This window comes from Rana temporaria, chromosome 5, assembly GCF_905171775.1.
Source record: "Rana temporaria chromosome 5, aRanTem1.1, whole genome shotgun sequence".
NCBI lineage: Eukaryota > Metazoa > Chordata > Amphibia > Anura > Ranidae > Rana > Rana temporaria.
Window position 1 is genome coordinate 21,027,949 of NC_053493.1, and position 935,000 is coordinate 21,962,948.

The 935,000-nt window shown below is 44.5% G+C and overlaps 4 protein-coding genes across 5 annotated transcripts in view; all 4 read left to right on the forward strand.

Moving 5' to 3' along the window:
• Nucleotides 1-34,374, forward strand: part of AGMO (alkylglycerol monooxygenase) — a 291,800-nt gene extending 257,426 nt beyond the window's left edge. Inside the window, exon 13 of the mRNA XM_040352254.1 lies at nt 34,033-34,374. Coding sequence (XP_040208188.1) covers nt 34,033-34,113 — 81 coding nt within the window. The 3' untranslated portion in view covers nt 34,114-34,374. The remainder of the gene's footprint in view (nt 1-34,032) is intronic.
• Nucleotides 34,375-36,817: 2,443 nt separating this feature from the next.
• LOC120941042 (putative nuclease HARBI1) lies at nt 36,818-39,840 on the forward strand. The gene is made up of 3 exons (XM_040354283.1): nt 36,818-36,922; nt 37,901-38,125; nt 39,032-39,840. The coding sequence occupies exons 1-3, from the start codon at nt 36,818-36,820 to the stop codon at nt 39,794-39,796; spliced, it is 1,095 nt and encodes a 364-aa protein (XP_040210217.1). The 3' UTR covers nt 39,797-39,840.
• Nucleotides 39,841-145,083: 105,243 nt separating this feature from the next.
• Nucleotides 145,084-809,342, forward strand: DGKB (diacylglycerol kinase beta). Its single transcript, XM_040352255.1, has 26 exons — nt 145,084-145,310; nt 145,439-145,514; nt 292,852-293,086; nt 332,126-332,202; nt 338,938-338,958; nt 341,054-341,207; nt 353,020-353,163; nt 363,850-363,899; nt 367,270-367,344; nt 377,991-378,110; nt 392,696-392,813; nt 419,107-419,195; nt 420,916-421,032; nt 447,440-447,538; nt 470,495-470,611; nt 487,694-487,767; nt 493,314-493,388; nt 498,218-498,303; nt 501,847-501,936; nt 505,413-505,573; nt 560,045-560,109; nt 661,697-661,787; nt 681,380-681,575; nt 766,451-766,571; nt 769,083-769,143; nt 808,746-809,342. Exons 3-26 carry the CDS (start codon nt 293,008-293,010, stop codon nt 808,851-808,853), a joined length of 2,388 nt encoding a protein of 795 aa, XP_040208189.1. The 5' UTR covers nt 145,084-145,310; nt 145,439-145,514; nt 292,852-293,007; the 3' UTR covers nt 808,854-809,342.
• Nucleotides 809,343-916,466: 107,124 nt separating this feature from the next.
• The window catches only part of LOC120939857 (ETS translocation variant 1-like), a 69,189-nt gene continuing 50,655 nt past the window's right edge, over nt 916,467-935,000 (forward strand). The window contains exons 1-4 of one of the 2 annotated variants that reach the window (XM_040352256.1): nt 916,467-916,698; nt 917,200-917,356; nt 917,888-917,975; nt 920,668-920,715. In XM_040352256.1, the coding sequence (XP_040208190.1) occupies nt 917,312-917,356; nt 917,888-917,975; nt 920,668-920,715 (181 nt within the window). In that variant the 5' untranslated portion in view covers nt 916,467-916,698; nt 917,200-917,311. Of the gene's footprint in view, nt 916,699-917,199; nt 917,357-917,887; nt 917,976-920,667; nt 920,716-921,159; nt 921,361-935,000 lie in introns of those variants that run through there. The other variant, XM_040352257.1, reaches the window with a different exon arrangement.

Genomic DNA, 935,000 nt, shown 5'->3' on the forward strand with positions numbered 1-935,000 from the left:
GTCCAAGGTTGCCACCACTCCATGCTTAGTTTTCTTCTTCAGCCTGCCTAGATCCACTGAAAGCCTTGGGCGTACTCCTTCTTGCATAGGGGCCTTAGGGGCTACCTTCATCAATGTCCTAGGTTGCCACCACTACATGCTTGGTGTTCTTCATCAGCCTGCCCAGACCAGGTAAAAGCCAATGGGTATCCTCCTTTTTACACAGGGGCCTTAGTGACTACCTTGAATAATGTCCAAGGTTACCACCACTCCAGGCTTAGTTTCTTTCATATATTCAACCTTCACAAATGATGAAATAAAAAAGAAAAACACTGGCCCAGATTCAAGAAGCAATTGCGCCCGTGTAACCATAGGTTACACGGCGCAATTGCTTACTTGCTCCGGTGTAAAGAGTGCTCCTGATTCAGGAACCTCGTTACACCGACTGCAGCCTAAAATCTGCGCGGCATAAGGCTCTTATGCCTCGCAGATTTTTGGGCGGCATTCTTGCGTGTGCCGCTAGGGGGAGCTCCCATTGTGATCAGCATGTAGTATGCAAATTGCATACTACCAACTGATTCACAAACTTGCGCGGGCCCCGCGCAAGACAGGTACGGAGTTTCCGTACGGCAACTTTAGCGCAAGGCTGCCCCTTCTAATAGTAGGGGCAGCCAATGCTAAAGTATAGCCGCCGCTCCCGCGACGTGAAATTTGAATTTCACGTCGTTTGCGTAAGTGATTCGTGAATGGCGCTGGACGCCATTCACGTTCACTTTGAAGCAAATGACGTCCTTGCGACGTCATTTGCCGCAATGCACGTCGGGAAAGTTTCCCGACGGAGCATGCGCTGTACGCTCGGCGCGGGAGCGCGCCTAATTTAAATGATTCCCGCCCCCGGCGGGATCATTTACATTGCGCGCGCTTACGCCGGGCAATTTTGCCGGCGCGCCCTCGCAATTTATGGAGCTACTGCTCCGTGAATCGAGGGCAGCGCAAAATATTTGCGGGGGCGCAGGGCAAAATCGTTGCCCTGCTCCCCCCGCAAATATCGCGCAAATGTACCTGAATCTGGGCCACTGTATATAGCCAAGATAATATGGGTGTTTTAAAATGATCTCCTGGGAGTCCCACTTTTGGTTATTGTGTTGGTTCTTCAACTCACCTAAACCCACTGACGGCCTCCTGTTCATCTATTCATCTATACAGTGCAACCTCGGTTTACGAGTAACGCGGTTAACGAGCATTAACGAGCATTTTGAAAGGCGAGAAACTTTTTTTTAAAAAAGACTTGGTTTGCGAGTGTTGTCTCGCAAAGCAAGCAGAATTCAAGATAATGGGGCCTGCAGTACCGTATTTGGCCTGAGGTGGGGGCATATGCCGGAGCCGCGCAGAGCCGATCGGAGCTGTTCGGAAATACTCCGTTCCAGGGTGTTTCCAAACCTTTTTAAAGGGTTTCAAGGTCAGCTGAGCTGTCCTCGGGCCTTTCTGACCGTTTCCAAGGCTCTCTGGCACCCCTCACCTCTGGCCACATGTGGTATTGCATGCCATCGAAGTCAATGCAGAACAAATAATTTTCGTTTCCATTGACTTCTATGGGGAAATTCGATTTGATATGCGAGTGCTTTGGATTAAGAGAATTCTCCTGGAACGGATTATGCTTGTAATCCAAGTTTCCACTGTATATCTAAAAAATTGTTTTTGCTTGGGGCCCTATTGACTACCTTGATAAATGTTCAAGGAAGAATTGAAAGCCAACAGATAGAGGTGGTTCCCTGTACAGAGGAGTCAAAGTAGGGTGGGCAAGCACTGGTAGGCTCAGAGCAGCTTGCCAGTGCTAAAACAGTCTGGCCTAGATTCAAGAAGCAATTGAGTCTGCGTAACCATAGTTACGCAGCACAATTGCTTACTTGCGCCGGCGTTATGAATGCTCCTGATTCAGGAACCTCGTTACGCCGACGGCAGCCTAAGATATGACTAGCATAAGGCTCTTATGCCAGTCATATCGTAGGATGCATTCTTACGTTGGCCGCTAGGGGGCGTTCCCGTTGTGGTCAGCGTATAGTATGCAAATTGCATACTAACGCCGATTCACAACCCTACGCGAGCCCTGCGTACGCAGTTTACGTCGTTTGCGTACGTCGGGTTTCGCGTAAGGCTGCTCCTGCTAATAGCAGGGGCAGCCAATGCTACGTATACCCGTCGTTCCCGCGTTGCGAAATTAGAAATTTACGTCGTTTGCGTAAGCGAATCGTGAATGGCGCTGGACGCCATTCACGTTCACTTTGAAGCAAATGACGTCCTTGCGACGTCATTTGCCGCAATGCACTTCGGGAAAGTTTCCCGACGGAGCATGCACACTACGCTCGGCGCGGGAACGCGCCTAATTTAAATGATTCCCGCCCCCTACGGGATCATTTACATTAGGCGCCCTTACGCCGGGCATTTTTGAGGAGCGCCCACGCAAATTACGTGGCTACTGCTTCGTGAATGAAGCGTAGCGCAGTTAATTTGCGGGGGCGCAGGGCAAAAACGGGACGTAAGGAGTGCGCAGCGGTACCTGAATCTACCCCTCTATTGGTAAGGGTCCCGCAAAGGGCATCCCTATGGATTAGCAGTTGGGTGCCAGTGTGCAGATTTTCCACTTTCTCACTGCAGGTGGAAAACCTCTATAACTGGCTTGAGTTATGCGATTGTAAAATATGGTTGACTGACTATATATTTTGTTCTTGCTGGCATGTTTTTTTCCTTGGCCACGACTGGTCTTCCTGTGCCGGAAAGTTAGGGTGGAAATGCGCACTCTCTATACTCTTCAGAGGATCTAAAAGCATGAAAAGATTTTCTAGCGTGATGAAAAAAAAAAGAAAAAATCCATTTGCTGAACTCCGAGGATTGACGATTTCCCCCGCCGTCTTCCTTGGAAACTCACTGAACCAAAGTTGCAGAACGCCAACCAAAAAAAAGAATATTCATTGCCGGCGTTTTCTTCAGTGAGCTATAAAATCGGGAAATTCTTCCTGTAGCTCTGTGTCTGCGGAATCCAGGAATCGCCTCTGTACACACGCACAGCACACATAATACTGAATAACAATAATATCTAATATAAAATACTACTATATTCTCGCATAATAGACAGTTTTGTGTTTTAAGTTGTAAGCCTTACATTGGTAAGGGGGCCTGTGATTGGAACTCTGATGTAAAGGGGGGGGGGGGGGACTCTGATGGGGACCCTGATGTAAGGAGGGACTCTGGTGTAAGAGAAACTTTGATGCAGGATGAACTCTGATGGGGACATTGATGTAAGAGGAACTCTGATGTCAGTCTTATGTAAGGCTCACTATCATGGGGATCCTGATGTAAGGGGCACTCTGATGGGGACCCTGCTGTGGGGGGGGGGGGGCTCTGATTTATGGGAACTCTGATGGAGACCCCAATGTAAAAGAGGGGCACTCTGATGTGGACCCAGATGTAAGGGGGACTCTGATGGGAACCCTGCTGTGGGGGGGGGGGCTCTGATTTATGGGAACTCTGATGGAGACCCTGATGTAAGGGGGACGCTGATGTGGACCCAGATGTAAGGGGGACTCTGATGTGACTCTTATGTAAGGCTCACTATCATGGGGATCCTGATGTAAGGGGCACTCTGATGGGGACCCTGCTGTAGGGGGCTCTGATTTATGAGAACTTTGATGGAGACCCTGATATAAAAGAGGGGCACTCTGGTGTGGACCCAGATGTAAGGGGCACTCTGATGGGGACCCTGCTGTGGGGGGGGGGGGGGCTCTGATTTATGAGAACTCTGATGGAGACCCTGATATAAAAGAGGGGCACTCTGGTGTGGACCCAGATGTAAGGGGGACTCTGATGGGGACCATGATGTAAGGAGGACCCTGATGTAAAGGGGAACTCTGATGGGGTAAGTGATGTAAGGGAGACTCTCATAGGAACATAGATATTAGGAGGGATTCTGATGTAATGGGGGGCTCTAACAGGGACCCTGATATAACAGGGGCTCTGATGGGGATTCTGACGTAAGGGGGGACTCTGATGGGGACCCTGATGTAAGGGGGGCTCTGATGGGGACCCTGATGTAAAAAGGAACTCTGATTGGGACCCTGATTTAAAGAGGACTCTGATGACTTACTCTAAAGTAAGGGGGAACTCTGATGGGGACTCCGATGTACTGTAAGGGGGAACTCTAATGGGGACCCTGGTGTAAAGGGGAACTCTGATTGGGACTGTGATGTAAGGGGGGCTCTCACAGGAACATTGATATAAGGGGGACTCTGCTGTAATGGGGGCTCCAACAGGGACCCTAATATAAGGGCAGCTTTGATTGGGACCCTGGTGTAGGGGGTAACTGATGAGGACCCCATCCCACCAAGGCATGTAAGAGGCATGGACCCTGATGTAAGGGGGGGGGGGCGGTGATGGAGACAATGATGTAAGGGGGGATGGTGATGGAGACCCTGATGTAGGGGGGACAGTGATGGAGACTCTGATGTAGGGGGGACGGTGATGGAGACCATGATGTAAGGGGGGACGGTGATGGAGACTCTGATGTAAGGGAGGACAGTGATGGAGACTGATGTAAGGGGGGGTGATGGAGACTCTGCTGTAAAGGGGGGTGTTGATGGAGACCCTGATGTAGGGGGGGCGATGATGGAGACCCTGATGTAAGGGGGGCGGTGATGGAGACCCTGATGTAGGGGGATGGTGATGAGACTCTGATATAGGGGGGGATGGTGATGGAGACCCTGATGTAGGGGGGATGGTGATGGAGACCTTGATGTAGGGGGATGGTGATGGGGATCCTGATGTAAGGGGGATGGTGATGAGACTCTGATATAAGGGGGGATGGTGATGAGACCCTGATGTAGGGGGATGGTGATGGAGACCCTGATGTAGGGGGGGATGGTGATGGAGACCCTGATGTAGGGGGATGGTGATGGAGATCCTGATGTAAGGGGGATGGTGATGAGACTCTGATATAGGGGGGGATGGTGATGAGACCCTGATATGGGGGGGTGGTGATGGAGACCCTGATGTAAGGGGGGCGCTGATGAGACTCTGATATAGGGGGGATGGTGATGGAGACCCTGATGTAGGGGGGGATGGTGATGGAGACCCTGATGTAGGGGGATGGTGATGGAGATCCTGATGTAAGGGGGATGGTGATGAGACTCTGATATAGGGGGGGATGGTGATGAGACCCTGATATGGGGGGGGGGTGGTGATGGAGACCCTGATGTAAGGGGGGCACTGATGTGACCCTGATATAGGGGGGGTGGTGAAAGAGACCCTGATGTAAGGGGGGGACGGGGATGGAGACCCAATGCTGTATCCTGGCCTAGGCCAACAAGGCCCAGGCCTAGGGCAGCACTTTGCAGGGGGGCACCACAGACAGTGTCCCCGCTGGCTTGCACTACACTGTTAGGCAAATTAGTTTAGCGCCCCCATAAATCGGCCGCACTGCTTCCAGTATGTGGGCAGTTGGCATTCTGCAACTGTGGGGGGGGGGGGGGGGTCGCTTCTAATATTTTACCATCCCTGACCCATTGCAGAGATTTTCCTTCACTTCCTGTCCCATAGTCAAACAGGAAGTGAGAGGGAATCTATGCAAATTAGGGGAATCCATTGCCCCCCCCCCCCCAGGCCATCAGAACTAGTGTCCCCACTTGAAAATTTCAGGGAGGGTCTTAAACCACAAGGGGTGTGGCCTTGACAGGAAGGGGTGGGTCATATTTAAATTAGGGGGTGCACAAGTTTAGTCAGGCCTAGGGCAGCACAAAACCTAAATACACCCCTGTGGAGACCCTGATGTAAGGGGGGGCCGTAATGGAGACCATGGTGTAAGGGGGGATGGTGATGGAGATCCTGATGTAGGGGAATGGTGATGGAGACCCTGATGTAGGGGGGGATGGTGATGAGACTCTGATGTAGGGGGGGATGGTGATGGAGACCCTGATGTAGGGGGGATGGTGATGGAGACCCTGATGTAGGGGGGGATGGTGATGGAGAGCCTGATGTAGGGGGGATGGTGATGGAGAGCCTGATGTAGGGGGGGATGGTGATGAGACCCTGATGTAAGGGGGGGGGGGTGGTGATGGAGACCCTGATGTAAGGGGGATGGTGATGGAGACCCTGATGTAAGGGGGGATGGTGATGGAGACCCTGATGTAGGGGGGGATGGTGATGGAGACCCTGATGTAAGGGGGGATGGTGATGGAGACCCTGATGTAGGGGGGGGGGGTGGTGATGGAGACCCTGATGTAAGGGGGATGGTGATGGAGACCCTGATGTAAGGGGGGATGGTGATGGAGACCCTGATGTAGGGGGGGATGGTGATGGAGACCCTGATGTAAGGGGGGGTGGTGATGGAGACCCTGATGTAGGGGGGGTGGTGATGGAGACCCTGATGTAAGGGGGATGGTGATGGAGACCCTGATGTAAGGGGGGATGGTGATGGAGACCCTGATGTAGGGGGGGATGGTGATGGAGACCCTGATGTAGGGGGGATGGTGATGGAGACCCTGATGTAGGGGGGGATGGTGATGGAGAGCCTGATGTAGGGGGGATGGTGATGGAGAGCCTGATGTAGGGGGGGATGGTGATGAGACCCTGATGTAAGGGGGGGGGTGGTGATGGAGACCCTGATGTAAGGGGGATGGTGATGGAGACCCTGATGTAAGGGGGGATGGTGATGGAGACCCTGATGTAGGGGGGGATGGTGATGGAGACCCTGATGTAAGGGGGGATGGTGATGGAGACCCTGATGTAGGGGGGGGTGGTGATGGAGACCCTGATGTAAGGGGGATGGTGATGGAGACCCTGATGTAAGGGGGGATGGTGATGGAGACCCTGATGTAGGGGGGGATGGTGATGGAGACCCTGATGTAAGGGGGGGTGGTGATGGAGACCCTGATGTAGGGGGGGGTGGTGATGGAGACCCTGATGTAAGGGGGATGGTGATGGAGACCCTGATGTAAGGGGGGATGGTGATGGAGACCCTGATGTAGGGGGGGATGGTGATGGAGACCCTGATGTAAGGGGGGGTGGTGATGGAGACCCTGATGTAAGGGGGATGGTGATGGAGACCCTGATGTAGGGGGGGATGGTGATGGAGACCCTGATGTAAGGGGGATGGTGATGGAGACCCTGATGTAAGGGGGGATGGTGATGGAGACCCTGATGTAGGGGGGGATGGTGATGGAGACCCTGATGTAGGGGGGGATGGTGATGGAGACCCTGATGTAAGGGGGGATGGTGATGGAGACCCTGATGTAGGGGGGGGGTGGTGATGGAGACCCTGATGTAAGGGGGGATGGTGATGGAGACCCTGATGTAAGGGGGGATGGTGATGGAGACCCTGATGTAGGGGGGGATGGTGATGGAGACCCTGATGTAAGAAGAACTCTATTGGGGACCACATGGCACCAAGTCATGTAAGATGCATGGCAGTAATGTGTGCGGTGCCACAACATGATAATGTGATTGGCCCTTATACACAGATTAGTGTATTATATATCCACCATCCAATTCCTTTATTCTTACGTTGGTTTCTGGTTTGCGTCCGATCACACCGATCACACCGATCACACCGATCACACCACCATCATCGTCTCGTTGTTCTTCTTAGGAAGTTTCTCGCTCATCCGCCACACTTTTTATATGAGCTGATAAATTTGGCGCGGCCTCTCGGCGGAGCGGTGAGCTGACACGGAGCCGGCACGGTTCCTCCACACATTGTGATGTCCAAGGAGAGGGAATTATCGCTCGGAGCCGACGACAATGAGTGATAAAAGCAGCAACAGGGCCCAGACTCCGTCATTCAGGAATAATAAACTCAGGATCTGCTGCTAACAGACGCAGGGATGGATTTCTTTACATTTTTTTTATTTTTATTATCCTCTAAAATAATAATAACGGCTTTGTTTTTTTTTCCAGCTCATTCTGCCCAATATTAATAATGGAAAAATAATCGAAATCAGACCTCCGGCTTTCCCTTCAGTCTCGCACAGTTGTACCGACTCCTCTCCTGGAATGAAATGGCTTACTCCGATTTCACTGCAGACTGTGAGCTTCTCACAATGTGCATTAGAAGCTACAGCAAGTCAGATAGACCCCCGCCCCATTTCCTGGCTGGAGGACGCCCAGCATCATCTAGTGCTTTGCTCCCCAGCCTGGCTGTCCCTCACCCACCCCTTTCATTTTTTGATCTCAGCCACTGGCCTGTGGATGTTACCTAAGGCAGTCTGCATGCAAATACTATTAGGTAGATTCAAGTAGCTGTGCCTAAACTTGCGGCGGCGTAGTTTAGCGTGTTTAGGCTACGCCGCCGTAAGTTAGCTAGGCAAGTACATGATTCTCAATGTACTTGCCTGCTAATATACGGCGGCGTAGCCTAAAGCGAGCGCGCGTAAGGGCGCCGAATTCAAATGTCTTGAAGGGGGGCGTGTTTGATGGTAATGAGGCTTGACCTCACGTTTTTTACGTTTTTTTTAACTGCGCATGCGCCAGGCGCCTACATAACCCAGTGTGCATTGCGGCTACGTACACCGCACGGGCCTATTGATTTTGACGTGGACGTAAACAACGTAAATCCCGATTCGCGGACGACTTACGCAAACGACGTAAAAAATTTGAATCTCGTGGCGGGAACGGCGGCCATACTTTAACATTGTTATTCCACCTAATAGATGGAATAACTTTAGGCCTGCTAATGCCTTACGGAAACTGCGTAAATCGACTGCGGCGGCCGGGCGTACGTTCGTGAATCGGCGTATTAACTCATTTACATATTTTACGCCGACCGCAATGGAAGCACCACCTAACGGCCATCCAAAATATTGCAATCTAAGATAGGACGGCGCAAGCCGTCGTATCATAGATATGTTTAAGCGTATCTCTGTTTGAGCATACGCTTAAACATAAGTCGGCGTAGATTCTGAGTTACGTCGACTTATCTACTGATAAATCGGCCTAACTCTACCTGAGTGTGCCTAGGAACGCCACTGCTTGCATTAGGACTGAAGGCTCTTGAGATGAGTACTGAAGCAGGGTGCTGTGATGGTTGTACAGCTCCCCAGCTAGCCCCTCCCACCAAGCTATGTACAGCCCTGCCTGCCCCTCCCACCAAGCAATGCACAGCGCCCTGCCAGCCCCTCCAACCATGCTATGTACAGCCCCCTACAAGCCCCTCCAACCAAGCTATGTACAGCCCCCTGCCAGCCCCTCCCCACCAAGCTATGTACAGCCCCCTGCCAGCTCCTCCCACCAAGCTATGTACAGCCCCCTGCCAGCCCCTCCCACCAAGCTATGTACAGCCCCGCCAGCTCCTCCCACCAAGCTATGTACAGCCCCCTGCCAGCTCCTCCCACCAAGCTATGTACAGCCCCCACCAGCTCCTCCCACCAAGCTATGTACAGCCCCCTGCTAGCCCCCCCCCCCCACCAAGCTATGTACAGCCCACGCCAGCTCCTCCCACCAAGCTATGTACAGCCCCCCACCATTTCCTCCCACCAAGCTATGTACAGCCCCCACCAGCCCCTCTCCACCAAGCTATGTACAGCCCCCTGCCAGCCCCTCCCCACCAAGCTATGTACAGCCCCCTGCCAGCCCCTCCCACCAAGCTATGTACAGCCCCGCCAGCTCCTCCCACCAAGCTATGTACAGCCCCCTGCCAGCTCCTCCCACCAAGCTATGTACAGCCCCCACCAGCTCCTCCCACCAAGCTATGTACAGCCCCCTGCTAGCCCCCCCCCCCACCAAGCTATGTACAGCCCACGCCAGCTCCTCCCACCAAGCTATGTACAGCCCCCCACCATTTCCTCCCACCAAGCTATGTACAGCCCCCGCCAGTTCCTCCCACCAAGCTATGTACACCCCCCCGCCAGCCCCTCCCACCAAGCTATGTACGGCCCCCCGCCAGCCCCTCCCACCAAGCTATGTACAGCCCCCCGCCATTTTCTCCCACCAAGCTATGTACAGCCCCCGCCAGCTCCTCCAACCAAGCTATGCACAGCCCCTCCCACCAAGCTATGTACAGCCCCCATCAGCTCCTCCCACCAAGCTATGTACAGCCCCTACCACCAAGCTAATTAATAAATACATAAATAATAATAAATAAATAATACATTTTTTATAATATAATAAATAAATAAATAATAAGCAATATAATAAAAGATAAAAAACAAAGGGGCTTTTGGGACTTTAAATAAAAAAATTATAAATAAATAATCAATATAATATATAATAAATAAGCTATATAATAAATAATAAATATTATAAGCAATATGATAAATAAAAAAAATAAAAAAAATAATAAGCAATATAATAAATGTTTGCTTTTGGATTTAATACCACTTTATTGAATTCAAAAGTGTCCGTGGCTTTGTGAAGGACACATGCCCTTAGTGACTTGCTAAGATCGCACATATCGCCTCTTCACTGCCTGTCAAATACCTCTGAAAAGCGATCCAACCACAGATCGCTTTTAAAAGGCGTGGAAGCCACAGCCACAAGTGTAACAGAGGCCATCTCTTAGGCAGCCACTTTTACTTTAAATCTTTAAAAAGGAGCAGCGGTTCACTTTATCTTGTTGGCCACCATGCGGTATTTCGGACACGTCCAGGAGACCACCTCTGCACTCATATTTATTATTGGGGGGGGGGGGGCATGAGAAATGAGACACTGAACAACTGCGGCCCACCTTCCTCCGATTACCGCAGGGACTGTCTGTGTGTGAGGACATCCTCACTGCTTGGTTGGGGGAATTGCTGCTGGAAGGGTCGGTGTGGGAAAGCCGTAGGAAGAAGACGGAGCTCCTTAGTCATACATGGACAAGGATCGAGACTTTAACTCTTTCCATCTATTATTATAATAATAAGAAGAGAGACTTCCAGATGAGCAAGAACTCTGGGCCATATTCACATACTTTCTGCGGCGGCATCGCGTAAGCTATTTACACTACGCCGCCGCAACTTACTGGAGCAAGTGCCGTATTCCTCAAGCACTTGCTCCGTAGTTTGCGGCGGCGTAGTGTAAAAAGCCCGGCGTATCCCTGTGTATTTCAAAGGGGGCGGCTTATATTTAAATTAAGCGCGCCCCCGTTTCGAACGAACTGCGCATGCGCCGGGCTAAAAATAGCCCAGTGCGCATGCTCCAGTTCTCGGCGGAAAACGTCAATGACGCCGACGTGTGCGTCATTGACGTAAAGTCGTATTCAAGAACGACTTAGGAAAATGACGGGAAAAGACGACGCGGACCCGACGCCATACTTAACATAGCATACGTGGGACTGGCGTAAGGTTACCCCTCATATAGCAGGGGTAACCTTGCGCTTACGCAAACGACGTAAGCGACGGTTACGCGACGCGATTTTGTTCGGGAATCGGCGTATCAGGCTCATTTGCATAAACAAATGAGACCTGAACGTAAACGCCACCTAGCGGCCGGCTGGGAAATTACATTTAAGATCCGACAGTGTAAGTGACTTACACATGTCGGATCTTCAGCGTATCTATGCGAAAATGATTCTAGGAATCACTCGCATAGATACGCGGGTCAAAAAAGAGAGATACGACGGTGTTTCCTGAGATACTCCGTCGTAACTCTTCTGAGAATATGGCCCTCTGTTCAGCTCCATGCGATTGTCGCGTTACTCACAGACGTCACATCAGCATTAGACGAGAAGTGATTTCTGTGCGACTTGTGTTGGTGGGAGGGATCTACTGTTAAGGGGGGGATCTGTTGTTTCTGGGGGGTCTATTGTTCTTAGCTGCTGGTCGATCTATTGTTGTTGGCGGGGTTCTATTGTTTCTGTGGTGGATCTATTGTTGATATGGGTTATTTTGTTGCAGGGGGAAATTCTTGCTGGGAGCAATCTATTGTTAAAATAGGGGATTGTTGTTCCTGGCCATTGGGCGATCTATTGTTGCTGGTGGGGTTCTAGTGTTCTTGGGGTGGATCTATTATTGTTGTAGGGGTTTTTGTTCCTGGGGGGGGCAAATTCTTGTGGTGGATCTTTTGATGCTGTTTTTTTTGTTGCAGGGGGGTTATTGTTGCTGGAAGGGATCTACTGTTAAGGGAGGGATTTATTGTTCCTGTCTGCTGGGGGATCTATTGTTTCTGGTGGGGTTCTTTAGTTCCTGAGGTGGATCTATTGCTGCTGTGGGGGTTTTGTTGCGGGGGGCGGGGTTTGTTGCTGGGAGGGATCTGTTGTTAAGGAGGTGGTATTATTGTTCCTGGCTGTTGGGTGATCTATTGTTACTGGTGGGGTTCTAATATTCTTGGGGTTAATCTTGTTGCTGTCTTTTTTTGTTGTTGTTGCAGGGGGTCTGTTGTTGCTGTGGGGGCAATTATTGCTGGGAGGGGTTTATTGTTCCTGGCTGCTGGGTGATTTTTTTGTTGCTGGCAGGGGCATATAGGGCCAAATCCACAAAAGAGATACGCAGGCGGAACTGCTGTTCAGCCTGCGTATCTCTGTGCCTAACTTTGGGAGCGATCCTCAAAAGGATTTTTCCCAAGTTAGGCAGAAGATCTGACATCCGTAATTTAGTTACGCTGTTGAATCTTCGGATGCAGTACCGCATCCGCCGCTGGGGGCATTTCGAGTCGAAATCCCTCCTTGCGTATGCAAATTAGTACTTACGGAGATCCACAAAGCTTTAGGCATTGTGTGATTTGCGTAAGTTACGAATTTGCTTGCGCAAAACTAAGGTTGGTTTTATATGGACTAACTTTAGTAGACCATGCAAAACGATACCTTTTTTTCGATCGCCGCGTTTTTTTTTTAAATTTTGATTTTTCTTCCCCTTTGCGTAACTTTTTTTTTTCCCGTCGCAACTTTACGAACCCGTCGCTATCCACAAAGCCCGACGTAAACTACGTATGCGCGATGCATGTCGGGAAAAATGACGTCACACGCATGCGCAGTCCGTCCGGCGCGGGAGCGTGCCCTAATTTAAATGGGAATCGCCCATTTTAATTAGGGATCGCTTAAGATGCAAGGAGATCAGCTACACTGGCGCAATTTTAGAGGTAAGTGCTCTGTGGATCGCTACCTAAAATACTAAAATTGCGCCAGTGTAACTTTTCTGCCTAAAACTAAGATCCGCAATTTCTTTGTGGATTTGGCCCATAGTTCCTGAGGTGGATCTATTGTTTCAGTTGGTGTTTTTTGTTGCAGGAAGTCTATTGTTTTTGTGAGAGAATCTACAGATAAGGGAGGTATCTATTGTTCCTGGCTTCTATTGTTGTTGTGGGTTTTTTCATTGCAGAGGCTCCATTGTTACTGTGGAGGAGTTGGTGCTGGGAGAGATCTACTGTTAAGGGGAGGGATCCATTGTTCCTGGCTTCTGGGTGATCTATTGTCGCTGGCAGATTTCTGATGTTGCTGGGGTGGATCTGCTGTAGCTGTTGGGGAATTTAGTTGCAGGGATCTATTGTTGTTGGCTGCAGGGGATCGATTTTACTGCTTTTCTTGTTATCATTAACATATTTCATACAAATTACTTAACACCACAAAATGATACTTGGTTCTGTTTTCTCTAAAAGAGGTGGTACAGGGATGTGGGTAGGGGGTGGAGCCAAGGGACGGTGCTCAGAGGTTGGTAGGGGGTGGAATAAGGGACGTGCTCAGAGTTAGAACCAAGGGACGGTGCTCAGAGGTGGGTAGGGGATGTAAACAAGGGGAGGAGTTTAGAGGTGGGGAGATGGTGGAACCAAGGGAAGGTGCTCAGAGGTGGGTAGGGGGTGGAACCATGGGAAGGTCTTCAGAGGTGGAACCAAGGGATGGTGCTCATAGGTGGGTAGGGGGTGGAACCAAGGTACAGTGCTCAGAGGTGGATAGGGGGTGAAACCAAGAAACTTTGCTCAGAGGTGGGTAGGGGGTAGAACCAAGGGACGGTGCTCAGAGGTGGGTAGGGGTTGTAACCAAGGGAAGGAGTTTAGAGGTGGGTAGGGGGTGGAACCAAAGGAAGGTGCTCAGAGGTGGGAAGGGGGTGGAATCAAGGGATGGTGCTCAGAGATGGGTAGGGGGTGGAACCATGGGAAGGTGCTTAGAGCTGGGTAAGGGGTGAAACCAAGGGATGCTGCTCAGAGGTGGGTAGGGGTGGAATCAAGGGATGGTCTTCAGAGGTGGAACCAAGGGATGGTGCTCAGAAGTGGGTAGGGGGTATAACCAAGGATCTTTGCTCAGAGGTGGGTAGGGGGTGAAACCAAGGGACGTTGCTCAGAGGTGGGTAGGGGGTGAAACCAAGGAATGGTGCTCAGAGGTGGGTAGGGGGTGGAACCAAAGTACATTGCTCAGAGGTGGATAGAGGGTGGAAACAAGGAACGTTGCTCAGAGGTGGGTAGGGGGTAGAATCAAGGGATGGTGCTCAGAGGTGGGTAGGGGGTAGAATCAAGGGATGGTGCTCAGAGTTGGGTAGGTGGTGGAACCAAGGGATGGTGCTCAGAGGTGGGTAGGTGGTGGAACCAAGGGATGGTGCTCAGAGGTGGGTAGGTGGTGGAAACAAGGGATGGTGCTCAGAGGTGGGTAGGGTTGAAGCCAAGGGACAGTGCTCAGATGTGGATATGGGGTGGAGACAAGAGACGGTGCTCAGTGGTGGGTAGGGTGCAGCGACCAACTTTTTTCACCTACTTTCTGAAAAAAAAAAAAAACTGCCGCTACATACATATATATATATATATTATATGGGGGGCTTTGGGGAGGATTGGGGTCAGGAAGGAGAAAAGGTGCAGTCAGGCTTTTCATACCCTCAGTGGTTCCCATCTACACGCTGAACATGAACATGGTAAACGTTTTTTGCGGGGTTTTTTTTGCTCTGTATTAAACTTTGTTACGGTTAGGAATACAATATTGTCAGAGAACGCGGATTTACGGCATCGCTGCGAGTCAGAAAGATTAATTATCGGAAAAGTCAGGCTCGCAACTTGTGAGGTAAACAGGGAACGCGGAGTAATGATCACATTAATAATCCTGCCAATTACCCGACCACGACAAGGAGGCACAAGAGACGTGAAATTAGTATAATAGCGAATGAACAATAGAACAATGTGAGGGCGGCGAATATGACAAATGGCGGCCGGTCACATGGGAGTCTTATAAGTGTTCTTCTACAAGATATTTATGTAATCATTAGAATACAGAATAATACGTCTTATTATTTTGTATTCTAATGATTGCATAAATATATTGTAGAAGAACTCTTATAAGACTCCCGTGTGACCGGCCGCCATTTGTCATATAACCCCAAGAGATGTGTCGTCAATAATGTGGCCCTTTCAACAAGCTGCCATATGTGATCTTCGATGGTAAAAATGGCGTACTGAGCGATAGTGTGACACGGGACCACAATGGCGTTTATACCGTATATATGACATGCGGGAGGATTCATTTTTGAACGGCCCCGATACATCAAACTTAATTTTAGTAATGATCATCAAATGAAAGCTAAACTCCTGGCAGATGTAAAAGTCATATACATATATATATAATTATATATATATATATATATATATATATATATATATATATATATATATATATATATATATATATATATATGCACACACACACATATATATATACACACACATATATACTGTATATATATATATGATGTTGCTGTAATTCTTCTCTGTTCTGGACACTTCCTGGTTGTCTGTTTCCTTTGGACCACAGTACTGGGAGCTTCTAGTTCCGTTTTCCAAACCCTCACTTCTCTATAGCTCTATACAGCACAGAGGTAGCATAACATGCAAAAACGAAACTGAAACCTTCATTCCAGCACAATACAGTCACCTCCCCCCCCCTCCAGGCCAATCTGATGCCCCCAAAAAAGGCTGCCACATCACACACTTTTAGCAGTATGACACACTGCTGGGCTGTTTTGCACAACTCCTGGTTGCGCCACATTTCCTGGGGAGAACAAACCACCACACACTCACTTCTCCTCCGTATAGCTGGATCAATTACTCACCCAGTCCTAGAATGGTTGGGCTTCCTCCCAAGAAATTCCCTTCCGGCTCTGTTCAGGCTATGGCCAACCTCTCTTTGGTAGGCCCCCCAGCTAAGACCTCGATGTCTTCAAAAGCCTCCTCTAGTTTCCTCTCTGCCAGAGGAACTCTACACCCTGCCCCAGGAAGGCTCCTCTCTCTCTGGACCCAAGAGCTCTCCACCCTGCCCCAGGAAGGCTCCTCTCTCTGGACCCAGGAACTCTCCACCCTGCCCCAGGAAGGCTCTTCTCTCTGCACCCAGGAACTCTCCACCCTGCCCCAGGAAGGCTCCTCTCTCTGGACCCAGAAACTTTCCACCCTGCCCCAGGAAGGCTCTTCTCTCTGGACCCAGGAACTCTCCACCCTGCCCCAGGAAGGCTCCTCTCTCTGGACCCAGGAACTCTCCACCCTGCCCCAGGAAGACTCCTCTCTCTCTGGACCCAGGAACTCTCCACCATGCCCCAGGAAGGCTCCTTTCTCTGGACCCAGGAGCTCTCCACCCTGTCCCAGGAAGGCTCCTCTCTCTGGACCCAGGAACTCTCCACCCTGCCCCAGGAAGGCTTCTCTCTCTCTGGACCCAGGAGGAACTCTCCACCATGCCCCAGGAAGGATCCTCTCTCTGGACCCAGGAACTCTCCACCCTGGCTGCCAGGCAGGCCCGGACTGGCCATAGGGCATACCGGGCATATGCCCGGTGGGCCGCGACGGCCCGCGGGCCGGTAGTGGCCCGCGAATGGCCCTTGGCGGCCCGCGAATGGCCCTCGGCGGCCCGCATGTCACTTCTACCCAGAGGTGTACCAAGGCCCTTGGGGCGGACTGGGCTGGGTTGCAAGAATGCATTTGCCCCCTGGGCTGCTCTAATGTCCTGCAAAAAGGCCACTGAGCTGGCCGAGTGCGCCACCTGCCACAAGTTGTGGATTGTCCACTGGCCACGTCACCTGCCATGTCACCTGGCCACGTCACCTGCCACAAGTTGTGGATTGTCCACTTGCCATGTCACCTGGCCACGTCACCTGCCACGTCACCTGGCCACATCACCTGCCACGTCACCTGGCCACATCACCTGCCACAAGTTGTGGATTGTCCACTGGCCACGTCACCTGCCACGTCAACTGGCCACGTCACCTGCCACAAGTTGTGGATTGTCCACTTGCCACGTCACCTGACCACGACACCTGCCACAAGTTGTGGATTGTCCATTTGCCACGTCACCTGCCACAAGTGGATTATGCACTTGCCAAATCACCTGGCCACGTCACCTGCCACAAGTTGTGGATTGTCCACTGGCCACGTCACCTGCCATGTCACCTGGCCACGTTACCTGCCACAAGTTGTGGATTGTCCACTTGCCATGTCACCTGGCCACGTCACCTGCCACGTCACCTGGCCACATCACCTGCCACATCACCTGGCCACGTCACCTGCCACAAGTTGTGGATTATCCACTGGCCACATCACCTGCCACGTCAACTGGCCACATCAATTTTCCACAAGTTGTGGATTGTCCACTGGCCACGTGACCTGGCCACGTCACCTGCCACATCACCTGGCCACGTCACCTACCACAAGTTGTGGATTTTCCACTTGCCACGTCACCTGCTTCAAGTTGTGTATTGTCCACTTGCCATGTCATCTGCCATGTCACCTGGCCATGCCACCTGCCACAAGTTGTGGGTTGTCCACTGGCCACGTCACCTGCCACAAGTTGTGGATTGTCCACTTGCCATGTCACCTGCCACGTCACCTGGCCACGTCACCTGCCACATCACCTGGCCACGTCACCTGCCACAAGTTGTGGAATGTCCACTGGCCACGTCACCTGCCACGTCAACTGGCCACGTCACCTGCCACAAGTTGTGGATTGTCCACTTGAAACATCACCTGCCTCAAGTTGTGTATTGTCCACTTGCCACGTCATCTGCCATGTCACCTGGCCACGCCACCTGCCACAAGTTGTGGATTGTCCACTGGCCACGTCACCTGCCACAAGTTGTGGATTGTCCACTTGCCACATCACCTGCCACGTCAACTGGCCACGTCACCTGCCACAAGTTGTGGATTGTCCACTTGAAACGTCACCTGCCTCAAGTTGTGTATTGTCCACTTGCCACGTCATCTGCCATGTCACCTGGCCACGCCACCTGCCACAAGTTGTGGATTGTCCACTGGCCACGTCACCTGGCCACGTCACCTGCCACAAGTTGTGGATTGTCCACTTGCCACGTCACCTGGCCACGTCACCTGCCACAAGTTGTGGATTGTCCACTTGTCACGTCACCTGCCACAAGTGGATTATGCACTTGCCAAATCACCTGGCCACGTCACCTGCCACAAGTTGTGGATTGTCCACTGGCCACGTCACCTGGCCACGTCACCTGCCATGTCACCTGGCCACGTTACCTGCCACAAGTTGTGGATTGTCCACTTGCCATGTCACCTGGCCACGTCACCTGCCACGTCACCTGGCCACATCACCTGCCACGTCACCTGGCCACATCACCTGCCACAAGTTGTGGATTATCCACTGGCCACGTCACCTGCCACGTCAACTGGCCACGTCAATTGCCACAAGTTGTGGATTGTCCACTGGCCACGTGACCTGGCCACGTCACCTGCCACATCACCTGGCCACGTCACCTACCACAAGTTGTGGATTTTCCACTTGCCACGTCACCTGCTTCAAGTTGTGTATTGTCCACTTGCCATGTCATCTGCCATGTCACCTGGCCACGCCACCTGCCACAAGTTGTGGGTTGTCCACTGGCCACGTCACCTGGCCACGTCACCTGCCACAAGTTGTGGATTGTCCACTTGCCATGTCACCTGGCCACGTCACCTGCCACGTCACCTGGCCACATCACCTGCCACATCACCTGGCCACGTCACCTGCCACAAGTTGTGGATTGTCCACTTGCCACGTCACCTGCCTCAAGTTGTGTATTGTCCACTTGCCATGTCACCTGGCCACGTCACCTGGCCATGTCACCTGCCACATCACCTGGCCACGTCACCTGCCACAAGTTGTGGAATGTCCACTGGCCACGTCACCTGCCACGTCAACTGGCCACGTCACCTGCCACAAGTTGTGGATTGTCCACTTGCCACGTCACCTGCCTCAAGTTGTGTATTGTCCACTTGCCACGTCATCTGCCACATCAACTGGTCATGTCACCTGCCACAAGTTGTGGATTGTCCACTTGCCACGTCACCTGACCACGACACCTGCCACAAGTTGTGGATTGTCCACTTGTCACGTCACCTGCCACAAGTGGATTATCCACTTGCCAAATCACCTGGCCACGTCACCTGCCACAAGTTGTGGATTGTCCACTGGCCACGTCCCCCTCTCTGCATATTAAGTGTTATATTACAGCAGCCTGTGACAGTTTCTTGCCCTCCTAGATGTTATGATGTGGGTTCACACTGGCAAGCTGCAGTTTAGCTGCAGTTCTGGCATGTTACCCTCCAGTCCCATAGACTTCTATTAGGTTGTACATTTTTGCTGCATGTCCTGAAAGTGCACAAAAAGTCCTGCATCTGTGGTGCAATTCCAAAAAATGCAGCAAAAACGCACAATTTCTAATTAGAAGTCTGAGGGACTGGGGCTATGGAAAACCTCCACAGTGGCGGCCTGTCCATTAAGGGCACACAGGCACTGCCCCCTCCATTATGCCACCCCCATATGTAAAATGGATAGATTCATGCCTGACCGGCCACTAAGATGGGGTAAGTGTCGGTCAGACAGCGAGTGGGTGGAGGGTGTGTCACAGTGGCTGCATTTGATGGGACAAAGTGGCTGCATTTGATGGGACAAAGTGGCTGCATTTGATGGGGCACAGTGGCTGCATTTGATGGGGCACAGTGGCTGCATTTGATGGGACAAAGTGGCTGCATTTGATGGGACAAAGTGGCTGCATTTGATGGGGCACAGTGGCTGCATTTGATGGGGCACAGTGGCTGCATTTGATGGGACACAGTGGCTGCATTTGATGGGACACAGTGGCTGCATTTGATGGGGCACAGTGGCTGCATTTGATGGGGCACAGTGGCTGCATTTGATGGGGCACAGTGGCTGCATTTGATGGGACAAAGTGGCTGCATTTGATGGGGCACAGTGGCTGCATTTGATGGGACAAAGTGGCTGCATTTGATGGGACAAAGTGGCTGCATTTGATGGGGCACAGTGGCTGCATTTGATGGGGCACAGTGGCTGCATTTGATGGGGCACAGTGGCTGCATTTGATGGGGCACAGTGGCTGCATTTGATGGGGCACAGTGGCTGCATTTGATGGGACAAAGTGGCTGCATTTGATGGGGCACAGTGGCTGCATTTGATGGGACAAAGTGGCTGCATTTGATGGGACACAGTGACTGCATTTGATGGGGCACAGTGGCCGCATTTGATGGGACAAAGTGGCTGCATTTGATGGGGCACAGTGGCTGCATTTGATGGGACACAGTGGCTGCATTTGATGGGGCACAGTGGCTGCATTTGATGGGGCACAGTGGCTGCATTTGATGGGGCACAGTGGCTGCATTTGATGGGGCACAGTGGCTGCATTTGATGGGGCACAGTGGCTGCATTTGATGGGGCACAGTGGCTGCATTTGATGGGACAAAGTGGCTGCATTTGATGGGACAAAGTGACTGCATTTGATGGGGCACAGTGGCTGCATTTGATGGGACAAAGTGGCTACATTTGATGGGGCACAGTGGCTACATTTGATGGGGCACAGTGGCTGCATTTGATGGGGCACAGTGGCTGCATTTGATGGGACAAAGTGGCTGCATTTGATGGGGCACAGTGGCTGCATTTGATGGGGCACAGTGGCTGCATTTGATGGGGCACAGTGGCTGCATTTGATGTAGCACAGTGGCTGCATTTGATGGGGCACAGTGGCTGCATTTGATGGGGCACAACAGCTGCATTTGATGGGCACAGTGGCTGCATTTAATGGGGCACAGTGGCTGCATATAATGGGGCACAGTGGCTGCATTTGATGGGGCACAATGGCTGCATTTGATGGGGCACAGTGGCTGCATATAATGGGGCACAGTGGCTGCATTTGATGTTTTTGTTCAGTTTGATTGCTTCCCCCCAAAAAAATGTTGAGCACCAGTGTGAGCCAAAAGGCTTGCACTCACAGATACTCCACTGAAAAGTTATCAATTCTCATGTCACTTTTCAGAGGCATTTGACAGACAGTAAGGAGGTGATGCCTAATTTCCTCCCTGCCTGTTTTAACCTCAGCCAGTCCCTCCAGATATTTCACTTTGTACTCCACCTTATTTTCATTACTCTTTATAGGTATTAGATGTTCTCTCACCTTATTCTTTGCACATCTAATACATAATGAGAGTTCTGGAAATAAGGTGGAGTTCAAAGTGAATTTCTAAACCTAAGTTGAGAACCCCTTTCAGAAGATTTGAGGATATTATTAAACTCAGAGACTGGTGGACTTAGGCCATCATAGATTGAAAATCTGCCAGTTCAGCAGAAATTTCAACCTTTCAATGTGCAGACTGGTTATACAGACTCCGATCTATCAACTGACTTCAGTACAACAATGGGAAATGTCCAACGATTTCTCTCTATTCCAGCAATGTGGAGTGATTTCTCTCTCTGTGCCACAAATGTGGAGCAGTCTCTCTCTCTGTGCGGGCATCCCATCATTAACCCCCGCCGCGTATACCCCCCCCCCCCCCCCCCCGGGCTGCTCAGTCTAAAATGCCCGGGCCTATTTTTTGTCCCAGTCCGGGCCTGCTGCCAGGCCTCCGAATATGTATGGGCTCTCCCTCCACCTTCTGGACACACCTCCACAAAGATTGGCTGGAGTTCAATAAATAATCAGGCTGGCTCTCCCTCCCACTATCCTTCTAGAAGTCTCTAGAAGACAAGAGGAGTAGCAGAACTGCAGTCTGTGAGACACTGAACAACCCTAAGTAATCAACCCCTGCTACACTGATTGCAGAGGAGCTAACTATATTTAACTAGCAACCTACTCTGAACTAGGACTTGCAACAGTTTAAAAACTTACCATATATTTTAAATAATTATGTCAGGCCATTTCCGACAGAAAAAGTCAGATGGGAGCTTTTCGTCGGATATTCCGACCGTGTGTATGCCCCATCGGACTTTTTCTGTTCTGAATTTCCGATGGACTAAGATAGAGAGCAGGTTCTCTATTTTTCCATCTGAGATTCCGACGGAGGTTTGCCCGTTGAAAAGTCCGACCGTGTGTATGCTGCATTAGGGTCAGTCTACAAAAGTCTACTGTCTACATTTTCCATTTATTTTAGCCATAGGGTTGACTAATGTTTCTAAAGACTGATATCTTCGATCCATGACTAACCTTAGCCACCATACTGTATATTTCATGTCTCTTAATCTAAAAAACATGACCTAATGGGGTTATTTGAGGAAACATGTGAGACATTCTTCTCTAGATCAAGAATAGTGCATCTGTTGATCTTTCACCTTTACGTTTTATATATGTACATCATCTTTTATTAATAACGACTTTCCCAAAGTACTCAAAATCCCTTCTTTTCTCTTTGACCATCAAGGCCACTTTTTTTTTTTCTTCGGCACACCTGTTTGTCAGTGTACGTTTCCCATCTTTTCAACCTTGAAATAAATCATGTTTGTGCCGAATTCTCTTATTTGGAAGGATGTTGCAAATATAGTGTTACATTCCTCCCCCTTTTCGAAATGTTCAAGAGGAACTACAAAAAAGAAACAAAGAAAATGTCATCATGATGTCGGCTCTCTCTGACTTTGAAAAATCTGCTGAATCATTATATGAGACAGCAACAAGATTTAAACAAATGGTAAGGCCTGCACCGAGAGGTCCAGTGAGGGTTTTGTGGCCTATTTGATGATTAGAATCTCCTGTTCTGCCCTTGATTTATCATGTTCATATGAATATGAACGATGAGAAGAGGGATTGGAGTTGAATCTCTTCCATACTTTTATCACTCAGGGTCTGAAGAGGGCTAAATTATTACACGAAACTTGGAACACATAGACGTTACTTGTCAATGAGGTGGTTTTGATTCCTCTTGAATTTTTTTTTTTTTTTTGGGGGGGGGGGGGGGGGGGCAGAAAAAGAATAGACAAGGGTTGAAGTTGCGATTGATGGGTCTGTGGGACCAAGCTGGGTTTTGTCATTGACTGGCCATATACATGGATGCCCTGAGATAAGCACTGATAGGAGAAATGGATACTTGATCAATGTGATGGACCACCTGGCACTCCACCTGAGTGTAGGGTGACCATGTGTCCCGGATTGCCCGGGACAGTCCCGCATTTTGCAGGTCTGTCCCGGGCACCTTCATTCCAGGACAATACAGTGTCCCGGAATGAAAATGACACAGACACCCCCCCCCCCCCCCGGGCCAATCTCATGCCCCCAAAAAAGGCCACCAGATCACCGCTTTACTCACTTGCCCTGGCCGGGAATGCCTGGAGGAGCACAATCCCCGCCCCCTGCTTGTGAATGGAGAAATCATAAATCCCGCCTCTTGTGTCCAATCACTGTGCTGTCATTCCTTACAGCACAAGCTGATTTTTGGGAATGGGGGTGTCCCTGAATGGTAGTTTGGAAATGTGGTCACCCTACCTGGGTGCCTCCACCGAACGGTGCCTCCTGCCCTCCAAACCCTTACAGTAGACCGATGGCTAATACCAGCCCTTTACCCCATGTTGCACATATGCTGAAAGTATGGCCAATAATTCCAATGTGCGAAAGGAGCGGGCCGGTGAAACCAGAAGTGTTTTTATTAAAACGTTTCTGCAATGAAACAAGAACCTTCAGACTGATAGACTGGGTAGCAACAGCTATTGTGTTCATACCAAATAATACACATCTATATCTATAATAATAACATTCACATATACAGGAATAACGTCCTCATAGAAAATAATAAACAATTGCGCATGTGCTGATATGTTAATTAATCACACAGCAGCCTTTACTGATCACAGGGATGTAAATTAAATCACTTTCACCCTGTTTATAGCCTTAAATATATTCCCTCTTACCTGCAATGACACAAACATATGACCTTCAGACTAATAGACTGGGTAGCAACAGCTATTGTGTCCCAAACCAGAAACAAAGGCCAGTCTTTTGGTTCCCCTGCTATTAGCAATGGTTCCATTAGAATGTGCTTTCTGTCAAATAGGCTTTTTATGTTGAGATCTACTGGTGTTTTATTAGAAATGCCATGAGTTTTACTTTCTCCATTAGCAGAACTATAATCTTTTTTTTTTTAAGGGGTACCTGATTTTGACCTTACATACATATACAAGATGTAGAGGTAAAAACCAAAGGAATGACTTTATTGAACAGAAATACAGTTTTTTTTTACACTTCAAAACTAGGGGCAGCAACCACATGAACAATAAAAACAAATATTACGTAACCATTGTGGGGTGGTTACCCCAATGTGTAATTAGGTAAAGTTGACACAAAACGAATCACATCTCCAGGAGGATTAGCAAACAGACACAAAACAATAGGTTACTGAATTAATAAGGAGAATTCACACCTAAGAGGAACACAATGGAGAAATTACACAATGGGAGAAAGACACTTAACAGTAAACACATAACACCTTTATGAACAGATTACACAAAAAAAAAAAAAAGATTTGACTGTATACCACCAAATAATCCAGCATGAATTTATTGGTACATGAAAGTCATAATGACTGCCACCACGACAAGGATACGGAAGAGGTGACGCGTTTCACACTTGACTAGTGCTTCTTCAAAACCTTGAAGAAGCACTAGTCAAATGTGAAATGCGTCACCTCCTCTATTACTACCTCTACTGGGCTCTACTCCACTGTAAGGGGGCTCTTCAGTACTGACTACCAATGTTTAGAGGTTTATGTGTGTCTGTGAGACACTTATGGGACAAAGTTAAAGGTTGGTACAATGACTGTGGCATATGTGTGTAGTGCCCAAATGCACCCCTGGTGTGGACCCTGGAACTCTAGTGCATAGATCTCATAAACAGTTTGCCTAGGTCAGTGGTCTCCAAACTGTGGCCTGGGGGGGCAGGTGCTGCCCTTTGCCTCTATCCAGCCCTTGGGACACTATTCCTCCCACTGACACCAATAATGGGGCATAATTCCTGCAACTGACAACAACAACAACAACAACAACAGGGCACTATTCCTCCCACTGACACCAACGATGAGGTTACATAGTTACATAGTAGGCAAGGTTGAAAAAAGACACAAGTCCATCAAGTCCAACCTATGTGTGTGATTATATGTCAGTATTACATTGTATATCCCTGTATGTTGTGGTCATTCAGGTTCTTATCTAATAGTTTTTCAAAACTATCGATGCTCCCCACTGAGACCACCAGCCGTGGAAGGGAATTCCACATCCTTGCCGCTCTTACAATAAAGAACCCTCTACGTAGTTTAACCACTTCCCGACCGCCGCATGTAAATGTACGTCCACAGAATGGCACGTACAGGCAAATTGGCGTACATGTACATCCTTGCCTTCTAGCGGGTGGGGGCTCCGATCGGGGAGTCGGATACATGCGGCGGTCGGATTCCCGCGGGGAGCGATCCGGGACGACGGCGCGGCTATTCGTTTATAGCCGCTCCGTCGCGATCGCTCCCCGGAGCTGAAGAACGGGGAGAGCCGTATGTAAACACGGCTTCCCCGTGCTTCACTATGGCGCTGCATCGATCGAGTGATCCCTTATATAAGGGAGACTCGATCGATGACGTCAGTCCTACAGCCACACCCCCCCTACAGTTGTAAACACACACTAGGTGAACCCTAACTCCTACAGCGCCCCCTGTGGTTAACTCCCAAACTGCAACTGTCATTTTCACAATAAACAATGCAATTTAAATGCATTTTTTGCTGTGAAAATGACAGTGGTCCCAAAAATGTGTCAAAATTGTCCGAAGTGTCTGCCATAATGTCGCAGTCACGAAAAAAATCGCTGATCGCCGCCATTAGTAGTAAAAAAAAAAATTATTAATAAAAATGCAATAAAACGATCCCCTATTTTGTAAACGCTATAAATTTTGCGCAAACTAATCGATAAACGCCTATTGCGATTTTTTTTACCAAAAATAGGTAGAAGAATACGTATCGGCCTAAACTGAGGAAAAAAAAAACATTTTTATATATGTTTTTGGGGGATATTTATTATAGCAAAAAGTAAAAAATATTGAATTTTTTTCAAAATTGTCGCTCTATTTTTGTTTATAGCGCAAAAAATAAAAACCGCAGAGGTGATCAAATACCACCAAAAGAAAGCTCTATTTGTGGGGAAAAAAGGACGCCAATTTTGTTTGGGAGCCACGTCGCACGACCGCGCAATTGTCTGTTAAAGCGACACAGTGCCGAATCGCAAAACCTGGCCTGGGCATTTAGCTGCCTAAAGGTCCGGGGCTTAAGTGGTTAAGGTTAAACCTCTTTTCTTCTAATTTTAATGAGTGGCCACCTGTCTTGTTAAACTCCCTTCTGCAAAAAAAGTGTTATCCCTATTGTGGGGTCATCAGGATGGTATTTGTAAATTGAAATCATATCCCCTCTCAAGCATCTCTTCTCCAGAGAGAATAAATTCAGGGCTCGCAACCTTTCCTCATAACTAAGGTCTTCCAGACCCTTTACTAGATTTGTTGCCCTTCTTTGTTCTCGCTCCATTTTCAGTACATCCTTTCTGAGGACTGGTGCCCAGAACTGGACAGCATACTTCAGGTGTGACCGGACCAGAGTCTTATAGAGCGGGAGGATTATCATTTTATCTCTGAAGTTGATCCCCTTTTTAATGCATGCCAATACTCTGTTTGCTTTGTTAGCAGAATCTTGGCATTGCATGCCATTACTGAGCCTATCATCTACTAGGACCCCAAGGTCCTTTTCCATCCTAGATTTCCCCAGAGTTTCTCCCCCCAGTGTATAGATTGCATTCATATTTTTGCCACATGTACTAAGGGCAGGGGATGTTTGAATTGTTTAATCCCACTGATGCCAGGACAGTTTCTACTCCCGATGGCCACAGTCCAGCCCTCCCAAAAGTCTGAAGGACTGGCCCATTGTTTAGAACATTTGTAGACCCCCTGCCCTAGGTCATAATAAAAAACTGGCAGGTGGTTTTACTCCCGGCATCTACCAAAATCTAAAATATCACTTTTGAGTGGGCTGACCCTTGAAGGCCTATGTGCACAAGCCTACAGAGGTACTGGTAAATGTTTTCTGTCATCTAAGGCCTCGTACACACGACCGAACATGTCTGCTGAAACTGGTCCGCGGACCAGTTTCAGCAGACATGTTCGGTCGTGTGTACGGCCGAGCGGACAAATGTCCGGCGAATCGGACAGGTTTCCAGCGGACAAATGTTTCTTAGCATGCTAAGAAACATGTCCGCTGGAAGCCTGTCTGTCCGACATGTTTGGTCGTCTGTACGACTCACCGGACATGTCCGCTCGGCCGAAAGCCCTTGCATGCGTCGAAGTGATTCGACGCATGCGTGGAAGCATTGACCTTCCAGGGTCGTGCACGTCGCCGCTTCATCGTCGCGGCCACGTCGCGACACGTCACTGCGTTTGTTTTTCTCTGGGATTTTGGTCTGATGGTGTGTACAGCCATCAGACCAAAATCCGGCAGCGGACATGTCCGATGAAAACGGTCCGCGGACCGTTTTCATCGGACAGATCCGCAGGTGTGTACGGGGCCTAAGACATTGAAGTCACACTTCCCCTTTGTAGAACGATGCTTTATGTGCACAGTTGTTGATCACTGACCCAGAAATCGAGATAATAATACTTCAGAAATCCACCTTTTTCGAGTTTCCCCCTAAGAATACTGATCAGAAATAAATGCAGATATTAATGACTTTTTTTTTTTCCTGAAGTCCAAAAAAAAACCTTTTTTGCAGCTGTGCTACATATCACTTTTCTAAACTGTTTTCCACTTAAACAATTTTATTTCCATCCCGACTCCTGCTTTTCTGTAGCAGCACAATAGATGTGGTTATTTAGTCCGATACGCAGACTTCCTGGAGACCCTAAAAAAAAAAAAAGAAAAAAAAAAATCACTTTTAGAAGTATTTTCTTTCAACTTGGGCCGTATGAACGTGTAATTCCAACACTTATTTAAAACAGCTGGATATTAATGTCCGTTGTTAGGGCTTGCCTGTATTGTTGAGAGCCAGAACAGGTAGTCAAAAGTGGCAAGTGGGAAAATTATCAGCATCTGTGCTTCCTGTGTATTATCTCAAAAAAACAAGGCCCCCAGTGGGACGGACTAATACCGCTTGCATTAGCCAACTTTTGAAAACCTTTGGGGGATGGATCTGGAGCATAAACCCTGGTAGGATACGGTTTATGGCTCAGAGGTTTGGAAAGAATCAATTGGGGAGGTCCACTTCCTGGCAGAACACCGACAGAAATTCCCCAACCTTTAAGCAAACATGCGGAATTTTGACTTTTTTTTTTTTGCAATAGTGCTTGAGATAGAAGGTTACTTCTTGAATAAGGAGCCAAAACCCTGTTCTGTAGTGCATTAATGGCGGAAATATGGACTTTGGCAGGCTGATTTATTAAGGCTGGAGCGAAGAAAGCTGCGGTGAGAGCAGAGCTGGTTCTGCTTTCATTAGAAACAAGGGATTGGTTGCTTAAGGCAACAAATGCACTCTGGCTACAAATTTTTGGTACTTATTAGTCGGCTCCTTGGGGACTTGCTTGTTGCTGTCATTACCGGTAGTATTGTTATTTGAACACTAGGGATAAGCAAGGTGATTTCGGCAAAATTGCGCCAATGTGGAAACTGCATTTCAGTTCGCTTCTTAGACAAAGTTTACTTTTACAAATACAGTTGAACCTCGGATTACGCACAGAGGGCCAGATTCACGTAGATCAGCGGATCTTTAGATCCGCGTGATCTATCTGATTTAAGATACCCTGCCACAAGTTTGAGAGGCAAGTGGGTAATTCACAAACCACTTACCTCCAAACTTGCGGCGGCGTATCGCAAATCCCCCGGCGGAATTCAAATTCCGCGGCTAGGGGGAGTGTACTATTTAAATCAGGCACGTCCCCGTGCCGATTTAAATGAGCATGTGCAGGCCGTGAATTTACCCGGCGTGCATTGCTCCCACTGACGTCACTAGGACGTCAGTGGTTTTGACGCTTATTTAAACGACGTCCATCCGTATTACAGAACGATTTACGCAAACAACGTAAAAAAATTCAAAAGCGACGCAGGAACGACGGCTATACTTAACATTGGCTGCGCCTCATAGAAGCAGGGGTAAGTATACGCCGGGAAAGCCGCTACGGAAACGTCGTAACAACACTGCGTCGGGTCCGCGTACGTTCGTGAATTCGCGTATCTCGCTGATTTACATATTATTCAACGCAAATCAGCGGGGGAACGCCCCCCGCGCCATTTTTAAATTACAAATAAGATCCGATGGTGTAACACAGTTACACCTGTCGGATCTTAGCCATATCTATACGTAACTGATTCTATGAATCAGGCGCATAGATACGACCAGTTTAAGTCAGAGATACGACGGCGTATCAGGAGATACACCGTCGTATCTCTTTGTGAATCTGGCCCATAATCCGTTCCAGGAGTATGCTCATAATCCAAAGTACTCGCATATCAAAGTGAGTTTTCCCATTGAAGTCAATGGAAACGAAAATAATTTGTTCCGCATTGACTTCAATGGCATGCAATACCGAATGCGGCCAGAGGTGGGGGGCGCCAGAGAGCGCCGAAAACAGCCGATAAGGCACGAGGACACTTCAGCTCGTTTCCTGCACCCCCATACCTCAGGCTAAATGAGGTACTGCAGGCCAATATTCGGCTTTTCTCGCCTCCTGTACCCCCGTACCTCAGGCCAAATGAGGTACTGCAGGCCTATTTTCGGCTCTGCTTGGCTTCTGCGCCCCCGTACCTCAGGCTAAATGAGGTACTGCAGGTCTATTTAGCTTGAATTCTGCTCGCCTTGCGAGTCAACACTCGCAAACCGAGTCAGATTTTTTTTTTAAAAGTTGCTCGCAAATAAAAACGCTCTCAAACCAAGTTACTCTTAAATCGAGGTTCCACTGTAAAATAAAAAATAAAAAATTAATGCAGGAATGTGGTTAACAACAACCAGGGTGACTGTAACATTTGGCCAGTGGAACAAAAATTGTTCATTTTTTTAGTACTCCCAGACCAGCGACGTACCCGTACATCACTGGATTTTGGATGGTTATACCGGGATGATCACCCGAGAACCGTTTTTTAGAGCTGGCGATCAGCTCTCTTGTAAAAGCAATTCTAGCGGTTAACTATGATATGGAAATTTGGCTGTGCGCTGTGTGTAAACCATATATCCTGTGCTAATAAGCACACATTCTGTCTAATGATATAGTGCATCTTACCTATCACTCTATTTCCCGTAAATCCCCAAGTAAACAGACATCAGCACAGCTTTCATTCTCAGCATCATGCTCTTCTGGGCCCCTCCCCAGCACCGCACTTGGTTTCTATTCAAACACAACAAAAGCAATGACCAACAGGAAGTGATGGCTCCAACAGCCAATCGCTTCCTCCATGGAAAATGACATCACAGGAAATGACCTCCACACAGGAAATTACCTCACAGGAAATCCTTCCAAAAGGATGAGTTTATACAAACAACCAATGATTAGTGGCTAGGGGAGTCTTATGGGCGTGTCTGGGCAGGGACAGCATGTATGCTTTACCTGGAAGCCATGTTCTTCAACTAAGCAAAGGAAGCCGCATGGCTAACAAACATGAACTCTGTTCCTGACCATAACAACTCAAAGACTCCCGTATTACCGCTGGTATGAATCCTTATTGTGCGTTGTCTCTCTTTCTCACCTCCCCCCCCCCCCCTCTTGCATTGGCTGAAGATGTCTGATGGGTGAGGAGGGTGCCCTGGAAGTGGTGCTGATCACCTGTGTGCTAGATCCGTGCATTTTCTGCAGCCATTTTTCTTGCTTGAATGCTTGAATTATTTTTCCCATTATGGGGGTGAGTGGGGCCTCATGTCTAAGTTTTGCCTAAGGCTCCATTCACACCTAGGCAGACAAATTCGTAGCGTTTTGTCGCCGCAAATCGCGGTACAAATAGCAGCGTTTTGTACCGCGATTTGCGGCGACAAAACGCCGGTATTGTCCGCCTAGGTGTGCCCCAGATTGACCCCCTCTATGGAGATGGTTCCCATCTCCTAGCCGAACGCCGAAAGCCGCCTGAAAAAAAGGTCCGGGACCTTTTTTCAGGCGGCAGGCGTCCGGCGTTCAGCGTGGAGATGTGAACCATCTCCATAGAGGGACATGTGTTTTCATCCCTCTGGCGGCAGCGGCGTAGCACTACAGGCGTTAAAAACGCCTAGATGTGAATGGGGGCTAAGTCCTCACAAAGCCTAGAGCCGCCTCTAATGGAAGGTTATCTGCAGGTGTACGCTACACGTCCTGCCATGTGCTGATCAGACACACAGAAAGATCCCCCCCATAACCGATAATGTCCTTGCAGAGTGAACATATCCCCCCAGACGATCGTTCTGTGCATCGCACAGGGGCCCTTCGCTGGCGGACATATCCTCACTCTGCAAACACCTCTCTCCAACCTCAGTAAGTTTTCCACTACTAGGCAGGACTCAACCAGCGTAAGGCCTCGTATACACGATAGGATAGCCAGAGGACAACGGTCTGAAGGACCGTTTTCATCGGTCAACACCGATCGTTTGTGGGCCCCATAGGTTATTTAACCTTTGTTTAAAAAAATAGGAACTTGCTTTAAAATTTAACCGATGGACGCCTAACCGATAGGTCAAAACCGATCGTTAGTAGGCACGACCATCGGTTAAAAATCCACCCATGCTCAGAATCAAGTCAACGCATGCTTGGAAGCATTGAACTTAGTTTTTTTATGCACGTCGTTGTGTTTTACGTCACCGCGTTCTGACACAATCGTTTTTTTAACTGATGGTGTGTAGGCACGACGGACCATCAGTTAGCTTCATCGGTTAACTTATGACAACGGTCCTTCAGACCGTTGTCCTCTGGTTAACCTATTGTGTGTACGAGGCCTTAGTCTGCCCCAGTCAGCTCTTTAGAGCGGGCTGCGGGAGTACTAACACTGGGAGACACTCTGATAATACATATTAAATACATCTTCATAAAATTTCCACAACAACTAGTGGCTGGATTGTATAATGGAGATTTGTGAGATTTTTTGGGTGCATATTAAATCAGTAGAAAAAATGTATTAAAAAGTTTACATTTTATTAATACATAAAAACAGCACAGTTGCATTAGAAAAGACTCATACAGTACAGTCCTTAAAGGTACAGCACCAGGGTGGGTTTTCTGACATGTTTTGCCCTAAAATGGGGCTTCCTCAGGGGACAATGTCCAAATTAATATCAGCGCCTTCCCAAAATATATTGCAGTTGATGATGGTTCAGGGGGTCAAGCAGACACCATAAGACCAAAGATTGAACTGCAGACAATCACAGGAGGCAAGAATAGACCAGAGAGTCTAGTTTGCAAAAAAAACGTTTTCAGCTGGAAACCACGAGGAGAGACATACAGGACCTCCGATCATGTGCTGAGTGTCCCCAAATAGGAGTTTCTCATCCTCCATGTTTTTTTTCAAACTAGACTCTGGTACTTTCACTTCCTGATTCCCTTACTGAAGATGCCGGCGCCTCCACCCGGAGTCGAGGGACAGATTGGCTTCAGGAGAGGTCACCGTGAGCGCCCTGGACAGGTAAGTGTCCTAGTATTAAAAGTCAGCAGCTGCAGTATTTGTAGCTGCTGACTTTTAATTTAAATTTTTATTTTCGGCGGAACTCTTTAACCACTTAAGCCCCGGACCAATATGCTGCTAAATGCCCAAAGGCGTTTTTACAATTCGGCACTGCGTCGCTTTAACAGACAATTGCGCGGTCGTGCGACGTGGCTCCCAAACAAAATTGATGTCCTTTTTTCCCCACAAATAGAGCTTTCTTTTGGTGGTATTTGATCACCTCTGCGGTTTTTATTTATTGTGCTATAAACAAAAATAGAGCGACAATTTTGAAAAAAATTCAATATTTTTTACTTTTTGTTATAATAAATATCCCCCAAAAACATATATAAAAAATGTTTTTCCTCAGTTTAGGCCAATACGTATTCTTCTATCTATTTTTGGTAAAAAAAATCGCAATAAGCGTTTATCGATTGGTTTGCGCAAAATTTATAGCGTTTACAAAATAGGGGATAGTTTTTTTTTTTTTTTTTTTTACTACTAATGGCGGCGATCAGCGATTTTTTCGTGACTGCGGCATTATGGCGGACACTTCGGACAATTTTGACACATTTTTGGGACCATTGTAATTTTCACAGCAAAAAATGCATTTAAATTGCATTGTTTATTGTGAAAATGACAGTTGCAGTTTGGGAGTTAACCTCAGGGGGCGCTGTAGGAGTTATGTTTCACCTAGTGTGTGTTTACAACTGTAGGGGGGTGTGGCTGTAGGTGTGACGTCATAGATCGAGTCTCCCTATAAAAGGGATCACTCGATCGATACGCCGCCATAGTGAAGCATACGGCTCTCCCCGTTCTTCAGCTCCGGGGAGCGATCGCGACGGAGCGGCTATAAACGAATAGCCGCGCCGTCGTCCCGGATCGCTCCCCGAGGGAATCCGACCGCCGCATGTAGCGGAAGGGGTCCCGATCGGACCCCCGACCCGCGGAAAGGCGGGGACGTACCTGTACGCCCATTTGCCTGTACGTGCCATTCTGTGGACGTACATATACATGCGGCGGTCGGGAAGTGGTTAAAATGTGGGATTTTCTTTTACTTTCACTTTTGGTGATAATGGTAAACAGGATAAATAGAGAGGGTGAATCTCCCTAACAGGGGGCACAGACGCCAATAAAAACCTGACAGGTGTTCTAATCCCTCTCTACTCTATACAAAAATGTTTTTGCCTTTGGCTAGACCTTAAAATATATGTTTTTTTTAAATATAGTTATATTTTTTTTTATTTACTAAATTTCAGGTAATATTTTCCATCTCTGCGGCTTCATGGGGCCTGAAAGCTATCAGCCAGAGAATGTTCAAGATGAAGAAAGAGGACTGAGACTTCACAGAGTGTCAACACGACTAGAGACTGCTACTCCATGCTCTAAAAGAGCCATAGATGGTCTTGTGAAACAAATAATGATGGTACAGCATCAGCACTTCACCTCGCGACATCTCTGCACTGTCATCACAGGGTTATCCGGTGAAATTCCATGTTAATAATTGACAAATTGTGCCCAATGAGCATTTTAATTTTTGGTACCGAGAATTGCATTTAATATTTTTAACTGTATATAGAATTGATACTTCAATAAAAAAAAAAAAAAAAAAAAAATTCTTTTTTTCTATAACTCAAAAAAGTATTTTGCTACTGTACAGAGGTAAATTGAGAAGGCAAAGTAGAATATGAATAGATCTTTAATATATGAATTTCATTGGTAATGCAAGCTTCCCCTTTGGGGAGACGTCCAGGTGAGTGTGCAGGCTGTGTGTACCTAATAAAAGCACCCACCTCTGGGCCCAGGGGTCTCCAAACTGTGGCCCGAGGGCCAGATGTGGCCCTTTGCTAGTCTTTATGCGGCCCTTGGGGCACTATTCCTCCAACTGATATGAGGCACTATTCCTTCCGCTGACACCAACAAGGGGGCACTATTTCTTCTACTGATACCAATGATGGGATACTATTCATCCTACTCAGGGGCGGACTGACCATTCGGGCACTCAGGCCCGGATTTCCCACAAGGCCACTGAAGCCAGGCCTTGGGGCGGCAGGGCGCCAAGGGGCGGCAGTGGCATGGTGTCCCCCGACGTACAGTAACATACAGTTAAGGGCGGTAAGTTATGGGGGAATACGCTCGCTCGTTAACAAGTGATTGCGGCGATGTCGCCGAAATCACTTGTAAAATGTGTGCTCTCGTCCGTCCTCCCCTCTCCCCCACCCCACATATCTCTCTTTGCTGGCTCTGTCTTCGGGACTCCCCCCTCCCCCCGGCCATTGAGTCTGTCTCCTGTCCCTGCTGCCGATGTACACAGAGAGAGGGGAGAGCTGTGCTCTTCCCATCTCAGCTGTGACAGGAGTTCTAGCACAGTGCTAGGACTCCTGTTTTGGAGGTGACAGGGTCAATAAAGAGAACATGTCAAGTGAAAAAAATTGATAAAAAATAAATAAATAATAAGAAATAATAATTAAATTAATAAAATAAAAATGTAATGAATAAGGAAAATAATAAGAAAATTATACAAAAATTAATAGAAGTAACCGACAAGCTACAAAAAAAGTGGTAAAAAATAAATAAAAAATATTTGAACTAACCGTGCCGCCCATTCTCCGTTGATTTAGGGGAGGGGGTTCGGTTGGCAGAGAGGGGGTGCATTGCGGAACCTGGCCTTGGGGCAGCAGGGAGAGCAAATCCGGCCCTGCGGGCACTCGGGCACTGCCCGATGGCCCCATGCCACTAGGGGGCCCCATCAAGGTTGCCAGCCTCAGTAAAACCAGGGACAGTATGTAAAAATCTGTGTTTTTAAAAAAAATCCCAAGATTATAGCTGCCCCGCCTCTCCAGTACCTTTTCAGTGTGTGTCTGTGTATTCTGTGTGTATGTATACTGTGTATATTGTGTGTCAGTGTGTATACTGTGTATGTATACTGTATGTGTGAGTGTGTATACTGTGTGGCCCCATAATCTATTGCCTGGGGGCCCCATAATCTCCTATTGCCCGGGGGCCCCATAATCTCCTATTGCCCAGGGGCCCCATAGTCTCCTATTTCCTGAGGGCCCCATGAGTTGTCAGTCTGTCCCTGCTCCTACTGATAGGGTCCCTACTCCTCCTCCTACTGACCCCCAACCCTGAGGCTGCATTTATTCTCACTGGTGCTGGGCCCGGGACATTTTCTGCACCCACTAGCCACAATCTGGCCTTTCCTAAAGTCTGAAGGACAATAAAGTGGGTGGCCCTTTGTTTGAAAAGTTTGGAGACCCCTGGCCTAGAGGGTTTGACCTTCTTGCAAGCTATGGGCTAGATTCAGGTACAGTTACGCCGGCGTATCAGTAGATACGCCGTCGTAACTCTTAATCTACGCTGTCGTAAATTTAAGCGTATTCTGGAAACCAGATATGCTTAAATTAGGCTAAGATACGAGCGGCGTAAGTCTCCTACGTCGTCGTATCTTAGGATGCATATTTACGCTGGCCGCTAGGTGGCGCTTCCGTTGAGTTCGGCGTAGAATATGCAAATGAGCTAGATACGCCGATTTAGAAACGTACGTGCGCCCGGCGCATTTTTTTTACGTCGTTTACGTAAGGCTTTTTCCGGCGTAAAGTTAGTCGAACAAATAGCTGGCCTAGCCAATGTTAAGTATGGCCGTCGTTCTCGCGTCGAAATTTGAACATTTTACGTTGTTTGCGTAAGTCGTCCGTGAATGGGGCTGGACGTAACCAATACGTCCTTGCGATGTACTTTGGAGCAATGCACACTGGGATATGTCCATGCGCCGTTCGTGAAAAACGTCAATCACGTCGGGTCACGAGTCATTTACATAAAACACGCCCCCCTGTTCCACATTTGAATTAGGCGCGCTTAGGCCGGCCCATTTACGATACGCCGCCGTAATTTAGGAGGCAAGTGCTTTGTGAATACAGCACTTGCCTCTCTGACTTACGGCGGTGTAGCGTATATGCGACATACGCCGACATACCTGAATCTAGCCCTATGTGTTTGGAGGCCATGTGCCTGAAGTAGTCCTATTCCAGAGTCAGAGTTGGAATGGAGATACAGAAGAACCTCCTGTTTTGTGACTGCATTCCTCCAGTGGAAGCTGTAAGCTTCTGGATGCTGAGATCCACCCAGAAACCGCTAGCCAAAAATTCAGTAATAGCCTTGGATAAAGTTGGGTTTCCTGTTTTCTCCTGTCCTCTACTTTGACGTTCCAATTAAAAAGTTTGGATATAAAATCAAGGGTTGGGCATGCTTTTATTACATACTACAAGAGAACTGCTCGGGAACAAGGTATTGTTAGGATGGGGTCAAGACCAAGTCCTTTCAAAGTGACACGCTGTAGAAAAGAATCATTATTAGGTCCCGAATCTCCAGCTTAGGGGAGGCTTAGGAATCCTAGTCGCTGCAAGAGTTAGGCCTCGTACACACGACCGAGAAACTCGACGGGCGAAACACATCGAGTTCCTCGTCGAGTTCCTTGTTGGACTTGTTCCGAGGCTCGACGGGCTTGCTGTGCGTACACACGTAATAGACAACAATTTACTCGTTCTCCAGCGTGGTGACGCTCACCACGTACGACGGCACTATAAATGGGAGGTTTGAATTCTTTGGCGCCACCCTTGGGGCTGCTTTTGCTGATATCGTGTTTCCGCGTGTTAGTAAAAGTTTGGTGAGTGACGATTCGCGTTTTCATTCGTCGTGCTTTCATATCGTTTTCTGCCGTTCAGTTTGTGCTTGTGGGATCGTAGCTTGTTTATCGGGACGTGCGGTCAGGTCGTATTGTTTTACATTGCGGTTCTGTGCGCTCGTTTTAGATTTTCAGTGCGTTCTTCCTAGCACTTGCTGTTCTTCAGTGCGGTCTGATTGTGCGGTCTGATTACACGGTCGTTTCTAGCCATGTTGCAGGCACCTGATCGTCGTAGGCGACTTCGTGCTATGCAAATGTATGGTTCAGGTCTTGTTGCTTTAGACCTAGACCCAGCCATGAACAGGGTGAGGAGGAGTTCATGGACCAAGAATTGGTTGCTCCGTAGGAACCAATTCTGTCATATGCCTCTGCTGCGGGAGATCCAGGAAAATAATCCTGTAGATTACAGGAATTTTCTGAGGATGTCTGATCCTGTCTTTCAGCAGCTGTTGGCTTTGGTGTCGCCTTATATTACCAGGCAGGACACTGTTATGCGGGAAGCCATCAGCGCTGAACAGAGGCTAGTTGCCACCTTACGGTATCTGGCAACTGGGAGAAGCTTGCAGGACTTAAAGTTCTCGACGGGCATCTCCCCCCAGGCTCTGGGCCTCATAATCCCAGATACCTGTTCTGCCATCATCCAGGTTCTGCAGGATGACTATATGAGGGTAAGTTTTCTCCTTTAAGATCACATGTAATGTTTTTAATGTATGCTAATGTATTGTAATTATTCCCTTCCTCCCTACTTACCATGCTTGTAATGTACTGTGAATGTCCCCTTTGCCCCCATGCATGCTCTAAGCTCTTATTGATGTCCCTTTTTAAGGCCCACCTGCCTATTTCCCTTCACTTACCTCCCCAGCATGCTATCCTGGGCCCTAACACACCTAGCCTAGTCACTTTACAATGTATTGTGTTATATCCATTGTAATGTTCCCCCCCCACCTCCAAAATGTGTATTAAAGTGTAGGTTCACCCAGAAAAAGTTGAACAAATATTGGTGAACCTAGACTTTAATAGTCATTTTGGAGAGGGCTAGATGAGTTTGGGAGTTTCATGGCTGAAAAAAAAAAAGGAACTCCCAAACTCATCTAGCCCTCTCCAAAATGTGTATTAAAGTGTAGGTTCACCCAGAAAAAGTTGAACAAATATTGGTGAACCTAGACTTTAATAGTCATTTTGGAGAGGGCTAGATGAGTTTGGGAGTTTCATGTGTAAAAAAAAAAAAGGAACTCCCAAACTCATCTAGCCCTCTCCAAAATGTGTATTAAAGTGTAGGTTCACCCAGAAAAAGTTGAACAAATATTGGTGAACCTAGACTTTAATAGTCATTTTGGAGAGGGCTAGATGAGTTTGGGAGTTTATGAATAATTTTTTTTTTTTTTTTTTTTATCTCCCAAATTTGATCATTGATCCATCAGAGGGGGTGATGTAAGTGCTAATTGTGCGTTATATTTTAGTTGTAAAAAGCTCATTTAATTTAAAAGTTAGAATAATTATGATGTCTTTGTCTAACGTGCTTGCAATGTTATGTTCCAAATATTTTAAAAATATTTTATTTTTCTATTACACAGCTTCCGTCCACGCCACAGGAATGGCAGACTGTGGCAGCGGAGTTTGAGACGCGTTGGAACTTCCCCAACTGCGGGGGAGCCATCGACGGAAAGCACGTCCGCATCGTGCCTCCACCCCGTTCTGGTTCTGAGTTCTACAATTATAAGGGGTTCAACAGTATTGTGCTGATGGCGGTGGTGTCAGCACAGTACGAATTTCTGTACGTTGATGTGGGCAAGAACGGCCGGATGTCGGATGGGGGAGCTTTCAGGCAGACTGAGTTCGGGGAACGACTCCAAGACGAAGATCTTGCATTGCCACCGGATGCGGACAACGTGGAAGGACTCCCCTTCGTCTTCTTGGCTGATGAAGCTTTTGGCCTGGGACCCCATCTAATGAGGCCATTCCCCCAGCGCACCCTCACCCCAGAGAGGAGTGTTTTTAATTACCGGCTGGCCAGAGCCCGGAGGGTGGTGGAGAATGCCTTCGGGATAATGGCCAGCCGGTTCCGCCTGTTCCTAACCTCGATCCATATGGCGGAGTACAAATGGAACTATATCGTATTTGCATGCTGCATTTTACATAATTTTTTGAGACGAAATTCCACAAACTATATGGCCATGGTTGGGCCTGAGGCTGGACTTAACAATCCCGAGCAAATGTTGCCGGGCCTGGAACCTGCCCGTACTGGCTTGCCCCCCCAAAGTGGCCGTGCAGTCCGTGACCAATATATGGAGTATTTTATGGGTAGGGGGGCCATTCCCTCACAAGCCAATTTGGCTTAGCTTTGTTTTATCACATTATAAATCAGTGTACCCAAAAATTTAAATTTGGTCGCTTGTGTTTTTTGAAGCTGCCTCATCATTTTACATAATGTACTACATGTAGTGTCAAGTGTATTTTCCTTGCCAACTCGCAACCATTTCCCAGGTAACACACAAAGTAAACACATGTAAAGTTACAGGTTCTTTAATCAAAACACCACACACTTTATTTTTTACGATTATTTTATTTATTTTAACAATCTTCTTACCAATTTGTGATTTGTACATTTTTTAAAACAATTTTTGAAGATATCAAAATCTCTTTATTTATTTTTTTTGGTTTTTTTTGATTCACAACAATCACTTTATATATATTTTTTTGTTTTTTTTTTTATTCATAACAAGCTAAAAATCTCTTTTATATATTTTTTTGGGTTTTTTTGATTCACAACAAGATAAAAATCACTTTTTTTTTTTTTTTGTTTTTTTTTGATTCATAACAAGATAAAAATCTCTTTATATATTTTTTTTGGTTTTTTTGATTCACAACAATCACTTTATATATATTTTTTTGTTTTTTTTTGATTCATAACAAGATAAAAATCTCTTTATATATTTTTTTGGTTTTTTTTGATTCACAACAAGATAAAAATCACTTTTTTTTTTTTGGGGTTTTTTTTTTGATTCATAACAAGATAAAAATCTCTTTATATATTTTTTTTTGTTTTTTTGATTCACAACAATCACTTTATATATTTTTTTTTGTTTTTTTTTGATTCATAACAAGATAAAAATCTCTTTATATATTTTTTTGTTTTTTTTTGATTCACAACAAGATAAAAATCTCTTTATATATTTTTTTGGTTTTTTTTTGATTCATAACAAGATAAAAATCTCTTTTATATATTTTTTTTGGTTTTTTTGATTCACAACAATCACTTTATATATATTTTTTTTTTCTTTTGGGATTATCAAAAATAACCAAATCACTTTGTACTTTTTTTTGACCATCCTAACTCCAAAAATCATTTACACTCTCCCCAAAATGTCCAACAAATTTTTAAGTTTATTTTCAACCCTCCTGGTCCGATTTTTTATTTCCCGGTTGGCAAGATGGATCTCCTCAACTTCCTCTCTGCATGCCCATATTTCACTGATAACCATCTGTGTCGTCTGCCTGTCCAAGCCACCACCTGCCCGTGAAATGGGGGACAAAACCATTTAGTACAATTACGCAGGCCTACATCTAGCTAAACAAATTTAGATGATACTTTACCAGATGTGGTTGCAGCCTCATCCTGATCCCGCGGGGGTTGTCCTTCATTTGCCTCCTGGCTTGCTGCTTCCTGTCGCCCTACAAGAATGAAGAAAAGGTGTTTCAAACATTATTGAAAAATATTGAAGTCCTGAAAGAGGAATATGAATAATTGTTACAATAAATTATGGGACTATTGTTGGTTTTTAACAACCCTCTAAGCAGGACACAGGATTGTAGGCATTGCCAAAGATTAGGCAAAATCTGTGTACCTTTTCTTGTCTTTTTAAACATGGAAGCCAAACAAGTATCCACTGGATGACCTCACCTTTGTGTTCGCCACTAAAAAATTTCTTTTGGATGGCCAACAATTGTGCTACTGACCGCATGTGTCCCCAACTGATGAGCACACTATCCTTTTCCTGTATATTCACTTAATTTGGATTACTAAAAACACATCTAAATTAAATCCTCATTGGATCTCACCAGGGCCGCTGAGCAAAATCATGTGGCCCTGTACAGCCTACCTGACGGGACCCCCTTAAGCTGCCCCCCTGGCCCCGCATTGAAACTGTCTCTGCAGCACGTTACGGGATTGGCGGCATTGGTAGGCACCTGGATCAGAAAAAAGGGGGGGGCTGCCGTCTGAAATCAAAATTACAAAGCGGAGGGGGGCCCTTTACAAATTAATAATAAAAATAAAAAATGAAAAACTTAAAAAAGTAGTTTTCAGAAATAAATAACTAAACATTTATTTAAACATGAAAAAGGGGGGGCTTGGTTTGCCATTCAGGGCCCTGGGGACCTCTGGGCCCTTTAATTTGAATTTTGTAATTGTTTTTTTAATAAAAATAAAATGGGGGTTTGCCACATGGAGACCTCATGAGCCCTTTAATCTCTCTCTCTGTATCTATCTATCTATCTATCTATCTATCTATCTATCTATCTATCTATCTATCTATCTATCTATCTATCTCTATATATATATATATATATATATATATATATATATATATATATATATATATATATATATATATATCTCAGGACTAAAAACTAAAAAATTAATAAAAATATCTGGAAAAAGTTAAAAAATGTTGATGGGCACAATCTTTGGTCGTACGAGTCGTCGTTCTGTGAATTAACGACGACTTTCACGACAAATATTTGGGCCCACTAACATGAAATACATAATACAGTACAACCTTCAATAAAAATCACATGGCGAGAATTACAAACACAAGACAGGATTACCCCGAAAAATTACTTACTTTTTCTAATTTCTCTCCGGATTTTCTGAAGGGTCTCTTGTTCCCTCAACTTAAGGTCCGACCAGCGCTTTCTCAGCTGCTCCCGAGACCTTCGGATCCCAAATTTCCTGAAGATCCTCCTTTCAACTTTTGACATGATCAGGGCCTTGAGTTTATTAGGGTGGAGATATGGCCCGTGTTTCCCGTCATAATCCTCCTCCCGGAGGATCTGGACCATCTCCACCATCTCCTGGAATGTCATGTTGGTTGCTTTATATCGGCGAGATGTGCCAGTGTCTCTGTGGGCTGGGGCAGGCATGTTGGGGTGCTCGGGTGCTGCTGCCATCTTGTTGATGCGGGGTCAAGGAGAGAGAAGGGGCGGGGAAAAGACTAAAAAGAACGTCAGGGGTGTGGAGACGGGCGGAGCGTCACGCATGCGCGTGTATAAAGGGATACCACGTGAATGAAGGCGGCGTTCACAATCTGTAGAAGGAGACGGAACTATCGACCGTGTCATACGACGGTACGTAACGTTTTATTGAAACTTTGAGTTTGGCGGCTAGCTAGATATGTTGTTAACCGAGCAGAAAGCAAGAAAATAAAGAAATTTCGATGTCAGTCAGCCAAGATCTGACATGGAAATGGCCATTTATAGTGCCGTCGTACGGGCTGTACGTAACCGCGCTTTGCTGTAACATTTCTCAAAATCTGCTGTGTGGGCAATGTCGTTATTTTTGCATGAAAGGTGTATTTTTTTGCATGATGAACCTCGTCGTTTTTAGCATGAACCTAGTCGTTTTTGGCCTGAATCTCGTCGTTTTAGGCATGAATCTCGTCGTTTTAGGCATGAATCTCACAACCTGCTCACATAATTACTTCTTGTCGATTGGGCGACGAAAGCTAAGGGGCGTGATAACATACACACGTGTCGTACGTACGTTGGGGGGTGCGGAGGAAGACGGTTGACCGACGAGAGTGTAGCTATACTTTGATTTTGTGTCGTCATTGGCCTATACTCAGGGCCGCTGATAAGCCAGTACAGCTGGCCCTGTTGTAGGGGGCCCAGGGCCAGCAGGGGCCCGGATGGCAACCCCCTTTAAAGAAATAAATATATCTAATTTTCATATTGTTTTAGAGTTTTAGTGGTCCTGAGATCCCCAGGGCCTGGGATGAAAACACAACATTTTAAAAAAAAACACCAAAAAAAAAATGACCATTTTATTTTTAGGAACTATATATATATATATATATATATATATATATATTTATTTTTTTCTATTAAAGGTCCCCAGGGCCACGGATGGCAATCCACCTTGTTTTATTTATTTTCTAGAAATTATTATAATTTATTTAGTTTCTTCTTCTTCCATATATACTAAAGGGCTCATGAGGTCTAGATGTGGCAAACCCCCTTTTCTTACATTTTTCAGAAAAATGATTTATTTGTATTTTAATTAAAGGGCCCAGAGGTCCCCAGGGCCCTGAATGGCAAACCCCCCCCCCCCCCCCTTTAAAAAAAAAAAAAAAAAAAAATTATTTTATATATTTTAATTTTTTTTTTCGGTTTTAATATTAATTTGTAAAGGGCCCCACTCCGCTACTCAATTTGCGGCAGCCCCCCCCTCCCCCGGTTGTCTGCTCCAGGTGCCTAACAATGACGCCAATCCCGTAAATACAGTTTCAAGGCAGGGCCAGGGGGGGAGCTGAAGGGGGCCCCGTCAGGTAGGCTGTACGGGGCCCCATGATTTCTATCAGCGGCCCTGCCTATACTGCAAAGACATTTAAAGGCTATATGGGGATAAAGATTACTACCGTTTCTAGACTGATTGTGTGTTTTGCATATTTTTTGTCTTGCAGAAAAATGAATAAGTTCAATGACCCAGATTTTCTTGCCATTTTTATTGACAAATTAAGAGAGCTGCCCGTTCTTTGGGCCACAAAAGACCCAAGGTCAAAAAATAAAGAACGAAGAAAGGCAGCACTCAATAGTCTGCTACCATTTGTACAAAGACAGGTGGGGACCCATGTTACAACTGACATGCTGGATACTCGGATTGGGACCTTGAGAGGCTCATACAGAAAGCAACGGAACATGGTCCTGGCTTCTCAGAGGTCTGGAGCAGGAGCAGAGCAGGTCTATGTCCCATCGCTGTGGTACTACAGCAGACTGTCATTTCTGGATGAGCACCTGGAAGTTAGGGAGTCACTTTCTAGCCTTCCCCCCAGACAGAGAAGATCTAGCTCCAGCCTTCCTCCCAGACGGGGAAGAGCAAGGTCCAGCCTTCCCTCCAGCCTTCCCTGCAGCCAACCTGATCCTCCTGAAGGGGAGCCCTCTCACAATCAAGAGGAGCGTTCCACCCTGGAGGAACAGCCTGATTTGCCTGCCTGGAGCCCGGTATAGTACTTTAAATGTGTTATTTGGTGGTGTTGAATTGCTGACAAAGAGATGTTAAAGCGGATGTTACATTTCTAAAAAGTAAAATTGACAAGTATGAAAATCATAAACACTGTAGCTGATGACTTTCAAATTATCTCTAAAATATTCCAATTGCACACCTTCCGGCAAAATGGCCAAGTAGTAAAAGGGTGCTGAAACGATCACCGGCTGGGAACCGGAAAGCAAATCATATATATATATATCTTCGCCAGCACACCAGGGATCATAACGTCCAAAGATTTAATGCATATCTATTATTTCAAAAAGAGCAACGTTTGGAGGCCACGCAGGACCTCTTCGTCAGGGAAAAAGATGCCTGACGAAGAGGTCCTGCGTGGCCTCGAAACGTTGCTCTTTTTGAAATAATAGATATGCATTAAATCTTTGGACGTTATGATCCCTGGTGTGCTTGCGAATATATATATATATGACTTTAAAATTATGACACGTAACTTTCCAAGCCGCCAGCGATGTCAGCCCCCGCCGAGGCCCATACTCAATCCTAGCAGCTCCAAGCGCAACCATCCATAGTTAAGGGAAACAGGCAGTGATGCCAAACGGATTCACTGCCCGTTTCATAATGCGCATATGCAAACAGCGTGGCGCTTTGTGAATGGGCCGGCTGCTTTTGGGGACACACACAGTTCCCAGAATGCAGCGCGTCCCATTCACAAGTTGACACCCAGTGTAGGAGGAGGAACATAATACACCACGGCGGATGAAGAGGCAGATTTTTTATGTCCACATAGCAACAGCTAGTTAGGGGGAGTAAAACTTCAACATTCTTTTAATGTAATTTTTTGAGTAAAATGTTTTATTTGTAATTTAGGGTTATGGTGGAACCTCCTCTTTAATATGTTAAAAAAAAAAAATTGGGCGAAATGTGGTTTCCATATCATTAGTCAGTAGTTGCCACAAAAGTATTTGTAAAAATAATGCTAACTCCTGGTGTCAGAATTATTAGCTTTTCAAAATATTGCCTAAAATATATCAATAGTCAGGAGCTGTAAATTGTGTGTGAATTTTAAAAACCACTTTAAAACTGACCCTTTTTGATACACAGGAGGACACCAGCCAGGAGGTTCAGGAAAGTGCCAGGCAGGAGGAGGCCAGGCCTAGTGCCACAGAGGAGGTGGCAAGGCCTAGTGCCACAAAGGAGGTGGCAGGGCCTAGTGCCACAGAGGAGGTGGCAGGGCCCAGCAGCAGCACAAGGTGCCAGGTGCCTCCCATCCGCATACCTAATCGAAGGGAAAGGAGGGATATGAGGGTCAGTGAAGCAGCACTGGCCCTGATACGTGATGCACAGGCCGCCCTCCAGCAGCCTACCACCACCGAGGAGAGTTATGGCAGCCTGGTCATGTCAAAAATGGGGCAAATGACTGAGGAGCAGCGCCTCAGATTTGAGCCCCTCCTCATAAGCCTGCTCAATCAGGGGGTGAGGGGCCTAATCACTGACGAAACAGTGATTTGGACCCCCGGCCGTAGTCACCCACCATATAATTATCCTCCTCCTCCTGCTCCTGCAAATCTTCAGACTTCTTCTCCTCCTGATACTCTTCTAACTTTTCTAACTCCTTCTCCTCATCCTCCTCCTGCTCATGAAACTCATCACACTTCTTCTTCTCCTCCTGATCCTCTTATAAATTTAACAACTCCTTCTCCTCATCCTCCTCCTGCTCAGGAAACTTCAGAAACTCCTTCTTCTTCTCCTCCTGCTGCTCACGAAACTCTTCTAACTTTTCAAACTCCTTCTCCTCATCCTCCTCCTGCTCACGAAACTTCCGCAAATCAGAATTCTTCTCCTCGTCCTGCTCCAGAAACTTTGCCTCCTACACCTTCTCCTCCTCCTGGCACAAGTACTACTCCACTGGCACCACCTCCAGCCAAGCAGAGAAGGAAGGCTGCAGAGAAGGCTGCAGAGAAGGCTGCAGATCAGGCTGCAGTGAAGGCTGCAAGGAAGAAGGCTGTCCGGAAGACCAAGAAGTGACTCCCTTGCTTCCAGGTGGTGTGACAGAAGGCAGTCTGCTGTGGGATCACTTCCTTGGGACATCTGCCTGACCTGCTCCTGTTCCAGACCTCTGGGAGTCCAAGACCAGATTGTGCTCCTTCCTGGATGAGCCACTCAATGTCCCAATTCGAGGATCCAGCTGCTCATGATGTAACATTGTGCCCCACCTGGCTTTGCACAAATGCCAGCAGGGTATTGAGTGCTGTCTTTCATTTATTATATATATATTTATTTTATTTGTTCTGTTCATGACCGAAATAAATGGTCTTTTTTGGATTTGAAATTCATACTTGTCTATGTGTTTTTCATCAGCAAAAATATGTCCCTTGTGAGAAGGAAGGTTAACTTTACAAATAATGTCAAAAGGTAATATTATTAAGGGACAGATCACATAAGACAAAACAAGAAGGTTACAATGGTGGTTACTTTCCAGAAAAAGAAAAAAAAAATGATTACAATAAACTCATAATATAAATTATCTTAAATGAAAAACTTGTTTGCTAAAAAAAAATAAAATAAACAGCAGAGAGAAAAGATTTGTCAATATTCATGATATCAGCATTAAAAAGGTGAAACAAATTTGACAATAATCTGTGTGAAGATAAGCAGCAAAAGAATTCATTTAATGTACATTTTTTTACATTCTAAAGATGGTTGAAATGCGCGGCATTTAAACGATGCTATAGAATGTTGGCAGCGTGACGAATGTGCTATCTCCATGACAAACGATACTTTTACTGAAGTTGCGCTCCCGTCTACTACTTTAATCTGAGCATGCGCGGGTTTGTTAGCATACAGACGTCCGAGTTGCTCGTCGTAAACCAGCCCGTCGAGAACCTCAGCGAGCCAAATTTTGACTCCCGACGAGGAAATAGAGAACTTGCTCTCTTTTTGGCTCGACGAGGTTCTCGTCAGTTTCCTCGACGAAAATGTACACACGACCGGTTTCCTCGACCAAAAAATATCTCCCAACAAGGTTCTTGCTGGTTTTTGCCGAGGAAACTGGTCGTGTGTACGAGGCCTTAGTGGATGCAAGTGCTCCCAGGAGAGGGTCGCTTCACATGAACCTCCTTTAACCACTTAGGCCCCCGGACAGTTATGCAGACTAGGCCACTTTTTGTGATTCGGCACTGCGTCGCTTTAACTGACAATTGCGCCGTCGTGAGACGTGGTTCCCAAACCAAATTGGCATCTTTTTTTCCCCCACAAATAGAGCTTTATTTTGGTGGTATTTGATCACCTCTGCGGTTTTTATTTTTTTCGCTATAAACAAAAATAGAGCGTCAATTTAGAAAAAAAAACAATATTTTTTACTTTTTGCTATAATAAATATCCCCCCCCAAAAAAAAAAAAACGTTTTTTTCCCCTCAGTTTAGGCCGATACGTATTCTTCTACATATTTTTGGTAAAAAAAAAATCTCAATAAGCGTTTTTTGATTGGTTTGCGCAAAATTTATAGCGTCTACCCAATAGGGGATAGTTTTATTGCATTTTTATTAATAATTATTTTGTTCTAGTAATGGAGCGATTTTTATCATGACTGCGACATTATGGCGGACACATCGGACACTTTTGACACAATTTTGGGTCCATAGTCATTTTTACAGCGAAGAGTGCTATAAAAATGCACTGGTTACTGTAAAAGTGACACTGGCAGTGAAGGGGTTAACCAGTAGGGGGGCGCTGAAGGGGTTAAGTGTGCCCTAAGGGAAGATTTTAATCGCCAGACGAGTGAGTACTGTGTTTCCCCGAAAATAAGCCCGGGTCTTATATTAATTTTGGCAACAAAAGACACAGTAGGGCTTATTTTTGGGGTAGGTCTTGCCATGTAATGTGCAGTCTTCTCTTCCCCTCTCTTGACCTGCCTGTTAGGAATCCCCAGTGTGAACTTAGTTAAAATGCTTGTAAAATCTTGTAATCCACTCTATTACTGTAGTATATAATGTACAATGTGTGTATTTCTGTAATATAATTGTGCCAAATACCTTCATTATAGCACGGCTCTGCACTTTTGTGACCTGCCGGAGCTCTCTCCCCTGTATTTATGTTACAGAAACACACACATTGTACATTGTGTACTACTGTAATAGAGTGGGTTATAGGATTTTAAACTAGGGCTTATTTTCGGGGTAGGGCTTATATTGCAGTCCTCCTGGAAAATTACGCTAGGTCTTATTTTAGGGGTAGGTTTTATTTTTGGGGAAACAGGGTAGTAAATTGTTATATGAAACCACATTGAATGGGCTTAAAAAAAAAAACGGACCAACGGAACCCCCGCTTTAAATGGACGTTTAGCTCTCCCACTTAGCAGGTTAATAATTCTGCCTAATGCCCCGTACACACGATCATTTTTCGCCCATTAAAGAAAACGTTGTTTTTAAAAACGTCGATTAAAATGATGGTGTGTGGGCTGCACATCGTTTTTCAGTTTCTGAAAAACTTAAAAAAAAAAATTCGAACATGCTGCATTTTTTAACGTCATTTTAAAACATTTTGTTTTTCGGGTTGTAAAAAATGACCGTGTGTGGGCTAAAACGACGTTTTAAACCCGCGCATGCTCAGAAGGGAGCGCTCGTTCTGGTAAAACTACCGTTCATAATGGAGTAAGCACATTCATCACGCTGTAACAGACAGAAAAGCGCAAATCGTCTTTTACTAACACGGAATCAGCTAAAGCAGCCCCAAGGCGAATAGAACTTCCCCTTTATAGTGCCGTCGTACATGTTGTAGGCAACATCGTTTTAGTTATTGGTTGGGAAAACTTCGTTTTTTCGACATGCTGAAAAATGATTGTGTGTACGCAGCATAAGTTCTGATGCTCATGGAGCTTATTCAGGGTTAGGACCCATGCTAATAACAGATGGATGGAGTAGATGAGAGCACAACGAAGTTGGGGCCTTTTCTCAAGAAAATAAAAGACATAAAGAAAATATATAAATTAAAAACATCCCATTTAATGCAAGTCCAATTAAAAAGGTTAGAGTAGACTGAACTGTAAACACCTGCATTTTGTAAAACTTCCTTCCTGTCCACCTCCGGTGGAGAGCTTTCAGCTGAATAACTGAAGACAACGGGTTCCAGGGACCCGACTTCATCCAGGAAAGCCGTCCACGCCTTGACTTGGAGGAGCATTACATCCAGCGTTAGAGCACGGGGCTCAGCCAAATAAGTCCCTGAAGCCAAAATACAAAGAGACTGACTGACTGCTGGAAACTGGATATGGATATTGAGTGCACTTTAATAACAGCAGCAAAGGAACATTTTAGAAGTGTTTAATAATAGTTACATTTTACACAGACAGAACATTGTTCAAACTCCAAAGAAGAAATGAGCATTTTTTTCCCCTCCTTTTTGTACCTGTTTCCATGATCTAATGCATACATAGATGAGAAGAGTAGCTCTATTCTGATTCTCAATATATCAGACAGTGCAATCGGCATCCTTACTGAACAGCTTGTGGGTGGGGCTTCCCTGCGCCCAAGTGTGGAGACCAGTCAGGTGGCATGAGCAGTGCACTAGATTTAAAACCGAGACTTCTCCAGGAAAAAAAGAGTGGTTGACGCTTTTGTAATCTGTGGCCAAACTCTTATGCCGCGTACACACGGCCATTTTTCGGGTTCTAAAAAATGAAGGGCCAGATTCACAGAAAAAGTACGCCGGAGTATCTGCTGATACTCCGGCGTACTTTCAAATTTGCCGCGTCGTATCTTTATTTGGAATTCTCAAACAAAGATACAACGGCATTTGGCTAAGATCCGACAGGCGTACGGCTTCGGATCTTAGGATGCAATACTTCGGCGCCCGCTGGGTGGAGTTTGCGTCGTTTTCCGCATCAGGTATGCTAATTAGCTGTTTACGGTGATCCACGAAGGTACGCGCGTTCGTCGCATTCTCTTACATCGTCACTAGTCGGCTTTTTCCGTCGTAAAGTTGCGATTGCTATTTAGGTGGAGTAAAATTAGACAGCCCATGTTAAAGTATGGTCGTCGTTCCCGCGTCGAATTTCAAATTATTATTTTTTTGCGTAAGTCGTCCAGGAATACGAAAGTACGTAACGCACGTCGCCGTTCAAAATATTACGTCGGGGCGACGTCATTTCGTGCAAAGCATGGCGGGAAATTTCAAAACGGAGCATGCGCAGTACGTTCGGCGCGGGAACGCGCCTAATTTAAATGATACACGCCCCATTTGAATTAGGCGGGCTTGCGCCGGACGGCTTTACGCTACGCCGCCGCAAGTTTACAGGCAAGTGCTTTGTGAATCAAGCACTTATGCTGAAAACTTGCGGCGGATTTCTACATGAATCTGGCCCGAAATTTTTAAGTTTTTTTTTTTAACCCAATCATTAAAACGGCCTTGCCTACACACGATCGTGAAAAAAAAAATGCTCTAGCAATTAGCGCGGTGATGTACAACACGTACGACGGCACTATAAAGAGGAAGTTCCATGCAGGTGGCGTCACCCTTTGGGCTGCTTTAGCTGATTTTGTGTTAGTAAAAGAAGATTTGCGCTTTTCTGTCTGTTACAGCGTGATGAATGTGCCTTCTCCATTACGAACAGTAGTTTTACCAGAACGAGCGCTCCCGTCTCATAACTTGCTTCTGAGCATGCACATTTTTTTCACGTCGTTAAAGCCCACACACGACCATTTTTTACAACCTTAAAAACGACAACGTTAAAAACTTTGTGAAAAAATAGAGCATGTTCGGAAAAAAATGTGGCCATTTTTTAGATCGTGAAAAATGCTCTGAAGCCCACACACAATCGTTTTTAATGACATAAACAAAAACGTAATTTTTTAGAACTCGGAAAACGGTCGTGTGTACGCGGCATTAGATTCTTGACACCTATGCACTACGGACACACTTCTGTTAGGTGTGCAGCATTTCTGAGTCGCAAAGTTTGTACCAGTCTCCACAAAGCCAGCAGACCTGTCACCTCACTTCCACAATCCGTATGTCGCTTTTGGATACAGGAAGCACACTCCTCATTAACTTATGCTTGTTCTCCCCCTGAGGCCTCATAACAACTCTTGTGACACCCAGACTAGGTCCTTAGGTACTCTGTGCCGCAAGACTGCTCCCAGTATGTGGGGAACGAGTCGCTTGCCAGTAAAGGGGCTAAGCATCAAACGCCTTCACTACCAGAGTATCCGGCTCCCTGAACATGTCACCCATTTCCTGGCTGGTTGGTTGCTTTAGCACTGGACACAAGTATGGTAGTCATTAAAGCGGAGTTCGACCCAAAAGTGGAACTTCCGCTTAAACCACTCCTCGCCCCCTTACATGCCACATTTGGCATGTCATTTTTTTGGGGGGGCTTCAAGAGGAGTGGGGCTTCCTGTCCCACTTCCTCCTTCCACCCAGGGACCGTTTGGCGATACGTCATATCACCTATGGCGGCCCTTCCCTGTAGGCGCCTGGGACACGTGACAGGTCCCAGGCGATCGCCTGTCCAATCAGGTAGCGCAGCGCCGCTCGCGCATGCGCAGTTAGTGCCCGGCCGTGAAGCCGAAAGCTGTCACGGCCAGGTGCCCACAGTTAGGATGGAGGCACCAGCGGAGAGGGCGGGGAGAGGAGCGGAGCTCTGGGCGTCGCGTCGCTGGACAGTGGAGCAGGTAAGTGCCAGCAGCTATGCTATTTGTAACCATAAAAAAGGCTGGAACTCTGCTTTAACAACAGCAATATTGCCTCCTTAGGACAGCTTCCCACTTGTTAGATCTCTGTACTGTATCTTCTCTAACTTCCCTTGTCCCTTTGAATAAGCCCTGTTCTTTGATATGCCATGCATGCACCCCTAGTGACTTCAGACCAGGCAGATTGGCTTAATAATAAAGTTATTTTACTAAAGTAGTTTGAAGGTCGTTTGTCCACACACATTCTCTTAGGCCCCGTACACACGACCAAACATGTATGCTGAAACTGGTCCGCGGGCCTGTTTCAGCATACATGTTTGGTCGTGTGTAGGCGCGAGCGGGCCGAATTCCAGCAAACATTTGCCCGCCGGGCCTTTTCCCAGCGGGCAAATATTCCTGGACGTGTTTTAAAACCGTCCGCTGGAATCCTGCCCGCTCGGACATGTACGGTCGTCAGTACAGACCTACCGTACATGTCCAGGCGCCCGCCGTCCCTCGAATGCGTCGAATGACTTTGACGCATGCGTGGAAGCCTTTAAATGGCAGGCCCGCCCACGTCTCCGCGTCATCGCCGCGTCATCGTCGCGGCGATGACGCGGACACGCCCCGCGTATTGTTTACGCGCGGACTTCTGTACGATGGTGTGTACAACCATCGTACAGAAGCCCTCTGGCAGGCATGTACGGTGAAAACGGTCCGACGGACCGCTTTCATCGTACATGTTTGGTCGTGGATCCTCCTAGTCGTCAAATGGGCCAATACATGCAAAATAAAGGGAAACCTCTTCCACTGACTCACCCGGTATGCCCAGAGCTTAATCTCAGAGGAACTTGACTACTAGTATACTCCACAAAAAGGAGCCCAGTATCATGTATTAGAGGAGATGAAAAAAATACGCTCATTGCGCAGACATCCAAAAACAAACCAAAATTTTCATGTAAAAGCTATAAGTAAACTCACATGTTATATAAATATACAGGCAAAATGAAAGCGTCCAGCGCTTCCTACCAACAAGATGGTGGCCGCGTCTACGTCCCCACCAGTACGTCACATGTCCCTTACTCCACCTGACGTTTCACCACAAACGTGTGTCTTCAGGGGCGTCAATCTGTAGTAGATCTATAACCGAAGCCATACATCCATATAAATCCCAAACCCTTATAGGAACCCTGACATAAGAGGCACTGAGCAGCAGAATCAATGCTACATCCTGACCAATCACTCTGGCAATGGCTCTGTCTCTTCTTTTCAAAGGCCTCCGCCCGCGTGCATATGTAGGCCCCAGCTGCGGCCTACTCCCCGTGGAGACACTCCTGTCAGTGTCCTCCTGGGTTGGAGAAACGGTCCCGAGAGAGAGAGCCAAGGATGTCCTCTTCCTTAAATTACCTCCCCCAGAAGGCTGTGCGAGGAGCAAAGCATTCTGGGATTGTACAGTTGCTCTCTGGGAAACGTAGTCTGTTTCTCCCTGTACTCAATGCATAAGTAAAAAAAAACAGGTGGCTATAATACAACTTGACCACCGGAAGGACCCGAGATCCTTCTGAATCAGCAGATGATAGTCTTTTATATCACATTAAAGGGTGATATCCCGCTACACATGCATTAAGGCTGCATTCACACCTAGGCGACAAGTAACACAATGCAAATTCGCCCCTCCAGCGTATCGAGCGTCGGGCGTTTTGTCGCCAAGGTGTGAATGGAGCCTTAAGGAAACCTGTCATGTTGGCATTACAGGCAAGTCAGGCAAATGTAAAGGTGGTGGACAACTGACCATCATACCTATATGAGCATGTTGGACATCCCATTCCATGGGCATTAAAAAAAGAGTCCGTCCTCTTTGGAGCTATAACAATTTCCAGTCTTTTCTGAAGGCTTTCCACAAATTTTGGAGCATGTCAGTGGAAATTAGTGCTCATTCAATCTAAAGAACATTTGTAAGGTCAGGTATTGATGTTGGGTGGGAAGACCAGGTTTACAGTTGGCATTCCAATTTATCTTAGAGGCCTTCAGTAGGGTTGAGGTCAGAGCTCTATGGAGACCACTTGAGGTCCTCCACACCAAACTCCTCATGCCATTTCTTCATGGAGCTGGTTTTATACACAGGGACACAGTTATGCTAAACGGAAAATAGGCTTCACCAAACTGATATCACAAGTTGGGAAATGAACAATTGTCTTTATATGCTGGAGCATAAATAATACCATTCACTGGAAACACCTGAACTCAGTAGTTTGGAGCGGAGTCCACATACTTTTGGCTCTATAATATATCAGCTGTGCTTGATTACGTGAGGAATGCACTTTACATAACATCCTACCAAAATGTACATAATCTTTATTGAAAGTCATGTCTTCACTTTACATCTCCAAGTATGATCAGTCCAAAACTTAGTCATTCATCTTTCACAACATGTTGTAATTACATTGTACTGGAAAAAAACTTTTAGATTTCTTATGAGTGTCTATTAGCTAGATTCACAAAGAGTTAGGCCGGCGTATCAGTAGATATGCCGACCTAACTCGGAATCTGCGGCGTCCTAAGTTTAAGTGTATTCTCAAACAGAGATACACTTAAACCTATCTAAGATACGACGGCTTGCGCCGTCGTATCTTAGGGTGCAATATTTAGGCTGGCCGTTAGGTGGCGCTGCCATTGTGTTCGGCGTAGAATATGTAAATCACTAGATACGCCTATTCACGAACGTACGTGCGCCCGTCGCAGTAAAGATACGCCGTTTACGTAAGGTATTTTCAGGCGTAAAGTTATTCCATCAAATAGCTGGACTAGTAATGTTAAGTATGGCCGTCGTTCCCGGGTCGAAATTTGAAAATTTTACGTTGTTTGCGTAAGTCGTCCGAGAATACAGTAGGTGCTGGACGTAATTTACGTCCACGTCCGTTACGTCGACGTCCACGTCGAAACCAATGCGGCGTACTTTGCCACAATGCACACTGGGATTTTTACACGGACGCGCATGCGCCGTTCGTAAAAAACGTCAATCACGTCGGGTCACAGTTAATCTACATAAAACACGCCCCCCACATCCTCATTTGAATTCTACGCCGGCCTATTCACGCTACGCCGCCGTAACTTAGCAGGCAAGTACTTTGTGAATACAGTACTTGCCTAGCTAACTTACGGCGGCGTAGTGTAGCTACTTGAATCTAGCTATATATTTGTAAGACCAACTGATAGATTAATGCCAACTGATACTTTCATACATACCATCGTACATACATATAGATATGTGGAAACCCCTACAAATGATTGAGTTCAGGTGTTTTCAGTGAAGAGTACTGTGATTGTAAAAGTTAATTTGCATTCAAAATATAGGTGGTATGCCTTTTTTACCACTGCACGGGTCCTGTGGTGGTATCCCTGTCCTGTGGATAGGGTTGCCACCTGTCCAGGACTCACCTGGACAGTCCGGGTTTTGAATCATGTGTCCGGGTTTCAGGTGGAATGAAACACAGACACATTATTCAGACTGGGTTGTGGCTTCCCAAGTAACCAAGATAGTCACCCACATCTGTTGCCTTCTGGGAGCTGCGTGGTGGCTGTCTGGGGCAGGTTCAGCATCACTGGGGGCAGGGCGATGATGTCAGCAAGAGGAATTAGGCCACACCCACATTTCACTGTTGAACGTTATGCACATCACATTAACTACTGTCCTTGGGGCACCCAAAGGTGTGCCAGGCTGCTAAAGTGTTCGGGTTTGTCTTGAAGAAAAGGTGGGAACCCTACCTGGGGACTTGTGAGCAGCAAACCTGAGTTCATCCTTGAGACCCTGTGTTGGAAATCTGTACTGGGAACAGATCACAGGCTTTGCACCAGGTAACCAGACATCCAAAGACTTGCCCCGTGGCCTTCAGCTGTGGGGCTTTAGACTGTTCAGTATTCAACATGTACTAAGGAGGAGAAGTTATGTCACATAAAGTTGCCTCATGGTCTCCAGCTGTGAGACTCTATCTAGCCTGTCTAGGAATCACCTCATGGTATTCAGCTTTGAGACTCTATCTAGCCTGTCTAGGAATCACCTCATGGTATTCAGCTGTGAGACTCTATCTAGCCTTTCTAGGAATCACCTCATGGTCCCCAGCTTTAAGACTCTATCTAGCCTGTCTAGGAATCACCTCATGGTCCCCAGCTGTGAGACTCTATCTAGCCTGTCTAGGAATCACCTCATGGTCTTCAGCTGTGAGACTCTATCTAACCTGTCTAGGAATCACCTCATGGTACCCAGCTGTGAGACTCTATCTAGCCTGTCTAGGAATCACCTCATGGTCCCCAGCTGTGAGACTCTATCTAGCCTCATGGTCCCCAGCTGTAAGACTCTATCTAGCCTGTCTAGGAATCACCTCATGGTCTTCAGCTGTGAGACTCTATCTAGCCTGTCTAGGAATCACCTCATGGTCCCCAGCTGTGAGACTCTATCTAGCCTGTCTAGGAATCACCTCATAGTCCCCAGCTGTGAGACTCTATCTAGCCTGTCTAGGAATCACCTCATGGTCCCCAGCTGTGAGACTCTATCTAGCCTGTCTGGGAATCACCTCATGGTCTTCAGCTGTGAGACTCTATCTAGCCTGTCTAGGAATCACCTCATGGTCTTCAGCTGCGAGGGCTCAGACTGTGCTATATTCACCATTGCTCAGTGAGGAGATTGTATGCCAAAGACCTTTGCTTCATTGCCTCATTGAGAGCAAATTTAACCTCTCCACAAATGTAGCAGAAGTTATCTGCGTTGTTTACACAGTTTCGAAGCATCTTGGCTTCTGAGGGAAAATATCACGCAACTGTTCCTTGGAAACGTTAGGCAATGACACTTTCACAAGCCACCAGATGTCACTGTATGATGTGCAGATCTGACCAAGACAAATGAACTTTGCAATAAAAGAACAATAAATTACAGTTAGGTAATAATCTTTAGTCTCAAAGTGAAGATAAATGTATACACCTCCATGTGGTACAATTTTTATTGTTCTACCGTACTTTGTCAAGAAGTTACGAGGCATCATGATCACCAGACACCTCCCTCCCTTATAGGGAAATATACTCGCCGGTGTATAAATCTTTATTGTGAAATACGGTATCTTGAAAACTTTAGTCAACCAGAACCTTTATTACCTGTTTTCTAATTCGTCTCATCAAAATATGTACAAATTAGCACATTTTGGGGGTTATCCACAAAGCCTTGGCGCAACGTAACTTTTCTGATTTAAGTTACTCCGCCGCAAAATTCCAAAGTTAGGTGCCGATCCACAAAGCACTTACCTGGAATTTTGCGGCGCTGTAACTTAAATCCGTCCGGCGCAAGGCGTTCCTATTCAAATGGGCGAGTCCCATTTAAATTAGGCGCGCTCCCGCGCCGGACGTACTGCGCATGCTCCGTCGGGTAAATTACCCGACGTGCATTGCGCTAACTGACGTCGCTCCGACGTCATTTGCTTAGACGTTACCGTAAATGGCGTCCAGCGCCATTCACGGACGTCTTACGCAAACGACGTAGAATTTAAAATTCGACGCGGGAACGACGGCCATACTTAACATGGCTTAGGACAACTAGGGCTTAGCCCTAGTTTTACGCGGCGGAACTCGACGTAAACGACGTAGATTTAGAGCGTCGGGCCCGTCGGAGCGTTCGTGGATCGCCGTAACTGGTCATTTGCATATTCTACGCCGGCCTCAATGGCCTCGCCACCTAGCGGCCGGCCTAGAATTGCATCCTTAAGATCCGACAGTGTAATTCAATTACACATGTCGGATCTTCGTCCTAACTATGGGAAACTGAGTCTGTGGATCAGTTCCATAGTTAGGACCAGGGATACGACGGCGTAACAGCAGTTACGCCGCCGTATCTCTTTTGAGGATCTGGCCCTTTATCTTGGAGGATCACAAAATCAAAAATCATTCAGGCTAATAGATATTCGTTAGCAGTGTGGGCACAATAGGAGACAGACAGTACTAGCATTGTATGGCCACAATAGAACTGGAACACTGTAATATAAAGGATACTGCACTGTAAAGGGGCACTGTAATCATTGCAGTGCCCCTTTACAGTGCTGCTCATTCGTAATCCCGTTGTTTTCGTATTTTGGTGCTTTAATTTTTTTGTATGTACACATTATTCCGCAGGTACGAAAATGAACATTTTCGTACGAAAATAACATTTGTACGAACAGGAATGCACATATCTACTCTGAAGCTCCTGCTGGATTTTGCTTCTAATCCCCTTGTGTAGGCTTCCATTTGTGGATGGACATTTTATGGTTACACAACCAATCACATCGCTATAATCTTTTTATATGGACTATAAACTTAAGGACCTATGAATAAATGGTTGTGGAACGAATCATCTGAGTTTCCATTATTTCTTATGGGGAAATTTGCTTTGATATACAAGTGCTTTGGATTACAAGCATGTTTCTGGAACGAATTATGCTCGCAGTTCAAGGTTTTACTATACTGATTTTTTTTTTAACCACTTACCCCCCGGACCATATTGCTGCCCAAAGACCAGAGTACTTTTTGCGATTCGGGACTGTGTCGCTTTAACAGACAATTGCGCGGTCGTGCGACGTGGCTCCCAAACAAAATTGGCGTCCTTTTTTTCCCACAAATAGAGCTTTCTTTTGGTGGTATTTGATCACCTCTGCGTTTTTTATTTTTTGCGCTATAAACAAAAATAGAACGACAATTTTGAAAAAAATGAATATTTTTTACTTTTTGCTGTAATAAATATCCCCCAAAAATATATAGAAAAACATTTTTTTTCCTCAGTTTAGGCCGATACGTATTCTTCTACATATTTTTCGTAAAAAAAAATCGCAATAAGCGTTTATTGATTGGTTTGCGCAAAAGTTATAGCGTTTACAAAATAGGGGGTATTTTTATGGCATTTTTATTAATATTTTTTTTACTAGTAATGGCGGCGATCAGCGATTTTTTTTTCGGTATTGCGACATTATGGCGGACACTTCGGACATTTTTGACACATTTTTGGGACCATTGGCATTTTTATAGCGATCAGTGCTATAAAAATGCATTAGATTACTATAAAAATGCCACTGGCAGTGAAGGGGTTAACACTAGGGGGCGGGGAAGGGGTTAAGTATGCCTGGGTGTGTTCTTACTGTGGGGGGGGGGTGGCCTCACTAGGGGAAACACTGATTTTCTGTTCATACATTGTATGAACAGAAAATCAGCATTTCCCCTGCTGACAGGAACGAGAGCTGTGTGTTTACACACACAGCTCCCGTTCCCCGCTCTGTACCGAGCGATCGCGTGTGCCCGGCGGCGATCGCGCCCGCCGGGCACACGCACGGGAGTCGGGGGCGAGCGGGGGGCGCGCGCGCGCGCCTCCGGCGGCGCCCGTGCGCCCCTAGTGGCGGCTAATAGGCAGGACGTCCATTTACGTGGTCTCGCCTAGGAGAGCCACCTTGTGGACGTATTTCGGCGGTGCAGCGACGGCAAGTGGTTAAATCAACACCATTGGCAACTGAGTAAACTGGAAGTGATGTTGTGACATTGCTTCCGGGATTTGACATTGGAGACCCGATCAAAGCCGAATCCAGCTTTGTTCGGGTCTTGGCCTAGGCAGCTGATGCTGGCTCTACACTGGCATACCGCTGGTGGCTGCACCAGGACACCCTCTAAGTCAGTGGTTCTCAACCTTCCTAGTGCCGTGACCCCTTGATAAAACTTCCCAAGTTGTGGGGACCCCTAACAATAAAATCATTTTTGTAGCGTGGGTTCTCAGCACCCAAGCCAAGACAAGTAATTTGCACCCCTAACCCACGGACATTTAGCACTCCTTGAGTCCCTTCCACTCATACAGTATTAAAACCCCTTATGGTAGATTTTAGGATGTACCACTCTCTCTTTGTTTTCCTTTTCTTTCCCTTTTATCTCTCTCTATCCTAATTTCTTGTTTTTTCCCCCATCCCTCTCTCTAGCCGCATTTCTTGTTCTTTCTCTTATTCTTTCTCTCCCTCTTTCTTTGTTTCTCCACCTCTTTTCTTCTCCCGACCATGTATTCTCTATTTTTATTCCTTCTCTTGCTCCTTGGTGGGCTGGTGGGGGAATGGGATGAGTGGCAGTGCTGTGGGGGGGAATGGGATGAGTGGCAGTGCTGGTGGGGGGAATGGGATCAGTGGCTGTGCTGGTGGGGGGAATGGGATCAGTGACAGTGCTGGTGGGGGAACAGGGTGAGTGGCAGTACTGGTGGGGAGTTCTGATCAGCCAACTTAGGTGCTCTTGATCAAGGTCATCTGCTGATCTGAGAACTGTAGTGGGGACTTTTAATGGCATCTATAATCACAGGTAGTGTTACTCACTGTGTCTCTGGCTTCACTGTCACCTATGCTAAAATTAGGAGATAGGGTCTCCTCCAGCCCCTCCCACTTCACATTCCTCACCAGTCAGCTGACCTCTAGTCTCTGCCCCCCAGCCATGCTGTGAACTGAATGGGCGGCCACGGGGTCCAGGAACAGCCTTGCTGGGCGGCTGCAAAAAGGCTGTGAGAGCGGTACGGGCTTCAGGAACAGCCCAGGATTTGGTGACCCCTGGCAAATCATAATTTGACCCCCGAGGGGGTCCCGACCCCCAGGTTGAGAACCACTGCTCTAAGCGGTGGTACCCAACATGGACTACCCGCAACCCCTACAGGAACATCAGTGCCTTAGCTGTCAGAGGTGAATCCTAGCAGTCCCAATGCCGAAATCACAGGGCGCCGGGACGGCGGCGCCGAAAACAACCGATCCGTAACACAGACGCCGCCATCGGCTCTTTTTCGGCTCAATGGCTTGGCACATTACACATGCAGACTACAAGTGTGTGCTTTACTTCACACAATTCTGCAACCCCTGGTGTGAAAATTGCTGGACCCTTCCATAAGAAGCAGTAATTAGGATTGAATTATAAACACCCCGAGTGTTCGTGTTATTTATCAAGTCGACGTTAAATAATATGACACATTATACGAGCATTGTCCAGGCTATTTGTTTAGGTTTGAGGCTTTCTTCTGGCACGTCCTCCAGCATTCTTGGGCTGATATTGCTGTAACGCCAAGGGAATGGAGAGCGGTTCTTTGTCAGCCCAGAGATGGGAGTGGAGGACTGGGATGGGATGTTTCCCACAGCTAACTCTGAAATGTGACCTCCGACCTACTCCACAACTACGAGGATTGCAACTGCATTGCCTAACACACCATCACCCTTTAAAGGAGAGCTCTGGGTTTATGATTAACGTACATGCAAAATCTACCGGAAAGACCTTTTTTTGCTGAAGTAACGAGTATCATAAACAGTAATCTATGTCAACTACTTGCCGACCAGCCGGCGTCATTCTACGGCGGCAGGTCGGCTCTCCTGGGCGAGAGCCCGTAGCTCTACGTCGGCTCTCTTAGCGGCCACTAGGGGCGCGCGCCCCCTGCTCGTCCGTGACTCCTGTGCGGGTGCCCGGCGGGCGCGATCGCCGCCGGGCACCCGCGATTGCTCGTTACAGAGCGGGGACCGAGAGCTGTGTGTGTAAACACACAGCTCCTGGTCCTGTCAGGGGGGAAATGCTGATCCTCTGTTCATACAATGTATGAACAGAAGATCAGTGTTTCCCCTAGTGAGGCCACCCCCCCTACAGTAAGAACACACCCAGGGAACATACTTAACCCCTTCCCCGCCCCCTAGTGTTAACCCCTTCACTGCCAGTGGCATTTTTATAGTAATCCAATGCATTTTTATAGCACTGATCGCTATAAAAATGCCAATGGTCCCAAAAATGTGTCAAAAGTGTCCGAAGTGTCCGCCATAATGTCGCAGTACCGAAAAAAATCGCTGATCGCCGCCATTACTAGTAAAAAAAATATATTAATAAAAATGCCATAAAAATACCCCCTATTTTGTAAACGCTATAACTTTTGCGTAAACCAATCAATAAACGCTTATTGCGATTTTTTTTACGAAAAATAGGTAGAAGAATACGTATCAGCCTAAACTAAGGAAAAAAAATGTTTTGTTATATATCTTTGGGGGATATTTATTACAGCAAAAATTGTCGCTCTATTTTTGTTTATAGCGCCAAAAATAAAACCCGCAGAGGTGATCAAATACCACCAAAAGAAATCTCTATTTGTGGGAAAAAAAATGACATCAATTTTGTTTGGGAGCCACGTCGCACGACCGCGCAATTGTCAGTTAAAGCGACGCAGTCCCGAATCGCAAAAAGTGCTCTGGTCTTTGGGCAGCAATATGGTCCGGGGGTTAAGTGATTAAATAAAATAACATTTGCAACTTTTTAATCCTTTGTTGCATCTCAGTGCTGCTGATCTTCTACTGTACATCCACTTCTTGCCTACATGCACAGCAATGGCATTTCCCAAGGTAAGTTTCCTGATGGTGAAGCAGTGGAGGTGCGTCCATAAAGGGCGTGTGGGCGCCGCCCCCTCTCTTCTACCAACTCTCTCTCACCAATAGATAGAGTCATGCATTGCATAAATCTATCTATGGTCGCTGCTGCCACCCCCTATTCATGTGCCTGGCCCCCTTTCAGGCGCCGGGCATATGAATTACAGTGGGGGGGTATTTTTTGGAAGCACCTGATTAGAGCCGTGCTGTGCGTTCGATGTTCACTCAGCATTGTGTTAGGAAAGCGAATGAATCGCTTTCATAACACTGAACCGCCTCTCACCCAATCAGGTGCTTCAGTCTGTTACCTGTCACCTGATTGGCTGAAAAAACAGGTGCTGTGATTGGACACCGCCTATCAAGACGGGAGAAGACATCAAGGAGCGTGGAGGACCGTGACCAACATATTTATACTTACCCTAGATGAAAAAGAGTCTGCATGCGTTCCTGAAGAAGCCTGAACAGGTGAAACAAGTAGAACAGCAAGCTTGTGACTCATACGTGAAAAAGGGCATTGTGTTGTATCTTTTTCTTGTTTTATAGCTATAAGCATAATAAAACGTATGAACTTTTACCCAAACATTTTATTGACTTGACTCAAAATCAGCACCCAGTGTGAGACTTTCCCTCTGTGCAGGAGATTCCTGTAATAAAGACCAATCACTGCTGCTCTCTCTCCTTGTGCAGGGTGACTGGTCTTGTCTCCGCCCCCTCCTGTAGTCTTCTGCAGGCAGCCTGTAGTGGGTGGAGCCTGCATTATTTGTCATTAATGTAAATGACAATTAAACAAATAAATAAATAAATAAAACATGAAAAAGTAGGTTAACTAACCACTTGCTTACGAAGCACTTTTACCCCCTGCACGGTCATGCCACGCTGTACCCAAATGATATTTTTACTACTATTATTTTTCACACAAATAGAGCTTTCGTTTGGTGCTATTTAATCATCAATGTTTTTTTTTTCTTTTTTGCTAAACCAACAAAAAAGACAGAAAATGTTGAAATAACAAAAAACTTTTTTTTTTTTATTAATAATTTGTTATAAAATGTTGCAAATAGGTAATTTTTCTCCTTCAAAGATGGGCACTGATAGGTGGCACAGGTGGGCACTGATCAGGTGGCATTGATGTGGCTATACTGATAGGATAGGTGGCACAGGTGGGCACTGATCAGGAGGCATTGATGTGGCTATACTGATAGGATAGGTGGCACTGGTGGGCACTGATAGGCGACACAGGGAGGTGCCACTAATAGGTGGTACTAATGGCAACTGATAGGCAGGACTGATAAGTGACACTGAAGAGGCAGTGATGGGCACTGCTTGGCAGCACTGATGGACACTGATAGGTGGCACTGGCAGGCACTGATAGGAGGCACTGGTGGGCACTTATTAGCAGTACTGATGGATACTGATAGGTGGCACTGGTGGGCACTGATTAGCAGTACTGATGGGCACTGATAGATAACACTGGTGGGCACTGGTTAGCAGTACTGATGGGCTCTGATAGGTATTACTGATGGGCACTGATTAGCAGTACTGATGGGCACTGATAGGTGGGACTGATGGGTACTGATTAGCAGTACTGATGGGCACTGATAGGTGGCACAGGTGGGCACTGATCAGGAGGCATTGATGAGACTACACTGATAGGATAGGTGGCACTGGTGGGCACTAATAGGCGACACAGAGAGGTGCCACTAATAGGTGGTACTAATGGGAACTGATAGGCAGGACTGATAAGTGACACTGATGATGAGGCAGTGATGGGCACTGATGGACACTGATAGGTGGCACTGGCAGGCACTGATAGGAGGCACTGGTGGGCACTTATTAGCAGTACTGATGGATACTGATAGGTGGCACTGGTGGGCACTGATTAGCAGTACTGATGGGCACTGATAGATGACACTGGTGGGCACTGGTTAGCAGTACTGATGGGCACTGATAGGTATGACTGGTGGGCACTGATTAGCAGTACTGATGGGCACAGATAGGTGGGACTGATGGGTACTGATTAGCAGTACTGATGGGCACTGATTGGTGGCACTGGTGGGCACTGATTAGCAGTACTGATAGGCACTTATAGATGACACTGATGGGCATTGATTAGCAGCACTGGTGGGCACTAAGAGGACCGATGTCCCTCTAACAGAAGCCAGTTAACGGCTTTCTTTTTTTCTTCAGGATCAGCTGTCATTGGCTGACAGCTGATCACGTGGTAAAGGGCCCTCTGTGATTGGCCCTTTACCTCGATCAGTGATCAGCCGAGTCCTAAGTCCATAGACGTACCCAGGGAGTGCGCCGGCAGCGCGAGAATGGGAGGACGCACATGGACGCCCTCCTGGCATTTTAAGCCTGTGCTGTAGCCATTTTTCGGGCTATTGCGTGGGCACCTATTGGTTAACTGGCTTCTGTCTAAATTGGCCTAAAAGGCCCATACACACCATACCAAAATCGGAAGTAAAATTTTGTCCGAAGAACGATCTGCCGATTTTCGGATCGTTAGTACGGTGCTTTTCAACAACCGATTTCGTTTTTTTTTTTTCGTCCGACAAAAGCTGGATGCGCAGACTATAACATTTTTGGCGGATGTGAACTCAGCGTCCGTTTTTCGTTTGATTGTTTTATGGTTTTCGTCCCCAAAAAATCATAAGAGCGAGACTACGCATGCTCAGAAACAAAAGAATACATACAAAACTATTCATCACGTTGAATTCTCTTGTACGAGAATTTTTTGTATGGTGAGTAACCTCTTCACTTTCGACATGAGACTAGCATGGGACAAGAAAACGGACAAACGGTTGTCCGAAAATCTGATTGTGTGTACGAGGCGTATGTGTGAATGTGAGTTAGGGACCTTAGATTGTAAACTCCATGAGGGCAAGGACTGACGTGAATGTACAATGTATATGTAAAACGCTGAATAAATTGTAGTTGCTATATTGGGGCCAGATTCACATAGAACTGCGGCGGCGTAACGTATCGTAGATACGTTACACCGCCGCAAGTTTTCATCGCAAGTGCCTGATTCACAAAGCACTTGCGATGAAAACTACGCAGGCGGCGTCCGGGCAAGGCGGGCCAATTCAAATGGGCGTGTGCCATTTAAATTAGGCGCGCTCTCGCGCCGGACCTACTGCGCATGCTCCGTTTCCTTCGGCGACGTGCGTAGCATACTTCCTTATTCCCGGACGTGTTACACAAACGACGTTAAATTTTAAATTTCGACGCGGGAACGACGGCCATACTTTAGACAGCAATACGATTGCTGACTAAAGTTAGGGCACCCAAAACGACGACTAAATTTGCGACGGGAAACTAGACTAGCGGCGACGTAGCGAACGCGAAAATCCGTCGGGGATCCGCCGTAACTGCTAATTTGCATACCCGACGCTGGTTTACGACGCGAACTCCACCCAGCGGCGGCCGCGGTACTGCATCCTAAGATCCGACAGTGTAAAACAATTACACCTGTCGGATCTTATGGATATCTATGCGGAACTGATTCTATGAATCCGTCGCATAGATAGAAACAGGGATACGACGGCGTATCAGGAGAAACGCCGTCGTATCTCTTTGGTGAATCTGGCTCTAAGTACCTATAATAAAATAAATAAAAAAGCAATACCTTTTTTTGATATTGACTTCTTGTGCGTCTGCTTTGTTACAGTGACATCTAGAGGATATTTTAGGTATTACATCGATCATTGAGAGGCGCGTGTAGCGTGGACCTATAGGCATACTAATTGGCTTAGATTGGAAAACTGTGTGAATCTGATTCCTGGGTGAAAGTTGCTTGAATCTCGTGTGAAAATATTTGTAAATCGGGCTCTAAGCAAAACATAAACATCAGTATAAATGGATATAGGGGTAGATTTCACATAGATTTTGGCGTGGACGTATCCCAGTGCGCATGCTCCAAATGACGTGGGCAAATCGGCATGCTTTCGACGTTGAACGTAAATTACGGCCAGCCCCATTCACGGACGAGTTACGCAAACGACGTAAAAATTTGAAAAATTTGACGCGGTTCCGACGTCCATACTTAACATTGGCTGCGCCATGTTTTTGTTGGTTTATCTTTACGCCGGAAAAAGCTTAACGTAGACGGCGTATCTGTACTGCGACGGCCGGGCGTATGTTCGTGAATAGGCGTATCTAGCTGATTTACATGTTCTAGGCGTAAATCAGCGTACACGCCCCTAGCGGCCAGCGTAAATATGCAGTTAAGATACAACGGCGTAGAAGACTTACGCCGGTCGTATCTTAGCAATATTTAAGCGTATCTCAGTTTGAGAATACGCTTAAATATACGACGGCGGGGATTCGGACATACGACGGCGTATCTACTGATACGTCCGTCATAAGTCTTAGTGAATCTACCCCATAGTGATTAATTGTGTCTGTTTTCTCCTTTTCTTATTGCATAGCTCCCAACTATCCCTGATTTCGAGGGACTGTCCCTGATTTGGAGCAATGTCCCCCTGTCCCTCTTCCCTCCTCATTTGTCCCTCATTTTGGTCTGATCTATATAGTTTTATATAAAATCACCTTTTATATATCAAAAAGTGTTTCCCAGCGCTAAAACATTCATCTGATTTCTAAATTGCTGCATTTGTAAATTCCAAAAGCCAATATAAAGGAATAGTAGTGGCAAAAAAAAGCACTTGTGGGTTTAACTAAGCTTGTTTTTTTTTTGTATAATTCCCCTTTAAGGGGGCGTGGCAAGGGGAGTGTCCTATGCCTGCATACTTTTTCTGATAGGTGTCCCTCATTCCCATCTCAAAAAGTTGGGAGGTATGTTATTGTACTATTACTATTATAACTTGGTCTATTTTTATCAAGTTATATACACATCAGGCAGATCATTTGTGGCTTCTTTCCCCATCCCATTGATTGGGGCCAGACGCACACTGCTCTGACACGGAAGTCGGACGATTTCCGATCACACTTCGCCATGCGACTTCATGTCTGACTTCCATGCGACTTCAATGAACAGGATCTGACTTTGATCTGCCGTACCAGGCCCTTTGAGCCTGGTATGAATCTCGAGGAGAAACCCCATGCCAAATAAAAAAAATTAAAAACAGAAAACGGTGTGGGGTCCCCCCCCCCATGACCATACCAGACTGGTATTGATTTTAAGGGGAAACCCCAAGCCAAAACAAAGGTTGTGGGGTCCCCTCAAGACCATATCAGACCTTTTTCCGAGTATGCAGCCCGGCATGTCAGGAAAGGGGGGACGAGCGAGCACTGCCCCCCCCCTCCTGGACCATACCAGGCCACATGCCCTCAACATGGGTGAGTGGGTGCTTTGGGGCAGGGGGGGGGCTTTGCACCCCCCCACCCCGAAGCACCTTGTCCAATTGTTGATGGCAACAAGGGCCTCTTCCCGACAACTCTGGGTGGTGGTTGTGGGGGTCTGCGGGCAGGGTGCTTATTGTAATTCGGAAACCCCTTTTAACAAGAGATTGCCCCACCCCTAATGAGAACAAACTTAACCACTTCAGGACCCGCTCACGTACATATACGTCATCACTTTAAAAATGATCATCTCGGTAACGGCAGCAGCTGCTGCCACAACCGAGATATCCATCTTTTAACATGGCCTGTCCTGTAAACGATAATGGTGGTCTCCTCAGTGGATTTGCAGCGAGATCACCGTTATCGACAGTGGGAGAGGTGCCCCCCTCCCGCCGCTCTCCCGTGCCCTCTGCCGCTTACCGGAGCCGTCAGCAGCAGCGGAGCGATCGGGTCCTTCCTGCTGCTTGCCTGGGATAAGAGTGAGGGGAAGATGGCCCCCACCTGTCTCCATAGCAGGGCGGAAGCGACGTCAAAACGCAAATTTTTTTGTTGTAATTTTTTCAAATGACAAATGTATTTATTTATTTTTTTTATTGCATTTTAGTGTAAATATGTGATGTGAGGTCTTTTTTCCGAGACAACACTCGCAAACCGAGTCAGGATTTAAAAAAAAAAATGCACGTATTGTGAAACGCTCGTTAACCGCATTACTCGCAATCCGAGGTTTCACCGCACTTTTTTTCCTGACTTCGGTGCAACTTGTTCGCCTGTGGTTCTCACCAGTCGCATGACATCAAAAAACGCATTGTAAATTGTGCGAATTTGGGGTCGCAATAGTGGAAACTTAGCCTGAAGACTATTCTGTGTGTTACAAAACGCAGGAGCTTCTGTTGAGTTAAAAAATGCTTAATTATTTATTTTTGTTTTAATTTATAATTTGATAGCCTGTTTTTGAGAGCTAAAAATAATTTCTCTTTAGACGTGTGGAGGAAAGCTTGTAAGATGTAAAATTCCGCCTGTTAAAGCTAATCACATTCCGAGCTCCCGGGGAAGATATAAATATTAAAGAGTTGCCCTTTTCTTTTGTTTTAGTTTCTAATAAAATCAAAGCAGCTAATGAATTCACATTTCAGCGGCTTTTTTTGGCTGGTGAAATAAAATAAAGAGAAATGTAATGTATGCGCCGGTGTCTGGAGGAATTAATGCCTGGCACGGATTTTAGACATCGATGACAACCCAAATGATGCGGTAAACACGGCGTTTGCTGAAAAACAATTTTTTTGGAGTTTACTCTTTTTAGGGATTTACCGTATATACCCGAATATAAGCCGAGGCACCTAATTTTACCACAAAAAAATGGGAAAACTTACTGACTCAAGTATAAGCCTAGGGGCCCGGATTCACAAAGCACTTGCGCCGTCGTATCTCCAGATACGCCGCGTAAGTGCAAATATGCGCCGTTGTATCTGTGCGCCGGACCCATAAAGTAAGATACGCCTAAAAATAGGCTTCATCCAGCCGGCGTAACTTGCCTACGCCAGCGTAGAGTTGGCGCATATTTACGCTGGACGCATGTGGCGCTCGCATTGATTTTGTATTTAAATATGCAAATGAGGAAAATATGGCAATTCACAAATGTAAGTGCGCCCGACGCAGGCTACGACTGGTGCGCGTAAGTTGTACGTCCGGCGTAAAGTTAAGCCCCATAAAGGAGGTGTAACTCAGTAGCAGACATGCAAAGGTCTGCACCAGAGAACACAAGCCGTTGTATTTTACGTAGTTTACGTTGGACATGAATATGACTAGGCGTAGGTTGTGTTCACGCCGTAGGCAGTGATCCGGCGTATCTTAGGCAGTTGTTTTCCGACGTGATTGTGAGCAATGCGCACTGAGATGCGTCCACGGGATAGCGCATGCGCCGTTCATTATACGTATCTGTCTGGCGCTCGGCCCATCATTTGCATGGGGTCACGCCTCATTTGCATGGCTCATGCCCACTTCCACTTACGCCAACTTACGCCTTGGAAACCCAGCGCAGTTTTGGGAGCATTAGCTTTGTGAATTCAATGCTTGCCTCGGCGTAGCGTACAGGAGATACGCTACGGTGGCATAAATATGCGCCAATGTCTGTGAATCTGGGCCAGGGTGTCCATCTGCATGCCTCACTGTGTTCATGTGCCCATGCCTCCCTGTGCCCATGCCTCACGGTGTCCAACTGCATGCCTCACTGTACTTCACTGTGCCTTACTTTTCCTCACTGTGTCTATGCCTCACTATGCCCATGCCTCACTGTATCCATGACTAGACTGACGTTTAACATGGGAGTCTATGGAAGGGGTGCCCAGATTTGAAAAATCGGTGCTCCCCAGCTGTAGATCCCCCAGACTACAAACTTTGCACACTTGTAAAAGAGAAATTGGGCTACATGTGTGCCAAGATCCAGGTCCAGGGGACCTATGAACGGACAGTACCGGGTCCCCAAATTCACAGGAGAAATGACCGTTTAACATGGGAGTCTATGGAAGGGGTGCCGGCTTTGAAAAATCGGTGCTCCCCGGCCGTAGGTCCCCCGGACAACAAACTTTGCACACTTATAGAGGAAGAGGGGGGTCTACATGTGTGCCAAGTTTGGCCTGGCCGGTAGCGGGTCCCCAAAGTCCAGGAGATCAGGCGCAAAAAGGTGACTCGAGTATAAGCCGAGGGGGGCATTTTCAGCACACAAAAATGTGCTGAAAAAACTTGGCTTATACTCGAGTATTACGGTATACGAAAGTAATAATATATAATCAAGGTTTGTTCAAATAGATGTTAAAGAGGAGCGGCACCCAAAAAGTGAAGTCCTGGTGGTTCCTCCCCCCTCCTGTCTGTAACTGAGTTAAAGGTTTTTTGGGGGGTAAGGAAGCAGGAACGTAGGGGAACGCCATTCTGTCACCCAGGGCCGCTGATAGGGGGGACCACCAGTCCTCCTGTAGGGGGCCCGGGCTCACAGGGGGGCCCAAACAGCAGGGGGAATTAGTGCGAAGGGGCAATTACAGAAGGATGCCCTGTGCAGCTCTCTGCAACAGCTGAAAGCCAGTTTCTCCCCTTCTTGCTGGCTTTCAGCTAATGCAGGGAGAGACACAGACACAGGGCATCATTCCTGTAATTGCCTCCACGACACCGATCCCACTCCCTGCCCTGCCTGCTTCTGATCCCCCCCCCCCATGTCACTGTTCTGCCCCCCCCTACAGCGTTGTAGGCTTCCCTGTCCTGTAAAAAAATAACTAATTGTAAAAAAATAATAGTTAAACATTGTTATAAATAATTTAAAACAATTGTAAAAAAAAACTGCCATATTTAATCGGCGTATAACACACACCGTAATTATAAGAGGGAAGTTTCAGGAAAATAACGTTCGACAGCCCCCTGCGTATAACACGCAGGCACAGTTTACCCTCTATTTTCAGGGTAAAAAAGTGAGTGTTAGGCCCCGTACACACGACCAAACATGTATGCTGAAACTGGTCCGCGGGCCAGTTTCAGCATACATGTTCGGTCGTGTGTGGGCGTGAGCGGGCCGAATTCCAGCAAACATTTGCCCGCCGGGCCTTTTCCCAGCAGACAAATATTCCTGGACGTGTTTTAAAACCGTCCGCTGGAATCCTGCCCGCTCGGACATGTACGGTCGTCAGTACAGACCTACCGTACATGTCCAGGCGCCCGCCGTCCCTCGCATGCGTTGAATGACTTCGACGCATGCGTGGAAGCCTTTAAATGGCAGGCCCGCCCACGTCTCCGCGTCATCGCCGCGTCATCGTCGCGGCGACGACGCGGACACGCCCCGCGTATTGTTTACGCGCGGACTTCTGTACGATGGTGTGTACAACCATCGTACAGAAGCCCTCTGGCCACTGGCGTAACAACCGGGGGGGCAGCAGGTGCGTCTGCCCCGGGCGCTGAGCTAAGGGGGGGGCACCGGCGTTACCCGGCTCGTTAAAGTCGCCTATCCATGGCCAGTCAATATAAGCCCTCACAGCCGTAAACGTCGCCCGATGGCCGTCGGCCCTGCAATGGCTGTGAGAGCGAGCGGGATCGATACGCAGCCTCTTCACTTCTCCCAATCTCTCAGCTCAGATGGCTGCCAATTGGCCGCCGCCAACTAGTCCCCCTGCGCCATTGGCCGGCTCGCCTCCATTGTCCTGACCAGCGGCTGACGCCCATTGGGCAACGTTGGAGTGACGTCAGGCAAGAGCAAACAGCGCGCAAATACAAACTGTCTGCCATCGGCGGCAAATCAGCGTGCGGCCCCCGGAAATGGGGGCGGAGGAAGCAGCTGCAGGCTGAGAGTTGAGCGATCTGCAGACGGAGTGCAGGCAGAGCGGCAGCTATAGAGTCCAGGGCCCCTTCTGTGTGCAATCCAGGGGCCCCTGTGACAGGTCATGGCTTCCAGGCTGTCCCAGTCCCACCTGAAGCTGGAGGCAGAGATAGAGCGCTGCAGGGCAGAGTGTCAGTGGGAGAAGATCCTAAGCCTGAGCAAGCAGCTGGCCCCCAGGGGCCCTGAAAGTACCGGTAGGTGACCCCCCTCCCTGCAATCCCTGCACTGAGCACACCCCATCAGTATCAGGCAGCTGAGGGCTGGGCTCAAGGTGAGCTGCACACTCAGGCAGGTGACTCAGCACTGATAACACAGCACTGTGTACTGATCTGGAGGGCAGGAAGTGGCAGGGTGAGGGGCCCCGGGGCCCTGAGATCACAGGACTTCCTGAAAATGATTGGTGGCGGTTGTCTGGGTGTACTGAGGCTTCACATGGATTTCCTGCAGTAATATCTTCTGACACCCGACCCTTCATATGTGTACATGTTATGGGGGAACCCGGGTGGATATGTAACACACAGAGGAGGCGGGGCCCCAGGAACATGCATACAACGCATCAAAGTCCCGTCCCCGTCACATCAGTTGTCCCACTATCACATCAGAGGTCCCCCTTACATCAGAGCCCTCCACACAACCCAGCTATTCACACCTTGTACCCGCCGCTCTCCGCACTATAGCCGGCCTCTCATGAACGTGCACAATGATCAGCCTAGGCGGGGGGGGGGGGCGGAAAAATAATTTCTGCCCCGGGCGCCCATAACTCTGGTTACGCCACTGCCTCTGGCAGACATGTACGGTGAAAACGGTCCGACGGACCGCTTTCACCGTACATGTTTGTTCGTGTGTACCCGGCCTTATAGTTTTTTTTTGCACTCTCTCCTGGTCAGTCAGTCAGTGCTAGCTAGTAGGTGGAGTAGGACGCTTCCCGACGAGTCTGCTCTCACCCAGGGCCAGTCAGACAGGCAGACAGGCAGGCAGGTCCCTCCTAGCCCCCTGCGGCAGCAAGGACAGCAAGGACCTGCCATTTGCTCCCAGGACAAACCGATCCTCCATCCCCTTCTGACCTCCTTCTTCTGCCGCCCATAGGCAGCTCCTCACAAGGTAAGGCCCGGCACCATCTGGCCTCCGGTCTATCCTCCGACCCGAGATCGGATGCGGCCGTCCTTTTCAGGAAAAGCCACGGCTTGATCCCGGGAAACGGACGACCGATACCCCCCCATCACATCCCAAGCATCGCCCCGCCATTACCCCGCTACCGCCCCTGGCATCCTTTATCATCTGAAGCCCAGACAATCCTGCTGCTGGGTCGCGGCGGCCGCATCCAGGAAAGTCCGCGGCTTCAGCGATTTATCCAGCCAAAGCCTCCCCGCTATTACCATACATCTAAAATCCCCCAGCCCCCCTAGGTTTCTCCCCGGGGTGCCCCTGTATATCCACCTCCCCCCCCCTCGCTGTCCCTGTACCCCAGCTCCCGGCTCGGGCCTACACCCGGTCAGCGGCCATCTTACTACTCCCATACAATTTTAAAACACCACTTTCACTCACCCCCACTTTTCCCTCCACAGACTGGTTTTGCCTGAAACTAGCTCCCATCGGTAACACAGGGTTACGTATCCCCTACGTCCCCACCCATAAAGCAATTGATCCAGGGTTTCACCGATCGCCAGTGAGGGATCAGGAAGGAATTCTTTCCCCGGTCGTTACAGATTGGCTCAGCACACCTGGGGTTTTTCGCCTTCTTCTTTTCGTCCGATGTTGCATTACGCCAGGTGTGCGATGATTTATATAGGCCTCTTATGACGTCACAGTCCCAACATGCTCCGGGTGGTGACGGCAAGAAGATAGCGGCGGCCAGCCCCCAAGAAGGCACCGGAGAGCGGGATAAGAACCGGGGGGGAGAGCGGAGAAGACCCCTGAAGTCAGAAGAAGACCCCTGGAGAGCGGAGAAGACGCCGGGAGCTGGCTAGTGAATTATTTTAAAAACCTGTTTTGTGTGTTTATTTTATTGACACTTTTCCTCCCAGGGAATGGGTAGGGGTACGATGTGCCCCATACTCATTTACGTAGGGGGGGGGGCGGGATCTGGGGGCCCCCTTATTAAAGGGGGCTCCCAGATTCCGATAAGCCCCCTGCCCGCAGACCCCGACAACCAACGGCCAGGGTTGTCGGGAAGAGGCCCTTGTCCCCATCAACATGGGGACCAGGTGCTTTGGGGTGGACCCACCCCCCTATGTTGAGGGCATGCGGTCTGGTACGGCTCAGGAGGGGGGCGCTCGCTCGTCCCCACCCCCATTCCTGACCGGTCGGGCGGTGTGCTGGGATAAGGTTCTGGTATGGATTTTGGGGGAACCCCCACGCCGTTTTTTTGGCGTAGGTGTTCCCCTTAAAATCCATACCATACCAAAGTGTCTGGTATCTTCCTGGGGGGAACCTCACGCAATTTTTTTTTTAGTTTGCGCGGGGTTCCCCTTCAAAATGCTCCGCACACGAGTCGCCCCGCAAGTCGGATCATCTTGATCCGACCTCTGGTGCGACCTCGATTCAAATCAATGGGCTCCCATATGGAACCATTGATTTTGAATAGAGAAAGAAAAACATGGCTGAAAACTAGCACGGCAAAACGTGCATTGAATTCAATGCAAAACGCAGAAATAATCGCGTTAAAAACACTGCTTTTTTTCCTGGCGTCTGTACTAGCTTTACAGCCCGTTTTTTTAAAACGTCAGTGGGCATAAGGCCTAACACTTACCTATCCTGTAACCATAACACAAACCTTCCCTATAATCTTAACACCTACCCCTCCTGTAACCCTGATGCCACGTACACACCATCACTTTATGTGATGAAAAAAAACGACATTTTTAAAAACGTCAATTTAAATGACCGTGTGGAGGGAAAAACGTTGTTTTATGTCTTGTGAAAAACGACAAAAAAAAATTTAAGCAAACGTCGTTTTTTGTTTCACAGAAATTAACCGTGTGTAGCAAAAAACGACGTTTAAAACAACGTTTTTAAACCCGCGCATGCCCAGAAGCTACTTATGAAGCGAGCTTCAATGGAAAAAAGTGGTGAGAACGTAACCTCGCTTTGCTAGAGCATTGTGAAAAAACGATGGTGTGTAGGCAACGTCGTTTTTGGAAAATTGAAGTTTCAAAAACGTCGTTTTTTACTTCACAGAAAATTACGTTTTTTTTCATCAGATAAAGTGATGGTGTGTATGCGGCATAACACTAACCACCATAACCCTAATGCCGCGTACACACCATCACTTTATGTGATGGAAAAAAAAGACATTTTCTGTGAAGTAAAAAACAACATTTTTGAAACTTCAATTTTCAAAGACAAAGTTGCCTACACACCATTGTTTTTTCACAATGCTCTAGCAAAGCGAGGTTACGTTCACCACTTTTTTCCATTGAAGCTCGCTTCATAACTAGCTTCTGGGCATGCGCGGGTTTAAAAACGTCGTTTTTTGCTACACACGGTCAATTTCTGTGAAACAAAAAACGACACATAAAATTGAAGCATGCTTCAATTTTTTTTTGTCGTTTTTCACAAGACATAAAACTGCGTTTTCCCCCACACACGGTCATTTAAATTGACGTTTTTAAAAATGTCGTTTTTTTTCATCACATAAAGTGATGGTGTGTACGCGGCATTATACTTACCCCTCCTGTAACCCTAAGGCCCTGTACACACGACCAAACATGTCGTGTGTGCCAGTTTCAGCAGACATGTTTGGTCGTGTGTGGGCGCGAGCGGGCCGAATTCCAGCAAACATTTGTCCGCCGGGCCTTTTCCCAGCGGACAAATATTCCTGGACGTGTTTTAAAACCGTCCGCTGGAATCCTGCCCGCTCGGACATGTACGGTCCTCAGTACAGACCTACCGTACATGTCCAGGCGCCCGCCGTCCCTCGCATGCGTCGAATGACTTCGACGCATGCGTGGAAGCCTTTAAATGGCAGGCCCGCCCACGTCTCCGCGTCATCGTCGCGGCGACGACGCGGACATGCCCCGCGTATTGTTTACGCGCGGACTTCTGTACGATGGTGTGTACAACCATCGTACAGAAGCCCTCTGGCAGACATGTACGGTGAAAACGGTCCGACGGACCGCTTTCACCGTACATGTTTGTTCGTGAGTACCTTGCACTAAACCTTCGTGAGGCCTTACACTAAACCTCCCATAACTATCATTTACCCCACCTGTAACTATAACACTAAGCCCCCCATAACTCTAACACTTAGCCCTCCTATAATCCTAACACTAACCCCCAACAACTCTAATGCTAACCCTCCCCATAATCCCAACACTAACCCTCCTTGTAACCCTAACACTAACCCCTATAACACTAACACTTGCCCCTCTGGTATCCCTATCACTAACCCTCCCATAACCATAACACTTACCCCTCCTGTAGCTGTAACACTTACCTCTGCTGTAGCCCTAACACCCCCCCCCCATATCCCCAACACTAACCCTCTCTGTAAACCTTACACTGGCCATCCCTGTAACCCCAAAACTAATCGTCGCTGTAATCCTAACACTAACCACCATAACCCTAATGCCGCGTACACACCATCACTTTATGTGATGAAAAAAAACGACGTTTTTAAAAACGTCAATTTAAATGACTGTGTGTGGGGGAAAACGCTGTGTGTAGCAAAAAACAACGTTTAAAACGACGTTTTTAAACCCGCGCATGCCCAGAAGCTAGTTATGAAGCGAGCTTCAATGGAAAAAAGTGGTGAACGTAACCTCGCTTTGCTAGAGCATTGTGAAAAAACGATGGTGTGTAGGCAACGTCGTTTTTGAAAATTGAAGTTTCAAAAACGTCGTTTTTTACTTCACATAAAATGTCGTTTTTTTCCATCGCATAAAGTGATGGTGTGTACGCGGTGACGTAAAACACAACGACGTGCTGAAAAAAACGAAGTTCAATGCTTCCAAGCATGCGTCGACTTGATTCTGAGCATGCACGGATTTTTAACCGATGGTCGTGCCTACTAACGATCGGTTTTGACCTATCGGTTAGGAATCCATCAGTTAAAATTTAAAGCAGGTTGGCTTTTTTTTAACCAATGGGGCCCACACACGATCGGTTTTGACCAATGAAAACGGTCCATCAGACGGTTGTCCTCTGTTTAACCTATCGTGTGTACGAGGCCTAACCCTCCCTGTACCTCCAACCCTAATCCTTTATGTAAGCCTCGCCTGTTGTTTGTATGTTCACCTGTCCTGTGCTCAGATCCTCTGCATCGAAGGCAAGGCTTACTACTCCCCAAAGATACCAGTGCCAAAGTCTCGACACCACAACTTCCTGCCTCCAAATAACAACCGTGTTGTTCATCTGTTGCCCATTTTAAAGTTTTAAAATCCTTTGATGTCTATGTATGTCACCTAACATTTTATTTTCAATCATTTTGCAGGTGTTTTGCTATTTTCAATGGTGTTTTGTTTGCCAAGTTTATAAGAAATGGCAAACAGGAAAAACAACAGCTGTGATGAAAGCTATGGATATGGTAGGAACTGTTTTGCATCAAGTTAAAAATATGTGAAAAAGGAGGAACCATGCTGTGAAGATGAAAAAAAAGCCAATTTTGTAATCTTATAATAAAATAATAATATAATAAATGTGGCGCTAACTCAAAAGAAGTGCTGATAAACAAACAATAATCACATAATCAATAAATCAATCAGGTGCATAACTAAAGTCCATTTAGTGAAATAGCAATCCAAAGTGCAAAAAAGTGCAAGTGCAAAAAACAAGTAAAATCCTTGATTGTATTACTCAAAAACAGTTATATACTTGGTATGAGAGGAACTTGGTTTGAGAGCGTTTTGCAAGACAAGCAAAATGTTTTAATACATTTTGCTTAATACATTTTGCCTTGATATACAAGCGATGTCTTGATATAAGAGTAGCGTCATGTCACAACTGAGTATGAGAGGAGCCTCTGAGGCCGCGTACACACGGTCGTTCCAAACCAATGAGAATGGACCGAAGTTCAGTTTCACCGGTCCAAACCGATGCCGGGAGTTATCCTGGTTCCTGGTTAGTTACATAGTTAGTCAGGTTGAAAAAAGACACAAGTCCATCCAGTTCAACCACAAAAAACAAAATAAAAAAACACAGTAAAATCCTATACACCCAACTTCATACCCACAGTTGATCCAGAGGAAGGCAAAAAACCCCAGCGGAGCATGATCCAATTTGCTACAGCAGGGGAAAAAATTCCTTCCTGATCCCCCGAGAGGCAATCGGATTTACCCTGGATCAACTTTACCTACAAATCTTAGTACTCAGTTATATTCTGTACATTTAGGAAAGAATCCAGACCTTTCTTAAAGCAATCTACTGATCTGGCCAGAACCACCTCTGGAGGGAGTCTGTTCCACATTTTCACAGCTCTTACTGTGAAAAAACCTTTCCGTATTTGGAGGTGAAATCTCTTTTCCTCTAGACGTAAAGAGTGCCCCCTTGTCCTCAGTGATGACCGTAAAGTGAATAACTCAACACCAAGTTCACTGTATGGACCTCTTATATATTTGTACATGTTGATCATATCCCCCCTTATTCTCCTCTTCTCAAGAGTGAATAAATCTAGTTCCTCTAATCTTTCCTCATAGCTGAGCTCCTCCATGCCTCTTATCAGTTTGGTTGCTCTTCTCTGCACTTTCTCCAGTTCTCCGATATCCTTTTTGAGAACTGGTGCCCAAAACTGAACTGCATATTCCAGATGAGGTCTTACTAATGATTTGTACAGGGGCAAAATTATATCTCTGTCTCTGGAGTCCATACCTCTCTTAATACAAGAAAGGACTTTGCTCGCTTTGGAAACCGCAGCTTGGCATTGCATGCCATTATTGAGCTTATGATCAACTAAAACCCCCAGATCTTTCTCCACTACAGACCCCCCCAGTTGTACTCCCCCTAGTATGTATGATGCATGCATATTCTTAGCCCCCAAGTGCATAACTTTACATTTATCTACATTAAACCTCATCTGCCACTTAGTCGCCCAATCAGACAGAGCATTGAGGTCGGCTTGTAAATTGGAGACATCCTGTAAGGACGTTATTCCACTGCATAGCTTGGTGTCATCTGCAAAGACAGAAATGTTACTTTTGATCTCAGACCCAATATCATTTATAAATATATTGAAAAGTAAGGGTCCCAGCACTGAACCTTGGGGTACACCACTGATAACATTGGACCATTCAGAGTAAGAATCATTAACCACGACTCTCTGAATTCTGGCTTTCAGCCAGTTTTCTATCCATTTACAAACTGATATATCCAATCCTGTAGACCTTACCTTACACATGAGCTGTGTGTGCGGAAGTTGTCCTGGTCGATTGATAGAGATCTATTGATTTCTCCCTAAGTTTGGCCTTGTTGCATGTTTCTCTTCTACCACTAGGTGGCCGGGTACTTGGTGGTACTACTTATGAGAAGGATAACCCAAGGTCAGGTTATGGGTATGTGGGGTGTCTCAGCCAATGGGTAGGGGTTTTCTTGGAGCCCTTGGCCCGCTGGGAGAGCCTGTAAATTTGGGTGGAGTCAGAAGTTTTCCTGCTTCTCCTCCCGGCCAATCAGGAAGCTGGTCTTAAGACCTGCCCGAGAGGAAAAGCGATCGTATTGGCCTATAACGCAGTACCCGATGTACAAGGGCGATCAGGGAGATGACCATCCTCATCGGAGCGATCTCTCTGCTCTGCATCGCTGCCAAGAGCCCGACCGCATGAGTACCAACCACTGGAAGGGGGTCAGGTGGTTTGTTTGCCGCCCCCCCCCCCCCCCAACTGGAGCACCAACCGCCACTGCTGTAGACCCTTTAATTTTAGATTGGCAGTCATGGACTTCACTGCCTTTTGTGGATTTTCACCAAATCATGGACCCTAAGGGACTATTGCCACTCCTTGTGGATGAGGTTATGCCAAGTAAATACCCAACTTGTCAAGCTTTAAAATTGCATGCACCCACAAAATGGCACCAAACTTCAGTACCCTAAATTTTCCATAGGTGACACTTTAAAATCCCTCTACAGATAGAGGCCCAGATTCACAAAGACTTACAACGGCGTATCTCCAGATACGGCGTCGTAAGTCCAAATGGCCCCCGTCGTATCTATGCGCCTGATTCATAGAATCAGTTACGCATAGATTTGGCCAAGATACGAGCGGCGTAAGTCTCCTACGCCATTGTATCTTGGGGTGCATATTTACGCCAGCCGCTAGGTGGCGCTTCCGTTGATTTCCGCGTCTAATATGTAAATGAGCAAGATACGCCGATTCGCAAACGTACGTACGCCTGTCGCAATTAGTTACGCCGTTAACGTAAAACATACGCCGGCGTAAAGATAAAGCAGGTCTCTAGGTGGCGCAGCCCATGCAAAGTTTGGACGTCGGAACAAGCGTATCTTTTTACGTTGTTTGCGTAAGTCGTACGCGAATAGGGCTGTGCGTAAGTTACGTTCACGTCGTAGGCAGTGTTCGACGTATCTTAGGCATTCTATCCGACGCATGCGCACTGGGATACGTCCACAGACGGCGCATGCGCCGTTCGTTCAAAACGTCATTTACGTGGGGTCATGCTTTATTTACATAAAACACGCCCAGTCTCTTTATTAGCTTTGTTTCCCTTCTCTGCACTATCTCGTTTCAGCACATCCTTCCTGAGGACTGGTGCCCCAAACTGGATGGCATCCTCAAGATGCGGCTGGACCAGAGTCCTGTAGAGTGGCGAATTTTTGTTTTATCTCTGGAGTAAATCCCCTTTTTAATACATGCCAATATTCTGATTGCTTTGCTTGCAGCAGCTTGGCATTGCATGCCATTGCTGAACCTGTCATCTACTAAGACCCCCAGACCTTTTTCCATCCTGTATCTCCAGGTGGTTCTCCCCCTAGCGAGTAACTTGCATTCGTATTTTTAGCACCTAAGTGCATTACTTTGGGGGAGATTCAGATAGAGATACGATGGTGTATCTCCTGATACGCCGTCGTATCTCTGAGATCCGACGGTCGGATCTATGCGACTGATTCATAAGAATCAGTTACGCATAGATGTCCCTCAGATCCGACAGGTGTAAGTGACTTACACCGTCGGATCTTAGGCTGCAATCTCCCGCCGGCCGCTAGGTGGCGCTTCGGTTTTTTTACACAACGAATATGCAAATTCCGATTTCCGCCAATTCAGAAACGAACGCCCGCCCGTCGCTTTTTTTTTTTACGTCATTTGCGTTCGGCTTTTTCCGGTGGATAGTTACCCCTGCTATATGCGGCGTATCCTATGTTAAGTATGGCCGTCGTTCCCGCGCCAAGTTTTGAAATTTTACGTCGTTTGTGTAAGTCGGTCGCGAATACGGATGGACGTAATTTATGTTCACGACAAAACCAATGACGTCCTAGCGACGTCATTGGGAGCAATGCACGCTGGGAAAATTCGCAGACGGCGCGTGCGCAGTTAAATCGGCGCGGGGGCGCGCCTGATTTAAATACTACACTCCCCCTAGCCGCGGAATTTGAATTCCGCCGGGGGATTTACGATCCGCCGGCGCAAGTTTCGAGGTAAGTGCTTTCTGAATACTGCAGTAGCATCTCAAATTTGCGCCGGTGGATCGTAAATCAGATGGATTACGCGGATCTAAAGATCCGCTAATCTATCTGAATCTACCCCTTTACATTTTTCAACATTAAACCTCATTTGCCATGTAGTTGTCCAACCCAATATTTTATTTAGGTCTTCATGTAAGGTTTCCACGTCTTGCTGTGAAGTTATTGCCCTGCTTAGCTTTGTATTGGCAGCAAACACTGAGATTGAGCTGTTTATACCAAACTCTATATAATTTATGAATAAATTAAACAGAATTGGTCCCAGGACAGGTCCTTGTGGGACCCCACTTACCACAGCAGACCATTCAGAATACTCACTATTTATCACCACCCTTTGAACACCCCTTGTAACCAGTTTTGTCTGTCGGCATGGTCCATGCAGACAGACATCAGCTTGTAAAGTAAACGTTTATGAGGAACGGTATCACATACCTTTGAAAGATCCAGATACTGTATGCCACATGCACAGTTCTGCCTTTATCTAGATGGCAGCTCATTTACACATAGAATGTTAACAGATTGGTCTGGCAAGAACAATCCTTCATGAATCCATGCTGATTACTACTAATGATACTGTTTTCATCAGCAAATTCTTGGATATAGTCCCTTATCATCCCCTCCAAAAGTTTACAAACTATTCATTATGGAGCATTCTTCTGCCAAGTGTTGTTATCACATATCTCAACGGGGAGCACCTTAGGCCGCGTACACACGGTCATTCCAAACCGATAAGAATGGTCCGATTTCCATTGGTGGACCGCTGAAGTGGCCTGATGGTCTGATGTGCGTACACACCATCGTTCCAAAAACCGATTGGGTCAGAACGCGGTGACGTCAAACACACGACGTGCTGAATAAAAAGAAGTTCAAGGCTTCCAAGCATGCGTCGACTTGAATCTGAGCATGCGCGGGTTTTGAACCGATGCTTTCTGTACTAACCATCGGTTTGGACCGATCGGGCAGCGGGCCATCGGTTCGATTTTAAAGCATGTTTTAAAATTTTGGACCGAAGGACAACAGACCGATGGGCTATACACACGGTCGGTTTAGACCGATGAAACTGAACCTCGGTCCATTCTCATCGGTTTTGTCCGACCGTGTGTACGTGGCCTCAGTCCTCCACTGCACCATTCCGATAGATGCTCCTTAATGAATAATGATTGAAGGTTTTACTAATTAAATTGTGAACACGTTTGTTATTGCCTTATGGTTGGAAGTCGTCAAGAGATAAAAGAAGCCAACAAGTAATTTAACCAAAACTGTTATTAGGGTTGGGTAGATTTAGCCTTTAGTGCCACTTTATGTCTTCTTATTAAATGGGGGATGGATTGTCAATGGCTACTCCAAAGCTATGCCCTATGATGCCAATGGTGTTTGAGGACTATCTCAGTACCCAGAAAATGTAGAAAGCTTCTTAAAATATATAAACATTTATTGAAAAATAACATAAAAGACATTATCAACAACAGAACAATAGTAAAGTTGTTGTAGATTCCATGCGTTAGGAATTAGAAAATAGAAAGCCCCATTGGTGTGTGGGGACACGAAGATGCGGGTTCAGACATGGTCCTCAACATGTTTCGTGTCAAATGTCGCTTCTTCAGGAAGTGTCAACCGTAAGCATCCATAGTAAGTGTCACAGTATGGTAGCAAAGCTACCTATATAACAATAATAAGAGGAGTATGGGTAGACCAGCGCAACTTTACCAATACTTCTCTAATTATTGTTATATGGGTAGCTTTGCTACCATACTGTTTTTACCAATATTCTTTGACACTATAACTATGAGCACTATCTCTCTTATAGATGCTTACGGTTGACTCCTCCTGAAGAAGCGACATTTGTCGCAAAACACGTTGAGGACCATGTCTGAACCCGCATCTTCGTGTCCCTACACACCAATGGGGCTTTCTATTTTCTGATTGCTAACGCATGGAATCTACAACAACTCTACTATTGTTCTGTTGTTGATAATGTCGTTTATGTAATTTTTCAATAAATGGATATTTACATTGTATGTATATATTTTAAGCTTTCTACATTTTCTTGGTACTGAGATATTCCTCAAACACCATTGGCGTCATAGGGCATAGCTTTGAGTAGCCCTTGACAATCCATCCCTCCTTCCTCACTGTATATTTATAGAATGATGGTACCTACCCCATCCCTACTTGTTAACCTTTGCATGAGGCAATACCTTCTTCCTATTAAATGACAAACCTAGGCATTTGGTCACATGACATCTGTGAGCCACAAATTAAGTCACTCATGGAATCTCAACAGGTAGCAAGTAGCTATATAATAATCACCACATGCCACTTACTAGAGGTCCTGCGCGAATCCATGTTTTAATCAGCCTTTCTCAACCTTTTTAACATAGAGGAACTCTTGATAGAACTTTCCGGTCTCAGGCAACCACTGATAAAAATTACTATATCTATAATTCATGATACATTAGTGTATGGTCAGTAGGAAGAATGCCCCTTACATTTGTGGTCATTGGGATGCAATACCCCCTTACAAATAACTAAAAAGATCAATGGTGTCAGTGGGAACTTATCTGAGGCAGAAATTGCAAATAGCTCAAGGACCCCCTAGCAACCTCTGGAGGAACCCTAAGGTTACATGGAACACTGCTCTAAATGATTCTGGGCCAGATTCTCGTAGAATCGGCGTTGGCGTAGTGTAAGCCATTTACACTACGCCACCGCAACTTACTGGAGCAAGTGCCGTATTCCTCAAGCACTTGCTCCGTAATTTGCGGCGGCGTAGTGTAAATGGCCCGGCGTATGGCTGCGTAATTCAAAGGGGGCGGCTTGTATTCAAATAAATGCGCCCCCGCGCCGATTGAACTGCGCATGCTCCAGCTCGCGACGGAAAACGTCAATGACGCCGACGTGAGCGTCATTGACGTAAAGTCGTATTCCAGAACGACTTAGGAAAACGACGTAACAGACGGAAAAAGCCGACGCGGACCCGACGCCATACTTAACATGGCATACGGCGGACTGGCGTAAGGTTACCCCTCATATAGCAGGGGTAACCTTATGCCTACGGAAACGACGTACGCGACGACTACGCAACGTAAATTCGTTCGGGAATCAGCGTATCAGGCTCATTTGCATAGTCAAATGAGACCTGAACGTAAACGCCACCTAGCGGCCGGCGTCGCATTACATCTAAGAACCGACAGTGTAAGTGACTTACACCTGTCGGATCTTGGCCGTATCTATGTGAAAATGATTCTAGGAATCACTCGCATAGATACCCGGGGCCAAAAAGAGAGATACGACGGTGTTTCCTGAGATACACCGTCGTAACTCTTCTGAGAATCTGGCCCTAAGTAACTCTACTCAAGGACACCAACCCAACATAACATATGCCCCCTACCATTTTCCTACACTGCACCATTCTGATGAATGATCCATAATGAATAATAAATGAAGGTTTAATGAATTTAGCTGTGAACACATTTGTTATTACCTCGAGGATGGGGATCGTCAAGAGATAAATGAAGCCAACAAGTAATTCAACCAAAACTGTTATTGGAGTTGGATAGATTTTATATTCTACTATTAAATGACAGACAAACTTGAAATATTGAGTATTATGGTCATATCTGACATTTCAGCAATGTGTCTCTAACTTGAAGTCAAGGGTCGCAAAAGTACAACATGTGCATGCACATAATTTGATGAGACGTTCCTATATATAGAAAAATAACCTTTTTAGCCAAAGGCAAAAAAACACACACAAACGAGGGATCAGAGAGTCAAGTTACAAACTGCAGCAAAATTGATATGATCTCATTTTATCTCAGACACTGTGCCTTTTTATAGCTGGGGAAATCAGTAAAACAGGTTTAAATTGATTGCCAGAAGCTGTTGTGTTTAATCAGAAGAAAAGGACTGAGAGAGGCTGCTTAAAGTTTCCTTTTGACAAAATTGCAGAGAGACGAGGTCCCAAGTTGCAGTTTGGAGGACAAAGCCAAAGTAGACTTTCTGAAAACATCAAAGATGGGAATAAAATTGGAGGAACCAAGCGGAACTTGCATGCTGCAAAGTCTATTATTTTTCATTTGTAGCGCTGCCCTCTTGAGGCTCGCAAATCAGTACCCCTCTGGTTGCCCTGAACCTGTGAGTAGTCTGCCACCTCTGACACCCTGGGTTCAAAAGAAGATTTCCTTAAATAACAGCAACAATAAGGAAATACACCAAAATTGGCTAAATCAGAAATAGTTTACACAATGAGATGAATAGAAAATAAATCAGAGTCAACTTCAGCTTACACCATAAAATGTTGTCTCACCACTCAATGGCCTTCTATTCATTCTCTAATGAGTGACACTGGCCACTTTCGACAGTTGTTTTGGGAGTCAATACGTTTGCACCACCTCCTGCACTCGATAGCCAACCCGGCACAATTTAACCGCACCCTTACGACCTTCGAGGACTACTACAGTAATTGCTCATGATTATGCGGCTCTAGGGCTCCTCAATATGTAGTATTATTTAAGAGGGGAGAAGGGGGTAGAAGGTGGGAGGGTAAGGAAAGAAGAGGGAGAGGTTAGGAACAGCTAGAACCTAGTACAAGAAGAAAAGAGATCGAAGAACAAAGTGGACCATGTTCTCAGATCATGAAAGATCATCTGCCCCAGGGGAGGCAGCGATGCACGGGGGGGGCGGCGCCCGTGCACCCTTAATGGACAGGCCGCACATGTTTAAAGGGGGAATTCTTCCCAATGACCACAAGTGTAAGGAGCATTCTTCTCACTGACCACTAATGTATCATGAGTTGTAAATATTGTCATTTTTAGCATGGGATCCCTAAGACTGCAAAGGTATTTTAAGGGTACCTCCATGTTGAAAAGGTTGAGAAAGGTTTCTCTAGTAGAAGCCAAGGGAATGGACAGCACTGAGCTATCATAAGGAATGTCCCAGTCCAGGCAAGCATTACTTCTGAAGTAGCAACAGTAAACAGGACCCTGCACTCAGGCCTGCACTTACAATGTCCCTGGATACTTGGATATCTCCTTCCAATATCAACCAGACATTTCTTCAGTGAGCTCTCCAGACTGGATCCTCAGTGAAATCCCTTGATTGATTCCTGAGACTTTCCGAAAGCAGGCCCCCCAACTATAACATAGCTAGGACCTCAATAAACATAAGTAGGGTTTAAACTGGGATGCCAAGAAGGGCAGCAGCCCTTTAGGCTGGAAATATCTTCTCCTGAACAAAAACCAACAGCTCCAGATCCCAGATTATTTATGAACTCTCTAGCCACCCTCCCCCAGGGATTGGCTAAGAAATCATAAATATGTAGCCCACTACATTCTGGAATCCTATAGAAGGCAAGGGGAACCAATCAAACCTGCAACCAGTGGAGCCTAGAACAGCTCAAAGCAATCACAAGCTGCTTCACTGATTCTAGGGGAGCCAACCATAACTAAATTCAAAAAGCTTTCATAGCAACCTATCTAGGATGGTGCTACATCAATATGTTGGCATTTGAGCTGCTGTATTTTCTACATGTCAGCCTATGAAAGAACTCTTGTGTGAAGGTCAGCCTGTCTCTGTAAGCATCCTGGATTAAAAAATAAACCAATTAGCAATACCACCCTACCCAATTGATCCAGCACCATGGCGACCACTAAGACATTGAGTTATTAACTTGTTTAAAACTGAAACCGAGAGAGTGCTTGGCACATATCCAAAACACAGAGTCACTTTGATGTTTGAAATGTAGGCAAGCCTAATGCAAAGAGCAAATTAATTCTTCGGGTGGATAACAGGTTTCAGACATTTCAGGACCATGAAAATAAAGCATGTGACAAAGCTGACATTGACAAGATCTAAGGAAGAGCAACATCAACGTTCATTAGGAGTAGGGAGGAATGTTGAGGGTATTAACAGAGAAACATAAGCAAGGAAGGGTTCACAACTGAAACACAAATGGCTTTTGAAGCAGATGAAATTTAAAGATAAAGTTGAAGTCTGCCAGACTATAAGAAAAGCTGAAATAGTAGTTTAGTGATGCACAATACATTGTGAAGAAATGCTGAAGATAAACAGATAAGAATAATGAGCAACGCCGCTAAAAGGTGAGACCAAAACTGGCCCGGAACATACCAAGCTGCCACCAAAACACCTCATTCTTGGTTGTGGGTAGTCTGATCTCCAAAAAGTCTGATCATCCATGAAGATGGAGAAATCTAAAAAATCTGACATAGGATAGCTCAGAGACCTTTTGCATCAAGTTTAGACACCTTTTGGGGTTATGTGAATCTTCCTGAATTGCTACTGGTAGTCCCCCGAAATATACACATATGTGGTGATTTTCATGTTACATAGAATTTTACCAAAGGAGGCATCATCCCTATTAACGTGAACCAAAAAACTAAAAACCAAGACAATGGGACTTGTGTATGCCTCCAAAAGTAAATACAAGAAATACAATCCATTTTTATTAATTCAATATTAAAGTCAATTGTGACACACAAGTAAATATTAAAAACAGTTCATTGATGAGCATTTGAGGTCATGATTGCACAAACCATCTATCCCAGTTAGAATGTCAGTATGGTAACTGTGATAGGGCCAACACGTTTCACCGGAACCCTCACTTCTTTCCCCATATTATCACAGCGCCACATAAGAGACTGAAAATAAACAAAATATCAACAAATATGACAGCCGACAACAACTATATTTTACAAAAATCTATCCTCTCATGAAAACAAAGAACCAGAAAGAAAAAAAAATATATATATATGATAGATTGAATTAATAAATTACATAAATCTATATCACCTACAATCGCCTTTTTGGTCTCCTTTCTCCCCCACCCAAGGCTTGATTTAGACTCCAAGACCTGTCTTTTCTTATGTGGATAATATGTTTTAAGATATATTTGAGGTGATACAGATTTATGTCATATATTAATTCAATCTATATACATCAATTTCATCAATGATCTATATATATATATATATATATATATATATATATATATATATATACCGTATTTTTTTTCCCTGGTTCTATGTTTTCTCAAAAGGATAAATGTTTGTAACATCAACTTGTTGCCGGCTGTCATATTTGTTTGATGTTTTGTACTGAAGAAAGGGGGAATTCCCGTGAAACACGTTGACCCTATCACAGCGACCATACTGACATTCTAACTGGGATATGTTAATTAATGTACTGTTTTTAATCTTTACTTGTATGTGTCACAATTGCTTTTAATATATGAATTAATAAAAATGGACTGTATTTCTTTTAACTAAGTTGTATTTACTATTGAAGAAATACGTAAAGTCCCATTGTCTTGTTTGCCCACTGCAATTTAAATATTTTGTAACATATGCGAACAGGGTGGTTATGGTTGGTATAACAGTAAAGATTGGGCCAACTGTGGCTACATACTTTATCAGCCTTATTGTTGTAGCGCTACCCCCGAAGGAGCCGCTGGTAATTGATTGGGCCTGTACTCTGCTTTAACACCCCCCAATAATTTGGTCTCACTCCCCTTGACACAGCTGTGGTGCAGTGCTGATGTAAAGCTCAATAATAAAAGACAGGTACATAGACACAGATTATATTCACTTTACCTGTGTTGTCACCCGGGCATACACTGTTACACCTGCTTGGAGAATTAACAAGCCTCACAACATATTATGTTAAGAATAAAAAAGAAAACTGAGGAACACCAACCATAGGATGGACTATGGGTGTCCTAAAATACTGCAGTGCCACGTCCTAGCATAAGTAGAAAAATGTATTGTTTGGAGGAAATAATGGACTTTCTAGGCACTAATGGTTGACACAGAATATATCTTTTATTGATGCAAACCCAGAGGTCTGGGTAATTGAATCAACGTAGAATTTGATAGGCGTATTTGTACGGAGCTCATGTACAAATACGCCTATCAAATTCTACGTTTGTTCATCAACTTCTGTTGCTGTCCCTAGTGGACCTATTGTGGTTTCAGTACAACCCCCCCTGTGTTGTTAGCATTATAGAGTCATTCTGTGCTTATTAATGTTTTCAATGTAATTTTTATATTTTTTGTACTGTAAACGTTGACATATTATGTTAAAGCAAAAAGTAACTTTACTAGAACAGGTTTTATCGTTAACATGGAATCACAATTGGTATACAACAATGAGACAAGAGGTTGTAAATGGCAATTGCCTGAGAGCCACCTGTATTGCTTCAGCAGGGGTGTCTCCAAGTGGGACTAATGTTCAGGCAACAACCTCAGCACTGAGCACCTTCCCACTTCCAGCACACCATGCAGACACTATAAAAACCACTATGCGGCACACAGTATTTGGCAAGAATGATATATCACAGTATAATGAACTCAATATTCCCCCCTTACAGTCTATAGTAAGTGGTAACTGCACTGCAAGGCCTTGTGATAAGAATACAGCACAGTCTCTGGTCTTCTTTCTTCTGCTAGCTATCGTGAGGCAAAGATTGTAATCCAAAAGGCTTTCTGATCAATAAGCAATGTAGAACAACATGGAACTGTAGTTTAAATTGTGAAAAGTATCTGTGCACTCCTTCCCAGAAGCGCACCTTCAGCAGCAGTCACCAAACTATCAATTCAGGCTTGAGGCCTATGCACATGTGGCTCTATTGAACTGAACTGTTCCGTGGGACTACCGGTCCCAGCAACACTATGCGGTAAGTCTAGGTGTGTGAAAAGCAGTACAAAGTTCTGGGCATCAGCCCTCTCACCACACGATGTCCAAGCAGATGGATGCCTCCGCTCCACAGGATCTCAGTCTGTTTGCTGCAACCACACTGTCACGCTGTTCTGCTTCACAGATGACCAGGAGTTCTCGGTTACCTCCTTCAGGAGTCACTGGTTTGATTACACTGCTGCGTTGTTCTCTTTCACAGACGACCGGGAGTTCTCAGTTACCTCCTCCAAAAGTCGCTGGTTTGATCAACAAAATGTAGGCCAGAGCTCTGTGGAACACACACACACAGAGCTCTGCTGGAGGCCATGCGTCCCAGGAACAAGAGACCTAAGATGGCCGCTCCAAGGCTTTTTATCTCCTTCCCAGCATGCACTTTAGCCCCAAGTGTTCATGGGTAGGTGATTTGCATAATTCACTGTGCTCTTGAAAAACAAAAATGAATGAAGTCCATTTCACATTTTAACCACTAGATGGTGCCAAATACCAATTTATAGAATTTATAACATTAGTCATGAAACAATACTGCACAACATTAACATTGCATTAAAAGGCAAAAATGCCCCCGCTACATTGTTTTTATGGAAGAATTTGTATGTAATTACTAATAAAATGTAATTGTTTTATCATATTGTGGTTGGCTTACCTGGTGTCAGGGGAATAACTACAGAAGTCGCCACTGCGACCAGGCCGCATAATCCAGGGGGCCCATGCAGCTCCCCTGTACACCTGGATAGGAGGAGCAGCATATAAAGGAACCAATGCCCTCAATGTTTCTCCTGGCAGTTGCTGAATGCCTGCTTCTCCTCCTCTCCCTTCCGCAGATATTCAGAGGTTGCAGGAGGAACATGGACGGCATTGGTTCCTCTATATGCTGCCCCTCTTGTTCAGCTTGCTTCTGCTCCCATGAGCCCCTCTGCTCTCTCTCTAGACCCCCTAGTGAACTTCACAGGAAACTCTAGTGCTCTCTCTCGACCATCCCCCCCACTTCACTGGTCCCCTTGCTCTTCTCCAGTCCCTGAGCTGTTGCCTGGTCCCCTTGCACTTTTCTCTGGTCCCTGTGCTCTCTCTGGTCCCCTGGCTCTTCTTTGATCCCCTGGTTTACTTCCATTCGAATGTCTGTCGGTAGAGCGTTCCATAGCCGCGGTCCTTGGACTGCAAATATTAGTTCTCCGTTAGATTTGCAGAGGGACTTGGGGATGTGGAGGAGGTTCTGATTAGTTGATCGTAGGGCCCAAATGGGGTGTAGTGTTTAATTTTCTTGCATAAGAATTGCGGCGTGATTCCTTGTGTGCATTTGTGGGTGAGGCAGAGGATATTGAATGTCACCCGATCCTTTACGGCTAGCCAGTGGAGGGACCTCAAGTCCGGGGAGATTGGTTCCCATGTTTTTTTACCTGTTACCAGTCTGGCTGCAATGTTCTGGAAAACGTGTAGATGAGACATCTGGTATTTGGGTAGTCCTAAGTAGAGGGAATTTGCGTAGTCGAGTCTGGAGTTGATGAGTGTTCCCACTACTACTGCTGTGTCTTCTTCCGGGATGAAGGGGATGAGTCTACACAGCAAGCGGAGGAGATAGTGAGATCCGCTAACCACTGATCCTATTTGGGCATCCATAGACATGTCTGAGTCAAAGATAACTCTTTTTACCACTGACACTAGTGGCAGAACTACCAGGATCGCAAAGGTGGCACTTATGACCGGGCACTGGAGTTCCACCACTGGGCCCCCGAGGTAAGGGCCCAGGCCAGTGGTCAGGTTGCTCTTTCGAGGTTTCTTGCCCCGGGACCCTGAAGGTTCCAGTTTTGCCTCTGACTGGTGATTTCAAAATCCTATTGTGTCTATTTTTCTTTTTTTTCCTGTAATTAATACCATGCATTTTAGGGTCACTGTCCTTGAATAGGACCTTAAATTGAAAGGTTTCAAATAAATGACAGCCTTTTTTGAAACCAACCAGTATTGATCAAGTATGGAGGCTGCCATTTTTTACCTCATCTTTGGAAAATGCTAGTCTTTTGATCCAGCACTTTCAGTACTTTCTGAAGCTTTGTCCTGGAACAAGTATACAAACCAAAGGTTCTGACTTCACTCTGACTTTTTTAATTTGTGTACTTGACTCAGAAAGTATTATATATGGCTATCGCTCAACTTGATGTGCCAGCAAGGCATGAAAACTATTTTTAACAACCACAACAGAAAGGAAGGAATCCTAAAACATATTTCCACTAGTACAGTACAGGTTTCCTTTAAGAAAAACATAGGCACTTGGTTATCAATCTCTCTTACCCTCAAGGGCCACCGACAGACTCTCCTCAGCACTGCATCTCCATCTTCCACCTGACTCCACTGCTGGCATGGCTCATGTCTATTTAAGGGCTCATTTAGCTCCCTGCCAGGCCCACTCCTGGGGATTGGCTAAAGGCCCCTAAATATTCAAGGCAACCCCTCTTAGCTTCCGCCCACTACTTTATAGCATTCTACAGGGGAGGCACCAGAGAGCTGCCAGGATGAGTCATCCAGCCCTGGCCTCTAATAACCTTGACCCAGATTTATTGACTTCCCATGGGCCAGAATATAATTTACCTACTCTCACTTCTAGAAGCACACACTAGAGGGTGCTACACCAGTAAAGGGTACCATTAAACTACAGCATGCAAAGGCAAATATTTGCTTCAAACCTTGTGGAAGCTATTTGGTGAAGGCCATGTTCTGCTCCAGCACGACTTTGCCTTGTGTATAAAACTAGTTCTACAAATCCATAGTTTGACCAGTTTGGGGTGGAGGAACTCGAGTGTCCTGCAAAGAGCCCTGACCTCAACCCTGCTGAACACCATTGGGATGAACTGGAATGTTGACTGTGATCCAGGTCTTCTTCTCCAATATCAGTGCCTGACCTCATAAATATATTTATTAATTACAGGTACTTATATAGCGCCGTCAATTTATTACAAGCTTTTTTTGCTGAATGGGTACATGTTCCCACATTCACGCTCCAAAATGGTGTTGAAGGCCTTCTCAGAAAATTGGAGGCTGTTATAGAAACGAAGGTAGCCAACTCCATATTAATGCCCATGGTTTTTGAAAGAGTCATGTCCAACAATCTCAAATAAGTGTAACATGGAGGTGTCCATAAACATATGCCTAAATATTGTATTTTTGTGACTTCTGTTTTATACTATGTATACTTTGCAAAAGTAACAGAGACAAGGGTTAATCAAGTCTCTGATGCTAAAATAAGCACCAGAATTAACCTTTGAGCTGCTAATGATTTATGTATGAAGTGATGTTCCAAGACAACGTGATGTCATGTCTGCAAGCGCAATCCCTTTTAAACTAGTGGCTTGGAGCTCTGCATATTTCTCAGTGACTCACTGACAATAAAAAAAAATAAAAAACTGTGTATTTCCTGTGCCAAGGAAAGTGCTAAAATAATATAAATTTAGACCACAGCTTGCTGTTGTATTCTAGGTGCGTATTATACTGCCATTTAGTTAGGGTACCTGGATTTTATAAAGTAAACAGCCTTATGGAAAATTGTGCACCAGACAATATTTTTGAATAAGTAAACAAAAATAAATAAAAATAATAAAAACATAAATACATATTCAACCAATTGCAAACGTGTCCGTGTGATCTTTGTTAGTAAAATAATTTGTGGCATATACAGTCCTTGTTCCAAACACAGGTAGTGCAATCCTTATCAAAAAGAAAGTATATGGTCCTCCAGTACTGTGACAAGTCTTCTTTGTGCACTGGGCTGAAAATACCAAACATCAAAGTGCTCTCAATCGTGCTTGTGTCACATACCCTCTACACACCATACACTCACCGGAACCTGTGGACCATAGAATGAACAGGGTTGTTCTCACTTGTATAATAGATATCAGCCTCTGCCAACCTTCCTCCAAGAAGTACCAGCCCCCTTGCCTCCACTCCAATCTCCAAACCCAAAGGTCACTCAATAGTACAGACCTCAAAATTTACACTCGCCTGTTCGCATTTCGCGAGTAAATTTTGAGGGCTGCCGAGTGTGGGCTGCCTGAGAGCAGGGGGGGGCGAGCAAGGAGAGGAGAGGAGAGTCGTCGCTGCTGTCGCCGCCGCCTGGTTGTTCAGAGTGCGGGGAACATAACAGCTTTAAATTTAATAGCTGTGTTCCCCGCCACGCGCCGTCATATTCAGCCCCTCCCCCTTGTCCGGGCACCAGGATTGGATGGGTGATCTGTCTATCAAAGTTTCCCGGACGGGGGGGGGTGGGGCTGTATATGAAGGCTCACGGCGGGGAACACAGCTATTGAATTGAAAGCTGTTATGTTCCCCGCGCTTTGAACAACCAGGCGGCGGAGGCGGCAGAGGCGGCTCCTCCTCTCCTCTCTCTTACCCAGCGCAGGTAGGCTGCAATATGGGGACTCTGGCTGCAATGGGGACATTTTGCTGCAATGGGGACATTTTGCTGCATTGGGGACACTGGCTGCAATGGGGACATTTTGCTGCATTGGGGACACTGGCTGGAATGGGGACACTGGCTGCAAATGGGGGAAACTGGCTCCACTGGGGACATTTTGCTGCATTGGGGACATTTTGCTGCACTGGGGACACGTGGCTTCACTGGGGACATGTGCTGCATTTGTAGACATGGGCAGGCTGAATTTTTGGGCACGGATAAAGTTGTTGTTAATATTTATTTTTATAATTGAATTCTGCATAAAACATTTAAGTGTAATTTCATGAGATAATTTATGAGGGTGTCTTTAGGGGCTGGATTAGGGGGCAGGACATGGTAGGGTTTGGTCAAGGCAACTGGTGGCGAGTACACCTTGAGGCCTGGCCAGTAGCTAAGGACTTGAAATGTTGAGCCCTGCAATAGTATATGCAGGGAAACCACAAAAAAATGGATTGGGCACCAAACCTTTACAATTCATATTCCCTTTATGCCATGTCCCCCACAATTGTACACTCACATTCTGCCGTGCCCCAAATCAACAATCAGTATTTCCAGCAATTCCAGTCAATTATGTGTGATGGCTGCTGTTCTGGCCCAACAGAACCAACATGTGCTCCACTACCTGGAAGTGATGTCACTGGATGTGATGTCGGTGTCCATGTACCCGAATAGAGGACAGCTAGCACCTGAACTATTTCTACACCACAGGGGCCCGAGGTCCCTGCCTGCAAAAAGCAGTTCACTTAAGCCTGACTGAAGTTGTGTCAGACCTAACCATGAGGTGCTGGATAGTCTGGACGAGTAATGGTGTGCAGCAAGTGAAGTGCTGGACGAGCGAAGAGTTTGTGCTGGAGAGAAGACTGGAGTATATATATTGGACTGTATATAGAAGTCCCAAGCAAGTTGCACTATATTTCCTGGGCATCCCATAATTTCCTATTTCCCACCCAAATTCAATCCCATCAATAAAAAAACAATGTCTTATGGGCTGTTCTGTATCTCTGAGTGTCTGCGAGATGGATATCTGGCTGGGCAGGGTAACAGGGGAACCACTACATTCAGCAACCCCTATGGGGGCTTGGAAACAAATATAAATATTTGAAAGCACCCCTGTACACACCCCATATAAAATGTATATGTACACCCCTGTACACACCCCATATAAAATGTGTAGTATTGTAGCGAACATTGGAGTGAGAGCAATTCTAGAGCCATAACTCATGGTTAACTCTAATGCTGCGTACACACGATCGGTTTTCCCATCGGAAACACCTTGGATGGTTTTTCCGACGGAATTCTGCTCAAGCTTGTCTTCCATACACACGGTCACACCAAATTCCACCCGTCAAGAACGCGTTGACGTACAACACGTACGACGAGCCGAGATTAGTGAAGTTCAATAGGCAGTTTGGCTCTTCTGCTTGAATTTGAGCATGAGTGTTTTTTTGCACGTCGGAATTCCATAAAGACGAATGGTTTATCCGCTAGGAATTTTTTCCATCGGGAAAATAGAGAACCTGCTCTCAAACTTTTTCTGGCCAAAATTCCGACAGAAAAAGTCAGATGGAACACACACATGGTGGGAATTCCCGTCCAAAAGCTCACATCTGACTTTTTCGAACGGGAGAACCGATTGTGTGTACGCGGCATAAGATGATAACCTGTAAAGGTTTTTAAAGCATCGCCTATAAAGGATTTTGGGTACGCTAGGTTTTTGCGACTCACTGGGCGTGCACAATTTTAGGACTTGACATGTTTGGTATCTATATACTTGATGAAACCCCATCTTTTATATTTCACAAAAATGTGGTATTATATTATGTTTGTTTGCATTAAAATTGATGCAAGTGTATTTTTCATAAAAATGTGCATGTAATAAATATCTGTGCAAATATTGTGCAATGTTAAAACATTTGCAACTTCTAGACATGTGCAGAATGGAAAAATGCATTTAGTTATGTTTCGATTCGTTATTAACATAGATTTGTTTAGTTAAATTTGCTTCATTCGTTTAATTTGTTTTCGGGATTTGTTTTGTTTATTCGTTTTTGAATCGATTCAAAACGTTTTTGAAACGATTTCAAATCGTTTTCAAAGCTATTCGAAAAGTTTTCAAATGTAAACATTTTTCAAATTTAAAAAGTTTTCCAATTTCTAAAAAGAATAAAATAGAATAGAAAATAAAGGAATAGAATATATATATATTATATTCCTTTATTTTCTATTCTATTTTATTCTCTTTAAAAATTGGAATATGATTTGAATTTGAAAACTATTAGAAAAATATTCGAAAACGATTTGAATTTGAATTTCGTCCAAAATCGAATTTCGTCATTTCGGATTCGTTTTAATTCGGTACTATTCTATGAAATAGATTTTTGGCCTCTTCGATAAACTAAATAATATTAAATTTTAAAACAGTACCATCATCCAAAATCTAATTAGATAGCAGAAGGACTCAAGGGACCCCAAGGACCCAAAATAACCACAAAAAAAGGAAATGGGCAGGGAGGACAATTTCGGTACAGAATGAGTAGGTAAACTCAGAAGAGAGCAGATATATCAAAAAATATATAAATGTATTAATACAATATCAGAAAAATAATAAAAACATCAAACATTAAGGACAATTAAAACAGTACACATATCGTGACATGGAATTGGAGGGTAGGGGGTGCTAAATAAGCTAAATATAATAATGTTAAATCATACATAGAAAATGAATAACCATACATGTGACAAATTATTGATGACCATATATAATACTCATATATTAGTGAAATTAAAGTCCATGCATAAACTCATTCAGAGTGTGAAAATGCAAATAAATGTGCAAAGTTCCAGCGATTACACCGCTCCTTATTCAAAAGATCCTCAGTGGTAAAATTAAATTAGATGTTGCGTGATGAGAAAAGATCATCAGTGTAAAGAATCCACCTTCACCCACCATAGACAACAATTCACCCCACGTGTTCAAGTAAAGCAGGGGTGCCCAACCTTTTGAAGAGCAAGGGCCACTTAAGCAACTTGGTAACCAGTCGCGGGCCATAATGAGCGGAGCGGGCAGATGACAGGTCAAGGCTACTCTATAGGCTCTCCGATCCACCCAGATGGAAGGGGACAAATTCCCTTCTGTTTTTTGGATAGGAGGTAGGTGGGCGTAAACAGACATCTGTAGCCCTATAGAGGTGACTTGAAGGTCCCATTTGGTCGGGCTGATGAAAAGGGCCCAAGAATGCTTTCATACTGATGTGCTGTGGTTTACCCACACTGCGGGTGCATTGTAGTGCACCTGTGTCTATCCTGCGGGTTAGCTGAACTTTGCCATAGACTCCGCCTGTGGCAAAAGCCAGCACTGTAGAGGAAGCATCCGTTAATGGGGCTTTGCTCCGCAGCCACTTTCTTCCCCTACCACCGGCTTCATTTACAACACTGATGCTGTGGTATGGCACGTTGACAACCTGCGATCTGGGCTTGCCAAACCGCCATTCCAGAGCAAGAGGTCGTGGGCCACATCAGAGGGCTCCGCAGGCCACATGTGGCCCCTGGGCCACTGGTTGGCCACCCCTGAAGTAAAGGATGGCACCTTTCCAACAGTAGTTGACCCTTTGGTTAGAAAGAGGTCAAATAAGCTTGTATACACAAAGTATATTGCTCCTTGCAAAACCAGGGATTCTCAATCAAGCGACCGTTTTCCAATAGCATGACCATGGGATATAGGAAAAAGAGAACCACAATGGTATAATACTGTTTATTTTAAAATTGGATTAAAAACAAAAAGCTGCCAAATGGCTCCTTACTATGTGCGGTGCCTGAATCCCGGCACTGAGGCTGCTGAGCGTGTATCCGTAAGGAGAGAAAGGCCTCTGTCGCTGAGAGATCTGGCGTGCGTTCCACCACCAGAAACCAGCTGAACCGGATGTACCGTGACTGTGCGTGACCAGGTTGCGCCTCGACGTACGTTTCGTAAATTATGTCATCAGGATGATGAAACGAACCGCACATGTCTAGCAACGTCCACCATTCAATTTTCCAAGGCTTCTGCTTTCAGAAAATATATACTTTTTAGAGCAGGGATAGGCAATTAGCGGACCTCCAGCTGTTGCAAAACTAAGTCCCATCATTCCTCTGCCTCTGGGTGTCATGTTTGTGGCTGTCAGAGTCTCGCTATGACTCATGGGACTTGTAGTTCTGCAACAGCTGGAGGTCCGCTAATTGCATATCAGTGTTTTAGAGGATTCACAGTAATTTTTTTGCAAAAAATGCAAGTTTTAAGGTGTACAAAAAAATGCCCTGGAAGGCAAGTGGTTAATCAAGGATGATAATGATTATTATTATTATTATCAAAATTGTTATTATTTTTTATTATTTTAATCTTTATTATTTAAGATATTTTTTAATCCCCATTTACCGTTTCGCCCATACACTGGCTGAATAGTTCAGGAGGGTACAGAAAATTAATTTCATTGTGTCACAAAGGTCCTTGTCGTGTACACGATGAACTAAACAATTCTTTCAGCAGCCTACATACCAAAAATTGTTATAGAGAAGGATAAGTGCTCTTATTACATGTGTTGTCATTGACGACCAGGGAAGGCAGGAAGAATATATTCTTTGTTTTCCATTACAGCTCTTCGTTGAAGTATGTGAGTTTTTTTTTTCTTTTTCTTTTGTATCGGTTGGTGTACCATAACATTTTGTGACTGCGGCAACTAAAAATAGTCCTTGAATTTTACGGCCATGATGTATGTAAAGCTCCGCTATACTTTTTCTATTGGAACATTTTTCCAAGGTTAGACCAAAAGCAAAGAAAAACAACACGGAAGAAAGAATGTATGTATTTCATTTCATATCCTGTAGATGTAAATAAAGGGGAACGGTTATGATTGAGCCTAATGCTGCGTACACACGATCATTTTTCGGGTTGTAAAAACAAAGGCCCAGATTCTCAAAGGGCTTACGACGGCGCAACGCAATGTATGCCGTCGTAAGTCCTAATCTGGGCCGTCGTATCTATGCGACTGATTCTTAGAATCAGTTACGCATAGATATCCATTAATCCAACAGGCGTAAGGCTCTTACGCTGTCGGATCTTAAATGCAATTTTTTTTGCCGCTAGGTGTCGCCTCAATAATGTGTCAAAATTGTCTGAAGTGTTCGCCATAATGTCGCAGTCACGAAAAAAATCGCTGATCGCCGCCATTAGTAGTAAAAAAAAAAAATTAATAAAAATGCAATAAAACTATCCCCTATTTTGTAAACGCCATAAATTTTGCGCAAACCAATCGATAAACGCTCATTGCGATTTTTTTTTTTACCAAAAATAGGTAGAATACGTATCGGCCTAAACTGAGGAAAAAAACATTTTTATAGATTTTTTTGGGGATATTTATTATAGCAAAAAGTAAAAAATATTATTTTTTTTTCTAAATTGTCGCTCTATTTTTGTTCATAGCACAAAAAAATACAAACTGCAGAGGTGATCAAATACCACCAAAAGAAAGCTCTATTTGTGGGAAAAAAAGGACACCAATTTTGTTTGGGAGCCACGTCGTACGACCGCGCAATCGTCATTATCGTTAAAGTGACGCAGTGCCGAATCGCAAAAAGTGCTCTGGTACGGAAGGGGGTAAATTCTTCCGAGGCTGAAGAGGTTAGGGACTGGTAAGTTGCAATATATTGACTTTTAGTTATTGAGTTTAGATACATTTTAATAAGTGTTCATAATTTTGTGACGGTCCTAGAGTTTACAATATTTTATTCTTTAATAATACAATTTAAGCACGTTAGAAAAAAAAAAAAAGAATTTAAAATTTAATACCTCTAATTTATTTTTAGATTTTTTTTTTCTTTCAGTCTTGTCTTCAGAACTTAATAAAACTTAATAAAACTTCATTCTTCAATAAGAGAAAATTTGAACATTTTACTCAAATTACTTATGATAGAAAATTATTTTTAGCTGCCTAAGGTTATTATATGGATATGCAATTTAACATCTTTCAATTTTAATCATGACAGACCTTAGTTTCCTTTTTAATACGCCGTTAAATTCAATATTTTTTTCTTTCTCAAAAGTGGAACTAAACTCTCTCAAGCAACATGAACTATTTTAAAACCTTACACTGCTAGGATTAGCGAATAGATAGGAAGGTATATTATATTTACTCGATTTAAACTTTTTTTTTACATTTCTTCAGCTGCTTCCTGGTTTCTGGCCGAGGGCCAAAATGTTGTCATATATCCCAATTCATGGCATTGTTTTTTTCTTTCATCTAAAGCAGGGGTGCTCAACCAGTGGCCCGGGCGCCACATGTGTCCCACGGAGCCCTCTGATGTGGCCCACGACCTGCTCTGGGATGGAATAGAATAGAATACTGTTATTAAAGGTCAGTTTTATTACTAAAATCACAGGGCCAGATCCACAGCCAGCCGCCGTAACTTAAATATTCCCATTTAAGTTACACCGCTGGAAAATTTCTACCTAAGTGCCCGATCCACAAAGCACTTACCTAGAAATTTTCGGCTGTGTAACTTAAATCCGGCCGGCGCAAGGCGTTCCTATTCAAATGGGGCGAGTCCCATTTAAATTAGGCGCGCTCCCGCGCCGGACGTGCTGCGCATGCTCACGACGTCATTTTCCCGACGTGCTTTGCGCGGTTTTACAATGTGCCGGGTTTTGAGAATCGCGACAGGCGTAAAAAAAAAATACGAGTTGCCGAGGGGAAAAAAAAAATTTGAAAAAAAAAAGACGGCGACGCGGGATAGAAGGGTCTACTTTTACAAGGTGTAAACAGTTTAGGCCTTGTAAAAGCAGCCCTAATTTTGCGTTTGCAAACTAATACTTACGGAGAAAAAACGAAGCCTAAAAGCTTTGTGGATCTCCGTAAGTGCTAATTTGCATACCCGAAGCGGCATTTCGACGAGAAATGCCCCCAGCGGCGGCCGAGGTACTGCATCCTAAGATCCGGCAGTGTAAGTCCCTTACACATGCCAGATCTTCTGCCTAACAATTGGAAACTGATTCTGTGGATCAGTTCCAAAGATAGAAACAGGGATACGACGGCGTATCCCTTTTGTGGATCTGGCCCACAGTGTATATATGGGCATATCTGTTCTGCAGTGGTTATTGGGCTGCTTTCAAACTGCACCTGCGGGTTACCTGCACTGAGCCATAGAATTCTGCGAGTTTGGGGAGGGTAAACTGCAGCGCATGTGTGTGAAAGCAGCCTTGAGCCCCTTTCACACGGTCAGTCTGACCCAATTGGACCCTCCATTCACCTCTAAGGAGTGGCAGATGTAAACCGACTTTTGTCCTACCTCCAATGTGATCCAATGTGCCAAAAAAGCATAGTGGGCTGTGTCTGTGTCCGCTCTGCATATACAGAGGAGACACTGACCTGCCATCCGCCCGCTCCGCTCATTGTGGCCCGCGACCGGTTACCAAGTAGCTTAAGTGGCCCTCTCTCTTCAAAAGGTTGGGCACCCCTGATCTAAAGGAAGGAAGGGGGAGCTTTCTCAGCTAAGCATACCCTCCTGCCTACATACTTGAGCAAAGGGCAGATGGATTCCAGGAAGTAAATGCTACATAAACTATCTGCCCAGCCCATCTGCAGCTAGAAATGCTAGGGGGTGGTGTTTTTCTTAGTCATTGCAAAACAAAATAAAGCATGGAGACCTGGATGGATGGGGGAGTTTGCTTGGAATATTTAAAAATTAATTACATAGCGTTTTTCAGTTGGTGGCACTGTGATACAGTCAGGGGCGGACTGACCATTTGAGCACTCGGCACTGCCTGAGGGCCCCATGCCACTAGGGGGCCCCATCAGGGTTGCCAGCCTCATTAAAACCAGGGACAGTATGTAAAAATCTGTGTTTTTTTACATCTGTCCCTGAACTGTCCCTTACCGACATTCTTTTGGTCTAAAAATCCCAAGATTATAGCTGCCTCGCCTCTCCAGTACATTCTTGGTGTGTGTATACTGTGTGTGTGTATATATACTGTACTGTGTGGCCCCATAATCTCATATTGCCCAGGGGCCCCATAATCTCCTGTTGCCTGGGGGCCCCATAATCCCCTGTTGCCCAGAGGCCCCATAATCTCCTGTTGCCCCATGAGTTGTCAGTCCGCCCCTGGATACAGTTTAGTTCCACTTTAATTATTTAGATTGTATCTCTAGAAATAAATTTCCATCATACAGCATCAAGCATCCCTTTATAATATGCAGTAAAGAAACTGCACTTGTGGACAAATGTAAAATCAAAGAATTCATGACAAAACACGTCGGGCGGAGCTCCATGCCGCAATGTCATCACGTTCCCATAAGTGTCCCTGGAAGCGCATTCTAGCCACTTGGAATAGGTTTACTTACAGCGCTGTTCCATTTTGCAAATCTGTAAGTGCGTACAATTTTCTTTAACCACTTGCCGACCGCCGCATGACTATTTACTTCGACAACATGGCACGGGCAGGCAGATTGGCGTACAGGTACGTCCCTTTAAATCTCCCGCCCAGTGGGCATGCGCCCTCCGTGTGCCTCGCGAGTGCGGCCGCGGGTCCCGGGAACTCGATGTTCCCGGGAGTCCCGCGATTGCGGTCGGCAGGGGCAGAACAAGGGAATGCATTTGTAAACAAGGCATTCCCCTATTCTGCCTAGTGACACTGTCACTGATGACTGTTCCCTGTGATCAGGAACAGTCACTAGTGATGTGTCACATGTAGCCACGCCCCCTAGGAAACACTAGGGAACACTTAACCCCTGAAGCGCCACCTAGTGGTTAACCACTTCACTGCCAGTGCCATTTTTTACAGTAATCAGTGCATTTTTATAGCACTGATCGCTGTAAAAATGACAATGGTCCCAAAATGGTGTCAAAAGTGTCCGATGTGTCCGCCATAATGTCGCAGTCATGATAAAAATCACTCATCGCCATAACTAGTAAAAACAAAAATTATTAATAAAAATGCCATAAAACTATCCCCTATTTTGTATAACTTTTGCGCAAACCAATCAATAAACGCTTATTGCGATATTTTTTTTTTACCAAAAATATGTAGAAAAATACGTATCGGCCTAAACTGTGGAAATTTTTTTTTATAAATATATATTTTTTGGGGATATTTATTATAGCAAAAAGTAAAAAATATTGAATGTTTTTCAAAATTGTCGCTTTTTTTTTGTTTAACCACTTGAGATCCGCGCTATAGACGAAATACGTCCGCAGCGCGGCTCTCAAGTGCCAAGTGGCCGTTTAAAAACGGCCTTTATGTGCATTACCCGCGCGCGCCACTGGGTGGCGCGCGGCGGGTAAAAACTGTCCCGACGCATCGCCGAAGACCCGATGCGTGTACCTGGCGGCCGCGATGTCCGCTGGGTACACGCGATCGTCGGTGACACGGCAGGTGACAGCAGGGACGTGGAGCTCTGTGTGTAAACACAGAGCTCCACGTGCTGTCAGAGGAGAGGAGACCGATCTGTGTCTCTTGTACATAGAGACACAGCATCGGTCACCTCCCCCAGTCACCCCCCTCCCCCCACACAGTTATAACACACCCAGGATACACATTTAACCCCTTCCTCACCCCCTAGTGTTAACCCCTTCACTGCCAGTCACATTTATACAGTAATTAGTGCATTTTTATAGCACTGATCGCCGTATAAATGTGAATGGCGCCAAATTTGTGTCAAAAGTGTCCGATACGTCCGCCGCAATATCCCAGTCCCAATAAAAATCGCAGATCGCCGCCATTACTAGTAAAAAAAAAAATAATAAAAAAAATCATAATTCTGTTCCCCATTTTGTAGGCGCTATAACTTTTGCGCAAACCAGTCGCTTATTGTGATTTTTTTTTTTTTTTTTTACAAAAATACGTCGAAAAATACGTATCGGCCTTAACTGAGAAAAAAAATTGTTTTTTAAAAAAAAATTGGGATATTTATTATAGCAACAAGTAAAAAAAATATATATTTTTTTTAAATTGTTGCTCTTTTTTTGTTTATAGCGCAAAAAATAAAAACCGCAGAGGTGATCAAATACCACCAAAAGAAAGCTCTATTTGTGGGGAAAAAAGGACGCCAATTTTGTTTGGGAGCCACGTCGCACGACCGCGCAATTGTCAGTTAAAGCGACGCAGTGCCGGACACTGAGATTTCGCCTGGGAACGAAGGGGGTTTATGTGCCCAGTAAGCAAGTGGTTAAAGCGCAAATAATAAAAACCACAGAAGTGATCAAATACCACCAAAAGAAAGCTCTATTTGTGGGAAAAAAAGGACGCCAGTATTGTTTGGGAGCCACGTCGCACGACCGCGCAATTGTCAGTTAAAGCGACGCAATGCCGAATCGCAAAAAGTGGGCTGGTCTTTGACCACCAAAATGGTCCGGGGCTGAAGCAGTTAATAACATAGTATATCCGGTTTTACACTATGTGGAGTGCTTGGTCTCCTCTTTTTTCTGACATGCATGCACGCATCAAGTGATTGGCTGATTAGCAATTTGTGTTACCAAGCCATTGAACGGGTGTACCTAATAAAGTGGCCGATGAGCGTATATTGAGAATCACCGTATTTCTCAGCGTATAACACGCACTCAAATTTAAAAGGGAAGTTTCAGGAAAAAAAAAACATTTTTTCAAATAAACCACTTTGAAGCAAAATAATGGTCAGTGCCAATCAATGTAGCCTGATTAGTGCCCATCTGCAGCCTCAATGCAGCCTGATGCCCATCTGCAGCCTCAATGCAGCCTGATGCCCATCTGCAGCCTCAATGCAGCCTGATGCCCATCTGCAGCCTCAATGCAGCCTCTATGCCCATCTGCAGCCTGATCTGCCCCCATCCAATGCAGCCTGATGCCCATCTGCAGCCTCAATGCAGCCTCTATGCCCATCTGCAGCCTGATCTGCTCCCATCCAATGCAGCCTGATGCCTATCTGCAGCCTCACCATCTCTCATGCAGTGCAGGAAATCAGGAGGAGGACAAGCACTGCCGGAATCACCGAGTCGTCATCTTCTGTCTACAGTACTTGGCTCTCAGTCGGCAATCACATACACAGTCCCGCCTTCGCCATCGCCATTAGACCAGCTCCTGTGATTGACAAAACAAAAACAAAGAAAGGGTTGCGCTAAAAATGCAACATAGTGAATATGTATAAATAAATGTCAATAATTATATATGAAATATAAATAAACAAATACATTGGGCTAGATTCAGAGACAGTTACGCCAGCGTATCAGTAGATACGCCGTCGTAACTCTGAATCTACGCCGTCGTAGATACGCTTAAATTAGGCTAAGATACGAGCGGAGTAAGTCTCCTACGCCGTCGTATCTTAGGGTGCATATTTACGCTGGCCGCTAGGTGGCGCTTCCGTCAATTTCAGCGTAGAATATGCAAATGAGCTGGATACGCCGATTCAGAAACGTACGTGCGCCCGCCCGGCGGATTTTTTTACGTCGTTTGCTTAAGGCTTTTTCCGGCGTAACGTTACTCCTGCTATATGAGGCATAGCCAATGTTAAGTATGGACGTCGTTCCCGCGTCGAATTTTGTAAATTTTACGCTGTTTGTGTAAGTCGTTCGCAAATAGGGCTTTGCATAAATTACGCTCACGTCGAAAGCATTGACTATTTGCGACGTGATTAGGAGCATGCGCACTGGTATACGTTCACGGCCGGCGCATGCGCCATTCGTGAGAAACGTCATTTACCTGGGGTCATGTTTTATTTACATAAAACACGCCCACCTCTTGACAATTTGAATTCAGCGCGCTTATGCCGGCAGATTTACGCTGCGCCGCCGCAACTTACGGAGCAAGTGCTTTGTGAATACTGCACTTGCCTCTCTAAATTGCGGCGGCGTAGCATAAATAACATACGCTACGCCCGCACAAATTTACGTCCCCCCTACCTGAATCTAGCCCTAAGTAAATTAAGTGAATACTGGATTAATCAATGGCAGTCCTTAATAAACTCAGAATATTAACTCCCCAAGGGCATCATACCGTGTGTTAATGCAAATAAATTGATGAATCAGAACAATCCCTAGAGGGTAGAATTGATACCTAGGGATATGTATTAGTCCCCAAAAAAAGACATAAATTGAATATTGTCCAAATCCGAAGAAAAACATCCAAGAGTAAAAAAGTTGGGAAGTTGGGAAGATGAAGGAAAATCCACCACCGATTAAAGTTGGTTAGGAAGAGGAGAATCTTGAAATCACACCGGGAGAGGGTTAAGTGTGTACTCTTTGGCCCCGTACACACGACCGAACATGTCTGCTGAAACTGGTCCGCGGACCAGTTTCAGCAGACATGTTCGGTCGTGTGTACGGCCGACGGAACAGGTTTCCAGCGGACATTTGTCCAGCCGACCGTTTTCCGGCGGACAAATGTTTCTTAGCATGCTAAGAAACATGTCCGCTAGAAGCCTGTCCGTCGGACATGTTCGGTCGTCTGTACAGACTCACCGTACATGTCCGATCGGCCACCATCCCTCGCATGCGTTAAAGTGAAGCATTGACCTTCCAGGGCCGCGCACGTCGCCGTGTAATCGTCGCGGCGACGGCGCGGCCACGTCACCGCGGATCGTGTACGCGCGGATTTCTGTCTGATGGTGTGTACAACCATCAGACAGAAATCTCCGGGCGGACATGTCCTCTGAAAACGGTCCGGCGGACCGTTTTCAGCAAACAGTCCGTCCGTCTGTACGAGGCCTTTCCAGATGAATGATCAAAACAGGCATATCGGTCCACTCAATCCAGGGATGAAGGAACCCAGAGGTAGCGAACTCCACTGCTTCCAGCTAGTCCTCACAAGGTAAGTGCAGGTAGCGATCTCCACTTAGGGCACTCTGCTCCGCTTTAGGCTCACACTGAAGCAACGAATCACGTTGTCACGTGACACACACATGTATATCACGTGTATGTAGGTGTTGCAGCTTGAGTTATCTATTTAACACTTTGTTTTCATTATTTATATATATATCAATTACAATTTTCACTTTCTCTTAGCGCAATATTTACTCCTTTTTTACCTACTCCTGTGATTGACAGAACTCTGGTCCAATGCTGGTGGTGGAGGCGGGACATTTGTTTGACAGGAGTAAACAGGACATGACGGCTTGGTGATTCCGGCCGCGCTCGTCCTCCGCCTTCTCCTCCAAGGTACGCTATCGGCGTGTAACACGCACCCGTGATTTTCCCCCTATTTTCCGGGGGGGGAAAGTGCATGTTATACGTTGATAAATACGGTATATGACTTCTTTATAACATGAGAGTCGTAGTCCTCTGGTACGCTTGGTGGCGGAGATCCATCTGGTGTAGGATTCACAATATCACATTTTGGATTTGATATTTTGGAATGTAATTTCACGTATCACGGCACAAGTGCAACCTTTTTTTTTTTTATAACAATTATTATTGGGGTGGATTCAGTAAGCAATTGCGTCTGCGTAACCATAGTTACGCAGCGCAATTGCTTAGTTGCGCCGGCGTAACGACTTTTCTGTATTCAGAAAGCTTGTTACGCCGACTGCAGCCTAAGATATGACTGGCATAAGGCTCTTATGCCGTCGTATCGTAGGCTGCATTCTTACGATGGCCGCTAGGTGGCGTTCCCGTATTGGTCAGCTTAGAGTATGCAAATTGCATACTAACGCCGATTCACAACCCTACGCGCGCCCTACATACGCATTTTACGTCGTTTGCGTTCGTCGGGTTCCGCATAAGGCTGCTCCTGCTATTAGCAGGGGCAGCCAATGCTAAGTATACCCGCCGTTCCCGCGTCGCGATGTTTGAAAATGACGTTGTTTGCGTAAGTGAATCGTGAATGGCGCTGGACGCCATTTACGTTCACGTTCCGACGGAGCATGCGCACTACGTTCGGCGCGGGAACGCTCCTAATTTAAATGATCCACGCCCCCTACAGGATCATTTAAATTACGCGCGCTTACGCCGGCCATTTTTAAGGAGCGTCCACGCAAATTACGTAGCTACTGCTTCATGAATGATGCGTAGCGCAGGTAATTTACGGAGGCACATCATTAAAACGGTACGCTGCGCCTCCGTAAGAGGGCGCAAGTCGTACCTGAATCCACACCATTGTGTTTATTGTATTGTGTGGTGGACTGAACTTCCTTTAAAGCGGATCTCCCACGTAAAATCTTTTTTTTTTAAATGGTCTTTTTAAATGTGTAATAGCACTGCTGTGCTAAACTCACGTTACCGGTGTCCCCCCGCGGCTCCGCTGTAATGTTGTCCCCAATAAATAGTTATATTCTGTCTTTTCCTGCCGTTGCCATCTTAGCTATGGGCATTCCCATAGGCAGGCACTTCCTAGTTGCCGTGGATGCTGTCCCAGCATCCATCGCTCGATCTCGCGTATGCGCACTGGCTATCTTGACCAGCGGCATGAGCGTCTCTGTTGTCATCGCAACGGCAGGCGTATGACTCAAAAGTTCCCGCCCCGTTGTAAGTCGCGCGATGTTCTCTAACAGAGCCGAATATTATAATTAGGGAGCTCTGAGACAGGCTCCCAGCAGACACAGGGCGTCACAGGAAACAGGAGAAAACCTGTCGGAAACCCGAGGGGGGGGGCAGACCGGAAGCCTGCCTGATTAATAAGGTAGACGAATACCAAATTTAAGTAAAATCATTGTTTAGGAGCAGTATGAATATGGAGCTGCAGTGGAATTGAGGGTGGAGATCCGCTTTAAATTGTTTTTTCTTCTCCATCGTATTGCCTCTTGTTGTAGAACCTCCTGTATGTAGAAGCACGCGCAGCCACTTTACATTAAAGGGTTATTTGTACAAGCAGATGGAAAGAAAGACGATGATGCATCGGCGGAGGTTCGCGGCCCTGCGCGGGTCTAATAACAAGTAACACTTACAAACTTTTCAAACAAAGGTCAATAAATCTATTTTGGACCAGGTTGTATTAACAATTCGCTGCGCAGTAGTGGGAGTGACATTTTCCAGACCTTCCGTCTCAAATACATCTCATTTGTTGCGCAGTAATTTTATTCTGAAGATTATCAAGGACACTTGGGCTACCGCGATCGTTTGAACATGTTCGAGTGCGCCAAACAGAACCGCACTCGAGAGCGCCGCGTCTCTCTTGTCAAACCCCCTCCGTGTCCCTGTGGAAGTCCCTCAATGACCCCCACTCATCTCTTAAGTCCGTGAATTAATTTTCTCTGTGTGTTCGTTCTCTGCTTCTCATGGTAATTTGGACGCCGTTGTGGGTTCTTCCGGTAATTTCCATCATCATTTGTTTGCTTTGTTGCAGAAACGTTGTGAGGATTTTAAAAATAAGGTGAAGAGAGAAGTTCTGTGGTCCCACGCTTCTGTTTTAAAGCTGAACTCCAGCCCTGCCTTCAATCTCATACCGGCTCCTCTCCTGGACTATAATAGCTTACACTGATTTCACTGCACACTGTGAGCTTCATGCCAGATACAGTTGTGCTCATAAGTTTGCATACCCTGGCAGAATTGATCATTTCTTGGCCACTTTTCAAAGAATATGAATGATAACACAAAAACGTTTCTTTCACTCATGGTTAGTGTTTGGCTGAAGCCCATTTATTATCAATCAACTGTGTTTCCTCTTTTTAAATCATAATGACAACAGAAACTACCCAAATGACCCTGATCAAAAGTTTTCATACCCTGGTGATTTTGGCCTGATAACATGTGCACAAGTTGACACAAAGGGGTTTGAATGGCTATTAAAGGTAACCATCCTCACCTGTGATCTGTTTGCTTGTAATTAGACCCCTTTTTCACACTGAGGAGATTTTCAGGCAGTACAGCGCTAAAAATAGCGCCTAAATACCGCCTGAAAAACTCCTGCCCAGCCCGAGGGCTTTCACACTGAGGCGATGCGCTGGCAGGAGAGAAAAAAATCTCCTGCAAGCAGCATCTTTGGAGCGGTGAGAGGAGCGGCATGTATACCGCTCCTTCACTGCTCCTTCCCATTAAAAACAATGGGAAACCGCGGTAATACTGCCCGCAATGCGCCTCCGCAGAGGCGCATTGCGGGCGGTCTTGACCCTTTATCGGCCGCTAGCGGGGGTTAAAGCGGGAGTTCACCCATAAAAAATGTTTAACCCTTAGATTGATGCTCATTTTGTCTAGGGGAATCGGCTAGTTGTTTTAAAATCGAAGCAGTACTTACCGTTTTAGAGATGCATCTTCTCCGCCGCTTCCGGGTATGGTCTTCGGGACTGGGCATTCCTATTTTGATTGACAGTCTTCCGACAGGCTTCCGACGGTCGCATCCATCGCGTCACGAGTAGCCGAAAGAAGCCGAACGTCGGTGCGGCTCTATACTGCGCCTGCGCACCGACGTTCGGCTACTTTCGGAAAATCGTGACGCGATGGATGCGACCGTCGGAAGCCTGTCGGAAGACTGTCAATCAAAATAGGAACGCCCAGTCCCGAAGTGCTGCACTGACATTTCTGGATTCTGAGTCATGGGGAAAGCAAAAGAATTGTCAAAAGGATTTGCAGGAAAAGGTAGTGGAACTGTATAAAACAGGAAAGGGATGTAAAAAGATATCCAAGGAATTAAGAATGCCAGACTCTAATCAAGAAGTGGAAAATGAGGGGTTCTGTTGAAACCAAACCACGGTCAGGTAGACCAACTAAATTTCAGCCACAACTGCCAGGAAAATTGTTTTTGTGTTAAAAAATGGCCAAGAAATCATAAATTCTGCCAGGGTATGTAAACTTATAAGCACAACTGTACCTCCCAACTTTTTGAGATGGGAATGAGGGACACCTGTTAGCAAAAGTATGTTGGCATAGGACACACCCCCTGCCACATGACATAAATATACGGCATGTTTTTGACGTTGAATACTGGGGTTCAGTGCCAGCTGGTGTTTTTTTTTGTTGAGGGGGGACAGCAAACAACCACCCCCACCCCCGGGCAGCCGGCAGGGGCACAAACCCCCAACCTGCTATTTCCCCCGCCTGCCTTCTGCCAGTCGGTCTGGCACTTACCCCATCTAGGTAATTCACATCTAGCAGCACCGGTGTCCTCTGCTCCAGCACGGCAGACCCAGTGCTGGGTCAGGGTCATCTGAAGCCCAGGGTGAACATGCCAAATTGCTCTTCCACAAAAAAATCCCATTTTCTAGCACAAATCTGTAACGGTCACCACCGTTTACGACCTTCCATCAACCACGACAGCTTATCTGACACTCCAACCAACAGGACCCGATCCATCCCATTTCCCAGAATAACCGAGACACACAGCTCTGGGTTCTGGTTTCAAATGAAAGACATCTTTAATGGTAACTTAGCTTTCTTATATACAGTACAACAGGTTACAATAATCAAAGGAACAAAGAACTATGCACCCCCATCATCACACACTGGGGGGGGGGGGCTTCAATACACCTTCAGATGGACTAATTGCTAAACATTCCAGACATTTCGGCGGCGGTCTATAATTAACATGACCTAATCACTACACCTGAGAAGTCACATTCCTTTATTAATAGAATTCAAATAAAACACCATCACACAATGATTTCCCCTCAATCCACATCTTTAGACAGACGGTCTGTCTCCGACAGAAAGGTATTCACACCTGATCATCAATAGGCTTTAAACAGTGTTATCACACAATGAAAGGCCTTTCAGGAGCCAGCCCTATTTAACAACTCAATAGCCTGGGCTACGCATTGAAAGAGTCATTCTATTGACTGGTAGGCCTCGTACACACGGACGGACTGTCCGAAGAAAACGGTCCGCCGGACCGTTTTCATCGGACATGTCTGCTGCCGGATTTTGGTCTGATGGTTGTACACACCATCAAACCAAAATCCCCGCAGACAGGATACGCGGTGACGTGGCCGCGCCGTCACCGCGTCGATGACACGGCGACGTGCGCGACCCTGGAAGGTCAATGCTTCCACGCATGCGTCGAATCACTTCAACGCATGCGAGGCCTTTCGGCCGAGCGGACATGTCCGGTGAGTCTGTACAAACGACCGAACATGTCCGGCGGACAGGCTTCCAGCGGACATGTTTCTTAGCATGCTAAGAAACATTTGTCTGCTGGAAACTGTCCGATCCGCTGGAAAATTGTCCGGTCGGACGTACAGAGGACCGAACATGTCCGCTGGAACTGGTCTGCGGACCAGTTTCAGCAGACATGTTCGGTCGTGTGTACGGGGCCGTAGGGTCAGAATAAACCAACACTTTGCAATATCTCAAGATCCTGTAATATGAGCTATCAGTAATGTCCCCTGTCCTGTAATTTAGGATATAATTTCTCAGTCACCCTATGGCCCTATTGGACATAAGGTGACCCTAGACATAAGACTCCTTGGTGATGCTGGTACAGGAGTACCCCTCATCCTTCCAAAGTCTCTGTTTGTCACGGGTCATTCCGTTACAAAATCCTCTACCCCTCAAATTTCCCCTCGATCAGAAATCCCTCCCCCCCACTCCAAATCCCCCCCCCAGCACAAATTCCCCTCCCTCTTCCTAGCGCAATTCCAAATGTCCCCTCCTAGCATAAATGCCCCCCAATCATTCCTACTAGCATAAATCCCCCTCCCCAAAAAATGTCTCCTTCTAGAACAAATCCTTTCCCATGCCCCATATTACCTTTTTTAGCACAAACCCCTAAATCCCCCATCCTAGCACAAATCCTCTTTCCCCATCTCCTCGTAGCACACCTCCCCAAATTTCTCCTCTTAGAACAATTCTTACCTCCTGCGGCCCCCCAAATCCCTCCTCCCAACACAAATCCTCTCCCCTCAATCTCCTTGTGGTGCCCCTGAACCTCACATGATATCACAATGCCCAGGGAAGCTGATCCTCCTGCCCACCCCTTGTCCCGTCCCTAAGCAGACCCGATCTAGGTGGCTGACCGCGATTTACGTGTCCTTATCTCCAGCATGAAGGCTTTCGCTGTGCGTCTCCTCTCTCCTCCTCCTAGGCGCAAGGTGTCCAAAAGGATCGACGGGGAGGAGATTTAGTGTGAAAATAGTGAATATTCATTCTCTATTTTCACACAATTGGGTGGGATCGGGGTGCAGGGAGCCCACCCTTTTTTGAAGCCTATTAGAGCCTCTGGCTCCAATCACACGCTTCAAAAAAAACTACCCCATTGGAATCCACAGTCCGGCGCCCTTTTTGTAGATCAGGGGGCCGAACGCATAGATGGGGTGGGGGGGTGGCACCCATGCGCCCTTAATGGATGGGCTGTCACTGCTGGGGTTATGGCTGCAGCTAGATGCCATAACCCTGGTTTATTTTTTTTGTTAGGTTAATAGTTGTTAGGAGGGATCTAATGTTGAGGGAGGGATCTATTGTTGCTGACTGCTGCGGGGTCTATTGATACTGGCTGATGTATTGTTGCTGGGGGAGGGGGATCCAATGTTACTGGCTGTAGGAGGTCTATTTTTCTGCTTTTCTTGTTATCATTAACAAACTCCATACATATTAATTAACACCACAAAATTATACTTAGTTCTGTATTATCTATACTGGGGGGGGGGGGGTAGGGGATGGGACCAAGGCACAGTGCTCAGAGGTGCATAGGGGATGGAGCCAATGGGTGACTCAGAAGGGGGGAGTACCTGCACCTTTTCTCTGACTTAAATTTTTTTTTTTTTTAAGGATATATTGACATGTTTTTGGCGCAAAGCTTTGAAAGTCCCATGGGCTATGTGCGTTTTTTGAGAGTCCTCATATATTTATCACCTCTCCTTCTGTGGGTGATCAGACTGACGGTTTTTGTTTGCTTTTCACTCAGGGGTTTGGGGTGATATCTTTTCCCACATTGGATCTGACAGACTGACAACCTACCTACAGGTTTCCACACAGAGTGGAGTCATCTTTCTCCCATCCCCCTACATCCTCCACAGCTCCCGGTGAGAGAATAGCCGACCGTCTGGCCACTGCATTCTGGTCTCTGGTGCCATATACATTTGGATTATTTGATTCTAACTTATTTACTGGCCACACCACTATTGAGGTGGAAGCTGTCAATTCATTTTTGACAAATTATACTTTCATAGTTACATAGTTAGTCAGGTTGAAAAAAGACACAAGTCCATCTAGTTCAACCATAAAAAAATAAAATAATAATTGTACAATCCCATATACCCAATTCTATACACCCAGTTGATCCTGAGGCTACAGCAGGGAAAAAAATTATTTCCTAATCCCACGAGAGGCAATCGGAATTTCCCTGGATCAACTTTACCTATGAATCTTAGTACCCAGTTATATTATGTACATTTAGGAAAGTATCCAGGCCTTTCTTAAAGCAATCTACTGAGCTGGCCAGAACCACGTCTGGAGGGAGTCTGTTCCACATTTTCACAGCTCTTACTGTGAAGAAACCTTTCCGTATTTGGAGATGAAATCTCTTTTCCTTTAGATGTAAAGAGTGCCCCCTTGTCCTCAGTGTTGACCGTAAAGTGAATAACTCCACACTCCACACCTCCACATATGGACCTCTTATATATTTGTACATGTTGATCATATCCCCCCTTAATCTCCTCTTCTCAAGAGTGAATAAATTCAGTCATGAGATTTGGAAACACCTTGTTAGGATGAGTTCACACCTACAAGTGCATCAGAGCGCACATTTTTTTTTCATACGCTCCCAATCGTCACATGTAGGGCAGCCCATTGAGTTAACAGGGCTACCCTACACAAGAAACACAAAAGAAGTTCCTGGCTGCAGCACGATGTGGTTTGACGCGTGCAATGTGTTGATCATATTCCCCCTTATTTTCCTCTTCAAGAGTGAATAAATTCAGTTCCTCTAATCTTTCCTCATAGCTGAGCTCCTCCATGCCTCTTATCAGTTTGGTTGCCCTTCTCTGCACTTTCTCCAGTTCCCCGATATCCTTTTTGAGAACTGGTGCCCACAACCTAACTGCATATTCCAGATGAGGTCTTACTAATGATTTCCTGTGCCTCTCCTGAAGAAGCGGTGTCTCCCTCGCGAAACGTGCGAAAAGTTAGTTTTTATCAGGTCTTTTTGTTGATTGACATTGAGTATTACATATGTATTTGGGTTTAACAATTCATGCATTGTGTGTTGTTTTAAAAACAAATTAATAACATTTCTTATATACATGTTTGAGGTGTGACTAATTAAAAGTCCAGTGGGGCCAATATTGTTGTTCTATGTATACTAATTGGGACTGAGGCATCACCTCCACCCACTTTATACCAGCTCCTTCTCTTTCTGTTGATCTCATATATTTAGAGACTGGACTGCACCCATATCCATGGTAATGTTGGCCTTCTGTATTTTGTGTATAGGATTAGTGAGTCCACGGCCAGCCGCGGTGTGTCCATAAAGGGCACAGGAGCGCCGCCCCCCCTCTCCTGCGCCTCTCTCAATCTGTCTATGGTCGCTGCTGACACCCCCTATTCAGGTGTCTGGCCCCTTTTCAGGCGCCAGGCACCTGAATTACAGCGGTGGGGGTGTTATTTGGAAGCACCTGATTAGAGCCGTGGGCTCTAATAGGTGTCCAAAAATGTGAGAAGCGGGCGGAAGCTGTGCATTCGCTTCTCACTCAGCTGTATGTTAGCAAAACAAAGGAATTTGCTTTGCTAACATTGAACCACCTTTCAGCCAATCAGGTGTGACGGTTCTGTGTTACCTGTCACCTTATTGGCTGGATCAGGTGTCCAATCAAAGCAGAGGACGAGAGGAGGAGCGGGCGGGAGAAGACATCGGGTCGGGGAAGAAATGGAGGACACCGCTCGCCACCTGCCACCATCACCCGCTGCCCACCCAAGACAAGGTGAGTGCCGGGCAGACAGGGGGCACAGTGACAACACCTGGGGCACAGTGGCAATATTTGGGGCACAGTGGCAATATTTGGGGCACAGTGGCAGCGTTTGATGGGCACAGTGGCAGCGTTTGATGGGCACAGTGGCAGCATTTGGGCACAGTGGCAATGTTTAATTGGCAAAGTGGCTGCGTTTGGTGGGCAAAGTGGCTGCGTTTGATGGCACAGTGAGGCTGCAATTGATGGGTATTTTTTTTCAGTTTGCGGCCCCCCCCAAAAAATGTAACACCAACTGCCACTGTCCAGGGCTCTCAATGACATTGGTTGACAGTCACAACTTCATCTACAGTTAGGTCCATATATATTTGGACACAGGCACAATTTTAGATTTTTTCAGGTATTTACCAAAATATATTCAAGCTATAGTTATATAATGGATATGGGCTGAAAGTGCACACTCTCAGGTTTAATTTGAGGGTATGTACATCCAAATCAAAGGATTGGTTTAGGAATTACAGCGCTTAAGAATAGCCACCCTTCCTTTTTCAAGTGGTCAAAAGTAATAGGAGAATTTATCCTTTGTTATTTTTTAATTAATTAAGCAGGTAAAAGGTCTGGAGTTGATTCTAAGTGTGGTGTTTGCATTTGGAATCTATTGCTGTGAACCTACATCATGCATTCAAAGGAGCTGTCCATGCAAGTGAAACAGGCCATTGTAAGGCATAAGACACAAAACAAATCCATCAGAGAGATAGCAGCAGCATTAGGAGTGGTCAAATCAACAGTTTGGTACATTATGAGGAAATAAGAATGCACTGGTGAGCTCAGCAACATAAAAAGGCCTGGACCCCCACAGAAGACAACAGTGGTGGATGATTGCAGGTTCCTCTCTATGGTAAAGAAAAGCCCATTTACAACATCCAGACAAGTGAAGGACACTCTCCAGGAGGTGGGTGTATCATTGCCAACGTCTACAATCAAGAGAAGACTTCGCAAATACAGAGGGTTCACCACAAGGTGCAAACCATTCATAAGCCTGAAGAATGGAAAAACCAGATTAGACTTTGCCAAAAAAAAAATCTAAAAAAGCCAGACCAGTTCTGGAAATGCATTCTTCGCACGGATGAAACTATGATTCATGTGCACCAGAATGAAGGGAAGAAAAAAGTGTGGAGAAGGCTTGGAACAGCTCATGATCCAAAGCACACAGCATCATCTGTGGTCACATGGTGGAGGCAGTGTGATGGCATGGGCATGCATGGCTTCCAGTGGCGTTTATTGATGATGTGACAGATGACAGAAGCAGCCAGGTGAATTCTGCAGTGTTTAGAGATATACCGTCAGCCCAGATTCAGTCAACTGCAGCAAAGTTGATTGGACGACGCTTCACAGTACAGAGGGACAATGATCCAAAACATACTGCAAAAGCAACCTAGGAGCTTTTGAAGGAAAATAAGTGGAATATTCTGCAATGGCCGAGTCAATCCCCTGATCTCAACCCAATTGAGCATTTCACATGCTGAAGGCAAAACTAAAGACAGAAAGACCCACAGACAAAGAACAACGGAAGACAGCTGCATTTAGAGCCTGGCAAAGCATCAGAAAGGAGGAAACCCAGTCTTTGGTAAAGTCCATGGGTTCCAGACTTCAGGCAGTCATTGCCAGTAAAGGATTCTCAACAAAATTTTAAAAATGAACATTTTATTTATGATAATATTCATTTGTCCGAATTACATTTGAGCCCCAGAAAAGGGGAGACTGTGTAAAAAAAAGGGTTGCAGTTCCTAAAATTTGTATTTGATGTTTATGTTCAACCCCTTAAATTAAAGCTGAAAGTCTGCACTTCAAATTCATTTGGATTGTTTTGTTTTAATTTTATTCTGGTGGCATACGGAGCCAAAAGTATGCAAATTGTGCCTGTGTCCAAAAATATATGGGCCTAACTGTAAATCCATACAAATATTTCCCGGCTCTTCTGTTAGGATGACAAAGTGATGCACACTGAGACGGTGCCCTTGCCAGTACTGTTGCCTCATGCAGAGTGTGTGCCGTTCTCCCCTCCATTATGGCGCCATTATATATGATTGTACCTCTTCATCATAGAAGGTCGGGTCACCTGGGCTCATTGTATTAACCTCCGGTGATTCGGTACAGGTCTTCTGAAGGCAGTGAGTCACCGGAGAAGACGGAGATGAAGAACATCCTTCCTGTTTAGTATTGTCCTCCCTTCACAATCAACCGAATGAGTCAGCCCCCCCCCCCTCACCCAATTACTCTCAGTGCGAATCGTGCATTCGGGAAGAAGGGGATATGAGCAGAATGTAAATTATTCTAGAAAGTACACCACTTCATGAGGATAGAATCGAAAAATATGAAATCACTTCCAAATTTATACTGTATAGAAAACATATGGTTACGGTTTTGCGCTACAGTTTTTCATTATCTGGGCAGTCAGTGTCTGGCTGCGGGGAGGGGGGGGGTTTAACTAGAACCTTCAGGGCACTGGTGCAAGAAACCACAAAGGGACCCCCTGCCCTTCTCACCAACTTGTGACAAAGGACTGACCAATCCCACACAGCACTGTCACCAGGGCCAGCCCTATGATGGGACCGGGTGGTACCATGGGTACCAGGCAGCACTTTTAGGGGGGCAGCATACTGATGCCCGCCAGCCTGTACCGCCAGCTCCGCTACCCAAATAAAATTGGCGTCCTTTTTTCCCCACAAATAGAGCTTTCTTTTGGTAATATTTGATCACCTTTGCGTTTTTTATTTTTTGTGCTATAAATATATATATTTTTTAACTTTTTGCTATAATAAATATCCCCAAAATTTAGAAAAATAAACGATTTTCTTCAGTTTAGGCCAATATGTATTCTTCTACATATTTTTGGTAACGAAAAAAAAAACACAATTAGCGTACATTGATTAGTTTGCGCAAAAGACATTGTGGCCGCCGGCAATTCACAGGTCCCTTTATACTCCTGGATACATGTATAGAGCCATGGCAGGTTCTTTTATACGCCTATATGCATGTATAGAGCCATGACAGGCCCTCTTTATACATCTATAGAGCCATGACAGGCCCTCGTTATACTCCTTTATACATGTATAGAGCCATGACAGGTCCTCTTTATACTCCTATATACATTTATAGAGCCATGGCAGGTCCTCTTTATATTCCTTTACATGTAAAGAGTCTCGACAGGTCCTCTATATACATGTATAGAGCCATGACAGGCCCTCGTTATACTCCTTTATACATGTATAGAGCCATGACAGGTACTCTTTATAGTCCTATATACATTTATAGAGCCATGACAGGTCCTCTTGATATCCCTTTACATGTATAGAGCAATGACAGGTCCTCTTTATACTCCTTTATACATGTAAAGAGCAATGACAGGTCCTCTTGATATCCCTTTACATGTAAAGAGCCATGACGGGTCCCCTTTAGTTATCATGATATAACATAATGAATGTGGGGGCTTTTTGGTTGGCGTGATTTTTTTTCTGGGGGGGGGGGGCAGCATTTCATTCTTGGTCCCAGGCAACACAATGTCTTGGGCCGGCACTGACTGTCACTTATGTAACAATGCCACTCTCAGCTGCACCCTGGTAGCTTGTACCCCCCCCCCCCCCTATCCTGTCCTCCAGTCTGCATGCTGGGATAAGGGCCTGGTATGGAGTTTCGGGGGACCCTACACAGTTATTTTAGAAAAAAATGGCGTGGAGTTCCCCTTAATATCCATACCAGAACCGCCAATTTTTTCCTTGATTTTTATTTATATTGCCGGGGGCCGGCAATACATTACAACTGCAAGGAATTTTAAATTAGACAGATGCGCTACTTTACAAGCAGACTAAGGGGACCCCCCCCCCCCCCAGGCACGATATTTAAAGGAATATTTCATTTTTATTGTTTCACTTTAAAGTGGTTGTAAACCTATTACAACCACTTAAACCTACATGTAAGCCTAGATTAAGGCTTACCTGTAGGTGCAATAAATATCTCCCAAACCTAAAAGGTCTAGGAGATATTTGCAGAAATAGCAGCACCGATGTCTACGGCGCATGCGCATTGTCATCTGGCACAGGCGCACTGGGTGTGCCATTTCTAACGGCGATCATGCTGTTAGTGGCGGCACCCGTTTGCATGAGCAGGAGTGATGTCATCGTGGCCCCCGGCCAGTCACACCCCCGGAGCTGTGATACCTGGAAGTCACTCCGGGAGAGATGGCGGAGTTGGAGGAGGCAAACCAGGACCGCTGAGGGGGCTTCGATCTCAGGTAAGTAATTCATAATGAGATACTATGCATACTAGCTCAGTATGCCTTTGTCTTGCAGGGTGTATTTATTTTTATTTTTTTACCGAGAGGGTTTACTTTCTCTTTAAGCATTATTAAAATCACTGCTCCTGAAAACCGGTTGTTTTAAAAACGTTTTTTGCATTGATCCATGTCCCCTGGGGCAGTACCTAGGTCCCCAAACACTTTTTATAGCACTAACTTGCATATTAGTCTTTAAAATTTAATTTTGATTTTTCATGTTTGTGTCCCATAGACATTAACTACTTCAGCCCCGGAAGAATTGGCTGCCCAATGAACAGGGCCATTTTTTGTGATTCGGCACTGCGCTGCTTTAACTGACAATTGCACGGTCGCGCAACGCTGTACCCAAACAAAATTGATGTCCTTTTTTCCCACAAATAGAGCTTTCTTGCAGTGGTATTTGATCACCTCAGTGTTTTTTATTTTTTGCACTACAAACAAAGAAACAGCATTAATTAAAAAAAAAAAAAATGCTATAATACATATAAAAAAAATAAAAAATGTTTAAATCAATATTTTTTTATCAGTTTAGGCCAGGGGACTGAAACTTGCGGCCCTCCAGCTGTTGCAAAATGACAAGTCCCATGAGGCATTACAAGTCTGAAAGTTACATGCGTGACTCCCACACGCAGAGGGACTGGTGGGCCACCAGTTTGAGACCACTGGTTTAGGCCAATATGTGTTCTGCTACATATTTTTGGTAAAAAAAATCCCAATAAGCGTAATATTGATTGGTTTGCACAAAACTTATAGGGCCGGATTCAGAAAGAAGATACGACGGCGTATCTCCTGAAACGCCGTCGTATCTCTGAGTCCGGCCGTCGTATCTATGCGCCTGATTCATAGAATCAGGTTACGCATAGATATGCCTAAGATCCGACAGGTGTAAGTTACTTACACTGTCGGATCTTAGGCTGCAATTCCAGGCCGGCCGCTAGGTGCATTTACGCCGATTCAGAAACGAACGACCGCCCGGGGCTTTTTTTTTACGTCGTTTGCGTTCGGCTTTTTCCGGCGGAAAGTTACCCCTGCTATAGGAGGGGTAAGTGCGGCGTATCCTATGTTAAGTATGGTCGTCGTTCCCGCGCCGAGTTTAGAATTTTTTACGTCGTTTGCATAAGTCGTTTTTGCGAATACGGCCGGACGTAATTTACGTTAACGTCGAAACCAATGACGTCCTTGCTACGTCATTTGGAGCAATGTGGGCTGGGAAAATTGGCGGACGGCGCATGCTCTGTTCGATCGGCGCGGGGACGCTTCTGATTTCAATTGTACACGCCCCCTAGCCGCGGAATTTGAATTTTACACACAGCTCTCCCCGTTCTTCAGCTCCGGGGACCGATCGTGGGACTCCAGCGGCGATCGGGTCCACGAGTCCTGCGGCCGTGGTCACGGAGCTTCAGACTGGGTCGTGTGCACGCACCCGCGACCCCATCGCTGGTCTTCAAGGGCAACGTACATATATACGTTGATGTGCCCAGCCGTGCCACGTAAATCGGCGTGAAGGGGTCCTTCAGTGGTTAAAAACTTGACAGGTTTCAGATGCCTTGTTCCCCTAGGAGCTGAATTGGGCTGGTTCTGCTCCCAGTACTCATAGGGCATTGGTGTTTGGGCTCAAAACACTATAAACTGATGGCGGTAAATATGTCTATATTCTGGCTGTTCAATTATTATTCCATGCGTTATGAAACATGCTGAAGTTTCAGAGTTATAACTGCTAACCCTTCTGCAGAGATGTGTATCAGCCATCGCCTTCAACTGAGATATTTACGTCTGGTATCTGTTAGCACTCTGAATTGCTCAGCACTAGAGTTTTATTAGGGTTTCTAGACTTAAAGCGGAGGTTCACCCTTTAAAACATTTTTTGACACTACACAAAGTCGCGCCATCCTACCGACACAAGGCCGGTGTTTTTTTTTTTTTTTGTCAGCGCATACCTGTTAATCCCGATTTTCACCTCACGGCGATCCCGCGGGAGTGGGCGTTCCCAAGCACTGCCTGTGATTGACAGGCTTCCGAACGGCGCATACTGCGCGTCACAGGTTGCCAACAGAACCCGAACGTCGGTGCGCAGGAGCCGTATAGAGCCGCACCGACGTTCGGGTTTTTCTGTCAACCTGTGACCAGTGACCTTTTGGCTTCATTGGTAGAGTAAATTGGATACATACTCATCCTTTGGAACATATAAAGTATACTTTTTTGCTACATTTTATATAATGACTTTTTTAGGCTATTAGATCGCCCTAAACTCTGAAGGGGATTCATTAGTTGCTCCCTCTGTTGTGATTGTTCTTGTAGCCTTTATTCAATGCTGGCAAATTAAACTAATCAGGTTTGTTAAAATAACACAAGCAGGGGATTTTCTGCGGGTAATAGAATTGATTGAGCCCTCTCAGGAGCAGGCAATTAGAGGCACACACTTTACAGAATGTACATTACATTTTCTACTCCACTCATTTCTTGCTCGGCCTGCTCCTTTTATCAGCGGGAACAATGCCTCCAGATAGTACAAAAGGAGCCGCTGTATACAGACACTGACACTTAGATGGGAAAATCAGCCAGCACAATATAAGGTGATATGTTTACGATGGTGATGTGGAATTTTCTTTTATGTTCTATTTGTAGAACACAATTATTACCGTATATACTCAAGTATAAGCCAACCCGAATATAAGTCGAGGCACCTAATTTTACCACAAAAAACTGGGAAAACGTATTGACTCGAGTATTTATGTGCATGCCTCACTGTGCCCATGCCTCACTGTGTCCATGACTCACTGTGCCTCACTGTGCCCATGCCTCACTGTGTCCATGACTCACTGTGCCTCACTGTGTCCATGCCTCACTGTGCCCATGCCTCACTGTGTCCATGACTAGACTTACGTGTAACATGGGAGTATATAAAAGGGGTGCCCGGCTTTGAAAAATTGGTGCTCCCTGAGACAGCAACCTGTGCACACTTGTAGAGGAGAACTGGGACTACATGTGTGCCAAATTTCGGGTCCAGGGGACTTACGGCCGGCCAGTACCGGGTCCCCAAATTTACCAGAGAAATTACTGTTTAACATGGGAGTCTATAGAAGGGGTGCCTGACTTTGAAAAATCAGTGCTCCCCAGCCGTAGGTCCCCTGGACAACAAAGTTTGCACACTTGTAGAGGAAGAGTGGGGCTATATGTGTGCCAAGTTCTGGGTCCAGGAAACCTACGGCTGGCCAGTACCAGCTCCCCAAATTCCGAGAGATCAGGCGCAAAAAGGTGACTCAAATATAAGCCGAGGGGGGCATTTTCAGCACCAAAAAATGTGCTGAAAAACGTATGCACTTGAGACCATCTTCCATCACTTCTGCTCCATCATTTTACTTCTGTCTTTTTAATGGCCTTGGTAATTTGATTGCTTGCTGTGCAGGTCTAAAAACACACAGCTGAATGAGTCAAAGGAGCTCCCCCCACCAATCTGATACCCCAAGGACAAGATGACACCTCTGTGGCTATAGACATGCACACGGTTGAAAAACTTGTTTTGGTTCGTTTTTGTTTTATTTTATTTACAGTATTTTTTTTTTTCCTTTTTTCGGATCATTTCTTATGGTAGAAATTTGTTATTTCGAATCAATTTGGAAATTCTGAAAAATGTTTAATTCAGTATGTTCCATTCGTATATATGCTGTATTTGTTATTTCGGTCATTTGGAATTTTTTTTCATTTGGTACGCTCCATTCGTATAGATGTGGTATTCGTTATATTGGTAATTCGTGAATTCGGAAAATTTTTAATTTAGTACGTTCAATCGACATAGATGCAGTATTCGTTATTTAAAAAATTCGGATAAATTCGTATTCGTTACGTTCACTAAGAGGCAGACAGATTTTAACCGCTTAACGACCGCCGCATGTACATATACGTCCACAGAATGGCACGTACAGGCAGATGGGCGTACATGTACGTCCCTGCCTTTCCGTGGGTTGGGGGTCCGATCGGGACCCCCCCCGGTACATGCGGCAGTCGGAAATTGTCTGGGAGCGATCCGGGGTGAGGGGGCGGCTATTCGTTTCTAGCCGCCCCCTCGCGATCGCTCCCCAGAGCTGAAGAACGAGGAGAGCCGTATGTAAACACGGCTTCCCCGTGCTTCACTGTGGTGGCTGCATCGATCGAGTGATCCCTTTTATAGGGGGACACAATCGATGACGTCAGACCTACAGCCACACCCCCCTACAGTTGTAAACACACACTAGGTGAACCCTAACTCCTTCAGCGCCCCCTTGTGGTTAACTCCCAAACTGCAACTGTCATTTTCACAATAAACAATGCAATTTAAATGCATTTTTTGCTGTGAAAATGACAATGGTCCCAAAAATGTGTCATAATTGTCCGAAGAGTCCGCCATAATGTCGCAGTCACGAAAAAAATTGCTGATCGCCGCCATTAGTAGTAAAAAAAAAAAAATTTATAAAAATGCAATAAAACTATCCCCTATTTTGTACACGCTATAAATTTTGCGCAAACCAACCGATAAACGCTTATTGCGATTTTTTTTACCAAAAATATGTAGAAGAATACGTATCGGCCTAAACTGAGGAAAAAAAAAGTTTTTTTATATATTTTTGGGGGTTATTAATTATGGAAAAAAGTAAAAAAATTGTTTTTTTTTTCAAAACTGTCGCTCTATTTTTGTTTATAGCACAAACAATAAAAACCGCAGAGGTGATCAAATACCACCAAAAGAAAGCTCTATTTGTGGGGAAAAAAGGACGTAATTTTTTTTTGGGAGCCACGTCGCACGACCACGCAATTGTCTGTTAAAGCGACGCAGTGCCGAATCGCAAAACCTGGCCTGGGCGTTTAGCTGCATTTTGGTCCGGGGCTTAAGTGGTTAAAGGAAATTCCAATACCTATAATTTATTAGTTTATAACTATTATTATAGTTGTATTATTATTATTTATCATTAATAAGTAATAAAAAAAAAAAAATAACTATAATAATGGTTAATAATTTGTTACGTTCACTAACAGTCAAATTTGAAAGGAAATTCTAATACCTATAATTTAATAGTTTTTATCTAGTATTATAGTTTTTATTATTATTATTATTATTATTATTAATAATTAATAATAGTCATAAAAAAACTATAGTAATGGTTAATAAACGTAATATTTAATTATAATAGAAATTATCCGAATGTTTTTTGTTCTTTTGGATTTTCGGATTTTCATTCTTATTTTGTTTTTATTTTCGGATGTTCGGATGTTGGATTCAATCTATGGCTAAAAAGGGGGGACTTAAAAAGGATATTGGGCGCCAGTCACTTTTGCCTTTTTCAAGTTTTATTGCAGAATGGTTAAGGAGGTGAGGGTTAGGGTACCATAGTTGATCACTTACAGACTCTCCAGCTTCACAGTGTCAGAACCAGCCACATTGTAAGCACGTTCCCAAATTTCAGTGCGTTCTTCAAGGGAGTCACCAGGCCCCCTTTGAGAGAGCAGCCTTCTTCGTGACTCTCTCCAGTAAGGGGCCTCTCCTGGGTCTCCTCCTTGGCATAGCTTCCTTCAGACCAAGCAGAACAGCTTCAGGGCCACTTCAACACACGTTAGGCCCCAAAACAGGCTATTGGGCCTCCATCCAGCAGCAGCTTCTTAGGCCTCAGCCAATGGGAAGAGAGCGAGCACATGGCATGTCCCAAATATTTATATCATCCCCCAGCATGCACTTGTGACATACACCTCTTACTGAAGGCTGAAGAAAATGTAAATATTTATAACTTAGATTTGTTTGTGAAATCTCATACAGGTGAATCAGGAAGATAACATTCTAACCGGACGTGCACTTTTTAAACCGTGTATAAAGCTGAAGACAGCCGATATACATGTAAAACTTATGTAGGGAGATTTGTTTCATCTCTGTGTATCATCTGAGGCTGTTGACTTCACTGGGTATACGTGAGGGTTTACATCCACTTTAATCTTAGGGAAAAACCAGATGAAAAGACATTGGCCCGGATTCACATACATCGGCGCATATTTCTGCCGGCGTAGCGCATCTCATATGCTCTACGCCAACGTAACACAGAGAGGCAAGCACAGTATTCACAAAGCACTTGCTCCCAACGTTGCGCCGGCGTAACGTAAAATCGTAGGCGTAAGCCGGCCTAATTCAAAGTAGGTGGAAGTGGGCGTGATGCATTTAAATGAAGCGTGACCCCATGCAAATGATGTGCCGAACGAACGACGCATGCGCCGTCCTGTGGACGTATCCCAGTGTGCATGCTCAGAATCACGTTGAATATACTCCCTAAGATACGACGGCTCAATGCCTACGACTTGAACGCAACCTACGCCCAGCCCTATTCACGTACTACTACGTAAACGACGTAAAATACGACGGCTGTTCCCTGGTCCATACTTTTGCATGAGTTGCGCCTCATAGATGGGGAATAACTATACGCCGGACGTAAGCCTTACGCAAACCGCGCATAGCATGCGCCAGGCGCAACTGCGTTCGTGAATCGCCGTATCTCCCTCATTTGCATATTTGCAATGAGGCGGCCAGCGTAAATATGTGCCCAAGATACGGCGGCGTAGGAAAGTTATGTCGGTCGGAGGAAGCCTATTTTCAGGCGTATCTAGTTCTATGGGCACGACGCATAGATACGACGGCGCACATTTACACTTACGTGGCGTATCTCGAGATACGTTGGCATAAGTGCTACGTGAATCCGGGCCTATATGTACAGCCAGTCAGAGCTAACTACAGCCCAGCCAAAAACGAAATTGACTTGCTCGTGTTTAGGACAAGGGGGCTACATATATCATACACGCTAATATACATTTCATTTTGTGAAAGGACAGTCAAAGAGTGAATAGGCAGTTTTGGGCTGTCTCAAATAGACAATTAAATTACTAATGAAATAAAAAAATATATAAATGAAACCTTCACTATTAAATCTGTATTTGTAAATTAAGATATTATGCAAGTTATCAAAAAAAAAATCATAAAAAAAATATAAATTTTTACACTTAAATACATAAAAAATTAATATAAATGAGCAAAACATCTCCTCTAGTGCTCTGCTGTATTTGTAAATTAAGAAATTATGCAAATTATCAAAAAAATAATAATATTAGGCAATCCAAATTCTACCCTGGGTTTAATGAGACTATACTCTGCCAACAAATATAATATGTCTCTTTTCTGCCGAGACTCCCAATGGCCGATGATCTCACTTCTGTCCTCCCTTCCAAATACCGTTTCGGAGCGCACTTCATATCCAACGCTTTTTCTCCACTTTTCCCCCAACGATAGACTTCAATGCCAATTAACAAACCTTCAAAAAACTATGGTCTTAAGACATTCCCTCTCACTTTTTTTCCACGCCAATCCAACATTAGAGGGCTGCCCTCCCTTCATCACATATTGGGAACATGACCCATCCACAACATTCTTGACTGAGCAAATCCAAAAATGATACCTTCTCACAATGAAATAATCTATCTGCTACAGAATGCAGGAACGCAATGATAGGATGCTCACAAGCTGGTACAGGACTCCAGGCCCTGATCCATAAAATACTACAGTCTTTTTCATCCATACAGACTTTGGAGATGGGGACAGGATTGGGGCACAATATTCCACATCTTCTGGTCTTGCCCCTAAGCTCAGTGGCATTGCTAGGGGGTGGCTAATGGGGCTATAGCCCCAAATCTGGGGCCCATAGCCCAGAGTCTCTTACCTAGGGTTGGCTCCGGGCTCCATCTGCTGATCTGATGGTCAGGGAAGGAACATGACTAGTTAATGTTATCAGACACAAGTTCTTATCTATATTCAGCAGTTATGACAATGTGACCATTGTCCCGATGTCCACTTCTATAACAATCTGTCTGGAAATGTAATTGTCGGGAACCGCAGCCCCCCTCCTGATGTAAAGGGGAGGCTCTCTGGGGACCCTGATGTAATAAAGGGGCTCTCTGGGGATCCTGATGTAAGGGGGGCTCTCTGGGAACCCTTATGTAAGGAAGGGGTTCTCTGGAGATCCTGATGTAAAGGGGGGCTCTCTGAGAACCCTGATGTAAGGGGGGCTCTCTGGGGACCCTGATGTAATGCGGGGGGCTCTGGGGACCCTCATGTAAGTGGGGGCTCTCTGGGGACCCTGATGTAGGGAGGGCTCTCTGGGAACCCTGATTTAAGGAAGGGGTTCTCTGGAGATCCTGATGTAAAGGGGGGCTCTCTGAGAACCCTGATGTAAGGGGGGCTCTCTGGGGACCCTGATGTAATGCAGGGGGCTCTGGGGACCCTCATGTAAGTGGGGACTCTCTGGGGACCCTGATGTAAGTGGGGGTTCTCTGGGGATCCTGATGTAAGGGGGGCTCTCTGGGAACCCTGATGTAAGGAAGGGGCTTGCTGGAGATCCTGATGTAAGGAGGGCTCTCTGGGAACCCTGATGTAAGGAAGGGGCTCTCTGGAGATCCTGATGTAAATGGGGGCTCTTTGAGAACCCTCATGTAAGGGGGGGGGGCTCTCTGGGAACCCTGATGTAAGCAGGAGGCTCTGGGGACCCTCATGTAAGTGGGGTCTCTCTGGGAACCCTGATGTAAGCGGGAGGCTCTCTGGGGACCCTAATGTAATGAGGGGGGCTCTGATGTAAGTGGGGAGGCTCTCTGGGGGCCCTGATGTAAGGGGGGATCCGCACTCCGATATGTACGAATATTTTTCTTATATATATATATATCACACACACACGCATATTATATACATGTGTATGCCCATCCAAGCGTAAAACTTTCTTTACTTCGCTGCTGTGGGCTCTTGTTGTGATCATGTTTTGTCTTTGTTCAGTTCAGGCTATATCACAATAATTTCCGTTTGGGGTTAATAAAGTATTCTGTATCTGTATTCAGAGGTCCTGATATGTACTTCGTTACGACTGAATGCTTGTAAAAATAAAGAATTAAAAAAATAATAATAATAATTAAGCAAAACATAAGTGGCTCTTTAAAACATTTGACAAGATATTACCAGGAACTGAATCAGCTTCCAAAAATCTTAACCGAATGAACAAGGCTGGATAGGTAAGAGCGCTCATGGATGAATCTCAAGAGTGTATTCCATGTAAAATGCATGAGATATAAATAAAATATGGAAATGACCCACCATGTAACGTTGGCGCTGTACAGCATAAAAGGAACAAACAGAAATGTGCGTCACTTAGGAAGTCATACTTTCAAACACTCTTAACCTCCTGAGACCTGCGCTATAGTCAAATGACGGCTACAGCGCGGATCCCAAAATCCAACAGGACGTCAATTGACGTCCGCCCCTTTAGGCGTTCCCCGCGCGCGCTCCAGAGCGCGCAGCAGGGAAACTCTGTGTTGGCCGTGTCCCTTGGACACAGCCAATTACAGATCGCCGCGAACGGCCAATCAGAGTGGCCGTTTGCGATGCGATCTGTGCGGCCAATGAGAGATGATCTCATATGTAAACATAGGAGATCATCTCTCATTGCCGTTTTACACAGAGACAGCGGTGCTGTCTCTGGAGAGGAGACCGATCTGTGTCCCTTGTACATAGGGACATAGATTGGTCACCCCCCCTCCACCTACAGTTAGAACACAATGCAGGGATACATTTAACCCCTTCCTCACTCCCTAGTGTTAACCCCTTCAATGCCAGTCACATTTATACTGTAATTAGTGCATATTTATAGCACTGATCGCAGTATAAATGTGAATGGCGCCAAAAATGTGTCAAAAGTGTCCGATGTGTCCGCCGTAATGTCGCAGTCCCAATAAAAATCGCAGATCGCCGTCATTTCCAGTAAAAAAAAAAAATAATAAAAAATAATAATTCTGTCCCCTATTTTGTAGGCGCTATAACTTTTGTGCAAACCAGTTGCTTATTGCGATTTTTTTTTTTTTTACCAAAAATATGTAGAATATGTATCGACCTAGACTGAGAAAAGAAAATGTGTTTTTTTTTTTTTAAATTGGGATATTTATTATAGCAACAAGTAAAAAATATTGTATTTTTTTCAAAATTGTCGCTCTTTTTTGTTTATAGTGCAAAAAATAAAAACCGCACAGGCAATCAAATACCACCAAAAGAAAGCTCTATTTGTGGGGAAAAAAGGACGTCAATTTTGTTTGGGAGCCACGTCGCACGACCGCGCAATTGTTAGTTAAAGCGACGCAGTGCCGGAAGCTGAAATTTCACCTGGGCCGGAGGGGGGTATATGTGCCCAGTAAGCAAGTGGTTAATTTAGGTAAGTTTGGATTTTGGAAAGGATTGAAAAACTTCTGACATAAAAAATAAATTATGGGAAAACTCTCGCCAAAAAATGACTAAGGGGCGATACATGCATATGTTTTTTATTTTTTTTATTTTTTTAAGTTTCCAAAATGTCCTAAGACATGGCCTCCTTTTATCATCTAGTGAATACTGAGAGTGAGATGGAAATTAAATCAGACCTTCACTCTCTGTTACATTTTATTAAATTACTCCTTCTCTCCTTCCCTTTGCACATTTGCAGATCTTTTTTTTAACTGATAACTTTTTTTTTTTTAAATACTATCCCAATCTTCTGCCTTCTTTGCCGACAGCTTCCTAAGAAACCCAAGTCATGCATTTTAGGAGGTTTTGAGGCAATCAACAATGAATGTACATGAACCGTGGGCCGTGGCATGTCACCAGGAACCGGGAAAAAACAACCAGCTCCCTGATGATGTACAATAGGAAACAGTGGCGTCACTAGGGTTGGTGTCACCTGGTGCGGTAAAATATGGTGTCACCCCCCCCCCCCCCAAATCACCATTTCCAAATATTTTTTACCCTACTGTTTGCTCTCTGTTCTCTTTTTCTTCCCCTTTTCTCTCTCTCCCTATCCATCTTTCTTGTTCATCTATCCCTTCCTCTTTCTCTCCATTTTTCTTTGTCCCCTCCCCCCACCTCTCTTCCTCCAGGATCGGAATTCACATCTCAGGAGCCTATAGGCCAGGGGCGTACCTAGAGCATTTGGCAGCCGGGGCGGATCCAATATCTGGCACCCCCGCGTTAAAATGTAAAAACACCCCACTGTGCCCCCTGCATACCTCTGCATCCTTCAATATCTCTTTTTTACTAGTGTGTACCCCTCTCCACAACTGCACCTATGGACCCCTTTACATTACACAGCCGCCTGCACCTCTGCACCTCTGCACCTCTTTACATTACACAGCCTCCTGCACCACTGGACCCCTTTACATTACATAGCCCCCTGCACCTCTGGACCCTTTTACACTACACAGCCCTCTGCACCCCTTTACATTACACAGCACCCTGCATCACTAGACCCCTTTACATTACACAGCCCCATGCACCTCTGGACCCCTTTACATTACAGAGCACCCTGCATCACTAGACCCCTTTACATTACACAGCCCCCTGCACCACTGGACCCCTTTACATCACATAGCCCCCTGCACCTCTGGACCCCTTTACATCACATAGCCCCCTGCACCTCTGGACCCCTTTACATTACACAGCACCCTGCACCTCTGGAGTCTGGACCTCTTTACATTACACAGCCCCCTGCACCACTGGACCCCTTTACATCACATAGCCCCCTGCACCTCTGGACCCCTTTACATTACACAGCACCCTGCACCTCTGGACCTCTTTACATTACACAGCACCCTGCATCACTGGACCACTTTAAAATTACACAGTACCCTGCATCACTGCTCCCCTTTACATTACACAACACCCTGCATCACTGTACCGCTTTACATGTCATAGGCCCCTGCACCTCTGGACCCTTTTACATTACACAGCACCCTGCATCACTGCACCCCTTTTACATTACACAGCCGCCTGCACCTCTGCACCTCTTTACATTACACAGCACCCTGCATCACTAGACCCCTTTACATTACACAGCCCCCTGCACCACTGGACCCCTTTACATCACATAGCCCCCTCCACCACTGGACCCCTTTACATCACATAGACCCCTGCATCTCTGGACCCCTTTACATCACACAACACCCTGCATCACTAGACCCCTTTATATTACACAGTCCCCTGCACCACTGGACCCCTTTACATCACATAGCCCCCTGCACCTCTGGGCCCCTTTACATTACACAGCACCCTGCACCTCTGCACCTCTTTACATTACACAGCACCCTGCATCACTGGACCCCTTTAAAATTACACAGTACCCTGCATTAGACATGTGCACAGCAAAAATTTTCGTTTATTTCTGTTTCGTTTCTGTTCGTTTATCGTGATTCGTAACGAGTCGTAATTTCGTAAGACGTTAGTTATCGTATTCGTACTCTTTAGTATTTTCGTAACACTCTTTTTTCCGTTTTCTGTTTTTTTCTGTTAGTTTATTTTTCGTTGAATCGAGATTCGTATTTTCGTTATATTTTGTATTCTGCCGCGTTCGTATTTTTAAAATGATTTTATTTGTTCCTTCGTTTTTACGTTAGTTTAATTTTCGTTGTTTTGTTATTCGTATTTATATTATATTTTCCATCATGCCGCATTCGTATTTTCGTAAAGAAATATATTTTCGTTGCTTTATGATCATTCGTATTTTCATGTCTAATTTCCTTTGATTGTAAAAACGTACTTTTGTAGATTTTATTGCATTCGTAATTCTGTTAGAATACATTTTACGTTTATTCGACACACTACTCGTCGTAATTTTGTAATTCGGATTTTACTGTGATTGACTTGACTGTCTTAGTTAGCACACACACGCTGTCTAGAATGAAGTCTGACGTAGAAGAAAACTAAAATATGTCAGATATTACAAATACAAATCTAGAAATGAGATGCACTGCAGTCTAACACAGAAAAAGACACAAGGAGCCAGGAGGTAATGAGAAAGAAGCTCATTGGGGGAAGGAACAAACCTCTTCAGAGGAAAGGGACAGCGCTCAGTGGCTATTGGTCAGAAATATTTCAGTACTAACGAAAGCTAATTTACATTATTTTGTATTTTCGTTGTTTTCATTTCAGTTTTCCGAAGATCCGTAATTTATTTTTCGTTAGTTTTGATTTTCGTTTTTTAGTCTTTGTTCGGCATTTCGTTTTCTTTTCGGTCTTCGAATATTAGTAAGTTTGCATTTTCGTTCATTTTGTTTTTCGTAATTATTTTTTTTTTTTGGGTTCGGTATTTTCGTTGTTTCTATGTTTTCGTTTCTTTCTTCTTTCGTATCTTCGTTGTTTTCCATATTCGTTATTTTGAAAATATCGTTATTCGTTATTAATTGCGCTAAACCATTCGTTCATTCGTATGTTAACGAATCAACTAAAATAACGAAAAATGACGGAAAACGTATTCGTAACTTAAAAAATTGCACATGCCTACCCTGCATCACTGGACCCCTTTACATTACACAGCACCCTGCATCACTGCACCCCTTTTACATTACACAGCCGCCTGCACCTCTGTACCCCTGCATGTTACACAGACCCCCTTCAGTTCACACCCCCTTCAGTGCAGACACCCCCTCAGTGCAGACACCCCCCAGTGCAGACACCCCCCCTTAGTGAAACCCCCCCTCAGTGCAACCCCCCTCAGTGCAACCCCCCCCTTAGTGAAAACCCCCTCAGTGCAACCCCCCAGTGCAAACACCCCATTAGTACAAACCCCCCCTCAGTGTAAACAACCCTCCCCTTCAGTGAAATACCCCCCAGGTGCAGAAACCCCCCCAGGTGCAAACACCCCCCCTCCCCATTCAGTACCTCAGATCATCGCAGCGACGCCGACGGTCACAGCACATGGACAGAAGGTTCCCTCGGCCCCTCCCCCTCTGTACAGACAAACAGAAGAGTGGCAACAAAAAAGACATTGTTGAAGAAAAGCCATAAGAAGTTTGCGAGAAGCCATGTGGGGGACACAGCAACAGAGGCGTTGCTAGGGGGTGCGGGGGGTGCGGACCGCACCCGGTTGACACCCGCTAGAGGTTTTTTTTTATTTTTATTTTTTTATTGTTTTTTCTTTCTTTTTTGCTGACAAGCCCAGCAGGTGACATCCGCCAGAGGGGTGGCACCGGGGCCGCCGCGACGCTAAACACCATGCTGTATTGATTGCAGCGGTGCGAGCAGGGCATCTAGCCATGCGGGGAGGCTGCCTGTAACATTCCTCAGTCAGGCTATCCCCGTGTGAGCCGGAGTTGGTGGGCGGAGATGTGGGTGTGGCTGCCTCCTCTTCTCCTCCCACAGACTCCTTCACCATCGATGATGCTGCAGCTCAAGCAGCTAGAGGTGAGGACACAGCAGCCCCGCCCACAAGCCCGGGTCTTCATCTGCATTCATGCTATGTAAGTAAGTTACTCTGCAGTGTCACTACATAGAGTTCCAAGATGCACTGTGCCACCAAATCCTACGTTGTACCACCCAGCCTGCCCTGTACCACCCCAGCCTACCCTGTACCACCCAGCCTGCCCTGTGCAATGCCAGCCTACCCTGTACCACCCAGCCTGCCCTATGCAATCCCAGCCTGCCCTGTACCACCCCAGCCTGCCCTGTGCCACCCAGCCTGCCCTGTACCACCCCAGCCTACCCTGTACCACCCAGTCTGCCCTGTGCAATCCCAGCCTGCCCTGTACCACTCCAGCCTACCCTGTACCACCCCAGCCTGCCCTGTGCAATCCCAGCCTGCCCTGTACCACCCCAGCCTGCTCTGTGCCACCCCAGGCTGCCCTGTATCACCCAACCTGCCCTGTACCACCCCAGCCTGCCCTGTACCACCCCAAACAGCCCTATACCACCCCAGCCTGCCCTGTACCCCCAAACAGCCCTGTACCACCCCAGCCTGCCCTGTCCCACCCAGCATGCCCTGTGCCACCACAGCCTGCCCTGTACCACCCCAGCCTGCCCAGTACCACCCCAAACTTTCCAATGCCACCTAAATTGCCCTGTGCCACCCTAACTTGCCCTGTACCACCCCAATCTGCCCTATGCCACCATAACTTGCCCTATACCACCCCAACCTGCCCAATGCCACCCTAACTTGCCCTGTACCACCCCAACCTTTCCCATGCCATCCCAACTTGCCCTATGCCACCCTAACTTGCACTATACCACCCCAACCTGCCCTGTGCCACCCTAACTTGTCCTATACCACCCCAACCTGCCCTATGCAACCCTAACTTGCCCTATACCACCCCAAACTACCCTATATCACCCCAACATGCCCTATACCACCTTAACCTGTCCTATACCACCCCACTACACCAACCTGCCACTATACCACTCTATACTACCCTAACCTGCCACTATATTGCCCTATACTATCATTTACAGGGGCTGGTTTGGGGTGCGCCTCGTGCCCGTGCGCTGCCTGCTTGGTGCTGGGCAGCCTAGACAGAGGGGGGGTGACACCATGTTTTACCGCACCGGGTGACACCAACCCTAGTGACGCCACTGCACAGCAAACATGTGGAAGAAGGTGATCTGGTCATATGAGACCAAAACTGAACTTTTTGGCCTAAAAGCAAAATGCGATGTGTGGGGGAAAACGAACACTGCACATCACCCTGAACACACCATCCCCACCGTGAAACATGGTGAGGACAGAATCATGTTGTTGGGATGCTTTTCTTCTGCATGGACAGGGAAGCTGGTTAGAGTTGATGGGAAGATGGATGGAGCCAAATACAGGGAAATCTTAGAAGAAAACCTGTTATGCCTTGTACACACGATCACTTTTTGTGATGAAAAAAAATGTCATTTTTTATCATGAAAAAAAATGACATTTTTGCAACTTCATCATTAAAAATGATGTTGCCCACACACCATCATTTTTGGAAAATGATGAACAAAACAATGGCATTCTAAAGGGGAAGTTATATTTGCCTTGAGGCTGCTTTTAGCTGATTCCGTGTTAGTAAAAGACGATTCGTGCTTTTTTGTCTGTTACAGCGTGTGCTTACTCCATTATGAATGATAGTTTTACCTCCAGTCTCCTAACTTGTTTCTGGGCATGTGCGGGTTTAAAACGTCATTTTTGCCCACACACGATTATTTTTTATGACACAAAAAATTACATTTTAAAAAATGACATAAAAAATTCAAGCATGTTCGAATTTTTTTTTGGTCGTTTTTCAGAAGACATAAAATGACATTTTACCCACACACGATCATTTTAAATGACATTTTTTCATCACAAAAAGTGATCGTGTGTACGTGGCATTATGCCCCGTACACACCATCACTTAATGTGATGAAAAAAAACGACATTTTCTGTGAAGTAAAAAATTACCTTTTTGAAACTTCAATTTTCAAAGACGAAGTTGCCTACACACCATCGTTTTTCTCACAATGTTCTAGCAATGTTCTAGTTACGTTCCACCACGTTTTTCCATTGAAGCTCGCTTCATAACTAGCTTCTGGGCATGCGCGGGTGTAAAAACGTCTTTTTAAACGACGTTTTTTGCTACACACGGTCAATTTCTGTGAAGTAAAAAACGACGTTTTGAAAACCGACACATAAAATTGAAGCATGCTTCAATTTTTTTTGGTCGTTTTTTACAAGACATAAAACAATGTTTTCCCCCACACACGGTCAATTAAAGTGACGTTTTTAAAAACGTCGTTTTTTTTCATCACATAAAGTGATGGTGTGTACGCGGCATTAGAGTCTGCAAAAGACTTGAGACTGGGGCGGAGGTTCACCTTCCAGCAGGACAACAACCCTAAACATACAACTATGGAATGGTTTAGATCAAAGCTTATTTGTGTGTGATGCCGCGTACACACTGGCCCAGATTCAAAGAGCAATTGCGCCTGCGTAACCATAGTTACGCAGCGCAATTGCTTACTTGCCCCGGCGTAACAAGTTCTCCTGATTCAGAGAGCTTGTTACGCCGACTGCAGCCTAAGATATGCGTGGCATAAGGCTCTTATGCCCTCATATCTTAGGCTGCATTCTTACGTTGGCCGCTAGGTGGCGTTCCCGTTGTGGTCAGCGTATAGTATGCAAATTGCATACTAACGCCGATTCACAACGTTACGCGAGCCCTGCGTACGCAGTTTACGTCGTTTGCGTACGTCGGGTTTCGCGTAAGGCTGCACATGCTAAAAGCAGGGGAAGCCAATGCTAAGGATACCCGTCGTTCAAGCGTCGCGAGGTTTGAAATTTACGTTGTTTGCGTAAGTGAATCGTGAATGGTGCTGGACGCCATTCACGTTCACTTTGAAGCAAATGACGTCCTAGCGAAGTCATTTACCGCAATGCACGTCGGGAAAGTTTCCAGACGGAGCATGCGCTCTACGCTCGCCGCGGGAACGCGCCTAATTTAAATGATTCCCGCCCCCTACGGGATCATTTACATTAGACGCCCTTACGCAGGGCATTTTTGAAGAGCGCCCACGCAAATTACGTGGCTACTGCTTCATGAATGAAGCGTAGCGCAAATAATTTGCATAGGCGCAGGGTAAAAAGGGTACACTGCGCCTCCGTAAGGAGCGCGCAGCTGTACCTGAATCTACCCCACTGTCGTTTTTCGTCATGAAAAAAAAAGGCATTTTTCAGCATGTTCAAAAAACAAAGTTTTTCCAACTTCATTAATAAAAACGACGTTGCCCACACACCATCATTTTTGAAAAATGATGAACAAAGCGCGGTGACAAACAACACGTACGACGGCACTCTAAAGGGGAAGTTCTATTCGCCTTTGGGCTGCTTTAGCTGATTCCTTGTTAGTAAAAGACGATTTGCGCTTTTTTTGTCTGTTACAGCGTGATGAATGTGCTTACTCCATTATGAACAGTAGTTTTACCAGAACGAGCGCTCCCGTCTCATAACTTGCTCATAACTTGCTTCTGGGCATGCGCGGGTTTAAAATGTAGTTTTTGCCCACACACGATCATTTTGTAAAACACGAAAAACGTCATTTTGAAAAACGACATGAAAAAATGCAGCATGTTCGAATTTTTTTTTTTGTCGTTTTTCAGAAGCCAAAAAATCTGAAGCCCACACACCATCATTTTAAATGACGTTTTAAAAAAATTCTTTTTTTTTCATGCCGAAAAACGACCGTGTGTACGCGGCACGACCTAAATCCAATTGAGAATCTGTGGCAAGACTTGAAAATTGCTGTTCTACAAAGTATTGACTCAGGGGGGCATACCCAAGATAAGTAATGGATAATTGTGGAGAGCAATGTGCTGAGAAATGCCCTGAAAAAGGGGAATGGCAGGGAGGGTATCGTGTACCGGAACCGACAAAGACCACAGCTGAGATGTCTGCTTAAAGCGGGGGTCCACCCGAATTTTTTTTTTTAACATTAGATTGAGGCTAATTACGGGAAGCACAATCGGGTGTTTTTTTTTTTAAATCAATGCAGTACTTACCGTTTTAGAGATAGATGTTCTCCGCCGCTTCCGGGTATGGGCTGCGGGACTGGGCGTTCCTATTTGATTGACAGCCTTCCGACGGTCGCATACAGCGCGTCACGAGTTGCCGAACGTCGGTGCGGCTCTATACGGCGCCTGCGCACCGACGTTCGGCTACTTTCGGAAACTCGTGACGCGCTGTATGCGACGGTCGGAAGGCTGTCAATCAAATAGGAACGCCCAGTCCCGCAGCCCATACCCGGAAGCCGCGAAGAACATCTATCTCTAAAACGGTAAGTACTGCATTGATTTTAAAAAAAAACACCCGATTGTGCTTCCCGTAATTAGCCTCAATCTAATGTTAAAATTCGATTTTTTGGGTGAACCTCCACTTTAAATACCCTCCGGGCTCCTCCCATAAATTAGGCCACTATACTAGCCTTATTATTTATGGTCAAAGCCCTGCGACCAGGACAGATGTGAACCACATAAACACGCCACAAGACTTACAACATAATATAGGCCTGAGGTGTGCCCTGATCTGCTTACTGGGAAGGCCAAAAAGGGGGGAAAAAATATTCGGATAGGGAAGTAACTCTTTATTGGTCCTGTGACATTAACTGGTTGCCGACCACTCGCCGCAGTTCTACGGCGGCAGGTCGGCTCTCCTGAGCGGGAGCCCGTAGCTCTACGTCGGCGTGCCCTGACTCCCGCGCGCGTGCCCTGCGGTCACGATCACCGCCGGGCACCCGCGATTGCTCGTTAAAGAGCGGGGAACGGGAGCTGTGTGTGTAAACACACAGCTCCCGGTCCTGTCAGGGGTGAAATGCCTGACCGTCTGTTCATACAATGTATGAACAGCGATCAGTCATTTCCCCTAGTGAGTCCACCCCCCCTACAGTTAGAACACACCCAGGGAACATACTTAACCCCTTCCCCACCCCCTAGTGTTAACCCCTTCCCTGCCAGTGGCATTTTTATAGTAATCAATGCATTTTTATATCATTGATCGCTATAAAAATGCCAATGGTCCCAAAAATGTGTCAAAAGTGTCCGAAGTGTCCGCCATAATGTCGCAGTACCGAAAAAAAATCGCTGATCGCCACTATAACTTTTGCGCAAACCAATCAATAGACGCTTATTGCGATGTTTTTTTTACGAAAAATATGTAGAAGAATACGTATCGGCCTAAACTGAGGAAAAAAAATAGTTTTTTTATATATTTTTGGGGGATATTTATTATGGTAAAAAGTAAAAAATATTATTTTTTTTCAAAATTGTCACTCTATTTTTGTTTATAGCGCATAAACTAAAAAACGCAGAGGTAATCAAATACCACCAAAAGAAAGCTCTATTTATGGGGAAAAAAGGACGCCAATTTTGTTTGGGAGCCACGTCGCACGATTGCGCAATTGTCAGTTAAAGCGACGCAGTGCCGAATCGCAAAAAGTGGCCTGGTCTTTGGCCAGCCAAATGGTTCGGGGGCTGAAGTGGTTAACTGGTGACGTCACACTCATTAACACATTAAGTGCTCTGGTCTTTGACCAGCAATATGGTCCGGGGGTTAAGTGGTTAACTGAGCAAGTTTGTGGAAGGCTTGGGACATTGCAAGGGTTCGGAATGTACCGGGTGAAGCAAGTGGATTTCCCCCTGCCCAACTTCTTGGTGACATGGTATCGCACCCCGTGCTGAGATGCGGTTGAGGCCGCTCTGATCCAAAAGCAGTGTCCGGAGCACCGGATCAAGACCTAGGTTAACCAGGAAAATCCTAACGTGCCTGATAAACTGGCTGACACTCAGGGGGTTGGTCGGAAAAGGTAGCAACCAGCTGGAGTTTGACATGGCTGGTTGAGACAGTAACTGGTCGAGTATCGCTACTGGGCATCAGACGTTGTTGGTCTGGAAAAGCTTGACGTTGACCTGGGGCCGGTTTGTTGGGTTTTAGACACTACGAGGTGTAGGATGAAATGATCTTGAAAGCGAGTCAGGTGGCGTCAGTATCTGGGGCCACTAAAGGTAATCTCGTTAGGCCGCAAAAATCCTTAGAAGGCTAGGTAAATGGCCCCTTGGATGACCAGGCTGGGTAGAAACCCAAATGGGGAACGTGAAAGGATGGTTGACATGCCCCTAAAGATGGCATTTGTGATGTGTAAGTGCTTGCAGTTGGTTACAGGCTGATGCTTCTGGATGCCGCTAAGGATGGATTTGACTGTATGGGCTGCGAACATGGATGGCTTACCGGGGTCCTGTAAGGACAAGAAATGCTGGATGTCGGCTAAGTACAGCCTGATGATACAATACGATATCAAGGTTAGGACATGCTTGATGTCCCCTGACACTGCTCTGGGGCATGAGGCTAGAAACCTGCAGTAGGCTTTCCAAGCGGTGTGATAGGCCTTCAGTGTTTTGTGGGACAATGACTGATTAATGAGATGGGTCGCATTGTGAAGGTGTGCCTTTAATTCAGCTGTGACAATGTTGGGATAGAAGATGTGGTCGGGTTGGGTTTTGGGTTTCTGCTGAAAGAATGAAGTAAAGTTTAAGTGGGACAGTGTGTCTGCTGCAACGTTGCACTTGCCTGGGATATAAATGCAGTGAACATTAAATTGATGCTTCAGGGACAACTGCACCAGTCTACGCAGGAAGGACATGATGGCGAGCAACTTGGATCTGCCTTTGTTTATGATCTCGGCCGTGGCCTGGTTGTATGTGGCAAAGACCACCATTTGTCCTGTCCAGGTATGGCCCCCAGAGTAGCTGCCACAATGGGATACAGTTCGAAAAGTGAGGATAACTGACCGAAACCGGAGATTAGAAGGATTTCTGGTGGCCATGGCCCTGCAAACCAGTGATAGGCAAAAATTGCAACGATGCCTATGGAGGCTGCGGCATCCATGACTACCTGAGGGGATGAAGCTCATGCTGACGGAATAAACACCCAGTTCCAGTTTGCAAGGAATTTATCCCACATTGACATTGACTATAGCTGCTGGGTCCAGCCTTGATCGGGGTCCTGTACCTGAGAGAGGAACACCAAGAGACGTGAAATGAAGAACCTCATGGGATAATCCTCATGGCAAAATTAAGCATCCCTAACAGGGATTGTAGCTGTCTTTTAGTACACCTTTGCGAAAGGGTACAGTCATGAATAACCGACTTGATTCGGGCCAATTTGTCGGGAGGTAGGCTGGCCTGCATGGAGCGAGTGTCAAGAGTGATACCTAGGAAGGTGATGGACTGTGCTGGGCCCTCCATATTGTGCTCTGCTATGGGCACGTTGGCATTGCCAAATATCACTCATCTGCCTAGGTCTACCGGGCCACGCCAAGCCGTTCGATGAGCAGAAAGTCAGACAGATAGTAAATGACCTTCTGGCACTGCGCTTGGTGCAACAGGACCCAGGTAAGGGACTGGGCGAAAGTATCAAACAGCCACAGGCTGATTTTAGAGCCGAAAGTCAACAAAAACAGTCAGCAGCTACAAAAAGTGTAGCTGCTCACTTTTATTAATTAGACACTCACCTGTCCCAGGTTCCAGCGATGCGGGCGTATGAAGCACCCGCTCGTCTCCCCCTCCTCTCCGCCGGGATTGTCTCTGTGGGCGCCCGACTGTGGCTTCACAGCTAGGCACGCACTGAGCATGCGTGAGCTGCGCTGCGTACTGTGTCTGGGACCTGTGACTTGTCCCAGATGATTGCAGAGAGGGAGGGAGGAGAAGTAAACTTTCTTCCGGGGCACTGCGGCCGCAGTGCCCCGGGAGAAATTGGGAGCTGGAACCCTCTAGGGTATCTGCCCCCCCCCCAAATGTGGCATGTCAGGGGGTCACCGTCACTTAAAGCGTAAGTTCAGTTTTTGGGTGGAAATCCGCTTTAAGATAAAAAAAACCTTCTAACTTTACAAGTGGTTTAACAAGTATGATAATGTTATTTTATATATTACCTATACATACATTTTTTACATAGCGTATATACTCGAGTATAAGCCGAGTTTTTCAGCACATTTTTTGTGTGCTGAAAATGCCCCCCTCGGCTTATACTTGAGTCACCTTTTTGCGCCTGATCTCCCGGATTTGGGGACCCGGTATCGGCCGGCCGTAGGTCTCCTGTACCCCAATCTTGGCACAAGTTTAGCCTCACTCTTCCTCTAGAAGTGAGCAAAGTTAGTTGTCTGGGGGACCTACGGCCGGGGAGCACCAATTTTTCAAAGCCGGGCACCCCTTCCATAGACTTCCATGTTAAACTGTAATTTCTCTGGTGACTTCGGGGACCTGGTACCGACCGGTCGTAGGTCCCCTGGACCGGGAACACATGTAGTAACATTTCTTCTCTACAAGTGCGCAAAGTTTGTTGTCTGGGGGACCTACGGCTGGGGAGCACCGATTTTTCAAAGCAGGGCACCCCTTCCATAGACTCCCATGTTAAACGTCAGTCTAGTCATGGACACAGTGAGGCAGGGGGCACAGTGAGGCATGGGCACAGTGAGGCATGGGCACAGTGTGGCATGGGCACAGTGAGGCATGGACACAGTGAGGCATGGACACAGTGAGGCCCCGTACACACGACCAAGTTTCTCGGCAGAATTCAGCCAGAAACTCGATCGGAGCCGTATTCTGCCGAGAAACCCGGTCGTGTGTACACTTTTGGCCGAGGAAACCAACGAGGAACTCGTCGAGCCAAATAGAGAACATGTTCTCTATTTCCTCGTTAGTCAATGGGGAAACTTGGCTCGCCGAGATCCTTGGCGGCTTCACAAGGAACTCGACGAGCAAAACGATGTGTTTTGCTCGTCGAGTTTCTCGGACGTGTGTACGGGGCCTCAGGCATGCACATGGACACAGTGAGGCATGGACACAGTGAGGCATGCACATGGACACAGTGAGGCATGGGCACAGTGAGGCATGAACACAGTGAGGCATGGACACAGTGAGGTATGGACACAGTGAGGCATGGGCACAGTGAGGCATGGGCACAGTGAGGCATGAACACAGTGAGGCATGGACACAGTGAGGCATGGGCACAGTGAGGCATGGGCACAGTGAGGCATGCAGATGGACACCCTAGGCTTATACTCGAGTCAATACGTTTTTAATTTTTTTGGTGGTAAAATTAAGTGCCTCTGCTTTTATTCGGGTCGGCTTATACTCCAGTATATACGGTGTATATATGTGTGTGCATATAGATGCTGTCTATACATATAAAAATTATAAATATATATATATATTGTATATAATAAAAATATACATATATACGCTGCTAAGGAATGCCACCTACTGCATAATTTAAGGCGAGGGGAATCCCCCGGGGCGTACAGACACACACACAGCTCGGGCTCTGTGACATCACATCAGTGTTGCTGAAGCTGCGAAAGGCTGCAGGATCTCACATAGGGAGGGCAGCCCAATGACTCCCCCCCCCCCCCCCCTCACTCCCTCCTCCTCCTCCTCCCCTGGACCACCGCTTCCATCCACTCCATACAGAAAACACAGCCATGGAAAGGAGCTGCTGGAGGATGGGGGGAGATAAACAAGGCAATCAATTGTAATGAATGCTCAATTAAATCCGCTAGATGGAGCAAGCTGCAATCCAGTTTGATTTCATTAGTGTGCCAAGCTAGGAAGAGAGAAGGAGAGAGAGAGAGAGAGAGAAAAAAAAATAATAATAAAAAGGATGCTCGCGTCTAATTAGCAGCGAAAAGAAAATTGCGAGAGGTAAAAAAAAAAAAAAAAAAATCAGTCTGTGGTTGTCTGCCTCCTTGCCGCCGAGCCTGACATCTCAATGTAAGCTGTCTCTTTTATTTTTTCTTTCCCTTGGAAACTGGTCGTCGGTCCGGGGGAAGGCACCCGAGGCGAGCGTCTTTGCGCTTTTAATGAGATCCAACGCCACAGTCGGAACCTGGTCGCTGACAGCTACAGGTAAGTGGCTTTGCGCCTACCAGCACATTACAGTATTTGGCGTTTTGCAGAGATGTGGACTGTGTTTTATTTAAACGTCTCGTCTAGTCGCGAAGCCTCCTACAGCATGGTACAGTTTGGATGGCAGACGTGCAGTCAGTGCCATTTTTTATTTTTTTTTAATGATTATTATGTATCAATTATTATTATTTTGTATATTTTTTTTTTGTATTTTTTTTTTTAATGCAAATACTGCAGCTATGGCTTTGCAGCCTTCCTACAGCAGATTTCGTACAGCAAGGGTTAAGTCAAGCCCTAGGCAAATCCGGCAGGAAGATCATATGTAAAAGTATTTAATTGACAGCGGGTAGCGACTAGGCGCTATCCATCACGCAATATTGACGAGGACGTTGTGCTTTTTAGCAGTGCAGCTGTGCCCGAGCCGCTGGACGCTGCGATACTTTTACGTACATTAGAGGAGACTCCGTTACCTTCATTATTATTATTTTTTTTCCCCCCTCATTTTTTTTTTTTTTTTTTCATTCTTTTAAGCCGCTGTGGTCTGTCGCTGCTCATTTCACAGCTTGTCAGGCTGGGATGGAGATAAGACGCAGGAACAGAGCCGGTAGTCATGGTGGTTTGAAAACAAACAGCGTCCATGGGATTTGTCTTCAGCTAAATTGGTCCGAGTGAAAGCATGGGATTTCTGTCTTAAGGAAAACACGAGATAAAAATAATAAGAGAAAAAAAAAGTAGGACGGGGAACCCTGTCATTTTCTTTTCTTTTTTTTTTTTCCGTTGGTGCGTGTTTGTGTTGATACATGGCGACGAGTTTTGCAGGTGTTTTGGAGGATCTGGTCTCCGGCTGCTCTCTAACTGACATGCACATGTTATGGAAATGAGCGACGGCTTGGAGGTAATCAAATTTATACGGATGAACACAGACATGGTCGATATAAAGATATGGGCTCATTTAGCAATATCATTATTTTTTTAATCTAAGGACTGTATAAAAGACAGGGGAACATCAATTACGTATTAGGAAAAGATGTTTTTACAGGAAAGGAAAGGATTCTTTACAGTCAGAGGCCCGGATTCTCAGTGGAGATACGACGGCGTATCTCCAGATACGCCGTTGTATCTCTGCGTTGCGCCGTCGTATCTATGCGCCTGATTCTTACAATAAGTTACGCATAGATACCTGTTAGATCCGACAGGCGTAAGTCTCTTACGCCGTCGGATCGTAACTGCATTTTTACGCTGGCCGCTAGGTGGCGCTTCCGTCGAATTCCGCGTCGAGTATGCAAATTAGCTAGATACGCGAATTCCCGAACGTATGCCCGGCCGACGCAGTAAAGTTACGCCGTTTACGTTAGGCTTTTCCTGGCGTATAGTTGCCCCTGCTATATGGTGGCGTAAGTGCGGCGTAACAATGTTAAGTATGGCCGTCGTTCCCGCTTCGAAATTTGAAAAAGTTACGTCGTTTGCGTAAGTCGTCCGTGAATGGGGCTGGACGTCATTTACGTTCACGTCGAAACCAATGACGTCCTTACGGCGTACTTTGGAGCAATGCACACTGGGAAATTCCACGGAGGCCGTTTGGGAAAAATGTCAATCACGTCGGGTCACAGTGCATTTACATAAAACACGCCCCCCTGATCCAAATTTTATTAGGCGGGCTTACGCCGGCCGATTTACGCTACGCCGCCGCAACTTACGGAGCAAGTGCTTTGAGAATAAAGCACTTGCCCGTCTAAGTTGCGGCGGCGTAACGTAAATCGGATACGTTATGCCGCTGCAGAATCTGGGCCAGAGTGGTAAAAAAAACTTGCTCCCTTAAAGTGGATGTAAACCCCAACATTTTTTTTTTTTATATCACAATGTAGAGTATAAGATTTCCTATCATCTGTGCCCAGTCTTGCCATACAGAGTTAATCCAGCTCTGAGCAATCCTCTTTTATTGTTCAGTGGAAATTAACAGACTTCCAGATAAAACCCTGTCTAAATACAAAGGCCTTTCCTCTCTCCTTGCTTTGAGTGACAGGTTATTTACATATCTAGCTTGGACATGTTTATCTAGCTTGTACAAACTCCCATAGGAGCTGGCTCCCAGTTGATGGTGGCTTCACATGTGGACTCTCTGACCAGAAGTGCATTCTTTGAACAAAAGTGCCTGAGTTAAAAACCAGGAGTTTAAAACAGGAGGTAAGACAGGAGTCTTCATTATTTTTTTCAATCACTGATCCAGAACAAGCTTGCAGCTAGTAAAGTTGGAACTCTTGATATATAGATTCAGCGGTGCAGCAGACGCTCTCACCTTAGTCTGCTCACCCCAGGGATAGTGAGAGCAGGACGCTCTCAAACGAGTCGGCTCTCCCCAGGGATAGTGCGGCCAGGCAGGGTCCTCCCAGCTCTCGGCTGCTGCAGACACAGCACAAAAAAACAGGACTCCCATAGTTTAACACAGGGGTACATATCCCCCCCCCCCTAGGCAATTGATCCAGGGTTGCACCGATCGCCCATTGAGGGGTCAGGAAGGATTTTTTTTCCCCGGTCGCTGCAGATTGGCACAGCACGCCTGGGGTTTTTCGCCTTCCTCTGGACCAATCGGGGAGAGAAGACTCAATGAGTGACGGCTCACTTGGACAGTCTTCCACCCATCACCATATAAGACCCCCCCCAATCAACATTACTTCCCTCCTTTTTTTTTTCTGCGACCATGGGTTACCTAAAATACTCTGCAGAAACCATCCGGGAACTAAAACCATTTGCCTCTATACTCCCAGTTGTCACCAAAAAAGCTCTAAGGAATGAGCGACTGTTGAGAATCAATCGACGATCAACAGTCAAAAACTACACGCAGGTACCCCAGCCCAAGCGCATATCATGCGCTTTGGTCAACACAAGATCGGCAGTAAAACACCGACAAGAAATCTATGATTTCATCCTTCAACACGATCTAGACTGCCTCTTCATCACAGAAAGCTGGCTGACAGCCGACTGCAACACCATTCTAACAGAATTGGTGCCAGCAAATTATCGCATTCAAATGCAAAACAGAGTGGGGCAAAGAGGGGGGGGGGCCTGGCGGTGATCCACAAGACTCACCTCTCGATCACCAAACCAGTCCTTCAAAACTCGCTTCCATTCATGGAAACCCTCACTCTGCAGCTGCAAACAAATCCCCAAGATACGGTCCATATGCTACTTTGCTATAGACCACCAGGCCCAAAAACGCACCTTCTCACGTCGTTGACGGAATTCATCTCCACATATACCCTAAACATCAAACACCTTTTGGTGCTTGGGGATTTCAACCTCTGGGCCAACTCCTCGATGGACCCCGTAGCCGACGCCTGCATCGACCATCTGGAAGGATTAGGTCTGCAGCAACTAATACAAGGCCCCACTAATGCCTCAGGCCATAAGCTCAATCTCATTTTCAAACAAAATTTGGAAATTGACGTCCTGGGAAATGAGCCGCAACCATGGACCGATCACCATGCCATCAAATTCACAATCACCAAAAATGCCAGCCCAAAAAAAACGACAAAACCGTTGACAACTCACTGGACTAGATCTCAGAAGAAGCTCCACTCAGAACTCTTCAAAACAACACTTGGGAACAAAATAAAAACAACCCAACAAAAACAAACATCCACAGAAACACTTGACACCTTCAACAAGGCGCTACTACAGTCAGCTGACTTAGTAGCACCAAAACTTGCATCCGGAAAAACAACTCCAGCTGGTTTAATGACCAGCTGACGTTGCTAAAACAAGAGCGTGGAAGAGCAGAGGCTGCATGGAAAAGGTGCTCATCAGATAAAAACCACACCATTTACAAGATAATAACAAAGAAATATCACAAAGAAATCTTCACGGCCAAAAAAAATCATTTCTCCAACATCATCGCAAATGCCCTTAACCGCCCCCGAGAACACTCTTCAAGCTGGTCACTCAGACTATGAATCCAGCTTGTTTAGAGGCCCCCAATTCTGATTCACAAGAATTTTGCAACGAATTATCGGATTATTTCATTAATAAAATTGAAAAAATCCATGAAAGTATTCAGCAAAATGGAACCGTCACCCACATAATTCAGCCGCAATCACCAAAATTCACTCTAAAACCCATTTCCATCAATGCCACTAAAAACATCATCGGGACTCTGCGTAATAGCACAGCACCCAATGATATCATCCCCACTAAACTGCTGAAAGAAAGTGCCGATATACTGGCACCAGCTATCACGCAGCTCATAAACCAATCATTCAAGGAGGGCATGGTGCCCACCTTGCTGAAACAAGGTACAATAAAACCAATTCTAAAAAAAACTACCCTCGACCCCAAAGACCCAAACAACCGGAGGCCCATAACAGCTCTAAATGTCTTCTCCAAGGTAATGAAGAAAGTAGTTGTACAACAGCTGCAACTGCATTTAGACACCCATAAATTACTCGACCCGTTTCAATCAGGCTTCCGTCCGGGTCACGGAACAGAAACGGCGCTGCTCAAAATATGGGATGACGCTTTAGAGGCCACAGACGAAGGAGAATCTTGTCTCCTGATACTGCTGGACCTAAGCGCGGCTTTTCACACTGTAGACCATGGACTACTACTGGCTGGGCTAGCTGAAGTAGCCGGAGTCGCTGAAGGTGTTTTACCCTGGTTCTCCTCCTTCTTGAAAAACCGATCACAAATAGTGAAACTGGGGTCTTTCACTTCTGAAAAACGTACGGTGTCATGCGAAGTCCCTCAGGGATCTCCCTTATCGCCCGTATTGTTTAATATCTATCTTCGCCCTCTCTTTGAAATCATCAGTCACCAGAAGTTACTTTACCACTCCTATGCAGACGACACATAACTGTATTTCCGCATCTGCAACAAAAAGGATCATTCTCTTGGACTAGAGAAATGCCTCTCTCTAATAGATAACTGGATAACATCCAGTTATCTTAAACTCAATGGTTCGAAAACAGAACTTCTCCTGTTTCACGCTAACCGGAAAAATCACCCTGCGTCAACATGGACTCCCCCACCCATTCTGGGTAAAACTATCACCCCTAGCACCAAAGTACCAAATCACTCCCCAAATACCCAAATACCAAATCACTCGTCTGCAAGTCGTTCAAAATACGGCCGCTCGACTAGTGACTGGGAAAAAACCATGGGAATCAATCTCACCTTCACTGAGATCCCTTCATTGGTTGCCAGTAAAAGACATAATCACTTTCAAGGCACTCTGCCTACCGTAATACATAAGTGTATTCAAGGAAACGCCCCCCAATATCTATGCGAAAAAATAAAAGCCCATAACCCCAATCGCATTCTGCCATCCACCAATCAAAACCTCCTCCAGATACCCAAAGCCAGATACAAGTCCAAAGGAGATCGAAGATTTGCAGTCCAAGGACCCCGCCTGTGGAATGCACTACCAACCACCATCCGACTGGAGTCAGACCACTTGGCCTTCAGAAGAAAGATTAAAACACATCTCTTCTGAGGTCAAGGGGTTCCTTACCCATGAAATGGATACAGCGCCCAGAGGTGATTCAGTTCGCATGTGTTGCACTTTACAAGTCTCTCTCTCTCTCTCTCTACCAGGATGTGTTATGTGGGGGAGGGGTGGATTTCTCACTTTTTATACTGTGGATCACCTCATATTATGATAAACATAACATAACATATGATAAACATGTCCAAGCTAGATATGTAAATAACCTGTCACTCAAAGCAAGGAGAGAGGAAAGGACTTTGTATTTAGACAGGTTTTATCTGGAAGTCTGTTAATTTTCATTGAACAATAAAAGGAGATTGCTCAGAGCTGGATTAACTCTGTGTGGCAAGACTGGGCACAGATGATAGGGAATCTTATACTCTACATTGTGACATCAAATTTTGGAGGTTTACATCCACTTTAATCTCCCCCTTACCTTGTTGGCAAGATTGATAATAAACATTCTCACCTGCCCAGCGAAACAGTATTGCCCAGTGGCACCATCTTTTTTGATGGTATACAAAAAAGGGGTAGAGAAAGGAAGCGCCACCTAAGTGCAGTATTAAAGAGGTTCTTTTAATGACACATTGTAAAAAACACACTTACAAGAAGGTAAGGAAAGAAGGCTCATCTGTAACATCCTGTAGTCCTCGTCCCGGATCCATGGGCTGCTTTAGAAGTGAAGAAAGCAGATTGTGTGGAGTCTTCAGGCCTGTCCTGTGGCCTTCAGGATGTAGTCTGTTCCAGCCTCACAGGTCACGTGACAGGTCACGTGATTACTTCCCAGGAACACTTCCGGGAGGAGGGTCAAACAGGGAGAACAAAGGCTGATTGGGCTACGCGCTCGGAGCCACTGCTCCTTCTATTGGCCTGATGGTGAGCTATAGAGGCTGGTGCTTTTATGCTTAAGCAAAAAAAAAAACAGACTACATCCTGAAGGCCACAGGACAGGCCTGAAGACTCCACACAATCTGCTTTCTTCACTTCTAAAGCAGCCCATGGATCCGGGATTACTATATGATAGCAAGGGGGGCTCTACCCTTTTGGCAGGAAATTTCTGGAGCACTTGAGCAGTTACTACATTGCTTTGTGTGGGGCATTATGGTATGGACCTGGATCTTGCAGCATATATCTATCTTAAGCCTGCATTCACACCTAGGCGACAAGTAACGCCGCGATTCGTTTAACTTTTTTTTTTAACAAATAATTTCCATTGCTGTCTATGGCCAAACGCCAATGCCGCCTGAAAAAAAGTGTCCGGGACTTGTTTTCAGGCAGCAGGCATACAGTGTTTTGGCGTTCGGCGTGAGATGTGAACCATCTCATAGACAGCAATGGAAATTCGCCCCTCCAGCGTATCGGGCGTAGGGCGTTTTGTCGCCAAGGTGTGAATGGAGCCTTAGGCTGCATTCACACCTAGGCGACAAAACGCCTGAAGCGCAATGCTACAATACGCTGGAGGGGAGAAATAACATGATTCTCTATGGAGATGGTTCACATCTCCACGCCGAAATGCAGAACGCCTGAAGCTCAAACAAGTCCCGGACCCTTTTTTGTCGCGGCATATCGGGCGGCTTTGGCGTTCTCCATACCCGACAATGACCTATACAAAACCGCGGTTAAAAACGCTGCGTTTTGTCGTGGCAAATTGCGGTAAAAAACGCCGCAATTTGTCGTGGCAAATCGCGGTAAAAACCGCCGCAAATCGCCTACGCCTAGGTGTGAATACAGCCTTAGAGTTAAAAAGTTCACAGATAATCTAAGACCCGGTTCACATTTGTGAATATTAAATAACTTCAGAAGACTTATTGGAGCTCTATATGAGATGGGTATCCAAGAACCACCTTGTGTGCATAGCCATGTTCATCAGCTTGGTATATCGAGATCTTAGTGAATATTATTTAAGCTCAGCAGACATATTGAAGCGCTCAATGAGATTGATTTCCAAGAAGAATTTTATGTCTATGGCCAAGGCCATCAGCTTGGTATATCAAGATCTTGGTGAATATAATATAAGCTTAACAGACTTTGTGAAGCCCTGTATGGGATTGGAACACCATTTATATCCATGGCTACCAACTTGGTGTATCAAGGTCTTTGGTAATAAATATATAAGCTTGGCAGACTTTTTAAAGAATTATATAAGATGGGCATCCAAGAATCCCACCAACATGCTTAAATAAGCTCAGCAGATTTATTGAAGCCCTATATGAGATTGATGCCACTGAAAACTTTTATGTCCATGGTCAAGGCCATCAGCTTGGTATATCAAGATCTTGGTGAATATATTATAAGCTTAACAGACATGGTGAAGCCCTGTATGGAATTGGAACACCATTTATGTCCATGGCCATGGCCACCAACTTGGTGTATCAAGGTCTTCGGTGATAAATATATGAGCTTGGCAGACTTTTTAAAGAATTATATAAGATGGGCATCCAAGAATCCCAACATGCTCTAGCAAGATCTTGGTAAATATTATATAAGCTCAGCATATTTATTGAAGCCCTATATGAGATTGATGTCACCGAAGACTTTTATGTCCATTGTCAAGGCCATCAGCTTGGTATATTAAGATCCTCGTGAATATACTATAAGCTTAACAGACATGGTGAAGCCCTGTTTGGGATTGGAAAACCATTTATATCCATGGCCACCAACTTGGTTTATCAAGGTCTTTGGTAATAAATATTTAAGATTGGCAGACTTTTTAAAGAATTATTTAAGATGGGCATCCAATAATCCCACCAACATGCTTATATAAGCTCAGCAGATTTATTGAAGCCCTATACTTTTATGTCCATGGTCAAGGCCATCAGCTTGGTATATCAAGATCTTAGTGAATATATTATAAGCTTAACAGACATGGTGAAGCCCTGTATGGGATTGGAACACCATTTATGTCCATGGCCATGGCCACCAACTTGGTGTATCAAGGACTTCGGTAAGAAATATATGAGCTTGGCAGACTTTTTAAAGAACTATATAAGATGGGCATCCAAGAATCCCTTTGTGTCTATTGTTATTGCCACCAACATGCTCTAGAAAGATCTTGGTAAATATTATATAAGCTCAGCAGATTTATTAAAGCCCTATATGATATTGATGCCACTGAAGACTTTTATGTCCATGGTCAAGGCTATCAGCTTGGTATATCAAGATCTTGGTGGATTTTACATAAGCTTAGCAGACGTACTGACATCCTTAATGAGATTGGTATCCCAGAACACCATTTATGTCCATGGCCACGGCCACCAACTTGGTATATCAAGGTTTTTGGTGATTAATATATAAGATTGGCAGACTTTTTGAAGACCTGTATGAGATGGGCATCCAAGAATCCTTTTGTGTCCAGGGCAACCAACTTGTGTCCACTGACTTGCTCTAGCAAGATCTTGGTGATTAGTATATAAGCTTAGCAGATCTTTTTGAAGCCCTATATAAGAGAAAGTCATTCAAGAACCCCTTTGTGCCCATGGCCACCAACTTGGTATATCAAAATCTTGGCGATTAATATATAAGCGTGGCAGACTTTTTGAAGCCCTATATGAGATGGGCATCCAAGAACCCCTTTGTGTCCATGGCCACCAACTTGCTCTATCAAGATCTTGGGTGATTATTATATAAGTGTAGCGCTCACCCCCGAAGGATCCGCTGATTAATTTGGGATCGGCAAATTAAGTTACCCTGACATGGCTCGAGGGGTGCAGTGGTGGAACAAATAGCGAGCGAAGGTCCAGACAGTGACTGAACGGTTTTCAATGCTTTATTTCTAGGCCAACACGGCCAACATCAACATCATTTTGGAAGGACAAGGTTGATGAAAGGATAGAAGAAGAGAACTTTGCAGTATCAGGCCTAGATATCAATGGAGTAGTCAACACTACTCTGTATAGCACCAACTTCTGTAACTCGTCGCCACTCTACTTGGAGTGGGTAAAGTGCCCCCGGACAGACCCCTATTATGGGCCTGGCAGCCGAAGTGTCACTCTGAACTGTCTGGGAGGAGCAGGTTTGTCTCACAGACCCGGCTCCAGGGCTTCGACCACAGGCCAATTTCAATAAAGGACTTAGGTGAATAAAGAGCAACTCCTCCCAGTAGACTTTTCCTTAAACAGGTCCCCCGGATGACAGCAAGCATACCTGTCAGTGGTCCGGACACCCGATCCCAGACTGGGATTTTCTCAATAGGTCCTGGAACCCAGCGAAACACTGGGGTCCCCTCTCACATCCGGATGAGGTTCAATGCAGCCTTGAGCTTTGGCCAGGTGGGCCGCGCTGGCGGGGTCCATGGATGCGCGTACCCTGAAGGTGGGTACCGCACCTGGAATGGGGACCCCGCAAAGATTTTTGAACACATGACACCTGTCCCAGATATACTCTCCCCCAGCATGCCCCGTGAGGGAAAAACTCCCCCAATTGGCTGCTGGGAAAGCTTTCTCTGCCAGAACCCCTCTAGCGCCAACTGCTGGCCAGGGATGGCACTGCATCCCTGGACCACAGACTGACCTAGTGGACAATTCTGGAATGACAGAGGTCCCGAAATTTGAACAAATCATGAGTGGGAGCAAAGTAACTCTCCCACTCCCCATTAACTTTAGCGTAGTGCCCTTGCTGAAAGCAAGGGGGTGCTACATAAGCTTAGCACACATATTGAAGCCTTATAAGAGACTGATATCCCAAAACCTCTTCTGTGTAAATATCCACGGTGACCAACTTGGTATCTCAAGATCTTTGTTTTTTTGTCTTTTTGTTTTTTACATTACTTTTTGAATTCTTATATGAGACTATCATCCCAGGACCCCCTTTGTGTCCTCTGGAGTATCCCTCTGGATGGGAGTGAGCCCCTGGTTTATTGCATGACTGGTTGGATGTTTTTTACCACATATATCATGAAGGAAAGCTATGATCCGGGAAATACTGTGAGCGTTATTATCTTTTATCTCACTGCGGGAATAAGCTTCAATTGAATGGAAATAACCTGCTTTGCATAGAAGGTAGGATATCTTAGCTTGTTGATCAGTGCTTGCTGGAGGTTATATGTATAAATGTGGTACATTGTAACATTTGATATATGCAATTGTATGAACCTTTTATGAGCTTTTAATATTTATAAGCAATAAAATATCCTTTTAGTATATTAAACTCCATGATATATACAGTATGTGTTGACTTGGTATCTAAAAAGTTCCTCATACATGTAGGAAATGTCTATGGAATGCTAAAGATGGTATCTCAGTATAGATGCAAGGGGTTAAAGAGACAAAATGAGCTGAATGTGACGCTGTGTGAACATAAATAGGTAGGGGATACTGAGATTACCACTAGGCAAACTAGGCAGCCTCCTAGGGCGCACTGCAGCCTAGGCCGCCCAGCCACTGGTCTTCTTACTCTCTTCTCTCTGCAGCAAGCAACTACGTCTCAGCATGAGACTTTGTGTCAGAGGCGCAGCGGCACTGTGCCTGTGTCCTGACTCCCGTATGAATGGAAGCAAGAAAACATTAATTGATGGGCGCTGGTGAGGCTGCATTTAATGGGCGCTGGTGAGGCTACATTGATGGGCGCTGGTAAGGCTTTATTTTATGGGCGCTGGTGAGGCTGCATTTGATGGGCGCTGGTGAGGCTGCTTTTGATGGGCGCTGGTGAGGCTGCATTTGATGGGCGCTGGTAAGGCTGCATTTGATGGGCGCTGGTGAGGCTGCATTTGATGGGCCCTGGTGAGGCTGCATTTGATGGGCGCTGGTGAGGCTTCATTTAATGGGCGCTGGTGAGGCTGCATTTGATGGGCCCTGGTGAGGCTGCATTTGGTGTTCACTGGTGAGGCTGCATTTGATGGGCGCTGGTGAGGCTGCATTTGATGGGCGCTGGTGAGGCTGCATTTGATGGGCGCTGGTGAGGCTGCCTTTGATGGGCGCTGGTGAGACTGCATTGATGGGCGCTAGTGAAGCTGCATTGATGGGCGCTAGTGAGGCTGCATTTGATGGGCGCTGGTGAGGCTGCATTTGATGGGCGCTGGTGAGGCTGAATTTGATGGGCGCTGGTGAGGCTGAATTTGATGGGCGCTGGTGAGGCTGAATTTGATGGGCGCTGGTGAGGCTGAATTTGATGGGCGCTGGTGAGGCTGAATTTGATGGGCGCTGGTGGGGCTGCATTTGATAGGCGCTGGTGAGGCTGCATTTGATGGGCGCTGGTGAGGCTGCATTTGATGGGCGCTGGTGAGGCTGAATTTGATGGGCGCTGGTGACACTGTATTTGATGGGCACTTTATTAAAAAGGTGGGGTATACATGGGCAGGGCAAAGGGGGCGGAGTCAGGGGGGCAAAATAAGGTTTCGCCTTGGGTGTCAAAAATCCTTGCACCAGCCCTGACTGAAAGCGGGCATTTCGGTGTCCCCTTCCTATTTCTGGCCTCATCATTGGCCAGAGAGGTACACTATCATAGCTATTGGCCAATGTAAGACTTGTTAAAGGGGTTGTAAAGGTTCGTTTTTTATTTTCTAAATAGGTTCCTTTAAGCTAGTGCATTGTTGTGTCACTTACCTTTTCCTTCCATTTCCCTTGTAAATGTTTTTTTTCTTTGTCTGAATTTCTCACTTCCTGTTCCTCCTCAGTAAGCTTGCCCCCATCATCCGAGCCGTTCTGGCTGGGGGTTAGTCAGCATGCTCGCCCCCTCCCTTGGGACTACACTACTGGGATGGATATAAAGGGATGGACATGGTCAGCAACAATACTCAGGGAGGCCGTGGTGGTTAAATGATGCTCAGTTGGTACTAAGGGGCCCAAAGTGTGCCAAGAAAATATCCCCCCCCCCCCCACCACCAGCCTGAACCGGTGATACAAGACAGGATGGATCCATGCTTTCATCTTGTTTAGGCAAAGTTCTGACCCGTCCATCTGAATGTTGCAGCTGAAATCGAGACTCATCAGATCGGCAACGTTTTTCCAATCTTCTATTGTCCAATGTTGGTGATCCTGTGCGAATTGTAGCCTCAGTTTCCTGTTCTTAGCTGACAGGAGGGGCCCCCGGAGTGGTCTTCTGCTGCTGTAGCCCATCTGCTTCAAGGTTCGATTTGTTGTGCGTTCACAGATGGTATTCTGCATAACTTGGGTGTAACGAGGGGTTATTTGAGTTACTGTTGCCTTACTATCATCTAGAACCAGTCTTCCCATTCTCCTCTGACCTCTGACATACCCACTTACCGGAGCCATCGGTAGCAGAGGAGACGATCGGTTCTTTTCCCCTCTGGGGCTTGAAGTCGAGTGAGGAAATGATGGCCGCCACTCGACTTCATACCATTGGAAGACAGAAGCGACATCAAACATCACTTCCGCTCAATGGGCCAGATTCACAAAAGAGATACGCCGTCGTATCTCTGTTTTAGGGCCGTTCTAACTATGCGACTGATTCATAGAATCAGTTACGCATAGCTAGCCCTAAGATCCGACAGGTGTAATTGAATTACACCGTCGGATCCTAGGATGCAATACTTCGGCCGCCGCTGGGGGGAGTTTGCGTCGTAAACCAGCGTCGGGTATGCAAATTAGCAGTTACGGCGATCCACAACGTTTTTTCCCGTCGTTACGTCGTGCAAGTCTTAGTTTCCCATCGCAAAGTTAGGAGTACTTTAACATGGTGTAAAATTACTCCACCATGTTAAAGTATGCCCGTCTTTCCCGCGACGCTTTTGAATTTTTTTGTTTTCCCGGCGTAAGTACGTTACGCACGTCTTGATTCTCAACACGTCGGCGCGTCGTAATTTCGCGCAAAGCACGTCGGGAAATTTGCGAACGGAGCATGCGCAGTACGTCCGGCGCGGGAGCGCGCCTAATTTAAATGGTACCCGCCCCATTTGAATTAGGCCGCCTTGCGCCGGACGTGTTTACGATACACCGCCGCAAGTTTACAGGTAAGTGCTTTGTGGATCGGGCACCTAGACTGAAAACTTGCGGCGGTGTAACGTAAACGGGTTACGTTACGCTGCGCCGCAGGTACGAGAATCTGGCCCAGTGGTCTTAAAGTGGAATTTTGTTTTTATTTAGAGAAAAAATCTTTTTTGACCCCGGATCTCATATTTAAGAGGTCATGTTTTTTTTATATTACAAGGGATGCTTACATTTCTTGTAATAGGAATAAAAGTGACACTTTTTTTTTTAAAGGGACAGTGTAAAAAAAAAAAGGAAAAAGAAAATATATAAGAAAAAATTAAATAAATTGAAAGCGCCCCATCCCGCCGAGCTCGCACGCAGAAGCAATTGCATACCTAAGTCGCACCCGCATATGAAAACGGTGTGAGGTATCACCGCGATCGTCAGAGCGAGAGCAATAATTCTAGTCCTAGACCTCCTCTGTAACTCTGATGCCGCGTACACACGATCATTTTTCAGCATGAAAGAAAATGTTGTTTTTCAGCATGTCCAAAAAACGAAGTTTTCCCAACTTCATCATTAAAACGATGTTGCCTACACACCATCGTTTAAAAAAAATTATCTAGCAAAACACATACAACGGCACTATAAAGGGGAAGTTCCATTCGGATGGCGCCACCCTTTGGGCTGCTTTTGCTGATTCTGTGTTCGTAAAAGACGATTTGCCCTTTTCAGTCTGTTACAGCGTGATGAATGTGCTATCTCCATTATGAACGGTAGTTTTACCAGAACGAGCGCTCCCGTCTCATAACTTGCTTCTGAGCATGCGCGGGTTTTTAACATCGTTTTAGCCCACACACGATCATTTTTTACAACCCGAAAAACGACAAAAAATTGAAGTTTTTCAGAACCTGAAAAGCCCACACACGATCATTTTAAATGACGTTTTTTAAAAACAACGTTTTTTTCATGCTGAAAAATGATCGAGTGTACGCGGCATGAATGGGCAACCTGTAGAAATTTTTAAACTTCGCCTATGGAGATTTTTAAGGGTCAAAGTTTGTCGCCATTCCACGAGCGGGCGCAATTTTCAAGCGTGACGTGTTGGGTGTCAATTTACTCGGTGAAACATTATCTTTCACAATATAAAAAAAAATGGGCCAATTATTTTTTAATTAATTTTAATTAATACATTTTTTACTTAAAAATGCGCTTGTAAGACCGCTGCGCAAATACAGTGTGACATAAAGTATTGCAATGACTGCCATATTATTCTCTAGGGTGTCTGAAAAAAAAAATATATATATATAAAATGTTTCGGGGGTAATTGTCTAGCAAAAAAAAGTTTTTAACTTTTAAACACCTAGGGGCTAGATTCAGATAGCCCTGCGTAATTTAGTGCGGGCGTAACGCATCTCCGATATGTTACGCCGCCGTAAATTAGGGCGCAAGTTCCGTATTCATAAAGAACTTGCGCCCTAAGTTACGGCGGCGTAACGTATGTGGGCCGGCGTAAGCCCGCCTTATTCAAATGGGGATGATGTGGGCGTGTTTTATTGAAATTATTGTTGACCCCGCGTAGTTTACGTTTTTTACGAACGGCGCATGCGCCGTTCATGACAGAATCCCAGTGCACATGCTCGAAATTCCGCCGCAAATCGTCATTGCTTTCGACGTGAATGTAAATTACGTCCAGCCCTATTCGCGAACGACTTACGCAAACGACGTAAAAAATTCAAAATTCGCCGCGGGAATGACGTCTATACTTACTAACATTGCATACGCCTTATAGAAGCAGGAGCAACGTGATGCCGGAAAAAGCCTTATGCAAACTAAGTAAAAAATTCCGCTGGGCGCGCGTACGTTTATGAATCTGCGTATCTAGGTCATTTGTATATTCTACGCCGAAAATTACGGAAGCGCCACCTAGCGGCCAGCGTAAATATGCACCCTAAGATACGACGGCGTAAGAGACTTACGCCAGTCGCACCTTAGGCTGATGTTGGCGTATCTTGCTTTCTGAATACAGAAAGAAGATACGCCGGCGCAGCTTTGAATTTACGCGGCGTATCTATAGATACGCCGGCGTAAATTCTTGCTGAATCTAGCCCCAAATGTAAATAATAGGCCCGGTCCTTAAGTGTTTTTTTTTTATTATTATTATTACATTTTTATTAGTATTTAACACATCCATTAAAATCAACATCATATCACATTAATTCCTATTTATAAAAAAATGGAAACATCCTTATCAACTGAGCATATCTCCCCCTCCCTAAACTAAAAAAAAGAAATAAAAAAATGGTTAATACCGCTCGAAGGACTCGGATTGGTGAGTTTTTGAATTCCTCAGCAAGTGTATCCGGAGGACGCTGGAGAGTGGAAATATCAATTAATATTTCATAGCAAAATCTGTTGGTAAACAGGCGCGGAAAATAAAAATAATCTGTGTCGAGCTGTAATGATCAGTGTTACTGTCTGCTTTAGGCACACTGGTACTTTGGGGCCTGCGTTTTTTGCGCTATAAACAAAAATAGAGCGTCAATTTTGAAAAAAATTCTATATTTTTTACTTTTTGCTATAATAAATATCCCCCAAAAATATATAAAATAAAATGTCCTCAGTTTAGGCCGATACGTATTCTTCTACATATTTTTGGTAAAAAAATCGCAATAAGCGTTTATTGATTGGTTTGCGCAAAAGTTATAGCGTCTACAAAATAGGGTATCGTTTTATGGCATTTTTATTAATAATTTTTTTTTTTTACTAGTAATGGCGGCGATCAGCGATTTTTTTCATGACTGCGACATTATGGCGGACACATCGGACACTTTTGACACATTTTTGGGACCACTGTCATTTTCACAGCGAAAAGTGCTATAAAAATGCACTGATTACTGTGAAAATGACAATGGCAGTGTGGGGGTGCTAAGGGGTTAAGTGTGCCCTAAGGGAGTGATTCTTATTGTAGGGGGCGTGGCTGTAGGTGTGACGTCACTGATCGTTGTTCCCTATATCAGGGAACAGGCGATCAGTGACAAGCCACAGAGAAGAACGGGAAGGTTTGTTTACACACACCTCTGCCCGTTCTTCAACTCCTGTGACCGATCGCGGGACACCGGTGGTGATCGGGTCCTGCGGGCGCGGTCACGGAGCTTTGGACCGGGTCACGAGCGACCCATGGCTGGGCTCTTAAAGGCGACGTACCTGTACGTGCCCAGGGCTGGACTGAGACAAAAATTTGGCCCTGGAGTTCATCCAGACCGGCCCACTTTGATTTTGCAAACAAGCACAAAAACAGTATATAAACTAAACGCAATTGTGCAAAAAAACATAAGTAACATAAGGAGTCCTCACTCACCTCTTTTATTATTTTACTTATTCTCCTCTGTATTTTTCTCATCCTTCCCACATTACTGCATGAAGTGGAGGGCGAGCCGCGCAGCCATTACTTTGACAGGCTGTCACTGAAACCGGCCCACTGAGCCATCGGCCCACCGGGAAACTCCCTGTAGTCCCAATGGCCAGTACATGCCTGTACGTGCCTGTGCCCAGCTGTGCCATTCTGCCAACGTATATAGGCGTTAGGCGGTCCTTAACCACTTAAGCCCCGGACCATTTTGTTGCTAAATGCGCAGGCCAGGTTTTGCGATTCGGCACTGCGTCGCTTTAACAGACAATTGCGCGGTCGTGCGACGTGGCTCCCAAACAAAATTGACGTCCTTTTTTTCCCACTAATAGAGCTTTCTTTTGGTGGTATTTGATCACCTCTGCGGTTTTTATTTTTTGCGCTATAAACAAAAATAGAGCGACAATTTTGAAAAAAATGCAATATTTTTTACTTTTTGCTATAATAAATATCCCCCAAAAACATATATAAAATTTTTTTTTTTCCTCAGTTTAGGCCGATACGTATTCTTCTACATATTTTTGGTAAAAAAAATCGCAATAAGCGTTTATCGAATGGTTTGCGCAAAATGTATAGTGTTTACAAAATAGGGGATAGTTTTATTGCATTTTTATTAATTTTTTTTTTTTTACTACTAATGGCGGCGATCAGCGATTTTTTTTGTGACTGCGACATTATGGCGGACACTTCGGATAATTTTGACACATTTTTGGGACCATTGTCATTTTCACAGCAAAAAATGCATTTAAATTGCATTGTTTATTGTGAAAATGACAGTTGCAGTTTGGGAGTTAACCACAGGGGGCGCTGTAGGAGTTAGGGTTCACCTAGTGTGTGTTTACAACTGTAGGGGGGTGTGGCTGTAGGACTGACGTCATCGATCGAGTCTCCCTATAAAACGGATCACACGATCGATACGCCGCCACAGTGAAGCACGGGGAAGCCGTGTTTGCATACGGCTCTCCCCGTTCTTCAGCTCCGGGGACCGATCGCGACGGAGCGGCTATAAACAAATAGCCGCGCCGTCGTCCCGGATCGCTCCCCGCGGGAATACGACCGCCGCATGTAGCGGGGGGGTCCCGATCGGACCCCCGACCCGCGGAAAGGCAGGGACGTACCTGTACGCCCATATGCCTGTACATGCCATTCTGTGGATGTACATATACATGTGGCGGTCGGGAAGTGGTTAAGTGGTTAACGTTCATGCGCGTGTAAAGGCAGGTGTCCCAATACTTTTGGTAATATAGTGGAAAGGCTCCAAATGGAATTTGCTGAGGGCTGCCCAACACTTTATTGATGAACCCGGAATATCAGTCATCCTAAGACAGAGAAATATCTCCTGATCAATGAATGTAATGGGGGGAAACGTGTAACTAGGGCAGGCAAGGGTAAGATATTGATTACCTGCGCTAAATGCATAATAATAAATATTCATTGCACCCCAGTGTGTGTGCAATCACCGGGAGGGGGGGGGGGGGGGTAGGTTGTACACGGGGGGTCACTGCGGGGATACATGCGTTGGCTAGAATACTGAACTGGAGCAATGAGCAGCATAGCAGAGAAAAGTGAAAGGTCGGGTGCTAAAGGAAATACTACCACTGCTGACTTCCTTCTAAAAATACTAGTCTCCTGGCTGTCTCTGGCTTCACTACTTTCTGAATTAATGACTCAGAACAGGAATGCAGATCTGAATTATTTTTTCCCCATTCAAAATCGAAGCTGAACTCCACATAGCTATAATATATATATACAGTACAGACCAAAAGTTTGGACACCCCTTCTCATTCAAAGAGTTTTCTTTATTTTCAGGACTATGAAAATTGTAGATTCGCACTGAAGGCATCAAAACTATGAAGTAACACATGTGGAATTATACATAACAAAAAAGTGTGAAACAACTGAAAATATATTTCATATTCTAGGTTCTTCAAAGTCGCCACCTTTTGCTTTGATTACTGCTTGGCACACTCTTGGCATTCTCTTGATGAGCTTCAAGAGGTAGTCACCTGGCGCAGCACCCCATCACTCTCCTTCTTGGTCAAATAGCCCTTCCCCCGCCTGGAGGTGTGTTTGGGGTCATTGTCCTGTTGAAAAATAAATGATGGTCCAACTAAACGCAAACCGGATGGAATAGCATGCCGCTGCAAGATGCTGTGGTAGCCATGCTGGTTCAGTATGCCTTCAATTTTGAATAAATCCCCAACAGTGTCACCAGCAAAGCACCCCCACACCATCACACCTCCTCCTCCATGCTTCACAGTGGGAACCAGGCATGTAGAGTCCATCCGTTCACCTTTTCTGCGTCGCACAAAGACACGGGGGTTGGAACCAAAGATCTCAAGTTTGGACTCATCAGACCAAAGCACAGATTTCCACTGGTCTAATGTCCATCCCTTGTGTTCTTTATCCCAAACAAGTCTCTTCTGCTTGTTGCCTTTCTTTAGCAGTGGTTTCCTAGCAGATATTCTACCATGAAGGCCTGATTCACACAGTCTCCTCTTACCAGTTCTAGAGATGCGTCTGCTGCAAAAGGTGGAAGAACCTAGAATATGAAATATATTTTCAGTTGTTTCACACTTTTTTGTTATGTATAATTCCACATGTGTTACTTCATAGTTTTGATGCCTTCAGTGCGAATCTACAATTTTCATAGTCATGAAAATAAAGAAAACTCTTTGAATGAGAAGGTGTGTCCAAACTTTTGGTCTGTACTGTATATATATATATATATATATAATCGCCTATGTAATCATTTTAAATGTTTTATTTAATTTTTATTTTTTTTGTATGTATTTAATATTGCATTTTACTGAATTTACTATTCATTTTAATATTACATTCATTTCACTTTTAAATGTATTTAAATTAAAATAATTAAATTCATTTTTACATATTTTTTTTATTATTATTTGAATTTAATTTAACAATAAATGCAATATTAATTTTAATATTAAATTACATTCATTTCATTTACATTTTTTTTTATTAATTTCAACATAAATATTTAAATGCATCATTAAATGTGAATTTTTAAATAAATGTAATGTAAGTACCTGAATCTGAGTTTAAACGTAATCATTCTAAATGTTTTGTTTAAAAAAAAAAAAAATGTATTTAATATTACATTTTACTGAATTTAATATTGATTTTAATATTACATTCATTTCACTTTTAAATGTATTTAAATTTAAATAATTAAATATGTTTTTAATTATTTGAATTTAATTTAACATTAAATGCAATATTCATTTTAATATTAAATTACATTCATTTAATTTACATTTTTTTTATTAATTTCAACATAAATATTTAAATGCATCATTAAATGTGCATTTTTAAATAAATGTAATGTAAGTACCTGAATCTGAGTTTAAACGTAATCATTCTAAATGTTTTGTTTAAAAAAAAAATATGTATTTAATATTAAATTTTACTGAATTTAATATTGATTTTAATATTACATTCATTTCACTTTTAAATGTATTTAAATTTAAATAATTAAATATTTTTTAAATTATTTGAATTTAATTTAACATTAAATGCAATATACATTTTAATACTGAATTATGTTCATTTCATTTAATATTTGTTTTTATTAATTTCAATATAAATATTTAAATGCAATATTAAATGTGCATTTTTAAATACATGTAATGTAAGTACCTGAATCTGAGTTTAAATGAGCCCCTTGTAGTCTCTGTACAGCACAGTGGTAGAGAGGAAAGGAAACAGTCAGTCAGTTGTTTTGCAGCACAAAGGGGCATGCTGATAGGAGGAGAGAGTGGAGTGGCAGAGAGCGGCATTATTCTAAATGTTTTATATACTTAAATTGAATTTAATATTACATTTTATTGAATTTAATATTAAAGTATAACTAAAGGCAAAACTTTTGTTCTTAGTTTTGGATAGAGTACAGAGTGATTAGAACACTTGTCAGTTCATATTGCTTTCTGTTACCCCATTAAGGAGATACAACCCTTCCTATTTGTCCTGTTTACCATCATCATTGAAAGGGAAAGTGAAAAAAATTCCCAAATTTTGGGTTGTCCCCTTTAAAGTAATGGAAGGTAAATCTTCCAATGGGGCACTCTAGTTCTGGTGATCTGGGGGTCCCCAAGGAATTCTCTTTTGCAGAGATTTTCTCCCACTTCCTGTTTGGCTATGGGACAGGAAGTGAAGGGAAAGGTCCGCAATAGGACCAAAAAAATCTGACGGGGGTTATAACCCTCCCTTGCTCTATTCAAAAATGACCCATAGTTCTACTTTAAGTCTAATATTAAATGTATTTAAATTTAAATATGTTTTTTAACTAATTCAATTTAATTTAATATTAAATTGAATGTAAGATGAATTTAATTATTAAATTACATTAATTATTATTTTTTAAATTAATTTCAATATAAATATTTAAATACATCATTAAATATGTATTTTTAATATTACATTTTACTGAATTTAATATTAATTTTAATATTACAGTCATTTCACTTTTACATTTATTTAAATTTAAATAATTAAATATATATATTTTTAATTATTTGAATTTATTTTAACATTAAATGCAATATTATTTGAATATTAAATTACATTCACATTTTTTTATTAATTTCAACATAAATATTTAAATGCATCATTAAATGTGTATTTTGAAATACATGTAGTGTAAGTACCTGAAACTGAGTTGGAATGAGCCCCTTGTAGTCTCTGCACAGCACAGTGTTAGAGAGGAAAGTTGTTTTGCAGCACACGGGGCATGCTGATAGGAGGAGAGAGTCGAATGGTAGAAAGATGAGCTCGTCAGTCTGCTCCTTCTCTTTTCATGGTCCAATCCAGGGGTCTCCAAAGTGCAGCCCTTTCCTTGACTTTATCCGGGCCTTGGGGTACTATTCCTCCAACTGACACCAAATATTGGGAATTATTTCTCCCACTGACACCATCGATGAGGCACTGTTTCCCCTCACTAAAAACCATAATGGGGTATTTTCTACTCTGGCCACAGTCTGGCCCACCCCCACCCCCCAAATCCTGAAGACAGTAATCTAGCCTTCTGTATAGAAAGTTTGGAGACCCCTGATCTAATCGAATCGAGGGATGCCCACCTGACACGTTTCGTCCTTACTGGACTTTCTCAAAGCCTCTTAAGAAAGTCCAGTAAGGACACAGTAAGGACACAACGCGTCAGTCCTTCACGTTAGACAGTGACTAGGCACCATCTTAAACTTCATCTTCATCTGAAACATTATACACTATGAGACTTTCCTTGTGCTTCCACCTTATGAGTGCATGTTGTGCCAGAAAGAGGATCTAACTGCTGGGGAATTTTTTTTTCTGCTTAACCGCTTGCCGACCACTGACCAGCCGCCACGGTAGCGGCTGCCTAGTTTGCCTGGTGGTAGCGCTGGCCCTGACTGCGCACCAGTGCACAAAGCAAGGTCAATAAAGTGAGTTTGGGGTGGAGGAACTTGATTGGCCTGCACAGAATCCTGACCTCAACCTGATAGAACACCTTTGGGATGAATTAGAGCGGAGACTGTGAGCCAGGCCTTCTCATTCAACATCAGTGCCTGACCTCACAAATGCGCTTCTGGAAGAATGGTCAAACATTCCCATAGACACACTCCTAAACCTTGTGGACGGCCTTCCCAGAAGAGTTGAAGCTGTTATAACTGAAAAGGGTGAGCCAACTCAATATTGAACCCTATGGACTAAGACTGGGATGCCATTAAATCTCAAATGCGTGTAAAAGCAGGTGTCCCAATACTTTTGGTAATATAGTGTATCTTGGTTTGCAGGGGAGATCACTTACCTTAGACGCTTTGCTGTGCTCCACCAAGTAACTATAGTTTCAGAGAACAGAATCCAGGCACTTTAGGCACATACAAGCATCCAGTTGCATTTTTGAATGTTTCTTTAATTCACCGAGTTCTGGACTCAAACGGGCAGACGATTGTAACTATATCCTGCTATTGTAACAAGGATAATATACCGTATATACTTGAGTATAAGCTGAGTTTTTCAGCACATTTTTTTTGTGCTGAAAATGCCCCCCTCAGCTTATACTCTTATAGCTGGATTCACGTAGGGCGGCGTATGTTTGAGCCGGAGTAGCGTACTGTATTTACGCTACGCCGCCGTAAGTCAGAGAGGCAAGTGCAGTATTCAAAAAGCACTTGCCTCCTAAGTTACGGTGGCATAGCGTAAATGGGCCGGCGTAAGCGCGCCTAATTCAAATTGTGAAGAGGTGGGCGTGTTTTATGTAAAAAAACCACGACCAGACGTGATTGACGTTTTTAACGAACGGCGCATGCGCCGTCCGTGGACATATCCCAGTGTGCATTGCTCCAAAGTACGCCCCAAGGACTTATTGGTTTCTACGTGAACGTAAATTACGTCCAGCCCCATTCACGGACGACTTACGCAAACAACGTCAAATTTTCAAAATTCGACACGGGAACGACGTCCATACTTAACATTGGCTAGGCCAGCTTTTTGGTGGAATAACTTTACGCCTGAAAACGCCTTACGTAAATGGCGTATCTTTACTGCGACGCGCAAGCGTACGTTCGTGAATAGGCGTATCTCGCTGATTTACGCATTCCAGGCGTAAATCAGCGTTCACGCCCCTAGCGGCCGGCGGAACTAGACAGCTAAGATACGACGGCGCAGGCTGTCGTATCTTAGCTAGATTTAAGTGTATCTCAATTTAAGAATACACTTAAATGTACGACGGCGCAGATTCAGAGTTACGACGGCGTATCAACTGATACGCCGGCTTAACTCTTTCTGAATCTAGCTATTATACTATACCTTTTTGCGCCTGATCTCCCGAACTTTGGGGACCCGGTACCGGCCAAACTTGGCACACATGTAGCCCCACTCTTCCTCTACCTACGGCCGGGGAGCACCGATTTTTCAAAGTCGGGCACCCCTTCCATAGACTCCCATGTTAAACGGTAATTTTTCCAGTAACTTTGGGGTCCTGGTACCGGCCGGCCATAAGTCCCTTGGACCCGGCCATAGGTCCCCTGGACACATGCAGCCCAAGTTCTCCTCTACAAGTGTGCACAGTTTGCTGTCTGAGGGACCTACGGCCGGGGAGCACCAATTTTTCAAAACCGGGCACCCCTTCCATAGACTTCCATGTTAAACGTAAGTCTAGTCATGGACACAGTGAGGCATGGGCACAGTGAGGCATGGGCACAGTGAGGCATGGGCACAGTGAGGCATGGACACAATGGGCTAGATTCAGATAGGTGAGCGGATCTTTAGATCCGCGTAACCTATCTGATTTACGTTACGCCGCCGCAAGTTTTTTAGGCAAGTGCTTTATTCACAAAGCACTTGCCTGTAAAGTTGCGGCGGCGTAGCGTAAATCCACCCGGCGGAATTCAAATTCGGCGGGTAGGGGGCGTGTATCATTTAAATGATGCACGTCCCCGCGCCGAATGAACTGCGCGCTCGCCGGCAGCGACTGAATCCCAGTGCGCATGCTCCAAATGACGTCGGCAACTCGTCAAGCTTTCGTCGTGAAAGTAAATTACGTCCAGCCGTATTCGCGAACGACTTACGCAAACGACGTAAAAAATTCAAAACTCGGCGCGGGAACAACGGCCATACTTAACATAGGATACGCCGCACATACCCCTCATATAGCAGGGGTAACTATACGCCGGAAAAAGCCGAATGCAAACGACGTAAAAAACAAAGCGCCGGGCGGTCGTTCGTTTCTGAATCAGCATAACTCCTCATTTGCATATTCCTTGCGTATACAAACGGAAGCGCCACCTAGCGGCCAGCGTGAGATTGCAGCCTAAGATCCAACGGTGTAAGTCACTTACACCTGTCGGATCTTAGGGATATCTATGCGGAACCTGATTCTATGAATCAGGCGCATAGATACGACGGCCGGACTCAGAGATACAACGGCGTATCAGGAGATACGCCGGCGTATCTCTTTTCTGAATCCGGCCCAGTGAGGCAAAGTGAGGCATGCAGATGGTCACCCTAGGCTTATACTCGAGTCAATACGTTTTCCCATGTTTTGTGGTAAAATTAGGTGCCTCGGCTTATACTCGAGTATATACGGTATAAAGATGTTCTATCGGTTGAAAAATTTGCGAGTGAACTTGTCCATATCCAAGCCTTTCCCTCTACATTGGTACTTGACTAGCTGAACGTATTCCCACCAGGGAAGGGCCATTATGTGTTTTATGTGTGAAATCGTTCGTTACATCCACTGTTGCAATTCTGAACTTTGAAAATGTCCGTATCACTCGTCATGCTCAGACAGGAATGTTACTGCTAGAAGATTACACTATGGTAAAAACTGGCTGTCAGCCAGAGGTCTGGGGAGCGCAGCCCAAAGATAGAAAGATATTCATAATATGTAAAGGGATTTGTAAGGTGCCAGACGGATACATTCTACTACATCATATTTAAAAATCCATATCCACTTTATAAGGTATATACCAACATTTTAAAACCATCATTAAAAAAAGATTTTAGTAATAAGTCACATCCAGATATACAGTACAGTAGTTACCACTCAACAGGTTTCACCATGAAATGGCTTCTTCAGGAGAATTTTTGTTTTTCAACAGTTTTTTTTAAGTTTTTAAAAAGTAAAGATAGAGGGCCATATTCTCAAAGAATTTACGCCGGCGTATCAGCAGATACGCCGACGTAAGTCCGATTCTAAGGCCGTCATATGTTTAAGTGTATTCTCAAACTGAGATACACTTAAACATGCCTAAGATACGACGGCCTGCGCCGTTGTATCTTAGGCTGCAATATCTACGCTGACCGCTAGGTGCCGTTTCCTTTGCGGTCAGCGTAGGATATGCAAATGACTAGTCACGCCGATTCTCTAACGTACGCTTGCCCGTCGTAGTGATTTTACGTCGTTTCCGTAAGCGTTACGCGGCGTAAAGATAAACCTGCCCCCTAGGTGGCATACTCAATGTTAAGTATGGCCGTCGTTCCCGCGTCGAAATTTGTAAATTTAACGTCGTTTGCGTAAGTCGTCCGTGAATGGCGATGGACGCCATTTACGTTACCGTCAAAACAAATGACGTCCGTGAGACGTCATTTAGTGCAATGCACGTCGGGTAATTTACCCGACGGAGCATGCGCATTACGATCGGCGCGGGAGCGCGCCTAATTTAAATGATCCACGCCCCCTACCAGGATCATTTGAATTAGGAGTGCTTGCGCGGGTGGACTTTACGATACGCCGCCGCAAGTTTACAGGTAAGTGGTTTGGGAATCAGGCACTTGCCAGTTAAACTTGCGGCGGCGTAACGTAAAGGACATACGTTACGCCGCCGGAGATCTATAAGAATATGGCCCAGAAACATTGGTACATTTTGTTACAAGATGTATCCATGAATCCACAGCCAGGTTGAATTACTGTACAAAGTATCACAATAAATAGAAAAAAATGTAATTTAGAAAAATATAAATGTTACTCAAGACAGTGCAACCATATAGAACTGCATTCACATATCATATAACTACTGTACTGTATATCTGGACCACATGTGACTTATTATAAAGTCCTTTTTTAATGATAATTTTAAAATGTTGAAATATATAGATTTTAAATTAAATGGATATGGATTTTAAAATATGATGTAGTACATTGGTATCTGTTTGGCACCTTAAAAATCCTTTGATTTCCTATGAATATTACACTATGTGGCAGGGCTGGACTGGGACAGAAATTTGGCCCTGGAGTTCATCCAGACTGGCCCACTTTGACAGGTCTCTCCCATGGCGGCCGGACAACTCCCGCACCCCCCCCGGCCACCCAAGCCCCCTCTCCCCCTTCACTAGCCATTCTACTTTATTAGAGTAGAGCGGCTGGTACTGATAGGCAGTACCAGTGGGGAAGCTAGACATAAATTCACCCGGGCAAAGAATCAGTTCAGTGCCCCCCCTTATGGGACAAGATTAGGCAGAAGTGAGAAACTCCCAGGCCATAGCTGTTGGGTCAGTTGTCTGTCCCCTCCCCCCCCATGCTCCTCTGTCGTCCCCCCTGCTCCTCTGGTCCTCCCTCTGCTTCTTTGTTCCCCCCCAGGTGAGCGCTGCGGGTAGGGAGAGACAGAGGAGCGGAGGGGGGCGGCAGTCCGCTGTCACTGAAGCCGGCCCCACTGAGCCATCGGCCCACCGGGAAACTCCCTGTAGTCCCAATGGCCAGTCCATCCCTGCTATGCGGCCCGGGGGGCGGTTGTGGCACTTTGCTTGCCTTTATCTGGCCCTTGGAGCACAATTCCTCCCACTGACACCAACAATGGGGCACTATTCCTACCACTGACACTGACAATGGGGCACTGTTCTTCCCACAGATACCAATGATGGGCCACTACCCATGAATACCAATAATGAAACACTATTCTTCCCACTAACACCAGTGATGGGCCGCTATTCCTTCTGCTGACATCAATGATGGGGCACCATTAATTATACTGACACCAATGATGGGGAACTATTCTTCTAAATTATACCTATGATGGGGCACTATTCTTACCAATGACACCCATGATTGGGGCACTATTCCTTCCACTGACACCAATGATGGGGCACTATTCCTTCCACTGCAATTGTAGGGGCACTATTTTTTTCTGCTTAACCACTTCCCGACCGCCGCATGTATATGTACGTCCACAGAATGGCACGTACAGGCAAATGGGCGTACATGTACGTCCTTGCCTTTCCGCGGGTCGGGGGTCCGATCGGGACCCCCCCCGCTACATGCGGAGGTCGGAAACCCGCGGGGAGCGATCCGGGACGACGGCGCGGCTATTCGTTTATAGCCGCTCCGTCGCGATCGCTCCCTGGAGCTGAAGAACGGGGAGAGCCGTATGTAAACACGGCTTCCCCGTGCTTCACTGTGGCGGCGTATCGATCGAGTGATCCCTTTTATAGGGAGACTCGATCGATGATGTCAGTCCTACAGCCACACCCCCCTACAGTTGTAAACACACACTGGGTGAACCCTAACTCCTACAGCGCCCCCTGTGGTTAACTCCCAAACTGCAACTGTCATTTTCACAATAAACAATGCAATTTAAATGCATTTTTTGCTGTGAAAATGACAATGTCCCCAAAAATGTGTCAAAATTATCCGAAGTGTCCGCCATAATGTCGCAGTCACAAAAAAAAATCGCTGATCGCCGCCATTAGTAGTAAAAAAAAAACAAAAAATCTATCCCCTTGTTTGTAAACGCTATAAATTTTGCGCAAACCAATCGATAAACGCTTATTGCGGTTTTTTTTACCAAAAATAGGTAGAAGAATACGTATCGGCCTAAACTGAGGAAAAAATTTGTATATATATTTTTGGGCGATATTTATTATAGCAAAAAGTAATAAATATTGAATTTTTTTAAAAATTGTCGCTCTATTTTTGTTTATAGCGCAAAAAATAAAAACCGCAGAGGTGATCAAATACCACCAAAAGAAAGCTCTATTTGTGGGGAAAAAAGGACGCCAATTTTGTTTGGGAGCCACGTCGCACGACCGCGCAATTGTCTGTTAAAGCGACGCAGTGCCGAATCGCAAAACCTGGCCTGGGCATTTAGCTGCCTAAAGGTCCGGGGCTTAAGTGGTTAATTCCACTGACACCAATGATGGGGCACTATTCTTCCCAATGATACCCATGATTGGGGCACTATTCTTCCAATTGACACCAATGATGGGGCACTATTCATTCCACTGCAATTGTAGGGGCACTATTTTTTTTCTGCTTAACCGCTTGCCGACCAGCCGCCATGGATCTGCATACATATATACATTTGGTGACCAGCTTCTGAAGTTAGAGGATAACCATGAGGTCAAGGCCACTGTCTTTTCCAGAAGCTCAACAAGGGCATCATCTTGATTTCTTTCTTGACAAGTCCCCTAATAAATGACCCAGCAGTGGCCGCTTTAAATAACGTCCTCAATGCACAGCGTAAATCATGGGGGAGGAAGCAGAATAAATGCGACATAAATCTGGAGTTTATGGTCAGACTAACACGGCATATTTACAGCGTCTCACTTAGGTATTGTGGAAGCCGAGATTACGGTATAAAACATTCTACAAGTGAAGCTTATCCATTACACATTTATTATTACTAAACGTCCTTTGCAAGCGTTTTCTTTTGAAGTATAAATTACGGATTTTAACCACTTCAGCCTGGACCATTTGGCTGGCCGAAGACCATAGCACTTTTTGCGATTCGGCACTTTAACTGACAATTGCGCGGTCGTGCGACGTGACACCCAAACAAAATTGGCGTCCTTTTTTTCCCACAAAAAGAGCTTTCTTTTGGTGGTATTTGATCACCTCTGCGGTTTTTATTTTTTGCGCTATAAACAAAAACAGAGCGTCGATTTTGGAAAAAAAAGCAATATTTTTTACTTTTTGCTATAATAAACATCCCCCCAAAAATATATATATAAAAAAATAATATTTTCCTCAGTTTAGGCCGATACGTATTCTTCTACATATTTTTGTTTGGTAAAAAAAAAAAAAACGCAATAAGCGTTTATTGATTGTTTTGCGCAAAAGTTATGGGGCCAGATTCAGGTACAAATCCGGTGGCGTAACGTATGGTCTTTACGTTACACCGCCGCAAGTTTTCAGCGCAAGTGCCTGATTCACCAAGCACTTGCATGTAAACTTACGGTGGTGTAACGTAAAGCCGTCCGGCGCAAGCCCGCCTAATTCAAATGGGGCGTGTACCATTTAAATTAGGCGCGCTCCCGCGCCGGACGTACTGCGCATGCTCCGTTTTGAAATTCCCGCCATGCTTTGCGCGAAGTGACGTCATTTTTTTGAACGGCGACGTGCGTAACGTTCTTTCGTATTCCCGGACGTCTTATGCCAAAAAAAAATATTTAAAATTCGACGCGGGAACGACGGCCATACTTTAACATGGCTCGTCTAAATTTAAGCCATGTAAAAGCAGGCTTAACTTTGCGACGGGAAAAAACGACTAGCGACGACGTAACGAACGCGCGTACCTTCGTGGATCGCCATAAAAGCTAATTTGCATACCCGACGCTGGAAAACGACGCGAATTCCACCCAGCGGCGGCCGAAGTATTGCATCCTAAGATCCGAAGGCGTACGAAGCCGTAAGCCTGTCGGATCTTAGCCAAATGCAGTCGTATCTTGTTTGTGAATCACAAATTAAGATAAGACGCGGCAAATTTGAAAATACGCCGGAGTATCTCGTCTGTGAATCTGGCCCATAGTGTCTACAAAATAGGGGATAGTTTTTTGGCATTTTTATGTCTTTTTTTTTTTTACTAGTAATGGCGGCGATCAGCGATTTTTATCGTGACTGTGACATTATGGCGGAACACATTGGACACTTTTGGCGCAATTTTGGGACCATTGTCATTTATACAGCGAACAATGCTATAAAAATGTACTGATTACTGTGTAAATGTGACTGGCAGTGAAGGGGTTAACCACTAGGGGGTGGGGATGGGGTTAAGTGTGTCCTAGGGATGTGTTCTAACTGTAGGGGGGGTGGGCTACGTGTGACATGACACTGATCACCTCTCCCGATCACAGGGAGCTGTGATCAGTGTCCTGTCACTAGGCAAAACGGGGAAATGCTTGTTTACATTAGCATTTCCAGGTTCTCTCTCTCCGCGAGACGATCGCGGGACCCGTGGTCAGATTTACGGAGCTCGCAGCGTGCCCACAATCCCGGGCCTTAAAGGCGACGTATAACGTATTTATTTAGGTATATATGTCGATCTGCCCAGCCGTGCCATTCTGCCGATGTATATAGTCGTGCAGCGGTCGGTAAGGGGTTAAAGTGGAGGTCCACCCTAAAAAAAAAAAAATTAACATTAAAAGACTCCTTGAATTTTTTTTTAAAAAAACATTTGAAAAAAAAAAATACTTACCAGAATTGGCTGTTGCTAGACAGTCTTCTTAATCTGCTACTTCCTTCTCTGCGGTGCTCCCCGGTCTCGTCCTTGTCCTCGCGTTGCCTCCTGGGAAATGGAGCTCACTGTCTTCTGGGACATGTGTGTGTCCCAGAAGAGAGCCGCCAATTCACAAAGCGCCACGCGACTCGCGAATGCGCAGTAGGAAACGGGCAGTGAAGCCGCAAGGCCCCACTGCCTGTTTCCCTACGTTAGGATGGCAGGGCTGCCACTTGATCCGATGGGCGAGCTCCCTGGACAGTGTCCTTATTAAAAGTCAGCAGCTACAGTGTTTGTAGTTGCTGACTTTAACAAAAAAAAATAAAAATTGCGTCTGGAACACCGCTTTAAGTGATTGAACAGTACTGAGTCGCATATTCAAGGCTTTGGAAATCTTTTTATATCCGTTTCCATCTTTCTAATTATAAAGTTCTTTTACCTTGTTATTCAAGTCTTTTGACAGTTCTTTTCAGCTCCCTATGGCTCAGTATCTAGCCTGCTCACTGAATCCATGGGAGAGCTAACAAACCCATTGGCCCAGATTCAAGAAGCACTTGCGCCCGCGCAACCATAGTTGCGCGGCGCAAGTGCTTACTTGCTCCGGTGTAACGAGTGCTCCTGATTCAGGAACCTCGTTACACCGAATGCAGCCTAGGATGTGACAAACATAAGCCTCCTTATGCCTTCACATCCCAGGCTGCATTCTTGCGTTGGCCGCTAGGGGGCGCGGCCTTTGTGATCGGCGTGTAGTATGCAAATTGCATACTACCACCGATTCACAAAAGTTGCGCGGGCCCTGCGTACTCAAGGTACGGAGTTTCCGTACGGCGCCTTTAGCATAAGGTTGCTCCTGCTAATAGCAGGCGCAGCCAATGCTAAAGTATAGCTGCGCCTCCCGCTCGCGACGTTCAAATTTCACGTCGTTTACGTAAGTGAACCGTGAATGGCGCTGGACGCCATTCACGTTCACTTACAAGCAAATGACGTCCTTGCGACGTCATTTGCCGCAATGCACGTCGGGAAAGTTTCCCGACGGAGCATGCGCTGTTCACTCGGCGCGGGAGCGCGCCTAATTTAAATGATTCCCGCCCCCGGCGGGATCATTTACATTAGGCAGCCTTGCGCCCGGCTGCTTAGCATATTGCCCGCGCAATTTACGGAGCAACTGCTCCGTGAATCGCGGGCAAAGCGCAATATTTGCGTGGGCGCAGAGAAAAAAATTTGCTCTTTGCCCACGCAAATATTGCGCGATTCTACTTGAATCTGGGCCATTGACTATTTATACACAGACACTAATTGCAATTTAAAAAGTCACAGATGTGGGAAATTTACCTTTAACCACTTAAGACCCGGACCATTATGCAGGTAAAGGACCCGGACAGTTTTTGCAATTCGGCACTGCGTCGCGTTAACTGACAATTGCGCCGTCGTGCGAAGTGGCTCCCAAACAAAATTGGCGTCCTTTTTTCCCCACAAATAGAGCTTTCTTTTGGTGGTATTTGATCACCTCTATGGTTTTTATTTTTTGCGCTATAAACAAAAATAGAGCGACAATTTTAAAAAAAAAACAATATTTTTCACTTTTTGCTATAATAAATATCCCCCAAAAATATATATATAAAAAAAAAATTCCTCAGTTTAGGCCGATACGTATTCTTCTGCCTATTTTTGGTAAAAAAAATCCCAATACGCGTTTATCGATTGGTTTGCGCTAAATTTATAGCGTTTACAAAATAGGGGATATTTTTTTTTTTTTTTTTTACTACTAATGGCGGCGATCAGCGATTTTTTTCGTGACTGCGACATTATGGCGGACAATTTTGACACATTTTTGGGACCATTGTCATTTTCACAGCAAAAAATGCATTTAAATTGCATTGTTTATTGTGAAAATGACAGTTGCAGTTTGGGAATTAACCACAGGGGGCGCTGTAGGAGTTAGGGTTCATCTAGTGTGTGTTTCTAACTGTAGGGGGGTGTGGCTGTAGGACTGACATCATCGATCGAGTCTCCCTATAAAAGGGATCACTCGATCGATGCAGCGGCACAGTGAAACACGGGGAAGCTGTGTTTACATACGGCTCTCCCCGTTCTTCAGCTCCGGGGAGCGATCGCAATGGGGCGGCTATAAATGAATAGCCGCTCCGTTGTCCCGGATCGCTCCCCGCGGGAATCCGACCGCCGCATGTAGCAGGGGGGGGGGGGCCCGATCGGACCCCCGACCCACGTCTAGGCAGGGACGTACAGGTACGCCAATGTGCCTGTCCGTGCCATTCTGCCGACGTACATATACATGCGGCGGTCGGGAAGTGGTTAAGTGATTGAACAGTACTGAGTGGCATATTGAAGGCTTTTGATATCTTTTTATATCCTTTTTCATCTTTATAATTATAAAGTTCTATTACCTTGTTACTCAAGTCTTTTGACAGTTCTTTTCAGCTCCCTTTGGCTCAGTATCTAGTCTGCTCACTGAATCCATGTGAGAGCTAACAAACCCATTGACTATTTATACACAGACACTAATTGCAATTTAAAAAGCCACAGCGCCCAGGGGCGATTCAGTTCCGCATGTGTTGCACTACATAAGTTTCTCACTCACTCACTCACAGATGTGGGAAATTGATCTTTAATTGCCATTTCATCCTGTGTGTGTCACCTTCTGTATCTGTACCAGGGCCAAACATTCCAGGGGATGAAAACTTTTTATCAGGGCCATTTGGGGGATTTCTGTTATTATTATTATGATTTAAAAAGGAGCCAAACAACTATGCGATAATAAATGGCTTCATGTGATCACTATCCTTAAAGGATCACTAAAGGAATTTTTTTTTTAGCTAAATAGCTTCCTTTACCTTACTGCAGTACTGGTTTCATGTCCTTATTGTTCGTTTTTGCTTTGAAGTTGCTGTAATTCTGCTGTGATCTCCACACTTCCTGGTTGTCTGTTTCCTTATAACCATCATACTGGGAGCTTTTCACTGTGGTCTAAGCTGTCATTACTGTGTGTCTAAAACTTAACAGAACCAATCAAATTCATTTTAAAAACAAAACACTGCTCTGGATTTGTTTGTTTTTGTTCTGTGTGTCTCTCTAGTTCACAGGAACATGAAAACAGTTTAAAAGTGAAACTAACCTGCAGGCACATTATATGATTGAATTGAATTTAATCTATTTGAATCATTTTTAAAAGGAATCAGTTAACTTTTATGTCTCTATACCCTGTAAACAGTCATTTCAGCAAAAAACATTTTTTCCTTTAGTGACCCTTTAACCACTAGCCGACCGCGCACCGTCATTATACGGCGGCAGGTCGGCTCTCCTGGGCGAGAGCCCGTAGCTATACGTCCTATCGTATAGCCGCCACTAGGGGGCGCGTGCGCGCCGCCGGAGGCGCGCGCGCGCGCTCCCCGCTCGCCCCCGACTCCCGTGCGTGTGCCCGGCGGGCGCGATCGCCGCCGGGCACACCCGATCGCTCGGTACAGAGCGGGGACCGGGAGCTGTGTGTGTAAACACACAGCTCTCGGTCCTGTCAGCGGGGGAAATGCTGATTTTCTGTTCATACAATGTATGAACAGAAGATCAGTGTTTCCCCTAGTGAGGCCACCCCCCCCCCCCCCCCACAGTAAGAACACACCCAGGCATACTTAACCCCTTCCCCGCCCCCTAGTGTTAACCCCTTCACTGCCAGTGGCATTTTTATAGTAATCTAATGCATTTGTATAGCACTGATCGCTATAAAAATGCCAATGGTCCCAAAAATTTGTCAAAAGTGTCCGAAGTGTCCGCCATAATGTCGCAGTAATGAAAAAAAATCGCTGATCACCGCCATTACTAGTAAAAAAAATATATTAATAAAAATGCCATAAAAATACCCCCTATTTTGTAAACGCTATAACTTTTGCGCAGACCAATCAATAAACGCTTATTGCGATTTTTTTTACGAAAAATATGTAGAAGAATACGTATCGGCCTAAACTAAGGAAAAAAAAATTTTTTTTATATATTTTTGGGGGATATTTATTACAGCAAAATGTAAAAAATATTATTTTTTTTCAAAATTGTCGCTCTATTTTTGTTTATGGCGCAAAAAATAAAAACCGCAGAGGTGATCAAATGCCACCAAAAGAAAGCTCTATTTGTGGGAAAAAAAGGACGCCAATTTTGTTTGGGAGCCACGTCGCACGACCGCGCAATTGTCAGTTAAAGCGTCGCAGTCCCGAATCGCAAAAAGTGCTCTGGTCTTTGACCAGCAATATGGTCCCGGGGGTTAAGTAGTTAACCAGTTCCCGACCGCCGCATGTATATATGTACGTCCACAGAATGGCACGTACAGGCAGATTGGCGTACATGTACGTCCCGCTTTTCCGCGGGTCGGGGGTCCGATCGGGACCCCCCCCCCCGCTACATGCGGCAGTCGGATTCCCGCGGGGAATGATCCGGGACGACGTCGCGGCTATTCGTTTCTAGCCGCTCCGTCGCGATCGCTCCCCGGAGCTAAAGAACGGGGAGAGCCGTATGTAAACACGGCTTCCCCATGCTTCACTGTGGCGGCTGCATCGATCGTGTGATCCCTTTTATAGAGAGACTCGATCGATGACGTCAGACCTACAGCCACACCCCCCTACAGTTGTAAACACACACTAGGTGAAACATAACCCCTTCAGCGCCCCCTGTGGTTAACTCCCAAACTGCAACTGTCATTTTCACAATAAACAATGCAATTTAAATGCATTTTTTGCTGTGAAAATGACAATGGTCCCAAAAATGTGTCAAAATTGTCCGAAGTGTCCGCCATAATGTCGCAGTCATGAAAAAAATCGCTGATCGCTGCCATTAGTAGTAAAAAAAATTAAAAAAAATAAAACTATCCCCTATTTTGTAAACGCTATAAATTTTGCGCAAACCAATCGATAAACGCTAATTGCGATTTTTTTACCAAAAATAGGTATAAGAATACGTATCGGCCTAAACTGAGGAAATTTTTTTTTTTTATATATATATATATGTTTTTGGGGGATATTTATTACAGCAAAAAAGTAAAAAATATTGCATTTTTTTCAAAATTGTCGCTCTATTTTTGTTTATGGCGCAAAAAATAAAAACCGCAGAGGTGATCAAATACCACCAAAAGAAAGTTCTATTTGTGGGGAAAAAAGGGCGCCAATTTTGTTTGGGAGCCACGTCGCACGACCGCGCAATTGTCTGTTAAAGCGACGCAGTGCCGAATTGTAAAAACGCCTTTGGGCATTTAGCAGCATATTGGTCCGGGGCTTAAGTGGTTAAATAAAATAATTAAAATACATTTTTTTGGCATGATCCGTCATATTTTCAATATAAATGCCAACATCCCATGATTTCTGCCAGGGGATGCAAACTTTTGTGCACAACTGTAATGTTATTAAAAAATATCTATCCTTTTCAATCTGTAGCAGCTGTAGTTTTCTGTAAAATTAATTGCAATACGGAAACACAGATGGTGTACGGAACGCCCCCAGAAATTTCATTTTCTGCTTGTGTGATTGGCTCACTGTGTTTCCCAGCAGTCTGCACTAAGATACAAGTCGCATTTTAAGCTTCCTCTGCAAAAGAAATTTCAGTTGCGGCGAGATACTCCCCAAGGATTAAATACTTCTAAAGGGATGCAGACACGGCAACTTTTATCATCAGAACACTGAAAGTGCACCAGGTGATTACAGTGAACCAGACCCTTCTGTTAACCACTTAACGACCACCGCATGTATATATACGTCGGCAGAATGGCACGGACAGGCAGAACGACGTGCCCGTACGTCCCTGCCTAGACGTGGGTCGGGGGTCCGATCGGGACCCCCCCCCCCTGGTACATACGGCGGTCGTTAATCGTGTGGGAGCGATCCGGGATGAGGGGGCGGCTATTCGTTTCTAGCCGCCCCCTCGCGATCGCTCCCCGGAGCTGAAGAACGGGGAGAGCCGTATGTAAACACGGCTTCCCCGTGCTTCACTGTGGCTCCGTCATCGATCGAGTGATCCCTTTTATAGGGAGACACAATCGATGACGTCACACCTACAGCCACACCCCCCTACAGTTGTAAACACACACTAGGTAAAAAATTAACTCCTACAGCGCCCCCTGTGTTTAACTCCCAAACTGCAACTGTCATTTTCACAATAAACAATGCAATTTAAATGCATTTCTTGCTGTGAAAATGACAATGGTCCCAAAAATGTGTCAAAATTGTCCGAAGTGTACGCCATAATGTCGCAGTCACGAAAAAAAATCGATGATTAGTAGTAAAAAAATTGAAATGCAATAAAACTCTCCCCTTTTTTGTAAACGCTATAAATGTTGTGCAAACCAACCGATATACGCTTATTGCGATTTATTTTACCAAGAATGGGGTAGATTCAAGAAGCACTTGCGCCCGCGCAACCATAGGTTGCGCGGCGTAAGTGCTTACTTGCTCCGGTGTAACGAGTGCTCCTGATTCAGGAACCTCGTTACACCGACTGCAGCCTAGGATATGACAGACATAAGCCTCCTTATGCCTTCATATCTCAGGCTGCATTCTTGCGTTGGCCGCTAGGGGGCGCGGCCATTGTGATCGGCGTATAGTATGCAAATTGCATACTACCACCGATTCACAAAAGTTGCGCGGGCCCTGGGCACGCAAGGTACGGAGTTTCCGTACGGCAACTTTAGCGCAAGGTTGCTCCTGCTAATAGCAGGGGCAGCCAATGCTAAAGTATAGCCGCCCTTCCCGCTCGTGAAATTTAAATTTCACGTCGTTTACGTAAGTGATTCGTAAATGGCGCTGGACGCCATTCACGTTCACTTAGAAGCAAATGACGTCCTTGCGACGTCATTTCCCGCAATGCACGTCGGGAAAGTTTCCCGACGGAGCATGCGCTATTCGCTCGGCGCGGGAGCGCGCATAATTTAAATGATTCCCGCCCCCGGCGGGATCATTTACATTAGGCGCCCTTACGCAGGGCTAATTAGCATAGCGCCCGCGCAATTTACGGAGCTACTGCTCCGTGAATCGCGGGCAAATCGAAATATTTGCGTGGGCGCAGAGAAAAATCTTTGCTCTTTGCCCACGCAAATATTGCACGGATCTACCTGAATCTGGGCCACTATGTAGAAGAATACGTATCGGCCTAAACTGAGGAAAAAATATTTTTTTATATATGTTTTTGGGGGATATTTATTATAGCAAAAAGTAAAAAATATTGAATTTTTTTCAAAACTGTCGCTCTATTTTTGTTTATAGCGCAAAAAATAAAAACCGCAGAGGTGATCAAATACCACCAAAAGAAAGCTCTATTTGTGGAAAAGAAAGGACGTCAATTTTGTTTGGGAGCCACGTCGCAGGACCGCGCAATTGTCTGTTTAAGTGACGCAGTGCCGAATCGCAAAACCTGGCCTGGGCCTTTAGCTGCATTTTGGTCTGGGGCTGAAGTGGTAAAGCCCCGTACACACGAGCGGTTTTCCCGTCGGAAAAGGTCAGATGAGAGCTTTTGGTGGGCCGTGTATATGCTCCATCTGACTTTTTCCAACAGAAAAACTGCCAATAAATGAAAGGGAGCAGGTTCTCTGTTTTTTCAACGGGAAAAATTCCTAGCGGAAAAAAAACATTCGTCTGTATGCAATTTCAACGCGCAAAAAAGCATGCATGCTCGGAATCAAGTCGACGCTTGCTCGGAAGCATTGAACTTCATTTTTCTCGGCTCGTCGTATGTGTTGTACATCACTGCGTTCTTGATGGTCGGAATTTGGTGTGACCGTGTGTATGCAAGACAAGCTTGAGTGGAATTCCTTCGGGAAAACCATCGTTTTTTTTCCGACGGTTAAAACTGCTCATGTGTACGGGGCATTATGGCACGTACACACGGTCATTTTTCGGGTTGTAAAAAACGACGGTTTTCAGGCTGTAGAATAAAAAACGTTTTTTTCAACTTCATCATTAAAACGGCCTTGCCTACACACAATCATGAAAAAAAATGCTCTAGCAAAGCGCAGTGACGTACAACACGTACGACGGCACTATAAAGGGGAAGTTCCATTCGGATGATGCCACCCTTTGGGCTGCTTTAGCTGATTTCGCGTTAGTAAAAGACAATTCGCGCTTTTCTGTCTGTTACAGCGTGATGAATGTGCTTACGCCATTACGAACAGTAGTTTTATCAGAACGAGCGCTCCCGTCTCATAACTTGCTTCTGAGCATGCGCGGATTTTTTACGTCATTAAAGCCCACACACGATAATTTTTTACAACTCGAAAAACGACAACGTTTAAAACGTCGTGAAAAAATAGAGCATGTTTGAATTTTTTTTGGGCCATTTTTCACAACATGTCAACGGACATGGTAAAACAAACAACTATTTCTTCAAAAGGTAGGAATCTGCTACAAATCTTCGGGGTAGGGCTCTGGGGATGCAGGTTTTTAATTTACCCTTTGTTCTTCTTTTTGGTTGAATTTGATGGACATGTGTCTTTTTTCAGCCTAATGGTCGGAATTTCCGACAACAAATGTTCGATGTGAGCTTTTGGTCGGATATTCCAATCGTGTGTAGGCTCCATCGAACATTTGTTGTCGGAATTTCCGACAACAAATGTTTGAGAGCTGGTTCTCAATTTTTCCGACAACAAAAGTTCTTGTCGGAAATTTCGATCGTCTGTATGCAATTGACGCACAAAAATCCTACGCATGCTCAGAATCAATTTAACGCATGCTCAGAATCATTGAACGTCACTTTTCTGGGCTTGTCGTAGTGTTGTACGTCACCGCGTTCTTGACGTTCGGAATTTCAGACAACATTTGTGTGACCGTGTGTATGCAAGACAAGTTTGAGCCAACAATCCGTCGGATTTTTTTTGTCGGAATGTTCGATTGTCTGTACGTGGCAAAAATTAAATAAATAATAATAAAAAAAATTGTATATAAAAAAGGGGGGTTGTCATCCGGGGCCCTGGGGATCTCCGGGCCCCTGGGGACCTCCGGACCCCTAAAAAAAAAAAAATTGTCCCTTTAATAAAAAATAAAATAAAAATATATAAAAAAAATATATTTTTTTTATAAAAAAATAAAATAAAATAAAAGGGGGTTTCCATCCGGGCGGGGCCATGGGGGCCTCTGGGCTCCTGGGAACCTCTGAACCTCTAAAAAAAAAAAAAAAAATTGGCCCTTTAATAAAAAAATTAAAAAAATATATAAATAAAAAATAAATAAAAACAAGAGGGGTTGCCATCTGGGGCCCTGGGGGCCTCCGGACCCCTTACAGGTGTACTGCCTGTACCCCCCTGATGGCAGCCCTGATAATATGAGTTATGAGTCACCCAAGAAAAAACAGCGGGTCCCATCAAACTAAAGCGACAGGGGTCTCCCGTCATTCTCAACACATCAAGAAACGAGCCAGGACACCAAACAAGTCCCAGCTCATGAGACTTGACTTGAGAAAATGGACTGCTTCCTCGAAACTTTGCTTTCCAATTATGTTTTTTTTCCCTGCATTTTATGGTACCGTGCTGAAAGTCTCTCCAATGCTTCTCATGTGCTTTAAGAAATAGTTGACTGTTTATGCATAGATCAGTGGGGTGTTTCTGAACTTTTTTCAGTAACAGCATCCTTTAAAAGTATGCAAAATCCTGAGCCACTCGAGTCTAAAATTTTAAAGTTTTTACTTATCAATGAAAAACCTGATCCTGGGACATGACACACAACTGCCCTGATGAAATCAACATCAAGAGCCCCCCTTCTCATCCATGCCTCATCCATGCCTCCAAACGTTTTGAGATGGGAATGAGGGGACACCTATCAGCAAAAGTATGCAGGCATAGGACACACCCCTTGCCACGCCCCTTGAAGGAGAATTGCTTTTTTTTACCACTACTATTCCTATATATTGGCTCTTGGAATTTACAAATGCAGCAATTTAGAAATGAGATGAAAGGGTTAGCACCGGGAAACACTTTTTGATAGATAAAAAGTGCATTTTATATACAATTTATATACAACTATATAGATCAGACCAAAATGAGGGACATACTGAAATACTGGGCAGGGTTATATTGTATGTATGGATTGCTTCTTGCCATCTGACATTATAATACATTACTTTTGAAACCTCTAAAAGTTGGGTGTGCTGGCTCATTTCTTGACATGTTGCTAATCAGTGGCTGCTGGTGCCCAAAGTTTTTTTTGGGGGGGGGGCACAAACAAAAAAACAAAACAAAAAAAAAAAAACAATTGCAGCCTCACTGTGCCCATCAAATGCAGCCACTGGGCCCATCAAATGCAGCCACTTGGCCCATCAATTGTCACCACTGTGCCATGCCATCAAACGCAGTCACTGTGCCATCAATTGTCACCACTGTGCCATGCCATCAAACGCAGCCACTGTGCCATGCCATCAAACGCAGCCACTGTGCCCATACATGTCGCCACTGTGCCCATCAATTGTTGCCACTGTGCCCTTTAACCACTTCCCGACCCCCGCATGTACATATACGTCCACAATATGGCACGTACAGGCACATGGGCGTACACGTACGTCCTCGCCTATTAGCGGGTGGGGGGTCCGATCGGGACCCCCCCCCGCTACATGCGGAGGTCGGGTCCGCTCGGGGAGCGATCCGGGACCACGGCGCGGCTATTTGTTTATAGCCGCTCCGTCGCGATCGCTCCCCGGAGCTGAAGAACGAGGAGAGCCGTGTGTAAACACGGCTTCCCCGTCCTTCACTATGGCGGCGCATCGATCGCGTCATTCCCTTTATAGGGAAGACACGATCGATGACGTCATTCCTACAGCCACACCCCCAAACAGTTGTAAACACACACTAGGTGCACCCTAACTCCTACAGCGCCACCTGTGGTTAACTCCCAAACTGCAACTGTCATTTTCACAATAAAGAATGCAATTTAAATGCATTTTTTGCTGTGAAAATGACAATGGTCCCAAAAATGTGTCAAAATTGTCCGAAGTGTCCGCCATAATGTCGCAGTCACGAAAAAAATTGCTGATCGCCGCCATTAGTAGTAAAAAAAAAATAAAAAATAAAAATGCAATAAAACTATCCCCTATTTTGTAAACACTATAAATTTTGCGCAAACCAATCGATAAACGCTTATTGCGATTTTTTTTACTAAAAATAGGTAGAAGAATACGTATCGGCCTAAACTGAGGAAAAAAAATGTTTTTATATATGTTTTTGGGGGATATTTATTACAGCAAAAAGTAAAAAATATTGCTTTTTTTTCAAAATTGTCGCTCTATTTTTGTTTATAGCGCAAAAACTAAAAACCGCAGATGTGATCAAATACCACCAAAAGAAAGCTCTATTTGTGGGGAAAAAAGGACGCCAATTTTGTTTGGGAGCCACGTCGCACGACCGCGCAATTGTCTGTTAAAGCGACGCAGTCCCGAACTGTAAAAACCCCTTGGGTCTTTAGGCTGCATATTGGTCCGGGGCTTAAGTGGTTAATTGTCGCCACTGTGCCCTTTAATTGTCGTCACTGTGCCAATGGATGCCACTGTGCCCTTTCATTGTCGCCACTGTGCCCATTGTCGCCACTGTGCCAATTGATGCCACTGTCACTGTGCCCATTGTCGCCACTGTGCCAATTGATGCCACTGACACTGTGCCCATTGTCGCCACTGTGCCCATTGTCCCCACTTTCACTGTGCCAATTGTCGCCGCTGTGCCCTGTAAAATGCCCCTCCCCCCGCCCGTCACTTACCTTTCTGGGGTCAGCCATCCTCCTTCCACGTCCCTTGATGTCTTCTCCCGCCCTCGATGACGCTTCAGCCAATCAGGTTACCGGTAACCAGAACCGGTGAACCTGACTGGCTGAGACGCCTGTCAGTCTTATCCAAGGAACGCACCCCCCCCCCCGTACGTCCCTTGGATAAGTATCTGGAAGCTGAATACAGCCTGAGGGCTCTGATAGGCACTTCCACACAGCCAACCAGCTGCCGTTATTCAGATGGCCGGCGCTCACCATCCGGCCATCTAAATAGTCGGCGGCAGCGGCAACAATACATAGATTCATGCAATGCATGAATCTATGAATTGTAATCAGTGGCGGTGCGAGAGCAAGAGGGGGCGGCGCTCCGGTGCCCTCTATGGACGCACCGCCACTGTTGCTAATCCTATAGACCAGATTCTCCAAACTTTGGAAACAAAGGGCCAGTTTACTGCCCTCCAAACTTTAGGGGGGGGGGGGGACCAACAGTGGCTAGTGGAAGTATAAAATTACCTGGCATCGGTGGGAGTAAACAATGACAGGGGCTTGGTGGTTGGTGGGATTAAAAAATTGACATAATTGGTGTCAGTGGGAAAAATAGAGCCCCGTCAATGGTGTCAGTAGGAGAATTTGTTTTCCATCTTTGGTGTCAGTGGAATAGTATCCCATTGTTGGTGTCAGTGTAAGGAATAGTACTCTATTGTTGGTGTCAGTGTAAGGAATAGTACTCTATTGTTGGTATTAGTGGGAGGAATAGTACCCCATTGTTGGTGTCAGTGTAAGGAATAGTACCCCATTGTTGGTGTCAGTGGGAGGAATAGTACCCCACTGTTGGAGTCAGTGTAGGGAATATAAACCCATTGTTGGTGTCAGTGGGAGGAATAGTACCCCATTGTTGGTGTCAGTGTAAGGAATAGTACCCTATTGTTGGTGTCAGTGTAAGGAATAGTACCCCATTGTTGGTGTCAGTGTAAGGAATAGTACCCCATTCTTGGTGTCAGTGTAAGGAATAGTACCCCATTCTTGGTGTCAGTGTAAGGAATAGTGCCTCAAGGGCCGGATAAGGGCAAGCAAAAGGCCACATCCGGCCCATGGGCCACAGTTTGGAGACCCCAGCTCTAGACCGAGGAAGTCTCCTTACTGTACCTACATTTTATGTGTTGCCTATATTCTGATATAGATTTATCTAGTGTTTGCAGACTTTATTCGATATATTAATTGCCCCATGTCATTCTCTGCAGAATTTGTGACAGAAGTGAAAAAATATGGAGGAATTATGCTATGAAAAGAACAGATGTAAGAGTTTGAGGCTGCATGATAAATGAAGGCAACAAAGTGTCCCGGGAAAAACAAACAAATTTAGCTGCCAGAGAGGGACGCTATTATTCACTTAGGCGGTTAGGAGATCAAGGATTGTGTCACCGAAATCTAAAATTCCAATTCATTCTGCTCTCAGACCCGCTGTATATGTAGCAGAGACCTGGGTGCTAAGAATAGCAGAGGTGGACAGGAAGACAAGGCTTATGGAGGGAAACTCATAAATTCAGAATGAAGACAAATATAGAGTTATTCAACAGTTTTAAAGAGACCCTGGGGCAGATTCATCAAGGGGAATACGACGGCGGATCTCCTGATCCGCCGTCGTATCTCTGAGATCCCACGGTCGGATCTATGCGACTGATTCATAAGAATCAGTTCCGCATAGATCTCCCTTAGATCCGACTGGTGTAAGTGCCTTACACCAGTCGGATCTTAGGCTGCAATCTACCGCCGGCCGCTAGGTGTCAAATGAGGAGAACCGCCGATTCAAGACCGAACGCCTACCCGTCGTTTTTTTTTTACGTCGTTTGCATTTGGCCTTTTTTCGGCGGATAATTACCCCTGCTATATGAGGGGTAGCTAATGTTAAGTATGGCCGTTGTTCCTGCGCCGAGATTCAAATTTTTACGTCTTTTGCGTAAGTCGATCGGGAATACGGATGGCCGCAATTGACGTAGCCGCCGAAAACATTGACGTCCAAGTGACGTCATTTGGAGCATGCGCACTGGCAAATTTCGCCGGCGACGCATGCGCAGTTAAATCGGCGCGGGAACGCGCCTGATTTGAAATTGTACACTCCCCACTCCGCCGGGGGGAGATACGATCCGACGGTGCAATTTTCGAGGTAAGTGCTTGGTGAATCATGCACTAGCCTCGCAAAATTGGACCGGCGGATCGAAAAACAGATAGATTACGCGGATCTAAAGATCCACTAATCTATCTGAGTCTGGCCCCCTGTCACCTTACCCATCCTCCCGACCTGGTTATAATTACCTTCAAAGTGCTTCACCTGCCGCTCCTTCCTCTGTGATAGTGACAGGTGTATGGATGATTTTTGAAGGATATTGTAGGGGGGGGGGGGGTTGTCGCCAGCCAACCAGGGGGATGGTTGTTTTCTGCCCCCCCACTAAAAAAAAAAATGACAGCCACCACTAGTGTCCCAATACGGTGTTTTCTTTTTCCTCTCTGTCTCCTCTGGGTATTGTTCCTCTCCGGAGGAAGCAATGGTGGATCAATGTGTTGTGTATGTAGCACTACCCCCGAAGGAGCTCCTGGTTTAGATTTGGGCCTGCACTCTGCCTGTCAACTCCCCCTTAATTTGGCTCGATCCCCTATTGGCACAAATGGACAATAATATAATTGTGGATCCTGAATGGTTATAGGAATCCACAATGATACCACACAATAATGGATGCAGTCAAATATTATTACCTTGATGTTGTTCACCTGCCACACAGCTGCTACAGACAGAGTCCCACACAAGATATGGCTTAAAGGGTAAAGAAAAAAAATAGTTTTCTTTAAAATAACAAACATGTTATACTTACTGTAACGGTCAGGGGTTAACGCCGTTTACGATATTCCATTCCACCACCCCAAGACAGCTTATCCGACACTCCTCAATCCAGCAGACACGATCCATATGGATTTTCCCAGAATAACGAGACACAAGCTCTGTTCTCTGGTTCCAAACGAATGAACATTTTAATGGTAAACTCAGCTTGTTATATACAGTTAGAAACCAAATATGGACAATGACTCAACTTCACCCACAACATGACACAAGGAACTTCAATACACATTCCGTTAGATAATGACATTCAGATGAGCTAATTACTAATCATTACCCAGACGTTCTGACTCCGCGACAAGCTGTTCTCACCTGATACACAATACACAGACGTCTGACCTTTAGAGGGTGTTAAGTCACATTCCACATCTTATCATCAATAGACTTCACACAATGAAAGGTTCTTGAGAGGCAGACTTAATTAGCACAATAGACAATAGAATGCAATCACAGCAAGCTTTCCTCACTACAGCCAGGTAGCTGGAGGCGGTCAGGGGTTAACGCCGTTTACGATATTCCATTCCACCACCCCAAGACAGCTTAGCCGACACTACCCAATACAGCATACACGATCCGTATGGATTTTCCCAGAATAACGAGACACAAGCTCTGTTCTCTGGTTGCAAACGAATGAACATTTTAATGGTAAACTCAGCTTGTTATATACAGTTAGAAACCAAATATGGACAATGATTCAACTTCACCCACAACATGACACAAGGAACTTTAATACACATTCCGTTAGATAATGACATTCACATGAGCTAATTACTAATCATTACCCAGACGTTCTGACTCCGCGACAAGCTGTTCTCACCTGATACACAATACACAGACGTCTGACCTTTAGAGGGTGTTAAGTCACATTCCACATCTTATCATCAATAGACTTCACACAATGAAAGGTTCTTGAGAGGCAGACTTAATTAGCACAATAGACAATAGAATGCAATCACAGCAAGCTTTCCTCACTACAGCCAGGTAGCTGGAGGCGGTCAGGGGTTAACGCCGTTTACGATATTCCATTCCACCAACCCAAGACAGCTTATCCGACACTCCACAATCCAGCAGACCCGATCCATATGGATTTTCCCAGAATAACGTGACACAAGCTCTGTTCTCTGGTTCCAAACGAATGAACATTTTAATGGTAAATTCAGCTTGTTATATACAGTTAGAAACCAAATATGGACAATGACTCAACTCCACCCACAACATGACACAAGGAACTTCAATACACATTCCATTACACTTACCTCCATTGTGCAGTTAGTTTTGCACAGAGTGGCCCCGATCCTCGTCTTCTGGGGTCCCTCAGCGGCTGTCTATGGTCCTCCCCGCAAGAACTCACCACATTCATGCGAGAGAGCTCGCATGGTGATGAGTCCTTGTGGGCGCGCTCCCGTGATACAGCGAGCGGCCATAGCGGCTCACTGTATCACTCGGCCCCGCCACTCGCCAGCCGAAGGCTGTGCTGCTCTCAATCCATCCGCTCTAGCCAATCAGCGGCCAGGCTGAGCGGCGAAGAGGACCGAGCGCGGGACTTTCGATGGGTCAGGTAAGTAAAATGGGGGCTCGAGGGCATCATCAGATGTTTTTTCACCTCAATGCATAGATTGCATTAAGGTGAAAAAAAAAATTCCTTTACAACTCCTTTAACCAGTGCTAAGATGTTTACTTGGCAAAGAGATAGACCAATGGTTATGCAAAGAACATCAAATACATACAGCTCCCTGCAATTGTCACGGGAATACAGCTGAATATCCCTGCAATCAAACCCAAATGATCTGGCCTGAGGGAGAGTATGGTGGAGAAATCTCTCAATGCAATGACGTCAGCACTGGGACACCTCTCCACCAGGTCTTGCATAAAACAGCGAAAAATCGCAATGCAATACAAGTGCAATGCAATACAATACAACTGTATGGCTCCCCCTAGTGGACAGTTCAACTGATGTGTGTCCTGACTCCTGTAGTAAACAACTTGTAGGAAAAGAGGAAACGGGTGGCTGTTCCTTTAACCTCCCTGGCGGTATGATTATGTCTGGAATTTTGTACCAAAAGCGGTACAATTTTTTGCATGGAAATTTGAAAGAACAGTTTTTATAATATAAAACTGCATGCAGAACACTGGGCAGACCACTAGGGACAAAGGGGGTGTGTAATTATTTCATACAGTACTGTAATCTGTAAGATTACAGTATACTGTATGTGTATTTGTGTTTTTCACTTTTTGAATTTGGCGCCGAACTCCGTCCACGTGCGTCGTAACATCGCAGGGAACGGAGCTCGGCGGCACTGTGAATCGAGCGAGGAGACACAGCGGAGGAGCCCGCACACACAGCGGGGACACATCGCAGGATCCAGGGACAAGGTAAGTAACTACCCCCTGTATCCTTCAATGCAATCCCGAGTCTGGCTGAAGGATACCGCTTTTGGTATAAAAAATTCACCCCGAGCCAGACTCGGGAATACCGCTAAGGAGGTTAAGAGTCAGTTAATCTTCCAATAGCTTTGTTGGTGCACTTATTTATTTGTATTCCAATAACTCCTCCCATCAGGCTGTGAGTGGCGTATTGCGACTTGGTAGTACATTGGCCTTGTGGGTGATGTAGTCTCAATTCTGCCCACATCAATAGGGTCCCTGCCTTTGGTACCACAATTCCCATAATGCTTTGTTCATGAATAACTGGACCAAGCTAACTTTAAGGCCGCGTACACACGGACGATCCATCCGATGAGAATGGTCCGACGGACCGTTTTCATCGGTTCACCGCTGAAGCAGACTGATGGCCTGATGTGCGTACACACCATTGTTCCAAAAAACGATCGGGTCAGAACGTGGTGACGTAAAACACACGACGTGCTGAAAAAAACGAAGTTCATTACTTCCAAGCATGCGTCGACTTGATTCTGAGCATGCGCGGGTTTTGAACCGATGCTTTTGTGTACTATCCATCGGTTTGGACCTATCAGTTTGGACCTATCGGTCAGCAGTCCAAGTCCATCGGTTTGATTTTAAAGCAAGTTCTCTAACTTTTGTCCGAAGGACAACAGACCGATGGGGCGTACACGCGGACGGTTTGGACCGATGAAACTGAACTTCGGTCCATTTTTATCGGTTTGGACCGATGGTGTGTGCGCGGTCTAATAATCTTAGCATGTAACAAACACAAGAGGGAGCCAACTTCTATTAAACACAAATTGTAGTCCGTTAGTACTGTATGCTTGCAATGGTAATACCTTGCTACATGTATATGATGTGTATTGTCAGGTATTGGAGGAGTTTTCAATACGGCAGAGGTGATGCGCTTCGCAACCCACACATTTTACAGACAGGACAACAAAATGTAACTTTTATTATATATTAGAAATGTTTCTCTCCCGTTATACTGACACATCACTTTATACTACTTTCTAAAAACACCATTCCTCTGAATATAGATCCAAATCTCAGCATGTGTTGCTCTAATCTATTGCCCCTTCTCATCTAGCATAGACTTTTCTCTTATCAAACTTCTCAAAGTTGCTGACAAACTAGAAGTAGACATCAGAGTAAGACGTGAAAATAATATCAGATGATAGACTATGAGGACGGGAAGAATGAGACGTAGATAGGAATGTAGATGTACAGCAATGGCAGGAGATCAGATCTCAACCGGAGAGAGGAAGGCTGACTGTGAAGATATTCCGTATAGAGAAGAATGTAGAGATCAGTCCAGATAGATGAAGTGTAAGAATTTAGGATTGAGGCAGAAAGATTGAGAAATAATAATTTGTAAGACAATGTGAAATGTGATAAGAGAAGTCTTTGAGGGGGAATGACAGAGCATCACATACACGGGATTAGAGACATAATTAGGGAATTTCCATTTGCAGTACGAAGCACACAATGGTGTGGAATTTTAACGGGTACGAGAAACTTTTGCAATATATAATAATGGAAAATTGTAATAATTTAATAATAGGGCAGTTCTTCTTGGATTTTTTCTTTCGTAAATAACCCCCAATGTGTACGTTATCGGATAGTGGAGGAGGAAGCAGTGCTGGATAGTAAATTGTATACATTATAAGGTGCAGGGGCTGTCCGCCTATTAAGAGCACACAGGCGCTGCCCCTCCCTGTCCATCGCCGCCTCCCCTATCCATACGTCCCCTATTCCCCTAGTAAAAACACCTCCCCCACAGTACAAAAACACTGGCTAGGCACACAGTTAAACCTTTGATCGCCCCCACACCCCTTCCCAGCCAGTGTAATTTATTACAGTGACAGTGCATATTTTTTAGCACTGATCACTGTAATAGTGTCACTGGTCCCCAAAAAAGTGTCAAAAGTGTCAGTTAGTGTCCAATTTGTCTGCCGCAATATCACAGTCCCACTATAAGTCGCTGATCGCCGCCATTACTAGTAAAAAAAAATTGTAAATAAATAAAAATTCCCATTTGTAGACGCTATAACATTGGCGCAAACCAATCAATATACACTTATTGGGATTTTTTTTTTCCAAAATTATGTAGCAGAATACACATTGGCCTAAATTTATGAAGAAATTAGATATTTTTTTCTATTTTTTTTATTGCATGTGTTTTATAGCATAAAGTAAAAAATAAAGTTTTTTATTCAAAATTGTCAGTGGCCTAGATTCAGGTAGGGCTGCGCACTCTTACGGAGGCGCAGCGTACCGTTTTAACGCTACGCCTCCGTAAATTACCTGCGCTACGCTTCATTCACGAAGCAGTAGCTCCGTAATTTGCGCGGGCGCTCCGTAAAAATGGGCGTCGTAAGCGCGCGTAATTTAAATGATCCCGTAGGGGGCGTGGATCATATAAATGACGTAGCAAGGACGTCATTTGCTTCAACGTGAACGTAAATGGCGTCCAGCGTCATTCACGATTCACTTACGCAAACAACGTAATTTTTAAAAATTGCGACGCGGGAACGACGGGTATACTTAGCATTGGCTGTCCCTGCTAATAGCAGGAGCAGCCTTACGCAGAAACCGACGAACGCAAACAACGTAAAATGCGAACGCAGCGCGCGCGTACGGTTGTGAATCGGCGTGAGTATGCAATTTGCATACTCTACGCTGACCACTACAGGAACGCCACCTAGCGGCCATTGTAAGAATGCAGCCTACGATACGACGGCATAAGAGCCTTATGCCAGTCATATCTTAGGCTGCAGTCGGCGTAACAAGCTTTCTGAATACAGAAAAGTCGTTACGCCGGCGCAACTAAGCAATTGCGCTGCGTATCTATGGATACGCAGACGCAATTGCTTTCTGAATCCACCCCAGTGTTTTTTTGATTATAGTGCAAAAAATAAAAACCGCAGAAGTGATCAAATACCACCAAAATAAAGCTCTATTTGCGTACAGCATCACACGACCATGCAATTGTCAAGGTAACGCAGTGGCATATTGCAAAAAAATGGCCTGTCATGAAGTGGGTAAATCTTCCAGAGGGCAAGTGGTTATTGTATCACAATTTATAGATATAGGCCCGGATTCACAAAGCACTTGCACCGATGTATCTCCAGATACGCCGCGTAAGTGCAAGTATGCGCCGTCGTATCTGTGCGCCAGACCCACAAACTAAGATACGCCTAAAAATAGGCTTCATCCAGCCGGCGTAACTTGCCTACGCCGGCGTAGAGTGGGCGCATATTTACGCTGTGCTGTGCGCTGTCAGTGTGCGCTGTGCTATGGTGTCAATGGCTGTGCAGTTGTGTGGATCTCAGCGCTGGATTGTACTCCCTCCCGCTGTGCTGCAGCTCCTCTCCTCTCTGCCAGCCTGAATAAAAGGGGGAAGTGGGGACATGCAAGCGTGGAGCCGCACACACAGGCTCCTGATGATGAGATGAATGGGAGAGAGAGAGAGGATGGATGGGAGTTGCAGAGGAGACAGCAAGAGAATGGGGAAGAGACCCAGTTCTAGTGCCCTGTCCCTCTGGTCTGCCCCCAGTGCCCTGTCCCTCTGGTCTGCCCCCAGTGCCCTGTCCCTCTGGTCTGCCCCCAGTGCCCTGTCCCTCTGGTCTGACCCCAGTGCCCTGTCCCTCTGGTCTGCCCCCAGTGCCCTGTCCCTCTGGTCTGCCCCCAGTGCCCTGTCCCATTTTGTTAAAGTTGTTGTTGGTAATATTAAATTTTGTAACTTGATTCTGCATAAAACATTTAACAGTGTCATTCCATGAGATAATCTACGAGGGCGATTTTACAGGTGCAATTAGGCGCAGGGCAGTGTATGAATTAGGTGGGGCAACTGGTGGCGAGTAACTCTTGAGGCCTGGCTAGTAGCTCAGGACTTGAAATTTTGAGCCCTGTCTTAGGCAGTTGTTCCGACGTGATTGTGAGCATGCGCACTGGGATGCGTCCACGGGACGGAGCACGCGTCGTTCGTTATACATATCTGTCTGGCGTTTGACCCATCATTTGCATGGGGTCACGCCTCATTTGCATGGCTCACTCCCACTTCCACCTACGCCGACCTACGCCTTGGAAACCCAGCACAGTTTTGGGAGCATTGGCTTTGTGAATTCAATGCTTGCCTCTCTGCGCTGCGTCGGCGTAGCGTACAGGAGATACGCTACGGCGGCATAAATGTGCGCCAATGTCTGTGAATCCGGGCCATAGTCATTTTTAGCAGGGGTTCCCTGAGACCAGAACGTTCTTTCAAGAGTTCCATTAAGCTGAAAAAGTTGCTTTCGATGCAAAAATTCAGATTTTCGGACGTTCACCAATTTTCTTTTTAACTCAACTACAACTAATGGAACTTGGCCGAAGTTCTCTCCTCTCCGCTCTCCATGTTCCTGGGACACTCAAACCAGCCCAGAGGTATGAAATGTGAGTTTTTCCACTGGTGATTGCAGTGTGACAGCACACATAAACACACGTGTTCTTTCCAATGTCTTACAATAGTAAAAACAGCCGCCATGCCAAGAGGTGCTCCTTGACAGCCTCACGGAACGCTCACATTGATTGTTTTGCCCCGATAATCTAAATAGCTTTTACAGGGGTGACACAAAGCAGAAGCTGGAATATCTGCTTGTATACACTTTATAAATAGTCTATGGCCGGATTGGCAAGTTGCTGTTTTCTAGCATCCATCATATTCCAAAATATATTTTTAAATGATAGATATACTCAGTAACAACCTAAAATCGAACCCCAGAGAGACATAAAAAGCACAATTTAATCCAGATAAGAATTTATACTGAAGCATGGTCCGGCTGAATTCAACAGCCACCATTCAGCGTCAGAGCTGAGCTCCAGGCCAACAGCTAAATACACATAAAATACATACATTGGAACCGGTGTACCTGCCAAAGAATTTGTATTCCTGTCCGTTCATTTCACAGACACAGAACAGTCCTGTGGTGCAGTTTACTTTTATATTGGACTTTATATGCTTATCACATTTCTTCTGCTGCCTTGACGCATATATATTTAGAAAGTTTTTTGACAAGCGCAGTTTTTTCTCCCTACAGAACAGTCCTGTCTGGCAGGGCAAGAGACCTGATTATTGCCTTCTGCAGTTAGAATCCAGGCAGCCCCCAAATTGTTTCATTCCCTGACTTGGTTCATACCCCGACTTAGTAGGCGGGGCACTTTAGTGGGGGTGAGCCACACCTCCTGAACTTTGGGGGACACACCTTCTGACCTTTGGGGGACACACACCCTGACCTTTGGGGGAGGTCCCTAGTCCAATCCCTAAGGCCCCCTTCACACTGGGGCGGGAGGTGCGCTGACGGTATAGCGGCGCTATTTTTAGCGTCGCTATACCATCGGAATTGCAGCGGTTTTAACCCCCGCTAGCGGCCGAAAAAGGGTTAATACCGCGGGCAGTGCGCCCCTGCAGAGGTGCATTGCCGGCGGTATTACCACGGTGTCCCATTGTTTTCAATGGGAAGGAGCGGTGGAGGAGCGGTAAACACATCGCTACTTCACCGCTCCAAAGATGCAGCTAGCAGGACTTTTGGGGCGGTCCTGCTAGCGCACCGCTTCAGTGTGAAAGCCTTCGAGCTTTCACACTGAAGACTGCAGGGCGCTATTTAGGCGCTATTTTTAGTGCTAAACCGCCTGAAAAATGCCTTGGTGTAAAGGGGCCTAAGTCCTGGCCTTGTTCTTCAAAGGAAACCCCTAAACCTAACCCCTAACCCCCTACCACTAACTAGACATGTGCACTGTTTTGTTTTTTCGAAAATTCAGAATTTGGAAATTCAAAAATTCCAAAATCCGGTAATTCTAAAAAAAAATAAAAAATTATGCTAGGGGGCTAACAAGCACCCTATGTGATAGCATGGGCAAGTGACAGGTACTCTTTATGGAGACATTGGCTGTCTATTAGATTCCCAATGTCTCCCCTGCCCTCCAATGTAGTGGTACCCCAAATTTTACCATAGGCCACTTTTCTTGAGCTTTTACAGGTTATCAGTTTAGAATTAACTGGGAATTATGGCTCTAGAATTATTGTTCTAACTGACAAATTGTGACCATACCTGCACTTTTATACAGGGTATGCACAGGGGTGCTTTAAACATTTTTTAAAATTATTTTCATACATTTTACATCAATCTTTTTTTTTTTTTTTACACTTTATTTATTTTTAACTTTTTTTACAAGGGGGAGGCTAACAAGCCCCCTATGTTTTTTTATGGAAAAATTGGGGGTCTAGTAGGCCCCTAATGTCTCTCTTGTCCTCCAATACAGCTGCTCAAGCACAGATCATGCTTGAATAGCTGAATTATTCAGCTAGCTGAGGAAGGACATCTGTGACTCCGGAAGTAACATAATATACATCGCTTCATCATTAGTCACAGGAGGGATAAAAGAACGAATGTTCCCTGAGTTCCTCTTGTTCTCATTGTACAGTCAGTTTACTTTGGTCCGAGGCTCCCCAGAAGAGCAAGAGAGCCATGGTGCCATTGTGGGTGCCATCAGTGGGGGGGGGGGGGGGCACTTAAATTGCGAAGGGCTTTGCCAGCTGTTAAAGCCTGTACCAAGCTGACCATTCCAGAGGTGAGCTTGATGTAACCACTTATCTACAATGTTATTTATAAATGTACCTTGGAAGACAAGTGAGTAAACAAATTACGGTCAAATGGGTTGTAAAGGTTCGATTTTATTTATTTTTTATTTATTTTTTAAATAACAAACATATACCTCCACTGTGCAGCTCGTTTTGCACAGAGTGGCCCTGATCCTCCTATTCTGGGGTCCCTCTGCGGCTCTCTCCACTCCTCCAAGGGGGTTACCTTGCAGGCGCGCTCCCGAGTCCTGCATTTGGCGTCCATAGCCGCCGACTACAGGACTTGGCCCCACCCTCCCATTGGATTTGATTGACAGCAGCGGGAGCCAATGGCTGCGCTGCTATCAATCTATCCAATGAAGAGCCAAGAATCCCGGGCAACGATCGAGCACGTTTGCAACGCGGGACTTTCCAGGGCTCAGGTAAGTAATATAGGGGGGTCGGTAATCATCGGTACCACTCCTTTAAGCATGCTTGCACATCTTTAGCCATATAAACCCAAAAACGAAGTTGTAATACATTGTATCTGTTTTCTTTTTCAATACTTTTTTCTTTCCTTAGTTTCTTTCTTGTGATCCTGCCATAAACACACTTTCACTCATAGGGTGACAACACTCAATCCACTGTATCTATGGAGGAAGCCATGGTTGCCACCATGATCTACACTTCTTCCTTTCCTCATCTGCATTCTATGGGAGGGGGAAATCGCTAGTGTTGGGGGGGGGGGGGGGTATTCTTAGCTTAAATAAGTAAATTGAATGCAGCCACCACATCTAAGAACTGGTAAGCTGCACTATCTTACATAGATATATGAATATAGATATTTAAAGGGGTTGTAAAGGTAGATGTTTTTTCACCTTAATGCATTCTATGGATTAAGGTGAAAAAACATCCGAGCATTAGCGCCCCCCCCCCCCCGAGCCCCCATTTACTTACCTGACCCCTCGAAAGCCCCGCGCCGTGAACGCGCAGGTTTCTGGGACGGCTTCTCGGCTCATTCATTGGTTCATTGAAAGCAGCGCAGCCATTGGCTGTCAATCACATCCAATGACGCAGCGCGCCGGGGCCGAGGGATACAGTGAGCGGCTATGGCCGCCGGCTGTATCACAGGAGCACGCCCGCAAGGACTTTCCACCATGCGAGCTCCCTCGCATGAAGGTGGAATGTTCTTGCGGGGGGGAGCCGAGACAGCCCCCGAGGGATCCCAGAAGACCAGGTTCGGGGCCACTGTGTGCAAAACGAGCTGCACAGTGGAGGTAAAAAACAAAGCTTTAGTGTTCCTTTAAAAACAAAGCCTGTATAGTGGCCTTGCCAGATCCAGTTTCTGAAAAGCACTTACTTTTACCCGCCTCATAAAATAATTAATTCAATTTTCTATTCCATTGTCAGCTTGTACACTTTTCAGTGTTGAATGGGTTGTCATGGATACTATGAAAGAGGGATACATAGTGATCATATGACCCACAAGTGGAGGATAGAAAGACGAGAAAAACACCTTTGTGCCGGATCTGCCCTTCTCTCTTCATCTGCCCACATCATTTGTTCCCGACGATGTAGACAGTCACGTAAAAAGTCTTAAACAGAGTGGAAAGTATCGTGGTCTTTGACATGGGACTGATGGCAAATGTGGAAGGGACTGTCTTGTTGTGCAATTTTTTTTTTTTTTCCCCAATAATTAGGAAGAGGACTAGATTTAGTCCCACATATCTTTGCAACAGAAAAACATGCATGTACTTCAAATTCAGGCATTCTTAACTAGGCTTCCATGGAACCCGACTGTTCCTTCAGAAGCTTCTAGGGGTCTCTTGATCTGTGGCTAGTTACAGTGGGTGAGCTGGCTTGCCGCGATGGAGGCAAAGCCGTCATAGAAGCGACAGGAGATCCGACTTGGATTCCCGCCAATTCTAGCTGCGGCGTTTGGTATGCATCCTGAGAGGGAACTCCACGCCAAATTTTAAATAAAAAACGGGCATGGGTTCCCCCCCCAGGAGCATACCAGTCCCTTAGGTCTGGTCTGGGTTGTAGGGAGACCCCCTGACGTGGGGGGGTCGTCCCACAATCCATACCAGACCCGTATCCAAAGCACGCTGCCCGGCCGGTCAGGAATGGGGGTGGGAACGAGCAAGCGCCCCCCCCCTCCTGAGCCGTACCAGGCCGCATGCCCTCAACATGAGGGGGTTGGGTGCTCTGGGGCAGGGGGGCACACTGCGGCCCCCCCACCCCAGAGCACCCTGTCCCCATGTTGATAAGGACAGGGCCTCTTCCCGACAACCCTGGCCGTCAGGGGTCTGCGGGCGGAAGGCTTATCGGAATCTGGGAGCCCCCTTAAATAAGAGGGCCCCCAGATACCGGCCCCCCACCCTAAGTGAATGAATATGGGGTACATCGTACCCCTACCCATTCACCTGGAGGCAAAGTGTAAAAGTAAATAAACACACGACACGGGGTTTTTAAAATAATTTATTAGTCTGCTCCGGGGGCCCCCCCTGTCTTCTTTAGCTCTTTTAGCAGGGGGGGGGCTTCTTCTTCACCGCCGTCTGGTTCTCTTCCGCTCTCCGGGGGGTCTTCTCCACTCTCCGGGGGTCCGGGGCTCTCTTGTGTATCAAGGTATTTTGATATTTGCACTCCTCCAAAAAGCAACCAACTTCTATCACAGTTGAGGGACCTTGAGAGAAGGTACTACTGAGGCAGGGTGCTTTGATGTTTTCAGGAAGCTAGATACAGCACCTTGCTGGCCCCTCCAACCAGCCATGATCTGCCTGGATTGCATACAAGAACACAAGGAACTAGTGATGATGTCATTGGGTATAAAGTAAGGTATGTAATGAAAGCGGAACGGCTTTATTAAAACATTTATTTAGCATGTTGATGAGTGGAGAAGAGTGTATACAAGGAAGGCAGATAAAATCTAAGCTTTATATATGTTATAATCCTTCCACATTCTATCCAAAACACAAAAAGTAATACATATTTATACAAATATATAATACACTTTGTTTTCATCTAAAGAAGGTTCAACAGTTCAGAAAGGATTTTGCTGCAGAGGATTCGACTTTTTCTTTTAACTGAAAAGAGTGACCTTGTATCCCCTCCACTGCTCTTCGTGATAATATCCCCGGTGAGTTCTCTCTATCGACCTCGCCTGCGCATAGCCACAGTTACACTTTCCTGGGATTTATTCCGAATTACGAATTACTCTGTTGAAGAAGGGCTCCCGGTTCAGCCAAAAGTGCAAATATAACGTTGTTTAAAATTTATATTTCTTCATATGTAATCGTCAATGGCTTCTTGGGCCCCATGCACACGAGAAGCAAATGCAAACACATGTAAACTCAAGTTTTCAAAGGCAAAAAACGGCGTTTAAAACGCCCGTTTTTGCCAAGAATTTTGCGGCGTTTTGCCGCGTTTAGCAGGGTTTTAATGCGTTTGCGGCTATCAGCGTTCATAACAAAGACATTGTAGACCCTCCCAAAGCTTTGAAACGCAAAAACTTTTGCGTCTGAACCCAAAATTTTGCGTCTGAAAAAACGAGCCTAAACCCAACTGCTTTAAAACGCCAAAAAACGCGAATGTGTGCATGGACACATAGGATAACATTAAATGTGTTCAGGGGCAGTTGAAAAAAATGCCCAAATGCCTCTGAACTCGAGTTTACCAGCGTCTCTTGTGCATGGGGCCTTAGCGTACTCGAAACCTAAATTATTATTTTTATTATTAATAATAATAATAATAATAATAATAATCATAATAAATAGTAGGGTTGTCACTGATCAAAATTTTTGTGTTCGATTAATCTTTTTTTTTTTTTTTTCGATTAATCGACTAATTTCGATTAATTATAACGCACATACAGATCCAACTACGTTTAGCTGATCTCCTTGCAGGCTGATTCCCAGTGCAGCTACCAACCACTGGAAAAATTGAGAGCAGGATACAAAAAACACACAAAGGCAGCGCTCGATGGGAAAAGCATTAAAACTTTTATAGTCTTCAAGTAGGTAACAAAATAAATATTGTACCGTCAAGAACGCGGTGAGGTGCAACACTACGACAAGCCAAGAAAATTAAGTTCCATGCGTCCGAGCATGTGACCAATTGTTCCCGAGAATGCATCGGAATTTAGCTCGTCGGAATTGCTACAGACGATCAGAATTTCCGATTGAAATTTGTTTCCGTCTGAAAATTTGAGAACCAGATCTCAATCTTTTGTTGGCGGAAATTCCGACAGCAAAAGTCCAATGGAGCCTACACACGGTCAGAATTTCCAACCAAAGGCTCACATCGGACTTTTCTTGTCGGAATTTCCGACCGTGTGTACGCGGCATTAAAGGGGTTGTAAAGGAAACATTTTTTCCATAAATAGCTTCCTTTCCCTTAGTGCAGTCCTCCTTCACTTACCTCATCCTTCCATTTTGCTTTTAAATGTCCTTATTTCTTCTGAGAAATCCTCACTTCCTGTTCTTCTGTCTGTAACTCCACACAGTAATGTGAGGCTTTCTCCCTGGTGTGGGGAAAGACTCCTGAGGGGGAAGGGGGCGAGCAGGAGTGTCAGGACGCCCACTAACACTCAGCTCCTTTCTCTATCTGCAAAGTAGAGAGTGTCCTGACTTGCCTGCTTTAACCAATTAAGGACCGCCTCCTGCACATATACGTCGGCAGAATGGCACGGCTGGGCACAAGCACATATATATACGTCCTGTACTTGTACCCAGCCGTGGGTCGCGGGCGCGCTCCCGCGACCCGGTCCGAAGCTCCGGGACCGCGGGTCCCGCTGACCCGATCGCCGCTCGAGTGCGGCGATCGGTCCCCGGAGCTGAAGAACGGGGAGAGCCGTGTGTAAACACGGCTTCCCCGTGCTTCACTGTGGCGGCGTATCGATCGCGTCATTCCCTTTATAGGGGAGACACGATCGATGACGTCACACCTACAGCCACACCCCCCAACAGTTGTAAACACTCACACAGTGAACCCTAACTCCTACAGCACCCCCGGTGGTTAACTCCCAAACTGCAACTGTCATTTTCACAATAAAGAATGCAATTTAAATGCATTTTTTGCTGTGAAAATGACAATGGTCCCAAAAATGTGTCAAAATTGTCCGAAGTGTCCGCCATAATGTTGCAGTCACGAAAAAAATCGCTGATCGCCGCCATTAGTAGTAAAAAAAAAAAAAAAAATGCAATAAAACTATCCCCTATTTTGTAAACGCTATAAATTTTGCGCAAACCAACCGATAAACGATTATTGCGATTTTTTTTACCAAAAATAGGTAGAAGAATACGTATCGGCCTAAACTGAGGAAAAAAAAAATTATATGTTTTTGGGGGATATTTATTATAGCAAAAAGTAAAAAATATTGCATTTTTTTCAAAATTGTCGCTCTATTTTTGTTTATAGCGCAAAAAATAAAAACCGCCGAGGTGATCAAATACCACCAAAAGAAAGCTCTATTTGTGGGGAAAAAAAGAACGCCAATTTTGTTTGGGAGCCACGTCGCACGACCGCGCAATTGTCTGTTAAAGCGACGCAGTCCCGAACTGTAAAAACACCAGCATATTGGTCCGGGGCTTAAGTGGTTAAAGGAAGCTATTTAGGTAAAAATTGTACCTTTACAACCCCTTTAAGCCTCATACACACGATCAGACTTCCATCCAAATTTTGCATGGATTTTGGTTTGAAGGGGCATTGGCCGTGAACTCGGTATGCATACACACGGCAGAACTTTTTACGCCAACGTTCACCAAATCACATGGTTTTTCAGCTCTTTACCGCCCCCCTTTGGGCAACTTCTGCTATTGTTGTCTGATCTTTAGCATTGGTTCGGTGAATGCGTGTTTGTACTTTGGATTTTTAGTCCGATGGACTTGTGTACACACGATCGGATGGTCCTCCATCGGAAATTTGTTGTCGGAAAGTTTGAGAGCGTGCACAGCGAACGTTTGTGAATTTTTTTTTTTTTACCTTTACAACCCCTTTAAGACGTCAGCATACCAAGACATTTTGGACAATTTAATGCTCTCAACTTGGTGGAAACAGTTTGGGGATGGAACCTTCCTGTTTCCGACATGACTGCGCACCAGTGCACAAAGCAAGATCCATAAAGACATGGGGCCGGATTCAGATAGGAGTTACGACAGCGTATCTCCGGATACGCCGTCGTATCTCTGAGTTCCGGGGTCGTATCTATGCGCCTGATTCTTAGAATCAGTTCCGCATAGATTTCCTTAAGATTGTAAGTGTCTTACACCATCGTATCTTAGGGTGCATATTTACGCTGGCCGCTAGGTGGCGCTTCCGTAGATTTACGCAAGGAATATGCAAATTAGGTATATACGCCGATTCAGAAACGTACGTCCGCCCGGCGTATACGTTAGGCTTTTTCCGGCATAAAGTTACCCCTGCTATATGAGGCGTATCCTATGTTAAGTATGGACATCGGGCCAGCATCAAATTTTCAGTCGATTACGTCGTTTGCGTAAGTCGTTCGCGAATAGGGCTGGGCGTAATTTACGTTCGCGTCGAAAGCATTGGCTTTTTGCGGGTTAATTTGGAGCACGCGCACTGGGATACGTTCACGGACGGCTCTTGCGCCGTTAGTCAAAAACGTCATTTACGTGGGGTCAGCCTTCATTTCCATACAACACGCCTACTGTATGGAGAATTTGAATTACGCCCAGGGCTGGACTGGGACAATAAGTTGGCCCTGGACTTCATCCAGACTGGCCCACTTTGACAGGTCTCTCTCATGGCGGTCGGACAACTCCTGCACCCCCCCGGCCACCCATGCCCCCTCTCCCCCTTCACTAGCCACTAGCTATTCTACTTTATTACAGTAGAACGGCTGGCACTGGTACTCTTATAGGCAGTACCAGTGGGGAAGCTAGACATTAATTCATCCGGGGCAAGGAATCAGTTCAGTGCCCCCCCCCCTTATGGGACAAGATTAGGCAGAAGTGAGAAACTCCCAGGCCATAGCTGTTAAGTCAGCTGTCTGTCCCCTCCCCCATGCTCCTCTGTCGTCCCCCCTGCTCCTCTGCTCCTCCCCCTGCGTCTCTGTTCTCCCCAGGTGAGTGCTGCGGGAAGGGAGAGACAGAGGAGCGGAGGGGGGCGGCGGTCCGCTGTCACTGAAGCCGGCCCACTGAGCCATCGGCCCACCGGGAAACTCCTTGTAGTCCCAATGGCCAGTCCATCCCTGCTTATGCCGGACCACATACGCTACGCCGCCTTAACTAAGGGCGCAAGTTCTTTCTGAATACGGAACTTGCGCCCTAAGTTACGGCGGCGTAACGTTACGCCCGCCGATAGATACGCAATTGTATCTGAATCCGGGCCATGGATTAGCAAGTTTGGGGTGGAGGAACTTGACTGGCCTGCACAGAGTCCTGACCTTAATATCATAACCAAGAGATAATCAAGAGAGGAGAATCAACAGTTATGCATATGAAATGATATCATAATATTTAAATACAGAATTGCAAGCATATAAAAATGTAAAAGTCACCCAACAAATTACTTTGGACTAAACATTACGTGAAAAGCTCAGAAAACAGACATCTCATAAAACTGACAGACTAACATCCTAATAAAGCCCCGTCTCCTTTCCATGGGTACCTCCGATACTGGAGCCAGCTACCGTCCAGACCGAGGCAACAAATCGCCATAATGTCACACTTGCCACATTGACTATCAACAGCAATTAATACCGAGTTGCAGAATGATTTCCAGGAAGAGGCTCTCTATTATTCTGTAATTAGCCCGCTCCACGCCGAACATGACACCTGTTTAATCTAACCGCATGGCGTAGGGTTGGGAGGGGGTTGTCAAGAAGCACTGCCAGTGCCAGTTAATAATGCGGCTTGGGCAACACTTGCTAATAATAATTCAGTAAGACGGGAATGATGAATATATCTGCCAGAAATACGTAGAATTATCAAAACACAGGAGGTACTGCGGAGAAAGCTACACGACCGTTCAGTTACCGGACATGAAATCTAAGGGTTCTAGACGAGCATTTAACCAGTTCAAGACCAGGCCCAGTTCTGACATTTGTTGCTTACCAGTTAAACTCACAGGGCCAGATTCACGAACAATTACGGCGGCGTAACGTATGTCCTTTACGTTACTCCGCTGCAAGTTTTCATCATAAGTGCTTGATTCACAAAGCACTTGCGTGTAAACTTGCGGCGGCGTAGCGTAAAGCCGGTCGGCGCAAGCACGCCTAATTCAAATGGGGCGGGGACCATTTAAATTAGGCGCGTTCCCGCGCCGGACGTACTGCGCATGCTCCGTTTTGAAATTTCCCGCTGTGCTTTGCGCAAAATGACGTCGCCCGACGTAATGTTTTGAACGGCGACGTGCGTTACGTACTTTCGTATTCCCGGACGACTTACGCAAAAAAAAAAAAAAATTGAAATTCGACGCGGGAACGACGGCCATACTTTAACATGGGCTGTCTATTGTTACACCACCTAAATAGCAGCCGTAACTTTGCGACGGGAAAAGCCGACTAGCGCCGACGTAAGAGAATGCGACGCAAACTCCACCCAGCGGGCGCCGAAGTATTGCATCCTAAGATCCGAAGGCGTACCAAGCCGTACGCCTGTCGGATCTTAGCCAAATGCCGTCATATCTTTGTTTGTGAATTACAAATAAAGATACGTCGCGGCAAATTTAAAAGTACGCCGGAGTATCAGCAGATTTTTTTGCTAGAAAACTATTTAGAACCCCCAAACATTTAATCAAAACCATTGAAACAGAACCCCAAAACATTAAATATATTTTTTTTTAGCAGAGACCCTAGAGAATAAAATTGCAGCCGTTGCAATATTTTATGCCACACTGTCAGGGCTGGTGCAAGGATTTTTGACATCCTAGGCGAAACCTCATTTTGCCGCCCCCTTAGCTCCGCCCCTGACTCCACCCCCTTTGTCCTGCCCATGTATACCGCACCTTCTTTTAATGAAGCGCCCATCAAATGCAGCCCACCAGCTCCCATCAATGCAGCCTCACCAGTGCCCATCAATGCAGCCTCATCAGCGTCTATCAATGCAGCCTCACCAGCACCCATCAGTTAGGGTGACCTTGTGTCCTGAATTGCCCGGGACAGTCCCGCATTTTGCAGGTCTGTCCCGGGCACCTTCATTCCAGGACAATACAGTGTCCCGGAATGAAACTGACACAGCCACCCCTCGGGCCAATCTGATGCCCCCAAAAAAGGCCGCCAGATCACCGCTTTACTCACTGACAGTACTTGTCCTGGCCGGGAATGCCTGGAGGAGCACAATCCCCGCCCCCTGCTTGTGATTGGAGAAATCGTAAATCCCGCCTCTTGTGTCCAATCACTGTGCTGTGATTCGTTACAGCACAAGCTGATTTTTGGAAAGGGAGGGTGTCCCTGAATGGTAGTTTGGAAATATGGTCACCTTACCATCAATGCAGCCTCACCAGCGCCCATCAAGGCAGCCTCACCAGCACCCATCAATGCAGCCTCACCAGCACCCATCAATGCAGCCTCACCAGCGCCTATCAATGCAGCCTCACCAGCACCCATCAAGGCAGCCTCACCAGCACCCATCAATGCAGCCTCACCAGCGCCCATCAAGGCAGCCTCACCAGCGCCCATCAATGAATATTTGCTTGCTTCCATTCATTCAGGAGTTGGGACACAGACACAGTCCTCCACCGCTATATATGAACGGAGCAGTGGCTGCCTGCTGATGCTGAGACTTGGTTGCTTGTTGCAGAGAGAAGAGAGTAGGAAAACCAGTGGCCGGGCGTCCCTAGGCAGCAGTGTGCCCTAGGTGGCTGCTTAGTTTGCCTAGTGGTAGCACCGGCCCTGCACACTGTATTTGAACAGCGGTCTTTCAAACACATTTTTTTTTAACCACTTAAGGACCGAGCCTCTTTCTGAAATTTGGTGTTTACAAGTTAAAAACTATAATTTTTTTGCTAGAAAATTACTTAGAACCCCCAAACATTATATATTTTTTTCTAACACCCTAGAGAATAAAATGGAGGTCGTTGCAATACTTTTTGTCACACCGTATTTGCACAGCGGTCTTAAAAACGCACTTTATTTGGGGAAAAAAAAACACTTTTTTTTAATTAAAGAATTAAACACAACAGTAAAGTTAGCCCAATTTTTTTTTATGTTGTGAAAGATAATGTTACGCCGAGTAAACTGATACCCAACATGTCACGCTTCAATGTTACGTCCGCTTGTGGAATGGCGACAAACTTTTACCCTTAAAAATCTCCATAGACGACGTTTAGAAAAATTCTATAGGTTGCATTTGTTTTGAGTAACAGAGGAGGTCTAGGGCTAGAATTATTGCTCTCTCTCTCTCTGACGATCGTGACGATACCTCACATGTGTGGTTTGAACACCGTTTTCATATGCGGGCGCTGCTCACGTATGCATTCGATTCTGCACGCGAGGTCGGCGGGACGGGGCGCATTTAAAAAAAAAATCTTATTTATTTTACCTTTTAATTTACATTTTTACACTGCTTTTTTTTTTAAAATACTTTATTTTATTTATTTTGACACAGTTTTTAAAAAAATATATATTTTTGGGTCACTTTTATTACTATTACAAGGAATGTAAACATCCCTTGTAATAGAAAAAAGCATGACAGGTCCTCTTAAATATGAGATCTGGGGGCCAAAAAGGTCTCAGATCTCATATTTACACTAAAATGCAATAAAAAAAATAATAATAATTAAATGCCATTTGAAAAAAAAGTGGAAGTGACGTTTTGGCGTCGCTCGTGCCCGGCAATGATATGGAGACAGTGGGGGCAATCTTCCCCTCACTCATCTCCATGCCATGCCAGGGAAAGGACGCGATCGCCTCCGCCGCTGCCGACAGCCCCGGTAAGCAGCGAAGGTCACCGGAGAGTGGCGGCCCTCTCCCACCTCTAATAAAATTGATCTTGCGGCGAATCCACCACAGAGACCACTTTTATCAGAAACCGGACCCTTCACTGAACAAGAGGGTACCAGGGTTATGGTAACTAGCTGCTGCCATAACAAAGATATCCCTCTTCAAACAGCCGCTGTATAATGACGCCCGGCGGTCCGTAAGTGGTTATACGCTATGCAAGACTCAGCTGAGTGTGTACACATACAGTATGTCCAAAATTTTTTTTTATAGACTGCAAAAAAAAACACATATATATATATATATATATATTTTTAATTCTTTATGGTTGGAGTGACTGGGATGTTCCTAAGTGAGACTTTAATAGCCGGATTCAGGTATACTTACGACGGCATATCAGTAGATACGCCGCTGTAAGTCCGAATCCACGCCGTCGTATCTTTAATCGTATTGTCAAACTGAGATACGCTTAACTGTTGCTAAGATACGACCGGCGTAAGTCTCCTACGCCGTCGTATCTTAGCTGCATATTTACGCTGGCCGCTAGGGGCGTGTACGTGGATTTACGCAGAGAATATGTAAATGAGCTAGATACGCCTATTCACGAACGTACGTATGCCCGTCGCAGTAAGATACGACGTTTACGTAAGGCGTTTTTCAGGCGTAAAGATAAAACAACCTAAAAGATGGCGCAGCCAATGTTAAAGCGGTTGTAAACCCGCCTAAAAAATAAATAAATGTTTCTGCTGCAAGGCAAAAGTCATAATGAGCTAATATGCACCCCATATTAGCTCATTACGAAATACTTACCTCGGAACGAGGTTTGTAGCACTTACCTGGTCCACGCCGAGCGAGATGTCCTCTTGCCTGGCGTGTCTTCCGGGTATTGCCGCTCCAGCGCTGTGATTGGCTGGAGCGGCGATGACGTCACTCCCGCGCGTGCGCGCGGGAGATTTAAATTCGGCAAGGTCCGGCGGCTGCCGGTCCTTTCGCCGTAGATCTCTCCTGCGCATGCGCCGCGGCGCATTGCGAGGGGAATATCTCCTAAACCGTGCAGGTTTAGGAGATATTCTCCTTACCTACAGGTAAGCCTTATTATAGGCTTACCTGTAGGTAAAAGTACAAAAAAAGGGTTTACAACCACTTTAAGTATGAACGTCGGAACAGCCGTCGAATTTCACGTCGTTTACGTCGTTTGCATACGTGAATGGGGCTGGGCGTGGGTTACGTTCAAGTCGAAAGCATTGACTATTTGCGACGTGATTTTGAGCATGCGCACTGGGATACATCCACGGACGGCGCATGCGCCGTTCGTTAGGCGCGTCATTTACATGGGGTCACGATTTATTACCATACAACACGCCCACTACCAGCCTACTTTGAATTAGGTGGGCTTACGCCGGCCCATTTACGCTACGCCGACGTAACTTAGGGAGCGAGTGCTTTGTGAATACAGTACTTGCCTCACTATGTTACGAGGATATAGTGCAAATGGAATGCGCTACGCCGAACTAAAGAAGCGCGGCTCTACCTGAATCCGGCTATAAGTATTTCTCTGGAGACCGTTCAGAGAAAAGTCTTTTTATTCTTCCGCTGTTCTCGTATCGTGATGACTTGTTCCAATTTTCCTTTATGTTATATTTCCTTTACTATGTGTGCCATTGTTCCAACTAATTCCATTTCCCAGCTGAGACTTTCAGTAAATAATTCCATTATGCCTGCGAGGTTTGAGAAATCTTTTGTGATGCTCCTGGGCACTGATTAAACACACATTACTCTGCACAAAGTGGACATTTCACAAGATGGAGAAGTGTCTGTATTGGCAAAGTGCATTAGGGTGAGTAAGACGCAGAAGATCTTTCTTGCCGTTATTGAAAAGCGTTTGCTTTGGAGCTCCCTCACATGGCCTAAAGCCTAGGCCTCTGGTGCCCGACTTGCCAGCAGGGGCCGCAAAGTGCCCTTTTTCACTTTTTGTGTGGTCCTCGGGGGGCCCCTTCACACACCTATCTGTGTTTCCCTAATAGAAGTGATTTCTAGCAGCCTCATGATAGTCTCCTAAAGCAGTTTCTGACCATCTCTTGAATTATGACCTCAGTCTCTGACAATCTCGGGCCAGATTCACGTATCTGGGCGCATCTTTGTGCGGGCGTAGCGTATCCTATTTACGCTACGCCGCCGCAACTTAGACAGGCAAGTGCAGTATCCACAAAGCACTTGCTCCGTAAGTTGCGGCGGCGTAGCGTAAATTGGCCGGCGTAAGCCCGCATAATTCAAAGTAGGCTGGTAGGGGGCTGGTAGTCCATATCGCCGGGGCCCTTGATGTGCGCACACCCTGAAGGTGGGTGCCGCACCCGGAACCAGCAAGAGACGACCGAAAAAAAGATGGTGTCCCCCTAGAAGTACCCTCCCCAGCATGCCCCGCGAGGGAGAAACGCCTCTGATTGGCTGCTGGCAGAAAGGTGCCTCAAACTGAACTCCTCTGCTGCCACCTGTCGCCCAGAGATGGAAAGGCATCTCGGGAACACAGAATGAACTGACAGCACAGCCCAGCTCAGCAGAAACCCAATTTACACAGATCAACCGGATAAGAGCAAAGTAACTCTCTCATCCCCCTTCTAAATTTAACATAGAACCTGGACTGAAAGTACACAGGCGCTACATATGCATTGACATACCTCCTTAGACCCAGTCTGTTTAGACCAGAGGTCTCCAAACTGCGACCCGGGAGGCCAGATGTGACCCTTTGCTTGCTTTTTTCAGGCCCTTGGGGCACCATTCCTTCCACTGATGTGAGACACTATTCTGCCCCGACACCAACAATAGGGCATATTTCCTGCGACTGACATCAAAGGTGGGGTGCTATTTCTCCCACTGACACTAACAATGGGGCCCTGTTCCCCCCCCGGTACCAAAAATAGGGCACTGTTTTCTCCCATTGATGCTAGACAAAAAATGATATTCCCACTGGCCACCCTAAAGTCTGAAGGACAGTTAACTGGTCTAGACAGTATCGTCACCTGCTGACTTGGCCAGGGCCGATCCTAGGGTCACAGGCGCCCGGGTGCAGAAATATTTCTAGCGCCCCCACATGGGCGTCGTCATTTTACTAACTCCTTCCCTTTACAAATGTTTCTATGGCAATGACTCAACCACAGAGATGCTCCCCCCACAAAGTCTTCAGTACTCTGGGATCCTTACATGATCTCTTAACAATAAACAAAATACAGGAAGAGGATAGAGTACTTTATTGGGACCTGGAGGGGGGCCTCTCTGATGGACACAGAGAGGGCTTCTGTTAGAGAGTCTGTTAGATGTTTGGCGCCCCCACCTCTGCAGGCGCCTGGGTGCAATGCACCCTGTGCACCCTGCCTAGGATCGGCCCTGGACTTGGCACCATCTATAGGCAGCTTAACTCCAAAAAAAGACACCGCAGTTGAATCCAGCACAATTTTACTTCAGGTAATTGAAGCTCGAAGGATGTTTTTCCAGTCAGTGTAAGTCAAGGTTCATAAAAGGATAAAATATGGGGAACAAGTTCATGATTTCAAAGATGTACTGGATTTCTTTTTCTTAATTTTTTTGCCCTGACATGCTCTTTAGGAACTGAACCATTAAGTTTTTTTTGTCCTTTAAGATAAAAACTGGAAGGCGAAAGTCAAAAATCCATAGCAGCTCGATCAGTACGCGGCGGGATAATGAATGTCACAGCACTGCAATTATTCCTTTAACATCCCGTCTTGGACCCCGAACGCGATACTACATCGCCTCACCGGAACACACTGAGGAGTTACATCGACGACATTTCGCTTTGCGAGAAATCTTCCCTGACTCACGCTTTGTTGAGGCAAACCAGACAACCTGAATGAAAATAAAAAAAAAGGACCGTGTTGCTGACATTTGCAATGCAATTATTCCCCTATAGCTTTTCTTATGGAAATTTAAATGAAAGTATTGTGTTCCTAAAGGGCATTTTATTTTAAATGTTATGCTTTTTACAAGTTCACAAACTGATTTTTATTCTTAAAATCTTTGTTTAAAAAAAAAAGCATCTTTATCAGAGGGCACATTCATGACACTCAATTTGTAACCCATATTAGATTTTCTAACAGGAAGCCCCGGTTCACATTAAAGCTACTTTGAAATCGCGCTGACCTTGCTACTTTGAAATCGCGCTAGCGCGAATTCAAAGTAGCAAGTTCAGCGCGATTTCAGGTGCTACTTGATAGACATCTGTGTGGCTTCATGCACAGATTTCTATTGAAGGCACACCTGAAAAGTGGTGCAGGAACTACTTTTGCGCCGCAAGATCGGTGTCGCACCGTTTGGAACAGTGCTCCAATGAGAACCTATAGGCAAAAGGTCAGCAATGTCTGCAAGCTTGCCAGAGGCCTCTCTATAACTGACAGACCCTTCTCTACTCAGTGTCTTTCTGATTGGTGTCTGCATGATGTAGTACCATGGTTGGAGCAGCTGAAAGCGGAGTTCCACCCAAAAGTGGAACTTCCGCTTTAAACTCTCCTCGCTCCCTTACATGCCACATTTTTCATGTCATTTTTTTGGGGAGGGGAGTGTGTAACATCTTTTTAGTCGGACTTCCTGTCCCACTTCCTCCTTCCGATCTTTGGCCACCTAGGCGACTCCTCCTCTCGCCAGCAATCTTCTGGGACACAACTCAGGTCCAAGAAGATCGGCTGGCCATTAGGAGAGCGCAGCGCGACCTGCGCATGAGCAGTGAGTGCCTGGCCGCGAAGCCGTATGCTGTTACGGCTGGGTGCCCACAGTTAGGATGACGGCGCCGAGGAGAGGAGGGGGAGAGGACCGAGCCTCCTGGCAGCCGCATCGCTGGACCGTGGGGCAGATAAGTGTCGGTTTATACTTTTAGTAGCTGCTGACTTTTAATAAACTAAAACATGGGGGAACTCCGCTTTAAGGGCTTGTTCACACTAGCGGTTAAAGGGCAGTAAACTCAGTGGTTGAGCCACATTTTTAAACTGCCTCACAACCACTCCCCGTTTAGCTGCAGATGCAATAGCTAGGGGTTTACACATGCCGCAACCAAGGCTGGAATTATACTCCCTGTTGCTGTTAGCAGGCGCAGCACCTGCCTATCGCAACCCATTCAAGTGAATGGGGCCACTGTGCAAACACCCTAAAGCTGAAAAGCCTGTGGCACCATGCGGTTCGGTGGGGTTTGAAAAAGGGTCAGGGGCTTCTTTTACATGTTTCTTGCATGTAGGGTAGCCAATTAAAATGACATTTAGGCAGGTGCAGTCTGTTTTCTCCACTGCAGGTGGTGCTGATCCGCAACGGCAGTGCAGAGAGATAGGAAGTCAAGAGGTACATGGTACCTCTATGGTTCCCTGAGTCACTGGGACAATGGCCATCTGGTGGCCACCTTAGGCATGGCAGAGTCTATTTAAGACCCTGGCTCCTGGGTTTGGCGCGCATTCAGCGTGTGAGTAGTGTAGGGATAGGTCAACTGTTTGTCAGGGTCAGTAGTAGCGGTAGGGAAAGGTTCCAGACAAGTAGGGAAAGCTTAGGGCTTTGCTACTTTCCTTGGACACCTTCCCAGTTGGGCTTGGACTGGCCGGGGTGCATTCAGCCCTTACAGACAGACAAAACCTACTCCGCTAAACGCTGTTGGCATCCGTGAGCATTCCCGTTTGGGCCTTCTCCCACGGGCTTGTTTTCAACTGTTTTTCCTTTACTTCAATACAAATTCCATTATCTGCATCTGGACTGAGTGTGTGTTATTGCCACAGCATTACGCTGCACCGACCCACATGCAGGAATGCACAGTAATGCATACGCATTCCATCACACCTGTATGGATGCCTCTATAGTACCAGTCAGACATTACTTCCGGGTCATGACTCATGGTATAGAAGTGTGCTGGATGAACAAGCAAATACTGGTTCCCTGCATTATTACCATTATGCCCTCTGAATTTTTTAAACTGCACCCCCAGGTCAGATAGGCTTGATCTGGCCCTGGTGGCCTCTTGCACAATTACCATCTTAGCATCCCTGGAATTTGAGACATGGACTGCTAGGGCAAATGGAAGGGTGCAGGTGCCAGGAAGCTAGAACCACAGACTTGAACTTGGGGGAGCTGGTGTCAAGTAAGAAAAAGCACAGTGATGAGGACTCCCTGACTTTACCCAGACCAGTAAAGCCAGACCAAAGCCTGGTCCTGTCTGGACAAAGGACGACCCTTCATGTCTATGGCCACCCTATCAGTACACACCTACCTACAAGTCTGCTCGCTACTGTTCCCTGCCATAAGTGATAAGGACTGCCTGCCCATGTTTCCTTACTTCTACCCTTATTTGAATGCTTGGGCAAGCCTAATGGTTAGGGAACTGTGGACCAATAGACATCCTTCCAAGTTCCTGGACATTGGACCACCCTTCATTTTTATGGCCCCCTTATGGTGGTGCACAGCTTCCTACCTGGGCAAGCTTAATGTACATGGTTAGGGGACTGTAGGTCAAAAGACATATCGCTAAGTGCTTAGATCCTGCCTGGACAATGGACCACCCTCCATGTCTATGGCCACCTTATTGGTACGCATCTATAAACTTGGGCAAATTTAATGTACTGTACATGGTTAGGGTACTGTGGGCCAATAGACATATTGCTAAGTTCTAAGATACTCCTTGGACATTGGACCAAACTTCATGTCTTTGGCCACTTATCGGTACTCACTTATCTACATGTCTGCTCACTACTGTTCCCTGCCATACATGATAAGAATGACTGCCTGCCTATGTTTCCTTTCTCTTACCCTAATTTGTATGCTTGGGCAAGTAACATTTTTTTTGGAGACCATGGGTCAATAGACATCTTGCTAAATGCTGAAATCCTTCCTGGAAATTGAAACACAATTTCTTTCTATGGCCCCCTAATGGTGCACAGCTACCAACCTGGGCAAGCTTAATATACATGGTTAGGGGACCGTGGGCCAAAATACATATTGCTAAGTGCTTAGATCCTGCCTGGACAATGGACCATGTCTATGGCCACCTAATTGGTACACACCTATCTACTTGGGCGAACTTAAAAGGGGTTGTAAAGGTTCGTGTTTTTTCACCTTGATTGATTGATTGATTGATTGATTTTTGAGCTTAATTAGGCGCCAAGTGCCCACTGTGAAGTGAGCGTCTAAGCGCCGCTGGTGAGATGTAACTTTGAATCAATCCGTGGTGAAGAAGAGAGAGAAAAGAGAGGGCGGTGCCTATGCATTAAAGTGAAAAAACACCTGGCAATGACGGCCCCCCTGAAACTCCGCCGTTTTACTTACCTGAGCCCGTTCACCTGCTGTGCGCGTCCCCCAACATCCTCTTCTCCACGGAGTCTGGCCGTTGATTGGCTAGATTGGATAGATTGATAGCAGCGCAGCCATTGGCTCACGCTGCTGTCAATCACATCCAATGACACGGCACACCCGGGGGGCGGGGGCGAGTGATACAGTCGGCGGTTATTGGAGCGCGCCCACAACTAAACCCCCTTGGGAGAGAGCTTCCCATGAAGGGGATTAGCTCTTGCGGGGAGGAGCCGAGACAGGCCCCGAGGGACCCCAGAAGACGAGGATCTGTGGGGCAACTGTGTGCAAAACGAACTGCACAGTGGAGGTAAGTATGACATTATTATTATTATTATTATTTAAAAAAAAACAAAGCCATACAACCAATTTAATGTATTGTACATTGTTAGGGGACCGTGGGCCAAAATACATATTGCTAATGGCTTAGATCCTGCCTGGACAATGGACCATGTCTATGGCCACCTTATTGGTACACAACTATCTACTTGGGCGAACTTAATGTACTGTACATGGTTAGGGGACCGTGAGCCAATAGACATGTTGCTAAGCGCTGAGATCCTTCCTGGAAAAAGGACCACCCTTCATGTCTATGACTCCCTAATGGTACACACCAACCTACCTGGACAAGTTTGATTGAACATGATTAGGGGGCTGTGGGCCAATAGACGTATTGCTAAGTGCTTAGATTATTCCTGGACATTGGGGCACCTTTCATGTCTATGGCCGCCATATTCATACCCAGGGCTGGACTGGGACAGAAATTTGGCCCTGGACTTCATCCAGACTGGCCCACTTTGACAGGTCTCTCCCATGGTGGCTGGACAACTCCCGCACCCCGCCGGCCACCCAAGCCCCCTCTCTACCTTCACTAGCCACTAGCCGTTCTACTTTATTAGAGTAGAACGGCTGGTACTGGTACTCTTTTAGGCAGTACCAGTGGGGAAGCTAGACATTATTTCACCCGGGGCAAAGAATCAGTTCGGTGCCCCCCTTATGGGACAAGATTAGGCAGAAGTGAGAAACTCCCAGGCCATAGCTGTTGAGTCAGCTGTCTGTCCCCTCCCCCATGCTCCTCTGTCGTCCCCCATGCTCCTCTGTCGTCCCCCCTGCTTCTTTGTTCCCCCCAGGTGAGCGCTGCGGGGAGGGAGAGACAGAGGAGCAGAGGGGGGCGGCAGTCCGCTGTCACTGAAGCCAGCCCACTGAGCCATCGGCCCACCGGGAAACTCCCTGTAGTCCCAATGGCCAGTCCATCCCTGTTCATACCCATATACCTACAAGATTTGGCAATCGTTGAAAGTCTTCCAGCTACCGGGAATAATCTTCTTTTATATTGTCATAACAACAAAGATGTAAATGTCATTGTACGGTATTTATTTGTGTAGGTGTTAGCGCATTTATTTTTCTGTACACGTGAGCAGAGCCGGAGAGGGAGCAGCATTCTAAATGAAATAAACAGCAAAAGAAGAGGATATAATGGAAGACATTAACCTATATGTGCACTTTAGGCTATATATATGAAGCCATGGTTACAGCATGCGTCAAATTGTCACAAGTGCAAAAAGGTCTTTGTTGGAAATTGTTATTGCAGTAAAAGGTTGGCTGTTCAATGACTGTATTTTTCTGAATTTATCCCAAATCAGTCTTCTTATTATCCTAAATCATATGCCAATGTGTTAAAAGGAAGATTCTATGTTTAGCCGTGCTCCTCACCCACCTTTGAGGTAACGAGAGTTATAACATGAACACTCTCAGTCTATATTAGCTAAGACTAGGTTTACATCTTTGCATGTCAGGAACGTACGCAAAACCGCACACATTCCCGATGCACACAGAAATGAACTGCCCTTTAGCAGATGTGCGGCTGCACCTCAATGCATCTGCTAACATGCATGTTTAGCATGCGCCAAACCACATGGTGCTACGGGACCTTGCTGTTTGGTGCGGCGCCTTTTTGGAAGAGAGTCATGGACTTATTTTCCGCATTTCTCACGCATAGGGCAGCCCATTAAAATGATATGATATATGCTGCGCACAGGAACGCTGGAAAATGCACAGAAACACAAGGTGTAGGTGTAAACCTAGCCTGATTGTTAATGGTACCCCCACGCATCTGCTAACGTGCGCATTTTTTTTGCACGCATCCAACCACATCGTGCTGCAGCCAGGAACTTATTTTGTGTATCTTGTGTAGGGTAGCCCTGTTAACTCAATGGGCTGCCCTACATGTGACGCTCAGGAGCGTGTAGAAAACGCGCGCGCTCTGACGCACTTGTAGGTGTGAACTCACCCTAACAAGGTGTTTCCAAAACTCATGACCTCAGCTTGTAGTGGTCCACTAAATTTGTTTTATTATATTAATACATATATATTATACATACATACATTATATTACCAACAGTATTGGGACTGCCTTTACACACATGGGGCCGGATTCAGAAAGATGAGCGCATCTTTCTGCGGGCGTAACGTATCTCCGTAATTCTGTAACGTAACTTTGGGCGCAAGTTCTGTATGCAGAAAGAACTTGCGCCCTTAGTTACGGCGGCGTAACGTATGTGTGGCGGCGTAAGCCCGCCTAATTCAAATGGGGATGTTGTGGGCGTGTTTTATTTAAATTTGACTTGACCCCGCGTATCTGAGTTTTTTGGTGAACGGCGGCGGCGCATGCGCCGTTCTTTAAAAAAGCATGTGACAAGGTGACAACGCATGAGCACAAGGCACCAAACAAGGTCCTTCATGGTAGAATCACCACGGTTCTTTTTTTAAATGAAGTATACAGTTTCAAAAAGATTGCCAACACCTTTTGAAATGATGATACCATGTTACAGGTTATAAGAGATTTTAAGAATTGTGTTTGGACCCAATTTAAAGGAGTTGTAAAGAAAGAAATCCTTCTGTGTGTAGCACCCCCCCCCCCCAGCACCCCCCAATTACCTACCTGAGCTCCTTCTCTCTCCAGCAATGTCCACAATCCCCTCTGCCATACAGAACACTCCTCCTGATCGGCTGAGACAGAGCAGCGGCGCTATTGGCTCCCGCAGCTGTCAAATAAAGTCAGTGAGCCAATCAGGGGAGAGAGTTGACGCCTTTGCGGGGGGCCAGGTCGGAGCTCCGTGTCTGAATGGATACATGGAGCTCTGACTCGGCTTGGGTTTCAAACTGTAGGAAGCTTCTGGCTGAGGAGCACTCAAAGGAGGGAGGGACTAGGAGCAGCAAAGAGGGACCCGAGAAGAGGAGGATCCGGGCTGCTTTGTGCAAAACTAACTGCAAAGAGGAGGTAAGTGAAACATATTTGTCATTTAAAAAAAAAGCAAGCCTTTACAATCACTTTAATAAGCGAGATGCTGAATGTCACTTCTAGGTGCCCATTGCTTTTAAAAGAAAGTGAAAGGTTTTGAACAAAGTCCATCCATTCATTTCTCCCCCCCAAAAAATGTATCCATTCTTCTCTCTAAAAATCCTTCACCGTTCATTTCCCTGGAAAGTGCAGTGGCGGTTTGGCTGGCAGTTACTTACAGGCTTTTGTCTGGTTGTCATTCTGCCAGCTCCATTCTCATGTAAGTGAGCCGTCATCCGGCAGGACAGGCAATCCTTCCAATCCCGGCCTGTCAGAATCTGCAATTCAATTTTAGATCTTCCGCATATTAATGGCCGGCCCTTGCTCTGTGCACACATTTATATCGTTTTGTTTTTAAAGGGTGTTAAGTGCCAAGACTCAGGAAATGTCATTCAAAATAAAATCAATATACTGGTGACACTTTTAATTTGACAAGCACGATGAAACAGTAGTCAACAATAAAAAAATAAAACATATACAGTAAGGGGCAGATTCACGTACAATTGCATGGGCGCAGCGTATGTGAGATACGCTACGCCGCTGTAACTTACTTTGCAAATCTTTAAATCTAGAAAGAATTTGCGCCATAAGTTACGGCGGCGTAGTGTATCTCTCGCGGCATAATGGCGCGGAATTCAAATGGCTGTAATGGGGGCGTGTTTCATTTAAATGAAGAGCGTCCCCGCGCCGAACAAACAGCGCATGCGCCGTCCCTAAAATTTCCCGCTGTGCATTGCGCTAAATGACGTCGCAAGGACGTCATTGGTTTGACGTGAACGTAAATGGCGTCCAGCCCCATTCACGGACGACTTACGCAAACGAAATAAAATTTAGAAAATTCGACGCGGGAACGACGGCCATACTTAACATTGCGTACGCCACCAGATAGCAGCTTTAACTATACGCCGAAAAAAGCCGAACGGAAACGACGTAAAAGAATGCGACGGCCGCTCGTACGTTCGTGGATCGTCGGAAATAGCTAATTTGCATACTCGACGCGGAATACGACGGGAACGCCACCAGCGGACGCCGAAGAATTGCATCTAAGATCCGAAGGCGTACAAAGACGTACGCCTGTCGGATCTAACCCAGATGCCGTTGTATCTTGTTTTGAGGATTCAATACAAAGATACGACGCGGGAAATTTGAAAGTACGCCGGCGTATCAGTAGATACGCCGGCGTACTTTCTTTGTGGATCTGCCCCTATATATATATATATATATATACACACACACACACAGTATATATTTTTTTTTAACTGCTTGCCGACCAGCAGCCGCAGTTATACGGCGGCAGGTCGGCTCTGCTGGGCGATAGCACGTAGCTATACGTCGCCGAGCAGCCAATAGGGGTGCGCCCCTGACGCAGACGCGCGTGCCCGGCGGTCGCGATCACCGCCAGGCACCCGCGATCGCTCGTTACAGAGCGAGAAGCGGGAGCTGTCAGGGGGGGAAATGACCTATCGTCTGTTCATACAATGTATGAACAGCGATTTGTCATTTCCCCATGTCAGTCCCACCCCCCCTTCACTTAGAACACACCCAGGGAACATGATTAACCCCTTCCTCGCCCCCTAGTGTTAACCCCTTCACTGCCAGTGGCATTTTTGTAGTAATCTATAGCACTGATCACATATGTCACATATTTGGTATTAGTGGATACAAATAGTTCCCCAAGGGCCTGATAAAAGCAAAAGGCCTCTCTCTGGCTCCTGGGCCACAGTTTGGAGATTACTGGCTTAAGGATCCCCTAGCAACCTTCGGAGGAACCCTGGTTGAGAATAGCTGATCCAGAGGAAGGTGAAAAAAAAAAAACTCTATAAAGCACGATCCAGAAAAAAAAAAGAATTCCTTCTTGATCCCCCAGAGGGCAAAGGGATATTCCCTGAATCAACAATAACTGGTGTTATTACCTACAAATCTTACTATCCAGTTTTTTTTTTGTGCATGTGTATACGTGAGGGCCACTTGATTCTTGGGCTTCCAAGGGCCATGTCACACCTACAACTTGGTAGCACAGACTTGTAGAAGCTCTTTTATGCGCAAGTCTGTAGTTGGCTACAATGCTTGTCTCTGGAGCTACAAATAGCTAATGCGCCATTATTGTCACCAGCTGCTTTGGATAACATGGGTAGCTATTGAAGCTGAAAATTCTGCTACCATCTTTAAACTCTGAAAAAAAAAGACGTCAATGGCTCAGCAACTGAGCTAAAAATCACTGGAATCACAGATTTTTCGTTGATTAAAATTACATTTTCCCAGCGACACAAGTGATAAGTAGAGGGATTCTGCAGCTGCTGCAAAACCACTTATTTGATGTGACCTTTTAGAAAATACTGGCCAAAAATACATGCAAGCACCTGTGGTAGCACAAGCAATTGGAATGACATCAGAACTTAGGGCCAGATTCTCAGTGGAGATACGCCGTCATATCTCTGCGTTGCGCCGTCGTATCTATGCGCCTGATTCTTAGAATCAGTTTCGCATAGATATCTGTTAGATCCGACAGGCGTAAGTCTCTTACGCCGTCGGATCGTAACTGCATTTTTACGCTGGCCGCTAGATGGCGCTTCCGTCGAATTCCGCGTTGAGTATGCAAATTAGCTATATACGCGAATTCCCGAACGTACGCCCGGCCGACGCAGTAAAGTTACGCCGTTTACGTTAGGCTTTTCCCGGCGTAGAGTTACCCCTGCTATATGGTGGCATAAGTGCGGCGTAACAATGTTAAGTATGGCCGTCGTTCCCGCGTCGAAATTTGAAAAAGTTACGTAATTTGCGTAAGTCGTCCGTGAATGGGGCTGGACGTCATTTACGTTCACGTCAAAACCAATGACGTCCTTGCGGTGTACTTTGGAGCAATGCACACTGGGAAATTCCACGGATGGCGCATGCAGAGATGCAAACCTCATTGCAGAACAGGCAGAAGAGCAGGAAGAGGACAGTGAGGATGAGGAAACTGCCCAGCCCACTCTTGCTGAGATCCTGAGAGCTGTTAAATGTACTAAAAAGAAAAAATGTATCTTGCACCAAATGTGCAATTAAACAAATAATTAAACTAAATAGGAGAGGCACCACAAAAAAACAGTAGATACCACTGCTGCAAAGTGGAATAAAAAAACAGGTGAGTGCGCTAACGTCTTCCTGAAGACGTGTCAAACGAAACGGACGTAGAGGCGTCACCTGGTCACGTACCGAGGTCACCTCCGGTTCCCTTTAGCGCAGAGCGGTGCAGGGTGGAACGCACGCCAGCGCACACGAGTCAGGACCATCTCCACCAATTTGTTTCTATGCCATCCAGCCTCAGTGCCGAGCCTTGGGCACTCCTAAAGTAAGCAGCCATTTGGCTTTTTATTTGAACATTTTTAAGTTTAAAAATGTATCTTCTTATTTGCATATGCCGTCCTGAGTCTCCATGGGTTAAGAGGCTGTTCCATCATCTGCTTAATTCATCTGTTAATAGCAAAGGCCAACTTGCTATGAAGCACATTTGACCACTTTTTCCAGTACAAGGGTCAACTACTTGTGGTAAGCTGCCACCTTTTGAGCACTTTTGTGGGTGTCCTTATTAGAGTCGGTGAAGGCGGACCATTAACAGCTTTTATCACTGGATATTATTTCACTGGATGTTCGTGGCAATTGTTGTGGATCTTGCAGTACACTACAGTTCTATGGATTCATAGCAGCACATGAATCTATTGAATGTATGATATTGTGATTATTTATGGAATATTGTATATTCATTTATTTTTCACTTAATGATCACTAATTATCAAGTTTGTCTATTAGGCACCTGTCACGATGGGGACTAGATGTTAACGTGTTTTTTTTTTTATATTTAGGTTATATTAGGTAGGCTGGTGTTTCACTTGCTGTTCATTTATTTATTAATTTATTTTTGATTATAGTTATTATTTTTATTTAATAGCTATTAGCGCACTAACCCGTTTTTTTAATGCACTGTTAAATGTACTGCCTTGGTTAACACGAGAACGCTTTGGGGGTCTGAAGGAGAAAGTTTCTTTGCTAAAGCAAGACATACAAAAGATTAGAGAGAGAACCACGGCTGCAGAAAGCAAGATCAGTGACTCACAGCATAACACTAGAATGGTTGCAGTTATAGATCAACGCGCTGATGACCTTGAGAACAGAATGAGACATAATAATGTACGAATAGTTGGTCTCCCTGAGAAAACGGAGGGTAGAGACCCCACTGATTTCATTGAGAAATGGCTGCTGGAGTTATTTTGGAAGGTGGTGTTTACATCCCTCTTTGCTGTAGAGAGGGCCATTTGTTTTTGCCAGTTCGAATTGATATAGATGAAGAATGAAGGATCCAATCAGGTCCACCTGAAAATTGGACAGACGGACGTGATTGGACCAATCTTGTGAAAGGGGGCACTTTTCTGTGGCGTCACCCATAGAATACCTTGCAACGAAGGTTGCAAGCATTGCTAATTAATGTGGACTTGTATATTGATCATTTGCTGCTGTCATCACAGAGGAGTTTATAGGGTTCAATAGGAAGATTAGCACAGTGACAGTAACAAATATATACATTGTAGGTCTTTCAGATGAACTTCAGAATGCCCCATACACAAACCAAAAACCATAAAGTACTACACGATATATGATGTACACATGCACAAGATGTGATGGTCCAAAAGGGGGCTTCTGCATAGTGGAAAGCAACATATGGTACAGCAAAAAGTGAGCACTCTACTTCAGTACAGAGGGGCAAAGCCTTACATGGCAAAGGATTAGACACGCGTGTTTCGTTCTGATTTGTTTTTCAGATGATAATGTTGTTTTATAGATTCGGATGTATCCAAATTTCCAAATCACAATAGTAACAAATTTCAACAAATACAGAAGAAAATATAACAAATTAGAATTTTGAGAATTAAAAAATTATTCAAAACATTTGAAAACAAATAGAATAGAATAGCATACAGTGCCTTGCAAAAGTATTCACCCCCTTGGCATTTTTCGTGCTTTGTTGCCTCACAACCTGGGATTGTTTGAGGATATGCATCATTTAATTTACAGAACATGCCCACAAGATTTTTTTTATTGTGAAGCAAACAACAAATAACAGAAAAAGTCAATGTGCATAACTATTCACCCCCCCAAAGTCAATACTTTGTAGAGCCACCTTTTGCGGCTATCACAGCTCCAAGACACTTTGGATAAGTCTCTATGAGCTTGCCACATCTTACCACTAGGATTTTTGCCCATTCCTCCTTGCAAAACTGCTCCAGCTACTTCAAGTTGGATACTGCTGAAAAACATCCCCACAGCATGATGCTGCCACCACCATGTTTCACGGTGGGGATGGTGTTCTTTGGGTGATGTGATGTGTTGGGTTTGCGCCAGACATAGCATTTTTTTTGATGGCCAAAAAGTTAAATTTTAGTCTCATCAGTCTCATCAGACCAGAGCACCTTCCTCCATACATTTTGGGAGTCTCCCACATGCCTTTTTTGAAAACTCAAAATGTGCCATTTTTTTTTTTTTTTAAAGTAATGTCTTTCTTCTGGCCACTCTGCCATAAAACCCAACTCTATGGAGCGTACGGCTTATTGTCGTCCTATGTACAGATCCTCCAGTCTCTGCTGTGGAACTCTGCAACTCCTCCAGGCTTACCTTAGGTCTCTGTGCTCCTCTCTGATTAATGCCCTCCTTGCCCGGTCCGTGAGTTTTGGTGTGCGGCCGTCTCTTGGCAGGTTTGCTGTTGTGCCGTGTTCTTTACATTTGGTTATGATAGATTTGATGGGGCTCCTAGGGATCATCAAAGATTTGGATATTTTTTTATAACAAAACCCTGACTTGTATTTCTCAACAACATTGTCCCTTACTTGTTTGAAGAGTTCCTTGGTCTTCATGCCAGTGTTTGGTTAGTGGTGGCTCTTGCTTAGGTGTTGAAGCCACTGGGGCCTTTCATAAAGGTGTGTCTATGTAATGACAGATCATGTGACACTTAGATTGCACACAGGTGGACATCATTTCACTAAGTATGTGACTTCTGAAGGTAATTGGTGGCACCAGAGCTTTTTATGGGCTTCATAACAAAGGGGGTGAATACATACGCACATGCCAATTATCAGTTTTTATTTCTGAGAAATAGTTTTATGTATTTATTTTTCTAATTTTACTTCACCAAGTTAGGCTATTGTGTTCTGATCCATCACATATAATTCAGATTAACTGCTTGCCGACCAGCCGCCGCAGTTGGCAGGTCGGCGGCAGGTCGGCTCTGCTGGGCGAGATCACGTAGCTATACGTCATCTCGCCGAGCAGCCAATAGGGGCCCCCCGCTCGCCCCTAAATACCGCGTGTGTGCCCGGCGGGATGCATGAATCTATCTATGGTGATTAGAGCGGTGTAGGAGAGGGGGGACGGCGCTCCTGCGCCCTTATGGACGCACTGCCACTGTGACAAGGGGTAGTTGGTGAGAAGACACTTTAAAAGTTGGTACCTAAATAACCTTTCTGGTTAGAGGATGCACCCAGTGTCATTTCAAAGAAGTCTTCTGTAAGTCTTGGCAGCGATTCTACGAGTCCTGGCAGGGATTCTGAGAGTAGGAGTTCTGGAAGCCCTGCCAAGGATACTGAGAGTACCATAACATCTACTCTTTGTTTCCTTTATATGTATGGTTACATCTTGGAGTGGGAGCTCACATTTTGCTGTACTGCATTCTATTGTGCACAGTTTACATTTATCTCTGAAGTTAGCATTTTATCCTGCCCTTTCCCATTGGTCAACTAGAGCTATGGATAACCTCAACCACAAATAGTGAGGCACAGGAGGGCATTGGAGATGGACCAGGGACAAGACTAATGAAGATTAAACCAGTCATTTATAACAGAGCCCCCCCCCCCCCAACAGCAAAAGTGGCAGTTAGTGGGTTGGGTCATACCATTTACCACTGATGGTTAGGCATGTACAATTTTTTAAGTTACGAATACGTTTTCCGTCAATTTTCGTTATTTTAGTTGATTCGTTAACATACGAATGAACGAACGGTTTAGCGCAATTAATAACGAATAACGATATTTTCAAAATAACGAATATGAAAAACAACGAAGATACGAAAGATGAAAGAAACGAAAACATATAAACAACGAAAATACCGAACCCAAAAAAAATAATAATTACGAAAAACAAAATGAACGAAAATGCGAACTTACTAATATTCGAAGACCGAAATGAAAACAACCGAAATGCCGAACAAAGACTAAAAAACGAAAATCAAAACTAACGGAAAATCAATTATGAATTTTCGGAAAACTGAAATGAAAACAACGAAAATACAAAATAATGTAAATTAGCTTTCGTTAGTACTGAAATATTTCTGGACATTGACCAATAGCCACTGAGCGCTGTCCCTTTCCTCTGAAGAGGTTTGTTCCTTCCCCCAATGAGCTTCTTTCTCATTACCTCCTGGCTCCTTGTGTCTTTTTCTGTGTTAGACTGCAGTGCATCTAATTTCTAGATTTGTATTTGTAATATCTGACATATTTTAGTTTTCTTCTACGTCAGACTTCATTCTAGACAGGGTGTGTGTGCTAACTAAGACAGTCAAGTCAATTGCAGTAAAGTACGAATTACAAAATTACGACGAGTAGTGTGTCGAATAAACGTAAAATGTATTCTAACAGAATTACGAATGCAATAAAATCTACAAAAGTACGTTTTTACAATCAAAGGAAATTAGACACGAAACTACGAATGATCATAAAGCAACAAAAATATATTTCTTACGAAAATACGAACGCGGCATGATGGAAAATATAATGTAAATACGAATAGCAAAACAACGAAAATTAAACTAACGTAAAAACGAAGGAACGAATAAAATCAACTAACAGAAAAAAACGGAAACGGAAAAAAGAGTGTTACGAAAATACTAAAGAGTACGAATACGATAACTAACGTCTTACGAAATTACGACTCGTTACGAATCACGATAAACGAACAGAAACGAAACAGAAATAAACGAAAATTTTTGCTGTGCACATGTCTACTGATGGTGTGCTTACAATGACCAGCTTTTATTTATTTATGAACCTTTATTCCAAAAAGTAAAACTGCTGCTGTAACTGCTAAAAGTTTTAGCTGCAGTTCAGCTTAAAATGTTAGGTGGGGTGCAACGTAATGCAGTGGCAAAAACACACACAGTCCCAGTGCGATGAAAGAACTTGCATTTTATTAATGCAAAGATAATTCACAATAAACCTGGTAGGAGGACAAGCCAACTGGGAACACTCACAGGTAGAAAGCAGGTTTCAGCCTGTTGGGAGGGGCAGAGTGCAGTCTGGCAATCCTGTGCCCAACTGGGAATATGTCCAGAAAAGTTATGAACCCTACGCTTTTCCTCATCATCAGGAACCTTTCTCTGCCGCTTGCCCTGTCCCTTCCAGACGAGGTGCCTGTCCCTACTCTACCCACTCACAAAATACTCCCTAAGCCCAGGAGCCAGGGCCTTTAAAAGGTTCTGCCTGACCCAAAATGGCTGCTAGAGTCACAGGGGGCGGCATAATCCAACTGGATCGCTTACCTTGTGACCCAGGAAACCATAGATTAGCCATGTTTGCCTCCAACTGAAGAGCGCCACCTGCAGAGGAAAAAGTAGACTGCAGCTGCCTACATGCTAAGCTAATTCTACCCTACCCAGACTGCTAAAGCTGCTGTCCAATGATGGCTCCATTGCTCCTCCAGCCAGAGTGGAGACACCCAAGGACAGGAAGCGTGTTTCTGTCAGGATCACCAGGTAAAAATAAAGGGGAAAAGTCTACAAAAAGAAACAAATGCAGCCACAAAATCTAATGCCGCGTACAGACGGTCGTTTTTTGCGATGGAAAAAAAACGACGCTTTATGTGATGTAAAAAACGACGTTTTTGAAACTTCATTTTCAAAAACGACGTAGCATACAGACCATCGTTTTTTCACAATGCTCTAGCAAAGCGAGGTTACGTTTAACCACTTTTTTCCATTGAAGCTCACTTCATAACTAACTTCTGGGCATGCGCGGGTTTAAAAACGTCGTTTTATACGTCGTTTTTTGCTACACACGGTCAATTTCTGTGAAACAAAAACGACGTTTTGAAAAACGACACAAAAAATTCGAGCATGTTCGAATTTTTTTTTGGTCGTTTTTTTGAAGACATAAAACGACGTTTTGCCCACACACGATCATTTTAAATGACGTTTTTTAAAACGTTGTTTCTTTTCATCACAAAAAACGACCGTCTGTACGCGGCATAAGGAACGGTAAGCTGCTATATATATAAAAAAAAAATGGGGGTGGGGGTTAATACCGCTTTAAGTTTTGGAGTCAAATTGATTACTTTCCATCCAGGCCTCTAATGCCGCGTACACACGATCATTTTTCAGCATGAAAAAAAAACGTTGTTTTTCAGCATGTTGAAAAAACTGTGTTTTTCCAACTTCATCATTAAAACGACGTTGCCTAAACACCATCGTTTAAAAAAAAAATGAAAATTATGAACAAAGCGCGGTGACGTACAACACGTACGACGGCACTATAAAGGGGAAGTTCCATTCGCCTTTGGGCTGCTTTAGCAGATTCCTTGTTAGTAAAAGACGATTCGCGCTTTTCTGTCTGTTACAGCGTGATGAATGTGCTTACTCCATTATGAACGGTAGTTTTACCAGAACGAGCGCTCCCGTCTCATAACTTGCTTCTGAGCATGCGCAGGTTTAAAACGTCGTTTTAGCCCACACACGATCATTTTTTACTACCCGAAAAACGTTAAAAAATGCAGCATGTTCGAATATTTTTTTTGTCGTTTTTCAGAACCTGAAAAACGATGTGCAGCCCACACACAATCATTTTAAATGACGTTTTTAAAAACATCTTTTTTTCATGCCGAAAAATGATCGTGTGTACGCGGCATAAGAGTCCCGTAGGTTAGCAGAAACAGCTGCAGACATTTAGCGTTGCAGGCAGCTGTTGCATACATTGCTAAGTAGACCTGTGCGAGCAGCCGCAGCACTAACGGCATTATCGCCCCCTGAGCATCAGCCGGGACACACGTCTCCGAATTTACTTCTTAGCGCCACACTTCCATCGTCAATATCAAAGCGCCGTCCTCGGGGCTGACAGGTAGCTCCCAAGCTGACTCCTGACACACCACCCAAAATTAATTTGTTTTCACTGCCAGGGCTGCACAGGCGGAAAACTCCGGCCCTTATGGATGCCATTCCTCCGGAAATAAATGGTAGTGGCTTTTCAATAATGACAGGTGGTAAAAAGCGAGATCGGTTTTCTGCTGTGTTTAACATTGTCACAGGATAGGAGTTTGATGGAAACGCACCAGGCGCCAGCAGATCTTTATTTTGATTTCAGATGGTAAAGATACAGGCTGGGCAGAATATAAATTGCCCATGTATTATATACAGTGGGGCATATTCTTATAGATCTGAGGCGGCGGAACGTATGTCCTTTACGTTACGCCGCCGCAAGTTTAAGTGGCAAGTGCCTGATTCCCAAACCACTTACCTGTAAACTTGCGGCGGCGTCGCGTAAAGTCCACCCGCGCAAGCCCTCCTAATTCAAATGATCCTGGTAGGGGGCGTGGATCATTTAAATTAGGCGCGCTCCCGCGCCGATCGTAATGCGCATGCTCCGTCGGGTAAATTACCCGACGTGCATTGCGCTAAATGACGTCTCACGGACGTCATTTGTTTTGACTGTAACGTAAATGGCGTCCAGCGCCATTCACGGACGACTTACGCAAACGACGTTAAATTTTCAAATTTCGACGCGGGATCGACGGCCATACTTAACATTGAGTACGCCACCTAGGGGGCATCTTTATCTTTACGCCGCGTATCGCTTACGGAAACGACGTTAAAACACTACGGCGGGCAAGCGTAGGTTAGAGAATCGGCGTGACTAGTCATTTGCATATTCTACGCTGACCGCCACCTAGCGGTCAGCGTAAATATTGCAGCCTAAGATACAACGGCGCAGGCCGTCGTATCTCAGGCATGTTTAAGTGTATCTCATTTTGAGAATACACTTAAACATAGGATCGGACTTACGTGGGCGTATCTGCTGATACGCTGGCGTAAATTATTTGATAATATGGCCCAGTGATGTCAGTTAACCACTTCAGCCCCAGAAGGATTTTCCCCCTTAATCACTTGCTGACCGCTGCACGCCGATATACGTCGGCAGAATGGCAGCGGTAGGCAAATGGGCGTACCTGTACGACCCCTCGTACCTGTACGACCCATGACCCTGCCCGCGGGATCGGCGGGCTCGATGTCCGCCAGTGTCCCACGATCAGGTCACAGAGAGGCAGAATGGGGGGATGCAGTGGCGGTACATCCATAGAGGGCGCAGGAGCGCCGCCCCCTCTCTCTCCTGCACCGCCGCTGAAATACAATACATAGATTCATGCATTGCATGAATCCATGTATTGTCCCCCTGGCGAGCGCCGGCAATCTGAATAACGGCAGCTGGTTGGCTTTGGAAGTGCCTATTAGAGCCAGCGTCTCTGATAGGCTTTCCAATTACAGCCTGAGGGCTGTAATCAGCTTCCAAATAGTTATCCAGGGGACGCACAGGGGGGTGCGTACCATGGTTAACACTGACAGGCGTCTCAGCCAATCAGGTTCACCGGTTCTGGTTACCGGTAACCTGATTAGCTGAAGCGTCATTGAGGGCGGGAGAAGACATCGAGGGACAGTGGAAGGAGGACCCCAGAAAGGTAAGTGCCGGGCGGGGGGGCAATCGGGCAGCATTTTACAGGGCACAGTGGTGACAATTGATGGGCACTGTGGCAACAATTGATGGCACAGTGGCTGTGTTTGGCATGGCACAGTGGTGACAATTGATGGGCACAGTGGTGACAATTGATGGCACAGTGACTGCGTTTTGCATGGCACAGTGGTGAAAATTGATGGGCACAGTAGCGACAATTGATGGCACAGTGGTGACAATTGATGGCACAGTGGTGACAATTAATGGCATGGCACAGTGGTGATAATTAATGGGCACAGTGGCTGCGTTTGATGGCATGGCACAGTGGTGACAATTGATGGGCACAGTGGTGACAATTGATGGGCACAGTGGCGATAAATGATGGCACAGTGGCTACATTTGATGGCATGGCAATGTTGCGACAATTGATAGCACAGTGGCAACAATTGATGGCACAGTGGCTGCATTTGATGACACAGTGGCTGCGTTTGATGGGCACAGTGGCTGCATTTGATGGATACAGTGGCTGCAATTGATGGGCACAGTGAGGCTGCAATTGTTTTTGTTTTTTTTCCGTTTGTCTGCGCCCCCCCCAAAATTCTGAGCACCAGCCGCCACTGGGGGGATGACTATGTAAACAAGACATCTCCCTGTTCTGCCTAGTGACAGGACACTGATCGTCTACTCCCTGTCATTGGGAGCAGTGATCAGTGTTGTGTCACAGAAAGCCACGCCCCCACAGTTAGAATCACTTTCTAGGACACACTTAACCCCTTCCTCGCCCCCTGGTGGTTAACCCCTTCCCGGCCAGTGTCATTTACACAGTAATCAGTGCATTTTTATAGCACTGAACGCTGTACAAATGTGAATGGTCCCAAAATAGCGTCAAAAAGGTCCGATGTGTCCGCCATAATGCCGCAGTCACAATAAAAATCGCTGATAGCCGCCATTACTAATAAAAAAAATATTAATAAAAATGCCATAAAACTATCCCCTATTTTGTAGACGCTATAACTTTTGCGCAAACCAATCAATAAATGCTTATTGCATTTATATTTTACCAACAATAGGTAGAAGAATTCGTATCGATCTAAACTGAGGAAAAAAATATGTTTTTTTATATATTTTTTGGGGATATTTATTATACCAAAAATAAAAAATATTGCTTTTTTTTTCAAAATTGGCGCTTTATTTTTGAATATAGCGCAAAAAATTAAAACCGCAGAGGTGATCAAATACCACCAAAAGAAAGCTCTATTTGTGGGAAAAAAGGACATCAATTTTGTTTGGGAGCCACGTCGCACGACCGCACAATTGTCATTTGAAGCGACGCAGTGCCAAAACGCAAAAAATGATCCGGTCATTTGGCAGCCAAATCCTCTGGGGCTGAAGTGGTTAATGACCAGGCCATTTTTTGCGATGCAGCACTGCGTCGATTTAACTGACAATTGCGCTGCCGTGCGACGTTGTACCCAAACAAAATTGATGTACTTAATTTCCCAAGTGGGATTTATGATTTCTCCAATCACAAGCAGGGGGCGGGGATTGTGCCTTTCCAGACATTCCCGACCAGGATAAGCGCTGTCAGTGAGTAAAGCGGCGATGTGGCAGCCTTTTTTGGGGGCAACAGATAGAGGGGAGGGGGGGTGGCTGTGTCAGCTTTATTACCGGGACAATGTATTGTCCCGGAATGAAGGTGCCCGGGACCTGGGACAGACCTGCAAAATGCGGGACTGTCCCAGGCAATCCGGCACACGTGGTCACTAGGGTGACCACGTGTCCCGGATTGCTCGGGACAGTCCCGCATTTTGCAGGTCTGTCCCGGGCACCTTCATTCCAGGACAATACAATGTCCCGGAATGAAACTGACACAGCCACCCCCCAAGCCAATCTAATCCCCCCCAAAAAAGGATGCCACATCACCGCTTTACTCACTGACAGTACTTGTCCTGGTCGGGAATGCCTGGAGGAGCACAATCCCCACCCCCTGCTTGTGATTGGAGAAATCATAAATCCTGCCTCTTGTGTCCAATCACTGTGCTGTGATTTGTTACACCACAAGCTTATTTTTGAGAAGGGAGGGTGTCCCTGAATGGTAGTTTGGAAATGTGGTCACCCTAGCCTGGGCACACCCTAATCACCCCATGTGCATTATCACTGTGTGTGCTGGTAGGAAGATGGGAAAGATCTCTCTCTCACTGGCTCTGCCATAAGAGTTGTTTACGCACCGGGGTCATATATATGTAGACTAGACACACACTAGGTAGATTCAGGTACAATGGCTTATAGTTACGGCGGCGTAGCTTAGCCTGTTTAGGCTACGCCGCCGTAAATTAGCTAGGCTAGTAATGATTCTCTATATACTTGCCTGCTAATATACTGCGGCGTAGCCTAAAACGAGCGGGCGTAAGGGCGCCTAATTCAAATGGGTTGGGGGGGGGGGCGTGTTTAATGGTAATGAGGCTTGACCTCACGTTTTTGACGTTTTTTTGTCACTGCGCATGCCCCGGGCGACTACATTTCCCAGTGGGCATTGCGGTTAAGTAATAGTGACATTACTATTCCACTAGAGCCTAGCTCTAACTTTACGCGGCCTATCTCTTACGTAAATGGCGCAAAAGTACTGCGTCGGCCTGGCGTACGTTCGTGAATTGGCGTATCCCCTCATTTACATATTCTACGCCGACCGCAATGGAAGCGCCACCTAGCGGCCATCCAAAATATTGCAATCTAAGACAGAATGGCGCAAGCCGTCCTATCTTAGATAAGTTTAAGCGTATCTCTGTTTGAGCATACGCTTAAACTTAGGTCGGCGTAGATTCTGAGTTAGGTCGACTTATCTACTGATAAGCCGGCCTAACTCTTTGTGAATCTACCTAACACGTGTGTTTGAGCTTTAGGGTGCACACCTTGGGCCAGATTCACAAAGAGATACGACGGTGTATCTACAGATACACCATCGTATCTCTGACTTACACTGGTCCTATCTATGCGCCTGATTCATAGAATCAGTTACGCATAGATAGGACTAAGATCTGACAGTGTTACAATGTGTTACACTGTCGGATCTTTTTTTCAATTTAAAAATGGCGCCGGGGGCGTTCCCGCTGATTTACGATAAATAATATGTAAATCAGCGAGATACGCAAATTCACGAACGTACGCGGACCCGTCGCAGTGTTCTTACGTAGTTTCCGTAGCGGTTTTCCCGTCGTATACTTACCCCTGTTTTAAGCAGGCGCAGCCAATGTTAAGTATAGCTGGCGTTCCCGCGTCGAATTTGAATTTTCCAACGTCGTTTGCGTACGCCGATTAACGAACACGCGCATCGCAAGTCCCGCTCTCGTCGAAACCACTGACGTCCTAGTGAAATCAGTGGGACCAATGCACGCCGGGAAATTCCCCGGACGGCGCATGCGCATTTAAATCGGCGCAGGAACGCCCCTGATTTAAATAGTACACTCCCCTAGACGCGGAATTAGAATTCCGCCGGGGGATTTAGGATCCGCCGTCGCAAGTTTGGAGGTAAGTGGTTTGTGAATTAGCCACTTGCCTCCTAAACTTGCGGGAGCGGATCTTAATTCACGTAGATCGAGCGGATCTATAGATCCGCTGAGCTACGTGAATCTGGCCCCACAATTCAATAGGCTGCGCACACCTATGTCTATAAGCTCGGACTTCTCCTAGTAATTCCACACTGAATGAAGATCATTTTGAAACATATTATACGTGTCACCGCCTGGAAATCTGGAGCCGGCCTCGTTACCGCCATGTGAACCGCGCCGTGTAACCTGCCATGAGGAACATTTGCTGGGACTGCTTTGCCAATAGTGATCCTTGTCAGTCTGCATGACGGGAGATTTAATAAGATTCTGGATGTGAGAGGAGAATCTGTCATTGTCTGCCGGCTGACACTTCATCTTCAATGTGACAATCAAAAGCCCATAAAAACTGACGCCGTCTTTTGTTTTGTTTTTTAACCGCTTAACCCCCGGACCCTATTGCTGGTCAAAGACCAGAGCACTTTTTGCGATTCGGCACTGCGTCGCTTTAACTGACAATTGCGCGGTCGTGCGACGTGGCTCCCAAACAAAATTGACGTCCTTTTTTTCCCCACAAATAGAGCTTTCTTTTGGTGGCATTTGATCACCTCTGCGGTTTTTAGTTTTTGCGACAATTTTTAAAAAAAATCATATTTTTTACCTTTTGCTATAATAAATATCCCCCAAAAATATATAAAAAAAAATGTTTTTCCTCAGTTTAGGCCGATACGTATTCTTCTACATATTTTTCGTTAAAAAAAAAACGCAATAAGCGTTTATTGATTGGTTTGCGCAAAAGTTATAGCGTTTACAAAATAGGGGGTATTTTTATGGCATTTTTATTAATATATTTTTTTACTAGTAATGGCGGCGATCAGCGTTTTTTTCCGGTACTGCGACATTATGGCGGACACTTCGGACACTTTTGACACATTTTTGGGACCATTGGCATTTTTATGCTATAAAAATGCATTGGATTACTATAAAATTGCCACTGGCAGGGAAGGGGTTAACACTAGGGGGCGGGGAAGGGGTTAAGTATGTTCCCTGGGTGTGTTCTAACCAGGGATGGACTGGCCATTGGGACTACAGGGAGTTTCCCGGTGGGCCGATGGCTCAGTGGGCCGGCTTCAGTGACAGCGGCCTGGGAGTTTCTCACTAATGCCTAATCTTGTCCAATAAGGGGGGGGCACCAAACTGATTCTTTGCCCCGGGTGAAATAATGTCTAGCTTCCCCACTGGTACTGCCTATAAGAGTACCAGTACCAGCCGTTCTACTCTAATAAAGTAAAATGGCTCATGGCTAGTGAAGGGGGAGAGGGGGGCTTGGGTGGCCGGGGGGGGGGGGGGTGCGGGAGTTGTCCGGCTGCTGTGGGAGTGTGGGAGAGACCTGTCAAAGTGGGCCAGTCTGGATGAAGTCCAGGGCCAAATTTTTGTCCCAGTCCAGCCCTGGTTCTAACTGTAGGGGTGTGGCCTCACTAGGGGAAATGACTGATCTTCTGTTTATACATTGTATGAACAGAAGATCCGCATTTCTCTCCCTGACAGGACCGGGAGCTGTATGTTTACACACACAGCTCCCGGTCCCCGCTCTGTAACGAGCTATCGCGTGTGCCCGGCGGCGATCGCGCCCGCCGGGCACGAGCACGCGAGTCGGGGGCGCGCGGAGGGCGCGCACGCGCCCCTAGTGGCCTGCACGAGAGCCGAAGTATAGCTACGGGCTCTCGCGCAGGGGAGCCGATCTGCCGCTGTAAAACGACGGCGGCTGGTCGGCAACTAGTTAAAGAATTTAGAAAATTGCTAAATTGTTAAAATGTGTATAATAAATACAAATAAATAAATACGCCTGTTCAGCCAGATGTGTGATCCTGATTCCCCTGCCAGACTGCACAGCCAGGTGCTGGCCTCAAGCGCAGGTAAGGGCAAATTCCAGGAAAGCTCCACTAAACTCTGGCTGAAAAAATGTAATAAAAAAAATTGTATATATATATATCAATATCTATCTATCTCAGGGGTTGACAAATTTGCTTGGAATCTAGGAGACAGCTAAAAAAGTTAGGAGCCAGAAAACGCGTCCCGTCCCGACGAGCTTGCGCGCAGAAGCGAACACATACGCGAGTAGCGCCCGCATATGAAAACGGTGTTCAAATCACACAAGTGAGGTATCGCCGCGATCGTTAGAGCGAGAGCAATAATTATAGCCCTAGACCTACTCTGTAGCTCAAAAAATGCAATCTCTAGAATTTTTTAAACATCGCCTATCGAGATTTTTAAGGGTAAAAGTTTGACGCCATGCCACGAGCGGGCGCAATTTTTAAGCGTGACATGTTGGGTATCATTTTACTCGGCGTAACATTATCTTTCACAATATATAAAAAAATTGGGCTAAATTTATTGTTGTCTTATTTTTTAATTAAAAAAAGTGAATTTTTTCTAAAAAAAGTGCGCTTGTAAGACCGCTGCGCAAATACGGTGTGACAAAAAGTATTGGAATGACCACTATTTTATTCTCTAGGGTGTTAGAAAAAAATATATATAATGTTTGGGGGTTTTAAGTAATTTTCTAGCAGAAAAAACAGTTTTAGTCTTGCAAACACCAAATCTGAAAAACTAAGGTCTGGAAGTGGTTAAATAACAAACATATCATACTTACCTCCACTGTGCAGCTCATTTTGCACAGAGGGGCCCTGATCCTGGTCTTTTGGTGTCCCTTGGCGGCTCTCACGGCTCCTCCCCGCTTCTGATAACCCCCTCTGGGAAGTGCTCTCCCAAGGGGGTTACCTTGTGGGCACGCTCCCGAGACCTGTATTCAACGTCCATAGTCACCGACTACAGGTCTCAGCCCCACCCCCCTCATCATTGGAGTTGATTGACAGCAGTGCGAGCCAATGGCTGCGCTGCTATCAATCTATCCAATGAAGAGCCGAGAAGAGCGCGTTCGTGGCCCGGGACTTTTGAGGGCTCAGGTAAGTAAACAAGGGGGCTGGGGGGCCGGTAATCATCAGATGTTTTTTCACCTTAATGGATAGGATCCATTAAGGTGAAAAAACATGAACCTTTACAACCCCTTTAATAAATGACACTTTGCTACAATGTTGTGTAGTGAGTGTACAGCTTGTATAACAGTGTAAATTTTCTGTCCCCTCAAAATAACTCAACACACAGCCATTAATGTCTAAACCGCTGGCAACAAAAGTGAGTACACCCCTAAGTGAAAAAATGTCCCAATTGAGCCCAATTAGCCATCTTCCCTCCCCGGTGTCATGTGACTCGTTAGTGTTACAAGGTCTCGGTGTGAATGGGGAGCAGGTGTGATAAATTTGGTGTTATCGCTCTCACTCTCTCATACTGGTCACTGGAAGTTCAACATGGCACCTCATGGCAAAGAACTCTCTGAGGATCTGAAAAAAAGAATTGTTGCTCTACATAAAGATGGCCTAGGCTATAAGAAGATTGCCAAGACCCTGAAACTGAGCTGCAGGACGATGGCCAAGACCATACAGCGACAGGTTCCACTCAGAACAGGCCTCGCTATGGTCGACCAAAGAAGTTGAGGTCACGTGCTCAGCGTCATATCCAGAGGTTGTCTTTGGGAAATAGACGTATGAGTGCTGCCAGCATTGCTGCAGAGGTTGAAGGGGTGGGGGGTCAGCCTGTCAGTGTTCAGACCATACGCCGCACACTGCATCAAATTGGTCTGCATGGCTGTTGTCCCAGAAGGAAGTCTCTTCTAAAGATGATGCACAAGAAAGCCTGCAAACAGTTTGCTGAAGACAAGCAGGCTAAGGACATGGATTACTGGAACCGTGTCCTGTGGTCTGATGAGACCAAGATAAACATATTTGGTGTCAGATGGTGTCAGGCGTGTGTGGCGGCAACCAGGTGAGGAGGACAAAGACAAGTGTGTCAGGCATGGCGGTGGGAGTGTCATGGTCTGGGGCTGCATGAGTGCTGCCGGCAGTGGGGAGCTACAGATCATTGAGGGAACCATGAATGGCGACATGTACTGTGACATACTGAGGCAGAGCATGATCCCCTCCCTTCAGAGACTGGGCCGCAGGGTAGTATTCCAACATGATAACGACCCCAAACACACCTCTAAGATGACCACTGCCTTGCTAAAGAAGCTGAGGGTAAAGGTGATGGACTGGCCAAGCATGTCTCCAGACCTAAACCCTATTGAGCTTCTGTGGGGGACATCCTCAAACGGAAGGTGGAGGAGTGCAAGGTCTCTAACAACCACCAGCTCTGTGATATCATCTGCACTCATGGCGTGCGCGCGGGAGACTTCAATTCGGCAAGGTCTGGCGGCTGCCGGTCCTTTAGCCGAGGATCCCCGCTGCGCATGCGCCGCTGCAATGAGCGGCGCACATTGCGGGGGGAATATCTCCTAAACCGTACAGGTTTAGGAGATATTCTTTATACCTACAGGTAAGCCTTATTATAGACTTACCTGTAGGTAAAAGTCAAAAAGTGGGGGGCCAGATTCACATAGAATCTGGCTACGCTGCGGCGTTGTAACGTATCCCATTTACGTTACACCGCCGCAAGTTTACAGCGTAAGTGCTTGATTCACAAAGCACTTGCCTGTAAACTTGCGGCGGCGTAGCGTAAATCCGCCCGGCGCAAGCCCGCCTAATTCAAATGGGGCGGGGACCATTTAAATTAGGCGCGTTCCCGCGCCGAACGTACTGCGCATGCTCCGTCCCTAAAATTACCCGACGTGCATTGCGCTAAATGACGTCGCAAGGACGTCATTGGTTTCGACGTTAACGTAAATGGCGTCCAGCGCCATTCACGGACGACTTACGCAAACGACGTGAAATTTCAAATTTTGACGCGGGAACGACGCCCATACTTAACATTGGCTAGACCACCTAGAGGGCAGCCTTAGTTTTACGCGGCGTATCTCTACGGAAACAACGTAAATTTACAGCGACGGGCAAAGTGTGCGTTCATGAATCGGCGTAACTAGTCATTTGCATATTCTACGCCGACCGCAATGGAATCGCCACCTAGCGGCCGGCCTAGAATTGCATCCTAAGATCCGACGGTGTAAGTCACTTACACCTGTCGGATCTTTGTGAGATCTATGCGTAACCTGATTCTATGAATCAGGCGCATAGTTACGACGGGCAGGTCTCAGAGATACGACGGTGTATCAGGAGATACGCCGTCGTATCTCTTTTGTGAATCTGGCCCAGTGTTTACAACCACTTTAAGAATTCATGGATTTTTTTGAACACATAAACAATAATTGCGGCCTGGTCCCCCAGTCACCTATTATAGCTGCGCAGGCAGTCACGTAGGAATTCTACTGGGAATATATAGGGCCAGATTCACGTAGCTCAGCGGATCTATAGATCTGCTCGATCTACGTGAATTAAGATCCGCTCCCGCAAGTTTAGGAGGCAAGTGGCTAATTCACAAACCACTTACCTCCAAACTTGCGACGGCGGATCCTAAATACCCCGGCGGAATTCTAATTCCGCGTTTACGGGAGTACTATTTAAATCAGGCGGGTTCCCGCGCCGATTTAAATGCGCATGCGCGGTCCGCGAAATTTCCTGGCGTGCATTGCTCCCGCTGACGTCGCTAGGACGTCAGTGGTTTCGACGCTTACGTAAACGACGTCCGTCCGTATTCGAGAACGACTTACGCAAACGACGTTAAAAAATTCAAATTCAACGCGGGAACGCTGGCTATACTTAACATTGGCTGCGCCTGATAAAAGAAGGGGTAAGTATACGACGGGTACGCCGCTACGGAAACGTCGTAAGAAGACTGCGTCGGGTCCGCGTACGTTCGTGAATTTGCGTATCTCGCTGATTTACATATTATTTATCGTAAATCAGCGGGAACGCCCCTGGCGCCATTTTTAAATTGAAAAAAAGATCCCACAGTGTAACACTGTCAGATCTTAGCCCTATCTATGCGTAACTGATTCTATGAATCAGGCGCATAGATAGGACCAGTGTAAGTCAGAGATACGATGGTGTATCTGTAGATACACCGTCGTATCTCTTTGTGAATCTGGCCCCATATACTTTGCAGGTAATACAATCATTGATCGTGTCTAAAAAAATAAATATTTTCAGCGTGATAGGACACTGCGTAAGGCAGAACGGAATACACTTGTATGATGTAGAACAGTATATACAGCGGCCGGCTACTCCAGGCACTTCTGCTGGTAAATAGATTTGAAATAATTTCCTGTCCGGGGGAAACGGCCCTTCTTCCACACATTTATCAAAAATCGCATTAAACGTCTCCCCCGTGTGTGCGTGAGCGAAAAAGAAAAATCACTGGAAGAAAACACAAGGGAAGCAGACGAGTCTGCGGAACGGAGGAGGAGAAATGCAATTGTATATAGTCTATAGACAGGAAGGAAGGCAGAGACGGAGAAAAGAAGAGATAATTGAAGTAATAAATGATAAAATGCAACATAATGAGCAAACACACCTTTAGCAGCTGCAAAACAAAATTGATATTCTGCTAATGAATAGATTCATAATCATTTTTTATTTATTTTTTTCTCAATTAAATACTTATTAAGACAAGTGAAAGTTACATTAAAATAAACCTGTCGACGAGTAAGGATGAGCGCAGCGGCTTTGGGGAAATTGACTTTGCCGAGAGGCGTCGGCAACATTTTTGCTGAAAGGAAAACTCACAATATCACCCATTAAGCTGCTTAGTTTTAATCGGCTTGAAAAATAAACTCTATGGGCCAGATCCACGTACCTCGGCGCATTTTTAAGTCCGGCGTAGCGTATCTCAGATACACTACGCCGCCGTAACTTACAGCGTATTTTCCGTATCCACAAAGAATTTGCGCCGTAAGTTACGGCGGCGTAGTGTAAATGTGTCGGCGTAAGGGCGCGCAATTCAAATGACTAAGTTGTGGGCGTGTTTTATGTTAATACGTCTTGACCCCGTGTAAATTACGTTTTTTTAACGGCGCATGCGCCGTCCGTGAGGGTGTCCCAGTGCGCATGCTCCAAATTAACCCGCAACAAGCCATTGCTTTCGACGTGAACGTAATTCTATGCAAATCCCTATTCGCGAACATTTTACGCAAACGACGGAAAATTTGACGCTGGCCTGACGTCCATACTTAACATTGCGTACGCCTCATAGACCCAGGGGTAACGTTACGCCGAAAAAAGCCTTACAGAAACTACGTAAAAAAAAGCGCCGGCCGGACGTACGTTTGTGGATTCACGTATCTAGCTAATTTGCATACTCAACGCGGAAATCAACGGAAGCGCCACCTAGCGGCCAGCATAAATATGCACCTTAGATCCGACGGCGTACTAAGACGTACGTCAGTCGGATCTAGCCCAGCTTCAGGCGTATCTTGTTTTGTGGATACAAAACAAAGATACGACGGCGCATCCTAGAAGTTACGCGGCTTATCAATAGATACACCGACGTTACTTCTTCGTGGATCTGGCCCTATGCTTATTTTTATTTCTTTATTTGGCCAGTGTTTTTTTTTGGTGGGGGGCGTAATGCCTCGTACACGCGATCGGATTTTTGCTCAAGTTTGGCTTGCATACACACGGTCACACGAAAGTTCTCTGAACTTTCGACCGCCAAGAACGCGGTGATGTACAACACTACAACGAGCCGAGAAAATCAAATTCAATGCTTCCGAGCATGCGTCGGATTGTTCCCGAGCATGTGTCGAATTGTTTCCGAGCATGCGTCAGAATTTTGCGCGTCGGCACTGCTACAGACAATCGGAATTTTTCTCGTCTGAAAAATTGAGAACCTGCTCTTAATCTTTTGCTGGCGGATATTCCGACAGCAAAAGTCCGATGGCGCATATACACACGGTCGGAATTTCCAACCAAAAGCTCACATCGGATAGGCATGTGCAAAAGGGAAAAATTTGTTTCGTTTTAATTCGGTATTTAATTAATTTTGTTAAGTTAGATTGGTTACATATGTTAAATTCGTTTTCCGAATTCGTTCGTTTTCGACCGAATTTCGAAAAATCCGGTCGAAATATTTCGACAGGATCCGAAAACAAATAGTCTCTTTTCGAATAGAATTTGTTTTCAAATTCCGATCGAATTTCGTCCGCGGGTTTTCGATTCGGAATCGAAAACGTTCGTACGAATTCGGTAAATTCATTAATATTGCAATTCGGGAATTTGTATGCATCTGAATGTCCGAATAATGAAAATTTTGTCCGAATTTCAATTCGGAACGAAACTAAATGCACATGCCTAACATCGGACTTTTGCTGGCGGAAATTTCCAACCATGTGTAAGAGGCATTAGGATAGTTCAGTGTATTTATTTTAGTGTCTTTTTTTATTTATTTTTTTATTTTATTTTTATTGATCTTTATTTGTGTACTGTCACTTCAGTTTTTTTTTCTCCCTCCACTATTAAAATAAATATTTGCGAATGTTACAATAAAATAATTCTAGAGTGATGATTTTGGCAAAATTAATTTTACAGTCAGGTGTCTATTAAAATTTGGCTGAAACAAATAAATGCAAATTGTATCTACTCATTATACTTCCTGATTTGGATTTTTTTTTTTTGGGGGGGGGGGGGTATACGGTAGTTCAGTGCATATCATTTATTTATCTGTCAATTTTTTATTTATTTTTTATCAAAGCACTTCAGGTTTTTTTCCCCAACTATGAAAAAATATTTATTTAACAAGTGAAAATGACACTAAAATAAATGTGTTGTTGAGCGGAGTGCTTTTGGCAAAATAGATTTTGCTGTCAGGAGTTTTTCTGAAACAAAAACTTTACATTTTATGACATTTTTTTTTTTATATAGGGTAGTTCAGTGTATTTAATTTAGTGTTATTTGTAATTATTTTTTTTTTCTATTTTTTTTATTTTTTTTTATCTTTATTCGTGTACTATCACTTTCGTTTTTTTTTTTTCCCCACTATGAAAAAATACTTATTTAAGTGAAAGTTACACGAAAATAAATGTGTTGACAAGTGTGGATGAGCCGAGCGCTTTTGGCAAAATTGATTTTGCTGCCAGTTGTCAGCAAAATTTTGCTGAAGCAAAAAGGTGCAAATAATATATACTCCTTATCATACTTCCTTATTCTGATTTTTTTATTTTTTTAGTGGGGGGGGGAGGGGTATAGGGTAGTTCAGTGCATTTAATTTATTGTTCTTTGTTTCTTGTTTATTGATCTTTATTTATATACTGTCACTTCAGGTCCCCCCCCCCCCAACTATGAAAAAAATACTTAGACAAGTGAAAGTTACACTAAAATAAATCTGTCGACGAGTAAGGATGGGCAGCGTGAGTTTGGAAAATAAATTTTGCTGTCAGGCGTCAGCAAAAATTTTGCGGATACAAAAAGGTGTAAATAATGGGGCAGATCCACAGAGATCTGCACCCGCGCAGCGTATCAGATATACGCTACGCCGCCGTACCTTACATGGCTTTAGTTCGAATCCTTAAAGATTTTGCGCCGTAAGTTACGGCGGCATAGTCTATCTCTGGCGGCGTAACGGTGCGTAATTCAAATCGGCGATTAGGGGGCGTGTTTCATTTAAATGAAGCGCGTCCCCGCGCCGAATAAACTGCGCATGCGCCGTCCCTAAATTTCCCGCCGTGCATTGCGCTAAATGACGTCGCAAGGACATAATTTTTTTTAACATAGACGTGAATTACGTCCATCCCGAATTCACGGACGATTTACGCAAAAAAAAATTCAAAATAAACGCGGGAACGACGGCCATACTTAACATGGCAAGTCTAACTATACGCCTGCAAAACACCAGCTTTAACTATACGCTGGGAAAAGCCGACTAGAGACGACGTAAGAGAATGCGACGGGCGCGCGTACGTTCGTGGATCGTCGGAAAGCTAATTTGCATACTCGACGCGGAAAACGACGAGAACTCCACCCAGCGGACGCCGAAGTATTACATCTAAGATCCGAAGGCGTACGAAGCCGTACACCTGTCGGATCTAACCCAGATGCCGTCGTATCTTGGTTTGAGGATTCAAACCAAAGATACGACGCAGGAAATTTGAAAGTACGTCGGCGTATCAGTAGATACGCCGGCGTACTCGCTCTATGGATCTGCCCCAATATCTACTCCTTAGTATATTTCCTTATTCTGATTTTTTTTTTTTTTGGTAGTTAAAGCGGGGGGTCACCCAAAAAAATAATTGTTAACATTACATTCAGGCGAGTTTTTAGAATGACAATCGGGTGTTTTTTTTTAAATCGTTGCCGTACATACCGTTTTATAGATATATGTTCTCCGCGGCTTCCGGGTATAATCTGCGGGACTGGGCGTTCCTAATTGATTGACATGCTTCCGACCGTCGCATACAGCGCGTCACAAGTTGCCGAAAGAAGCCAGACTGCGAGTCGGCTCTATAAGGCGCCTGCGCACCGACGTTCCGCTTCTTTCGGCAACTCGTGACGCGCTATATGCGACGGTCGGAAAGCCTGTCAATCAATTAGGAACGCCCAGTGCAGCAGATTACATACCCGGAAGCCGCGGTGAACATATATCTATAAAACGGTATGTACGGCAACGATTTTAAAAAAAACACCCGATTGTCATTCTAAAAACTCGCCTGAATGTAATGTTAAATTTTTTTTTTGGTTGAACCCCCACTTTAAGTGCATTTTATGTTTCCTTATTTGGATGCTGAATGGAAATGAAACCTTTCAATATTTCAATATTTTGCTTGAAAAATAAGACCTAGGCCTAGATTCACGTAGGGCGGCTTTACGCTGTGCGGGCGTAGCGTATCTTATTTACGCTACGTCGCCGCTACTTAGAGAGGCAAGTGCTGTGTTCACAAAGCACTTGTGTCCTAAGTTACGGCGGCGTAGCGTAAATCGGCCGGCGTAAGCGCGTGTAATTAAAAGTAGGCAGGTCGTGGGCGTGTTGTATTTCAATTAAGCGTGACCCCATGTAGATGCATGGCCCGAACGAACGGCGCATGCGCGCGCATGCTCAGTATCACGTCGTATTAATGCCCAAAGATACGCCGGCTCAATGCCTGTGACGCGAACGTAACCTACGCACAGCCCCATTCACGTACGACTTATGTAAACTATGTAAAAAGATACGCTTGTTCTGACGTCCATACCTTGCATGGGCTGCGCCACCTAGAGACCTGCTTTATCTTTACACCGGAGTATGTCTTACGTAAACGGCGTAACTAATTGCGACGGGCGTACGTACGTTCGTGAATCGGCGTATCTTGCTCATTTACACATTCGACGCGGAAATCAACGGAAGCGCCACCTAGCGGCCAGCGTAAATATGCACCCCAAGATACGACGGCGTAGGAGACTTACGCCGCTCGTATCTTGGCCAAATCTATGTGTAACTGATTCTATGAATCAGGCGCATAGATACGACGGCGGCCATTCGGACTTACGACTTTGAGAATCTGGGCCCTATTCTTTATTTTATTTTATTTGGAGAGAGAGTTTTTTTTTTTTTGGGGGGGGGGGTATTTATGATAGTTCAGTGTATTTTATTTAGTGTTCTTTGTATTTTTTTTTATTTTTTTTATTGATCTTTATTCGTGTACTGTCAGTTCAGTTTTTTTTTTCCAACTATGATAAAATACTCATTAGAAAAGTGAACGGTACGCAAAAATAAACCTGTCGGCGAATAAGGATGAACAGAGTGATTTTGGTAAAATAGATTTTTCTGTCAGGTGTCAGCAAAATTCTGGTGAAATAAGAACTCGAAATATCACTCACTGAGCTGCTGTATTTCTTTATGTGAAGAGTGTGTTTTCTTGGAGGGGTATTTAGGGTAGTTTGGTGTATTCAATTTAGGGTTCTTATTTATAATTTTTTTTATCTATATATGTGAAAATTGTCACTTCAGCGGTTTTCCCACTATGGCGGTTAGTTACGAAAGGCAAATCCACTTTGCACTAAAAGTTCAAAGTGCACTTGGAAGTGCAGTCGCTGAAAAATCTGAGGGGTGGATCTAAAATAAGGGGGAAGCTCTGCTGATTTTATTATCCAATCTTGTGCAAGCTAAAATGCTGTTTTTTTTAATTTTCCTTGCATGTCCCCCTCGGATCTACAGCGACTGCACTTCCAAGTGCACTTTCAGTGCGATTTCAAGTGCACTTTGAACTTTTAGTGCAAAGTGGATTTGCCTTTCGTAAAAATAACCCCATAGACTGCTAGGGCAATGGAGGGGTGGAAACAGGGCTGTCTTAATGCATGGGCACCCCTGGGCAGAAGTGCATGATTACGATTACATCATACTTGTGAATGAGGGGTTAAAAAACCCAGAACCAGCGCAAAGTGGAGAGATAATGAGTAACAACAACTAGAGTAATTAAAGTAATTATACAGGTGAATATTGATAAGGAGCAGCACGTTGTATAAGAAAAAATAAATGAATGGAATTCAATACTAAAAATCACCACTTTAAAACGGAAGGAGCGCGGTTTAATCAAATTAGTATTGATTTCTATTCATTACATCATACTTGCCAACTGTCCTGGATTTCCTGGGACAGTTACACTTTTTTCTAAGCTGTCCCGGGATGGCTGTTTCCCAGACTGGTCCTAGAACCTGTACTGTGCCCTCCTGCCTCCCCCATACTGGGTTCTTTGCGTTGTCCTGTCTTTGATTTATGCCATTTGTTTTTTTATTGTTTAAAATCGATTTTATTGAAAGCACAAATAAATGCAGTGGAACCTCGGATTACGAGCATAATCCATTCCAGGAGAATGCTCGTAATCCAAAGTACTCGCATATCAAAGCGAGTTTCCCCATTGAAGTCAATGAGAGAGAGAGAGAGACTTGTAAAGTGCAACACATGCGAACTGAATCGCCTCTGGGCGCTGTATCCATTTCATGGGTAAGGAACCCCTTGACCTCAGAAGAGATGGGTTTTAATCTTTCTCCTGAAGGCCAAGTGGTCCGACTCCAGTCGGATGGTGGTTGGTAGTGCATTCCACAGGCGAGGTCCCTGGACTGCAAATCTTCGATCTCCTTTGGACTTGTATCTGGCTTTGGGTATCTGGAGGAGGTTTTGATTGGTGGATCGCAGAATGCGATTGGGGTTATGGGCTTTTATTTTTTCGCATAGATATTGGGGGGCGTTGCCTTGAATACACTTATGTATTAGACAGAGTGCCTTGAAAGTGATTCCGTCAATAGAAACTAAAATAGTTTGTTCCACATTGACTTCTATGGCATGCAATACCGTCTGTGGCCAGATGTGGGGGGCGCTGGAGAGCCTCGGAAACACACTCGGAAAGGCCCGAGGTCAGCTCTGTTCGGCTCCGGCGCCTCCCCACCTCAGGCCAAACGCGGTACTGCACACCGCTGTGGTTCTATCCTGCTCGTTTTGCGAGACAACACTCGCAAACCGAGTCAGGATTTTTAAAAATACAGCGCTCGTATTGTGAACCGCTGGTTAACTGCGTTACTCACAATCCGAGGTTCCACTGTATATGCTTAATTCCATTAACTGTTTATACTTTGGTGTGTAAATTGGGGCAAACTGGTAGGGGACCCCAGAGCATTACTTTACCCAGGGGCCCATGATGCTATTAAGACGGCCCTAGGTGGAGATATCAGGAAGCTGGAATGGCAGACTTGGAATTGGTGTCAGGTCAGCCGAATCACAGTAATGAAGACACCCCAACCTCACCTAGACCAGTAGAGAGCAGAGCTGGGTCATAAGCTGAGTTCGGCAACAGCCAACCAAGAAGGCACCAAATCACGAGCAACATCAAGGTCACCATCAGAGATGAGCAGAGGTCGGGTGATCCAGAGGCAAGTCAGACAAAAGCCGGGTCAATAACGGAGTCAAGTAGATTCAGGATCAGGCATAACAGATAACAAGCTGAAAGACCATCCAGCAATGATCCCATGCAGGGCTCAGATTTAAGTAGGTCACTAGGTGCCAGAAGTGTCCCCGGTGATTGTGCATAGACATTGATCTCCTATAGACAGTGATGGGATGGTTAATTATGAAGAAAAGCCTAATGTGTTATAAAACCACAAAACAGACCCATGAGAGGTGTAAATCTTGGGCAGTAGAAGTGCGGAGGGAAGGCACAAAAATGCTTTTATCTAAAGTGATCCACACATTAGACGATGTATAGCAGAATCTCTAACCTCTACCAGTCTAATGAGAAGCTTTGAGGCCACAGTTGTCGAACAGAGCTGTGTTTCCGAGGCTCTCCAGCGCCCCCCGCATCTGGCCACAGGCGGTATTGCATGCCATTGAAGTCAATGCGGAACAAATTATTTTAGTTTCTATTGACTTCAATGGGGAAACTCGCTTTGATATGCGAGTACTTTGGATTACGAGCATTCTCCTGGAATGGATTATGCTCGTAATCCGAGGTTCCACTGCATTTATTAGTACTTTCAATAAAATCGATTTTAAACAATAAAAAAAACAAATGGCATAAATCAAAGACAAGACAACGCAAAGAACCCAGTATGGGGGAGGCAGGAGGGCACAGTACAGGTTCTAGGACCAGTCTGGGACACAGCCATCCCGGGACAGCTTAGAAAAAAGTGTAACTGTCCCAGGAAATCCAGGACAGTTGGCAAGTATGATGTAATGAATAGAAATCAATACAATGGGGCAGATCCACAAAGCGAGTACGCCGGCGTATCTACTGATACGCCGGCGTACTTTCAAATTTCCCACGTCGTATCTTTGTTTTGAATTATCAAAACAAGATACGACGGCATCTGGGTTAGATCCGACAGGCATACGTCTTTGTACGCCTTCGGATCTAAGATGCAATTCTTCGGCGTCCGCTGGGTGGGGTTCCCCTCGTTTTCCGCATTGAGTATGCAAATTAACTATTTCCGACGATCCACGAATGTACGAGCGGCCGTCGCATTCTTATACGTCGTCTCTAGTCGGCTTTTTTCGGCGTATAGTTACAGCTGCTGTTTGGTGGCGTACTCAATGTTAACTATGGCCGTCGTTCCCACGTATAATTTAAAAAAGAAAATTTGTTTGCGTAAGTCGTCCGTGAATCAGGCTGGACGTAATTTACGCCCACGTCAAAACAATGACGTCCTTGCAAAGTCATTTAGCGCAATGCACGGCGGGAAATTTAGGGACGGCGCATGCGCAGTTCGTTCGGCGCGGGGACACGCTTCATTTAAATGAAATACGCCCCCCTACTCGCCAATTTGAATTAGGCGCGGTAACGCCACGAGAGATACACTACGCCGCCGTAACTTATGGCGCAATTTTTCCAGGATACAAACCAAAAAAAGTAAGTTACGGCGGCGTAGCGTATCTCAGATACACTGCGCCGGGGCAGATCTTTGTGGATCTGCCCCTAAATTGATTAAACTGCACTCCTTCCGTTTTAAAGTGGTGATTTTTAGTATTGAATTCCATTCATTTATTTTTTCTTATACAACGTGCTGCTCCTTATCAATATTCACCTGTTTAATTACTTTAATTACTCTAGTTGTAGAGTATACCTTGCTACTTTGTAAGTATCATCTCTGCGTTTTTTCCTTCCATGTTTTTGCTCTGTTTGCAATAAGCCTATCTGTGCCTGCAATGCGACTGCAGGCAAGCAAAAGTAAGGCATCTGCCCCCTCCGCATTGCTTTTTTATTCATTGCTTGAGCCTTAGCTGATGATTCCTACACTGCACTGCACTCGTTTAATCACTGGAGACCACAAACTGCCTAAATGTTAACAGTTTTTAAATGAATTCCTTCATAGTAACCTGTTCTCCAGCGTGTAATACACTACATGTGTGGACACTTATTTATATTTCTTACTGCATGCCGCCTCCGGCTACACAATACTTTATATATTGCTCGCAAACAGATTGCGCATAACTGGGATCCAAACTATTCCTCCGACCCAGTAATCATGGATACTTCAAGTCAGCGCTGTTCTAAATTTATACTTGCCCATAGGGGCTACCCTTATACATTTCAAAAGTCATAGGCTGAATGGAGAGCTCTGTTGGGTATTGCATTTTTTCATCTACACGACTATATTTTATTTAGGGGCAAGACCTTGATCCCCTGATGCCTCAACTGTCTATTATAGATTATAGTAGCTGACATATTTTTTTAATACAGTAAAACCTTAGTTTGCGAGCATAATTCGTTCCAGAAACATGCTTGTAATCCAAAGCACGTGTATATCAAAGCATTTTTTTTTACAGGGTATAGAGAAAATTGAGTACTGTCCGTGATACTTTTTTTATTTTCACTAACATACAATTTTCAGGACAAGCTTTTGGGTGTTTAACCACTTCAATACCAGCCACCGTCATATGATGTCCACAAAGTGGCTCTACCATCCAGAGTGGACGTCATATGACGTCCTGGACTTTGAAGGGGGATATCTGAATGATGCCTGCAGCTAGAGGCATCATCCAGATATCTATCTCTTGTGTCGGCGATTCTGCACAACATAAGAACGATCATAGCGGCGGTTCCGCCACTAGATCGTTCTTACAGGCGGCGGGAGGGGACATCCCCCCCCTCCCGCCGCCATCCGGTGCTTCTCCGGGCTCTCCCGTGCCATCGGGGGGCCCGGAGAAAGAATCGTCCGGCGCTGGCAGGAAGTATAGAGATGACTGGTGACCAAATGGTCACCAGTCATCTCTATGACCGTCGGAGGACCCGGGCGCGATGTGATGACATCACGCCCGGGTCCCGTAAGTAAACAAAGCCGCGATTGCGGCTGTAAGCCACATTATTCATGAGATCAGTGAATTTTTTTCACCGATCTCATGGTTTCCAGCCTGGAGGAGAGATGTGGGGTCTTATTGACCCCGCATCTCTCCATAAAGAGGACCTGTCACACACATTCCTATTACAAGGGATGTTTACATTCCTTGTAATAGGAATAAAAGTAATAAAAAAATAAAAAATAAATAAATAAAGTGTAAAAAAATAAATAAATATGTAAAATAAATAAATAATAATAATAAAAAAAAAAAAAAACGCCCTGTCCCCGGTAGCTCGCGCGCAGAAGCGAATGCACACGCAAGTCCCGCCGACATATGTAAACGCCGTTTAAACCACATATGTGAGGTATTGCCGCGTGCGTTAGAGTGGCAGCAACAATTCTAGCACTAGATCTCCTCTGTAAATCTAAACTGGTAACCTGTAAAAAATTTCAAAGCGTTGCCTATGGAGATTTTTAAGTACCGAAGTTTGGCGCCATTCCATGAGTGTGCGCAATTTTAAAGCGTGACATGTTAGGTATCTATTTACTCGGTGTAACCTAATCTTTCATATTTTACAAAAAAATTGGGCTACCTTTACTGTTTTGTTATCTTTTTAATTCATGAAACAATTTTTTTCCCCAAAAAAGGCGTTTGAAAAATAATTGCGCAAATACCGTACAAGATAAAACGTTGAAATGACCGTCGTTTTATTCCCTAGGGTGTCTGCTAAAAAAACATATATAATGTTTGGGGGTACTGCGTAATTTTCTAGCAAAAAAATTATGATTTGTACATGTAGGAGAGAAGTGCCAGAATAGGCCTGGTATGGAGGTGTGTATAACAGCCCTGTATGGATTAATCACGTCAAGTATCATGGTTTTTACAGAGTATAAAAGAGAAGAGAGGCGCCTAAGTGTAGCAATAAGTTTCTAAATGTTGTACCTTTATTAAATGGAACCATATTGCTACACTTAGAGGCGCTTCTCTTCTTTTTTATACTCAGTTGTGACATGACGCTACTCTTATATCAAGACATCGCTTGTATATCAAGGCAAAATGTATTACAACATTTTGCTTGTCTTGCAAAACGCTCTCAAACCAAGTTACTCTCAAACCAAGGTTTTACTGTACTTGAAATTCTAGGTCGCCCACACTGCCATACAATTACATTGATAATACATTGTGCTATTACAATTTTTTTCACTATGTGAAGCTTATCTGTCAAATGGGGCACTTTGGGTTTGTTGCTTGTAATCTCCCCCCCCCCTCACTACATATTAGTTTTTCCTATACCCCTCCGTTTTCTTTTACCCTTAAAGTGGAGTTCCACCCATAAATATAACATTACATCAGTAGTTTTAAAAAAATGTCATTACTCCTTTACGAAAATTTTTTTTTTTTAGATGCCTTCAAAGTGTTGTTGCTAGGCAGAATAGTTAATCTTCCCACTTCCTGCACCTAGGTGCTTAATGCTTCCTAACCTACACCGCAGAGACTCCTGGGAATGTAGTGGGTGTAACTTTCCAGGAGTCTGTGCACTCCCCAGTCTCAAAGAATCATGTGACTTGGACAGCACAGGTGCTGAAACCTGATCTGACACTGCTTGTGCAGCACTGAGCATGTGCAAGATTTGCAAGGCTGAAATCCAGGAAGTCATATAGTCTGGCTTCATGATGCCCACACTTAAGATGGCCACGGTCAATTTCTATTTTATAAAGTGTCTAAATGCTGTAACAACCTAACAAAACGGACCTTAGTTTACAGACTAACTTCACTAGAATACATTAAGCTTGTGTATTACAGGGGTATTTATATTTAAAAAGTGCAATTGTGGCCGGAACTCCGCTTTATGTCCCTCAATACTTCTTTTGAATGTAAAAATTTGTACCTTAGAGATACAAGCACTAGAACTGTCACCCACGTGCTGGTTTTAGTGCCTAGCGAGTTACTGACCTGGAACAAGAATGCAATCAAAGCAGACTGAAAAGTCTTAATTCCCATCCTGTATCCTTGTTACAGATCAGAGACTCCCCTATGACAGGCATGACAGTAATACAAATAAAAGTACTGGGCCAGATTCACAGACAAATACGTTGCGCTGCGGCGGCGTAACGTATCCCATTTACGTTACACCGCCGCAAGTTTACAGCCTGATTCACAAAGCACTTACCTGTAAACTTGCAGCGGTGTAACGTAAATCCGCTCGGCGCAAGCCCGCCTAATTCAAATGGGGCGGGCACCATTTAAATTAGGCGCGTTCCCGCGCCGAACGTACTGCGCATGCTCCGTCCGTCAAATTACCCGACGTGCATTGCGCTAAATGACGTCGCAGGGACGTCATTGGTTTCTACGTTAACGTAAATGGCGTCCAGCGCCATTCACGGACGACTTACGCAAACGACGTGATTTTTCAAATTTCGACGCAGGAACGACGGCCATACTTAACATTGGCTAGGCCACCTAGGGGGCAGCTTTAGTTTTACGCGGCGTATCTCGACGGAAACAACGTAAAGTTAGAGCGACGAGTAAAGCGTACATTCGTGAATCGCCGTAACTAGTCATTTGCATATTCTACGCCGACCGCAATGGAATCGCCACCTAGCGGCCGGCCTAGAATTGCATCCTAAGATCCGACGGTGTAAGTCAATTACACCTGTCGGATCTTAGGGCTATCTATGCGTAACTGATTCTATGAATCAGTCGCATAGATACGACAAGCGTATCTCAGAGATACGACGGCGTATCAGGAGATGCGCCGTCGTATCTCTTCTGTGAATCTGGCCCACTATTTCTCCAACTGATACAAGACAGTATTCCTCCCACTGATAACAAAAATAGGACACTATTCCTCCCACCGACACCAATGTTAGGGCACTATTCCTCCCACTAATACCAATGATGGGGTACGATACCGGCTTCCATCATTACCAATGATGGAGCATTATTCCTTCCAATAATACCAAAAATGGGGCATTATTCCAGCCACTGAAACCAATGATGGGGCATTATTCCTCACACTAATTCCAATGATGGGGCGTTATTCCTTCCACTGATACCAAAAATGGAGCACTGTTCTTCCCACTGACACCAATGTTGGGGTACAATACCTTCCACCATTACCAATGATGGGGCACTATTCCTCCCACCAATACCAAAAATGGGGCATTATTCCATCCACCGAAACCAATGATGGGACACTGTTCCTCCCACTAATAATACCAACGATGGGGCATTATTCCTTCCACTGGCCCAGATTCAAGAAGCAATTGCGCCTGTGTAACCATAGGTTACACAGCGCAATTGCTTACTTGCCCCGGCGTAACGAGTGCTCCTGATTCAGGAACATCGTAACGCCGACTGCAGCCTAAAATCTGCGTGGCATAAGGCTCTTATTCCACGCATATCTTAGGCTGCATTCTTGCGATGACCGCTAGGGGGCGCTCCCATTGTGCTCAGTGTAAAGTATGCAAATTGCATACTAACACCGATTCACAATGTTGCGCGAGCCCTGCGTACGCAATTTACGTCGTTTCCGTACGGCGTGTTTAGCGTAAGGCTGCCCCTTCTAATAGCAGGGGCAGCCAATGCTAAAGTATACCCGTCGTTCCCACGTCGGGAAATTTGAATTTCACGGCGTTTGCGTAAGTGATTCGTGAATGGCGCTGGACGCCATTCACGTTCACTTGGAAGCAAATGACATCCTTGCGACGTCATTTGCCGCAATGCACGTCGGGAAAGTTTCCCGACAGAGCATGCGCTCTATGCTCGGCGCGGGAGCGCGCCTAATTTAAATGATTCCCGCCCCCTACGGGATCATTTACATTAGGCGCCCTTACGCAGGGCAAGTTTACACAGCGCACACCCAATTTACGGAGCTACTGCTCCGTGAATCGAGGGTAGCGCAGATAATTTGCAAATCTTACTGAATCTACCCCAGTGTGTTTTTATTTTTTTCAAAATTGTCGGCCTTTTTTTGTTTATGGCACAAAAAATAAAAACCGCAGAGGTGATCAAATACCACCAAAAGAAAGCTCTATTTGTGGGAAAAAAAGGGACGTCAATTTTATTTGGGTACAACGTCGCACGACCGCGCAATTGTCAGTTAAAGCGGAGTTCCGCCCATTTTTTTTTTTTTTTTTAAAAGTCAGCAGCTACAAATACTTCAGCTTAAAATAAGGACACTTACCTGTCCGGTCCGCCCGCGATGTTGGCACCCAAAGCCGATCTGTCCCTCGGCTCTCGGGTGCTGCCGCCGCCATCTTCGGTAAGGGAATCAGGAAGTGAAGCCTTGCGGCTTCACTGCCTGGTTCCCTACTGTGCATGCCCGACTCCCACTGGTCCCTGCTGTTTTCTGGGACCTGTGTGTCTCCCAGAAGACAACGGGGGGCGGAGAAGGCGCGGGAAGTGGCGTAGGTACCCGCGGGTGGCTCAGCTATCTATGCCCAGAAGTGGGAGAAGAATACCTGTGTTATACAGGTATCTGCTCCCCCCTCCCCCCTGAAAGGTGCCAAATGTGACACCAGAAGGGGGAGGAATCCGAAAAGCGGAAGTTCAATTTTTTGGGTGGAACTCTGCTTTAACAACTTCAGCCCCAGAAGAATTAACCCCTTCCTGACCAGAGCACTTTTTTGCGTTTCGGCACTGCGTTACTTTAACTGACAATTGCGCAGTCATGCGACGTTGTACCCGAACAAAATTGACGTCCTTTTTTTCTCACAAATAGAGTTTTCTTTTGGTGGTATTTGATCACCTCTCCGGTTATTTTTTGCGCTATAAACAAAAAAACTGCGATAATTTTGAAAAAAAAAAGCAATATTTTTTACTTTTTGCTACAATAAATATCGCCCCAAACAAATATAAAAAAACAAATTTCTTCATCTTCAGTTTAGGCCGATACGTATTCTTCTACGTATTTTTGGTTAATAAAAAACATGCAATAAGCATATATTGATTGGTTTGCGCAAAAGTTATAGGAGCAGATCCACATAGATCTGCATCGGCGCAGCGTATGTCAGATACGCTACGCCGCTGTAACTTACCTAGGCTTAGTTTGAATCCACAACGAATTTGCGCCGTAAGTTACGGCGGCGTAGTGTATCTCTCGCGGCGTAAGGGCGCGTAATTCAAATGCGGCGAGTAGGGGGCGTGTTTCATTTAAATGAGGCGCGTCCCCGCGCCGAAGGAACTGCGCATGCCCCGTCCGTCAAAACTCCCAGGGTGCATTACTCCAAATGACGGCGCAAGGACGTCAGTGTTATCGACGTGAACGTAAATGGCGTCCAGCCCCATTCACGAACGACTTACGCAAACGACGTAGAATATTCAAAATTATACGCGGGAACGACGGCCATACTTAACATTGAGTACGCCACCAAATAGCAGCTTTAACTATACGCCGGAAAAAGCCGAACAGAAACGATGTAACAAAATGCGACGGCCGCTCGTACGTTCGTGGATCGTCGGAAATAGCTAATTTGCATACTCGACGCGGATTACGACGGGAACGCCACCTAGCGGATGCCGAAAAATCGCATCTAAGATCCGAAGGCGCACGAAGACGTCGTATCTTGGTTTGAGGATTCAAAACAAAGATACGACGCGGGAAATTTAAAATTACGCCGGCGTAATCCTTTTGTGGATCTGCCCCATAGTGTCTACAAAATAGAGGATAGTTTTATGGCATTTTTATTAATAATTTTTTTCTTTATTAGTAATGGCGGCGATCAGCGATTTTTTTTATCGGGACTGCGACATTATGGCGGACACATCGGACACTTTTGACACATTTTCGGGACCATTGTCATTTTCACAGCGATCAGTGCTATAAAAATGCATTGATTACTGTGTAAATGACACTGGCAGGGAAGGGGTTAAACACTTCTCATCCACTCTGAAGTGAAGCACGGATGTGTCCCTCTATTGGAGGAATTGTTTGACGCTGTTTATTCATCTTCACTTGTGAATGTATCGATTTTATTCTTTTATATCCAATAAAAAGACGTTATTGCACCATGAGCCTGTGCGCTCGTATTCCCTTTTGTTTTCACAGCTATTAATTTCCCGTTGATCACTGAGCTGCAAGGAGCAGGATGCTGGCCAGACCAAGCATTCTCATTAACCACTTCACCCCCAAGCCTCTTTTTTACACTCGTTGTTTACAAGTTAAAATCATTTATTTTTTTGCTAGAAAATGACTTGGAACCCCCAAACATTATATATATTTGTTTTCTAACACCCTAGAGAATAAAATGATGGTTGTTGCAATACTTTCTGTCACACCGTATTTGCGCAGCGGTCTTACAAGCGCAAATTTTGGGGAAAAAATATACTTTTTTAACCACTTAAGCCCCGGACCAAAATGCAGCTAAAGGCCCAGGCCAGGTTTTGCGATTCGGCACTGCGTCGCTTTAACAGACAATTGCGCGGTCGTGCGACGTGACTCCCAAACAAAATTGGCGTCCTTTTTTTCCTACAAATAGAGATTTCTTTTGGTGGTTTTTTATCACCTCTGCGGTTTTTATTTTTTGCGCTATAAACAAAAATAGAGCGACAATTTTGAAAAAAATGCAATATTTTTTACATTTTGCTATAATAAATATCCCCCAAAAACATATCAAATTTTTTTTTTTCCTCAGTTTAGGCCGATACGTATTCTTCTACCTATTTTTGGTAAAAAAAATCGCAATAAGCGTTTATCGATTGGTTTGCGCAAAATTTATAGCGTTTACAAAATAGGGGATAGTTTTATTGCATTTTTATTATTTTTTTTTTACTACTAATGGCGGCGATCAGCAATTTTATTCGTGACTGCGACATTATGGCGGACACTTCGGACAATTTTGACACATTTTTGGGACCATTGTCATTTTCACTGCAAAAAATGCATTTAAATTGCATTGTTTATTGTGAAAATGACAGTTGCAGTTTGGGAGTTAACCACAGGGGGCACTGAAGGAGTTATGTTTCACCTAGTGTGTGTTTACAACTGTAGGGGGGTGTGGCTGTAGGACTGACGTCATCGATCGTGTCTCCCTATAAAAGGGATGGCTCGATCGATGCAGCTGCCACAGTGAAGCACGGGGAAGCCGTGTTTACATACGGCTCTCCCCATTCTTCAGCTCCGGGGAGCGATCGCGAGGGGGCGGCTAGAAACGAATAGCCGCGCCCTCATCCCGGATCGCTCCCACACGATTTCCGACCACCGCATGTACCCGATCGGACGCCCGACCCGCGGAAAGGCAAGGACGTACACGTACATGCCATTCTGTGGACGTATATTTACATGCGGCGGTCGTTAAGTGGTTAATAAAAAAATAAGACAACAATAAAGTTAGCACAATGTTTGTTTTTTATAATGTAAAAGATAATGTTACGCCGAGTAAATTGATACCCAACATGTCACGCTACAAAATTGCACCCGCCAGTGGAATGGCGATAAACTTTTACCCTTAAAAATCTCCATAGGCGATGTTTAAATATTTCTACAGGTTATCAGTTTTGAGTTACGGAGGATGTTTAGGGCTAGAATTATTGCTCTCGCTCTAACGATCGCAGCGACACCTCACATGTGTGGTTTGAACACCGTTTTCATAGGCGGGCACTACTCACGTATGCGTTGGCTTCTGCACACGAACACGGCGGGACAAGGCGCTTTAAAAAAAAAATCGTATTTATTTTACTTTCAATTTTTTATTTTGACATTGTTTTCTTATTTATTTTACTTTTATTTATTTTTCTTTTTTATTTTGTTTATTAAAAAAAAAAATGTAAACATCCCTTGTAATAGAAAAAAAGCATGACAGGTCCTCTTTAATGTGAGATCTGGGAGTCAAAAAAAACTCACATCTCATATTTACACAAAAATGAAAATAAATAAATAAAAAAAGTCACGTAAAAAAAAAAAAAAAAAAGAGCTATGGGTGAAAGTGACGTCGCTTCCGCCCTCCCATGCTATGGAGCCGAGCGGGGGGCCATCTTCCCCTCAGTCTGCAGAGGAGAGAGAGGAGGAGAGGACGGGAGAGGGATTGTCTCCGCCGCTACTGGCGGGTGCGGTAAGCGGCGGAGACAACTGGAGCTCGGCGGGAGGGGGGGTGGGCACCTCTCCGGTAGGGTTCCCACATGTCCCGGTTTGCCCGGGACTGTCCCGCAATTGACATGTTTGCCTTGGGTCCCGGGCACCTTCATTCCGAGACAATATAATGTCCCGGAATGAAATAGAGGACACAGCCACCCCCTACTAACTACATTTTCAGAACTGGTTGCTAGGGCCGGCTCTGCCTGGCATCTTGCAACCAGTGACAATTTACTCTCAGACAGTGAAGCCAGGTGCGAGGCCTGCGCCTAGTGCAGCACTGCTGTCCCCACCCACCTGGGCACCTCCTCCTTCCCCGGCACCAAGCGGCAAGCAGCAGGGACTATTGTGATCTTCACTCTCCAGATAGCGACTCCACTCCTTTCCTCACAGAGGGAGTGACAGCAGCACTGCATCTGGTGGCAGGCTATGGGCGGCAAGTGGCACTGCATCTGGTGGCAGGCTATGGGGGGCAAGTGGCACTGCATCTGGTGGCAGGCTATGGGTGGCAAGTGGCACTGCATCTGGTGGCAGGCTATGGGTGGCAAGTGGCACTGCATCTGGTGGCAGGCTATGGGCGGCAAGTGGCACTGCATCTGGTGGCAAGTGGCACATTCACCTGACAAATAACCTGCCGCCAAATTCCCCATCAACCCCGAGACTACATTACCCCCCCCATCTTTTTTGGGGGGAAGGTGATAGAGGGGGTGTGTCCCTGAATGGCACTTTGGAAATGTGGCCACCCTACTCTCCGGCCACTGACAAAAGTGATCTTGCGGCGAATCCGCTGTGGAGACCACTTTTATCCTAAAGAGAAACGCACACCAAAAATACCAGGGTTATGGCAGCCAGCTGCTTCCATAACCGCAGTATTTAGCGTCAAAGTACTGACGTACGGGTATGTCGTTTTGCGTGCAGTGGTTAAGGGCAGTGGCGGCTGGTGCTCAAAATTTTCTTTTGGGGGGGGGGGGCGGAAACGGAAAAAAAAAAATTGAAGCCTCACTGTGCCCATCAAATGCAGCCACTGTGCCATCAATTCGCACCACTGTGCCATGCCATCAAACGCAGCCACTGTGCCATCAATTCGCACCACTGTGCCATGCCATTAAACTAAGGATGAGCTCCGGCGTGTTCGCATAGAACACGTGCAGAGCCCGCCAGGAAGTGTGCACGGCGCTGTGCTAATCACAGCCAGGGAGACATTTCACGATCTCTGCAGCCGAGCATCGTGAAATGTCTCCCTGGCTGTGATTAGCACAGCGCCGTGCTCACTTCCTGGCGGGCTCTGCACGTGTTCTATGCGAACACGCCGGAGCTCATCCTTACATTAAACGCAGCCACTGTGCCATGCCATCAAACGCAGCCACTGTGCCATCAATTGTCACCACTGTGCCATGCTATCAAACACAGCCACTGTGCCCTTTAATTGTCACCACTGTGCCCTTTAATTGTCGCCGCTGTGCCCATTGTGGCCACTGTGCCCTTCGTCGCCGCTGTGCCCTGTAAAGTGACCCTTCCCCCCCCCCCCGCCCGGCACTTACGTTTACTGGAGTCAGCCATCCACGTCCCTCAATGTCTTCTACCACCCTCTCAGCCAATCAGGTTACCGGTAGCCAGAATCGGCCAACCTGATTGGCTGAGACGCCTGTCAGTCTTATCCAAGGAGCGCATCCCTAGTGCGTTCCTTGTATAAGCTTCCGGGACCCGAGGGCTGTACTCGGAAAAGCCTATCAGAGCCGTTGGCTGATAGGCACTTCTGTACAGCCAACCAGCTGCCGTTATTCAGATGGCCGGACATGAGCGCCGACCATCGGAATAGAACAGCGGCAGATAATAACATAGATTTGTGCAATGCATGAATCTATGTTATTAGACTCAGTGGCGGTGAGAGCCAGAGGGGATGGCGCTCCAGCGCCCTCTATGGACGAACCGCCACTTTGTTTAAGGGATTCCTTGGTCAGTGTTTTATCACTTTGAATTGGAAATTTTTAGCGCAAAGACTATTTTTGTTGGATTTTCGGTTAAAGTAACGCAGTGGCGTATCGCAAAAAAATAAAATAAAAATGGCCTAATCATGAAGGGGGTAAAACCTTTCCGGAGCTGAAGTGATTAAGAAGCTTGACCCTTATCTGAGTCTCCCATCGCGTCTTCAGATGTATGGCGGAATCCAGCTTGCTATTGTCACTCTTGTTGTGTTTTTTAAAGTCTGCATTAGAATATAATCATTTCTGTGACATTCAGCCGTATCACCAAGCAACAGGAAATTTCATGTTATTTTCTTTTTGTGTTATTATATAGTCTCTCCTTCAGCTTCTTTGTCTCCTTGTAGCTCCGCTCTACCGTGTGTTGGGAAAATTGCTTTAATGATATTAAATAGGAGAGTTTAGTTTTGTATTTCGGTGGAGGTGTCTGCTGAATGCGTGATTGGTTTGCTAGATACACGGGCTTCAAAGCAAAGGGGTTGTAAAGGTACAATTTTTTTTTCCCTTAGTGCCGTCCTCCTTCACTTACCTCATCCTTCCATTTTGCTTTTAAATGTCCTTATTTCTTCTGAGACAGGGTTCGACAAAACTTGGGCGCCCGGTCGCACTAGAATTAGCGACCTGGCACCCGGGGAAGAAAGCTTAGACCTGCAGAAGGACGCAAAGCCGCGGCCTCAATTACCTGTGTCTCCGTGCCTCCGTGAGCCCCCACCTCCCCCGCCGCGTGATCGCGGCGGGCCGCCCTGGCCGGTAAATAAGGCCTGCAGCTTTGCGGCCTTCTGCAGGCCTAAGCCTCCTTCTGTGATCTGGAGCCATCTTGTGGTGGCCGTAGGCATGACAAGTAAACCAGCAATTCTAATAGAGCTTCCCCAGTGTTTTCCCTGCCATCTCCTTCCCTCTAATTATAACCCCCAAACATTATATATATTTTTTATTCTAACACCCTAGAGCAGTGATGGTGAACCTTGGCACCCCAGATGTTTTGGAACTACATTTCCCATGATGCTCAACTACACTGCAGAGTGCCTGAGTGTAACGGAATGGCCTGTGACACCCAGAGACTTTTGAAGGATGTGGGGTACTCCTGTGCCAGCTTCACTAATGACTCTTGGGTCTAGGGTCGTCCTATGTCCAATAGGGGCATAGGATGACTGAGAAATGATATCTCGGATTACATGAGATGGGACATTAATGATAATTCATGTACTGTAGGAGATCTTGACATATTACAGGTGGTTTATTCTGACCTCAACACGTCAATAAGAGCGTCTCATTCAATGTGTAACAGACTGTTGAGATGCTAATTAAGTCTGCTACTGTGGTGATGTGAATTGAAGCTTGGTAGCCAGTCTGACTGTCTATTATGGGATGTTTAAATGTATTGCTGTGATTGCATTTAATTTTCCATTTGTCTTAATTAGGTTTGCTTCTACAGACCTTTTCATTGTGTGATGCTAATGACACTGTTTTGTGTGAAAAGTCTATTGATAAAACATCTGGGGTGCCAAGGTTCGCCATCACTGTCCTAGAGAATAAAATGGCGATCATTGCAATACTTTGTCACACCGTATTTGAGCAGCGGTCTTACAAGCGCACTTTTTTAATTAAAAAATAAGACAACAGTAAAGTTAGCCCAATTTTTTTTTATATTGTGAAAGATAATGTTACGCCGAGTATATTGATACCCAACATGTCAAGCTTCAAAATTGCGTCCGCTCATGGAATGGCGACAAACTTTTACCCTTAAAAATCTCCATAGGCGACGTTTAAAAAATTCTACAGGTTGCATTTTTTGAGTTACAGAGGAGGTCTAGGGCTAGAATTATTGCTCTCGCTCTACTAATCGCGGCGATACCTCACATGTGTGGTTTGAATACCGTTTACATATACGGGCGCTACTTGCGTATGCGTTCGCTTCTACGCGCGAGCTCGGCGGAACGGGGCGAGTTTTCTGGCTCCTAACTTTTTTTAGCTGGCTCCTAGATTCCAAGGAAATTTGGCAAACCCTGTTCTGAGAAATCCTCACTTCCTGTTCTTTTGTCTGTAACTCCACACAGTAATGCAAGGCTTTCTCCCTGGTGTTGAGTGGCGTGCTCGCCCCCTCCCTTGGAGTCAGGACGCCCACTAACACACAGCTCCTTTCTCTATCTGCAACGTAGAGAGCGTCCTGACCCTCCTGTAGTCCAAGGGAGGGGACGAGCACAACACTCCACACCAGGGAGAAAGCCTTGCATTACTGTGTGGAGTTACAGACAGAAGAACAGGAAGTGAGGATTTCTCAGAAGAAATAAGGACATTTAAAAGCAAAATGGAAGGAGGAGGTAAGTGAAGGAGGACTGCACTAAGGTAAAGGAAGCTATTTAGGGAAAAAAAATTAATTCCTTTACAAACCCTTTAAGTGGTTTAATGCAGTGTCGCATCGTAAAAAGTGGCCTGGTCATGAAGGGGGGGGGGGGTAAAATTTCAGGAGCTGAAGTGGTTATTAAAAAAATAAAAATAGTAAAAAATTATAAAAAAAAAAATACAAATAAAAAACGACTGATGCCTTCCGCTGCATTGCTGGTATACACACGTGTGTTTGCGCTCTGCGGTGCACACCCTATTCCAATAGGCTGCGCACACCAATGGTTCTGTTATAACAGCAGAGGAAGTATGAGCGGAGCCGTAAATGTTCCCTTTTAGGTTTATTTGACAAGAGCTTCTACCTTGACAAATGGAAAATTCCTCCTTAGGCCTTGTACACACGACCAGACATGTCCGATGAAAACGGTCCGCGGACCGTTTTCATCGGACATGTCTGCTGGGGGATTTTGGTCTGATGTGTGTACACACCATCAGACCAAATTCCCCGCAGACAGAATACGCGGTGACGTGGCGGCGACGATGACGCGGCGACGTGCGCGACCCAGGAAGTTCAATGCTTCCACGCATGCGTCGAATCACTTCGACGCATGCGAGGGATTTCGGCCCAGCGGACACGTCCGATGAGTCGTACTGATCATCGGACATGTCCGACGGACAGGCTTCCAGCGGACATGTTTCTTAGCATGCTAAGAAACTTTTGTCCACTGGAAACCTGTCCGCTAGGCCGGAAAACTGTCCAGTCGGCCGTACACACGGTCGGACATGTCCGCGGAAACTGGTCAGTGGACATTTCCGGTCTTGTGTACGAGGCCTTAGACATCCTGAAAAAAAGCTTCTACAGATCGCTTATGCCCTGTACACACGATCGGTTCATCTGATGAAAACGGTCTGATGGATTTTTTCATCAGATATCCGATGAAGCTGACTTTCATCAGTCTTGCCTACACACCATCAGTTAAAAAAAACGATCGTGTCCAACGCGGTGACGTACAACACTACAACGTGCTGAGAAAAATAAAGTTTAATGCTTCCGAGCATGCGTCGACTTGATTCTGAGCATGCGTGGATTTTTAACTGATGGATAATTTTAAAACAAGTTCCTAGTTTTTTAACCGATGGATAAAAAAAAAACGATGGGGCTTACACACGATCGGTTTATCTGATGAAAACGGTCCATCAGACAAACCGATCGTGTGTACGCGGCATAAGGATAAAATACGTCACTGGCTATTTTAGTTAATTTGAATGTGTGTTAAACAAGAGAATTGGAGTAAATGACTGGAAAATGGTTATTGTACTATTTGGCAGGCTAAAGAAAAAAAAAAAAAAAAAGCGCGGAGCAGCTGTCACCGTCAGCGAGGAAAATGCATGTGTCGATGTAACGGCGTATACATAACTGTGTGTGTGATCTGTTATGTGGCTGGGGAGACGCATGATCAGGGCGCACAATATGCAAACAGCACCATTTTTATGTAAAGAAACACAGGGGGCTAGATTCAGGTAGCAGATACGGCGGCGTATCTCCAGATACGCCGCCGTAAATTCAAATCTGCGCCGTCGTATCTGTACGGCGATTCTCAAAGGCAGATACGTTCAAAAAATAGGCTTCCTCCGCCGACGTAACTTGAATACGGCGGCGTATAATTGTGTGCAATCTTACGCTGACCGCTAGGGGCGCTTCCGTTGTTTTCGGCGTAGAATATGCAAATGATCTAGATACGCCGATTCACAAACGTACGTACGGCCAGCGCAATTTATTTACGTAGTTTACGTTAGGCTTTTTCGACGTAAGGTTGCTCCTGCTATTAGGTGGCGCAGCCAATGTTAAGTATGGACGTTGTTCCTGCTTCGAAATTTGAATATGAAGATTTGCGTCGGAATTTCAAGCATGCGCACTGGGATTCTTTCACGAATGGCGCATGCGCCGTTCGTAAAAAACATAAAGTACGCGGGGTCAACCTTAATTTAAATAAAACACGCCCCCCTCATCATCATTTGAATGACGCGCGCTTTCGCCGGCCCCATTTACCCTACGCTGCCGTAAGTTAGGAGGCAAGTGCTTTGTGAATACAGCACTTGCCTCTCAAACTTACGGCGGCGCAGCGTAAATACGATACGCTGCGCCGCCGTAATAGTGGGCGCATCTACATGAATCTAGCCCAGGGACTATTTATTTTAGCGTAATTCTTTATATACCGACAAATTCAACTATTTATATCAGTCCCGGCTCCGAATAAGCTTACAAATGAAAGAGCTCATTTACACTTGTGGTTATCATTGCTGCCCCTCTGAAAAGCAGGCCATGGTGGATCATTTTCAGAGGGCAATTGTCACGCGGCTGGAAGTAGATAAATTAAAACTCGGACGAATCAGAATTTTCCGAATTAGAATACAGTGGAACCTCGGAATACGAGCATAATTCGTTCCAGGAGAATGCTTCTAATCTAAAGTAATTCAAATCCCTCAATAAAACATTAAAACGAGCACAGGGACTGTTTTTCTGTCTTGGAGTGTCTGAGAGGTGAACACTGGGCCTAGAAGGGTGACAGGTGGACCACAGCACTTAGCAGCCCTTATGGGGGTACCGCTACATATATATTTATATATAATACAGTGGAGCGTATATAGTGCAGTCTGTGTAATATATATATTACAGTTTACAGTATATAGTGCAGTCCTTATAGTATGTATATATATATATATATATATATATATATATATATATAGTTCAGAGTATATAGTGCAGTCCCTGTAGCATATATATAATAAAGTCCAGAGTATATAGTGTAGTCCTTAAAGTATATATAATACAGTTCAGCGTATATACGGTAGTAAAGTCAGTGTAATATATATAAATACAGTTCAGAGTATATAGTGCAGTCCCTGTAGTATATATATAATACAGTCTAGAGTACAGTATATAGTGTAGTCCTTAAAGTATATACCGTATTTATCGGCGTATACGCGCACTTTTTTGCCCTGAAAATCAGGGCAAAATCGTATGTGCGCGATATACGCCAATACCCGCTTCACGCGCTGTGTTTGAAGCATTGCGCCGGCATATACCAAGCGCAGTACACTCAGGTATAGTCGGGCAGGCTCCTCTCGCGGTCACGTCCTGTGCGTCCCGTACGTCCTTTACGCAAGAGGAGCCGAGCCTGCCCAACTATACCCGAGTGTACTGCGCTCGGTATATGTCGGCGCAGTGGTTCAAACACAGCGCGGGAAGCGGGGATCGAGCGGGGCAGGACACCACGATGGCCGCAGAAGGACGCCGGACCGGACGAGGCCGCCGATGGACGCGATGGACGACGAGCAGGACGCGATGGACGACGGACAAGACACCGACGAGGGGCATCCAAACTGTAAGTATTTTTTTTTTCCAGGAATTTTCCTTGAAGTTCGGGGGTGTGCGCTATACACCGGGGCGCGTTATAGCCAGATAAATACGGTATAATACAGTTCAGCGTATATACAGTAGTAAAGTCAGTGTAATATATATAATACAGTTCAGAGTATATAGTGCAATCCTTATAGTTTATATCAGGGATCCTCAAACTACGGGCCTCCAGCTGTTGCGGGACTACACATCCCATGAGGCATTGTAAAACTCTGACATTCACAGACATGACTAGGCATGATAGGAATTGTAGTTCCTGAACAACTGGAGGGCCGTAGTATGAAGAGTATATATTGACGTCCTTATAGTATATATAATACAGTTCAGAGTATATAGTGCAGTCCTTATAGTTTATATAATACAGTTCAGAGTATATAGTGACGTCCTTATAGTATATATAATACAGTTCAGAGTATATACAGTAGTAAAGTCAGTGTAATATATATATAATACAGTTCAGAGTATATAGTGTAGTCCTTAAAGTATATATAATACAGATCAGAGTATATAGTGCATAGATCTTAAGGGGAACTCCATGCCAAAGTTGAAAAAAGGGGGGGCTATTGTGTGGTGGGTCTAATGTTGCTAGAGGGGGTCTACTGTTGCTGGGGTGGGGTTAAATTACAAACAAAATACATAGTCGCACAAAATGATACTTTGTTCTGTATTCTCTAAAAGGGGTAGTACTGGGAATTGGGCATTTAGTGAAATCAAGGAATGGTGCTCGGAGGTGGGTAGGGGGCACAGAAGAAGGGTGACTCAGAAGGGGGGAGTTCCTGCACCTCTCCTGTTGAACGCTCTGTCCCGTTCGATAGTCATCTGTTCCGTGGTTTCCTGGACTGCTATTTCCCCATTTCTCTATGATATCAGGCTCACCTCAAACCATGAGACCCAACCAAGTTTTATTTAGCAAGAAGCAAGATATAAAAAGGCACAAATTGCCTCTCTGCATAATTAATTATTATTAGATTGTTTTTCGGATGCAACAAAACTGCAGCCATTTTGTGGATGACTGACAAAATTATTATCACCTGAGAATGGGAGAGCGTTTTTTTCCGTAAGTGCCAGTCTATACGAATCTCTCATAATACGTAATATTTAATGTGACATCTTGCTTTCAGACAGAGGAAGTGAGGAATGCAATTTCTGATGTCCACTAATGTCATTATTTATATGCATGGGATCCTGACAATCTCCGTCTGGATACTGATTAGCATAACATAATCAACAGGCCCGGTTCACCGGCGCCATCCTATTAATATGGCCAGTGACTTCTAATTCAGTCATTTACGAAACGATCATTTTCTGCATCTTTTATGCTCAGCGCCGTGTCAGCGACAAACATGTCTTGTGAGAATGAGAGAGAAAATAACCTTTGTGTTAACCGTTTCCAGCACAGCATAACCAAGCTATGATGGTGGCCAGATAGCGTGTAATAATAAGGTGTTCAGTAGCAGAATGAGACGCAAGAGACACTTTGCAGCAGAATTAAGGTAAAGTTTACTGAAGCTTATGATTCAGAACAAAGACTAGGCACAAAAAGCTTGGCTGTTACAATATGGCGAAACGGTTCAATTTGGCACCGGTGCAGTGTTCAGTGGAGGACCGCGAGGATTCGGTGCTGATGAGTCTGGAATTACACTATATTGCAAAAACGATTGGGACGCCTGCCTTTACACACACATGAACTTTAGAGGCATCCCAGTCTTAGGCCTAGATTCACGTACCCCAGCGTAAGTGTGGGCGGGCGTAGCGTACCATATTTACGCTATGCCGCCGCAACTTAGAGAGGCAAGTGCTGTATTCACAAAGCACTTGCGTCCTAAGTTACGGAGGCGTAGCATAAATGTGCCGGCGTAAGCGCGCCTAATTCAAATTGGGAAGAGGTGGGCGTGTTTTATGCAAATAAAGCATGACCCCACGTAAATGAAGTTTTGAACGTACGGCGCATGCGCCGTCCGTGGACGTATCCCAGTGCGCATGCGTCGGATAGAATGCCTAAGATACGATGAACACTGCCTACGACGTGAACGTAACTTACGCACAGCCCTATTCGCGTACGACTTACGCAAACGACGTAAAAAGATACGCTTGTTCCGACGTCCATACTTTGCATGGGCTACGCCACCTAGAGACCTGCTTTATCTTTATGCCGGCGTATGTCTTACGTAAACGGCGTAACTAATTGCGACGGGCGTACGTATGTTCATGAATTGGCGTATCTTGCTCATTTGCATATTTGACGCGGAAAACAACGGAAGCGCCAACTAGCGGCCAGCGTAAATATGCACCCTAAGATACGACGGCGTAGGAGACTTACGCCGCTCGTATCTTAGCCAAATTTAAGCGTATCTGGTTTCGAGAATACGCTTAAATATACGACGCGCAGATTCGGACTTACGACGGCGTATCTACTGATACGCCAACGTAAGTCTCTGAGAATCTGGCCCTTAGTCCGTAGGGTTCAATATTGAGTTGGCCCACCCTTCGCAGCTATAACAGCTTCAACTCTTCTGGGAAGGCTGTCCACAAGGTTTAGGAGTGTGTCTATGGGAATGTTTGACCATTCTTCCAGAAGCGCATTTGTGAGGTCAGGCACTGATGTTGGATGAGAAGACCTGGCTCACAGTCTCCGCTCTAATTCATCCCAAAGGTGTTCTATCGGGTTGAGGTCAGCACTCTGTGTAGGCCAGTGAAGTTCCTTCACCCCAAACTTGCTCATCCACACTGTATTGCCAAATCTCTATTGGGCCACCCCTCCAAATCATTTGGTGGAGGGGGGGGGCTTGACGCGGAATTCGACAGAAACGCCACCTAGCGGCCGGCGGAAAAAATGCACCTAAGATCCGACGGCGTACTAAGACGTATGCCTGTCGGATCGATCCGAGATGCAGTCGTATCTTGTTTTGTAGATACAAAACAAAGATACGACGCGGGAAATTTAAAATTACGCGGCGTATCAATAGATACTCCGGCGTAATTCTTTTGTGGATCTGCCCCTGTGTGTGTATATTGTGTGTCTGTGTGTGTATACTGTGTATGTATACTGTATGTGTGTGTGTGTGTGTATACTGTGTGGCCCCATAATCTATTGCCTAGGGGCCCCATAATCTCCAATTGCCTGGGGGCCCTATAGTCTCCTATTGCCTGGGGGCCCCATAATCTCCTATTGCCTGGGGGCCCCATGAGTTGTCAGTCCGTCCCTGTGTACTCATACTGTCCTCCTTGTTTAGTGCTGCTTCTTAGTACATCAATCGTGGAGGACAGCACTCTGGGGAGAGACATTTCAGAACTCCTCTTGGAATACTTCCTTTTAAACGCAAACGGCAACACCTTCCCAACCATGGTGTGGTAGGCACATAAGTGCTTCATAAGGGGGCAGTTCATCTCCATCATCTCCATAGCCACAACACTTGAGAATGCGCTAGGTGGGTATGCATCTACTACTTCCATGAACATATCAATAAATTGGAATTACAACATAAGGAAAATGTAGCCATTAAAACTCTGAAAGAACTAAAAGAAACAGACTATTAACAGCCATAAACCATAAAATGCAGAGAACAATTTAAACTGAAAACTACTACGAGGAAGGGAATACGTGTGACAGAATATTTTGTCATGTTCATAACCAAAAACGTAAATGTATTTATATCCCAAGCTTTGAACATCTCACAGAGCTCTGTTCAATCCATCATCCGAAATCGGAATAAGGGAAGGGCACAACTGCAAACCTACCATGACATGGCCGTCCACCTAAACTGACCGGGCCGGGCAAGGAGAGCATTTATCAGAGAAGCAGCCAAGAGGCCCATGGTAACTCTGGAGGGGCTGCAGAGATCCACAGCTCAGGTGGGAGAATCTGTCCACAGGACAACTATTAGTCGTGCTCTCCACAAATCTGCCCTTTATGGAAGAGTGACAAGAAGAAAGACATTGGTGATAGAAAGCCATAAAAAGTGCTCTTTGCAGTTTGTGAGAAGCCATGTGGGGGACACAGCAAACATGTGGAAGAAGGTGCTCTGTTCAGATGAGACCAAAATTTTACTTTTTGGCCTAAAAGCAAAACGCTATGTGTGGGGAAAAACTGACACTGCACATCACCCTGAACACCATCCCCACCGTGAAACATGGTGGTGGCAGCTTCATGTTGTGGGGATGCTTTTCTTCAGCAGGGACGGGGAAGCTGATCAGAGTTGATGGGAAGATGGATGGAGTCAAATACAGGGTAATCTTAGAAGAAAACCTGTTAGAGTCTGCAAAAGACTTGAGACTGGGGGGGGGGGGGGGGAGACCCTAAACATACAGCCAGAGCTACAATGGAATGGTTTATATAAAAGCATATTCATGTGTTGAAATGGCCCAGTCACAGTCCAGACCTAAATCCAATTGAGAATCTGTGGCAAGACTTGAAAATTGCTGATCACAGATGCTCTCCATCCAATCTGACAGAGCTTGAGATATTTTACAAAGAAGAATGGGCAGAAATTTCACTTGCTAGATGTGCAAAGCTGGTAGAGACACCCCCAAAAAGACTTACAGCTGTAATTGCAGTGAAAGGCGGTTCTACAAAGTATTGACTCCGGGGGGGGGGGGGGGGGCATACAAATGCACACCACTATTTTTAGATATTTATTTAAAAAAAAAAAAACATTTATCATTTTCCTTCCACTTCACAATTCGGTGTCACTTTGTGTTGGTCTCTCACATAAAATCCCAATAAAATACATTTAGGTTTTTGGTTGTAACATGACAAAATGTGGAGAATTGCAAGGGGTGTGAATACTTTTTCAAGGCACTGTATGTCATATGCAATTTTCCCATCAATTGCTTGAGACTTTATTTTTCAAGTACTTAAGCTTATAGGTTTACAAGGACGAATGCTCAGTTGGAATATTCTTGTCCCTCAGCGAAGGTGAGAACCAATGACCTCTGATAAATTGTATTCCAGATTTCCAATGGGAGGCTTCAAGGATGTCCCCTATCACCGACCATCTCTATTGTATTTTTAGAACCATTTCTACGACTTGTGCAAGTGGATAACAATATCCATGGTGTCACATGAAGTAACCAGGAGAAAAAAAATTGCTGCTTTTGCAGAAGATATGATTTTCTTACTAACTAAACTCAATTATTCCTTTAGGGATGCACCCAGAGCCAGACTTACCATTGGGCTTGACTGGGCTCAAGCCCATGGGCCCCACCCAATAGGGGGCCCCCTTTAAAAAAAAAAAAAAAAAAAACTTTTTTTTTTTTTTTTTTTAGGGGTCCGGAGGTCCCCAGGGGCCCAGAGGCCCCCCGGGCCCCGGACGGCAACCCCCCTTTTTTATTTATTTTTTATTAAAAAAAAAAGTTATTAACCACTTACCCCCCGGACCATATTGCTGCCCAAAGACCAGAGTACTTTTTGCGATTCGGGACTGCGTCGCTTTAACAGACAATTGCGCGGTCGTGCGACGTGGCTCCCAAACAAAATTGGCGTCCTTTTTTTCCCACAAATAGAGCTTTCTTTTGGTGGTATTTGATCACCTCTGTTTTTTTTTATTTTTTGCGCTATAAACAAAAATAGAACGACAATTTTGAAAAAAATGAATATTTTTTACTTTTTGCTGTAATAAATATCCCCCAAAAATATATAAAAAAAAAAATTTTTTCCTCAGTTTAGGCCGATACGTATTCTTCTACATATTTTTCGTAAATAAAATCGCAATAAGCGTTTATTGATTGGTTTGCGCAAAAGTTATAGCGTTTACAAAATAGGGGGTATTTTTATGGCATTTTTATTAATATTTTTTTTACTAGTAATGGCGGCGATCAGCGATTTTTTTTTCGGTATTGCGACATTATGGCGGACACTTCGGACATTTTTGACACATTTTTGGGACCATTGGCATTTTTATAGCGATCAGTGCTATAAAAATGCATTAGATTACTATAAAAATGCCACTGGCAGTGAAGGGGTTAACACTAGGGGGCGGGGAAGGGGTTAAGTATGCCTGGGTGTGTTCTTACTGTGGGGGGGGGGGTGGCCTCACTAGGGGAAACACTGATCTTCTGTTCATACATTGTATGAACAGAAAATCAGCATTTCCCCTGCTGACAGGAACGAGAGCTGTTTGTTTACACACACAGCTCCCGTTCCCCGCTCTGTACCGAGCGATCGCGTGTGCCCGGCGGCGATCGCACCCTAGTGGCGGCTAAAAGGTAGGACGTCCATTTACGTGGTCTCGCCTAGGAGAGCCACCTTGTGGACGTATAATGACGGTGCGGCGACGGCAAGTGGTTAAAGGGCCCAGAGGTCTCCAGGGCCCCTGGATGGCAACCCCCCTTTTTTTATTTTTTTTAATTTAAAAAAAAATGTTTATATATTTTTTATATATATATAAAATTCCAAAATTCCTGATGGCGGCCCTACGCATACCTCCCAACACGCACGGATTCCGCGGGACTTTACCGCACAGACAGCTTCTTCCTGTAGTCCCGCGAAAGGGTTAATTTTCCCGCACTGCAAGAGGAGGCAGCACGGAAGCAGGAGGAACCAGAGCGGTGTGTGGAGGACTGTGGCTGCTGAAGGGAAGAAAGTCGACAGCCGGGCTAATGACAGTCTGTGGTCCCGGCTGTCGGCACATGTGAGAGGCACTCCCCCCCCGCTCAACAACTGCAAAACCCCCCCAGGAGGAACTGGAGAGGTGTGTGGATGTTTGCTTAAGGGAAGAGAGCCGATACATTCCGTGCACAGGTGAGAGGCACCCCCCGCTCAACAAATTTAATGCGCCCCCCCCCCCGCTCAACAACTTCAATTCGCCCCCCCCGCTCAACAATTTTAATGCGCCCCCCCCCTGCTCAACAACTATGATCCCCCCCCTCGCTCAACATCTTCGACCCCCCCCCCAATTCTCGGCTCCAGGGGGCCCCTTCAACACTCAAGCCCAGGGGCCCCCACCACCCTAAGTCCTGCCCTGGATGCACCGATATATCGGAGACCGATACATATCGGCCGAAAATAGCTCTTTTGTGGAAATGCCGAAACAACTAAAAATTTGCCGATAATGACCCACCTCCCCTGCCCGCCCACCAGTGGCGGGCTTGCCAGGGGGAAGAAGTGGATATTTCCCCCCAGGCCGGCTACCTTATATTCAAAACGGCCGCGCTGCCTGTCTGCTATATTTTTTCCTTTAGATCGTAAAAGTCGGCCGCCGATTGGCTGGCTGGCTGCTGCATTGTGGGAGTTCTAGTCTGCACTGCTGCACCGTTCCGTTGGCTTCGTTATGCACATTAATACAAATTTTTACCTGGGGTGCCCAAACTTTAAATCCCCACTGTATTATAGCAGAAAGTAAAAAATATATTTAAAAAAAAAAAATTGTCGGCCTTTTTTTTTTTATTGCGCAAAAAATAAAAACCGCAGAGGTGATCAAATACCATTAAAAGAAAGCTCTATTTGTGGGAAAAAAGGACATCAATTTTGTTTGGGTACAGCATCGCACGACCGCGCAATTGTCAGTTAAAGCGACGCAATGCTTTATCGCAAAAAAAAATAAAATGGCCTGTTCATTAAGGGGGCAAATCCTTCCGGGGCTGAAGTGGTTAAGGCAAAAATTACAGCTCTTATCTATGCAATACAGTATGTCCTGCCGATTTTGTATATCCAGCGCGATTGGATTGCACTGGATATCGCCGCTGTGAAGCTGTGCTTCTCGCGTTTTCCGCTCCCACGAGATGCAACGCATCCATTGGAATGTATTGCGGGTGGCGAGCGGGAGGAGCGATAGAGCTCGGTGCTGGCTACCGCAACGGGGGTCGCGGGGCGGCCAATGTCATGCTGCCTAACCGCGATTATGGTCAATATCAAGGTCAGGTACTGTAAGTGTGTTTTTACACTGAAAGCACCCTGGCGTCTGCAGTAAATTGCCAATATTTTTAGCGGCACTTTGCCGTTGCTTTCCTGCGGGGCGGGAGGAGCGACAGAGCTCGGTGCTGGCTACCGCGACGGGGGTCGCGGGGCGGCCAATGTCATGCTGCCTGACCGCGATTATGTACAATTTCAAGGTCAGGTACTGTAAGTGTGTTTTCACACTAAAAGCACCCTGGCGTCTGCGGTAAAACGCCAATATTTTTAGCGGCACTTTGCCATCGCTTTTCCGCGGGGCGGGAGGAGCGACAGAGCTTGGCGCTGGCTCCTGTGACAGGGGTCGCGGGGTGGCCAATGTCACGCTGCCTGACCGCGATTATGTACAATATCGCGGTCAGGTACTTTAAGGCCTCGTACAGATGACCGGATCTATCCGCTGGGATTGATCCTCGGATCATTTCCAGCAGATAGATCCGGTCGTGTGTACGTCCGAGCGGTCATTTCCCGGCGGATAAAAATCCAGCTGACGGATTCCCAGCGGATAAAAATTTTGTAGCATGCTAAGAAATCTATCCGCTGGAATCCAGTCCAACGGACTGATCCGATCGTCTGTACAGACTCACCGGATCAGTCCGTCCGCTCCCCTCCCTCGCATGCGTCGTAATGATTCGACGCATGCGCGGAAGTATTTACCTTCCAGCGTCGCGCACGTCGCCGCGTCATCGTCGTGGTGACGGCGCCACACGTCACCGCGGATGTATTTCATATGGATTTCGATCTGATGGTGTGTACAGCCATCAGATCCAAATTCGCCAGAGGATTTATCCTCTCGTGTGTATGGGGCCTAAGTGTGTTTTCACACTGAAAGCACCCTGACGTCTGCCGTAAAACGCCAATGTTTTTAGTGGCACTTTACCGTCGCTTTTCGGCCGCTAGCGGGGCGCTTTTAACGGCCCCCTAAAGTGCCACTACAGCAGCGCTTTGCCGTCAGTTCGGCGACGCTGCCCATTGATTTCAATGGGAAGGGGTGCTTTAGGAGTGGTGTATTCACCGCTCCTAAAGCGCTGCAAAGAAGCTGCTGGCAGGACTTTTTTTGACACTCTGCCAGAGCAGCGCCCCAGTGTGAGAGCACTCAAGCTTTCACACTGGGATTGCAGATGAGGCTTCTTTCAGGCGCTTTACAGGCGCTATGTTTAGCGCTAAAGCGCCTGAAAAACGCCTCCAGTGTGAAAGGTGTCTTATCTCTTTGAATGGAGTTCATCTTTAACAACGTAGGGCCCTGTATCACTGTCATGACAGGTTCTCTTTAAGAAGATTTTGCGGCAGGATTCAGCGCTCACGATTCACACGCGTAGAAGTCTGCATTATGCTGTTTGTGCTTTCAGCTTCTTTCTGATAGATTGGATGGCATCTTCCAAAGGACACAAATCTTTTTCATGTGATTTGTTTGCGTGGCTTTAAGTATAGCGTAGCTGTGCTGTAAACACGACCGGCCCCGCAGAGCTTTTAAATGCTGCACATCAAAGCCTTGAATCAAGGAGAATTGCAATCAAGCTTTCAGCCTTGACAAAGGCAGCCGCCATGAACCGAGACTGCTGCTCTCCACGGCTTCTAAATGGATAATGAACTGACGCTTTTCAGCAAGACATTTTGTGCAGTTGGGAACTACGTCTCTCTTAGTACCTAATTTCAGAGGAGTTATTTTTCCCACTTCGCCGGCTGCCCTGAACGCCACGCACTTTACAATGTGCTGTAAATGTTAAAGTGGTTCTAATGGAGGGCAAAAAACAAAGTTGGATTGAATTTTTTTCTTCTTTTAATTTTAAGGCAGGGCAAAAGGGGAAGCTGCCCTGGGCCCTGTCTTTATTGTGGGGCCCAAAGCAGCTTCTCCATACTTGCCAACTATCCCAGTTTAAATTCTCTCATCCCCTGTGGTTTTAGTCCAGGTCTGTGTCCTGATATCTCAGGGTGAAGTTATGTTACTAATGCTGACTAGCTCTGCCCTTTTGTTGTGTACCGATGACTCACCTGCAGACTCTGGGCCAGATTCTCGTAGAATCCGTGGCGGCGTAGCGTAAGCCATTTACACCACGCCGCCGCAATTTACTGAAGCAAGTGCCGTATTCTCAAAGCACTTGCTCCGTAATTTGCGGCGGCGTAGTGTAAATGGCCCGGCGTAAGGCCGCGTAATTCAAAGGGGGCGGCTTGTATTTAAATTAAGCGCGCCCCCGCGCCGATCGAACTGCGCATGCGCCAGCCGTAAAAATAGCCCAGTGCGCATGCTCCAGCTCACGACGGAAAACGTCAATGAAGCCGACGTGAGCGTCATTTACGTAAAGCCCGATTTGCGAACGACTTAGTAAAACGGCGGAAAAAGACGACGCTGTCCCGACGCCATACTTAACATGGCATACGACGGGCCTTCGTAAACTTACCCCTCATATAGCAGGGGTAAGTTTACGCTTACGGAAACGACGTAAACGACGACGAGGCCAGCATGGAATTACATCTAAGATCCGCCGTATCTATGCGTAAATGATTCTAAGAATCACTCGCATAGATACCCGGGCTCAGAAACAGAGATACGACGGTGTATCTGGAGATACACCGTCGTATCTCTTTTGAGAATCTGGCCCTCTGTGTTTACATGTAAATACCAGCACTGATATGTAAATAGTGGCTGCATTCATATGTAAATAGTGGCGGACCGTCAGCATTCTTATGTAAATAGAGGCAGTATTCATATGTAAATAGTGGTGGACCGGCAGCATTCATATGTAAATAGAGGCAGTATTCATATGTATATCATTCCCCCCTGAGGTCATATCCACCATCACCTATACGGAATGCTGCCCACTGGCGAGATAAAAGGGCATGCTGGAAATTGATCACACCCTCCCCTCCCCCCAGCACTGCCACAGAACCCAGGAGTCCTAGGATCCCTAGGAGTTTTCTGTCTTTTAATGGGTCCCCTCACCTCCTCAGTCCATGTTGTATAGGCAGTGAGGAGATGATGTGCTGTAACCTCTAGCAACCAATCAATACACAGTAATGATGAGCAGTAACCTCTAGCAACCAATCAGTGAACAGTATTGATGTACAGTAATCTCTAGCAACCAATCAACAAGCATACATCATGTGCTGTAACCTCTAGCAACTAATCAGTGAGCTGTAATGTGTGATGTAACCTCTAGCAACCAGTCAGTGAGTGGTAATGATACACTGTAACCTCTAGCAACCAGTCAGTGAGTGGTAATGATACACTGTAACCTCTAGCAACCAGTCAGTGAGTGGTAATGATACACTGTAGCCTCTGGCAACCAATCACAATTGCTTCCTGATCTTATTCAGTAAACGGATTTTGCATCTAGCTGCTATTCATTGTATGACTCAAAGCAGATGGAGAGCGAAACTGCATGGGGTGTGGGGGGGGGGGGGGGTAGGGTGACCACATTTCCAAACTGCCATTCAGGGACACCCTCCCTCTCTCACCTTCCCCAAAAAAAGTTGAGGGGGGACGGGGAAAACGTAGTCTCTGAGTTGATGGAGAATTTGGCGGCGGGTTATTTGTCGGGTGAATGTGCCACTTGCCACCAGATGCAGTGCCGCTTGCCACCCATACCCCGCCACCAGATGCAGTGCCGCTTGCCACCCATAGCCTGCCACCAGATGCAGTGCCGCTTGCCACCCATACCCCGCCACCAGATGCAGTGCCGCTTGCCACCCATAGCCTGCCACCAGATGCAGTGCCGCTTGCCACCCATACCCCGCCACCAGATGCAGTGCCGCTTGCCACCCATAGCCTGCCACCAGATGCAGTGCCGCTTGCCACCCATAGCCTGCCACCAGATGCAGTGCTGCTGAGCCACATGCGTAGAAGGAAAGGAGAGGCGTTACTATCTGGAGAGTGAAGATCACACCAGTCCCTGCTGCTTGCCGCTTGGTGCCGGAGAAGGAGGAGGTGCCGGGGCGGGTGGGGACAGCAGTGCTGCACTAGGCGCAGGCCTCGCTCCCAGCCTCACTGTCTGAGAGTAAATTTTCACTGGTTGCAAGATTCCAGGCAGCACCGGCCCTAGCAACCAGTTCCGGAAATGTAGTTATTAGTAGGGGGGTGGCTGTGTCCTCTATTTCATTCAGGGACATTATATTGTCCCTGAATGAAGGTGCACGGGACCCAGGACAGACATGTCAATTGCGGGACAGTCCCGGGCAATACAGGACACGTGGGCACCCTAGGGGGGGGGGGGGGGGCAAGATTTGTTTTGCCCAGGATCCAATCAATATTAAAGACGGCCCTGAAGAGATCGATGAACGGCAGAGTGTAGTGAAGGAAGGAGTCACAGGCAATCAGAGAGGTGAGTATTACACCCCTTCTATTGCAGATACCTCTTTTTGATTGTTATATCCTGTCAAGGTTGCTTTAATAACATAAGAAATCTCTCTTAAAAAATCAAAAAATGTTTTTGGAACAACGCGCGCCCCGTCCTTCTGATGCAACCCAAAAACACTGGAACAATTTTGTGTAGTCAGGCGGTAAAAAGACGATTCCTCATTGGTCTCCGCAGGCTTCCCTTATTGTTCTTTTTCTGATATTAAGTAAAGGTTTATGGTTCTTTTCAGCGGCTTGACGTATGAGAACTTTATATAATAGGGGCTTTTATAATCTCACAGAGTTGTGGGAGGTTTTCCTGCTGTGTGACTTAATAGCAATAAGAGGGTGTAATGCAAAAAGAAATCTATTCCTTCTCCATCATGGTATTATTGGAGAGATTTGAATGTATTCCCTTTTATTTTTTTGCAAATGCTCGCTCATATTATCAGGAGTATTCAAATAATATCACTGGTACTTATCCCTTAAAAGAATTTGAAGATTATAGTACAAAAAAGGGATAAGAGGAAAAGCTGTAAGTAATGTGATGGCGCGCGCGCGTGCGTAATAGCGGTGGTCAGCTTGCAGAGGGCAGCCCCTAACATATTGAGATGATATTAGGAACTAGCTTTCGAGCTTTTTGGATGTATTACATCGAGTAACTTCGTCCATTTAAAATAAATGCCCTAAAATGTTAATGCTGAATTTTTGGGAAATTGGGAGTAAACCCATTGACAGTACGGCTAATCTAATTTCCCCATGTTGAGTTACACTATTTAACCCCCCCCCCCCCCCCCAACACACACATTGGTGAAATTGACCGCCCCCCGCCCCATCAGGAGTATGTAATATCATACCTCCCAACGTTCTGAGATGGGAATGAGGGACACCTATCAGCAAAAGTATGCAGGCATAGGACACACCCCTTGTCACGCCCCCCTTAAAGGAGAATTGTATAAGAAAATACGATTGGTTAAACCCACAAGTGCTTTTTTTTTACCACTACTATTCCTTTATATTGGCTTCTGTCATTTACAAATGCAGCAATTTAGAATTCGGGTGAAATGTTTAGCACTGGGAAACACTTTTTGATAGATAAAAAGTGCATTTTATATACAACTATATATATCAGACCAAAATGAGGGACAAATTAGGAAAATGAGGGACAGAGGGACAAATCAGGGACAGTCCCTGGAAATCAGGGACAGTTGGGAGGTATGTGTAATACTCCTGTTCCATGGCAGCTGCTAGTGTCATTCCAGCCCCCTGATTTAGGTTGAGCTGCACTTGCAGTGGTGTAGACCATGGATGTTCAAACTGTGGCCCTTCAGCTGTTGCGGATCTAAAAGTCCCAACATGTCTCTACCTTTGGGAGTCATGCTTGTAACTGTCAGTCTTGCAATGCCTCATGGGACTTGTAGTTCCGCAACAGCTGGAGGGCCATAGGTAGAGCACCCATGATATAGACCAGGGGTAGGTAACCTGGGGCACTCCAGCTGTTGCAGAACGACATGTCCCATCATGCCTCTGGGAGTAATTGTAAATGCCAGCCTTGCAATGCCTCATGGGAAATGTAGTTCCACAACAGCTGGAGGGCCCCAGGTTGCCTACTCCTGGTGTAGACACAGTCACTAGGTGGAGAACAAACCTGATTCAAGCCAGCCAAGCCCTTTGTGTCATCCTCGTGATAGTGTTTGCTTTAAGCTTTCTGTTTGTCTGCCTTGTACCCAAGCTGTAGCCTTTACCGGTGCTCAATCCCTGCCCTACTAGCTAGTTTAGATTCCTTGTTATCTCTGATTGGACTTTAGACTACTCTATAAACTCTACCTGCCTTACAGATTTGACCCTAACTACTCTCTAAACCAATGGTTCTCAAGTCCTGTCCTCAGGTCCCACTTACAGGCCAGGTTTTCAACCACTGGCAGCTGGTGCTCAATATTTTTAGGGGTGGCAAACAAACCTGCCCCCTCTCTTGCACAGCCACCGACCCCCCCCCCCCTCCCAACGCGGGAGATGGATGGGAAGGCGGCGATCAGTCTGGCCTTACCTTAGAAGAATGCTCCTCGCTCCAGGCCGAACAGACGGTGCTTCTCCTGAACAGGAAGTGGGTCCCGAGACCCGATGGGCCAGGAGTCCTAGGACTCCCTGGCCAATTGGGTCTAAGGACCGCTTCCTGATTGGTCTGGAGGAGAAGCAGGAAGACATTAGCAAATATTAATTTGCTAATGTCACACAACTGGGTGGGCTTAGGGTGCAGTGCTCTGCGCCCCAAGCCCACCTTTTTTTAAGCTTATTAGAGCCTCAGGCTCTAATCAAGTGCTTAAAAAAACATTGAAATCCATGCATGTACATTAGGGGCCGAGCGCATGGATTAGGGGGTCTAATCAGCCAATCGACATGTGAGTTACCTTTTGCGAACGTCACAGGGAGAGCAATAATTCTAGCACTAGACCTCCTCTGTAACTCTAACCTGGTATCCGTAAAAAAAAAATTTAAAGCGTCGCCTATGGAGATTTTTAGGTACCATAGTTTTTCACCATTCCACGAGTGCGTGCAATTATAAAGCGTACAGTAACATGTTTGGTATCTATTTGCTCGGCGTAACATCTTTCACATTATACAAAAAAATTGGGCTAATTTTACCTTTTAATTTTTTTTAGAATTCATGAAAGTAAATTTTTTCCCAAAAAGTTGTGTTTAAAACACCACTGCACAAATACCGTGCGACATAAAATGTTGCAACAATCGCTATTTTATTCTCTAGATTCTCTGATAAAAAAATATATATAATGTTTGGGGGTTCTAAGTAATTTTCTAGCAAAAAATATACGGATTTTAACTTGTAAACACCAAATGTCAGAAATAGGCTTAGTTATTAAAGGGTTAAGGGGCTAATGGGTATATGGATAACATGCGTGGAAACAATAGAGTGAATTACTATCTGTAGCGCTCACCCCCGAAGGAGCCGCTGATTAGTTTTGGGACCGGCTTTCTAAGTTACCTTTTTGACTTGGTCTAGAGGTGACTTCTGTGAGTGTAAGTAAAGAGCAAGTGTCCAGACACCAATTCAGTTTTAAATGCTTTATTCCAAGGCCCAACCTGGCCAACATCAACATGACACACGACAGAGAAGGTTGATGAGCGTAGAGGAACTTTTAGTATCAGGCCTTGGATATTCAAAGAGAGCAAGCCTGCTCTCAGCAATGGTGTAGCTCAATTAGTCGCCACCCCAATCAGGGTGGGTAAAGTGCCCCCGGACAGGCAGTTATCTCAGGCCTGGCAGCCGGAGCGTCACTTGCGGATCACTGGGAGGAAACAGACCTCTGCCACAGGCCTGGCTCAAGGCCTCTGCCACAGGCTGGACAATTTAGGATTTGTGATAAAACAGTTTGAGCAAATCCTCCCAGTCAGTTCAATCAATGTCACCCACTGACAGCTTGAGCATACCTGTCATACGGTGTGGTGACCAGATCCCCGATGGTTCGTCTGAGCCTCCTGGACAACCTCTAGTTCTAGGTTCTCCCGGGCCAATCCCCCATCGCACAGCTCCGAGCCTAGGATCCTCTCAGCAGAAGGCAGGGACCCAGCAAGTCGCTGGGGCCCCTTTCTATAGTAGGAAAAGGCTCTGCATGGTACACGGCCTCGGCAAGGCAGGACACGGTGGCGGGGCCCATGGATGCGAGTACCCTGAAGGTGGGTACCACACCTGGAACTCGGGCCCCGCAAGCAGAACCCGCCAAAAACGGCTGCCCCAGATATACCCCCCCCCCCAGCATGCCCAACGAGGGAAAACCTCCTCTGATTGGCTGCTGGGAGCAGGTGGGTCTGCCAGAATCCCTCTAGCGCCAACTGCGGCCCAGGGGTGTCGACGTACCCCTGGAGCGCAGACTGACCTACAGGACAAATTCTGTAATTGACAGCAGCTTGAATTTCCATAATTTGTGAATGGGAGTAAAACTAAGCCTCCCATTCCCCACTAACTTTTGTGTAGCGCCCGTACGGGGAGTAGGGGGGCGCTACATATCAAAATGGACAAATAAAGGTCACTAAATGTACACATAATACTTAAAAATATGGTCTAGAGAGGAAATATGACTTTTTTTTTGGCCATGAACCACGGATCTGTAATTTTGTATCCGGTGACGGAGAGAGGGATGTGTTTTGATTGATGCTTTCCATCAGTAAACATCTGGGGGTTTAATACTTGCTGGATTAAAGATTTATATTTTAAGTCCGTATACGCGAGCGAGCTTATCCTTTTATTTCTTTGCATGCATTAAAAATTGAGTTCCACTTTATGAAATAGTTTAAAGTGGTGGGATTGTGGAACTAAGCCATGTCAGATCTGTATCAGCAAATGGATGACTTTGCCTTCACAGCCGGCTGATCTAAGAAAATCTCTTGATGGGTTTTCATTGTTTGGCTCTTATTGGGTATGAAAGCTGATATGAAGAGGCACCAAACCTGAAACACAAAGATGACATTTGCATATGTTTATGCCAGACTCTCAGCATCTTGTTTGATCTTCAGATAGTGAAGATAAGGTGGTGATGCCGGAGAAATATTCCTTCCTGTGCTCATACAATTCCGATCATGTTCATAACTGTACAGAGTAACAAGTATTAGGCTATAGCTTAAAGGATATCTAGATATCAAGAGCAAAAATGTAATATTTTGCAGCTTAGCAGTTCTTAGATTCAGAGTCTACATTTGTTTTTAGTTTCAAGCTAAGGAGAGTACAGCAAATAGCCAAGTACAGAAAAATAACCTCCAGACATATCATGGAAAGCACCGCTCTATAGCCACTATCTGATTATCCCGCTCAGATTACTGCTACCAGGTGCCAATCCTCCAGCAGAGCACATCTAGCCAAGTAACTGAACTACATGTCAGGACATGGTTCACCTGCTGAGGCACTATGGTTCCCTGGGCGGAGGGTTTTAGTTCCAGTATCCACCAGCAGGTGTCTCCTAGTAGCCAGCAGTTTCTAGTAATCAGTCTCCACCTGATGCTGGTTGCTGGGTGGGTATTTAGTCTCTCCTCTGTTATGATGCTTGTTGCTGAGAGGGTATTTAGTCTCTCCTCTGATATAATGCTTGTTACTGGGAGGGTATTTAGTCTCTCCTCTGTTATGATGCTTGTTGCTGAGAGGGTATTTAGTGTCTCCTCTGCTATGATGCTTGTTGCTGGGAGGGTATTTGGTCTCTCCTCTGTTATGATGCTTGTTGCTGAGAGGGTATTTAGTCTCTCCTCTGCTATGATGCTTGTTGCTGAGAGGGTATTTAGTGTCTCCTCTGCTATGATGCTTGTTGCTGGGAGGGTATTTGGTCTCTCCTCTGTTATGATGCTTGTTGCTGAGAGGGTATTTAGTCTCTCCTCTGCTATGATGCTTGTTGCTGAGAGGGTATTTAGTGTCTCCTCTGCTATGATGCTTGTTGCTGGGAGGGTATTTGGTCTCTCCTCTGTTATGATGCTTGTTGTTGAGAGGGTATTTAGTCTCTCCTCTGCTAAAACACTTTGCGTCAGTGCTAAGTCAGATGCTGCTTTCCATTTCTCTTGTTCCTGATCTTGCTCTTGCCATGCATCCTGTACCATGCACCCTGCTGCCTTATACCCTATATTTGCTCCCTTTGTTCCTGATCCCAGTCCTGTTTTGGCCCCTTCCTTGGTCAGAGACAACGGACGCCTTTTTTTTCCAAGAATCAACTACACTTTGGGTAAAATAATGCATTTTAAGTTTAGTTTTGAACTTTCCTCCTGCTAGTTTGAGGTGTTGTCCCCATGTTCTTGAGCTTAGCTTCATATCGAAAAATGATGCTCCATTATTGGTGTCAGTGGGAGGAATAGTGCCCCATCTTTGGTGTCAGTGAGATAAATAGTGCCCATTGTTGATGACAGTGGGAGGAATAGTGCCACATAATTGGTATTAATGAAGGAATAGTGCCCATAGTTGGAATCAGGGGGAAGAATAGTGCCATATTGTTGGTGCCAGTGAGAGAAATAGTGCCCATTGTTGATGTCAGTGAGAGGAATAGTGCCCTATTGTTGGTGTCAGTGGGAAGAATAATGCCCTATCATTGGTATTAGTGGGAGGAATAGTGGTTCATCCTTGGTATTAGAGGGAGGAATAGTGACCCATTATTGGTGTCAGTGGGAAGAATAGGGGTCCATCATTGGTATTAGAGGGAGGAATAGTGGTCCATCATTGGTATTAGGGGGAGGAATAGTGACCCATCATTGGTGTCAGTGGGAAGAATAGTGGTCCATCATTGGTATTAGAGGAAGGAATAGTGATCCATCATTGGTATTAGTGGGAGGAATAGTGACCCATCAGTGGTGTCACTTGGAAGAATAGTGGTCCAACATTGGTATTAGTGGGAGGAATAGTGACCCATCACTGGTGTCAGTGGGAAGAATAGTTGTACATTATTGGTATTAGAGGAGGAATCGTGACCCATCATTGGTGTCACTGGGAAGAAAAGTGGTCCACTATTGGTATTAGTGGGAGGAAAAGAGACCCATCATTGGTTTCAGTGGAAAGAATAGTGGTCCACCATTGGTATAAGAGGGAGAAATAGTGTCCCACTATTGGTATCACTGGGAGGAATAGTGCCCCATTGCTGGTGTCAGTGGGAGGAATTGTGGTTTCTCATTGGTGTCATTGGGAGGAATATTGCCCTATCATTGGTGTCAGTGTTAGGAACTCAAGGGCCAGATAAAGGTAAACAAAGGGCCACATCCAGCCCACCAGCCACAGTTTGGAGGCCACTGGATTTGATAATACTCGTGCTGGTCTAAATACAAAATACCAAAAGCTGATTGGAAAACAGTTTTTACACCATTTGTTTTTCTGAATAAATCTGAACACATGTATACAAGCTACACAATGTTATTTTTTTTTTCTTATATAAAAACATAACGTTTTTGGCTTCATGCAATATTCAGATGCACTGGAATATCTAAATAGTGTCCCAGGGACATAGAAATTCAGCAGCATTGGTGATCCTCGCATGTGGACTGATTGCAGGCCGACAGGGAAAGTAGCACTTGAAATGGAATGCGGCATGACACATTTTACAAGCAGAAAACACACAGAATATTTATGATTGCTCGTGGCCTTCTGCGTCAGAACGCCTGGCTTCGGCTTCCAGTGGAAACACGCTTCGAGACGCAGCGCCTGTTTGTGGTTGGCTGATATACATAACCTCACAGATAGTTTAAATTGCGGGCCTGACATAAAGCCGACCTTTCAGTAAACAGACATTCTGCATGAATAAATAATTTCCTGACACGCTACAATATACTGCAATTGTATCATTTCTTTGTAATCATTTTTTTCTTTTCATCATTAAAGTGATTCTGAAGGTTCTAATTTGCTTTCCACAGAGCAGCCCCGATCCTCTTCTTTTTGGGTCCGCCGACAGTCCTTGGTCGTTCCCCTCCGAGTGCCCCCATTAGCAAGATAGGGGCACATGGCAGGCTCTTTCCCGAGCTGGACATGGATACACACAGAGCATGGCTCGTTTCCGCTCTTGCTCTCTCCTCATTGGCTCACTGGCTGTGACTGAACGCAGCAGGAACCAATGGCTTCCGCTGGTGTGTGAGCCAATGATGAAAGAGAGACTAGGGTTGCCACCTGTTCTTCAAGTCAACCCCGAACACTTTAGCGGCGCACAGCATTTTTTTTTTATAGTATAAACTATACATATATTTTGCAATTAAATAACATTTCTAATCATATAAATAAGTTAATAACAAGAGTCCCCCTTTACAACAGAGTTCCCCTTTTACATCTGAACTTGCAGAGTTCCCTTGCACTGTAAGGGGGGACTCTGATGTGAGGCAGAACTCTGGGAACCCAGAATTAAGGAGGAACACTGAGAACTCTGATGTACAGAGAAGACTCTGATATAAGGGGAAACACTGTGGCCTCTGGTCTAAAGGGTAACTCTTATGTAAGGGGTGCTCTGAGAACCCTGTTTTTCTTTAGTGTACCAGGAATTGGAGTGTATTGGAATGTGGGCAGACACAGAGGGGTAGGGGTGTTTTGGGGGGGATTGTTAGTGCTGGCTTTGGGCAGTGTGAAAGAGTGTAACAGACACTCTCAGCTTAGACAATTAACTGCAACCAGAAACCTGATGGGAAGCCATAGTCCAGTCTAAATAATGTGTCTGGGATTCAGGCAGTCTGAAACCCGGACGCCTGATTCCAAACCTGAACTGTCCGGGTAAATCCTGGACAATCGGCAACCCTAAGAGAGACCCTGAAGATCCGCTGCTCTCATGCACATCGCTGGATGCAGATGGGGCTCAGGTAAGTATAACGGGGCTGGAGAGGGGGGGAAAGCTGCACCCAGAATTTTTTTGTTTTGTTTTGTTTTTTTACCATAGAATGCATTAAAGTGGTTCTAAAGTTAGAAGTTTTTTTTTTTATCTTAATGCATTCTATGTATTAAGATTTAAAAAAAACTTCAGTGTGCAGCAGCCCCCCTCAGCCCCCCTAATACTCATCTGAGATCCCGATCCAGCGATGTGCATGAGAGCAGAGGCTGCCCTCTCCATCCTGATTGGCTGAGACAGCAGCAAAGAGCCATTGGCTCCCGCTAACGTCAATCAAAGTCAGCGGGCATTCAGTATCACTTTAACCACTTAACCCCCGGACCATATTGCTGGTCAAAGACCAGAGTACTTTTTGCGATTCGGGACTACGTCGCTTTAACTGACAATTGCGCGGTCGTGCGACGTGGCTCCCAAACAAAATTGGCGTCCTTTTTTTCCCACAAATAGAGATTTCTTTTGGTGGTATTTGATCACCTCTGCGGTTTTTTAGTTTTTGTGCTATAAACAAAAATAGAGTGCCAATTTTGAAAAAAATATATATTTTTTACTTTTTGCTGTAATAAATATCCCCCAAAAATATATAAAACAACAATTTTTTTCCTCAGTTTAGGCCGATACGTATTCTTCTACATATTTTTCGTAAAAAAAAATCGCAATAAGGGTTTATTGATTGGTTTGCGCAAAAGTTATAGCGTTTACAAAATAGGGGGTATTTTTATGGCATTTTTATTAATATATTTTTTTTACTAGTAATGGCAGCGATCAGCGATTTTTTTTTCGGTACTGCGACATTATGGCAGACACTTCGGACACTTTTAACACATTTTTGGGACCATTGACATTTTTATAGCGATCAGTGCTATAAAAATGCATTGGATTACTATAAAAATGCCACTGGCAGTGAAGGGGTTAACATATAGGGGGCGGGGAAGGGGTTAAGTATGTCTCTGGGTGTGTTCTTACTGTGGGGGGGTGGCCTCACTAGGGGAAATGACAGATCTTCTGTTCATACATTGTATGAACAGAGGATTAGCATTTCTCCCCCTGACAGGACCAGGAGTTGTGTGTTTACACACACAGCTCCCGGTCCCCGCTCTGTAACGAGTGATCGCGTGTGCCCCGCAGCGATCGCGCCCACCGGGCACGGGCACGGGAGTCGGGGGCGAGCGTTGCCTGCGAGAGAGCCGATGTAGAGCTACAGCCTCTCGCGCAGGAGAGCCAACCTGCCTCCGTAGAATGACGGCGGCAGGTCGGCAAGTAGTTAAGGTAAAAAATCTTCTGCCTTTAGAACCACTTTACCAATTCCAGCCAGTTCTGGCATTACTCTCCTACATCATATAAAATAAAAATCATATAGCAAAACCAAACCTTCCTACATAGGTTTTATATGTATATCTGCTGTCTTCACATTAAAAAAACTGTTTAGAAAGTTCAGATTTTGTTAGGAGATTTTCTCTTCCTAGAAAACACAGAGTGTGATGTCTGGGCATACAGCCAAGATAGCTAAAATTGCTAATTGAAGAAAAGGCACACACCCCCTCTCATCATAGGCAGATACCCTCAGAGGTGTTTTGTAATAGGACCTGCTCTCTGCTAATCTATTTGAGCAACCTCCCCAGACAAAAGATTCAGGCTGCTTTTGTCTAAAAAGTCTGAGAATTTGTCAGGAGTTATCAGGCTTATAACAGAGGAACGCTCAGGAGAGAGCTATGAGACTTACCGGTAGCTCATTGAAAAGAGATAATGAAATACTGCAGATATATGTGCCCAGCTCAAATTTCATGAATCAGGTTTACATCCACATTAACTTTCAAATTAGGCTATATAATTTATTTATATATATATATATATATATATATATATATATATATATATATATATATATATATATATATATATATATATATATATGTTTGTTATTATAAGAAGACACACATGAGGAGTATTTATAAATTATATATATATATAACTATAAATACACCTCATACGTGTCTTCTTATAATAACAAACTTTTTTTTTTTCTAGTTCTCAACCTAAAATTGAAAGCCATTGGTTCCAGTACTAGAAAATAATTTTTAGATATATAAATATATACACACACATACACACACACACACACACATATATATATATATATATATATATATATATATATATATATATATATATATAAATAAATAGATAAAAAAAATCTATTGTATATATTTTTTAAATGTCTTCTTATAATTATAAAACAAATATATATATTATATATATTTATTATTATAAGAAGACACGTTTAAAAAAAATATTTACAATAGATTTTTTATCTATTTATTAAATATATATATATATATATATATATATATATATATATATATATATATATATATATATATATATATATATATATATATATATTTATATATTTATATATTATATATAAAATAAATAGATAAAAAAATCTATTGTATATATTTTTTTTAAATGTGTCTTCTTATAGATATATATAGATAAAAAAAATCTATTGTATACATGTTTTTAAATGTGTCTTCTTCTTCTTATTATTATTATTATAAGAAGACACATTTAAAAAAAAATATATACAATAGATTTTTTTATCTATTTATTTTATATATATATATGTATATGTATATATATATATATATATATATATATATATATATATATATATATATATATATATATATATATATATATATATATATAATAAATAGATAAAACAAATCTATTGTATATATTTTTTTAAATGTGTCTTCTTCTTATAATAATAATAAAAAATTATATATATATATATATATATATATATATATATATATATATATATATATATATATATATATATATATATATATATATAATAAATAGATAAAAAAACAATATCTATTTCCTATAATGATGAGGAAACTGTGGTTGGCGTCCATAGTCTTTGCTATGGATACTGTTCTGTATTTAATCTAAATTGAAATACGTTGGTCATTAAATATTGTCTTCTTAGAAAAAAATATTTTTTTATGATTAGTGGGATTTGCTGAGTCCTCTCATAGCAGCCCCCCCCCCCCCAGGGGGGAATATGACTGGACAGATAACACAGATAAAAAATCCTCCAATATTTAATTGTATTTCTTTGTCTTTTCAGAGTTTTAAACGCACAATGACTTCATAGAGGATTTCATCGCTATAATTATCCCTTCACCGCGGACTGAAGACTCTCGGGGGGGATTGGGAGAAAATTATATCAATTATTGCTTCCTTCCGACTGTCACACTCATCCGCTCGGCAGCCTGGAGCCTGTATGACCATAATGACGAACCAGGAAAAGTGGGTCAATCTCAGCCCTGCAGAATTCGCTCAACTTCAAAAGTATGCAGAATGTAAGTATCGTTGGCTTTTGAATATTTTAATCTTCACACTTAATTTCCAAGGAGCAGCGGGGGGAGGGGGGGGGGCATCGGCAAACATCTGTAGAAAGTGAAGTGGCACCTCCGGGGTTATTCATGGAATCTTTAGACTTCTATCCTTATCTGGTATTCGAAGAGTTGGTTCCAATTCCCCCCCCCCGCATCTCCTCCCGAGTCCCGGCGGTCGCTTCTCCTCCCAGCCAATCAGGACGTAGGACTCACAGCCAAACAGGTCTTAGGGCTCCCGGCCAATCAGGTCTTAGGACCCGCTTCCTGAATGCCCGAGAAGAGAAACAGGAAGACATTAGCGAATATTAGACATGTGCAAAACGAAAACATTTGTTTTGTTTCGATTCGTTATTTACATAAATTAGTTTAGTTAAATTTGTTTCATTCGTTTAATTTGTTTTCGGAATTTGCTTCATTTATTCGTTTTCAAATCGATTCGAATTTTTCAAATTCGGATCGATTCGAAAAGTTTTCGAATCAATTTGGAAAAGTTTTTGAATTCAAATAGTTTTCCAATTTCCAAAGAGAATAAAATAGAATAGAAAATAAAGGAATAGAATAGAAAAATAATTATTCTATTCCTTTATTTTCTATTCTATTTTATTCTCTTTGGAAATTGGAAAACTATTCGAATTCAAAAACATTTCAAATAATTTTCAAATTTGAATTAGAAAACTTTTTGAATTTGAATAGTTTTTCAATTTCCAAAGAGAATAAAATAGAATAGAAAATAAGGAATATAATATAATTTTTTTCTATTCTATTCCTTTATTTTCTATTCTATTTTATTCTCTTTTCGGATTCTAAAAGTTTTCTAATTCAAATTTGAAAATTATTCGAATTTGAAAAGTTTTTGAATTCGAATAGTTTTCCAATTTCCAAAGAACATGAAATAGAATAGAAAATAAAGGAATAGAATAAAATGTATTTTTATTTTTTTATTTAAATTTGAAAATTAGGAGCAAATTCAGAAGTGGGGGGGGGGCCTTTACAAAAAAAATGAAGAAATGAAGAAAAATATATATAAAAAAAGGGGGGTAGCCATCCGGGGCCCTGGGGACCTCAGAGCCCTTTAATAAATAAAAAAAATATATATATATTTTTTTTAAAAAGGGCAACCCTTCTTTTTAAAAAAGGGCCCTGGGGACCTCTAACAATATATATATAAATGTAGGTAGGTATATATATATATATATATATATATATATATATATATATATATATATATATATATATTATATATTATATATAAAAAGAAATTACAAAAAAAGGGGGGTTGCCATATGGGGCCCTGGGGGGCTCCGGGCCCCTGGGGACCTCCGGACCCTAAAAAAAAGGGGGTTGCCATCCGGGCCCCTTACAGGTGTACTGCCTGTACCCCCCTGATGTAGGCCCTGGAGACATCTGTGGAGACCTTCCCAGAAGAGATGAAGCTGTTATAGCTGCAAAGGGCGGGCCAACTCAATATTGAACCCTACGGACTAAGACTGGGATGCCATTAAAGTTCATGTGCGTGTAAAGGCAGACGTCACAATACTTTTGGTAATATAGTTTATAATCAGCAATGTCGGAGATCACAATTTTCTATTGCTGAAACGGGGAAGACTTTTATGACAGAATTAATGATATAGAAGTCATCATTTGAACGAGAAGACGGCGTTTTATCCCCGAGCTAAACATGAAATCAGAAGAGATCTTGAAATAGACTTAGGGAAAAGTCCTGCAGGGTTTGAAGCCGTACTTCTGAAAAGTGAAACAAATCCTGAAAATAAACGTGTTCGGAAATAAACCCCAAATTGGGGAAATTCTCAACTTTGCCCCTCGGGGGTTACAGAAGTCTCACCGTGACTACTAAAGTGGTGTCTTCATAAAGGGGCTGCCTCACTCCACTTACTAATGAATCTTTATAAGCTTTATAAGCTGCAGCAAGTCAGACAGAGCCCGTCTCCCTTTTGTAAATCAGACTATTTCAATTTTTATATACCGTATATACTCGAGTATAAGCCGAGTTTTTCAGCACTTTTTTTGTGTGCTGAAAATGCCCCCCTCGGCTTATACTCAAGTCACCTTTTTTCGCCTGATCTCCCGGACTTTGGGGACCCGGTACCCCCTGGATCCCAAAATTGGCACACATGTAGCCCCACTCTTCCTCTACAAGTGTGCAAAGTTTGTTGTCCGGGGGACCTACGGCTGGGCGCAGCGTATGTAAGATACGCTACGCTGCTGTAACTTACTTTGCTTTGGTTTGAATCCTCAACGAATTTGCGCCGTAAGTTACGGCGGCGTAGTGTATCTCTCGCTGCGTAAGGGCGCGGAATTCAAACGGATCTAATGGGGGCGTGTTTTATGTTAATACGCCGTCCCTGGGGGTATCCCAGTGCGCATGCTCGAAATTAAACCGGAACCCGCCAATGCTTACGACGGTGACGTCATTCTACGCAAATTCCTATTCGCGAACGACTTACGCAAACGACGTAAAAAATTCAAAATTGTACGCGGGAAGGACGGCCATACTTAACATTGAGTACGCCTCAGTATAGCAGCTTTAACTATACGCCGGAAAAAGCCGAACGCAAACGACGGTAAAAAAAGCGACGGGCCGACGTACGTTCGTGGATCGCCGTAAATAGCTCATTTGCATACTCAACGCAGATTACGACGGGAACGCCACCTAGCGGCCGCCGAAAAATTGCATCTTAGATCCGACGGCGTACGAAGACGTACGCCTGTCGGATCTAGCCGAGATGCCGTAGTATCTTGTTTTGAGGATACGACGGAATTTTGAAATTACGCCGGCGTATCAATAGATACGCTGGCATAATTTCTTTGTGGATCATTCGACATGAACAACGAAGATTCGACGAAGCAGCGAAAAACATACAAATGTCGAATCTGTCATTGAAGGCTTATGGTATCTGTCGAATGTTCAAAGAATATTTGACGGAGCAGCTAAACTGTACGACGCCGCGATCGTACACTTCCGGTCAAATGCTCCGCCCATAGACTATAGAAGAATTTGAATGTTGGTTGACTAGTAATAATAATTTATAAATATAATTATTTCTAGTGTCATACAACATTAGAATTCTACTATAGCTTGTGGGCGGAGAATTTGACCAGAAATGTACGATTGCGGCGTCGTACAGTTTAGATGCTCCGTCGAATCTTCTTAGAACATTCGACAGACACCATGAGCCTTCAATGACAGATTCGACCTTAATTCATTCGGATCTTCGGACTAATGCATTTTTTAACGAAAAAAAAAGAAATAAAAACAAAGGGCCAGATTCACGTAGCCCGGGCGCAGCGTAACGTAACCGATTTAGGTTACACCGCCGCAAATTTTCTGTCTAAGTGCCCGATCCACAAAGCACTTACCTGGAAATTTGCGGCGGTGTATCCTAAATGCGTCCGGCGCAAGGCGGGCCAATTCAAATGGGGCGGGTACCATTTAAATTGGGCGCGCTCCCGCGCCGGACGTACTGCACATGCTCCTGATGCAAATTTCCCGACGTGCTTCGCGCGAAATTACGACGCGCCGACGTTTTGTGAATCGCGACGTGAAAAAAAGACTTGCGCCAGGAAAAAAATATTTTTTTTAAAAAATTCAAAAGCGACGCGGGAAAGACGGGTATACTTTTACATGGTGTAGTAATTTTACACTTTGTAAAAGGTGCCCTATCTTTGCGACAGCAAACTAACACTTGCGGCGACGTAACAACGGGAAAAAGTTTTGTGGATCGCCGTAACTGCTAATTTGCATACCCGACGCTGGTTTACGACGCAAACTCCCCCCAGCGGCGGCCGCGGTACTGCATCCTAAGATCCGACAGTGTAAAACTATTACACCTGTCGGATCTTAGGGATATCTATGCGTAACTGATTCTATGAATCAGTCGCATAGACAGAAACAGAGATACGACGGCGTATCAGCAGATACGCCGTCGTACCCCTTTTGTGAATCTGGCCCAAATTTCTGGAGTAACTAAATAAATGTATTTTTTTGGACGAAAATTAAATGAAATGAAAATGAAATTCCGAAACGAAATAGTTCAGTGTGCACATGTCTAGGTTTAATAAAAAACCCAGATCAAAAAAAAAAAAAAAAGAAACAAAAACAGTGTCCACATTAAAACAACTGCAAGGGTTTCACTGCGATCAAGGAGACAGGTGCAGACTCTTCATCAAATGCTTCCACAGGGCAGACGAGATAAATATACAAAGTGGCCGCTTACCGTATCTGTGGGATCTCTATCACGGAGATCATATGAGCGCAACAGAGAAGGGATCACTCAGGTAGCAACAGCCGGTCCTGCATTCATCCCACTCCCGTTACTACCTGAGTGATCCCTTCTCTGTTGAGCTCATATGATCTCCGTGATAGAGATCCCACAGATCCGGTAAGCGGCCACTTTGTATATTTATCTCGTCTGCCCTGTGGAAGCATTTGATGAAGAGTCTGCACCTGTCTCCTTGATCGCAGTGAAACCCTTGCAGTTGTTTTAATGTGGACACTGTTTTTGTTCATTATTGTTTTTTTTTTATTTATGTTTTTTATCAAACCTAACCACAGGTCACCAACGGCACATATATATTTGCACTTTGGTTTGAGAGTAACTTGGTTTGAGAGCGTTTTGCAAGACAAGCAAAATGTTTTAATACATTTTGCCTTGATATACAAGCGATGTCTTGATATAAAAGTAGCGTCATGTCACAACTGAGTATAAAAAAGAAGAGAGGCGCCTCTAAGTGTAGCAATATGGTTACATTTAATGAAGGTACAACATTTAGCAGCTTATTGCTACACTAAGGCCTCGTACACACGACCGAACATGTCTGCTGAAACTGGTCCGCTGACCAGTTTCAGCAGACATGTTCGGTCGTGTGTACGGCCGACCGGACAGGTTTCCAGCGTACATTTGTCCAGCCGACCGTTTTCCAGTGGACAAATGTTTCTTAGCATGCTAAGAAACATGTCCGCTGGAAGCCTGTCCGTCGGACATGTTCGGTCGTCTGTACAGACTCACCGGACATGTCCGATCGGCCGCCATCCCTCGCATGCGTCGAAGTGATTCGACGCATGCGTGGAAGCATTGACCTTCCAGGGCTGCGCACGTCGCCGCGTCATCGATGCGGCGACGGCGCGGCACGTCACCGCATATCGTGTCCGGCCGGATTTCTGTATGATGGTGTGTACAACCATCATACAGAAATCTCCGAGCGGACATGTCCGCTAAAAACGGTCCGGCGGACCGTTTTCAGCGGACTGTCCGGTCGTCTGTACGCCGCCTTAGAGGCGCCTCTCTTCTCTTTTATACCCTGTAAAAAAAATGCTTTGATAGACAAGTGCTTTGGATTACAAGCATGTTTCTGGAACGAATTATGCTCGCAAACCAAGATTTTACTGTACTGGGGAAGCATTGGATGAAGAGTCTACACCTGCCTCTTTGATCGCAGTGAAGTCCTTGCAGTTGCAATATGGACATTGTTTTTGTGTTTTGTTTTTTATTTATTTATTGGTTTCTCTTGATTTGTGTTTTTAAGGTTATTAACAGCAAAATATATATTTGCACTTTGTTTGCATAACCATTTCTATTTTAACCGCTTAAGGACCGCCTCCTGCACATATACGTCGGCAGAATGGCACGGCTGGGCACAAGCACGTACAGGTACGTCCTCTTTAAGTGCCCAGCCGTGGGTCGCGGGCTCGCGCCCGCGACCTGGTCCGAAGCTCAGTGGCCGCGGGACCCGCGGACCTGATCGCCGCTGGAGTCCCGCGATCGGTCCCCGGAGCTGAAGAACGGGGAGAGCTGTGTGTAAACACAGCTTCCCCATTCTTCACTGTGGCGCCGTCATCGATCGTGTGTTCCCTTTTATAGGGAAACACAATCAATGATGTCACACCTACAGCCACACCCCCCCTACAGTTAGAAACACAAATGAGGTCACACTTAACCCCTTCAGCGCCCCCTTGTGGTTAACTCCCAAACTGCAATTGTCATTTTCACAGTAAACAATGCATTTTTAATGCATTTTTTGCTGTGAAAATGACAATGGTCCCAAAAATGTGTCAAAATTGTCTGAAGTGTCCGCCATAATGTCGCAGTCACAAAAAAAATTGCTGATTGCTGCCATTAGTAGTAAAAAAAAAAAAATGCAATAAAACTATCCCCTATTTTGTAAACGCTATGGCCCGGATTCACATACCTCGGCGCATATTTATGTCGGCGTAGCGTATCTAATATGCGCTACGCCGCACAGATGCAAGCACTGGATTCACAAAGCACTCGCTCCCACTCGCTCTTAAAGATACGCTGGGTTTCCTCGGCGTAAGTCAGCGTAGGTGGAAGTGGACGTGAACCATGCTAATGAGGCGTGACCCCAAGTAAATGATGGACTGAGCGTCATAAAGATACGATTAACGTTCGGCGCATGCGCCGTCCCGTGGACGTATCCCAGTGCGCATGCTCAGAATCACATCGAAACAACTGCCTACGACATGAACGTAACCTACGCCCAGCCCTATTCACGTACTACGTAAACGACGTAAAATACGACGGCTGTGTTCCCTGGTCCATACCTTTGCATGACTTGCGCCTCCTATATGGGGAATAACTTTACGCCAGACGTAAGTCTTACGCAAACCGCGTATATTATGCGCCGGGCGCAACTATGTACGTGAATCGGCGTATCTCCCGCATTAGCATATGTGAATAGGAAATCAATGGGAGCGCCACTTGCGCCCAGCATAAATATGCGCCCAAGATACGCCGGCGTAGGAAAGTTACGTCGAACGGATGAAGCCTAATTTCAGGCGTATCTTGGTTTCAGAGTCTGGCACATAGATACGACGGCGCATATTTACACTTACGCGGCGTATCTCGAGATACGTCGGCATAAGTGTTTTGTGAATCCGGGCCTATAAATTTTGCGCAAACCAATTGATAAACGCTTACTGCGATTTTTCTTTACCAAAAATAGGTAGAAGAATACGTATCGGCCTTAAACTGAGGAAATTTTTTTTTTTATATATATATTTTTGGAGGATATTTATTATAGCAAAAAGTAAAAAATATTGCATTTTTTTCAAAATTGACGCTCTATTTTTGTTTATAGCGCAAAAAATAAAAACCGCAGATCAAATACCACCAAAAGAAAGCTCTATTTGTGGGGAAAAAAGGACGCCAATTTTGTTTGGGAGCCACGTCGCATGACTGCGCAATTGTCAGTTAAATCGACGCAGTGCCGAATCGCAAAAACTGGCCAGGTCCTTTAGCTGCCTAAAGGTCCGGGTCTTAAGTGGTTAATTTTAACACATTATCACTAGCTGAGTATTCAAGCTATTTTAGTAGCACCGTTAATCTTTACTTATCTTTAGAGTTAATTAACTTTTTAACTTTTTATTCAGTTTTGCAATATTGCACTTTGCACTTTGGGGGTAGCGCGGATTGCCCACGCTATACATAAAGTAAAGTAACATGGCCGCAGAATGTGTACATACCCCAACCACTGCCTCTGCAACTAAAGGGGGAATGAATGGGAGGGCGATAAAACCGTGGGCTCAGCCGCAGGGATTTACTGCCCCCCAGCCACTAGCATGAACGGGCCCTTAAGTGAAAAAAATGCCTAGCATTTAATACCAATTTACATGAGTTGTTTGCAGGTTTATTAGATATAGACGTCTTTCGAAGCTTCTTTCTTTTTAATTGTGGCAAATTGAAATACAGCGTGTTCTAATTGAGCACATAATTAATTAAATACGGAGTGTAAAGTACATTTCCTTTCAGAACAAAATGAGTCTGACAGAGGAAGGCAGATACAAATCATCTCTGACCTTCCAGGCAAAGCCAATACATTTTGTTCTAGAGCGACTTGCAGGGGTATAAAAGGAAGGTACATTTAAAAATTCAGTACACAAAAATTACATGAATTAATAAAAATATATTATTTTAACTTGTAAACACCAAATCTGAGAAAGAGGCTCGGGGGTGCCGAGCCTCTTTCTCCGATTTGGTGTTTACAAGTTAAAATAATTTATTTTGCTAGAAAATTACTTAGAACCCCCAAACATTATTATTATTTTTCTCTAACACCCTAGGCCCAGATTCTCAAAGGAGATATGACGGCGTATCTCCAGATACGCAGTCGTAACTCTGAGTCCGAGCCGTCGTATCTATGCGCCTGATTATTAGAATCAGTTACGCATAGATTTGTATTCGATCCGACCGGCGTAAGTCTGTTACGCCGTCGGATCTTAACTGCATATGGGGAAGCTGTGTTTACCGCTAGGGCCGTGTACGCTGATTTACGCCTAGAAATATGTAAATCAGCTAGATATGCCAATTCAAGAACATACGCCCGGCCGACGCAGTACATATACGCCGTTTACGTCAGGCTTTTCCCAGCGTAAAGTTACCCCTGCTATATGAGGCGTACCAATGTTAAGTATGGACGTCGGCCAGCAACAAATTTTTCACGTTTTACGTCGTTTGCGTAAGTCGTTCGCGAATAGGGCTGGGCGTCATTTACGTTCACGTCGAAAGCATTGGCTTCTTGCGGGTTCATTTGGAGCATGCGCACTGGGATACTTTCACAGACGGCGCATGCGCCGTTCGTAAAAAGCGTCATTTACGTGGGGTCACATTAAATTTACATAACACACGCCCACATCTACCACATTTGAATTAGGCGGGCTTACGCCGGCCTATTTACGCTACGCCGCCGCAACTTTGGTTTGAGAATACGGCACTTGCCTGTCAAAGTTGCGGAGGCGTAACGTAAATAGGATTCTACGTGAATCCGGGCCCTAGAGAATAAAATAGCCGTTGTTGCAATACTTTCTGTCACACTGTGTTTGTGCAGCGGTCTTACAAGCACACTTTTTTTGGAAAAAAATAAACCTTTTTGAATGAAAAAATAAGACAACAGTAAAGTTAGCCCAATGTTTTTTTTTATATTGTGAAAGATAAGGTTACACCGAGTAAACTGATACCCAACATGTCACGCTTCAAAGTTGCGCCCGCTCATGGAATGGCGACAAACTTCTATCCTTAAAAAATCTCCATAGGCGACGTTTAAAAAATTCTACAGGTTGCATGATTTGAGTTACAGAGGAGGTCTAGGGCTAGAATTATTGCTCTCGCGCTAACGATCGCGGCGACACCTCAGATGTGTGGTTTGAACACCGTTTTTTTACATGAGTTCGCTTCTGCACGGGAGCACGGCGGGGTTAAGGAGCACTTAAAAAAATATTATTTTACCTTTTTTTTTTTATTATTATTATTCTTTAAAAAAAAAATTGTGTCACTTTTATTCCTATTACAAGGAATGTAAAACATCCCTTGTAATAGAAACAAAGCATGACAGGACCTCTTAAATATCAGATCTGGGGTCAAAAAGATGACATATTTACACTAATATGCAATAAAAAACAAAACAAAAACACCGTTTTCATATGCGGTTGCTGTTCACGTATGCGCTCGCTTCTGCACGCGAGCTCGGTGGGGACGGGGGCACGTTTAAAAAAAAAATCTTATTTATTTTACTTTTTTATTTTATTTTTTTACACTGTTCTTTTAAAAAAAAGTTTTTATTTTACTTTTTTTTTTTTACACTGTTCTTTTGAAAAAGAAGATTGTGTCACTTTTATTACTATTACAAGGAATGTAAACATCCTTTGTAATAGAATAAAAGCATGACAGGTCCTCTTAAAGCGGTGGTTCACCCTCCTTAACATCATTATACCATTACATTCGGCATCGTAGCGCGAGCTACGGTATGCCGGTCTTAAATTTTTAATCCCCGTACTCACTGTGCTATCGATCATTGAAGTTTCCGACTCCCGCGGGGAATGGGCGTGCCTATGGAGAGGGAGGATGATTGACGGCCGGCTCTGGCACGTCACGCTCCCCGAAGACAGCCGGAGTAGGTCTCGGCTCTTCACGGCGCCTGCGCACAGGCTATGCGCAGGCGCCGTGAATAGCCAAGCCTATTTCGGCTATTTCCGGAGGAGCGTGACGTGCCAGGGCCGGCCGTCAATCACCTTCTCTCACCATAGGAACGCCCATTCCCCGGAATCTTCAATGATCCATAGCACGGTGAGTACGGGGATAAAAAATGTAAGACTGGCATACTGTAGCTCGCGCTACGATGCCGAATGTAATGGTATAATAAAAAAAAAATTTTTTTTTTTTTAATAGGGTGAACCCCCGCTTTAAATCTGAGATCTGGGGTCAAAAAGACCTCACATCTCATATTTACACTAAAATGCACTAAATCTCACCAAAACGGAACTTCCTATTGCAGGGGGTGCCTAAAAATCTGACTTCTTAGTGCAGACTTCCGGGAAAATCATTGAGCCAATCACACAGGCAGGACATTACATTTCTGGGGGGGTGGGGGGGGTGTACAGAACACCTCCAGGTTACAATATTGTGTTGATTTAACAGAAAATAACAGCTGATTGAAAAGTAAAAAAAAAATTATTACCATTAACCACTTGACCTCCGTAAGATTTACCCCCCCCCCCCCTTCTTGACCAGGCCGTTTTTTTGGGATATAGCACTTGCGTTCCTTTAACTGACAATTGTGCGGTGATGCAACGTTGTATACAAATGAAATGTATGTCCTTTCCCACAAATAGAGCTTTCTTTTGATGACATTTGCTTTTTTATTTTTTTGCGCTACATATAAAAAGATCGTCAAATTTGAAAAATATATATATATTTTGTTACTTTCTGCTATAAAACATATCCAATAAAAAAAATGTTTTAAATCAAATGTCTTTATAATTGGTGCCTGTCTGTACCATGTGATCACTGTGACAAATCATAGAGATCATGCATCTAATTTCTTTATAATTGGCCCTGTCTGTACCATGTGTTCACTGTTCACTGTGACAAATCATAGAGATCATGGGCCAGATCCACAAACGAATTACGCCGGCGTATCTATTGATACGCCGCATAATTTCAAAGTTCCCGCGTTGTATCTTTGTTTTGTATCCACAAAACAAGATACGACGGAATGAGGGATCAATCCAACAGGCGTACGTCTTAATAACGCCGTCGGATTGTAGGTGTATATTTACTCTGGCCGCTAGGTGGCGTTTCCGTCGAATTCCGCGTTGAGTATGCAAATTAGCTAGATACGCCGATCCACGAACGTACGTCCGGCCGGCGCATTTATTTACATCGTTTGCGTTCGGCTTTTTCCGGCGTATAGTTATAGCTGCTATATGGGGCGTACTCAATGTTAAGTATGGCCGTCGTTCCCGCGTCGAAATTTGAATTTTTTACGTTGTTTGCGTAAGTCGTTCGCGAATAGGGATTTACGTAGAATGACGTCACCGTCGTAAACATTGGCTTGTTCCGGTTTAATTTCGAGCATGCGCACTGGGATACCCCCACGGACGGCGCATGCGCCATAAAAAAAAACGTAGTTTACGTCGGGTCACAACGTATTTACATAAAACACACCCCAATCACATTACGCTGCCAAAGATATACTACGCCGCCGTAACTTACGGCGCGCATTCTTTGAGGATTAAAAAAAAAGTAAGTTACGGCGGCGTAGTGTATCTTAGATACGCTACGCCCGACGGAAATATGCGCTGATGTACGTGGATCTGCCCCCATGCATCTAATTTCTTTATAATTGGTCCTGTCTGTACCATGTGATCACTGTGACAAATCATAGAGATCATGCATGGAAGCCTTTCATTGTGAACAATTGTCATGTGATCTGCTGTGATTGGTCACAGAGATCACATGGTACCAGCAGTGGGCCAGTATACAGATCTGTCATCTGCTGTGTCCAGGGGACACAGCAGGTAACAGTTTGCACCACAGTGTGGCCATCAGGGTGCGCAGCAGCGCAATCCATAGAAGACATCATATGAGGTCCACCTGGATCTAGAGCGATCCCGTCCGGTTGTAATTTGACTGGAGGCCAGGTGGGATCGCTCTAGATCCAGGTGGACCTCATATGATGTCTTCCTCGGATTGCGATGTGCACGCCCCGATGGCCGCACTGCGGGGCAATCCCCTGGACACAGCAGATATCAGATCTGTACACTGGCCCACTGCTGGTACCATGTGATCACTGTGACCAATCACAGCAGATCACATGACAATTGTTCACAATGAAAGGCTTCCATTCATGGCGTTTATTGTGTACTGGTATTATAATCTCTGTGATTGGTCACAGTGATCACATGGTACAGACAGGGCCAATCACAGCTAATCACAATAGTAAACACTAAATGAATCCATTTCATTCAATAAAAATTGTTATAAGTAATCATAGTGTGCAAAAAAAATAAAAAATAAATAAACCTAGAGTAGTACAGTGTTACTATGGTAACAGTGTATTGCACTAGTCACTGTATGCAAAAAAATATATAATTGTAAGAAAATACAAATAAAATGTAATAAAAAGAAAACAAATATTTAATACGAAAATGAAAAAAATAAAACACACGGTCGGGCTTTTGACCGGCCAAAATCACATCGGAATTCCGACGGAATTCCATTGGAGTGAAAGAGAACATGTTCTCTATCTAAACTCCGACGGAATTCCTCGGAAATTTCCGATGAAAAAAGTCCGATGGGGCATACACACGTTTGGAATTTCCGATGAAAAAAATCAGATCGTGTACGCGGGGCATTAGGCGTTTCGTTTTTGGACACAAAAAAAGAAAAAAGGTCACCAGAAGTTACAGCATCTAATCCAGTGTTTCTCAACCCCAGTCCTCAAGGCACCCCCAACAGGTCATGTTTTCAGGATTTTCCTCAGATGACACAGCTGTGGTAACTACTAATGCCGCATACTCACGCTCGGAATTTCCGGCAACATTTTTTCGATGTGAGCTTTTGGTCGGAAATTCCGACCGTGTGTAGGCCTCATCGGACATTTGCTGTCGGAATTTCCGACAACAAAAATTTGAGAGCTGGTTCTCAAATTTTCCGACAACAAAAGCCGTTCTCGTGTGGACAATTCCGACGCACAAAATTCCACGCATGCTCTGAATCAAGTACGAGACGGAAGCGTTCGGTCTGGTAAAACTAGCGTTCGTAATGGAGATAGCACATTCATCACGCTTTAACGGACTGAAAAGCAGAGCTGTGGTAATTACTAATGCCGCGTACACACGTTGGGAACTTCTGGCAACAAATGTTTGATGTGTGCTTTTTGTCGGAAATTCCGACCGTCGTAATGGAGATAGCACATTCGTCACGCTGTAACGGACTGAAAAGCACAAATCTTCTCTCACCAAACTTCTACTAACACGACTGGTATTGAACTTCCCTTTAATAGTGCAGTTGTACGTCTTGTACGTCACCGTGTTCTTGGCGTTCGGAATTTCCAACAACATTTGTGCGACCGTGTGTATGCAAGACAAATTTGAGCCAACATCCGTAGAAAAAAAAATCCACGGTTATGTTGTCGGAATTTTCGGCATAAGGCAGTGAAACTGATCAAATCACCTGTGCAAAATATGGAAAGCCTGAAAACATGACCTGTTGGGGCTAGGGTGACCACGTGTCCCGGGTTGCCTGGGACAGTCCCGCATTTTGCAGGTCTGTCCCAGGTCCCAGGCACCTTCATTCCAGGACAATACAGTGTCCCGGAATGAAGCTGACACAGCCACCCCCCCTCCCCTCTATCCGTTGCCCCCAAAAAAGGCCGCCACATCACCGATTTACTCACTGACAACACTTATCCTGGTCAGGAATGTCTGGAGAGGCACAATCCCCGCCCCCTGCTTGTGATTGGAGAAATCATAAATCCCACCTCTTGGGCCAGATTCTCAAAAGAGATACGACGGCGTATCTCTAAATCTGGGTGGTCGTATCTATGCGCCTGATTCTTAGAATCAGTTACGCATAGATTTCTATTAGATCCGACCGGCGTAAGTCTGTTACGCCGTCGGATCTTAACTGCATATTTACGCTGGCCTCTAGGGGCGTGTATGCTGATTTACGCCTAGAAATATGTAAATCAGCTAGATGCGCGAATTCAGGAACGTACGCCCGGCCGACGCAGTACAGATACGCCGTTTACGTTAGGCTTTTCCCGGCGTAAAGTTACCCCTGCTATATGAGGCGTACCAATGTTAAGTATGGACGTCGGGCCAGCGTCGAATTTTGAATATTTTACGTCGTTTGCGTAAGTCGTCCGTGAATGGGGCTGGACGTCATTTACGTTCACGTCGAAACCAATACGTCCTTGCGGCGTACTTTGGAGCAATGCACACTGGGATATTCCATGGACGGCGCATGCGCCATTTGTGAAAAACGTCAATCACGTCGGGTCACAAGTTATTTACATAAAACACGCCCCCCTGTTCCAAATTTGAATTAGGCGGGCTTACGCCGGCCTATTTAAGCTACGCCGCCGCAACTTACGGAGCAAGTGCTTTGAGAATACAGCACTTGCCCGTCTAAGTTGCAGAGGCGTAACGTAAATCGGATACGTTACGCCCGCGCAAAGATACGCCGATCTACGAGAATCTGGCCCCTTGTGTCTAATCACAGCAGGGCAGTGTAAAGCCAGCGTTGGAACAAGGTAAAATAGGTCATGGCCAGTCAGGACAAGTGCTGTCAATGAGTAAAGTGGTGATACGGCTGCCTTTTTTTGGGGGCGTGATCAGTTCTTCTGGGAGGAGCGTGCATCCTCTGCACCAGCTGTGCTGTGATTCATTGCAGCACAAGCTGATTTTTGTGGAAGGGGGTCCCTGAATGGGCGTTTGGGAATGTGGTCACCATAAAGTTGGGGCGCCTTGAGGACTGGAGTTGAGAAACACCGGTCTAATCAGTCAACTGGTACCTCAATGACACAAACGGAGTCCAGGAGGGGACAATTCTTTCTATAAAGTCCACTCCTGCTGTACAAATGTCACAGCGCCACCTACTGGTTGGAGGGAAATCTTCACCTGCCTACATATTCCTTATGGCACACGTGTCCTTCTCTGCTCTCCCCAGTATAGAGACGAAGGTCACCAGAAATGACATTCATAGGACTTTAGCTGCATTCATCATCCTCTGTTTTTCTCCAAGGAAACAAGCATGATTGAAAAAAATAAAACAGTATAGATTATACAATTTGTTCCGAGCCATTATCAAACAATCACATCTGCTTAAAGAAGGAGAAATGACACCCACATCAATAGGAATATCTGCTTCTCGTGTGCCTGACACAACTCATAGGAGGGTTATGCGGCGTCTCTTATATTCTGCCGAGCAATCTACCAATCGCCATAGCAACTGGAATTCGTAAAAAAAGATTAAATAGTTATCAAAAGACATTAAATACGGCAAACTTTCCTTAAAGTCACCTTGTATCGGAAGGTGGAAGGGCTTTTCGGTATGTACTGTAGCCTTTTCTAGCGCTAAATAACCAACACTGGTAATTCTCAGCTCACAGTGTGCATTAGAAGCTGCAGAGGGTCATATAGAAGAGGAACACACAGGGGGTGCCAGCTAAGTGCAGTTTCAATGGGTTTATTATGATTAAATGGAAGCGCCCATCAGAAGTGCAGCTTTTGACAGCAAACAGCGTGTTGTCAGTGAGGAAAACCAAGTCCAATAATCCAGGAGGTGAGGAGAGCCACTGTGGGACACAAGGCAGGATGCAATGTCGCAGCTGGAGCGGGCTGGTTGCTATGGTAACGCATTTCAGAACTCCTATTACCGGGCAGGCAAAAGAGCAGAGAGATGACATCATCTCTCACCGCCCCCACACTGCAACACCGCTGTTCCGCTCTCACTGTGTAGCAGTGTGCAGCAGAGAGATGACATCATCTCTCAATTCCTGCTCTCTCTCTGGTGACCCTGATGTAAGGATTGGCTCAATGGGGACTCTGAGGTAAGGATTGGCTCTCTCGGGACTCTGAGGTAAGTTTTGGCTCTCTGAGGTAAGTTTTGGCTCTCTCAGGACTCTGAGGTAAGTTTTGGCTCTCTGGGGACTCTGGGGTAAGGATTGGCTCTCTGGGGACTCTGAGGTAAGTTTTGGCTCTCTCGGGACTCTGAGGTAAGTTTTGGCTCTCTGGGGTAAGGATTGGCTCTCTGGGGACTCTGAGGTAAGTTTTGTCTCTCTGGGGACTCTGAGGTAAGGATTGGCTCTCTGGGGATCCTGGTGTAAGTTGGGGGGCTCTCTGGGGATCCTGATGTAATGATAATTTATATAATATATCAAGTTTTATATATATATATATATATATATATATATATATATATATATATATATATATATATATATATACTGTATATACACACACGTATATTATATACATGTGTATGCCCGCCCAAGCGTATGACTTTCTTTACTTCTTTACTTCACCGCTATGGGCTCTAGCCCCAGATCTTTTGCAGACCTAGCAACGCCCCTGATCTAAACCATTCCATTGTAGCTCTGGCTGTATGTTTAGGGTCGTTGTCCTGCTAGAAGGTGAACCTCTGCCCCAGTCTCAAGTCTTTTGCAGACTCCAACAGGTTTTCTTTTAAGATTGCCCTGTATTTGGCCCCATCCATCTTCCCATCAACTCTGACCAGCTTCCCTGTCCCTGCTGAAGAAAAAGCATCCCCACAACATGAAGCTGCCACCACCATGTTTCACAGTGGCGATGGAGTGTTCAGAGTGATGTGCAGTGTTAGTTTTCTGTCACACATAGCGTTTTGCTTTTAGGCCAAAAACTTCAATTTTGGTCTCATCTGACCAGAGCACCTTCTTCCACATGTTTGCTGTGTCCCACACGTGGCTTCTCACAAACTGCAAACAGGACTTCTTATGGCTTTCTTTCACCAATGTCTTTCTTCTTGTCACTCTTCCATTTGTGGAGAGCACGACTAATAGTTGTCCTGTGGACAGATTCTCCCCCCTGAGCTGTGGATCTCTGCAGCTCCTTCAGAGTTACCATGGGCCTCTTGGCTGCTTCTCTGATGAATGCTCTCCTTGCCCGGCCTGGTCAGTTTAGGTGGACGGCCATGTCTTGGTAGGTTTGCAGTTGTGCCATATTCTTCGATTTTCGGATGATGGATGGAACAGAGCTCCGTGAGATGTTCAAAGCTTGGGATATTTTTTATAACCTAACCCCGCTTTATACTTCTCCACAACGTTATCCCTGACCTGTCTGGTGTGTTCCTTGGTCTTCATGATGCTGTTTGTTCATTAAGGTTCTCTAACAAACCTATGAGGGCTTCACAGAACAGCTGTATTTATACTGAGATTAAATTACACACAGGTGGACTCTATTTACTAATTTGGTGACTTCTGAAGGCGATTGGTTCCACTAGATGTTAGTTAGGGGTATCAGAGTAAAGGGGACTGAATACAAATGCACGTCACACATCACATATTTATTTGTAAACAATTTTGAAAACCATTTATCATTTTCCTTTCACTTCACAATTATGTGCCCCTTTGTGTTGGTCTATCACATAAAATCAATTTACATTTTTGGTTGTAACATGACAAAATGTGGAAAATTTCCCAAAATGTGAAGACCTCCTGCTCTCTTGCTCCCTCATCACCTCCTCCTTTGCTCGCCTCCAGGACTTCTCCAGAGCCTCTCCAATCCTATGGAATGCCTTACCCCAATCTGTCCGGTTATCTCCTACTCTATTAGCTTTTAGACAATCCCTGAAAACACTTCTCTTCACAGAAGCCTATCCTACCCCCACCTAACAACTGTATTTATATTTTCTTCATCACCTAATCCCCCCACAGTTATTACCTTTTGTTCCACTTGACCCTTTCTTCTAGATTGTAAGCTCTAACGAGCCGGGCCCTCTGATTCCTCCTGTATTGATTTGTATTGATTTGTATTGTAACTGTACTGTCTTGCCCCTGTGTTGTAAAGTGCTGCGTAAACTGTTGCCGCTATATAAATTGATCTTCTCTGCAGTTTTTATTTTTTGCGCTATAAACAAAAAAAGGCTGACAATTTTGAAAACAAAAAAATAATGGCCCAGACTCACGTACATCGGCGTAAAACTCGGCGGGCGTAACGTATCTCATTTACGTTACGCCGCCGTAAGTTTTACAGGCAAGTGCTTTATTCACAAAGAACTTGCCTGTAAAGTTGCGGCGGCGTAGCGTAAATCACCCGGCGCAAGCCCGCCTAATTCAAATTAGCCGGGTAGGGGGCGTGGAGCATTTAAATTAAGCGCGTTCCCGCGCCGAACGTACTGCGCATGCGCCGTCCGAAAAATATCCCAGGGTGCATTGCTCCAAATGACGTCGCAAGGACGTCATTGGTTTCGACGTGAATGTAAATGGCGTCCAGCCCCATTCACGGACGACTTACGCAAACAACGTACATTTTTAAATTTCGACGCGGGAACGAGGGCCATACTTAACATCATATAGCAGGGGGAACTTTACGCCGCGCAAACCTAACGTAAACGTCGTAACTTCACTGCGTCGGCCGCGCGTACGTTCGGGAATTCGCGTATCTAGCTAATTTGTATACTCGACGGAGAAAACGACAGAGGCGACACCTAGCGGCGAAAAAAAAAATTGCATTTAAGATCCGACAGCGTAAGAGCCTTACGCCTGTCGGATCTAATGGATATCTATGCGTAACTGATTCTAAGAATCAGTCGCATAGCTACGGCGGCCCAGATTAGGACTTACGACGGCGCACATGACGTTGCTCCGTCGTAAGCCCTTTGAGAATCTGGGCCAATATTTTTTACTTTCTGCTATAAAAAATATCTAATAAAAAAAGTGTAAAAAAATCAAAATTCTTCATCAATTTAGGCCAATATGTATTCTGCTGGTTAAAAAGAAAATCCCAATAAGCGTTTATTGATTGGTTTGCGCAAAAGTTATATGGGATATTTTTATGGAATCTTTTTTTATTATTATTATTACTAGTAATGGCGGCAATCAGCGATTTTTAGCGGGACTGCGTCATTGTGGCGGACACATCTGATACTAACTGACCCTTTTTGGGGACCAGTGACACCAATACAGTAATCAGTGCTAAAAAACAATGCACTGTCACTGTACTAATGACACTGGCAGGGAAGGGGTTAACATGAGGGGCGATCAAAGGGTTAACTGTGTTCCCTGGGAGTGTTTTCTCACTGTTTGGGGGAGGTGCTTAACAGAAGAAAGACAGAGATCCGTGTTCCTGCATGGCAGAAACAAAGATCTCTGCCTTTCTTACTAGCAGACCAGTGATCTGCCTTGTTTGCATAGGTAGACTGCTGTTCTGCCTCTCCCCAAAGGATCGATGGGTCCTTCAGAACCGCTGATTGGCTCCCGCTTTGATTGGACACAGCGATGGTTCGGAGAGAGGCAGCAAGGCGGGGCTCCAGCGGTGCCTGGGGAACAAGGGAAAGAAAGGAAGAAGAAGAAAGGAATCACGTACAGGTACGTGATTTTGCGCTAAAGGGCCGCCCTGCCGCAGTATACAGTATTTACGTGGGGCGCTCCTTAACCACTTGCCGACCACTGAACGCCGATATACGTCGGCAGAATGGCAGCGGTGGGCAAATGGGTGTACAGGTACATCCCCTTTAAGAAAATGCGTGCCCGCCACACTCTCCGTGACTGTGCCCACGGGACCCGCAGACTCGATGTTCGCCGGCGGCCCGCGATCGTGTCACGGAGAGGCAGAACGGGGAGATGCCTGTGTAAACAAGGCATTTACCTGTTCTGCCTAGTCACTGGACAGTTATCTACTGCTCCCTGTCATCGGGAGAAGTGATCACTGCTAGCCCATCCCCCCCCACAGTTAGAATCACTCCCTAGGACACACTTAACACCTTTATCTCCCCCTAGTGGTTAACCTCTTCCCTGCCAATGTCATTTACACAGTCATCAGTGCATTTTTATAGCACTGATGCATGTATAAATGACAATGGTCCCAAAATAGCGTCAAAAGTGTCCGATGTGTCCACCATAATGTCGCAGGCACGATAAAAATTGTAGATTGCCGCCATTACTAGTAAAAAAATAATAATATTAATAAAAATGGCATACATCTATCCCCTATTTTTTAGACGCTATGGGCTAGATTCAGATAGCCCGCCGTAAGTTTGTGCGGGCGTAGCGTATCTCAGATACGCTACGCCGCCGTAACTTAGTGAGGCTGGGGCTGGATTCACAAAGAACCTGCGCCCTAAGTTACGGCGCGTAGCGTAAATCTGCCGGCGTAAGCGTGCCGAATTAAAATTTTGAAGAGGTGGGCGTGTTTTATGTAACTAAAACATGACCCCACGTAAATGACGTCTCTAACGAACGGCGCATGCGCCGTCCGTGAACGTATCCCAGTGCGCATGCTCCTAATCAGGTCGCAAATAGTCAATGCTTTCGACGTGAACGTAATTTACGCAAAGCCCTATTCGCGAACGACTTACGCAAACAACGTAAACGACGCAAAATTTGACGCTGTCCCGACGTCCATACTTAACATTGGATACGCCTCATATAGCAGGAGTAACCTTACGCCGGAAAAAGCCTTACGTAAACGACGTAAAAAAATCCGCCGGGCGCACGTACGTTTCTGAATCGGCGTATCTTGCTCATTTGCATATTCTACGCCAAAATCAACGGAAATGCCACCTAGCGGTTGGGTGACCACATTTTCAAACTACCATTCAGGGACACCCCCTTCCCAAAAATCATCTTGTGATGTAACGAATCACAGCACAGTGATTAAACACAAGAGGCGGGATTTATGATTTCTCCAATCATAAGCAGGGGGCGGGACTGTGCTCCTCCAGGCATTCCCAGCCAGGACAAGTACTGTCAGTGAGTAAAGCGGTGATGTGGCGTCCTTTTTTGGGGGCATCAGATTGGCCCGGGGGGGGGGGGGGTGGCTGTTTTATTCCGGGACACTGTATTGTCCTGAAATAAAGGTGCCCGGGACAGACCTGCAAAATGCGGGACTGTCCCGGGACACGTGGTCACCCTACCTAGCGGCCAGTGTAAATATGCACCCTAGGATACGACGGCGTAAGAGACTTACGTTGGTCGTATCTTAGCAAAATTCCGGCGTATCTTGCTTTCTGAATACAGAAAAAAGATACGCCGGCGCATCCTAGGAGTTACGAGGCGTATCAACAGATACGCCGACGTAACTTCTTACTAAATCTAGCCCTATAACTTTTGCGCAAACCAATCAATAAACGCCTATTGCAATTTTTTTTTTACCAAAAATATGCAGAAGAATATGTATCGGCCTAAACTGAGGAAAAAAATAGTTTTTTTTATATATTTTGGGGGATAGTTATTATAGCAAAAAGTAAAATATATAGCTTTTTTTCTGAATTGTCGCACTTCTTTTGTTTTTAGGCAACAAATTTAAATCGCAGAGGTGATCAAATACCACCAAAAGAAAGCTCTATTTGTGGGAAAAAAGGATGTGAATTTTGTTTGGGTGTCACGTCGCACGACCGCGCAATTGTCAGTTAAAGCGACGCAGCGCCGAATTGCAAAAAGTGCTCTGGTCAGGAAGGGGGTAAACTCTTCCGGGGCTGAAGTGGTTAAGCGGTTAATGTCCGCGCTCTACCATTGTGCCACCTTACATTTTAAAACTCCACCAATCATGTCCTGTTACAGAGCCCCACCCTTTCCTGTATAGTCCACACCCCTTTCCCTGCCTTGGCAGACCCAGTCTCAGTCAGCTGCACCAACAAGCATAAGATCTCAGGCACACCGTAAGTTTATTTACTATCTCTTCTAGACACCATTCCTTCTGGTAGGAGTGTTTTGGCAACTTGTAAAGCGTTTAGGCACGTCAAGCGCTTGGGCGTTGGTTAATTTCATTGGCCGGAAAATAATTAAAGACATAAATTGTTTGGGTTTTTTTTTTTTTTTTTTTATTGCATTTTAGTGCGGATATGAGGTGTGAGGTCTTTTTGACCCCAGATCTCATATTTAAGAGAACCTGTCATGCTTTTTTCTATTACAAGGGATGTTTACATTCCTTGTAATAGGAATAAAAGGGACACAGTTTTTTGTTTTTTTTAAACTGTGTAAAAAAAAAAAAGTAAAATAAATAAGAAAAACTTTTTTTTTTTTTATAAAGCGTCCTGTCCTGATGAGCTCACGCGCAGAAGTGAACTCATACGTGAGTAGCGCCCGCATATGAAAACATTGGCCCGGATTCAGAGAGCAATTGCGCCTGCGTAACCATAGATACGCAGCGCAATTGCTTACTTGCGCCGGCGTAACGACTTCTCCTGATTCAGGAACCTCGTTACGCCGACTGCAGCGTAAGATATGCGTGGCATAAGGCTCTTATGCCCGCATATCTTAGGCTGCATTCTTGCGATGGCCGCTAGGTGGCGTTCCCGTTGTGCTCTGCGTATAGTATGCAAATTGCATACTAACGCCGATTCACAACGTTACGCGAGCCCTGCGTACGCAGTTTACGTCGTTTGTGTACGACGGTTTTCGCGTAAGGCTGCCCCTTCTATAGCAGGGGCAGCCAATGTTACGTATACCCGTCGTTCCCGCATCACGAAATGTAAAATTTACGTCGTTTGCGTAAGTGTTTTGTGAATGGCGCTGGACGCCATTCACGTTCACTTTGAAGCAAATGACGTCCTTGCGACGTCATTTACCGCAATGCACGTCGGGAAAGTTTCCAGACGGAGCATGCGCTCTACGCTCGGCGCGGGAACGCGCCTAATTTAAATGATTCCCGCCCCCTACAGGATCATTTAAATTGCGCGCGCTTACGCCGGGCATTTTGCCGGCGCGCATGCGCAATTTACGGAGCTACTGCTCCGTGAATCGCAGAAAATTTGCGGGGGCGCAGGGCAAAAACGTTGCCCTGCGCCTCCGTAAAAAAAGCGCAGAAGGTACCTGAATCTAGCCCATTGTTCAAACCACACATGTGAGGTATCTCCGTGACCGTTAGAGCGAGAGCAATAATTCTAGCCCTAGACCTCCTTTTTAACTCAAAACATACAACCTGTAAAAAAAAATTAACGTCGCCTATGGAGATTTTTAAGGGTAAAAGTTTGTCGCCATTCCACACGAGCGGGCGCAACTTTGAAGCGTGACATGTTGGGTATCAATTTACGTGGCGTAACATTATTTTTCACAATATATTGGGATAACTTTACTGTTGTCTTATTTATTTATTCAAAAAAAGTTTTTTGTTTTTTTAAAGTGCATTTGTAAGACCGCTGCGCAAATATGGTGTAACAAAAAGTATTGCAACGACCACCATTTTATTCTTTAGGGTGTTAGAAAAAAATATATATAATGTTTGGGGGTTCTATGTACCGTATATACTCGAGTATAGGCCGACCCAAATATAAGCCGAGGCACCTAATTTTACCACAAAAAAATGGGAAAACATATTTTGACTCGAGTATAAGCCTAGGGTGTCCATCTGCATGCCTCACTGTGCCCATGTGCATGCCTCACTGTGCCTCACTGTGTCCATGCATCACTGTGTCCATGCCTCACTGTGTCCATGCCTCACTTTGTCCATGCCTCACTGTGTCCATGCCTCACTTTGTCCATGCCTCACTGTCACTGTTCCCATGCCTCACTCTGTCCATGCCTCACTGTGCCCATGCCTCACTGTCACTGTTCCCATGCCTCACTCTGTCCATGCCTCACTGTGCCCATGCCTCACTCTGTCCATGCCTCACTCTGCCCATGCCTCACTGTGCCCATGACTAGACTGACATTTAACATGGGAGTCTAAGGAAGGGGTGCCCGGATTTGAAAAATCGGTGCTCCCCAGCCGTAGGTCCCACACACAACAAACTTTGAACACTTGTAGAGGAGCAATGGGGCTACATGTGTGCCAAGTTCCGGGTCCAGGGGGCCTACGACCAGCCGGTACCAGGTCCCCAAATTCACTGGAGAAATTACAGTTTAACATGGGAGTCTATGGAAGGGGTGCCCGGGTTTGAAAAATTGGTGCTCCCCGGCCGTAGGTCCTCCGGACAACAAACTTTGCACACTTGTAGAGGAAGACTGGGGCTACATGTGTGCCAAGTTGGGGTCCAGAGGATTCACAGCTAGCCGGTAACGGGTCCGGGAGATCAGGCACAAAAAGGTGACTCGAGTATAAGCTGAGGGGGGGCATTTTCAGCACAAAAAAATGCTGAAAAACTCGGCTTATACTCGACTATATACGGTAATTTTTTAGTAAAAAAAAACAGTTTTTAACTTGTAAACACCAAATCTCAGAAAGAGGCTCGGGGCTTAAAGGGGTTGTAAAGGTTTGTTTTTGATTTTCTAAATAGGTTCCTTTAAGCCAGTGCATTGTTGGTTCACTTACCTTTTCCTTCAATTCCCCTTCTAAATGTTTTTTTTTCTTTGTCTGAATTTCTCACTTCCTGTTTCTCTTCAGTAAGCTGTTATTGCTGACTTATCCCCATGGATGATGGGGGCAAGCTTACTGAGGAGAAAAAGGAAGTGAGAAATTCAGACAAAGAAAAAAAACATTTAGAAGGGAAATGGTAGGAAAAGGTAAGTGAACCAACAATGCACGAGCTTAAAGGAACCTATTTAGAAAATAAAAAACGAACCTTTACAACACCTTTAAGTGGTTAAGTACTAAACATACCTAGCTTTTAACACCCTTTTTTACATGTTTACAGGCAGGGGTCAAGTCCTGGGAAAAAATGATACGCTCATATGCATAATTACTAAACCGCATGTGTTTTTAAGCAAGTTCTTTCTAAATCCCGCGATAACTCACGACAGACCTCCGCAATGTCTCCTGGGAACAATGACAAAAGCTCCCAGGAGACATTGCGGCATCGAGGAAGTGACGGAATACCCGCACACTACCCGATGAATCCATATACAGGAAGCGGCCAGTAACATAAAGGATTACTAAGGTTCGCCTGCCCCTGGCAGTGACTCGAGCTGGGCATCGCCACTTAGTGAAGGATTGGCTCGGGCGGCTCGGCTGCTCTCGGCTGCTCTGATCCTGCAAAGGGAACTGCGTTCCTGCTGTGAAAAAAGTGCAGGAACTCCGGGCCAGATTCACAGAGCAGATACGACGGCGTATCTCCTGAAACGCCGTCGTATCTGTTGTTCTATCTCTGCGACGGATTCATAGAATCAGTTACGCATAGATAGCCATAAGATCCGACAGGTGTAATTGTTTTACACTGTCGGATCTTAGGATGCAATATTGCGGCCGCCGCTTGGGGGAGTTTGCGTCGTAATACAGCGTTGGGTATGCAAATTAGGAGTTACGGCGATCCACGAAGATTTTTCCCGTCGTTACGTCGTCGCGAGTGTTAGATTTCCGTCGCAAAGATAGGGTAAAGTAAAAGTACTCCACCATGTTAAAGTATGCCCATCTTTCCCGCGTCGCTTTTGAATTATTTTTACATTTTTTCTTTTTCCCGGCGTAAGTGTTTTGTTGACGTCGCGATTCACAGCGCAAAGCACGTTGGGAAATTTGCGACGGGAGCATGCGCAGTACGTCCGGTGCGGGAGCGCGCCTAATTTAAATGGTACCCGCCCCATTTGAATTGGACCGCCTTGCGCCGGACGTGTTTACGATACACCGCCGCAAATTTCCAGGTAAGTGCTTTGTGGATCGGGCACTAAATCTGAAAAATTGCGGCGGTGTAACGTAAACGGGTTACGTTACGCTGCGCCGCGGCTACGTGAATCTGGCCCTCTGTTCCCACGCGTTACCGCAGGACTAGAGCCCTGTTTACAGGCATTTACAAGCGTCAAGCGTTTTTTATGCCAAAATGCCGCTGATCCTGGAAGTTCTGGCAGTGCAGGTTTTTTTCTTCCTCTAAATGTCTCTAAATGCCTGTGTGTTGTGTGTGTGTGTGTTGTGTGTTCTGTGTGTGTGTTTTCTGTGTGTGTGTTGTGTGTTCTGTGTGTGGTTTCTGTGTGTGTGTGTGTGTGTGTGTGTTGTGTGTTCTGTGTGTGTGTGTTTTCTGTGTGTGTGTGTGTTGTGTGTTCTGTGTGTGTGTTTTCTGTGTGTGTGTGTGTTGTGTGTTGTGTGTTCTGTGTGTGTTGTGTGTTCTGTGTGTGTGTTTTCTGTGTGTGTGTGTGTGTGTGTGTTGTGTGTTCTGTGTGTGTGTATGTTGTGTGTTCTGTGTGTGTGTTGTGTGTTCTGTGTGTGTGTTGTGTGTTCTGTGTGGGCGTTTAGAGGCAGAAAAAAAATGCCCCTAGGAACAGCTTTGTGTTCTGTACTTCAAAGTTTGTTCCTCCCAAAATATAAAATCTTTTTTTTATTTTTTATAAAGCTCTAAAAATCCTTGAAATAGTTCATTCTTGGCCGCCCTGAATTATTTACTGCATTTTACCTCTCGGTTATTGTTCCTATTATTATTGTACACTTCAGCAAAATTAAATACGCAATATCCTCCGTTTCTTTCAAAGTTCATAAAAAATTCAGTCTGTCAGCTTAAGAACTGCCCACCAGCCGCGATAAAACAATTATAAATATTTTATATTTGTTGCTGTTGTTTGGCAACAGTTGAATATTCCGTATTGTTATATTGTATTGTTATATTGTTATTGCGACGCTGTATTGTGTGATTATTATTATTAGATAGTAGACCAAAGGTAATAAAACCGTAAATCATAGCTCCCCACTGCCCCCAATTTCAAGGAACTGTCCCTGACTTGGAACACAGTCCCTCTTTCCTCCTCATTCGTCCCTCATTTTGGTCTGATCTATATAGTTGTATATTTAAAATGCACTTTTTATCTTACGTAAAGTGTTTCCCAGCGCTAAACCTTTCACCCAAATTCTAAATTGCTGCATTTGTAAATTTCAAAAGCCAGTATAAAGGAATAGTAGTAAAAAAACACTTGTGGGTTTAACTAATGTGTGTCCTATGCCTACATACATTTTGCTAATGTGTCCCTCGTTCCCATCTCAGAAAGTTGGGAGGTATGCCACAAAGCAAGGTCCATAAAGACATGGATGAGCGAGTTTGGGGTGGAGGAATTTGACTGGCCTGCACAGAGTCCTAACTCCAACCCAAAACAACACATTTGGGATGAATTAGGCCTCGTACACACGATAGGATAGCCAGAGGACAACGGTCTGAAGAACTGTTGTCTAAGGCCCCGTACACACGAGGGGATCCAAATCCGGAGGAGGAATCTCCGCTGGAAACGGTCCGCCGGACCGTTTCCAGCGGAGATTCCTCCTCCGGATTTGGATCCGATGGCTTGTACTCACCATCGGATGAAAATCCGCGCGGAATTCATCCGCGGTGACGTGTCGCGCCGTCGCCGCGATGATGAGGCGGTGACGTGCGCGACGCTGGAAGGTAAGTACTTCCACGCATGCGTCGAATCATTACGACGCATGCGAGGGAGGGGAGCGGACGGATTGATCCGGTGAGTCTGTACAGACCACCGGATCAATCCGCTGGACCCGATTCAAGCGGATACATTTCTTAGCATGCTAAGAAATTTATATCCGCTTGAAATGGATCGGGCCGAGGAATCTCTGCGGATAAATATCCGCTAGGCCGTACAGACGACCGGATTTGTCCGCTGGAACTGATCCGCGGATAGATCCGGTGGTGTGTACGAGGCCTTAGGTTAACCGATGAGGCTGACTGATGGTCCGTCACGCCTACACACCATCAGTTAAAAAAACGATTGTGTCAGATTGCGGTGACGTAAAACACACAACGTGCTGAAAAAAACGAAGTTCAATGCTTTTAAGCATGCGTCGCCTTAAATCTGAGCATGCGCAGGTTTTGAACCGATGCTTTTGTGTACTAACCATCGGTTTGGACCGATGGCCAGCCGTCCATCGGTTCGATTTTAAAGCAAGTTCTCTAATTTTTGTCCTAAGGACAACAGACCGATGGGCCGTACACACGGTCGGTTTGGACCGATGAAACTGGACTTCAGGCCGTTTTCATCGGTTTGGACCGACCGTGTGTACGCGGCCTTAGAGTGGAGACTGTGAGCCAGGCCTTCCTGTCCAACATCAGTGCCTGACCTCACAAATGCTCTTCTGGAAGAATAGTCAAACATTCCCATAGACACACTCCTAAACCTTGTGGACAGCCTTCCCAGAAGAGTTGAAGCTGTTATAGCTGCAAAGGGCGGGGCCAACTCAATATTGAACCCTACGGACTAAGACTGGCATACCTCCCAACTTTTCCAAATTCAATTGCGGGACATTCTTTCAATTTTTTTTTTAACTGACAGCAAAGGGGTGGTTTTACCGCTGGACGATCGGCCGAGGTTACAGTTGACAGGGGGGGTCGTCGTCCGCCGGACATTGCAGGGTAAGGGGGGGGGGGGTGACATATTCTTACCTCCTTGGGTCCTCTTCCTGTGCGGGGAAATTTCCTGTATCGCGGGACTGCGAGAAATAAGTGTCTATGCGGGAAAGTCCCGCAGAATCCGTGCATGTTGGGAGGTATGCGACTAGAATGCCGGTAAAGTTCATGTGCGTGTAAAGGCAGGTGTCCCAATACTTTTGGCAATATAGTGTATTTCCTGGAGCTTCTAAGACTGATCCCTCCCCTAATGCAACTACCAGCATAATGTAGTTACATTTGCCATTACACCAGTAAGATTTTTGAATGGAAATTCCAAAACTGTGCTTTTCAGAGAGTTCAAACTTGCCATCATTGCGTCAACAAATTCTGTTCGAAAGCCCTCAAAATGTCATACAGACCTATTAGCTAAATGGAATCCAACGCGTATTAACTGCTTGCCGACCAGCGCACGACTATATATGTCAGCGGCATGACACGGACAGACAGAAGGACGTATATATATATATATATATATATATATATATACGTCCCCTTTAAGAGCTCGGGATTGTGGACACGCAAGCCCTCCGCGAGCCCAACCGTGGGTCCCGCAGACTCGATCGCTGCGGGGATACCCGTGATCATCTCACGGTAAGGAAGAACAGGGAGATGCTGATGTAAACAAGCATCTCCCCGCTCGCCTAGTGACAATGACAGTGACAGTGATCACCGCTTTCTGTAATCGGAAGCGGTGATCACTGTCTTGTCACGTGTAGCCCATCCCCCCTACAGTAAGAATCACTCACTAGGGCACACTTAACCCCTACAGCGCCACCTAGTGGTTAACCCCTTCCCTGCCAGTGTCATTTTCACAGTAATGAGTGCATTTTTATAGCACTGATCGCTGTAAAAATGACAATGGTCCCAAAAATGTATCAAAAGTGTCCTATGAAAATGTATCAAAAGTGTCCGATGGGTCCGCCAAAATGTCGCAGTCACGATAAAAATCGCTGATCGCCGCCATTACTAGTAAAAAAGAAAATATAAATAAAAATGCCATAAATCTATCCCCTATTTTGTAGACGCTATAACTTTTGCGCAGACCGATCAATAAATGCTTATTGCGATTTTTTTTTTACCAGAAATATGTAGAAGAATACGTATCGGCCTAAACTGAGGAAAAACATTTTTTATATATATATTTTTTGGGAATATTTATTATAGCAAAAGGTAAAAAATATAGATTTTTTTTCAAATCTGTTGCTCTATTTTTGTTTATAGCGCAAAAAATAAAAACCGCAGAGGTGATCAAATACCACCAAAAGAAAGCTCTATTTGTGGGGGGAAAAAGAACGTAAATTTTGTTTGGGAGCCACGTCGCACGACTGCGCAATTGTCAGTTAAAGCGACGCAGTGCCGAATCGCAAAAAGTGGCCCGGTCATTTGGCTGCATAATGGCCTAGATCATGAATATATACGTTTTTTCCTGAACGAAAAAAAAAAAACTGCTAGAATTCTGTTTGAGAAATTTCCAGTGCTCATTTGAACCCGTTAACCATTTAAAAAGTCGAACAAATTGTAAAAATTTCAAAAAATTTCTCGAAAAATCCTATTGTGCCAAACTTTAAGCTGGTCACACACTTGTCGATTTTTGAATGAACGTTGATATGAACATTTTTACAAAAATTCTCAGTACATTCATTGACTTGATACAGTATATTGGTCAAGACAATGTGATGAACATCACAACTTGGTTATCAGTAATAAGTTCCCGCTTAATTGTCAGTGATCAGTGGAATGCACGCTCCTATTACATTGGTGCATAGTGGTGATTGATTGTGCCCCACATTACATTGCTTTTCAATATGTCCAATTACATTGGTGTTTAGTGGTGTATGTCCCCCATCACATTGGAGTGCAGTGGTAATTGGTTCCCAGTAACATTGGTGCACAGTGGTGCCCCCATAGACATGTGCACACTGAAATATGTTGTTTCGGAATTTCGGTTTCGTCCGAAAAATTAATTTATTTCGTTACTCCCGAAATTAGTTTTTATTTATTTTGTTTCGTTAAAAAAATGCATTCGTCCGAAAATCCGAATTAAGGTCGAATCTATCATTGAAGGCTTATGTTGTCTGTCGGATTTTCTAAGAAGATTCGACGAAGCAGCTTAACTGTACGACGCTGCAATCGTACATTTCCGGTCAAATGCTCCGCCCACAAGCTATAGTATAATTCGAATGTTGTATGACTAGTAATAATTATATTTATTAATTATTATTACTAATCAACCAACATTAGAATTCTTCTATAGCATATGGGCGGAGAATTTGACTATAAATGTCCGCTCGCGGCGATCGTATGGTTTTTAACTGCTTCGTCGAATCTTCATGTCTCTATAATGTCGAATCTTTTCTCTCTATGTCGAATATTTTCTCTCTATGTCGAATATTTTCTCTCTATGTCGAATATTTTCTCTCTATAATGTCGAATCTTCGTGTCTCTATAATGTCTAATATTTTCTTTCTATGTCGAATCTTTTCTCTCTATAATGTCAAATATTTTCTCTCTATAATGTCGAATCTTTTCTCTCTATGTCGAATCTTTTCTCTCTATGTCGAATCTTTTCTCTGGATAATGTCGAATCTTCGTGAATCTATAATGTCGAATCTTTTCTCTCTATGTCGAATATTTTCTCTCTATGTCGAATATTTTCTCTCTATAATGTCGAATCTTCGTGTCTCTATAATGTCGAATATTTTCTTTCTATGTCGAATCTTTTCTCTCTATAATGTCAAATCTTTTCTCTCTATGTCGAATCTTTTCTCTCTATGTTGAATCTTTTCTCTCTATGTCGAATCTTTTCTCTCTATGTCGAATCTTTTCTCTCTATAATGTAAAATCTTTTCTTTCTATGTCGAATCTTTTCTCTCTATGTCGAATCTTTTCTCTCTATGTCGAATCTTTTCTCTCTATAATGTCAAATCTTTTCTTTCTATGTCGAATCTTTTCTCTCTATAATGTCAAATCTTTTCTCTCTATAATGTCAAATCTTTTCTTTCTATGTCGAATCTTTTCTCTCTATAATGTCAAATCTTTTCTCTCTATAATGTCAAATCTTTTCTCTCTATGTCGAATCTTTTCTCTCTATGTCGAATCTTTTCTCTCTATAATGTCAAATCTTTTCTCTCTATAATGTCGAATCTTTTCTCTCTATGTCGAATCTTTTCTCTCTATGTCGACTCTTTTCTCTCTATAATGTCGAATCTTCATGTCTCTATAATGTCGAATCTTCATGTCTCTCTATGTCGAATCTTTCCTCTCTATGTAGAATAATCTTGGACTAAAAGAGTTAGGTTAGGCACATTCGACCGCAGATTCGATAGACACAGATCGCTATTGTCACTGTCATGTCGAATCTTCTATCTACAGTAGGTGTTTGTGATATTGTGCTTTTAGCACGACAGCGTCGCGCTGATTCTCGGCGACAGGGTGCCGAGATCTCGCCGACACCTCGCACTCACTGGAATAGTGACAGCACATCCCAGCAAGCGCGTCATAGAAGCGACGGGAGATCCGACTTGGATTCCCGCCAATTCTACACGTGTGCGGCGTGTTATGAATCCTGAGGGGGAAGTCCCCGCCGGATTTTAAATAAAAATCCGGCATGGGTCCCCCCTCAGGAGCATACCGGACCCTTAGGTCTGTTATGGGTTGTAAGGAGAGCCCCCCTACGCCGAAAAAAACGGCGTAGGGGGTCCCCCTACAATCCATACCAGACCCGTATCCAAAGCACGCTACCCGGCCAGCCAGGAAGGGAGTGGGGACGAGCGAGCGCCCCCCCCCCCTCCTGAGCCGTACCAGGCTGCATGCCCTCAACATGGGGGGGTTGGGTGCTCTGGGGCAGGGGGGCGCACTGCGGCCCCCCCCCCCACCTCAGAGCACCCTGTCCCCATGTTGATGAGGACAGGGCCCCTTCCCGACAACCCTGGCCGTTGGTTGTCGGGGTATGCGGGCGGGAGGCTTATCGGAATCTGGGAGCCCCCTTTAATAAGGGGGCCCCCAGATACCGGCCCCCCACCCTAAGTGAATGAGTATGGGGTACATCGTACCCCTACCCATTCACCTGCAAGAAAAGTGGTAAAAACACAAATAAACCACACAGTGTATTAAAATATTTTATTTTTCTGCTCCGGAGGCCGCCCCCTGTCTTCTTTATTAGCTCTTTTACCAGGGGGAGCTTCTTCTTTGACGTCTTCGGGTGGGTGGGGGCCGCCGTCTGGTTCTCTTCCACCGCCGGGGGGGGATGGCTTTTAAAAAAGCCCCCACCCCCCCCGGCGGGTTTCCTCCGGCGTCTTCGGCGGGGCTCTTCTTCTTCCGCTATCCCGACGGGTCTTCTCAACTCTCCGGGGTTCTCCTTCTGTCTTCGCCGCTCTCCGTTGTTGACTCGTCGCACCCCGGTTCTTCGTCTCGCAGTCCGGTCCCTTCTTCCGTGCTGTACGTCTTCTTCTGTGCTGTGAGTTCTTCTTCCGCGCTGTGACGTCATGTTCTTCACTTCTCTTCTTCTCCCCATGTTGACTCGCCGGTCCTCCTCGCTGAAATGACGGATGCGCGCCTTGCATCGGACCTATATAGGCCTCGCAATCCCATCATGCTCTGGTACCTACCCATGTGATACCTACCCACGTGGGTAGGTATCACATGGGTAGGTACCAGAGCATGATGGGATTGCGAGGCCTATATAGGTCCGATGCAAGGCGCGCATCCGTCATTTCAGCGAGGAGGACCGGCGAGTCAACATGGGGAGAAGAAGAGAAGTGAAGAACATGACGTCACAGCGCGGAAGAAGAACTCACAGCACAGAAGAAGACGTACAGCACGGAAGAAGGGACCGGACTGCGAGACGAAGAACCGGGGTGCGACGAGTCAACAACGGAGAGCGGCGAAGACAGAAGGAGAACCCCGGAGAGTTGAGAAGACCCGTCGGGATAGCGGAAGAAGAAGAGCCCCGCCGAAGACGCCGGAGGAAACCCGCCGGGGGGGTGGGGGCTTTTTTAAAAGCCATCCCCCCCCGGCGGTGGAAGAGAACCAGACGGCGGCCCCCACCCACCCGAAGACGTCAAAGAAGAAGCTCCCCCTGGTAAAAGAGCTAATAAAGAAGACAGGGGGCGGCCTCCGGAGCAGAAAAATAAAATATTTTAATACACTGTGTGGTTTATTTGTGTTTTTACCACTTTTCTTGCAGGTGAATGGGTAGGGGTACGATGTACCCCATACTCATTCACTTAGGGTGGGGGGCCGGTATCTGGGGGCCCCCTTATTAAAGGGGGCTCCCAGATTCCGATAAGCCTCCCGCCCGCATACCCCGACAACCAACGGCCAGGGTTGTCGGGAAGGGGCCCTGTCCTCATCAACATGGGGACAGGGTGCTCTGAGGTGGGGGGGCCGCAGTGCGCCCCCCTGCCCCAGAGCACCCAACCCCCCCATGTTGAGGGCATGCAGCCTGGTACGGCTCAGGAGGGGGGGGGGCGCTCGCTCGTCCCCACTCCCTTCCTGGCTGGCCGGGTAGCGTGCTTTGGATACGGGTCTGGTATGGATTGTAGGGGGACCCCCTACGCCGTTTTTTTCGGCGTAGGGGGGCTCTCCTTACAACCCATAACAGACCTAAGGGACCGGTATGCTCCTGAGGGGGGGGGACCCATGCCGGATTTTTATTTAAAATCCGGCGGGGACTTCCCCCTCAGGATTCATAACAAACGCCGCACACGTGTAGAATTGGCGGGAATCCAAGTCGGATCTCCCGTCGCTTCTATGACGGCTCTGTCTCCATCGCGGCAAGCCAGCTCGGCGCTGGCTCCCGCGATGGGGCTCGTAGGTGCTCAATCTCGCTGAGAAAGAGAGCGAGATTGACACAAAATCGGCTTCACCTACTGTATATCGAACTGTTGTCGCAATGAAATTAAAATAAAGCATTTTTTATGTCAGATCTTTCAGATTATTGATTCTGCATGTTCGTTATCGTTTGTTAAAACGAACACAAAAATCCCAGATATTTGGGCAAAAATGCATTCAGAGGAAAACAAATGCACATGTTTAGCCCCCATTACATTGGTGTGTTAAATGGAATGCCCCCCCCTCCATTACAATTGTGTTCAGTAGTGATTGTGCCCCATTACATTGGTCTTCAATGGAGTGCGTCCCTCCAATTTCATTGCAAGAAATTGTCACAAGCACACCATGGATCTCCAGAATGTGTCCAAAGCTTTGTTCAGCGATCACATCCTTACAGAAAATAGTAACGCTTCGGAGCCTCGCAGGACCCCTTTATCATGCATGTGACAATGCCTGATGAAGGGGTCCTGCGAGTCTCTGAAACTTTGCTGTAACGATGTGATCGCTGAATAAAGCTTTGGACACATTCTGGAGATCCATGGTGCTGCTGATGACCTTTTCTTGCTCTATTTACGGTTACAGCAGTCGGTCGCTTCAGCACCCACTTATATGCACCGCTATTTCTACAGGAACTGTGAGGGTTGGGAATAGTGCCTTGGAAACTCCAATTACGTTGGTGTTTAGTGGTGTATGTTCCCCATCACATTGCTGTTCAGTAGTGTTTGGGCCCCATTCACATTGGTGTACAGTGGTGTTTGGGCCCCATTCACATTGGTGTACAGACTGTGTTTTGGCCCCATTCACGTTGGTGTACAGTGGTGCTGGGGCCCCATTCACATTGGTGTACAGTGGTGTTTGGGCCTCATTCACATTGGTGTACAGTGCTGTTTGGGCCCCATTCATGTTGGTGTACAGTGGTGTTTGGGCCCCATTCACGTTGGTGTACAGTGGTGCTGGGGCCCCATTCACATTGGTGTACAGTGGTGCTGGGGCCCCATTTACATTGGTGTACAGTGGTTTTTGGGCCTCATTCACATTGGTGTACAGTGCTGTTTGGGCCCCATTCACGTTGGTGTACAGTGGTTCTGGGGCCCTATTCACATTGGTGTACAGTGGTGTTTGGGCCTCATTTACATTGGTGTACAGTGGTGTTTGGGCCCCATTCACGTTGGTGTAAAGTGGTGTTTGGGCCCCATTCACATTGCTGTACAGTGGTGTTTTGGCCCCATTCACATTGCTGTACAGTGGTGTTTGGGCCCTATTCACATTTGTGTACAGTGGTGCTTGCGTCCCATTCACATTTGTGTACAGTGGTGCTTGCGTCCCATTCACATTGGTGTACAGTGGCGTTTGGGCCCTATTCACATTTGTGTACAGTGGTGCTTGCGTCCCATTCACATTGGTGTACAGTGGTGTTTGGGCCCCATTCACATTGGTGTACAGTGGTGCTTGGGCCCCATTCACATTGGTGTACAGTGGTGCTTGGGCCCCATTCACATTGGTGTACAGTGGTGCTTGGGCCCCATTCACATTGGTGTACAGTGGTGTTTGGGCCCCATTCACATAGATGTTCAGTGGAATTCTCCCCCCATTTCATTGATGGTCAGTAAGTGTGTGCCCCTGTAGCATTGGTGTGTAGTGGCCCCGGTCACTGGTAGTCTTGGATGGCTTTGGTGGTTGCATACCCAAAACCGGTTTTGTGGCACTCCCTCCCAACTCTCAAGTATCTGTACAATGACTTTGCATTATAAATATAGAGGCAGTGACTTCATTCAGACTAAAGCAACAGATTTGCTTAACACACCCCCCCCCCCCCCCAATTCTACTATACAGCAACACATGCTGATATTTCTTTCGCTCCCTTGATACTCCGTTCAGTGGCAGGAGCCAAAGGACATAACCAGCACTTCTGGGTATGGAAGAGCATGTGACAGTACTGGGCCAAACAATATTGAGTGTTTGCTACTCACAACTGTCAGGACAGACATACTATACATCTCAGTACTACTCTGATTCCATCTATATAGGCATTGAGTTACACTGCCCAAGTGCTGTATACAAGGCTTGGGCTTCAAATGTCCTTGGCTGGTTCTCCAGATGACCATTGGAGGTACTGTATGCCTTCTGGGCACTTGAGTATATAACCCAAAAGAGCTCAAGGAGAACACCTGCTGATGATGGGTAGTACTAGTGGAAAATGATGTCACAAGCACTAGAACATACTACCACTAGCTGGTGACACATGAGACTGCAAGAACTTTACATCCCATTTCCCTTGTATTTAACCACTTAAGCCCCGGACCATTTGGCTGGCCAAAGACCAGAGCACTTTTTGCGATTGGGCACTGCGTCACTTTAACTGACAATTGCGCGGTGGTGCGACGTGGTTCCCAAACAAAATTGATGTTTTTTTTTTTCCCACAAATAGAGCTTTCTTTTGGTGGTATTTGATCACCTCTGTGGTTTTTATTTTTTGCGCTATAAACAAAAATAGAGCGACGTATGTAAAACAGTGAGATCTGATTATTGAGATGTCATTGGCTGCTTGAAACTAATAAATGTCAAACTTATAGGTCAGAAGGGACAAGGGAGTTTTTAGAGCGACAATTTTGAAAAAAAAAAGCAAGATTTTTTACTTTTTGCTATAATAAATATCCCCCCAAAAATATTTATATAAAAAATGTCCTCAGTTTAGGCCGATACGTATTCTTCTACCTATTTTTGGTAAAAAAAAATTACAATAAGCGTTTATTGATTGATTTGCGCAAAAGTTATAGCATCTACAAAATAGGGGATAGTTTATGGCATTTTTATTAATAATTTTTTTTTTTACTAGTAATGGCGGCGATCAGTGATTTTTATTGTGGCTGTGACATTATGGCGGACATATCGGACACTTGTGATGCCATTTTGGGACCATTGTCATTGATACAGCGATCAGTGCTATAAAAATAACCTGATTAATGTAAAAATTGCACTGGCAGTGAAGGGGTTAAACAGTAGGGGGCGCTGAAGGGGTTAAGTGTGTCCTAGGGATGTGTTCTAACTGTGGGGGGGATGGGCTACATATGACTCAACACTGATCACTGCTCCTGATTACAGGAAGCTGTGATCAGTGTCCTGTCACTAGGAAGAATGGAGAAATGCATAACCGCGATCTTCTCCGCGAGACGATCGCGGTTATGCCCGCGGACATCGAGTCCACGGGACCCACTAGATGGAGAAAATTCCTGGACTGCCGCACTCCTTGAAACAATGTCTTTATTCAGCAAAAAAAAATCAAAAATACAAAACAGCTAAAAACAGTGCAGTCAAAAAGGAGAGGTGGACAAAAGGGAAAGGGGTGGCTGACATGTTTCACATCTTTCGATGCTTAGTCATAGCCACGGGACCACGGGACCCGCGGTCGTACACACACAGCTGCCCACAATGCCGCATCTTAAAGGGGACATACAGGTACATCCATCTGCCCAGCCATTTTGTCGACATATATCATTGTGCGCTGGTCCTTAAGCGGTTAAAGCGGAAGTAAACCCATCCATAAAAAAGTTTAATTTCCGGCACGTGCCGAAAATGAAACACTCCTATTGGTTGTGCTCTCAACCAAACTGTCAAATCATCCAATGGCTGGTGTCATAACTGATCACATGTGCAACATCACGGCAGTTGTAGAAAAAAAAAAGGCAAGCCAAAGATGGCAGCCTCCTTGGGTGAAAACGATAGGGGGGGTTTACTTACACTTTAACTGAGAAGGAGGGTGAGGGGTTTCACAACATACAATGTTTGCACGCTGAAGAAATTAATATTAAAATGACTCATATGGCAGAGCAGTATTGCTCGTTGTATGTATTCCCCAACTGTCAAGGTTTAGTCACACATAAATATTTGATCTGTTTGTTCTCCACCTTGGCAGCGAGAATGAAGCTCATTGAAGGCCATTTTACGCTGTAAAATAAAAAGTTAAGATACACAGAAGTGGCTTTAATTTATGACTGTAGTTTGAAGAGACACGAGGCCCTCACTTCAAGAGTTTACAATGCGGCACACAGCCAACATTCGTCAAATGTCACTATTGGCCCAGATTCAGGTACATTTGCGCTATATTTGCGGAGGCACAGGCCAACGATTTTGCCCTGCGCCCACGCAAATGTTTTGCGCTGCCCTCGATTCACGGAGCAGTAGCTCCGTAAATTGCGAGGGCGCGCCGGCAAAATTGCCCGGCGTAAGCGCGCGCAATGTAAATGATCCCGCCAGGGGCGGGAATCATTTAAATTAGGCGCGTTCCCGCGCCGATCGTAAAACGCATTGCTCCTTCGGGAAACTTTCCCGACGTGCATTGCGGCAAATGACGTCGCAAGGACGTCATTTGCTTCAAAGTGAACGTGAATGGCGTCCAGCGCCATTCACGATTCACTTACGCAAACAACATAGATTTTAAATCTCGCGACGCGGGAACGTCGGTATCCTATAGCATTGGCTGCGCCTGCTATTAGGATGTGTAACGTTACGCGAAACCCGACGTACGCAAACTACGTAATTTGCGTACGCAGGGCTCGCGCAACGTTGTGAATCGGTGTTAGTATGCAATTTGCATACTATACGCAGATCACAATGGGAGCGCCCCCTAGCGGTCATCGCTAGAATGCAGCCTAAAATCTGCGTGGCATAAGAGCCTTATGCCACGCAGATTTTAGGCTGCAGTCGGCGTTACGATGTTCCTGAATCAGGAGCATTCGTAACGCCGGAGCAAGTAAGCAATTGCGCTGCGTAACCTATGGTTACACAGGCGCAATTGCTTCTTGAATCTGGGCCATTGTCTGTAATCACCCGTGTTTCAGAACCCGTCTCTCCACTCCTTGTGCCGTTTGGTGATAATTGACTGTTGTTTTTACCTCTTTTGTCTTTTTTCAAGATTCCACGAAGAAGCTGAAGGACGTCTTGGAAGAATTTCATGGCAATGGGGTGCTGGCAAAATATAATCCGGAAGAGGTACTCTTTTTTTCCCTTTTAATTCTACTAAACGGTTATTTCCATTACAGGCGGAGCTTGGTGGATGGAATCACCCCAGGCTCTTTATACCTTTAGTAGTTTAGTTCAGGGGCGGATCCAGGGATGGACTGGCCATTGGGACTACAGGGAGTTTCCCGGTGGGCCGATGGCTCAGTGGGCCGGCTTCAGTGACAGTGGACCGTCGCCCCCCTCCGCTCATCTGTCTCTCCCTTCCCGCAGCGCTCACCCCCTCTCCCTCCCCGCAGCGCTTACCTGGGGGGAACAAAGAATCAGGGGGAGGACCAGAGGAGCAGGGGGGATGACAGAGGAGCATGGGGGAGGGGACAGACAGCTGACTCAACAGCTATGGCCTGGGAGTTTCTCACTTCTGCCTAATCTTGTCCCAAAAGGGGGGGGCACCGAACTGATTCTTTGCCCCGGGTGAAAAAAAGTCTAGCTTCCCCACTGGTACTGCCTATAAGAGTACCAGTACCAGCCGTTCTACTCTAATAAAGTAGAACAGCTAGTGGCTAGTAAAGCGGGAGAGGGGGCTTGGGTGGCCGGGGGGGGGGGTTTGCGGGAGTTGTCCGGCCCCCATGGGAGAGACCTGTCAAAGTGGGCCAGTCTGGATGAAGTCCAGGGCCAAATTTCTGTCCCAGTCCAGCCCTGGGCGGATCCAGAGTCTAGTCTTGGGAGGGGCACTGCCAGAAAATATGTTTTTTTTTGGGGGGCAATTTTTCAGGGAAATGGCTGGTGTTGGCACTTCAATCATCACGGCACCAAGGTTGTTATGGTGTCAAGATGATTGTATCGCATTATTTTTATTATTGCATTGTAATATAAAATGAAATAGTTCAACTCACCAATAATGCAGAATCAGTGGGAGCCCTGAGCGTGTCACTTGCCACGGGGGACTCTAATGGGGGACACTGATACAAGGGGGGGCTTTGATTGTGGATACTCTGATGGGGGACACTCTGATACAAGGGGGACTCTCTGATGCTAGGGTGGCTCTGATGAGGGACACTGATGTAAGGGGGGCACGGATGCAAGGGGGACTCTGATGCAAGGAGGACACTCAAAATTAAAGTGAGCCGGTCTGGGTGAAGTCCAGGGCCAAATTTTTGTCCCAGTTCAGCCCTGACCATTATATGAAGTATACATTTTAGGAGTGATATAATTATCAGCCTTTGAATTCCCTGACTTCTTAGCACAACAGGGTGTCAATTAAGAGCTACTGTCTCTCCTTTATGGCACATTGATACCTCAACGGCGGGCCTTGAGGGTCCTTTGCAACCTTGATCACGTTTGGGTGACATTGTATAAAGGGCCTACAAAAGCTCCAGAAGAAGCCATGATTATGGCGAAACATGTAGAGGCAACCAACTTTTGTATTGTGACTGCATTACTTTTCATGTTCCGGTTTTAAACTTTATTCATTTTTTAACCATGTTTGTTCAAACAAAATTATGAAATTCTTAATATCAATTTGATTTGATTTTTTTGCACCACAAAACTCCCAATTTTGTTTCTTGGTAATTTTCTCAATATATTTAGGGGAGGTGGTGCTTGTAGAGAACTCTCCGGTCTCTGGTACCAAATATATATTTTCCTAATTTTCAACCAGGATTCCCTGGAACCCCAGGGTTCTTCAAGAGGTTGCTAGGGGTTCCTTTGGCTGTGGCTGAATAACCCCCATGTATGGTACCGGCATGGTTCCCGGGCCAAACCCACTTGGCAAAGCCAGTAAGGGTGGCTTTCTGACCACCGCTGTGATGGTTTCATTCTTCCCCACTGATTACCAATGTATAAGGCATTTTCCCCATTGCCCCCAATGGAAATGATTTCAGTAGGGTTTCCCTGAGACATTGGGGCTGTTTTAGTGGTTCCTCTAGGGTGAAAAATTTGAATAAGGCTGACATTTCCTGTTTTTCTGGCCCCACAAGCAAATGTATACCACCTTCTCTTGCCCCAAATGCATACCTACTTGAATCTGACAGCTGGGACAAACTCTTCCTTGGCCCCCGGTGATGCCTGAATAGTGGGTCCGCTGAGTCTCTTTAACCCCTTCTATACAGGGCATTTTCACCCCTTCCTGCCCAGACCAATTTTTAGTTTTCAGCGCTGTTGCACTTTGAATGACAATTGCGTGGTCATGCAACACTGTACCCAAATTAAATCTTTATGTTTCCCCCCCCACAAATAGAGCTTTCTTTTGGTGGTATTTGATCATCTCTGCGGTTTTTATTTTTTGCGCTGTAAACAAAAGAAGAGCGACAATTAAAAAAAAAAAACACAATATTTTTTACTTTTTTATTTAATAAATATCACAATTTTTTTTTTAAAAACTTTTTTTTTTTCCTCAGTTTAGGCGATACATATTCTTCTACATATTTTTGGTAGAAAAAAATCGCAATAATCGCATATTGATTGGTTTGCGCAAAAGCTATAGCGTCTACAAAATAGGTGAGAGATTTATGGCATTTTTATTTTATACATTTTTTTACTAGTATTGGCGGCGATTTGCGATTTTTTTACTGTGACCGTGACATTGCGGCGAACACATCTGACACGTTTTTGGGACCATTCACATTTATACAGCGATTAATGCTATAAATATGCATTGATTACTGTGTAAATGTGACTGGCAGGGAAGGGGTTAACCACTAGGGGGCGTTGAAGGGGTTAATATGTTCCCAAAGGTGTGTTCTAACTGTAGGGGGGAGGGGACTCTCAAGGGGAGGAGACCGATGTGTGTTCCTCTGTACTGGGAACACACATCGGTCTCCTCACCGCTGACAGGACATGGATCTGGGTGTTTACACCCCATCATTACACACACAGATCCACACTCCTGCCGTGATTACCGGGAATCGCGGGCACGCGCGCGCCCTAGATCGCCGGGAACACAGGACGTCATATGACATCCACACGGATCGGCGAGGGGTTCCTGCCGCCGTCATTTCCCTATGGTGCAGTATGGAAGTGGTTAACCACTGCAATACCAGGCACTTTAGCCCCTTCATGCTCAGGCCAATTTTCAGCTCTCAGCACTGTTGCAATTTGAATGACAATTGCGCGGTCATGCAAAACTGTTCCCAAGCTAATTTTTATCATTTTCTTCCCACAAATAGAGCTTTCTTTTGGTGGTATTTGATCACCTCTGCGGTTTTTATTTTTTGCTAAACAAACTAAAAAATACAACATTTTGGGGGGGAAAAACGTTTTTCTTCGGTTATAAAACGTTTGTTTCTCCTTCACCAACAGGCACTGATGAGGCGGCACTGATGAGGCGGCACTGATGGGCACTGATAAGGTGGCACTGATGGGCACTGATGAGGAGGCACTATTATATAGAATTGATGGGCACTGATAGGCGGCACTGACAGGCTGCACTGATGGGCAATGACAGGCGGCTGTGATGGGCACTGACAGGCGGCACAGATTGGCACTGATAGCGTTACTGATTGGCACTGGCAGGTGGCACTGATGGGCAGCACTGATGATGAGGTACTGATGAGGTTTTGACAGGTGTTACTGTAGGGCTCTGATTGGCAATGTGATGGCCACTGACTGGCACTGTGGGCACTAATTGGCACTTTATTGGGCACTGATAGGCGATCCTGACTGGGTACCTTTTTGGCACATCTGATGGGTCTGTGCTGATAATAAATGTGTTGATTATCAGCACAGACCCCCCTCTGACAGGGAGAGCCGCCGATCGGCTCTGATCAGCTCACCCTGTCAGCGCGAACCCGAGGAATGCCGTTTACCAGCACTTCCTGGTTCAAATGATGATCAGCTGTAATTGGTCACAGCTGATCACGTGGTAAGAATAGGGTGACCACATTTCCAAACTACCATTCAGGGACACCCACCCTTCCCAAAAATCAGCTTGTGCTGTAACGAATCACAGCACAGTGATTGGACACAAGAGGCGGGATTTATGATTTATGATTTCACAAGCAGGGGGCGGGCATTGTGCTCCTCCAGGCATTCCCGGCCAGGACAAGTACTGTCAGTGAGTAAAGCGGTGATGTGGCAGGCTTTTTTTTTGGGCATCAGATTGGCCCGAGGGTGGCTGTGGCAGTTCCATTTCAGGACACTGTATTGTCTTGGAATCAAGGTGCCCGGGACAGAGCTGCAAAATGCGGGACTGTTCCGGGCAATCCGGGACACGTGGTCACACTAGGTAAGAAGCCTCTGTCAGAGGCTTCTTATCACAATCAGAGATGCGGCGTGTCAGACTGACACGCCACACCCACGATCGCTGCGCTGTGCGCCCTCGCGGGTGCGCGCCGGCATTTTATCCTGCTGGACGTCATATGACACCCAGTCAGGATAACAGAACTACTTCCCGGCCGTCATTCTGTTATTGGCCGGGCGGGAAGTGGTTAAGAGCCAGCCAAGAAACTTTTTTTATTTTTCTTCAGATAAACTTTCGAAATAATTTCATTTTGTGTTATGAAGCTAAAATGACAATGAGACAAAAGAACAAAGTCATGTCATCTTATATTCATAGACTGCGCCAATCGGCGAGATAAGGAGATTGCTCTAACCATGAAGAATATAAATCATACTTTATGTCCGGCCCAGTGACTTCGTTTTCCAGTAAAACAATAGGAGATTCAGCACATTACAGTCCAGTTGATGAAATACAATATAGTAGGCAAGAAACTTCTAAAACCCACAATTGTATTATCTGGTCCCTTTTCAGTGGAAAAAACCCTTAAAGGTGTTGTAAACATAATTTTTTTCCCTAAATAGCTTCCTTTCCCTTAGTGCAGTCCTCCTTCACTTACCTCATCCTTCCATTTTGCTTTTAAATGTCCTTATTTCTTCTGAGAAATCCTCACTTCCTGTTCTTCTGTCTGTAACCCCACACAGTAATGCAAGGCTTTCTCCCTGGTGTGGAGTGTCGTGCTCGCCCCCTCCCTTGGACTACAAGAGAGTCAGGACGCTCTCTACGTTGCAGATAGAGAAAGGAGCTGTGTGTTAGTAGGCATCCTGACTCTCCTGTAGTCCAAGGGAGGGGGCGAGCACGACACTCCACACCAGGGAGAAAGCCTCGCATTACTGTGTGGAGTTACAGACAGAAGAACAGGAAGTGAGGATTTCTCAGAAGAAATAAGGACATTTAAAAGCAAAATGGAAGGATGAGGTAAGTGAAGGAGGACTGCACTAAGGTAAGGGAAGAAATTTAGGAAAAAAAATTGTACCTTTACAACCCCTTTGACCACTTAATCACCGCCTATAGCCGAATTACGGCTACAAGGCAGTTCCTTAACTCTGGGAGGACGTCCTCCCCGAGAATCGTTCCCGTGCGCCCGAGCGGGCGTGCACACGCGATCATCAGTGCTCGTCGGGTCCACGGGACCCACAGCAACAAGGATCGTGGTAAAGGGCCAATGAAAGCGGCTCTTTACCACGTGATAGCGCCTTTCAATGACGGCGCGATCACAAATGTAAACAAACAATACACATGGGTCATTTTCGGGTCATCTCTCTCCTCTCCTCACACCGATGCAGCGTGAGAGAAGAGGAGAGAGATAAGAGATAAACGTAAGTGCTTTTGAGTGCCAAGCAGTGCCCAATAGTGCCCCATTTGTCACATCTCTGCCCCATCTGTGCCCCACCAGTGCCATCTGTGCCCCACCAGTGCCACATCAGTGCCGCCTGTGCCCATCAGTGCCACCTGTGCCCATCAGAGCCACCTGTGCCCATCAGTGCCAATCAGTGCTCATCTGCGCCACATCAGTGCCGCCTGCGCCCCACCAGTGCCATCCGTGCCCACCAGTGCCATTTACAGGGCTCAGTTTGGGAATATTTACTAACCCGACAGCTTATTATTCTAAATAGGAAACCTTTGTTTGCAAATATTACTAACTACCAGCAAGACTGAGTCCTTACATTTAAAGAGCACCTGTCATTTCAGACCCATCATGACAGTGCCTGTTACCGGGCATCCACTCACCTTCTACCGCCACGTCCCTCCCCTTGTTGTGTCACTGCCGCATCACCAGCCGCCCCATTAAAGTTAATGGGACTGTCGGTGAGTCAACAGCGGGTCAGAGGAGGAGGAGGCAGCAGCGGGTCAGAGGAGGAGGCAGCAGTGGGTCAGAAGAGGAGGCAGCAGCGGGTCAGAGGAGGGAGGAGGAGCAAGCAGCGGGTCAGAGGTGGAGCAAGCAGCGGGTCAGAGGAGGAGCAAGCAGCGGGTCAGAGGAGGAGCAAGCAGCGGGTCAGAGGAGGAGCAAGCAGCGGGTCAGAGAAGGAGCCAGCAGCGGGTCAGAAGAGGAGGCAGCAGCGGGTCAGAAGAGGAGGCAGCAGCGGGTCAGAAGAGGAGGCAGCAGCAGGTCAGAGGAGGAGCCAGCAGCGGGTCAGAGGAGGAGCCAGCAGCGGGTAAGAGGAGGAGCCAGCAGCGGGTCAGAGGAGGAGCCAGCAGCGGGTTAGAGGAGGAGCCGCTGCGGGACAGAGATGACAGTTGCTCTTTAAAAATTATTTCAAGACTTTTTACTAGTGATTTAAATCAAATTTACCCTGTTGCAATGCTCAGCTATTTTCAGAACATTCCTATTATGGCCCATAAACCCTCTCTATATATATATATAATCTCTTCAAATAGGTAGCTGCTTATTTCTGAAATATTGATGTAAACGGCAAGAAGTAAAAGATCGCTTGGTGAGAATTTTATAACTGAATTAACAGAATTTTTTTTTTTTTTTTCATGTGATACAGAAGCAAGACATCCTGAAACAAGTGAGTACCAATTACATTAACCACTTAAGGACCTGAAAGATTTGCCCTCTTAATGACCAGGCTATTTTTTGCAATATGGCACTGCGTCGCTTTAACTGAAAATTGTGCGGTCGTGCGACGTTGTACCCAAACAAAATTTACGTTCTTTTTTTCCCTTTGGTGGTACTTGATCACCTCTACGGTTTTTATTTTTTGCGCTATAAACAAAAAAAAGCGACAGTTTTGAAAAAAATATATATATATTTTTTACCTTTTCTATAATATCCCCCCCAAAGAAAAAAAAATGTATTCTTTAGTTTAGGTCGATATGTATTCTTCTACATATTTCTGGTAAAAAAAAAATCTATCGATTGGTTTGCGCAAAAGTTATGGGGCCGGATTCAGATACATTGGTGTATCTTTCCGCGGGGCGTAACGTATCTCAGATACGTTACGCCGCCGTAAATTAGGGCGCAAGTTCTGTATTCAGAAAGAACTTGCGCCCTTAGTTACGGTGGCATAACGTCTGTGGTCCGGCGTAAGCCCGCCTAATTCAAATGTGGATGATGTGGGCGTGTTTAATTTAAATTCACTGTGACCCCGCGTATTTGACGTATTTTACGAACGGCGTGGGAACGACGTCCATACTTAACATAGGATACCCCTCATTTAGCAGGGGTAACTTTACGGCGGAAAAAGCCTAACGTAAACGACGTAACAAAATGCGCCGGGCGGACGTACGTTTCTGAATCGTCGTAACTACCTAATTTGCATATTCCTTGCGGAAATATATGGAATCGCCAGCGTAAATATGCAGCCTAAGATACGACGGTGTAAGACACTTACGCCAGTCGGATCTCAGGGAAATTCTGGCGTATCTAGCTTTCTGAATAAAGAACGAAGATACGCCGGCGCTTCGTAGCACTTACGCCGCGTATCAATAGATACGCCGGCGTAAAGGCTATCTGAATCCGGCCCATAGTGTCTACAAAATAGGGGGATAGATTAATGTTATTTTTATTATTTATTTATTTTTTTACTAGTAATAGCGGCAATCTGCCATTTTTAGCGGGACTGCGACATTGCGGTGGACAGATAGGACACTTTTGACAATTTTTTGGGACCACTGACATTTATACAGCAATCGGAGCTAAAATAAAAAATTAAAAAAAAGATTACTGTATAAATGCCACTAGCAGGGAAGGGGTAAACACCAGGGGGCAATCAAGGGGTTAAGTGTTCCCTAGGAAGGTGTTTCTAACTGTGGAGGGAAGGGGACTGACTTGGAGTAGAGAGAGATCACTGTTCCTGATCAGTAGGAACAGACAATCTCTCTCTACTTCCCTATCAGAACGGGGATCGGTCTGTTTACATTGACAGATCCTTGTTCGTGGGTCGTTGGCGGACATCGCGGCCGATGGCCACACGCATCCTGTGCCCCCTATCGCTCTTAAAGCGGCCAACATACACCTACAGCGAATCGCACAGCTGTGCCAACCTGCCACAGTATAATGACGGCAGCTGGTCGGCAAGCAGTTAATACTTGGCCAAGTAAAACAGCTCCCTTATACAAAGTGGAACCTTGGATTACAGGCATAATCCTTTCCTGGAGGATGCGTGTAATCCAAAGCACTCGCATATCAAAGCGAGTTTCCCCATAGAAGTCAATGGAAATGAAAATAATTTAATCCACATTGACGTCTATGGCATGCAATACCGCATGTGGCCAGAGGTGGGGGGCACCGGAGGGACTCGAAAACCCCCGGAAAGGCTTGGAAACACTCGGGAACGGAGTATTTCCAAACGCCCCCACACCTCTGGCCAAATGCGGTACTGCACACCGCAGAGGCTTGAATCCTACTCATCTTGTGAGATAACACTTGCAAACCGAGTCGGGATTTAAAAAAAAAAAAATGCTCGTACTGCGAAGCGCTCGTTAACCGCGTTACTCGCAATCCGAGGTTCCCTTATGTGTATTTTGTTCTTATATTTTGCTGTGTCTGGAGTTCTGAAAAAAAAGTTATTTTTGCACTAAATACAATTCGTAATAAAATACGTCCAAAAATATATATTTTTCGCTTGTATTAATATTGTTTTTTTTTGGTTTTTTTTCCAGACGATTGACTTTGAAGGTTTCCAGTTGTTCATGAAGACTTTTCTGGAAGTTGAGCTGCCGGATGAATTCTGCAAACATCTCTTCATGTCATTTGGAAACAGATTCCAGACTCCCAGCCCTTCAATGCAGAGCAAGTCCCAGCTTCTCTCCGGGGGTAAGGCTTCCAACCAACTGAGGGGCTGCCATGCTGGTTGACTTTAAGAATCCATTTGGAAAGATTATGGGCCAGATCCACGTACAGCAGCGCATCTCTCCGCCGGGCGCAGCGTATCTAAGATACACTACGCCGCCGTAACTTTTTTTTTTTTCGAGTCCTTAAAGAATTCGCACCCTAAGTTACGGCGGCGTAGTGTATCTTTGGCGGCGTGATGATTCAAATCTCTGTGATGGGGGCGTGTTTTATGTAAATACGTCGTGACCCGGCGTAAACAAAGTTTTTTTTTAACTGCGCATGCGCCGTCCGTGGGGGTATCCCAGTGCGCATGCTCGAAATTAACCCGGAACAAGCCAATGCTCACGACGGTGACGTCATTCTACGCAAATCCCTATTCGCGAACGACTTACGCAAACGACGTAAAAAATTCAAAATGCGAGGCGGGAACGACGGCCATACTTAACATTGAGTACGCCACCATATAACAGGTTTAACTACCGTAAATATCGCGGTATAACGCGCTCCCGCGTATACCGCGCACCCCTAAAGTGACCCCCAATCATGTGGAAAAAAAAATATTTTTGTACTTACAGTTTTGGTGTCTTGCGCGGCGTCCATCGGCGGCCTCGTCGGGTCCGGCGTCCTTCTGGGCTTCGGGTGTCCTTCTGCGGCTTCGGTGTCCTTTTGCGGCGGGTCCGGTGTCCTCTTCGGCGGGTCCGGTGTCCTCTTCGGCGGGTCCGGCGTCCTTCTGCGGCGTCCTCGCGTCCTCCCCGCTCGTTTCCCACGCCGAGTTTTGAATACTGCGCCAGCATATACCGAGCGCAGTACACTCGGGCAGGTTCGGCAACTGTCGCGCTCACGTCCTGTACGTCCAGGACGTGACCGCGGAAGAAGCCGAGACTGGCCGAATATACCCGAGTGTACTGCGCTCGGTATATATCGGCGCAGTATGCAAAACTCGGCGCAGGAAAGCGGGTATCGGCGTATATCGCGCACCCACAATTTTGCCCTGGGCAAAAAAGTGCGCGATATACGCCGATAAATAAGGTATACGCCGGAAAAAGCCGAACGCAAACGACGTAAAAAAATGCGCGGACCGGACGTACGTTCGTGGATCGCCGTAACTAGCTAATTTGCATACTAAACGCAGAATTCGACAGAAACGCCACCTAGCACCCGCTGAAAAATTGCATCTAAGATCCGACGGCGTACTAAGACGTACGCCTGTCGGATCGATCCGAGATGCCGTCGTATCTTGTTTTGTAGATACAAAACAAAGATACGACGCGCAAAATTTGAAATTACGCGGCGTATCAAGAGATAAGCTGGCGTAATTCTTTTGTGGATCTGCCCCTATGCGTCCATATAAGTCCAATTAGAACTCTTGATATTGATGCTTGTTTTGGAGAATTTGAAGCCAGGGGATGACCATGACAAGCAGCAAACTGACATTTTCTGTCAACATTGGCAGCCTATGGCCTTAATAAATCAAGCTGCAGTAACTTTTATTAAAGTCCAGCACCAGTTAAAACGATACAAAAAAATGCTCAGCATTAGAAAATATTTTTAAAGTGTAGCTTACAATTGCAGCCTTCACCTCTCTGATATATTCTTAGCCACAGACAAACCACTAATTTAAGTTATAGCGTTTACAAAATAGGGGGTAGTTTTATGGCATTTAAAAAAAAAAATGTTTTACTAGTAATGACGGCGATCATTGATTTTTTTTCGGTACTGCGACATTATGGCAGACACTTCGGACACTTTTGACACATTTTTGGGACCATTGGCATTTTTATAGCGATCAGTGCTATAAAAATGTATATAATTAGTATAAAAATGCCACGGGCAGTGAAGGGGTTAACACTAGGGGGCGGGGAAGGGGTTAAGTATGTTCCCTGGGTGTGTTCTAATTTTAGGTGTTTTGCCAAGGCATTCATGAAGAACCTAAAAGGGGCCCAAGGGTGCCACTCTAACCTGGTTGAAAGAGGCTGATGTAGGACATCATTAAAGTTATGTCTTCTGTGCCCAAGGTGCCATTGACACATCCCATGAGGGTGCATCATCAATTCCACTCTGGGCTCAAATTATGGTACTGTAGGGCAGTGGCCCCCAAACTTTTTGGCATTGGGGACCGGCATTGTTGAAGAAAATTGTGCCAAGTCCCGGGGGGCTTTTCGCGGGCAATTTATCGGGGCAATGGCTGGTGTTGGCGCTTCAATCATCCTGGCACATCATTGATATGATGTCAGGGTAATTGAAGATCATTATTTATATTGTTACATTGTAAAATATAATGAAATAGTTATGAAAACTCACCATAATGCAGAATATGCCAGAGTGTCACATGCCACGTCACGATGCGGATTGTCACTTGCCACGTCGCCTGCCATCAGACGCAGCTTGTCATTTAGTGCAAACCTCAGACAGAAACCCCCCAGTAGTGCAGACCTCAGACAGTAACCCCCCAGTAGTGCAGACCTCAGACAGTAACCCCCCAGTAGTGCAGACCTCAGACAGTAACCCCCCAGTAGTGCAGACCTCAGACAGTAACCCCCCAGTAGTGCAGACCTCAGACAGTAACCCCTCAGTAGTGCAGACCTCAGACAGTAACATTTGCAACTCCTTAATCATATACTCTCCTTGCCCATTCAGTGTGTGTATAAAGGGGTATCCCCATCCCACTAATGGTTCCCTCCCTACTCTGGTGAATCAGAATCCCTATTGTTGCCTGGTGTCAGATTCTAAGGGTAAATCACACATTCAGTCACGTGACAGTGCTCAGGACCAGGGATTGGTTGCTAGACCTGAGCAATGTCACATGGCAGGAGGTAGGGTGACCACATTTCCAAAAACTGCCATTCAGGGACACCCCCCTTCCTAAAAATCAGCTGGCGCCGGGGGGGCCTTTGTGCCCTTTACCCAGAAGTATTGATCAGGCCCCCCACCAAAAAAGTCTTCCGCATCGCCACTTTACCCACTGACAGTACTTGTCCTGGCCAGTGCGTAAAGTGGTCAGGGCTGGACTGGGACAAAAATTTGGCCCTGGACTTCATCAAGACTGGCCCACGTTGACATGTCTCTCCTATGGCGGCCAGACAACTCCCGCCCCCGGCCACCCAAGCCCCCTCTACCCCATCACTAGCCACTAGCCGTTCTACTTTATTAGAGTAGAACGGCTGGTACTGGTACTCTTATAGGCAGTACCGGTGGGGAAGATAGACATTATTTCACCCGGGGCAAAGAATCAGTTCGGTGCCCCCCCCCCCCCCTTATGGAACAAGATTAGGCAGAAGTGAGAAAATCTCAGGCCATAGCTGTTGAGTCAGCTGTCTGTCCCCTCCCCCATGCTCCTCTGTCGTCCCCCCTGCTCCTCTGGTCCTCCCCCTGATTCTCTGTTCCCCCCAGGTGATCGCTGCAGGGAGAGAGAGGAGGTGAGCTCTGCGGGGAGGGAGAGATAGAGAAGCGGAGGGAGGGCGGCGGTCCGCTGTCACTGAAGCCGGCCCACTGAGCCATCGGCCCACCGGGAAACTCCCTGTAGTCCCAATGGTCAGTCCATCCCTGAAAGTGGTGATTAGACACACGAGGCGGGATTTATGATTTCTCCAATCACAAGCAGGGGGGGCGGGGATTGTGCCTCTTCCCGGCCAGGACAAGTACTTACAGTGACTAAAGTGGCAATGTGGCGCCCTTTTTTGGAGGCATCAGATCAGCTCTGGGGGGTGGCTATGTCAGTTTTATTTCGGGACACTATATTGTCCTGGTATGAAGGTGCCCGGGACAGACCTGCAAAATGCGGAACTGTCCCGGGCAATCCGGGACACTTGGTCACCCTAGCAGGAGGTCACATGCTGCTGATACCTGAGAAGCATCGGGTATAGTATTTTCTTCAGTTGGGGCAGAGGAAGGAGCAGCAGGCAAGATGCATATGGACTTAATGGTTTGCAATCACTTTTGTCTACGTCATCAATTGAGGACTGTTTTTTGCTTATGAACTATAATTTAGATTCAATTAATTTTATTGGCGCGGTTTTCTTCTTTTTGCCTAATCAAAGATAATGGGCCAGATTCACAGTGGACTTACGACGGCGTATCTCCACGTACGCCGTCGTAAGTCCGAATGTGAGCCTGATTCCTACAATCAGTTACGCATAGATTTGGCCAAAATACGAGCGGCGTAAGTCTCCTACGCCGTCGTATCTTGGGTGCATATTTACGCTGGCCGCAAGGGGCGCTTCCGTAGATTTACGTGTCAAATATGTAAATTAGGTAGATACGCCGATTCACAAACGTACTTGCGCCCGCTACGCCGTTTACGTTAGGCTTACGTCCGGTGTAAAGTTACCCCTGCTATATGAGGCGCAGCCAATGCAAAGTATGGACGTCGGCAAGCGTATCTTTTTACGTCGTTTACATAAGTCATACGAGAATGGGGATGTGCGTAGGTTACGTTCACGTCACAGGCATCGGGCCTGGCGTATCTTCCCACCTCTTCCACATTTGAATTTGGCGAGCTTACGCCGGCCGATTTACGCTACGCCGCCGCAACTTACGGAGCAAGTGCTTTGTGAATACTGCACTTGCCTGTCTAAGTTGCGGCAGCGTAGCGTAAATAGGATACGCTACGTCAAACTAAAGATACGCTCTCCTACGTGAATCTGGCCCAATATGTCTCACCCCTTCTTCCAGGATAGCAACTTAATAAAGTCCCCTTGACTCTCATGACAGCTTCACTTTAAAAAAAGTTTACCTTGCCCTGTTAGACACACATGTCAAAGAGAACCGATGAGGATGCAGTCGGTTTACGTTTGCAAAACATGTAGTCAGGGTGATGAATCAGCGGTCTGTTTCTTTCATTTGTCATTGTGGCGACAATTATCCCATCCCGACCCCGCAGTTATGACTCCTCCCGATAGACAGATTGTCATCGACAGTTTTCATCCATGCGCTGTGAAATTGTAATTACACATTCGTGTTCTTTCAATCCTGCAAGGAGACAAAAGATGTCTTGGCGCTGTCAGGTGATAAACGCCAAGATAATTTGCTGTATACGTCTTGTTGTACCACAGCGTGCTCGCCGCATTATGTGACAGCGGAATCTTAAGTGGTATTATCATTTCTTCTACTGACTGTCGTCGTTTGGCATGTTTGATTTGTTGGTTTGAGGAAGGAAGGACAAAATAAAGTGTTGTTTTTTTTTTTAGGTGCTTCGTGGCCCCTTTTCCCTTGTGGCCCTTACAGATTACCGTATTTATCGGCGTATAACGCGAGCCGGCGTATAACGAGCACCCCCAATTTAAGAGAGAAATTTCAGGATTTAAAAATACATAAATAAACCACTTAGGCCTCATACAGACGAGCGGATTTCCGATGAAAACGATCCGCCGGACCGTTTCCATCGGATATGTCCGCTGGCAGATTTTGATCTGATGGCTGTACACACCATCAGATCAAAATCCCAGCGGAAAACATCCGCTGTGACGTGGCCGCGCCGTCGCCGCGACAATGACTCGGCGACGTGCGCGACCCTGGAAGGTAAATACTTCCACGCATGCGTCGAATCACTTCGACGCATGCGAGGGATGGGGATCGGGCGGACTTATCCGGTGAGTCTGTACAGACGACCGGATAAATCCGAAGGACAGGATTCCAGCGGATAGATTTCTTAGCATGCTAAGAAATTTTTATCCGCTGAAAATCCGTCGGCTGGATTTTTATCTGCTGGAAAATGTCCGCTCGGGCCTACACATGACCGGATCTGTCCGCTGGAACTGATCCGCGGATAAATCCCAGCGGACAGATCCGGTCGTGTGTACAAGGCCTTAGAAGCAAAATAATGGTCAGTGTCCCTCTGCAGCCTGGGTGTCCCTCTGCAGCCTGGGTGTCCCTCTGCAGCCTGGGTGTCCCTCTGCAGCCTGGGTGTCCCTCTGCAGCCTGGGTGTCCCTCTGCAGCCTGGGTGTCCCTCTGCAGCCTGGGTGTCCCTCTGCAGCCTGTGTGTCCCTCTGCAGCCTCACTTCATCTCCTCATGCAGCCGCCAGTCATCTCGTACAGCCGTCATCTCAGTCACATACAGTCCCGCCTAGTGTCCCTCTGCAGCCTCACCTCATCTCTTCACACAGCCGCCCGCCATCTCGTACAGCCGTCATCTCAGTCACATACAGTCCCACCTCGTGTCCCTCTGCAGCCTGTGTGTACCTCTGCAGCCTCACCTCATCTTTTCACACAGCCGCCCGCCATCTCGTACAGCCGTCATCTCAGTCACATACAGTCCGGCCTCGTGTCCCTCTGCAGCCTGTGTGTACCTCTGCAGACACACCATCTCTTCACGCAGCCGCCCGCCATCTCGTACAGCCGTCATCTCAGTCACATACAGTCCGGCCTCGTGTCCCTCTGCAGCCTGTGTGTACCTCTGCAGACACACCATCTCTTCACGCAGCCGCCCGCCATCTCGTACAGCCGTCATCACTCTGCGTCTGCAGTCACATACATAGTCCCGTGTATGACGTCAAAGCCGAGTAAAGGGAAGATGACGGCTCGGTGAATTCCGGCGGCACTCGTTCCCCTCCGAGTCCGAGGTTCGCTATCGGCGTATAACGCGCACCCCTGCTTTGTCCCCGATTTTCAGGGGAAAAAAGTGCGCGTTATACGCCGATAAATATGGTATATCATTCAAACCTTAAAAAATGGGGATGTTTTTTAATGTGCACAAACAAATCAATATATATATTTTTGCATATAAAGAAAGATGGAAAGCATTGGCAGCCCAATGACCAGAGCACTTTTTTGCGATTTTGCACTGCATCGCTTTAACTGACAATTGCGCGGTTGCGCGACGTGGTTCCCAAATAAAATTGACGTCCTTTTTTACCCCCACAAATAGAGCTTTCTGTTGGTGGTCAACTGTTTGGTTTTTATTGCGCTATAAAAAAAAAAATAGAGCGCAAATGTTGAAAAAAAAAACAATATTTTTAACTTTTTGCTATAATAAATATCCCCCCCAAAAAAAAATATATATATATATATATATAAAATAAAAAAAAATGTTCTTCCTCAGTTTAGGCCGATACGTATGTATTCTTCTACTTATTTTTGGTTAAAAAAAACGCAATAAGTGTTTTTTTGATCAGTTTGCACAAAGGTTAAACCACACGAAAACAACTCATTACAATCTCATAGTTACATCCCAAGCATCATAGATTATCTCGGATTGGTTTTTATCCAACACGTAAAGTCCGCTTTTTCAAGCATGCACTGTAAATGCATTTTAGGCCTCATGCACGCCGGACGTTAAAATTACGTTATAAAAAACGGCAGTCGCTTTGCAGTGAGTTTTTCAACTTTTTCAACGTTTTTTGCAATAGCGTTTATTAGAGGTTTTGACGTTCGTGTTTTTTTTCAATGGATCAAAAACGTTAAATGCCGGTGTTTTTGAGCATCAACGTTTATCAGTGTTTATCAGCATTAGTGCGTTTTTACAGATGAGTTTTGAGGTTATTTTACTACTCAAAAACGCCACTGCCCAAAACTGCTGATAACAGCCTGTGTGTGCGATTTGGCACTGCGTCGCTTTAACTGACAATTGCGCGGTAAAAAATAAAAAAAAACGCAATAAGCATTTATTGATTGGTTTGCTCAAAAGTTATAGCTTCTACAAAATAGGGGATAGATTTATGCCATTTTTTTTTTCTTACTAGTAATGTCGGCGATTTTTATCGTGACTGCAACATTATGGCGGACACATCGGACACCTTTGACGCTATTTTGGGATCATTGTCATTTATACAGTGATCAGTGCTATAAAAATGCCCTGATTTCTGTGTAAATGACACTGGCAGGGAAGGGGTTAACTACTAGGGGGTGAGGAAGGGGTTAAGTGTGTCCTAGGGAGTGATTCTAACTGTGTGGGGGCTGGGCTTACTGTGAAACGACACTGATCGCTGCTCCCGATGACAGGGAGCAGTAGATCAGTGAAAAAAGGCAAGGAGAGAGGTGCCTCTGGGTGTAGTAGCTTTAAAACAGTTTAATAATTAAAATCAGACACATGTGGTTATAGCACTCACATTTGAGCAGTATAGAGCAGGCATGTAAGGGTTTCTTTAGGCAAGGTGAGCTGTCATCCGAGGAGGGGAGTTCCTTTTCCAGTCAGAGGGAGCGCTGTGCGGGGAGGTCACTGCTTCATCAGAAGGAGGGCATCCATGGGGATGGAGATGGTTCTCAACCCGAGGTCTGGAGCGCACGTGGAGGGCTGGCGAGGGCGGATGACGTCACTAGTATGCGACGCGTTTCAGAGTCTTAAAGCAGCTGGTGGATTGGCTGCTTACACTCCTTTCTCAAGGAGAAACCGGAACATGGTCTCTGTTCCCCCCTGATGGCAGCCCTGGAAGTGTGTACCCATTTTATTCTTACCACAGACTTTTGATCAGTTTTACCCTAAACTGTCATCTCCTGACTTTTGTCCCCATCTCCCGCTGCTTTGATATTCATGCTGTATCTGACACTAGAAGTTTTTGTGTATTCATGCGCATTATTTACTTGTCTCCCAGCAGTAGATCAGTGTCCTGTCACTAGGCAGAACAGGGAGATGACTTGTTAACATAGGCATCCCCCCGTTCTGCAGCTCAGTGACACGATCACGGGACACTGGTGGACATCAAGTACGACACGGTCGGACACGGTCACGGAGCTCGCGGCAGGGGCGCGTGCCCACACTGCACAAAATTGAAAGTGACATATATATATATACGTTACTTTGCGCAGCTGTGTTATTCTGCCAACGTATATGTACAGGCGGTGGTCGGCAAGTGGTTAATGACTATAGAAAAAAACTTCTACAGCCAAAAACAGCTGCTGTAAAAATGTCAAAACGCGTCCAGTATGCATGAGGCCTCCGAGATAACATATAATAGATCACAAACACATCCTAAACATTGGCGAACTATCCAACAATCTTTGTCAAAACCTCTGAAGATCCTCCAGGGAGGACACATCAGGATAGAGGACCTATGTCCCATATGAGGAAGGAAAAACTCATAAGCGGGGGTCTAGGGATGAGCCGAACACCTGCCTGTTCGGTTCGCACCAGAACCTGCGAACACACCAAACGTTCGTGTGAACTTTAGAACCCTATTAAAGTCTATGGGACTCGAACATTTGAAATCTAAAGTGCTAATTTTAAAGGCTAATATGCAATTTATTGTCCTAAAAAGTGTTTGGGGACCTGGGTCCTGTCCCAGGAAACATGTATCAATGCAAAAAAAAGTTTTAAAAACGGCTGTTTTTTCGGGAGCAGTGAATTTAATAATGCTAAAAGTGAAACAATAAAAGTGAAATATTCCTTTAAATTTCATACCTGGGGGGGTGTAAAGTTAGCATGTGAAATAGCGCTTGTTTCCCGTACTTAGAACTGTCCCTGCACAAAGTGTCATTTCTGAAAGAAAAAAAGACATTTAAAACTGACTTGCGGCTATAATGAATTGTCGGCGCTGGCAATTCAGAGCGAATTCATTCATAAAAATAAAAAAAAATAGCGTGGGGGTCCCCCCAAATTCAATTACCAGGCCCTTCAGGTCTGGAATGGATATTAAGGGGAACCCCCGCCGCTAATTTAAAAAAAAAATGACGTGGGTTTCCCCCCAAATATCCATTCCAGACCCTTCAGGTCTGGTGTGAATTTTAAGGGGAACTTCACCCCAAATAAAAAAAAAATGGCATGGAGTTCCCCCAAAAATCCACACCAGACCCCTCGAGCACGTTAAACTGGCCAGCCGCAGAAAAGAGGGGGGGACAGAGTGCGGCCCCCCCTCTCCTGAACCGTACCAGGCCACGTGCCCTCAACATGTTGATGGGGACAAGGGCCTCATCCCCACAACCCTTGCCCGGTGGTTGTGGGGATCTGCAGGCGGGGGGCTTATCAGAATCTGGAAGACCCCTTTAAGAAAGGGGACCCCCAGATCCTGGCCCCCCCTATGTGAATTGGTAAACATTATTTAGGGTAATAGCATTGATCTCTACTAGCCTCATGTACCATGTTCCCAGTTTCGTATTGTCTTCTGCAGCATATCCCCAGCCAAATTTGTAGAATGACCACACTCTCTGACCCTCATTTACTCTATTAGGTCTGCAGTTTCTGACAGTCCTCTCAAGTATTACATATACAGTGGAACCTCGGTTTGTAAAACAAATTATTTTTGTTGTCTTGCAAAACAAGCAGAATTCAAGCTAATGGGGTGTGCAGTACCGCATTTGGCCTGAGGTGCGGGGGCACTGGAGCCGAGCAGAGTGGAGCCGATCGGAGCCGTTCTGAGCTGTTCGGAAATACTCTATTCCCGGGGGTTTCCGAGCCTTTCCGGTCACCGAGCTGTCCCCAGGCCTTTCCGCGTGTTTCTGAGGCTCTCCGGAGCCCCCCACCTCTGGCCACATGTGGTATTGCACGCCATAGAAGTCAATGTGGAACAAATTATTTTCGTTTCCATTGACTTCTATGGGGAAACTCGCTTTGATATGCGAGTGCTTTGGATTACGAGAATTCTCCTGGAACGGATTATGCTCGTATTCCAAGGTTCCACTGTATTGGCCATTGTAACGGAATGGCCCGTGATACCCAGAGACTTTTGAAGGATGCGGGGTACTCCTGTGCCAGCTTCACTAATGACTCCTGGGTCTAGGGTCATCCTATGTCCAGTAGGGGCATAGGATAACTGAGAAATGATATCATGAATTACATGAGATGGGACAATAATGATAATTCATGTATTACAGGATATCTTGGAATATTACAGGTGGTTAATTCTGTCCACAACAGGTCAATAGCAGAGTGACTCATTCATGTGGGGACACACATATTGTTGAGGTGTTAATTGAGTCTGGCTCCTAAGATATTTCATTGTACTATGCTAACTAGCCCTGTATTGTGTGAAAGTTCTATTGATACTAATATGTGTTGTGAGTTAACAGACTCTAAAAGTCATGTTCGCCATGTCAGCTATAGTAATTGATTCATGTAGATTCGGTGCCAGAATGTCTGTCTGGGATGTGGATTGAGGGGGACTCGTTAAGCACCCATTGTGTATTGTTTTGGGTGGAGTGTTTCATTGTCCCTGTGATTACTGCAGCATGCTCTCTAACTGTATAAACAGCTGAGAGTTTACCATTAAAGCACTCATTCGTTTGGAACCAGAGACAGAGCTGTGTGTGTCTCGTCCTTCTGGGGAATTCTAATGGATCGTGTCTGCTGGATTGTTGGAGTGTCGGATAAGCTGTCTTGGGTTGGTGGAATGGAATATCGTAAACGGTGTTAACCCCTGACCGTTACAGCCATTGTGTGTGGCCATTTGGTAAAGTCAGGGGCTGCATTTGAGGTCCCCTTTATCTCATAAGTTGACAACCACTGTCCTAAGGGCTTCTTTGGATTTCCTAGTACCTTGTCCTAGCCAGTTTGCAATCACCAAGTTCACTTAACCTCATGTTAGGAGAGGTATACGCTGTGGCTTTAGCATATTGGTTCTCTCATCTTAGTTCAAATTTAAGGTGACATCGTTTTAAGGCATAAGGTTTTCAAAGGCCATAAAATTATGCGGTCAATCTACTACCTTATCCTGTCTGCCGTAACAGCTAATACAGTGCGATAAGTAGTACAAAAAAGCTTACAAAATATCACATCTTCAATATGAATGCTTTTATCTTTTATTTATTTTTTTAAAACTACAGGTCAATCTTTGATCTTCTGTTTCCAAACCTTCTAGGAGAATTCATGACTGCTGTCGATGCTTTCTACATTTTCGAGCTGTTAAACTGGGTTGTTTCTCTTTCTAGGTCTTCGAATGAATTACAGAAGTAACAGTTCATCCCGATCTTCATCCCCGGTGTCTCTGCGTCCACCTGACATGATTCAGCTGAAAGACATCGTTTGTTACTTATCACTGCTGGAGAGAGGAAGGCCGGAGGACAAGCTTGAGTGTCAGTATATGAAGCTCAGTGCACATAAAACACATTTTTCATTAATGAGATTAGAGGCGGCATTGTCACTTTACTACTTTACCGCACCAAGCACTGCACTTAATTATGATAGTATCACATGTTACGTGTGGCGTATCTTCGCCGTGACCAGGCTGTTACTACCAGACGTTTTACTTATTTATTTTTTACGCTTCTGAATGCAGCTCTAGAATAGCCAATGTACCCATGGCAGCCTTTTGGTCCATATTCTAGAGCAGGGATCCCCAAACTTTCTAAACAAAGGGCCAGTTTATTGTCCTTCAAGGGGGTCAGGGTGTGGCCAGCGGGAGTGGAAATTTTCCTGGAATCAGTAAACATCGCCACATTTGGTATCATTGGGAGGAATAGTGTCCCATCATTGGTATCATTGGGAGGAATAGTGTCCCATCATTGGTATCATTGGGAGGAATAGTGTCCTATCACTGGTATCATTGGGAGGAATGGTGTCCCATTGCTGGTATCATTGGGAGGAATAGTGTCCTATCGCTGGTATCATTGGGAGGAATAGTGTCCCATTGTTGGTATCATTGGGAGGAATAGTGTCCCATTGTTGGTATCATTGGGGTGAATAGTGTCCCATTGTTGGTATCATTGGGAGGAATAGTTTCCCATTATTGGGAGAAATAGTGTCCCATTGTTGGTATCATTGGGAGGAATAGTGTCCTATCGCTGGTGTCATTGGGAGGAATAGTGTAATATCGCTGGTGTCATTGGGAGGAATAGTGTAATATCGCTGGTATCATTGGGAGGAATAGTGTCCCATTGTTGGTATCATTGGGAGGAATAGTGTCCCATCGTTGGTATCATTGGGAGGAATAGTGTCCCATTGTTGGTATCATTGGGAGGAATAGTGTTGTATCATTGGGAGGAATAGTGTCCCATCATTGGTATCATTGGGAGGAATAGTGTCCCATTGTTGGTATCATTGGGAGGAATAGTGTCCCATCATTGGTATCATTGGGAGGAATAGTGTCCCATTGTTGGTGTCATTGGGAGGAATAGCGTCCCGCCATTGGTATCATTGGGAGGAATAGTGTCCTATCGCTGGTATCATTGGGAGGAATAGTGTCCCATTGTTGGTATCATTGGGAGGAATAGTGTCCCATTGTTGGTATCATTGGGAGGAATAGTGTCCCATTGTTTGGTATCATTGGGAGGAATAGTGTCCCATTGTTGGTATCATTGGGAGGAATAGTGTCCCATCATTGGTATCATTGGGATGAATAGTGTCCTATCGCTGGTATCATTGGAAGGAATAGTGTCCTATCGCTGGGAGAAATAGTGTCCCATTGCTGGTATCATTGGGAGGAATAGTGTCCCATTGTTGGTATCATTGGGAGAAATAGTGTCCCATTTTTGGTATCATTGGGAGGAATAGTGTCCCATTGTTGGAATAATTGGGAGGAATAGTGTCCCATTGTTGGTATCATTGGGAGGAATAGTGTCCTATCGCTGGTATCATTGGGAGGAATAGTGTCCCATTGTTGGTATCATTGGGATGAATAGTGTCCCATTGTTGGTATCATTGGGAGGAATAGTGTCCCATTGTTGGTGTCATTGGGATGAATAGTGTCCCATCATTGGGAGAAATAGTGTCTCATCATTGGTATGATTGGGAAGAATAGTGTCCCATCATTGGTATCATTGGGAGGAATAGTGTCCCATTATTGGTATCATTGGGAAGAATAGTGTCCCATCATTGGTATCATTGGGAAGAATATTGTCCCATCATTGGTATCATTGGGAGGAATAGTGTCTCATCATTGGTATCACATTGGGAGGAATAGCGTCCCACCATTGGTATCATTGGGAGGAATAGTGTCCCATCATTGGTATCATTGGGAGGAATAGTGTCCCATCATTGGTATCATTGGGAGGAATAGTGTCCTATCACTGGTATCATTGGGAGGAATGGTGTCCCATTGCTGGTATCATTGGGAGGAATAGTGTCCTATCGCTGGTATCATTGGGAGGAATAGTGTCCTATCGCTGGTATCATTGGGAGGAATAGTGTCCCATTGTTGGTATCATTGGGAGGAATAGTGTCCCATTGTTGGTATCATTGGGAGGAATAGTGTCCTATCGCTGGTGTCATTGGGAGGAATAGTGTAATATCGCTGGTGTCATTGGGAGGAATAGTGTAATATCGCTGGTATTATTGGGAGGAATAGTGTCCCATTGTTGGTATCATTGGGAGGAATAGTGTCCCATCGTTGGTATCATTGGGAGGAATAGTGTCCCATTGTTGGTATCATTGGGAGGAATAGTGTTGTATCATTGGGAGGAATAGTGTCCCATCATTGGTATCATTGGGAGGAATAGTGTCCCATTGTTGGTATCATTGGGAGGAATAGTGTCCCATCATTGGTATCATTGGGAGGAATAGTGTCCCATTGTTGGTATCATTGGGAGGAATAGCGTCCCGCCATTGGTATCATTGGGAGGAATAGTGTCCTATCGCTGGTATCATTGGGAGGAATAGTGTCCTATCGCTGGTATCATAGTGAGGAATAGTGTCCTATCGCTGGTATCATTGGGAGGAATAGTGTCCCATTGTTGGTATCATTGGGAGGAATAGTGTCCCATTGTTGGTATCATTGGGAGGAATAGTGTCCCATTGTTTGGTATCATTGGGAGGAATAGTGTCCCATTGTTGGTATCATTGGGAGGAATAGTGTCCCATCATTGGTATCATTGGGATGAATAGTGTCCTATCGCTGGTATCATTGGAAGGAATAGTGTCCTATCGCTGGGAGAAATAGTGTCCCATTGCTGGTATCATTGGGAGGAATAGTGTCCCATTGTTGGTATCATTGGGAGAAATAGTGTCCCATTTTTGGTATCATTGGGAGGAATAGTGTCCCATTGTTGGTATAATTGGGAGGAATAGTGTCCCATTGTTGGTATCTGTGACGGTATCGGTATGATATCCCTGTCAGGCCTTCCCTCCTCTCCATACAAGAACATCACAGGATTCCCACACATGAGTCAAGACTGGATGCTGGAACCAAGACTCTTTATTGACACAAAAACTCAGCTTATATGTGGTTACAGCCTGTTAGGAGCGCCCCCCTCACACAGTGGGGTTTCCCATACAGATTATAGGAGACAAGTCGGAGCCGACCATGCAGACACGTTTCTTTAGATAAAGACATCACTGGAGTTAATTACTACACTGAAGCAATCAGAATAATTAACATACTACTTCTCTAATCATTTAGCCTGATGATACAATACACATCTTTTAAGGGTAAACACAGATCTTCTTTACACAACACAATAGATCAATTAACCTTTAGAATAGTGAGGGGACATTAGCACGTCAATAACCGGTCAGAGCAATGAATCACACATGAAATTCCTTTCTACCTCTAACCCATATGGCTAGCAGGGAGCAGTACACTGAGACATATAGGCAAATGTATCACAATGGCCCCCCTTTTGCTCCCTGCTCCGGCAAATCCGGTTGGACCTTCCCTGGTCCAGTAGGGTTGACGGGTTCAGAGCTTTTAGTCCGAGGTTAACTCCGTTTGGCATGACTGACCTCCCTTGGCAACTGCTTCAGACTCAGGTATGTCACCGGGTCGTCAGATCACACGCCGGTCAGTCCCCAAGTCTTTGTGCGATCTGCAGAGTCACCAGAACTCGGTGTGAAGCCAGCGAATGGGTCTGTGCGCCGCCGTCTAGGTGTCCCGCTATGGGAGGGGGCAGGTTATGGCTCTGAAGTGACAATCACAGGAGATTCATAAAAAGGAAAAGTTATATTTGTTGTAGCACTGGTGCTCAGAGTCCGGGGGGGGGGGGGAGAGGGGACTCAGAGCCCCATAAGGTCAGCCACCCCCTGCTCCCTCCGCAGCCGCCGGTTCTCCTCTTGGAGCTTCTCCAGCTCCATCTCCAGTTCATGGAGCCTGGGGGGGTCAGCCTGCTGTGACCTCAGGTGGTTGTTCTCCTCCTCCATGCGGCTTATGCACTCCTCCAGCTCTATGTACTCACGGATCAGCTCCTGCTTGCTCATGTCCTGCAGGCTCTCCACGTGGTCCTTCATCATCAGGAACTGGGTGGTGGTGTAAGGGGCCACCGGTGGGCCCTTGGCGAACATCTCGGCCCGCATCTGGGACGCCCGCTGCGACTCCCTCTCCTCCAGTCGCTTCTTCTCCTCCCAGGTCCGCTGGTTATATGACTTCCAGGACCTCTTCTTCTTGAAGGGTGGCCGGCGGTGCCTCTTTCTGCCCAGCTCCCTCCAGGGCCCCTCCGGCTCAGGGCTGGAGCCCATGACCAGCTGACAATGGTGTTCCCTGTTGTCCGTAATAGCAGATTGTACCATGAGGGCTTCGTAAGGGGTGCCCAATGGTTCTTCCCGACCCCGCTCCTGGGGATCCCAAGCCGAGTCTACACAATGGGCTGCTGCTGGTGGGCGGTACCCAGGTTGAGACCAATTTGACCTGGTGTTGTCATTCATGGGGCAATTCTGCTTGAAGTGACCCAACTGTTTGCACCGGAAGCAGCGTTGTTCGTTGTCCTCCTGGCGTGGATAGCGAGGGCTAGATGTCACCGGTCTGTTAGGAGGTTGGTATCTAGCGGCTGGTGGGTGTGAGGGCGCCGTTGGTCGTGGAGGTTGTACCCGTGGTGTGACCTGGTTTGTCTTGCGAGTATCCGCATATTCATCCGCCAACTTCGCGGCCTCTGGTAGAGTCATGGGCCTGCGATCTCTCACCCAGTCTTTGACGTCCGTCTGGATGTGATTGTAAAATTGCTCCAGGAGCATTAGTTGCAAAATGTCCTCTGCGGTGGTGGCCTGGCTGCTGTTAACCCAGTTAGAGGCCGACAGGGACAGCTGGCATGCCCATTCTGCGTAAGAGTCTTTCGTGGTTTTGCGTGAGTCCCTGAACTTCTGTCGGTGGGACTCTGGGGTTACTGCATAACGAGCCAGGAGCACTTCTTTAACCCGGGCGTAGCTATGGATATCCTGATCTGGCACGGTCCGGAAAGCATCAGAAGCTTTGCCTGACAGTTTGCCTGACAATATTGCAACCCACTCTCTTCTAGCTATTCGGTGCAGGTTACATTGTCGCTCAAAATCCGCCAGGTAGTTATCAATTTCACAGTCCTTTTCATCAAAAGCTTTAAAAGCGCTAAACAGAATCTTCCTTGCGTCTGCTGTGCTGTACTCACTGTTCGGAGAAGGTGCGGCTGCTTGTTGGACTGCTGCCAGTTTTAACTGTAGTTCTGCGTCCCTTATTTGTTTATCCTTCTGTAGTTCTGCGTCCCTTATTTCTTTAGCCTTCTGTAGTTCTGCGTCTCTTATTTGTTTAGCCTCCTCCGCTAACAGGTCCATCACTTTCAGCACCACATCCGGCGTTGGGTTCGGGCCGAACCACGCTAGCTTCTCTCTCATTAGCTTGTTGGCTGGCGATTCCTCCTCCTGAATCACTGGTGTATCCATCTCTTGTACTGCTGGCGTTGCTGCAATCCCGTCCTCCTGGTCTATCTCCATTGATTCCGCTATGATGACCCACTTGGTTTTGTTGCTAGCAATCCTTCCACGAACTTCCAGTAGTTCTTCCAGTGTCTGCTTGGAATCCGGGTGTGAAGGAGAGTAGAAGGGAAGATCCCGCTGCTGCCAACCAATTTGTGACGGTATCGGTATGATATCCCCGTCAGGCCTTCCCTCCTCTCCATACAAGAACATCACAGGATTCCCACACATGAGTCAAGACTGGATGCTGGAACCAAGACTCTTTATTGACACAAAAACTCAGCTTATATGTGGTTACAGCCTGTTAGGAACGCCCCCCTCACACAGTGGGGTTTCCCATACAGATTATAGGAGACAAGTCGGAGCCGACCATGCAGACACGTTTCTTTAGATAAAGACATCACTGGAGTTAATTACTACACTGAAGCAATCAGAATAATTAACATACTACTTCTCTAATCATTTAGCCTGATGATACAATACACATCTTTTAAGGGTAAACACAGATCTTCTTTACACAACACAATAGATCAATTAACCTTTAGAATAGTGAGGGGACATTAGCACGTCAATAACCGGTCAGAGCAATGAATCACACATGAAATTCCTTTCTACCTCTAACCCATATGGCTAGCAGGGAGCAGTACACTGAGACATATAGGCAAATGTATCACAGTATCATTGGGAGGAATAGTGTCCTATCGCTGGTATCATTGGGAGGAATAGTGTCCCATTGTTGGTATCATTGGGATGAATAGTGTCCCATTGTTGGTATCATTGGGAGGAATAGTGTCCCATTGTTGGTGTCATTGGGATGAATAGTGTCCCATCATTGGGAGAAATAGTGTCTCATCATTGGTATGATTGTGAAGAATAGTGTCCCATCATTGGTATCATTGGGAGGAATAGTGTCCCATTATTGGTATCATTGGGAAGAATAGTGTCCCATCATTGGTATCATTGGGAAGAATATTGTCCCATCATTGGTATCATTGGGAGGAATAGTGTCTCATCATTGGTATCACATTGGGAGGAATAGCGTCCCACCATTGGTATCATTGGGAGGAATAGTGTCCCATCGTTGGTATAATTGGGAGGAATAGTGTCCCATTGTTGGTATAATTGGGAGGAATAGTGTCCCATCATTGATATCATTGGGAGGAATAGAGTCCCATCATTGGTATCATTGGAAGGAATAGTGTCCCATCGTTGGTGTCATTGGGAGAAATAGTACCCCAATGTTGTTGTCAGCAGCAGTGGCAGCTGGTGTTTTTTTTGGGGGGGGGGGGGCGGCAAACAACCACCCATCCCCCCTGAGGGGCACCCACCCCCTGCTGTTTTCCGGTCAGTCCAGGACTTACCCCATCATGGCGGGTGGCAGGTAGCGTGGTGCAGTGGCTCGGCTCCGAGTCCTCTGCTTCCAGCTCATCCCCTTCTGCTCCTAGGCTTCCAATAGGATCACCTGTCCTTTCAGCCAATCGGGTGACCGGTGTCAAAAAACGCTTTCTGATTGGACGGGAGGAGGATCAGGTGTTACCACAGCGAATATTAATTTGCTGGAAGAATGGCCAAACGAGGCTTGTGGACGGCCTTCCCAGAAGAGGTGAAGCTGTTATACCTGCAAAGGGCGGGGCCAACTCAATATTGAACCCTACGGACTAAGACTGGGAGGCCATTAAAGTTCATGTGCGTGTAAAGGCAGGCGTCCCAATACTTTTGGTATTATAGTGTTTATTTCAATGGTTTAAATGTTAGTATGAGATGTCAAGAATACTTTGATGGGAGAACAGTGCACTCTAGTGGTTGAATTTGATAATTACATCAGCTTTGTCATTAGAATATATTTTGTCATCAGTATTCAGCATCTGCATTCAGATTGCGGGAAACGTCTGACATCTTTTTCTCCAAAACACAGTCACTCACCTTCTTTTTATGTCATGGGTTTCATGATAACCCCCTGACATCCCAGAAGGTTAATAAGCTGTGCAATTCTGTAATTCCCAGCAACACTTGACACAAGGGAGTTTAATTAGATCACCATTGAAGCTGCTTTTCTAAACAGTTTAGGATGACAATGCTAAGGCCTTGTAGAACTTTCAGCTAAATATATTCTGGGGTGATCAAAGCAAAAAGTGGCCTAACAATTCATTTTATTTGGAAAGCAGCCCTAGTAGAAAAGCCTGCCAGCATGTTGCAGAACGGGACCCTTGCTCTGTGTTGTGGGGAAGCAGTGGTCTCTCTACAGAGGTCTGACATGCCCCCTTCTGAGTCAGACCTATAGTTCTGCTCTGTGTAAAGTTCATGCTTCCTACTCATTGGATAGCTCTAGCCCCGAGGCCAGCTAAAATTAATATTGACATTAAAAATTCAGATTTCCTTTAACTACTTAAGCCCCGAACCATTTTGTAGCTAAATGACCAGGCCCCCTTTTTGCGATTCGGCACTGCGTTGCTTTAACTGGCAATTGCGCGGTCGTGCGACGTGGCTCCCAAACAAAATTGACGTCCTTTTTTCCCCCCACAAATAGAGATTTCTTTTGGTGGTATTTGATCACCTCTGCGGTTTTTATTTTTTCAGCTATAAACAAAAATAGAGCGACAATTTAAAAAAAAAAATATGCAATATTTTTTACTTTTTGCTATAATAAATATCCCCAAAAAATATATAAAAAAGGCAATTTTTTTCCTCAGTTTAGGCCGATACGTATTCTTTTACATATTTTTGGTAAAAAAAAAAAATCGCAATAAGCGTTTATTGATTGGTTTGCGCAAAAGTTATAGCCTCTACAAAATAGGGGATAGTTTTATGGCATTTTTATTAATGATTTTTTTTTTTACTAGTTATGGCGGCGATCAGCGATTTTTATTGTGACTGCGACATTATGGCGGACACAACGGACACTTTTGACACTATTTTGGGGCCATTGTCATTTTTACAGTGATCAGTGCTATAAAAAATGCACTGATTACTGTGAATATGACACTGGCCGGGAAGGGGTTAACCCGTGGGGGCGCTGAAGGGGTTAAGTGTTTCCTAGGGAGTGATTACTACTGTGTGGGGGCGGGGCTTGGCGTGTGACGTCACTGATCGTCGTTTCCCTATGACAGGGAACAGACGATCAGTGGCAGTGACACTAGGAAAAACGGGGAAAGGTTTGTTTACCTTTACCTCTCCCTGTTCTTCAGCTCTGTGACCATGTTCGCGGGACACCGGCGGCGATCGGGTCTGCGGGTCCCGCGGGTGCGGTCACAGGACCAGGTCGCGAGCACACCGCGCTTGCGACCCATGGCTGGGCTCTTAAAGGCGACGTACAGGTACGTGCTTGGGGGTGGATGAGAGACCCCCTAGCCCTGCCTGCAGTCCCTACTGTCCCAGCCCCTGTCTGTGTGGGTAGGCGTGTGGGATCCACCTACCTCCCACCTGTCCTCGGTCAGCCTGTTTTCTTCCTGTTCCAGTCACAGCGAGCTGGGAGAGGACATTGGTGGAGTGAAGGCTCTGGGAGGCGCCGGGGATGCTGCTCAGGGTGGCGGTGAGGCCTCATCTTCTCTCTCTCACTCCCCCCTGGGCTCTTCCCGGCTGCCCAGGCCTCCCTCTCCCTGTTTGATGCCTCTGCTCTTTACCCCACGCTGCCACCAGACCAGCGGCGGGATGCTCCAGTGCAGGAGTCCCAAGACCTTTACTCTTTAGGCCCCACAAGTGCTAGCGCGGAGGAGGAGGGAGTGGAATTCTCCTCTGCTTTGAATGGAAGGGAGTTGTGGCCGTGACGTCACTGGTTGCTAGACACTAGGCGGCTCTAGAAACCAGTGACCAAGAGTAGCCATGCACTAACATGGCTCAGTCCGCCCCTGTTCCCTGCATTCCAGACTGGGACATACTGCACCTACCCAGTAAGCGACTCGGGGCTATGGGCCCCAGACTCCTAGCCACCCCTTAGCGACGCCATTGACCGGCAGTACTGGTCCCTCTAGTTCAACAAATATGGTCTCACTTTTCTCTCTATATATAGCAGTTGCCTGCATTACCACTCCAGGCCTTCAGAAGGAGCAGAGAGCTCCGAGCGTGTAGCCTGTTCTTTCCCAGCCACTTCTTCCTTTCCTAGAGACGTTGGGCCAGATTCACAAAGAGATACGATGGTATATCTCCTGATACACCATCGTATCTCTGACTTACACTGGTCGTATCTATGCGCCTGATTCATAGAATCAGTTACGCATAGATATGGCTAAGATCCGACAGTGTTACACCGTCGTATCTTATTTTCAATTTGAAAATGGCACGGGGGGCGTTCCCGCTGATTTACGTTGAATAATATGTAAATCAGCGAGATACGCAAATTCAACGTACGCGGACCCGACGCAGTGTTGTTACGACGTTTCCGTAACGGCTTTCCCGGCGTATACTTACCCCTGCTTCTATGAGGCGCAGCCAATGTTAAGTATAGCCGTCGTTCCCGCGTCGCTTTTGAATTTTTTTTACGTCGTTTGCGTAAATCGTTCTGTAATACGGATGGACGTCGTTTACGTAAGCGTCGAAACCACTGACGTCCTAGTGACGTCAGTGGGAACAATGCACGCCGGGTAAATTCACGGCCTGCGCATGCTCATTTAAATCGGCGCGGGGACGCGCCTGATTTAAATAGTACACTCCCCCTAGCCGCGGAATTTGAATTCCGCTGGGGGATTTGCGATACGCCGCCGCAAGTTTGGAGGTAAGTGGTTTGTGAATTACCCACTTGCCTCTCAAACTTGCGGCAGGGTATCTTAAATCAGATAGATCACGCGGATCTAAAGATCCGCTGATCTACGTGAATCTGGCCCGTTATGTCCGTCGGAGCATTCCACGCTGGTTGGCATGGACTTCCTGTGCATCACAAGAACGTCCATTCATCTTTCAGCGCCCAAGATGGCTGTCAGAGTCACACGGGGCAATAGCATCCAACCAGATCAATTCTGCGGAGACCCAGGAAACCATAGACTAGGAAACATATTTCTCCCGACTTCCTGTCCAGCTGCAGTTGAGCGCCACCTGCAGTGGAAAAAATAAACTGCGCCTGCGTTTCAGAATGTTTAAACCACAATTAATCAATCAAGCATTGAGACAAACAGTTAGTGAACAAATTATATATATTTGTAAGGTAACATTTTGTAACTTATTGTCATTATTTTTTTTAGTTATGTTTCGACTTTATGACACAGATGGGAATGGCTTTCTCGACAGCACGGTAAGTTTGATTTCATGTTTTAAAATATTACCAAAAACTATTTTTTCTGGACCTACTTGCAAAACCAGCATCATTGCTGCTGATCTAAGGCTTCGTACAGACAGGCGGACTGTTCGCTGAAAACGGTCCGCCGGACCGTTTTCAGCAGACATGTCCGCCCGGAGATTTCTATCTGATGGTTGTACACACCATCAGACAGAAATCCGCGCGTACACCATCCGCGGTGACGTGGCCGCGCCGTCGCCGCGACGATGACGCGGCAACGTGCGCGGCCCTGGAAGTTCAATGCTTCCACGCATGCGTCAAAGTGATTCGACGCATGCAAGGGATGGCGGCCGCTCGGACATGTACGGTGAGTCTGTACAGACGACCGAACATGTCAGACGGACAGGATTCCAGCGGACATGTTTCTTAGCATGCTAAGAAACATTTGTCCACCGCAAAACGGTCGGCTGGACAAATGTCCGCTGGAAACCTGTCCGCTCGGCCGTACAGACGACCGAACATGTCTGCTGAAACTGGTCCGCGGACCAGTTTCAGCAGACATGTTCGGTCGTCTGTACGAGCCCTAATGTGAAGCATCTAAATAGCCTACTGATCACAAAAATTGGACAAAAAGTTAGCCACTGCCCCCACCTATAACTGGCCTTTGCAGCAAGGAGCATTGGAGGGCAACATATGCCCAAAAAAGCCAAGGAAAATTACAAGCTCTACTTACCGACCCCAAAAAATTGATGATGATGATTGATGGTGAAAAAATTGGAAGTATGGCCAAAAAAAAGGACATATATGATGACAAAAAAAAAGAAGCCATAAGAATTCCAGTCAGCTCTCCCTAGAGAGGGAATAACATACTCAAAGTGGTGCTGGGAACTTTTATGCCGTGTACACACGTTCGGAAAATCCAAAAAAGATAACCGTGTTTTTTTTTTTCGACAGAATGTTGGCTCAAACTTGTGTTGCATACACGCGGTCACACAAAATTCCTACCGTCGAGAACGCGGTGACATACAACACTACAACGAGCGGAGGAAAATGAAGTTCAATGATTCCGAGCATGCGTCAAATTGATTCCGAGCATGCATGGTTTTTGGTGCGATCGGAATTTCCAACAAGAACTTTTCTTGTCGGAAAATTTGAGAACCAGAAAAAGGTTACACACGGTCGGAATTTCCGACCATAAGCTCACATCGAACTTTTCTTGTCGGAATTTCCGATCGTGTGTATAAGGCCGAGTACTCACGAGCAGACATGTCCGATGAAACCGGTCCGCGAAGTCATTCGACGCATGCGAGGGATGGCGGGCGGCAGGACATGTACAGTAGGTCTGTACAGACGACCGTACATGTCGGGGGGGAAAGGTTTCCAGCGGACTGTTTTAAAGCAAGTCCAGGAAACAGTTGTCCGCTGGAAACCTGTCCGATCCGCCCGAAAATGGTCCGCTCGGGCCTACACACGGCCAAACATGTCTGCTGAAACTGGTCTGCGGACCAGTTTCAGCAGACATGTTTGGTCATGAGTACGGGGCCTTAGACTTGTGTAGTGAGATTAGGGAAAACTGATTTTTCTGTTTTTAATTTTAGCAATTGTGGCCCATCGATACCGGGCCATACCCCCCTCTACCCATGCATCCAGCCCCCTAATCTACATGCAGTGCACCAGATGCATGGATTCCAATCAGGGTTTTTTTTCTTAACCACTTAAGACCCGGACCTTTAGGCAGCTAAAGGACCCGCCCAGGTTTTGCGATTCGGCACTGCGTCGCTTTAACTGACAATTGCGCAGTCGTGCGACGTGGCTCCCAAACAAAATTGGTGTCCTTTTTTTCCCACAAATAGAGCTTTCTTTTGGTGGTATTTGATCACCTCTGCGGTTTTTATTTTTTGCGCTATAAACAAAAATATAGCAACAATTTTGAAAACAAATCAATATTTTTAACTTTTTGCTATAATAAATATCCCCTAAAAATATACAAAACAAATTTGTTTTTCCTCAGTTTAGGCCGATACGTATTCTTCTACATATTTTTGGTAAAAAAAATTGCAATAAGCGTCTATCGGTTGGTTTGCGCAAAATTTATAGCGTTTACAAAATAGGGGATAGTTTTATTGCATTTTTTATTTTTATTTTTTTACTACTAATGGCGGCGATCAGCGATTTTTTTCGTGACTGCGACATTATGGCGGACACTTCAGACAATTTTAACACATTTTTGGGACCATTGTCATTTTCACAGCAAAAAATGCATTTAAAATGCATTGTTTATTGTGAAAATGACAATTGCAGTTTGGGAGTTAACCACAAGGGGGCGCTGAAGGGGTTATGTATGACCTAATATGTGTTTCTAACTGTAGGGGGGTGTGGCTGTAGGTGTGACGTCATCGATTGTGTATCCCTATAAAAGGGATCACACGATCGATGCTGCCGCCACAGTGAAGAACGGGGAAGCCGTGTTTACACACACCTCTCCCCGTTCTTCAGCTCCAGGGACCGAACGCGGGACTCCAGCGGCGATCGGGTCCACGGGTCCCGCGTTCCCGGTCACGGAGCTTCGGACCGGGTCACGGGCGCGCGCCCGCGACCCACGGCTGGGCACTAGCACAGGAAGTACCTGTACGTGCATGTGCCCAGCCGTGCCATTCTGCCGACGTAAATGTGCAGGAGGCGGTCCTTAAGTGGTTAAGCACGTGATTAAAGCCAAAGACTCCAATAGGCTTCAAAAAAGGGTGGGCTCGGGGCACAGAGCATTGTGCCCCAAGCACACTCAGTTGTGTTAGAATAGCGAATGAATATTCGCTATTGTCACACTGATTCTTCTCTCGGCCAATCAGGAAGATGGTCGTGAGGCATTCCAATTGGCCTAGAAGGAGGAGACACTGTGATGCAGAGGAGAAAAAGCAAGGGGAAGCTGTCGTCCGCAACATAGAGGAGGTAAGTGCCGGGCTGGGAACCGTCCGACCGATCAGACGAGGGGTGTTGTGGTTGACCACCAGCCACCACTGAATTTTAGATAACGTTAACTTATGGAAATAGGTTTCCATAGTCAACCCAACGGTCACAATAATCAGTTGTCAGTATATAGATCACCACCACTGGGAGGCTAGAGAATGAAGAGAATTATGTTAAGCTGGGTATCTACAGCACCTCTGTTATTGGGGTTCCTTCTATTGGGTCTGGATGCAGTTTTATGTTTTCTTATTAGTTGTTTTCATTGCATTTTAGAGCACGCTTTGGCATTTGAAACTCTTCGATCCATTTAAGTTATTATTTTTATGAACACAATAAAGATATATATGTTGTAGCAATATTTTATAGTAGTAGCAATATTTTAATTTCTATTTTTCTTTTCTTTTTGTTGTTTGTTTTGCAGGAGTTGGAATGTATTATCTCCCAGATGATGCATGTAGCTGAATATTTAGAATGGGACATCACCGAGCTTAGCCCTGTAAGTGATGAAAACTTTTTTTCTAGACATGTGCAATTAGTTTTGTTTCTCCAAATTCGTTTCTTTTAACAAATTTCGACAAATTTGTTAATTCAGAAATATCTGAATTAACGAAAACCCGTTCAACAAATTTTTCATAATATTCCTAAATTAGAATGTTCAAAAATTCGTAAATTTGAAGATTTGGAAATTCTGCAATTTAAAATTCGAAAACCCCAAAATTCAAAAATCTGAATAATAACTAACTTTTTTTTCTTTTTTTTTTTAAGTGTATTTTTGTGCATGTACTCGAGAGAGGAGCTGGACTGCAGGAGTTGGGAGTAGGCAGGCCTCCCCCAGAGGCAACCTGCCACCTTTCTCCATGCCCCGGGTGGCAATGGCGGGGTCCTCCCACACAGCCCGCCCTACCTGCTCCGCTTTGAAGCCCAACGGGGCAGAGGGACTCCCTATAAGAGAGTGAGAGGATCTAGCCCGCTCAACCAGCCCCATTAGTCCTTCGCCTCTCTTTTTAGAGACCGCGTGGTCAAAGTGCGTGCATGTTAACCCAATTTAGAGTTCGTGTAAGTGTGGTGGTTTTTGTGGGAGGGGGGTGGGCTTACCTCACATAGCACACCCACCGGGAGCCGGGCTGAGACCACCAAACTCAATTCACATGTAGCTGAGACCGGGATCCGAACCCCTAGCTGCAGAGGTGAATGGCTTGTCAGCGCAGTGCCAATCGCATTGAGCCACCGCAGCTCCTTACTAATAATAACTTGACGATTACTAACTATTAAATTATAGATATTGGAATTTCCTTTCAAATTTGGCTGTTAGTGAACGTAACGAATTTATCCAAAGTTACGAATTATCCAAGATAACGAATGCCGTTGATCTGACGATCTGGTTCAGGCTAACGAGCTAGTTCCTTTAACCACTTAAGACCCGGACCAAAATGCAGCTAAAGGACCTTGCCCCTTTTTGCGATTCGGGACTGCATCGCTTTAACTGACAATTGCACAGTAGTGCAACGTGGCTCCCAAACAAAATTGCCGTGCTTTTTTCCCCACAAATAGAGCTTTCTTTTGGTGGTATTTGATCACCTCTGCGGTTTTTATTTTTTGCGCTATAAACAAAAATAGAGCGACAATTTAAAAAAAAAATGCTAATTTTTTTACTTTTTGCTATAATAAATATCCCCCAAAAATATATATAAAAAAAATATTTTTTCCTCAGTTTAGGCCGATACATATTCTTCTACATATTTTTGGTAAAAAAAATTGCAATAAGCATTTATCGATTGGTTTGCGCAAAATGTATAGCGTTTACAAAATAGGGGATAGTTTTATTGCATTTTTATATAAAAAAATTTTATTTTTTCGTGACTGCGACATTATGGCGGACACTTTGGACAATTTTGACACATTTTTGGGACCATTGTCATTTTCACAGCAAAAAATGCATTTAAAATGCATTGTTTATTGTGAAAATGACAATTGCGCTGATGGGGTTATGTGTGACCTGAAGTGTGTTTACAACTGTAGGGGGGTGTGGCTGTAGGTGTGACGTCATTGATTGTGTCCCCCTATAAAGGGGATGACGCGATCGATGCTGCCGCCACAGTGAAGAACGGGGAAGCTGTGTTTACACACGGCTCTCCCCGTTCTTCAGCTCCGGGGACCGATCGCGGGACTCCAGCGGCGATCGGGTCCGCGAGTCCCGCGGTCCCAGTCACGGAGCTTCGGACCGGGTCGCAGGCGCGCGCCCGCGACCCACGTCTGGGTACAGGACGTACCTGTATGTACATGTGCCCAGCCGTGCCATTCTGCCGACGTATATGTGCAGGAGGCGGTCCTTAAGTGGTTGAGGACTGCACAGGCGCAATCCTTGCCGACGGAAAGCTCCGAACCTCGGCCGGCATCCAGGGCGACGTGTAATTTGAGGAAAGTGGCCAGTCGGCCTCACGTCCTCGCTTCGCTCGGACGGCTCGCTCGGCCTCCTGGCTCTTTTTTTAACATCCTCCAATCCACGGGGATGTTAAAGAATGAGCCTGGATGCCGGCCGATGTTCGGAGATTTCCGTCGGCAAGGATTGCGCCTGCGCAGTCCTTAAAGGAACCAGCTCGTTAGGGGAACCTTAACGACAAGTCATCGTATCTAAAAGAATGGAATGTAACAAATTAATAATAATGAATAACAATAATAATAATAGCTTTTATTATTATTATTTATTATCAATTTGTTCTGTTTGGATAAATAAGTATTCGTTATGTTCACTAACAGCCAAATTTGAAAGGAAATTCCAATACCTAGAATTTAATAGTTAGTTATTTAGTCAGTTGTTCTTTGGAAATCTCTTTCTTATTTTTGGATTTACGAATTTCCAAATTTATGAATTTACGAATTGCTATCATAACGAATGATCCGAATAACTGAAAAAAAAAAAACAATGAAACGAAAGCGAGAACTAACACGTTTTTCGGCAGTGCACATGTCTATTTTTTTCCATTATGTACTCCTATATTTGTTCTTTTTCTGTTTTCTATACTAATTGCTGAGCTTGTGGGTGTGAGTACTGTCGTCTACTAAGGAGAACTTTACATTTTTAGTTAGAATATATTCAACCCCTTAATGGCTGAAAATAAAATAAATCTTAACGTCTGAGCGGAAAAAATTTTTTGGGCAATTTTGTCAGTAACAATTAACATATCATTGCAACTACTTGGTGTATTTAAGTGAATTATACTTTTTGTTTTTTTTTCTGAAAATTGGGCCTTCATTTGGTGGTAAATAGTAATAGATATCTCCTCTAAAAAAAAATGTTTTAATGTTTAATAAATTCTAAAGATTTTTTTTTTTTTTAAATAACAAATGTTTTTATACTTACCTGTTCCTTGTAATGGTTTTGCACAGAGCAGCCCCAATACTCCTCTTTTCAGGTCCCCCGCTGGCACTCCCCCGCTTGCTATGGGGGCTCTGTGTATACATTGACACACACAGCGCGGCCCCCGCCCCCAGATCCCTCCTAACTGACTGTGATTGACAGCGGTGGGAGTCAATGATCTGTGTCTAAGCCAATAGGGAGGGAAAGAGCAGAGAGACACTCTGCATTCATGCACATTGCTGGATCGAGATCAGGCTCAGGTAAGTATAAAGGGGGGGGGGGGAAACTGCATGCAGAAGGTTTGTTTTACCTTAATACAGAGAATGCATTAAGGTAAAATACCTTCTGCTTTTAGGACCACTTTAACTTTATATTTCTTGCCTTTGCAATAACCCACTACCAAAAAAAAAAAAAAATCCCCAAATAAATATTCCTACTCCTGACGTTCATGGCGATTCTATATATGCACTTATTATTTGTTGTTTGTACTTGTAGTAGGGCAAAGAAACAATAGTGTGTATTTTAGTTACTTTTCTTTTATATCCTACCCAAACACACTGGACCCCAACCCAAACCTTTGACCTTGGCCCTGACACTAAGCTATAGCAAGCCCTGATCTAGCTATTCTTTATTATATCTTCTTATAAATGATTATTTCTTTTTACACACATAGGCCCGGATTCACAAAGCACTTACGCCGACGTATCTTGAGATACGCCGCGTAAGTGTAACTATGCGCCATCGTATCTGTGCACCGTGCCCACAATCTGAGATACGCCTAAAAATAGTCTTCCTACGACCGACGTAACTTGCCTACGCCGTCGTATCGTGGGCGCATATTTACGATGGGTGCATTTCCCGCTCCCATTGATTTTCTATGCACATATGCAAATGAGGGAGATACGCCGATTCACGAACGTACTTGCGCCCGGCGCATAATATACGCGGTTTGCGTAAGTCGTACGTCCAGCGTAAAGTTATTCCCCATATATGAGGCGCAACTCATGCTAAGGTATGGACCAGGGAACACAGCCGTCGTATTTTACATTGTTTACGTAGTACGTGAATAGGGCTGGGCGTAGGTTACGTTCACGTCGTAGGCAGTGATCCGTCGTATCTTAGGGAGTAGTTCTGACGTGATTCTGAGCATGCGCACTGGGATGCGTCCACGGGACGGCGCATGCGCCGTTCGTTTTAAGTACTTCTATGACGCTTGGCCCATCATTTGCATGGGGTTTACGCCTGATTAGCATGGCTCACGCCCACTTCCACCTACGCCGGCTTACGCCGAGGAAACCCAGCGTATCTTTAAGAGCGAGTGGGAACAATTGCTTTGTGAATCCAGTGCTTGCCTCTCTGCACTGTGTCGGCGTAGCGTATATTAGATACGCTACGCCGACATAAGTATGCGCCGATGTATGTGAATCCGGGACTCAGTTTTTTTTTTAAGTTTAACTCCGTGTAGGAGAAATTGAATTTTGGGCTTCCCCCCACTCCCCACCCACACACACAGCCAGGAAGAGGGAATTGTTCACACTCTCTCCAGAGGCTTAATAATCAGTCCAGGGGATTTGGTTTTGGTATTATTTATTTTAAAGGGTTGAACTTGGATGGAGAATAGGTTTAGATGAGATGCCTGAACTGAAGAACTTCAAACAAACAGTTAAGGACCTGCTAATGTCGGTGGCTGCTTTGAACTACCGTATATATTCGAGTATAAGCCAAATTTTTCAGCACATTTTATTGTGCTGATAATGCCCCCCTTGGCTTATACTCGAGTTACCTTTTTTGCGCCTGATCTCCCGGAATTTGGGGACCCGGTACAGGCCGGCTGTAGGTCCCCTGGACCCAAAACTTGGCACGCATATAGCCCCACTCCTCTACAAGTGTGCAAAGTTTTTTGTCCGGGGGACCGACGGCCGGGGAGCACCGATTTTTCAAATTCAGGCACCCCTTCCATAGACTCCCACATTAAACTGTAATTTCTTCAGTAAATTTGGGGACCCGGTACCGGCAGTACAGTAGGTGTTTGTGATATTGTGTTTTTAGCACGACAGCATCGCGCTGATTCTCGCCGACATCTCGCACTCACTGGAATAGTGACAGCACATCCCAGCAAGCGCGTCATAGAAGCGACGGGAGATCCGACTTGGATTCCCGCCAATTCTACACGTGTGCGGCGTTTGTTATGAATCCTGAGGGGGAAGTCCCCGCCGGATTTTAAATAAAAATCCGGCATGGGTTCCCCCCTCAGGAGCATACCGGGCCCTTAGGTCTGTTATGGGTTGTAAGGAGAGCCCCCTACGCCGAAAAAAACGGCGTAGGGGGTCCCCCTACAATCCATACCAGACCCGTATCCAAAGCACGCTACCCGGCCGGCCAAGAAGAGAGTGGGGACGAGCGAGCGCCCCCCCCCCCTCCTGAGCCGTACCAGGCTGCATGCCCTCAACATGGGGGGGTTGGGTGCTCTGGGACAGGGGGGCGCACTGCGGCCCCCCCACCTCAGAGCACCCTGTCCCCATGTTGATGAGGACAGGGCCCCTTCCCGACAACCCTGGCCGTTGGTTGTCGGGGTATGCGGGCGGGAGGCTTATCGGAATCTGGGAGCCCCCTTTAATAAGGGGGCCCCCAGATACCGGCCCCCCACCCTAAGTGAATGGATATGGGGTACATACCCATTCACCTGCAAGAAAAGTGGTAAAAACACAAATAAACCACACAGGGTATTAAAATATTTTATTAGTCTGCTCCGGAGGCCCCCCTGTCTTCTTTATTAGCTCTGTTTACCAGGGGGGGCTTCTTCTGTGACGTCTTCGGGTGGATGGGGGCCGCCGTCTGGTTCTCTTCCACCGCCGGGGGGGGTCGCTTTTAAAAAAGCCCCCACCCCCCCAGCGGGTTTCCTCCGGCGTCTTCGGCGGGGGGGGGGGCTTCTTCTTCCGCTATCCCGACGGGTCTTCTCCGCTATCTGGGGGGTCTTCTCAACTCTCCGGGGGTCTCCTTCTATGTTCGCCGCTCTCCGCTGTTGACTCGGCACACCCCGGTTCTTCCTCCAGCTGTCCGGTGCCTTCTCCTTCAGCGCTGAACGTCTATCTTCTTCTTCCGTGCTGTGAAGTATTCTTCTTCTTCCGGGCTGTGACGTCATCTTCTTCACTTCTCCAGATGTTGACACGCCGGCTCTTCTCACTGAAATGACGGATGCGCGCCTTGCATCGGACCTATATAGGCCTCACAGTCCCATCATGCTCTGTACCTACCCATGTGATACCTACCACGTGGGTAGGTACCGGAGTATGATGGGACTGTGAGGCCTATATAGGTCCGATGCAAGGCGCGCATCCGTCATTTCAGTGAGAAGAGCCGGCGTGTCAACATCTGGAGAAGTGAAGAAGATGACGTCACAGCCCAGAAGAAGAAGAATACTTCACAGCACGGAAGAAGAAGATAGACGTTCAGCGCTGAAGGAGAAGGCACCGGACAGCTGGAGGAAGAACCGGGGTGCGCCGAGTCAACAGCGGAGAGCGGCGAACATAGAAGGAGACCCCCGTCGCTTCTATGACGGCTCTGTCTCCATCGCGGCAAGCCAGCTCGGCGCTGGCTCCCGCGATGGGGCTCGTAGGTGCTCAATCTCGCCGAGAAAGAGAGCGAGATTGACACAATATCGAGTTCACCTACTGTAGGTCCTCTGGACCCGAAAATTGGCACACATGTAGTCCCAGATCTCCTATACAAGTGTGCAAAGTTTGCTGTCTGGGATTTTTCAAAGCCATATACTCCCATGTTAAACGTAAGTCTAGTCATGGGCACAGTGAGGCATGGGCACAGTGAGGCATGGGCACATGGACACAGTGAGGCATGCAGATGGACACCCTAGGCTTATACTAGAGTCAATACGTTTTCCCAGTATTTTGTGGTAAAATTAGGTGCCTCAGCCTATATTCGGGTCAGCTTATACTCTAGTATATACGGTTACTTCAACTGTGATGCCCACCCTTGGGAGTAATTGTACATCTAAAGCAGGGGACTCCAAACTGCGGCCCGAGGGCCAGATGTGACCCTTTACTAGCCTTTATCCGGCCCTTGGGGCACTATTCCTCCCACTGACACCAACAATGGGGCACTATGTTTTCCTCTGATACCAATGATGGGATACTACTCCTCTTACTAATACCAATAATGGGGCACTAATTCTCCTACTGACCACCAACACCAAAGCCATATTTATTCTCACTGATGCTGGGCTTGGCACATTTTCTACCCCTGCTGGGCCCTTCTAAAGTCTGAAGGACAGTAGACTGGCCCTTTGTTTGAAAAGTTTAGAGACCCCCTGATCTAAAGAAACAACATACACTCTATAAACTTACTTAGTTTTGTATGTACACGTGATTTATAAATGCCAGTATTTCTTTTGTAAATAAATCTGCCATGTGTTCTACCAAAAACATAATTTTTTTACATTAGCCCCCAGGTTGATTTTGGAATGACATTTTTACTACAGGGAAGCTCATGCAAAATTTGATGTCTTGCTTGTTGGCAGTTCCATGATGTTTGAGGGGAATTGTTTAGGCTCCCACCTGCTGCTTTTTAGGTTGTGTTCGGCCTTTAAGTAGCACTTCTGATTGGACAAGGTGAAGAGGTAATGGCACGCTCTCCACCTTGTCCAATCAAAGAACACTTTGCACTCATTGAGAAAGTGTAAAGAGTTCTCTGAATGGTATCCATTCCAAGTGGTCAATTTCTTGTGTTCAGAATGTAGCAGCAGGGCCGATCCTAGGCAGGGTGCGCAGGGTGCTTTGCACCAAGGCGCCTGCAGAGGTGGGGGCGCCAATGTGTATACACACATGAAAGTGCCTCAAAGAAGCTACTTGCAGGAAATTTTTAGATGTCCTGCAAGCGCATTGCTCCAGTGTGAAAGCACCCGGGCTCTCACACTGGGATTGCAGATGAGGCGTTTTTCAGGTGCTATTTTTAACGCTAAAGCGCCTGAAAAACCCCTCCAGTGTGAAAGGGGTCTAATGGACCATCTTCTGTACTATTGTCTGCAGTCTCTGAACATCTCCTATATCATGTCTGCAGTCTCTGACCATCTCCTGTATCATGTCTGCAGTCTCTGACCATCTAACAGACTCTCTAAAAGAATCCCTCTCTGTGTCCATCAGAGAAGCCCCCTTCCAGGTCCCAATAAAAACTCTGCTTCTCTTCCTGTATTTTGTTTATTGTTAAGAGATCATGTAAGGATCCCAGGACTTTGTGGGGGAGCATATCTGTGTTTGAGTCGTTGCCATAGAAACATTTGTAAAGGGGAGGAGTTAGTAAAATGACCACATCCATGTGGGGGCGCCAGAAATATTTCTGCACCCAGGCGCCTGTGACCCTAGGATCGGCCCTGTGTAGCAGGGAAACAATTTGGCACCAGACTCAGAAGCTATTGGAGATCACTGAATTAGTGATCTGGTTAACGCAGGCCCCTATACAGCCATCTGATAAACCTCATCACATAGCCTTATGTTAACATGAGTCCAGTTTACTTTCTTGTTTAGAGTAAACCTGTACTATGTCCAGATAAAGTAACACCGTGGCTGTATAGTGGGTGCCCTAAAGGAGCCAAGCCCTACCTATAGTGCAGGCTACTCTCCTATACACCGGTGGTGCCCCATGAAGATCCTATACAAGTACCAAATTCCGTAAAGTTATTTGCAGAAGATCAGGCAAGCCTCCCCCTCATGACCACCTGTCATGTACCTGTATGAGAGAGGTGCTCAACCTGTGGCCCACGGGGGCACATGTGGCCCCGCAGAGCCCTCTGATGTGGCCTGTGACCTCAAACCAGGGAAACGCATGCCCATGCTCTGGGATGGTGGGTTTGCAAGTTTAGATTGCTATCAACGGGTTGACGACCAGCTATTCCAGAGCATCAAAGTGCATGGAGCCGGTGTCAGCAGCGGAGAAAGCAGGAGGAAGCAGAAGGCAGCAGAAGGCATCAGAAGAAGCAGGAGGCAGCGGAGGAAGCAGGAGGCAGCGGAGGAAGCAGGAGGCAGCGGAGGAAGCAGAAGGCAGCAGAGGAAGCAGAAGGCATCGGAGGAAGCAGAAGGCAGCGGAGGAAGCAGAAGGCAGCAGAGGAAGCAGGAGGCAGCGGAGGAAGCAGAAGGTAACAGAGGAAGCAGGAGGCAGCGGAGGAAGCAGGAGGCAGCGGAGGAAGCAGGAGGCAGCGGAGGAAGCAGAAGGCAGCGGAGGAAGCAGAAGGCAGCGGAGGAAGCAGCAGGAGGCAGCGGAGGAAGCAGGAGGCAGCGGAGGAAGCAGGAGGCAGCGAAGGAAGCAGGAGGCAGCGGAGGAAGCAGGAGGCAGCAGAGGAAGCAGGAGGCAGCGAAGGAAGCAGAAAGCAGCGGAGGAAGCAGGAGGCAGCGTAGGAAGCAGAAAGCAGCGGAGGAAGCAGGAGCCGCATAAGCTGATGCTTTTTCAGTAGTTCCAGCTCCTGTCTCAGGTGAAGTGATATCTAGTGCACTTCACCTGGGAACTTTCTAGCAGCCTGGAAAGCAATGCCAGCAGAAACTGGAAGAGGAAAAGGTCAGTAAACATTACATACACTGCTAGTTTGAAATCGGCATATTAACACTTATAAAAAAAGGGTTATGAAGATGCTTTCATACAGATCTGCAGGTGCAGCGCAGCACACCTATGGCTTTCCTGCAGGTTACCTGCACTGAGCTTTAAACTTCTATTATATCCTGAGGGTGTGGTGCACTTTCTGAAAGTGTATCATACCTGCAAGATGTAATAGAAGTCAATGGCAAAGCGCAGCTAACCCTCAGGAAAGACACGGATGCACTGCTCTGCACACCCGATGCGGGTAAACCGCAGCACATAAGTGTGAAAGCAGCCTTTTTAGGGGCTCAGGACAGGAATGGCTCATTTTCATTTGCAGTTTGGGGGGCCATAAAACCCCATAGTACTTGGTGGCCCATGACCAGTTACCAAATCATTAAGTGACCCTCTCTCTTCAAAGGGTTGAGCACCCTTGCTGTATGAGAGCTTGAGATGATGAGAGTGGCCTCTACAATTCCTGTCCGAGCACCCCTAAAATATGGGACAAAGGAAAGACGAAGGTGTCAGGAAGCTGGAACCAAAGACTTGGGAGTGCCGGTGTCAAGGAAGCAGAAGTATAGTGGTGAATACACCCAAAATATACCAAGCCCAGTAGAGATCAGAGCCGGGGTCACAGGCCGAGTTTGGTAGCAGTCGAACAGAAAGGCACCAAACCATGAGCAGCATTAAGGTCAGGGATGAGCAAAGGGTGGCATTGTACAGGCAGAGAGGTACAGAATCAATAGGCAAATGCTTGATCAAGCATGCAAGCTGAGGTCGGTAACAAAGGTAAGCAGAAAACTTACTGTAGATAGGCAAAGATTATCCAGAAGCAGGTCAGACAAAAGCTGAGTCAATAACAGGGTCAACCAGGTGCAGGTAACAGGAACTCAAGCTGAAGACCATTCAGAAATGATCCCATACAGTACCCAAGTTTAAATCGCCCAGTAGGTGACATCATTTGGTCCTGGCGATAGGCCCCTAGGCACTGAGCACCGCACTATGGGAAACATGGGGTAATCTGGATATTTGCCCTATATCCTGACATTGCGGGGGGGGGGGGGTTTATGGGGGTTCCAGCAGCACTTTAGAAAGGTGGGTTGGCCCTGTGATATATGGTGCCTTCTATACATTCCAATTGTTTCCGCTAAATTTGTTACAGACTAACGTACACTTTATTTATATGAATTTCCTTTATGTTGCAGATTCTCCATGAAATGATGGAGGAGATTGATTATGACCACGACGGTACGGTATCCCTGGAAGAGTGGATTCAAGGAGGAATGACCACCATTCCTCTTCTCGTTCTACTTGGCTTAGAAAATGTAAGTAGTTGCCTCTTTTTTGTTACAGTAATTAATGGACTTTGTGGGGTTGATTTACTAAAGACAAAGGGCCAGATTCACATAGAACTGCGGCGGCGTAACGTATCGTAGATACGTTACACCGCCGCAAGTTTTCATTGCAAGTGCCTGATTCACAAAGCACTTGCGATGAAAACTACGCCGGCGGCCTCCGGCGGAAGGCGGGCCAATTCAAATGGGCATGCTCCGTTTCCTAACTCCCGCCGTGCTTTGCGCGCCGTGACGTAATTCTTTCGAACGGCGACGCGCGTAGCGTACTTCCGTATTCCTGGCCGTGTTACGCAAACGACGTTAAATTTTAAATTTCGACGCGGGAACGACGGCCATACTTTAGACAGCAATACGATTGCTGACTAAAGTTAGGGCAGGTCAAACGACGACTAACTTTGCGACGGGAAACTAGACTAGCAGCGACGTATCGAACGCGAAAATCCGTCGAGGATCCTCCGTAACTGCTAATTTGCATACCCGACGCTGGTTTACGACGCGAACTCCACCCAGCGGCGGCCGCGGTATTGCATCCTAAGATCCGACAGTGTAAAACAATTACACCTGTCGGATCTTATGGATATCTATGCGTAACTGATTCTATGAATCAGTCGCATAGATAGAAACAGAGATACGACGGCGTATCAGGAGATACGCCGTCGTATCTCTTTGGTGAATCTGTCCAAAAAAGACTATGCACTCCGCAGTTGCTCCAGACTTTATTAAATGATGTGAAGCTTTACTTTGTAAAGAATACCCAATCACACGAAAGGAAAAAACAGCATAATTGCTTGCACATGTAGCAGTACCCATGTGGGGGCTGCTGGAAGTTGTGGCCCCCCTGTCACCCTGCCCAGCCCGGCATTCACTTCCCAGTCACTTTGGAGATAATGTGTATGTGTATAATCTATTTTTTGTAATAAATTGATATAACTTTTTATATATTTTGAAACTTTTTCGTGTGTTGCCCACATAATCCCACTTCATGAGGTTTATTCGAATATTTTCAAGTATTATGGGATGATGGCAACCACATGCCGTCATATATGAGTTGGTCTTTTTTTTCACTTTGGAGATAATGAACAGTCCATGTGGTTGTTTTTTTATTGAGGAATTTGAACTTGGATAGGGATGGAAATATATTGGATGCCCAGTAGTACAAGAAATTGGTTGATTGTATATCAATTAGATGGGACAACTATATACACTTGACTTACTCCAGTCTCCTCCAGCACATCACTTGCTTGCGGACTGTTATACTCTCTCTCTCTCTCTCTTTTTCCAGCACATCACTTAACTCCAGGCAAAGCTAGCATGTGGTTAGGCCCAACTCTCACTCAGTCAGGCCTCAACAACTGCTTTTTGCAGGCAGTGACCGTGGGTCCCTTTGATATAGAAAAATAGAAATAGGAAGCTGCAGCTGCCCGACTCCACTGCCCATGATATCACAGTCCTTACTGCTGGCTCTGCACCCATCCCATACTGCACACTCCCAGTCCTCTGAGGCGTGCCTCCCCAGTCCTCCCGACTGTACCTGTCACTCACCGACCCTCCTGGCCACACATATACACTAGTGGTTCCCTCCTGAAGACCAAGCAGCACTAGCTCCCGCTGTCTTCTCTGACTACTCTCTGTGCCTCCTGTCCAGATCCTTCATGCGTTCTTGAAGGGATCCTTCCTGCACCAGAGTTCCAGGCCCAAGGCCACCCCCAGACTGGGGAGCGCCCTCAAAGGCCCTGACAGCCTAGCACTCCATCCTCAGTTTTTCCACCGACATCTCCCTTCTGCTGGGCTGACCCTGGGTATATCAAGGAGGCCTGCCCCCTGCCAATCCTAAATAGGAATTGGTCAGGGCTCCCTGCGACACCTCAGACAGATCCACCTCTCTTCCCCTCCTCTCTTCTAGATTCCTCTAAGACAGAGGGAGGTAACCAAGAAGTGATGCTATCTTGGAGTCACCAGCCTACTCTGAGCCACACTCAGCCCACACAGATCAAAACAAGCAAGGCCTAGCTTCTTGGTAGGCCTGCCTAAATTTACCTGTACTCACAAAAAAACTATCTCTAGCACCTATCTAGGTGATACACACATGCTTGGATGATGGAAGTCAGCAGAGCGTCGCCTCATTTACTAAGCTCTCTAGCAACTGCACTTGCAAAGTTCACAGTCTATTTGCCTTTAGTAAATCAACCCCTATGTGACAACTTCAGGCACACAGTACAATAGAAAATATTTAAATTCTGAAGTTGAATGTGCCCCTTCTTCATCAAATCCCATCTACTGGGCCCAGATGTCTTTATGGTTGACACCACAAAAACATGGTGGTGGTTGTTGGCTTTTGGTGTAACAGCCCCATTAGTGGACACCAGAAAAAGAAAGCTCTATTTGTGGGGAAAAAAGAACATACATTTTGTTTGGGTACAACGTCGCACGACCGCACAATTGTCAGTTAAATTAACCCAGTGCTGAATCGCAAAAAAATGGTCTGGCGATAAAGAGGGGTAAACCTTCTGAAGCTGAAGTGATTACCATGGTTTCCTATTGATCTAGTTCACATCTCTGCGTTTTGAGCCGGTATTTTTTTTTGAAAGAGCCCTTAGGCACTTTTTTCCCACAGCAGTAGATTGTGTTTTGCATGTAATAGGCTTCAATGGACTTGAAACAAAAGGGCGAGTGTTGATAACCCTAATCCTAACATTTAGACCTCTTTCACACTGAAGGTGCTTTACAGGCATTTTAGCACTAAAAATAGCACCTGTAAACTTTTTCCCATGCCCCCCATCCCCCCAGTGTGAAAGCCCAAGTGCTATAGGGCGGTGCGCTTGCAGGACAAAAAAAAAAGTCCTGCAAACAGCGTCCTTGTGGCAGTGTATACACCGCTCCTAAACCACCCCTGCCATTGAAATCATTGGGCAGTGCTGCCGGGCGCTTTTAACCCCTTGTTAACCCTCTACTTTGGAGTAAAAAAGTGCCCCGCTCCCGCCTGCACAGCGCCAGTAAAGCGCAGCTAAAACAAATGGCGCTTCACCGCTAGGGCGGTGTGAAAGGGGTCCTAGCCCCAACCCTTAACCTCTAACAGGCGGGGTTAAAGCGGTTGTATAGTCCAGTAAAGGTTTAGGAGATATTTTTTTTACCTACAGGTAAGCCTTATTATAGGCTTACCTGTAGGTAAAAGTTCCAAAAATGACTATACAACCACTTTAAGGGCTAGGGTTAGACACATAAAGGTTCCTGCATGACTTTGATGCTACTTAAGTGTCAGAGTGTAAAGTCGCATTAAAGTTGCATCAAAGTCGCACTCTATTAATAAAACTGACATACTTTCCTATTACCCCCCAAAAACTGAAAAACTTGTCAAAAGCCTTTTTCAAAAAATGCAAAGCGCGCTAGCAAAAAGCATTAATCACAATCTGCATAGATGTGAACGTAGCCTTAGTAGTTATAGGGCCAGATTCTCGTAGATCCGGCGTATCTCTGCGGCGGCGTAACGTATGTCATTTACGTTACGCCGCCGCAAGTTTTACAGGCAAGTGCTTTATTCACAAAGCACATGCCTGTAAAGTTGCAGCTGCGTAGCGTAAATCACCCGGCGCAAGCCCGCCTAATTCAAATTAGTCGGGTAGGGGGCGTGGAGCATTTAAATTAAGCGCGTTCCTGCGCCGAACATACTGCGCATGCGCCGTCTGGAAAATATCCCAGGGTGCATTGCCTCAAATGACGTCGCAAGGACGTCATTGGTTTCGACGTGAACGTAAATGGCGTCCAGCCCCATTCACAGACGACTTACGTAAATTTTTAAATTTCGACGCGGGAACGACGGCCATACTTAACAGCTAATTTGCATACTCGACGGGGAAAACGACGGAGGGGACACCTAGCGGCAAAAAAAGAAAAAAAAAATGCATTTCAGATACGACAGCGTAAGAGCCTTACGCCTGTCGGATCTAATGGATATCTATGCGTAACTGATTCTAAGAATCAGTCGCATAGATACGACGGCCCAGATTAGGATTTACAGTTGTGTTTAAAATTATTCAACCCCCCAATGCTGTAAAGGGTTTTAGGGAATTTAGTGTACATTTGTAATTGTATTCAGAATGAAATCCTACAAGGACTTCTTAAAGAACCATATGCAACTAAAATGACATCAATTGGTTTTGTAATACAGTAGTAAATGTTTATTTTGTGAATTCTTCATTTACACAATTATTCAACCCCTTAGGCTCCATTCACACCTAGGCGTAGGGCGTACAGGCGTTTTTACAGGCGATTTTTACCGACGTTTTTGTCGCGCGTATATGCGCGTTTGCGCGCGTATGCGCGCGTTTTCGCACAGTGGCGTTCGACGTTTTTGTACTTTGTCTTTTTCCATATTAGCCAATAAGAAAAATGATCATCCCTGACATCACTTGTTGCTCTCCTAGGAATTTTTTATTCCTCTTCCTGGGTGAATATACCTCTTCCGGATTTCAGCAACACAGGCGTCAAAACGCTTGTACAAGCGCGTGTTTACGCGCAATACGCGCGTATCAGGCGTTTTACATTGACTTCAATGTAAAAAAAAAAACGCTCGAATACGCGCATATCGCGCGCTAGGAGCGACAAAAAAGGGTCCGGAACTTTTTTGAGCTACAGGCTACAGGCTACAGGCGTTTAGGCGTTCAGATGTGAACCATCCCCATTGCCTTTCATTACTTTTCGTCCCTCTGGCGTTTGTGCACGTCGCGCTACAGGCGTAAAAACGCCTAGGTGTGAATGGAGCCTTAAAGACTACCACTCTGAATACACTTCAATGAACCTCTGTTCTTTAATCAGGTATTGAAAACACCTGTGGATGTCAGGGAGCAGCAATAAAGCCTAATAAGCACCAATTAGGCAGCTTTAAAATGACTGTGATACTCAGCTCCTTCTAGACATTTACTGGTGTGGTTACAAACATGGTGAAGTCAAGAGAATGGTCCGGGAAGACAAGAGAAGAGGTGATTACTCTTCACAGGAAGGGCAATGGCTATAAGAAGATTGCAAAGATGTTAAACATACCAAGAGACACCATAGGAAGCATCATTTGCAAATTCAAGCCAAAGGGCACTGTTGAAACGCTACCTGGTCGTGGCAGAAAGAAGATGCTGACTTCGACTGCTGAGCTCTACCTGAAGCGTAGAGTGGAGAAAAGTCCCCTTGTGACTGCTGAGGAACGGACAAAAGATTTGTCAGATGTGGGTACTGAAGTTTCTGCTCAGACAATATGGCGCACACTGCGTAATGAAGGCCTCCATGCCAGAATTCCCAGGCGCACCCCCTTGCTGTCTCCAAAGAATAAGAAGAGTCGACTGCAGTATGCAAAAATCATGTGGACAAACCACAGAAGTTTTGGGATTGTGTTCTGTGGACTGATGAAACAAAATTAGAAGTGTTTGGGCCCATGGATCAACGCTATGTTTGGAGGAGGAAGAACAAGGCCTATGATGAAAAGAACACCTTGCCTACTGTGAAGCATGGCGGGGGGTCAATCATGCTTTGGGGTTGTTTTGCTTCTGCAGGTACAGGGAAGCTTCAGCGTGTGCAAGGTACCATGAATTCTCTTCAGTACCAGGAGATATTGGATGACAATGTGATGCAGTCCGTCACAAACCTGAGGCTTGGGAGACGTTGGACCTTTCAACAGGACAATGATCCCAAGCATACCTCCAAGTGCACTAGAGCATGGTTGCAGATTAAAGGCTGGAACATTTTGGAGTGGCCATCGCAGTCACCAGACTTAAATCCGATTGAGAACCTCTGGTGGGAATTAAAGAAAGCAGTTGCTGTGCGCAAGCCTAAGAATGTGACTGAACTGGAGGCTTTTGCCCATGACGAATGGGCGAAGTTACCCGTAGATCGCTGCAAGACACTTGTGTCAAGCTATGCTTCAAGTTTAAAAGCTGTTATAACTGTAAAAGGATGTTGTACTAAGTACTAAGATTGAATGTCAATTGGGGGTTGAATAAAACTGATAATGATGTGAGCACAGAAAAGACATTTGTGGTTATTTCATTATAAATGTTATGTTATATTTGTCTGACCTACACATGCCTCTTTGATTTAATTGTAAGCAGGATGACAGGATGATCAAAATCAATGTCAAACTGGCCAAAACAATCAATTTCAGTGGGGGTTGAATAATTTTGAATACAACTGTACGACGGCGTACATGGCAATGCGCCGTCGTAAGCCCTTTGAGAATCTGGGCCATAGTATATGAGGTTTGCCCTAACTGTTTTATACTTTATGTCCACTAGATGGCATATACAGATCAAGAAATTCTTCAACTGCACTAATGGCCATTTTTTTGTACATGATCTCTATATAGAATTTAATAAATTTAAATTGTACATAACATTGTTTTAAAGGGTCTGCTCTTCAAGCTCCTATTTCAGTTTTTAGTAGATATCAGTGAGTTTACTAAAACACAGGTTTTTATACTGTATCTTCAGTGGTGATTTCCTTGGGCTGCACTTTATGGCTTTGACTCCCTTGGAGACTTGTGCTTCCTGCTGCAACATAGGGAGTCTAAAGCTGCGTACACACAACCATTTTTAATGTCCTAGAAAAAACAACGTTTTTTTTCGACGTGATTCTTGTCAAGCCTGCCTTGCCTACACACGATCGTGGGAAAAAATGCTCTAGCAAAGCGCGGTGATGTACAACACGTACGACGGCACTATAAAGGGGAAGTTCCATTCGGATGGCGCCACCCTTTGGGCTGCTTCTGCTGATTTCGTGTTAGTAAGAGTTTGGTGAGAGACGATTCACGCTTTTCAGTCTGTTACAGCGTGGCGAATGTGCCATCTCCATTACGAACGCTAGTTTTACCAGAATGAGCGCTCCCGTCTCATAACTTGCTTCTGAGAATGCGCGTTTTTTCCCGTCGTTAAAGCCTACACACGACCGTTTTTCATAACGTGAAAAACGACGAGAAAAATTAGAGCAGGTTCTTAATTTTAAAATGCCCATTTTTCATGTCGAGAAACCCACACACGATCGTTTTTAATGACCATTATTCCTCCTGTTGCCTTTTTTAGACTTGTGCCGACAAATTTGTTCATTTTTGTTTTCATTTCATTCAGTTTTTTTTTTGGGGTCATTCATTATGATTACAATTCTTAAATTTGTAAATTCGAAAATTTGAAAAGAATATCTACCGTATTTATCGGCGTATACCGTGCACTTTTTTCCCCTTAAAATAAGGGGGAAATCGTGGGTGCGTGATATACGCCGATCCGCGCTGTGTTTGAATGCCGCCGCCGACATATACCGAGCGCAGTAAACTGGGGTACACTCGGCCAGGCTCGGCTCTCCTCGCGGTCACGCCCTGTGCCGCCTCCTAGCCTTTATGCGAGAGGAGCCGAGCAAGCCCGAGTGTACTGCGCTCGGTATATGTCGGCGGCGGCTTTCAAACACAGTGCGGGGATCGACTCAGAAACATCGCGGGAGAAGCGGGGAGGACACCACCAGGGCCGCAGACGGACGCCGGACCGGACAAGGCCGCCGCTGGACGCCGGGCAAGACACCGACGAGGGGCATTCAAACTGTAAGTATTTTTCTTTTTTTCAGGAAATTTCCCTTCCAGGTTGGGGGTGCGCGCTATACTCCGGGGCGCGCTATACGAAGATAAATACGGTAACTAATAATAACTAACTATTAAATTATAGGTATTGGATTTTCCTTTGAAATTTGGCTGTTGGTGAACGTAACGGATATGAATTTATCCGAAGTTACACAGTTAAACAAATGCCGCATCTAAACGAATGGAACAGAACAAATTAATAATACATAATAATAAAAAAAAAATGTTATTATTATTGTTATTTAATATTAGTAATTTTGTTACGTTCTATTCGTTTAGATGCGGCATTCGTTTTTTCGGAAAATTTGTAACTTCGGATAAATTTGTTACGTTGACTAACAGCCAAATTTGAAAGGAAATTCCAATACCTATAATTTAATAGTTAGTTATTATTATTAGATGGTTATTATTTCAGATTTTCGAATTTTCCGGTTTTCAGATTTTTAAATTTCCAGAATTTCTGAATTTTTGAATCTACTAATTTATGAAAATTCAAATTTACAGGTTTTCGTTAATTCGGATATTTCCAAATTAACTAATTTGTTGAAATTAGTTAAAAAACTAATTCGGAATTAAACTAATTGCACATATCTAGCCATTTTCTTGATGTAAAATATGAAAATATGTGCCTGGACTGTCCCATGTAAGGCTTGATTCACACCTATGCATGTTGCGTTTGAGCATTTTTGCAGTACAGTGCTTGCTGCGTTTTTTGACACACGTTTTTACCGCGATTTTACGGCGATTTGCGTTTTTTTTATACATTTTTTTTTTTTTTAGCCGGTAATTTTTTTTTATTTTTATATATATATATTTCCTTTAGTAACCAGCTAAAAACAGGTAAACAAAATTAATAAAAATAAACGCAAACCACAAATCGTGGCAAAATCGCGGCAACAACGCAGTACTTGCGTTTTGGATGCAGGTCCATTGAATTCTATTACATGCAAAACGCTGGAAAAAAATTCCCCGACCCTTTCCAAAAACGCAGAGACACAAAAAAGCATTGATGTGAACATGTTCCATAGGAAACCATGTTAAAAAATGTCCCTGCATTTCTGGAAAATGCTAAATGCATCAAAAAATGCATTAGTGTAAATGGAGCCTTAGGCCGCGTACACACGATCGGTCCATCTGATGAGAACGGTCTGATGGACCGTTGTCATCGGTTAACCGATGAAGCTGACTGATGGTCCATTGCGCGTACACACCATCAGTTAAAAACCCGATCGTGTCAGAACGCGGTGACGTAAAACACAACGACGTGCTGAAAAAAAACGAAGTTCAATGCTTCCAAGCATCCGTCGACTTGATTCTGAGCATGCGCGGGCTTTTAACCGATGGTTTTCCATACTAACGAGCGGTTTTGACCTATTGGTTACCAGTCCATCGGTTCAATTTTAAAGCAAGTTCTCATTTTTTTGACCGAAGGTTAACTGACCGATGGGGCCCACACACGATCGGTTTGGACCGATCACCGTTTTCATCGGTTTTGACCGATCGTGTGTACGCGGCCTTAGAGTGGACATCCTTCCATTGTGGTCCCCAGGAGATTGTAGAAGGAAACAAATAGGTGGATTCAAAAAGACGTGCCTAACGTTAGGCAGGCGTAGCGTATCTCATATACGCTACACCGCCGTAAGTTAGAGAGGCAAGTGCTGTATTCACAAAGCACTTGCGTCCTAAGTTACGGCAGCGTAGCGTAAATGGGCCGGCGTAAGCGCGCCTAATTCAAATTGTGATGAGGTGGGTGTGTTTTATGCTAATGAATCGTGACCCGACGTGATTGATGTTTTGAACGAACGGCGCATGCGCCGTCCGTGGACGTATCCCAGTGCGCATGCTCCGAATTACGCCACAAAGACTCATTGGTTTCGACGTGAACGTAACCTACGCCCAGCCCTATTCTGAATCGACATACACAAACGACGTGAAATTCGACGGCGGGTCCGACGTCCATACTTAACATTGGCTGCGCCATCTTTTTGGTGGAATATCTTTCGTGAATAGGCGTATCTCGCTGATTTACGCATTCTAGGCGTAAATCAGCGTACACGCCCCTAGAGTCCGGCGGAAATAGACAGCTGAGATATGACGGCGCCGGCGGTCGTATCTTAGCTAGATTTAAGTGTATCTCAATTTGAGAATACACTTAGGCTGCATTCACACCTTTGCGTAGGTGATTTGCGGCGTATTGCGGCGACATAAAATAGGCGTTTTGTCCCGCGATTTGCGGCGACAAAACGCGTCGTTTTTAGCCTCGTTTTTTGCTGGAGGGGTGATTTTAACATTGTCGGCTATGCCCGAACGCCGAAGCCGCCCGAAAAAAAGGGTCTGGGACTTGTTTTGAGCTTCAGACGTTTCGGTTTTCTGCGTTCGGCGTGGAGATGTGAACCATCTCCATAACCGACAATGTAAAATCACCCCTCCAGCGTATTAGGGGCTGCTGCGGCGTCGCGCTTCAGGCGTATATACGCCTAGGTGTGAATAGGCTCTTAAATATAGGATACGGCGCAGATTCGGAGTTACAACGGCATATCTCTCCCTGAATCTACCTATATCTCTCTAGCTCCTCCCAAACCCTGACATAGCACTTCTGTTTGGTCGGTTCCTTGAAGCCATTTCTGAATTTGTAGCTTTGTAGATGTCTTTTATCTGTATTCATTGTATTTATTTATTTTTGATGATGGTGTACTGTAACATATAACACAGTAAAATGTACTGATGGCAGAAGCTCAATCCTGACTGGTTCATGCAACTTAGGGGTGTATTTATAATTTTTTTTTTGCATAGCAGTTCGCCCAGTGAAAGTGCATGTACATTCATTCTGAACGAATGGGGCAAAAAAATGAATATTATTATGCCGCGTACAGACGGTCGTTTTTTGTGATGAAACAAAACGACGTTTTATGTGATGAAAAAAAACGACGTTTTTGAAACTTCATTTTCAAAAACGACGTTGCCTACACACCATCGTTTTTCAAAATGCTCTAGCAAAGCGCGGTTACGTTCAGCACGTACGACGGCACTCCATTGAAGCTCGCTTCATAACTTGCTTCTGAGCATGCGCGGGTTTAAAAATGTTGTTTTCAACGTCGTTTTGCCCACACACTATCATTTTAATTGACACAAAAAACGACGTTTTGAAAAACGACACAAAAAATTCGAGCATGTTCGAATTTTTTTTTTGTCGTTTTTCAGAAGACATAAAACAACGTTTTCCCACACACGGTCATTTTAAATGACGTTTTCAAAAATGTCATTTTTTTTTCATCACAAAAAACGACCGTCTGTATGCGGCATTAGGCTATTTCCTGTGGCAGTTGAATTTTTGTATTTTTTTATTGAAAATGGAAAATGCTGCATTTGGGATAAGTATCATAGTAAAAGGTAAACTGAAACATAGCATTGAAAAAGTATTCATATCCCTTTTCCACATTGTGTCATGTTACAACCAAAAACGTAAATGTATTTTATTGGGATTTTATGTGATAGACCAACACAAAGTGACACATAATTGTGAAGTGGAAGGAAAATGATAAATGGATTTAAAAATGTTATACAAATAAATAAATGAAAAGTGTGACATGCTTTTGTATTCAGCCCCCTTTACTCCGATACTCCTAACTAAACTCCATTTTTGCGATGCGGCACTGCGTAACTTAACTTAACAATTGCGCGAGCGTGCAAAGCTGTACCCAAATCAAATTGACGTCCTTTTTTCCCCAAAAATAGAGCTTTCTTTTGGTGGTATTTGATCACCTCTGCGGTTTTTATTGTTTGCGCTATAAACAAAAAATGACTGAAAATTTTGGGAAAAAATATATATTTTTTTACTTTCTGCTATAAAACATATACAATAAAAAAATGTATAAAATTAAGGGCCAGATTCACAAAAGAGATACGACGGCGTATCTCCTGATACGCCGTCGTATCTCTGAGATACGATTGTCGTATCTATGCGCCTGATTCATAGAATCAGGTTACGCATAGATAGCCCTAAGATCCGACAGGTGTAACTGTGTTACACCGTCGGATCTTAGGCTGCAATTCTAGGCCGGCCGCTAGGTGGCAATTCCATTGCGGTCGGCGTAGAATATGCAAATGAGTCGTTACGCCGATTCACGAACGTCCGCTTTGCCCGTCGATCTAAATTTACGTTGTTTCCGTAGAGATGCGTCGCGTAAAACTAAGCATGCCCTCTAGGTGGTCTAACCAATGTTAAGTATGGCCGTCGTTCCCGTGTCAAATTTTTAAATTTCACGTCGTTTGCGTAAGTTGTCCGTGAATGGCGCTGGACGCCATTTACGTTAACGTCGAAACCAATGATGTCCTTGCGACGTCATTTAGCGCAATGCACGTCGGGAAATTTTAGGGACGGAGCATGCGCAGTACATTCGGCGCGGGAACGCGCCTAATTTAAATGGTCCCCGCCCCATTTGAATTAGGAGGGCTTGCGACTGGGCGGATTTACGCTAAGCCGCCGCAAGTTTACTGGTAAGTGCTTTGTAAATCAAGCACTTACGCTGTAAATGGGATACGTTACACCGCCGCAGCGTAACGCACTTGTAAATGTATTCATCTATTTGGGCAAGATGTATTTTACTACATATTTTCGTTAAAAAAAATCCAATAAGTGTATATATTAATCGTATTGCGCAAAAGTTATAGCGCCTACAAACTATGGGATATTTTTTTTTTTTTTTTTTACTAGTAATGGTGGCGATCAGTAACTTATAGTGGGACTGCAATATTGCTGCAGACAAATTGGACACCTAACTGACACTTTTGACACTTTTTGGGGACCAGTGACACAAATACAGTAATCAGTGCTAAAAAAACGCACTGTCACTGTACTAATGACACTGGCAGGGAATGGGTTAACATCATGGGGCAATCAAAGGGTTAACTGTGTGCCTAGCCAGTGTTTTTGTACTGTGTGGAAGGTGCTTTGACTAGGGGAAGGCAGATATCTGTGTTCTTGCTTAGCAGAAACACAAGATCAATGCCTTCTGTACTGACAGAACGGTGATCTGCCTTGTTTACATAGGCAGGTTGTCATTCTGCCTGTGTCCTGTGTAATCGGCGGGTGCCAGCGGACATCAAGTCTGCGGTACCTGCCACTGGGCTCCAGCTGTGATTAGAGCAGGTCGCTGGCGGTGTGCACGCGCGCCTCAGACCCGGAAATGTCAGATCATGTACTAAGTATGTGTATGTGATCTGGCGCAGAACAGCAGTATATCTATGGTGGGTCCGCAAGTGGTTAACATTTTTTTTTATAAGATAATTTATTTAAAATAAAGTGTACGTTGCTTATTATACACAGGAATTTAGACAATCAGATTACGGAAATAAAGAAAGGGGCGCCAGTACAAAAACAGATGAAAGCATCCAAGATCATTTTAAAGAGGAGCTGCAGTCTGCTCACAAAAATTTGTAATAAAAACATTTTTGCCATTCTGAAGCTTCCCTCCAACCACTTTGCATATTATTTTATATATACTGCGATTCTGTACTTGCCAAATAGGCTGCAGAAATCTCCCTCCACTGAGTCTGGCTGCAGCCATTTTAACTGTGGGCAGCTGAAGCTGCTGCCTGTTCACTTCCTGGATTTACACAGACACACAGAGGCACACCTCCAGCTCTGCAGCTCTCATTGGCCCTCTTATGACTCCCCCCTCCCTTCCTGGCAAACTCTCACGAGAGGGAGAGCTGTGCATGATGTCATAAGCCTAGAAATGGGCTATATAAGGTATTTACTGGCAGAAAAAAAAGATACCATCCAAAGTTAAAACAACAACAAGGGCAGAAGATTTAATAGATGGAAAGTTGAAAAAAATGACCAAAAGTCTGCTTTAACCACTTAAGGACCGCCTCCTGCACATATACGTCGGCAGAATGGCACGGCTTGGCACAAGCACGTACCTGTACGTCCTCTTTAAGTGCCCAGCCGTGGGTCCGAAGCTCCGGGATCCGCGGACCCGATCGCCGCTGGAGCCCCGCGATCGGTCCCCGGAGCTGAAGAACGGGGAGAGCTGTGTGTAAACACACCTTCCCTGTTCTTCACTGTGGCGCTGTCATTGATCGTGTGTTCCCTGATATAGGGAAACACGATCAATGATGTCACACATCCAGCCCCACCCCCCTACAGTTAGAAACACATATGAGGTCACACTTAACCCCTTCAGCGCCCCCTAGTGGTTAACTCCCAAACTGCAATTGTCATTTTCACAGTAAACAATGCATTTTTATAGCATTTTTTGCTGTGAAAATGACAATGGTCCCAAAAATGTGTCAAAATTGTTCTATGTGTCCGCCATTATGTCGCAGTCATGAAAAAAATCGCTGATCGCCGCCATTAGTAAATAGTTTTAATAAAAATGAAATAAAACTATCCCCTATTTTGTAAACACTATAAATTTTGCGCAAACCAATCGATAAACGCTTATTGCGATTTTTTTTACCAAAAATAGGTAAAAGAATACGTATCGGCCTAAATTGAGGAAAAAAAAAGTTTTTTTATATATTTTTGGGGGATATTTATTATAGCAAAAAGGAAAAAATATTGCATTTTTTTCAAACTGGTTGCTCTATTTTTGTTTATAGCGCAAAAAATAAAAAGTTGTGATCAAATACCACCAAAAGAAAGCTCCATTTGTGGGAAAAAAAGGACGCCAATTTTGTTTGGGAGCCACGTCGCACGACGGTTAAAGCGACGCAGTGCCGAATCGCAAAAACTGGCCGGGTCCTTTACCTGCATTTTGGTCCGGGTCTTAAGTGGTTAATTGGTTAAAAAAAGTCATATAAAATAAGAGCCAACGCGTTTCCGGTGCAACACCAATGTCTTCATGGGGTAACAATGTAACCACTGCTGAGCAGCAATAGAGGATCTATTAGGAAACGAAATGTCATTTAGTAAGGGGGATTTACATCTACTGTGTTTGTTTTGTAGAATGTAAAGGATGACGGACAGCATGTGTGGAGGCTGAAGCACTTTAACAAACCTGCTTACTGCAATCTCTGCCTGAATATGTTGATCGGTCTGGGAAAGCAAGGGCTCTGCTGTTCATGTAAGTATGAGGACCGCTGGTATCTCTGAGTGTACTCGGTGCTCAGTTTATTATATACACATTTATACACATTATTATTATATACACATTGATAGTGCCGTGTTGGGTCTCCTTTTTGCTTTAAGAATAGGATGAGTTCTATGTGGTGTGCATTTAGCAATGTTCCTATGTACAGTGGGCCATATTCTCAGTAGAGTTACGACGGTGTATCTCAGGATACTCCATCGTATCTCTCTTTTTTGGCCCGGGTATCTATGCGAGTGATTCCTAGAATCATTTTCGCATAGATACGCTGAAGATCCGACATGTGTAAGTCACTTACACTGTCGGATCTTAAATGTAATTCGCCGCCGGCCGCTAGGTGGCGTTTACGTTCAGGTCTCATTTGTTTATGCAAATGAGCCTGATACGCCAATTCACTAACGAAATTGCGTCGCGTAACCGTCGCTTACGTCGTTTGCGTAAGCGTAACCTTACGCCAGTCCCACGTATGCCATGTTAAGTATGGCGTCGGGTCCGCGTCGTCTTTTCCCGTCGGGTACGTCGTTTTCCTAAGTCGTTCTTGAATACGGCTTTACGTCAATGACGCACACGTCGGCGTCATTGACGTTTTCCGCCGAGAACTGGAGCATGCGCACTGGGCTATTTTTAGCCCGGTGCATGCGCAGTTCGATCGAAACGGGGGCACGATTAATTTAAATATAAGCCGCCCCCTTTGAAATACACGGGGATACGCCGGGCCTTATACACTACGCCTCCGCAAACTACGGAGCAAGTGCTTGAGGAATACGGCACTTGCTCCAGTAAGTTGCGGCGGCGTAGTGTAAATAGCTTACGCGATGCCGCCGCAGAAAGTACGAGAATATGGCCCAGTATCTTCAGAGGCTATTTAGCTGCTAGGATTGCTTTTACATTTAAGACCATTGCCAGCAGATACTAGGATGATTGCCTGTAGCTGCAACTGTTACTACTATTTAAAGTGGAGGTTCACCCTAAAACAATTATCTAACATTACATCCAGCATACTAACGACATGTACAGTATGCAGATATTTATTTTTTCGCTGTACATACCGTTATATTGTTATTTCCCCCCCGGCTTCCGGGTTCTGATTCCCGCGGGAGTGGGTGTTCCTATTGAGAGGTTAGATAATTGACGTCTGGTGAAAAACTTCCCATGGCGCACAAGGCGCAGTTTTCCGTAAATAGCTGACCTGCGAGTCGGCTCTATGTGGCGCCTGCGCAGTCAGCTCTACACGGCGGGCGCAGGCGCGTATAGCGCCGACTCGCAGGTCGGTTATTTACGGAAAACTGGTGACACGCCTTATGCGCCATGGGAAGTTTTTCACCAGACGTCAATCGTCTAACCTCTCAATTGGAACGCCCAGTCCCGCATGAATCAGAACCCGGAAGCCGGGGGGAAAATAGCAATATAACGGTATGTACGGCGGAAAAAAAAATACCTGCATACTGTACATGTCGTTAGTATGCTGGATGTAATGTTATATAATTGTTTTAGGGGTAAACCTCCACTTTAATTACTGTTACATAAGTATCTCACAAAAGTGAGTACACCCTTCACAAATTTTTCAAATATTTATTTCTATCTTTTCATGCGATAACACTGAGGAAATGACACTTTGCTACAATGTTGTGTAGTGAGTGTACAGCTTGTATATCAGTGTACATTTGCTGTCCCCTCAAAACAACTCAACACACAGCCAATAATGTTTAAACCACTGGCAACACAAGTGAGTACACCCCTAAGTGAAAATGTCCAAAATTAGGCACAATTAGCCTTTTTTCCTCTCCGGTGTCATGTGACTCATTATTACAAGGTCTTAGGTGTGAATGGGGAGCAGGTGTGTTAAATTTGGTGTAAAACAAAAGAAAGAAGACACCACAAGGTCAGGAACAATGTGATTTTAATTTTACAATAGGTGCATTATCCACTTACATTTAAAATGAGAGCATTCAGCATTCACTATTCAGCATACAAGTCCTTGCTGGCCCATAGGTAGCGATCATCCACTGCAGATGTAGGCTGTGATGTTAAAAATATCCCCTGGGATCTTCGTCAGCTGGGAAACCAGGAAGTCCAGGCAATGTGTGCACCAAGAGTAATGCCGCATACACACCATCACTTTATGTGATGAAAAAAAATGACGTTTTTAAAAACGTCACTTTAATTGACCGTGTGTGGGGGAAAACGTCGTTTTATGTCTTGTAAAAAACGACCAAAAAAAATTGAAGCATGCTTCAATTTTATGTGTCGTTTTTCAAAAGTGCACTTTTTACTTCACAGAAATTGACCGTGTGTAGCAAAAAACGTCGTTTTCTAAGACGTTTTTTCATCCACGCATGCCCAGAACCAAGCTTCAATGGAAAAACGTGGTGGAACGTAACCTCACTTTGCAAGATCATTGTGAGAAAACGATGGTGTGTAGGCAACTTCGTCTTTGAAAATTGAAGTTTCAAAAACGTCGTTTTTTACTTCACAGAAAGTGTCGTTTTTTTTCATCACATAAAGTGATGGTGTGTACGCGGCATAAGGCTTGAGACACAGACACAAACAGCATGGGAGCGCGATGATGTCACGGGCAGCGACAGAGCGACGACGTTTCGGAAGAATGCACCATAGGCTGCTAGGCGCGCTCCTTTTTCAAGCATTTCGAGATGTCTCCATCAAAGTCCCCCTTACATCAAATTCCACTCTTACAACAGGGTCCCCATCAAGTTCCCCCATACATCAGGGTCCACTCTTACAACAGGGTCCCCATCAAGTTCCCCCATACATCAGGGTCCACTCTTACAACAGGGTCCCCATCAAGTTCACCCATACATCAGGGTCCACTCTTACAAAGGGTCCCCATCATGTTCCCCCATACATCAGGGTCCACTCTTACAACAGGGTCCCCATCAAGTTCCCCCATACATCAGGGTCCACTCTTACAAAGGGTCCCCATCAAGTTCCCCCATACATCAGGGTCCACTCTTACATCAGGGTCCCCATCAGAATTCCCCCCCCCTCCTTATATCAGAGTCCACCTTTACACACTTACAGCGTGGCTGGGAGTCATCCTCCTGTGAGTGGTTTTTGCCCACGGTCCTAGCAACCAATGACAGCACAATGACAATGCAGTTGAGGGAACGTATGCTGGAGACCGGAAGGGGTTAGGTGGGGGGGTGCTGTGGAACTAAAGACTATAGGCTGACCAGAAGACCTCTGTCAGACCTGTATGGGAGGCCACTGACCCTAGGTGTGTGCCACCTAAAAAAATCATTGGGCCATGGGCCATAGTTTGGAGACCTCTGTATCACGCAATTCATATGAATTTGTTGGCTGATATTTATAAGTACAGTAAAACCTTGGTTTGAGAGTAACTTGGTTTAAGGGCATTTTGCAAGACAAGCCAATTTTTTTTTATTTTTTGATATACAAGCAATGTCTTGATATACAAGTAGCATCATGTCACAACTAAGTATAAAAGGCGCATCTAAGTGTAGCAATATGGTTACATTTAATGAATATTGCTACACTTATGCCCTGTACACACGATCAGACTTTTGTCCGACCAAATTCACATCGGAATTCTGACAGAATTCCATCGGAGTAAAATAGAACATGTTCTCTGTAAACTCCGATGGAATTCATCAGAATTTCTGATGGAATTACTCCAATGGGGCATACACACGGTCGGAATTTCCGATGGAAAAAGTCAGTCTGACTTTTTCCATTGGAAATCCTGATCGTATGTACGGGACTTAAGAGGCGTCTCTCTTCTCTTTTATACTCTGTAGCTACTGCTGGATTTTGCTTCTAATCCCATTGTGGAGGCTTCCATTTGTGGATGGACATTTTATGGTTACACAATTTTTATATGGACTATAAACTGAAGGACCTATGAAAAAAAATGGTTGTGGAACAAACCATTTGAGTTTCCATTATTTCTTATGGGGAAATTTGCTTTGATATACAAGTGCTTTTGATTACAAGCATGTTTCTGGAACGAATTATGCTTGCAGTCCAAGGGAGGCAAGGGGCACTAGTCTCTACCAGCTGGTTAGAAGACAGGCTGTCATCATAGATCCAGGGTTCCCAGAGCACCACCATGCCACTGATGATGTGGATGGACTTGTGCTACTTGCATCCCTACATAGTGAACGACATGATGACCTCACTGGCAGGTAGGGAGTGGTAAACACTGGGTTAATCTGGAGAGTAGTCCAGAAGTCCTAAAACCAGAGTGAGGTCCCAGGGAGAAAGAGGGAGAGTAGTCGGTAAATAAATCTGCAGTCAGGTCGGGCAGCACAGTGGCAGAGGTTGAGGGTCAGGATGAGTTAGAAATCTAAAGAGTTACTCATACACAAAGGCTCTCTAAATGTAAGCACACAAGAGAATGGGTACAAACTCAAAACTAGATGGTATAAGACCCCACAGTTGCTCCACAGGATCTTTCCGACGGTGCCAGATCACTGCTGGCGTTGTGAACGGGAAGTGGGCACCTTTCTCCACATTTGGTGGACATGCCCAGTAATTCAGTCATTCTGGCGTAAGGTACATGAGGTGATGACTGCTATCTCTTCGCTCCCCCTGGAATTTACACCAGCACAGTATCTCCTGCACCGCTCCAAAATTCCCCAAAGTATTTTAAGTCAATAGCGATGCACCTGATAAACGATGCTAGGTTATGCATACCGGTACATTGGAGGTCCACACGGTCGCCCTCCATGAAAGAGTGGGCGGCACGTGTTGAGTGAGTGAGTGAGAAACTTATATAGCGCAACACATGCAAACTGAATCGCCTCTGGGCGCTTGGTATCCATTCCCTGGCCCCTTTAGAAGAGATAGGTCTTGATCTCTCTCCTGAAGGCCAAGTGTTGACCGTATAGCAACAATGGAGGAGCTGATACTCGCTTCACAGGACAAGATCTCAAGCTTTTCGGCAATTTGGGAGGCATGGATCACGTTTAAAAGCTCCCAATCATACCAGGATCTTATACAACATAACATGTAATTCATTGTCAAGATACAAGGTGATCTCAGATAGTTCATTCCGGAATTCCAGAGGACCCTGTTATGTAAACAGCAAACAGTAGTCGGAGGGGGTAGCAAGTGGGACCCCCGCCCCCCCTCTTGTCAATCCCTTTTTTTTCTCTTTATTTCACTTCCCCTCCTTCTTCCCCCTCTTACTTTTTCTGTTCTCTTCTCCCTTGTTTGAGCCCTTTATGGTCGGGGATCTGGGGGTTGGTGCAGACTATTTGGGTCGGTCCTGACCTCCAGGTTGCCGCTCCAAGAAGCCAGAATTGGGTAATACAGGGCTGCTACGAATAGGCCCCCTCAGGTGGTTTGGATAGTCTCCGAGAGTGTTAGTAAGTTCATTTGAGCCGAGACACATGACCAAAGAGAGAAGCCGCTACACGCTAGGCATGTGCAAAAGGGAAAAATGTGTTTAGTTTAGTTTAGTTTTAATTAGTTATCTAATTAATGTTGTTAAGTTAGATTCGTTACATCTGTTACATTCGTTTTCGGAGTTCGTTTGTTTTCGACCGAAATTCGAAAAATACGGTCGAATTCGAAAATATTTCGATCGGATTCGATAATATTTCAATCGGATTCGAAAACAAATTCTATTCGAATCGAATTCAAAAACAATTTGATTTGAAAACAAATTTGAATGAAAATTGAAAGCAAATTTGAATCAAAATCTAAAAAATATAAATCGATTTCTAAAAAAGAATACAATAAAATAGAATATAAAATAATAAAACAATAGAATGAAAATCAAAGAATAGTAAAGAACAGAATGGAATTTAATAGAATGTAATCAAATACAATAGAATATGACCTGGCTTCTTCTATCTATCTTCTACTATCTATCTATCTTCCACTTTCTTAAATTCGAAATTCATATAGAATGAACTCAAATTCGAATAGAAAAATATTAGAAGAGTAGAATAATAAAAAAAAAAAATACATATATATATATATATATATGTATGTATGTGTATATATATATATATATATATATATATATATATATATATATATATATATATATATATATATATATATATATATATATATATATATATATATATATATATATATATATATATATATATATATATATATATATATATATATAAATATATTTTATTCTACTTTATTCTAATATTTTTCTATTCGAATTTGAGTTTATTCTATATGAATTTCGAATTTTAGAAAATGAAAGATAGATAGATAAAAGATAGATAGAAGAAGCCAGGTCATATTCTATTGTATTTGATTACATTCTATTAAATTCCATTCTGTTCTTTACTATTCTTTGATTTTCATTCTATTGTTTTATTATTTTATATTCTATTTTATTGCATTCTTTTTTAGAAATCGATTTATATTTTTTAGATTTTGATTCAAATTTGCTTTCAATTTTCATTCAAATTTGTTTTCGAATCAAATGGTCTCCTACACAGCATTGAAGTGGCTATTGATGTTTGAGTTGAACAAGTCCGGCCAATCTCCCATGACCTCTGTCACTACAAGATGTTTTCATAGAACTGCTACTCACTGGATCATCTTTCTTTTTGAGCCATCTTTTGTCATTTCTAGAGTAGTCTTTCTCAAACCTTTGTAAAAGAAAAAGATGAGAATGGCGCGCTTATTCGATAATGTGCCATAAAATAATATACTCCAAGAATAAATATGATGAGTATCCAAACATACAAATAAATAAATAAATGTGAATAAAAGTCCAACTAAAGCCCAATGGTAGGAGTTCGTTCATATAAAGCTAAAAATCTCAGGCCTCGTACACACGACCGAGGAACTCGTCGGAAAAGAAACATTGTTTTCCTCGATGAGTTCCTTGTTAGGCTTGTCGAGAAACTTGACAAGATTTCTTTGCCTACACACTGTCAAGACCAAAACTCGTCGTTCAGGGGAAGTTCGATTCCACTGGCACACAACCCTTGGAGCTTCTTTTGCTAATCTCATGTTACTGTGCGTTAAGTGAAAGTTTGGTGAGAGATGATTTGCACTTTTCCAGTCTGTTACAGCGTGACAAATGTGCTATCTCCATTACAAACGCTACTTTTACCGAAGATGCGCTCCCGTCTCATACTTTATTCTGAGCATGTGCGGGTTTCTTAGCATACACACGATCAGGTTTCTCTTCGAAACCAGCCCAACCTAGGAACACGACGAGGAAATTGAGACTCCCGTCTTTTTTCCTCGTCGAGTTCCTTGACAGGTTTCTCGATGAAAAGCATACACACGACCGTTTTCCTCAGCAAAAAAGCTCTGCCACCAAGTTTCTTGATGGATTCTGTCGAGGAAAACGGTCGTGAGTACGAGGCTTCATAGGGATAACTTGATAGAAGAAATAACTGATAAAACATCTATCCAAACATCGACTGTTAAATTTATGAATTGACCTCCAACAATGACCCAAGGGGTAAATTAACCCCACAGTGCTGAATAGCAAAACAAATGCCTTGGTCATGAAGGGGGTAAAATATTCCAGAGGTAAAGTGGTCAAAATGCCTCACGTACAGTATTTTTACATTATTTTTTCATTGATGTACAAATGAGGAAAAGCCAGTTTCATGATATTGAGTTCTGTATTAGAAGCTTCAGTTCTTCATTTCCCTGCAGTTTGTTCTCAACTATGGGCCAGATTCAGGTAGACTTACGACGGGCGTATCAGTAGATACGCCGTCTTAAGTCCGAATCCGCGCCGTCGCAACTTTAAGCGTATGCTCAAACTGAGATACGCTTAAATGTTGCTAAGATACGGCCGGCGTAAGTCTCCTACGCCATTGTATCTTAACTGCATATTTACGCTGGCCGCTAGGGGCGTGTACGCTGATTTACGCCTAGAATATGTAAATCAGCAAGATACGCTTATTCACGAACGTACACCCGACAGACGCAGTAAAGATACGCCGTTTACATAAGGGGTTTTCAAGCGTAAAGATAAACCACCAAAAACATTGCGCAGCCAATGTTAAGTATGGACGTCGGAACCGCGTTGAGTTTTTAAAATTTCACGTCGTTTGCGTAGCTCGTCCGTGAATGGGGCTGGCCGTAATTTACGTTCATGTCGAAAGCATTGACGATTTGCCAACGTCATTTGGAGCATGCGCACTGGGATACGTCCACGGACGGCTCATGGACCGTTCGATCGAAACGTCATTTACGTGGGGTCACACTTAATATACATAAAACACGCCCACAGCTTCAACATTTGAATTAGGCGGGCTTACGTCGGCCCTAATACGCTACGTCGCCGTAACTTGGGCGGCAAAATTTTTGAGAATACCATACTCGCCTCTCCAAGTTACGGCGACGTAGCGTATAGGAGATACGCTACGCCCGACTAAAGGTATGTGAATCTACCCCTATATATTTAAAATGCAATCATGTTAGCTGAATTCCTGGAGCAAGGCGTTGAGCTAACGTTGGAATTTGCTACAAAACATTCAGTAATATATCTGCTTGTGTTTATATAGCGAATAATGTTCCATGAGGAATTGGATGGAAAAATTATCATTTTCATTTAATTTATATGAAGAGTTTCCTAATGAACAGTAAATAAAAAATAGGTTATTTTACAACATGTTTAAAAAAAAAATAAAAGCTTGTAACAGGTGTTAATAACATGTTGTAAAATAACCTATTTTTTAGGTTTTGCCTTTAACCTCCCTGGCGGTATGATTCTGTCTGGAATTACGTACCAAAAGCGGTACAATTATTTGCAAGGAAATTTGGCGTTTTATACTGTAGGCCTGTAATTTTTAGGAATAACTCACTTAAATCTGACCAAACAAGAGTCTAATAGGCATCCCGAGTATGACATTTTTTTAAAAACAAAATTATAAATTATAATATAATAAATAATTATAAATAATTATAACAAATAATATAATTCTAATAAAAATTATTCAATAATGTAATCAAATCAAAATCACTGAAATTTTCTCAGTTGCAAAATTGTCGCTGTCATTATTTTTTTTTTATGACGAATTTCCCCACAAATTGCTATCGCACAATTCTGCAAGTGATTATAATTTATTATCGCTGTTTTTTAGCTGATCTAAAACCATTTTTGACATAAAGGGACACTTTTGGTTGCTATGGACAATCTCCAGTTTGCAGGCAGAAAGAAAGGTTTTTATTATATAAAATGACATGTAGGGCACTGGGCAGACCACTAGGGACAAGGGGGGAGTGTTTTTTTTACATACAGTACTGTAATCTATAAGATTACAGTATACTGTATGTAATGTGTTTGTTTACGTTTTTGAATTTGGCGCCGATCTCCGCTCCCGTGCGTCGTAACGTCGCAGGGAACGGAGATCGGCGGCACAGAAGGACGCTGTGTGAATCGAGCGAGGACCCGCTCGCTCACACAGCGCGGTGGCATCGCTGGATCCAGGGACAAGGTAAGCCAGCGCACGCTGCAGGCTCTGCATAGCTTACCCCGAGCGTGACTCGGGGGTTACCGATTTCAGCATAAAAAACCCACCCCGAGTCACGCTCGGGGATACCGCCAGGAGGGTTAAATAAACTAACTAATATCAGAAATTAGTAATTAGAGAGTTTATTGATATCATGGATTAGTGTGTTATATAATTACTCAATGACATATTTATATCTGTTAATATGATTCTATAGGTGTGACTCCAATATATATATATATATATATATATATATATATATATATCTCACAAAATGAGTACACCCCTCACATGTATGTAAATGACTTTGCTACAATGTAAATTAGTGAGTGTACTGCTTGTATAATAGTGTAAAGTGTAAACACACAGCCATTAATGTCTAAAACCGTTGGCAACATAAAGTGAGTACACTCCTAAGTGAAAGTGTCCAAATTGGGCCCAATTAGACATTTTTCCCTCCCCGGTGTCAAGTGACTCGTTAGTATTACAAGGTCTCGGTGTGAATGGGGAGCAGGTGTGTTAAATTTGGTGTTATCGCTCTCACTCTCTCATACTGGTCACTGGAAGTTCAACATGGCACTTAATGGCACAGAACTCTCTGAGGATCTGAAAAAAAGAATTGTTGCTCTACATAAAGATGGCCTAGGCTATAAGAAGATTGCCAAGACCCTGACACTGAGCTGCAGCAGGGTGGCCAAGACCACACAGCGGTCTAACAGGACAGGTTCCTCTCAGAACAGGCCTCACCATGGACGACCAAAGAAGTTGAGGTCACGTGCTCAGCATCATATACAGAGGTTGTCTTTGGGAAATTGATGTATGAATGCTGTCAGCATTGCTGCAAAGGTTGAAGGGGTGGGGGGTCAGCCTGTCAGTGCTCAGACCATACGCCGCACACTGCATCAAATTGGTCTACATGGCCGTCGTCCCAGAAGGAAGCCTCTTCTAAAGATGATGCACAAGAAATTTCGCAAACAGTTTGCTGAAGACAAGCAGACTAAGGACATGGATTATTACTGGAACCATGTCCTGTGGTCTGATGAGACCGAGATAAAATTATTTAAATCAGACAGTGTGAAGCGTGTGCGGCGGCAACCAGGTGAGGAGGACAAAGACAAGTGTGTCTTGTCTACAGTCAAGCATGGTGGTGGGAGTGTCATGGTCTGGGGCTGCATGAGTGCTGCCGGCACTGGGGAGCTACAGATCATTGAGGGAACCATGAATGCCAACATGTACTGTGACATACTGAAGCAGAGCATGATCCCCTCCCTTCAGAGACTGGGCCGCAGGGTAGTATTCCAACATGATAACAACCCAAAGCACACCTCCAAGATGATCACTGCCTTGCTAAAGAAGCTGAGGGTAAAGATGATGGACTGGCCAAGCATGTCTCCAGACCTAAACCCTATTGATCATCTGTGGGACATCCTCAAATGGAAGGTGGAGGAGCGCAAGGTCTCCAACATCCACCAGCTCTGTGATGTCGTCATGGAGGAGGGGAAGAGACTCCAGTGCCAACCTGTGAAGCTCTGGTGATCTCCATGTCCAAGAGGGTTAAGGCAGTGCTGGAAAATAATGGTGGCCACACATATTGACACTTTGCACCCAATTTGGGCATTTTCACTTAGGGGTGTACTCACTTTTGTTGCCAGTGGTTTAGACATTAATGGCTGTGTGTTGAGTTATTTTGAAGGGACAGCAAATGTACACTGTTATACAAGCTGTACACTCACTACACAACATTGTAGCAAAGTGTCATTTCTTCTTCAGTGTTGTCACATAAAATATTTACAAAAATGTGAGGGGTGTACTAACTTTTGTCAGGCGCCGTATATATACTATTACATACTAAAAACAGTCTTAACTAAGAATCAAAATCCATCTCCCTGTGTGTGTCATATTGGCTGAAGGGGATTGATTATTACCATCAGGAGTGATCCATCAGTAAACGGGGCCGCCATCAGGAATTATGGGGCCTCTTACACAGCTTAAAGCCAGCAGCTACAAATACTGCAGCTGCTGACTTTTAATATTAGGACACTTACCTGTCCTGGAGTCCAGCGGCGTCCGCAGCAGAGGACGAGCGAGCGCTCGTCACCCTGCTGCTCCCCCCTCCATCCACGCTGAGGGAACCAGGAAGTGAACCCTTCCGTCTTCACTGCCCGGTTCCCTACGGCGCATGCGCGAGTCGCGCTACGCCTGCCGATTGGCTCCCGCTGTGTGCTGGGAGCCGAGTGTTCCCAGCACACAACGGGGGGGCGACGGGATGTGACGCAATGCCCGTCTTTTCCCTGTGAATGCCGGGCCGGAAGTGGGTGCAAATACCTGTCTTTAGACAGGTATCTGCACCCCCCTCCCCCCTGAAAGGTGTCAAATGTGACACCGGAGGGGGGGAGGGTGCCGATCAGCGCGACTTCACTATAGGGTGGAGAACCGCTGTAAGGCATGGGCTCCCTGGAGCAGAGAACTGGGGGGGGGGGGGTGCTGCCACAAATTGAGAGGCCAGGGGGGCCTTTACAAAAAAGAAAGAAAGAAAAAAGAAATATATATATATATATATATACAAATTATTATTATTTTTAGGAAATTACAAAAAAGGAGGTTGCCTTCCGGGACCTCTGGGCCCTTTAATAAAAAATAAATAGAAAGAATATATAAAAAAAAATAAACATTTCTAAAAAAAAAAAGGGGGGGTTGCCATCCAGGGCCCTGGGGACCTCTGGGCCCTTTAATAAAAAATAAATATATAAAAAAATAAACATTTATAAAAAAAAGGGGGGGGTTTGCCACATGGGGCCCTGGGGACCTCTGAGCCCTTTAATTAAAAAATATATATATATATATATATATATATATATATATATATATAAAAGAAAAAGAAAAAAAAATTATATAAAAAAAAATGTGTTTTATAAAAAAAAGGGGGGGTTGCCATCCGGGGCCCTGGGGACCTCTGGGCCCTTTAATAAAAAATAAATAAAATATAAAAAAATAAACATTTATAAAAAAAAGGGGGGTTTGCCACATGGGGCGCTGGGGACCTCTGAGCCCTTTAATAAATATATATATATATATATATATATATATATATATATATATATATATATATATATATATATATATAAAAATAAAAATAAATAAATAAATAAAATAATATAAAAAAAATGTGTTTTATAAAAAAAAGGGGGGTTGCCATCCGGGGCCCTGGGGACCTCTGGGGCCTTTAATAATAATAATAATAATTATATATATATATATATATATATATATATATATATATATATATATATATATATATAATAAAAAATATATAAAAACATTTTTTTTCTTTTATAAAAAAAGGGGGGTTGTCATCCAGGGCCCTGGGGATCTCCGGGCCCCTGGGGACCCCCGTACCCCTAAAAAAAAATTGTCCCTTTAATAAAAAATAAAATAAAAATATATTAGAAAAAATATATTTTTTTTATAAAAAATAAATAAAAAAAAGGGGGCTTGCCATCCGGGGCCCTGGGGGCCTTCGGGGACCTCCGGACCTCTAAAAAAAAAAAAAAAAAAAAAAAAAATGGCCCTTTAATAAAAAAAGAAATATATATATATAAAAACATATATATATATTTTTTAGAAAAAAAAAGGGCCAGTTGCCATCTGGGGTCCTGTGAACCTCCGGGCCCCTGGGGACCTCCGGACCCCTTACAGGTGTACTGCCTGTACCCCCCTGATGGCGGCCCTGTCAGTAAATAAATCGATCATTTATCAAAGCTTGCATGGCTATGGCAAGTCTCTGTCCTGTAATTCGAAATGCCTGGTAAGAGCTTTCTTGACAATACTCCCCTTTTTAGCGAGTTAAAAGGGTTAAAAGGCACATCTGCAGGTTCTTATTTTAAGTAATGTAACCCAGAGATGATGAAAACTCATGGGCCTGCGTTTCAAGTACATCCCATAACTCACTTATCACCACCAGCAGCAGATATGCAGTAAAGACTTGACTTGATGTTTGCAGAAACTGTGCCAAAGCCACAAACCTTTACCGCAAAAAAAAAACTTTGAAGAGAGAAAATAAAATAACCAGAGAGCCTTAAGTAATGCGATGATAGTATTCATTTGTGAAGGAGGAATTTACAGGGTGTTGCATCTTAACCACTTAAGCCCCGGACCATTATGCAGCTAAAGGACCTGGCCCCTTTTTGCGATTCGGCACTGCGTCGCTTTAAACTGACAATTGCGCGGTCGTGCGACGTGGCTCCCAAACAAAATTGGCGTCCTTTTTTCCCCACAAATAGAGCTTTCTTTTGGTGGTATTTGATCACCTCTGCGGTTTTTAGTTTTTGCGCTATAAACAAAAATAGAGCGTCAATTTTGAAAAAAAAAACAATATTTTTTACTTTTTGCTATAATAAATATCCCCCAAAAAAGATATAAAAAAAAGTTTTTTCCCCTCAGTTTAGGCCGATACGTATTCTTCTACATATTTTTGGTAAAAAGAAATCGCAATAAGCGTTTATTGATTGGTTTGCGCAAAATTTATAGCGTCTACTGAATAGGGAATAGATTTATTGCATTTTTATTAATAATTTTTTTTCTAGTAATGGCGGCGATCAGTGATTTTTATCGTGACTGCGACATAATGGCGGACACATCGGACACTTTTGACACTATTTTGGGACCATTGTCATTTTTACAGTGAACAGTGCTATAAAAATGCACTGGTTACTGTAAAAATGATACTGGCAGTGAAGGGGTTAACCAAGAGAGGGCGCTGTAGGGGTTAAGTGTGCCCTAATGTGTGATTCTTACTGTAGGGGGGTGTGGCTGTGTGTGTGTGACGTCACTGATTGTCGTTCCCTATGACAGGGAACAGACGATCAGTGACAGCCACACTAGAAAGCACAGGGAAAGGTTTGCTTACACTTACCTCTCCCTGTTCTTCCTCTCTGTGACCTGATCGCGGTACACCGGCGGCGATCGGGTCCTGTCACGGAGAAGAGGAATGGGTCGCGAGGGCGCCGGCGCACTCGAAACCTACGGCTGGGACCTTAAAGGGGACGTACATGTAAGCCCCTGTGCCCAGCCTTGCCATTTTGTCGACCTATATCGTCAAGTGGCGGTCCTCAAGTAAAACTTTTGTTTTAAGAGGAAAAAGCAAAAGATTTTATATATATATATTTATACAGAGATAAATACACCAAAAATTAGTACATCCCTTTTGAAAAGTACGATTTTAACCACTTAAGGACCACCTCCTGCACATTTACGTCGGCAGAATGGCACGGCTGGGCACAGGCACGTACCTGTACGTCCCCTTTAAGTGCCCAGCCGTGGGTCGCCCGCGACCCGGTCCAAAGTTTCGCGGCCGCGGGACCCGCAGACCCGATCGTCGCCGGTGTCCCACGACCGGTTACAGGAGCTTAAGAACGGGGAGAGTTGAGTGTAAACACACCTTCCCCGTTCTTCACAGTGGCAATGTCACTGATCATCTGTTCCCTGATATAGGGAAAGGCAATCAGTGACGTCACACGTCCAGCCCCGCCCCCCCTTCAGTTAGAAACACATGTGAGGTCACACATAACCCCTACAGCACCCTCTACTGGTTAACTCCTACACTGCAATTGTCATGTTCACAGTAAACAATGCATTTTTATAGCAATTTTTGCTGTGAAAATGACAATGGTCCCAAAAATGTGTCAAAATTGTCCGATGTGTCCGCAATAATGCCGCAGTCACGAAAAAAATCGCTGATCGACGCCATTAGTAGTAAAAAAAATATTAATAAAAATGCCATAAAACTATCCCCTATTTTGGAAACGCTATAAATTTTTCGCAAACCAAAAATATGTACAAGAATACGTATCGGCCTGAACTGAGAAAAAAAAAGTTTTTTTTAAATCTTTTTTGGGGATATTTATTATAACAAAAGTAAAAAAATATATATATTTTTTTTCAAAATTGTCGCTCTATTTTTGTTTATAGCGCAAAAAATAAAAACTGCAGAGGTTATCAAATACCACCAAAAGAAAGCTCTGTTGTTTGGGAGCCACGTCGCACGACCGCAAAATTGTCAGTTAAAGCGACGCAGTGCCGAATCGCAAAAAGGGGCCAGGTCCTTTACCTGCGTAATGGTCCGGGTCTTAAAGTGGTTGTAAACCCCACTTTATGACTTTTACCTACAGGTAAGCCTATAATAAGGCTTACCTGTAGGTATAAATAGGTAGATTCAGTAAGAGTTAGGCCGACTTATCAGTAGATAAGTCGACCTAACTCAGAATCTACGCCGACCTATGTTTAAGCATATGCTCAAACAGAGATACGCTTAAACATATCTAAGATACGACGGCTTGCGCCGTCGTATCTTAGATTGCAATATTTTGGATGACCGCTAGGTGGCGCTTCCATTGCGGCCGGCGTAGAACATGTAAATGAGTTTATACGCCGATTCACGGACGTACGCCCGGCCGCCGCAGTAGATTTACGCCGTTTCCGTAGCGCATTACAGGCCTAAAGTTATTCCATCTATTAGGTGGAATAACAATGTTAAAGTATGGCCGCCGTTTCCGCCGCGAGATTCAAATTTTTAACGTCGTTTGCGTAAGTCGTCCGCGAATCGGGATTTACCTTGTTTACGTCCACATCGAAATCAATAGGCCCGTGTGGCGTACGTAACCGCAATGCACACTGGGAAATGTAGTCGCCCGGCGCATGAGCAGTGAAAAAAAACATAAAAAACGTGAGGTCAAGCCTCATTACCATCAAACACGCCCCCCTCCAAGTCATTTGAATTCGGCGCCCTTACGCCCGTCCGCTTTAGGCTACGCCGCCGTATATTAGCAGGCAAGTATATTGAGAATCATTACTAGCCTAGCTAATTTACGGCGGCGTAGCCTAAACAGGCTAAGCTACGCCGCCGTAACTTTGCACTATTGTACCTGAATCTACCTAAAAGAATATCTCCTAAACCTGTACGGTTTAGGAGAAACCCCCCCCCTGCGTAGCGGGGATCCTCGGCTAAAGGACTGGCAGCCGCCGGACCTTGCCGAATTGAAGTCTCCCGCGCGCATGTGCGGGAGTGACGTCATCGCCGCTCCAGCCAATCACATCGCTGGAGCGTCGATACCCGGAAGACACGCCGAGTCAAGATGATATTGCGGGTTATCGCGGGTTTACAACCGCTTTAAGTGGTTAATCAATATCACAACATTTTGACAAAACTGAGTGTTATAGAACATTTGTTTAGCTCATTACATTGAAGTAATGTTAATAATATAACTTAAATTACAAAATCTTCAGTTTTACTCAAATTTAGTTGATGCAAAAATGAATACACCCCGCAAGAAAAACTACTCCATCTAGTATTTTGTATGACCTCCATGATTTGTAAGGACGGCACCAAGTCTTCTAGGCATGGAATGAACAAGTTGGGGAAATATTGCATCATCAATCTTTTTCCATTTTTCAAGAACGACCTCTTTTGGTTTCAATGGTGTTTATTAAAGAATTTTCAAGTTTACAAGATTATACGTTACATTCACAAAATTAAGAACGACCTCTTTTACAGTCTGGATGCTGGATGGGGAGTGATGCTCAACTTGTCTCTTCAGAATTCCCCAGAGGTGTTCCCTGATTGGGTTCAGTTCAGGAGACCTACTTGGCCACTAAATCACTTTCCCCCTGTTCTTCTTCAGAAATACAATGGTGGCCTTAGATGTGGATGATTGTCATGTTGGAAAAGTGCACAACGACCAAGAGCACGGAGTGATGGTAGCATCTTCTCTTTCAATGTAGAGCAGAACATCTGTGAATTCATGATACCATCAATGAAATGCAGCTCCCCGAAAACAGCAGCACTCATGTAGCCCCATAGAAGGACACGGCCACCACCATGTTTCATTGTAGGCACCATGATGCATTTTGCTTTGTACTCCTTACCTTTGCAACGCCATACAGTTTTGTAGCCATCAGTTCAAAAAAGAAAAACACTTATCTTGGTCTCATCACTCCAGAGTACAGAGTCCCAGTAGTCTTCTTCTTTTTCAGAATGGGCCCTAGCAAATTCTAGGTGGACTTTTATGTGCATGGTCTTTAGGAGAGGATTCCTTCGTGGACGATACATACATACATGCCATTCCTCTGCAGTGTACACCGTATTGTGTCACGGGAAACAATCACCCCAGTTTGTTTTTTTACTTCTTTAGCTAACTGCAGTAAACCCACATGGCGTTTCTATTCAACCCAGAAGACGCTCCTGTCGAGGTGATAACTTCAATGGATGGCCCGGACGTCTCTGTGAGATGGTTGCAGTTCCATCTTTGTTACATTTTTGTATCACTTTTGCTCCAGTATTCTGACTGATAAGTAAAGCTTTGCTGATTTTCTTGTAGCCTTCACCTTTCTTGTGTAAAGAAATTATTTTCTGTATCAGGGCTTGTGACATTTCTCTTCCATGTGGTGCCATTGCTGACATCATGAAATGGGAGGGGTTTTCTTTGTTAAGTAACGTCCTTTTATAATCACCTGTCTGCCAGACATCTGTTTAATGAATAATTAGACTCATCTGTAGGTGAATTCTTGTTAATTAGGAGTTTGTTGTGCAAAATTTAGCTTTGCTCCGAAGACTTTCATTGGGGTGTATTCATTTTTGAAACTGGAGGGGATATTTATATAAATGGAAAATCCACTTTGCACTACAAGGGCAAACTACAAGTGCAAAGTGCATTTCGGAAGTGCAGTCGCTGTAAATCTGAGGGGTAGATCTGAAATGAGGGGAAGCTCTGCTGATTTTATTACTTTATCACCAATGTAAGGAACATTCTTCCCACTGATCACCAATGTAAGGAACATTCTTGCCACTGATCACCAATGTAAGGGACATTCTTCCCACTGATCACCCATGTAAGGAACATTCTTCCCACTGATCACCAATGTAAGGAACATTCTTCTCACTGATCACCAATGTAAGGAACATTCTTGCCACTGATCACCAATGTAAGGGACATTATTCTCACTGATCACCAATGTAAGGAACATTCTTCTCACTGATCACCAATGTAAGCGACATTCTTCCCACTGATCACCAATGTAAGGGACATTCTTCCCACTGATCACCAATGTAAGGAAAATTCTTCCCACTGAATATCAATGTAAGGAACATTCTTCTCACTGATCACCAATGTAAGGAACAATCTCCTCACTGATCACCAATGTAAGGAACATTCTTCCCACTGATTATCAATGTAAGGAACATTCTTCCCACTGATCACCAATGTAAGGGACATTCTTCTCACTGATCACCAATGTAAGGAGCATTCTTCTCACTGATTACCAATGTAAGGAACATTCTTCTCACTGATCACCAATGTAAGGAGCATTCTTTCCAATGATCACCAATGTAAGAAACATTCTTCCCACTGATCACCAATGTAAGGAACATTCTTCCCACTGATCAGAAATGTAAGGGGCATTCTTCCCACTGATCACCAATGTAAGGAACATTTTTCCCACTGATCACCAATGTAAGGAACATTCTCCCCACTGATCACCAATGTAAGGAACATTCTCCCCACTGATCACCAATGTAAGGGACATTCTTCCCACTGATCACCAATGTAAGGAACATTCTTCTCACTGATCACCAATGTAAGGAAAATTCTTCTCACTGATCATCAATTTAAGGAACATTCTTCTCACTGATCACCAATGTAAGGAACAATCTCCTCACTGACCACCAATGTAAGGGACATTCTTCCCACTGATCACCAATGTAAGGAACATTCTTCTCTCTGATAACCAATGTAAGGAACATTCTTCTCACTGATCACCAATGTAAGGAGCATTCTTCTCACTGATCACCAATGTAAGGAACATTCTTTCCAATGACCATCAATGTAAGGAGCAATGTCCCACTGACCAACCCAGTAATGTACAGTGAGCTATAGATATAATTATTGGAAGGGGTTCCTTGAGACTGGAAAGTTAATTTAAAGGTTCCTCCATGTTAAGAAAGGCTGATCTAATCTGTAAAAGGGAAACAAGTACAACTGTCTGAAATGAAAAAAATGCTGTTATAACTTTAGTAAAAACCTCCACAACTGCCTTTTTTAACCAAAGAATCATCTAATGGACATAACTTCCTATTATGTACATTTAGTGGCATGTTTTTTTTTGTCTTAACCAAATTTTTATTCTTATGACAATAATCAACAGTCCTTAGTTTTTGTTTTCTTTGTTTAAATATTTTCACTTAGCAAATTTGCTTTCATTACAATTTTCTGATTCCCTTAAAACCGATGGCTCCACTGACTCAGTGTCAAGCCCTGTACACACGGGCCAGAATCTCATCAGGAAAAAACTTAATTTTTCCTGACGAGATTCTTGGCAAGAATCGCTTGCCGGCCGAGTGTATACACACTCAATCCAAAAGAACCGCCGTTCTTTTAAATGGCAAGAACGTGGTGACGTAATTCGATGCCGTCACCGCCATCTTGCTTCACCCTACCTATTCCTTGGAAGCTACCGTGAATGCGTCAAAGTCATTTCGAATATGCGCGGGTTTCCACGGCGACAGGTAAGTATACAGACGCTCAGGTTTCTCGGCAGGAAAACACTGCCGAGCAGTGCTGGGACAAGGCCATTTGGTGCCCAGGGCGAAGATGGCAAACTGCGCCCCCCCCCCCCGTTTTTAAGAAAGAATCAATGTTGTTTCAAAACAAGAATATACTTAAAGCAATAGAACAATGTACTGTCCCCCCTTGAGTGGGACTTTGAAAGCCACTGGCCAGTGGCTGCGTGTGATGGGCACAGTGGCTGCGTTTGATGGGCACAGTGGCTGCAGTTGATGGGCACAGTGGCTGCAGTTGATGGGCACACTGGCAGCACACTGGCGGCAATTGATGGGGCAAACTGGCAACAATTGATGGTTACAATCTGTAACCATCAATTGTTGCGAGTTTGCCCCGTCAATTGCCGTCAGTGTGCTGCCAGTTTTCCCCATCAATTGCCGCCAGTGTGCCCATCACACGCAGCCACTGTGCCCATCAAACGCAGCCACTGTGCCCATCAAACGCAGCCATGGTACCCATCAAACGCAGCCACTGTGCCATCAAACACAGTCACTCAGTGGCTGTGTTTGATGGCACAGTGGCTGCTTTTTATGGGAACAGCTGAGTAGCTGCGTTTAATGGGCACAGTGGCTGTGTTTGATGGGCACAGTGGATGCGTTGATTGCAATTGATGGGCACACTGGTGGCAATTGATGGGCACACTGGCAGCATACTGGCGACAATTGATGGGCACACTAGTGGCAATTGATGGGCACACTGGCGGCAATTGATGGGGCAAACTGGCAGCACACTGGTGGCAATTGATGGAGCAAACTGGCAGCACACTGGTGACAATTGATGGGGCAAACTGGCAGCACACTGGCAGCAATTGATGGGCACACTGGCGGCAATTGATGGGGAAAACTGGCAACAATTGATGGTTACAGTGGCTGCGTTTGATGGGAACAGTGGCTGCGTGTGATGGGCACAGTGGCTGCGTTTGATGGGCACAGTGGTGACAACTGATGTTCTTTTTTTTTGATAGTCAGAGAAGGCAAGCATGGTTCAAAATAACAAACACTTTTTTTTTTATCTGCCATTTTTTATTAACTAAGTGCTGGTCACCTCAGTCAGCCTCCTCCACCAGCACACTGGTGGCAATTGATCGGGCAAACTGGCAGCACGCTGGCGGCAATTGATGGGCACAGTGGGGCAAACTGGCAACAATTGATGGTTACAGTGGCTGCGTTTGATGGCACAGTGGCTGCATGATGATGGGCACAGTGGCTGCGTGTTATGGGCACAGTGGCTGCGTGTGTTGGCACAGTGGCTGCATGTGATGGGCACAGTGGCTGCGTTTGATGGGCACAGTGGCTGCGTTTGATGGGCACAGTGGCTGCGTGTGATTGGCACAGTGGTTGCGTTTGATGGGCACAGTGGCGACAATTGATGGCACAGTGGCTGTGTGTGATGGGCACAGAGGCAACAATTGATGGCACAGTGGCTGCGTGTGTTGGCACAGTGGCTGCATGTGATGGCACAGTGGCTGCATTTGATGGGCACAGTGGCTGCGTGTGATTGGCACAGTGGCTGCGTTTGATGGGCACAGTGGCGACAATTGATGGCACAGTGGCTGCGTTTGATGGGCACAATGGCTGCATGTGATGGCACAGTGGCTGCGTTTGGTGGCACAGTGAGGCTGCAATTAATGGTTTTTTTTTAGTCAGAGAACGCAAGTGTGGCTCAAAATAACACAAAAACTTTTTTTTAAAACTGCCATTTTTTATTAAAAAAATGACGGTCACCTCAGTCCACCCCCCCCCCCTCCCCAATACAGTAATTTAATTATTTACTTATTGTTTTCTTACTTTTTACAGTCTGACTACTTCAGTATCAGTATTGTTCTTCGGTTGCTTGCAGTAGCACTAGCCTAGTAGGCACTGGCAGGCTGAGGCTCCTCGTGACTTGTCCTTCCTTGCAGAAAGCGCCGACAGACACAGCTTCCTGCACAGAGACGAGTCCTCCCTCTCTCACCTCCCCTCCGGCGTGACGTCACGCGGCGCACGCCGCTGGAATGGAATCCACCAACTGAATCCTCGATAGGGGGGGGGAGCGACCAGCGGAGCGAGTAAACACACAGTGACAGGAGGAAAGGGAGCCCGGAGCTAGGAGCGCACTCGGCAGCCAGGCAGTCGGCACACAATTTGTAAAGTGCCACTGCCGCTGCCCGCGCTGTCTATATGACAGTGTCAGTGATTGCGCCCCCCTCCTGCACAAAATGGTAGCGCCCTAGGCACTCGCCCCTCCCGCCCCTGCCTTGTACCGGCCCTGCTGCCGAGAATGAGGAGAAAATAGAGAGCAGGTTCTCTATTTTTCTCGTCGAGATTCTGGGCAGTTTTCTTGACGAGAAACCTCAAAGCCTCGTACACACGCACGGTATACTCGGCAGCAGTTTTCTTGCTGGTTCTTTTCCGGAGAAAATCGTGCATTTGTATGAGGCTTAAGGAGTATAAATAAACTTTTTAAATAACATCAAACTCCCACAACTGCCATTTTTCTGTTTCAATGGTTTTTATTCGTTTTTCAAGTAAAGAATATATGCGCCAACACAGAGAGCAGCGAACAATCCTCGCATGCTCTGCACATATTAAGTCTTAAAAAACAAAATGGGAAAAGAAAATAAAACAAAAAGGGGGAAAACAAGCAGAGTATTTTTTTAAAAATAATCAAACATAACAGACAAAAGTAAGAGGGGAAATGATACTGGTTAACATAGGAGCAGGCATCCAAGCATAGAGACAATACCACAGTGCAACAAATGATTGCTATACTAAATATAGAACCATTATGGACCCAAATTGTGGGATGGATCCTGAATTGCGGCCCCTCTACATAACATATCTAATACTGAAAGCCAATCTATGACCTATATTGAGATATTGAAGTCCCTCAGAGCCCAAATTCTCCATCAGGCAACACATTTTGCAGATAGTTAAGATAGCTGAGTCACTTCGTAGGATTCAGGTTCGAGCAAACTCACAACGAGAGGATCTGGGCAGCTCAAAATCATAACAAGTAAGATACTTTCAGCATATATTAAACCCTAAATGTCCCCGATAGGGGAGCCCTTAGTCCCCAACACTACAGAAAAGGTCTAGGTTAACAAAAAATAAAATAAAAGAGGGGGGGGGGAATTCAGAGAATCCACGAGGGCAAGGCACTAGATATAAAAGAAAGAAGAAACAGGAGAAGAAAGAAGAGAGAAGGGTGTGTCCATCCGGGAATCTTTGATCAATCAACTGAAAAGGCATCTCTATGTCGCAGGGGCCTGCAAGTAGGTGAGCCAGGGAGACCACGTCTTTTAAAAAAGGGGTTGTTTGTCATTTAAAACGCTCACTATTTTCTCATTTAAACAACTGCCATTTTTAAATAAAGAATCTTACAATGGACATATTATGTCCATTTAGTGGCATTTTTTATCTTAACAAGGACAATACCCAATACTAATAGTCATTCGTTTTTTTATGTTTTCTTTCCTTAAATTTTTTCACTTACCAAATTTGCTTACAACCCAATTTTCGGATTTCCTTAAAAGCAATGACCCCATTCACCCAGTTTTGTTAAAAGTTTATATAAACTTTCTAAGTAGCATCAAACTCGCTCTTCCCACTTACAATCAGCACAACATGTCTTGTTTTCGAAGTAATGACATTGATACTACAATGTCATATTTTTTTTTTTTCCTTAATGTGCCTGGAAAATCAAATGTTCGAAGCAGATGGTGTATTCCGGAAAGCAACAAATTGGCGCAATGAAGACATAGTGGTGTTGTTGTAGGTTACAAATGAACTTGTACCGAGTACATGGCATCTATGACAACACTTGCTATCTGGAAATGGACTAATCAGCTATTTAAGGATCAGATAAACCAATAGACGAAGGATCATAAACTCATATGGCTTTTACTTTCTTGCTTGCCAGCTGCTCATAAGCATATATTTTGGAAAATGTAGATATTTTATTAACAAATGACACCAGTCCATTTGGCTGCCATCAATTTGTCTTCAAAGTGCTCATCATTCGGGGGGTCATTTTTTAAAAATTTTACTTGGGAACTAATTGAGTTACACATTTCCTGCCATGCTCTGATAAGGTTTTCTCGTTTTATATGCATAATGTTTCCTGTAATTATCGACCTTCTGAAGCCTACTGAAACAACAGTCCAAGCTGAGATATATTGGTTCTAGTGTGTTGTGTTGTCTGGAAACACTCTTGTGTTCTGTTTGAATTGAAGACCTTTCATCAGTATTTCGTATTTTTAGATTTTAAGCTAATATATGAAAAGCAGCTTTTTAGTTTACCTTTGTTTTACTTTGAAAGTCGAATAATTTTACAAAATAACAAACAAATGGTCAATCTCAACTAATTAGCTCAGCTATTCAGTAGTTTGGTGACCGATTATTCACTCAGGCCCTTTTTTTGTTCACGTGTAGACCCCATGTTCTGTAGCCAAGTACAGACTGCCCACCCACTTGCCCTCTAGCCGGTTATGAACAGGAACCAATGGGCATCCGGATTTTATGGACTGGCAGTGACACAAGGAATCATGGCATAAGACCTTCTGTGTGCCATCATTCTTTTGTAGGAAAATCCCTCATGGCCAATGGATGGCATCATAGGAGGCAAGAGATCACCATTGGGTCATGCTTCCTGCTGAGCAGTAGGCTCGTAAAAATTGCACCATGTGGTATAATAGCAATTGCTCCCAAGGACCCCTTTTCCAGTTCACAAGTAAGCACATTTTTGCAATCAGGATGGTTCGTAATCCTTGGAAAAATATTAATGGACCCCATGTTTTGTGGACAAGTGCAGACTACCCACCCACTTGCTGTTGCCTTCCAACTGGTCATGAACAAGAACCAATGGACATCCTCCTGAATTTGTTGATTGGCAGTGGCACTAGGAATCATGGGTGCCATCATTCTTTTATAGGAAAGTCCCTAATGGCCAATAAATACCATCACATGAGGCAGGGGGTCACCATTGGGTCAGGCTTCCTGTTGAGTTCAAGGCTCGTAAATGTCACCATATGATATCCTGGCAATTATACCCAAGGGCCCCTTTTCCCATTCATGAGTAAGCAAGTTTCTGCAATCAGGCTGGTCCGTAATGTTTGGCAAATATTCATGGATCAGCCTTATGCCCTGTACACACGATCGGTCCATCCGATGAGAACGGTCTGATGGACCGTTTTCATCGGTTAACTGATGAAGCTGACTGATGGTCAGTTGTGCCTACACACCATCGGTTAAAAAAACGATCGTGTCAGAACGCTGTGACGTAAAACACAACGACGTGCTGAAAAAAACGAAGTTCAATGCTTCCAAGCATGCGTCGACTTGATTCTGAGTATGCATGGATTTTTAACCGATGGTTGTGCCTACTAACTATTGTTTTTTTTCTATCGGTTAGGTATCCATCGGTTAAATTTAAAACAGGATTGCCTTTTTTAACCTATGGATAAATAACCGATGGGGCCCACACACGATCGGTTTGGTCCGATGAAAACCGTTCATATTGGTTTGACCGATCGTGTGTACACGGCATTAGTGTAAATCTTAACTGATTCACTCATTTCCACAGGGGACGAGACCTTCTGAGTGACATCATTCCTTTATTGGAAAGCCCCTATTGGCCAATGAATGGCATCATAAGAGGCAAGGGATCACCATTGGATGAGGCTTCCTGTTGAGCAGAAAGGCTTGTAAATTGCACCATGTGGTATACTGGCAATTGCTCCTAGTGAATCAGCCTAAGTATGAATCCTAACTGATTCACTAATTTCCACATGGGATGAGACCTTCTGTGTGACATCATTCCTTTATAGGAAAGCCCCTAATGGCCAACAAATAGCATCATAGGAGGCAAGGGATCACCATTGAATGAGGCTTCCTGTTGAGCGGAAAGGCTTGTAAATTGCACCATGTGGTATACTGGCAATTGTTCCCAAGGAACTGAAATTAAGCTTGCATGGTAAACTAAAGGGGGGAATAATTAAGTATGTAGGTGAGATTACAGGAGAAAGGACCTCGGGGTAGACAACAGAAGCATGGCGATGATGTGAATTGATGGTATGAATGTGGGGCAATTGTACAGAGATTTACTTATTTTTTTTCCACCTTATGCTATGCAACAGCAATGAGCACCATTAGGGGATAGAGTGTGCATTACTTTACAATTGTATATTTTTATTATTAATATTATTATTATTATACATATGATTTTTTTTATATTTTTCTGCAGTTTGCAAATATACTGTCCATGAACGTTGTGTTTCCAGAGCACCCCCATCTTGCATTAAAACCTACGTAAAGTCATTAAAGGACACAAATGTAAGTATCAGCTTTAGCTCCTGAGGGCTTCGTAACCAGCCATTTTTTTTACTTTTTGGCACTGTGTAGCTTTAACTGACAATTGTGCGTTCATGCAATGTTGTCCCCAAACAAAATTTATATAATTTTTTTGCACACAAATCGAGCTTTCTTTTGGTGGTATTTGATCACCTCATTTTTTCTTTGCTTTTTTATTATATAAATGAAAAAAGACCAACTAGTTTGAAAAAAAAAAATATATATATATGTGTTACTTTCTACTATAAAACATATCCCATAAAAAAAAAATCTCTTAATAATTTTGGCCAAAATGTATTCTGTTACATGTCTTTGGTTAAAAACAAACAACAACTAAAAAACAATAAGTGTATATTGATTGGTTTGTGTGAAAGTTATAAGCCCTGTACGCACGATCGGATATCTGATGGAATCTAATCCGTTGGATTTTTTCATCAGATATCCGATGAAGCTGACTTTCATCAGTCTTTAGACATGTGCGTTCCTGTTCGTAACAAATGGATTTTCATACAAATTTGTTAGTATTCGTACATTCGTATCAATTCGAACATCCGAAAAGCTGAAAGAACCAAAATACGAAAATTACTGAATTACGAATAAACAAACGTCAAAATGAGCGTACACACGATCGGACTTCAAACAAACTTTTCCGTGGATTTTTGTCTGAAGGGAGTTGGCCGGACTTTTGAAACCGAAAAAGTTTGCCCGATGGAGCGTACACACGGTCGGATTTTTTGGAAACCGCTCATTTTGACGTTTGTTGGCAAAAAGTCTGACCGTGTGTACGGGGCTTAAGAGAAAGTCTTAATATGGATTAGCCGCGTGTTGCGATGTATTTACAAAAGTACAAAATTCCGAATCCATTAAACGAAAATTATTATCTAACAAAATTACAAATTTTGAATCAACAAAAATAAATTAGACAGAATTACTAATCATTCAGTATAAACGAAAATAAAACTGTTACGAAAATACGAACGGGTCTGAATAGGAAAACTTGCGTCTTACGAAATTACGAATGTTTACGAATCTACGGAATGAGACGAAACGGAACAAAAAAATATGAACATTTTTGTTGTGCACATGTCTATCAGTCTTGCCTACACACCATCGGTTAAAAATCCGATCGTGTCCAACACGGTGACGTAAAACACTACGACCTGCTGAGAAAAATTAAGTTCAATGCTTCCGAGCATACGTCGACTTGATTCTGAACATGCATGGATTTTTGACAGATAGACTTCTCCACAGACGATCGTTTTTTTTCTATGGTTTTTTTATCCATAGGAAAAAATGTAAAACAGGTTCTATTTTTTTTCACCGATGGAAAAAAAAAACGATGGGGCCCACACGCGATCGGTTCGTCCGATGAAAACGGTCCATCGGTCCATTTTCAAAAGACAAATCGAACGTGTGTACAGGGCTTTAGTGTCTACAAACTATGGGATATATACTCTAATTTTTTATATATTTTTGTATACTAGTAATGTTGGTGATCAGACTGGGATGCCATTAAAGTTAATGTGCGTGTAAAGGCAGGTGTCCCAATACTTTTGGTAATATGGTGTACCGTAGATGCGTGATTCTGCACAGCCACCCCCCACTGTAGCAGTAAATCTACGGGTATATATGACAAAATTACTTTTCACGGATGAATAAGAAAGATGCTTTTTTACAAATTCTCTGCTCTTCCCCCCCACAGATCATGCACCATTTTTGGGTGGAAGGAAACTGCCCGACAAGATGTGAAAAGTGTCACAAAGCCATTAAATGTTATCAAGGCCTCACGGGACTGCACTGCGTTTGGTGTCAGATTACGGTAAGTGGATGGGTTTGTTTTTTCCTAAGTGGTAAAGACTAAAATTCTGAAAGCTGCTACTGTTTACTTCAAAAACTGCCATGGCAGTCATGTGACTACTAAAGGGGTTCAAGCACGGTGGGGGGAGGGTTGACACTTATTTATTTATTTAGGCAGAAACAATAACATTTAGAAAATTATTTTAGACTGATGAAGACAGTTCAAGATTACAAAAAAAAAGAAAATTACCTCTTGAAAATGGGATTTTGTGGGCAATGAAACGAAAAATTCAAAAATTGAAAAAATATATATAATTGAATATACAAAATATTAAAAAAAATATCCAAGTCACATGATACATATACCACACAGTGGTGCATTAAAAACAGTACATAAATAAGATGACAGTACATGTGTACTAAAAGTGAAATGGTGAAGAGTGAATGGTGTTTTACAAATGGACCTCAAGAACCTACGAAATAAGGCTCAAGGGTATGTACAGATAGCTGACCCAACGCGTTTCGACTTGTGAGTTTACACTGAATGTCTTCATCAGGAAAAGATAGCATCTCTGTAATTGAAAAAACAGCCAAATAATACATGTACTTAATACAGAAAATTAACAATGATAAATAATCATATATCGATCCTCTGTGAAAATACCATTTAAATACAAAAAAGTTCAAGATTACATTTCCTACTCAGATTGCTATGAAAAATCTGCAATTCATTTGTTGTAGGGCTGGTTGTTTTAGAATAGCTCTAGCATTGGCAATCATGTAAGACAACACTGTTGCTAACTGCAAAAAAATAAACAAACAGTTGTGACAGGAAGTCAGGTAAATTTGTGGGTGTTGTCACAGACGGGACATAAATTTCTGCCTTGTTTAGACAATACACCAATTGTTATTAGGTGTCGGCTGCAACAGTAGCCAGAAAAGGCTAAAGGCCGTTGGAAGACTTCAGCTGTTCAGAATGAGGCAATTAAGGCCTCTATAAGTAGTCCAGAGGATTACCACTGATTTGCTGCATCCTGAGGCTTTGTGAGTAAGGAGAGCAGTACTGAAAGTCTTCTGAGGAGGTGAGGAGAGGATTGATTTTTATGTGTGATAAAAATCAAAAGACTATTGTTTTTCTGCTGTATGACCAGCACTGTCTGCCCAGCACTAGGCTGAGCCAGACTCCATAGATAGGTTCCTGTGTGGTGAAGGTAGACGCCCAAAGTGGCCAGGGTTTAGTTTATGTTTGATTTTGTTTATGCTGTTTGGATGCTTGCACTTGTTTCCAGCAAGATGGAAGAATAAACCAAAATCTTTGTTTTCAACCGTCTTCGACTGCCTGTCTGTATAAATTCAGTGTGTGGTGAACCCAACCAAGGGGTCACACACCCCGCTACCGAGCTAACCCCTTACACAGTATAATAAAGTACATTTATAATCCTTGCAGAGTGTCAGAACCAGTATCTGCACCCACGACCTCTGCTGCCTCTGGCAGGAGCACTTCTTGCTGAACCACCTGAGATGCTGGACAGCTACCTGTCCAATCTCTTACAACAATCTGTTATTGGTTGAACTGGATGGGTTTTGTTTTTCAAGCAGACTAACTATGCAACTATGTAACAATCTTGTCTTATTTCTTGTGCCTTGGAATCTTGACCTCTTTGCTCCTCCCATGAACTTCCTGATTTTTTTCCTTGTACACACGATCGGACTTTCCAAAGAAAAAGTCTAAGGCCACGCGATTGGTTAAACCGATGAGACTGGTCTGATGGACCGTTTTCATCGGTCCAAACCGATCGTGTGTGGGCGCCATCAGTTATTTAACCATCGGTTAAAAAAAAACAACTTGCTTTAAATTTAACCGATGGATTCCTAACCGATTAGTTAAAAAACGATCGTTAGTAGGCCCAACCATCGGTTAAAAATCCACGCATGCTCAGAATCAAGTCGAAGCATGCTTGGAAGCATTGAACTTCGTTTTTTTCAGCACGTCGTTGTGTTTTACGTCACTGCGTTCTGACACAATCGTTTTTTTAACCGATGGTGTGTAGGCACGACGGACCATCAGTCAGCTTCATCGGTTAACCTAAGACAACAGTCCTTCAGACCGTTCTCATCGGATGGACTGATTGTGTGTACAAGGCTTTAATTCCTCTTTAACAAGAGTATTTAATCATTCTAATTATGTTGAGAAAGTATTATCCAAACTGCAAATTTTAAGAAAAAAATGTTTATTTCATAATTATTGTTTTATAATTATAAAATATAATTATATTTATAAAATGAATGACTTCCCAAGATTGATTATAACGGTGGCTAACTAGTAGCAAGACCTTATTATTATATTAATCTGTTGACTGTACATTTTGAGAAGGGAACAAAGGCAAAAAAAAAAGGTTAAAACAAAAAAACAAAAACAAAAAATAACAAAGAACAGGAATAAAAAAAAGTACAATATATGAAAACCTATATTACATTTTATAATTATTATGTTATAATTATAAAATATAATTAGAATTGTAAAATAAGTGACTTGCTAACATTGGTTATATTAGGGGCTAACTAGTAACAAGGCCTTTGTCTTTTCTTCTTATATTGATCTGTTAAATGTACATTTTGAGGTAGGGGACAAGACAAAAAAAAGTTAAAACAATTAAAAACAAGCAAAAAATAAAGAACAGCAATAAAAAAGTACAAAAAATTCAAACTTATATTTAAATTTGTATTTATTATGTTATAATTATAAAATATAATTACAAAAGAATGACTTCCTAACATTGGTTATATTGGTGGCTAACTAGTAACAAGACCTTTGTCTTTTCTTATTGTATTGATCTGTTGACTGTTAATTTTGAGGTAGGGGACAAAGACAAAAAAAAAGGTTAAAACAAGAAAAAACAAAAGCAAAGAACAGGAATACAAAAAGTAAAAACAAAAAACAAAAAAAAACCTACATTTATTTTATAATTATTATGTTATAATTATAAAATATAATTATAAAATGAATGACTTCATAACATTGGTTATATTGGTGGCTAACTAGTAACAAGACCTTTGTCTTTTCTTCTTATATTGATCTGTTCACTGTAAATTTTGAGGTAGGGGACAAAGACAAGAATTTAAAAGGTTAAAACAAGAAAAAAACAAAGAACAGGAATAAAAAAAGTATAAAAATTCAAAACTAAATTTATTTTATAATTATTATGTTATTATGAATGACTTCCTAACATTGGTGTTATTGGTGGCTAACTATTAACAAGACCCTTGTCTTTTATAATTATATTGATATATTGATCTGTTGATTGTAAATGATGAGGTAGGTGACAAAAAACCCAGAAAAAGTTAACAAAAGTAAAAAAAGAAAAAGAAAATTATAAAAAAATAATAATAAATTGGGGCAGACTCGATGGACCACTTGGACATGTTTTTTTTTCTGCCGTCACTCTTCTATGTTTCCAAAGACATTTTTACAGACCAGTGTTATTGTTAAATTATATACGGTAGAATACATTGTTTGTTTTCCCTTTTATGTTTTATTTTATAGCATCAAAAAAGCCCTGATCATTTAAACATGTATTAAGAAATTAATTACATTATACATACAGTAATAAATACATAAATATGGAAGGTGTAGATAGACAGATACATAGAATGATTGATAGATTACAGGGATAGATTTAAAATAATATTTTGTGTACTATCGTAACTGTATTTATACAGCTCTATACATTTTGCCACAACACATACATGTAAGACCAGCTGTAAAGAAATAAACAGCTTTTTTTTAGGAACACCAGGCCCCGTACACACGGCCGAGGAACTCGACGTGCCAAACACATCGAGTTCCTCGGCCAGTTCAGCCCTGAAGCCGCCGAGGAGCTTGGCGGGCCGAGAGCTCCCATAGAACAACGAGGAAATAGAGAACATGTTCTCTATTTCCTCGTCGAGCTCCTCGTCGGCTTCCTCGGCGAAATTGTACACACGGCCGGGTTTCTCGGCAGAATTCAGCCAGAAACTCGGTCGGAAGCTGAATTCTGCCGAGGAAACTGGTCGTGTGTACGGGGCTTGTGTGTGTTCAATATATGAGTGTGGTTCAATTTTCACCTAAGACACATAAAAGCAGGTGCAACATGTAAATATGTTTAATTAACAGCATTTCAAAAAAAAAAATCTGTTATTGAAGATTAAAAAAGAAAAAGAAAAAAAAAACATTTTGCATATATATCTAAAATTATGATCTCATCTTGAAAAATTAAAGTCGAATGCCGCGTACACACGGTCGTTTTTCGGCATGAAAAAAAAAAAAACGTTTTTAAAAACGTCATTTAAAATGATGGTGTGTGGGCTTCACATCGTTTTTCGGCTTCTGAAAAACGACAAAAAAAAATTCGAACATGGTGCATTTTTTCACATAGTTTTTTAAAATGTAGTTTTTCGTGTTGTTAAAAATGATCGTGTGTGTGGGCAAAAACGACGTGTTAAACCTGCGCATGCCCAGAAGCAAGTTATGAGACTGGAGCACTCGTTCTGGTAAAACTACCGTTCATAATGGAGTAAGCACATTCATTACGCTGTAACAGACAGAAAAGCGCGAATCGTCTTTTACTAACAAGGAATCAGCTAAAAGCAGCCCCAAGGCGAATATAACTTCCCCTTTAGGGTGCCGTCGTACGTGTTGTACGTCACTGCGCTTTGTTCATCATTTTTCAAAAACGATGGTGTGTGGGCAACATCGTTTTTAATGATGAAGTTGGAAAAACTTTGTTTTTTGGACATGCTGAAAAACGTCGTTTTTTTTTCATGCCGAAAAATGATCGTGTGTACGCGGCATCAGAGTTCCTTATCTAATTTAACCTCTTGAGACCCCGAACCTTTTTCTCTCTAAATTCCCGTTGAGTCCCAGAGATTTTTTTTTTTCATTTTGGTAATATCTCATTATACCATTTAGCACTCCGTAATCGACCCTTCTTATGTATTGTGAATATATGTTTTTTTTGGGACAGAGAGGGCTTTATTCAGGAACAGATTTGAATGCAAATATGTCGATTTCCATCTGTTTTTATTAGGAATAAGTAGTAAAATATATATATATATATACAGTATATAAAAAAAAAAAATCCTGTAATTTTCCCAATGCAATATTTGTACAATTAGCAATTGTATATGCTACATTTATTGTATTTTATTCTTCTAGGAAATTTAAGTGACCCTTTAACCACTTAAGCCCCGGAAGAATTGGCTGCCCAATGACCGGGCACTGCGTCGATTTAACTGACAATTGCGGGGTTGTGGGATGTTGCGCCCAAACAAAATTGACATCCTATTTTCATAAAAATACACATTTTTTGGTGGGATTTGATCACCTCTGCGGTTTTTATTTTTTGCGCTATAAACAAAAAAAAGTGCGCCAATTTTGAATAAAAAGCAATATTTTTTACTTTTTATCCCCCAAAAATATATAAAAAAAAGAAAATTTTCCTCAGTTTAGGCCGATACATATTCTACATATTTTTGGAAAAAAAAATCACAATAAGCGTTTATTCATTGGTTTGCGCAAAAGTTATAGCATCTACAAAATAGGGGATAGTTTTTGGCATTTTTATTATTATTTTTTTTTTATTAGTAATGGTGGCAATCAGCAAATTTTATCATGACTGCGACATTATGGCGGACACATGGGACACTTTTGATGCTATTTTGGGACCATTGTCATTTATACAGCGATCAGTGCTATAAAAATGCACTGATTACTGTGTAAATGACACTGGCAGGGAAGGGGTTAACCACTGGGGGGGCGAGGAAGTGGATAAGTGTGTCCTAGGGAGTGATTCTAACTCTGGGGGGATGGGCTAAGAGTGACACGACACTGATCGCTGCTCCCGATGACATTGAGTAGTAGATCACTGTCCTGTCACGAGGCAGAAGAGGGAAATGCCTTGTTTACAGTGGCACCCCCCTGTTCTGCAGCTCTGTGACACGATTGCGGTCACTCGGCGGACATCGAGTCCGCGGGACCCATTGCCCACTCATGGAGCTCGCGGCGGCGCAATGCTGTGGTTTAAAGGGGCAGTCGTGTCATTCTGCCAACGTAAATAGTCTTGCAGCGGTCGGCAAGCGCTTAAAGGATAAGTTTGCCTTTGGGAACATGTCACATGTTCCACCTGTTTTTAGGGTGGAATTCGTAACATGTTCCCAATGCTGCAGCCTCTGCCCCCCCCCCCCCTCTCTCGACAGCAGTATGGGGAGAAGTTGCTGGTTCTCCTCTCTCTGGCTGTCTTCTCCCTCTGCTCTTTCTCTGATGTTCTTCTGACGCTCTCTCTGCTGTAATGCTGGGCCCGCCAGGTGCCATTACTTATATAACCATGGGGCAGGGCTTCACGGTGGCCCTGCCCGTGTGACATCACCACCCCATCATGCCCTGGGTGGGTTATTATTACTGCCTTTGACACCACTGCTGTGGGTTATTGTACTAAAAAAAAAATGCAATTTTTTTTGCGCTATAAACAAAAAAAGAGCATCAATTTTGAAAAAAAGCAATATTTTTTACTTTTTGCTATAATAAATATCCCCAAAAATATATAAAAAAAAAATGTTATCCTCAGTTTAGGCCGATACGTATTCTTCTACATATTTTTGGTAAAAAAAAAAAAATCACAATAAGCGTTTATTAATTGGTTTGCACATAAGTTATAGCGTTTACAAAATAGGGAATAGTTTTATTGCATTTTTATTGTTATTTTTTTTTATTAGTAATGGCGGCGATCAGCGATTTTTATCATGACTGCGACATTATGGCGTGCAACGTCGTACGACCGCGCAATTGTCACTTAAAGCGACGCAGTGCCGAATCGCAAAAAGTGCTCTGGTCAGGAAGGGGGTCAATTCTTCTGGGGCTGAAGTGGGTATCGTTCCCCTTTAACCACTTAAGCCCCGGACCTTTAGGCAGCTAAATGCCCAGGCCAGGTTTTGCGATTCGGCACTGCGTCGCTTTAACAGACAATTGCACGGTCGTGCGACGTGGCTCCCAAACAAAATTGACGTCCTTTTTTTCCCACTAATAGAGCTTTCTTTTGGTGGTATTTGATCACCTCTGCGGTTTTTATTTTTTGCGCTATAAACAAAAATAGAGCGACAATTTTGAAAAAAATGCAATATTTTTTACTTTTTGCTATAATAAATATTCCCCAAAAACATATATAAAATATAAATGTCCTCAGTTTAGGCTGATACGTATTCTTCTACCTATTTTTGGTTAAAAAAAATCGCAATAAGCGTTTAGCGATTGGTTTGTGCAAAATTTATAGCGTTTACAAAATAGGGGATAGTTTTATTGCATTTTTATTATTTTTTTTTTTTTACTACTAATGGCGGCGATCAGCGATTTTTTTTTCGTGACTGCGACATTATGGCAGACAATTCGGACGATTTTGACAAGTTTTTGGGACCATTGTCATTTTCACAGCAAAAAATGCATTTAAATTGCATTGTTTATTGTGAAAATGACAGTTGCAGTTTGGGAGTTAACCACAGGGGGCGCTGAAGGAGTTATGTTTCACCTAGTGTGTGTTTACAACTGTAGGGGGGTGTGGCTGTAGGTCTGACGTCATCGATTGTGTCTCCCTATAAAAGGGATCACACGATCGATGCAGCCGCCACAGTGAAGCACGGGGAAGCCGTGTTTACATACGGCTCTCCCTGTTCTTCAGCTCCGGGGAGCGATCGCGAGGGGGCGGCTAAAAACGAATAGCCGCGCCGTCGTCCCGGATCGCTCCCATCGGAAGAACAGACCGTCGCATGTACCGGGGGGGGTTCCGATCGGACCCCCGACCCGCGGAAAGGCAGGGACGTACATGTACGCCCATATGCCTGTATGTGCCATTCTGTGGACGTATATGTCCATGCAGCGGGCGTTAAGCGGTTAATAAAGCCGGTTCCACAGCTCTTTTCTGGAAATCAGACGTTCCCTTCCTATTTTCTCATTCAACTTGGCCAGACAAGATTTCTTAGATCCACTGTTTCGCTTTGTTAAGGCATCTTTGGATTTGTTCAGGAAGGTTTCACACCTTTCATTTAAATCGTCAGCCTTGTCTACAGTGGTCTGAACACTTCAAAGTCACTGCAGCTCGGACGCCCTACTTTCCAAATCATTTGCCTCGCTAGCAGTCTCATGCAAACATTCTGATGCCGCTCCAAGCAGGGCCGATCCTAGGGTCACAGGCGCCTGGGTGCAGAAATATTTCTGGCGCCCCAACATGGGCGTGGTCATTTTACTAACTCCTCCCCTTTACAAATGTTTATATGGCAATGACTCAACCACAGAGATGCTCCCACATGAAGTCTTCATTAACCTGGGATCCTTACATGATCTCTTAAAGGGGTGGTTCCCCCTAAAACACATTTCTAACAATAGATTCGTAAGACCCGTTACACTGCGGGTAGGCTGGCTTTTTTTTTTTTTTTTTTGTACATACCGACATCTCTGCGTTTCGTCCCTTGTCAGTGGGCGTTCCTATTTGATTGACGTTCCTCGGACGGGCGCATACGTGACGTCACGACTTTCCGAAAGAAGCCGAACGTCGCTGCGCAGGTGCCGTATAGAGCCGACTCTATACGGCGCATGCGCAATGACGTTCGGCTTCTGTCGGAAAGTCGTGACGTCACGTATTCGCCCGTCCGAGGAACCTCAATCAAATAGGAACGCCCACCGCCAAGGGACGAGACGCCGAGATCTCGGTATGTACGAAAAAAAAAAAAAAAAAGCCAGCCTACCCGCAGTGTAACGGGTCTTACGAATCTATTGTTAGAAATGTGTTTTAGGGGGAACCACCGCTTTAACAATAAGCAAAATACAGGAAGAGAAGCAAAGTACTTTATTGGGACCTGGAGGGGGGCCTCTGTGATGGACACAGAGAGGGCTTCTGTTAGAGAGTCTGTTAGATGTTCGGCACCCCCACCTCTGCAGGCGCCTGGGTGCAATGCACCCTGTGCACCCTGCCTAGGATCGGCCCTGGCTCCAAGCTCTTTTTATAATTTCAACGATATCTTTGTCTTTTTCCTCATTTTGGATTCTGTATGCAGAGTGATAAAGAATTACCAACCTACAATGGCCACTGCCCACATCTCTCCCTTACTGAACCGGAAACACAAAGCCTGAGGAAAATGTAGAGACTCCTAGCCAGATTCACGTAGCCGTGCCTAACGTTAGGCAGGCGTAGCGTATCTCATATACGATACGCCGCCGTAAGTTAGAGAGGCAAGTGCTGTATTCACCAAGCACTTGCGTCCTAAGTTACGGCGGCGTAGCGTAAATGTGCCGGCGTAAGCGCGCCTAATTCAAATTGTGAAGAGGTGGGCGTGTTTTATGTAAATAAAGCATGACCCCACGTAAATTACGTTTTTATCGAACGGCGCATGCACCGTCCGTGGACGTATCCCAGTGCGCATGCTCCAAATTACGCCGCAAAGACTCATTGGTTTCGACGTGAACGTAAATTACGCCCAGCCCCATTCACGGACGACTTACGCAAACAACGTAAAAATGTAAAAATTCAACACGGGACCGACGTCCATACTTAACATTGGCTGCGCCATCTTTTTGATGGAATATATTTACGCCTGAAAACGCCTTACGTAAACGGCGTATCTTTACTGCGACGGGCAAGCGTACGTTCGTGAATAGGCGTATCTCGCTGATTTACGCATTCTAGGCGTAAATCAGCGTACACGCCCCTAGCGGCCAGCGTAAATGGGCAACTAAGATACGACGGCGTAGGAGGTCGTATCTTAGCTACATTTAAGCGTATCTCAATTTGAGAATACACTTAAATGTACGATGGCACAGATTCTGAGTTACGACGGTGTATCTACTGATACGCCCGTCGTAAGTTTCCTGAATCTGGCTATCCATCACCACAAGCTCTTTTCAAAGAAGAAGCATGATAGCAAGTAGACGCGGGGTTTATTTAAATCAAAATTCGGACACATTTTCCGTCATTTGGGAATTTGGATGTATCCGAATTTCTAAATTACAATAGTAAGGAATTTAAATGAATCTGAAATAACGAAACAAAAATTTCGGACAAAATCCTGACAGTTTTCTTAATGGAATTCGTATAGTGTTCCAATCGAATTCCAAAAAGTTTGCGGATCAAATTCCAAAAGTTTGCGGATTTGAATTTCAGAAGAGAATAAAATAGAATATAAAAAAAAAGGAATAGAATAGAAAATAATAAATAGAATAGAATATAATAGAGTAAAACAGATCCGAATACTAAAAAGAAAAAAATAATAGAAAATAAAGGGATAGAATACAGTGCCTTGAAAAAGTATTCATACCCCTTAATTTTCCAAATTTTGTCATGTTACAACCAAAAACGTAAATGTATCTTATTGGGATTTTATGTGATAAACCAACACAAAGTGGCACATAATTGTGAAGTGGAAGGAAAATGATAAATGTTTTTCAACGTCTTTTACAAATAAATATGTGAAAAGTGTGGGGGGTACATACTTTATAGAACCTCCCTTCACTACAATTACAGCTGCAAGTCTTTTTGGGGACCAAAGCTCTACCAGCTTTGCACATCTAGAGAGGAACATTTCTGCCCATTGTTCTTTGCACAATATCTCAAGCTCTGTCAGATTGGATGGAGAGCGTCTGTGAACAGCAATTTTCAAGTCTTGCCACAGATTCTCAATGTGATTTAGGTCTGGACTGTGACTGGGCTATTCTAACACATGAATATGCTTTGATCTAAACCATTCCATAGTAGCTCTGGCTGTATGTTTAGGGTCGTTGTCCTGCTGGAAGGTGAACCTCCACCCAGTCTCAAGTCTTTTTCAGACTCGAACAGGTTTTCTTCTAAGATTGCCCTGTATTTGGCTCCATCCATCTTCCCATCAACTCTGACCAGCTTCCCTGTCCCTGCTGAAGAAAAGCATCCCAACAACATGATGCTGTCACCACCATGTTTCACAGTGGGGATGGTGTGTTCAGGGTGATGTGCAGTGTTAGTTTTCCGCCACACATAGTGTTTTGCTTTTAGGCCAAAAAGTTTAATTTTGGTCTCATCTGACCAGAGCACCTTCTTCCACGTGTCCGAGATGAAGTCTTCACTTAGTCAGACTTCATCTTGGTCACTTACCCTGCACAGAGATTTTCCAGCTTGTGGGACAACAATCTAAGTGACAGCAGACTGAGAGTAACTGCTGTAAAAATCCTTACCTTTAGGAAATATCTGTGACACTTACTGCCACGCAGACAGTAAGGTAACAGAGTTTAACCACTTCCGGACCGCCCGCCGTCGTTATACGCCGCTACTTTGAAGAGGAATACCGTTGTTATGGTAGCAACTAGCTACCCTAATTCTGGTACCCTCTTCAAGAGCAGGCGGTCCGCTTCAAGATAAAAGTGGTCTCGCAAGATCACTTTTATCGGCGGCAGAAGAGGACCCCCCCCCCCCACCGCTCAGTGGTGCCCTCCGCCACTTACCGGAGCCATTGGGAGCAGTGGAGGCAATCGGATCCTCTTCCTAGGCTGACATGAAGACGAGTGAGGGGGAAGATGGCTCCCACCCGTCTCCATATCATTGCAGGGTGGAAGTGACGTCAAAACGTCACAGGGGAAGATGGCCCCCACCTCCCCAAAAAAAGTACCACCAGCCACAACTGATCTCGACGAGGGTTCCGTGAAACCCTAGGGTTCCTCCAGAGGTTGATAGATGTTCCTTGAGCAATAAGCAATTTCTGCCTCTCAGGCCTCGTGCACACGACCGGGTTTCTCGGCAAAAACCAGCAAGAAAACTGATTCTTGCCGAGATTCCTGTTCGTGTGTACGAGGCATTCAGGTTTCTCGTCTGGAAATCTGGCCAGAATCTCGACGAGAAAAAAAGAGAACCGTGGTTCTTTTGAAATGAAAGTCAGTACACTCCAGTGGCATGAGTTTCTTGCCAAGAATCTCGTCAGGGAAAACAACAGGTTTTTCCTGACGAGATTCTCAGACGTGTGTACGAGGCTTCAGATAAGTTATCATTGACACCAAAGATCTTTTTAGCTATCTGGAAGGGGGTATGTCTTCCCAATGGCCACAAGTCTAAGGCCGCGTACACACGATCGGTCAAAACCGTTGAAAATGGACTGCTTCGACGCATGCTTGGAAGCATTGAACTTTGTTTTTTTCAGCACGTCGTTGTATTTTACGTCACCGCATTCTGACACGATCGGTTTTTAACCTATGGTGTGTAGGCACATCAGACAGCTTCATCGGATGGACTGATCGTGTGTACGCGGCCTAAGGAGCATTCTTCCCACTGACCATCACTAATGTATCATTGGATGTAGATATAGAGGGCCAGATTCACAGAAAGAGCAGCCGAGAGCAGGCGAGCCGCCCGAGCCAATGCTTCACTAAGCGGCGATGCCCAGCTCGAGTCACTGTCAGGGGCAGGCGAACCTTAGTACTAAAGTTCTTTCTAAATCCCGCGATAACTCGCGGCAGACCTCCGCAATGTCTCCTGGGAACAATGACAAAAGCTCCCAGGAGACATTGCGGCATCGAGGAAGTGACGGAATACCCGCACACTACCCGATGAATCCGTATACAGGAAGCGGCCAGTAACATAAAGGATTACTAAGGTACAGTGGATCGAAATATAAAAAATTATGCATATGAGCGTATCATTTTTTTTTTTTGGTGGGGGAGTGGATCTTGGGTGGGAGTTTCCACACATTTTTCCCCAGGACTTGACCCCTGCCCCCATCCATTATACAGCCCCCCTCCCCAGTATACAGCCCCTGTTCATTATACATCCCCCCCATCCAGTACTCATCCCCCTATCCAGTACACAGCCCCCATCCACTATACATTCCCCCACATCCACTATACATCCCCCACATGCACTATACATCCCCCCATCCAGTACTCATCCCCCTATCCAGTACACAGCCCCCATCCACTATACATTCCCCCACATCCACTATACATCCCCCACATGCACTATACATCCCCCCATCCAGTACACAGCCTCCCCATCCATTACACATCCCACATCCATTATACAGCCCCCCCCATCCAGTACAGCTCCCCCATCCATTATACACCCCCCCCATCCAGTACACATCCCCCATCCATTATACAGCCCCCATCCATTATACAGCCCCCCATCCATTATACATTCCCCCATCCAGTACACAGCCACACTGCACTCCCATGAGACTCCCAGTCTCCTGGGACAGTGCTGCCAGCATTCTCTACAGGTAAGTAAAAATAAAAAATCACTGTCAGCCCCTTCCACACTGCTCCTCCCGTGTCCCTCCTATTGCAAACTGAAGCTTCCATCTACCACAATAGCTCAGTTTTTTTTTCCACTGACCTGGTCACATGACTGCTCTCCTCTGATGTGACACAGTAGGTCATGTGACTGCTCTCCTCCTCCAATCAAAGCTACACTGAGGCCCCGTACACACGACCGAGTTTCTAGGCAGAATTCAGCCAGAAACTCGGTTCAGAGCTGAATTCTGCCGAGAAACCCGGCCGTGTGTACACTTTCGGCCGAGGAAGCCGACGAGGACCTTGGCGAGGAAATAGAGAACATGTTCTCTATTTCCTCGTTGTTCAATGGCAAAAGTCGGCCCGCCGAGTTCCTCGGCGGCTTCCACACTGAACTCGATGAGGAACTCGATGTGTTTGGCACGTCGAGTTTCTCGGTCGTGTGCATGGGGCCTAAGAGGAGGAGGAGGAGGAGAGCAGCCAGAAAATTTATAAGCTTCGTTTTACAATGACACTGACACAGGAGGAGCGGTGTAGAAGGGGCTGGCAAGTGACTCAGACTATGCAGGGAGCATTGTTCCAGGGCCAGGGGATGCGGGACAGCCAGCGTGACACCCCCCCCAATGGGTGGCTCCTGGGGCGGACTGCCCAATTCCGCCCCCTATTGTTAAATTATGATATTGGCGTATAACACGCAGGCACTGTTTACCCTCTGTTTTCAGAGGAAAAAAGTGCATGTTATACGCCGATAAATACGGTAACTAAATCTACAATATTTGCCTAAAATATTTATGTTGTAAATATAAATTTAAATATTCAAATATTTAACACCAAAAAAAACACCTACTGCCAAAACATAATTTAAAGTTTAGAAATGTTGCTGTGACTGAAATAGGGAGACATGCTTCATACTGTTCACCACGCATAAATTAGCAATCTCAGAAGTGCAGATCTTTTAAGTGAGCAAAAGGCTCATACGGTTTTGCTAATTTAATGCAAAGAATACCAGTAGAAATAGAATATTGAATTAAAATTTAAAAAGGTGACAATTTAATTTGTTTCCTTCAAGAAGAACTTTTTCTTTCTTTCTTTTGCCTTGCCCTTAAACTTGAAGCCCAACTTCAGCCAAAACCTATGCTTTATTTTCGTTTTGTTGCGACAACAGTTCGATACAGATAGAAGATTCGACATGACGTTGACGTTAGCGATCTGTGTCTATCGATCCTGTGCTTGAATGTGCCTAACCTAACTCTATGGCCCCGTACACACGACCGAGTTTCTCGGCAGAATTCAGCCAGAAACTCGGTTCAGAGCTGAATTCTGCCGAGAAACCCGGCCGTGTGTACACTTTCAGCCGAGGAAGCCGACGAGGACCTCGGCGAGGAAATAGAGAACATGTTCTCTATTTCCTCGTTGTTCAATGGCAAATTTCGGCTCGCCAAGATCCTCGGCGGCTTCACAAGGAACTCGACGGGCAAAACGATGTGTTTTGCCCGTCAAGTTCCTCGGACGTGTGTACGGGGCCTATTAGTCCAAGATTATTTGACATAGAGAGAAAAGATTCGACATTATAGAGACATGAAGATTCGATGGAGCAGCTAAAAACATACAATCGCTGTGAGCGGACGTTTATGGTCAAACGCTCCGCCCATATGCTATAGAAGAATTCTAATGTTGGTTGACTAGTAATAATAATTAATAAATATAATTATTACTAGTGTCATACAACATTAGAATTCTACTATAGCTTGTGGGTGGAGCATTCGACTGGAAATGTACGATCATGGAGTCGTAGGGCCAGATTCACGTAGCTCAGCGGATCTATAGATCCGCTCGATCTACGTGAATTAAGATCCGCTCCCGCAAGTTTAGGAGGCAAGTGGCTAATTCACAAACCACTTACCTCCAAACTTGCGACGGCGGATCCTAAATTACTATTTAAATCAGGCGCGTTTCCCGTGCCGATTTAAATGCGCATGCTCCGTCCGGGGAATTTCCCGGCGTGCATTGCTCCCACTGACGTCACTAGGACGTCAGTGGTTTCGACGTGAGCGGGACTTGCGACGCGCGTGTTCGTGAATCGGCGTACGCAAACGACGTTGGAAAATTCAAATTCGACGCGGGAACGCCAGCTATACTTAACATTGGCTGCGCCTGCTAAAAACAGGGGTAAGTATACGACCGGGAAAACCGCTACGGAAACGACATAAGAACACTGCGACGGGTCCGCGTACGTTCGTGAATTTGCGTATCTCGCTGATTTACATAATATTTATCGGAAATCAGCGGGAACGCCCCCGGCGCCATTTTTAAATTGAAAAAAAGATCCAACCGTGTAACACAGTGTAACACTGTCAGATCTTAGCCCTATCTATGCGTAACTGATTCTATGAATCAGGCGCATAGATAGGACCAGTGTAAGTCAGAGATACGATGGTGTATCTGTAGATATCAGGAGATACACCGTCGTATCTCTTTGTGAATCTGGCCCGTACAGTTTAACTGCTTCGTTGAATCTTCTTAGAACATTCGACAGACACCATAAGCCTTTAATGACAGATTCGACCTTAATTTATTCGGATTTTCGGACGAATGCATTTTTTAACGAAACAAAATAAATAAAAATAAATTTCGGGAGTAACTAAATAAATACATTTTTCGGACGAAAATATTTCAGTGTGCACATGTCTACTAGTCACTCCCCGCACAGTTAGAACACAGTGAGGGAACACACACTTAATCGCCCCCTAGTGTTAACCCCTTCCCTGCCAGTAACATTTATACAGTAGCCAGTGCATATTTATAGCACTTTATCGCTCTATAAATGTCAATGGTCCCAAAAATGTGCCAAAAGTCTCCGATCTGTCCGTCGCAATGTCGCAAAAAATCACAGATGACCGCCATTGCTAGTAAAAAAAAAAACGCCATTATCATGCCATAAATCTTTCCCATAGTTTGTAGACGTTATAACTTTTGCGCAAACCAATCAATATACACTTTTTTTTACCAAAATACATACCATGGCCCAGATCCACAAAGAAGTTACGCTGGCATATTTATTGATACGCCGCGTAACTTCTAGGTTGCTCCGGCGTATCTTTGTTTTGTATCCACAAAACAAGATACGCCTAAAGCTGGGCTAGATCCGACTGGCATACGTCTTAGTACGCCGTTGGATCTAAGGTGCATATTTACGCTGGCCGATAGGTGGCGCTTCCGTCGATTTCCGCGTTGAGTATGCAAATTAGCTAGATACACCAATCCACAAACGTACGTCCGGCCGGCGCATTTTTTTACGTTGTTTCCGTAAGGCTTTTTTTGGCGTAACATTACCCCTGCTATATGAGGCGTACTCAATGTTAAGTATGGATGTGGGGCCAGCGTCGAATTTTAACGTTGTTTACGTCGTTTGCGTAAAACGTTCGCGAATAGGGCTTTGCGTAGAATTACGTTCACGTCGAAAGCATTGGCTTGTTGCGGGTTAATTTGGAGCATGCGCACTGGGATACCCCCACGGACGGCGCATACACCGTTAAAAAAAAAACTTCATTTATGTCGGGTCAGGACATATTAACATAAAACACGCCCACAACTTAGTGATTTGAATTGCGCACCCTTACGCCGACACATTTACACTACGCCGCCGTAACTTACTTAAAAATTTTTGTGGATACGGGAAATACGCTGTAAGTTACGGCGGCGTAGTGTATCTGAGATACGCTACGCCGGACGTAAACATGCGCCGTTGTACGTGGATCTGGCCCCATATGTATAACAATACATATTGGCCTAAACTGATAGTAATTTTTGGAGATATTTATTATAGCAAAAAGTAAACAATATTTTTTTTTTTTTTTTCAAAATTGTCGCTCTATATATGTTTATAGCGCAAAAAATAAAAACCGCAGATGTGTTCAAATACCACCAAAATAAAGCTCTATCTGTGGGGAAAAAAGGACACACATTTCGTTTGGGTACAGCATTAAATGACCAGGCAATTGTCAGTTAAAGCGACACAGTGCCAAATTGTAAAAAGTGCTCTGGTCAGGAAGGGGGTAGAATCTTCCGGGGCTGAAGAAATAGAATTAGGAATTAAAATATGAGTTCTGGCTACAGGTGTATGCAATCATGTTCCATTAGAACTGCACACACTTATAGTTTATGAAGCATTGAACATATGGATGTTTTGATATATCTTTGTAGAGGCAAAAAACATCCTGAAAAAGACTACGACCAAATAGGTCGAAACGCGTTAGTTTCTCTTTAGTGGATATCATTTGTGCAATGTATTGTCAATTGATAATTGCATTGTGCAATATTTTACAGTTGTAATGGAACATGATTGCATACAACTGTAGCCAGAACTAATTCTATGTCTGTATTCATTTTGTCCTATAAAGATTTTACAATAACATAAACTATGTAAACCTCTCTGATTGGAATACCTAGCTGCTAAAAAAAAAAAAAAAAAAAAACCCTTGGGGGAATCTTTCCATTTTGCAATTTTCTGGGGTGTGCAGCTCCTTTAAACTCTCTGACATGCGTTTTTCTATTCATATGTTCTTATTTAACCTTAAAATAAACCCGTACCATGTAAAGGGATATATGGTGTTTCTGTGTGCATTTCCCTTCATGTATTCACAAAAATATATATATATTTTTTAAAACCTATAAGATATAAAAAGAAAATAACAAACCTTCCTAACCTGCCTCCCTAAACTCAACTCCTAATGTAAATTTAACTACCTGCCGACCAGCCGCCACAGTTATACGGCGGCAGGTCGGCTCCCCTGCGCGAGAGCCCGTAGCTCTACGTCACCTCGCAAAGTGGCCACTAGGTTCGCGTGCGCGCCCCCTGCTCGTCCCCCCGCTCGTCCCGACACGTGTGCCCGGCGGGTGCGATCACCGCCGGGCACCCGCGATCGCTCGTTACAGAGCAAGGACCGGGAGCTGTGTGTGTAAACACACAGCTCCCGGTCCTGTCAGGGGGAGACATTCCTGACCGCCTGTTCATACAATGTATGAACAGCGATCTGTCATTTCCCCTGGTCAGTCCCACCCCCCTTTAGTTAGAACATACTTAACCCCTTCCCCGCCCCCTAGTGTTAACCCCTTCACTGCCAGTGGCATTTTTACAGTAATCAATGCATTTTTATAGCACTGATCGCTATAAAAATTACAATGGTCCCAAAAATGTTTTAAGTGTCCGAAGTGTCCTCCATAATGTCGCAGTACCGAAAAAAAATCGCTGATCGCCGCCATTACTAGTAAAAAAAATATATTAATAAAAATGCCATAAAACGACCCCCTATTTTGTAAACACTATAACTTTTGCGCAAACCAATCAATAAACGTTTATTGCGATTTTTTTAACGAAAAATAGGTAGAAGAATACGTATCGGCCTAAACTGAGGAAAAAAAAAATTTTTTTTATATATTTTTGGGGGATATTTATTATAGCAAAAAGTAAAAAATATTCTTTTTTTTTCAAAATTGTCGCTCTATTTTTGTTTATAGCGCAAAAACTAAAAACCGCAGAGGTGATCAAATACCACCTAAAGAAAGCTCTATTTGTGGGAAAAAAAGGATGTCAATTTTGTTTGGGAGCCACGTCGCACGACTGCGCAATTGTCAGTTAAAGCGATGCAGTGCCGAATCGCAAAAAGTGCTCTGGTCTTTGAACAGAAATAAGGTCCGGGGGGTTAAGTGGTTAAAAAAAAAACCCGTACCATGTAAAGGGATTTATGGTGTTTCTGTGTACATTTCCCTTAATATATTCACAAATATATATATATTTTTTTAAAGCCTATAAGATATAAAAAGAAAATAACAAACCTTCCTAACCTGCCTCCCTTAATGTAAATTTAAGTTTACACTTAACCACTTAACCCCCGGACCATATTGCTGCCCAAAGACCAGAGCACTTTTTGCGGGACTGCACCGCTTTAACTGACAATTGCGCGGTCGTGCAACGTGGCTCCCAAACAAAATTGGCGTCCTTTTTTTCCCACAAATAGAGCTTTATTTTGGTGGTATTTGATCACCTCTGCATTTTTTTTTTTTGCGCTATAAACACAAATAGAGCGACCATTTTGAAAAAAATGAATATTTTTTACTTTTTGCTGTAATAAATATTCCCCAAAAATATATAAAAAAACATTTTTTTTCCTCAGTTTAGGCCGATACGTATTCTTCTACATATTTTTCGTAAAAAAAATCGCAATAAGCGTTTATTGATTGGTTTGCGCAAAAGTTATAGCATTTACGAAATAGGGGGTATTTTTATGGCATTTTTATTAATATTTTTTTTTTACTAGTAATGGCGCCGATCAGCGATTTTTTTTCGGTACTGCGACATTATGGCGGACACTTCGGACACGTTTGACACATTTTTGGGACCATTGGCATTTTTATAGCGATCAGTGCTATAAAAATGCATTGGATTACTATAAAAATGCCACTGACACTAGGGGGCGGGGAAGGGGTTAAGTATGTCCCTGGGTGTGTTCTAACTGTAGGGGGGGTGGCCTCACTAGGGGAAATTACTGATCTTCTGTTCATACATTGTATGAACAGAAGATCAGCATTTCCCCCGCTGACAGGACAGAGAGCTGTGTGTTTATACACACAGCTCCCGGTCCCCGCTCTGTAACGAGCAATTGCGGGTGCCCGGCGGCGATCGAGCCCGCCGGGCACACGCACGGGAGTCGGGGGCAAGCGGGGGGCGCGCGCGCCTCAGGCGGCGCGCACGCGCCTCTAGTGGCCGCTCGAAAAGCGGATGTATAGCTACGGGCTCTCGCCCAGGAGAGCCGACCTGCCGCCGTATAATGACGGTGGCTGGTCGGCTAGTAGTTAACCAAAGTTATAACTAGATATACAGTGACTTGAAAAAGTATTCATACCCCTTTGAAATTTTCCACATTTTCTCATGTTACAACCAAAAACTGAAATGTATTTTATTGGGATTTTATATGATGGACCAACACAAAGTGGCACATAATTGTGACGTGGAAGGAAAATGGTTTTCAATTTTTTTTTACAAATAAATATGTGAAAAGTGTGGGGGGGGGGGGGCATTTGTATTCAGCCCCCTTTACTCTGATACCCCTAACTGAAATCTAGTGGAACCAATTGCCTCCAGAAGTCACATAATTACTAAATAGAGTTCACCTGTGTGTAATTTATTCTCAGTAGAAATTCAGCTGTTCTGCGAAGCCCTCAGAGGTTTGTTAGAGAACCTTAGTGAACAAACAGCATCATGAAGGCCAAAGAACACAACAGACAGGTCAGGGATGAAGTTGTGGAGAAGTATAAAGCAGGGTTAGGTTATAAAAAAATATCCCACGTGTTTAACATCTCACAGAGCACTGTTCAATCCATCATCCAAAAATGGAAAGCGTATGGCACAACTGCAAACCTACCAAGACATGGCCGTCCACCTAAACTGACCGGGCCGGGCAAGGAGAGCATTCATCGCATTTTTGTGAATATTTTTATTATATATTTTCATGTGACAACACTGAAGAAATGACACTTTGCTACAATGTTGTGTAGTGAGTGTCCAGCTTGTATAACAGTGTACATTTGCTGTCCCCTCAAAATAACTCAACACGCAGGCGCAGCCATTAAAGTTTAAGCCGCTGGCAACAAATGTGAGTACACCCCTAAGTGAAAATGCCCAAATTGGGCCCAATTAGCCATTTTCCTCTCGCTCTCACTCTCTCATACTGGTCAGCATGGCACCTCGTGGCAAAGAACTCTCTGGGGATCTGAAAAAAAGAATTGTTGCTCTACATAAAGATGGTCTAGGCTATAAGAAGATTGCCAAGACCCTGAAACTGAGCTGCAGCACGGTGGCCAAAACCATACAGCGGTATAACAGGACGGGTTACCCTCAGAACAGGCCTCGTCATGGTCCACCAAAGAAGTTGAGGTCACGTGCTCAGCGTCATATCCAGAGGTTGTCTTTGGGAAATAGACGTATGAGTTCTGCTAGCATTGCTTCAGAGGTTGAAGGGGTGGGGGTCAGCATGTTAGTGCTTAGACCATACGCCGCACACTGTATCAAATTGGTCTGCATGGCTGTCATCCCAGAAGGAAGCCTCTTCTAAAGATGATGCACAAGAAAGCCTGCAAAAAGTTTTCTGAAGACAAGCAGAGTAAGGACATGGATTACTGGAACCATGTCCTGTGGTCTGATGAGACCAAGATAAACTTATTTGGTGTCAGATGGTGTCAGGCGTGTGTGGCGGCAACCAGGTGAGGAGGACAAAGACAAGTGTGTGTTGCCTACAGTCCAGCATGGTGGTGGGAGTGTCATGGTCTGGGGCTGCATGAGTGCTGCCGGCACTGGGGAGATACAGATCATTGGGGGAACCATGAATAGCAACTTGCACTGTGACACACTGGGGGTTATTTACGAAAGGCAAATACACTTTACACTACAAGTGCACTTGAAAGTGCAGTCACTGTAGATCCGGGGGGAAGATCTGAAATGAGGGGAAGCTCTGCTGATTTTACCATCCAATCATGTGCAAGCTAAAATGCTGTTTTTTATTTTCCTTGCATGTCCCCCTCTGATCTAATCTACAGCGACTGCACTATCAAGTGCACTTGCAGAGCAAAGTGGATTTGCTTTTCGTAAATAACCCCCACTGAAGCAGAGCATGATCCCCTCCCTTCAGAGACTGGACCGCAGGGCAGTATTCCAACATGATAACGACTCCAAACACACCTCCAAGACGACCACTGCCTTGCTAAAGAAGCTGAGGGTAAAGGTCATGGACTGGCCAAGCATGTCTCCAGACCTAAATCCTATTGATCATCTGTGGGACTCCTCAAACGGAAGGTGGAGGAGTGCAAGGTCTCTAACATCCACCAGCTCTGTGATGTCATCATGGAGGAGGGGAAGAGGACTCCAGTGACAACCTGTGAAGCTCTGGTGATCTCCATGCCCAAGAGGGTTAAGGCAGTGCTGGAAAATAAGGGTGGCCACACACATTTTTTACATTTTCCTTGCACATAATTGGGTGTTCTTTGCAAAGTGAAGCTTTATCTCATTTACTGAGCTCTGGAGCAACTGCAATTGCACTTTGCAAAGTGCAGTCTATTTGCCTTTTGTAAATCAACCCCATCATACATTTTATTTTTTTCCAGTTTGGCTTAAGTTTAACCACTTGCCGACCGGGTCACGCCGATATATGCCAGAATGGCACGTACAGGCAGATTAACATACATGTACGTTGCCCTTTAAGACGCGGCAGTGTCGTGCTCGCCCCCTTCCTTGGACTACAGGAGAGTCAGGACGCTCTCTACGTTGCAGATAGAGAAAGGAGCTGTGTGTTAGTGGGCGTCCTGACTCTCCTGTAGTCCAAGGGAGGGGGCGAGCACGACACTCCACACCAGGGAGAAAGCCTTGCATTACTGTGTGGAGTTAGACAGAAGAACAGGAAGTGAGGATTTCTCAGAAGAAATAAGGACATTTAAAAGAAAAATGGAAGGATGAGGTAAGTGAAGGAGGACTGCACTAAGGTAAAGGAAGCTATTAAGGAAAAAAAATTGTACCTTTACAACCCCTTTAAGGCTTCTTCTCCCTTCCGGGTCCTGCAGCTGAACACATGTCACTCGCGGCGGGCGCGCACGCCCACAAGCCGCGTCTTAAAGGGCAACGTACATGTATGTTAATCTGCCTGTACGTGCCATTCTGCCGTATATCGGCGTGACCCGGTCGGCAAGTGGTTAAACTTAAGCCAAACTGGAAAAAAATAAAATTTATGATGGGGTTGATTTACTAAAAGCAAACTGGAAGGATGAGGTAAGTGAAGGAGGACTGCACTAAGGTAAAGGAAACTATTTAGGAAAACAAAATGGTACCTTTACAACCCCTTTAAGTAGCCACTAATGGCTGAACACTAATTTGCCTGATTACACCAGCCTGCTGGCTCCTGGGAGACACCTGCTGGTGGACACTGGAACTGCAGCAAAAAGCCCAGAGCAGAATAGTGCCACCAGCAGGTGAACTTAATCCTAACAGCCAGCCTGCAACAAACCAAATTGTCCTGTTTTACAGTTCACGTTAAGAACATTAAACAGCCTCAAAGCTGTATGTCTGCAGTGTCAGATCTAAGGCACTGCCGCCTTTTACTGATAGTCTTAGTCCTCGTACACAAGAATGCAAAAACCAGCAAGAAACGTGCTGGGAGATATTTTTTTGCCGAGGAAACCGGTCGTGTGTACATTTTCGTCGAGGAAACTGCTGAGAAACTCGACGAGCCAAAAAGAGAGCAAGTTCTCTATTTCCTTGACGGGAATGGAGAAACTTGCCTTGTCGAGTTCCTCGACAGCCTAACAAGGAACTCGACGAGGAAAACTATGTGTTTCGCCTGTCGAGTACCTCAGTCGTGTGTACGAGGCTTCAGGCCTCGTACACACGACTTAGGCGGCGTACACACGACCGAGGATCTCGACGGGCAAAACACATCGTTTTGTCCGTCGAGTTCCTTGTGAAGCCGCCGAGGACCTCGGCGAGCTTAAATTTCCCATTGAACAACGAGGAAATAGAGAACATGTTCTCTATTTCCTCGCCGAGGTCCTCGTCGGCTTCCTCGGCCGAAAGTGTACACACGGCCGGGTTTCTCGGCAGAATTCAGCTCTGAACCGAGTTTCTGGCTGAATTCTGTCGAGAAACTCGGTCGTGTGTACGGGGCCTGAGTTTCTCTGCAAAAACCAGCAAGAAACTTGCTGGGATTTTTTTTTTTGCCGAGGAAACCGGTCGTGTGTACATTTTTCGACGAGGAAACTGCCGAGGATCCCGTCGAGCCAAAAAGAGAGCATGTCTTCTTTTTCCTCGACCGGAATGGAGAAACTTGCCTTGTCGAGTTCCTCGACAGCCTAACAAGGAACTCGACGAGGAAAACGATGTGTTTCGCCCGTCAAGTTCCTCGGTCGTGTGTACAAGGCTTCAGTAGATTTAGAGTGTGATTTGGTGATGTCACCACTGCGTTCCTCACTATTCCCCTTGCTGGAGGATCTGAGAAAAGCAAAAACCTGCCTCTACCAAGATGGTCACTTCTACATAGGCACACTGTGCAGAATAAGGCATCATGAGTCCGTAGCAAGAACCGTACAAGCTTTGGGTACAACTCTAAGCAGTCATCCCATAATACAAAATTCACATTGAAGGCAGGTGCCCATCCCAGCTCTGTATACACATGGGGGAGAAGGACAGATGGGATGCTGAATTTCAAAGAAACAGCCCAGGTTGAAAAAGGTGAACACAGCGTCAGCCCGACTTCTCCCAGAACATGCAACCAACGCATTTCGCCCAGCCAACAGGGTGTTCCATCTTTCCTTCTCCAGATCGCAAGTCAGGAAGCAGAGAAGTATAAGGAGACGAAAGCCTCGTACACACAACCGAGGAACTCGACGGGCGAAACACATCGTTTTCCTCGTCGAGTTCCTTGTTAGGCTGTCGAGGAACTTGACAAGGCAAGTTTCTCCATTCCCGTCGAGGAAAAAGAAGACATGCTCTCTTTTTGGCTTGACGGGATCCTCGACAGTTTCCTCGTCGAAAAATGTACACACGTTTCCTCTGAAAAAAAAAAAATCCCAGCAAGTTTCTTGCTCGGTTTTGCTGAGAAACTCGGTCGTGTGTAAGAGGCCTTACTGGTGACAATACTAGTAATTAGCCTTTTGCCTTTTAACTGCCTTTTTTTGGGCATAGCTTCCAAAGTTTTGCTCCCTAGCATAGCCCAGAGCACCCTTAACCACTTGACGACGGCTGGACGTCTAAAGACGTCCTGGGCTTTGTGGTGGTATATCTGAATGATTGGTACAGCTACAGGCATCATTCAGACATTGTTGTTTTCAGCCGGCGATTCCCTACACCATAGGAATTATCATAGCGGATTGTCAGCCACTTGATCGTCCTTACGGGCGGCGAAAGGGGACACCCCCTCCCTCCGCCCTCCGGTGCTTCTACCGACTCACCGCTGCGATCGATGAGTGGGAGAACGGATCTGCCGGCCCTGGATGTTCACCATAAAGATTTCCAGTGGACCAAATGGTTGCCAGAGTCTCTATGATCGTCGGAGGCCAAACGCGATGTTATGACGTGACGCCCGGCCTCTGCATTAAAAAAAAACGGTTTCCCGCCTCGGCTGGGAAGCCAGGATCGTTTATTCTTTTTATTATTTCAGGCTTCCCCGCCTGGAGGTGATATGTGAGGTCTTATTGACCCCCAAATCTCACTGTAAAGAGGACCTGTCATGCCATATTCCTATTACAAGGGATGTTTACATTCCTTGTAATAGGAATAAAAGCGATTCAATTATTATTATTTTTTTTAAAGTGTCAATTTAAAAAATGTAAAGTACAATAACAATAAAAAACAACAACATTTTTTTAAAGTGCCCCTGTCCCAGTGTGCTCGCATGCAGAAGCGAACGCATACGCAAGTCCCGCCCACATATGAAAACGGTGTTCAAAACACACACGTGAGATGTCACCGCGAACGTTAGAGCAAGAGCAATAATTTTAGCCCTAGACCTCCTCTTTTTAAGTACCGAAGTTTGGCGACATTCCACGAGCATTGCTGCGCAAATACCATGCAAGATAAAAAGTTGCAATGACCGACATTGTATTCTCTAGGGTCTCTGCTAAAAAAACATACATAATGTTTGGGGGTTCTATGTAATTTTCTAGCAAAAAACATTAAGCAATGATCATACAATTTACAGATAAAAAAACTGTAAGAAGAGATTGTAATGTATGTAACCATATCTTTAAATACAGATAGTGTGAGTGATAAAAGTAATATAAAGTCTGAGGATAGCTGGATTGTAAACCTTAACAAATTTCAGTAAAGCATTGAGAAACTGACTGAGGGCCGATTTGCACCACAATTTATGTGCTCAGTGTTTATTTTCGCACACGTGTTTACATGCATTTGTAATGGGTTTGCAGTGTGTTTAGGATGCATTTGTGGTGAAATTTCTGTTATTAGTTAGGATATTTTTTACCAAGTTGAACCTTCATGCCTTTGCAGTATGCTTGCATGAGCTCATAAAGAGTTCCTTTGCAGACAGTTTTACAAACAAATATTGGTCTTTCAATGCTTTGCTAATCTTTTCAACGGAAGTTAAATTCTTTCTTTTACCCACAGCTTCACAACAAATGTGCATCCCACCTGAAACCTGAATGTGAATGCGGACCCCTGAAGGATCATATCTTACCCCCCACCACCATCTGTCCCGTGGTTCTGGTGAGTGTATACCTGTGTGCGAGTTTATCCTTGTATATCGACAACCCAGCCTGAAGCCACAATCGTTACACCTGGCCACCGCTTTCCTTGTGTTTAATATATTACCTTCCCATTAAGATGACAGCAAAACTTCCCCAGGATCAGCTGTAATGGAGGCTGAGTCAGATTTTATGACTTATATAGTGCTTACCAGAAACCGAAGAGCAGGTCACTTCTACATTTTACGTCCTTTAAAGATCCAACTTCCCAGAAAGATGAAGGTATTCTGCTGGTCAGTTTGTGTTTTGGGTGCGCGGTGAAGATCTGCATTGCAGGGAGCTCAGATCCAGACGCTGAATTATCTATCTATCTACAGTATCTATCTATCTATCTATCTATCTATCTATCTATCTATCTATCTATCTATCTATCTATCTATCTATCTATCTATCTATCTATCTATCTATCTGCCTCTTGTTTCCATCCATTTCTTCCTCCCTTCCTTCCCTTTTTTTATTTTTTCCCTTCCTTTTTTCCCTTTCTTCACTTTTTCCTTTCCTTTCTTTTTCTTTCCTCCCTCCTTCCTTCCATCCTTTTTTATATTCTTCCTTTCTTTTTCCTTTCCTTTCATTTCCTTCCCTCCTTCTCTCCCTCCCCTCTTTCTTTCCTTCTTTCTTTCTTTTTCTTTCCTTACTTCCCTTTTACCTTTCCTTTCCTCCCTCCCTTTGATTCTTTCTTTCTTTTTTTCTATCTTTTTTTCTTTTCTTCCTTCCTTCCTTCCTTCCTTCCTTTTTGCAATTCATTTATTTTCCTTTCTTCCTTTCCTCCCTTCCTTCATTCTTCCCTTTTCCTTTCCTTCATTTCCTTCCCTCCCTCCTTTCTCTTTTTTTCCTTTCTAACCTTCCTTCTCGTATTCCTTTCCTCTCTCCCTCCCTCTCTCCCTCTTTGCTTTCTTTCTTTTTTACCTTCTTTCTTTTCTTCCTTCCTTTTTACTTAAATGTTTTCCCTTTCTTCTCATTTTCCTTTCCTTTCCTTTCTTTTCCTTTCTTTTCCCTTTCTCTCTCCTTTCCTTCTTTCTTTTTCTTTCCCTTTCTTTTGTTTTTCTCTTCCTTCCCTCTTCCTTTCTTTCCTTCCTTCATTTTTCCTTTGCTTTCATTTCCTTCCCCCCTCCCCTTTCTTTCTTTTCTTCCCTTCCTTCCATTTTTTCTTTTCATTTTCTTTCCTTTCTCCCTCCTTCCATTCTTTCTTTTTCCTTCCTACCGTCCCTCTTTCTTTCTCTTTTTTTATTTTCTTTCCCTTTCTTGTTTCCCTTTCCCTTCCTTTCCATTCAGTTCCTTTCCTCCACCCTCCCTCCTTCATTTATTTTCTTTTTTCCTTTTCTTTTTCTTCCTTCCCTTTTTTTTACTTGCTTCCCCCTTTTATACTCTTCCTTCCCTTATTCCTTTCCTCCCTCATTCCCTCTGTCCCTCCTTTCTTTATTTCTTTTTTTTTTGTTTATTTATTTTGTTCCTTTCTTTTTACTTTCCTTTTTTCCCCTTTCTTCTCTTTTTCCTTTCCTTTTCTCCTTTCCTCCTTCCCTTCTTTGTTTTTCTTTTGTTTTTCCCTTCCTTCCCTCTTCCTTTCTTTCCTTCCTTTTCCTTTCCTTTCATTTTCTTCCCCCCTTCTCTTTCTTTCTTTTCTTCCCTTTTTCCTTTTCTTTTCATTTACTTTCCTTTCTTCCTTCCGTCGTCTTTCTTTCTTTCTTTTTTTCTTTCTTTCTTTCTCTTTTTTTCTTCCTTGTTTCCGTTTCTTCCCTTCCCCTTCCTTTCATTTCCTTTCTTCTCTCCCACCCTCTCTTCATTCTTTCTTTTCTTTTTTCCTTTTTTTTCTTCCTTCCTTTTTTTTACTTCCGCATTTTCTTTCCTTTCATTTGCTTCCCCCCTCCGTCCTTCCCTTCTTTCTTTCATTCTTTCTATCTGTTTTTATTTCTTTTTTACTTTCTTTATTTTCTTCCTTTTTACTTTCCTTTTTTTGCCCTTTCTTCTCTTTTCCATTTCCTTTCTTTTCCTTTCCTCCCTCTCTCCTTCGCTTATTTCTTTTTCTTTCCCTCTTTCTTTCATTTTTTCCCTTCCTTCCCTCTTCCTTTCTTTCCTTCCTTTGTCATTTCCTTTCATTTCCTACCCCATCCCCTTTCTTTCTTTTCTTCCCTCCCTTCCCTTTTTCCTTTTCTTTTCATTTCCTTTCCTTTTTCCCTCCTTCCATTCTTTCTTTTTCCTTCCTTCCTCTTTTTTTCTTCCTTGTTTCCCTTTCTTCCCTTTCCCTTCCTTACTTGCTTCCCCTTTTTCTTTCCTTTCATTTGCTTCCCCCCCCCTCCATCTTTCTCTTCTTTCTTTCTCCCCCCCCCCCCCCCCCCCGACTTGCTGTGTCTCTTTATTTTTTGCTTCTATCACATTCATTTGACACATAAAAGACACTCAATGAAAGATGAAAACAAGAATCTCTGTGCTTAACTGGTTTGTGACATTGGACTGTAGATCTGGCACGGATAACATAATATAAAATTTACTTATGTTCGCAGACGATTTGCTAATCACTTTTCAAGGTCTGTTTTTCACCTAATTCAGTTTTTATTTACAAATCCAATAGAAATAGGTCTGACAATGTCATGTTGGGAGCATCGGAACATCTGTAGCGGGACTGGCTGGTAACGGTGACATGTTGGGCTGCTTCTCCGAGACCTCCGAGAGGTGGCCGCGGCTGAAGTCATTGGGCTTCTTGATTCAATAAATACATACATGACATGCAGCTTTGTGCTTATCTGGATATCATTGTGTTTTATTGAGAAAGAAAAACACAACTTGGGCAGGAAGTCATTTCAAGGACTAAATTCTATTAGTTTTCTAGATTTTTTTTTCATAACCAACAACAGACATTCTGTTACTCTGTTATAGAATAATTAACAAGACATATTCTACTATTACAGCTTTCAAAATTTAATACACAACATTGTATTCTCTGGCAAAAACAAGATTTTTTTTATCATTTAATTTCATTATTTTTTTAATTTCTTTATTAGCATCAGCGTCATTGACAATGACAACAGGGGACTTGTTATTAATAACTCTATAATCAACTAATGATATTCAGTTATATTTGTGGACTTTATTAAAGCTATATATTCTTATGAGCAGAGGTGGGTTTATGTAAAGTCTTAGATGACTTTAAGAGTATAGTTTCAATTTAAATTTTAATGACCAACTGAAATATTTTTAAATTTAATTTGTTTGAAAATATTAAGTTTAAAATACATACATAAATAAACTGAAAATAATCCTAAATTGAACAGATTAATAAAAATCACTTTTTTTCAAATGACATTTTTCTTTTTATATATTAATCATAAGTTTTAACGCTCATAAAAAAAGTACTTTTTTTTTTTTCAAACTACATTTTTATTTAATTTTAAATTTTTATTACCTGTATTGTTTTACGTTTTAAAGCCTATAATTTGCTATCATTTGTAATATTGATAGGTCATATTTGATTCTGCAAAGCAAACCAAAAAGAAAGTCACAATTTAAAAAATAAAATAAAAAAAAAGGATTTTCCTTGTAATAAAAAAAATGTAATTGAATATTTAAAGGAATTTATAAGAGGTTGTTTTTCAGTTTCATCACATTATGTTAAAAAATGCATTATGTAAACAACTTGATTGTTTCCATTCACCTTGCTATGAATCTTTACCATCTCCTAGAACATTATTGTTAATCTTTCAGAGATGTGAAATTCATTTTATTATAAATATACTTTTTGGTGTTTGGCCTATCGGCAGAGGCGACATTTAGACATAATATTTCCAACTGTAAACAAAGAAAAAAGGAAAAAAGTGTCAGTACTCTATATCTAAGCCAGCATAAAAGAGACAAAACCAAGTATTTGCTTATAAATTGTAGACATGTAAAAACTGCGTGTGTGTGTGTGTGTATATGTATATATATGTATATATATGTATATATATATATATATATATATATATATATATATATATATATATATATATATAAATATATATATATATATATATATATATATATATATATATATATATGTGTGTGTGTATATATATATATATATATATATATATATATATATATATATAATAAATACAAATTAATCTATCTATCTATCTATCTATCTATCTATCTATCTATCTATCTATCTATCTATATAGATAGATAGATAGATTAATTTTTATTTATTTTCACTATCTATCTATCTATCTATCTATCTATCTATCTATCTATCTCTCTCTATCTATCTATCTATCTATCTATCTATCTATCTATCTATCTATCTATCTATCTATCTATCTATCTATCTATCTATATATATATATATATATATATATATATATATATATATATATATATAGAGAGAGAGAGATCTATATATATATATATATATTATTATTATTATTATTATTATTATTATTTATTTATTTATTTTCTAGCCTGCCCTGTAGGCTACATGCCCTAGAATACAGCATTTGACCATATATACATAACGGTATCATTATTTTTAAGAATAGGTAATTGGGCCTTTTACAAATCATTAATACATATATAATGAAAATAAATAAAAATCTATCTATCTATCTATCTATCTATCTATCTATCTATCTATCTATCTATCTATCTATATATATTATTGTTATTATTTATTTATTTTCTAGCCTGCCCTGTAGGCTACATGCCCTAGAATACAGCATTTGACCATATATACATAACTTTATCATTATTTGTAAGAATAGGTAATTGGGCCTTTTACAAATCATTAATACTGGCCAAATGTGTACTGACCTGGATTTACCTTCTCTTCCCCATTGCTTGAGAAAGTGTTTTATACAGTGAAGTGTAAAATTCTCCTGTAAAGTTAATCATGATCATAATAAACTAAAAACCAGCAGAGGGAGCTAAAATATAAGCTTTCACCCAATCTTGCCTTTAAAATAGCCCGTGCAATATTTTTACGTCTGCCCTTTTAAAGACTTTATTTTTTTTCTTTAACACAAAATAAAATAGTTTAATTAAAATACATTAAACAATAAACTGTCAACTTATTCTATTTAGCGGTTGCTTTCATTGGTAATTAATAGAATATTTATAAAGTTTAATTACTAATGCTTAATTAGTGTTAAAGTCAGGGCAAACTAATCGGAATGTACGTCCCATTGTCTTTCTTTGAAATACTGGAGTTATAATTACACATTTCATTTGAAAAAATTAAAGGTTTTCCACCAGTTTGATTACAGATATTATTTAACCTCTTTGTGACTTGAGGTGACTTGAACTCACCAAACTGAACTAAGGTTGGGAGTTAATTGTAAGCCCGCCTTGCGGCAAATAAGGGCTTAGTAGTGTTTTAAATCGTTAGTATTTTTATGTACATTTTTTCTTGAAAAAACATACTAAATGCACAAAAAACAATTACTGCATTATTATATACCATTATTACAATTACATTGCAATTATTATATATATATATATATATATATATATATATATATATATATATATATATATATATATATATATATATATATATATATATATATATATATATATATATATATAGCACAGACCAAAAGTTTGGACACACCTTCTCATTCAAAGAGTTTTCTTTATTTTCATGACTATGAAAATTGTAGATTCACACTGAAGGCATCAAAACTATGAATGAACATATGTGGAATTATACATAACAAAAAAGTGTGAAACAACTGAAAATATATTTCATATTCTAGGTTCTTCAAAGTAGCCACCTTTTGCTTTGATTACTGCTTTGCCCACTCTTGGCATTCTCTTGATGAGCTTCAAGAGGTAGTCACCTGGCGCAGCACCCCATCACTCTCCTTCTTGGTCAAATAGCCCTTACACAGCCTGGAGGTGTGTTTGGGGTCATTGTCCTGTTGAAAAATAAATGATGGTCCAACTAAATGCAAACTGGATGGAATAGCATGCCGCTGCAAGATGCTGTGGTAGCCATGATGGTTCAGTATGCCTTCAATTTTGAATAAATCCCCAACAGTGTCACCAGCAAAGCACCCCCACACCATCACACCTCCTCCTCCATGCTTCACAGTGGGAACCAGGCATGTAGAGTCCATCCGTTCACCTTTTCTGCATCGCACAAAGACACGGGGGTTGGAACCAAAGATCTCAAGTTTGGACTCATCAGACCAAAGCACAGATTTCCACTGGTCTAATGTCCATTCCTTGTGTTCTTTAGCCCAAACAAGTCTCTTCTGCTTGTTGCCTTTCTTTAGCAGTGGTTTCCTAGCAGATATTCTACCATGAAGGCCTGATTCACACAGTCTCCTCTTACCAGTTCTAGAGATGTGTCTGCTGCAAAAGGTGGAAGAACCTAGAATATGAAATATATTTTCAGTTATTTCACACTTTATTGTTATGTATAATTCCACATGTGTTACTTCATAGTTTTGATGCCTTCAGTGTGAATCTACAATTTTCATAGTCATGAAAATAAAGAAAACTCTTTGAATGAGAAGGTGTGTCCAAACTTTTGGTCTGTACTGTATATATATATATATATATATATATATATATATATATATATATATATATATATATATATATATATATATATATATATACACACTGTTTATAAATGAGTGGTATGTATAAATTGGCTAACATGCAGCTCAGTGTTCAGAGTGAAGCAGTGTGAAATATGTTATTTACTGCACAGAATAAGGTAAACCACACAGGGTATCAAAAAAGTGGTCTGGAGTATGTCATATATAGCACAGTGCATAGAGTAGAATCATTCCCGTAAGGGGGGGGGGGGTGATTTAGTGATTGTAACAAAGAGCACAGCCAGAACAGACACACTTTACCTATATAAACACTCAGCACACCCATCACATCTCATTCCAACTTCAGAGTTCCCATTTGTGGATCAGCAGGGTATAACTTGTCAATGTGAAGGCTCCAACTTCTTTTTTCACTTTCTCACTTCTCCCGTTCCCTTTGATCTCAGTAATATGAGGTTGCAGTTGGGGTTACCCTCACTCTCCTTTCATGGGTTTCTTCCTGAATGTAACTTATATATTAAAAAAATCCCCTTTTCCTTTTCTCTTTCTCTTATCCCTCCTTTTTTCTTCTCTTCCTCCCTTCCTTCTTTACTCTGCCACGTCTTTTCTTATTTTCCTTAACTTTCCTTGCCTTTACATTCCCCCTAGCCTTCCTCATTTCCTCTCTTCGTCATTTAATTTTTTCCTCTTTTCATCCATTCCTTCATTACTCTTTTCCTCATTTCCTTCTTTATTCTCTTCCTCCTATCCGGCTTTCCCTTTTTACTCTCTTTCCTCCATGCCTTCATTACTCTCTTTCCTCCTTTTCTTTTTTCCTTTCCCACTCTCTTTCTTTTTCCTCTCCTCCTCCTTTTCTTCTTTACTCTCTCCCTATTTTTCTTCTTTACTCTCTTCACACTACTATTATCCTCTCTTCTTTCTTTCCTTCGTTACTCTGGTCCTCTTTTCCTTCTTTACTCTCTTCTTCCTTTCTTTTTTTACTCTCTTCTTCCTTTACTTATTTACTCTCTCCCTCCTTTCATTCTTTACTCTCTTCCTCTCTTCCTTCTTTACTTTATTCTTCCTTTCCTTATTTACTCTTTTCTTCCTTTCCTTCTTGACTCTTTTCTTCCTTCTTTACTCTCTTCCTCCTTTCCTTCTTTACTCTTCTTCCGTTACTCTCTTCCTTCTTTACTCTACTCTTCCTTTGATTCTTTACTCGTTTCTCCTTTCCTTCTTTACTCTCTTCTTCCTTTCCTTCTTTACTCTCTTCTTCCTTTCTTTCTTTACCCTCTTTCTCCTTTCCTTCTTCACTCTCTTCCTTCTTTACTATATTCTTCCTTTCCTTCTTTACTCTCTTTCTCCTTTCCTTCTTTACTCTCTTCTTCCTTCCCTTCTTTACTCTCTTCCTCCTTTTCTTCTTTACTCTCTTCCTCTTTTCCTTCTTTATTTTCTTCCTCTCTCTACTCTTTACTATTATCCTCTCTTCTTTCTTTCCTTTGCTACTCTCGTCCCCTTTTCCTTCTTTACTCTCCTCTTCCTTTCTTTACTCTCCTCTTCCTTTCTTTACTCTCCTTCTCCTTTCCTTCTTTACTCTCTTCTTCCTTTCCTTCTTTACTCTCTTCTTCCTTTCCTTCTTTACTCTCTTCTTCCTTTCCTTCTTTACTCTTTTCTTCTCTACTCTCTTCCTCTTTACTTCCTTTCCTCCTTTGCTCGCTTCATTTTTACTTTCTGTACTCTTGTCCTCCTTTCTTTATACCCCGTACACACAGGCCGAATATCGGGTGGTATTGGCTGGTTCAATAGAAACTGGCCAAAAATTGGCCCATGTATATGGCAGCTGGTCCGTCAAAAGCTGGCTGAACATCCAGCTTCTGTTGAAGTGACATGACAGAGAAAAGTCTGCTGATCGGCATCTAAACAGCACTAATCAATGTGTTCTGGCGGGGGAGGGGGCTGTCAGAGCATAATATCTTAGTGGGAGAGATCACTGTACTAACATTGAATTGTTAGTACATGGTCTCTTTTTGAGCTCTTCCATATTTTTTTTCATCCAGCTCCAAAGGAACTTCTAGTGTGTACTCTCTTCCTCTCGTCCTACTTTCCTTCTTCATTGTCTGCCTCTCTACCTTTTCTACTCTCTTCCATCTTTCATTCTTTACTCTCTCCCTACTTTACTCTCTTCCACTTTTACTTCTTTATTCTCTTTCTCCTTTCCTTCTTCTCTTCCTCTCTTCCACCTTTCTTTCCTTATTCTCTGCCTAATTGACTCTCTTCCTCTCTTCTTCATTTACTCTCTTCTTCCTTTCCTTCTTCATTATCTTCCTCTGTCTCATTTCCTTCTTTAATCTCTTCCAACTTTCTTTCTTTGCTCTCTTCCCTCTTTCCCTTTTTACACTCTCCTCTCTTCTTCACTCTCTCCTTCCTTTATTTATTCTCTCCCTAGTTTACTCTCTTCCTTCTTTACTTCCTTCCCCCTTTCCTTCTTTACACTCTCCTCTCTTATTTTTTTACTCTCTTCCCCCTTTCAAACTTTACTCTCTTCCCCCTTTCCCTCTTTACCCTCTTCCCCTTTGCTTCTTTACTCTCTTCCCCCTTTCCTTCTTTGCTCACTTCCCCCTTTCCTTCTTTACTCTCTTCCCCCTTTCCCTCTTTACTCTCTTCCCCTTTTCCTTCTTTATTCTCTTCCCCCTTTCCTTCTTTACTCTCTTCCCCCTTTCCTTCTTTACTCTCTTCCCCCTTTCCTTCTTTACTCTCTTCCCCCTTTCCTTCTTTACTCTCTTCCCCCTTTCCTTCTTTACTCTCTTCCCCTTTTCCTTCTTTACTCTCTTCCCCCTTTCCTTCTTTACTCTCTTCCCCTTTTCCTTCTTTACTCTCTTCCCCTTTTCCTTCTTTACTCTCTTCCCCCTTTCCTTATTTACTCTCTTCCCCTTTTCCTTCTTTACTCTCTTCCCCTTTCCTTCTTTACTCTCTTCCCCCTTTCCTTCTTTACTCTCTTCCGCTTTCCTTCTTTGCTCTCTTCCCATGTTCCTTCTTTACTCTCTTCCCCCTTTCCCTCTTTACCCTCTTCCCCTTTGCTTCTTTACTCTCTTCCCCTTTTCCTTTTTTACTCTCTTCCCCCTTTCCTTCTTTGCTCTCTTCCCATGTTCCTTCTTTACTCTCTTCCCCCTTTCCTTCTTTACTCTCTTCCCCTTTTCCTTCTTTACTGCCGATGCACTTTTTGAAACTCAGCTTTTTGAAACTCAGCACTTTGATACAGGGATTACAGCCACATATGGACTTTTATATATAGTATTCACTTGTGCACAATTGGACTTAAGTCATTATTAATTATCGTTTTTAAATGTACATCACTTTTATAGCACGCATTGGATAATCTATTCATATTTTTATATGTATTCACTAATATCACTATTAATTTTAATCACCAATTATGATTTTATTAAGGTAGCGCCATTTCTACTTTACCTAATTTATTCACCCTTTCCTTCTTTACTCTCTTCCCCCTTTCCTTCTTTACTCTCTTCCCCCTTTCCTTCTTTACTCTCTTCCCCATTTACTTCTTTACTCTCTTCCCCTTTTCCTTCTTTACTCTCTTCCCCTTTTCCTTCTTTACTCTCTTCCCCTTTTCCTTCTTTATTCTCTTCCCCCTTTCCTTCTTTACTCTCTTCCCCCTTTCCTTCTTTACTCTCTTCCCCCTTTCCTTCTTTACTCTCTTCCCCCTTTCCTTCTTTACTCTCCCTTTCCTTATTTACTCTCTTCCCCCTTTCCTTCTTTACTCTCTTCCCCTTTTCCTTCTTTACTTTCTTCTCCCCTTTACTCTCTTCCCCCTTTCCTTCTTTACTCTCTTCCCCCTTTCCTTCTTTACTCTCTTCCCCCTTTCCTTCTTTACTCTCTTCCCCCTTTCCTTCTTTACTCTCTTCCCCCTTTCCTTCTTTACTCTCTTCCCCCTTTCCTTCTTTACTCTCTTCCCCCTTTCCTTCTTTACTCTCTTCCCCTTTTCCTTCTTTACTCTCTTCCCCTTTTCCTTCTTTACTCTCTTCCCCCTTTCCTTATTTACTCTCTTCCCCTTTTCCTTCTTTACTCTCTTCCCCCTTTCCTTCTTTACTCTCTTCCCCCTTTCCTTCTTTACTCTCTTCCGCTTTCCTTCTTTACACTCTCCACTCTTATTTCTTTACTCTCTTCCTCCTTTACACTCTTCCTCCTGTCCTTCTTCATTTTCTTCCTCTATGTCTCCTTTTCTTCTTTACTGTTTTCCTCTCTACCTTTTCTACGCTCTTCCACCTTTCATTCTTTATTCTGTCCCTACTTTACTCTCTTCCTCCTTTACTATCTTTGTTCTGTCCTTTTCATTCTCTTCCTCTCTGTCTCCTTTCCTTCTTGACTCTCTTCCAACTTTCTTTCTTTACTCTCTTCCCTCTTTCCTTTTTTAAACTCTCTTCTTTCTTTACTCTCTTCCTTTTCTTATTTATTCTCTCCCTAGTTAACTCTCTTCCTCCTTTAATTTCTCCCCCCTTTCCTTCTTTACTCTCTTCCCCTTTTCCTTCTTTACTTTCTTCCCCCTTTTCTTCTTTTCCCTCTTCCCCTTTCCCTTCTTTACTCTCTTCCCCCTTCCCTTCTTTACTCTCTTCCCCTTTTCCTTCTTTACTCTCTTCCAACTTCCCTTCTTTACTTCCTTCCCCTTTCCTTATTTACACACTCCACTCTTATTTTTTTGCTCTCTTCCTCCTTTCCTTCTTTACTCTCTCACTTCCTCCATAAACCTTTTTCTTTTCTCCTTTTCTTTCCTTTCCACAACAGAACGAAGTGGTGATGATAAATCAAAAGAATCAAAGTTTCAACATTTTTATTTTCATTCTCCTGAATGTTTTCATGTAGATTTGTCTAATCAGTAAAGAATTGCTCAGTTCCCCAGTCTAGGCAATGATGATCCATGACCCATTTAAGGATCATGGGTCACATGGAAGGGCATTCATACCCGCAGCATTCCGCTTTCCTGGTTTGTTTTATAGCACATCCAGTCTTCCGGGTGAATTCACGGCAGCGTAGGCTATGGCGGCAGCGATCACATTTCCTAATATATGTCATCTTTATTGCCATCTCCCTGATTCCAGTAACATTTTAATTAATTCATACTGATTGAATAAATGTACATTTAGACTGGTTTCTTAATGAGGGCACGTTTAGTAGATAAGGTTCTACATCATCCTGATATCCTGTGGGTAATTATATCCTAATTATATGGTGAGAAAAAGAGTCTATAACTCAGGGCCGCTATTGTTCATTGGACCCAATTAAGAATTACACTCGGATAATAAAAGTTCACGATGAGAGTGACTGTCAGTCAATTTAAAAATCTTTATGGCGATAGAGCCTCAGAACAAGATAAGCGTGTGAGGACCCTAACCAGGTTAAGAGCTGCACTATTTACTGTCAAGTGGCTCGTGGAATAATTGATGGTAGCGGGTTGCTAGTAAAATATGCTTAGTGATCAGATGTTCGCTCTGCTACTGGAAAAGGAGACTCTCTGCCTTGTCAGCTTAAGAATTCTAGGCAAGAACTCAACATTCTATGAGCAAAAACAATATTCCGTAGATCCTTGGGACCTGTACATGATAATTGAGCAGGCCTCGTACACACAACCGTTTTCCTTGACAGAATCCATCAAGAAACTTGGTGGCAGAGCTTTTTTGCCAAGGAAAACGGTCGTGTGTATGCTTTTCATCGAGAAAACTGTTGAGGAACTCGACGAGGAAAAAAGAGAACAAGTTCTCGACGAGAAACACGATCGTGTGTATGCTTAGAAATGCTTAGAAACCCGCGCATGCTCAGAATAAAGTATGAGACGGGAGCGCACCTTCAGTAAAAGTAGCGTTCGTAATGGAGATAGCACATTCGTCACGCTGTAACAGACTGAAAAGTTCAAATCGTCTCCTACCAAACTTTTACTTAAAGTGGAGGTTCACCCAAAAACTCAATTTTTAACATTAGATTGAGGCTCGTTTTGTGAAGGGGAATCGGGTGTTTTTTTTTAAATCGAAGCAGTACTTACCGTTTTAGAGATAGATCTTCTCCGCCGCTTCCGGGTATGGGCTGCGGGACTGGGCGTTCCTATTTGATTGACAGCCTTCCGACAGGCTTCTGATGGTCGCATACATCGCGTCACGATTTTCCAAAAGTAGCCGAACGTCGGTGCGCAGGCGTCGTATAGAACCGCACCGACTTTCGGCTACTCGTGACGCGATGTATGCGCCCGTCGGAAGCCTGTCGATCAAATAGGAACACCCAGTCCCGAAGACCATACCCGGAAGCGGCGGAGAAGATCGCTCTCTAAAACGGTAAGTACTGCTTCGATTTAAAAAAAAAAACACCTGATTCCCCTTCACAAAATGAGCCTCAATCTAATGTTAAAAATTGCTTTTCGGGTGAACTCCCGCTTTAACACGCAGTAACATGAGATTAGCAAAAGCAGCCCCAAGGGTTGTGCCAGTGGAATCAAACTTTCCCTGCCATTGTATGTGTTGTACGTCACCGCGTTTGAGAACGAGGAGATTTGGTCTTGACTGTGTGTACGCAAAGAAAGCCTGTCGAGTTTCTCGACAAGCCTAACAAGGAATTTGTCGAGGAAAACGATGTGTCTTCCTGACGGATAATCCGATCGCGTGTACGAGGTTTAAAGCGGAGAAGCTTAGAAGCTAAATAGGGTCACCGCATCTAGAGATTGGTATATATTACATTTTTGATTTTAGATACACATTAAGGTCAGGTGTTTTCAGGGAAGAGTGTTATTAAAGTGTATGTAAACCCTAGCAATTAACTTATTGGCTTCCTGTTGGTCTATTATATATACCAATGAAAGCCTTTTGTTCTATCTGTATGATAAGTGTGAAAAAAATGCCCAATGATCCTGCCAGAAATCTTGTTAGCTGATAACATTTGGTGTTCTCTGCCTGTATTGAATTCCTTATTAATTACATTCATCTTAATTTTCTTTATGAATATCTCTCACCCATGTTATGAAGAAGAGAATAGGGTAAGGCGTTCCGTAGTTCTAGGGTGACAACGATTCTTCTCCGTAGTTACGATAAGCCGACTGAGCATTGACACCATTGACAGGAAGTGTTTACTAGCAGGAAGACCAGGGGAAACATAGGAAAAGCCTGAAAACAAAAAAACAAACAAAACAAATGCAGCCACTATATGTAAGAACTAGTAAGCAGCAATGTTTTACATGTTCTGCCTTTACACTGAATCTCACCCAGTGCAGTTAAATGTTAAATTAAATTATCAGACTGATAATTTGATTGTGCAGTACATAAGTAGAGATTGAACAAAAGGTGGAGTATAGCCTCATATAAAATTTAATAATCAATAATAATAACGTACCATCATCCCAGTTGTAGTAGAGAAAGGGGGAGAGTGGGGGCAAGGGAATAGCAGCTGAAGCTAAACCCAAAGCTACCCACTCAGTTGGTTTGGGGGGACTATCTCAGTACTGATGAAATTCAATGAACATAATAGTATAAAAAGTTTATTTATATATAAAATTGTAAAACAAACAATTGTACAGATCAATGATTGGTCAAGGTCGACTAGTTTCGCGGGGAGTGCCGCTTCATCAGGACAGCCAATCTATAGAATAAATAATGCAATAAAACATGTAATGTAAATCAGCAATAAAATATATAATTCGAGAAACATAAAATAATAGCTTACCCGATGAGTCAATTGATAATGCGCGGAGGCCGGGCGGCCCAGGGGGTTCTGCCCACGGCAGACAAGGGGATATTTAATCGTGGAAATCTGGGTGATTGCCAGGTGTTTTTTTCACCTTAATGCATAGGATACATTAAGGTGCAAAAACCACAAGGGTTTACAACCCCTTTAAGGTCTAAAGGCAGAGCTTTTATGTTGCAGCCCCTATACACTTTGTTTTCCTTGTATTTATATACCATACCTGTGGGATCCCTCTAGAACAGCGGCCTGGTGGCCTGATTGCTTGCTTTTATCTGGCCCTTGAGGCACTATTTCATTCACTAATACCAACAATGGGTCACAGTTGCTCCCAATGGCTCCAACAATGGGGCACAATTACACCAATGATGGGGGACAATTCCTTCCAATGACACCAAGTTGGGGCACAATTCCTCCCAATAACACCATCTATGGGGCACCATTCCTTCCAATGACACCAAAGATGATGCACAATTTATCCCAGTGACACAAATGATGGGGCACTATTCCTCCCAATGACATCAACAATGGGGCCCATTGACACCAATGATGGGGCACAATTCCTACCAAAGACACTATCGATGGGGCACAATTCCTCCCAGTGACACAAACAATGGGGTACAATTCCTCTCACTGACACCAAGGATGGTGCATTGTTTACTCTGATGCTCGACTTTTTCTACTCCTAATGTCCACAGTCCACCCCCCTAAAGTCTGAAAGACAGTAAAATGGCCCTTTTGTAGAGAGAGTTGGGAGACCCCCTGCTCTAGAAGCTGGAAATCACTGTAGTGGTATCTGCACAACTCCAGTGATCTAGTCGAGTATTCAGGACCCATGCCAAGTGGCTGCTGCATTCTGAACACAGGAGGTCACCTGCTAGGTACAAGCATCATTCAGAGATCGCCAAGCATTCCCTGATTGGTTGAGGTGGAGAGGCAGAACAGTCATGTGGCATATATGTTTATTTGTATTAAACTGAGGATTCTGATAAAAATATTACTAAAAAAAGTTTATTCCGTTACGCAAAACATAAGCAATTCTTATTCTCAGGCCTCGTACACACGACCGAGTTTCTCGGCAAAAACCAGCAAGAAACTTGCTGGGAGATATTTTTTTGCCAAGGAAACCGGTCATGTGTACATTTTCGTTGAGGAAACTGTCGAGAAACTCGACGAGCCAAAAAGAGAGCACGTTCTCTATTTCCATGGCGGGAATGGAGAAATTTGGCTCACCGAGTTTCTCAACGGCTTCACAAGGAACTCGACGAGCAAAACGATGTGTTTCGCCCGTCGAGTTTCTCGGTCGTGTGTACGAGGCTTGAGAAGTGGAAATATAAAATGGACGGAAATATAATCTGTACAATTTAAAAAAATAAAAAATAAATTGTGAAAGAATATAAGGCACACATATTGTGAATTGTTAGATGTATAAATGTGTTTTCTCTATTCTATATTCTCATGTTCCAACAAGCAAGATACGCTGAAGCAACTGAGTTTCCACTGCTCTCTACTTAGCAATGACATTTTAGAAAGCAATTTCTACAGCGTGACCACTTTAAAAAGACCAAAGATTCCTTTGAAGGAAAAAAATATATAAAAAAACATCTGAGCACACAAGAGACACCAACCCTTGTGGAATACGTTCTGCTTAAATATACACAAAACTGATTTTTATAGCACATTGAACAGCTGTTTTTTGATGTACAAACACATTTTCACTAATGAGTCCCCTAGACGCGCAGACCTCAAACACATTCATAAGTAGAACCCTTTAGGGTCTGTTTAATCGCTAGAGCAATTAATATACATAAATATATATATATAGGTAAAAGTAGTTCAGATACAAAGAAAATGGCACAAGGTAAGCTTAAATGCAATGCAATGGTAGGAAAGAGATATTCCCTTTATGTTCACTTATTATACAGTATATAATTATACAAATATAAAGAGCACATTTTTTACACATTGGAACTTTTTGATAACTAAATATCTTGTGGTGTCATTGCATTCTATTAGGGATGGGCAAATGTAGTGTGATGAGACCGTGTCATTCATACATACATTAGTGTAGAGTAGGGACAGCTCAGATAGTTTCAGTGTAGTGTAGTGAGACCGTGTCACTAACGCCATTTACTTCTGTGTGCGTTACTGCCAGTTTAACACCATTTACTTCTGTGTGCGTTACTGCCAGTTTAACACCATTTCGTTTTGTGTGTGTTACTGTCAGTTTAATGCCATATAGTTCTGTGCGCGTTACTGCCAGTTTATCGCCATATAGCTTTGTGTGTTACTGCAAATTTAACGCCATTTAGTTCTGTGTGCATTACTGCCAGTTTAACGCCATTTACTTCTGTGTGCATTACTGCCAGTTTAACGCCATTTACTTATGTGTACATTACTGCCAGTTTAACACCATTTATTTCTGTGGGCGTTACTGCCAGTTTAATGCCATATAGCTCTGTGTGCCTTACTGTCAGTTTAACGACATATCGTTCTGTGCGTTACTGCCACTTTAACGCCATATAGTTTTGTGTGTTACTGCCAGTTTAACGCCATATAGTTCTGTGTGCGTTACTGCAAAATTTAAGGCCATATAGTTTTGTGTGCGTTACTGAAAGTTTAACGCCATTTACTTCTGTGTGCATTACTGCCAGTTTAACGCCATTTACTCCTGTGTGCGTTACTGCAAGTTTAACGCCATTTACTTCTGTGTGCTTTACTGCCAGTTTAATGTCATATAGTTTTGTGCATTACTGCAAGTTTAACGCCATTTACTTCTGTGTGTGTTACTGCCAGTTAAAGCCATATAGTTTTGTGTGCGTTACTGACAGTTTAACGCCATATAGTTCTGTGTGCGGTACTGCAAGTTTAGCGCCATATAGTTTTTTGTGCGGTACTGCAAGTTTAACGCCATATAGTTCTGTGTGTTACTGCAAGTTTAACGCCATTTACTTCTGTGTGCGTTACTTTCAGTAAACCACCTGATTTGTGACATGTCCACCAGGTGGAACTCGACTTTGGCAATGCGGCAGCAGAGGGCCGTCAACTAGACATGTGCGGTTTGTTTCGTTCCAAATTAATATTCAGATTTTTTTTTCGTTATTTGGAGATTCAGATACATCTGAATACCTGAATTACTATATAAATACATTTTACCGAATGCTCCAAATAACGTAACGAAATTCGGACTGAAATTAGAATAGAATTTTACATTGAACTCTTACTACACATATTGATCGTTTTGAATCGAAAAAATCTGTAAATTAAAAAAAAAAAAACGAAAATTACGAATACAAATTACGAATACGAATTCCGAAAATTGATTAAACGAATCGAATTTAACTAAACAAAATAACTAGATTAATGAATCTAAACAAAACAAAACAGGTTTTTTCGTCATGCACATGTCTACCGTCAATGAGTACCTGTGCGAATACAGCACGACAACAAGATCAGGCCGCCTCTGCTTTTTTTCCCCACGCCAATGGCTGATAATTAAGGATGCATGTGCTGTATTGTCACCATTTGAGGAGGCCACAAGGATGTGAGCCGTGGCAGTGCATGCATCAGTGACACAATCCCTGTTGTGTTCCTGCTGGCGCAGACTCTGCGTGGCAATATGGACAGGGCACTGGAGGCAGAGCAACAGGAGGAAGAGGAAGACTTCCTTTCCTCTCAAGGCCCACTTTATTCAGATACCATCATTCCTGTCACAGAGCACACAGGAGACGGGAGAAGGATGAGGATTCTGGCACTTTCAAAGGCTTCAAAGATGAGGAAGACATGCGTCAATCTGTAAGTGATGGCTTTTTAACCCCAGGACCCTTGGGAGTAGTACATGGCTAGGAGGAGGAAGTTCTAGATGCTGTCATCCTGAGTTCCCCCAGGGAGTCTGCTTCTCAAGCCTCTGCAAATTTGAGGCGCATGGGCAACCTCATGCTTCAAAGCCTGCGAAAGGATCCAAGAATATGTGGCATAAAGGAGAAGGATGATTACTGGTTGGCAACCCTCCTTGACCACCGTTATAAGGGAAAAGTCTCAGAACTCATCTTGTCCCCACAGACAGTGCAGAAGATGAAATCTCTTGAGGACACGTTAAAGAGGATTTTATTGAACGTTTTTCCTGACACCAGTAGGTTACAGTGTCATAGAAAATGTAGTTTTAAGTCTTCTGTTGGTCAAGAGAGGAGCGTTGGAGAAGACATCCACTAAAGTGAGGCATTTCAGAATTTTTTTAGACCTCGCTGCCCAGGGCTGTCATCTTCCACATCTCATCGGCAGCGTCTGCATCACATGGTGGATGATTACCTCGGGACCAAAACAGAGATGGAGAGCCGTGACAATCCACTGACTTACTGTCCAGAACTTGCCCAGTATGCAATTGAGTTTTTGGGCTTCCCTGCATCCAGCATGCTTTCAGAATGGGCATTCAATACTGCAGGAGGTTTCGTTACTGATCATAGAACGCGCCTGTCCACAGACTCCGTGGACCGTTTGACTTTTATAAAAATGAATCAGTCCTGGATTACCAGCTCTAAAGCCCCTGATGCCGATGTCACTGATTAAGTCTTTTTGTGATGTGAAATCTATGCAGGATTTCGAGGCTGCCTAGCTTTGAGGGTGTTTAATCATTTAATCTGGAATATTGTTTTTGGTATAGGTTTCATGGACACAATTTACACCCAAAGACCAATTTTTCAGCACCTGTTTGACAGGTGCATATCATTGCAATTTTTTTTGCCTTCATCGAGAGTACCAGTATAGGGCTACGGTGGGAAGGCGCCCCTGACACCCAAAGAGTAATTTTTCTACACCTGTTTGACCGATGCATATCACTGCAATTTTTTACAGCAAGGCTAGTTCTTGCTTTCATCAAGAGTACCTCTATAGGGTTACTGTGGGAAGGCGCCACCGACAACCAAAGGCCAATTTTTACGCACCCGCTACTTCCAAAGTGACACCAGAATGTATCCAAAAAGTCTCTAATATTGTTCCCAGTGCACTACATTGTGGCCTCATCTTACACACTGGCTTCCCAGCTGTTGCTCAGCAAAATAAAGGCAGCTTGCAGGGATTTTTTTTTTTTTTTTTGGGCTTTATAATTGCAATTATTTCTGAAGCAGATTCTAGACATGGTACAGATCTGCCACTTTACAGGTAGACTAAGGGGACCCTTCCCAGGCACTATATTGGAAGGAATTTTTTATTTTTATGCTTTCAGTTTAAAAATAAAAAAATCACTGCTCATTTAACCACTTAAGGACCTCCTACCGACGATATACGAATGGCACGGCTGGGCACAGGCACGTACAGGTACATTGCCTTTAAGAGCCCAGCCGTGGGTCGCCCACGGACCCGATCGCCGCGATGTCCCGCGATCGGTCACAGGAGCTGAAGAACAGGGAGAGGTGTGTGTAAACACACCTTCCCCGTTCTTCTGTGTGGCAGTGACACTGATCGTCTGTTCCCTGATATAGGGAACGATGATCAGTGACATTACGCCTGCAGCCACGCCCCCATACAGTAAGAATCACTCCCTTAGGGCACACTTAACCCCTTAGCGCCACCTAGTGGTTAACCCCTTCACTGCCATTGTCATTTTCACAGTAACCCAGTGCATTTTTATAGCACTTTTCGCTGTGAAAATGACAATGGTCCCAAAAATGTGTCAAAAGTGTCCGATGTGTCCGCCATAATGTCCGCAGTCGCGAAAAAAAATCGCTGATTGCCGCCTTTACTAGTAAGAAAAAATATTAATAAAAATACCATAAAACTATCCCCTATTTTGTAGACGCTATAACTTTTGCGCAAACCAATCAATAAACGCTTATTGCGATTTTTTTTTTACCAAAAATATGTAGAGAAAAATTGTCGCTCTAGTTTTGTTTATAGCGCAAAAAATAAAAACCACAGAGGTGATCAAATACCACCAAAAGAAAGCTCTATTTGTGGGGAAAAAAGGACGCCAATTTTGTTTGGGAGCCAAGTCGCACGACCGTGCAATTGTCAGTTAAAGCGACGCAGTGCCGAATCGCAAAAACTGGCCAGGTCTTTTACCTGCATAATGGTCTGGGTCTTAAGTGGTTAAAATATACTTTTTTCACAAACTTTTTTTTATTGATACATTTCCTTCCGGGCAGGACCCGGACCCCTACAACCATTGTATGCCCAATTACTTGCATATAGACCCTTCAAAATGGGCATTTGACATTCGGGTCCCATTGACTTTAATGTGGGGTTTGTTAATCGGGTCCAAACTTTTGCAGTGTTCGAAAAGTTCTGGTGCGAACAGAACAGGGGTCCGTTTGGCCCATCCCTTCATTCTACGTGTAACATATGACATTTATTGTTGTGATGTGAATATTTTGAATGTATCTATGCACACAATAATTTGACCCTTAGGAAACCAATCACAGATAGATTTAGGCAGAATCTGAATACTTACTGTTAAAGTATTATTAAAGTTTTATATTTGCCTATTTTACTTATATTATCTAAATCTGACTCTTCAGTTAGGCATCACAGCTGGTGCCATGTCAACTGTCTGATCTCTGTTGTATCACAGCCACATGATAGTTTAAGTTCTTTTAGGGTTTTTTATTTTATATGTGCAAAGAGAGATCATACAAATACCATACAGTCCCCACTATAAGTTGCTGATCACTGCCATTACTAGTATAAAAAAAAAAAATAAAAGTAAAAATTCTAGTATATACACACTTTAGTTTCTAGTCGCTATAAACCCTTGTTTTTTTTATTTCTTAATAACAAACATATCATACTTACCTCATCTGTACAGTTGGTTTTGCACAGAGTGGCCCAGATCCTCCTCTTCTAGGGTCCCGTAGCGGCGCTGGTGGCTCCTCCTCTTCTCGAGTGCCACATCGAAGAAGCGCTGACCTTCTGGACAGATTCCCCCTATCACACAGTCCTCCTCATCACTGAGCCCCCCTAAAACACATAGGTGGAGCAGGTCTGAAGAGGCTTCCATTCTCTCCTCAATGCTGGGGGCAGGCCAGCTGCTAACACCCTACCACCATAGCAATGAATAATGTCGCACATCCTGCCCTAGGGTAGCATTGGTTGTTATAGTACTGGTGGCTGCAGGGCTGATGTTAGAAACCACTGGGCCCCATACAGACAACCTGACACAAGGCCCCATACAGGCAATCTGACACGGGGCCCTATACAGCCAATGCTTCAGTTATGAATGAATACTGATCGGTACCGATCACTCATTGTGTTCATTCAGGAAAGGAGGGGTCTGGTAAATATGATGTAATTACCAGACCCTTCCCCCACTCTCAATCTTGAAGGAGATATTGTGTGCTTGCAGCTGCAGACGGGGGGACCTGGGAAGCAGCGGGAAACGTATGGTGCACAGAGGGTGATCGGTGTGGTGGGGGGCAATTACTGGAACCAATCCTTTTGTATGGCTCTCTCTGCAGCAGCTGAAAGCCAACGGAAGGGAGAGGGGAAGAAGCCAGCTTTCAGCTGCTGTAGAGAGAGCCATATAGGGGATTGGTTCTATTAATTGCCCCCAACCTCCTTTTCCTCCCCCTGCCGCACCGATCACCCTCCCTGTGCACCATACATTGCCCCTTGCTGCCTGGGCCCCCTACAGGAGGACTGGTGGTATCCCCTCGTCTACTGCCGTTGGCAGCTGGCCCACTGACCACATAGCAACTCATGATGCTAATCCTGAGAAAACTGCCCCATGTGTTTGGAGCCCTGGGGTTGGGACCCAAACAACACCTTAAAGAGGAGTTCCACCCAAAAATGGAACTTCCTCTTAACCCACTCCTCTCCCCCTTACATGCCACATTTGGCATGTAATTTTTTTGGGGGGGGGGGAGTGGGGGCTTCAGGAGAAGGGGACTTCCTGTCCCACTTCCTCCTTCCGCCGAGGGGCTGCAAAGGCGATTAAGCTTAATCGCCTTTTGGCAGCCCCTCCCTGTAGGCGATCGCCTAGGACACGTCAGGTCCTAGGCGATCGCCTGTCCAATCAAACAGCACAGCGCCGGGCCGTGTCGCTTGCGCATGCGCAGTGGGTGCCCGGCCGTGAAGCCGGAAGCTGTCACGGCCGGGTGCCCACAGTGACAATGAAGACGCCGGCCGGGGAGGGGGGGAGAGGAGCGGACCCCCGGCCGGCGCTGGAACGCTGGAGCAGGTAAGTGTCAGTTTGTTAAAAGCCAGCAGCTACACTTTTTGTAGCTGCTGACTTTTAATAAACGTAAAAAATGGGTGGAAAACCCCTTTACGCTATCATGGCACCCCTGTTGGGAACTGCTTATCTGAAATGGAAATGGAAGTACAGTACTTGCTGGAGACACCTGATGGCCAGAGATGCCAGAAATGTGTGTTTCACTCATTTGTATCAATATTACCATTACTTAAAATATTCTCTACACTTCTCAGTCACTGGGAAAACCTCCTATTAGACTTGAAGCTACAAAGCAACAGGATTCTGGGTTGGGGAAGGGACACTGCAGTCTATGGAAAGGAGTGAGAACGGTAGACTCCAGCCAGTAGGATCTGAAATTGAATGTTTAAGGATTAGACTGCATGTCAAGAAAATGCATTATAATATCATGAAAAAAAATGATTTATTTTTTCTTGCTGACGCTAAACAAACATTCATTGCAAATCTGTGCATGTTTTGTTATTTAAAGGAGAGACAGTCAACGGTGAAGAGAGAGAAGAACTGTGCACAGCAGGGGAACAAATCAGCTGAAAGGACGAAGATGCAGAGAGCAAACTCGGTCACCGTGGATGGACAAGGTCTTCAGGTTTGAAATGGCCTTTTTTTGGATTTCTTGAGATCGCATTGCAAAAATGTTGCAAGACTTTTATGCATTAGACCAGAGGTAGGCAACCTCGGCCCTCCAGCTGTTTTGAAACTACAAGTCCCATAAGACATTGCAAGACCAGGAAAATCACAGGCATGACTCCTAGAGGCAGAGGCATGATGGGATTTGTAGTCTCACCACAGCTGGGGTGCCGAGGTTGCCTACCTCTGCATTAGATCTTGTGTAGTTTTGGTTTGGGTTAACCAAATGATCAGAGGGTAACTTTCAGGGTTAACAATGCAAATAGGGTCAGAAAAAAAAGCTAAATGCGCACTTGTTTCTGGCCTGTACTATGAGTACAAACAACAAATAACATTATTTTGGGTTGTTATTTGGTGGTAGGTTATGGTAGGAACTAGGGATGTCCCGATACCGATACTAGTATCGGTACCGATACCGAGCATTTCCCCGAGTACTTGTACTTGGGGGAAATGCTCTGATACTTCACCCGATACCCGATATCCGTGCTGCCTTTGTCCCCCGCGCTCCGTGCTGCCTTTGTCCCCCGCGCTCCGTGCTTCCTTCGTCCCCCGCGCTCCATGCAACCTTGTCCCCCGTGCTCCGTGCCGCCTTGTCCCCCGTGCTCCGTGCCGCCTTGTCCCCCGTGCTCCATGCCGCCTTCGTCCCCCGTGCTCCATGCAACCTTGTCCCCCGTGCTCCGTGCCGCCTTGTCCCCCGTGCTCCGTGCCGCCTTGTCCCCCGTGCTCCGTGCCGCCTCTTCCCCCGTGCTCCATGCCGCCTCGTCCCCCATGCTTCATGCCGCCTTCGTCCCCTGTGCTCCATGCAACCTTGTCCCCCGTGCTCCATGCAACCTTGTCCCCCGTGCTCCATGCCGCCTTGTCCCCGTGCTCCGTGCCGCCTTGTCCCCCGTGCTCCGTGCCGCCTTGTCCCCCGTGCTCCATGCAACCTTGTCCCCCGTGCTCCGTGCCGCCTTGTCCCCCGTGCTCCATGCCGCCTTGTCCCCGTGCTCCGTGCCGCCTTGTCCCCCGTGCTCCGTGCCGCCTTGTCCCCCGTGCTCCATGCAACCTTGTCCCCCGTGCTCCATGCCGCCTTGTCCCCGTGCTCTGTGCCGCCTTGTCCCCCGTGCTCCGTGCCGCCTTGTCCCCCGTGCTCCGTGCTGACTTCTCCCCCCCTCCGTGCTGCTCTCCCCCATCAATCTGTCAGGATGGAGAGCGGAAGTAGGAGCCGCTAAACCCGGCTCCTACCTTTTCAGAATGGACAGAGTCAGGCCTCGTACACACGACCGAGTTTCTCGGCAAAAACCAGCAAGAAGCTTGCTGGGTTTTTTTTTTGCCGAGGAAACCGATCTTGTGTACACTTTTCGACGAGGAAACCGTTGAGGATCTCGTCGGGCCAAAAAGAAAGCATGTTCTCTATTTCCTTGATGGGAATGGGAAAATTTGGCTCGCCGAGATCCTCGGCGGCTTCACAAGGAACTCGACGAGCAAAACGATGTGTTTCGCTCGTCGAGTTCCTCGGACGTGTGTACGAGGCTTCAGTGATCACTGACTCTGTCCATTCACATAACTGAGCATCGTAACCTGTGTTTACGATGCTTCAGTTTATGAATGGAGGAGCTTCCCTCCATTCATTTCAGCTGAGGCTGGAGAGAAAGGGACTGGGGAATCTGGCCTTAGTCCCTTTCTCTGTCTTAAAGGGGAGATGTCAGAGGTCTAGACCCCTGATATCTCTCCAAGGACCTCCAACGGGGCTTATTAAAAAAAAATTGCAATACATATTTAAAAAAATAAAAAAAAATAACATAAAATGTAAAATAACAAATAAAAAACACACTGACAATACACCCCCCACCCAAAAAAAAAAATGCTGCCACTGTCACATGACATTAAAAAAAGTATCGGTATTTGGTATCGGCAAGTACTTGAAAAAAAGTATCGGTCTCAAAAAAGTGGTATCGGGACAACCCTAGTAGCAACAAGAAATATACAGCTAAATGTTTTACTACTTTGGTACAGTTTTCCTTCGATAATAATAAAACATTTAATTCAGGTGAAATCTATTACCATTTGCATCCAAATAAAAGCTCAATTTGTCCTAAAAGAAACTGCGATATAATGCACAAAGTAGTTGTGGGGATATGTACGGTTTTACTAACACATGTCAAAACTGAAAAATTGTGCTTAGGCATTTAGATTTGTTTTACCCTTGAAGGGATTAACCACTTCAGCCCCCGGATCGTTTCGATGGACAAAGACCAGACTACTTTTTGCGATTCGGCACTGCGTCGATTTAACTGACAATTGCGTGGTCGTGCGACGTGGCTCCCAAACAAAATTGGTGTCCTTTTTTTTTTCCACAAATGGAGCTTTATTTTGGTGGTATTTGATCACCTCGCATTTTTTTTTTTTGCGCTATAAACAAAAATAGAGGGTAAATTTTGAAAAAAAATCTATATTTTTTACTTTTTGCTATAATAAATATCCTAAAAAAAATTAAAAATAAATATATATATATATATATATATATATATATATATATATATATATATAAATGTCCTCAGTTTAGGCCGATACGTATTTTTCTACATATTTTTGGTAAAAAAAAACGCAATAAGCGTTTGTTGATTGGTTTGCACAAAAGTTATAGCTTCTACAAAATAGGGAATAGTTTTATGACATTTTTATTAATAATTTTTTTTTTTACTAGTAATGTTAGCAATCTGCAATTTTTTATCGTGACTGCGGCATTATGGCAAACCAATCAGACACTTTTGACACTATTTTGGGACCATTGTCATTTTTACAGCGATCAGATAGGCAGTGCATAAAAATGCACTGCCTACTGTAAAAATGACACTGGCAGTGAAGGGGTTAACCTGTAGGGGGCGCTGAAGGGGTTAAGTGTGACCTAGGGAGTGCTTCTTACTGTTAGGGGGCGTGACTTGCCGTGACACATCACTGATCGCTGTTACCGATTACAGGGAACAGACGATCAGTGACATGTCACTACGAAGAACGGGGAGATATTGTGTTTACACTGACATCTCCCCATTCTTGAGCTCTGTGACCCAATCGTGGGACACCAGCGGATATCCAGTTCATGGCGGGCAAATTAAAGGGGATGTATATATACGCCCATTTGCCCAGTCGTGTCATTCTGTTGACGTAAAAGTGCGTGTGTCGGTCGGCAATCGGTTAATGGGGTTGTAAAGGTTTGTGTTTTTTCACCTTAAGGCATCCTATGCCCCATAAGGTGAAAAAACACCTGGCAATCACCGCTCCCCCCAAGCCCCCCCATTTTACTTACTTACCTGAGCACTTTCACCTGCTCGGCTCATCCCCGGCGTCCTCTTCTCCACGGAGTCTCAGTGTTGATTGGATAGATTGATGGCAGCGCAGCCATTGGCTCCCGCTGCTGTCAATCAAATCCAATGACGCGGGACCGAGTCATACATTCCGCGCCTATGGACGCAAAGTGTATGAGACGGGAGAGAACCCGCAAGGTAACCCCCTCAGGAGAGAGCTTCCCAGAGGGGGTTAGCTATTGCGGGAAGGAGCCGTGAGAGCCGCCGTGGGACCCCAGAAGAGGAGGATCGGGGCCACTCTGTGCAAAACGAACTGCACAGTGGAGGTAAGTATGACATGTTTGTTATTTAAAAAAATAAAATAATTAACATTTAGTACCTCTTTAAAGGGGTTGTAAAGGTGAAAAAGAATTTCCCTAAATAGCTTCCTTTACCTTAGTGCAGTCCTCCTTCACTTACCTCATCCTTCCATTTTGCTTTTAAATGTCCTTATTTCTTCTGAGAAATCCTCACTTCCTGTTCTTCTGTCTGTAACTCCACACAGTAATGTGAGGCTTTCTCCCTGGTTCGGAGAAAGCCTCTTGAGGGGGCGAGCAGGAGTGACAGGACGCCCACTAACATACAGCTCCTTTCTCTATCTGCAAAGTAGAGAGCGTCCTGACCCTCCTGCTACGCGATGAATATGCTAATTAGGTATTTACGCCGATTCAGAAACGTACGTCCGGCCGGCGCATTTTTTTACGTCGTTTACGTTAGGCTTTTTCCGGCGTAAAGTTACCCCTGCTATATGAGGCGTAGCTAATGTTAAGTATGGACGTCGTTTCCGCGTCAAGTTTTGAAAAGTCGTTCGCGAATAGGGCTGTACGTAAGTTACGTTCACGTCTAAAGCAATGAGGACTTGCGGCGTAATTTCGAGCATGCGCACTAAAAAACGTCAAATACGCGGGGTCACAGTTAATATACATAAAACACGCCCAGATCATCCCCATTTGAATTAGGCGGGCTAACGCCAGACCAAATACGTTACGCCGCCATAACTAAGGGCGCAAGTTCTTTCTGCATACGGAACTTGCGCCCTAAGTTACGGCGGCGTACCGTATCTGAGATACGTTACGCCGCGCCGACAGATACTGCAATGTATCTGAATCCGGCCCACGATGCTTATCCAATGAGTAGGGAAAAGATATTTAGGCTGACGGCTGACATATGGGTTGTTATAACAAATAATTGAGACATTATAATAAAACTCAGCGCTCTGTCTCAAGTGTAAGACTCTAATTACGAGGCTGTAAAATGTGATGGTTTGGCAACATCTCCTCGGTCATTATTTGGCAATGGCTTGCTGCTAACTAGCGCAAGTACAAAGATTTATTGCAATTAATGCCTCGTCAGAATTTTACAGCGGGTTTAAAACTGATATCCAGACGCTCATTGTCTTTTAATCAGGTTGGCACTAGGATGATGAGAGGCTTGCGCTGTATTGATGTAATAATACCAACAATTTGTAGCTGAACCGTTTCTATCAACTTGTCTCTTCCTACCTATATTCTAATGCCGCGTGCACACGATCGTTTTTCGGGATGTAAAAAATTAAATTTTTAATGGTCTAGAAAAAACAAAGGGCTAGATTCATAAAGAATTTACGCCGGCGTATCTATTGATACGCCGCGTAAATTCAAAGCTGCGCCGGCGTATCTTCTTTCTGTATTCAAAAAACAAGATACGCCGAAAATTAGGCTAAGATCCGACTGGCGTAAGTCTCTTACGCCGTCGTATCTTAGGGTGGATATTTACGTTAGTCGCTAGGTGGCGCTGCCGTTCGATTTCAGTGTAGAATATGCAAATGAGCTGGATACGCCGATTCAGAAACGTACGTGCGCCCGGCGGATTTTTTTACGTCGTTTGCGTAAGGCTTTTTCCGGCGTAACGTTACTCCTGCTATATGAGGCATAGCCAATGTTAAGTATGGACGTCGTTCCCGCGTCGAATTTTCAAAATTTTACGTCGTTTGCGTAAGTCGCTCACGAATAGGGCTTTGCGTAAATTACGTTCACGTCGAAAGCATTGACTATTTGCGACGTGATTAGGAGCATGCGCACTGGGATACGTTCACGGCCGGTGCATGCGCCGTTTGTGAGAAATGTCATTTACGCGGGGTCATGTTTTATTTACATAAAACACGCCCACCTCTTGACAATTTGAATTCGGTGCGCTTACGCCGGCAGATTTACGCTACGCCGCCGCAATTTACGGAGCAAGTGCTTTGTGAATACTGCACTTGCCCGTCTAAGTTGCGGAGGCGTAGCGTAAATAGGATACGCTACGTCCCCCTACCTGAATCTAGCCCAAAGTTTTTTCAACCCGATTGTTAAACCGGCCTTGCCTACACACGATCGTGAAAAAAAAAAATGCTCTAGCAAAGCTAACACATACGACGGCACTATAAAGGGGAAGTTCCATGCGGATGACGCCACCCTTGGGGCTGCTTTTGCTGATTCCGTGTTAGTAAAAGACGATTCGCGCTTTTCAGTCTGTTACAGCGTGATGAATGTGCTTACTCCATTACGAACGCTAGTTTTACCAGAACGAGCGCTCCCGTCTCATAACTTGCTTCTGAGCATGCGCGTTTTTTTCACGTTGTTAAAGCCCACACACGATAATTTTTTACGACGTTAAAAACGACGTGAAAAATTTGAGCATGTTCTAAATTTTTAATGCCCATTTTTTACGTCGTGAAAAATGCTCTGGAGCCCACACATGATAGTTTCTAATGACATAAAAAAAAACGTAATTTTTTACAACCGAAAAACGGTCGTGTGTACGTGGCATAAGAGCCACATGATATCCCGAAAAACACTCTTAGGTGGATTCAGAAAGACTTAGGCCGGCTGATCCGTAGATACGCCGGCCTAAGTCCGAATTTGCACCGGCGCTAATTTAAGCGTATTCTGGTAACCAGATACGCTTAAATTAGGCTCAGATACGAGCGGCGTAAGTGTCTTACACCGTCGTATCCTAAAGTGTAATTTGTAGGCTGTTGCGGTCGGCGTAGAATATGTAAATCACTAGATACGCCTATTCACGAACGTACGCCTGGCCGACGCAGTACAGATACGCCGTTTACGTAACGCATTATCAGGCCTAAAGTTATTCCATCAAATAGCTGGAATAGTAATGTTAAGTATGGCCGTCGTTCCCGCGTCGAAATTCGAAAATTTTACGTCGTTTGCGTAAGTCGTCCGTGAATAGGGATTTACGTCATTTACGTCCATGCCGAAACCAATAGGACCGTGCGGCGTACTTTGCCGCATTGCACACTGGGATATGTAGGCGGACGGCGCATGCGCCGTTCGTAAAATACGTCAATCACGTAAGGTCACCCCCCATTACCATAAAACACGCCCCCTCAGCTAAATTTGAATTAGGCGCCATTACGCCCGCCCAATTTACGCTAAGCCGCCGTAACTTAGCAGGCAAGTACTTTGTGAATCATGTACTTGCCTCACTAACTTACGGCGGCGTAGTGTAAACACGATACACTGCGCCGCCGCAAAGTTAGGGCGGGCTTTGTAAAAAATGATGACAATATATTGTTATTAACATTACAGGTTGTGTGCATATGGGTACATATGCACAGAAACACTCAAGCAATTAACAAACATAAATAGCCATTAAAAGAGAATATGCAACATAGGATTCAAGGGGACAATGCAAAGACTGTGCGGCTTACCTGTGAATACAGATTCACTCCTCGGAGGAGCCTAGGCCCCACGTAGAGACACAGTCTCACGTAGGTTGTGGATGGTGGAAACGCCCCCAGCAAGGTGAGGATCTGTATTGACTATACATAGAGCAATAATTAGTACAGTCTGAGTGGGAAGTAAAAATAAACTGCGCTATAAGGACCACCGTGGTGGGAGTGCAGAAAAAAGTGAATGGAAATGTGAGGAATTTGAGTGAAGGTTTTATCCGCCGGGGGGGAACATTTTCTGATAGACATCAATCATCTGGGCGAACGCCCAGATTACATTGTGGCTCAGCTTGGAAACGCCTACTCCCGCGGGGAGAAGTACCCGGAAGCCGGATTGCAAATATAGATTATAAGGTATGTACAGCCTAAAAAAAAAAAAAAAAGTGCCGACTGTACATGCTGGTAGTATAAAGAATTTGGTCTTATATAAATGTTATTTGGGTGAACCTCCGCTTTAATTCTAATCATAAATCTTAGAAAATCATAATCTGTATTTGCATTTCCTATAATTATCTTGATTATTGATTTAACTTGTTTCAGCCCTGATGAAGGGGGATTGTCAGCCCCTGAAATGCATTGGATGCTCTTTAACCCCTTTGTGCCTAAGGATAAAACAAATCTAAATGCCTAAACCCAATTTTGTGATTTTGACACATGTTTATAAAACTGTACATATTATCCCAACTGCTTTGTTAATCCAGGTGGATTATACATTTTTTTTCAGGACAAATTGGGATTTCATTTGGTGGTAAATGGTAATAAATATCTCCTGATTTTTTTTTTTATTATCATAGGAAAACTGTCTCAAAATAGTAATAATTTTATTTTTTAGCTGTATATTTCTTGGTACTACCATAATTTACCACCAAAGAACAATGTACAATAAATTCTCCTGCTCCTGACGATCACAGTGATACCACATATGTGTATGTTATTTGTTGTTTGCATCCGTAGTACTGCCCAGAAACAATAGTGTGCATTTTGCTGTTTTTTTTTTTATTATTCTACTTTAACCACTTAAACCCCCTTAATAACCAGACCAATTTTCAGCTTTCGGTCCTCTCGCAATTTGAATGACAATTACTCAGTCATACAACATTGTACCCAAATGAAATGTTTGTCCTTTTTTTCACACAAATAGAGCTTTCTTTTGGTGGTATTTAATCACCGTTGGAGAGAAATTTTTTTTTTCTTTGTTTCTGTTATAAAATTTAGCCAATTAGTATTTTTTCTTCATTCTTTTGCATAATGTGAAAGCTAATGTTACGCCGAGTAAATAGATACCCAACATGTCACCCTTCAAAATTGCACACGCTCATGGAATGGCGCCAAACTTCGCTATTTAAAAATCCCCATAGGCGACGTTTTAAATATTTTTACTGGTTATATGTTTTTAGTTACAGAGGAGGTCTAGGGCCAAAATTATTGCTCTTGCTCTAACTTTTGCAGCGATACCTCACATGTGTGGCTTAAACACCGTTTTCATATGTGGGCGGGACTTACGCGTGCGTTCGCTTGCATGCGAGCACAGGGGGACAGGGGCGCTTTAAAAAATATATATATTTTATTGTTCACTTTACTTTACTTTATTTTAGTTTGACATGTTTTTCTGCAAAAAATAAAAAAAAATGATCACTTTTATTCCTATTACAGGGAATGTAAACATCCCTTGTACTAGGAATATGGCATGACAGGTCCTCTTTACAGTGAGATATGGGGTCAAAAAGACCCCATATCTCACTTCTAGGTTGGGAAGCCTGAAAAAAAAAAACAATCCTGGCTCCGATCGTAGCATTGAGTCGGTAGAAGCAGGAGGGGGCAGAGTATTGCAGGGTATTGCAGAGTATTGCAGGGTATTGCAGGGTATTGCAGGGTATTGCAGAGTATTGCAGAGTATTGCAGAGTATTGCAGGGTATTGCAGAGTAGTGTGGGGTATTGCAGGGTATTGCAGGGTATTGCAGAGTATTGCGGGGTATTGCAGAGTATTGCAGAGTATTGCAGAGTATTGCAGAGTATTGCAGAGTATTGCAGGGTATTGCAGGGTATTGCGGGGTATTGCAGGGTATTGCAGGGTATTGCGGGGTACCGCAATACCCAATCACGTGTAAGGGGAAAAAAATGCATTTTTGCTTGTATATGATTGGATGATGGAAGTCAGCAGAGCTTCTTCTCATTTACTAAACTCTGGAGCAACTGCAGGAGTAGCTCTCTCTCTCTGTCCTTGCACAGAAAAAAAAAAGTGTGTGTGTCGGGGTCAAAGGTCAAGGTCAGGGTCAAAGGTTAGGGTCAGTATATTTGTTGGGGGACAGACTTATTTTTTTTTTTTTAATTAGTATCAGTGTCAGTGTGCTTAACCAGTTAATCACCGCCTTATAGACAAAATACAGTGATTGTTTTCTTTATTAACCTCCCTGGCGGTATTCCCGAGTCTGGCTCGGGGTAAGATTTCTGTACTAAAAGCGGTATCCCCGAGCCAGACTCGGGCTCGCCTCGCAGCAGCCACAGACAAAGTTACTTACCTTGTCCCTGGATCCAGCGATGCCTCCCCGCTGTGTGAGCGAGCGGGACCTCGCTCGATTCAAACAGTGTCCCTGTGGTTACCAGTGTACTTTTATATAATAAAAACGGTTCTTTCTGCCTGCAAACTGTAGATTATCCATAGCAACCAAAAAGTGTCCCTTTATGTCAAAAGTGGTTTTAGAGCAGCTAGAAAACAGCGATAATAAATTATAATTACTTGCAGAATTGTGCGATAGCGATTTGTGGGGAAATTCGTCATAAAAAAATACACATTGTTTTCCTTGTCGAGTTCCTTGTCAGGCTGTCGAGGAACTCGACAAGGCAAATTTCTCCATTCCCGTCGAGGAAATAGAGAACTTGCTCTCTTTTTGGCTCGTCGAGTTTCTCGACAGTTTCCTCAACGAAAATGTACACACGACCGGTTTCCTCGGCAAAAAAATATCTCCCAGCAAGTTTCTTGCTGGTTTTTGCCGAGAAACTCGGTCGTGTGTACGAGGCCTTAGATGTCATAACTCTTCCTAGCAAAAGATACAAAATGTCCTTTTTAGATCTAATAGTAAATTGACTTTACATAAACTGTCATCAGAAACACCTAGCTAAATTAACCATTAAAATAAAAAAAAAATATATATACATTAACGATTAATATTATTACTCGTGCCAGGAGAATTCCTCGTCAATCGGTCCACCACACACGAGTTAATTCATTTTATCTTTGTAAAAATGAAAATGTGAAACAACATCTTCATGGCTTAAATACTGAATCTTAGGCTGCAATAATCTGAATTTATTCTTTTCTATTATTATTAATCATACTTAAGCACATTCATCTTATTTCACTCTAGCAAACCAGAATAATGATCATGATTATTACTTCTAATTAGAGGAAGCAATAGATCATGTATAACCTTAGGATAAGTCTCATTAATTAACCTGGGTCCACGGGGACATCGGCTACAAGTAGATAAGCACTTCATCTTTGTCATGTTAACTTTAGTTTATCCTTCTCTGCAATAGATAGTGCCCTGGTTATTGATATTGAAATAAATAGGTAAATTTGATGAAATATGAAAAATCAGGAGCGTCAATACTTTCATAATATACATTTACAATGGGAGAGGGTGAGCCGTGAAAATTTGAATCAATTTTAATTAGTTTCAGAATCACATTATGCAAGAGAATACATTTTCAGTGAATGTATTGCTTATGTGTGACAACTGTAATTATTATTATAGATAATATTTTTTTATATCAAGGAGCAGTGTTTTTATTTTTTTTTTTTTTTTTTTTTTTAATCATTAGAGCTCATTTATTTCTTGTGTTTATTTAGATAAGCATAATTATTTTTAACAGATATGTTTTTTTATCGAACCAGAAAACTCTCTAATTTAAAAGTGATGTATAATTATATGAATATAGATGAATAGCTTAATATTAAGTGGCAGAACCAGTGAATTGCTAAATCGTCTGCATTTTTTTTTTGTTTGGCACCTATTCTTAATAAAATTAGTTTAAAAATATATTTTAATAGCTTTATTAGTTATTTTTACAAATTTGAATGAATGGATAGATTTTTTTTTTCTTTAACCGCTTCAGCCCCGGAAGAATTTACCCCCTTCCTGACCAGAGCACTTTTTTGCGATTCGGCACTGCGTCGCTTTAACTAACAATTGCGCGGTCGTGCAATGTCGTGCCCAAACAAAATTTTGAATAAAAAAAGAATATTTTTTAGTTTTTGCTATTAAACATCCGCAATAATTTTTTTAAGAAAATCGAATTTCTTCATTAGTTTAGTGTTTCGCTACTTATATTTTTCCCACAAATAGAGCTTTCTTTTGGTGGTATTTGATCACCTCTTTGATTTTTTTTTTTGCACTATAAACAAAAAAAGACCAACAATTTTGAATAAAAAAACTATATTTTTTTATAAAAAAAAAAATCTAATTTCTTAATCAGTTTAGTATTCCACTACTTATTTTTTTCCCACAAATAGTATTCCGCTACTTATTTTTTCCCCACAAATAGTATTCTGCTACTTATTTTTTTCCCACAAATAGTATTCCGCTACTTATTTTTTTCCCACAAATAGAGATTTCTTTTGGTGGTATTTGATCACCTCTGCGATTTTTTTTTTTTTTTTTTTTTTTGCGCTAAAAACAAAAAAAGACCAACAATTTTGAATAACAAAATAATATTTTTTACTTTTTGCTATAAAACATCCCCAATAAAATTTTTTTAAAAAATCAAACTTCTTCATCAGTTTAGTATTTTGCTACTTTTTTCCCCCCACAAATAAAACTTTATTTTGGTGGTATTTGTTCACCTCTGCGTTTTTTTGTTTTTTTTTGGGCTATAAACAAAAAAATCGTTTTTTGAAAAAAACAAAACAATATTTTTTTCTTTTTGCTATAATAAATATCCCCCAAAATATATATATAAATAATTATTTATTTCTCAGTTTAGGCTGATATGTATTCTTCTACGTATTTTTGGTAAAAAAGTCTACAAACTATTTTGGGACCATTGTCTTTTATAAAGCGATCAGTGCTATAAAAATGCACTGATTACTGTGTAAATGACACTGGCAGGGAAGGGGTTAACCACTAGGGGGCAAGGAAGGGGGTTAAGTGTGTCCTAGGGAGTGACTCTAACTGTGGGGGGGTGGACTACCAGTGACATGACACTGATCACTGCTCCCGATGACAGAGAGCAGTAGATCAGTGTCCGGTCACAAGGCAGAACAGGGAAATGCCTTGTTTACCCTGGTCTCTCCCCGTTCTGCAGCTCCGTGACACGATCGCGGGACACCGGCAAAGATCGAGTCCGCGGGTCCCGTGGGCACGATAATGGAGCTTGCGGCAGGATTTTCAAAGCAACATAGTACGTTGCTTTGCCCACAGGAGCCATTCTGCCGATGTAAATGTTCGTGAAGAGGTCGACAAGTGGTTAAAAAAAAAGGTTGTATCTTTAACCAGGAAACGTTGGATAATTTAAGATGGGAACTATTTTAAATATATAATTTCCTGCCACAAATTTAAGAATTGAAATTCAAATCAAGATTTTCAAATTTTATGTTGTCTGGTGTTTTTATGACTGCAAAAATAGCAGTTGAATATATCTGTTGGTTCTTCACTGTTTTAATTAGTAAAAGTGTGTGGGTGTTATTTCTAGACATTTTATGTAGAAAATAACACAAGGGCTCAATCTCATAATGTACATAACATGTGTCGCCATGCCTTCTGGCATGTGTTGTGCTGTGTTGTTACCCTGTGAAGGGAAATATCTGTATAATTACCTATTCTTAGGCCACTCCGGTCACATGATCGGGTTTTAGTGCTGTCTTCAGTGTAGAGGAGGTAAAGCCGGAAATGGATGCCCCATAATAAGTCTATGGGTGATGTCATCACCCAGGCTCTGCAGGCATTGTTGGTGATCTCTTCTCTTCACTCAAGCCAGTGCTGGATAGATCATGTGACCAGACCATAAATATAAACTTGTAAAATGGACAAAACACACGTAGTAGAGAGAAATTTCTGCTCACCCTGATATAGGCGACAGAGAAATTTTCCCCCAGGTGGGGTTTTTAGGCAGCTCAAGTTACTGAGTTAGAATGCAATGTGTAAAAAAGGTTTATTGGGAATAACACATACAAAAGAAGGGATGGGGAGTATGGTTAAGACATATGTTGCGGTAATACAAAAGGCATTAAAATTCCATAATTTTTTACAGCACACAACAGGTAATTATACAGCTTGATGAGGGTAAACATAGCATATATAAAAATAGATCCTAACGCGTTTCGACCCTAAAGGTCTTCTTCAGAGGTTTTAGTTGTGACTGAAAAGAAAATTGCAAAAAAATATTTATTAATTATATGTTTATATCGACTGTCCCCCGCCCCAGCCCCGTCTGTATATGGGCACTAGTGAAATAGAGGGGGGAGAGAAAAGGTAAATGCACATAAAAATAATGAAAAAAAGTAAAAGTAGATATCAAATCCATCTTTACCTAGTAGAAGAGTATGGAACAGTCCAAAACGAGCTTGGGGAAAATTTCTCTATCGTTTTAAATATAAACTTGTTTCCTTCACAGGGTAGTTAGGTTAGGCTTTGGATGGGGGTTGGAGTAGATTTAGGCTTAGTTAGTATTATTATTATTATTATACAGAATTTATATAGCGCCAACAGTTTGCACAGCGCTTTATAATGTGAGGGCAGACAGTACAGTTACAATACAATTCAATACAGGAGGAATCAGAGGGTCCTGTTTGTTAGAGCTTACAATCTAAGAGGGTGGGTCAAGTGATACAAAAGCTAATAACTGTGGGTTAGGAGCTGATAGAGAAAATAAAAGTGCAGTTGTTAGGTGGAGGTAGAATAGGCTTCTCTGAAGAGAAGGGTTTTCAGGGATCGCCTAAGGCCTCGTAGAGAGGACCGAGTTTCTAGGCAAAAACCAGCAAGAAACTTGCTGGTTTTCTTTTTCTGCCGAGGAAACCGGTTGTGTGTACACTTTTCGACGAGGAAACTGTCGAGGATCTCGTCGAGCCAAAAAGAGAGCATGTCTTCTTTTTCGACGGGAATGGGGAAATTTGGCTCGCCGAGATCCTCAACAGCCTAACAAGGAACTCGACGAGCAAAACGATGTGTTTCGCCCGTCGAGTTTCTCGGTCGTGTGTACGAGGCTTGAAAGTGGAGTAGGAGATAGTCGGACAGATTGGGGTAGGGAGTTCTAAAGGATGGAAGAGGTTTAGGACAAGTCCTGGAGGCAAGCATAGGAGGAGGTGACAAAGGAACTAGAGAGAAGGAGGTCTTGGGAGGAACAAAGAGAACAATTAGGTTGGTATTTTGAGACTAGGTTAGTGATGTGGTTGGGGGCAGAGTTGTGGATGGCTTTGTAAGTTATTGTTAGTATTTTGAATTTAATTCACTGGGTGAGTGACAGTCAATGAACACTGAGCAGCTGGTAAGGTGGATAGGCCTGGCAGCAGCATTCATGATGGACTGAAGGGTGGGCTAGCCTATGTAAAGGTAAGCCTATGAAAAGGAGGTTGCAAGGAGTGGACTAGGAGTAACCAGGGAGTGGATTTTGGAAATGTTGCGGAGGTTGAGGCAGCAAGCTGTGGACAGTGATTGGATGTGGGGCCGAAAGGAGAGTTCAGAGTCCAGGAATACACCTAGCACCCTGACATGCGGGGATGGTTGTGCCATTGATCTTGACTGAGAAGTCAGGGGAAGGGGTACGTGGGGGAGGAAATATTATGAGCTCGGTTTTGGATAGGTTGAGTTTGAGGAAATGGTGTGACATCCAGACTGATATGTCGGTCAGTAAATTAGTGATGTGTGAGGAGAGACTGATGTTATGACCTGAGAGGTAGGAAAATAAATTTGGGTGTTGTCAGCGTAAAAATTATATTAAAGCTGACCCAGGGAGGAGGTGTTGATGGAGAATAGGAGAGTTTCAGGAACAGAACCTTGGGGAACTCCAACAGAGAAAGGAAGAGGAGAGGAGTAGGTAGAATTGTAAGTGACACTGTAGGTGCAGTGGGATAGGTAGGATGAGAACCAATGAAGAGCACAGTCACGAAGACCAAACAAGTGGAGTTTTTTGAGGAGGAGGAGGTGGTCAAGCATATCAAAGGCAGCTAAAAGGTCCAGAGGTAGGAGTATAGAATAGTGTCCATTGGTTTTAGCTGTTAGTAAACCGTTTGTGCATTTTAGGAGAGCACTTTCTGTCTGTTCAGACTGAAGGGGATCAAAAAGGTTTTTCTAATTGAGGTGGTCTCTAAGTGGATTGCAGACCAGGCATTCAAGGAGTTTGGAAGAAAAACAGGAGGGGGGGTGGGGTGACTAGTGCATGTTTTAGAGAGTTGAGGAAGATGCCAGAAGAGATTGAAGATGTGAGTTAGAGAGTGTAGGATAGAGCCAGAGGGTGACTGTAGTATTTGAGAGGAAATAGGGTCCAGGGGACATGTGGTTAGGTGGGCATGAGAAATAAGTTTAGCGACCTTGTCTATAGTAGCGTGGTTGAATGCAAGAAGCATTGACTGTACCTGTGGACATGGGGTGTTAAGTGGGGGGGGGGGGATATCTGTAGAGTGGAGATTTCATTACAAATTTAATAAATGTAAAGGCAACAGTACAATCAGATTGTTGGATAAGTGGCCAGCTTAAGTTAAAGGGTTTGTAAACCCAGAACTTTTTTTGTTTGCTTTGGATAGAGTAGGGAATGGCTTGGACGTTGGACCTCATGTCAGTTTTTTTTTCTTTTCCATCTGATTCCCCTTAACTTCCTGTACCAGAAGGACATCAGGAATTATGCGATCTCTCCAAAGTGATTAGGTGTCACCAGAGCAGGTGTCCACTTTGGGAGACTTCTCTTCAACTCCTTCTCAACTCAACTCAACTTCCTTTGACAGTTTGAACATTTTGGACTTCTCTTCCCTTTCTGTAGGGGAAACAATGGTCATCAGTACTATTAGGGGCTAATTTACTAAAGAAGCAGCACATGTTCACTTTACAAAGTGAATTTTGCCCTTGGAAGAGAATTTTCACTTAGCTTAGTGAATGTGAAAAAAAATGTACCGTTGTATTCTTCCTTTGACATGATTGGATTATGGAGGTTGGCAAAGTTTCACCTCATTCACCAAGCTAAGGAAAAATTCAATTGCAAAGTAAAAATTAATTTTGTAAGAGAGCAGCCTTCTTGCCTCCAAGCCTTCTTGCCTCGGAGTTCCACCGGAAAAAAAAATCGAAGTCAGCAGCTACAAATACTGCAGCTGCTGAAATTTAATGTATGGACACTTACCTGTCCTGGGCGATGTCGGCACCCGAAGCCGATCTGGACACTTACCTGCCTTGGGAGATGTCGGTGCCAGAAACCCATCTGTCCCTCGGGTCTCGGGTGGAGGCGCCGCCATCTTCGGTAAGGGAATCAGGAAGTGAAGCCTTGTGGCTTCAATTCCTGGTTCCCTACTGCTCTAGCACAAGTCGCGCTGCGTGATCCCTGCTGTCTTCTAGGCCCTGTGTGTCTCCCAGAAGACAGCGGGGGGGACGGAGTAGGTGCCGGACGTGGAGTAGGTCGCCGCGGCGACCTTTCCCCCCGGAAGTGGGAGCAAATACCTAGATTACATAGGTATCTGCTACCCCCTCCCCCCTGAAAGGTGCCAAATGTGACACCAGAGGGGGGGGGGATTCCAAAAAGCAGAAGTTCCATTTTTGGGTGGAACTCCACTTTAACCCCATAGTAAGGGTGAATCTCCCCAATGGGAAAAAAGATATCCATAAAAAAAAAACATATTGAGGCTTTAAATTCTCACTATGCAAAACTCAAAAGAAAAAACTTTTTAGTAGAATTGATTAAAATTAAAAATCAATTTTATTAATGTATTTAAAATAGCTTTGCATACACTTTAAATAAGTAGCCGACCAACTGCACAAGTTACTGCACATGCAACTATAACCTTTGGTTGTTTTCTTTAATTTCCAGATCACCCCAATTTCAGGAACACACCCGTTATTAGTTTTTGTAAATCCAAAGAGTGGTGGAAAACAAGGTGAAAGGTAGGTTTTTTATTATGCAAAAATATGTTTTTCCTTTTGTAATTACTATTTGTTCTGTTTTATATTTATGTTTCAATAGTGTTTATTAAATTTCTTGCACAAACAAAAGATGTACATATCAGCGTAACTTCTTTCTATAAGTAAGAATTTGACAATCTATTTAACATCATTGAATGCCATTGCCTATTTGGGGTTACGAACCCCCATATCATATGGAAAACCACATCATACAATTGGCAAATTAGACGCTATTAACCATCACTTCGGATATGTAAGAAGGAGGTAGTAAAGCAGAAAAAAGGGGTTTCAGTCCCGTTGGGGAATGACAAGGAAGGAAACAGTGAGATAAGAAAGAAGAGGGGGGAAGGGGGGGGGGTTGGGGCTCCGTGCTCCTTAAAAATAATTCACAAGATAAACCTAAGAACCACTCGACCCAGAGTTCTGTTTTATATTTAAACATACATGCACTTCAATTTTAACAAAAATAATTTAAGGATTTATATGTTAGCTGATAATTGATCATCAATGTTTTATGATATTCCTCACTTTGGAATCTTTGAAATGTTGAGCTGTTATTGTAAGGCCTCGTACACACGACCGAGAATCTCGTTGTAAAAGAAACGTTGTTTTTCTCAACGAGAATCTTGTCAAGCTTTCCTTGCATACACACTGTCATGACAAAATCTCGTCGTTCTCAAGCGCGGTGACGTACAACGCGTACGACGGCACTATAAAGGGGAAGTTTGATTCCACTGGCGCCACCCTTGGGGCTGCTTTTGCTAATCTCGTGTTACCGCATGCAGGGGCGGACTGACAGCTCATGGGGCCCCCGGGCAAAAGGAGATCATGGGGCCCCCTGTGTCTCCGCCCATGTGTCCCCGCCCACGTTCAAGCTACGTCCACACAAAGTCCCACCTACATATTGCACTGCCCACATTGCATGCGTTCAAAGAATTTCTCTACACAATGTTCAAAATAAATGTTTATTATAGAAATTAAAACATTCTTGCCACTGATCACCAATGTAAGGAACATTCTTTTCACTGATCACCAATGTAAGGAACATTCTTCTCACTGATCACCAATGTAAGGAACATTCTTCTCACTGATCACCAATGTAAGGGGCATTCTTCTCACTGATCACCAATGTAAGGAGCATTCTTCTCACTGATCACCAATGTAAGGAACATTCTTCTCACTGATCACCAATGTAAGGAACATTCTTCCCACTGATCACCAATGTAATGGATATTCTTCCCACTGATCACCAATCTAAGGAACATTCTTCTCACTGACCACCAATGTAAGGAACATTCTTCTCACTGACCACCAATCTAAGGAACATTCTTCTCACTGATCACCAATGTAGGGACATTCTTCTCACTGACCACCAATCTAAGGAACATTCTTCTTACTGATCACCAATGTAAGGAATATATATATACGGAATAACACTCACTTAGACCCGATTCACATCTATGCATTTTTAGTGCTTTTTGCATTTTGCAGATTTGCACAAAAAATGCATAGGTGTAAATCAGGCCTTAGTCCAGGTTCACACTGACAGCGGGAATGAAATTGTGCGAGACAGTTCAGCTAAACTCACACAATTTCATACCCGCATGTCAGTGCGAATTTGGCGGGTGATTTCAGAGACATCTGTGCGGGTTGCTGCACAGATGTCTATGGAAATTGCACCAAGAAGTCGCCAAAAGTTGTACAGAAACTACTTTTGGGAACCAGTGCGGCGCCACAAATGGGGCATCGCACCGATTCGGTTTGTGCCATTGCCATGCGATTTGACCTTCAATGTGAACCAGGTCTAAGGCCCCGTACACACGACCAGTTTCCTCGGCAGAATTCAGCTTCCGACCGAGTTTCTGGCTGAATTCTGCCGAGGAAACTGGTCGTGTGTACACTTTCGGCCGAGGAAGCCGACGAGGAGCTCGACGAGGAAATAGAGAACATGTTCTCTATTTCCTCGTTGTTCTATGGGAGCTCTCGTCCCGCCGAGCTCCTCGGCGGCTTCAGGGCTGAACTGGCCGAGGAACTCGATGTGTTTGGCACGTCGAGTTCCTCGGCCGTGTGTACGAGGCCTGAGTGCTATTTCCTATCTATAACACTGAAGCCCCATACACACTATCAGTTTTCCTGATGGTTTTCTCTTCAGGTTTACTAAAACCATCTAATATGAGGTCAAACCTTAAGCGTTTCAATTTGAATGCAATCAGGCAGGTCCTTGTACTACATGGTTTTGGTAAACCCGAAGAGAAAACCAGCAGGAAAACTGATAGTGTGTATGGGGCTTGATATCTATACACCAAGTGGCATTCAGTGTACCAGATATCGGTGTGCAGGGGTGGACAGACCATTCAGTCAGTCGGGCACTGCCCGAGGGCCCCATGGTGGGAGGGCCCAGGCCGGCTCAGTCCGCCCCTGGAGGTGCCCGTAGCAGCGAAAGCTTATCATACACAATAAAAAAAACTGAGTCTGTACCCCCGAGAAAGCAGTGCCTTGAACCATTAAATCCCGCTTGCTAGGTTGATGTGGCTGTTGTATGAGAGGCTCGGGAGGTATGAGCTGGCCGGGATGGATGGCTCATCATGTGCACTAGTGAATAGCACCTGACCTGACCTGCTACCTGGTAAATAAACACAGACACAGCACAGGGCAAGAAGGTAAAGTAACAATCAGCATGGCATCCACACTGACCTGCTTCTGCACACGCCTTGTGTCAATCTGGATGCCGTTCCTGTGTCTGTGCAATTCACTCTGCCTCTGAATCCAGCAGCTCTTTCACAGACAGTCCTCCGCGGCAGTGACTTATGGCCCCGCCCCCTCAAATTAATTCCACAGGGGGAGAGGTGGGCAGAGCGCCTGCCACTGTACATCCCCTCACGGCTCTGATGAGCCACCCATCCCGGGCCAGCTCATACCTCCCGAGCCTCTCATACAACAGCCACATCAACCTAGGTAGCGGGATTCAATGGTTCAAGGCACTGCTTTCTCGGGGGTACAGACTCAGTTTTGTTTTATTGTGTATGATAAGCTGCCGCTGCTGCGGGCACCTCCAGTGGCGGACTGAGCCGGCCCGGGCCCTCGCACCACGGGGCCCTCGGGCAGTGCCCAACTGACCGAATGGTCAGTCTGCCCCTGACCGCGTGTTAGTAAAAGTTTGGTGAGAGACGATTCACGCTTTTCAGTCTGTTACAGCGTGACGAATGTGCTATCTCCATTACGAACGCTACTTTTACCGAAGGTGCGCTCCCGTCTTATACAGTGCAAAAAAAATGCACTGTCACTGGCAGGGAAGGGGTTAAACATTTAGGGCGATCAAAGGGTTAAATGTGTTCCCTGGGAGTGATTACTAACTGTGGGGGGGGGGGGGGGGGGTTAACTGGGGGAAGGTAAAGATCTGTGTTTCTGCTCAGCAGGAACACAGAATCAGCACATTCCCCTCTCACAGAACGGAGATCTGTCTTGTTTACATAGGCAGACCATCATTCTACCTTTCTCCTGTACGATCGGCGGCTCCCGGCTGGCATTGCATCCGCTGGACGCGCTGATTGGCTCCCGCTGTGTCCAATCACAGCAGGAACGGGTTGCTGGCAGCGCGTTCACGTGCCCCAGAGCCGGATGTGTCAGATCACGTACCAGGTATGGCAGTGGGCCACCCTGTGTACGGTGGGCGGTCACTAAGCGGTTAGGCTTTGACAATAAACCTTGGAGGCAAATTGGTTTCTATCAGATTTTGCACGCTCCAGTTTTAGTAAATCCCCCCCCCCCTATTTTGTTTATTTTAATTTTATTATTAATTTTGCAAAAGAAAAAAGAATCCTGAGCTCACAAAAACAATTGTAATGGCTTGACACCTGTTCTTTTTTTTTTCCATTTGAAATAAAAATATAATTGTTGATAGGTAAATTTTCTGTTACATTTGGAGTAAGTATTTATTTTATCACCTCCAATTGTCCTTTTTTTCTGCTCTCCTCAATAGACATCTGATAAGCTAAAAAAAAAAAAAAAATTGTGGAAAAATACATGGGAAAAAAGTTTAAAATGTATAAAAGAAAAAATATATAAAAATTATTTAATTTACCTAACATTGTTAAGACAACGGCTCACAGAATCAAACACACAGACAAATTTGGCCAGCAAACATGTTTTATAAATGCGGAAAGTGTTATGCCGCGTACACACCATCACTTTATGTGATGAAAAAAAATGACGTTTTTAAAAACATCACTTTAATTGACTGTGTGTGGGGGAAAACGTCGTTTTATGTCTTGTAAAAAACGACCCAAAAAAATTGAAGCATGCTTCAATTTTATGTGTCGTTTTTCAAAAGTGCACTTTTTACTTCACAGAAATTGACCGTGTGTAGAAAAAAACGTCATTTTCTAAGACGTTTTTTCATCCACGCATGCCCAGAAGCTACTTATGAAGCAAGCTTCAATGGTAAAACGTGGTGGAACGTAACCTCACTTTGCAAGATCATTGTGAGAAAACGATGGTGTGTAGGCAACTTCGTCTTTGAAAATTGAAGTTTCAAAAACGTCATTTTTTACTTCACAGAAAGTGTCGTTTTTTTTCATCACATAAAGTGATGGTGTGTACGGGGCATTAGGCCTCGTACACACGACCGAGTTTCTCTGCAAAAACCAGCAAGAAACTTGCTGGGAGATATTTTTTTGCCGAGGAAACCGGTCGTGTGTACATTTTCGTCGAGGAAACTGTCGATAAACTCGACGAGCCAAAAAGAGAGCAAGTTCTCTATTTCCTCGACGGGAATGGAGAAACTTGTCTTGTCGAGTTCCTCGACAGCCTAACAAGGAACTCGACGAGGAAAACGATGTGTTTCGCCCGTCGAGTTCCTCGGTCGTGTGTACGAGGCTTCACAAGACACATTAAATTAGAAAAACACAGCAAATGATTCGCCAATCTGCCATTGCCATGTTATAAACATTCCTTTATATCTCCGTTTCACTATTTTCCTAGCTCTGTATTTTTTTTGATAAACAATCCTAAACTTTAAGAGAATAAAAATTGTATAATTATTGGGAGAAATAAACAATTTATATTAACAATATAAGAGAATATAGTGTTTGTATTTTGCACGCTGCTGTTGTTGTTTTTTTTTTTCTGTTTTTGCTCAGTATAACTTACTTATATGTGACTGATTTAAGTGCTCAAACACATTGTTTGCCTTTTCACAATTATTATCAATATACCTAATTTAAAAAAAAACAAAAAAAAACCACATTATTTAATATATGCATTGGGAACATGATCAACAGGGAGCGCTCAGTTTTATTTTACTATGTGATTATGAAAAACATTTTTCACTCTTACAATTTCCATCACATTAATGAATTATTTATCAGGGGTTGGGAAGAAAAAAAAAAAAATTCAATATTAACGGAGATTAACAAATATAGGCAGGGTGAGTCTTCTATCTTTATTATGCTATAAAATGACAATAGGTTTTGTTTTTGTCATTCCATAAACTACTTGTCACTTTTCTTTTCATTATTTTTCATCTGCAGGATACATAGGAAATTTCAGTACCTTTTAAATCCAAGACAGGTTTATAGTCTTGCTGGGATTGGACCAATGCCAGGGTAGGTTTTCTTTTGCTTAGCAAATATATTTATACATATTTACATTATCGATTTTGAAATGTTATAAAAAAAAAATGTTTTTATTTGTTTTCTGCTAAAATGAATGTTTTAAATTTGCAATCTAATTTAACATGCACTTTGTGAAACTGAGTTATTATATTTTTATCTATTTTCTCTGCTGTGATGGGGCAATTTATCTAGGAACAGGTTTCAAACATTTATGAATGACATAATTGAATATTTAATAAAGGAATGGTAGTTTCTGTTTTCTACAGTTTGGTGTAAGTATTTAAACACTGAGGGGCAGATCCACAAAGAGAGTACGCCAGCGTATCTAATGATACGCCGGCGTACTTTCAAATTTCCCGCGTCATATCTTTGTTTTGAATCCTCAAAACAAGATACGACGGCATCTGGGTTAGATCCGACAGGCGTACGCCTTCGGATCTTAGATGCAATTCTTCGGCGTCCGCTGGGTGGCGTTCCCGTCGTATTCCGCATCGAGTATGCAAATTAGCTATTTCCAGCGATCCACGAACGTACGAGCGGCCGTCGCATTCGTTTACGTCGTTTCCGTTCGGCTTTTTTCTGCGTATAGTTAAAGCTGCTATTTGGTGGCGTACGCATTGTTAAGTATGGCCGTCGTTCCCGCGTCGAATTTGAAAATATTTTATTTTGTTTGCGTAAGTCGTCCGTGAATGGGGCTGGACGTAATTTACGTCCACGTCAAAACAATGACGTCCTTGCGACGTCATATAGCGCAATGCACGGCGGGAAATTTAGGGACAGCGCATGCGCAGTTCGTTCGGAGCAGGGACGCGCTTCATTTAAATGAAACACGCCCCCTACTCGCCAATTTGAATTACGCGCCGTTAAGCCGTGAGAGATACACTACGCCGCCGTAACTTACGGCGCAAATTCTTTGTGGATTCAAAGATTATAAAAGTAAGTTACAGCGGCGTAGCGTATCTCACATACGCTGCGCCCATGCAATTGTACGAGGATCTGCCCCTGAGTTTTTAGATCTTAAGTGCCTAACGTAAACCCTTAATAACTAGCAAGCAATTCGATTTTTTTTAGTTAAAGCAAATAAAACTAGAAAAGCTAACATTTTTGGGGAAATTGTGAGAAGTGTTCTTGCCTCCATGGGGGGGTCATAATGTTTATGCTGATCATGGGGTGGTCATAATGTTTTGACTGATCATGGGGTGGTCATAATGTTTTGGCTGATCATGGGGTGGTCATAATGTTTTGGCTGATCATAGGGAGGTCATAATATTTTGGCTGATCATGGGGTGGTCATAATGTTTTGGCTGATCATGGGGTTGTCAGCTTTTGTCAGCTCCCACATTTGAACATTGAGCTATGATTCCCCTCAGAGCTGTGTGGGAGGAGCTATAATTCCCCTCAGCGTTGCCAGGAAACCAATGTTTATGCAGGCTCTAAGCACAGTCCAGAGTATTTTGGTTCTCCTGAATACACGTCATTTTTCAAATGGTCGTATTTTAAAAACTATAAATCCTACAGCAAGGAGCGTTATATTGTGAGAATAAGAAGACCCAGACCTACATTTTGATGTATAGTATGTCTCTGAAATATTACAATTTAAGGCACAGTCGCAGTTTAGATATTGCCCTTCAAATTTTAGGTGGCTAGAGAGTAGTTTCAATGAATGCCAATAAATGGCTTGAGTTGCAAACAAATGGTCATATTGTGAAAATGATCAGGACTATGGCTTAGCCGTGTGTAGTGGCAGCAGGGATAGCTGAACGTTTTGATATACGATTTGTGTAGGTGGGCTTGAAAATGAGGGAGTGGTGGCAGTTTAGAAATCATGTCCTGATTTTTCAGTTTTCGTCAGCTCACACTCTAGTTTCGCCATTCATATCCTATGGGACAAATTTTGCCGCAAAAATTACGTTATTTCGTGAACGATTCGGCTAAACGTTCCACAAAGTAATAGCACAGCAATCGGGAACAATCCTCACGTTTAGGTATATTAGGTATTAGGTTTAGGTATATTACTTGTCTATGTAGTATAAAAACTGTGGGAGGAGTTAGGGTGGTTAGGGTGGTAAATTTGGCTATAATAAGAATAATATATATGTGAGATAACAGTAAGTGCTCTTGCTATGCAAGAACACTTAATAAAAAACTTAAAAGGTCAATCCACCCAATACATATATTTTGGTGTAGGTGCCGGAGAGGGAAATTACCTGACCGGTTTCTTAGGCCCCATGTACACTGCTGCTGTTAAACGGACGTTCAGAGGCAGTTGGATGCTTTTTTGAACTCATTTAATGTACACAGTCTCGTTTACAGGCGTTTTTAGGCAGTTGCTTTTAACAGCGTTTCTTTAAAAGAAAAAATCGAGTTCAGACACTGGAGCTTTTCACGTTTCAGATGCCAAACGCGGCTAAACGTGGTAACCCGCATTTAGAAGCGTTTCATTTATAGGCGTTTTTCACTTTTGCCCATTTAAAAAAAAATCAACGCAAATGCGGTAAATTGCCGCTAAACGCGGCATGTAAACGCGGCAAAATGGCCTATTTAAATGTGGGTTACTATCTGTCAAGTTTAATCATGATTTAGGAGCAGCTGTAAAAACATCCCGTGTACATGGAGCCTGAGGCCCCGTACACACGACCGAGTTTCTCTGCAGAATTCAGCCAGAAACTCGATCGGAGCCGTATTCTGCCGAGACACCCGGTTATGTGTACACTTTCGGCCGAGGAAACCGACGAGATCCTCGGCGGCATCACAAGGAACTTGACGAGCAAAACGATGTGTTTTGCTCGTCGAGTTTCTCGGACGTGTGTACGGGGCCTAATAATGCTTGGGGACTCTTGGTAAGATGTCTGTATTGTGTTCCTGGCTCTGTACACCTTTTGTTACCAATATCGGGTAGGGGATCCTACTGTCCTTGTTGAATGTTTTAGGTATTTTATATTTTGAAGAATATAGCAGGAGTTTATGGACACTTGATGAAGCTTAGGAACAGCTAAAACTTCCAGGTCACTGTTGGCGTATCTCCAACATATAATTTCTTGGGTTGTCAACTCCTTATATGGACATTTCCTGTGTGGAGGGGACATCCTGTGATGTCCCCTCCCATGGAGGAGATGATTGGCTGCTGGAGCCATCACTTCCTGTTTGGGAGAGCTTTTGTGATAATAAAAGGAGGCTGTGAGGGCCTCGGCAGGCAGAGAGAGATGCTGCCAGGATGATGAGAACAGCAGTACGGTGATGTTTGGTTATTGAATGAATGGGAAAGCGAATGAAAGGTGAGTGAATTTTAGCTTAAATGGTTTGTAAAGCTTAATCTTAATAGCTTCCTTTACCTTAATGCAGTGCTGTTTTCATGTCCTTATTATTTCGTTTTTGCTCTCATGTTGCTGTAATTCTTCTCTGATCTCCACACTTCCTGGTTGTCTGTTTCCTGATAACCACAGTACTGGGAGCTTTCTCTCTGTGGTCACTAATCAAGAAGGTGTGATTACTGTGTGTCTAAAACCCCACAGCACCAATCAGTTTAGTTTTCCAAACCATCACTGCCCTGTATTGGCTCTGTGGCTCTGTACATCACAGAAGCAGGAAACTACATGCAAAAACGAAACTAGAAACTACAGGTACATTATATGATTGATTTTTATCTATTTGTAATCGTTTTTAAAAGGAATCAGTTAACTATTACGTCTCTATAGCCTGTAAACAGTAGTTTCAGCAATAAAAAAATGTTTTTCCTTTACAACTCCTTTAAGATGCATTATTGCATTAAGAGAAAGTGTGTGCTTAAAGCGGGGGTTCACCCTTAGAGGGCACTTTTCCCCCTTCGCTTCCTGCTCGTTATTACTAGGGGAATCGGCAATTTATTTAAAAATATGTGCAGTACTTACCCGTTTACGAGACGCATCCTCTCCGTCGCTTCCGGGTATGGGCTTCGGGAATGGGCGGTCCTTCTTGATTGACAGGTTTCCGAGAGGCTTCCGACGGTCGCATCCATCGCGTCACGATTTTCCGAAAGAAGCCGAACGTCGGTGCGCAGGCGCAGTATAGAGCCGCACCGACGTTCGGCTTCTTTCGGCTACGAGTGACGCGATGGATGCGACCGTCGGAAGCCTCTCGGAAGGCTGTCACTCAAGAAGGAACGCCGGCTCCCGAAGACCCATACCCGGAAGCGACGGAAGAAGATGCAGCTCGAAAACGGGTAAGTACTGCACCTATTTTAATATAAATAGCCGATTCCCCTAGACCGAACGAGCAGGAAGCTAAGGGGAGATTTTTTTTTTTTTTTTAAATGGGTGAACTCCCGCTTTAATAGCACAAGGAGAAATGGTTTCGTGCTCTGCAAACAACCGATCCTCCACGTCAGGTCCAACATACAATTTTTAGGTGGACTGGCCCTTTGTTTTTTTATCTCTCGCTACTTTTTTCTTTTGTACCTTTATCTGTAACATCATATGTATAACTTTTATATTTGTTTTACAATTGGGCTTAAATTAAGCTTGTATAGCTACAGTATGTATAGTATTACGGAAGACTAATGTAAAAATCAACTAGTTGAATAAAAAAAAAATGCATATAATTATTTTAATAGGTACATAAGTGAATATTGCCTTTAATATTTATTCATTTAACAAAAAAAAAAAATAGGATTTTTATAACAGCTTACCTGTAAAATCCTTTTATGTCCAGTTGTAAAAAAATATATAAAAGTTATATATGTGATGTTACAAAAAATGTTGCAAATATTAAATATACACCTTTGCTGAACCTTTTATTGCTGAACCTTCAGTGCCTTTATCGATTAAATATTTTTTGTCCTTCAGGCTGAACTTCTTTCGTGATGTTCCAGACTTCAGGGTTCTTGCTTGTGGTGGTGATGGAACAGTCGGTTGGATTCTTGATTGTATAGGTAGGAAGCAATTCTATATAATATCTCCTAGGCTTGAAATATAGGCAGTGGGCTAGATTCAGGTAGGGGGACGTAATTTTGTGCGGGCATAGCGTATCCTATTTACGCTACGCCTCCGCAACTTAGATGGGCAAGTGCAGTATTCACAAAGCACTTGCTCCGTAAGTTGCAGCGGCGTAGCGTAAATCAGTAAGCGCGCCAAATTCAAATTGAGAAGAGGTGGGCGTGTTTTATGTAAATAAAACATGACCCCACGTAAATGACGTCTTTAACGAACGGCGCATGCGCCGTTCGTGAAAGAATCCCAGTGCGCATGCTCGAAATTCCGCCGCAAATCGTCAATGCTTTCGACGTGGACGTAATTTACGCAAAGCCCTATTCGCGAATGACTTACGCAAACGACGTAAAAAATGTAAAACTCGACGCGGGAACGACGTCCATAATTAACATTGCGTACGCCTCAGAAGCAGGAGTAACGTTACGCCGGAAAAAGCCTTACGCAAACAACGTAAAAAATTCCGCGGGCGCACGTACATTTTTGAATCAGCGTATCCAGCGCATTTGCATATTCTACGCTGAAAATCTACGGAAGCGCCACTTAGCGGCCAGCGTAAATATGCAACTAAGATACGACGGCGTAAGAGACTTACGCCAGTCGGATCTTGGGCAAATTTCGGCGTATCTTGCTTTCTGAACACAGAAAGAAGATACGCCAGCGCAGATTTGAATTTACCCGTAAATTCTCTCTGAATTTTTAGGCAGAGGATTGATGGGCTTATTCTTTGTGATAAGATGAATTGTGTGGCAATGCATGATGTCTAAAGCCTCGTAAACACGATCAGACTTCCAGCAGACTTTTCCGTGGATTTTGGTCCGAAGGGCATTGGCCGTGAACTTGTTCTACATACAGACGGCACAACATTTTCAGCCAACAAAACCTAAATATGTGTTTTTAGCGCCACCCTTTGGGCAACTTCTGCTAATGTTGTCTTAATGTTTAACTTTGGTTCTGAACATGCGTGTTTGTACTTTGGATTTTAGTCTATCGGACTTGTGTACACATTTATTTCCAGACAGTTGGTGGGCATGAACAGCCAACATTTGTTGTCGTTAATTCAGCCAACAATTGTCTGATGGAGCATACACATGGTCGGATTATCCGACACAACACGTCTATCAGACAATTATGGCCATAAAATTGGATCGTGTGTATGATTACGAGTACAATTTCAAAGGTACAGTGTTGTACACAATTAAAGTGGTTGTAAACCCTTACAGACCACTTTATGTTACAGGTAAGCCTATAATAAGGCTTACCTGTAGCTACTAAGGATATCTCCTAAACCTGTACGTTTAGGAGATATCCCCCGTTCCCTGCATGTGCCAATGTTATCAGCACATGCACAGTGGGGCAAACTGAAGCAATGGCACATATGTGCCATAGCTTCAGTGACTGTGCCATTACCTTGCGGCTCCCGCTTGTATGTGCGGGAGCAACATCATCGCGGCTCCGGCCAATCACAGCGCCGGAGCCGCGACACCTGAAAGTTACCTCCGGGAGAGATGTCGCCAGGGATCACCAGCAGGAGAAAGGAGATCCTGATTCCCCTATATAGATATTTAGTTATTAGAGGGATCACCAGCAGCAGGAAGGAAGTACTAATTCCCCTATATAGATGTTTAGTTATCATTAGAGGGATCCCCTGTATGAGGAAGGAGGTCCTGATTGTTCTTTATAGATCTTTTTTATCACTAGAGGGATCACCAACAGGAGGAAGGAGGTTCTGATTCCTCTATATAGATCTTTATATCACTAGAGAGATCCCCTGTATGAGGAAGGAGGCCCTGATTCTTCGATATAGATGTTTAGTTATCATTAGAGGGATCCCCTGTATGAGGAAGGAGGTCCTGATTTTTCTTTATGGATCTTTTTTTATCACTAGAGGGATCACCAACAGGAGGAAGGAGGTTCTGATTCCTCTATATAGATCTTTATATCACTAGAGAAATTCCCTGTATGAGGAAGGAGGCCCTGATTCCTCGATATAGATGTTTAGTTATCATTAGAGGGATCCCCTGTATGAGGAAGGAGGTCCTGATTTTTCTTTATGGATCTTTTTTATCGCTAGAGGGATCACCAGCAGCAGGAAGGAAGTACTAATTCCCCTATATAGATGTTTAGTTATCATTAGAGGGATCCCCTGTATGAGGAAGGAGGTCCTGATTTTTCTTTATGGATCTTTTTTATCGCTAGAGGGATCACCAGCAGCAGGAAGGAAGTACTAATTCCCCTATATAGATGTTTAGTTATCATTAGAGGGATCCCCTGTATGAGGAAGGAGGTCCTGATTGTTCTTTATAGATCTTTTTTTATCACTAGAGGGATTACCAACAGGAGGAAGGAGGTTCTGATTCCCCTATATCGATCTTTATATCACTAGAGAGATCCCCTGTATGAGGAAGGAGGTCCTGATTGTTCTTTATAGATCTTTTTTATCACTAGAGGGATCACCAGCAGGAGAAAGGAGGTTCTGATTCCTCTGTATAGATTTTTATATCACTAGAGGGATCACCAGCAGGAGGAAGAAGGTCCTGATCCCTCTTTATAGAGCTTTAGTTATCACTCTTCTGAATGATCTTGAGTTGTAAGTGAGGTACCCCAAGGCTCTGTTCTGGCACCAATTCTGTTTAACTTGTTCAAAAAAACGGTTGAGATAAATAGTTCAATCTCCGTTTTCGTCGGGCGTTTTAAAGTTAAGTAGGGTAATTACCCCACTATAGGATATAGCAACTTTACAAGAAGACCTTGATAAAATAGAGGGGTGGGCAACTACATGGCAAATGAAGTTCAATGTTGCAAAATGTATACAGTAGTAATGCGCTTGGGGGGCTAAAATTACGATAGATAAGGGTCTGGTATGGATCGTGGGGTTATTCTCTCGCCATTTAAAAAGAAAATGGTTTGGGGTTCCCATGCCATGTTTTTTTTATATTTTGGTGTGGGGTTCCCCTCAAAATCCATAGTAGACCCGAAGGGCCTGGTATGGATTGAGGGGTGACCCCACACCATTTTGTTTTTACATTTGGGTGTGGCATTCCCCTTAAAATCCATACCAGACCTAAGGATCTGGTATGGGTTTGGGGGGGGCATTGCATTTTTTTTAATAAATTATGGCATGGAGTTCCTCTCAAAGACCATACCAGACTTGAAGCCCTCACCATGTCTTTTTTTTTGCCGCCACTTATTTTGTTTACATTCTGACACTGACGTCAGATGCGTCTTGAATGTGGAGGCTGCCCACACCTTCACAACCGGTTATTCCGAATTAAACCAAAGGAATGCCGAAGATACAAAAGGAGTTCCAAAAACAAATTGGTTCAACTAACGAATGCATCCAAAACGAAGTTTTTCAATTTACGAATGCATCAGAAACTAAAACGAAAATTTGCACTGTGCACATGTCTACCGTGTATGATCATCTTTTCCTGATGTATATTGTTTGTATTTTAAATGATAAATATCGTGTTTCTTCTGTTAAACAGATAAAGCCAATTTGGTGAAGCAACCCCCGGTGGCGATCCTACCTCTTGGTACCGGCAATGATTTGGCAAGATGCTTGAGGTGGGGAGGAGGTAAAAGGAATATATTTTTTATAACTTTAGAAGCATGTCATTATAAACATGGCAAGTGTTTGCGTAAAAAAGTGCAATTGTTGTCCTTTGCTAAAAGTCCAACAGCTTGATTGTTATCAGACCTTTAACCACTTGCTTACTGGGCACATATACCCCCTTCCTGCCCAGGCGAAATTTCAGCTTTCAGCGCTGTCACGCTTGCGCGGTCGTTCGACGTGACTCCCAAACAAAATTGACGTCCTTTTTCCCCCACAAATAGAGCTTTCTTTTGGTGGTATTTGATAATCTCTGCAGGTTTTTATTTTTTGTGATATAAACAAAAATAGAGCAACAATTTTGAAAAAAACAACATTTTTTTTACGTTTTGCTATAATAAATATCCAATAAAAAAATATTTGCAGTTTAGGCCGATACGTCTTCTACATATCTTTGGAAAAATAAAAATCGCAATAAGCGTATGGTGATTTGTTTGCGCAAACGTTATAGCGCCTACAAAATAAGGGATAGAATTATGAATTTTTTTTTTATTATTATTATTTTACTAGTAATGGCGGCGATCTGTGATTTTTGTCAGGAATGCGATATTACAGCGGACACATCGGACACTTTTGACACATTTTTGGGACCATTCACATTTATACAGCCAACAGTGCTATAAATATGCACTGATAACTGTATAATGTGACTGGCAGGGAAGGGGTTAACACTAGGGGCGAGGAAGGGGTTAATGTGTGCCCTGCATAGTGTTTCTACTTGTGGGGAACACACAGAGATCCATGTCCCTGTCTTACACACAGAGATCCATGTCCCTGTCTCTGTGACTGCTGATCGCGGGTGCCCGACGGACATCGCGTGTCTAAAATTATATAGGCACACTCAGTGGACACTAAGGGCTAGATTCAGATAGCCCTGCGTAATGTTGTGCAGGCGTAACGTATCTCCGGTACGTTACGCCGCCGTAAATTAGGGCGCAAGTTCCGTATTCTGAAAGAACTTGCGGCGTAACATATGTGCTCCGGCGTAAGCCCGCCTAATTCAAATTTGGATGATGTGGGCGTGTTTTATTCAAATATAGTGTGACCCCACATATTTGACGTTTATTACGAACGGCGCATGCGCCGTTCGTAAAAGAATCCCAGTGCGCATGCTCGAAATTCCGCCGCAAATCGTCAATGCTTTAGACGTGAACATAACTTACGTACAGCCCTATTCGCGAACGACTTACGCAAACGACGTAAACATTTCAAAATTCGACGCGGGAACGACGTCCATACTTAACATTGCATACGCCTCATATAGCAGGAGTAACCTTACGCCGGAAAAAGCCTAACGTAAACGACGTAAAAAAATGTGCCGGGCGTACATACGTTTGAGAATCGGCGTATCTACCTAATTAGCATATTCCTCACGTAAATCGACGGAAGCGCCACCTAGCGGCCAGCGTAAAATTGCAATTAAGATACGACGGCGTAAGAGACTTACGCCGGTCGGATCTTAGTCAAATCTATGCGTAACTGATTCTAAGAATCAGGCGCATAGATACGACGCTGCAACTCAGAGATACGACGGCGTATCTGGAGATACGCCGTCGTATCTCCTTACTGAATCTCGCCCAAACTGTATAGCTGTTTCCTTTTCAATCTGTGCCTCCTTTCTGAGCAATCAGTTGCGGAGCCTAGAAAACTATTTGGGAATGTCAGAGACCCCTCTATCCCCATACTGATGTCACGAAAGGTATCCGATCTGTCAATTGGCAAGATAAACCAACATGATGGCCATGAATATATAAACTCAGCCAGCAGTAAAAGGACTTCTTCAGGGCTCCACAATCATTAGCATTCACCAACCCTTCTGAATAGCTTCTGGAGGTTCCAGAAAAGATTGATTAACCACTAGCCGACCGCGCACCGCCGTTCTACGTCGGCAGGTCGGCTCGGCTGGGCGAGAGCACGTAGTATAACGTCCTCTCTCTCAGCCGCCACTAGGGGCGCAGGCGCACGCGCGCCCCCCGCTCGCCCCCGACTCCCGTGCGTGTGCCCGGGGCGCGATCGCCGCCGGGCACACGCGATCACTCGGTACAGAGCGGGGACCGGGAGCTGTGTGTGTAAACACACAGCTCCCGGTCCTGTCAGCGGGGGAAACGCTGATCTTCTGTTCATACAATGTATGAACAGAAGATCAGTGTTTCCCCTAGTGAGGCCACCCCCCCCACAGTAAGAACACACAAGGGACATACTTAACCCCTTCCCCGCCCCTTAGTGTTAACCCCTTCACTGCCAGTGTCATTTTTATAGTAATCCAATGCATTTTTATAGCACTGATCGCTATAAAAATGGCAATGGTCCCAAAAATGTGTCAAAAGTGTCCGAAGTGTCCGCCATAATGTCGCAATACCGAAAAAAAACGCTGATCGCCGCCATTACTAGTAAAAAAAAAATATTAATATAAATGACATAAAAATACCCCCTATTTTGTAAACGCTATAACTTTTGCACAAACCAATTAATAAACGCTTATTGCGATTTTTTTTTTACGAAAAATATGTAGAAGAATACGTATCGGCCTAAACTGAGGAAAAAAAATGTTTTTTTATATATTTTTGGGGGATATTTATTACAGCAAAAAGTAAAAAATATTAACTTTTGTTTATAGCGCAAAAAATAAAAAACGCAGAGGTGATCAAATACCACCAAAAGAAAGCTCTATTTGTGGGAAAAAAAGGACGCCAATTTTGTTTGGGAGCCACGTCGCACAACCGCGCAATTGTCTGTTAAAGCGACGCAGTCCCGAATCGCAAAAAGTACTCTGGTCTTTGGGCAGCAATATGGTCCGGGGGTTAAGTAGTTAAAGAAAGGTAGATGAATGTATGTGCTCCTTTTCTACGTTTACAGCATTGAGTGTGCCTATATAATTCTAGGCAGCAACACCTTCCCTTTAATAGCCTGCAAATCTCAGCCTTTGAGCTTCTAATGTTTTTTATTTGACATTCCACATTTTTAACATCCATCTGAAGAGGAAAACAGGTATTACGGCCACTCAGGTGGACTTCAGGTAATGCAGGAAGAGCTTCAAGGACCCACAGATCCGTGAGAGACCAATGAGACACAGGGAAACAGATCTGAGTGTGTTCATAAGATCTCTGGTCTTTATTTAGTACCACAGAGGCTTATATGCAGAAGAAAGAAAGGAAGGGCTGTGTTTTAATGCATAGGTTTCTAAAAGTTATACAAACTCAGTACTTTCTTATCATGATTTAAACTGCTGACTTTAGTTAACAAGAACTAGCTGATGATTTTGCTTATACAACAGGCTGCTCCATGAATCAGCTTAACCACAATGACTCACAGGGTGTGTTTCTATGCAAACTGTCAGTTATGTCAAAACACATACATTCAAAAGTTAATTTATGCTTAAAGAAAATGGAGTCAGTTATTTATACATTCTATTACACCGTCCACCTGCTTTTCTTTCTACAGGTTATGAGGGTGAGAACCTCCTAAAGTCTCTTAAAGACATAGAGAATGGGACAGCCGTTCTGCTGGACCGATGGAGGATAGACGTTATCCCCAATGACAAAGATGAAAAAGGAGATCCAGTGCCTTACTCTATCATAAACAATTACTTTTCTATCGGAGTGGTAAGATTTTTTTTTCATTATTATTTTAAGCGTCTGGCTCGGGGTGAATTTTTTATATTATTTATTTTATTATTATTTTATATTAAAAGCGGTATCCCCGAGCTAGACTCGGGATCGCATTGCAGCATACAGGAAGAGTTACTTACACATGTACACACTGAAATATTTTGTTTCATAATTTCGTTTTCATCCGAAGAATCTTTAAAGAATCTTTAAAAAAAAAAAAAATCTCTATGTCGAATCTTCATGTCTCTCTACTGTATGTCAAATCTTCATGTCTCTCTATGTCGAATCTTCATGTCTCTCTATGTCGAATCTTCATGTCTCTCTATGTCGAATCTTTTCTCTCTATGTCGAATCTTCATGTCTCTCTATGTCGAATCTTTTCTCTCTATGTTGACTCTTCCTCATGTCTCTATAATGTCGAATCTTTTCTCTCTATGTCGAATCTTTTCTCTCTATGTTGACTCTTCTTCATGTCTCTATAATGTCGAATCTTTTCTCTTTATGTAGAATAATATTGGACTAATAGAGTTAAGGTTAGGCACATTCGACCGCAACGAAAATGAAAATAAAGCATTTGTTTATGTCGGATCTTTCGTTTTTCGTTTTCTGTGCTTTCGTTATGGTTTGTTAAAACGATAACGAAAATACCTAAAATTCGGATGAAAATGCATTCGGACGAAAACGAATGCACATGTCTATTACTTACCTTGTCCCTGGATCCTGCGATGTGTCCCCGCTGTGTGTTCGGGCTCCTCCGCTGTGTCTCCTCGCTCGATTCACAGTGCCCCCGAGCTCCGCTCCCTTCGACGTTACGACGCACGGGGACAGAGTTCTGCGCCAAATTCAAAAAGTGAAACACACAATACACATACAGTATACTGTAATCTTACAGATTACAGTACTGTATAAAATAATTATACATCCCCTTTGTCCCTAGTGGTCTGCCCAGTGTCCTACATGTTCTTTTATATTATAAAAACTGTTCTTTCTGCCTGGAAACTGTAGATTGTCCATAGCAACCAAAAGTGTACCTTTACATCAGAAGTGCTTTTAGAGCAGCTAAAAAACAGCGATAATAAATTATAATCACTTGCAGAATTGAGCGATAGCGATTTGTGGGGAAATTCATCATCAAACAATAAAAGTAATGACAGCGACAATTCTGCAACTGAGCAAATTTCAGTGTTTTTGATTTGAGTACATTATTGAATAATTTTTATTATTATTATATTAATATTTGTTATAATTATTTATAGTTATTTTTTATATTCTAATTTATGATTTTGTGTTTCAAACTTTATCATACCCGGGATGTCTACTAGACTCTTGGTTGGACGGATTTAAGTGATTTATTCCTAAGAATTGCTGGCCTACAACACAAAACGCCAGATTTCCATGCAAAATAATTGTACCGCTTTCAGCACCTGAAACCAGAAGGAATCATACCGCCAGGGAGGTTAAAGTAGAAGTTCAGCCAAAAACTAAAATCTCCAAATTGACTTGCAGCCACAATCTAAAGGCCCATACACACGATTGGACTTTTTGACAACAACGGTCCGACGAATGTGTTTTATCGGAAAATCCGACCGTCTGTATGCTCCATCGGACAATTGTTTTCGGTTTTTCAACGGACAAATGTTCACTGTGCATGCCCTCAAACTTTCCGACTATAAATGTCCAATGGAGGATCATCCGATCGTGTGTACACAAGTCCATCGGACTAAAGTCCAAATTACAAACACGCATGCTCAGAACCAATTCTAAACATCAGACAACAATAGCAGAAGTTGCCCAATGGGTGGTGGTAAAGAGCTGAAAAACCATGTGGTTTGGTGAAAGTTGGCTGAAAAAGTTCTGCTGTGTGTATGCAGAACAAGTTCACGGCCAACGCTCCTTCAGAAAAAAATCCACGTAAAAGTCTGATGGAAGTCCGATCGTGTTTATGAGGCTTTAGACTATCCTATCTAGTTCTGTAAAGCAAAAATCACTATGCATACCTTTTCTGAAGCCGTTCAAGTCCGGTCCCACGCTGAGCTGTCAGCGGCGGCTTCTCTCTTTAAGTGGGTGCAGAAGAGGCAGCCGACAATGGAACTCCCGTAGTAACTCTATGGGTGATGTCACTTCCCAGGCAGGGGAAGGGAGCAGTTCCAGTATATGCCACCTCCGCCACCCCTCCTGTACAGGTGTAAAACTGAATGTGACAAGGAGGCTGCATGGGCCCCCTGGAACATGGGTGGGGTCACCATTGTGACCCCCTGAAGCTATGCTAGTGCTCCAGACCCCTATAAACAAAGAAATTGTGATGCCCTGTTCTGCTGGTCCATACCCAGAAAATACACAGCCTTGGAGTGAGTATCCATCATAATGCTCACAAGAAGTAGTAGTAGTCCAAATCAGGAGAGAAGCCTAGAGTGACAACCTCAGCTTAGCTTCCTCCATAGATACAGAGGAAGAGTCACATAGCCACCAAGGGACAGGAAGTGTGTTATTTTTAGGATTACTGGGTGAAAATAAAGCCAATGAAGCTTGAGAAACAAACATGAACACAGCCACCATACCAAAGACTAGTGGACAATACACTTTAAGCTTCATGGTTAATATACACTATATTGTCAAATGTATTTGGACGCCTGCCTTTACACACACATGAACTTTGTTTGTTTGAAATGGCATCCCCAGTCTTAGTCCATAGGGTTCAATATTGAGTAGGCCAACCCTTTGAAGCTATAACAGCTTCAACTCTTCTGGGAAAGCTGTTCACAAGGTTTAGGAGGTTCTCTATGGGAATGTTTGACCATTCTACCAGAAGTGCATTTGTGAGGTCAGGCACTGATATTGGACGAGAAGGCATGGCTAGTAGTCTCTGCTCTAATTCATCCCAAAGGTGTTCTATCGGGTTGAGGTCAGGCCTGTTAAGTTACTTCAATCCCAAACTCACTCATCCATGGTCTTGGTTTGGTCAACTGAGTAAAATAGTTGCACAGTAATTTTTTTGGTCACCATTGAATGTTGTTTATCAAGTTCAAGTGTTCATTGCAGACTTCCATTCCATAATTATACAACAGACCCTACACTCCACCATCAAAGAGAGCATGCTTAGTCTTTAGGGACAATTTGCCAGAAGAAGGCCCTTTGGTTGACTCAGCTAAGTGTAAAAAAGTTGTTCTGTAACTCAGTGGCGGCTGGTGCTCAAAATTTTTCGGGGGGTGCAAACGAAAATAAATAAATTAATTGCAGCCTCACTGTGCCCATCAAATGCAGCCACTGTGCCATCAATTGTCACCACTGTGCCATTCCATTAAACGCAGCCACTGTGCCATCAATTTATCACCACTGTGCCATGCCATCAAACGCAGCCACTGTGCCATCAATTGTCACCACTGTGCCATTTCTTCAAATGCAGTCACTATGCCATCAATACGCACCATTGTGCCTTGCCATCAACACAGCCACTGTCCCATGCCATCAAACGCAGCCACTGTCCCATGCCATCAAACGCAGTCACTGTGCCATGCCATCAAACTCAGCCACTGTGCCATCAATTGTCACCACTGTGCCATGCCATCAAAAGCAGCCACTGTGCCCCTCAATTGTCGCCACTGTGCCCTTTAATTGTTGCCACTGTGCCCATTGTCACCACTGTGCCCTTTGTCGCCACTGTGCTCTTTGTCACCACTGTACCTATTGATGCCACTGTGCCCTTTGTCGCCTCTGTGCCCTGTAAAATGCACTTACCTTTCTGCTTCCACGTCCCTCGATGTCTTCTCCCGCCCTCGATGACGCTTCAGCCAATCAGATTACTGATAACCAGAATTGGCGAACCTGATTGGCTGAGACGGCCGTCAGTCTTATCCAAAGAACCCACCCCCCGTAAGCTTCCGGGAGACGAGGGCTGTACTCGGAAAGCCTATCAGAGCACTTCCGCACAGCCAACCAGCTGCCGTTATTCAGGTAACCGGCGCCCAAGTTCTGCCCATTTGAATAGACCAGCGGCAGCTGGCAACAATAACATACATTCATGCAATGCATGAATGTATGTTATTTGCGAGAGCCAGAGGGGGCGGCGCTGCAGTAAGTATTAGGAAAAACAACATTTTAAGGAAATAAAAAATTCTTAAAGGGCCCTTTTTTTTTTGTGACTACAGGAGGGGGGGGGGGGGGGAGGCGGCGCCCGGGCACCCCCTATGGACGGGCCGCCACTGCTGTAACTTTATCTTCACTATTGGTTGTTCAGCAAAAAGTTGGCCCGTTCATTGCAGACTCTCATTCTATCATTGCATTACAGCAGACCCTGCCGCAGAGATTGATGGTAACCTAGGAAGATACATTTTTTTTCCAGTTTAGCACAGTTGGTATGATTACAGGATCAGGTTAGCTGTTAACTGATTGATTTTAGCAGCTGCCAAGAGTTACTTTTGAAGTTCAAGGGAATTTAAAGGACAGAAATTTTGCTGAACCTTGTTGAATATTTGAATAAGGCTAAGGTGAAAAAAAAAAAAATTACCGCTTTAATAAACTAGCCCATGGGTTAGGCTTTACTATTTAGACCAAATATTTATTTCTTTTGGGTTTCTGACCTTGTAAAAGGGCCACAACAATTTAACCATAGAATAAAATAATTTCCAAAATGATTCAAAAATCAAAGCAACACTTGTACTTCTAGGCCAATCTACATTTTCTGCATTTAAAGAGAGAGCCGTACATCTACTTAAGCATGAAAAAAAAAAAAAAAGTGTACCCTGCCCTATTTTACAATTGGCTGTTAGCATGGAAATATGTCCCTACTTTTCTGGTAATAAGATATGAACAAAGGGAAGTCTTTTCAATATTTCCTTACTACAGTTTTTTCGCAAAATGTTAAGTAAGCTTTTAAATCCAGGTTGTAATCTGCATAGTGAGACAAAATACAAAAATGTGAAGATAAAAATATTTTTCGGTATATAATTGGCATTTATCCTATGTCTATTAAGATGAAATATCACGATGATGTGAGCTGGGGAATTGGGTCATGGGCTTTGTATCCTCTTTGAAAAAACATTCTCTAGTGCAAATGAGACCTCAAGGTCTCATTTTGCATTTGACACTTTAATATGTTATAAAGGAGGTAATAATATCACCCGTGCTTTTTGGCAACATGCAAGCGGTACATAGATTTGTAGAGAATTTTTTTTTGTATTAACAGAACAGGTAAGAAAGGTTCTCTAGATCACAACTAAACCGAAGAGTGAAATTTTGCAGCTAATTTGATTAATTTGTTTCATAGTTAAAATAACTTGGCACAAAAAAAAAAGTACCAAACTGCTTTAAACTAATTTTAAAAAGAGCTAAACATAAACAGAAGATTTGCTAAATAATCTATATCGCTTAAACTGTATAAGTGACAATAGGAACCCCCACAATAGAAAGATGGAACCTTTTTGTTGAAGAATTGTAATGACTTTCAGTCAACTGAAATATTTTTTTAAAGCCTAAATTGGGGATCACTCTGGTTTCCAATTACCAGGGGGGACAAGAGTTGCAGTTGAAATTGAGAGGCACCAGAATGATATAGGTAGATTCAGAAAGAGTTAGGCCGGCTTATCAGTAGATAAGCCGACCTAACTCAGAATCTACGCCGCCATATGTTTAAGTGTATGCTCAAACAGAGATACGCTTAAACATATCTAAGATAGGCCGGCTTGCGCCGTCCAATCTTAGATTGCAATTTTTCGGATGGCCGCTAGGTGGCGCTTCCATCGCGGCCGGCGTAGATTATGTAAATGAGCTTGTACGCCGATTCACGAACATACGCCAGGCCGCCGCAGTCGAATTACGTCGTTTCCGTAAGGCCTTAGGCGGCCTAAAGTTATTCCACCTATGAGGTGGAATAACAATGTTAAAGTATGGCCGCCGTTCCCGCCGCGAGGTTCGAATTTTTTACATTGTTTGCGTAAGTCGTCCGTGAATCGGGAGTTACGTCGTTTACGTCCACGTCGAAATCAATAGGCCCGTACGGCGTACTTAGCTGCAATGCGCACTGGGAAATGTAGTCGCCCGGCGCATGCGCAGTTTAAAAAAACTTCAAAAACGTGAGGTCAAGCCTCATTGGCATTAAACACGCCCCCCTCCAACCCATTTGAATTAGGCGCCCTTACGCCCGCTCGTTTTAGGCTACACCGCCGTAAATTAGCAGGTAAGTATATTGAGAATCATTACTAGCCTAGCTAATTTACGGCGGTGTAGCCTAAACAGGCTACGCTACGCTGCCCTAAAGTTAATCCATTGTACCTGAATCTACCTAATAATGTACAGAATTAGGCCTCGTACACACGACCGAGTTTCTCGGCAAAAACCAGCAAGAACCTTGCTGGGAGATATTTTTTTGCCAAGGAAACCGGTCGTGTGTACATTTTCGTCGAGGAAACTGTCGAGAACCTCAACGAGCAAAAAAGAGAGCAAGTTCTCTATTTCCTTCGACGGGAGTCTGATTTGGCTCGTCGAGTTTCTGGTCGGGCTGGTTTTCGACGAGAAACTCGAACGTCTGTATGCTAAGAAACCCGCGCTTGCTCAGATTAAAGTATGAGACGGGAGTAAAAGTAGCATTTGTAATGGAGATAACACATTTTTAAAGCTGTAACAGACTGAAAAGTGCAAATCGTCTCTTACCAAACTTTTATTTAACACGCAAACACATGAAATTAGAAAAAGCAGCCCCAAAAGTTTAGCCAGTGGAATCGAACTTCCCCTGCCGTTGTATGTGTTGTATGTCACCGCGTTTGAGAACGAGGAGATTTTGGCTTGACTGTGTGTACGCAAAGCAAGCTTGTCGAGTTCCTCGACAAGCCTAACAAGGAACTCGACGAGGAAAACGATGTGTTTCGCCCGTCGTGTGTACGAGGCCTAACACTCTCTTCCCTACATCTACTAATACACTATATTGTCAAAAGTATTGGGACACCTGCCTTTACACAAACTTTAATGGCATCCCAGTCTTTGTCCGTAGGGTTTAGTATTGAGTTGGCCCACCCTTTACAGCTATAAGAGCTTCACCTCTTCTGGGAAGGCCGTCCACAAGGTATAGGAGGGTGTCTATGGGAATGTTTGACCATTCTTCCAGAAGAGCATTTGTGAGGTCAGGCACTGATGTTGGATAAGAAGGCCCGGCTCGCAGTGTTCGCTTTAATTCATCGAAAAAGGTGTTCTATCAGGTTGAGGTCAGGGCTCTGTGTAGGCCAGTCAATTTCCTTCACCCCAAACTTGCTCATCCATGTCTTTATGCACCTTACTTTGTGCACTAGTCCAAATCATTTGGTGAGGGGGTGGATTATGGTGGGGGGTTGTTTTTCAGGGGTTGGGTTTGGCCCCCTAATGCCGCGTACACACGATCGGTCCATCTGATGAAAACGGTCTGATGGATTTTTCCATCGGTTAACCAATGAAGCTGACTGATGATCAGTCGTGCCTACACACCATTAGTAAAAAAACTGATCGTGTCAGAACGCATGACGTAAAACACAATGACGTGCTGAATAAAATGAAGTTCAATGCTTCCAAGCATGCGTCGACTTGATTCTGAGCATGCGTGGATTTTTAACCGATGGACGTGCCTACAAACGATCGTTTTTTTCTATCGGTTAGGTATCCATTGGTTAAATTTAAAACAAGATTGAATTTTTTTAACTGATGGATAAATAACCGATGGTGCCTACACACGATCGGTTTGGTCTGATGAAAACGGTCCATCAGACCGTTCTCATCGGTTTGACCAATCGTGTGTACGCGGCATTAGTTCCAGTGAAGGGAACTCTAATGCCCTGTACACACGATCGGTTCATCCGATGAAAACGGTCTGATGGATTTTTTCTTTCATCAGTCTTGCCTACACACCATCAGTTAAAAAAACGATTGTGTCAAAACGCGGTGACGTAAAACACAACGACGTGCTGAGAAAAAAGAAGTTCAATGCTTCCGAGCATGTGTCGACTTGATTCTGAGCATACGTTGATTTTTAACCGGTGGATTTCCCCACAGACGATCGTTTTTTTCTATCGTTTTTTTAACCATCGGATAATTTTAAAACAGGTTTTAAGTTTTTTCACCGATGGGAAAAAAACTGATGGGGCCCACACACGATCGGTTCATCCGATGAAAACGGTCCATCAGACCGTTTTCATTAGACGAACCGATCGTGTGTACGCGACATTAAAGTGTAGCATACAAAGAAATTTTGGACAATTTTATGCTCCCAACTTTATGGGAAAAGTTTGGAGATGACCCCTTCCTGTTTCAATCAAGGTCCATAAAGAATGGTTTAAGCTGCAAAGGGTGGACAAACTCAATATTAAACCCTGCGGACTAAGACAGGCCATGTCAGGCTGGGTTCACATCGCAGCACGGAATGGCTCACAGCAGGGGTCCGGTGCGTCCCAGTTCACCGTTTCAGGTCAGATTTCAGCCCACATTTTGGGCTGAATTCGGACCTGAAATGGACCAGAAGAAGCACAGGACTCCGGAGCCGCTCCGGAGATGTGTGAACCACCTCCACAGAGCCGATCACAATCTCCTGACATGCAGATTGAATGCAGGGAAAACTGTGTCCAATTCGCAATAGTGTGAACCCAGCCTAATGTTCATGTGCGTGTGAAGGTAGGTGTCCCAATACTTTTGACAATATAGTGTATTTGGTATCTATTTACTCAACACAATGTCATCTTTTATATTTTACAAAAATAAATAAAAAATGAGGGTATTATATTATGCTTGTATTCTCTAATATTCATAGTTTAGTGTATTTATTCTATCGTGTATTTTTTTTTCCTGAAAAATGTGCATTTGGTAAACAGCTGCATAAATATCATGTGACGTGAAAAATTGAAACAGCCACCATTTTCTTATACAGGGCCTCTGTTTTCCGAAAATAATATTTTGGAGTTCTAAGTAGTAGCTGTCCAGCAAAAAAAAAAAAAATGCTGGGCCAGATCCAGAGAGAGAGTACGCCGGCGTATCTACTGATAACTCCGGCATACTTTCAAATTTCCCGCGTCGTATCTTTAGTTTGAATCCTCAAACCAAGATACGACGGCATCTGGGTTCGATCCGACAGGCGTGCGGCTTCGTACGCCTTCGGATCATAGATGCAATACTTCGGCGTCCGCTGGGTGGAGTTTGCGTCGTTTTCCGCGTCGGGTATGCAAATTAGCTATTTCTGACGATCCATGAACGTACGCGCGGCCGTCGCATTCTCTTACGTCGTCTCTAGTCGGCTTTTTCCGGCGTATAGTTAAAGCTGGTATTTTGCCGCGTATAGTGAGATTTGCCATGTTAAGTATGGCCGTCGATCCCGCGTCGAAATTTGAATTTTTTCTTTTTTTTTCGTAAGTCGGATCGGGATGGACGTAAGTCACATCTAAGTTTAAAAAATTACGTTGTTGCGACGTCATTTCGCGCAATGCACGGCGGGAAATTTCGAAACGGAGCATGCGCAGTTCATTCGGTGCGGGGACGCGCTTCATTTAAATGAATCACGCCCCTTAATCGCCGATTTGAATTCCGCCGCCAGAAATACACTACGCAGCCGTAACTTACGGTGCGAAATCTTTGAGAATTTGAAAGAACGGCAGGTAAGGTACGGCGGCGTAGCGTATCTCTGATACGCTGCGCCTATCCATTTCTATGTGGATCTGGCCCGCTGATTTTAACATGTGCGTAAAAAATCACAGCCGTCATGTGATGTAAATAGAGAGCCGGTTGCTAGGCGAACGTCTCTCCTCTCCTCCACACAGAAGTTGTCAGTGAGGAGAGCTGATCGCTGCAGCCGGCCGGTGATCAGTGAGTATGAGATGTTTTTTTACAGCTTTTTACACACTGATCACCAGCCTAGTGTCCCCACACATGTCCTCAAAACACATGTCCCCACACACATGTCCCCACACACAGTAAAAACACCTGTCTCCCACATATGTAACAGTAAAATCATATATCCCAATGATCATCTGCGCACATCTGTGCATGATCATCTGCATACATCTGTCCGTGATCACAAAAAAAAAACGATTATTATACACTTAACAGGATTTTTTTTACCAATGACATGTAGCAGAATACACTTTGGTTTAAATCTATGACAACATTGGATTTTATTGGATTTCTTGTAACCACTTAAGCCCCGGACCATTTTGTAGCTAAAAGACCAGGGCACTTTTTGAGATTCGGCACTGCGTAGCTTTAACTGACAATTGCGCGGTCGTGTGACGTGGCTCCCAAACAAAATTGGCGTCCTTTTTTTCCCACAAATAGAGATTTCTTTTGGTGGTATTTGATCACCTCTGCGTTTTTTATTTGTTGCGCTATAAACAAAAATAGAGCGACAATTTTGAAAAAAAAATAATATTTTTAACTTTTTGCTATAATAAATATCCCCCAAAAATAAATAAAAATATTTTTTTCCCTCAGTTTAGGCTGATACGTATTCTTCGACATATTTTTTGGTAAAAAAAACGCAATAAGCGTTTATTTATAGTTTAGCGTAAAAGTTATAGCGCCTACAATATAGGGAATAGTTTTATGGCATTTTTATTAATATTTTTTTTTTACAAGTAATGGCGGCGATCAGCAATTTTTATCATCACTGCGACATTATGGCGGACACATCGGACACTTTTGACACATTTTTGGGACCATTGTCATTTTTACAGCGATCAGTGCTATAAAAATGCACTGATTACTGTGAAAATGACACTGGCAGTGAAGGGGTTGGGCGCTGTAGGGGTTAAGTATGCCCTAGTGTGTGATTCTTACTGTAGGGGAGCGTGGCCTGGCGTGACACATCACTGATCGTCATTCCCTATGACAGGGAACAGACGATCACTGCCACTGCCACTAGGAAGAACGGGGAAAGGTTTGTTTACACTTACCTCTCCCTGTTCTTCAGCTCTGTGACCCGATCGCGGACACCGACGGCAATTGGGTGCGCCGGTCCCACGGGCGCGGTCACGACTGAGCTCTTAAAGGCAACCTGCCTGTACTTGCTTATGCCCAGCCGTGCCATTCTGCCAACGTATATTGTCGTGCAGCGGTCCTTAAGCGGTCAACCACTTAAGCCCCGGACCATTATGCAGGTAAAGGACCAGGCCCCTTTTTGCGTTTCGGCACTGCGTCGATTTACCTGACAATTGCCCGGTCGTGCGACGTGACTCCCAAACAAAATTGGCGTCCTTTTTTCCCCATAAATAGAGCTTTCTTTTGGTGGTATTTGATCACCTCTGCGGTTTTTATTTTTTGCGCTATAAACAAAAATAGAGCGACAATTTTGAAAAAAATTCAATATTTTTTACTTTTTGCTATAATAAATATCCCCCAAAAATATATAAAAAAACTTTTTTTTCCCTCAGTTTAGGCCGATACGTATTCTTCTACATAAGCGTTTATCGATTGGTTTGCACAAAATTTATAGCGTTTACAAAATAGGGGATAGTTTTATTGCATTTTTATTAATACATTTTTTTTTTTACTACTAATGGCGGCAATCAGCCATTTTTTTCGTGACTGCAATATTTTGGCGGACACATCGGACAATTTTGACACATTTTTGGGACCATTGTCATTTTCACAGCAAAACGTGCTATACAAATGCACTGATTACTGTGAAAATGACAATTGCAGTTTAGGAGTTAACCACTAGGGGGCGCTGACGGGGTTAAGTGTGACCTCATATGTGTTTCAAACTGTAGGGGGCGGGGCTGGACGTGTGACATCATTGATCGTCTTTCCCTATATCAGGGAACAGACCATCAATGACACTGCCACAGTGAAGAACGGGGAAGCTGTGTTTACATTCACCTCTCCCCATTCTTCAGCTCTGGTGACTGATCGCGGGACACCGACGGCGATCGGGTCCATGGGTCCTGTGGGCGCGGTCACAGAGCTTAGGACCGGGCGGCGAGCGCCCCCCCCCCCCCGGCTGGGCTTAAAGGGTCACTAAAGGAAAAAAATATTTTTGCTGAAATGACTGTTTACAGGGTATAGAGACATAAAAGTTAACTGATTCCTTTTAAAAATGATTAAAAATAGATTAAATTCAATCCTATAATGTGCCTCTAGTTTCACTTTCGGTTTTAAACTGGTTTCGTGTTTATGTGTTTTTAAAATGAATCTGATTGGTTCTGAGGAGTTTTAGACACACAGCTTGGACCACAGTGAGAAGCTCCCATGAGTTTTTTCATAAGGAGCCAGACAAGCAGGAAGTGTGGAGATCACAGCAGAATTACAGCTACTTCAAAGCAAAAACGAACAATGAGGACATGAAACCAGTACTGCAGTAAGGTAAAGGAAGCTATTTTTTTAAAAAAAAAAATTCCTTTAGTGACCCTTTAAAGAGACACGTACAGGTACGTGATTGTGCCCAGTAGTGCCGCTCTGCCGACGTATATCGGCGTGAATGGGTCCTTAAGTGGTTAAAATAGAAAGAAGAAAATAGTGGGCCAGATTCAGGTACCTGCGCCGTGGCGTAACATATTCCATTTACGTTAAACCGCCGCAAGTTTTCAGCGTAAGTGCTTGATTCACAAAGCACTTGCCTGTAAAATTGCGGCGGTGTAACGTAAAGGCGTCCGGCGCAAGCCCGCCTAATTCAAATGGGGCGTGTACCATTTAAATTAGGTGCGCTCCCACACCGGACGTACTGCGCATGCTCCGTTTTGAAATTCCCGCCGTGCTTTGCGTGAAGTGACGTCATTTTTTTGAACGGCAACGTGCGTAACGTACTTTCGTATTCCCGGACGTCTTATGCAAAAAAAAAAAAATTGAAATTCGACACGGGAACGACAGCCATACTTTAACATGGCTCGTCTAAAGTTAAGCCATGTAAAAACAGGCTTACCTTTGCGATGGGAAAAAATGACTAGCGACGACGTAACGAACGTGAAAACCTTTGTGGATCGCCGTAAAAGCTCATTTGCATACCCGACGCTGGAAAACGACATGAAATCCACCCAGCGGAGGCCGAAGTATTGCAGCCTAAGATCCAAAGGCGTACGAAGCCAAAAGCCGTCGTATCTTGTTTGTGAATCACAAATTAAGATACGACGCGGCAAATTTGAAAATACGCCGGAGTATCAGCAGATACTCCGGCGTATCTCTTTCGTGAATCTGGCCCATTGTTTTTTTCAAAATTTCTGCTCTTTTTTCGCTTATATCGCAAAATAAATAAATAAATGGAGTGATGAATAAATACCACCAAAAGAAAGCTCTATTTGTGTGAACAAAATGATAAATCTTTCATTTGGGTACAGCGTTGCATGACCGCGCAATTGTCACTAAAATTGCGAGAGCGCTGAAAGCTGAAAATTGGTCTGGGAAGGAAGGAGGTGAAAGTGCCCGGTATTGAAGTGGTTAAATCAGATTTAAATACTTCTGGGTTGCAGAATCCATTAAACTCATTTTAAGAAAAAGAGACTCATGACAAATAGTCAATATCTTAAACAGAAGGGGATTGTGGGGAAAATGATAGAAAATAAGGTTAAAACCAAAGTTTTCCTTGAAGTGAGCAGTAACAATAATCTTCAGGAACATTTCTGTACATTATATTTGAATCACTATCAGATGAATCACGGTAGGTCGCTGTGAGCTGCATTATCAGACATACGTAAAGCTCATCAAGTAATGATTTCCTTCTATGCTATGGCTCACTCAAATGGATTAAAGTGCTTTACTGTTTTTATATAAAAGTGGGAAAGGCGGAGGAGTGGGGGGGTTAAGACATTCTGTAAAACAGAGAATACGAATATTTGATATGATACAAAATGGCTTTTATTAATTGTTCTTATGAAGTTGGATTCAGGCTTCAAGCTCTTCTCTCTCATGCAAACAAATGTAAGAATTTACTTTTTCATTTTACTTCTTTTTTCAAAGTGCATCAGCGTGATAGCTTGAGAATCTGAAAAGCTCAAACTGGGTACTAGTCTAAAGAAAAGCCCAAATAAAGTGCAGCACTCAAAATGCTTACATAAAAAAAAAAAAACAACATTGAATTTTCCAAATGTCCCAAAAAAGAGTCCAGAAATTGTGAAGCCATCTGATGTGCCCAGAAAACAGACTTCAGTGTTTTCTTTCCACACTATCCACCCTTGGTGAGCACCAAACATGTGCACCGCCGACATTTTCTTTTATTTTTTTCCGTTTCCGTTTTAATTTTTAGTGTTTTTTTGTTTTGTTTATCGGATCATTCGTAGTGATCGGCATTCAATATTTAGATAATTTGTAACTTCAGATGCATTCAAATTCGTTACGTTCCATCCGTATAGATGCAGTATTCGTTATTTAGATAATTCTTAACTTTGGATGCATTCGTAATCGTTTTGTTCCATTCTTTTAGATGCAGCAATCATTATTTTGAATGATTCGTAACCTTGGCTAAATTCTTATTCGTTACGTTCAGTAACAGCCAAATTTGAAAGGAAATTCCAATACAATACCTATAATTTATTAATTTATAACTATTATTATAGTTTTTATTATTATTAACAAATAATAATAATAATAATAATATTAATAATAATAATAATAATATAATAATGGTTAATAATTCATTACGTTATTTAACAACCAAATTTGAAAGGAAATTCCAATACCTATAATTTATTAGTTTATAACTATTATTATAGTTTTTATTATTAACAAATAATGATAATAATATTAATAATAATACTATAATAATAGTTAATAATTCATTACGTTATTTAACAACCACATTTGAAAGAAAATTCCAATACCTATAATTTATTAGTTTATAACTATTATTATAGTTGTTTTTATTATTATTATTATTATTATTATTATTATTATTATTATTATTATTATTATTATTATTATTATTAACAAATAATAATAATAATAATACTATAATAATGGTTAATAATTCATTACATTATTTAACAACCAAATTTGAAAATAAATTCCAATATCTATAATTTATTAATTTATAACTATTATTATAGATTTTATTTTTATTATTTATTATTAACAAATAATCATAATAATATTAATAATAATAATAATAATAATAATAATAATAATAATAATAATAATAATAATAATAATAATAATACTATAATAATACTATAATAATAGTTAATAATTTATTACATTATTTAACAGCCAAATTTGAAAGGAAATTCCAATACCTATTATTTATTAATTTATAACGATTAGTATAGTTTTTATTATTTATTATTAACAAATAATAATAATAATAATAATAAATAATAATAATAATAATAATAATAATAATAATAATAATAATAATAATAATAATAATAATAATACTATAATAATAGTTAATAGTTCATTATGTTTTTTAACAACCAAATTTTAAAGGAAATTCCAATACCTATAATTTATTAATTTATAACAATTATTATAGTTTTTATTATTATTATTAACAAACAATAATAATACTATAATAATGGTTAATAATTCATTACGTTATTTAACAGACAAATTTTAAAGGAAATTACAATACATATAATTTATTGGTTTATAACTATTATTATAGTTTTTATTATTATTATTATTATTATTATTATTATTATTATTATTATTATTATTATTATTAATAATAAATAATAATAATACAAATTATATTCGAAAAAGAGGAGGAGCTCATAAAATAGGACTTTTATAGGTGTAGAGCTGTCATTGAGGTGAGCACACAAAATTGATTAAAAATAATTTATTGAAAAAAATAGAATGATAAAATCACATACAAAATATTTATGTGACATGATATAATCATTCATAGCATGATATACAAACAATGGGAATTGATATACATCGGCTTTTTGAAGAGGGATTTTTTTGTTATGGCAGCAGCTAGCTGCCATAACCCAGGTATTCTCTTCGGCCAGCGGTCCGGTTTCTGATAATAGTGGTCTCTGCGGCGGATTCACCGCAAGATCACTTTTATCGGCAGCGGGCCCCCAGAGGCAATCATGTCATTCTAGTGGCTGGGTATGGAGACGAGTGAGGGAAAGATGGCCCCCACCCATCTCCATACCATAGCAGGGCGGAATGTGTCGATTCATAACTGAAGCATAGTAAACTGTGTTTATTATGCTTCAGTTTGTGAAAGCACAGGATCCCGCTCTGTACAGAGCACTTCCCATTCATTCACTGACCCGTGCAGCTGAGGCTGCAAAGAAAGGCGTGTGTGTGTTTGAGCTTTGGGGTGACACCCTAATGCAATAAGTTGCACACACCTATGCTATTCAAAAGGTTTTGGCCATACATACACTCTAACCGCTTAAGGACCAGATGCTGTCTTTATACCGTGGGAAGTTGGTTCTCCTGGGCGAATTGCCAGCTTTTAGAGCTATAGGGGGCCCGCAGCGCGACACCGGAGCCAATACGTGTAGCCGGCAGCCACGATGTCCACCGGCCACCCGCGATCCCTCCTCAGAGAGCCAGAATGGGGATTTGTCAATAAAAACAAACCGATCCCCGTTCTGACAGGGGAGGAGAGAGAGATCTGCTGTTCCTAGTGATCAGGAACAGCGATCTCTCTCCTCCTCCAGTCAGTCCCCGCCCCCCGCTCCCTAGGGAACATTTATCCCCTTGAGCACCCCCTGGTGTTCACCCATTCCCTGCCAGTGACATTTACACAGTAATCAGTGCATTTTTTTATAGCATTGATTGCTGTATAAATGTCAATGGTCCCAAGAATGTGTCAAAAGTGTCTGATTTGTCCGCCGCAGTCCCACTAAAAATCGCAGATCATCGTCATTACTAGTAAAAAAAATGCCATAAATCTATCCCCCATTTTGTAGACACTATGGGGCAGATCCACAGAGATCTGCACCCGCGCAGCGTATCAGGCCTCGTACACACCACCGGATCTATCTGCTGGGATTTATCCGCGGATCAGTTCCAGCGGATAGATCCGGTGGTGTGTACGTCCGAGCGGACGTTTATCGGCGGAAAAAATTCCAACCGACGGATTTCCAGCGGATAAAAATTTCTTAGCATGCTAAGAAATCTATCCGCTGGAATCCTGTCCAGCGGATTGATCCGGTGGTCTGTACAGACTCACCGGATCAATCCGTCCGCTCCTCTCCCTCGCATGCGTCGTAATGATTCGACGCATGCGTGGAAGTCTTTATCTTCCAGCGTCGCGCACGTCGCTGCGGCGACGGCGCGACACGTCACCGCGGATGGATTCCGCGCGGATTTCGATCTGATGGTTAGTACAACCATCAGATCAAAATCCGCCAGAGGATTTATCCGCTGTACGGGGCCACTGAGATACGCTACGCCGCCGTACCTTACCTGGCTTTAAATCTAATCCAGAAAGATTTTGCGCCGTAAGTTACGGCGGCGTAGTCTATCTCTGGCGGCGGAATTCAAATCGGCGATTAGGGGGCGTGTTTCATTTAAATGAAGCGCGTCCCTAAATTTCCCGCCGTGCATTGCGCTAAATGACGTCACAAGGACGTCATTTTTTTTTACATAGACGTGACTTACGTACATTCCGATTCACGGACGACTTACGCAAAAAAAAAAAAGAAAAAAAAATTCAAATTAAACGCAGGAACGACGGCCATACTTAACATGGCAAGTCTAACTATACGCCGCAAAACACCAGCTGTAACTATACGCCAGAAAAAGCTGACTACAGACGACGTAAAAGAATGCGACGGCCGCGCGTACATTCGTGGATCGTCGGAAATAGCTAATTTGCATAGTCGACGTTCGTTTCGTTACAAAATAAAATTCGGACTAATTTTTGTTATTCCGAAATTCAGATGTTTTCGAATTTCCGAATTCGAATAGTACCGAATTTAAACAAATCCAAAATAACTAAATTAGAATTCGGACGAAATTCGAATAGTTTTCAAATACTTTTCGAATACTTTTTTAATTCTTATGCCGCATACACACGACCGTTTTTCGGGTTGTAGAAAATTACGTTTTTTTTTAATGTCATTAAAAATGATCGTGTGTGGGCTTCAGAGCATTTTATGGGTTCTGAAAAACAGGCAAAAAAAAATTCGAACATGCTCTATTTTTTTATGACGTTTTTAACGTTGTCGTTTTTCGGGTTGTAAAAAATGGTCGTGTGTGGGCTTTAACAACGTGAAAAACCCGCGCATGCTCAGATGCAAGTTATGAGATGGGAACGCTTGTTCTGGTAAAACTACCGCTCATAATGGAGTAAGCACATTCATCACGCTGTAACAGACAGAAAAGCGTGAATCGTCTTTTACTAACACGGAATCAGCTAAAGCAGCCCCAAGGGTGGCGCCATCCACATTGAACTTCCCCTTTATAGTGCCGTCGTACGTGTTGTACGTCACCGCGCTTTGCTAGAGCATTTTTTTTCACGATTGTGTGTAGGCAACGTCGTTTTAATGATCAAGTTGAAAAAAACGTTGTTTTTTCTAGAGCCTGAAAAACTTTGTTTTTTACAACCCGAAAAATGATCGTGTGTACGCGGCATAATAGTTTTCCATTTTCCAAAGAGAATAAAATAGAATAGAAAATAAAGGAATAGAGTAGAATATATATATATATATATTTATATTCTACTTTATTCTTTTTGAATTTGGAAAACTATTTGAATTCGAAAACTGTTCAAAATTGATTCGAAAACTTTTTGGATTCAAAATCGAAAACTTTTCAAAATGGATTTGAAAAATATTCTAAATTGATTCGAAAAATATTCAAAATTGATTCGAAAAATATTCAAAATTGACTTTAAACTAAACAAGTCTCGAAAACAAACTAAAGGAATGAAACAAATTTAACTACATTTATGTAAATAACTAATCGAAACTAAACAAAACAAAACAAATATTTACGTTCTGCACAAGGGGATGAGTCCCCTTTTCCTAAAAATATATTTTTGCCATTTTTACTCCAATTTTCTAAACAGGAACCATTTAAAACCCTTGGGCCAGATTCACAGAAGAGATACGACGGCGTAGAATGAGTTACGCATAGATAGCCCTAAGATCCGACAGGTGTAATTGACTTACACCGTCGGATCTTAGGATGCAATACTTCGGCCGCCGCTGGGTGGAGTTTGCGTCGTTTTCCAGCGTCGGGTATGCAACTGAGCTTTTACGGCGATCCACAAAGGTCGTCGCTAGTCGTTTTTTCCTGTCGCAAAGTTAAGCCTGCTTTAACATGGCTTAACTTTAGACGAGCCATGTTAAAGTATGGCCGTCGTTCGCGGGTCGAATTTCAAATTAATTTTTTTTCTGCGTAAGACGTCCGGGAATACGAAAGTACGTTACGCACGTCGCCGTTCAAAAAAATAACGTCACTTGGCGCAAAGCTCGGCGGGAATTTCAAAACGGAGCATGCGCAGTATGTCCGACGCGGGAGCGCGCCTAATTTAAATGGTACACGTCCCATTTGAATTAGGCGGGCTTGCGCCGGACGTCTTTACGTTACTCCGTCGCAAGTTTATACTCAAGTGCTTTGTGAATCAGGCACTTACGAGGAAAACTTGCGGCGGTGTAACTTAAAGACGATACGTTACGCCGCCGCAGTTCTTTCTGAATCTGGCCCCATGCTTCTTTTGTGCACGGCTAATGAATAATACTTATTTAAAAATATTTCAAAAGCATTAAGATAAAAACACTATTCGAAATTTATTCGAAAACTTTTTGGATTCGGAAACTTTTCGAATTAGAAAACTATTTGAAATTAATTCGAAAAATGTTTGAAATTGATTCGAAAATGAATAAATGAAACAAATTTCGAAAACAAATTAAACGAATGAAACAAATTTAACTAAACAAATTTATGTAAATAACTATTTAAAACACAACAAAATAAAAATTTTTTGTTGTGCACATGTCTACACAGGCTTATTTTCAGGGAAAAACAGTAGTTCCCTTTATCGTGAACATCCATTCTGATCTTTGTGGTTCCACCAAAATTTCAGAGTCCTCCCAAGGAACAGACCAGCTTCTTGTAAAATGATGCCCACCGCTTCTACTAATGTATTCCAATGTCATTTAAAAAAAAAAAAAAAAGAATTATAAGACAAAGTTGGCATGATGAGCACCGAAGAAGAAAAAGCACATTGAAGGAAATGTACTGTAATCTTGTATAATTATTATCGTATCTAATATAAATGAGAAAATGTAAGTTTTACATTTCGTTTGCGATGAAATATGGCGCGGATAAGGGACCGAGACCCATTCAGCCGGAGCTGGAATATAAGATAATAAAATGTAGAGAGTGACTTAATCACTCAGCATTATTAAAGATTAATAGAAAATCATTAACAGCATTTCTGTTAGCGTGCACGTACCTTCGCTTCTGTCTATGAGCTTTCTGCCCTCAGATACTCACCGAACACGAGTGAATTACTGACGGGTTCATTAACCCTTTCAGCTCCGCTTACATGACACATCAGAGTGCAGTTTAACCACTTGACCCCTGGAAGATTAACCCCCCCCCCTTCCTGACCAGGGGCAACTTTTTGCGATACGGCACTGCGTCGCTTTAACTGACAATTGCGCAGTCGTGTGACACTGTATCCAAATAAAATGTATGTCCTTCTTTTTTTTTTTAAACAAAAAGAACTTTCTTTTGGTGGTATTTGATTACCTCTGCAGTTTTTATTTTTTGCGCTAGAAACCAAAAAATAGCGTACATTTTGAAAAATAAAAAAATATTTTTTACTTTCTGCTATAAAACATATACAATAAAAAAAATTCTTCATAAATTTAGGCCAGTATGTATTCTGCTACATGTTTAAAACAAATAATAAGCTTATATTGGTTGTTTTTTGCGCAAAAGTTATAGCAATTACATACTATGGGATATTTCGTTTTTGCTAGTAATGACGGTGATCATGCTCAGTGACTTATAGCGGGACTGCGACATTGCGGCAGACAAATCGGACACCTAACAGACACTTTTGTGAGGACCAGTGACACCAATACAGTGATCAGTGCTAAAAATATGCACTGTCACTGTGCTAATGACACTGGCAGGGGAGTGGTTAATATTAGGGGATTGTTTACTGTAGGGGAGGTCATTTGACTGCTTGAAAACACGGATCGCTGCTCCTGCTTCACAGGATCCATCAGGGCCAGTCTGTCCACAAGGGGCGCAGGAGCACCCCCCCCCCAATCTACATGCAGGGCGCTGGATGCATAATTTTCAATGTTTTTTTTTTTTTTAAAAAGACACGTGATTAGAGCCTGAGACTCTAATTGGCTTCAAAAAAGGGTGGGCTCGGGGGCGCAGAGTTGTGTGACAATAGCAAATTAATATTCACTACTGTCTTCCTGATTCTCCTTCAGCCGAGGAGGAGCCGAGGAGGAGACACAGGGAAGGCCGGCGTGAAGCCGAGAAGGAGTTGCAGGGAAAGGTGGCTTGAAACCGAGGAGGTGACGCAGGGAAAGGTGGCGTGAAGTAGAAGAGGATGAGGAGACACAGGCAAAGCTGGCGTGAAGCCGAGGGGGAGGAGGAGGAGACGCAGGGAAAGCCAGTGTGAAGCCGAGTAGGAGGAGGAGGAGACGCAGGGAAAGCCGGCGTGAAGCAGAGGAGGAGATGCAGGGAAAGCCGGCGTGAAGCCGAAGAGGAGGAGGAGACGCAGGGAAAGGTGGCGTGAAGTCGAGCAGGAGGAGAAGACACAGGGAAAGCCCGCGTGACGCCGAGGAGGAGGAGGAGGAGACGCAGGGAAAGCCGGCGTGAAGCCGAGTAGGTGGAGGAGGAGACACAGGGAAATCTGGTGTGAAGCTGCGTAGGAGGAAACGCAGGGAAAGCCGGCGTGAAGCAGAGTAGGAGGAGGAAGAGACGCAGGAAAAGCAGGCGTAAAGCCGAGGAGAAGGAGACGAAGGGAAAGCCTGCATGAAGCAGAGGAGGAGATGCAGGGAAAGCCGTCGTGAAGCCAAAGAGGAGGAGGAGACACAGGGAAAGCCGGCGTGAAGCGGAGGAGGAGACACAGGGAAAGCCAGCGTTGAAGGCGGAGGAAACACAGGGAAAGCCGGCGTGAAGCCGAGTAGGAGGAGACGTAGGGAAAGCCGGCGTGAAGCCGAGTAGGAGGAGGAGGAGGAGACGCAGGTAAAGAAGGCGTAAAGCCGAGGAGGAGGAGATGCAGGGAAAGCCGGGTTGAAGCAGAGGAGGAGGAGGAGATGCAGGGAAATCCGGCGTGAAGCTGAAGAGTAGGAGGAGACGCAGAGAAACCCGGCGTGAAGCGGAGGAGGAAGAGGAGATGCAGGGAAAGCTGGTGTGAAGCGGAGGAGGAGGAGGAGATGCAGGGAAAGCCGGCGTGAAGCTGAAGAGGAGGAAGAGACGCAGAGAAACCCGGCATGAAGCGGAGGAGGAAGAGGAGATGCAGGGAAAGCTGGCGTGAAGCGGAGGAGGAGGAGATGCAGGGAAAGCCGGCATGAAGAGGAGGAGACGCAGGGAAAGCCGGCGTGAAGCCGAGAAGGAGCACCAGCTGCCACTGGGATCTATGTCTTCTGTGTTCGTAGAATGACAGTCTGCCTTGTTTACATACTTCTGTCAGAGTATCGAGCGATCGGCGGATCCCAGGGGACATCAGAGACCCTCTAAACAGCTCCTGCTGTGTAAAATCACAGCGGCAGTGAGCCTCTGGCGGTGTGCGGCTCGTGCCTGAAACCCGGAAGTGCAGAATCACGTATATATTCTGTGCAAAGTGAGTAAATCTGCTGTAGGGCAGTCGGGAAGAGGTTGATGTAAATACATAATGTGATGTGTTTCTGTTTATAAAAAAAATTCTAAATGAAAAAAATATTTATGCGAGGTGTTACGCGTGTAAATTTATTTTCATGCCACTAAGAGATTGGGAGCTTTTTAACAGCTTAATTGTGCTACTAAAACTGGTACTGGCGCTTTCACACCTTGCATTGCGCTAATGTAACGGTTTAGCCTGAAGTTTGCTGCCTGGGAAACTCTTACCTCCTTGCTCCAGTGGTTCTGCTAGGATCTGTTATTCCACTCACATGTGCCCCTGGCTTCTGTTTTCACCTATGGGCGTCGCTGGCTCTACTGTGAAATGTTCTTATCATTTTATCACTTCCTGGCCAACCTCCCAGTTTGCTTCCCTATGATAGCTTGCTTATGGTAGCCCGTGTTGCCCGAGCAACTTTCCCAGTTTCCCTGAGCTCCTGGTTTGCCTTGCATTACTTGTGTCTGACTTCCTGTGTACTAACCCCGGTTTCGTCAACCATTTTTGCTTGCTTGCTGCATGCCCTGACCTTGGCTTGTTTCCTAGAACCTCTTCTGCCTCCTGCCATCTGTACTGCTTACGTGAGTGGTCTCCGTATCATCAGCTGGGTGTTCCTGGGGGCCATGACCTGGTTTAAGCTTGCAAAAAAGTCCATGCTTAGGCTTAGACTCCGTGAGATGGTATTCTGCATACCTTGGGCTAGATTCAGCATTGATTTACGCCGGCGTATCTATAGATATGCCGCGTAAATTCAAAGCTGCGCCGGCGTATCTTTTTTCTGTATTCAGAAAGCAAGATACGCCGACATTAGCCTAAGATCCGACTGGCGTAAGTCTCTTACGGCGTCGTATCTTAGGGTGCATATTTACGCTGGCATCTAGGTGGCGCTTCCGTCGTTTTCGGCATAGAATATGCAAATTACCTAGATACGCAGATTCACAAATTTATGTACGCCCGGCGCTATTTTTTTACGTTGTTTACGTTAGGCTTTTTCGGCGTAAGGTTACTCCTGCTATTAGGAGGCGCACGCAATGTTAAATATGGCCGTCGTTCCCGCGTCAAAATTTAAATTTTTTACGTCGTTTGCGTAAGTAATTCGCGAATAGGGCTGGACGTAATTTACGTTCACGTCGAAACCAATGACGTCCTTGCGGCGTACTTTGGAGCAATGCACACTGGGAAATTCCACGGACGGCGCATGCGCCGTTCGGGAAAAACGTCAATCACGTTGAGTCACAAAGAATTAGCATAAAACACGCCCCCTCATCCACATTTGAATTATGCGCGCTTACGCCGGCCCCATTTACGATACGCCGCCGTAACTTAGAAGGCAAGTGCTTTGTGATACAGCACTTGCCTCTCTAACTTACGGCGGCATAGCGTTAATACGATACGCTGCGCCGCCGTAACAATGCACGCCCCTACCTGAATCTAGCCCCTTGGGTGTAACGAGTGGTTATTTGAGTTACTGTTGTCTTTCTATCATCTGGAACCAGTCTACTCATTCTCCTCTGACACCAACAAGGCATTTTCCTCCACAATGCCGCTCACCGGATATTTTCTATTTTTTCAGACCATTCTCTGTAAACTCGAGAGATAGTTGTGTGTGAAAATCCCAGTAGATCAGCAGTTTTTGAAATCCTCGGACCAGCCAGTCTGGCACCAACAACCATGCCACGTTCAAAGTCACTTAAATCCCCTTTCTTACCCATCCTGACTTTAGCAAGTCATCTTCACCACGTTTAGGTGCATAAATGCATTGAGTTGCTGCCGTGTGAATGGCTTGTTAGCAAGTTGTGTTACTAAGCAATAGAACAGGTGTACCTAATAAAATACCCGCTGTAATTCACGCCCCAGCGTCCTGAAAGGAGCCAGACGCATGAATAGGGGTTGGCGGTGTCCTGTCAAAATAGCGGCCGTGGATAGAACATGGGGGTGGCGGCCGTGGATAGAGGGGGGCGGTACTCCAGCGCCCCTAATGGATGGGCCGCCACTGCCTATGACTGTCAAGGGCAGGCGTTGGACATGGCAATCTGGATTTATAAGGAGTCTAAGGCCCCGTACACACGAGGAGACATGTCCGATGAAAACGGTCCGTGGACCGTTTTCATCGGACATGTCTCCTGGGAGCTTTTGGTCTGATGTGTGTACACACCATCAGACCAAAATCCCCGCGGACAGAGAACGCGTTGACGTAGAAGACACCGACGTTCTCAAACACGGAAGTGCAATGCTTCCACGCATGCGTTGAATCAATTTGACGCATGCGCGGGATTTCGGGATGCTGGTTACACGTCATAACCAGCGGACATGTCCGATTAGGTGTACTAACAACGGACGGACAGGTTTCCAGCGGACAAGTTTCTTAGCTGGAAACCTGTCCGCTAGGCCGTACACATGGTCCGCGGACCAGTTTCAGCAGACATGTTCGACCGTGTGTACGCGGCCTAAGTGATTTTTTTTTATCCAGTTTAATGAAAAATAAAACAAAACACAAGCAGATGTTTTTTTTACATAATACCCAGATGATACATACAATTTTTGGTAGGGTTTAGGAATACTTAATGTAGAAAGAGTCACTTAGATTGATCTGGGGACATGTTACAAACAATACCCCCTAGACACGATTCCTTTTTGCGGTGAAATATGATTGCACAGGAACAACACCTGAAAAATGTACCATGAAATATTCAACCTAACCTACAGTTCATCTGTTTATTAATGAGCATACAAGAGGAATGTGAATTCTAGGGCAATAATCAATATAAACTATGAGACTCTTCAGTGGGAAACTGGGACACTTGGGAATAATAGTGCAATTATCTAGAAGATAATGATCTGTGTTCTACTCTCCTCTACCAACTCAGATCTTACATAGGCTTAAAGGTACCGTGTCACTTTTTTTTTTTGTCAATGTATCCATCATCTGAATATGTTAATAAAAAGATATAGGCAAAAGTGCTAAAAGATTATATTCACTCTGTTAAGCAGAATCCTGTTTTAAGGAGAGACAGAGGGGGCAGAAATAATAAAGCTATGATCCTCTGGGCTTGGGATCCTCCCCCGTAAAAACACCACTGCACCGTTAAAAAGAACTGCATACATACCTCTTTTTAAGGTGTCTTCTTTCCGGTTACCTGGTGTCCTCTTAATCTTTTTCCATGTAATGATTGACATCACTCTGCAACATTCTCATTTGAGTCCAAGGCAGGCCCATGAGCTGGGTCTTTAAATTCCAAGCTGGAGCTGGCCCTTAAAGGGGTTGTAAAGCTTAAATTTTTTATTGATTTTTTAAATAACAGACATGTCATACTTACCTCTTCTGGGCAAGGGTTTTGCACAGAGTGGCCCTGATCCTCCTCTTCTGGGGTCCCTCAGTGACGCTGGTAGCTCCTCCTCTTCTCGAGTGCCCCCCCGTCAGAGAACCGCTCTCCTTCGGGACACGCGGGCGTGCTCCCGAGTCCTGCTTCTGTGTCATTTGACACAGAAAGCAGGACTCGGCCCCGCCCCCTGACACCCGTGTCATTGGATTTGATTGACAGCAGCGGGAGCCAATGGCTGCCCTGCTATCAATCTATCCAATCAGGACCTGAGACACTGGCTTTTGCTGGTGTGCTCGTCCCCGGCGTGAGAAAGAGAGGATACAGGTAAGTAAAGGTCTGCTCTAAGGTCTGCTGAAAAATGAAATCAGCATCTCCATAAAGCTGGTCAGCAGAGGGAAGCATGAGTTTCCTGGTAGAGGGGTGCACTGACTTTGGACTTGATAAAATACAGTGGACCAACGCCAGCAGATGACATGACTGCAAGGTACCTGTGATAGGTAGTGTCCGAAGTAGAGCTTGTGTTCTGAGGATTCAGGCAAAAACTTAGTCAGGCAGATCAGGTCAGCAACAGATCAGGCAAAGCGGTACACGATCGAAATTCAGAGAGTGGTCAGGCAGCCAAAGGTCATACACGAGCTGGCAGTGAGGTACAAAATTAGCAGACTAGAGAGTAGTCAGGAATTCAGGCTGAAGTTCATATACGGTATTCAAAGTCACAAAGTAGTCACAACACCCAGGGAGCTAGTCCACACACAAACGGACACTGAGAGACAGAAAGTGCTGCTACTGTAGGTGCCGCCGATTTTGTGTCAATCTCGCCTCTGCTAGCGGCGAGATTCATCACCCGCGATCCCCGACGCGGTAGCCAGCGCCGAGCTATGTCGCTCCTTCCGCTCGCCGCTCCCAATGGATTCCTATGGATACGCGGCATCTCGTGAGGGCAGCGAGTGCGAGAAGCACAGCTTCCAGCGGCGATATCCAGCGCGATCCCATCGTGCTGGATATACAAAATCGGAGGCACCTACTGTATGATTGTAGATTGTCCACAGCTGGCAGCAGATGGGGCTAGTGAGTCCAAGGTAATGCATCAAACTGAGAGAACATAGCCATAACTCCAGAGCTCCTCCGTGGCACAACAAGTAAGACTGCAGATGTGGGACCAGGAATATCCTGGTTCGAATACATGACAAAGTACATGACAATGACTCCCCTGATCATCACAGACTGTGGAAACTTTACACTGGACCTCATGCAACTTGGATTCTATGCCTCTTCACTCTTCCTCCAGACTCTGGGACCTTGATCTCCAAATGAAATGCAAATTTTTCCACAATCCGTAATGATTTGGGGAGCCATGTCATGTGCTGGTGTTGGCCCACTGTGTTTTATCAAGTCACCTGACCTAAACCCCATAGGGTATCTGTGGGGTATTGTCAAGAGGAAGATCAGAGACACCAGACCCAACGATGCTATCAAAGCAACCTGGGCTTCCATAACACCATAGCAGTGCCACAGGCTGATATACTGCTTCATGCTACGCTGCAATGATGCAGAAATCTATGCAGGAGCCCCGACCAAGTATTGAGTGCATACTTTTCAGTAAGTCAACATTTCTGTATTCAAAATCCTTTATTTTTATTGGTTTTATGTAATATTCTAGTTTTCTGAGATACTGAATGTTGAGTTTTCACTCGCTGTAAGCCGTAATCATCAAAATTAAAAGAAAGAAATGCTTGAAATATATCACTCTGTGTGTAACGTATCTATATAAAATATACAAGTTTTACTTTCTGAATTGAATTACTCCAATAACTTTTGATGATATTCTAATTTTATGTAATGCACCTGTATATATGTAAAGTACTGCATAAATTGACAGTGCTATAAAAGCTCCTATAATAATACATTCTCTGACCTGCCAGACCACAGCTATTTTACTCACTGCCATTCTCACCCTTACCACAGCCCGTCTCTGACCCGACAATTACATTGAGATTCCGGCATGACTGGGCTATTTCTGGCAAGTTCCCCGATTATGGTTATAGCAGTTGCTATCCTGTTTAACCACTTGCTGCCCGAGGCACCCTCATATGACGTCCTCGGCTTCCCGGCATGGTAGAGAGCGCATACCCGGCGGCCGCTATGTCCGTTGAGGGACCCGCAATTGCCCTTTAGCACAGCAGGACCATGCATCTGGGTGTGTAGACACACACAGATCCACGTCCTGTCAGGTGAGAAGAGACCGATCCGTGTGTTCCCAGTATAGAGGAACACTGATCGGTCTCCTCCCCTTGTGAGTCCCCTCCCCCTACAGTTAGAATAACACCCTAGGATACACATTTAATCCCTTGATCGCCCCCTAGTGTTAACCCCTTCCCTGCCAGTCACATTTACACAGTAATCAGTGCATTTTTATAGCACTGTTCGCTGTATAAATGTGATTGATCCCAAAATAGTGTCAAAAGTGTCTGATGTGTCCGCCGCAATGTGGCACTCCCGATAAAAATCACAGATCGCCTCCATTAATAGTAATTTTTTTTTATAAAAATGCCATAAATTAATAACCTATTTTGTAGACGCTACAACTTTTGCCCAATCCAATCAATATACGTTTATTGCTTTCTTTTTACCAAAAATATGTAGAATACATATCGACCTAAACTAAGGAAAACATTTTTTTTTTTCTTTTAAATGGCATATTTATTATAGTAAAAGCAATAAATATTGTGTTTTTTTCAGAAATATCGGTCTTTTTTTTTTTTTGCGCAAAAAAGAAAAAACGCAGAAGTGATCAAATACCACCAAAAGAAAGCTCTATTTGTGGGGAAAAAAATATTCAAAATTTAATTTGGGTATAACGTTGCACAATTGTCATTCAAAATGTTACAGCGCTGAAAGCTAGCCTGAGCAGGAAGAGGGTGAAAACCAAGAATGAATGAAATGCTGCCCCCCCCCTGCTTTACCTTTGTTTTAGCTGTACTTTTCGGTCGCCAGCGGGGAGCTTTGGTGGTGCGGTTACAGCGGTGCTCTCTCTCTGGTGGTGCGGGTACAGCGTGACTCCCTCTCTGGTTGGTGCGGTTGCAGCGTGGCTCTCTGGTTGGTGCGGGTACAGCGTGGCTCTCTGGTTGGTGTGGGTACAGAGTGGCTCTCTGGTTGGTGCGGGTACAGCGTGGCTCTCTGGTTGGTGAGGGTACAGCGTGGCTCTCTGGTTGGTGCGGGTACAGCGTGGCTCTCTGGTTGGTGCGGGTACAGCGTGGCTCTCTGGTTGGTGCGGGTACAGCGTGACTCTCTGGTTGGTGCAGGTACAGCGTGGCTCTCTGGTTGGTGAGGGTACAGCGTGGCTCTCTGGTTGGTGCGGGTACAGCGTGGCTCTCTGGTTGGTGCGGGTACAGCGTGGCTCTCTGGTTGGTGCGGGTACAGCGTGACTCTCTGGTTGGTGCAGGTACAGCGTGGCTCTCTGGTTGGTGCGGGTACAGCGTGACTTTCTGGTTGGTGCTGGTACAGCGTGGCTGTCTGGTTGGTGTGGGTACAGCATGGCTCTCTGGTGGTGTGGGTACAGCGTGGCTCTCTGGTTGTGTGGGTACAACGTGGCTCTCTCTGGCTTCCCCCAGCATGAGCACAGTTTTCTCTTTTTTCCTTTTGTAACCCCCCCCAGCAGAGTGCTTGCATGCTGGGGGCTTTAGCATGGTGTCTGTGGACACGCTGGGGCCGCAACTCTTAAGGGACTACATTTCCCATGATGCCCCCAGTCCCCAGAGTCTTCTGATTGGCCCTCTGCTGTGGCCAACCATGGCGAGGAAAGCAGGAAGCAAGGCGGTGGCATGGCGAATCCAATTAGAGCCGCTCTCTTTCTTCTAGCTCCAGCTGACAGAAAGGGGGAGGGGGCGATTGGGGGAGATATACAGTACAGACAGCCAGCGGTTCTCCTCTCCCTGTCACAGTGCCGCTGCCGAGTTCTCTGGTAAATGGACCAGCGGCCCCCTCTCTGTCACCGTGGCCTGCCACAGCCGCACAGGCAGCTCTCCTCAGACCCACACTTCTCTCACGCAGGAGATGGAAGAGGTGTGCGGACCAATTGATTGGCGCGGAGGCTGAGCGCTGTAAATTCTGGGGCGGCCGCGGTCTCTGACATCACTGGTTGCTAGTTGACGGTCGACCAGCATCTGCTCCGCTCTGCTCTCTGCTACGAGTCTCCTCTCATAAAAAAAAAAACATCTTGCCGGCCGGGCTGCCGCCCCCTCCTATATGCCGCCTGGAACCATGGTCCCATTTGGTCCCATGGTAGGGCCGGCCCTGCTTCCAGTGCATTACAAGTCTGAGCAAGGATCTTTGTGCTGAAGGGTGTGGCCAATACTCACCTATGTCAGCATAGAGCACTGCAGTGGGAGACAAGGAGTACACTTTTTCTAAAGTATTTTAGAAATTTTCCAGCTTGCAAATTGATTTGCTGATCAGTACCATTGAGGTTGTCACCCTGGTGAGCTGAACAAGCCTACATGTCATATAAATGGGCATCCTAATGAATTGGGCAAGCTGCCCAGTAAAGGAAATTGCTGCCTCTGGCGAGACCCGGCTTGGCAAGATACAACAGATCTGCCAAATCTGCAGTGAGTTCGGCAGCTCGCAAATTGATTTGCTGATCAGTACCAATGAGGTTGTCCCCCTGGGGGCCGAACAAGCCTGCATGTCATATAGATGGGCATCCTAATGAATTGGGCAAGCTGCCCAGTAAAGGAAATTGCTGCCTCTGGCAAGCCCCGGCTTGGCAAGAAGCAACAGATCTGCCAAATCTGCAGTGAGTTCGGCAGCTCGCAAATTGATTTGCTGATCAGTACCAATGAGGTTGTCCCCCTGGGGGGCCACACAAGGCTACATGTCATAGAGGAGGGCATCATAATGAATTGATACACACTAGTCCCTCTGCACTCCACAGGTTCTCTTTAAAACAATATATTGCTTTTCAAAGTTCTTTCATTTACAGCAATTATTTAGAGGGGAGGGTACGCTTGAGTTATATTGAGTTATATTTAGATATACAATACCCTGACATGCCCTCACTCTCCGTCTAGGCTGTTGCCCTGTCTATTCCTAAAATCGATAAAACAAAAGTTGCATTTCTCCCTTTAATCATTTAAAGATCAAACTGGTGCTGCAATGTAAATACGGGCGAAATAAGAAACAAACTGTCTACTGAATGCCATTTAATGGTACACAGAATCACGGACTCCTACATTAGTCTGCAGCCATGGCTATTTTTGCAACATCAAGTAAAAGACATTAGCGTGTCGGAGAAAGGGTCAGCATAGGAATATAGGAACTCAGGACTGCTAGGAGCCAAGTGTTTGTCTACTGAGTCTCCCTCTCCATAGTTAAACCTTAGCCTTTATCGCTATTATTTCATGTCATGGGACAGGTGGACCACCATTGGCTGATTTCTCAATTTTTATGCCTTTAGAGCACGGGTCTCAAACTGGCAGCCCTCTAGCTGTTGCGAAACTACAAGTCCCATCATGCTTCTGCCTGTGGGTGTCATGCATGTAACTGTCATTCTCGCAATGCCTCATGGGACTTGAAGTTTTGCCACAACTGGAGGGCCACCAGTTTGAGACCCCTGCTTTAGAGCAAAGTGACACATTCTCTAATAAAATTGCCGCCCCCTCTCATCCTCCATACTTACCGTGCTCACCTCCACTCCATTGCATTGACATAGGAATCTGAAATAAATTAAACTTGGATTTGCTTTTGGCAATTTGGCATTTTAGCACTGGATGACCCGATACTGCTAGATGATGCTGGACGTCCTCTAGCCAGGAAATTAGGTGGGTGCTTTCTGACTTTCTGCACAGGAGCTCACAGTGTGGAATGAAATCAGAGTAATTAAATCTAGTAGAGGAGAGGAGCCTGTACAACTGTGCTATATTGAGGGAATTTTGTATTAAAGCTGAATTTTTTCCTACCCAAATGCTCACCTAAATCTTTGGTCATGTGAGACACTCAGTCTTTTTTCTTCTAGAGCAGCCTTCCTCAACCAGGGTTCCTCTGAATATTGCTAGAGGTTCCTTGCGTAATGAGTAATGTCTGCCTCTTAAGTAATCTCTAAAACCAAAAATCCTTTTAGCTATTTGTAAAGAAGGGGATTCTTCCTACTTACCACCATTGTAAGGAACAATCTTACCACCAACCACCAATGTAAAGAGCATTCTTCCCACTGACCAACAATGTAAGGAACAGGCGTGTTACGGCCCATAATTCACTGTGGCATCGCAGGGCATTGCTGGCTGATGATTGGACAAGCATGCCCGCATGCTTGGCCAATCACAGCTTGCTAAAAATGGAGAGCCATAATTGGCCAAAGCCAGGGTGGCTTTGGCAATTATGGCTCGGTTTTTAGTACACGCACCACACTATATAAGGCCGCCTCCCTGGCAGCCTTGTGTAGTGTGTTACGGTGGTTTACAGAGACGAGAGAGGGAGAGAGAGAGAGAGAGTGTCATTTTTTGCAGTTAGCTAGAGCAGGCAGGCTGGCAGGCAGGCAGGCAGGCTAGTCAGTTAGAGTTACAGTGTGTAGAGGATATATATGCATCCCAGGTGTTGTATATATATTTATACACTGTATTGAGTTTAGCTAGATCCGCTCTTCCTAATATACTGACAGGCAGGCAGGTGATTGTGCTAGCTGCAGTATTCTCACGTGGTGTACTGTCTGTGTCCTCTGTACAGTGTGCACCTATCAGGACACGTACTTACCGAGACCGAGATGCTGCGGACGGCTCACCTTTGCGGACTGGCGCTAACCTTCCTCTGAGGGTGGAAACAGAGAGAGGGAAGCACCAGAAGGCACCGGCACCGGAGGGTAGCTGGGTAGTAGCCGAGGTGAAGATCACAAGTGTGGGATCCGGAATCCACAGGATACGTTAGAAGCCGGAAGCCAATGCGAAGTCAATCAGGAGCAGGAATAAGGAAGTCCAAGAAGCAAGCCAGGTTCAGGGAATGGAGACAGCAGCAAGTCTGAGATTCAAGCCGGGATCAAGGTTCACAGAGAGAAGCGAGTCCAAAGTCCAGAGCCGGGGTCAGGGGTAAGAGAAGGCAGCAATCCGATAAACAAGCCGAGGTCAGGTATGTAGTCAAGCAATCAGGTAATCCAGGTCAAGAGGTTAGTTCAAGGGATAAAGCACATACAGGAACTGATGACAAACCAGCAACCAGCAAAGGGGAAGGGGCTGGCTTAAATAGGCCGCACTGGCCACTGATTGGTCCACAGGAGTACAGCCACTGATTGGTCCACAGGAGTACAGGTTCAGGACCAGGTTCCAACGGACAGCACACAGAATAGTACTGAGCAGTGGCTCAGAGACAAAAGAGCTGGACCTTCAATGGAGAGATCCTGGGTTCGATTCCACCCAGGACCAACTGGGGAAAGAGACCGTGGAAGGTCTGCGCCCTGACAGTGCCCCCCCCCTAGGGGCGGACTCTGGACGCCCAAACTGTCCATTAACTCAGGATGTTCGCGTTGAAAGGACCGAATCAACCGAGGGGCATGAATGTTTCTGGAAGGCTCCCATGAACTGTCCTCCGGGGGATAGCCCTTCCATTTAATTAAGTATTGGAGTTGTCTCCCTCTTTTCCTGCAGTTAAGGATAGCTTCCACTTCAAACTCTCTTTCTCCTTCAACCTCTATTGGTGGAGGTGGAGGCTCCGCTCTCCCTTGGAAAGGATCCGGGACCAGGGGTTTAAGAAGTGAGGCATGAAATACGGGGTGAATCCGGTAAGAATCAGGTAAGGCCAGTTCAAAGGCTACAGGATTAATCTTGCGTTTAATCTCGAAAGGACCAATGAATTTCGGGCCCAATTTTTGTGAAGGAACAGGTAATTTTAGATTAGAGGCGGACAGCCAGACTTTCTCTCCCACCCCAAAAGTGGGACAGTCCCTTCTACCTTTGTCATAAAATTTCTTAAAGTCCTCCTGAGCCCGCTGCATCACCTCTTGTAAGTTTGAGAAATTCTGTTGAATGGATACTAACCGTTCTTGGACGGCTGGAACAGAAGCTTCGGGAATGGAGTCCGGTAAGAAGGGAGGATGGAAGCCATAATTTGCCCAAAACGGTGTTTGATTTGTGGAGGCATGAATGGAGTTGTTATATGCAAATTCTGCAGATACTAATAGTGAACGCCAGTCATTCTGGGAGACTGAGCAGAAACAACGGAGGTACTGCTCCAAGGTCTGGTTAGTTCTTTCCGTTTGGCCGTTGCTTTGCGGATGATAGGCCGAGGACAGACAAATCTTCACTTCCAGGGACTTACACAGTTCCCTCCAGAACTTGGATGTGAACTGTGTACCCCTATCGGATACGATACTCTTGGGGACTCCGTGAAGTCTAACGACCTCTTTAAAAAAAATGTTTGCCGTATCGGAAGCTGAGGGCGTGCCAACCATGGGCAAAAAATGTGCCATTTTTGACAACCGGTCAACCACGACTAGAATCGTGGTGAACCCTTCAGAGGGTGGTAGGTCAACGATAAAGTCCATTGAGATGTCTGCCCATGGACGTTCCGGAATGGGCAGTGGCTTGAGAAGACCCCAGGCCCTGGTGTTAGGACCCTTGTTGCGTTGGCAACGGACACAGGAGGCCACATAAGTTTTGCAGTCACGCCGCCACTTAGGCCACCAGAAGGATCGAGCAATTAGTTCGGAGGTCTTACGTGTTCCAAAATGGCCTGCCATCTTGAGGTCATGGAAGGTACCCAGGAGTAGCTGTCTTACTTCCCTTGGCACGAAGATCTTATCTCGAGACCACCACAAATCTTCCCGTTTTACAAGTGAAGAGGTTTCCGGATCTGTACATTGGCGAGATGCCAATTTAAGAGAATTGAGGAAGTCTGATTGAGCGATCAGAAAAAAGTTTTGAGGGTTCAGGATAGTGCTGGGTTCTGAAGTATTAGGTGTTTCCGGGAACATTCTTGAAAGAGCATCGGCTTTACCGTTCTTTGAACCGGGTCTATAGGTTATGTGGAAGTTAAACCGCGTGAAAAAGAGGGCCCAGCGAGCCTGCCTGGGTCTTAGACGCTTAGCGGAACGCAAATACTCTAAGTTTTTGTGGTCTGTAAAAATTATGATAGGGTGAGTAGCTCCTTCCAGTAAGTACCGCCATTCCTCCAATGCGAATTTGATAGCAAGCAACTCCCTATCCCCAACATCATAGTTCTTTTCCGGCGGAGTAAGTTTCCGGGAGGCGTAAGCAACTGGGTGCAAGAGGGATTTTGGCCCCTGTCTCTGAGATAAAACAGCACCAGTGGCGGACTCTGAAGCGTCAACTTCCAGGATGAATGGGAGTGTTGGATCTGGGTGATGTAAAACGGGTGCCGAAGAGAATACTGACTTAAGTTTAATGAAGGCTTCCTGAGCTTCCCGTGACCAATGGAACCGATTCCCTTGACCTGTAAGCTTGGTGATGGGGGAGACAATGGAGGAGAACCCCACAATGAACCTTCTATAGAAATTGGCGAAGCCAATAAAACGTTGGACACCTTTTCTATCTGTAGGAGCCGGCCATTCCTGAATTGCCTTGACCTTTTGGGGGTCCATGGCAACCCCATCAGTGGATATAAGGAAACCTAGGAATTGTATTGAAGTCTTCTCGAACTCACATTTCTCTGCTTTGAGATATAATTTGTGTTGTCTGAGGATCATAAGTACTTTTTTAACGTGGTTCCGGTGTAATTCTAGCGTAGCTGAAAAGATTAAGATGTCATCTAGGTAGACAACAAGGAAGTCGTCCAGGTACTGACGAAAGATGTCATTGACTAAATGTTGGAAAGTGGCCGGGGCGTTACAAAGCCCGAAAGGCATCACTAAGTATTCGAAATGTCCGAATCTAGATCTGAACGCTGTCTTCCACTCGTCCCCTTCCCTGATCCGGACAAGATTGTAAGCTCCTCTGAGGTCGAGTTTTGAGAAGATGCGGGCCGAGCGGAAACGCTGGAACAGCTCTGGGATGAGTGGTAAGGGATACCGGTTTTTAATGGTGACCTTATTGAGCTCCCTATAGTCTATACAAGGTCGGAGTGAGCCATCCTTCTTCTCGACGAAGAAAATCCCAGCCCCAGCGGGAGAAGAGGAGGGGCGAATAAATTTTTTCTCTAAATTCTCGTCGATGTAGGCCTTGAGGGCCTTTAATTCAGTTTCTGAAAGGGGAAAAATACGGCCGAAGGGAATCTCAGAGCCTGGCAGGAGATCGATAGGGCAGTCATACGGCCGATGTGGGGGTAAACAATCTGCTTGTTGTTTATCAAAAACGTCTTTGTACCCCAAGTAGGCAGGAGGGACGTGTAGAAGGTTTTCCGGTGGGCTAATGAGGGTGGAGCAAGAATCAGGAGGAGGTAGCAGGCAATGCTGAAGGCAAAAAGAAGACGTGAAACTGATGTCTCTGGTGAGCCAATTGATACATGGTTGATGGAGCTGAAGCCAAGGGAGTCCCAGGATGATGGGGAACATGGGAGATGGGATGAGGTCCAACCGAAGATGTTCTTGATGGCCAAGATCAGAGATGACGTGCAGGGGAAGTGTTTCATGTGTAACCAATCCAGAACGGGGAAGTGACCCATCCGCTAGGTGGACTTGAAGGTGAGTATCTTTAGTGCGGTGAGGGATGCGCAGCTTTTGGGCCAGGGCCAAGTCCAGGAAGCTGCTGCATGCTCCCGAGTCAATGATCGCCGGTAGGCGGGTTGCCCCTTCCGGAAGCTGCAGGGAAAGGAAAAGCACAACGTAAGTCTGTGATAGATGCGAGACATGGTAATTGAGGGTTGGTGCAGGTTTCAACTTACAGGGTCTCACCGGACAGGTGCGCAAAAAGTGGCCGTCCCCACCGCAATAAAGGCAAAGGTTGGCTCGACGCCTGCGTAGTCTTTCTTCCGGAGTGAGGGGCGGACGTACTAAGCCAAGCTGCATAGGCTCTGGATCAGGTAATGAAGAAGTTGGTGAAACCGAAGAAGGTGTGGGCACCGAAGGCAGACGTGGCGGAGGGTAGCTGGGTAGTAGCCGAGGTGAAGATCACAAGTGTGGGATCCGGAATCCACAGGATACGTTAGAAGCCGGAAGCCAATGCGAAGTCAATCAGGAGCAGGAATAAGGAAGTCCAAGAAGCAAGCCAGGTTCAGGGAATGGAGACAGCAGCAAGTCTGAGATTCAAGCCGGGATCAAGGTTCACAGAGAGAAGCGAGTCCAAAGTCCAGAGCCGGGGTCAGGGGTAAGAGAAGGCATCAATCCGATAAACAAGCCGAGGTCAGGTATGTAGTCAAGCAATCAGGTAATCCAGGTCAAGAGGTTAGTTCAAGGGATAAAGCACATACAGGAACTGATGACAAACCAGCAACCAGCAAAGGGGAAGGGGCTGGCTTAAATAGGCCGCACTGGCCACTGATTGGTCCACAGGAGTACAGCCACTGATTGGTCCACAGGAGTACAGGTTCAGGACCAGGTTCCAACGGACAGCACACAGAATAGTACTGAGCAGTGGCTCAGAGACAAAAGAGCTGGACCTTCAATGGAGAGATCCTGGGTTCGATTCCACCCAGGACCAACTGGGGAAAGAGACCGTGGAAGGTCTGCGCCCTGACAGCACCTAAAGCTAAATAAAAAAGAAATCATTTGTCATTGGGACAGAAAGTGAATTGCAATCTTCTGAACAGATGCGCACAGACAGCAAAACAAATGTTACAGGGGTGATAACCCTTCTCTATGTTTTCCGAAAAATAGATTTTTTTGGCTGGAGCTACACTTTAAAAAAGTACCAGTTCAAAATTACAAACAGATTCTACTTAACAACAAACCTACATTCCCTGTCTTGTTTGCGCCGCCTGTATACTGCTGTTCAAAGTATATAGGGCCAAAGGGGCTGGTAATGACCTGGGGGGAGGGGAGGAAACCCATGCTATTTTTCTCAATGATTTTCATCCATATTGCAGGGACCAGACATTACATTAAAGCCACAAGCAGTTTTAAATGACTTTTTTCTTATAGTAATGTAATTTTGTGCAGGGACAGTTCTAAACATGTGCCACTTCACAGGCATACTATAGACACCCAGCAGGTACGATATTTAAAGGAATTTTTTTTAAAAAAATTCACTTTAAGCATCATTAAAATCACTGCTCCTAAAAAAAACTTCAGTTTTTAAAACTTTTTTTTTGCATTAATACATGTACCCTGGGGCAAAACCCGGGTCCCCAAACCCGTTTTAGGACAATAACTTTCAAATTAGCCTTTAAAATTAGCACTTTTGAATTCGAACGTTCGAGTCCCATAGATTTCAATGAGGGGTTCTAAAGTTTGTGCAAACGTTCAGTCCGTTCGAAGGTTCTGGTGTTCGGCTCATCCCTAACCACCAATATACGAAGGATTTTTCCCAGTGACCACAAATTTAAGGATAATTTCTCACACTGACCATCGTGCTATTGTGCTGGGAACTGTAGATATAGTAATAGTAGTAGATAGTAATTACATATAGTAATAGGGGTTCCCTGAGAATCAAAAAAATATTTGAAGGGTTCCCCATGTTAAACAGGCTAAGAAAGGCTGTTCTAGCCTGCACAATGTAGGTGTCCCACTTTGGACGTTCATGGCGGTTGGAGGAAGGTGATTGTACAATGAATATAAAGCTGCATGTTGTACAACATGCAAATTCTATATTGCAGTTATGAAAAAATATTTGATAAATCGACAAATAACTTAAAAAAATCTATTTAACACAATAATCCTTCTTTACATTTTTTAAGATAGTTTTATGCTTATATTTCTTCTTTTTTTTTTGGCTGCAAATTGTAGATATAACCATTTATTATTTTATGAAATATGTATTCATCTTGAGCGTGCAACGTTTCAATACATCCCACAGATGTTTCCATGTCTTTATTTTTTAATTGTTTATGCTGTTCTCTGAACTGTATAGTTGTTGGTTTTAAGACAGCTAGTCCTCATTAGAATGGATTCTGTGGAGGAGAGAGTAGGTATCGCTCATTCACTGTGGATCTAAAATCCAGCTGATTGAGCTGGCAGCTGTGGGACTTCATTATCCTCTCAAAGGCGGCGTGTCACACCAGCTGGTCCTCATTGGAAGGGGCCATGACATCACTTTCACTAGACTAGTCATAAATGTAACAATGGCCTATCTGCAAAAGTTCTCGTGGAGTTGTCAGTTGCTTTCAGAATGAACTAACTTAAAGTTAATGTATAGTTTCATATATTATATTCTTTTAAAGCAGTGGCTCTCAACCTTTCTAGTTCTGTGACCCCTTGATAACATTTCTCAAGTTGTGGGGACCACTAAGGCCGCGTATACACGATCAGTCCATCCGATGAGAGCGGTCCGAAGAACCGTTTTCATCGGTTAACCAATGAAGCTGACTGATGGTCTGATGTGCCTACACACCATAGGTTAAAAAACGATCATGTCAGAACGTGGTGACGTAAAAAACAACGACGTGCTGAAAAAAACAAAGTTCAATGCTTTCATCGGTTCAATTTTGACCGAAGGTTAACTGACCGATGTGGCCCACACACGATCGGTTTGAACCGATGAAAAGGTCCTTCAGTCCGTTTTCATCGGTTTTGACCGATCGTGTGTACGCGGCCTAACAGTAAAATGTTCATAGCGTGGGTTGTTGGCACCCAAGGCAAGACAAGTAATTTGTTCCCCTAACCCACAGACGTTTAACGCTCCCTGAGTCCCTTCCACTTGTACAGTATTAAAACCACTCTCTCTCTGTTCTCCTTTCTTTCCCTTTTATCTCTCTCTATCCTAATTTCTTGTTTTCTTTCCCCCCATTCCTCTCTCTAGCTGCGTTTCATGTTTTTTCTCTTATTCTTTCTCTCCTTTTTTCTTTGTTCCTCCCCCTCTTTTCCTTTCCCTTCCATGTATTCTCTATTTTTATTCCTTCTCTTACTTCTTGGTGGGGGGAATGGGATGAGTGACCATGCTGGTGGGAAGTTGGGATGAGTGGCAGTGCTGGGGGGGGGAGTTGAGATGAGTGGCAGTGCTGGTGAAGAGTTGGGATGAGTGAAAGTGCTGGGGGGGGAGTTGGGATGAGTGGCAGTGCTGGCGGGTAGTTGGGATGAGTGGCAGTGCTGGTGAAGAGTTGGGATGAGTGAAAGTGCTGGGGGGGGGAGTCGGGATGAGTGGCAGTGCTGGGGGGAGTTGTAATGAGTGGCAGTGCTGGTGGGTAGTTGGGATAAGTGGCAGTGCCAGCAGGTAGTTGTGATGAGTGACAGTGCTGGGGGGGAGTTGGGATGAGTGGCAGTGCTGGGGGGAGTTGGGATGAGTGACAGTGCTGGGGGGGAGTTGGGATGAGTGGCAGTGATGGGGGGGGAGAGTTGAGATGAGTGGCAGTGCTGGTGAAGAGTTGGGATGAGTGGAAGTGCTGGGGGGGGGAGTTGGGATGAGTGGCAGTGCTGGCGGGTAGTTGGGATGAGTGGCAGTGCTGGTGAAGAGTTGGGATGAGTGAAAGTGCTGGGGGGGGAGTTGGGATGAGTGGCAGTGCTGGGGGGAGTTGGAATGAGTGGCAGTGCTGGTGGGTAGTTGGGATAAGTGGCAGTGCCAGCAGGTAGTTGTGATGAGTGACAGTGCTGGGGGGGAGTTGGGATGAGTGGCAGTGCTGGGGGGAGTTGGGATGAGTGACAGTGCTGGGGGGGAGTTGGGAAAAGTGACAGTGCTGGGGGGAAGTTGGGATGAGTGGCAGTGCTGGGGGGATTTGGGATGAGTGACAGTGCTGGGGGGGAGTTGGGATGAGTGGCAGTGCTGGGGGGAGTTATGATGACTGGCAGTGCTGGGGGGAGTTGGGAAAAGTGACAGTGCTGGGGGGAAGTTGGGATGAGTGGCAGTGCTAGGGGGGGGGGTATCTGAACAGCCAACTTAGGTGCTCTTGATCAAGGTCATCTGCTGATCTGAGAACTGTAGTGGGGACTTTTTAATGGCAACTCTAATCACAGGTAGTGTTACTCATTGTGTCTCCGGCTTCACTGTGTCTCTGACTTTGTGGTGTCTCACAGCAATGACACCTATGCCGAAATCAGGAGATAGGGTCTCCTCCAGCCCCTCCCACTTCACATTCCTCACCAGTCAGCTGACCTCTAGCCTCTGCCCCCAGCCATGCTGTGAAGTGAATGGGTGGCTGCGAAGAAGCTGAGTGGGCGGCCACATGCTACAGGGACAGCCCTGCTGGTCGACCGTGAAAAGGTTTGGAGAGCGGTGCAGGCTTCAGGAATAGCACAGGATTCGGTGACCCCTGGCAAATCGTCATTCGACCCTCAGGTAGAGAACCACTGCTTTAAAGCAAAGCTAAACACAAGAATAAAAATTTAACACGTTGCAGCTTACCAGGGCTTAGATCATGGGTGCTCAACCTGTGGCCCTCCAGTTGTTGCAAAACTATAAGTCCTACCATGCCTCTGCTTCTGGGAGTCATGCTTGTAACTGTTAGTCTTGCAATGCCTCATGGGGCTTGCAGTTCTGCAACAGCTGGAGGGCCACAGTTTGAGCACCCATGGCTTAGATGAATGTGAAGGTTCTCATTTATCCAAGTTGTGGTATAGCCCAGCGATGGCGAACCTTGGCGCCCCATATGTTTTGGAATTACATTTCCCATGATGCTCATGCACTCTGGAGTGTAGTTGAGCATCATGGGAAATGTAGCTCCAAAAAACATCTGGGGTACCAAGGTTCGCCATCACTGGTATAGCCAGTAGTAGTGATGAGCTGAACTTCCCTGGGTTCGGTTCAGCGAACTTCAGAGGAAATCGTATTCCAAACCTGAACCCAATGGAAAATAATAGTAGCTGAATCTGTCAAATAAAAAATTCCCATTTTCCGAGCTAATAGGCAAGGGGCAGTGTTGTCAACCGTCAGTATTTTTACTGGCAGCCCGTAAAAAACAGGCAATTTTCTCCTGCTAGTAAATGCCAGTAAGCCCTCATACACACGGACGTTTTAACAGAGGCTTTTTTGAGCTTTTTTTTGCTGCTTAAGAACACCACTCCATGTTATTCAATGGGCATACCCACCATGGCGTTTTTGAGCTGTAACAGGCATGGTCGTTTTTAAGCTTAAAAAAAAAACAAGGACCAACGCGTCCTGAGGCTTCAGCGCTAGAGCTGTTTTGACGCTAAAGCCGAAAAAAGCTCAAAAGCGTGAATTAGTGCTATACCGACGTTTTTTAGCGTCAGCGTTTTTAAGCTGTAAAATGTTTATTATGTGATATTGCGCATTGTTTTAGACTTTTCCTTGGCATCGTGGGTAATTTGGAAGTGGAAAATAGCAGAGGGATATTTTTTTTTTAAAAACACACCTTAGCGATAACGCTTACGAACGACATTTAACTTGCATTGACGCCAAGTCAAAACGCTAATAAAATCGACCGCGGACCGTTTTCATCGGACATGTCTGCTGGGATCATTTGGTCTGATGTGTGTACACACCATCAGACCAAATTCCCCGCGGACAGAATATGCGGTGACGTGACGGCGACGATGACGCAGCGACGTGCGCGAACCCGGAAGTTCAATGCTTCCACGCATGCGTCTAATCACTTCGACGCATGCACGGGATTTCGGGCCAGCGGACATGTCCGATGAGTCGTACTGCCCATCGGACATGTCCGACGGACAGGCTTCCAGCGGACAAGTTTCTTAGCATGCTAAGAAACTTTTGTCCGCTGGAAACCTGTCCGCTAGGCCGGAAAACTGTCCGGTAGGCCCTACACACGGTCGGACATGTCCCCGGAAACTGGTCCGACGGACCAGTTTCAGCGGACATGTTCGGTCTTGTGTACAAGGCCTTAAAGCGGAGGTTTACCCATATATATTACTTTTTTCCCTTAGATTAATGCTCGTTTTGTCTAGGGGAATCGGCTAGATGTTTTAAAATATGAGCCATACTTACCGTTTACGAGATGCATCTTCTCCGTCGCTTCCGGGTATGGGCTGCGGGACTGGGCGTTCCTTCTTGATTGACAGTCTTCCGAGAGGCTTCCGACGGTCGCATCCATCGCGTCACGATTTTCCGAAAGAAGCCGAACGTCGGTGCGCAGGCGCAGTATAGAGCCGCACCGACGTTCGGCTTCTTTCGGCTACGAGTGAAGCGATGGATGCGACCGTCGGAAGCCTCTCGGAAGACTGTCAATCAAGAAGGAACACCCGCTGACCGAGCAATACAAGTTCACACTGCCACATAAGGTTTATTTTCTCTTCTTCTTTTTTTTTTTTCTATCTGACTAACGGTTTCAAAACCCCCACTAGGGGCCGACTACGTGTCGTAGTGGACTCTGTTATTAATCGCCGCTCCACTGGCGCGACACTAATGATCCCATAAGGGGTGTCGCTCCACGGGAGTGGAATGAACGTATGTTTTAAGTCCACTGCGTCCCTATCTCATGTGTTATTTCATGATTTATGTTGATGAACACGATTTGTTTACTTAATACATGTTTCCCGACGTCGTTGCACGACGTACAAGTTTTAACTGTACCTTGTAATACCACGTGAAACTTTAATAAAGAAACATTGAATAAAAAAAAAGAAGGAACACCCGCTCCCGAAGACCCATACCCGGAAGCGACGGAGAAGATGCATCTCGAAAACGGGTAAGTACGGATCATATTTTAAAACAAATAGCCGATTCCCCTAGACAAAACGAGCATGAATCTAAGGGGAGAAGAGATAAAAAAAACGAATTGGGTGAACTCCCGCTTTAAAGTAAAAAGGTTGGCAGTAAAAAATAAGGCTGTGAGGCTTGGCTTGGTCCAAAGCCGGCTGAGACCATCCAAGTGCCTGCTAAAGTGTGATCAGGCAGCTCTGGCGGAGGCGGTGCCTGAGCATGTCGTGTGATGTCATGGTGCAATGGAGCCAAGCAGAGCAGCCAGAGCGAGTCTGCGGTATAGGAGCAAGGCAGGCTGGAACCGGGACCATCAGTGCTGTTTAGACTGGAGTGGACTGGAGGGATTTCTTGGCTTGGAGAGAAACTGTCACTGTCACTCAGGAGGGGACGTGTTGTGTCAGTGAGGTCTCATCATCATCTGTACTGCTGCACATTGCTGTCAGTGTCACTATGAGAGTCAATTTTATGTGTGTGTGCCGCCCATTCTAATTTCTTGCCCTCGTATGGCCGTCGTTCCCACGTCGCAATTTGAAAATTTTCCGTTGTTGCGTAACTCGTCCGTGAATGGGGCTGGACGTAATTTACGTTCACGTCGAAACCAATGACGTCCTTGCGTCGTCATTTAGCGCAATGCACGTTGGGAAATTTTAGGGGCGGCGCATGCGCAGTACGTTTGGCGCAGGAACGCGCCTAATTTAAATGCTCTACTCCCCCTACCCGGCTCATTTGAATTACGCGGGCTTGCGCCAGAGGATTTACGCTCCGCCGCGCAACTTTACAGGCAAGTTCTTTGTGACTAAAGCACTTGCCTGTAAAACTTGCGGCGGCGTAACGTAAATGACATGCGTTACGCCGCCGCAATTTTGCGCGATTCTACGAGAATCTGGGCCAGTGGGTGGAGGGGGCTGGGGGCGTTGGTGCCGCACCGTGCCGCCGGAGGGGGGGGGGGTTTGGGGCAGTTGTGTTAGTGCCGCTCTACCAGCGGCCTGGGGAGGGGGGGTGTTTGCCGCCCCCCCCCCCCCAAAAAAAAACACCAGCCGCCATTGGTAATGCTGTATGTCAGAGCAGTGGAAATCTGTGTATCTAGATGCTTGCCTGGCATTTAGCTTTGAAAAACAAATGTCTAGAGTTCTACTTCAACATGTATTGATAAGAATGTTTACATTAAGCTGATCAATCTCACATGTGAACATTTAAAAGGCCATAGTTTCCCTTTTAAGTCTAACCACCATAGCAGTATAGAGATTGATCTGAAAATAATGTTGTCAGTTATACGGTAGAGTGAAAAGCCGCGCTCGTGTTGCAAGTTGTCCTTAATAATCTATGTAATTTGCTCACAAATCTCCAGCGCAAAAAAACGCTTCCTGTTTCGTAGACGGTGTATTAATAAGAAATAATTCATGAATGAAAAACTTCCTTTGTCTGGGAAGCAACGGCTGTGCAGGGAATAGCGATATGGATTTTTAGTTGCAATTGATGCTGATGCTTTTGAAGGAATATTTTCAGGCTATTTGTCTTAAAGTTGAAGTTTAATCTGCTTATTTTTTTTTTGTCATCTCTGGTTCATCTTTTCCCTCCTCATCAATATGCTAATCACATTTTCAAATAAATTATTTCCGTTTTCATTGCATGCCTTATTTTATACCCATTGGAATAAGCACTGGGTCGCTGTGCCTCTCTATGCACTGCAGGCAAATCAAGAGTAGTGGGTGGCAGGGCTGGACTGGGACAGAAATTTGGCCCTGGACTTCATCCAGACTGGCCCACTTTGACAGGTCTCTCCCATGGCGGCCGGACAACTGCCACCCAAGCCCCCTCCCCCCCTTCACTAGCCACTAGCCGTTCTACTTTATTAGAGTAGAATGGCTGGTACTGGTACTCTTATAGGCAGTACCAGTGGGAAAGCTAGACATTATTTCACCCGGGGCAAAGAATTAGTTTGGTGCCCCCCTTTATGGGACAAGATTAGTGAGAAACTCACAGCCCATAGCTGTTGAGTCAGCTGTCTGTCCCCTCCCCCCATGCTCCTCTGTCGTCGTCCTCTGGTCCTCCCCCTACATCTTTGTTCCCCCCAGGTAAGCGCTGCGGGGAGGGAGAGACAGAGGAGCGGAGGGACGCGGCAATCCGCTGTCACTGAAGCCGGCCCATTGAGCCATCGGTCCACCGGGAAACTCCCTGTAGTCCCAATGGCCAGTCCATCCCTGGTGGGTGGGGTTGGCAGGGTGTTGTACAGAGCTTCCTGAAAACATCTGTAGCACACACCCTAAAGCAGAGGTGTCAAACTCATTTTCATCATGGGCCACATCAGCATTATAGTTGCCCTAAAAAGGCTGGTTGTATCTGTAAAGCCTTGTACACACGATTGGACTTCTATCTGACTTTTCTGTGGATTTCTGTCCGAAGGACGTGGTCCGTGAACTTGCTATGCATACACACGGCAGGACTTTTTCAGCCAACAAACACGGACGCGGTGACGTAATAGACGTACTACGTGGTTTTTCTGCTCTTTACCGCCACCCTTTGGGCAACATCTGCTATTGTTGCCTGATCTTTAGCATTGGTTCTGAGCATGCGTGTTTGTACTTTGGACTTTAGTCCGATGGACTTGTGTACACACGATCGGATTAGCCGACGTAGGACATTTGTTCCTGGAAAGTTTGTCTGTTCTCACAGCGAACATTTGTCCGATGAAAAAGCAAAAAAGTTTGTCCAATGGAGCGTACAGACGGACCTGTTTGATCACACAATCCTACCGTATATACAATCCGACAGAGACCTGGGGGACCCCGCTTTCCACACCGGACCATTTTGAGTACTCCCCATTTATCACCACCTTCTGAACGTGCCCTTGTAGCCAGTTTTTAATCCATGTACTCGCCCTATGGTTTATGCCAACGGACCTTATTTTGTACAGTAAACATTTATGTAGAACTGTGCCAAATACTTTTGCAAAATCCAGATACTCCACGTCTACCGGTCTTCCTTTATCTAGATGGCAGCTCGTCTCCTCATAGAAGGTTAATAGATTGGTTTGGCAAAAACAATTCTTTATGGTTCCATACTGATTACTGCTAATGATTCTGTTCTCATTACTAAAATCTTGTATATAGTCCCTTATCATCCCCTCCAAGAGCTTACATACTATTGATGTTAGGCTACTGTACAGTAACTGGTCTGTAATTCCCAGGAATGTATCTTGGCTCTTTTTTAAATATTGGAGCTACATTGGCTTTTCTCCAATCAGCTGGTACCATTCCACTCAATAGACTGTTCGGAAAAATTAGGAACAATTGTCTGGCAATTACTTGACTGGGTTCCTTAAGGACCCTCGGGTGCAAGCCATCTGGTCCCGGTGACTTATTAATGTTAAGTTTATCAAGTCTAATTCTAATTCTGTCCTCTGTTAGCCATGAGGCTGCTTCCTGTGATGTGTCATGAGGATAAACATTGCAGTTTTGGTTACTGAATCAACCCGATTCCCTTGTGAAAACCAAGGAGAAGAATAAATTCAATACCTTCTCCATCTCTCCATCCTTAGTAACCAGATTCCCGTCATCATTCTTTATGGGACCAATATGATCTGACCTCCCTTTCTTACTATTTATATACTTAAAAATATTTCTGGGGATCTTTTTTACTCTCCTCTGCTATGTGTCTTTCATGTTCTATCTTGGCTGCCCTGATTGCACCCTGCCTTTGGCCAATCATGGCTCTCACAACACATTGCACTGTGATTGGCCAAATGATACAGGTCAGGTGTATGCTTTGGCCAACCAGCAGCTGTCAATGCACTGCGATTTCTCAGTGCATTATGGGGCGCTCCTCTACAGGCGAACGTCCCACGAGCGCCTAATATGTTTGTTTTACGAACAAATGAACATGCAATGTCCATCCATAGTAATTACTCAATGGAGAAACTGTTGTATGATGCTGATACTATGTACAATAGTAGAAGAAGCGTGATGCAGTTGGGGGGGGGGGGGGGCGCTATGATCAGGTTTGGCGGCCAAATCAGGAAATTGAATGCTCTCTTTTATGGCATCAAGGCAGCACTCGTGTGCCACTACGATCTCCCATAATACAGTGTTGCTCTTAGGCCTCGTACACACGATAGGTTTACCAGAGGACACCGGTCTGATGGACCGTTTTCATCGGTCAAAAACGATCGTGTGTGGGCCCCATAGGTTATTTAACCATTGGTTAAAAAAAAGCCAACTTGCTTTAAATTTAACTGATGGATTCCTAACCGATAGGTTAAAACTGATCGTTAGTAGGCACAACCATCGGTTAAAAATCCACGCATGCTCAGAATCAAGTCGACGCATGCTTGGAAGCATTGAACTTATTTTTTTTCAGCACGTCGTTGTGTTTTACGTCACCGTGTTCTGACACGATCGTTTTTTTAACCGATGGTGTGTAGGCTCGACGGACCATCAGTCAGCTTCATCGGTAAACCGATGACAACGGTCCTTCAGACCGTTCTCCTCAGATGGACTGATCGTGTGTACGAGGCTTTAGTGCTTCAGTAAAGCCCTGTACACACGATCAGATATCTAATGGAATCTAATCCAATGGATTTTTTCGTCAGATATCTGATGAAGCTGACTTTCATCAGTCTTGCCTACACACCATCTGTCAAAAATCCGATCGTGTCCAAATGCGGTGACGTACAACACTACGACGAGCCGAAAAAAAATGAAGTTCAATGCTTCCAAGCATGCGTCGACTTGATTCTGAGCATGCGTGGATTTTTGACCGATGGAGTTCCATACAGACGATCGGATTTTTCTATAGGTTTTTTATCCATAGGAAACATTTAAAACATGTTCTATTTTTTTTACACCGATGGAAATAAAACCGATGGGGCCCACATACGATCGGTTTGTCTGATAAAAACAGTCCATCGGTTGGTTTTCAGCGGACAAACCGATCGTGTGTACACGGCTTCACTGCCACTATAGGTCACAGCCTAATTCAGGCTGCAGAACTTGAGGAACAGAGGGAAAAACATTGGGCTAGATTCAGCAATAATTTACGCCGGCGTATCTATAGATACGCCGCGTAAATTCAAAGCTGTGCCGGCGTATCTTCTTTCTGTATTCAGAAAGCAAGATACGCCGAAATTAGGCTAAGATCCGACTGGCGTAAGTGTCTTACGCCATCGTATCTTAGGGTGCATATTTACGCTGGCCGCTAGGTGGCGCTTCCGTCGTTTTTCGGCGTAGAATATGCAAATGACCTAGATACGCCGATTCACAAACGTACGTGCGCCCGGCGGAATTTTTTTACGCCGTTTGCGTAAGGCTTTTTCCGGCGTAACGTTGCTCCTGCTTCTATGAGGCATACGCAATGTTAAGTATGGACGTCGTTCCCGCGTCGAATTTTAACATTTTTTACGTCGTTTGCGTAAGTCGTTCGCGAATAGGGCTGGACAGAATTTACGTTCACGTCGAAAGCAATGACGATTTGCGGCGGAATTTTGAGCATGCGCACTGGGATTCTTTCACGAACGGTTTGTAAAAAACGTTTAAATACGCTGGGGTCAACAATAATTTAAATAAAACATGCCCACATCATTCCCATTTGAATTAGGCGGGCTTACGCCGGCCCACATACGTTACGCCGCCGTAACTTAGGGCGCAAGTTTATTATAAATACGGAACTTGCGCCATAATTTACGGCGGCGTAACGTATCTGAGATGCATTACGCCCGCACTAAATTACGCCGGGCTATCTGAATCTAGCCCATAGTGTAGAAAGAAAAATAAAAGCAATAACTTTGGTGCCTCGCTTACTGACACGCTTGTTTTTATAGACAGCGCAGATAAAAAGTGGTGAACTTAAGACAATAGCTTCACAAATGCTGCGGCTTTGTACAAGCACAATGCAAAAGATGCTACTCTCGTCCCGAAGCCTTACATGTGTTCCACCATTGTCTGAAGTTGTGCATTTACGTCATTGACTGCATAATGAGTGTAGGGTTAATGTATGTGGGAACATAGCACTTGTAGCTTATACAGATGTAGCTATGATTGTAAGAACAAATGTTGGATGCAAGCTCATCATTTATGCAATGCTTTGATAATTTCTCCATGGGATGAAATATTTCAGTTTATCCTAATTTCTGTAACGCTGAACTCAAGGCAAACAGCTAAATACATAAAAAAAGAAAGAAACAAATACCGTGCTAATGTCCAAGAACAAAAAAAAGCAGCCAGCACCACAAAGGACAAATATGTGTATACAAGTAGTAAAAAATAAGTGCAGCGCTTATTCAATGAATATAAATATATGGGGATCCTACCCAAAGGGTACCACTATAGTTCTAGTTGTTGATATGACAAGTGATGCGTGTGTTAATGTTGAAACAAAAACTAAAAAAACGTATTGCAAATAAAAACATTCACTGCAAAAAAGAAATGCAGAAAAATTTGCATAAAATATTGGAAAATCTATGTTGTATCGATATTAAATGTTAAAGAAACGTTTTTTAGTGACTATGACATTCATATAGAAAAATATATGACATCTTTGGAAACAGAATAACTTGCATAAATTGTGGTATGGTTATAATACCCAGGGCCGCCATCAGGAAGTATGGGGCCCCTTACACAGCTTCAGGCATGGGCCCCCTGGAGCACCGGGGAGGGGGAGGGGGAGGGGTGTGCTGCCGCCTGAAATTTAGAGGCGGGGGGGGGGGGGTGCCGCGATTTGAGAAGCGGGGGGGCCCTTTACAAAAAAAAGTAGAAATAAAGAAAAATATATATATATTAAAAAAAAGGGGGGGGGGTAGCCATCCGGGGCCCTGGGGACTTCTGGGTCCTTTAATAAAAAGAAAAAAAGAAAAAATATATATATAAAAAAATATATGTTTATTTTTATTTTTTTAAAAGGGGGGTTGCCATCTGGGGCCCTGGGAACCTCCGGACCTCTAAAAAAATAAAATTAAAAAATTAACCCCTTAATAAAAAAAAATATATATATATATATATATTTTTTTTTTAAGGGGGTTGCCATCCGGGCCCCTGGGGACCTCCAGGCCCCTTACAGGTGTACTGCCTGTACCCCCCTGATGGCGGCACTGATAATACCTATAACCTTAAATTATAGTGAGTGTGTCATATCCACAATAGATGAATTGTGCTAAGAAAATGTGCAATCCAATCAGAAAAAAAGTTGGGAAAAAGTCCAAAACTGGTGGGATGAAGCAAAATGTCAGGACAGTGATCCAAAAGAGATTGATTAACCGCGTAAACCCCGGACTATTATGCAGGTAAAGGACCGGGCCCCTTTTTGCAATTCTGCACTGCGTCGCTCTAATTGGCGTCCTTTTTTTCCCACAAATAGAGATTTCTTTTGGTGGTATTTGATCACCTCTGCGGTTTTAATTTTTTGCGCTATAAACAAAAATAGAGCGACAATTAAAAAAAAAAATCTCTAGGGAGCTGCGGTGGCTCAACGCGATTGGCACTGTGCTGATAAGCCATTCACCTCTGCAGCTAGGGGTTCGGATCCCGGTCTCGGCTTCATGTGAATTGAGTTTGGTGGTCTCAGCCCGGCTCCCGGTGGGTGTGCTATGCAAGGTAAGCCTGTGCTTAGTACGCCCACCCCCCTCCCACAAAAACCACCACACCTACACACGCACTCTAAATTGGGTTAACACACGCACTTTGACCACGCGGTCTCTAAAAGAGAGGCGAAGGACTGATGGGGCTGGTTGAGCGGGCTAATCCTCTCACTCCCTTATAGGGAGTCCCTCTGCCCCGTTGGGCTTCAAAGCGGAGCAGGTAGGGCGGGCTGTGTGGGAGGACCCCCTCACACACCCGCCATTGCCACCCGGGGCATGGAGAAAGGTGGCAGATTGCCTCTGGGGGAGGCCTGCCTACTCCCAACTCCTTCAGTCCGGCTCCTAAAAAATTTAAAAAAAAAAGAAAAAAAAAAAATCTATATTTTTTACTTTTTGCTATAATAAATATCTCCAAAAAAATATATAAAAAAAATATTTTTCCTCAGTTTAGGCTGCAAAAAAAATCACAATAAGCGTTTATTGATTGGTTTGCGCAAAAGTTATAGCTTTACAAAATAGGGGATAGTGTTATGGCATTTTTATTACTAATTTTTTTTTTTACTAGTAATGGAGGCGATCAGCGATTTTTTTCGTGACTGCGACATTATGGCTGACACATCGAACACTTTTGACACATTTTTGGGACCATTGTCATTTTCACAGCGAAAAGTGCTATAAAAATGCACTGATTACTGTGATAAGGACAATGGCAGTGAAGGGGTTAACCACTAGGGGGCTCTAAAGGGGTTAAGTGTGTCCTATTGTGTGTTTCTTACTGTAGGGGGGCGTGGCTGGATGTGTGACATCACTGATCGTCGTTCCCTATAACAGGGAACAGACGATCAGTGACAAGCCACGGAGAAGAATGGTGAAGGTTTGTTTACAGTCACCTCTCCCCGTTCTTCAGCTCCTGTGACCCGATCGCGGGACACCGGCAGCGGGTCCCGCGGGAGCGGTCACAGAGCTTAGGACTAGGTTGCCATGCGCGCCGCCGACGTATATCGGCGTGAAGGGGTCTTTAAGTGGTTAAAAGAATTGTAAAGGCAGAAGGATTTTTTTCCTAATGCATAAAAAACCTTTTGTGTGTAAAACCCCCAAATTACTTACCTGAGCCCTATCTCTCTCCTGCGTTGTTCACGAATGTCTAAGACACCCGGGACACTCCTCCTAATTGGCTGAGACAAAGCAGCTGTGTCATTGGCTCCCGTGGCTGTTGTTCAAAGTCAGTTAGCCAATCAGGGGAGAGAAGTGGCGGGGTTGGGTCGGGGCTCCATGTCTGAATGGATATATTCAGAGCTGTGACTTAGCTAAAGTGCCCCCATAGGAAGCTGCTGACTGTGGGGACACTCGATAGGTGGGAGGGGCAAGAAGCAGCCAAGAGAAACCTGAGAAAAGGAGGATAGGGCTGCTCTGTGCAAAACCAACTGCACAAAGGAAGTAAGTTTAACATATTTTTTTTTTAAAAAGACTTTACAATCACTTTAATCCAAGAGCCACAACTGGAGGTCACCGCTGTGAGGGGTTCCACCACCACGAATAAATGAGGAGGCTTACCGGAACATGTGGACCCAATTGGCGTATGCCTAATGGATCTATACAGACAGGGGGGTAAAAACGCTTAGTAAGCGTGAATTTCCACACCACTCTCCACAAAACTCTCCTTTAGCGATTAGAAGGTCCAATCCACTTCCACCATCAATTCCACAGCTTAGTAAAAGGCTAGTACACTGGAGGCCTGAGCTGCAAAATATTGGTTGGTAGCATGCTGGGAGCCTAGACCACACAGCATCCTAATCCGCACAATAACATTGGTTGCTAGTACAGTGGTTGCCTGGGCCTCACAGTGCAACTGGTTGATAGAATGATGGCAGCCTTTTCCGCCAGGGACATTGGTTGCTAGAATTATGGTGGCCTAGGCCACAGAGTGCCATTGGTTTCTAGGATGTTGGCGACCCAGACTGCACAGCGTCCGTGGTTGCATGGATGCTGGCAGTCTGGGCTGCACAATGTTATTGGTTGCTATATTTGTGGTCTGGACTGCACAGTGTCATTGGTAGCTAGGATGCTGGTGCCTGGGTTGCACAGCATCATTGGTTGCTAGTGAGATTGATGGCCTGGGTTGGGCTGCACACTGGTGGCCCGAGCTGGCCTGCACAACGTCATTGGATGTTGTGGAGCATGCGGCCCAGGGGATGAACATACACATGGCTAAGAATGCACTGAAGACAGAGGCCCGGATTCACGTAGGAGAGCGCATCTTTGTGCAGGCGTAACGTATCCTATTTACGTTGCGCCTCCGCAACTTTGACAGGCAAGTGCAGTATTCTCAAAGCAAAGTTGCGGCGGCGTAGCGTAAATAGGCCGGCGTAAGCCCGCCTAATTAAAATGTGGAAGATATGGGCGTGTGTTATGTAAATTTATTGTGACCCCACGTATATGACGCTTTTTTACGAACGGTGCATGCACCGTCCGTGAAAGTATCCCAGTGCGCATGCTCCAAATTAACCTGCAAAAAAACAATGCTTTCGACGTGAACGTAAATGACGCCCAGCCCTATTTGCGAACGACTTACGCAAACGATATAAAACATGAAAAATTTTACGCTGTTCCAACGTCCATACCTAACATTGGTACGCCTCATCTACGCCTCATAGAGCAGGGGTAACTTTACGCCGGAAAAAGCCTTACGTAAACGGCGTATCTGTATTGCGACGGCCAGGCGTACATTCGTGAATAGGCGTATCTAGCTGATTTACATATTTCTAGGCGTAAATTAGCGTACACGCCCCTAGTGGCCAGCGTAAATATGCAGTTAAGATACGACAGCGTAGGAGACTTTCGCTGGTCGTATCTTATACAAATTCTGGCGTATCTGATTCTTTGAATCAGGTGCCAAGATACGACAGCTCAGACTCAGACATACGACGGCGTATCTGGAGATACGCCCTCGTATCTCCTATGTGAATCTGGGCCAGAGTGTCTAATATTGACATGACTCTCTGGTCTTAGTGCCACCTTGCCCTGTGCTGCATTAGTACACACCATGATGTTTGTGGTTATATCAGGTCAGTCCACCTTTGCTGAAGATTCTGCATAATATGAATCCACAGAATGAATGTGATAGATTCCAAGTATGTAAATCATCATTATGTAGTTAAATTGCATGACAACACCACCTTTCTACTAGAAAACGTAAAAATTATTGTAAAAATACCTTTTATTTTTCATTTCTTTTTTTTATAGGATGCATCAATAGCTCACAGATTTCACATAATGCGAGAAAAACATCCAGAAAAGTTCAACAGCAGGTAAGACTTGAAGATACTTGAGTGCTATGAATGGTTCTTGTAATGGTTCTTTTATATTTACCTGAGGGTGTCCAGTTCAATGTTTACCAACCTTTTTTCAGTCACGGCACCCTTTAAAAGTGTGCAAAATATTAAGGCACTCCAGTCTAAATGGTAAATGGTACTTATCAATGGGAAACCTGAGCCTGGGATGATGCACACAACCACCTTGATGAGAATAACTTCACGTCAGAAGCCTCTCTTCAGAGGTCCTGGTATAACATCAGTGGTCCCCCATCACATCAGTGCCCCCCCCTTCACATCAGAGGTCCCCCATCCCATCAGTTCCCCCCTCCCCCTTCACATCAGAGGTCCCCCATCCCATCAGTGTCCCCCCCTTCATATCAGAGGTCCCCACATCAGTGGTCCCCTATCGCATCAGTGCCACCCTTTATATCAGAGGTCCCCCCATCACATCAGAGTTCTCCCCTACTCATCAGAAGCCCCTCTTCACATCAGAGGTTCCTCTTTCAATTCAGAAGCTCCCCTTCACATGAGAGGTTCTCCTCCATCATCACATCAGTGCTCCACTTCACATCAGAGGTCTCCCCCTTTACATCAGAGGTCTCCCCAACTCATCAGAAGCCCCTTTTCACATTAGAGGTTCCCCTTTACATCAGAGATCTCTCCATCATTTCCCCCCAAGTCATCGGAAGCCAGTGGCGGCTGGTGCTCAATTTTTTTTTGGGGGGGGGGGGGGGGGGGGGGGGCGCAAACAAACTGAAAAAAAAAACATAAATTGCAGCCACTGTGCCCATCAAATGCAGCCAATGTGCCATCAAACGCAGCCACTATGCCATCAAATGCAGCCACTATGCCATCAAATGTAGCCACTGTGCCATCAAACGCAGCCACTGTGCCATCAAACGCAGCCACTGTACCCATAAATTGCTGCCACTGTGCCATGAAACGCAGCCACTGTACCCATAAATTGCTGCCACTGTGCCATCAAACGCAGCTACTGCACCCATCAATTGCTGCCAGTGTGCCCATCAATTGCCGCTACTGTGCCCCATCAATTGCCGCTACTGTGCCCCATCAATTGCCGCTACTGTGCCCCATCAATTGCTGCCAATGTGCCCATCAATTGCTGCCAGTGTGCCCCATCAATTGTCGCTACTGTGCACCATCAATTACTGCCAGTGTGCCCATCAATTGCCACTACTGTCCCCCATCAAATGCTGCCAGTGTGCATCACCCGGGACTTACCTGTTTCACAGCGGGTCACGGTGGCGTCCTCCACGTCCACGATCCTCGATGTCTTCTTCCATCCTCTCTATCAGGCGTCCAATCACAGCGCCTGTTGTTTCAGCCAATCAGGTGACAGGTAACAGACCCGAGCACCTGATTGGCTGAGAGGCGAGTCAGTGTTAGGAAAGCAATTTATTTGCTTTCCTAACACAACGCTGAGTGAACAGCGAGCACCCAGCATGATGCCCGCTGTTCACCATTTTGGATGCCTATTCGAGGCTACGGCTCTAATTAGGCACTTCCAAAAAAACGCTGCTGTAATTCAGGCCGGACACCTGAATAGGGGGCGGCAGCGGCTACGATAGATTCATTCAATGCATGAATCTATCTATGGTGAGAGAGGGTGGCAGGAGAGAGGGGGCCGCGCCCATGTGCCCTTTATGGACGCACCGCCACTGTCAGAAGCCCCTCTTTACATCAGAGGTTCCCCTTTCAATTCAGAAGCTTTTGTTCACATCAGAAGTTCTCCTCCATTACATCAGAGCCCCCTATTTTACGTAAGTGGCCCCCAAAGATATCATAAATCCCACCTATACATCAGAGTCCCCCAACACATCAGATTTCCTCCATCACAGAGTTCCTTCCATCACAAAGCCCCCATCACACAGTGTCCTCTTTACATCAGAACCCTACTTTTTGGCTCCAGTAGCATGGCAGAAGGTGGGAGGTAGAGCAGGTTAGGAGGAGCCCGACTTCCAGGATTTTTTTTCAGTGGGAACGTGGTGGAACGCAGTTCTGAACGTATTAATGGCAAGGGGTTTTTAGGTGTGCTCGAGGGTCTATTAATGCTGGCTACTGGAGGATCTATTGTTGCCGTGGGGGGTTCAATAGCTGCTGGGAGGGATCTAGTGTTGAGAGAGTGGTCTATTTTTGTTGGCTGCTGGAGGCTCTATTGATGCTTAGGGGGATAGTAAATTGTTGCTGGGAGGGTTCTACTTTTGAGGGAGGGGTCTATTGTTGTTGGAGGGCTGCTGGAGGGTTTATTGATGCTGACCTCTGGAGGATCCATTGTTGCTGGGGTAGGGGGGGGTTCAATTGCTGCTGGGAGGAATCTACTGTTGTGGAAGTGGTCTATTGTTGAGGGTCTGTTGATGCTGCCTGCTGAAGAATCTTTTATTGCCGGTGGGGGTCTACTAATGCTGGGTGGATCTATAGTTGCTTGTTGTGGGGGGGGTTCTATTGTTGCAGGGGCAAACTATTGTTGAAAGGGGGGGTGTATTCAGGGGTGGACTGACAACTCATGGGGCCCCTGGGCAATAGAATATTATGGGGTCCCCGGGCTTACAGATGGGCACCACGCCAGAAGGCATTGCATAGGCAGGGCAGCTAAAATCTCAGGATTTTAACATCAAAAGCATGTCGGTTTTGGACATATCAGGGACAGATGTAAAAAAACACAGATTTTTACATACTGTCCCTGGTTTTATTGAGCCTGGCAACTCTGATGGGGCCCCCTAGCGGCATGGGGCCCTCGGGCAGTGCCCGAGAGTCCCAATGGTCAGTCCGCCCCTGGGTGTATTGTCTCTGGCTGCATGGGATATATTTTACAGCTTATCATTAACAAATTCCATTCAAATTACTTAGTACCATAAAATCATACTTAGTTCTGTATTCTCTAAAAGGGGTGGTACTGGGAGGTAGATAGGGGGAGGAATCAAGGGAGGGTGCTCGGGGGTGGGTAGGGGGCGGAGACAAGAAGGGACTTGAAAGGAGGCATTCCTGCACCTATGCTCTGAGAAAAAAAGCCCTGCCGACTTCTTCCATCCTCTAATGAATGCGTGGGGTGGCGGTGCAAGCTGCCTGCCTTGGATCAGCGCCATGAGTTGCCATGGTGCGGAGGGGCTGGTCACAAACACCATAGCAAAGAATGACGCCATGTGTACTGCCCTAGAGCGTCATTGGTTGTTATGGCCCTGGCGGCTGGCCCATCCGCGCCATGCGACTCATGACACTGATCCAGGGCAAACTGCGTCCCACAATCGCGGCACCCTGGGGGAACCCAAACGGCACCCCATTTGAGAAACACTGGTCTAGTCCCACCCATATATGTAACTTCTAAGGCCGGGTACACACGAACAAACATGTACGGTGAAAGCGGTCCGTCAGACCGTTTTCACCGTACATGTCTGCCAGAGGGCTTCTGTACGATGGTTGTACTAACCATCGTACAGAAGTCCGCGCGTAAACAATACGCGGGGTGTGTCCGCGTCGTCGCCGCGACGATGACGCGGCGATGACGCGGAGATGTGGGCGGGCCTGCCATTTAAAGGCTTCCACGCATGCGTCGAAGTCATTCGACGCATGCGGGGGACGGCGGGCGCCTGGACCTGTACGGTAGGTCTGTACTGACGACCGTACATGTCCGAGCGGGCAGGATTCCAGCGGACGGTTTTAAAACACGTCCAGGAATATTTGCCAGCTGGGAAAAGGCCCGGCGGGCAAATGTTTGCTGGAATTCGGCCCGCTCGCGCCCACACACGACCGAACATGTATGCTGAAACTGGCCCGCGGACCAGTTTCAGCATACATGTTTGGTCGTGTGTACGGGGCCTAACAGCCATTTTATGTCTATGGGGCGTTGGTGACACAGTTTAGATTGCGAGGACTTGGTGAGAACAAACAACTTATTACATCAGATGATGTTTTTTGGGGTAAAGTTACACACCTGTGACATGTAAATGACTTGATTTCCATTGAAACAGAAGACCAACATTTCAGAGTTGACATCTAGGTCTCTTGATTAGATTTTGCATAGGCGAAACTCATTTTTATTTGCTCTTCTAGACTTGTATCAATTCAATGCAAATGACCCGCAGTGATTTTCGCGGCAGCAATTTGATCACAAAACACTTAATAATAGTTTATAGTTTATTGTTTTGCATTTTGATGTTGGGCAGGCAAATGTCCTCTTCCTCTCTTACAGTGAAATCATTCTATCATACTATAATGATTAGCCTGATGTGGCAGCATTAGAGAACATGGCAAGCGCTCAATCCATTTTCAATAGGAAAGTAGGTTGTTTGCAGGCGCTGAATAATTTTTTTTTTCTTAGAAATATTACATTTTTGGGGGGGATTTTAAATATGAACATAGAAAAGATACAATTTCTGGGGAAATTGTGTGACGTGGCCTCCACCAATACTCCTGACTGGAGACAGTGCCCCTGGAGATGTAAATGTGATCCAACAGTGTGTCGATCCAGTTCGATCCATTGCCCCATCAAAACCTGCCCCATCAAAACCTGCCCCATCAAAAACTACCCCATCAAAACAGCCCCATCAAAACTGGAGATGTAAATGTGATCCAACAGTGTGTCGATCCAGTTCGATCCATTGCCCCATCAAAACCTGCCCCATCAAAAACTACCCCATCAAAACAGCCCCATCAAAACTGGAGATGTAAATGTGATCCAACAGTGTGTCGATCCAGTTTGATCCATTGCCCCATCAAAACCTGCCCCATCAAAAACGACCTTATCAAAACGGCCCCATCAAAACTGGAGATGTAAATGTTATCCAACAGTGTGTCAATCCAGTTCGATCCATTGCCCCATCAAAACCTGCCCCATCAAAACTTGCCCAATTTAAAAACTACCCCATCAAAACAGCCCCATCAAAACTGGAGATGTAAATGTGATCCAACAGTGTGTCGATCCAGTTCGATCCATTGCCCTATCAAAACCTGCCCCATCAAAACCTGCCCCATCAAAAACTACCCCATCAAAACAGCCCCATCAAAACTGCCCCATCCTATTTTCCCCATTCTATTGCTCCATCAAAAATGGGTTGCTATGGAGGGTTTCTATGGACTGGTTGCTATGGACTGGTTGCTATGGACTGGTTGCTATGGACTGATTGCTATGGACTGGTTGCTATGGACTGGTTGCTATGGACTGGTTGCTATGGAGGGTTGCTATGGACTGGTTGCTATGGACGGATTGCTATGGTCGGGAACAATCCGCATGTTTCGGTATATTACTCGTCTATGTAGTGTAAAAACTGTGGGAGGAGTTACCGTTTAAAATGTGGCTATAATAACATATATGTGAGATAACAATAAGTAATCTTGCTATGCAAGAACACCTAAATTGTATATTAGGGCTGGCTGATGGGTTGTGGCAATATTTCGTATTAATATTTCTGTGGTATTTAAATTGTGTGACCAAATGCCAAGACTGGGGGGGGGGTGCATTTTTGCAGTTAGTGTTTTTCATATTTGTTTTTTTATGTATTTGATACTAAAGTATAAATAAATAAATGCACAATTCGTTCCGCATTGACTTCAATGGCATGCAATACCGTATGTGGCCAGAGGTGGGGGGGGGCGTCAGAGAGCCAGAGAGCCTCGTAAATGATCGGGGACAGCTCGGCTTACCTCGGAAAGGCTCGGAAACACCTGTGGGAACGGAGTATTTCCCAGTATTTCCAAACGGCTCTGCTCTGTTTGGCTCCGGCGCCCCCGCACCTCAAGCCAAATGCGGTACTGCACACCACATTAGCTTGAATTCTGCTTGTTTTGCGAGACAACACTCGCAAACCGAGTAAGGATTTTTTTTAAATACAGCGCTCGTATTGCAAAACGCTCGTTAACCGCGTCACTCGCAATCCGAGGTTCCACTGTATATGTTTATGATACACGGTGCTTTACCAAATTAAATATTTTTAAGTTAGGGCAACCATACACAATCAAGGTTCCACAGAACCCATCTTATCAATGCAGCCTTATCAATGCCCATCTCATTAATGCAGCCTTATCAGTGCAGCCTGATCAATGCCCATCTCATCAATTCAGCCTGGTCAATGCCCCTTTTTAGCCTCAATGTTCATCTGCAGACGATCAGCGCCGTTCGGAAATGCACGGAAAGGCCTGAGGACAGCTCGGCTGACCTTGGCAGACCTCGGGAACGGGGTATTTCCGAGGTTTGCCGAGGTCAGCCGAGGTGTCCTCGGGCCTTTCCGGACGTTTCTGAGGCTCTCTGGTGCCCCCCACCTCTCGCCACATGTGGTATTGCATGCCGTTGAAGTAGTCAATGCGGAACAAATTATTTTCGTTTCCATTGACTTCAATGGGGAAACTCACTTTGATATGCGAGTACTTTGGATTACGAGCATTCTCCTGGAACAGATTATGCTCGTAATCCGAGGTTCCACTGTAGTTTGTTTTTAAAAAATTACCTTTTTCACATCTTTTCATTCTTTGTTGCATTTCAGTGTTGCTGATTCTGCAGCACATTTGCATCCGCTCACTGTCTACATGTACTCCAACGATGCCTGCGTGGTATTTCTCAATGCAGGCTGATGGTGACAACAGTGAACCATACCTCCATATTGTTTGTTAAAATGGCCACTTGTTTATTGGACATATTTCCAAAATATGCCACTTCTTACAAGACATTGATCGTTCTTCCTCCGTTTCACGCCCGTTCACCCCATTCAAATCATTGTGCACCCAAACATCACCCCAAAGGCATGTGATCTCTAAAATACACAACATGCTCTTTGCATCCATACCTCCTTATTCATAGTTACATAGTTAAGTTCAAACGTAAAAAAAAAAATATATATATAATGGGCCGTCGTATCTCTGAGTTCGGCCGGTCGTATCTATGCAACTGATTCATAGAATCAGTTACGCATAGATATGCCTAAGATCCGACAGGTGTAAGTGACTTACACCGTCGGATCCTAACTGCAATTTTAAAATGGCCGCTGGGGGCGTTCTAGCTGATTTACACCGAGAATATGTAAATCAGCGAGATACACCAATTCACAAACGTACGCGGGCCCGACGCAGTCACTTTACACCGTTTACGTAACGGTTTTCCCGGCGTATAGTTACCCCTGCTTCTATGAGGCGCAGCCAATGTTAAGTATGGCCGTCGTTCCCGCGTTAAATTTTGAAATTTTACGTCGATTCACAAAAGCGCTGGACGGAAGTTACGCTCACGCCGAAACCAATGACGTCCTAGCGACGTCATTGGGAGCAATGCACGCTGGGAAAATTCATGGACGGCGCATGTGCAGTTAAATCGGCACGGGGACGCGCCTAATTTAAATACAACACTCCCCCTAGCCGCGGAATTTGAATTCCGCCGGAGGATTTACGATACGCCGCCGCAAGTTTTGAGGTAAGTGTTTTGTGAATTACCCACTTGCCTAAAAAACTTGCGGCGGCGGATCTTAAATCACATAGATCCGCTAACCTATGTGAATCTGGCCCAATATCATACAATCCCATATACCCAATTCTATACCCACAGTTGATCCAGAGGAAGGCGAAGAACCCCAGCAGAGCATGATCCAATTTGCTACAGCAGGGGAAAAAATTCCTTCCTGATCCCCCAAGAGGAAATCGGGTTTTCCCCGGATCAACTTTATCTATAAATATTAGTACTCAGTTATATTATATGTAAAGCATGCCTGGCATGGGAAAAGGGTTTACAACTCTCCAACGATCACTGGGAACATATCTTCACTATCGCACACAAAGGGTCAAAGAATGTTACCAATACAAGAAAATAACTATGAGCTCTTGACTCGCTGGTACTGAACGCCAGTCTTGCTTAGCAAAATTAACCTTGAGACATCCAACAGATGCTGGAGATGCTCCAAAGAACCCAGAACGCTTCTACATATCTGGTGGACATGTTTATTACAAGAGTTCTGGGATCAAGTTCACGGAATAATGGCACAAGTCTCCACTTATTCTTTGGAGCATACACCAGCCCAACTCCTTCTTCATTACTCAGCCATACCTGCACACTCATATCGTAAATCATTAGCTAGTCACATGATCAATGCTGCTAAACTATGTATTCCAACACACTGGGGCTCGCCTCATACCCCGACCATACCTGAATGGCTTAAACGTATAAGCAAAGTCGCAGGTATGGAAGAACTGATTCATATAGCACATGATACCCCTGACAAATTCTCACACATTGGGGCATGCTGGACCCAATTCCGAGCCACAAAACTTTAAGGCCTTGTACACACGAGAGGATATCCGCTGGAAACGGTCTGCCGGACCGTTTTCCAGCGGATAAATCCTCTGGCGGATTTGGATCTGATGGCTGTACACACCATCAGATCGAAATCCCAGCGGAATACATCCGCGGTGACGTGCCGCGCCGTTGCCGCGACGATGACGCGGCGACGTGTGCGACTCTGGAAGGTAAATACTTCCACGCATGCGTCGAATAATTATTCGACGCATGCGAGGGATGGGAGCGGACGGACTGATCCGGTGAGTCTGTACAGACGACCGGATCAGTCCGCTGGACTGAATTCCAGCGGATAGATTTTGTAGCATGCTAAGAAATTTTTATCCGCTGGGAATCCGTCGGCTGGATTTTTATCCGCCTGAAAATGTCCGCTAGGCCGTACACACGACCGGATCTATCTGCTGGAACTGATCAGCGGATCAATCCCAGCGGATCGATCCGGTCGTGTGTATGGGGCCTAATGGGTCTAGACTCCACCAACTCTCCAAAATAATTGCAGACTTTGAGGCATTTAATCCCGAAACAGACAGGACTTCCAACTATAGATGTGGGGCCCCCTCCCCTACCCAAGGGATGAGTCTGGGAGGACCCCACGTCAAGGAAGACTACTACTACTACTAATATTATCACTTTAGTTCACAACTCTCTAACACGCCTTCCTTATTGTACAAGTATGTTGATACCTAATAGACAGAGCTTTGTTGACCGTGGAGACCAAGGAAGGAGGTGAATCCACTTTCTTCCCTTCCACCACCTCTAATTCTTTCCTCTCTCTTTCCCTCTCCTGTACCCATTGCCGGCCCAAGACATTGTGCTGCCTGGGACCAAGAATGGAATGCTGCCCCCCCCCCCCCCCCCCGCTGCCACACGTTGCAGATTGTCACTTGCCACACGTTGCAGATTGTCACATGTCACACATTGCGGATTGTCAATTGCCACACGTTGCGTATCGTCACATGCCACACATTGCGGATTGTCACTTGCCACATGTTGAGGATCGTCACTTGCTGTGTTTCAGAGTGAACATCATCTCTCTGCTCCCCTGCCAGCTCACTCACTAACTCCACCCCCCCCCCGGCTGCGAGTGTTCTGCCTTCCCGCCACCCACCACTAACAGCAGCGGCGCCGGGCTTCTCGCAGGCAGCGGCGCCTCACTTGCTGACTGCCCCCCCCTGCAAGTGTTCTGACAGCCCGCCACCCACCACTAACGTCAGCGTCGCCGGGCTCCTCGCAGGCAGCGGCACCCTACTGCTTCCCACGGGCTGCTAGTGTCCTCAAAGGCTGGGCTCCTCACAGTCACAGACAGCGGCGGAACAAGGGGGCTGAGGGGCGTCGGTTTGTCGCCCCCCTAAAAGTGCCGCCTGGTACCATGGTACCACCCGGTCCCATCATAGGGCCGGCCCTGCCTGTACCTTCCCCTACGCCCCTCATACCCTTCAGATAACCCCAAACCATCCCATTATTTTTCATATCAATATTTCGCAACATCGGGTTGTACCAAATGGAACTCTTAATAGATGATTTACAGATGCGTTTAAGAACCGACCTTTTTCCAATCACTTAATTAGTTTGTTTCATTCATCCCTCTCCCAAGCTTGACATTTCACAGAAATGGGACTCCAGCTCTACATTTAGTACCATTTATACTGCCTTTGGCTATGGAAGAATACATCCTAAAAACTTTTGTTACATGTTCCATCTGGAAGTTCAGACCATGGCTGTTTAAGATTTTATTGTATGCTTACCATACGTACACAATATGGTAAGCATACAATAAAATATTCTCTTCACTATAGACGGATGGGCCGGATTCAGATACTTTGGAGCATCTTTAGGTGGGGCGTAACGTATCTCAGATACGTTGCGCCGCCGTAAATTAGGGCGCAAGTTCCGTATTCAGAAAGAACTTGCACCCTTAGTTACGGCGGCGTAACGTATGTGTGTCGGCGTAAGCCCGCCTAATTCAAATGGGGATGATGTGGGCATGTTTTATTTAAATGAATGGTGACTCCGCGTATTTGACGTATTTTACGAACGGCGCATGCTCGAAATTACGCCGCAAATCGCCATTGCTTTAGACGTGAACGTAACTTACGTACAGCCCTATTCGCAAACGACTTACGCAAATGATGTAAAATTTTCAAAACTCGACGCGGGAACGACGTCCATACTTAACATTGGCTACGCCTCATATAGCAGGGGTAACTTTACGCCGGAAAAAGCCTAACGTAAACGACGTAAAAAAATTCGCCGGCCCGACGTACGTTTCTGAATCGGCGTATCTACCTAATTAGCATATTCATCTCGTAACTATACGGAAGCGCCACCTAGCGGAAATATGCAGCCTAAGATACGACGGTGTAAGACACTTACGCCGGTCGGATCTTAGGGAAATCTATGCGTAACTGATAATATGAATCAGTTGCATAGATACGACGCCGCACACTCAGAGATACGACGGTGTATCCGGAGATACGCCGTCGTATCTCCTTTCTGAATCTGGCCCAGATGTACTTAGAGTATGTCACTACTGTGTACTATGCTTTACTTACTTACAATAAAATATTGTTGGAACAAAAAAAAATGGCCATTTGTAATATACATTGTGTGACAGGGTGATAGCCATGAGCACAATTAAGAGACAGTCGTGTCATCTTATAATAGGAAGTGCCTAAACACGGACCCTCATGGTAGGATCAAAACATATTATTTTGATGCAAACTGGAGATACTGTATAGAAATATTGAAAATTACTTTTGAAATAGCAATTGTGACGGGAATCACTTTGGACGGGGGGCCCGGTAAACACAGAATCCCTTGGAGAGGTTGGGAAATCCTTGTTTCAGCTCCCGATGCACCGCCTATGTGAAAGTAACCCCATGTGTATTAGGGGCACAGGGTAGCCTACAACCCTAGTCTGATCTGTTCTAATTGGACTCGCTGTACAACCACACTGGAATGTTGTGTGTGTATATATTATGTATCTATTGTATATTGTCTTATACTATGGTGTGCTCTCTGCTGGGGCAGTTGGGGTGTGGCTATATTCCATTGTTCTATTGTGCCTGTCTGCCTTGGGAGAAAAGTATTATGTGATGTGTATTTGCTGTGAGGAGGGAGGGGGGAATTCCTCCAACAGCTCTCCCTGCTGATTGGACAGTCTACCCTGCCCTGAATGCAAAGGAAGGGGGGATTGCCCTGAGTGTTACCTCTGTGTACCTGTGTTTCAATACACAGTTCATGTTCAGCAGCCAAAACGAGTACTGCCTAGTTCTTGGTTGTCAGTGGTTGGAATATCTAATATCTATATTCAGACTGGAGGAAGCGGTGTATGACAAAAGCAGTCAAGCAGAGTGTGGGGCATTTCGTTACAGCAATAATATCTTAAAGTAGTAGTAAACTCTGAATGTTTATTTTAAAGTGGTTGTAAACCCTTACAACTCACTTTATGCTACAGGTAAGCCTATAATAAGGCTTACCTGTAGCTACCCAGGATATCTCCTCGACCTGCACGGTTTAGGACAGGGATAAGCAATTAGCGGACCACCAGATGTTGCAAAACTACAATTCCCATCATGCCTCTGCCTTTGGGTGTCATGCTTGTGGCTGTCAGAGTCTTGCTATGCCTCATGGGACTTGTAGTTCTGCAACAGCTGGAGGTCCGCTAATTGCATATCCCCGGTTTAGGAGATATCCCCCTGTGTCTGCATGTGCTGAAGAGAATGGCACATGCGCACTAAAGCAATGGCACGTCGTGCATCAGCTAGACGTGCCATTACCGGCGGCTCCGACGCGCAGGGAGTGAAGTCATCGCGGCTTCAGCCAATCAAAGCGCCGGAGTCGCGATACCCGGAAGAAAGCCCTGGGCAAGATGTCGGCCGCCGGAGGGGGGGGACGAGGACCGCTGTGGGGGCTTCGATCTGAGGTAAGTAATACATAATGAACTAGTATGCTATGCATACTAGCTCATTATACCTTTGTCTTGCAGGTTTTTTTTTTTTTATTATTACATGTTTGGGGTTTTCCTTGCTCTCTAACCTACAGGTAAGCTTATATTAAAGCTTACCTGTAGGTTAAATGGGTTGTAAAGGATTTTTTTTTTTTCATAATAAGCATCCTTTACCTGCAGACATTCCTCTTTTCACTTCCTCATTGTTCGTTTTTGCTTAGAAGTTGCTCTATTTCTTCTCTGTTCTGTTCACTTTCTGCTTGTCTGATTGTTACTCACCACCGTGAATGGAGGCTTTACTGCGGTGGTCAGTGACGTTCTCACCCCCTCCTGGGAACTACATCTGTGTGGCAGGACGCTCTGTACGTGTTAGGGCCCTTTCACACGGGCGGATCAGTAATGATCCGCTCCATCTGTCCGTAAAAGCTCAGCGGGTATCCCCGCTGAGCCGTCGGCTGACAGGGCGGTCCCCACACACTGTGCAGGGACCGCCCTGTCTTTCCTCTGCCCCCCCCCTATGGGGGATCGGATGAACACAGAGCGTATGTCCGTGTTCATCCGATCCGCCAGACGGAAGAAAAATAGGATTTTCTTCCGTCCAAAAAATCGTATCTTTGCGGAGGCGGACGATTACGGGTGTCAGCGGATGTTCACCTGCTGACACCCGCAATCACATAGGGACCAATGTATGTCCTGTTTTCATCCGCAACGGATGGATAAAAATGCGGACATACGGTCCGCACGTCTGAAAGGGCCCTAAGAGACTTCAAGGAGGTGTGAATTACTGGGCGTGCCGCAATTCATACTGGGAAATGTAGTTCTTAGGCCGTGTACAGACGAGCAAACATGTACGATGAAACCGGTCCGCCGGACCGTTTTCACCATACATGTCTGCCCGGGGATTTCTGTATGGTGGCTGTACTCACCATCATACAGAAATCCGCGCGTAAACAATACGCGGGGCGTGGCCGCGCCGTCGCCGCGACGATGACGCGGCGACATGGGCGGCCCTGCCAGTTCAATGCTTCCACGCATGCGTCAAAGTCATTCGACGCATGCGAGGGATGGCGGGCGCTCGGACATGTACGGTAGGTCTGTACAGACGACCGAACATGTCCGACGGACAGGATTCCAGCGGGCATGTTTCTAAACATGTTTAGAAATATTTGCCCGCTGGAAAAAGGCCCGGCGGGCAAATGTACGCTGGAATCCTGTCCGCTCGGGCCTACACACGACCGAACATGTCTGCTGAAACTGGTCCGCGGACCAGTTTCAGCAGACATGTTCGGTCGTGTGTACGGAGCCTAACATGAACGAGCAATGCAAACCAGGAAGTGAATGAGAGAGCAGAAACTAGAATGCCGGAGGTGATATAGATGAAGGAATTTAATAGGGATTTACTCTTTTTTTAACAAAATCATTACACTATTCTGTCTGTCTACCTTGCAGACATTAATTTTAGGCAAAAAATGTTTTTCCTTTACAACTCCTTTAAATGAATATTTCCTAAACGTGCACCGTTTAGGAGATATTCTAGGGAGCGGCACTCAGTGATGTCACAAGCGCATGCGCTCTGAAGAAACAGCATACCCATGCCTTTCATTCAGAGCCCTGTGCCGTAAACAGTGACTCCCGTGCGCATGCTCAGGAGTGACGTCCTTGTGGCTCGGCCATTCAAGCAGCCGCAGCCCGCAAACCAGGAAGTAAGACTAAGTGAAGATGGAAGCCTCTGCGGCATTGACTGCGCGATGCTGGAGGGCTTCATTTCAAGGTAAGTCTTTCATAATGTGCTAGCATGCAATGCATGCTAGCACATTATGCCTTTACCCTGCAGGTGTTTTTTTTTTTACATTTACTACCGCTTTAAGGCTTATATGAGATTTTAGTGATTGGGTTAGCATCTCCTTTAACCACTTAAGGACCGCCTAACGCCGATATACGTCAGCAGAATGGCACGGCTGGGCACAATCACGTACCTGTACGTCCTCTTTAAGTGCCCAGCCATGGGTCACACGGGCGCGCGCCCGCAACCCGGTCCGAAGCTCCGTACCCGCGGACCCGTTCGCTGCCGGAGTCCCGCGATCGGTCACAGGAGCTGAAGAACGGGGAGAGGTGTGTGTAAATACACCTTCCCCGTTCTTCACAGTGGCAGTGTCACTGATCGTCTGTTCCCTGACGTCACAAGTCCAGCCCCGCTCCCCTACAGTTAGAAACACACATGAGATCACACTTAACCCCTACATCGCTCCCTAGTGGTTAACTCCTAAACTGCAATTGTCATTTTCACAATAAACAATACAATTTTATAGCACTTTTTTGCTGTGAAAATGACAATGGTCCCAAAAATGTGTCAAAAGTGTCCGATTTGTGTCCGCCATAATGTCGCGTTCATGAAAAAAATCGCTGATCGCCCCCATTAGTAGTAAAAAAAAAAAATATTAATAAAAATGCCATAAAACTTTCCCCTATTTTGTAAACGCTATAAATTTTGCGCAAACCAGTCGTTAAACGCTTATTGCGATTTTTTTTTTTTACCAAAAATATGTAGAAGAATACGTATCGGCCTAAACTGAGGGAAAAAAATTTTTTTATTTCTTTTTTGGCGATATTTATTATAGCAAAAAGTAAAAAAATATTGAATTTTTTTCAAAATTGTTGCTCTATTTTTGTTTATAGCGCAAAAAATAAAAACCGCAGAGGTGATCAAATACCACCAAAAGAAAGCTCTATTTGTGCGAAAAAAAGGACGCCAATTTTGTTTGGGAGCCACATCGCAAGACCGCGCAATTGTCAGTCAAAGCGACGCAGTGCCGAATCTCAAAAAGGGGCAAGGCCCTTTACCTGCATATTGCTCCGGGTCTTAAGTGGTTAAACACCGTTTTCAAGAATTCTGAAAAATAATAAGGAAACTGTAATAATGTTTGCTGACGATGCTGTAAGTATGCACCAGAGAAAGCGGCTGAGAAAATGAGGGGACGTCTTTAAGTTGGGAAAAAAATTACTTTTCATCTCCAAAGTTTAGCCACTTAGAACTCCATCAGTATATGCAAAATATGAAGCATACAGACGCACAATGAGATGATGAATGTACAGTATGTATGATAAACATGGAATAGAATGAATGCATAATAGACACCTAATTACGATCGCACGCTTCACAATCAAAATGTATTCATCCGAAATCATTGATGACCTTGCATACAAAGTGAGTCTGAAAGTGGTGATCATCATGTAATAAAAGAAGAACAAAAAACAATGTAGGGATTCCCAGTTCAGATGTTACCAGTTAAGAAAAATTGGGTCTGATTAGCATCTACAGAAAACGCTGAATAATGTCAAATAGGATTTTTTTTTTTTTTAAGTTCAAATGACAACTTGGCAATAATCGAGGATCTGCAAGTTCATTTCGTTTTTAAAACTTGAGAAATAATGCCTCGTTTCCACTGAGCAGGCATGTACTGGCCATTGGGACTACAGGGAGTTTCCCGGTGGGCCGATGGCTCAGTGGGCCGGTTTCAGTGACAGCCTGTCAAAGTAATGGCTGCGCGGCTCGCCCTCCACTTCATGCACTGATGTGGGAAGGATGAGAAAAATACAGAGGAGAATAAGTGAAATAATAAGAGGTGAGTGAGGACTCCTTATGTTATGCTACTTATGTTTTTTTGCACAATTGCGTATACCGTATTTATCGGCGTATACCGTGCACTTTTTTGCCCTGAAAATCAGGGCAAAATCGTGGGTGCGCGGTATACGCCGATACCCGCTTTCCCGCGCCGAGTTTGAATACTGCGCCGGCATATACCGAGCGCAGTACACTCGTGTATAGTCGGGCAGTCTCGGCTCCTCTCGCGCTGCCGTCCTGGACGTACAGGACGTGAGCGCGAGAGGAGCCGAGCCTGCCCGACTATACACAAGTGTACTGCGCTCGGTATATGCCGGTGCAGTATTCAAACTCGGCACGGGAAATGAGCGGGGAGGACGCCGGACCCGACGAAGAGGACACCCGAAGCCGCAGACGGACGCCGGACCCCGACGAGGCCGCCGATGGACGCCGCGCAAGACACCAAAACTGTAAGTACAAAAATCTTTTTTCCACAGGAATGCGGGTCCACTTTAGGGGTGCGCGCTATACGCCGGAGCGCGCAATACCCCGATAAATACGGTAGTTTATATACTGTTTTTGTGCTTGTTTACAAAATTAAAGTGGGCTGGTCTGGATGAAGTCCAGGGCCAAATTTTTGTCTCAGTCCAGCCCTGCCACTGAGCGGATCGGTGCGGTACGGTACGGTTCGGTGCGCTATTTTGGGTGTTTCCATTATGTAAGTGTGCCATAAAACCGAACCGTACCGAAACATTCTGGGTCCTGCTTCAGATGTGGGGCCATAGAAAATGGAACGGTTCGGTTAGGGCGGAGCTACAATACATTCCACTGATTGGTGGACACGCTAGGCATTTTTTCTAAACCCTGCATGGCCCCCGACGGTCCGACTTGCAGTGGAAATGTTTACCAGAATAGACCGGACCATTCTAAGCGTTCCAAACTGTACCGACCCGAACCGTTCCGCTCAGTGGAAACGAGGCATTAGTCTGTAGACTAAACTATGAACTATGGGCCAGATTCAGGTACAATTACGTAACGCTGCGGCGGCGTAACGTATCCCATTTACGTTACACCGCCGCAGGTTTACAGCGTAAGTGCCTGATTCACAAAGCTCTTTCCTGTTAACTTGCGGCGGTGTAACGTAAATCCGCTTGGCGCAAGCCCGCCTAATTCAAATGGGGCGGGCACCATTTAAATTAGGCGCGTTCCCGCGCCGAACGTTCTGCGCATGCTCCGTGTGAAAATTTCCCGATGTGCTTTGCGCGAAATTCCGGCGCCCCAAATTTTTTTTTGAACGGTGACGTGCGTTGCGTCGTTTCATCTTCCCGGACGTCTTACGCAAAAAAAGAAAAAATTGAAATTCGACGTAGGAACGACGGCCATACTTTAACATGGCTGTTCTAAATGTAAGCCATGAAAAAGCAGGCCTAAGTTTGCGACGGGAAAAACCGACTAGCGACGACGTAAGAGATTGCGACGAACGTGCGTATCTTCGTGGATCGCCGTAATCAGCTAATTTGCATACCCGACGCTGGAAAACGACGCGAACTCCACCCAGCGGCCGCCGGAAAATAACACCTAGGATCCGAAGGCGTACGCAGCCGTACGCCTGTCGGATCTTAGCCAAAAGCCGTCGTATCTTTTTTGTGAATTACAAATAAAGATACGACGCGGCAAATTTGAAAGTACGCCGGAGTATCAGCAGATACTCCGGCGTACTTTTTCTGTGAATCTGGCCTATGAACATATCTTTCAGCAGGTTGCCAGGCATTAAGAGTCATCATCATTATTGTAATAATGAAAATATTTCAAACTTAATTAGCTGGATTCAGGTAGATGAGCCTAACGTTAGGCAGGCGTAGCGTATGCGGGGTAAGCCTGCGCTTAGTACGCCCACCCCCCTCCCACAAAAACCACCACACTTACACGCACTCGAAATTGGGTTAACATCACGCACTTTGACCACGCGGTCTCTAAAAAGAGAGGCGAAGGACTAACAGGGCTGGTTGAGCGGGCTAATCCTCTCACTCCCTTATAGGGAGTCCCTCTGCCCCGTTGGGCTTCAAAGCGGAGCAGGTAGGGCGGTCTGTGTGGGAGGACCCCCTCACACACCCGCCATTGCCACCCGGGGCATGGAGAAAGATGGCAGATTGCCTCTGGGGGAGGCCTGCCTACTCCCAACTCCTGCAGTCCGGCTCCTCTCTCGAGTACACGCACAAAATACACTTTAAAAAAAAAAAAAAATACCACCAAAAGAAAGCTCTATTTGTGGGAAAAAAAGGACGCCAATTTTGTTTGGGTACAGTGTAGCATGACCGCGCAATTGCCATTCAAAGTGCGACAGTGCTGAAAGCTGAAAATTGGCTTGGGCGGGAAGGTGTATACGTGCCCTGTATGGAAGTGGTTAAACAGAAAACGTGTTGGTCTCCATTTGTTAATATCTTTTTTTTTTTGGGTACAATACTTGAACTTTAAGCCGTGGCAAAGTTGGCATCTACAACCCTTTGATGAAATAGGCAAATGATATTTCACAAATGTCTTCTATGAAGTTTGCATACTGACTTCATCATATACTCTACATTGTGTTATTAAGCAAACTCAGCGATCCAGTCTACAGAAGAATATTTGATTGCATTTACATAAAAAGGGGGCGGTCTTCTGCTTATTTATTTTTTATTGAATGTCTCCAAAAATGTATTTTTGTCTATCAAAATAATGATTTAATCACTTTATATATTTCTATCATGTAAGCGTACTTAAAGCTAAATTCCATGCAGATATAAAAGACACAAATTAATGCAACTCTTTATTATCAACACATCATTAAAGTGTATTTCCACCTTCACAGTTTGAGACTCCCCCCCCCCCCCCCATGTCTTGCTTGTTTCCATTCACACTGCATAACTCTTTTTATATATATATATACACAGGGCCACCATCAGGGGGGGTACAGGCAGTACATCTGTAAGGGGCCCGGAGGTCCCCAGGGCCCCGGATGGCAACCCCCCCTTCTTTTTATTTTATTTTTATTAAAAATATATATATATATATATATTTTTTGTTTTTATTAAAGGGCCCAGAGGTCCCCTTTTTTTATAATATAATTTTTTATTTTTTATTTTTATTAACCACCCCTTCACGCCGATATACGTCGGCAGAATGGCACGGCTGGGCACATCCACGTACATGTACGTGACTCTTTAAGCCCAGCCATGGGGACGCGACCCGGTCCGAAGCGGCGTGACCGCACCCGCGGGACCCGCGGACCCGATTGCCGCCGGTGTCACGCGATCGGTCCTCCGGAGCTGAAGAACGGGGAGAGGTGTGTATAAACACACCTTCCCCGTTTTTCATTGTGGCACTGTCATTGATCGTGTGTTCCCTGACATAGGGAAATGCGATCAATGATGTCACACGTCCAGCCCCGCCCCCTACAGTTTGAAACACATATGAGGTCACACCCGTTCAGCGCCCCCTTGTGGTTAACTCCCAAACTGCAATTGTCATTTTCACAGTAAACAATGCATTTTTTGCTGTGAAAATGACAATGGTCCCAAAAAGGTGTCAAAATTGTCCGAAGTGTCCGCCATAATATCGCACTCACGAAAAAAATTGCTAAACGCCGCCATTAGTAGTAAACCGATAAACGCTTATTTCGATTTTTTTTTTACCAAAAATAGGTAGAAGAATACGTATCGGCCTAAACTGAGGAGAATTTTTTTTTTAATATATTTTTGGGGGAAATTTATTATAGCAAAAAGTAAAAAATATTGTTTTTTTTTCAAAATTGTCGCTCCATTTTTGTTTATAGCGCAAAAAAAAAACAACGCAGAGGTGATCAAATGCCACCAAAAGAAATCTCTATTTGTGGGGAAAAAAAGGACACCAATTTTGTTTGGGAGCCACGTCGTACGACCGCGCAATTGTCAGTTAAAGCGACACAGTGCCGAATTGCAAAAACTGTCCGGGTCCTTTAGCTGCCTAAAGGTCCGGGTCTTAAGTGGTTAAAGGGCCCCGCATGGCAACCCCCTCTTTTTTATTTATAAAAAACAATTTTTTTTTTTTTTTATATATATATTTTTTTTGTTTTCATTAAAGGGCCCTGGATGGCAACCCCCCTTTTATTTTTTGCTAAAAACATTTTTATTTATTTTTATTTGTAATGGGCTCAGAGGTCCCCAGAGCAACACCCCCCAATTTGTGGCAACCCCTGCTTCTCAATTCAGGGCCCCCTTCTCAATTGTCTCAATTAGTGGCAGCACCCCCCCCCCCCCCCCCCCCGTTTTCTGCAGATTTGTGGAGAGCGTCACTAAAGCCCTGTACACACGATCGGATATCTGATGGAATCTAATCCGATGGTATTTTTCATTGGATATCCGATGAAGCTGACTTTCATCAGTCTTGCCTACACACCATCAGTCAAAAATCCGACCTTGTCCAACGCGGTGATGTAAAACACAATGACGTGCTGAGAAAAATGAAGTTCAATGCTTCCGAGCATGCGTCGACTTGATTCTGAGCATGCGTGGATTTTTCTCCGATGGAGTTCCACACAAACGATCATTTTTTTCTATCAGTATTTTATCAATAGGAAAATTTTAAAACATGTTCTAATTTTTTTCACCGATGGAAAACAAACCAATGAGGCCCCACACACGATCGGTTTGTCCGATGAAAACGGTCCATCGGTCCGTTTTCATCAGACAAACGGATCGTGTGTACAGGGCTGCTCTCCTTGCCCGGCCCGGTCAGTTTAGGTGGACGCCCATGTCTTGGTAGGTTTGCAGTTGTGCCATACTCTTTCCATTTTTGGATGATGGATTGAACAGAGCTCTGTGAGATGTTCAAAGCTTGGGATATTTTTTTTATAACCTAACCCTGCTTTATACTTCTCCACAACTTTATCCCTGACCTGTCTGGTGTGTTCCTTGGCCTTCATGATGCTGTTTGTTCACTTAGGTTCTCTAACAAACCTATGAGGGCTTCACAGAACAGCTGCATTTATACTAGGATTAAATTACACACAGGTGGACTGTCAGGTATGTACTCACCGAGGCCGAGATGCCGAGAGCGGCTCACCTTTGCGACTTGGCGCACTCCGCCCCCTGGAGGTGAGACAGAGGGAGGATGGCGCGAAGAGGCACTGGTTACCAGCAGGGATGGTGAAGCTTGCTAGCAGATCAGGTGGTGCTGAACAGAAGGAGCAAGGCTGGAGAGAAGTCGCTGAGACAGGCAATGGGTCAGGTACTGGAGACAGTTCAATGGATCCAAACGAGAGTACAAGGGGCTAAGACTGGTAGGCAGATCTGGGGCACAAGCAGGAGGTCAGGGGCTGGAGAGAGTAACAGGTCCCAGGTGCAGGCCAGAGGTCAGGGGTTGGAGATAAACAGCAAATCCGAGGAGACAAAGCCAAGGGTCAGGTCCAGGAGAGAGAGCAGAGTCGTCAAGCCAATCCTGGGTCAAAGCAAGTTCAAGTACATGTACAGGAAGTCTTGATAAGCAGGAGCTGACAACAAACTAGAAACCCGTCATGGGACTTGGGCTGTTTTAAATAGGCTGGTCAGGATTCTGATTGGTGGGTGTGTGCGTGCATGCGGCGTGCGTGCGCAGAAGCGCCGTTCCACCGCGCATGCGTGCCGGACGGCGGCTGGAAATATTGATTCTCTGACATGGACTCTACTTACTAATGATGTGACTTCTGAAGGCAATTGGTTCCTCTAGATCATGGGTCTTCAAACTACGGCCCTCCAGTTGTTCAGGAACTACAATTTCCATCATGCCTAGTCATGTCTGTGAATCTCAGTGTGAGTGAGAAACTTATATAGCGCAACACATGCGAACTGAATCGCCTCTGGTCGCTAAGTATCCTTACCCTACTGTACTTTTGCCCTCAGAAAAGATGTGTTTTTTTCTGAAGGCCAGGTGATTCACCTCCAATCGGATGGTGGTTGGTAGAGCGTTCCATAGTCTGGGTCCTTGGACTGCAAATCTTCGTTCTCCTTTGGACTTGTATCTGGCTTTGGGTATCTGGAGTAGATTTTGGTTGGTGGATCGCAGAACGCGATTGGGGTTGTGACATTTACATTTTTCGCATTGATATTGGGGGGCAATTCATTGAACACACTTATGTGTTAGACAGAGTGCCTTAAAAGTGATTCTGTCTTTTACTGGCAACCAATGAAGGGATCTCAGTGAAGGTGAGATTGATTCCCATGGTTTTTTCCCAGTCACGAGTCGAGCGGCTGTATTTTGAACGACTTGCAGACGGGTGATTTGGTATTTTGGGAGTCCGAGATAGAGGGCATTTGCATAGTCAAGTCTGGAGTTGATAATTGTTCCCACCACGACTGCTACGTCTTCTTTCGGGATAAAGGGGGTGAGTCTGCGTAGTAGGCGCAGCAGATGGTGGGATCTGCTGACTACTGACCCTATTTGTGCATCCATTGTCATGTAGGTGTCAAAAATGACTCCGAGACTTGACTTTGGTGCTAGGGGTGATGGTTTGTCCCAGAATGGGCGGCGGGAGTGGTATATCTAGGGTATGGCAGCCATGGAAAGTGCCATGGGCGCCATGGGGAGGGGGGGCGCCAAAAATCTACCCCCCGCACGAAAAAAAAAAAAAACACTCGTCCTCCTGTGGCCACCCCCCACACTAATGTAGCTCCCGGCATCGCAGCCGGCCTGCTGAAGTGCGGCTCCGGCACAGCAATTGCTAATATTGCTACTTGGCCTGGGGAGGGGAGTGACAGGTGCCCATATGACGGCCAATGACAGGCCATTAATGGCACAGTGGCTGCGTTTGATTGGCACAGTGGCTGCAAATTATTATTATGTTTGTTCAGTTTGTTTGCGCCCCCCCCCCCCCAAAAAAAATTCAGCACCAGCCGCCAGTGGTCCACAGTGTGCCTCTCTGTCCTCGTCGCACTTTGTCCATCTTTGTCCCTGGTTATCTGAAAGGTTTAAAATGTTTCGACAGGAGCGCAGTTTCAGTGCTTTTGCCATAGGTACCATTTTCACTAGATACGCCTCTGGGCGGCGGTGTCCATATTGGTGTGGGAAGTCTCTTTCGGTTAGCGTGAAATAGAAGTTCTGTTTTTGAGCCGTTGAGTTTAAGGTAACTCACCGTCATCCAATTTTCTATCAAAGTAAGGCATTTCTCTAGTCCGAGACAGTGGTGTAACTACCGGGGGGCAGCCGGTGCGTCTGCCCCGGGCGCTGAGCTGAGGGGGGGCGAAATCCTGCGCCAGTATGTGTCACCGTCCGAAAGTTCCGTAGTTCCGTCCGACGCCGTTCTCCGGCTGCCATGTTTGGTCTCAGGCCGGCCCCTGGCACCCCGTGATTGGTTCAAGTGATCACGTGCGGCGGGCGGGGCTGGCCTGGCCTATTCTCAACCGCGGGGAGCGAGGCTGGTCTACGATGCAAGCTGTGACTGTACGCTCGCTGTCTCAGCCTCCACGGAATGGATCATCAGGGCGGCCCGGGCATGCAGTGTGACCGGCGGCGCAGAAGCAGAGTAGGAAGAAAAAAAAACAGGTTAGAGACTCGTCTCCCTCGTGATTTTTGCTGCTGGCCTGGGGGGGGGGTAGGTATTGGTCTGGGGAGACTAGGAAGGGAGCACCCGGAAAGTCTATGTGCCCAGCATTTTACTTTAGGATGGCTTTGGTGGACTACATGGCCCAGCATTTTACTTTAGGAGGCATTGGTGGCCTACAAGGCCCAGCTTCTGGGCCTTGTAGTCCACCAATGCCTCCTATAGTAAAATTCTGGGCCTTGCAGTCCACTAAAGCCTCCTAAAGTAAAATGCTGGGCCTTGCAGTCCACCAATGCCTCCTATAGTAAAATTCTGGACCTTGTAGTCCACCAATGCCTCCTAAAGTAAAATGCTGGGCCTTGTAGTCCACCAGTGCCTCCTATAGTAAAATGCCGGGGCCCAGCATTTTACTATAGGAGGCATTGGTGGACTACAAGGCCCAGCATTTTACTTTAGGAGGCTTTAGTGGACTGCAAGGCCCAGCATTTTACTTTAGGAGGCATTGGTGGACTGCAAGGCCCAGCATTTTACTTTAGGAGGCTTTGGTGGACTGCAAGGCCCAGCATTTTACTTTAGGAGGCATTGGTGGCCTACAAGGTCCAGCTGCTGGGCCTTGTAGTCCACCAATGCCCCCTATAGTAAAATGCTGGGCCTTGTAGTCCACCAATGCCTCTTTAGTAAAATGCACCAATGCTGTAGTGTCATTGTGTATTGTATAGTGGTCTGTGGGTAGTGTATTGTGTAGCGTTCAGTCTGTGTATTGTGTAGCGGTCAGTCTGTGTATTGTGTAGCGGTCAGTCTGTGTATTGTGTAGGGGTCAGTGGGTAGTTTGTGTAGCGGTCAGTGTGTGTGTGTATTGTGTAGCGGTCACTGTGTGTATTGTGTAGCGGTCAGTGGGTAGTTTATTGTGTAGCGGTCACTGTGTGTATTGTGTAGCGGTCACTGTGTGTATTGTGTAGCGGTCACTGTGTGTATTGTGTAGCGGTCACTGTGTGTATTGTGTAGCGGTCACTGTGTGTATTGTGTAGCGGTCAGTGGGTGTATTGTGTAGCGGTCAGTGGGTGTATTGTGTAGCAATCACTGGGTGTATTGTGTAGCGGTCAGTGGGTGTATTGTGTAGCGGTCACTGGGTGTATTGTGTAGCGGTCAGTGGGTAGTTTGTGTAGCGGTCAGTGTGTGTGTGTGTGTGTATTGTGTAGCGGTCACTGTGTGTATTGTGTAGCGGTCAGTGGGTAGTTTATTGTGTAGCGGTCAATGTGTGTATTGTGTAGCGGTCACTGTGTGTATTGTGTAGCGGTCAGTGGGTGTATTGTGTAGCGGTCAGTGGGTGTATTGTGTAGCGGTCACTGGGTGTATTGTGTAGCGGTCAGTGGGTAGTTTATTGTGTAGCGGTCAATGTGTGTATTGTGTAGCGGTCACTGTGTGTATTGTGTAGCGGTCACTGGGTGTATTGTGTAGCGGTCAGTGGGTGTATTGTGTAGCGGTCACTGGGTGTATTGTGTAGCGGTCAGTGGGTAGTTTGTGTAGCGGTCAGTGTGTGTGTGTGTGTATTGTGTAGCGGTCACTGTGTGTATTGTGTAGCGGTCAGTGGGTAGTTTATTGTGTAGCGGTCAATGTGTGTATTGTGTAGCGGTCACTGTGTGTATTGTGTAGCGGTCAGTGGGTGTATTGTGTAGCGGTCAGTGGGTGTATTGTGTAGCGGTCAGTGTGTATTGTGTAGCAGTCTGTGGGTAGTGTATTGTGTAGTGGTTAGTATAGGAATAAGGTAGGTTTGTGGGTAGTGTAGTGGTTGATCAGATGGGTTAGTGTAAGGGTCAGTATAGGAATAAGATAGGTCAGTGTATAGTGTAGTGGTCAGTCTAGAGGTTAGTATAGTGGTCAGTATAGGAATCAGGCAGGTCAGTACTATTGTAGGAAGGGAATGGACTCGGGGCGTGCGAAAAGTCAGCGGATTAGGGGGGCGCAAATTACTTACGCTGCCCCGGGCGCTGACAACCCACGCTACGCCACTGGTCCGAGATAATGATCCTTATTGTTGCAGATGCGAAAATATAGTTGTGTTACAATGCCTCATGGGATGTGTAGTTCTACAACAGCTGGAGGGCCGTAGTTTGAGGATCCCTGCTTTAGATGTTAGTTAGGGGTATCAGAGTAAAAGGGGATAAATACAAATGCCCCCCCACACTTTTCACATATTTATTTATAAAAAAAAATGTTGGAAACCATTTATCATTTTCCTTCCACTTCACAATTATGTGCCACTTTGTGTTGGTCTCTCACATAAATTCCCAATAAAATACATTTACATGTTTTGGTTGTAACATGACAAAATGTGAAAAATTTCAAGGGGTATGAATACTTTTTCAAGGCTCTGTAAATACCTGCCAGCAGAACAGATGTAAATAATAATGATGTTTTTCTTCCAAGGCTTCTCTAATTGGTAGCTGTGCTCGGGGGTCAGCATGCGCAGTCTATTGTATTCCCTGACACAGACACCCAGAAATATTCATGAATGGTGACAGAGGACAATTACTATTAATGCGGTCCTGTTGCCTCGGGACGGGTGCGTTCTGCACTTCGCTTCCTGCTGTGTTTTGGGAAATACAATAAATGCCTCTTTATAATTAAAGACTTCGAGGGATCCGCCGTCCAAAGGCCACTTTCAGCAGAAAAACGGCTTCTTTCCTCTAAAGACCAACATTACATTTTTTATTTGTGTTGTTGTTGTTGTTTTTGATGATTACATATTAAAGAGGCTGTCAACTTACCTGAACTTGTTTCCAGTATCCAATCCCTAAATCACTTCCTAATTAACCACTTAAGACCCGGACCTTTAGGCAGCTAAAGGACTTGGCCAGTTTTTGCGATTCGGCACTGCATCGCTTTAACTGACAATTGCGCGGTCGTGCGACGTGGCTCCCAAACAACATTAGCAACTTTTTTCCCCACAAATAGAGCTTTCTTTTGGTGGTATTTGATCACCTCTACGTTTTTTTTTTTTTTTGCGCTATAAACAAAAATAGAGCGACAATTTGGAAAAAAATTCAATATTTTTTCCTTTTTGCTATAATAAATATCCCCAAAAATATATAAAACAAATGTTTTTTTCCCTCAGTTTAGGCCCATACGTATTCTTCTACATATTACATACATACTACATAGGGGATATTTTTTTTTGCATTTTTATTAATTTTTTTTTTTTTACTACTAATGGCGGCGATCAGCGATTTTTTTCATGTCTGCGACACTTTGGACAAATTTGACACATTTTTGGGACCATTGTCATTTTCACAGCAAAAAATGCATTGTTTACTGTGAAAATGACAATTTCAGTTTGGGAGTTAACCACTAGGGGGCGCTGAAGGGGTTAAGTGTGACCTCATCTGTGTTTCTAACTTTAGGGGGGTGTGGCTGTAGGTGTGATGTCATTGATTGTGTTTCCCTATATCAGGGAACACACGATCGATGCAGCCGCCACAGTAAAAAAGGCGGAAGCTGTGTTTACACACAGCTCTCCCCGTTCTTCAGCTCTGGGGACCGATCGCGGGACTCCAGCTGCGATCGGGTCTGTGGCCGCGGTCACGGAGCTTCGGACCGGGTCACGGGCGCGTGCCTGCAACCCACGGCTGGGCAATTAAAGAGGACGTACCTGTACGTGCTTGTGCCCAGCCGTGCCATTCTGCCAACGTATATGTGCAGGAGGCGGTCCTTAAGTGGTTAATATATAAAAGATTGTTATGTGACTCCCTGCCAGTGTTTTACCTGATTGTTGTTGATCTGCAGGGCAAATCCTCTGAAGTGAGGAATTTAGCAGAGCGGGAGAAATAAAGAATCCACATTTAAAGCGAGAGTAAACCCAGAACCAAAAATGTTATATATTACAGCTTAACCACTTGACCACCGCCCCATGTCAAAAAGACGTCCTGTTTTTAAAGTTGAATATCTCGATAACGGCAGCAGCTGCTGCCACAACCGAGATATTCATCTTTTCAGGGGGCGGCGGTGTACACGATAACGGCGGTCTCCGCGGCGGATTCGCCGCGAGATCGCCGTTATCGGTGGCGGGAGAGGGCCCCCCCCCCTCCCGCCGCTCTCCCGCGCTCTCCGCCGCTTACCGGAGCCGTCGGTAGCGGCGGAGGGGATCGGATGTGTCCGGCAGCTGAGCGGGGACGGGACTGAAGGAGAAATCTCCTTCACCCGTCCTCACAGCTCTGCTGGGCGGAAGTGACGTTAAAACGTCAGTCCCGCCCAGCCTCTTTTTTTTTTTTGCATTTAAGTCTAAATATGAGATCTGAGGTCTTTTTGACCCCAGATCTCATATTTAAGAGGACCTGTCATGCTTTTTTCTATTACAAGGGATGTTTACATTCCTTGTAATAGGAATAAAAGTGATCAATTTTTTTTTTTTTTTTATTTCAGTGTAAAAAATTATAAAACTAAATAAAAATAAATAAGAAAACCAAAAAAAAATTTTTTAAAGCGCCCCATCCCGACGAGCTCGCACGCAGAAGCAAACGCATACGCGAGTAGCGCCCGCATATGAAAACGGTATTCAAACCACACAAGTGAGGTATCGCCGCGATCGTTAGAGTGAGAGCAATAATTCTAGCCCTAGACCTACTCTGCAACTCAAAAAATGCAACCTGTAGAATTTTTTAAACGTCGCCTATCGAGATTTTTAAGGGTAAAAGTTTGACGCCATGCCACGAGCGGGCGCAATTTTTAAGCGTGACATGTTGGGTATCATTTTACTCGGCGTAACATTATCTTTCACAATATATAAAAAAATTGGGCAAAATGTATTGTTGTCTTATTTTTTAATTCAAAAAAGTGATTTTTATCCAAAAAAAGTGCGCTTGTAAGACCGCTGCGCAAATACGGTGTGACAAAAAGTATTGCAATGACCGCCATTTTATTCCCTAGGATGTCTGCTAAAAAAAATATATAATGTTTGGGGGTTCTGATTAATTTTCTAGCAAAAAAATTGTGATTTTCACATGAAGGAGAGAAGTGCCAGAATAGGCCTGGTGGTCAAGTGGTTAATTAAGTCACGTCTAAGTTCAAAAAATGACTTCGTTGCGACGTCATTTCGCGCAAAGCACGGCGGGAAATTTCGAAACGGAGCATGCGCAGTTCAATCGGCGCGGGGACGCGCTTCATTTAAATGAAACACGCCCCCTAATCGCCGATTTTAATTCCGCCGCCAGAACAGTGTCATCTTAAGAGCATTATAGGCCCCAGGGCAATACAGCGCAGTGGGGCCCTGTCTACACAATCACGCACGAGAATTTACTGACAAAAATCATAACATTTACTGGCAGAACCACATTTTTTACTGCCACTGCAAAAAAAAGTACCTAAAATTACAGTTTTCAGTGCCGAACAATGCAAATGTCAGTATTTAAACTAGAAACATATAGCTAGTGCTATTAGCAATGTGTTTAAGTTAAACAAAAGTAACAAAAAAAAAAATGTTTTCGTTGACATGAAGGTCAGGTTACTATAACCCAACCAGCATAGAGTTTCCTCTTACATCAGAGTCTGCAGGATTTCCCCTTACAGTGAAAGGGGGACTCTTATGTAAAGGGGAACGCTGCAGATCATGATCTAAGGGGGGGGGAACTCTGATATGGAGGGGGGCTCTGGTGACCAGAGACCACCTTATATCAGAGTCCACTGCTTTCTCTTTCCCACTTACATCAGGGTCCGCAGACTGAGTTCCCCCTTGCATTGTAAGGGGGAATCCTGCAGACTCTGATGTAAAGGGGAACTCTGATGTGGGGGGCACTCTGGTGACCAGAGACCACCTTCCGTAGAGTAAATACACTAAGGTAGAGGGGGTCACTAATATAGGAGGGGGAACCTTTATATCAGTGCCCCCTTACATTTTTGCATTCACTCCCCCCTTACATCAGCAACCCCCCTCACTCGTGGAGGACCGGATCTTCTCTGTGATTTCCGCAAACTGGGCATAGGCAGTTCTAACCAGTCACTCTCCACAATTTTTTACTGGGGTTGCTGGGCAGCCGGGGGGGCCCCTCAGGCAAGCGGGGCCCCCGGGCAACTGCCCAGCGTGCCCAATGGAAAAGATGGCCCTGCGCCAGAAATACACTACGCCTTACGGCGCACAATCTTTCAGGATTCGAACCAAAGCCGGAAAAGTTAAGGGCGGCGTAGCGTATCTCTGATACGCTGTGCCGATCCATTTCTATGTGGATCTGGCCCTAAGTATTCTCTTTTTTTTTCTATTCTTTTATCTTGTCTGTTTTACTCTATTGTAGTCTTTTATTTTCTATTATATTCCTTTCCAAATTTTTTCTATTCTATTCCTTTATTTTCTATTCTATGTTATTCGCTTCAGAAATTTGAATTTGATTCACAAACTATTCAAATTCGATTTGAAAACTCTTTGAATTTTTGTTATTTCGTATTTTTTTAAATGTGTTACTATTGTAATTTGGAATTTCGGACACATCCGAATTTCCGAGTAACAAAAAATGTGTCCGACTTTCAATTCGGAACAAACCGAACACGTGTTCATTTGTGTGTATAAAAACAGACTAAGAGGGTCTGTTATACTCAGAAACCTTCACCTTTTAGCCCACCCTCCCCAACCCCAATACAAAATTGCAAAGTTTCAATTTAAAAAAATAAAAAGTAAAGTTAATAAATAAAAAAATAATAAATAAAAATAAATAAAATATAATAAAAAGAAAAGTTAATAAATTGCTTAGAGTGCTGATCGTAGCACTCCGGTGATCCACTGAATCCAGATGTCAGCGTCTGTAGTGCTCATCCAGGCCTACTGTGTAATTTTGAATGCAAAGACCATGGGGCAGATCCATGTAGATCGGCGCTTCTCTCCGCCGTGCGTAGATTATCTAAGATACACTACGCCGACGTAACTTATTTTTATTTTTTTCGAATCCTCAAAGAATTTGTGCCGTAAGTTCTGGTGGCGTAGTGTATCTTTGGCGGAGTAAGGGCGCTGAATTCAAATGGCTGTGATGAGGGCGTGTTTTATGTAAATACGTCGTGACCCGACGTAAACAACGTTTTTTTTTGAACGGCGCATGCGCCGTCCATGGGGGTATCCCAGTGCACATGCTCGAAATTTAACCGGAACAAGCCAAATGCTTACGACGGTTACGTCATTCTACGCAAATCCCTATTCGCGAACGACTTACGCAAACGACGTAAAAAATTCAAAATTCGACGCGGGAACGACGGCCATAGCAGGGGTAACTATACGCCGGAAAAAGCCGAGTGCAAACGACGCAAAAAAATGCGCCGGCCGGACGTACGTTCGTGGATCGCCCTAACTAGCTAATTTGCATACTCGATGCGGAATTCGACGGAAACGCCACCTAGCGGCCGGCGGAAAAAATGCACCTAAGATCCGACGGCATACTAAGACATACACCTGTCAGATCGATCCCAGATGCCGTCGTATCTTGTTTTGTAGATACAAAACAAAGATACGACGCCGTCGTAAGTCCTAATCCGAACCGTCGTATCTATGCGCCTGATTCTTAGAATCGGTTACGCATAGATATCCATTAGATCCGACAGGCGTAAGTCTCTTACGCCGTCGGATCTTAACTGCATTTTTTTTTGACCGCTAGGTGGCGCTTCCGTCAAATTCCGCGTCGAGTATGCAAATTAGCTAGATAAGAGAATTCTTTGAATGTACGTGCGGCCGACGCAGTAAAGTTACGACGTTTACGTTAGGCTTTTCCTGGCGTATAGTTTCCCCTGCTATATGAGGCATAAGTGCGGCGTAACAATGTTAAGTATGGCCGTCATTCCCGCGTCAAAATTTGAAAAAGTTACGTCGTTTGCGTAAGTCGTCCGTGAATGGGGCTGGACGTCATTTACGTTCACGTCGAAACCAATGACGTCCTTGCGGCGTACTTTGGAGCAATGCACACTGGGAAATTCCACGGACGGCGCATGCGCCGTTCCGCAAAAACGTCAATCACGTCGGGTCACAGTAGTTTTACATAAAACACGCCCCCCTGATCCAATTACCGGCCGATTTACGCTACGCCGCCGCAACATGCTTTGAGAATACAGCACTTGCCCGCGTAAGTTGCGGAGGCGTAACGTAAATCAAATACGTTACGCCCGCACAATTTTAGGCGGCTGTACGTGAATCCGGCCCAATGTATTTAGAAATGTTCTGCGAATTGGATGCTTTTAAGCCGCACTCAATTCGCATAGGTGTGAACCCGGCCTTAAAGCATCGCTTATGGAAAATTTGGAGTACCGAAGTTTGTCAACGTTTCACAGAAGTACACAATTTTAAGGGTTGACATCTTATTTTTTGCAAAAAAAGTGCATAATATATTGTGTTTGTGTGCACCAATATTAACATATTAAGTGTATTTGTTGCTGAAAATATGGATCTGAAAAACAGTTGCAACCCCAGGGTCTCTTTCAAAAAATATATAATTTGGGGGTTTACCTAATCTTCAGGCACTATCAGTGACCCGCAGCAATATTTTATTCTTTCTTTCCCTTTCTTTTAATTTCCTTATCCTTTACATTTTCCAATTCCTTTCATTTCCTTTTATATTCTTTTTATTTTCCTTTTTCATTTCCTTTTCCCTTTTCCTTTCCTATTCTTTTCCTTTTTCCCTTTTCTTTTTCTTTTTCTTTTCCTTTCCTATTCCTTTCCCATTTCCCCTTTCCTTTTTCTTTTCTTTCCTTATTCCTTTCCCTTTTAATTTTTTTCTGTCATTTTCCTTCCTTTTCCTTTTTCTTTCCTTTCTTTTCCATTTTCTTTCTTTTTTCTTTCCTTTTCTTTTTACTTTCCTATTCCTCTTCCTTATTTCTTTTCCTTTTTTCCTTTCCTTTTTCTTTATTTTTCCTATTTCCTATTCCTATTTCTTTTCCTTTCCTTTTAACTCCCTTTCCTATTACTTTCCCTTTCCTTTTTTTTCTTTTCCTTTTCCTTTTTCCAATCCCTTTTCTTTTCTTTCCATTCCTTGCCTTGCCTTTGCCTTTTCCTTTTTCCTTTCATTTTATTTTTATTTTCCTTTCCTTTTTCCTTTCCTATTCCTTTCCTTTTCATTTCCCTTTTCTTTTTCTTATCTTTCCTTTCCTTTTCTTTTCCTATCCTATTCTTTTCCTTTATTTTCCCTATTCCTTTCTCTTTTCTTTCCTTTTTCCTTTTCCCTTCCCTTTTCCCGTTTCCTGTCATTTTCCTTCCTTTTCCTTTTTTCTTTCCTTTCTTTTCCGTTTTCTTTCCTTTTTACTCTGCTTCCTATTCCTTCCCTTTTTTCTTTTCCTTTTTTTCCTTTCCTTTTTTTTACCTTTTCCCCTTTCTTTCCCTTTTCTTTCCTTTTCCTATTTATTTTCCTTTCCTTTTCACTCCCTTTCCTATTACTTTACCTTTCCCTTTTTTTCTTTTTCTTTTTCCTATTCCTTTCCATACCTTGCCTTTGCCCTTTCATTTTATTTCCTTTTTCTTTAATTTTCCTTTTCTGTTCACTCACTTTCCTTTTTCAGTTTCCTTCCTTTTTCCTTACCTTTCCTTTTTTTTCCCTTCATTTCCGTTTTTTCCACTTTCCTTTCCCTTTCCCTTCCTTGCCTTTATTTTGCCTTTTCCTTTAATTTTCTCTCCCTTTTCTTTAATTTTCCTTCCTTTTCCTTTTCCTTTCAATTTTCTTTTTGTTCCTTTTCCTCTCCTTTCTTTTCCTTTTTCTTTTCTTTTCTCTTTCATTTCCTATTCCTTTCCCTTTTTCATTTTCTTTTTTCCTTTTCCCTTTCCTATTCCTATTTACTTTCCCTTTCCTTTCCTTAGCCAGTCAGTTTGCATTTTCAGAAGTCACACAGTGTAGTACAAGTACAGTAGTGGTGTATATTTCCCTGCACACTTTCCCTTTTAAGTTTAACACTCCCTGTTTATGTCTCACTTTATCGCAGTCTTCTTGGTTATTCTTAAAAAAAAAAAAAAAGAATAAATGGAACAAAACAATTGTTAAAATACCACAGATAACAGATTGTTTAAAATACAAAAGGTTGAAACTGAAAATTTTTCGTCCTGTAATTAAGGCTTATACCAATTCTTTTTGAAGTGAAGATCATTTATGAAAGTAGCAAACTGCCCCACTGATCGGAGACGTTAATTTGCTTCCAAAGCTTTTCCTTCTACTTTATAAGAAGGTGATAATTAGGTTTGCAGATTAGAATATAATCAGAAAGCTTGTGTGTGTCTGCTTGTTAAAATTTATTTTTTTCTTCTTTTGGGAGGTTTAGAAATAATTAACCTGTGTTAAAAAAAAAAAAAAGCATTATATATAATGCTAATTTCATAGATGGCAGTCAGGGGGGGAAGAAAAACATTTTGACGGTTAAATAAAATAAAAAATGTAAATCAAACATGGTATAAACAGATGCATTTACGTAATAACAGCAGGTTTTTTGAGAACACCTACAAACAGTTCTCATTCATATCCTGATGTAATTTAGTTCTCTGTCATTACCAGTTCTGCATTTAATCTCCTATAAATCACACATAAATATCCCATGCGTGTTATTTAACACCCAGGATTTGCAATGTTTCTGACAAGTGGCTGAAAAAAAATAAAAGGTCTACTTTAACGAAAAGTGCAAACTAGTACTTCCCTGCAAAGTAACAATTCAGCCGGTGGCCCCAGCTTGGCAGATGGGTCCCAATCGGGGCTTTTTTTCAGCGGGAACGCGGAAGAACGCAGTTCCGGCACCCCCAGCTCTGAAAATATATTCATGTAATGGCAAGGGGTGCTGGGGTGTGCGGCAGGGTCTATTGATACTGGCTGCTGGGGGGTCTATTGTTGCTGGCAGGGGGGTCTATTGTTGCTGGGGGTGGGTCTTATGTCGCTGGGGGTCAGTGGTTGCTAGGAGGAATCTGCTGGCTGCCAGAGGGTCTATTGCAGTGTTGCCATCCCACCAGATTGAAATTTACTGGCACGACACCCGAAAAGTTACTGGCGCAGCCACGTTTTTACTGGTATTTTACAAAAGTTACTAAATTACATTTTTAGGTGCAAATTTCAGTATTTAGGCTACAAACAAGTACACTAGGCAAATAGCAATGTGATTTAAGGTAGATATTAAGGTAAAAAAAAAAAAAAATTGTTATTTTCGATATAATAAGGGCAAATTATTTAGTCACATCACCCCCTGTCTTCACCCCCTCTGCAGTGCCACAATCTTCCCCTGCCTCCAATCCCCCCCTGCCTCCAATCTCCGCCAGGCCCTCTGCCTCCAATCACCCCCTGCCTCCATCGTCCCCTGCCTCCATCATGCCCTGCTTCCATCCCCCTCTGCGGTGCCACCAACAACCCCTGTCTCCATCCCCCACCCTCTGCGGTGCCACCATCCCCCTCTGCGGTGCCTCCAATCACCCCCTGCCTCCAAACTCCTCCTGCCTCCATCCCCCTCTGCGGTGCCACCGCAGCCACCATCACCCCCTGCCTCCAATCTCCATGCGCAGTTCCAAGCCGAATCAAACTCGGCTATTTTTACTGGGGCATTCCCACAACCACGGACATTTACGAACGGGGGAAAATGTACCCGTTTTTACGAACTGTCCGTAAAAATACAGACGTTTGGTAACACTGGTCTATTGATGCTGGCTGCGGGGAGATTTGTTGTTGCTGCCTAGGGCCTATTGTTGCTAGGGGGGTATATTGTTGGAAGTGGTCCATTGTTGCTGGGGGGGTATATTGTTGGAAGTGGTCCATTGTTGCTGGGGGGGATCTGTTGTTAATGGGGGGGGGGGGGTTAATGTTGCTGGCTTCAGGGGATCTATTTTACTGCTTTTTTTGCTATCATTGAGTAAATTCCATACAAGTTACTTAGCACCACAAATTTTACTTGGTTCCAGTGGCAGCCGCTCCATTAGAGGCGCAAGGGCGCCTCTAATGGGATGGCACTTGGAGGTGGGTAGGGGTTAGAACCAAGGGATGGCACTTGGAGGTGGGTAGGAGTTGAAGCCAAGGGATGGCACTTGGAGGTGGGTAGGGGTTTGAACCAAGCAATGGCAATTGGAGGTGGGTAGGGGTTGGAACCAAGGGATGGCACTTGGAGGTTGGTAGGGGTTGGAACCAAGAGATGGCACTTGGAGGTAGGTTGGGGTAGGAACCAAGGAATGGCACTTGGAGGTGGGTAGGGGTTGGAACCAAGGGACAGCACTTGGAGGTGGGTAGGGGTTGGAACCAAGGGACGGCACTTGGAGGTGGGTAGGGGCTGAAACCAAGGGATGGCACTAGGGGGTGGAGACCAGGGGTGACTCTGAAAGGGGGAGTTCCTGCACCCATTCTCCAAATAAAAAAGTCCCAATAATGGAGGACATTAAAGCTGCTTATATGTTTCCTCCTCTGATTCCACCCACTCACAAACACTTAACCCCATCAACATGCTAAATATGTTTTTTAAATAAAGCCGTTTTCATTACAGGTATTGTTATGGGCCCAGTGATGTCATTACTCAGTTTCTTTCTGTACATCTCCATGCAATGCAGGTAGATCATGGCTGGTAGGCGGGGCTGTCATGGCGTGCAGAATGCATGTTGTATCATTAAGTAACAAGCACAGTACTTAAAGGATCTTGAGAACTTACAATCATTTATGAATCATGTTTTAATAAAAAAATGTAAATGAGTGAGTGAGTGAAAAACTTATATAGCGCAACACATGCGAACTGAATAGCCTCTGGGCGCTGAGTATCCATTCCCTGAGTGGACCTTTTGCCCTCAGAAGAGAAGGGTTTTGATTTTTCTTCTGAAGGCCAAGTAGTTCACCTCCAATCGGATGCTGGTTGGTAGAGTGTTCCACAGTCTAGGTCCTTAGACTGCAAATCTTCGTTCTCCTTTGGACTTGTATCTGGTTTTGGGTATCTGGAGTAGATTTTGGTTGGTGGATCACAGAACCCGATTGGGGTTATGAGCGTTTAGTTTTTTGCATAAGTATTGGGGGGCATTTCCATGAATACACTTATGCATTAGGCAGAGTGCCTTGAAAGTGATTCTGTCTTTTACTGGCAACCAATGAAGGGGTCTCTCAGTGAAGGTGAGATTGATTCCCATGTTTTTTTCCCAGTCACAAGTCCATCGGCCGTATTTTGAACGACTTGCAGACGAGTGATTTGGTATTTGGGGAGTCCGAGATAGAGGGCATTTGCGTAGTCAAGTCTGGAGTTGATAATTGTTCCCACCACGACTGCTATGTCTTCTTTTGGGATAAAGGGAGTGAGTCTGCGTAGTAGACGCAGCAGATGGTGCGATCCACTGACTACTGACCCTATTTGTGCATCCATTGTCATGTAGGTGTCGAAAATGACTCCGAGACTTTTGACTTTGGTGCTAGGGGTGATGGTTTTACCCAGAATGGGCGGGGGTGTCCAAGTTGTTGCGGGATGATTCTTTCAGCGTGAAACAGGAGAAGTTCTGTTTTCGAGCCGTTGAGTTTAAGGTAAGTCTTCATCATCCAGTTTTCTATTAAAGTGCGGCATTTCTCTAGTCTGAGATAATGATCCTTTTTGTTGCAGATGCGAAAGTACAGTTGTGTGTCATCTGCATAAGAGTGGTAAAGTAACTTCTGGTTACTGATGATTTCAAAAAGAGGGCGGAGATAGATATTGAACAGAACAGGCGACAGTGGGGATACCTGGGGGACTCCACATGACACCATGCGTTTTTCAGAAGTGAAAGGCCCCAGTTTCACAATTTGTGATCGGTTTTCCAGGAAGGAGGCGAACCAAGATAAATCACATTCCACGACTCTGGCTACTTCAGCTAGCCGAGTCAGTAATAATTTGTGGTCAACCGTGTCAAAAGCTGCGCTTAGGTCCAACAGTACCAGAAGACAAGATTCTCCTTCGTCTGCTGCCTTCGAGGGCGTCAACCCATATTTTGAGAAGTGCTGTTTCTGTCCCGTGACCGGGACGGAAACCCGATTGGAAAGGATTGAGCAATTTATGGGAGTCTAAATGTTGTTGTAGCTGTTGAACAACTTCTTTCTCCATTACCTTGGAGAAGACATTTAGGCCTGTTATGGGTCAACGGTGGTTTGGGTCTTTGGGGTCGATAAGAGCACAGTGAGCCCAATTATTTTTTTCCCGAGGGTGTATGTGATCAGCACAGGGCCAATCATGACTGTCCAGACAGAGGGTCTGGGGTCCTGCAGCCTCATAGGACAGTCAGAGGCAGTGGTGTATCATTCATGGGTGCAGGGTGTTCACTGCACTTGGGCCCTCAAGGGGGGGGTGTCACTGTGGCCCACCCTGCACACATGGCTGTAAGCCAGGGATGATCAGTGCAGCAGGAGGGACAGCTGCGAACACCGATCCCCCAATTCTTCTCCTCTCCCTCCTGTGGCTGTCGGCTGGAAAGCTATACAGGGAAATTGGTGCTCACAGCTGTCCTTCCCACAGCACTGATCATCCCTGGCTGTTCCCTGTATCCTCCTCCTCCGGCCCTCCTCCTCTGCTCTTCTGTGTGTTCCTCTGGCTGTTCCTCCAGCCCCTGTCCTCCTCCTCTGGCCCCCCTATGTGTCCTCCTCCTCTGGACCACCTCTGTGTCCTCCTCCTCTGGGCCACCTCCATGTCCTCCTCCTCTGCCCTTCTGTGTGGTCCTCTGGCTGTTCCTCCAGCCCCTGTCCTCCTCCTCTGGCCCCCCTCTGTGTCCTCCTCCTCTGGGCCCCCTCCGTGTCCTCCTCCTCTGGGCACCCTCCGTGTCCTCCTCCTCTGGCCCCCTCCGTGTTCTCCTCCTCTGGCCCCCCTCTGTGTTCTCCTCCTCTGGCCCCCCTCCGTGTCCTCCTCCTCTGGCCCCCATCAGTGCTCCTCAGGCCACTCCTCCGGCCCCCCTCCTCCTTGTCCTCCTCCGTGTCCTCCTCCGCCCTCCTGTGTGCTCCTCTGGCTGCTCCTCTGTCCCCTATTCACCCCTATTACCCCTCCTAGCAGAAATCCTCTTCCCTCCAAATCACCCCACCTAGCCCAATTTCTACCCCAATCCCCTCTTCCAGCACAAATCCCCCCTTCTACCACAATTATTACCCCCTTCTCCAATCCCCTCCTCCAGCACAAATCCCCCTTCCTAGCATAAAACCTTCCGCCCCCCCCACTCCCAAATCCCCCATCCTAGCACAAATCCCCCTCCCAGCAAAAATCGCCCCTATTACCCCTCCCAGCAGAACCCCCTCTCCCCCAAATCCCCCCTCCTAGCACTAAAACCTTTCTTCTCTCTTCCCTCCAAATCCCCCATCCCAGCACAAATACTCTGATCTCCGGCACAAAGGTTTGTAAAAGGGAACCCTGCTCCTGACATCTGCCGTAGGTGAGATTTCCTCTCACTTCCTGTTATGCCTCTAAAAAAAAGAGGCAAAGGCTCTAAATCCTTTGTACTCTATCCAAAAAAAAAAGGGTCTTGGCCGAAGTTCCACCTTAACCCTTAACAAGTTCAAATCACAGGGGGGGGGGGGGAGTTTTTAACATGTAAAATAAACATTGGACCATTGGATGTCTGAGCTGATAGATTGGATTTTAGAAGCAGAGCAAACATTCCAGAGTACGCTTTTCTCTACTGAGCCCGACTCGTATCCTGCTTTTTCTTATAAGATGAAAGCAGGGGTGACAAAGTGGTCTAAAATCTAAGCAAAAAAAAAAAAAATGGTTGCCAATTCTTCTAAAAAGCACAAAGCTGCTTAAATATATAAATAAATAAAAAATCATCTCTGCACAAATGTATTTAACAGTATTACGATATGTTTCCTTTGTTACAATATTTGAATAAGTAATACTTTTCCAATGCTTTTGAAATGTATTTGCTTTCTGTTCTAAACATACGGTATCACTACAGATTGCTAGGAATAAAAAGGAAAAAAAAAAAAAAGCACAAAAAAAAAGAAAATACACATCTGAGCACTACAAACAAAGCACAATTCAAGGTATTGCTTTGCAGATGTAAAATTAATCTCAATCACAGCAGTGCACTGACAAGTATAATCAGGAGGCAAATCAAGCCCACATTAAATTTTACTTGTTTTGCATTTGTTCTCAAATGAAAGACTTGACAAGCAACCTCTGCTCTGAATATACACACAGTAGATTAAATCAATAAATAAACTCAAAAACATGCCTTTTAGTTTGAAAAGTAAAAAAAAAAAAAAAAAAAGCACATTTTCAGCTGCTTACAACCTTTTTTTCCCCCGTAATGAGACATGGCCTGTTCAATTTGTTTACTTATTTGCCGGGTATGTGAAATATGGTGCGGTTTGATACAGCTAAAATTTGTTGTTATAGGGATTTACAGTGTTTTTAGGCTCAATTATATTTGATATTTTATTTCATTTTTTTAATATATATATATATATATATATATATATATATATATATATATATATATATATATATATATATAATTTCTGAATGAAAGGAACACAATAAAAAAGAATAAAGTAATGAGACACTTGCAGGTGATAGTTATATAAAAAATTTAAAAACGCTGATTATTGTACAAAGGTAAGGAAAAGTTGATTTGGGGTTTTGTTCTGAATTTAACCACTTAAGACCCGGACCAAAATGCAGCTAAAGGACCAGGCCCCTTTTTGCGATTCGGCACTGCGTCGCTTTAACTGACAATTGCGCGGTCGTGCGACGTGGCTCCCAAACAAAATTGGCGTCCTTTTTTTCCCACAAATAGAGCTTTCTTTTGGTGGTATTTGATCACCTCTGCGGTTTTTTATTTTTTGCGCTATAAACAAAAATAGAGCGACAATTTTGAAAAAAATGCAATATTTTTTACTTGTTGCTATAATAAATATCCCCCAAAAATATATAAAAAAACAATTTTTTTTCCTAAGTTTAGGCCGATACGTATTCTTCTACCTATTTTTGGTAAACAAAATCGCAATAAGCGTTTATCGATTCCCTCCGCGTTTACAAAATAGGGGATAGTTTTATTGCAATTTTATTAATTTATTTTTTTTTACTACTAATGGCGGCGATCAGCGATTTTTTTCATTACTGTGACATTATGGCGGACACATCGGACAATTTTGACACATTTTTGGGACCATTGTCATTCTCACAGCAAAAAATTAAAAATGCATTGTTTACTGTGAAAATTACAGTTGCAGTTTGGGAGTTAACCACAAGGGGGCGCTGAAGGGGTTAAGTGTGACCTCATCCATCCATCCCTGCTCAGCCATCCCTGCCCCATACCGTGCAATCTCTGCAATACTCTGCAATAACCCACAATACCCTGCAATGCCCCGCAATACTCTGCAATACCCCACAATACTCTGCAATACCCCACAATACTCTGCAATACTCTGCAATGCCCCGCAATACCCCCAATACTCTGCAATACCCCACAATACTCTGCAATACTCTGCAATGCCCCGCAATACCCCCAATACTCTACAATACCCCACAATACTCTGCAATACCCCACAATACCCCACAATACTCTGCAATACCCCACAATACTCTGCAATACTCTGCAATACCCTGCCCCCTCCTGCTTCTACCGACTCAACGCTACGATCAAAGCCAGGATTGTTTTTTTTTTCAGGCTTCCCAGCCTAGAGGTGAGATGTGGGGTCTTATTGACCCCATATCTCACTGTAAAGAGGACCTGTCATGCCATATTCCTAATACAAGGGATGTTTACATTCCCTGTAATAGGAATAAAAGTGATCAATTTTTTATTTTTTTGTGAGAAAAACGTGTCAAACTAAAATAAAGTAAAGTAAAGAGAACAATAAAATATATATATTTTTTAAAGCGCCCCTGTTCCCGTGTGCTCGCATGCTGAAGCGAATGCACACGTAAGTCCCGCCCACATATGAAAACGGTGTTCAAGCCACACATGTGAGGTATCGCTGCAAACGTTAGAGCGAGAGCAATAATTTTGGCCCTAGACCTCCCCTGTAACTAAAAACATATAACCAGTAAAAATATTTAAAACGTCGCCTATGGGGATTTTTAAGTAGCGAAGTTTGGCGCCATTCCACGAGCGTGTGCAATTTTGAAGGGTGACATTTTGGGTATCTATTTACTCGGCGTAACTTCATCTTTCACATTATGCAAAAGAATGAAGAAAAAATACGAATTTGCTAAATTTTATAACAGAAACAAAGAAAAATTCATTTTTTTTACCGAATTTTCAGTCTTTTTTCTCTTATAGTGCAAAAAAACGGTGATTAAATACCACCAAAAGAAAGCTCCATTTGTGTGAAAAAAAGGATGAAAATTTCATTTGGGTACAATGTTGTATGACTGAGTCATACAACATTGTACCCAAATGAAATTTTCATCCTTTTTTTGTCATTCAAATTGTGAGAGCACCGAAAGCTGAAAATTGGTCTGGTTATTAAGGGGGTTTAAGTGCCCAGTGGTCAAGTGGTTAAGGGGCGGGGTGATTGTTTTCTATACCCATTTGTATATACACGTACAGTGGAACCTTGGATTACAAGCATAATCCGTTCCAGGAGAATGCTTGTAATCCAAAGCACTCACATATTAAAGTGAGTTTCCCCATAGAAGTCAATGGAAACAAAGGGCCGGATTCAAAGAGAAGTGCGCATTATTTACGGAGGCGCAGGGCAACGTTTTTGCCCTGCGCCCCCGCAAATTTGCTCCGCTGCCCTTGATTCACGGAGCAGAAGCTCCGTAAATTGCGCGGGCGCGCCGGCAAAATGCCTGGCGCAAGAGCGCGTAATTTAAATGATCCCGTAGGGGGCGGGAATCATTTAAATTAGGCGCGTTCCCGCGCCGATCGTAGAGCGCATGCTCCGTCGGGAAACTTTCCCGACGTGCATTGCGGCAAATGACGTCGCAAGGACGTCATTTGCTTCAAAGTGAACGTGACGGGCGTCCAGCGCCATTCACGATTCACTTACGCAAACTACGTAAAATTCAAATTTCGCGACACGGGAACGACGGGTATACGTAACATGGGCTGCCCCTGCTAATAGCAGGGGCAGCCTTGCGCGAAAACCGCCGTACGTAAACGACGTAAATTGCGTACGCAGGCCTCGCGCAACGTTGTGAATCGGTGTTAGTATGCAATTTGCATACTATACATTGAGCACAACGGGAACGCCACCTAGCGGCCACCGCAAGAATGCAGCCTCAGATATGCGGGCATAAGAGCCTTATGCCGCGCAGATCTTAGGCTGCAGTCGGCGTAACGAGGTTCCTGAATAAGGAGCACTCGTTACGCCGGGGCAGGTAAGCAATTGCGCTGTGTAACCTGCGCAATTGCTTCTTGAATCCGGCCCAAAGATAATTCATTCCACATTGAGTTCTATGGCATGCAATACTGCATGTGGCCAGAGGTGAGGGGACGCCGGAGAGCCTTGGAAATACTCTGGGACAGCTTGGCTGATCTCGGAAACCCTCGTAAAGTTTCAGAAACTGTATTTCCAAATGTGATTCTGAGTATTTCCGAATGGCCCCCGAACGGCTCTGAACTGTTCCGAGTGTCTCCGGCGCCCTCGCACCTCTGGCCAAATGCAGTACTGCACATCCCATTCGTTTGAATTCTGCTCGCATTGGGAGACAACACTTGCAAACTGAGTCGGAATAAAAAAAAAAAAAAAAGTTGCTCGTCTTTCAAACCGCTCGTTAACCGTGTTACTCGTAAGCCAAGCTTCCATTGTATTCAGTTTAACGTGCTAGTCTCCGAATATAAACAATATTGTGTAATCTCAGGTCACCATTAAGAATCTTTATTGTATTCATTGCATGAAATTGCTGTTATGTCGCTTCATGCAGCAGATCATTAGTAAAACCCTAAGAAGCCTCATGTTATCGACAATCTATCAGACTGATAATGAAATGAGATCACATCCAGATAATGTAAAACAAAGGACAGAGACTAATAAGAAACAATGTGTTATTGAACAGATATTCACCAATCCTTCTAAAAATTAATCATAGGATAATAATGGTATGGATTTTATTCCTCCTGAAATTAAAAGCCTATTAACGTTTATCTTTTTTTCCTAATGTGGAATAAATCTTCGACTCGCTGAATTGGTTTTATATGTTTATTTGTATCATTCTTCTTTTCATCATTATTGGCATAAGCTGTGGAAACAAAGTGACGCTGCAGGTTCATGGGCAGTGATGTCATCAGGGCATGAGTGATGACATCACTGTGTGTTGGAAATGGTGGAAAGATAGTAAGAAATAGCACTAGATATTTTGGGCCAGATTCACATAGGAGATACGACGGCGTATCTCTTGATACGCCATTGTATCTCTAAGGCCGGCCGGTCATATCTATTCGCCTGATTCATAGAATCAGTTACGCATAGATATGCCTAAGATCCGACAGGTGTAAGTGACTTACACCGTCGGATCTTAGGCTGCAATATTTACGCTGGCCGCTAGGTGGCGCTTCCATTGCGGTCGGCATAGAATATGCAAATGAGTCGTTACGCCGATTCACGAACGTACGCTTGCCCGTCGCAGTAAATTTACACCGTTTCCGTAAGAGATTAGCGGCATAAAGATAAAGCTGCCCCCTAGGTGGCGTAGCCAATGTTAAGTATGGCCGCCGTTCCCGCGTCGAAATTTGAAATTTAACGTCGTTTGCGTAAGTCGTCCGTGAATGGCGCTGGACGCCATTTACGTTAACGTCGAAACCAATGATGCCCTTGTGACGTCATTTAGCGCAATGCACGTCGGGAAGTTTTAGGGACGGCGCATGCGCAGTACGATCGGCGCGGGAACACGCCTAATTTAAATGATCCACGCCCCCTACCCGGATCATTTGAATTAGGCGGGCTTGCGCTGGGCGGATTTACGCTACGCACTTGCCCGTAAAACTTGCGGCGGTGTAAAGTAAATGTGATACGTTACGCCGCCGCAGATTTACGCTAATATACGTGAATCTGGCCCTTTAAATATAGAGATGAGTAACTTGATATTAGATAGATAGATAGATAGATAGATAGATAGATAGATAGATAGATAGATAGATAGATAGATAGATAGATAGATAGATAGATAGAATATAAAAAGATTTCCCTTAGATAAATAGATATATCAAATTTTTAGAAAAATAAGCAGAAAAACACATAGACAGGTAAATAAAAAGAATGCATAGTATTTTATACTGATAGACAGATAGATACTGATAGACATACTGATAGATAGATAGATAGATAGATAGATAGATAGATAGATAGATAGATAGATAGATAGATAGATAGATAGATAGATACAATGGCCCGGATTGAGAAAGGAGATACGACGGCGTATCTCCTGATACGCCGTCGTATCTCTGAGTCCGGCCGTCGTATCTATGCGCCTGATTCATAGAATCAGATTACACATAGATATCCCTAAGATCCAACAGGTGTAAGTGACTTACACCGTCGGATCTTAGGCTGCAATCTCACTCTGGCCGCTAGGTGGCGCTTCCGTTTGTATACGCGAGGAATATGCAAATGAGGAGTTACGCCGATTCAGAAACGAACGACCGCCCGGCGCTTTTTTTTTACATCGTTTGCGTTTGGCTTTTTCCAGGGTATAGTTACCCCTGCTATATGAGGGGTATGTGCGGCGTATCCTATGTTAAGTATGGCCGTCGTTCCCGAGCCGAGTTTTAATTTTTTACGTCATTTTACGTAAGTCGTTCGCGAATACGGCTGGACGTAATTTACGTTCACGACGAAAGCATGACGAGTCGCCGACGTCATTTGGAGCATGCGCACTGGGATTCAGTCGCGGCCGGCGCGTGCGCAGTTCGTTCGGTGCGGGGACGCGCATCATTTAAATGATACACGCCCCCTACCCGCCGAATTTGAATTCCGCCAGGTGGATTTACGTTACGCCGACGCAACTTTACAGGCAAGTGCTTTGTGAATACAGCACTTGCCTGAAAAACTTGCGGCGGCGTAACGTAAATGAGTTACGTTACGCCAGCAGAAAGATCCGCTGATCTTTCTGAATCTGGCCCAATATATATATATATATATATATATATATATATATATATATATATATATATATACATACAGTATATATATATAAATATATATATATATATATATATATATATATATAGAGAGAGAGAGAGAGAGAGAGAGAGAGAGAGAGAGAGAGAGAGAGGTAGATAGGTACAATAGGTAGATAGATATGCTAGACAAGACAGAAGAATTATATTGAAGCACCACATCCCAATGCACTAGAAATTAGAAAAAGGGGGAGAGGAGGTAACAAACCTCAGGGCTTTTAAGGTGTTATAAGATAGAGACTATGAAGTTCACATACTGTACATAATATAAAAGATTACATTTTATTACAAAGATAAAAAACATGAGAACAATATTTCATCCATATCAAAAATCACTTGTTCTATACAGGTGCATAAATTACAGACACTACCACTCAACATGTTTCGCTCGATAGAGCTTCCTCAGGAGATTCCGGTGTGTCGTTTTTATGCTATAGACAACAGAGATTGGAAAGAATACTCATGTTGGTTATTGTTGAAACAAACACATATTTGTCGACATAGTTGGCATAAATTGGATATACATATATCATGCAAATATGTGTTTGTTTTAACAATAACCAACATGAGTATTCTTTCCAATCTCTTTGTTGTCTACAGCATAAAAACGCCACACCAGAATCTCCTGAGGAAGCTCTATTGATCAAAACATGTTGAGTTGTAGTGTCTGTAATTTATGCACCTGTATAGAACAAGTGGTTTTTGATATGGATGAAATATTGTATTCATGTTTTTTTATCTTTGTAATAAAATGTTATCTTTTATATTTTGTAAGTGAACTTTATAGTCTCTATCTTATAACATCTTAAAAGTCCTGAGGTTTGTTACCTCCTCTCCTCCTTTTTCTAATATAATATATACTTAGATAGATAGATACAATAGATAGATAGGTAGATAGATAGATAGATACAATAAATACAATAAATAGGTAGATAGATAAGATAGATAAATAAGAGAAATAGATGTCAGATATAATAAAGATAAAAAGGATGTCCCTTAGATAAATAGATATATCACATTTTGAGATAAATAAGTAGAAAAACCGATAGACAGATAAATAAAAAGAATGCAAAGGGCCAGATTCACATAGAATTCCGGCGGCGTAACGTATTGTATTTACGTTACACCACCGCAAGTTTTATGGGCAAGTGCTTGATTCACAAAGCACTTGCCTGTAAACTTGCGGCGGCGTATCGTAAATCCGTCCGGCGCAAGCCCGCCTAATTCAAATGGGGCGTGTATCATTTAAATTAGGCGCGTTCCCGCGCCGAACGTACTGCACATGCTCCGTTTTGAACTTTCCCGCCGTGCTTTGCGCGAAATTACGTCGCACCGACGTCATTTTTTGAACGTCGACGTGAGTTACGTCCTTTCCTATTCACGGACGACTTACGCAAAAAAAAAAAAATTTGAAATTCGACGCGGGAACGACGGCCATACTTTAACTTGGCTGGTCTAAAGCTAAGGCATGAAATAGCAGCCGTAAGTTTGCGACGGGAAAAGCCGACTAGCGACAACTTAAGAGAATGCGACGAGCGCGCGTACCTTCGTGGATCGCTGTAAACAGCTAATTTGCATACCCGACGCAGAAAACGACGCAAACTCCACCCAGCGGGCGCCGGAGTATTACACCTACGATCCGAAGGCGTACGAAGCCGTACGCCTGTCGGATCGAAGCCTAAAGTCGTCGTAACTTGTTTTGAGGATTCAAAACAACGCTACGACGCGGCAAATTTGAAAATACGCCGGCGTATCAGTAGATACGCCGGCGTATTACAACTGTGAATCTGGCCCAGTATTTTTTACTTTGCACATTTACACCTACAGAATGTATTTGGGGAAATGATTCATTTTGTAAGAATAAGAATCATCCGGACAATTAAATTGTGTAAAAAGATTGAATATAGAGATAAATAAGTATATAAAAACAGACAAATAGATAGATAGATAGATAGATAGATAGATAGATAGATAGATAGATAGATAGATAGATAGATAGATAGATAGATAGATAGATAGATAGATAGATAGATAGATAGATAGAATAGATGTCAGATATAATAAAGATAAAAAGATGTCTCTTAGATAAATAGATATATTAAATTTAGGGATAAATAAGTAGATATAAGATGCCGTGGATAGATAATAGTTATGGGATAGATAGATAGATAGATAGATAGATAGATAGATAGATAGATAGATAGATAGATAGATAGATAGATAGATAGATAGATAGATAGATAGATAGATAGAATAGATGTCAGATATAATAAAGATAAAAAGATGTCTCTTAGATAAATAGATATATTAAATTTAGGGATAAATAAGTAGATATAAGATGCCGTGGATAGATAATAGTTATGGGATAGATAGATAGATAGATAGATAGATAGATAGATAGATAGATAGATAGATAGATAGATACAAAGAATGCATATTATTTTATACTTTGCACATTTACACCTACAGAATGTATTTGGGGAAATGATTCATTTTGCTCACTCACTTCCCTTGCACTGGAATAATGTAATATTGACCCTGATCCAAGTCCTACCAATAAAATAATAGCGGTTATCTCTGGGACTTGAATTAGAATCATTCAGACAATATAATTAAACTAATTATTGCTGCAGTCTGACCTCAGGAAGTGTAATGTTAGGACTATGAGATGAATATATGTAATCAGGCATACAGAGTGCTGGTTTCATTTCAGAGCGTTCCTCAGAACTGCGTAGGCAGGTAAATGAACTTTTGAAAAAAGTTGGGTTGGGGCATTTAGTGAAATGCGTTCTGAACAGGAAGGTGTAAAAACTTCCCAATAACTTTTTAGTTCACTGTTAGACCCCTTTCACACTGGGGTGGTTGGGGCATTAGCGGCAAAGTTCCGCTAGCTCTAGCGGCGCGTTACCGCTGTTATAGCGGCACTTTGGCATTGCTAGCGGGGCGCTTTAAAAGTGCCTGCTTAGCACTGCTTTTATGGTGCTTTGAAAGCGGTGCACATTCATTTCAATGGGCAGGGGCTGTGTATACAGCGCTCCCCCACCACCCCAAAGATGCGGTTGGAAAAGGAACACCGGGTTCGCACGTATGCAGAATGCGGGACTCTGAAGTATCTATTATGAGCAGAGAAAACTATTTTCACAGCTTTCTCCAGATTTTGGTATTCCCAGATTGGGCTCCATAGTTTTGAGTATGTAAAGTGTCTTGGGAGGAAAGAAATCTCCAACTCTGTGTCCAGATCTTATTGTAGACCAGCAGGGTGTGAGTCCAGGTGCACACACAGCCCATATAATGAAGGAATGGAAATAGCTCAGGGCTCCAGTCAGATGGTAGTTGAGCTCCCGTCAGGTCTGTGTGTTCCTGTCTGGAGATCGAGGCAATCTACTCGAGACAAGCTCGCCGTGTGGGAGAGATGCCATGCTTATTTGACTGAGAAAGTTGGGACAGCTTAGAGAGTCTTGGAGACTGTAAGAGTCTGGAAGACTAAGAGCTGAGGCGACTAAGGCCCCGTACACATGTCCGAGGAACTCGACGGGCAAAATTCATCGTTTTGCTCGTCGAGTTCTGTATGAAGCCGCCGAGGATCTCAGCGAGCCAACTTTCCTCACTGAACAACGAGGAAATTGAGAACATGTTCTCTATTTGGCTCGACGAGGAACTCGTCGGCTTCCTCGGCCGAAAGTGTACACACGGCCGGGTTTCTCGGCAGAATTCAGCTCCGATCGAGTTTCTGGCTGAATTCTGCCGAGAAACTCGGTCGTGTGTACGGGGCCTGAGGGAGAGTCCAAAGGACTGGAGGATTCTGTAAGTCTCAGAGGAGTGAGAGACCCTGGAGTTGTCAGGAGAGCCCCTACCCAGAGGCCGGGAGTTGGCCCATGCAGCAAGGTGTTGTTGTCAAGGCTGAGGGAGTCGAGAAAGCCAGGTGGATTGGTATTTTTCTTTTTTCTGTTGCCTTTTTTTGCTGTGTAAAACCAAAACCCCCTGCATGGGCAAGCTTGTGGACTTAACTTTAATCGGTTATCAAATGATGTCTGAATCCAGTCATCATGTGTATTCTTTTTGAATCTTGGTGTGCTTTGTGTATTTCTTCCAGATCTGTGCAGTAATCCAGTGTGAGGCTTTCCTTCTGTGCAGGAGATTCCTGTAATAAGACCAATCACTGCTGCTCTCTTTCCTTGCGCAGGGGCGCTGGTCTTGTCTCCGCCCCCTCCTGTAATTTTCTCCAGGCAGTATGTAGTGGGTATGGAGGAGGGGGCTTCTCTTTCATCAACCAACCAGTGGCGGCTGGTGTTTTTCTTTTTTGGGGGGTGGTGGGTGTGAGGCTGTTTGCTGGCACGGGTAGGGGGGCATCCACTTGCCCCAATTGGCAGCGGTGGGTGGTAGGCAGCAGGCAGCTTGGTGCAGCGGCTCCATGTCCTCTCCTCCATGGCTGCTTCCAGCTCCTCCCATCCTCCTCCTAGGCATCCAATAGGATCGCCTGTCCTTTCACCTAATCAAGTGACCAGTATCAATATCGGCTTCCTGATTGGCCCTTAGAAGGATCAGAGTTACAACAGCAAATATTAATTTGCTGTTGTGACACCTCAGTGGGATCGAAGCGCACTATCTGCGACCTGAGCCCACCCTATATTGAAGCCTATTAGAGCCTCTGGTTTTAATTGGTGCTTCAAAAAAACAGCCCCCCTGCATTGGAATCCATGCAGCGGGGTCCTGAAATGGGTCGGACCCATGGATGGGGGGTGGCGATGGACAGGTTGGGGCGACGCCCGTGCTCCCTGCAACTAACATAAGTGGTAGTGGTGACAGAAGACGTGAACACCGTGCCAAATGTTGGATGTGGAACACAGATAAGCACCAAGTCAGGAGTGAAGTCAGGACACAAGTCAAAGGTTGTAAACAACTGGGCAACAAAGTACATACAGTGTCAGGATTCAGGCCAAGGTCATAAATAGCGAGGTATAAGAATATACGGCAGAGACAGAGTCCAGATAACCCGGGGTCAGTTCACAGCCGGGCATCCAAGTACTGAATCAGGAAGCATTATATAGAGTCCAAAACACAAGCTGAGGATACAATGGGTAGGCAGGAATCCAAACAGTGGCGGCTGGTGTTTAAAATTTTTGGGGAGGCGCAAACAAACGAAAAAAACCCCCCATCAATTGCAGCCTCACTGTGTTCATCAAACGCAGCCACTGTGCCCATCAATTGTCACCACTGTGCCATCAATTGTCGCCACTGTGCCATGCCATCAATTGTCACCACTGTGCCATGCCATCAATTGTCAACACTGTGCCATCAATTGTCGCCACTGTGCCATCAAACGCAGCCACTGTGCCATCAATTGTCACCACTGTGCCATGCCATCAATTGTCACCACTGTGCCATGCCATTAATTGTTGCCACTGTGCCATGCCATCATTTGTCACCACTGTGCCATGCCATCAATTGCCGCCAGTTTTCCCCACAAAAAACGCCAGTTTGCCCCCCACAAAAACTGCCAGTTTGTCCCCCCCGCCCGGCACTTACCTTTCTCGGGTCAGCCATCCTCCTCCAGACCTCCACACTCCCTCTATGTCTTATCCCGCCCTCGATATCACTTCAGCCAATCAGGTTACCGCTGGCTCTGATAGGCACTTCCAAAACACACCCACCGCCGGCCACCGCTGTAATTTAGATGGCCGGTGCTCGCCAGGGAGCCGGTCATCTGAATAGTGGGCGGCAGCAGTGCCGGAGACAAAACATACATTCATGCAATGCATGAATGTATGTATTGATTGATGGGTGCGGGAGAGAGAGGGGACGGCGCTCCTGTGCCCACTATGGACGCACCGCCACTGAATCCAAAGGAGGGTCAAAGGCGAGCCAGGTTGTACCCAGGTAAGCAAAACTAGCAGGTCAAGTCACAGGTAAATCAGGGACTTGCTGAAGATCACTCAGCAATCTGTTCATGTCACATTTCAACCTACATAGGCCATTGGGGGGCTGATGCCAGTGAAAAGCATGCATGCTAATGTGTCTGTGAGTTAATGCTCAGAAAAAAGGGCATGCAATGGTCTTCTCGTATTAGCAAACACTGGACCTTTCCTACAAGGACTGCCTATTGTCTCTTGATACCAATTTGCTCCAGTTTGCTCTAGAGAAGCAGACACTGTGGTCAGCATGGTGCATACAGTTGATTTAAGCCTAGTATACAGGAGCCCCATGTGTATGCTTCTGTTGGGCATGCATGCTGTAAAACCAGCAGCTGACCAGCTCCAGATCAGCGCTCTCAGAGAATGGCTAATGATATAGAAGAGACTAATGGGGGGGGGGGGGGGGGGGGAGGGGTAACGCTGTACCATCTACCGAAAAAAAGGAAATATAAATTTTGAGCTTGCTGACCCTTTAATTTCTATTCGCAAAAATGCAGCAAAGCCATTATCCTTACTTTGCAGTATTTTACATACTAGACACTGGAAATCCAATCACTTTCACTTATTACTGTCAGAATTCTTGAACCTCATCATTCTTTCTGTGGAATCAGAATATTCTGTCCAAAAAACTGAAGATTAACAAAGAAAAAAGAAAAAGATAAAAAAAAAAAACGAAAGGAATTTTTCAATTAAAAAATATTCAGATGGTTTTGCTTTAAAATGTAAATTATTGTATAACGTAAAATCGCCCAAAAAAATGTTACTTGCCAAAAAAGGGCTTCCACAGTCCTTTCACGTTTCTTAATAAAAGAAGTGGACTCGCCTATAATTTTAATAATGCATTCACCCTATATCTCCAATTATACTAATGCTGACACGGGTATTCATGCGACGCATATGTCAATGTCTCGTATTCGGTGATGGGGGAGCCGCTTGCAAATGAGCTGATCTTAGATTTAGGTCACATTAGATTTTGATTTTATAGATATGATATGAGTTCTGTAACTTGCAGCAAACACAAATGTGCCTTCATTAGTTAAAACATGCACAAAATGGATTTATTGGTTTCTTTTTTTTTGTATTCTTTCTTTTCAATTTTTGCTTGCACATATTATCATATAATTATTTATGATAATATGTGCAAGCAAAAATTGAAAAGAATAATATAAAAAAAAAACAATAAATCCAGTGGCCCAGATTCAAGAAGCTATTGCGCCCGCGCAACCATAGGTTGCGCGGCGTAATAGCTGTTTTGCTCCCGCGTAGCGAATGCCCCTGATTCAGGAACATCGCTACGCGGACTGCAGCCTAGGATATGACAGGCATAAGCCTCCTTATGCCTTCATATCTCAGGCTGCATTCTTGCGTTGTCCGCTAGGGGGCGCGGCCATTGTGATCGGCGTATAGTATGCAAATTGCATACTACCACCGATTCACAAAAGTTGCGCGGGCCCTGCGCACGCAAGGTACGGAGTTTCCGTACGGCGACTTTAGCGCAAGGTTGCTCCTGCTATAGCAGGGGCAGCCAATGCTAAAGTATAGCCGCCCTTCCCGCTCGTGAAATTTAAATTTCACGTCGTTTACGTAAGTGATTCGTGAATGGCGCTGGACGCCATTCACGTTCACTTAGAAGCAAATGACGTCCTTGCGACGTCATTTGCCGCAATGCACGTCGGGAAAGTTTCCCGACGGAGCATGCGCTGTTCGCTCGGCGCGGGAGCGCGCCTAATTTAAATGATTCCCGCCCCCGGCGGGATCATTTACATTAGGCGCCCTTACGCCGGGCTATTTAGCATAGCGCCCGCGCAATTTACGGAGCTACTGCTCCGTGAATCGCGGGCATATCAAAATATTTGCGTGGGCGCAGAGCAAAAATCGTTGCCCTTTGCCCACGCAAATATTGCGTGGATCTACCTGAATCTGGCCCAATATATATATATATGTATATATACTGGGGCAGATCCACGTACCTGCGCGTAATGCCGCGTACACACCTTCACTTTATGTGATGAAAAAAAAACTACGTTTTTAAAAACGTCACTTTAAATGACCGTGTGTGGGGGAAAACGTTGTTTTATGTCTTCTGAAAAACGACAAAAAAAAATTGAAGCATGCTTCAATTTTATGTGTCGTTTTTCAAAACGTTGTTTTTTACTTCACAGAAATTGACTGTGTGTAGCAAAAAACGTTGTTTAAAACAACGTTTTTAAACCCGCGCATGCCCAGAAGCTAGTTATGAAGCGAGCTTCAATGGAAAAACGTGGTGAGAACATAACCTCGCTTTGCTAGAGCATTGTGAGAAAAACGATGGTGTGTAGGCAACTTCGTCTTTGAAAATTGAAGTTTCAAAAACGTCGTTTTTTACTTCACAGAAAATGTCGTTTTTTTTCATCACATAAAGTGATGGTGTGTATGCTGCATTAGAATCCGCTGGGCGCAGCGTATCTAAGATACACTACGCCACCGCAGCTTATTTTTTTTTTCCGAATCCTCAACGAATTTGCGCCGTAAGTTACGGCGGTGTAGTGTATCTTTGGCGGCGTAAGGGCGCAGAATTCAAATGGATGTAATGGGGGCGTGTTTTATGTAAATACGTCGTGACCCGACTTAAACAATGTTTTTTTTTTTTAACTGTGCATGCGCTGTCCGTGGGAATATCCCAGTGCGCATGCTCGAAATTAACCCCGGAAAAAGCCAATGCTTCCGACGGTGACGTCATTCTACGCAAATTATTTGCGAACGACTTACGCAAACGACGTAAAAATTTCAAATTTCTACGCGGGAAGGATGGCCATACTTAACATTGAGTACGCCTCATAACAGTAGCTTTAACTATACGCCGGAAAAAGCCGAACGAAAACGACGTAAAAAAATGCGCCGGCCGGACGTACGTTCGTGGATCGCCGTAACTAGCTAATTTGCATACTCAACGCGGAATTCGACGGTAACGCCACCTAGCGGCCGCCGAAATATTGCACCTTAAGATCCGACGGCATACTAAGACGTACGCCTGTCGGATCCCTCCGAGATGCCGTTGTATCTTGTTTTGTAGATACAAAACAAAGATACGACGCAGGAATTTTAAAATTACGTCTGAATCCAGTCATCATGTGTATTCACACATGATCCTTTTGTGGATCTGCCCCACTGTATTTATTGGCGTATAACACTCACTTTTTTACCCTGAAAATAGAGGGTAAACTGCCTGCGTGTTATATGCAGGGGGCTGTGGAAAGTTTTTTTTCCTGAAACTTCCCTCTTAGGCCCCGTACACACGTGAGGATCGATCCGCTGAAATTGATCCGCGGATCGGTTTCAGCGGATAGATCCGCTGGTGTGTACGTTCCAGCGGATATTTATCCGCGGATATATTTCGGGCTGACCGATTTCCAGCAGATACAAATTTCTTAGCATGCTAAGTAATATATCCGCTGGAATCGGCTCCAGCGGATCGATCCGGTGGTCTGTACAGACTCACCGGATCGATCCGTCCGAACCCATCCCTCGCATGCGTCGTAATGATTCGACGCATGCGTGGATATCCTTATATGACAGCGTCGCGCACGTCGACCGTATCCGCGGATAAATCCTCTCGTGTGTACCCGGCATTAGGCCTCGTACACACCAGCGGACATGTCCGATTAAAACGGTCCGCGGACCGCTTTCATCGGACATGTCCGCTCGGAGATTTCGGTCTGATGGCTGTACACACCATCAAACCGAAATCCGCGCGGACAGAGAACGCGGTGACCTAGACGACACCGACGTTCTCTCTCGTGCGAGTTCAATGCTTCCACGCATGCGTCGAATCAATTAGACGCATGCGCGGGATTTCGGTCCGCTGGTTAGACATACTAACCAGCGCACATGTCCGCCGGACAGCTTTCCAGCGGACATGTTTCTTAGCATGCTAAGAAACATTTGTCCGCTGGAAATCTGTCCGCTAGCCTGTACACACGATCGGATCTGTCCGCTGAAACTGGTTGGCGGACCAGTTTCAGCGGACATGTCCGGTCGTGTGTACGAGGCCTCAAAGTTAGGGTGCGTGTAATATGCCTGTGCGTGTTATATGCCGATAAATACGGTATATATATATATATATATATTTTTTTTGCTTAACCACTTATCTAAGAACATTTATATAAGTGGTCAAATCAAGCCATGAGCTTGGAACTGGTGTGTTATCCCCCTTCTGACAGCAATGAAGTAGCAAAAAAAAAAAATGTAAAAGAGAAAAAGAATTATATAAAAAAAAAAAATATAAAAAAAAATATTAATGCACCCTCGTAGACACCCCATATAAAAAGCGTAGCACAGGCCAAGCACCTGCATATAAACGTGTCGTGATCATCAGGATAAGAGCAATAATTCCAAGGCCATAATTCATGCTTAACTCAAAACCTGTAAAGACTTTTAAAGTGTTGCCTATGGAGAATTTGGGGTAACATTTATTTATAAAAATGTTTGTGATTTCGCAGACATTCAAAAGTTTCTACCTTCAAATGTTTGGTATCTATTTACTCAATGCAACCTATCTTCTATATTTTATTGAAAAAAATGGGTATAATATTGTGTTGGTTTTTTTATTATTATTCTTTTAAATGTTTGCTTGCACATATTATCATATATATATGATTTAGTATAAATATGAGATGTGAGGTCTTTTTGACCCCAGATCTCATATTTAAGAGGACCTGTCATGCTTTTTTTCTATTACAAGGGATATTTACATTCCTTGTAATAGGAATAAAAGTGACACAATTTTTTAACTCACTCGTCCCGCCAAGCTCACGTGCAGAAGCGAACGCATATGAAAACAGTGTTTAAACCACACATGTGAGGTAATGCTGCGATCGTTAGAGCGAGAGCAATAATTCTAGCACCAGACCTCCTCTGTAACTCAAAACATGCAACCTGTAGATTTTTTTAAATGTCGCCTATGGAGATTTTTAAGGGTTAAAGTTTGTCGCCATTCCACAAACGGGCACAATTTTGAAGCGTGACATGTTGGGTATCAATTTACTCGGCGTAACATCACCTTTCACAATATAAAAATACATTTGGGCTAACTTTATTGTTTATTAGTGATGGTGGTGGAAGATCTACAGTCGCTCCGTTATTGCTCTTCAGGAATTGGAAGATCCATATGCATTTTATTGTTTGATCATAGTTTATTTACTAATCTTTTGGACACTTAGATGTTATAACCATTATTGGACTTTATATACATCATACACATGTTATGTTTGTGTTTTGCTGACAAGTTTATTTTGAGCATTTGCACTTTAAAAACCTTTATATTAAGAGAGTGTGGTTTAAATCAATTAATTATTAATTGATTCTTCCTTCTAACTTTATTATTGTCTTTTTTTTTATTTAAAAAAAAGTGTATTTTTTCCCAAAAAAAGTGCGCTTGTAAGACTGCACACTGTGTGACAGAAAGCATTGCAAGCATTGCGACTGCCATTTTATTCTCTAGGGTGTTATTAAAAATATATATATATAATGTTTGGGGGTTCTAAGTAATTTTCTAGCAAAAAAAAGATTTTTATATTTAAAAAAGTATATTTTTTCCCCAAAAAAGTGTGCTTGTAAGACCGCTGCCCACTGTGTGACAGAAAGCATTGCAAGCATTGTGACCACCATTTTATTCTCTAGGGCAGGTGTTCTCAACCTGGGGGTCGGGACCCCCTCGGGGGTCGAATAATGATTTGCTAGAGGTCACGATTCCTGGGCTGTTTCCTGAAGCCTGCATCGCTCTCCCAGGCTTTTTGCAGCCGCCCAGCATGGCTGTCCCTGGAACCTGTGGCCACCCATCTGGGCTGTTTCTGGAGACTGGAGGAGACCCTATCTCCTGATTTCTGCATAGGTGTCACTGCTACAGCAGATGACCATGATCAAGTTGGCTGATCAGATCTCCCCACAGCATTGCCACTCATCCCATTCCCCCCACCAAGGAGTAAGAAAAGGAATACAAATAGAGAATACATGGATGGAAGAGGAAAAGAGGGGGAGGAACAAAGAAAAAGGGAGAGAAAGAACAAGAAAGATGGCTAGAGAGAAGGACAGGGAAAAAACAAGAACTTAGGATAGAGAAATAAAAGGGAAAGAAAGGAGACCAAAGAGAAAGAGTGGTACAAACCCGAAAATGTACCATAAAGGGGTTTAATATTGTACGAGTGGAAGGGACTCAGGGAGCGCTAAATGTCTGTGGGTTAGCGGTGCAAATTACTTGTCTTGCCTTGGGTGCTGACAACCCACGCTACATACTGTTGGGGTCCCCACAACTTGGGAAATTTTATCAAGTGGTCACAGCACTAAATGGTTGAGAACCACTGCTCTAGGGTGTTAGAAAAAAAAAAAAAAAATATATATATATATATATATATATATATATTTTTTTTTCTATTTTTTTTTTTTTAGGGCTGTTACTGATTAAAATGTTTGTGTTCGATTAATCGATTTTTCTTTTTAATCGATTAATCGACTAATTTTGATTAATTATAACGCACATACAGATCCAACTACTTTTAGATGATCTCCTTGCAACTCTGCATTAGTCAGTGGTAAATGTGGTATACACTATAAACAATCACCCAAAACTAGTTAGTTTCCACAATCCATAACTTAACTTCACAGTTCACACAAATGCGTTTTAAATTCAAACTGTAGCACTGATGTAAGTAATTTTTTTCTTATTAAACTTTAAGAAAAACGTAGAAAGTTAGTTTAACTTTAATTATAAAACGTATCTAGTATATTGACTGTCAGTTACTTTATTGTAGGCAAGTAGGCATCACTTTAGCCATTCACACAGACATACCAGAGTGTTTACATTTTCTGGAAGCAGACATGATCGCATTTTATTGACAATATACCCTGAAGAACTGAACAGTCTTTCGCACGGAACAGATGTTGCCGATACACAAAGAATTGTCTGCACAAAACAGCTTAGGACAGGAAACCGATGGTTATTTTTGCCCTTTTCCCCTGATGGAGCCTGATGCATCCTCCTGCTCCACAGATGCAAAAGTACCTCAATCCAATGGGTGCAGTTTGCTCGCATCCAGCAGGATCTCACTGTCCAGGCTGTCCGGTGACGTCAAGAATTTTGATCGATCAAAAAAAATAAAGATTAATCGAGGAATTAATCATTAATTTCCCCAGCCCTAATATATATATATATATATATATATATATATATATATATATAATGTTTGGGGGTTCAAAGAAATTTTCTAGCAAAAAAAATACTGATTTTAACTTATAAACAACTAGTTTGAGAAAAAAGGCCCGGTCCTTAAGTGATTAATTAATGAAAGCTGCAGATTTTAAATAATTAAAAATTACTTTTGGAATGACATTAAGTTGCTGAAGCCTATTTGAGATTGTAGTGATCGGGTTTATGTAAACTTTAAAAAGTTTCCTTCTAATTTTGCAATTCTGTTTTAAAAATTTAAGAGTGCAGCCAACATGATATTGTTTCTGAACCCTCTACGATCATTCGGCATTACCGGGATTCTTATATAGTCTGTTGCAGCACATTGTAAAACACATACTAAAAAATAAAAATAAAATAAAAATCTAATCATTAACATTTAATTGTTTACACTGTGTAAGTTTCTAACAAGGTTCAAGTATATAGGTTATTGTGTTCTTTAATTCTTTGTTACAGTCTGGAGACGGAAAAAAAAATATAGTGTCACACAGCCAGAGATTTAAACTGTTGCCCCATTTTTTAATAAGATTATCAGTCAAATGTAATATTGCCTTTGACAAGTAGCTAATTTGTAATGAACATTGACATGGAAATCCCACAGAGCCACCACTGAGATTTGAACTTCAGCATGACAACATTGTCTGACTATTTCCACATTGAAATGATGTTTGTCCTTTTCTCCAAGTAAGGAACGAGGAGTTTGTAAATTCTAAAGAACATTACATGATTAAGACTATCATTTTTATTCATGAACACTTAATATTTCTTTCCGTCTGCTTTCTATTTTCTTTTTTTTAAGTAGCCACGCGAGAAGGGTATTTTGTCACTGTAAACATCTAGTTTCTTCCTCTCTTGACAGTTTAATGTTGTTATCCTTTAATAAATTTGCTGGAAATTCATATTTGCTTTCTTATAGATAGTTATTTATAAACTGTGTTAAAAACTGGAGTAGTTCAGGTCTCTTAAAGAGCAAGTACAGTAACAAACAGAGAGGTTGATTTAATAGAACTGGAGAGCGCGAAATCTGGCGCGGCTCTGCTTGGTAGCCAATCAGCTTCTAACTTCAGCTTGTTCAATTAACCACTTGCTGGCCAGCCAATGTCATTATACTGTGACAGGTCGGCTCTTACACGCGAATTGCCGAAGCTGTTGGTCTGCTCCTTTAACCACTTAAGGACGGCCTCCTGCACACAGGGCCGGATTTGCTCTCCCTGCCGCCCCAAGGCCAGGTTCCGCAATGCACCCCCTCCCCGCCAACCGAACACCCCCCCCCCAAGTCAACGGAGAATGGGTGGCGCGGTTAGTTAAACATTTTTTTTTTACTTTTTTATCAATTTTTTTTTGTCGCTTACTTTTTTTAATTTTTGTATCATTTTCTTATTATTTTTCTTATTCTTTACATTTTTATTTTATTAATTTAATTATTATTTCTTATTATTTATTTATTTTTTATCAATTTTTTTTCACTTAACTTTTTTTGCTATCACACAGGAGAAAACAATTCCCTGTGTGATAGCAATTGGAGGTGACATGTTATCTTTATTGACCCTGTCACCTCCAAAACAGGAGTCATAGGATAGCCCCATAACTTACCGCCCTAAACTGTATGTTCCGGGCGTCGGGGGACTCCATGCCTGGCCTCAGTGGCCTTGTGGGAAATCCGGGCCTGCCTGCACATTTACTTTGGCAGAATGGCACGGCTGGGCACATGCACGTATAGGTACGTCCTGTGCTAGTACCCAGCCATGGGTCGCGGGCGTGCGCCCGCGACCCGGTCCGAAGCTCCGTGACCGGGACCGCGGGACCCACAGACCCAATCGCCACTGGAGTCCCGCGATCGGTCCCCGGAGCTGAAGAACGGGGAGAGCTGTGTGTAAACACAGCTTCCCCGTTCTTCACTGTGGCGGCGTCATTGATCGTGTGATCCTTTTTATAGGGATACACAATCGATGAAGTCACACCTACAGCCACACCCCCCTACAGTTAGAAACACACATAAGGTCACACATAACCCCATCAGCGCCCCCTTGTGGTTAACTCCCAAACTGCAATTGTCATTTTCACAGTAAACCATGCATTTTAAATGCATTTTTTGCTGTGAAAATGACAATGGTCCCAAAAATGTTTCAAAATTGTCCGAAGTGTCCGCCATAATGTCGCAGTCACTAAAAAAATCGCTGATTGCCGCCATTAGTAGTAAAAAAAAAAGAAAGAAAGAAAAATGCAATAAAGCTATCCCCTATTTTGTAAACGCTATAAATTTTGCGCAAACCAACCGATAAACGCTTATTGCGATTTGTTTTACCAAAAATATGTAGAAGAATACGTATTGGCCTAAACTGAGGAAAAAAACGTTTTTTTATATATTTTTGGGGGATATTTATTATAGCAATAAGTAAAAAATATTGCATTTTTTTCAAAATTGTCGCTCTATTTTTGTTTAGAGCGCCAACAATAAAAACCGCAGCGGTGATCAAATACCACCAAAAGAAAGCTCTATTTGTGGGAAAAAAAGGACGCCAATTTTGTTTAGGAGCCACGTCGCACGACCGTGCAATTGTCTGTTAAAGCGACACAGTGCCGAATCGCAAAAAGGGGCCAGGTCCTTTACCTGCATAATGGTCCGGGTCTTAAGTGGTTAACCACTTGATGACCACCCGCCGTCATTATACTGTGACAGGTCAGCTCTTACATGCGAATTGCCGTAGCTGTACGTCAGCTCCTTTTAAGAGCTATAGTACGTGCGCCCGCACGCCCGCTGCAAGCGATGTCCGACAGCCACCCGCAATAGCTTGTTCAATTAACAACTTGCTGACCAGCCGCTGGTTGGCTCTTTCCCGCTGGTTGGCTCTTTCCCGCAAATCGCCGTTGCTGTAGGTCTGCTCCTTTAGGAGCTATAACACCCGCCACACACAATGTCCGCCGGCCATCCACGCACGCGGGCACGAGAGCCAAAACAGGAATGTGTGTATATAATAGACATGTGCGGTTCGTTTCTTATCCGAATTTCCAAATTAGAATAGTACCAAATTTAGACGAATACGAAATAACGAAATTCAAATTTAAATAGTTTTCCAATTTCCAAAGAGAATAAAATAGAATAGAAAATAAAGGAATATAATAGTTTTTTCTATTCTATTCCTTTATTTTTTATTCTATTTTATTCCTTTGAATTCGAAATTGATTTGAAAACGTTTTAAATTGATTTGAAAACAAATAAACAAAACGAATCCCAAAAACGAATTAAAGGAATTAAACTAACTTAACAAAACAAAATTATGTAAATAACGAAATCAAAACGAAACAAAACAAATCTGCACGTGTCTAATATGTAAACACACAGATCCCCGTTCTGACAGGGAAGGAGAGACAGATCTGCTGTTCCTAGTGATCAGGAACAGCGATATGTCACCTCCTCCAGTCTGGAAAGATTTATGGAGAACGGTAAATCAATGCATTTTTTTGTGCCATATCCAGTTTTTGAAGCAAGCAAACAAACCCCTTGTGGTGGACTTTTGAGGCTCAATTTTGATGAAGCAGAAACTTTATATTTCACTTCTTGAAACTACATCTCTTCTCTTGAAAGGAGCTAAAAATCTATTGTTTTTAGTTTTTTTTTTTTCCTTTTTTTAATCGATATGTTTATTGTTCGCCTAAATTTTCTATTTTCCTTTTTAGCTTCTGTCTCTTCGTTTTATTAAAAAAAAAAAAAAAAGAATAAGGCCGCGTACACACGATAGGATCGCTAGAGGACAACGGTCTGAAGGACCGTTTTCATCAGTCCAAACCGATCGTGTGTAGGCCCCATAGGTTATTTAACCTTCGGTCAAAAAAATGAGAACTTTCTTTAAAATTTAACCGATGGACTGGTAACTGATAGGTCAAAACCGATCGTTAGTATGCAAAAGCATCGGTTAAAAACCCACGCATGCTCAGAATCAAGTCGACGCATGCTTGGAAGCATTGAACTTAGTGTTTTTCAGCACGTCGTTGTGTTTTACGTTCTGACGCGATCGTTTTTTTAACTGATGGTGTGTACGCACCGCGGACCATCAGTCAGCTTCATCGGTTAACATAAGACAACGGTCCTTCAGTCCGTTTTCATCAGATGGACTAAGGCTATTGAGGGGCTATTTTTTTGGCATAAGCCCAGGTATGGAATTGTTCAGAGGAACTTTTCTAATCTTAAGGAGCACATTTAACCCTTGAACATTGCTATAAAATATCCAGATTTTTCTCTCCTCATTGACTTCAACACATGTGGTCAAAATGATTTGGCCGAAACCTGTTGACTTTTTCTGGAATTCTGATAAAATTAAAATTCTTGATTTAGCTTATTCCTACTCAAACATGATTGGTTGGTTGTTGTTTAGTGTTGGCATAAACATGAGATTGTTCTATGGATTCATCCATGGACCTTTACATAAGGCAATATATATAAACTATTCATACCCCTTGAAATTTTCAATTTTTCGTCATGTTACAACCAAAAACATTATGTATTTTATTGGGATTTTATGTGATAGACCAACACAAAGTGGCACATAATTGTGAAGTGGAAGGAAAAATATAAATGGTTGTCATTTTTTTTTTACAAATAAATACCGTATATACTCGAGTATAAGCCGACCCGAATATAAGCTGAGGCACCTAATTTTACCACAAAAAAATGGGAAAATGTATTGACTCAAGTATAAGCCTAGGGTGTCCATGTGCATGCCTCACTGTGTCCATGTGCATGCCTCACTGTGTCCATGTGCATGCCTCACTGTGTCCATGTGCATGCCTCACTGTGCCCATGCCTCACTGTGCCAATGCCTCACTGTGCCCATGACTAGACTGACATTTAACATGGGAGTCTATAGAAGGGGTGGCCAGATTTGAAAAATTGGTGCTTCCCAGCTGTAGGTCTCCCAGACAACAAACTTTGCACACTTATAGAGGAGAAATTGGGCTACATGTATGCCAGGTTCTGGGTCCAGGAGACCTACGACCGGCCAGTACCGGGTCCCCAAAGTCACGGGAGAAATCACCATTTAACATGGGAGTCTATGGGAGTCAGGGGGGCTGAATAAAATAAAACCATTTATCATTTTCTTTCCACTTCACAATTATGTGCCACTTTGTGATGGTCTAACACAGGGATCTCCATCCTTTTTAAACAGAGGGCCAGTTTATTGTCCTTCAGTCTTTAGGAGGGCCAAATTGTGGCCAGCAGGGGCAGAAAATGTCATGGGCCCAGCATCAGTGAGAAAAAATATGGCCTCAGGGCTGGTGGTCAATAGGAGGAGGAGTAGTGCCCTTATTAGTAGGAGAAATTGTATCCCATTATTGGTATCGATGGAAGAAATAGTGCCCCATTGTTGGTGTCAGTGGGAGAAATAGTGCCTCATATCAGTGGGAGGAAAAATGCCCCAAGGGCTGGATAAAGACTAGCAAAGGGCCACATTTGGCCCTCGGGCCACAGTTTGGAGACCCCTGGTCTAACACATAAAATACTTTTATGTTTTTGGTTGTAACATGACAAAATTTGGAAAATTTCAAGGGGTATGAATACTTTTTCAAGGCACTGAAGATAGCACTATAGACAGTAGAAGACATCTGGACATGCAGGCATGATCTGAGTGTCCTTCGGTATCTGGGTTGTTAAACATGAGCAGCCTCCCCAGGTTCTTGTTTGACCACGAGTAATGTGAGTGAAGAGAAAGGAAAATACGCATCTAACTATATTTGTTGGACTCTGTCTTACTGTTATTTCCCACAATAAGCCCCAGGTTAGGTTAGCAGTGGATCTGAAGACTGCCATCCAATGTCTATGGGCACATCAAGGCTAATGTTATCCTCTCCCAAGACTCAGATCAGCACGTGGTCAGAACACAATAGAGCCAACTGTCATTCCACTTGACAGACAGTTCAGTCATTTCCAATCGGCATTGACATGAAGCTCCAGCAGAGCAACTGCTGTGATCTGAACTTCAAGCTTATAATGCCACCATGTCCAGTTTTGAATGGCATTGTTCTTTTCAAAGTATGGCACAAAACACTATGAGGCAGATTACTGCTTCAGTACGTTATTCTTTTTTTTTCCTTCTTTCTGACTGGGAGTGACTCTCATTCCTGAATCCTGAGTTATGAAAGAAGTTGTCTATTGTCTCAAAGCTGCTGTTACGTTTCGATATTTTTCAGGACTGACCTGTGCTGTCCACATAGACCTCTCTGAGATGATGTTTCTGGGCTCCTGTAATGTGATTCATGTCCCAGTCTTGTTAAGCCTCGTACACACGACCGAGGAACTCGACGGGCGAAACACATCGTTTTCCTCGTCGAGTTCCTTGTCAGGCTGTCGAGGAACTCCATTCCCGTCGAGGAAATATAGAACTTGCTCTCTTTTTGGCTCGTCGAGTTTCGCGACAGTTTCCTTGACGAAAATGTACACACGTCCGGTTTCCTCGGCAAAAAATATCTCCCAGCAAGTTTCTTGCTGTTTTTTGCCGAGAAACTCGGTCGTGTGTACGAGGCCTTACAAGTCTTTGCCGATAATGTACCTTGTCTTGCTGCTGTCAGAGCTGTTCATGGCCGTCTTTAAGGCAGGGCAACAGGGGAAGCTGCCCTGGGCCCTGTCATTGTTGTGGGGCCCAAAGCAGCTGCCTCATACTTGCCAACTATCCCAGTTTAAGTTCCCTTGTCCCCTTGAAGTTTTAGTCATGTGCTGTGTCCTGATATCTCAGTGTGAAGTGCTGCTACTAATGCTGCTCAGCTCTGCCCTATTGTTGTGTGCTCACCTGCAAACTTTGTGTTTACATGTAAACAAAGAAATTTGAAAGTACGCCGGCGTATCAGTAGATACGCTGGCGTACTCTCACTGTGGATCTGGCCCAGTGTGTTTTTTTCAAAATTGTCGCTCTTCTTTTGTTTATAGCGCAAAAAATTAAAACCGCAGAGGTGATCAAATACTACCAAAAGAAAGCTCTGTTTGTGGGAAAAAAAGGACGCCAATTTTGTTTGGGAGCCACATCGCACGACCGCGCAATTGTCATTCAAAGTGCGACAGCGCTGCTACAGCGCTGAAAACTAAAAATTGGTCTGGGCAGGAAGGGGGTGAAAATGCCCTGTATGGAAGTGGTTAAACAAGTGCCCAAAAGACGCAAAAAGCATCCCTTTTTGCATTTTTTTTTGTCTTTGCTTTAACTCTTTGTGTGGCTAGATCCTAGCCACACAAAGGGTTAAAGCTAAGACAAAAAAAGACGAACACATGCTGCAATCAGAAACAACAATAAGTGCAAAGACAAAGCACACAATATAATCGTTTTTAGCTCCTATTGTAGGTGAACGATCGTATTTGCTGTTGATTGAAATCACATTTATAAAATGTAGTCTTCATAGACAGCTGCTTACATGTTATTCAAAAAAAAAAAAATGTTCGGGAACGATGGGAAATATTTTTTTTTTTTTTCCTCCTCTCTCTTTTAAATATGTTCAAAACCAAAGATAAACCATAGAGAGAGCTTTGATCTTTCATCACACTGACAGTTGTGTGTTTAAGAAATTTCGATATTGGAGCATAATTCTAATGCCGCGTACACACGACCGTTTTTCGGGTTGCAAAAAATAATGTTTTTTTTTTATGTATAGATAGATAGATAGATAAAGAATAACTCAAGGCTCATGTGCAGTGATGTCATCCTGAAAGGCGTGACATCACCATAGGTATAATATCACTTAAAAAAAAATGTAAAAGTAGAAAAAAGAAATTCCATGAGTGTCTCATTGCTGTGATGAAAAGACATGACAGTAATGTCATGTTAGTGATGTGGATTTATGTTGGTACCCTGTAATGGGACGAGGAGGGGATTAATAATACCGTTCTCTCCGCTCCATGTGTACTGCCTGGCAATCATTCAGCTTACTCTAGCTGAAAAATAGAGTCTTTCTGTACTATTGCAGCCCATGTTAATTACTGTCATTGTCTCATCAGAGGTCTGTGTACAATGACAGATACAGATGACTGAGACACTGAATCCCTCTGTCAAGGACATCAGCTGATGAGAAGACTGTCATATGATATCTGATACAATCATTACTGCTTTACTTCCTTCATTGCTAGAAAGATAGATAGATAGGTAGATAGATAGATAGATAGATAGATAGATAGATAGATAGATAGATAGATAGATAGATAGATAGATAGATAGATAGATAGATAGATAGATAGATAGATAGATACAGGGCTTTTTTTCCAAAGACATGCTGATAGGTTAAGTGGCTTCTGTCTAAAATTGGCCCTAGTATATGAATGTGAGTTAGGGACCTTAGATTGTAAGCTCCTTGAGGGTAAGGACCAATGTGAATGTTTAATGTACAGTGTAAAAGCGCTGCGTAAATTGACAGCGCTATATAAGTACCTAAATAATAAAAATAATAATAATAATAATAATATGGGTGGCAGGTGACATTGGCAAGTGACACGCTGCATCTGTGTGGCAGGGGACAGTGACAAGCTGCATATGAGTGGCAGATGACAGTGATGTACAGAATATCGGCCTGAAAGGCGGCCAAAAAAAAACGGTCTTAAAAAAAAAGATATTGGTCGATCATACTGTACACTCTATTATATGACACCGGTGCAAAAAAAGTCCAAGTGTGAATGCAGCAATAAAGTGCATAAAAAAGTGCAAAAAGCATGCAACAATTGAGGAATGATAATATAAAAATATGAAATTACTGAAGATAAAAGTGATCCTCTTCATAAACGTTCAAATAAATGTATGTAGGTAGTGAACATCCATCACCGTTCAGGTTTCCCAAACCGTGACACTGCCACCTCAGTAATAATGCAGACTTACCAAATTCCGTGGATCCTCTATTTATTAAAAGAGAGGTCAGATGGGCATGTGGCCAAACACCCTGGCCCAGGTATTCCCAAGGCTCTCCTTCAGGATCCTCTTGAGGGTAGGGATATGGATTGTACTGCTCATCTCAATGGCATCGCGATAGGAACGTAATTAAAACATGAAATCAGAAGCATCAATAGGGTTTGGGACCCAAGCTTCTTTGGAATTTGCCAAACCCTGCTCAAAACAAACCCAGGGTAGTTTAGGCTTATCCTTACTATCTACCTATTATATATCTGTCTATCAGTCTGTCCATCTATCTCACAGTCCATAGTGATGAATCTCTCTATATCCATTTGTTTGCTTATACATTAATCTTCCATCTGAGATATTGTGTAGTGAAGATGTCATCACACCTTTTACAATGATATCATGGCTCATGAATCTTGAAAGTTAACATACAGTATACTGTATCACATAAACTATCTATCTATCTTTCTATCTATCTTTAATTTACATAAGCTCTTTCTCTCTGAAATCAATTCGGAGAAGGCAGACGAGCATGCAATAATGAAATGGCTCTTTTTTGATGCACTCCCTCTCTTCAGTCAGCATGGGGTTGATGATGATAACTAATTAGGCTGTTAATGCTTTTGCACAAGACAAGATCCTGATTCCCAGCCAACAAGCCTTGTCTTCTAAGGGTGCTTGACAACCTTACCATCAGCTTACCTTTGTAGCTGGAACACAAAAAGTGTGACTACATCATTTCCACTTCATCCTCGAAATACTGTATCTTCTTCAAGTTCAACATGAGTTAGTTATCTTCGGCGTGTGTATTTAATGTTCGCTGTGGGTGAAATTACCACAGAGAGCGATGATGTTTTTAAGCTGGCCATAGATGGATCGAAATATGGCCAGATCAGCAGGGACTGCTCAGTTTTTTTCGATTAGCCCACCTTTAGTCTTATGACTCTACCTTTAGCCTGGTGTGTCTATTCCGGATCTTCATAGTCTAGCTGGGCTTCTTAAAAGTTGGCTCTAGCCTGAGTTTAGTCTTTGGTTCCCACTAGGGCTAAAACTGGGCATACAGGGATTGAAATTTGCCCAGTTTAGCAGGGACTGGTTGATATTTGATTGTAGCGCTACCCCCTCAGGAGCCGCTGGTTGTTTTGGGATCGGCGTATTAAGTTACCTCTAATTGTTGTCGAAAAACTTGGCTCATGTGTAGGGGCATGATGTTGCCATCATCCCTAGATCAATGAAAAAATCGGATACCTCTGAACAAGGTGGGATTTTTCGGGCAACCATAAATAGTGATGACAACTAGGTCATAAAAATATAAATTTAATACAAAATATAAATAAGCATAGATAATCACAATAACATGTCAGAATACAAATAAAAATATCAGACTAGAAAAAAATACTGCTGTAGATCATCATGTGCCCAGGACAAGGCTAAGGGCATGGATGGTCGTTTCCGACGCGTTTCAAATGTTCGTTTTACATCCTTCTTCAGGGAAATTAAACAGTAGAATTTTTTCTGAAACATGAAAAATACAGAATAAAGAAAACAACAAAGTAACTATTGTGGTCAGGTATAGACATTGCGAAATGTGGGCATGAGAGGGAAAGAGGTTCATTATCTAAAAGAAAAGGACTCACCTTCTCCCAGACAAAGAATACCTAGATTATCCCCAGGGAGGCCTGGGCGCACCAACACCAAAAAAGTGGCCGGACCGGGTGATGCATCCAACGCCCTAAAGGGCTCCTTCATTCAAGAGGGTTCCAGAACCATGGGGGGTGGGTGATAGATAGTCAAATCCACTATTCGGTCAGCAACCAAACATAGCAAAGGCAATCCCAACTAAGGGGGGTCAAATACACACAAAAAAGAGTGTCATTAATTGTCACCTATCAAAACAAAAGGGGACAATGGGGTGAAGGGAAAGGCAACCTTAAGGTACACTCACCACTCCTGTAACAAGGCTCAATTAAGGATAGACCGGTATTCCAAAGAGGAGTCCAGGGCCAAGTGAAAAAACCAAACGCCATATAGCCTCCCACTCCTGCAGGAGATGGGAGAGATGTGGATGCTGAAACTACCCCCCTGACTTCCTTTAATACTCACCTAGGAGATGTCAATTGGCCCCTGAAAGTAACGATCCTCCCCTTAAGCAATGCAGGTGTCCTCTAATTAATTGTAAGCTATATGGAGGGAAGCGGCAGGCATGTTTACATGAGGGACGTGCCATTGCGTCCTCTTCACTGCAGTGCTGGGCATGCAGCACACGGAGACATCGTGCAGGGTAATTGCATCGATTTTTTTTTCTTAAAGGACTAATGAATTTTTTTTAAAACTACTGATGTAATGTTATATTTATGGGTGGAACTCGACTTTAAAAGCAGGGAAATCTCCCCGCTGTTAGAATACAACGGTGCAGCGGGAAGGATTCCAGGCGGATGGGGGAATCATGTCCATTTTTTTGTCATTCAACCTGCGGGTTGGCCCACATATGGCCAGCTTTAGACTGCATTAGGTTTGTTAAAGTAAATGTAAACCCTAATGTTGAACTTCTACTTGCTACTTTTTGAACTGTTAAATGTTCTATTGAAAGCACTTAGTTACCGTATATCTTTTTGATTAGTATAAAAAATACCTGGCACGCATTAACAGGTTAAATTTTGCGGAAACTATAGTAAAAACAAGCCATACCATTCAAATAGACACAGGGCTCTCGCCCTAACCAAAGGGACAAGTATGGGAGGAGATGTGTCGAGGTCCTTAACCATGGGCATACCAACAGCATGCTCACCACCTCCTCCCCTTCACATACCACGCTAGGTTGTCATATAGACAAAATAAGGCTTCTGATGGAGGCTGAGGAGTCAAATCCCCTGCCCGTCATTCCCCCTCCCCTCTTCCGCTTCTTCTACCCTCACATCCATACAACGCCTTAGCTTAGTTCTCCAGCGTATGTCCTAATATCATCACGCTGTTCCTGATGGAACACTCCTTCAACGCGACAGAACAGCACTTCCACTATAGCTGATGACTTTTATTAAGGACACTTACCTATCCAGGGAGACTGCAATGTCGGCCCCCCCAAGGCCGATCCGTCCATCAGATTGGGTGCAGGCACCGCCATTCCAACTAAGGGAAACTGGCAGTGAAGCCTTGTAACCATCACACAAACTATCTATCTATCGATCTATCTATCTTTCATTTAGATAAGCTCTATCTCTCTGAATTCAATTCGGAGAAGGCAGACAAGCATGCAATAATGAATTGGCTCTTTTTTGTGGCTTTACTGCCGCTTTCCGACTGCATATGTGCGAGTCCCGTGGTGCTTTGTGAATGGCCAGCTTGTCTTCTGGGACACACACAGGACCCAAGAAGGCAACGGGGGAGCTCGCCGAAGAGGAGGATGTGACGTCCTGGGCCGCGGCCCGGCTGAATCAGAAGTACACTTGTACTTTGATAAAAAGGTACTATTGGAAAAAAAAAAATTTCAGTATCCAAAAATAAGGGGTGGAGAGGTGGTCTTTCGTTTAAGACCACCTCTCAAAAGTGGGTGGAACTGAATGAATGAATGAATGAATGAAAACTTATACAGCGCAACACATGCAAACTTAATCGAACTCTGCTTTAAACCTATACCCCACACAACCACATAATATATTACCAAACATAAGAACCCAACCCCATTCTCATCAACACTATAAGTTGAAAGGGAATTCCTATACATATGAAAACAGTGTTTAAGCCACACATGTGAGGTATCACCGCGATCGTTAGAGCGAGAGCAATAATTCTAGTCCTAGAACACCTCTGTAACTCAAAACTGGAAACCTGTGGAATTTTTTTAAACATCGCCTATGGAGATTTTTAAGGGTAAATGTTTGTCGCCATTCTACGAGCGAGCGCTATTTTGAAGCATGACATGTTGGGTATGAATTTACTCAGCAAAACATTATCTTTCACAATATAAAAAAAAATGGGCTAACTTTACTGCTGTCTTTTTTTTTTTATTAAAAAAAGTGTATTTTTAAAAAAAAAAGTGTGCTTGTAAGACCGCTGCGCAAATACGGTGTGACAGAAAGTATTGCAACGACCCCCATTTTATTCTTTGGGGTGTTAGAAAAAAATATATATAATGTTTGGGGGTTCTAAGTAATTTTCTAGCAAAAAATTGGTTTTAACACCAAATCTCAAAATTAGGCTCGGGGCTGAAGCTTGTTCAATTAAGTTTTGACAATAAAACCGGGAAGCTGATTGGTTTCTATGCAGAGCTTCCCCAGATTTTGCACTCTCCAGTTTTAGTAAATCAACCCCATTGGGTTTTCTTTGGCAATCTTAAAGAGGCTGTAAACCTCCATTTGCAAGTGTAGCTATAGGTAACAAATATTAACAAAGGCCTGGGGGAATGCCCAGGAAAAAACCAAGCCTACTTACCGACCAGCTCTCGGACAACCAATTTACCTGTTTTACAGTATGCGTTAAAAACAAGGGAGAGCCTAGAATAAGGCTTACCAAAAGGTATTGTAAATATCTCTGTTTAGGAAAAATGTACTTTGTACTGCGCCGATGATGCCATTGGCGCATGCGCTGTTTTTTGCTATCTGTGTCCTGCTGGGGAGATTTTCCTTCACGTTTTGGCCTAAGTATCCTCCCATTTCTATTTCGTATTTCTCATTTTAGACGGCTGTTGTTAGAACATTTGTCCTTATTGGAAGATTTCTCCTTACCTTTTATTCTTGTGACAACTAAGATTTCCACACCCTTTCTGTCTCAACAGTGGTCACCAGTACAAATAAAGAGGGTAAATCTCCCCAACGAGTACATAGACAGCAGGAAGAACTTGGCAGAGGATCCCTTTCTCACTGTACACTCATACACTTTGGAACAAGTAGTGCCACCATTCTTGGCTTTCAGTGAGCACCCATAGTTGGCAGGCCTTAGGAATATTACATATTTCATCTTTGCAGAGGACACACAGGATTTGTACAGAACGTAATGCAAAAGTGGGCATAACTTATTTATTACTTATATAGGTTGTTCACCATCACATATTGGTAGTGCGACTCCTCTTCTACTTCTTTCTTCTTACTTCTTCTTCTTCTTTTTCTTTTTTTTCTTCTTCTTGCTTCTTCTTCTTACTTCTTCTTCTTCTTCTTCTTCTTCTTCTTCTTCTTCTTCTTCTTCTTCTTCTTCTTCTTCTTTCTTCTTATATCTTCTTCTTCCTTCCTTTTTTTGTCTTCTTCTTTCTGTTACTTCTTTTTCTTCCTTCTTCTTTCTTTGGCGGCTGGTTCTTCTTTTGGGGGGGCGGCAAACAAACAACACCCCCCCCCCGGCGTCGCGGCACTTAGACAGCACCCCCCCCTGTGCGGGCGGTCCAGCAGGGCTGTGGTGTCCTCTCCTCCTCTCCTGGAGTTTGGGCAGCGGCGGCTCCGGTTTTCCCTCCTCAAGCTTCCTCCGCCATGTGTCTCCTCTTCCGCCAATGCGCTATGCATCCAATGGGATCTCCTGATGCTTTGGCCTCACGACCTGCCTCCTGATTAGCGGGGAGATACTTTATTGTTAAAATTGGCAAAAATTAATTCGCTATCATCACACAACTGGGTGGGCTTGGAACGCAATGCTCTTGCGCTCCAAGACCACCCTTTTTTTAAACCTATTAGAGCCTCTGGATCTAATCAGGTGCTTCAAAAAAACACCCACCCTGCATTGGAATCCATGGGCCGGTGCCCTGATATGTAAATCAGGGGGCCGGACGCATGAATAGTGCCTGTGCTCCCTCTATGGATGGGCCGCCACTGGTGAAAAACATTTTCTAGCCTTCTGTGGATGTCTGTGGAAGCCTGCACCCCTCCTTCATTAAGCACTCAGTGACGGCATGTTGCTTCTGCTTGGAACCCATTATTTACCTGCAAAGAAAAAGAAGAAGAAAAGTTACGATAGAGGAAAGTTGCTCTACCAACATGTGAAATTTGAACGAACTATGTAAGTTGTTAAAAAGGTTATGCCCACTTTTGCATTACTTTTGGTATAGCCCTCATATATAGCACCATCAGTTTACACAGCGCTTTACAAAATATAATTTTTACAAAATATCAATGTGGAAACATTAAAGGTTTATGTTTTTTTACCTTAATACATTCTATGCATTAAGGTGAAAAAAACATCCGATTATTACAGGCGATTACAGCCCCCTTGTTTCACTTACCTGAGCCCTGGAAAGTCGCGTGTCTTGAACGTGCTCGATCGTTGCTCGGGCTTCTCAGCTTTTCTTGGCTCTTCATTGGATAGATTGATAGCAGAGCAGCCATTGACTCACGCTGCTGTCAATCAAATCCAATGACGCGTCGGGGCAGGGCCGAGTCATACACTCGACGGCTATGGCCGCCGACTGTATCACACGGGAGCACGCCCGCAAGGTAACCCCCTCAGGAGAAAGCTTCCTAGAGGGGGTTAGCTCTTGCAGAGAGGAGCCACGAGAGCTGCTGTGGGGCCCCAAAAGAAGAGGATCAGGGCCACTCTGTGCAAAACGAACTGCACAGTGGAGGTTAAGGTAAATAAATCAAACCTTTACAACCCCTTTTAAATCAATTTGGTCATTAGATTGAAAAACTCATGTATTAGTGGAAGTCCTAGGACATACTCTTTGGAACAGAGAAATGCCACCACCACCCTTGGCTTTCAACTAACACTAATGCCGGTCAGAATTTTCGACAGCAAATGTTCAATGTGTGCCTTGTTGTCGGAAAATCCGACCGTGTGTAGGCTCCATTGGACATTTGCTGTCGGAAATTCCAACAACAAAAATTTGAGAGCTGGTTCTCAAATTTTCCGACAACAAAAGTTGTTGTTGGAAATTCCAACCATGTGTACACAATTCAACGCACAAACAATTCGACGCATGCTCGGAATCATTGAACTTATTTTTTCTAGGCTCGTCGTAGTGTTGTACGTCACCACGTTCTTGACGCTTGAAATTTCCAACAACAATTGTGTGACTGTGTGTATGCAAGACAAGTTTGAGCCAACATCCGTTGGAAATGTATCCACGGCTTTGTTGTCGGAATGTCTGATTGTCTGTATGCGGTATCAGAGTTAGCAGGCCTTGGGGGAAACCCCAAGTTTCCACTTTACATAGTGGCTGTCATTGGTGGAAAATGGAACACTAAACGGTCAGGTGGTTAAAAGCGATTAACTTGAAATTCTTGACTACTGTATAACATATGTCCCTTCTGTATTTCCTTACCCCTATCACCCCTTTCCCATAAACCTGAGTAATTTAGACCATACCAGGGTGTGGAGTAAAACATGGCCGTAGCAGCCTCCTTTATTAAAATATATTTTCTTTAACAATAAACCTCAAAACAGTTATCAAAACCATCAGTCAAAGGTGTCAATCATTTTGCAGGAAAACCCTTTATTACAACTTCCGTTAAATTCTTGCACTGCGGTCCTCCCCAATCCGCTGTTAGGCCTCAAGCCGACATGCTGGCTCAGAGACAATCCTGACCGCAGTGCACCGTTCCCAATGCTTCCAGCTAAGCCTCCGCTAACCAAAAGCCGAAACATCAAGACCCATACCAACGACAAGTCCTGACCCATCTTTCACAAGGTACTTCCTTCTCCTGCAACGACCAGACACCCGCCACAGCGCAACACTGTAAAAACCTTTACAGTTGGGCGACCCTCCACACCCTAAGAGCTCTCTGGATACCATCCTGAATTCCTAAAGCCCACATATCTATACCTACTTCATTCAGATGTACCCCATCCCCTCTAAGGTACTTCCACGTCTCCACTTCCAGCTCCAGATGGCGTATCACCAGCCCACCAGCCCACGTCATCTCACTCACCGACCTCCGAATCCATCCGCACACTACTCCAAAGCAATCTTCCACAGCCTGTCGGGACACGGAACCCCCTGTTGCTCTGCTTCCGGTCCCACTGGAAGCGAGATAAAGCGTCAGCAATGACGTTCTCGACCCCTGGAAGATGCACTGCATATATTAACACATTCAACAGCATGCATCGCAACACTAGCTGTTGCGGCATACGCATTACTGGAGGTGAAGATGCAGAAGCTTTGTTGATAACTGGCACCCAGGGATGGACTGGTCATTGGGACTACAGGGAGTTTCCCGGTGGGCCGATGGCTCAGTGGGTCGACTTCAGTGACAGCGGACCGCCGCCCCCCCTCCGCTCCTCTGTCTCTCCCTTCCCGCAGCGCTCACCTCCTCTCCCTCCCTGCAGCGCTCACCTGGGGGGACAAAGAAGCAGGGGGAAGACCAGAGGAGCAGGGGGGATGACAGAGGAGAATGGGGGAGGGGACAGACAGCTGACTCGACAGCTATGGCCTGGAAGTTTCTCACTTCTGCCTAATCTTGTCCCATAATGGGGGGCACCGAACTGATTCTTTGCCCCGGGTGAAATAATGTCTAGTACCACTGGTACTGCCTATAAGAGTACCAGTACCAGCCGTTTTACTCTAATAAAGTAGAATGGCTAATGGCTAGTGAAGGGGGAGAGGGGTCTTGGGTGGTGGAGGGGTGCGGGAGTTGTCCGGCCACCATGAGAGAGACCTGTCAAAGTGGGCCAGTCTGGATGAAGTCCAGGGCCAAATTTCTTTTCCCAGTCCAGCCCTGCTGGCACCACCCCCAAATTGTCACCATGAAAGCAAACCTTCCGATCCCGAAAGGCCTCGCCCCACAGCTCTACAGCCAGCACCACCGGAAACAATTCCAGCAGCACCAGATTCTTTGTGAACCCTGCCTCCACCCAGCATTGTGGCCAAGGACCAGCACTCCACTTGCCTTGGAAAAAAGCTCCAAAACCGGTGGAACCAGCCGCGTCCGTGAACAACTCCATATCAAAATTACTGACGGGCCCAGACATCCACAGAGCCCTCCCGTTGAAGGAATCCAAGAATGTGTGCCACACCTGCAGATCCGTCCTGTGCGCCTTCACCAATCGAACAAAGTGGTGTGGCGACCGCACCCCCGCTGTGCTTGCCGACAGCCGTCGGGAAAAGGCCTCCCCATCGGCACAATGCGACAGGCAAAATTGAGCTTCCCTAATAGGGATTGCAAGGATCGCAACTGCACTTTGTGCAAGGCCAAAATACCTTTAATTTCCTCCTTCAATGCTTCCACCTTGCCTTCGGGCAATCGACATTCCATGAAAAAGAATAATTGCGCTAAACCCAAATGTGCACTTGTATTAAACTTGTGAGCAAGTGCATGTGTAAACCATTGGATCTATATGATATATGATTCAATGGAATCAGGGGGCCGTGATTGCCTACCCTGCTAACAATGGTGTATATGAACCCAGTGATCATTAACACAAATAGTAATAAACCATAACTCCAAAGATTGTTGAAATGGAAAATAACAAGATTAGTGATATAAAGTCCATAAAGTCCAAAAATAATTTTTGGAAATAAGTAGTAAGTCCATATGACAAATGAAGACACCCGTGAAGATTCCAGAAATATTGTAATTTATGCACCAAACGTGAATCCTCCACCGATCATGCAGCTGCTTACCAGAAATCTGGGTCCTGCCGGACCACTATCAACATATCTCTCAACCAGAGATTTTGTAAGGCAGTAGTAACTCCTCCACTTGCACTAGAACCAATCCGTACTCAACGATGGATATAGAAGACAACAAGACAGAGCTCCACATGGCATAAAATCCGGGTGATTTATTTAAAACAGCAGTAAACATATGTACATACAACTCACATTTAAGTTGAATAAACCAGCATTTGGCCTGTAACGCCGGCCGGACGTATCCAGGAACAAAAAAGGGCCACTCGTTTGGAGAAATGAAGGGGATGGCGTCCACACGTCACTCACTCCACCCGACGCGTTTCGTGACAAGATCACTTCGTCTCGGGGTACGAGTGGCGTGGGACGCCACCCCTTTTTATAGGAATACAATATTAATTAATCAATCAAACAAATTCACTAACCAAGCCTCGCTCCGGGACTCTCACGCACGCCGGAAGTGTATTGATCTACATCCGGATCACCAAGTTCACCGGAAGTCATTACCCATAGGTTACCCAGTGGCTCCGCCTAAGTGGGCGGACACTTACGGCGTATGCAATGTCCACCGCAGCGGGGCATGGTAGGAATGCCCAAGGGGCGGGACTGTGATGTCACTGCTCAGAGTTTGATATAATAAAAACAGTACAGCTCGACACGCTGAATGGTAGAATATCGAATGCTGCACGTGATCGCAATATACGCGCCACTGAACAGCATCGAAATCACCACCCAGCCGAAGAACCACATATAAAAAACAAACTAAATTTAAATGGATTTTAGGTACTAGACTACCTCGTGACGTTGTAAACCAAACCTCACCATGAGTCATTCGCGCATGCGCCCATCCAATCACCTCCAAGTGATTGCGCTCCACACAGAGCGGCTCATAATGATGACTTAGCACAGAGGAGTACCTCCCATCCCTCTAGAACAATAACAGAATAGCCTCACAGCATAAAGTGTAAGGCTGTTGGCAATTGGATCTGGCAATGCTGGATATAACCTTAGCGCGTCGGTACATGTCCTTGAGCCAAAAAATACAACCCATATCTGATTGACGTGATATAAAGTGACTTAATTCAATCATGTTAAAATTCATATATGAACATAAACTTTAAATGAATTCATTAATGAAAATTAGATCATTTCTTATTGTGTAAGTGACCACACTAAATAAATATAAATAAAAATTATAAATTATTAATAAAAATTATGAAAAAAGTTTTTTTATAAAAATTAGATCAAATCTATTATATGTGTAACCATACTAACCAAATTGGTTATAAATAAATAATTATAAATTAATAGGTGAAAATGAATCTTATTCTATTATGTGGGAGACCACAATAAACAGAGTCCCATAGATTGGTACACGGTTAATAATTGGATCTCAGTGCATGCACACTTCGTCCCCAGTGGGGGGTGTTCAGGTAGTGAAACCAAAACTTAAAGGAATAAATAAATTAATTATGTAAATTGAAAGTAAACAGTTTATAATCGATATAGGTCTTAGGCAAACTTGCACCAACACTTTCAAATCCATATCCAGCAGCACATCCAAGACTAGTTAATTGTCTCATCTGTATAGACAATCTGATTGTCTTCAAAAAAGAAAAAGAAAAAATTAAAAATTATTATAAACTGTAAATTAAGCATTATTTATAAAAGCATTAATGTCGGTGTCCACGTTGAGGCCATAGGGGAGGTATGTCCTCAATCTATGGATCCATGCCATTTCTGTTTTAGAGATTTCTCTAATTAGAGAACTTCCCCTCCAGTTCGACTTATATTTGTCAATGCCCACAAACAAAGTTCCTTCGGGGTTTCTATGGTGAACCAAGTCGTAATGTCTTGAAACCGAATGGTTTGGAAAGCCACTTCTTATTTTGGCTATATGCTCGTTCAGTCTAATTTTAAGTTCTCTTTTAGTCCTCCCCACGTACTGTAACCCACATGGGCATTGGAGTAAGTAAATCACCCCTTTACTAGAGCAGGTGATAAATGGTTTTACTTCATGGGTTCGTCCAGTACTGGTGGAGGAAAATTGAGAGATCTTGCGATCTTGGCATTTATTTAGGAGGCACACTTGGCAGTTTTTACACCTGTGGTAACCAGTGAGGTTTTGCCAAAAGACTCGTGTTTCTTTAGGAGGGTCCTGTACACTTGGGGCCACACTGGCTCCCAAGGATGAGGCTCCTTGGAATACCACGGATGGTCTCACTGGCAACACAGGTGCAAGCACAAGATCACTTTGTAATATATGCCAGTGCTTCCTAATTAAATATTTAACATTTCGATGTTGTACTGAAAAGGTAGTTATGAATGGCAGAGAAAAGGTATTCTTCTCTTGTTTGGTTTGAACCTTTAACAAGGATTCCCTGTTCATATCACGGGCAGATTGCACCGCCTGGTCCAATGTCAGGGGATCATAACCCTTCTCGAGGAACTTTTTTGATAGAACAGCAGCCTGAGTATCAAAAGCTTCAACGTCTGTACAATTGCGTCTGATCCTGGTATACTGTCCTTGGGGGACTGCCTTCAACCATGGACCATAATGGCAACTGTCCAAAGGAATGAACGAGTTCCTATCAGTCGGTTTAAAAAATGTACTGGTGACAAACTTGTCACCCACTATGCCAATGTTCAAATCCAAAAAAATTACCAGAGTCTGACTTGCAGAAAAGGTGAATCTAATGACTCTAGTGTTGTTATTGAGGGAACTCATGAACAGATCTAAGTCATCTCTCTCTCCATCCCATAGGAGGAGGACATCGTCGATATACCTAACCCAAAGTATTACCTCAGGCTTTCGGCAATCATCGACGACGTCCTCCTCCCACTTGGCCATGAAGAGATTTGCCAGGCTGGGGGCATATTTGGCCCCCATGGCCACTCCTCGATCCTGGCGAAAAAAACAATTGTCGAACCAAAAATAGTTGTGACTTGCTGCAAATTGAAGCAGGGTCATGATGAACTCGATCTGTTCTGAGGCTAGAGTTGAGTCTCTGGTCAGATAAAATCTCACAGCCTCAAGGCCCAGATCGTGGGGAATTATGGTATAGAGGGATGTCACATCTGCTGTGACCATCCACACACCTTCCCTGGGGGATAGTCCCGCCAGCAGATTGATCACCTGCTTCGTGTCTCCAATAAAGGAGGGTATATTGCGCACCAGAGGCTGCAAATAAAAATCAATGTACTTGCCCACCCGGGACGTGATGGAATCAATCCCACTAACAATGGGACGTCCCGGGGGGCAAGTTTGATTCTTATGGATTTTCGGGAGATAGTATATTACCGGTGTGCGGGGAGCCACCGGCACCAGAAATAGACTCTCTTTTTTATTTAAAATCCCTTTCTGGAGGCCCTGGTCTACTATGACCTCCAGGTCGCGTTTATATTTGACGACTGGGTCACGGTTTAAAGGGGTGTAGGTGGCATCGCCGTCCACGATGCGATGCATCTCTGCAACATAATCGCATCTATCTAGGACGACGATGCCACCTCCCTTATCAGCCGGTCTGATGACAAGTGATTTGTTGTCATGAGTTCCCTCAATAACAACACTAGAGGCATTAGATTCACCTTTTCTGCAAGTCAGACTCTGGTAAATTTTTTGGATTTGAACATTGGCATAGTGGGTGACAAGTTTGTCACCAGTACATTTTTTAAACCGACTGATAGGAACTCGTTCATTCCTTTGGACAGTTGCCATTATGGTCCATGGTTGAAGGCAGTCCCCCAAGGACAGTATACCAGGATCAGACGCAATTGTACAGACGTTGAAGCTTTTGATACTCAGGCTGCTGTTCTATCAAAAAAGTTCCTCGAGAAGGGTTATGATCCCCTGACATTGGACCAGGCGGTGCAATCTGCCCGTGATATGAACAGGGAATCCTTGTTAAAGGTTCAAACCAAACAAGAGAAGAATACCTTTTCTCTGCCATTCATAACTACCTTTTCAGTACAACATCGAAATGTTAAACATTTAATTAGGAAGCACTGGCATATATTACAAAGTGATCTTGTGCTTGCACCTGTGTTGCCAGTGAGACCATCCGTGGTATTCCGAGGAGCCTCATCCTTGGGAGCCAGTGTGGCCCCAAGTGTACAGGACCCTCCTAAAGAAACACGAGTCTTTTGGCAAAACCTCACTGGTTACCACAGGTGTAAAAACTGCCAAGTGTGCCTCCTAAATAAATGCCAAGATCGCAAGATCTCTCAATTTTCCTCCACCAGTACTGGACGAACCCATGAAGTAAAACCATTTATCACCTGCTCTAGTAAAGGGGTGATTTACTTACTCCAATGCCCATGTGGGTTACAGTACGTGGGGAGGACTAAAAGAGAACTTAAAATTAGACTGAACGAGCATATAGCCAAAATAAGAAGTGGCTTTCCAAACCATTCGGTTTCAAGACATTACGACTTGGTTCACCATAGAAACCCTGAAGGAACTTTGTGGGCATTGACAAATATAAGCCGAACTGGAGGGGAAGTTCTCTAATTAGAGAAATCTCTAAAACAGAAATGGCATGGATCCATAGATTGAGGACATACCTCCCCTATGGCCTCAACGTGGACACCGACATTAATGCTTTTATAAATAATGCTTAATTTACAGTTTATAATAATTTTTAATTTTTTCTTTTTCTTTTTTGAAGACAATCAGATTGTCTATACAGATGAGACAATTAACTAGTCTTGGATGTGCTGCTGGATATGGATTTGAAAGTGTTGGTGCAAGTTTGCCTAAGACCTATATCGATTATAAACTGTTTACTTTCAATTTACATAATTAATTTATTTATTCCTTTAAGTTTTGGTTTCACTACCTGAACACCCCCCACTGGGGACGAAGTGTGCATGCACTGAGATCCAATTATTAACCGTGTACCAATCTATGGGACTCTGTTTATTGTGGTCTCCCACATAATAGAATAAGATTCATTTTCACCTATTAATTTATAATTATTTATTTATAACCAATTTGGTTAGTATGGTTACACATATAATAGATTTGATCTAATTTTTATAAAAAAACTTTTTTCATAATTTTTATTAATAATTTATAATTTTTATTTATATTTATTTAGTGTGGTCACTTACACAATAAGAAATGATCTAATTTTCATTAATGAATTCATTTAAAGTTTATGTTCATATATGAATTTTAACATGATTGAATTAAGTCACTTTATATCACGTCAATCAGATATGGGTTGTATTTTTTGGCTCAAGGACATGTACCGACGCGCTAAGGTTATATCCAGCATTGCCAGATCCAATTGCCAACAGCCTTACACTTTATGCTGTGAGGCTATTCTGTTATTGTTCTAGAGGGATGGGAGGTACTCCTCTGTGCTAAGTCATCATTATGAGCCGCTCTGTGTGGAGCGCAATCACTTGGAGGTGATTGGATGGGCGCATGCGCGAATGACTCATGGTGAGGTTTGGTTTACAACGTCACGAGGTAGTCTAGTACCTAAAATCCATTTAAATTTAGTTTGTTTTTTATATGTGGTTCTTCGGCTGGGTGGTGATTTCGATGCTGTTCAGTGGCGCGTATATTGCGATCACGTGCAGCATTCGATATTCTACCATTCAGCGTGTCGAGCTGTACTGTTTTTATTATATCAAACTCTGAGCAGTGACATCACAGTCCCGCCCCTTGGGTATTCCTACCATGCCCCGCTGCGGTGGACATTGCATACGCCGTAAGTGTCCTCCCACTTAGGCGGAGCCACTGGGTAACCTATGGGTAATGACTTCCGGTGAACTTGGTGATCCGGATGTAGATCAATACACTTCCGGCGTGCGTGAGAGTCCCGGAGCGAGGCTTGGTTAGTGAATTTGTTTGATTGATTAATTAATATTGTATTCCTATAAAAAGGGGTGGCGTCCCACGCCACTCGTACCCCGAGACGAAGTGATCTTGTCACGAAACGCGTCGGGTGGAGTGAGTGACGTGTGGACGCCATCCCCTTCATTTCTCCAAACGAGTGGCCCTTTTTTGTTCCTGGATACGTCCGGCCGGCGTTACAGGCCAAATGCTGGTTTATTCAACTTAAATGTGAGTTGTATGTACATATGTTTACTGCTGTTTTAAATAAATCACCCGGATTTTATGCCATGTGGAGCTCTGTCTTGTTGTCTTCTATATCCATCGTTGAGTACGGATTGGTTCTAGTGCAAGTGGAGGAGTTACTACTGCCTTACAAAATCTCTGGTTGAGAGATATGTTGATAGTGGTCCGGCAGGACCCAGATTTCTGGTAAGCAGCTGCATGATCGGTGGAGGATTCACGTTTGGTGCATAAATTACAATATTTCTGGAATCTTCACGGGTGTCTTCATTTGTCATATGGACTTACTACTTATTTCCAAAAATTATTTTTGGACTTTATGGACTTTATATCACTAATCTTGTTATTTTCCATTTCAACAATCTTTGGAGTTATGGTTTATTACTATTTGTGTTAATGATCACTGGGTTCATATACACCATTGTTAGCAGGGTAGGCAATCACGGCCCCCTGATTCCATTGAATCATATATCATATAGATCCAATGGTTTACACATGCACTTGCTCACAAGTTTAATACAAGTGCACATTTGGGTTTAGCGCAATTATTCTTTTTCATTCGTTACTTCTTTGTTTATACACAACCTAATTGCTGCTTATTAATCCCAATCTCTTACCTTAGCGCAGTTGTTTCCAAATATTTTCCTTTATAATCGACATTCCATGGCATCAGAATCTATCGTGATCCCTAAAAACGTAATGACTGTCCTAGGCCCTTCCATCTTGTCAGGTGCCAATGGGACCCCGAAACGTTCTGCCACGTGTTCCAACGTACCCAACAGAATCGCACAGCTCCTGGAATCAGTCGGGCCCACGCAGAGGAAATCGTCCAAATAATGGATGACTGAATTCACCCCTGCCACGTCCCTGACCACCCATCCCAAAAATGAGCTGAACTTTTCAAACAGCGCACACGACACCGAGCACCCCATTGGCAAGCACCGGTCGACAAAAAATTCCTCGTCCCACGTACACCCCAACAGTCTAAAGCTGTCAGGGTGGACCGACAGGAGTCAAAATGCAGCTTCCACATCTGACTTTGCCATCAGCGCCGCACGACCGTAAAAACTGACCCAAAACACAGCGGCATCGAAAGATGTGTAACTCACTGTGCACGTGTCCGGGTCAATGGCATCGTTCACCGACCCCCCTTTGGGAAAGAAAGATGGTGAATCAATCTGAATTTGTTCGGCTCCTTTTTTGGCACCACCCCCAAAGGGCACACCACCAAATCCAGCAAAGGAGCCTCCGAAAAGGGGCCCGCTATGCGACCCAAAGCCACTTCTTTCAGTTGTTTCTCCGAAACCACCTCAGGATGGCGCACGGCTGACCATAAATTGCGAGGAACCGGCGGCACTACCTGTAACGAGCAAGGAATCCTAAAACCTTCCGCAAAACCGTCCTCCAATAGACGAGCAGCCTGCCTATCCGGATACCTACTTAGAAATGGACGCATCTTTCCCACCATCACCGGCATCCTTCCTTTTGTTAGAAGACTCACCTGAATGGCCCTTTCCTTGTTTGAAGCATCTGGACGAGGTGTGGGATCCGCCACAGCTGGAACACTCGTGTTTAAATCGGCAAGTGGCCCCAAACTTGCAGCTCCCTGCGTTGTATTGCCAACAAACCCCCTTTGTCTTACCGACCGGTTGTCCAGAGGAAGACGATCCACCAGCCCCCCCCCCCCTGAAAAAACTGGTTCGGGGCCCTCGCCGAAGTCATCAGTCGCACCCACAAATTGATGTCCTTGTGGTCCCACCTCAAGTCCGGGCGCACTGCCATACGCTGCCTAAACTGCTCGTCATATCTAAGCCAAGAAGTGCCCCCATAAACCCTTCCCCGATGGAATCCTGATACCCGAAGAGAGCCGCACCACATTCCGGCTTCTTAGTGCTAATCACACTTGCTAGAATACCAAAAGCCTGCAGCCAATTTGTGAATGTACGCGGGATCAGCCGATACCTACGCTTTTTTTCATCATCTTTCTTGGAGTCATCAGGCTTGACCCTGTCCAAATTGAACTTTTCCAGCGGTAGTAACGAGAAAATTTCAACATGCTCTCCCTTACCAATCTTCCGCCTTTAGGTGCATCCCCAGCGGACCTTCAAAACAGATATAGACTTCGCACTTCGCTGCATCTGCCAGCCTAACCAAGTCTTGTCTCTCTACCGTAGCCTTATTACCGTCCTCCCCCACCTTAGGCGCACTATCCGCAGCAACAGGGGTAGGAACTGCCGTTGGAACCGCAGCAGCCACCACCGCAGGAATGCTCACCCCGTCACCTCCCACCGGGGGAACACACGCAACCGCCGGACTCGCCACACTCCCCCCTTGTTCAAAACGGCTAACCAATTATTTTATGCCTGCCAAAAAGCCTTCGAAACCAGCCTCCTCCCCCATGGCCACCCCGGGCCCACCCCCTGCCCCCTCTCTCTGAATCAACCCCACGCCAGTCTTGCTACCACCTGAAACCCCCCCTCCGACTGTGCAATAGAAGGTAATTGATAAAATGACTTACCGGGCTGCCTAGGAAGGGACCCACCAGCCGATCGTATCGATTCCCTCACTGCCGACCTCCCAGGGATCACTCGTTCGTCCTCAGATCCAGACACCTCGCCTTCCGACCTCTCCGCGACACGTTCCTCCTCAGATGAAAGCCCTCCAGGGGATGGGGCCCTGAATGCCGAGGGCCCTGCCGGCTCCTGGCTCCGCCTCCCGGCCACAGACCCGCCTCCAGATTTCCTTGTCGCTTTCCCCAGACCGGGGGGGGGGCTCTCTCCAGCCCGGCTGTCTCCCACCACCTGCACCGCCGTCGTCTTTCGCTCCTCATCCTTCTGGTGCTGGTCCCCAGCCGAGGAGGTTGATGGCCCAGGCACCGCCACCCGCGATTCTTCCCGCTGAGGCGCCCCCTGCACTGACGTCACGTGGGAGGAGGGGCCTGCGCGCTCTGACTCCATACGGCGAACGGGCAAAATGGCCGCTCTGGAACTCCCGGACTGGCCGCCCGTAGAGCGTCTCGGTTGGGGATTCCTCCCGGTGTCCTCCCCAGCGACCGCATTCCTCCGCTACGCGGGAGGACCAGAAGGGGCTCGTGGAGCTGGATTCCCGGAGTGACGTCTGGCTCTGGGGGAGAGGTCAGGGGAGAAGCGCTCGGGTGGCTTAGACCGCCTAGCTCGCGCTGACTCCCTCCCCCTGGTCTGTGTACCCTCCACTGGCTTCTCCATGATAGGCCCCAAGTTTTCTTGGACCCAGTCCGGTCCCCTAGCCGAGGCCTCTGCCCGCAATTCCGCCAAAAGCTGCTCCACTCGGGACATGCTGCTGCTGCTGCTGCTAACTTTTCCTGGGGATGTGCTACACCAATGGGAGGGGTTACTTCTTTTATCTGCTCTGTCCTCCCCTCCCCCACAACTCCTCTAATCCACATCGTCCTTACATCCAGTCCCCTATTTCCATTGTCATGCCAGCCCTCCGCCTATTGCATTTTATTTCTTTGCTCCGGGCTTTTCTATCTGTGGCCTTCAATCAAATTTGTTTTCTGGTATACATAGCACGGCCTACTTTGAGGTACTTAATGACCTTGATGAATACTTGAAGATCAATAACAATTTTATGTCATCAAAAGATTGATACACTTTTTTTTCCTCCTCCGGCATTGTGATACTAGAGGTTGAAAGTCAAAGCTTGCCTTGGCCTGTCCTGCCTTCTATAAACAGAATTCACATATGCGGGCTGGTAAATAACTGATGAACTCACTTAGCTGTGATTATAGATTTTCTCAGAGCTTCTTTATACCACAATTTGTTTTTGATTCTTAATTCAAGGTTGTCTGGGGGTAAGTTTGCCAACTTATTTTTTTTAACAGTAAGTGTGAAGCCAGCCAGCGGTTCAGTCAACCTTTATGCCAGGCAGACATGTGGTGGACATAACTCAAGTTGGTGGTTACAATATACTGTACATTACACGGCCTGTTCTGTTAATGATTTTTCTTTTCTCGTTTTTACATTGTGTTGTAAGAACTACATAGAAGTTAAAGCTGGACAGGCAGTGGCAGAACTACCAGGGTCGCAAAGGTTGCACTTGCAACCGGGCCCTGGCGTTCCGCCAATGTGGGGGAGTCCAAGAGCCCGGACTGTGTCTCCACTGCATGGCTGCTGGCTGAAGTTGTAAGCAGAGAGTGTCTGTTACACTCTCTCTTATACAGTGCCCAGAAGTGCCCATGCATTAAGACAGCCATGGGGAGAACAAAAGGATAACTCCAAGTCCTGCTTCTTCCAATCAGCATGCAGGGGATGTGCTCTGTACAGCCTAAATGCAGTGGAGGTCAAGGTCTTGTCTGGTGCTCTCTGTTCTCTTGACAGTGATGACTGCAACAGGAATGAAAATCAGAAAGAACTTTTCAACTTTTGCTACGCTATCCAAAAACAATGCTTTAGCTGGAGATTTTGTTAATGACTCAAATCTTCTGACTCTAGTTTTAAAATGTTCTTATTTAATCCCCCCCAATCATTTCATATGGGGCCACGGCAGCCTGGGGGCAGCTACAACATTATAAGCTCATAGTAAATTTACAGCCTGGCCACCATATGGCCACCGTACGTACTGTCAATGCACGTCCCTTAGCATTGTTGAAAACGTTGCCTAGACTGTCATACACCATTACGTTGAACAAGTGTTTCTGATGGATAAAGCTCATTTAAATGTGTACAGAAGAACTGGACCAGATAATGAAATTCTTATTTTTCGTTCCTGGATTATGGGTAAGCCTCAAGGAGTTCAAGAAGTCTGAGAAAATCCATACATACTTGTTACACCATAGCCAAGAGTATGAATACGTATTGATTACCTTTCCAGGAGGTCTGGATTGTAATCGTCCATAAAGAAAATAAAAAGCAATGCTTTATGGCAAGAGCTGGCCAAACAAGAGAGTCGGTGTGTGCAGATTTTGCGTAATATAGTGGTAGTAAACCCTGGATTTGGATTTTTACATTTCGGATAGTGATCGGACCTCATGGACCACTAAACTCACAATTTTTAATCCCGTGGACCACTAACATGAATTTAACATGCCTTATACACACACTGCTCCAGCTCTCTGCCCCCCTGCCCCTGGATCACACTACTGCCTTATACACATAATGCTCTGGCTCTCTGCCCCCCCCCCCAGATCACACTACTGCCTTATACACACAATGCTCCGGCTCTCTGCCCCCCGGATCACACTACTGCCTTATACACACAATGCTCAGGCTCTCTGCCCCCCCCCCAGATCACATTACTGCCTTATACACACAATGTTCCAGCTCTCTGCCCCCTCAGATCACACTACTGCCTTCTACACACAATGCTCAAGCTCTCTGCCCCCCCAATCACACTACTGCCTTATACACACAATGCTCTGGCTCTCTGCCCCCCCCAGATCACACCACTGCCTTGTACACACAATGCTCTGGCTCTCTGCCCCACCCCCAGATCACACTATTGCCTTATACACACAATGCTCCAGGGCTCTCTGCCCCCCTCCCCCTGGATCAGACTACTGCCTTATACACAAAATGCTCCTGCTCTCTGCCCCCCCGCCCCCAGCACTCTGCCTCACACTACTGTCTTTCATAGACTCATCATTGAATCCTGGGGCGGCTGGTGCTCAATATTTTTTTTTTGGGGGGGGGGGCGCAAACAAACTAAAAAAAAACATCAAATGCAGCCACTGTGCCCATCAAACGCAGCCACTGTGCCCATAAATTCCCGCCACTGTGCCATCAAATGCAGCTACTGTAACCATCAATTGTTGCCAGTGTTGCCAGTCTTCTCCATCAATTGCTGCCAGCGTGTGCCCATCAATTACTGCCAGTTTGCCCCATCAATTGCCACCAGTGTGCTGCCAGTTTGCCCCATCAAATGCCTCCAGTTTGCCCCATTCAATGCTGCCAATGTGCTGCTAGTTTGCCCCATTTGTGGCACCAGAGGGGGGGTGGAATCAGATGAGCGGAGGTTCTCCGGTGGAACGGTTAGGGTGGAACTCCGCTTTAAAATGAGACTTAATCACCCTCTTTTTGGATCTGTGATATAAGTGAGATATGCAAAAACCTTCTCACTCCAAAACTAGGAAGAATTGTTTGAACTGGAGTTCCGATTTAAGCCAAGTGTTTCGTTTTGTTATGGCGGAGATAATGGTTATTTTTAGCAGAGGTAAAAAAATGAAAAAATAGCTTTTCTGTTGTATTGTACACAGCTAGTACGTCAATGACCTGCCTTTTCCAAATACAATATGTTTGGATAGGCGGCCCTCTTAAAACCAGTATTTAGTATTCATATATTTATGCGGCTCGTACAGCATCTTACCGCGGTGTAAAGTACAAATCAGGTTGGTAACATTTTGTTCAAGCACTTCAATTAGAGCGCAGTTAGTAACCACGGAGAGCTTGTTAGAAACAGTTTTCCACTGGTGCTTAAGCTGGACTCTTCAATTATCAAAACAGATGCTTGCCAAAAGCCACAAGACCAATTTAAAAGTAGAATTAGTTCATCAGTAACAACTGTTCTGAGACATCTACATGGATCAGCCTTCTGAGCTGCATGGAGAGTCGACAGTGGAACCGAACACGCTTATGTCTTTATTCAGATCCGTCATACGGCAGCAGAGTGCATCTCGAAATATTGCATTTATTAAATTCATTACTGTTCTCTGCTTAGTCGGAGGCTGCCTTTTAAAAAAAAATAATAATCAGCTTTGTCCCAATTTGCAGTTACAAAGTGAAAGGCTCAGAACATTGATAATCTTTAGAACTTCTTTTCCTGCCCTATAAAAATTGGGTCTGCTTGCGCTTAAAGGGAACCGGTCACAAGAGATATGCCTGTATTGTCACAGCTTCTCAACCTTTCTTACCCCAGAGGAACCCAGTGGTGGCCAGTGGACTTTTTTTTTTGAGGGGGGCAGCAAACAGTAATAATACTGTAACACTGTAATTCATGCACCCTGTGCCCTGAAAGGGGCCGGACTCATGAATAGGGGGTGGCTGCGGCGGCCATGCATGAATCTATCCATTGCATATGGAGTGGCCTGGAGAGAGGGGGCGGTGCCACTAATGGATGGGCCGCCACTGAAGGAACCCTTGAAATTATATTCTGGTCTAACGGCACCCATGCTAAAACCAGATGTAGCACCCCTCAAAATTGGTTGCTACTGTAGGTTGGTTAGGTACGTTTTTAGTTCCTTTAGCTCCTCTGTAATTAATGGAATAGTGCTTGATTGCTTTGGGCTGTTATGGGTTTCATCGGCTGCAGGTTTGATTGCTCCCCCCTGCCTTCTGGAGAATACTAGAATGTAGTGGGCGAAATGAAGCAGTTGAATTTTTTTTTTTTTTTCAAATAACAGTTTTTATTTTGTAAAGTTCAGTAAAGACAGAGTAGCATTACAAATATATAGAAGGGTACAAAAAATATCGATACGTACTCGTGCCTGTCCAGAGTATGCCCGGCGCAGGGGAGGGGAAGGATAAGCACCCCTGGTCCCCAGCGCCGTGCCCTCCACTAAAAGTGGAGTCATCTCAAAGAAGTCATGCGGCACAGAACAGAATAATATTGGCATCACAGTGGATTGTACACTTCAAAAACATCCAAAAACAATTGAGAATCAGAGAGAAGAGGAGAAAGAGGGGGGAGAGAAAAGAGGGCAGACTAGATAAGGTAGAATAGCACGGTACCTCGATGGCTTTTTACCTCACGGCGGGTCCTCCCGAGAGTGCCACCTCTCCCAGACAATGTCATGGTCATCTAGTTTGTCCCGGATCCTGGCCGTCATCTTTTGATGCATCAGTGTATGTTATTGTGGCCAGCCTATTCAGATAACCGGACATTGGGCGCCGGCTATCTGAATAACGGCAGCTGGTTGGCTGTACGGAAGTGCCTATTAGAGCCAGCGGCTCTGATAGGCTTTCCGAATACAGCCCTTCAGCTCCCAGATGTCTTATCCAGGGAACGTAGGGGGGCTACGTCCCTTGGATAAGACTGTCGGCCGTCTCAGCCAATCAGGTTCACTGATTCTGGTTATCAGTAACCTGATTGGCTGAAGCATCATCGAGGGTGGCAGAAGACATCGAGGGACCGTGGAAGAAGCATGGCGAACCCCAGAAAGGTAAGTGCCCATGGGGGGCATTTACAGGCACATTTCACTTTCATCAGTTTGGGGTCGCCTGGAGAATGAAAAATGATGGCTAATTGTTTTCTATGGCTTTTTACTTGTTTTCTCCTTTGCTTATTAAGGAACAACCCTTGCTTTATGGAATTGTAGATTGCTGTTGTAAGGCAAGAAGCTGCTGTAATCACTAAATCTAATAGATTATTGACACTTTAATCATCTGCTTTGCACTGGGAGAGAAGTTAAAATGCAACCCAGACCCTTAAATGGTTGTAAGCCCTCAGATATACCCACTGAAGTTACTAGCCTCAGGCGCTACACAGAGATGAAAAAAATCCTCCTGCATAGATTTTCCCTATTTATCCGCAGGCTGACTGGCAGCATTTTACAGGGCACAGTGGGGACAATTGATGTGGGGACATTCGATGTGGGCACAGTGGGGACAATTAATGTGGGGACAATTGATGTGGGCACAGTGGGGGACAATTGATGTGGGCACATAGGTGGACAATTGATGTGGGCACAGTGGGGACAATTGATGTGGGCACAGTGGGGACAATTGATGTGGGCACAGTGGGAACAAATGATTTGGGCACAGTGGGGACAATTGATGTGGGCACAGTGGCTACAATTGATGTGGGCACAATTGATGTGGGCACAGTGGTGACAATTGATGTGGGCACAGTGGTGACAAATGATGTGGGCACAGTGGCGACAATTGATGTGGGCACAGTGGTAACAATTGATGGCATGGCACAGTGGCTGCGTTTGATGGCACAGTGGTGACAATTGATGGGCACAGTGGTGACAATTGATGGCACAGTGGCGACAATTGATGGCACAGTGGCTGCGTTTGATGACACAGTGGCTGCGTTTGGCATGGCACAATGGCGACAATTGATGGCACAGTGGCGACAATTGATGGCACAGTGGCGACAATTGATGGCATGGCACAGTGGCGACAATAGATGGCATGGCACAGTGGCTGCATTTGATGGGCACAGTGGCTGCATTTAATGGGCACAGTGGCTGCCTTTGATGGGCACAGTGGCTGCCTTTGATGGGCACAGTGAGGCTGCAATTGTCTTTTTTTTTTCTTTTTCATTTGTTTGCGCCCCCCCAAAAATGTTGAGCACCAGCCGCCACTCCCCATAGCCAAACAAGAAGTAAGAGTAAATCTATGCAAATTAAGGGAATCCATTGCCCCTCCCCCCAGGCCCTCAGAACTAGTGTCCCCACTCAAAGATTTTAGGGTGGGTCTTAAACAGCAAGGGGTGTGGCCTTGACAGGAAGGGGTGGGTCATATCTAAATTAGGGGGTGCACAAGTTTAGTCAGGCCTAGGGCAGCACAAAACCTAAATACACCACTGAGTAGGGAGACAGTGAAAAGTGTCCTCAATCTGTTGCTCAGTGTTCATAGTGTAACACTGACTAGAAGTCTTGCTGATTGTTGAGATCCTCTGCTTGTGTTTGCTGTGACCCGGTCCCAGAGATACATGGGATCATATCTTAGATGTCAGCCTTGGCTGAGGCTAGAACAACCTGGGAAACTCTGCAGGTTCGGAAGATAATATTATTTTTTGGGGTTTTGACTACCAATTTTGACCAAGCGGTGACAGTCCACTGCCCCTCCACCCCCCTCATCCATAGGCCCCATAGCAGTCACCTGGGGTGCTATTTCTCTAGGAACACCCTTGTCATTCTGAGCCGTCATCGGTGATGAAATGGATCCAGGGCTGTCTTAATGAGAGGGCACACCTGGGCACTGCCCCTGCCCTTTCCTCAAAGCAGCTGGTCCTTGAGCCCAGGCTGCCCCTCTACATCCCAGATATCCAGAGGCGGCTCTAGGCTTTGTGAGGCCTTAGGCAAAACTCAACATGGGGCCCCACTCACACCCATGATGGGAAAGATAATTCAAGAGCAAGAGCCTCTTCCGCACAACCCTGGCCGGGGATTGTGGGGGTCTGCGGGCAGGGGCTTTTCGGAATCTGGAAGCCCCCTTTAACAAGGCGGCCCCCAGATCCTGCATTTTAATAACTAAGGGGGTGCTATTTCTCTAGGAACACCCTTGTCATTCTGAGCCATCATCGGTGATGAAATGGATCCAGGGCTGTCTTCATGAGAGGGCACACATGGGCACTGCCCCTGCCCTTTCCTCAAAGCAGCTGGTCCTTGAGCCCGGGCTGCCCCTCTACGTCCCAGATATCCAGAGGCGGCTCTAGGCTTTCTGCGGCCTTAGGCAAAACTCGACATGGGGCCCCACTCACACCCATGATGGGAAAAATAATTCAAGAACAAGAGCCTCTTCCGCACAACCCTGGCCGGGGGTTGTGGGGGTCTGCGGGCAGGGGGCTTTTTGGAATCTGGAAGCCCCCTTTAACAAGGCAGCCCCCAGATCATGCATTTTAATAACTAAGGGGCGGGGTGACATTACCTGGTGAACCCGCCCCCTTGTGACATAATTGACTGAGGGCATGCTGGGTCAGTGACATCACAAGGGGTGGTGTCACCGATATTCACTGGTTGTTAAGTGCGCTGGCGGCCCCTCTTCTGAGTCAGGGCTCTTAACGCTGCCTGAGCACAGCAGCGTTAAGGTCCCCTGTCCCTCAGAACTGGAGTAATGCATTGGGAATGTTAGGCGGCCGTGAGGCGCCTGTGAGTGTGAGGCCTTAGGTGACTGCCTAATTAAAGAGCCGCCTCTGAAGATATCCCCCCAGAACTCTGACCCCTCTACACCCTAGATATCCCCTACCTCCTACCTATGTGATTTCTGTTTACCTGCACTGTCTCCATTGTAGGGGCCCCAGAGCATTACTTTGCCCAGGGGCCCATGATGCTATTAAGATGGCCCTGAATGGATCCACTTCATACCCATGTCGTATTCTCACTTTCACAGCCCAAGGGATGAAATATTTGTATATTGTTCATTATCCTCTATTGATCTTTGTATCGATCTATCTGTAAATCTCCTATACGTTTTTCCTCTTACAGAAGCTCAGCAGATAACACCAGAGTGTAACAGACGGGCAATCTGTTTGGTCCAGCTTTCTTAAAATAGACAGGAAGCTAGATAAATATACTAAGTTACAACAAGCACTTGCAAATTACTACGGCTCACCGCCTGCATGAGTCATCCCGTTAAAAGGAAATGTACAAATATACCTAATTTTGGAGTAAGGCTAATATTAACTTTGCTGTTACAAATGCACAAATGTGCCAGCCCCGTAATTAAAGAGTAATTGTATTTTCACTACTAGTTGTACATTTTAACCACTTAAGCCCCGGACCTTTAGGCAGCTAAATGCCCAGGCCAGGTTTTGCGATTCGGCACTGCGTCGCTTTAAATGACAATTGCGCGGTCGTGCGACGTGGCTCCCAAACAAAATTGACGTCCTTTTTTCCCACAAATAGAGCTTTCTTTTGGTGGTATTTGATCACCTCTGCGGTTTTTATTTTTCGCGCTATAAACAAAAATAGAGCGACAATTTTGAAAAAAAATCAATATTTTTTACTTTTTGCTATAAAAAATATCCCCCAAAAACATATATAAAAAAAAATGTCCTCAGTTTAGGCCGATACGTATTCTTCTACCTATTTTTGGTAAAAAAAAAATCGCAATAAGCGTTTATCGATTGGTTTGCGCAAAATTTCTAGCGTTTACAAAATAGGGGATAGTTTTATTGCATTTTTATTATTTTTATTTTTTTTACTACTAATGGCGGCGATCATCAATTTTTTTCGTGACTGCGACATTATGGCGGACACTTCGGACAATTTTGACAAATTTTTGGGACCATTGTCATTTTCACAGCAAAAAATGCATTTAAATTGCATTGTTTATTGTGAAAATGACAGTTGCAGTTTGGGAGTTAACCACAGGGGGCGCTGAAGGAGTTAGGGTTCACCTAGTGTGTGTTTACAACTGTAGGGGGGTGTGGCTGTAGGTCTGACGTCATCGATCGAGTCTCCCTATAAAAGGGATGACTCGATCGATGCAGCCGCCACAGTGAAGCACGGGGAAGCCGTGTTTACATACGGCTCTCCCCGTTCTTCAGCTCCGGGGAGCGATCGCGAGGGGGTGGCTAGAAACGAATAGCCTCGCCCCCATCCCGGGTCGCTCCCCGGCGATTTCCGACCGCCGCATGTATCGGGGGGGGTCCCGATCGGACCCCCGACCCGCGGAAAGGCAGGGACGTACATGTACACCCATCTGCCTGTACGTGCCATTCTGTGGACGTATATGTACATGCAGCGGTTGTTAAGCGGTTAACTTTGATGTGACTTCTATGTGACTTTTTTTTTTTTATTGATATTTTATAAAGTATAAAGTGCAAAAACATACAAGACCGATGCCACAATAACAGGCCCCGCAAGGCCAAAACTTACAGGACACAAATTACCGAAACAGAGACCTTCTGTGTGCTATTTTCACAAGCTGGCTCTGCTCTAAACATGTGCAATTTGTTTCGTTCCGAATTAGTTTTTTTATCGAATTTCGACAAATTTGTTAATTCGGAAACATCCAAATTATTACGAAAACCCAATTTTTTTCTGAATGTTCTTAAATTCAAATATTCGAAAATTTGTGAATTTGGAAACCCGAAAATGTGAAAATCTGAAATAACAACTAATAATAACTAGGGCTGTTACTGATTAAAATTTTTGTGTTCGATTACCGTATTTATCAGCGTATACCGCGCACTTTTTTGCCCTGAAAATCAGGGCAAAATCGTGGGTGCGCGATATACGCCGATACCCGCTTTCCCGCGCCGAGTTTGAATACTGCGCCGGCATATACCGAGCGCAGTACACTCGTGTATAGTCGGGCAGGCTCGGCTCCTCTCGCACTCACGTCCTGGACGTACAGGACGTGAGCGCGAGAGTAGCCGAGACTGCCCGACTATACACGAGTGTACTGCGCTCGGTATATGCCGGCGCGGTATTCAAACTCGGCGCGGGGATCGAGCGGGGAGGACGCCGGACCCGACGAAGAGGACACCCGAAGCCGCAGACGGACGCCGGACCCGACGAGGCCGCCGATGGACGCCGTGCAAGACACCAAAACTGTAAGTACTAAAATCTTTTTTTACAGGAATGTTGGGTCCACTTTAGGGGTGCGCGCTATACGCCGGAGCGCGCAATACCCCGATAAATACGGTAATCGATTTTTTTTTTATCGATTAATCGACTAATTTTGATTAATTATAACGCACATACAGATCCAACTACTTTTAGCTGATCTCCTTGCCGGCTGATTCCCAGTGCAGCTACCAACCACTGGAAAAATGGATAGCAGGATACAAAAACACACAAAGGCAGCGCTCAATGGGAATAGCATTAAAACTTTTATAGTCTTCAAGTAGGTAACAAAATAAATATTGCACTGGAGATGAAGTCGATGTAGCTACATAAACTGTAAAAATGGTGCGAGTAATACCAAACGGTACCAAAAGCAGTCATAAAAACATGTAGCTAAGTATGATACTGGTATAAAAATGTGTACAACGATACCACTGCTGAATCCAGATGAGGAGGGGTTAACATCAGTCTGTCGGCATGTAGATGTCCCATGAAGGGAACTATCACAACTCCCAGTGGATGGCTGTAGAATCCCAGGTTGATAGAGGGAAGTGATAGAGGGAAGTATAACAGCCCTTGCGTGTGGCAGATAGTAAGGTCCCGCCGGCATGCAGATATGAAGGCACAGCAAAGGAGCCCTTCAGATGGACACGGCAACTCCCGCTGGTGTCCATGACGTCACCGGATCTCCGACGGAACTCCCTGAAGGCCCGGAAGCTGGCGGAGAGATGAGTACCAATCAAAAGAATTTTGATCGATCAAAAAAAATTTCCACAGCCCTAATAATAACTATTACTAACTATTAAATTATAGGTATTGGAATTTCTTTTCAAATTTGCCTGTTAGTGAACATAACGAATTTATCCGAAATTACGAATTATCCAAAATAACGAATGGAACGTAATAAATAATAATAATAAATAATAATAAAAACTTTTTTTTATTATTATTTATTATTAATTTGTTGTGTTCCATTTGTTTTTTTTGATGCGGCATTCGTTATTTCGGATAATCCGTGACTTTGGATACATTCGTATTCGTTACGTTCACTAATTTTAAAGGAAATTCCAATACCTATAATTTAATAGTTAGTTATTTCAGATTTTCACATTTTCGGGTTTTCGAATTTACAAATTTTTTCGAATTTATGAATTCACGAATTTTCGAGGTATTGGAATTTTCGAATATTCGAATTTACGCATATTTTCATACAAATTCGTTTTTTGAAAAGGAAATTCCAATACCTATAATTTAAAGCCCTGTACACACGATCTGTCCATCCGATGAGAACGGTCTGATGGACCGTTTTCATCGGTTAACCGATGAAGCTGACTGATGGTCCGTCACGCTTACACACCATCGGTTAAAAAAAACGATCGTGTCAGAACGCGGCGACGTAAAACACAACGACGTGCTGAAAAAAAAACGAAGTTCAATGCTTCCAAGCATGCGTCGACTTGATTCTAAGCATGCATGGATTTTTAATTGTCGCTCTATTTTTGTTTATAGCGCAAAAAATAAAAACCGCAGAGGTGATCAAATACCACCAAAAGAAAGCTCTATTTGTGGGGAAAAAAGGACGTCAATTTAGTTTGGGAGCCACGTCGCACGACCGCGCAATTGTCAGTTAAAGCGACGCAGTGCCGAATCGCAAAAAGTGCTCTGGTCTTTGACCAGCAATATGGTCCGGGGGGTTAAGTGGTTAAAAAAAAGCAGTTAGTAGATCGGCCACTAGAGGGAGCAAATACTTTATTGGCAATTACTCTGCTTCTCTTTTTAACAGCTGTAGAGATAAGATCTCCCACACAGGGAGTGCATTGTTTTCAGTGTTTTGGCAAACTTATTGGTTTACATTGGGAGAATGAGCAGTAAAATGCAACTATTGTGTAGCACTGCAAAGCACAAAGCAAAGACTGTGTAAAAAGCAGAGAAAAGCGATGGCAGAAAAAATACCAAGTGGCTCATCTGCCCCGTTTTTTTTATACATGTTTTTGTATTTAAATTTTATTAAACGTTTTTGTCTGTATATAGATCTGTTTGTCGCAAGCATGTTTGAATCCACTTATTGTTGACTGACTTACTACCTCTGCTGGAAGTCTATTCCATGCGTCAACTACTGGCTTTATATTGGAAATACTGAACTGTATTCACCACCTCAATGTATTTAACCACTTAAGCCCCGGACCTTTAGGCAGCTAAATGCCCAGGCCAGGTTTTGCGATTCGGCACTGCGTTGCTTTAACAGACAATTGCGCGGTTGTGCGACGTGGCTCCCAAACAAAATTGGCGTCCTTTTTTCCCCACAAATAGAGCTTTCTTTTGGTGGTATTTGATCACCTCTGCGGTTTTTATTTTTTGCGCTATAAACAAAAATAGAGCGTCAATTTTGAAAAAAATGCAATATTTTTTACTTTTTGCTATAATAAATATCCCCCAAAAACATATATACATTTTTTTTTTCCTCAATTTAGGCCGATACGTATTCTTCTACCTATTTTTGGTAAAAAAAAATCGCAATAAGCGTTTATTGATTGGTTTGCGCAAAATTTATAGCGTTTATACAAACTAGGGGATAGTTTTATTGCATTTTTATTATTTTTTTTTTTTTTTACTACTAATGGCGGCGATCAGCGATTTTTTCCGTGACTGCGACATTATGGCGGACACTTCGGACAATTTTGACACATTTTTGGGACCATTGTCATTTTCACAGCAAAAAATGCATTTAAATTGCATTGTTTATTGTGAAAATGACAGTTGCAGTTTGGGAGTTAACCACAGGGGGCGCTGTAGGAGTTATGTTTCACCTAGTGTGTGTTTACAATTGTAGGGGGGTGTGGCTGTAGGACTGACGTCATCGATCAAATCTCCCTATAAAAGGGATGACTCGATCGATGCGCCGCCACAGTGAAGCACGGGGAAGCCGTGTTTACATACGGCTCTGCCCGTTCTTCAGCTCCGAATTTTTTTTATCATTTTTTAGGGTTCTAAGTAATTTTCTAGCAAAAAAAAAAATTGTTTTTAATTTGTAAACAACACATCTCAGAAAGAGGCTCGGTCCTTAAGTGGTTAAAATACATTTAATATATAACTGCATGTATTAATGTATTCATGTTTGCCTTTTTTTTTTTTTTGTATTTTGTCTAGATTCCAGTTTTATAAAAATCGTACAGAAAAAAAAAAAATCCAGACATAAAATACATGATGCTGCATTTATTTTCGGTATTTCCGTTAGCAATAATTTGGTGCTAGACATGTTTAATAAAGTTTGTGTCTGCCTAGAACCCAGAGGGAACGATCTTTTTCGTAAAACGCTCGCTCTCTCAGTGAACCTTGACTGTGTTTTCTTTATCGTACTGAGGCAACCTCGTAGTAAGCAAGCCTAATAAAGAGACCCATTCATACTCCTACGTGAACTGTGTCCAATTTTCCCAACACACTGGCTTTCTTCATGCACAAATAGTTTTTAAATTGTCCCCCCAGCATTGCAACGTGCGCCCAGCGTCATACAAATGGGCACGCTGGAGACCGGCTTTCTATTAATCTTTTGCTGCTTCTTAACCACTTAACCCTCAGACCATTATGCAGGTAAAGGACCTGGCCCCTTTTTGCGATTCGGCACAGCGTTGCTTTAACTGACAATCGCACGCTCGTGCGACGTGGCTACCAAACAAAATTGGCGTCCTTTTTTTCCCACAAATAGAGATTTCTTCTGGTGGTATTTGATCACCTCTGCGTTTTTTATTTTTTGCGCTATAAACAAAAATAGAGCGACAATTTTGAAAAAAATGCAATATTTTTTGCTTTTTGCTATAATAAATATCCCCCAAAAATATATATATAAAAAAAAAAATTTTCCTCAACCGATACGTATTCTTCTACATATTTTTAGTAATGTGTGCAGCAGACCCACAAACCAACATGCGCCTAAAAACAGGCTACACACGTAGCTTGCACACACCGGCGTAGGGTGGGCGCACATATGGGCTGGGCGCATGGTGCTGCTCCCATTGATTAATCATTCAAACATGCAAATGAGGGAAATACGCTGATTCATGAACGTGCGTGTGCCCGGCGCATGCTACGCGAGATGCGCATAAGTTGTACGTCCGGCGTAAAGTTATTCCCCATAAATGAGGTGCAACCCGGCAACAGACATGCACAGGTCTGCACCAGGGAACACAAGCCGGCGTATTGTGCGTTGGACGTGTGTCTGGCTGGGCGTACGTTATGTTCACAGCATACGCAGTGATCTGACGTAGCTTAGGCAGTTGTGCCGGCGTGGTTGTGAGCAGGCGCAGGGGGGGGCTGTGCATGCGTCCACGTCACGGCGCATGCGCAGTTCGTGATACGTACCTGTCTGGCGCTCGGCCCATCATTTGCATTGGGTTACGCCTCATTTGCATGGGTTCACGCCTACTTCCACCTACGCCGGCGTGCGTCTTCGAAACCCACGCCACGCTGGCGCAGCGTTGGGAGCACTGGCTTACTGAATGCAATGCTTGCCTCTCCGCGCTACGTTGGCGTAGCGTACAGTGTTTGCTCTATGGCGGCGTAATGTGCGCCTTGCTTTCTGTGAATCTGGGCCATAGCGTCTACAAAATATGGGATAGTTTTATGGCACTTTTATTAATATTTTTTTTTACTAGTAATGGCGGCGATCAGCGATTTTTTTTCGTGACTGCGACATTATGGCGGACACTTTTAGGCCATTTTTGGGACCATTGTCATTTTCACAGCGAAAAGTGCTATAAAAATGCACTGATTACTGTGAAAATGACAACGGCAGTGTAGGGGTTAACCACTAGGGGGCGCTAACGGGGTTAAGTGTGTCCTATTGTGCGTTTCTTACTGTAGGGGGGGCGTGGCTGGACGTGTGACGTCACTGATCGTCGTTTCCTATGACAGGGAACAGACGATTAGTGACAAGCCACAGAGAAGAACGGGGAAGGTGTGTTTACGCTCACCTCTCTCCGTTCTTCAGCTCCTGTGACCCGATCGCGGGACACCGGCAGCGATCGGGTCTATGGGTCCCGCAGGTGCAGTCACGGAGCTTCGGACCGGGTCGCGAGCGCGCCCCGCGGCTGGGCACTTAAAGGGCAACGTACCTGTACGTGCTTGTGCCCAGCTGTGCCGTTCTGCTGACGTATATCGGCGTGAGACGGTCCTTAAGTGGTTAAAGCTGAACTCCAAGCAAACAGCTGAACACACCAATGAATTACATACTAGAGATGTTTCATTTGCCAACCTATATGTCTCCATCCATCCAGTCCTGAGATTTTCACAGCTCTGCCACACAGCACAGCCCTGTCTAGTAAACGGGAAACTTGATTTTTCTCTGTTGATTTTCTCTTTCAGAATGAAGAATAAATTTTGGTATTTTGAGTTCGGGACGTCTGAAACCTTCTCTGCAACATGCAAAAAACTGCATGAAGCAATTGAGCTGGAAGTAAGTGATTGGTGACTTTAAATCCTTAATTGCAAGATACAATCAGTCCATTGTGTGGGGTAAAATATGTTTCATTTTAACATTAAAGTGTTCAAGAATATGGTAAAACCTTGGTTTGAAAGTGTTTTGCAAAACAAACAACATTTTTTTTATACATTTTGACTTGATATACAAGCGATGTGTTGATATAAGAGTAGCGTCATGTCACAACCAGGGCTTTTTTTCTCAGAAAATAGGTGCAGGAACTCAACCACGACCCCATTCAGATTTCACAAACAGTAGAAGGGTCTTAAAGGGGCATTAAATACCAGGATTGCATTACATACAGAGTGCAGAGTTCAGGGGGTTACACACAGAGGGCCAGATTCTCAAAAGAGTTAAGCCGGTGTATCTACTGATACACCGGCGTAATTCAAAATTCCCGCCGGCGTATTCACAAAACAAGATACGCCAGAATTAGGCTAGGATCCGACTGGTGTAAGTCACTTACACCGTCGGATCCTAAATGCAATACAACGCTGACTGCGAGGTGGCGTTTACGTTCAGGTCTCATTTGACTATGCAAATGAGCCTGATACGCTGATTCCCGAACGAATTCGCGCCGCGTAGTCGTCACGTACGTCGTTTCCGTAAGCGTAAGGTTACCCCTGCTATATGAGGGGTAACCTTACGCCAGTCCGCCGTATGCCATGTTAAGTATGGCGTCGGGTCCGCGTCGGCCTTTTCCGTCGGTTACGTTGTTTAGTTAAGTCGTTCTTGAATACGACTTTACGTCAATGACGCACACGTCGGCGTCATTGACGTTTTCCGTCGTGAGCTGGAGCATGCGCACTGGGCTATTTTTCAGCCCGACGCATGCGCAGTTCAATCGGCACGGGGGCGCGCTTAATTTGAATACAAGCCGCCCCCTTTGAATTACGCGGCCATACGCCGGGCCATTTACACTACGCCGCCGCAAATTACGGAGCAAGTGCTTGGAGAATACGGCACTTGCTCCAGTAAGTTGTCGTGGCGTAGTGTAAATGGCTTACACTACGCCAACGCAGGATCTTGGAGAATCTGGCCCAGAGTGCAGAGCTGTCACTTGTAAACACAGAAACCAGACTTCTGTGTTTACAAGTGATTGTGGTGAGCAGGCACCAAAGGGTCTGAGCCAGAGGTGGTGGAACTGAGTTCCCCCAAGTTCCCCCTGAAAAAAAGCCCTGGTCACAACTGAGTATAAAAGAGAAGAGAGGAGCCTCTAAGTGTAGAAATATGGTTACATTTAATGAAGGTACAACATTTAGTAACTTATTGCTACACTTAGAGGCGCCTCTCTTCTCTTTTATACTCTGGAGCTCCTGCTGGATTTTGCTTCTAATCCCCTTGTGGAGGCTCCCATGTGTGGATGGACATTTTATGGTTACACAACCCGTCACATTGCTATAATCTTTTTATATGGACTATAAACTGAAGAACTTATGAATAAATGGCCGTGGAACAAATCATTTGAGTTTCTATTATTTCTTATGAGGAAATTTGCTTTGATATACAAGTGCTTTGAATTACAAGCATGTTTCTGAAACAAATTATGCTCGCAATTCAAGGTTTTACTGTATATACTTTTTCAAAGAAATGCGTGTGTCTGGTAGTGCTTGTCCGCACCTGCGTTAGTCTCTGAGGAATACAATTGCTCTTCAGAGAGCATTTGGCAGGCGGTGAGGAGGCGTTGTGTTGCCTCCTCACTGCCTGCTCTAACCCCTTGAACCCCACACTAGTGCCCTGCAACCTCTTGCATTGTATGTGGCTGAAGCAGTGTTGCCAACCATCAGTATTTTTACTGGCAGCCAGTAAAAAACATGCTATTTTCTCATGCCAGTAAATGCCAGTAGAAGTAAAAGGTTGCCAGTAAAAAATATGGCTGTGACACTCGGCTTGGTCTGGAGCTGAGACCATCTGAGTGCCTGCTACAGTGTAATCGGGCGGCTCTGGCGTGTGATGTGTGATCGTGTGATGGAGCCAAGCTGTAGCGGGCGAGCCTCGTGTTTGGGTCTGCGGTATGGAAGCAAGGCAGGCTGGGACCGGGACCGTCAGTGCTGTTTAGACTGGAGTGGACTGGAGGGACCACTTGGCTTGGAGAGAGACTGTCACTGGGACGTTTTTTTTTGTCAATGAGGTCTCATCATCACCTGTGCTGCATCACACTGCTGTCAGTGCAACTGTGATAGTCAATTTTATGTGTGTTTGCCGCCCATTCTAATTTCTTGCCCTCCTGTCTCCTGTCCCTAAGCTACTTACTTACTATATCAAAAATAAAACAAGAAATATGTTTTTTTGTCTTATTATCTACCTTAACCACTTAAGGACCCCTTCACGCCGATATACGTCGGCAGAATGGCATGGCTGGGCACATCCACGTACATGTACATGGCCCTTTAAGCCCAGCCGTGGGGTCACGCGCGCGCCGCCGGCGCGTGCACGCAACCTGGTCAGAAGCTCCGTGGCTGAAGGCCGAAGTCATTTTCGGCCCCTCATCCCGCTTCTCAACTCGCTGGCTGCATGGGAGAAGAAGAAGTCAGCACCCCCCACTTCTCACTTTAATGTAAGATGTCATTTCCGACAGCAGAACACCCCCTCCCCCCGTTTCCCAACTTTAACCTTTAATGTGGCATGTTACTGTCGGCAGCGCCCCCCTCCCCCCGCTTCTCAACTTTAATGTGACATGTCATTTTGCCTAGGGCCCCAGGGAGTTCAGGATCGGCACTGTATTTAAGTTATAGGTACAAAAAGTGATTGCCAACTATTTGGAGAAAACTGGTTCAGGTCCACATCCCTAATACAATATGTAAAAACCGGGTTCCTTAAGGGACTTTAGAGGACCATAGATGCTAGTGGACTTAAGCAATGGCTAGTTTCTACACTATTGTGAAAAGTATGTGGACACCCCACCCCTATGAATGAATCTAAGTGATTTCAGTAAAGGGTACTGTTTACGCTACAGCGCACAAAGCCATTTTAGATACTTGAGGTCTTCCAGCCTTGAAGGCCCTTTTCTGTTCTAGCATGACTGTGCCCCTTTGCACAAACCCAACTGAATAAAGACATGCTTTGGCCAGTTTGGTGTGGAGAAACCCAAGTTTCCTGCTCAGAGCCCTCACCTCAACCTTACTGAATCTTTTTGGGATGAATCGGAACACGGATTGTGAGCTAGGTCCAACATCAGTAGCAGCAGAGCTTTTTTCCCGGAAAATAGGTGCAGGAACTCAACCACGACCCCGTTCAGATTTCAAAAACAGTAGAAGGGTCTTAAAGGGGCATTAAATACCAGGATTGCATTACATACAGAGTGCAGAGTTCAGGGGGTTACACACAGAGTGCAGAGCTGTCACTTGTAAACACAGAAACCAGACTTCTGTGTTTACAAGTGATTGTGGTGAGCAGGCATCAAAGGGTCTGAGCCAGAGGTGGTGGAGCTGAGTTCCCCCAAGTTCCTCCTGAAAAAAAGCCCTGAGTAGCAGTATTCACAAACGCTTTTTTTGGTTGAATGGGCACACATTCCTATAGACACACTACAAAATCTCATGGAAAACCTTCCCACAAACTCGTATAGGTGTGATGGTAAGAGGTTCACAGACTTTTGATTGTGTAGTGTACGCTCTCTGAGATTCCAGAAGTGCCTAATTCCTGGTGGAGTTCCCTACGCATGAGTGGTTTATCAAATTTAGTACTGCCTGGCTTTATCCTGGTAGTGCGTAAATAGATGGCACTGCTTTTCTTTAGTTTCCCTAATTCTTTTCAGATTGCTTACTCCTACAAGAGTGTCCCTAGTAATAGAGAGGCAATAGGGCTGGAGCATGAATATTTGTGTCCTGCTCTGGCCAACCACTTAAAGTTGTCTTACTGGTGCCTGCTGGGGAAGGGTATAAGTATTTGGATTACCCTTGAGGAGAGGGTTTTTTCCCCTGGGGTTAAGCCTGGGCAGGAGTGTCGTGAGTGTTGCTATCCTCCTAGGCCTATTGGCTTGGGAGGGCTACACATTTTTAAAGGCCAATCCTGGGTCAAGGTCTGGAGCTGTCCTGTCTCGAATGGAGGAAGCCATACTCAAGCTGGTGTAACAGGATCTCCGCTGAAGGAGGTCTTGAATAGCTGTGAGCAGCTGGAGACTAGGTATGACCGGTTCCAGCAACCATCGCCAGCGTCTGTTTTACATGGTGCGGGAATACCTAGGGGCAAGATCTGACTTGGACACCTTTCCCACTGAAAATCCTCTGGCTTACTGGGTCTTGAGGATGGATCACTGGGCAGAGCTTGCACAGTACGCAATTGAGCTACTGGCTTGTCCTGCATCCAGCGTTCTTTCAGAACGCACATTCAGTGCTGCTGGAGGCTTTGTAACCGATCACAGGGTGCGCCTCTCCACAGACTCGGTCGATCGACTGACCTTCATAAAAATGAATCAGGCTTGGATCACCACCAGCTACCAAGCACCTGATGCTGATGTAACTGAATATTTTTTTTTAAATGTCAGATCCCTTCAAGACTGCCTATGCTGATGCTGAGTGACTATACTGTTATGCTTGCTGAGTGACTATCCTTTTCCTCCTCAATGATCATGCTGATAGCATGGTTGGTTCTGGGCACCGCCACCAGTGGCTAAGGCCCAATTTTTCTGCCCCTGTTTAACAGGGGCGTGTAATTACAATTTTTGATGCAATACTTTGAAACGGGTTCATTCCTGCGCTCCAACTAGAGTATCTGTGAGAGGTTGCAGTGTTGTGGCACCAGCACCAGTGCCTAAGACCCAATGTTTCTGCCCCTGTTTAACAGGGGCGTGTAATTACAATTTTTGATGCAATACTTTGCAGCGGGCTCTTTGCTGTGCTCCAACTAGAGTATCTGTGAGGGGTTGCAGTGTTGTGGCACCAGTGCCTAAGGCCCAATTTTTCTGCCCCTGTTTAACAGGGGCGTGTAATTACAATTTTTGATGCAATACTTTGCAGCGGGCTCATTCCTGCGCTTTAACTACAGTTTATTTGAGGGGTTGCAGTGTTGTGGCACCAGCACCTGTGCCTAAGACCCAATTTTTCTGCCCCTGTTTAACAGGGGCGTGTAATTACAATTTTTGATGCAATACTTTGAAACGGGTTCATTCCTGCGCTCCAACTAGAGTATCTGTGAGAGGTTGCAGTGTTGTGGCACCAGCACCATTGCCTAAGACCGAACGTTTCTGCCCCTGTTTAACAGGGGCGTGTAATTACAATTTTTGATGCAATACTTTGCAGCGGGCTCTTTGCTGTGCTCCAACTAGAGTATCTGTGAGGGGTTGCAGTGTTGTGGCACCAGTGCCTAAGGCCCAATTTTTCTGCCCCTGTTCAACAGGGGCATGTAATTACAATTCTTGATCTAATATTTCACAGCAGGGCTCATTCCTGTGCCCACCAAGTGTAACTGTGAGGGCTTACAGAGTTGTGGCACCAGCGCCAGCTTCAAAGGCCCAATTTTTCTACCACTGTTCAACAATGGCATGTAATTACAATTCTTGATATAATAGTTCACACAGCAGGGCGTTCCAGCGCCCACCAAGACTAACTGTGAGGGCTTACAGTGCTGTGGCAACACCAACACCTAGGGCCCAAATTTCTGGAGAGTATATATGGCAGGCCCCTACTTTCTAACATCCAATTTACAAGCGACTCCTACTTGCAAACAGAAGGAGACGACAGGAAGTGAGAGGAAATCTACCCCTAGGAAGGGAAATTCTCTTCTGTAAGAGGTGTCTCCTGTCCACTGATGCTTTATCACAATCCTTGTTTCACAAAAAAAAAAAAAAACATTTTCAAAACATCATTTGTCATTGGGACAGAAAGTGAATTGCAATCTTCTGAACAGATGCACACAGACAGCAAAATAAATGTTTACAGGGGTGATAACCCTTCTCTATGTTTTCAGAAAAGCTTAAAAATAGATTTTATGGCTGGAGCTACACTTTAAAAAAGTAACAGTTCAAAATTACAAAAAACAGATTCTACTTAACAACAAACCTACAGTCCCTGTCTTGTTTGCACCGCCTGTATAATGCTGTTCAAAGTATATAGGGCCAAAGGGGCTGGTAATGACCTGGGGGGAGGTGGGAGGGGAAACCCATGCTATTTTTCTCAATAATTTTCATCCATATTGCAGGGACCAGACATTACATTAAAGCCGCAAGCAGTTTTTAAATTACCCTTTTCTTATAGTAATCCATTTTGTGCAGGGACAGTTCTAAACACGTACCACTTCACAGGCATACTAAAGACACCCAGCAGGTACGATATTTAAAGGAATTTTTCTCTTTTTTTTTCACTTTAACCACTTAAGGACCGCCTAACGCCGATATACGTCGACAGAATGGCACGGCTTGGCACAATCACGTACCTGTACGTGATTGTATAATGTCCAGCCGTGGGTCGAAAGCTCCGTGACTGCGGCCGCAAAACTCTCGGACCCGATCGCCGCTGGAGTCCCGTGATCGGTCCCCGGAGCTGAAGAACGGGGAGAGCTGTGTGTAAACACAGCTTCCCCGTTCTTCACTGTGGCGCTGTCATCGATCATGTGTTCCCTTATATAGGGAATCACAATCGATGAGGTCACACCTACAGTCACACCCCCATACAGTTGTAAACACACATGAGGTCACACATAACCCCATCAGCGCCCCCTAGTGGTTAACTCCCAAACTGCAATTGTCATTTTCACAGTAAACAATGCATTTTAAATGGACATGGCACTGATGGACATCGATGAGGTAGTACTGATGGGCACCGATGAGGTGGCACTGATGGGCATTGATTGGCGGCGCTGGTATGCGGCACTGATGGGCACTCATAGGCGGCACTGATGGGTACTCATAGGCGGCACTAATGGGCACTCATAGGCGGCACTGATGGGCACTCATGGGCGGCACTGATGGGCACTCATAGGCGGCACTGGGCACTCATAGGCGGCACAGATGGGCACTCATGGGCGGCACTTATGGGTGGCACTGATGGGTACTTATGGGTGGCACAGATGGGCACTGATAGGTGGGCACTGGGCATGGGTGGGCACTGTGGGTGGCACTGATGGACACTGTGGGGTGGCACTGATGGATCCATGTTGCCAGTCAGTGCCCATTTGGGCACTGATTGACATCTTTTTTTTTTTAATGCCCTTTTTTTTTTTTTACTGACTTTTTTTTTTGCCCTTCCCTGGTGGTCCAGTGTGGGCATCCCTGGTGGTCCAGTGTGGCGATCCGAGGGGGGGGCTGCGCTGATAAACAATCAGCGTGAACCCCCCCTGTTAGGAGAGCCGCCGATCAGCTCTCCTCTACTCGCGTCTGTCAGATCAACGGCTCTTCCTGTTTACATCGTGATCAGCCGTGATTGGACACGGCTGATCACGTGGAGGCTCTTTACCGCCGGAGGCTCTTTACCAAGATCGGTCAGACTGACACCCCGCATCACCGATCGCCGCGCTGCGTGCCCCCACGGGCACGTGCGGGCATGAAATCCTGCAGGACGTCAATATTTATATTAATATATATATGTATTGAAATGAATCGTGACCAGCAAAAGTAAGGGGCCACTCGGCACTGTGTTTTTACTTCTATGTTTTAAAATAAACGTTTTACACTATGGCGGCCTTTTTTCTTCTTTTTTGGCATTCGTTCCGCTATCTGTTGCTGACACCGGAACCTGTATGACGTCCAGCCGACCCATATTAACACTAAGCTACTATTGACCTTATTTTAATTAATTAGGTCAACATCTTTTGGTAAGGAGCCATCTATCTTTATCTTTGGTGACTTATTGGTGAAGGTGGATCACTTCCCTTTTGCACTTTGGATTTGGAAGACATATGAGCATGTTGCACGTTGCACTTTACCCATCTTTTGGGACTGTATTATCTGCAATAATTTGCACATGGACTCTTTTCAGTCACTTGACTGTGTATTATAATATGTTGTTATTGTTCATTTTTGTTATTGGTTCTACTGTACACATGGACACCATTTAGTCATCTGACTGTTACACTAGGATACTATCATAAGTTTCTATGCATGTAGTCAAGTTGGATTTCACTGTAAGGCCCCGTACACACGAGAGGATTTATCCGCGGGAACGGTCCTCCGGACCGTTTCCGCGGATAAATCCTCTGGCGGATTTGGATCCGTTGGCATGTACTCACCATCGGATCCAAATCTGCGCGGATTTCAACCGCGGTGACGTGTCACCCCGTCGCCGCGATGATGACGCAGCGACGTGCGCGACGCTGTCATATAAGGAAATCCACGCATGCTTTGAATCATTATGACGCATGCGAGGGACAGGTTCGGACGGATCGATCCGGTGAGTCTGTACAGACCACCGGATCGATCCGCTGGAGCCGATTCCAGCGGATAGATTTGTTAGCATGCTTACAAATTTTTATCTGCTGGAAATCGGAAATATCCGTGGATAAATATCCGCTGGAACGTACACACCAGGGGATCTATCCGCTGAAACCGATCCGCTGAGATTTTTCAGCGGATGGATCCTCTCGTGTGTACGGGGCCTTATCCTTTATTGTGTATTTTATTATATAGTTTATTCACTATCTAGCGCCCCTTACTCACAACCATAAGCTTTGAGTAAATGACTGGTACACTTTTACAAAGTAAAACAAATAAAATAAACTTCTTTCTAATCATACAAAGTTTAGCCGTGGCAAGAGTCATGCCCACATCTATCATGAATGCCAATTCTCTAGGACCGTGCCATCGCCCTATCATCACCGCTTTTGCCACTCACGTCAAAGTCCTAACTCGCTAACTACCAACTGCAAAAGTGCAAACTAATCTGTGTACGATCGGTGTTAATTAGAGGTCCTCTGGCTAAATGTGAAAACTAGCTAAGTCTAACAAGTCACAACGGGGTTCTGATTCCAAGTTGAGTAATTGCCTTGCCGTACTCCCCGCCGCGCTCAATATTAAACGAAAATAACCGCCGATGCCTTTGCCCCCCCCCCCCCCCCCCACCCCCACCCCCTTCTTCTTCTTCTTCCTCCCCCCCCCCCCCCCCCGTCCGATGTGTCTCCACCTATTTAAATAATTCCTCTTGGTTTGGGGACTCCAGACCTTTATAAATTAACAGCGGGAAAATACCAAAGGTGTCAGCTTGCATATGTATTATCTTTTTTGTGTAATGCTTAAATATGTATTATGGATTGACTGACATAAATTAGGCAGATTTCAGAATCCACAGGCTGTGGCTTGCGAAGGACCCCTTGCTGTCTGACATTTCATCCTTGTCAAAGATCAAATTATTTTAATTTAGGCTGTAAATTATAAGGAATGAAGTCTTCTTTGTGGGAATTCCCTGTGGTAATCTGACTTTTGTTGTTACTGCTGCTTGTCAGTGTGCAAAAAATATTATATGCATGCAAATGAGCTTGGAAAAGGTGTACTATCTAATTATCCATCCAGTGCCTTCCACTTGAACCCAGTGGGTAGTCTGACACGCAGTATGTGTTTGATTCATAGAGGCCTGCAGGGTATTTACACAAGATTACTTTTAATTATGAAATTAATATCTTTTTATCTGAAATGTATAGAAGCCGGCGCAGCCATGACCAGAATTTTTATCAAACTCCGTTTTACGATATGGGCTAAATAAAAAAAAGGGTGTTTAATAAAGAGATGCATTATATTACCAAAAGTATTGGGAAGCCTTTCTTTACACGCACATTTAGGTAGATTCAGTAAGAGTTAGGCCGGCTTATCAGTAGATAAGCCGACCTAACTCTGAATCTACGCCGCCGTATGTTTAAGCGTGTGCTCAAACAGAGATACGCTTAAACATATCTAAGATAGGCCGGCTTGCGCCGTCCTATCTTAGATTGAAATTTTTCGGATGGCCGCTAGGTGGCGCTTCCATTGTGGCCGGCGTAGATTATGTAAATGAGCTTGTACGCCGATTCACAAACGTACGCCCGGCCGCCGCAGTCGAATTAAGTAGTTTACGTAAGGCCTTCAGGTGGAATAACAATGTTAAAGTATGGTCGCCGTTCCCGCCGCAAGGTTCGAATTTTTGACGTCGTTTGCGTAAGTCGTCCACGAATCGGGAGTTACGTAGTTTACGTCCACGTCAAAATCAATAGGCCCGTACGGCGTACTTAGCCGCAATGCGCACTGGGAAATGTAGTCGCCCGGCGCATGCGCAGTTTAAAAACACGTCAAAAACGTGAGGTCAAGCCTCATTACAATTAAACACGCCCCCCTCCAACCCATTTGAATTAGGCGCCCTTACGCCCGCCCGCTTTAGGCTACGCCGCCGTATATTAGCAGGTAAGTAGATTGAGAATCACTACTAGCCTACTAACGTAGCCTAAACACACTAAGCTACGCCACCGTAACTTTATTCCACTGTACGTGAATCTACCTAATTAATTTTAAAGGCTTCCCAGTCTTAGGCCCAGATTCTCAAAGGGCTTACGACGGCGCAACGCTATGTACGCCGTCGTAAGTCCTAATCTGGGTCGTCGTATCTATGCGACTGATTCTTAGAATCAGTTACGCATAGATATCCATTAGATCCGACAGGCGTAAGGCTCTTACGCTGTCGGATCTTAAATGCAATTTTTTTTTTTTGCCGATAGGTGTCGCCTCCGTCGTTTTCCCCATCGAGTATGCAAATTAGCAAAATACGCAAATTCCTGAATGTACGCGCGGCAGTTACGACGTTTATGTTAGATTTGCGCGGCGTAAAGTTGCCCCTGCTATATGAGGGGCAACCAATGTTAAGTATGGCCGTCGTTCCCGCGTCAAAATTTTAAAATTTACGCAGTTTGCGTAAGTCGTCCGTGAATGGGGCTGGACGCCATTTACGTTCACGTCTAAACCAATGCCTCCTTGCGACGTCATTTAGAGCAATGCACCCTGGGATATTTTCCTGGACGGCGCATGCCCGCTATGTTCTCCGCGGCAACGCGCCTAATTGAATTAGGCGGGCTTGCGCCGGGTGATTTACGCTACGCCGCCGCAACTTTACAGGAAAGTTCTTTGTGAATAAAGCACTTGCCTGTAAAACTTGCGGCGGCGTAACATAAATCAGATATGTTACACCCGCACAGTTTTACGCCCATATACGAGAATCTGGGCCTTAGTCCGTAGCAGTGGCGGCCGGTGATTTTTTTTTGGGGGGGGGGGGGGGCGGCAAACAGTATGACAACCCACCCCCGTTGGTCAGTCGGTAATTAGGTAGTGTTTACCCCAACACCAGTGGCTTCCCCTGCTCGGCGGAGGTAGCCTCCTGTTCTCCTGGTCATCATGGCAACGGTGGCGGCAGCTTCTCTTTCCTCCCTCCTCCTTGGCAGCCAGTTGACAGCCCAAACTGTTCCCACAAAGTTGGAAGCATGAAATTGTCCAAAATGTCTTGGTATCCTGACGCCTTAAGACCCCTTTCACACTGGGGCGGGAGGCGCGGTGGCGGTATAGCGCCGCTAAAAATAGCGGCGCTATACCGTCGGATTTGCCACGGGATTCGGCTGCTAGCGGTGCGGTATTAACCCCCGCTAGCGGCCGATAAAGGGTTAATACCGCCCGCAATGCGCCTCTGCAGAGGCACATTGTGGGCGGTATTGCCGCGGTTTCCCATAGTTTTAAATGGGAAGGAGCGGTATACACGCCGCTCCTCTCACCGCTCCAAAGATGCCCTCGGGCTTTCACATTGAGTAGGCAGTGCAGGAGTTTTTCAGGCGGTATAGCAGCGCTATTTTTAGCGCTGTACCGCCTGAAAAACTCCTCAGTGTGAAAGGGGTCTAAACATTCCCTTCACTGGAACTAAGGGGCCAAGCCCAACCCCTAAAAGACAACCCCACACCATAATCCCCCCTCCACCAAATGAGTTGGACCAGTGCACAAATTTTCAGCCAATCGGAAAACGGGTCTCACACCTGCTTCTGATTGGCCGGATTGAGAATCAGAGTTTCAACAGCAAATATTCATTCGCTGTTGTAACACACGTGCAGCCTGAGCCCATCCTATTTTGAAGCCTATTAGAGCCTCTGGCAAACAGACTGCATTACACAGCGGGAGACAAATGCTGTTTTATAAATGAAAGGACCAAATGGGCACAGTGAGACTACAAATGGGCACAGTGAGACTGCAACGGGGCATAGTGAGACTGCAACAGGGCACAGTGAGACTACAACGGGGCACAGTGAGACTACAAATGGGCACAGTGAGACTACAACTGGGCATAGTGAGACTGCAAATGGGCACAATTAGACTGAAAATGGGCACAGTGAGGCTGCAGATGGGCATTGTTTACCCAGTAGCTGTTGCATTTTCCCACCCTAGGCTTATACTCAAGTCAATATGTTTTCCCAGTTTTCTGCGGTAAAATTAGGTGCCTTGGCTAATATTCGGTTCGGCTTATACTCGAGTATATACGGTAATGCCCTATTGTTGGTATCATTGGGTAGAATAGTTCCTCTTTGTGGTGTCAGTGGGAGAAATGGTGCCCCACTATTGATGTTAGTTAGCATTATAGTTCCTTCTTTCAGTGGGAGGGATACTGCCATGGACGTCCGCTCCATGGGGCAAGGGGGGGGCAATTGACCCCCCCTGGAAAATCGAGAAGGTGTTGAAGAGTTTTGCGGCTGCGGGCTGTCTGAGTGGTCCCGGGCCGGATGTCACACAGGCACAGCGAGCAGAGTGAAGCCGCCTCCCCCTCCAGTGTTTATGTGTACACAGGGAACCTGCTGTGCTTGTGTTGGCATTATAGTTCCTTCTTTAAGTGGGAGGGATACTGCCATGGGCGTCCGCTCCATAGGGCAAGGGGGGGCAATTGACCCCCCCTGGAAAATCGAGAAGGTGTTGAAGAGTTTTGCGGCTGCGGGCTGTCTGAGCGGTCCCGGGCCGGATGTCACACAGGCACAGCGAGCAGAGTGAAGCCGCCTCCCCCTCCAGTGTTTATGTGTACACAGGGAACCTGCTGTGCTTGTGCAGCGCTGATGGCTGATCTGAGGTACTGAATAGGATGGGGGAGGGGGGGTCCGTCTATGCTGAAGGGGGGGTTTGTGCTGAATGGGGAGTCCATCTGTGCTTAGGGGGGGTCTGTACTGAAGGGGGAGTATGTGCTGAAGGAGGGGTTCATCTGTGCTGAAGGGGGGGTCTGTGCTTAAAGGAGTTCTCTGAGCTAAAACTTTTAACCCCCGCTGTGCCCGGGCTGTAAAACTATACAAAATAAACCTTCACTTACCTGCCTACGATCCCCCGTTGTTCCGATATCGCCGTCCCGTTCTCCGGTCCCGGTCTCTTCCACTTCCTGGGGGTCGGTGACTCACAGTGCGCTCAGCCTATCAGCGGCCGCAGCAATGTCCCGTCGCGGCCGCTGATAGGCTGAGCGCACTGTGAGTCACCGACCCCCAGGAAGTGGAAGAGACCGGGACCGGAGAACGGGACGGCGATATCGGAACAACGGGGGATCGTAGGCAGGTAAGTGAAAGTTTATTTTGTATAGTTTTACAGCCCGGGCACAGCGGGGGTTAAAAGTTTTAGCTCAGAGAACTCCTTTAAAGGGGGTCCATCTGTGCTGAATGGAGGGGTCTGTGCGGAATGGAGGGGTTTGTGCAGAATGGAGGGGTCTGTGCTGAAGGGGGGGTCTGTGCTGAAGGGGGGTCCATATGTGTTGAAGGGGGGTCTGTACATTCTCTAGGCTATATTTATATGGGCATGGAGTGAAGCTGAATCATCTCGAGAGCTATTTCACACTGCCAGCTGGCCGTATTATTGGTAAAGCGTCGCTAAAAACTGGCGATTTACCATCGTTTTAGCTGCGCTATTCGGTCACTAGCGATAAAGGCAACCAAAGGGCCACAGTTTTGAGACCAACTGATATAGAAGATCAATTTACTGAAAGGCTTCTGGTTCCTCCATAGAGCCTAAACTGTTACTTCTTTTCCACGAAAATCTCTGCTCTCATATAAAACGTCAGAAATTGGTGATTCCTCCTGAGTCCTCTTTCAAGTTTTCATACAAATCTAAAATCAAAGAGAATCATTCCCTCAGCCGATCTATAGTCTTTTCTTTTTTATGTTACTGGTCTGAAATAGCAAACAAAGGTGTGATCAAGCTTTCAAACCACCATCAACACTACTAATGTATTGGCGGATTGAGGAAGTGGCCGTCTCTCTTCTCGTTGAATTGAACATCGTTGGTCATTTCCTTAAATGCATTTCTAACTCTCTCCGTTCTTCCTGCTGCTTTGATTACTACAATCTTCGGGTCTATATATAACCTGTTGTCTGCCTCCATTTCTTATATGTGTTTTGCTTGATGCTTGTATATAGAGTCCTAAAGGGCATTTAACCCCATAGGGCTTCATGTTACCATTGCGTTTGTCTGCCCTCAATAATCCAATACTACATGCAGTGTAGTATGTAACGTAACGTATGTGATTTACGTTACACCGCCGCAGGTTTACAGCGTAAGTGCCTGATTCTCAGAACACTTACCTGTAAACTTGCGGCGGTGTATCGTAAATGCGCTCGGCGCAAGCCCGCCCAATTCAAATGGGGCGGGCACCATTTAAATTAGGCGCGTTCATGCCCCGAGCGTACTGCGCACGCTCCGTCGGGTAAATTACCCGACGTGCATTGCGCTAAATGACGTCGCACCAACGTCATTTGCTTAGACGTTAACGTAAATAGCGTCCAGCGCCATTCACGGACGTCTTACGCAAACGACGTTGTTTTTTAAATTTCGTCGAGGGAACGACGGCCATACTAAAGCGGTTCTCCACCCTAAAGTGGAGTCCCGCTGATCGGAACCCTCCCCCCCTCCGGTGTCACATTTGACACCTTTCTAAAGACAGGTATTTGCACCCACTTCCGGCCACACGCTACGGGCAAAAGACGGGTTTTTCTGACTTCCCGTCTGTCGCCTGTTGTGTGCTGGGAACACTCGGCTCCCAGCACACAGCGTGTGAGCCAATCGGCGGGCGCAGCGCGACTCGCGCATGCGCCGTAGGGAACCGGGCAGTGAAGCCGCAGCGCTTCACTTCCTGGTTCCCTCAGCGTGGATGGCGGGGGGAGCAGCAGAGAGACGAGCGATCGCTCGTCCTCTGCTGCGATCGGCGCTGGACTCCAGGACAGGTAAGTGTCCTAATATTAAAAGTCAGCAGCTGCAGTATTTGTAGCTGCTGGCTTTTAATATTTTTTTAACAATGGCACATCCGCTTTAACATGGCTTAGGACAACTAGGGCTAAGCTCTAATTTTACGCGGCGCAACTCGACGGAAACGACGTAGAGTTAGATCGACGGGCCGTTCGGACGTTCGGGGATCGCCGTAAGTATTCATTTGCGTATTCTACGCCGGCCGCAATGGCCTCGCCACCTAGCGGCCGGCCTAGAATTGCATCCTTAAGATCCGACAGTGTAATTCAATTGCACCTGTCGGATCTTAGGGCTAGCTATGCGTAACTGATTCTATGAATCAGTCGCATAGTTAGGACGGCCCTAACACAGAGATACGACGGCGTATCAGGAGATACGCTGTCGTATCTCTTTGGTGAATCTGGCCCTAAATTTCCTAGAAATAGAGGGCCAGATCCAGAAAGAAATACATTGGCGCAGCGTATCAGGGATACACTACGCCGCCGTACCTTACCTGGCGCATTTTCGAATCCTCAGCGAGTTTGCGCCGTAAGTTACGGCGGCGTAGTGTATTTCTGGCGGTGTATTTCAAATTGTGCGGGTTGGGGGCAGGTTTCATTTAAATGAAGCGCGTCCCCGCGCCGAATGAAATGCGCATGCGTCGTTCCTAAATTTCCCGCCGTGCATTGCGCTAAATGACGTTGCAACGACGTCATGTTTTGAACTTAGACGTGAGTTACGTCCATCCCTATTCACAGACGACTTACGCAAAAAAAATAAAAAATTCAAATTTCGACGCGGGAACGACGGCCATACTTAACATGCCAATTCTATGTATACGCCGAAAAAATACCAGCTTTAACTATATGCCGGAAAAAGCAGACTACAGACCACGTTAGAAAATGCGACGGCCGCGCGTACGTTCGTGGATCGTCGTAAATCGCTAATTTGCATACCCGACACGGAAAACGCCACCCAGCGGACGCCGAAGTATTGCATCTTAGATCCGAAGGTGTACGAAGACGTACACCTGTCGGATCTTACCCAGATGCCGTCGTATCTTGGTTTGAGGATTACAAAAAAAAGATACGCGGGAAATTTGAAAATACGCCGGCGTATCAGTAGATACGCCGGCGTACTTGCTCTGTGAATCTTGCCCAGAGCTTTCTTTTGGTGGTATTTGATCACCTCCTTTTTTTTTTTTTTTTTTTGCGCTATAAACAAAAAAAAGACCAACAATTTTTGATTTTTTTTTTATATTTTTTACTTTCTGCTATAAAATATATCCATTAAAATAAAAAATAAAAATCTGCCCTTGTTTTTGATATTATAATTGTATATTCATTTTGCTACACTTGAATATATTTTGTACCTGCTTATTCAATTTTCCCTGATTTGTGTATGAGTGCTTTAACCACTTAAGACCCGGACCTTTAGGCAGCTAAAGGACCTGGCCAGTTTTTGCGATTCGGCACTGCGTCGCTTTAACTGACAATTGCGCGGTCGTGCGACATGGCTCTCAAACAAAATTGGTGTCTTTTTTTCCCACAAATAGAGATTTATTTTGGTGGTATTCTCATCACCTCTGCGGTTTTTATTTTTTGCGCTATAAACAAAAATAGAGCGTCGATTTTGAAAAAAATTCAATATTTTTTACTTTTTGCTATAATAAATATCCCTAAAAAATATATAAAAAAAATGGTTTTCCTCAGTTTAGGCCGATACGTATTCTTCTACATATTTTTGGTAAAAAAAAATCGCAATAAGCGTTTATCGATTGGTTTGCGAAAAATGTATAGTGTTTAAAAAATAGGGGATAGTCTTATTGCATTTTTATTAATTATTTTTTTTTACTACTAATGGCGGCGATCAGCGTTTTTTTTTTTTTTTTTCGTGACTGCGACATTGTGGCGTACACTTCGGACAATTTTGACACATTTTTGGGACCATTGTCATTTTCACAGCAAAAAATGCATTAAAAAATTTGAAAATGACAATTGCAGTTTGGGAGTTAACCACAAGTGGGCGCTGAAGGGGTTAAGTGTGACCTAATTTGTGTTTCTAACTGTAGGGGGGTGTGGCTGTAGGTGTGATGTCATTGATTGTATTTCCCTTTAAAAGGGAACACACGATCAATGATGGCGCCACAGTGAAGAACGGGGAAGCTGTGTTTACACACAGCTCTCCCCGTTCTTCAGCTCCGGGGACCGATCGCGGGACCCCAGCGGCGATCGGGTCCGCGGGTCCCGCGGTCATGGAGCTTCGGACCGGGTCGCGAGTGCGCACCCGCAACCCACGGCTGGGCATTTAAAGAGGAAGTACCTGTACATGCTTGTGCCCAGCCGCATGGATTTTTTTTCTACTAGTAATGGCGGCAATCAGCGACTTATAGCAGGACAGTGATATGGCGGCAGACAAATTGGACACTAACTGACACTTTTTTTGGGGACTAGTGACACTAATACAGCGATCACTGCTAAAAATATGCACTGTCACTGTACTAATGACACTGGCAGGGAGGGGGTTAACATCAGGGGGGTTCAAAGGGTGAACTGGTTGCCTAGTTGGTGCTTCATTGTAGTGGGAGAGGTGCTTTTACTAGTGGAGGGCATGGATTGGTTGGTATTCCTGCTTTACAGGAACACAGGATCCATGCCTTCTGTACTGACAGAACAGCGATCTGCCTTGTTTACATAGACAGACTGCCGTGCCACCTGTGTACCACGGGACCTGCTGATAATAAGCCACCGAGCTCTCCCGCCTGACACCCGGAAGTGCAGGATCACGTATATATATATATACTGTATATGTGATCCTGTGCAGCTTGGCTGCCCTGTAGCAGTAAAAGTGCTATGGCGCGGTCAGCAAGTGGTTAAAGCGTAACTCCATGTTTGTTGAGAAAAAAAAAATCTCCTCTGGGTGATCTGTGTAGTACATTGCAGAGATTTTAACGAACTTTGTTGCAGATTCCTATCTTTTGTTATTCTGAAGAAATAGCTGTTTGTCTGTCTGTGTCCATGTGGAAAGTGAATGGGAGTGACTTCATCATTATCAATCCGCTGCTGTACTTGCAGGGTTCTAATGAGAAAAGTGGCAGAGTCTGCATCCCTTTGTGCACTGGTGCGCAGTCATGTTGGAACAGGAAGGGGCCGTCCCAAAACTGTTCCCACCAAGTTGGGAGCATGAAATTGTCCAAAATGTCTTGGTATGCTGACGCCCTTCACTGGAACTAAGGGGCCAAGCCCAACCCCTGAAAAGCAACCCCACACCATAATCCCCCCTCCACCAAATGATTTGGACCAATGCACAAAGCAAGGTCCATAAAGACATGGATGAGTGAGTTTGGGGTGGAGGAACTTGACTGGTCTGCACAGAGTCCTGACCTCAACCCAATAGAACACCTTTGTGATGAGTTAGAGCGGAGACTGTGAGCCAGGCCTTCTTGTCCAACATCAGTGCCTGACCTCACAAATGCGCTTCTGGAAGAATGGTCAAACATTCTCATAGACACCCTCCTAAACCTTGTGGACGGCCTTCCCAGAAGAGTTGAAGCTGTTATAGCTGCAAAGGGTGGGGCCAACTCAATATTGAACCCTACGGACTAATAGGTGGATTCAGAAAGACTTAGGCCGGCGTATCAGTAGATACGCCGGCCTAAGTCTGAATTTGCGCCGGCGCTAATTTAAGCGTATTCTGGTAACCAGATACGCTTAAATTAGGCTCAAATACGAGCGGCGTAAGTGTCTTACATCGTCGTATCCTAAAGTGTAATTTTTAGGCTGACCGCTAGGTGGCGCTTCCATTGCGGTCGGCGTAGAATATGTAAATCACTAGATACGCCTATTCACGAACGTACGCCCGGCCGACACAGTACAGATACGCCGTTTACGTAACGCATTTTCAGGCCTAAAGTTATTCCATCAAATAGCTGGAATAGTAATGTTAAGTATGGCCGTCGTTCCCGCATCGAAATTCGAAAATTTTATGTCGTTTGCGTAAGTCGTCCGTGAATAGGGATTTACGTCCGCGTCGAAACCAATAGGACCGTGCGGCGTACTTTGCCGCAATGCACACTGGGATATGTAGGCGGACGTCGCATGCCCCATTCCTAAAATACGTCAATCACATAAGGTCACCCCCCATTACCATAAAACACGCCCCCTCAGCTAAATTTGAATTAGGCGCCATTATGCCCGCCCGATTTACGCTACGCCGCCGTAACTTAACAGGCAAGTACTTTGTGAATCATGTACTTGCCTCGCTAACTTACGGCGGCGTAGTGTAAACACTTTACACTACGCCGCCGCAACGATACCCCTGCCTACCTGAATCTAGCTATAAGACTGGGAGGCCATTAAAGTTCATGTGCGTGTAAAGGCAGGCGCCCCAATACTTTTGGTAATCTAGTGTATTTTGATATTATTTTGCTGTTTTTAGAAATGATTTTGTTTCTTTACAGTGCGATGGCATTCAGATGGACATGGGAAACATCTCCCTTGAAGGCATCGGTATTCTCAACATCCCGAGTATGCACGGCGGTTCCAATCTTTGGGGGGAGACCAAGAAAAGGCGGAGCAATCGAAGAATGGAAAAGAAGAATCTTGACAAAAGGACCACAGTCACTGACGTGAAAGAGCTGAAATTTGCAGCACAAGGTACAGTAAATAAAATAAATAAATCGACCATATACGCATAAAAGGTTACAGCACACATTACGGCTCACTGATTAGTTGCTAGAGGTTACAGCACAGGATTTCTGCTTGTTGATTGGTTGCTAGTAGGGCTGCGGAAATTAACGATTAATCCTTTGATTAATCGTTAATTTTTTGGATCGATCAAAATTATTTTGATCGGTTACTCACCTCTCCGCAGTCTTCCGGGTCTCCGCTGCCTCATCCATAGGAAAGTCCGTGGCTTCGGCCTAGCTCCGGAGCCATCTTGGTCCACCCGGCAGCGGCCTAGGTGAGCTCCTAGAGCGACGCGCTGACGTCATCACCCCTCGTGGATCCAGACGGAGGGGGTCTGCCGGCTTCCATTCTGGTATGTCTGCTGGGGGAGATGTCCATTACAGTGCGGGAGATGGCTGATTTTACAGTGCGGGAGATGTCCATTACAGTGCGGGAGATGTCCATTACAGTGCGGGAGATGTCCATTACAGTGGGGGAGATGTCCATTACAGTGCGGGAGATGTCCATTACAGTGCGGGAGATGTCCATTACAGTGCGGGAGATGTCCATTACAGTGGGGGAGATGTCCATTACAGTGCGGGAGATGTCCATTACAGTGCGGGAGATGTCCATTACAGTGGGGAAGATGTCCATTACAGTGCGGGAGATGTCCATTACAGTCCGGTAGATGTCCATTACAGTGGGGAGATGTCCATTACAGTGCGGGAGATGTCCATTACAGTGGGGAGATGTCCATTACAGTGGGGAGATGTCCATTACAGTGCGGGAGATGTCCATTACAGTGGGGAGATGTCCATTACAGTGTGGGAGATGTCCAGGGGGGAGATGTCCATTACAGTGCGGGAGATGTCCAGTGGGGAGATGTCCATTACAGTGCGGTAGATGTCCATTACAGTGGGGAGATGTCCATTACAGTGCGGGAGATGTCCATTACAGTGCGGGAGATGTCCATTACAGTGGGGAAGATGTCCATTACAGTGGGGGAGATGTCCATTACAGTGGGGAGATGTCCATTACAGTGCGGGAGATGTCCATTACAGTGCGGGAGATGTCCATTACAGTGGGGAAGATGTCCATTACAGTGCGGGAGATGTCCATTACAGTGGGGGAGATGTCCATTACAGTGGGGGAGATGTCCATTACAGTGCGGGAGATGTCCATTACAGTGCGGGAGATGTCCATTACAGTGCAGGAGATGTCTATTACAGTGCGGGAGATGTCCATTACAGTGGGGAGATGTCCATTACAGTGCGGGAGATGTCCATTACAGTGGGGAGATGTCCATTACAGTGCGGGAGATGTCCATTACAGTGCGGGAGATGTCCATTACAGTGGGGAAGATGTCCATTACAGTGGGGAGATGTCCATTACAGTGCGGGAGATGTCCATTACAGTGGGGAGATGTCTATTACAGTGGGGGAGATGTCTATTACAGTGGGGGAGATGTCTATTACAGTGGGGGAGATGTCTATTACAGTGGGGGAGATGTCCATTACAGTGGGGGGAGATGTCTGATATTACAGTGGGGGAGATGTCTATTACAGTGGGGGAGATGTCTATTACAGTGCGGGAGATGTCCATTACAGTGCGGGAGATGTCCATTACAGTGGGGAAGATGTCCATTACAGTGGGGGAGATGTCCATTACAGTGGGGAGATGTCCATTACAGTGCGGGAGATGTCCATTACAGTGCGGGAGATGTCCATTACAGTGGGGAAGATGTCCATTACAGTGCGGGAGATGTCCATTACAGTGGGGGAGATGTCCATTACAGTGGGGGAGATGTCCATTACAGTGCGGGAGATGTCCATTACAGTGCGGGAGATGTCCATTACAGTGCGGGAGATGTCCATTACAGTGCAGGAGATGTCTATTACAGTGCGGGAGATGTCCATTACAGTGGGGAGATGTCCATTACAGTGCGGGAGATGTCCATTACAGTGGGGAGATGTCCATTACAGTGCGGGAGATGTCCATTACAGTGCGGGAGATGTCCATTACAGTGGGGAAGATGTCCATTACAGTGGGGAGATGTCCATTACAGTGCGGGAGATGTCCATTACAGTGGGGAGATGTCTATTACAGTGGGGGAGATGTCTATTACAGTGGGGGAGATGTCTATTACAGTGGGGGAGATGTCTATTACAGTGGGGGAGATGTCCATTACAGTGGGGGGAGATGTCTGATATTACAGTGGGGGAGATGTCTGATATTACAGTGGGGGAGATGTCTGTTTCAGTGGGGGAGATTGCGGATATTACAGTGGGGGAGGTTGCGGATATTACAGTGGGGGAGATTGTGGATATTACAGTCTTCTTTTATAATCAATCAAAATTAGTCGATTAATCGATTTAAAAAAAATCGATTAATCGAACACGAAAATTTTAATCAGTAACAGCCCTAGCTGCTAGAGATTACTGAACAGTAATACTGCTCACTGATTAGTTGCTAGAGGTTACAGCACATGATTTCTTCTTGTTGATTGGTTGCTAGAGATTACTGTACAGTAATACTGCTCACTGATTGGTTGCTAGAGGTAACAGCACATCATCTCCTCACTGCAGAGGGGCATGATATACATATGAATGCTGCCTTTATTTACATATCAATGCCTCCGTCCTCAGCTATTTACAAATGCTCCCGTTATTTACATATGAATGACAGTTCTTTACATGTAAACACAGAGGCCCGGATTCACGTAGAATCGCGTATCTTTGTGCGGGCGTAACGTATCCTATTTACGTTACGCCTCCGCAACTTTGAGAGGCAAGTGCCGTATTCTCAAACCAAAGTTGTGTTATTTAAATTTTATGTGACCCCACGTAAATTACGCTTTTTACGAACGGCGCATGCGCCGTCCGTGAAAGTATCCCAGTGTGCATTGCTCCAAATTAACCCGCAAGAAGCCAATGCTTTCGACGTGAACGTAAATGACGCCCAGCCCTATTCGCGAACGACTTACGCAAACAACGTAACATTTTTAAAATTCTACGCGGGAACGACGTCCATACTTAACATTGGTATGCCACATGTACGCTTCATATAGCAGGGGTAACTTTACGCCAGGAAAAGCCTAACGTAAACGGCGTATCTGTACTGCGTCGGCCGGGCGTACGTTCGCGAATTGGCGTATCTAGCTGATTTACATATTTCTAGGCGTAAATCAGCGTACACGCCCCTAGCGGCCAGCGTAAATATGCAGTTAAGATCCGACGGCGTAAGAGACTTACGCCGGTCGGATCTAATACAAATCTATGCGTAACTGATTCTAAGAATCAGGCGCCAAGATACGACGGCTCGGACTCAGAGTTACGACGGCGTATCTGGAGATACGCCGGCGTAACTCGTACGCGAATCCGGGCCTGAAGGTGAGTCACCCGTACACAACAATAGAGCAGAGCTGGGCGGCATTAGTAGCAGGACTTCACACCGAGATATCAGGACACAGCACAGGACTAAAACGTCAATCCAAAGTGGAATAGTTGGCAAGTATGAGGCAGCTGCTTTGGGCCCCACTACAAAGACAGGGCCCAGAGAAGCTTCCCCTTTTTCCCTGCTTTATTAAAACCGGCCCTGCTTGTTGTATGCCATGATTAGCCAATCATTGCCTTTTAATAGAGGGAAGTGTCCAAGAATGTCGTTTTGTATCCACTAGTAATGTGTATTGGCTAAGTCATGTACAACATCAAGGTACCAGGGCCATACAATGAAGGAAAGTGGAAAGATAGTGCTGGACTAGCAAGGTTGTCTTCTTGGTATTGCTATCTATGTAATGTAATGATGTTGTTGTAGGTGTTGTGTTGGGCAAGTGGGTTCTACAACCCAGAGTATCGCCACAGTTTTCTTGGCCTGTAACTGAAACTGAAGCACCACACACACCACTGCAGAAAAATTGAGCTTTCACTTTATTCCACCAGAATGTAACGATTGTGCTCTCAGCCCCAACCGGCACAAAGATTTTCCAGCAATTCCAAACTTTAAAAATGTCTGTAAAACTCGCCGCCATGCCCAGACAGGAATGTACAGAGTTTTAAATATGTTCGCTTTCTTCCAAAAAATCTCTAATTTGTTATATAGAGCACTCAGAGATTCAGCCCAATGATTTTTTAAAAATGTTCTATTAAAAAAATAATGTACCGTACTTTGGATTACGAGCATTCTCCTGGAATGCATTATGCTCGTAATCCGAGGTTCCACTGTATATATATTTTTTACTTTCTGCTATAAAACATATCCTTAAGAAAAAAAATAAAAAATAAAATGTCTTCATAAATTTAGGGCAAAATGTCTTTGGTGACAAAAAAGATCACAATCAGTGTATAGTTTATTGATTGGTTTGTGTCAAAATTATAGCACCTACAAATGCTGGTATACAGTATATACTGAAATTAGTATTTACTCATTTTTTATTCTAGTATTGGTGGTGATCAGCGATTTATGATTTATAGTGAGACTGTGATAGTGCAGTGGACAATCTGACACTAGCTAATGCTGGGGGGGGGGGGGGGGGGGGGCGGCACATCACTGCTGTCTGTAGGGAGATCTGTGTTGTTTACCAACACAGGGCTCTCTTCTGTCATTGGCTCAGCCAATCAGTGGGTTCCAGCCATAAATCATTGACTGGCACTCACCGATAGGCATGTGCTGTAATTAAAACGGAACTTCAAAATTACATATCATGTTTATTGTCTATCAAATCATGATTTCATTCTGTGCAATAATATGTTGGTAGTGGGACTGAAAAACATTGTCATCTGAAAATATTGATATACACTACATTGTCAAAAAGTAAATTGCATTGGGATGCCTGCCTTTACACACACATGAACTTTAATGGCATCCCAGCCTTAGTCCATAGAGTTAAATATTGAGTTGGCCCCGCCCTTTGCAGCTATAACAGCTTTACCTCTTCTGGGAAGGCCGTCCACAAGGTTTAGGAGGGTGTCTATGGGAATGTTTGACCATTCTTCCAGAATCGCATTTGTGAGGTCAGGCACTGATGTTGGATGAGAAGGCCTGGCTCACAGTCTCCGCTCTAATTATTCCCAAAGGTGTTCTATCGGGTTGAGGTCAGGTGTAGGCCAGTCAAGTTCCTCTACCCAAAACTCGCCCATTTATGTCTATATGGACCTTGCTTTGTGCAAGGGCCCAAATCCCTTGTCAAAGGGGGGATTATGGTGTGGGGTTGCTTTTCAGGGGTTGGACTATGCCATGTGATGAAGGGTCGCCCTGACACAGCATAAGTGTTATGAGTGTCCCTGAAGCTGTTAAAAATGAAAGTGTTACGGTCTGGGGCTAGGCTTGGAGACCAGTCGCTATAGCAGTAGAGAGGCTCCCATCGACCAGCTAAATAAGTACGTAAGCAGGTCCCCCTGGCGGATGACGTGGGCTCACCCAGTGTTCACCAGAGCTCCTGATGATGGAGATGGGTTTTGATGCGTGTTAGTACCGGGTCACATTTCTCAGGATCGCCCCACCAGGAGGTGAGCGAGCCAGGGTCCAGTAGCGGATATTGTGGGTAGGGATCAGACAGAAGCCTATGTAGTAAACAAGCCAAAGGTCGGTACCAAGTGGTCGTAGGTTGGGATTAGGCAGAAGTGTTGTCGAGGAAAAAGCCAAAAGTTTTTAACAAGTGGTAGCAGAGGTACTGTATGGATAACAGCAGGAGTGACAAGACCTTGACTGGAGAGAGCACAATAATTTGTCAAACAGGAAGTGCAAAGGCATGGCTTAAATAGGAAGTTCATGGGAGGAGCAAGGAGTTCAAGATACAGCAGAAACAAGGCAGGATTGTCCAATGGATGAGAAAGTCCAGAATCTCAGCTAACTCAGCAAGAACAGACATTGTCAGACACAGCAGAGGTCGCAGGTTCCAAAAATTGAGCACTGCTGCAGATGCAGTCTTCTTTTCTGGACCTTGAAGAAGGTGTGTACCAAAATGACATAACCAATATAAGGGTCCAACTGAGGAGTTTGCTGAGGGCTGTTAAAAGGTATGCTCCAGAGGACAATCCCTTAATGCAAATTTTTCCAACTACACTATATTGTCAAATGTATTGGGATGCCTGCCTTTACACCAGGGGAGGGCTGGCAGGGGGGGGCAGGGTGGAAATCTCCGCCTGGGCTGGTGACACTATGCACAGCCACGGGCCGCCACTACCAAATGCTGTTTTTACAGAGCAGGAAAATGCCTGCTGGAGCTCTGTTAACACAGGTCACGGCCGCTGCTCACCTCCCCCTGTGCACTTGTGTCTGTGTCAGCTCCAAGGTAGATGGCTGAAGAGCTGAGCTATGTCTCGTCTCACACATAGCTCAGCCTCAACGCACACCAGCGCTGACATCCCCTTCTCTCTCTGCACAGACACGAGGAGAGATAGAGCTCATCTGCTCCTTCTCCTTCTGAGTCTGCCCTGCCCACACTCCCCAGGCATTTGCGGGCACTGGACAGGAAGTTTGAACCCAAAAAATCATCAGACAGCCTGCCTGCGCCTCAGCCTCCATCCTGGTAAGCTCACCCTCTCTAGTCTCTCCTGCCTCCCAGTGTATAAAAATGGGGGGGGTTCTGTGGACTTTGTTAAAGGGGAGGGGGGCAGGCTTTGGTGAGCAGAGACCCTCTTTACAAAATAGTCCACAGCATGCACCCTTAAATCAAGTTTCCCAGAACACCCCTTACATCAGATCTGATGTATATGGGGTCTGTGCGGACTCTGATGTAAGGGGAGGCTCTGTGCGGACTCTGATGTAAGGGGGGCCTCTGTGCGGACTCTGATGTAAGGGGGGCCTCTGTACGGACTCTGATGTAAGGGGGGCCTCTGTGTGGACTCTGATGTAAGGGGGGGCCTCTGTGCAGCCTCTGATGTAAGGGGGGCCTCTGTGCGGACTCTGATGTAAGGGGGGGCCTCTGTGTGGACTCTGATGTAAGGGGGGCCTCTGTGCGGACTCTTGTGATCATGAAAAATCTTAGACTGTTGTCCTCAATCCATCACTTTTCCACACTCTATGGGCCACTTGACTGGACTTGCCCCCCAGGCCTAAGGCTGCCAGCCCTCCTCTGCTTTACACGCACATCAACTTTAATGGCATCCCAGTCTTAGTCCGTAGGGTTCAATAATGAGTTGGCCCACCCTTTGCAGCTATAACAGCTTCAACTCTTCTGGGAAGGCCGTCCACAAGGTTTAGGTGTGTGTCTATGGGAATGTTTGACCATTCTTCCAAAGATTTGTGCTGGGAGGGGGTATTTCAGCAGGGGGTCTCTGGATGACCTTGTCCCAGCACTGTTCCCAACAGCCATGACACTTACTTGACACTTTTTTGATGACAACACAATGATGACATCAAATAAGGTATTGAATGGAATCGGAAATATTTTGCTTTAAAATGTAATTAGCATATTAATAAGGGTGGGAGGGACGAAACAAAAGAGTCAACATATAAACAGATTTGAAGGGGTGTTCCAGTAATTTTTTATGTTTATTAAAAGTCAGCAGCTACAAAAAGTGTAGCTGCTGGCTTTTAATAAACATACACTCACCTGCTCCACGTTCCAGCGACGTGCCGGCCGGGGCTCCGCTCCTCTCCCCCCCTCTCCGGCCGGCGTCTTCATTCTAAGTGTGGGCACCCGGCCGTGACAGCTTTCGGCTTCACGGCCGGGCACCCACTGCGCATGCGATGGACAGGCGATCGCCTGGGACCTGTCACGTGTCCCAGGCGATCGCCTACAGGGAGGGGCTGCCAAAAGGCCATCTGACTATTCGCCTTAGCAGCCCCCTTGGCGGAAGGAGGAAGTGGGACAGGAAGTCCCACTCCTCCTGAAGCCCCCACTCCCCCCCAAAAAAATTGACATGCCAAATGTGGCATGTAAGGGGAGGATTAAGCGCAAGTTCCATTTTCCGGCGTATAAGATGACTTTCTAACCCCTTAAAAACCCCTTAAAGTCGGGGGTCATCTTATACGCCGGTAACCTAACATCTTACCTTACCAGAATCGCGGCCGTACGATTTTTCAAAAGCCGCGCCTCCGACGTCTTCTGTTCCGTGATAGGCGGAAACAATCAGCTTCCCAGGAGGCACTGTGCTCAGTGTCCGCCTATCACGGAGGGCCTCTCGTCCTGTGTTTAGTGTCCGCCTATCACGGAGGCCCTCTCGTCCTCGGACGAGAGGGCCTCCGTGATAGGCAGACACTGAACACAGTGCCTCCTGGGAAGCTGAATGTTCCACCTATCACGGAACAGAAGACGTCGGAGGCGCGGCTTTTGAAAAATCGTACGGCCGCGATTCTGGTAAGGTTAGATGTTAGGTTACACGGCCGCGATTCGCATGGGATAAGGTAAGGGCACGGTCTGGTCATGTAATGGGGCAGGTCTGGTCATGTAATGGGGCACGGTCTGGTCATGTAATGGGGCACGGTCTGGCCATGTAATGGGGCAGGTCTGGCATGTAATGGGGCACAGTCTGGTCATGTAATGGGGCAGGTCTGGCATGTAATGGGGCACAGTCTGGTCATGTAATGGGGCAGGTATGGCATGTAATGGGGCACAGTCTGGTCATGTAATGGGGCAGGTCTGGTCATGTAATGGGGCACAGTCTGGTCATGTAATGGAGCACAGTCTGGTCATGTAATGGGGCACAGTCTGGCATTTAATGGGGCACAGTCTGGCATGTAATGGGGCACAGTCTGGCATGTAGTGGCATAGTCTGGCATGTAATGGTGGCACCGTGAGGTGAGGCATGACTAGTAGGAAGGGGGTAGTCTTATACGGTGAGTATGTCCCAAAACCAACATTTTGGCTGGAAAATTAGGGGGTCGTCTTATACGCCGAGTCGTCTTATACGCCGAAAAATACGGTAACTACTTTGAAATTGTTCTGCATATAGCAGCATTTTAATAAATATAGCTTTTTTTTACAAAAAAAAAAAAAAAACTTTAATAGGTATTTAATTTTAATATTTAACAGACTTTTTGATCTGTGATATAATAATGTCTTATTAATAGCAATTTTAGGGAACTATTCTTCTTTATTTTGCAATCAGGGTATTTATGCGCTTCGACGAGGTCCTTGGGGTCAACAGGGAATTATCTCTTCATTGTTTAACAGAAAATTCCCTGATTAGAGACTGTAGAGACCCATTCTGCGCACAATGACACTCAGAGACTGGAGATGTGTGCAGCCTATCCATCCACACGGGGGGATTAGAATGTAACGTCTGATTGCGTTTTGGAAAGGGGATCAGTCTGAGACTCTGCCAAACCTGCTATTTTGGTCGGGTGCCTCCACTGCCTCTTCAAATAGCTGAGGTTATCAAAATGTAACTTTAAAAAAAACGGACACTTTAACACCTTGTCTACCAAAGTGTGTGTAGCCAGGTCCCAGGCCTGCTTTGGTCTCATGAGAACCTCCAGGGCCAGAGATAGCTGACATCCTTCTGTATGTGGTGGGTTGCAAGGCATAGTGGGTGTAATACAAGGTGTATTAACCGATTAAATACCGGGCATTTTCACCCCCTTCCTGTCCAGGCCAATTTTCAGCTTTGAATGACAATTGCGCGCTCATGCGACGTGGCAAACAAAATTGATGTCCTTTTTTTTCCCCACAAATAGAGCTTTCTTTTTGTGGTATTTGATCACCTCTGCGGTTTATATTTTTTTGCGCTATAAACAAAAAAAGAATTTTGAAAACAAAAATATACTGGGCCAGATTCACATAGAGATACAACGGTGTATCTCCTGATACACCGTCGTATCTCTGAGTTGTGCCGGTCGTATCTATGCGACTGATTCATAGAATCAGTTACGCATAGATATCCCTAAGATCTGACAGGTGTAACTGTGTTACACCGTCGGATCTTAGGCTGCAATACCAGGCCGGCCGATAGGTGGCGCTTCCCTATCTTTTACGCAATGATTATGCTAATGAGCAGTTACGCCGATTCCGAAACGAACGACCGCCCGGCGCTTTTTTTTTTTTTTACGTCGTTTGCATTCGGCTTTTTCCGGCGCAGCCAATGTTAAGTATGGCCGTCGTTCCCGCGTCTTTTTTTTTTTATATGTCGTTTTATCGTGACTGCGATATTATGGCGGACACATCGGACACTTTTGACACTATTTTAGGACCATTCACATTTATACAGCAAACAGTGCTATAAAAATGCACTGTATACTGTATAAATGTGACTGGCAGGGAAGGGGTTAACACTAGGGGCGATTAGGGGGTTAAATGCGTGCCCTAGAGAGTGATTCTTACTGTAGGGGGAGGGGACTGACTGGGGAGGTGTGCCTATGTACAAGGGACACAGCATCGGTCTCCTCTCTCTGACAGGACGTGGATCTCAGTGTTTACACACAGAAATCCACATCCCTGGCTCTGTGATGAACAATGGGTCGGGTCCCCAGTTATGCGGCGGGCGGGCGCGCGCTCCACACTGCGGAAATCCCAGGCTGTCATAAGGCGGCCGCCCGAAGGGACAAAAGATCCCTGCGGCCCTCATTTGTTTGACAATACGCCCGTCAGGAAGCGGTTAATTGGGCACCAGACACCTCTTGAACGCAAAAGAGATTTTGTTTCTCTAAACAAAACTTTAGGGTTAGGGCCAGGACACCCTTAGGTAGTTGCAAGGTCAATTAACAGACTTCCGAGACTTCTACAGGAGAACAACCATGCAGGGAAAGGCATCCAGCAAGTAGCCACATCTGCATGTGTAGGAACGCTGTCACCTATGGCAACAGTCTTTAAAGCAGAGTTCCAGCCTTTTATTGTCAGCAGCTACAAAAAGTTTAGCTACTGACTTTTAAAAAAAAGACAGACAGGCTTCCGACGGTCGCATACAGTGCGTCACGATTTTCCGAAAGTAGCCGAACGTCGGTGCGCAGGCGCCGTATAGAGCCGCACCGACGTTCGGCTTCTTTCGGCTACTCGTGACGCGATGTATGCGACCGTTGGAAGCCTGTCAGAAACCTGTCAATCAAATGGGAACGCCCAGTCCCGAAGACCATACCCGGAAGCGGCGGAGAAGATCTATCTCTAAAACGGTAAGTACGGCTTCGATTTTAAAAAAAAACACCCGATTCTGCTTCCCAAAACGAGCCTCAATCTAAGGTTAAAAAATTTTTTTTCGGGTGAACTCCCGCTTTAAGCGGCTAGAGAATGATGATATCACATGGTCTACAATAAATTATTTAATAAAAACAAAATGGGTTTTATCTAAACATTTCATTAGCACGTTGATGATGAACCAGGGAAGGCAAAATATAACCAGATTTAATTTCATCTTTTTCCAACTTTTTCCACATCTAAAACAACAACGAAAAGTTTTGGCTGGAGTTCCATTTTAAATAAGACGCAGAAACAAAAAAGGAAAACATGGTTATGTAAGATTTTTTTTTTTCTTTTTGTTATATAAGGTTAAAATAAAAAATGATTATTGCTTTGGCTTTTTAGAAATTGCTCCAGTTTTGGGATATTGTCATTGACTTAAACGCTGTTGTCACCTTTGTGACAACCATTGAGACACTTACCTTAAGAGATGAAAATAGCATTACCCCCTGTAATGGCGTGTTCTCTGCAGAATTTGTTTTGGCATGTAAAGACACTAATGCACCTGCAGATGAAATGTTCTCGTCAGTGGATGACATCTGGATTGAAGACAAAAGAGTCGTGTGTCATCAAGCATACTGTAGCCGGGGACATAGCGGGTATGACAGCGCATGGGACTTCTAGAAGCTGCTGCGCGGTTTGAAGTCGCAGGTTTTCTTTAGCGGCTTTGGGAGAAGTTATTTCTCACCGACTCGTGTAAAAGTGTGATTTATGCAGCGACCTGGATGTGTGAACATTGCATAATATAGAAATTAATGTGATGCACACAGTATGCTGTAATCGACAGATATGTTTGCGGCGGGAGATGACCAAACTTTAAAAAAAATGTTCACTGCAGGCAACCTACCTGATTCATATCTACAATCTGCTTTTGCATTCACCAATATGCTGGAATTTGTATTTTTGAGATGTGTGTATATATATACAGTCCTGATCAAAAGTTTAAGACCACTTGAAAAATGGCAAAAAATCATATTTTACATTGTTGGATCTTTACAAGGTTCCAAGTAGAGCTTCAACGTGCAACAAGAAGAAATGAGAGTGAGACAAAAGATTTTTTGAGCATTCGATTAATTGAAAATAACGAATAAACTGAAACAGGCTGTTTTTCAGCTGATCAAACGTTTAGGACCACATGCCTTTGACCACTTAAGCCCCAGACCAAAATGCAGCTAAAGGCCCAGGCCAGGTTTTGCGATTCGGCACTGCGTCGCTTTAACTGACAATTGCGCGATCGTGGGACGTGGCTCCCAAACAAAATTGACGTCCTTTTTTTCCCACAAATAGAGCTTTCGTGGTATTTGATCACCTCTGCGGTTTTTATTTTTTGCGCTATAAACAAAAATAGAACGACAGTTTTGAAAAAAATTCAATATTTTTTACTTTTTTCTATAATAAATATCCCCCAAAAATATATATAAAAAAATGTTTTCCTCAGTTTAGGCCGATCCGTATTCTTCTACCTATTTTTGGTAAAAAAAATCGCAATATGCGTTTATCGGTTGGTTTGCGCAAAATTTATAGCGTTTACAAAATAGAGGATAGTTTTATTGCATTTTTATTAATTATTTGTTACTACTAATGGCGGCGATCAGCGATTTTTTTCGTGGCTGCGACATTATGGGGGACACTTCGGACAATTTTGACACATTTTTGGGACCATTGTCATTTTTACAGCAACAAATGCATTTAAATTGCATTGTTTATTGTGAAAATGACAGTTGCAGTTTGGGAGTTAACCACAGGGGGCGCTGAAGGAGTTATGTTTCACCTAGTGTGTGTTTACAACTGTAGGGGGGTGTGGCTGTAGGTCTGATGTCATCGATTGTGTCTCCCTATAAAGGGGATCACACGATCGATGCAGCCGCCACAGTGAAGCACGGGGAAGCCGTGTTTACATACGGCTCTCCCCGTTCTTCAGCTCCGGGGAGCGATCGCGAGGGGGCGGCTCGCCCCCTCATCCCGGATCTCTCCCAGACGATTTCCGACCGCCACATGTACCGGGGGGGGGGTCCCGATCGGACCCCCGACCCACGTCTAGGCAGGGATGTACGGATACGCCCATCTGCCTGTACGAGCCATTCTGTGCAAAGATGTGGATTCATTGTCATTCTCTGTCAGGTAGTCACACGTTGTGATGGCAAAGACAAAAAAACTCTCGCTTTTTGAACGTGGTCGGGTTGCTGAACTGCATAAGCAGGGTCTCTCATCAAGACACTGGACGATCCTCGACCCAAATTAAGGCCCATACTGGTGCTGACTGCAGCCCCATAACCATCAGACGGCATCTGACACTGAAGGGCTTCAAAAACCAAAAAACTACTTCAAAAACCTTGTCTCCTTGAACGCCACAGAACTGCTCGTTTGGACTTTGCAAGAGAGCACCAAACATGGGACATTGAAAATGTGGAAGAAAGTTTTATTCTCTGATGAGAAAAAATGTAACCTTGATGGTCCTGATGCTTTTCAACGTTACTGGCATGACAAGCAGATCCCACCTGAGATGTTTTCTACGCGCCACAGTGGAGGGGGCGCCATAATCGTCTGGGGTGCTTTTTCCTTCAGTGGAACAATGGAGCTTCAGGATGTGCAGGGGCGTCAAACGGCCGCTGGCTATCTCCAGATAGCATTCCTCATGACTGAGGGCCCTCGTCTGTGTGGTAACGACTGGGTTTTTCAACAGGACAACGCTACAGTACACAATGCCCGCAGGACAAGGGACTTCTTCCAGGAGAAGAACATCCCTCTTTCGGCCCATCCTGTGTGTTCCCCTGATCTAAATCCAATTGAGAACCTTTGGGGATGGATGGCAAGGGAAGTTTACAAAAATGGACAACAGTTCCAGACAGTAGATGGCCTTCGTGCGGCTGTCTTCACCACTTGGAGAAATGTTCCCACTCACCTCATGGAAACGCGAGGCATCAAGCATGCCGAAACTATTTTTTTAAGTGATCAACAATAACGGTGGAGCTACTCATTACTGAGTTCATGTTTGGAAGTTGTATTTCTGTTTTGCAAAAAATAAAAACCGCAGAGGTGATCAAATACCACCGAAAGCTCTATTTGTGGAAAAAAAAGGACGTCAATTTTGTTTGGGAGCCACGTCGCACGACCGCGCAATTGTCAGTTAAAGCGACGCAGTGCCGAATCGCAAAACCTGGCCTGGGCCTTTAGGTTTTGGTCTGGGGCTTAAGTGGTTAAAGGCATGTGGTCCTAAACTTTTGATCAGCTGAAAAACAGCCTGTTTCAGTTTATTCGTTATTTTCAATTAGTTGAATACTCAAAAAATGTTTTGTCTTACTCTCATATCTTCGTGTTGCATGTTGAAGCTCTACTTGGAAACTTGTTAAGATCCAACAATGTAAAATATGATTTTTTGCCATTTTTCAAGTGGTCTTAAACTTTTGATCAGGACTGTATATATAGTAAAACATTGGATTGCTCCGGAAGCATGCTTGTAATTCAAAGCAAAGCAAATGTCCCCATAAGAAATAATGGAAACTCAAGTGATTTGTTCCACAACCATTTATTCATAGGTCCCCCATTTTATAGTCCATTTAAAAAGATTATAGCAATGTGATTGGTTGTGTAACCATAAAATGTCCATCCACAAATGGAAGCCTCCACAAGGGGATTAGAAGCAAAATCCAGCAGGAGCCACAGAGTATAAAAGAGAAGAGAGGCGCCTCTAAGGCCCCGTACACAGGGCCGGATTAACAATGGGGCTGATGGAGCTGCAGCTCCAGGCCCCTTTCTCAAGATAGGCCCATTTGCCCAAAAAAAAAAATGTTTTTTTTTTTTTTTTTTAAGAATTTTTTTTTTCTAAGATCGAATTTGGGGGGTTGTAGCTCGATGACCAGAGGTCACAGAAACCCCAAATTTGGGGGTAGGCATGGGAAGAGCTACCCCGCAACAGGTTAAAATATGGGACGGCTATCATTTATGGTTCCGTAGATACGGGCCTGCTTGCACAGCCTGTCAGAAGCTACATTCAGAGCGGCCAATATAAATACAAGCTGACACACTGCAGCAGACTGATAGGATCACAGGGCTTATAATAATTATTTGTATATTACTCATGGTAATTAACCCCTTGCCACCCAGGCCAATTCTGACACTTCTCTACTACATGTAAAAATCATCATTTGTTTTTTGCTAGAAAATGACTCTATGGTGGTCTTTGCACTTTTTATGTTGCAGGGTACAGAGCTGCACGATTCTGGCTAAAATGAGAATTGCAATTTTTTTGCTTAGAAGATAGATCACGATTCTCTCACGATTGTTGCGGCGTAACATCATCTTTCACATAAAAAAAAAAAAAAAAAAAAAATGGGCTAACTTCACTGTTTTGTTTTTATGGTTTTTATTATTCATTGAAGTGGGCAAATGCAGTGTGACATAACATATTGCAGCAATAGCCATTGTATTCCCTAGAGTCTCTGCTAAAATATATATAATGTTTGGCAGTTCCAAGTAATTTTCTAGCAAATAATATTGCTTTCTAACTTAAGAAACAAGTGTTGGACTTTAAGTGGTTAAATTTAGTTACAATGTTAGTTAGTTACAATGTTTCATTTTGTTTACAAACTTGGCAGACTGCCCAGATTTGGTCTTTACACACAGAAGTGTATCCCTTTGATCTAAGAAGGAAGTGTTAGTTACAATGTTTCCTGTTAAATACTTGGCAGACTGCCCAGATATTTTCTTTTGACAGCTGAAAGTCTCTCCACTTGTTATATGAAAGAATCAGCAAACTCTGCATTGAAGATCGTCAGGGGGGTTGAATCGAGATCACGTTTTTTTTAACGATTAATTGTGCAGCTCTAGCACGGTATTTGCGCAGCAATTTTTCAAACATGTTTTTTTGGAAAAAAATGTTTCATTCATTAAAAAAACAGTTAGTTAGTTAAGTTAGCACAATTTTTTTTGGTATCCTAAGCGATGCTTTACATTTTTTTAGGTTACATGTTTAGAGTTACAGAGGAGGTCTAGTACTAGAATTATTGTTCTCGCTCTAATGATCGTGGCGTATGTAACCTGTGTGTATCTGGCTCTGATACTACCAGTGCCTACCCAGCCACTGACTAGTATCTCTCCCCAGCCTGTCCCCACACACCCTCTCACCTGCTGACCTGTGGATGGGGGAATCACTCCTGCAGTGTTATTGTGTTCTGCCAGTGCGTACAATGATCAGTGTTGCTAACTTTAGCTGGCAGCACTGATTGTTTTAAGAAACAGGCTGGTTGTACTCAAGTTGATTAATAGATTGACTTGTGTAAAACCTGCTAGCCCATACATAGATTGACTATGGCTGGTCTCTGCATAATTGGCGTAATTTCAATCCATGTATGACCCGCTTAACCACTACTCAGTCCCTAAATATCCTTCCACTCCTGTACATAGTGCTCACTGTCATACTCTCCACACTTCTCTCCTGTACACAGTGCCCACTGTCATACTCTCCACACTTCTCTCCTATACATAGTACCCACTGTCATACCCTCCACACTCCTCTCCTGTACATAGTGCCCACTGTCATACCCTCCACACTCCTCTCCTATACATAGCGCCCACTGTCATACCCTTCACACTCCTCTCCTGTACATAGTGCCTGCTGTCATACACTTCTCTCCTGTACTTAGTGCCCACTGTCGCACCCTCCACACTCCTCTCCTGTACATACTGCTCACTGTCATACCCTCCACACTCCTCTCCTATACATAGTGCCCACTGTCATACCCTCCACACTCCTCTCCTATACATAGAGCCCACTATCATACCGTCTACATTCCTCTCCTGTACATACTGCCCACTGTCATGCCCTCCACACTCCTCTCCTGTACATACTGCCCCATCATACCCTCCACACTTCTCTCTGGTACGTACTACCCTCTGTCATACCCCCTCACTCTTCCTGTACATACTGCCCATTGTCATACCCTTCACACTCCTCTCCTGTACATAGTGCTTTTTTCCGTACCCTTTGTACTCCTTTCCTGTACATAGTGCCCACTGTTAGACCCTCCACATTCCTCTCCCTCACCTGCACATACTTCCCACTTATATACCGTCCATACTCCTCCCCTATGTCGCTTACCCACAAAAACAGTTCTTTAAAATTATACTGAATATCCTCAATGTTACCAGCTCTAGAATGGACACACTTTTGTTAGTTCAACTAAAGGAAATATCAGTTCTCATATTTGTTCTGCCCCATTATTAGTACTCATTTAATTTTGTGATTACTACTATGATGTATAGAGGAACATCGGGGATCTCAGCTACTCTAAATATAGCACTTATATAAAAAAGTGGCCCTGAAAATATTTTTTAAATGTTGGCAACTGTGCACTTAGGCACTGCCCAAGGACCACTGGGTCAGTAGGGGCCCCATGAGAGGCTCCTGTGATAATAAAGCGGTAGTAAACTTTCCTGACATTACTACTTTTTAGAGGTCCTGGGGTAGGTTATGCCACAACGTACAAGTATGCACAGCATATTAGCACATTAGTGTACACTTCAATTTTCAGACTGAGCCCTCAAGTGCTGCGATGAATCAGGCGGGGCCCGGGCACTTCCATCTTCACCCGGTCTTCCTTCTGGGTTCTGTGCCTTTGGTCACTTGCCTTGGCTGGGCTGCGTTCATGTCATTCCCACGCATTTATTTATTATTTATTACACCCCATTCACACCTCCGCGACAAAACGCCCGACGCCGGCCGCTCGTGCCGCTGGAGGGGAGAATTCCTATTGCTGTCTATGAGATGGTTCACATCTCATAGACGCCGTACACCTGCGGCATGAAAAAAAGTTCCGGACCCTTTTTTTTAGGCGGCATTGGCGTTCGGCCATACAAAGCAATAGGAAGGATTTGTAAAAAAAAAGTTACACTATTCGCGGCAAAATACGCCGCGTACGCGGCGTTACTTGTCGTGGAGGTGTGAATGCAGCCTAAAAGGCCCCACCAAAATCCTCAGCACCAGGCCCATGATGTTCTTAATCTGGCCCTGCCCGTACACACGAGAGGATCTATCCGCTGGAATTTATCCGCGGATCAGTTTCAGCAGATAGATCCGCTGGTGTGTACGACCCAGCGGATATTTATCCGCGGATATATTTCGGGCCGATGGATTTCCAGCGGATAAAAATTTCTTAGCATGCTAAGAAATCTATCCGCTGGAATCGTTTGAGCTTCAGAGCATTTTTCGGGTTCTAAAAAAATGGGCAAATTTTTTTTTCGAACATGCTCTATTTTTTCACGATGTTTTTAACATTGTCGTTTTTAAGGTTGTAAAAAATGGTCGTGTGTGAGCTTTAATGACGTGAAAAATCTGTGCATGCTCAGAAGCAAGTTATGAGATGGGAGCGCTCGTTCTGGTAAAACTAGCGTTCGTAATGGAGTAAGCACATTCATCACGCTGTAACAGACAGAAAAGCGCGAATCATCTTCTACTAACACGAAATCAGCAAAAGCAGCCCAAAGGGTGGCATCATCCGAATGGAACTTCCCCTTCCGCTTTGCTAGAGCATTTGTTAGAACCCGAAAAACGGTCGTGTGTACGCGGCATTATGCTCCGTACACACAATCAGAATTTCCAACAACAAATGTTTGAGAGCTGGTTCTCAATTTTTCCAACTGCAAAAGTTCATGTCGGAAATTCTGATCGTGTGTAGCCATTTCAGAAGCACAAAAGTGCTGCACATGCTCGGAAACAATTTGACGCATGCTCGGAATCATTGTACTTCATTTTTCTCGGCTCGTCGTAGTGTTGTACGTCTCCGCGTTTTTGACCATCGGGATTTCCGAGCAACATTTGTGCGACCATGTGTATCCAAGACAATTTTGAGCCAACATCCATCGGAAAGAAAAAAACATGGTTTTGTTGTCGGTAATTCCGGTCGTGTGTACGAGGCATGGGAGAATGCTCAGTTGTAACGTGACGCTACTTATATCAAGACATTGCTTGTATATCAAGTCAAAATTTATGAATACATTTTGGTGGTCTTGCGCTCTTAAACCAAGGTTTTACTGTATGTGTGTGTGTGTGTATATATATATATATATATATATATATATGCCTAGTAACAGAACAGTGATCTACTGTTCACTGTAATTGGGAGCAGTGATCAGTGCCGTGTCACATGTAGCCCATCCCCTCCACAGTTAGAATCACTCCCTAGGACATACTTAAAGCGGAGGTTCACCCAAAAACACAAGTTTGGACCATCCAAACTAGCATACTAGCATCAGCTACAGTATTTTTTTTTTATGCGCTGTACTTACGGTTTAATCCGTAAGTTTTGTTTCAGACACCCGCGGGGAATGGGTTGCTATGAAGAGTGGAACATGATTGATGGCCGGCTATGGCTATGGCCGGCTATTTCTTCAATATACGCTTATTGCATTTTTTTTTACCAAAAATATGTAGAAGAATACGTATCGGCCTAAGCTATGAAAGAATTATTTTTTATATATTTTTGGGGGATATTTAGTACAGCAAAAAGTAAAAAATATAATAATTTTTATAAACTTTTTTTGTTTATAGCGCAAAAAATAAAAACCGCAGAGGTGATCAAATACCACCAAAAGAAAGTTCTATCTGTGGAAAAAAAAAAGACGTAAATTTTGTTTGGGTGCAGCATTAGAAACGACCGCGCAATTGTCAGTTAAAGCGGCGCAGTGCCGAATCGCAAAAAGTGCTCTGGTCAGGAAGGGGGTAAATTCTTCCGGGGCTGTAGTGGTTAAAAACGACTCTTAAGCCCTGTACACACGATCGGTCCATCCGATGAGAAAGGTCTGACGATCGTGTCAGAATGCAGTGACGTAAAACACAACGACGTGCTGAAAAAAACAAAGTTCAATGCTTCCAAGCATGCGTCGACTTGATTCTGAGCATGCGTGGATTTTTAACCGAAGGACGTGCCTACTAACGATCGTTTCTTTTCTATCGGTTAGGAATCCATCGGTTAAATTTAAAACAAGATTGCTTTTTTTTAACCGATGGATAAATAACCGATGGGGCCTACACACGATCGGTTTGGACCGATGAAAACGGTCCATCAGACCGTTCTCATCGGTTTAACCAATCGTGTGTACGCAGCCTAAATATTTTTCCGAAACTTTTGGTTTTAACTGGAGCTCTTTCCCTGGTTCAAAACAGCAAAGTTCTAAATGTGCAACTTATTTATTATTCCGTTAACCTTCGCAGGAAACATTTTCATCTCCTGTAGTATCACAGATAATGTAAGTGATTCGCTATTAAATGGCACATTATACTCCAAATTGCAATGTCGATTTTTTTTTTTTTTTTTTAACCTAAAATTTTACAGTCGCCTCTGCCACCCACAGGATCGTGCTTTGTACACTATTTCCAAGTTTGATATTTTGTTTTGGTTCCTCGCCGTTCTTCTTGACTTTTTTCACTGCAGCCTATCATGTCCAGGATGTAAATAATACAATGTATTTAAATGCATTTCTCTATCGATGTGCGCCACTGTACTTATGCATGCCACACTCCATAATTTCGATGATTGCTTCACTTAAGCGTTGTTTCTTTAAATGTCAAGAGTCTCTCTCTTCCGTCGACAACTTCCATTGTCTGCCCAGGATCCTTGGCTTAGCTGCTTTTAGCACTTGATAAATTAGTCATGTTGTACACTTGTGATGTTTTGAGACTCTGGTGCCCTCCGTTTGTAAATTGTGGTTTGATGCTGAAATGTACCGTTGCCGTCTATTTGCTGTCCAATTACCGGTAACCATTTAGGAGGATTTTTTTTTTTTCCTTTGACATGATGGATTTGGACCGGTTTAATACTGGAAACAGTTTGTTCGCTTTGGGTCAGTATTTGGTGAGCATAGCTGAGCGAAACAGTTTGCTCGTTCCTCGCTGGTTAGTCAGTTCTTCTTGATAAAGAGAACCTGTCCTTTTCTTATGTGTAGCAAGGTCCCAAGCCTCCTTCGGTCTATTGAGAACCTCCAGGGCCAGAGATAGCCGACATCCTTCTGTATGTGGTGGGTTGTGAGTAGGGTTGAGCGAACCCGAACTGTAAAATAATTGGAAAAAGTTCGGGTCCGGGATCGGAGTTCGAAAAAAAAAAAAATTCCGCGGAGGTCCCCGCAAATTCAATAACCAGACCCTTTAGGTCTGGTATGGATATTAAGGGGAACCCGCCATCAATTTAAAACAAAAATGACGTGCGGTTCCCTCTAAATATCCATAACCAGACCCGTTATCCGAGCACGTTGACCTGACCGGCCGCAGAAAAGAGGGGGGGACAGAGTGCGGCCCCCCCCTCTCCTGAACTGCACCAGGCCACATGCCCTCAACATAGGGAGGATGTCCCCATGTTGATGGGGACAAGGGTCTCATCCCCACAACCCTTGCCCGGTGGTTGTGGGGGTATGCGGGCGGGAGGTTTATCAGAATCTGGAAAAAAAACACACACACACCGTAGAATAAAGTCCTTTATTAATAAAAAAGAAAAAAACTCCAGCGGTGATAATCCACTCGTTCCCGGCTTCCTGCTCCAACGTTGTCCCGATCCTGCGACGGCTGCGGGTGATCTCCAGCGATGAGAAGATCCTGCGACGGGTGATCTCCGCTCCAGCGATGAGAAGATCCATCAGGAGCACAGCATTCCCGACCTCCTCTCAGCGCTGGACACAGCCCAGCGAATGACGTGCTGGAGCTGTGACATTACTTATATAGAGGAGGCAGGGCCACCCGTCACGTGACCCCGCACCCTTTGACGTACCCTCTGCTACGTCACTGGGGAAGCCCCGGCTTCCCTCTTCCTGGGCTTCAGACACTTATTGAATGCAAAAGAGAGTTTATTTCTCTTTTGGGCCAGGGTTAGGGCCAGGACACCCTTAGGTAGTTGCAAGATTAATTGGCAGACTCCAAGACTTCAATAGGAGGACAACCATGCGGGGGGGCGCAAACAAACTGAAAAATTCTGTAAAATACCCATCAATTGCAGCCACTGTGCCCATCAAACGCAGCCACTGTGCCCATCAAACGCTGCCACTGTGCCCCAAGTGCTGCCACTGTGCCCCAAGTGCTGCTACTGTGCCCCAAGTGCTGCTACTGTGCCCCAAATGTTGCCACTGTGCCCCCCGCGGACTTCCCTATCCATGAATCTGGCCCCTTTCAGGACACCGGCACATGGGTTCCAATGCGGGGGGGGCTGTTTTTTTTTTAAGCACGATTAGAGTTAGAGGCTCTAATAGGCTTCAATATAGGGTGAGCTTGGGTCACAGAGAGTGCGCTCCGAGCCCATCCAGTTGTGTTACAACAGCGAATCAATATTCGCTGTTGTAACACTGATTCTCCTCTTGACCAACCAGGAAGCGGGATTTGACACCGGTCACCCAATTGGCTGAAAGGACAGGCGATCCTATTGGACGCCTAGGAGGAGGAGGGGAGGAGCTGGCAGCCGCCATGGAGGACAGGACTCGGAGCCAAGCTGCTGCCTGTCAGCCGCCACAGGGGGTAAGTGCTGGACCGACCGGCAAACAGCAGGGAGGGGTGGGTGCCGCTCGGGGGGGGGGGGGTGATGGGTGGTTGTTTGCCCCCCCCACCCAAAAAAAACATCAGGCGCCACTGCCAAAATGAGCAAATAACCCTTGCAGTTTAGGTAAGTCATACTGTAAGGAGAACATTTTACCTGGGCATAAAAAGAAAAAGTTTTTCCTTGTAATGGGCTTGTGCTCGCACTGCAAGGTATACATAAACAATCAGCAGTAGATCAGACCAGTCTGTCTGGCACCAACAACCATGAAACGTTCAAAGTCACTTAAAGGACTCCTCCTCTTCTCGAGTGTCCCGCCGGAGAAGCGCTCTCCGGCGGGTCACCCGTCAGGGTGCGCTCCTGTGTCCTGCTGCTGCGTTCGTAGACACAGACAGCAGTACTTGGCTCCTCCCCCCCGACGCCCACATCATTGGATTTGATTGACAGCAGTGGGAGCCAATGGCTGCGCTGCTATCAATCTATCCAATCAGGACATGAGGCACCGGCCGGAGTTGGTGTGCTCGTTCCCGTCGTGGGAATTATATTGTTCAGGTAAGTATAGGGGGGGGGGGCTTCAGGGGAGCTGCTGCAGCACAGGAGGTTTTTCACCTTAATGCATAGAATGAGTAGTTAGTTGAAAATCGGCAAGGGTTTAGAACCCCTTTAAATCCCCTTTTCTTCCCCATTCTGATTCTCGTTTGAACTTCAGCAAGTCATCATCACCACGTCTAGATGCCTAAATGCATTGAGCTGCTGCCATGTGATTGGCTGATTAGCAATTTGTGTTACCAAGCAATTGAACAGGTGTAACTAATAAAGTGGCTGGGGAGTGTATGTGCTCGGTTTTAAAAAAAAATAAGTAATAAATAAAATAATAATACAATTATAATAAATAATAATAAAATGTAAATAAAATTAAATGGTAATTTTTAGTACTGAATAAATAAATAAAAAATAAATAATACAGTAATAATAATTAATATATAAAAGGGGGGGAACCAATGCGCAAAACCACAACTAACCTAGGGTAACCTAACTAATAAACACTGGGCCAGATTCACAAAGAGATACGACGGTGTATCTACAGATACACCATCGTATCTCTGATTTTTACTGGTCCTATCTATGCGCCTGATTCATAGAATCAGTTACGCATAGATAGGGCTGAGATCCGACAGTGTCACACTGTGTTACACTGACGGATCTTTTTTTGGATTTAAAAATGGCGCCGGGGGCGTTCCCGCTGATTTACACTGAATAATATGTAAATCAGCGAGATACGCGAAATTCACGAACGTACGCGGACCCGACGCTGTGTTCTTACGTCTTTTCCGTAGCGCGGTACCCGTCGTATACTTACCCTTTCTAAAAGCAGGGGTAAGTATTGTTAAGTATGGCCATCGTTCCCGCGTCAAATTTGAAATTTCCTACGTCGTTTGCGTACGCCGATTCACGAACACGCGCGTCGCAAGTCCCGCTCACGTCGCAACCACTGACGTCCTATTGACGTCAGTGGGAGCAATGCACGCCGGGAAATTCCCCGGACGGCGCATGCGTATTTAAATCGGCGCGGGAGCGCGCCTGATTTAAATAGTACACTCCCCCAGCCGCGGAATTAGAATTCCGCCGGGGGAGTTAGGATCCGCCGTCGCAAGTTTGGAGGTAAGTGTGTTGTGAATTTGACACTTTCCTCACAAACTTGCGAGGGCGGATCTTAAAACACATAGGTTACACGGATCTAAAGATCCGCTAACCTTTGTGAATCTGGCCCACAGTGTATAAATAAATAAACAAATATATGCAGCAGCCACTACATATATGTGCTCACGCACCAATCAGCATATAAGAAAGAGGGGGTGTAGTGGCGCTTGCAGTAAATAAATAAAACAGACAAGAAACGCACAGCAACGTGTGATAATGTCCAAAAAAATGTGTTCCACTCCAAATTCCTCTTTATAATCCTCTCACATCAATGACTTATGATGTGAAGGATAAGTCATTGATGTGAGAGTAATAATAATACAATTTAAAAAATGTAAATGGTAATTTTTAGTAATGAGTAAATAAATGAAATAATAGCAATACAATTATAATAAATAATAATAAAATAAAACTAAGATGGAAATTTTTAGTACTGAATAAATAAATAAAACAATAATAATAATACAAATAATAATAATAAAATAAAATGGTAATTTTAATACTGAATACATAATTACAATAATAATAATTTAATTATACTAAATAATAAGAAGAACATTTTAATTTTTAGTACTAAATAAATAAAGTAATACAATTATAATAAAAAATTATAAAAAAAAGGGTAATTTTTAGTACTGAATAAACAAAATAATAATACAATTATAATAAATAATAATAAAAAAAATGGTAATTTTTAGTACTGAATAAATAAATAAAATAATAATAATACAATTATCATAAATAATAATAATAAAAAAAAATATGGTATGGTTATTTTTAGTACTGAATGTGTTAAATAAAAATATGTAAAAAAAAAAAGAAAAGCTGTCTCTGTTGCCTTTAACAAGGTAACATGTCAGTTTACTTCACATGGATTCATAATACTTCAGAATCAGTGAGTTTTGCGCTCTTTTGCAGCCTAACATTTACAATCCTTCCACTCGCTGCTCCTAGCAGTGTAATGAGCCCAGCAGGTGACGGCAGGTAAATGACAGTAGGTATTTAGTTAACAGGCGAAGTCTTCTCAGTCGGTTAGGGGGTCACAGATGACACATTTTTAGGTTTTTGTCTCCTTTGAAAGGGGCTCGGCTAAAAATGTCTCCTCCGCGTATCAATATTTTCGGTGTTCTGTGACGGTGCTGTCAGGAGCCCTACAAAAATAGCTTTTCCAGCAGCTGTTCTCAGCATTATTTAATGCATCATTTAATCGGAAGTTAAATTATAAATAGTGCAAAAAAAAAACAGATATATGTGTTTAAGATACTGTTCATCAGTTCAGTGTCGTTATGGAGACAACCTGCCTACCGATAAAATTGCATTTTCTGACATTCAAAAAATTCTAAAAATTCAAACATCCCCCAAGCATAGTGTTTGTTCAGAAAGATACATTTATGGAAGTTAATATTCAACTTTTCTTTTATTATTTTGCCGTTTTTGCTTCTTTTTTTTTTTTTTTTTATCTCTTGTTCTCTTGTACCGTTAAAGTTCATTACATGTACAAGGGCTCTTGATGCTTTGGAAGGGTGATTTTTTAAAGGTCATTACGAAAACGTTTTCAAAACATTCGATTTTTTGCCAACTTAATCAATTTGAATCTTAAATGATACCGCTTTTCGAAAAGCCCTTGAAAGTGTTTTGTTTTTAAGTTAACGTGGCATGGTTTTTGCTCCTAAAGTACACTTGTTTTTAACCTGCTGATGACCACATTCTCTAGACCAGGGGTCGGCAACCTGGGGCACTCCAGCTGTTGCAGAACTATAAGACCCATCATGCCTCTGGGAGTAATTGTTACTGCCAGCCTTGCTATGCCTCACGGGAAATGTAGTTCCACAACAGCTGGAGGGCCCCAGGTTGCCTACCCCTGCTGTAGAATAACCCATTTTACGTCAGCGCCGCACATACATAATAAGGCTGCCAGCATACCAAGACCTTTAAGATAATTTCATGTTCATGTTTCAGTTTGGGGATGGCCCCTTCCTGTTCCAACATGACTGCACACCCAGGGCCGGACTTACCATTGGGCTTGACTGGGCTCAAGCCCATGGGCCCCGCCCAATAGGGGGCCCCGGGAGGAGGAAGCAGGAAGAGCCATGCCGCTGCTGATGAAGAGGTAAGAAGTCCCCCCTCAACAACTTTGATCAATTGGCGACCCCCCCCCGCTGAACAACTCGGATCGGTGGCAGCCCCCCCCCGCTCAACAACTTCGATCTCGGCACCCCCCCCCCTCGCTCAACAACTTCGATCAGCTTTGATCTCGACGACCCCCCCTCGCTCAACAACTCAACAACTTCGATCAGCTTCGATCTCGGCGCCCCCCCGCTCAACAACTTCGATCTTGGATCTTGGCGGCACCCCCAACTCCCCCCGCTCAACAACTTCGACCCCTCCCCCCTTCTCGGCTCCAGGGGGCCCCTCAATCATCACTCAAGCCCAGGGGCCCCCACCACCCTAAGTCCTGCCCTGTGCACACCAGTGCACAAAGCAAGGTCCATAAAGACATCAATGAGTGAATTTGGGGTGGAGGAACTTGACTGGCCTGACCTCACAAATGCTCTTCCGCAAGAATGGTCAACATTCCCATAGACACCCTTCTAAATCTTGTGGACAGCCTTCCCAGAAGAGGTGAAGCTGCAAAGGGCGGGCCAACTCAATATTAAACCCTACAGACTAAGACTGGGATGCCATTAACCTCCCTGGCGGTATGATTCTGTCTGGAATTAAAACCAAAAGCGGTACAATTATTTTGCATGGAAATTCTGCGTTTTATACTGTAGGCCTGCAATTCTTAGGAATAACTCACTTAAATCTGTCCAAACAAGAGTCTAATAGGCATCCCGGGTATGATAAAGTTTGAAACACAAAATCATAAAATTATAATATGATAAATAAATATAAATAATTATAACAAATGATAATGTAATTATAATAAAAATTATTCAATAATGTAATCAAATCAAAATCACTGAAAGTTGCAGAATTGTCGCTGTCATTATTATTATTTTTTTATGACGGATTTCCCCACAAATCACTATCGCACAATTCTGAAAGTGATTATAATTTATTATCGCTGTTTTCTAGCTGCTCTAAAATCACTTTTGACATAAAGGGACATTTTTGGTTGCTATGGACAATCTACAGTTTGCAGGCAGAAAGAACAGTTTTTATTATATAAAATGACATGCATGACACTGGGCAGACCACTAGGGACAAGGGGGGTGTGTATTTTTTACATACAGTACTGTAATCTATAAGATTACAGTATACTGTATGTATAGTGTTTGTTTACTTTTTTGAATTTGCTGCCGGTCTCCGCCCCGTGCGTCGTAACGTCGCAGGGAACAGAGATCGGCGGCACGCGGGCGCTGTGTGAATCGAATGGAGGATGCCGCTCGCTCACACAGCGGGGATGCATCGCTGGATCCAGGAACAAGGTAAGTACAGTAACCTGCCTGGAAAAGGTAAGCCAGCGCGCGCTGCAGGCTCTGCACATCTACCCCGAGCGTGACTCGGGGTTACCGATAATTGCATTGAAAATCCACCCCGAGTCACGCTCGGGAATACCGCTAAGGGGGTTAAAGTTCATGTGCATGTAAAGGCAGGTGTCCCAATACTTTTGGTAATATAGGGCCAGATTCACAGCGGAGATACGACGGAGTATCTCAGATACTCCGTCGTATCTCTCAGAGTATCTATGCGACTGATTCATAGAATCAGTTACGCATAGATAGCCCTAAGATCCGACAGGTGTAATTGTTTTACACTGTCGGATCTTAGGATGCAGTACCGCGGCCGCCGCTGGGGGAAGTTTGCGTCGTAAACCAGCGTCGGGTATGCAAATTAGTAGTTATGGCGATCCACAACGGTTTTTCGCGTTCGCTACGTCGCTGCTAGTCTAGTTTCCCGTCGCAAAGTTAGTCGTCGTTTTTGGTGCCCTCACTGTACACAGCACACGTATGTGCTGTATAAAGTATGGCCGTCGTTCCCGCGTCGAAATTAAAAAATTCACGTTGTTTGCGTAAGACGTCCGGGAATACAGAAGTACGCTACGCACGTCGCCGTTTGAAAAAATGACGTCAGCGGGAATTTCGAAACGGAGCATGCGCAGTAGGTCCGGCGCGGGAGTGCGCCTAATTTAAATGGCACACGCCCCTTTAAATTACGCAGGCTTACACCGGAGGCCGCCAGCGTAGGTTTTCATTGCAAGTGCTTTGTGAATCAGGCACTTGCGATGAAAACTTGCGGCGGTGTAACGTATCTACGATACGTTACGCCGCCGCTAGTCTACGTGAATCTGGCCCATAGTGTATATGCTGCAACACAGCGGGTGGACCTTAATAAAGTGATACTTAGGCTCCATGCACACAGGGCTTTTAAAAATGTCTGTTCTCTCGGGAGTAATAAAACGCTCATATAGAGCATGTTTTTGTACAAAGTTTATAGAGTTCTAATTTTTTTCCGCCTCCAAGCTCCAATCAGAAATATAAATGTAATTTTTATACAGTGTTGAATGACTGCAGCCATTAACAGTTAAAGTAGCTCAGTGCTGAATAGCAAAAAAAATAAAAAAATGCCCTGGTCATGAAGGGGGTATAGTGGTTAAAAATATCATAAATTATTTACCCCCAAAATACTGGATTATGTCGGTATCTGGGTACGGCCTGAATCGGTTGTTTCCTTTCAGTGCTGCCCCAACACAATTGAAGACCACTGGTGCACTTTGTTATTTATACAGTAGTTGACTATCGGGCAGAGTTAACAACTGGCAGTAATTTTCCTGACAGTTTGTAAAAATCTGTGATTTTTTTTATAACTTGCAGTAAATATCAGGGGCTAAAAATTTCATGCTGTGTTGACTTAAAGAACAAATAAATGACAATACAAGTTGCAAATTAACCGTGATATAATAGGGCTACCACTTGTGATCCATCCTGTAAACAATATGGCAGTGATATCGGTAGTCAATACCCTTCGAAAAGGGTATAAGGCATCCCGCTGGCAGTGGTGCCAGGAGAGGGGGGCCAAGTCAGCCTCCATCAAACCTCCACCGGCACACCACCCAATATGGGAATGCCTATGGCAAACATGCGGTGCCAGGAGGGGAAAAGATGCAAACCCCAAGCATCAAGATACTGTGGCCATAAGTCCAGTTAGTGCAAGACAAAAAAAAATGAACAGTCCAAAAAGCGTGTAACCAAGAGGCTGTAAATAGTTGAGAAGAAACTAGAGGGAGGGAGAGAAGAAGAGGGAAAAGTAGGAGAGAGATGGAGAAATAGAGGGGAGAGGGGGGTCAGAGCATACCTGCGATTGAAGGTGGAGTCTCAAGTCTGCACCGAGCGAGCCGCAACGGGGGCCGGGTCACCTCCAGAGGGAGCAGAGTGACGCTTTCCTGATGCCAGAGTGCCACAGTCCCTGCGGGTCTGTCCTTCTTCCTTCGGGTTCTAGTCTTCGAGTCATCATGAAGTTTCTATGACATTCAGAAACACAGGGCCAGATTCAGAAAGAAGTTAGGCTGGCGTATCTATTGATACGCCGCGTAACTTCTAGGATGCTCCGGCGTATCTTTTTTCTGTATTCAGAAAACAAGATACGCCGGATTTTTGCTAAGATCCGACTGGCGTAAGCCTCTTACACCGTTGTATCTTAGTTGCATATTTACGCTGGCCGCTAGGTGGCGCTTCCGTCGATTTACGCGAGGAATATGCAAATTAGGTAGATACGCCGATTCAGAAACGTACGTCCGCCCGGCGCATTTTTTTACGTCGTTTACGTAAGGCTTTTTCCGGCGTAAAGTTACCCCTGCTATATGAGGCGTAGCCAATGTTAAGTATGGACGTCGGGCCAGCGTCGAATTTTCCGTCAATTACGTTGTTTGCGTAAGTCGTTCGCGAATAGGTTTGTGCGTAATTTACGTTCACATCGAAAGCATTGGCTTGTTGCGGGCTAATTTGGAGCATGTGCACTGGGTTACGTTCACGGACGGCGCATGCGCCGTTAGTCAAAAACATAATTTACGTGGGGTCTGCCTTCATTACCAAACAACACGCCCACTACATGGATAATTTGAATTCCGTGGGCTTACGCCGGACCACACACGCTACGCTGCCTTAACTTAGGGCGCGGGTTCTTCCTGAATACAGAACCTGCCTCACTAAGTTACGGCGGCGTAGCGTATCTGAAATACGCTACGCCCGCACAAATTTACGCCGGGCTATTTGAATTTACCCCACAGTTTATTGTTTTGCTAAGGAAAAAAACAAATAAGACTGGAAATTATACACCTGGGGAGAATCAAGATTCACATCATCACCATATTTGTGCTTTAGAACTACTAATATACTTTCTGCATGTTAATTTCTCTTGGAAGTCAGCGTGTGCTTTCTATAAATGTAAAACCATCTGTTGGCACCTTCTAAAAGACTAGAACTCAACCCATCCAGACATGAATTATTTATTTTGATGGAATATTTTTTTTTTTTTTGTTTCCTAGGCAAGCTTAAGGGTTCCACTCCTTGCGTTTAGATTTCATGATTTTTTTTCCCCCCACATGACTAATAATACATTTTAGGGTGATCCTACAGACAGGTAGAGGTGACCTTATAATCACCTGCCGAGCGAGACTTTTTTGACACTTTTCTTTTTATCAGTATTTTTGCTTGAAAATTACTTCGAACCCACAAACATTATATATATATATATATATATATATATATATATATATATATATATATATCTCAATAGATATATATATATATATATATATATATACATATATATATATCTATCTATCTATATATATATATATATATAGATATATATCTATATATAGATAGATATATATATAGATATATTTATATATATATATAGATATATATTTTAGCAGAGTCCCTATAAAATAAAATGGTGATCGTTGCAATTTTTTTATGTCATACAGTATTTGCGCAGCGACTTTTCAAACACAATTAAAAAAAAAAAAAGTACACTATGAATTTTAATGCAAAAAAACACAATATATAACCCAGTTTTTTTTTTTTTGTTTTGTGTTTACATTTTATTAACTTTTTTTTACCGTATATACTCGAGTATAAGCCGAACCGAATACAAGCCGAGGCACCTAATTTTACCACAAAAAACTGGGAAAACGTATTGACTCGAGTATAAGCCTAGGGTGAGAATGCTGCAGCTACTGTAAGCGGAAAAGAGGGTCAACAATGCCCATTTGCAGCTTCACTGTGCCCATTTGCAGCTTCACTGTGCCCATTTGCACGCCTCACTCTGCCCATTTGCACGCCTCACTGTGCCCATTCTCACTGTGTCCACTGCAGCCTTACTGTGCCCATTGCAGCTTTACTGTCCCCATTTTGACTGTGCCCATTGTAGCTTTACTGTGCCCATTGCAGCCATACTGTGCCCATTCTCTGTGTCCATTCACTGTGCCCATTTGCACGCCTCACTGTGCCCATTTGCACGCCTCACTGTGCCCATTCTCACTGTGCCCACTGCAGCCTTACTGTGCCCATTGCAGCCTTACTGTGCCCATTCTGACTGTGCCCATTGTAGCTTTACTGTGCCCATTGCAGTCATACTGTGCCCATTCTCACTGTGCCCATTGCACACAAGATCGGTTTGTCCGATGAAAATGGTTTATCCATTGGTGATAAAAAATAGAACATGTTTTACGTTTTTCCTATGGATAAAAAAACGATCATCTATGTGGAACTCCATCGGAGAAAAATCCACGCACGCTCAGAATCAAGTCGACGCATGCTCGGAAGCATTGAACTTCATTTTTCTCAGCACATCGTAGTGTTTTAAGTTACCGCGTTTGGACATGGTCGGATTTTTGACTGATGGTGTGAAGGCAAGACTGATGAAAGTCAGCTTCATCAGATATCCTACAAAAAAATCCATCGGATTAGATTCCATCAGATATCCGATCGTGTGTACAGGGCTTTACTGTGCCCATTGCAGCCTTACTGTGCCCATGCTCACTGTTCCCATTCTCACTGTTCCCATTGCAGTCTCAGTGTACCTGTATTCTTGACAGGCTGTGGGCATCCATTTTTCAAAAGTCGTGGCTTCCTCCTGGTCCCATTCGTTCCGTGATAGTCGGTGTAACTGTCGGGTCGCAGGCGTCCATTTTTCAAAAGTTGCGGCTTCCTCCTGGTTCGTGATAGGCGTTTCACACTGTGTTTGGCTACTGCCTATCACGGAGGTCCTCTCATCCTTGGACTCAGTTTCCCAGAAGACACTGTGTTCAGTGTTCTGCCAATCACTGACCTTCTTTCATCCTCGGACAAGGTCCGTCCATGATAGGCGGAACACTGAACACAGTGTCTGCTGGGAAAGTCAAAGGATGAGAAGACCTCCGTGATAGGCGGTAGCGGAACGGTGTCAAACGCCTATCACGGACCAGGGGGAAGCTGCGACTTTTGAAAAATGGACACCACCGACCCGATAGGTACACTGAGGGGGCTATTTTCAGCCCTAAAAAAAGGGCTGAAAAACTTGGCTTATACTCGAATATATACGGTACTTTTCCACATGACCTATAATAAATTTTAGGGTGATCCTACAGACAGGCAGAGGTCATTTAATAATCACCTGCCGACCGAGCCTTTTTTGGCACTTTTCCTTTTATCAGTATTTTTTGCTTTAGATAGATATATTTTTTTATTAATATTTTTTAGCGGAGACCCTATAGAATAAAATGGCGACCATTGAAATTTTTTTATGTGCAGCGGCTTTTCAAATGCAATTAAAAAAAAAAATACACTATGAATTTAATGCAAAAAAACACAATATATAACCCATTTTTTTGGTAAAATATAAAATATGATGTTACACCGAGTAAATACATACCTAACATGTCACATCTTAAAACTGTGGAATGGCGACAAACTACAATACTTACGTTTGCAGCAATACCTCACATGTGAGATGCAGATAACATTTACATATGCGTCCCCCACTTACCCATTCACTTCTGCGCATGAGCACAAGGGGCTTTACATTTTTTTTTTACTGCTCCTTTATTATTTTTTGTTTATTAATTTCTACTGCTGTAGCCAATGACAGGTGGACTTGGCCTTGTGTTTTGGATCATTGTCATGTTGAAATGTCTTAGTACATCCCATGTGCAGCTTACTGGCTGATGAATGAAATGTTCCTCCAGTATTTTTTGATAACATACTGCATGCATCTTTCCAACAATTGTGACCAAATTTCCTGTGCCTTTGTAGCTCACACATCACCAAACCATCAGAGATCCACCTCCGTGTTTCACAGTAGGAATGGTGAACCTTTCATTATAGGCCTTGTTGTCTCCTCTCCAAATGTAGTGTTTATGGTTGTGGCCAATAAACTCAATTTTGGTCTCATCACTCCAAATGACTTTGACTTTTATGACTTTTTTGACTTTTATGACTTTGTGTCTTTTTGCTGTTTGGTGTATTGTAAGCGGGATACTTTGTGGCATTTGTGTAGTAATGACTTTCTTCTGGCAACTCGACCATGCAGCCCGTCTTTCTTCAAGTGCCTCCTTATTGTGCATCTTGAAACAGCCACACCACATGTTTTCAGAGAGTCCTGTATTTCACCTGAAGTTATTTGTGGGTTTTTCTTTGAATCCCAAACAATTTTCCTGGCAGTTGTGGCTCAAATTTTAGTTGGTCTACCTGACCGTGGTTTGGTTTCAACAGAAACCCTCATTTTCCACTTCTTGATTAGAGTTTGAACGCTGCTGATTGGCATTCTCAGTTCCTTGGATATCTTTTTATATGCCTTTCCTGTTTTATACAGTTCAACTACCTTTTCCCGCAGATCCTTTGACAGTCACTGCTATCTGCTCTGAGCAGACCGACAACATTCACCGATTAGTGGTCATGTGATCACTCATTTCTTTGTCTAAGACATGATGTGGGGTAGCTGCAGCATGGAGGTGAGTATGTGTGCTTGTTTTTTTTTTTTTTAAAGATCTCACACTTTTCCTTTAATCATACAATGCCTCAAAGCAATCTCCATCTGTTGAGCAGTCTCTTTAGATAACTCATAGTGCTCCAGGGATCCTTTGTCATGTATTAACTGGTAATTTGCAAAGCAAAGGTTGTGTATATAACAATTTAAAAACGAAGAAACATGAAATAAAAAACAACTTGGTCCAAAACCATTATAGCTTCCCTTTAAGACCGCTACGCCGAGCCCGACTCCCTTAAGCGAGAACGGATGAAAGATGAGGAAAAACTTGTCGCAAGGCCAAGTGTATTTTTATCATTAGGACTTTGTTTTTATTGCTTTCCTGAAAAGGTATAAAAGCCTTTGTGTGGCCGCTCGTCACATCATCAAAATGATTCAAGATAACTGCTCATCTCTATTACTGACATTGTGTTGTCCTTCACCTGAAATAATCCAATGATTTTCTTTTTCCGCGGTGTCAGAGCTCGCTACTGCGTTTTATATTTCAAATTTAAAGCGATTAGGGATTTTTTGTAAGATACCAAACCCAGATCCCTTACTAAATTGTATCAGTTTATGTTTTTTTTGTTTTTTTTTGCATGTGCCTACCATTTAAGTGGTTGGATGTGATTATATCCCCACCCTCCAAGGTGGCCTGGCTGCAAATTTTAAAGGGACACAGCCACTTTGCCCATTTAGGATTAGGAAGTGAATGTCTTCATCAGGATTCAGAGAAAATAAAAGTTCAAACCCACTACCAACACAAAAACATTAATTCAAACGGAAAAAAACTTTAACCACATCCCCCAGGTTTATGCCATATGACATGAGGGACTTAAAGTGGAGATATCTGGATGATGGAATGCAGCCATCATCCAGATATCTTTTTTTTCAACCCTAAAAGCTTTCCCCGACTTGTTCATTCCCCGACTTGTTTATTCCCCAACTTAGTTGGGGTAGGCGGTACTCTTAGGTGGGGGGTGGGTCAGCTCGTGACCATTGATCTCTGGGAATCCGCTTTCTGACCTTTGCCCTCTGGGGGAGGTCCCTATTCCAAATCCTGAGTCCTAGCCTTATTCTTTGAGGGTAAACCCAAACCAACCCTAACCTTAACCCCCTAACCTTACCCCTAACCCCCTAAAGCGCTAACCCCCTAACCCTCACCCCAACCCTCTGAACTTTAACCCTAGCCCAAAAGCCCTCATAGTGGCTGTTTTGCCCTCCGGTGCTTCTCCAGTCTCTCCCGTGCAATGAGGCAGCGGAGAATGAATCTTCAGGTGGTTGCGGTTTACCATAGAGATAGTCGTGGACCAGATGGTCCCTGGCCTATGACCCTCGGAGGCCAGAAGTGACTTCATGACTTCACTTCCGGCAGATGTAAACACTACCGTGTTTTTTTTTGCTGGAAAGCCTAAGATCAGTTTTTTTTTTATCTCAGGCTTTCCAGCATTGAGGAGAGATGTGAGGACTTATGGACCCCAGATCTCTCCATAAAGAGGACCTGTCATGCCCTATTCCTATTACAAGGGATGTTTACATTCCTTGTAATAGGAATAAAAACGATCAAACATTTTTTAAGGGGAAGTGTAAAAATACAAAAATAAAATATTTTTTTTAAAATTTTTTTTTTAAAGCACCCCCTTCCCCTCGTGCTTTCAAGCAGAGACAAACTCATACGTAGGTCTCGCTGCAATTGGTGAGTGAGAGTAAAATTTCTAGCACTAGACCTCCTCCGTAACTCTAAACTGGTAACCTGTAATAAAAATGTAAGCTTTGCCAATGGACCCTCGGAGGCCGGAAACTACATCATGGCGTCAGCCGATGTAAACACCGCAGTTTTTTGTTTTTGCTGGAAAGCCTGAGTTTTTTTAATTATTTTTTTTTTTTTTTAGGCTTTCCAGCACTGAGGAGAGATGTGGGGACTTATACGTAAAGAGGACCTGTCATGCCCTATTCCTATTATAAGGGTTGTTTACATTCCCTATAATAGGAATAAAAGTGCTCCAAAAAATAAGAAATTAAAAGGAAAATCTAAAATAAAAAAAATAAAACAATGATTTTTTTTTTAGAGCACCCCTGTATGTAAACGCCATTCTAACCACAAATGTGAGGTATCGTTGCGATCATTAGACTGAGTGCAATATTTCTAGTACTAGACCCCCCCTCTGTCACTCTAAACTGGGAACCTGTAGAAAATGTTAAAGCGTTGCCTATGGGGATTTTTAAGTACTGTAGTTTGGCGCCATTCCACGAGTGTGCACAAGCGTGACATGTATAGTATTTATTTGTCCTACGTAACAACATCTTTCACATTATAGAAAAAGATTGTGGTAAATATTGTGTTTTTTTTTTTTTCATTCATGAAAGTGAATTTGAGAAATTGCTGCGCTAATACCATGTGGCATAAAAAATGATAACCGCAATTTTATTCCTTAACCCCTTCCATACAGGGCATTTTCACCCCCTTCCTGCCCAGACCAATTTTTAGTTTTCAGCGCTGTTGCACTTTGAATGACAATTGCACGGTCATGCAACACTGTACCCAAATTAAATCTTTATGTTCCCCCCCCCCCCACAAATAGAGCTTTCGTTTGGTGGTATTTGATCACCTCTGCGGTTTTTATTTTTTGCGCTATAAACAAAAGAAGAGCGACAATTTTTTTTAAAAACACAATATTTTTTACTTTTTGATTTAATAAATATCACAATTTTTTTTAAAAAAAAAGTTTTTTTTCCTCAGTTTAGACCGATACACATTCTTCTACATATTTTTGGTAAAAAAAATTGCAATAAGCGTATATTGATTGGTTTGCGCAAAAGTTATAGCGTCTACAAAATAGGTGATAGATTTATGGCATTTTTATTTATTATTGTTTTTTTACTAGTAATGGTGGCGATCTGCGATTTTTATTGTGACCGTGACATTGCGGCGGACATATCGGACACTTTTGACACGTTTTTGGGACCATTCACATTTATACAGCGATTAGTGCTATAAAACTGCACTGATTACTGTGTAAATGTGACTGGCAGGGGAGGGGTTAACACTAGGGGGCGCTGAAGGGGTTAATATGTTCCCTAAAGTGTGTTCTAACTGTAGGAGGGAGGGGACTCACAAGGGGTGGAGACCGATGTGTGTTCCTCTGTACTGGGAACACACATCGGTCTCCTCACCTCTGACAGGAGGTGGATCTGTGTGCTTACACCCCATCATTACACACACAGATCCACACTCCTGCCGTGATCACTGGCAATCGCGGGTGCCCAGCGGACATACAAAAGATAAATAAAACTAATTATTTTAGGGTTTATATCGACTTTAAAATGGATGCAGAAATTACATCCAACAACCAAATCAATTCATTTTCTTGCATTCCGTAGAAAACCCCTTTAACATTTGTAGACTTGCAAATTTCCAGACATCTTCCCATCATTTCATCTATGGTTTAACTTTTCTCTTCCACACCATATCAGTAAAAAAAAAAAAAGGTAATAATGAAACATAATCAAGACAACATCAAACCCAATTACCTTGTCACAATATTTTGTGTCCAAATTAACCTCTTTGCAAAATTTTAGTGCAACAACTTCATAGAAATTATAATTTATCCAGTAAGGACTTTCGATTTATTTTTTTCCTACGCGTCTCTCTCTTATTGTTTTCTGCTATAAAATTTTATAGCTATTTAGAGAAGCTCATTTACCTACAGGAAACTAAATATCAATAGGTATATAACGAAGAAGGAATTTTCAGAAGTAGATCCGCAGACAGTCCAATCTTCCATTTTCAACTTTCTTTTTAATTTCTAAAGACGTCCAGGCGTGTGCCTAATTTTACGATGTAAAACACGATAGATTTAACTCTTTATAAGTATTATTTTTAGCTCTTGCAAATCAGTAGCCATGGTGACTAATGCAGAACTTTTCTGTAATTGATTTAAACTTTTAATGACTGTAAAACTTTACTTTATTTTATTTTTAGAATGACTAGGTGGAAATAGTCAATGTTTAGGAAATGTCTCAATTTTGGGCTGATTAATATAACCACAGCGAAGCTTCAGTCCGCGATCGTCTGAACTGCAGCGTGCTTTATGGAAATAAAATCAAAAGTGGTTTTGATAATGTTTCCTTTTTTTTTTATTACATTTTTATATAAAAATGCAATTGAAGTCTTACAATTTTTTTTGCCTCTTAACCACTTAAGACCCGGACCTTTATGCAGGTAAAGGACCTGGCCAGTTTTTGCGATTCGGCACTGCATCTCTTTAACTGACAATTGCGCGGTCGTGCGATGTGGCTCCCAAACAAAATTGGCGTCCTTTTTTTTCCAACAAATAGAGCTTTTTTTTGGTGGTATTTGGTCACCTCTGTGGTTTTTATTTTTTGCGCTATAAACAAAAATAGAGCGACAATTTTGAAAAAAAAAAACAATATTTTTTACTTTTTGCTATATTAAATATCCCCCAAAAAGAAATAAAAAAACATTTTTTTTCCTCAGTTTAGGCCGATACGTATTCTTCTACATATTTTTCGTAAAAAAATCGCAATAAGCGTTTATTGATTGGTTTGCGCAAAAGTTTTAGCGTTTACAAAATAGGGGGTATTTTTATGGAATTTTTATTAATATTTTTTTTTACTAGTAATGGCGGTGATCAGCGATTTTTTTCCGGTACTGCGACATTATGGCGGACACTTCGGACACTTTTGACACATTTTTGGGACCATTGGCATTTTTATAGCGATCAGTGCTATAAAATGCATTGGATTACTATAAAAATGCCACTGGCAGGGAAGGGGTTAACACTAGGGGGCGGGGAAGGAGTTAAGTATGTTCCCTGGATGTGTTCTAACTGTAGGGGGGGTGGACTCACTAGGGGAAATGACTGATCGCTGTTAATACATTGTATGAACAGAAGATCAGCATTTCTCCCCCTGACAGGACCGGGAGCTGTGTGTTTACACTCACAGCTCCCGGTCCCCGCTCTGTAACGAGCGATCGCGTGTGCCCGACGGCGATCGCATCCGCCAGGCACGCGCATGGGTGTCGGGGGCGAGCGGGGGGGGGGGCCTCTAGTGGCCTGCGAGAGAGCCGACGTAGAGCTACAGGCTCTCGCGCAGGTGAGCCGACCTGCCGCTGTAAAACGATGGCGGCTGGTCGGCTACTAGTTAAGCTGGATACACACTATACAATTTTCTGTAGATTTTTTTCCTTCAGATTTACCAAAGCCATATAATATGAAGTCAAACCTCAATGCCACGTACACACAATCTGACATTCCGACGACAAAACCGTGGATTTTTGTCCGACGGAATGTTGACTCAAACTTGTCTTGCATACATAAATCCACACAAATGTTGTCGGAAATCCCGAACGTCAAGAACGCGGTCACGTACAACATTTTTGTGTATCGGAATTGCATACAGACGATTGGAATTTCCGACAAGAACTTTTGTTGTCGGAAAAATTGAGAACCAACTCTCAAACATTTGTTGTCGGAAGTTCCGACAGCAAATGTCCGATGGAGCCTACACACGGTCAGAATATCCGACCAAAAGCTCACATCGAACATTTGTTGTTGGAAATTTCCGACCGTGTGTACGCGGCATAAGAGTTTCGATTTTGTATGCAATCAGGCAGGCCCTTGCACTACATGGTTTTGGTAAATATAAAGGAAATCAGACAACAAAAGTTGTATAGTGTGTATGGGGTCTTATAGTCCTCAATGCCTGCATGTTATGATTTGTGGCTTATATCATTTTTTTTTCAAAAGAATTGCATTAAAATACTTTTGTTCTCCCAGTCTCTCCCGTGTGATGGGGCAGCGGGAGAATGAATCCGCCGGTCATGGCGGTTTACCGGAAACTACAGAGACACATCTGCTACTGCAGGATGCCAGCTCTAGAGACAAGTGCAGGCCTGTGCAGATAGTTTATGTGCCTGGGTACTGAGTTCACTGCAAAACCTAGTTTTCTGGTCCTTGAATGCTCCCTATTGCTCTTGGTTTCCCTGATGCTGGCAGGCACCTTGACCCATATACTGGTTTGATCATAATACACAATATTTCAAGAGACTTGGAAGGCTTGTACCTCTATTGGACAGCATCTCCCGAAGAAGCCCAGAATATGGACGAAACATGTTGGGAACTTTTTCTAAAGTGCTGTATCCATAAAATTGTATTGAAACGTACTTGCCATAATTGTTTTTTTAACAATTTTTTACTCTGTCTTTAAATAAAACCATTTATACTATCTCTCGAGATCACTGTACCCTATTTTTGCACCCATAAAAACTTCTTTATATCTATTTAATCAGGGATGTTGTGTTAGTAATAAGTTGGTTTGACCGTGTTTATAAAGTCCTTTCTCCATAGAGATAGCCATGAACCAGATGGCAATTAAGTACAATAAAGCGCATGTGGTATAACATGTAAAGAAAAACCACATGCCTGAAACTTTACAAATACAGTGAGTACTTTTATTTCTATCTCCAATACAAATAAATAGCTGTACAGTTTAACCAATGGCGCCTGCTCCTCTTTGATTGTTTCTTTCATCATATGAACCAGATGGCCCCCGGCCAACTCTATGACCCTTGGAGGCCGGAAGCAACGTCATGACGTCACTTCCGGCGCCGGCAGATGTAAACACTGACGTTTTTTTTGGTGGAAAGCCTGAGATCATTTTTATTTATTTTGGTCTCAGGCTTTCCAGTATTGAGGAGAGATGTGAGGACTTATAGACCCCAGATGTCTCCATAAGGAGGACCTGTCATGCCCTATTCTTATTACAAGGGACGTTTACATTCCTTGTAATAGGAATAAAAGTGATCAAAAAATAAAAAAAGTAAAGGGAAAGTGTAAAAATACGAAAATAAAATAAACAACAACTTTTTTATTTCTATTTTAAAGCATCCCCGTCCCCTTGTGATTGTACGCAGAAACAAACTCATACGTAGGTATCGCTGCAATTGTAAGAGCGAGAGCAATATTTTTAGCACTAGTCCTCCTCTGTAACTCTAAACTGGTAACCTGTAAAAAAACAACAATTGTTGCCTATGGACCCTCGGAGGCCAGAAATGACATCATGACGACACTTCCGGCGCCGGAAGATGTAAATACTGCTGTGTTTTTTTGGGGCTTTTTGCTGGAAAGCCTGAGATTTTTTTGATCTCAGGCTTTCCAGCATTGAGAAATCACGATTAGTAGGATTTAGAGTCCTTGGCTTACCCTAAAAGACTTGGTAGAAAGGGCATGTGGCCAATTGGTCAAGTTCTTCCTCTCCCATGTGCTTTCCTTTTATAAAAGACCCACCTAGTACTTGGGTGGACCTTGCCTCGGCAGGTGCTCTGTAGAATGGGGTCCGCCTAGTTCGGGCTAGGGGGGCCAAGAGTCCCTTGTCACTTTCAGCAGTCTTGTACCCCAGGGGTTCAGGGCTAGTGTTTTTAGTATGACACCATGGTCACAGAACTTTTGCATGCTTTTTTTCTACACTTACCTCCTGGACTGGGCCTTTTTATACCAGCCAGAAGGCCTGGCAATTTCTTACACTTTGGCACTCTAAAGTACTTATTTATTTTTGCACTTGCATGTTGCTCTTTACTCACTCGTGATGAGTAGGGTTTAGGGTCCTTAGATTTGCCCTAAAAGTCTTGCACTTTGGCACTCTAAATTCCTTTTTTATTTTTGCACCTCCTGCTTTTTACTCACTCATGATTAGTAGGATGTAGAGTCTTTGGACTTGTCCTAAAAGTCTTGGTAGGGAGAGTAAGTGGCCCATTGGTCAGGTTTTAACTCTCCCGTGGGCAGGGCTGGACTGGGACAAAAATTTGGCCCTGGACTTCATCCAGACTGGCCCACTTTGACATGTCTCTTCTATGGCGGCCGGACAACTCCCGCAAACCCTCCCCCCCCGGCCACCCAAGCCCCTTCTCCCCCTTCACTAGCCGTTCTACTTTATTCAAGTAGAATGGTTGGTACTGGTACTCTTATAGGCAGTACCAGTGGGGAAGAGAGACATTATTTCTCCCGGGGCAAAGAATCAGTTTGGTGCCCCCCCTTATGGGACAAGATTAGGCAAAAGTGAGAAACTCCCAGGCCATAGCTTTTGAGTCAGCTGTCTGTCCCCTCCCCCATGCTCCTCTGTCGTCCCCCCTGCTCCTCTGGTCCTCCCCCTGATTCTCTGTTCCCCCCCAGGTGAGCGCTGTGGGGAGGGAGAGGAGGTGAGCTCTGCAGGGAGGGAGAGACAGAGGAGCGGAGGGGGACAGCGGTCCGCTGTCACTGAAGCCAGCCCACTGAGCCATCGGCCCACCGGGAAACTCCCTGTAGTCCCAATTGGCCAGTCCATCCCTGCCCGTGGGGTCTCCTTTGGAGAAGCCCCACCTAGTACTTGGATGGACCTTTCCTCTGCAGGTGCCCATTCTACTTTATTAGAGTAGAACGGCTGGTACTGGTACTTTTATAGGCAGTACCAGTGGGGAAGCTAGACATTATTTCACCCGGGGCAAAGAATCAGTTCGGTGCACCCCCTTATGGGACAAGATTAGGCAGAAGTGAGAAACTCCCAGGCCATAGCTGTTGAGTCAGCTGTCTGTCCCCTCCCCCATGCTCCTCTGTAGTCCCCCCAGCTCCTCTGGTCCTCCCCCTGCTTCTCTGTTCCCCCCAGGTGAGCGCTGCGGGGAGGGAGAGGAGGTGAGAGCTGCGGCAAGGGAGAGACAGAGGAGCGGAGGGGGGCGGCGGTCTGCTGTCACTGAAGACGGCCCACTGAGCCATCGGCCCACCGGGAAACTCCCTGTAGTCCCAATGGCCAGTACATCCCTGCTTCCAAATAGGCAAAGCACAGGTTGACTTTCAACTGTTTATAGTAGGTGTTTCCAAAAAAGGTTATTTTAAAATTCTACGACCCACCAAGAGCTATTGCACTAAGTTAAAGGCTGACTCATTATCATTTTATCGTTCATTATCGTTCATTAATAAGCATTAATAAAAAGAGAAAGCCTTGCTAAAAACATCACCTAAAATAAAAGGACCTCAATAAGGTAGTACGTGAAATTACGATGTGTCAATTGTTAATTATTCCTATATGCCAGCGATTATTATTAATCCATAAAAGCCGTGTAGCATTTATCTTCCCCTGTTGCCTCTGTCTTGCTCTACTTCCTTTAAAATGATGAAATGATCAATAATCGTGGCTGCAGCTGGTCCTTGTGTTGGCAGACTGCCAACCGGCTCCTTCAGAGAACAACAAAAGAGGGGAAAAAAAGCTTGCACCAATTTCCCAGCGATGATACATGGTGTGCGGCTTTGTTAACTGAACTTTTTTCTGTCTAACTAGTACAATATGAAGATATGGTGAGAGCTAGCGGAATAAGAAAAAAGCCACTTTATGTCACGTACAATATGGGCTCATCTCACGCAACTTTTAAATGTTCCACCCTTTGGATCAAACATATACTCAAAAACTTAAAGCGGTATTAAACCAACAAACAAACAATGTAATATATTGCAGCTTACCAATACTTAAAGTGGTCGTTGATATTAGGACATCTAAGGATATATGGTGGCTCTATAAGATAGTGGGTAGATTATCTTGGCATCTGTTGGAACTCTACGCGTTGCATGGATCCAATAATGTCCCCTCATTGGGAGTTTGATGCAAAAGAGTATCTGTGAATATAGATATACCGTATATATTCAAGTATAAGCCAAGTTTTTCAGCACATTTATTTGTGCTGAAAAAGCCCCCCCTCGGCTTTTACTCGAGTGAGGGTCCCACTTACTGCTCTCCGGTCCCTCTGGGGCCGCTTTGAGCTGTTGCTCTAGAGTCTAGAGGTATACGCATTCATTCTTGCTACATCACGGCCTAATGGGAACTACAGTTCCCATTAGGCTTAGCCTCCATGCCTGTGAGGGATAAGAGAGCATCTTCACGCAGGGCTGTAGTCATAGGGAGGGGGTGAGCACATTCTGCTTTCCACCATGCAAAACGGCCCAGTACTGGTGGAAAGCAAGAAGAGGAGAGACAGGAAATGGCATTTTCAAACCTGGATTACTGGATTTTGGAGGTCAAAAGGAAAAACGAGGTAAGTGATATTTAAATGCTCTAGCTTACAGCAATCAATTGATCTAATAAAAAACGAACCTTTAGTGTTCCTTTAGGGACCCCTTCACGCTGATATACGTCGGCAGAATGGCACAGCTGGGCACATCCACGTACCTGTACGTTGCCCTTTAAGCCCAGCCGGGGGGTCGAGGGCGCTTGCACGCGACCCGGTCCGAAGCTCCGTGGCCGCGGGACTCGCGGACCTGATCGCCGCTGGAGTCCCGCGATCGGTCCCCGGAGCTGAAGAACGGAGAGAGCCGTGTGTAAATACAGGTTCCCCGTTCTTCACTGTGGCGGCGTCATCGATCGTGTGTTCCCTTTTATAGGGAAACACAATCAATGACGTCACACCTACAGCCACACCCCCCTACAGTTAGAAACAGAGATGATGTCACACTTAACCCCTTCAGCGCCCCCTTGTGGTTAACTCCCAAACTGCAATTGTCATTTTCACAGTAAACAATGCATTTTTTGCTGTGAAAATGACAATGGTCCCAAAAATGTGTCAAAATTGTCCGAAGTGTCCGCCATAATGTCGCAGTCACGAAAAAAATCGCTGATCGCCGCCATTAGTAGTAAAAAATAAATAATTAATAAAAATGCAATAAAACTATCCCCTATTTTGTAAACGCTATAAATTTTGCGCAAACCAATCGATAAACGCTTATTGTGATTTTTTTTACCAAAAATAGGTAGAATACGTATCGGCCTAAACTGAGGAAAACATTTTTTTTTTATGTTTTTGGGGGATATTTATTATACCAAAAAGTAAAAAATATTGCATTTTTTTCAAAATTGTCGCTCTATTTTTGTTTATAGCGCAAAAAATAAAAAATGCAGAGGTGATCAAATACCACCAAAAGAAATCTCTATTTGTGGGAAAAAAAGGACGCCAATTGTGTTTGGAAGCCACGTCGCACGACTGCGCAATTGTCAGTTAAAGCGACGCAGTGCCGAATCGCAAAAACTGGCCAGGTCCTTTAGCTGCCTAAAGGTCCGGGTCTTAAGTGGTTAAGAACATCCTGGGTGGCTGAACCCATTGAGTTGAGATGGTCTTTATTTTTTATTTGACTATTTCTTTCTTTAAAGTGGAGGATTAAACTAGGTGCTACTGTCAGTAAGAATTACATTTTACAGCCGTATTCGTCATTTTTATTATAGGCATTAAACTTAGTTTATCAAGTGAAAAATCTGTTCTTATCTTTATGATCAGCACTTAATTGCCTGTATGATGCTATCTGGTTAAATGTTCAATATATTGCTCATACAAATTAGATTTCAGAGTAGTAAAATCAGGTTTTCTTGCTTTTTTTTTTATGCTTCTGAAAAGATAATAGTCACAAGTTTTTACTAGGGTTAGGCAAAGTATCCACCAGGTTCTAAGTCTGCTTTAGATTTCAGCCATGTTATCAGTGATTGGTTGGTATTTAAAGCGGCCCTGTCAAGTCCTTAAAAATACTGTTTTAAAGTCCCATGCAAGAGAAGATACAATTTATTAACCTCTTTGGTGGTCCATGCATCTTACCTCCCCTCTGTTCCAGAACGTCTGAGAGTGTTGGATTCCTTTGTCACCAGCCATGCCCTTTGGATCCATCCTCTGATCCCTACATCACTGTCCTGTAGTAGAGTCCTGTAGTTGCCTGAAGGAGTCACAGGATGGAACTACAGCACAGGGAGTGCAGGTGTTTCGACGTATTAATTCGACGCATGCGTGGAAGTATTTACCTTCCAGCGTCGCGCACGTCGCCGCGTCATCGTCGCGGCGACGGCGTGACACGTCACCGCAGATGTATTCCGCGCGGATTTTGATCCGATGGTGTGTACAAACCATCGGATCAAAATCCGGAGGGGAAATGTCCGATGGAAACAGTCCGGCGGACCGTTTCCATCGGATAACCCCTCGTCTGTACGAGGCCTCAGGCCTTGTACACACGGCCGAGTTTCTCGGTAAAAACCAGCAAGAAGCTTGCTGGGTTTTTTTTTTTTGCCGAGGAAACCGGTCGTGTGTACACGTTTCGACGAGGAAACCGATGAGGATCTCGTCGGGCCAAAAATAAAGCATGTCTTCTTTTTCCCCGACGGGAATGGGAAAATTTGGCTCGCCGAGATCCTCGGCGGCTTCACAAGGAACTCGACGAGGAAAACGATGTGTTTTGCCCGTCGAGTTTCTCGGCCGTGTGTACGAGGCCTGAGAAGGGGGGAAAGCGGACATCTTGTTACACAGTAACAGTGCTTAAAATACAGTGCTTAAAAGCAGCGAACTTCTGTCAGATTAGCAAACCTGTGAGATGAACAGACTTGCCGCTGCTTTTAAAATTCAACATCATAACAGTCAAACAGAGTTCTAAGTACTGGATTTCAGTATATAAACTCACTTTACTGTTAAATATAAGTGTAAAATGCAAAACTCCGGTGGGTGTAACAAGATGTCCGCTTTCCCCTTCTCAGAGTATCCTTACAATGCAGGAGTGTGGGGTGTAGCAAGATGGTGGGGACGGAACGTCACTTCCGTTACCCAATTCTGATGGGTGGCCATATCTGATGAAACACAGGCACCTGATACTCCCAGAAAAAAACACAAGAAAACTGCGCTGCAACACAATGATCTCAAGGCAGCAGCTATCAGGCGAAGTACACAGTAAACATAAAAACAAACAAAAAGCTGCGCCAAGCTAATAAAAGTGATAAACCTCTCCTTAAGGAACGGAGATTAGCAGAAAGTCCAAAAAGAGTCCTTATGCTCATAAGCAGAAGCTACTGTTGTAGTATTCAAAGAAAATAATTCCTTAGAAGGTTGCTATTGCTGAAATAATGGATCTTTCAATCACCCGGTGACATGTATACAAATCGTGAGATCCCTCCACCGAGAATAATGAGCCTCTTACCAGATGGCAAGTAACCAGAGCAGTTGGCTATAGCCCAGCCACGGCCTTTGGGTTCCCCAGGAATCACAGGATAAAACCAACAGCGTCACGACCGTTTTTGAATCAATCGCTCCAATGCAGGGAATTATATAAAAGAAAGGACGCATATAGCGTAATACCGCTGGGTAACAAGTTTTATTAAAAAGTAATGTACTTACAGCAAGTAGAGATAAAAACAGCGTGTGTTAAAATGTAAATGCCGGCCGGCATGCAGGAGCCCTCCTCCCGAACGTGGTGACGTCACTGGCGTAGCCTCCCAAACGCGTTTCGTCACAAGGGGATTTAATGCTTCTGATACTCCCAGAAGCATTAAATCTACTAAATTGACTAATGGAGACTCCAGCACTGAAACGGAAGGGAGGCACGGAGGCACGACCAACCAAAGAGGTGAGTATACTACCCCTTCTACTCCATGGGAACCTTCAGGTTGATTGTTTTAGAACAGGGGTCTCCGAACTTTATAAACAAAGGGCCAGTTTACCATCCTTTAGACTTTAGAGGGGCCGGACTGGGGCTGTTGGGAGTAGAAAATATCCTGGTATCCAGTGGGAGTAAACAATGCTCAATCTTTGGTGTCAGTGAGAAGAATAGTGCACCATTGCTGATGTCAGTGAAAAAATGGTACTCTATTGTTGGGTGTCCGTTGGAGATATAGTGCCTCATCCTTGGTGTTAATGGAAGGAATTCTGCCCCATTGTTGGTGTCAGTGGGAGGAACAGTGACCGATTGTTGGTGTTAATAGCAGCTGTTTTTTGGCAAACAACCACCCCCGAGCAGCACCCACCCCCTGCTGCTTGCCAGTCGGTCCAGCACTTACCCCATTGGCGGCGGTGGGTTGCAGGCAGCATGGTGCAGTGGCTGTGTCCTTTCCTCCATGGTGGCTAACAGCTCCTCCCCTCCGCCTTCTAGGTGTCAAATATGATCGCCTGTCCTTTCAGCCAATTGGGTGACTGGTGTCAGAACCAGCTTCCTGATTAGCTGGGAGGAGGATCAGAGTTACAACAGCAAATATTAATTTGCTGTTGTAACACACCTAGGTGTATGATCAAAGCGCACTCTCTGTGACCCAAGCCCACCCTATAGTGAAGCCTATTAGAGCCTCTGGCTCTAATTGGTGTTTCAAAAAAACAGCCCCCCGCATTGGAATCCATGCGCCGGTGTCCTGAAAGGGGCCGGACGCATAGATGCAAGGGTGGCATTGGACAGGGGAGAGAGGCGTGCACCCTTAATGGACAGAGCTGCCCCTTTAAAGAATACTGCCCCATCGTTAGTGTTAGTGAGTGGAATAGTGGCCCATCATTGGTATCAATGGAATTAATTCTGCCCCAATCGTTGATGTCAGTGAACAAAATGATGCCCCATTGTTGGTGTCAGTGGATGGCATAGTATCCCAAGGCCTGGGAAAAAGGAAAACAAAGGGTCACATTTGGGAGACCAGTTTTAGAACATACCAGGAACACCTTATTGGCAAAAATGTTTTGCTTTTATTAGTCAAAAAAAATAAACCGCATGCAATTAACATGTGTCAGTTGTACAAGGATTTACATTTTCCGGCTTGTTTCAGATCTGCTGGTGATTATTTTCACAGAAGATCAGTAATCATTATATAACACCCTTCAAAACGTATGTCGGCCATACACGGTTCGAATTTCGAAATAATTTTCTTTCAAAAATCGTATCTAAGAATTTTCGTACGAATTTCGCACCCTTAGGCCCTGTACACACGATCAGACAAAAAAACGGTCCGCAGATAGATAGATATATAGATAGATAACAAAAACAGTTAGATTTTATTTCCATCATTTACACTTTCAATATTACAGAAAACATGGCGTCTGCAAAAGTTTGGGCACCCTGCAGAATTTATAGCATGCACTGCCCCCTTTGCAAAGCTGAGACCTGCCAGTGTCATGGATTGTTCTCAATCATCGTCTGGGAAGACCAGGTGATGTCAATCTCAAAGGATTTAAATGCCCAGACTCATCTGACCTTGCCCCAACAATCAGCACCATGGGTTCTTCTAAGCAGTTGTCTAGAATACTGAAACTGAAAATAGTTGACGCTCACAAAGCTGGAGAAGGCTATAAGAAGATAGCAAAGCGTTTTCAGATGTCAATATCCTCTGTTCGGAATGTAATTAAGAAATGGCAGTCATCAGGAACAGTGGAAGTTAAAGCAAGATCTGGAAGACCAAGAAAAATATCAGACAGAACAGCTCGCAGGATTGTGAGAAAAGCAATTCAAAACCCACGTTTGACTGCACGATCCCTCCAGAAAGATCTGGCAGACACTGGAGTTGTGGTACACTATTCCACTATAAAGAGATACTTGTACAAATATGGTCTTCATGGAAGAGTCATCAGAAGAAAACCTCTTCTACGTCCTCAACACAAAAATCAGCGTTTGAACTTTGCAAATGAACATATAGACAAGCCTGATGCATTTTGGAAACAAGTTCTGTGGACCGATGAGGTTAAAATAGAACTTTCTGGCGGGAATGAGCAAAGGTACGTTTGGAGAAGAAAGGGCACAGAATTTAATGAAAAGAACCTCTGTCCAACTGTTAAGCACGGGGGTGGATCAATCATGCTTTGGGGTTGTATTGCAGCCAGTGGCACAGGGAACATTTCACGAGTAGAAGGAAAAATGGATTCAATACAATTTTAGCAAATTTTGAATGGTAACTTGATGCCATCTGTGAAAAAGCTGAAGTTAAAGAGAGGATGGCTTCTAGAAATGGATAAGGATCCTAAACACACCTCAAAATCCACGGGGGATTACATCAAGAGGCGTAAACTGAAGGTTTTGCCATGGCCTTCACAATCTCCTGACCTCAACATAATTGAAAATCTATGGATAGACCTTAAAAGAGCAGAGAGTGACAGACAGCCCAGAGATCTCAAAGAACAGAAAGACTTTTGTAAGGAAGAATGGGCAAAGATACCTCAAACAAGAATTGAAAGACTCTTGGCTGGCTACAAAAAGCGTTTACAAGCTGTGATACTTGCCAAAGGGGGCAGTACAAGATATTAACTCTGCAGGGTGCCCAAACTTTTGCAGACGCCATTTTTTTGTTTTCTGTAATTTTGAAAGTGTAAATGATGGAAATAAAATCTAACCTTTTTTGACATATTATAAGAATGTCTAATCTGTAATTTGATGCCTTTTGGAGATTTTTCCATCTTTCCTTGGCTTCGTTATGCACACTAATACAAATTTTTACCTGGGGTGCCCAAACTTTCGATCCACACTGTGTATATATATATATATATATATATATATATATATATATATATATATATATATAGAGAGAGAGAGAGAGAGAGAGAGAGAGAGAGAGAGAGAGAGAGAGAGAGAGAGAGAGATGGATATCTATATCTATCTATAGATAGATAGATAGAGATATCTATCTATAGATAGATATAGATTTATTTACTGTAATGTATCTTTAAAAAAATATTTTCTAAGTAATAAAGATCACAATCAAAAAAGATAACTGACAATGCTACATTTGTCTTGGACATCCAATCATCCGTGACCTCTGGTTATGACAGGGTTAAGCATATTTAGCTACGTATCCTGGATCATTCATTTTACTTGTTGCCTAGAGTTGTTTTCTAAATGAATTAAGCAAATATTTATTTTGCTTATGTTTTTTTCACCCCGATAAATAACAGATTGGACCGGGAAATATTTTTGATAGCCTTAGCAAGAATAATATTGTCAGTAACAAGTCGGAGAAAAGTGGTGAAGTGCAATGTGTCTAAACCTTCCTCGTCGCAAAGTGTTTCCCAGATCTTTGAAGGGACCTGGAGTTGGGGGGGGGTGGAGAGAAAATAAGATCTGCTTATGGAAGCAGATGGTAGAAGTCAGAAATTACCCAGACTGCAGATATTTCCTTTGCACCTGGCACTGGAGGTGTTGGCCTTGCCAGCTCTTTGCTCAACACAGATGTTCGTGTATATTTTTATGAAAGTGCAACATCTACAGTCAAGTTAAAAAAAAAAATTGCTGCACTAGAAATGATTGCCCTAATCCGAGTCCTACACTTTATTAGCACACCTGTATTTTTGAAAGGACCTCACATTCCTCGATTCACTTCTTGATATTACTGGCATGCGTTATACACATTGGTGGGTATGTAGAAAACTGTAAAAATGTGTAAGAAAATAAAAAAATAACAGTTCACTTAAAGCAGACTTGGCATTATGCTCATGTTAAAAAACAATAACTGTATAAAAAAAAAATCTCATTTCATCTTAAATAAATTTCAACATAAATGCATCCTATATTTGCTGGTGCTACTTACTATATGCTCCACACATTTCCTGTGCAAATGATATTCTGAAACTTAGAATTACATCACAGAGTAACCCCCCGACCCCTATGTTTACCTGTCATTCGGCTGTGTACCTGGATGGGAGCATTTGTGTTCAGCGGGCGACATATTTTTTTAAAAGGGACCTGTCAAAAACTGGTGCTGTGTTTTTATTAAAAAAAATACTCATTCACATAGGAGGGATGGGATCTGGGGGCTCCCTTGTAAAAGAGGGCTTCCAGGCACCAATAAGTCTCCCCCTCCACCCCCACAACCACTGGGCCAGGGTTTGGGGAGGAAGAAGCCCTTGTCCCCGTCAACATGGGGATAAGTACCCCCCTGCCCCAAAGCAGCCCTCCATGTTGGGGGAATGTGGCCTGGTATGGTTCAGGAGGGGGGGCGCTCACTTCCCCCTCTTTCTTTTTTTTTGTGAATGAGTAGGGGTACTCGTTTACAAAGGAGGGGTGGAATCTGGGGGCTTCCTTGTAAAACAGGGCTTCCAGGCTCCAATAAGTCACCCCCTGCACCCCAACAACCACTAGGCCTGGATTTGGGGTGGAAGAAGACCTTGTCCCCATCAACATGGGGATAAGGTATCCCCCTGCCCCAAAGCATCCCTCAATGTTGAGGGAATGTGGCCTGGTATGGTTCGGGGGGAGGGGGGTGCTCACTTCCCCCCTCTTTTCTGGCTTGCCAGGCTGCATGCTCAGATAAGGGTCTGGTATGGATTCTGGGGGGGACTCCACGTAATTTTTTTTTATAATTTTGCATGGGGTTCCCCTTAAATCCATACCAGACCAGAAGGGCCTGGTATAGATGGGGAGGACCCATGCTGTTCTTTTTTCAGAATGTTTATTCTGTTTACATTCAGCTGTCAGCGGGGAAACTGACAGCTGATGGATCATCGGTTGTTAAGGATGCCCTGGTTGGCTTCCCGGTCCTTAACAACCAGTTACTCAAACAGAATTCGAATCGGTCCATCATTTTTCAACTTCGAATTATTCCAAAATTATTTTCAAATTCGAATTATTCCAAAAATATGGATTTCGTTAGAAACAAAATTAAACTAAACAAATTTCAACTAAATTGGTTACTATTGTCATTCGGATATTTGCTTATATTTACATACAATTTTGTGTATATTTATATACGGATATATATATATATATATATATATATATATATATATATATATATATATATATATATATATATATATATATATATATATATATATATATATATATATATATATATATATATAATTAAATATATATATATATATATATATATATATATATATATATATATATATATATATATATATACTGTATGTATACTGTATGTATATTTATATAAAAATAATGTACTATACACAATATTTATATATATTATAATATATATTACAGTATATAATATGAAAAAACGCATCAGAAGTGGAGCTATGTGACGTTATCACGTCAAGTAGGATCATTTTTTTCATGGTAGTGTTGACAAGGTTCTCTCTTAAGGGGGGCAATGTAGGTTTTTTTAAGCGACTTATTCCAATGCACTGGTTGGCTCTGCACTATCACTGTGAGTAAATTTCCATTTATTTAGCAATTAAGAAATCTATTTCAAATGTAGTATGTGATGATTGCCTTTCATTGTTTTTGAGTAACACTTGAGTAACGGAGAAGGCTTTTGGTGATCCTGTGACCTGGTGAGCACTGAAACACCACTTAACGACCTGGCCTATTCTGACACTTTTTGTTTACAAGTAAAAATCTGTATTTTTTTTGCTAGAAAATTACTGAGAACCCCCAAACATTATATATTTTATTTAGCAGAGGCCCTAGAGAATAAAATGGCGGTCATTGCAATTTTTTTATGTCACACTGTATTTGCTCAGCGATTTTTTAAACGCCTTTTTTTGGTAAAAACAATTATTTTAATAAAAAAAACACAATATAGATGATATTACATTGAGTCACTAGATACCCAACATGTCATGCTTTAAAATTACGCACGTTTGTGGATTGGCAAACTACAGTACTTAAAAATCTCAATAGGCGGCGCTTGAAAAATGTTTACAGGTTACCAGTTAAGTGTTACAGAGGAGGTTTAGTGCTATAATTATTGCTCTCGCTCTGACGTTCGGAGGGATGGGGCGCTTTAAACAATTTTTTTTAATTATTATTTATTTTATAACTTTTTTTTTTTTTTTACACTGTCCTGTTTTAATTTTTCTTTTTTTTTTATCACTTTTATTCCTATCACAAGGAATTTATACATCCCTTGTGATAGAAATAAGGCATGTCAGGTCCTCTTTATGGAGAGATCTGGGGTCAATAGAAGATCTAAAAAAAAAAAAAAATTGGCCATGTTGACATCGGAGTGAACCGGAAGTGGCGTCGCACTGTTCGCATTTATCGGAAAGAGCAGCAGCTGCAGAAAATGTTAATACCGGGGTTATGGCATCCAGCTGCAGCCATAACCCCATATATCAAACATCAAATTTATTAAGAATTTTCCAGTTAGGCAGTCAGCAAGTGGTTAAGAACTGTGGGCCAGATTCACATAGATGAGCGGCGGCGTAACGTATCGTAGATACGTTACACCGCCGCAATTTTTCATCGCAAGTGCCTGATTCACCAAGCACTTGCGATGAAAACCTACGCCGGCGGCCTCCGGCACAAGGCGGGCCAATTCAAATGGGCGTGTGCCATTTAAATTAGGCGCGCTCCCACGCCGGACCTACCGCGCATGCTCCGTTTCTGAACTCCCACCGTGCTTTGCGCAAAGTGATGTCATTGTTTCGAACGGCGACGCGCGTATTGTAATTTCCGGATTCCCGGACGGCTTATGCAAATGACCTTATTTTTTTTAATTTCGACGCGGGAACGACGGCCATACTTTACACAGCAATACGATTGCTGTGTAAAGTTAAGGCAGCAAGAAAAACGACTAACTTTGCGACGGGAAACTAGACTAGCGGCGACGTAGCGAACGCGAAAAACCGTCGTGGATCGCCGTAACTCCTAATTTGCATACCCGACGCTGGTTTACGACGCAAACTCCCCCCAGCGGCGGCCGCGGTATTGCATCTTAAGATCCGACAGTGTAAAACAATTACACCTGTCGGATCTTATGGCTATCTATGCGTAACTGATTCTATGAATCAGTCGCATGGATAGAACAACAGATATGACGGTATATCAGGAGATACGCCGTCGTATCTGCTCTGTGAATCTGGCCCTGTATATGTACGGACTATATAAATGAATTCATGTATCAATAACTTGTATATATTTGATCCAGAGAAAATATATACTGTAAATGTAAATATTTGTTTTGTTATTATGCACTATAAGTGATTTAAATCAGGGGTCTCCAAACTTTCGAAACAAAGGGCCAGTTTACTGTCCTTCAGGCTTTAAGGGCACCAGACTATAGCTAGTGGGGGTAGAAAATGGTTCGGTGTCAGTGGAAGTGAATAGTGCCCCATCAATGGTTTTAATGGGAGGAATTGTATCAGGGTGAGGAATAGTACCCCATCAGTGGTATCAGTGGAAGGAATAGTGCCCCATCATTGCTGTAAGTGGAAAAATAGTTCTCCATCATTGGCGCCAGTGGGAGGAACAGTGCCCAATCATTGGTATCAGTGGGAGAAAAATCTCCATCATTGGTGTCAGTGGGAGGAATAGTACCCCATCATTCGGTGTCAGTGGAAGGAATAGTACCCCATCATTCTGTGTCAGTGGGAGAAATAGTTCTCCATCATTGGTGCCAGGTGGAGGAATAGTGCCCAATCATTGATGCCAGTGGGAGAAATAGTTCCCCCCATCATTGGTGCCAGTGGGAGGAATAGTATCCCATCCATGGTATCAGTGGAAGGAATATCGCCCCATCATTGGTGTCAATGGGAGAAATAGTTCTCCATCATTGGATTCAGTGGAAGAAATAGTACCCCATCATTGGTGCCAGTGCAAGGAATAGTACCCAATCATTGGTGCCAGTGGGAGAAATAGTCCCTTATCATTGGTGCCAATGGGAGGAATAGTGCCCAATCATTGGTGGCAGTGGGAGAAATAGTACCTCATCATTGGTGCCAATGGGAGGAATTGTGCCCAATCATTGGTGTCAGTGGGAGGAATAGTACCCCGTCATTGGTGCCAGTGGGAGGAATAGTGCCCAATCATTTGTGGCTGTGGGAGGAATAGTGCCCAATCATTGGTGCCAGTGGGAGAAATAGTTCCCCCATCATTGGTGCCAGTGGGAGGAATAGTATCCCACTAATGGTATCAGTGGAAGGAATATCGCCCCATCATTGGTGTCAATGGGAGAAATAGTTCTCCATCATTGAATTCAGTGGAAGAAATAATACCCCACCATTGGTGCCAGTGCAAGGAATAGTACCCAATCATTGGTGCCAGTGGGAGAAATAGTCCCTTATCATTGGTGCCAATGGGAAGAATAGTGCCCAATCATTGGTGCCAGTGGGAGAAATAGTACCTCATCATTGGTGCCAATTGTAGGAATTGTGCCCAATCATTGGTGTCAGTGGGAGGAATAATACCCCGTCATTGGTGCCAGTGGGAGGAATAGTGCCCAATCATTTGTGGCTGTGGGAGGAATAGTGACTCATCATTTGTGGCTGTGGGAGGAATAGTGCCCAATCATTGGTGCCAGTGGGAGAAATAGTACCTCATCATTGGTGCCAATGGGAGGAATTGTGCCCAATCATTGGTGCCAGTAGGGGTAATAGTACCCCATCATTGGTGCCAATGGGAGGAATTGTCCCAATCATTGGTGCCAGTGAGAGGAATAGTACCCCATCAATGGTATCAGTGGAAGGAATAGTGCTCCATCATTTGGTGCCAGTGGGAGCAATGGTTCTCCATCTTTGATGTAATGGTGCCCCAAGGGCCAGATATAGGTGAGCAAAGGTCCCCATCCAGTCCGCAGGCCCTAGTTTGGAGACCACTGATTTAAAACACTGAGGATTGTTGCGCTGCACTTTTTGTACGTTGGTCTTCAATCTCTGCAAAGTTCCATACATTGGTTTAGATACTATCTTGATAAAAAAAAAAAAAAAAAAAAACAGCAAATTCCATTCCATTAATTGTGTGTTTTTTGGAAATTGGCCTTCAGTCAAGACTCTTCTTGGAACGTATAACAATGCGCCTTTTCAGGATCAGGATATTGGTAAAGTACTTTGTCATTGGCCACTTGTTCGTCGAGATATTTCCACCGTATATATGACTTATTTGTTGTCCACTATTTATATAGCAATATTTCAAACCACCCGATTATTTTTAGAAACGGATTCTTGGCACGGTTATGGTTTTTATCCCTTTCTTTGTGTGATTAGCATTTAGGACAAGACATTCATTTAGATATTTGTGATCGGCTATAATAAAAGGCTCTATTTTATAAATATATCCAACCAAAACAGCACAAAAAGTATTGTTCGAGTTGTCCGTGCGTTACGATCATTAGCGAGAGAGAGAGGGAGATGCATACTTATAAAGTTACCACATGTCCTACAGTGATGAAAGCCAAACCTATTTCCTAGAATAGAGTGGAGAAGGATTGAAGCTATTGTCCACCCAACCACTTCCTGCCATAACATTGTTGTTTGATTAAACATTTCAGCTCTGAATTTGAATAAAAGTAAAACTTCCTCATCAATATTTTCCTCTTCTTCGATTCTCTAAATGGTTCTAGAGATTTAAGTTCTTGATGGAACAGACTTTTTTTTTTTTATTGTTTCCTGACTAGTTTATTTTTATCGTCGTATCACATTTTCAAATAAAATGGAAATAAAAATGGAAAAAAAAATACTTTTTGGCTTCTGAAGTCATAAAAATAATCTTTGTCCAGGAAAAAATAAAATAAAAAATAGAAACTTTGTGCACGAGAGAGCGGTGATTCTATTTTCGGAAGAGGCTTTTTTTAAATTATTTTAAAAGATTCATTTGTGTAACGCCGACAAATTTTGCAAAATGGTACAAAGGAAATAGGGCCAGATTCACAAAAGAGATACGACGGTGTATCTCCTGATATCTACAGATACACCATCGTATCTCTGACTTACACTGGTCCTATCTATGTGCCTGATTCATAGAATCAGTTATGCATAGATATGGCTAAGATCCGACAGTGTCACACTGTGTTACACTGTCGGATCTTTTTTTCAATTTAAAAATGGCGCCGGGGGCGTTCCCGCTGATTTACGATAAATAATATGTAAATCAGCGAGATACGCAAATTCACGAACGTACGCGAGCCCGTCGCAGTGTTCTTACGTCGTTTCCGTAGCGGTTTTCCTTTTTTATACTTACCCCTTCTTTTATCAGGCGCAGCCAATGTTAAGTATAGCCGACGTTCCCGCGTCGAATTTAAATTTTTTAACGTCGTTTGCGTAAGTCGTTCTCGAATACGGACGGACGTCGTTTACGTAAGCGTCGCAACCACTGACGTCCTAGCGACGTTAGTGGGAGCAATGCACGCCGGGAAATTTCGCGGACGGCGCCTGCGCATTTAAATCGGCGCGGGAACGTGCCTGATTTAAATAGTACACTCCCCTAGCCGCGGAATTTGAATTCCGGCGGGGGATTTAGGATTCGCCGTCGCAAGTTTGGAGGTAAGTTGTTTGTGAATTAGCCACTTGCCTCCTAAACTTGCGGGAGCGGATCTTAATTCACGTAGAACGAGCGGATCTATAGATCCGCTGCGCTACGTGAATCTGGCCCAATGAATCAGTTACGCATAGCTAGCCCTAAGATCCGACAGGTGTAATTGAATTACACCGTCGCATCCTAGGATGCAATACTTCGGCCGCCGCAGGGGGGAGTTTGCGTCGTAAACCAGCGTCGGGTATGCAAATTAGCAGTTACGGCGATCCACGAAGGTTTTTCCCGTCGTTACGTCGGCGCAAGTCTTAGTTTCCCGTCGCAAAGATAGGGCTGTTATTAACATGGTGTAAAATGACTCCACCATGTTAAAGTATGCCCGTCTTTCCCGCGTCGCTTTTGAATTTTTTTGTTTTCCCGGCGTAAGTACGCTACGCACGTCGCGATTCACAACACTTTCAGCGCGTCGTAAGTTCGCGCAAAGCACGTCGGGAAACTTGCGAACGGAGCATGCCCAGAACGTCCGGCGCGGGAGCGCGCCTAATTTAAATGGTACCCACCCCATTAGAATTGGCCCGCCTTGCGCCGGACGTGTTTACCATACACCGCTGCAAGTTTCCAGGTAAGTGCTTTGTGGATCGGGCACTAACACTGGAAACTTGCGGCGGGAGTCAGGACGCCCACTAACACACATCTTATTTCTCTATCTGCAACGTAGAGAGTGTCCTGACTCTCTTGTAGTCCAAGGGAGGGGGCGAGCACGACACTCCACACCAGGGAGAAAGCCTCGCATTACTGTGTGGAGTTACAGACAGAAGAACAGGAAGTGAGGATTTCTCAGAAGAAATAAGGACATTTAAAAGCAAAATGGAAGGATGAGGTAAGTGAAGGAGGACTGCACTAAGGTAAAGGAAGCTATTTAGGGGAAAAAAATGTACCTTTAAAATCCCTTTAATGACCAGGCCATTTTTTGCAATACGGCACGTCATTTGAGCCCCTTTTACACTGCCAGCGCCCAAAAACGTTGGTAAAGCGCCGCTAAAACTAACGGCGCTTTACCGGCGTTTTTCGAGGGCTAGTGGGGCGCTTTTAACCCCCGCTAGTGGCCGAATAAAGGGTTAAAATCGTCCACAAAGCGCCGCTGCCAAGGCGCTTTGGAGGTACTTTGCAGGCGCTTTGCAGGCACTTCCCATTGATTTCAATGGGAAGGGGGGCTTTAGGAGTGGTGTATTCACCGCAGCCAAAGCGCTGCAAAGAAGCTGCTTGCTGGACTTTTTTTGACGCCCTGCCAGCGCAGCTCCTCAGTGTGAAAGCATTTGGCCTTTCACATTGGGATTGCAGATGAGGCTTCTTACAGGCGCTTTTTTAGCGCTAAAGCACCTGAAAAACAAACGCCCCAGTGTGAAAGGGGTCTTATTGTAACTGACAATTGCGCAGTCATGCGACACTGTACCCAAATAAAATTGATGTCCTTTTTTTCCCACAAATAGAGCTTTCTTTTGGTGGTATTTGATCACCTTTGCATTTTTTATTTTTTACACTATAAACAAAAAAAGTGACAATTTTGAAAAAAATATAATTTTAAATTACTTTCTGCTATAATACATATCCCCTCAAAAATATATATCAATAGATATAGATCTATATATATTTCCCATAATTTGTAGACGCCATAACTTTTGCGCAAACCAATCAATATACACGTATTATAGTGAAGATGTTACTGGCACAAATGAAAACAAAACTTTGTTTACTCTGTGTAGAGTGGTTTGCTTCAATCAAAAAAAGTGTAACTCACTCTGTAGTGATTTACCCAAAATAAACTGTGAAAAATATGGATTACGCTACCGTGAATATTTAGTCCTATGTGATATACTCACGATTACTTAACACCTATAGACGCTAAATTGTGTACTTCCACCGCAAAACAGAATATCTATCCCCTAAGTAATGTATATATTTTATATGTGTTCTTCTAAAAATATATATGTGCATATAGAACACCCATCAATACGTGCGTGTATTAACCACTTAACCCCCGGACCATATTGCTGGTCAAAGACCAGAGTACTTTTTGCGATTCGGCACTGCGTCGCTTTAACAGACAATTGCGCGGTCGTGCGACGTGGCTCCCAAACAAAATTGGCGTCCTTTTTTTCCCACAAATAGAGCTTTCTTTTGGTGGTATTTGATCACCTCTGCGTTTTTTATTTGTTGCGCTATAAACAAAAATAGAGACAATTTTGAAAAAAATGAATATTTTTTACTTTTTGCTATAATAAAAATCCCACAAAAATATATAAAAAAACATTTTTTTCCCTCAGTTTAGGCCAATACGTATTCTTCTACCTATTTTTCGTAAAAAAAAAATCGCAATAAGCGTTTATTGATTGGTTTGCGCAAAAGTTATAGCGTTTACAAAATAGGGGGTATTTTTATGTCATTTTTATTAATATATTTTTTTTACTAGTAATGGCGGCGATCAGCGATTTTTTTTCGGTACTGCGACATTATGGCGGACACTTCGGACACTTTTGACACATTTTTGGGACCATTGGCATTTTTATAGCGATCAGTGCTATAAAAATGCATTGGATTACTATAAAAATGGCACTGGCAGTGAAGGGGTTAACACTAGGGGGCGGGGAAGGGGTTAAGTATGTCCCTTGTGTGTTCTTACTGTGGGGGGGGGGGTGGCCTCACTAGGGGAAACACTGATCCTCTGTTCATACATTGTATGAACAGAAGATCAGCGTTTCCCCCGCTGACAGGACCGGGAGCTGGGTGTTTACACACACAGCTCCCGGTCCCCGCTCTGTAACGAGCGATCGCGTGTGCCCGGCGGCGATCGCGCCCGCCGGGCACTCGCACGGGAGTCGGGGGCGAGTGGGGGGCGCGCGCGCGCGCCCCTAGTGGCGGCTGAGAGAGAGGACGTTATACTACGTGCTCTCGCCCAGCAGAGCCAACTTGCCGACGTAGAACGGCGTTGCGCGGTCGGCAAGTGGTTAATGTATCCAAAAAACAGGCTATTTGCCCCCTACCAAACGTTCAAAATAATCAATTTCTTTATAACACAAACGTAAAAGACAAACAGGTGTATAATTTGGTATCACCAGACCAAAATTGGTGTGGTGAGGAAAATAAAAATATATGTGTGCAAGGGTGTTCCTGCGTGGAACCTCTTCCCTTTGCTGAAAAAAAGAAAGAAAAAAGAAAAAAAGTCCCAATATGATAACCAGGTGCTCCTAATCAATATTCCTTCTGTGAAATATTCAAATGCCACGTGATTTCACCATTTCCGTGTTCTTCCCATCACCGTAAAAAATGGCCACTCACCAGATCCCATTCAATGAATGCCTTTGGTTCATTCCCAGGATAACCAATCCTATTTCGTATCACCACGGTTGTTAACCACTTAAGCCCCGAGCCTGTTTTTCAGATTCTGGATTTACAAGACTAAAACAGTTTTTTTTGCTAGAAAATTACTTAAAACCCCCAAAAATTATATATATATTTTTTTCTAACACCCTAGAGAATAAAATGGCAGTCATCGCAATACTTTTTGTCACACCGTATTTTCGCAGCGGTCTTACAAGCGCACTTTTTTTGGAAAAAATTAACTTTTTTGAATTAAAAAATAAGACAACAATAAATTTGGCCCAATTTTTTTATATATTGTGAAAGATAATGTTACGCCGAGTAAAATGATACCCAACATGTCACACTTTAAAATTGCGCCTGCTCGTGGCATGGCGTCAAACTTTTACCCTTAAAAATCTTGATAAGCGACGTTTAAAAAATTCTATAGGTTGCATTTTTTGAGCTACAGAGTAGCTCTAGGGCTATAATTATTGCTCTCGCTCTAACGATCGCGGCGATACCTCACTTGTGTGGTTTGAATACCGTTTTCATATGGCGGCGCTACTTGTGTATGCATTCGCTTCTGCGCGCGAGCTCGTCGGGACGGGGCGCTTTAAAAAAATTTTTTTTTGTTTTCTTATTTATTTTTATTAATTTTATTATTTTTTACACTGAAATAAAAAAAAAAAATTATCACTTTTATTCCTATTACAAGGAATGTAAACATCCCTTGTAATAGAAAAAAGCATGACAGGTCCTCTTAAATATGAGATCTGGGGTCAAAAAGACCTCACATCTCATATTTAGGCTTCAATGCAAGAAAAAAAAAAAAAAGGAAAATTTGTCATTTAAAAAAATGACAACAAAAAAATTGTCTCTTTAAGACGCTGGGCGGGACTGACGTTTTGACGTCACTTCCGCCCAGCAGAGCTATGAGGACGGGTGGGGGCCATCTTGCCCTCACTACAGTCCTCACTCTCCAGGCGGCAACATCCGATCTCCTCCGCCGCTACCGACGGCTCCGGTAAGCGGCGGAGGGCGCGGAAAAGCAGCGGGAGGGGGGGCCCTCTCCCGCCACCGATAACGGCGATCTCGCGGCGAATCCGCCGCGGAGACCGCCGTTATCGTTTACACGGCAGCCCACTGTAAAGGTGGATATCCCGGTTCTGGCAGCAGCTGCTGCCGTTACCGAGATATTCAGCTTTAAAAATAGGACGTATATATACAGTGGGCTGTCAAGTGGTTAAATATCTTAGGTATTTGGGTTCTGCGTCTCTTTCTCTATACAAGCTCACAGAGAAAGGGTGCCCACCATAGTGTAGTAGGTAAAAAAATTGTATTCAATTTAGCTTCCTGACGACGCAATAAAATTGGCGAAACGCGTAGAGGCTGCTGAGACCTATAGGATACCAAACCGGTCGTAAGAAAGAACCAGGGGTTTTTCCTTATACACGTTTGCATACAGGGCTGGAGAAGCTTGGTGCCGGCAAACAGGCACACCAAAATGTGAGTGCAATACTTGTCTTGTATTTTAAAATGAATACAATTTTTTTACCTACTACACTACACTATCCCCTATTATGTAGACGTTATAACTTTTGCGCAAACCAATTAATATACGCTTATTGCGATGTTTTGTTTTACCAAAAATATGTAGAACAATACATATCGGCCTGAACTGATGAATAAATTATTATATTTTTTTTTAATATATATTTTTGGGGGATATTTATTTTAGAAAAAAAGTAAAAAAAAATATTTTTATAGCTCTGATCGCTGTATAAATGTCACTGGTTCCAAAAAAGTGTCTAAAGTGTCCGATCTGTCCACGGCAATATCGCAGTCCCGCTAAAAATCGCTGATCACCGCCATTACTGGTGAAAAAAAATATATATGTATCATAAAAATGCCATAAATCTATCCCCTATTTTGTAGACGTTATAACTTTTGCGCAAACCAATCAATATACGCTTATTGCGATTTTTTTTTTTTTTTTTTACCAAAAATATGTAGAAGAATACATATCGGTCTAAACTGATAAAGAAATTATTTTTTTGGGAAGGTATTTATTATAGCAAAAAGTTAAAAATATATTTATTTTTTTGTTTTTTCAAAATTGTCGCTCTTTTTTTGTTTAACCGCTCTACTACCAGCCTCCGTCAAATGATGGCGGCGAAGTAGCTCAGTTATTCTGACAGGACGTCATATGATGTCCTGTCATTTAAAGCCGCTAGGGGGCGCACCCGTTGCGTTACTGGGAACACAATGTGCGTGCCCGATGGCCGCCGGGCACCCGCGATTGCCCAGTAAATGAGCAGGACCGTGGATCTCTGTGTGTAAACACAGAGATCCACATCCTGTCAGGGAGAGGAGACCGATGATGTGTCCCTTGTACATAGGGACACAGATCGGTCACCTCCCCCAGTCACCCCCTCCCCCTACAGTTAGAACACTCACTAGGCTACACATTTAACCCCTTCCCAACCCCCTAGTGGTTAACCCCTTCCCTGCCAGTCACATTTATACAGTAATCAATGCATATTTATAGCACTGTTCACTGTATAAATGTGAATGGTCCCAAAACTGTGTCAAAAGTGTCCGATGTGTCCGCTATAATGTCGCAGTCCTGAAAAAAATCACAGATCGCCGCCACTCCTAGTAGAAAATAAATCATAATTATGTCCCCTATTTTGTAGGCAATATAACTTTTGCGCAAACCAGTCACTATACGGTTATTGCGATTTTTTATTTTTTTACCAAAAATATGTAGAAGAATACGTATCGGCCAAAACTGAGATAAAAAAAATATATGTATTTTTTTAAATGGGATATTTATTATAGCAAAAAGTAAAAAATATTGTGTTTTTTTCAAAATTTTGGCTCTTCTTTTGTTTATAGCCCAAAAAATAAAAACCGCAGAGGTGATCAAATACCACCAAAAGAAAGCTCTATTTGTGGGAAAAAAAGGACGTCAATTTTGTTTGGGAGCCACGTCGCACGACTGCGCAATTGTCAGTTAAATCGACGCAGTGCCGGAAACTAAAATTTTGTCTGGGCAGGAAGGGGGTGAATGTGCACAGTAGGCAAGTGGTTAAAGCGCAAAAAAAAACAAAAAAAAACGCAGAGGTGATCAAATACCACCAAAATAAATCTCTATTTGTGGGGGGAAAAAGGACGTCAATTTTGTTTGGGTGCCGCTGTAATTGTCGCACGACTGCGCAATTGTCAGTTAAAGCGACGCAGTGCCCGAATCGCAAAAAGTGCTCTGGTCAGGAAGGGGGGTAAATCTGAAGTGGTGTGAAGAAATTGATATCAGTTTTGATTGGGTTACGGCATTGCATGACCGTGCAATTACCACAGTTAAAGTAGCGCAGTGCTGAATAGCAAAAAAATGGCTTGGTCATGAAGGGGGTAAAATCTTCCAGGGATTAAGTGGTTAAGCCAATCATGGCCACCATTAGTACCTATGACCTGTGAACACATTACCTCCAGCCTCGCCATTCACTATGGTCAGACGCTGATGTAAAACATTAAAATTCATTGTTGCGCACAACTGTTGGCTGCAGATGACCCTCACTGATCTTAAACATATTTCAGTATCTGTAACTGAATAGAAGGTTTTTGTACAGCATGTTCTAATGGTACTTTGGCCTTTCGCCAAAAGGCACTGAATAGGCCTGTTTGTAAAACACAGAAACTGGGAACAGCTGCAGCAATCAAATTTGATAAAAACAGAAAAGAACTTTGTTGTGTTTTCTCCCTTGACTTTTTTTTTTTTCGCCCAACATCAGTATTTAAGGCAGAGATACTGCAGAGAAAATACAGGAAGACAAAGTCAATATTCTCCAGATAGGAGTAAATAAAAGAAAGAAAACTACAACGTATTCCCTTCATGTTCATGTAGTATTTCTTTAACCACTTAAGCCCCGGACCTTTAGGCAGCTAAATGCCCAGGCCAGTTTTTGCAATTCGGCACTGCTTTGCTTTAACTGACAATTGCGCGGTCGTGCGACGTGGCTCCCAAACAAAATTGGCGTCCTTTTTTTCCCACAAATAGAGCTTTCTTTTGGTGGTATTTGATCACCTCTGCGTTTTTTATTTTTTGCGCTATAAACAAAAATAGAGCGACAATTTTGAAAAAAATGCAATATTTTTTACTTTTTGCTATGATAAATATCCCCCAAAAACATATAAACAATTAGTTTTCCTCACTTTAGGCGGATACGTATTCTTCTACTAATTTTTGGTAAAAAAAATCGCAATAAGCGTTTATCGGTTGGTTTGCGCAAAATTTATAGCGTTTACAAACTAGGGCATAGTTTTATTGCATTTTTATTATTTTTTATTTTTTTTTACTACTAAAGGCGGCGATCAGCGATTTTTTTCATGACTGCGGCATTATGGCGGAAACTTCGGACAATTTTGACACATTTTTGGGACCATTGTCATTTTCACAGCAAAAAATGCATTTAAATTGCATTGTTTATTGTGAAAATGACAGTTGCAGTTTGGGAGTTAACCACAGGGGGCGCTGTAGGAGTTAGGGTTCACCTAGTGTGTGTTTACAACTGTAGGGGGGTGTGGCTGTAGGTCTGACGTCATCGATCGAGTCTCCCTATAAAAGGGATGACTCGATCAATGACGCCGCCACAGTGAAGCACGGGGAAGCCGTGTTTACATACGGCTGTCCCCGTTCTTCAGCTCCGGGGAGCGATCGCGGGGGGGCGGCTAGAAATGAATAGCCACGCCCTCATCCCGGATCGCTCCCCGACGATTTCCGACCACCGCATGTAGAGGGGGGGGGGGGGGGTCCCGACCCGCGGAAAGGCAAGGACGTACATGTACGCCCATATGCCTGTACGTGTCATTCTGTGGACGTACATATACATGCGGCGGTCGTTAAGCGGTTAAAAGCCATGAAATCATATTTCAAATTCACGAGTGTTATTATGGGGTAACCTGGCTGTTATTGAGCTGCTGCATACCAGCTAAAAGTTGAAATCATGCTTGAGGTGGGAGTGGCCTGCTCTAAAAGCCAATGAGTAAAGAGGAAGGGATAAATGGGCTTACTGTCACTCTGGATGGGAGTTACCAGTTAGGTGATACCTTCTTGTAGATCAGGGGTCTCCAAACTTTCTAAACAAAGGGCCAGTTTACGGTCCTTCAGATTTTTTTTTTTGGGGGGGGGGCAGGACTAGGGCAATTGGGTGTAGAAAATGTCAAGGTATCCAGTGGGAGTAAATAATACCATATCTTTGGTGTCAGTGGGAGGACTAGTGCCCCATCATTGGTGTCAATGGAAAGAATTGATGGTGTCAGTTGGAGGAATAGTGCCTCATTGGTGTCGGCAACAAGAATTATGCCCCATTGGAGTAGGGTGGAACAATTTCCCAAGGGCCGCATTAAGGCAAGCAAAGGGCCGCAGTTTGGAGACCCCTGTTGTAGACCAGAGGACATACCTCCCAACATTTTGAGATGGGAACGAGGGACACCTACCAGCTAAAGCATGCAGGCATAGGACACACCCCTTGTCACGCCCCCTTAAAGGAGAATTGTACAACAAAAACAAGATTGGTTAAACCCACAAGTGCTTTTTTTTTTTTTTTATCACTACTATTCCTTTATATTGGCTTATGGAATTTACAAATGCAGCAATTTAGAAATCAGATGAAACATTTAGCACTGGGAAACACTTTTTGATAGATAAAAAGTGCATTTTGTATACAAATATACAGATCAGACTGAAATAAGGGACAAATGAGGAGGGAAGAGGGACATTGTTCCAGATCAGGGACAGTCCCTAAAAATCCGGGACAGTTGGGAGCTATGGAAAGGATATGGAAGAAGCCGGGCAATGGCGTACCCAGTCTAGTGGCCTTATGACTCGTCTTATATGGGCATTCTGTGAGTATAAAATACCACATATTGCCAGGTACTTTTATAGCGCTATCAGTTTACGTAGTGCTTTACACGATATTTTCAAAAGTAATGGGACAACTGCCTTTACCACCTTCCTGACCAGAGCACTTTTTGCGATTCCGCACTGCGTCGCTTTAACTGACAATTGTGCGGTCGTGCGACGTGTCTCCCAAACAAAATTGACATCCTTTTTTCCCACAAATAGAACTTTCTTTTGGTGGTATTTAATCACCTTTGCTGTTTTTATTTTTTACACTATTCACAAAAAAAGCGTAAATTTTGAAAAGAAAGCATTTTTTTTTTACTGTTTGCTATAATAGATATCCCATTTTTTTTTTTACATTTTTCCTCAGTTTAGGCCGATACGTATTCTTCTACATATTTTTGGTAAAAAAAAAAAAATCGCAATAAGCGTTTATTGATTGGTTTGCGCAAAAGTTACAGCGCCTACAAAATAGGGGATAGATTTATGACATTTATTTTTATTATTATTTTTTACTAATAATGGCGGCGATCTGCAATTTTTGTCAGGCACATCGGACACTTTTGACACTATTTTGGGACCATTAACATTTATACAGCGAACAGTGCTATAAATATGCACTGATTACTGTGTAAATGTGACAGGCAGGGAAGGGGGTTAACACTAGGGGGCAATCAAGGGGTTAATGTGTTCCCTAGGGAGTGATTCTTACTGTGGGGGGAGGGGACTAACTGGGGAAGGTGACCGATGGTGTGTACAAGGGACACAGCATCGGTCTCCTCCCACTGACAGGACGTGGATCTACGCACAGAGATCTATGTCCCTGGCTCTGTGACGAGCAATTGCGGGTGCCCGGCGGACATCACGGCCACCGGGCATTCGCATCGGATCCCCGGCAATGCGGCGAGCGCGCGCTCCACACTGTGGGAATCCCAGGACGTCACATGACGGCCGCCCGGAGGGACGAAAGGTTCCTGCGGCCATCATTTGACTATGGGCCAGGCGGGAAACGGTTAATGAAGATACAACATTTAGCAATTAAAATGTGCAAAAGACAATAGAGTAATTGGTAATAATTGGAGAAAAAAATCCTCATTAAATGTGCAAAAATGGCATTAAAGTGCAGAGCAAGGTGTACAAAATGTGCAAAAATAAAATCAGAAATAAAGTGCAATGAGTGCAAAAAAGTGACAAGTGATAAAAAAAAATTGATACATAAAAATTATGGATATTCAAGGATATAGAAGTTTGTTAAGAAAAAACAGTTCATGGAGAAAAGTGCATAAAGCGGTGAAATCCAATTCCTCACAATGTTTCCAACATCCACGGTGCGCTAATGGTTTGCCCCAGACTCTCACCTCATCAGAAGACCCCTACAGGTCAAGTCGAGCCTCCAAAGCAAACAAATGATTTTTAGGGATATCCAAGACCAGACAATCGTTTGACTACGGGATCTCTTTCCAAACTCCTCAAATGTCGGTTAGCATGTAATGAAAGAGGGGAGCGTAGTGTAGTAATTCAAGATAGATTCATGAAAAAACAAATAGTAACTCACAGTTAAAATTGCGCAGTTCAGCTCCAAACAATAAGATACTTCCGGCCTCGACCGCGACCGGAAGTGATGACACCTGGCTCCTCCCTGACGCGTTGTGTCACTGAACACGTGACTTCATCATCCGAGTCAGGATTTTTTTTAAATACTGTATTTATCGGCGTATTACACACACAGGCGTATAGCACGCACCCTAACTTTAATAGGGAAGTTTCAGGAAAAAAACTTTCTGCAGCCCCCTGCGTATAACATGCAGGCACAGTTTACCCTCTATTTTTAGAGTAAAAAAGTGAGTGTTATACGCCAATAAATACAGTTATTGCTCTTATTGGGAAATGCTCGTTAACCGCGTTACTCGCAATCCGAGGTTCCACTGTATGTGTGTGTGTATATATATATATGTGTATATATATATATGTGTATATATATATATATATATATATATATATATATATATATATATATATATAAAAATATATATATACACACACAGTGCCTTGAAGTATTGCGATTTTTTTTACCAAAAATATGTAGAAGAATACGTATCGGCCTAAACTGAGGAAAATTTTATTTATTTTTTTAAATTGGGATATTTATTATAGCAAAAAGTAAAAAAAAAATGCTTTCTTTTCAAAATGTACGCTTTTTTTGTGAATAGTGTAAAAAATAAAAACAGCAGAGGTGATCATATACCACCAAAAGAAAACTCTATTTGTGGGGAAAAAAGGACGTCAATTTTATTAAAAAAAAATTTGGGGGGGGGGGGGTGATATTTATTATAGCAAAAAGTAAAAAAAATTCAAAATTGGCGCATTTTGTTTGTTTATAGCACAAAAACAAAACAAAACAAAAAACAGAGGTGATCAAATACCACCAAAAGAAAGCTCTATTTGTGGGGGGGGGGGGGGAAGACGCCAAATTTTGTTTGGGTACAGCGTCGCACGACCTCGCAATTGTCAGTTAAAGCGGCACAGTGCCGAATCGCAAAAATGGCCTGGTCATTAAGTGGGGAAATCCTTCTGGGGCTGAAGTGGTTAATCATGTGATAATGATTACAGAGCTGCATTCATGTATGTTTTTGATATCTGCCTTGAGTTCAGCATTTAGCGCAAAACTCATCGCAGTTCTAGTTTCCTTTTTTTTTTTGGCAGAAACATAAAATACGTTTTTTCTTAGCCGGCTCATATTTGTTGCATCTGTTTACATTTTTTTTTTTTTTCTAATTGAAATGTAGCCTTACCATTTTTTTCCATATATATGATGACATATTTTTAACACAAGCTAGAAGTGTTTTCACAGGGCCTTTTTATGTGCATTCAGAGCTCACAAGAAAAATACAGTCACATAAAAGAATGTTGTTTGGGTTTCTGGCTAAATATTATGAGCCTTTTCACTGCGAGATTAATTAGACTTCATTAAGACTTATGAGGTGAACATGAAATGACTCTGGACATAATGTTCATAGCCCACAAATCTGAACTCTCTTGTCATTTGTTAAAAAAAAAAAAAACGTTTTAGAATGTTAAATGTCTGAGAAATAAATAGCACCGAAAATAAATTCAGAAATAAAAAAAACTTTTTTTATTTTTTTTTATTTTTTTAAATTTATTTTTTATTTGTGTGGAGAGCATTTGCTAAGCACTTGTCCGTAGTTTTGAAATAAAATTCCATCTTTATTAGGAAACAAATCAACCATGATGTACAGTATTTATTCCAAGCAATTTATTGCATATTTCTAACTATTTCTGTTCTGAAGATATTTAGCAAAATTGAATAAAAGACCATAAAGGAGTCTATATACAAAGGTTCAAACTTGTTATTGTACAGTACATTGCTTTTTTTTTTTTTTTTACATTAACCACCTAAGACCCGGACCAAAATGCAGGTAAAGGACCCGGACAGTTTTTGCGATTCGGCACTGCGTCGATTTAACTCTCAATTGCGAGGTCGTGCGACAAATAGAGCTTTCTTTTGGTGGTATTTGATCACCTCTGCGGTTTTTTTTTTGCGCTATCAACAAAAATAGAGCGACATTTTGGAAAAAAATGCAATGGGGCAGATCCACGTAGATCGGCGCTTCTCTCCGCCGGGCGCAGCGTATCTAAGATACACTACGCTGCCGTAACTTCCTTTTTTTTTTCAAATCCACAAAGAATTTGCGCCGTAAGTTACGGCAGCGTAGTGTATGTTTGGCGGCGTAAGGGCGCGGAATTAAAATGGATGTAATGGGGGCGTGTTTTATGTAAAACAATGTTTTTTTTTAACGGCGCATGCGCCGTCCCTGGGGGTATCCCAGTGCGCATGCTCGAAATTTAACCGGAACAAGCCAATGCTTACGACGGTGACGTCATTCTACGCAAATTCCTATTCGCGAACGACTTACGCAAACGACGTGAAAAATTCAAAATGAGAGGCGGGAATGACGGCCATACTTAACATTGAGTATGCCTCATAATAGCAGCTTTAACTATACGCCGGAAAAAGCAGAACGCAAAAGATGTGAAAAAAATGGGCCGGCCGGACGTACGTTCGTGGATCGCTGTAACTAGCTAATTTGCATACTCGACGCGGAATTCGACGGAAACGCCACCTAGCGGCCGCCGAAAAATTGCATCTTAGATCCGACGGCGTACGAAGACATACGCCTGTCGGATCTAGCCGAGATGCCGTCGTATCTTGTTTTGTAGATACAAAACAAAGATACGACGCGGGAAATTTTAAATTACGCCGGCGTATCAATAGATACGCCGGCGTAATGCTTTTGTGGATCTGCCCCAATATTTTTTCCTTTTTGCTGTAATAAATAGCCCCCAAAAATATAAAAAAAACGTTTTTTTTCCCTCAGTTTAGGCCGATACGTATTCTTCTACATATTTTTGGTAAAAAAAATCCCAATAAGCGTTTATCGATTGGTTTGCGCAAAATTTATAGCGTTTACAAAATAGGGGATAGTTTTATTGCATTTTTATTAATAATTTTTTTTTTTACTACTAATGGCGGCGATCAGCAATTTTTTTCATGACCGCGACATTATGGCGGACACTTCGGACAATTTTGACACATTTTTGGGACAATTGTCATTTTCACAGCAAAAAATGCTATAAAAATGCATTGTTTACTGTGAAAATGACAATTGCAGTTTAGGAGTTAACCACTAGTTGGTGCTGAAGGGGTTAAGTGTGACCTCATATGTGTTTCTAACTGTAGGGGGGCGGGGCTGGATGTGTGATGTCATTGATCGTGTTTCCCTATATCAGGGAACACACGATCAATGACAGCGCCACAGTGAAGAACGGGGAAGCCGTGTTTACACACAGGTCTCCCCGTCCTTCAGCTCCGGGGACCGATCGCGGGACTACAGCAGCGATCGGGTCCCGCGGCCGTGGTCACGGAGCTTTGGACCAGGTCGCGGGCGTGCGCCCGCAACCCACGGCTGGGCACTTAAGGAGGACGTTAAAGGTATGTGCAAGAGGCGGTCCTTAAGTGGTTAAGTGGTTAAGTGCAGCTTAAACGTGTCCTTAGCTGTGATGGCTATATTATTTATTGATTTTTATTTGAAGAATAAATTCTCTGCAAGTACAGTAGTACCTTGGATTACAAGCATAATCCGTTCCAGAAGAATGCTTGTAATCCAAAGCACTCGTGTATCAAAGCGAATTTCCCCATAGGAATCAATGGAAACTCAGATAATTAGTTCCACAGCCACTGCTGGTCTATGCAGTACCACATGTGGCCAGAGGTGCGGGGGGGAGGGCCGGAGACACTTGGAAACACTCAGAGACCACTCAGATGCTCGGGGACACTCAGAGACACTCGGGAATGGAGTGTTTTCGAGTGTTTCCCAGTGTCTTTGAGCGCCTCTGATTGTCTCTGAGCATCTCCGAGCATCTCCGAGCGTCTCCGAGTGTCTCCGAGCATCACTGGCGCCCGCACCTCTGGCCAAACATGGTATACTGCACACCCCAGAGGCTTGAATCCTGATTGTCTTGTGAAACAACGCTTGCAAACCGAGTCAGGGTTTTTAAAACAAAACAGCTCGTTTTGCAAAACGTTTTTAAACCGAGTTACTCGCAATCCAAGGTTTTACTGTACCATAAAATCTCCATTGATTCTGTTAGAAATCCATTGTCCTTGTAACTTTCTGTGCACCAGACTGTAATCTAAAACAATGTTATCGGCCTTCCTAATTATCTCCTGTGAACTACAAAGCAATTACAAGAAAAAAAAGAAATGGAAGGAACGCACACCAGAATCCCTGCCAGTACCCTACCAGTACTTCCAATGGCACTTGCAGAATCTCTGCCAATGCTTCCAAGTACTTCCAATGGCACTCGCAGAATCTCTGCCAGTACCCTACCAGTACTTCCAATGGCACTCGCAGAATCCCTGCCAGTACCCTACCAGTACTTCCAATGGCACTTGCAGAATCTCTGCCAATGGTTCCAAGTACTTCCAATGGCACTCGCAGAATCTCTGCCAATGCTTCCAAGTACTTCCAATGGCACTCGCAGAATCTCTGCCAATGCTTCCAAGTACTTCCAATGGCACTCGCAGAATCTCTGCCAATGGTTCCAAGTACTTCCAATGGCACTCGCAGAATCTCTGCCAATGCTTCCAAGTACTTCCAATGGCACTCGCAGAATCTCTGCCAATGCTTCCAAGTACTTCCAATGGCACTCGCAGAATCTCTGCCAATGGTTCCAAGTACTTCCATTGGCACTCGCAGAATCTCTGCCAATGCTTCCAAGTACGTCCAATGGCACTCGCAGAATCTCTGCCAATGGTTCCAAGTACTTCCAATGGCACTCGCAGAATCTCTGCCAATGCTTCCAAGTACGTCCAATGGCACTCGCAGAATCTCTGCCAATGGTTCCAAGTACTTCCATTGGCACTCGCAGAATCTCTGCCAATGGTTCCAAGTACTTCCAATGGCACTCGCAGAATCTCTGCCAATGCTTCCAAGTACTTCCAATGGTGCTCACAGAATCTCTGCCAATGGTTCCAAGTACGTCCAATGGCACTCGCAGAATCTCTGCCAATGCTTCCAAGTACTTCCAATGGTGCTCACAGAATCTCTGCCAATGCTTCCAAGTACTTCCAATGGTGCTCACAGAATCTCTGCCAATGCTTCCAAGTACTTCCAATGGTGCTCACAGAATCTCTGCCAATGCTTCCAAGTACTTCCAATGGTGCTCACAGAATCTCTGCCAATGCTTCCAAGTACTTCCAATGGCACTCGCAGAATCTCTGCCAATGCTTCCAAGTACTTCCAATGGTGCTCACAGAATCTCTGCCAATGCTTCCAAGTACTTCCAATGGTGCTCACAGAATCTCTGCCAATGCTTCCAAGTACTTCCAATGGTGCTCACAGAATCTCTGCCAATGCTTCCAATGTTGCTGACAGAATCCGAAGACTTCCAGAGCTTCCTGAAATGATGCTGGGAGTGTCTTCTGACCCAAAAGAGTATTTAAGCATAGGCCCTGAAACTGATTGCTGGTTTGTTGATGACCTTCCACCCCATGACCTCCATTTGAACCTGACCACTCTTCTGCTGTCTTGCTCGTTGCCAGCCCGGATTGTCCTGACCTCTACTCTGCTTCCTTGCCGGTCGCCTGCCTCTTCCTAGGCCCAGCTATTCTCTAGCCACTTTCTGTTGTATCATCTCCATGTCGTTGCCTCCTTGTCCCCGTTCACTCCTTGGTGGGGTAATTCTGAACAATGTGACCTGGTACCAACATGCAGCCAAACCCATCAGCACCTTGGTAGAAAGCAGCTGGTGTTGTCATGACACTTCCCCCTCAGCAGGGGGCATGCACTGTCCTGAGTGGAGACTCCTCTAGCCCTAATGTATGGGGGGGGGGGGCATGTCAGACTGCAGCAGAGCTTTAACCACTTCAGCCCTGGAAGAATTGGCTGCCCAATGACCGGGCCATTTTTGGCGTTTCGGCACTGCGTCGCTTCAACTGACAATTGCACGGTCGTGCGACATTACACCCAAACAAAATTGACGTCCTTTTTTCCCCACAAATAGAGCTTTCTTTTGGTAGTATTTGATCACCTCTGCATATATTTTTTTTTGCGCTATAAACAAAAATAGAGCGACAATTTTGAAAAAAAAAAAAATATTTTTTACTTTTTGCTATAATAAATATCCCCCAAGAATATATAAAAAAAACAAATTATTTCCTCAGTTTAGGCCGATTTGTATTCTTCAACATATTTTTGGTAAAAAAAATTACAATTAAGCGTATATTGATTGGAAGTTATAGGGGCAGATCCTCAAAGAAATTATGCAGCGTATCTCTTGATACGCCGGCGTAATTTAAAATTTTGCGCGTCGTATCCACAAAACAAGATATGACGGCATCTGTGTTAGATCCGACAGGCGTACGTCTGCAATTTTTCGGCGTCCGCTAGGTGGCGTTCCTGTCGTAATCCGCGTCGAGTATGCAAATTAGCTATTTCCGACGATCCACGAACGTACGTCCGGCCGTCGCATTTTTTTACGTAGTTTCCGTTTATGTATGTGGATCTGCCCCATAGCGTCTACAAAATATGGGATAGTTTTATGGCATTTTTATTTATAATTTTTTTTTTTACTAGTAATGGCGGCAATCAGCGATTTTTATCGTGACTCCGATATTGCGGCGGACACATCGGACACTTTTGACACTTTTTTGGGACCATTGTCATTTAAACAGCGATCAGTGCTATAAAAATGCACCGATTACTGTAAAAATGACACTGGCAGGGAAGGGGATAAACACGAAGGCCCCTTTCACACCGAGGCGCTTCTAAACTGCCAGTAAAACACTGAGCGCTTTTGAAAAGCTTATCAGACACTTTTCAGGCACTTTTGAAGAGTTTTCCATTAATTTCAATGAAGAGGGGCGTTCTTTCCCCGCCCTGCCAGTGCACTGCCCCAGTGTGAACCCATCCATTGATTTTAATAGAAATAGATTTTCGTGAGCTTTTTTTAAGTGCTTTTTTTAGCGTGAAAGAAAGCGCCTGAAAAGCGCCTCAGTGTGAAAGGGGCTTAAAGCGGAATTCCCACAAAAAGATATTACAAGCCAGCAGCTACAAATACAGCAGCTGCTGACTTTTAATATTAGGACACTTACCTGTCCAGGGCGCCCGCGATGTGGGTAGCCGAAGCCGATCTGCCACCCATGGATTGGCTGCTGCCGCCGCCATACTCGGTAAGGGAATCAGGAAGTGAAGCATTGCGGCTTCACCTCCCGGTTCCCTACTGCGCATTCGCGAGTTGCGCTGCACGTCTTCAGTGGTCCCCGCTGTGTTCTGGGAGCTGTGTGTCTCCCAGAACCCAGCGGGGGTACAGAGTAGGTGCCGGAAGTGGCGTAGATCACAGAGGTGATCTATGCCAGGAAGTGGGAGCAAATACCTGTATTAGATAGGTATCTGCTCTCCCCTCCCCCCTCAAAGGTGCCAAAGGTGACACCGGAGGGGGGGAGGGTTCCAAAAAGTGGAAGTTCCATTTATGGGTGGAACTCCACTTTAAGGGGGGAGGACGGGGTTAAGTGTGTCCTAGGGAGTGATTCTAACTGTGTGGGGGGCTGGGCTACAAGTGACAGGACAGTGATCACTGCTCCTGATGACAGGAAGCAGTAGATCCCTGTCATGTCTCTAGGCAGAACAGGGAAATGCCTTGTTTACACAGGCCGCTCCCCGTTCTGCCACTCCGTGACACGATCGTGGGACACCGGCGGACATCGAGTCCGTAGGTCCCGTGGGCACGGTCTGCGGATTCCTTGCGCGGGGTCCGTCTGCGGCTTTGGAGGTGTCCGTCTGCGGCCTACATCCAGGTGTCCGTATCTGTCCAGCGTGTCCGTCTGCGGCCTCCATCCAGGTGTCCGTCTCCATCCAGCGTGTCCGTCTGCGGCCTCCATCCAGATGTCCGTCTCCGTCCAGCGTGTCCGTCTGCGGCCTCCATCCAGGTGTCCGTCTCCGTCCAGCGTGTCCGTCTGCGGTCTCCGTCCAGCGTGTCCGTCTGCGGTCTCCGTCCAGCGTGTCCGTCTGCGGTCTCCGTCCAGCGTGTCCGTCTGCGGCCTCCATCCAGGTGTCCGTCTCCGTCCAGCGTGTCCGTCTGCGGCCTCCATCCAGGTGTCCGTCTCTGTCCAGCGTGTCCGTCTGCGGCCTCCATCCAGGTGTCCGTCTCCGTCCAGCGTGTCCGTCTGCGGCCTCCATCCAGGTGTCCGTCTCCGTCCAGCGTGTCCGTCTGCGGCCTCCATCCAGGTGTCCGTCTCCGTCCAGCGTGTCCGTCTGCGGCCTCCATCCAGGTGTCCGTCTCCGTCCAGCGTGTCCGTCTGCGGCCTCCATCCAGGTGTCCATCTCCATCCAGCGTGTCCGTCTGCGGCCTCCATCCAGGTGTCCGTCTCCGTCCAGCCCGTCCGTCTGCGGCCTCCATCCAGGTGAGCGTGTCCAGTGTTCATTTTTGGATTTTGGCGCGAGGCGAGAGGAGCCGGATTTCCTGTGTGTTCGGCTCCTCTCGCGTGGCTGCGGGCGGAGCCGAGCATGGCCGAGCCTAGCCGAGTGCGCAGTACACTCGGCTCGGCTCTCGGAGAGACAGCGGGGATCGGCGTATATTGCGCACCCACGATTTCCCCCTGATTTTAAGGGGAGAAAAGTGCGCGGTATACGCAGATAAATACGGTAGGTTGGGACATCTGCACATCAATGACCTCATGGAAAGGTTAATTCAAGTTCTTATATGAAAACAAATAGGTAGATTCAGAAAGAGTTAGGCCGGCTTATCAGTAGATAAGCCGACCTAACTCCGAATCTACGCTGACTTATGTTTAAGCGTATGCTCAAACAGAGATACGCTTAAACATATCTAAGATACGACGGCTTGCGCCGTCCTATCTTAGATTGCCATATTTTGGATGGCCGCTAGGTGGCGCTTCCATTGCGGTCGGCGTAGAATATGTAAATGAGGAGATACGCCGATTCACGAACCTACGCCTGGCCGACGCAGTACTTTTACGCCGTTTACGTAAGAGATAGGCCACGTAAAGTTAGAGCTAGGCCCTAGTTGGAATAGTAATGTCAAGTATGGCCGCCGTTCCCGCGTCAAAATTCGAATTTTTTACGTCGTTTGCGTAAGTCGTCCGTGAATTTGGGATTTACGTAGTTTTCGTCCACGTCAAAATCAATAGGCCTGTGCGGCGTACTTAGCCGCAATGCACACTGGGAAATGTAGGCGCCTGGCGCATGCGCAGTAATAAAAAATCGTAAAAAACGTGAGGTCAAGCGCCATTAACATAAAACACGCCCCCCTCAAACACATTTGAATTAGGTGCCCTTACGCCCGCCGATTCAGGCTACGCCAACGTAATTTAGCAGGCAAGTACATTGTGAATCATGTACTTGCCTCGCTAACTTACGGCGGCGTAGCTTAAATTCCTTAAGCTACGCCGCCGCAAAGTTACGCGAACGTACCTGAATCTACATAATACTATCTAGCTTATAAAGCCAACTTTTGGATACAAACTTTTTTTGGGCCTCGTCTTCCAGAATACTAACGTCTTTATCAGGCTCTCGATTCAATAAAGCCGTCCTGCATAATCGTAATTTTCCATGCAAATTGTCGACGGGGCAAGTTGTCCACGTTACACGCTGGAAGAGACAACAGCATCTCTTCCAGCCTTCCCTTCAGATCCCGAAAAAATCTGCATAAAATTTAGACAAATTGGTTCATTTCATTATGAAAGTGTCCAGCTGGGAGGAGGCCCGCATTGTCGCTTACAGATGTGCTTCTCTGCGAAAAAAAACACCACGTCACATATTTGTATTCTGTCAAATTGGGTTCACATTGTGCCCTTAGAAATTGTTAGAATACTCATTGTCAACGGCATTAGAAGTTCTCAATATGCTACTTCTGTCCCGAGATTTCAAATTAGTCACCGAGGAATAATTTTTCTTCCTATCAAAAATTTGTTTTTACAGATAACCGTTTTTTTTTTTTCTTTGGTGCCCCACCATATTAACCACTTGCCGACTGCCTAACGCACATATACGTACGTTGCTTTGAATCTGCACCAGCGGGCTTCGTGACTGTGCCCACGGGACCTGCGGACTTGATGTCCGCCGGTGTCCCGCGATGGTGTCACGGAGAGGCAGTGCGGCGAGATGCCTATGTAAACAAGGCATTTCCCTGTTCTGACTTGTGACAGGACAGTGATCTAATGCTCAGGAGCAGTGATCAATGTTGTGTCACATGTAGCCCATCCCCCCCACAGTTAATGCCACGGTCGGATTTTTCGATGGTAAAACTCAGATGGGAGATTTTCATCGAATATTCTGACCGTGTGTATACCCCATCAAACTTTTTCCATCGGAGATTCCGACGGACTTAGATAGCGAACATGGGGCCAGATTCAGAGAGAATTACGTTACGCTGCGGCGGCGTAACGTATCCCATTTACGTTACACCGCCGCAGGTTTACAGCATAAGTGCCCGATTCACAAAGCTCTTACCTGTAAACTTGCGGCGGTGTAACGTAAATCCGCTCGGCGCAAGCCTGCCTAATTCAAATGGAGCGGGCACCATTTAAATTAGGTGCGTTCCCTCGCTGAACGTTCTGCGCATGCTCCGTTAGGAAATTTCCCGACGTGCTTTGCGCAAAATTACGGCGCCCCAACCTTTTTTCTGAACGCCGGCATGTGTTACGGCGTTTCGTATTCCCGGACGTCTTGCGCAAAAAACAAAAAAAATTTAAATTTGACGCGGGAACGACGGCCATACTTTAACATGGCTGTTCTAAAGATAAGGCATGTTAAAGCAGGCCTAACTTTGCGACGGGAAAAAACGACTAGCGGCGACGTAAGAGATTGCGACGAATGTGCGTATCTTCGTGGATCGCCGTAAGTAGTCATTTGCATATTCTACGCTGACCGCAATGGAATCGCCACCTAGCGGCCGGCTTAGAATTGCAGCCTAAGATCTGACGGTGTAAGTCACTTACACCTGTCGGATCTTAAGGCTATCTATGCGTAACCTAATTCTATGAATCAGCCGCATAGTTAGGACGGGTGGATCACAGAGATACGACGGCGTATCAGGAGATACGCCGTCGTATCTTTTTTGTGAATCTGGCCCATGTTCTCTATTTTTCCGACAGAAAAATTTCCTATTGGAAAATCCACTCGTCTGTATGGAATTCCGACGCACTTAAAACCACGCATGCTTGGAATCAATTTGACGCATGCTCTGAAGCATTGAACTTAATTTTTCTCGACTCGTCGTAGTGTCGTACGTCACTGCGTTCTTGACGGTTGGAATTTGGTGTGACCGTATGTATGCAAGACAGCTTGAGTGGAATTCTGTCGGAATTTAGACGGAAAAAACATATGTACAGGGCATTAGAATCATTCCCTAGGACATACTTAACCCCTTCCTTGCCGCCCTACTGGCTTTGCTGCCAGTGTCATTTACACAGTAATAAGTGCATTTTTATAACACTGATCGCTGCATTTCCCAAATAGTCCCAAAATAGTGTCAAAAGTGTCCGATTTGTCCGCCATAATGTCACAGTCATGATAAAAGTCGCAGATCTCCGCCATAACCAGTAAAAAAAAATAATAATAATAAAAATGCCATAAAACTATCCCCTATTTTGTAGACGCTAAAACTTTTGCGCTAACCAATCAATAAACGCTTATTGCGATTTTTTTACCAAAAATATGTAGAAGAATACGTATCGGCCTAAACTGAGGAAAATATATTTTATATATATATATATATACACAGAGCTTTTTTTCTCAGAAAATAGGTGCAGGAACTCAACCACGACCCTGTTCAGACCCTGTTTAGAAGGGTCTTGAAGCCACGTCGCACGACCGTGCAATTGTCAGTTAAATCGACGCAGTGCCGAATCGCAAAAAGTGCTCTGGTCAAGAAGGTGGTAAAGGCAGGTGACCCAATACTTTTGAAAATATTGTGTATGTAAAGCGCTACGTAAACTGACAGCGCTATAAAAGTACCTGGCAATATGTGGTATTTTATAATCACAGAATGCCCAGTGCCCATGCAGTGCCGAATCGCAAAAAGTGCTCTGGTCAGGAAGGGGGTACATTCTTAAGTGGTTATAGCAGAAAGTAAAAAAATATGGCCCAGATCCACAAAGAACTTACAGCGGCGAATCTATCGATACGCCGCGTAAGTTCTACGATGCGCCGGCGTATCTTTGTTTTGTTTTGTATTCAGACATCGTGCCAGCGTAGAATTTTCCGTCGTTTGCGTAAAACGTTCGCGAATAGGGCTTTGCGTAAATTACGTTCACGTCATCTAGGCATTGAGCGGGCGTAATTTAATTTGAAAATTCAACGTGATACTGAGCATGCGCGCGCATACGCCGTTTCGAAAAAAAGCGTCATTTACGTGGGGTCATGCTTAGTTTACATGAAACACGCCCCCCTGTTCATCATTTGATTTAGGCGCGCTTACGCCGTAACTTTAGACGCAAGTGCTTTGTGAATACAGCACTTGCCTCTCAAAGTTGCGGCAGCGTAGCGTAACTACGCTACGCTGTGCCTGCTTAATTTTAAGCCTATCTATGTGGATCTGGCGCTGAATATTTATTTTTTTCAAAATTGTCAGTCTTTTTGTTTGTAGCGCAAAAAATTAAAACCGCAGAGGTGATCAAATACCACCAAAGGAAAGTTATATTTGAGGGAAAAAAAGGACATCAATTTAATTTGGGTACAGCGTCGCAATTGTCAATAACGCAGTTTTGTATCGTCAAAAATGGGCTGGTCATTAAGGGGGGGGGGGGGTAAATCTACTGGAGGTCAGGTGGTTAAATTATTCTGATCAGTCTGGATTGAAAATACAATGGTAGGAAAGTAGATTGATTGCTATGATGGATTAGAGAGGACTATTAAGTAGTGGATGGCCCGGATACACAAAGCACTTACGCCAACGTATCTCCATATCGCCGCGTAAGTGCAAATATGCGCCGTCGTATCTATACGCCTGAAAATAGGCTTCATCCGACCGACGTAACTTTCCTACGCCGGCGTATCGTGGGCGCATATTTACGCTGGACGCATTTGGCGCACCCATTGATTTTCTATTCACATATGCAAACGAGGGAGATACGCCGATTTCCGAACGTACGTCTGTCCGACGTAGTATGCGTAAAGTCATACGTCCGGCGTGTAACTCAGCAGCATCCATGCAAATGGCTGCAGCAGGGAACACAAGCCGATGTATTTTACGTTGTTTACGTAGGACGTGAATAGGGCAAGGCGTAGGTTACTTTCACACCGTAGGCAGTGATCCGGCGTATCTTAGGGAGTAGTTCCGACGTGATTCTGAGCATGCGCACTGGGATGCGTCCACGGGACGGTGCATGCGCCGTTCGTTATACATATCTGTCTGGCGCTCGGCCCATCATTTGCATGGGGTCACGCCTCATTTGCATGGCTCACGCCACTTCCACCTATGCTGGCTTACGCCTAGGATTTGGCAGCACTGGCTTTGTGAATACAGTGCTTGCCTCTCTGCGCTGCGTCGGCGTAGCGTAAAGGAGATACGCTACGGCGGCATAAATATGTGCCGATGTATGTGAATCCGGGCAGATGTGTTTGAATTATTTTTGAGGAATAAGGATATTGCTTAGTGTCACTTTACTTTCAGCATGAAATGATGGGTTACTTTCCATGATATAGGGGGTGAAAACGGGGTATAATTTCTATGTTTTCTCCCCTCCCCCCATCTTCGGTGATGCGTCTCGTATCTGATGAACGGATACATTCAGTGGAAGTGGAATAGGCGGCGGAGCAGCTGAAGGAAGTGGGCCGCCTGGTTCCCCAGTGACTTTTATCCTGAGCAGAGAGAGCGAGTGCACGGGGTCAGCTGCGCTGTGTGCGCCATTCACAATGTGCTGACTTCAGTCTTCATTCATGAGAGCTGCCTCTGTGTACTCAATGCATTCATAGGAGGAGACACGTGAAGTAGCTGAGTTTATGGAAGAGGGCAGGAGACACGCAGACCTGTGAAAACATTCCCAGGCGTTGTATCCACTCACTGAGCGTGGAATCCCCAATCGTTCCCCAGATCTCCGCAATGCAATCCCCCCCCCTTCTAGCAACAGTCTGTGAATGTGCTACAGAGCCCCCCCAAGCCTAGAGGACCCGTCACATCATCCCTCATTGGATGCACATCATGATTTTCCTGATATACTTTCTTTCTTTTTTTCTGATCTACTATATTGTCTATTTACAAAACTCCTTATCATAGGTGTGCGCAGCCTATCGCATTAGGGTGTGCACCCCAAAACGCAAACACATATGCGTCCACATATATATATATATATATATATATATATATATATATATACACACACACACTCTAAATAAATGTAACAATTTTTTAAATGTAATAGGATAGTGGATGATGTCAGTTGTTTATTATTATTATTTTGTATTTTTTTTTTTTACAATTTTATTAATATTTTTTTATATTTTTTTAAAAAATTCTTAGAAGCTTTGGCGAAATATCAGCAGGTGGAATCTGCGCTTCACAGGGTGATTAGGGTGTGATTAGGCACACCCGGCACACCCCCTGTGCACGCCTATGCTCCATATAGAAATAGTCGGCGTGACCTTCAAATGAGCATCAGGCTTGCACCAGTTGCAATGTAGCAAAATAAAAAAAATAAACGACCCTGAGATTCTTTACCCTACGTGGTGTCCCGGGGGATTTATTTTTATTTTTTACGCATATGTAAAAATCGAATTTTTCGCTAGAAAATTACTTTGAACCCTAAAACATTTTCTGATAGCAGGGGTCCCGGAGACTAAAAATGGTGTCGGTTGCAATTTTTTATATCACAAGACATTTGCACAGCCCAGTACATTTGCACAGCCCAGTGGGCGCCGCCCCCTCTCCTGCCACCTGTCTATCACCATAGATAGATTCATGCATTATAACAGATTGGGGTAAAGGTCCAGTCACAGCTGATCACGATGTAAACACAGTATTTCTTTTCTCATGTTGCCACAGACTGAGGAGAGGAGAGCCAGTAACCCGCTTGTGTGAAAGATGATATCTACAATGATAACCAGGGCACTTATTATCAGTGTCCTAAATATCAGTGCAGCCCCAACGGTGCTTATTCGGGCACCCCTTCCATAGACTCCCATGTTAAACGGCCATTTCTCGGATAACTTTGGGGACCCGGTACCGGCCGAATTTTCGCACACATGTAGCCCCAGTTCTTCTCTACAAGTGTGCACCGATTTTTTTTAAAGCCAGGCACCCCTTCTATATACTCCCATGTTAAAACGTAAGTCTAGTCATGGACACAGTGAGGCATGGGCACACTGAGGCATGGACACAGTGAGGCATGGACACAGTGAGGCATGGGCACAGTGAGGCATGCACATGGACACAGTAAGGCAAAGTGAGGCATGGGCACAGTGAGGCATGGACACAGTGAGGCAAAGTGAGGCATGGGCACAGTGAGGCATGGGCACAGTGAAGCATGAACACAGTGAGGCATGCACATGGACACAGTGAGGCAAAGTGAGGCATGGGCACAGTGAGGCCAAGTGAGGCATGGGCACAGTGAGGCATGGACACAGTGAGGCATGCACATGGACACAGTAAGGCAAAGTGAGGCACAGTAAGGCATGCAGATGGACACCCTAGGCTTATACTCGAGTCAATATGTTTTCCCATTTTTTTGTGGTAAAATTAGGTGCCTCGGCTTATATTGGGTCGGCTTATACTCGAGTATATACGGTACTCTACGTGTGATCAGGAGGTTAAATTGATTTGTGTTGTCATTTCAGATCTGAGTGATCAGCTGCTGGAAGTGGTGGGACTTGAAGGTGCGATGGAGATGGGTCAGATCTACACAGGGCTGAAGAGTGCCGGGAGAAGACTTGCGCAGTGCTCTTCTGTGGTTATACGGTAATAACAGTTTCATGCTGTTAAATTGACAGATTAATCAGTAATCGCGACTGATTGCTTCTAGCAGAGAACCCACCGCTGGGAGGCAATTTGCACAGTTCTTCTCTGAGGTTATATGGCTGCAGTGCAAAAGCAGATAGAGAGACTTTCAGACAATGCTCAGTCAAAGGCAAACGGGTACAAATAACCTTCCCGAAAAGAAGAAAGGACACCTGGGTAATTAAATTTTTACATGGCAGTCCGGTTGGCGGATGCTCCACCCAATAGGTGTTGAAAGACATTTCAGACCATTGGCTTAACCAAATATGAGACTCCTCACCAGAAGATGATTATGTGTATCAAGAGATCCACAGTAATGAGCCACATGTAGGAACACTTGTTACATTACTCACAATATCTTATTGAGATAAATTCATTGCATCATTGAGTTTGCAGGTCAAAAATAAATACAGAGCATGTATATCTACAGAGTAACTTGTAACTATTGATCAACACATTTCAGAGAGGTGACTCTCTCCTTCATCGGTATTAGCCCAGCCAGAACCTCTTCGAAACGTGTTGCAGGTTCCCATGTAGATATGCATTTGCCATCTCTCTTCCTGACCTTCGAACTCACTGGTCAAGAGCAAGCAGGGTCTTGCCACAAGATATACCCGGGGTGAATTTGTTTCAGTAAGACGCCATGTACACGGGACGCTGCTAAACGTACATTCAGAGGCAGTTGGACACTTTTTTTAAATGCCCCTGAACTCATTCAATGTTATCCTATGTGACTATGTACACAGTCTCATTTATTGCCATTTTTTGGCAGTTGCGTTTAACAGCGTTTCTTTGAAAGCAAAAAAATGGGTTCAAACGCTGAAGATTTCCACGTTTCAGACGCCAAACGCGGCTAAACGCAGTAACCCGCGTTTAGCAGCATTTAATTTATAGGCGTTTTTTATTTTGGCCATTTAAAAAAAAAAAAAAAACATTATTTGTTTTTTTAAACGCTTCTAAACGCAAACGCAGCAAAACGCGGCATGTAAACGCGGTAAAACGGATGTTTTAAACGTGGTTTACTATCTGTCAAGTTTAATCATTTAGGAGCAGTTGTAAAAACAACGGGCCAGATTCACAGAACAGATACGACGGCGTATCTCCTGATACTCCGTCGTATCTGCTGTTGTATCTATGCGGCTGATTCATAGAATCATTTCCGCATAGATACCCCTAAGATCCGACAGGTGTAATTTACTTACACCGTCGGATCTTAGGATGCAATACTTCGGCCGCCACTGGGGGGAGTTTGTGTTGTATTCCAGCGTCGGGTATGCAAATTATCAGTTGCGGCGATCCACAAAGATTTTTCCCGTCGTTACGTCGGCGCAAGTCTTAGTTTCCCGTCACAAAGTTAGGGCTGCTATTAACATGGTGTAAAATTACTCCACCATGTTAAAGTATGCCCGTCGTTCCCGCTTCGCTTTTGATTTTTTTTTTCGGCGTAAGTACGTTACGCACGTCGCGATTCACAAACACGTCGCGCCGCCGTAATTTCGCACAAAGCACGTCGGGAAAATTGCGAACGGAGCATGCGCAGTACGTCCGGCGCGGGAGCGCGCCTAATTTAAATGGTACCCGCCCCATTTGAATTGGGCGGGCTTGCGCCGGACGTGTTTACGATACACCGCCGCAAGTTTCCAGGTAAGTGCTTTGTGGATCGGGCACTTAGACTGAAAACTTGCGGCGGTGTAACGTAAACGGCTTACGTTACACGGCCGCAATTCTATGTGAATCTGGCCCAACATGTGTACATGAAGCCTAAGGGAACTTTAGTTGGAGGTACAATGTATCCATAGTAATGGCCCACAGTCAGTGTTACATGGAGGAACACTTGTTACATTTAACCACAAAATCTTGTTCAGATTTTTCTGCTTCTTTACTGACATAAATTCCACTTACATGTGGTCTTTGGACGAAGCATGCATATCTACATAGGAAGCTGTAACTGTCCATGTGTTTTAGAGAGGTTACTCTTTCCTTCATCAGCATTAGCCTAGCCAGAACCTCTCTGAAATAAGAAGACATTTACAGGTTCTTGAATTTTCATTCTTATTTTCGTATTTTCAAATTTTCAGATTTCTGAATTTTAGAATTTTAGAATTTCCGGATTTTTGATTTTCGACTTTCAAATTTCAGATTTTTGCGAATTTTCAAATTTCCGAATTTTCAAATATTCAAATTTATGAATTTTAGAATATTTGGAAAAATTTGTTAAACGGGTTTTCATTAATTTGGATATTTCCAAATTAACACATTTTTCAAAATGTGTTAAAAAAATAATTTGTAACTAAACGAATTGCACATGTGTAATACTATATTATAATATACTTTGAAATTCGTTACTATTGTGATTCGGAAATTCAGTTACATCCAAATCTCCAAATAAAATTTGAAAATTTTGTCCGAATTTCAATTCATAACAAAACAAATTGCCTGTCTAACTGTTACCCACATTTTTTTTTTTTGAAGGACCAGCAAGTCACTTCCCATGCAGATAGATGGGGAACCTTGGATGCAGACACCATGCACAGTAAGTATTATATACATATGCTCAAGTGCGCTCTGTCAGCTCGATGAAGAGAATGGGCAATTAAACATCTCTCTATAGCAGGGAGTCCATATATGAAAGTTCAAATGCAGCACAGGGCGTGTTGGTGGTCACATATAGGGTGACTGTGGATGGCTGCCGACTCATAACAAGCTAGAGGGTGCTCTGTAGACAGTAAAACACAAAAGAGAGCAGCGCCATCTAAGTGCAGCAATGTTAAAACATTTTTAATATAGGACAGACAATTTGTAACTCACAAGATCTTAGAGATCACAGCGCATGTAGGAAGGTATAAGAGGTTCATCCACTCCTGGGGGAAGGTGTTAGGCCCCGTACACACGACCAGTTTCCTCGGCAGAATTCAGCTTCCGACCGAGTTTCTGGCTGAATTCTGCCGAGGAAACTGGTCGTGTGTACACTTTCGGCCGAGGAAGCCGACGAGGACCTCGGCGAGGAAATAGAGAACATGTTCTCTATTTCCTCGTTGTTCTATGGGAGCTCTCGGCCCGCCGAGGTCCTCGGCGGCTTCAGGGCTGAACTGGCCGAGGAACTCGACGTGTTTGGCACGTCGAGTTCCTCGGCCGTGTGTACGAGGCCTTAGGCTTGCAGGTGGAGAGGCAGCTGATGTTCCCGGCTGTGCTGGTGAAATTCATCCGGCCCCTGCTGAACCAGCCTTACAGTTTGTCTTCTGTAGAAAGCAGCCACAGTCTGAGTAGAAAAGCCTATATAGGGAAATTTCCCTATATTTTTAGCAGCAATATAACAGGTCAAAGAATAAACTGAAGTAGATACAGTCAGGTCCATAAATATTGGGACATCGACACAATTCTAATCTTTTTGGCTCTTTACACCACCACAATGGATTTGAAATGAAACAAACAAGATGTGCTTTAACTGCAGACTTTCAGCTTTAATTTGAGGTAATTTACATCCAAATCAGATTAACGGTTTAGGGATTACAACAGTTTGTATACGTGCCTCCCACTTTTTAAGGGACCAAAAGTAATGGGACAATTGGCTGCTCAGCTGTTCCATGGCCAGGTGTGTGTTATCCCTCATTATCCCATTTACAAGGAGCAGATAAAAGGTCCAGAGTTCATTTCAAGTGTGCTATTTGCATCTGGAATCTGTTGCTGTCAACTCTCAATATGAGATCCAAAGAGCTGTCACTATCAGTGAGTAAGCCATCATTAGGCTAAAAAAAAAAAAAAAAAGCCATCAGAGAGATAGCAAAAACATTAGGTGTGGCCAAATCAACTGTTTTGGAACATCCTTAAAATGAAAAAATGCACCGGTGAGCTCAGCAACACCAAAAGACCCGGAAGACCATAGAAAACAACTGTGGAGTATGACCGAAGAATTCTTTCCCTGGTGAAGGAAACACCCTTCACAACAGTTGGCCAGATGAAGAACACTCTCCAGGAGGGAGGTGTATGTGTGTCAGTCAACAATCAAGAGAAGACTTCACCAGAGTGAATACAGAGGGTTCACCACAAGATGTAAACCATTGATGAGCCTCAAAAACAGGAAGGCCAGATTAGAGTTTGCCAAACAACATCTATAAAAGCCTTCACAGTTCTGGAACAACATCCTATGGACAGATGAGACCGAGATCAACTTGTACCAGAGTGATGGGAAGAGAAGAGTATGGAGAAGGAAAGGAACTGCTCATGATCCAAAGCATACCACCTCATCAGGGAAGCATGGTGGTGGCAGTGTCATGGCGTGGGCATGTATGGCTGCCAATGGAACTGGTTCTCTTGTATTTATTGATGATGTGACTGCTGACAGCAGGATGAATTCTGAAGTGTTTCGGGCAATATTATTATCGGCTCATATTCAGCCAAATGCTTCAGAATTGGACGGCGCTTCACAGTGCAGATGGACAATGACCCGAAGCATACTGCGAAAGCAACCAAATAGTTTTTTAAGGGAAAGAAGTGGAATGTTATGGAATAGCCAAGTCAATCACCTGACCTGAATCCGATTGAGCATGCATTTCACTTTCTGAAGACAAAACTGAAGGGAAAATGCCCCAAGAACAAGCAGGAACTGAAGACAGTTGCAGTAGAGGCCTGGCAGAGCATCACCAGGAATGAAACCCAGCGTCTGGTGATGTCATCGCGTTCCACACTTCAAGCTGTAATTGACTGCAAAGGATTTGCAACCAAGTATTAAAAAGTGAAAGTTTGATTTATGATCGTTAATCTGTCCCATTAATTTTGGTCCCTTAAAAAGTGTGTAATTCCTACACCGTTCACCTGATTTGGATGTAAATACCCTCAAATTTCAAATCCATTGTGGTGGTGTATAGAGCCAAAAAGATTAGAATTGTGTCGATGTTCCAATATTTATGGACCTGACTGTATATAAAAAGAAAAGATTCTTTATTAGTGTAATCACAATGTCATGTTCTTATTAAAGGATATATGCTGGCTAATAATAAAACACATATTCCATAGTGCAGTACTGCAAACACAAATATAAAGAGCGTTCCATTAAATAATGTTTAAACCGTGTAACAGCCAACGCGTTTCGACCTAAACAGTAGTAGTCTTCTTCTGGGGGATGGTTTGCACTAGGGAATGGAGTAGGTGATCTCATAGCCAGAAATTTTCTAAAAACAGGTAAACGATCCGGAGGGTTCTGTAGTGGTTCCCATCTCCCCAGAAAAGAGGAACCCATCATCAAGAGGGCTTTCAATCAGCCACACTCTGTACACCCCTGGAGGGAAGGGAGAAACGGCACATTGAGCCGTGTGTACTGGCTGTCCGTCCTGGCATGTGTGGGAGTAGAAAAGCCTGTCCCCTGCCAGCATGCTGCAGAGAAGAACTCTTGCTCCCTGAGTGAGCAGTCATCGTTTTTTGCAAAGGTCCAACACACCTCTATCCAAAATTAGAGCTCTCCAACCAGCAAAGCTCATGCTTCCTATAGGCTCAGTTTCCAGTAGTGCGACTTGGGACTGCAAAGTCGCATGACAAGTCGTACCCTATGATTTCCAATGAGTCTTGTTTATATCTGTGCGACTTCAGGTCGCACCGCCTTCAAAGTAGTCCCTGCACTACTTTGGTCCCACTTTGATACGACTTGAGATCCATAGACCTCAAGAGTACACAGGCATTTTTTCAATTTGCATCAAAATTGCGGCAAAATCACACAATTTTCAGGTCGCAATAGTGGAAACAAAAGCGGAATTTCAGTTGGGCTGTAGAAAATCTAGCAACTTATGAAAGACCCTAAATTCAATGGGGCAGATCCATAAAAGAATTACGCCGGCGTATCTATTGATACGCCACGTAATTTCAAATTTCCCGCGTTGTATCTTTGTTTTGTATCCACAAAACAAGATACAACGGCATCTGGGATCGATCCGACAGGCGTACGTCTAAGTACGCCGTTGGATCTTAGGTGCATTTTTCCGCGGCCGCTAGGTGGCGTTTCCATCGAATTCCACATCGAGTATGCAAATTAGCTAGTTACGGCGATCCACGTAATTTTTTACGTTGTTTGCGTAAGTCGTTCGCGAATAGGGATTTGCGTAGAATGACGTCACCGTCGTAAGCATTGGCTTGTTCCAGTTTAATTTCGAGCATGCGCACTGGGATACCCCCACGGACGGCGCATGCGCCGTTAAAAAAAAAACATTGTTTACGTCGGGTCACGACGTATTTACATAAAACACGCCCCCATCACATCCATTTGAATTCCGCGCCCTTACGCCGCCAAAGATACACTACGCCGCCGTAACTTACGGCGCAAATTCTTTGAGGATTCCAAAACAAAAGTAAGTTACAGCGGCGTAGTGTATCTTAGATACGCTACGCCCGACGCAAATATGCGCCAATGTACGTGGATCTGCCCCAATGTTTATACCTAAAATAAAGTTTTTTTACAAGTACGCAAAAAAAGAGGTAAAAAAGTTTTAAGTTTATAAACTGAAATAAATAAAAATGAAAAATTACCAAAATGCCATTCTATCTTGATTTGGATTGGCTGCTGTGCGTTTCTGCCCTTTGCACATGTTTTATTGCTGCTCTGATATATGTTTTAATGAATAACCCTCCATGTTTTAATACCACGGTTAACATTCTCCCAGATCTAGTTGCTCCGGATTGACAGCTATCCACAGATGTATCTCCTGTCTTGCATAAATGAATGGTGATTTGGTAATTACAGTTTGTCAAAGTCACAAAAATCACTTCTCGGTACCACTTACCTTCCAGCAAAGACTAGCTCCCAGAAAGTGTTAGTATAAATTATAGCTAGGCTGGATTCCTAGTTTCCACGTTTCTCCGCAAGCACTTTGCGTGATTGTTCAGTTATTTACTGCATAAAATATGAATTTCTGGATAATGGACATTTCTTCATCGCTTCCATTTACAAAAAAAAAAAAAAGAGAAGTTAAGTAGAAAGTAAATAAGCCGTGTATTTCACAAACTAATACTTATCTTTGTATCTTCATCAACAGTGATTTTATAACTTTATATAACAGCTGCACATTAATTATTTTACAATATACTTCATTCATGAGAACGCAGGTGGAGCCGAAGTTTTCAAACGATAATAATTCCGGTTTCGATAGCAGACTATAGATTTCCTAAAGTAAAAATCATTTTGGTGGTTGATTCTATTTCAGCATCCCTCTCTATCATTTTACTGATACTATAGCAAACCTCCCCTTGAACTTGAGAATGAGGGATGTTTCCGGGAGATAGTAAACTGCAGCATGCTAAGGATCACTATCGCACATTGAAGGCAGGAAGGATCACTATGGTATATGGAAGAAAGGAAGGATCACTATCGCACATTAAAGGCAGGAAGGCTCACTATCGCACTTGGAAGGCAGGAAGGATCTCTATGGTATATGGAAGGCAAGAAGGATCACTATGGTACATGGAAGGCAGGAAGGAACACTATGGTGTATGGAAGACAAGAAGGATCACTATGGTATATGAATAGTAGAAGGATTACTATGGTACATGGGAGGCAGGAAGAATCACTATGGCAAATGGAAGGCAGGAAGGATCACTATGGAAAATGGAAGGCATGATGGATTACTATGGTACATGGAATGCAGGAAGGATCACTATGGTACATGGAAGACAGGAAATATCACTATGGTACATGGAAGGCAGGAAGGATCAGGGCCATCTTTACCATAGGGCAAAGGGGGGCAGCTGCCCAGGGCCCTGTCACTGTTGGGGGCCCAAAGCAGAGCCGCCCGTTAAGCCCCTGTGCTGCCCACAAATCAGCGCTGAAAATCATCAGCGGCACGCTACTGCTTCCCTTCCCAGTGTTTTAAAATGTACAGCACCCCTGGCTTCCCTTTAGACGTGCACTTCTCCCTTCCTGCCACTGGGTCCTGCGTGTATTTAAAAGTGAATTAGAATGTGATTTTATAACATCCCCAGTTTGCTCTTCCCGAAGGCTGACTTCTTCATGTCCTGCACCTCAAGGTATGTCACTGTTTGCTAATCTATATTGTAAATATAAGTTTTCTGTAGAGTGTGCCCAAAGTCTTTATAATATTTGATGATTCACTGCAGGTCTGGTCAGTGTTTTAAAAAGTTCCTCTATTTTACACATGGCATGGCATGGGGTCACAGCACCGTCTGTCCATTCTGCTTTAGCACCATGGGACCCCATGCCATACCATGTGTAAAATAGAGGAACTCTTTAAATCACAGACCAGACCTGCAGTCCAGGCCGAGTAAGGCCTCAGAGCACATGGCATTACTGTCTGTATTTAACTGCTTGATGGGCTTATTTTGGGCCTGGCTGGTTCACATGTATGTGTTTTGGCGGCCCACATTTGCGCAGGCACAGCAGCCCATTCATTTGAATGGGCCGCCATGCCTGCGTTTCCTGCAAAGAAAAGCGCATGCCTCATGTAATAAGCTGCGCACACGGCACACCTATGCCCATCAAGCACTGAAATACAGCACTGTCTGTCCATTCTGCTGTCTGCTGTGACTTATCTGCAGTTCCCGCACTGTCAAACTTGCTGCATTTTTAGACGTTTAGGTCACGCTTTTAAAAACACAGTGCGTTTGTGTGTGCAAGAACTGCAGGTAAGTAGCATGGTGCAAAAGCAGAATGGATTTCAAGGCAGCTGTATTTTTAAAATGCTGAATGCACCTTTTTTCTGCAGGAAACAAAGGCTTGGCAGCCCATTCAAATCAATGGGCTGCTGTACCTGCACAAATGAGGACCGCCAAAACATACATGTGAACCAGCCAGGCCCAAAATAAGCTAGAGGGGGGCCCAAAAAAAATGTTTGCCCAGGGCCCAAACCATATTAAAGACGGCCCTTGGAAGGATCACTATGGTACATGGAAGGCAGGAAGGAACACTATGGCACATGGAAAACAGGGAGGATCACTATTCCGCATGAAAGGCAGGAAGGAACACTATGACACATGGAAGGCAGGAAGGATCACTATGGCACATGGAAGACAGGAAGGCACACTATGACACATCGAAGGCAGGAAGGATCACTATAGCACATGGAAGGCAGAAAGGAACACTATGGCACATGGAAGGCAGGAAGGAACACTATGACACATGGAAGGCAGGAAGGAACACTATGACACATGGAAGGCAGGAAGGATCACTATGGCACATGGAAGGTAGGAAGGATCACTATGGAACATGGAAGGCAGGAAGGATTAGATGGAAGGAAGAGAGAGAGGGGAAAGTTCACTCACATGAGGTTGGCTGGTCTCCAGGGGCTCAGGCAGTATCATCAGGAGCACTGCTTCAAAATTCTCACACAACCGTACACAGTCACGGCATTGGCTGCACGCCGGGGGTTGTGGCATGACACAAGGGGTCATGGAGAGGAGGTGGAGCAGACCTAGCCTCCCTCCTCTTCCCAGGCAGAAAAGCTAACCAGCGGGTGAGTGACTGGGGGGTGGCGGTGACTATGCTGGCGGGACACCGGGACAGTCCCGGTGAATCTGGGATGGTTGGGAGGTATAGCATAGGTTTAGGACCAAGAGCTTGCAGCTGATTGTTTCTGGCAAAGAGCTCCCATAAGAGTTTTGGAGGTCCTACCATGAGGCCCCGTACACACGACCGGTTTTCTCGGCAGAATTCAGCCAGAAACTCGATGGGAGACGTATTCTGCCAAGAAAACCGGTCGTGTGTACACTTTTCGCCGAGGAAACCGACGAGGATCTCGGCGGGCCAAAAGGAGAACATGTTCTCTATTTCCTCGTTAGTCAATGGGAAAAGTTGGCTCGCCGAGATCCTCGGCGGCTTCACAAGGAACTCGACGAGCAAAACGATGTGTTTTGCCCGTCGAGTTTCTCGGATGTGTGTACGGGGCCTAAGAGTCCACTTACACTAACCCTCTATGTAATCCTAAGGCCCCGTACACACGACCAAACATGTATGCTGAAACTGGTCCGCGGGCCAGTTTCAGCATACATGTTCGGTCGTGTGTGGGCGCGAGCGGGCCGAATTCCAGCAAACATTTGCCCGCCGGGCCTTTTCCCAGCGGGCAAATATTCCTGGACGTGTTTTAAAACCGTCCGCTGGAATCCTGACCGCTCGGACATGTACGGTCGTCAGTACAGACCTACCGTACATGTCCAGGCGCCCGCCGTCCCTCGCATGCGTCGAATGACTTCGACGCATGCGTGGAAGCCTTTAAATGGCAGGCCCGCCCACGTCTCCGCGTCATCGCCGCGTCATCGTCGCGGCGACGACGCGGACACGCCCCGCGTATTGTTTACGCGCGGACTTCTGTACGATGGTGTGTACAACCATCGTACAGAAGCCCTCTGGCAGACATGTACGGTGAAAACAATGTGACGGACCGCTTTCATCGTACATGTTTGTTCGTGTGTACCCGGCCTAACACTAACTCCCACACTGACCCTTGCTGTAACTCAGGCCTCAAAATGAACCCTTCTTTTAATTCTTACACCAACCCTAACACTAATCTTCACACTAGCTTGCCCCTTTATAAGCCTTGCCCTTTAACAAAGCCCTAACACTGAGCCTCAATTTACATAGAAAATCCAGCACATAAATATAAATCAGCAATGAGGGTAAATTCTGCTTTTTGCCCTCCCCCCCCCCTTCTGGTTTAGACAAGTACCTGCTTTCACTTCCGGTTGAATTGCCACAGCAATCTACCAGAAGTTCCCCTTCCCCCCACCTACAGCCTTCTGGGAGACATCACAGGTCCAAGAAGGCTGCGTGACCATACACAAAGCACGGCTTGGCAGTGGGCAGCCGGCTGTGAAGCAACAAGGAATCACAGCCGGCTGCCAACAGTAAGCATGCCAGTGACGGGGACTTAAAGCGGAGCTTCACCCTAAAGTGGAACTCACGCTGATCGGCACCCGCCCCCCCTCCGGTGTCACATTTGACACCTTTCATGGGGGAGGGGGGTGCAGATACCTGTCTAAAGACAGGTATTTGCACCCACTTCCGGCCACACGCTACGGGCAAAAGATGGGTTTTTCTGACTTCCCGTCTGTCACCCGTTGTGTGCTGGGAACACTCGGCTCCCAGCACACAGCGTGTGAGCCAATCGGCGGGCACAGCGTGACTCGCGCATGCGCCTTAGGGAACCGGGTAGTGAAGCCGGAGCGCTTCACTTCCTGGTTCCCTCACTGAGGATGGCGGGGGGAGCAGCAGAGAGACGAGCGATCGCTCGTGCTCTGCTGCGGACGGCGCTGGACTCCAGGACAGGTAAGTGTCCTTATATTAAAAGTCAGCAGCTGCAGTATTTGTACCTGCTGGCTTTTAATATTTTTTTATACTGGCACATCCGCTTTAAAGACAGGCGAATAAGTGGTTTGGGTGAGCATGCTGCTTGAACCCTGGACAGGTGAGTGTCCTTTTATTAAAAGTCAGCGACTACAGTATTTTTAGCCGCTGACTTTTAATTTGTTCTCAAAAAGGCTGAAGAGCCACTTGAAGGACTGAATGGACGAAACGCCGCTGGCTCTGATAGGCACTTCCACACAGCCAACCAGCTGCCGTTATTCAGATGGCCGGCGCTCACCATCCGGCCGGCCATCTGATTAGTCGGCGGCAGCGGCAACAATACATAGATCCATGCAATGCACGAATCTTTGTATTGTAATCAGTGGCGGTGCGAGAGCCAGAGGGGGCGGCGCTCTGGCGCCCTCTATGGACGCACCGCCACTGGTGCAGCGTCTTGCAGACAATCCTGGGAGATGACCCCCCCCCCCTTCAGTACACAGAAGGTGATTGGCAGCCTCAGCTGTGCATGGTTCCTTATGAGACTGCGTAGAGGAGGGTGTGTCCTTTCCATCCATTTGCCGACATCAGGCAATCCTGGGAAACGGTCATCCGTCCCCAGCACACAGCAGGTGATTGACAGGCTCAGCTGTGCATGTTTCCTTTGAGACTGTGTAGAGGGGGTGTGACCATTTTCCCCCACTCAGGTCCCAGATTACACTTGGCTCAAATAAATAGCTCCCATAATGCCCCTGCCCATTGAAAGTGCTTTGAAAGTGCCGCAAAACGGGACTTTAAAAAAAAATCTGCCGTGCTAGCCCTGCAAAAGCACCGCTAAAAACGACCGGCTTTGGCGCTGTTTTAGCGGCGCTGCATCGTGAAAGGGGTCTTAAACTGGTGCACACCGATTTTGGTGCAGCTGTGCATAGTAACCAATCAGCTTCTAGCTTCAGCTTGTTCAATTAGGTTTTGATAATAAAACCTGGAAGCTGATTGGTTACTATGCACAGCTGCACCAGATTCTGCATGCACCAATGTTATTAAATCTCCCCCAAAGTGTTAGCAGGATGTTAATAAAGTAATCTGGCCTGACTAATGCATTTATTTTTGCAATCTGATCCAAGGGTGGACAATTGTGTAGAGAAGAGGGATCTGTGTCCAAACAAAGTGATATTTGGAAGAACGTGTCTTTAATGTGGGTTACGCCTGTTTTTATGAACATCTTTTCATCCTCTGTGCATCATAAGTACATTTATATTCCTGAATGGCCGTGAGCACCTTCCAATGCATTTCAATGCAAAGCATTTATGGCACCCCACGTAATTTATTTCCTTTTTCACATTTCATACAAGAAGAGTTTTTAGCCAAAAAACACATTAGATCAGCTACTATCAAGGTAATCCGTTCACGGGCCAAGTTCACTCCGTCTTGGCAGCTGTGCGGAGCACAAATGGTAAAAAAAAAACGTCTAAGCGTCCCCCCCATCCTCTCCCCACTCAGTACGGCTGAGCAGTGCTCTCCTCTCCAGGACAAACACCGGCCAGTCATACCAATTACACAGTTCTTGCTACTGTGGGCAGAAGATTTTCAAGAACATAACGATTATATTAGGGCTGTTACTGATCAAAATTTTTCTGTTCGATTAATCGTTTTTTTTTTTAATCGATTAATCGACTAATTTCGATTAACTATAATGCACATACAGATCCAACTACTTTTAGCTGATCTCCTTGCAGGCTGATTCCCAGTGCTGCTACCAACCACTGGAAAAATGGATATCAGGATACAAAAAACACACAAAGGCAGCACTCCATGGGAATAGCATTAAAACTTTTATAGTCTTCAAGTAGGTAACCAAATAAATATTGCACTGGAGATAAAATCGATGTAGCTACATAAACTGTAAAAATGGTGCGAGTAATACCAAACGGTACCAAAAGCAGTCATAAAAACATGTAGCTAAGTATGATACTGGTATAAAAATGTGTACAACGATGCCACTGCTGAATCCAGATGAGGAGAGGTTAACATCAGTCCGTCGGCATGTAGATGTCCCATGAAGGGAACTATCACAACTCCCAGTGGATGGCTGTAGAATCCCAGGTTGATAGAGGGAAGTGATAGAGGGAAGTGTATCAGCCCTTGCGTGTGGCAGATAGTAAGGTCCTGCCGGCATGCAGATATGAAGGCACAGCAAAGGAGCCCTTCAGATGGACACGGCAAGCCCCGCCGGTGTCCGTGACGTTACTGGATCTCCGACGGAACTCCCTGAAGGCCCAGAAGCCGGCAGAGAGGTGAGTACCAATCAAAAGAATTTTAATCGATCAAAAATATTTTGATCGATCAAAAAAATGTAAGATTAATCGATTAATTAAAAGCTAATTTGCACAGCCCTAGATTATATTTACATTATTTCAATCGTATTTAGAAACAAATGTTCCTTTTTCCTTCTCGGTTATCCCTCACTTTGGTCTGATATATAGACTTCTAAAAATCGATAAGATTGTAAGCTCCTATGAGCAGGACCCTCTGAACCCTCATGTATTTTATTGTATTGTAATTGCACTGTCTCCCTTTATATTGTAAAGCGCTGCGCAAACTGCTGGTGCTAGTGTAACCCGAGCGTCTGTATACTTACCTGTCGCTGTGGAAACCTGCGCATGCTCAAAATGAAGCTGCGGTGGCTCAACGCGATTGGCACTGCGCTGACAAGCCAGGATCCCGGTCTCGGCTACATGTGAATTGAGTTTGGTGGTCTCAGCCCGGCTCCCGGTGGGTGTGCTATGCGAGGTAAGCCTGCGCTTGGTACGCCCACCCCCCTCCCACAAAAAAAACACCACACTTACACGCACTCGAAATTGGGTTAACATGCACGCACTTTGACCACGCGGTCTCTAAAAAAGAGAGGCGAAGGACTAACAGGGCTGGTTGAGTGGGAAAATCCTCTCACTCCCTTATAGGGAGTCCCTCTGCCCCATTGGGCTTCAAAGCGGAGCAGGTAGGGCGGGCTATGTGGGAGGACCCCCTCACACACCCGCCATTGCCACCCGGGGCATTGCGAAAGGTGGCAGATTGCCTCTGGGGGAGGCCTGCTTACTCCCAACTCCTGCAGTCCGGCTCCTCTCTCGAGTACACGCACAAAAATACACTTTTTAAAAAAATAAATAAAAAAAATAGCAAAAAAAATGACTTTGACGCATGCGCGGTAGCTTCCACGGCATAGGTAGGGTGAAGCAAGATGGCGGCGACGGCATTGAATGTGACAAGCGCATTCTCGTCGTACGCGATGATGTCACTGCGTTCTTGCCTTTCAAAAGAACCGCGGTTCTTTTAAAAGGAGTGTCTGTACACTCGGGCGACAAGAGATTCTTGCCAAGAATCTCGTCAGAAAAAACAACTTTTTTTTTTCTGACGATATTCTAGCCCGTGTGTACGAGGCTAGAGAGTTTCTCCGCACTTTGAAGAGGTTTCCTCTCACCTCCTGTTGCCTCTGTGGGACAGGAAGTGAAGATAAATCTCCCCAACGGGACACGGACAGCAAATAATAAACTAATATAAATTTTCACTCTTCTCTATCTAATATAAAACTAAAATAAAAAGTTAGCTATACATATATTTTAACTCTAGTACAGTATCTGAATTTCCCTTTAACTGCTTGCCGACCAGCCGCCGCAGTTATACGGCGACTGGTCGGCTCTGCTGGGTGAGAGCACGTAGCTATACGTCATCGTCAGACGGCATCGGCAGACGCGATCACCGCCGGGCACCCACGGTCGCTCGTTACAGAGTGAGGATCGGGAGCTGTGTGTGTAAACACACAGCTCCCGGTCCTGTCAGGGGGAGAAATGCCTTATCGTCTGTTCATACAATGTATAAACAGCGATCAGTCATTTCCCCTAGTGAGGCCACCCCCCCTACAGTTAGAACACACCCAGGGAACATACTTAACCCCTTCCCCGCCCCCTAGTGTTAACCCCTTCCCTGCCAGTGGCATTTTTATAGTAATCAATGCATTTTTTTTAGCACTGATCGCTATAAAAATGCCAATGGTCCCAAAAATGTGTCAAACGTGTCCGAAGTGTCCGCCATAATGTCGCAGTACCGAAACAAAATCGCTGATCGCCGCCATTACTAGTAAAAAAAAAATATTAATAAAAATGCCAAAAAAATACCCCCTATTTTGTAAACGCTATAACGTTTGCGCAAACCAATCAATAAACGCTTATTGCGAGTTTTTTAATGAAAAATATGTAGAAGAATACGTATCGGCCTAAACTGAGGAAAAAAACGATTTTTTATATATTTTTGGGGGATATTTATTATGGTAAAAAGTAAAAAATATTGCATTTTTTTTCAAAATTGTCGCTCTATTTTTGTTTATAGCGCAAAAACTAAAAACCACAGAGGTGATCAAATACTTCCAAAAGAAAGCTCTATTTGTGGGGAAAAAAGGACGCCAATTTTGTTTGGGAGCCACTTTGCATGACCGCGCAATTGTCAGTTAAAGCGACGCAGTGCTGAATCGCAAAAAGTGCTCTTGTCTTTGACCAGCAATATGGTCCGGGGGTTAAGTGGTTAATCTGGAGAAAGTTAAAGAATAAAGGAAGGCTCTTACATTTTTTCCAGTATATAAATACAGTTATTGCGCTAACATCCACAATACTTTTTTTTATAGAGACTCACATTTTTACGTTCTTGCCTTTCCATAGTTTTATGTTTTTTTTATACATTTATATACTCTTCCTGAAGAATGGCGGCGGTGTGTCAGACAGTTATACAAATATAAACTTTAGAACGTGTTTAGATGTCCTTTAAAGTTTGTGCCAATTTGTCTCAGTTGGAGAAAAATAAATAAATTCCTGACCTCAAAATGACAGTCATTGGAATCCTTGGGTCAACATCGAATTGTATTTTATAAGTGTAAGTAAATATATATTATTTTCTTAAACTTTTATTCATGTTTAAAGTTTTCCAATGTTTTTTGCTTCTACCAGTCCCTTTGGAAGAAGACTCCTTGGCGTCTCATCTTTTACAGTAAAGAAGCCTTCCACAGTTTTTAAATCACTTTTCTGCCATCTGGAAGCGTTCTTTTTAATGGGTGGTCAGGGGGCGGTAGCAGTTTTGCCTTCCCTATGACCCTATGACTAAGCCCCCCCATGGGAGGGGCGAAACATGTCAGGGGGCTTGGTTTTGGCTGAGACATGTAAGCTGAGGCCGCCCCCTACTTTCATGTTACACAGGCTGGTTGGGAGGGTGACGTCTCTTCCATGCAGGGCTGTACAAATGCCATGGCATTTTTAACTCTGTCTGTAGAGTTTACAGGTGGCATCACCTGTCTAACCCGCAAATTGTGATTAATGGGGTCGCATCACAACCGCAAACCAAATGGTTGGCTCACAGTCCTGCAATGTAAAACTGCCATTCAGCAATTAAAAAAAAAAAAACAGGCATCAGGAGGCGGCAGAAGTGCCCTCTGAAAGCCTGGCAGCTGCTATTATACTGCCCTCTGAAAAGTGATCCACCGTGGATGGTTTTTCAGCAGATGGTAAGCATTACCTCCAGTCTGAAAGAACCCTAATGTCTGTACAGACCACCGGATCGATCCGCTGAAGCCGATTCCAGCGGATGGATTTCTTCGCATGCTAAGAAATTTTTATCCGCTGGAAATCGGTCGGCCCGAAAAAAATCTGCGGAAAAATATCCGCTGGGTTGTACACACCAGCGGATCTATCCGCTGGAACTGATCCGCAGATCAATTCCAGCGGATAGATCCTCTCGTGTGTACGGGGCCCTAAGGCTTTGTTTGCCGGTGCTTTGCTCGTTGAAGATTGATCTGCGTTCGGATCTTTTGACAGGAGGCGAAATATGTTTTATTGCCTGCCCACCACCTGATTTAACCCCTTGAACCCTGCACATTAGCCCCATTGAACGGGTCACATTCGGCAGATGCTGCACCCTCCAAAAGCTACCACGGCTGCACAGAAAAGCATTGTGGTTGCAGCATGTGTGCACCCTCAGCCACTGCCTTTGGAGCTAAAGGTGGCTACGGTTGGCCACAGGGTTTTTCCTCCCCCCAAACACTAGTGGGAATGAACCCCCCGATATAAATTTTTATAGAGGGTACACATACAGGGCCAGATTCAGAAAGATCCGCGGATCTTTCTGCTGGCGTAACGTATCTTATTTACGTTACGCCGGCGCAAGTTTTTCAGGCAAGTGCTTTATTCACAAAGCACTTGCCTGTAAAGTTGAGCCGGCGTAGTGTAAATCCCCCGGCTGAATTCAAATTCCGCGGGTAGGGGGCGTGTAACATTTGAATCAAGCGCCGAATGAACTGGGCATGCGCCGGCCCCGACTGAATCCCAGTGCGCATGCTCCAAATGACGTTGGCAATTCGTCATGCTTTCGACGTGAACGTAAATTACGTCCATCCGTATTCGCGAACGACGTACGCAAACAAAAAATAAAATTAAAAATTTCAAAACTCGGCGCGGGAACGACGGCCATACTTAACATTAGCTACGCCTCATATAGCAGGGGTAACTATACGCCGGAAAAAGCCTAACGTAAACAACGTAAAAAAAGCGTCGGGCGGTCGTTCGTTTCTGAATCGGCGTAACTCCTCATTTGCATATTCCTTGCGTAATAATACGGAAGCGCCACCTAGCGGCCGGCCTGGAATTGCATCCTAAGATCCGACGGTGTAAGTCAATTACACCTGTCGGATCTTAGGGCTATCTATGCGTAACCTGATTCTATGAATCAGCCGCATAGATACGACAATCGTATCTCAGAGATACGACGGCATATCAGGAGATACGCCGTCGTATCTCTTTTGTGAATCTGGCCCACAGTGTCTTGAAAAAGTATTTATTCCCCTTGACATTTTCCACATTTTGTCATGTTACAACCAAAAACGTAAATGTATTTTATTGGGATTTTATGTGATAGACCAACACAAAGTGACACAGAATTGTGACGTGGAAGGAAAATGATAAATGGTTTTTAAAATTGACAAATAAATATGTGAAAAGTGTGGTGTGCATTTGTATTCATCCCCCTTTACTCTGATACTCCTAACTAAAATGGAACCAATTGCCTTCAGAAGTCATCTGTTTAGTAAATAGAGTCCACCTGTGTGTAATGTAATCTCAGTATAAATACAGCTGTTCTATGAAGCCATCAGAGGTTTGTTAGAGAACCTTAATGAACAAATAGCATCATGAAGGCCAAGGAATACACCAGACAGGTCAGGGATAACGTTGTGGCGAAGTTTAAATCAGGGTTAGGTTATAAAAAAAAATCCCAAGTTTTGAACATCTCATAGAGCTCTGTTCAATCCATCATCCAAAAATGGAAAGAGTATGGCACAACTGCAAACCTACCAAGACATGGCCGTCCACCTAAACTGACCGAGCCGGGTAAGGAGAACATTCATCAGAGAAGCAACCAAGAGGCCTATGGTAACTCTGGAGGAGCTGAAGATATCCACAGCTCAGGTGGGAGAATCTGTCCACAGGACAACTATTAGTCGTGCTCTCCACAAATCTGCCCTTTATGGAAGAGTGGCAAGAAGAAAGTCATTGGTGAAAGAAAGTCATAAGAAGTCCCATTTGCAGTTTGTGAGAAGCCATGTGGGGGACACAGCAAACATGTGGAAGAAAGTGATCTGGTCAGATGAGACTAAAATTTTACTTTCGAATCTAACAGCAAAACACTATGGCCCAGGATCACGTAGGGCGGCGAAAACTTTGTGTGGGCGTAGCGTATCTTATTTACGCTACGCCGCCGCAACTTAGAGAGGCAAGTGCAGTATTCACAAAGCACTTGTGTCTTAAGTTACGGCGGTGTAGCGTAAATGGGCCGGCGTAAGCGCGCGTATTTCAAAGTAGGCAGGTCGTGGGCGTGTTGTATTTAAAGTAAGCGTGACCCCATGTAGATGCATGGCCGAACGAGCGGCGCATGCGCGCACATGCTCAGTATCACTTTGAATTTACGCCCTAAGATACGCCGGCTCAATGCCTGTGACGTGAACGTAACTTACGCACAGCCCCATTCACGTATGAATTACGTAAACGACGTAAAAAGATACGCTTGTTCCGACGTCCATACCTTGCATGGGCTGTGCGCGACGCTGTCATATAAGGAATTCCACGCATGCGTCGAATCATTACGACGCATGCGAGGGATGGGTTCGGACGGATCGATCCGGTGAGTCTGTACAGACCACCGGATCGATCCGCTGGAGCCGATTCCAGCGGATAGATTTCTTAGCATGCTAAGAAATTTTTATCCGCTGGAAATCGGTCGGCCCGAAATATATCCGCGGATAAATATCCGCTGGATCGTACACACCAGCGGATCTATCCGCTGAAACCGATCCGCGGATCAATTTCAGCGGATCGATCCTCTCGTGTGTACGGGGCCTTAGAAGAAAACCTGTTAGAGTCTGCAAAAGACTTGAGACTGGGGTCTACAGCCAGAGCTACAATGGAATGGTTTAGATCAAAGCATGTTCATGTGTTAGAATGGCCCAATTAAAGTCCAGACCTAAATCCCATTGAGAATCTGTGGCAAGACTTGAAAATTGCTGATCACAGACGCTCTCCATCCAATCTGACAGAACTTGAGATATTTTGCAAAGAAGAAGAATGGGCAAAAATGTCCCTCTCTAGATGTGCAAAGCTGGTAGAGACATCCCCAAAAAGACTTGCAGCTGTAATTGCAGAGAAAGGTTTAAAATTCTGTTTTGGGGGGGGGGGGGGGGTATTGTGGTAGAAATTTAGATATCCTGGGACCAAATACCACCTGGAGAGAACTTTATAGTTGGTTTCGGGAGACAATGTTTTTTTAAAGTCTGACTTAGTGGCTTCCCATATGTAAGTCCAGTGAACGGGGTCTAGAGTGAGGCTGAGGTCCCTCTCCCATTTAGCAATGTAGGACGGGGGGGGTTAGCTAACAGCATAAATTCAGCATTAACTGCTTGCCGCCCTGCGCGAGAGCCCGTAGCTATATGTCGGCTCTCACGCAGGCCACTAGGGGCTCGCTCCCGTGCGCATGCCCGGCGGCGCGATCACCGCCAGGCACACGCGATCGCTCGTTACAGAGCGGAGACCGGGAGCTGTGTGTGTAAACACACAGCTCCCGGTCCTGTCAGGGAGAGAAATGCTGATCTTCTGTTCATACAATGTATGAACAGCGATCAGTCATTTCCTCTAGTGAGGCCACCCCCCCTACAGTTAGAACACACCCAGGGACATACTTAACCCCTTCCCCGCCCCCTAGTGTTAACCCCTTCCCTGCCAGTGGCATTTTTATGGAAATCCAATGCTTTTTTATAGCACTGATCGCTATAAAAATGCCAATGGTCCCAAAAATGTGTCAAAAGTGTCCGCCATAATGTCGCAGTACCGAAAAAAAAATCGCTGATCGCCGCCATTACTAGTAAAAAAAAAAATATTAATAAAAATGCCATAAAAATAACCCCTATTTTGTAAACGCTACAACTTTTGCGCAAACCGATCAATAAACGCTTATTGCTTTTTTTTTTTTTTTTTTACGAAAAATAGGTAGAAGAATACGTATCGGCCTAAACTGAGGAAAAAAAAAGTTTTTTTTTATATATTTTTGGGGGATATTTATTATAGCAAAAAGTAAAAAATATTATTTTTTTTCAAAATTGTCGCTCTTTTTTTGTTTATAGAGCAAAAAATTAAAACCGCAGAGGTGATCAAATACCACCAAACGAAAGCTCTATTTGTGGGGAAAAAAGGACGCCAATTTTGTTTGGGAGCCACGTCGCGCGACCGCGCAATTGTCAGTTAAAGCGACGCAGTGCCGAAATCGCAAAAAGTGCTCTGGTCTTTGACCAGCAATATCTTCCGGGGGTTAAGTGGTTAAATAGGACCACAGATGGTTTTCTGCTGAAGAAGGTAATAGTAGACACAATGCAGGTTTTGAACTTTTTTTTTTTTTTTTAAACGACTGACGGGTCCTCTTTAATGGTTTCTCATGTGATCCAGATTCCTGAGCTGTAATAAATCAAACAAGCTGAAGTCATTTTATTCAAATCCACTACGAGAAACTGGTTTCTTTTTACTCTTTCATCATCTGAGATATACTTCTGTGCATCAAGATAGAAAGCCTATTAATTAGTTGTAGAGGGGATTCTATCATTCCTCACCCAGAGAAATCTCCTGACATAAAAGATATTTATGGTCTTGCCTGATAGCAGAACAAGATATTAATAGTAATACTGATGAATCTTCAAACTCCCTGAATTAATGTATGCTAAACTTTAAACTATCACTAGATATCAAGAGTCCAACAAAATAATAATAATTGTAGCGGTACCCCAGTAGGGGCCTGCTAAGTGATGTGGCCCTCCTGTCACCCTGCCGGGTCCGGCATTCACTTCCCAGACACTCCAAGACAATGAACAGTCCATGTGCTTGTTTTTGGTATTTTAGGTGGAATAGAACTTGGATGAGTAGAGGATTTTATGGGATGCCCAATGGAAAACAATTGATTGCTTATGTAGCAATCGATTATTGGGACAGCTATATAAACTCAGGGCCAGATACGTTACACCGCCGCAAGTTTTCATCGCAAGTGCCTGATTCACAGAGCACTTGCAATGAAAACCTACGCTGGCGGCCTCCGGCGTAAGGCGGGGTAATTTAAATGGGCGTGTGCCATTTAAATTAGGCGCGCTCCCGCGCCGGACCTACTGCGCATGCTCCCATTCAAAATTCCCGCCGTGCTTTGCGCGCCGTGACGTCATTTTTTTCGAACGGCGACGTGCGTAGCGTACTTCCGTATTCCCGGACGTGTTACGCAAACGACGTTAAATTTTTAATTTCGACGCGGGAACGACGGCCATACTTTAAACAGCAATACGTTTGCTGTGTAAAGTTAGGGCAGGTCAAACGACGACTAACTTTGCGACGGGAAACTAGACTAGCGGCGACGTAGCAAACGCGAAAATCCGTCGGGAATCGCCGTAACTCCTAATTTGCATACCCGACGCTGGTTTACGACGCGAACTCCCCCCAGCGGCGGCCGCGGTATTGCATCCTAAGATCCGACAGTGTAAAACAATTACACCTGTCGGATCTTCTGGCTATCTATGCGTAACTGATTCTATGAATCAGTCGCATAGATAGAAACAGAGATACGACGGCGTATCAGCAGATACGCCGTCGTATCTCTTTGGTGAATCTGGCCCTCAGTTACTCCAGTTTCCTCCAGCACATCTTTTGCTTGCACACTGTTACTCTCTCCAGCACATCTCTTACTTCTCAAGCACAGCTACCACATGTTTAGGCCTCACACTGACTCAGCCAAGCCCTAGCAACTGCCCTTTGCAGGCAGGGGCCGCAGGCCCCTATAGTGTAGATGAAAAAGTCTTGTTAGTGCTAGCTCTCCTTCTGGTGGACTACTGCTCCCAGTCAGTCCTCTTCAGGCCCTACCAGCCCTCTTGGCTGCAGCTGCCCAACTTCACTGCTGGTGACATTGCAATCCTCCCTACTGGCTTCATACCCAGCTCTGTTTCCTCTCAGTCCTCTCTGGCATGCCTCTCCAGTGCTACAGACTGTCCATGTCACTCACCAGCCCTCCAGGCTGCAACCTGTGGTTCCCTCCTGAAGACTTGCCTGGCAGCACTAGCTCCTGCTGCAGGGCCATCTTAATAGCATCATGGGCCCCTGGGCAAGGTAATGCTCTGGGGCCCCTATAATGATGGCAGTGCGGGTAAACAGACATCAAGTAGGTAGGAGGCAGACTGCCTCCCCTGTGTATCTATCACTCTCAGTGCCATCATGGGGCCCCTAATTTCGGGGCAGCGTGAGCTCAAGAACCAGCTGCTTTGGGGAAAGTGCAGGGACCTCCCATGCAGCAGTGCCCAGGTGTGCCCTCTCATTAAGACAGCCATGTCCTGCTGTCCTCTCTGACTCCCCCTGTGCCCCCTGTTCGGATCTTTTATGAGTTCTTGAAAGGGCTCCGCCCTGCACAGTGTCCCAGGCTCAAGATCACCCCCCCCCCCACCAGACTGGGGATCTCCCTCAAAGGCCCCAACAGCCTAGTACTCCATCCTCAGTTCTTCTACCCGATAACTCCTCCCCCAGCTTGGCTGACTCCAGGTATTTAAAGGAGGCATCCTAGTTGGGGATTGGTCAAGGCTCTCAGACACCGCAGACAGCCACAGAAGTCTTTAGATAAAGTCTCGTACATCTCAAACTCTCACCTTCCATTCATATTTCATAACTCCTACCATACTGTCGTTACCCACCTAAAAAGTGGCTACACTAATGTAGCAGATACTACTCGGTTACACTCTAAAATATGCCCATATTATAAAAACTAGTCACATGTGACCTCCTATGAGAAAGTTACATCATAAATCTGTCATATTTGATGTTTAAAAAAATCTTAAATCTTAATTTCATGCTGCTAAATAATATGCTGGTATTCAAATGTGACACCTTGGAAATATAGATACTGTATATTCAGGATAGTTAGCACACCTACAACACACCCCTCAGTCCCTTTGATTGGGTGGAGATAGCTCTGCAACACACTGTCCTTTGAATAAGTATAGGGGACTACAGCAGCAGCAAGCTCTCATTATACCACTAAAATTAATAAAGATTACTGAAAGTCATGTTAAGAGGGCCAGTGGCTCCTGCAACATCAGATTGGGTGACATTATGTTAATTAAAGCGGAAGTAAACCCATCCATAAAACCATTTCATTTCCGTCACAGGCCGGAAATGTAACACTCCCATTGGTTGCACTCTCAACCAAACTGTCAAACCATCTAATGGCTGGTGTCTAAACTAATCACATGTGCAGCATTATGGCAGTAGATTAAACAGAGGCAAAGATGTCATCTTCTATTTACTTACACCCAAGGCATAGTTGATATTTTGGACCATGTTTAATGGAACACCCATATTTAAGATTTGGGACACTTTTCTGCTTAGTTGCTATGGCTCTGACAAAATAAAGAAATCTTGCCGTATCGAAAAAGGTAAAAAGCATCTTCAAAGCAAATTTGGATGGGAGAATGTACCTATAAAAACTAGGTAGCTACTTCCCCAAAAAAACGTTATGTGCCAAATTTGGTAGAGGAAGAGGGGGAAGGACATGAAGCGGAACTTCCCGTTGAGGGTGAATTTCCATATTAAAGCGGTGGTTCACCCATAAAAACGACTTTCCCCTATTACACTGCCCCCCCCCCCGCATTACAATACGATTATGCCTTTAATTTTTTTTTTGCTGCTGTACATACCTGGGTACAGCTATTCACCCGTGTCCTCCGGGTTGCGAGTCCCGCGGGAGTGGGCGTTCCTAACATGGCGGTGATTGACGTTTTGACTAAAAAACAAGCTCCCCCCGTCGCGTAAGCAGCGTCACGATTGGCGGAAGGAGCCGAACGGCGAGTCAGCGCTATACTGCGCCTGCGCATCCCCGTTCGGCTCCTTTCGCCAGTCGTGACGCGGCTTACGCGATGGGGGGGAGCTCATTTTTTAGTCAAAACGTCAATCACCGCCATGTTAGGAACGCCCACTCCCGCGGGACTCGCAACTCGGAGGACACAGGTGAATAGCTGTACCCAGGTATGTACAGCAGCAAAAAAAAAAATTCAAGGCATAATCGTATTGTAATGCGGGGGGGGCAGTGTAATAGGGGAAAGTCGTTTTTATGGGTGAACCACCGCTTTAAGGAACCCTTATCTATAGTGGGTACAAAGTGAGTCACAGAGGAGCCATAGAGGTTAACAGAACAGGCACACTCTGACCTCTGTTGAACAAGTTTTGCAATAGACTCATATAGACCCAAAGTGCAGGGTCTAAGCACTAGCTGGTCTTCACCAGAAGTCCTGAAAGTTGTGATGGGTTTTACTGCATTCTAGTACCAGGGCACACTTCTAAGGATTGTGCCCCCAGGAGATAAGCAATCTGGGGTCCAGTAGCAGATGAAGCAGGTAGGGACCAAGCAGAAGCGTAGTCGGTAAACAAACCAGTGATTGGTAACATGTGGTTGCAGGTTGGGATCAAGCAGAAGCGTAGTCGAAGGACAAACCAAAAATTGGTAACAAGTGGTAATGAAGATATAGACAGCACCAGGAGGGTAAGGACAAGATATTGGCAAGGGAAGAGCACAATAATCTGGCAAACAGGAAGTGGAAAGGCATGACTTCAATAGGAAGTTCATGGGTAGAGCAAAGAGTTCAAGGTTTCTAGCGAAAGGTTTCCTTCAATGTAAACTCTGTGACAATGGGACAACATAGGAGAACATTTGGGAGTCAGGGACAGACCGTTGTCACCCTGCAATAGGGAGTGCCTTAACAAGACCTTCCTAGCAGGATCGCAAAATAAAATATTTCCATATTTTAAAAAAATCTACAGACAGAAAGGAGACTTTTGAAATGACAACAAAAAATGATCCCTTTGCGGTGGGGCTGTGCTTGTACTGCAAGAGTTAATTGCTCATTTATGTCCAGGGGAACAATAAAAGGAGATATACTTACCTGATCCTCCATTCCTCCCCACAGCTAGACAGGTCCTATCAGCCTATACACCCCCACTCTCCACCGGTCTAGGGTCCTGATGTCATTAAAACCAGAGCAGGATCCATAGCCCTGCTCTGGACGTGAGAAACCGTCCACCGCTAGATTGTGGACTGCTAGGGTGCGGTGGATCAGGTAAGTAGAACTGTTCCTCTTTTTTCCTAGACCAGTGATGGCGAACCTTGGCACCCCAGATGTTTTGGAACTACATTTCCCATGATGCTCGTGCACTCTACAGTGTAGTTGTGGGAAATGTAGTTCCAAAACATCTGGGGTGCCAAGGTTCGCCATCACTGCCGTAGACCAATGGTCTCTAAACTTTCTAAACTAAGGGCCAGTTTACTGTGCTTCAGACTTTAGGGGGGCTGGATTGTGGCCATCGGGAGTAGAAAATGTACCAACATCAGTGGCAGCAAACATTACCCCATCTTTGGTGTCAGTGAGAGGAATTGTGCCCCATCGTCCCTGTCCTTGGGAGGAACTGTGCCCCATCATTTGTAGGTATGGAGTTGGGTGTATGGGATTGTACTGTGTTTTTTATTTTGTTTGTTTATTTTTTGTGGTTGAACTGGATGGACTTGTGTCTTTTTTCAGCCTGACTAACTATGTAACTATGTAACTATGTTATTGGGCCCCATTGTTGGTGTCATTGGGAGGTACTGTGCCCCATCGTTGGGGTCATTGGTATAAATTGTTCCCAATCATTGGTGTCCTTGGGAAGAATTGTGCTTCATTGTTGGTGTCATTGGATGAAATAGTGCCACAAGGGCCAGATAAAAACAAGAAATGGGCCGCATCTGGCCCCTGGGCCGCAGTTTGGGGGCCACTGCACTAGACAAAACAATCTATTAACCCTTGAACTGTGGGAATAGTCCCACTACAAGGGATCTTTTTTTATCTGCCTAGAGTTGGGCTTTAAAGCTTGTAGTCATTGGGCTTAATTTAATTTGTAATCCCAAATTTAATTTTCTGGCAGCCCAATCACAGTATATAGACATCAGTAAATTTTGTTGAAAGCTGAACTCTGGGAAACAACCCCACTGCAAAGGAGATATTTCAGATTTCCAGTATGTGTTCAGCTGTAACAGCCATTCCGATGACTGTGTAGCCCCGTGTTAAATAAAACAAGTACAGTATGTTTCGAGAAATTCTAGATATTCGCTGCGAAAGCTTTGCGTCTTTCCACCCTTTCAGGCGTTATAACCTGGAGCGTAACTTTTGGGCAATCCCACTTTTTGCATACGCTAATTAAGTTTGTTTACCTAGGCATAATTTCTTCCAATTTTACAGCCATCAATATTTTTGTGTGGAAGTGACAACACAATTTACTGCTTGCTTGCTCCCGGCGTAGCAAAACCGCGCGACTTAGGTATAGAGCGCCGGAGCCTTTTATATCTGCGGCTGCTAAGAGCAGGGCTTATACCTGTGAGTAATTTCTAATTAATTTGGGATAATTATGAGTAAAGAAAAAAAAATTGCACATTTTAATTAAGCTTAAAATAATCCAAACTGTCACTTCCTGCTATCTGTGGAATATATTACTTCTACCGTCTGACACTGAAGGCTTCCAGGCTGGAGCACGACAGTTTTATTAATGTAAGGTCTCAGTGATACCGCTGGAACACAACATGCAAAAATAGTATGAATCATTTACATAATGTTTCCAGCTCTGTCATCTCCACTTTGCGTTCAGGATTAATGATAGTGTCGGCACTTTTCTCCCGTATACCCGAGCCAACTGAAAAGTGAGTTTTGCTAAATTCCTGCGGCCATAAATAGCCATCAATTGCAAGCAATGCTACCAATTTTGGGTGTGGCTAGTGCCTATCAGACCTAAGGGCTGAATAATACCTCCAATAGTCGGAGGTGGTCCATGTTGCTCAGGGAGGTTTGGTGGCCCTATGGGGCCAATCCTTTCCTCCATATTGGAGAGGAACTGTGTGGGTAGCCATGCAGCTTATTGAATGAATTGCTGGTTATTTCTCAGGAACTAGTCCCCTAATGTCGAAAATAAGACTACTTGGGCTAGATTCAGATAGATCAGCGGATCTTTAGATCCGAGTGAATCTATCTTATTTACGATCCGCCAGCGCAAGTTCTTGAGGCAAGTGCTGTATTCAGAAAGCACTTGCCTCTAAAGTTGCGCCGGCGGATCGTAAATCCCCCGGGGGAATTCAAATTCCGCGGCTAGGGGGAGTTTACTATTTAAATCAGACGCGTCCCCGCGCTGATCGTACTGCGCATGCCCCACCAGCTAAATTTCCCAATGTGCATTGCTCCAAATGACGTCGCTAGGACATCATTGGTTTCGACGTGTACGTAAATTACATCCATCCGTATTCGCGACCGACTTACGCAAACAACGTAAAAAATTCAAAATTCGACCCGGGAACGACGGCCATACTTAACATAGGATACGCCGCATATAGCAGGGGTAACTATCCGCCGAAAAAAGCCGAACGCAAACAACGTAAAAAAAAAACGGCGGGCGGGCGTTCTTTTCTGAATCGGCGGATCTCCTCAATTGCATATTTGTTGCGTATACAAACGGAAGTGCCACCTAGCGGCCAGCGGGAGAATGCAGCCTAAGATCCGACAGTGTAAGTCACTTACACCTGTCGGATCTTAGGGAGATCTATGCGGAACCTGATTCTATGAATCAGCCGCATAGATCCGACCGTCGGATCTCAGAGATACGACGGCGTATCAGGAGATACGCCGTCGTATCTCTATCTGAATCTGCCCCCTTGATGCTTATTGAGTGGGCCATGGGTCCCAGAAGCCAAGATTCAAGGTGGGGCCATTGTTTTCTAAAGTGGTTGAAACGACTGTGATCTCTAGCAGTGTCATGTACCATGTTGCCCGTCTCTAACTGTGTTCCCCACCCTGTCCCCAGTCTCCAAACACACCTGTAGCATGTCCCTAGTCTCTGACCTTCTCCACAAACAGGCGGCTCTGTAATTAGGCAAATTAGGCAGTCGCCTAAGGCCTCGCACTCACAGGGGCCTCGCGGCCGCCTTACTTACCCAATGCATTACCCCAGTTTTGAGAGACAGGGGACCTTAACGCTGCTGTGCTCAGGCAGCGTTAAGAGCCCTGACTCAGGAGCGGAGACGCCAGCATCCCTAACAACCAGTGAATATCGGTGACCCCACCCCTTGTGAACTCAATGACTCAGCATGCCCTCAGTCAATGATATCACAAGGGGGTGGGTTCACCAGGTGACATCTCCATCTCCCTTAGTTATTAAAGAGCAGGATCTGGAGGCCGCCTTGTTAAAGGCTTTGAGATTCCGATAAGCCCCCTGCCTGCAGACCCCACAACTGGCCAGGGTTGTGGGGAAAAGGGCTATTGTCCTTGAATTATTTTTCCCATTATGGGCATGAGTGGGGCCCCATGTCAAGTTTCGCCTAAGGCCTCACAAATCCTAGAGCCGCCTCTGTCCACGAGCATGTCCTTCAACTGTAACATGTCTCTCATAGCTCCCAACTGTCCCTGATTTTGAGGGACTGTCCCTGATTTGGAGCAATGTCCCTCTGTCCCTCATTCCTCCTCATTTGTCCCTCATTTTGGTCTGATCTATATAATTGTATATAAAATTCACTTTTTATCTTTCAAAAAGTGTTTCCCAGCGCTAAACCTTTCATTCAAATTCTAAATTACTGCATATGTCAATTTTAAAAGCTAATATAAAGGAATAGTAGTGGTTAAAAAAAGCCCTTGTGGATTCCACTAACCTTTTTTTTTGTTCATTCTCCTTTAAGGGGGTGTGGCAGGGGGCATGTCCTATGCCTACATACGTTTGTTAGTAGGTGTCCCTCATTCCCGTCATAAAATGTTGGGAGGTATGGATTTGTAAAGTGGCTGAAACGACTGTGATCTCTAGCAGTGTCATGTACCATGTTGCCAGTCTCTAACTGTCTTCCCCACCCTGTCCTCAGTCTCCAAACACACCTGTAGCATGTCCCTAGTCTCTGACCTTCTCCACGAGCATGTCCTTAGTTTCTAACCATCAACTGTAACATATCCCCTGTCTCTGACCATTGCCTGTAGTACTCTCCAGTGAGCTTCTCCAGACCCAAACAGACTCCAGGACTTAAGTTTGTGAATAGCCCCCCCACCCAGCTGGGACCTCTGTCTTCTAGATGGAACCCCCCGTAATCCTTTCCCAGGGACAGAGCCCATGCACAGGGGTCTTCTCCAGCAGGGCTGGACCCAGGAACTCACTCTCCAATCTCAGGCCCCCAATATTTATGTTTTTTTTTTCAGCCATCTACTGGACACCCCCCAGAGCTTGGCTGAATTCCCCATAAATATTCAGGCTGCCCACACTGTTCTCCATTCTTCTATGGTTCTAGAAGTGGTGGTGCGTCCATAAGGGGTGCATGAGCGATGGCCCCTCTCTCCTGCCACCTCTCTATCGTCATAGATAGATTCATGCATTCCATAAATCTATCTATGGTCACCGCTGACACCCACTATTCAGGTGCTCGGCCCCTTTTCGGGCGCCGGCACCTGAATTACAGCGGTGGGGTATTTTTTTGGAAGCGCCTAATAGGCGTCCAAAAGGGTGAACAGCGGGTGCCATGCTGGGAATTTGCAGTTCACTCAGCGTTGTGTTAGGAAAGCAAATGAACTTTCGCTTTCCTAACATTGAACCGCCTCTCAGCCAATCGGGTGCTCTGGGTCTGTTACCTGTCACCTGATTGGCTGAAAAGACAGACGCTGTGATTGGACACCTATTAGGCATCCAATCATAGCAGAGGACTGGAAGAGAGGACGGGAGAAGACATTGAGGAGCGTGGAGGATATTGCAGTGACCCGCTGCCCCACCGAGACAAGGTAAGTGCCGGGCAGGTGGGGGATGCACCCTGGCAGAATTTGATGGGTACAGTAGTGGCAATTGATGGGCACACTGGCAGCAATTGATGGGCACAGTGGCGGCAATTGATGGGCCCACTGGCGGCAATTGATGGGCACACTGGCAGCGATTGACGGGGCACAGTGTCAGCAATTTATGGGCACACTGGCAGCAATTGACAGGGCACAGTGTCGGCAATTGATGGGCACACTGGCAGCAATTGACAGGGCACAGTGTCAGCAATTGATGGGCACAGTGTCAGCAATTAATGGGTACAGTAGCTGCGTTTGATGGCACAGTGGCTGCGTTTGATGGCACAGTGGCTGCATTTGATGGGCACAGTGGCTGCGTTTGATGGGCACAGTGGCTGCGTTTGATGGGTACAGTGGCTGAGTTTGATGGGCACAGTGGCGGCAATTTATGGGCACAGTACTGCGTTTAATGGGCACAGTAACTGCACTTGATGGGCACAGAAGCTGTAATTGATGGGGTTTTGTTTTCAAAAATTGGAGCACCAGCCGCCACTGGGTTCTATAATCCTCTAGAATACAGGGGGAAGTAATCAGGGTAGCAGCCTGTGAAACACTGAGCAGACCAGAATAATCATTCCCTGCTCAAATTTCAGATTACAGAGGCGCTACACTAAATTTACCTCTGCACTAATCTGGGGGGGGGGGTGCTACAAGAGTAAAAGTTTCATTAGGTGTTATTAGTTTTGAACCAAAAAGTACCTGTTCCCCAAAAGTAGACGGTACATTCATTCCACAAGGACAGGGGCTGATGTAAATGTCTTAGCATACCCTACAAGGTTCTGAAGAAAATACAGCTTATAATATGGGACATAAGTAAAACATTGGTAAGTAGTGAATGGAAGCTGTTATAGGAAGTCCGCATGCATTTTAGAAACATTTTAAGTCCCCTTCTTAGCTCACAAAAAAGAAAATAGCTGTTGTTCCACGTCTCGAAAATATGCAGCAGCAACAACAAACACTAAAACCCTTCCCGACCACATTCGTACAACAGTCCGAGGTGTTGGGACCCAGGAGATCTGCCAAAATAACCTTTCACACTTGAATTTATACTCATTAAATCTTGTTTAGAGAGAGGGGGGAAAAAATGCTATTTTTGACAGAATCCCAAAATGTATGCATCAAATTTAAAGGAGCCCTTAATATGTTAGTGAAACATCATCACATCGACATATATTTTCTTAAATAGGCTGTAAAAATTGCATTCGGGGGTCCCGAGCGTTTGAAATATCTCCACATGTGTTACTTAAAGGGGGCATTCATGATCTTGTTTCTCAAAAGCACATTTTATAGTGGCGCGCTAAGCTTATTCTGAATACCTGGGCCATAGCATAAGTGTCAAAAAACTCTACATTATTTACCATTCCGCAGATGAATATGTTGATTGTAAAAAAGGGCCCCATTGATTAACGTTCTCCTCCGTGTCACGGGATCACAGGTGCCAGGCCGAAATTAATCAAGTAATTACCACTTATGGGATTACCAAATTACTGGTATCATTAATATAGGCCGGGTGGTAAAAACAGCTATTAATGAGCCAACCAAAGGTTCAGGCTACCGCGTTGTGGATTGTGCAAACATGACCCGTTCTATTTTTTAATTCAGTCAGTCTACATGAACAAACCATCACTTATATTGTAGGGTTTCTCAACCAGTGTTCCATGGAATGCTAAGGTTTCTCCAGAGGTTGCTAGGGGTTCCTCGAGCAATTTCTGCCTCTCAAATAAGTTCCTACTGACACCATTGATTATTTTGGCTATCTATAAGGGGGTAATTCTTCCCAATAACCAAAAAGTGTAATGCCTGTACACACAATTGGAATTTCCGATGGCCTAAAATCCGATGGAATTTTTTGTCGGAATTGCGTTCAAGCTGTCTTACATACACACTGTCAGACGAAATTCCGACCGTCCAAAAACACCATGACGAGCCGAGAAAAATAAAGTTCAATGCTTCCGAGTGTAACGCCCTGCTCCTGATGACCAGGCGCTATGTTTAAATTTAGTGTATGTCTGAGCTGATAGTTAGCTCAGACTTTGAGATGATTAAGGCTAAATCAGCCTCTGCTCCGGCTATGGCTGTGTTTGAAGGAATTCCCACTGTTGCCTGTAGATAGCGTTACCACCCTAGGCCAATGTTGGAATACAAGTGATCAGCCGTGTCCAATCACGGCTGATCACAACGTAAACAAGAAGAGCCGTTGATCAGCTTTTCCTCACTCGCGTCTGACAGAGGCGAGTAGAAGAGAGCCGATCGGCTGCTCTCCTGACAGGGGGGGTCTGTGCTGATTGCACAAAGCAAGGTCCATAAAGACATGGGTGAGTGAGTTTGGGGTGGAGGAACTTCAGTTGAAGCTCTTATAGCTGCAAAGGGTGGGCCAACTCAATATTGAACCCTAGGGACTAGAACTGGGATGCCATTAAAGTTCATGTGCGTGTAAAAGCAGGCGCCCCAATACTTTTGACAATATAGTGTATGTATGTGTGTGCATATATATATATATATATATATATATATATATATATATATATATATATATATATATATATATATATAAATATATATACTGTATATATGTATACATATATAATATGATTTCCCATAGAATAGAATACATAGATTAGATAGATAGATAGATCAATAAATAGATAGATAGATAGATAGATAGATAGATAGATAGATAGATAGATAGATAGATAGATAGATAGATAGACATATATATATACGCACACACATAATTATTTTCTTTTTACTAAAAAATGTGGCGCTCAGCACAAGCCTCATGTCTTGCTGTCATGACTGATGGTATAAAAATGATGACAAATAGAAGATTGAATATCATTGTAGACTGGATATCATTGTAGATGGACTATCATTTAATTATGTGCTTAATGATTTACGAAAATGAATATGCAGTTGCTCATTTGTATATTAATTAGCATTGTGTTTGATAAGTGAAGTGTAAAACAAATATGGAATACCTCATTGGTAATTTGCACAAGGTAATTTTGGAGTCTATCGGTTATGGTAGAGCGAATCCCATGGAGGACCGGCTACATGTGGCCTGGGCAATGATCAGTACTGAGTGAAGCATAGCTGATCAGAACAGGCTCCATGTATACAATAAGAGGGGGTCGCAAGGATGAATACAGGGAGGTATAATGAGGCCTAAAGTAATACTGTCATGGTAGCATACCTCCCAACTGTCCCTGATTTTGAGGGACTGTCCCTGATTTGGAGCAATGTCCCTCTGTCCCTCATTCTCCTCATTTGTCCCTCATTTTGGTCTGATCTATAGAGTTGTATATAAAATGCATTGTTTATCTATCAAGAAGTGTTTCTCAGTGCTGAACCTTTCATCTGATTGCTAAATTGCTGCGTTTGTGAAATCTTTCTGCAATTTGTCTGAAGATGTCAGATTCCTGGCTGTAATGCAGTTCCGCTTAATAATTAATGAGTCACTGATCTCAAACAAGTATGCAGATCAAAAAATTTGGAGAAAAGTAAAAATGTACGCAAAAAAATTACGCAAAATTTACTGCATGCTTGTTCTGGGTCAGAGACCCAAAGCATTGGATCAAGAGGGCCAACGTGACAGTCAGCCATCTAGCATTTTTGGCAAAGGTCGTATCCGTGTTTTTTTCATAACGCTACCTTTAAAGTGAAAATGTGGTCAGGCTACGGACATTCAAATATTTATATATTCATAACGAGAATAAAGGATATTTAGTAAGAAACCCTCACTGACCTCTGTAGCTGCATTCATGGTGGAGTAATTCATCCTCAAAGGTCATAGTTTCATACATGGTTACATAGTAGGTAAGGTTGAAAAAAGACACAAGTCCAGACAGGTCACAGCAGAAGTACTAAAGTCATTCTCTCAGTAGCTCAGTTAGCTGTACTCTCCACTCCAAGCAGTGACTTGGCAGCCTTTCAGCCTTTTAAGTACTACTGTAAATACAGAACAGGCACATAGAAAGAGCTGAGAGAATGAAGTGATTCTAAGCATATTTTTTTTCTATTTAAAATAACAAACATGTCATACTTACCTGCTCTGTGCAATAGTTTTGAGCAACCCCAATCATCCTCTTCTCAGGGATCCTGCTGGCTTCTCCCCCTGCAAAGTGCCCCCATAGCAAGTCGCTTACTCAGGAGCTTACTCTGCTTCTATATGGATATAAATGCCTCCTGCATGTATCCTTACCTGTCAAATGTCTCCCCTCTGTCTGTTCTAAGAACTGAAAAACTGCAGATTCTGTGGGTGGGTCTGTTGTCTGGAGCTTTGTGGGTGGAGTTGTGATGTCAGTAGACTCCCCGCCCACCTCTACACTCCGCTTGTCAACATGCATTTTTTCCTATGTATTCCTCATACTGAATTCTGCTATGATCACTAACATCCAATCAAAATCCAGAAAAATAACCACATGACTTCAGAAAAGGAGTGGGGGTGGGAATTCAAAAATAATGCCCGTCTCCAGGCTAGTGCATGAGATATGTAAATAACCTGTCACTCACAGCAAGGGGGCGGAACGGACTAAGGTTTCTCTCTGTAAGTCCGTTTTATTTCACTGAACAATAAAAGAGGATTGCGCAGAGCTGGATTAACTCTGTGTGGCAAGACTGGGCACAGATGATAGGAAATCTTATACCCTACTTTGTAGACATGTGCGTTCCCGTTCGTAACGAATGGATTTTCGTACAAATTTGTTAGTATTCGTACATTTGTATCAATTTGAACATCCGAAAAGCTGAAAGAACCAAAATATGAAAATTACGGAATTACGAATAAGCAAAGTAACGAACAAGCGAAAATACGAACGTATGATTGGACAATCTTACTAACATACGAAACACCGAAAAATCAAAAGAACGAAAATGACATCTATAACGAACGATTTGCATTCTGTATTTTAAATTCTTTGTCTGTTCGTAGTTTCATTTGTATGTTCGTATTTTCATCTGTGTGTTTTGTAAATCTGTTTCTTTGTCTGTTCGTAAATTTGTGTACTTGTATCGTTCTTTCGAATGGGCACTGGGCAGTGTAGTTAGTGAGTGATTACAAATAGCCAGATTCAGAAAGAGTTAAGCCGGCATATCAGTAGATACGCCGTCGTAACTCTGAATCTAAGCCGTAGTATATTTAAGGGTATTCTCAAAATGAGATACACTTAAATCTAGCTAAGATACGACGGCCTGCGCCGTCGTATCTTAGCTTTCTACTTAGGCCGGCCGCTAGAGGCGTGAACGCTGATTTACGCCTAGAATGCGTAAATCAGCGAGATACGCCTATTCACGAACATACGCTTGCCTGTCGCAGTAAAGATACGCTATTTACGTAAGGCATTTTCAGGGGTAAAGTTAGTCCAACAAAAAGCTGGCCTAGCCAATGTTAAGTATGGACGTTGGTCCCGCGTCGAATTTTGAAATTTTTACGTCGTTTGCGTAAGTCGTCCGTGAATGGGGCTGGACGTAATTTACTTTCACGTCGAAACCAATAAGTCTTTGCAGCGTAATTTGGAGCATGCGCACTGGGATATGTCCACGGACGGCGCATGCGCCGTTCGTAAAAAACGTCAATCACGTCGGGTCACGATTCATTTGCATAAAACACGCCCACCTCTTCACAATTTGAATTAGGCGCGCTTAGGCCAGCACATTTACGCTACGCCGCCGTAACTCAGGACGCAAGTGCTTTGTGAATACAGCACTACAGCGGCGTAGCGTAAATACGATACGCTACGCCGGCTCAAACATACGCCTCCCTACGTGAATCTAGCTAATAATATCTTAGCCAATCAGCTTATCTCTTTTGTGCTGAGTCACATTGTACAGTGTAAAGCCTCGTACACACGATCGGACTTCAAACACACTTTTCCGTGGATTTTTGCCTGAAGGGAGTTGGTCGGACTTTTGAAACCGAAAAAGTTTGTCCAATAGAGCGTACACACATCGGATTTTTTGGAAAACGCTCATTTTGACGTTTGTTGGCAAAAAGTCCGACCGTGTGTACGGGGGTTAAGAGAAAGTATATCTTAATATGGATTAGCCGCGTGTTGCTATGTATTTACGAAAGTACAAAATTACGAATCCATTAAACGAAAATTATTATCTAACAAAATTACGAATTTCGAATCAATGAAAATAAATTAGACAGAATTACGAATCATTCAGTAAAAAAGAAAATAAAACTGTTACGAAAATACGGCTGAATAGGAAAACTTACGAAATTACGAATCTACGGAACGAGACAAAACGGAACAAAAAAATACGAACATTTTTGTTGTGCACATGTCTAAGTTTACAACCGTAATCCTTCAGCCAACTTTTTCCTCTGCATGGTCTGTATAATTTTTTTTTTTTTAGTGAGGGGTCCACCTATGAGGAGTTTGCCCTGGGATCACCAACAACTTAAAAATGCCACTATTTCCAACACATAGAGACACACACATATGCACGTATGGCAACTCCTGTGAAGAACAAACTATCTCCATCGGCCAAATTCCAGAATTACGAATCATTCAGTATAAACGAAAATAAAACTGTTACGAAAATACGAACGAGTCCCAATAGGAAAGCTTGCGTCTTACGAAATACGAACGGGTCCGAATAGGAAAACTTGCGTCTTACGAAATATGAACGGGTCCGAATAGGAAAACTTGCGTCTTACGAAATATGAACGGGTCCGAATAGGAAAACTTGCGTCTTACGAAATACGAACAGGTCCGAATAGGAAAACTTGCGTCTTTTACGAAATACGAACGGGTCCGAATAGGAAAGCTTGCGTCTTACGAAATACGAACGAGTCCGAATAGGAAAACTTGCGTCTTACGAAATACGAACGGGTCCGAATAGGAAAACTTGCGTCTTACGAAATACGAACGAGTCCGAATAGGAAAGCTTGCGTCTTACGAAATACGTACGGGTCCGAATAGGAAAACTTGCGTCATACGAACGGGTCCAAATAGGAAAACTTGCGTCTTACGAAATACGAACGGGTCCGAATAGGAAAACTTGCGTCTTACGAAATACGAACGGGTCCGAATAGGAAAACTTGCGTCTTACGAAATACGTACGGGTAAGAATAGGAAAACTTGCGTCTTACGAAATACGAACGGGTCCGAATAGGAAAACTTGCGTCTTACGAAATACGTACGGGTCAGAATAGGAAAACTTGCGTCTTACGAAATACGAACGGGTCCGAATAGGAAAACTTGCGTCTTACGAAATACGAACGGGTCCGAATAGGAAAACTTGAGTCTTACGAAATTACGAATCTACGGAACGAGACGAAACGGAACAAAAATCTACAAAAAATGTTGTTGTGCAGATGAAACGGAACAAACAAATACGAAAATTTTTGTTGTGCACATGTCTACTACTTTGTGACATAAAAAAAAAAAAAAAAATCGGGTTTACATAAAGTAAACAATGCAATACTTTCACTAGCCTGGGCCTGAGCTCTAAAAGCATTGGAGAAAAATAGGCGGTAAGGGGTTATATTCGCAAAGTTGCCTGATATCCCTGCATATATTAAAAGAGCTAATGTGCTGTAAAAGTACTTTTTATCCTTTAAAGTTGAAGTCAGTAGCGACTGGTGATCCTTTTATTCCAATACCTTTTCTAGAAAATGACAATTTTCCAAAAAAAAAGATGAAAGCTCCATTTTCTGTTTTAATGATTACCCTATGTATGACATACTTTCTTATTCAATACGGCTAATATATGGCACAGAAAAAAAAAAGAAAAAAGAGAGATATCAATTTTTACATTGCAAATGTCAGCTATGCACTTTAAAAAGAAATATATTTTGCAGCCTCTAACGAAGTGGCATCTCGTCCCCGAGAAGAGCCTTTTCCACGGCGGCCCACGATACCTCTGACAACTGATATTTAATAAATGACGGATCATGGATTACTTGTAGTTTCATCAAGAAAAATGTCTCCTAATACTTTTGAATAACGTTATCGCCTCTCCAGCCCATCGGCAACGCGTAACCTTTTTATTACGTGATTAGGCACATCGATTATGGTGCCAACCATGGATCTTAAAGTCGCAGGGAAAATGCCAGTTTGATAATCACTTTCAATTAGCTCTGAGCTAAGTAGACACTCATAAAATGTCTTCCTTCTTTAATTTTGAATTAGGAAACGTTGTCGACCTAATCTTTTTGGAGCGCGTATAATTTAAGGTAGTTTACGGGAAAGTAAATCAAAGCTCGTGTCGTTGTCCTAATCTTTCACACCAGTGATCTTATTACTGCCTCATTAGCTGATGAGACATTTTTGGTGGCCTTTGAGGAGGGCTAACCTTTCTAGGTTGGGTACGTGTCCATTAGATAGTATATAAAGTAATACAAGTCAACTTATTTGAATATGTATGTAAACCCAATCACTAGAACCTGGAATAAGCTTTAATATGGTAATGTTATTTCAAAAAGTTGTTTCAAGCATTTCAAATCTGCTGATTTTATTTAAATAATAATCCTGCTATGAAGGTCTTTGTTCGGGTATTTTCCACCTCCTGTGTACCCCCTGAAGCTTTTCCCCATGATTAAGCTCCAAGTGGCGGAGCGAAACAAGTTGGGGGGGGTGTGGCCTGCCTGGAGTCCAAACTGAGGCTACCATTCATCTCCCTTAATGCACATGGGTCTGCTTCTTGATGTATGGCTCATGGACCTCTTCCTTTGACCCCCTGCAGCGTTGCCAGCTTCCCTCTGTCAGGGCTGGGTTCAGCCCTTCCTTCCATGAGCTCAGGTTGCTCAGCTGTCAATTGCCAAGACCAGGCCCGGACCGGCCATAGGGCATACTGGGCATATGCCCGGTGGGCCGCGGCAGCCCGCGGGCCACCAGCGGCCCCCGATGGCCCGCCGCGGGCCGCATGTCACGTCTCCCCCCGGTGTAACATGCAGAGGGTCCAGAACTGTTAGGGGGGTGTCTGTGTAACAAACTGTGGGGGGCTGTGTAATGTAAAGGGGTCCAGAGGTGCAGGGTGCTATGTAATGTAAAAGGAACCAGAGGTGCAAGGTGCTGTGTAATGTAAAGGGGTCCAGAGGTGCAGGACGCTGTGTAATGTAAAGGGGTCCAGAGGTGCAGGGTGCTGTGTAATGTAAAGGGGCCCAGAGGTGCAGGGTGCTGTGTAATGTAAAAGAGTCCAGAGGTTCAGTGCTATGTAATGTAAAGGGGTCCAGGGTGCTGTGTAATGTAAAGGGGTCCAGAGGTGCAAGGTGCTGTGTAATGTAAGGGGGTCCAGAGGTGCAGGGTTCTGTGTAATGTAAAGGGGTCCAGAGGTGCAGGGTGCTGTGTAATGTAAAGGGGTCCAGAGATGCAGGGTGCTGTGTAATGTAAAGTGGTCCAGAGGTGCAGGGTGCAGTGTAATGTAAAGGGGCCCAGAGGTGCGGTGCTTAGTAATGTAAAGGGGTGCAAGGTGCTGTGTAATGTAAAGGGGTCCAGAGGTACAAGGTTCTTGAACCCCACATCCCATCATTAACCGCCGCCGCAAAGCACCGATCATATCCTGCTCGTCTCGTCAATCAGTCTGCTGGCTATTTAAGCTGCTTGGAACAGATCTTCTGTACCTTCGCCTTGGTCAACATATCCGGATACTCTCTGCTGTGTTTTCCTGTTAGACTTTTGCTTAGCTGACTTCCCTTCTGGTTCCTGATTTCTGTTTGCTGCCTCTGACTGCGACTCCGGACTCCTGTTTTACTGGCTTTTTCTGACTACCTGCTCTGGTTACCAAACCATGTCTATGTTTTGACTACGTTTGCACTGTTTATACCATTTTATTAAAGTGTTATTTTTACTGCACTTCTGCCTGATTCATGGTCCCTGACACCCTCCTCTCCCGCCGGATGCTGCAGGGGATATTTTAGGATAGAGAGCAGGAGAAGGGGTCAGTAAATATGTAATTTACTGGACCCTTGCTTTTCTGAATGAACACAGGGTGTGATCAGTACCGATCCATCCATAACTTCAATTTGTGAATGAACAGGAAGCCACTCAGCACAGAGCACTTCGGCCACTTCCCATTCATTCATTGTCCAGTGCAGCTGAGGCTGCAGAGAAAGGGAATGAGGAATCTCTGTCCTCAGTCCCCTTCTGTGTCTCAAAAGTGAGACATCAGGGTCTGTTTAGACTCCTGATCAGTGCTGGGAGAAGGTAATTTAGAGCCCAGTGTGAACATGCCAAACTGCGACCCCCCCATGCCCCAAGATGTATGAGCATTATGTGTCAGCAAAAATCCCCCCTCCCCCAGAAAAATTGAGCACTAATCTGAATTTTTACCCCCAAAGTATAAATTAACCCAGTACGTATCCCCCCCCTCCCAGCAGAAATCGTTTCCCCCTAGTTCAAATCCTCTCTCTCTCCCCCCCCCCAAAAAAATCACCCCTTCTAGAACAAATCTTCTACCCCTCAAATTCTCCCTCCGAGCATAAATCCCCCTCCTAATCCAAAGCCCCCCCCCCAATACAAATCTCCCCAATCCCCCCCTCCAAACACATATACTCCACCAATTTTCCCCTCCTAGCACAAATACCACCCAATCATCCCCACTAGCACAAATCCTCCTCCCCATCCCCGCTCCTAGCACAAATCCTCCTTAATCACCACTGTCTCCCAAATCCCCCTCCAAACACAAATACCCACCCCCAATCTCATTGCGCCCCCCCCCCCCCAGTGATACCTTAGTGCCTAGGGCAGTCGCCCCCTCCTGCTCACCCCTTGTCCTGGCCCTGCTCCTAATATTTCACCGGAAAAAAAAAAACAATGTAAAAAAAAGAATACTGTTTACTACCCTACTGACACCAATCTCTACCCTACTCACATCATCACCTGCTCTCCTGACATCACTCACTGCTCTCCTGACGCCACTCACTGCTCTCCTGACACCACTCACTGCTCTCCTGACAGTGCTCACTATTCTCCTGACACCGCTCCCTGCTCTCCTGACACCGCTCACTGCTCTCCTGACACCGCTCACTGCTCTCCTGACATCGCTCACTGCTCTCCTGACACCACTCACTGCTCTCCTGACACTGCTCACTGCTCTCCTGACACCGCTCACTGCTCTCCTGACATCGCTCACTGCTCTCCTGACACTGCTCACTGCTCTCCTGACGCCGCTCACTGCTCTCCTGACGCCGCTCACTGCTCTCCTGACGCCGCTCACTGCTCTCCTGAAGCCTAACTTGGAGTTAGGTTTTTAAAATCTACAAAGGCCTAGGATTCTTGAAGCTCAGGTGGTTCTATAATGCAAAAATTGGGCCACAGCTGAAATGGTTGAGCTGCAGACAGAACAGGGGCCCCAACCATTCCCAGTGCTAAAATAAAACATGTTTTTGCTTTACTTTCACTTTGAAAATATCATTACTGACTCTACTACTCTTTTATTACTTTTCTAGATCAAGATCACTCACAAAAACCAAGCCCCCATGCTGATGGGACCTCCTCCGAGGAACAGCCTCTTCACCTCTTTCATCAAAGGAACAATGAACAGGAGCAAAGAATGAATATTTGCTAAAATCTGTACACAGGGAAGACAATAGTATCTTGACCTATGTCCGTGGGCTTCTTAAATACCAGTACTTTGAATAATGGGATTGATTTTAGTTTTTTAGTTTTTTTTTTACTTTATCGGTAAATTATAATTTTATTTATTGTAGTTTTTTTTTTTAAGTTGTTAAGCATGTGCGGTCAGTGTTAATTTATATACAACAACATGACAGCCTTTGAATCTGCATGCATTTTAATCAGTAACACATTTGAATGCTAAATCGTACCAATCCACGGTGCACCCTAGACGTGGTGCAAGTTTAACCCTGTATAGTTTATAGAGGATCTTTCATTGAGATATGTTACATTGTTACAACATGAATTTTCTCCACTCTCGTGCTCTGTGTCTGCCAATGGTGCAGATTTTAGCAGAAGCACAAGGGAAACAAATAATATATATTTTTAAGCTGTTGCTGATTAAAAAAAAAAAGTTGGAACAGTGCGCCAGATTCACAGAGCAGATACGACGGCGTTTCTCCTGATACGCCGTCGTATCTGTTGTTCTATCTATGCGACTGATTCATAGAATCAGTTACGCATAGATAGCCATAAGATCCGACAGGTGTAATTGTTTTACACTGTCGGATCTTAGGATGCAATACCGCGGCCGCCGCTGGGGGGAGTTTGCGTCGTAAACCAGCGTCGGGTATGCAAATTAGCAGTTACGGCGATCCACGCCGTTTTTTTGCGTTCGCTACGTCGCTGCTAGTCTACTTTCCCGTCGCAAAGTTAGTCGTCGTTTTTGGTGCCCTAACTTTACACAGCACACGTATGTGCTGTATAAAGTATGGCCGTCGTTCCCGCGTCGAAATTTGAAATTTTTTCCTTCTTGCGTAAGACGTCCGGGAATACGGAAGTATGCTACGCACGTCGCCGTTCGAAAAAAATTACGTCACTTCGCGCAAAGCACGGGGGGAATTTCGAAATGGAGCATGTGCAGTAGGTCCGGTGCGGGAGCGCGCCTAATTTAAATGGCACACGCCCCTTTGAATTACGCGGGCTTACGCCGGAGGCCACCGGCGTAGGTTTTCATTGCAAGTGCTTGGTGAATCAGGCACTTGCGATGAAAACTTGCGGCGGTGTAACGTATCTACTAAACGTTACGCCGCCACACTTCTACGTGAATCTGGCCCATTGTCTTTAAAACAAAAATGTCTTCTAATTAGGAACTATACTTTCCGGGGGAAAATAAAACATTTTAATAAACCAATAAATAAATGCCTTTTCAGGTATGACCTAAGCTCCATTAATTAGCCAAAGAGATTGTAAGCTCTCATGAGCAGGGCCGTTATGTATTAAATTGTGCTGTAACTGTACTGTCCTTAATTTTGTAAAGCGTCAACCAAACTGTTGGCGCTATACAAATTCTGAATAATAATTATAATAATATGAAGAGGGGGGGGGGCTAGAAACCAAACACTGAGAAGAAAAACATTCCTTTTGATTCTGACTGAAGTCAGGAAAATACTGCCATTATTTATTTCAGGGATTGCGAAGAGCATCCCCAACATACTTTTAGGTCTGGGGTGTCAAGTCAATTTCATTGTGGGTCGCATCAGCATTATGGTTGGCCTTAAAGGTATTGGTAAGACTAGATGTCCAGAGCACCCCACCCCCCTTACATCAGATGTCAAGAGTCCACCACCAACAGAAGTCAAGAGTCCCCCACCCCCCTCCCCTTTACATCACAGTGCACCCCCTTACTTTGTGCTGCTGCTGGAAAGAAGCTAGGGGTGAACCCGGGGAGTAGAAAGTGAAGGGTCTAGAGGAGGACCAGGGAAGGGCTGAAGTCATGTGCCAGAGTCTGTTAAATGCTGAGACCAGGGGAGGTGGAGACGAGGGGGTGCCACGGTTGCACAGAGAGGTGCAGGATCTTGCAAAGGAGTTTTGTCCTCCTCTTTGCTGTGACTGCTGAGACAAGGTGGGGGCGGAGCTTAGGGGGTGCCATAGCTGCAGGAGAGGGCATAAGAAATGGCCTGGAGGGCTGGATTCGGGCCTTGTGTTTGACACGTGTGCTTTAGGTGTAAAAAAAGCTTCTACTAATAAGATTGATCTGTAAAAGTTATACATTTTTCAGTGAACGTTTGCCTCTTGTTTGTATGTATTGCAATGACTACCAGCTTTCTATTTTACATTTCAACTTTACAAAATTACACCACATCTAAAGGGTTGGCTGGGATTCCAAATTAGGCATGCACTTTTGTGTGAGGGAGAAGTAAACATGGACAGTTAGCTACTGCTGTTGCACCAGTTAGCTTCCCTTACAACACTGACCAATCAATACAAACGTCTTAAAAAACTAAACGCCACTGCAAAATAAAAAACGTACACAATTTTTAATGAAATTTTTGCAAAAAAATACCAAATATTTAATTTGGCCTGGCTTTTAATGATCCTAGGAGGCTTAGAGGGCATCATTATGCCGCCCAGAGGAGCTGGATGCTCCAAATCCCATGAGAATGAGATCCTAACATCTTTTTCAAGGGATTTCAAATGCTTAGCTCTGAATTGAAAATTAAAGGGGATAGAAAAAGAAAAAAAAAAAACCTTGGCCCAATTCCAATGCATTTGGTAGGCTTTGGTGAGGTTAGTGTGACTACCAAATGCACTGGAATCAAGCTAAAGTGTTTTTTTTTCATAACCTTTAATTTTCAATGGCTTTTTTTTAAACCATTTATAGTTAGAGGTGGGAGCTGTAAGTAATAGGCTTGTTATTTATATGAAATGATATTAGGGTTACTTTTGTATTCAATTCGGATATTTAAAAGTGTCATTGGTTATGATTTAAAATAGCCGATAGCCTATCTTTCTATGTCTATAAGATAAGAGGGTTGTGCTGAAAGTAGTGCAAAAGTGGGCAAAACATTTTTATTAACTTATATAGGTTGTTCAAATTTCACATGTTGGTAGAGTAATGGCCCGTACACACGGTCAGAATTTCCAACGGGAAAACGACCGTTGGAAATTTTAATGAAAAAATTGAGAACCTGCTCTCAATCAATTGCTGTCGGAATTCCCGACAGGAAAAGTCAGATGGAGCATACACATGAATGAATGACTTGTATAGCGCAACGCATGCGAACTGAATCGCCTCTGGGCACTTTTTCCAGCCAGTGTCTGCTTGGCTGGTGGGGTCATTTTTACCCCGTAGGATCATGACACGCTAGGGACACACAGTCATACATACATATATACTGGGCCAATTTGGACGATCAAATTTACCTACTGCATGTCTTTGGAGTGTGGGAGGAAACCGGAGTACCCGGAGGAAACCCACGCAGACACAGGGAGAACATGCAAACTCCAGGCAGATGGTGTCGTGGTTGGGATTCGAACCAGCGAACCTTTTGCTGCTAGGCGAAAGTGCTACTCACTGCACCACTGTGCTGCCCACATGGTCAGAATTTCCAACCAAAAGCTCCCATCTGACTTTTTCTGTCGGGAATTCCGACTGTGTGTACGGGGGCATAACTCTTCCTTTATAGTAACTCTTCTTCTTTTTCATTGCATGTAAATTATGGATTCCAAACAGAAGCAATGTGTAGTCATTGAGTTATTGATGAAGGAGAAATGTAGGCTTTCTGACATCCACAGAAGACTACAGATGGTTTATGGAGATGACACCATTGACAAGAGTCACCAATGATAAAACAGTGATGGTACATTGCTTCTGCTTGGAAACCATTATTTACGTGCCACGAAAAAGAAGAAAAGTTACTATAGAGCAGGTGTTCTCAACCTGGGGGTCGGGAATGAATTTTCCAGGGGTCATCGATTCCTGGGCTGTTCCTGAAGCCCACACCGCTCTCCCAGCCTTTTTGAAGCCGCCCAGTAGGGCTGTCCCTGGAACCTGTGGCCACCCAGCTCGGCTGTTCCTGGAGCCTGCAGCCGACCCACTCATCCACTTCGCCATTCAGTTCACGGCATGACTGGGGGGCAAAGACTAGAGGTCAGTTGTCCGGTGAGGAATGTGAAGTAGGAGGGGCTGGAGGAGACCGTATGTCCTGATTTCTGCATAGGTGTCACTGCTACAGCAGATGACCATGATCAAGAGCACCTAAGTTGGCTGATCAGAACTCCCCCCAGCATTCCCACTCATCCCATTACCCCCACCAAGGAGTAAGAAAAGGAATAAAAATAGAGAATACATGGAAGGGAGAGGAAAAGGGTGGGAGGAACAAAGAAAAAGAGAGAGAAAGAACAAGAAAGATGGCTAAAGAGAGGGACATGGAAAAAACAAGAACTTAGGATAGAGAGATAAAAGGGAAAGAAAGGAGACCAAAGAGAAAGAGTAGTACATCCTAAAATGTACCATAAGGGGTTTAAAATTGTACAAGTGGAAGGGACTCAGGGAGCGCTAAATCTCCGTGGGTTAGGGGCGCAAATTACTTGTCTTGCCTTGGGTGCTGACCCACGCTACGAAAATTATTTTACTGTTGGGGTCCCCACAACTTGGGAAATTTTATCAAGGGGTCACTGCACTAGAAAGGTTAAGAACCACTGCTATAGAGGAAGAGTTACTCTACCAACATGTGAAATTTGTACAACCTATGTAAGTTAATAAAAATGTTATGCCCACTTTAACATTAATTTCAGTACTCCCCTCATATATTCTGTCTACATAACCTCTTTTAACTGTAGCTTATTGACAGCGCTGCTAGTTTTAGAACAAGAGCCCAGTCTTGGCTGTACAGTTCTGTTGATTCATTGACTAGGGCACACATGAAGAAAACATTTATTTACTATTTATTTTTCCAGTGTAATGGGTCTAAATATCTTTGCCATTTGAAAGATGTACTTGACATGAACATATTATGTGACAATGGCAGTATTAATATTATTATTGTAAATTATAAATTGCGCTTTTGTTTATTTATCTATATGCCCTCCATGAAAGAAAATGATTCATGAATAATTTGTGTGAATCTATACAAGCACACAAATATCCAATCTGATCCATTCAAACCGCTGGTGTAACAAACTGTTTCCCGCCAAAGATTTACTGGCTAAGGCTTCAGAGTAATGGGTTAATGCATAATTAATCAAGGGCACTGAATAAAATTCACGGCTGGGAAAAAAAATTTACAGCAGTTTTGATTACCTTGCCAAGTGCTGAGATTACACGCCTGATGCATTAAATAAACTTAAATAAATGTACTTCTGCAGTGTTGCTGGGTAGGATACTGCTGGATTTGGGGACCAATAAAAAAGATATTTTATGCAGATGTTTTTTATGCAAAGCAGTATTGGGGAACAATGGAGGCAAATTTTAAACATGTTTATAGAGAATGTCTTTGGCGCTGTGGTGTAGAAACCAAAACATGCAATAGTGCCAGTAGTTCACAGGGTTCAGAAAGGGTAAGGTTGGCACTGTGGCCTCTTCTACTATCGAAAGTAATGAAACAGTGGGCATAACTTTTTTTCATTTACATAGGTTATTCAAATTTCACATGTTGGTAGAGTAACTCTTCCTCTGTAGTAACTCTTCTTATTTTCCATTGCAGGTAAATAATGGACTCCAAGCAAAAGCAACATGCTGTCATTAAGTTCTTGACGAAGAAAGGTTGAAGGCTGCATGTTTATGGAGATGACAATGATAAAGTCAATGTCTTTTCATTGGTGACTCTTGTGAATGGTGTCATCCCCATAATCATTCTGTAGCCTTCTGAGGATGTTGGACAGCCTGCACCCCTCCTTCATCAAGAACATGTTGGTAGAGTATCTCTTCCTCTATAGTAGCTCTTCTTCTTTTCCGTTGAAGGTAAATAATGCATTTCAAGCAAAACCAATGTGCTGTCATTAAGTTCTTGACAAAGGAAGGGTGCAAGATGTCCGACATCCACAGAAGGCTACAGAATGTTTATGGAGATGCCACCATTGACAAGAGTGATGACTTTTCATTGGTGATTCTTGTCAATAGTGTCATCTCAATAAACATTCTGTAGCCTTCTGTGGATGTCAGACAGCCTGCACCCTTTCTTCATCAAAAACTCAATGATGGCACATTGCTTCTGCTTGGAATCCATTATTTATCTGCAAAGAAAAAGAGTTACGGTACTATAAAGGAAGAGTTACTCTATTAGCACGTGAAATTTGAATGACCTAATAAAAAGTTTTGCTCACATTTGCAATACTTTCGGTAAAGCCCTGGCTTTGAGCACTGATCGTCAACTGCTGGTTTTACAGTATGCACGTCCGATAGAAGCCAGCCGGCTTCTGTCGGACTGACTAACATACACACTGACATACACACGGCCCGAATGTCTGCTGTTTTTTTTATTTAAATGCCTGATGTCTCCCAACATTCGGCCCATGCGTACGGGGCTTTACTTAGGCAGCTATCTATGACTTTGTGTTTAGAGGTGTTTAAAATACAAAGCCAACATGCTTCCAAGGTTCCAAGGATCATTCATCAAGGCTTGATAAATAACTAGTTAAACCAGTGACTGGAGAAGTCTCTGTTTTAATATGGAACTTCTCCCTCAGGACATATTTGTCTTTATTGTTCAGAACAGGGTATTTACCAAGCTGCCCCTTGAAGCACTTTGGTTTTCTATTTACTATGCAATACTAAGTAAGCTCTTCTAGGCATAAATTCAATCCTTTTATGCCTGTATCCAAGTATCCAATTTGAAAGAGTTCTTCTTAAAAGAGAACCATCATTATTATTTTTTTTATCATGTTCTGTCCCCCATGGGACAAATTACATGTAGTACTATGTCCCATGATACTAGGTGGTTCCTAACTAAAGCTATGAGGTCAAACTAGGCACCCACCTTTCCCTCCACTGCCATCCAACAACATAGCTAGGAAAGAGAAATCTGCTTCAAAATATCTGCTTGTCTTGACTCAAAAGACAAGTGGCGGCAAGAGGAATAAAGAGAGAGATGAGGGGCTGACATGCTCCCTCCCCTGCTGCATTGCTCTTGCTGTCCCTTGCATTGGAAAAGTGCTCAGAGGTGAGACAAGTGGCCATTATAAAGTGGATGCCTCCTTCCTAGCTATGTTATCGGATGGCTGCAGGGGTTAAAGGGGGGCACCCAGGATGACCAGCTCTGGTTAGGAAGCACCTACCAACATGGTACAAACATGTACTTTGTCCTATGAGGGGCAGAACAGGGAAAAAGTAATGATAGTTCTTCTTTAATTATTATCTTGCATTTAACAGGTATCAGATAGACCAGAAAGTTAGGGTTAAACCTCCTCTAAAAGGGGCATTTGGGTAGCAATAGATAGAGGAAGGTTTAAAACCTTGGGCAGGATTTCCTTGTCATCTGTGTCCACATGCAGGGTTTTGGACGGAGCTGGACTTCATGGGTCTACAGATTGAGGGAAGAGGAGCAAACAAAGTACAAAACCTAATAGGGGTTAAAATACAGCTGATTCACCTCAAAGCCTTGAGTTGACCCAGTTCCACCCAAAACATTTTCTTGTATAGAGCGGGGAAAGGTTTGAAAGTCTGTAAGCCCTCATATACACATTGGCGTGAGCATAGTCAGGCGATTTAGAGGCATTTTTATGTACAACTTGTAGTACAGAAGCAGATTGACATACTTTTGGCACCATAGATTTTTAAATGAGAGCTCCTGAAAAACACATACAAACATGTTTTTGAAAGATTTTTCAGGCACTTCTTTTAAAGGAGGAGTTTCTCTCGACAGGCGAAAAACTACACAACACAACACTTGAGAATAATGGGATTCTTCATCTTGAACATTGTCCCGCTTCGGGAATCGCGTGGCAAAACTCCTAGGTGTGAATAGGGGGCTTAGGTTTATGTTCTTGCCTGTGGCCTAAATAAAGAGATTTCCTGAGTTCTTCTTTCCTGTTCTGGTGACAACCTGTATTTCAGGGTGGGACAAGAAGCCTGGGAGCAAGAAATCTTACTAATATGATAATAGGAGTAAGGATACAGGTGTCTTTCTGCTATCAGAAGTTTAAAATTTAGACCAACGCATATAGAGGACAACTAATGTCCATGACTACAGTCACCAAATACTTCTTGTATTTTTGAAAATAACCCTAAAGGAGAAGTGGGGCCAAAGATCTTTTGGCCATACTTCTCCTGTGGGTCAAAGGAGTACACTTCGTTCTGCACTCCTCTGACTCATCTTCAGCCGACAGCGGGATAAAATCTGACATCACTCAGCGGGTCCAAGCTCAGGATCGATCCCAACTTTAATGTCATGATCCACCCAGATGCTTGGATCAGCAGCTGGCTCAGCCTCACAGCATGCCAATGAGAGTCCAAGCCAGTCACTGGCGCTCCAGTTAATGCTGGAGGGGCAGAACAAAGACCCGGTGACTGTGAGAGTCTGAGCCAGTTGCCCCCTGCACAGTCTGGTGCTCCAATAAACTTTGGATGGGCAGAACAAAGAGCCAGTGACTGACAGTCTCCGGCTCTCTGCTCACTGAGGACCGAGAACTGAGCGATTAGCATTTTTTGATTGCTCGGTTCTCGAGGCAGCTGGGGGACAGATACTTCTCTTTTAAATATTGAATTTTTGGGGGATTTTCCCTTCCTCCTCCACACCTTAAAATATCAAATAAGGACATTTAGCCTGCATCCTCAATCTTCCCCCTACTACTTAAGAAAAGCCACAGCTAGTCTGCCTTAATCCTTTTGGGTCCAGATATTGTAACTGCCAAAAAAACATTGGGTGTTGGGAGATATTTGTGTTGGCCTCAAGCCATAAAACTGCCAAAGCTCAGAAGAAAAAAAAAAATAAGGCATCTAGCTATAGTTATATATAGCCTGACACAAAACATTGTGTCAAGGCAAACCTAAGCTTGTTGCATGCATTTTTTTACACATACTCCCCCCCCCCCCCCCAATACTGAACAGACTGCATCAGTATTTTTAAAGATGAAATATAGAACAAAACTGATTCAACTCAGTGGGGAAATGCTGCACTTTGAGTTTGATTATGTTGTATATATATATATATATATATATATATATATATATATATATATAGCATGCTGAAATGCATTGTTCTTGTCAAGGATCAGTTATTTGCAGTTGTATAAATGTCCTGCTGTAGGCAGTGTCTTTTCTTTTTTTTTCTTTTTTTTTTTGAACATTTATTGACATTGTTTGATGTACTTATATGATTGCTAACTTGAACTCACAGCACTGATGAGAATAAAAGGTAGATACAATTCATTATGGAACTAAGAACCAAATTCTGAAAAACACAAAACATTGCTGTATGACTATAGGTGACATTATATTAGGTGATGATTTGGGTTGTGGATAACTGCCTCGTGCATGGGGTTACTAAGTTTATAGATGGATGAAATGCAAAATGTGTTTGTACGATGACCATATCTGTCAGTATTAGTCGTTTAGAAACAAACATCTCTGCTAACCTGCCCTTCAGAGGCGGCTCTAGGCTTTGTAAAGCCTTAGGCAAAACCTAACATGGGGCCCCACTCACGCCCATGATGGGAAAAATAATTCAAGGGCGAGAGCCTCTTCCCCATAACCCTGGCCGGTGATTGTGGGGGTCTGTGGGCAGGGGGCTTATAGGAATCTGGAAGCCACCTTTAACAAGGCGGCCCACAGATGTGGCCCCCAGATCCTGCATGTCTAGGTCTGTTCTTAGATAAGATGTCCTCTACTTATTTCATTAATCCAGTAGATTCTGCTGCTAGAAGGGTTGGTGTTTTGTTGGAGGACCCCCAGAAAAGCCCTACTGGTCTGCAACCTATGTTGGAGGGTGGTAGAAAGCTTCACAATCTGCTGTACAGTAAGAGAATCTTAAACAAACCTTATTAAATCTGTGGGATGGAGTGTCAGCACAGTAGAGTTGGCCTGTGGGGACATTGTAAATAAATATGGCCTACTTCTAGCTCAGTAAGGAGTAGCTTCATTGGGATCCCACAATGGGTGTTCATACTTTCTCCACCGGTTCCTCTTAATTCAGGGGAGCAACATCACCAACCTCAACATTGTCTCATAGAGAATAATTCGAGCAACCTTGTATTAATACCTAATTTCCATTAATATCCTTCATTTGTTGATGCATTTAATACATCTTTTCATTGTAAAACATTGTTTCGCAGACAGACATACATACCGGGTTTAAAGAAATGTAAAGTCCTTTCTCTGTTTACTGTGCTGTATATTATATAGTTCATATTAGGCCACACCGCACACTGTGCTGAACATTGTGCCTCACTCCACTCTGTACATTGTGCTATAGATTTCTTGCGGCACAACGTTCCAATCTATCTATATACTATACTGTACAATATATTGCTCATTGCACCGCTCTATTGCACTGCGCTGTACACTATGTTGCACAAAACCCCACATTTTACACTGTTGTGTAGATCCTTTACAGCACACCACTTCAATCTGTACACTGTGCTGTATATTATACAGCACACCAATACACTCTGTAAACAGTGCTGTACATTATACTACATAATGCTCCACTTTGTACAATGTACTGTACATTCCTTGATGCACACAGAGGTTTAATTATAACCTTTAGGGCCCCGGTGCAAGAAACCATGAACGTCCCCCCTGACCCTGTCCTGGTGCCCTGGCTACTGGTTCTGGGGCCCTTTCCACTTGTCCCGGCTCCCTTTCCACTAGTCCCAGGTCTCTTTCCACTGGTCCAGGGGCCCTTTCCATCTGAATTTTCTTTTCGATCCCTGTCTGTTGGCCAGCTCTATAGCAAACATTTACTTCAACTTCCATACAATGTTTTGGTAACATTTTGAAAGCCTCGCCATGCAGAGATTATTGGCTTACTTAAAAAAGTAGTACAAAAAAACAAAGTTGATTTGGAAATTTTAGTAACCCACCACAACCCAGTTTTATTTTCCTGGTGTTAGTTCCATGAAAGATTAATTCCATTGGGTTGCTCTGCACATTTCACAACTGACATTGTTAAAGTTACTACACTATCTTCGTTAAGCTGTCTCAAGTTTGCTTCATGAGCAAATATTACTCCCCCTATCGTTCATCGAGGGACACGTTTTCATTCATTAGAAGTGTGGGTTTCTATTACCCTCTTTTCACTAGGTGAAAAAAAAATCTAATTAAGGGGCCAGTAACACCTAGTGATTAAATCCCACCTCTGCTAGGAAGCTCACTTTTTTCCTAGTGCCCACGTGGGATGGGCGTCCTCTCACCAAGCTCCTTGGTTCAAGACTTTTTCTCTTGAGTTTTTGTAGCTTTTTGTAGTTCTCTGTTGGTGTGTTCTGCCCACCCCTCATGGGTACATCTGGTGGATGTCCCACATGTCTAATACATGAAGCAATGTTCCTTAGTAAACAATAGAATTGATAGAGTTTCTGTACTCACCATGACGTTTTTTTCTCTGAGCTCATTGGAGAATACAGCTTCTGCCCATCTGGTCTTTGTTCAGCCTGCTGCCTTCATTGGAAGTTTTGTTTCTTTTTGCACATCTTGCTACTAACTGAGCCTCTAGATCAGCCTTTCTCAACCAGGGTTCAGTGGAACCCTAGGGTTCCTCCAGGGGCTGCTAGGGTTTTTTGGAACAATGAGCAATTTCTGCCTCTTGTATAAGTAACCACTAACATCAATGATCTGTTTAACCATCCGCAGGAAGATAGTCACCCCAATAACAAAATAATAGGAGGTTAATGGGAAATTGTCCCTTACATTGGTGATCAGTAAGAAGAATGTTGCCTTACGGTGGTGGTCAGAATTCTGCCCTTGCAAACAGTAAAAGAGATCATTGGCATCCTATTTCTGGCTTTGCCAAATGATGTTGGTCCTGGAACTATCCAGGTATCATAAAATGGGAGGATAACTACAAATTAATTAATCCCTAGCAACTTCTGGAGGAAACCTGGTTGAGAATAGTTGCTACAAAGCAAGGGTTTCTCAACTTGGGTTCCTCCAGAGGTTGCTAGGGGTTAATGAAGGAATGAGAAATTTTTGCCTCTCATATAAGTAACCACTGACACCACTGATCTTTTTTACCATCTGCAGGAGGATAGTCATCTCAATAACTAAATAATGGGAGGTCAATGGGAAATTGTCCCTTACAATGGTGATCAGTAGGAAGAATGTTGCCTTACGGTGGTGGTCAGAATTCTGCCCTTGCAAACGATAAAAAACATCATTGACATCCTATTTCTGGCTTTGCCAAATGATGTTGGCCCTGGACCTATCCAGGCATCATAAAATGGGAGGACAATCAACCACAGATAAAGGAACCCCCGAGCAACTTCTGGAGGAAACCTGGTTGAGAATAGTTGCTACAAATCAAGGGTTTCTCAACTTGGGTTCCTCCAGAGGTTGCTAGGGGTTCATGAAGCTATGAGCAATTTCTGCCTCTCCTATAAGTAACCACTGACACCAATGATCTTTTTTAGCTATCTGTAAGAGGCAAGTTTTCACAATGACCACAAATGCAGGAGCACTCTTCCCACCATCATGCTAATGTATTGTGTGTTGTGGATACAGTATAGTTATTATTAGAAGGGGTTCCCTGAGACCCAGAAGGGTTTCTAAGGCTCCGTTCACACATGCTGCAGCTGCAGCTCACAGCATGGGGCCAGGTGCGTCAGTGTTCGCCGATTATGGTGCGAATGAGCTCTGAATTTTTGCCTGAATTCGCACCTGAACTTGTTGTCGGAAATTCCGAGTGTATGTACACAATTCCGAGGCACAAAATTCCACGCATGCTCGGAATCAAGCAGAAGGGCCGCACTGGTTGTTGAACTTCATTTTTCTCGGCCCGTCATACGTGTTGCACGTCACCACATTCTTGACGTTCGCAATTTCCGACAACATTTGTGTGACCGGGTGTATGCAAGACAAGTTTGAGCCAACATCCGTTGGAAAAAAATCCACGGTTTTGTTGTCGGAATGTCCGATCGTCTTTACGCGGCATAAGTGTTAAAAGGGTTGAGAAAGGCTGCTCTAGATGGTGATGACCCCTTGTTTTTTTTTGTTTTTTGACTGATCATCCCTCGTCTGCTGGTGGCCATATGAACCTACATATCTAATAAATGAGTCTGTGTCCCTCAATGAATTCAATGAATAATTGTATGGTGAGTAGAAAAAAGTCTATAATCCTGGTTAATAGTTGTAAATAAATACCGGTACCTCTCCAATAAAACCAGTTTTGAGCACAAATCAACAATTTGCCGAGGAGTAAACTTAATTTTTTGTGAATCTCTACCTATCTGGCGTTTGTCACAGGTGTTGCCTGCATTTCCGGGATCAAATGTGACTTGTTTCTACTTAATGATCTGCACGGTACTGATTCAAAGGGAAATTTGACAGCGAAATGCCTTAATCACTGGAGCTTTAGTCAATGCAATTTATGAAACTAAAATTATTTGAAAGCATTTCACAATCCCCTTTGAAAGCAGTACACACTTAAATACTTCTTTACACGGAAGCATCAGAAATTCGATTTTTCTGCCTTAATCCAAAGATCTATATGCGTTCAGTTTATTTTAGAACATATAAAAAATATATGAAGAGTATTATAGATTATACATATTTTGGTGTCTTGCAGCCACTTGCTAAAATGAGCCTGTGGATTTTTGTCGCTAACGTCGCAAAACCCACAAGTAACATTTTGCACTTTTTAAAGTTCTGTAAATGTTTACAAAGCACATGAAACTAGGAACAAAGCATTGGGACGAACAAGGTAATCTTTTTACCTATTCTTTGATGTGTTCTTCTACCAGAAATGAAATTCCTCTTGTTGTAATATTACAATTTATAATGTATATCTTAATATGTATGTGCATAATGTTTATGTGTATTTTTTTTTTTTATTATTTATGCAACATATCAATGCTTTAGAAAACAGTTGTCTTTTGTCACAATTGTATATGTAATTGATAACAAACATGATGCAGAAAAAGAGCACTAGTTACATTGGAAGTGGTTAACTCAACATGTTTATTAACTGTGCTAGTGTGGTGTCTCTTCAGCGGCTTAACTGCAAATTTCGTATTTCTTAAAAAAAAAAGTACGCAATAGGTTAATACCTTTATAAGTAGAGGGTGTTGTGGTATTCATTTTAGGACATTAATCCCCCCTATTGTCTAGTTCAACGCTACCCAAAACTAATAGAAGATTTTTTTTTATGGTCACTGGAAAGCCAAGTCACAAGATGGTTTCTTGCCTTATCTTTCATAGGTTAGAAGTGGTGGGATACCCCCCACAAGATCTCCTAGTTCCATCCAAATACTGTGGCTAGTACAAATCCGAGTGGCACTTCCCCCCCAACGGGGTCTTCAAAAAAAATTCATAAATATTCTGCTCACTGATCTCCTTGCTGGAGAGGAAGCTACACCTGAGAACATGCAGTGCAAGGATCACCCTGCTTCTGCTTTTGCTTTATCCATCCTGTAGATTTGTTCTACCTCTACCTCTACCTCTCCTGTTGCTTTTTATTATTACCCCACCAGTCACCAATAGGGCAGCTCTGACAAATCCCTGTTCCTCCAACAAAGATGGGTGCCTCAACACAGAGACATAAGGCAGAATAAGGCATGGTAAGTCAGAAATAGGGAAAAGATCAGCTGCAAGGGGACCACGAACAATACTGGTGACTGGCCCTTTGTTTTCTGCTTGCCCTTTTGGGTGGTCCTCTTTAATCTTTTAATTACAATAGAGAGAGAGAGAAAAACAGAAGAGTAGTGGCATGATTATCAAAGGATAACCACTTATAGGAAACCCATGTGGTCCTAACTTATAAAGGAATTTTACAAGCAAAAAAAAGCAAAAAACAAGATAGGTTGGGAAATCAATCTGGCATAGAAAATTGTAGGGGGTATATATATATATATATATATATATAGGCCCGGATTCACATACATACATTGTATCGAATATACGCTACGCCGATGCAGCGCAGAGAGGCAAGCACAGTATTCACCAAGCACTTGCTCCCACTCGCTCTCAAATCTACGCTGGGTTTCCTCGGCGTATTCCGGCGTAGGTGGAAGTGGGCGTGAGCCATGCAAATGATGGGCCAAGTGCCATAGAAGTACTTAAAACGAACGGCGCATGCGCCGTCCCGTGGCCGCATCCCATTGCGCATGGTTAGAATCACGTCGAAACAACTGCCTAATATACGTCGAATCACTGCCTACGACGTGAACGTAACCTACGCCTAGCCATATTCACGTACTACGTAAACGACGTAAAGTACGACGGCTGTGTTCCCTGGTCCATACCTTTGCATGGGTTGCGCCTCTTATATGGGGAATAACTTTACGCCGGACGTACGACTTACGCAAACCACGTATATTATGCGCCGGGCGCAAGTACGTTTGTGAATTGGCGTATCTCCCTCATTTGCATATGTGCATAGAAAATCAATGGGAGCGGCAAATGCGCCCAGCCTAAATATTCGCCCACAATACACCGGCGTAGACAAGTTACGTTGGTCGTAGGAAGCCTATTTTCAGGCGTATCTAGTTTTGTGGGCACGGCGCACAGATACGACGGCGCATATTTACACTTACGCGCTGTATCTCGAGATACGTCGGCGTAAGTGCTTTGTGAATCCGGGCCCTAGTGTTTATCTTTTAAATCCTACTAAAGTGGATTTACACTTTCAATGTTTACTATAAGAGAGATCCGATGTGGGAAAATGGTTCTAAAATGAATACAATCCACAAGCAATGCTGGAACGTTAAGGTAACAAGATTGAACTGCTTTTGATATTAGTGGCTCTCTGCTTTCTGCATTTTATCAGTGAATTCTGGCATTGGAGAAGCTTGCAGGTAGACTGTAGTGTAATATTGAGCCGCTATAATAGTAGAGGCTGTCCCCACGTCGGGGTGTCAGAGATATGACATAAAGCTTCATTGGAGTGCCTCATTGATTGTTTCAGATGTCCTGAAAGTGTGACCTTTGTATGTTTTTTGCTTATTTTATTGTTACAATCAAAAATTAAATACTGCACTTTCAAGGATAATTCCATTGTCTTGTGATTTATTTGATTGTTTTCCTTTACTTCTCACATAAAGAGCAAAGCCATGCTACTAAGGTCCCCCCTCTCTAAAACTCCACTCCTGCTTAACCACTTCAGCCCCGGAAGATTTGAGAAAGAAACCAATAGGAGTTTCGAAATGCATCATCATAGCAACCAGCCCGCCCCAGGTGTGACATCACATCCTGGCTTGTGTTGCCAACATTTAAAAATATTTAGAAGTGACACCTTGAAGAGTCTAAGAAGAAAAATGCAGGACCTGCCAGTGTCAGTAGGATAAAATAAGGCCCATTACATTGGTGCCATGGGGATCAAGTAAGTCCCATAATGATGGTGGATCAAAAAAGTCCCATATTAATGGTGTCATGGGGATCAAAAAAGGTCCCATATTGATGGTGTCATGGGGATCAAATAAGTCCCATATTGATGGTGTCATTGGAATCAAATAAGTCCCATATTGATGGTGTCATTGAGATATAATTAGTCCCATGTCACTGTTGTCGAGGGTATAAAATAAGCCTTGTATCACTGGTGTCCATGGGATAAAATAAGCCCCACATCATTGATGTCAATGGGGTAATATAATTTCCATATCATTGGGGTAGATGGGATACAATTAGCCCCATTAAAATGGTGTAGGTGGAATAATATAAGTCCTATTATTGGTGTCATTGGGATAAAATAAGTCCCATATTGATAGTGTCATTGGGATAAAAAAAAGTCTCATATTGATGGTGTCAGTGGGATAAAATAAGTTCCATATTGATAGTGTTACTGGGATGAAATAAGTTCCATATTGATAGTGTCACTGGGATAAAAATAGACCCATATTGATAGTGTCACTGGGATAAAATAAGTCCCATATTGATAGTGTCATTGGGATAAAATAAGTCACATCTTAGACTGGAAGACCTGATTTTGAGCAACCAAAATAGGCAAGAATTGTACACCAAAACTTGGCAACACTGGAACCTCTGGAAATACTCCATTGAAGGGCAACTTCTGAGGGGAGTGGACCTGACGCTTTGAGCGGCGGAGCAGTTTTTTGCCCCCGATGCGGACTGACTAGAGGGGCCAATATCGGAGCCTGATGGACTCCGTGCAGCCCCTGCACGAGACAACCCCTATATACAAATTGACGATACTTCCAGGTGAATGTGGGACTGAACCCATGTCTGTGGGCCCTGCCACCTAACACCCCACCCCCCCCCCCATCCCTCGATGCTTTCCCCTGCCTTCTTCTCTCTCTCTCTCTCTCTCTCTCTCTCCTTTCTCTCTTCTTCTTTACATCTTCTCTAATCTAGTTTTTCACTTCTTTTAAAAAAAAAAAACACAGGGATTGGCCCGGACGACCCGCGATGCCACAGTTGGCACTGTTCATCCACACAGGACGCTCAAGACGAGAGACGCCCGTGTTCAACCCGACAAGGGACCTCCCCCGACTTTGAAACCCTGATCGGGGAAAGTGATATCAGTTGACCTCGAGGGGGTACTTTTAAAGGGAAGTCAAAACGCTATAGATTCGGGGACATGTGTGTTTTGTCTCTGTATGTTAACGTTCCTTTGCAAAATGATTGTTTTGTTTTATCGGACTGTACTGATCTGATGTTACTGTTGCGGCTCGTGCGTGAGCCAATTTCCCTGACATAAATAAAAAATTAAAAAAAAATAAAAATAAGTCACATCTTGACGGTGTCATTGGGATAAAATAAGTCCCATATTGATATTGTCATTGGTATAAAATAAGTCCCATATGAATGGTGTCATTGAGATATAAAAAGCCCCATGTCATTGGTGTCCGTGAGATAAAGTAAGCCTTGTATCATTGGTGTCCATGGGATAAAATAAGCCCCACACCATTGATGTCAGTGGGGTAAAATAATGTCCATATCATTGATGACAATAGGATACAATAAGCCCCATTAAAATAGGGTAAGTGGAATAAAATAGGTCCTATCATTGGTGTCATTGGAATAAAATAAGCCCCATATCCAGGGGCGGACTGACAACTCATGGGGACCCTGGGCAATAGGAGATTGTGGGGCCCCTGGGCAATAGGAAATTATGGGCCCCCTGGGCAATAGGAGATAATGGGGCCCCAGGAAATAGATTATAGGGCCTTATATCATTGGTATCATTGGAATAAAATAAGACCCATCATCATTGGTGTCATTGAGATAAAATAGGCCTCATACCCTTGGTGTTATTGAGATAAAAAAGAATTCCAAATCTGGTGTCAGTGGGATAAAATAAGCCCCATCATTGGTGTCATTTGGGGGGAAAAAAGTCACTGAGATAATATAAGCCTTATATTCTTGGTGTCATTGAAATAAAATAATTCCATTATGTTGGTGTCAGTCGGATAAAATAAGTCCCATCACTGGTGTCAATGGGATAAAATAAGGCTCATATCAGTAATGTCATTGGGATTAAAAAAAGTCCCATCACTGGTGTCAATGGGATAAAATATCATTGTTGGGATAAGATATCATTGTTGGGATAAAATATTGTTGTGGGAACAAGAAAAAGCACTGGTGTTCAGTGTCTAGTTACCATTGCATACTGTTCAAAAACCCGAAAGTCAGTACCGGTATCATTGCAATGCCCGGTGATGGGATGCAGATAGCTTCCCAACACTCCCCCTGCCACTCTCAGGCCCCGTACACACGTCCGAGAAACTCGATGGGCAAAACACATAATTTTGCTCGTCGAGTCCCTTGTGAAGCCGCCGAGAATCTCGGCGAGCCAACTTTTCCCATTGACTAACGAGGAAATAGAGAACATGTTCTCTATTTGGCCCGACGAGATCCTCGTTGGTTTTCCCAGCGAAAAGTGTACACACGACCGGTTTTCTCGGCAGAATACGTCTCCCATCGAGTTTCTGGCTGAATTCTGCCGAGAAAACCGGTCATGTGTATGGGGCCTGACAGTGTCCTGGACCCCATGGGTCAGCCTGCAGGATGCAGAAACAGCTAGACAGTGTCCATGGGCATCCGCTGAATTTTTTTCAGAGGGGGGCGCTTTGGCAGCGGCGATACACAGTCACATTTTACCCTTTCTTTGACCGCTAGGGGGGTTAAAAGTGCCCCCCCCCACGTTAAAATGTAAAAACACCCCACTGTGCCCCCTGCATCTTTCAATATCTCTTTGTCACTACTGTGTACCCCCTCTCCACAACTGCACCTCTGGACCCCTTTACATTACACATCACCCCACAGCTCTGGACCCCTTTACATTACACAGCACCCCACAGCTCTGGACCCCTTTACATTACACAGCACCCCACAGCTCTGGACCCCTTTACAGTACACAGCACCCTGCATCACTGGCCCCTTTACATTACACAGCACCCTGCATCACTGGACCCCTTTACATTACACAGCACCCTGCATCACTGGACCCCTTTACATTACACAGCACCCTGCACCTCTGGACCCCTTTACATTACACATCACCCCTTTCCCTTGACTGAAACACTACACTATATTGACAGTATATTTATTTCAGGTCTAAAAGAGGAACCTTTTGGAATGAGGGACAAATGGATTTGATTCCAGAAGAGGGACAGGCACTCTAAATAAGGGACAACTAGAGGGGAGCGCTGCAGTCACCGCCTAAATCGGCCCCAGGGCCAGTTTGGCCCTGCTCCTGGCTCTCCCTGGCGATTCCAGGGGGGGGGCAAACGACCCCCCTTGCCCTATGGAGCGGACGCCCATGACAGTGTCCAAAATCCTGGTACTGTCCTGCAGAATCCGAGACATTTGGCAACTATGGAGTATCAGATCTTCTTAGTGTCAGGAGGTCTGTCTCAGCCTGAAGTGACATGGGCTGAGCGTGCATCCAACACACGGCTGGCATTGACGCCTGGCGAGAGGTCTGTTGTGGCCTTGTCGTGAGCTGCTACTGACAAGTCATTTATTTCACACACGTGATTGTTTTACGTATAAAATTCAGGAAATGACCGGAGAAATGAAATCACGACAAGGCAATGTGTTCACATGAAAACGACACACACATGGACCCCATGTCAGTAATAGAAGTCATCTGGAGAGGAATCTGGAAAGGAGGGTTCTTCTACAGCAGACGTGTTAGATTTTTTATTTTATACCTGTGGCTCTCTTATTCCTTCTTTGTAGACCTCAAGATTGTTTTCTAAACCACTCTGTATCATAAACTATTTTTCAGCTCTCACCCCTGTACAGCCCTTACGGACCCGAGAATTTTTTACTTCTTTGCTACAGGGCTAGGACTAATACATACACATATCCATTTTTTAATACAGGCAGTCCCCAAGTTACAAACATCCGACTTACCTACAACTTAGGCCCCGTACACACGACCAAACATGTATGCTGAAACTGGTCCACGGGCCAGTTTCAGCATACATGTTTGGTCGTGTGTAGGCGCGAGCGGGCCGAATTCCAGCATTTGCCCGCCGGGCCTTTTTCCAGCGGGCAAATATTCCTGGACGTGTTTTAAAACCGTCCGCTGGAATCCTGCCCGCTCGGACATGTACGGTCGTCAGTACAGACCTACCGTACATGTCCAGGCGCCCGCCGTCCCTCGCATGCGTCGAATGACTTCGACGCATGCATGGAAGCCTTTAAATGGCAGGCCCGCCCACGTCTCCGCGTCATCGCCGCGTCATCGTCGCGGCGACGACGCGGACACGCCCAGCGTATTGTTTACGCGCGGACTTCTGTACGATGGTGTGTACAACCATCGTACAGAAGCCCTCTGGCAGGCATGTACGGTGAAAACGGTCCGACGGACCGCTTTCACCGTACATGTTTGCCCGTGTGTACCCGGCCTTATACTTAGTGGGCCAGATTCAGAAAGGACTTACGACGGCGCAGCGCCATGTACGCCGTCGTAAGTCCTAATCTGGCCCGTCGTATCTATGCGACTGATTCTTAGAATCAGTTACGCATAGATATCCTTTAGATCCGACAGGCGTAAGTCTCTTACGCCGTCGGATCTAAACTGCAATTTTTTTCCCCGCTAGGTGGCGCTTCCGTCGATTTCCGCGTCGAGTATGCAAATTAGCTAGATACGCGAATTCACGAACGTACGTGCGGCCGACGCACAGTAAAGTTACGATGTTTACGTTAGGCTTTTCCCGGCGTATAGTTGCCCCTGCTATATGAGGCGCAGCCAATGTTAAGTATGGCCGTCGTTCCCGCGTCGAAATTTTAAAAAGTTTGCGTAAGTCGTCCGTGAATGGGGCTGGACGTCATTTACGTTCACGTCGAAACCAACAATGAGGTCCTTGCGACATCATTTGGAGCAATGCACATTGGGAAATTTTAGGGACGGCGCATGCGCAGTTCGTTCGGCGCGGGGACGCGCTTCATTTAAATGATACACGGGTGATTTACGCTACGCCGCCGCAACTTTACAGGCAAGTGCTTTGTGAATAAAGCACTTGCCTGAAAAACTTGCGGCGGCGTAACGTAAATCGGATAGGTTCAGGTACGCCCAGCTGTACCTGAATCTGGCCCAGTAACTCCACTTTTGTTATGAAATAAACTTCCACACCTGGGTGATCTACTGTATGTACATTGCAAGGATTTTAAAACATTTTGTTGCAGATTCCTACCTTTTGTTATTCTGAAGAATTCCCTGTGTGTGTCTCTGTGTCCATGTGGGAAATGCAGACTTCTGGGAAAATTGGCGAGCCAATCACACAAGCAGGAAATTATGTTTCCTGCTTGTTCGGGCGCTGGGCACCTGAATTACAGTGGCAGGGATGATTTTTTTTGGAAGAACCTGATTACAGCCGTAGGCTCTAATAGGCGCCCAAATAGGTGAACAGCAAGCGCCATGCTGGGTGCTCGCTGTACACAAATGAATATTCACTTTCCTAACACTGAACCGCCTCTTAGCCAATCAGGTGCTTGGGTCTGTTACCTGTCACCTGATTGCCTGAAACGACAGGAGCTGCTATTGGATGCCGCCTATCAGGCGTCCAATCATAGCAGAGGACGGGAAGAGAGGACGGGAGAAGACCTTGAGGAGCGTGGAGGACATCGCCATAACCCGCTGCCCCACCGAGAAAAGGTAAGTGCCGGGCGGGTGGAGGATGCACACTGGCAGCATTTGATGGGCACAGTAGAAGCAATTCATGGGCACACTGGCAGGAATTGGTGGGCACAGTATCGGCTTTTTTTTTTATTATCAAAATTTTATAAATTTTTTCAACATTTCTATTTAACAACATATTACAATATATCACCCTATTATAAAATAAACATCTTTATCTGTGTCCCGTACCAACCCCCCCCCCCCCCCGGGGAAAGAAAGAAAGAAGAAACAAAAAAGGGGAAAAAATTATCTCCCCCCAACCTCATTTATTCCCCTCGGCTCCCCCCCCCCCCTCCATACACCCAAAAAAACCACTAGCGGCTATTAATGAGTACACTGGTGGTAGTTGATGGGCACACTGGCAGTAGTTGATGGGCACAGAAGTGGCAGTTGATGTGCACACTGGCAGCAATTGATGGGCACAGTAGCGACAATTTATGGGCACTGTAGTGGCAATTGATGGGCCCACTGGCAGCAATTGATGGGCACAGTGTCAGAAATTGATGGGCACATTGTCAGCAATTGATGGGTACAGTGGTTGCGTTTGATGGCACAGTGGTGGCAATTTATGGGTACAGTGGCTGCGTTTGACGGGCACAGTGGCTGCGTTTGATGGGCACAGTGGCTGTGTGTGATGGCACAGTGCGGCAATTGATGGGCACATTGGCTGCAATTGATGGGTTTTGCTTTCAGTTTGTTTGCAGCCCCCTAAAAATTTTGAGCACCAGCCGCCACTGAGGCCGCGTACACACGGTCGAACATGTCCGCTGAAACTGGTCCGCGGACCAGTTTCCGCAGACATGTCCGACCGTGTGTACGGCCTAGCGGACAGGTTTCCAGCGGACAAAAGTTTCTTAGCAAGCTAAGAAACTTGTCCGCTGGAAACATGTCCGTCGGACATGTTCGATGGTTAGTACACCTAATCGGACATGTCCGCTGGTTATGACGTGTAACCAGCGTCCCGAAATCCCGCGCATGCGTCGAATTGATTCGACGCATGCGTGGAAGCATTGCACTTCCGTGTTTGAGAACGTCGGTGTCTTCTACGTCACCGCGTTCTCTGTCCGCTGGGATTTTGGTCTAAAGGTGTGAACACACATCAGACCAAAAGCTCCCAGGAGACATGTCCGATGAAAACGGACCGTTTTCATCGGACATGTCTCCTCGTGTGTACGGGGCCTCATTGTAACATTGGATGAGCAATCAAGAGCTAAACAAACTAGTACACCATCAAGGGATAACTTTTTTTTTTTTGTTAACAAGAAAGTCAAGGGATAACTTGCATCTGCTTCAAGAACCAACATAACCAGAAGAAACATGGATTTACACCCTGTTCTTCCTAGCAATACAATATTGTAACATATTTCATTCAGAATTCTCTCTTATGTGTTACTGTAATAGATGATGAAACCCGAGCCATCGGCAATCTCATTTTTCATTGCCGGCCCAATCCTAAAAAAAATGCTCAGTGAAGAAATAAGAATGGCAATATCTGAACCACAAAAATATTTGTCTGCTTGTACAATCCTTACAGCTTTTTGTCTTTTTTTTTTTTTCTTCGACTCCAGGAGCGAGTGCTTGTTCCAAACCTTAAGAGACCTTCACTTTGGGATTGATGAGACCATTGAAAGCCAAAAACCACCACAAGGACAGGATATGTAACATGTGGTCACATTCTAGAGCCTTTTATGAAACAATATTGCCTTGTGTTCGCTGCGTTATTGATGTGAAATTCAAAGCCTCAGACTAACAAATAGGGGCAGTTTTATGGACGGTAATGACAAGACCATTGCCGCATTGTTATCTATTGATAATTATCCAGCCAACGGTGTCTTATTTGGCTTTGGCCTGCCCAGACGTTGCTCCATTATTAATAATAATGATGGTTTGTCAGATTCATTGATGAGTATGGTCCCATCTATTTGGATAAAGGTCCATTGAAGTTTTTTTTTTCCCCTTCCTTGCTGTAAAGAGACTTTTCTGGGAAGCATTGTATGAAGGTGTATAAGACATGGGCTTCAAACATTGGGCCAGATTCACAGAAGAGATACGACGGCGTATCTCCTGATAAGCCGTCGTATCTCTGTGTTACGGCCGTTCTAATTATGCGACTGATTCATAGAATCAGTTACGCATAGCTAGCCCTAAGATCCGACAGGTGTAATTGAATTACACTGTCGGATGTTAAGGATGCAATTCTAGGCCGGTCGCTAGGTGGCGAGGCCATTGCGGTCGGCGTAGAATATGCAAATGACTAGTTACGGCGATTCCCGAACGTCCGCGCTGCCCGTCGATCTAACTTTACGTTGCTTTCGTCGAGTTACACCGCGTAAAATTAGGGCTGAGCCCTAGTTGTTCTAAGGCCTTGTACACACGACCGAACATGTCTGCTGAAACTGGTCCGCGGACCAGTTTCAGCAGACATGTTCGGTCGTGTGTACGGCCGAGCGGACAGGTTTCCAGCAGACATTTGTCCAGCCGACTGTTTTGCAGCGGACAAATGTTTCTTAGCATGCTAAGAAACATGTCCGCTGGAATCCTGTCCGTCGGACATGTTCGGTCGTCTGTACAGACTCACCGTACATGTCCGATCGGCCACCATCCCTCGCCGCATGCGTGGAAGCTTTGAACTTCCAGGGCCGCGCACGTCGCCGCGTCATCGTCGCGGCGACGGCGCGGCCACGTCCCCGCGTATCGTGTACGCGGGGATTTCTGTCTGATGGTGTGTACAACCATCAGACAGAAATCTCCGGGCGAACATGTCCGCTCAAAACGGTCCGGCGGACCGTTTTGAGCGGACAGTCCGTCCGTCTGTACGAGCCCTAAGCCATGTTAAGTATGGCCGTCGTTCCCGCGTCGAAATTTAAAAAACCACGTCGTTTGCGTAAGTCGTCCATGAATGGCGCTGGACGCTATTTATGTTAACGTCCAAACAAATGACATCCGTGCGACGTCATTTAGCGCAATGCACGTTGGGTAATTTACCCGACAGAGCATGCGCAGTACGTTCGGCGCGGGAACGCGCCTAATTTAAATGGTGCCCGCCCCATTTGAATTGGGCGGGCTTGCGCCGAGCGCATTTACGTTACACCGCCGCAAGTTTACAGGTAAGAGTTTTGAGAATCAGGCACTTACGCTGTAAACCTGCAGATAAATCTAAAAAGCAGATACGTTACGCTGCCGTGGAGCAATGTAATTGTATCTGAATCTGGCCCATTGTTTCTAAAAATGTTGATATACAATTTCCTGGTGGTCTCTCTTCATTAGTAGGAGTCATTTACCTTGACACCCATGATGTATGTATATACTATATGTAGCGCCTGTGTACTTTTCAGTACAGGTGCTATGTTAAATTTAGTACACTCTAAAAAATAATGTCTTGGCTCAACAAAAAAAAATAACGCAACAGTTTGCATCAAGCTTTTTAAGTTATGACAATGTCAGGTAAAATTAAGTGGAAGCAACAACCTACATTGTGTTGAGGTAATTAGCTTTTCTGCTAGATATAAATGCATTTTTATTTACCATCCACTTAATTACTGGCATTATAAACACATGTTTTTAAGTTGAGTAGTCAACAATATTAAGTTGCTCCAATTAGTTTTTCCAGTTTCTACAATCATTTTTTTAAGTCACATGTACTTAATTTCTACAATTATGAGCACACTTTCTTTAGGTTAATAAACAGCTAAACTCAAGTTGGTCCAAAGTTATTTTCTCTATTAGTGTTTAGCTTTGTTTTTATACTAGCTTTCACAAATGAATTCATTCAACAACACAATTGTTAAACAATTAGACCCCTTTCACACTGGAGTGGTTTGCAGGCGCTATTGCGCTTAAAATAGCGCCTGCAAACCGACCCTAAACTGTGTCTCCAGTGACCCTAAAGCTTTGTCTCCAGTGTGAAAGCCCAAGGGCTTTTACACTGGAGCGGTGCGCTAGCAGGACGGGAAAAAAGTCCTGCTAGCCACATCTTGTGGTGTTTATACCGCTCCTCCCCATTAATTTTTAATGTAACAGCACGGCTATACCGCTGAAAAAGCGCCTCCGCAGAGCCGCCTTGCAGTGTTTTTTAACCACTTCTCGGCAGCTAGCAGGGTAAAACCGCCCTGCTAGCGGCCGAATACCGGCGCAAAAAATAGCGGCACTTTACCACGGACGCACTCACCGCCCCAGTGTGAAAGGGGCCTTAAATTTATTACACAAAACGGTTGAGTTTTTTAACATAAATAGTAAAGTTAACAAAAATAGAAAATAAGTTTCAAACATAAAGATTTGTACCATGTATAATATATCCTAATATATCTAAAACCACAGTGCCAAATATAAACTTAGGACCGTCTCACACCGGAAATTGCACAGGAATGCGCTGTATGTTCACATGCGATTCACATGCAGTTCTGTGTAGTGCGATTTCAGCTCATTCATTTTGGATGGGCTGAATTTGCACTGCACTAAAAGTAGTGTATCTACAATTGGAAACTCATTGCAACCGGATCACGTGGTACTTCTGTACCACGTGATCCAGTGCGAGCAAACACACTGCGTTTGTGATCTGCATTTGGGGTGTCATTAGCTTAAAATTTACACTCACTGCAGAACACAGCTGCAGTGCATTTTAAACATGGTGTGGGAAATTCTCATGGATACACCGCTCCTACAGCACCCCTGCCCATTGAAATTATTGGGCAGCACCACCGGCAGCGGCACTTTGCCAGCGGTTTTAACCTTTTTTTGCCCACAAGTGGTTGTTAAAAACACCCCGCTAGCGGCCGAATAGCACCGCTAAAAATAGCGGCGCTTTACTACTGACGCAGCCTCACTGTGAAAGCGGCCTTAGGGCAAGAAGGAAGAGGGAAGAGGGAGCTGATAAGGGGGAAAGAGCATCAAAAAACAAGAAAAACAGACAAATAGGAATACCACAATAGTGGCCATAGGTTGGAGGGGAGAGAGGAAAACAGTCCCTCCGTCTCCAAGGAAAGAAGACAATAAACAATCAGACTATTGGGGTTTATTTACTAAAGGCAAATCTGAAAGATCTGAAATTAGGGGAAGCTCTGCTGATTTTATCATCCAATCATGTGCAAGCGAAAATGCTGTTTTTATTTTCCTTGCATGTCCCCCTCAGATCTACAGTGACTGCACTTCCAAGTGCACCTCCAGTGCAAAGTGGATTTGCCTTTAGTAAATATTTTAAACAAACCATGAAGTCTTGAATATAGTTTGCCATAGAAGCTAAAATCTATAATACACTGACTCCCCTGGCACAAAAAAAATACTTTTTCAAGCTTAGCAGATTTTACAAATGGCTCACTATCAATGCTACACACTGACATGAGGCAATGATGTTCACAAGGCTAAAAACAACCAGCACTATATTAGGACAAAGTTTGTTAGTTGGTGTTGCCTTTTAACACCTAGTTCTCAAGCTATAGGCTATAAGGGATTACAAATAGTAATAGTTCCAAATTTCTTTGTAAAGCAAATTATTTTCACCTTTAAAAATGTCTTTCATATCTCTGTGCCGCAGCAGGTCTTCCTTCCAACATGTCTCAGCTTTTTCTGCGTTATGTTGGTGGGGGAGGAGACTTGCAATAACTCAAGATAGAACAAAATTGAGTTACCAAGTCCATTTTATTAAGTTACCACAACTTAAATTTCCTTTTACATCAATGAATGCAGAAATGGGACTGTACACAACACACAAAATTAGGTTGCTATAATTTCCAAAATTATAATATCAACAGAACTTATTAAAATAGGTTTTCAACGTAAAAAGTTTATTTAAAACAATAAATTAGAATTTTTACCTTGGAAATATGCATTTAATTAAGTGGTGGTAACAGGTCTCTCGAATTACTTTTTAGAGTGTAGGATGAGAGAGTTATTTGCTCTCATCAGGGTTGATCTGTTTACATTTTGGCTGTCGCCAGCCCTGAACTGTCCTGTGGGTCATTCTGTACTCCAGAGATGTAGTTCCATCTCTGGATGGCAGGTGGCGCCAGAGGGGTCCAGGCGGAGCCGCTCTTCCTCAGCAGCCAATCAGAGGAGCTTTTCCCTCGCGGGGCATGCTGGGGAGGGGTATTTCTGTGGCGGAGGCCGTGGTTCGGGTTTTTTTTGCGGGTTCCTGGTTCCAGGTGCGGCACCCACCTTTAGGGTGTGCGCACATCACGGACCCCGGCGATAAGGCCTATTTGGCCGAGGGCGCACGTGCTATGCGGAGTTCCCAACTCTGGGCCCTCATGGCTCAGAGCAACTGAAGCTACAATTGGGCCCCAGTGACTTACTGGGTCCCCACACTTTGAGAGAAAGATCCCAAGCTGGCTGTGCTGCGGTGGGGAGTCAGTCTGAGGTGAGCCCGTTGGCAGGTGATCCAATAGGGCTTGGACGAACCATCGGGGATCTGGGTGACCAAATACTGACAGGTTGTGTGATGCAAACTGTCAGTCGGTGGCCCCAAATTATTGACTGGGAGGATTCGCTCTACTTTCATGTTCCTGAGTACTGGGCCTGTGGCAGAGACCCTTTACTAACCAAAAACCTAATAGAGTCAAGTCGGTGGCAGAGACTTCCCAGCAGTGCCGAGTGACGCCCTGGCTGCCAGGTCTGTGAGAGGGACCTGTCCAGGGGCACTATACCCACTCCGGCTGGAGTGGCAAATAAACAAACATAATTATTAGAGGCAGGACTGCTTCTTCTATTCATAGCCTGAATCTGCAAAGTTTATTCTTCTTCACCAACCTATTCTATCTACCTCAAGTTGACTGTTGGTCGTGTTGGGGGTTTGTGCCCAGTAGGCAAGTGGTTAATATAAAAATATTTTTTGTTTATGAGGCTGAGAATCTGGGGGCAGAATCTTGAGGGTCCAAATTTAGTGTTTGTTACAAGCATCCTGTGCTATCCTTGTATGCAGGAACTAGAAGAACAGTGTGCATCAATAGAAACACACAGCCCCATAGATGGCATAGCGCTCCCCCTGCTCCTCCTCTCTTCTCTCCAAGCTAACAGACTGACTAGAGACTGCACACTGTTAACTCTCTCTTGTTAAGACCAGAAGTCCAGGGAAGCATCACTGAGAGAGCAGGAGCCAGCAGAATTGAAACGAAAGTTGTAAATTGCAAGTGCCGGGGAAAGAATTTTCACAAATATTTTGCTGAGGATTGTTCAATTTATTGTGCTAAGAAAAAAAAGCGCAAAGAGTTTAATGCCACTTTATAGTTGCAGCAACTTCTCCAAGGGGCCTTGTTTCTGTAATATTTGGCGGGTGCTATTAGTACACCTGTGTTATTAGATAATTGCTAGACAGATATATTTTTATAAACCAGTGTGATTTAATCATAACGAGCCGGGTAAATCTGTGCCAGGTTTTCATTAACATTGTGATAACTGATTTTTTTCTTCCATCTGGGAACTAAAGCAGCTCTGAACTCCACAGTCTGCTGTTGCAAAAGTGAATTTTTTAAATGTATTTATTATTTTTTTTCTACAATTTGCAAACTGTTTCCCTAAAAGGCACTAAAACAATGTTTCTGGTACAAAGCTATGAAGTAAAGTTTTTTAAAAAAATTCGATAAAAGCTTTTTTTAATTTTATATTTTTTAATGTGGTGCTGTAAAAATAAACAAAAAAACGAAAAAGTTTATGTATGGACAGAAAAAAAAAAAAAAAAAAAAGCTAATGCCGCGTACACACGACCGTTTTTCGGGTTCTAAAAAATGACGTTTTTAATGGTCTAGAAAAAACAAAGTTTTTTCAACCCGATCATTTAGGCTCCATTTACACTAATGCTTTTTTTGATGCATTTTGAAGAAATGCAAGGAATTTTTTTAACATGGTTTCCTATGGAACATGTTCACATCAATGCTTTTTTGTGCCTCTGCGTTTTTGGAAAGGGTCAGGGACTTTTTTTCCAGCAAAAAGCAGCGTTTTGCAGGGAATATAATTCAATGGACCTGCATCCAAAACAAATTTTGCCGCTATTTTGCCACGGTTTGTGTTTTGCGTTTTTTTTTTCAACCTGTTCATAGCTGGTTGTTAAAGGAAATGAAAAAAAAAAATACTGGCTAAAAAAAAAAAAATGCAAAACGCAAATCACGGTAAAAACGCACGTCAAAAAACGCAGCAAGCACTGCAAAAAGCATTGCAAAAACGCTCAAAAGCAACATGCGTAGGTGTGAATCGAGCCTAAAACGGCCTTGCCTACACACGATCATGAAAAAAAAATGCTCTAGCAAAGCGCGGTGACGTACAACACGTACGACGGCACTATAAAAGGGAAGTTCCATGCGGATGACGCCACCCTTTAGGCTGCTTTAGCTGATTTAGTGTTAGTAAAAGACGATTCACGCTTTTCTGTCTGTTACAGCGTGATGAATGTGCTCTCTCCATTACAAACAGTAGTTTTACCAGAACGAGCGCTCCCGTCTCATAACTTGCTTTTGAGCATGCACGTTTTTTTCACGTCGTTAAAGCCCCACACACGACCATTTTTTACGACGTAAAGAGCATGTTCGAATTTTTTAATGCCCATTTTTTACATCGTGAAAAATGCTCTGGAGCCCACACACGATCGTTTTTAATGACATTAAAACATTTTTTTTATTTTTTAGAACCCGAAAAACGGTTGTGTGTACGCGGCATAAGAGAAGAAGGTCCTCACCTTCATGAGAAATTACAGTTTGCTGGTGTTTAAATTCAGTGCTGGTCAAAGAACAATTTATTAATTTACATATAATGTAAGCAATAGTGAAAATACATTGTAGGAATATAATAATGTAACCACTGAGGCCGGGTTCACACCGCCGCCTTAAGCGGCGCACAGCAGGGGTCTGGTGCATGCTGGTTCACCGGTTTAGGTCCAATTTCAGTCCGAATTTTGGGCTGAAATCGAACCTAAAACGCACCAAAAAAGGCAAACGTTTTTCCGGCACACCGCACCTGATGCGCTGCGGAGATATGTGAACCTGCTCCATAGGGAGCCAATGATTTGCTAGTAATGGCAGGACTGCGACAATGCAGTGGACAGATTGGACACTTTTTTGTGACCATTGTCATTTATACAGCGATCAGAGCTAAAAATAGCCACTGATTACTGTATAAATGTCACTGGCAGGGAAGGGATTAAACACTAGGGGGCGATCAAAAGGTTTAGTGTGTTTCCTGGGAGGTGTTTCTAACTGTGGGAGGAGAGGACCAACTGGAGGAGGAGATATATCGCTGTTCCTAATAACTAGGAATAGCAGAGCTATCTCTCCTCCCCTGTCAGAAGAATGGGTATCTGTCTGTTTACATTGACAGATCCTCGTTCTGGCTCTCGTTCCTGCAATCGCGTGTGACCGGTGGGCATTGCAGCCGCCAGCCACATGCATCGGGTCTCTCGCCGTACAGCGGGCACACGCGTGCCTGCTGTGGCTCTTAAAGGAGCCGACGTACACCTACGGTGATTTGCAGAAACAAGCCGACTGGCGGCTGGTTGGCAAGTGGTTTATTTTAACATTTAGGCCCAGATTCTCAAAGGGCTTACGACGGTGCAACGCCATGTACGCCGTCGTAAGTCCTAATCTGGGCCGTCGTATCTATGCGACTGATTCATAGAATCAGTTACGCATAGATAACCATTAGATCCGACAGGCGTAAGGCTCTTAAGCTGTCGGATCTTAAATGCAATTTTTTTTTTCGTCGCTAAGTGTCGCTGACGTCGTTTTCTCGATCGAGTATGCAAATTAGCAAAATACGCGAATTCCCGAACGTACGCCCGACCGACACAGTGAAGTTACGACGTTTACATAAGATTTGCGACGCGTAAAGTTGCCCCTGGGTATATGAGGCGCAGTAAATGTTAAGTATGGCAGTCGTTGCCGCGTCGAAATTTGAAAATTTACGTTGTTTTCGTAAGTCGTCCGTGAATGGCGCTGGACGCCATTTACGTTAACGTCAAAACCAATGACAGCCGTGCGACGTCATTTAGCGCAATGCATGTCGGGAAATTTTAGGGACGGCACATGCGCAGTACGATCGGTGCGGGAACGCGCCTTATTTAAATGATCCGCGCCCCCTACCGGGATCATTTGAATTAGGCGGGCTTGCGCCGGAGGATTTACGCTACCCCGCCGCAACTTTACAGGCAAGTGCTTTGTGAATCAAGCACTTGCCCGTAAAACTTGCGGCGGCGTAACGTAAATGAGATACGTTACGCCGCCGCTGTATTACGCCCATCAAGAGAATCTGGGCCTTAGGGTCTATCGAGGGGTAAACTGTGTAGCCTTTCTACGTGTACAGAGTGCTGCTTCTAGTAAGAAATGTGTCGTTTTCCCCGCCATGCTTTGCAGGGAGAAAAAAACAGCACATCACTGCTGTCTGTACAGAGCTCTGTGTTGTTTACCGACACAGAGCTCTCTGCTGTCATTCACTTAGCCGATCAGCGGGTTCTGGCCAGAAATGATTGTTTTGTACCTAGTTTTGATGTTTACCCACCCCCCCACCTGCAACTTTCTGGGCACACATGCACAATGGGGAGCCGGCTTGTGAAGCCGCAAGGAGTCACAGTCAGCTTCCCTTAGTAAACATGCTGGGGACCCGAATATCGGCAAAGAACCGGCCCAGGAGAGGACGGCACCGGATCCCTGAATAGGTGAGTGTATGTTTATTAAAAGTCACCAGCTACAGCTTTTGTACTGACTTTTAAGTCTAGTACACACCACTAGTTTTTTTTTTCATTCAACCCAGCGTGCTATAGTTTTCTGACAGGGTCAGTGGCGGCCGGTCAGTCGGCCCCGCACTTGCCCCATCTATGGAATGGGCAGTGGCTTCTCCTCATGGCGGCTGTGCATCTCCCACCTCCTCCCTAGGCCAGTAGGAACGCTTCAGCCAATCAGGAAACAGGTCTCAAAAACCACTTCCTGATTGTCCGGGAGGAGAATCAGTGTGACAATAGCAAATATTCATTGGCTTTTGTCACACAACTGGGCGGGCCTTCTAGAGCCTCATGCCGCGTACACACGATCATTTTTCGGCATAAAAAAAAACGTTGTTTTTCAAAATCGTCATTTAAAATGATCGTGTGTGGGCTTCACCTCATTTTTCAGGTTCTGAAAAACGTCAAAAAAAAAATTCGAACATGCTGCATTTTTTAACGTCGTTTTTTTGGTTGTAAAAAATTATCGTGTGTGGGCTAAAACGACGTAAAAAACCTGCGCATGCTCAGAAGCAAGTTATGAGACGGGAGCACTCGTTCTGGTAAAACTACCGTTCATAATGGAGTAAGCACATTCATCACGCTGTAACAAACAAAAAAGCGCGAATCGTCTTTTACTAACAGGGAATCAGCTAAAGCAGCCCAAAGGCGAATGGAACTTCCCCTTTATAGTGCCGTTGTACGTGTTGTACGTCACCGCGCTTTGTTCATCATTTTTTTTAAAACGATGGTGTGTGGGCAACGTCGTTTTAATGATGAAGTTGGGAAAATGTTGTTTTTTTCGATATGCTGAAAAACTAAGTATTTTTTCATGCTGAAAAATGATCGTGTGTACGTGGCATAAGGCTTTAATCACGTGCTTTAAAAAAAAACACCATTGGAATCCATGCATCCAGAATTTGGAAATTTGGAAATTCAAAATTTGAAAATACAAAAATCAGAAATTCTGGAAATTCTGAAATTCGAAATTTGAAAATAAGAACGAAAATTCCAAAAAACGAAAATTTGAAAACCCGAAATAATAACTAACTAATAATAACTTAACTATTACTAACTATTAAATTATAGGTATTGAATGCATTTCCTTTCAAAATTGGCTGTTAGGGAACGTAACAAATACGAATTTATCTGAAGTTACGAAATATCCAAAATAACGAATGCTGCATCTAAATGAATGGAACGTAATGAATTAATAATAATAATAATAATAAAACTTGTTTTATTATTATTATTATTATTATTATTATTATTATTATTAATACATTCCATTCCATTTGTGTAGATGCGGCATTCGTTATTTCGGATAATTCATAAATTCAGATAAATTCGTATTCGTTACATTCCCTAGCAGCCATATTTGAAAGGAAATTACAATACCTATAATTTAATTAGTTAGTTAGTTAGTATTTGGAATTTTTGGATTTACATTCTTTCGAATTTTCTGGTTTTCTTTCTTATTTTCGGATTTTCAAATTTTCGGATTTTCGAATTTTCGAATTTTACGTATTTCGATCATAATGAATAACCCAAAAAACAAAAACAAAAAAATATACTCGAGTATAAGCCGAGTTTTCAGCACATTTTTTTTGTGCTGAAAATGCCCCCCTCCACTTATACTCAAGTCACCTTTTTGCGCCTGATCTCCTGGACTTTGGGGACCCGGTACTGGCCTTGGTACACATGTAGCTCCACTCTTCCTCTACAAGTGTGCAAATTTTGTTGGCCGGGGAGCACCGATTTTTCAAAGCCGGGCACCACTTCCATAGACTCCCATGTTAAACGGTCATTTCTCTGGTGACTTTGGGGAACTGGTATCTGCCAGTCGTAGGTCCCCTGGACCTGGAACTTGGCAAACATGTAGCCCCATTTCTCCTCTACAACATGTTTGGTGTCTGGGGGACCTACGGCTGGGGAGCACGATTTTTCAAATCCGGGCACCCCTTGCATAGACTCCCATGTTAAACATCAGTCTAGTCATGGACACAGTGAGGCATCGGCATAGTGAGGCATGGGAACAGTGAGGCATGGGCACAGTGAGGCATGGGCACAGTAAGGCATGGGCACAGTGAGGGAAAGTGAGGCACAGTGAGGCATGCAGATGGACACCCTAGGCTTATACTCGAGTCAATACGTTTTCCCATTTTTTTGTGGTAAAATTAGGTGCCTCCGCTTCAGAGGCGGCTCTCTAATTAGGCTAATTATGCAAATTAGGCGGCCGCATGAGGCCTCTCACTCACAGGGGCCTTGCGGCCCCCTAATTTGCCTCTGCTCATCACTGGACTGACCAACAGGCTTAGGGCACATAAAGCAGCTGAGCTGCTCCTTCAGCTTGCCCTCTCCGTGTCTGACCGGCTAATTATTCGGGTCAGGAGTCGGGCAAGGCAGCGCAAACTATTCCTGCCCTATGACTGTCTGAGAAGGGGAAGGACTCAGATGAGCTCCGGAGGATGGATCCCCTCCCAGCGCCTGCTGCAGCCTGGCCGACCGCCCAGAAAGAAAGTGAGTGCCCGGCCGTGCCGCCCTCCTGTGTGCCTAGATAGGAGGAGCGGCGGGGACAGCTGCATATGGAGCAATTGTTCTTTCCATATTTTTTCTGCAGCCAATGAACGCCCGCAGAAGAAGCAGTGATTCAGCGGCCCCTGTGCTCCCTGGCTCCCCCACAGTGTTCTCCCCCCCACAGTGCTCTCTGGTCCTCCCTGTGCTCCCCCATGCTACCCCCACTGTGCTGTCTAGTTCCCCCCCCACACTGCTCCTTAGCTCCCCCCCCAGTGCTCTCTGGTCCCCTCTGTGCTCCCTGGCTCTCCCCCCCACTGTGCTGTCCAGTCGTCATCCCCCCCATAGCTCTTCACCTCCCCCCACACTGATATCCCCGCCACAGTGCTCTCTGGTCCTCCCTGTCTCCCCCCCATACCCCCCCCCCAGTGCTCTCCAACCCCCGTTCTCCCTGGCTTCTTTAACATTGCTCTCCAGCCCCCCAGAGCTCTCTGCTCCCCACGTGCTCCCTAACCCCTCCCAGTTCTACCTGCACCCCCAGTTCTCTCTGCCCCCTATGCTGTCCAGTTCTCCCCAGGCGCATTCTGCCCCCCCCCCACCCCACGGCGCTCCCTGTCTCCCCCTGTGCTTTCAACTTGCCCTGTGCTCTCCAGCTTCCCCCCACAGTGCTCTCCAGCTCCCCCCTTGTGCTTTCCAGCCCCCACTTTTCTCCCTGGCTCCCCCATGCTCTTCACTCCACTATACTATACAACTCCCCCCCAGTGCTTTACAACTCCCCCCACCACCCCTATGCTCCCTGGCTCCCCCCATGCTCTCCACCACATTGTGCTATCCAGCTCCCCCGGTGCTCTCTGGCCCCTATGCTCTCCATCACCTCCCCATTCTCTCTGCACCCTCCCAGTGCTCTCCACCCCCCTGCTCTCCACTCCCCCAGTGCCCTACACACTCTCCCCCCCCCTGCTGCTCTCAGCCTCACTCCTGTGCTCTCCGCCACCCCTGTTCTCTTTTCTGGCCCCCTCATACCCTGGTAGCTCTGCTAGGTTCCCCCCTCTTTTCCCTCCAGCTGCTGCGGGGTTCTCAGGCTGGGGAGCGGGGAAGGCACCGCTATCATTGGCTGCTCAGTCTATTTTTTGTCCCAGTCCGGGCCTGGCGGGCAAATTGAGCAGCAAGGCTTGCAAGGATCCATAGTTCTGGAGGGAGAAGAGCTCTAAAGACCTCCCAGGACTGGAGGACAGGCTGACTGGGGCAAAAAGTTGATGGGTGGAAGGTAAAGATGGCCGGGGACCACTCCTCTCACAGCAAACACAGATCCTCTGGAAGGAGCAGGACGCTGTCCCCACCCAGAATGAGAATGGACCCTTCCTGCTACTGCCCGTCATGAACATCCTGCTGTCATGAAAGGTACCGTACCAAGCATTACACACAGCTTCCCACAGACAGGCACTGCAGACTGGTACACAGGAGGGGCTGCAGACAGGGACAGAGCTAGAGATCCCTCTCTCCCTCTCGCTCCCTCTCTCCCCCCTCCCCCTCCCTCTCTCCCCCCTCCCACTCCCTATCTCCCCCCTCCCACTCCCTCTCTCCCCTTCATCTCTCCTCCCTATCTCCCCTCCCTCCCTCTCTCTCCCTCCCTCTCCCCTCTCTTTCTCTCCCACACACTCTCTTCCTCTCTCTCCCTCTCCCCCGCCCTCTCTCTCTTCCTCTTCCCCTCCCCCTCTCTCTCTCCCTCCTCTCTCTGCCCCTCCTCTCCTCTCTCTCTCCCTCCTCCCCTCTCTCTCTCCCTCCTCTCCTCTCTCTCTCCCTCTCCCTCTCCCCCCTCTCTCCCCCCTCTCTCTTCCACTCTCTCTCTCCCCCTCTTTCTCTCTCTTCCTCCTACTCTCCCTCACTCGCTCTTCCTCTCTCCCTCTCTCTCTCCCCCCGCCCTCTCTCTCTTCCTCTCCCCCCCTCTCTCCCCCCTCTCTCTCTCTTCCGCTCTCTCTCTCCCCCTCTTTCTCTCTCTTCCTCCGACTTTCCCTCACTCGCTCTTCCTCTCTTTCCCTCTCACCCTCCCTCTCTCTCTGCGCTGGGATCCCCCCCCCCCCCACTCTCCTTCCTCTGTGTATGTGGATTGATTCAGTGACACCCCCTTCCCATTCTCCCAGGGCACAGGGGAAAATCCTAGAGGGGTTGCCACCTTGCTGGGTCCCAGATGTTGTATTGGCTGCATATGTCTGATGGGTGCCCTGGATGTGGTGCTGATCGCCTGTGTGATAGATCCATACATCTTTCTGCAGCCATTTTTACTTGCTTGAATTTTTTTTATCCATTATGGGCGTAAGTGAGGCCTCATGTCTAAATTTTGCCTAGGCCTCACAAATCCTAGAGCCGCCTCTGCTCGGCTAATATTCGGGTCGACTTATACTCGAGTATATACGGTATACAATTATTTCACAGCATCATTTAGATACAAAAAAAGATTCAAATGGGTTTAATTAAATACTTTCAAATCTTTTTTTGGTCTGGATGGGATAAAGTGCATTACACAACCAGCAGGTTTTAATTCAACAAATTAGCTGAAATATAGAAATCCCTGAAATAATAATGATTAATTGAAAAGTCAGAATAATTATAAAAGGTTAATGACATTAGGAAGAAGTGATTGTGGTTCAGCGCACAGATGCGGGGCTGTGTGACAATGTTTGTCTTCAGAAAATCTCAAAGATCCCCGGAACAATAGTAAAAGCCTGTAACATTTTGATAACAATGAGTCACAGATTAGCGATGTGTGGGAACTAAGTTTACTGAATGAACATTGACAGCAGTGTGCAGTGCCTCTGCCTGATTAGGATGGCCGTTCTGAACCACGATTCTATGGAACCCTAAAGTCCTTCTACCATCTGATGGCATGTGACTGCATAGTTCTAGGTCCAACGTCACTTGGCAAAGCCAGTGGCATGAACGTAACAGTGGCATTCTGACCACCACTGTGCAATTATGGACTAATAATGGACTAATCTTAGCAGGGGTTGCCTAAGATCTGAAATGTATTTCAAGTCTGGCATAGGTTCTTCCAGGGGTAGCAATCTGCCACCTTTCTCCATGCCCCGGGTGGCAATGGCGGGGCATGGAGAAAGGAGAGTGTGGGGGGTCCTCTCACACAGCCCACCCTACCTGCTCCACTTTGAATCCCAACGGGGCAGAGGGACTCCCTATAAGGGAGTGAGAGGATCTAGCCCGCTCAACCACCCCCATTAGTCCTTCGCCTCTTTTTTCAGAGACCGAGTGGTCAAAGTGCGTGCGTGTTAACCCAATTTCGAGTGCGTGTAAGTGTGGTGGTTTTTGTGGGAGGGGGGTGGGCGTACTAAGCGCAGGCTTACCTCGCATAGCACACCCACCGGGAGCCGGGCTGAGACCACCAAACTCAATTCACATGTAGCCGAGACCGGGATCCGAACCCCTAGCTGCAGAGGTGAATCGCTTGTCAGCGCATTGCCAATCGCGTTGAGCCACCGCAGCTCCTTAGGGGGGAATTCTTCTCACTGACCATTAATGCAATAATCAGGGGCGGATCCAGAGTGTAGTCACGGGAAGGGCACTGCCAGATAATTTTGCGGCAATTTGTCAGGGCAATAGCTGGTGTTAGCGCTTCAATCATCACGGCGCCATGGTTGATATGGTGTCAGGATGAATGAAGCGCATTATTTGTATTATTACATTGTAATATAAAATGTAATAGTTCAACTGACTATAATGCAGAATCATTGGGAACCCTGAGCGTGTCACTTTCTACCGTTGCCTGCCACGAGATGCACTGTAGGAAAGAATACGGTGTGACTGTGGCCTTACTCTGCTGCCCCCAACCGGTAAGTATCAACATGATCAGATTATGATACGACTCCAGCTAGGTCACCAAACTCCACCCCCTCACCAGGATTTTTTTTTTTACGGCAAGGAACACCCACCAAAAATGTTCTGTTTTCCTAGCGCCACCTTTTGGTAATCAGTTAAAGTGTAGGTATGACGCGGATGTACAACAGCATGACTTTAGCTCCTCTGACTGTAGCTTTCTATATTTAGAGACACGTAGTAAACAGCTGTGTAAGCCATACAAGATAAGCAGTATTACCATTTAATTAACCAGTGATCTAGATTTAGAGGGCAAAAATAGAGCAAAGTGAAAGGATAAGCTATTTCTAAACCAAGCATCGTGCTTTACGCTCCAGATTGTATCCTGTATATAGGACGTTTTTTCTTTGTGTGACTTTATATATATCGTTCTTTATATTATTTTTATACACATACTGAGAAAATGGGGAAGCAAAGAAATGAAGAGAAGTGATTTGCTACAGACATGCTGGCTCATGGGAGGGGCAACACAAATTTACCGTATATACAACAAATAAAGATCAAATTTTTCTTAACCACTTCCCAACCATAATCTGTATATGAAACTTGACCTAGGAACCAGGGCGGGGTTAAGAGGGTGGGTAGGAGGGACAGCTGCCCTGGGCACAAAGGAGCAATGGGGCAGAGATTGGTCACAGGGTAGTAAACCCATTCTACAGCATGCATTACCCACTTCAGCCCTGGAAGGATTTTCCCACTTCATGACCAGGCCATTTTTTTGCGATACAGCACTGCGCCGTTTTAACTAACAATTGCGCGGTTGTGCGACTTTTTTTTCCCCACAAAGCTTTATTTTGCTGGTATTTGATTACCTCTGCGGTTTTTATTTTTTGTGTTATAAATAAAAAAAGGCAGACAATTTTGAACAAACAAAACAACATTTTTAACTTTTTGCTATAATAAATATCCCACAATTAAAAAAAAATTCTTCATCAATTTAGGCCGATATATATTCCAATATACACCTAGATTGTCCACCCCTGGGAGGTGTTTCTAACTGTGAGGGGGACTGACTGGAGGAGGAGAGAAACTGCTGTTCCTGGTCATTAGGGACAGCAGATCTCTCTCTCCTCCCCTGTCAGAACGGGGATCTGTTTGTTTACATTGACAGATCCCCGTTCTGGCTCTCTGTGCAGCGATCGTGGGTGGCCGGCGGACAGCTCTTAAAGCAGCCAACATACATCTATGGCAGTTTGCGCAACCTTGGGAGATCTACTACAGTGCCACAATTGCAATATCTGCAATCGGGTGCCGATATTGCCTTCATCCTGCTATTCACTTACCGTATATACTCGAGTATAAGCCGACCCGAATATAAGCCGAGGCACCTAATTTTACCACAAAAAAATGGGAAAACTTATTGACTCGAGTATAAGCCTAGGGTGTCCATCTGCATGCCTCACTGTGCCTCACTTTGCCTCACTGTGTCCATGTGCATGTCTCACTGTGTCCATGCCTCACTGTGTCCATGCCTCACTGTGCCCATGCCTCACTGTGTCCATGCCTCACTGTGCCCATGCCTCACTGTGTCCATGCCTCACTGTGCCCATGCCTCACTGTGCCCATGCCTCACCGTGTCCATGCCTCACTGTGCCCATGCCTCATTGTGCCCATGCCTCACTGTGTCCATGACTAGACTTACGTTTAACATGGGAGTATATAGAAGGGGTGGCCACCTTTGAAAAATCGGTGCTCCCCGGCCATAGGTCCCCCAGACGGCAAACTTTGCACACTTGTAGAGGAGAACTGGGGCTACACATGTGCCGGTACCGGGTACCCAAAGTTACCAAACAAATTACCGTTTAACATGGGAGTCTATGGAAGGGGTGCCCTAATTTGAAAAATCGGTGCTCCCCGGCCGTATGTCCCCCGGACAACAAACTTTGCACACTTGTAGAGGAAGAGTGGAGCTATATGTGTGCCAGGGGACCTACAGCCGGCCGGTACCGGGTCCCCAAAGTCCAGGAGATCAGGCGCAAAAAGGTGACTTGAGTATAAGCCGAGGGGGACATTTTCAGCACAAAAAAATGTGCTGAAAAACTCGGCTTATACTCAAGTATATACGGTAAATGGGTCTTGTTCAACAGGGGTATCATTTCTACCATGGCTGCAAATCACAGCATCACGGGCATTGCATTTTAGCAAAAATATCATTTGATAATCGAGGAGGAGGGGGGCCCAGTCAGGTAGGGTGTTTGGGGCCCCCGTGATTTCTATCAGAAGCCCTACTCAAGAGAAAAAGTGTTGCACTGTCACATACTGTAGATTCAGCAATAATACATTTAGACAAAATAAAATACACTAAGTCCAAGAGTGTCCACTACGAAAAAGTTTGACATGCACTTCAATCAATGGAGCGTCTTCTTGGCATCTGATACCCCAGGAAGACATTCAACTTAACCAAACATACGAGAATATCAGTGACGTCATTACACCCACCCAGGGCACTGGTGGCGCGGGCTTTAAATGCACATATTGCTTTTTGTTTGTGAATACCTTTCTATTTGCTTTTAATAAATCGTTATACAGTCCTTCAATATGGAATGCTTTTTTTTTTGGTATGTGCCTATGGTAATACAATCAGATTTAAATGAACTAATTTGAAGTCATCCTGTGGCTTAGTATCTGTGTGAGGGGGATCTAAGGCACTGACAGCTAAAAGATCAAGGGGCAGATCCACATACATACGCTGCGCCCGGCGCAGATGTCAGATACGCTACGCCGCTGTAACTTACTTTGACTTGGTTTGAATCCTCAACGAATTCACGCTGTAAGTTACGGCGGCGTGGTGTATCTCTCGCGGCGTAAGGGCGCGGAATTCAAATTGGGCGGGTAGGGGGCGTGTTTCATTTAAATGAAGCGCATCCCCGCGCCGAACGAACTGCGCATGCCCTGTCCGTCAAAACTCCCAGGGTGCATTGCTCCAAATGACGTCGCAAGGACGTCATTGTTTTCGACGTGTACGTAAATGGCGTCCAGCCCCATTCACGGACGACTTACGCAAACAACGTAAAATTTTCAAAATTATACGTGGGAACGACGGCCATACTTAACATTGAGTACGCCACCATATAGCAGCTTTAACTATACGCCGAAAAAAGCCGAACGGAAACGGCGTAAAAAAATGTGACGGCCGCTCGTACGTTCGTGGATCGTCGGAAATAGCTAATTTGCATACTCGACGCGGATTACGACGCGAACGCCACCCAGCGGACGTCGAAAAATTGCATCTAAGATCCGAAGGCGTCGGATCTAACCCAGATGCCGTCGTATCTTGTTTTGAGGATTTAAAACAAAGATACGACGCGGAAATTTTGAAATTACGCCGGCGTATCAGTAGATACGCCGGCGTACTTTCTTTGTGGATCTACCCCCAAGTGTTTTGGAACCATCCATCCATCCACTCATCCATGTGGGATTTTGGTTCATCCAAATGTGGTTTTAGACCACTTATAATGTGAGAACTGAACTTCTGGTAAAATAAGATAAGTATTGAACACGTCACCATTTTTCTAGGTAAATATATTTCCAAAGGTGCTATTGGCATGAAATGTTCAACACATGTCGATGACAACCCGTGCAATCCATAGAAGTCCAAAGAAATCAAAACAAACACATACAGAAATGAAGTAATGTGTAATAAAATGGAATGACACTGGGAAAAAGTATTGAACACATGAAGAAAGGGAGGCGCAAAAAGGCATTTAAAGCCAAGACACCAGCTGAAATCTATCAGTAATTAGAAAGCAATCCTGCCCCTTGTCAGTGCAAATTAATATCAGCTGGTTCAGTCTCAACTGTAAAAAGGTGTCTCATTACCAAGGTGTCACACAAGAAATCTCATGATGGGTAAAAGCAAGGAGCTCTCTCAAGACCTTCCCAACCATATTGTACTGATGGCATTGGTTACAGAAGGATTTCTAAACTAAACAACAGTGAGCACTGTTGGGGCCATAATCCGGAAGGGGAAAGATCATCTTTTCACTATAAACCGGCCACGACCAGGTGCTCCTCGTAAGATTTCTTATAGCGGAGTAAAAGGATTATCAGAAAAGTTGTCCAAGAGCCAAGGACCACTTGTGGAGAACTTCAGAAAGATCTGGAATTAGCAGGTACAATTGTTTCAAAGAAAACAATAAGTAATGCCCTCACCTACCATGGCCTGTATATCTGATCACCACACAAGACTCCATTGCTGAAGAAAAAGCATGGTGAATCTCGTTTAAAGTTTGCTGCACAACATTTAGACAATCCTGTGAAATGCGGGGAGAATATCGTCTGGTCAGATGAGACCAAAACTGATTTCTTTGGAGGCCATAATACACACCATGTATGGAGGTCACATGGCACATCACCCCAAAAACACCCCCCATACCAACAGTGAGGTTTGGAGGTGGGAACATCATGGAGTGGGCGGGGCTGTTTTTCAGGATACGGTTCTGGCAAACTTCATATCATTGAAGGAAGGATGAGTGGAAAAATGTACCAAGACATTCTTGATAAAAATCTGCCGCCATCTACCAGGATGATGAAGATGAAAGGAGGGAGGAGATTTCAGGAGGACACAGTGGGCCAGATTCACATAGCCCGCGCGCAGCGTAACGTAACTGGTTTAAGTTACACCGCCGCAATTTTTCCAAGTTAGTGCCCGATCCACAAAGCACTTACCTGGAAATTTGCGGTGGTGTATCCTGAACCCGTCCGGCGCAAGGTGTGCCCAATCGAATGGGGCGAGTCCCATTTAAATTAGGCGCGCTCCTGCGCCGGATGTACTGCGCATGCTCCCGTCGCAAATTTCCCGACGTGCTTTGCGCAAAGTTACGACGCGCCGACGTTTTGTGAATCGCGACGGGTAAAAAGGCTTGCGCCGGGAAAAAAAATATATAAAAAAAAAATTTGAAAGCGACGCGGGAAAGACGGGTATACTTTTACATGGTGTACTAATTTTACACTTTGTAAAAGGTGCCCTATCTTTGCGACGGCAAACTAACACTTGCGGCGACCTAACGACGGGAAAAAATTTCGTGGATCGCCGTAACTGCTAATTTGCATACCCGACGCTGGTTTACGACGCGAAATCCCCCCAGCGGCGGCCGCGGTACTTCATCCTAAGATCCGACAGTGTAAAACTATTACACCTGCCGGATCTTAGGAATATCTATGCGTAACTGATTCTATGAATCAGTCGCATAGATAGAAACAGGGATACGACGGCGTATCAGCAGATACGCCGTCGTATCCCTTTTGTGAATCTGGCCCAATGATCCCAAACACAAAGCAAAGAAAACTCTACATTGGTTTCAAAGAAAGAAAATAAAGCTGCTAGAATGGCCCAGCTAATCACCTGACTCGAATCCAATAGAAAATCTATGGAAAGAACTAAAGATCAGAGGGCCAGATTCACAAAAGAGATACGACGGCGTATCTACTGATACGCCGTTGTATCTCTGTTTCTAACTATGCGGCTGATTCATAGAATCAGTTACGCATAGCTAGTCCTAAGATCCGACAGGTGTAATGGACTTACACTGTCGGATCTTAGGATGCAGTACCGCGGCCGCCGCTGGGGGCATTTCTCGTCGTAATCCAGCGTCGGGTATGCAAATTAGCACTTACGGAGATCCACAAAGCTTTTTCCCTTCGTTAAGTCGCCGTAAGTGTTAGTTTGCCGTCGCAAAGTGACCTATTTTAGTCTGTATGGACCTTGCTTTGTGCACTGGTGAGTAGTCATGTTGGAACAAGAAGGGGTTATCCCCAAACTGTTCCCACAAAGTTGGGAGCATGATATTGTCCGCAATGTCTTGGTATGCTGACCCCTGAAGCGTTCCCTTCACTAGAATTAAGGGGCCAAGCCCAACCCCTGAAAAACAACCCCACACCATAATCCCTCCTCCACCAAATGATTTGGACCAGTGCACAAAGCAAGGTCCATAAAGACATAGATGAGCACTTTTGAGGTGGAAGAACTTGACTGGCCAGCACAGAGTCCTGACCTCAACCAGATAGAACGCCTTTGGGATTAATTTGAGCGGAGACTGTGAGCCAGGCATTCTCGTTCACATCCACATCAGTATCTGAACCCACAAATGGTCAAACATTCTCATAGACAAACTCCTAAACCTTGTGGACAGCCTTCTCAGAAGAGTTTAACCTTTATAGCTAAGGGTGGGCCAAGTCGATATTGAACCTATGGACTAAGACTGGGATGCCATTAAAGTTCATATGCCTGTAAAGGCAGACGTCCCAATACTTTTGGTAATACAATGTATATACAAGAATGTGTTTGGGTTGCCTTAAAAATCCCATAAAGTGAGGATGTACACTGTAGCGACTAATAAGGGATGATGGCAAACACACCTCCAGTCATATGAACCCCTTTCTTCTCAGCATTTAAGAAGGGGGGCAGGATTATTGAAGTTTTTTTTACCTTAATGCAGATGTAGCACTATCCCCATAGGAGTTGCAAATGTCAGGGTTCCTCACTGCTGCACAGCCAGTCACATGAATAGTTTTCCCGTCAGGATAAACTCCAACGGTCTTTCCAACGGATTTCCGACGGAATTCCGCTCAAGCTGTCTTGCATACACAAGGTCACACCAAATTCCGACCGCCAAGAACGCTGTGACGTACAACACTACGACGAGCCGAGAAAAATAAAGTTCAATGCTTTCGAGCATGCATCGACTTGACTCTGAGCATGCATGGTTTTTAGTCCGTTGGAATTGCATCCAGATGAACGGAAATTCCGATTTTTTTTTTTTCATCTGAAAAATTGAGAGCATGTTCTGAATTACCGACAGAAAAAGTCCAATGGGGCATACACACGGACGTAATATACAATGAAAAGCTTCCGTCAGACTTTGGGGACACAAATTTGCAGGGAGTCTCTGATGGGGACACAAATTTTTTAGGGAGTCTCTGATGGGGACACAAATTTGAAGGAGACGGATGGGGACACCAATTTGCAGGGAGTCTCTGATGGGGACACAAATTTGAAGGAGACGCATGGGGACACCAATTTGTGGGGAGTCTCTGATGGGGACACAAATTTGAAGGAGACGCATGGGGACACCAATTTGTGGGGAGTCTCTGATGGGGACACAAATTTGAAGGAGACGCATGGGGACACCAATTTGTGGGGAGTCTCTGATGGAGACACAAATTTTTTAGGGAGTCTCTGATGGAGACACAAATTTAAAGGAGACGGATGGGGACACCAATTTGCAGGGAGTCTCTGATGGGGACACAAATTTGAAGGAGACGCATGGGGACACCAATTTGTGGGGAGTCTCTGATGGGGACACAAATTTGAAGGAGACGCATGGGGACACCAATTTGTGGGGAGTCTCTGATGGGGACACAAATTTGCAGGGAGTCTCTGATGGGGACACAAATTTGCAGGGAGTCTCTGATGGGGACACAAATTTGAAGGAGACGGATGGGGACACCAATTTGTGGGGAGTCTCTGACAGGGACACAAATTTGCAGGGAGTCTCTGATGGGGACACAAATTTGAAGGAGACTGATGGGGACACCAATTTGCAGGGAGACTCTGATGGGGACACCAATTTGCAGGGAGACTCTGGTGGGTACACCGATTTGCAGAAAGACCCTGATGGGGACATAGATGCATGGGGATACTCTGAAGTGAACAAAGATGTAAGGCCCCAGGACATGATGCTTCTGAATTTAGGTGCCGGCAGAAAATACAGGAGCACCATCCAGCACCGCTGCCAGTTGCCTGCCAAATTAATTTCTATTCTGCTGCTGCGGATTCATTTATAAATATAAATAAAACATTTTTGGCCTGCGAATCTGTGTAAAATTTACAATGTGGCCCTTGAAGTGAAAAGTTTGGAGACCTCTGCTTTAGAGTAAGGGAAATACAGATAGAAAGTGCTGGGGTCTTTTTCTGGATTGACTAAGTAGATTTTTGGAGCCTACATATTGTTCTTTTGGGTGTCCTCTCAACCCTAAGGCTTTATCCTTGGAGTTTATTGGCCTGAATAAAATATGGATGTAATATGAAATATGGTTCCAAAGGTGGTTTGAGCCTTTAAGGACACGAATCAACTTCCCCAAATTTTCAGTTGACCACTAGAAGAAACGTTCATTTCAGTTGAATGAGGGAGGGGCAGTTTGAGGTTAGGGGATGCATGAGGTTAGGACATGTAAACATATCTTATGTTACACCCTAAATATGGATGCAATATGAAATATGGTCCCAAAGATAGATTGAGTCTTTATGGACACTAAGCAACTTCCCCAATTTCCAGTTGCCCACTAGAGGCAACACTCCAGAGAGGAGCATTGTTTTAGCTAAGTGTTGGCACCTTGTAGGTAGCAGATATTTGAGGATAGGAACTTGTGAACATATCTTATGTTATACCATAAATATGGATGAAATATGAAATATGGTTCCAAAGATGGACTAACCCTTAAAGGGCACCAAACAACTAGTTGACCACCAGAAGAATTTTGCAGCTGAATGGAGAAAGGGAAGTTTGAGGGTAGGGGATATTTGAAGATCGGACATGTGAACATGTGTTATGTTACACCCTAAATATGAATGCAAAATGAAATATGGTCCCAAAGGTGGTCTGAGCATTTAAGGATGCCAACAAACGTCCCCTATTTTCAACTGACAACTAGAGGGAACATTCCAAAGAAAAGCAAAGAAAAGAAATTTTTGATAAGTTGAGGGTTTTGGGGGGGGGGGGGTGCTGAGGGTAGGGGGGGTTTCAGTGTCAGAAATGTCCTATGTTACACTCAAAACATGAATGGAATATAGAAAGTGGTCCTAAAGGTGGACTGAAGCCATGTACACATGGCCCGGATTCTCGTCAGGAAAAAAACGTAGTTTTTCCTGATGAGATTCCTGGCAAGAATCTCTTGCCGGCCGAGTGTACACACGTACGAATCAAAAGAACCGCTGTTCTTTTGAATAGCACGAACGCGGTGACATCATCGACTACAACAAGCATGCGCTTGTCACATTCGATGCCGCCGTCGCCATCTTGCTTCACCCTACCTATGCCTTGGAAGCTACCGCGCATGCGTCAAAGTCATTTCGAGCATGCGTGGGTTTCCATGGAGACAGGTACGTATACACGTTTGGGTTTTTGGCAGGAAAACACTGCCGAGAATCATGACGAGAAAATAGAGAACAGGTTCTCTATTTTTCTCGTCTAGATTCTGGGCAGTTTTCTTGACGAGAAACCTCAAACCCTCGTACACGCGCTCGGTTTTACTCGGCAAGAAAGCTCTGCCATCAGTTTTCTTGCTGTTTCTTGCCGAGAAAACCGAGCGTGTGTATGAGGCTTGAGCCTTTAAAGTAGAAGTAAACCCTCCTATCATTTTCAGCCAAGGAAGCTGCCATCTTGGCCTCTGTTTGATCTTCAACTGCCATGATGCTGCACATGTGATCAGTTATGACAACAGCCATTGGATGGTCTAACAGTTTGGTTGAGAGCACATCCAATGCGACAGTTACATTCCCATTACGTGCTGGATGTAACAGTTTTTTTTATAAAACTATTAAATCTATGATAAAAATAGATATTCAATCATATAAATTAAGTCAAACAGTCCACAAATATTGTGACATCAATGTGAAATCAGTCCACAAGTGAAGTGAAAATGACTCCAGATAACGATCTCCCCCATCCACCACCGAAGTGATACAAATATCAGTGCCTTTACCAACAGCTTAGGGGCTTGTTTACCAGCTCTTATGAATACCTTGTTACAAGGGATCGTTAGCGCTTGTGGCTTTAGCCCAGCCAAGACCTTATTTCTCCAGGTCCACATGGTCTCCCAACACATTCACCCCTTGATGCCGTGAAGAATATGGTGGTATCTTGCTCCAGGCATGGCTTGCCTTTAGGCACTCTGCAGCTGTGAAAAGATGTTAAATTTATGGGTTTACCTCTGCTTTAACCACTTCCCACCCGGCCTATAGCAGAATGACAGCCAGGTGGTGGTTCAGTTATCCTGACTGGACATCATATGACGTCCAGCAGGATAACAGCCGCCGCGCGCCCGTGGGGGCTCGCATCGCAGCGATCGGTGGTGCGGCGTGTCAGTCTGACACACCACTACACCTATCTCTGTAAAGAGCCTCCGATCGAGGCTCTTTACCACGTGATCAGCCGTGTCCAGTTACGACTGATCACGATGCAAACAGGAGAAGCCATTGATCGGCTTTTCCTCACTCGCATCTGAAAGACCCGAGTAGAGGAGAGCCGATCGGCTGCTCTCCTGACAGGGGGTCTGTGTTGATTGTTTATCAGTGCAGCCCCCCCTCAGATGCCCATCCAAGACCACCAGGATACCGCTGAGACAACCATGGATGGCCACCACACTGGACCACCAGGTATGCCCCCCTAGACCACAAGGGAAATGCCAATCTGTGCCCAGGCAGCTGCCAATCAGTGCCCAGACAGCTGCCAATCAGTGCCCATTCACAATGCCTACCAGTGCCAGTGCCACCAAGGAGGCAATCTATCAGTGCCGCATATCAGTGCCCATCAGTGCCACGTATCAGTGCCCATCAGTGCCCAGCAATGCCACCTATCAGTGCACAGCAGTGCCACCTATCAGTACTACCCAAAAGTATCCATCATTGCAGCCTTTCAGTGCCCATCAGTGTCACCTATCAGTGACCATCAGTGCCCACCAGTGGCACCCATGAGTGCCTATCAGTGACGCCTATCAATGCCCATCAGTGCTGCATATCAGTGCCTATTGTCAGTGCCACCTCATTGGTGCCACCTCATCAGTGCTGCCTTATCAGTGTCCATCAGTGAAGGAGAAAACGTACTTATTTACAAAATTTTATAACAGAAACAAAAGAAAAACTAATTTTTTTTCAAAATTTTGGGTAATTTTTTATTTGTTTAGCAAAAAATTAAAACCACAGCGGTGATCAAATACCACCAAAAGAAAGCTCTATTTGTGGGAACAAAATGATAAAAATTATGTTTGGGTACAGTGTAGCATGACCGCGCAATTGTCATTTAAACAGCGACAGTGCAGAAAGCTGAAAATTGGCCTGGGCAGGAAGGGGGTGTATGTGCCTGGTATTGAAGTGGTTAAGGACACCAAACCAACTTCCCCAATTTAGTTGACCACAAGAGGGAACTGCTACAAATCTGTTTTTTTAAATACAATAATGAAAACGTGAAAAAATGAAGCAAGTAAAAAAAAATGCGAAGGCCGAGTCGAAAACGATTTCAGGCAAACCTTACGGCAATAACTCTGAACATATAATTACTGAAAATACAATGCGTATATAATATATAATTATGAAATATACAATACAGTTCCCTTTTTAACATGCACTGCTAATAACTTACAGGGAAAGATCTGCAGAGAGAAAGCCGCATTCCTTGTAATGTTTCATAATTAAGACCCGCTTAAACGAAGACATGCACATATAATAAATCCAATTACAGAAGTGTAATTGGTGAATCATCAAACACAGATGGCATGAAAATAGATAAATGTGTAGTACTTTAATTAAATTGTAGTCAAACAAGATGTACAAAAGAATATGTAAGTTAATTATTAAAGGTGTGAATGGCTTATAAATTGCACTATGCAGCAGATTGCATTCATGTGCCTAGGAACCAAAGTCGCTTAAAGGGCCACTCAGCTCAAAATAAAGGTCCCCCAATGTATAGAAACTTCTAAAAATAATTAGACGCCCCCAAACTTGATAAAGCGGTGAAATAATATATATTGTAAGAGAGACAAAAATCAATCCCCCCATGCTACTAATGTGTTTATATCCTATGAATGTAGAAATCAACTCTTTCACTGATTGTTATAGCGAGACGCTGTCATGTGTTCCCACATCTACCAGAAATACTACCATACGAAAAAAATTCTGTACAACAGAACCTCAATATTTTAACCACTTAAAGCGGGAGTTCACCCAATTCGTTTTTTTTTTTTCTATTTTCCCCTTAGCTTCATGCTCGTTTTGTCTAGGGGAATCGGCTATTTGTTTTAAAATATGATCCGTACTTACCGTTTTCGAGATGCATCTTCTCCGTCGCTTCCGGGTATGGGTCTTCGGGAGTGGGCGTTCCTTCTTGATTGACAGTCTTCCGAGAGGCTTCCGACGGTCGCATCCATCGCGTCACTCGTAGCCGAAAGAAGCCGAACGTCGGTGCGGCTCTATACTGCGCCTGCGCACCGATGTTCGGCTTCTTTCGGAAAATCGTGACGCGATGGATGCGACCGTCGGAAGCCTCTCAGAAGACTGTCAATCAAGAAGGAACGCCCAGTTCCGCAGCCCATACCCGGAAGCGGCGGAGAAGATGCATCTTGTAAACGGGTAAGTACGGATCATATTTTAAAACAAATAGCCGATTCCCCTAGACAAAACGAGCATGAAGCTTAGGGGAAAATGTGTTCGCTATGGGTGAACCTCCGCTTTAAGACCCGGACCAAAATGCAGGTAAAGGACCCGGACAGGTTTTGCGATTCGGCACCGCATCGCTTTAACAGACAATTGCGCGGTCGTGCGACGTGGCTCCCAAACAAAATTGGCGTCCTTTTTTTCCCACAAATAGAGCTTTCTTTTGGTGGTATTTGATCACCTCTGCAGTTTTTATTTTTTGCGCTATAAACAAAAACAGAGCGACAATTTTGAAAAAAAATCTATATTTTTTCCTTTTTGCTATAATAAATATCCGCCAAAAATATATAAAAAAAATTATTTTTTCCTCAGTTTAGGCCGATACGTATTCTTCTACCTATTTTTGGTAGAAAAAAAACCAATAAGCGTTTGTCGATTGGTTTGCGCAAAATTTATAGGGCCAGATTCACAGTGATCTGCGGCGGCGTAACGTATTGTCTTTACGTTACACCGCCGCAAGTTTTCAGCGCAAGTGCCTGATTCACCAAGCACTTGCGTGTAAACTTACAGCGGTGTAACGTAAAGCCGTCCGGCGCAAGCCCGCCTAATTCAAATGGGGCGTGTACCATTTAAATTAGGCGCGTTCCCGCGCCGAACGTACTGCGCATGCTCTGTTTTGAAATTTCCCGCCGTGCTTTGCGCGAAATGACGTCGCCCCGACGTAATGTTTTGAATGGCGACGTGCGTAACGTACTTTTGTATTCCCGGACGACTTACGCAAAAAAAAAAATTTGAAATTTGACGCGGGAACGACGGCCATACTTTAACATGGGCTGTCTATTGTTACACCACCTCAATAGCAGCCATAACTTTGCGACGCGAAAAGACGACTAGCGACGACGTAACGAACGCACGTACCTTTGTGGATCGCCGTAAAAGCTAATTTGCATACCCAACACTGGAAAACAACGCAAACTCCACCCAGCAGCGGCCAAAGTATTGCATCCTAAGATCCGAAGGCGTACGAAGGCGTACGCCTGTCGGATCTTAGCCAAATGCCGTCGTATCTTGTTTGTGAATTACAAATTAAGATACGACGCGGAAAATTTGAAAGTACGCCGGAGTATCAGCAGATACTCCGGCGTACTTAGTCTGTGAATCTGGCCCATAGTGTTTACAAAATAGGGGATAGATTTATTGTATTTTTATTAATAATGTTTTTTACTACTAATGGCAGCGATCAGCGTTTTTTTCCTTGACCGCTACATTATGGCGGACACATCGGACAATTTTGACACATTTTTGGGACAATTGTCATTTTCACAGCAAAAAGTGCTATAAAAATGCATTGGCCCAGATTCAAGAAGCTATTGTGCCCGCGCAACCATAGGTTGTGCGGCGCAATAGCTGTTTTGCTCCCGCGTAGTGAATGCCCCTGATTCAGGAACATCGCTACGCGGACTGCAGCCTAGGATATGACAGGCATAAGCCTCCTTATGCCTTCATATCTCAGGCTGCATTCTTGCGTTGGCCGCTAGGGGGCGCGGCCATTGTGATCGGCGTATAGTATGCAAATTGCATACTACCACCGATTCACAAAAGTTGCGCGGGCCCTGCGCACGCAAGGTAGGGAGTTTCCGTACGGCGACTTTAGCGCAAGGTTGCTCCTGCTATAGCAGGGGCAACCAATGCTAAAGTATAGCCGCCCTTCCCGCTCGTGAAGTTTAAATTTCACGTCGTTTACGTAAGTGATTCGTGAATGGCGCTGGACGCCATTCACGTTCACTTAGAAGCAAATGACGTCCTTGCGACGTCATTTGCCGCAATGCACGTCGTGAAAGTTTCCCGACGGAGCATGCGCTGTTCGCTCGGCGCGGGAGCGCGCCTAATTTAAATGATTCCCGCCCCCGGCGGGATCATTTACATTAGGCGCCCTTACGCCGGGCTATTTAGCATAGCACCCGCGCAATTTACGGAGCTACTGCTCCGTGAATCGCGGGCATATCAAAATATTTGCGTGGGCGCAGAGAAAAACTCGTTGCCCTTTGCCCACGCAAATATTGCGCGGATCTACCTGAATCTGGCCCATTGTTTACTGTGAAAATGACAATTGCAGTTTGGGAGTTAACCACTAGGGGGCGCTGAAGGGGTTAAGTGTAACCTCATATGTGTTTCTAACTGTAGGGGGCGGGGCTGGACGTGTTACATCATCGATCGTGTTTCCCTACATCAGGGAACACACAATCAATGACAGCGCCACTGTGAAGAACGGGGAAGCTGTGTTTACACACAGCTCTCCTCGTTTTTCAGGTCCGGGGAGCGATCGCGGGACTCCAGCGGCGATCGGGTCCGGCGGTCACGGAGCTTCACGGCACTTAAAGAGGACGTACAGGTACGTGCTTGTGCCCAGCCGTGCCATTCTGCCAATGTATATGTGCAGGAGTGGTTAAATCACTAAAGCCCCGTACACACGGTCAGAATTCCCGACAGAAAAAGTCCAATGGGAGCTTTTGGTCGGGAATTCCGATGGTGTGTATGCTCCATCGGACTTTTTCTGACGGGAATTCTGACAGAAATAGATTGAGAGCTGGTTCTCAATTTTTCTGTCTGAATTTCCGCCGGATGTTTTCCCATTGGAAATTCCGTGTGTACGGGGCATTAGAGTGCGTGACCGGCTCCCAATGGAGTCAGTTCGCACATCTCCAGGGGCAGAGCGTACAGTAGAAGGGTCCCGTGCGTCTTTGGCTCAGTTTCAGGTCTGAATTCAGGCACAAAATTGGACCGAATTCAGACCTGAAACGGTGAACGGGGATGTACCGTACCCCCCGCTGTGAGCCGCGCCACACATAGTGTGAATCCAGCCTTATAGTGTATAATAGCAAAACAAAAAAACGCAATTTATATATTCTCTTAACCTCTGGAACATATATGTGCTTAGACCCCTTTCACACTGAAGCACTTTTACAGCGTTTTAGCGTTAAAAATAGCGCTATAAAAACGCTCATAAAACGCTCTACATGCATCTCAATGGACCCTTTCACACTGAGTGCTGCAAGCAGCATCTTTGGAGCAGCTTTTGGGCACTGAAAAAATGCTCCAAAAACGCCCCTCTCCATTGAAATGAATTGAAAGCGCTGTAAAAACGCCTTAGGCCGTGTACACACGGTCGGACAAAACCGATGAGAATGGACTGAGGTTCAGTTTCATCGGTCCAAACCTACCGTGTGTATAGCCCATCGGTCTGTTTTCCCTCAGTCCAAAATTTTAAAACATGCTTTAAAATCGAACCGATGGACCGCTGCCCGATCGGTCCAAACCGATGGTTAGTACAGAAAGCATCGGTTCAAAACCCGCGCATGCTCAGAATCAAGTCGACACATGCTTGGAAGCATTGAACTTCGTTTTATTCAGCACGTCGTGTGTTTGACATCACCGCGTTCTGACCCGATCGGTTTTTGGAACGATGGTGTGTACGCACATCAGACCACTTCAGCGGTGAATTGATGGAAATGGCCCGTCGGACCATTCTCATCGGTTTGGAACGACCGTGTGTACGCGGCCTTACCCTTTCATTCTGAGGCACTGCAAAAACGCCCTAAAACGTTAGGGTCTTAGCGGTGGTTTACCAGCACATTGGGATTGCAGATGAGGCTTTGCTCGAATAACGCTTGAATAACGCTTTAATAACGTTCCAATAGCGCTCGAAAAACGCTCAAATAACGCTCGAAAAACGCCCCAGTGTGAAAGGGGCCTTAGAGCTCTTCCAAATTACTCAACAAGCTATGATTAAACATAAGTCTACACAGTATATAAAGTCAATGCAGCTCCAGGTCATGTCAGGGAATAGCAGGCGCTATCTGCAGTTTCCCACGTGCATGCGCAGAAGGATGGTGGTTTGGCGCATGCCGGTGCTAGACGGAGCAGGACTGGGGGGGCGCGGCAGTGCATGCATAGCACGAGAATTGGGAACCTCTGTTGGCCTATAAAAGGTTGCCCATATCTTTTCCAAATTGCTGTATTGTCTTCAGCTCTCCCCTGTTCCTGAACCTGCATTGTGCTTCCTAGTGATTCCTGTTGTGACCCGGCTTGCCTTGTGACCTGCTCTGATAAATTCTCCAGTGTTTGACCCTTGGCTTGGCTCATAGACTTTGCTACTACCTACACCTGCCTGACCACAGGGCTTGACCCCCGGCTTGGCTCAGGGACTGTGGTATTGCCTGCACCTGTCTGGCCGCCAGTGTTTAACCCGCAGCTTGGCTTATCCTAACCACTAACCCCCAACCCTATCCCTAAACCCTAACCCTTACCCCTAACCCTAAACCCTAACCCTGTTATCACTTTGCTGATTGCTTACCTGTGTATGACCCCTGGCTTACCTCACCAGCCTCTTGCAGCAACTACCAACCTACTCACCAGTGTTCGACCCTCAGCCGGGCCTTTACTGAGTGTTCTGTATACACAGTCATCTGTACCCATTTGCAGCCTACAAGGACTTGCTCTTACACCTTTGCTGTAACCTCAAGCAGTCTCCAAGTGATCAACAGCTCAAGCCCTCTTCAACCTGCTGGCAACCCGTGCTTCTTTGAGCCCTATACCTCCTGTACCACCTTCAGGGGTATAATGCGCTTAGCCGCAAGGGGAGCCTATCACAGCATCTTGGCTTCGGATAAACTATATGACAGTTCATAACGCAGTGCTTCAGTGATCCTCCAAGTGTTAAAATATGATATTGAATTAACACCAAGAGTGCTCCTCCACCAGTCACACCAACTGTTCACCTCTAGGTATTGACTGTGACGGACCGGCTGGCACCGCGACTGGGTGCTTCTGCAAAGATACATCTTTCTTCACTCTGGAACCAGGAACCAGGTATTATAGCTGAGCATTGCACCCAAGAAGGAGACAGAACTAGCTTAGGTGCAAACTGGAACTAACTTTATTGTTTAAAACGGTTGTAAACCCCCACGGTTTTTCACCTAAGGCCTCGTACACACCACCGGATCTATCCGCTGGAATTGATCCGCGGATCAGTTCCAGCGGACAAATCCGGTCGTCTGTACGGCCTAGCGGATATTTATCCGCGGAGATTTCTCGGCCGGATCGATTTCAAGCGGATATAAATTTCTTAGCATGCTAAGAAATGTATCCGCTTGAATCGGGTCCAGCGGATTGATCCGGTGGTCTGTACAGACTCACTGGATCAATCCGTCCGCTCCCCTCCCTCGCATGCGTCGTAATGATTCGACGCATGCGTGGAAGTACTTACATTCCAGCGGCGCGCACGATGACGCGGCGACGGCTCGACACGTCACCGCGGATGAATTCCGCGCGGATTTTGATCCGATGGTGAGTACAAGCCATCGGATCCAAATCCGGAGGAGGAATCTCCGCTGGAAACGATCCGGCGGACCGTTTCCAGCGGAGATCCCCTCGTGTGTACGGGGCCTTAGGGTCACTAAAGGAAAACATTTTTTTTGCTGAAATGACTGTTTATTGGGTATAGAGACATAAAAGTTAACTGATTCCTTTTAAAAATGATTAAAAATTGAATTTAATCTATCATATAATGTGCCTCGGTTTTAAAGGTACATACATGAAGTTCCGGGTGAGAGGTGAGTCGGGAAGACTCACAGAACAAAAACAAACAAATCCAGGGCAGTGTTTTGTTTTTAAAATGAATCTGATTGGTTCTGAGGAGTTTTAGACACACAGTAATGACAGCTTAGACCACCGTGAAAATCTCCCAGTACCATGGTTTTAAGGAAACAGGCAACTGGGAACTGTGGAGATCACAGCAGAATTACAGCAACTTCAAAGCAAAAACGAACAATGAGCACATGAAACCAGTACTGCAGTAAGGTAAAGGAAGCTATTTAGCTAAAAAAAAAATTTCCTTTAGTGACCCTTTAAGGTGAAAAACCTTTTGTGCTGAAGCACCCCCGAGATCCCTACTTTTTCTTACCTGAGCCCAGTTGTTCCAGCGACGAGAACGAGCCGTGGGAGGGACGAAACACATCAGGTGAACACGGGTGGTGACGTCAGATCCGGTCAGCGAGACACAAGTCGATAACCACTTCCAGCTTCCGGTTTTTAAGCATTATAGCGTGTTTTAAAATGTAAGTGGATATTATTTGTTTCAAATCAAATAAAACGGAATTACACTATATACCTTCTCTCTGTCATCTGTACCAACTATCTGGAGGACATCCCAAGCTGCCATTGGAGTTCCAGTCTGTAGGACAACAAAGCTCAGCCATCAGTAAAAGCACTTGAGACTTCTGTCATGGAAGTCCATGATATCTGGTGAGTGGAAGGGCACACAAGAGGGAAGCACGGACTGCACAAATTGAATCCCAGCAGCACTTGACACTTTTATTTTGCACATGGAAATGGTTATGCACTAAGAAGATTTTGAAGTCTTATGATATTTTGTGAACTTCATGGACTTTATATGAACTCTGGCCCAGATTCTCAAAGGGCTTACGACGGCGCAACGCCATGTACTCCGTCGTAAGTCCTAATCTGGGCCGTCGTATCTATGCGACTGATTCTTACAATCAGTTACGCATAGATATCCATTAGATCCGACAGGCGTAAGGCTCTTATGCTGTCGGATCTTAAATGCAATTTTTTTTTTGCCGCTAGGCGTCGCCTCCGTCGTTTTCCCCGTCGAGTATGCAAATTAGCTAAATACGCGAATTCCCGAACGTACGCGCGGTCGACGCAGTGAAGTTACAAAATTTTAGGTTTGCGCGGCGTAAAGTTGCCCCTGCTATATGAGGGGCAACCAATGTTAAGTATGGCCGTCGTTCCCGCGTCGAAATTTATAAATTTACGTTGTTTGCGTAAGTTGTCCGTGAATGGGGCTGGACGCCATTTACGTTCACGTCGAAACCAATGACGTCCTTGCAACGTCATTTGGAGCAATGCACCCTGGGATATTTTTCGAACGGCGCATGCGCAGTACGTTCGGCACGGGAACGCGCTTAATTTAAATGCTCCACGCCCCCTACCCGGCTAATTTGAATTAGGCGGGCTTGCGCCGGGTGATTTACGCTACGCCGCCGCAACTTTACAGGCAAGTTCTTTGTGAATAAAGCACTTGCCTGTAAAACTTGCGGCGGCGTAACGTAAATGAGATACGTTACGCCCGCGGAGTTTTACGCCCATCTACGAGAATCTGGGCCTCTGTTGTTGCACTTGCACTTTAAATTGATATCTGCACAGTATTTGTTGTATTTTATAATTTATCATTTACAATCTGTCACATAGGGTAGCGCTTTTAAATTAGTCATGTCTTTAAAGGCACAGGCACCTTTAGAAAGCAGCAACCCATATTTAACATAAAATTTAATTAGCACACACACACATAATTTATGTAACTTGAATCACACATCTTTGTTATTGCACTTATTATCCAGCAAGTGCAGGAAGTATCAATTTGGCACACACAGACTGATTGGTTATTATTCACCTCTAGGTACTGACTTATTCACCTCTAGGTACTGACTGTGACGGATCGCCTGGCACCCCGACTGGGTGCTTCTGCCAAGATACAGATTCCCTCACTCTGGAACCAGGAACCAGGTATTATAGCGGAGAATTGCACCCAAGAATAAGACGAAACTAGCTTAGGTGTGAACTGGAACTGACTTTATTGTTTAACCACTTCCCGCCCGGCCTATGGCCCATTTACGTCCGGGAAGTGGTTTTGAAATCCTGACTGGACGTCCATGGACGTCCTGCAGGATTTCATGCCGCGCGCCCCCGTGGGGGCGCACAGCGTGGCGATCGGTGATGCGGGGTGTCAGTCTGACACCCTGCATCTCTGATCTCGGTAAAGAGCCTCCGGCGGAGACTCTTTACCACGTGATCAGCCGTGTCCAATCACGGCTGATCACGATGTAAACAGGAAGAGCCGTTGATGGCTCTTCATCACTCGCGTCTGACAGATGCGAGTATAGTAGAGCCGATCGGCGGCTCTCCTGACAGGGGTGGTTTGCGCTGATTGTTTATCAGCCCCCCCCTCGGATCGCCACACTGGACCACCAGGGAAGCCCACCCTGGACCACCAGGGAAGGGCAAATAAAATAAAAAAGCATTGAAAAAAAAAAGTCTTAAAAAAAAAAAAAGCTTAAAAAAAAAAAAAAAAAGATGCCAATCAGTGCCCACAAATGGGCACTGACTGGCAACATGGGTAGATCAGTGCTGCCCCACAATGTCCATCAGTGCCACCCCAAGTGTCCATCAGTGCCACCCCACAGTGTCCATCAGTGCCACCCCACAGTGCCCATCCATGCCCAGTGCCCACCTATCAGTGCCCATCTCTGCCACCCATAAGTATCCATCAGTGCCACCCATAAGTGCCGCCCATGAGTGCCCATCTGTGCTGCCTATGAGTGCCCAGTGCTGCCCATGAGTGCCGCCTATGTGTGCCCATCAGTGCCGCCTATGTGTGCCCATCAGTGCCGCCTATGTGTGCCCATCAGTGCCGCCTATGTGTGCCCATCAGTGCCGCCAATCAGTGCCACCTCATCTGTGCCCGTCAGTACTACCTCATCGATGTCCATCAGTGCCATCTCATCGGTGCCTATCAGTGCCGCCATATCAGTGCCCGTAATTGAAAGAGAAAACTTACTTATTTACAAAAAAATTAACAGAAAAAAATAAAAACTTTATTTTTTTTCAAAATTTTCAGTCTTTTTTTAGTTGTTGCGCAAAAAAAAATCGCAGAGGCGATCAAATACCACCAAAAGAAAGCTCTATTTGTGGGGAAAAAAGGACGCCAACTTTGTTTGGGAGCCACGTCGCACGACCGCGCAATTGCCATTCAAAGTGCGACAGTGCTGAAAGCTGAAAACATTATTTTCAGTTTCAGTGCCTAGAAGAACCCATGGTGCTGATTGTTGGGGGAGGGTCAGATGAGTCTGGGCATTTAAATCCTTTGAGATTGACATCACCTGGTCTTCCCAGACGATGATTGAGAACAATCCATGACACTGGCAGGTCTCAGCTTTGCAAAGGGGGCAGTGCAGGCTATAAATTCTGCAGGGTGCCCAAACTTTTGCAGACGCTATTTTGTTTTCTGTAATTTTGAAAGTGTAAATGATGAAAATAAAATCTAACTTTTTTGACATATTATAAGAATGTCTAATCTGTAATTTGATGCCTTTTGGAGATCTTTCCATCTTTCCTTGGCTTCGTTATGCACATTAATACAAATTTTTACCTGGGGTGCCCAAACTTTCGATCCCCACTGTATATACCATAGTTTGTAGACGGTATAACTTTCACTCACAAATTATTATACACTTACTGTTTTTTTTTTTTTTTTTTTTTTTTTACCAAAGACACGTAGTGGAGTACATTTCGGCCTAAATTTATGAAGTAATTTTATTTTCAATTTTTTTATTGGATGTGTTTTATAACAAAGTAGAAAATATTGGTTTTTTTTTCAACATTTTCAGTCTTTTTTTCGTTTATATAATAAAATATATCCTGGTGATGATCAAATACCACCAAAAAAAGCTCTATTATAATAATTATTATACACGATTTATATAGCGCCAACAGTTTACGCAGCACTTTACAATGTAGAGGGGGGCAGCACAATTACAGTACAGTTCAATACAGAAGGTACAGGAGGGCACAGCTCGTAGAGCTTACATTTTAAAAGGGAGGGGGTGGTGATACAAAAGGTAATAGCTGCGGGGGATGATTTGATGAGTGTGGCTTGGGGACAGTTGTTAGGTGGGTGTGGGATAGGCTTCCCTGAATACATGAGTTTTCAGGGATCTCCTAAAATTGGACAGGGTAGGGGCTGATCGGACATACTGGGGCAGGGAGTTCCAGAGGATGGGAGAGGCTCTGGAGAAGTCCTGAAGGCGAGTATGGGAGGAGGTAACAAGGGAGCTAAAGAGCACAAGGTCCTGGGAGGAATGGAGGGGACGATTTGGGTGATATCTGCAGACGAGGTTGGTGATGTAAATGGGGGTGATGTTGTGAATGGCCTTGTATGTTGTGGTTAGTATTTTGAATTTTATACGGTGGGGTAGGGGAAGCCAGTGAAGGGATTGGCAGAGAGGAGCAGCAGTCAGGGATTGGTTGTTGAGATGTATTTGTCTAGCAGCAGAATTCATAATAGACTGAAGGGGGAGGAGCCTGCATAAGGGTAGGTCGGAGACAGTTTTCAGTAGTCAAGGTGGGAAAACTCAAGGAGTGAAAAGACTATTAGGGTGAACTTCAGCTGCAGGAGTAGAGTCTCATCCAGTGACCTGCTACTGCTTTAAAGTAAGGAAACTACAGATCCAACAATCGGATACACGTGGCAGTACTTCCTTATCCTCCTCTGAAGAGCAGTATCCCCCGCCAAGGGATTGGTGTGCATACTTTCTTCAAACTTCAGCGCCCGCCTCTTTCTTCCTGCAGTGCGCCAAAACTTTAATGGAGTCCATTTTAACTCCTGCAGCACTGGCGTAAAGTGACAAAAGACCAGGCTGACGCTCTCACATGATTAATTAGACATGTTGGTTCTTCCCCACATTGTTGGAATGCACAATAACAGTCTATACAGAGTAAAAATGTTACTTGCCACCTTCCCTTGGAGCCAGATGAGATCCCCATGTAGCTGTAGCCGTTTGATAGGGGCGACCGCTGCTGGAATAACGCCTTAGCCCCACATTGGGCGCCAAATGTAGTGGCCTCCCAGACCTCTAGAGGCCTGATGATGACCTCCAGAGTCAGGGAGAGCTGACATCCATCTTCGTAGAGTGGGTTGCCAGGCATGGTGGGTGTAATGCAAAATGAAAGGATGGTTGACAGTCACTTTTTGAATGCAAATAAAGAGATTTATTGTCTCTTAAAGGGGGGGTTCACCCAAAAAACAAATTTTTAACATTAGATTAGGCTAATTACGGGAAGCACAATCCGGTGTTTTTTTTTTTAAATCAATGCAGTACATACCGTTTTAGAGATAGATGTTCTCTGCCACTTCCGGGTATGGTCTTCGGGACTGGGCGTTCCTATTTGATTGACAGCCTTCCGACCGTCGCATACAGTGCGTCACGAGTTGCCAAAAGTAGCCGAACGTCGGTGCGCAGGCGCCGTATAGAGCCGCACCGATGTTCGGCTTCTTTCGGCAACTCGTGACGCGCTGTATGTGATGGTCGGAAGGCTGTCAATCAAATAGGAACGCCCAGTCCCGAAGACCATACCCGGAAGCGGCGGAGAACATCTATCTCTAAAACGGTAAGTACTGCATTGATTTAAAAAAAAACACCCGATTATGCTTCGCGTAATTAGCCTCAATCTAATGTTAAAAAAAAAAAAAATTCGGGTGAACCCCCGCTTTAACAAGAACTGTGGGAGAGAGGGTTAGGGACAGGACACCCTTAGATAGATGCAATGACAATTAGCAGACTCTGAGACACAAACCGGATTCAACTTCTGTATTGGCAGGACCGCTGTCTCCTATGTTAAAGCGGGGGTTCTCCCTAAAACATTTTTTTTTCTAGCATTTGATTCAGCATAGTAGCGTGAGCTACAGTATGCCTTTATATTTTTTTTTAGCGCCGTACTCACTCTGTAATCGAGTAGTAAAGTTTCCGGGGAATGGGCGTTCCTATTCAGAGGGCTCGTGATTGACGGCCGGCTATGGCACGTCACGCTTCACGGAAATAGCCGAAAAAGGTGTTTGCTCTTCACGGCGCCTGCGCAGTCAGCTCCGATGTCTGTGCGCAGGCGCCGTATAGCGCCGGGAAGAGCCGAGACCTACTCCGGCTATCTTCGGGGAGAGTGACAAGCCATAGTCAATCATCTTCCCTCTGGATAGGAACGCCCATTCCCCGCGGGGAGTCGGAATCTTCTCTATAGGATTACACAGTGAGTACGGGGCAAGAAAAAGGCATACTGTAGCTCGCGCTACTATGCTTAATTTAATCCTACAATGTTGTTACTGAGGGTGAACCACCGCTTTAACTAAGCTTTTAACAGTTTCCAAAGATCTTCACACATAGAACTTGGCAACAGAGTATGGTTATTCTCTTATCTCACAGTTTCTGAAGGTTGACTTAAATCACTGAGCTCCCAGTCTCTCACTAGACTTCCAGATCCCAGCCGCCCACTGGATCCACTGAGCTCTTCCACAGCTAACCCGCTATATACTCCTCAAGCATCACCCCTGCTAACCCTGGCTTGGCACTGGCTGAAGCTTTCCCATTTCTTCACCGTCCCCGGCATGTGAGAAGACTGCTATTGTACTTCTTCAGGTTTACTGCCAGTAGTCCATGTTGATAAGGTGGATGGTCATTTAGTGGTGACTGCTTCCACTTTTCCTATGACCACGCCTGGTTCCCCATCCGGCTGAACCTTTGTAGCACGGTTGGACTATAATGCTGCAGTTTCCAACCCTATGCTGCTTCTCTTGCTCCAGGTTAGGCCTCAGGCAGCCTTGCAGCCAGGTGTCCCCGGGATAGGCCTCAGGCTTCTGGACTAGCAACCCAGGACGATATAACACACGTCCACCCAGACAGCCGTCCAGGTGGCACAGAACACCGATCACCTGACTCCACCCAAATAAATAGGCTCTCCCAGCAGGCCAAGGGACCAAAGAAACCCCTGCCAATTGGCTGAGACACCCGATCTATTCATAATCTGACCTTGCTATGCCCTTGTCGATCTAATGTCACCAGCAACAGTGCCACAGACGAGAGAAGGTGCAGCAATTAGAGAGGAATCAGTGGATCTTCTAACAATTAAAGTGGTTTTAAACCCTTTACAACCACTTGTTTCTACAGGTAAGCCTATTATATGGCTACCCCGGATATCTCCTAAACCTGCACGGTTTAGGAGATATCCCCTGTATCTGCATGTACCGACGTCATCGGCACATGCGCACTGAAGCAACGGCACGTTACCTGCGCAAATGCGCGGGGGGTGATGTCATTGCGGCTCCGGCCAATCAGAGCGCCAGATCCTGAGACACCCGGAAGTAACTCCGGAAGCGTTGTTGCCTGACAGTGCTGTGTAAGGGCACCGCAGCGGGTGCTTCGATTTCAGGTGAGAATTACATAATGAGCTAGCAAAAAATAAAAAATAAATGTTTTCAAAATTTCTATAAACGACGGCGCGGCTATTCGTTTATAGCCGCTCTGTCGCGATCGCCCCCCGGAGCTGAAGAACGGGGAGAGCCGTATGTAAACACGGCTTCCCCGTGCTTCACTGTGGCGGCTGCATCGATCGAGTCATCCCTTTTATAGGGAGACTCGATCGATGACGTCAGTCCTACAGCCACACCCCCCTACAGTTGTAAACACACACTAGGTGAACAGGGTTAGGGTTCACTAGGTGAACCCTAACTCCTACAGCGCCCCCTGTGGTTAACTCCCAAACTGCAACTGTCATTTTCACAATAAACAATGCAATTTAAATGCATTTCTGTGAAAATGACAATGGTCCCAAAAATGTGTCAAAATTGTCCGATGTGTCCGCCATAATGTCACAGTCACGAAAAAAATCGCTGATCGCCGCCATTAGTAGTAAAAAAAAAATAATTAATAAAAATGCAATAAAACTATCCCCTATTTTGTAAACGCTATAAATTTTGCGCAAACCAACCGATAAACGCTTATTGCGATTTTTTTTACCAAAAATAGGTAGAAGAATACGTATCGGCCTAAACTGAGGAAAAACAAATGTATATATGTTTTTGGGGGAAAAAGTAAAAAATATTGCATTTTTTTCAAAATTGTCACTCTATTTTTGTTTATAGCGCAAAAAATAAAAACCGCAGAGGTGATCAAATACCACCAAAAGAAAGCTCTATTTGTGGGGAAAAAATTACGTCAATTTTGTTTGGGTACAACGTTGCATGACTGCAAAATTGTCAGTTAAAGCGACGCAGTGCCGAATCACAAAAAGTGGCCCGGTCGATGACAGGCAAAATGGTCCGGGGCTGAAGTGGTTAAAGCAAAGCAGTGCCTTATTGCAAACAATGGCCTGGTCATTAAGGGGGGGGGGGAATCCTTCCGGTCTGTAAACGGTTAAATCACAGCAGTACCTGGAGGTGACTAATCATACAGTAAGTTGTGATATTACGATATAGGATTCGGTTCTGGTGATAGGTGCACTTTATCTTGTCCGCAGCTTTCAAAGGGTTAACCCTCGTTGAAAGCAAATTAGCATTATTAATGCACATATTAATTGCTAAGACATTTTATGTGGCTTTCATCAGGCAGTCACAAGACGGAGAATATAACTGGCTGCCCACAGATGGAGTGAAACAGATATAATTATGTGTGTGTAACTAGTTCTCTTTCACAGCATGCTGGGGCAATCTGTCCTTTTGATCTTCTGTTTTACTTAGAAAAGAGGAGAGGGGGTGGCAGATTTGCTGGCGTTTTGTATGATATCAGATTGGAAAAGCAAAGTGCTTTACAAGTTCGTGCCCTAAAAACTCTATTAGCCGGATTCAAAAAGACTTACGACGGCGTATCAGTAGATACGCCGTCGTAAGTCCGAATGCGCGCCATCGTATATTTAAGCGTATTCTGGAAACCAGATACGCTTTAATTTTTGCTAAGATACGACCGGCGTAAGTCTCCTACGCCGTCGTATCTTATGTGCATATTTACGCTGGCCGCTAGGGGCGTGTACGTGGATTTACGCGTCGAATATGCAAATGACCTAGATACACCGATTCACGAACGTACTTGCGCCCGATACGCTGTTTACGTAAGGCGTTTTTCCGGCGTAAAGATAAACCAACTAAAAGATGGCGCAGCCCATGCAAGGTATGGACGACAGAACAGCCGTCGTATTTTACGTCGTTTGCGGAAGCGTACGTGAATGGGGCTGGGCGTAGGTTACGTTCACGTCGAAAGCGATGAGTATTTGCGACGTGATTCTGAGCATGCGCGCGCACGCGCCGTACCAACGGCCCTCATTTACATGGGGTCACGGTTAATTTAAATGAAGCCCGCCTACTACATGCCTACTTTGAATTAGGCGGGGTTACGCCGGGCCATTTGCGCTACGCCGACGTAACTTAGGGAGCAAGTGCTTTGTGAATACAGTACTTGCCTCACTATGTTACGTCGGCGTAGTGCAAATGGGATGCGCTACGCCGGCCAAAAGATACGCCGCCATACGTGAATCTGGCTATCTTCTGACTTTAACCACTTAACAACCGCCGCGTGTAAATATACGTCGGCAGAATGGCACGTCCAGGCAGATGGACTTGCCTATACGTCCCTGCCTAGACGTGGGTCGGGGGTCCAATCGGGACCCCCCCTGGTACATGTGGCAGTCGGTAAGCCTCTGGGAGCGATCCGGGATGAGGGGGCGGCTATTCGTTTCTAGCCACCCCCCGCGATCGCTCACGGGAGCTGAAGAACGGGAAGAGCCGTGTGTAAACACTGCTTCCCCGTGCTTCACTGTGGCGGCTGCATCGAATGTGTCATCCCTTTTATAAGGAGACACAATCAATGACGTCAGACCTACAGCCACACCCCCCTACAGTTGTAAACACACACTAGGTGAAACATAACCACAGAGGGCGCTGAAGGGGTAACTCCCAAACTGCAACTGTAATTTTCACAATAAACAATGCAATTTAAATGCATTTTTTGCTGTGAAAATGACAATGGTCCCAAAAATGTGTAAAAATTTTTCGAAGTGTCCGCCATAATGTCGCAGTACCGAAAAAAATCGCTGATTGCCGCCATTAGTAGTAAAAATAATAAAAATGCAATAAAACTATCCCCTATTTTGTAAACGCTACAAATTTTGCACAAACCAACCGATAAACGCTTATTGCGATTTTATTTTTTACCAAAAATAGGTAGAAGAATACGTATCGGCCTAAACTGAGGAAATTTTTTTTATTTTATATATTTTTGGGGGATATTTATTATAGAAAAAAGTAAAAAATATTGCATTTTTTTCAAAACTGTCGCTCAATTTTTGTTTATAGCGCAAAAAATAAAAAACGCAGAGGTGATCAAATACCACCAAAAGAAAGCTCTATTTGTGGGAAAAAAAGGACGCCAATTTTGTTTGGGAGCCACGTTGCACGACCGCACAATTGTAAGTTACAGCGACGCAGTCCCGAATCACAAAACCTGGCCTGGTCCTTTAGCTGCATTTTGGTCCAGGGCTTAAGTGGTTAAAGATACACGCCATGCAAATGTTCAAAAAAAGTATGTTTTTTTTTTTTATTAACATGATCAGCTTTTATTTATATATGCAAAACCTTTATCCCAATCAGTGTTAATTTTGGCAGCAAATTTCGATTTAGCTTTAGTCTTATGCTGCATACACACGAGCGTTTTTAATGTCATGGAAAAAATGATGACGTGATTCTTGTCAAGCCTGCCTTGCCTACACACGATCGTGAAAAAAAATGCTGGAGCAAAGCGCGGTGACGTACAACACGTACGACGGCACTATAAAGGGGAAGTTCCATGCGGATGGCGCCACCCTTTGGGCTGCTTTTGCTGATTTCGTGTTAGTAAAAGTTTGGTGACAGACGATTTGCGCTTTTCAGTCTGTTACAGCGTGATGAATGTGCTATCTCCATTACGAACGCTAGTTTTACCAGAACGAGCGCTCCCGTCTCATAACTTGCTCCCGTCGTTAAAGCCTACACACGACTGTTTTTTGCGACGACGTGAAAAACGACGCAAAAAATTAGAGCATGTTCTAAATTTTTAATGGCCATTTTTCACGACGAGAAAAATGCTCTGGAGTCCACACACGACCGTTTTTAATGACTAATTTAAAAAATTGAAATTTTCTCGTCATTTCGCGTACACACAACCGTTTTTCGGGTTCTAAAAAATGACGTTTTTCAGGCTCTCGAAAAAGCAGTGTTTTTTTCAACTTGATCATTAAAACGGTTTTGCCTACACACGATCGTGAAAAAAAAAATTATCCATTAGTGTTAGGACATTAAAATGGAATTTTAGTTTTTTAGTCCCATTTTAGTCTCCTGCAATTGTTTTAGTATTAGTCGTATTTAGTCTACTAAATCTCCAGTACAAGTCTTCTAAAATCGAATGGGTGTAATTAAATTCTAATGCATTAGGGCTCTTTCACACGGGCGGACCGTTCAGGTCTGCCTGCCAGTTTTTTAGGCGGACCTGAACGGGCGCACCGTGCTCCGCTATGGAGCCGCGGATGTCAGAGGTGACATGCCCGCTGACATCCGACCCGCTCCGATCCGCCAAAGTGTGACGGAGGAAAAACCTACTTTTTCATGTCCGTGTTCATCCGATCCCCCCATAGGGGAGAGCGGAGAAAAGACAGGGTGGTCCCTGCACAGTGTGAGGGGACCACCCTGTCATCCGCCGGCTCAGCGGGGATCAACGGAGCGATCCCCGCTGAGCAAGCGGAGGTTCACAGGGTGCATCATTGAGTCTGCGAGACCCACGGTCGGAGTCACGGAGCTCCTGGCGGGCGCGTGCCCACAATTCCGGCTTCTTAAAGGGGACGTATATATACATCCTTCTGCCTGTCCGTGCCATGCTGTCGATGTATATACTGTAGTCGCGCGCTGGTCGGCAAGCAGTTAGGGTGAAAAAACATCTTACGATCACTGGCCCTCCATTTTACTTACCTAAACCCAGTAAAGTCCCGTGTCGCGAAGGCGCTCTTCCTGTGCTTGGTCTTTTTGGCTCTTCATTGGATAGATTCATAGCAGCGCAGCCTTTGGCTCGCGCTGCTGTCAATCAACTCCAAGGATGCTATGGATGCTGAATACAGGACTCGGGAGTGCGCCCGCAAGGTAACCCCCTTGGGAGAAAGCTTCCCAGAGGGGCTTATCAGAAGCGGGGAGGAGCCAAGATAGCCGCCGGGGGACCCCAGAAGACGAGGATCGGGGCACTCTGTGCAAAACAAGCTGCACAGTGAAGGTGCAGCTTGAAGCTTTTTTTGAAGCTTTACAATCAATTTAAGTGTAATGCTGCGTACACAAGGGGCTGGATTCAGATACAATGGTGTATCTATCCGCCCGGCGTAACGTATCTCAGATACGTTACGCCGCTGTAACTTTGGGCGCAAGTTCTGTATTCAGAAAGAACTTGCGCCCTTAATTAACGGCGGCGTAACTTATGTGTTGCGGCGTAAGGCCGCCTAATTTATATGGGAATGTAGGGGGCGTGTTTTATTTAAATTGTAGTTGACCCCGCGTTTTTGCCATATTTTTTGAACGGCGCATGCGCCGTCTGTAAAATAACCCAGTGTGCATTGCTCCAAATTACGCCACAAGGATGTATTGGATTCGACATGAAAGTAAATGACGTAAAGCCGTATTCGCGAACGACTTACGCAAACAACGTAAACATTTCAAAACTCAGTGCGGGAACGACGGCCATACTTAACATTAGCTACGCCTCATATAGCAGAGGTAACTATACGCCGAAAAAAGCCGAACGTAAACGGCGTAAAAAAATGCGCCGGCGGGATGTACGTTTCTGAATCTCCGTATCTACCTAACTTGCATATTCCTCGCGTAAACATACGGAAGCGCCACCTAGCAGCCAGCCTGAAATTGCAGCCTAAGATACGACGGTGTAAGACACTTACACCTGTCGGAATTTAGGGATATCTATGCGTAACTGATTCTCTGAATCAAGCACATAGATACGACCTCCCGCACTCAGAGATACGCCGGCGTATCAGGAGATACGCCGTCGTATCTCTTTTATGAATCTGGCCCACGGGCGGAATTTCCAAAAACAAATGTCCGATGTGAGCTTTTAGTCGGATATTCCGACCGTGTGTAGGCTCCATCAGGCATTTGAGAGCTGGTTCTCAATTTTTTTTCCGACAGCAAAAGTTCCTGCCTGAAATTCCGATCGTCTGTATGCAATTCCGAAGCAACAAAAATCCTACGCACGCTCAGAATCAATTTGACGCATTCTCGGAATCATTGAACTTAATTTTTCTCGGCTCGTCGTAGTGTTGTACGTTCAAAATTTCCGACAAGATTTGTGTGACCGTGTGTATGCAAGACAAGTTTGAGCCGTAAAAAAAAATCCACGGTTTTATTGTCGGAATTTCCGATCGTGTGTACGCGCCATAACTCTGATACGGGAAACAACCACAAGCCTCTGTCTGTGTTGCATTTGGTCATTATTTACAAAGAGTGTAAGGAAAAGTAGAGAGTATCAGCAGCTACCAGATTAAATTTCATGTATTTTTTCTCAGTTGCTGAATGTTCTGGTCTCCTAGCCAGAAATGTTCCTTTTTTTTCCAAGAAGCCACAAAGCAATTTCTCGACTGTTCACGGTACCCAAAAGAGCGCATGAACTAAAATACGTTTAGATGGGATAAGCGAGCAGCTAGGCATGCAGAGGACTCACACAGGGCTGGTAAACAACTCGGCGTTGTGCTGTTCATCTTGCACTTGGCATGAGCTGTTGGTTGGAGGTGACGGCCGGGGAAGAGCTGCCAGTTTAAAGAGTAACTCCACTTCTGATGAGAAAAAAGCAAACCCCTCCAGGAATTGTATGTAAATCGCAGGGATTTTAACCTCATTCGGCCAAAGGGTAAGACAAATCTTAAAGGGGTTGTAAAGGTTACTTTTTTATTTTCTAAATCAGTTCCTTTAACCACTTAAGGACCCATTCACGCCGATATACGTTGGCAGAATGGCACGGCTGGGCACATCCACGTACATGTACGTGGCTCTTTAAGCCCAGTGACCCGGGTCCAAAGCTCCGTGATCGTGGCCGCGGGACTCGCGTACCCGATCGCCGCTGGAGTCCCGCGATCGGTCCCCGGAGCTGAAGAACGGGGAGAGCTGTGTGTAAATACAGGTTCCCCGTTCTTCACTGTGGCGCTGTGAAAAAATGGTGTTGAGTTATTCACTTTACGGTCAACACTGAGGACAAGGGGGCACTCTCTACGTCTAGAGGAAAAGAGATTTCATCTCCAAATACGGAAAGGTTTTTTCACAGTAAGAGCTGTGAAAATGTGGAACAGACTCCCTCCAGAGGTGGTTCTGGCCAGCTCAGTAGATTGCTTTAAGAAAGGTCTGGATACTTTCCTAAATGTACATAAAATAACTGAGTACTAAGATTTGAAGGTAAAGTTGATCCGGGGTAAATCCGATTGCCTCTCGGGGGATCAGGAAGGAATTTTTTTCCCTGCTGTAGCAAATTGGATCATGCTCTGCTGGGGTTTTTTGCCTTCCTCTGGATCAACTGTGGGTATGGAGTTGGGTGTATGGGATTGTACTGTGTTTTTTATTTTGTTTGTTTATTTTTTGTGGTTGAACTGGATGGACTCTTTTTTCAACCTGACTAACTATGTAACTATGTAACTATGTAGCTGTCATCAATCGTGTGTTCCCTCTTATAGGGAACCACAATCGATGACGTCACACCTACAGCCACACACCCCTACAGTTAGAAACACACATGAGGTCACACATAACCTCTTCAGCGCCCCCTTGTGGTTAACTCCCAAACAGCAATTGTCATTTTCACAGTAAACAATGCATTTTTAATGCATTTCTTGCTGTGAAAATGACAATGGTTGCAAAAATGTGTCAAAATTGTCTGAAGTGTCCGCCATAATGTCGCAGTCACGAAAAAAATTGCTGATCGCCGCCATTAGTAGTAAAAAAAAAAAATTATAAAAATGCAATAAAACTATCCCCTATTTTGTAAACGCTATAAATTTTGCGCAAACCAATCGACAAACGCTTATTGCGATTTTTTTTTTTACCAAAAATAGGTAGAAGAATACGTATCGGCCTAAACTGAGGAAAAAAAATAATGTTTTATATATTTTTGGTGGATATTTATTATAGAAAAAAAGTATAAAATATTGCATATTTTTTTCAAAATTGTCGCTCTATTTTTGTTTATAGCGCAAAAAATAAAAACCGCAGAGGTGATCAAATACCACCAAAAGAAAGCTCTATTTGTGGGGAAAAGGACGCCAATTTTGTTTGGGAGCCACGTCGCACGACCGCAAAATTATCAGTTAAAGCGACGCAGTGCCGAATCGCAAAAAGGGGCCGGGTCTTTTACCTGCCGACCAGCGTGCGACTATATGTGTCGACAGCATGGCTCGGACAGGCAGACAGACATACCCGTACGCCCCCTTTAAGATCGTGGACGCGCGCGCCACGAGCCCCGTTTACTTCCTTTCTATACGCATTTGGGCTCACTGATATAATGCTGGAGCTGGCTCATGTCTAATCTCCTCTTGGTCCCTCCCCCTCCCTTCCTTATTTTCTTTTCTACAACTACCTTTTTCCTTTACTTTCTTTTCTGCACTTAGAACTCTGGCTTAAATTTTCTTTTGATGTTTACTTGACGTTTGTTAATCTTTATGCTCAATATCACTTGTGACTGTCATTTAACAGTTATTGATAAGTTCAATTGTTACCATTTGTAATTCTACATGATAACAACTGCATATTAGTTGGGAGCTGCGACTCCCGAATTAAGCTTTTCTTACTTTTCTTTCAATAAACTGGATGTAATAAAAAAAAAAAAAAAAAAAGTTGCAACGACCGCGATTTTATTCTTTAAGGTCTTTGCTATGTAATTTTCTAGCAAATAAATGATGATTTTTAAATGTAGAAGAGAAATGTCAGAATTGGCCCGGGTGCTCCAGAACGCCTGAAGGTGCTCCCTGCATGTTGGGCCTCTGGATGTGGCCACGCTGTGTAAAAGTCTCACACATGTGGTATCGCCATACTCAGGAGGAATAGCAGAATGTGTTTTGGGGTGTAATTTGTGGTATGCATATGCTGTGTGAGAAAAAACCTGCTAATATGACAATTTTGAGAAAAAAAGATTTTGATTTTGCAAAGAACTGTGGGAAAAAATTACAACTTCAAAAAACTCACAATGCCTCTTTCTAAATACCTTGAAATATATTCTTTCCAAAAAGTGGTCATTTGGGGGGTATTTGTACTTTCCTGGCATGTTAGGGTCTCAAGAAATGAGATAGGTCGTCAGTACTTCGGGTGTGATCAATTTTGAGATATTGGCACCATAGCTTGTGGACTCTAGGGCCCAGATTCTCAAAGGACTTACGACGGCGCAGCGCCATGTACACCATCGTAAGTTCGAATGAGAGCCGTCGTATCTATGCGGCTGATTCTTAGAATCAGTTACGCATAAATTTGGCTAAGATACGAGCGGCGTAAGTCTCTTACACCGTTGTATCTTAGGGTGCATATTTACGCTGGCCGCTAGGTGGCGCTTCCGTATATTTCCGCGTTGAATATGCTAATGAGCTAGATACGCCGATTCACGAACGTACGTGCGCCCGGCGTAGCAAGATACGTCGTTTACGTAAGACATACGCCGGCGTAAAGTTACCCCTCATAAAGCAGGGGTAAGTCATGTTAGGTATGGACGTCGGAAACATCGGAACAGCGTCGTGTTTTACGTTGTTGTGAATGGGGCTGGACGTAAGTTACGTTCACGTCGACTAGGCATTGAGCGGGCGTAATTTAATTTGAAAATTCTACGTGATACTGAGCATGCGCCGTTCGAAAAAAGCGTCATTTACGTGGGGTCATGATTAGTTTACATAAAACACGCCCCCCTGTTCCTCATTTGATTTAGGCGCGCCGCCGTAACTTTAGACGCAAGTGCTTTGTGAATACAGCACTTGCCTCTCTAAGTTGCGGCGGCGTAGCGTAACTACGATACGCTACACCTGCCTACATTTACGCCGCTGACTGTGAATCTGGCCCTATAACTTTCACAAAGACCAAATAATATCCACCAATTTGTACTTATTTTTACCAAAGATATGTAGCAGTATAAATTTTAGCCAAAATTTATGAAGAAAAAATACTAATTTGCTACATTTTAAAACAGAAACAAAGAAAAATTCATTTTTTTTACAGAATTTTTTAGTATTTTTTCTCTTATAGCGCTAAAAATAAAAAAAACAACGCTGATTAAATACCACCAAAAGAAAGCTCTATTTGTGTGAAAAAAAGGACTAAAATTTTATTTGGGTACAATGTTGTATGACTGAGTAATTGTCATTCAAATTGTGAGAGCACCGAAAAGCTGAAAATTGGTCTGGTTATTAAAGTGGAGGTTCACCCAAAAACTCAATTTTTAACATTAGATTGATGCTCATTTTGTCTAGGGGAATCGGGTGTTTTTTTTTTTTAAATCGAAGCAGTACTTACCGTTTTACAGATACATCTTCTCCGCCGCTTCCGGGTATGGGCTGCGGGACTGGGCGTTCCTATTTGATTGACAGGCTTCCGACGGTCGCATACAGCGCGTCACGATTTTCCGAAAGTAGCCGAACGTCGGTGCGCAGGCGCCGTATAGAGCCGCACCGACGTTCGGCTTCTTTCGGCTACTCGTGACGCGATGTATGCGACCGTCGGAAAACTGTCAATCAAATAGGAACGCCCAGTCCCGCAGCCCATACCCGGAAGCCGCGGAGGAGATCTATCTCTAAAACGGTAAGTACAGCTTCGATTAAAAAAAAAAAACACCCGATTCCCCTTCACAAAACGAGCCTCAATCGAATGTTAAAAATTGTTTTTCGGGTGAACCCGCTTTAAAGGGGTGTTCCAGCCTTTTTTTAAGTTTATTAAAAGTCAGCAGCTACAAAAAGTGTAGCTGCTGGCTTTTAATAAACAGACACTTACCTTCTCCACGGCTCCAGCGACGCGCCGGCCGGGGCTCCGCTTCTCGCCGGCCGGCGTCTTCATTCCTAGTGTGGGCACCTGGCAGTGACAGCTTTCGGCTTCACGGCCGGGCACCCACTGCGCATGCGCGAGCGGCGCGGCGCCATCCGATTGGACAGGCGCTCGCCTACAGGGAGGGGCTGCAATAAGGCGATTAAGCTAATCGCCTTACCAGCCCCTTGGCGGAAGGAGGAAGTGGGACAGGAAGTCCCCTTCTCCTGAAGCCCCCACTCCCTCCCCCCAAAAAATTGCATGCCAAATTTGGCATGTAAGGGGGCGAGGAGTGGGTTAAGCGGAAGTTCCATTTTTAGGTGGAACTCCGCTTTAAGGGGGTTTAAGTGCCCAGTGGTCAAGTGGTTAAACAGACTTATCTTAGCAGAGGCTCCCTGAGACCTGAAAAATAGTTCAAGGGCTTCTCTGTGGTAAAAAGGTTGAAAATCCTTTTCAACACAGAATGAAAAAACAAAACACACATGAAAAATGCAGGATTACCTAAAAAAATAACATTTTCTTGAGGTTTATTTCATTTTAAATTTACACTAAACAATTATCAGGGTCATTTATTTTGTGAATAAGGAACCTGATTGACTGACTGAATGGCCCCCGGCCTTGTAGTAAAATAACATTAGCATAGTGTTTGCCTTTGTACTGCAGACTAGGTCACAATGTTGCCCTTTTTTCCGTAACAAAGTCTTCCACTTGTCAGGCTTAATATTGCTTAGTTCATTTGTCAGGCTTCCCGGCATACGTTTGAGTACATATCGCCTCAAATATCAGTCAGGCAAGAAGTGCATTTATAATTAAAATGTTTGGCTTGACCCGGGTATTCAGAGACATGACTACAGAGAAACTCAAGCAAAGGATTTCCAGATTTAGTACACAGCGTGGTCCCTTTGCAGTTTGGAACGTGCCTGTTCGCTTTTTAATCGTTTTAAAATACATGTAATACATTTTTATGTAAATTAAGATACTCTAGAAAAATCTAAGCATTTTTTTTCTTTACAAGGAGTTCTAAAAGAATGAATAGGATTTGAAAGCCCGGAGACATCATCTGGGTTATGTGTGAACTATTACTCCTCTCTCCCATTGGCAGGAAAACCAGTTTATACTTCCTCTACTTGTGTGACGTGAAAGCAAATATCCGAAATGAGTGTATTAGTGTGCATTCAACTCTAAAAAAATATAGGTAGATATCCTGAAGCCAAATTCTTCTTTGCAGTGGCTGTACCTGCAAAGTTGATCTACACTAGGGTGACCAGACATCCCTGGTTTCCGGGGACAGTCCCCGGATTGAGGACACTGTCCCCTGGACTAAATCTGTCCCCGGTTTAGGTTTAGGTTTAGGGGTGTGCTATGCACAGTTTGCATAGTTCAGCTCTGTTTTTACAGGCTGTCTACAACTCACGTCCACCATTCATTGGCTCTTACCTCTGCACCACTCTCCCCCATCTCTGCACACATCTCCCTCCTCAGCCCTCCCGCCTTCCCCCAAAAGTTTCTTCACATCTCATCTACCTGGCTCAAGTCTGGTGGCTCCACCTCTCTCACTTGCAGGGAGATCATTGGTCGGCATCTGTGCATGCGGGCACAGGTGGGGATCACAGTGCAACTTACCACGTGATGCCTCATACCCAGGCCCGGATTTCCCACAAGGCCACTGAGGTCAGGCCTTGGGGCGGCAGGGCTCCAAGGGGCGGCAGTAGCATGGAGTCCCCCTGACGCCCGGAACATACAGTTAAGGGTGGTAAGTTATGGGGGAATCCGCTCACTTGTTAACACTTGTAAAATATGTGCTCCCGTCCATCCTCCCCTCTCCCCCTCACCCCACATACCTCTCTCTGCTGGCTCTGTCTTCAGGACTCTGTCCTCCCCCCGGCCACCGAGTCTGTCTCCTGTCCCTGCTGCCGATGTGCACAGTGAGAGGGGAGAGCTGTGCTCTTCCCATCTCAGCTGTGACAGGAGTTCTAGCACAGTGCTAGGACTCCTGTTTTGGAGGTGACAGGGTCAATAAAGAGAACATGTCACCTCCAATTGCTAACACACAGGAAATTGTTTTCTCCTGTGTGATAGCAAAAAAGTTAAGTGAACATTTTTTTTTGATAATAAATAAATAAATAAATAAATAAATAAATAAATAATAATTAAATTAATAAAAAAAAAGAAAAGAATAAGAAAAATAAGAAGAAAAATAAGAACAAAATGATACAAAAATTAAAACAAGTAAGCGACAAGCTACAAAAAAAGGAATAAAAAAGTAAAAAAACAAACAAAACATATTTGAACTGACCGTGCCGCACATTCTCTGTTGATTTGGGGGGGGAGGGTTCGGTTAGTGGGAAGGGGGTGCATTGTGGAACCTGGCCTTGGGGCGGCAGGGAGAGCAAATCCGGCCCTGCTCATACCACCACGGACCACACTGCACCTGCATTTTCCTTTGTCCCAACAGTGAGCACAGGTCAGGCAGGGATCTGTGAGAGCCGCTGAGAGGAAAGCTGTTCTTGTTAACACAGACAGTGGGGAGTGGGAAGCGAAGGACGGGAGATGGAGATGGCAGAACAGAGTAACATCACAGTCCAGCAGAAAACAAAGCCCTGGGTGCAAGGGCCACATGAAATGGGCTGGCGGATCAAATTCGGCCTTGTGTTTGACACATGTGATATATAGTATATAGACCTATAGATTATATAGATATCGAGGGCACAGGCAATGCCAGCAAGTGCAAGCACTGTACATGTCAGGGACAGGGGAGGGGAGGCAGGGTAACCTTAAAACAGAGGGGGTCTAGGCCATCAGGATAAATTGGATTGAACTTTTTGCAAAAGCACACACCCTTTAAGTGTTTAAATTAAATGAGACCCCAACTGGTCTCCAGTTGACAATGGTAATTACCAATGTATTATAATCTTTGTAATAAAGTAACCCCAAGCAACAGTAGATATAATGTGGCCTTTTGAAGATGTTTTCAGAATTGTCAACCTGGGAGAGCAGTTTTTAAGATAAGCAAGTGGCACATGGTGTGGCTAAAGTCGGTCTGGCTTAATTATTTAAGGGGTATGCCCTAATAGAGGACTTACAAATTTACATAGGTTAAAAGGAAATGCTGAGTAAATAAGGGCCAGATTCACGTAGAATCGCGGCGGCGAAACGTATCCTAGATACGTTACACCGCCGCAATTTTTCATCGCAAGTGCCTGATTCACCAAGCACTTGTGGTGAAAACTACGCCGGCGGCCTCCGGGGCAAGGCGGGCCAATATAAATGGGCGTGTGCCATTTAAATTAGGCGCGCGCCCGCGCCGGACCTACTGCTCATGCTCCGTTTCCGAACTCCCGCCGTGCTTTGCGCGCCCTGACGTCATTTTTTTGAACGGCGACGCGCGTAGCGTGCTTCCGTATTCCCGGACGGCTTAAGCAAACGACGTTAAATTTTGAATTTCGACGCGGGAACGACGGCCATACTTTAGACAGCAATACGCTTGCTGACTAAAGTTAGGGCAGCAAAAAAAACGACTAACTCTGCGACGGGAAACTAGACTAGCGGCGACGTAGCGAACGCGAAAAACCGCAGTGGATCCGCCGTAACTCCTAATTTGCGTACCCGACGCTGGTTTACGACGCAAACTCCCCCCAGTGGCGGCCGCGGTACTGCATCCTAAGATCCGACAGTGTAAAACAATTACACCTGTCGGATCTTAGGGATATCTATGCGTAACTGGTTCTATGAATCAGTCGCATAGATAGAAACAGAGATACGACGGCGTATCAGGAGAAACGCTGTCGTATCTCATTTGTGAATCTGGCCCTATGAACTTAGCGAAAAAAGATGCCAAGAGGATCCAAAAAAGTGTTACTGTGTGGCATTCACATGAAGCACCTACCCTGGAAGGGCCCACTAAGGATGCTCCTACTTAGCAACCTATCCTCTACCATCCAACTGCACACTTAAAGGGAAAGTGCATCACTTAAAGAAGGGCCCCACCAAAAGCCAGCCAATATTAACTACCAGGCACCAGGTACTTTCCACCACCTTCAGGGGTACCCCCCCATACTAGAAACGTGTGCATCTGCCTGCTGTTGTAGTTGTATGCACAAGGTGTACACAAGGACCTCTTAGATTCTTCTGAACTGGTTGAAGTTTTTAGAGACTCTTGTTACCCGGGTGTAGTTTAATTTAGCGTTGCTATAACCCTTTGAGTGCCAGCTAGTGGGTAATCGACCATTTCACCCTACATGTTTATTGATGTATTCTTTATTTGTTTGCATTGCCCTAATAAATGTAATTGTTTTACCTCCAAGTTGTTGTGGCCTAATTTCTGTGCACAATTACAAGCCTACTAATTCTTGAGTTACACGGGTGTAAACAGCTTTAGTATTTGACTAAGTGTGTCAGTGTGGACTGAGCAGTTAGGAGAGTTGTGACAAAACAGAGGCCCGTCATCACCAGCAGCTCCTGCGGGGGTAAGTGCTACAGGGAGAATAATAACAGATATTGAGAATTACAACCAAAGTACAGGACAAGAGAAGCTGTGTACAGTAGGGTGACCAGACATCCCCAGTTTCAGGGGACTGTCCCCTGATTGAGGACACTGTCCCTGGACCAAGTCTGTCCCTGGTTTTGTCCCCGGATTGGATTTAATAGGGGGCAGGGACAATTTAAAAGACAATCAGTGCAGAATTAAAATAAAAAAAATAGAATTACCGTATTTATTGGGGTATAGCGCGCTCCCGCGTATAGCGCGCACCCCTAAAGTTGCCCCGAAATTCCTGTGAAAAAAAGATGTTTGTACTTACAGTTTGGTGTCTTGAACGTCGTCCATCGGCGGCCTCGTCGGGTCCGGCGTCCGTCTGCGGCTTCGGGTGTCCTCTTCGTCGGGTCCGGCGTCCTTCTGCGGCGTCCTCCTCGCTCGTTTCCCGCGCCGAGTTTGAATACTGCGCCGGCATATACCGAGCGCAGTACACTCGCGTATAGTTGGCAATGCTCGCGCTGACGTCCTGGACGTACAGGACGTGAGCGCGAGTGTAGCCGAGACTGCCCGACTATACACGAGTGTACTGCGCTCGGTATATGTCGGCGCAGTATTTAAACTTGGCGCGGGAAAGCGGATATCGGCGTATATTGCGCACCCAGGATTTTGCCCTGATTTTCAGGGCAAAATATTGCGTGGTATACGCCGATAAATACGGTACACACCCCCGCTCCGCCGTGCCTACTAGCATAGGCGGGTTGTATTTTCCCCATTATCTGTGCCCCTTTCTGATGATCATGTGCTGGTTGGAGCGGAGGGAATATTTCTTCAGTTTCGGGCGCATGCCCATTCAGCTCCGCTCGCATGTTCTTCTGCCTTGGCTCAAATCCTGGCCAGCCACCTGCCTATCTCCTTGCCTTCCCTGGCGGAGTGATCTTCCTCCGCTCCCCATCCAGTAGTACCTGGGGGCCGAAGAGTAAGACTTGAGAGGCTGTGAGGCGGGCGGCGACGGGCAGAGAGTCGCTGATTGTTGCCATTACTAGTAAAGAATAAATATGTCCCCGGATTTCATTTTAAAAATCTGGTCACCTTAGTGTACAGTGCAATGTCTGGTCTGTGTTTACACCCTCCCCCATCCAGGGTTCAAATTAGGCTTTGCCTCATCATACAAGGTGTTGTGCACCTCAAAGGTTAGAGATGACTGGTTCTCTTTATGGTATCACAGAAAATGATTGTGTAAATCATTGCAACTGTTCCAGATTGCTGTGTTTCCGAAGATCGGATCAAAGCGTGATAAGAGGATGTAAAATTAAATGTGACTAGTTGGAATTTTTTGTCCATTCATCATCACTCAACAGCCAACCGCAAAGTTTATAGGTTGGTCTGACCAGTATGCATGACTTGGCTGCCCTCGGGGCAGGAAGTCTGAAGAATGTTGCAGAGCATGTACCGAGAAACCCTTTCCATAAAGAAGTAAAGACTTTCATGTCTATCAACTACGCAGGCGCAACCAGTGGCAAGATGATTTTGGCCATTGGCAGGCCTGTAAGTAAATGGCCCTCCCAACGAATATAGTTCATTAGAAAGTCAGTTTTGATATTTTAGTTATAGACGTAGCCTGGTGTGCTAAATTGGCTCCTGGTTTCTCCAATAAATAAAAATTCCAACAGGGATGGTGCAAACCCCTTGTAATGGCCACAGCAGGTGTGCAGACCTAACTCAGCACAAAGGGCCAGATTCACAGACAAATACGTTGCGCAGCGGCGGCGTAACGTATCCCATTTACGTTACACCGCCGCAGGTTTACAGCGTAAGTGCCTGATTCACAAAGCACTTACCTGTAAACTTGCGGCGGTGTAACGTAAATCCGCTCGGCGCAAGCCCGCCTAATTCAAATGGGGCGGGCACCATTTAAATTAGGCGCGTTCCCGCGCCGAGCGTACTGCGCATGCTCCGTCCGTCAAATTACCCAATGTGCATTGCGCTAAATGACGTCGCAAGGACGTCATTGGTTTCGACGTTAACGTAAATGGCATCCAGCGCCATTCACGGACGACTTACGCAAACAACGTGAAATTTAAAATTTTGACGCGGGGACGACGGCCATACTTAACATTGCTTAGGCCACCTAAAGGGCATGCTTAGTTTTACGCGACGCATCTCTACGGAAACGACGTAAATTCAGATCGACGGGCAAAGCGGACGTTCGTGAATCGGCGTAACTAGTCATTTGCATATTCTACGCCGACCGCAATGGAATCGCCACCTAGCGGCCGGCCTAGAATTGCAGCCTAAGATCCGACGGTGTAACACAGTTACACCTGTCGGATCTTAGGGCTATCTATGCGTAACTGATTCTATGAATCAGTCGCATAGATACGACAATCGTATCTCAGAGATACGCCGTTGTATCTCTTTTGTGAATCTGGCCCAAAGATCTTACCAGGGGACATATAAAATAAACTGTTAGATGATTTAAAGGAGTTGTAAAGTCTGTAAAGGCTGAAATGACTATCTACAGGGTATAGAGACAAAGGCTCGGATTCACGTAGATCGGCGCATCTTTGTGCCGGCGTAGCGCATCTCATATGCGCTACGCCGACGTAACTCTGAGAGGCAAGTGCAGTATTCACAAAGCACTCGCTCCCTACGTTGCGCCAGCGTAACGTAAATTGGCCGGCGTAAGCCCACCTAATTCAAAGTAGGAAGGAAGTGGGCGTGACCCATTTAAATTAACCGTGACCTCATGTAAATGAAAGGGCCGAACAAACGGCGCATGCGCTCGCATGCTCAGAATCACGTCGCATATACTCCCTAAGATACGACGGCTCAATGCCTACGACGTGAACGTAACCTACGCCCAGCCCCATTCACGTACGACTTACGTAAACGACGTAAAATACGACGGCTGTCCATACCCTAACATGACTTTAGGTGGAATAACTTTACGCTGGACTTACGCCTTACGTAAACGGCGTAGATTACAGCGACGGGCGCAAGTACGTTCGTGAATCGGCGTATCTCGGTCATTTGCATATTCAACGCGTAAATCAATGGAAGCGCCCCTTGCGGCCAGCGTAAATATGCGCCCAAGATACGACGGCGTAGGAGACTTACGTCGGTCGGATCAAGCCAAAATTCAGGCGTATCTTGTATTGAGAATTAGGCGCACAGATACGACGGCGCATCCTGAGAACTTGCGCGGCGTATCAGAAGATACGTTGGCGTAAAACCTACGTGAATCTGGGCCATAATAGTTAACTGATTCCTTTTAAAAATGATTAAAAATAGATAAAAATCAATCATATAATGTACCTGTAGTTTCAGTTTCGTTTTTCATGCTTCTGTGAAGTACAGAGACACAGAGCCAATAGAGGGCAGTGATGGTTTGTAAAACGAAAGTGATTGGTTCTGAGGGGGTTTAAGACACACAGTAATCACACCTCCTTGATTAGTGCCACAGAGAGAAAGCTCCCATTACTTTTTTCATCAGGAAACAGAGGCCCGGATTCAGAAAGAAGATACGACGGCGTATCTCCTGATACGCCGTCGTATCTCTGAGTCCGGCCGTCGTATCTATGCGCCTGATTCATAGAATCAGTTACGCATAGATCTCCCTAAGATCCGACAGGTGTAAGTGACTTACACCGTCGGATCTTAGGCTGCAATCTCACGCTGGCCGCTAGGTGGCGCTTCCGTTTGTATACGCGAGGAATATGCAAATGAGGAGTTACGCTGATTTAGAAACGAACGACCGCCTTTTTTTTTATGTCGTTTGTGTTCGGCTTTTTCCGGCGTATAGTTACCCCTGCTATATGCGGCGTATCCTATGTTAAGTATGGCCGTCGTTCCCGCGCCGAGTTTTGAATTTTTTACGTCGTTTGCGTAAGTCGTTCGCGAACACGGATGGACGTAATTTACGTTCGCCGCGAAACCAATGACGTCCTAGCGACGTCATTTAGAGCAATGCACGCTGGGAAATTTTACGGACGGCGCATGTGCAGTTCGTTCGGCGCAGGGAAAGCGCCTGATTTAAATTTTACACGCCCCCTAGCCGCGGAATTTCAATTCCGCCGGGGATTTACGATACGCCGCCGCAAGTTTACAGGCAAGTGCTTTCTGAATAAAGCACTTGCCTCAAAAACTTGCAGCGGCGTAACGTAAATCAGATAGGTTACGCGGATCTAAAGATCCGCTCACCTATCTGAATCTAGCCCAGACTGTTCAGAACAGAGAAGGATTACAGCAACATCATAGCAAAAACGAACAATGAGGACATGAAAACAGGACTGCAGTAAGGTAAAGGAAGCTATTTAGCTAAAAAAATATTTTCCTTTAGTGACCCTTTAACCTTCTAGCATGTACCAAAAACTGAAATCAGTTTTGGGTAGACTTAAATGAGAAAAGTAACCAGTTATCTCAAAAAAAGAATCCACCACCTACTTTTGCTCAGCTTTCCTGTACTTTTGCCTGATTGCCCTGAATGTACAAAGCGATGGATTCTCTCCTTAGGCCTCATTTACACGAGGCGGATCCGTTGTCACGGAGTCCGTCAGCTCAGCAGAAGATTGTTCTGTTGATCTCCGCTGAGCTGGCGGATGACAGGTCCCTCTCTGCTCACTGAGTGGGGAGGGGCTTGTCGAGCGCCGCTGATTCCTATGGAGAGATCGGACGAAAACAGACAGCATGTCCGTTTTCATCAGATCTCACCCGATCCGATCCGCCAGGACGGATGGCGAACGTATCGCCATACGTCTGATTTTAGCGGATCGGACAGGATCGGATGTCAGCGGACATGGTCGCCATAGTAGGCGGTTCTTTCTGGGTTGGACCCTCCCGGTTGTGGATATGTAGATACTTTTTTTGCTTCTTTAGTCTCTTCTTTATGACAATTTTCATATCATGTTTGTACTACAATTTGTATTCATGCTGTATGGACCCCTGTCCGTTTTTATGAAAAACTATATTAATAAATTGGCGCTGTCCTTTTTACTCAATTACCTGTTTCCTTACTGTCTCAAAGTCCCTGAGCAGTTTTGTTGCAATATTTCTAATTATTCTTTAGTCACTTCAGCCCCGGAAGGATTTACCCCCTTAAAGACCAGGCCATTTTTTACGATACGACACATTGCGTTGCTTTAATTGACAATTGCGCGGTCGCGTGGCGTTGTACACGAACTAAATTGACGTCTTTTTCCCCCCACAAATAGAGCTTTCTTTTGGTGGTATTTGATCACCTCTGCAGTTTTTATATTTTGCGCTATAAACAAAAAAGACAGACAATTTTGAAAAATAAACAATATTTTTTTACTTTTTGCTATAATAAAAAACCAAAAAATAAACAAATTTCTTCCTCAGTTTAGGCCGATACGTATTCTTCTACATATTTTTGGTAATAAGCGTATAGTAATTGGTTTGTGCAAAAGTTATAGGGCCAGATCCACGTACATCCACGCCGGCGTAGCGCATCTCATTTACCATACGCCGCCGTAACTTAGAGAGGCAAGTGCTGTATTCTCAAAGCACTTGCGTCCTAAGTTGCGGTGTAGCGTAGCGTAAATGTGCCGGCAAAAGCGTGCGTAATTCACATTGTGAAGAGGTGGGCGTGTTTTATGCTAATAAATCGTGACCCGACGTGATTGACGTTTTAAACTAACGGCGCATGCGCCGTCCGTGGGGTATCCCAGTGCGCATGCGCAAAATCACGTCGCAAATAGTCGAGGCTTTCGACGTGAATGTAACTTACGCAAAGTCCTATTCGTGAACGATTTACGCAAACGACGCAAACAACGGAAAATTTGACGCTTTCCCGACGTCCATACTTAACATTGCGTACGCCTCATAGAGGCAGGGGTAACGTTCCGCCGAAAAAAGCCTTACGTAAATGACGTAAAAAAATGCGCCGGGCGGACGTACGTTTCAGGATTGGCGTATCTAGCTAATTTGCATACTCGACGCGGAAGCGCCACCTAGCGGCCAGCGTAAATATGCACCTTAGATCCGACGGCGTACTAAGATGTAAGTCAGTCAGATCTAGCCCAGATGTGGATACAAAACAAAGATACAACTGCGCATCATAGAACTTACGCGGCGTATCAATAGATACGCCGCCGTAAGTTCTTTGTGGAACTGGCCCATAGCGTCTACAAAATAGGGGATATAGTTATAGTATTTTTATTATAATTTTGTTTTACTAGTAATGGTGGTGATCAGCGATCTTTAGCTGGACTGCAACATTTCGGCGGACAGATCGGACACTTTTGACACTTTTTTGGGGCCACTGACATTTATACAGCAATCAGTGCTAAAAATAGCCACTGATTACTGTATAAATGTCAATGGCAGGGAAGGGTTTAACATTAGGGGGCGATGAAGGTGTTAAGTTTTCCCTAGGAAGGTGTTTCTAACTGTGGTGGGAGGGGACTGACTGGGAGTAGAGAGAGATCACTGTTCCTGATCACTAGGAACAGACAATCTCTCTCTATTTTCCTGTCAGAACGGGGATCTGTCTGTTTACATTAATAATAATAATCAGACACTCACCTGTCCAGCAAAGCGGATGCACGTAGCCTCTCTCCTCTCCACGGCGCCGGCATTCTAATGCCACGTACAGACGATCGGACATTCCGACAACAAAACCGTTTTTTTTTTTTCGACGGAATGTTGGCTCAAACTTGTCTTGCGAACACACGGTCACACAAATGTTGTCGGAAATTGCGAACGTCAAGAACGCAGTGACGTACAACACTACGACGAGCCGAGAAAAATTAAGTTCAATAGCCAGTGCGGCTCTTCTGCTTGAGTCTGAGCATGTGTGGAATTTTGTAAAATTGGAATTTTGGAAAATTGTGTACACACACTCTGAATTTCCAACAACAAGCTTTGTTGTCGGAAAATTTGAGAACCAGCTCTCAATTTTTTGTTGTCGGAAATTCCGACAGCAAATGTCCGATGGAGCCTACACACGGTCTGAATTTCCGACAACAAGCTCACATCGAACATTTGTTGTTGGAAATTCAGAGTGTATGTGTATGCGGCATTACTGTGGTGGCCCGGCTGTGGCTTCACAGACGGGCGCGCACTGCACATGAGCGAGCTGGTCTGCGCGTTATGAATGGCCGTGCAATCTTCTGGGATCTGTGACGTGTCCCAGAATATTGGAGGGAGGAAGGGGGGAGAGGTGTTTACATTGATAGATCCTTGTTCTGGCTCTGTGTTGAGCAATCGCGGGTGGCCGGCGGACATCGCAGTCACTGGTTCATGTGCATTGCCTCTTGCGACGCGCACGTGCCTGCTATCGCTCTTAAAGTGGCCGATGTACAGCTACGGTGATTTGCGCAGCCATGCCAATCTGTCGCAGTATAATGATGGCGGCTGGTCGGAAAGCGGTTAAAGGTAGGTGTGATGACCAGGTTGTAAGAAGGCATTAGAATAGTTTGTCCACTAGTTAGCACCCTCGTCTAGGATATAAATAGTGGGATGAGTTTGAGAGAGAGGAAGTTCTGGCGGAGAGTTTGAGAAGATAGGAGTAATTCTGACTTGGTTTGCGAGTGTTGACTCACAAGACGAGCAGAATTCAAGCTAAATAGGCCTGCAGTACCTCATTTGGCTTGAGGTATGGGGGCGCAGAAGCCGAACAGAGCCGAAAATAGGCCTGCAGTACCTCATTTGGCCTGAGGTACGGGGGCGTAGAAGCCGAACAGAGCCGAAAATAGGCCTGCAGTACCTCATTTGGCCCGAGGTACGGGGTGCAGGAGCCGAGAAAAGCCAAACATTGGCCTGCAGTATCTCATTTGCCCTGAGGTATGGGGGCGCAGGAAACGAGCCAAAGTGTCCTCAGGCCTTTCCGGCCGTTTTCGGCGCTCTCTGGCACCCCCCAACTCTGGAATTGCATCCCATTGAAGTCAATGCAGAACTAATTATTTTCGTTTCCATTAACTTCAATGGGAAAACTCGCTTTGATATGCGAATACTTTGGATTACGAGCCTTCTCCTGGAACGGATTATGCTCGTAATCTGAAGTTCAACTGTAAATTGTTTGAAAAAATGATTGTTTCATGAACAAAAGTGTCCCAGTGCTGCGGATGGAGGCAAAACTATTGATAATTCTCCTCCTGGGTAATCAGTGCGTGTATTGCCGTGTACACACAATCGGAATTTCCGATGGAAAACTGACTTTTTCTATAGGAAATTCCGACCGTGTATGCCCCATCGGAGAAATTCCATCGGAATTTCCGATGAATTCCATCGGAGTTTAAATATAGAACATGTTCTATTTTACTCAGATGGAATTCGTCGTAATTCCGATGAGCTTTTGGTCGGGCAAAAACCTAATCGTGTGTACGCCGCATAAGACCACCATAACGCACCGCAACTGCCAGCTAAGTGGTCAACCTTGACAAGTCACGTTAAATTTGCCATGGCGTGTGTAGCGGTGTATTGTACGAGTTACCGTATTTATTGGGGTATTGCACGCTCCGGCGTAAAGCACGCACCCCTAAAGTGGACCCGCATTCCTGTAAAAAAAACATTTTAGTACTTACAGTTTTGGTGTCTTGCGCGGCGTCCATCGGCGGCCTCGTCGGGTCCGGCATCCGTCTGCGGCTTCGGTGGTGTCCTCCTCGTCGGGTCCGGTGTCCTTCTGCGGTGTCCTCCCCACTCGATCCCCGCTTCCCGCGCTGAGTTTGAACTACTGCGCCGGCATATACTGAGCGCAGTACACTCGTGTATAGTCGGGCAGGCTCGGCTCCTCTTGCGGTCGCGTCCTGTACGTCCAGGACGTGACCGCGAGAGGAGCTGAGCCTGCACGACTATACACGAGTGTACTGCGCTCGGTATATGCCGGCGCAGTAGTTCAAACTCGGCGCGGGAAGCGGGTATCGGCGTATATCGCGCACCCACGATTTTGCCCTGAATTTCAGGGCAAAAAAGTGCGCGGTATACGCCAATAAATACGGTAATAACAACCACACATATTCACCCTGCTGCCAGACATCCATACGTCACACTGGTAGACAATGAAAAGTCTTTTGCTTTGTTTTTTGTTTTATCTGGGGGATTGAACTTGGTTGGGGGAAGGGATATGGGATGCCCATATAACAAATTGGTATTTGTCATGTTAGAGCAGATCCAGCTTTACAGGGACAAATGGTTTACTAATGATCTCGACAAATGATATAGTGGTTCATACGTTACACTCCTCAGATGGGATAAAATGGCGGACCCTAATCTGATTCCTGACAGACTTTTCACCTCAGAACTTTCCCGCCTCGCTCCTCTTCACTCTCCCTGCAGATCTTTACCTCAGGACACTTCTTCTCCTGCACATCACTTTCCTGTCACAGATTAGTACTCCTGTCACGTAATCTTCAGCCCACTAGGCCTCACTCTGAATAAGTCCTAGTAGTTTCAATTGATGATGCTGAATGCAGTACCCCTTTTTGTGGCCGCTCCAGCCGATGTCTTGGGTCCTGATTTGATAGATTGATAGCATCGCAGCCATTGGCTCCCGCTGCTGTCAATCAAATCAAATGACGCAGGAGTCGAGGCCTGCTGTCTGTGTCAATGGATGCAGCAGCAGGACACGGGAGCGCGCCCGCACAATCGCCCCACGAGGGAGATCGCTTCTCCGACTGGGCACTTGAGAAGAGGAGGAGCCAGGAGCACCGTTGAGGAACCTGAGAAGAGGAGGATTGGGGGCCACTCTGTACAAAACCAACTGCACAGAGGAGGTAAGTATGACATGTTTTTTGTTTTTGCTTTTTTAACCACTTCCCGACCGCCGCATGTACATATTCGTCGGCAGAATGGCACGTACAGACACATTGGCGTACCTGTACGTCCCTGCCTAGACGTGGGTCGGGGGTCCGATCGGGACCCCCCCGCTACATGTGGCTGTCGGATTCCCGCGAGGGAGCGATCCGGGACGACGGCGTGGCTATTCGTTTATAGCCGCTCCATCGCGAACGCTCCCCGGAGCTGAAGAACGGGGAGAGCCGTGTGTAAACCCCCCTACAGTTGTAAACACACACTAGGTGAACCCTAACTCCTACAGCGCCCCCTGTGGTTAACTCCCAAACTGCAACTGTAATTTTCACAATAAACAATGCAATTTAAATGCATTTTTTGCTGTGAAAATGACAATGGTCCCAAAAATGTGTCAAAATTGTCCGAAGTGTCCGCCATAATGTCGCAGTCACGAACAAAATCGCTGATCGCCGCCATTAGTAGTAAAAAATAAAAAATAAAACTATCCCCTATTTTGTAAACGCTATAAATTTTGCGCAAACCAATCGATAAACGCTTATTGCGATTTTTTTTCCAAAAATAGGTAGAAGAATACGTATCGGCCTAAACTGAGGAACATTTTTTTTTTTATATATATATGTTTTTGGGGATATTTATTATAGCAAAAAGTAAAAAATATAGAATTTTTTTCAAAATTGTCGCTCTATTTTTGTTTATAGCGCAAAAAATAAGAACCGCAGAGGTGATCAAATACCACCAAAAGAAAGCTCTATTTGTGGTGAAAAAAGGACGCCAATTTTGTTTGGGAGCCACGTTGCACGACCGCGCAATTGTCTGTTAAAGCGACGCAGTGCCGAATTGTAAAAACCCCTTGGGTCATTTAGCAGCATATTGGTCGGGCCCTTAAGTGGTTAACTGAACGTTTACATATAATTTAAGCTATGAGACCCCTCTTTTTTTGACTGAGACCAATGAGTGGCTTGGATGTATGACACCATAGCACGGTAATTGGCCACTGGCCAGTCAAATAGTCTAAGGAGGCCTCCCTATAGATAGTGAAAATGTCTATATATGTGTGGCTCCCAGATGTAACAGATTCATGCATGTACTCATGATGGGGCATGGCAGGTCCAGATCTCCAGAGAGAAAAATCTCCCTGCAAGAAGTGCCCCCCATCGAATAGTGCCCGCACATGCGCAGGAGGCAGCAGCACTCCAGCTGAGTTGCTGATAAGCTGAAGTGACGTAATCGCACATTGTAGGAGGTATCTCTCAATGTCAGATCTGCAAATCAGCGGTTGTGCTGTGATGTACGGCGCATGCGCCGTTCGTCCCGGGCACTATTAGATGGGGGCACCTCACCGGACCAAGATGCGAGGAAGCTTTGGAGTTGGAGTTGGGATTGCATACTGTGCATAACACACCTTTAAACCCTGCACTCTGTACATAGCTTATTCCTGAACCTTGCACTCTGTACGTAGTGCATTCCTAAACCCTGCACTTTGTATGTAGTCCACCCCTAAATCTTGCACTCTGTACGTAGCATATTCCTGAACCCTCCACTCTGTATGTAGTGTATTCGTGAACCCTGCACTCTGTACTTAGCAGATTCCTGAACCCTGCACTCTGTACATAGTGTATTACTGAACCCTGTACCTAGCATATTCCTGAACCCTGCATTCTGTAAGCAGTGTACTACTTAACCCTGCACTCTGTACGTAGTGCACCCCTAAATCATTCACTCTGTACATAATGCACCCCTAAATCCTGCACTCTGTAGGTAGTGCACCCCTAAATCCTGCACTCTGTATGTAGTGCACCCCTAAATCCTGCACTCTAGTTAGCGCACCCCTAAATTCTGCACTCTGTACGAAGAGCACCCCTAAATCCTGCTCTCTGTACTCAGCATTTTCCTGAACCCTGCACTCTATATGTAGTGCATTCCTGAACCCTGCATTCTGTATGTGGCGCACCCTGAATCTTGCACTCTGTACGTAGAATATTCCTGAGCCCTTCACTCTGTATGTAGTGTATTCCTGAACCCTGCACTCTGTACATAGCATATACTTGAACCCTGTATTCTGTAAGCAGTGTATTCATGAACCCTGCACTTCCTACATAGCGCACCTCTATATCATGCACTCTGTACATAGCGTATTCCTATACCCTGGACTCTGTACGTAGCGCACCCCTAAAACCTGCACTCTGTATGTAGTGCACCCCTAAATCCTGCACTATGTACGTACCGTATTCCTGAATTCTGCACTCTGTACGAAGCACACCCCTAAATTCTGCACTCTGTATGTAGAACGCCCCTAAACCCTGCATAGGACACCCCTGGAACTGCACTCTGTATGTAGCGGATTCCTGAACCCTGCACTCTGTACGTAGCACACCCCTAAATCCTGCACTCTGTACATAGCACATTCCTGAGCCCTGCACACTGTACGAAGCGCACCCCCAAAATCCTGCACTCTGCATGTAGCGCACCCCTAAATCATGCACTCTGTATGTAGCGTATTTATGAACACTGCACTCTGTACATAGCGCACCCCTAAAACCTGCACTCTGTATGTAGTGCACCCCTGAATTCAGCACTCTGTAGGTAGCGTATTCCTGAAACCTGCACTCTGCACGAAGCACACCCCTAAATTCTGCACTCGGTATGAAGTGGACCCCTAAATCCTGCACTCTGTACGTAGCGTATTCCCGAACCCTGCACTCTGTACGTTACACACCCCTAAATCCCGCACTCTGTATGTAGCATATTCCTGAGCCCTGCATTCTGTACGAAGCTCACCCCTAAATCCTGCACTCTGCATGTAGAGCACCCCTAAACCCTGCACTCTGTATGTAGTTTATTCTTGAACTCTGCACTCTATACAAAGCGCAGCCCTAAATCCTGGACTCTGTACAAAATGCACCCCTAAAACCTGCACTCTGTACACAGTGCACCCCTAAATCCTACACTCTGTATGTAGCATCTTCCTGAACCCTGCACCCTATACGAAGCACACCCCTAAATTTTTCACTCTGTATGTAGCGCACCCCGAAACCCTGTACCCTATGCATAGGGCACCCCTGAACTCTACACTCTGTACGTAGCGGACCCCTGAACTCTGCACTGTGTACGTAGTGCACCCCTGAACTCTGCACTGTTTACGTAGAGCACCCCAGATACATTAAGCCCTGTGAGGGCAATCATCCTGCTAATGCGGCCCGCAATGAAATCGCGTTTGACACTTTTTCAGGCTCTTGGATTGTGGTTTGTGTGTACTATGAGGTGGCGACACTACTATACCCGAAGCTAAGACATAGGGCCAGATTCTGAAAGGACTTACGACGGCGCAGCGCCATGTACGCCGTCGTAAGTCCTAATCCGACCCGTGGTATCTATGCGCCCAATGTTAAAGTGGAGGTTCACCCTCAAAAAAAATTCTGACATCACACGGAGTTGAGCCATCCTACCGACAGAATGCCGGTGTTTTTTCTTTTCCTCAGCACATACCTCGTTATCAGGATTTTCACCTCACGGCATTCCCGCGGGAGTGGGCGTTCCCAAGCACTGCCTGTGATTGACAGGCTTCCGAACGGCGCATACTGCGCGTCACAGGTTGCTGAAAAAACCCGAACGTCGGTGCGGCTCTATACAGCGCCTGCGCACCGACGTTCGGGTTCTGTCGGCAACCTGTGACGCGCAGTATGCGCCGTTCGGAAGCCTGTCAATCACAGGCAGTGCTTGGGAACGCCCAGTCCCGCGGGATTGCTGTGAGGTGAAAATCCTGATAACGAGGTATGTGCTGAGGAAAAAAAAAAAACACCGGCATTCTGTCGGTAGGATGGCTCGACTCCGTGTGATGTCAGAAATGTTTTTAAAGGGTGAACCTCCACTTTAAGTATGGCCGTCGTTCCCGCGTCGAAATTTTAAAAAGTTCTGTCGTTTGCGTAAGTCGTCCGTGAATGGGGCTGGACGTCATTTACGTTGACGTCGAAACCAATGACGTCCTTGCGGCGTACTTTGGAGCAATGCACACTGGGAAATTCCACGAACGGCGCATGCGCCGTTCGGGAAAAACGGCAATCACGTCGGGTCACAGTAGATTTACACAAAACACGCCGCCCTGATCCAAATTTGAATTAGGCGGGCTTGCGCCGGCCGATTTACGCTACGCCGCCGCAACTTACGGAGCAAGTGCTTTGAGAATACAGCACTTGCCCGTCTAAGTTGCGGAGGCGTAACGTAAATCAGATACGTTACGCCCGCACAAAATTGCGCCGATGTACGAGATTCTGGTCCATAAAGTTCTGGCTGGGGGGGGGGCACTTTACAAACTTTGGCCTCTCTGAAAATTTCAAGGGGCACGTTCATAGTGATATTTAGGTAGATTCAGTAAGAGTTAGGCCGACTTATCAGTAGATAAGCCGACCTAACTTAGAATCTACGCCGACTTATGTTTAAGCGCATGCTCAAACAGAGATACGCTTAAACATATCTAAGATACGACGGCTTGCACCGTCCTATCTTAGATTGCAATATTTTGGATGGCCACTAGGTGGCGCTTCCATTGCGGTCGGCGTAGAATATGTAAATGAGGAGATACGCCGATTCACAAACGTACGCCCGGCCGACGCAGTACTTTTACGCCGTTTACGTAAGAGATAGGCCGCGTAAAGTTAGAGCTAGGCTCTATTGGAATAGTAATGTCAAGTATGGCCGCCGTTCCCGCGTCGAAATTCAAATTTTTTACGTCGTTTGCGTAAGTCGTCCGTGAATCGGGATTTACGTCGTTTACGTCCACGTCAAAATCAATAGGCCCGTGCGGCGTACTTAGCCGCAGTGCACACTGAGAAATGTAGGCGCCCGGCGCATGCGCAGTAAAAAAAACGTAAAAAACGTGAGGTCAATCGCCATTAACATAAAACACGCCCCCCTCAAACACATTTGAATTAGGCGCCCTTACGCCCGCCGATTTAGGCTACGCCGACGTAACTTAGCAGGTAAGTACATTGGGCCATATTCTGAGTATAGTTACGATGGAGTATCTCAGGATACTCCATCGTATCTCTCTTTTTTGGGCCGCGTATCTATGCGAGTGATTCTTAGAATCATTTTCGCATAGATACGCTTAAGATCCGACATGTGTAAGTCACTTACACTGTCGGATCTTAAATGTAATTACTCCGCCGGCCGCTAGGTGGCGTTTACGTTCAGGTCTCATTTGTTTATGCAAATGAGCCTGATACGCCGATTCACGAACGAAATCGCGTCGCGTAACCGTCGCTAACGTTGTTTGCGTAGGCGTAAGGTTACCCCTGCTATATGAGGGGTAACCTTACGCCAGTCCCACGTAGGCCATGTTAAGTATGGTGTTGGGTCCGCGTCGTGTTTTCCCGTCGGGTACGTCGTTTTACTAAGTCGTCCGCGAATACGACTTTACGTCAATGACGCACACGTCGGCGTCATTGACGTTTTACACCGAGAACTGGAGCATGCGCACTGGGCTATTTTAAGCCCGGCGCATGCGCAGTTCGTTCGAATCGGGGGCGCGCTTAATTTAAATACAAGCCGCCCCCTTGGATATACGCGGGGATACGCCGGGCCAATTACACTACGCCGCCCCAAACTACGGAGCAAGTGTTTGGGGAATACGGCACTTGCTCCTGTAGGTTAGGGCGGCGGAGTGTAAATGGCTTACGCGCCGCCCGCCTACTTTCTACCAGAATATGGCCCATGGTGAATCATGTACTTGCCTCGCTAACTTACGGCGGTGTAGCTTAAATTCCTTAAGCTACGCCGCCGCAAAGTTACACCAACGTACCTGAATCTAGCTAACTGTTTTTATGAGGAAGGTAGGCCGTGCATCTGACTGAACAGATAATCGCTTTCCTCACACACTCTGATACTTTAACAATTCGGTGAGGAGGGGGAATGTTTTGTAAAACACACAAGCCTCGGGCACGGTGGCGTTGTTGTTGTCCCAGAGGCAGAGAGTGGGCTTGTCCTCCTCACAGAGGCCTGCCTAGGTTTGGCTTGTTTTCCAGGCCTGGCTTCCATGTGACCCTTTCTGGAATTTTTGTGAATGAAGCTCTATAGCTGAGAGAGCCTGGAGGCAGATCTGGGCTGAGAGTCTATGAATAAACACATCAATCAGATTAGAAAAACACAGGCCGCCATTGGCTGAGCGGCCCAGGCAGACTGGACGCCGTCCAAACCCCGCCTGGGTTACCCGGGCAACCAATCCTGCTCAGGCCGCTCCAGACGTTGCCTGCAAACTGTTGATCACGTTACAAGAGGCGGGGAGGCTGGATACTTAATATCTCCCTTTCAGAAAATCACTGAGCATGCATGGAAAAAAAAAAAATGTTCTGCAAACTGTGCAAACCTTGTGCAGGCCTCAAGTCAGCCCTTGCAACCTGTGGCTCTCTGGGTTTTGTGGAACTACAGGTCCCAGCGATGCGTTTGGCTATGAACTGTAATTGTACTTTGCCCATTTTACATTGTAAAGTGCTGCGTAAACTGTTAGTGCTACATAAATCCTGTATAATAATAATAATAACAATGAGAAAGGCCTGGACACAGAAAATGTCAGCCCTTGCAACATGTGGCTCTCTGGGTTTTGTGGAACTACAGGTCCCAGCATGCGGCGAAGTGCTGGGCTATGAGATGCACACACGGCAAAAGGCGCAGACACATAAAATTTCGCTTTTGCAAACCTTGCGCAGTCCCTGACTCAACCCTTGCAGCCAGTGGTTGTCAGGGTGTTGTGGAACTACAGGTCCCAGCGATGTGTTTGGCAATGAACTGTATTGTAATTGTACTGTCCCCATTTTACATTGTAAACTGTTAGTGCTACATAAATCCTGTATAATAATAATAATAATGAGAAAGGCCTGGACATAGAAAATGTCAGCACTTGGAACCTGTGGCTCTCTGGGTGTTGTGGAACTACAGGTCCCAGCAATGCGTTTGCTGCTAATTGTATTGTAATTGTACTGTCCCCACTCTACATTGTAAAGCGCTAAGTAAACTGTTAGTGCTACATAAATCCTGTATAATAATAATAACAATGAGTCCTGGATACAGAAAATGTCAGCACTTGGAACCTGTGGCTCTCTGGGTTTTGTGGAACTACAGGTCCCAGCATGCGGTGAAATGCTGGGCTATGAGATGAACACACGGCAAAGGGCTCTGACACAGAAAACTTCCTTTTTTTGCAAATCTTCTGCAGGCCCCCGAGTCAGCCCTTGGAACCTGTGGCTCTCTGGGTTTTGTGGAACTACAGGTCCCAGCATGCAGCGAATGCCCTTGTGCATCAAAAATGCACGTGCTTTGAAAGGCTCTGAGGCATCAAAATGTCCCCTTTTGCAAACCTTGCGCAGTCCCTGACTCAACCCTTGCAGCCAGTTGTTGCCAATGGTGTTGTGGAACTACAGGTCCCAGCAATGCGTTTGGCTGTGAACTGTATTGTAATTGTACTGTCCCCACTCTACATTGTAAAGCGCTGCGTAAACTGTTAGCGCTACATAAATCCTGTATAATAATAACTCCTTGACACAGAACATGTCCCTTGCAAAACTTGTGCAGGGGTCCGCCCTTGGAACCTGTGGCTCTCTGGGTTTAGTGGAACTACAGGTCCCAGCATGCAGCGATGCGTTTGGCTATGAGAAAGGCCTTAACACAGAAAATGCCTCTTTTGCATATCTTGCGCATGCCCAGAGTCAGCCCTTGCAACCTGTAGCTCTATGGATGTTGTGGAACTACAAGTCCCAGCATGCGGCAAAGACGTGCTGGGCTATGCATGTCAGAGCAAAAGGCTCTGATGAATTAAATGGTCCCTCTTGCAAACCTTGCACAGGACCTGTGTCAGCCTTTACAGCCCGTGGCTATCAGGGTGTTGTGGAACTACAGGTCCCAGCATGCAGTGAAGTGTTGGGCTATGAGATGAACACACGGCCAAAGGCTCGGACACAGAAGGCGTCCCTTTTGCAAATCTTGTGCCGGTCCCCAGTCAGCCCTTGGAACCTGTGGCTCTCCGGGTTTTGTGGAACTACAAGTCCCAGCGTGCAGCGAATGCCCTCATGCATCAAATATGCATGTGCTTCAAAAGGCTCTGATGCATCAAAATGTCCCCTATGCAAAGCCAGTCCCTGGCTCAACCCTTGCAGCCAGTGGTTCTGGTGCTGTGGAACTACAGGTCCCAGCATGCGTTGATGCGTTTGGCTATGAACTGTATTGTAATTGTACTGTCCCTCCTCTACATTGCAAAGCGCTGTGTAAACTGATGGCACTACATAAATCCTGTATAACAACAATAATAACAATAATCGCCCTAGATTGTAAGCTCCTTGAGGGCAGGGACTGATGTGAATGTACATTGTATATGTAAAACGCTGCGTAAATTGACGGCGCTATATAAGTACCTAAATAATAATAATAATAATAGTGAGAAAGGCCTGGACACAGATTTCCCTTCTTTAGTATCAGTGGAAGGAATAGTGCCCTATTGTTGGTGTCAGTGGGAGGAATAGCGCCCCATCATTGGTGTCAGTGGGGAGGAATGGTAACCCATCATTGGTGTCAGTGGGGAGGAATGGTAACCCATCATTGGTGTCAGTGGGAGGAATAGTGACCCATCATTGGTGTCAGTGGGAGGAATAGTGACCCATCATTGGTGTCAGTGGGAGGAATAGTGACCCATCATTGGTGTCAGTGGGAGGAATGGTAACCCATCATTGGTGTCAGTGGGGAGGAATGGTAACCCATCATTGGTGTCAGTGGGAGGAATAGTGACCCATCATTGGTGTCAGTGGGAGGAATAGTGACCCATCATTGGTGTCAATGGGAGGAATAGTGCCCCGTCATTGGTGTCAGTGGGAGGAATGGTAACCCATCATTGGTGTCAGTGGGAGGAATAGTGCCCCATCATTGGTGTCGTTGGCAGGATTAGTTAGGGAGGGGTGGTGTCCCATCATTGGTGTCAGTAGGAGGAATAGTGTCCCATCATTGGTGTCAGTGGGAGGGATGGTGTCCCATCATTGGTGTCAATGGGAGGAATAGTCATTAGTTTCAATGGGAGGAATAGTGTCCAATCATTGGTATCAGTGGGAGGAATAGTGCCCCATCATTGGTGTCAGTGGGAGGAATAGTGTCCCTTCATTGGTGTCAGTGGGAAGAACGGTGTCCTATCACTGGTATCAATGGAAGAAATAATTCCCCTGTTGTTTGTGTCAATGGCAGGAACTACACCCCACTGTTGCTGACAATGGGCGGAATAATGCCACAAGGGCCGGATAAAAGCAAGATAAGGGCCACATCCGGCCCCCGGGGCCGCAGATTGGAGACCACTGGTTTAGCACATAGTGATATCTCAAAGTGATAGATCTGCCAGTAGTAATGAGCACTTTCGGCATTCATCTAAATATCGCCCTACGCAGGCCTGGGCACCAAATGTAACCTACCCCACCCTCTGAACAATCCAATCAGTGGCCCTCTTTTAAGTGTAGCACTGTGTTTTTAATGTGAAACCCTTTTATGATTATTATTACTATTATTATTATAATGCAGGATTTATATAGCGGCAACAGTTTGTGCAGCGCTTTACAACATAAAGGGAGACATTACAGCAACAATACAATTCAATACAAGAGGGTTAGGATGCATTCATTGACCCACAGAGATTACCAAAAATCTAAAGTGGTCAATTCTAAGAAAATTCTAAAAATTCTGAATACGATTTCCAAAAACTAATCCCGAATACAAATTGAATGAATCAACCGAATTTAACGAAATTAAATAACTAGATTAACAAATCGAAATAAAACGAAACACATTTTTTTTGTCATGCACATGTCTAGTTTTTATCATCGTTAATCTACACTCCGATTTTTGTAGTGATGACGGTTTGGTCCCTTTGACGTAGTTGGCCAACATTAACATGTAGTTCAAATTTTTAAAAAAAATCTAAAATTTCACCTAAATGGACTTTCGTGAAGCCATTGCGTGTATTTAGGGGGCTCTACCCAACAGACGCCTCACCACTTTTTGGTCAGGTTTAATGGTGATCTCCTACTTTTTTTTTTTAACCCCTTTGCGCCTAAAGGGTAACACAAATGTTAATGCCTAAACCCGATTTTGCAACTTTAGCCTGTGTTAGTAAAACCACAAATATAATCACAACTACCGTATTTATCGGGGTATACCGCGCGCCGGCGTATAACGCGCACTCCAAATTTAGGAAGGTAGTTTAAGGGAAAAAAAAACGTACATTTTTGTCCATCGGCGGCTTTGTCCGGCGTCCGTCTGCGGCCTTGTGCGTGGTCTGTCCAGCCTTGTGGGTGTCCGTCTGCGGCCTTGGAGGTGTTCGTCTGCGGCTTCCTCACGGGGTCCGTCCAGTCCATCCGCACCTTGCTCGGGGTTGCAGCGGTGTTCGTTTTTGAATTAGGCGCTTCGGCCGAGCCAAGAGGAGCCGGATTTCCTGTGTTCGGCTCCTCTCGGCTTGTCTCGGCTCCTCTCGCGTGGCTGCGGGCAGGGCCCAGCGTGGCCAAGCCTAGCCGAGTGCGCAGTACACTCAGCTCGGCTGTAGGCTGCGGCGCTCGGCTCCTCTTGGCTTGTCTCAACTCCCCTCGCGTGGCTGTGGGCGGAGCCGAGCCTAGCCGAGTGCGCAGTACACTCGGCTCGGTCTATTTCGGCGGCGCCCGGGAACAGCAGTATCGACGTACATCGCGCACCCATGATTTCCCCCTGATTTTAAGGGGGAAAAAGTGCGCGGTATACGCCGATAAATACGGTACTTTGTGCATCCGGGTAAATTATACCGTGTTTTTATTATAAAAGATGACCTGGTCTGGAAGTGGCTAAAGTGGTTAATAAAATACTGACCCTGACCTTTGACCCTGGCCTTGACCCAAACACTAACCCCGGCACTGACCTAGATTAAACCTTTATCTAGGTATTTAAAAAAAAAAGTGCTAGGAGCACGCCCATGTTAGTACAGTTATTTTCCCTGCTGTGGAATTGTGTTCTGACATCGGGGGGGGGGGGGGGGGGGGGGGGGAACATGCGCCATTGGCTGAGAGTGCTGATTGGGAGCAGGTTGGCAGACCTTTGTCAGTCATGACCCTTTGACAGAAGCCGGTCGTTTGGACTAGCTGCCCTACACACTGGCCAAATGTCGGTCTTGCTTCTATTGAACTGGTCAATATCGTCCGATATTCGGCCCCTGTGTTCTAGGCTGTAGTTGGCCTGTGCTTATTTCTCAAAGGTGACAGGTGCATTTTATCTTTACATACAAGAGGACAAAAAAGGCCAAGCAACCACATTGCATACTTAGTGGCTTCTTGCGAAATTTTTGGTCCGGTTTAAACCTTCACAAAATGCCTGGAATGGTGGTGAGCCTCCTCCATTTTTTTTTTTTTTTTTGGTAGTTAATCCCCAAGTGCAACCAAGAAAAAAAATATCAAAAAGACCACAATTGCAAACCAGTCAAGCATTTTCATTGTACCATTTTGGTCTGGTTTAACCTTTCACCGAAAACCTGGAATGATGGGAAACCCCCTTGATTTTTGATTTTCTTCTTTAAAGGGGTTGTAATGGTACAATTTTTCCCCCCCTAAATTGCTTCCTTGACCTTAGTGCAGTCCTCCTTCACTTACCTCATCCTTCCATTTTGCTTTTAAATGTCCTTATTTCTTCTGAGAAATCCTCACTTCATGTTCTTCTGTCTGTAACTCCACACCGTAATGCGAGGCTTTCTCCCTGGTGTGGAGTGTCATGCTCGTCCCCTCCCTTGGACTACAGGAGAGTCAGGACACCCACTAACACACAGCTCCTTTCTCTATCTGCAACGTAGAGAGCGTCCTGACTCTCCCGTAGTCCAAGGGAGGGGGCAAGCACGACACTCCACAAGCAAAATGGAAGGATGAGGTAAGTGAAGGAGGACTGCACTAAGGTAAAGGAAGCTATTGCACCTTTACAACTCCTTTAAGAAGTAAATTGCCATTTTATATTTGCATCCAAGTAAAAAAAAATATCTAGGCTTGCAAACTCAAAGCAACGGGCATTCTTGCTGCCCCAAAAGAGGACTTTCGCTTCTTTTAACTCTTCACAAAGAGCCTGGAACGATGGCGAACCCCCTTCTTTTTTTTTCAAAAGTAATCGCCATTTGAAATTTCTATCTAAGAAAAAAAAATCGAAAGACCACATTGCAAACTGAGCTTGCAATTCTGAATAGCACTCTTGTTGTGCCAAAGGAGAACTTTTTGGTCTGGTTTAACCCTTCGCGGAAAGCCTGGCCCAATAGAGAACCCCCTCCTTTTTTTTTCCCGGAAGATAATTGCCATCTGACATTTGCATCCAAGTTAAAAATAAAAAATAAAAACACCACATTGCAAACTAGACTCGCAAACCTGACGGGAATTTCCGTTGCGCCGAAACCCATTGCAAGGGCATTCTCACTGCGTAGAGGAGAACTTTGGACCTTTTAACCCTTTGCAGAGAGCCTGGAATGATGGCAAACCCTCTTCTTGTTTTCTGGAAGGAATTACCATTTGACATTTGCACCCATGAAAAAAATAATATAAATCGAAAGACCATATAGCAAACTAAGGCCTAGATTCACGTAGGGCGGCATTACGTTGTGCGGGCGTAGCGTATCTTATTTACGCTATGCCGCCGCTACTTAGAGAGGCAAGTGCTGTATTCACAAAGCACGTGCGTCCTAAGTTACGGCGGCGTAGCGTAAATCGGCCGGCATAAGGGCGCGTAATTCAAATGTGGAAGAGGTGGGCGTGTTTTATGTAAATGAAGCATGACCCCACGTAAATGACGATTCAAACAAACGGCGCATGCGCCGTCCGTGGACGTATCCCAGTGCGCATGCATCAGATACAAAGCCTAATGCCGCGTACACACCATCACTTTATGTGATGAAAAAAAATGACGTTTTTAAAAACGTCACTTTAATTGACCGTGTGTGGGGGAAAACGTCGTTTTATGTCTTCTAAAAAACGACCAAAAAAAATTGAAGCATGCTTCAATTTTATGTGTCGTTTTTCAAAACGTCAACTTTTACTTCACAGAAATTGACCGTGTGTAGCAAAAACGTCGTTTAAAACGACGTTTTTTCATCCGCGCATGCCCAGAAGCTACTTATGAAGCGAGCTTCAATGGGAAAAGTGGTGAGAACGTAACCTCGCTTTGCTAGAACATTGTGAGAAAACGATGGTGTGTAGGCAACTTCGTCTTTGAAAATTGAAGTTTCAAAAACGTCGTTTTTTACTTCACAGAAAATGTCGTTTTTTTTCATCACATAAAGTGATGGTGTGTACGGGGCATATGATACGTCGAACACTGCCTACGACGTAAACGTAACTTACGCACAGCCCTATTCGCGTACGACTTAAGTAAACGACGTAAAAAGATACGCCTGTTCCGACGTCCATACCTTGCATGGGCTGCGCCACCTAGAGACCAGCTTTATCTTTACGCTGGCGTATGTCCTACATAAGCGGCGTAACTAATTGCGACGTACGTACGTTCGTGAATCGGCGTATCTTGCTCATTTACATATTCGACGCAGAAATAAACGGAAGCGCCACCTAGCGGCCAGCGGAAATATGCACCCCAAGATAGGACGGCGTAGGAGACTTACGCCGCTCGTATCTTGGCCAAATCTATGCGTAACTGATTCTATGAATCAGGTGCATAGATACGATGGCGGCCATTCGGACTCACGAAGGCGTATCTGGAGATACGCCGCCGTAAGTCTTTGAGAATCTGGCCCTCTGTTTTCAATCCTGACTAGCACTCTTGTTGTGCTAAAGGAGAACTTTTTGGTCTGGTTTAACCCTTTGCGTAAAGCCTGGTGCGATGACAAACCTTATCCTTTTTTTTTTTTTTCGGAGTCAATCACCATTTGACATTTGCATCCCAGTTATAAAAAAAAATATCAAAACACCACATTGCAAAACTTCACTCGCAAACCCAATGGGATTTTTTGTTGTGCCAAAACCCAGTGCAAGAGGCATTCTCACTGTGCCAGAGAACTTTTGGTCCATTTAACACTTCGCAGCCTGGAAGGATGGCCAATGATGCCGAACCCCCTTCTTTTGAAAGTTGAAAGGCCACAATGCAAACTAGACTTGCAAATCCAATGAGAATTCTCGTTGTGCCAAAACCCAATGCAATTCTTTTACTCATTTTAACCCCTCACAAAGAGCCTGGATCGATGGCGATCCCCCTTCTTTTTTCTTTTTTTTTTTCATAAATAATCGTCATTGGACATTTGCACCCAAGAAAAAAAAAATAGAGGGACCACATTGCAAATTAACTAAGCTTGCAATTCCGACTAGCACGCTCATTGCCCCAAAACTTCTTCGTCCAGCTTAAACCTTCATGCAAAGTCTGGCGCATTGGTGAACTCCTCCTTTTTTTTGGAAGTTTATCGCCGTTTGATATTTGCATCCAAGTAAAAAGAACATTAAAAAAATAATAATAAAAAAAATGAAAGGCCACATTGCCTACTAGACTTGCAAACCTAAGGAGAATTATTTTTTGGTCTGGATTAACCGTTCATGGAAAGTCTGGCGGTGTAGTGAAGCCCCCTTTTTTTTTTTTTTTTGGAAGTTAATCACCATTAGATATTTGCCTCCAAGTAAAAAAAAAAAAAAATTTGAAAGACCACATTGCAAATTAGACTTGCAAACCCAAGGAGAATTCTCATTGCGTCGAAAGAACTTTTTTGGTCCGGTTTAACCCTTCATAGAAAGCCTGGTGCAATGGAAAACCCCTCCTGTTTTTTGGAAGTTAATTGCCATTTGGCATTTGCATCCAAGCAAAAAAATAAATAATGGTAATAATAAATTTGAAATACCACATTTCAAACTAGACTTGCAAACCCAACGAGTGTTTTCATTGCATCAAAATAACTTTTTGGCCCAGTCTAACCCTTCATGGAAAGCCTGGCGCAATGGAAAACCCCTCTTGTTTTTCGGAAGTTAATTGCCATTTGGCATTTGCATCCAAGCAAAAAAATAAATAAATAATAATAATAAAAATTGAAAGACTAAATTTCAGACTAAACTTGCAAACCCAAAGAGAATTTTCATCACGTCGAAAGAGACATTTTTTGGTCTGGTTTAATCCCTCATGGAAAGCCTGGTGCAATGATGAACCCCTCCCCTTTAAAAAAAGAATAATAATCATAATAATAAAATAAAATTTGAAAGACCACATTGCAAACTAGACTTGCAAACCCAATGAGAATTCTCATTGCGTCGAAAGAGAACTTTTTGGTCTGGTTGAACTGTTCATGGAAAACCTGGCGTAATGGAAAACCCCTCGTTTTTTGGAAGTTAATTGCCATTTGACATTTGCATTCAAGCAAAAAAAAATAATAATAATAATAAAAATTGAAAGACTAAATTTCAGACTAAACTTGCAAACCCAATGAGAATTCTCGTTGCACTGAAAGAGAACTTTTTGGTCCGGTTTAACCCTTCATGAAAAGTCTGACGCATTGGTGAACCCCTCCTTTTTTTTGGACGTTAATCACCATTAGACATTTGAAAAATGTTGAAAAAAAATTGAAAGACCACATTGCAAACTAGACTTCCAAACCCAAAGAGAATTCATATTGCGTCGAAATAGAAATGATTTGGTCCAGTTTAACCCTTCATGGAAAATCTGTCATAATGGAAAAACCCTCTTTTTTTCTCGGAAGTTAATTGCCATTTGCATTCAAGAAAAAAAATAATAATAATAGTAATAAAAATGAAAAGACCACATTGCAGACTAAACTTGCAAACCCAATGAGAATTCTTGTTGCGCTGAAAGAGAGCTTTTTGGTCCAGTTTAACCCTTCATGGAAAGTCTGGCACATTTGTGAACCCCTCCACTTTAAAAAAATAATAATAATAATAATAATAATAATAATAATAATAATAATAATAATAAAATAAAATTTAAAAGACCACATTGAAAACTAGACTTGCAAATCCAAAGAGAATTCTCGTTGCGTTGAAAGAGAACTTCTTTGGTCTGGTTGAACCCTTCATGGAAAGCCTGGCAAATGGAAAACCCCTCTTGTTTTTCTGAACTTAATTGCCTTTTGGCATTTGCATCCAATCAAAAAAAATAAATAACATAAAATAATAATAAAAATTGAAAGACCACACTGTAGACTAAACTTGCAAACCCAATGAGAATTCTTGTTGCGCCGAAAGAGAACTTTGTGGTCCGGTTTAACCCATTATGGAAAGCCTGGCGCAATGGCGAACCCCCGGCTTGTTTTTTTTTTGGAAGTTAATTGCCAAGTGCATCCAAGTAAAAAAAATATATAATAATAATAACATTTAAGGACCACATTGCAAACTACACTTGGTAAACCCAACGAGAATTCTCCTTGTTCCAAAATAACTTTTTAATCCGGTTTAACCCTTCATGGAAAGTCTGGCGCAATGGAAAACCCCTCTTGTTTTTTAGAACTTAATTGCCATTTGGCATTTGCATCCAAGCAAAAAAATAAATAAATGAATAATAATAATAAAATTGAAGGACCACTTGCAAACTAGACTTTGTAAACCCAACGAGAACTTTTTTAGTCCGGTTTAACCCTCCATGGAAAGTCTGGCGCAATGGCGAACCCACTGCTTTTTTTTTTTGGAAGTTAATTGCCATTTACATCCAAGTAAAAAAAATATTAATAATAAAATTGAAGGACCACATTGCAAACTGGACTTTGCAAACTGAAGGAGAATTCTCGTTGCATCGAAAGAGAACTTTTTTAGTCTGGTTTAACCCTTCATGGAAAGCCTGGCGCAATGGAAAACCCCTCTTGTCTTTCTGAACTCAATTGCGATTTGGCATTTGAATCCAAGCAAAAAATAAATAAAAATAAAATAATAAAAATAAAAATGTAAAGACCACACTGCAGTCTAAACTTGCAAACCCAATGAGAATTCTCATTGCACCGCAAGAGAACTTTTTGGTCCGATTTAACCCTTCATAGAGGGCCTGCGCAATGGCGAACCCCGGCTTTTTTTTTTGGAAGTTAATTGCCATTTGCACCCAAGTAAAATAAAAAGAATGAATAATAAAGTTTAAGGACCACATTGCAAACTAGACCCACGAAAACCCGACGAGAACTTTTTTGGTCCGGTTTAACCCTTCATGGAAAGTCTGGCACAATGGAAAACCCCTCTTGTTTTACGGGAACTTAATTGCCATTTGCATCGAATCAAAAAAAACATTCAATCAATAATAATAATAAAAATTGAAAGACCACATTGCAGACTAAACTTTCAAATCCAATGAGAATCCTCGTTGCGCCAAAAGAGAACTTTTTGCTCCGTTTAACCTTTCGGACCCCTTGCTTCTTTTTTTTTTTGGAAGTTAATAGCCATTTGCATCCAAGTATAATAAAACATTTTTTTTTTAATAATAATAAAATTAAAAGACCACTTGCAAACTAGACTTTGCAAACCCAACGAGAAATCTTGTTGCGCCGAAAGAGAACTTTTTGCTCCGTTTAACCCTTCATGCAAAGTCTGGCGCAATGGCGAACCCCTTGCTTCTTTTTTTTTTTGGAAGTTAATAGCCATTTGCATCCAAGTAAAATAAAAATAATAATAATAATAATAATAATAATAATAATAATAATAATAATAATAAAATAAAAAGACCACTTGCAAACTAGACTTTGCAAACCCAACGAGAAATCTCGTTGCGCCGAAAGAGAACTTTTTGCTCCGTTTAACCCCTCATGCAAAGTCTGGCGTAATGGCGAACCCCTTGCTTCTTTTTTTTAAGTTAATAGTCATTTGCATCCAAGTAAAATAAAAATATTAATAATAATAATAAAATAAAAAGACCACTTGCAAACTAGACTTTGCAAACCCAACGAAAAATCTTGTTGCGCCGAAAGAGAACTTTTTGCTCCGTTTTTAACCCTTCGCAGAAAGCCTGGAAACGATAATGAAAAACGCCTTCGTTTTCTGTTTTTTCCTTTCGGAAGTTAATCGTTCTGTAAGAAAAACAAAAAGCGTTTCCGAATGTCACTGAAAGGGTGAAGAAAGGTCAGAGTGACAAATCCCCCCCTGGGGTGGGGTGGGCAGGAGTAGAGAAAGGCTGGGGCTTGGAGCCATTGTTGTTCTTATCAGAGGAAGAGGGAGAAGCTTGATTGACAGCTGGAAATGTGATCCTGTGAAAGAGACACACAGCAAAGGGGAGGGAGAGAGAGAGAGAGGAGAGGGAGAGAGAGAGAGAGCGAGAGATGGATCAGTTTGGATAGGAGGCCCCTGGAGGAGAAGAGGAGGAAAAGCCACACAATCCAGCTCTGTCAATGCAGATTACAGCTTGCACAGGGGGAAGTGCTTGCTAATAATTAATGTTTTTTATTCAATTTGGAGGGAGTACTCTGAAGCTAGTCACAATCAGGTGGGTCTTTTTTGCAACTTTTTTTCCCCCCCCCAGTAATGTTGCTGTTCCTCTGATAGTAAGCTTTGATTGCATTGCAATCCCCCCTCTCCTTTCCTCTCTCCCCTCTCTCTCTACTCCCGTTAGGTGCATTGCAAGTCTTGTTCATCGCCATTACTAGTTGTTGCACACGTTTGCAAATCACAGATCTCCACTTGCAGCCTGGGGGGGGAGGTGTAGATATACAAAACAGCTCAAGACTTCCGCTTCCACTGTTTATATTTGCAAGTTTGTTTATTTTATTTCATTTTATTTTTTTATATTTTTATTTTTTTCCCTTCTCTCTTCCCTTTTCCTGAGCTGTTAGACATCCTCATGCAAATGTAGTTCGGGGGGCACTAGAGGGAATTTTTATGAATGAGATCGGAGGGGGAGGTTGATTAGCTATGCAAATGCAAGCCTTTCATTCATGGTTTCCTTTTTTTTTTTTTTTTCTTTCTTTTTTTTTTTTTCTTCCTAAAGCCATTTTGCTCCCTGGAGGTTGCTGAAAGCCCAGATTCAGAGGAAAAAAACAGACGATAAATGAGCTCGATACCCCTTTTCTGACTTAAGATTTGCGTAAAATCTAAAGGGAATGGACGGATTTTGCGACCAGCAAGTGCCTTACGTGGTCACCAATGTGAGTCTTGAGAAAAGTTTCTTGATTGTACCTAGAAGGGTCACTGTTGAGCATTAGAAAGAAAAAAAAGTTTTCTATTTACATTATTTTGTATTACTGTGCTCACTGCACTTTATTAAAGTGATTTTTTTTTTATTGGCTTAGGCCCCTTTAATACCTTTTGTAGACTCAGCTTGACTATCTCCTTCTGTTTTTATGATTTTTTTTTTTTCATTATTATTTTTATTGGTTGAATAAGATGGACTTGTTTCTTTTTTTAAACGGATTAACTATGTAACTAGCTCTTTTAATATCTAGTAAATATACGTTATCTTTGTCGTACAATTGCTGCTGCACCTAGCGGGGGTTAATAAGGCTTTTATGAGTTAGGACTTGCTTGCACACTGGATTTTCATCTTTTTTTTTTTTAATGAGGTTATTTATGGGTTTTTGTACGTCTGTGGTGGCTACGATGGCAGGGAGAGGTGTGCAGGTCTTGCATGGTTTTTAGTTGACTTTGTCTCAAAACAGTGATTCTTCTGCTGTTTTTAGAATACGAGTGGGAGAGTTTGCCACGAGAGGACAAGCAACACCAGAAAAAGAAAGTTTTTAAGCAGAGACCTGGCTCATGATTCAGAAGGTGAGAGCTGTGACGCACTCTTTGGAATATATATATAATTTTTTTTTTTTTTTCCCCAAACCAACTCATTAGTAGGGCATTGTCTATCTGAATCCTCTACTAAAATAATGACGTAGTAATCTTTCTGCCAAGTGTAACCTATGTCAGGTAATTGTTAAGACAATGGAGACTTTTTGCTGCTGGCGAAACCACAAGTCCCAGCAATGTTTTTAGTGCAAACCCTGCTACATCTTGGTAATTTTATAGCCATAGGGTAAACTACGTTGGTAATTGCAAGGACAGTCAAGTCTTTTGCTGCTGGCGAAGTCTCAAAAACATTTTCAGAGCAAACCCCACTGTGTCCTGCTAGGTCTACTACTTGGTCAACTTCCTACCTATGGGTACATGTCAAGGGTTGACAGTTTTTCTACCTTAGGGTTAACTGTTCCTCTATGCCAACGATCCTTACGTCAATGCAATCTGTATGCTGCTGGCGAACTACAAGTCCCAGCAACATTTTCGTAGAAAACCCCACCATGCCTTGCTAGGTCTACTACTTGGTCATCTTCCTACCATAGGGTACGTGTCAAGAATTGACAGTCTTCCTATCTTAGGCTTAACTGTTCCTCTATTGTCAATGATCCCTAAGTCAATCCAACCTGTCTGCTGCTGGTGAACCACAAGTCCCAGCAACATTTAATAGCAAACCCCACGTGCCCTGCTAGATTTACTACTTGGTCATCTTCCTACCATAGGGTACATGTCAAGGATTGATACGACAATCAATCCTTGAACCACAAGCCGGAGCAAACCCCATCATGCCCTATTAAGTCTACTACTTGCTAGTCTTCCTACCTAAGGGTAAACTGTTCCTCAATGTCAACAATCCCTAAGTCAATCTAACCGGTCTGCTTCTGGCAAACCACAAGTCTCAGCAACATTTTGAGAGCAAACCCCCATCATGCCCTGCTAGGTCCATTACTTGGTCATCTTCCTACTATTGAGTACACTTTGTCAAGGATTGCTAGGACAATCCAGCCTTTTCTTGGTGGTGGACCACAAGTCCAAACAACGATTTTTAGAGCAAACTCCATTGTGCCTTGTAGGTCTACTACTTTTGTAGCCTTTCTGCCATAGGGTAAACTGTTCCTTTTTAAACCAACAATTCCCAAGTCAATCCAGCCTGTCTGCTACTGGCGAATCACATGTCCCAGCACCATTTTTAGGGCAAACCCCACTGATGGTGAACCACAAATCCCAGCAACATTTTTAGAGACAACTCCATCGTGTCCTGATAGTTCTACTTCTTGGTATTCTTCCTACCATAAGGAAAACTGTTCATCTACGTCAACAGTTGCTAAGTCAATATAGCCTGTCTCCTGCTGACGAACCACAAGTCCCAGCAAAGTTTTTAGTGAAAACCCCACCATGCCCTGCTATATCTACAACATGATAATCTTTCAACTGTATGGTAAACTGTTTTATCTACAATGGTAATTGCTAGGACAGTCAAGTCTTTTGCTGCTGACAAGCTGCAAGTCCTAGCAACATTTCCAGAGCAAACCCCATCGTGCCCTGCTAGGTCTACTACTAGGTAAACTGTTCATCTATGTCATCAATTGCTAAGTTAATCTAGTCTGTCTTCTGCTGGCGAACCACAAGTCCCAGCCAACATTTTCAGAGCAAACCCTATGGTGCCCTACTGGGTCTTCTACTTACTACTATAGTGTAAACTGTTCATCTACATCACCAATTCCTAAGTTAAACTAGCCTTTTCGTTGCTGGTGAACCATAAGACCAAGTAACATTTTCAAACCCCATCGTGCCATTCTGGGACTTGAAGTTCTTTCTTGTTCCTCCAGTGGTGAGCTGCTCTGATCTTGGTCTCTAGCGCCTAAGCTGAAATAAACTACATACACTAAAAAGTGGTTTATTTTTGGCACTTTTTAATATTTTTTATAGTATTTGGCATCTACATTTGCCTTCTAGACACTGACTGAGTTGAGGTTGAAATGTATGTCTTATTACCCTAAAAAAGCAAAGTATAAGGTGCAAATCACTGTAGCTTGGTACAAAGGAGTTGACTTAATAAAGACAAACAGGCTGTTGACTTTACAAGTAATCTTCCTACCATAAGGAAAACTGTTCCTCTACGTCAAAAGTTGCTAAGTCAATATAGCCTGTCTCCTGCTGACGAACTACAAGTCCCAGCAACGTTTTTAGTGCAAACCCTACCAATCCCCTGCTATATCTACTTGTCTTACTAAATTGGGTGAAGCTTGGTTGACTTCTATCATCCAATGATGTACAAGCAAACAGTACTGTTGGTTTTATTTTCTATACATGTGATTGGGGATTCTATGAAAAGTGAATTTCCATCTCAATGATGGGAAATTCCCTTTGCAAAGTGATCAGCCTATTTGCCTTTAATAAAGCAGCCCCATAGGGTCACAGGTAGTCCTTCACCAGTTTGGTGTGCTAACCATATTCTGACTTAGACGTCCAAGACTTATTATCCTTGCCACAGCACCAACCTCTTCCAAAGCGTTCTACAAAGTGAAGCCACATAGGTGGCTGTAACATATGTTGTGCTTATAGAAGGGACGGGAGTTGTCTTAAAGGATCTAAAAATAAAAAATAAATTAATATTAAGATCTTCTTTTAGAACATACAATGTATCAAATTGTAAATGTATTTAACTTTGTCTTTCTAGAACTCTTTCAAGATCTCAGTCAGTTGCAAGAGACGTGGCTTGCTGAAGGTAAGAGAGGCCAAAATGGTTGGAGAGGGGCGAAAAATCGAAAAATGGAAAGGGGGGAAAAAAAAGAGGAGAGGAAGAAAGAAAGAATGAAAGAGAAAGGGGGGGGGGAGAGAGAAGTACTGAACTTGCTGTCTTAATGTTCAGCCCAATTAATTGAGCTTTAAAAGAGCCACCTCAAGTGTCGTGCATACATTAGAGGCTGTGATGAGTTTGTCTTTGGGGACTTGGGAGCTGCTCTATCCAGTGTCATCACAAATTACTAGGAGAGGTTGCTTCCAGCACACAATCACATCTGCTTTTGGCCAGAACTGGTGCTGCACGACTTGAGGTTCTTGTCAGCCTGTCTCTCTCTCTCTCCTCTCTTCTCTCTCTCTCTCTCTCTCTTTGCTCTCTGTTCAATTTTTTTTTTTTTTATTGCAATTGATCAGCTTTTATATCAGTGCACCTTAAGAGACTGCATCACACAAGCAGCGCAGGGCAAGAGGCAGCTGTCTTATTTCCATCAGCACACATGATCCTGTGGCGTTCTACCAGAGTAGCTTTCTGATGGCACAATCTGCTCTCATTGAGTTCACTAGGACGGGATGCTTCAAGAATTGAGTGCAAGTGCCTTCTTCCCACCTTGCTCTCAGCACAGGACTCTAGGTGTGTATGGAGTGGTTGGAAAGGATATCTGATGGCAGCTGGATTTTTTAGAGTTATTTTAATTTTAATTTTTTTTTAATTGCATGTTTATGTATACATTTTATTTTTAAATAATACTTTTATTGAGACATATGTTATGTATTCGTAGTACAAGAGTGTAGAATTTTATACGTGCCTGGACACATTTTATTGTATCTATGACTTTATATATAATTTTTTATATATATATATATATATATAAACAGCAAGTTGAATATACACATGTTTATTTCATTTTGTTTCTAATTACTGCTTTTGGGTAGGGTTGGAGTAATCCCAAGCACATTTCATGGAAGTTTTTGCTCATTTTCCTAATACATGTTTCGACTACCGATACTTTATCAGCATTACTCTTGTTTAGTTTTTTTTTTGTTTGTTTTTTGTGCAGAGGAAAATGTGCTATGACTTCCATCCCATGTTGTTGCATACTGTATTACTGTATTCTACTGACAGGTTTTGGTACACTGCTATGTGTAGTGTGGAAGAGTTTGGTTGACTTATTTTGTTTGTGTACACTTTATTTTTTTTATTTTTTAGCTTTAGGTTATTCTTTGTTTGACTTTTTGCTTCTACATGGATAGTAAGGGGGTGGCTTAATAATGTACTTTATGTACTAGCATGTCTATAGAATGTGTTAGTATGTAAATTATGATTGTTGTGGTGGAAAGTGGACAATTATTTGATTATTATTATTATTTTTATTTTTTATTTTTTTTATTTTTGTGTGTGCTTGTAGGACTTGCAATATGGGGCATTTTTTTTATGGACAGTAACTTTCTCAGTTTATCTATAAATAATTATACAGGACGGAGCAGATGCTATGAATTGTTCCCGTCCAGCATCCAATCCTTTCTCCCCATTTAGCTTGTCATCACTTCTTTTATTTTGCATCCATTATTTAATTTATAGCACAAATGAAATCATCTTGCAATTTGGATGCCATGTTTTACAGCGTAGCTTTCTCAACTGAGCAGTATGTGGCAATACTTTTATTTTTTTATTTTGATGCTGTAATGTTGTTGGGATATCAGAGAAAAATATTCCTTTTTTTTTTTTTTTTTTTTTTTTTTTTTTTTTAGGATTTGGAAATTAATGACCAATATATTATAAAGTGGCATGTTGGAATTATAATATTTTTCTAGTATGCTGTAAGATTACACTAAGCACGGTTCTTGGTTGAGTTGTGAGTTATCGGCACACGGATGAATCAGCAATCCGGTTTGGAACGCCAGGTGTCAAAGTACCTGTCGAGACAGGTTCTTCTATTAAAAGTGCCAGAAGTTGTAAATATTTGAACGGCTCGGAGGCTAGTGTTTTTATTATTACTTTTGTCTCTCAGTTGGAAATACTACTCTCTATTGTTTTGGACAGAAAACGTTAGGTTGTTTTGGATAAGGCGTCATAAAAATGTAATTCTTCGGGAGCAGATGCTCTTACTGGATGACAATTTTATTTATTTATTTTTTTCTTAAAAATGGTTAGCCTGTTCCAACTATGACTTTGAAGCTGTAGTGTGTTGTGTAATTTTAGACAGTTGTGGTCATCCTTTTTTTTTTTTTTCTCAGACTACTGTATTTCTTTTGAGTTTTTTTTTTTTTCGCGTGTTTTAAGAATTTTGGGCCCACTTCAAATATTTTGGGACATTACAATGTAAAAACTAGAACATTCTTACTTTAGCATCCCATCTTTTTTAATTGTTTGGGCAATATCCCTTCGAAGTCAATATCCCTTCGAAGTTCTAAACTCAATGTTTGTGTGCCTAACATCCATTGCAGAGTTTGAATTTGTTTGTTCTTGTTGGGCTGGATTTTCAAACTTTTGGGGCTTACCGCTGCACATGAAGCATATTTTGTATAAGTTGCTCTTTAAGACACAGATGTATATCTTCTGATACATGGCCATTGCTTTTGTCAGTGTATGCCTCTTGGTTGCTTAGGCACATATTGTTCAAACACCCCCCCCCCTTTTTTTTGGGATATATCAAATTGTAAGGTTGTGGGGGTAAGTGTTCAAGTTCCAGTAAAAATTAAAATTCTTTAATTTGCACGATTTAACCATTTTCCTGTGGTTGTAGGAGAAGATTGGCTTGGTGGTCTGTACCGTATGAATTATTATTATATATTTTTTTAAGACGTGACTCTTTGGTGTCATAGTCAACGTCCTCTTTGACGCTGTAACCTTTGACACTACCATTGGGATTAAAAAAAATTACAATTTGGGTTCTATAGTTGTTGAGCCTTTTTTTTTTTTTTTTGTAAAACAAAAAAGCACCAGGTCTCTGGCTACTTTAAAATTGTTTGAATAAATCTGGATTGGGCTAACTACCCCCAAAAATGGAGCCTCTGTAAATTAAGCTCTGTAAGTTAAGCCCTACGCATTATACAATTTTCTTATTCAATTTCCTTTAGATTTACCTTCAACGATGTAGTACAAGGGCCTGTCTGACTGCATACAAATTGAAAGTGTTAAGGTTTGACCTCCTATATTATATGGTTTTGGTAATTCTTGGAAAATTGTGCAAGAAAATTTGTATAGTTTTTGGCCAGCTTTAGTATGTTGCTATGCATGTAGTTGCAGTATCCCATCAATATTAGCTGATGTGGTGTTGAGTGATTTTTTTCTTAACTAGAACAGGCAGACTTTTATTATTTGATGCATCTCCAATTTAATTTTTCTTATTTTTTTCCATGATAACATTTCCTGTTGACAGATGGGGTATAACTGAAGTTAAGTTACCGAGCAATTTATCTAGAAACATCTGAATTGCTTGATGCCACCAGGTTCAGTGCTCTGTGTTCCCGTCCCGTTCCCTAAGTTGTGTTCTGTTTATTTTCTGCTTGGTGGAAACACATAATGAGGGTTTGAAAGCAACTGGAAAGTCATTGGCGTATTCAGTAACAGTACAAAGGGCAGTCTTGTGCATTAACAGTAGTAATCAGATTTCATTCATCTTCCTAGCTATTGGTTGCGTTGAGTTTCTGCACCCCCCCCTCCCCCGCCTCTGATGCCGTTATTGAAGAAGCCCCATGGTGGCAGTTTTGCTTGTAAGCCTAGGCAGTGACTAATGGTTGATGCTTATAATGGATAACCTAGCAGTATCCATGTTAGGGGAGGTGGGTTGGTCCAACATGACAGGTGCTTGACCTAGACTTTCAATCGGATGTAGCAGGCTTACATGGCAACTCCACTGCTACCTTTTAGGAAAGGATGGAATTGCATTCTCTCAAAACACTTGAAAGTTGTTGGTAAGTTTCTCCTCAAATCACAGCATCTGTGATATTTAGGTGTAACGCAATAACAGTGTCCGTTTTAGTTTTAAAAGGAGAAAAGTTTTTTTTACGGAGAAAAATAAAAAGTTGTAGCAGTCCAAATCAAGTTAATTTAATGCAATAATAGTTTCTGTAGCCAGAAGTTAATAAATACAGACATCTTATTTTTTTGTGTTATATTATCCCTCTAGAATTCGCCTGCTGCTAAGACCCCCCCCCCCCCCCTTCTCTCTAAGGTGCTGCTAAGTTTTTAGGTAAAGATTGAAACTTAGGCTGGCTATACATTACAGTTTTCTTGTACAACCGTCCTTTTAGATTTTCCAAAACCATATAATATGAGGTCAAACCTAAACAATTTCAATATGTATGCCATCAGGCAGGCCCTTGCACTACATAGAAATCTAACAGGAAATGTATTAAGAAATGTTCTAAATTTATGGCCAGCTTAACGTTGTTGTTGTTGTGTTGTTGTTTTTTATGGTAGAAAAATAATTTAGGACATTCTTGCAGCTGTTGTGCAATGCAAGCATTTCTATACAGTGCGGGTTCATTTGGTTAATATTATATTTATTTTTTATTTGGTTATGCAACCCCTCTGTGTTTTTTTTTTTTTTTTTCATTGTATGTCAAAGGTTTAAATGGCAGAGAATTATGGGAAATTACTCCTTTGTTCCAGCTGGTCATTTTATTTATTTTTTATTTATTTTTTTAACTATTTTGTATAGATATGTAAACTTGGTCTATATATCAACTTGCTCTTTCATCGTGCAAAACATGAATTTGCTTGCTGAACCATGCATTTAGCAACCTGTATCCCCGCCACTTTGCAGGGATACAGCTTAGGCTAGAGCAAACCATTTGGGCAGCCACCAAAATACCAATTTGCAACACAATCACAGGGATACTCCAAAGACATGCTGGTAGGTTAATTGACTTCTGCCTAAATTGGCCCTAGTATATGAATGTGAGTTAGGGACATTAGATTGTAAGCTCCTTGAGGGTAGGGACTGATGTGAATGTACATTGTATATGTCAAGCGCTACGTAAATTGACGGCGCTATATAAGTACCTAAATAATAATAATAATAATACAGCTTGGGCTAGAACCATTTGGACAGTCAACAAAGTACCAATTTGCAACACATCTCATACTTCTGCATATATTGATACTTTCTAGGTTCTTGTCCTAAAGATTGTCAAGGTGAAGGTAAACTTAGAAACCAGGTAGCCGAAAAAGAAATTCTGAGCCATTGGAAACATCTGCTGCCATTTAGTCTAAACTGACTGGCTCCCGACCTATGAACTTTATCATCTACCAGAAGAATAGTGTCACGGTATAATGGCAGAACTTGACATTGTGGTTCTGATGTGCCCTATTTTGATGCAACCAATCTTTGACTGGACCCAAGAACTTTTGCCATTATTTCTTTCACCAGGATTGGTTGCATCAAAATAGTTTGATGCAACCAATCCTGGTGAAAGAAATAACGGCAAAAGTTCTTGGGGTCCGGTCAAAGTTTTGAAACCTGTTTGGCTCTTGTGCAGTCAAATCATTTGGGATCTGGGCAAGGGTCATTTTGATAAGGAGGGTACAGCTTCTAGAAAGAAACAGATCTTGAATTTATTTATTCTTGGTTAGAGATCTGCTCCTCTCCGATCCTTCCTCCTTAGGTTGGCAATGCATAGATCTACTTGTCGATACTGGCGGCAGGTGGTGAATGATCTGGTCTTAGCATCTGCTTGGAATTGTCCAATTCACCTAGCATATGACGTGCTGCTATTTTGCCTATACAGTTAGTCCCCTACATACGAACCTTCAAGTTGCCAACTGACAAAGATACGAACATACGTTTGCATGTCCAATCGTGTGAGTTAGTTCACATTTCCGGTGGTTGTTTTTCTGTGTACTTTGCTGTATACAGTACTGTATCTATATATCAACCTTTTTCCATAAATTATTTGTGTGAAATGTGTTATCAAACCTATTACAGTAATTTATTGGGCCGATTGTGTTGGTTGTGAACCTAGGCTAACTTTATTGGACTTAGAAATCTGCTCTCGGAATGGAACTTCATATGTAGGGGACTTGCTGTATAGAAAAAAAAAATGCCCAATAGATCTTCCATGATTTCTCTTATATAGATCTTTAGATGGACCTCATTTAGAATACTGTCCAGGTTTGAAGACCTTCGCTTACAAAAATATATTGATAAAATAGAACGAGTACAGAAACGGGCAACAAAAATGGTGAAAGGTCTGAGGGATAAAACTTATTAGGAGAGATCCATTCTAGCTGGCAACTTGGTGTAGTCTATAAAATCAAAATCTTTATTGGCTACATACTAAAACACACTGGTAACAAGCTAACGCATTTTGGCTGTAAGAGCCTTCCTCGTAGCATAGATATTAGGAGAGGAACTTTATATGTACAGTCTGGAGGAAAGAAAAGGGGAAAGGGGAGAGACATGATTGGAACCTTTAAATACATCAAGGAGATGAATAAGGCTCAGGAGTGGCAGTATTTTCAATATGAAGCCAAGAACATGGGGACCTGACCTCCAACTAGCAGGAGGAAAGACTTCCAGCAGAAGTAACGAGTCAGTCAACAGTAAGTGGATTCAAACATGTTTGAGACAGACCTAGACAGACCTGTGTGTGTGTGTGTGTGTGTATATATATATATGTGTATATAATATATATATATATATATATATATATATATATATATATTTCATTATTTGGGATCTGGGCAAGGGTCATTAGATAAGGAAGGGATGGATATATATATATATATATATATATATATATATATATATATATATATATATATATATATATATATATATATATAAATAATAAATGGGGCAGACTTGATGGACCACTTGGTCTTTTTCCTGCTGTCACTCTTCTATGTTTCTATAAAAGATTTTGCAGAGTACGTTTTTTAAATTATAACTAACACTGTCTGGAGTACAACATCCATAGACTTTAGAAGATTGTCACCTATCATGGACGTTATTCTTTTTATTTTATAACTACACATTTGTTGGATCGTCTCTTAAAATACCCGTTTTTTTTTGTGTCTATGTACACATTAGATACTTGTAATGTCCCGTAAGAAGTTGCCTTTATTTTGTACACTTGCTCTGTTTTGGTTTTCAGTCTTTTTTTGTTGAAATTTTCACAAAGAATAAAGCATTTTCAAGGAATTGTGCTAACATTGGAAATGTTCCTGTTGCATCGTCTCTTAAAATATCCTTTTTTTTTTTTGGGTGTCTATGTACACATTAGATACTTGTAATGTTCCCAGAAGAAGTTGCCTTTTACTTTGTACATTGCTCTGTTTTTGTTTTCGATCTTTTTTTTTTTTTAAATTTTCACAAAGAATAAAGCATTTTCAAAGAATTGTCCTAACGTTGGAAATGTTCCTGTTGGATCGTCTCTTAAAATACCCTTTTTTTTGGGTGTCTATGTACACATTAGATACTTGTAATGTCCCGTAGGAAGTTGCCTTTACTTTGTACATTTTGCTCTGTTTTTGTTTTCAGTCTTTTTCTGTTGAAATTTTCACAAAGAATAAAGCATTTTCAAAATGTTCCTGTTGGATCGTCTCTTAAAATACCCTTTTTTTTTGGGTGTCTATGTACACATTAGATACTTGTAATGTCCCGTAGGAAGTTGCCTTTACTTTGTACATTTTGCTCTGTTTTTGTTTTCAGTCTTTTTTTGTTGAAATGTTCACAAAGAATAAAGCATTTTCAAAGAATTGTCCTAACGTTGGAAATGTTCCTGTTGGATCGTCTCTTAAAATACCCTTTTTTTTCGGTGTCTATGTACACATTAGATACTTGTAATGTCCCGTAGGAAGTTGCCTTTACTTTGTACATTGCTCTGTTTTTGTTTTCAGTCTTTTTTTGTTGACATTTTCACAAAGAATAAAGCATTTTCAAGGAATTGTACTAACGTTGGAAATGTTCCACTATATATGGATTGGATATGAAAAACATCATAATACCCAAGCAGAAAGAAACATTGCTCTGTTTCATAATCACATATTTTTTTATACATTTTTTTGCTCGAATTAGCTCACCAGCTTTACTTTGCAATAAGAAAGCAAACCTAGCTTTTTTTTTTTTTTTTTTTTTTACGTAGTAAATTCAAGTTGCCATGTTTTTCCCCTTTCTGCAGGTTCTCAGGAAGGGTGTGATGCTGAAAAGCTGTGTGGTTGAACCACATGGTGGACTGTGTGAGTGTTTTGTGAATGGAGGAGGAACTCTAGCCCTGATTGCTTGTCTCGAGAAACTGTTTAGGAGATCAGCTGTCTCATTCACTGGCAGAAAGAGTGACTCATACATCTTCTGTCTTGTTTGGCTGCGGGTCATTGTTACAGTGGATAGAACTCATTTTAATTAAATCGCTAACCCTTTGTGCTCTGACTGACAAAGATGTGTTTTGGTTTCTTAGAATCCCTAGTCTATAAAGAGCAAAAGCAAAAAAACAAAAAAAAGCTTTTGAAAGCACCTAAGAAGGTGTCAGCCGTTTGCTGGGGGTCTTCACAAATCTTCTCAAATCTTCATAATCTGCCTCGCTATTTTTCATTCTGTTGACTTAGTAAATGCATGACATCTTGGGGGTGGGCTGGAGCTGGCACGTAAATGTTAATACAGCTCCCATCTCCACCTCCGCAGCCACTAATAATAAAGGAAAAACAGGCTTCCGATTCTGTCTCCAAATAGCTATTAGCAAACATTATATGCGGGTATGCGGGTCTTTACAATGAACTGCTAGGCTTGCATGTGAGATGTCTGTTTTCCAAGTGTTGGAAAAAAAAACTTTTTTTTTTTACTGTGTTTTACGGATTGAATGATAAAAGAGAGCTTGGGTATGACGGTGCAAAGTGCAGTTAGTTATATCAACCAGTCAAAAATGACTTTCTGAGGTCTGGCTACAGCAAACTGAAAATTTTATTGGCTGCTTGAAGTTTTTGTCCTTCAAAGTATTGCTGCTCCAATCCTTTTACTGGCTTAGGACGATATGTGAAGTTCAGGGAGCAATGTCGAGTGATCAGAAATCCTCCTTTTCGAACGCTTTAAATTGCTGTATGATGAAACCCTTTGCAGCGGCTTAGGCCGCGTACACACGATCGGTCAAACCGATGAGAACGGTCTGATGGACCGTTTTCATCGGACCAAACCGATCGTGTGTAGGCCCCATCGCTTATTTATCCATAGGTTAAAAAAAAAGCAATCTTGTTTTAAATTTAACTGATGGATACCTAACCGATAGAAAAAAAACGATCGTCTGTAGGCACGTCAATCGGTTAAAAATCCACGCATGCTCAGAATCAAGTCGACGCATGCTTGGAAGCATTGAACTTCGTTTTTTCAGCACGTCGTTGTGTTTTACGTCACCGCGTTCTGACACAATCGGTTTTTTAACTGATGGTGTGTAGGCGTGACGGACCATCAGTCACCTTCATCGTTTAACCGATGAAAACGGTCTATTACTGTGTGTCTTTGCTGTTTGCGTAACTAAATAAGTCCCTTAAATTGCTGGTGTTGCCTAATAGGTGTTTTGCTTTATATGCATTTAACATGGCCATTGAGTAGGTATCCAGCTTGGGTAGCATCAGAAGTCAGCCATGTAAGGATGATCCCATTGTTGAGAAGTCATATTCTGCAAATTAAGGCAGAACCATGAACGGTATGGACACCTGAGTAGATATGTTTATGGTAAGGAGGAAGTGTGTAGACCTGAGTAGGCATATTCATGGTAATTAGGAAGTGTGGACATCTGAGCAGGCATGATCCTGGTAAGAAGAAAGTGTGGACATCTGAGCAGGCATATTCATGGTAATTAGGAAGTGTGGACATCTGAGCAGGCATGATCCTGGTAAGAAGAAAGTGTGGACATCTGAGCAGGCATGTTCATGGTAATTAGGAAGTGTAGACATCTGAGCAGGCATGTTCATGGTAATTAGGAAGTGTGGACATCTGAGCAGGCATGTTCAAGGTAATTAGGAAGTGTGGACATCTGAGCAGGCAGGATCCTTGTAATTAGGAAGTGTGGACATCTGAGCAGGCATGTTCATGGTAATTAGGAAGTGTGGACATCTGAGCAGGCATGTTCAAGGTAAGGAGGAAGTGTGGAAACCTGAACAGGCATGGTTATGGTAAGGAGGAAGTGTGGAAACCTGAGCAGGCATATTCATTGTATTGAGGAAGTGTGGACATCTGAGCAGGCATGTTCATGGTACAGAGGAAGTTTGGACACCTGAGCAGGCATGTTCATGGTACAGAGGAAGTGTGGACATCTGAGCAGGCATGTTCATGCTACAGAGGAAGTGTGGACACCTGAGCAGGCATGTTCATGTTAAGGAGGAAGTGTGGACAAATGCCTCCAACACTGGCTTATCTTGGGTGACACCGTAACAGCTCAACATGATTTCCTGACCAGTCTGATAAGTGTTTTACTGTGCCGAACAACAAGATGTGTCTATTGCCTATAAAATTAGCCATAGCTTGTGTCCTCTGTACAGGGTCAAAATGAGTTATGACAGCAATAAATATCTTATTAACTGAAGTCAAGTGTCAAATGGTTTGGATGAAAAATGTGGTAGTCATGACCTCCTTTCGCGTGCACAGTTCTTGCACAAATGTCAAGAATATACATTTTTGGAAAGTAGAGGCAGTGTGTGCCACCATTGATAATATAGGAGCCTTGGATACTTGTATTTCTTTTGAGACCTGGATCCCAGGATCAGAACCCCTGGATACTACCTTTGAGACTTGGGTACTGGGATTGTCCAGACTTCACCTTTCATGATTGCCCGTCTTATAAATTAGCTGAATTTTAGGCTTCATCGTTGATGCTTTGAGAGTATGATCACGTTTGACACTTTGGGTGTAACAGGAGCCCAAATTGCTGAATATTCAGATCCTAGAAGAAATTTGAGGGCCAATGCCTGCCCCTGCTACAACTGGTATATCTATGGAGTAGGACAAACCTGCACAGATAACCTTGGCAGACCTTTTTTCCTTATGACTAAATGTTGTGTTGGATTTTTTCTGACAATACACTGTTGTTTTTCCAAGATATAACTGGTGATGGGACATCGTATTAACATTGGTATTTCGGGTAGCTGAAGGTTCTTAAGATTTTTTGATTTTTTTGTCTGCCATGATAGTTAGATTTAGTTTTTGTTTTTTTATGGTTCTGTCATCCTATTCTTTCTTTAAAGGTTTTGGGCCAGATCTGGGCAAATCCCAGAAGCCAGTTATGCCCTGTACACACGATCGGTTCATCCGATGAAAACGGTCTAATGGATTTTTTCATCAGATATCCGATGAAGCTGACTTTCATCAGTCGTGCTTACACACCATCGGTTAAAAAAACGAACGTTTCAGAACGCGGTGATGTAAAACACAACGACGTGCTGAGAAAAATGAAGTTCAATGCTTCTGAGCATGCGTCGACTTGATTCTGAGCATGCATGTATTTTTAACCGATGGACGTACCGACAGACGATCATTTTTTTTCTATCGTTTTTTTAACCATCAGATAATTTTAAAACAAGTTCCTAGTTTTTTCACCGATGGATAAAAAACCGATGGGGCCCACACACGATCGGTTCATCTAATGAAAACGGTCCATCAGACCGTTTTCATCAGATGAACCGATCGTGTGTACGCGGCATTAGGCAACTGATGGTGCATACGTTTTTAATGTATTTTGCATTGTGAGTGGTTGGCTGTAGTTCTTGCCTTTTAACTTTGGACCCAGGGTTCAGTTCTCTTTCAGGAGATTGAGGAGCTTGTCTTTTTGTGTAAGTTTCCTTTTGGTTCCTCTGGTTTTCTATAGCATGCCAAATATATTCTGGTAGGTCAATCGACATCTAAAGAAATTGGTCCAGTTTAGGTTTTGATATATTGAATTTGATTCAAGTTACACATTTTTGTATTGCTATGAGCACTATAGAATATATTTATATCCTGCTTTTCTTCTTGTTATTGTTGAGAATATTGTTGGTCTTATCCCCTATACACACGATCGGTCCATCCGATGAAAACGGTCTGATGGATTTTTCCATCAGTTATCCGATAAAGCTGACTGATGGTCAGTCGTGCCTACACACCATCAGTTAAAAAAACGATCGTGTCAGAACGCGGTCACGTAAACCACGTACGACGGCACTATAAAGGGGAAGTTCAAATCCAATGGCGCCACCCTTGGGGCTGCTTTAGCTGATTTTGTGTTAGTAATAGAAGTTTCGCGCTTTTCTGTCTGTTACAGCATGATGAATGTGCTATCTCCATAATGAACGCTAGTTTTACCAGAACGAGCACTCCCGTCCCCTAATTTAGTTTGAGCATGCGTGGATTTTTAACCGATGGTCGTGTCTACTAACGATCTTTTTTTTTCTATCGGTTAGGAATCAATCGGTTAAATTTAAAACAAGTTGGCTTTTTTTTAACCGATGGATAAATAACCGATGGCGCCCACACACGATCAGTTTGGACCGATGAAAACGGTCCATCAGACCGTTCTCGTTGGTTTAACCAATCGTGTGTACGTGGCCTTAGGCTCCATTCACATCTAGGCAGACAAATTTGCGGCGTTTTGTCCCACGAATTGCGGCGTCAAATAGTGGCGTTTTGTACCGCGATTTGCGGCGACAAAACGCTGCGATTGTCCGCCTAGATGTGCCCCTCTATGGAGATGGTTCCCGAACGCCGAAAGCCGCCTGAAAAAAAGGTCCGGGAACTTTTTGCAGGCGGCAGGCGACAGGCGGCAGGTGTTCGGCGTGGAGATGTGAACCATCTCCATAGAGGGCAATGTCTTTTCATCCCTCTGGCGGCAGCGGCGTCGCACTACAGGCGACAAAACGCCTAGATGTGAATGGGGACAAAAATATTTTGGACAACAAAAAATATATTCAATCATAAACAAATTGGTCCCAAACTGTTTTTCTTTTCTCTGCCATTACTGGTCCCCGGGATACCATGAGAAAAAGCAAAAGTTTGGTGCAAGTCTACAAACCTGACTGCATGAAAACTGTTATGAATCAAAAAAATAATATAGGATAGAAAAGGCCAAAGTCTTGTAACATAATCCTCCGGCTTTTAGATTAACAAAAAAAAAAAAAAAACTCCTGGTTTCCATGATGCTTAGGTCCACACCATCTAGTAGGAGAATCTAGTGAACCCATGTTTATCAACCAAATTAAATATGTTGCCTTTGTAATAGTAAATGGTTTTCATGAGTCTGTTTCTGTACTATGGTATGTATTATTTATTTTGGTCAACCCTTGATATACCTGGGCTGGACAAATCCTAGAAGTCAGCATGCCATTTCTGTTGCACGCCTCGTCAGCTCCTAGACTGGAGCCTGAATCGATCTTCTCATGCCGTGTCTCTATCGTGTCTCTATCGTTTAAAACAATTTAAAACAAGTTGGCATTTTTTTAACCGATGGTTAAATAACCGATGGCGCCCACACACGATCGGTTTGGACCGATGAAAATGGTCCATCAGACCGTTCTCATCGGTTTAACAGATCGTGTGTACGCACCTTAGACTGTTGATGTTTTTCTTCTGATTTGCTTGTCGAAGTTATACTAAGGTTTAATCATGAAGGCCATTCAGAGTGAATTTTAAGCCTGGCAACCAATGAGATTCCAGTTCACTGTACCCAGTGATGGATACATTCTATATATCGTTAAGGATTTCAGAACTTTGCACTCAGAGGCTTTTTTTTGTACTCTGCATTCAGTAAGATCTTATGTGATTGGATTTTTTTTTTTCGTGTCCTCTGTCAATTTGGGGCAGCCAGGGCTCTCCCATCTGTTGCACTAAGCAAATGCAATAATGAAATACGCTAAGCTTGTGATTGGATACAGATACATTCATCTGTCTGTTAGTGCTTACTATACACGTTGGTTTCTTTATGGCAGGGAAACCTTTATACTTGCTCTTGTTTGCAAGTGCTACTGTATCTCTGCGTGCAATAGCTACAGGTAATCCGATATCCCGTTTTTTGGGGGGAACTACAAATCCCTGTGTGGCTGTTCAGGTGCCTGCTGGAACTTGTAGTTCTGCAGTGCTAGCCAGGTGCATAATGCAAATTGCAAAAGGTCCTGATTGGTCAGACTGCAGTGTGGTAGCGCTTTTGTAGACACCAACGGGTTAATGCATGGTACATCAGCATTTTGTTTTTCATTATTGTGATTGATGATAATGTAGCCTAAGTATGATGCTGCATTTACCACTTGGCAGCTTTAACCCTCTTTGCGCTGCCCGTGTGCCTTGTTTCCATTGCATCAAATCCATCACT

What these genes read in the sequence shown, in the direction of transcription:
- LOC120941042 (XM_040354283.1), top strand. Translation starts at nt 36,818, where the DNA reads ATGGAGATACAGAAGAACCTCCTGTTTTGTGACTGCATTCCTCCAGTG. An exon ending in AACCGCTAGCCAAAAATTCA is followed by an intron (nt 36,923 to 37,900) that starts GTAATAGCCTTG and finishes CCTGTCTTTCAG; the next exon opens with CAGCTGTTGGCTTTGGTGTC. An exon ending in TGCAGGATGACTATATGAGG is followed by an intron (nt 38,126 to 39,031) that starts GTAAGTTTTCTC and finishes TCTATTACACAG; the next exon opens with CTTCCGTCCACGCCACAGGA.
- DGKB (XM_040352255.1), top strand. Translation starts at nt 293,008, where the DNA reads ATGACCATAATGACGAACCAGGAAAAGTGGGTCAATCTCAGCCCTGCA. An exon ending in AGTCATTAAAGGACACAAAT is followed by an intron (nt 419,196 to 420,915) that starts GTAAGTATCAGC and finishes TCCCCCCCACAG; the next exon opens with ATCATGCACCATTTTTGGGT. An exon ending in ATGAAGCAATTGAGCTGGAA is followed by an intron (nt 661,788 to 681,379) that starts GTAAGTGATTGG and finishes GTTTCTTTACAG; the next exon opens with TGCGATGGCATTCAGATGGA.